This window comes from Diuraphis noxia, unplaced genomic scaffold (genome assembly GCF_037042655.1).
Source record: "Diuraphis noxia isolate RWA-SAM2 unplaced genomic scaffold, SU_Dnox_SAM2 contig0001, whole genome shotgun sequence".
NCBI lineage: Eukaryota > Metazoa > Arthropoda > Insecta > Hemiptera > Aphididae > Diuraphis > Diuraphis noxia.
The window spans coordinates 108,628,657-109,782,089 of record NW_028301711.1 but is presented as its reverse complement, the minus strand read 5'-3'; positions in this window follow the sequence as shown (position 1 = coordinate 109,782,089).

Genomic DNA, 1,153,433 nt, shown 5'->3' with positions numbered 1-1,153,433 from the left:
GTTAAAATATGTGAACTTAACGATAAAAATATAAAAAGTATGATTAGTTCAATACAAATGACTTTAAACGATATTTAGAGGAATTATCACCATTTTTTACCAAATTTTTTTTCTATTTTTTGTATTCACCCAAATGTATTGTAAACACGTGTTTTAGATGTAAAATAATGTGAACTTAACGTTAAAAATATAAAAAGTATGATTAGTTTAATAGAAATGACTTAAGACGATATTTAGCGGATTCATCACCCGTATTTCAAAATTTTTTTACGACCTTTTATATTCACCCAAATGTATTGTAAAGACGTGATTTAGATGTAAAATTATGTGAACTTAACGATAAAAATATAAAAAGTATGATTAGTTCAATACAAATGTCTTTAAACGATATTTAGTGGTATTATCACCATTTTTTACCCAATTTTTTCCCAAATTTTTTTTCTATTTTTTGTATTCAGCCAAATGTATTGTAAATATGTGTTTTAGATGTAAAATAATTTGAACTTAACGATAAAAATATAAAAAGTATGATTAGTTCAATACAAATGACTTTAAACGATATTTAGAGGAATTATCACCATTTTTTACCAAATTTTTTTTCTATTTTTTGTATTCACCCAAATGTATTGTAAACACGTGTTTTAGATGTAAAATAATGTGAACTTAACGTTAAAAATATAAAAAGTATGATTAGTTTAATAGAAATGACTTAAGACGATATTTAGCGGATTCATCACCCGTATTTCAAAATTTTTTTACGACCTTTTATATTCACCCAAATGTATTGTAAAGACGTGATTTAGATGTAAAATTATGTGAACTTAACGATAAAAATATAAAAAGTATGATTAGTTCAATACAAATGTCTTTAAACGATATTTAGTGGTATTATCACCATTTTTTACCCAATTTTTTCCCAAATTTTTTTTCTATTTTTTGTATTCAGCCAAATGTATTGTAAATATGTGTTTTAGATGTAAAATAATTTGAACTTAACGATAAAAATATAAAAAGTATGATTAGTTCAATACAAATGACTTTAAACGATATTTAGAGGAATTATCACCATTTTTTACCAAATTTTTTTTCTATTTTTTGTATTCACCCAAATGTATTGTAAACACGTGTTTTAGATGTAAAATAATGTGAACTTAACGTTAAAAATATAAAAAGTATGATTAGTTTAATAGAAATGACTTAAGACGATATTTAGCGGATTCATCACCCGTATTTCAAAATTTTTTTACGACCTTTTATATTCACCCAAATGTATTGTAAAGTCGTGTTTTAGATGTAAAATTATGTGAACTTAACGATAAAAATATAAAAAGTATGATTAGTTCAATACAAATGTCTTTAAACGATATTTAGCGGTATTATCACCATTTTTTACCCAATTTTTTCCCAAATTTTTTTTCTATTTTTTGTATTCTGCCAAATGTATTGTAAATACGTGTTTTAGATGTAAAATAATGTGAACTTAACGATAAAAATATAAAAAGTATGATTAGTTCAATACAAATGACTTTAAACGATATTTAGAGGAATTATCACCATTTTTTACCAAATTTTTTTTCTATTTTTTGTATTCACCCAAATGTATTGTAAACACGTGTTTTAGTTGTAAAATAATGTGAACTTAACGTTAAAAATATAAAAAGTATGATTAGTTTAATAGAAATGACTTAAGACGATATTTAGCGGATTCATCACCCGTATTTCAAAATTTTTTTACGACCTTTTATATTCACCCAAATGTATTGTAAAGACGTGTTTTAGATGTAAAATTATGTGATCTTAACGATAAAAATATAAAAAGTATGATTAGTTCAATACTAATGTCTTTAAACGATATTTAGCGGTATTATCACCATTTATTACCCAATTTTTTTTCTATTTTTTGTATTCACCCAAATGTATTGTATATACGTGTTTTAGATGTAAAATAATGTGAACTTAACGATAAAAATATAAAAAGTATGATTAGTTCAATACAAATGACTTTAAACGATATTTAGCGGAATTATCACCATTTTTTACCAAATTTTTTTTCTATTTTTTGTATTCACCCAAATGTATTGTAAAGACGTGTTTTAGATGTTAAAATATGTGAACTTAACGATAAAAATATAAAAAGTATGATTAGTTCAATACAAATGACTTTAAACGATATTTAGAGGAATTATCACCATTTTTTACCAAATTTTTTTTCTATTTTTTGTATTCACCCAAATGTATTGTAAACACGTGTTTTAGACGTAAAATAATGTGAACTTAACGTTAAAAATATAAAAAGTATGATTAGTTTAATAGAAATGACTTAAGACGATATTTAGAGGAATTATCACCATTTTTTACCAAATTTTTTTTCTATTTTTTGTATTCACCCAAATGTATTGTAAACACGTGTTTTAGATGTAAAATAATGTGAACTTAACGTTAAAAATATAAAAAGTATGATTAGTTTAATAGAAATGACTTAAGACGATATTTAGCGGATTCATCACCCGTATTTCAAAATTTTTTTACGACCTTTTATATTCACCCAAATGTATTGTAAAGACGTGATTTAGATGTAAAATTATGTGAACTTAACGATAAAAATATAAAAAGTATGATTAGTTCAATACAAATGTCTTTAAACGATATTTAGTGGTATTATCACCATTTTTTACCCAATTTTTTCCCAAATTTTTTTTCTATTTTTTGTATTCAGCCAAATGTATTGTAAATACGTGTTTTAGATGTAAAATAATTTGAACTTAACGATAAAAATATAAAAAGTATGATTAGTTCAATACAAATGACTTTAAACGATATTTAGAGGAATTATCACCATTTTTTACCAAATTTTTTTTCTATTTTTTGTATTCACCCAAATGTATTGTAAACACGTGTTTTAGATGTAAAATAATGTGAACTTAACGTTAAAAATATAAAAAGTATGATTATTTAATAGAAATGACTTAAGACGATATTTAGCGGATTCATCACCCGTATTTCAAAATTTTTTTACGACCTTTTATATTCACCCAAATGTATTGTAAAGTCGTGTTTTAGATGTAAAATTATGTGAACTTAACGATAAAAATATAAAAAGTATGATTAGTTCAATACAAATGACTTTAAACGATATTTAGCGGAATTATCACCATTTTTTACCAAATTTTTTTTCTATTTTTTGTATTCACCAAATGTATTGTAAACACGTGTTTTAGATGGAAAATAATGTGCACTTAACGTTAAAAATATAAAAAGTATGATTAGTTTAATAGAAATGACTTAAGACGATATTTAGCAGATTCATCACCTGTATTTCAAAATTTTTTTACGACCTTTTATATTCACCCAAATGTATTGTAAAGACGTGTATTAGATGTAAAATAATGTTAACTTAACGTTAAAAATATAAAAAGTATGATTAGTTTAATTGAAAAGACTTAAGACGATATTTAGCGGATTTATCAACTGTATATCAAAATTTTTTTACGACCTTTTATATTCACCCAAATGTATTGTAAAGACGTGTTTTAGATGTTAAAATATGTGAACTTAACGATAAAAATATAAAAAGTATGATTAGTTCAATACAAATGACTTTAAACGATATTTAGAGGAATTATCACCATTTTTTACCAAATTTTTTTTCTATTTTTTGTATTCACCCAAATGTATTGTAAACACGTGTTTTAGATGTAAAATAATGTGAACTTAACGTTAAAAATATAAAAAGTATGATTAGTTTAATAGAAATGACTTAAGACGATATTTAGAGGAATTATCACCATTTTTTACCAAATTTTTTTTCTATTTTTTGTATTCACCCAAATGTATTGTAAACACGTGTTTTAGATGGAAAATAATGTGAACTTAACGTTAAAAATATAAAAAGTATGATTAGTTTAATAGAAATGACTTAAGACGATATTTAGCGGATTCATCACCCGTATTTCAAAATTTTTTTACGACCTTTTATATTCACCCAAATGTATTGTAAAGTCGTGTTTTAGATGTAAAATTATGTGAACTTAACGATAAAAATATAAAAAGTATGATTAGTTCAATACAAATGACTTTAAACGATATTTAGCGGAATTATCACCATTTTTTACCAAATTTTTTTTCTATTTTTTGTATTCACCAAATGTATTGTAAACACGTGTTTTAGATGTAAAATAATGTGAACTTAACGTTAAAAATATAAAAAGTATGATTATTTAATAGAAATGACTTAAGACGATATTTAGCGGATTCATCACCCGTATTTCAAAATTTTTTTACGACCTTTTATATTCACCCAAATGTATTGTAAAGTCGTGTTTTAGATGTAAAATTATGTGAACTTAACGATAAAAATATAAAAAGTATGATTAGTTCAATACAAATGACTTTAAACGATATTTAGCGGAATTATCACCATTTTTTACCAAATTTTTTTTCTATTTTTTGTATTCACCAAATGTATTGTAAACATGTGTTTTAGATGTAAAATAATGTGCACTTAACGTTAAAAATATAAAAAGTATGATTAGTTTAATAGAAATGACTTAAGACGATATTTAGCAGATTCATCACCTGTATTTCAAAATTTTTTTACGACCTTTTATATTCACCCAAATGTATTGTAAAGACGTGTATTAGATGTAAAATAATGTTAACTTAACGTTAAAAATATAAAAAGTATGATTAGTTTAATTGAAAAGACTTAAGACGATATTTAGCGGATTTATCAACTGTATATCAAAATTTTTTTACGACCTTTTATATTCACCCAAATGTATTGTAAAGACGTGTTTTAGATGTTAAAATATGTGAACTTAACGATAAAAATATAAAAAGTATGATTAGTTCAATACAAATGACTTTAAACGATATTTAGAGGAATTATCACCATTTTTTACCAAATTTTTTTTCTATTTTTTGTATTCACCCAAATGTATTGTAAACACGTGTTTTAGATGTAAAATAATGTGAACTTAACGTTAAAAATATAAAAAGTATGATTAGTTTAATAGAAATGACTTAAGACGATATTTAGAGGAATTATCACCATTTTTTACCAAATTTTTTTTCTATTTTTTGTATTCACCCAAATGTATTGTAAACACGTGTTTTAGATGGAAAATAATGTGAACTTAACGTTAAAAATATAAAAAGTATGATTAGTTTAATAGAAATGACTTAAGACGATATTTAGCGGATTCATCACCCGTATTTCAAAATTTTTTTACGACCTTTTATATTCACCCAAATGTATTGTAAAGACGTGTATTAGATGTAAAATAATGTTAACTTAACGTTAAAAATATAAAAAGTATGATTAGTTTAATAGAAAAGACTTAAGACGATATTTAGCGGATTTATCAACTGTATATCAAAATTTTTTTACGACCTTTTATATTCACCCAAATGTATTGTAAAGACGTGTTTTAGATGTTAAAATATGTGAACTTAACGATAAAAATATAAAAAGTATGATTAGTTCAATACAAATGACTTTAAACGATATTTAGAGGAATTATCACCATTTTTTACCAAATTTTTTTTCTATTTTTTGTATTCACCCAAATGTATTGTAAACACGTGTTTTAGATGTAAAATAATGTGAACTTAACGTTAAAAATATAAAAAGTATGATTAGTTTAATAGAAATGACTTAAGACGATATTTAGCGGATTCATCACCCGTATTTCAAAATTTTTTTACGACCTTTTATATTCACCCAAATGTATTGTAAAGACGTGATTTAGATGTAAAATTATGTGAACTTAACGATAAAAATATAAAAAGTATGATTAGTTCAATACAAATGTCTTTAAACGATATTTAGTGGTATTATCACCATTTTTTACCCAATTTTTTCCCAAATTTTTTTTCTATTTTTTGTATTCAGCCAAATGTATTGTAAATATGTGTTTTAGATGTAAAATAATTTGAACTTAACGATAAAAATATAAAAAGTATGATTAGTTCAATACAAATGACTTTAAACGATATTTAGAGGAATTATCACCATTTTTTACCAAATTTTTTTTCTATTTTTTGTATTCACCCAAATGTATTGTAAACACGTGTTTTAGATGTAAAATAATGTGAACTTAACGTTAAAAATATAAAAAGTATGATTAGTTTAATAGAAATGACTTAAGACGATATTTAGCGGATTCATCACCCGTATTTCAAAATTTTTTTACGACCTTTTATATTCACCCAAATGTATTGTAAAGACGTGATTTAGATGTAAAATTATGTGAACTTAACGATAAAAATATAAAAAGTATGATTAGTTCAATACAAATGTCTTTAAACGATATTTAGTGGTATTATCACCATTTTTTACCCAATTTTTTCCCAAATTTTTTTTCTATTTTTTGTATTCAGCCAAATGTATTGTAAATATGTGTTTTAGATGTAAAATAATTTGAACTTAACGATAAAAATATAAAAAGTATGATTAGTTCAATACAAATGACTTTAAACGATATTTAGAGGAATTATCACCATTTTTTACCAAATTTTTTTTCTATTTTTTGTATTCACCCAAATGTATTGTAAACACGTGTTTTAGATGTAAAATAATGTGAACTTAACGTTAAAAATATAAAAAGTATGATTAGTTTAATAGAAATGACTTAAGACGATATTTAGCGGATTCATCACCCGTATTTCAAAATTTTTTTACGACCTTTTATATTCACCCAAATGTATTGTAAAGTCGTGTTTTAGATGTAAAATTATGTGAACTTAACGATAAAAATATAAAAAGTATGATTAGTTCAATACAAATGTCTTTAAACGATATTTAGCGGTATTATCACCATTTTTTACCCAATTTTTTCCCAAATTTTTTTTCTATTTTTTGTATTCTGCCAAATGTATTGTAAATACGTGTTTTAGATGTAAAATAATGTGAACTTAACGATAAAAATATAAAAAGTATGATTAGTTCAATACAAATGACTTTAAACGATATTTAGAGGAATTATCACCATTTTTTACCAAATTTTTTTTCTATTTTTTGTATTCACCCAAATGTATTGTAAACACGTGTTTTAGTTGTAAAATAATGTGAACTTAACGTTAAAAATATAAAAAGTATGATTAGTTTAATAGAAATGACTTAAGACGATATTTAGCGGATTCATCACCCGTATTTCAAAATTTTTTTACGACCTTTTATATTCACCCAAATGTATTGTAAAGACGTGTTTTAGATGTAAAATTATGTGATCTTAACGATAAAAATATAAAAAGTATGATTAGTTCAATACTAATGTCTTTAAACGATATTTAGCGGTATTATCACCATTTATTACCCAATTTTTTTTCTATTTTTTGTATTCACCCAAATGTATTGTATATACGTGTTTTAGATGTAAAATAATGTGAACTTAACGATAAAAATATAAAAAGTATGATTAGTTCAATACAAATGACTTTAAACGATATTTAGCGGAATTATCACCATTTTTTACCAAATTTTTTTTCTATTTTTTGTATTCACCCAAATGTATTGTAAAGACGTGTTTTAGATGTTAAAATATGTGAACTTAACGATAAAAATATAAAAAGTATGATTAGTTCAATACAAATGACTTTAAACGATATTTAGAGGAATTATCACCATTTTTTACCAAATTTTTTTTCTATTTTTTGTATTCACCCAAATGTATTGTAAACACGTGTTTTAGACGTAAAATAATGTGAACTTAACGTTAAAAATATAAAAAGTATGATTAGTTTAATAGAAATGACTTAAGACGATATTTAGAGGAATTATCACCATTTTTTACCCAATTTTTTCCCAAATTTTTTTTCTATTTTTTGTATTCAGCCAAATGTATTGTAAATACGTGTTTTAGATGTAAAATAATTTGAACTTAACGATAAAAATATAAAAAGTATGATTAGTTCAATACAAATGACTTTAAACGATATTTAGAGGAATTATCACCATTTTTTACCAAATTTTTTTTCTATTTTTTGTATTCACCAAATGTATTGTAAACACGTGTTTTAGATGTAAAATAATGTGCACTTAACGTTAAAAATATAAAAAGTATGATTAGTTTAATAGAAATGACTTAAGACGATATTTAGCGGATTCATCACCTGTATTTCAAAATTTTTTTACGACCTTTTATATTCACCCAAATGTATTGTAAAGACGTGTATTAGATGTAAAATAATGTTAACTTAACGTTAAAAATATAAAAAGTATGATTAGTTTAATAGAAAAGACTTAAGACGATATTTAGCGGATTTATCAACTGTATATCAAAATTTTTTTACGACCTTTTATATTCACCCAAATGTATTGTAAAGACGTGTTTTAGATGTTAAAATATGTGAACTTAACGATAAAAATATAAAAAGTATGATTAGTTCAATACAAATGACTTTAAACGATATTTAGAGGAATTATCACCATTTTTTACCAAATTTTTTTTCTATTTTTTGTATTCACCCAAATGTATTGTAAACACGTGTTTTAGATGTAAAATAATGTGAACTTAACGTTAAAAATATAAAAAGTATGATTAGTTTAATAGAAATGACTTAAGACGATATTTAGCGGATTCATCACCCGTATTTCAAAATTTTTTTACGACCTTTTATATTCACCCAAATGTATTGTAAAGACGTGATTTAGATGTAAAATTATGTGAACTTAACGATAAAAATATAAAAAGTATGATTAGTTCAATACAAATGTCTTTAAACGATATTTAGTGGTATTATCACCATTTTTTACCCAATTTTTTCCCAAATTTTTTTTCTATTTTTTGTATTCAGCCAAATGTATTGTAAATATGTGTTTTAGATGTAAAATAATTTGAACTTAACGATAAAAATATAAAAAGTATGATTAGTTCAATACAAATGACTTTAAACGATATTTAGAGGAATTATCACCATTTTTTACCAAATTTTTTTTCTATTTTTTGTATTCACCCAAATGTATTGTAAACACGTGTTTTAGATGTAAAATAATGTGAACTTAACGTTAAAAATATAAAAAGTATGATTAGTTTAATAGAAATGACTTAAGACGATATTTAGCGGATTCATCACCCGTATTTCAAAATTTTTTTACGACCTTTTATATTCACCCAAATGTATTGTAAAGACGTGATTTAGATGTAAAATTATGTGAACTTAACGATAAAAATATAAAAAGTATGATTAGTTCAATACAAATGTCTTTAAACGATATTTAGTGGTATTATCACCATTTTTTACCCAATTTTTTCCCAAATTTTTTTTCTATTTTTTGTATTCAGCCAAATGTATTGTAAATATGTGTTTTAGATGTAAAATAATTTGAACTTAACGATAAAAATATAAAAAGTATGATTAGTTCAATACAAATGACTTTAAACGATATTTAGAGGAATTATCACCATTTTTTACCAAATTTTTTTTCTATTTTTTGTATTCACCCAAATGTATTGTAAACACGTGTTTTAGATGTAAAATAATGTGAACTTAACGTTAAAAATATAAAAAGTATGATTAGTTTAATAGAAATGACTTAAGACGATATTTAGCGGATTCATCACCCGTATTTCAAAATTTTTTTACGACCTTTTATATTCACCCAAATGTATTGTAAAGTCGTGTTTTAGATGTAAAATTATGTGAACTTAACGATAAAAATATAAAAAGTATGATTAGTTCAATACAAATGTCTTTAAACGATATTTAGCGGTATTATCACCATTTTTTACCCAATTTTTTCCCAAATTTTTTTTCTATTTTTTGTATTCTGCCAAATGTATTGTAAATACGTGTTTTAGATGTAAAATAATGTGAACTTAACGATAAAAATATAAAAAGTATGATTAGTTCAATACAAATGACTTTAAACGATATTTAGAGGAATTATCACCATTTTTTACCAAATTTTTTTTCTATTTTTTGTATTCACCCAAATGTATTGTAAACACGTGTTTTAGTTGTAAAATAATGTGAACTTAACGTTAAAAATATAAAAAGTATGATTAGTTTAATAGAAATGACTTAAGACGATATTTAGCGGATTCATCACCCGTATTTCAAAATTTTTTTACGACCTTTTATATTCACCCAAATGTATTGTAAAGACGTGTTTTAGATGTAAAATTATGTGATCTTAACGATAAAAATATAAAAAGTATGATTAGTTCAATACTAATGTCTTTAAACGATATTTAGCGGTATTATCACCATTTATTACCCAATTTTTTTTCTATTTTTTGTATTCACCCAAATGTATTGTATATACGTGTTTTAGATGTAAAATAATGTGAACTTAACGATAAAAATATAAAAAGTATGATTAGTTCAATACAAATGACTTTAAACGATATTTAGCGGAATTATCACCATTTTTTACCAAATTTTTTTTCTATTTTTTGTATTCACCCAAATGTATTGTAAAGACGTGTTTTAGATGTTAAAATATGTGAACTTAACGATAAAAATATAAAAAGTATGATTAGTTCAATACAAATGACTTTAAACGATATTTAGAGGAATTATCACCATTTTTTACCAAATTTTTTTTCTATTTTTTGTATTCACCCAAATGTATTGTAAACACGTGTTTTAGACGTAAAATAATGTGAACTTAACGTTAAAAATATAAAAAGTATGATTAGTTTAATAGAAATGACTTAAGACGATATTTAGAGGAATTATCACCATTTTTTACCAAATTTTTTTTCTATTTTTTGTATTCACCCAAATGTATTGTAAACACGTGTTTTAGATGTAAAATAATGTGAACTTAACGTTAAAAATATAAAAAGTATGATTAGTTTAATAGAAATGACTTAAGACGATATTTAGCGGATTCATCACCCGTATTTCAAAATTTTTTTACGACCTTTTATATTCACCCAAATGTATTGTAAAGACGTGATTTAGATGTAAAATTATGTGAACTTAACGATAAAAATATAAAAAGTATGATTAGTTCAATACAAATGTCTTTAAACGATATTTAGTGGTATTATCACCATTTTTTACCCAATTTTTTCCCAAATTTTTTTTCTATTTTTTGTATTCAGCCAAATGTATTGTAAATACGTGTTTTAGATGTAAAATAATTTGAACTTAACGATAAAAATATAAAAAGTATGATTAGTTCAATACAAATGACTTTAAACGATATTTAGAGGAATTATCACCATTTTTTACCAAATTTTTTTTCTATTTTTTGTATTCACCCAAATGTATTGTAAAGACGTGTTTTAGATGTTAAAATATGTGAACTTAACGATAAAAATATAAAAAGTATGATTAGTTCAATACAAATGACTTTAAACGATATTTAGAGGAATTATCACCATTTTTTACCAAATTTTTTTTCTATTTTTTGTATTCACCCAAATGTATTGTAAACACGTATTTTAGATGTAAAATAATGTGAACTTAAAGTTAAAAATATAAAAAGTATGATTAGTTTAATAGAAAAGACTTAAGACGATATTTAGCGGATTCATTAACTGTATATCAAAATTTTTTTACGACCTTTTATATTCACCCAAATGTATTGTAAAGACGTGTTTTAGATGTTAAAATTTGTGAACTTAACGATAAAAATATAAAAAGTATGATTAGTTCAATACAAATGACTTTAAAGGATATTTAGAGGAATTATCACCATTTTTTACCAAATTTTTTTTCTATTTTTTGTATTCACCCAAATGTATTGTAAACACGTGTTTTAGATGTAAAATAATGTGAACTTAACGTTAAAAATATAAAAAGTATGATTAGTTTAATAGAAATGACTTAAGACGATATTTAGCGGATTCATCACCCGTATTTCAAAATTTTTTTACGACCTTTTATATTCACCCAAATGTATTGTAAAGACGTGTTTTAGATGTAAAATTATGTGAACTTAACGATAAAAATATAAAAAGTATGATTAGTTCAATACAAATGTCTTTAAACGATATTTAGCGGTATTATCACCATTTTTTACCCAATTTTTTCCCAAATTTTTTTTCTATTTTTTGTATTCACCCAAATGTATTGTAAATACGTGTTTTAGATGTAAAATAATGTGAACATAACGATAAAAATATAAAAAGTATGATTAGTTCAATACAAATGACTTTAAACGATATTTAGAGGAATTATCACCATTTTTTACCAAATTTTTTTTCTATTTTTTGTATTCACCCAAATGTATTGTAAACACGTGTTTTAGATGTAAAATAATGTGAACTTAACGTTAAAAATATAAAAAGTATGATTACTTTAATAGAAATGACTTAAGACGATATTTAGCGGATTCATCACCCGTATTTCAAAATTTTTTTACGACCTTTTATATTCACCCAAATGTATTGTAAAGACGTGTTTTAGATGTAAAGTTATGTGAACTTAACGATAAAAATATAAAAAGTATGATTAGTTCAATACAAATGTCTTTAAACGATATTTAGCGGTATTATCACCATTTTTTACCCAATTTTTTCCCAAATTTTTTTTCTATTTTTTGTATTCTGCCAAATGTATTGTAAATACGTGTTTTAGATGTAAAATAATGTGAACTTAACGATAAAAATATAAAAAGTATGATTAGTTCAATACAAATGACTTTAAACGATATTTAGAGGAATTATCACCATTTTTTACCAAATTTTTTTTCTATTTTTTGTATTCACCCAAATGTATTGTAAACACGTGTTTTAGTTGTAAAATAATGTGAACTTAACGTTAAAAATATAAAAAGTATGATTAGTTTAATAGAAATGACTTAAGACGATATTTAGCGGATTCATCACCCGTATTTCAAAATTTTTTTACGACCTTTTATATTCACCCAAATGTATTGTAAAGACGTGTTTTAGATGTAAAATTATGTGATCTTAACGATAAAAATATAAAAAGTATGATTAGTTCAATACTAATGTCTTTAAACGATATTTAGCGGTATTATCACCATTTATTACCCAATTTTTTTTCTATTTTTTGTATTCACCCAAATGTATTGTATATACGTGTTTTAGATGTAAAATAATGTGAACTTAACGATAAAAATATAAAAAGTATGATTAGTTCAATACAAATGACTTTAAACGATATTTAGCGGAATTATCACCATTTTTTACCAAATTTTTTTTCTATTTTTTGTATTCACCCAAATGTATTGTAAAGACGTGTTTTAGATGTTAAAATATGTGAACTTAACGATAAAAATATAAAAAGTATGATTAGTTCAATACAAATGACTTTAAACGATATTTAGAGGAATTATCACCATTTTTTACCAAATTTTTTTTCTACTTTTTGTATTCACCCAAATGTATTGTAAACACGTGTTTTAGATGTAAAATAATGTGAACTTAACGTTAAAAATATAAAAAGTATGATTAGTTTAATAGAAATGACTTAAGACGATATTTAGAGGAATTATCACCATTTTTTACCAAATTTTTTTTCTATTTTTTGTATTCACCCAAATGTATTGTAAACACGTGTTTTAGATGTAAAATAATGTGAACTTAACGTTAAAAATATAAAAAGTATGATTAGTTTAATAGAAATGACTTAAGACGATATTTAGCGGATTCATCACCCGTATTTCAAAATTTTTTTACGACCTTTTATATTCACCCAAATGTATTGTAAAGACGTGATTTAGATGTAAAATTATGTGAACTTAACGATAAAAATATAAAAAGTATGATTAGTTCAATACAAATGTCATTAAACGATATTTAGTGGTATTATCACCATTTTTTACCCAATTTTTTCCCAAATTTTTTTTCTATTTTTTGTATTCAGCCAAATGTATTGTAAATACGTGTTTTAGATGTAAAATAATTTGAACTTAACGATAAAAATATAAAAAGTATGATTAGTTCAATACAAATGACTTTAAACGATATTTAGAGGAATTATCACCATTTTTTACCAAATTTTTTTTCTATTTTTTGTATTCACCCAAATGTATTGTAAACACGTGTTTTAGATGTAAAATAATGTGAACTTAACGTTAAAAATATAAAAAGTATGATTATTTAATAGAAATGACTTAAGACGATATTTAGCGGATTCATCACCCGTATTTCAAAATTTTTTTACGACCTTTTATATTCACCCAAATGTATTGTAAAGTCGTGTTTTAGATGTAAAATTATGTGAACTTAACGATAAAAATATAAAAAGTATGATTAGTTCAATACAAATGTCTTTAAACGATATTTAGCGGTATTATCACCATTTTTTACCCAATTTTTTCCCAAATTTTTTTTCTATATTTTGTATTCTGCCAAATGTATTGTAAATACGTGTTTTAGATGTAAAATAATGTGAACTTAACGATAAAAATATAAAAAGTATGATTAGTTCAATACAAATGACTTTAAACGATATTTAGCGGAATTATCACCATTTTTTACCAAATTTTTTTTCTATTTTTTGTATTCACCCAAATGTATTGTAAAGACGTGTTTTAGATGTTAAAATATGTGAACTTAACGATAAAAATATAAAAAGTATGATTAGTTCAATACAAATGACTTTAAAGGATATTTAGAGGAATTATCACCATTTTTTACCAAATTTTTTTTCTATTTTTTGTATTCACCCAAATGTATTGTAAACACGTGTTTTAGATGTAAAATAATGTGAACTTAACGTTAAAAATATAAAAAGTATGATTAGTTTAATAGAAATGACTTAAGACGATATTTAGCGGATTCATCACCCGTATTTCAAAATTTTTTTACGACCTTTTATATTCACCCAAATGTATTGTAAAGACGTGTTTTAGATGTAAAATTATGTGAACTTAACGATAAAAATATAAAAAGTATGATTAGTTCAATACAAATGTCTTTAAACGATATTTAGCGGTATTATCACCATTTTTTACCCAATTTTTTCCCAAATTTTTTTTCTATTTTTTGTATTCACCCAAATGTATTGTAAATACGTGTTTTAGATGTAAAATAATGTGAACATAACGATAAAAATATAAAAAGTATGATTAGTTCAATACAAATGACTTTAAACGATATTTAGAGGAATTATCACCATTTTTTACCAAATTTTTTTTCTATTTTTTGTATTCACCCAAATGTATTGTAAACACGTGTTTTAGATGTAAAATAATGTGAACTTAACGTTAAAAATATAAAAAGTATGATTAGTTTAATAGAAATGGCTTAAGACGATATTTAGCGGATTCATCACCCGTATTTCAAAATTTTTTTACGACCTTTTATATTCACCCAAATGTATTGTAAAGACGTGTTTTAGATGTAAAGTTATGTGAACTTAACGATAAAAATATAAAAAGTATGATTAGTTCAATACAAATGTCTTTAAACGATATTTAGCGGTATTATCACCATTTTTTACCCAATTTTTTCCCAAATTTTTTTTCTATTTTTTGTATTCAGCCAAATGTATTGTAAATACGTGTTTTAGATGTAAAATAATGTGAACTTAACGATAAAAATATAAAAAGTATGATTAGTTCAATACAAATGACTTTAAACGATATTTAGAGGAATTATCACCATTTTTTACCAAATTTTTTTTCTATTTTTTGTATTCACCCAAATGTATTGTAAACACGTGTTTTAGTTGTAAAATAATGTGAACTTAACGTTAAAAATATAAAAAGTATGATTAGTTTAATAGAAATAACTTAAGACGATATTTAGCGGATTCATCACCTGTATTTCAAAATTTTTTTACGACCTTTTATATTCACCCTAATGTATTGTAAAGACGTGTTTTAGATGTAAAATAATGTTAACTTAACGTTAAAAATATAAAAAGTATGATTAGTTTAATAGAAAAGACTTAAGACGATATTTAGCGGATTCATCACCCGTATTTCAAAATTTTTTTACGACCTTTTATATTCACCCAAATGTTTTGTAAAGACGTGTTTTAGATGTAAAATTATGTGAACTTAACGATAAAAATATAAAAAGTATGATTAGTTCAATACAAATGTCTTTAAACGATATTTAGCGGAATTATCACCATTTTTTACCCAATTTTTTCCCAAATTTTTTTTCTATTTTTTGTATTCACCAGAATGTATTTTAAATACGTGTTTTAGATGTAAAATAATGTGAACTTAACGATAAAAATATAAAAAGTATGAATAGTTCAATACAAATGACTTTAAACGATATTTAGCGGAATTATCACCATTTTTTACCAAATTTTTTTTCTATTTTTTGTATTCACCAAATGTATTGTAAACACGTGTTTTAGATGTAAAATAATGTGCACTTAACGTTAAAAATATAAAAAGTATGATTAGTTTAATAGAAATGACTTAAGACGATATTTAGCGGATTCATCACCTGTATTTCAAAATTTTTTTACGACCTTTTATATTCACCCTAATGTATTGTAAAGACGTGTTTTAGATGTAAAATAATGTTAACTTAACGTTAAAAATATAAAAAGTATGATTAGTTTAATAGAAAAGACTTAAGACGATATTTTGCGGATTTATCAACTGTATATCAAAATTTTTTTACGACCTTTTATATTCACCCAAATGTATTGTAAAGACGTGTTTTAGATGGTAAAATATGTGAACTTAACGATAAAAATATAAAAAGTATGATTAGTTCAATACAAATGACTTTAAACGATATTTAGAGGAATTATCACCATTTTTTACCAAATTTTTTTTCTATTTTTTGTATTCACCCAAATGTATTGTAAACACGTGTTTTAGATGTAAAATAATGTGAACTTAACGTTAAAAATATAAAAAGTATGATTAGTTTAATAGAAATGACTTAAGACGATATTTAGCGGATTCATCACCCGTATTTCAAAATTTTTTTACGACCTTTTATATTCACCCAAATGTATTGTAAAGACGTGTTTTAGATGTAAAGTTATGTGAACTTAACGATAAAAATATAAAAAGTATGATTAGTTTAATAGAAATGACTTAAGACGATATTTAGCGGATTCATCACCCGTATTTCAAAATTTTTTTACGACCTTTTATATTCACCCAAATGTATTGTAAAGACGTGTTTTAGATGTAAAATTATGTGAACTTAACGATAAAAATATAAAAAGTATGATTAGTTCAATAAAAATGTCATTAAACGATATTTAGTGGTATTATCACCATTTTTTACCCAATTTTTTCCCAAATTTTTTTTCTATATTTTGTATTCTGCCAAATGTATTGTAAATACGTGTTTTAGATGTAAAATAATGTGAACTTAACGATAAAAATATAAAAAGTATGATTAGTTCAATACAAATGACTTTAAACGATATTTAGAGGAATTATCACCATTTTTTACCAAATTTTTTTTCTATTTTTTGTATTCACCCAAATGTATTGTAAACACGTGTTTTAGATGTAAAATAATGTGAACTTAACGTTAAAAATATAAAAAGTATGATTAGTTTAATAGAAATGGCTTAAGACGATATTTAGCGGATTCATCACCCGTATTTCAAAATTTTTTTACGACCTTTTATATTCACCCAAATGTATTGTAAAGACGTGTTTTAGATGTAAAGTTATGTGAACTTAACGATAAAAATATAAAAAGTATGATTAGTTCAATACAAATGTCTTTAAACGATATTTAGCGGTATTATCACCATTTTTTACCCAATTTTTTCCCAAATTTTTTTTCTATTTTTTGTATTCAGCCAAATGTATTGTAAATACGTGTTTTAGTTGTAAAATAATGTGAACTTAACGATAAAAATATAAAAAGTATGATTAGTTCAATACAAATGACTTTAAACGATATTTAGAGGAATTATCACCATTTTTTACCAAATTTTTTTTCTATTTTTTGTATTCACCCAAATGTATTGTAAACACGTGTTTTAGATGTAAAATAATGTGAACTTAACGTTAAAAATATAAAAAGTATGATTAGTTTAATAGAAATGACTTAAGACGATATTTAGCGGATTCATCACCCGTATTTCAAAATTTTTTTACGACCTTTTATATTCACCCAAATGTATTGTAAAGACGTGTTTTAGATGTTAAAATATGTGAACTTAACGATAAAAATATAAAAAGTATGATTAGTTCAATACAAATGACTTTAAACGATATTTAGAGTAATTATCACCATTTTTTACCCAATTTTTTCCCAAATTTTTTTTCTATTTTTTGTATTCAGCCAAATGTATTGTAAATACGTGTTTTAGATGTAAAATAATGTGAACTTAACGATAAAAATATAAAAAGTATGATTAGTTCAATACAAATGACTTTAAACGATATTTAGAGGAATTATCACCATTTTTTACCAAATTTTTTTTCTATTTTTTGTATTCACCCAAATGTATTGTAAACACGTGTTTTAGTTGTAAAATAATGTGAACTTAACGTTAAAAATATAAAAAGTATGATTAGTTTAATAGAAATGACTTAAGACGATATTTAGCGGATTCATCACCTGTATTTCAAAATTTTTTTACGACCTTTTATATTCACCCTAATGTATTGTAAAGACGTGTTTTAGATGTAAAATAATGTTAACTTAACGTTAAAAATATAAAAAGTATGATTAGTTTAATAGAAAAGACTTAAGACGATATTTTGCGGATTTATCAACTGTATATCAAAATTTTTTTACGACCTTTTATATTCACCCAAATGTATTGTAAAGACGTGTTTTAGATGTAAAATTATGTGAACTTAACGATAAAAATATAAAAAGTATGATTAGTTCAATACAAATGTCTTTAAACGATATTTAGCGGAATTATCACCATTTTTTACCCAATTTTTTCCCAAATTTTTTTTCTATTTTTTGTATTCACCCAAATGTATTTTAAATACGTGTTTTAGATGTAAAATAATGTGAACTTAACGATAAAAATATAAAAAGTATGATTAGTTCAATACAAATGACTTTAAACGATATTTAGCGGAATTATCACCATTTTTTACCAAATTTTTTTTCTATTTTTTGTATTCACCAAATGTATTGTAAACACGTGTTTTAGATGTAAAATAATGTGCACTTAACGTTAAAAATATAAAAAGTATGATTAGTTTAATAGAAATGACTTAAGACGATATTTAGCGGATTCATCACCCGTATTTCAAAATTTTTTTACGACCTTTTATATTCACCCAAATGTATTGTAAAGTCGTGTTTTAGATGTAAAATTATGTGAACTTAACGATAAAAATATAAAAAGTATGATTAGTTCAATACAAATGTCTTTAAACGATATTTAGCGGTATTATCACCATTTTTTACCCAATTTTTTCCCAAATTTTTTTTCTATTTTTTGTATTCACCCAAATGTATTGTAAATACGTGTTTTAGATGTAAAATAATGTGAACATAACGATAAAAATATAAAAAGTATGATTAGTTCAATACAAATGACTTTAAACGATATTTAGAGGAATTATCACCATTTTTTACCAAATTTTTTTTCTATTTTTTGTATTCACCCAAATGTATTGTAAACACGTGTTTTAGATGTAAAATAATGTGAACTTAACGTTAAAAATATAAAAAGTATGATTAGTTTAATAGAAATGGCTTAAGACGATATTTAGCGGATTCATCACCCGTATTTCAAAATTTTTTTACGACCTTTTATATTCACCCAAATGTATTGTAATGACGTGTTTTAGATGTAAAGTTATGTGAACTTAACGATAAAAATATAAAAAGTATGATTAGTTCAATACAAATGTCTTTAAACGATATTTAGCGGTATTATCACCATTTTTTACCCAATTTTTTCCCAAATTTTTTTTCTATTTTTTGTATTCAGCCAAATGTATTGTAAATACGTGTTTTAGATGTAAAATAATGTGAACTTAACGATAAAAATATAAAAAGTATGATTAGTTCAATACAAATGACTTTAAACGATATTTAGAGGAATTATCACCATTTTTTACCAAATTTTTTTTCTATTTTTTGTATTCACCCAAATGTATTGTAAACACGTGTTTTAGTTGTAAAATAATGTGAACTTAACGTTAAAAATATAAAAAGTATGATTAGTTTAATAGAAATGACTTAAGACGATATTTAGCGGATTCATCACCTGTATTTCAAAATTTTTTTACGACCTTTTATATTCACCCTAATGTATTGTAAAGACGTGTTTTAGATGTAAAATAATGTTAACTTAACGTTAAAAATATAAAAAGTATGATTAGTTTAATAGAAAAGACTTAAGACGATATTTAGCGGATTCATCACCCGTATTTCAAAATTTTTTTACGACCTTTTATATTCACCCAAATGTTTTGTAAAGACGTGTTTTAGATGTAAAATTATGTGAACTTAACGATAAAAATATAAAAAGTATGATTAGTTCAATACAAATGTCTTTAAACGATATTTAGCGGAATTATCACCATTTTTTACCCAATTTTTTCCCAAATTTTTTTTCTATTTTTTGTATTCACCCAAATGTATTTTAAATACGTGTTTTAGATGTAAAATAATGTGAACTTAACGATAAAAATATAAAAAGTATGAATAGTTCAATACAAATGACTTTAAACGATATTTAGCGGAATTATCACCATTTTTTACCAAATTTTTTTTCTATTTTTTGTATTCACCAAATGTATTGTAAACACGTGTTTTAGATGTAAAATAATGTGCACTTAACGTTAAAAATATAAAAAGTATGATTAGTTTAATAGAAATGACTTAAGACGATATTTAGCGGATTCATCACCTGTATTTCAAAATTTTTTTACGACCTTTTATATTCACCCTAATGTATTGTAAAGACGTGTTTTAGATGTAAAATAATGTTAACTTAACGTTAAAAATATAAAAAGTATGATTAGTTTAATAGAAAAGACTTAAGACGATATTTTGCGGATTTATCAACTGTATATCAAAATTTTTTTACGACCTTTTATATTCACCCAAATGTATTGTAAAGACGTGTTTTAGATGGTAAAATATGTGAACTTAACGATAAAAATATAAAAAGTATGATTAGTTCAATACAAATGACTTTAAACGATATTTAGAGGAATTATCACCATTTTTTACCAAATTTTTTTTCTATTTTTTGTATTCACCCAAATGTATTGTAAACACGTGTTTTAGATGTAAAATAATGTGAACTTAACGTTAAAAATATAAAAAGTATGATTAGTTTAATAGAAATGACTTAAGACGATATTTAGCGGATTCATCACCCGTATTTCAAAATTTTTTTACGACCTTTTATATTCACCCAAATGTATTGTAAAGACGTGTTTTAGATGTAAAGTTATGTGAACTTAACGATAAAAATATAAAAAGTATGATTAGTTTAATAGAAATGACTTAAGACGATATTTAGCGGATTCATCACCCGTATTTCAAAATTTTTTTACGACCTTTTATATTCACCCAAATGTATTGTAAAGACGTGTTTTAGATGTAAAATTATGTGAACTTAACGATAAAAATATAAAAAGTATGATTAGTTCAATAAAAATGTCATTAAACGATATTTAGTGGTATTATCACCATTTTTTACCCAATTTTTTCCCAAATTTTTTTTCTATATTTTGTATTCTGCCAAATGTATTGTAAATACGTGTTTTAGATGTAAAATAATGTGAACTTAACGATAAAAATATAAAAAGTATGATTAGTTCAATACAAATGACTTTAAACGATATTTAGAGGAATTATCACCATTTTTTACCAAATTTTTTTTCTATTTTTTGTATTCACCCAAATGTATTGTAAACACGTGTTTTAGATGTAAAATAATGTGAACTTAACGTTAAAAATATAAAAAGTATGATTAGTTTAATAGAAATGGCTTAAGACGATATTTAGCGGATTCATCACCCGTATTTCAAAATTTTTTTACGACCTTTTATATTCACCCAAATGTATTGTAAAGACGTGTTTTAGATGTAAAGTTATGTGAACTTAACGATAAAAATATAAAAAGTATGATTAGTTCAATACAAATGTCTTTAAACGATATTTAGCGGTATTATCACCATTTTTTACCCAATTTTTTACCAAATTTTTTTTCTATTTTTTGTATTCAGCCAAATGTATTGTAAATACGTGTTTTAGTTGTAAAATAATGTGAACTTAACGATAAAAATATAAAAAGTATGATTAGTTCAATACAAATGACTTTAAACGATATTTAGAGGAATTATCACCATTTTTTACCAAATTTTTTTTCTATTTTTTGTATTCACCCAAATGTATTGTAAACACGTGTTTTAGATGTAAAATAATGTGAACTTAACGTTAAAAATATAAAAAGTATGATTAGTTTAATAGAAATGACTTAAGACGATATTTAGCGGATTCATCACCCGTATTTCAAAATTTTTTTACGACCTTTTATATTCACCCAAATGTATTGTAAAGACGTGTTTTAGATGTTAAAATATGTGAACTTAACGATAAAAATATAAAAAGTATGATTAGTTCAATACAAATGACTTTAAACGATATTTAGAGGAATTATCACCATTTTTTACCCAATTTTTTCCCAAATTTTTTTCTATTTTTTGTATTCAGCCAAATGTATTGTAAATACGTGTTTTAGATGTAAAATAATGTGAACTTAACGATAAAAATATAAAAAGTATGATTAGTTCAATACAAATGACTTTAAACGATATTTAGAGGAATTATCACCATTTTTTACCAAATTTTTTTTCTATTTTTTGTATTCACCCAAATGTATTGTAAACACGTGTTTTAGTTGTAAAATAATGTGAACTTAACGTTAAAAATATAAAAAGTATGATTAGTTTAATAGAAATGACTTAAGACGATATTTAGCGGATTCATCACCTGTATTTCAAAATTTTTTTACGACCTTTTATATTCACCCTAATGTATTGTAAAGACGTGTTTTAGATGTAAAATAATGTTAACTTAACGTTAAAAATATAAAAAGTATGATTAGTTTAATAGAAAAGACTTAAGACGATATTTTGCGGATTTATCAACTGTATATCAAAATTTTTTTACGACCTTTTATATTCACCCAAATGTATTGTAAAGACGTGTTTTAGATGGTAAAATATGTGAACTTAACGATAAAAATATAAAAAGTATGATTAGTTCAATACAAATGACTTTAAACGATATTTAGAGGAATTATCACCATTTTTTACCAAATTTTTTTTCTATTTTTTGTATTCACCCAAATGTATTGTAAACACGTGTTTTAGATGTAAAATAATGTGAACATAAAGTTAAAAATATAAAAAGTATGATTAGTTTAATAGAAATGACTTAAGACGATATTTAGCGGATTCATCACCCGTATTTCAAAATTTTTTTACGACCTTTTATATTCACCCAAATGTATTGTAAAGACGTGTTTTAGATGTAAAATTATGTGAACTTAACGATAAAAATATAAAAAGTATGATTAGTTCAATACAAATGTCTTTAAACGATATTTAGCGGAATTATCACCATTTTTTACCCAATTTTTTCCCAAATTTTTTTTCTATTTTTTGTATTCACCCAAATGTATTTTAAATACGTGTTTTAGATGTAAAATAATGTGAACTTAACGATAAAAATATAAAAAGTATGATTAGTTCAATACAAATGACTTTAAACGATATTTAGCGGAATTATCACCATTTTTTACCAAATTTTTTTTCTATTTTTTGTATTCACCAAATGTATTGTAAACACGTGTTTTAGATGTAAAATAATGTGCACTTAACGTTAAAAATATAAAAAGTATGATTAGTTTAATAGAAATGACTTAAGACGATATTTAGCGGATTCATCACCCGTATTTCAAAATTTTTTTACGACCTTTTATATTCACCCAAATGTATTGTAAAGTCGTGTTTTAGATGTAAAATTATGTGAACTTAACGATAAAAATATAAAAAGTATGATTAGTTCAATACAAATGTCTTTAAACGATATTTAGCGGTATTATCACCATTTTTTACCCAATTTTTTCCCAAATTTTTTTTCTATTTTTTGTATTCAGCCAAATGTATTGTAAATACGTGTTTTAGATGTAAAATAATGTGAACTTAACGATAAAAATATAAAAAGTATGATTAGTTCAATACAAATGACTTTAAACGATATTTAGAGGAATTATCACCATTTTTTACCAAATTTTTTTTCTATTTTTTGTATTCACCCAAATGTATTGTAAACACGTGTTTTAGTTGTAAAATAATGTGAACTTAACGTTAAAAATATAAAAAGTATGATTAGTTTAATAGAAATGACTTAAGACGATATTTAGCGGATTCATCACCTGTATTTCAAAATTTTTTTACGACCTTTTATATTCACCCTAATGTATTGTAAAGACGTGTTTTAGATGTAAAATAATGTTAACTTAACGTTAAAAATATAAAAAGTATGATTAGTTTAATAGAAAAGACTTAAGACGATATTTTGCGGATTTATCAACTGTATATCAAAATTTTTTTACGACCTTTTATATTCACCCAAATGTATTGTAAAGACGTGTTTTAGATGGTAAAATATGTGAACTTAACGATAAAAATATAAAAAGTATGATTAGTTCAATACAAATGACTTTAAACGATATTTAGAGGAATTATCACCATTTTTTACCAAATTTTTTTTCTATTTTTTGTATTCACCCAAATGTATTGTAAACACGTGTTTTAGATGTAAAATAATGTGAACATAAAGTTAAAAATATAAAAAGTATGATTAGTTTAATAGAAATGACTTAAGACGATATTTAGCGGATTCATCACCCGTATTTCAAAATTTTTTTACGACCTTTTATATTCACCCAAATGTATTGTAAAGACGTGTTTTAGATGTAAAATTATGTGAACTTAACGATAAAAATATAAAAAGTATGATTAGTTCAATACAAATGTCTTTAAACGATATTTAGCGGAATTATCACCATTTTTTACCCAATTTTTTCCCAAATTTTTTTTCTATTTTTTGTATTCACCCAAATGTATTTTAAATACGTGTTTTAGATGTAAAATAATGTGAACTTAACGATAAAAATATAAAAAGTATGATTAGTTCAATACAAATGACTTTAAACGATATTTAGCGGAATTATCACCATTTTTTACCAAATTTTTTTTCTATTTTTTGTATTCACCAAATGTATTGTAAACACGTGTTTTAGATGTAAAATAATGTGCACTTAACGTTAAAAATATAAAAAGTATGATTAGTTTAATAGAAATGACTTAAGACGATATTTAGCGGATTCATCACCTGTATTTCAAAATTTTTTTACGACCTTTTATATTCACCCTAATGTATTGTAAAGACGTGTTTTAGATGTAAAATAATGTTAACTTAACGTTAAAAATATAAAAAGTATGATTAGTTTAATAGAAAAGACTTAAGACGATATTTTGCGGATTTATCAACTGTATATCAAAATTTTTTTACGACCTTTTATATTCACCCAAATGTATTGTAAAGACGTGTTTTAGATGGTAAAATATGTGAACTTAACGATAAAAATATAAAAAGTATGATTAGTTCAATACAAATGACTTTAAACGATATTTAGAGGAATTATCACCATTTTTTACCAAATTTTTTTTCTATTTTTTGTATTCACCCAAATGTATTGTAAACACGTGTTTTAGATGTAAAATAATGTGAACTTAACGTTAAAAATATAAAAAGTATGATTAGTTTAATAGAAATGACTTAAGACGATATTTAGCGGATTCATCACCCGTATTTCAAAATTTTTTTACGACCTTTTATATTCACCCAAATGTATTGTAAAGACGTGTTTTAGATGTAAAGTTATGTGAACTTAACGATAAAAATATAAAAAGTATGATTAGTTTAATAGAAATGACTTAAGACGATATTTAGCGGATTCATCACCCGTATTTCAAAATTTTTTTACGACCTTTTATATTCACCCAAATGTATTCTAAAGACGTGTTTTAGATGTAAAATTATGTGAACTTAACGATAAAAATATAAAAAGTATGATTAGTTCAATACAAATGTCTTTAAACGATATTTAGCGGAATTATCACCATTTTTTACCCAATTTTTTCCCAAATTTTTTTTCTATTTTTTGTATTCACCCAAATGTATTGTAAATACGTGTTTTAGATGTAAAATAATGTGAACTTAACGATAAAAATATAAAAAGTATGATTAGTTCAATACAAATGACTTTAAACGATATTTAGAGGAATTATCACCATTTTTTACCAAATTTTTTTTCTATTTTTTGTATTCACCCAAATGTATTGTAAAGACGTGTTTTAGATGTTAAAATATGTGAACTTAACGATAAAAATATAAAAAGTATGATTAGTTCAATACAAATGACTTTAAACGATATTTAGAGGAATTATCACCATTTTTTACCAAATTTTTTTTCTATTTTTTGTATTCACCCAAATGTATTGTAAACACGTGTTTTAGATGTAAAATAATGTGAACTTAACGTTAAAAATATAAAAAGTATGATTAGTTTAATAGAAATGACTTAAGACGATATTTAGAGGAATTATCACCATTTTTTACCAAATTTTTTTTCTATTTTTTGTATTCACCCAAATGTATTGTAAACACGTGTTTTAGATGTAAAATAATGTGAACTTAACGTTAAAAATATAAAAAGTATGATTAGTTTAATAGAAATGACTTAAGACGATATTTAGCGGATTCATCTACCGTATTTCAAAATTTTTTTACGACCTTTTATATTCACCCAAATGTATTGTAAAGACGTGATTTAGATGTAAAATTATGTGAACTTAACGATAAAAATATAAAAAGTATGATTAGTTCAATACAAATGTCTTTAAACGATATTTAGTGGTATTATCACCATTTTTTACCCAATTTTTTCCCAAATTTTTTTTCTATTTTTTGTATTCAGCCAAATGTATTGTAAATACGTGTTTTAGATGTAAAATAATTTGAACTTAACGATAAAAATATAAAAAGTATGATTAGTTCAATACAAATGACTTTAAACGATATTTAGAGGAATTATCACCATTTTTTACCAAATTTTTTTTCTATTTTTTGTATTCACCCAAATGTATTGTAAACACGTGTTTTAGATGTAAAATAATGTGAACTTAACGTTAAAAATATAAAAAGTATGATTATTTAATAGAAATGACTTAAGACGATATTTAGCGGATTCATCACCCGTATTTCAAAATTTTTTTACGACCTTTTATATTCACCCAAATGTATTGTAAAGTCGTGTTTTAGATGTAAAATTATGTGAACTTAACGATAAAAATATAAAAAGTATGATTAGTTCAATACAAATGTCTTTAAACGATATTTAGCGGTATTATCACCATTTTTTACCCAATTTTTTCCCAAATTTTTTTTCTATTTTTTGTATTCTGCCAAATGTATTGTAAATACGTGTTTTAGATGTAAAATAATGTGAACTTAACGATAAAAATATAAAAAGTATGATTAGTTCAATACAAATGACTTTAAACGAGATTTAGCGGAATTATCACCATTTTTTACCAAATTTTTTTTCTATTTTTTGTATTCACCCAAATGTATTGTAAAGACGTGTTTTAGATGTTAAAATATGTGAACTTAACGATAAAAATATAAAAAGTATGATTAGTTCAATACAAATGACTTTAAACGATATTTAGAGGAATTATCACCATTTTTTACCAAATTTTTTTTCTATTTTTTGTATTCACCCAAATGTATTGTAAACACGTATTTTAGATGTAAAATAATGTGAACTTAACGTTAAAAATATAAAAAGTATGATTATTTAATAGAAATGACTTAAGACGATATTTAGCGGATTCATCACCCGTATTTCAAAATTTTTTTACGACCTTTTATATTCACCCAAATGTATTGTAATGTCGTGTTTTAGATGTAAAATTATGTGAACTTAACGATAAAAATATAAAAAGTATGATTAGTTCAATACAAATGTCTTTAAACGATATTTAGCGGAATTATCACCATTTTTTACCCAATTTTTTCCCAAATTTTTTTTCTATTTTTTGTATTCACCCAAATGTATTGTAAATACGTGTTTTAGATGTAAAATAATGTGAACTTAACGATAAAAATATAAAAAGTATGATTAGTTCAATACAAATGACTTTAAACGATATTTAGCGGAATTATCACCATTTTTTACCAAATTTTATTTCTATTTTTTGTATTCACCCAAATGTATTGTAAAGACGTGTTTTAGATGTTAAAATATGTGAACTTAACGATAAAAATATAAAAAGTATGATTAGTTCAATACAAATGACTTTAAACGATATTTAGAGGAATTATCACCATTTTTTACCAAATTTTTTTTCTATTTTTTGTATTCACCCAAATGTATTGTAAACACGTGTTTTAGATGTAAAATAATGTGAACTTAACGTTAAAAATATAAAAAGTATGATTAGTTTAATAGAAATGACTTAAGACGATATTTAGAGGAATTATCACCATTTTTTACCAAATTTTTTTTCTATTTTTTGTATTCACCCAAATGTATTGTAAACACGTGTTTTAGATGTAAAATAATGTGAACTTAACGTTAAAAATATAAAAAGTATGATTAGTTTAATAGAAATGACTTAAGACGATATTTAGCGGATTCATCTACCGTATTTCAAAATTTTTTTACGACCTTTTATATTCACCCAAATGTATTGTAAAGACGTGATTTAGATGTAAAATTATGTGAACTTAACGATAAAAATATAAAAAGTATGATTAGTTCAATACAAATGTCTTTAAACGATATTTAGTGGTATTATCACCATTTTTTACCCAATTTTTTCCCAAATTTTTTTTCTATTTTTTGTATTCAGCCAAATGTATTGTAAATACGTGTTTTAGATGTAAAATAATTTGAACTTAACGATAAAAATATAAAAAGTATGATTAGTTCAATACAAATGACTTTAAACGATATTTAGAGGAATTATCACCATTTTTTACCAAATTTTTTTTCTATTTTTTGTATTCACCCAAATGTATTGTAAACACGTGTTTTAGATGTAAAATAATGTGAACTTAACGTTAAAAATATAAAAAGTATGATTATTTAATAGAAATGACTTAAGACGATATTTAGCGGATTCATCACCCGTATTTCAAAATTTTTTTACGACCTTTTATATTCACCCAAATGTATTGTAAAGTCGTGTTTTAGATGTAAAATTATGTGAACTTAACGATAAAAATATAAAAAGTATGATTAGTTCAATACAAATGTCTTTAAACGATATTTAGCGGTATTATCACCATTTTTTACCCAATTTTTTCCCAAATTTTTTTTCTATTTTTTGTATTCTGCCAAATGTATTGTAAATACGTGTTTTAGATGTAAAATAATGTGAACTTAAAGTTAAAAATATAAAAAGTATGATTAGTTTAATAGAAAAGACTTAAGACGATATTTAGCGGATTCATTAACTGTATATCAAAATTTTTTTACGACCTTTTATATTCACCCAAATGTATTGTAAAGACGTGTTTTAGATGTTAAAATATGTGAACTTAACGATAAAAATATAAAAAGTATGATTAGTTCAATACAAATGACTTTAAAGGATATTTAGAGGAATTATCACCATTTTTTACCAAATTTTTTTTCTATTTTTTGTATTCACCCAAATGTATTGTAAACACGTGTTTTAGATGTAAAATAATGTGAACTTAACGTTAAAAATATAAAAAGTATGATTAGTTTAATAGAAATGACTTAAGACGATATTTAGCGGATTCATCACCCGTATTTCAAAATTTTTTTACGACCTTTTATATTCACCCAAATGTATTGTAAAGACGTGTTTTAGATGTAAAATTATGTGAACTTAACGATAAAAATATAAAAAGTATGATTAGTTCAATACAAATGTCTTTAAACGATATTTAGCGGTATTATCACCATTTTTTACCCAATTTTTTCCCAAATTTTTTTTCTATTTTTTGTATTCACCCAAATGTATTGTAAATACGTGTTTTAGATGTAAAATAATGTGAACATAACGATAAAAATATAAAAAGTATGATTAGTTCAATACAAATGACTTTAAACGATATTTAGAGGAATTATCACCATTTTTTACCAAATTTTTTTTCTATTTTTTGTATTCACCCAAATGTATTGTAAACACGTGTTTTAGATGTAAAATAATGTGAACTTAACGTTAAAAATATAAAAAGTATGATTATTTAATAGAAATGACTTAAGACGATATTTAGCGGATTCATCACCCGTATTTCAAAATTTTTTTACGACCTTTTATATTCACCCAAATGTATTGTAAAGTCGTGTTTTAGATGTAAAATTATGTGAACTTAACGATAAAAATATAAAAAGTATGATTAGTTCAATACAAATGTCTTTAAACGATATTTAGCGGTATTATCACCATTTTTTACCCAATTTTTTCCCAAATTTTTTTTCTATTTTTTGTATTCTGCCAAATGTATTGTAAATACGTGTTTTAGATGTAAAATAATGTGAACTTAACGATAAAAATATAAAAAGTATGATTAGTTCAATACAAATGACTTTAAACGATATTTAGCGGAATTATCACCATTTTTTACCAAATTTTTTTTCTATTTTTTGTATTCACCCAAATGTATTGTAAAGACGTGTTTTAGATGTTAAAATATGTGAACTTAACGATAAAAATATAAAAAGTATGATTAGTTCAATACAAATGACTTTAAACGATATTTAGAGGAATTATCACCATTTTTTACCAAATTTTTTTTCTATTTTTTGTATTCACCCAAATGTATTGTAAACACGTATTTTAGATGTAAAATAATGTGAACTTAAAGTTAAAAATATAAAAAGTATGATTAGTTTAATAGAAAAGACTTAAGACGATATTTAGCGGATTCATTAACTGTATATCAAAATTTTTTTACGACCTTTTATATTCACCCAAATGTATTGTAAAGACGTGTTTTAGATGTTAAAATATGTGAACTTAACGATAAAAATATAAAAAGTATGATTAGTTCAATACAAATGACTTTAAAGGATATTTAGAGGAATTATCACCATTTTTTACCAAATTTTTTTTCTATTTTTTGTATTCACCCAAATGTATTGTAAACACGTGTTTTAGATGTAAAATAATGTGAACTTAACGTTAAAAATATAAAAAGTATGATTAGTTTAATAGAAATGACTTAAGACGATATTTAGCGGATTCATCACCCGTATTTCAAAATTTTTTTACGACCTTTTATATTCACCCAAATGTATTGTAAAGACGTGTTTTAGATGTAAAATTATGTGAACTTAACGATAAAAATATAAAAAGTATGATTAGTTCAATACAAATGTCTTTAAACGATATTTAGCGGTATTATCACCATTTTTTACCCAATTTTTTCCCAAATTTTTTTTCTATTTTTTGTATTCACCCAAATGTATTGTAAATACGTGTTTTAGATGTAAAATAATGTGAACATAACGATAAAAATATAAAAAGTATGATTAGTTCAATACAAATGACTTTAAACGATATTTAGAGGAATTATCACCATTTTTTACCAAATTTTTTTTCTATTTTTTGTATTCACCCAAATTTATTGTAAACACGTGTTTTAGATGTAAAATAATGTGAACTTAACGTTAAAAATATAAAAAGTATGATTAGTTCAATAGAAATGACTTAAGACGATATTTAGCGGATTCATCACCCGTATTTCAAAATTTTTTTACGACCTTTTATATTCACCCAAATGTATTGTAAAGACGTGTTTTAGATGTAAAGTTATGTGAACTTAACGATAAAAATATAAAAAGTATAATTAGTTCAATACAAATGTCTTTAAACGATATTTAGCGGTATTATCACCATTTTTTACCCAATTTTTTTTCTATTTTTTGTATTCAGCCAAATGTATTGTAAATACGTGTTTTAGATGTAAAATAATGTGAACTTAACGATAAAAATATAAAAAGTATGATTAGTTCAATACAAATGACTTTAAACGATATTTAGAGGAATTATCACCATTTTTTACCAAATTTTTTTTCTATTTTTTGTATTCACCCAAATGTATTGTAAACACGTGTTTTAGATGTAAAATAATGTGAACTTAACGTTAAAAATATAAAAAGTATGATTAGTTTAATAGAAATGACTTAAGACGATATTTAGCGGATTCATCACCCGTATTTCAAAATTTTTTTACGACCTTTTATATTCACCCAAATGTATTGTAAAGACGTGTTTTAGATGTTAAAATATGTGAACTTAACGATAAAAATATAAAAAGTATGATTAGTTCAATACAAATGACTTTAAACGATATTTAGAGGAATTATCACCATTTTTTACCAAATTTTTTTTCTATTTTTTGTATTCACCCAAATGTATTGTAAACACGTGTTTTAGATGTAAAATAATGTGAACTTAACGTTAAAAATATAAAAAGTATGATTAGTTTAATAGAAATGACTTAAGACGATATTTAGCGGATTCATCACCCGTATTTCAAAATTTTATTACGACCTTTTATATTCACCCAAATGTATTGTAAAGTCGTGTTTTAGATGTAAAATTATGTGAACTTAACGATAAAAATATAAAAAGTATGATTAGTTCAATACAAATGTCTTTAAACGATATTTAGCGGTATTATCACCATTTTTTACCCAATTTTTTCCCAAATTTTTTTTCTATTTTTTGTATTCAGCCAAATGTATTGTAAATACGTGTTTTAGATGTAAAATAATGTGAACTTAACGATAAAAATATAAAAAATATGATTAGTTCAATACAAATGACTTTAAACGATATTTAGAGGAATTATCACCATTTTTTACCAAATTTTTTTTCAATTTTTTGTATTCACCCAAATGTATTGTAAACACGTGTTTTAGTTGTAAAATAATGTGAACTTAACGTTAAAAATATAAAAAGTATGATTAGTTCAATACAAATGACTTAAGACGATATTTAGCGGATTCATCACCTGTATTTCAAAATTTTTTTACGACCTTTTATATTCACCCTAATGTATTGTAAAGACGTGTTTTAGATGTAAAATAATGTTAACTTAACGTTAAAAATATAAAAAGTATGATTAGTTTAATAGAAAAGACTTAAGACGATATTTTGCGGATTTATCAACTGTATATCAAAATTTTTTTACGACCTTTTATATTCACCCAAATGTATTGTAAAGACGTGTTTTAGATGGTAAAATATGTGAACTTAACGATAAAAATATAAAAAGTATGATTAGTTCAATACAAATGACTTTAAACGATATTTAGAGGAATTATCACCATTTTTTACCAAATTTTTTTTCTATTTTTTGTATTCACCCAAATGTATTGTAAACACGTGTTTTAGATGTAAAATAATGTGAACTTAACGTTAAAAATATAAAAAGTATGATTAGTTTAATAGAAATGACTTAAGACGATATTTAGCGGATTCATCACCCGTATTTCAAAATTTTTTTACGACCTTTTATATTCACCCAAATGTATTGTAAAGACGTGTTTTAGATGTAAAATTATGTGAACTTAACGATAAAAATATAAAAAGTATGATTAGTTCAATACAAATGTCTTTAAACGATATTTAGCGGAATTATCACCATTTTTTACCCAATTTTTTCCCAAATTTTTTTTCTATTTTTTTTGTATTCACCCAAATGTATTGTAAATACGTGTTTTAGATGTAAAATAATGTGAACTTAACGATAAAAATATAAAAAGTATGATTAGTTCAATACAAATGACTTTAAACGATATTTAGCGGAATTATCACCATTTTTTACCAAATTTTTTTTCTATTTTTTGTATTCACCAAATGTATTGTAAACACGTGTTTTAGATGTAAAATAATGTGCACTTAACGTTAAAAATATAAAAATTATGATTAGTTTAATAGAAATGACTTAAGACGATATTTAGCGGATTCATCACCTGTATTTCAAAATTTTTTTACGACCTTTTATATTCACCCTAATGTATTGTAAAGACGTGTTTTAGATGTAAAATAATGTTAACTTAACGTTAAAAATATAAAAAGTATGATTAGTTTAATAGAAAAGACTTAAGACGATATTTTGCGGATTTATCAACTGTATATCAAAATTTTTTTACGACCTTTTATATTCACCCAAATGTATTGTAAAGACGTGTTTTAGATGGTAAAATATGTAAACTTAACGATAAAAATATAAAAAGTATGATTAGTTCAATACAAATGACTTTAAACGATATTTAGAGGAATTATCACCATTTTTTACCAAATTTTTTTTCTATTTTTTGTATTCACCCAAATGTATTGTAAACACGTGTTTTAGATGTAAAATAATGTGAACTTAACGTTAAAAATATAAAAAGTATGATTAGTTTAATAGAAATGACTTAAGACGATATTTAGCGGATTCATCACCCGTATTTCAAAATTTTTTTACGACCTTTTATATTCACCCAAATGTATTGTAAAGACGTGTTTTAGATGTAAAATTATGTGAACTTAACGATAAAAATATAAAAAGTATGATTAGTTCAATACAAATGTCTTTAAACGATATTTAGCGGAATTATCACCATTTTTTACCCAATTTTTTCCCAAATTTTTTTTCTATTTTTTTTGTATTCACCCAAATGTATTGTAAATACGTGTTTTAGATGTAAAATAATGTGAACTTAACGATAAAAATATAAAAAGTATGATTAGTTCAATACAAATGACTTTAAACGATATTTAGCGGAATTATCACCATTTTTTACCAAATTTTTTTTCTATTTTTTGTATTCACCAAATGTATTGTAAACACGTGTTTTAGATGTAAAATAATGTGCACTTAACGTTAAAAATATAAAAATTATGATTAGTTTAATAGAAATGACTTAAGACGATATTTAGCGGATTCATCACCTGTATTTCAAAATTTTTTTACGACCTTTTATATTCACCCTAATGTATTGTAAAGACGTGTTTTAGATGTAAAATAATGTTAACTTAACGTTAAAAATATAAAAAGTATGATTAGTTTAATAGAAAAGACTTAAGACGATATTTTGCGGATTTATCAACTGTATATCAAAATTTTTTTACGACCTTTTATATTCACCCAAATGTATTGTAAAGACGTGTTTTAGATGGTAAAATATGTAAACTTAACGATAAAAATATAAAAAGTATGATTAGTTCAATACAAATGACTTTAAACGATATTTAGAGGAATTATCACCATTTTTTACCAAATTTTTTTTCTATTTTTTGTATTCACCCAAATGTATTGTAAACACGTGTTTTAGATGTAAAATAATGTGAACTTAACGTTAAAAATATAAAAAGTATGATTAGTTTAATAGAAATGACTTAAGACGATATTTAGCGGATTCATCACCCGTATTTCAAAATTTTTTTACGACCTTTTATATTCACCCAAATGTATTGTAAAGACGTGTTTTAGATGTAAAGTTATGTGAACTTAACGATAAAAATATAAAAAGTATGATTAGTTCAATACAAATGTCTTTAAACGATATTTAGCGGAATTATCACCATTTTTTACCCAATTTTTTCCCAAATTTTTTTTCTATTTTTTGTATTCACCCAAATGTATTGTAAATACGTGTTTTAGATGTAAAATAATGTGAACTTAACGATAAAAATATAAAAAGTATGATTAGTTCAATACAAATGACTTTAAACGATATTTAGCGGAATTATCACCATTTTTTACCAAATTTTTTTTCTATTTTTTGTATTCACCAAATGTATTGTAAACACGTGTTTTAGATGTAAAATAATGTGCACTTAACGTTAAAAATATAAAAAGTATGATTAGTTTAATAGAAATGACTTAAGACGATATTTAGCGGATTCATCACCTGTATTTCAAAATTTTTTTACGACCTTTTATATTCACCCTAATGTATTGTAAAGACGTGTTTTAGATGTAAAATAATGTTAACTTAACGTTAAAAATATAAAAAGTATGATTAGTTTAATAGAAAAGACTTAAGACGATATTTTGCGGATTTATCAACTGTATATCAAAATTTTTTTACGACCTTTTATATTCACCCAAATGTATTGTAAAGACGTGTTTTAGATGGTAAAATATGTGAACTTAACGATAAAAATATAAAAAGTATGATTAGTTCAATACAAATGACTTTAAACGATATTTAGAGGAATTATCACCATTTTTTACCAAATTTTTTTTCTATTTTTTGTATTCACCCAAATGTATTGTAAACACGTGTTTTAGATTTAAAATAATGTGAACTTAACGTTAAAAATATAAAAAGTATGATTAGTTTAATAGAAATGACTTAAGACGATATTTAGCGGATTCATCACCCGTATTTCAAAATTTTTTTACGACCTTTTATATTCACCCAAATGTATTGTAAAGACGTGTTTTAGATGTAAAGTTATGTGAACTTAACGATAAAAATATAAAAAGTATGATTAGTTTAATAGAAATGACTTAAGACGATATTTAGCGGATTCATCACCCGTATTTCAAAATTTTTTTACGACCTTTTATATTCACCCAAATGTATTGTAAAGACGTGTTTTAGATGTAAAATTATGTGAACTTAACGATAAAAATATAAAAAGTATGATTAGTTCAATACAAATGTCTTTAAACGATATTTAGCGGTATTATCACCATTTTTTACCCAATTTTTTCCCAAATTTTTTTTCTATTTTTTGTATTCAGCCAAATGTATTGTAAATACGTGTTTTAGATGTAAAATAATGTGAACTTAACGATAAAAATATAAAAAGTATGATTAGTTCAATACAAATGACTTTAAACGATATTTAGAGGAATTATCACCATTTTTTACCAAATTTTTTTTCTATTTTTTGTATTCACCCAAATGTATTGTAAACACGTGTTTTAGATGTAAAATAATGTGAACTTAACGTTAAAAATATAAAAAGTATGATTAGTTTAATAGAAATGACTTAAGACGATATTTAGCGGATTCATCACCCGTATTTCAAAATTTTTTTACGACCTTTTATATTCTCCCAAATGTATTGTAAAGACGTGTTTTAGATGTTAAAATATGTGAACTTAACGATAAAAATATAAAAAGTATGATTAGTTCAATACAAATGACTTTAAACGATATTTAGAGGAATTATCACCATTTTTTACCAAATTTTTTTTCTATTTTTTGTATTCACCCAAATGTATTGTAAACACGTGTTTTAGATGTAAAATAATGTGAACTTAACGTTAAAAATATAAAAAGTATGATTAGTTTAATAGAAATGACTTAAGACGATATTTAGAGGAATTATCACCATTTTTTACCAAATTTTTTTTCTATTTTTTGTATTCACCCAAATGTATTGTAAACACGTGTTTTAGATGTAAAATAATGTGAACTTAACGTTAAAAATATAAAAAGTATGATTAGTTTAATAGAAATGACTTAAGACGATATTTAGCGGATTCATCACCCGTATTTCATAATTTTTTTACGACCTTTTATATTCACCCAAATGTATTGTAAAGACGTGATTTAGATGTAAAATTATGTGAACTTAACGATAAAAATATAAAAAGTATGATTAGTTCAATACAAATGTCTTTAAACGATATTTAGTGGTATTATCACCATTTTTTACCAAATTTTTGTTCTATTTTTTGTATTCACCCAAATGTATTGTAAACACGTGTTTTAGATGTAAAATAATGTGAACTTAACGTTAAAAATATAAAAAGTATGATTAGTTTAATAGAAATGACTTAAGACGATATTTAGCGGATTCATCACCCGTATTTCAAAATTTTTTTACGACCTTTTATATTCACCCAAATGTATTGTAAAGTCGTGTTTTAGATGTAAAATTATGTGAACTTAACGATAAAAATATAAAAAGTATGATTAGTTCAATACAAATGTCTTTAAACGATATTTAGCGGTATTATCACCATTTTTTACCCAATTTTTTCCCAAATTTTTTTTCTATTTTTTGTATTTAGCCAAATGTATTGTAAATACGTGTTTTAGATGTAAAATAATGTGAACTTAACGATAAAAATATAAAAAGTATGATTAGTTCAATACAAATGACTTTAAACGATATTTAGAGGAATTATCACCATTTTTTACCAAATTTTTTTTCTATTTTTTGTATTCACCCAAATGTATTGTAAACACGTGTTTTAGTTGTAAAATAATGTGAACTTAACGTTAAAAATATAAAAAGTATGATTAGTTTAATAGAAATGACTTAAGACGATATTTAGCGGATTCATCACCCGTATTTCAAAATTTTTTTACGACCTTTTATATTCACCCAAATGTATTGTAAAGACGTGTTTTAGATGTAAAATTATGTGATCTTAACGATAAAAATATAAAAAGTATGATAAGTTCAATACTAATGTCTTTAAACGATATTTAGCGGTATTATCACCATTTATTACCCAATTTTTTTTCTATTTTTTGTATTCACCCAAATGTATTGTATATACGTGTTTTAGATGTAAAATAATGTGAACTTAACGATAAAAATATAAAAAGTATGATTAGTTTAATAGAAATGACTTAAGACGATATTTAGAGGAATTATCACCATTTTTTACCAAATTTTTTTTCTATTTTTTGTATTCACCCAAATGTATTGTAAACACGTGTTTTAGATGTAAAATAATGTGAACTTAACGTTAAAAATATAAAAAGTATGATTAGTTTAATAGAAATGACTTAAGACGATATTTAGCGGATTCATCACCCGTATTTCAAAATTTTTTTACGACCTTTTATATTCACCCAAATGTATTGTAAAGACGTGTTTTAGATGTAAAGTTATGTGAACTTAACGATAAAAATATAAAAAGTATGATTAGTTCAATACAAATGTCTTTAAACGATATTTAGCGGTATTATCACCATTTTTTACCCAATTTTTTCCCAAATTTTTTTTCTATTTTTTGTATTCTGCCAAATGTATTGTAAATACGTGTTTTAGATGTAAAATAATGTGAACTTAACGATAAAAATATAAAAAGTATGATTAGTTCAATACAAATGACTTTAAACGATATTTAGAGGAATTATCACCATTTTTTACCAAATTTTTTTTCTATTTTTTGTATTCACCCAAATGTATTGTAAACACGTGTTTTAGTTGTAAAATAATGTGAACTTAACTTTAAAAATATAAAAAGTATGATTAGTTTAATAGAAATGACTTAAGACGATATTTAGCGGATTCATCACCCGTATTTCAAAATTTTTTTACGACCTTTTATATTCACCCAAATGTATTGTAAAGTCGTGTTTTAGATGTAAAATTATGTGAACTTAACGATAAAAATATAAAAAGTATGATTAGTTCAATACAAATGACTTTAAACGATATTTAGCGGAATTATCACCATTTTTTACCAAATTTTTTTTCTATTTTTTGTATTCACCAAATGTATTGTAAACACGTGTTTTAGATGTAAAATAATGTGCACTTAACGTTAAAAATATAAAAAGTATGATTAGTTTAATAGAAATGACTTAAGACGATATTTAGCGGATTCATCACCTGTATTTCAAAATTTTTTTACGACCTTTTATATTCACCCAAATGTATTGTAAAGACGTGTATTAGATGTAATATAATGTTAACTTAACGTTAAAAATATAAAAAGTATGATTAGTTTAATAGAAAAGACTTAAGACGATATTTAGCGGATTTATCAACTGTATATCAAAATTTTTTTACGACCTTTTATATTCACCCAAATGTATTGTAAAGACGTGTTTTAGATGTTAAAATATGTGAACTTAACGATAAAAATATAAAAAGTATGATTAGTTCAATACAAATGACTTTAAACGATATTTAGAGGAATTATCAACATTTTTTACCAAATTTTTTTTCTATTTTTTGTATTCACCCAAATGTATTGTAAACACGTGTTTTAGATGTAAAATAATGTGAACTTAACGTTAAAAATATAAAAAGTATGATTAGTTTAATAGAAATGACTTAAGACGATATTTAGAGGAATTATCACCATTTTTTACCAAATTTTTTTTCTATTTTTTGTATTCACCCAAATGTATTGTAAACACGTGTTTTAGATGTAAAATAATGTGAACTTAACGTTAAAAATATAAAAAGTATGATTAGTTTAATAGAAATGACTTAAGACGATATTTAGCGGATTCATTACCCGTATTTCAAAATTTTTTTACGTCCTTTTATATTCACCCAAATGTATTGTAAAGTCGTGTTTTAGATGTAAAATTATGTGAACTTAACGATAAAAATATAAAAAGTATGATTAGTTCAATACAAATGTCTTTAAACGATATTTAGCGGTATTATCACCATTTTTTACCCAATTTTTTCCCAAATTTTTTTTCTATTTTTTGTATTCTGCCAAATGTATTGTAAATACGTGTTTTAGATGTAAAATAATGTGAACTTAACGATAAAAATATAAAAAGTATGATTAGTTCAATACAAATGACTTTAAACGATATTTAGAGGAATTATCACCATTTTTTACCAAATTTTTTTTCTATTTTTTGTATTCACCAAATGTATTGTAAACACGTGTTTTAGATGTAAAATAATGTGCACTTAACGTTAAAAATATAAAAAGTATGATTAGTTTAATAGAAATGACTTAAGACGATATTTAGCGGATTCATCACCTGTATTTCAAAATTTTTTTACGACCTTTTATATTCACCCAAATGTATTGTAAAGACGTGTATTAGATGTAAAATAATGTTAACTTAACGTTAAAAATATAAAAAGTATGATTAGTTTAATAGAAAAGACTTAAGACGATATTTAGCGGATTTATCAACTGTATATCAAAATTTTTTTACGACCTTTTATATTCACCCAAATGTATTGTAAAGACGTGTTTTAGATGTTAAAATATGTGAACTTAACGATAAAAATATAAAAAGTATGATTAGTTCAATACAAATGACTTTAAACGATATTTAGAGGAATTATCAACATTTTTTACCAAATTTTTTTTCTATTTTTTGTATTCACCCAAATGTATTGTAAACACGTGTTTTAGATGTAAAATAATGTGAACTTAACGTTAAAAATATAAAAAGTATGATTAGTTTAATAGAAATGACTTAAGACGATATTTAGAGGAATTATCACCATTTTTTACCAAATTTTTTTTCTATTTTTTGTATTCACCCAAATGTATTGTAAACACGTGTTTTAGATGTAAAATAATGTGAACTTAACGTTAAAAATATAAAAAGTATGATTAGTTTAATAGAAATGACTTAAGACGATATTTAGCGGATTCATCACCCGTATTTCAAAATTTTTTTACGTCCTTTTATATTCACCCAAATGTATTGTAAAGTCGTGTTTTAGATGTAAAATTATGTGAACTTAACGATAAAAATATAAAAAGTATGATTAGTTCAATACAAATGTCTTTAAACGATATTTAGCGGTATTATCACCATTTTTTACCCAATTTTTTCCCAAATTTTTTTTCTATTTTTTGTATTCTGCCAAATGTATTGTAAATACGTGTTTTAGATGTAAAATAATGTGAACTTAACGATAAAAATATAAAAAGTATGATTAGTTCAATACAAATGACTTTAAACGATATTTAGAGGAATTATCACCATTTTTTACCAAATTTTTTTTCTATTTTTTGTATTCACCCAAATGTATTGTAAACACGTGTTTTAGTTGTAAAATAATGTGAACTTAACGTTAAAAATATAAAAAGTATGATTAGTTTAATAGAAATGACTTAAGACGATATTTAGCGGATTCATCACCCGTATTTCAAAATTTTTTTACGACCTTTTATATTCACCCAAATGTATTGTAAAGACGTGTTTTAGATGTAAAGTTATGTGAACTTAACGATAAAAATATAAAAAGTATGATTAGTTCAATACAAATGTCTTTAAACGATATTTAGCGGTATTATCACCATTTTTTACCCAATTTTTTCCCAAATTTTTTTTCTATTTTTTGTATTCTGCCAAATGTATTGTAAATACGTGTTTTAGATGTAAAATAATGTGAACTTAACGATAAAAATATAAAAAGTATGATTAGTTCAATACAAATGACTTTAAACGATATTTAGAGGAATTATCACCATTTTTTACCAAATTTTTTTTCTATTTTTTGTATTCACCCAAATGTATTGTAAACACGTGTTTTAGATGTTAAAATATGTGAACTTAACGATAAAAATATAAAAAGTATGATTAGTTCAATACAAATGACTTTAAACGATATTTAGAGGAATTATCACCATTTTTTACCAAATTTTTTTTTATTTTTTGTATTCACCCAAATGTATTGTAAACACGTGTTTTAGATGTAAAATAATGTGAACTTAACGTTAAAAATATAAAAAGTATGATTAGTTTAATAGAAATGACTTAAGACGATATTTAGCGGATTCATCACCCGTATTTCAAAATTTTTTTAAGACCTTTTATATTCACCCAAATGTATTGTAAAGACGTGTTTTAGATGTAAAGTTATGTGAACTTAACGATAAAAATATAAAAAGTATGATTAGTTCAATACAAATGTCTTTAAACGATATTTAGCGGTATTATCACCATTTTTTACCCAATTTTTTCCCAAATTTTTTTTCTATTTTTTGTATTCTGCCAAATGTATTGTAAATACGTGTTTTAGATGTAAAATAATGTGAACTTAACGATAAAAATATAAAAAGTATGATTAGTTCAATACAAATGACTTTAAACGATATTTAGAGGAATTATCACCATTTTTTACCAAATTTTTTTTCTATTTTTTGTATTCACCCAAATGTATTGTAAACACGTGTTTTAGTTGTAAAATAATGTGAACTTAACGTTAAAAATATAAAAAGTATGATTAGTTTAATAGAAATGACTTAAGACGATATTTAGCGGATTCATCACCCGTATTTCAAAATTTTTTTACGACCTTTTATATTCACCCAAATGTATTGTAAAGTCGTGTTTTAGATGTAAAATTATGTGAACTTAACGATAAAAATATAAAAAGTATGATTAGTTCAATACAAATGACTTTAAACGATATTTAGCGGAATTATCACCATTTTTTACCAAATTTTTTTTCTATTTTTTGTATTCACCAAATGTATTGTAAACACGTGTTTTAGATGTAAAATAATGTGCACTTAACGTTAAAAATATAAAAAGTATGATTAGTTTAATAGAAATGACTTAAGACGATATTTAGCGGATTCATCACCTGTATTTCAAAATTTTTTTACGACCTTTTATATTCACCCAAATGTATTGTAAAGACGTGTATTAGATGTAATATAATGTTAACTTAACGTTAAAAATATAAAAAGTATGATTAGTTTAATAGAAAAGACTTAAGACGATATTTAGCGGATTTATCAACTGTATATCAAAATTTTTTTACGACCTTTTATATTCACCCAAATGTATTGTAAAGACGTGTTTTAGATGTTAAAATATGTGAACTTAACGATAAAAATATAAAAAGTATGATTAGTTCAATACAAATGACTTTAAACGATATTTAGAGGAATTATCAACATTTTTTACCAAATTTTTTTTCTATTTTTTGTATTCACCCAAATGTATTGTAAACACGTGTTTTAGATGTTAAAATATGTGAACTTAACGATAAAAATATAAAAAGTATGATTAGTTCAATACAAATGACTTTAAACGATATTTAGAGGAATTATCACCATTTTTTACCAAATTTTTTTTCTATTTTTTGTATTCACCCAAATGTATTGTAAACACGTGTTTTAGATGTAAAATAATGTGAACTTAACGTTAAAAATATAAAAAGTATGATTAGTTTAATAGAAATGACTTAAGACGATATTTAGCGGATTCATCACCCGTATTTCAAAATTTTTTTACGACCTTTTATATTCACCCAAATGTATTGTAAAGACGTGATTTAGATGTAAAATTATGTGAACTTAACGATAAAAATATAAAAAGTATGATTAGTTCAATACAAATGTCTTTAAACGATATTTAGTGGTATTATCACCATTTTTTACCCAATTTTTTCCCAAATTTTTTTTCTATTTTTTGTATTCAGCCAAATGTATTGTAAATACGTGTTTTAGATGTAAAATAATTTGAACTTAACGATAAAAATATAAAAAGTATGATTAGTTCAATACAAATGACTTTAAACGATATTTAGAGGAATTATCACCATTTTTTACCAAATTTTTTTTCTATTTTTTGTATTCACCCAAATGTATTGTAAACACGTGTTTTAGATGTAAAATAATGTGAACTTAACGTTAAAAATATAAAAAGTATGATTAGTTTAATAGAAATGACTTAAGACGATATTTAGCGGATTCATCACCCGTATTTCAAAATTTTTTTACGACCTTTTATATTCACCCAAATGTATTGTAAAGTCGTGTTTTAGATGTAAAATAATGTGAACTTAACGATAAAAATATAAAAAGTATGATTAGTTCAATACAAATGACTTTAAACGATATTTAGAGGAATTATCACCATTTTTTACCAAATTTTTTTTCTATTTTTTGTATTCACCCAAATGTATTGTAAACACGTGTTTTAGATGTAAAATAATGTCAACTTAACGTTAAAAATATAAAAAGTATGATTAGTTTAATAGAAAAGACTTAAGACGATATTTAGAGGAATTATCACCATTTTATACCAAATTTTTTTTCTATTTTTTGTATTCACCCAAATGTATTGTAAACACGTGTTTTAGATGTAAAATAATGTGAACTTAACGTTAAAAATATAAAAAGTATGATTAGTTTAATAGAAATGACTTAAGACGATATTTAGCGGATTCATCACCCGTATTTCAAAATTTTTTTACGACCTTTTATATTCACCCAAATGTATTGTAAAGACGTGATTTAGATGTAAAATTATGTGAACTTAACGATAAAAATATAAAAAGTATGATTAGTTCAATACAAATGTCTTTAAACGATATTTAGTTGTATTATCACCATTTTTTACCCAATTTTTTCCCAAATTTTTTTTCTATTTTTTGTATTCAGCCAAATGTATTGTAAATACGTGTTTTAGATGTAAAATAATTTGAACTTAACGATAAAAATATAAAAAGTATGATTAGTTCAATACAAATGACTTTAAACGATATTTAGAGGAATTATCACCATTTTTTACCAAATTTTTTTTCTATTTTTTGTATTCACCCAAATGTATTGTATATACGTGTTTTAGATGTAAAATAATGTGAACTTAACGATAAAAATATAAAAAGTATGATTAGTTCAATACAAATGACTTTAAACGATATTTAGCGGAATTATCACCATTTTTTACCAAATTTTTTTTCTATTTTTTGTATTCACCCAAATGTATTGTAAAGACGTGTTTTAGATGTTAAAATATGTGAACTTAACGATAAAAATATAAAAAGTATGATTAGTTCAATACAAATGACTTTAAACGATATTTAGAGGAATTATCACCATTTTTTACCAAATTTTTTTTCTATTTTTTGTATTCACCCAAATGTATTGTAAATACGTGTTTTAGATGTAAAATAATGTGAACTTAACGATAAAAATATAAAAAGTATGATTAGTTCAATACAAATGACTTTAAACGATATTTAGCGGAATTATCACCATTTTTTACCAAATTTTTTTTCTATTTTTTGTATTCACCAAATGTATTGTAAACACGTGTTTTAGATGTAATATAATGTGCACTTAACGTTAAAAATATAAAAAGTATGATTAGTTTAATAGAAATAACTTAAGACGATATTTAGCGGATTCATCACCTGTATTTCAAAATTTTTTTACGACCTTTTATATTCACCCAAATGTATTGTAAAGACGTGTATTAGATGTAAAATAATGTTAACTTAACGTTAAAAATATAAAAAGTATGATTAGTTTAATAGAAAAGACTTAAGACGATATTTAGCGGATTTATCAACTGTATATCAAAATTTTTTTACGACCTTTTATATTCACCCAAATGTATTGTAAAGACGTGTTTTAGATGTTAAAATATGTGAACTTAACGATAAAAATATAAAAAGTATGATTAGTTCAATACAAATGAGTTTAAACGATATTTAGAAGAATTATCACCATTTTTTACCAAATTTTTTTTCTATTTTTTGTATTCACCCAAATGTATTGTAAACACGTGTTTTAGATGTAAAATAATGTGAACTTAACGTTAAAAATATAAAAAGTATGATTAGATTAATAGAAATGACTTAAGACGATATTTAGAGGAATTATCACCATTTTTTACCAAATTTTTTTTCTATTTTTTGTATTCACCCAAATGTATTGTAAACACGTGTTTTAGATGTAAAATAATGTGAACTTAACGTTAAAAATATAAAAAGTATGATTAGTTTAATAGAAATGACTTAAGACGATATTTAGCGGATTCATCACCCGTATTTCAAAATTTTTTTACGACCTTTTATATTCACCCAAATGTATTGTAAAGACGTGATTTAGATGTAAAATTATGTGAACTTAACGATAAAAATATAAAAAGTATGATTAGTTCAATACAAATGTCTTTAAACGATATTTAGTGGTATTATCACCATTTTTTACCCAATTTTTTCCCAAATTTTTTTTCTATTTTTTGTATTCAGCCAAATGTATTGTAAATACGTGTTTTAGATGTAAAATAATTTGAACTTAACGATAAAAATATAAAAAGTATGATTAGTTCAATACAAATGACTTTAAACGATATTTAGAGGAATTATCACCATTTTTTACCAAATTTTTTTTCTATTTTTTGTATTCACCCAAATGTATTGTAAACACGTGTTTTAGATGTAAAATAATGTGAACTTAACGTTAAAAATATAAAAAGTATGATTAGTTTAATAGAAATAACTTAAGACGATATTTAGCGGATTCATCACCCGTATTTCAAAATTTTTTTACGACCTTTTATATTCACCCAAATGTATTGTAAAGACGTGTTTTAGATGTTAAAATATGTGAACTTAACGATAAAAATACAAAAAGTATGATTAGTTCAATACAAATGACTTTAAACGATATTTAGAGGAATTATCACCATTTTTTACCAAATTTTTTTTCTATTTTTTGTATTCACCCAAATGTATTGTAAAGACGTGTTTTAGATGTAAAATAATGTAAACTTAACGTTAAAAATATAAAAAGTATGATTAGTTTAATAGAAATGACTTAAGACGATATTTAGCGGATTCATCACCCGTATTTCAAAATTTTTTTACGACCTTTTATATTCACCCAAATGTATTGTAAACACGTGTTTTAGATGTAAAATAATGTGAACTTAACGTTAAAAATATAAAAAGTATGATTAGTTTAATAGAAATGACTTAAGACGATATTTAGAGGAATTATCACCATTTTTTACCAAATTTTTTTTCTATTTTTTGTATTCACCCAAATGTATTGTAAACACGTGTTTTAGATGTAAAATAATGTGAACTTAACGTTAAAAATATAAAAAGTATGATTAGTTTAATAGAAATGACTTAAGACGATATTTAGCGGATTCATCACCCGTATTTCAAAATTTTTTTACGACCTTTTATATTCACCCAAATGTATTGTAAAGACGTGATTTAGATGTAAAATTATGTGAACTTAACGATAAAAATATAAAAAGTATGATTAGTTCAATACAAATGTCTTTAAACGATATTTAGTGGTATTATCACCATTTTTTACCCAATTTTTTCCCAAATTTTTTTTCTATTTTTTGTATTCAGCCAAATGTATTGTAAATACGTGTTTTAGATGTAAAATAATTTGAACTTAACGATAAAAATATAAAAAGTATGATTAGTTCAATACAAATGACTTTAAACGATATTTAGAGGAATTATCACCATTTTTTACCAAATTTTTTTTCTATTTTTTGTATTCACCCAAATGTATTGTAAACACGTGTTTTAGATGTAAAATAATGTGAACTTAACGTTAAAAATATAAAAAGTATGATTAGTTTAATAGAAATGACTTAAGACGATATTTAGCGGATTCATCACCCGTATTTCAAAATTTTTTTACGACCTTTTATATTCACCCAAATGTATTGTAAAGTCGTGTTTTAGATGTAAAATTATGTGAACTTAACGATAAAAATATAAAAAGTATGATTAGTTCAATACAAATGTCTTTAAACGATATTTAGCGGTATTATCACCATTTTTTACCCAATTTTTTCCCAAATTTTTTTTCTATTTTTTGTATTCTGCCAAATGTATTGTAAATACGTGTTTTAGATGTAAAATAATGTGAACTTAACGATAAAAATATAAAAAGTACGATTAGTTCAATACAAATGACTTTAAACGATATTTAGAGGAATTATCACCATTTTTTACCAAATTTTTTTTCTATTTTTTGTATTCACCCAAATGTATTGTAAACACGTGTTTTAGTTGTAAAATAATGTGAACTTAACGTTAAAAATATAAAAAGTATGATTAGTTTAATAGAAATGACTTAAGACGATATTTAGCGGATTCATCACCCGTATTTCAAAATTTTTTTACGACCTTTTATATTCACCCAAATGTATTGTATATACGTGTTTTAGATGTAAAATAATGTGAACTTAACGATAAAAATATAAAAAGTATGATTAGTTCAATACAAATGACTTTAAACGATATTTAGAGGAATTATCACCATTTTTTACCAAATTTTTTTTCTATTTTTTGTATTCACCCAAATGTATTGTAAACACGTGTTTTAGATGTAAAATAATGTCAACTTAACGTTAAAAATATAAAAAGTATGATTAGTTTAATAGAAATGACTTAAGACGATATTTAGAGGAATTATCACCATTTTTTACCAAATTTTTTTTCTATTTTTTGTATTCACCCAAATGTATTGTAAACACGTGTTTTAGATGTAAAATAATGTGAACTTAACGTTAAAAATATAAAAAGTATGATTAGTTTAATAGAAATGACTTAAGACGATATTTAGCGGATTCATCACCCGTATTTCAAAATTTTTTTACGACCTTTTATATTCACCCAAATGTATTGTAAAGACGTGATTTAGATGTAAAATTATGTGAACTTAACGATAAAAATATAAAAAGTATGATTAGTTCAATACAAATGTCTTTAAACGATATTTAGTGGTATTATCACCATTTTTTACCCAATTTTTTCCCAAATTTTTTTTCTATTTTTTGTATTCAGCCAAATGTATTGTAAATACGTGTTTTAGATGTAAAATAATTTGAACTTAACGATAAAAATATAAAAAGTATGATTAGTTCAATACAAATGACTTTAAACGATATTTAGAGGAATTATCACCATTTTTTACCAAATTTTTTTTCTATTTTTTGTATTCACCCAAATGTATTGTATATACGTGTTTTAGATGTAAAATAATGTGAACTTAACGATAAAAATATAAAAAGTATGATTAGTTCAATACAAATGACTTTAAACGATATTTAGCGGAATTATCACCATTTTTTACCAAATTTTTTTTCTATTTTTTGTATTCACCCAAATGTATTGTAAAGACGTGTTTTAGATGTTAAAATATGTGAACTTAACGATAAAAATATAAAAAGTATGATTAGTTCAATACAAATGACTTTAAACGATATTTAGAGGAATTATCACCATTTTTTACCAAATTTTTTTTCTATTTTTTGTATTCACCCAAATGTATTGTAAACACGTGTTTTAGATGTAAAATAATGTGAACTTAAAGTTAAAAATATAAAAAGTATGATTAGTTTAATAGAAATGACTTAAGACGATATTTACGGATTCATCGCCCGTATTTCAAAATTTTTTTACGACCTTTTATATTCACCCAAATGTATTGTAAAGACGTGTTTTAGATGTAAAATTATGTGAACTTAACGATAAAAATATAAAAAGTATGATTAGTTCAATACAAATGTCTTTAAACGATATTTAGCGGAATTATCACCATTTTTTACCCAATTTTTTCCCAAATTTTTTTTCTATTTTTTGTATTCACCCAAATGTATTGTAAATACGTGTTTTAGATGTAAAATAATGTGAACTTAACGATAAAAATATAAAAAGTATGATTAGTTCAATACAAATGACTTTAAACGATATTTAGCGGAATTATCACCATTTTTTACCAAATTTTTTTTCTATTTTTTGTATTCACCAAATGTATTGTAAACACGTGTTTTAGATGTAATATAATGTGCACTTAACGTTAAAAATATAAAAAGTATGATTAGTTTAATAGAAATAACTTAAGACGATATTTAGCGGATTCATCACCTGTATTTCAAAATTTTTTTACGACCTTTTATATTCACCCAAATGTATTGTAAAGACGTGTATTAGATGTAAAATAATGTTAACTTAACGTTAAAAATATAAAAAGTATGATTAGTTTAATAGAAAAGACTTAAGACGATATTTAGCGGATTTATCAACTGTATATCAAAATTTTTTTACGACCTTTTATATTCACCCAAATGTATTGTAAAGACGTGTTTTAGATGTTAAAATATGTGAACTTAACGATAAAAATATAAAAAGTATGATTAGTTCAATACAAATGAGTTTAAACGATATTTAGAAGAATTATCACCATTTTTTACCAAATTTTTTTTCTATTTTTTGTATTCACCCAAATGTATTGTAAACACGTGTTTTAGATGTAAAATAATGTGAACTTAACGTTAAAAATATAAAAAGTATGATTAGATTAATAGAAATGACTTAAGACGATATTTAGAGGAATTATCACCATTTTTTACCAAATTTTTTTTCTATTTTTTGTATTCACCCAAATGTATTGTAAACACGTGTTTTAGATGTAAAATAATGTGAACTTAACGTTAAAAATATAAAAAGTATGATTAGTTTAATAGAAATGACTTAAGACGATATTTAGCGGATTCATCACCCGTATTTCAAAATTTTTTTACGACCTTTTATATTCACCCAAATGTATTGTAAAGACGTGATTTAGATGTAAAATTATGTGAACTTAACGATAGAAATATAAAAAGTATGATTAGTTCAATACAAATGTCTTTAAACGATATTTAGTGGTATTATCACCATTTTTTACCCAATTTTTTCCCAAATTTTTTTTCTATTTTTTGTATTCAGCCAAATGTATTGTAAATACGTGTTTTAGATGTAAAATAATTTGAACTTAACGATAAAAATATAAAAAGTATGATTAGTTCAATACAAATGACTTTAAACGATATTTAGAGGAATTATCACCATTTTTTACCAAATTTTTTTTCTATTTTTTGTATTCACCCAAATGTATTGTAAACACGTGTTTTAGATGTAAAATAATGTGAACTTAACGTTAAAAATATAAAAAGTATGATTAGTTTAATAGAAATAACTTAAGACGATATTTAGCGGATTCATCACCCGTATTTCAAAATTTTTTTACGACCTTTTATATTCACCCAAATGTATTGTAAAGACGTGTTTTAGATGTTAAAATATGTGAACTTAACGATAAAAATACAAAAAGTATGATTAGTTCAATACAAATGACTTTAAACGATATTTAGAGGAATTATCACCATTTTTTACCAAATTTTTTTTCTATTTTTTGTATTCACCCAAATGTATTGTAAAGACGTGTTTTAGATGTAAAATAATGTGAACTTAACGTTAAAAATATAAAATGTATGATTAGTTTAATAGAAATGACTTAAGACGATATTTAGCGGATTCATCACCCGTATTTCAAAATTTTTTTACGACCTTTTATATTCACCCAAATGTATTGTAAAGTCGTGTTTTAGATGTAAAATTATGTGAACTTAACGATAAAAATATAAAAAGTATGATTAGTTCAATACAAATGTCTTTAAACGATATTTAGCGGAATTATCACCATTTTTTACCAAATTTTTTTTCTATTTTTTGTATTCACCAAATGTATTGTAAACACGTGTTTTAGATGTAAAATAATGTGCACTTAACGTTAAAAATATAAAAAGTATGATTAGTTTAATAGAAATGACTTAAGACGATATTTAGCGGATTCATCACCTGTATTTCAAAATTTTTTTACGACATTTTATATTCACCCAAATGTATTGTAAAGACGTGTATTAGATGTAAAATAATGTTAACTTAACGTTAAAAATATAAAAAGTATGATTAGTTTAATAGAAAAGACTTAAGACGATATTTAGCGGATTTATCAACTGTATATCAAAATTTTTTTACGACCTTTTATATTCACCCAAATGTATTGTAAAGACGTGTTTTAGATGTTAAAATATGTGAACTTAACGATAAAAATATAAAAAGTATGATTAGTTCAATACAAATGACTTTAAACGATATTTAGAGGAATTATCACCATTTTTTACCAAATTTTTTTTCTATTTTTTGTATTCAGCCAAATGTATTGTAAATACGTGTTTTAGATGTAAAATAATTTGAACTTAACGATAAAAATATAAAAAGTATGATTAGTTCAATACAAATGACTTTAAACGATATTTAGAGGAATTATCACCATTTTTTACCAAATTTTTTTTCTATTTTTTGTATTCACCCAAATGTATTGTAAACACGTGTTTTAGATGTAAAATAATGTGAACTTAACGTTAAAAATATAAAAAGTATGATTAGTTTAATAGAAATGACTTAAGACGATATTTAGCGGATTCATCACCCGTATTTCAAAATTTTTTTACGACCTTTTATATTCACCCAAATGTATTGTAAAGACGTGTTTTAGATGTTAAAATATGTGAACTTAACGATAAAAATACAAAAAGTATGATTAGTTCAATACAAATGACTTTAAACGATATTTAGAGGAATTATCACCATTTTTTACCAAATTTTTTTTCTATTTTTTGTATTCACCCAAATGTATTGTAAAGACGTGTTTTAGATGTAAAATAATGTGAACTTAACGTTAAAAATATAAAAAGTATGATTAGTTTAATAGAAATGACTTAAGACGATATTTAGCGGATTCATCACCCGTATTTCAAAATTTTTTTACGACCTTTTATATTCACCCAAATGTATTGTAAAGACGTGATTTAGATGTAAAATTATGTGAACTTAACGATAAAAATATAAAAAGTATGATTAGTTCAATACAAATGTCTTTAAACGATATTTAGTGGTATTATCACCATTTTTTACCCAATTTTTTCCCAAATTTTTTTTCTATTTTTTGTATTCACCCAAATGTATTGTATATACGTGTTTTAGATGTAAAATAATGTGAACTTAACGATAAAAATATAAAAAGTATGATTAGTTCAATACAAATGACTTTAAACGATATTTAGCGGAATTATCACCATTTTTTACCAAATTTTTTTTCTATTTTTTGTATTCACCCAAATGTATTGTAAATACGTGTTTTAGATGTAAAATAATGTGAACTTAACGATAAAAATATAAAAAGTATGATTAGTTCAATACAAATGACTTTAAACGATATTTAGCGGAATTATCACCATTTTTTACCAAATTTTTTTTCTATTTTTTGTATTCACCAAATGTATTGTAAACACGTGTTTTAGATGTAATATAATGTGCACTTAACGTTAAAAATATAAAAAGTATGATTAGTTTAATAGAAATAACTTAAGACGATATTTAGCGGATTCATCACCTGTATTTCAAAATTTTTTTACGACCTTTTATATTCACCCAAATGTATTGTAAAGACGTGTATTAGATGTAAAATAATGTTAACTTAACGTTAAAAATATAAAAAGTATGATTAGTTTAATAGAAAAGACTTAAGACGATATTTAGCGGATTTATCAACTGTATATCAAAATTTTTTTACGACCTTTTATATTCACCCAAATGTATTGTAAAGACGTGTTTTAGATGTTAAAATATGTGAACTTAACGATAAAAATATAAAAAGTATGATTAGTTCAATACAAATGAGTTTAAACGATATTTAGAAGAATTATCACCATTTTTTACCAAATTTTTTTTCTATTTTTTGTATTCACCCAAATGTATTGTAAACACGTGTTTTAGATGTAAAATAATGTGAACTTAACGTTAAAAATATAAAAAGTATGATTAGATTAATAGAAATGACTTAAGACGATATTTAGAGGAATTATCACCATTTTTTACCAAATTTTTTTTCTATTTTTTGTATTCACCCAAATGTATTGTAAACACGTGTTTTAGATGTAAAATAATGTGAACTTAACGTTAAAAATATAAAAAGTATGATTAGTTTAATAGAAATGACTTTAAACGATATTTAGAGGAATTATCACCATTTTTTACCAAATTTTTTTTCTATTTTTTGTATTCACCCAAATGTATTGTAAACACGTGTTTTAGATGTAAAATAATGTGAACTTAACGTTAAAAATATAAAAAGTATGATTAGTTTAATAGAAATGACTTAAGACGATATTTAGCGGATTCATCACCCGTATTTCAAAATTTTTTTACGACCTTTTATATTCACCCAAATGTATTGTAAAGACGTGTTTTAGATGTTAAAATATGTGAACTTAACGATAAAAATACAAAAAGTATGATTAGTTCAATACAAATGACTTTAAACGATATTTAGAGGAATTATCACCATTTTTTACCAAATTTTTTTTCTATTTTTTGTATTCACCCAAATGTATTGTAAAGACGTGTTTTAGATGTAAAATAATGTGAACTTAACGTTAAAAATATAAAAAGTATGATTAGTTTAATAGAAATGACTTAAGACGATATTTAGCGGATTCATCACCCGTATTTCAAAATTTTTTTACGACCTTTTATATTCACCCAAATGTATTGTAAAGACGTGATTTAGATGTAAAATTATGTGAACTTAACGATAAAAATATAAAAAGTATGATTAGTTCAATACAAATGTCTTTAAACGATATTTAGTGGTATTATCACCATTTTTTACCCAATTTTTTCCCAAATTTTTTTTCTATTTTTTGTATTCAGCCAAATGTATTGTAAATACGTGTTTTAGATGTAAAATAATTTGAACTTAACGATAAAAATATAAAAAGTATGATTAGTTCAATACAAATGACTTTAAACGATATTTAGAGGAATTATCACCATTTTTTACCAAATTTTTTTTCTATTTTTTGTATTCACCCAAATGTATTGTATATACGTGTTTTAGATGTAAAATAATGTGAACTTAACGATAAAAATATAAAAAGTATGATTAGTTCAATACAAATGACTTTAAACGATATTTAGCGGAATTATCACCATTTTTTACCAAATTTTTTTTCTATTTTTTGTATTCACCCAAATGTATTGTAAAGACGTGTTTTAGATGTTAAAATATGTGAACTTAACGATAAAAATATAAAAAGTATGATTAGTTCAATACAAATGACTTTAAACGATATTTAGAGGAATTATCACCATTTTTTACCAAATTTTTTTTCTATTTTTTGTATTCACCCAAATGTATTGTAAACACGTGTTTTAGATGTAAAATAATGTGAACTTAAAGTTAAAAATATAAAAAGTATGATTAGTTTAATAGAAATGACTTAAGACGATATTTACGGATTCATCACCCGTATTTCAAAATTTTTTTACGACCTTTTATATTCACCCAAATGTATTGTAAAGACGTGTTTTAGATGTAAAATTATGTGAACTTAACGATAAAAATATAAAAAGTATGATTAGTTCAATACAAATGTCTTTAAACGATATTTAGCGGAATTATCACCATTTTTTACCCAATTTTTTCCCAAATTTTTTTTCTATTTTTTGTATTCACCCAAATGTATTGTAAATACGTGTTTTAGATGTAAAATAATGTGAACTTAACGATAAAAATATAAAAAGTATGATTAGTTCAATACAAATGACTTTAAACGATATTTAGCGGAATTATCACCATTTTTTACCAAATTTTTTTTCTATTTTTTGTATTCACCAAATGTATTGTAAACACGTGTTTTAGATGTAATATAATGTGCACTTAACGTTAAAAATATAAAAAGTATGATTAGTTTAATAGAAATAACTTAAGACGATATTTAGCGGATTCATCACCTGTATTTCAAAATTTTTTTACGACCTTTTATATTCACCCAAATGTATTGTAAAGACGTGTATTAGATGTAAAATAATGTTAACTTAACGTTAAAAATATAAAAAGTATGATTAGTTTAATAGAAAAGACTTAAGACGATATTTAGCGGATTTATCAACTGTATATCAAAATTTTTTTACGACCTTTTATATTCACCCAAATGTATTGTAAAGACGTGTTTTAGATGTTAAAATATGTGAACTTAACGATAAAAATATAAAAAGTATGATTAGTTCAATACAAATGAGTTTAAACGATATTTAGAAGAATTATCACCATTTTTTACCAAATTTTTTTTCTATTTTTTGTATTCACCCAAATGTATTGTAAACACGTGTTTTAGATGTAAAATAATGTGAACTTAACGTTAAAAATATAAAAAGTATGATTAGATTAATAGAAATGACTTAAGACGATATTTAGAGGAATTATCACCATTTTTTACCAAATTTTTTTTCTATTTTTTGTATTCACCCAAATGTATTGTAAACACGTGTTTTAGATGTAAAATAATGTGAACTTAACGTTAAAAATATAAAAAGTATGATTAGTTTAATAGAAATGACTTAAGACGATATTTAGCGGATTCATCACCCGTATTTCAAAATTTTTTTACGACCTTTTATATTCACCCAAATGTATTGTAAAGACGTGATTTAGATGTAAAATTATGTGAACTTAACGATAAAAATATAAAAAGTATGATTAGTTCAATACAAATGTCTTTAAACGATATTTAGTGGTATTATCACCATTTTTTACCCAATTTTTTCCCAAATTTTTTTTCTATTTTTTGTATTCAGCCAAATGTATTGTAAATACGTGTTTTAGATGTAAAATAATTTGAACTTAACGATAAAAATATAAAAAGTATGATTAGTTCAATACAAATGACTTTAAACGATATTTAGAGGAATTATCACCATTTTTTACCAAATTTTTTTTCTATTTTTTGTATTCACCCAAATGTATTGTAAACACGTGTTTTAGATGTAAAATAATGTGAACTTAACGTTAAAAATATAAAAAGTATGATTAGTTTAATAGAAATAACTTAAGACGATATTTAGCGGATTCATCACCCGTATTTCAAAATTTTTTTACGACCTTTTATATTCACCCAAATGTATTGTAAAGACGTGTTTTAGATGTTAAAATATGTGAACTTAACGATAAAAATACAAAAAGTATGATTAGTTCAATACAAATGACTTTAAACGATATTTAGAGGAATTATCACCATTTTTTACCAAATTTTTTTTCTATTTTTTGTATTCACCCAAATGTATTGTAAAGACGTGTTTTAGATGTAAAATAATGTGAACTTAACGTTAAAAATATAAAAAGTATGATTAGTTTAATAGAAATGACTTAAGACGATATTTAGCGGATTCATCACCCGTATTTCAAAATTTTTTTACGACCTTTTATATTCACCCAAATGTATTGTAAAGTCGTGTTTTAGATGTAAAATTATGTGAACTTAACGATAAAAATATAAAAAGTATGATTAGTTCAATACAAATGTCTTTAAACGATATTTAGCGGAATTATCACCATTTTTTACCAAATTTTTTTTCTATTTTTTGTATTCACCAAATGTATTGTAAACACGTGTTTTAGATGTAAAATAATGTGCACTTAACGTTAAAAATATAAAAAGTATGATTAGTTTAATAGAAATGACTTAAGACGATATTTAGCGGATTCATCACCTGTATTTCAAAATTTTTTTACGACATTTTATATTCACCCAAATGTATTGTAAAGACGTGTATTAGATGTAAAATAATGTTAACTTAACATTAAAAATATAAAAAGTATGATTAGTTTAATTGAAAAGACTTAAGACGATATTTAGCGGATTTATCAACTGTATATCAAAATTTTTTTACGACCTTTTATATTCACCCAAATGTATTGTAAAGACGTGTTTTAGATGTTAAAATATGTGAACTTAACGATAAAAATATAAAAAGTATGATTAGTTCAATACAAATGACTTTAAACGATATTTAGAGGAATTATCACCATTTTTTACCAAATTTTTTTTCTATTTTTTGTATTCACCCAAATGTATTGTAAATACGTGTTTTAGATGTAAAATAATGTGAACTTAACGATAAAAATATAAAAAGTATGATTAGTTCAATACAAATGACTTTAAACGATATTTAGCGGAATTATCACCATTTTTTACGAAATTTTTTTTCTATTTTTTGTATTCACCCAAATGTATTGTAAAGACGTGTTTTAGATGTTAAAATATGTGAACTTAACGATAAAAATATAAAAAGAATGATTAGTTCAATACAAATGACTTTAAACGATATTTAGAGGAATTATCACCATTTTTTACCAAATTTATTTTCTATTTTTTGTATTCACCCAAATGTATTGTAAAAACGTGTTTTAGATGTAAAATAATGTGAACTTAAAGTTAAAAATATAAAAAGTATGATTAGTTTAATAGAAATGACTTAAGACGATATTTAGCGGATTCATCACCCGTATTTCAAAATTTTTTTACGACCTTTTATATTCACCCAAATGTATTGTAAAGACGTGTTTTAGATGTAAAATTATGTGAACTTAACGATAAAAATATAAAAAGTATGATTAGTTCAATACAAATGTCTTTAAACGATATTTAGCGGAATTATCACCATTTTTTACCCAATTTTTTCCCAAATTTTTTTTCTATTTTTTGTATTCACCCAAATGTATTGTAAATACGTGTTTTAGATGTAAAATAATGTGAACTTAACGATAAAAATATAAAAAGTATGATTAGTTCAATACAAATGTCTTTAAACGATATTTAGCGGTATTATCACCATTTTTTACCCAATTTTTTCCCAAATTTTTTTTCTAATTTTTGTATTCAGCCAAATGTATTGTAAATACGTGTTTTAGATGTAAAATAATGTGAACTTAACGATAAAAATATAAAAAGTATGATTAGTTCAATACAAATGACTTTAAACGATATTTAGAGGAATTATCACCATTTTTTACCAAATTTTTTTTCTATTTTTTGTATTCACCCAAATGTATTGTAAACACGTGTTTTAGATGTAAAATAATGTGAACTTAACGTTAAAAATATAAAAAGTATGATTAGTTTAATAGAAATGACTTAATACGATATTTAGCGGATTCATCAACTGTATTTCAAAATTTTTTACGACCTTTTATATTTACCCAAATGTATTGTAAAGACGTGTTTTAGATGTTAAAATATGTGAACTTAACGATAAAAATATAAAAAGTATGATTAGTTCAATACAAATGACTTTAAACGATATTTAGAGGAATTATCACCATTTTTTACCCAATTTTTTCCCAAATTTTTTTTCTATTTTTTGTATTCAGCCAAATGTATTGTAAATACGTGTTTTAGATGTAAAATAATGTGAACTTAACGTTAAAAATATAAAAAGTATGATTAGTTTAATAGAAATGACTTAAGACGATATTTAGAGGAATTATCACCATTTTTTACCAAATTTTTTTTCTATTTTTTGTATTCACCCAAATGTATTGTAAACACGTGTTTTAGATGTAAAATAATGTGAACTTAACGTTAAAAATATAAAAAGTATGATTAGTTTAATAGAAATAACTTAAGACGATATTTAGCGGATTCATCACCCGTATTTCAAAATTTTTTTACGACCTTTTATATTCACCCAAATGTATTGTAAAGTCGTGTTTTAGATGTAAAATTATGTGAACTTAACGATAAAAATATAAAAAGTATGATTAGTTCAATACAAATGTCTTTAAACGATATTTAGCGGTATTATCACCATTTTTTACCCAATTTTTTCCCAAATTTTTTTTCTATTTTTTGTATTCAGCCAAATGTATTGTAAATACGTGTTTTAGATGTAAAATAATGTGAACTTAACGATAAAAATATAAAAAGTATGATTAGTTCAATACAAATGACTTTAAACGATATTTAGAGGAATTATCACCATTTTTTAACAAATTTTTTTTCTATTTTTTGTATTCACCCAAATGTATTGTAAACACGTGTTTTAGATGTAAAATAATGTGAACTTAACGTTAAAAATATAAAAAGTATGATTAGTTTAATAGAAATGACTTAAGACGATATTTAGCGGATTCATCACCCGTATTTCAAAATTTTTTTACGACCTTTTATATTCACCCAAATGTATTGTAAAGTCGTGTTTTAGATGTAAAATTATGTGAACTTAACGATAAAAATATAAAAAGTATGATTAGTTCAATACAAATGACTTTAAACGATATTTAGAGGAATTATCACCATTTTTTACCAAATTTTTTTTCTATTTTTTGTATTCACCCAAATGTATTGTAAAGACGTGTTTTAGATGTAAAATTATGTGAACTTAACGATAAAAATATAAAAAGTATGATTAGTTCAATACAAATGTCTTTAAACGATATTTAGCGGTATTATCACCATTTTTTACCCAATTTTTTCCCAAATTTTTTTTCTATTTTTTGTATTCAGCCAAATGTATTGTAAAGACGTGTTTTAGATGTAAAATAATGTGCACTTAACGATAAAAATATAAAAAGTATGATTAGTTTAATAGAAATGACTTAAGACGATATTTAGCGGATTCATCACCTGTATTTCAAAATTTTTTTACGACCTTTTATATTCACCCAAATGTATTGTAAAGACGTGTTTTAGATGTTAAAATATGTGAACTTAACGATAAAAATATAAAAAGTATGATTAGTTCAATACAAATGACTTTAAACGATATTTAGAGGAATTATCACCATTTTTTACCAAATTTTTTTTCTATTTTTTGTATTCACCCAAATGTATTGTAAACACGTGTTTTAGATGTAAAATAATGTGAACTTAACGATAAAAATATAAAAAGTATGATTAGTTCAATACAAATGACTTTAAACGATATTTAGAGGAATTATCACCATTTTTTACCAAATTTTTTTTCTATTTTTTGTATTCACCCAAATGTATTGTAAACACGTGTTTTAGATGTAAAATAATGTGAACTTAACGTTAAAAATATAAAAAGTATGATTAGTTTAATAGAAATGACTTAAGACGATATTTAGCGGATTCATCACCCGTATTTCAAAATTTTTTTACGACCTTTTATATTCACCCAAATGTATTGTAAAGACGTGTTTTAGATGTAAAATTATGTGAACTTAACGATAAAAATATAAAAAGTATGATTAGTTCAATACAAATGTCTTTAAACGATATTTAGCGGTATTATCACCATTTTTTACCCAATTTTTTCCCAAATTTTTTTTCTATTTTTTGTATTCACCCAAATGTATTGTAAACACGTGTTTTAGATGTAAAATAATGTGAACTTAACGTTAAAAATATAAAAAGTATGATTAGTTTAATAGAAATGACTTAAGACGATATTTAGCGGATTCATCACCCGTATTTCAAAATTTTTTTACGACCTTTTATATTCACCCAAATGTATTGTAAAGACGTGTTTTAGATGTAAAATAATGTGAACTTAACGTTAAAAATATAAAAAGTATGATTAGTTTAATAGAAATGACTTAAGACGATATTTAGCGGATTCATCACCCGTATTTCAAAATTTTTTTACGACCTTTTATATTCACCCAAATGTATTGTAAAGACGTGTTTTAGATGTAAAATTATGTGAACTTAACGATAAAAATATAAAAAGTATGATTAGTTCAATACAAATGTCTTTAAACGATATTTAGCGGTATTATCACCATTTTTTACCCAATTTTTTCCCAAATTTTTTTTCTATTTTTTGTATTCAGCCAAATGTATTGTAAACACGTGTTTTAGATGTAAAATAATGTGAACTTAACGTTAAAAATATAAAAAGTATGATTAGTTTAATAGAAATGACTTAAGACGATATTTAGCGGATTCATCACCCGTATTTCAAAATTTTTTTACGACCTTTTATATTCACCCAAATGTATTGTAAAGTCGTGTTTTAGATGTAAAATTATGTGAACTTAACGATAAAAATATAAAAAGTATGATTAGTTCAATACAAATGTCTTTAAACGATATTTAGCGGTATTATCACCATTTTTTACCCAATTTTATCCCAAATTTTTTTTCTATTTTTTGTATTCAGCCAAATGTATTGTAAATACGTGTTTTAGATGTAAAATAATGTGAACTTAACGATAAAAATATAAAAAGTATGATTAGTTCAATACAAATGACTTTAAACGATATTTAGAGGAATTATCACCATTTTTTACCAAATTTTTTTTCTATTTTTTGTATTCACCCAAATGTATTGTAAACACGTGTTATAGATGTAAAATAATGTGAACTTAACGTTAAAGATATAAAAAGTATGATTAGTTTAATAGAAATGACTTAAGACGATATTTAGCGGATTCATCAACTGTATTTCAAAATTTTTTACGACCTTTTATATTCACCCAAATGTATTGTAAAGACGTGTTTTAGATGTTAAAATATGTGAACTTAACGATAAAAATATAAAAAGTATGATTAGTTCAATACAAATGACTTTAAACGATATTTAGAGGAATTATCACCATTTTTTACCAAATTTTTTTTCTATTTTTTGTATTCACCCAAATGTATTGTAAACACGTGTTTTAGATGTAAAATAATGTGAACTTAACGTTAAAAATATAAAAAGTATGATTAGTTTAATAGAAATGACTTAAGACGATATTTAGCGGATTCATCACCCGTATTTCAAAATTTTTTTACGACCTTTTATATTCACCCAAATGTATTGTAAAGTCGTGTTTTAGATGTAAAATTATGTGAACTTAACGATAAAAATATAAAAAGTATGATTAGTTCAATACAAATGACTTTAAACGATATTTAGAGGAATTATCACCATTTTTTACCAAATTTTTTTTCTATTTTTTGTATTCACCCAAATGTATTGTAAAGACGTGTTTTAGATGTAAAATTATGTGAACTTAACGATAAAAATATAAAAAGTATGATTAGTTCAATACAAATGTCTTTAAACGATATTTAGCGGTATTATCACCATTTTTTACCCAATTTTTTCCCAAATTTTTTTTCTATTTTTTGTATTCAGCCAAATGTATTGTAAAGACGTGTTTTAGATGTAAAATAATGTGCACTTAACGTTAAAAATATAAAAAGTATGATTAGTTTAATAGAAATGACTTAAGACGATATTTAGCGGATTCATCACCTGTATTTCAAAATTTTTTTACGACCTTTTATATTCACCCAAATGTATTGTAAAGACGTGTTTTAGATGTTAAAATATGTGAACTTAACGATAAAAATATAAAAAGTATAATTAGTTCAATACTAATGTCTTTAAACGATATTTAGAGGAATTATCACCATTTTTTACCAAATTTTTTTTCTATTTTTTGTATTCACCCAAATGTATTGTAAACACGTGTTTTAGATGTAAAATAATGTGAACTTAACGATAAAAATATAAAAAGTATGATTAGTTCAATACAAATGACTTTAAACGATATTTAGAGGAATTATCACCATTTTTTACCAAATTTTTTTTCTATTTTTTGTATTCACCCAAATGTATTGTAAACACGTGTTTTAGATGTAAAATAATGTGAACTTAACGTTAAAAATATAAAAAGTATGATTAGTTTAATAGAAATGACTTAAGACGATATTTAGCGGATTCATCACCCGTATTTCAAAATTTTTTTACGACCTTTTATATTCACCCAAATGTATTGTAAAGACGTGTTTTAGATGTAAAATTATGTGAACTTAACGATAAAAATATAAAAAGTATGATTAGTTCAATACAAATGTCTTTAAACGATATTTAGCGGTATTATCACCATTTTTTACCCAATTTTTTCCCAAATTTTTTTTCTATTTTTTGTATTCACCCAAATGTATTGTAAACACGTGTTTTAGATGTAAAATAATGTGAACTTAACGCTAAAAATATAAAAAGTATGATTAGTTTAATAGAAATGACTTAAGACGATATTTAGCGGATTCATCACCCGTATTTCAAAATTTTTTTACGACCTTTTATATTCACCCAAATGTATTGTAAAGACGTGTTTTAGATGTAAAATAATGTGAACTTAACGTTAAAAATATAAAAAGTATGATTAGTTTAATAGAAATGACTTAAGACGATATTTAGCGGATTCATCACCCGTATTTCAAAATTTTTTTACGACCTTTTATATTCACCCAAATGTATTGTAAAGACGTGTTTTAGATGTAAAATTATGTGAACTTAACGATAAAAATATAAAAAGTATGATTAGTTCAATACAAATGTCTTTAAACGATATTTAGCGGTATTATCACCATTTTTTACCCAATTTTTTCCCAAATTTTTTTTCTATTTTTTGTATTCAGCCAAATGTATTGTAAACACGTGTTTTAGATGTAAAATAATGTGAACTTAACGTTAAAAATATAAAAAGTATGATTAGTTTAATAGAAATGACTTAAGACGATATTTAGCGGATTCATCACCCGTATTTCAAAATTTTTTTACGACCTTTTATATTCACCCAAATGTATTGTAAAGTCGTGTTTTAGATGTAAAATTATGTGAACTTAACGATAAAAATATAAAAAGTATGATTAGTTCAATACAAATGTCTTTAAACGATATTTAGCGGTATTATCACCATTTTTTACCCAATTTTTTCCCAAATTTTTTTTCTATTTTTTGTATTCAGCCAAATGTATTGTAAATACGTGTTTTAGATGTAAAATAATGTGAACTTAACGATAAAAATATAAAAAGTATGATTAGTTCAATACAAATGACTTTAAACGATATTTAGAGGAATTATCACCATTTTTTACCAAATTTTTTTTCTATTTTTTGTATTCACCCAAATGTATTGTAAACACGTGTTTTAGATGTAAAATAATGTGAACTTAACGTTAAAAATATAAAAAGTATGATTAGTTTAATAGAAATGACTTAAGACGATATTTAGCGGATTCATCAACTGTATTTCAAAATTTTTTACGACCTTTTATATTCACCCAAATGTATTGTAAAGACGTGTTTTAGATGTTAAAATATGTGAACTTAACGATAAAAATATAAAAAGTATGATTAGTTCAATACAAATGACTTTAAACGATATTTAGAGGAATTATCACCATATTTTACCAAATTTTTTTTCTATTTTTTGTATTCACCCAAATGTATTGTAAACACGTGTTTTAGATGTAAAATAATGTGAACTTAACGTTAAAAATATAAAAAGTATGATTAGTTTAATAGAAATGACTTAAGACGATATTTAGCGGATTCATCACCCGTATTTCAAAATTTTTTTACGACCTTTTATATTCACCCAAATGTATTGTAAAGTCGTGTTTTAGATGTAAAATTATGTGAACTTAACGATAAAAATATAAAAAGTATGATTAGTTCAATACAAATGTCTTTAAACGATATTTAGCGGTATTATCACCATTTTTTACCCAATTTTTTCCCAAATTTTTTTTCTATTTTTTGTATTCAGCCAAATGTATTGTAAATACGTGTTTTAGATGTAAAATAATGTGAACTTAACGATAAAAATATAAAAAGTATGATTAGTTCAATACAAATGACTTTAAACGATATTTAGAGGAATTATCACCATTTTTTACCAAATTTTTTTTCTATTTTTTGTATTCACCCAAATGTATTGTAAACACGTGTTTTAGATGTAAAATAATGTGAACTTAACGTTAAAAATATAAAAAGTATGATTAGTTTAATAGAAATGACTTAAGACGATATTTAGCGGATTCATCAACTGTATTTCAAAATTTTTTACGACCTTTTATATTCACCCAAATGTATTGTAAAGACGTGTTTTAGATGTTAAAATATGTGAACTTAACGATAAAAATATAAAAAGTATGATTAGTTCAATACAAATGACTTTAAACGATATTTAGAGGAATTATCACCATTTTTTACCAAATTTTTTTTCTATTTTTTGTATTCACCCAAATGTATTGTAAACACGTGTTTTAGATGTAAAATAATGTGAACTTAACGTTAAAAATATAAAAAGTATGATTAGTTTAATAGAAATGACTTAAGACGATATTTAGCGGATTCATCACCCGTATTTCAAAATTTTTTTACGACCTTTTATATTCACCCAAATGTATTGTAAAGTCGTGTTTTAGATGTAAAATTATGTGAACTTAACGATAAAAATATAAAAAGTATGATTAGTTCAATACAAATGACTTTAAACGATATTTAGAGGAATTATCACCATTTTTTACCAAATTTTTTTTCTATTTTTTGTATTCACCCAAATGTATTGTAAAGACGTGTTTTAGATGTAAAATTATGTGAACTTAACGATAAAAATATAAAAAGTATGATTAGTTCAATACAAATGTCTTTAAACGATATTTAGCGGTATTATCACCATTTTTTACCCAATTTTTTCCCAAATTTTTTTTCTATTTTTTGTATTCAGCCAAATGTATTGTAAAGACGTGTTTTAGATGTAAAATAATGTGCACTTAACGTTAAAAATATAAAAAGTATGATTAGTTTAATAGAAATGACTTAAGACGATATTTAGCGGATTCATCACCTGTATTTCAAAATTTTTTTACGACCTTTTATATTCACCCAAATGTATTGTAAAGACGTGTTTTAGATGTTAAAATATGTGAACTTAACGATAAAAATATAAAAAGTATAATTAGTTCAATACTAATGTCTTTAAACGATATTTAGAGGAATTATCACCATTTTTTACCAAATTTTTTTTCTATTTTTTGTATTCACCCAAATGTATTGTAAACACGTGTTTTAGATGTAAAATAATGTGAACTTAACGATAAAAATATAAAAAGTATGATTAGTTCAATACAAATGACTTTAAACGATATTTAGAGGAATTATCACCATTTTTTACCAAATTTTTTTTCTATTTTTTGTATTCACCCAAATGTATTGTAAACACGTGTTTTAGATGTAAAATAATGTGAACTTAACGTTAAAAATATAAAAAGTATGATTAGTTTAATAGAAATGACTTAAGACGATATTTAGCGGATTCATCACCCGTATTTCAAAATTTTTTTACGACCTTTTATATTCACCCAAATGTATTGTAAAGACGTGTTTTAGATGTAAAATTATGTGAACTTAACGATAAAAATATAAAAAGTATGATTAGTTCAATACAAATGTCTTTAAACGATATTTAGCGGTATTATCACCATTTTTTACCCAATTTTTTCCCAAATTTTTTTTCTATTTTTTGTATTCACCCAAATGTATTGTAAACACGTGTTTTAGATGTAAAATAATGTGAACTTAACGTTAAAAATATAAAAAGTATGATTAGTTTAATAGAAATGACTTAAGACGATATTTAGCGGATTCATCACCCGTATTTCAAAATTTTTTTACGACCTTTTATATTCACCCAAATGTATTGTAAAGACGTGTTTTAGATGTAAAATTATGTGAACTTAACGTTAAAAATATAAAAAGTATGATTAGTTTAATAGAAATGACTTAAGACGATATTTAGCGGATTCATCACCCGTATTTCAAAATTTTTTTACGACCTTTTATATTCACCCAAATGTATTGTAAAGTCGTGTTTTAGATGTAAAATTATGTGAACTTAACGATAAAAATATAAAAAGTATGATTAGTTCAATACAAATGTCTTTAAACGATATTTAGCGGTATTATCACCATTTTTTACCCAATTTTTTCCCAAATTTTTTTTCTATTTTTTGTATTCAGCCAAATGTATTGTAAATACGTGTTTTAGATGTAAAATAATGTGAACTTAACGATAAAAATATAAAAAGTATGATTAGTTCAATACAAATGACTTTAAACGATATTTAGAGGAATTATCACCATTTTTTACCAAATTTTTTTTCTATTTTTTGTATTCACCCAAATGTATTGTAAACACGTGTTTTAGATGTAAAATAATGTGAACTTAACGTTAAAAATATAAAAAGTATGATTAGTTCAATACAAATGACTTTAAACGATATTTAGCGGAATTATCACCATTTTTTACCAAATTTTTTTTCTATTTTTTGTATTCACCCAAATGTATTGTAAAGACGTGTTTTAGATGTTAAAATATGTGAACTTAACGATAAAAATATAAAAAGTATGATTAGTTCAATACAAATGACTTTAAACGATATTTAGAGGAATTATCACCATTTTTTACCCAATTTTTTCCCTAATTTTTTTTCTATTTTTTGTATTCAGCCAAATGTATTGTAAATACGTGTTTTAGATGTAAAATAATGTGAACTTAACGTTAAAAATATAAAAAGTATGATTAGTTTAATAGAAATGACTTAAGACGATATTTAGAGGAATTATCACCATTTTTTACCAAATTTTTTTTCTATTTTTTGTATTCACCCAAATGTATTGTAAACACGTGTTTTAGATGTAAAATAATGTGAACTTAACGTTAAAAATATAAAAAGTATGATTAGTTTAATAGAAATGACTTAAGACGATATTTAGCGGATTCATCACCCGTATTTCAAAATTTTTTTACGACCTTTTATATTCACCCAAATGTATTGTAAAGACGTGTTTTAGATGTAAAATTATGTGAACTTAACGTTAAAAATATAAAAAGTATGATTAGTTTAATAGAAATGACTTAAGACGATATTTAGCGGATTCATCACCCGTATTTCAAAATTTTTTTACGACCTTTTATATTCACCCAAATGTATTGTAAAGACGTGTTTTAGATGTAAAATTATGTGAACTTAACGATAAAAATATAAAAAGTATGATTAGTTCAATACAAATGTCTTTAAACGATATTTAGCGGTATTATCACCATTTTTACCCAATTTTTTCCCAAATTTTTTTTCTATTTTTTGTATTCAGCCAAATGTATTGTAAAGACGTGTTTTAGATGTAAAATAATGTGCACTTAACGTTAAAAATATAAAAAGTATGATTAGTTTAATAGAAATGACTTAAGACGATATTTAGCGGATTCATCACCCGTATTTCAAAATTTTTTTACGACCTTTTATATTCACCCAAATGTATTGTAAAGTCGTGTTTTAGATGTAAAATTATGTGAACTTAACGATAGAAATATAAAAAGTATGATTAGTTCAATACAAATGTCTTTAAACGATATTTAGCGGTATTATCACCATTTTTTACCCAATTTTTTCCCAAATTTTTTTTCTATTTTTTGTATTCAGCCAAATGTATTGTAAATACGTGTTTTAGATGTAAAATAATGTGAACTTAACGATAAAAATATAAAAAGTATGATTAGTTCAATACAAATGACTTTAAACGATATTTAGAGGAATTATCACCATTTTTTACCAAATTTTTTTTCTATTTTTTGTATTCACCCAAATGTATTGTAAACACGTGTTTTAGATGTAAAATAATGTGAACTTAACGTTAAAAATATAAAAAGTATGATTAGTTTAATAGAAATGACTTAAGACGATATTTAGCGGATTCATCACCCGTATTTCAAAATTTTTTTACGACCTTTTATATTCACCCAAATGTATTGTAAAGACGTGTTTTAGATGTAAAATTATGTGAACTTAACGATAAAAATATAAAAAGTATGATTAGTTCAATACAAATGTCTTTAAACGATATTTAGCGGTATTATCACCATTTTTTACCCAATTTTTTCCCAAATTTTTTTTCTATTTTTTGTATTCAGCCAAATGTATTGTAAATACGTGTTTTAGATGTAAAATAATGTGAACTTAACGATAAAAATATAAAAAGTATGATTAGTTCAATACAAATGACTTTAAACGATATTTAGAGGAATTATCACCATTTTTTACCAAATTTTTTTTCTATTTTTTGTATTCACCCAAATGTATTGTAAACACGTGTTTTAGATGTAAAATAATGTGAACTTAACGTTAAAAATATAAAAAGTATGATTAGTTTAATAGAAATGACTTAAGACGATATTTAGCGGATTCATCAACTGTATTTCAAAATTTTTTTACGACCTTTTATATTCACCCAAATGTATTGTAAAGACGTGTTTTAGATGTTAAAATATGTGAACTTAACGATAAAAATATAAAAAGTATGATTAGTTCAATACAAATGACTTTAAACGATATTTAGAGGAATTATCACCATTTTTTACCAAATTTTTTTTCTATTTTTTGTATTCACCCAAATGTATTGTAAACACGTGTTTTAGATGTAAAATAATGTGCACTTAACGTTAAAAATATAAAAAGTATGATTAGTTTAATAGAAATGACTTAAGACGATATTTAGCGGATTCATCACCCGTATTTAAAAATTTTTTTACGACCTTTTATATTCACCCAAATGTATTGTAAAGACGTGTTTTAGATGTAAAATTATGTGAACTTAACGATAAAAATATAAAAAGTATGATTAGTTCAATACAAATGTCTTTAAACGATATTTAGCGGTATTATCACCATTTTTTACCCAATTTTTTCCCAAATTTTTTTTCTATTTTTTGTATTCAGCCAAATGTATTGTAAAGACGTGTTTTAGATGTAAAATAATGTGCACTTAACGTTAAAAATATAAAAAGTATGATTAGTTTAATAGAAATGACTTAAGACGATATTTAGCGGATTCATCACCTGTATTTCAAAATTTTTTTACGACCTTTTATATTCACCCAAATGTATTGTAAAGACGTGTTTTAGATGTTAAAATATGTGAACTTAACGATAAAAATATAAAAAGTATGATTAGTTTAATACAAATGACTTTAAACGATATTTAGAGGAATTATCACCATTTTTTACCAAATTTTTTTTCTATTTTTTGTATTCACCCAAATGTATTGTAAACACGTGTTTTAGATGTAAAATAATGTGAACTTAACGATAAAAATATAAAAAGTATGATTAGTTCAATACAAATGACTTTAAACGATATTTAGAGGAATTATCACCATTTTTTACCAAATTTTTTTTCTATTTTTTGTATTCAGCCAAATGTATTGTAAATACGTGTTTTAGATGTAAAATAATGTGAACTTAACGATAAAAATATAAAAAGTATGATTAGTTCAATACAAATGACTTTAAACGATATTTAGAGGAATTATCACCATTTTTTACCAAATTTTTTTTCTATTTTTTGTATTCACCCAAATGTATTGTAAACACGTGTTTTAGATGTAAAATAATGTGAACTTAACGTTAAAAATATAAAAAGTATGATTAGTTCAATACAAATGACTTTAAACGATATTTAGCGGAATTATCACCATTTTTTACCAAATTTTTTTTCTATTTTTTGTATTCACCCAAATGTATTGTAAAGACGTGTTTTAGATGTTAAAATATGTGAACTTAACGATAAAAATATAAAAAGTATGATTAGTTCAATACAAATGACTTTAAACGATATTTAGAGGAATTATCACCATTTTTTACCCAATTTTTTCCCTAATTTTTTTTCTATTTTTTGTATTCAGCCAAATGTATTGTAAATACGTGTTTTAGATGTAAAATAATGTGAGCTTAACGTTAAAAATATAAAAAGTATGATTAGTTTAATAGAAATGACTTAAGACGATATTTAGAGGAATTATCACCATTTTTTACCAAATTTTTTTTCTATTTTTTGTATTCACCCAAATGTATTGTAAACACGTGTTTTAGATGTAAAATAATGTGAACTTAACGTTAAAAATATAAAAAGTATGATTAGTTTAATAGAAATGACTTAAGACGATATTTAGCGGATTCATCACCCGTATTTCAAAATTTTTTTACGACCTTTTATATTCACCCAAATGTATTGTAAAGACGTGTTTTAGATGTAAAATTATGTGAACTTAACGTTAAAAATATAAAAAGTATGATTAGTTTAATAGAAATGACTTAAGACGATATTTAGCGGATTCATCACCCGTATTTCAAAATTTTTTTACGACCTTTTATATTCACCCAAATGTATTGTAAAGACGTGTTTTAGATGTAAAATTATGTGAACTTAACGATAAAAATATAAAAAGTATGATTAGTTCAATACAAATGTCTTTAAACGATATTTAGCGGTATTATCACCATTTTTTACCCAATTTTTTCCCAAATTTTTTTTCTATTTTTTGTATTCAGCCAAATGTATTGTAAAGACGTGTTTTAGATGTAAAATAATGTGCACTTAACGTTAAAAATATAAAAAGTATGATTAGTTTAATAGAAATGACTTAAGACGATATTTAGCGGATTCATCACCCGTATTTCAAAATTTTTTTACGACCTTTTATATTCACCCAAATGTATTGTAAAGTCGTGTTTTAGATGTAAAATTATGTGAACTTAACGATAGAAATATAAAAAGTATGATTAGTTCAATACAAATGTCTTTAAACGATATTTAGCGGTATTATCACCATTTTTTACCCAATTTTTTCCCAAATTTTTTTTCTATTTTTTGTATTCAGCCAAATGTATTGTAAATACGTGTTTTAGATGTAAAATAATGTGAACTTAACGATAAAAATATAAAAAGTATGATTAGTTCAATACAAATGACTTTAAACGATATTTAGAGGAATTATCACCATTTTTTACCAAATTTTTTTTCTATTTTTTGTATTCACCCAAATGTATTGTAAACACGTGTTTTAGATGTAAAATAATGTGCACTTAACGTTAAAAATATAAAAAGTATGATTAGTTTAATAGAAATGACTTAAGACGATATTTAGCGGATTCATCACCTGTATTTCAAAATTTTTTTACGACCTTTTATATTCACCCAAATGTATTGTAAAGACGTGTTTTAGATGTTAAAATATGTGAACTTAACGATAAAAATATAAAAAGTATGATTAGTTCAATACAAATGACTTTAAACGATATTTAGAGGAATTATCACCATTTTTTACCAAATTTTTTTTCTATTTTTTGTATTCACCCAAATGTATTGTAAACACGTGTTTTAGATGTAAAATAATGTGAACTTAACGATAAAAATATAAAAAGTATGATTAGTTCAATACAAATGACTTTAAACGATATTTAGAGGAATTATCACCATTTTTTACCAAATTTTTTTTCTATTTTTTGTATTCACCCAAATGTATTGTAAACACGTGTTTTAGATGTAAAATAATGTGAACTTAACGTTAAAAATATAAAAAGTATGATTAGTTTAATAGAAATGACTTAAGACGATATTTAGCGGATTCATCACCCGTATTTCAAAATTTTTTTACGACCTTTTATATTCACCCAAATGTATTGTAAAGACGTGTTTTAGATGTAAAATTATGTGAACTTAACGATAAAAATATAAAAAGTATGATTAGTTCAATACAAATGTCTTTAAACGATATTTAGCGGTATTATCACCATTTTTTACCCAATTTTTTCCCAAATTTTTTTTCTATTTTTTGTATTCACCCAAATGTATTGTAAACACGTGTTTTAGATGTAAAATAATGTGAACTTAACGTTAAAAATATAAAAAGTATGATTAGTTTAATAGAAATGACTTAAGACGATATTTAGCGGATTCATCACCCGTATTTCAAAATTTTTTTACGACCTTTTATATTCACCCAAATGTATTGTAAAGACGTGTTTTAGATGTAAAATTATGTGAACTTAACGTTAAAAATATAAAAAGTATGATTAGTTTAATAGAAATGACTTAAGACGATATTTAGCGGATTCATCACCCGTATTTCAAAATTTTTTTACGACCTTTTATATTCACCCAAATGTATTGTAAAGTCGTGTTTTAGATGTAAAATTATGTGAACTTAACGATAAAAATATAAAAAGTATGATTAGTTCAATACAAATGTCTTTAAACGATATTTAGCGGTATTATCACCATTTTTTACCCAATTTTTTCCCAAATTTTTTTTCTATTTTTTGTATTCAGCCAAATGTATTGTAAATACGTGTTTTAGATGTAAAATAATGTGAACTTAACGATAAAAATATAAAAAGTATGATTAGTTCAATACAAATGACTTTAAACGATATTTAGAGGAATTATCACCATTTTTTACCAAATTTTTTTTCTATTTTTTGTATTCACCCAAATGTATTGTAAACACGTGTTTTAGATGTAAAATAATGTGAACTTAACGTTAAAAATATAAAAAGTATGATTAGTTCAATACAAATGACTTTAAACGATATTTAGCGGAATTATCACCATTTTTTACCAAATTTTTTTTCTATTTTTTGTATTCACCCAAATGTATTGTAAAGACGTGTTTTAGATGTTAAAATATGTGAACTTAACGATAAAAATATAAAAAGTATGATTAGTTCAATACAAATGACTTTAAACGATATTTAGAGGAATTATCACCATTTTTTACCCAATTTTTTCCCTAATTTTTTTTCTATTTTTTGTATTCAGCCAAATGTATTGTAAATACGTGTTTTAGATGTAAAATAATGTGAACTTAACGTTAAAAATATAAAAAGTATGATTAGTTTAATAGAAATGACTTAAGACGATATTTAGAGGAATTATCACCATTTTTTACCAAATTTTTTTTCTATTTTTTGTATTCACCCAAATGTATTGTAAACACGTGTTTTAGATGTAAAATAATGTGAACTTAACGTTAAAAATATAAAAAGTATGATTAGTTTAATAGAAATGACTTAAGACGATATTTAGCGGATTCATCACCCGTATTTCAAAATTTTTTTACGACCTTTTATATTCACCCAAATGTATTGTAAAGACGTGTTTTAGATGTAAAATTATGTGAACTTAACGTTAAAAATATAAAAAGTATGATTAGTTTAATAGAAATGACTTAAGACGATATTTAGCGGATTCATCACCCGTATTTCAAAATTTTTTTACGACCTTTTATATTCACCCAAATGTATTGTAAAGACGTGTTTTAGATGTAAAATTATGTGAACTTAACGATAAAAATATAAAAAGTATGATTAGTTCAATACAAATGTCTTTAAACGATATTTAGCGGTATTATCACCATTTTTTACCCAATTTTTTCCCAAATTTTTTTTCTATTTTTTGTATTCAGCCAAATGTATTGTAAATACGTGTTTTAGATGTAAAATAATGTGAACTTAACGATAAAAATATAAAAAGTATGATTAGTTCAATACAAATGACTTTAAACGATATTTAGAGGAATTATCACCATTTTTTACCAAATTTTTTTTCTATTTTTTGTATTCACCCAAATGTATTGTAAACACGTGTTTTAGATGTAAAATAATGTGAACTTAACGTTAAAAATATAAAAAGTATGATTAGTTTAATAGAAATGACTTAAGACGATATTTAGCGGATTCATCAACTGTATTTCAAAATTTTTTTACGACCTTTTATATTCACCCAAATGTATTGTAAAGACGTGTTTTAGATGTTAAAATATGTGAACTTAACGATAAAAATATAAAAAGTATGATTAGTTCAATACAAATGACTTTAAACGATATTTAGAGGAATTATCACCATTTTTTACCAAATTTTTTTTCTATTTTTTGTATTCACCCAAATGTATTGTAAACACGTGTTTTAGATGTAAAATAATGTGCACTTAACGTTAAAAATATAAAAAGTATGATTAGTTTAATAGAAATGACTTAAGACGATATTTAGCGGATTCATCACCCGTATTTAAAAATTTTTTTACGACCTTTTATATTCACCCAAATGTATTGTAAAGACGTGTTTTAGATGTAAAATTATGTGAACTTAACGATAAAAATATAAAAAGTATGATTAGTTCAATACAAATGTCTTTAAACGATATTTAGCGGTATTATCACCATTTTTTACCCAATTTTTTCCCAAATTTTTTTTCTATTTTTTGTATTCAGCCAAATGTATTGTAAAGACGTGTTTTAGATGTAAAATAATGTGCACTTAACGTTAAAAATATAAAAAGTATGATTAGTTTAATAGAAATGACTTAAGACGATATTTAGCGGATTCATCACCTGTATTTCAAAATTTTTTTACGACCTTTTATATTCACCCAAATGTATTGTAAAGACGTGTTTTAGATGTTAAAATATGTGAACTTAACGATAAAAATATAAAAAGTATGATTAGTTTAATACAAATGACTTTAAACGATATTTAGAGGAATTATCACCATTTTTTACCAAATTTTTTTTCTATTTTTTGTATTCACCCAAATGTATTGTAAACACGTGTTTTAGATGTAAAATAATGTGAACTTAACGATAAAAATATAAAAAGTATGATTAGTTCAATACAAATGACTTTAAACGATATTTAGAGGAATTATCACCATTTTTTACCAAATTTTTTTTCTATTTTTTGTATTCAGCCAAATGTATTGTAAATACGTGTTTTAGATGTAAAATAATGTGAACTTAACGATAAAAATATAAAAAGTATGATTAGTTCAATACAAATGACTTTAAACGATATTTAGAGGAATTATCACCATTTTTTACCAAATTTTTTTTCTATTTTTTGTATTCACCCAAATGTATTGTAAACACGTGTTTTAGATGTAAAATAATGTGAACTTAACGTTAAAAATATAAAAAGTATGATTAGTTCAATACAAATGACTTTAAACGATATTTAGCGGAATTATCACCATTTTTTACCAAATTTTTTTTCTATTTTTTGTATTCACCCAAATGTATTGTAAAGACGTGTTTTAGATGTTAAAATATGTGAACTTAACGATAAAAATATAAAAAGTATGATTAGTTCAATACAAATGACTTTAAACGATATTTAGAGGAATTATCACCATTTTTTACCCAATTTTTTCCCTAATTTTTTTTCTATTTTTTGTATTCAGCCAAATGTATTGTAAATACGTGTTTTAGATGTAAAATAATGTGAACTTAACGTTAAAAATATAAAAAGTATGATTAGTTTAATAGAAATGACTTAAGACGATATTTAGAGGAATTATCACCATTTTTTACCAAATTTTTTTTCTATTTTTTGTATTCACCCAAATGTATTGTAAACACGTGTTTTAGATGTAAAATAATGTGAACTTAACGTTAAAAATATAAAAAGTATGATTAGTTTAATATAAATGACTTAAGACGATATTTAGCGGATTCATCACCCGTATTTCAAAATTTTTTTACGACCTTTTATATTCACCCAAATGTATTGTAAAGACGTGTTTTAGATGTAAAATTATGTGAACTTAACGTTAAAAATATAAAAAGTATGATTAGTTTAATAGAAATGACTTAAGACGATATTTAGCGGATTCATCACCCGTATTTCAAAATTTTTTTACGACCTTTTATATTCACCCAAATGTATTGTAAAGACGTGTTTTAGATGTAAAATTATGTGAACTTAACGATAAAAATATAAAAAGTATGATTAGTTCAATACAAATGTCTTTAAACGATATTTAGCGGTATTATCACCATTTTTTACCCAATTTTTTCCCAAATTTTTTTTCTATTTTTTGTATTCAGCCAAATGTATTGTAAAGACGTGTTTTAGATGTAAAATAATGTGCACTTAACGTTAAAAATATAAAAAGTATGATTAGTTTAATAGAAATGACTTAAGACGATATTTAGCGGATTCATCACCCGTATTTCAAAATTTTTTTACGACCTTTTATATTCACCCAAATGTATTGTAAAGTCGTGTTTTAGATGTAAAATTATGTGAACTTAACGATAGAAATATAAAAAGTATGATTAGTTCAATACAAATGTCTTTAAACGATATTTAGCGGTATTATCACCATTTTTTACCCAATTTTTTCCCAAATTTTTTTTCTATTTTTTGTATTCAGCCAAATGTATTGTAAATACGTGTTTTAGATGTAAAATAATGTGAACTTAACGATAAAAATATAAAAAGTATGATTAGTTCAATACAAATGACTTTAAACGATATTTAGAGGAATTATCACCATTTTTTACCAAATTTTTTTTCTATTTTTTGTATTCACCCAAATGTATTGTAAACACGTGTTTTAGATGTAAAATAATGTGAACTTAACGTTAAAAATATAAAAAGTATGATTAGTTTAATAGAAATGACTTAAGACGATATTTAGCGGATTCATCACCCGTATTTCAAAATTTTTTTACGACCTTTTATATTCACCCAAATGTATTGTAAAGACGTGTTTTAGATGTAAAATTATGTGAACTTAACGATAAAAATATAAAAAGTATGATTAGTTCAATACAAATGTCTTTAAACGATATTTAGCGGTATTATCACCATTTTTTACCCAATTTTTTCCCAAATTTTTTTTCTATTTTTTGTATTCAGCCAAATGTATTGTAAATACGTGTTTTAGATGTAAAATAATGTGAACTTAACGATAAAAATATAAAAAGTATGATTAGTTCAATACAAATGACTTTAAACGATATTTAGAGGAATTATCACCATTTTTTACCAAATTTTTTTTCTATTTTTTGTATTCACCCAAATGTATTGTAAACACGTGTTTTAGATGTAAAATAATGTGAACTTAACGTTAAAAATATAAAAAGTATGATTAGTTTAATAGAAATGACTTAAGACGATATTTAGCGGATTCATCAACTGTATTTCAAAATTTTTTTACGACCTTTTATATTCACCCAAATGTATTGTAAAGACGTGTTTTAGATGTTAAAATATGTGAACTTAACGATAAAAATATAAAAAGTATGATTAGTTCAATACAAATGACTTTAAACGATATTTAGAGGAATTATCACCATTTTTTACCAAATTTTTTTTCTATTTTTTGTATTCACCCAAATGTATTGTAAACACGTGTTTTAGATGTAAAATAATGTGCACTTAACGTTAAAAATATAAAAAGTATGATTAGTTTAATAGAAATGACTTAAGACGATATTTAGCGGATTCATCACCCGTATTTAAAAATTTTTTTACGACCTTTTATATTCACCCAAATGTATTGTAAAGACGTGTTTTAGATGTAAAATTATGTGAACTTAACGATAAAAATATAAAAAGTATGATTAGTTCAATACAAATGTCTTTAAACGATATTTAGCGGTATTATCACCATTTTTTACCCAATTTTTTCCCAAATTTTTTTTCTATTTTTTGTATTCAGCCAAATGTATTGTAAAGACGTGTTTTAGATGTAAAATAATGTGCACTTAACGTTAAAAATATAAAAAGTATGATTAGTTTAATAGAAATGACTTAAGACGATATTTAGCGGATTCATCACCTGTATTTCAAAATTTTTTTACGACCTTTTATATTCACCCAAATGTATTGTAAAGACGTGTTTTAGATGTTAAAATATGTGAACTTAACGATAAAAATATAAAAAGTATGATTAGTTTAATACAAATGACTTTAAACGATATTTAGAGGAATTATCACCATTTTTTACCAAATTTTTTTTCTATTTTTTGTATTCACCCAAATGTATTGTAAACACGTGTTTTAGATGTAAAATAATGTGAACTTAACGATAAAAATATAAAAAGTATGATTAGTTCAATACAAATGACTTTAAACGATATTTAGAGGAATTATCACCATTTTTTACCAAATTTTTTTTCTATTTTTTGTATTCACCCAAATGTATTGTAAACACGTGTTTTAGATGTAAAATAATGTGAACTTAACGATAAAAATATAAAAAGTATGATTAGTTCAATACAAATGACTTTAAACGATATTTAGAGGAATTATCACCATTTTTTACCAAATTTTTTTTCTATTTTTTGTATTCACCCAAATGTATTGTAAAGACGTGTTTTAGATGTTAAAATATGTGAACTTAACGATAAAAATATAAAAAGTATGATTAGTTTAATAGAAATGACTTAAGACGATATTTAGCGGATTCATCACCCGTATTTAAAAATTTTTTTACGACCTTTTATATTCACCCAAATGTATTGTAAAGACGTGTTTTAGATGTAAAATTATGTGAACTTAACGTTAAAAATATAAAAAGTATGATTAGTTTAATAGAAATGACTTAAGACGATATTTAGCGGATTCATCACCCGTATTTCAAAATTTTTTTACGACCTTTTATATTCACCCAAATGTATTGTAAAGACGTGTTTTAGATGTAAAATTATGTGAACTTAACGATAAAAATATAAAAAGTATGATTAGTTCAATACAAATGTCTTTAAACGATATTTAGCGGTATTATCACCATTTTTTACCCAATTTTTTCCCAAATTTTTTTTCTATTTTTTGTATTCAGCCAAATGTATTGTAAAGACGTGTTTTAGATGTAAAATAATGTGCACTTAACGTTAAAAATATAAAAAGTATGATTAGTTTAATAGAAATGACTTAAGACGATATTTAGCGGATTCATCACCCGTATTTCAAAATTTTTTTACGACCTTTTATATTCACCCAAATGTATTGTAAAGTCGTGTTTTAGATGTAAAATTATGTGAACTTAACGATAGAAATATAAAAAGTATGATTAGTTCAATACAAATGTCTTTAAACGATATTTAGCGGTATTATCACCATTTTTTACCCAATTTTTTCCCAAATTTTTTTTCTATTTTTTGTATTCAGCCAAATGTATTGTAAATACGTGTTTTAGATGTAAAATAATGTGAACTTAACGATAAAAATATAAAAAGTATGATTAGTTCAATACAAATGACTTTAAACGATATTTAGAGGAATTATCACCATTTTTTACCAAATTTTTTTTCTATTTTTTGTATTCACCCAAATGTATTGTAAACACGTGTTTTAGATGTAAAATAATGTGAACTTAACGTTAAAAATATAAAAAGTATGATTAGTTTAATAGAAATGACTTAAGACGATATTTAGCGGATTCATCACCCGTATTTCAAAATTTTTTTACGACCTTTTATATTCACCCAAATGTATTGTAAAGACGTGTTTTAGATGTAAAATTATGTGAACTTAACGATAAAAATATAAAAAGTATGATTAGTTCAATACAAATGTCTTTAAACGATATTTAGCGGTATTATCACCATTTTTTACCCAATTTTTTCCCAAATTTTTTTTCTATTTTTTGTATTCAGCCAAATGTATTGTAAATACGTGTTTTAGATGTAAAATAATGTGAACTTAACGATAAAAATATAAAAAGTATGATTAGTTCAATACAAATGACTTTAAACGATATTTAGAGGAATTATCACCATTTTTTACCAAATTTTTTTTCTATTTTTTGTATTCACCCAAATGTATTGTAAACACGTGTTTTAGATGTAAAATAATGTGAACTTAACGTTAAAAATATAAAAAGTATGATTAGTTTAATAGAAATGACTTAAGACGATATTTAGCGGATTCATCAACTGTATTTCAAAATTTTTTTACGACCTTTTATATTCACCCAAATGTATTGTAAAGACGTGTTTTAGATGTTAAAATATGTGAACTTAACGATAAAAATATAAAAAGTATGATTAGTTCAATACAAATGACTTTAAACGATATTTAGAGGAATTATCACCATTTTTTACCAAATTTTTTTTCTATTTTTTGTATTCACCCAAATGTATTGTAAACACGTGTTTTAGATGTAAAATAATGTGCACTTAACGTTAAAAATATAAAAAGTATGATTAGTTTAATAGAAATGACTTAAGACGATATTTAGCGGATTCATCACCCGTATTTAAAAATTTTTTTACGACCTTTTATATTCACCCAAATGTATTGTAAAGACGTGTTTTAGATGTAAAATTATGTGAACTTAACGATAAAAATATAAAAAGTATGATTAGTTCAATACAAATGTCTTTAAACGATATTTAGCGGTATTATCACCATTTTTTACCCAATTTTTTCCCAAATTTTTTTTCTATTTTTTGTATTCAGCCAAATGTATTGTAAAGACGTGTTTTAGATGTAAAATAATGTGCACTTAACGTTAAAAATATAAAAAGTATGATTAGTTTAATAGAAATGACTTAAGACGATATTTAGCGGATTCATCACCTGTATTTCAAAATTTTTTTACGACCTTTTATATTCACCCAAATGTATTGTAAAGACGTGTTTTAGATGTTAAAATATGTGAACTTAACGATAAAAATATAAAAAGTATGATTAGTTTAATACAAATGACTTTAAACGATATTTAGAGGAATTATCACCATTTTTTACCAAATTTTTTTTCTATTTTTTGTATTCACCCAAATGTATTGTAAACACGTGTTTTAGATGTAAAATAATGTGAACTTAACGATAAAAATATAAAAAGTATGATTAGTTCAATACAAATGACTTTAAACGATATTTAGAGGAATTATCACCATTTTTTACCAAATTTTTTTTCTATTTTTTGTATTCACCCAAATGTATTGTAAAGACGTGTTTTAGATGTTAAAATATGTGAACTTAACGATAAAAATATAAAAAGTATGATTAGTTCAATACAAATGACTTTAAACGATATTTAGAGGAATTATCACCATTTTTTACCCAATTTTTTCCCTAATTTTTTTTCTATTTTTTGTATTCAGCCAAATGTATTGTAAATACGTGTTTTAGATGTAAAATAATGTGAACTTAACGTTTAAAATATAAAAAGTATGATTAGTTTAATAGAAATGACTTAAGACGATATTTAGCGGATTCATCACCTGTATTTCAAAATTTTTTTACGACCTTTTATATTCACCCAAATGTATTGTAAAGACGTGTTTTAGATGTTAAAATATGTGAACTTAACGATAAAAATATAAAAAGTATGATTAGTTCAATACAAATGACTTTAAACGATATTTAGAGGAATTATCACCATTTTTTACCAAATTTTTTTTCTATTTTTTGTATTCACCCAAATGTATTGTAAACACGTGTTTTAGATGTAAAATAATGTGAACTTAACGATAAAAAGTATGATTAGTTCAATACAAATGACTTTAAACGATATTTAGAGGAATTATCACCATTTTTTACCAAATTTTTTTTCTATTTTTTGTATTCACCCAAATGTATTGTAAACACGTGTTTTAGATGTAAAATAATGTGCACTTAACGTTAAAAATATAAAAAGTATGATTAGTTTAATAGAAATGACTTAAGACGATATTTAGCGGATTCATCACCCGTATTTAAAAATTTTTTTACGACCTTTTATATTCACCCAAATGTATTGTAAAGACGTGTTTTAGATGTAAAATTATGTGAACTTAACGATAAAAATATAAAAAGTATGATTAGTTCAATACAAATGTCTTTAAACGATATTTAGCGGTATTATCACCATTTTTTACCCAATTTTTTCCCAAATTTTTTTTCTATTTTTTGTATTCAGCCAAATGTATTGTAAAGACGTGTTTTAGATGTAAAATAATGTGCACTTAACGTTAAAAATATAAAAAGTATGATTAGTTTAATAGAAATGACTTAAGACGATATTTAGCGGATTCATCACCTGTATTTCAAAATTTTTTTACGACCTTTTATATTCACCCAAATGTATTGTAAAGACGTGTTTTAGATGTTAAAATATGTGAACTTAACGATAAAAATATAAAAAGTATGATTAGTTTAATACAAATGACTTTAAACGATATTTAGAGGAATTATCACCATTTTTTACCAAATTTTTTTTCTATTTTTTGTATTCACCCAAATGTATTGTAAACACGTGTTTTAGATGTAAAATAATGTGAACTTAACGATAAAAATATAAAAAGTATGATTAGTTCAATACAAATGACTTTAAACGATATTTAGAGGAATTATCACCATTTTTTACCAAATTTTTTTTCTATTTTTTGTATTCAGCCAAATGTATTGTAAATACGTGTTTTAGATGTAAAATAATGTGAACTTAACGATAAAAATATAAAAAGTATGATTAGTTCAATACAAATGACTTTAAACGATATTTAGAGGAATTATCACCATTTTTTACCAAATTTTTTTTCTATTTTTTGTATTCAGCCAAATGTATTGTAAATACGTGTTTTAGATGTAAAATAATGTGAACTTAACGTTTAAAATATAAAAAGTATGATTAGTTTAATAGAAATGACTTAAGACGATATTTAGCGGATTCATCACCTGTATTTCAAAATTTTTTTACGACCTTTTATATTCACCCAAATGTATTGTAAAGACGTGTTTTAGATGTTAAAATATGTGAACTTAACGATAAAAATATAAAAAGTATGATTAGTTCAATACAAATGACTTTAAACGATATTTAGAGGAATTATCACCATTTTTTACCAAATTTTTTTTCTATTTTTTGTATTCACCCAAATGTATTGTAAACACGTGTTTTAGATGTAAAATAATGTGAACTTAACGATAAAAAGTATGATTAGTTCAATACAAATGACTTTAAACGATATTTAGAGGAATTATCACCATTTTTTACCAAATTTTTTTTCTATTTTTTGTATTCAGCCAAATGTATTGTAAATACGTGTTTTAGATGTAAAATAATGTGAACTTAACGATAAAAATATAAAAAGTATGATTAGTTCAATACAAATGACTTTAAACGATATTTAGAGGAATTATCACCATTTTTTACCAAATTTTTTTTCTATTTTTTGTATTCACCCAAATGTATTGTAAACACGTGTTTTAGATGTAAAATAATGTGAACTTAACGATAAAAATATAAAAAGTATGATTAGTTCAATACAAATGACTTTAAACGATATTTAGAGGAATTATCACCATTTTTTACCAAATTTTTTTTCTATTTTTTGTATTCACCCAAATGTATTGTAAAGACGTGTTTTAGATGTTAAAATATGTGAACTTAACGATAAAAATATAAAAAGTATGATTAGTTTAATAGAAATGACTTAAGACGATATTTAGCGGATTCATCACCCGTATTTAAAAATTTTTTTACGACCTTTTATATTCACCCAAATGTATTGTAAAGACGTGTTTTAGATGTAAAATTATGTGAACTTAACGTTAAAAATATAAAAAGTATGATTAGTTTAATAGAAATGACTTAAGACGATATTTAGCGGATTCATCACCCGTATTTCAAAATTTTTTTACGACCTTTTATATTCACCCAAATGTATTGTAAAGACGTGTTTTAGATGTAAAATTATGTGAACTTAACGATAAAAATATAAAAAGTATGATTAGTTCAATACAAATGTCTTTAAACGATATTTAGCGGTATTATCACCATTTTTTACCCAATTTTTTCCCAAATTTTTTTTCTATTTTTTGTATTCAGCCAAATGTATTGTAAAGACGTGTTTTAGATGTAAAATAATGTGCACTTAACGTTAAAAATATAAAAAGTATGATTAGTTTAATAGAAATGACTTAAGACGATATTTAGCGGATTCATCACCCGTATTTCAAAATTTTTTTACGACCTTTTATATTCACCCAAATGTATTGTAAAGTCGTGTTTTAGATGTAAAATTATGTGAACTTAACGATAGAAATATAAAAAGTATGATTAGTTCAATACAAATGTCTTTAAACGATATTTAGCGGTATTATCACCATTTTTTACCCAATTTTTTCCCAAATTTTTTTTCTATTTTTTGTATTCAGCCAAATGTATTGTAAATACGTGTTTTAGATGTAAAATAATGTGAACTTAACGATAAAAATATAAAAAGTATGATTAGTTCAATACAAATGACTTTAAACGATATTTAGAGGAATTATCACCATTTTTTACCAAATTTTTTTTCTATTTTTTGTATTCACCCAAATGTATTGTAAACACGTGTTTTAGATGTAAAATAATGTGAACTTAACGTTAAAAATATAAAAAGTATGATTAGTTTAATAGAAATGACTTAAGACGATATTTAGCGGATTCATCACCCGTATTTCAAAATTTTTTTACGACCTTTTATATTCACCCAAATGTATTGTAAAGACGTGTTTTAGATGTAAAATTATGTGAACTTAACGATAAAAATATAAAAAGTATGATTAGTTCAATACAAATGTCTTTAAACGATATTTAGCGGTATTATCACCATTTTTTACCCAATTTTTTCCCAAATTTTTTTTCTATTTTTTGTATTCAGCCAAATGTATTGTAAATACGTGTTTTAGATGTAAAATAATGTGAACTTAACGATAAAAATATAAAAAGTATGATTAGTTCAATACAAATGACTTTAAACGATATTTAGAGGAATTATCACCATTTTTTACCAAATTTTTTTTCTATTTTTTGTATTCACCCAAATGTATTGTAAACACGTGTTTTAGATGTAAAATAATGTGAACTTAACGTTAAAAATATAAAAAGTATGATTAGTTTAATAGAAATGACTTAAGACGATATTTAGCGGATTCATCAACTGTATTTCAAAATTTTTTTACGACCTTTTATATTCACCCAAATGTATTGTAAAGACGTGTTTTAGATGTTAAAATATGTGAACTTAACGATAAAAATATAAAAAGTATGATTAGTTCAATACAAATGACTTTAAACGATATTTAGAGGAATTATCACCATTTTTTACCAAATTTTTTTTCTATTTTTTGTATTCACCCAAATGTATTGTAAACACGTGTTTTAGATGTAAAATAATGTGCACTTAACGTTAAAAATATAAAAAGTATGATTAGTTTAATAGAAATGACTTAAGACGATATTTAGCGGATTCATCACCCGTATTTAAAAATTTTTTTACGACCTTTTATATTCACCCAAATGTATTGTAAAGACGTGTTTTAGATGTAAAATTATGTGAACTTAACGATAAAAATATAAAAAGTATGATTAGTTCAATACAAATGTCTTTAAACGATATTTAGCGGTATTATCACCATTTTTTACCCAATTTTTTCCCAAATTTTTTTTCTATTTTTTGTATTCAGCCAAATGTATTGTAAAGACGTGTTTTAGATGTAAAATAATGTGCACTTAACGTTAAAAATATAAAAAGTATGATTAGTTTAATAGAAATGACTTAAGACGATATTTAGCGGATTCATCACCTGTATTTCAAAATTTTTTTACGACCTTTTATATTCACCCAAATGTATTGTAAAGACGTGTTTTAGATGTTAAAATATGTGAACTTAACGATAAAAATATAAAAAGTATGATTAGTTTAATACAAATGACTTTAAACGATATTTAGAGGAATTATCACCATTTTTTACCAAATTTTTTTTCTATTTTTTGTATTCACCCAAATGTATTGTAAACACGTGTTTTAGATGTAAAATAATGTGAACTTAACGATAAAAATATAAAAAGTATGATTAGTTCAATACAAATGACTTTAAACGATATTTAGAGGAATTATCACCATTTTTTACCAAATTTTTTTTCTATTTTTTGTATTCACCCAAATGTATTGTAAAGACGTGTTTTAGATGTTAAAATATGTGAACTTAACGATAAAAATATAAAAAGTATGATTAGTTCAATACAAATGACTTTAAACGATATTTAGAGGAATTATCACCATTTTTTACCCAATTTTTTCCCTAATTTTTTTTCTATTTTTTGTATTCAGCCAAATGTATTGTAAATACGTGTTTTAGATGTAAAATAATGTGAACTTAACGTTTAAAATATAAAAAGTATGATTAGTTTAATAGAAATGACTTAAGACGATATTTAGCGGATTCATCACCTGTATTTCAAAATTTTTTTACGACCTTTTATATTCACCCAAATGTATTGTAAAGACGTGTTTTAGATGTTAAAATATGTGAACTTAACGATAAAAATATAAAAAGTATGATTAGTTCAATACAAATGACTTTAAACGATATTTAGAGGAATTATCACCATTTTTTACCAAATTTTTTTTCTATTTTTTGTATTCACCCAAATGTATTGTAAACACGTGTTTTAGATGTAAAATAATGTGAACTTAACGATAAAAAGTATGATTAGTTCAATACAAATGACTTTAAACGATATTTAGAGGAATTATCACCATTTTTTACCAAATTTTTTTTCTATTTTTTGTATTCACCCAAATGTATTGTAAACACGTGTTTTAGATGTAAAATAATGTGCACTTAACGTTAAAAATATAAAAAGTATGATTAGTTTAATAGAAATGACTTAAGACGATATTTAGCGGATTCATCACCCGTATTTAAAAATTTTTTTACGACCTTTTATATTCACCCAAATGTATTGTAAAGACGTGTTTTAGATGTAAAATTATGTGAACTTAACGATAAAAATATAAAAAGTATGATTAGTTCAATACAAATGTCTTTAAACGATATTTAGCGGTATTATCACCATTTTTTACCCAATTTTTTCCCAAATTTTTTTTCTATTTTTTGTATTCAGCCAAATGTATTGTAAAGACGTGTTTTAGATGTAAAATAATGTGCACTTAACGTTAAAAATATAAAAAGTATGATTAGTTTAATAGAAATGACTTAAGACGATATTTAGCGGATTCATCACCTGTATTTCAAAATTTTTTTACGACCTTTTATATTCACCCAAATGTATTGTAAAGACGTGTTTTAGATGTTAAAATATGTGAACTTAACGATAAAAATATAAAAAGTATGATTAGTTTAATACAAATGACTTTAAACGATATTTAGAGGAATTATCACCATTTTTTACCAAATTTTTTTTCTATTTTTTGTATTCACCCAAATGTATTGTAAACACGTGTTTTAGATGTAAAATAATGTGAACTTAACGATAAAAATATAAAAAGTATGATTAGTTCAATACAAATGACTTTAAACGATATTTAGAGGAATTATCACCATTTTTTACCAAATTTTTTTTCTATTTTTTGTATTCACCCAAATGTATTGTAAAGACGTGTTTTAGATGTTAAAATATGTGAACTTAACGATAAAAATATAAAAAGTATGATTAGTTCAATACAAATGACTTTAAACGATATTTAGAGGAATTATCACCATTTTTTACCAAATTTTTTTTCTATTTTTTGTATTCACCCAAATGTATTGTAAACACGTGTTTTAGATGTAAAATAATGTGAACTTAACGATAAAAAGTATGATTAGTTCAATACAAATGACTTTAAACGATATTTAGAGGAATTATCACCATTTTTTACCAAATTTTTTTTCTATTTTTTGTATTCACCCAAATGTATTGTAAACACGTGTTTTAGATGTAAAATAATGTGCACTTAACGTTAAAAATATAAAAAGTATGATTAGTTTAATAGAAATGACTTAAGACGATATTTAGCGGATTCATCACCCGTATTTAAAAATTTTTTTACGACCTTTTATATTCACCCAAATGTATTGTAAAGACGTGTTTTAGATGTAAAATTATGTGAACTTAACGATAAAAATATAAAAAGTATGATTAGTTCAATACAAATGTCTTTAAACGATATTTAGCGGTATTATCACCATTTTTTACCCAATTTTTTCCCAAATTTTTTTTCTATTTTTTGTATTCAGCCAAATGTATTGTAAAGACGTGTTTTAGATGTAAAATAATGTGCACTTAACGTTAAAAATATAAAAAGTATGATTAGTTTAATAGAAATGACTTAAGACGATATTTAGCGGATTCATCACCTGTATTTCAAAATTTTTTTACGACCTTTTATATTCACCCAAATGTATTGTAAAGACGTGTTTTAGATGTTAAAATATGTGAACTTAACGATAAAAATATAAAAAGTATGATTAGTTTAATACAAATGACTTTAAACGATATTTAGAGGAATTATCACCATTTTTTACCAAATTTTTTTTCTATTTTTTGTATTCACCCAAATGTATTGTAAACACGTGTTTTAGATGTAAAATAATGTGAACTTAACGATAAAAATATAAAAAGTATGATTAGTTCAATACAAATGACTTTAAACGATATTTAGAGGAATTATCACCATTTTTTACCAAATTTTTTTTCTATTTTTTGTATTCACCCAAATGTATTGTAAAGACGTGTTTTAGATGTTAAAATATGTGAACTTAACGATAAAAATATAAAAAGTATGATTAGTTCAATACAAATGACTTTAAACGATATTTAGAGGAATTATCACCATTTTTTACCCAATTTTTTCCCTAATTTTTTTTCTATTTTTTGTATTCAGCCAAATGTATTGTAAATACGTGTTTTAGATGTAAAATAATGTGAACTTAACGTTTAAAATATAAAAAGTATGATTAGTTTAATAGAAATGACTTAAGACGATATTTAGAGGAATTATCACCATTTTTTACCAAATTTTTTTACGACCTTTTATATTCACCCAAATGTATTGTAAAGACGTGTTTTAGATGTAAAATTATGTGAACTTAACGTTAAAAATATAAAAAGTATGATTAGTTTAATACAAATGACTTTAAACGATATTTAGAGGAATTATCACCATTTTTTACCAAATTTTTTTTCTATTTTTTGTATTCACCCAAATGTATTGTAAACACGTGTTTTAGATGTAAAATAATGTGAACTTAACGATAAAAATATAAAAAGTATGATTAGTTCAATACAAATGACTTTAAACGATATTTAGAGGAATTATCACCATTTTTTACCAAATTTTTTTTCTATTTTTTGTATTCACCCAAATGTATTGTAAAGACGTGTTTTAGATGTTAAAATATGTGAACTTAACGATAAAAATATAAAAAGTATGATTAGTTCAATACAAATGACTTTAAACGATATTTAGAGGAATTATCACCATTTTTTACCCAATTTTTTCCCTAATTTTTTTTCTATTTTTTGTATTCAGCCAAATGTATTGTAAATACGTGTTTTAGATGTAAAATAATGTGAACTTAACGTTTAAAATATAAAAAGTATGATTAGTTTAATAGAAATGACTTAAGACGATATTTAGAGGAATTATCACCATTTTTTACCAAATTTTTTTACGACCTTTTATATTCACCCAAATGTATTGTAAAGACGTGTTTTAGATGTAAAATTATGTGAACTTAACGTTAAAAATATAAAAAGTATGATTAGTTTAATAGAAATGACTTAAGACGATATTTAGCGGATTCATCACCCGTATTTCAAAATTTTTTTACGACCTTTTATATCCACCCAAATGTATTGTAAAGACGTGTTTTAGATGTAAAATTATGTGAACTTAACGATAAAAATATAAAAAGTATGATTAGTTCAATACAAATGACTTTAAACGATATTTAGCGGAATTATCACTATTTTTTACCAAATTTTTTCCCAAATTTTTTTTCTATTTTTTTTATTCACCCAAATGTATTGTAAATACGTTTTTTAGATGTAAAATAATGTGAACTTAACGTTAAAAATATAAAAAGTATGATTAGTTTAATAGAAATGACTGAAAACGATATTTAGCGGATTCATCACCTGTTTTTCAAAATTTTTTTACGACCTTTTATATTCACCCAAATGTATTGTAAATACGTTTTTTAGATGTAAAATAATGTGAACTTAACGTTAAAAATATAAAAAGTATGATTAGTTTAATACAAATGACTTTAATCGATATTTAGCGGAATTATCACCATTTTTTCCCAAATTTTTTTTCTATTTTTTGTATTCACCCAAATGTATTGTAAATACGTTTTTTAGATGTAAAATAATGTGAACTTAACGTTAAAAATATAAAAAGTATGATTAGTTTAATACAAATGACATTAAACGATATTTAGCGGAATTATCACTATTTTTTACCAAATTTTTTCCCAAATTTTTTTTCTATTTTTTTTATTCACCCAAATGTATTGTAAATACGTGTTTTAGATGTAAAATAATATGAACTTAACGTTAAAAATATAAAAAGTATGATTAGTTTAATAGAAATGACTTAAGACGATATTTAGCGAATTCATCACCTGTTTTTCAAAATTTTTTTACGACCTTTTATATCCACCCAAATGTATTGTAAAGACGTGTTTTAGATGTAAAATTATGTGAACTTAACGATAAAACTATAAAAAGTATGATTAGTTCAATACAAATGACTTTAAACGATATTTAGCGGAATTATCACTATTTTTTACCAAATTTTTTCCCAAATTTTTTTTCTATTTTTTTTATTCACCCAAATGTATTGTAAATACGTGTTTTAGATGTAAAATAATATGAACTTAACGTTAAAAATATAAAAAGTATGATTAGTTTAATAGAAATGACTTAAGACGATATTTAGCGGATTCATCACCTGTTTTTCAAAATTTTTTTACGACCTTTTATATCCACCCAAATGTATTGTAAAGACGTGTTTTAGATGTAAAATTATGTGAACTTAACGATAAAAATATAAAAAGTATGATTAGTTCAATACAAATGACTTTAAACGATATTTAGCGGAATTATCACTATTTTTTACCAAATTTTTTCCCAAATTTTTTTTCTATTTTTTTTATTCACCCAAATGTATTGTAAATACGTGTTTTAGATGTAAAATTATGTGAACTTAACGATAAAAATATAAAAAGTATGATTAGTTTAATACAAATGACATTAAACGATATTTAGCGGAATTATCACTATTTTTTACCAAATTTTTTCCCAAATTTTTTTTCTATTTTTTTTATTCACCCAAATGTATTGTAAATACGTGTTTTAGATGTAAAATAATATGAACTTAACGTTAAAAATATAAAAAGTATGATTAGTTTAATAGAAATGACTTAAGACGATATTTAGCGAATTCATCACCTGTTTTTCAAAATTTTTTTACGACCTTTTATATCCACCCAAATGTATTGTAAAGACGTGTTTTAGATGTAAAATTATGTGAACTTAACGATAAAACTATAAAAAGTATGATTAGTTCAATACAAATGACTTTAAACGATATTTAGCGGAATTATCACTATTTTTTACCAAATTTTTTCCCAAATTTTTTTTCTATTTTTTTTATTCACCCAAATGTATTGTAAATACGTGTTTTAGATGTAAAATAATATGAACTTAACGTTAAAAATATAAAAAGTATGATTAGTTTAATAGAAATGACTTAAGACGATATTTAGCGGATTCATCACCTGTTTTTCAAAATTTTTTTACGACCTTTTATATCCACCCAAATGTATTGTAAAGACGTGTTTTAGATGTAAAATTATGTGAACTTAACGATAAAAATATAAAAAGTATGATTAGTTCAATACAAATGACTTTAAACGATATTTAGCGGAATTATCACTATTTTTTACCAAATTTTTTCCCAAATTTTTTTTCTATTTTTTGTATTCATCCAAATGTATTGTAAATACGTGTTTTAGATTTAAAATAATGTTAAGTTAACGATAAAAATATAAAAAGTATGATTAGTTCAATACAAATGACTTTAAACGATATTTAGCGGAATTATCACTATTTTTTACCAAATTTTTTCCCAAATTTTTTTTCTATTTTTTTTATTCACCCAAATGTATTGTAAATACGTGTTTTAGATGTAAAATAATATGAACTTAACGTTAAAAATATAAAAAGTATGATTAGTTTAATAGAAATGACTTAAGACGATATTTAGCGGATTCATCACCTGTTTTTCAAAATTTTTTTACGACCTTTTATATCCACCCAAATGTATTGTAAAGACGGGTTTTAGATGTAAAATTATGTGAACTTAACGATAAAAATATAAAAAGTATGATTAGTTCAATACAAATGACTTTAAACGATATTTAGCGGAATTATCACTATTTTTTACCAAATTTTTTCCCAAATTTTTTTTCTATTTTTTTTATTCACCCAAATGTATTGTAAATACGTGTTTTAGATGTAAAATTATGTGAACTTAACGATAAAAATATAAAAAGTATAATTAGTTCAATACAAATGACTTTAAACGATATTTAGCGGAATTATCACCATTTTTTACCAAATTTTTTCTCAAATTTTTTTTCTATTTTTTGTATTCACCCAAATGTATTGTAAAGACGTGTTTTAGATGTAAAATTATGTGAACTTAACGATGAATCTATAAAAAGTATGATTAGTTCAATACAAATGACTTTAAACGATATTTAGCGGAATTATCACTATTTTTTACCAAATTTTTTCCCAAATTTTTTTTCTATTTTTTTTATTCACCCAAATGTATTGTAAATACGTGTTTTAGATGTAAAATAATATGAACTTAACGTTAAAAATATAAAAAGTATGATTAGTTTAATAGAAATGACTTAAGACGATATTTAGCGGATTCATCACCTGTTTTTCAAAATTTTTTTACGACCTTTTATATCCACCCAAATGTATTGTAAAGACGTGTTTTAGATGTAAAATTATGTGAACTTAACGATAAAAATATAAAAACTATGATTAGTTCAATACAAATGACTTTAAACGATATTTAGCGGAATTATCACTATTTTTTACCAAATTTTTTCCCAAATTTTTTTTCTATTTTTTGTATTCATCCAAATGTATTGTAAATACGTGTTTTAGATTTAAAATAATGTTAAGTTAACGATAAAAATATAAAAAGTATGATTAGTTCAATACAAATGACTTTAATCGATATTTAGCGGAATTATCACCATTTTTTACCAAATTTTTTCTCAAATTTTTTTTCTATTTTTTGTATTCACCCAAATGTATTGTAAAGACGTGTTTTAGATGTAAAATAATATGAACTTAACGTTAAAAATATAAAAAGTATGATTAGTTTAATAGAAATGACTTAAGACGATATTTAGCGGATTCATCACCTGTTTTTCAAAATTTTTTTACGACCTTTTATATCCACCCAAATGTATTGTAAAGACGGGTTTTAGATGTAAAATTATGTGAACTTAACGATGAATCTATAAAAAGTATGATTAGTTCAATACAAATGACTTTAAACGATATTTAGCGGAATTATCACTATTTTTTACCAAATTTTTTCCCAAATTTTTTTTCTATTTTTTTTATTCACCCAAATGTATTGTAAATACGTGTTTTAGATGTAAAATAATATGAACTTAACGTTAAAAATATAAAAAGTATGATTAGTTTAATAGAAATGACTTAAGACGATATTTAGCGGATTCATCACCTGTATTTCAAAATTTTTTTACGACCTTTTATATTCACCCAAATGTATTGTAAAGACGTGTTTTAGATGTTAAAATATGTGAACTTAACGATAAAAATATAAAAAGTATGATTAGTTCAATACAAATGACTTTAAACGATATTTAGAGGAATTATCACCATTTTTTACCAAATTTTTTTTCTATTTTTTGTATTCACCCAAATGTATTGTAAACACGTGTTTTAGATGTAAAATAATGTGAACTTAACGATAAAAAGTATGATTAGTTCAATACAAATGACTTTAAACGATATTTAGAGGAATTATCACCATTTTTTACCAAATTTTTTTTCTATTTTTTGTATTCACCCAAATGTATTGTAAACACGTGTTTTAGATGTAAAATAATGTGCACTTAACGTTAAAAATATAAAAAGTATGATTAGTTTAATAGAAATGACTTAAGACGATATTTAGCGGATTCATCACCCGTATTTAAAAATTTTTTTACGACCTTTTATATTCACCCAAATGTATTGTAAAGACGTGTTTTAGATGTAAAATTATGTGAACTTAACGATAAAAATATAAAAAGTATGATTAGTTCAATACAAATGTCTTTAAACGATATTTAGCGGTATTATCACCATTTTTTACCCAATTTTTTCCCAAATTTTTTTTCTATTTTTTGTATTCAGCCAAATGTATTGTAAAGACGTGTTTTAGATGTAAAATAATGTGCACTTAACGTTAAAAATATAAAAAGTATGATTAGTTTAATAGAAATGACTTAAGACGATATTTAGCGGATTCATCACCTGTATTTCAAAATTTTTTTACGACCTTTTATATTCACCCAAATGTATTGTAAAGACGTGTTTTAGATGTTAAAATATGTGAACTTAACGATAAAAATATAAAAAGTATGATTAGTTTAATACAAATGACTTTAAACGATATTTAGAGGAATTATCACCATTTTTTACCAAATTTTTTTTCTATTTTTTATATTCACCCAAATGTATTGTAAACACGTGTTTTAGATGTAAAATAATGTGAACTTAACGATAAAAATATAAAAAGTATGATTAGTTCAATACAAATGACTTTAAACGATATTTAGAGGAATTATCACCATTTTTTACCAAATTTTTTTTCTATTTTTTGTATTCACCCAAATGTATTGTAAAGACGTGTTTTAGATGTTAAAATATGTGAACTTAACGATAAAAATATAAAAAGTATGATTAGTTCAATACAAATGACTTTAAACGATATTTAGAGGAATTATCACCATTTTTTACCCAATTTTTTCCCTAATTTTTTTTCTATTTTTTGTATTCAGCCAAATGTATTGTAAATACGTGTTTTAGATGTAAAATAATGTGAACTTAACGTTTAAAATATAAAAAGTATGATTAGTTTAATAGAAATGACTTAAGACGATATTTAGAGGAATTATCACCATTTTTTACCAAATTTTTTTACGACCTTTTATATTCACCCAAATGTATTGTAAAGACGTGTTTTAGATGTAAAATTATGTGAACTTAACGTTAAAAATATAAAAAGTATGATTAGTTTAATAGAAATGACTTAAGACGATATTTAGCGGATTCATCACCCGTATTTCAAAATTTTTTTACGACCTTTTATATTCACCCAAATGTATTGTAAAGTCGTGTTTTAGATGTAAAATTATGTGAACTTAACGATAAAAATATAAAAAGTATGATTAGTTCAATACAAATGTCTTTAAACGATATTTAGCGGTATTATCACCATTTTTTACCCAATTTTTTCCCAAATTTTTTTTCTATTTTTTGTATTCAGCCAAATGTATTGTAAATACGTGTTTTAGATGTAAAATAATGTGAACTTAACGATAAAAATATAAAAAGTATGATTAGTTCAATACAAATGACTTTAAACGATATTTAGAGGAATTATCACCATTTTTTACCAAATTTTTTTTCTATTTTTTGTATTCACCCAAATGTATTGTAAACACGTGTTTTAGATGTAAAATAATGTGAACTTAACGTTAAAAATATAAAAAGTATGATTAGTTTAATAGAAATGACTTAAGACGATATTTAGCGGATTCATCAACTGTATTTCAAAATTTTTTTACGACCTTTTATATTCACCCAAATGTATTGTAAAGACGTGTTTTAGATGTTAAAATATGTGAACTTAACGATAAAAATATAAAAAGTATGATTAGTTCAATACAAATGACTTTAAACGATATTTAGAGGAATTATCACCATTTTTTACCAAATTTTTTTTCTATTTTTTGTATTCACCCAAATGTATTGTAAACACGTGTTTTAGATGTAAAATAATGTGCACTTAACGTTAAAAATATAAAAAGTATGATTAGTTTAATAGAAATGACTTAAGACGATATTTAGCGGATTCATCACCCGTATTTAAAAATTTTTTTACGACCTTTTATATTCACCCAAATGTATTGTAAAGACGTGTTTTAGATGTAAAATTATGTGAACTTAACGATAAAAATATAAAAAGTATGATTAGTTCAATACAAATGTCTTTAAACGATATTTAGCGGTATTATCACCATTTTTTACCCAATTTTTTCCCAAATTTTTTTTCTATTTTTTGTATTCAGCCAAATGTATTGTAAAGACGTGTTTTAGATGTAAAATAATGTGCACTTAACGTTAAAAATATAAAAAGTATGATTAGTTTAATAGAAATGACTTTAAACGATATTTAGAGGAATTATCACCATTTTTTACCAAATTTTTTTACTATTTTTTGTATTCACCCAAATGTATTGTAAACACGTGTTTTAGATGTAAAATAATGTAAACTTAACGTTAAAAATATAAAAAGTATGATTAGTTTAATAGAAATGACTTAAGACGATATTTAGCGGATTCATCACCCGTATTTCAAAATTTTTTTACGACCTTTTATATTCACCCAAATGTATTGTAAAGACGTGTTTTAGATGTTAAAATATGTGAACTTAACGATAAAAATATAAAAAGTATGATTAGTTCAATACAAATGTCTTTAAACGATATTTAGCGGTATTATCACCATTTTTTACCCAATTTTTTCCCAAATTTTTTTTCTATTTTTTGTATTCACCCAAATGTATTGTAAATACGTGTTTTAGATGTAAAATAATGTGAACTTAACGATAAAAATATAAAAAGTATGATTAGTTCAATACAAATGACTTTAAACGATATTTAGCGGAATTATCACCATTTTTTACCAAATTTTTTTTCTATTTTTTGTATTCACCCAAATGTATTGTAAAGACGTGTTTTAGATGTTAAAATATGTGAACTTAACGATAAAAATATAAAAAGTATGATTAGTTCAATACAAATGACTTTAAACGATATTTAGAGGAATTATCACCATTTTTTACCAAATTTTTTTTCTATTTTTTGTATTCACCCAAATGTATTGTAAACACGTGTTTTAGATGTAAAATAATGTGAACTTAAAGTTAAAAATATAAAAAGTATGATTAGTTTAATAGAAATGACTTAAGACGATATTTAGCGGATTCATCACCCGTATTTCAAAATTTTTTTACGACCTTTTATATTCACCCAAATGTATTGTAAAGTCGTGTTTTAGATGTAAAATTATGTGAACTTAACGATAAAAATATAAAAAGTATGATTAGTTCAATACAAATGTCTTTAAACGATATTTAGCGGTATTATCACCATTTTTTACCCAATTTTTTCCCAAATTTTTTTTCTATTTTTTGTATTCAGCCAAATGTATTGTAAATACGTGTTTTAGATGTAAAATAATGTGAACTTAACGATAAAAATATAAAAATTATGATTAGTTCAATACAAATGACTTTAAACGATATTTAGAGGAATTATCACCATTTTTTACCAAATTTTTTTACTATTTTTTGTATTCACCCAAATGTATTGTAAACACGTGTTTTAGATGTAAAATAATGTAAACTTAACGTTAAAAATATAAAAAGTATGATTAGTTTAATAGAAATGACTTAAGACGATATTTAGCGGATTCATCACCCGTATTTCAAAATTTTTTTACGACCTTTTATATTCACCCAAATGTATTGTAAAGACGTGTTTTAGATGTTAAAATATGTGAACTTAACGATAAAAATATAAAAAGTATGATTAGTTCAATACAAATGACTTTAAACGATATTTAGAGGAATTATCACCATTTTTTACCAAATTTTTTTTCTATTTTTTGTATTCACCCAAATGTATTGTAAACACGTGTTTTAGATGTAAAATAATGTGAACTTAACGTTAAAAATATAAAAAGTATGATTAGTTTAATAGAAATGACTTAAGACGATATTTAGCGGATTCATCACCCGTATTTCAAAATTTTTTTACGACCTTTTATATTCACCCAAATGTATTGTAAAGTCGTGTTTTAGATGAAAAATTATGTGAACTTAACGATAAAAATATAAAAAGTATGATTAGTTCAATACAAATGTCTTTAAACGATATTTAGCGGTATTATCACCAATTTTTACCCAATTTTTTCCCAAATTTTTTTTCTATTTTTTGTATTCAGCCAAATGTATTGTAAATACGTGTTTTAGATGTAAAATAATGTGAACTTAACGATAAAAATATAAAAAGTATGATTAGTTCAATACAAATGACTTTAAACGATATTTAGAGGAATTATCACCATTTTTTACCAAATTTTTTTTCTATTTTTTGTATTCACCCAAATATATTGTAAACACGTGTTTTAGATGTAAAATAATGTGAACTTAACGTTAAAAATATAAAAAGTATGATTAGTTTAATAGAAATGACTTAAGACGATATTTAGCGGATTCATCACCCGTATTTCAAAATTTTTTTACGACCTTTTATATTCACCCAAATGTATTGTAAAGACGTGTTTTAGATGTAAAATTATGTGAACTTAACGATAAAAATATAAAAAGTATGATTAGTTCAATACAAATGTCTTTAAACGATATTTAGCGGTATTATCACCATTTTTTACCCAATTTTTTCCCAAATTTTTTTTCTATTTTTTGTTTTCAGCCAAATGTATTGTAAATACGTGTTTTAGATGTAAAATAATGTGAACTTAACGATAAAAATATAAAAAGTATGATTAGTTCAATACAAATGACTTTAAACGATATTTAGAGGAATTATCACCATTTTTTACCAAATTTTTTTTCTATTTTTTGTATTCACCCAAATGTATTGTAAACACGTGTTTTAGATGTAAAATAATGTGCACTTAACGTTAAAAATATAAAAAGTATGATTAGTTTAATAGAAATGACTTAAGACGATATTTAGCGGATTCATCACCTGTATTTCAAAATTTTTTTACGACCTTTTATATTCACCCAAATGTATTGTAAAGACGTGTTTTAGATGTTAAAATATGTGAACTTAACGATAAAAATATAAAAAGTATGATTAGTTCAATACAAATGACTTTAAACGATATTTAGAGGAATTATCACCATTTTTTACCAAATTTTTTTTCTATTTTTTGTATTCACCCAAATGTATTGTAAACACGTGTTTTAGATGTAAAATAATGTGAACTTAACGATAAAAAGTATGATTAGTTCAATACAAATGTCTTTAAACGATATTTAGCGGAATTATCACCATTTTTTACCCAATTTTTTCCCAAATTTTTTTTCTATTTTTTGTATTCATCCAAATGTATTGTAAATACGTGTTTTAGATGTAAAATTATGTGAACTTAACGATAAAAATATAAAAAGTATGATTAGTTCAATACAAATGTCTTTAAACGATATTTAGCGGTATTATCACCATTTTTTACTCAATTTTTTCCCAAATTTTTTTTCTATTTTTTGTATTCACCCAAATGTATTGTAAATACGTGTTTTAGATGTAAAATAATGTGAACTTAACGATAAAAATATAAAAAGTATGATTAGTTCAATACAAATGACTTTAAACGATATTTAGAGGAATTATCACCATTTTTTACCAAATTTTTTTTCTATTTTTTGTATTCACCCAAATGTATTGTAAACACGTGTTTTAGATGTAAAATTATGTGAACTTAACGTTAAAAATATAAAAAGTATGATTAGTTTAATAGAAATGACTTAAGACGATATTTAGCGGATTCATCACCCGTATTTCAAAATTTTTTTACGACCTTTTATATTCACCCAAATGTATTGTAAAGACGTGTTTTAGATGTAAAATTATGTGAACTTAACGATAAAAATATAAAAAGTATGATTAGTTCAATACAAATGTCTTTAAACGATATTTAGCGGTATTATCACCATTTTTTACCCAATTTTTTCCCAAATTTTTTTTCTATTTTTTGTATTCACCCAAATGTATTGTAAATACGTGTTTTAGATGTAAAATAATGTGAACTTAACGATAAAAATATAAAAAGTATGATTAGTTCAATACAAATGACTTTAAACGATATTTAGAGGAATTATCACCATTTTTTACCAAATTTTTTTTCTATTTTTTGTATTCACCCAAATGTATTGTAAACACGTGTTTTAGATGTAAAATAATGTGAACTTAAAGTTAAAAATATAAAAAGTATGATTAGTTTAATAGAAATGACTTAAGACGATATTTAGCGGATTCATCACCCGTATTTCAAAATTTTTTTACGACCTTTTATATTCACCCAAATGTATTGTAAAGTCGTGTTTTAGATGTAAAATTATGTGAACTTAACGATAAAAATATAAAAAGTATGATTAGTTCAATACAAATGTCTTTAAACGATATTTAGCGGTATTATCACCATTTTTTACCCAATTTTTTCCCAAATTTTTTTTCTATTTTTTGTATTCAGCCAAATGTATTGTAAATACGTGTTTTAGATGTAAAATAATGTGAACTTAACGATAAAAATATAAAAATTATGATTAGTTCAATACAAATGACTTTAAACGATATTTAGAGGAATTATCACCATTTTTTACCAAATTTTTTTACTATTTTTTGTATTCACCCAAATGTATTGTAAACACGTGTTTTAGATGTAAAATAATGTAAACTTAACGTTAAAAATATAAAAAGTATGATTAGTTTAATAGAAATGACTTAAGACGATATTTAGCGGATTCATCACCCGTATTTCAAAATTTTTTTACGACCTTTTATATTCACCCAAATGTATTGTAAAGACGTGTTTTAGATGTTAAAATATGTGAACTTAACGATAAAAATATAAAAAGTATGATTAGTTCAATACAAATGACTTTAAACGATATTTAGAGGAATTATCACCATTTTTTACCAAATTTTTTTTCTATTTTTTGTATTCACCCAAATGTATTGTAAACACGTGTTTTAGATGTAAAATAATGTGAACTTAACGTTAAAAATATAAAAAGTATGATTAGTTTAATAGAAATGACTTAAGACGATATTTAGCGGATTCATCACCCGTATTTCAAAATTTTTTTACGACCTTTTATATTCACCCAAATGTATTGTAAAGTCGTGTTTTAGATGAAAAATTATGTGAACTTAACGATAAAAATATAAAAAGTATGATTAGTTCAATACAAATGTCTTTAAACGATATTTAGCGGTATTATCACCAATTTTTACCCAATTTTTTCCCAAATTTTTTTTCTATTTTTTGTATTCAGCCAAATGTATTGTAAATACGTGTTTTAGATGTAAAATAATGTGAACTTAACGATAAAAATATAAAAAGTATGATTAGTTCAATACAAATGACTTTAAACGATATTTAGAGGAATTATCACCATTTTTTACCAAATTTTTTTTCTATTTTTTGTATTCACCCAAATATATTGTAAACACGTGTTTTAGATGTAAAATAATGTGAACTTAACGTTAAAAATATAAAAAGTATGATTAGTTTAATAGAAATGACTTAAGACGATATTTAGCGGATTCATCACCCGTATTTCAAAATTTTTTTACGACCTTTTATATTCACCCAAATGTATTGTAAAGACGTGTTTTAGATGTAAAATTATGTGAACTTAACGATAAAAATATAAAAAGTATGATTAGTTCAATACAAATGTCTTTAAACGATATTTAGCGGTATTATCACCATTTTTTACCCAATTTTTTCCCAAATTTTTTTTCTATTTTTTGTTTTCAGCCAAATGTATTGTAAATACGTGTTTTAGATGTAAAATAATGTGAACTTAACGATAAAAATATAAAAAGTATGATTAGTTCAATACAAATGACTTTAAACGATATTTAGAGGAATTATCACCATTTTTTACCAAATTTTTTTTCTATTTTTTGTATTCACCCAAATGTATTGTAAACACGTGTTTTAGATGTAAAATAATGTGCACTTAACGTTAAAAATATAAAAAGTATGATTAGTTTAATAGAAATGACTTAAGACGATATTTAGCGGATTCATCACCTGTATTTCAAAATTTTTTTACGACCTTTTATATTCACCCAAATGTATTGTAAAGACGTGTTTTAGATGTTAAAATATGTGAACTTAACGATAAAAATATAAAAAGTATGATTAGTTCAATACAAATGACTTTAAACGATATTTAGAGGAATTATCACCATTTTTTACCAAATTTTTTTTCTATTTTTTGTATTCACCCAAATGTATTGTAAACACGTGTTTTAGATGTAAAATAATGTGAACTTAACGATAAAAAGTATGATTAGTTCAATACAAATGACTTTAAACGATATTTAGAGGAATTATCACCATTTTTTACCAAATTTTTTTTCTATTTTTTGTATTCACCCAAATGTATTGTAAACACGTGTTTTAGATGTAAAATAATGTGAACTTAACGTTAAAAATATAAAAAGTATGATTAGTTTAATAGAAATGACTTAAGACGATATTTAGCGGATTCATCACCCGTATTTCAAAATTTTTTTACGACCTTTTATATTCACCTAAATGTATTGTAAAGACGTGTTTTAGATGTTAAAATATGTGAACTTAACGATAAAAATATAAAAAGTATGATTAGTTCAATACAAATGACTTTAAACGATATTTAGAGGAATTATCACCATTTTTTACCAAATTTTTTTTCTATTTTTTGTATTCACCCAAATGTATTGTAAACACGTGTTTTAGATGTAAAATAATGTGAACTTAACGTTAAAAATATAAAAAGTATGATTAGTTTAATAGAAATGACTTAAGACGATATTTAGCGGATTCATCACCCGTATTTCAAAATTTTTTTACGACCTTTTATATTCACCCAAATGTATTGTAAAGTCGTGTTTTAGATGAAAAATTATGTGAACTTAACGATAAAAATATAAAAAGTATGATTAGTTCAATACAAATGTCTTTAAACGATATTTAGCGGTATTATCACCAATTTTTACCCAATTTTTTCCCAAATTTTTTTTCTATTTTTTGTATTCAGCCAAATGTATTGTAAATACGTGTTTTAGATGTAAAATAATGTGAACTTAACGATAAAAATATAAAAAGTATGATTAGTTCAATACAAATGACTTTAAACGATATTTAGAGGAATTATCACCATTTTTTACCAAATTTTTTTTCTATTTTTTGTATTCACCCAAATATATTGTAAACACGTGTTTTAGATGTAAAATAATGTGAACTTAACGTTAAAAATATAAAAAGTATGATTAGTTTAATAGAAATGACTTAAGACGATATTTAGCGGATTCATCACCCGTATTTCAAAATTTTTTTACGACCTTTTATATTCACCCAAATGTATTGTAAAGACGTGTTTTAGATGTAAAATTATGTGAACTTAACGATAAAAATATAAAAAGTATGATTAGTTCAATACAAATGTCTTTAAACGATATTTAGCGGTATTATCACCATTTTTTACCCAATTTTTTCCCAAATTTTTTTTCTATTTTTTGTTTTCAGCCAAATGTATTGTAAATACGTGTTTTAGATGTAAAATAATGTGAACTTAACGATAAAAATATAAAAAGTATGATTAGTTCAATACAAATGACTTTAAACGATATTTAGAGGAATTATCACCATTTTTTACCAAATTTTTTTTCTATTTTTTGTATTCACCCAAATGTATTGTAAAGACGTGTTTTAGATGTTAAAATATGTGAACTTAACGATAAAAATATAAAAAGTATGATTAGTTCAATACAAATGACTTTAAACGATATTTAGAGGAATTATCACCATTTTTTACCAAATTTTTTTTCTATTTTTTGTATTCACCCAAATGTATTGTAAACACGTGTTTTAGATGTAAAATAATGTGAACTTAAAGTTAAAAATATAAAAAGTATGATTAGTTTAATAGAAATGACTTAAGACGATATTTAGCGGATTCATCACCCGTATTTCAAAATTTTTTTACGACCTTTTATATTCACCCAAATGTATTGTAAAGTCGTGTTTTAGATGTAAAATTATGTGAACTTAACGATAAAAATATAAAAAGTATGATTAGTTCAATACAAATGTCTTTAAACGATATTTAGCGGTATTATCACCATTTTTTACCCAATTTTTTCCCAAATTTTTTTTCTATTTTTTGTATTCAGCCAAATGTATTGTAAATACGTGTTTTAGATGTAAAATAATGTGAACTTAACGATAAAAATATAAAAAGTATGATTAGTTCAATACAAATGACTTTAAACGATATTTAGAGGAATTATCACCATTTTTTACCAAATTTTTTTTCTATTTTTTGTATTCACCCAAATGTATTGTAAACACGTGTTTTAGATGTAAAATAATGTGAACTTAACGTTAAAAATATAAAAAGTATGATTAGTTTAATAGAAATGACTTAAGACGATATTTAGCGGATTCATCACCCGTATTTCAAAATTTTTTTACGACCTTTTATATTCACCCAAATGTATTGTAAAGTCGTGTTTTAGATGAAAAATTATGTGAACTTAACGATAAAAATATAAAAAGTATGATTAGTTCAATACAAATGTCTTTAAACGATATTTAGCGGTATTATCACCAATTTTTACCCAATTTTTTCCCAAATTTTTTTTCTATTTTTTGTATTCAGCCAAATGTATTGTAAATACGTGTTTTAGATGTAAAATAATGTGAACTTAACGATAAAAATATAAAAAGTATGATTAGTTCAATACAAATGACTTTAAACGATATTTAGAGGAATTATCACCATTTTTTACCAAATTTTTTTTCTATTTTTTGTATTCACCCAAATATATTGTAAACACGTGTTTTAGATGTAAAATAATGTGAACTTAACGTTAAAAATATAAAAAGTATGATTAGTTTAATAGAAATGACTTAAGACGATATTTAGCGGATTCATCACCCGTATTTCAAAATTTTTTTACGACCTTTTATATTCACCCAAATGTATTGTAAAGACGTGTTTTAGATGTAAAATTATGTGAACTTAACGATAAAAATATAAAAAGTATGATTAGTTCAATACAAATGTCTTTAAACGATATTTAGCGGTATTATCACCATTTTTTACCCAATTTTTTCCCAAATTTTTTTTCTATTTTTTGTTTTCAGCCAAATGTATTGTAAATACGTGTTTTAGATGTAAAATAATGTGAACTTAACGATAAAAATATAAAAAGTATGATTAGTTCAATACAAATGACTTTAAACGATATTTAGAGGAATTATCACCATTTTTTACCAAATTTTTTTTCTATTTTTTGTATTCACCCAAATGTATTGTAAACACGTGTTTTAGATGTAAAATAATGTGCACTTAACGTTAAAAATATAAAAAGTATGATTAGTTTAATAGAAATGACTTAAGACGATATTTAGCGGATTCATCACCTGTATTTCAAAATTTTTTTACGACCTTTTATATTCACCCAAATGTATTGTAAAGACGTGTTTTAGATGTTAAAATATGTGAACTTAACGATAAAAATATAAAAAGTATGATTAGTTCAATACAAATGACTTTAAACGATATTTAGAGGAATTATCACCATTTTTTACCAAATTTTTTTTCTATTTTTTGTATTCACCCAAATGTATTGTAAACACGTGTTTTAGATGTAAAATAATGTGAACTTAACGATAAAAAGTATGATTAGTTCAATACAAATGTCTTTAAACGATATTTAGCGGAATTATCACCATTTTTTACCCAATTTTTTCCCAAATTTTTTTTCTATTTTTTGTATTCATCCAAATGTATTGTAAATACGTGTTTTAGATGTAAAATTATGTGAACTTAACGATAAAAATATAAAAAGTATGATTAGTTCAATACAAATGTCTTTAAACGATATTTAGCGGTATTATCACCATTTTTTACTCAATTTTTTCCCAAATTTTTTTTCTATTTTTTGTATTCACCCAAATGTATTGTAAATACGTGTTTTAGATGTAAAATAATGTGAACTTAACGATAAAAATATAAAAAGTATGATTAGTTCAATACAAATGACTTTAAACGATATTTAGAGGAATTATCACCATTTTTTACCAAATTTTTTTTCTATTTTTTGTATTCACCCAAATGTATTGTAAACACGTGTTTTAGATGTAAAATTATGTGAACTTAACGTTAAAAATATAAAAAGTATGATTAGTTTAATAGAAATGACTTAAGACGATATTTAGCGGATTCATCACCCGTATTTCAAAATTTTTTTACGACCTTTTATATTCACCCAAATGTATTGTAAAGACGTGTTTTAGATGTAAAATTATGTGAACTTAACGATAAAAATATAAAAAGTATGATTAGTTCAATACAAATGTCTTTAAACGATATTTAGCGGTATTATCACCATTTTTTACCCAATTTTTTCCCAAATTTTTTTTCTATTTTTTGTATTCACCCAAATGTATTGTAAATACGTGTTTTAGATGTAAAATAATGTGAACTTAACGATAAAAATATAAAAAGTATGATTAGTTCAATACAAATGACTTTAAACGATATTTAGCGGAATTATCACCATTTTTTACCAAATTTTTTTTCTATTTTTTGTATTCACCCAAATGTATTGTAAAGACGTGTTTTAGATGTTAAAATATGTGAACTTAACGATAAAAATATAAAAAGTATGATTAGTTCAATACAAATGACTTTAAACGATATTTAGAGGAATTATCACCATTTTTTACCAAATTTTTTTTCTATTTTTTGTATTCACCCAAATGTATTGTAAACACGTGTTTTAGATGTAAAATAATGTGAACTTAAAGTTAAAAATATAAAAAGTATGATTAGTTTAATAGAAATGACTTAAGACGATATTTAGCGGATTCATCACCCGTATTTCAAAATTTTTTTACGACCTTTTATATTCACCCAAATGTATTGTAAAGTCGTGTTTTAGATGTAAAATTATGTGAACTTAACGATAAAAATATAAAAAGTATGATTAGTTCAATACAAATGTCTTTAAACGATATTTAGCGGTATTATCACCATTTTTTACCCAATTTTTTCCCAAATTTTTTTTCTATTTTTTGTATTCAGCCAAATGTATTGTAAATACGTGTTTTAGATGTAAAATAATGTGAACTTAACGATAAAAATATAAAAATTATGATTAGTTCAATACAAATGACTTTAAACGATATTTAGAGGAATTATCACCATTTTTTACCAAATTTTTTTACTATTTTTTGTATTCACCCAAATGTATTGTAAACACGTGTTTTAGATGTAAAATAATGTAAACTTAACGTTAAAAATATAAAAAGTATGATTAGTTTAATAGAAATGACTTAAGACGATATTTAGCGGATTCATCACCCGTATTTCAAAATTTTTTTACGACCTTTTATATTCACCCAAATGTATTGTAAAGACGTGTTTTAGATGTTAAAATATGTGAACTTAACGATAAAAATATAAAAAGTATGATTAGTTCAATACAAATGACTTTAAACGATATTTAGAGGAATTATCACCATTTTTTACCAAATTTTTTTTCTATTTTTTGTATTCACCCAAATGTATTGTAAACACGTGTTTTAGATGTAAAATAATGTGAACTTAACGTTAAAAATATAAAAAGTATGATTAGTTTAATAGAAATGACTTAAGACGATATTTAGCGGATTCATCACCCGTATTTCAAAATTTTTTTACGACCTTTTATATTCACCCAAATGTATTGTAAAGTCGTGTTTTAGATGAAAAATTATGTGAACTTAACGATAAAAATATAAAAAGTATGATTAGTTCAATACAAATGTCTTTAAACGATATTTAGCGGTATTATCACCAATTTTTACCCAATTTTTTCCCAAATTTTTTTTCTATTTTTTGTATTCAGCCAAATGTATTGTAAATACGTGTTTTAGATGTAAAATAATGTGAACTTAACGATAAAAATATAAAAAGTATGATTAGTTCAATACAAATGACTTTAAACGATATTTAGAGGAATTATCACCATTTTTTACCAAATTTTTTTTCTATTTTTTGTATTCACCCAAATATATTGTAAACACGTGTTTTAGATGTAAAATAATGTGAACTTAACGTTAAAAATATAAAAAGTATGATTAGTTTAATAGAAATGACTTAAGACGATATTTAGCGGAATTATCACCATTTTTTACCAAATTTTTTTTCTATTTTTTGTATTCACCCAAATGTATTGTAAACACGTGTTTTAGATGTAAAATAATGTGAACTTAAAGTTAAAAATATAAAAAGTATGATTAGTTTAATAGAAATGACTTAAGACGATATTTAGCGGATTCATCACCCGTATTTCAAAATTTTTTTACGACCTTTTATATTCACCTAAATGTATTGTAAAGACGTGTTTTAGATGTTAAAATATGTGAACTTAACGATAAAAATATAAAAAGTATGATTAGTTCAATACAAATGACTTTAAACGATATTTAGAGGAATTATCACCATTTTTTACCAAATTTTTTTTCTATTTTTTGTATTCACCCAAATGTATTGTAAACACGTGTTTTAGATGTAAAATAATGTGAACTTAACGATAAAAATATAAAAAGTATGATTAGTTCAATACAAATGACTTTAAACGATATTTAGAGGAATTATCACCATTTTTTACCAAATTTTTTTTCTATTTTTTTTTATTCACCCAAATGTATTGTAAACACGTGTTTTAGATGTAAAATAATGTGAACTTAAAGTTAAAAATATAAAAAGTATGATTAGTTTAATAGAAATGACTTAAGACGATATTTAGCGGATTCATCACCCGTATTTCAAAATTTTTTTACGACCTTTTATATTCACCCAAATGTATTGTAAAGACGTGTTTTAGATGTAAAATTATGTGAACTTAACGATAAAAATATAAAAAGTATGATTAGTTCAATACAAATGTCTTTAAACGATATTTAGCGGAATTATCACCATTTTTTACCCAATTTTTTCCCAAATTTTTTTTCTATTTTTTGTATTCACCCAAATGTATTGTAAATACGTGTTTTAGATGTAAAATAATGTGAACTTAACGATAAAAATATAAAAAGTATGATTAGTTCAATACAAATGTCTTTAAACGATATTTAGCGGAATTATCACCATTTTTTACCCAATTTTTTCCCAAATTTTTTTTCTATTTTTTGTATTCACCCAAATGTATTGTAAATACGTGTTTTAGATGTAAAATTATGTGAACTTAACGATAAAAATATAAAAAGTATGATTAGTTCAATACAAATGACTTTAAACGATATTTAGAGGATTTATCACCATTTTTTACCAAATTTTTTTTCTATTTTTTGTATTCACCCAAATGTATTGTAAACACGTGTTTTAGATGTAAAATAATGTGAACTTAACGATAAAAATATAAAAAGTATGATTAGTTCAATACAAATGACTTAAGACGAAATTTAGCGGATTCATCACCTGTATTTCAAAATTTTTTTACGACCTTTTATATTCACCCAAATGTATTGTAAAGACGTGTTTTAGATGTAAAATAATGTGAACTTAACGTTAAAAATATAAAAAGTATGATTAGTTTAATAGAAATGACTTAAGACGATATTTAGCGGATTCATCACCTGTATTTCAAAATTTTTTTACGACCTTTTATATTCACCCAAATGTATTGTAAAGACGTGTTTTAGATGTTAAAATATGTGAACTTAACGATAAAAATATAAAAAGTATGATTAGTTCAATACAAATGACTTTAAACGATATTTAGAGGAATTATCACCATTTTTTACCAAATTTTTTTTCTATTTTTTGTATTCACCCAAATGTATTGTAAACACGTGTTTTAGATGTAAAATAATGTGAACTTAACGATAAAAATATAAAAAGTATGATTAGTTCAATACAAATGACTTTAAACGATATTTAGAGGAATTATCACCATTTTTTACCAAATTTTTTTTCTATTTTTTTTTATTCACCCAAATGTATTGTAAACACGTGTTTTAGATGTAAAATAATGTGAACTTAAAGTTAAAAATATAAAAAGTATGATTAGTTTAATAGAAATGACTTAAGACGATATTTAGCGGATTCATCACCCGTATTTCAAAATTTTTTTACGACCTTTTATATTCACCCAAATGTATTGTAAAGACGTGTTTTAGATGTAAAATTATGTGAACTTAACGATAAAAATATAAAAAGTATGATTAGTTCAATACAAATGTCTTTAAACGATATTTAGCGGAATTATCACCATTTTTTACCCAATTTTTTCCCAAATTTTTTTTCTATTTTTTGTATTCACCCAAATGTATTGTAAATACGTGTTTTAGATGTAAAATAATGTGAACTTAACGATAAAAATATAAAAAGTATGATTAGTTCAATACAAATGACATTAAACGATATTTAGCGGAATTATCACCATTTTTTACCAAATTTTTTTTCTATTTTTTGTATTCACCCAAATGTATTGTAAACACGTGTTTTAGATGTAAAATAATGTGCACTTAACGTTAAAAATATAAAAAGTATGATTAGTTTAATAGAAATGACTTAAGACAATATTTAGCGGATTCATCACCTGTATTTCAAAATTTTTTTACGACCTTTTATATTCACCCAAATGTATTGTAAAGACGTGTTTTAGATGTAAAATAATGTGAACTTAACGATAAAAATATAAAAAGTATGATTAGTTCAATACAAATGACTTTAAACGATATTTAGAGGAATTATCACCATTTTTTACCAAATTTTTTTTCTATTTTTTGTATTCACCCAAATGTATTGTAAACACGTGTTTTAGATGTAAAATAATGTGAACTTAACGTTAAAAATATAAAAAGTATGATTAGTTTAATAGAAATGACTTAAGACGATATTTAGCGGATTCATCACCCGTATTTCAAAATTTTTTTACGACCTTTTATATTCACCCAAATGTATTGTAAAGACGTGTTTTAGATGTAAAATTATGTGAACTTAACGATAAAAATATAAAAAGTATGATTAGTTCAATACAAATGTCTTTAAACGATATTTAGCGGAATTATCACCATTTTTTACCCAATTTTTTCCCAAATTTTTTTTCTATTTTTTGTATTCACCCAAATGTATTGTAAATACGTGTTTTAGATGTAAAATAATGTGAACTTAACGATAAAAATATAAAAAGTATGATTAGTTCAATACAAATGTCTTTAAACGATATTTAGCGGAATTATCACCATTTTTTACCCAATTTTTTCCCAAATTTTTTTTCTATTTTTTGTATTCACCCAAATGTATTGTAAATACGTGTTTTAGATGTAAAATTATGTGAACTTAACGATAAAAATATAAAAAGTATGATTAGTTCAATACAAATGACTTTAAACGATATTTAGAGGATTTATCACCATTTTTTACCAAATTTTTTTTCTATTTTTTGTATTCACCCAAATGTATTGTAAACACGTGTTTTAGATGTAAAATAATGTGAACTTAACGATAAAAATATAAAAAGTATGATTAGTTCAATACAAATGACTTAAGACGAAATTTAGCGGATTCATCACCTGTATTTCAAAATTTTTTTACGACCTTTTATATTCACCCAAATGTATTGTAAAGACGTGTTTTAGATGTAAAATAATGTGAACTTAACGTTAAAAATATAAAAAGTATGATTAGTTTAATAGAAATGACTTAAGACGATATTTAGCGGATTCATCACCTGTATTTCAAAATTTTTTTACGACCTTTTATATTCACCCAAATGTATTGTAAAGACGTGTTTTAGATGTTAAAATATGTGAACTTAACGATAAAAATATAAAAAGTATGATTAGTTCAATACAAATGACTTTAAACGATATTTAGAGGAATTATCACCATTTTTTACCAAATTTTTTTTCTATTTTTTGTATTCACCCAAATGTATTGTAAACACGTGTTTTAGATGTAAAATAATGTGAACTTAACGATAAAAATATAAAAAGTATGATTAGTTCAATACAAATGACTTTAAACGATATTTAGAGGAATTATCACCATTTTTTACCAAATTTTTTTTCTATTTTTTTTTATTCACCCAAATGTATTGTAAACACGTGTTTTAGATGTAAAATAATGTGAACTTAAAGTTAAAAATATAAAAAGTATGATTAGTTTAATAGAAATGACTTAAGACGATATTTAGCGGATTCATCACCCGTATTTCAAAATTTTTTTACGACCTTTTATATTCACCCAAATGTATTGTAAAGACGTGTTTTAGATGTAAAATTATGTGAACTTAACGATAAAAATATAAAAAGTATGATTAGTTCAATACAAATGTCTTTAAACGATATTTAGCGGAATTATCACCATTTTTTACCCAATTTTTTCCCAAATTTTTTTTCTATTTTTTGTATTCACCCAAATGTATTGTAAATACGTGTTTTAGATGTAAAATAATGTGAACTTAACGATAAAAATATAAAAAGTATGATTAGTTCAATACAAATGACTTTAAACGATATTTAGCGGAATTATCACCATTTTTTACCAAATTTTTTTTCTATTTTTTGTATTCACCCAAATGTATTGTAAACACGTGTTTTAGATGTAAAATAATGTGCACTTAACGTTAAAAATATAAAAAGTATGATTAGTTTAATAGAAATGACTTAAGACAATATTTAGCGGATTCATCACCTGTATTTCAAAATTTTTTTACGACCTTTTATATTCACCCAAATGTATTGTAAAGACGTGTTTTAGATGTAAAATAATGTGAACTTAACGATAAAAATATAAAAAGTATGATTAGTTCAATACAAATGACTTTAAACGATATTTAGAGGAATTATCACCATTTTTTACCAAATTTTTTTTCTATTTTTTGTATTCACCCAAATGTATTGTAAACACGTGTTTTAGATGTAAAATAATGTGAACTTAACGTTAAAAATATAAAAAGTATGATTAGTTTAATAGAAATGACTTAAGACGATATTTAGCGGATTCATCACCCGTATTTCAAAATTTTTTTACGACCTTTTATATTCACCCAAATGTATTGTAAAGACGTGTTTTAGATGTAAAATAATGTGCACTTAACGTTAAAAATATAAAAAGTATGATTAGTTTAATAGAAATGACTTAAGACGATATTTAGCGGATTCATCACCTGTATTTTAAAATTTTTTTACGACCTTTTATATTCACCCAAATGTATTGTAAAGACGTGTTTTAGAAGTAAAATAATGTGAACTTAACGTTAAAAATATAAAAAGTATGATTAGTTCAATACAAATGTCTTTAAACGATATTTAGCGGTATTATCACCATTTTTTACCCAATTTTTTCCCAAATTTTTTTTCTATTTTTGGTATTCAGCCAAATGTATTGTAAATACGTGTTTTAGATGTAAAATAATGTGAACTTAACGATAAAAATATAAAAAGTATGATTAGTTCAATACAAATGACTTTAAACGATATTTAGAGGAATTATCACCATTTTTTACCAAATTTTTTTTCTATTTTTTGTATTCACCCAAATGTATTGTAAATACGTGTTTTAGATGTAAAATAATGTGAACTTAACGTTAAAAATATAAAAAGTATGATTAGTTTAATAGAAATGACTTAAGACGATATTTAGCGGATTCATCACCCGTATTTCAAAATTTTTTTACGACCTTTAATATTCACCCAAATGTATTGTAAAGACGTGTTTTAGATGTAAATTAATGTGCACTTAACGTTAAAAATATAAAAAGTATGATTAGTTTAATAGAAATGACTTAAGACGATATTTAGCGGATTCATCACCTGTATTTCAAAATTTTTTTACGACCTTTTATATTCACCCAAATGTATTGTAAAGACGTATTTTAGATGTAAAATAATGTGAACTTAACGTTAAAAATATAAAAAGTATGATTAGTTTAATAGAAAAGACTTAAGACGATATTTAGCGGATTCATCAACTGTATTTCAAAATTTTTTTACGACCTTTTATATTCACCCAAATGTATTGTAAAGACGTGTTTTAGATGTTAAAATATGTGAACTTAAAGATAAAAATATAAAAAGTATGATTAGTTCAATACAAATGACTTTAAACGATATTTAGAGGAATTATCACCATTTTTTACCAAATTTTTTTTCTATTTTTTGTATTCACCCAAATGTATTGTAAACACGTGTTTTAGATGTAAAATAATGTGAACTTAACGATAAAAATATAAAAAGTATGATTAGTTCAATACAAATGACTTTAAACGATATTTAGAGGAATTATCACCATTTTTTACCAAATTTTTTTTCTATTTTTTGTATTCACCCAAATGTATTGTAAACACGTGTTTTAGATGTAAAATAATGTGAACTTAACGTTAAAAATATAAAAAGTATGATTAGTTTAATAGAAATGACTTAAGACGATATTTAGCGGATTCATCACCCGTATTTCAAAATTTTTTTACGACCTTTTATATTCACCCAAATGTATTGTAAAGACGTGTTTTAGATGTAAAATTATGTGAACTTAACGATAAAAATATAAAAAGTATGATTAGTTCAATACAAATGTCTTTAAACGATATTTAGCGGTATTATCACCATTTATTACCCAATTTTTTCCCAAATTTTTTTTCTATTTTTTGTATTCACCCAAATGTATTGTAAATACGTGTTTTAGATGTAAAATAATGTGAACTTAACGATAAAAATATAAAAAGTATGATTAGTTCAATACAAATGACTTTAAACGATATTTAGCGGAATTATCACCATTTTTTACCAAATTTTTTTTCTATTTTTTGTATTCACCCAAATGTATTGTAAAGACGTGTTTTAGATGTTAAAATATGTGAACTTAACGATAAAAATATAAAAAGTATGATTAGTTCAATACAAATGACTTTAAACGATATTTAGAGGAATTATCACCATTTTTTACCAAATTTTTTTTCTATTTTTTTTTATTCACCCAAATGTATTGTAAACACGTGTTTTAGATGTAAAATAATGTGAACTTAAAGTTAAAAATATAAAAAGTATGATTAGTTTAATAGAAATGACTTAAGACGATATTTAGCGGATTCATCACCCGTATTTTAAAATTTTTTTACGACCTTTTATATTCACCCAAATGTATTGTAAAGACGTGTTTTAGATGTAAAATTATGTGAACTTAACGATAAAAATATAAAAAGTATGATTAGTTCAATACAAATGTCTTTAAACGATATTTAGCGGAATTATCACCATTTTTTACCCAATTTTTTCCCAAATTTTTTTTCTATTTTTTGTATTCACCCAAATGTATTGTAAATACGTGTTTTAGATGTAAAATAATGTGAACTTAACGATAAAAATATAAAAAGTATGATTAGTTCAATACAAATGACTTTAAACGATATTTAGCGGAATTATCACCATTTTTTACCAAATTTTTTTTCTATTTTTTGTATTCACCCAAATGTATTGTAAACACGTGTTTTAGATGTAAAATAATGTGCACTTAACGTTAAAAATATAAAAAGTATGATTTGTTTAATAGAAATGACTTAAGACAATATTTAGCGGATTCATCACCTGTATTTCAAAATTTTTTTACGACCTTTTATATTCACCCAAATGTATTGTAAAGACGTGTTTTAGATGTAAAATAATGTGAACTTAACGATAAAAATATAAAAAGTATGATTAGTTCAATACAAATGACTTTAAACGATATTTAGAGGAATTATCACCATTTTTTACCAAATTTTTTTTCTATTTTTTGTATTCACCCAAATGTATTGTAAACACGTGTTTTAGATGTAAAATAATGTGAACTTAACGTTAAAAATATAAAAAGTATGATTAGTTTAATAGAAATGACTTAAGACGATATTTAGCGGATTCATCACCCGTATTTCAAAATTTTTTTACGACCTTTTATATTCACCCAAATGTATTGTAAAGACGTGTTTTAGATGTAAAATAATGTGCACTTAACGTTAAAAATATAAAAAGTATGATTAGTTTAATAGAAATGACTTAAGACGATATTTAGCGGATTCATCACCTGTATTTTAAAATTTTTTTACGACCTTTTATATTCACCCAAATGTATTGTAAAGACGTGTTTTAGATGTAAAATAATGTGAACTTAACGTTAAAAATATAAAAAGTATGATTAGTTCAATACAAATGTCTTTAAACGATATTTAGCGGTATTATCACCATTTTTTACCCAATTTTTTCCCAAATTTTTTTTCTATTTTTGGTATTCAGCCAAATGTATTGTAAATACGTGTTTTAGATGTAAAATAATGTGAACTTAACGATAAAAATATAAAAAGTATGATTAGTTCAATACAAATGACTTTAAACGATATTTAGAGGAATTATCACCATTTTTTACCAAATTTTTTTTCTATTTTTTGTATTCACCCAAATGTATTGTAAACACGTGTTTTAGATGTAAAATAATGTGAACTTAACGTTAAAAATATAAAAAGTATGATTAGTTTAATAGAAATGACTTAAGACGATATTTAGCGGATTCATCACCCGTATTTCAAAATTTTTTTACGACCTTTTATATTCACCCAAATGTATTGTAAAGACGTGTTTTAGATGTAAATTAATGTGCACTTAACGTTAAAAATATAAAAAGTATGATTAGTTTAATAGAAATGACTTAAGACGATATTTAGCGGATTCATCACCTGTATTTCAAAATTTTTTTACGACCTTTTATATTCACCCAAATGTATTGTAAAGACGTATTTTAGATGTAAAATAATGTGAACTTAACGTTAAAAATATAAAAAGTATGATTAGTTTAATAGAAAAGACTTAAGACGATATTTAGCGGATTCATCAACTGTATTTCAAAATTTTTTTACGACCTTTTATATTCACCCAAATGTATTGTAAAGACGTGTTTTAGATGTTAAAATATGTGAACTTAAAGATAAAAATATAAAAAGTATGATTAGTTCAATACAAATGACTTTAAACGATATTTAGAGGAATTATCACCATTTTTTACCAAATTTTTTTTCTATTTTTTGTATTCACCCAAATGTATTGTAAACACGTGTTTTAGATGTAAAATAATGTGAACTTAACGTTAAAAATATAAAAAGTATGATTAGTTTAATAGAAATGACTTAAGACGATATTTAGCGGATTCATCACCCGTATTTCAAAATTTTTTTACGACCTTTTATATTCACCCAAATGTATTGTAAAGACGTGTTTTAGATGTAAATTAATGTGCACTTAACGTTAAAAATATAAAAAGTATGATTAGTTTAATAGAAATGACTTAAGACGATATTTAGCGGATTCATCACCTGTATTTCAAAATTTTTTTACGACCTTTTATATTCACCCAAATGTATTGTAAAGACGTATTTTAGATGTAAAATAATGTGAACTTAACGTTAAAAATATAAAAAGTATGATTAGTTTAATAGAAAAGACTTAAGACGATATTTAGCGGATTCATCAACTGTATTTCAAAATTTTTTTACGACCTTTTATATTCACCCAAATGTATTGTAAAGACGTGTTTTAGATGTTAAAATATGTGAACTTAAAGATAAAAATATAAAAAGTATGATTAGTTCAATACAAATGACTTTAAACGATATTTAGAGGAATTATCACCATTTTTTACCAAATTTTTTTTCTATTTTTTGTATTCACCCAAATGTATTGTAAACACGTGTTTTAGATGTAAAATAATGTGAACTTAACGTTAAAAATATAAAAAGTATGATTAGTTTAATAGAAATGACTTAAGACGATATTTAGCGGATTCATCACCCGTATTTCAAAATTTTTTTACGACCTTTTATATTCACCCAAATGTATTGTAAAGACGTGTTTTAGATGTTAAAATATGTGAACTTAACGATAAAAATATAAAAAGTATGATTAGTTCAATACAAATGACTTTAAACGATATTTAGAGGAATTATCACCATTTTTTACCAAATTTTTTTTCTATTTTTTGTATTCACCCAAATGTATTGTAAACACGTGTTTTAGATGTAAAATAATGTGCACTTAACGTTAAAAATATAAAAAGTATGATTAGTTTAATAGAAATGACTTAAGACGATATTTAGCGGATTCATCACCCGTATTTCAAAATTTTTTTACGACCTTTTATATTCACCCAAATGTATTGTAAAGACGTGTTTTAGATGTAAAATTATGTGAACTTAACGATAATAATATAAAAAGTATGATTAGTTCAATACAAATGTCTTTAAACGATATTTAGCGGTATTATCACCATTTTTTACCCAATTTTTTCCCAAATTTTTTTTCTATTTTTTGTATTCAGCCAAATGTATTGTAAAGACGTGTTTTAGATGTAAAATAATGTGCACTTAACGTTAAAAATATAAAAAGTATGATTAGTTTGATAGAAATGACTTAAGACGATATTTAGCGGATTCATCACCTGTATTTCAAAATTTTTTTACGACCTTTTATATTCACCCAAATGTATTGTAAAGACGTGTTTTAGATGTAAAATAATGTGAACTTAACGTTAAAAATATAAAAAGTATGATTAGTTCAATACAAATGACTTTAAACGATATTTAGAGGAATTATCACCATTTTTTACCAAATTTTTTTTCTATTTTTTGTATTCACCCAAATGTATTGTAAACACGTGTTTTAGATGTAAAATAATGTGAACTTAACGATAAAAATATAAAAAGTATGATTAGTTCAATACAAATGACTTTAAACGATATTTAGAGGAATTATCACCATTTTTTACCAAATTTTTTTTCTATTTTTTGTATTCACCCAAATGTATTGTAATTACGTGTTTTAGATGTAAAATAATGTGAACTTAACGTTAAAAATATAAAAAGTATGTTTAGTTTAATAGAAATGACTTAAGACGATATTTAGCGGATTCATCACCCGTATTTCAAAATTTTTTTACGACCTTTTATATTCACCCAAATGTATTGTAAAGACGTGTTTTAGATGTAAAATTATGTGAACTTAACGATAAAAATATAAAAAGTATGATTAGTTTAATAGAAATGACTTAAGACGATATTTAGCGGATTCATCACCTGTATTTCAAAATTTTTTTACGACCTTTTATATTCACCCAAATGTATTGTAAATACGTGTTTTAGATGTAAAATAATGTGAACTTAACGATAAAAATATAAAAAGTATGATTAGTTCAATACAAATGACTTTAAACGATATTTAGAGGAATTATCACCATTTTTTACCAAATTTTTTTTCTATTTTTTGTATTCACCCAAATGTATTGTAAACACGTGTTTTAGATGTAAAATAATGTGAGCTTAACGTTAAAAATATAAAAAGTATGATTAGTTTAATAGAAATGACTTAAGACGATATTTAGCGGATTCATCACCCGTATTTCAAAATTTTTTTACGACCTTTTATATTCACCCAAATGTATTGTAAAGACGTGTTTTAGATGTAAAATTATGTGAACTTAACGATAAAAATATAAAAAGTATGATTAGTTCAATACAAATGTCTTTAAACGATATTTAGCGGTATTATCACCATTTATTACCCAAATTTTTCCCAAATTTTTTTTCTATTTTTTGTATTCACCCAAATGTATTGTAAATACGTGTTTTAGATGTAAAATAATGTGAACTTAACGATAAAAATATAAAAAGTATGATTAGTTCAATACAAATGACTTTAAACGATATTTAGCGGAATTATCACCATTTTTTACCAAATTTTTTTTCTATTTTTTGTATTCACCCAAATGTATTGTAAACACGTGTTTTAGATGTAAAATAATGTGAACTTAACGTTAAAAATATAAAAAGTATGATTAGTTTAATAGAAATGACTTAAGACGATATTTAGCGGATTCATCACCCGTATTTCAAAATTTTTTTACAACCTTTTATATTCACCCAAATGTATTGTAAAGACGTGTTTTAGATGTAAAATAATGTGCACTTAACGTTAAAAATATAAAAAGTATGATTAGTTTAATAGAAATGACTTAAGACGATATTTAGCGGATTCATCACCTGTATTTCAAAATTTTTTTACGACCTTTTATATTCACCCAAATGTATTGTAAAGACGTGTTTTAGATGTAAAATAATGTGAACTTAACGTTAAAAATATAAAAAGTATGATTAGTTTAATAGAAAAGACTTAAGACGATATTTAGCGGATTCATCAACTGTATTTCAAAATTTTTTTACGACCTTTTATATTCACCCAAATGTATTGTAAAGACGTGTTTTAGATGTTAAAATATGTGAACTTAAAGATAAAAATTTAAAAAGTATGATTAGTTCAATACAAATGACTTTAAACGATATTTAGAGGAATTATCACCATTTTTTACCAAATTTTTTTTCTATTTTTTGTATTCACCCAAATGTATTGTAAACACGTGTTTTAGATGTAAAATAATGTGAACTTAACGTTAAAAATATAAAAAGTATGATTAGTTTAATAGAAATGACTTAAGACGATATTTAGCGGATTCATCACCCGTATTTCAAAATTTTTTTACGACCTTTTATATTCACCCAAATGTATTGTAAAGACGTGTTTTAGATGTTAAAATATGTGAACTTAACGATAAAAATATAAAAAGTATGATTAGTTCAATACAAATGACTTTAAACGATATTTAGAGGAATTATCACCATTTTTTACCAAATTTTTTTTCTATTTTTTGTATTCACCCAAATGTATTGTAAACACGTGTTTTAGATGTAAAATAATGTGCACTTAACGTTAAAAATATAAAAAGTATGATTAGTTTAATAGAAATGACTTAAGACGATATTTAGCGGATTCATCACCCGTATTTCAAAATTTTTTTACGACCTTTTATATTCACCCAAATGTATTGTAAAGACGTGTTTTAGATGTAAAATTATGTGAACTTAACGATAAAAATATAAAAAGTATGATTAGTTCAATACAAATGTCTTTAAACGATAGTTAGCGGTATTATCACCATTTTTTACCCAATTTTTTCCCAAATTTTTTTTCTATTTTTTGTATTCAGCCAAATGTATTGTAAAGACGTGTTTTAGATGTAAAATAATGTGCACTTAACGTTAAAAATATAAAAAGTATGATTAGTTTAATAGAAATGACTTAAGACGATATTTAGCGGATTCATCACCTGTATTTCAAAATTTTTTTACGACCTTTTATATTCACCCAAATGTATTGTAAAGACGTGTTTTAGATGTAAAATAATGTGAACTTAACGATAAAAATATAAAAAGTATGATTAGTTCAATACAAATGACTTTAAACGATATTTAGAGGAATTATCACCATTTTTTACCAAATTTTTTTTCTATTTTTTGTATTCACCCAAATGTATTGTAATTACGTGTTTTAGATGTAAAATAATGTGAACTTAACGATAAAAATATAAAAAGTATGATTAGTTCAATACAAATGACTTTAAACGATATTTAGCGGAATTATCACCATTTTTTACCAAATTTTTTTTCTATTTTTTGTATTCACCCAAATGTATTGTAAACACGTGTTTTAGATGTAAAATAATGTGAACTTAACGTTAAAAATATAAAAAGTATGATTAGTTTAATAGAAATGACTTAAGACGATATTTAGCGGATTCATCACCCGTATTTCAAAATTTTTTTACGACCTTTTATATTCACCCAAATGTATTGTAAAGACGTGTTTTAGATGTAAAATAATGTGCACTTAACGTTAAAAATATAAAAAGTATGATTAGTTTAATAGAAATGACTTAAGACGATATTTAGCGGATTCATCACCTGTATTTCAAAATTTTTTTACGACCTTTTATATTCACCCAAATGTATTGTAAAGACGTGTTTTAGATGTAAAATAATGTGAACTTAACGTTAAAAATATAAAAAGTATGATTAGTTTAATAGAAAAGACTTAAGACGATATTTAGCGGATTCATCAACTGTATTTCAAAATTTTTTTACGACCTTTTATATTCACCCAAATGTATTGTAAAGACGTGTTTTAGATGTTAAAATATGTGAACTTAAAGATAAAAATTTAAAAAGTATGATTAGTTCAATACAAATGACTTTAAACGATATTTAGAGGAATTATCACCATTTTTTACCAAATTTTTTTTCTATTTTTTGTATTCACCCAAATGTATTGTAAACACGTGTTTTAGATGTAAAATAATGTGAACTTAACGTTAAAAATATAAAAAGTATGATTAGTTTAATAGAAATGACTTAAGACGATATTTAGCGGATTCATCACCCGTATTTCAAAATTTTTTTACGACCTTTTATATTCACCCAAATGTATTGTAAAGACGTGTTTTAGATGTTAAAATATGTGAACTTAACGATAAAAATATAAAAAGTATGATTAGTTCAATACAAATGACTTTAAACGATATTTAGAGGAATTATCACCATTTTTTACCAAATTTTTTTTCTATTTTTTGTATTCACCCAAATGTATTGTAAACACGTGTTTTAGATGTAAAATAATGTGCACTTAACGTTAAAAATATAAAAAGTATGATTAGTTTAATAGAAATGACTTAAGACGATATTTAGCGGATTCATCACCCGTATTTCAAAATTTTTTTACGACCTTTTATATTCACCCAAATGTATTGTAAAGACGTGTTTTAGATGTAAAATTATGTGAACTTAACGATAAAAATATAAAAAGTATGATTAGTTCAATACAAATGTCTTTAAACGATAGTTAGCGGTATTATCACCATTTTTTACCCAATTTTTTCCCAAATTTTTTTTCTATTTTTTGTATTCAGCCAAATGTATTGTAAAGACGTGTTTTAGATGTAAAATAATGTGCACTTAACGTTAAAAATATAAAAAGTATGATTAGTTTAATAGAAATGACTTAAGACGATATTTAGCGGATTCATCACCTGTATTTCAAAATTTTTTTACGACCTTTTATATTCACCCAAATGTATTGTAAAGACGTGTTTTTGATGTAAAATAATGTGAACTTAACGTTAAAAATATAAAAAGTATGATTAGTTCAATACAAATGACTTTAAACGATATTTAGAGGAATTATCACCATTTTTTACCAAATTTTTTTTCTATTTTTTGTATTCACCCAAATGTATTGTAAACACGTGTTTTAGATGTAAAATAATGTGAACTTAACGATAAAAATATAAAAAGTATGATTAGTTCAATACAAATGACTTTAAACGATATTTAGAGGAATTATCACCATTTTTTACCAAATTTTTTTTCTATTTTTTGTATTCACCCAAATGTATTGTAATTACGTGTTTTAGATGTAAAATAATGTGAACTTAACGTTAAAAATATAAAAAGTATGTTTAGTTTAATAGAAATGACTTAAGACGATATTTAGCGGATTCATCACCCGTATTTCAAAATTTTTTTACGACCTTTTATATTCACCCAAATGTATTGTAAAGACGTGTTTTAGATGTAAAATTATGTGAACTTAACGATAAAAATATAAAAAGTATGATTAGTTTAATAGAAATGACTTAAGACGATATTTAGCGGATTCATCACCTGTATTTCAAAATTTTTTTACGACCTTTTATATTCACCCAAATGTATTGTAAATACGTGTTTTAGATGTAAAATAATGTGAACTTAACGATAAAAATATAAAAAGTATGATTAGTTCAATACAAATGACTTTAAACGATATTTAGAGGAATTATCACCATTTTTTACCAAATTTTTTTTCTATTTTTTGTATTCACCCAAATGTATTGTAAACACGTGTTTTAGATGTAAAATAATGTGAGCTTAACGTTAAAAATATAAAAAGTATGATTAGTTTAATAGAAATGACTTAAGACGATATTTAGCGGATTCATCACCCGTATTTCAAAATTTTTTTACGACCTTTTATATTCACCCAAATGTATTGTAAAGACGTGTTTTAGATGTAAAATTATGTGAACTTAACGATAAAAATATAAAAAGTATGATTAGTTCAATACAAATGTCTTTAAACGATATTTAGCGGTATTATCACCATTTTTTACCCAATTTTTTCCCAAATTTTTTTTCTATTTTTTGTATTCAGCCAAATGTATTGTAAAGACGTGTTTTAGATGTAAAATAATGTGCACTTAACGTTAAAAATATAAAAAGTATGATTAGTTTGATAGAAATGACTTAAGACGATATTTAGCGGATTCATCACCTGTATTTCAAAATTTTTTTACGACCTTTTATATTCACCCAAATGTATTGTAAAGACGTGTTTTAGATGTAAAATAATGTGAACTTAACGATAAAAATATAAAAAGTATGATTAGTTCAATACAAATGACTTTAAACGATATTTAGAGGAATTATCACCATTTTTTACCAAATTTTTTTTCTATTTTTTGTATTCACCCAAATGTATTGTAATTACGTGTTTTAGATGTAAAATAATGTGAACTTAACGATAAAAATATAAAAAGTATGATTAGTTCAATACAAATGACTTTAAACGATATTTAGCGGAATTATCACCATTTTTTACCAAATTTTTTTTCTATTTTTTGTATTCACCCAAATGTATTGTAAACACGTGTTTTAGATGTAAAATAATGTGAACTTAACGTTAAAAATATAAAAAGTATGATTAGTTTAATAGAAATGACTTAAGACGATATTTAGCGGATTCATCACCCGTATTTCAAAATTTTTTTACGACCTTTTATATTCACCCAAATGTATTGTAAAGACGTGTTTTAGATGTAAAATAATGTGCACTTAACGTTAAAAATATAAAAAGTATGATTAGTTTAATAGAAATGACTTAAGACGATATTTAGCGGATTCATCACCTGTATTTCAAAATTTTTTTACGACCTTTTATATTCACCCAAATGTATTGTAAAGACGTGTTTTAGATGTAAAATAATGTGAACTTAACGTTAAAAATATAAAAAGTATGATTAGTTTAATAGAAAAGACTTAAGACGATATTTAGCGGATTCATCAACTGTATTTCAAAATTTTTTTACGACCTTTTATATTCACCCAAATGTATTGTAAAGACGTGTTTTAGATGTTAAAATATGTGAACTTAAAGATAAAAATTTAAAAAGTATGATTAGTTCAATACAAATGACTTTAAACGATATTTAGAGGAATTATCACCATTTTTTACCAAATTTTTTTTCTATTTTTTGTATTCACCCAAATGTATTGTAAACACGTGTTTTAGATGTAAAATAATGTGAACTTAACGTTAAAAATATAAAAAGTATGATTAGTTTAATAGAAATGACTTAAGACGATATTTAGCGGATTCATCACCCGTATTTCAAAATTTTTTTACGACCTTTTATATTCACCCAAATGTATTGTAAAGACGTGTTTTAGATGTTAAAATATGTGAACTTAACGATAAAAATATAAAAAGTATGATTAGTTCAATACAAATGACTTTAAACGATATTTAGAGGAATTATCACCATTTTTTACCAAATTTTTTTTCTATTTTTTGTATTCACCCAAATGTATTGTAAACACGTGTTTTAGATGTAAAATAATGTGCACTTAACGTTAAAAATATAAAAAGTATGATTAGTTTAATAGAAATGACTTAAGACGATATTTAGCGGATTCATCACCCGTATTTCAAAATTTTTTTACGACCTTTTATATTCACCCAAATGTATTGTAAAGACGTGTTTTAGATGTAAAATTATGTGAACTTAACGATAAAAATATAAAAAGTATGATTAGTTCAATACAAATGTCTTTAAACGATAGTTAGCGGTATTATCACCATTTTTTACCCAATTTTTTCCCAAATTTTTTTTCTATTTTTTGTATTCAGCCAAATGTATTGTAAAGACGTGTTTTAGATGTAAAATAATGTGCACTTAACGTTAAAAATATAAAAAGTATGATTAGTTTAATAGAAATGACTTAAGACGATATTTAGCGGATTCATCACCTGTATTTCAAAATTTTTTTACGACCTTTTATATTCACCCAAATGTATTGTAAAGACGTGTTTTTGATGTAAAATAATGTGAACTTAACGTTAAAAATATAAAAAGTATGATTAGTTCAATACAAATGACTTTAAACGATATTTAGAGGAATTATCACCATTTTTTACCAAATTTTTTTTCTATTTTTTGTATTCACCCAAATGTATTGTAAACACGTGTTTTAGATGTAAAATAATGTGAACTTAACGATAAAAATATAAAAAGTATGATTAGTTCAATACAAATGACTTTAAACGATATTTAGAGGAATTATCACCATTTTTTACCAAATTTTTTTTCTATTTTTTGTATTCACCCAAATGTATTGTAATTACGTGTTTTAGATGTAAAATAATGTGAACTTAACGTTAAAAATATAAAAAGTATGTTTAGTTTAATAGAAATGACTTAAGACGATATTTAGCGGATTCATCACCCGTATTTCAAAATTTTTTTACGACCTTTTATATTCACCCAAATGTATTGTAAAGACGTGTTTTAGATGTAAAATTATGTGAACTTAACGATAAAAATATAAAAAGTATGATTAGTTTAATAGAAATGACTTAAGACGATATTTAGCGGATTCATCACCTGTATTTCAAAATTTTTTTACGACCTTTTATATTCACCCAAATGTATTGTAAATACGTGTTTTAGATGTAAAATAATGTGAACTTAACGATAAAAATATAAAAAGTATGATTAGTTCAATACAAATGACTTTAAACGATATTTAGAGGAATTATCACCATTTTTTACCAAATTTTTTTTCTATTTTTTGTATTCACCCAAATGTATTGTAAACACGTGTTTTAGATGTAAAATAATGTGAGCTTAACGTTAAAAATATAAAAAGTATGATTAGTTTAATAGAAATGACTTAAGACGATATTTAGCGGATTCATCACCCGTATTTCAAAATTTTTTTACGACCTTTTATATTCACCCAAATGTATTGTAAAGACGTGTTTTAGATGTAAAATTATGTGAACTTAACGATAAAAATATAAAAAGTATGATTAGTTCAATACAAATATCTTTAAACGATATTTAGCGGTATTATCACCATTTATTACCCAATTTTTTCCCAAATTTTTTTTCTATTTTTTGTATTCACCCAAATGTATTGTAAATACGTGTTTTAGATGTAAAATAATGTGAACTTAACGATAAAAATATAAAAAGTATGATTAGTTCAATACAAATGACTTTAAACGATATTTAGCGGAATTATCACCATTTTTTACCAAATTTTTTTTCTATTTTTTGTATTCACCCAAATGTATTGTAAACACGTGTTTTAGATGTAAAATAATGTGAACTTAACGTTAAAAATATAAAAAGTATGATTAGTTTAATAGAAATGACTTAAGACGATATTTAGCGGATTCATCACCCGTATTTCAAAATTTTTTTACGACCTTTTATATTCACCCAAATGTATTGTAAAGACGTGTTTTAGATGTAAAATAATGTGCACTTAACGTTAAAAATATAAAAAGTATGATTAGTTTAATAGAAATGACTTAAGACGATATTTAGCGGATTCATCACCTGTATTTCAAAATTTTTTTACGACCTTTTATATTCACCCAAATGTATTGAAAAGACGTGTTTTAGATGTAAAATAATGTGAACTTAACGTTAAAAATATAAAAAGTATGATTAGTTTAATAGAAAAGACTTAAGACGATATTTAGCGGATTCATCAACTGTATTTCAAAATTTTTTTACGACCTTTTATATTCACCCAAATGTATTGTAAAGACGTGTTTTAGATGTTAAAATATGTGAACTTAACGATAAAAATATAAAAAGTATGATTAGTTTAATAGAAATGACTTAAGACGATATTTAGCGGATTCATCACCTGTATTTCAAAATTTTTTTACGACCTTTTATATTCACCCAAATGTATTGTAAAGACGTGTTTTAGATGTAAAATAATGTGAACTTAACGTTAAAAATATAAAAAGTATGATTAGTTTAATAGAAAAGACTTAAGACGATATTTAGCGGATTCATCAACTGTATTTCAAAATTTTTTTACGACCTTTTATATTCACCCAAATGTATTGTAAAGACGTGTTTTAGATGTTAAAATATGTGAACTTAAAGATAAAATTTTAAAAAGTATGATTAGTTCAATACAAATGACTTTAAACGATATTTAGAGGAATTATCACCATTTTTTACCAAATTTTTTTTCTATTTTTTGTATTCACCCAAATGTATTGTAAACACGTGTTTTAGATGTAAAATAATGTGAACTTAACGTTAAAAATATAAAAAGTATGATTAGTTTAATAGAAATGACTTAAGACGATATTTAGCGGATTCATCACCCGTATTTCAAAATTTTTTTACGACCTTTTATATTCACCCAAATGTATTGTAAAGACGTGTTTTAGATGTTAAAATATGTGAACTTAACGATAAAAATATAAAAAGTATGATTAGTTCAATACAAATGACTTTAAACGATATTTAGAGGAATTATCACCATTTTTTACCAAATTTTTTTTCTATTTTTTGTATTCACCCAAATGTATTGTAAACACGTGTTTTAGATGTAAAATAATGTGCACTTAACGTTAAAAATATAAAAAGTATGATTAGTTTAATAGAAATGACTTAAGACGATATTTAGCGGATTCATCACCCGTATTTCAAAATTTTTTTACGACCTTTTATATTCACCCAAATGTATTGTAAAGACGTGTTTTAGATGTAAAATTATGTGAACTTAACGATAAAAATATAAAAAGTATGATTAGTTCAATACAAATGTCTTTAAACGATATTTAGCGGTATTATCACCATTTTTTACCCAATTTTTTCCCAAATTTTTTTTCTATTTTTTGTATTCAGCCAAATGTATTGTAAAGACGTGTTTTAGATGTAAAATAATGTGCACTTAACGTTAAAAATATAAAAAGTATGATTAGTTTAATAGAAATGACTTAAGACGATATTTAGCGGATTCATCACCTGTATTTCAAAATTTTTTTACGACCTTTTATATTCACCCAAATGTATTGTAAAGACGTGTTTTAGATGTAAAATAATGTGAACTTAACGTTAAAAATATAAAAAGTATGATTAGTTCAATACAAATGACTTTAAACGATATTTAGAGGAATTATCACCATTTTTTACCAAATTTTTTTTCTATTTTTTGTATTCACCCAAATGTATTGTAATTACGTGTTTTAGATGTAAAATAATGTGAACTTAACGTTAAAAATATAAAAAGTATGTTTAGTTTAATAGAAATGACTTAAGACGATATTTAGCGGATTCATCACCCGTATTTCAAAATTTTTTTACGACCTTTTATATTCACCCAAATGTATTGTAAAGACGTGTTTTAGATGTAAAATTATGTGAACTTAACGATAAAAATATAAAAAGTATGATTAGTTTAATAGAAATGACTTAAGACGATATTTAGCGGATTCATCACCTGTATTTCAAAATTTTTTTACGACCTTTTATATTCACCCAAATGTATTGTAAATACGTGTTTTAGATGTAAAATAATGTGAACTTAACGATAAAAATATAAAAAGTATGATTAGTTCAATACAAATGACTTTAAACGATATTTAGAGGAATTATCACCATTTTTTACCAAATTTTTTTTCTATTTTTTGTATTCACCCAAATGTATTGTAATTACGTGTTTTAGATGTAAAATAATGTGAACTTAACGTTAAAAATATAAAAAGTATGTTTAGTTTAATAGAAATGACTTAAGACGATATTTAGCGGATTCATCACCCGTATTTCAAAATTTTTTTACGACCTTTTATATTCACCCAAATGTATTGTAAAGACGTGTTTTAGATGTAAAATTATGTGAACTTAACGATAAAAATATAAAAAGTATGATTAGTTTAATAGAAATGACTTAAGACGATATTTAGCGGATTCATCACCTGTATTTCAAAATTTTTTTACGACCTTTTATATTCACCCAAATGTATTGTAAATACGTGTTTTAGATGTAAAATAATGTGAACTTAACGATAAAAATATAAAAAGTATGATTAGTTCAATACAAATGACTTTAAACGATATTTAGAGGAATTATCACCATTTTTTACCAAATTTTTTTTCTATTTTTTGTATTCACCCAAATGTATTGTAAACACGTGTTTTAGATGTAAAATAATGTGAGCTTAACGTTAAAAATATAAAAAGTATGATTAGTTTAATAGAAATGACTTAAGACGATATTTAGCGGATTCATCACCCGTATTTCAAAATTTTTTTACGACCTTTTATATTCACCCAAATGTATTGTAAAGACGTGTTTTAGATGTAAAATTATGTGAACTTAACGATAAAAATATAAAAAGTATGATTAGTTCAATACAAATATCTTTAAACGATATTTAGCGGTATTATCACCATTTATTACCCAATTTTTTCCCAAATTTTTTTTCTATTTTTTGTATTCACCCAAATGTATTGTAAATACGTGTTTTAGATGTAAAATAATGTGAACTTAACGATAAAAATATAAAAAGTATGATTAGTTCAATACAAATGACTTTAAACGATATTTAGCGGAATTATCACCATTTTTTACCAAATTTTTTTTCTATTTTTTGTATTCACCCAAATGTATTGTAAACACGTGTTTTAGATGTAAAATAATGTGAACTTAACGTTAAAAATATAAAAAGTATGATTAGTTTAATAGAAATGACTTAAGACGATATTTAGCGGATTCATCACCCGTATTTCAAAATTTTTTTACGACCTTTTATATTCACCCAAATGTATTGTAAAGACGTGTTTTAGATGTAAAATAATGTGCACTTAACGTTAAAAATATAAAAAGTATGATTAGTTTAATAGAAATGACTTAAGACGATATTTAGCGGATTCATCACCTGTATTTCAAAATTTTTTTACGACCTTTTATATTCACCCAAATGTATTGAAAAGACGTGTTTTAGATGTAAAATAATGTGAACTTAACGTTAAAAATATAAAAAGTATGATTAGTTTAATAGAAAAGACTTAAGACGATATTTAGCGGATTCATCAACTGTATTTCAAAATTTTTTTACGACCTTTTATATTCACCCAAATGTATTGTAAAGACGTGTTTTAGATGTTAAAATATGTGAACTTAACGATAAAAATATAAAAAGTATGATTAGTTTAATAGAAATGACTTAAGACGATATTTAGCGGATTCATCACCTGTATTTCAAAATTTTTTTACGACCTTTTATATTCACCCAAATGTATTGTAAAGACGTGTTTTAGATGTAAAATAATGTGAACTTAACGTTAAAAATATAAAAAGTATGATTAGTTTAATAGAAAAGACTTAAGACGATATTTAGCGGATTCATCAACTGTATTTCAAAATTTTTTTACGACCTTTTATATTCACCCAAATGTATTGTAAAGACGTGTTTTAGATGTTAAAATATGTGAACTTAAAGATAAAATTTTAAAAAGTATGATTAGTTCAATACAAATGACTTTAAACGATATTTAGAGGAATTATCACCATTTTTTACCAAATTTTTTTTCTATTTTTTGTATTCACCCAAATGTATTGTAAACACGTGTTTTAGATGTAAAATAATGTGAACTTAACGTTAAAAATATAAAAAGTATGATTAGTTTAATAGAAATGACTTAAGACGATATTTAGCGGATTCATCACCCGTATTTCAAAATTTTTTTACGACCTTTTATATTCACCCAAATGTATTGTAAAGACGTGTTTTAGATGTTAAAATATGTGAACTTAACGATAAAAATATAAAAAGTATGATTAGTTCAATACAAATGACTTTAAACGATATTTAGAGGAATTATCACCATTTTTTACCAAATTTTTTTTCTATTTTTTGTATTCACCCAAATGTATTGTAAACACGTGTTTTAGATGTAAAATAATGTGCACTTAACGTTAAAAATATAAAAAGTATGATTAGTTTAATAGAAATGACTTAAGACGATATTTAGCGGATTCATCACCCGTATTTCAAAATTTTTTTACGACCTTTTATATTCACCCAAATGTATTGTAAAGACGTGTTTTAGATGTAAAATTATGTGAACTTAACGATAAAAATATAAAAAGTATGATTAGTTCAATACAAATGTCTTTAAACGATATTTAGCGGTATTATCACCATTTTTTACCCAATTTTTTCCCAAATTTTTTTTCTATTTTTTGTATTCAGCCAAATGTATTGTAAAGACGTGTTTTAGATGTAAAATAATGTGCACTTAACGTTAAAAATATAAAAAGTATGATTAGTTTAATAGAAATGACTTAAGACGATATTTAGCGGATTCATCACCTGTATTTCAAAATTTTTTTACGACCTTTTATATTCACCCAAATGTATTGTAAAGACGTGTTTTAGATGTAAAATAATGTGAACTTAACGTTAAAAATATAAAAAGTATGATTAGTTCAATACAAATGACTTTAAACGATATTTAGAGGAATTATCACCATTTTTTACCAAATTTTTTTTCTATTTTTTGTATTCACCCAAATGTATTGTAAACACGTGTTTTAGATGTAAAATAATGTGAACTTAACGATAAAAATATAAAAAGTATGATTAGTTCAATACAAATGACTTTAAACGATATTTAGAGGAATTATCACCATTTTTTACCAAATTTTTTTTCTATTTTTTGTATTCACCCAAATGTATTGTAATTACGTGTTTTAGATGTAAAATAATGTGAACTTAACGTTAAAAATATAAAAAGTATGTTTAGTTTAATAGAAATGACTTAAGACGATATTTAGCGGATTCATCACCCGTATTTCAAAATTTTTTTACGACCTTTTATATTCACCCAAATGTATTGTAAAGACGTGTTTTAGATGTAAAATTATGTGAACTTAACGATAAAAATATAAAAAGTATGATTAGTTTAATAGAAATGACTTAAGACGATATTTAGCGGATTCATCACCTGTATTTCAAAATTTTTTTACGACCTTTTATATTCACCCAAATGTATTGTAAATACGTGTTTTAGATGTAAAATAATGTGAACTTAACGATAAAAATATAAAAAGTATGATTAGTTCAATACAAATGACTTTAAACGATATTTAGAGGAATTATCACCATTTTTTACCAAATTTTTTTTCTATTTTTTGTATTCACCCAAATGTATTGTAAACACGTGTTTTAGATGTAAAATAAAGTGAACTTAACGTTAAAAATATAAAAAGTATGATTAGTTTAATACAAATGTCTTTAAACGATATTTAGCGGTATTATCACCATTTATTACCCAATTTTTTCCCAAATTTTTTTTCTATTTTTTGTATTCACCCAAATGTATTGTAAATACGTGTTTTAGATGTAAAATAATGTGAACTTAACGATAAAAATATAAAAAGTATGATTAGTTCAATACAAATGACTTTAAACGATATTTAGAGGAATTATCACCATTTTTTACCAAATTTTTTTTCTATTTTTTGTATTCACCCAAATGTATTGTAAACACGTGTTTTAGATGTAAAATAAAGTGAACTTAACGTTAAAAATATAAAAAGTATGATTAGTTTAATAGAAATGACTTAAGACGATATTTAGCGGATTCATCACCCGTATTTCAAAATTTTTTTACGACCTTTTATATTCACCCAAATGTATTGTAAAGACGTGTTTTAGATGTAAAATAATGTGCACTTAACGTTAAAAATATAAAAAGTATGATTAGTTTAATAGAAATGACTTAAGACGATATTTAGCGGATTCATCACCTGTATTTCAAAATTTTTTTACGACCTTTTATATTCACCCAAATGTATTGTAAAGACGTGTTTTAGATGTAAAATAATGTGAACTTAACGTTAAAAATATAAAAAGTATGATTAGTTTAATAGAAAAGACTTAAGACGATATTTAGCGGATTCATCAACTGTATTTCAAAATTTTTTTACGACCTTTTATATTCACCCAAATGTATTGTAAAGACGTGTTTTAGATGTTAAAATATGTGAACTTAACGATAAAAATATAAAAAGTATGATTAGTTCAATACAAATGACTTTAAACGATATTTAGAGGAATTATCACCATTTTTTACCAAATTTTTTTTCTATTTTTTGTATTCACCCAAATGTATTGTAAACACGTGTTTTAGATGTAAAATAATGTGAACTTAACGTTAAAAATATAAAAAGTATGATTAGTTTAATAGAAATGACTTAAGACGATATTTAGCGGATTCATCACCCGTATTTCAAAATTTTTTTACGACCTTTTATATTCACCCAAATGTATTGTAAAGACGTGTTTTAGATGTAAAATTATGTGAACTCAACGATAAAAATATAAAAAGTATGATTAGTTCAATACAAATGTCTTTAAACGATATTTAGCGGTATTATCACCATTTTTTACCCAATTTTTTCCCAAATTTTTTTTCTATTTTTGGTATTCAGCCAAATGTATTGTAAATACGTGTTTTAGATGTAAAATAATGTGAACTTAACGATAAAAATATAAAAAGTATGATTAGTTCAATACAAATGACTTTAAACGATATTTAGAGGAATTATCACCATTTTTTACCAAATTTTTTTTCTATTTTTTGTATTCACCCAAATGTATTGTAAACACGTGTTTTAGATGTAAAATAATGTGAACTTAACGTTAAAAATATAAAAAGTATGATTAGTTTAATAGAAATGACTTAAGACGATATTTAGCGGATTCATCACCCGTATTTCAAAATTTTTTTACGACCTTTTATATTCACCCAAATGTATTGTAAAGACGTGTTTTAGATGTTAAAATATGTGAACTTAACGATAAAAATATAAAAAGTATGATTAGTTCAATACAAATGACTTTAAACGATATTTAGAGGAATTATCACCATTTTTTACCAAATTTTTTTTCTATTTTTTGTATTCACCCAAATGTATTGTAAACACGTGTTTTAGATGTAAAATAATGTGCACTTTACGTTAAAAATATAAAAAGTATGATTAGTTTAATAGAAATGACTTAAGACGATATTTAGCGGATTCATCACCCGTATTTCAAAATTTTTTTACGACCTTTTATATTCACCCAAATGTATTGTAAAGACGTGTTTTAGATGTAAAATTATGTGAACTTAACGATAAAAATATAAAAAGTATGATTAGTTCAATACAAATGTCTTTAAACGATATTTAGCGGTATTATCACCATTTTTTACCCAATTTTTTCCCAAATTTTTTTTCTATTTTTTGTATTCAGCCAAATGTATTGTAAAGACGTGTTTTAGATGTAAAATAATGTGCACTTAACGTTAAAAATATAAAAAGTATGATTAGTTTGATAGAAATGACTTAAGACGATATTTAGCGGATTCATCACCTGTATTTCAAAATTTTTTTACGACCTTTTATATTCACCCAAATGTATTGTAAAGACGTGTTTTAGATGTAAAATAATGTGAACTTAACGTTAAAAATATAAAAAGTATGATTAGTTCAATACAAATGACTTTAAACGATATTTAGAGGAATTATCACCATTTTTTACCAAATTTTTTTTCTATTTTTTGTATTCACCCAAATGTATTGTAAACACGTGTTTTAGATGTAAAATAATGTGAACTTAACGATAAAAATATAAAAAGTATGATTAGTTCAATACAAATGACTTTAAACGATATTTAGCGGAATTATCACCATTTTTTACCAAATTTTTTTTCTATTTTTTGTATTCACCCAAATGTATTGTAAACACGTGTTTTAGATGTAAAATAATGTGAACTTAACGTTAAAAATATAAAAAGTATGATTAGTTTAATAGAAATGACTTAAGACGATATTTAGCGGATTCATCACCCGTATTTCAAAATTTTTTTACGACCTTTTATATTCACCCAAATGTATTGTAAAGACGTGTTTTAGATGTAAAATAATGTGCACTTAACGTTAAAAATATAAAAAGTATGATTAGTTTAATAGAAATGACTTAAGACGATATTTAGCGGATTCATCACCTGTATTTCAAAATTTTTTTACGACCTTTTATATTCACCCAAATGTATTGTAAAGACGTGTTTTAGATGTAAAATAATGTGAACTTAACGTTAAAAATATAAAAAGTATGATTAGTTTAATAGAAAAGACTTAAGACGATATTTAGCGGATTCATCAACTGTATTTCAAAATTTTTTTACGACCTTTTATATTCACCCAAATGTATTGTAAAGACGTGTTTTAGATGTTAAAATATGTGAACTTAAAGATAAAAATTTAAAAAGTATGATTAGTTCAATACAAATGACTTTAAACGATATTTAGAGGAATTATCACCATTTTTTACCAAATTTTTTTTCTATTTTTTGTATTCACCCAAATGTATTGTAAACACGTGTTTTAGATGTAAAATAATGTGAACTTAACGTTAAAAATATAAAAAGTATGATTAGTTTAATAGAAATGACTTAAGACGATATTTAGCGGATTCATCACCCGTATTTCAAAATTTTTTTACGACCTTTTATATTCACCCAAATGTATTGTAAAGACGTGTTTTAGATGTTAAAATATGTGAACTTAACGATAAAAATATAAAAAGTATGATTAGTTCAATACAAATGACTTTAAACGATATTTAGAGGAATTATCACCATTTTTACCAAATTTTTTTTCTATTTTTTGTATTCACCCAAATGTATTGTAAACACGTGTTTTAGATGTAAAATAATGTGCACTTAACGTTAAAAATATAAAAAGTATGATTAGTTTAATAGAAATGACTTAAGACGATATTTAGCGGATTCATCACCCGTATTTCAAAATTTTTTTACGACCTTTTATATTCACCCAAATGTATTGTAAAGACGTGTTTTAGATGTAAAATTATGTGAACTTAACTATAAAAATATAAAAAGTATGATTAGTTCAATACAAATGTCTTTAAACGATAGTTAGCGGTATTATCACCATTTTTTACCCAATTTTTTCCCAAATTTTTTTTCTATTTTTTGTATTCAGCCAAATGTATTGTAAAGACGTGTTTTAGATGTAAAATAATGTGCACTTAACGTTAAAAATATAAAAAGTATGATTAGTTTAATAGAAATGACTTAAGACGATATTTAGCGGATTCATCACCTGTATTTCAAAATTTTTTTACGACCTTTTATATTCACCCAAATGTATTGTAAAGACGTGTTTTTGATGTAAAATAATGTGAACTTAACGTTAAAAATATAAAAAGTATGATTAGTTCAATACAAATGACTTTAAACGATATTTAGAGGAATTATCACCATTTTTTACCAAATTTTTTTTCTATTTTTTGTATTCACCCAAATGTATTGTAAACACGTGTTTTAGATGTAAAATAATGTGAACTTAACGATAAAAATATAAAAAGTATGATTAGTTCAATACAAATGACTTTAAACGATATTTAGAGGAATTATCACCATTTTTTACCAAATTTTTTTTCTATTTTTTGTATTCACCCAAATGTATTGTAATTACGTGTTTTAGATGTAAAATAATGTGAACTTAACGTTAAATATATAAAAAGTATGTTTAGTTTAATAGAAATGACTTAAGACGATATTTAGCGGATTCATCACCCGTATTTCAAAATTTTTTTACGACCTTTTATATTCACCCAAATGTATTGTAAAGACGTGTTTTAGATGTAAAATTATGTGAACTTAACGATAAAAATATAAAAAGTATGATTAGTTTAATAGAAATGACTTAAGACGATATTTAGCGGATTCATCACCTGTATTTCAAAATTTTTTTACGACCTTTTATATTCACCCAAATGTATTGTAAATACGTGTTTTAGATGTAAAATAATGTGAACTTAACGATAAAAATATAAAAAGTATGATTAGTTCAATACAAATGACTTTAAACGATATTTAGAGGAATTATCACCATTTTTTACCAAATTTTTTTTCTATTTTTTGTATTCACCCAAATGTATTGTAAACACGTGTTTTAGATGTAAAATAATGTGAACTTAACGATAAAAATATAAAAAGTATGATTAGTTCAATACAAATGACTTTAAACGATATTTAGAGGAATTATCACCATTTTTTACCAAATTTTTTTTCTATTTTTTGTATTCACCCAAATGTATTGTAATTACGTGTTTTAGATGTAAAATAATGTGAACTTAACGTTAAATATATAAAAAGTATGTTTAGTTTAATAGAAATGACTTAAGACGATATTTAGCGGATTCATCACCCGTATTTCAAAATTTTTTTACGACCTTTTATATTCACCCAAATGTATTGTAAAGACGTGTTTTAGATGTAAAATTATGTGAACTTAACGATAAAAATATAAAAAGTATGATTAGTTTAATAGAAATGACTTAAGACGATATTTAGCGGATTCATCACCTGTATTTCAAAATTTTTTTACGACCTTTTATATTCACCCAAATGTATTGTAAATACGTGTTTTAGATGTAAAATAATGTGAACTTAACGATAAAAATATAAAAAGTATGATTAGTTCAATACAAATGACTTTAAACGATATTTAGAGGAATTATCACCATTTTTTACCAAATTTTTTTTCTATTTTTTGTATTCACCCAAATGTATTGTAAACACGTGTTTTAGATGTAAAATAATGTGAGCTTAACGTTAAAAATATAAAAAGTATGATTAGTTTAATAGAAATGACTTAAGACGATATTTAGCGGATTCATCACCCGTATTTCAAAATTTTTTTACGACCTTTTATATTCACCCAAATGTATTGTAAAGACGTGTTTTAGATGTAAAATTATGTGAACTTAACGATAAAAATATAAAAAGTATGATTAGTTCAATACAAATATCTTTAAACGATATTTAGCGGTATTATCACCATTTATTACCCAATTTTTTCCCAAATTTTTTTTCTATTTTTTGTATTCACCCAAATGTATTGTAAATACGTGTTTTAGATGTAAAATAATGTGAACTTAACGATAAAAATATAAAAAGTATGATTAGTTCAATACAAATGACTTTAAACGATATTTAGCGGAATTATCACCATTTTTTACCAAATTTTTTTTCTATTTTTTGTATTCACCCAAATGTATTGTAAACACGTGTTTTAGATGTAAAATAATGTGAACTTAACGTTAAAAATATAAAAAGTATGATTAGTTTAATAGAAATGACTTAAGACGATATTTAGCGGATTCATCACCCGTATTTCAAAATTTTTTTACGACCTTTTATATTCACCCAAATGTATTGTAAAGACGTGTTTTAGATGTAAAATAATGTGCACTTAACGTTAAAAATATAAAAAGTATGATTAGTTTAATAGAAATGACTTAAGACGATATTTAGCGGATTCATCACCTGTATTTCAAAATTTTTTTACGACCTTTTATATTCACCCAAATGTATTGTAAAGACGTGTTTTAGATGTAAAATAATGTGAACTTAACGTTAAAAATATAAAAAGTATGATTAGTTTAATAGAAAAGACTTAAGACGATATTTAGCGGATTCATCAACTGTATTTCAAAATTTTTTTACGACCTTTTATATTCACCCAAATGTATTGTAAAGACGTGTTTTAGATGTTAAAATATGTGAACTTAACGATAAAAATATAAAAAGTATGATTAGTTTAATAGAAATGACTTAAGACGATATTTAGCGGATTCATCACCTGTATTTCAAAATTTTTTTACGACCTTTTATATTCACCCAAATGTATTGTAAAGACGTGTTTTAGATGTAAAATAATGTGAACTTAACGTTAAAAATATAAAAAGTATGATTAGTTTAATAGAAAAGACTTAAGACGATATTTAGCGGATTCATCAACTGTATTTCAAAATTTTTTTACGACCTTTTATATTCACCCAAATGTATTGTAAAGACGTGTTTTAGATGTTAAAATATGTGAACTTAAAGATAAAAATTTAAAAAGTATGATTAGTTCAATACAAATGACTTTAAACGATATTTAGAGGAATTATCACCATTTTTTACCAAATTTTTTTTCTATTTTTTGTATTCACCCAAATGTATTGTAAACACGTGTTTTAGATGTAAAATAATGTGAACTTAACGTTAAAAATATAAAAAGTATGATTAGTTTAATAGAAATGACTTAAGACGATATTTAGCGGATTCATCACCCGTATTTCAAAATTTTTTTACGACCTTTTATATTCACCCAAATGTATTGTAAAGACGTGTTTTAGATGTTAAAATATGTGAACTTAACGATAAAAATATAAAAAGTATGATTAGTTCAATACAAATGACTTTAAACGATATTTAGAGGAATTATCACCATTTTTTACCAAATTTTTTTTCTATTTTTTGTATTCACCCAAATGTATTGTAAACACGTGTTTTAGATGTAAAATAATGTGCACTTAACGTTAAAAATATAAAAAGTATGATTAGTTTAATAGAAATGACTTAAGACGATATTTAGCGGATTCATCACCCGTATTTCAAAATTTTTTTACGACCTTTTATATTCACCCAAATGTATTGTAAAGACGTGTTTTAGATGTAAAATTATGTGAACTTAACGATAAAAATATAAAAAGTATGATTAGTTCAATACAAATGTCTTTAAACGATATTTAGCGGTATTATCACCATTTTTTACCCAATTTTTTCCCAAATTTTTTTTCTATTTTTTGTATTCAGCCAAATGTATTGTAAAGACGTGTTTTAGATGTAAAATAATGTGCACTTAACGTTAAAAATATAAAAAGTATGATTAGTTTAATAGAAATGACTTAAGACGATATTTAGCGGATTCATCACCTGTATTTCAAAATTTTTTTACGACCTTTTATATTCACCCAAATGTATTGTAAAGACGTGTTTTAGATGTAAAATAATGTGAACTTAACGTTAAAAATATAAAAAGTATGATTAGTTCAATACAAATGACTTTAAACGATATTTAGAGGAATTATCACCATTTTTTACCAAATTTTTTTTCTATTTTTTGTATTCACCCAAATGTATTGTAAACACGTGTTTTAGATGTAAAATAATGTGAACTTAACGATAAAAATATAAAAAGTATGATTAGTTCAATACAAATGACTTTAAACGATATTTAGAGGAATTATCACCATTTTTTACCAAATTTTTTTTCTATTTTTTGTATTCACCCAAATGTATTGTAATTACGTGTTTTAGATGTAAAATAATGTGAACTTAACGTTAAAAATATAAAAAGTATGTTTAGTTTAATAGAAATGACTTAAGACGATATTTAGCGGATTCATCACCCGTATTTCAAAATTTTTTTACGACCTTTTATATTCACCCAAATGTATTGTAAAGACGTGTTTTAGATGTAAAATTATGTGAACTTAACGATAAAAATATAAAAAGTATGATTAGTTTAATAGAAATGACTTAAGACGATATTTAGCGGATTCATCACCTGTATTTCAAAATTTTTTTACGACCTTTTATATTCACCCAAATGTATTGTAAATACGTGTTTTAGATGTAAAATAATGTGAACTTAACGATAAAAATATAAAAAGTATGATTAGTTCAATACAAATGACTTTAAACGATATTTAGAGGAATTATCACCATTTTTTACCAAATTTTTTTTCTATTTTTTGTATTCACCCAAATGTATTGTAAACACGTGTTTTAGATGTAAAATAATGTGAGCTTAACGTTAAAAATATAAAAAGTATGATTAGTTTAATAGAAATGACTTAAGACGATATTTAGCGGATTCATCACCCGTATTTCAAAATTTTTTTACGACCTTTTATATTCACCCAAATGTATTGTAAAGACGTGTTTTAGATGTAAAATTATGTGAACTTAACGATAAAAATATAAAAAGTATGATTAGTTCAATACAAATGTCTTTAAACGATATTTAGCGGTATTATCACCATTTATTACCCAATTTTTTCCCAAATTTTTTTTCTATTTTTTGTATTCACCCAAATGTATTGTAAATACGTGTTTTAGATGTAAAATAATGTGAACTTAACGATAAAAATATAAAAAGTATGATTAGTTCAATACAAATGACTTTAAACGATATTTAGAGGAATTATCACCATTTTTTACCAAATTTTTTTTCTATTTTTTGTATTCACCCAAATGTATTGTAAACACGTGTTTTAGATGTAAAATAAAGTGAACTTAACGTTAAAAATATAAAAAGTATGATTAGTTTAATAGAAATGACTTAAGACGATATTTAGCGGATTCATCACCCGTATTTCAAAATTTTTTTACGACCTTTTATATTCACCCAAATGTATTGTAAAGACGTGTTTTAGATGTAAAATAATGTGCACTTAACGTTAAAAATATAAAAAGTATGATTAGTTTAATAGAAATGACTTAAGACGATATTTAGCGGATTCATCACCTGTATTTCAAAATTTTTTTACGACCTTTTATATTCACCCAAATGTATTGTAAAGACGTGTTTTAGATGTAAAATAATGTGAACTTAACGTTAAAAATATAAAAAGTATGATTAGTTTAATAGAAAAGACTTAAGACGATATTTAGCGGATTCATCAACTGTATTTCAAAATTTTTTTACGACCTTTTATATTCACCCAAATGTATTGTAAAGACGTGTTTTAGATGTTAAAATATGTGAACTTAACGATAAAAATATAAAAAGTATGATTAGTTCAATACAAATGACTTTAAACGATATTTAGAGGAATTATCACCATTTTTTACCAAATTTTTTTTCTATTTTTTGTATTCACCCAAATGTATTGTAAACACGTGTTTTAGATGTAAAATAATGTGAACTTAACGTTAAAAATATAAAAAGTATGATTAGTTTAATAGAAATGACTTAAGACGATATTTAGCGGATTCATCACCCGTATTTCAAAATTTTTTTACGACCTTTTATATTCACCCAAATGTATTGTAAAGACGTGTTTTAGATGTAAAATTATGTGAACTCAACGATAAAAATATAAAAAGTATGATTAGTTCAATACAAATGTCTTTAAACGATATTTAGCGGTATTATCACCATTTTTTACCCAATTTTTTCCCAAATTTTTTTTCTATTTTTGGTATTCAGCCAAATGTATTGTAAATACGTGTTTTAGATGTAAAATAATGTGAACTTAACGATAAAAATATAAAAAGTATGATTAGTTCAATACAAATGACTTTAAACGATATTTAGAGGAATTATCACCATTTTTTACCAAATTTTTTTTCTATTTTTTGTATTCACCCAAATGTATTGTAAACACGTGTTTTAGATGTAAAATAATGTGAGCTTAACGTTAAAAATATAAAAAGTATGATTAGTTTAATAGAAATGACTTAAGACGATATTTAGCGGATTCATCACCCGTATTTCAAAATTTTTTTACGACCTTTTATATTCACCCAAATGTATTGTAAAGACGTGTTTTAGATGTAAAATAATGTGAACTTAACGTTAAAAATATAAAAAGTATGATTAGTTTAATAGAAAAGACTTAAGACGATATTTAGCGGATTCATCAACTGTATTTCAAAATTTTTTTACGACCTTTTATATTCACCCAAATGTATTGTAAAGACGTGTTTTAGATGTTAAAATATGTGAACTTAACGATAAAAATATAAAAAGTATGATTAGTTCAATACAAATGACTTTAAACGATATTTAGAGGAATTATCACCATTTTTTACCAAATTTTTTTTCTATTTTTTGTATTCACCCAAATGTATTGTAAACACGTGTTTTAGATGTAAAATAATGTGAACTTAACGTTAAAAATATAAAAAGTATGATTAGTTTAATAGAAATGACTTAAGACGATATTTAGCGGATTCATCACCCGTATTTCAAAATTTTTTTACGACCTTTTATATTCACCCAAATGTATTGTAAAGACGTGTTTTAGATGTAAAATTATGTGAACTCAACGATAAAAATATAAAAAGTATGATTAGTTCAATACAAATGTCTTTAAACGATATTTAGCGGTATTATCACCATTTTTTACCCAATTTTTTCCCAAATTTTTTTTCTATTTTTGGTATTCAGCCAAATGTATTGTAAATACGTGTTTTAGATGTAAAATAATGTGAACTTAACGATAAAAATATAAAAAGTATGATTAGTTCAATACAAATGACTTTAAACGATATTTAGAGGAATTATCACCATTTTTTACCAAATTTTTTTTCTATTTTTTGTATTCACCCAAATGTATTGTAAACACGTGTTTTAGATGTAAAATAATGTGAGCTTAACGTTAAAAATATAAAAAGTATGATTAGTTTAATAGAAATGACTTAAGACGATATTTAGCGGATTCATCACCCGTATTTCAAAATTTTTTTACGACCTTTTATATTCACCCAAATGTATTGTAAAGACGTGTTTTAGATGTAAAATTATGTGAACTTAACGATAAAAATATAAAAAGTATGATTAGTTCAATACAAATGTCTTTAAACGATATTTAGCGGTATTATCACCATTTATTACCCAATTTTTTCCCAAATTTTTTTTCTATTTTTTGTATTCACCCAAATGTATTGTAAATACGTGTTTTAGATGTAAAATAATGTGAACTTAACGATAAAAATATAAAAAGTATGATTAGTTCAATACAAATGACTTTAAACGATATTTAGAGGAATTATCACCATTTTTTACCAAATTTTTTTTCTATTTTTTGTATTCACCCAAATGTATTGTAAACACGTGTTTTAGATGTAAAATAAAGTGAACTTAACGTTAAAAATATAAAAAGTATGATTAGTTTAATAGAAATGACTTAAGACGATATTTAGCGGATTCATCACCCGTATTTCAAAATTTTTTTACGACCTTTTATATTCACCCAAATGTATTGTAAAGACGTGTTTTAGATGTAAAATAATGTGCACTTAACGTTAAAAATATAAAAAGTATGATTAGTTTAATAGAAATGACTTAAGACGATATTTAGCGGATTCATCACCTGTATTTCAAAATTTTTTTACGACCTTTTATATTCACCCAAATGTATTGTAAAGACGTGTTTTAGATGTAAAATAATGTGAACTTAACGTTAAAAATATAAAAAGTATGATTAGTTTAATAGAAAAGACTTAAGACGATATTTAGCGGATTCATCAACTGTATTTCAAAATTTTTTTACGACCTTTTATATTCACCCAAATGTATTGTAAAGACGTGTTTTAGATGTTAAAATATGTGAACTTAACGATAAAAATATAAAAAGTATGATTAGTTCAATACAAATGACTTTAAACGATATTTAGAGGAATTATCACCATTTTTTACCAAATTTTTTTTCTATTTTTTGTATTCACCCAAATGTATTGTAAACACGTGTTTTAGATGTAAAATAATGTGAACTTAACGTTAAAAATATAAAAAGTATGATTAGTTTAATAGAAATGACTTAAGACGATATTTAGCGGATTCATCACCCGTATTTCAAAATTTTTTTACGACCTTTTATATTCACCCAAATGTATTGTAAAGACGTGTTTTAGATGTAAAATTATGTGAACTCAACGATAAAAATATAAAAAGTATGATTAGTTCAATACAAATGTCTTTAAACGATATTTAGCGGTATTATCACCATTTTTTACCCAATTTTTTCCCAAATTTTTTTTCTATTTTTGGTATTCAGCCAAATGTATTGTAAATACGTGTTTTAGATGTAAAATAATGTGAACTTAACGATAAAAATATAAAAAGTATGATTAGTTCAATACAAATGACTTTAAACGATATTTAGAGGAATTATCACCATTTTTTACCAAATTTTTTTTCTATTTTTTGTATTCACCCAAATGTATTGTAAACACGTGTTTTAGATGTAAAATAATGTGAACTTTACGTTAAAAATATAAAAAGTATGATTAGTTTAATAGAAATGACTTAAGACGATATTTAGCGGATTCATCACCCGTATTTCAAAAATTTTTTACGACCTTTTATATTCACCCAAATGTATTGTAAAGACGTGTTTTAGATGTAAAATAATGTGCACTTAACGTTAAAAATATAAAAAGTATGATTAGTTTAATAGAAATGACTTAAGACGATATTTAGCGGATTCATCACCTGTATTTCAAAATTTTTTTACGACCTTTTATATTCACCCAAATGTATTGTAAAGACGTGTTTTAGATGTAAAATAATGTGAACTTAACATTAAAAATATAAAAAGTATGATTAGTTTAATAGAAAAGACTTAAGACGATATTTAGCGGATTCATCAACTGTATTTCAAAATTTTTTTACGACCTTTTATATTCACCCAAATGTATTGTAAAGACGTGTTTTAGATGTTAAAATATGTGAACTTAACGATAAAATTATAAAAAGTATGATTAGTTCAATACAAATGTCTTTAAACGATATTTAGCGGAATTATCACCATTTTTTACCAAATTTTTTTTCTATTTTTTGTATTCACCCAAATGTATTGTAAACACGTGTTTTAGATGTAAAATAATGTGAACTTAACGTTAAAAATATAAAAAGTATGATCAGTTTAATAGAAATGACTTAAGACGATATTTAGCGGATTCATCACCCGTATTTCAAAATTTTTTTACGACCTTTTATATTCACCCAAATGTATTGTAAAGACGTGTTTTAGATGTAAAATAATGTGCACTTAACGTTAAAAATATAAAAAGTATGATTAGTTTAATAGAAATGACTTAAGACGATAATTAGCGGATTCATCACCTGTATTTCAAAATTTTTTTACGACCTTTTATATTCACCCAAATGTATTGTAAAGACGTGTTTTAGATGTAAAATAATGTGAACTTAACATTAAAAATATAAAAAGTATGATTAGTTTAATAGAAAAGACTTAAGACGATATTTAGCGGATTCATCAACTGTATTTCAAAATTTTTTTACGACCTTTTATATTCACCCAAATGTATTGTAAAGACGTGTTTTAGATGTTAAAATATGTGAACTTAACGATAAAAATATAAAAAGTATGATTAGTTTAATAGAAAAGACTTAAGACGATATTTAGCGGATTCATCAACTGTATTTCAAAATTTTTTTACGACCTTTTATATTCACCCAAATGTATTGTAAAGACGTGTTTTAGATGTTAAAATATGTGAACTTAACGATAAAATTATAAAAAGTATGATTAGTTCAATACAAATGTCTTTAAACGATATTTAGCGGAATTATCACCATTTTTTACCAAATTTTTTTTCTATTTTTTGTATTCACCCAAATGTATTGTAAACACGTGTTTTAGATGTAAAATAATGTGCACTTAACGTTAAATATATAAAAAGTATGATTAGTTTAATAGAAATGACTTAAGACAATATTTAGCGGATTCATCACCTGTATTTCAAAATTTTTTTACGACCTTTTATATTCACCCAAATGTATTGTAAAGACGTGTTTTAGATGTAAAATAATGTGAACTTAACGTTAAAAATATAAAAAGTATGATCAGTTTAATAGAAATGACTTAAGACGATATTTAGCGGATTCATCACCCGTATTTCAAAATTTTTTTACGACCTTTTATATTCACCCAAATGTATTGTAAAGACGTGTTTTAGATGTAAAATAATGTGCACTTAACGTTAAAAATATAAAAAGTATGATTAGTTTAATAGAAATGACTTAAGACGATAATTAGCGGATTCATCACCTGTATTTCAAAATTTTTTTACGACCTTTTATATTCACCCAAATGTATTGTAAAGACGTGTTTTAGATGTAAAATAATGTGAACTTAACATTAAAAATATAAAAAGTATGATTAGTTTAATAGAAAAGACTTAAGACGATATTTAGCGGATTCATCAACTGTATTTCAAAATTTTTTTACGACCTTTTATATTCACCCAAATGTATTGTAAAGACGTGTTTTAGATGTTAAAATATGTGAACTTAACGATAAAAATATAAAAAGTATGATTAGTTCAATACAAATGTCTTTAAACGATATTTAGCGGTATTATCACCATTTATTACCCAATTTTTTCCCAAATTTTTTTTCTATTTTTTGTATTCACCCAAATGTATTGTAAATACGTGTTTTAGATGTAAAATAATGTGAACTTAACGATAAAAATATAAAAAGTATGATTAGTTCAATACAAATGACTTTAAACGATATTTAGCGGAATTATCACCATTTTTTACCAAATTTTTTTTCTATTTTTTGTATTCACCCAAATGTATTGTAAACACGTGTTTTAGATGTAAAATAATGTGAACTTAACGTTAAAAATATAAAAAGTATGATTAGTTTAATAGAAATGACTTAAGACGATATTTAGCGGATTCATCACCCGTATTTCAAAATTTTTTTACGACCTTTTATATTCACCCAAATGTATTGTAAAGACGTGTTTTAGATGTAAAATAATGTGCAATTAACGTTAAAAATATAAAAAGTATGATTAGTTTAATAGAAATGACTTAAGACGATATTTAGCGGATTCATCACCTGTATTTTAAAATTTTTTTACGACCTTTTATATTCACCCAAATGTATTGTAAAGACGTGTTTTAGATGTAAAATAATGTGAACTTAACGTTAAAAATATAAAAAGTATGTTTAGTTTAATAGAAATGACTTAAGACGATATTTAGCGGATTCATCACCCGTATTTCAAAATTTTTTTACGACCTTTTATATTCACCCAAATGTATTGTAAAGACGTGTTTTAGATGTAAAATTATGTGAACTTAACGATAAAAATATAAAAAGTATGATTAGTTTAATAGAAATGACTTAAGACGATATTTAGCGGATTCATCACCTGTATTTCAAAATTTTTTTACGACCTTTTATATTCACCCAAATGTATTGTAAATACGTGTTTTAGATGTAAAATAATGTGAACTTAACGATAAAAATATAAAAAGTATGATTAGTTCAATACAAATGACTTTAAACGATATTTAGAGGAATTATCACCATTTTTTACCAAATTTTTTTTCTATTTTTTGTATTCACCCAAATGTATTGTAAACACGTGTTTTAGATGTAAAATAATGTGAGCTTAACGTTAAAAATATAAAAAGTATGATTAGTTTAATAGAAATGACTTAAGACGATATTTAGCGGATTCATCACCCGTATTTCAAAATTTTTTTACGACCTTTTATATTCACCCAAATGTATTTTAAAGACGTGTTTTAGATGTAAAATTATGTGAACTTAACGATAAAAATATAAAAAGTATGATTAGTTCAATACAAATGTCTTTAAACGATATTTAGCGGTATTATCACCATTTTTTACCCAATTTTTTTTCTATTTTTTGTATTCAGCCAAATGTATTGTAAATACGTGTTTTAGATGTAAAATAATGTGAACTTAACGATAAAAATATAAAAAGTATGATTAGTTCAATACAAATGACATTAAACGATATTTAGAGGAATTATCACCATTTTTTACCAAATTTTTTTTCTATTTTTTGTATTCACCCAAATGTATTGTAATTACGTGTTTTAGATGTAAAATAATGTGAACTTAACGTTAAAAATATAAAAAGTATGTTTAGTTTAATAGAAATGACTTAAGACGATATTTAGCGGATTCATCACCCGTATTTCAAAATTTTTTTACGACCTTTTATATTCACCCAAATGTATTGTAAAGACGTGTTTTAGATGTAAAATTATGTGAACTTAACGATAAAAATATAAAAAGTATGATTAGTTTAATAGAAATGACTTAAGACGATATTTAGAGGAATTATCACCATTTTTTACCAAATTTTTTTTCTATTTTTTGTATTCACCCAAATGTATTGTAAACACGTGTTTTAGATGTAAAATAATGTGAGCTTAACGTTAAAAATATAAAAAGTATGATTAGTTTAATAGAAATGACTTAAGACGATATTTAGCGGATTCATCACCCGTATTTCAAAATTTTTTTACGACCTTTTATATTCACCCAAATGTATTGTAAAGACGTGTTTTAGATGTAAAATTATGTGAACTTAACGATAAAAATATAAAAAGTATGATTAGTTCAATACAAATGTCTTTAAACGATATTTAGCGGTATTATCACCATTTATTACCCAATTTTTTCCCAAATTTTTTTTCTATTTTTTGTATTCACCCAAATGTATTGTAAATACGTGTTTTAGATGTAAAATAATGTGAACTTAACGATAAAAATATAAAAAGTATGATTAGTTCAATACAAATGACTTTAAACGATATTTAGCGGAATTATCACCATTTTTTACCAAATTTTTTTTCTATTTTTTGTATTCACCCAAATGTATTGTAAAGACGTGTTTTAGATGTAAAATAATGTGAACTTAACGATAAAAATATAAAAAGTATGATTAGTTCAATACAAATGACTTTAAACGATATTTAGAGGAATTATCACCATTTTTTACCAAATTTTTTTTCTATTTTTTGTATTCACCCAAATGTATTGTAATTACGTGTTTTAGATGTAAAATAATGTGAACTTAACGTTAAAAATATAAAAAGTATGTTTAGTTTAATAGAAATGACTTAAGACGATATTTAGCGGATTCATCACCCGTATTTCAAAATTTTTTTACGACCTTTTATATTCACCCAAATGTATTGTAAAGACGTGTTTTAGATGTTAAAATATGTGAACTTAACGATAAAAATATAAAAAGTATGATTAGTTCAATACAAATGTCTTTAAACGATATTTAGAGGAATTATCACCATTTTTTACCAAATTTTTTTTCTATTTTTTGTATTCACCCAAATGTATTGTAAACACGTGTTTTAGATGTAAAATAATGTGAACTTAACGTTAAAAATATAAAAAGTATGATTAGTTTAATAGAAATGACTTAAGACGATATTTAGCGGATTCATCACCCGTATTTCAAAATTTTTTTACGACCTTTTATATTCACCCAAATGTATTGTAAAGACGTGTTTTAGATGTAAAATTATGTGAACTTAACGATAAAAATATAAAAAGTATGATTAGTTCAATACAAATGTCTTTAAACGATATTTAGCGGTATTATCACCATTTTTTACCCAATTTTTTCCCAAATTTTTTTTCTATTTTTGGTATTCAGCCAAATGTATTGTAAATACGTGTTTTAGATGTAAAATAATGTGAACTTAACGATAAAAATATAAAAAGTATGATTAGTTCAATACAAATGACTTTAAACGATATTTAGAGGAATTATCACCATTTTTTACCAAATTTTTTTTCTATTTTTTGTATTCACCCAAATGTATTGTAAACACGTGTTTTAGATGTAAAATAATGTGAACTTAACGTTAAAAATATAAAAAGTATGATTAGTTTAATAGAAATGACTTAAGACGATATTTAGCGGATTCATCACCCGTATTTCAAAATTTTTTTACGACCTTTTATATTCACCCAAATGTATTGTAAAGACGTGTTTTAGATGTAAAATAATGTGCACTTAACGTTAAAAATATAAAAAGTATGATTAGTTTAATAGAAATGACTTAAGACGATATTTAGCGGATTCATCACCTGTATTTCAAAATTTTTTTACGACCTTTTATATTCACCCAAATGTATTGTAAAGACGTGTTTTAGATGTAAAATAATGTGAACTTAACGTTAAAAATATAAAAAGTATGATTAGTTTAATAGAAAAGACTTAAGACGATATTTAGCGGATTCATCAACTGTATTTCAAAATTTTTTTACGACCTTTTATATTCACCCAAATGTATTGTAAAGACGTGTTTTAGATGTTAAAATATGTGAACTTAACGATAAAAATATAAAAAGTATGATTAGTTCAATACAAATGACTTTAAACGATATTTAGAGGAATTATCACTATTTTTTACCAAATTTTTTTTCTATCTTTTGTATTCACCCAAATGTATTGTAAACACGTGTTTTAGATGTAAAATAATGTGCACTTAACGTTAAAAATATAAAAAGTATGATTAGTTTAATAGAAATGACTTAAGACGATATTTAGCGGATTCATCACCCGTATTTAAAAATTTTTTTACGACCTTTTATATTCACCCAAATGTATTGTAAAGACGTGTTTTAGATGTTAAAATATGTGAACTTAACGATAAAAATATAAAAAGTATGATTAGTTCAATACAAATGACTTTAAACGATATTTAGAGGAATTATCACCATTTTTTACCAAATTTTTTTTCTATTTTTTGTATTCACCCAAATGTATTGTAAACACGTGTTTTAGATGTAAAATAATGTGAACTTAACGTTAAAAATATAAAAAGTATGATTAGTTTAATAGAAATGACTTAAGACGATATTTAGCGGATTCATCACCCGTATTTCAAAATTTTTTTACGACCTTTTATATTCACCCAAATGTATTGTAAAGACGTGTTTTAGATGTAAAATTATGTGAACTTAACGATAAAAATATAAAAAGTATGATTAGTTCAATACAAATGTCTTTAAACGATATTTAGCGGTATTATCACCATTTTTTACCCAATTTTTTCCCAAATTTTTTTTCTATTTTTGGTATTCAGCCAAATGTATTGTAAATACGTGTTTTAGATGTAAAATAATGTGAACTTAACGATAAAAATATAAAAAGTATGATTAGTTCAATACAAATGACTTTAAACGATATTTAGAGGAATTATCACCATTTTTTACCAAATTTTTTTTCTATTTTTTGTATTCACCCAAATGTATTGTAAACACGTGTTTTAGATGTAAAATAATGTGAACTTAACGTTAAAAATATAAAAAGTATGATTAGTTTAATAGAAATGACTTAAGACGATATTTAGCGGATTCATCACCCGTATTTCAAAAATTTTTTACGACCTTTTATATTCACCCAAATGTATTGTAAAGACGTGTTTTAGATGTTAAAATATGTGAACTTAACGATAAAAATATAAAAAGTATGATTAGTTCAATACAAATGACTTTAAACGATATTTAGAGGAATTATCACCATTTTTTACCAAATTTTTTTTCTATTTTTTGTATTCACCCAAATGTATTGTAAACACGTGTTTTAGATGTAAAATAATGTGAACTTAACGTTAAAAATATAAAAAGTATGATTAGTTTAATAGAAATGACTTAAGACGATATTTAGCGGATTCATCACCCGTATTTCAAAATTTTTTTACGACCTTTTATATTCACCCAAATGTATTGTAAAGACGTGTTTTAGATGTTAAAATATGTGAACTTAACGATAAAAATATAAAAAGTATGATTAGTTCAATACAAATGACTTTAAACGATATTTAGAGGAATTATCACCATTTTTTACCAAATTTTTTTTCTATTTTTTGTATTCACCCAAATGTATTGTAAACACGTGTTTTAGATGTAAAATAATGTGAACTTAACGTTAAAAATATAAAAAGTATGATTAGTTTAATAGAAATGACTTAAGACGATATTTAGCGGATTCATCACCCGTATTTCAAAATTTTTTTACGACCTTTTATATTCACCCAAATGTATTGTAAAGACGTGTTTTAGATGTAAAATTATGTGAACTTAACGATAAAAATATAAAAAGTATGATTAGTTCAATACAAATGTCTTTAAACGATATTTAGCGGTATTATCACCATTTTTTACCCAATTTTTTCCCAAATTTTTTTTCTATTTTTGGTATTCAGCCAAATGTATTGTAAATACGTGTTTTAGATGTAAAATAATGTGAACTTAACGATAAAAATATAAAAAGTATGATTAGTTCAATACAAATGACTTTAAACGATATTTAGAGGAATTATCACCATTTTTTACCAAATTTTTTTTCTATTTTTTGTATTCACCCAAATGTATTGTAAACACGTGTTTTAGATGTAAAATAATGTGAACTTAACGTTAAAAATATAAAAAGTATGATTAGTTTAATAGAAATGACTTAAGACGATATTTAGCGGATTCATCACCCGTATTTCAAAATTTTTTTACGACCTTTTATATTCACCCAAATGTATTGTAAAGACGTGTTTTAGATGTAAAATAATGTGCACTTAACGTTAAAAATATAAAAAGTATGATTAGTTTAATAGAAATGACTTAAGACGATATTTAGCGGATTCATCACCTGTATTTCAAAATTTTTTTACGACCTTTTATATTCACCCAAATGTATTGTAAAGACGTGTTTTAGATGTAAAATAATGTGAACTTAACGTTAAAAATATAAAAAGTATGATTAGTTTAATAGAAAAGACTTAAGACGATATTTAGCGGATTCATCAACTGTATTTCAAAATTTTTTTACGACCTTTTATATTCACCCAAATGTATTGTAAAGACGTGTTTTAGATGTTAAAATATGTGAACTTAACGATAAAAATATAAAAAGTATGATTAGTTCAATACAAATGACTTTAAACGATATTTAGAGGAATTATCACCATTTTTTACCAAATTTTTTTTCTATCTTTTGTATTCACCCAAATGTATTGTAAACACGTGTTTTAGATGTAAAATAATGTGCACTTAACGTTAAAAATATAAAAAGTATGATTAGTTTAATAGAAATGACTTAAGACGATATTTAGCGGATTCATCACCCGTATTTAAAAATTTTTTTACGACCTTTTATATTCACCCAAATGTATTGTAAAGACGTGTTTTAGATGTTAAAATATGTGAACTTAACGATAAAAATATAAAAAGTATGATTAGTTCAATACAAATGACTTTAAACGATATTTAGAGGAATTATCACCATTTTTTACCAAATTTTTTTTCTATTTTTTGTATTCACCCAAATGTATTGTAAACACGTGTTTTAGATGTAAAATAATGTGAACTTAACGTTAAAAATATAAAAAGTATGATTAGTTTAATAGAAATGACTTAAGACGATATTTAGCGGATTCATCACCCGTATTTCAAAATTTTTTTACGACCTTTTATATTCACCCAAATGTATTGTAAAGACGTGTTTTAGATGTAAAATTATGTGAACTTAACGATAAAAATATAAAAAGTATGATTAGTTCAATACAAATGTCTTTAAACGATATTTAGCGGTATTATCACCATTTTTTACCCAATTTTTTCCCAAATTTTTTTTCTATTTTTGGTATTCAGCCAAATGTATTGTAAATACGTGTTTTAGATGTAAAATAATGTGAACTTAACGATAAAAATATAAAAAGTATGATTAGTTCAATACAAATGACTTTAAACGATATTTAGAGGAATTATCACCATTTTTTACCAAATTTTTTTTCTATTTTTTGTATTCACCCAAATGTATTGTAAACACGTGTTTTAGATGTAAAATAATGTGAACTTAACGTTAAAAATATAAAAAGTATGATTAGTTTAATAGAAATGACTTAAGACGATATTTAGCGGATTCATCACCCGTATTTCAAAAATTTTTTACGACCTTTTATATTCACCCAAATGTATTGTAAAGACGTGTTTTAGATGTTAAAATATGTGAACTTAACGATAAAAATATAAAAAGTATGATTAGTTCAATACAAATGACTTTAAACGATATTTAGAGGAATTATCACCATTTTTTACCAAATTTTTTTTCTATTTTTTGTATTCACCCAAATGTATTGTAAACACGTGTTTTAGATGTAAAATAATGTGAACTTAACGTTAAAAATATAAAAAGTATGATTAGTTTAATAGAAATGACTTAAGACGATATTTAGCGGATTCATCACCCGTATTTCAAAATTTTTTTACGACCTTTTATATTCACCCAAATGTATTGTAAAGACGTGTTTTAGATGTAAAATTATGTGAACTTAACGATAAAAATATAAAAAGTATGATTAGTTCAATACAAATGTCTTTAAACGATATTTAGCGGTATTATCACCATTTTTTACCCAATTTTTTCCCAAATTTTTTTTCTATTTTTGGTATTCAGCCAAATGTATTGTAAATACGTGTTTTAGATGTAAAATAATGTGAACTTAACGATAAAAATATAAAAAGTATGATTAGTTCAATACAAATGACTTTAAACGATATTTAGAGGAATTATCACCATTTTTTACCAAATTTTTTTTCTATTTTTTGTATTCACCCAAATGTATTGTAAACACGTGTTTTAGATGTAAAATAATGTGCACTTAACGTTAAATATATAAAAAGTATGATTAGTTTAATAGAAATGACTTAAGACAATATTTAGCGGATTCATCACCTGTATTTCAAAATTTTTTTACGACCTTTTATATTCACCCAAATGTATTGTAAAGACGTGTTTTAGATGTAAAATAATGTGAACTTAACGTTAAAAATATAAAAAGTATGATTAGTTTAATAGAAAAGACTTAAGACGATATTTAGCGGATTCATCAACTGTATTTCAAAATTTTTTTACGACCTTTTATATTCACCCAAATGTATTGTAAAGACGTGTTTTAGATGTTAAAATATGTGAACTTAACGATAAAAATATAAAAAGTATGATTAGTTCAATACAAATGACTTTAAACGATATTTAGAGGAATTATCACCATTTTTTACCAAATTTTTTTTCTATTTTTTGTATTCACCCAAATGTATTGTAAACACGTGTTTTAGATGTAAAATAATGTGAACTTAACGTTAAAAATATAAAAAGTATGATTAGTTTAATAGAAATGACTTAAGACGATATTTAGCGGATTCATCACCCGTATTTCAAAATTTTTTTACGACCTTTTATATTCACCCAAATGTATTGTAAAGACGTGTTTTAGGTGTAAAATTATGTGAACTTAACGATAAAAATATAAAAAGTATGATTAGTTCAATACAAATGACTTTAAACGATATTTAGAGGATTTATCACCATTTTTTACCAAATTTTTTTTCTATTTTTTGTATTCACCCAAATGTATTGTAAACACGTGTTTTAGATGTAAAATAATGTGAACTTAACGTTAAAAATATAAAAAGTATGATTAGTTTAATAGAAATGACTTAAGACGATATTTAGCGGATTCATCACCCGTATTTCAAAATTTTTTTACGACCTTTTATATTCACCCAAATGTATTGTAAAGACGTGTTTTAGATGTAAAATAATGTGCACTTAACGTTAAAAATATAAAAAGTATGATTAGTTTAATAGAAATGACTTAAGACGATATTTAGCGGATTCATCACCTGTATTTCAAAATTTTTTTACGACCTTTTATATTCACCCAAATGTATTGTAAAGACGTGTTTTAGATGTAAAATAATGTGAACTTAACATTAAAAATATAAAAAGTATGATTAGTTTAATAGAAAAGACTTAAGACGATATTTAGCGGATTCATCAACTGTATTTCAAAATTTTTTTACGACCTTTTATATTCACCCAAATTTATTGTAAAGACGTGTTTTAGATGTTAAAATATGTGAACTTAACGATAAAAATATAAAAAGTATGATTAGTTCAATACAAATGTCTTTAAACGATATTTAGCGGTATTATCACCATTTATTACCCAATTTTTTCCCAAATTTTTTTTCTATTTTTTGTATTCACCCAAATGTATTGTAAATACGTGTTTTAGATGTAAAATAATGTGAACTTAACGATAAAAATATAAAAAGTATGATTAGTTCAATACAAATGACTTTAAACGATATTTAGCGGAATTATCACCATTTTTTACCAAATTTTTTTTCTATTTTTTGTATTCACCCAAATGTATTGTAAACTCGTGTTTTAGATGTAAAATAATGTGAACTTAACGTTAAAAATATAAAAAGTATGATTAGTTTAATAGAAATGACTTAAGACGATATTTAGCGGATTCATCACCCGTATTTCAAAATTTTTTTACGACCTTTTATATTCACCCAAATGTATTGTAAAGACGTGTTTTAGATGTAAAATTATGTGAACTTAACGATAAAAATATAAAAAGTTTGATTAGTTCAATACAAATGTCTTTAAACGATATTTAGCGGTATTATCACCATTTATTACCCAATTTTTTCCCAAATTTTTTTTCTATTTTTTGTATTCACCCAAATGTATTGTAAATACGTGTTTTAGATGTAAAATAATGTGAACTTAACGATAAAAATATAAAGAGTATGATTAGTTCAATACAAATGACTTTAAACGATATTTAGCGGAATTATCACCATTTTTTACCAAATTTTTTTTCTATTTTTTGTATTCACCCAAATGTATTGTAAACTCGTGTTTTAGATGTAAAATAATGTGAACTTAACGTTAAAAATATAAAAAGTATGATTAGTTTAATAGAAATGACTTAAGACGATATTTAGCGGATTCATCACCCGTATTTCAAAATTTTTTTACGACCTTTTATATTCACCCAAATGTATTGTAAAGACGTGTTTTAGATGTAAAATAATGTGCACTTAACGTTAAAAATATAAAAAGTATGATTAGTTTAATAGAAATGACTTAAGACGATATTTAGCGGATTCATCACCTGTATTTCAAAATTTTTTTACGACCTTTTATATTCACCCAAATGTATTGTAAAGACGTGTTTTAGATGTAAAATAATGTGAACTTAACATTAAAAATATAAAAAGTATGATTAGTTTAATAGAAAAGACTTAAGACGATATTTAGCGGATTCATCAACTGTATTTCAAAATTTTTTTACGACCTTTTATATTCACCCAAATTTATTGTAAAGACGTGTTTTAGATGTTAAAATATGTGAACTTAACGATAAAAATATAAAAAGTATGATTAGTTCAATACAAATGTCTTTAAACGATATTTAGCGGTATTATCACCATTTATTACCCAATTTTTTCCCAAATTTTTTTTCTATTTTTTGTATTCACCCAAATGTATTGTAAATACGTGTTTTAGATGTAAAATAATGTGAACTTAACGATAAAAATATAAAAAGTATGATTAGTTCAATACAAATGACTTTAAACGATATTTAGCGGAATTATCACCATTTTTTACCAAATTTTTTTTCTATTTTTTGTATTCACCCAAATGTATTGTAAACTCGTGTTTTAGATGTAAAATAATGTGAACTTAACGTTAAAAATATAGATAGTATGATTAGTTTAATAGAAATGACTTAAGACGATATTTAGCGGATTCATCACCCGTATTTCAAAATTTTTTTACGACCTTTTATATTCACCCAAATGTATTGTAAAGACGTGTTTTAGATGTAAAATAATGTGAACTTAACGATAAAAATATAAAAAGTTTGATTAGTTCAATACAAATGTCTTTAAACGATATTTAGCGGTATTATCACCATTTATTACCCAATTTTTTCCCAAATTTTTTTTCTATTTTTTGTATTCACCCAAATGTATTGTAAATACGTGTTTTAGATGTAAAATAATGTGAACTTAACGATAAAAATATAAAGAGTATGATTAGTTCAATACAAATGACTTTAAACGATATTTAGCGGAATTATCACCATTTTTTACCAAATTTTTTTTCTATTTTTTGTATTCACCCAAATGTATTGTAAACTCGTGTTTTAGATGTAAAATAATGTGAACTTAACGTTAAAAATATAAAAAGTATGATTAGTTTAATAGAAATGACTTAAGACGATATTTAGCGGATTCATCACCCGTATTTCAAAATTTTTTTACGACCTTTTATATTCACCCAAATGTATTGTAAAGACGTGTTTTAGATGTAAAATAATGTGCACTTAACGTTAAAAATATAAAAAGTATGATTAGTTTAATAGAAATGACTTAAGACGATATTTAGCGGATTCATCACCTGTATTTCAAAATTTTTTTACGACCTTTTATATTCACCCAAATGTATTGTAAAGACGTGTTTTAGATGTTAAAATATGTGAACTAACCGATAAAAATATAAAAAGTATGATTAGTTCAATACAAATGACTTTAAACGATATTTAGAGGAATTATCACCATTTTTTACCAAATTTTTTTTCTATTTTTTGTATTCACCCAAATGTATTGTAAACACGTGTTTTAGATGTAAAATAATGTGAAATTAACGTTAAAAATATAAAAAGTATGATTAGTTTAATAGAAATGACTTAAGACGATATTTAGCGGATTCATCACCCGTATTTCAAAATTTTTTTACGACCTTTTATATTCACCCAAATGTATTGTAAAGACGTGTTTTAGATGTAAAATTATGTGAACTTAACGATAAAAATATAAAAAGTATGATTAGTTCAATACAAATGTCTTTAAACGATATTTAGCGGTATTATCACCATTTATTACCCAATTTTTTCCCAAATTTTTTTTCTATTTTTTGTATTCTCCCAAATGTATTGTAAACTCGTGTTTTAGATGTAAAATAATGTGAACTTAACGTTAAAAATATAAAAAGTATGATTAGTTTAATAGAAATGACTTAAGACGATATTTAGCGGATTCATCACCCGTATTTCAAAATTTTTTTACGACCTTTTATATTCACCCAAATGTATTGTAAAGACGTGTTTTAGATGTAAAATAATGTGCACTTAACGTTAAAAATATAAAAAGTATGATTAGTTTAATAGAAATGACTTAAGACGATATTTAGCGGATTCATCACCTGTATTTCAAAATTTTTTTACGACCTTTTATATTCACCCAAATGTATTGTAAAGACGTGTTTTAGATGTAAAATAATGTGAACTTAACGTTAAAAATATAAAAAGTATGATTAGTTTAATAGAAAAGACTTAAGACGATATTTAGCGGATTCATCAACTGTATTTCAAAATTTTTTTACGACCTTTTATATTCACCCAAATGTATTGTAAAGACGTGTTTTAGATGTTAAAATATGTGAACTTAACGATAAAAATATAAAAAGTATGATTAGTTCAATACAAATGTCTTTAAACGATATTTAGCGGAATTATCACCATTTTTTACCAAATTTTTTTTCTATTTTTTGTATTCACCCAAATGTATTGTAAACACGTGTTTTAGATGTAAAATAATGTGCACTTAACGTTAAATATATAAAAAGTATGATTAGTTTAATAGAAATGACTTAAGACAATATTTAGCGGATTCATCACCTGTATTTCAAAATTTTTTTACGACCTTTTATATTCACCCAAATGTATTGTAAAGACGTGTTTTAGATGTAAAATAATGTGAACTTAACGTTAAAAATATAAAAAGTATGATTAGTTTAATAGAAAAGACTTAAGACGATATTTAGCGGATTCATCAACTGTATTTCAAAATTTTTTTACGACCTTTTATATTCACCCAAATGTATTGTAAAGACGTGTTTTAGATGTTAAAATATGTGAACTTAACGATAAAAATATAAAAAGTATGATTAGTTCAATACAAATGACTTTAAACGATATTTAGAGGAATTATCACCATTTTTTACCAAATTTTTTTTCTATTTTTTGTATTCACCCAAATGTATTGTAAACACGTGTTTTAGATGTAAAATAATGTGAACTTAACGTTAAAAATATAAAAAGTATGATTAGTTTAATAGAAATGACTTAAGACGATATTTAGCGGATTCATCACCCGTATTTCAAAATTTTTTTACGACCTTTTATATTCACCCAAATGTATTGTAAAGACGTGTTTTAGGTGTAAAATTATGTGAACTTAACGATAAAAATATAAAAAGTATGATTAGTTCAATACAAATGACTTTAAACGATATTTAGAGGATTTATCACCATTTTTTACCAAATTTTTTTTCTATTTTTTGTATTCACCCAAATGTATTGTAAACACGTGTTTTAGATGTAAAATAATGTGAACTTAACGTTAAAAATATAAAAAGTATGATTAGTTTAATAGAAATGACTTAAGACGATATTTAGCGGATTCATCACCCGTATTTCAAAATTTTTTTACGACCTTTTATATTCACCCAAATGTATTGTAAAGACGTGTTTTAGATGTAAAATAATGTGCACTTAACGTTAAAAATATAAAAAGTATGATTAGTTTAATAGAAATGACTTAAGACGATATTTAGCGGATTCATCACCTGTATTTCAAAATTTTTTTACGACCTTTTATATTCACCCAAATGTATTGTAAAGACGTGTTTTAGATGTAAAATAATGTGAACTTAACATTAAAAATATAAAAAGTATGATTAGTTTAATAGAAAAGACTTAAGACGATATTTAGCGGATTCATCAACTGTATTTCAAAATTTTTTTACGACCTTTTATATTCACCCAAATTTATTGTAAAGACGTGTTTTAGATGTTAAAATATGTGAACTTAACGATAAAAATATAAAAAGTATGATTAGTTCAATACAAATGTCTTTAAACGATATTTAGCGGTATTATCACCATTTATTACCCAATTTTTTCCCAAATTTTTTTTCTATTTTTTGTATTCACCCAAATGTATTGTAAATACGTGTTTTAGATGTAAAATAATGTGAACTTAACGATAAAAATATAAAAAGTATGATTAGTTCAATACAAATGACTTTAAACGATATTTAGCGGAATTATCACCATTTTTTACCAAATTTTTTTTCTATTTTTTGTATTCACCCAAATGTATTGTAAACTCGTGTTTTAGATGTAAAATAATGTGAACTTAACGTTAAAAATATAAATAGTATGATTAGTTTAATAGAAATGACTTAAGACGATATTTAGCGGATTCATCACCCGTATTTCAAAATTTTTTTACGACCTTTTATATTCACCCAAATGTATTGTAAAGACGTGTTTTAGATGTAAAATAATGTGAACTTAACGATAAAAATATAAAAAGTTTGATTAGTTCAATACAAATGTCTTTAAACGATATTTAGCGGTATTATCACCATTTATTACCCAATTTTTTCCCAAATTTTTTTTCTATTTTTTGTATTCACCCAAATGTATTGTAAATACGTGTTTTAGATGTAAAATAATGTGAACTTAACGATAAAAATATAAAGAGTATGATTAGTTCAATACAAATGACTTTAAACGATATTTAGCGGAATTATCACCATTTTTTACCAAATTTTTTTTCTATTTTTTGTATTCACCCAAATGTATTGTAAACTCGTGTTTTAGATGTAAAATAATGTGAACTTAACGTTAAAAATATAAAAAGTATGATTAGTTTAATAGAAATGACTTAAGACGATATTTAGCGGATTCATCACCCGTATTTCAAAATTTTTTTACGACCTTTTATATTCACCCAAATGTATTGTAAAGACGTGTTTTAGATGTAAAATAATGTGCACTTAACGTTAAAAATATAAAAAGTATGATTAGTTTAATAGAAATGACTTAAGACGATATTTAGCGGATTCATCACCTGTATTTCAAAATTTTTTTACGACCTTTTATATTCACCCAAATGTATTGTAAAGACGTGTTTTAGATGTTAAAATATGTGAACTAACCGATAAAAATATAAAAAGTATGATTAGTTCAATACAAATGACTTTAAACGATATTTAGAGGAATTATCACCATTTTTTACCAAATTTTTTTTCTATTTTTTGTATTCACCCAAATGTATTGTAAACACGTGTTTTAGATGTAAAATAATGTGAAATTAACGTTAAAAATATAAAAAGTATGATTAGTTTAATAGAAATGACTTAAGACGATATTTAGCGGATTCATCACCCGTATTTCAAAATTTTTTTACGACCTTTTATATTCACCCAAATGTATTGTAAAGACGTGTTTTAGATGTAAAATTATGTGAACTTAACGATAAAAATATAAAAAGTATGATTAGTTCAATACAAATGTCTTTAAACGATATTTAGCGGTATTATCACCATTTATTACCCAATTTTTTCCCAAATTTTTTTTCTATTTTTTGTATTCTCCCAAATGTATTGTAAACTCGTGTTTTAGATGTAAAATAATGTGAACTTAACGTTAAAAATATAAAAAGTATGATTAGTTTAATAGAAATGACTTAAGACGATATTTAGCGGATTCATCACCCGTATTTCAAAATTTTTTTACGACCTTTTATATTCACCCAAATGTATTGTAAAGACGTGTTTTAGATGTAAAATAATGTGCACTTAACGTTAAAAATATAAAAAGTATGATTAGTTTAATAGAAATGACTTAAGACGATATTTAGCGGATTCATCACCTGTATTTCAAAATTTTTTTACGACCTTTTATATTCACCCAAATGTATTGTAAAGACGTGTTTTAGATGTAAAATAATGTGAACTTAACGTTAAAAATATAAAAAGTATGATTAGTTTAATAGAAAAGACTTAAGACGATATTTAGCGGATTCATCAACTGTATTTCAAAATTTTTTTACGACCTTTTATATTCACCCAAATGTATTGTAAAGACGTGTTTTAGATGTTAAAATATGTGAACTTAACGATAAAAATATAAAAAGTATGATTAGTTCAATACAAATGTCTTTAAACGATATTTAGCGGAATTATCACCATTTTTTACCAAATTTTTTTTCTATTTTTTGTATTCACCCAAATGTATTGTAAACACGTGTTTTAGATGTAAAATAATGTGCACTTAACGTTAAATATATAAAAAGTATGATTAGTTTAATAGAAATGACTTAAGACAATATTTAGCGGATTCATCACCTGTATTTCAAAATTTTTTTACGACCTTTTATATTCACCCAAATGTATTGTAAAGACGTGTTTTAGATGTAAAATAATGTGAACTTAACGTTAAAAATATAAAAAGTATGATTAGTTTAATAGAAAAGACTTAAGACGATATTTAGCGGATTCATCAACTGTATTTCAAAATTTTTTTACGACCTTTTATATTCACCCAAATGTATTGTAAAGACGTGTTTTAGATGTTAAAATATGTGAACTTAACGATAAAAATATAAAAAGTATGATTAGTTCAATACAAATGACTTTAAACGATATTTAGAGGAATTATCACCATTTTTTACCAAATTTTTTTTCTATTTTTTGTATTCACCCAAATGTATTGTAAACACGTGTTTTAGATGTAAAATAATGTGAACTTAACGTTAAAAATATAAAAAGTATGATTAGTTTAATAGAAATGACTTAAGACGATATTTAGCGGATTCATCACCCGTATTTCAAAATTTTTTTACGACCTTTTATATTCACCCAAATGTATTGTAAAGACGTGTTTTAGGTGTAAAATTATGTGAACTTAACGATAAAAATATAAAAAGTATGATTAGTTCAATACAAATGACTTTAAACGATATTTAGAGGATTTATCACCATTTTTTACCAAATTTTTTTTCTATTTTTTGTATTCACCCAAATGTATTGTAAACACGTGTTTTAGATGTAAAATAATGTGAACTTAACGTTAAAAATATAAAAAGTATGATTAGTTTAATAGAAATGACTTAAGACGATATTTAGCGGATTCATCACCCGTATTTCAAAATTTTTTTACGACCTTTTATATTCACCCAAATGTATTGTAAAGACGTGTTTTAGATGTAAAATAATGTGCACTTAACGTTAAAAATATAAAAAGTATGATTAGTTTAATAGAAATGACTTAAGACGATATTTAGCGGATTCATCACCTGTATTTCAAAATTTTTTTACGACCTTTTATATTCACCCAAATGTATTGTAAAGACGTGTTTTAGATGTAAAATAATGTGAACTTAACATTAAAAATATAAAAAGTATGATTAGTTTAATAGAAAAGACTTAAGACGATATTTAGCGGATTCATCAACTGTATTTCAAAATTTTTTTACGACCTTTTATATTCACCCAAATTTATTGTAAAGACGTGTTTTAGATGTTAAAATATGTGAACTTAACGATAAAAATATAAAAAGTATGATTAGTTCAATACAAATGTCTTTAAACGATATTTAGCGGTATTATCACCATTTATTACCCAATTTTTTCCCAAATTTTTTTTCTATTTTTTGTATTCACCCAAATGTATTGTAAATACGTGTTTTAGATGTAAAATAATGTGAACTTAACGATAAAAATATAAAAAGTATGATTAGTTCAATACAAATGACTTTAAACGATATTTAGCGGAATTATCACCATTTTTTACCAAATTTTTTTTCTATTTTTTGTATTCACCCAAATGTATTGTAAACTCGTGTTTTAGATGTAAAATAATGTGAACTTAACGTTAAAAATATAAAAAGTATGATTAGTTTAATAGAAATGACTTAAGACGATATTTAGCGGATTCATCACCCGTATTTCAAAATTTTTTTACGACCTTTTATATTCACCCAAATGTATTGTAAAGACGTGTTTTAGATGTAAAATTATGTGAACTTAACGATAAAAATATAAAAAGTTTGATTAGTTCAATACAAATGTCTTTAAACGATATTTAGCGGTATTATCACCATTTATTACCCAATTTTTTCCCAAATTTTTTTTCTATTTTTTGTATTCACCCAAATGTATTGTAAATACGTGTTTTAGATGTAAAATAATGTGAACTTAACGATAAAAATATAAAGAGTATGATTAGTTCAATACAAATGACTTTAAACGATATTTAGCGGAATTATCACCATTTTTTACCAAATTTTTTTTCTATTTTTTGTATTCACCCAAATGTATTGTAAACTCGTGTTTTAGATGTAAAATAATGTGAACTTAACGTTAAAAATATAAAAAGTATGATTAGTTTAATAGAAATGACTTAAGACGATATTTAGCGGATTCATCACCCGTATTTCAAAATTTTTTTACGACCTTTTATATTCACCCAAATGTATTGTAAAGACGTGTTTTAGATGTAAAATAATGTGCACTTAACGTTAAAAATATAAAAAGTATGATTAGTTTAATAGAAATGACTTAAGACGATATTTAGCGGATTCATCACCTGTATTTCAAAATTTTTTTACGACCTTTTATATTCACCCAAATGTATTGTAAAGACGTGTTTTAGATGTAAAATAATGTGAACTTAACGTTAAAAATATAAAAAGTATGATTAGTTTAATAGAAAAGACTTAAGACGATATTTAGCGGATTCATCAACTGTATTTCAAAATTTTTTTACGACCTTTTATATTCACCCAAATGTATTGTAAAGACGTGTTTTAGATGTTAAAATATGTGAACTTAACGATAAAAATATAAAAAGTATGATTAGTTCAATACAAATGACTTTAAACGATATTTAGAGGAATTATCACCATTTTTTACCAAATTTTTTTTCTATTTTTTGTATTCACCCAAATGTATTGTAAACACGTGTTTTAGATGTAAAATAATGTGAACTTAACGTTAAAAATATAAAAAGTATGATTAGTTTAATAGAAATGACTTAAGACGATATTTAGCGGATTCATCACCCGTATTTCAAAATTTTTTTACGACCTTTTATATTCACCCAAATGTATTGTAAAGACGTGTTTTAGATGTAAAATTATGTGAACTTAACGATAAAAATATAAAAAGTATGATTAGTTCAATAGAAATGTCTTTAAACGATATTTAGCGGTATTATCACCATTTATTACCCAATTTTTTCCCAAATTTTTTTTCTATTTTTTGTATTCTCCCAAATGTATTGTAAACTCGTGTTTTAGATGTAAAATAATGTGAACTTAACGTTAAAAATATAAAAAGTATGATTAGTTTAATAGAAATGACTTAAGACGATATTTAGCGGATTCATCACCCGTATTTCAAAATTTTTTTACGACCTTTTATATTCACCCAAATGTATTGTAAAGACGTGTTTTAGATGTAAAATAATGTGCACTTAACGTTAAAAATATAAAAAGTATGATTAGTTTAATAGAAATGACTTAAGACGATATTTAGCGGATTCATCACCTGTATTTCAAAATTTTTTTACGACCTTTTATATTCACCCAAATGTATTGTAAAGACGTGTTTTAGATGTAAAATAATGTGAACTTAACGTTAAAAATATAAAAAGTATGATTAGTTTAATAGAAAAGACTTAAGACGATATTTAGCGGATTCATCAACTGTATTTCAAAATTTTTTTACGACCTTTTATATTCACCCAAATGTATTGTAAAGACGTGTTTTAGATGTTAAAATATGTGAACTTAACGATAAAAATATAAAAAGTATGATTAGTTCAATACAAATGACTTTAAACGATATTTAGAGGAATTATCACCATTTTTTACTAAATTTTTTTTCTATTTTTTGTATTCACCCAAATGTATTGTAAAGACGTGTTTTAGATGTAAAATAATGTGAACTTAACGTTAAAAATATAAAAAGTATGATTAGTTTAATAGAAAAGACTTAAGACGATATTTAGCGGATTCATCACCCGTATTTCAAAATTTTTTTACGACCTTTTATATTCACCCAAATGTATTGTAAAGACGTGTTTTAGATGTAAAATTATGTGAACTTAACGATAAAAATATAAAAAGTATGATTAGTTCAATACAAATGTCTTTAAACGATATTTAGCGGTATTATCACCATTTATTACCCAATTTTTTCCCAAATTTTTTTTCTATTTTTTGTATTCACCCAAATGTATTGTAAATACGTGTTTTAGATGTAAAATAATGTGAACTTAACGATAAAAATATAAAAAGTATGATTAGTTCAATACAAATGACTTTAAACGATATTTAGCGGAATTATCACCATTTTTTACCAAATTTTTTTTCTATTTTTTGTATTCACCCAAATGTATTGTAAACTCGTGTTTTAGATGTAAAATAATGTGAACTTAACGTTAAAAATATAAAAAGTATGATTAGTTTAATAGAAATGACTTAAGACGATATTTAGCGGATTCATCACCCGTATTTCAAAATTTTTTTACGACCTTTTATATTCACCCAAATGTATTGTAAAGACGTGTTTTAGATGTAAAATAATGTGCACTTAACTTTAAAAATATAAAAAGTATGATTAGTTTAATAGAAATGACTTAAGACGATATTTAGCGGATTCATCACCTGTATTTCAAAATTTTTTTACGACCTTTTATATTCACCCAAATGTATTGTAAAGACGTGTTTTAGATGTAAAATAATGTGAAATTAACGTTAAAAATATAAAAAGTATGATTAGTTTAATAGAAAAGACTTAAGACGATATTTAGCGGATTCATCAACTGTATTTCAAAATTTTTTTTCGACCTTTTATATTCACCCAAATGTATTGTAAAGACGTGTTTTAGATGTTAAAATATGTGAACTTAACGATAAAAATATAAAAAGTATGATTAGTTCAATACAAATGACTTTAAACGATATTTAGAGGAATTATCACCATTTTTTACCAAATTTTTTTTCTATTTTTTGTATTCACCCAAATGTATTGTAAACACGTGTTTTAGATGTAAAATAATGTGCACTTAACGTTAAAAATATAAAAAGTATGATTAGTTTAATAGAAATGACTTAAGACGATATTTAGCGGATTCATCACCCGTATTTCAAAATTTTTTTACGACCTTTTATATTCACCCAAATGTATTGTAAAGACGTGTTTTAGATGTCAAATTATGTGAACTTAACGATAAAAATATAAAAAGTATGATTAGTTCAATACAAATGTCTTTAAACGATATTTAGCGGTGTTATCACCATTTTTTACCCAATTTTTTCCCAAATTTTTTTTCTATTTTTTGTATTCAGCCAAATGTATTGTAAATACGTGTTTTAGATGTAAAATAATGTGAACTTAACGATAAAAATATAAAAAGTATGATTAGTTCAATACAAATGACTTTAAACGATATTTAGAGGAATTATCACCATTTTTTACCAAATTTTTTTTCTATTTTTTGTATTCACCCAATTGTATTGTAAACACGTGTTTTAGATGTAAAATAATGTGAACTTAACGTTAAAAATATAAAAAGTATGATTAGTTTAATAGAAATGACTTAAGACGATATTTAGCGGATTCATCACCCGTATTTCAAAATTTTTTTACGACCTTTTATATTCACCCAAATGTATTGTAAAGACGTGTTTTAGATGTAAAATTATGTGAACTTAACGATAAAAATATAAAAAGTATGATTAGTTCAATACAAATGTCTTAAGACGATATTTAGCGGATTCATCACCTGTATTTCAAAATTTTTTTACCACCTTTTATATTCACCCAAATGTATTGTAAAGACGTGTTTTAGATGTAAAATAATGTGAACTTAACGTTAAAAATATAAAAAGTATGATTAGTTTAATAGAAAAGACTTAAGACGATATTTAGCGGATTCATCAACTGTATTTCAAAATTTTTTTACGACCTTTTATATTCACCCAAATGTATTGTAAAGACGTGTTTTAGATGTTAAAATATGTGAACTTAACGATAAAAATATAAAAAGTATGATTAGTTCAATACAAATGACTTTAAACGATATTTAGAGGAATTATCACCATTTTTTACCAAATTTTTTTTCTATTTTTTGTATTCACCCAAATGTATTGTAAACACGTGTTTTAGATGTAAAATAATGTGAACTTAACGTTAAAAATATAAAAAGTATGATTAGTTTAATAGAAATGACTTAAGACGATATTTAGCGGATTCATCACCCGTATTTCAAAATTTTTTTACGACCTTTTATATTCACCCAAATGTATTGTAAAGACGTGTTTTAGATGTAAAATTATGTGAACTTAACGATAAAAATATAAAAAGTATGATTAGTTCAATACAAATGTCTTTAAACGATATTTAGCGGTATTATCACCATTTATTACCCAATTTTTTCCCAAATTTTTTTTCTATTTTTTGTATTCACCCAAATGTATTGTAAATACGTGTTTTAGATGTAAAATAATGTGAACTTAACGATAAAAATATAAAAAGTATGATTAGTTCAATAAAAATGACTTTAAACGATATTTAGCGGAATTATCACCATTTTTTACCAAATTTTTTTTCTTTTTTTTTTTTTCACCCAAATATATTGTGAAGACGTGTTTTAGATGTTAAAATATGTGAACTTAACGATAAAAATATAAAAAGTATGATTAGTTCAATACAAATGACTTTAAACGATATTTAGAGGAATTATCACCATTTTTTACCAAATTTTTTTTCTATTTTTTGTATTCACCCAAATGTATTGTAAACACGTGTTTTAGATGTAAAATAATGTGAACTTAACGTTAAAAATATAAAAAGTATGATTAGTTTAATAGAAATGACTTAAGACGATATTTAGCGGATTCATCACCCGTATTTCAAAATTTTTTTACGACCTTTTATATTCACCCAAATGTATTGTAAAGACGTGTTTTAGATTTAAAATTATGTGAACTTAACGATAAAAATATAAAAAGTATGATTAGTTCAATACAAATGTTTTTAAACGATATTTAGCTGTATTATCACCAATTTTTACCCAATTTTTTCCCAAATTTTTTTTCTATTTTTTGTATTCACCCAAATGTATTGTAAATACGTGTTTTAGATGTAAAATAATGTGAACTTAACGATAAAAATATAAAAAGTATGATTAGTTCAATACAAATGACTTTAAACGATATATAGCGGAATTATCACCATTATTTACCAAATTTTTTTTCTATTTTTTGTATTCACCCAAATGTATTGTAAAGACGTGTTTTAGATGTTAAAATATGTGAACTTAACGATAAAAATATAAAAAGTATGATTAGTTCAATACAAATGACTTTAAACGATATTTAGAGGAATTATCACCATTTTTTACCAAATTTTTTTTCTATTTTTTGTATTCACCCAAATGTATTGTAAACACGTGTTTTAGATGTAAAATAATGTGAACTTAACGTTAAAAATATCAAAAGTATGATTAGTTCAATACAAATGTCTTTAAACGATATTTAGCGGTATTATCACCATTTTTTACCCAATTTTTTCCCAAATTTTTTTTCTATTTTTTGTATTCACCCAAATGTATTGTAAATACGTGTTTTAGATGTAAAATAATGTGAACTTAACGATAAAAATATAAAAAGTATGATTAGTTCAATAAAAATGACTTTAAACGATATTTAGCGGAATTATCACCATTTTTTACCAAATTTTTTTTCTTTTTTTTTTTTCACCCAAATATATTGTGAAGACGTGTTTTAGATGTTAAAATATGTGAACTTAACGATAAAAATATAAAAAGTATGATTAGTTCAATACAAATGACTTTAAACGATATTTAGAGGAATTATCACCATTTTTTACCAAATTTTTTTTCTATTTTTTGTATTCACCCAAATGTATTGTAAACACGTGTTTTAGATGTAAAATAATGTGAACTTAACGTTAAAAATATAAAAAGTATGATTAGTTTAATAGAAATGACTTAAGACGATATTTAGCGGATTCATCACCCGTATTTCAAAATTTTTTTACGACCTTTTATATTCACCCAAATGTATTGTAAAGACGTGTTTTAGATTTAAAATTATGTGAACTTAACGATAAAAATATAAAAAGTATGATTAGTTCAATACAAATGTTTTTAAACGATATTTAGCTGTATTATCACCAATTTTTACCCAATTTTTTCCCAAATTTTTTTTCTATTTTTTGTATTCACCCAAATGTATTGTAAATACGTGTTTTAGATGTAAAATAATGTGAACTTAACGATAAAAATATAAAAAGTATGATTAGTTCAATACAAATGACTTTAAACGATATATAGCGGAATTATCACCATTATTTACCAAATTTTTTTTCTATTTTTTGTATTCACCCAAATGTATTGTAAACACGTGTTTTAGATGTAAAATTATGTGAACTTAACGTTAAAAATATCAAAAGTATGATTAGTTCAATACAAATGTCTTTAAACGATATTTAGCGGTATTATCACCATTTTTTACCCAATTTTTTCCCAAATTTTTTTTCTATTTTTTGTATTCACCCAAATGTATTGTAAATACGTGTTTTAGATGTAAAATAATGTGAACTTAACGATAAAAATATAAAAAGTATGATTAGTTCAATAAAAATGACTTTAAACGATATTTAGCGGAATTATCACCATTTTTTACCAAATTTTTTTTCTTTTTTTTTTTTCACCCAAATATATTGTGAAGACGTGTTTTAGATGTTAAAATATGTGAACTTAACGATAAAAATATAAAAAGTATGATTAGTTCAATACAAATGACTTTAAACGATATTTAGAGGAATTATCACCATTTTTTACCAAATTTTTTTTCTATTTTTTGTATTCACCCAAATGTATTGTAAACACGTGTTTTAGATGTAAAATAATGTGAACTTAACGTTAAAAATATAAAAAGTATGATTAGTTTAATAGAAATGACTTAAGACGATATTTAGCGGATTCATCACCCGTATTTCAAAATTTTTTTACGACCTTTTATATTCACCCAAATGTATTGTAAAGACGTGTTTTAGATTTAAAATTATGTGAACTTAACGATAAAAATATAAAAAGTATGATTAGTTCAATACAAATGTTTTTAAACGATATTTAGCTGTATTATCACCAATTTTTACCCAATTTTTTCCCAAATTTTTTTTCTATTTTTTGTATTCACCCAAATGTATTGTAAATACGTGTTTTAGATGTAAAATAATGTGAACTTAACGATAAAAATATAAAAAGTATGATTAGTTCAATACAAATGACTTTAAACGATATATAGCGGAATTATCACCATTATTTACCAAATTTTTTTTCTATTTTTTGTATTCACCCAAATGTATTGTAAACACGTGTTTTAGATGTAAAATAATGTGAACTTAACGTTAAAAATATCAAAAGTATGATTAGTTCAATACAAATGTCTTTAAACGATATTTAGCGGTATTATCACCATTTTTTACCCAATTTTTTCCCAAATTTTTTTTCTATTTTTTGTATTCACCCAAATGTATTGTAAATACGTGTTTTAGATGTTAAAATATGTGAACTTAACGATAAAAATATAAAAAGTATGATTAGTTCAATACAAATGACTTTAAACGATATATAGCGGAATTATCACCATTATTTACCAAATTTTTTTTCTATTTTTTGTATTCACCCAAATGTATTGTAAAGACGTGTTTTAGATGTTAAAATATGTGAACTTAACGATAAAAATATAAAAAGTATGATTAGTTCAATACAAATGACTTTAAACGATATTTAGAGGAATTATCACCATTTTTTACCAAATTTTTTTTCTATTTTTTGTATTCACCCAAATGTATTGTAAACACGTGTTTTAGATGTAAAATAATGTGAACTTAACGTTAAAAATATAAAAAGTATGATTAGTTTAATAGAAATGACTTAAGACGATATTTAGCGGATTCATCACCCGTATTTCAAAATTTTTTTACGACCTTTTATATTCACCCAAATGTATTGTAAAGACGTGTTTTAGATGTAAAATTATGTGAACTTAACGTTAAAAATATAAAAAGTATGATTAGTTCAACACTTATGACTTTAAACGATATTTAGCGGAATTATCACCATTTTTTACCCAATTTTTTCCCAAATTTTTTTTCTTTTTTTTGTATTCACCCAAATATATTGTAAAGACGTGTTTTAGATGTTAAAATATGTGAACTTAACGATAAAAATATAAAAAGTATGATTAGTTCAATACAAATGACTTTAAACGATATTTAGCGGAATTATCACCATTTTTTCCCAAATTTTTTTTCTATTTTTTGTTTTCACCCAAATGTATTGTAAACACGTGTTTTAGATGTAAAATTATGTGAACTTAACGATAAAAATATAAAAAGTATGATTAGTTCAATACAAATGTCTTTAAACGATATTTAGCGGAATTATCACCATTTTTTACCCAATTTTTTCCCAAATTTTTTTTCTATTCTTTGTATTCACCCAAATGTATTGTAAATACGTGTTTTAGATGTAAAATAATGTGAACTTAACGATAAAAATATAAATAGTATGATTAGTTCAATACAAATGACTTTAAACGATATTTAGCGGAATTATCACCATTTTTTACCAAATTTTTTTTCTTTTTTTTGTATTCACCCAAATATATTGTAACGACGTGTTTTAGATGTTAAAATATGTGAACTTAACGATAAAAATATAAAAAGTATGATTAGTTCAATACAAATGACTTTAAACGATATTTAGAGGAATTATCACCATTTTTTACCAAATTTTTTTTCTATTTTTTGTATTCACCCAAATCTATTGTAAACACGTGTTTTAGATGTAAAATAATGTGAACTTAACGTTAAAAATATAAAAAGTATGATTAGTTTAATAGAAATGACTTAAGACGATATTTAGCGGATTCATCTCCCGTATTTCAAAATTTTTTTACGACCTTTTATATTCACCCAAATGTATTGTAAAGACGTGTTTTAGATGTAAAATTATGTGAACTTAACGATAAAAATATAAAAAGTATGATTAGTTCAATACAAATGTCTTTAAACGATATTTAGCGGAATTATCACCATTTTTTACCCAATTTTTTCCCAAATTTTTTTTCTATTTTTTGTATTCACCCAAATGTATTGTAAATACGTGTTTTAGATGTAAAATAATGTGAACTTAACGATAAAAATATAAAAAGTATGATTAGTTCAATACAAATGACTTTAAACGATATTTAGCGGAATTATCACCATTTTTTACCAAATTTTTTTTCTATTTTTTGTATTCACCCAAATGTATTGTAAACACGTGTTTTAGATGTAAAATAATGTGAACTTAACGTTAAAAATATAAAAAGTATGATTAGTTTAATAGAAATGACTTAAGACGATATTTAGCGGATTCATCACCTGTATTTCAAAATTTTTTTACGACCTTTTATATTCACCCAAATGTATTGTAAAGACGTGTTTTAGATGTAAAATTATGTGAACTTAACGATAAAAATATAAAAAGTATGATTAGTTTAATAGAAATGACTTAGGACGATATTTAGCGGATTCATCACCTGTATTTCAAAATTTTTTTACGACCTTTTATATTCACCCAAATGTATTGTAAAGACGTGTTTTAGATGTTAAAATATGTGAACTTAACGATAAAAATATAAAAAGTATGATTAGTTTAATAGAAATGTCTTTAAACGATATTTAGCGGTATTATCACCATTTTTTACCCAATTTTTTCCCAAATTTTTTTTCTATTTTTTGTATTCACCCAAATGTATTGTAAATACGTGTTTTAGATGTAAAATAATGTGAACTTAACGATAAAAATATAAAAAGTATGATTAGTTCAATACAAATTACTTTAAACGATATTTAGCGGAATTATCACCATTTTTTACCAAATTTTTTTTCTTTTTTTTGTATTCACCCAAATATATTGTAACGACGTGTTTTAGATGTTAAAATATGTGAACTTAACGATAAAAATATAAAAAGTATGATTAGTTCAATACAAATGACTTTAAACGATATTTAGAGGAATTATCACCATTTTTTACCAAATTTTTTTTCTATTTTTTGTATTCACCCAAATGTATTGTAAACACGTGTTTTAGATGTAAAATAATGTGAACTTAACGTTAAAAATATAAAAAGTATGATTAGTTCAATACTTATGACTTTAAACGATATTTAGCGGAATTATCACCATTTTTTCCCAAATTTTTTTTCTATTTTTTGTATTCACCCAAATGTATTGTAAACACGTGTTTTAGATGTAAAATTATGTGAACTTAACGATAAAAATATAAAAAGTATGATTAGTTCAATACAAATGTCTTTAAACGATATTTAGCGGAATTATCACCATTTTTTACCCAAATTTTTCCCAAATTTTTTTTCTATTCTTTGTATTCACCCAAATGTATTGTAAATACGTGTTTTAGATGTAAAATAATGTGAACTTAACGATAAAAATATAAATAGTATGATTAGTTCAATACAAATGACTTTAAACGATATTTAGCGGAATTATCACCATTTTTTACCAAATTTTTTTTCTTTTTTTTGTATTCACCCAAATATATTGTAACGACGTGTTTTAGATGTTAAAATATGTGAACTTAACGATAAAAATATAAAAAGTATGATTAGTTCAATACAAATGACTTTAAACGATATTTAGAGGAATTATCACCATTTTTTACCAAATTTTTTTTCTATTTTTTGTATTCACCCAAATGTATTGTAAACACGTGTTTTAGATGTAAAATAATGTGAACTTAACGTTAAAAATATAAAAAGTATGATTAGTTTAATAGAAATGACTTAAGACGATATTTAGCGGATTCATCACCCGTATTTCAAAATTTTTTTACGACCTTTTATATTCACCCAAATGTATTGTAAAGACGTGTTTTAGATGTAAAATTATGTGAACTTAACGATAAAAATATAAAAAGTATGATTAGTTCAATACAAATGTCTTTAAACGATATTTAGCGGAATTATCACCATTTTTTACCCAATTTTTTCCCAAATTTTTTTTCTATTTTTTGTATTCACCCAAATGTATTGTAAATACGTGTTTTAGATGTAAAATAATGTGAACTTAACGATAAAAATATAAAAAGTATGATTAGTTCAATACAAATGACTTTAAACGATATTTAGCGGAATTATCACCATTTTTTACCAAATTTTTTTTCTATTTTTTTTCTATTTTTTGTATTCACCCAAATGTATTGTAAACACGTGTTTTAGATGTAAAATAATGTGAACTTAACGTTAAAAATATAAAAAGTATGATTAGTTTAATAGAAATGACTTAAGACGATATTAAGCGGATTCATCACCTGTATTTCAAATTTTTTTTACGACCTTTTATATTCACCCAAATGTATTGTAAAGACGTGTTTTAGATGTAAAATTATGTGAACTTAACGATAAAAATATAAAAAGTATGATTAGTTCAATACAAATGTCTTTAAACGATATTTAGCGGAATTATCACCATTTTTTACCCAATTTTTTCCCAAATTTTTTTTCTATTTTTTGTATTCACCCAAATGTATTGTAAATACGTGTTTTAGATGTAAAATAATGTGAACTTAACGATAAAAATATAAAAAGTATGATTAGTTCAATACAAATGACTTTAAACGATATTTAGCGGAATTATCACCATTTGTTACCAAATTTTTTTTCTATTTTTTGTATTCACCCAAATGTATTGTAAACTCGTGTTTTAGATGTTAAAATATGTGAACTTAACGATAAAAATATAAAAAGTATGATTAGTTCAATACAAAATATGACTTTAAACGATATTTAGAGGAATTATCACCATTTTTACCAAATTTTTTTTCTATTTTTTGTATTCACCCAAATGTATTGTAAACACGTGTTTTAGATGTAAAATAATGTGAACTTAACGTTAAAAATATAAAAAGTATGATTAGTTTAATAGAAATGACTTAAGACGATATTAAGCGGATTCATCACCTGTATTTCAAATTTTTTTTACGACCTTTTATATTCACCCAAATGTATTGTAAAGACGTGTTTTAGATGTAAAATTATGTGAACTTAACGATAAAAATATAAAAAGTATGATTAGTTCAATACAAATGTCTTTAAACGATATTTAGCGGAATTATCACCATTTTTTACCCAATTTTTTCCCAAATTTTTTTTCTATTTTTTGTATTCATCCAAATGTATTGTAAATACGTGTTTTAGATGTAAAATAATGTGAACTTAACGATAAAAATATAAAAAGTATGATTAGTTCAATACAAATGACTTTAAACGATATTTAGCGGAATTATCACCATTTTTTACCAAATTTTTTTTCTATTTTTTGTATTCACCCAAATGTATTGTAATCTCGTGTTTTAGATGTTAAAATATGTGAACTTAACGATAAAAATATAAAAAGTATGATTAGTTCAATACAATATATGACTTTAAACGATATTTAGAGGAATTATCACCATTTTTTACCAAATTTTTTTTCTATTTTTTGTATTCACCCAAATGTATTGTAAACACGTGTTTTAGATGTAAAATAATGTGAACTTAACGTTAAAAATATAAAAAGTATGATTAGTTTAATAGAAATGACTTAAGACGATATTTAGCGGATTCATCACCTGTATTTCAAAATTTTTTTACGACCTTTTATATTCACCCAAATGTATTGTAAACACGTGTTTTAGATGTAAAATAATGTGAACTTAACGTTAAAAATATAAAAAGTATGATTAGTTTAATAGAAATGACTTAAGACGATATTTAGCGGATTCATCACCCGTATTTCAAAATTTTTTTACGACCTTTTATATTCACCCAAATGTATTGTAAAGACGTGTTTTAGATGTAAAATTATGTGAACTTAACGATAAAAATATAAAAAGTATGATTAGTTCAATACAAATGTCTTTAAACGATATTTAGCGGAATTATCACCATTTTTTACCCAATTTTTTCCCAAATTTTTTTTCTATTTTTTGTATTCACCCAAATGTATTGTAAATACGTGTTTTAGATGTAAAATAATGTGAACTTAACGATAAAAATATAAAAAGTATGATTAGTTCAATACAAATGACTTTAAACGATATTTAGCGGAATTATCACCATTTTTTACCAAATTTTTTTTCTATTTTTTGTATTCACCCAAATGTATTGTAAACTCGTGTTTTAGATGTTAAAATATGTGAACTTAACGATAAAAATATAAAAAGTATGATTAGTTCAATACAAAATATGACTTTAAACGATATTTAGAGGAATTATCACCATTTTTACCAAATTTTTTTTCTATTTTTTGTATTCACCCAAATGTATTGTAAACACGTGTTTTAGATGTAAAATAATGTGAACTTAACGTTAAAAATATAAAAAGTATGATTAGTTTAATAGAAATGACTTAAGACGATATTAAGCGGATTCATCACCTGTATTTCAAATTTTTTTTACGACCTTTTATATTCACCCAAATGTATTGTAAAGACGTGTTTTAGATGTAAAATTATGTGAACTTAACGATAAAAATATAAAAAGTATGATTAGTTCAATACAAATGTCTTTAAACGATATTTAGCGGAATTATCACCATTTTTTACCCAATTTTTTCCCAAATTTTTTTTCTATTTTTTGTATTCATCCAAATGTATTGTAAATACGTGTTTTAGATGTAAAATAATGTGAACTTAACGATAAAAATATAAAAAGTATGATTAGTTCAATACAAATGACTTTAAACGATATTTAGCGGAATTATCACCATTTTTTACCAAATTTTTTTTCTATTTTTTGTATTCACCCAAATGTATTGTAATCTCGTGTTTTAGATGTTAAAATATGTGAACTTAACGATAAAAATATAAAAAGTATGATTAGTTCAATACAAAATATGACTTTAAACGATATTTAGAGGAATTATCACCATTTTTTACCAAATTTTTTTTCTATTTTTTGTATTCACCCAAATGTATTGTAAACACGTGTTTTAGATGTAAAATAATGTGAACTTAACGTTAAAAATATAAAAAGTATGATTAGTTTAATAGAAATGACATAAGACGATATTTAGCGGATTCATCACCTGTATTTCAAAATTTTTTTACGACCTTTTATATTCACCCAAATGTATTGTAAACAAGTGTTTTAGATGTAAAATAATGTGAACTTAACGTTAAAAATATAAAAAGTATGATTAGTTTAATAGAAATGACTTAAGACGATATTTAGCGGATTCATCACCCGTATTTCAAAATTTTTTTACGACCTTTTATATTCACCCAAATGTATTGTAAAGTCGTGTTTTAGATGTAAAATTATGTGAACTTAACGATAAAAATATAAAAAGTATGATTAGTTCAATACAAATGTGTTTAAACGATATTTAGCGGAATTATCACCATTTTTTACCCAATTTTTTCCCAAATTCTTTTTCTATTTTTTGTATTCACCCAAATGTATTGTAAATACGTGTTTTAGATGTAAAATAATGTGAACTTAACGATAAAAATATAAAAAGTATGATTAGTTCAATACAAATGACTTTAAACGATATTTAGCGGAATTATCACCATTTTTTACCAAATTTTTTTTCTATTTTTTGTATTCACCCAAATGTATTGTAAACTCATGTTTTAGATGTTAAAATATGTGAACTTAACGATAAAAATATAAAAAGTATGATTAGTTCAATACAAAATATGACTTTAAACGATATTTAGAGGAATTATCACCATTTTTACCAAATTTTTTTTCTATTTTTTGTATTCACCCAAATGTATTGTAAACACGTGTTTTAGATGTAAAATAATGTGAACTTAACGTTAAAAATATAAAAAGTATGATTAGTTTAATAGAAATGACTTAAGATGATATTTAGCGGATTCATCACCTGTATTTCAAAATTTTTTTACGACCTTTTATATTCACCCAAATGTATTGTAAAGACGTGTTTTAGATGTAAAATAATGTGAACTTAACGTTAAAAATATAAAAAGTATGATTAGTTTAATAGAAATGACTTAAGACGATATTTAGCGGATTCATCACCTGTATTTCAAAATTTTTTTACGACCTTTTATATTCACCCAAATGTATTGTAAAGACGTGTTTTAGATGTAAAATAATGTGAACTTAACGTTAAAAATATAAAAAGTATGATTAGTTTAATAGAAATGACTTAAGACGATATTTAGCGGATTCATCACCCGTAATTCAAAATTTTTTTACGACCTTTTATATTCACCCAAATGTATTGTAAAGACGTGTTTTAGATGTAAAATTATGTGAACTTAACGATAAAAATATAAAAAGTATGATTAGTTCAATACAAATGTCTTTAAACGATATTTAGCGGAATTATCACCATTTTTTACCCAATTTTTTCCCAAATTTTTTTTCTATTTTTTGTATTCACCCAAATGTATTGTAAATACGTGTTTTAGATGTAAAATAATGTGAACTTAACGATAAAAATATAAAAAGTATGATTAGTTCAATACAAATGACTTTAAACGATATTTAGCGGAATTATCACCATTTTTTACCAAATTTTTTTTCTATTTTTTGTATTCACCCAAATGTATTGTAAACTCGTGTTTTAGATGTTAAAATATGTGAACTTAACGATAAAAATATAAAAAGTATGATTAGTTCAACACAAAATATGACTTTAAACGATATTTAGAGAAATTATCACCATTTTTACCAAATTTTTTTTCTATTTTTTGTATTCACCCAAATGTATTGTAAACACGTGTTTTAGATGTAAAATAATGTGAACTTAACGTTAAAAATATAAAAAGTATGATTAGTTTAATAGAAATGACTTAAGACGATATTTAGCGGATTCATCACCTGTATTTCAAAATTTTTTTACGAACTTTTATATTCACCCAAATGTATTGTAAACACGTGTTTTAGATGTAAAATAATGCGAACTTTACGTTAAAAATATAAAAAGTATGATTAGTTTAATAGAAATGACTTAAGACGATATTTAGCGGATTCATCACCCGTATTTCAAAATTTTTTTACGACCTTTTATATTCACCCAAATGTATTGTAAAGACGTGTTTTAGATGTAAAATTATGTGAACTTAACGATAAAAATATAAAAAGTATGATTAGTTCAATACAAATGTCTTTAAACGATATTTAGCGGAATTATCACCATTTTTTACCCAATTTTTTCCCAAATTTTTTTTCTATTTTTTGTATTCACCCAAATGTATTGTAAATACGTGTTTTAGATGTAAAATAATGTGAACTTAACGATAAAAATATAAAAAGTATGATTAGTTCAATACAAATGACTTTAAACGATATTTAGCGGAATTATCACAATTTTTACCAAATTTTTTTTCTATTTTTTTTCTATTTTTTGTATTCACCCAAATGTATTGTAAACACGTGTTTTAGATGTAAAATAATGTGAACTTAACGTTAAAAATATAAAAAGTATGATTAGTTTAATAGAAATGACTTAAGACGATATTTAGCGGATTCATCACCTGTATTTCAAAATTTTTTTACGACCTTTTATATTCACCCAAATGTATTGTAAAGACGTGTTTTAGATGTAAAATTATGTGAACTTAAAGATAAAAATATAAAAAGTATGATTAGTTTAATAGAAATGACTAAGGACGATATTTAGCGGATTCATCACCTGTATTTCAAAATTTTTTTACGACCTTTTATATTCACCCAAATGTATTGTAAAGACGTGTTTTAGATGTTAAAATATGTGAACTTAACGATAAAAATATAAAAAGTATGATTAGTTTAATAGAAATGTCTTTAAATGATATTTAGCGGTATTATCACCATTTTTTACCCAATTATTTCCCAAATTTTTTTTCTATTTTTTATATTCACCCAAATGTATTGTAAAGACGTGTTTTAGATTTAAAATTATGTGAACTTAACGATAAAAATATAAAAAGTATGATTAGTTCAATACAAATGTTTTTAAACGATATTTAGCTGTATTATCACCATTTTTTACCCAATTTTTTCCCAAATTTTTTTTCTATTTTTTGTATTCACCCAAATGTATTGTAAATACGTGTTTTAGATGTAAAATTATGTGAACTTAACGATAAAAATATAAAAAGTATGATTAGTTCAATACAAATGACTTTAAACGATATTTAGCGGAATTATCACCATTTTTTACCAATTTTTTTTTCTTTTTTTTGTATTCACCCAAATATATTGTAACGACGTGTTTTAGATGTTAAAATATGTGAACTTAACGATAAAAATATAAAAAGTATGATTAGTTCAATACAAATGACTTTAAACGATATTTAGAGGAATTATCACCATTTTTTACCAAATTTTTTTTCTATTTTTTGTATTCACCCAAATGTATTGTAAACACGTGTTTTAGATGTAAAATAATGTGAACTTAACGTTAAAAATATAAAAAGTATGATTAGTTCAATACTTATGACTTTAAACGATATTTAGCGGATTCATCACCCGTATTTCAAAATTTTTTTACGACCTTTTATATTCACCCAAATGTATTGTAAAGACGTGTTTTAGATGTAAAATTATGTGAACTTAACGATAAAAATATAAAAAGTATGATTAGTTCAATACAAATGTCTTTAAACGATATTTAGCGGAATTATCACCATTTTTTACCCAATTTTTTCCCAAATTTTTTTTCTATTTTTTGTATTCACCCAAATGTATTGTAAATACGTGTTTTAGATGTAAAATAATGTGAACTTAACGATAAAAATATAAAAAGTATGATTAGTTCAATACAAATGACTTTAAACGATATTTAGCGGAATTATCACCATTTTTTACCAAATTTTTTTTCTTTTTTTTGTATTCACCCAAATATATTGTAACGACGTGTTTTAGATGTTAAAATATGTGAACTTAACGATAAAAATATAAAAAGTATGATTAGTTCAATACAAATGACTTTAAACGATATTTAGAGGAATTATCACCATTTTTTACCAAATTTTTTTTCTATTTTTTGTATTCACCCAAATTTATTGTAAACACGTGTTTTAGATGTAAAATTATGTGAACTTAACGTTAAAAATATAAAAAGTATGATTAGTTTAATAGAAATGACTTAAGACGATATTTAGCGGATTCATCACCCGTATTTCAAAATTTTTTTACGACCTTTTATATTCACCCAAATGTATTGTAAAGACGTGTTTTAGATGTAAAATTATGTGAACTTAACGATAAAAATATAAAAAGTATGATTAGTTCAATACAAATGTCTTTAAACGATATTTAGCGGTATTATCACCATTTTTTACCCAATTTTTTTTCTATTTTTTGTATTCAGCCAAATGTATTGTAAATACGTGTTTTAGATGTAAAATAATGTGAACTTAACGTTAAAAATATAAAAAGTATGATTAGTTTAATAGAAATGACTTAAGACGATATTTAGCGGATTCATCACCTGTATTTCAAAATTTTTTTACGACCTTTTATATTCACCCAAATGTATTGTAAACACGTGTTTTAGATGTAAAATAATGTGTATTAGTTCAATACAAATGTCTTTAAACGATATTTAGCGGAATTATCACCATTTTTTACCCAATTTTTTCCCAAATTTTTTTTCTATTTTTTGTATTCACCCAAATGTATTGTAAATACGTGTTTTAGATGTAAAATAATGTGAACTTAACGATAAAAATATAAAAAGTATGATTAGTTCAATACAAATGACTTTAAACGATATTTAGCGGAATTATCACCATTTTTTACCAAATTTTTTTTCCATTTTTTGTATTCACCCAAATGTATTGTAAACTCGTGTTTTAGATGTTAAAATATGTGAACTTAACGATAAAAATATAAAAAGTATGATTAGTTCAATACAAAATATGACTTTAAACGATATTTAGAGGAATTATCACCATTTTTACCAAATTTTTTTTCTATTTTTTGTATTCACCCAAATGTATTGTAAACACGTGTTTTAGATGTAAAATAATGTGAACTTAACGTTAAAAATATAAAAAGTATGATTAGTTTAATAGAAATGACTTAAGACGATATTTAGCGGATTAATCACCTGTATTTCAAAAATTTTTTACGACCTTTTATATTCACCCAAATGTATTGTAAAGACGTGTTTTAGATGTAAAATAATGTGAACTTAACGTTAAAAATATAAAAAGTATGATTAGTTTAATAGAAATGACTTTAGACGATATTTAGCGGATTCATCACCCGTATTTCAAAATTTTTTTTACGACCTTTTATATTCACCCAAATGTATTGTAAAGACGTGTTTTAGATGTAAAATAATGTGAACTTAACGTTAAAAATATAAAAAGTATGATTAGTTTAATAGAAATGACTTAAGACGATATTAAGCGGATTCATCACCTGTATTTCAAATTTTTTTTACGACCTTTTATATTCACCCAAATGTATTGTAAAGACGTGTTTTAGATGTAAAATTATGTGAACTTAACGATAAAAATATAAAAAGTATGATTAGTTCAATACAAATGTCTTTAAACGATATTTAGCGGAATTATCACCATTTTTTACCCAATTTTTTCCCAAATTTTTTTTCTATTTTTTGTATTCATCCAAATGTATTGTAAATACGTGTTTTAGATGTAAAATAATGTGAACTTAACGATAAAAATATAAAAAGTATGATTAGTTCAATACAAATGACTTTAAACGATATTTAGCGGAATTATCACCATTTTTTACCAAATTTTTTTTCTATTTTTTGTATTCACCCAAATGTATTGTAATCTCGTGTTTTAGATGTTAAAATATGTGAACTTAACGATAAAAATATAAAAAGTATGATTAGTTCAATACAATATATGACTTTAAACGATATTTAGAGGAATTATCACCATTTTTTACCAAATTTTTTTTCTATTTTTTGTATTCACCCAAATGTATTGTAAACACGTGTTTTAGATGTAAAATAATGTGAACTTAACGTTAAAAATATAAAAAGTATGATTAGTTTAATAGAAATGACTTAAGACGATATTTAGCGGATTCATCACCTGTATTTCAAAATTTTTTTACGACCTTTTATATTCACCCAAATGTATTGTAAACACGTGTTTTAGATGTAAAATAATGTGAACTTAACGTTAAAAATATAAAAAGTATGATTAGTTTAATAGAAATGACTTAAGACGATATTTAGCGGATTCATCACCCGTATTTCAAAATTTTTTTACGACCTTTTATATTCACCCAAATGTATTGTAAAGACGTGTTTTAGATGTAAAATTATGTGAACTTAACGATAAAAATATAAAAAGTATGATTAGTTCAATACAAATGTCTTTAAACGATATTTAGCGGAATTATCACCATTTTTTACCCAATTTTTTCCCAAATTTTTTTTCTATTTTTTGTATTCACCCAAATGTATTGTAAATACGTGTTTTAGATGTAAAATAATGTGAACTTAACGATAAAAATATAAAAAGTATGATTAGTTCAATACAAATGACTTTAAACGATATTTAGCGGAATTATCACCATTTTTTACCAAATTTTTTTTCTATTTTTTGTATTCACCCAAATGTATTGTAAACTCGTGTTTTAGATGTTAAAATATGTGAACTTAACGATAAAAATATAAAAAGTATGATTAGTTCAATACAAAATATGACTTTAAACGATATTTAGAGGAATTATCACCATTTTTACCAAATTTTTTTTCTATTTTTTGTATTCACCCAAATGTATTGTAAACACGTGTTTTAGATGTAAAATAATGTGAACTTAACGTTAAAAATATAAAAAGTATGATTAGTTTAATAGAAATGACTTAAGACGATATTAAGCGGATTCATCACCTGTATTTCAAATTTTTTTTACGACCTTTTATATTCACCCAAATGTATTGTAAAGACGTGTTTTAGATGTAAAATTATGTGAACTTAACGATAAAAATATAAAAAGTATGATTAGTTCAATACAAATGTCTTTAAACGATATTTAGCGGAATTATCACCATTTTTTACCCAATTTTTTCCCAAATTTTTTTTCTATTTTTTGTATTCATCCAAATGTATTGTAAATACGTGTTTTAGATGTAAAATAATGTGAACTTAACGATAAAAATATAAAAAGTATGATTAGTTCAATACAAATGACTTTAAACGATATTTAGCGGAATTATCACCATTTTTTACCAAATTTTTTTTCTATTTTTTGTATTCACCCAAATGTATTGTAATCTCGTGTTTTAGATGTTAAAATATGTGAACTTAACGATAAAAATATAAAAAGTATGATTAGTTCAATACAAAATATGACTTTAAACGATATTTAGAGGAATTATCACCATTTTTTACCAAATTTTTTTTCTATTTTTTGTATTCACCCAAATGTATTGTAAACATGTGTTTTAGATGTAAAATAATGTGAACTTAACGTTAAAAATATAAAAAGTATGATTAGTTCAATACAAAATATGACTTTAAACGATATTTAGAGGAATTATCACCATTTTTTACCAAATTTTTTTTCTATTTTTTGTATTCACCCAAATGTATTGTAAACACGTGTTTTAGATGTAAAATAATGTGAACTTAACGTTAAAAATATAAAAAGTATGATTAGTTTAATAGAAATGACTTAAGACGATATTTAGCGGATTCATCACCTGTATTTCAAAATTTTTTTACGACCTTTTATATTCACCCAAATGTATTGTAAACAAGTGTTTTAGATGTAAAATAATGTGAACTTAACGATAAAAATATAAAAAGTATGATTAGTTCAATACAAATGTGTTTAAACGATATTTAGCGGAATTATCACCATTTTTTACCCAATTTTTTCCCAAATTCTTTTTCTATTTTTTGTATTCACCCAAATGTATTGTAAATACGTGTTTTAGATGTAAAATAATGTGAACTTAACGATAAAAATATAAAAAGTATGATTAGTTCAATACAAATGACTTTAAACGATATTTAGCGGAATTATCACCATTTTTTACCAAATTTTTTTTCTATTTTTTGTATTCACCCAAATGTATTGTAAACTCGTGTTTTAGATGTTAAAATATGTGAACTTAACGATAAAAATATAAAAAGTATGATTAGTTCAATACAAAATATGACTTTAAACGATATTTAGAGGAATTATCACCATTTTTACCAAATTTTTTTTCTATTTTTTGTATTCACCCAAATGTATTGTAAACACGTGTTTTAGATGTAAAATAATGTGAACTTAACGTTAAAAATATAAAAAGTATGATTAGTTTAATAGAAATGACTTAAGATGATATTTAGCGGATTCATCACCTGTATTTCAAAATTTTTTTACGACCTTTTATATTCACCCAAATGTATTGTAAAGACGTGTTTTAGATGTAAAATAATGTGAACTTAACGTTAAAAATATAAAAAGTATGATTAGTTTAATAGAAATGACTTAAGACGATATTTAGCGGATTCATCACCTGTATTTCAAAATTTTTTTACGACCTTTTATATTCACCCAAATGTATTGTAAAGACGTGTTTTAGATGTAAAATAATGTGAACTTAACGTTAAAAATATAAAAAGTATGATTAGTTTAATAGAAATGACTTAAGACGATATTTAGCGGATTCATCACCCGTAATTCAAAATTTTTTTACGACCTTTTATATTCACCCAAATGTATTGTAAAGACGTGTTTTAGATGTAAAATTATGTGAACTTAACGATAAAAATATAAAAAGTATGATTAGTTCAATACAAATGTCTTTAAACGATATTTAGCGGAATTATCACCATTTTTTACCCAATTTTTTCCCAAATTTTTTTTCTATTTTTTGTATTCACCCAAATGTATTGTAAATACGTGTTTTAGATGTTAAAATATGTGAACTTAACGATAAAAATATAAAAAGTATGATTAGTTCAATACAAAATATGACTTTAAACGATATTTAGAGGAATTATCACCATTTTTACCAAATTTTTTTTCTATTTTTTGTATTCACCCAAATGTATTGTAAACACGTGTTTTAGATGTAAAATAATGTGAACTTAACGTTAAAAATATAAAAAGTATGATTAGTTTAATAGAAATGACTTAAGACGATATTTAGCGGATTAATCACCTGTATTTCAAAAATTTTTTACGACCTTTTATATTCACCCAAATGTATTGTAAAGACGTGTTTTAGATGTAAAATAATGTGAACTTAACGTTAAAAATATAAAAAGTATGATTAGTTTAATAGAAATGACTTTAGACGATATTTAGCGGATTCATCACCCGTATTTCAAAATTTTTTTTACGACCTTTTATATTCACCCAAATGTATTGTAAAGACGTGTTTTAGATGTAAAATAATGTGAACTTAACGTTAAAAATATAAAAAGTATGATTAGTTTAATAGAAATGACTTAAGACGATATTAAGCGGATTCATCACCTGTATTTCAAATTTTTTTTACGACCTTTTATATTCACCCAAATGTATTGTAAAGACGTGTTTTAGATGTAAAATTATGTGAACTTAACGATAAAAATATAAAAAGTATGATTAGTTCAATACAAATGTCTTTAAACGATATTTAGCGGAATTATCACCATTTTTTACCCAATTTTTTCCCAAATTTTTTTTCTATTTTTTGTATTCATCCAAATGTATTGTAAATACGTGTTTTAGATGTAAAATAATGTGAACTTAACGATAAAAATATAAAAAGTATGATTAGTTCAATACAAATGACTTTAAACGATATTTAGCGGAATTATCACCATTTTTTACCAAATTTTTTTTCTATTTTTTGTATTCACCCAAATGTATTGTAATCTCGTGTTTTAGATGTTAAAATATGTGAACTTAACGATAAAAATATAAAAAGTATGATTAGTTCAATACAATATATGACTTTAAACGATATTTAGAGGAATTATCACCATTTTTTACCAAATTTTTTTTCTATTTTTTGTATTCACCCAAATGTATTGTAAACACGTGTTTTAGATGTAAAATAATGTGAACTTAACGTTAAAAATATAAAAAGTATGATTAGTTTAATAGAAATGACTTAAGACGATATTTAGCGGATTCATCACCTGTATTTCAAAATTTTTTTACGACCTTTTATATTCACCCAAATGTATTGTAAACACGTGTTTTAGATGTAAAATAATGTGAACTTAACGTTAAAAATATAAAAAGTATGATTAGTTTAATAGAAATGACTTAAGACGATATTTAGCGGATTCATCACCCGTATTTCAAAATTTTTTTACGACCTTTTATATTCACCCAAATGTATTGTAAAGACGTGTTTTAGATGTAAAATTATGTGAACTTAACGATAAAAATATAAAAAGTATGATTAGTTCAATACAAATGTCTTTAAACGATATTTAGCGGAATTATCACCATTTTTTACCCAATTTTTTCCCAAATTTTTTTTCTATTTTTTGTATTCACCCAAATGTATTGTAAATACGTGTTTTAGATGTAAAATAATGTGAACTTAACGATAAAAATATAAAAAGTATGATTAGTTCAATACAAATGACTTTAAACGATATTTAGCGGAATTATCACCATTTTTTACCAAATTTTTTTTCTATTTTTTGTATTCACCCAAATGTATTGTAAACTCGTGTTTTAGATGTTAAAATATGTGAACTTAACGATAAAAATATAAAAAGTATGATTAGTTCAATACAAAATATGACTTTAAACGATATTTAGAGGAATTATCACCATTTTTACCAAATTTTTTTTCTATTTTTTGTATTCACCCAAATGTATTGTAAACACGTGTTTTAGATGTAAAATAATGTGAACTTAACGTTAAAAATATAAAAAGTATGATTAGTTTAATAGAAATGACTTAAGACGATATTAAGCGGATTCATCACCTGTATTTCAAATTTTTTTTACGACCTTTTATATTCACCCAAATGTATTGTAAAGACGTGTTTTAGATGTAAAATTATGTGAACTTAACGATAAAAATATAAAAAGTATGATTAGTTCAATACAAATGTCTTTAAACGATATTTAGCGGAATTATCACCATTTTTTACCCAATTTTTTCCCAAATTTTTTTTCTATTTTTTGTATTCATCCAAATGTATTGTAAATACGTGTTTTAGATGTAAAATAATGTGAACTTAACGATAAAAATATAAAAAGTATGATTAGTTCAATACAAATGACTTTAAACGATATTTAGCGGAATTATCACCATTTTTTACCAAATTTTTTTTCTATTTTTTGTATTCACCCAAATGTATTGTAATCTCGTGTTTTAGATGTTAAAATATGTGAACTTAACGATAAAAATATAAAAAGTATGATTAGTTCAATACAAAATATGACTTTAAACGATATTTAGAGGAATTATCACCATTTTTTACCAAATTTTTTTTCTATTTTTTGTATTCACCCAAATGTATTGTAAACATGTGTTTTAGATGTAAAATAATGTGAACTTAACGTTAAAAATATAAAAAGTATGATTAGTTCAATACAAAATATGACTTTAAACGATATTTAGAGGAATTATCACCATTTTTTACCAAATTTTTTTTCTATTTTTTGTATTCACCCAAATGTATTGTAAACACGTGTTTTAGATGTAAAATAATGTGAACTTAACGTTAAAAATATAAAAAGTATGATTAGTTTAATAGAAATGACTTAAGACGATATTTAGCGGATTCATCACCTGTATTTCAAAATTTTTTTACGACCTTTTATATTCACCCAAATGTATTGTAAACAAGTGTTTTAGATGTAAAATAATGTGAACTTAACGATAAAAATATAAAAAGTATGATTAGTTCAATACAAATGTGTTTAAACGATATTTAGCGGAATTATCACCATTTTTTACCCAATTTTTTCCCAAATTCTTTTTCTATTTTTTGTATTCACCCAAATGTATTGTAAATACGTGTTTTAGATGTAAAATAATGTGAACTTAACGATAAAAATATAAAAAGTATGATTAGTTCAATACAAATGACTTTAAACGATATTTAGCGGAATTATCACCATTTTTTACCAAATTTTTTTTCTATTTTTTGTATTCACCCAAATGTATTGTAAACTCGTGTTTTAGATGTTAAAATATGTGAACTTAACGATAAAAATATAAAAAGTATGATTAGTTCAATACAAAATATGACTTTAAACGATATTTAGAGGAATTATCACCATTTTTACCAAATTTTTTTTCTATTTTTTGTATTCACCCAAATGTATTGTAAACACGTGTTTTAGATGTAAAATAATGTGAACTTAACGTTAAAAATATAAAAAGTATGATTAGTTTAATAGAAATGACTTAAGATGATATTTAGCGGATTCATCACCTGTATTTCAAAATTTTTTTACGACCTTTTATATTCACCCAAATGTATTGTAAAGACGTGTTTTAGATGTAAAATAATGTGAACTTAACGTTAAAAATATAAAAAGTATGATTAGTTTAATAGAAATGACTTAAGACGATATTTAGCGGATTCATCACCTGTATTTCAAAATTTTTTTACGACCTTTTATATTCACCCAAATGTATTGTAAAGACGTGTTTTAGATGTAAAATAATGTGAACTTAACGTTAAAAATATAAAAAGTATGATTAGTTTAATAGAAATGACTTAAGACGATATTTAGCGGATTCATCACCCGTAATTCAAAATTTTTTTACGACCTTTTATATTCACCCAAATGTATTGTAAAGACGTGTTTTAGATGTAAAATTATGTGAACTTAACGATAAAAATATAAAAAGTATGATTAGTTCAATACAAATGTCTTTAAACGATATTTAGCGGAATTATCACCATTTTTTACCCAATTTTTTCCCAAATTTTTTTTCTATTTTTTGTATTCACCCAAATGTATTGTAAATACGTGTTTTAGATGTAAAATAATGTGAACTTAACGATAAAAATATAAAAAGTATGATTAGTTCAATACAAATGACTTTAAACGATATTTAGCGGAATTATCACCATTTTTTACCAAATTTTTTTTCTATTTTTTGTATTCACCCAAATGTATTGTAAACTCGTGTTTTAGATGTTAAAATATGTGAACTTAACGATAAAAATATAAAAAGTATGATTAGTTCAACACAAAATATGACTTTAAACGATATTTAGAGAAATTATCACCATTTTTACCAAATTTTTTTTCTATTTTTTGTATTCACCCAAATGTATTGTAAACACGTGTTTTAGATGTAAAATAATGTGAACTTAACGTTAAAAATATAAAAAGTATGATTAGTTTAATAGAAATGACTTAAGACGATATTTAGCGGATTCATCACCTGTATTTCAAAATTTTTTTACGACCTTTTATATTCACCCAAATGTATTGTAAACACGTGTTTTAGATGTAAAATAATGCGAACTTTACGTTAAAAATATAAAAAGTATGATTAGTTTAATAGAAATGACTTAAGACGATATTTAGCGGATTCATCACCCGTATTTCAAAATTTTTTTACGACCTTTTATATTCACCCAAATGTATTGTAAAGACGTGTTTTAGATGTAAAATTATGTGAACTTAACGATAAAAATATAAAAAGTATGATTAGTTCAATACAAATGTCTTTAAACGATATTTAGCGGAATTATCACCATTTTTTACCCAATTTTTTCCCAAATTTTTTTTCTATTTTTTGTATTCACCCAAATGTATTGTAAATACGTGTTTTAGATGTAAAATAATGTGAACTTAACGATAAAAATATAAAAAGTATGATTAGTTCAATACAAATGACTTTAAACGATATTTAGCGGAATTATCACAATTTTTACCAAATTTTTTTTCTATTTTTTTTCTATTTTTTGTATTCACCCAAATGTATTGTAAACACGTGTTTTAGATGTAAAATAATGTGAACTTAACGTTAAAAATATAAAAAGTATGATTAGTTTAATAGAAATGACTTAAGACGATATTTAGCGGATTCATCACCTGTATTTCAAAATTTTTTTACGACCTTTTATATTCACCCAAATGTATTGTAAAGACGTGTTTTAGATGTAAAATTATGTGAACTTAAAGATAAAAATATAAAAAGTATGATTAGTTTAATAGAAATGACTAAGGACGATATTTAGCGGATTCATCACCTGTATTTCAAAATTTTTTTACGACCTTTTATATTCACCCAAATGTATTGTAAAGACGTGTTTTAGATGTTAAAATATGTGAACTTAACGATAAAAATATAAAAAGTATGATTAGTTTAATAGAAATGTCTTTAAACGATATTTAGCGGTATTATCACCATTTTTTACCCAATTATTTCCCAAATTTTTTTTCTATTTTTTATATTCACCCAAATGTATTGTAAAGACGTGTTTTAGATTTAAAATTATGTGAACTTAACGATAAAAATATAAAAAGTATGATTAGTTCAATACAAATGTTTTTAAACGATATTTAGCTGTATTATCACCATTTTTTACCCAATTTTTTCCCAAATTTTTTTTCTATTTTTTGTATTCACCCAAATGTATTGTAAATACGTGTTTTAGATGTAAAATTATGTGAACTTAACGATAAAAATATAAAAAGTATGATTAGTTCAATACAAATGACTTTAAACGATATTTAGCGGAATTATCACCATTTTTTACCAAATTTTTTTTCTTTTTTTTGTATTCACCCAAATATATTGTAACGACGTGTTTTAGATGTTAAAATATGTGAACTTAACGATAAAAATATAAAAAGTATGATTAGTTCAATACAAATGACTTTAAACGATATTTAGAGGAATTATCACCATTTTTTACCAAATTTTTTTTCTATTTTTTGTATTCACCCAAATGTATTGTAAACACGTGTTTTAGATGTAAAATAATGTGAACTTAACGTTAAAAATATAAAAAGTATGATTAGTTCAATACTTATGACTTTAAACGATATTTAGCGGATTCATCACCCGTATTTCAAAATTTTTTTACGACCTTTTATATTCACCCAAATGTATTGTAAAGACGTGTTTTAGATGTAAAATTATGTGAACTTAACGATAAAAATATAAAAAGTATGATTAGTTCAATACAAATGTCTTTAAACGATATTTAGCGGAATTATCACCATTTTTTACCCAATTTTTTCCCAAATTTTTTTTCTATTTTTTGTATTCACCCAAATGTATTGTAAATACGTGTTTTAGATGTAAAATAATGTGAACTTAACGATAAAAATATAAAAAGTATGATTAGTTCAATACAAATGACTTTAAACGATATTTAGCGGAATTATCACCATTTTTTACCAAATTTTTTTTCTTTTTTTTGTATTCACCCAAATATATTGTAACGACGTGTTTTAGATGTTAAAATATGTGAACTTAACGATAAAAATATAAAAAGTATGATTAGTTCAATACAAATGACTTTAAACGATATTTAGAGGAATTATCACCATTTTTTACCAAATTTTTTTTCTATTTTTTGTATTCACCCAAATTTATTGTAAACACGTGTTTTAGATGTAAAATTATGTGAACTTAACGTTAAAAATATAAAAAGTATGATTAGTTTAATAGAAATGACTTAAGACGATATTTAGCGGATTCATCACCCGTATTTCAAAATTTTTTTACGACCTTTTATATTCACCCAAATGTATTGTAAAGACGTGTTTTAGATGTAAAATTATGTGAACTTAACGATAAAAATATAAAAAGTATGATTAGTTCAATACAAATGTCTTTAAACGATATTTAGCGGTATTATCACCATTTTTTACCCAATTTTTTTTCTATTTTTTGTATTCAGCCAAATGTATTGTAAATACGTGTTTTAGATGTAAAATAATGTGAACTTAACGTTAAAAATATAAAAAGTATGATTAGTTTAATAGAAATGACTTAAGACGATATTTAGCGGATTCATCACCTGTATTTCAAAATTTTTTTACGACCTTTTATATTCACCCAAATGTATTGTAAACACGTGTTTTAGATGTAAAATAATGTGAACTTAACGTTAAAAATATAAAAAGTATGATTAGTTTAATAGAAATGACTTAAGACGATATTTAGCGGATTCATCACCCGTATTTCAAAATTTTTTTACGACCTTTTATATTCACCCAAATGTATTGTAAAGACGTGTTTTAGATGTAAAATTATGTGAACTTAACGATAAAAATATAAAAAGTATGATTAGTTCAATACAAATGTCTTTAAACGATATTTAGCGGAATTATCACCATTTTTTACCCAATTTTTTCCCAAATTTTTTTTCTATTTTTTGTATTCATCCAAATGTATTGTAAATACGTGTTTTAGATGTAAAATAATGTGAACTTAACGATAAAAATATAAAAAGTATGATTAGTTCAATACAAATGACTTTAAACGATATTTAGCGGAATTATCACCATTTTTTACCAAATTTTTTTTCTATTTTTTGTATTCACCCAAATGTATTGTAAACTCGTGTTTTAGATGTTAAAATATGTGAACTTAACGATAAAAATATAAAAAGTATGATTAGTTCAATACAAAATATGACTTTAAACGATATTTAGAGGAATTATCACCATTTTTTACCAAATTTTTTTTCTATTTTTTGTATTCACCCAAATGTATTGTAAACACGTGTTTTAGATGTAAAATAATGTGAACTTAACGTTAAAAATATAAAAAGTATGATTAGTTTAATAGAAATGACTTAAGACGATATTTAGCGGATTCATCACCTGTATTTCAAAATTTTTTTACGACCTTTTATATTCACCCAAATGTATTGTAAAGACGTGTTTTAGATGTAAAATTATGTGAACTTAACGATAAAAATATAAAAAGTATGATTAGTTTAATAGAAATGTCTTTAAACGATATTTAGCGGTATTATCACCAGTTTTTACCAAATTTTTTTTCTATTTTTTGTATTCACCCAAATGTATTGTAAACACGTGTTTTAGATGTAAAATAATGTGAACTTAACGTTAAAAATATCAAAAGTATGATTAGTTCAATAGAAATGACTTAAGACGATATTTAGCGGATTCATCACCCGTATTTCAAAATTTTTTTACGACCTTTTATATTCACCCAAATGTATTGTAAAGACGTGTTTTAGATGTAAAATTATGTGAACTTAACGATAAAAATATAAAAAGTATGATTAGTTCAATACAAATGTCTTTAAACGATATTTAGCGGAATTATCACCATTTTTTACCCAATTTTTTCCCAAATTTTTTTTCTATTTTTTTTATTCACCCAAATGTATTGTAAATACGTGTTTTAGATGTAAAATAATGTGAACTTAACGATAAAAATATAAAAAGTATGATTAGTTCAATACAAATGACTTTAAACGATATTTAGCGGAATTATCACAATTTTTACCAAATTTTTTTTCTATTTTTTTTTCTATTTTTTGTATTCACCCAAATGTATTGTAAACACGTGTTTTAGATGTAAAATAATGTGAACTTAACGTTAAAAATATAAAAAGTATGATTAGTTTAATAGAAATGACTTAAGACGATATTTAGCGGATTCATCACCTGTATTTCAAAATTTTTTTACGACCTTTTATATTCACCCAAATGTATTGTAAAGACGTGTTTTAGATGTAAAATTATGTGAACTTAACGATAAAAATATAAAAAGTATGATTAGTTTAATAGAAATGACTAAGGACGATATTTAGCGGATTCATCACCTGTATTTCAAAATTTTTTTACGACCTTTTATATTCACCCAAATGTATTGTAAAGACGTGTTTTAGATGTTAAAATATGTGAACTTAACGATAAAAATATAAAAAGTATGATTAGTTTAATAGAAATGTCTTTAAACGATATTTAGCCGTATTATCACCATTTTTTACCCAATTTTTTCCCAAATTTTTTTTCTATTTTTTGTATTCACCCAAATGTATTGTAAATACGTGTTTTAGATGTAAAATAATGTGAACTTAACGATAAAAATATAAAAAGTATGATTAGTTCAATACAAATGACTTTAAACGATATTTAGCGGAATTATCACAATTTTTTACCAAATTTTTTTTCTTTTTTTTGTATTCACCCAAATATATTGTAACGACGTGTTTTAGATGTTAAAATATGTGAACTTAACGATAAAAATATAAAAAGTATGATTAGTTTAATAGAAATGACTTAAGACGATATTTAGCGGATTCATCACCCGTATTTCAAAATTTTTTTACGACCTTTTATATTCACCCAAATGTATTGTAAAGACGTGTTTTAGATGTAAAATTATGTGAACTTAACGATAAAAATATAAAAAGTATGATTAGTTCAATACAAATGTCTTTAAACGATATTTAGCGGAATTATCACCATTTTTTACCCAATTTTTTCCCAAATTTTTTTTCTATTTTTTGTATTCACCCAAATGTATTGTAAATACGTGTTTTAGATGTAAAATAATGTGAACTTAACGATAAAAATATAAAAAGTATGATTAGTTCAATACAAATGACTTTAAACGATATTTAGCGGAATTATCACCATTTTTTACCAAATTTTTTTTCTATTTATTTTCTATTTTTTGTATTCACCCAAATGTATTGTAAACACGTGTTTTAGATGTAAAATAATGTGAACTTAACGTTAAAAATATAAAAAGTATGATTAGTTTAATAGAAATGACTTAAGACGATATTTAGCGGATTCATCACCTGTATTTCAAAATTTTTTTACGACCTTTTATATTCACCCAAATGTATTGTAAAGACGTGTATTAGATGTAAAATTATGTGAACTTAACGATAAAAATATAAAAAGTATGATTAGTTTAATAGAAATGTCTTTAAACGATATTTAGCGGTATTATCACCATTTTTTACCCAATTTTTTTTCTATTTTTTGTATTCACCCAAATGTATTGTAAACACGTGTTTTAGATGTAAAATAATGTGAACTTAACGTTAAAAATATCAAAAGTATGATTAGTTCAATACAAATGTCTTTAAACGATATTTAGCGGTATTATCACCATTTTTTACCCAATTTTTTCCCAAATTTTTTTTCTATTTTTTGTATTCACCCAAATGTATTGTAAATACGTGTTTTAGATGTAAAATAATGTGAACTTAACGATAAAAATATAAAAAGTATGATTAGTTCAATACAAATGACTTTAAACGATATTTAGCGGAATTATCACAATTTTTACCAAATTTTTTTTCTATTTTTTTTCTATTTTTTGTATTCACCCAAATGTATTGTAAACATGTGTTTTAGATGTAAAATAATGTGAACTTAACGTTAAAAATATAAAAAGTATGATTAGTTTAATAGAAATGACTTAAGACGATATTTAGCGGATTCATCACCTGTATTTCAAAATTTTTTTACGACCTTTTATATTCACCCAAATGTATTGTAAAGACGTGTTTTAGATGTAAAATTATGTGAACTTAACGATAAAAATATAAAAAGTATGATTAGTTCAATACAAATGTCTTTAAACGATATTTAGCGGAATTATCAGCATTTTTTACCCAATTTTTTCCCAAATTTTTTTTCTATTTTTTGTATTCACCCAAATGTATTGTAAATACGTGTTTTAGATGTAAAATAATGTGAACTTAACGATAAAAATATAAAAAGTATGATTAGTTCAATACAAATGACTTTAAACGATATTTAGCGGAATTATCACAATTTTTTACCAAATTTTTTTTCTTTTTTTTGTATTCACCCAAATATATTGTAACGACGTGTTTTAGATGTTAAAATATGTGAACTTAACAATAAAAATATAAAAAGTATGATTAGTTTAATAGAAATGACTTAAGACGATATTTAGCGGATTCATCACCCGTATTTCAAAATTTTTTTACGACCTTTTATATTCACCCAAATGTATTGTAAAGACGTGTTTTAGATGTAAAATTATGTGAACTTAACGATAAAAATATAAAAAGTATGATTAGTTCAATACAAATGTCTTTAAACGATATTTAGCGGAATTATCACCATTTTTTACCCAATTTTTTCCCAAATTTTTTTTCTATTTTTTGTATTCACCCAAATGTATTGTAAATACGTGTTTTAGATGTAAAATAATGTGAACTTAACGATAAAAATATAAAAAGTATGATTAGTTCAATACAAATGACTTTAAACGATATTTAGCGGAATTATCACCATTTTTTACCAAATTTTTTTTCTATTTATTTTCTATTTTTTGTATTCACCCAAATGTATTGTAAACACGTGTTTTAGATGTAAAATAATGTGAACTTAACGTTAAAAATATAAAAAGTATGATTAGTTTAATAGAAATGACTTAAGACGATATTTAGCGGATTCATCACCTGTATTTCAAAATTTTTTTACGACCTTTTATATTCACCCAAATGTATTGTAAAGACGTGTTTTAGATGTAAAATTATGTGAACTTAACGATAAAAATATAAAAAGTATGATTAGTTTAATAGAAATGTCTTTAAACGATATTTAGCGGTATTATCACCATTTTTTACCCAATTTTTTTTCTATTTTTTGTATTCACCCAAATGTATTGTAAACACGTGTTTTAGATGTAAAATAATGTGAACTTAACGTTAAAAATATCAAAAGTATGATTAGTTCAATACAAATGTCTTTAAACGATATTTAGCGGTATTATCACCATTTTTTACCCAATTTTTTCCCAAATTTTTTTTCTATTTTTTGTATTCACCCAAATGTATTGTAAATACGTGTTTTAGATGTAAAATAATGTGAACTTAACGATAAAAATATAAAAAGTATGATTAGTTCAATACAAATGACTTTAAACGATATTTAGCGGAATTATCACAATTTTTACCAAATTTTTTTTCTATTTTATTTCTATTTTTTGTATTCACCCAAATGTATTGTAAACATGTGTTTTAGATGTAAAATAATGTGAACTTAACGTTAAAAATATAAAAAGTATGATTAGTTTAATAGAAATGACTTAAGACGATATTTAGCGGATTCATCACCTGTATTTCAAAATTTTTTTACGACCTTTTATATTCACCCAAATGTATTGTAAAGACGTGTTTTAGATGTAAAATTATGTGAACTTAACGATAAAAATATAAAAAGTATGATTAGTTCAATACAAATGTCTTTAAACGATATTTAGCGGAATTATCAGCATTTTTTACCCAATTTTTTCCCAAATTTTTTTTCTATTTTTTGTATTCACCCAAATGTATGGTAAATACGTGTTTTAGATGTAAAATAATGTGAACTTAACGATAAAAATATAAAAAGTATGATTAGTTCAATACAAATGACTTTAAACGATATTTAGCGGAATTATCACCATTTTTTACCAAATTTTTTTTCTATTTTTTTTCTATTTTTTGTATTCACCCAAATGTATTGTAAACACGTGTTTTAGATGTAAAATAATGTGAACTTAACGTTAAAAATATAAAAAGTATGATTAGTTTAATAGAAATGACTTAAGACAATATTTAGCGGATTCATCACCTGTATTTCAAAATTTTTTTACGACCTTTTATATTCACCCAAATGTATTGTAAAGACGTGTTTTAGATGTAAAATTATGTGAACTTAACGATAAAAATATAAAAAGTATGATTAGTTTAATAGAAATGTCTTTAAACGATATTTAGCGGTATTATCACCATTTTTTACCCAATTTTTTCCCAAATTTTTTTTCTATTTTTTGTATTCACCCAAATGTATTGTAAATACGTGTTTTAGATGTAAAATAATGTGAACTTAACGATAAAAATATAAAAAGTATGATTAGTTCAATACAAATGACTTTAAACGATATTTAGCGGAATTATCACAATTTTTACCAAATTTTTTTTCTATTTTATTTCTATTTTTTGTATTCACCCAAATGTATTGTAAACATGTGTTTTAGATGTAAAATAATGTGAACTTAACGTTAAAAATATAAAAAGTATGATTAGTTTAATAGAAATGACTTAAGACGATATTTAGCGGATTCATCACCTGTATTTCAAAATTTTTTTACGACCTTTTATATTCACCCAAATGTATTGTAAAGACGTGTTTTAGATGTAAAATTATGTGAACTTAACGATAAAAATATAAAAAGTATGATTAGTTCAATACAAATGTCTTTAAACGATATTTAGCGGAATTATCAGCATTTTTTACCCAATTTTTTCCCAAATTTTTTTTCTATTTTTTGTATTCACCCAAATGTATGGTAAATACGTGTTTTAGATGTAAAATAATGTGAACTTAACGATAAAAATATAAAAAGTATGATTAGTTCAATACAAATGACTTTAAACGATATTTAGCGGAATTATCACCATTTTTTACCAAATTTTTTTTCTATTTTTTTTCTATTTTTTGTATTCACCCAAATGTATTGTAAACACGTGTTTTAGATGTAAAATAATGTGAACTTAACGTTAAAAATATAAAAAGTATGATTAGTTTAATAGAAATGACTTAAGACAATATTTAGCGGATTCATCACCTGTATTTCAAAATTTTTTTACGACCTTTTATATTCACCCAAATGTATTGTAAAGACGTGTTTTAGATGTAAAATTATGTGAACTTAACGATAAAAATATAAAAAGTATGATTAGTTTAATAGAAATGTCTTTAAACGATATTTAGCGGTATTATCACCATTTTTTACCCAATTTTTTCCCAAATTTTTTTTCTATTTTTTGTATTCACCCAAATGTATTGTAAATACGTGTTTTAGATGTAAAATAATGTGAACTTAACGATAAAAATATAAAAAGTATGATTAGTTCAATACAAATGACTTTAAACGATATTTAGCGGAATTATCACAATTTTTACCAAATTTTTTTTCTATTTTATTTCTATTTTTTGTATTCACCCAAATGTATTGTAAACATGTGTTTTAGATGTAAAATAATGTGAACTTAACGTTAAAAATATAAAAAGTATGATTAGTTTAATAGAAATGACTTAAGACGATATTTAGCGGATTCATCACCTGTATTTCAAAATTTTTTTACGACCTTTTATATTCACCCAAATGTATTGTAAAGACGTGTTTTAGATGTAAAATTATGTGAACTTAACGATAAAAATATAAAAAGTATGATTAGTTCAATACAAATGTCTTTAAACGATATTTAGCGGAATTATCAGCATTTTTTACCCAATTTTTTCCCAAATTTTTTTTCTATTTTTTGTATTCACCCAAATGTATGGTAAATACGTGTTTTAGATGTAAAATAATGTGAACTTAACGATAAAAATATAAAAAGTATGATTAGTTCAATACAAATGACTTTAAACGATATTTAGCGGAATTATCACCATTTTTTACCAAATTTTTTTTCTATTTTTTTTCTATTTTTTGTATTCACCCAAATGTATTGTAAACACGTGTTTTAGATGTAAAATAATGTGAACTTAACGTTAAAAATATAAAAAGTATGATTAGTTTAATAGAAATGACTTAAGACAATATTTAGCGGATTCATCACCTGTATTTCAAAATTTTTTTACGACCTTTTATATTCACCCAAATGTATTGTAAAGACGTGTTTTAGATGTAAAATTATGTGAACTTAACGATAAAAATATAAAAAGTATGATTAGTTTAATAGAAATGTCTTTAAACGATATTTAGCGGTATTATCACCATTTTTTACCCAATTTTTTCCCAAATTTTTTTTCTATTTTTTGTATTCACCCAAATGTATTGTAAATACGTGTTTTAGATGTAAAATAATGTGAACTTAACGATAAAAATATAAAAAGTATGATTAGTTCAATACAAATGACTTTAAACGATATTTAGCGGAATTATCACAATTTTTACCAAATTTTTTTTCTATTTTATTTCTATTTTTTGTATTCACCCAAATGTATTGTAAACATGTGTTTTAGATGTAAAATAATGTGAACTTAACGTTAAAAATATAAAAAGTATGATTAGTTTAATAGAAATGACTTAAGACGATATTTAGCGGATTCATCACCTGTATTTCAAAATTTTTTTACGACCTTTTATATTCACCCAAATGTATTGTAAAGACGTGTTTTAGATGTAAAATTATGTGAACTTAACGATAAAAATATAAAAAGTATGATTAGTTCAATACAAATGTCTTTAAACGATATTTAGCGGAATTATCACCATTTTTTACCCAATTTTTTCCCAAATTTTTTTTCTATTTTTTGTATTCACCCAAATGTATTGTAAATACGTGTTTTAGATGTAAAATAATGTGAAATTAACGATAAAAATATAAAAAGTATGATTAGATCAATACAAATGACTTTAAACGATATTTAGCGGAATTATCACCATTTTTTACCAAATTTTTTTTCTATTTATTTTCTATTTTTTGTATTCACCCAAATGTATTGTAAACACGTGTTTTAGATGTAAAATAATGTGAACTTAACGTTAAAAATATAAAAAGTATGATTAGTTTAATAGAAATGACTTAAGACGATATTTAGCGGATTCATCACCTGTATTTCAAAATTTTTTTACGACCTTTTATATTCACCCAAATGTATTGTAAAGACGTGTTTTAGATGTAAAATTATGTGAACTTAACGATAAAAATATAAAAAGTATGATTAGTTTAATAGAAATGTCTTTAAACGATATTTAGCGGTATTATCACCATTTTTTACCCAATTTTTTTTCTATTTTTTGTATTCACCCAAATGTATTGTAAACACGTGTTTTAGATGTAAAATAATGTGAACTTAACGTTAAAAATATCAAAAGTATGATTAGTTCAATACAAATGTCTTTAAACGATATTTAGCGGTATTATCACCATTTTTTACCCAATTTTTTCCCAAATTTTTTTTCTATTTTTTGTATTCACCCAAATGTATTGTAAATACGTGTTTTAGATGTAAAATAATGTGAACTTAACGATAAAAATATAAAAAGTATGATTAGTTCAATACAAATGACTTTAAACGATATTTAGCGGAATTATCACAATTTTTACCAAATTTTTTTTCTATTTTATTTCTATTTTTTGTATTCACCCAAATGTATTGTAAACATGTGTTTTAGATGTAAAATAATGTGAACTTAACGTTAAAAATATAAAAAGTATGATTAGTTTAATAGAAATGACTTAAGACGATATTTAGCGGATTCATCACCTGTATTTCAAAATTTTTTTACGACCTTTTATATTCACCCAAATGTATTGTAAAGACGTGTTTTAGATGTAAAATTATGTGAACTTAACGATAAAAATATAAAAAGTATGATTAGTTCAATACAAATGTCTTTAAACGATATTTAGCGGAATTATCAGCATTTTTTACCCAATTTTTTCCCAAATTTTTTTTCTATTTTTTTATTCACCCAAATGTATGGTAAATACGTGTTTTAGATGTAAAATAATGTGAACTTAACGATAAAAATATAAAAAGTATGATTAGTTCAATACAAATGACTTTAAACGATATTTAGCGGAATTATCACCATTTTTTACCAAATTTTTTTTCTATTTTTTTTCTATTTTTTGTATTCACCCAAATGTATTGTAAACACGTGTTTTAGATGTAAAATAATGTGAACTTAACGTTAAAAATATAAAAAGTATGATTAGTTTAATAGAAATGACTTAAGACAATATTTAGCGGATTCATCACCTGTATTTCAAAATTTTTTTACGACCTTTTATATTCACCCAAATGTATTGTAAAGACGTGTTTTAGATGTAAAATTATGTGAACTTAACGATAAAAATATAAAAAGTATGATTAGTTTAATAGAAATGTCTTTAAACGATATTTAGCGGTATTATCACCATTTTTTACCCAATTTTTTCCCAAATTTTTTTTCTATTTTTTGTATTCACCCAAATGTATTGTAAATACGTGTTTTAGATGTAAAATAATGTGAACTTAACGATAAAAATATAAAAAGTATGATTAGTTCAATACAAATGACTTTAAACGATATTTAGCGGAATTATCACAATTTTTACCAAATTTTTTTTCTATTTTATTTCTATTTTTTGTATTCACCCAAATGTATTGTAAACATGTGTTTTAGATGTAAAATAATGTGAACTTAACGTTAAAAATATAAAAAGTATGATTAGTTTAATAGAAATGACTTAAGACGATATTTAGCGGATTCATCACCTGTATTTCAAAATTTTTTTACGACCTTTTATATTCACCCAAATGTATTGTAAAGACGTGTTTTAGATGTAAAATTATGTGAACTTAACGATAAAAATATAAAAAGTATGATTAGTTCAATACAAATGTCTTTAAACGATATTTAGCGGAATTATCAGCATTTTTTACCCAATTTTTTCCCAAATTTTTTTTCTATTTTTTGTATTCACCCAAATGTATGGTAAATACGTGTTTTAGATGTAAAATAATGTGAACTTAACGATAAAAATATAAAAAGTATGATTAGTTCAATACAAATGACTTTAAACGATATTTAGCGGAATTATCACCATTTTTTACCAAATTTTTTTTCTATTTTTTTTCTATTTTTTGTATTCACCCAAATGTATTGTAAACACGTGTTTTAGATGTAAAATAATGTGAACTTAACGTTAAAAATATAAAAAGTATGATTAGTTTAATAGAAATGACTTAAGACAATATTTAGCGGATTCATCACCTGTATTTCAAAATTTTTTTACGACCTTTTATATTCACCCAAATGTATTGTAAAGACGTGTTTTAGATGTAAAATTATGTGAACTTAACGATAAAAATATAAAAAGTATGATTAGTTTAATAGAAATGTCTTTAAACGATATTTAGCGGTATTATCACCATTTTTTACCCAATTTTTTCCCAAATTTTTTTTCTATTTTTTGTATTCACCCAAATGTATTGTAAATACGTGTTTTAGAAGTAAAATAATGTGAACTTAACGATAAAAATATAAAAAGTATGATTAGTTCAATACAAATGACTTTAAACGATATTTAGCGGAATTATCACAATTTTTACCAAATTTTTTTTCTATTTTATTTCTATTTTTTGTATTCACCCAAATGTATTGTAAACATGTGTTTTAGATGTAAAATAATGTGAACTTAACGTTAAAAATATAAAAAGTATGATTAGTTTAATAGAAATGACTTAAGACGATATTTAGCGGATTCATCACCTGTATTTCAAAATTTTTTTACGACCTTTTATATTCACCCAAATGTATTGTAAAGACGTGTTTTAGATGTAAAATTATGTGAACTTAACGATAAAAATATAAAAAGTATGATTAGTTCAATACAAATGTCTTTAAACGATATTTAGCGGAATTATCAGCATTTTTTACCCAATTTTTTCCCAAATTTTTTTTCTATTTTTTGTATTCACCCAAATGTATGGTAAATACGTGTTTTAGATGTAAAATAATGTGAACTTAACGATAAAAATATAAAAAGTATGATTAGTTCAATACAAATGACTTTAAACGATATTTAGCGGAATTATCACCATTTTTTACCAAATTTTTTTTCTATTTTTTTTCTATTTTTTGTATTCACCCAAATGTATTGTAAACACGTGTTTTAGATGTAAAATAATGTGAACTTAACGTTAAAAATATAAAAAGTATGATTAGTTTAATAGAAATGACTTAAGACAATATTTAGCGGATTCATCACCTGTATTTCAAAATTTTTTTACGACCTTTTATATTCACCCAAATGTATTGTAAAGACGTGTTTTAGATGTAAAATTATGTGAACTTAACGATAAAAATAAAAAAAGTATGATTAGTTCAATACAAATGACTTTAAACGATATTTAGCCGAATTATCACCATTTTTTACCAAATTTTTTTTCTATTTTTTGTATTCACCCAAATGTAATGTAAAGACGTGTTTTAGATGTTAAAATATGTGAACTTAATGATAAAAATATAAAAAGTATGATTAGTTCAATACAAAGACTTTAAACGATATTTAGAGGAATTATCACCATTTTTTACCAAATTTTTTTTCTATTTTTTTTCTATTTTTTGTATTCACCCAAATGTATTGTAAACACGTGTTTTAGATGTAAAATAATGTGAACTTAACGTTAAAAATATAAAAAGTATGATTAGTTTAATAGAAATGACTTAAGACGATATTTAGCGGATTCATCACCTGTATTTCAAAATTTTTTTACGACCTTTTACATTCACCCAAATGTATTGTAAAGACGTGTTTTAGATGTAAAATTATGTGAACTTAACGATAAAAATATAAAAAGTATGATTAGTTTAATAGAAATGACTAAGGACGATATTTAGCGGATTCATCACCTGTATTTCAAAATTTTTTTACGACCTTTTATATTCACCCAAATGTATTGTAAAGACGTGTTTTAGATGTTAAAATATGTGAACTTAACGATAAAAATATAAAAAGTATGATTAGATTAATAGAAATGTCTTTAAACGATATTTAGCCGTATTATCACCATTTTTTACCCAATTTTTTCCCAAATTTTTTTTCTATTTTTTGTATTCACCCAAATGTATTGTAAATACGTGTTTTAGATGTAAAATAATGTGAACTTAACGATAAAAATATAAAAAGTATGATTAGTTCAATACAAATGACTTTAAACGATATTTAGCGGAATTATCACAATTTTTTACCAAATTTTTTTCTTTTTTTTGTATTCACCCAAATATATTGTAACGACGTGTTTTAGATGTTAAAATATGTGAACTTAACGATAAAAATATAAAAAGTATGATTAGTTTAATAGAAATGACTTAAGACGATATTTAGCGGATTCATCACCCGTATTTCAAAATTTTTTTACGACCTTTTATATTCACCCAAATGTATTGTAAAGACGTGTTTTAGATGTAAAATTATGTGAACTTAACGATAAAAATATAAAAAGTATGATTAGTTCAATACAAATGTCTTTAAACGATATTTAGCGGAATTATCACCATTTTTTACCCAATTTTTTCCCAAATTTTTTTTCTATTTTTCGTATTCACCCAAATGTATTGTAAATACGTGTTTTAGATGTAAAATAATGTGAACTTAACGATAAAAATATAAAAAGTATGATTAGTTCAATACAAATGACTTTAAACGATATTTAGCGGAATTATCACCATTTTTTACCAAATTTTTTTCTTTTTTTTGTATTCACCCAAATATATTGTAACGACGTGTTTTAGATGTTAAAATATGTGAACTTAACGATAAAAATATAAAAAGTATGATTAGTTTAATAGAAATGACTTAAGACGATATTTAGCGGATTCATCACCCGTATTTCAAAATTTTTTTACGACCTTTTATATTCACCCAAATGTATTGTAAAGACGTGTTTTAGATGTAAAATTATGTGAACTTAACGATAAAAATATAAAAAGTATGATTAGTTCAATACAAATGTCTTTAAACGATATTTAGCGGAATTATCACCATTTTTTACCCAATTTTTTCCCAAATTTTTTTTCTATTTTTCGTATTCACCCAAATGTATTGTAAATACGTGTTTTAGATGTAAAATAATGTGAACTTAACGATAAAAATATAAAAAGTATGATTAGTTCAATACAAATGACTTTAAACGATATTTAGCGGAATTATCACCATTTTTTACCAAATTTTTTTTCTATTTTTTTTCTATTTTTTGTATTCACCCAAATGTATTGTAAACACGTGTTTTAGATGTAAAATAATGTGAACTTAACGTTAAAAATATAAAAAGTATGATTAGTTTAATAGAAATGACTTAAGACGATATTTAGCGGATTCATCACCTGTATTTCAAAATTTTTTTACGACCTTTTATATTCACCCAAATGTATTGTAAAGACGTGTTTTAGATGTAAAATTATGTGAACTTAACGATAAAAATATAAAAAGTATGATTAGTTTAATAAAAATGTCTTTAAACGATATTTAGCGGTATTATCACCATTTTTTACCAAATTTTTTTTCTATTTTTTGTATTCACCCAAATGTATTGTAAACACGTGTTTTAGATGTAAAATAATGTGAACTTAACGTTAAAAATATCAAAAGTATGATTAGTTCAATACAAATGTCTTTAAACGATATTTAGCGGTATTATCACCATTTTTTACCCAATTTTTTCCCAAATTTTTTTTCTATTTTTTGTATTCACCCAAATGTATTGTAAATACGTGTTTTAGATGTAAAATAATGTGAACTTAACGATAAAAATATAAAAAGTATGATTAGTTCAATACAAATGACTTTAAACGATATTTAGCGGAATTATCACAATTTTTACCAAATTTTTTTTCTATTTTTTTTCTATTTTTTGTATTCACCCAAATGTATTGTAAACACGTGTTTTAGATGTAAAATAATGTGAACTTAACGTTAAAAATATAAAAAGTATGATTAGTTTAATAGAAATGACTTAAGACGATATTTAGCGGATTCATCACCTGTATTTCAAAATTTTTTTACGACCTTTTATATTCACCCAAATGTATTGTAAAGACGTGTTTTAGATGTAAAATTATGTGAACTTAACGATAAAAATATAAAAAGTATGATTAGTTCAATACAAATGTCTTTAAACGATATTTAGCGGAATTATCAGCATTTTTTACCCAATTATTTCCCAAATTTTTTTTCTATTTTTTGTATTCACCCAAATGTATTGTAAATACGTGTTTTAGATGTAAAATAATGTGAACTTAACGATAAAAATATAAAAAGTATGATTACTTCAATACAAATGACTTTAAACGATATTTAGCGGAATTATCACCATTTTTTACCAAATTTTTTTTCTATTTTTTTTCTATTTTTTGTATTCACCCAAATGTATTGTAAACACGTGTTTTAGATGTAAAATAATGTGAACTTAACGTTAAAAATATAAAAAGTATGATTAGTTTAATAGAAATGACTTAAGACGATATTTAGCGGATTCATCACCTGTATTTCAAAATTTTTTTACGACCTTTTATATTCACCCAAATGTATTGTAAAGACGTGTTTTAGATGTAAAATTATGTGAACTTAACGATAAAAATATAAAAAGTATGATTAGTTTAATAGAAATGTCTTTAAACGATATTTAGCGGTATTATCACCATTTTTTACCCAATTTTTTCCCAAATTTTTTTTCTATTTTTTGTATTCACCCAAATGTATTGTAAATACGTGTTTTAGATGTAAAATAATGTGAACTTAACGATAAAAATAAAAAAAGTATGATTAGTTCAATACAAATGACTTTAAACGATATTTAGCCGAATTATCACCATTTTCTACCAAATTTTTTTTCTATTTTTTGTATTCACCCAAATGTAATGTAAAGACGTGTTTTAGATGTTAAAATATGTGAACTTAACGATAAAAATATAAAAAGTATGATTAGTTCAATACAAAGACTTTAAACGATATTTAGAGGAATTATCACCATTTTTTACCAAATTTTTTTTCTATTTTTTTTCTATTTTTTGTATTCACCCAAATGTATTGTAAACACGTGTTTTAGATGTAAAATAATGTGAACTTAACGTTAAAAATATAAAAAGTATGATTAGTTTAATAGAAATGACTTAAGACGATATTTAGCGGATTCATCACCTGTATTTCAAAATTTTTTTACGACCTTTTATATTCACCCAAATGTATTGTAAAGACGTGTTTTAGATGTAAAATTATGTGAACTTAACGATAAAAATATAAAAAGTATGATTAGTTTAATAGAAATGACTAAGGACGATATATAGCGGATTCATCACCTGTATTTCAAAATTTTTTTACGACCTTTTATATTCACCCAAATGTATTGTAAAGACGTGTTTTAGATGTTAAAATATGTGAACTTAACGATAAAAATATAAAAAGTATGATTAGTTTAATAGAAATGTCTTTAAACGATATTTAGCCGTATTATCACCATTTTTTACCCAATTTTTTCCCAAATTTTTTTTCTATTTTTTGTATTCACCCAAATGTATTGTAAATACGTGTTTTAGATGTAAAATAATGTGAACTTAACGATAAAAATATAAAAAGTATGATTAGTTCAATACAAATGACTTTAAACGATATTTAGCGGAATTATCACAATTTTTTACCAAATTTTTTTCTTTTTTTTGTATTCACCCAAATATATTGTAACGACGTGTTTTAGATGTTAAAATATGTGAACTTAACGATAAAAATATAAAAAGTATGATTAGTTTAATAGAAATGACTTAAGACGATATTTAGCGGATTCATCACCCGTATTTCAAAATTTTTTTACGACCTTTTATATTCACCCAAATGTATTGTAAAGACGTGTTTTAGATGTAAAATTATGTGAACTTAACGATAAAAATATAAAAAGTATGATTAGTTCAATACAAATGTCTTTAAACGATATTTAGCGGAATTATCACCATTTTTTACCCAATTTTTTCCCAAATTTTTTTTCTATTTTTTGTATTCACCCAAATGTATTGTAAATACGTGTTTTAGATGTAAAATAATGTGAACTTAACGATAAAAATATAAAAAGTATGATTAGATCAATACAAATGACTTTAAACGATATTTAGCGGAATTATCACCATTTTTTACCAAATTTTTTTTCTATTTTTTTTCTATTTTTTGTATTCACCCAAATGTATTGTAAACACGTGTTTTAGATGTAAAATAATGTGAACTTAACGTTAAAAATATAAAAAGTATGATTAGTTTAATAGAAATGACTTAAGACGATATTTAGCGGATTCATCACCTGTATTTCAAAATTTTTTTACGACCTTTTATATTCACCCAAATGTATTGTAAAGACGTGTTTTAGATGTAAAATTATGTGAACTTAACGATAAAAATATAAAAAGTATGATTAGTTTAATAAAAATGTCTTTAAACGATATTTAGCGGTATTATCACCATTTTTTACCAAATTTTTTTTCTATTTTTTGTATTCACCCAAATGTATTGTAAACACGTGTTTTAGATGTAAAATAATGTGAACTTAACGTTAAAAATATCAAAAGTATGATTAGTTCAATACAAATGTCTTTAAACGATATTTAGCGGTATTATCACCATTTTTTACCCAATTTTTTCCCAAATTTTTTTTCTATTTTTTGTATTCACCCAAATGTATTGTAAATACGTGTTTTAGATGTAAAATAATGTGAACTTAACGATAAAAATATAAAAAGTATGATTAGTTCAATACAAATGACTTTAAACGATATTTAGCGGAATTATCACAATTTTTACCAAATTTTTTTTCTATTTTTTTTCTATTTTTTGTATTCACCCAAATGTATTGTAAACACGTGTTTTAGATGTAAAATAATGTGAACTTAACGTTAAAAATATAAAAAGTATGATTAGTTTAATAGAAATGACTTAAGACGATATTTAGCGGATTCATCACCTGTATTTCAAAATTTTTTTACGACCTTTTATATTCACCCAAATGTATTGTAAAGACGTGTTTTAGATGTAAAATTATGTGAACTTAACGATAAAAATATAAAAAGTATGATTAGTTCAATACAAATGTCTTTAAACGATATTTAGCGGAATTATCAGCATTTTTTACCCAATTATTTCCCAAATTTTTTTTCTATTTTTTGTATTCACCCAAATGTATTGTAAATACGTGTTTTAGATGTAAAATAATGTGAACTTAACGATAAAAATATAAAAAGTATGATTAGTTCAATACAAATGACTTTAAACGATATTTAGCGGAATTATCACCATTTTTTACCAAATTTTTTTTCTATTTTTTTTCTATTTTTTGTATTCACCCAAATGTATTGTAAACACGTGTTTTAGATGTAAAATAATGTGAACTTAACGTTAAAAATATAAAAAGTATGATTAGTTTAATAGAAATGACTTAAGACGATATTTAGCGGATTCATCACCTGTATTTCAAAATTTTTTTACGACCTTTTATATTCACCCAAATGTATTGTAAAGACGTGTTTTAGATGTAAAATTATGTGAACTTAACGATAAAAATATAAAAAGTATGATTAGTTTAATAGAAATGTCTTTAAACGATATTTAGCGGTATTATCACCATTTTTTACCCAATTTTTTCCCAAATTTTTTTTCTATTTTTTGTATTCACCCAAATGTATTGTGAATACGTGTTTTAGATGTAAAATAATGTGAACTTAACGATAAAAATAAAAAAAGTATGATTAGTTCAATACAAATGACTTTAAACGATATTTAGCCGAATTATCACCATTTTTTACCAAATTTTTTTTCTATTTTTTGTATTCACCCAAATGTAATGTAAAGACGTGTTTTAGATGTTAAAATATGTGAACTTAACGATAAAAATATAAAAAGTATGATTAGTTCAATACAAAGACTTTAAACGATATTTAGAGGAATTATCACCATTTTTTACCAAATTTTTTTTCTATTTTTTGTATTCACCCAAATGTATTGTAAACACGTGTTTTAGATGTAAAATAATGTGAACTTAACGTTAAAAGTATAAAAAGTATGATTAGTTTAATAGAAATGACTTAAGACGATATTTAGCGGATTCATCACCTGTATTTCAAAATTTTTTTACGACCTTTTATATTCACCCAAATGTATTGTAAAGACGTGTTTTAGATGTAAAATTATGTGAACTTAACGATAAAAATATAAAAAGTATGATTAGTTCAATACAAATGTCTTTAAACGATATTTAGCGGAATTATCACCATTTTTTACCCAATTTTTTCCCAAATTTTTTTTCTATTTTTTGTATTCATCCAAATGTATTGTAAATACGTGTTTTAGATGTAAAATAATGTGAACTTAACGATAAAAATATAAAAAGTATGATTAGTTCAATACAAATGACTTTAAACGATATTTAGCGGAATTATCACCATTTTTTACCAAATTTTTTTTCTATTTTTTGTATTCACCCAAAAGTATTGTAAACTCGTGTTTTAGATGTTAAAATATGTGAACTTAACGATAAAAATATAAAAAGTATGATTAGTTCAATACAAATGACTTTAAACGATATTTAGAGGAATTATCACCATTTTTTACCAAATTTTTTTTCTATTTTTTGTATTCACCCAAATGTATTGTAAACACGTGTTTTAGATGTAAAATAATGTGAACTTAACGTTAAAAATATAAAAAGTATGATTAGTTTAATAGAAATGACTTAAGACGATATTTAGCGGATTCATCACCTGTATTTCAAAATTTTTTTACGACCTTTTATATTCACCCAAATGTATTGTAAAGACGTGTTTTAGATGTAAAATAATGTGAACTTAACGTTAAAAATATAAAAAGTATGATTAGTTTAATAGAAATGACTTAAGACGATATTTAGCGGATTCATCACCCGTATTTCAAAATTTTTTTACGACCTTTTATATTCACCCAAATGTATTGTAAACACGTGTTTTAGATGTAAAATAATGTGAACTTAACGTTAAAAATATAAAAAGTATGATTAGTTTAATAGAAATGACTTAAGACGATATTTAGCGGATTCATCACCTGTATTTCAAAATTTTTTTACGACCTTTTATATTCACCCAAATGTATTGTAAAGACGTGTTTTAGATGTAAAATTATGTGAACTTAACGATAAAAATATAAAAAGTATGATTAGTTCAATACAAATGTCTTTAAACGATATTTAGCGGAATTATCACCATTTTTTACCCAATTTTTTCCCAAATTTTTTTTCTATTTTTTGTATTCATCCAAATGTATTGTAAATACGTGTTTTAGATGTAAAATAATGTGAACTTAACGATAAAAATATAAAAAGTATGATTAGTTCAATACAAATGACTTTAAACGATATTTAGCGGAATTATCACCATTTTTTACCAAATTTTTTTTCTATTTTTTGTATTCACCCAAAAGTATTGTAAACTCGTGTTTTAGATGTTAAAATATGTGAACTTAACGATAAAAATATAAAAAGTATGATTAGTTCAATACAAATGACTTTAAACGATATTTAGAGGAATTATCACCATTTTTTACCAAATTTTTTTTCTATTTTTTGTATTCACCCAAATGTATTGTAAACACGTGTTTTAGATGTAAAATAATGTGAACTTAACGTTAAAAATATAAAAAGTATGATTAGTTTAATAGAAATGACTTAAGACGATATTTAGCGGATTCATCACCTGTATTTCAAAATTTTTTTACGACCTATTATATTCACCCAAATGTATTGTAAAGACGTGTTTTAGATGTAAAATAATGTGAACTTAACGTTAAAAATATAAAAAGTATGATTAGTTTAATAGAAATGACTTAAGACGATATTTAGCGGATTCATCACCCGTATTTCAAAATTTTTTTACGACCTTTTATATTCACCCAAATGTATTGTAAACACGTGTTTTAGATGTAAAATAATGTGAACTTAACGTTAAAAATATAAAAAGTATGATTAGTTTAATAGAAATGACTTAAGACGATATTTAGCGGATTCATCACCTGTATTTCAAAATTTTTTTACGACCTTTTATATTCACCCAAATGTATTGTAAAGACGTGTTTTAGATGTAAAATTATGTGAACTTAACGATAAAAATATAAAAAGTATGATTAGTTCAATACAAATGTCTTTAAACGATATTTAGCGGAATTATCAGCATTTTTTACCCAATTTTTTCCCAAATTTTTTTTCTATTTTTTGTATTCACCCAAATGTATTGTAAATACGTGTTTTAGATGTAAAATAATGTGAACTTAACGATAAAAATATAAAAAGTATGATTAGTTCAATACAAATGACTTTAAACGATATTTAGCGGAATTATCACCATTTTTTACCAAATTTTTTTTCTATTTTTTTTCTATTTTTTGTATTCACCCAAATGTATTGTAAACACGTGTTTTAGATGTAAAATAATGTGAACTTAACGTTAAAAATATAAAAAGTATGATTAGTTTAATAGAAATGACTTAAGACGATATTTAGCGGATTCATCACCTGTATTTCAAAATTTTTTTACGACCTTTTATATTCACCCAAATGTATTGTAAAGACGTGTTTTAGATGTAAAATTATGTGAACTTAACGATAAAAATATAAAAAGTATGATTAGTTTAATAGAAATGTCTTTAAACGATATTTAGCGGTATTATCACCATTTTTTACCCAATTTTTTCCCAAATTTTTTTTCTATTTTTTGTATTCACCCAAATGTATTGTAAATACGTGTTTTAGATGTAAAATAATGTGAACTTAACGATAAAAATAAAAAAAGTATGATTAGTTCAATACAAATGACTTTAAACGATATTTAGCCGAATTATCACCATTTTTTACCAAATTTTTTTTCTATTTTTTGTATTCACCCAAATGTAATGTAAAGACGTGTTTTAGATGTTAAAATATGTGAACTTAACGATAAAAATATAAAAAGTATGATTAGTTCAATACAAAGACTTTAAACGATATTTAGAGGAATTATCACCATTTTTTACCAAATTTTTTTTCTATTTTTTGTATTCACCCAAATGTATTGTAAACACGTGTTTTAGATGTAAAATAATGTGAACTTAACGTTAAAAGTATAAAAAGTATGATTAGTTTAATAGAAATGACTTAAGACGATATTTAGCGGATTCATCACCTGTATTTCAAAATTTTTTTACGACCTTTTATATTCACCCAAATGTATTGTAAAGACGTGTTTTAGATGTAAAATTATGTGAACTTAACGATAAAAATATAAAAAGTATGATTAGTTCAATACAAATGTCTTTAAACGATATTTAGCGGAATTATCACCATTTTTTACCCAATTTTTTCCCAAATTTTTTTTCTATTTTTTGTATTCATCCAAATGTATTGTAAATACGTGTTTTAGATGTAAAATAATGTGAACTTAACGATAAAAATATAAAAAGTATGATTAGTTCAATACAAATGACTTTAAACGATATTTAGCGGAATTATCACCATTTTTTACCAAATTTTTTTTCTATTTTTTGTATTCACCCAAATGTATTGTAAACTCGTGTTTTAGATGTTAAAATATGTGAACTTAACGATAAAAATATAAAAAGTATGATTAGTTCAATACAAATGACTTTAAACGATATTTAGAGGAATTATCACCATTTTTTACCAAATTTTTTTTCTATTTTTTGTATTCACCCAAATGTATTGTAAACACGTGTTTTAGATGTAAAATAATGTGAACTTAACGTTAAAAATATAAAAAGTATGATTAGTTTAATAGAAATGACTTAAGACGATATTTAGCGGATTCATCACCTGTATTTCAAAATTTTTTTACGACCTTTTATATTCACCCAAATGTATTGTAAAGACGTGTTTTAGATGTAAAATAATGTGAACTTAACGTTAAAAATATAAAAAGTATGATTAGTTTAATAGAAATGACTTAAGACGATATTTAGCGGATTCATCACCCGTATTTCAAAATTTTTTTACGACCTTTTATATTCACCCAAATGTATTGTAAACACGTGTTTTAGATGTAAAATAATGTGAACTTAACGTTAAAAATATAAAAAGTATGATTAGTTTAATAGAAATGACTTAAGACGATATTTAGCGGATTCATCACCTGTATTTCAAAATTTTTTTACGACCTTTTATATTCACCCAAATGTATTGTAAAGACGTGTTTTAGATGTAAAATTATGTGAACTTAACGATAAAAATATAAAAAGTATGATTAGTTTAATAGAAATGTCTTTAAACGATATTTAGCGGTATTATCACCATTTTTTACCCAATTTTTTCCCAAATTTTTTTTCTATTTTTTGTATTCACCCAAATGTATTTTTAATACGTGTTTTAGATGTAAAATAATGTGAACTTAACGATAAAAATATAAAAAGTATGATTAGTTCAATACAAATGACTTTAAACGATATTTAGCCGAATTATCACCATTTTTTACCAAATTTTTTTTCTATTTTTTGTATTCACCCAAATGTAATGTAAAGACGTGTTTTAGATGTTAAAATATGTGAACTTAACGATAAAAATATAAAAAGTATGATTAGTTCAATACAAAGACTTTAAACGATATTTAGAGGAATTATCACCATTTTTTACCAAATTTTTTTTCTATTTTTTGTATTCACCCAAATGTATTGTAAACACGTGTTTTAGATGTAAAATAATGTGAACTTAACGTTAAAAGTATAAAAAGTATGATTAGTTCAATACAAATGTCTTTAAACGATATTTAGCGGAATTATCACCATTTTTTACCCAATTTTTTCCCAAATTTTTTTTCTATTTTTTGTATTCATCCAAATGTATTGTAAATACGTGTTTTAGATGTAAAATAATGTGAACTTAACGATAAAAATATAAAAAGTATGATTAGTTCAATACAAATTACTTTAAACGATATTTAGCGGAATTATCACCTTTTTTTACCAAATTTTTTTTCTATTTTTTGTATTCACCCAAATGTATTGTAAACTCGTGTTTTAGATGTTAAAATATGTGAACTTAACGATAAAAATATAAAAAGTATGATTAGTTCAATACAAATGACTTTAAACGATATTTAGAGGAATTATCACCATTTTTTACCAAATTTTTTTTCTATTTTTTGTATTCACCCAAATGTATTGTAAACACGTGTTTTAGATGTAAAATAATGTGAACTTAACGTTAAAAGTATAAAAAGTATGATTAGTTTAATAGAAATGACTAAGGACGATATTTAGCGGATTCATCACCTGTATTTCAAAATTTTTTTACGACCTTTTATATTCACCCAAATGTATTGTAAAGACGTGTTTTAGATGTTAAAATATGTGAACTTAACGATAAAAATATAAAAAGTATGATTAGTTTAATAGAAATGACTTTAAACGATATTTAGCGGTATTATCACCATTTTTTACCCAATTTTTTCCCAAATTTTTTTTCTATTTTTTGTATTCACCCAAATGTATTGTAAATACGTGTTTTAGATGTAAAATAATGTGAACTTAACGATAAAAATATAAAAAGTATGATTAGTTCAATACAAATGACTTTAAACGATATTTAGCGGAATTATCACAATTTTTTACCAAATTTTTTTTCTTTTTTTTGTATTCACCCAAATATATTGTAACGACGTGTTTTAGATGTTAAAATATGTGAACTTAACGATAAAAATATAAAAAGTATGATTAGTTTAATAGAAATGACTTAAGACGATATTTAGCGGATTCATCACCCGTATTTCAAAATTTTTTTACGACCTTTTATATTCACCCAAATGTATTGTAAAGACGTGTTTTAGATGTAAAATTATGTGAACTTAACGATAAAAATATAAAAAGTATGATTAGTTCAATACAAATGTCTTTAAACGATATTTAGCGGAATTATCACCATTTTTTACCCAATTTTTTCCCAAATTTTTTTTCTATTTTTTGTATTCACCCAAATGTATTGTAAATACGTGTTTTAGATGTAAAATAATGTGAACTTAACGATAAAAATATAAAAAGTATGATTAGTTCAATACAAATGACTTTAAACGATATTTAGCGGAATTATCACCATTTTTTACCAAATTTTTTTTCTATTTTTTTTCTATTTTTTGTATTCACCCAAATGTATTGTAAACACGTGTTTTAGATGTAAAATAATGTGAACTTAACGTTAAAAATATAAAAAGTATGATTAGTTTAATAGAAATGACTTAAGACGATATTTAGCGGATTCATCACCCGTATTTCAAAATTTTTTTACGACCTTTTATATTCACCCAAATGTATTGTAAAGACGTGTTTTAGATGTAAAATTATGTGAACTTAACGATAAAAATATAAAAAGTATGATTAGTTCAATACAAATGTCTTTAAACGATATTTAGCGGAATTATCACCATTTTTTACCCAATTTTTTCCCAAATTTTTTTACGACCTTTTATATTCACCCAAATGTATTGTAAAGACGTGTTTTAGGTGTAAAATAATGTGAACTTAACGATAAAAATATAAAAAGTATGATTAGTTCAATACAAATTACTTTAAACGATATTTAGCGGAATTATCACCTTTTTTTACCAAATTTTTTTTCTATTTTTTGTATTCACCCAAATGTAATGTAAAGACGTGTTTTAGATGTTAAAATATGTGAACTTAACGATAAAAATATAAAAAGTATGATTAGTTCAATACAAAGACTTTAAACGATATTTAGAGGAATTATCACCATTTTTTACCAAATTTTTTTTCTATTTTTTGTATTCACCCAAATGTATTGTAAACACGTGTTTTAGATGTAAAATAATGTGAACTTAACGTTAAAAGTATAAAAAGTATGATTAGTTCAATACAAATGTCTTTAAACGATATTTAGCGGAATTATCACCATTTTTTACCCAATTTTTTCCCAAATTTTTTTTCTATTTTTTGTATTCATCCAAATGTATTGTAAATACGTGTTTTAGATGTAAAATAATGTGAACTTAACGATAAAAATATAAAAAGTATGATTAGTTCAATACAAATTACTTTAAACGATATTTAGCGGAATTATCACCTTTTTTTACCAAATTTTTTTTCTATTTTTTGTATTCACCCAAATGTATTGTAAACTCGTGTTTTAGATGTTAAAATATGTGAACTTAACGATAAAAATATAAAAAGTATGATTAGTTCAATACAAATGACTTTAAACGATATTTAGAGGAATTATCACCATTTTTTACCAAATTTTTTTTCTATTTTTTGTATTCACCCAAATGTATTGTAAACACGTGTTTTAGATGTAAAATAATGTGAACTTAACGTTAAAAGTATAAAAAGTATGATTAGTTTAATAGAAATGACTAAGGACGATATTTAGCGGATTCATCACCTGTATTTCAAAATTTTTTTACGACCTTTTATATTCACCCAAATGTATTGTAAAGACGTGTTTTAGATGTTAAAATATGTGAACTTAACGATAAAAATATAAAAAGTATGATTAGTTTAATAGAAATGACTTTAAACGATATTTAGCGGTATTATCACCATTTTTTACCCAATTTTTTCCCAAATTTTTTTTCTATTTTTTGTATTCACCCAAATGTATTGTAAATACGTGTTTTAGATGTAAAATAATGTGAACTTAACGATAAAAATATAAAAAGTATGATTAGTTCAATACAAATGACTTTAAACGATATTTAGCGGAATTATCACAATTTTTTACCAAATTTTTTTTCTTTTTTTTGTATTCATCCAAATATATTGTAACGACGTGTTTTAGATGTTAAAATATGTGAACTTAACGATAAAAATATAAAAAGTATGATTAGTTTAATAGAAATGACTTAAGACGATATTTAGCGGATTCATCACCCGTATTTCAAAATTTTTTTACGACCTTTTATATTCACCCAAATGTATTGTAAAGACGTGTTTTAGATGTAAAATTATGTGAACTTAACGATAAAAATATAAAAAGTATGATTAGTTCAATACAAATGTCTTTAAACGATATTTAGCGGAATTATCACCATTTTTTACCCAATTTTTTCCCAAATTTTTTTTCTATTTTTTGTATTCACCCAAATGTATTGTAAATACGTGTTTTAGATGTAAAATAATGTGAACTTAACGATAAAAATATAAAAAGTATGATTAGTTCAATACAAATGACTTTAAACGATATTTAGCGGAATTATCACCATTTTTTACCAAATTTTTTTTCTATTTTTTTTCTATTTTTTGTATTCACCCAAATGTATTGTAAACACGTGTTTTAGATGTAAAATAATGTGAACTTAACGTTAAAAATATAAAAAGTATGATTAGTTTAATAGAAATGACTTAAGACGATATTTAGCGGATTCATCACCCGTATTTCAAAATTTTTTTACGACCTTTTATATTCACCCAAATGTATTGTAAAGACGTGTTTTAGATGTAAAATTATGTGAACTTAACGATAAAAATATAAAAAGTATGATTAGTTCAATACAAATGTCTTTAAACGATATTTAGCGGAATTATCACCATTTTTTACCCAATTTTTTCCCAAATTTTTTTACGACCTTTTATATTCACCCAAATGTATTGTAAAGACGTGTTTTAGGTGTAAAATAATGTGAACTTAACGATAAAAATATAAAAAGTATGATTAGTTCAATACAAATTACTTTAAACGATATTTAGCGGAATTATCACCTTTTTTTACCAAATTTTTTTTCTATTTTTTGTATTCACCCAAATGTATTGTAAACTCGTGTTTTAGATGTTAAAATATGTGAACTTAACGATAAAAATATAAAAAGTATGATTAGTTCAATACAAATGACTTTAAACGATATTTAGAGGAATTATCACCATTTTTTACCAAATTTTTTTTCTATTTTTTGTATTCACCCAAATGTATTGTAAACACGTGTTTTAGATGTAAAATAATGTGAACTTAACGTTAAAAGTATAAAAAGTATGATTAGTTTAATAGAAATGACTAAGGACGATATTTAGCGGATTCATCACCTGTATTTCAAAATTTTTTTACGACCTTTTATATTCACCCAAATGTATTGTAAAGACGTGTTTTAGATGTTAAAATATGTGAACTTAACGATAAAAATATAAAAAGTATGATTAGTTTAATAGAAATGACTTTAAACGATATTTAGCGGTATTATCACCATTTTTTACCCAATTTTTTCCCAAATTTTTTTTCTATTTTTTGTATTCACCCAAATGTATTGTAAATACGTGTTTTAGATGTAAAATAATGTGAACTTAACGATAAAAATATAAAAAGTATGATTAGTTCAATACAAATGACTTTAAACGATATTTAGCGGAATTATCACAATTTTTTACCAAATTTTTTTTCTTTTTTTTGTATTCACCCAAATATATTGTAACGACGTGTTTTAGATGTTAAAATATGTGAACTTAACGATAAAAATATAAAAAGTATGATTAGTTTAATAGAAATGACTTAAGACGATATTTAGCGGATTCATCACCCGTATTTCAAAATTTTTTTACGACCTTTTGTATTCACCCAAATGTATTGTAAACACGTGTTTTAGATGTAAAATAATGTGAACTTAACGTTAAAAGTATAAAAAGTATGATTAGTTCAATACAAATGACTTTAAACGATATTTAGCGGAATTATCACCATTTTTTACCAAATTTTTTTTCTATTTTTTTTCTATTTTTTGTATTCACCCAAATGTATTGTAAACACGTGTTTTAGATGTAAAATAATGTGAACTTAACGTTAAAAATATAAAAAGTATGATTAGTTTAATAGAAATGACTTAAGACGATATTTAGCGGATTCATCACCTGTATTTCAAAATTTTTTTACGACCTTTTATATTCACCCAAATGTATTGTAAAGACGTGTTTTAGATGTAAAATAATGTGAACTTAACGTTAAGAATATAAAAAGTATGATTAGTTTAATAGAAATGACTTAAGACGATATTTAGCGGATTCATCACCTGTATTTCAAAATTTTTTTACGACCTTTTATATTCACCCAAATGTATTGTAAAGACGTGTTTTAGATGTAAAATTATGTGAACTTAACGATAAAAATATAAAAAGTATGATTAGTTCAATACAAATGTCTTTAAACGATATTTAGCGGAATTATCACCATTTTTTACCCAATTTTTTCCCAAATTTTTTTTCTATTTTTTGTATTCATCCAAATGTATTGTAAATACGTGTTTTAGATGTAAAATTATGTGAACTTAACGATAAAAATATAAAAAGTATGATAAGTTCAATACAAATGTCTTTAAACGATATTTAGCGGAATTATCACCATTTTTTACCCAATTTTTTCCCAAATTTTTTTTCTATTTTTTGTATTCACCCAAATGTATTGTAAATACGTGTTTTAGATGTAAAATAATGTGAACTTAACGATAAAAATATAAAAAGTATGATTAGTTCAATACAAATGACTTTAAACGATATTTAGCGGAATTATCACCATTTTTTACCAAATTTTTTTTCTTTTTTTTGTATTCACCCAAATATATTGTAACGACGTGTTTTAGATGTTAAAATATGTGAACTTAACGATAAAAATATAAAAAGTATGATTAGTTCAATACAAATGACTTTAAACGATATTTAGAGGAATTATCACCATTTTTTACCAAATTTTTTTTCTATTTTTTGTATTCACCCAAATGTATTGTAAACACATGTTTTAGATGTAAAATAATGTGAACTTAACGTTAAAAATATAAAAAGTATGATTAGTTTAATAGAAATGACTTAAGACGATATTTAGCGGATTCATCACCTGTATTTCAAAATTTTTTTACGACCTTTTATATTCACCCAAATGTATTGTAAAGACGTGTTTTAGATGTAAAATTATGTGAACTTAACGATAAAAATATAAAAAGTATGATTAGTTCAATACAAATGTCTTTAAACGATATTTAGCGGAATTATCAGCATTTTTTACCCAATTTTTTCCCAAATTTTTTTTCTATTTTTTGTATTCACCCAAATGTATTGTAAATACGTGTTTTAGATGTAAAATAATGTGAACTTAACGATAAAAATATAAAAAGTATGATTAGTTCAATACAAATGACTTTAAACGATATTTAGCGGAATTATCACCATTTTTTACCAAATTTTTTTTCTATTTTTTTTCTATTTTTTGTATTCACCCAAATGTATTGTAAACACGTGTTTTAGATGTAAAATAATGTGAACTTAACGTTAAAAATATAAAAAGTATGATTAGTTTAATAGAAATGACTTAAGACGATATTTAGCGGATTCATCACCTGTATTTCAAAATTTTTTTACGACCTTTTATATTCACCCAAATGTATTGTAAAGACGTGTTTTAGATGTAAAATTATGTGAACTTAACGATAAAAATATAAAAAGTATGATTAGTTTAATAGAAATGTCTTTAAACGATATTTAGCGGTATTATCACCATTTTTTACCCAATTTTTTCCCAAATTTTTTTTCTATTTTTTGTATTCACCCAAATGTATTGTAAATACGTGTTTTAGATGTAAAATAATGTGAACTTAACGATAAAAATAAAAAAAGTATGATTAGTTCAATACAAATGACTTTAAACGATATTTAGCCGAATTATCACCATTTTTTACCAAATTTTTTTTCTATTTTTTGTATTCACCCAAATGTAATGTAAAGACGTGTTTTAGATGTTAAAATATGTGAACTTAACGATAAAAATATAAAAAGTATGATTAGTTCAATACAAAGACTTTAAACGATATTTAGAGGAATTATCACCATTTTTTACCAAATTTTTTTTCTATTTTTTGTATTCACCCAAATGTATTGTAAACACGTGTTTTAGATGTAAAATAATGTGAACTTAACGTTAAAAGTATAAAAAGTATGATTAGTTTAATAGAAATGACTTAAGACGATATTTAGCGGATTCATCACCTGTATTTCAAAATTTTTTTACGACCTTTTATATTCACCCAAATGTATTGTAAAGACGTGTTTTAGATGTAAAATTATGTGAACTTAACGATAAAAATATAAAAAGTATGATTAGTTCAATACAAATGTCTTTAAACGATATTTAGCGGAATTATCACCATTTTTTACCCAATTTTTTCCCAAATTTTTTTTCTATTTTTTGTATTCATCCAAATGTATTGTAAATACGTGTTTTAGATGTAAAATAATGTGAACTTAACGATAAAAATATAAAAAGTATGATTAGTTCAATACAAATGACTTTAAACGATATTTAGCGGAATTATCACCATTTTTTACCAAATTTTTTTTCTATTTTTTGTATTCACCCAAATGTATTGTAAACTCGTGTTTTAGATGTTAAAATATGTGAACTTAACGATAAAAATATAAAAAGTATGATTAGTTCAATACAAATGACTTTAAACGATATTTAGAGGAATTATCACCATTTTTTACCAAATTTTTTTTCTATTTTTTGTATTCACCCAAATGTATTGTAAACACGTGTTTTAGATGTAAAATAATGTGAACTTAACGTTAAAAATATAAAAAGTATGATTAGTTTAATAGAAATGACTTAAGACGATATTTAGCGGATTCATCACCTGTATTTCAAAATTTTTTTACGACCTTTTAAATTCACCCAAATGTATTGTAAAGACGTGTTTTAGATGTAAAATAATGTGAACTTAACGTTAAAAATATAAAAAGTATGATTAGTTTAATAGAAATGACTTAAGACGATATTTAGCGGATTCATCACCCGTATTTCAAAATTTTTTTACGACCTTTTATATTCACCCAAATGTATTGTAAACACGTGTTTTAGATGTAAAATAATGTGAACTTAACGTTAAAAATATAAAAAGTATGATTAGTTTAATAGAAATGACTTAAGACGATATTTAGCGGATTCATCACCTGTATTTCAAAATTTTTTTACGACCTTTTAAATTCACCCAAATGTATTGTAAAGACGTGTTTTAGATGTAAAATTATGTGAACTTAACGATAAAAATATAAAAAGTATGATTAGTTTAATAGAAATGTCTTTAAACGATATTTAGCGGTATTATCACCATTTTTTACCAAATTTTTTTTCTATTTTTTGTATTCACCCAAATGTATTGTAAACACGTGTTTTAGATGTAAAATAATGTGAACTTAACGTTAAAAATATCAAAAGTATGATTAGTTCAATACAAATGTCTTTAAACGATATTTAGCGGTATTATCACCATTTTTTACCCAATTTTTTCCCAAATTTTTATTCTATTTTTTGTATTCACCCAAATGTATTGTAAATACGTGTTTTAGATGTAAAATAATGTGAACTTAACGATAAAAATATAAAAAGTATGATTAGTTCAATACAAATGACTTTAAACGATATTTAGCGGAATTATCACAATTTTTACCAAATTTTTTTTCTATTTTTTTTCTAATTTTTGTATTCACCCAAATGTATTGTAAATACGTGTTTTAGATGTAAAATAATGTGAACTTAACGATAAAAATATAAAGTATGATTAGTTCAATACAAATGACTTTAAACGATATTTAGCGGAATTATCACCATTTTTTACCAAATTTTTTTTCTATTTTTTTTCTATTTTTTGTATTCACCCAAATGTATTGTAAACACGTGTTTTAGATGTAAAATAATGTGAACTTAACGTTAAAAATATAAAAAGTATGATTAGTTTAATAGAAATGACTTAAGACGATATTTAGCGGATTCATCACCTGTATTTCAAAATTTTTTTACGACCTTTTATATTCACCCAAATGTATTGTAAAGACGTGTTTTAGATGTAAAATTATGTGAACTTAACGATAAAAATATAAAAAGTATGATTAGTTTAATAGAAATGTCTTTAAACGATATTTAGCGGTATTATCACCATTTTTTACCCAATTTTTTCCCAAATTTTTTTTCTATTTTTTGTATTCACCCAAATGTATTTTTAATACGTGTTTTAGATGTAAAATAATGTGAACTTAACGATAAAAATATAAAAAGTATGATTAGTTCAATACAAATGACTTTAAACGATATTTAGCCGAATTATCACCATTTTTTACCAAATTTTTTTTCTATTTTTTGTATTCACCCAAATGTAATGTAAAGACGTGTTTTAGATGTTAAAATATGTGAACTTAACGATAAAAATATAAAAAGTATGATTAGTTCAATACAAAGACTTTAAACGATATTTAGAGGAATTATCACCATTTTTTACCAAATTTTTTTTCTATTTTTTGTATTCACCCAAATGTATTGTAAACACGTGTTTTAGATGTAAAATAATGTGAACTTAACGTTAAAAGTATAAAAAGTATGATTAGTTCAATACAAATGTCTTTAAACGATATTTAGCGGAATTATCACCATTTTTTACCCAATTTTTTCCCAAATTTTTTTTCTATTTTTTGTATTCATCCAAATGTATTGTAAATACGTGTTTTAGATGTAAAATTATGTGAACTTAACGATAAAAATATAAAAAGTATGATTAGTTCAATACAAATTACTTTAAACGATATTTAGCGGAATTATCACCTTTTTTTACCAAATTTTTTTTCTATTTTTTGTATTCACCCAAATGTATTGTAAACTCGTGTTTTAGATGTTAAAATATGTGAACTTAACGATAAAAATATAAAAAGTATGATTAGTTCAATACAAATGACTTTAAACGATATTTAGAGGAATTATCACCATTTTTTACCAAATTTTTTTTCTATTTTTTGTATTCACCCAAATGTATTGTAAACACGTGTTTTAGATGTAAAATAATGTGAACTTAACGTTAAAAGTATAAAAAGTATGATTAGTTTAATAGAAATGACTAAGGACGATATTTAGCGGATTCATCACCTGTATTTCAAAATTTTTTTACGACCTTTTATATTCACCCAAATGTATTGTAAAGACGTGTTTTAGATGTTAAAATATGTGAACTTAACGATAAAAATATAAAAAGTATGATTAGTTTAATAGAAATGACTTTAAACGATATTTAGCGGTATTATCACCATTTTTTACCCAATTTTTTCCCAAATTTTTTTTCTATTTTTTGTATTCACCCAAATGTATTGTAAATACGTGTTTTAGATGTAAAATAATGTGAACTTAACGATAAAAATATAAAAAGTATGATTAGTTCAATACAAATGACTTTAAACGATATTTAGCGGAATTATCACAATTTTTTACCAAATTTTTTTTCTTTTTTTTGTATTCACCCAAATATATTGTAACGACGTGTTTTAGATGTTAAAATATGTGAACTTAACGATAAAAATATAAAAAGTATGATTAGTTTAATAGAAATGACTTAAGACGATATTTAGCGGATTCATCACCCGTATTTCAAAATTTTTTTACGACCTTTTATATTCACCCAAATGTATTGTAAAGACGTGTTTTAGATGTAAAATTATGTGAACTTAACGATAAAAATATAAAAAGTATGATTAGTTCAATACAAATGACTTTAAACGATATTTAGCGGAATTATCACCATTTTTTACCAAATTTTTTTTCTATTTTTTTTCTATTTTTTGTATTCACCCAAATGTATTGTAAACACGTGTTTTAGATGTAAAATAATGTGAACTTAACGTTAAAAATATAAAAAGTATGATTAGTTTAATAGAAATGACTTAAGACGATATTTAGCGGATTCATCACCCGTATTTCAAAATTTTTTTACGACCTTTTATATTCACCCAAATGTATTGTAAAGACGTGTTTTAGATGTAAAATTATGTGAACTTAACGATAAAAATATAAAAAGTATGATTAGTTCAATACAAATGTCTTTAAACGATATTTAGCGGAATTATCACAATTTTTTACCCAATTTTTTCCCAAATTTTTTTACGACCTTTTATATTCACCCAAATGTATTGTAAAGACGTGTTTTAGGTGTAAAATAATGTGAACTTAACGATAAAAATATAAAAAGTATGATTAGTTCAATACAAATTACTTTAAACGATATTTAGCGGAATTATCACCTTTTTTTACCAAATTTTTTTTCTATTTTTTGTATTCACCCAAATGTATTGTAAACTCGTGTTTTAGATGTTAAAATATGTGAACTTAACGATAAAAATATAAAAAGTATGATTAGTTTAATAGAAATGACTAAGGACGATATTTAGCGGATTCATCACCTGTATTTCAAAATTTTTTTACGACCTTTTATATTCACCCAAATGTATTGTAAAGACGTGTTTTAGATGTTAAAATATGTGAACTTAACGATAAAAATATAAAAAGTATGATTAGTTTAATAGAAATGACTTTAAACGATATTTAGCGGTATTATCACCATTTTTTACCCAATTTTTTCCCAAATTTTTTTTCTATTTTTTGTATTCACCCAAATGTATTGTAAATACGTGTTTTAGATGTAAAATAATGTGAACTTAACGATAAAAATATAAAAAGTATGATTAGTTCAATACAAATGACTTTAAACGATATTTAGCGGAATTATCACAATTTTTTACCAAATTTTTTTTCTTTTTTTTGTATTCACCCAAATATATTGTAACGACGTGTTTTAGATGTTAAAATATGTGAACTTAACGATAAAAATATAAAAAGTATGATTAGTTTAATAGAAATGACTTAAGACGATATTTAGCGGATTCATCACCCGTATTTCAAAATTTTTTTACGACCTTTTATATTCACCCAAATGTATTGTAAAGACGTGTTTTAGATGTAAAATTATGTGAACTTAACGATAAAAATATAAAAAGTATGATTAGTTCAATACAAATGTCTTTAAACGATATTTAGCGGAATTATCACCATTTTTTACCCAATTTTTTCCCAAATTTTTTTTCTATTTTTTGTATTCACCCAAATGTATTGTAAATACGTGTTTTAGATGTAAAATAATGTGAACTTAACGATAAAAATATAAAAAGTATGATTAGTTCAATACAAATGACTTTAAACGATATTTAGCGGAATTATCACCATTTTTTACCAAATTTTTTTTCTATTTTTTTTCTATTTTTTGTATTCACCCAAATGTATTGTAAACACGTGTTTTAGATGTAAAATAATGTGAACTTAACGTTAAAAATATAAAAAGTATGATTAGTTTAATAGAAATGACTTAAGACGATATTTAGCGGATTCATCACCCGTATTTCAAAATTTTTTTACGACCTTTTATATTCACCCAAATCTATTGTAAAGACGTGTTTTAGATGTAAAATTATGTGAACTTAACGATAAAAATATAAAAAGTATGATTAGTTCAATACAAATGTCTTTAAACGATATTTAGCGGAATTATCACCATTTTTTACCCAATTTTTTCCCAAATTTTTTTTCTATTTTTTGTATTCACCCAAATGTATTGTAAATACGTGTTTTAGATGTAAAATAATGTGAACTTAACGATAAAAATATAAAAAGTATGATTAGTTCAATACAAATGACTTTAAACGATATTTAGCGGAATTATCACCATTTTTTACCAAATTTTTTTTCTTTTTTTTTTATTCACCCAAATATATTGTAACGACGTGTTTTAGATGTTAAAATATGTGAACTTAACGATAAAAATATAAAAAGTATGATTAGTTCAATACAAATGACTTTAAACGATATTTAGAGGAATTATCACCATTTTTTACCAAATTTTTTTTCTATTTTTTGTATTCACCCAAATGTATTGTAAACACGTGTTTTAGATGTAAAATAATGTGAACTTAACGTTAAAAATATAAAAAGTATGATTAGTTTAATAGAAATGACTTAAGACGATATTTAGCGGATTCATCACCCGTATTTCAAAATTTTTTTACGACCTTTTGTATTCACCCAAATGTATTGTAAACACGTGTTTTAGATGTAAAATAATGTGAACTTAACGTTAAAAGTATAAAAAGTATGATTAGTTCAATACAAATGACTTTAAACGATATTTAGCGGAATTATCACCATTTTTTACCAAATTTTTTTTCTATTTTTTTTCTATTTTTTGTATTCACCCAAATGTAATGTAAAGATGTGTTTTAGATGTAAAATTATGTGAACTTAACGATAAAAATATAAAAAGTATGATTAGTTCAATACAAATGTCTTTAAACGATATTTAGCGGAATTATCACCATTTTTTACCCAATTTTTTCCCAAATTTTTTTTCTATTTTTTGTATTCACCCAAATGTATTGTAAATACGTGTTTTAGATGTAAAATAATGTGAACTTAACGATAAAAATATAAAAAGTATGATTAGTTCAATACAAATGACTTTAAACGATATTTAGCGGAATTATCACCATTTTTTACCAAATTTTTTTTCTTTTTTTTGTATTCACCCAAATATATTGTAACGACGTGTTTTAGATGTTAAAATATGTGAACTTAACGATAAAAATATAAAAAGTATGATTAGTTCAATACAAATGACTTTAAACGATATTTAGAGGAATTATCACCATTTTTTACCAAATTTTTTTTCTATTTTTTGTATTCACCCAAATGTATTGTAAACACGTGTTTTAGATGTAAAATAATGTGAACTTAACGTTAAAAATATAAAAAGTATGATTAGTTTAATAGAAATGACTTAAGACGATATTTAGCGGATTCATCACCCGTATTTCAAAATTTTTTTAAGACCTTTTGTATTCACCCAAATGTATTGTAAACACGTGTTTTAGATGTAAAATAATGTGAACTTAACGTTAAAAGTATAAAAAGTATGATTAGTTCAATACAAATGACTTTAAACGATATTTAGCGGAATTATCACCATTTTTTACCAAATTTTTTTTCTATTTTTTTTCTATTTTTTGTATTCACCCAAATGTATTGTAAACACGTGTTTTAGATGTAAAATAATGTGAACTTAACGTTAAAAATATAAAAAGTATGATTAGTTTAATAGAAATGACTTAAGACGATATTTAGCGGATTCATCACCTGTATTTCAAAAGTTTTTTACGACCTTTTATATTCACCCAAATGTATTGTAAAGACGTGTTTTAGATGTAAAATAATGTGAACTTAACGTTAAGAATATAAAAAGTATGATTAGTTTAATAGAAATGACTTAAGACGATATTTAGCGGATTCATCACCCGTATTTCAAAATTTTTTTACGACCTTTTATATTCACCCAAATGTATTGTAAAGACGTGTTTTAGATGTAAAATTATGTGAACTTAACGATAAAAATATAAAAAGTATGATTAGTTTAATAGAAATGTCTTTAAACGATATTTAGCGGAATTATCACCATTTTTTACCAAATTTTTTTTCTATTTTTTTTCTATTTTTTGTATTCACCCAAATGTATTGTAAACACGTGTTTTAGATGTAAAATAATGTGAACTTAACGTTAAAAATATAAAAAGTATGATTAGTTTAATAGAAATGACTTAAGACGATATTTAGCGGATTCATCACCTGTATTTCAAAATTTTTTTACGACCTTTTATATTCAACCAAATGTATTGTAAAGACGTGTTTTAGATGTAAAATAATGTGAACTTAACGTTAAGAATATAAAAAGTATGATTAGTTTAATAGAAATGACTTAAGACGATATTTAGCGGATTCATCACCTGTATTTCAAAATTTTTTTACGACCTTTTATATTCACCCAAATGTATTGTAAAGACGTGTTTTAGATGTAAAATTATGTGAACTTAACGATAAAAATATAAAAATTATGATTAGTTCAATACAAATGTCTTTAAACGATATTTAGCGGAATTATCACCATTTTTTACCCAATTTTTTCCCAAATTTTTTTTCTATTTTTTGTATTCACCCAAATGTATTGTAAATACGTGTTTTAGATGTAAAATAATGTGAACTTAACGATAAAAATATAAAAAGTATGATTAGTTCAATACAAATGACTTTAAACGATATTTAGCGGAATTATCACCATTTTTTACCAAATTTTTTTTCTTTTTTTTGTATTCACCCAAATATATTGTAACGACGTGTTTTAGATGTTAAAATATGTGAACTTAACGATAAAAATATAAAAAGTATGATTAGTTCAATACAAATGACTTTAAACGATATTTAGAGGAATTATCACCATTTTTTACCAAATTTTTTTTCTATTTTTTGTATTCACCCAAATGTATTGTAAACACGTGTTTTAGATGTAAAATAATGTGAACTTAACGTTAAAAATATAAAAAGTATGATTAGTTTAATAGAAATGACTTAAGACGATATTTAGCGGATTCATCACCCGTATTTCAAAATTTTTTTAAGACCTTTTGTATTCACCCAAATGTATTGTAAACACGTGTTTTAGATGTAAAATAATGTGAACTTAACGTTAAAAGTATAAAAAGTATGATTAGTTCAATACAAATGACTTTAAACGATATTTAGCGGAATTATCACCATTTTTTACCAAATTTTTTTTCTATTTTTTTTCTATTTTTTGTATTCACCCAAATGTATTGTAAACACGTGTTTTAGATGTAAAATAATGTGAACTTAACGTTAAAAATATAAAAAGTATGATTAGTTTAATAGAAATGACTTAAGACGATATTTAGCGGATTCATCACCTGTATTTCAAAATTTTTTTACGACCTTTTATATTCACCCAAATGTATTGTAAAGACGTGTTTTAGATGTAAAATAATGTGAACTTAACGTTAAGAATATAAAAAGTATGATTAGTTTAATAGAAATGACTTAAGACGATATTTAGCGGATTCATCACCTGTATTTCAAAATTTTTTTACGACCTTTTATATTCACCCAAATGTATTGTAAAGACGTGTTTTAGATGTAAAATTATGTGAACTTAACGATAAAAATATAAAAAGTATGATTAGTTTAATAGAAATGTCTTTAAACGATATTTAGCGGAATTATCACCATTTTTTACCAAATTTTTTTTCTATTTTTTTTCTATTTTTTGTATTCACCCAAATGTATTGTAAACACGTGTTTTAGATGTAAAATAATGTGAACTTAACGTTAAAAATATAAAAAGTATGATTAGTTTAATAGAAATGACTTAAGACGATATTTAGCGGATTCATCACCCGTATTTCAAAATTTTTTTACGACCTTTTATATTCACCCAAATCTATTGTAAAGACGTGTTTTAGATGTAAAATTATGTGAACTTAACGATAAAAATATAAAAAGTATGATTAGTTCAATACAAATGTCTTTAAACGATATTTAGCGGAATTATCACCATTTTTTACCCAATTTTTTCCCAAATTTTTTTTCTATTTTTTGTATTCACCCAAATGTATTGTAAATACGTGTTTTAGATGTAAAATAATGTGAACTTAACGATAAAAATATAAAAAGTATGATTAGTTCAATACAAATGACTTTAAACGATATTTAGCGGAATTATCACCATTTTTTACCAAATTTTTTTTCTATTTTTTTTCTATTTTTTGTATTCACCCAAATGTATTGTAAACACGTGTTTTAGATGTAAAATAATGTGAACTTAACGTTAAAAATATAAAAAGTATGATTAGTTTAATAGAAATGACTTAAGACGATATTTAGCGGATTCATCACCCGTATTTCAAAATTTTTTTACGACCTTTTATATTCACCCAAATCTATTGTAAAGACGTGTTTTAGATGTAAAATTATGTGAACTTAACGATAAAAATATAAAAAGTATGATTAGTTCAATACAAATGTCTTTAAACGATATTTAGCGGAATTATCACCATTTTTTACCCAATTTTTTCCCAAATTTTTTTTCTATTTTTTGTATTCACCCAAATGTATTGTAAATACGTGTTTTAGATGTAAAATAATGTGAACTTAACGATAAAAATATAAAAAGTATGATTAGTTCAATACAAATGACTTTAAACGATATTTAGCGGAATTATCACCATTTTTTACCAAATTTTTTTTCTTTTTTTTTTATTCACCCAAATATATTGTAACGACGTGTTTTAGATGTTAAAATATGTGAACTTAACGATAAAAATATAAAAAGTATGATTAGTTCAATACAAATGACTTTAAACGATATTTAGAGGAATTATCACCATTTTTTACCAAATTTTTTTTCTATTTTTTGTATTCACCCAAATGTATTGTAAACACGTGTTTTAGATGTAAAATAATGTGAACTTAACGTTAAAAATATAAAAAGTATGATTAGTTTAATAGAAATGACTTAAGACGATATTTAGCGGATTCATCACCCGTATTTCAAAATTTTTTTACGACCTTTTGTATTCACCCAAATGTATTGTAAACACGTGTTTTAGATGTAAAATAATGTGAACTTAACGTTAAAAGTATAAAAAGTATGATTAGTTCAATACAAATGACTTTAAACGATATTTAGCGGAATTATCACCATTTTTTACCAAATTTTTTTTCTATTTTTTTTCTATTTTTTGTATTCACCCAAATGTATTGTAAACACGTGTTTTAGATGTAAAATAATGTGAACTTAACGTTAAAAATATAAAAAGTATGATTAGTTTAATAGAAATGACTTAAGACGATATTTAGCGGATTCATCACCTGTATTTCAAAATTTTTTTACGACCTTTTATATTCACCCAAATGTATTGTAAAGACGTGTTTTAGATGTAAAATAATGTGAACTTAACGTTAAGAATATAAAAAGTATGATTAGTTTAATAGAAATGACTTAAGACGATATTTAGCGGATTCATCACCTGTATTTCAAAATTTTTTTACGACCTTTTATATTCACCCAAATGTATTGTAAAGACGTGTTTTAGATGTAAAATTATGTGAACTTAACGATAAAAATATAAAAATTATGATTAGTTCAATACAAATGTCTTTAAACGATATTTAGCGGAATTATCACCATTTTTTACCCAATTTTTTCCCAAATTTTTTTTCTATTTTTTGTATTCATCCAAATGTATTGTAAATACGTGTTTTAGATGTAAAATTATGTGAACTTAACGATAAAAATATAAAAAGTATGATTAGTTCAATACAAATGTCTTTAAACGATATTTAGCGGAATTATCACCATTTTTTACCCAATTTTTTCCCAAATTTTTTTTCTATTTTTTGTATTCACCCAAATGTATTGTAAATACGTGTTTTAGATGTAAAATAATGTGAACTTAACGATAAAAATATAAAAAGTATGATTAGTTCAATACAAATGACTTTAAACGATATTTAGCGGAATTATCACCATTTTTTACCAAATTTTTTTTCTTTTTTTTGTATTCACCCAAATATATTGTAACGACGTGTTTTAGATGTTAAAATATGTGAACTTAACGATAAAAATATAAAAAGTATGATTAGTTCAATACAAATGACTTTAAACGATATTTAGAGGAATTATCACCATTTTTTACCAAATTTTTTTTCTATTTTTTGTATTCACCCAAATGTATTGTAAACACGTGTTTTAGATGTAAAATAATGTGAACTTAACGTTAAAAATATAAAAAGTATGATTAGTTTAATAGAAATGACTTAAGACGATATTTAGCGGATTCATCACCCGTATTTCAAAATTTTTTTAAGACCTTTTGTATTCACCCAAATGTATTGTAAACACGTGTTTTAGATGTAAAATAATGTGAACTTAACGTTAAAAGTATAAAAAGTATGATTAGTTCAATACAAATGACTTTAAACGATATTTAGCGGAATTATCACCATTTTTTACCAAATTTTTTTTCTATTTTTTTTCTATTTTTTGTATTCACCCAAATGTATTGTAAACACGTGTTTTAGATGTAAAATAATGTGAACTTAACGATAAAAATATAAAAAGTATGATTAGTTCAATACAAATGACTTTAAACGATATTTAGCGGAATTATCACCATTTTTTACCAAATTTTTTTTCTATTTTTTGTATTCACCCAAATGTAATGTAAAGACGTGTTTTAGATGTTAAAATATGTGAACTTAACGATAAAAATATAAAAAGTATGATTAGTTCAATACAAAGACTTTAAACGATATTTAGAGGAATTATCACCATTTTTTACCAAATTTTTTTTCTATTTTTTGTATTCACCCAAATGTATTGTAAACACGTGTTTTAGATGTAAAATAATGTGAACTTAACGTTAAAAGTATAAAAAGTATGATTAGTTTAATAGAAATGACTTAAGACGATATTTAGCGGATTCATCACCTGTATTTCAAAATTTTTTTACGACCTTTTATATTCACCCAAATGTATTGTAAAGACGTGTTTTAGATGTAAAATAATGTGAACTTAACGTTAAGAATATAAAAAGTATGATTAGTTTAATAGAAATGACTTAAGACGATATTTAGCGGATTCATCACCTGTATTTCAAAATTTTTTTACGACATTTATATTCACCCAAATGTATTGTAAAGACGTGTTTTAGATGTAAAATAATGTGAACTTAACGTTAAAAATATAAAAAGTATGATTAGTTTAATAGAAATGACTTAAGACGATATTTAGCGGATTCATCACCCGTATTTCAAAATTTTTTTACGACCTTTTGTATTCACCCAAATGTATTGTAAAGACGTGTTTTAGATGTAAAATAATGTGAACTTAACGTTAAGAATATAAAAAGTATGATTAGTTTAATAGAAGTGACTTAAGACGATATTTAGCGGATTCATCACCTGTATTTCAAAATTTTTTTACGACCTTTTATATTCACCCAAATGTATTGTAAAGACGTGTTTTAGATGTAAAATTATGTGAACTTAACGATAAAAATATAAAAAGTATGATTAGTTCAATACAAATGTCTTTAAACGATATTTAGCGGAATTATCACCATTTTTTACCCAATTTTTTCCCAAATTTTTTTTCTATTTTTTGTATTCATCCAAATGTATTGTAAATACGTGTTTTAGATGTAAAATTATGTGAACTTAACGATAAAAATATAAAAAGTATGATTAGTTCAATACAAATGACTTTAAACGATATTTAGAGGAATTATCACCATTTTTTACCAAATTTTTTTTCTATTTTTTTTCTATTTTTTGTATTCACCCAAATGTATTGTAAACACGTGTTTTAGATGTAAAATAATGTGAACTTAACGTTAAAAATATAAAAAGTATGATTAGTTTAATAGAAATGACTTAAGACGATATTTAGCGGATTCATCACCTGTATTTCAAAATTTTTTTACGACCTTTTATATTCACCCAAATGTATTGTAAAGACGTGTTTTAGATGTAAAATAATGTGAACTTAACGTTAAGAATATAAAAAGTATGATTAGTTTAATAGAAATGACTTAAGACGATATTTAGCGGATTCATCACCTGTATTTCAAAATTTTTTTACGACCTTTTATATTCACCCAAATGTATTGTAAAGACGTGTTTTAGATGTAAAATTATGTGAACTTAACGATAAAAATATAAAAAGTATGATTAGTTCAATACAAATGTCTTTAAACGATATTTAGCGGAATTATCACCATTTTTTACCCAATTTTTTCCCAAATTTTTTTTCTATTTTTTGTATTCATCCAAATGTATTGTAAATACGTGTTTTAGATGTAAAATAATGTGAACTTAACGATAAAAATATAAAAAGTATGATTAGTTCAATACAAATGACTTTAAACGATATTTAGCGGAATTATCACCATTTTTTACCAAATTTTTTTTCTATTTTTTGTATTCACCCAAATGTATTGTAAACTCGTGTTTTAGATGTTAAAATATGTGAACTTAACGATAAAAATATAAAAAGTATGATTAATTCAATACAAATGACTTTAAACGATATTTAGAGGAATTATCACCATTTTTTACCAAATTTTTTTTCTATTTTTTGTATTCACCCAAATGTATTGTAAACACGTGTTTTAGATGTAAAATTATGTGAACTTAACGATAAAAATATAAAAAGTATGATTAGTTTAATAGAAATGTCTTTAAACGATATTTAGCGGTATTATCACCATTTTTTACCCAATTTTTTCCCAAATTTTTTTTCTATTTTTTGTATTCACCCAAATGTATTGTAAATACGTGTTTTAGATGTAAAATAATGTGAACTTAACGATAAAAATATAAAAAGGTATGATTAGTTCAATACAAATGACTTTAAACGATATTTAGCGGAATTATCACCTGTATTTCAAAATTTTTTTACGACCTTTTATATTCACCCAAATGTATTGTAAAGACGTGTTTTAGATGTAAAATAATGTGAACTTAACGATAAAAATATAAAAAGTATGATTAGTTCAATACAAATGACTTTAAACGATATTTAGCCGAATTATCACCATTTTTTACCAAATTTTTTTTCTATTTTTTGTATTCACCCAAATGTAATGTAAAGACGTGTTTTAGATGTTAAAATATGTGAACTTAACGATAAAAATATAAAAAGTATGATTAGTTCAATACAAAGACTTTAAACGATATTTAGAGGAATTATCACCATTTTTTACCAAATTTTTTTTCTATTTTTTGTATTCACCCAAATGTATTGTAAACACGTGTTTTAGATGTAAAATAATGTGAACTTAACGTTAAAAGTATAAAAAGTATGATTAGTTTAATAGAAATGACTTAAGACGATATTTAGCGGATTCATCACCTGTATTTCAAAATTTTTTTATGACCTTTTATATTCACCCAAATGTATTGTAAAGACGTGTTTTAGATGTAAAATATTGTGAACTTAACGTTAAGAATATAAAAAGTATGATTAGTTTAATAGAAATGACTTAAGACGATATTTAGCGGATTCATCACCTGTATTTCAAAATTTTTTTACGACATTTATATTCACCCAAATGTATTGTAAAGACGTGTTTTAGATGTAAAATTATGTGAACTTAACGATAAAAATATAAAAAGTATGATTAGTTCAATACAAATGTCTTTAAACGATATTTAGCGGAATTATCACCATTTTTTACCCAATTTTTTCCCAAATTTTTTTTCTATTTTTTGTATTCATCCAAATGTATTGTAAATACGTGTTTTAGATGTAAAATAATGTGAACTTAACGATAAAAATATAAAAAGTATGATTAGTTCAATACAAATGACTTTAAACGATATTTAGCGGAATTATCACCATTTTTTACCAAATTTTTTTTCTATTTTTTGTATTCACCCAAATGTATTGTAAACACGTGTTTTAGATGTAAAATAATGTGAACTTAACGTTAAAAATATAAAAAGTATGATTAGTTTAATAGAAATGACTTAAGACGATATTTAGCGGATTCATCACCTGTATTTCAAAATTTTTTTACGACCTTTTATATTCACCCAAATGTATTGTAAAGACGTGTTTTAGATGTAAAATTATGTGAACTTAACGATAAAAATATAAAAAGTATGATTAGTTTAATAGAAATGTCTTTAAACGATATTTAGCGGTATTATCACCATTTTTTACCCAATTTTTTCCCAAATTTTTTTTCTATTTTTTGTATTCACCCAAATGTATTGTAAATACGTGTTTTAGATGTAAAATAATGTGAACTTAACGATAAAAATATAAAAAGTATGATTAGTTCAATACAAATGACTTTAAACGATATTTAGCCGAATTATCACCATTTTTTACCAAATTTTTTTTCTATTTTTTGTATTCACCCAAATGTAATGTAAAGACGTGTTTTAGATGTTAAAATATGTGAACTTAACGATAAAAATATAAAAAGTATGATTAGTTCAATACAAAGACTTTAAACGATATTTAGAGGAATTATCACCATTTTTTACCAAATTTTTTTTCTATTTTTTGTATTCACCCAAATGTATTGTAAACACGTGTTTTAGATGTAAAATAATGTGAACTTAACGTTAAAAGTATAAAAAGTATGATTAGTTTAATAGAAATGACTTAAGACGATATTTAGCGGATTCATCACCTGTATTTCAAAATTTTTTTACGACCTTTTATATTCACCCAAATGTATTGTAAAGACGTGTTTTAGATGTAAAATAATGTGAACTTAACGTTAAGAATATAAAAAGTATGATTAGTTTAATAGAAATGACTTAAGACGATATTTAGCGGATTCATCACCTGTATTTCAAAATTTTTTTACGACATTTATATTCACCCAAATGTATTGTAAAGACGTGTTTTAGATGTAAAATAATGTGAACTTAACGTTAAAAATATAAAAAGTATGATTAGTTTAATAGAAATGACTTAAGACGATATTTAGCGGATTCATCACCCGTATTTCAAAATTTTTTTACGACCTTTTGTATTCACCCAAATGTATTGTAAAGACGTGTTTTAGATGTAAAATAATGTGAACTTAACGTTAAGAATATAAAAAGTATGATTAGTTTAATAGAAATGACTTAAGACGATATTTAGCGGATTCATCACCTGTATTTCAAAATTTTTTTACGACCTTTTATATTCACCCAAATGTATTGTAAAGACGTGTTTTAGATGTAAAATTATGTGAACTTAACGATAAAAATATAAAAAGTATGATTAGTTCAATACAAATGTCTTTAAACGATATTTAGCGGAATTATCACCATTTTTTACCCAATTTTTTCCCAAATTTTTTTTCTATTTTTTGTATTCATCCAAATGTATTGTAAATACGTGTTTTAGATGTAAAATAATGTGAACTTAACGATAAAAATATAAAAAGTATGATTAGTTCAATACAAATGACTTTAAACGATATTTAGCGGAATTATCACCATTTTTTACCAAATTTTTTTTCTATTTTTTGTATTCACCCAAATGTATTGTAAACTCGTGTTTTAGATGTTAAAATATGTGAACTTAACGATAAAAATATAAAAAGTATGATTAATTCAATACAAATGACTTTAAACGATATTTAGAGGAATTATCACCATTTTTTACCAAATTTTTTTTCTATTTTTTGTATTCACCCAAATGTATTGTAAACACGTGTTTTAGATGTAAAATTATGTGAACTTAACGATAAAAATATAAAAAGTATGATTAGTTTAATAGAAATGTCTTTAAACGATATTTAGCGGTATTATCACCATTTTTTACCCAATTTTTTCCCAAATTTTTTTTCTATTTTTTGTATTCACCCAAATGTATTGTAAATACGTGTTTTAGATGTAAAATAATGTGAACTTAACGATAAAAATATAAAAAGGTATGATTAGTTCAATACAAATGACTTTAAACGATATTTAGCGGAATTATCACCTGTATTTCAAAATTTTTTTACGACCTTTTATATTCACCCAAATGTATTGTAAAGACGTGTTTTAGATGTAAAATAATGTGAACTTAACGATAAAAATATAAAAAGTATGATTAGTTCAATACAAATGACTTTAAACGATATTTAGCCGAATTATCACCATTTTTTACCAAATTTTTTTTCTATTTTTTGTATTCACCCAAATGTAATGTAAAGACGTGTTTTAGATGTTAAAATATGTGAACTTAACGATAAAAATATAAAAAGTATGATTAGTTCAATACAAAGACTTTAAACGATATTTAGAGGAATTATCACCATTTTTTACCAAATTTTTTTTCTATTTTTTGTATTCACCCAAATGTATTGTAAACACGTGTTTTAGATGTAAAATAATGTGAACTTAACGTTAAAAGTATAAAAAGTATGATTAGTTTAATAGAAATGACTTAAGACGATATTTAGCGGATTCATCACCTGTATTTCAAAATTTTTTTATGACCTTTTATATTCACCCAAATGTATTGTAAAGACGTGTTTTAGATGTAAAATATTGTGAACTTAACGTTAAGAATATAAAAAGTATGATTAGTTTAATAGAAATGACTTAAGACGATATTTAGCGGATTCATCACCTGTATTTCAAAATTTTTTTACGACATTTATATTCACCCAAATGTATTGTAAAGACGTGTTTTAGATGTAAAATTATGTGAACTTAACGATAAAAATATAAAAAGTATGATTAGTTCAATACAAATGTCTTTAAACGATATTTAGCGGAATTATCACCATTTTTTACCCAATTTTTTCCCAAATTTTTTTTCTATTTTTTGTATTCATCCAAATGTATTGTAAATACGTGTTTTAGATGTAAAATAATGTGAACTTAACGATAAAAATATAAAAAGTATGATTAGTTCAATACAAATGACTTTAAACGATATTTAGCGGAATTATCACCTTTTTTTACCAAATTTTTTTTCTATTTTTTGTATTCACCCAAATGTATTGTAAACTCGTGTTTTAGATGTTAAAATATGTGAACTTAACGATAAAAATATAAAAAGTATGATTAGTTCAATACAAATGACTTTAAACGATATTTAGAGGAATTATCACCATTTTTTACCAAATTTTTTTTCTATTTTTTGTATTCACCCAAATGTATTGTAAACACGTGTTTTAGATGTAAAATAATGTGAACTTAACGTTAAAAATATAAAAAGTATGATTAGTTTAATAGAAATGACTTAAGACGATATTTAGCGGATTCATCACCTGTATTTCAAAATTTTTTTACGACCTTTTATATTCACCCAAATGTATTGTAAAGACGTGTTTTAGATGTTAAAATATGTGAACTTAACGATAAAAATATAAAAAGTATGATTAGTTTAATAGAAATGACTTTAAACGATATTTAGCGGTATTATCACCATTTTTTACCCAATTTTTTCCCAAATTTTTTTTCTATTTTTTGTATTCACCCAAATGTATTGTAAATACGTGTTTTAGATGTAAAATAATGTGAACTTAACGATAAAAATATAAAAAGTATGATTAGTTCAATACAAATGTCTTTAAACGATATTTAGCGGAATTATCACCATTTTTTACCCAATTTTTTCCCAAATTTTTTTTCTATTTTTTGTATTCACCCAAATGTATTTTAAATACGTGTTTTAGATGTAAAATAATGTGAACTTAACGATAAAAATATAAAAAGTATGATTAGTTCAATACAAATGACTTTAAACGATATTTAGCGGAATTATCACCATTTTTTACCAAATTTTTTTTCTATTTTTTTTCTATTTTTTGTATTCACCCAAATGTATTGTAAACACGTGTTTTAGATGTAAAATAATGTGAACTTAACGTTAAAAATATAAAAAGTATGATTAGTTTAATAGAAATGACTTAAGACGATATTTAGCGGATTCATCACCCGTATTTCAAAATTTTTTTACGACCTTTTATATTCACCCAAATGTATTGTAAAGACGTGTTTTAGATGTAAAATTATGTGAACTTAACGATAAAAATATAAAAAGTATGATTAGTTCAATACAAATGTCTTTAAACGATATTTAGCGGAATTATCACCATTTTTTACCCAATTTTTTCCCAAATTTTTTTTCTATTTTTTGTATTCACCCAAATGTATTGTAAATACGTGTTTTAGATGTAAAATAATGTGAACTTAACGATAAAAATATAAAAAGTATGATTAGTTCAATACAAATGACTTTAAACGATATTTAGCGGAATTATCACCATTTTTTACCAAATTTTTTTTCTTTTTTTTGTATTCACCCAAATATATTGTAACGACGTGTTTTAGATGTTAAAATATGTGAACTTAACGATAAAAATATAAAAAGTATGATTAGTTCAATACAAATGACTTTAAACGATATTTAGAGGAATTATCACCATTTTTTACCAAATTTTTTTTCTATTTTTTGTATTCACCCAAATGTAATGTAAACACGTGTTTTAGATGTAAAATAATGTGAACTTAACGTTAAAAATATAAAAAGTATGATTAGTTTAATAGAAATGACTTAAGACGATATTTAGCGGATTCATCACCCGTATTTCAAAATTTTTTTACGACCTTTTGTATTCACCCAAATGTATTGTAAACACGTGTTTTAGATGTAAAATAATTTGAACTTAACGTTAAAAGTATAAAAAGTATGATTAGTTCAATACAAATGACTTTAAACGATATTTAGCGGAATTATCACCATTTTTTACCAAATTTTTTTTCTATTTTTTTTCTATTTTTTGTATTCACCCAAATGTATTGTAAACACGTGTTTTAGATGTAAAATAATGTGAACTTAACGTTAAAAATATAAAAAGTATGATTAGTTTAATAGAAATGACTTAAGACGATATTTAGCGGATTCATCACCTGTATTTCAAAATTTTTTTACGACCTTTTATATTCACCCAAATGTATTGTAAAGACGTGTTTTAGATGTAAAATAATGTGAACTTAACGTTAAGAATATAAAAAGTATGATTAGTTTAATAGAAATGACTTAAGACGATATTTAGCGGATTCATCACCTGTATTTCAAAATTTTTTTACGACCTTTTATATTCACCCAAATGTATTGTAAAGACGTGTTTTAGATGTAAAATTATGTGAACTTAACGATAAAAATATAAAAAGTATGATTAGTTCAATACAAATGTCTTTAAACGATATTTAGCGGAATTATCACCATTTTTTACCCAATTTTTTCCCAAATTTTTTTTCTATTTTTTGTATTCATCCAAATGTATTGTAAATACGTGTTTTAGATGTAAAATAATGTGAACTTAACGATAAAAATATAAAAAGTATGATTAGTTCAATACAAATGACTTTAAACGATATTTAGCGGAATTATCACCATTTTTTACCAAATTTTTTTTCTATTTTTTGTATTCACCCAAATGTATTGTAAACTCGTGTTTTAGATGTTAAAATATGTGAACTTAACGATAAAAATATAAAAAGTATGATTAATTCAATACAAATGACTTTAAACGATATTTAGAGGAATTATCACCATTTTTTACCAAATTTTTTTTCTATTTTTTGTATTCACCCAAATGTATTGTAAACACGTGTTTTAGATGTAAAATAATGTGAACTTAACGTTAAAAATATAAAAAGTATGATTAGTTTAATAGAAATGACTTAAGACGATATTTAGCGGATTCATCACCTGTATTTCAAAATTTTTTTACGACCTTTTATATTCACCCAAATGTATTGTAAAGACGTGTTTTAGATGTAAAATAATGTGAACTTAACGTTAAAAGTATAAAAAGTATGATTAGTTTAATAGAAATGACGAAGGACGATATTTAGCGGATTCATCACCTGTATTTCAAAATTTTTTTACGACCTTTTATATTCACCCAAATGTATTGTAAAGACGTGTTTTAGATGTTAAAATATGTGAACTTAACGATAAAAATATAAAAAGTATGATTAGTTTAATAGAAATGACTTTAAACGATATTTAGCGGTATTATCACCATTTTTTACCCAATTTTTTCCCAAATTTTTTTTCTATTTTTTGTATTCACCCAAATGTATTGTAAATACGTGTTTTAGATGTAAAATAATGTGAACTTAACGATAAAAATATAAAAAGTATGATTAGTTCAATACAAATGTCTTTAAACGATATTTAGCGGAATTATCACCATTTTTTACCCAATTTTTTCCCAAATTTTTTTTCTATTTTTTGTATTCACCCAAATGTATTTTAAATACGTGTTTTAGATGTAAAATAATGTGAACTTAACGATAAAAATATAAAAAGTATGATTAGTTCAATACAAATGACTTTAAACGATATTTAGCGGAATTATCACCATTTTTTACCAAATTTTTTTTCTATTTTTTTTCTATTTTTTGTATTCACCCAAATGTATTGTAAACACGTGTTTTAGATGTAAAATAATGTGAACTTAACGTTAAAAATATAAAAAGTATGATTAGTTTAATAGAAATGACTTAAGACGATATTTAGCGGATTCATCACCCGTATTTCAAAATTTTTTTACGACCTTTTATATTCACCCAAATGTATTGTAAAGACGTGTTTTAGATGTAAAATTATGTGAACTTAACGATAAAAATATAAAAAGTATGATTAGTTCAATACAAATGTCTTTAAACGATATTTAGCGGAATTATCACCATTTTTTACCCAATTTTTTCCCAAATTTTTTTTCTATTTTTTGTATTCACCCAAATGTATTGTAAATACGTGTTTTAGATGTAAAATAATGTGAACTTAACGATAAAAATATAAAAAGTATGATTAGTTCAATACAAATGACTTTAAACGATATTTAGCGGAATTATCACCATTTTTTACCAAATTTTTTTTCTTTTTTTTGTATTCACCCAAATATATTGTAACGACGTGTTTTAGATGTTAAAATATGTGAACTTAACGATAAAAATATAAAAAGTATGATTAGTTCAATACAAATGACTTTAAACGATATTTAGAGGAATTATCACCATTTTTTACCAAATTTTTTTTCTATTTTTTGTATTCACCCAAATGTAATGTAAACACGTGTTTTAGATGTAAAATAATGTGAACTTAACGTTAAAAATATAAAAAGTATGATTAGTTTAATAGAAATGACTTAAGACGATATTTAGCGGATTCATCACCCGTATTTCAAAATTTTTTTACGACCTTTTGTATTCACCCAAATGTATTGTAAACACGTGTTTTAGATGTAAAATAATTTGAACTTAACGTTAAAAGTATAAAAAGTATGATTAGTTCAATACAAATGACTTTAAACGATATTTAGCGGAATTATCACCATTTTTTACCAAATTTTTTTTCTATTTTTTTTCTATTTTTTGTATTCACCCAAATGTATTGTAAACACGTGTTTTAGATGTAAAATAATGTGAACTTAACGTTAAAAATATAAAAAGTATGATTAGTTTAATAGAAATGACTTAAGACGATATTTAGCGGATTCATCACCTGTATTTCAAAATTTTTTTACGACCTTTTATATTCACCCAAATGTATTGTAAAGACGTGTTTTAGATGTAAAATAATGTGAACTTAACGTTAAGAATATAAAAAGTATGATTAGTTTAATAGAAATGACTTAAGACGATATTTAGCGGATTCATCACCTGTATTTCAAAATTTTTTTACGACCTTTTATATTCACCCAAATGTATTGTAAAGACGTGTTTTAGATGTAAAATTATGTGAACTTAACGATAAAAATATAAAAAGTATGATTAGTTCAATACAAATGTCTTTAAACGATATTTAGCGGAATTATCACCATTTTTTACCCAATTTTTTCCCAAATTTTTTTTCTATTTTTTGTATTCATCCAAATGTATTGTAAATACGTGTTTTAGATGTAAAATAATGTGAACTTAACGATAAAAATATAAAAAGTATGATTAGTTCAATACAAATGACTTTAAACGATATTTAGCGGAATTATCACCATTTTTTACCAAATTTTTTTTCTATTTTTTGTATTCACCCAAATGTATTGTAAACTCGTGTTTTAGATGTTAAAATATGTGAACTTAACGATAAAAATATAAAAAGTATGATTAATTCAATACAAATGACTTTAAACGATATTTAGAGGAATTATCACCATTTTTTACCAAATTTTTTTTCTATTTTTTGTATTCACCCAAATGTATTGTAAACACGTGTTTTAGATGTAAAATAATGTGAACTTAACGTTAAAAATATAAAAAGTATGATTAGTTTAATAGAAATGACTTAAGACGATATTTAGCGGATTCATCACCTGTATTTCAAAATTTTTTTACGACCTTTTATATTCACCCAAATGTATTGTAAAGACGTGTTTTAGATGTAAAATAATGTGAACTTAACGTTAAGAATATAAAAAGTATGATTAGTTTAATAGAAATGACTTAAGACGATATTTAGCGGATTCATCACCTGTATTTCAAAATTTTTTTACGACATTTATATTCACCCAAATGTATTGTAAAGACGTGTTTTAGATGTAAAATTATGTGAACTTAACGATAAAAATATAAAAAGTATGATTAGTTTAATAGAAATGACTTTAAACGATATTTAGCGGTATTATCACCATTTTTTACCCAATTTTTTCCCAAATTTTTTTTCTATTTTTTGTATTCACCCAAATGTATTGTAAATACGTGTTTTAGATGTAAAATAATGTGAACTTAACGATAAAAATATAAAAAGTATGATTAGTTCAATACAAATGTCTTTAAACGATATTTAGCGGAATTATCACCATTTTTTACCCAATTTTTTCCCAAATTTTTTTTCTATTTTTTGTATTCACCCAAATGTATTGTAAATACGTGTTTTAGATGTAAAATAATGTGAACTTAACGATAAAAATATAAAAAGTATGATTAGTTCAATACAAATGACTTTAAACGATATTTAGCGGAATTATCACCATTTTTTACCAAATTTTTTTTCTATTTTTTTTCTATTTTTTGTATTCACCCAAATGTATTGTAAACACGTGTTTTAGATGTAAAATAATGTGAACTTAACGTTAAAAATATAAAAAGTATGATTAGTTTAATAGAAATGACTTAAGACGATATTTAGCGGATTCATCACCCGTATTTCAAAATTTTTTTACGACCTTTTATATTCACCCAAATGTATTGTAAAGACGTGTTTTAGATGTAAAATTATGTGAACTTAACGATAAAAATATAAAAAGTATGATTAGTTCAATACAAATGTCTTTAAACGATATTTAGCGGAATTATCACCATTTTTTACCCAATTTTTTCCCAAATTTTTTTTCTATTTTTTGTATTCACCCAAATGTATTGTAAATACGTGTTTTAGATGTAAAATAATGTGGACTTAACGATAAAAATATAAAAAGTATGATTAGTTCAATACAAATGACTTTAAACGATATTTAGCGGAATTATCACCATTTTTTACCAAATTTTTTTTCTTTTTTTTGTATTCACCCAAATATATTGTAACGACGTGTTTTAGATGTTAAAATATGTGAACTTAACGATAAAAATATAAAAAGTATGATTAGTTCAATACAAATGACTTTAAACGATATTTAGAGGAATTATCACCATTTTTTACCAAATTTTTTTTCTATTTTTTGTATTCACCCAAATGTATTGTAAACACGTGTTTTAGATGTAAAATAATGTGAACTTAACGTTAAAAATATAAAAAGTATGATTAGTTAAATAGAAATGACTTAAGACGATATTTAGCGGATTCATCACCCGTATTTCAAAATTTTTTTACGACCTTTTGTATTCACCCAAATGTATTGTAAACACGTGTTTTAGATGTAAAATAATGTGAACTTAACGTTAAAAGTATAAAAAGTATGATTAGTTCAATATAAATGACTTTAAACGATATTTAGCGGAATTATCACCATTTTTTACCAAATTTTTTTTCTATTTTTTTTCTATTTTTTGTATTCACCCAAATGTATTGTAAACTCGTGTTTTAGATGTAAAATAATGTGAACTTAACGTTAAAAATATAAAAAGTATGATTAGTTTAATAGAAATGACTTAAGACGATATTTAGCGGATTCATCACCTGTATTTCAACATTTTTTTACGACCTTTTATATTCACCCAAATGTATTGTAAAGACGTGTTTTAGATGTAAAATTATGTGAACTTAACGATAAAAATATAAAAAGTATGATTAGTTCAATACAAATGTCTTTAAACGATATTTAGCGGAATTATCACCATTTTTTACCCAATTTTTTCCCAAATTTTTTTTCTATTTTTTGTATTCATCCAAATGTATTGTAAATACGTGTTTTAGATGTAAAATAATGTGAACTTAACGATAAAAATATAAAAAGTATGATTAGTTCAATACAAATGACTTTAAACGATATTTAGCGGAATTATCACCATTTTTTACCAAATTTTTTTTCTATTTTTTGTATTCACCCAAATGTATTGTAAACTCGTGTTTTAGATGTTAAAATATGTGAACTTAACGATAAAAATATAAAAAGTATGATTAATTCAATACAAATGACTTTAAACGATATTTAGCGGAATTATCACCATTTTTTACCCAATTTTTTCCCAAATTTTTTTTCTATTTTTCGTATTCACCCAAATGTATTGTAAATACGTGTTTTAGATGTAAAATAATGTGAACTTAACGATAAAAATATAAAAAGTATTATTAGTTCAATACAAATGACTTTAAACGATATTTAGCGGAATTATCACCATTTTTTACCAAATTTTTTTTCTATTTTTTGTATTCACCCAAATGTAATGTAAAGACGTGTTTTAGATGTTAAAATATGTGAACTTAACGATAAAAATATAAAAAGTATGATTAGTTCAATACAAAGACTTTAAACGATATTTAGAGGAATTATCACCATTTTTTACCAAATTTTTTTTCTATTTTTTGTATTCACCCAAATGTATTGTAAACACGTGTTTTAGATGTAAAATAATGTGAACTTAACGTTAAAAGTATAAAAAGTATGATTAGTTTAATAGAAATGACTTAAGACGATATTTAGCGGATTCATCACCTGTATTTCAAAATTTTTTTACGACATTTATATTCACCCAAATGTATTGTAAAGACGTGTTTTAGATGTAAAATTATGTGAACTTAACGATAAAAATATATAAAGTATGATTAGTTCAATACAAATGTCTTTAAACGATATTTAGCGGAATTATCACCATTTTTTACCCAATTTTTTCCCAAATTTTTTTTCTATTTTTTGTATTCACCCAAATGTATTGTAAATACGTGTTTTAGATGTAAAATAATGTGAACTTAACGATAAAAATATAAAAAGTATGATTAGTTCAATACAAATGACTTTAAACGATATTTAGCGGAATTATCACCATTTTTTACCAAATTTTTTTTCTTTTTTTTGTATTCACCCAAATATATTGTAACGACGTGTTTTAGATGTTAAAATATGTGAACTTAACGATAAAAATATAAAAAGTATGATTAGTTCAATACAAATGACTTTAAACGATATTTAGAGGAATTATCACCATTTTTTACCAAATTTTTTTTCTATTTTTTGTATTCACCCAAATGTATTGTAAACACGTGTTTTAGATGTAAAATAATGTGAACTTAACGTTAAAAATATAAAAAGTATGATTAGTTTAATAGAAATGACTTAAGACGATATTTAGCGGATTCATCACCCGTATTTCAAAATTTTTTTACGACCTTTTGTATTCACCCAAATGTATTGTAAACACGTGTTTTAGATGTAAAATAATGTGAACTTAACGTTAAAAGTATAAAAAGTATGATTAGTTCAATACAAATGACTTTAAACGATATTTAGCGGAATTATCACCATTTTTTACCAAATTTTTTTTCTATTTTTTTTCTATTTTTTGTATTCACCCAAATGTATTGTAAACACGTGTTTTAGATGTAAAATAATGTGAACTTAACGTTAAAAATATAAAAAGTATGATTAGTTTAATAGAAATGACTTAAGACGATATTTAGCGGATTCATCACCTGTATTTCAACATTTTTTTACGACCTTTTATATTCACCCAAATGTATTGTAAAGACGTGTTTTAGATGTAAAATTATGTGAACTTAACGATAAAAATATAAAAAGTATGATTAGTTCAATACAAATGTCTTTAAACGATATTTAGCGGAATTATCACCATTTTTTACCCAATTTTTTCCCAAATTTTTTTTCTATTTTTTGTATTCATCCAAATGTATTGTAAATACGTGTTTTAGATGTAAAATAATGTGAACTTAACGATAAAAATATAAAAAGTATGATTAGTTCAATACAAATGACTTTAAACGATATTTAGCGGAATTATCACCATTTTTTACCAAATTTTTTTTCTATTTTTTGTATTCACCCAAATGTATTGTAAACTCGTGTTTTAGATGTTAAAATATGTGAACTTAACGATAAAAATATAAAAAGTATGATTAATTCAATACAAATGACTTTAAACGATATTTAGCGGAATTATCACCATTTTTTACCCAATTTTTTCCCAAATTTTTTTTCTATTTTTCGTATTCACCCAAATGTATTGTAAATACGTGTTTTAGATGTAAAATAATGTGAACTTAACGATAAAAATATAAAAAGTATTATTAGTTCAATACAAATGACTTTAAACGATATTTAGCGGAATTATCACCATTTTTTACCAAATTTTTTTTCTATTTTTTGTATTCACCCAAATGTAATGTAAAGACGTGTTTTAGATGTTAAAATATGTGAACTTAACGATAAAAATATAAAAAGTATGATTAGTTCAATACAAAGACTTTAAACGATATTTAGAGGAATTATCACCATTTTTTACCAAATTTTTTTTCTATTTTTTGTATTCACCCAAATGTATTGTAAACACGTGTTTTAGATGTAAAATAATGTGAACTTAACGTTAAAAGTATAAAAAGTATGATTAGTTTAATAGAAATGACTTAAGACGATATTTAGCGGATTCATCACCTGTATTTCAAAATTTTTTTACGACATTTATATTCACCCAAATGTATTGTAAAGACGTGTTTTAGATGTAAAATTATGTGAACTTAACGATAAAAATATATAAAGTATGATTAGTTCAATACAAATGTCTTTAAACGATATTTAGCGGAATTATCACCATTTTTTACCCAATTTTTTCCCAAATTTTTTTTCTATTTTTTGTATTCACCCAAATGTATTGTAAATACGTGTTTTAGATGTAAAATAATGTGAACTTAACGATAAAAATATAAAAAGTATGATTAGTTCAATACAAATGACTTTAAACGATATTTAGCGGAATTATCACCATTTTTTACCAAATTTTTTTTCTTTTTTTTGTATTCACCCAAATATATTGTAACGACGTGTTTTAGATGTTAAAATATGTGAACTTAACGATAAAAATATAAAAAGTATGATTAGTTCAATACAAATGACTTTAAACGATATTTAGAGGAATTATCACCATTTTTTACCAAATTTTTTTTCTATTTTTTGTATTCACCCAAATGTATTGTAAACACGTGTTTTAGATGTAAAATAATGTGAACTTAACGTTAAAAATATAAAAAGTATGATTAGTTTAATAGAAATGACTTAAGACGATATTTAGCGGATTCATCACCCGTATTTCAAAATTTTTTTACGACCTTTTGTATTCACCCAAATGTATTGTAAACACGTGTTTTAGATGTAAAATAATGTGAACTTAACGTTAAAAGTATAAAAAGTATGATTAGTTCAATACAAATGACTTTAAACGATATTTAGCGGAATTATCACCATTTTTTACCAAATTTTTTTTCTATTTTTTTTCTATTTTTTGTATTCACCCAAATGTATTGTAAACACGTGTTTTAGATGTAAAATAATGTGAACTTAACGTTAAAAATATAAAAAGTATGATTAGTTTAATAGAAATGACTTAAGACGATATTTAGCGGATTCATCACCTGTATTTCAAAATTTTTTTACGACCTTTTATATTCACCCAAATGTATTGTAAAGACGTGTTTTAGATGTAAAATAATGTGAACTTAACGTTAAGAATATAAAAAGTATGATTAGTTTAATAGAAATGACTTAAGACGATATTTAGCGGATTCATCACCTGTATTTCAAAATTTTTTTACGACCTTTTATATTCACCCAAATGTATTGTAAAGACGTGTTTTAGATGTAAAATTATGTGAACTTAACGATAAAAATATAAAAAGTATGATTAGTTCAATACAAATGTCTTTAAACGATATTTAGCGGAATTATCACCATTTTTTACCCAATTTTTTCCCAAATTTTTTTTCTATTTTTTGTATTCATCCAAATGTATTGTAAATACGTGTTTTAGATGTAAAATAATGTGAACTTAACGATAAAAATATAAAAAGTATGATTAGTTCAATACAAATGACTTTAAACGATATTTAGCGGAATTATCACCATTTTTTACCAAATTTTTTTTCTATTTTTTGTATTCACCCAAATGTATTGTAAACTCGTGTTTTAGATGTTAAAATATGTGAACTTAACGATAAAAATATAAAAAGTATGATTAATTCAATACAAATGACTTTAAACGATATTTAGAGGAATTATCACCATTTTTTACCAAATTTTTTTTCTATTTTTTGTATTCACCCAAATGTATTGTAAACACGTGTTTTAGATGTAAAATAATGTGAATTAACGTTAAAAATATAAAAAGTATGATTAGTTTAATAGAAATGACTTAAGACGATATTTAGCGGATTCATCACCTGTATTTCAAAATTTTTTTACGACCTTTTATATTCACCCAAATGTATTGTAAAGACGTGTTTTAGATGTAAAATTATGTGAACTTAACGATAAAAATATAAAAAGTATGATTAGTTTAATAGAAATGTCTTTAAACGATATTTAGCGGTATTATCACCATTTTTTACCCAATTTTTTCCCAAATTTTTTTTCTATTTTTTGTATTCACCCAAATGTATTGTAAATACGTGTTTTAGATGTAAAATAATGTGAACTTAACGATAAAAATATAAAAAGTATGATTAGTTCAATACAAATGACTTTAAACGATATTTAGCGGAATTATCACCTTTTTTTACCAAATTTTTTTTCTATTTTTTGTATTCACCCAAATGTATTGTAAACTCGTGTTTTAGATGTTAAAATATGTGAACTTAACGATAAAAATATAAAAAGTATGATTAGTTCAATACAAATGACTTTAAACGATATTTAGAGGAATTATCACCATTTTTTACCAAATTTTTTTTCTATTTTTTGTATTCACCCAAATGTATTGTAAACACGTGTTTTAGATGTAAAATAATGTGAACTTAACGTTAAAAATATAAAAAGTATGATTAGTTTAATAGAAATGACTTAAGACGATATTTAGCGGATTCATCACCTGTATTTCAAAATTTTTTTACGACCTTTTATATTCACCCAAATGTATTGTAAAGACGTGTTTTAGATGTAAAATAATGTGAACTTAACGTTAAAAGTATAAAAAGTATGATTAGTTTAATAGAAATGACTAAGGACGATATTTAGCGGATTCATCACCTGTATTTCAAAATTTTTTTACGACCTTTTATATTCACCCAAATGTATTGTAAAGACGTGTTTTAGATGTTAAAATATGTGAACTTAACGATAAAAATATAAAAAGTATGATTAGTTTAATAGAAATGACTTTAAACGATATTTAGCGGTATTATCACCATTTTTTACCCAATTTTTTCCCAAATTTTTTTTCTATTTTTTGTATTCACCCAAATGTATTGTAAATACGTGTTTTAGATGTAAAATAATGTGAACTTAACGATAAAAATATAAAAAGTATGATTAGTTCAATACAAAAGACTTTAAACGATATTTAGCGGAATTATCACAATTTTTTACCAAATTTTTTTTCTTTTTTTTGTATTCACCCAAATATATTGTAACGACGTGTTTTAGATGTTAAAATATGTGAACTTAACGATAAAAATATAAAAAGTATGATTAGTTTAATAGAAATGACTTAAGACGATATTTAGCGGATTCATCACCCGTATTTCAAAATTTTTTTACGACCTTTTATATTCACCCAAATGTATTGTAAATACGTGTTTTAGATGTAAAATAATGTGAACTTAACGATAAAAATATAAAAAGTATGATTAGTTCAATACAAATGACTTTAAACGATATTTAGCGGAATTATCACCATTTTTTACCAAATTTTTTTTTTTTTTTTTTTCTATTTTTTGTATTCACCCAAATGTATTGTAAACACGTGTTTTAGATGTAAAATAATGTGAACTTAACGTTAAAAATATAAAAAGTATGATTAGTTTAATAGAAATGACTTAAGACGATATTTAGCGGATTCATCACCCGTATTTCAAAATTTTTTTACGACCTTTTATATTCACCCAAATGTATTGTAAATACGTGTTTTAGATGTAAAATAATGTGAACTTAACGATAAAAATATAAAAAGTATGATTAGTTCAATACAAATGACTTTAAACGATATTTAGCGGAATTATCACCATTTTTTACCAAATTTTTTTTCTTTTTTTTGTATTCACCCAAATATATTGTAACGACGTGTTTTAGATGTTAAAATATGTGAACTTAACGATAAAAATATAAAAAGTATGATTAGTTCAATACAAATGACTTTAAACGATATTTAGAGGAATTATCACCATTTTTTACCAAATTTTTTTTCTATTTTTTGTATTCACCCAAATGTATTGTAAACACGTGTTTTAGATGTAAAATAATGTGAACTTAACGTTAAAAATATAAAAAGTATGATTAGTTTAATAGAAATGACTGAAGACGATATTTGCGGATTCATCACCCGTATTTCAAAATTTTTTTACGACCTTTTGTATTCACCCAAATGTATTGTAAACACGTGTTTTAGATGTAAAATAATGTGAACTTAACGTTAAAAGTATAAAAAGTATGATTAGTTCAATACAAATGACTTTAAACGATATTTAGCGGAATTATCACCATTTTTTACCAAATTTTTTTTCTATTTTTTTTCTATTTTTTGTATTCACCCAAATGTATTGTAAACACGTGTTTTAGATGTAAAATAATGTGAACTTAACGTTAAAAATATAAAAAGTATGATTAGTTTAATAGAAATGACTTAAGACGATATTTAGCGGATTCATCACCTGTATTTCAAAATTTTTTTACGACCTTTTATATTCACCCAAATGTATTGTAAAGACGTGTTTTAGATGTAAAATAATGTGAACTTAACGTTAAGAATATAAAAAGTATGATTAGTTTAATAGAAATGACTTAAGACGATATTTAGCGGATTCATCACCTGTATTTCAAAATTTTTTTACGACCTTTTATATTCACCCAAATGTATTGTAAAGACGTGTTTTAGATGTAAAATTATGTGAACATAACGATAAAAATATAAAAAGTATGATTAGTTCAATACAAATGTCTTTAAACGATATTTAGCGGAATTATCACCATTTTTTACCCAATTTTTTCCCAAATTTTTTTTCTATTTTTTGTATTCATCCAAATGTATTGTAAATACGTGTTTTAGATGTAAAATAATGTGAACTTAACGATAAAAATATAAAAAGTATGATTAGTTCAATACAAATGACTTTAAACGATATTTAGCGGAATTATCACCATTTTTTACCAAATTTTTTTTCTATTTTTTGTATTCACCCAAATGTATTGTAAACTCGTGTTTTAGATGTTAAAATATGTGAACTTAACGATAAAAATATAAAAAGTATGATTAGTTCAATACAAATGACTTTAAACGATATTTAGCGGAATTATCACCATTTTTTACCAAATTTTTTTTCTATTTTTTTTCTATTTTTTGTATTCACCCAAATGTATTGTAAACACGTGTTTTAGATGTATAATAATGTGAACTTAACGTTAAAAATATAAAAAGTATGATTAGTTTAATAGAAATGACTTAAGACGATATTTAGCGGATTCATCACCCGTATTTCAAAATTTTTTTACGACCTTTTATATTCACCCAAATGTATTGTAAAGACGTGTTTTAGATGTAAAATTATGTGAACTTAACGATAAAAATATAAAAAGTATGATTAGTTCAATACAAATGTCTTTAAACGATATTTAGCGGTATTATCACCATTTTTTACCCAATTTTTTCCCAAATTTTTTTTCTATTTTTTGTATTCACCCAAATGTATTGTAAATACGTGTTTTAGATGTAAAATAATGTGAACTTAACGATAAAAATATAAAAAGTATGATTAGTTCAATATAAATGACTTTAAACGATATTTAGCGGAATTATCACCATTTTTTACCAAATTTTTTTTCTATTTTTTGTATTCACCCAAATGTATTGTAAAGACGTGTTTTAGATGTTAAAATATGTGAACTTAACGATAAAAATATAAAAAGTATGATTAGTTCAATACAAAGACTTTAAACGATATTTAGAGGAATTATCACCATTTTTTACCAAATTTTTTTTCTATTTTTTTTCTATTTTTTGTATTCACCCAAATGTATTGTAAACACGTGTTTTAGATGTAAAATAATGTGAACTTAACGTTAAAAATATAAAAAGTATGATTAGTTTAATAGAAATGACTTAAGACGATATTTAGCGGATTCATCACCCGTATTTCAAAATTTTTTTACGACCTTTTATATTCACCCAAATGTATTGTAAAGACGTGTTTTAGATGTAAAATTATGTGAACTTAACGATAAAAATATAAAAAGTATGATTAGTTCAATACAAATGTCTTTAAACGATATTTAGCGGTATTATCACCATTTTTTACCCAATTTTTTCCCAAATTTTTTTTCTATTTTTTGTATTCACCCAAATGTATTGTAAATACGTGTTTTAGATGTAAAATAATGTGAACTTAACGATAAAAATATAAAAAATATGATTAGTTCAATACAAATGACTTTAAACGATATTTAGCGAAATTATCACCATTTTTTACCAAATTTTTTTTCTATTTTTTGTATTCACCCAAATGTATTGTAAACTCGTGTTTTAGATGTTAAAATATGTGAACTTAACGATAAAAATATAAAAAGTATGATTAGTTCAATACAAATGACTTTAAACGATATTTAGAGGAATTATCACCATTTTTTACCAAATTTTTTTTCTATTTTTTGTATTCACCCAAATGTATTGTAAACACGTGTTTTAGATGTAAAATAATGTGAACTTAACGTTAAAAATGTAAAAAGTATGATTAGTTTAATAGAAATGACTTAAGACGATATTTAGCGGATTCATCACCTGTATTTCAAAATTTTTTTACGACCTTTTATATTCACCCAAATGTATTGTAAAGACGTGTTTTAGATGTAAAATAATGTGAACTTAACGTTAAGAATATAAAAAGTATGATTAGTTTAATAGAAATGACTTAAGACGATATTTAGCGGATTCATCACCTGTATTTCAAAATTTTTTTACGACCTTTTATATTCACCCAAATGTATTGTAAAGACGTGTTTTAGATGTTAAAATATGTGAACTTAACGATAAAAATATAAAAAGTATGATTAGTTCAATACAAATGACTTTAAACGATATTTAGAGGAATTATCACCATTTTTTACCAAATTTTTTTTCTATTTTTTGTATTCACCCAAATGTATTGTAAACACGTGTTTTAGATGTAAAATAATGTGAACTTAACGTTAAAAATATAAAAAGTATGATTAGTTTAATAGAAATGACTTAAGACGATATTTAGCGGATTCATTACCCGTATTTCAAAATTTTTTTACGACCTTTTATATTCACCCAAATGTATTGTAAAGACGTGTTTTAGATGTAAAATAATGTGAACTTAACGTTAAGAATATAAAAAGTATGATTAGTTTAATAGAAATGACTTAAGACGATATTTAGCGGATTCATCACCTGTATTTCAAAATTTTTTTACGACCTTTTATATTCACCCAAATGTATTGTAAAGACGTGTTTTAGATGTTAAAATATGTGAACTTAACGATAAAAATAAAAAAAGTATGATTAGTTCAATACAAATGACTTTAAACGATATTTAGCGGAATTATCACCATTTTTTACCAAATTTTTTTTCTATTTTTTTTCTATTTTTTGTATTCACCCAAATGTATTGTAAACACGTGTTTTAGATGTATAATAATGTGAACTTAACGTTAAAAATATAAAAAGTATGATTAGTTTAATAGAAATGACTTAAGACGATATTTAGCGGATTCATCACCCGTATTTCAAAATTTTTTTACGACCTTTTATATTCACCCAAATGTATTGTAAAGACGTGTTTTAGATGTAAAATTATGTGAACTTAACGATAAAAATATAAAAAGTATGATTAGTTCAATACAAATGTCTTTAAACGATATTTAGCGGTATTATCACCATTTTTTACCCAATTTTTTCCCAAATTTTTTTTCTATTTTTTGTATTCACCCAAATGTATTGTAAATACGTGTTTTAGATGTAAAATAATGTGAACTTAACGATAAAAATATAAAAAGTATGATTAGTTCAATATAAATGACTTTAAACGATATTTAGCGGAATTATCACCATTTTTTACCAAATTTTTTTTCTATTTTTTGTATTCACCCAAATGTATTGTAAAGACGTGTTTTAGATGTTAAAATATGTGAACTTAACGATAAAAATATAAAAAGTATGATTAGTTCAATACAAAGACTTTAAACGATATTTAGAGGAATTATCACCATTTTTTACCAAATTTTTTTTCTATTTTTTTTCTATTTTTTGTATTCACCCAAATGTATTGTAAACACGTGTTTTAGATGTAAAATAATGTGAACTTAACGTTAAAAATATAAAAAGTATGATTAGTTTAATAGAAATGACTTAAGACGATATTTAGCGGATTCATCACCCGTATTTCAAAATTTTTTTACGACCTTTTATATTCACCCAAATGTATTGTAAAGACGTGTTTTAGATGTAAAATTATGTGAACTTAACGATAAAAATATAAAAAGTATGATTAGTTCAATACAAATGTCTTTAAACGATATTTAGCGGTATTATCACCATTTTTTACCCAATTTTTTCCCAAATTTTTTTTCTATTTTTTGTATTCACCCAAATGTATTGTAAATACGTGTTTTAGATGTAAAATAATGTGAACTTAACGATAAAAATATAAAAAGTATGATTAGTTCAATATAAATGACTTTAAACGATATTTAGCGGAATTATCACCATTTTTTACCAAATTTTTTTTCTATTTTTTGTATTCACCCAAATGTATTGTAAAGACGTGTTTTAGATGTTAAAATATGTGAACTTAACGATAAAAATATAAAAAGTATGATTAGTTCAATACAAAGACTTTAAACGATATTTAGAGGAATTATCACCATTTTTTACCAAATTTTTTTTCTATTTTTTTTCTATTTTTTGTATTCACCCAAATGTATTGTAAACACGTGTTTTAGATGTAAAATAATGTGAACTTAACGTTAAAAATATAAAAAGTATGATTAGTTTAATAGAAATGACTTAAGACGATATTTAGCGGATTCATCACCCGTATTTCAAAATTTTTTTACGACCTTTTATATTCACCCAAATGTATTGTAAAGACGTGTTTTAGATGTAAAATTATGTGAACTTAACGATAAAAATATAAAAAGTATGATTAGTTCAATACAAATGTCTTTAAACGATATTTAGCGGTATTATCACCATTTTTTACCCAATTTTTTCCCAAATTTTTTTTCTATTTTTTGTATTCACCCAAATGTATTGTAAATACGTGTTTTAGATGTAAAATAATGTGAACTTAACGATAAAAATATAAAAAATATGATTAGTTCAATACAAATGACTTTAAACGATATTTAGCGAAATTATCACCATTTTTTACCAAATTTTTTTCCTATTTTTTGTATTCACCCAAATGTATTGTATACTCGTGTTTTAGATGTTAAAATATGTGAACTTAACGATAAAAATATAAAAAGTATGATTAGTTCAATACAAATGACTTTAAACGATATTTAGAGGAATTATCACCATTTTTTACCAAATTTTTTTTCTATTTTTTGTATTCACCCAAATGTATTGTAAACACGTGTTTTAGATGTAAAATAATGTGAACTTAACGTTAAAAATGTAAAAAGTATGATTAGTTTAATAGAAATGACTTAAGACGATATTTAGCGGATTCATCACCTGTATTTCAAAATTTTTTTACGACCTTTTATATTCACCCAAATGTATTGTAAAGACGTGTTTTAGATGTAAAATAATGTGAACTTAACGTTAAGAATATAAAAAGTATGATTAGTTTAATAGAAATGACTTAAGACGATATTTAGCGGATTCATCACCTGTATTTCAAAATTTTTTTACGACCTTTTATATTCACCCAAATGTATTGTAAAGACGTGTTTTAGATGTTAAAATATGTGAACTTAACGATAAAAATATAAAAAGTATGATTAGTTCAATACAAATGACTTTAAACGATATTTAGAGGAATTATCACCATTTTTTACCAAATTTTTTTTCTATTTTTTGTATTCACCCAAATGTATTGTAAACACGTGTTTTAGATGTAAAATAATGTGAACTTAACGTTAAAAATATAAAAAGTATGATTAGTTTAATAGAAATGACTTAAGACGATATTTAGCGGATTCATCACCCGTATTTCAAAATTTTTTTACGACCTTTTATATTCACCCAAATGTATTGTAAAGACGTGTTTTAGATGTAAAATAATGTGAACTTAACGTTAAGAATATAAAAAGTATGATTAGTTTAATAGAAATGACTTAAGACGATATTTAGCGGATTCATCACCTGTATTTCAAAATTTTTTTACGACCTTTTATATTCACCCAAATGTATTGTAAAGACGTGTTTTAGATGTTAAAATATGTGAACTTAACGATAAAAATAAAAAAAGTATGATTAGTTCAATACAAATGACTTTAAACGATATTTAGCGGAATTATCACCATTTTTTACCAAATTTTTTTTCTATTTTTTTTCTATTTTTTGTATTCACCCAAATGTATTGTAAACACGTGTTTTAGATGTATAATAATGTGAACTTAACGTTAAAAATATAAAAAGTATGATTAGTTTAATAGAAATGACTTAAGACGATATTTAGCGGATTCATCACCCGTATTTCAAAATTTTTTTACGACCTTTTATATTCACCCAAATGTATTGTAAAGACGTGTTTTAGATGTAAAATTATGTGAACTTAACGATAAAAATATAAAAAGTATGATTAGTTCAATACAAATGTCTTTAAACGATATTTAGCGGTATTATCACCATTTTTTACCCAATTTTTTCCCAAATTTTTTTTCTATTTTTTGTATTCACCCAAATGTATTGTAAATACGTGTTTTAGATGTAAAATAATGTGAACTTAACGATAAAAATATAAAAAGTATGATTAGTTCAATATAAATGACTTTAAACGATATTTAGCGGAATTATCACCATTTTTTACCAAATTTTTTTTCTATTTTTTTTCTATTTTTTGTATTCACCCAAATGTATTGTAAACACGTGTTTTAGATGTAAAATAATGTGAACTTAACGTTAAAAATGTAAAAAGTATGATTAGTTTAATAGAAATGACTTAAGACGATATTTAGCGGATTCATCACCTGTATTTCAAAATTTTTTTACGACCTTTTATATTCACCCAAATGTATTGTAAAGACGTGTTTTAGATGTAAAATAATGTGAACTTAACGTTAAGAATATAAAAAGTATGATTAGTTTAATAGAAATGACTTAAGACGATATTTAGCGGATTCATCACCTGTATTTCAAAATTTTTTTACGACCTTTTATATTCACCCAAATGTATTGTAAAGACGTGTTTTAGATGTTAAAATATGTGAACTTAACGATAAAAATATAAAAAGTATGATTAGTTCAATACAAATGACTTTAAACGATATTTAGAGGAATTATCACCATTTTTTACCAAATTTTTTTTCTATTTTTTGTATTCACCCAAATGTATTGTAAACACGTGTTTTAGATGTAAAATAATGTGAACTTAACGTTAAAAATATAAAAAGTATGATTAGTTTAATAGAAATGACTTAAGACGATATTTAGCGGATTCATCACCCGTATTTCAAAATTTTTTTACGACCTTTTATATTCACCCAAATGTATTGTAAAGACGTGTTTTAGATGTAAAATAATGTGAACTTAACGTTAAGAATATAAAAAGTATGATTAGTTTAATAGAAATGACTTAAGACGATATTTAGCGGATTCATCACCTGTATTTCAAAATTTTTTTACGACCTTTTATATTCACCCAAATGTATTGTAAAGACGTGTTTTAGATGTTAAAATATGTGAACTTAACGATAAAAATAAAAAAAGTATGATTAGTTCAATACAAATGACTTTAAACGATATTTAGCGGAATTATCACCATTTTTTACCAAATTTTTTTTCTATTTTTTTTCTATTTTTTGTATTCACCCAAATGTATTGTAAACACGTGTTTTAGATGTATAATAATGTGAACTTAACGTTAAAAATATAAAAAGTATGATTAGTTTAATAGAAATGACTTAAGACGATATTTAGCGGATTCATCACCCGTATTTCAAAATTTTTTTACGACCTTTTATATTCACCCAAATGTATTGTAAAGACGTGTTTTAGATGTAAAATTATGTGAACTTAACGATAAAAATATAAAAAGTATGATTAGTTCAATACAAATGTCTTTAAACGATATTTAGCGGTATTATCACCATTTTTTACCCAATTTTTTCCCAAATTTTTTTTCTATTTTTTGTATTCACCCAAATGTATTGTAAATACGTGTTTTAGATGTAAAATAATGTGAACTTAACGATAAAAATATAAAAAGTATGATTAGTTCAATATAAATGACTTTAAACGATATTTTGCGGAATTATCACCATTTTTTACCAAATTTTTTTTCTATTTTTTGTATTCACCCAAATGTATTGTAAAGACGTGTTTTAGATGTTAAAATATGTGAACTTAACGATAAAAATATAAAAAGTATGATTAGTTCAATACAAAGACTTTAAACGATATTTAGAGGAATTATCACCATTTTTTACCAAATTTTTTTTCTATTTTTTTTCTATTTTTTGTATTCACCCAAATGTATTGTAAACACGTGTTTTAGATGTAAAATAATGTGAACTTAACGTTAAAAATATAAAAAGTATGATTAGTTTAATAGAAATGACTTAAGACGATATTTAGCGGATTCATCACCCGTATTTCAAAATTTTTTTACGACCTTTTATATTCACCCAAATGTATTGTAAAGACGTGTTTTAGATGTAAAATTATGTGAACTTAACGATAAAAATATAAAAAGTATGATTAGTTCAATACAAATGTCTTTAAACGATATTTAGCGGTATTATCACCATTTTTTACCCAATTTTTTCCCAAATTTTTTTTCTATTTTTTGTATTCACCCAAATGTATTGTAAATACGTGTTTTAGATGTAAAATAATGTGAACTTAACGATAAAAATATAAAAAATATGATTAGTTCAATACAAATGACTTTAAACGATATTTAGCGAAATTATCACCATTTTTTACCAAATCTTTTTTCTATTTTTTGTATTCACCCAAATGTATTGTAAACTCGTGTTTTAGATGTTAAAATATGTGAACTTAACGATAAAAATATAAAAAGTATGATTAGTTCAATACAAATGACTTTAAACGATATTTAGAGGAATTATCACCATTTTTTACCAAATTTTTTTTCTATTTTTTGTATTCACCCAAATGTATTGTAAACACGTGTTTTAGATGTAAAATAATGTGAACTTAACGTTAAAAATGTAAAAAGTATGATTAGTTTAATAGAAATGACTTAAGACGATATTTAGCGGATTCATCACCTGTATTTCAAAATTTTTTTACGACCTTTTATATTCACCCAAATGTATTGTAAAGACGTGTTTTAGATGTTAAAATATGTGAACTTAACGATAAAAATATAAAAAGTATGATTAGTTCAATACAAATGACTTTAAACGATATTTAGAGGAATTATCACCATTTTTTACCAAATTTTTTTTCTATTTTTTGTATTCACCCAAATGTATTGTAAACACGTGTTTTAGATGTAAAATAATGTGAACTTAACGTTAAAAATATAAAAAGTATGATTAGTTTAATAGAAATGACTTAAGACGATATTTAGCGGATTCATCACCCGTATTTCAAAATTTTTATACGACCTTTTATATTCACCCAAATGTATTGTAAAGACGTGTTTTAGATGTAAAATAATGTGAACTTAACGTTAAGAATATAAAAAGTATGATTAGTTCAATACAAATGTCTTTAAACGATATTTAGCGGTTTTATCACCATTTTTTACCCAATTTTTTCCCAAATTTTTTTTCTATTTTTTGTATTCACCCAAATGTATTGTAAATACGTGTTTTAGATGTAAAATAATGTGAACTTAACGATAAAAATATAAAAAGTATGATTAGTTCAATATAAATGACTTTAAACGATATTTAGCGGAATTATCACCATTTTTTACCAAATTTTTTTTCTATTTTTTGTATTCACCCAAATGTATTGTAAAGACGTGTTTTAGATGTTAAAATATGTGAACTTAACGATAAAAATATAAAAAGTATGATTAGTTCAATACAAAGACTTTAAACGATATTTAGAGGAATTATCACCATTTTTTACCAAATTTTTTTTCTATTTTTTTTCTATTTTTTGTATTCACCCAAATGTATTGTAAACACGTGTTTTAGATGTAAAATAATGTGAACTTAACGTTAAAAATATAAAAAGTATGATTAGTTTAATAGAAATGACTTAAGACGATATTTAGCGGATTCATCACCCGTATTTCAAAATTTTTTTACGACCTTTTATATTCACCCAAATGTATTGTAAAGACGTGTTTTAGATGTAAAATTATGTGAACTTAACGATAAAAATATAAAAAGTATGATTAGTTCAATACAAATGTCTTTAAACGATATTTAGCGGTATTATCACCATTTTTTACCCAATTTTTTCCCAAATTTTTTTTCTATTTTTTGTATTCACCCAAATGTATTGTAAATACGTGTTTTAGATGTAAAATAATGTGAACTTAACGATAAAAATATAAAAAATATGATTAGTTCAATACAAATGACTTTAAACGATATTTAGCGAAATTATCACCATTTTTTACCAAATTTTTTTTCTATTTTTTGTATTCACCCAAATGTATTGTAAACTCGTGTTTTAGATGTTAAAATATGTGAACTTAACGATAAAAATATAAAAAGTATGATTAGTTCAATACAAATGACTTTAAACGATATTTAGAGGAATTATCACCATTTTTTACCAAATTTTTTTTCTATTTTTTGTATTCACCCAAATGTATTGTAAACACGTGTTTTAGATGTAAAATAATGTGAACTTAACGTTAAAAATGTAAAAAGTATGATTAGTTTAATAGAAATGACTTAAGACGATATTTAGCGGATTCATCACCTGTATTTCAAAATTTTTTTACGACCTTTTATATTCACCCAAATGTATTGTAAAGACGTGTTTTAGATGTAAAATAATGTGAACTTAACGTTAAGAATATAAAAAGTATGATTAGTTTAATAGAAATGACTTAAGACGATATTTAGCGGATTCATCACCTGTATTTCAAAATTTTTTTACGACCTTTTATATTCACCCAAATGTATTGTAAAGACGTGTTTTAGATGTTAAAATATGTGAACTTAACGATAAAAATATTAAAAGTATGATTAGTTCAATACAAATGACTTTAAACGATATTTAGAGGAATTATCACCATTTTTTACCAAATTTTTTTTCTATTTTTTGTATTCACCCAAATGTATTGTAAACACGTGTTTTAGATGTAAAATAATGTGAACTTAACGTTAAAAATATAAAAAGTATGATTAGTTTAATAGAAATGACTTAAGACGATATTTAGCGGATTCATCACCCGTATTTCAAAATTTTTTTACGACCTTTTATATTCACCCAAATGTATTGTAAAGACGTGTTTTAGATGTAAAATAATGTGAACTTAACGTTAAGAATATAAAAAGTATGATTAGTTCAATACAAATGTCTTTAAACGATATTTAGCTGTATTATCACCATTTTTTACCCAATTTTTTCCCAAATTTTTTTTCTATTTTTTGTATTCACCCAAATGTATTGTAAATACGTGTTTTAGATGTAAAATAATGTGAACTTAACGATAAAAATATAAAAAGTATGATTAGTTCAATATAAATGACTTTAAACGATATTTAGCGGAATTATCACCATTTTTTACCAAATTTTTTTTCTATTTTTTGTATTCACCCAAATGTATTGTAAAGACGTGTTTTAGATGTTAAAATATGTGAACTTAACGATAAAAATATAAAAAGTATGATTAGTTCAATACAAAGACTTTAAACGATATTTAGAGGAATTATCACCATTTTTTACCAAATTTTTTTTCTATTTTTTTTCTATTTTTTGTATTCACCCAAATGTATTGTAAACACGTGTTTTAGATGTAAAATAATGTGAACTTAACGTTAAAAATATAAAAAGTATGATTAGTTTAATAGAAATGACTTAAGACGATATTTAGCGGATTCATCACCCGTATTTCAAAATTTTTTTTCTATTTTTTGTATTCACCCAAATGTATTGTAAACTCGTGTTTTAGATGTTAAAATATGTGAACTTAACGATAAAAATATAAAAAGTATGATTAGTTCAATACAAATGACTTTAAACGATATTTAGAGGAATTATCACCATTTTTTACCAAATTTTTTTTCTATTTTTTGTATTCACCCAAATGTATTGTAAACACGTGTTTTAGATGTAAAATAATGTGAACTTAACGTTAAAAATGTAAAAAGTATGATTAGTTTAATAGAAATGACTTAAGACGATATTTAGCGGATTCATCACCTGTATTTCAAAATTTTTTTACGACCTTTTATATTCACCCAAATGTATTGTAAAGACGTGTTTTAGATGTAAAATAATGTGAACTTAACGATAAAAATATAAAAAGTATGATTAGTTCAATACAAATGTCTTTAAACGATATTTAGCGGTATTATCACCATTTTTTACCCAATTTTTTCCCAAATTTTTTTTCTATTTTTTGTATTCACCCAAATGTATTGTAAATACGTGTTTTAGATGTAAAATAATGTGAACTTAACGATAAAAATATAAAAAATATGATTAGTTCAATACAAATGACTTTAAACGATATTTAGCGAAATTATCACCATTTTTTACCAAATTTTTTTTCTATTTTTTGTATTCACCCAAATGTATTGTAAACTCGTGTTTTAGATGTTAAAATATGTGAACTTAACGATAAAAATATAAAAAGTATGATTAGTTCAATACAAATGACTTTAAACGATATTTAGAGGAATTATCACCATTTTTTACCAAATTTTTTTTCTATTTTTTGTATTCACCCAAATGTATTGTAAACACGTGTTTTAGATGTAAAATAATGTGAACTTAACGTTAAAAATGTAAAAAGTATGATTAGTTTAATAGAAATGACTTAAGACGATATTTAGCGGATTCATCACCTGTATTTCAAAATTTTTTTACGACCTTTTATATTCACCCAAATGTATTGTAAAGACGTGTTTTAGATGTAAAATAATGTGAACTTAACGTTAAGAATATAAAAAGTATGATTAGTTTAATAGAAATGACTTAAGACGATATTTAGCGGATTCATCACCTGTATTTCAAAATTTTTTTACGACCTTTTATATTCACCCAAATGTATTGTAAAGACGTGTTTTAGATGTTAAAATATGTGAACTTAACGATAAAAATATAAAAAGTATGATTAGTTCAATACAAATGACTTTAAACGATATTTAGAGGAATTATCACCATTTTTTACCAAATTTTTTTTCTATTTTTTGTATTCACCCAAATGTATTGTAAACACGTGTTTTAGATGTAAAATAATGTGAACTTAACGTTAAAAATATAAAAAGTATGATTAGTTTAATAGAAATGACTTAAGACGATATTTAGCGGATTCATCACCCGTATTTCAAAATTTTTTTACGACCTTTTATATTCACCCAAATGTATTGTAAAGACGTGTTTTAGATGTAAAATAATGTGAACTTAACGTTAAGAATATAAAAAGTATGATTAGTTTAATAGAAATGACTTAAGACGATATTTAGCGGATTCATCACCCGTATTTCAAAATTTTTTTACGACCTTTTATATTCACCCAAATGTATTGTAAAGGCGTGTTTTAGATGTAAAATAATGTGAACTTAACGTTAAAAATGTAAAAAGTATGATTAGTTTAATAGAAATGACTTAAGACGATATTTAGCGGATTCATCACCTGTATTTCAAAATTTTTTTACGACCTTTTATATTCACCCAAATGTATTGTAAAGACGTGTTTTAGATGTAAAATAATGTGAACTTAACGTTAAGAATATAAAAAGTATGATTAGTTTAATAGAAATGACTTAAGACGATATTTAGCGGATTCATCACCTGTATTTCAAAATTTTTTTACGACCTTTTATATTCACCCGAATGTATTGTAAAGACGTGTTTTAGATGTTTAAATATGTGAACTTAACGATAAAAATAAAAAAAGTATGATTAGTTCAATACAAATGACTTTAAACGATATTTAGCGGAATTATCACCATTTTTTACCAAATTTTTTCCCAAATTTTTTTTCTATTTTTTGTATTCACTCAAATGTATTGTAAACACGTGTTTTAGATGTAAAATAATCTGAACTGAACGTTAAAAATATAAAAAGTATGATTAGTTTAATAGAAATGACTTAAGACGATATTTAGCGGATTCATCACCCGTATTTCAAAATTTTTTTACGACCTTTTATATTCACCCAAATGTATTGTAAAGGCGTGTTTTAGATGTAAAATAATGTGAACTTAACGTTAAAAATATAAAAAGTATGATTAGTTTAATAGAAATGACTTAAGACGATATTTAGCGGATTCATCACCTGTATTTCAAAATTTTTTTACGACCTCTTATATTCACCCAAATGTATTGTAAAGACGTGTTTTAGATGTAAAATAATGTGAACTTAACGTTAAAAATATAAAAAGTATGATTAGTTTAATAGAAAAGACTTAAGACGATATTTAGCGGATTCATCAACTGTATTTCAAAATTTTTTTACGACCTTTTATATTCACCCAAATGTATTGTAAAGACGTGTTTTAGATGTTAAAATATGTGAACTTAACGATAAAAATATAAAAAGTATGATAAGTTCAATACAAATGACTTTAAACGATATTTAGAGGAATTATCACCATTTTTTACCCAATTTTTTCCCAAATTTTTTTTCTATTTTTTGTATTCACCCAAATGTATTGTGAACACGTGTTTTAGATGTAAAATAATGTGAACTTAACGTTAAAAATATAAAAAGTATGATTAGTTTAATAGAAATGACTTAAGACGATATTTAGCGGATTCATCACCCGTATTTCAAAATTTTTTTACGACCTTTTATATTCACCCAAATGTATTGTAAAGTCGTGTTTTAGATGTAAAATTATGTGAACTTAACGATAAAAATATAAAAAGTATGATTAGTTCAATACAAATGTCTTTAAACGATATTTAGCGGTATTATCACCATTTTTTACCCAATTTTTTCCCAAATTTTTTTTCTATTTTTTGTATTCACCCAAATGTATTGTAAATACGTGTTTTAGATGTAAAATAATGTGAACTTAACGATAAAAATATAAAAAGTATGATTAGTTCAATACAAATGACTTTAAACGATATTTAGCGGAATTATCACCATTTTTTACCAAATTTTTTTTCTATTTTTTGTATTCACCCAAATGTATTGTAAAGACTTGTTTTAGATGTTAAAATATGTGAACTTAACGATAAAAATATAAAAAGTATGATTAGTTCAATACAAAGACATTAAACGATATTTAGAGAAATTATCACCATTTTTTACCAAATTTTTTTTCTATTTTTTGTATTCACCCAAATGTATTGTAAACACGTGTTTTAGATGTAAAATAATGTGAACTTAACGTTAAAAGTATAAAAAGTATGATTAGTTCAATACAAATGACTTTAATCGATATTTAGCGAAATTATCACCATTTTTTACCAAATTTTTCTCCCAAATTTTTTTTCTATTTTTTGTATTCACCCAAATGTATTGTAAACACGTGTTTTAGATGTAAAATAATGTGAACTTAACGTTAAAAATATAAAAAGTATGATTAGTTTAATAGAAATGACTTAAGACGATATTTAGCGGATTCATCACCCGTATTTCAAAATTTTTTTATGACCTTTTATATTCACCCAAATGTATTGTAAAGGCGTGTTTTAGATGTAAAATAATGTGAACTTAACGTTAAAAATATAAAAAGTATGATTAGTTTAATAGAAATGACTTAAGACGATATTTAGCGGATTCATCACCTGTATTTCAAAATTTTTTTACGACCTCTTATATTCACCCAAATGTATTGTAAAGACGTGTTTTAGATGTAAAATAATGTGAACTTAACGTTAAAAATATAAAAAGTATGATTAGTTCAATACAAATGACTTTAAACGATATTTAGAGGAATTATCACCATTTTTTACCCAATTTTTTCCCAAATTTTTTTTCTATTTTTTGTATTCACCCAAATGTATTGTAAATACGTGTTTTAGATGTAAAATAATGTGAACTTAACGATAAAAATATAAAAAGTATGATTAGTTCAATACAAATGACTTTAAACGATATTTAGCGGAATTATCACCATTTTTTACCAAATTTTTTTTCTATTTTTTGTATTCACCCAAATGTATTGTAAACTCGTGTTTTAGATGTTAAAATATGTGAACTTAACGATAAAAATATAAAAAGTATGATTAGTTCAATACAAATGACTTTAAACGATATTTAGAGGAATTATCACCATTTTTTACCAAATTTTTTTTCTATTTTTTGTATTCACCCAAATGTATTGTAAACACGTGTTTTAGATGTAAAATAATGTGAACTTAACGTTAAAAATGTAAAAAGTATGATTAGTTTAATAGAAATGACTTAAGACGATATTTAGCGGATTCATCACCTGTATTTCAAAATTTTTTTACGACCTTTTATATTCACCCAAATGTATTGTAAAGACGTGTTTTAGATGTAAAATAATGTGAACTTAACGTTAAGAATATAAAAAGTATGATTAGTTTAATAGAAATGACTTAAGACGATATTTAGCGGATTCATCACCTGTATTTCAAAATTTTTTTACGACCTTTTATATTCACCCAAATGTATTGTAAAGACGTGTTTTAGATGTTAAAATATGTGAACTTAACGATAAAAATAAAAAAAGTATGATTAGTTCAATACAAATGACTTTAAACGATATTTAGCGGAATTATCACCATTTTTTACCAAATTTTTTTTCTATTTTTTTTCTATTTTTTGTATTCACCCAAATGTATTGTAAACACGTGTTTTAGATGTAAAATAATGTGAACTTAACGTTAAAAATATAAAAAGTATGATTAGTTTAATAGAAATGACTTAAGACGATATTTAGCGGATTCGTCACCTGTATTTCAAAATTTTTTTACGACCTATTATATTCACCCAAATGTATTGTAAAGACGTGTTTTAGATGTTAAAATATGTGAACTTAACGATAAAAATATAAAAAGTATGATTAGTTCAATACAAATGACTTTAAACGATATTTAGAGGAATTATCACCATTTTTTACCAAATTTTTTTTCTATTTTTTGTATTCACCCAAATGTATTGTAAACACGTGTTTTAGATAAAATAATGTGAACTTAACTTAAAAATATAAAAAGTATGATTAGTTTAATAGAAATGACTTAAGACGATATTTAGCGGATTCATCACCCGTATTTCAAAATTTTTTTACGACCTTTTATATTCACCCAAATGTATTGTAAAGACGTGTTTTAGATGTAAAATTATGTGAACTTAACGTTAAAAATATAAAAAGTATGATTAGTTTAATAGAAATGACTTAAGACGATATTTAGCGGATTCATCACCCGTATTTCAAAATTTTTTTTCTATTTTTTGTATTCACCCAAATGTATTGTAAACTCGTGTTTTAGATGTTAAAATATGTGAACTTAACGATAAAAATATAAAAAGTATGATTAGTTCAATACAAATGACTTTAAACGATATTTAGAGGAATTATCACCATTTTTTACCAAATTTTTTTTCTATTTTTTGTATTCACCCAAATGTATTGTAAACACGTGTTTTAGATGTAAAATAATGTGAACTTAACGTTAAAAATGTAAAAAGTATGATTAGTTTAATAGAAATGACTTAAGACGATATTTAGCGGATTCATCACCTGTATTTCAAAATTTTTTTACGACCTTTTATATTCACCCAAATGTATTGTAAAGACGTGTTTTAGATGTAAAATAATGTGAACTTAACGATAAAAATATAAAAAGTATGATTAGTTCAATACAAATGTCTTTAAACGATATTTAGCGGTATTATCACCATTTTTTACCCAATTTTTTCCCAAATTTTTTTTCTATTTTTTGTATTCACCCAAATGTATTGTAAATACGTGTTTTAGATGTAAAATAATGTGAACTTAACGATAAAAATATAAAAAATATGATTAGTTCAATACAAATGACTTTAAACGATATTTAGCGAAATTATCACCATTTTTTACCAAATTTTTTTTCTATTTTTTGTATTCACCCAAATGTATTGTAAACTCGTGTTTTAGATGTTAAAATATGTGAACTTAACGATAAAAATATAAAAAGTATGATTAGTTCAATACAAATGACTTTAAACGATATTTAGAGGAATTATCACCATTTTTTACCAAATTTTTTTTCTATTTTTTGTATTCACCCAAATGTATTGTAAACACGTGTTTTAGATGTAAAATAATGTGAACTTAACGTTAAAAATGTAAAAAGTATGATTAGTTTAATAGAAATGACTTAAGACGATATTTAGCGGATTCATCACCTGTATTTCAAAATTTTTTTACGACCTTTTATATTCACCCAAATGTATTGTAAAGACGTGTTTTAGATGTAAAATAATGTGAACTTAACGTTAAGAATATAAAAAGTATGATTAGTTTAATAGAAATGACTTAAGACGATATTTAGCGGATTCATCACCTGTATTTCAAAATTTTTTTACGACCTTTTATATTCACCCAAATGTATTGTAAAGACGTGTTTTAGATGTTAAAATATGTGAACTTAACGATAAAAATATAAAAAGTATGATTAGTTCAATACAAATGACTTTAAACGATATTTAGAGGAATTATCACCATTTTTTACCAAATTTTTTTTCTATTTTTTGTATTCACCCAAATGTATTGTAAACACGTGTTTTAGATGTAAAATAATGTGAACTTAACGTTAAAAATATAAAAAGTATGATTAGTTTAATAGAAATGACTTAAGACGATATTTAGCGGATTCATCACCCGTATTTCAAAATTTTTTTACGACCTTTTATATTCACCCAAATGTATTGTAAAGACGTGTTTTAGATGTAAAATAATGTGAACTTAACGTTAAGAATATAAAAAGTATGATTAGTTTAATAGAAATGACTTAAGACGATATTTAGCGGATTCATCACCCGTATTTCAAAATTTTTTTACGACCTTTTATATTCACCCAAATGTATTGTAAAGGCGTGTTTTAGATGTAAAATAATGTGAACTTAACGTTAAAAATGTAAAAAGTATGATTAGTTTAATAGAAATGACTTAAGACGATATTTAGCGGATTCATCACCTGTATTTCAAAATTTTTTTACGACCTTTTATATTCACCCAAATGTATTGTAAAGACGTGTTTTAGATGTAAAATAATGTGAACTTAACGTTAAGAATATAAAAAGTATGATTAGTTTAATAGAAATGACTTAAGACGATATTTAGCGGATTCATCACCTGTATTTCAAAATTTTTTTACGACCTTTTATATTCACCCGAATGTATTGTAAAGACGTGTTTTAGATGTTTAAATATGTGAACTTAACGATAAAAATAAAAAAAGTATGATTAGTTCAATACAAATGACTTTAAACGATATTTAGCGGAATTATCACCATTTTTTACCAAATTTTTTCCCAAATTTTTTTTCTATTTTTTGTATTCACTCAAATGTATTGTAAACACGTGTTTTAGATGTAAAATAATCTGAACTGAACGTTAAAAATATAAAAAGTATGATTAGTTTAATAGAAATGACTTAAGACGATATTTAGCGGATTCATCACCCGTATTTCAAAATTTTTTTACGACCTTTTATATTCACCCAAATGTATTGTAAAGGCGTGTTTTAGATGTAAAATAATGTGAACTTAACGTTAAAAATATAAAAAGTATGATTAGTTTAATAGAAATGACTTAAGACGATATTTAGCGGATTCATCACCTGTATTTCAAAATTTTTTTACGACCTCTTATATTCACCCAAATGTATTGTAAAGACGTGTTTTAGATGTAAAATAATGTGAACTTAACGTTAAAAATATAAAAAGTATGATTAGTTTAATAGAAAAGACTTAAGACGATATTTAGCGGATTCATCAACTGTATTTCAAAATTTTTTTACGACCTTTTATATTCACCCAAATGTATTGTAAAGACGTGTTTTAGATGTTAAAATATGTGAACTTAACGATAAAAATATAAAAAGTATGATAAGTTCAATACAAATGACTTTAAACGATATTTAGAGGAATTATCACCATTTTTTACCCAATTTTTTCCCAAATTTTTTTTCTATTTTTTGTATTCACCCAAATGTATTGTGAACACGTGTTTTAGATGTAAAATAATGTGAACTTAACGTTAAAAATATAAAAAGTATGATTAGTTTAATAGAAATGACTTAAGACGATATTTAGCGGATTCATCACCCGTATTTCAAAATTTTTTTACGACCTTTTATATTCACCCAAATGTATTGTAAAGTCGTGTTTTAGATGTAAAATTATGTGAACTTAACGATAAAAATATAAAAAGTATGATTAGTTCAATACAAATGTCTTTAAACGATATTTAGCGGTATTATCACCATTTTTTACCCAATTTTTTCCCAAATTTTTTTTCTATTTTTTGTATTCACCCAAATGTATTGTAAATACGTGTTTTAGATGTAAAATAATGTGAACTTAACGATAAAAATATAAAAAGTATGATTAGTTCAATACAAATGACTTTAAACGATATTTAGCGGAATTATCACCATTTTTTACCAAATTTTTTTTCTATTTTTTGTATTCACCCAAATGTATTGTAAAGACTTGTTTTAGATGTTAAAATATGTGAACTTAACGATAAAAATATAAAAAGTATGATTAGTTCAATACAAAGACATTAAACGATATTTAGAGAAATTATCACCATTTTTTACCAAATTTTTTTTCTATTTTTTGTATTCACCCAAATGTATTGTAAACACGTGTTTTAGATGTAAAATAATGTGAACTTAACGTTAAAAGTATAAAAAGTATGATTAGTTCAATACAAATGACTTTAATCGATATTTAGCGAAATTATCACCATTTTTTACCAAATTTTTCTCCCAAATTTTTTTTCTATTTTTTGTATTCACCCAAATGTATTGTAAACACGTGTTTTAGATGTAAAATAATGTGAACTTAACGTTAAAAATATAAAAAGTATGATTAGTTTAATAGAAATGACTTAAGACGATATTTAGCGGATTCATCACCCGTATTTCAAAATTTTTTTATGACCTTTTATATTCACCCAAATGTATTGTAAAGGCGTGTTTTAGATGTAAAATAATGTGAACTTAACGTTAAAAATATAAAAAGTATGATTAGTTTAATAGAAATGACTTAAGACGATATTTAGCGGATTCATCACCTGTATTTCAAAATTTTTTTACGACCTCTTATATTCACCCAAATGTATTGTAAAGACGTGTTTTAGATGTAAAATAATGTGAACTTAACGTTAAAAATATAAAAAGTATGATTAGTTCAATACAAATGACTTTAAACGATATTTAGAGGAATTATCACCATTTTTTACCCAATTTTTTCCCAAATTTTTTTTCTATTTTTTGTATTCACCCAAATGTATTGTAAATACGTGTTTTAGATGTAAAATAATGTGAACTTAACGATAAAAATATAAAAAGTATGATTAGTTCAATACAAATGACTTTAAACGATATTTAGCGGAATTATCACCATTTTTTACCAAATTTTTTTTCTATTTTTTGTATTCACCCAAATGTATTGTAAACTCGTGTTTTAGATGTTAAAATATGTGAACTTAACGATAAAAATATAAAAAGTATGATTAGTTCAATACAAATGACTTTAAACGATATTTAGAGGAATTATCACCATTTTTTACCAAATTTTTTTTCTATTTTTTGTATTCACCCAAATGTATTGTAAACACGTGTTTTAGATGTAAAATAATGTGAACTTAACGTTAAAAATGTAAAAAGTATGATTAGTTTAATAGAAATGACTTAAGACGATATTTAGCGGATTCATCACCTGTATTTCAAAATTTTTTTACGACCTTTTATATTCACCCAAATGTATTGTAAAGACGTGTTTTAGATGTAAAATAATGTGAACTTAACGTTAAGAATATAAAAAGTATGATTAGTTTAATAGAAATGACTTAAGACGATATTTAGCGGATTCATCACCTGTATTTCAAAATTTTTTTACGACCTTTTATATTCACCCAAATGTATTGTAAAGACGTGTTTTAGATGTTAAAATATGTGAACTTAACGATAAAAATAAAAAAAGTATGATTAGTTCAATACAAATGACTTTAAACGATATTTAGCGGAATTATCACCATTTTTTACCAAATTTTTTTTCTATTTTTTTTCTATTTTTTGTATTCACCCAAATGTATTGTAAACACGTGTTTTAGATGTAAAATAATGTGAACTTAACGTTAAAAATATAAAAAGTATGATTAGTTTAATAGAAATGACTTAAGACGATATTTAGCGGATTCGTCACCTGTATTTCAAAATTTTTTTACGACCTATTATATTCACCCAAATGTATTGTAAAGACGTGTTTTAGATGTTAAAATATGTGAACTTAACGATAAAAATATAAAAAGTATGATTAGTTCAATACAAATGACTTTAAACGATATTTAGAGGAATTATCACCATTTTTTACCAAATTTTTTTTCTATTTTTTGTATTCACCCAAATGTATTGTAAACACGTGTTTTAGATAAAATAATGTGAACTTAACTTAAAAATATAAAAAGTATGATTAGTTTAATAGAAATGACTTAAGACGATATTTAGCGGATTCATCACCCGTATTTCAAAATTTTTTTACGACCTTTTATATTCACCCAAATGTATTGTAAAGACGTGTTTTAGATGTAAAATTATGTGAACTTAACGATAAAAATATAAAAAGTATGATTAGTTCAATACAAAGACTTTAAACGATATTTAGAGGAATTATCACCATTTTTTACCAAATTTTTTTTCTATTTTTTGTATTCACCCAAATGTATTGTAAAGACGTGTTTTAGATGTTAAAATATGTGAACTTAACGATAAAAATATAAAAAGTATGATTAGTTCAATACAAAGACTTTAAACGATATTTAGAGGAATTATCACCATTTTTTACCAAATTTTTTTTCTATTTTTTGTATTCACCCAAATGTATTGTAAACACGTGTTTTAGATGTAAAATAATGTGAACTTAACGTTAAAAATGTAAAAAGTATGATTAGTTTAATAGAAATGACTTAAGACGATATTTAGCGGATTCATCACCTGTATTTCAAAATTTTTTTACGACCTTTTATATTCACCCAAATGTATTGTAAAGACGTGTTTTAGATGTAAAATAATGTGAACTTAACGTTAAGAATATAAAAAGTATGATTAGTTTAATAGAAATGACTTAAGACGATATTTAGCGGATTCATCACCTGTATTTCAAAATTTTTTTACGACCTTTTATATTCACCCAAATGTATTGTAAAGACGTGTTTTAGATGTTAAAATATGTGAACTTAACGATAAAAATATAAAAAGTATGATTAGTTCAATACAAATGACTTTAAACGATATTTAGCGGAATTATCACCATTTTTTACCAAATTTTTTTTCTATTTTTTTTCTATTTTTTGTATTCACCCAAATGTATTGTAAAGACGTGTTTTAGATGTAAAATAATGTGAACTTAACGTTAAGAATATAAAAAGTATGATTAGTTTAATAGAAATGACTTAAGACGATATTTAGCGGATTCATCACCTGTATTTCAAAATTTTTTTACGACCTTTTATATTCACCCAAATGTATTGTAAAGACGTGTTTTAGATGTTAAAATATGTGAACTTAACGATAAAAATAAAAAAAGTATGATTAGTTCAATACAAATGACTTTAAACGATATTTAGCGGAATTATCACCATTTTTTACCAAATTTTTTTTCTATTTTTTTTCTATTTTTTGTATTCACCCAAATGTATTGTAAACACGTGTTTTAGATGTTAAATAATGTGAACTTAACGTTAAAAATATAAAAAGTATGATTAGTTTAATAGAAATGACTTAAGACGATATTTAGCGGATTCATCACCCGTATTTCAAAATTTTTTTACGACCTTTTATATTCACCCAAATGTATTGTAAAGACGTGTTTTAGATGTAAAATTATGTGAACTTAACGATAAAAATATAAAAAGTATGATTAGTTCAATACAAATGTCTTTAAACGATATTTAGCGGTATTATCACCATTTTTTACCCAATTTTTTCCCAAATTTTTTTTCTATTTTTTGTATTCACCCAAATGTATTGTAAATACGTGTTTTAGATGTAAAATAATGTGAACTTAACGATAAAAATATAAAAAGTATGATTAGTTCAATACAAATGACTTTAAACGATATTTAGCGGAATTATCACCATTTTTTACCAAATTTTTTTTCTATTTTTTGTATTCACCCAAATGTATTGTAAAGACGTGTTTTAGATGTTAAAATATGTGAACTTAACGATAAAAATATAAAAAGTATGATTAGTTCAATACAAAGACTTTAAACGATATTTAGAGGAATTATCACCATTTTTTACCAAATTTTTTTTCTATTTTTTGTATTCACCCAAATGTATTGTAAACACGTGTTTTAGATGTAAAATAATGTGAACTTAACGTTAAAAATGTAAAAAGTATGATTAGTTTAATAGAAATGACTTAAGACGATATTTAGCGGATTCATCACCTGTATTTCAAAATTTTTTTACGACCTTTTATATTCACCCAAATGTATTGTAAAGACGTGTTTTAGATGTAAAATAATGTGAACTTAACTTAAAAATATAAAAAGTATGATTAGTTTAATAGAAATGACTTAAGACGATATTTAGCGGATTCATCACCCGTATTTCAAAATTTTTTTACGACCTTTTATATTCACCCAAATGTATTGTAAAGACGTGTTTTAGATGTAAAATTATGTGAACTTAACGATAAAAATATAAAAAGTATGATTAGTTCAATACAAAGACTTTAAACGATATTTAGAGGAATTATCACCATTTTTTACCAAATTTTTTTTCTATTTTTTGTATTCACCCAAATGTATTGTAAAGACGTGTTTTAGATGTTAAAATATGTGAACTTAACGATAAAAATATAAAAAGTATGATTAGTTCAATACAAAGACTTTAAACGATATTTAGAGGAATTATCACCATTTTTTACCAAATTTTTTTTCTATTTTTTGTATTCACCCAAATGTATTGTAAACACGTGTTTTAGATGTAAAATAATGTGAACTTAACGTTAAAAATGTAAAAAGTATGATTAGTTTAATAGAAATGACTTAAGACGATATTTAGCGGATTCATCACCTGTATTTCAAAATTTTTTTACGACCTTTTATATTCACCCAAATGTATTGTAAAGACGTGTTTTAGATGTAAAATAATGTGAACTTAACGTTAAGAATATAAAAAGTATGATTAGTTTAATAGAAATGACTTAAGACGATATTTAGCGGATTCATCACCTGTATTTCAAAATTTTTTTACGACCTTTTATATTCACCCAAATGTATTGTAAAGACGTGTTTTAGATGTTAAAATATGTGAACTTAACGATAAAAATATAAAAAGTATGATTAGTTCAATACAAATGACTTTAAACGATATTTAGCGGAATTATCACCATTTTTTACCAAATTTTTTTTCTATTTTTTTTCTATTTTTTGTATTCACCCAAATGTATTGTAAAGACGTGTTTTAGATGTAAAATAATGTGAACTTAACGTTAAGAATATAAAAAGTATGATTAGTTTAATAGAAATGACTTAAGACGATATTTAGCGGATTCATCACCTGTATTTCAAAATTTTTTTACGACCTTTTATATTCACCCAAATGTATTGTAAAGACGTGTTTTAGATGTTAAAATATGTGAACTTAACGATAAAAATAAAAAAAGTATGATTAGTTCAATACAAATGACTTTAAACGATATTTAGCGGAATTATCACCATTTTTTACCAAATTTTTTTTCTATTTTTTTTCTATTTTTTGTATTCACCCAAATGTATTGTAAACACGTGTTTTAGATGTTAAATAATGTGAACTTAACGTTAAAAATATAAAAAGTATGATTAGTTTAATAGAAATGACTTAAGACGATATTTAGCGGATTCATCACCCGTATTTCAAAATTTTTTTACGACCTTTTATATTCACCCAAATGTATTGTAAAGACGTGTTTTAGATGTAAAATTATGTGAACTTAACGATAAAAATATAAAAAGTATGATTAGTTCAATACAAATGTCTTTAAACGATATTTAGCGGTATTATCACCATTTTTTACCCAATTTTTTCCCAAATTTTTTTTCTATTTTTTGTATTCACCCAAATGTATTGTAAATACGTGTTTTAGATGTAAAATAATGTGAACTTAACGATAAAAATATAAAAAGTATGATTAGTTCAATACAAATGACTTTAAACGATATTTAGCGGAATTATCACCATTTTTTACCAAATTTTTTTTCTATTTTTTGTATTCACCCAAATGTATTGTAAAGACGTGTTTTAGATGTTAAAATATGTGAACTTAACGATAAAAATATAAAAAGTATGATTAGTTCAATACAAAGACTTTAAACGATATTTAGAGGAATTATCACCATTTTTTACCAAATTTTTTTTCTATTTTTTGTATTCACCCAAATGTATTGTAAACACGTGTTTTAGATGTAAAATAATGTGAACTTAACGTTAAAAATGTAAAAAGTATGATTAGTTTAATAGAAATGACTTAAGACGATATTTAGCGGATTCATCACCTGTATTTCAAAATTTTTTTACGACCTTTTATATTCACCCAAATGTATTGTAAAGACGTGTTTTAGATGTAAAATAATGTGAACTTAACGTTAAGAATATAAAAAGTATGATTAGTTTAATAGAAATGACTTAAGACGATATTTAGCGGATTCATCACCTGTATTTCAAAATTTTTTTACGACCTTTTATATTCACCCAAATGTATTGTAAAGACGTGTTTTAGATGTTAAAATATGTGAACTTAACGATAAAAATATAAAAAGTATGATTAGTTCAATACAAATGACTTTAAACGATATTTAGCGGAATTATCACCATTTTTTACCAAATTTTTTTTCTATTTTTTTTCTATTTTTTGTATTCACCCAAATGTATTGTAAAGACGTGTTTTAGATGTAAAATAATGTGAACTTAACGTTAAGAATATAAAAAGTATGATTAGTTTAATAGAAATGACTTAAGACGATATTTAGCGGATTCATCACCTGTATTTCAAAATTTTTTTACGACCTTTTATATTCACCCAAATGTATTGTAAAGACGTGTTTTAGATGTTAAAATATGTGAACTTAACGATAAAAATAAAAAAAGTATGATTAGTTCAATACAAATGACTTTAAACGATATTTAGCGGAATTATCACCATTTTTTACCAAATTTTTTTTCTATTTTTTTTCTATTTTTTGTATTCACCCAAATGTATTGTAAACACGTGTTTTAGATGTTAAATAATGTGAACTTAACGTTAAAAATATAAAAAGTATGATTAGTTTAATAGAAATGACTTAAGACGATATTTAGCGGATTCATCACCCGTATTTCAAAATTTTTTTACGACCTTTTATATTCACCCAAATGTATTGTAAAGACGTGTTTTAGATGTAAAATTATGTGAACTTAACGATAAAAATATAAAAAGTATGATTAGTTCAATACAAATGTCTTTAAACGATATTTAGCGGTATTATCACCATTTTTTACCCAATTTTTTCCCAAATTTTTTTTCTATTTTTTGTATTCACCCAAATGTATTGTAAATACGTGTTTTAGATGTAAAATAATGTGAACTTAACGATAAAAATATAAAAAGTATGATTAGTTCAATACAAATGACTTTAAACGATATTTAGCGGAATTATCACCATTTTTTACCAAATTTTTTTTCTATTTTTTGTATTCACCCAAATGTATTGTAAAGACGTGTTTTAGATGTTAAAATATGTGAACTTAACGATAAAAATATAAAAAGTATGATTAGTTCAATACAAAGACTTTAAACGATATTTAGAGGAATTATCACCATTTTTTACCAAATTTTTTTTCTATTTTTTGTATTCACCCAAATGTATTGTAAACACGTGTTTTAGATGTAAAATAATGTGAACTTAACGTTAAAAATGTAAAAAGTATGATTAGTTTAATAGAAATGACTTAAGACGATATTTAGCGGATTCATCACCTGTATTTCAAAATTTTTTTACGACCTTTTATATTCACCCAAATGTATTGTAAAGACGTGTTTTAGATGTAAAATAATGTGAACTTAACGTTAAGAATATAAAAAGTATGATTAGTTTAATAGAAATGACTTAAGACGATATTTAGCGGATTCATCACCTGTATTTCAAAATTTTTTTACGACCTTTTATATTCACCCAAATGTATTGTAAAGACGTGTTTTAGATGTAAAATAATGTGAACTTAACGATAAAAATATAAAAAGTATGATTAGTTCAATACAAATGACTTTAAACGATATTTAGCGGAATTATCACCATTTTTTACCAAATTTTTTTTCTATTTTTTTTCTATTTTTTGTATTCACCCAAATGTATTGTAAACACGTGTTTTAGATGTTAAATAATGTGAACTTAACGTTAAAAATATAAAAAGTATGATTAGTTTAATAGAAATGACTTAAGACGATATTTAGCGGATTCATCACCCGTATTTCAAAATTTTTTTACGACCTTTTATATTCACCCAAATGTATTGTAAAGACGTGTTTTAGATGTAAAATTATGTGAACTTAACGATAAAAATATAAAAAGTATGATTAGTTCAATACAAATGTCTTTAAACGATATTTAGCGGTATTATCACCATTTTTTTACTCAATTTTTTCCCAAATTTTTTTTCTATTTTTTGTATTCACCCAAATGTATTGTAAATACGTGTATTAGATGTAAAATAATGTGAACTTAACGATAAAAATATAAAAAGTATGATTAGTTCAATACAAATGACTTTAAACGATATTTAGCGGAATTATCACCATTTTTTACCAAATTTTTTTTCTATTTTTTGTATTCACCCAAATGTATTGTAAAGACGTGTTTTAGATGTTAAAATATGTGAACTTAACGATAAAAATATAAAAAGTATGATTAGTTCAATACAAAGACTTTAAACGATATTTAGAGGAATTATCACCATTTTTTACCAAATTTTTTTTCTATTTTTTGTATTCACCCAAATGTATTGTAAACACGTGTTTTAGATGTAAAATAATGTGAACTTAACGTTAAAAATGTAAAAAGTATGATTAGTTTAATAGAAATGACTTAAGACGATATTTAGCGGATTCATCACCTGTATTTCAAAATTTTTTTACGACCTTTTATATTCACCCAAATGTATTGTAAAGACGTGTTTTAGATGTAAAATAATGTGAACTTAACGTTAAGAATATAAAAAGTATGATTAGTTTAATAGAAATGACTTAAGACGATATTTAGCGGATTCATCACCTGTATTTCAAAATTTTTTTACGACCTTTTATATTCACCCAAATGTATTGTAAAGACGTGTTTTAGATGTTAAAATATGTGAACTTAACGATAAAAATATAAAAAGTATGATTAGTTCAATACAAATGACTTTAAACGATATTTAGAGGAATTATCACCATTTTTTACCAAATGTTTTTTCTATTTTTTGTATTCACCCAAATGTATTGTAAACACGTGTTTTAGATGTAAAATAATGTGAACTTAACGTTAAAAATATAAAAAGTATGATTAGTTTAATAGAAATGACTTAAGACGATATTTAGCGGATTCATCACCCGTATTTCAAAATTTTTTTACGACCTTTTATATTCACCCAAATGTATTGTAAAGACGTGTTTTAGATGTAAAATTATGTGAACTTAACGATAAAAATATAAAAAGTATGATTAGTTCAATACAAATGTCTTTAAACGATATTTAGCGGTATTATCACCATTTTTTACCCAATTTTTTCCCAAATTTTTTTTCTATTTTTTGTATTCACCCAAATGTATTGTAAATACGTGTTTTAGATGTAAAATAATGTGAACTTAACGATAAAAATATAAAAAGTATGATTAGTTCAATACAAATGACTTTAAACGATATTTAGCGGAATTATCACCATTTTTTACCAAATTTTTTTTCTATTTTTTGTATTCACCCAAATGTATTGTAAAGACGTGTTTTAGATGTTAAAATATGTGAACTTAACGATAAAAATATAAAATGTATGATTAGTTCAATACAAAGACTTTAAACGATATTTAGAGGAATTATCACCATTTTTTACCAAATTTTTTTTCTATTTTTTGTATTCACCCAAATGTATTGTAAACACGTGTTTTAGATGTAAAATAATGTGAACTTAACGTTAAGAATATAAAATGTATGATTAGTTTAATAGAAATGACTTAAGACGATATTTAGCGGATTCATCACCTGTATTTCAAAATTTTTTTACGACCTTTTATATTCACCCAAATGTATTGTAAAGACGTGTTTTAGATGTTAAAATATGTGAACTTAACGATAAAAATAAAAAAAGTATGATTAGTTCAATACAAATGACTTTAAACGATATTTAGCGGAATTATCACCATTTTTTACCAAATTTTTTCCCAAATTTTTTTTCTATTTTTTGTATTCACTCAAATGTATTGTAAACACGTGTTTTAGATGTAAAATTATCTGAACTGAACGATAAAAATATAAAAAGTATGATTAGTTTAATAGAAATGACTTAAGACGATATTTAGCGGATTCATCACCCGTATTTCAAAATTTTTTTACGACCTTTTATAGTCACCCAAATGTATTGTAAATACGTGTTTTAGATGTAAAATAATGTGAAATTAACGATAAAAATATAAAAAGTATGATTAGTTCAATACAAATGACTTTAATCGATATTTAGCGAAATTATCACCATTTTTTACCAAATTTTTCTCCCAAAATTTTTTTCTATTTTTTGTATTCACCCAAATGTATTGTAAACACGTGTTTTAGATGTAAAATAATGTGAACTTAACGTTAAAAATATAAAAAGTATGATTAGTTTAATAGAAATGACTTAAGACGATATTTAGCGGATTCATCACCTGTATTTCAAAATTTTTTTACGACCTTTTATATTCACCCAAATGTATTGTAAAGACGTGTTTTAGATGTAAAATTATGTGAACTTAACGATAAAAATATAAAAAGTATGATTAGTTTAATAGAAATGACTTAGGACGATATTTAGCGGATTCATCTCCTGTATTTCAAAATATTTTTACGACCTTTTATATTCACCCAAATGTATTGTGAAGACGTGTTTTAGATGTTAAAATATGTGAACTTAACGATAAAAATATAAAAAGTATGATTAGTTCAATACAAATGACTTTAAACGGTATTTAGAGGAATTATCACCATTTTTTACCAAATTTTTTTTCTATTTTTTGTGTTCACCCAAATGTATTGTAAACACGTGTTTTAGATGTAAAATAATGTGAACTTAACGTTAAGAATATAAAATGTATGATTAGTTTAATAGAAATGACTTAAGACGATATTTAGCGGATTCATCACCTGTATTTCAAAATTTTTTTACGACCTTTTATATTCACCCAAATGTATTGTAAAGACGTGTTTTAGATGTTAAAATATGTGAACTTAACGATAAAAATAAAAAAAGTATGATTAGTTCAATACAAATGACTTTAAACGATATTTAGCGGAATTATCACCATTTTTTACCAAATTTTTTCCCAAATTTTTTTTCTATTTTTTGTATTCACTCAAATGTATTGTAAACACGTGTTTTAGATGTAAAATTATCTGAACTGAACGATAAAAATATAAAAAGTATGATTAGTTTAATAGAAAAGACTTAAGACGATATTTAGCGGATTCATCACCCGTATTTCAAAATTTTTTTACGACCTTTTATAGTCACCCAAATGTATTGTAAATACGTGTTTTAGATGTAAAATAATGTGAAATTAACGATAAAAATATAAAAAGTATGATTAGTTCAATACAAATGACTTTAATCGATATTTAGCGAAATTATCACCATTTTTTACCAAATTTTTCTCCCAAAATTTTTTTCTATTTTTTGTATTCACCCAAATGTATTGTAAACACGTGTTTTAGATGTAAAATAATGTGAACTTAACGTTAAAAATATAAAAAGTATGATTAGTTTAATAGAAATGACTTAAGACGATATTTAGCGGATTCATCACCTGTATTTCAAAATTTTTTTACGACCTTTTATATTCACCCAAATGTATTGTAAAGACGTGTTTTAGATGTAAAATTATGTGAACTTAACGATAAAAATATAAAAAGTATGATTAGTTTAATAGAAATGACTTAGGACGATATTTAGCGGATTCATCTCCTGTATTTCAAAATATTTTTACGACCTTTTATATTCACCCAAATGTATTGTGAAGACGTGTTTTAGATGTTAAAATATGTGAACTTAACGATAAAAATATAAAAAGTATGATTAGTTCAATACAAATGACTTTAAACGGTATTTAGAGGAATTATCACCATTTTTTACCAAATTTTTTTTCTATTTTTTGTGTTCACCCAAATGTATTGTAAACACGTGGTTTAGATGTAAAATAATGTGAACTTAACGTTAAAAATATAAAAAGTATGATTAGTTTAATAGAAATGACTTAAGACGATATTTAGCGGATTCATCACCCGTATTTCAAAATTTTTTTACGACCTTTTATATTCACCCAAATGTATTGTAAAGACGTGTTTTAGATGTAAAATTATGTGAACTTAACGTTAAAAATATAAAAAGTATGATTAGTTTAATAGAAATGACTTAAGACGATATTTAGCGGATTCATCACCTGTATTTCAAAATTTTTTTACGACCTCTTATATTAACCCAAATGTATTGTAAAGACGTGTTTTAGATGTAAAATAATGTGAACTTAACGTTAAAAATATAAAAAGTATGATTAGTTTAATAGAAAAGACTTAAGACGATATTTAGCGGATTCATCAACTGTATTTCAAAATTTTTTTACGACCTTTTATATTCACCCAAATGTATTGTAAAGACGTGTTTTAGATGTTAAAATATGTGAACTTAACGATAAAAATATAAAAAGTATGATTAGTTCAATACAAATGACTTTAAACGGTATTTAGAGGAATTATCACCATTTTTTACCAAATTTTTTTTCTATTTTTTGTGTTCACCCAAATGTATTGTAAACACGTGTTTTAGATGTAAAATAATGTGAACTTAACGTTAAGAATATAAAATGTATGATTAGTTTAATAGAAATGACTTAAGACGATATTTAGCGGATTCATCACCTGTATTTCAAAATTTTTTTACGACCTTTTATATTCACCCAAATGTATTGTAAAGACGTGTTTTAGATGTTAAAATATGTGAACTTAACGATAAAAATAAAAAAAGTATGATTAGTTCAATACAAATGACTTTAAACGATATTTAGCGGAATTATCACCATTTTTTACCAAATTTTTTCCCAAATTTTTTTTCTATTTTTTGTATTCACTCAAATGTATTGTAAACACGTGTTTTAGATGTAAAATTATCTGAACTGAACGATAAAAATATAAAAAGTATGATTAGTTTAATAGAAAAGACTTAAGACGATATTTAGCGGATTCATCACCCGTATTTCAAAATTTTTTTACGACCTTTTATAGTCACCCAAATGTATTGTAAATACGTGTTTTAGATGTAAAATAATGTGAAATTAACGATAAAAATATAAAAAGTATGATTAGTTCAATACAAATGACTTTAATCGATATTTAGCGAAATTATCACCATTTTTTACCAAATTTTTCTCCCAAAATTTTTTTCTATTTTTTGTATTCACCCAAATGTATTGTAAACACGTGTTTTAGATGTAAAATAATGTGAACTTAACGTTAAAAATATAAAAAGTATGATTAGTTTAATAGAAATGACTTAAGACGATATTTAGCGGATTCATCACCTGTATTTCAAAATTTTTTTACGACCTTTTATATTCACCCAAATGTATTGTAAAGACGTGTTTTAGATGTAAAATTATGTGAACTTAACGATAAAAATATAAAAAGTATGATTAGTTTAATAGAAATGACTTAGGACGATATTTAGCGGATTCATCTCCTGTATTTCAAAATATTTTTACGACCTTTTATATTCACCCAAATGTATTGTGAAGACGTGTTTTAGATGTTAAAATATGTGAACTTAACGATAAAAATATAAAAAGTATGATTAGTTCAATACAAATGACTTTAAACGGTATTTAGAGGAATTATCACCATTTTTTACCAAATTTTTTTTCTATTTTTTGTGTTCACCCAAATGTATTGTAAACACGTGGTTTAGATGTAAAATAATGTGAACTTAACGTTAAAAATATAAAAAGTATGATTAGTTTAATAGAAATGACTTAAGACGATATTTAGCGGATTCATCACCCGTATTTCAAAATTTTTTTACGACCTTTTATATTCACCCAAATGTATTGTAAAGACGTGTTTTAGATGTAAAATTATGTGAACTTAACGTTAAAAATATAAAAAGTATGATTAGTTTAATAGAAATGACTTAAGACGATATTTAGCGGATTCATCACCTGTATTTCAAAATTTTTTTACGACCTCTTATATTAACCCAAATGTATTGTAAAGACGTGTTTTAGATGTAAAATAATGTGAACTTAACGTTAAAAATATAAAAAGTATGATTAGTTTAATAGAAAAGACTTAAGACGATATTTAGCGGATTCATCAACTGTATTTCAAAATTTTTTTACGACCTTTTATATTCACCCAAATGTATTGTAAAGACGTGTTTTAGATGTTAAAATATGTGAACTTAACGATAAAAATATAAAAAGTATGATTAGTTCAATACAAATGACTTTAAACGATATTTAGAGGAATTATCACCATTTTTTACCAAATTTTTTTTCTATTTTTTGTATTCACCCAAATGTATTGTAAACACGTGTTTTAGATGTAAAATAATGTGAACTTAACGTTAAAAATATAAAAAGTATGATTAGTTTAATAGAAATGACTTAAGACGATATTTAGCGGATTCATCACCTGTATTTCAAAATTTTTTTACGACCTCTTATATTCACCCAAATGTATTGTAAAGACGTGTTTTAGATGTTAAAATATGTGAACTTAACGATAAAAATAAAAAAAGTATGATTAGTTCAATACAAATGACTTTAAACGATATTTAGCGGAATTATCACCATTTTTTACCAAATTTTTTTTCTATTTTTTTTCTATTTTTTGTATTCACCCAAATGTATTGTAAACACGTGTTTTAGATGTAAAATAATGTGAACTTAACGTTAAAAATATAAAAAGTATGATTAGTTTAATAGAAATGACTTAAGACGATATTTAGCGGATTCATCACCCGTATTTCAAAATTTTTTTACGACCTTTTATATTCACCCAAATGTATTGTAAAGACGTGTTTTAGATGTAAAATTATGTGAACTTAACGATAAAAATATAAAAAGTATGATTAGTTCAATACAAATGACTTTAAACGATATTTAGCGGAATTATCACCATTTTTTACCAAATTTTTTTTCTATTTTTTGTATTCACCCAAATGTATTGTAAAGACGTGTTTTAGATGTTAAAATATGTGAACTTAACGATAAAAATATAAAAATTATGATTAGTTCAATACAAATGACTTTAAACGATATTTAGAGGAATTATCACCATTTTTTCCCAAATTTTTTTTCTATTTTTTGTATTCACTCAAATGTATTGTAAACATGTGTTTTAGATGTAAAATAAACTGAACTGAACGTTAAAAATATAAAAAGTATGATTAGTTTAATAGAAATGACTTAAGACGATATTTAGCGGATTCATCACCCGTATTTCAAAATTTTTTTACGACCTTTTATATTCACCCAAATGTATTGTAAATACGTGTTTTAGATGTAAAATAATGTGAAATTAACGATAAAAATATAAAAAGTATGATTAGTTCAATACAAATGACTTTAAACGATATTTAGAGGAATTATCACCATTTTTTACCAAATTTTTTTTCTATTTTTTGTATTCACCCAAATGTATTGTAAACACGTGTTTTAGATGTAAAATAATGTGAACTTAACGTTAAAAATATAAAAAGTATGATTAGTTTAATAGAAATGACTTAAGACGATATTTAGCGGATTCATCACCTGTATTTCAAAATTTTTTTACGACCTTTTATATTCACCCAAATGTATTGTAAAGACGTGTTTTAGATGTAAAATAATGTGAACTTAACGTTAAAAATATAAAAAGTATGATTAGTTTAATAGAAAAGACTTAAGACGATATTTAGCGGATTCATCAACTGTATTTCAAAATTTTTTTTCTATTTTTTGTATTCACCCAAATGTATTGTAAACTCGTGTTTTAGATGTTAAAATATGTGAACTTAACAATAAAAATATAAAAAGTATGATTAGTTCAATAGAAATGACTTAAGACGATATTTAGCGGTTTCATCAACTGTATTTCAAAATTTTTTTACGACCTTTTATATTCACCCAAATGTATTGTAAAGACGTGTTTTAGATGTTAAAATATGTGAACTTAACGATAAAAATAGAAAAAGTATGATTAGTTCAATACAAATGACTTTAAACGATATTTAGAGGAATTATCACCATTTTTTACCAAATTTTTTTTCTATTTTTTGTATTCACCCAAATATATTGTAAACACGTGTTTTAGATGTAAAATAATGTGAACTTAACGTTAAAAATATAAAAAGTATGATTAGTTTAATAGAAATGACTTAAGACGATATTTAGCGGATTCATCACCCGTATTTCAAAATTTTTTTACGACCTTTTATATTCACCCAAATGTATTGTAAAGGCGTGTTTTAGATGTAAAATTATGTGAACTTAACGATAAAAATATAAAAAGTATGATTAGTTCAATACAAATGTCTTTAAACGATATTTAGCGGAATTATCACCATTTTTTACCCAATTTTTTCCCAAATTTTTTTTCTATTTTTTGTATTCACCCAAATGTATTGTAAATACGTGTTTTAGATGTAAAATAATGTGAACTTAACGATAAAAATATAAAAAGTATGATTAGTTCAATACAAATGACTTTAAACGATATTTAGCGGAATTATCACCATTTTTTACCAAATTTTTTTTCTATTTTTTGTATTCACCCAAATGTATTGTAAACACGTGTTTTAGATGTAAAATAATGTGAACTTAACGTTAAAAATATAAAAAGTATGATTAGTTTAATAGAAATGACTTAAGACGATATTTAGCGGATTCATCACCCGTATTTCAAAATTTTTTTACGACCTTTTATATTCACCCAAATGTATTGTAAAGGCGTGTTTTAGATGTAAAATTATGTGAACTTAACGATAAAAATATAAAAAGTATGATTAGTTCAATACAAATGTCTTTAAACGATATTTAGCGGAATTATCACCATTTTTTACCAAATTTTTCTCCCAAATTTTTTTTCAATTTTTTGTATTCACCCAAATGTATTGTAAACACGTGTTTTAGATGTAAAATAATGTTAACTTAACGTTAAAAATATAAAAAGTATGATTAGTTCAATACAAATGACTTTAAACGATATTTAGCGGAATTATCACCATTTTTTACCAAATTTTTTTTCTATTTTATGTATTCACCCAAATGTATTGTAAACACGTGTTTTAGATGTAAAATAATGTGAACTTAACGTTAAAAATATAAAAAGTATGATTAGTTTAATAGAAATGACTTAAGACGATATTTAGCGGATTCATCACCTGTATTTCAAAATTTTTTTACGACCTTTTATATTCACCCAAATGTATTGTAAAGACGTGTTTTAGATGTAAAATAATGTGAACTTAACGTTAAAAATATAAAAAGTATGATTAGTTTAATAGAAAAGACTTAAGACGATATTTAGCGGATTCATCAACTGTATTTCAAAATTTTTTTACGACCTTTTATATTCACCCAAATGTATTGTAAATACGTGTTTTAGATGTAAAATAATGTGAAATTAACGATAAAAATATAAAAAGTATGATTAGTTCAATACAAATGACTTTAAACGATATTTAGAGGAATTATCACCATTTTTTACCAAATTTTTTTTCTATTTTTTGTATTCACCAAAATGTATTGTAAACACGTGTTTTAGATGTAAAATAATGTGAACTTAACGTTAAAAATATAAAAAGTATGATTAGTTTAATAGAAATGACTTAAGACGATATTTAGCGGATTCATCACCTGTATTTCAAAATTTTTTTACGACCTTTTATATTCACCCAAATGTATTGTAAAGACGTGTTTTAGATGTAAAATAATGTGAACTTAACGTTAAAAATATAAAAAGTATGATTAGTTTAATAGAAAAGACTTAAGACGATATTTAGCGGATTCATCAACTGTATTTCAAAATTTTTTTTCTATTTTTTGTATTCACCCAAATGTATTGTAAACTCGTGTTTTAGATGTTAAAATATGTGAACTTAACGATAAAAATATAAAAAGTATGATTAGTTCAATAGAAATGACTTAAGACGATATTTAGCGGTTTCATCAACTGTATTTCAAAATTTTTTTACGACCTTTTATATTCACCCAAATGTATTGTAAAGACGTGTTTTAGATGTTAAAATATGTGAACTTAACGATAAAAATAGAAAAAGTATGATTAGTTCAATACAAATGACTTTAAACGATATTTAGAGGAATTATCACCATTTTTTACCAAATTTTTTTTCTATTTTTTGTATTCACCCAAATATATTGTAAACACGTGTTTTAGATGTAAAATAATGTGAACTTAACGTTAAAAATATAAAAAGTATGATTAGTTTAATAGAAATGACTTAAGACGATATTTAGCGGATTCATCACCCGTATTTCAAAATTTTTTTACGACCTTTTATATTCACCCAAATGTATTGTAAAGGCGTGTTTTAGATGTAAAATTATGTGAACTTAACGATAAAAATATAAAAAGTATGATTAGTTCAATACAAATGTCTTTAAACGATATTTAGCGGAATTATCACCATTTTTTACCCAATTTTTTCCCAAATTTTTTTTCTATTTTTTGTATTCACCCAAATGTATTGTAAATACGTGTTTTAGATGTAAAATAATGTGAACTTAACGATAAAAATATAAAAAGTATGATTAGTTCAATACAAATGACTTTAAACGATATTTAGCGGAATTATCACCATTTTTTACCAAATTTTTTTTCTATTTTTTGTATTCACCCAAATGTATTGTAAACACGTGTTTTAGATGTAAAATAATGTGAACTTAACGTTAAAAATATAAAAAGTATGATTAGTTTAATAGAAATGACTTAAGACGATATTTAGCGGATTCATCACCCGTATTTCAAAATTTTTTTACGACCTTTTATATTCACCCAAATGTATTGTAAAGGCGTGTTTTAGATGTAAAATTATGTGAACTTAACGATAAAAATATAAAAAGTATGATTAGTTCAATACAAATGTCTTTAAACGATATTTAGCGGAATTATCACCATTTTTTACCAAATTTTTCTCCCAAATTTTTTTTCAATTTTTTGTATTCACCCAAATGTATTGTAAACACGTGTTTTAGATGTAAAATAATGTTAACTTAACGTTAAAAATATAAAAAGTATGATTAGTTCAATACAAATGACTTTAAACGATATTTAGCGGAATTATCACCATTTTTTACCAAATTTTTTTTCTATTTTATGTATTCACCCAAATGTATTGTAAACACGTGTTTTAGATGTAAAATAATGTGAACTTAACGTTAAAAATATAAAAAGTATGATTAGTTTAATAGAAATGACTTAAGACGATATTTAGCGGATTCATCACCTGTATTTCAAAATTTTTTTACGACCTTTTATATTCACCCAAATGTATTGTAAAGACGTGTTTTAGATGTAAAATAATGTGAACTTAACGTTAAAAATATAAAAAGTATGATTAGTTTAATAGAAAAGACTTAAGACGATATTTAGCGGATTCATCAACTGTATTTCAAAATTTTTTTACGACCTTTTATATTCACCCAAATGTATTGTAAATACGTGTTTTAGATGTAAAATAATGTGAAATTAACGATAAAAATATAAAAAGTATGATTAGTTCAATACAAATGACTTTAAACGATATTTAGAGGAATTATCACCATTTTTTACCAAATTTTTTTTCTATTTTTTGTATTCACCAAAATGTATTGTAAACACGTGTTTTAGATGTAAAATAATGTGAACTTAACGTTAAAAATATAAAAAGTATGATTAGTTTAATAGAAATGACTTAAGACGATATTTAGCGGATTCATCACCTGTATTTCAAAATTTTTTTACGACCTTTTATATTCACCCAAATGTATTGTAAAGACGTGTTTTAGATGTAAAATAATGTGAACTTAACGTTAAAAATATAAAAAGTATGATTAGTTTAATAGAAAAGACTTAAGACGATATTTAGCGGATTCATCAACTGTATTTCAAAATTTTTTTTCTATTTTTTGTATTCACCCAAATGTATTGTAAACTCGTGTTTTAGATGTTAAAATATGTGAACTTAACGATAAAAATATAAAAAGTATGATTAGTTCAATAGAAATGACTTAAGACGATATTTAGCGGTTTCATCAACTGTATTTCAAAATTTTTTTACGACCTTTTATATTCACCCAAATGTATTGTAAAGACGTGTTTTAGATGTTAAAATATGTGAACTTAACGATAAAAATAGAAAAAGTATGATTAGTTCAATACAAATGACTTTAAACGATATTTAGAGGAATTATCACCATTTTTTACCAAATTTTTTTTCTATTTTTTGTATTCACCCAAATATATTGTAAACACGTGTTTTAGATGTAAAATAATGTGAACTTAACGTTAAAAATATAAAAAGTATGATTAGTTTAATAGAAATGACTTAAGACGATATTTAGCGGATTCATCACCCGTATTTCAAAATTTTTTTACGACCTTTTATATTCACCCAAATGTATTGTAAAGGCGTGTTTTAGATGTAAAATTATGTGAACTTAACGATAAAAATATAAAAAGTATGATTAGTTCAATACAAATGTCTTTAAACGATATTTAGCGGAATTATCACCATTTTTTACCCAATTTTTTCCCAAATTTTTTTTCTATTTTTTGTATTCACCCAAATGTATTGTAAATACGTGTTTTAGATGTAAAATAATGTGAACTTAACGATAAAAATATAAAAAGTATGATTAGTTCAATACAAATGACTTTAAACGATATTTAGCGGAATTATCACCATTTTTTACCAAATTTTTTTTCTATTTTTTGTATTCACCCAAATGTATTGTAAACACGTGTTTTAGATGTAAAATAATGTGAACTTAACGTTAAAAATATAAAAAGTATGATTAGTTTAATAGAAATGACTTAAGACGATATTTAGCGGATTCATCACCCGTATTTCAAAATTTTTTTACGACCTTTTATATTCACCCAAATGTATTGTAAAGGCGTGTTTTAGATGTAAAATTATGTGAACTGAACGATAAAAATATAAAAAGTATGATTAGTTTAATAGAAATGACTTAAGACGATATTTAGCGGATTCATCACCCGTATTTCAAAATTTTTTTACGACCTTTTATAGTCACCCAAATGTATTGTAAATACGTGTTTTAGATGTAAAATAATGTGAAATTAACGATAAAAATATAAAAAGTATGATTAGTTCAATACAAATGACTTTAATCGATATTTAGCGAAATTATCACCATTTTTTACCAAATTTTTCTCCCAAAATTTTTTTCTATTTTTTGTATTCACCCAAATGTATTGTAAACACGTGTTTTAGATGTAAAATAATGTGAACTTAACGTTAAAAATATAAAAAGTATGATTAGTTTAATAGAAATGACTTAAGACGATATTTAGCGGATTCATCAACTGTATTTCAAAATTTTTTTACGACCTTTTATATTCACCCAAATGTATTGTAAAGACGTGTTTTAGATGTAAAATTATGTGAACTTAACGATAAAAATATAAAAAGTATGATTAGTTTAATAGAAATGACTTAGGACGATATTTAGCGGATTCATCTCCTGTATTTCAAAATATTTTTACGACCTTTTATATTCACCCAAATGTATTGTGAAGACGTGTTTTAGATGTTAAAATATGTGAACTTAACGATAAAAATATAAAAAGTATGATTAGTTCAATACAAATGACTTTAAACGGTATTAAGAGGAATTATCACCATTTTTTACCAAATTTTTTTTCTATTTTTTGTGTTCACCCAAATGTATTGTAAACACGTGGTTTAGATGTAAAATAATGTGAACTTAACGTTAAAAATATAAAAAGTATGATTAGTTTAATAGAAATGACTTAAGACGATATTTAGCGGATTCATCACCCGTATTTCAAAATTTTTTTACGACCTTTTATATTCACCCAAATGTATTGTAAAGACGTGTTTTAGATGTAAAATTATGTGAACTTAACGATAAAAATATAAAAAGTATGATTAGTTCAATACAAATGTCTTTAAACGATATTTAGCGGAATTATCACCATTTTTTACCAAATTTTTTTTCTATTTTATGTATTAACCCAAATGTATTGTAAACACGTGTTTTAGATGTAAAATAATGTGAACTTAACGTTAAAAATATAAAAAGTATGATTAGTTTAATAGAAATGACTTAAGACGATATTTAGCGGATTCATCACCCGTATTTCAAAATTTTTTTACGACCTTTTATATTCACCCAAATGTATTGTAAAGGCGTGTTTTAGATGTAAAATAATGTGAACTTAACGTTAAAAATATAAAAAGTATGATTAGTTTAATAGAAATGACTTAAGACGATATTTAGCGGATTCATCACCTGTATTTCAAAATTTTTTTACGACCTCTTATATTAACCCAAATGTATTGTAAAGACGTGTTTTAGATGTAAAATAATGTGAACTTAACGTTAAAAATATAAAAAGTATGATTAGTTTAATAGAAAAGACTTAAGACGATATTTAGCGGATTCATCAACTGTATTTCAAAATTTTTTTACGACCTTTTATATTCACCCAAATGTATTGTAAAGACGTGTTTTAGATGTTAAAATATGTGAACTTAACGATAAAAATATAAAAAGTATGATTAGTTCAATACAAATGACTTTAAACGATATTTAGAGGAATTATCACCATTTTTTACCAAATTTTTTTTCTATTTTTTGTATTCACCCAAATGTATTGTAAACACGTGTTTTAGATGTAAAATAATGTGAACTTAACGTTAAAAATATAAAAAGTATGATTAGTTTAATAGAAATGACTTAAGACGATATTTAGCGGATTCATCACCTGTATTTCAAAATTTTTTTACGACCTCTTATATTCACCCAAATGTATTGTAAAGACGTGTTTTAGATGTTAAAATATGTGAACTTAACGATAAAAATAAAAAAAGTATGATTAGTTCAATACAAATGACTTTAAACGATATTTAGCGGAATTATCACCATTTTTTACCAAATTTTTTTTCTATTTTTTTTCTATTTTTTGTATTCACCCAAATGTATTGTAAACACGTGTTTTAGATGTAAAATAATGTGAACTTAACGTTAAAAATATAAAAAGTATGATTAGTTTAATAGAAATGACTTAAGACGATATTTAGCGGATTCATCACCCGTATTTCAAAATTTTTTTACGACCTTTTATATTCACCCAAATGTATTGTAAAGACGTGTTTTAGATGTAAAATTATGTGAACTTAACGATAAAAATATAAAAAGTATGATTAGTTCAATACAAATGACTTTAAACGATATTTAGCGGAATTATCACCATTTTTTACCAAATTTTTTTTCTATTTTTTGTATTCACCCAAATGTATTGTAAAGACGTGTTTTAGATGTTAAAATATGTGAACTTAACGATAAAAATATAAAAATTATGATTAGTTCAATACAAATGACTTTAAACGATATTTAGAGGAATTATCACCATTTTTTCCCAAATTTTTTTTCTATTTTTTGTATTCACTCAAATGTATTGTAAACATGTGTTTTAGATGTAAAATAAACTGAACTGAACGTTAAAAATATAAAAAGTATGATTAGTTTAATAGAAATGACTTAAGACGATATTTAGCGGATTCATCACCCGTATTTCAACATTTTTTTACGACCTTTTATATTCACCCAAATGTATTGTAAATACGTGTTTTAGATGTAAAATAATGTGAAATTAACGATAAAAATATAAAAAGTATGATTAGTTCAATACAAATGACTTTAAACGATATTTAGAGGAATTATCACCATTTTTTACCAAATTTTTTTTCTATTTTTTGTATTCACCCAAATGTATTGTAAACACGTGTTTTAGATGTAAAATAATGTGAACTTAACGTTAAAAATATAAAAAGTATGATTAGTTTAATAGAAATGACTTAAGACGATATTTAGCGGATTCATCACCTGTATTTCAAAATTTTTTTACGACCTCTTATATTCACCCAAATGTATTGTAAAGACGTGTTTTAGATGTTAAAATATGTGAACTTAACGATAAAAATAAAAAAAGTATGATTAGTTCAATACAAATGACTTTAAACGATATTTAGCGGAATTATCACCATTTTTTACCAAATTTTTTTTCTATTTTTTTTCTATTTTTTGTATTCACCCAAATGTATTGTAAACACGTGTTTTAGATGTAAAATAATGTGAACTTAACGTTAAAAATATAAAAAGTATGATTAGTTTAATAGAAATGACTTAAGACGATATTTAGCGGATTCATCACCCGTATTTCAAAATTTTTTTACGACCTTTTATATTCACCCAAATGTATTGTAAAGACGTGTTTTAGATGTAAAATTATGTGAACTTAACGATAAAAATATAAAAAGTATGATTAGTTCAATACAAATGACTTTAAACGATATTTAGCGGAATTATCACCATTTTTTACCAAATTTTTTTTCTATTTTTTGTATTCACCCAAATGTATTGTAAAGACGTGTTTTAGATGTTAAAATATGTGAACTTAACGATAAAAATATAAAAATTATGATTAGTTCAATACAAATGACTTTAAACGATATTTAGAGGAATTATCACCATTTTTTCCCAAATTTTTTTTCTATTTTTTGTATTCACTCAAATGTATTGTAAACATGTGTTTTAGATGTAAAATAAACTGAACTGAACGTTAAAAATATAAAAAGTATGATTAGTTTAATAGAAATGACTTAAGACGATATTTAGCGGATTCATCACCCGTATTTCAACATTTTTTTACGACCTTTTATATTCACCCAAATGTATTGTAAATACGTGTTTTAGATGTAAAATAATGTGAAATTAACGATAAAAATATAAAAAGTATGATTAGTTCAATACAAATGACTTTAAACGATATTTAGAGGAATTATCACCATTTTTTACCAAATTTTTTTTCTATTTTTTGTATTCACCCAAATGTATTGTAAACACGTGTTTTAGATGTAAAATAATGTGAACTTAACGTTAAAAATATAAAAAGTATGATTAGTTTAATAGAAATGACTTAAGACGATATTTAGCGGATTCATCACCTGTATTTCAAAATTTTTTTACGACCTTTTATATTCACCCAAATGTATTGTAAAGACGTGTTTTAGATGTAAAATAATGTGAACTTAACGTTAAAAATATAAAAAGTATGATTAGTTTAATAGAAAAGACTTAAGACGATATTTAGCGGATTCATCAACTGTATTTCAAAATTTTTTTTCTATTTTTTGTATTCACCCAAATGTATTGTAAACTCGTGTTTTAGATGTTAAAATATGTGAACTTAACAATAAAAATATAAAAAGTATGATTAGTTCAATAGAAATGACTTAAGACGATATTTAGCGGTTTCATCAACTGTATTTCAAAATTTTTTTACGACCTTTTATATTCACCCAAATGTATTGTAAAGACGTGTTTTAGATGTTAAAATATGTGAACTTAACGATAAAAATAGAAAAAGTATGATTAGTTCAATACAAATGACTTTAAACGATATTTAGAGGAATTATCACCATTTTTTACCAAATTTTTTTTCTATTTTTTGTATTCACCCAAATATATTGTAAACACGTGTTTTAGATGTAAAATAATGTGAACTTAACGTTAAAAATATAAAAAGTATGATTAGTTTAATAGAAATGACTTAAGACGATATTTAGCGGATTCATCACCCGTATTTCAAAATTTTTTTACGACCTTTTATATTCACCCAAATGTATTGTAAAGGCGTGTTTTAGATGTAAAATTATGTGAACTTAACGATAAAAATATAAAAAGTATGATTAGTTCAATACAAATGTCTTTAAACGATATTTAGCGGAATTATCACCATTTTTTACCCAATTTTTTCCCAAATTTTTTTTCTATTTTTTGTATTCACCCAAATGTATTGTAAATACGTGTTTTAGATGTAAAATAATGTGAACTTAACGATAAAAATATAAAAAGTATGATTAGTTCAATACAAATGACTTTAAACGATATTTAGCGGAATTATCACCATTTTTTACCAAATTTTTTTTCTATTTTTTGTATTCACCCAAATGTATTGTAAACACGTGTTTTAGATGTAAAATAATGTGAACTTAACGTTAAAAATATAAAAAGTATGATTAGTTTAATAGAAATGACTTAAGACGATATTTAGCGGATTCATCACCCGTATTTCAAAATTTTTTTACGACCTTTTATATTCACCCAAATGTATTGTAAAGGCGTGTTTTAGATGTAAAATTATGTGAACTTAACGATAAAAATATAAAAAGTATGATTAGTTCAATACAAATGTCTTTAAACGATATTTAGCGGAATTATCACCATTTTTTACCAAATTTTTCTCCCAAATTTTTTTTCAATTTTTTGTATTCACCCAAATGTATTGTAAACACGTGTTTTAGATGTAAAATAATGTTAACTTAACGTTAAAAATATAAAAAGTATGATTAGTTCAATACAAATGACTTTAAACGATATTTAGCGGAATTATCACCATTTTTTACCAAATTTTTTTTCTATTTTATGTATTCACCCAAATGTATTGTAAACACGTGTTTTAGATGTAAAATAATGTGAACTTAACGTTAAAAATATAAAAAGTATGATTAGTTTAATAGAAATGACTTAAGACGATATTTAGCGGATTCATCACCTGTATTTCAAAATTTTTTTACGACCTTTTATATTCACCCAAATGTATTGTAAAGACGTGTTTTAGATGTAAAATAATGTGAACTTAACGTTAAAAATATAAAAAGTATGATTAGTTTAATAGAAAAGACTTAAGACGATATTTAGCGGATTCATCAACTGTATTTCAAAATTTTTTTACGACCTTTTATATTCACCCAAATGTATTGTAAATACGTGTTTTAGATGTAAAATAATGTGAAATTAACGATAAAAATATAAAAAGTATGATTAGTTCAATACAAATGACTTTAAACGGTATTTAGAGGAATTATCACCATTTTTTACCAAATTTTTTTTCTATTTTTTGTATTCACCCAAATGTATTGTAAACACGTGTTTTAGATGTAAAATAATGTGAACTTAACGTTAAAAATATAAAAAGTATGATTAGTTTAATAGAAATGACTTAAGACGATATTTAGCGGATTCATCACCTGTATTTCAAAATTTTTTTACGACCTTTTATATTCACCCAAATGTATTGTAAAGACGTGTTTTAGATGTAAAATAATGTGAACTTAACGTTAAAAATATAAAAAGTATGATTAGTTTAATAGAAAAGACTTAAGACGATATTTAGCGGAATTATCACCATTTTTTACCCAATTTTTTCCCAAATTTTTTTTCTATTTTTTGTATTCACCCAAATGTATTGTAAATACGTGTTTTAGATGTAAAATAATGTGAACTTAACGATAAAAATATAAAAAGTATGATTAGTTCAATACAAATGACTTTAAACGATATTTAGCGGAATTATCACCATTTTTTACCAAATTTTTTTTCTATTTTTTGTATTCACCCAAATGTATTGTAAACACGTGTTTTAGATGTAAAATAATGTGAACTTAACGTTAAAAATATAAAAAGTATGATTAGTTTAATAGAAATGACTTAAGACGATATTTAGCGGATTCATCACCCGTATTTCAAAATTTTTTTACGACCTTTTATATTCACCCAAATGTATTGTAAAGGCGTGTTTTAGATGTAAAATTATGTGAACTTAACGATAAAAATATAAAAAGTATGATTAGTTCAATACAAATGTCTTTAAACGATATTTAGCGGAATTATCACCATTTTTTACCAAATTTTTCTCCCAAATTTTTTTTCAATTTTTTGTATTCACCCAAATGTATTGTAAACACGTGTTTTAGATGTAAAATAATGTTAACTTAACGTTAAAAATATAAAAAGTATGATTAGTTCAATACAAATGACTTTAAACGATATTTAGCGGAATTATCACCATTTTTTACCAAATTTTTTTTCTATTTTATGTATTCACCCAAATGTATTGTAAACACGTGTTTTAGATGTAAAATAATGTGAACTTAACGTTAAAAATATAAAAAGTATGATTAGTTTAATAGAAATGACTTAAGACGATATTTAGCGGATTCATCACCTGTATTTCAAAATTTTTTTACGACCTTTTATATTCACCCAAATGTATTGTAAAGACGTGTTTTAGATGTAAAATAATGTGAACTTAACGTTAAAAATATAAAAAGTATGATTAGTTTAATAGAAAAGACTTAAGACGATATTTAGCGGATTCATCAACTGTATTTCATAATTTTTTTACGACCTTTTATATTCACCCAAATGTATTGTAAAGACGTGTTTTAGATGTTAAAATATGTGAACTTAACGATAAAAATATAAAAAGTATGATTAGTTCAATACAAATGACTTTAAACGATATTTAGAGGAATTATCACCATTTTTTACCAAATTTTTTTTCTATTTTTTGTATTCACCCAAATGTATTGTAAACACGTGTTTTAGATGTAAAATAATGTGAACTTAACGTTAAAAATATAAAAAGTATGATTAGTTTAATAGAAATGACTTAAGACGATATTTAGCGGATTCATCACCCGTATTTCAAAATTTTTTTACGACCTTTTATATTCACCCAAATGTATTGTAAAGACGTGTTTTAGATGTAAAATTATGTGAACTTAACGATAAAAATATAAAAAGTATGATTAGTTCAATACAAATGTCTTTAAACGATATTTAGCGGAATTATCACCATTTTTTACCCAATTTTTTCCCAAATTTTTTTTCTATTTTTTGTATTCACCCAAATGTATTGTAAATACGTGTTTTAGATGTAAAATAATGTGAACTTAACGATAAAAATATAAAAAGTATGATTAGTTCAATACAAATGACTTTAAACGATATTTAGCGGAATTATCACCATTTTTTACCAAATTTTTTTTCTATTTTTTTTCTATTTTTTGTATTCACCCAAATGTATTGTAAACACGTGTTTTAGATGTAAAATAATGTGAACTTAACGATAAAAATATAAAAAGTATGATTAGTTCAATACAAATGTCTTTAAACGATATTTAGCGGTATTATCACCATTTTTTACCCAATTTTTTCCCAAATTTTTTTTCTATTTTTTGTATTCACCCAAATGTATTGTAAATACGTGTATTAGATGTAAAATAATGTGAACTTAACGATAAAAATATAAAAAGTATGATTAGTTCAATACAAATGACTTTAAACGATATTTAGCGGAATTATCACCATTTTTTACCAAATTTTTTTTCTATTTTTTGTATTCACCCAAATGTATTGTAAAGACGTGTTTTAGATGTTAAAATATGTGAACTTAACGATAAAAATATAAAAAGTATGATTAGTTCAATACAAAGACTTTAAACGATATTTAGAGGAATTATCACCATTTTTTACCAAATTTTTTTTCTATTTTTTGTATTCACCCAAATGTATTGTAAACACGTGTTCTAGATGTAAAATAATGTGAACTTAACGTTAAAAATGTAAAAAGTATGATTAGTTTAATAGAAATGACTTAAGACGATATTTAGCGGATTCATCACCTGTATTTCAAAATTTTTTTACGACCTTTTATATTCACCCAAATGTATTGTAAAGACGTGTTTTAGATGTAAAATAATGTGAACTTAACGTTAAGAATATAAAAAGTATGATTAGTTTAATAGAAATGACTTAAGACGATATTTAGCGGATTCATCACCTGTATTTCAAAATTTTTTTACGACCTTTTATATTCACCCAAATGTATTGTAAAGACGTGTTTTAGATGTTAAAATATGTGAACTTAACGATAAAAATATAAAAAGTATGATTAGTTCAATACAAATGACTTTAAACGATATTTAGAGGAATTATCACCATTTTTTACCAAATGTTTTTTCTATTTTTTGTATTCACCCAAATGTATTGTAAACACGTGTTTTAGATGTAAAATAATGTGAACTTAACGTTCAAAATATAAAAAGTATGATTAGTTTAATAGAAATGACTTAAGACGATATTTAGCGGATTCATCACCCGTATTTCAAAATTTTTTTACGACCTTTTATATTCACCCAAATGTATTGTAAAGACGTGTTTTAGATGTAAAATTATGTGAACTTAACGATAAAAATATAAAAAGTATGATTAGTTCAATACAAATGTCTTTAAACGATATTTAGCGGTATTATCACCATTTTTTACCCAATTTTTTCCCAAATTTTTTTTCTATTTTTTGTATTCACCCAAATGTATTGTAAATACGTGTTTTAGATGTAAAATAATGTGAACTTAACGATAAAAATATAAAAAGTATGATTAGTTCAATACAAATGACTTTAAACGATATTTAGCGGAATTATCACCATTTTTTACCAAATTTTTTTTCTATTTTTTGTATTCACCCAAATGTATTGTAAAGACGTGTTTTAGATGTTAAAATATGTGAACTTAACGATAAAAATATAAAATGTATGATTAGTTCAATACAAAGACTTTAAACGATATTTAGAGGAATTATCACCATTTTTTACCAAATTTTTTTTCTATTTTTTGTATTCACCCAAATGTATTGTAAACACGTGTTTTAGATGTAAAATAATGTGAACTTAACGTTAAGAATATAAAATGTATGATTAGTTTAATAGAAATGACTTAAGACGATATTTAGCGGATTCATCACCTGTATTTCAAAATTTTTTTACGACCTTTTATATTCACCCAAATGTATTGTAAAGACGTGTTTTAGATGTTAAAATATGTGAACTTAACGATAAAAATAAAAAAAGTATGATTAGTTCAATACAAATGACTTTAAACGATATTTAGCGGAATTATCACCATTTTTTACCAAATTTTTTCCCAAATTTTTTTTCTATTTTTTGTATTCACTCAAATGTATTGTAAACACGTGTTTTAGATGTAAAATTATCTGAACTGAACGATAAAAATATAAAAAGTATGATTAGTTTAATAGAAATGACTTAAGACGATATTTAGCGGATTCATCACCCGTATTTCAAAATTTTTTTACGACCTTTTATAGTCACCCAAATGTATTGTAAATACGTGTTTTAGATGTAAAATAATGTGAAATTAACGATAAAAATATAAAAAGTATGATTAGTTCAATACAAATGACTTTAATCGATATTTAGCGAAATTATCACCATTTTTTACCAAATTTTTCTCCCAAAATTTTTTTCTATTTTTTGTATTCACCCAAATGTATTGTAAACACGTGTTTTAGATGTAAAATAATGTGAACTTAACGTTAAAAATATAAAAAGTATGATTAGTTTAATAGAAATGACTTAAGACGATATTTAGCGGATTCATCACCTGTATTTCAAAATTTTTTTACGACCTTTTATATTCACCCAAATGTATTGTAAAGACGTGTTTTAGATGTAAAATTATGTGAACTTAACGATAAAAATATAAAAAGTATGATTAGTTTAATAGAAATGACTTAGGACGATATTTAGCGGATTCATCTCCTGTATTTCAAAATATTTTTACGACCTTTTATATTCACCCAAATGTATTGTGAAGACGTGTTTTAGATGTTAAAATATGTGAACTTAACGATAAAAATATAAAAAGTATGATTAGTTCAATACAAATGACTTTAAACGGTATTTAGAGGAATTATCACCATTTTTTACCAAATTTTTTTTCTATTTTTTGTGTTCACCCAAATGTATTGTAAACACGTGTTTTAGATGTAAAATAATGTGAACTTAACGTTAAAAATATAAAAAGTATGATTAGTTTAATAGAAATGACTTAAGACGATATTTAGCGGATTCATCACCCGTATTTCAAAATTTTTTTACGACCTTTTATATTCACCCAAATGTATTGTAAAGACGTGTTTTAGATGTAAAATTATGTGAACTTAACGATAAAAATATAAAAAGTATGATTAGTTCAATACAAATGTCTTTAAACGATATTTAGCGGAATTATCACCATTTTTTACCAAATTTTTTTTCTATTTTATGTATTAACCCAAATGTATTGTAAACACGTGTTTTAGATGTAAAATAATGTGAACTTAACGTTAAAAATATAAAAAGTATGATTAGTTTAATAGAAATGACTTAAGACGATATTTAGCGGATTCATCACCCGTATTTCAAAATTTTTTTACGACCTTTTATATTCACCCAAATGTATTGTAAAGGCGTGTTTTAGATGTAAAATAATGTGAACTTAACGTTAAAAATATAAAAAGTTTGATTAGTTTAATAGAAATGACTTAAGACGATATTTAGCGGATTCATCACCTGTATTTCAAAATTTTTTTACGACCTCTTATATTAACCCAAATGTATTGTAAAGACGTGTTTTAGATGTAAAATAATGTGAACTTAACGTTAAAAATATAAAAAGTATGATTAGTTTAATAGAAAAGACTTAAGACGATATTTAGCGGATTCATCAACTGTATTTCAAAATTTTTTTACGACCTTTTATATTCACCCAAATGTATTGTAAAGACGTGTTTTAGATGTTAAAATATGTGAACTTAACGATAAAAATATAAAAAGTATGATTAGTTCAATACAAATGACTTTAAACGATATTTAGAGGAATTATCACCATTTTTTACCAAATTTTTTTTCTATTTTTTGTATTCACCCAAATGTATTGTAAACACGTGTTTTAGATGTAAAATAATGTGAACTTAACGTTAAAAATATAAAAAGTATGATTAGTTTAATAGAAATGACTTAAGACGATATTTAGCGGATTCATCACCTGTATTTCAAAATTTTTTTACGACCTCTTATATTCACCCAAATGTATTGTAAAGACGTGTTTTAGATGTTAAAATATGTGAACTTAACGATAAAAATAAAAAAAGTATGATTAGTTCAATACAAATGAATTTAAACGATATTTAGCGGAATTATCACCATTTTTTACCAAATTTTTTTTCTATTTTTTTTCTATTTTTTGTATTCACCCAAATGTATTGTAAACACGTGTTTTAGATGTAAAATAATGTGAACTTAACGTTAAAAATATAAAAAGTATGATTAGTTTAATAGAAATGACTTAAGACGATATTTAGCGGATTCATCACCCGTATTTCAAAATTTTTTTACGACCTTTTATATTCACCCAAATGTATTGTAAAGACGTGTTTTAGATGTAAAATTATGTGAACTTAACGATAAAAATATAAAAAGTATGATTAGTTCAATACAAATGACTTTAAACGATATTTAGCGGAATTATCACCATTTTTTACCAAATTTTTTTTCTATTTTTTGTATTCACCCAAATGTATTGTAAAGACGTGTTTTAGATGTTAAAATATGTGAACTTAACGATAAAAATATAAAAATTATGATTAGTTCAATACAAATGACTTTAAACGATATTTAGAGGAATTATCACCATTTTTTCCCAAATTTTTTTTCTATTTTTTGTATTCACTCAAATGTATTGTAAACATGTGTTTTAGATGTAAAATAAACTGAACTGAACGTTAAAAATATAAAAAGTATGATTAGTTTAATAGAAATGACTTAAGACGATATTTAGCGGATTCATCACCCGTATTTCAAAATTTTTTTACGACCTTTTATATTCACCCAAATGTATTGTAAATACGTGTTTTAGATGTAAAATAATGTGAAATTAACGATAAAAATATAAAAAGTATGATTAGTTCAATACAAATGACTTTAATCGATATTTAGCGAAATTATCACCATTTTTTACCAAATTTTTCTCCCAAATTTTTTTTCAATTTTTTGTATTCACCCAAATGTATTGTAAACACGTGTTTTAGATGTAAAATAATGTGAACTTAACGTTAAAAATATAAAAAGTATGATTAGTTTAATAGAAATGACTTAAGACGATATTTAGCGGATTCATCACCTGTATTTCAAAATTTTTTTACGACCTTTTATATTCACCCAAATGTATTGTAAAGACGTGTTTTAGATGTAAAATAATGTGAACTTAACGTTAAAAATATAAAAAGTATGATTAGTTTAATAGAAAAGACTTAAGACGATATTTAGCGGATTCATCAACTGTATTTCAAAATTTTTTTACGACCTTTTATTTTCACCCAAATGTATTGTAAAGACGTGTTTTAGATGTTAAAATATGTGAACTTAACGATAAAAATATAAAAAGTATGATTAGTTCAATACAAATGACTTTAAACGATATTTAGAGGAATTATCACCATTTTTTACCAAATTTTTTTTCTATTTTTTGTATTCACCCAAATGTATTGTAAACACGTGTTTTAGATGTAAAATAATGTGAACTTAACGTTAAAAATATAAAAAGTATGATTAGTTTAATAGAAATGACTTAAGACGATATTTAGCGGATTCATCACCTGTATTTCAAAATTTTTTTACGACCTTTTATATTCACCCAAATGTATTGTAAAGACGTGTTTTAGATGTAAAATTATGTGAACTTAACGATAAAAATATAAAAAGTATGATTAGTTTAATAGAAATGACTTAGGACGATATTTAGCGGATTCATCACCTGTATTTCAAAATTTTTTTACGACCTTTTATATTCACCCAAATGTATTGTAAAGACGTGTTTTAGATGTTAAAATATGTGAACTTAACGATAAAAATATAAAAAGTATGATTAGTTTAATAGAAATGTCTTTAAACGATATTTAGCGGTATTATCACCATTTTTTACCCAATTTTTTCCCAAATTTTTTTTCTATTTTTTGTATTCACCCAAATGTATTGTAAATACGTGTTTTAGATGTAAAATAATGTGAACTTAACGATAAAAATATAAAAAGTATGATTAGTTCAATACAAATGACTTTAAACGATATTTAGCGGAATTATCACCATTTTTTACCAAATTTTTTTTCTATTTTTTGTATTCACCCAAATGTATTGTAAAGACGTGTTTTAGATGTTAAAATATGTGAACTTAACGATAAAAATATAAAAAGTATGATTAGTTCAATACAAATGACTTTAAACGATATTTAGAGGAATTATCACCATTTTTTCCCAAATTTTTTTTCTATTTTTTGTATTCACTCAAATGTATTGTAAACATGTGTTTTAGATGTAAAATAAACTGAACTGAACGTTAAAAATATAAAAAGTATGATTAGTTTAATAGAAATGACTTAAGACGATATTTAGCGGATTCATCACCCGTATTTCAAAATTTTTTTACGACCTTTTATATTCACCCAAATGTATTGTAAATACGTGTTTTAGATGTAAAATAATGTGAAATTAACGATAAAAATATAAAAAGTATGATTAGTTCAATACAAATGACTTTAATCGATATTTAGCGAAATAATCACCATTTTTTACCAAATTTTTCTCCCAAATTTTTTTTCTATTTATTGTATTCACCCAAATGTATTGTAAACACGTGTTTTAGATGTAAAATAATGTGAACTTAACGTTAAAAATATAAAAAGTATGATTAGTTCAATACAAATGACTTTAAACGATATTTAGCGGAATTATCACCATTTTTTACCAAATTTTTTTTCTATTTTATGTATTCACCCAAATGTATTGTAAACACGTGTTTTAGATGTAAAATAATGTGAACTTAACGTTAAAAATATAAAAAGTATGATTAGTTTAATAGAAATGACTTAAGACGATATTTAGCGGATTTATCACCTGTATTTCAAAATTTTTTTACGACCTTTTATATTCACCCAAATGTATTGTAAAGACGTGTTTTAGATGTAAAATAATGTGAACTTAACGTTAAAAATATAAAAAGTATGATTAGTTTAATAGAAAAGACTTAAGACGATATTTAGCGGATTCATCAACTGTATTTCAAAATTTTTTTACGACCTTTTATATTCACCCAAATGTATTGTAAAGACGTGTTTTAGATGTTAAAATATGTGAACTTAACGATAAAAATATAAAAAGTATGATTAGTTCAATACAAATGACTTTAAACGATATTTAGAGGAATTATCACCATTTTTTCCCAAATTTTTTTTCTATTTTTTGTATTCACTCAAATGTATTGTAAACATGTGTTTTAGATGTAAAATAAACTGAACTGAACGTTAAAAATATAAAAAGTATGATTAGTTTAATAGAAATGACTTAAGACGATATTTAGCGGATTCATCACCCGTATTTCAAAATTTTTTTACGACCTTTTATATTCACCCAAATGTATTGTAAATACGTGTTTTAGATGTAAAATAATGTGAAATTAACGATAAAAATATAAAAAGTATGATTAGTTCAATACAAATGACTTTAATCGATATTTAGCGAAATTATCACCATTTTTTACCAAATTTTTCTCCCAAATTTTTTTTCTATTTTTTGTATTCACCCAAATGTATTGTAAACACGTGTTTTAGATGTAAAATAATGTGAACTTAACGTTAAAAATATAAAAAGTATGATTAGTTTAATAGAAATGACTTAAGACGATATTTAGCGGAATTATCACCATTATTTACCAAATTTTTTTTCTATTTTTTTTCTATTTTTTGTATTCACCCAAATGTATTGTAAACACGTGTTTTAGATGTAAAATAATGTGAACTTAACGTTAAAAATATAAAAAGTATGATTAGTTTAATAGAAATGACTTAAGACGATATTTAGCGGATTCATCACCTGTATTTCAAAATTTTTTTACGACCTTTTATATTCACCCAAATGTATTGTAAAGACGTGTTTTAGATGTAAAATTATGTGAACTTAACGATAAAAATATAAAAAGTATGATTAGTTTAATAGAAATGACTTAGGACGATATTTAGCGGATTCATCACCTGTATTTCAAAATTTTTTTACGACCTTTTATATTCACCCAAATGTATTGTAAAGACGTGTTTTAGATGTTAAAATATGTGAACTTAACGATAAAAATATAAAAAGTATGATTAGTTTAATAGAAATGACTTAGGACGATATTTAGCGGATTCATCACCTGTATTTCAAAATTTTTTTACGACCTTTTATATTCACCCAAATGTATTGTAAAGACGTGTTTTAGATGTTAAAATATGTGAACTTAACGATAAAAATATAAAAAGTATGATTAGTTTAATAGAAATGTCTTTAAACGATATTTAGCGGTATTATCACCATTTTTTACCCAATTTTTTCCCAAATTTTTTTTCTATTTTTTGTATTCACCCAAATGTATTGTAAATACGTGTTTTAGATGTAAAATAATTTGAACTTAACGATAAAAATATAAAAAGTATGATTAGTTCAATACAAATGACTTTAAACGATATTTAGCGGAATTATCACCATTTTTTACCAAATTTTTTTTCTATTTTTTGTATTCACCCAAATGTATTGTAAAGACGTGTTTTAGATGTTAAAATATGTGAAATTAACGATAAAAATATAAAAAGTATGATTAGTTCAATACAAATGACTTTAATCGATATTTAGCGAAATTATCACCATTTTTTACCAAATTTTTCTCCCAAATTTTTTTTCTATTTTTTGTATTCACCCAAATGTATTGTAAACACGTGTTTTAGATGTAAAATAATGTGAACTTAACGTTAAAAATATAAAAAGTATGATTAGTTCAATACAAATGACTTTAAACGATATTTAGCGGAATTATCACCATTTTTTACCAAATTTTTTTTCTATTTTATGTATTCACCCAAATGTATTGTAAACACGTGTTTTAGATGTAAAATAATGTGAACTTAACGTTAAAAATATAAAAAGTATGATTAGTTTAATAGAAATGACTTAAGACGATATTTAGCGGATTTATCACCTGTATTTCAAAATTTTTTTACGACCTTTTATATTCACCCAAATGTATTGTAAAGACGTGTTTTAGATGTAAAATAATGTGAACTTAACGTTAAAAATATAAAAAGTATGATTAGTTTAATAGAAAAGACTTAAGACGATATTTAGCGGATTCATCAACTGTATTTCAAAATTTTTTTACGACCTTTTATATTCACCCAAATGTATTGTAAAGACGTGTTTTAGATGTTAAAATATGTGAACTTAACGATAAAAATATAAAAAGTATGATTAGTTCAACACAAATGACTTTAAACGATATTTAGAGGAATTATCACCATTTTTTCCCAAATTTTTTTTCTATTTTTTGTATTCACTCAAATGTATTGTAAACATGTGTTTTAGATGTAAAATAAACTGAACTGAACGTTAAAAATATAAAAAGTATGATTAGTTTAATAGAAATGACTTAAGACGATATTTAGCGGATTCATCACCCGTATTTCAAAATTTTTTTACGACCTTTTATATTCACCCAAATGTATTGTAAATACGTGTTTTAGATGTAAAATAATGTGAAATTAACGATAAAAATATAAAAAGTATGATTAGTTCAATACAAATGACTTTAATCGATATTTAGCGAAATTATCACCATTTTTTACCAAATTTTTCTCCCAAATTTTTTTTCTATTTTTTTTATTCACCCAAATGTATTGTAAACACGTGTTTTAGATGTAAAATAATGTGAACTTAACGTTAAAAATATAAAAAGTATGATTAGTTCAATACAAATGACTTTAAACGATATTTAGCGGAATTATCACCATTTTTTACCAAATTTTTTTTCTATTTTATGTATTCACCCAAATGTATTGTAAACACGTGTTTTAGATGTAAAATAATGTGAACTTAACGTTAAAAATATAAAAAGTATGATTAGTTTAATAGAAATGACTTAAGACGATATTTAGCGGATTTATCACCTGTATTTCAAAATTTTTTTACGACCTTTTATATTCACCCAAATGTATTGTAAAGACGTATTTTAGATGTAAAATAATGTGAACTTAACGTTAAAAATATAAAAAGTATGATTAGTTTAATAGAAAAGACTTAAGACGATATTTAGCGGATTCATCAACTGTATTTCAAAATTTTTTTACGACCTTTTATATTCACCCAAATGTATTGTAAAGACGTGTTTTAGATGTTAAAATATGTGAACTTAACGATAAAAATATAAAAAGTATGATTAGTTCAATACAAATGACTTTAAACGATATTTATAGGAATTATCACCATTTTTTACCAAATTTTTTTTCTATTTTTTGTATTCACCCAAATGTATTGTAAACATGTGTTTTAGATGTAAAATAAACTGAACTGAACGTTAAAAATATAAAAAGTATGATTAGTTTAATAGAAATGACTTAAGACGATATTTAGCGGATTCATCACCCGTATTTCAAAATTTTTTTACGACCTTTTATATTCACCCAAATGTATTGTAAATACGTGTTTTAGATGTAAAATAATGTGAAATTAACGATAAAAATATAAAAAGTATGATTAGTTCAATACAAATGACTTTAATCGATATTTAGCGAAATTATCACCATTTTTTACCAAATTTTTCTCCCAAATTTTTTTTCTATTTTTTGTATTCACCCAAATGTATTGTAAACACGTGTTTTAGATGTAAAATAATGTGAACTTAACGTTAAAAATATAAAAAGTATGATTAGTTCAATACAAATGACTTTAAACGATATTTAGCGGAATTATCACCATTTTTTACCAAATTTTTTTTCTATTTTATGTATTCACCCAAATGTATTGTAAACACGTGTTTTAGATGTAAAATAATGTGAACTTAACGTTAAAAATATAAAAAGTATGATAAGTTTAATAGAAATGACTTAAGACGATATTTAGCGGATTTATCACCTGTATTTCAAAATTTTTTTACGACCTTTTATATTCACCCAAATGTATTGTAAAGACGTGTTTTAGATGTAAAATAATGTGAACTTAACGTTAAAAATATAAAAAGTATGATTAGTTCAATACAAATGACTTTAAACGATATTTAGCGGAATTATCACCATTTTTTACCAAATTTTTTTTCTATTTTTTGTATTCACCCAAATGTATTGTAAACTCGTGTTTTAGATGTAAAATAATGTGAACTGAACGTTAAAAATATAAAAAGTATGATTAGTTCAATACAAATGACTTTAAACGATATTTAGCGGAATTATCACCATTTTTTACCAAATTTTTTTTCTATTTTTTGTATTCACCCAAATGTATTGTAAACTCGTGTTTTAGATGTTAAAATATGTGAACTTAACGATAAAAATATAAAAAGTATGATTAGTTCAATAGAAATGACTTAAGACGATATTTAGCGGTTTCATCAACTGTATTTCAAAAATTTTTTACGACCTTTTATATTCACCCAAATGTATTGTAAAGACGTGTTTTAGATGTAAAATAATGTGAACTTAACGTTAAGAATATAAAAAGTATGATTAGTTTAATAGAAATGACTTAAGACGATATTTAGCGGATTCATCACCTGTATTTCAAAATTTTTTTACGACCTTTTATATTCACCCAAATGTATTGTAAAGACGTGTTTTAGATGTAAAATAATGTGAACTTAACGTTAAGAATATAAAAAGTATGATTAGTTTAATAGAAATGACTTAAGACGATATTTAGCGGATTCATCACCTGTATTTCAAAATTTTTTTACGACCTTTTATATTCACCCAAATGTATTGTAAAGACGTGTTTTAGATGTTAAAATATGTGAACTTAACAATAAAAATAAAAAAAGTATGATTAGTTCAATACAAATGACTTTAAACGATATTTAGCGAAATTATCACCATTTTTTACCAAATTTTTCTCCCAAATTTTTTTTCTATTTTTTGTATTCATTCAAATGTATTGTAAACATGTGTTTTAGATGTAAAATAAACTGAACTGAACGTTAAAAATATAAAAAGTATGATTAGTTTAATAGAAATGTCTTTAAACGATATTTAGCGGTATTATCACCATTTTTTACCCAATTTTTTCCCAAATTTTTTTTCTATTTTTTGTATTCACCCAAATGTATTGTAAATACGTGTTTTAGATGTAAAATAATGTGAACTTAACGATAAAAATATAAAAAGTATGATTAGTTCAATACAAATGACTTTAAACGATATTTAGCGGAATTATCACCATTTTTTACCAAATTTTTTTTCTATTTTTTGTATTCACCCAAATGTATTGTAAAGACGTGTTTTAGATGTTAAAATATGTGAACTTAACGATAAAAATATAAAAAGTATGATTAGTTCAATACAAATGACTTTAAACGATATTTAGAGGAATTATCACCATTTTTTCCCAAATTTTTTTTCTATTTTTTGTATTCACTCAAATGTATTGTAAACATGTGTTTTAGATGTAAAATAAACTGAACTGAACGTTAAAAATATAAAAAGTATGATTAGTTTAATAGAAATGACTTAAGACGATATTTAGCGGATTCATCACCCGTATTTCAAAATTTTTTTACGACCTTTTATATTCACCCAAATGTATTGTAAATACGTGTTTTAGATGTAAAATAATGTGGAATTAACGATAAAAATATAAAAAGTATGATTAGTTCAATACAAATGACTTTAATCGATATTTAGCGAAATAATCACCATTTTTTACCAAATTTTTCTCCCAAATTTTTTTTCTATTTATTGTATTCACCCAAATGTATTGTAAACACGTGTTTTAGATGTAAAATAATGTGAACTTAACGTTAAAAATATAAAAAGTATGATTAGTTCAATACAAATGACTTTAAACGATATTTAGCGGAATTATCACCATTTTTTACCAAATTTTTTTTCTATTTTATGTATTCACCCAAATGTATTGTAAACACGTGTTTTAGATGTAAAATAATGTGAACTTAACGTTAAAAATATAAAAAGTATGATTAGTTTAATAGAAATGACTTAAGACGATATTTAGCGGATTTATCACCTGTATTTCAAAATTTTTTTACGACCTTTTATATTCACCCAAATGTATTGTAAAGACGTGTTTTAGATGTAAAATAATGTGAACTTAACGTTAAAAATATAAAAAGTATGATTAGTTTAATAGAAAAGACTTAAGACGATATTTAGCGGATTCATCAACTGTATTTCAAAATTTTTTTACGACCTTTTATATTCACCCAAATGTATTGTAAAGACGTGTTTTAGATGTTAAAATATGTGAACTTAACGATAAAAATATAAAAAGTATGATTAGTTCAATACAAATGACTTTAAACGATATTTAGAGGAATTATCACCATTTTTTCCCAAATTTTTTTTCTATTTTTTGTATTCACTCAAATGTATTGTAAACATGTGTTTTAGATGTAAAATAAACTGAACTGAACGTTAAAAATATAAAAAGTATGATTAGTTTAATAGAAATGACTTAAGACGATATTTAGCGGATTCATCACCCGTATTTCAAAATTTTTTTACGACCTTTTATATTCACCCAAATGTATTGTAAATACGTGTTTTAGATGTAAAATAATGTGAAATTAACGATAAAAATATAAAAAGTATGATTAGTTCAATACAAATGACTTTAATCGATATTTAGCGAAATTATCACCATTTTTTACCAAATTTTTCTCCCAAATTTTTTTTCTATTTTTTGTATTCACCCAAATGTATTGTAAACACGTGTTTTAGATGTAAAATAATGTGAACTTAACGTTAAAAATATAAAAAGTATGATTAGTTTAATAGAAATGACTTAAGACGATATTTAGCGGAATTATCACCATTATTTACCAAATTTTTTTTCTATTTTTTTTCTATTTTTTGTATTCACCCAAATGTATTGTAAACACGTGTTTTAGATGTAAAATAATGTGAACTTAACGTTAAAAATATAAAAAGTATGATTAGTTTAATAGAAATGACTTAAGACGATATTTAGCGGATTCATCACCTGTATTTCAAAATTTTTTTACGACCTTTTATATTCACCCAAATGTATTGTAAAGACGTGTTTTAGATGTAAAATTATGTGAACTTAACGATAAAAATATAAAAAGTATGATTAGTTTAATAGAAATGACTTAGGACGATATTTAGCGGATTCATCACCTGTATTTCAAAATTTTTTTACGACCTTTTATATTCACCCAAATGTATTGTAAAGACGTGTTTTAGATGTTAAAATATGTGAACTTAACGATAAAAATATAAAAAGTATGATTAGTTTAATAGAAATGTCTTTAAACGATATTTAGCGGTATTATCACCATTTTTTACCCAATTTTTTCCCAAATTTTTTTTCTATTTTTTGTATTCACCCAAATGTATTGTAAATACGTGTTTTAGATGTAAAATAATTTGAACTTAACGATAAAAATATAAAAAGTATGATTAGTTCAATACAAATGACTTTAAACGATATTTAGCGGAATTATCACCATTTTTTACCAAATTTTTTTTCTATTTTTTGTATTCACCCAAATGTATTGTAAAGACGTGTTTTAGATGTTAAAATATGTGAACTTAACGATAAAAATATAAAAAGTATGATTAGTTCAATACAAATGACTTTAAACGATATTTAGAGGAATTATCACCATTTTTTCCCAAATTTTTTTTCTATTTTTTGTATTCACTCAAATGTATTGTAAACATGTGTTTTAGATGTAAAATAAACTGAACTGAACGTTAAAAATATAAAAAGTATGATTAGTTTAATAGAAATGACTTAAGACGATATTTAGCGGATTCATCACCCGTATTTCAAAATTTTTTTACGACCTTTTATATTCACCCAAATGTATTGTAAATACGTGTTTTAGATGTAAAATAATGTGAAATTAACGATAAAAATATAAAAAGTATGATTAGTTCAATACAAATGACTTTAATCGATATTTAGCGAAATTATCACCATTTTTTACCAAATTTTTCTCCCAAATTTTTTTTCTATTTTTTGTATTCACCCAAATGTATTGTAAACACGTGTTTTAGATGTAAAATAATGTGAACTTAACGTTAAAAATATAAAAAGTATGATTAGTTCAATACAAATGACTTTAAACGATATTTAGCGGAATTATCACCATTTTTTACCAAATTTTTTTTCTATTTTATGTATTCACCCAAATGTATTGTAAACACGTGTTTTAGATGTAAAATAATGTGAACTTAACGTTAAAAATATAAAAAGTATGATTAGTTTAATAGAAATGACTTAAGACGATATTTAGCGGATTTATCACCTGTATTTCAAAATTTTTTTACGACCTTTTATATTCACCCAAATGTATTGTAAAGACGTGTTTTAGATGTAAAATAATGTGAACTTAACGTTAAAAATATAAAAAGTATGATTAGTTTAATAGAAAAGACTTAAGACGATATTTAGCGGATTCATCAACTGTATTTCAAAATTTTTTTACGACCTTTTATATTCACCCAAATGTATTGTAAAGACGTGTTTTAGATGTTAAAATATGTGAACTTAACGATAAAAATATAAAAAGTATGATTAGTTCAATACAAATGACTTTAATCGATATTTAGCGAAATAATCACCATTTTTTACCAAATTTTTCTCCCAAATTTTTTTTCTATTTATTGTATTCACCCAAATGTATTGTAAACACGTGTTTTAGATGTAAAATAATGTGAACTTAACGTTAAAAATATAAAAAGTATGATTAGTTCAATACAAATGACTTTAAACGATATTTAGCGGAATTATCACCATTTTTTACCAAATTTTTTTTCTATTTTATGTATTCACCCAAATGTATTGTAAACACGTTGTGAGATTCTGGTAGTTTTCGAGGCTACCAAAAACCACCCACGACCGAAGGGGAACACTTCGGGCGTGACCTATGAGCCGCACCGCGTGATGACCCCAGGGGCCAAGTCGGTGGAACTCATAGGCTTTGAACACGCATTGGCGAATGAACGCCAAAGATTTATTAAAAGGGGAAATAAACAAAAAAAAAATAGAACATTAATAAATAATAAGACTACAGAATATTAGGGTAATAATAATAGAGATTTTTTAATAAACATGATGGTAATACTATGGGAATACAGAATTATAATAATATGTGGCTCCCGCACACAATAACACAGTAGTTGATCGTTAATATTTTAAATAACAATTTTGTTGACACATGGCAATTACGGGAATATTTCTAATAGGGAAAAGAATAATTTGGCGCACACGACAAGTGCGTATAAAGGATTAATAAGTGCAAATGTAGGTCGGCCCACGAGGTCCGCCGACACCTAGGGTGCTTTTAATATATATATAATGTTCGTAATAAAAATAATCTGACGACCGTAGGGTTACCGCCTACATTGCGGAAGGTTGGAATAATAGGAAGGACATGGCGCCATGCGCGGTATTATAAAACAATATAATAATAATATAAATAAAAAGGGTATGGGGGAATATGGTGGTATATTACTGATGCTGAATAATGATGACTTGAGCCGTGGAAGGTGTGGTTGTGGCATTGCTCCGCCCGGCATCGGGCCCATGGTGGTCGCCTAGCCCATCATGTTGGTCGATGCAAACGGTGTGGATGAAAAAACACGCAGACAATATTATGTCGATTCGGCCGGGTAGACGGGTATATCACGTGGTGACGTAGACAACAAAAAAAAAAAAAAACTGTAGTGCAACTTGAGTTGGACGTCTAGTCATAAAGACGTTGGACATAAAAGAAAAAAAATGACCAGTATAGTGAGCCGCCGATGTCCAGTCGCTGGTCGGTGTTGTCTCATTGATATCGTAGCGGGGAAGATCAGGGTAGGTATATTGCGGGACTTTTACAATAGTAATATGGATAAGTTATATAATTGCACTGCGGCGAGTGCCCCGACGGACGCGACAGAGGCACCGACACCGGTGCGCTGTGGTGACGACGGTGAACACTGCTGCAGGTGGGGAGGTCGGGGATCATTTATTACATAACATAGTTCATAATAATAGTTGCATGCGATAGGTATAATAATAATAATGGCTCTAGTACCCAACAGGTACGCTCAATGTTAATATAATTGATAATATGAGGAAAGGTATGTTTAGGGGACTATGATAATGATATTAAGTAGTAACAAAATTCTGTGACGTTACATAACCCCCCCAACAAGTTGTTAAGGTTGTTACATAAGTCAGAACCGAAAACCACTTGTTGTAAGAGAAAGGGCAGGGAATTTTGTAGGGGGTTAGAGATGGATAATTTTAAAGGGATGTGATAATTTTAAATAGGGGTAATGTTTTGTATTAATGAGTATTATTTCAGATAATCATATAGTTTGGTCTGTTACCATACATGAAATAATAACAAAATTTTCAATTGATTAGGAGGTGGCTATCTGGGGGACCATAGACATAAAATACCCGAAGAGGGGATTTACTAATTTAAATAGGGATATAATATTATAGAGACAAACATCTCATTACAGTATACATATTAATAATATAAGTGAAAGAATGATAATAATAGGTCGCAACCATCAATGAATAATAATAATTTAGATCATGGTAAGCATTACTATGACAATAATAATAAAACTTGCACCTGAGTGTGCAGGGCACATTTTGTAATATAGAAGACCAGCACAATATAGTAAAAATGCAAGGGAGAATATGATTAGTGTAATAATAATAATAATAAAAATATAATACAATAACAATCCTACACATTAGTATACAGAACACTTTATAATAATGAAAAACCTACAACTTTTAATAATGGGAAACCTACAACTTTTACTATCCTGACTAGTCCGGGGAGTGATGATGATACCACAGAACCAAAATAAATATCCTAACGGGGAAACCTAACAGGGAAATAGGGACTCTAGATCTGTCTATGCCTTTACTGGGGTCACGACAGATATAGGTACGACTACACTATGGGAGCTTAGTGTAGAAGGGACAAGACAAAAAAAATAAAAATAAATACTATTGTGTACAGGCAAGGTGGGAAATGACCTTACACTGCATAAGTTACTCTGGACATTATTTTTACACACATGACAAGTCATGGTGGGACCTACCGGGGGATTAGGGGGGCTAACAAGAAAGTTCCTGCATGTTGTAGTGAAAGGGCGGTCAAGAGCGGAGTCTGGTGGCCCCTTTACTCCCAGAGGGAGTCGTCCCTCCAGATCATAGATATACACGACACAGTGAACCGCAGAGTGATCGACCCGGTCGCGCCTACACAAACACCTCCAGGGAAGCCAGCTTTTACACCAACCGCCCCGGACATGGGTAGACGCGAACCGCTGAGACCAGAAGGCTGCCGCACCTGATCGGTCCAAGGTCGTGTCCTCCCTGGTTCAGGATGTCACTACAACACCGGTTTTTTTACGAGAAGAGTGTCGCAGACTCTTTGCCGTGCAGAGAGTCCCTCTCTGCCAGACGGGGGCCCTACCGAGCTGGGGTGAAGGGGGGCCAACGAATTTAAAGAAAGTACTAGAGACAGAAAATAGGCGGAGTAAAAGGGGACGAGGGGGGGACAACGCGGAAAGTTACGAATTAAATGACCCGGGATGATTGTTGTACGCAATTGCGTGGAGCGAGGCTCGTACACGGTAGTGGTTCCGTGTCAGGCAGGACACACCGTGTATTGACCCCCCAATTAGGGTTTAGTCCCAGGGTACACTAATGCACTTGCATCTGTTTCGACAGACATGGTTATCTTAATTTAGGGATTATGACGTTTGGCGTTGAAAACAGAATTATACTATTGTAATAAAAAGATATATGGGTATGTATTTATTTATTGTTATTTGATGGGAGGTATATACGGTCTCAAGTGTATGATATTATGGGTACCTTGAGGAGTATCATCATCCGGATGGACTAGCTCATAGGCATTTATAGTTTTGATGCTTTTAACCTTATAGGGTCCCTCGTATAATAAAAAGAATTTTGATATTTTTTTATCGATTTTATTACTGAGTTTGTGGGTTTTGACAAGGACGAGATCATTAATCTTGAAGAAGGTGGGGATGAGATGAGATGTTTGAGATTTTTTGCGGGCTTCAGCTTTTGTTAGTTGTACTTCTTGGGCTAGGGTAAGTTGTTTATGGAAGTCGACAGGGGGGTCTTGATGTGGAAATTGTATAAATTGAGCTAAGGGATTGTATTTTGAATTTTGTAGAAATAGAGAAGAGGGAGTTTGGTGGGTAGACTCGTGTCGTACATTATTGAGGGTCCATTCAATGTATGGGACATATTGGGGCCATGTGGAATGTTTGTGATGGCAATATGTACGAAACATCCTACCTAGCTCTCTCATGACTCTTTCAGCGGGGTTTGATTGTGGATGGTAAATACTAGTGTGGGAAACCTGAATATTAAATTTTTTGAGGGAGGTCTGCCAGTACTTGCTGATAAATTGTCGACCGTGGTCGGAGACAATATTTTGCGGAACTCCAAATTTTGGGAAATAGTCGGTGGTTAACCTTTTGATACAGATCTTGGCATTGGCTCGCCGGAGAGGGTATAGTTTAACAAAGCGGGAAAAATTATCAACAATAACAAAAATATAAGAGAATTGGAATATTCCCGTAGGGAGGGGACCGTAGAAGTCAACTAACAGCTTGTCGAGGGGTTTGTTGGAGAGAATGGGTTGAGTGGGACCAGCAATGCGAGTGGTCTTGGGTTTACACTTCTGACACAACTCACATGCTTGCACCACACAACGGACGGTTTTGAAGAAGGAAGGGAAGTAACAGATATTTTTTAACGAATGGGCCGTTTTAAGGGGGCCTGAGTGGGCATAATAATTGTGAAATACTATAATAATTTGTTTTACCATGTGTCTTGGTATGCATAGGGACCAGTGATCGTCATACTTGAACTTTCGGGTAAATAGTACATTGTCTTTCAACATATAATATTTGTGCCATATTGGTAAAGAATCTGATTTCAATAAAGAAATGATTTTATATAATTTTGGGTCTTGTTGTTGTTCAACAGAAATATTTTGAAATAATGAAATAATGTCGGGGGGAATTGGTGGGGGGAGAGTATAGTGGAGGATTACAGGGGAGTCTTTGGGAGGCTGGTCATCACGACCGAGGGGGTGGCGAGAAAGAGCATCTATAGGATTTTCTTTCCCGGGGCAATGATATATTCTTAAATCGAACTCCTGGAGAGTGAGAGTCCAGCGGGTAAGACGGGTATTTTTTAATTTACAGGAGAAAAGGAAGGTAAGAGCTTTATGATCGGTGTATACATTGACGGGATGTCCTAAAATATAAATTTTAAATTTTTGGCAGGCGAACAGGATTCCTAACAGTTCCAATTCAGTCACCGTGTAGTTCCTTTCGGCACTACAAAGTGACCTACTTGCAAAAGAAAGGGTGTTGCGGTGGCCTTCACCATCAATTTGAAAAAGTTCAGCACCGAGCCCTATGTAGGATGCATCAGTCTGAATACAAAACGGGATATTGAAGTTCGGGTGGGTGAGAGAGATTTGGAGAGAGAATGCATTTTTTATCTTTTGAAAATCGAGTTTATTTTGTTCTGTGAATGTCCAGGGAGTGTCTTTACATATGAGATGAGAGAGGGGGTGTAGGAGGGAAGAGTGATTTTGTGAAAATTTACGATAGAAGTTACAGAAGCCGAAAAATGATTGGAGGTCTTTTTTATTACGGGGTTCGGGAAAATTTTGAAGGGCGTTAATTTTATCTGGATCCATTACCATACCTTTAGGGGATATGAAGTGGCCTAGAAATTTAATTTGTTGTTTCATAAAATGGCATTTTTTTAATTTTAACGTTAGACCTGCTTGAGAGATTTTGTGAAAAATCCACTCAAGAGTGTCTAAGTGACTCTCGAAAGAAGGGGAAGAAACTAGAATATCGTCAACATACGTGTGAATGTCGTTCGGAGACATACAGGGTATAGAATAATTATTCAATGCGGCCTCAAGGCCTTTGCCAAAGGCGGCATTGGATATGTTCAAACCGAACGGGACAACACAGAACTGGTAGGAACGACCATCGTATAAAAAACTTGTGTACTGTCGTACGGACTGCTCAAGGGGAATTTGCCAGTAACCTGAAGTGAAATCTAATGAAGAAAAAACTGATTTGTTATTAAATTTTGCTAGAATGTCATCAATAGGGGGAGACGCGTCTCGCGTGGGGAGTATAATTGTGTTTAACTTCCGGGCATCTAGACATAAGCGTATAGAGCCATCAGTTTTTACCACGGTAACGAGTGGGTTGTTATATGGAGCGTCAGATCGTTCGATCACCCCCCATTGAATCATTTTGTCGATTTCCTTTTGAACAGCGGGACGACGAGAAAAGGGTACAAGATAAGGCTTTATTTTATATGGGTCGTGGGGTTTGACGTTAAATTTATAAGAGAAGAATTTATGGAGTCCGGGTCTGTCTTGAAAGATGTGTTGATGTTTTTGAATAAGGGAGGTCATTAAATTTTGCTGAGAATTATTGAGGGGAATGTCATTGAGAGCGATATTTTTTTCTGTTTCAAACGGGATAGGTTGGTATATTGAGTTGGAAGGGGCTTCGTGTAATGAGGGAAACTCGTCAGAGATCTTGATATTTTTTAAAGAGTTAACCAGACTGTCTGGGTTGTGGTCAGCGATTAATTTAAAAGGTATATTATTTGTCACAGAGGGGAGGGAGATTTCTTTAGCATTGTAGTCTATGGTCACCCCGTTTTCAAGCAACCAATCAGTTCCTAAAATGATAGGTGTAGAAAGTTGGGGTACAACAAGAAAAATACCAAAGGTGTCATAATTGTTGATAGAGAAATTTAAATAGATTTGAGATTTAATTTTGACTGACTTGTTACTGAGAGCTGTTGTTAAGAGTATACCAGTGAGAGGGAAGAGGGGAATTTTATGTTTAGAGGGGTCTAATGTTAAATTTTGAAAAAGTTCTTCCGAGATGGCGGATACCGAAGCACCGGAATCCAGGAGAGCGTTATATGATTTATTAAAAAACTGTAGAGAAATTTCAGGGCGATACTTTGGGGAAGGTGTGACTTCATGGTTAAGATCAAGTGGGTGAGTGAGTATGCAGAGTTGAGGACTTGGTGGAAGTGACTCAGTACCCGTCCTCGCGGGCCTGGTCGAAGCTAGTTTCCCAGAGGGGGCACGGCATGGTCTGGGGGGGAGGATGGTTGAGCGTTACTATTGTTTTGATATTGTGGTCTATTGTAGTTGTTATTACGGGGGGGGTATCGATTTTGATTTTGAGGGCCGGAATGGGAGTAAGATTGTTGTTGTTGAGAATTGGGACGAGAACTATTGTTAGAATTACTATTGTTACTATGATTGTTTTGAGGGACATTGGAACGTTGAAGGTATGTGAGCTGTTTGATTAATTCGTTAGTGGTGAGAATTCGGAGTCCCCTGAGGGCTAAGGATACGTTATATGAAAAATGTGAGGTAATTTGGTCCACCATTTCCATCTGGTCGATAGGGGGTTGAAGATGACGTGCTCGACTTATCCAGTCCATGGCATGCTCAGACATAGTGGCCTCATCGCGGTGATAGTGGGGACGATATAACTCGTTACGTATTGAACGCTGTAAACTTTGAGACCAGAAATAGTCTCTGAACAGTTCTACAAAATCATTGTAATTGGTGGGGGGAGGAAGGAGGGTGTTATACCAAAGCAAAGCTTTGCCAGTAAAGTTATCACTGATAAAATTAATTTTCACTTGGTCGGAAGCATTGTGCATCAAGAAATATTGATCGACCTTATCGAGGAAATCAGCGGGGTGAGTGGGGGAAAGCTGACCGTTATACTTAGGGATGCGGTGGGGGTCTAGAGAGATAGCAGAAGTATGAGATAGATTATTGGAAAAGTTACTATTGTTTGAGAGGTTTGGCTCAGTTTGACAATTTTGAATGGCTGAGATTGAATTATTTGGAAGACTATTGTTTTTGGAAATATCAGGCAAGATTGTTGAAGAGAGAACGTTAGGAGGGGCGAGTGATTGAGTTAATCTCGGGGGTAATGAAGACTTTAGTTGAGGGGGGCATTGATATGTTGAGGATTTGGTTGAAGGAGGGGGGTTGATGGAAGTATTTTGAAGTCTATTCTCTAGGGCCGCCAGTCTTGAAGCTTGACCTTCGGTGATACAGACCCGGTCTGAAAGGGATTGGATTTGTGTGTTGATGCTACGCTGTACACTGTTTGTGTGGTTCATACTTTGAGTTAAGGTGGTGGAATGGGAATTATCGTTACTGGCTATACACTCGGCAATGTTGCCTTGTATTGCAACGAATTCAGTATGTAAATTAGTTTGCACTTGTGTCAACTTGGACGTTATATCAGCATCAACCTCATCTATGCGGGTACACAGGTCGTGAAATTTTTGATCATATTCGACAAACCGATCTGCGAAAGAGTCGAGTTGCCTATGGAACACTTGATTCATGTCATCAATCTGTCGTTGTAGGGAGGCTAAGGATGGGGGAGTCGTTTCAGATAGGGAGAGGTCGTCCTCATTGGGGTTCTCCATAGTGAGATCGAAATCAGTAGCAGGGAGTATGGGAGAGTGATAATAGCTTGACGGATTGTACCTATCAGGTGGTTTAGTCTTGCGCTGACCAGCACTATACATGTAGTGGTTAGGTTAAGAAAGAACGCAAAACGAATAAACACAGGGGTTTTTCAGCTACGGGGTGTTCACTGTAACCGAGGTAGCACAGTAGGCAGAGAAGTTACAACATGTATATAATAGTAATAAAATAGAATAGTTATAAAATAATTATAAGGGTTAAGGGGATAAGGCCTTTAATACAATACTGATAATAAAATATTCACTTCTGAGAAAAGAAAATAACAAACCAAAATATTTATAATGTTTATGAGTCACAATTCAAATAAAATAGTGAACTAAATAATAACAGGTATGGATTGCTTGAACGACATAGCAACAAAACAAGAAGAATTCTTAAATAATATACTAAGGGGACGTACACCTGTACTAATGATACTTTAATTATAGAAAATTTATTAATGACAGAATAACAAACTGGTCCAAGTACTAAGGTAGTACCATACAGTGAGCAACTCCGGCACCAATAAGAGAAGAAACACAAAATAAATTAATAATAATAATAATAGGTTCAACTGTACCGTTGGATGTGTATGGCACCACGTGCGAGTGGGATAACTTAAGTTAAGGATATTACAAGAAGCGTAGTAACACCGTATTGAATATTAATGAAATTTAACCTAATAAATAATAATAGTATATAATACTATATCAGATAATATTGTAAGTGTGAACCAAAGTCACAAGAATATTTTAATTTGCTTTGGGATATAATAATAGTGGGACCCTAGTCGGGGCGAAGCTACCGGGCTAACCAACTTCTTATACAGCATCTCAGTTATCAGTGAGGATATAATAATTTTAAAATAATAAGGGGAATTATTTAGATAATGGTTGGGAGAACCTACTTATGTTATCTAAAGGGGAATATATTGTTTATTAACCTTGTATAAAGACTAATCATAGTAATATTTTAATTGAATTTAGGGAGAGCATTATAATAATATAAACCTGGGCGTTAAGGGGACATTGTATTAAATATTTACTAATGGTAAGGTATATGGAAAAACAAAATTTTAATTATTGTTGTAGTGAACATTGTTCTGATACTTTTGTGGATAAATAAAATAGTAATTTCATTTTTTTTTTTTTTTTTTTAAATAATTTTATTATATGATAATAATTTGTTTTAACCACCAAGGCATACATGTGTTCTAAAGGAACATAATATAATAATAAAATTAACTTTTGCCATGAGACAGAAAGAATATAGTAATCCGCAGATTTACAATATAGTATAATAATAAAATTAATCTTTGTCATGAGACATAAGAAATGTAATAATCCGTAGACTTAAAACATAATAGAATAATAATATAATTGACCATGTGGTCTTGGGGAAAGTGTGTAAATTATCGCAGCCTTATCATGTATAAAAAGTTCCCAACTATGTTATGTGGGGGAGGAATACGGGTCTAGGGAAACTATCAAGGGGGGTCATACAAGGGGAAAAATATTATAACTATACCAAAAGGGAAAGAGACGGGTCACCAGCAGTGTTCGGTCGTCCAGTCGCCGCAGCTGTCAGCATATACCGCCACTGTCAAAGCGCCGCTGCCGCTTCCAATCCGGCACACACACCAGCAGGAACAATTTCTGAAATGATTAATTGGATAATAAACATTGTCATGGGGGGGGAACTTAAGAATAATAATAAGTTAATATTTACCTTGGTAGTATAACATTTTTTTTTTTTTTTTTTTTTTTACAAAATATATCAATATAACAGTATTTTTTTTTTTTTTTTTTTTTTTTACCAAAAGTAAATAATTAATAACATGACTATCATTAAGTTAACAACATAATAAAATATCTCTCTAGGAGACTAATATAGTCACGTTTTGAATAAAATATAAAAAAAAAACTTTGAGAGGTTTGGGGAGTAATAATAATAAGGATTTTAGGAGATTTAATTAAAATGTGTTTGTGTCACAGAAGAATAATAGTATTTTAAGATGAAAGTGGATAAGAAATGTTGCCATGCCATGTGCTTGTCATAAGGGAATTTTTTTTTTTTTTTTTTTTTTTTTTTTTTTTTATACATGTTTTATATACTGATATTGCCATTTTTATTATAGAAATTTATATTTTAATAATTTTAAGTGATAATTTTATTAAGGGACAGAGAGAGAAAGAAAAAAAAAAAATATTTATTAGTTATATAGGGAGTTGTCCTGTCACGGTCGCCATATGTGAGATTCTGGTAGTTTTCGAGGCTACCAAAAACCACCCACGACCGAAGGGGAACACTTCGGGCGTGACCTATGAGCCGCACCGCGTGATGACCCCAGGGGCCAAGTCGGTGGAACTCATAGGCTTTGAACACGCATTGGCGAATGAACGCCAAAGATTTATTAAAAGGGGAAATAAACAAAAAAAAAATAGAACATTAATAAATAATAAGACTACAGAATATTAGGGTAATAATAATAGAGATTTTTTAATAAACATGATGGTAATACTATGGGAATACAGAATTATAATAATATGTGGCTCCCGCACACAATAACACAGTAGTTGATCGTTAATATTTTAAATAACAATTTTGTTGACACATGGCAATTACGGGAATATTTCTAATAGGGAAAAGAATAATTTGGCGCACACGACAAGTGCGTATAAAGGATTAATAAGTGCAAATGTAGGTCGGCCCACGAGGTCCGCCGACACCTAGGGTGCTTTTAATATATATATAATGTTCGTAATAAAAATAATCTGACGACCGTAGGGTTACCGCCTACATTGCGGAAGGTTGGAATAATAGGAAGGACATGGCGCCATGCGCGGTATTATAAAACAATATAATAATAATATAAATAAAAAGGGTATGGGGGAATATGGTGGTATATTACTGATGCTGAATAATGATGACTTGAGCCGTGGAAGGTGTGGTTGTGGCATTGCTCCGCCCGGCATCGGGCCCATGGTGGTCGCCTAGCCCATCATGTTGGTCGATGCAAACGGTGTGGATGAAAAAACACGCAGACAATATTATGTCGATTCGGCCGGGTAGACGGGTATATCACGTGGTGACGTAGACAACAAAAAAAAAAAAAAACTGTAGTGCAACTTGAGTTGGACGTCTAGTCATAAAGACGTTGGACATAAAAGAAAAAAAATGACCAGTATAGTGAGCCGCCGATGTCCAGTCGCTGGTCGGTGTTGTCTCATTGATATCGTAGCGGGGAAGATCAGGGTAGGTATATTGCGGGACTTTTACAATAGTAATATGGATAAGTTATATAATTGCACTGCGGCGAGTGCCCCGACGGACGCGACAGAGGCACCGACACCGGTGCGCTGTGGTGACGACGGTGAACACTGCTGCAGGTGGGGAGGTCGGGGATCATTTATTACATAACATAGTTCATAATAATAGTTGCATGCGATAGGTATAATAATAATAATGGCTCTAGTACCCAACAGGTACGCTCAATGTTAATATAATTGATAATATGAGGAAAGGTATGTTTAGGGGACTATGATAATGATATTAAGTAGTAACAAAATTCTGTGACGTTACAACGTGTTTTAGATGTAAAATAATGTGAACTTAACGTTAAAAATATAAAAAGTATGATTAGTTTAATAGAAATGACTTAAGACGATATTTAGCGGATTTATCACCTGTATTTCAAAATTTTTTTACGACCTTTTATATTCACCCAAATGTATTGTAAAGACGTGTTTTAGATGTAAAATAATGTGAACTTAACGTTAAAAATATAAAAAGTATGATTAGTTTAATAGAAAAGACTTAAGACGATATTTAGCGGATTCATCAACTGTATTTCAAAATTTTTTTACGACCTTTTATATTCACCCAAATGTATTGTAAAGACGTGTTTTAGATGTTAAAATATGTGAACTTAACGATAAAAATATAAAAAGTATGATTAGTTCAATACAAATGACTTTAAACGATATTTAGAGGAATTATCACCATTTTTTCCCAAATTTTTTTTCTATTTTTTGTATTCACTCAAATGTATTGTAAACATGTGTTTTAGATGTAAAATAAACTGAACTGAACGTTAAAAATATAAAAAGTATGATTAGTTTAATAGAAATGACTTAAGACGATATTTAGCGGATTCATCACCCGTATTTCAAAATTTTTTTACGACCTTTTATATTCACCCAAATGTATTGTAAATACGTGTTTTAGATGTAAAATAATGTGAAATTAACGATAAAAATATAAAAAGTATGATTAGTTCAATACAAATGACTTTAATCGATATTTAGCGAAATTATCACCATTTTTTACCAAATTTTTCTCCCAAATTTTTTTTCTATTTTTTGTATTCACCCAAATGTATTGTAAACACGTGTTTTAGATGTAAAATAATGTGAACTTAACGTTAAAAATATAAAAAGTATGATTAGTTTAATAGAAATGACTTAAGACGATATTTAGCGGAATTATCACCATTATTTACCAAATTTTTTTTCTATTTTTTTTCTATTTTTTGTATTCACCCAAATGTATTGTAAACACGTGTTTTAGATGTAAAATAATGTGAACTTAACGTTAAAAATATAAAAAGTATGATTAGTTTAATAGAAATGACTTAAGACGATATTTAGCGGATTCATCACCTGTATTTCAAAATTTTTTTACGACCTTTTATATTCACCCAAATGTATTGTAAAGACGTGTTTTAGATGTAAAATTATGTGAACTTAACGATAAAAATATAAAAAGTATGATTAGTTTAATAGAAATGACTTAGGACGATATTTAGCGGATTCATCACCTGTATTTCAAAATTTTTTTACGACCTTTTATATTCACCCAAATGTATTGTAAAGACGTGTTTTAGATGTTAAAATATGTGAACTTAACGATAAAAATATAAAAAGTATGATTAGTTTAATAGAAATGTCTTTAAACGATATTTAGCGGTATTATCACCATTTTTTACCCAATTTTTTCCCAAATTTTTTTTCTATTTTTTGTATTCACCCAAATGTATTGTAAATACGTGTTTTAGATGTAAAATAATTTGAACTTAACGATAAAAATATAAAAAGTATGATTAGTTCAATACAAATGACTTTAAACGATATTTAGCGGAATTATCACCATTTTTTACCAAATTTTTTTTCTATTTTTTGTATTCACCCAAATGTATTGTAAAGACGTGTTTTAGATGTTAAAATATGTGAACTTAACGATAAAAATATAAAAAGTATGATTAGTTCAATACAAATGACTTTAAACGATATTTAGAGGAATTATCACCATTTTTTCCCAAATTTTTTTTCTATTTTTTGTATTCACTCAAATGTATTGTAAACATGTGTTTTAGATGTAAAATAAACTGAACTGAACGTTAAAAATATAAAAAGTATGATTAGTTTAATAGAAATGACTTAAGACGATATTTAGCGGATTCATCACCCGTATTTCAAAATTTTTTTACGACCTTTTATATTCACCCAAATGTATTGTAAATACGTGTTTTAGATGTAAAATAATGTGAAATTAACGATAAAAATATAAAAAGTATGATTAGTTCAATACAAATGACTTTAATCGATATTTAGCGAAATTATCACCATTTTTTACCAAATTTTTCTCCCAAATTTTTTTTCTATTTTTTGTATTCACCCAAATGTATTGTAAACACGTGTTTTAGATGTAAAATAATGTGAACTTAACGTTAAAAATATAAAAAGTATGATTAGTTCAATACAAATGACTTTAAACGATATTTAGCGGAATTATCACCATTTTTTACCAAATTTTTTTTCTATTTTATGTATTCACCCAAATGTATTGTAAACACGTGTTTTAGATGTAAAATAATGTGAACTTAACGTTAAAAATATAAAAAGTATGATTAGTTTAATAGAAATGACTTAAGACGATATTTAGCGGATTTATCACCTGTATTTCAAAATTTTTTTACGACCTTTTATATTCACCCAAATGTATTGTAAAGACGTGTTTTAGATGTAAAATAATGTGAACTTAACGTTAAAAATATAAAAAGTATGATTAGTTTAATAGAAAAGACTTAAGACGATATTTAGCGGATTCATCAACTGTATTTCAAAATTTTTTTACGACCTTTTATATTCACCCAAATGTATTGTAAAGACGTGTTTTAGATGTTAAAATATGTGAACTTAACGATAAAAATATAAAAAGTATGATTAGTTCAACACAAATGACTTTAAACGATATTTAGAGGAATTATCACCATTTTTTCCCAAATTTTTTTTCTATTTTTTGTATTCACTCAAATGTATTGTAAACATGTGTTTTAGATGTAAAATAAACTGAACTGAACGTTAAAAATATAAAAAGTATGATTAGTTTAATAGAAATGACTTAAGACGATATTTAGCGGATTCATCACCCGTATTTCAAAATTTTTTTACGACCTTTTATATTCACCCAAATGTATTGTAAATACGTGTTTTAGATGTAAAATAATGTGAAATTAACGATAAAAATATAAAAAGTATGATTAGTTCAATACAAATGACTTTAATCGATATTTAGCGAAATTATCACCATTTTTTACCAAATTTTTCTCCCAAATTTTTTTTCTATTTTTTGTATTCACCCAAATGTATTGTAAACACGTGTTTTAGATGTAAAATAATGTGAACTTAACGTTAAAAATATAAAAAGTATGATTAGTTCAATACAAATGACTTTAAACGATATTTAGCGGAATTATCACCATTTTTTACCAAATTTTTTTTCTATTTTATGTATTCACCCAAATGTATTGTAAACACGTGTTTTAGATGTAAAATAATGTGAACTTAACGTTAAAAATATAAAAAGTATGATAAGTTTAATAGAAATGACTTAAGACGATATTTAGCGGATTTATCACCTGTATTTCAAAATTTTTTTACGACCTTTTATATTCACCCAAATGTATTGTAAAGACGTGTTTTAGATGTAAAATAATGTGAACTTAACGTTAAAAATATAAAAAGTATGATTAGTTCAATACAAATGACTTTAAACGATATTTAGCGGAATTATCACCATTTTTTACCAAATTTTTTTTCTATTTTTTGTATTCACCCAAATGTATTGTAAACTCGTGTTTTAGATGTAAAATAATGTGAACTGAACGTTAAAAATATAAAAAGTATGATTAGTTCAATACAAATGACTTTAAACGATATTTAGCGGAATTATCACCATTTTTTACCAAATTTTTTTTCTATTTTTTGTATTCACCCAAATGTATTGTAAACTCGTGTTTTAGATGTTAAAATATGTGAACTTAACGATAAAAATATAAAAAGTATGATTAGTTCAATAGAAATGACTTAAGACGATATTTAGCGGTTTCATCAACTGTATTTCAAAATTTTTTTACGACCTTTTATATTCACCCAAATGTATTGTAAAGACGTGTTTTAGATGTAAAATAATGTGAACTTAACGTTAAGAATATAAAAAGTATGATTAGTTTAATAGAAATGACTTAAGACGATATTTAGCGGATTCATCACCTGTATTTCAAAATTTTTTTACGACCTTTTATATTCACCCAAATGTATTGTAAAGACGTGTTTTAGATGTAAAATAATGTGAACTTAACGTTAAGAATATAAAAAGTATGATTAGTTTAATAGAAATGACTTAAGACGATATTTAGCGGATTCATCACCTGTATTTCAAAATTTTTTTACGACCTTTTATATTCACCCAAATGTATTGTAAAGACGTGTTTTAGATGTTAAAATATGTGAACTTAACAATAAAAATAAAAAAAGTATGATTAGTTCAATACAAATGACTTTAAACGATATTTAGCGAAATTATCACCATTTTTTACCAAATTTTTCTCCCAAATTTTTTTTCTATTTTTTGTATTCATTCAAATGTATTGTAAACATGTGTTTTAGATGTAAAATAAACTGAACTGAACGTTAAAAATATAAAAAGTATGATTAGTTTAATAGAAATGACTTAAGACGATATTTAGCGGATTCATCACCCGTATTTCAAAATTTTTTTACGACCTTTTATATTCACCCAAATGTATTGTAAATACGTGTTTTAGATGTAAAATAATGTGAAATTAACGATAAAAATATAAAAAGTATGATTAGTTCAATACAAATGACTTTAATCGATATTTAGCGAAATTATCACCATTTTTTACCAAATTTTTCTCCCAAATTTTTTTTCTATTTTTTGTATTCACCCAAATGTATTGTAAACACGTGTTTTAGATGTAAAATAATGTGAACTTAACGTTAAAAATATAAAAAGTATGATTAGTTTAATAGAAATGACTTAAGACGATATTTAGCGGATTCATCAACCGTATTTCAAAATTTTTTTACGACCTTTTATATTCACCCAAATGTATTGTAAAGGCGTGTTTTAGATGTAAAATTATGTGAACTTAACGATAAAAATATAAAAAGTATGATTAGTTCAATACAAATGTCTTTAAACGATATTTAGCGGAATTATCACCATTTTTTACCCAATTTTTTCCCAAATTTTTTTTCTATTTTTTGTATTCACTCAAATGTATTGTAAACACGTGTTTTAGATGTAAAATAATGTGAACTGAACGTTAAAAATATAAAAAGTATGATTAGTTCAATACAAATGACTTTAAACGATATTTAGCGGAATTATCACCATTTTTTACCAAATTTTTTTTCTATTTTTTGTATTCACCCAAATGTATTGTAAACTCGTGTTTTAGATGTAAAATAATGTGAACTGAACGTTAAAAATATAAAAAGTATGATTAGTTCAATACAAATGACTTTAAACGATATTTAGCGGAATTATCACCATTTTTTACCAAATTTTTTTTCTATTTTTTGTATTCACCCAAATGTATTGTAAACACGTGTTTTAGATGTAAAATAATGTGAACTTAACGTTAAAAATATAAAAAGTATGATTAGTTTAATAGAAATGACTTAAGACGATATTTAGCGGATTCATCACCTGTATTTCAAAATTTTTTTACGACCTTTTATATTCACCCAAATGTATTGTAAAGACGTGTTTTAGATGTAAAATAATGTGAACTTAACGTTAAGAATATAAAAAGTATGATTAGTTTAATAGAAATGACTTAAGACGATATTTAGCGGATTCATCACCTGTATTTCAAAATTTTTTTACGACCTTTTATATTCACCCAAATGTATTGTAAAGACGTGTTTTAGATGTTAAAATATGTGAACTTAACAATAAAAATAAAAAAAGTATGATTAGTTCAATACAAATGACTTTAAACGATATTTAGCGAAATTATCACCATTTTTTACCAAATTTTTCTCCCAAATTTTTTTTCTATTTTTTGTATTCATTCAAATGTATTGTAAACATGTGTTTTAGATGTAAAATAAACTGAACTGAACGTTAAAAATATAAAAAGTATGATTAGTTTAATAGAAATGACTTAAGACGATATTTAGCGGATTCATCACCCGTATTTCAAAATTTTTTTACGACCTTTTATATTCACCCAAATGTATTGTAAATACGTGTTTTAGATGTAAAATAATGTGAAATTAACGATAAAAATATAAAAAGTATGATTAGTTCAATACAAATGACTTTAATCGATATTTAGCGAAATTATCACCATTTTTTACCAAATTTTTCTCCCAAATTTTTTTTCTATTTTTTGTATTCACCCAAATGTATTGTAAACACGTGTTTTAGATGTAAAATAATGTGAACTTAACGTTAAAAATATAAAAAGTATGATTAGTTCAATACAAATGACTTTAAACGATATTTAGCGGAATTATCACCATTTTTTACCAAATTTTTTTTCTATTTTATGTATTCACCCAAATGTATTGTAAACACGTGTTTTAGATGTAAAATAATGTGAACTTAACGTTAAAAATATAAAAAGTATGATTAGTTTAATAGAAATGACTTAAGACGATATTTAGCGGATTTATCACCTGTATTTCAAAATTTTTTTACGACCTTTTATATTCACCCAAATGTATTGTAAAGACGTATTTTAGATGTAAAATAATGTGAACTTAACGTTAAAAATATAAAAAGTATGATTAGTTTAATAGAAAAGACTTAAGACGATATTTAGCGGATTCATCAACTGTATTTCAAAATTTTTTTACGACCTTTTATATTCACCCAAATGTATTGTAAAGACGTGTTTTAGATGTTAAAATATGTGAACTTAACGATAAAAATATAAAAAGTATGATTAGTTCAATACAAATGACTTTAAACGATATTTATAGGAATTATCACCATTTTTTACCAAATTTTTTTTCTATTTTTTGTATTCACCCAAATGTATTGTAAACATGTGTTTTAGATGTAAAATAATGTGAACTTAACGTTAAAAATATAAAAAGTATGATAAGTTTAATAGAAATGACTTAAGACGATATTTAGCGGATTTATCACCTGTATTTCAAAATTTTTTTACGACCTTTTATATTCACCCAAATGTATTGTAAATACGTGTTTTAGATGTAAAATAATGTGAAATTAACGATAAAAATATAAAAAGTATGATTAGTTCAATACAAATGACTTTAAACGATATTTAGCGGAATTATCACCATTTTTTACCAAATTTTTTTTCTATTTTATGTATTCACCCAAATGTATTGTAAACACGTGTTTTAGATGTAAAATAATGTGAACTTAACGTTAAAAATATAAAAAGTATGATAAGTTTAATAGAAATGACTTAAGACGATATTTAGCGGATTTATCACCTGTATTTCAAAATTTTTTTACGACCTTTTATATTCACCCAAATGTATTGTAAATACGTGTTTTAGATGTAAAATAATGTGAAATTAACGATAAAAATATAAAAAGTATGATTAGTTCAATACAAATGACTTTAATCGATATTTAGCGAAATTATCACCATTTTTTACCAAATTTTTCTCCCAAATTTTTTTTCTATTTTTTGTATTCACCCAAATGTATTGTAAACACGTGTTTTAGATGTAAAATAATGTGAACTTAACGTTAAAAATATAAAAAGTATGATTAGTTCAATACAAATGACTTTAAACGATATTTAGCGGAATTATCACCATTTTTTACCAAATTTTTTTTCTATTTTATGTATTCACCCAAATGTATTGTAAACACGTGTTTTAGATGTAAAATAATGTGAACTTAACGTTAAAAATATAAAAAGTATGATAAGTTTAATAGAAATGACTTAAGACGATATTTAGCGGATTTATCACCTGTATTTCAAAATTTTTTTACGACCTTTTATATTCACCCAAATGTATTGTAAAGACGTGTTTTAGATGTAAAATAATGTGAACTTAACGTTAAAAATATAAAAAGTATGATTAGTTTAATAGAAAAGACTTAAGACGATATTTAGCGGATTCATCAACTGTATTTCAAAATTTTTTTACGACCTTTTATATTCACCCAAATGTATTGTAAAGACGTGTTTTAGATGTTAAAATATGTGAACTTAACGATAAAAATATAAAAAGTATGATTAGTTCAATACAAATGACTTTAAACGATATTTATAGGAATTATCACCATTTTTTACCAAATTTTTTTTCTATTTTTTGTATTCACCCAAATGTATTGTAAACACGTGTTTTAGATGTAAAATAATGTGAACTTAACGTTAAAAATATAAAAAGTATGATTAGTTTAATAGAAATGACTTAAGACGATATTTAGCGGATTCATCAACCGTATTTCAAAATTTTTTTACGACCTTTTATATTCACCCAAATGTATTGTAAAGGCGTGTTTTAGATGTAAAATTATGTGAACTTAACGATAAAAATATAAAAAGTATGATTAGTTCAATACAAATGTCTTTAAACGATATTTAGCGGAATTATCACCATTTTTTACCCAATTTTTTCCCAAATTTTTTTTCTATTTTTTGTATTCACTCAAATGTATTGTAAACACGTGTTTTAGATGTAAAATAATGTGAACTGAACGTTAAAAATATAAAAAGTATGATTAGTTCAATACAAATGACTTTAAACGATATTTAGCGGAATTATCACCATTTTTTACCAAATTTTTTTTCTATTTTTTGTATTCACCCAAATGTATTGTAAACTCGTGTTTTAGATGTAAAATAATGTGAACTTAACGTTAAAAATATAAAAAGTATGATTAGTTTAATAGAAATGACTTAAAACGATATTTAGCGGATTCATCACCTGTATTTCAAAATTTTTTTACGACCTTTTATATTCACCCAAATGTATTGTAAAGACGTGTTTTAGATGTAAAATAATGTGAACTTAACGTTAAGAATATAAAAAGTATGATTAGTTTAATAGAAATGACTTAAGACGATATTTAGCGGTTTCATCACCTGTATTTCAAAATTTTTTTACGACCTTTTATATTCACCCAAATGTATTGTAAAGACGTGTTTTAGATGTTAAAATATGTGAACTTAACAATAAAAATAAAAAAAGTATGATTAGTTCAATACAAATGACTTTAAACGATATTTAGCGAAATTATCACCATTTTTTACCAAATTTTTCTCCCAAATTTTTTTTCTATTTTTTGTATTCATTCAAATGTATTGTAAACATGTGTTTTAGATGTAAAATAAACTGAACTGAACGTTAAAAATATAAAAAGTATGATTAGTTTAATAGAAATGACTTAAGACGATATTTAGCGGATTCATCACCCGTATTTCAAAATTTTTTTACGACCTTTTATATTCACCCAAATGTATTGTAAATACGTGTTTTAGATGTAAAATAATGTGAAATTAACGATAAAAATATAAAAAGTATGATTAGTTCAATACAAATGACTTTAATCGATATTTAGCGAAATTATCACCATTTTTTACCAAATTTTTCTCCCAAATTTTTTTTCTATTTTTTGTATTCACCCAAATGTATTGTAAACACGTGTTTTAGATGTAAAATAATGTGAACTTAACGTTAAAAATATAAAAAGTATGATTAGTTTAATAGAAATGACTTAAGACGATATTTAGCGGATTCATCACCTGTATTTCAAAATTTTTTTACGACCTTTTATATTCACCCAAATGTATTGTAAAGACGTGTTTTAGATGTAAAATAATGTGAACTTAACGTTAAAAATATAAAAAGTATGATTAGTTTAATAGAAAAGACTTAAGACGATATTTAGCGGATTCATCAACTGTATTTCAAAATTTTTTTACGACCTTTTATATTCACCCAAATGTATTGTAAAGACGTGTTTTAGATGTTAAAATATGTGAACTTAACGATAAAAATATAAAAAGTATGATTAGTTCAATACAAATGACTTTAAACGATATTTAGAGGAATTATCACCATTTTTTACCAAATTTTTTTTCTATTTTTTGTATTCACCCAAATGTATTGTAAACACGTGTTTTAGATGTAAAATAATGTGAACTTAACGTTAAAAATATAAAAAGTATGATTAGTTTAATAGAAATGACTTAAGACGATATTTAGCGGATTCATCACCCGTTTTTCAAAATTTTTTTACGACCTTTTATATTCACCCAAATGTATTGTAAAGGCGTGTTTTAGATGTAAAATTATGTGAACTTAACGATAAAAATATAAAAAGTATGATTAGTTCAATACAAATGTCTTTAAACGATATTTAGCGGAATTATCACCATTTTTTACCCAATTTTTTCCCAAATTTTTTTTCTATTTTTTGTATTCACTCAAATGTATAGTAAACACGTGTTTTAGATGTAAAATAATGTGAACTGAACGTTAAAAATATAAAAAGTATGATTAGTTCAATACAAATGACTTTAAACGATATTTAGCGGAATTATCACCATTTTTTACCAAATTTTTTTTCTATTTTTTGTATTCACCCAAATGTATTGTAAACTCGTGTTTTAGATGTTAAAATATGTGAACTTAACGATAAAAATATAAAAAATATGATTAGTTCAATACAAATGACTTTAAACGATATTTAGAGGAATTATCACCATTTTTTACCAAATTTTTTTTCTATTTTTTGTATTCACCCAAATGTATTGTAAACACGTGTTTTAGATGTAAAATAATGTGAACTTAACGTTAAAAATATAAAAAGTATGATTAGTTTAATAGAAATGACTTAAGACGATATTTAGCGGATTCATCACCTGTATTTCAAAATTTTTTTACGACCTTTTATATTCACCCAAATGTATTGTAAAGACGTGTTTTAGATGTAAAATAATGTGAACTTAACGTTAAGAATATAAAAAGTATGATTAGTTTAATAGAAATGACTTAAGACGATATTTAGCGGATTCATCACCTGTATTTCAAAATTTTTTTACGACCTTTTATATTCACCCAAATGTATTGTAAAGACGTGTTTTAGATGTTAAAATATGTGAACTTAACAATAAAAATAAAAAAAGTATGATTAGTTCAATACAAATGACTTTAAACGATATTTAGCGGAATTATCACCATTTTTTACCAAATTTTTTCCCAAATTTTTTTTCTATTTTTTGTATTCACTCAAATGTATTGTAAACACGTGTTTTAGATGTAAAATAATCTGAACTGAACGTTAAAAATATAAAAAGTATGATTAGTTTAATAGAAATGACTTAAGACGATATTTAGCGGATTCATCACCCGTATTTCAAAATTTTTTTACGACCTTTTATATTCACCCAAATGTATTGTAAATACGTGTTTTAGATGTAAAATAATGTGAAATTAACGATAAAAATATAAAAAGTATGATTAGTTCAATACAAATGACTTTAATCGATATTTAGCGAATTATCACCATTTTTTACCAAATTTTTCTCCCAAATTTTTTTTCTATTTTTTGTATTCACCCAAATGTATTGTAAACACGTGTTTTAGATGTAAAATAATGTGAACTAAACGTTAAAAATATAAAAAGTATGATTAGTTTAATAGAAATGACTTAAGACGATATTTAGCGGATTCATCACCCGTATTTCAAAATTTTTTTACGACCTTTTATATTCACCCAAATGTATTGTAAAGGCGTGTTTTAGATGTAAAATTATGTGAACTTAACGATAAAAATATAAAAAGTATGATTAGTTCAATACAAATGTCTTTAAACGATATTTAGCGGAATTATCACCATTTTTTACCCAATTTTTTCCCAAATTTTTTTTCTATTTTTTGTATTCACTCAAATGTATTGTAAACACGTGTTTTAGATGTAAAATAATGTGAACTGAACGTTAAAAATATAAAAAGTATGATTAGTTCAATACAAATGACTTTAAACGATATTTAGAGGAATTATCACCATTTTTTACCAAATTTTTTTTCTATTTTTTGTATTCACCCAAATGTATTGTAAACACGTGTTTTAGATGTAAAATAATGTGAACTTAACGTTAAAAATATAAAAAGTATGATTAGTTTAATAGAAATGACTTAAGACGATATTTAGCGGATTCATCACCTGTATTTCAAAATTTTTTTACGACCTTTTATATTCACCCAAATGTATTGTAAAGACGTGTTTTAGATGTAAAATAATGTGAACTTAACGTTAAGAATATAAAAAGTATGATTAGTTTAATAGAAATGACTTAAGACGATATTTAGCGGATTCATCACCTGTATTTCAAAATTTTTTTACGACCTTTTATATTCACCCAAATGTATTGTAAAGACGTGTTTTAGATGTTAAAATATGTGAACTTAACAATAAAAATAAAAAAAGTATGATTAGTTCAATACAAATGACTTTAAACGATATTTAGCGGAATTATCACCATTTTTTACCAAATTTTTTCCCAAATTTTTTTTCTATTTTTTGTATTCACCCAAATGTATAGTAAACACGTGTTTTAGATGTAAAATAATGTGAACTTAACGTTAAAAATATAAAAAGTATGATTAGTTTAATAGAAATGACTTAAGACGATATTTAGCGGATTCATCACCTGTATTTCAAAATTTTTTTACGACCTTTTATATTCACCCAAATGTATTGTAAAGACGTGTTTTAGATGTAAAATAATGTGAACTAAACGTTAAAAATATAAAAAGTATGATTAGTTTAATAGAAATGACTTAAGACGATATTTAGCGGATTCATCACCTGTATTTCAAAATTTTTTTACGACCTTTTATATTCACCCAAATGTATTGTAAAGACGTGTTTTAGATGTTAAAATATGTGAACTTAACAATAAAAATAAAAAAAGTATGATTAGTTCAATACAAATGACTTTAAACGATATTTAGCGGAATTATCACCATTTTTTACCAAATTTTTTCCCAAATTTTTTTTCTATTTTTTGTATTCACCCAAATGTATTGTTAATACGTGTTTTAGATGTAAAATAATGTGAACTTAACGATAAAAATATAAAAAGTATGATTAGTTCAATAGAAATGACTTAAGACGATATTTAGCGGTTTCATCAACTGTATTTCAAAATTTTTTTTCTATTTTTTGTATTCACCCAAATGTATTGTAAACTCGTGTTTTAGATGTTAAAATATGTGAACTTAACGATAAAAATATAAAAAGTATGATTAGTTCAATAGAAATGACTTAAGACGATATTTAGCGGTTTCATCAACTGTATTTCAAAATTTTTTTACGACCTTTTATATTCACCCAAATGTATTGTAAAGGCGTGTTTTAGATGTAAAATTATGTGAACTTAACGATAAAAATATAAAAAGTATGATTAGTTCAATACAAATGTCTTTAAACGATATTTAGCGGAATTATCACCATTTTTTACCAAATTTTTTTTCTATTTTTTGTATTCACCCAAATGTATTGTAAACTCGTGTTTTAGATGTTAAAATATGTGAACTTAACGATAAAAATATAAAAAGTATGATTAGTTTAATAGAAATGACTTAAGACGATATTTAGCGGATTCATCACCTGTATTTCAAAATTTTTTTACGACCTTTTATATTCACCCAAATGTATTGTAAAGACGTGTTTTAGATGTAAAATAATGTGAACTTAACGTTAAGAATATAAAAAGTATGATTAGTTTAATAGAAATGACTTAAGACGATATTTAGCGGATTCATCACCTGTATTTCAAAATTTTTTTACGACCTTTTATATTCACCCAAATGTATTGTAAAGACGTGTTTTAGATGTTAAAATATGTGAACTTAACAATAAAAATAAAAAAAGTATGATTAGTTCAATACAAATGACTTTAAACGATATTTAGCGGAATTATCACCATTTTTTACCAAATTTTTTCCCAAATTTTTTTTCTATTTTTTGTATTCACCCAAATGTATTGTTAATACGTGTTTTAGATGTAAAATAATGTGAACTTAACGATAAAAATATAAAAAGTATGATTAGTTCAATAGAAATGACTTAAGACGATATTTAGCGGTTTCATCAACTGTATTTCAAAATTTTTTTTCTATTTTTTGTATTCACCCAAATGTATTGTAAACTCGTGTTTTAGATGTTAAAATATGTGAACTTAACGATAAAAATATAAAAAGTATGATTAGTTCAATAGAAATGACTTAAGACGATATTTAGCGGTTTCATCAACTGTATTTCAAAATTTTTTTACGACCTTTTATATTCACCCAAATGTATTGTAAAGGCGTGTTTTAGATGTAAAATTATGTGAACTTAACGATAAAAATATAAAAAGTATGATTAGTTCAATACAAATGTCTTTAAACGATATTTAGCGGAATTATCACCATTTTTTACCAAATTTTTTTTCTATTTTTTGTATTCACCCAAATGTATTGTAAAGACGTGTTTTAGATGTAAAATTATGTGAACTTAACGATAAAAATAAAAAAAGTATGATTAGTTTAATAGAAATGACTTAAGACGATATTTAGCGGATTCATCACCTGTATTTCAAAATTTTTTTACGACCTTTTTTTATTCACCCAAATGTATTGTAAAGACGTGTTTTAGATGTAAAATTATGTGAACTTAACGATAAAAATATAAAAAGTATGATTAGTTTAATAGAAATGACTTAGGACGATATTTAGCGGATCCATCACCTGTATTTCAAAATTTTTTTACGACCTTTTATATTCACCCAAATGTATTGTAAAGACGTGTTTAGATGTAAAATAATGTGAACTTAACGTTAAAAATATAAAAAGTATGATTAGTTCAATAGAAATGACTTAAGACGATATTTAGCGGATTCATCACCCGTATTTCAAAATTTTTTTACGACCTTTTATATTCACCCAAATGTATTGTAAAGACGTGTTTTAGATGTAAAATTATGTGAACTTAACGATAAAAATATAAAAAGTATGATTAGTTCAATACAAATGTCTTTAAACGATATTTAGCGGTATTATCACCATTTTTTACCCAATTTTTTCCCAAATTTTTTTTCTATTTTTTGTATTCACCCAAATGTATTGTAAATACGTGTTTTAGATGTAAAATATTGTGAACTTAACGATAAAAATATAAAAAGTATGATTAGTTCAATACATATGACTTTCAACGATATTTAGCGGAATTATCACCATTTTTTACCAAATTTTTTTTCTATTTTTTGTATTCACCCAAATGTATTGTAAACATGTGTTTTAGATGTAAAATAATGTGAACTTAACGTTAAAAATATAAAAAGTATGATTAGTTTAATAGAAATGACTTAAGACGATATTTAGCGGATTCATCACCCGTATTTCAAAATTTTTTTACGACCTTTTATATTCACCCAAATGTATTGTAAAGGCGTGTTTTAGATGTAAAATTATGTGAACTTAACGATAAAAATATAAAAAGTATGATTAGTTCAATACAAATGTCTTTAAACGATATTTAGCGGAATTATCACCATTTTTTACCCAATTTTTTCCCAAATTTTTTTTCTATTTTTTGTATTCACTCAAATGTATAGTAAACACGTGTTTTAGATGTAAAATAATGTGAACTGAACGTTAAAAATATAAAAAGTATGATTAGTTCAATACAAATGACTTTAAACGATATTTAGCGGAATTATCACCATTTTTTACCAAATTTTTTTTCTATTTTTTGTATTCACCCAAATGTATTGTAAACTCGTGTTTTAGATGTTAAAATATGTGAACTTAACGATGAAAATATAAAAAATATGATTAGTTCAATACAAATGACTTTAAACGATATTTAGAGGAATTATCACCATTTTTTACCAAATTTTTTTTCTATTTTTTGTATTCACCCAAATGTATTGTAAACACGTGTTTTAGATGTAAAATAATGTGAACTTAACGTTAAAAATATAAAAAGTATGATTAGTTTAATAGAAATGACTTAAGACGATATTTAGCGGATTCATCACCTGTATTTCAAAATTTTTTTACGACCTTTTATATTCACCCAAATGTATTGTAAAGACGTGTTTTAGATGTAAAATAATGTGAACTTAACGTTAAGAATATAAAAAGTATGATTAGTTTAATAGAAATGACTTAAGACGATATTTAGCGGATTCATCACCTGTATTTCAAAATTTTTTTACGACCTTTTATATTCACCCAAATGTATTGTAAAGACGTGTTTTAGATGTTAAAATATGTGAACTTAACAATAAAAATAAAAAAAGTATGATTAGTTCAATACAAATGACTTTAAACGATATTTAGCGGAATTATCACCATTTTTTACCAAATTTTTTCCCAAATTTTTTTTCTATTTTTTGTATTCACTCAAATGTATAGTAAACACGTGTTTTAGATGTAAAATAATGTGAACTGAACGTTAAAAATATAAAAAGTATGATTAGTTCAATACAAATGACTTTAAACGATATTTAGCGGAATTATCACCATTTTTTACCAAATTTTTTTTCTATTTTTTGTATTCACCCAAATGTATTGTAAACTCGTGTTTTAGATGTTAAAATATGTGAACTTAACGATAAAAATATAAAAAATATGATTAGTTCAATACAAATGACTTTAAACGATATTTAGAGGAATTATCACCATTTTTTACCAAATTTTTTTTCTATTTTTTGTATTCACCCAAATGTATTGTAAACACGTGTTTTAGATGTAAAATAATGTGAACTTAACGTTAAAAATATAAAAAGTATGATTAGTTTAATAGAAATGACTTAAGACGATATTTAGCGGATTCATCACCTGTATTTCAAAATTTTTTTACGACCTTTTATATTCACCCAAATGTATTGTAAAGACGTGTTTTAGATGTAAAATAATGTGAACTTAACGTTAAGAATATAAAAAGTATGATTAGTTTAATAGAAATGACTTAAGACGATATTTAGCGGATTCATCACCTGTATTTCAAAATTTTTTTACGACCTTTTATATTCACCCAAATGTATTGTAAAGACGTGTTTTAGATGTTAAAATATGTGAACTTAACAATAAAAATAAAAAAAGTATGATTAGTTCAATACAAATGACTTTAAACGATATTTAGCGGAATTATCACCATTTTTTACCAAATTTTTTCCCAAATTTTTTTTCTATTTTTTGTATTCACTCAAATGTATTGTAAACACGTGTTTTAGATGTAAAATAATCTGAACTGAACGTTAAAAATATAAAAAGTATGATTAGTTTAATAGAAATGACTTAAGACGATTATTAGCGGATTCATCACCCGTATTTCAAAATTTTTTTACGACCTTTTATATTCACCCAAATGTATTGTAAATACGTGTTTTAGATGTAAAATAATGTGAAATTAACGATAAAAATATAAAAAGTATGATTAGTTCAATACAAATGACTTTAATCGATATTTAGCGAATTATCACCATTTTTTACCAAATTTTTCTCCCAAATTTTTTTTCTATTTTTTGTATTCACCCAAATGTATTGTAAACACGTGTTTTAGATGTAAAATAATGTGAACTTAACGTTAAAAATATAAAAAGTATGATTAGTTTAATAGAAATGACTTAAGACGATATTTAGCGGATTCATCACCTGTATTTCAAAATTTTTTTACGACCTTTTATATTCACCCAAATGTATTGTAAAGACGTGTTTTAGATGTAAAATTATGTGAACTTAACGATAAAAATATAAAAAGTATGATTAGTTCAATACAAATGTCTTTAAACGATATTTAGCGGAATTATCACCATTTTTTACCAAATTTTTTTTCTATTTTTTGTATTCACCCAAATGTATTGTAAAGACGTGTTTTAGATGTAAAATTATGTGAACTTAACGATAAAAATAAAAAAAGTATGATTAGTTTAATAGAAATGACTTAAGACGATATTTAGCGGATTCATCACCTGTATTTCAAAATTTTTTTACGACCTTTTTTTATTCACCCAAATGTATTGTAAAGACGTGTTTTAGATGTAAAATTATGTGAACTTAACGATAAAAATATAAAAAGTATGATTAGTTTAATAGAAATGACTTAGGACGATATTTAGCGGATCCATCACCTGTATTTCAAAATTTTTTTACGACCTTTTATATTCACCCAAATGTATTGTAAAGACGTGTTTAGATGTAAAATAATGTGAACTTAACGTTAAAAATATAAAAAGTATGATTAGTTCAATAGAAATGACTTAAGACGATATTTAGCGGATTCATCACCCGTATTTCAAAATTTTTTTACGACCTTTTATATTCACCCAAATGTATTGTAAAGACGTGTTTTAGATGTAAAATTATGTGAACTTAACGATAAAAATATAAAAAGTATGATTAGTTCAATACAAATGTCTTTAAACGATATTTAGCGGTATTATCACCATTTTTTACCCAATTTTTTCCCAAATTTTTTTTCTATTTTTTGTATTCACCCAAATGTATTGTAAATACGTGTTTTAGATGTAAAATATTGTGAACTTAACGATAAAAATATAAAAAGTATGATTAGTTCAATACATATGACTTTCAACGATATTTAGCGGAATTATCACCATTTTTTACCAAATTTTTTTTCTATTTTTTGTATTCACCCAAATGTATTGTAAACTCTTGTTTTAGATGTTAAAATATGTGAACTTAACGATAAAAATATAAAAAGTATGATTAGTTCAATACAAATGACTTTAAACGATATTTAGAGGAATTATCACCATTTTTTACCAAATTTTTTTTCTATTTTTTGTATTCACCCAAATGTATTGTAAACACGTGTTTTAGATGTAAAATAATGTGAACTTAACGTTAAAAATATAAAAAGTATGATTAGTTTAATAGAAATGACTTAAGACGATATTTAGCGGATTCATCACCCGTATTTCAAAATTTTTTTACGACCTTTTATATTCACCCAAATGTATTGTAAAGGCGTGTTTTAGATGTAAAATTATGTGAACTTAACGATAAAAATATAAAAAGTATGATTAGTTCAATACAAATGTCTTTAAACGATATTTAGCGGAATTATCACCATTTTTTACCCAATTTTTTCCCAAATTTTTTTTCTATTTTTTGTATTCACTCAAATGTATAGTAAACACGTGTTTTAGATGTAAAATAATGTGAACTGAACGTTAAAAATATAAAAAGTATGATTAGTTCAATACAAATGACTTTAAACGATATTTAGCGGAATTATCACCATTTTTTACCAAATTTTTTTTCTATTTTTTGTATTCACCCAAATGTATTGTAAACTCGTGTTTTAGATGTTAAAATATGTGAACTTAACGATAAAAATATAAAAAATATGATTAGTTCAATACAAATGACTTTAAACGATATTTAGAGGAATTATCACCATTTTTTACCAAATTTTTTTTCTATTTTTTGTATTCACCCAAATGTATTGTAAACACGTGTTTTAGATGTAAAATAATGTGAACTTAACGTTAAAAATATAAAAAGTATGATTAGTTTAATAGAAATGACTTAAGACGATATTTAGCGGATTCATCACCTGTATTTCAAAATTTTTTTACGACCTTTTATATTCACCCAAATGTATTGTAAAGACGTGTTTTAGATGTAAAATAATGTGAACTTAACGTTAAGAATATAAAAAGTATGATTAGTTTAATAGAAATGACTTAAGACGATATTTAGCGGATTCATCACCTGTATTTCAAAATTTTTTTACGACCTTTTATATTCACCCAAATGTATTGTAAAGACGTGTTTTAGATGTTAAAATATGTGAACTTAACAATAAAAATAAAAAAAGTATGATTAGTTCAATACAAATGACTTTAAACGATATTTAGCGGAATTATCACCATTTTTTACCAAATTTTTTCCCAAATTTTTTTTCTATTTTTTGTATTCACTCAAATGTATTGTAAACACGTGTTTTAGATGTAAAATAATCTGAACTGAACGTTAAAAATATAAAAAGTATGATTAGTTTAATAGAAATGACTTAAGACGATATTTAGCGGATTCATCACCCGTATTTCAAAATTTTTTTACGACCTTTTATATTCACCCAAATGTATTGTAAATACGTGTTTTAGATGTAAAATAATGTGAAATTAACGATAAAAATATAAAAAGTATGATTAGTTCAATACAAATGACTTTAATCGATATTTAGCGAATTATCACCATTTTTTACCAAATTTTTCTCCCAAATTTTTTTTCTATTTTTTGTATTCACCCAAATGTATTGTAAACACGTGTTTTAGATGTAAAATAATGTGAACTTAACGTTAAAAATATAAAAAGTATGATTAGTTTAATAGAAATGACTTAAGACGATATTTAGCGGATTCATCACCCGTATTTCAAAATTTTTTTACGACCTTTTATATTCACCCAAATGTATTGTAAAGGCGTGTTTTAGATGTAAAATTATGTGAACTTAACGATAAAAATATAAAAAGTATGATTAGTTCAATACAAATGTCTTTAAACGATATTTAGCGGAATTATCACCATTTTTTACCCAATTTTTTCCCAAATTTTTTTTCTATTTTTTGTATTCACTCAAATGTATAGTAAACACGTGTTTTAGATGTAAAATAATGTGAACTGAACGTTAAAAATATAAAAAGTATGATTAGTTCAATACAAATGACTTTAAACGATATTTAGAGGAATTATCACCATTTTTTACCAAATTTTTTTTCTATTTTTTGTATTCACCCAAATGTATTGTAAACACGTGTTTTAGATGTAAAATAATGTGAACTTAACGTTAAAAATATAAAAAGTATGATTAGTTTAATAGAAATGACTTAAGACGATATTTAGCGGATTCATCACCTGTATTTCAAAATTTTTTTACGACCTTTTATATTCACCCAAATGTATTGTAAAGACGTGTTTTAGATGTAAAATAATGTGAACTTAACGTTAAGAATATAAAAAGTATGATTAGTTTAATAGAAATGACTTAAGACGATATTTAGCGGATTCATCACCTGTATTTCAAAATTTTTTTACGACCTTTTATATTCACCCAAATGTATTGTAAAGACGTGTTTTAGATGTTAAAATATGTGAACTTAACAATAAAAATAAAAAAAGTATGATTAGTTCAATACAAATGACTTTAAACGATATTTAGCGGAATTATCACCATTTTTTACCAAATTTTTTCCCAAATTTTTTTTCTATTTTTTGTATTCACCCAAATGTATAGTAAACACGTGTTTTAGATGTAAAATAATGTGAACTTAACGTTAAAAATATAAAAAGTATGATTAGTTTAATAGAAATGACTTAAGACGATATTTAGCGGATTCATCACCTGTATTTCAAAATTTTTTTACGACCTTTTATATTCACCCAAATGTATTGTAAAGACGTGTTTTAGATGTAAAATAATGTGAACTAAACGTTAAAAATATAAAAAGTATGATTAGTTTAATAGAAATGACTTAAGACGATATTTAGCGGATTCATCACCCGTATTTCAAAATTTTTTTACGACCTTTTATATTCATCCAAATGTATTGTAAAGGCGTGTTTTAGATGTAAAATTATGTGAACTTAACGATAAAAATATAAAAAGTATGATTAGTTCAATACAAATGTCTTTAAACGATATTTAGCGGAATTATCACCATTTTTTACCCAATTTTTTCCCAAATTTTTTTTCTATTTTTTGTATTCACTCAAATGTATTGTAAACACGTGTTTTAGATGTAAAATAATGTGAACTGAACGGTAAAAATATAAAAAGTATGATTAGTTCAATACAAATGACTTTAAACGATATTTAGAGGAATTATCACCATTTTTTACCAAATTTTTTTTCTATTTTTTGTATTCACCCAAATGTATTGTAAACACGTGTTTTAGATGTAAAATAATGTGAACTTAACGTTAAAAATATTAAAAGTATGATTAGTTTAATAGAAATGACTTAAGACGATATTTAGCGGATTCATCACCTGTATTTCAAAATTTTTTTACGACCTTTTATATTCACCCAAATGTATTGTAAAGACGTGTTTTAGATGTAAAATAATGTGAACTTAACGTTAAGAATATAAAAAGTATGATTAGTTTAATAGAAATGACTTAAGACGATATTTAGCGGATTCATCACCTGTATTTCAAAATTTTTTTACGACCTTTTATATTCACCCAAATGTATTGTAAAGACGTGTTTTAGATGTTAAAATATGTGAACTTAACAATAAAAATAAAAAAAGTATGATTAGTTCAATACAAATGACTTTAAACGATATTTAGCGGAATTATCACCATTTTTTACCAAATTTTTTCCCAAATTTTTTTTCTATTTTTTGTATTCACTCAAATGTATTGTAAACACGTGTTTTAGATGTAAAATAATCTGAACTGAACGTTAAAAATATAAAAAGTATGATTAGTTTAATAGAAATGACTTAAGACGATATTTAGCGGATTCATCACCCGTATTTCAAAATTTTTTTACGACCTTTTATATTCACCCAAATGTATTGTAAATACGTGTTTTAGATGTAAAATAATGTGAAATTAACGATAAAAATATAAAAAGTATGATTAGTTCAATACAAATGACTTTAATCGATATTTAGCGAATTATCACCATTTTTTACCAAATTTTTCTCCCAAATTTTTTTTCTATTTTTTGTATTCACCCAAATGTATTGTAAACACGTGTTTTAGATGTAAAATAATGTGAACTTAACGTTAAAAATATAAAAAGTATGATTAGTTTAATAGAAATGACTTAAGACGATATTTAGCGGATTCATCACCTGTATTTCAAAATTTTTTTACGACCTTTTATATTCACCCAAATGTATTGTAAAGACGTGTTTTAGATGTAAAATAATGTGAACTTAACGTTAAAAATATAAAAAGTATGATTAGTTTAATAGAAAAGACTTAAGACGATATTTAGCGGATTCATCAACTGTATTTCAAAATTTTTTTACGACCTTTTATATTCACCCAAATGTATTGTAAAGACGTGTTTTAGATGTTAAAATATGTGAACTTAACGATAAAAATATAAAAAGTATGATTAGTTCAATACAAATGACTTTAAACGATATTTAGAGGAATTATCACCATTTTTTACCAAATTTTTTTTCTATTTTTTGTATTCACCCAAATGTATTGTAAACACGTGTTTTAGATGTAAAATAATGTGAACTTAACGTTAAAAATATAAAAAGTATGATTAGTTTAATAGAAATGACTTAAGACGATATTTAGCGGATTCATCACCCGTATTTCAAAATTTTTTTACGACCTTTTATATTCACCCAAATGTATTGTAAAGGCGTGTTTTAGATGTAAAATTATGTGAACTTAACGATAAAAATATAAAAAGTATGATTAGTTCAATACAAATGTCTTTAAACGATATTTAGCGGAATTATCACCATTTTTTACCCAATTTTTTCCCAAATTTTTTTTCTATTTTTTGTATTCACTCAAATGTATAGTAAACACGTGTTTTAGATGTAAAATAATGTGAACTTAACGTTAAAAATATAAAAAGTATGATTAGTTTAATAGAAATGACTTAAGACGATATTTAGCGGATTCATCACCTGTATTTCAAAATTTTTTTACGACCTTTTATATTCACCCAAATGTATTGTAAAGACGTGTTTTAGATGTAAAATAATGTGACCTAAACGTTAAAAATATAAAAAGTATGATTAGTTTAATAGAAATGACTTAAGACGATATTTAGCGGATTCATCACCCGTATTTCAAAATTTTTTTACGACCTTTTATATTCATCCAAATGTATTGTAAAGGCGTGTTTTAGATGTAAAATTATGTGAACTTAACGATAAAAATATAAAAAGTATGATTAGTTCAATACAAATGTCTTTAAACGATATTTAGCGGAATTATCACCATTTTTTACCCAATTTTTTCCCAAATTTTTTTTCTATTTTTTGTATTCACTCAAATGTATTGTAAACACGTGTTTTAGATGTAAAATAATGTGAACTGAACGGTAAAAATATAAAAAGTATGATTAGTTCAATACAAATGACTTTAAACGATATTTAGAGGAATTATCACCATTTTTTACCAAATTTTTTTTCTATTTTTTGTATTCACCCAAATGTATTGTAAACACGTGTTTTAGATGTAAAATAATGTGAACTTAACGTTAAAAATATTAAAAGTATGATTAGTTTAATAGAAATGACTTAAGACGATATTTAGCGGATTCATCACCTGTATTTCAAAATTTTTTTACGACCTTTTATATTCACCCAAATGTATTGTAAAGACGTGTTTTAGATGTAAAATAATGTGAACTTAACGTTAAGAATATAAAAAGTATGATTAGTTTAATAGAAATGACTTAAGACGATATTTAGCGGATTCATCACCTGTATTTCAAAATTTTTTTACGACCTTTTATATTCACCCAAATGTATTGTAAAGACGTGTTTTAGATGTTAAAATATGTGAACTTAACAATAAAAATAAAAAAAGTATGATTAGTTCAATACAAATGACTTTAAACGATATTTAGCGGAATTATCACCATTTTTTACCAAATTTTTTCCCAAATTTTTTTTCTATTTTTTGTATTCACCCAAATGTATTGTTAATACGTGTTTTAGATGTAAAATAATGTGAACTTAACGATAAAAATATAAAAAGTATGATTAGTTCAATAGAAATGACTTAAGACGATATTTAGCGGTTTCATCAACTGTATTTCAAAATTTTTTTTCTATTTTTTGTATTCACCCAAATGTATTGTAAACTCTTGTTTTAGATGTTAAAATATGTGAACTTAACGATAAAAATATAAAAAGTATGATTAGTTCAATAGAAATGACTTATGACGATATTTAGCGGTTTCATCAACTGTATTTCAAAATTTTTTTACGACCTTTTATATTCACCCAAATGTATTGTAAAGACGTGTTTTAGATGTTAAAATATGTGAACTTAACGATAAAAATATAAAAAGTATGATTAGTTCAATACAAATGACTTTAAACGATATTTAGAGGAATTATCACCATTTTTTACCAAATTTTTTTTCTATTTTTTGTATTCACCCAAATATATTGTAAACACGTGTTTTAGATGTAAAATAATGTGAACTTAACGTTAAAAATATAAAAAGTATGATTAGTTTAATAGAAATGACTTAAGACGATATTTAGCGGATTCATCACCCGTATTTCAAAATTTTTTTACGACCTTTTATATTCACCCAAATGTATTGTAAAGGCGTGTTTTAGATGTAAAATTATGTGAACTTAACGATAAAAATATAAAAAGTATGATTAGTTCAATACAAATGTCTTTAAACGATATTTAGCGGAATTATCACCATTTTTTACCCAATTTTTTCCCAAATTTTTTTTCTATTTTTTGTATTCACCCAAATGTATTGTAAATACGTGTTTTAGATGTAAAATAATGTGAACTTAACGATAAAAATATAAAAAGTATGATTAGTTCAATACAAATGACTTTAAACGATATTTAGCGGAATTATCACCATTTTTTACCAAATTTTTTTTCTATTTTTTGTATTCACCCGAATGTATTGTAAACTCGTGTTTTAGATGTAAAATAATGTGAACTTAACGTTAAAAATATTAAAAGTATGATTAGTTTAATAGAAATGACTTAAGACGATATTTAGCGGATTCATCACCTGTATTTCAAAATTTTTTTACGACCTTTTATATTCACCCAAATGTATTGTAAAGACGTGTTTTAGATGTAAAATAATGTGAACTTAACGTTAAGAATATAAAAAGTATGATTAGTTTAATAGAAATGACTTAAGACGATATTTAGCGGATTCATCACCTGTATTTCAAAATTTTTTTACGACCTTTTATATTCACCCAAATGTATTGTAAAGACGTGTTTTAGATGTTAAAATATGTGAACTTAACAATAAAAATAAAAAAAGTATGATTAGTTCAATACAAATGACTTTAAACGATATTTAGCGGAATTATCACCATTTTTTACCAAATTTTTTCCCAAATTTTTTTTCTATTTTTTGTATTCACCCAAATGTATTGTTAATACGTGTTTTAGATGTAAAATAATGTGAACTTAACGATAAAAATATAAAAAGTATGATTAGTTCAATAGAAATGACTTAAGACGATATTTAGCGGTTTCATCAACTGTATTTCAAAATTTTTTTTCTATTTTTTGTATTCACCCAAATGTATTGTAAACTCTTGTTTTAGATGTTAAAATATGTGAACTTAACGATAAAAATATAAAAAGTATGATTAGTTCAATAGAAATGACTTATGACGATATTTAGCGGTTTCATCAACTGTATTTCAAAATTTTTTTACGACCTTTTATATTCACCCAAATGTATTGTAAAGACGTGTTTTAGATGTTAAAATATGTGAACTTAACGATAAAAATATAAAAAGTATGATTAGTTCAATACAAATGACTTTAAGCGATATTTAGAGGAATTATCACCATTTTTTACCAAATTTTTTTTCTATTTTTTGTATTCACCCAAATATATTGTAAACACGTGTTTTAGATGTAAAATAATGTGAACTTAACGTTAAAAATATAAAAAGTATGATTAGTTTAATAGAAATGACTTAAGACGATATTTAGCGGATTCATCACCCGTATTTCAAAATTTTTTTACGACCTTTTATATTCACCCAAATGTATTGTAAAGGCGTGTTTTAGATGTAAAATTATGTGAACTTAACGATAAAAATATAAAAAGTATGATTAGTTCAATACAAATGTCTTTAAACGATATTTTGCGGTATTATCACCATTTTTTACACAATTTTTTCCCAAATTTTTTTTCTATTTTTTGTATTCACCCAAATGTATTGTAAACACGTGTTTTAGATGTAAAATAATGTGAACTTAACGTTAAAAATATAAAAAGTATGATTAGTTTAATAGAAATGACTTAAGACGATATTTAGCGGATTCATCACCTGTATTTCAAAATTTTTTTACGACCTTTTATATTCACCCAAATGTATTGTAAAGACGTGTTTTAGATGTAAAATAATGTGAACTTAACGTTAAAAATATAAAAAGTATGATTAGTTTAATAGAAAAGACTTAAGACGATATTTAGCGGATTCATCAACTGTATTTCAAAATTTTTTTACGACCTTTTATATTCACCCAAATGTATTGTAAAGACGTGTTTTAGATGTTAAAATATGTGAACTTAACGATAAAAATATAAAAAGTATGATTAGTTCAATACAAATGACTTTAAACGATATTTAGAGGAATTATCACCATTTTTTACCAAATTTTTTTTCTATTTTTTGTATTCACCCAAATGTATTGTAAACACGTGTTTTAGATGTAAAATAATGTGAACTTAACGTTAAAAATATAAAAAGTATGATTAGTTCAATACAAATGACTTTAAACGATATTTAGCGGAATTATCACCATTTTTTACCAAATTTTTTTTCTATTTTTTGTATTCACCCAAATGTATTGTAAACTCGTGTTTTAGATGTTAAAATATGTGAACATAACGATAAAAATATAAAAAGTATGATTAGTTCAATAGAAATGACTTAAGACGATATTTAGCGGTTTCATCAACTGTATTTCAAAATTTTTTTACGACCTTTTATATTCACCCAAATGTATTGTAAAGACGTGTTTTAGATGTTAAAATATGTGAACTTAACGATAAAAATATAAAAAGTATGATTAGTTCAATACAAATGACTTTAAACGATATTTAGAGGAATTATCACCATTTTTTACCAAATTTTTTTTCTATTTTTTGTATTTACCCAAATATATTGTAAACACGTGTTTTAGATGTAAAATAATGTGAACTTAACGTTAAAAATATAAAAAGTATGATTAGTTTAATAGAAATGACTTAAGACGATATTTAGCGGATTCATCACCCGTATTTCAAAATTTTTTTACGACCTTTTATATTCACCAAAATGTATTGTAAAGGCGTGTTTTAGATGTAAAATTATGTGAACTTAACGATAAAAATATAAAAAGTATGATTAGTTCAATACAAATGACTTTAAACAATATTTAGCGGAATTATCACCATTTTTTACCAAATTTTTTTTCTATTTTTTGTATTCACCCAAATGTATTGTAAACTCGTGTTTTAGATGTAAAATAATGTGAACTTAACGTTAAAAATATAAAAAGTATGATTAGTTTAATAGAAATGACTTAAGACGATATTTAGCGGATTCATCACCCGTATTTCAAAATTTTTTTACGACCTTTTATATTCACCCAAATGTATTGTAAAGGCGTGTTTTAGATGTAAAATTATGTGAACTTAACGTTAAAAATATAAAAAGTATGATTAGTTCAATACAAATTTTAAACGATATTTAGCGGAATTATCACCATTTTTTACCAAATTTTTTTTCTATTTTTTGTATTCACCCAAATGTATTGTAAACTCGTGTTTTAGATGTTAAAATATGTGAACTTAACGATAAAAATATAAAAAGTATGATTAGTTCAATAGAAATGACTTAAGACGATATTTAGCGGTTTCATCAACTGTATTTCAAAATTTTTTTACGACCTTTTATATTCACCCAAATGTATTGTAAAGACGTGTTTTAGATGTTAAAATATGTGAACTTAACGATAAAAATATAAAAAGTATGATTAGTTCAATACAAATGACTTTAAACGATATTTAGAGGAATTATCACCATTTTTTACCAAATTTTTTTTCTATTTTTTGTATTCACCCAAATATATTGTAAACACGTGTTTTAGATGTAAAATAATGTGAACTTAACGTTAAAAATATAAAAAGTATGATTAGTTTAATAGAAATGACTTAAGACGATATTTAGCGGATTCATCACCCGTATTTCAAAATTTTTTTACGACCTTTTATATTCTCCCAAATGTATTGTAAAGGCGTGTTTTAGATGTAAAATTATGTGAACTTAACGATAAAAATATAAAAAGTATGATTAGTTCAATACAAATGTCTTTAAACGATATTTAGAGGAATTATCACCATTTTTTACCAAATTTTTTTTCTATTTTTTGTATTCACCCAAATGTATTGTAAACACGTGTTTTAGATGTAAAATAATGTGAACTTAACGTTAAAAATATAAAAAGTATGATTAGTTTAATAGAAATGACTTAAGACGATATTTAGCGGATTCATCACCCGTATTTCAAAATTTTTTTACGACCTTTTATATTCACCCAAATGTATTGTAAAGGCGTGTTTTAGATGTAAAATTATGTGAACTTAACGATAAAAATATAAAAAGTATGATTAGTTTAATACAAATGTCTTTAAACGATATTTAGCGGAATTATCACCATTTTTTACCCAATTTTTTCCCAAATTTTTTTTCTATTTTTTGTATTCACTCAAATGTATAGTAAACACGTGTTTTAGATGTAAAATAATGTGAACTGAACGTTAAAAATATAAAAAGTATGATTAGTTTAATAGAAATGACTTAAGACGATATTTAGCGGATTCATCACCCGTATTTCAAAATTTTTTTACGACCTTTTATATTCACCCAAATGTATTGTAAAGACGTGTTTTAGAAGTAAAATAATGTGAACTTAACGTTAAAAATATAAAAAGTATGATTAGTTTAATAGAAATGACTTAAGACGATATTTAGCGGATTCATCACCTGTATTTCAAATTTTTTTTACGACCTTTTATATTCACCCAAATGTATTGTAAAGACGTGTTTTAGATGTAAAATAATGTGAACTTAACGTTAAAAATATAAAAAGTATGATTAGTTTAATAGAAAAGACTTAAGACGATATTTAGCGGATTCATCAACTGTATTTCAAAATTTTTTTACGACCTTTTATATTCACCCAAATGTATTGTAAAGACGTGTTTTAGATGTTAAAATATGTGAACTTAACGATAAAAATATAAAAAGTATGATTAGTTCAATACAAATGACTTTAAACGATATTTAGAGGAATTATCACCATTTTTTACCAAATTTTTTTTCTATTTTTTGTATTCACCCAAATGTATTGTAAACACGTGTTTTAGATGTAAAATAATGTGAACTTAACGTTAAAAATATAAAAAGTATGATTAGTTTAATAGAAATGACTTAAGACGATATTTAGCGGATTCATCACCCGTATTTCAAAATTTTTTTACGACCTTTTATATTCACCCAAATGTATTGTAAAGGCGTGTTTTAGATGTAAAATTATGTGAACTTAACGATAAAAATATAAAAAGTATGATTAGTTCAATACAAATGTCTTTAAACGATATTTAGCGGAATTATCACCATTTTTTACCCAATTTTTTCCCAAATTTTTTTTCTATTTTTTGTATTCACTCAAATGTATTGTAAACACGTGTTTTAGATGTAAAATAATGTGAACTGAACGTTAAAAATATAAAAAGTATGATTAGTTCAATACAAATGACTTTAAACGATATTTAGCGGAATTATCACCATTTTTTACCAAATTTTTTTTCTATTTTTTGTATTCACCCAAATGTATTGTAAACTCGTGTTTTAGATGTTAAAATATGTGAACTTAACGATAAAAATATAAAAAGTATGATTAGTTCAATAGAAATGACTTAAGACGATATTTAGCGGTTTCATCAACTGTATTTCAAAATTTTTTTACGACCTTTTATATTCACCAAAATGTATTGTAAAGACGTGTTTTAGATGTTAAAATATGTGAACTTAACGATAAAAATATAAAAAGTATGATTAGTTCAATACAAATGACTTTAAACGATATTTAGAGGAATTATCACCATTTTTTACCAAATTTTTTTTCTATTTTTTGTATTCACCCAAATATATTGTAAACACGTGTTTTAGATGTAAAATAATGTGAACTTAACGTTAAAAATATAAAAAGTATGATTAGTTTAATAGAAATGACTTAAGACGATATTTAGCGGATTCATCACCCGTATTTCAAAATTTTTTTACGACCTTTTATATTCACCAAATGTATTGTATAGGCGTGTTTTAGATGTAAAATTATGTGAACTTAACGATAAAAATATAAAAAGTATGATTAGTTCAATATAAATGTCTTTAAACGATATTTAGCGGAATTATCACCATTTTTTACCCAATTTTTTCCCAAATTTTTTTTCTATTTTTTGTATTCACCCAAATGTATTGTAAATACGTGTTTTAGATGTAAAATAATGTGAACTTAACGATAAAAATATAAAAAGTATGTTTAGTTCAATACAAATGACTTTAAACGATATTTAGCGGAATTATCACCATTTTTTACCAAATTTTTTTTCTATTTTTTGTATTCACCCAAATGTATTGTAAACTCGTGTTTTAGATGTAAAATAATGTGAACTTAACGTTAAAAATATAAAAAGTATGATTAGTTTAATAGAAATGACTTAAGACGATATTTAGCGGATTCATCACCTGTATTTCAAAATTTTTTTACGACCTTTTATATTCACCCAAATGTATTGTATAGACGTGTTTTAGATGTAAAATAATGTGAACTTAACGATAAAAATATAAAAAGTATGATTAGTTCAATACAAATGACTTTAAACGATATTTAGCGGAATTCTCACCATTTTTTACCAAATTTTTTTTCTATTTTTTGTATTCACCCAAATATATTGTAAACACGTGTTTTAGATGTAAAATAATGTGAACTTAACGTTAAAAATATAAAAAGTATGATTAGTTTAATAGAAATGACTTAAGACGATATTTAGCGGATTCATCACCCGTATTTCAAAATTTTTTTACGACCTTTTATATTCACCCAAATGTATTGTAAAGGCGTGTTTTAGATGTAAAATTATGTGAACTTAACGATAAAAATATAAAAAGTATGATTAGTTCAATACAAATGTCTTTAAACGATATTTAGAGGAATTATCACCATCTTTTACCAAATTTTTTTTCTATTTTTTGTATTCACCCAAATGTATTGTAAACACGTGTTTTAGATGTAAAATAATGTGATCTTAACGTTAAAAATATAAAAAGTATGATTAGTTTAATAGAAATGACTTAAGACGATATTTAGCGGATTCATCACCCGTATTTCAAAATTTTTTTACGACCTTTTATATTCACCCAAATGTATTGTAAAGGCGTGTTTTAGATGTAAAATTATGTGAACTTAACGATAAAAATATAAAAAGTATGATTAGTTCAATACAAATGACTTTAAACGATATTTAGCGGAATTATCACCATTTTTTTACCAAATTTTTTTTCTATTTTTTGTATTCACCCAAATGTATTGTAAACTCGTGTTTTAGATGTTAAAATATGTGAACTTAACGATAAAAATATAAAAAGTATGATTAGTTCAATAGAAATGACTTAAGACGATATTTAGCGGTTTCATCAACTGTATTTCAAAATTTTTTTACGACCTTTTATATTCACCCAAATGTATTGTAAAGACGTGTTTTAGATGTTAAAATATGTGAACTTAACGATAAAAATATTAAAAGTATGATTAGTTCAATACATATGACTTTCAACGATATTTAGCGGAATTATCACCATTTTTTACCAAATTTTTTTTCTATTTTTTGTATTCACCAAAATGTATTGTAAAGACGTGTTTTAGATGTAAAATAATGTGAACTTAACGATAAAAATATAAAAAGTATGATTAGTTCAATACAAATGACTTTCATCGATATTTAGCGAAATTATCACCATTTATTACCAAATTTTTTCCCAATTTTTTTTTCTATTTTTTGTATTCACCCAAATGTATTGTAAACACGTGTTTTAGATGTAAAATAATGTGAACTTAACGTTAAAAATATAAAAAGTATGATTAGTTTAATAGAAATGACTTAAGACGATATTTAGCGGATTCATCACCTGTATTTCAAAATTTTTTTACGACCTTCTATATTCACCCAAATGTATTGTAAACACGTGTTTTAGATGTAAAATAATGTGAACTTAACGTTAAAAATATAAAAAGTATGATTAGTTTAATAGAAAAGACTTAAGACGATATTTAGCGGATTCATCAACTGTATTTCAAAATTTTTTTTCTATTTTTTGTATTCACCCAAATGTATTGTAAACTCATGTTTTAGATGTTAAAATATGTGAACTTAACGATAAAAATATAAAAAGTATGATTAGTTCAATAGAAATGACTTAAGACGATATTTAGCGGTTTCATCAACTGTATTTCAAAATTTTTTTACGACCTTTTATATTCACTCAAATGTATTGTAAAGACGTGTTTTAGATGTTAAAATATGTGAACTTAACGATAAAAATATAAAAAGTATGATTAGTTCAATACAAATGACTTTAAACGATATTTAGAGGAATTATCACCATTTTTTACCAAATTTTTTTTCTATTTTTTGTATTCACCCAAATATATTGTAAACACGTGTTTTAGATGTAAAATAATGTGAACTTAACGTTAAAAATATAAAAAGTATGATTAGTTTAATAGAAATGACTTAAGACGATATTTAGCGGATTCATCACCCGTATTTCAAAATTTTTTTACGACCTTTTATATTCACCCAAAATGTATTGTAAAGGCGTGTTTTAGATGTAAAATTATGTGAACTTAACGATAAAAATATAAAAAGTATGATTAGTTCAATACAAATGTCTTTAAACGATATTTAGAGGAATTATCACCATTTTTTACCAAATTTTTTTTCTATTTTTTGTATTCACCCAAATGTATTGTAAACACGTGTTTTAGATGTAAAATAATGTGAACTTAACGTTAAAAATATAAAAAGTATGATTAGTTTAATAGAAATGACTTAAGACGATATTTAGCGGATTCATCACCCGTATTTCAAAATTTTTTTACGACCTTTTATATTCACCCAAATGTATTGTAAAGGCGTGTTTTAGATGTAAAATTATGTGAACTTAACGATAAAAATATAAAAAGTATGATTAAGTCAATACAAATGTCGTTAAACGATATTTAGCGGAATTATCACCATTTTTTACCCAATTTTTTCCCAAATTTTTTTTCTATTTTTTGTATTCACTCAAATGTATTGTAAACACGTGTTTTAGATGTAAAATAATGTGAACTGAACGTTAAAAATATAAAAAGTATGATTAGTTCAATACAAATGACTTTAAACGATATTTAGCGGAATTATCACCATTTTTTACCAAATTTTTTTTCTATTTTTTGTATTCACCCAAATGTATTGTAAACTCGTGTTTTATATGTTAAAATATGTGAACTTAACGATAAAAATATAAAAAGTATGATTAGTTCAATAGAAATGACTTAAGACGATATTTAGCGGTTTCATCAACTGTATTTCAAAATTTTTTTACGACCTTTTATATTCACCCAAATGTATTGTAAAGACGTGTTTTAGATGTTAAAATATGTGAACTTAACGATAAAAATATAAAAAGTATGATTAGTTCAATACATATGACTTTCAACGATATTTAGCGGAATTATCACCATTTTTTACCAAATTTTTTTTCTATTTTTTGTATTCACCAAAATGTATTGTAAAGACGTGTTTTAGATGTAAAATAATGTGAACTTAACGATAAAAATATAAAAAGTATGATTAGTTCAATACAAATGACTTTCATCGATATTTAGCGAAATTATCACCATTTATTACCAAATTTTTTCCCAATTTTTTTTTCTATTTTTTGTATTCACCCAAATGTATTGTAAACACGTGTTTTAGATGTAAAATAATGTGAACTTAACGTTAAAAATATAAAAAGTATGATTAGTTTAATAGAAATGACTTAAGACGATATTTAGCGGATTCATCACCTGTATTTCAAAATTTTTTTACGACCTTCTATATTCACCCAAATGTATTGTAAACACGTGTTTTAGATGTAAAATAATGTGAACTTAACGTTAAAAATATAAAAAGTATGATTAGTTTAATAGAAATGACTTTAGACGATATTTAGCGGATTCATCACCCGTATTTCAAAATTTTTTTACGACCTTTTATTTTCACCCAAATGTATTGTAAAGACGTGTTTTAGATGTAAAATTATGTGAACTTAACGATAAAAATATAAAAAGTATGATTAGTTCAATACAAATGTCATTAAACGATATTTTGCGGTATTATCACCATTTTTTACACAATTTTTTCCCAAATTTTTTTTCTATTTTTTGTATTCACCCAAATGTATTGTAAACACGTGTTTTAGATGTAAAATAATGTGAACTTAACGTTAAAAATATAAAAAGTATGATTAGTTTAATAGAAATGACTTAAGACGATATTTAGCGGATTCATCACCTGTATTTCAAATTTTTTTTACGACCTTTTATATTCACCCAAATGTATTGTAAAGGCGTGTTTTAGATGTAAAATTATGTGAACTTAACGATAAAAATATAAAAAGTATGATTAGTTCAATACAAATGTCTTTAAACGATATTTAGCGGAATTATCACCATTTTTTACCCAATTTTTTCCCAAATTTTTTTTCTATTTTTTGTATTCACTCAAATGTATTGTAAACACGTGTTTTAGATGTAAAATAATGTGAACTGAACGTTAAAAATATAAAAAGTATGATTAGTTCAATACAAATGACTTTAAACGATATTTAGCGGAATTATCACCATTTTTTACCAAATTTTTTTTCTATTTTTTGTATTCACCCAAATGTATTGTAAACTCGTGTTTTAGATGTTAAAATATGTGAACTTAACGATAAAAATATAAAAAGTATGATTAGTTCAATAGAAATGACTTAAGACGATATTTAGCGGTTTCATCAACTGTATTTCAAAATTTTTTTACGACCTTTTATATTCACCCAAATGTATTGTAAAGACGTGTTTTAGATGTTAAAATATGTGAACTTAACGATAAAAATATAAAAAGTATGATTAGTTCAATACATATGACTTTCAACGATATTTAGCGGAATTATCACCATTTTTTACCAAATTTTTTTTCTATTTTTTGTATTCACCAAAATGTATTGTAAAGACGTGTTTTAGATGTAAAATAATGTGAACTTAACGATAAAAATATAAAAAGTATGATTAGTTCAATACAAATGACTTTCATCGATATTTAGCGAAATTATCACCATTTATTACCAAATTTTTTCCCAATTTTTTTTTCTATTTTTTGTATTCACCCAAATGTATTGTAAACACGTGTTTTAGATGTAAAATAATGTGAACTTAACGTTAAAAATATAAAAAGTATGATTAGTTTAATAGAAATGACTTAAGACGATATTTAGCGGATTCATCACCTGTATTTCAAAATTTTTTTACGACCTTCTATATTCACCCAAATGTATTGTAAACACGTGTTTTAGATGTAAAATAATGTGAACTTAACGTTAAAAATATAAAAAGTATGATTAGTTTAATAGAAAAGACTTAAGACGATATTTAGCGGATTCATCAACTGTATTTCAAAATTTTTTTTCTATTTTTTGTATTCACCCAAATGTATTGTAAACTCATGTTTTAGATGTTAAAATATGTGAACTTAACGATAAAAATATAAAAAGTATGATTAGTTCAATAGAAATGACTTAAGACGATATTTAGCGGTTTGATCAACTGTATTTCAAAATTTTTTTACGACCTTTTATATTCACTCAAATGTATTGTAAAGACGTGTTTTAGATGTTAAAATATGTGAACTTAACGATAAAAATATAAAAAGTATGATTAGTTCAATACAAATGACTTTAAACGATATTTAGAGGAATTATCACCATTTTTTACCAAATTTTTTTTCTATTTTTTGTATTCACCCAAATATATTGTAAACACGTGTTTTAGATGTAAAATAATGTGAACTTAACGACAAAAATATAAAAAGTATGATTAGTTCAATACAAAAGACTTTCATCGATATTTAGCGAAATTATCACCATTTATTACCAAATTTTTTCCCAATTTTTTTTTCTATTTTTTGTATTCACCCAAATGTATTGTAAACACGTGTTTTAGATGTAAAATAATGTGAACTTAACGTTAAAAATATAAAAAGTATGATTAGTTTAATAGAAATGACTTAAGACGATATTTAGCGGATTCATCACCCGTATTTCAAAATTTTTTTACGACCTTTTATATTCACCCAAAATGTATTGTAAAGGCGTGTTTTAGATGTAAAATTATGTGAACTTAACGATAAAAATATAAAAAGTATGATTAGTTCAATACAAATGTCTTTAAACGATATTTAGAGGAATTATCACCATTTTTTACCAAATTTTTTTTCTATTTTTTGTATTCACCCAAATGTATTGTAAACACGTGTTTTAGATGTAAAATAATGTGAACTTAACGTTAAAAATATAAAAAGTATGATTAGTTTAATAGAAATGACTTAAGACGATATTTAGCGGATTCATCACCCGTATTTCAAAATTTTTTTACGACCTTTTATATTCACCCAAATGTATTGTAAAGGCGTGTTTTAGATTTAAAATTATGTGAACTTAACGATAAAAATATAAAAAGTATGATTAAGTCAATACAAATGTCGTTAAACGATATTTAGCGGAATTATCACCATTTTTTACCCAATTTTTTCCCAAATTTTTTTTCTATTTTTTGTATTCACTCAAATGTATTGTAAACACGTGTTTTAGATGTAAAATAATGTGAACTGAACGTTAAAAATATAAAAAGTATGATTAGTTCAATACAAATGACTTTAAACGATATTTAGCGGAATTATCACCATTTTTTACCAAATTTTTTTTCTATTTTTTGTATTCACCCAAATGTATTGTAAACTCGTGTTTTATATGTTAAAATATGTGAACTTAACGATAAAAATATAAAAAGTATGATTAGTTCAATAGAAATGACTTAAGACGATATTTAGCGGTTTCATCAACTGTATTTCAAAATTTTTTTACGACCTTTTATATTCACCCAAATGTATTGTAAAGACGTGTTTTAGATGTTAAAATATGTGAACTTAACGATAAAAATATAAAAAGTATGATTAGTTCAATACATATGACTTTCAACGATATTTAGCGGAATTATCACCATTTTTTACCAAATTTTTTTTCTATTTTTTGTATTCACCAAAATGTATTGTAAAGACGTGTTTTAGATGTAAAATAATGTGAACTTAACGATAAAAATATAAAAAGTATGATTAGTTCAATACAAATGACTTTCATCGATATTTAGCGAAATTATCACCATTTATTACCAAATTTTTTCCCAATTTTTTTTTCTATTTTTTGTATTCACCCAAATGTATTGTAAACACGTGTTTTAGATGTAAAATAATGTGAACTTAACGTTAAAAATATAAAAAGTATGATTAGTTTAATAGAAATGACTTAAGACGATATTTAGCGGATTCATCACCTGTATTTCAAAATTTTTTTACGACCTTCTATATTCACCCAAATGTATTGTAAACACGTGTTTTAGATGTAAAATAATGTGAACTTAACGTTAAAAATATAAAAAGTATGATTAGTTTAATAGAAATGACTTTAGACGATATTTAGCGGATTCATCACCCGTATTTCAAAATTTTTTTACGACCTTTTATTTTCACCCAAATGTATTGTAAAGACATGTTTTAGATGTAAAATAATGTGAACTTAACGTTAAAAATATAAAAAGTATGATTAGTTCAATACAAATGTCTTTAAACGATATTTAGCGGAATTATCACCATTTTTTACCCAATTTTTTCCCAAATTTTTTTTCTATTTTTTGTATTCACTCAAATGTATTGTAAACACGTGTTTTAGATGTAAAATAATGTGAACTGAACGTTAAAAATATAAAAAGTATGATTAGTTCAATACAAATGACTTTAAACGATATTTAGCGGAATTATCACCATTTTTTACCAAATTTTTTTTCTATTTTTTGTTTTCACCCAAATGTATTGTAAACTCGTGTTTTAGATGTTAAAATATGTGAACTTAACGATAAAAATATAAAAAGTATGATTAGTTCAATAGAAATGACTTAAGACGATATTTAGCGGTTTCATCAACTGTATTTCAAAATTTTTTTACGACCTTTTATATTCACCCAAATGTATTGTAAAGACGTGTTTTAGATGTTAAAATATGTGAACTTAACGATAAAAATATAAAAAGTATGATTAGTTCAATACATATGACTTTCAACGATATTTAGCGGAATTATCACCATTTTTTACCAAATTTTTTTTCTATTTTTTGTATTCACCAAAATGTATTGTAAAGACGTGTTTTAGATGTAAAATAAAGTGAACTTAACGATAAAAATATAAAAAGTATGATTAGTTCAATACAAATGACTTTCATCGATATTTAGCGAAATTATCACCATTTATTACCAAATTTTTTCCCAATTTTTTTTTCTATTTTTTGTATTCACCCAAATGTATTGTAAACACGTGTTTTAGATGTAAAATAATGTGAACTGAACGTTAAAAATATAAAAAGTATGATTAGTTCAATACAAATGACTTTAAACGATATTTAGCGGAATTATCACCATTTTTTACCAAATTTTTTTTCTATTTTTTGTATTCACCCAAATGTATTGTAAACTCGTGTTTTATATGTTAAAATATGTGAACTTAACGATAAAAATATAAAAAGTATGATTAGTTCAATAGAAATGACTTAAGACGATATTTAGCGGTTTCATCAACTGTATTTCAAAATTTTTTTACGACCTTTTATATTCACCCAAATGTATTGTAAAGACGTGTTTTAGATGTTAAAATATGTGAACTTAACGATAAAAATATAAAAAGTATGATTAGTTCAATACATATGACTTTCAACGATATTTAGCGGAATTATCACCATTTTTTACCAAATTTTTTTTCTATTTTTTGTATTCACCAAAATGTATTGTAAAGACGTGTTTTAGATGTAAAATAATGTGAACTTAACGATAAAAATATAAAAAGTATGATTAGTTCAATACAAATGACTTTCATCGATATTTAGCGAAATTATCACCATTTATTACCAAATTTTTTCCCAATTTTTTTTTCTATTTTTTGTATTCACCCAAATGTATTGTAAACACGTGTTTTAGATGTAAAATAATGTGAACTTAACGTTAAAAATATAAAAAGTATGATTAGTTTAATAGAAATGACTTAAGACGATATTTAGCGGATTCATCACCTGTATTTCAAAATTTTTTTACGACCTTCTATATTCACCCAAATGTATTGTAAACACGTGTTTTAGATGTAAAATAATGTGAACTTAACGTTAAAAATATAAAAAGTATGATTAGTTTAATAGAAAAGACTTAAGACGATATTTAGCGGATTCATCAACTGTATTTCAAAATTTTTTTTCTATTTTTTGTATTCACCCAAATGTATTGTAAACTCATGTTTTAGATGTTAAAATATGTGAACTTAACGATAAAAATATAAAAAGTATGATTAGTTCAATAGAAATGACTTAAGACGATATTTAGCGGTTTGATCAACTGTATTTCAAAATTTTTTTACGACCTTTTATATTCACTCAAATGTATTGTAAAGACGTGTTTTAGATGTTAAAATATGTGAACTTAACGATAAAAATATAAAAAGTATGATTAGTTCAATACAAATGACTTTAAACGATATTTAGAGGAATTATCACCATTTTTTACCAAATTTTTTTTCTATTTTTTGTATTCACCCAAATATATTGTAAACACGTGTTTTAGATGTAAAATAATGTGAACTTAACGACAAAAATATAAAAAGTATGATTAGTTCAATACAAAAGACTTTCATCGATATTTAGCGAAATTATCACCATTTATTACCAAATTTTTTCCCAATTTTTTTTTCTATTTTTTGTATTCACCCAAATGTATTGTAAACACGTGTTTTAGATGTAAAATAATGTGAACTTAACGTTAAAAATATAAAAAGTATGATTAGTTTAATAGAAATGACTTAAGACGATATTTAGCGGATTCATCACCCGTATTTCAAAATTTTTTTACGACCTTTTATATTCACCCAAAATGTATTGTAAAGGCGTGTTTTAGATGTAAAATTATGTGAACTTAACGATAAAAATATAAAAAGTATGATTAGTTCAATACAAATGTCTTTAAACGATATTTAGAGGAATTATCACCATTTTTTACCAAATTTTTTTTCTATTTTTTGTATTCACCCAAATGTATTGTAAACACGTGTTTTAGATGTAAAATAATGTGAACTTAACGTTAAAAATATAAAAAGTATGATTAGTTTAATAGAAATGACTTAAGACGATATTTAGCGGATTCATCACCCGTATTTCAAAATTTTTTTACGACCTTTTATATTCACCCAAATGTATTGTAAAGGCGTGTTTTAGATGTAAAATTATGTGAACTTAACGATAAAAATATAAAAAGTATGATTAAGTCAATACAAATGTCGTTAAACGATATTTAGCGGAATTATCACCATTTTTTACCCAATTTTTTCCCAAATTTTTTTTCTATTTTTTGTATTCACTCAAATGTATTGTAAACACGTGTTTTAGATGTAAAATAATGTGAACTGAACGTTAAAAATATAAAAAGTATGATTAGTTCAATACAAATGACTTTAAACGATATTTAGCGGAATTATCACCATTTTTTACCAAATTTTTTTTCTATTTTTTGTATTCACCCAAATGTATTGTAAACTCGTGTTTTATATGTTAAAATATGTGAACTTAACGATAAAAATATAAAAAGTATGATTAGTTCAATAGAAATGACTTAAGACGATATTTAGCGGTTTCATCAACTGTATTTCAAAATTTTTTTACGACCTTTTATATTCACCCAAATGTATTGTAAAGACGTGTTTTAGATGTTAAAATATGTGAACTTAACGATAAAAATATAAAAAGTATGATTAGTTCAATACATATGACTTTCAACGATATTTAGCGGAATTATCACCATTTTTTACCAAATTTTTTTTCTATTTTTTGTATTCACCAAAATGTATTGTAAAGACGTGTTTTAGATGTAAAATAATGTGAACTTAACGATAAAAATATAAAAAGTATGATTAGTTCAATACAAATGACTTTCATCGATATTTAGCGAAATTATCACCATTTATTACCAAATTTTTTCCCAATTTTTTTTTCTATTTTTTGTATTCACCCAAATGTATTGTAAACACGTGTTTTAGATGTAAAATAATGTGAACTTAACGTTAAAAATATAAAAAGTATGATTAGTTTAATAGAAATGACTTAAGACGATATTTAGCGGATTCATCACCTGTATTTCAAAATTTTTTTACGACCTTCTATATTCACCCAAATGTATTGTAAACACGTGTTTTAGATGTAAAATAATGTGAACTTAACGTTAAAAATATAAAAAGTATGATTAGTTTAATAGAAATGACTTTAGACGATATTTAGCGGATTCATCACCCGTATTTCAAAATTTTTTTACGACCTTTTATTTTCACCCAAATGTATTGTAAAGACATGTTTTAGATGTAAAATAATGTGAACTTAACGTTAAAAATATAAAAAGTATGATTAGTTCAATACAAATGTCTTTAAACGATATTTAGCGGAATTATCACCATTTTTTACCCAATTTTTTCCCAAATTTTTTTTCTATTTTTTGTATTCACTCAAATGTATTGTAAACACGTGTTTTAGATGTAAAATAATGTGAACTGAACGTTAAAAATATAAAAAGTATGATTAGTTCAATACAAATGACTTTAAACGATATTTAGCGGAATTATCACCATTTTTTACCAAATTTTTTTTCTATTTTTTGTATTCACCCAAATGTATTGTAAACTCGTGTTTTAGATGTTAAAATATGTGAACTTAACGATAAAAATATAAAAAGTATGATTAGTTCAATAGAAATGACTTAAGACGATATTTAGCGGTTTCATCAACTGTATTTCAAAATTTTTTTACGACCTTTTATATTCACCCAAATGTATTGTAAAGACGTGTTTTAGATGTTAAAATATGTGAACTTAACGATAAAAATATAAAAAGTATGATTAGTTCAATACATATGACTTTCAACGATATTTAGCGGAATTATCACCATTTTTTACCAAATTTTTTTTCTATTTTTTGTATTCATCAAAATGTATTGTAAAGACGTGTTTTAGATGTAAAATAAAGTGAACTTAACGATAAAAATATAAAAAGTATGATTAGTTCAATACAAATGACTTTCATCGATATTTAGCGAAATTATCACCATTTATTACCAAATTTTTTCCCAATTTTTTTTTCTATTTTTTGTATTCACCCAAATGTATTGTAAACACGTGTTTTAGATGTAAAATAATGTGAACTGAACGTTAAAAATATAAAAAGTATGATTAGTTCAATACAAATGACTTTAAACGATATTTAGCGGAATTATCACCATTTTTTACCAAATTTTTTTTCTATTTTTTGTATTCACCCAAATGTATTGTAAACTCGTGTTTTATATGTTAAAATATGTGAACTTAACGATAAAAATATAAAAAGTATGATTAGTTCAATAGAAATGACTTAAGACGATATTTAGCGGTTTCATCAACTGTATTTCAAAATTTTTTTACGACCTTTTATATTCACCCAAATGTATTGTAAAGACGTGTTTTAGATGTTAAAATATGTGAACTTAACGATAAAAATATAAAAAGTATGATTAGTTCAATACATATGACTTTCAACGATATTTAGCGGAATTATCACCATTTTTTACCAAATTTTTTTTCTATTTTTTGTATTCACCAAAATGTATTGTAAAGACGTGTTTTAGATGTAAAATAATGTGAACTTAACGATAAAAATATAAAAAGTATGATTAGTTCAATACAAATGACTTTCATCGATATTTAGCGAAATTATCACCATTTATTACCAAATTTTTTCCCAATTTTTTTTTCTATTTTTTGTATTCACCCAAATGTATTGTAAACACGTGTTTTAGATGTAAAATAATGTGAACTTAACGTTAAAAATATAAAAAGTATGATTAGTTTAATAGAAATGACTTAAGACGATATTTAGCGGATTCATCACCTGTATTTCAAAATTTTTTTACGACCTTCTATATTCACCCAAATGTATTGTAAACACGTGTTTTAGATGTAAAATAATGTGAACTTAACGTTAAAAATATAAAAAGTATGATTAGTTTAATAGAAATGACTTTAGACGATATTTAGCGGATTCATCACCCGTATTTCAAAATTTTTTTACGACCTTTTATTTTCACCCAAATGTATTGTAAAGACATGTTTTAGATGTAAAATAATGTGAACTTAACGTTAAAAATATAAAAAGTATGATTAGTTCAATACAAATGTCTTTAAACGATATTTAGCGGAATTATCACCATTTTTTACCCAATTTTTTCCCAAATTTTTTTTCTATTTTTTGTATTCACTCAAATGTATTGTAAACACGTGTTTTAGATGTAAAATAATGTGAACTGAACGTTAAAAATATAAAAAGTATGATTAGTTCAATACAAATGACTTTAAACGATATTTAGCGGAATTATCACCATTTTTTACCAAATTTTTTTTCTATTTTTTGTATTCACCCAAATGTATTGTAAACTCGTGTTTTAGATGTTAAAATATGTGAACTTAACGATAAAAATATAAAAAGTATGATTAGTTCAATAGAAATGACTTAAGACGATATTTAGCGGTTTCATCAACTGTATTTCAAAATTTTTTTACGACCTTTTATATTCACCCAAATGTATTGTAAAGACGTGTTTTAGATGTTAAAATATGTGAACTTAACGATAAAAATATAAAAAGTATGATTAGTTCAATACATATGACTTTCAACGATATTTAGCGGAATTATCACCATTTTTTACCAAATTTTTTTTCTATTTTTTGTATTCACCAAAATGTATTGTAAAGACGTGTTTTAGATGTAAAATAATGTGAACTTAACGATAAAAATATAAAAAGTATGATTAGTTCAATACAAATGACTTTCATCGATATTTAGCGAAATTATCACCATTTATTACCAAATTTTTTCCCAATTTTTTTTTCTATTTTTTGTATTCACCCAAATGTATTGTAAACACGTGTTTTAGATGTAAAATAATGTGAACTTAACGTTAAAAATATAAAAAGTATGATTAGTTTAATAGAAATGACTTAAGACGATATTTAGCGGATTCATCACCTGTATTTCAAAATTTTTTTACGACCTTCTATATTCACCCAAATGTATTGTAAACACGTGTTTTAGATGTAAAATAATGTGAACTTAACGTTAAAAATATAAAAAGTATGATTAGTTTAATAGAAAAGACTTAAGACGATATTTAGCGGATTCATCAACTGTATTTCAAAATTTTTTTTCTATTTTTTGTATTCACCCAAATGTATTGTAAACTCATGTTTTAGATGTTAAAATATGTGAACTTAACGATAAAAATATAAAAAGTATGATTAGTTCAATAGAAATGACTTAAGACGATATTTAGCGGTTTGATCAACTGTATTTCAAAATTTTTTTACGACCTTTTATATTCACTCAAATGTATTGTAAAGACGTGTTTTAGATGTTAAAATATGTGAACTTAACGATAAAAATATAAAAAGTATGATTAGTTCAATACAAATGACTTTAAACGATATTTAGAGGAATTATCACCATTTTTTACCAAATTTTTTTTCTATTTTTTGTATTCACCCAAATATATTGTAAACACGTGTTTTAGATGTAAAATAATGTGAACTTAACGACAAAAATATAAAAAGTATGATTAGTTCAATACAAAAGACTTTCATCGATATTTAGCGAAATTATCACCATTTATTACCAAATTTTTTCCCAATTTTTTTTTCTATTTTTTGTATTCACCCAAATGTATTGTAAACACGTGTTTTAGATGTAAAATAATGTGAACTTAACGTTAAAAATATAAAAAGTATGATTAGTTTAATAGAAATGACTTAAGACGATATTTAGCGGATTCATCACCCGTATTTCAAAATTTTTTTACGACCTTTTATATTCACCCAAAATGTATTGTAAAGGCGTGTTTTAGATGTAAAATTATGTGAACTTAACGATAAAAATATAAAAAGTATGATTAGTTCAATACAAATGTCTTTAAACGATATTTAGAGGAATTATCACCATTTTTTACCAAATTTTTTTTCTATTTTTTGTATTCACCCAAATGTATTGTAAACACGTGTTTTAGATGTAAAATAATGTGAACTTAACGTTAAAAATATAAAAAGTATGATTAGTTTAATAGAAATGACTTAAGACGATATTTAGCGGATTCATCACCCGTATTTCAAAATTTTTTTACGACCTTTTATATTCACCCAAATGTATTGTAAAGGCGTGTTTTAGATGTAAAATTATGTGAACTTAACGATAAAAATATAAAAAGTATGATTAAGTCAATACAAATGTCGTTAAACGATATTTAGCGGAATTATCACCATTTTTTACCCAATTTTTTCCCAAATTTTTTTTCTATTTTTTGTATTCACTCAAATGTATTGTAAACACGTGTTTTAGATGTAAAATAATGTGAACTGAACGTTAAAAATATAAAAAGTATGATTAGTTCAATACAAATGACTTTAAACGATATTTAGCGGAATTATCACCATTTTTTACCAAATTTTTTTTCTATTTTTTGTATTCACCCAAATGTATTGTAAACTCGTGTTTTATATGTTAAAATATGTGAACTTAACGATAAAAATATAAAAAGTATGATTAGTTCAATAGAAATGACTTAAGACGATATTTAGCGGTTTCATCAACTGTATTTCAAAATTTTTTTACGACCTTTTATATTCACCCAAATGTATTGTAAAGACGTGTTTTAGATGTTAAAATATGTGAACTTAACGATAAAAATATAAAAAGTATGATTAGTTCAATACATATGACTTTCAACGATATTTAGCGGAATTATCACCATTTTTTACCAAATTTTTTTTCTATTTTTTGTATTCACCAAAATGTATTGTAAAGACGTGTTTTAGATGTAAAATAATGTGAACTTAACGATAAAAATATAAAAAGTATGATTAGTTCAATACAAATGACTTTCATCGATATTTAGCGAAATTATCACCATTTATTACCAAATTTTTTCCCAATTTTTTTTTCTATTTTTTGTATTCACCCAAATGTATTGTAAACACGTGTTTTAGATGTAAAATAATGTGAACTTAACGTTAAAAATATAAAAAGTATGATTAGTTTAATAGAAATGACTTAAGACGATATTTAGCGGATTCATCACCTGTATTTCAAAATTTTTTTACGACCTTCTATATTCACCCAAATGTATTGTAAACACGTGTTTTAGATGTAAAATAATGTGAACTTAACGTTAAAAATATAAAAAGTATGATTAGTTTAATAGAAATGACTTTAGACGATATTTAGCGGATTCATCACCCGTATTTCAAAATTTTTTTACGACCTTTTATTTTCACCCAAATGTATTGTAAAGACGTGTTTTAGATGTAAAATTATGTGAACTTAACGATAAAAATATAAAAAGTATGATTAGTTCAATACAAATGTCATTAAACGATATTTTGCTGTATTATCACCATTTTTTACACAATTTTTTCCCAAATTTTTTTTCTATTTTTTGTATTCACCCAAATGTATTGTAAACACGTGTTTTAGATGTAAAATAATGTGAACTTAACGTTAAAAATATAAAAAGTATGATTAGTTTAATAGAAATGACTTAAGACGATATTTAGCGGATTCATCACCTGTATTTCAAAATTTTTTTACGACCTTTTATATTCACCCAAATGTATTGTAAAGACGTGTTTTAGATGTAAAATAATGTTACTTTACGTTAAAAATATAAAAAGTATGATTAGTTTAATAGAAAAGACTTAAGACGATATTTAGCGGATTCATCAACTGTATTTCAAAATTTTTTTACGACCTTTTATATTCACCCAAATGTATTGTAAAGACGTGTTTTAGATGTTAAAATATGTGAACTTAACGATAAAAATAGAAAAAGTATGATTAGTTCAATACAAATGACTTTAAACGATATTTAGAGGAATTATCACCATTTTTTACCAAATTTTTTTTCTATTTTTTGTATTCACCCAAATATATTGTAAACACGTGTTTTAGATGTAAAATAATGTGAACTTAACGTTAAAAATATAAAAAGTATGATTAGTTTAATAGAAATGACTTAAGACGATATTTAGCGGATTCATCACCCGTATTTCAAAATTTTTTTACGACCTTTTATATTCACCCAAATGTATTGTAAAGGCGTGTTTTAGATGTAAAATTATGTGAACTTAACGATAAAAATATAAAAAGTATGATTAGTTCAATACAAATGTCTTTAAACGATATTTAGCGGAATTATCACCATTTTTTACCCAATTTTTTCCCAAATTTTTTTTCTATTTTTTGTATTCACTCAAATGTATTGTAAACACGTGTTTTAGATGTAAAATAATGTGAACTGAACGTTAAAAATATAAAAAGTATGATTAGTTCAATACAAATGACTTTAAACGATATTTAGCGGAATTATCACCATTTTTTACCAAATTTTTTTTCTATTTTTTGTATTCACCCAAATGTATTGTAAACTCGTGTTTTAGATGTTAAAATATGTGAACTTAACGATAAAAATATAAAAAGTATGATTAGTTCAATAGAAATGACTTAAGACGATATTTAGCGGTTTCATCAACTGTATTTCAAAATTTTTTTACGACCTTTTATATTCACCCAAATGTATTGTAAAGACGTGTTTTAGATGTTAAAATATGTGAACTTAACGATAAAAATATAAAAAGTATGATTAGTTCAATACATATGACTTTCAACGATATTTAGCGGAATTATCACCATTTTTTACCAAATTTTTTTTCTATTTTTTGTATTCACCAAAATGTATTGTAAAGACGTGTTTTAGATGTAAAATAATGTGAACTTAACGATAAAAATATAAAAAGTATGATTAGTTTAATAGAAATGACTTTAGACGATATTTAGCGGATTCATCACCCGTATTTCAAAATTTTTTTACGACCTTTTATTTTCACCCAAATGTATTGTAAAGACGTGTTTTAGATGTAAAATTATGTGAACTTAACGATAAAAATATAAAAAGTATGATTAGTTCAATACAAATGTCATTAAACGATATTTTGCTGTATTATCACCATTTTTTACACAATTTTTTCCCAAATTTTTTTTCTATTTTTTGTATTCACCCAAATGTATTGTAAACACGTGTTTTAGATGTAAAATAATGTGAACTTAACGTTAAAAATATAAAAAGTATGATTAGTTTAATAGAAATGACTTAAGACGATATTTAGCGGATTCATCACCTGTATTTCAAAATTTTTTTACGACCTTTTATATTCACCCAAATGTATTGTAAAGACGTGTTTTAGATGTAAAATAATGTTACTTTACGTTAAAAATATAAAAAGTATGATTAGTTTAATAGAAAAGACTTAAGACGATATTTAGCGGATTCATCAACTGTATTTCAAAATTTTTTTACGACCTTTTATATTCACCCAAATGTATTGTAAAGACGTGTTTTAGATGTTAAAATATGTGAACTTAACGATAAAAATAGAAAAAGTATGATTAGTTCAATACAAATGACTTTAAACGATATTTAGAGGAATTATCACCATTTTTTACCAAATTTTTTTTCTATTTTTTGTATTCACCCAAATATATTGTAAACACGTGTTTTAGATGTAAAATAATGTGAACTTAACGTTAAAAATATAAAAAGTATGATTAGTTTAATAGAAATGACTTAAGACGATATTTAGCGGATTCATCACCCGTATTTCAAAATTTTTTTACGACCTTTTATATTCACCCAAATGTATTGTAAAGGCGTGTTTTAGATGTAAAATTATGTGAACTTAACGATAAAAATATAAAAAGTATGATTAGTTCAATACAAATGTCTTTAAACGATATTTAGCGGAATTATCACCATTTTTTACCCAATTTTTTCCCAAATTTTTTTTCTATTTTTTGTATTCACTCAAATGTATTGTAAACACGTGTTTTAGATGTAAAATAATGTGAACTGAACGTTAAAAATATAAAAAGTATGATTAGTTCAATACAAATGACTTTAAACGATATTTAGCGGAATTATCACCATTTTTTACCAAATTTTTTTTCTATTTTTTGTATTCACCCAAATGTATTGTAAACTCGTGTTTTAGATGTTAAAATATGTGAACTTAACGATAAAAATATAAAAAGTATGATTAGTTCAATAGAAATGACTTAAGACGATATTTAGCGGTTTCATCAACTGTATTTCAAAATTTTTTTACGACCTTTTATATTCACCCAAATGTATTGTAAAGACGTGTTTTAGATGTTAAAATATGTGAACTTAACGATAAAAATATAAAAAGTATGATTAGTTCAATACATATGACTTTCAACGATATTTAGCGGAATTATCACCATTTTTTACCAAATTTTTTTTCTATTTTTTGTATTCACCAAAATGTATTGTAAAGACGTGTTTTAGATGTAAAATAATGTGAACTTAACGATAAAAATATAAAAAGTATGATTAGTTCAATACAAATGACTTTCATCGATATTTAGCGAAATTATCACCATTTATTACCAAATTTTTTCCCAATTTTTTTTTCTATTTTTTGTATTCACCCAAATGTATTGTAAACACGTGTTTTAGATGTAAAATAATGTGAACTTAACGTTAAAAATATAAAAAGTATGATTAGTTTAATAGAAATGACTTAAGACGATATTTAGCGGATTCATCACCTGTATTTCAAAATTTTTTTACGACCTTCTATATTCACCCAAATGTATTGTAAACACGTGTTTTAGATGTAAAATAATGTGAACTTAACGTTAAAAATATAAAAAGTATGATTAGTTTAATAGAAATGACTTAAGACGATATTTAGCGGATTCATCACCTGTATTTCAAAATTTTTTTACGACCTTTTATATTCACCCAAATGTATTGTAAAGACGTGTTTTAGATGTAAAATAATGTGAACTTAACGTTAAAAATATAAAAAGTATGATTAGTTTAATAGAAAAGACTTAAGACGATATTTAGCGGATTCATCAACTGTATTTCAAAATTTTTTTTCTATTTTTTGTATTCACCCAAATGTATTGTAAACTCGTGTTTTAGATGTTAAAATATGTGAACTTAACGATAAAAATATAAAAAGTATGATTAGTTCAATAGAAATGACTTAAGACGATATTTAGCGGTTTCATCAACTGTATTTCAAAATTTTTTTACGACCTTTTATATTCACCCAAATGTATTGTAAAGACGTGTTTTAGATGTTAAAATATGTGAACTTAACGATAAAAATATAAAAAGTATGATTAGTTCAATACAAATGACTTTAAACGATATTTAGAGGAATTATCACCATTTTTTACCAAATTTTTTTTCTATTTTTTGTATTCACCCAAATATATTGTAAACACGTGTTTTAGATGTAAAATAATGTGAACTTAACGTTAAAAATATAAAAAGTATGATTAGTTTAATAGAAATGACTTAAGACGATATTTAGCGGATTCATCACCCGTATTTCAAAATTTTTTTACGACCTTTTATATTCACCCAAAATGTATTGTAAAGGCGTGTTTTAGATGTAAAATTATGTGAACTTAACGATAAAAATATAAAAAGTATGATTAGTTCAATACAAATGTCTTTAAACGATATTTAGAGGAATTATCACCATTTTTTACCAAATTTTTTTTCTATTTTTTGTATTCACCCAAATGTAATGTAAACACGTGTTTTAGATGTAAAATAATGTGAACTTAACGTTAAAAATATAAAAAGTATGATTAGTTTAATAGAAATGACTTAAGACGATATTTAGCGGATTCATCACCCGTATTTCAAAATTTTTTTACGACCTTTTATATTCACCCAAATGTATTGTAAAGGCGTGTTTTAGATGTAAAATTATGTGAACTTAACGATAAAAATATAAAAAGTATGATTAAGTCAATACAAATGTCGTTAAACGATATTTAGCGGAATTATCACCATTTTTTACCCAATTTTTTCCCAAATTTTTTTTCTATTTTTTGTATTCACTCAAATGTATTGTAAACACGTGTTTTAGATGTAAAATAATGTGAACTGAACGTTAAAAATATAAAAAGTATGATTAGTTCAATACAAATGACTTTAAACGATATTTAGCGGAATTATCACCATTTTTTACCAAATTTTTTTTCTATTTTTTGTATTCACCCAAATGTATTGTAAACTCGTGTTTTATATGTTAAAATATGTGAACTTAACGATAAAAATATAAAAAGTATGATTAGTTCAATAGAAATGACTTAAGACGATATTTAGCGGTTTCATCAACTGTATTTCAAAATTTTTTTACGACCTTTTATATTCACCCAAATGTATTGTAAAGACGTGTTTTAGATGTTAAAATATGTGAACTTAACGATAAAAATATAAAAAGTATGATTAGTTCAATACATATGACTTTCAACGATATTTAGCGGAATTATCACCATTTTTTACCAAATTTTTTTTCTATTTTTTGTATTCACCAAAATGTATTGTAAAGACGTGTTTTAGATGTAAAATAATGTGAACTTAACGATAAAAATATAAAAAGTATGATTAGTTCAATACTAATGACTTTCATCGATATTTAGCGAAATTATCACCATTTATTACCAAATTTTTTCCCAATTTTTTTTTCTATTTTTTGTATTCACCCAAATGTATTGTAAACACGTGTTTTAGATGTAAAATAATGTGAACTTAACGTTAAAAATATAAAAAGTATGATTAGTTTAATAGAAATGACTTAAGACGATATTTAGCGGATTCATCACCTGTATTTCAAAATTTTTTTACGACCTTCTATATTCACCCAAATGTATTGTAAACACGTGTTTTAGATGTAAAATAATGTGAACTTAACGATAAAAATATAAAAAGTATGATTAGTTCAATACAAATGTCTTTAAACGATATTTAGCGGAATTATCACCATTTTTTACCCAATTTTTTCCCAAATTTTTTTTCTATTTTTTGTATTCACCCAAATGTATTGTAAATACGTGTTTTAGATGTAAAATAATGTGAACTTAACGATAAAAATATAAAAAGTATGATTAGTTCTATACAAATGACTTTAAACGATATTTAGCGGAATTATCACCATTTTTTACCAAATTTTTTTTCTATTTTTTGTATTCACCCAAATGTATTGTAAACTCGTGTTTTAGATGTAAAATAATGTGAACTTAACGTTAAAAATATAAAAAGTATGATTAGTTTAATAGAAATGACTTAAGACGATATTTAGCGGATTCATCACCTGTATTTCAAAATTTTTTTACGACCTTTTATATTCACCCAAATGTATTGTAAAGACGTGTTTTAGATGTAAAATAATGTGAACTTAACGATAAAAATATAAAAAGTATGATTAGTTCAATACAAATGACTTTAAACGATATTTAGCGGAATTATCACCATTTTTTACCAAATTTTTTTTCTATTTTTTGTATTCACCCAAATGTATTGTAAACACGTGTTTTAGATGTAAAATAATGTGAACTTAACGTTAAAAATATAAAAAGTATGATTAGTTTAATAGAAATGACTTAAGACGATATTTAGCGGATTCATCACCTGTATTTCAAAATTTTTTTACGACCTTTTATATTCACCCAAATGTATTGTAAAGACGTGTTTTAGATGTAAAATTATGTGAACTTAACGATAAAAATATAAAAAGTATGATTAGTTCAATACAAATGTCTTTAAACGATATTTAGCGGAATTATCCCCATTTTTTACCCAATTTTTTCCCAAATTTTTTTTCTATTTTTTGTATTCACCCAAATGTATTGTAAATACGTGTTTTAGATGTATAATAATGTGAACTTAACGATAAAAATATAAAAAGTATGATTAGTTCAATACAAATGACTTTAAACGATATTTAGCGGAATTATCACCATTTTTTACCAAATTTTTTTTCTATTTTTTGTATTCACCCAAATGTATTGTAAACTCGTGTTTTAGATGTAAAATAATGTGAACTTAACGTTAAAAATATAAAAAGTATGATTAGTTTAATAGAAATGACTTAAGACGATATTTAGCGGATTCATCACCTGTATTTCAAAATTTTTTTACGACCTTTTATATTCACCCAAATGTATTGTAAAGACGTGTTTTAGATGTAAAATAATGTGAACTTAACGATAAAAATATAAAAAGTATGATTAGTTCAATACAAATGTCTTTAAACGATATTTTGCGGTATTATCACCATTTTTTACACAATTTTTTCCCAAATTTTTTTTCTATTTTTTGTATTCACCCAAATGTATTGTAAACACGTGTTTTAGATGTAAAATAATGTGAAATTAACGTTAAAAATATAAAAAGTATGATTAGTTTAATAGAAATGACTTAAGACGATATTTAGCGGATTCATCACCTGTATTTCAAAATTTTTTTACGACCTTTTATATTCACCCAAATGTATTGTAAAGACGTGTTTTAGATGTTAAAATATGTGAACTTAACGTTAAAAATATAAAAAGTATGATTAGTTTAATAGAAATGACTTAAGACGATATTTAGCGGATTCATCACCCGTATTTCAAAATTTTTTTACGACCTTTTATATTCACCCAAATGTATTGTAAAGGCGTGTTTTAGATGTAAAATTATGTGAACTTAACGATAAAAATATAAAAAGTATGATTAGTTCAATACAAATGTCTTTAAACGATATTTAGCGGAATTATCACCATTTTTTACCCAATTTTTTCCCAAATTTTTTTTCTATTTTTTGTATTCACCCAAATGTATTGTAAACACGTGTTTTAGATGTAAAATAATGTGAACTTAACGTTAAAAATATAAAAAGTATGATTAGTTTAATAGAAATGACTTAAGACGATATTTAGCGGATTCATCACCTGTATTTCAAAATTTTTTTACGACCTTTTATATTCACCCAAATGTATTGTAAAGACGTGTTTTAGATGTTAAAATATGTGAACTTAACGATAAAAATATAAAAAGTATGATTAGTTCAATACAAATGACTTTAAACGATATTTAGAGGAATTATCACCATTTTTTACCAAATTTTTTTTCTATTTTTTGTATTCACCCAAATGTATTGTAAACACGTGTTTTAGATGTAAAATAATGTGAACTTAACGTTAAAAATATAAAAAGTATGATTAGTTTAATAGAAATGACTTAAGACGATATTTAGCCGATTCATCACCCGTATTTCAAAATTTTTTTACGACCTTTTATATTCACCCAAATGTATTGTAAAGGCGTGTTTTAGATGTAAAATTATGTGAACTTAACGATAAAAATATAAAAAAGTATGATTAGTTCAATACAAATGTCTTTAAACGATATTTAGTGGAATTATCACCATTTTTTACCCAATTTTTTCCCAAACTTTTTTTCTATTTTTTGTATTCACTCAAATGTATTGTAAACACGTGTTTTAGATGTAAAATAATGTGAACTGAACGTTAAAAATATAAAAAGTATGATTAGTTCAATACAAATGACTTTAAACGATATTTAGCGGAATTATCACCATTTTTTACCAAATTTTTTTTCTATTTTTTGTATTCACCCAAATGTATTGTAAACTCGTGTTTTAGATGTTAAAATATGTGAACTTAACGATAAAAATATAAAAAGTATGATTAGTTCAATAGAAATGACTTAAGACGATATTTAGCGGTTTCATCAACTGTATTTCAAAATTTTTTTACGACCTTTTATATTCACCCAAATGTAATGTAAAGACGTGTTTTAGATGTTAAAATATGTGAACTTAACGATAAAAATATAAAAAGTATGATTAGTTCAATACAAATGACTTTAAACGATATTTAGAGGAATTATCACCATTTTTTACCAAATTTTTTTTCTATTTTTTGTATTCACCCAAATATATTGTAAACACGTGTTTTATATGTAAAATAATGTGAACTTAACGTTAAAAATATAAAAAGTATGATTAGTTTAATAGAAATGACTTAAGACGATATTTAGCGGATTCATCACCCGTATTTCAAAATTTTTTTACGACCTTTTATATTCACCCAAATGTATTGTAAAGGCGTGTTTTAGATGTAAAATTATGTGAACTTAACGATAAAAATATAAAAAGTATGATTAGTTCAATACAAATGTCTTTAAACGATATTTAGCGGAATTATCACCATTTTTTACCCAATTTTTTCCCAAATTTTTTTTCTATTTTTTGTATTCACCCAAATGTATTGTAAACACGTGTTTTAGATGTAAAATAATGTGAACTTAACGTTAAAAATATAAAAAGTATGATTAGTTTAATAGAAATGACTTAAGACGATATTTAGCGGATTCATCACCTGTATTTCAAAATTTTTTTACGACCTTTTATATTCACCCAAATGTATTGTAAAGACGTGTTTTAGATGTAAAATAATGTGAACTGAACGTTAAAAATATAAAAAGTATGATTAGTTCAATACAAATGACTTTAAACGATATTTAGCGGAATTATCACCATTTTTTACCAAATTTTTTTTCTATTTTTTGTATTCACCCAAATGTATTGTAAACTCGTGTTTTAGATGTTAAAATATGTGAACTTAACGATAAAAATATAAAAAGTATGATTAGTTCAATAGAAATGACTTAAGACGATATTTAGCGGTTTCATCAACTGTATTTCAAAATTTTTTTACGACCTTTTATATTCACCCAAATGTATTGTAAAGACGTGTTTTAGATGTTAAAATATGTGAACTTAACGATAAAAATATAAAAAGTATGATTAGTTCAATACAAATGACTTTAAACGATATTTAGAGGAATTATCACCATTTTTTACCAAATTTTTTTTCTATTTTTTGTATTCACCCAAATATATTGTAAACACGTGTTTTATATGTAAAATAATGTGAACTTAACGTTAAAAATATAAAAAGTATGATTAGTTTAATAGAAATGACTTAAGACGATATTTAGCGGATTCATCACCCGTATTTCAAAATTTTTTTACGACCTTTTATATTCACCCAAATGTATTGTAAAGGCGTGTTTTAGATGTAAAATTATGTGAACTTAACGATAAAAATATAAAAAGTATGATTAGTTCAATACAAATGTCTTTAAACGATATTTAGCGGAATTATCACCATTTTTTACCCAATTTTTTCCCAAATTTTTTTTCTATTTTTTGTATTCACCCAAATGTATTGTAAACACGTGTTTTAGATGTAAAATAATGTGAACTTAACGTTAAAAATATAAAAAGTATGATTAGTTTAATAGAAATGACTTAAGACGATATTTAGCGGATTCATCACCTGTATTTCAAAATTTTTTTACGACCTTTTATATTCACCCAAATGTATTGTAAAGACGTGTTTTAGATGTAAAATAATGTGAACTTAACGATAAAAATATAAAAAGTATGATTAGTTCAATACAAATGACTTTAAACGATATTTAGCGGAATTATCACCATTTTTTACCAAATTTTTTTTCTATTTTTTGTATTCACCCAAATGTATTGTAAACACGTGTTTTAGATGTAAAATAATGTGAACTTAACGTTAAAAATATAAAAAGTATGATTAGTTTAATAGAAATGACTTAAGACGATATTTAGCGGATTCATCACCTGTATTTCAAAATTTTTTTACGACCTTTTATATTCACCCAAATGTATTGTAAAGACGTGTTTTAGATGTAAAATAATGTGAACTTAACGTTAAAAATATAAAAAGTATGATTAGTTTAATAGAAAAGACTTAAGACGATATTTAGCGGATTCATCAACTGTATTTCAAAATTTTTTTACGACCTTTTATATTCACCCAAATGTATTGTAAAGACGTGTTTTAGATGTTAAAATATGTGAACTTAACGATAAAAATATAAAAAGTATGATTAGTTCAATACAAATGACTTTAAACGATATTTAGAGGAATTATCACCATTTTTTACCAAATTTTTTTTCTATTTTTTGTATTCACCCAAATGTATTGTAAACACGTGTTTTAGATGTAAAATAATGTGAACTTAACGTTAAAAATATAAAAAGTATGATTAGTTTAATAGAAATGACTTAAGACGATATTTAGCGGATTCATCACCCGTATTTCAAAATTTTTTTACGACCTTTTATATTCACCCAAATGTATTGTAAAGGCGTGTTTTAGATGTAAAATTATGTGAACTTAACGATAAAAATATAAAAAAGTATGATTAGTTCAATACAAATGTCTTTAAACGATATTTAGTGGAATTATCACCATTTTTTACCCAATTTTTTCCCAAACTTTTTTTCTATTTTTTGTATTCACTCAAATGTATTGTAAACACGTGTTTTAGATGTAAAATAATGTGAACTGAACGTTAAAAATATAAAAAGTATGATTAGTTCAATACAAATGACTTTAAACGATATTTAGCGGAATTATCACCATTTTTTACCAAATTTTTTTTCTATTTTTTGTATTCACCCAAATGTATTGTAAACACGTGTTTTAGATGTAAAATAATGTGAACTTAACGTTAAAAATATAAAAAGTATGATTAGTTTAATAGAAATGACTTAAGACGATATTTAGCGGATTCATCACCTGTATTTCAAAATTTTTTTACGACCTTTTATATTCACCCAAATGTATTGTAAAGACGTGTTTTAGATGTAAAATTATGTGAACTTAACGATAAAAATATAAAAAGTATGATTAGTTCAATACAAATGTCTTTAAACGATATTTAGCGGAATTATCACCATTTTTTACCCAATTTTTTCCCAAATTTTTTTTCTATTTTTTGTATTCACCCAAATGTATTGTAAATACGTGTTTTAGATGTAAAATAATGTGAACTTAACGATAAAAATATAAAAAGTATGATTAGTTCAATACAAATGACTTTAAACGATATTTAGCGGAATTATCACCATTTTTTACCAAATTTTTTTTCTATTTTTTGTATTCACCCAAATGTATTGTAAACACGTGTTTTAGATGTAAAATAATGTGAACTTAACGTTAATAATATAAAAAGTATGATTAGTTTAATAGAAATGACTTAAGACGATATTTAGCGGATTCATCACCTGTGTTTCAAAATTTTTTTACGACCTTTTATATTCACCCAAATGTATTGTAAAGACGTGTTTTAGATGTAAAATAATGTGAACATAACGTTAAAAATATAAAAAGTATGATTAGTTTAATAGAAAAGACTTAAGACGATATTTAGCGGATTCATCAACTGTATTTCAAAATTTTTTTACGACCTTTTATATTCACCCAAATGTATTGTAAAGACGTGTTTTAGATGTTAAAATATGTGAACTTAACGATAAAAATATAAAAAGTATGATTAGTTCAATACAAATGACTTTAAACGATATTTAGAGGAATTATCACCATTTTTTACCAAATTTTTTTTCTATTTTTTGTATTCACCCAAATGTATTGTAAACACGTGTTTTAGATGTAAAATAATGTGAACTTAACGTTAAAAATATAAAAAGTATGATTAGTTTAATAGAAATGACTTAAGACGATATTTAGCGGATTCATCACCCGTATTTCAAAATTTTTTTACGACCTTTTATATTCACCCAAATGTATTGTAAAGGCGTGTTTTAGATGTAAAATTATGTGAACTTAACGATAAAAATATAAAAAAGTATGATTAGTTCAATACAAATGTCTTTAAACGATATTTAGTGGAATTATCACCATTTTTTACCCAATTTTTTCCCAAACTTTTTTTCTATTTTTTGTATTCACTCAAATGTATTGTAAACACGTGTTTTAGATGTAAAATAATGTGAACTGAACGTTAAAAATATAAAAAGTATGATTAGTTCAATACAAATGACTTTAAACGATATTTAGCGGAATTATCACCATTTTTTACCAAATTTTTTTTCTATTTTTTGTATTCACCCAAATGTATTGTAAACACGTGTTTTAGATGTAAAATAATGTGAACTTAACGTTAAAAATATAAAAAGTATGATTAGTTTAATAGAAATGACTTAAGACGATATTTAGCGGATTCATCACCTGTATTTCAAAATTTTTTTACGACCTTTTATATTCACCCAAATGTATTGTAAAGACGTGTTTTAGATGTAAAATTATGTGAACTTAACGATAAAAATATAAAAAGTATGATTAGTTCAATACAAATGTCTTTAAACGATATTTAGCGGAATTATCACCATTTTTTACCCAATTTTTTCCCAAATTTTTTTTCTATTTTTTGTATTCACCCAAATGTATTGTAAATACGTGTTTTAGATGTAAAATAATGTGAACTTAACGATAAAAATATAAAAAGTATGATTAGTTCAATACAAATGACTTTAAACGATATTTAGCGGAATTATCACCATTTTTTACCAAATTTTTTTTCTATTTTTTGTATTCACCCAAATGTATTGTAAACACGTGTTTTAGATGTAAAATAATGTGAACTTAACGTTAAAAATATAAAAAGTATGATTAGTTTAATAGAAATGACTTAAGACGATATTTAGCGGATTCATCACCTGTATTTCAAAATTTTTTTACGACCTTTTATATTCACCCAAATGTATTGTAAAGACGTGTTTTAGATGTAAAATAATGTGAACATAACGTTAAAAATATAAAAAGTATGATTAGTTTAATAGAAAAGACTTAAGACGATATTTAGCGGATTCATCAACTGTATTTCAAAATTTTTTTACGACCTTTTATATTCACCCAAATGTATTGTAAAGACGTGTTTTAGATGTTAAAATATGTGAACTTAACGATAAAAATATAAAAAGTATGATTAGTTCAATACAAATGACTTTAAACGATATTTAGAGGAATTATCACCATTTTTTACCAAATTTTTTTTCTATTTTTTGTATTCACCCAAATGTATTGTAAACACGTGTTTTAGATGTAAAATAATGTGAACTTAACGTTAAAAATATAAAAAGTATGATTAGTTTAATAGAAATGACTTAAGACGATATTTAGCGGATTCATCACCCGTATTTCAAAATTTTTTTACGACCTTTTATATTCACCCAAATGTATTGTAAAGGCGTGTTTTAGATGTAAAATTATGTGAACTTAACGATAAAAATATAAAAAAGTATGATTAGTTCAATACAAATGTCTTTAAACGATATTTAGTGGAATTATCACCATTTTTTACCCAATTTTTTCCCAAACTTTTTTTCTATTTTTTGTATTCACTCAAATGTATTGTAAACACGTGTTTTAGATGTAAAATAATGTGAACTGAACGTTAAAAATATAAAAAGTATGATTAGTTCAATACAAATGACTTTAAACGATATTTAGCGGAATTATCACCATTTTTTACCAAATTTTTTTTCTATTTTTTGTATTCACCCAAATGTATTGTAAACTCGTGTTTTAGATGTTAAAATATGTGAACTTAACGATAAAAATATAAAAAGTATGATTAGTTCAATAGAAATGACTTAAGACGATATTTAGCGGTTTCATCAACTGTATTTCAAAATTTTTTTACGACCTTTTATATTCACCCAAATGTATTGTAAAGACGTGTTTTAGATGTTAAAATATGTGAACTTAACGATAAAAATATAAAAAGTATGATTAGTTCAATACAAATGACTTTAAACGATATTTAGAGGAATTATCACCATTTTTTACCAAATTTTTTTTCTATTTTTTGTATTCACCCAAATATATTGTAAACACGTGTTTTATATGTAAAATAATGTGAACTTAACGTTAAAAATATAAAAAGTATGATTAGTTTAATAGAAATGACTTAAGACGATATTTAGCGGATTCATCACCCGTATTTCAAAATTTTTTTACGACCTTTTATATTCACCCAAATGTATTGTAAAGGCGTGTTTTAGATGTAAAATTATGTGAACTTAACGATAAAAATATAAAAAGTATGATTAGTTCAATACAAATGTCTTTAAACGATATTTAGCGGAATTATCACCATTTTTTACCCAATTTTTTCCCAAATTTTTTTTCTATTTTTTGTATTCACCCAAATGTATTGTAAACACGTGTTTTAGATGTAAAATAATGTGAACTTAACGTTAAAAATATAAAAAGTATGATTAGTTTAATAGAAATGACTTAAGACGATATTTAGCGGATTCATCACCTGTATTTCAAAATTTTTTTACGACCTTTTATATTCACCCAAATGTATTGTAAAGACGTGTTTTAGATGTAAAATAATGTGAACTTAACGATAAAAATATAAAAAGTATGATTAGTTCAATACAAATGACTTTAAACGATATTTAGCGGAATTATCACCATTTTTTACCAAATTTTTTTTCTATTTTTTGTATTCACCCAAATGTATTGTAAACACGTGTTTTAGATGTAAAATAATGTGAACTTAACGTTAAAATTATAAAAAGTATGATTAGTTTAATAGAAATGACTTAAGACGATATTTAGCGGATTCATCACCTGTATTTCAAAATTTTTTTACGACCTTTTATATTCACCCAAATGTATTGTAAAGACGTGTTTTAGATGTAAAATTATGTGAACTTAACGATAAAAATATAAAAAGTATGATTAGTTCAATACAAATGTCTTTAAACGATATTTAGCGGAATTATCACCATTTTTTACCCAATTTTTTCCCAAACTTTTTTTCTATTTTTTGTATTCACTCAAATGTATTGTAAACACGTGTTTTAGATGTAAAATAATGTGAACTGAACGTTAAAAATATAAAAAGTATGATTAGTTCAATACAAATGACTTTAAACGATATTTAGCGGAATTATCACCATTTTTTACCAAATTTTTTTTCTATTTTTTGTATTCACCCAAATGTATTGTAAACTCGTGTTTTAGATGTTAAAATATGTGAACTTAACGATAAAAATATAAAAAGTATGATTAGTTCAATAGAAATGACTTAAGACGATATTTAGCGGTTTCATCAACTGTATTTCAAAATTTTTTTACGACCTTTTATATTCACCCAAATGTATTGTAAAGACGTGTTTTAGATGTTAAAATATGTGAACTTAACGATAAAAATATAAAAAGTATGATTAGTTCAATACAAATGACTTTAAACGATATTTAGAGGAATTATCACCATTTTTTACCAAATTTTTTTTCTATTTTTTGTATTCACCCAAATATATTGTAAACACGTGTTTTATATGTAAAATAATGTGAACTTAACGTTAAAAATATAAAAAGTATGATTAGTTTAATAGAAATGACTTAAGACGATATTTAGCGGATTCATCACCCGTATTTCAAAATTTTTTTACGACCTTTTATATTCACCCAAATGTATTGTAAAGGCGTGTTTTAGATGTAAAATTATGTGAACTTAACGATAAAAATATAAAAAGTATGATTAGTTCAATACAAATGTCTTTAAACGATATTTAGCGGAATTATCACCATTTTTTACCCAATTTTTTCCCAAATTTTTTTTCTATTTTTTGTATTCACCCAAATGTATTGTAAACACGTGTTTTAGATGTAAAATAATGTGAACTTAACGTTAAAAATATAAAAAGTATGATTAGTTTAATAGAAATGACTTAAGACGATATTTAGCGGATTCATCACCTGTATTTCAAAATTTTTTTACGACCTTTTATATTCACCCAAATGTATTGTAAAGACGTGTTTTAGATGTAAAATAATGTGAACTTAACGATAAAAATATAAAAAGTATGATTAGTTCAATACAAATGACTTTAAACGATATTTAGCGGAATTATCACCATTTTTTACCAAATTTTTTTTCTATTTTTTGTATTCACCCAAATGTATTGTAAACACGTGTTTTAGATGTAAAATAATGTGAACTTAACGTTAAAATTATAAAAAGTATGATTAGTTTAATAGAAATGACTTAAGACGATATTTAGCGGATTCATCACCTGTATTTCAAAATTTTTTTACGACCTTTTATATTCACCCAAATGTATTGTAAAGACGTGTTTTAGATGTAAAATTATGTGAACTTAACGATAAAAATATAAAAAGTATGATTAGTTCAATACAAATGTCTTTAAACGATATTTAGCGGAATTATCACCATTTTTTACCCAATTTTTTCCCAAATTTTTTTTCTATTTTTTGTATTCACCCAAATGTATTGTAAATACGTGTTTTAGATGTAAAATAATGTGAACTTAACGATAAAAATATAAAAAGTATGATTAGTTCAATACAAATGACTTTAAACGATATTTAGCGGAATTATCACTATTTTTTACCAAATTTTTTTTCTATTTTTTGTATTCACCCAAATGTATTGTAAACTCGTGTTTTAGATGTAAAATAATGTGAACTTAACGTTAAAAATATAAAAAGTATGATTAGTTTAATAGAAATGACTTAAGACGATATTTAGCGGATTCATCACCCGTATTTCAAAATTTTTTTACGACCTTTTATATTCACCCAAATGTATTGTAAAGGCGTGTTTTAGATGTAAAATTATGTGAACATAACGATAAAAATATAAAAAGTATGATTAGTTTAATAGAAAAGACTTAAGACGATATTTAGCGGATTCATCAACTGTATTTCAAAATTTTTTTTCTATTTTTTGTATTCACCCAAATGTATTGTAAACTCGTGTTTTAGATGTTAAAATATGTGAACTTAACGATAAAAATATAAAAAGTATGATTAGTTCAATAGAAATGACTTAAGACGATATTAAGCGGATTCATCAACTGTATTTCAAAATTTTTTTACGACCTTTTATATTCACCCAAATGTATTGCAAAGACGTGTTTTAGATGTTAAAATATGTGAACTTAACGATAAAAATATAAAAAGTATGATTAGTTCAATACAAATGACTTTAAACGATATTTAGAGGAATTATCACCATTTTTTACCAAATTTTTTTTCTATTTTTTGTATTCACCCAAATGTATTGTAAACACGTGTTTTAGATGTAAAATAATGTGAACTTAACGTTAAAAATATAAAAAGTATGATTAGTTTAATAGAAATGACTTAAGACGATATTTAGCGGATTCATCACCTGTATTTCAAAATTTTTTTACGACCTTTTATATTCACCCAAATGTATTGTAAAGACGTGTTTTAGATGTAAAATAATGTGAACTTAACGTTAAAAATATAAAAAGTATGATTAGTTTAATAGAAAAGACTTAAGACGATATTTAGCGGATTCATCAACTGTATTTCAAAATTTTTTTACGACCTTTTATATTCACCCAAATGTATTGTAAAGACGTGTTTTAGATGTTAAAATATGTGAACTTAACGATAAAAATATAAAAAGTATGATTAGTTCAATACAAATGTCTTTAAACGATATTTAGCGGAATTATCACCATTTTTTACCCAATTTTTTCCCAAATTTTTTTTCTATTTTTTGTATTCACCCAAATGTATTGTAAACACGTGTTTTAGATGTAAAATAATGTGAACTTAACGTTAAAAATATAAAAAGTATGATTAGTTTAATAGAAATGACTTAAGACGATATTTAGCGGATTCATCACCTGTATTTCAAAATTTTTTTACGACCTTTTATATTCACCCAAATGTATTGTAAAGACGTGTTTTAGATGTAAAATAATGTGAACTTAACGATAAAAATATAAAAAGTATGATTAGTTCAATACAAATGACTTTAAACGATATTTAGCGGAATTATCACCATTTTTTACCAAATTTTTTTTCTATTTTTTGTATTCACCCAAATGTATTGTAAACACGTGTTTTAGATGTAAAATAATGTGAACTTAACGTTAAAAATATAAAAAGTATGATTAGTTTAATAGAAATGACTTAAGACGATATTTAGCGGATTCATCACCTGTATTTCAAAATTTTTTTACGACCTTTTATATTCACCCAAATGTATTGTAAAGACGTGTTTTAGATGTAAAATTATGTGAACTTAACGATAAAAATATAAAAAGTATGATTAGTTCAATACAAATGTCTTTAAACGATATTTAGCGGAATTATCACCATTTTTTACCCAATTTTTTCCCAAATTTTTTTTCTATTTTTTGTATTCACCCAAATGTATTGTAAATACGTGTTTTAGATGTAAAATAATGTGAACTTAACGATAAAAATATAAAAAGTATGATTAGTTCAATACAAATGACTTTAAACGATATTTAGCGGAATTATCACCATTTTTTACCAAATTTTTTTTCTATTTTTTGTATTCACCCAAATGTATTGTAAACTCGTGTTTTAGATGTAAAATAATGTGAACTTAACGTTAAAAATATAAAAAGTATGATTAGTTTAATAGAAATGACTTAAGACGATATTTAGCGGATTCATCACCCGTATTTCAAAATTTTTTTACGACCTTTTATATTCACCCAAATGTATTGTAAAGGCGTGTTTTAGATGTAAAATTATGTGAACATAACGATAAAAATATAAAAAGTATGATTAGTTTAATAGAAAAGACTTAAGACGATATTTAGCGGATTCATCAACTGTATTTCAAAATTTTTTTTCTATTTTTTGTATTCACCCAAATGTATTGTAAACTCGTGTTTTAGATGTTAAAATATGTGAACTTAACGATAAAAATATAAAAAGTATGATTAGTTCAATAGAAATGACTTAAGACGATATTTAGCGGATTCATCAACTGTATTTCAAAATTTTTTTACGACCTTTTATATTCACCCAAATGTATTGTAAAGACGTGTTTTAGATGTTAAAATATGTGAACTTAACGATAAAAATATAAAAAGTATGATTAGTTCAATACAAATGACTTTAAACGATATTTAGAGGAATTATCACCATTTTTTACCAAATTTTTTTTCTATTTTTTGTATTCACCCAAATGTATTGTAAACACGTGTTTTAGATGTAAAATAATGTGAACTTAACGTTAAAAATATAAAAAGTATGATTAGTTTAATAGAAATGACTTAAGACGATATTTAGCGGATTCATCACCCGTATTTCAAAATTTTTGTACGACCTTTTATATTCACCCAAATGTATTGTAAAGGCGTGTTTTAGATGTAAAATTATGTGAACTTAACGATAAAAATATAAAAAAGTATGATTAGTTCAATACAAATGTCTTTAAACGATATTTAGTGGAATTATCACCATTTTTTACCCAATTTTTTCCCAAACTTTTTTTCTATTTTTTGTATTCACTCAAATGTATTGTAAACACGTGTTTTAGATGTAAAATAATGTGAACTGAACGTTAAAAATATAAAAAGTATGATTAGTTCAATACAAATGACTTTAAACGATATTTAGCGGAATTATCACCATTTTTTACCAAATTTTTTTTCTATTTTTTGTATTCACCCAAATGTATTGTAAACTCGTGTTTTAGATGTTAAAATATGTGAACTTAACGATAAAAATATAAAAAGTATGATTAGTTCAATAGAAATGACTTAAGACGATATTTAGCGGTTTCATCAACTGTATTTCAAAATTTTTTTACGACCTTTTATATTCACCCAAATGTATTGTAAAGACGTGTTTTAGATGTTAAAATATGTGAACTTAACGATAAAAATATAAAAAGTATGATTAGTTCAATACAAATGACTTTAAACGATATTTAGAGGAATTATCACCATTTTTTACCAAATTTTTTTTCTATTTTTTGTATTCACCCAAATATATTGTAAACACGTGTTTTATATGTAAAATAATGTGAACTTAACGTTAAAAATATAAAAAGTATGATTAGTTTAATAGAAATGACTTAAGACGATATTTAGCGGATTCATCACCCGTATTTCAAAATTTTTTTACGACCTTTTATATTCACCCAAATGTATTGTAAAGGCGTGTTTTAGATGTAAAATTATGTGAACTTAACGATAAAAATATAAAAAGTATGATTAGTTCAATACAAATGTCTTTAAACGATATTTAGCGGAATTATCACCATTTTTTACCCAATTTTTTCCCAAATTTTTTTTCTATTTTTTGTATTCACCCAAATGTATTGTAAACACGTGTTTTAGATGTAAAATAATGTGAACTTAACGTTAAAAATATAAAAAGTATGATTAGTTTAATAGAAATGACTTAAGACGATATTTAGCGGATTCATCACCTGTATTTCAAAATTTTTTTACGACCTTTTATATTCACCCAAATGTATTGTAAAGACGTGTTTTAGATGTAAAATAATGTGAACTTAACGATAAAAATATAAAAAGTATGATTAGTTTAATAGAAAAGACTTAAGACGATATTTAGCGGATTCATCAACTGTATTTCAAAATTTTTTTTCTATTTTTTGTATTCACCCAAATGTATTGTAAACTCGTGTTTTAGATGTTAAAATATGTGAACTTAACGATAAAAATATAAAAAGTATGATTAGTTCAATAGAAATGACTTAAGACGATATTTAGCGGATTCATCAACTGTATTTCAAAATTTTTTTACGACCTTTTATATTCACCCAAATGTATTGTAAAGACGTGTTTTAGATGTTAAAATATGTGAACTTAACGATAAAAATATAAAAAGTATGATTAGTTCAATACAAATGACTTTAAACGATATTTAGAGGAATTATCACCATTTTTTACCAAATTTTTTTTCTATTTTTTGTATTCACCCAAATGTATTGTAAACACGTGTTTTAGATGTAAAATAATGTGAACTTAACGTTAAAAATATAAAAAGTATGATTAGTTTAATAGAAATGACTTAAGACGATATTTAGCGGATTCATCACCCGTATTTCAAAATTTTTGTACGACCTTTTATATTCACCCAAATGTATTGTAAAGGCGTGTTTTAGATGTAAAATTATGTGAACTTAACGATAAAAATATAAAAAAGTATGATTAGTTCAATACAAATGTCTTTAAACGATATTTAGTGGAATTATCACCATTTTTTACCCAATTTTTTCCCAAACTTTTTTTCTATTTTTTGTATTCACTCAAATGTATTGTAAACACGTGTTTTAGATGTAAAATAATGTGAACTGAACGTTAAAAATATAAAAAGTATGATTAGTTCAATACAAATGACTTTAAACGATATTTAGCGGAATTATCACCATTTTTTACCAAATTTTTTTTCTATTTTTTGTATTCACCCAAATGTATTGTAAACTCGTGTTTTAGATGTTAAAATATGTGAACTTAACGATAAAAATATAAAAAGTATGATTAGTTCAATAGAAATGACTTAAGACGATATTTAGCGGTTTCATCAACTGTATTTCAAAATTTTTTTACGACCTTTTATATTCACCCAAATGTATTGTAAAGACGTGTTTTAGATGTTAAAATATGTGAACTTAACGATAAAAATATAAAAAGTATGATTAGTTCAATACAAATGACTTTAAACGATATTTAGAGGAATTATCACCATTTTTTACCAAATTTTTTTTCTATTTTTTGTATTCACCCAAATATATTGTAAACACGTGTTTTATATGTAAAATAATGTGAACTTAACGTTAAAAATATAAAAAGTATGATTAGTTTAATAGAAATGACTTAAGACGATATTTAGCGGATTCATCACCCGTATTTCAAAATTTTTTTACGACCTTTTATATTCACCCAAATGTATTGTAAAGGCGTGTTTTAGATGTAAAATTATGTGAACTTAACGATAAAAATATAAAAAGTATGATTAGTTCAATACAAATGTCTTTAAACGATATTTAGCGGAATTATCACCATTTTTTACCCAATTTTTTCCCAAATTTTTTTTCTATTTTTTGTATTCACCCAAATGTATTGTAAACACGTGTTTTAGATGTAAAATAATGTGAACTTAACGTTAAAAATATAAAAAGTATGATTAGTTTAATAGAAATGACTTAAGACGATATTTAGCGGATTCATCACCTGTATTTCAAAATTTTTTTACGACCTTTTATATTCACCCAAATGTATTGTAAAGACGTGTTTTAGATGTAAAATAATGTGAACTTAACGATAAAAATATAAAAAGTATGATTAGTTCAATACAAATGACTTTAAACGATATTTAGCGGAATTATCACCATTTTTTACCAAATTTTTTTTCTATTTTTTGTATTCACCCAAATGTATTGTAAACACGTGTTTTAGATGTAAAATAATGTGAACTTAACGTTAAAAATATAAAAAGTATGATTAGTTTAATAGAAATGACTTAAGACGATATTTAGCGGATTCATCACCTGTATTTCAAAATTTTTTTACGACCTTTTATATTCACCCAAATGTATTGTAAAGACGTGTTTTAGATGTAAAATTATGTGAACTTAACGATAAAAATATAAAAAGTATGATTAGTTCAATACAAATGTCTTTAAACGATATTTAGCGGAATTATCACCATTTTTTACCCAATTTTTTCCCAAATTTTTTTTCTATTTTTTGTATTCACCCAAATGTATTGTAAATACGTGTTTTAGATGTAAAATAATGTGAACTTAACGATAAAAATATAAAAAGTATGATTAGTTCAATACAAATGACTTTAAACGATATTTAGCGGAATTATCACCATTTTTTACCAAATTTTTTTTCTATTTTTTGTATTCACCCAAATGTATTGTAAACTCGTGTTTTAGATGTAAAATAATGTGAACTTAACGTTAAAAATATAAAAAGTATGATTAGTTTAATAGAAATGACTTAAGACGATATTTAGCGGATTCATCACCCGTATTTCAAAATTTTTTTACGACCTTTTATATTCACCCAAATGTATTGTAAAGGCGTGTTTTAGATGTAAAATTATGTGAACATAACGATAAAAATATAAAAAGTATGATTAGTTTAATAGAAAAGACTTAAGACGATATTTAGCGGATTCATCACCCGTATTTCAAAATTTTTTTACGACCTTTTATATTCACCCAAATGTATTGTAAAGGCGTGTTTTAGATGTAAAATTATGTGAACATAACGATAAAAATATAAAAAGTATGATTAGTTCAATAGAAATGACTTAAGACGATATTTAGCGGTTTCATCAACTGTATTTCAAAATTTTTTTACGACCTTTTATATTCACCCAAATGTATTGTAAAGACGTGTTTTAGATGTTAAAATATGTGAACTTAACGATAAAAATATAAAAAGTATGATTAGTTCAATACAAATGACTTTAAACGATATTTAGAGGAATTATCACCATTTTTTACCAAATTTTTTTTCTATTTTTTGTATTCACCCAAATGTATTGTAAACACGTGTTTTAGATGTAAAATAATGTGAACTTAACGTTAAAAATATAAAAAGTATGATTAGTTTAATAGAAATGACTTAAGACGATATTTAGCGGATTCATCACCCGTATTTCAAAATTTTTTTACGACCTTTTATATTCACCCAAATGTATTGTAAAGGCGTGTTTTAGATGTAAAATTATGTGAACTTAACGATAAAAATATAAAAAAGTATGATTAGTTCAATACAAATGTCTTTAAACGATATTTAGTGGAATTATCACCATTTTTTACCCAATTTTTTCCCAAACTTTTTTTCTATTTTTTGTATTCACTCAAATGTATTGTAAACACGTGTTTTAGATGTAAAATAATGTGAACTGAACGTTAAAAATATAAAAAGTATGATTAGTTCAATACAAATGACTTTAAACGATATTTAGCGGAATTATCACCATTTTTTACCAAATTTTTTTTCTATTTTTTGTATTCACCCAAATGTATTGTAAACTCGTGTTTTAGATGTTAAAATATGTGAACTTAACGATAAAAATATAAAAAGTATGATTAGTTCAATAGAAATGACTTTAGACGATATTTAGCGGTTTCATCAACTGTATTTCAAAATTTTTTTACGACCTTTTATATTCACCCAAATGTATTGTAAAGACGTGTTTTAGATGTTAAAATATGTGAACTTAACGATAAAAATATAAAAAGTATGATTAGTTCAATACAAATGACTTTAAACGATATTTAGAGGAATTATCACCATTTTTTACCAAATTTTTTTTCTATTTTTTGTATTCACCCAAATATATTGTAAACACGTGTTTTATATGTAAAATAATGTGAACTTAACGTTAAAAATATAAAAAGTATGATTAGTTTAATAGAAATGACTTAAGACGATATTTAGCGGATTCATCACCCGTATTTCAAAATTTTTTTACGACCTTTTATATTCACCCAAATGTATTGTGAAGGCGTGTTTTAGATGTAAAATTATGTGAACTTAACGATAAAAATATAAAAAGTATGATTAGTTCAATACAAATGTCTTTAAACGATATTTAGCGGAATTATCACCATTTTTTACCCAATTTTTTCCCAAATTTTTTTTCTATTTTTTGTATTCACCCAAATGTATTGTAAACACGTGTTTTAGATGTAAAATAATGTGAACTTAACGTTAAAAATATAAAAAGTATGATTAGTTTAATAGAAATGACTTAAGACGATATTTAGCGGATTCATCACCTGTATTTCAAAATTTTTTTACGACCTTTTATATTCACCCAAATGTATTGTAAAGACGTGTTTTAGATGTAAAATAATGTGAACTTAACGATAAAAATATAAAAAGTATGATTAGTTCAATACAAATGACTTTAAACGATATTTAGCGGAATTATCACCATTTTTTACCAAATTTTTTTTCTATTTTTTGTATTCACCCAAATGTATTGTAAACACGTGTTTTAGATGTAAAATAATGTGAACTTAACGTTAAAAATATAAAAAGTATGATTAGTTTAATAGAAATGACTTAAGACGATATTTAGCGGATTCATCACCTGTATTTCAAAATTTTTTTACGACCTTTTATATTCACCCAAATGTATTGTAAAGACGTGTTTTAGATGTAAAATTATGTGAACTTAACGATAAAAATATAAAAAGTATGATTAGTTCAATACAAATGTCTTTAAACGATATTTAGCGGAATTATCACCATTTTTTACCCAATTTTTTCCCAAATTTTTTTTCTATTTTTTGTATTCACCCAAATGTATTGTAAATACGTGTTTTAGATGTAAAATAATGTGAACTTAACGATAAAAATATAAAAAGTATGATTAGTTCAATACAAATGACTTTAAACGATATTTAGCGGAATTATCACCATTTTTTACCAAATTTTTTTTCTATTTTTTGTATTCACCCAAATGTATTGTAAACTCGTGTTTTAGATGTAAAATAATGTGAACTTAACGTTAAAAATATAAAAAGTATGATTAGTTTAATAGAAATGACTTAAGACGATATTTAGCGGATTCATCACCCGTATTTCAAAATTTTTTTACGACCTTTTATATTCACCCAAATGTATTGTAAAGGCGTGTTTTAGATGTAAAATTATGTGAACATAACGATAAAAATATAAAAAGTATGATTAGTTTAATAGAAAAGACTTAAGACGATATTTAGCGGATTCATCACCCGTATTTCAAAATTTTTTTACGACCTTTTATATTCACCCAAATGTATTGTAAAGGCGTGTTTTAGATGTAAAATTATGTGAACATAACGATAAAAATATAAAAAGTATGATTAGTTCAATAGAAATGACTTAAGACGATATTTAGCGGTTTCATCAACTGTATTTCAAAATTTTTTTACGACCTTTTATATTCACCCAAATGTATTGTAAAGACGTGTTTTAGATGTTAAAATATGTGAACTTAACGATAAAAATATAAAAAGTATGATTAGTTCAATACAAATGACTTTAAACGATATTTAGAGGAATTATCACCATTTTTTACCAAATTTTTTTTCTATTTTTTGTATTCACCCAAATGTATTGTAAACACGTGTTTTAGATGTAAAATAATGTGAACTTAACGTTAAAAATATAAAAAGTATGATTAGTTTAATAGAAATGACTTAAGACGATTTTAGCGGATTCATCACCCGTATTTCAAAATTTTTTTACGACCTTTTATATTCACCCAAATGTATTGTAAAGGCGTGTTTTAGATGTAAAATTATGTGAACTTAACGATAAAAATATAAAAAAGTATGATTAGTTCAATACAAATGTCTTTAAACGATATTTAGTGGAATTATCACCATTTTTTACCCAATTTTTTCCCAAACTTTTTTTCTATTTTTTGTATTCACTCAAATGTATTGTAAACACGTGTTTTAGATGTAAAATAATGTGAACTGAACGTTAAAAATATAAAAAGTATGATTAGTTCAATACAAATGACTTTAAACGATATTTAGCGGAATTATCACCATTTTTTACCAAATTTTTTTTCTATTTTTTGTATTCACCCAAATGTATTGTAAACTCGTGTTTTAGATGTTAAAATATGTGAACTTAACGATAAAAATATAAAAAGTATGATTAGTTCAATAGAAATGACTTAAGACGATATTTAGCGGTTTCATCAACTGTATTTCAAAATTTTTTTACGACCTTTTATATTCACCCAAATGTATTGTAAAGACGTGTTTTAGATGTTAAAATATGTGAACTTAACGATAAAAATATAAAAAGTATGATTAGTTCAATACAAATGACTTTAAACGATATTTAGAGGAATTATCACCATTTTTTACCAAATTTTTTTTCTATTTTTTGTATTCACCCAAATATATTGTAAACACGTGTTTTATATGTAAAATAATGTGAACTTAACGTTAAAAATATAAAAAGTATGATTAGTTTAATAGAAATGACTTAAGACGATATTTAGCGGATTCATCACCCGTATTTCAAAATTTTTTTACGACCTTTTATATTCACCCAAATGTATTGTAAAGGCGTGTTTTAGATGTAAAATTATGTGAACTTAACGATAAAAATATAAAAAGTATGATTAGTTCAATACAAATGTCTTTAAACGATATTTAGCGGAATTATCACCATTTTTTACCCAATTTTTTCCCAAATTTTTTTTCTATTTTTTGTATTCACCCAAATGTATTGTAAACACGTGTTTTAGATGTAAAATAATGTGAACTTAACGTTAAAAATATAAAAAGTATGATTAGTTTAATAGAAATGACTTAAGACGATATTTAGCGGATTCATCACCTGTATTTCAAAATTTTTTTACGACCTTTTATATTCACCCAAATGTATTGTAAAGACGTGTTTTAGATGTAAAATTATGTGAACTTAACGATAAAAATATAAAAAGTATGATTAGTTCAATACAAATGTCTTTAAACGATATTTAGCGGAATTATCACCATTTTTTACCCAATTTTTTCCCAAATTTTTTTTCTATTTTTTGTATTCACCCAAATGTATTGTAAATACGTGTTTTAGATGTAAAATAATGTGAACTTAACGATAAAAATATAAAAAGTATGATTAGTTCAATAGAAATGACTTAAGACGATATTTAGCGGTTTCATCAACTGTATTTCAAAATTTTTTTACGACCTTTTATATTCACCCAAATGTATTGTAAAGACGTGTTTTAGATGTTAAAATATGTGAACTTAACGATAAAAATAAAAAAAGATTGATTAGTTCAATACAAATGACTTTAAACGATATTTAGAGGAATTATCACCATTTTTTACCAAATTTTTATTCTATTTTTTGTATTCACCCAAATATATTGTAAACACGTGTTTTAGATGTAAAATAATGTGAACTTAACGTTAAAAATATAAAAAGTATGATTAGTTTAATAGAAATGACTTAAGACGATATTTAGCGGATTCATCACCCGTATTTCAAAATTTTTTTACGACCTTTTATATTCACCCAAAATGTATTGTAAAGGCGTGTTTTAGATGTAAAATTATGTGAACTTAACGATAAAAATATAAAAAGTATGATTAGTTCAATACAAATGTCTTTAAACGATATTTAGAGGAATTATCACCATTTTTTACCAAATTTTTTTTCTATTTTTTGTATTCACCCAAATGTATTGTAAACACGTGTTTTAGATGTAAAATAATGTGAACTTAACGTTAAAAATATAAAAAGTATGATTAGTTCAATACAAATGACTTTAAACGATATTTAGCGGAATTATCACCATTTTTTACCAAATTTTTTTTCTATTTTTTGTATTCACCCAAATGTATTGTAAACTCGTGTTTTATATGTTAAAATATGTGAACTTAACGATAAAAATATAAAAAGTATGATTAGTTCAATAGAAATGACTTAAGACGATATTTAGCGGTTTCATCAACTGTATTTCAAAATTTTTTTACGACCTTTTATATTCACCCAAATGTATTGTAAAGACGTGTTTTAGATGTTAAAATATGTGAACTTAACGATAAAAATATAAAAAGTATGATTAGTTCAATACAAATGTCATTAAACGATATTTTGCGGTATTATCACCATTTTTTACACAATTTTTTCCCAAATTTTTTTTCTATTTTTTGTATTCACCCAAATGTATTGTAAACACGTGTTTTAGATGTAAAATAATGTGAACTTAACGTTAAAAATATAAAAAGTATGATTAGTTTAATAGAAATGACTTAAGACGATATTTAGCGGATTCATCACCTGTATTTCAAAATTTTTTTACGACCTTTTATATTCACCCAAATGTATTGTAAAGACGTGTTTTAGATGTAAAATAATGTGAACTTAACGTTAAAAATATAAAAAGTATGATTAGTTTAATAGAAAAGACTTAAGACGATATTTAGCGGATTCATCAACTGTATTTCAAAATTTTTTTTCTATTTTTTGTATTCACCCAAATGTATTGTAAACTCGTGTTTTAGATGTTAAAATATGTGAACTTAACGATAAAAATATAAAAAGTATGATTAGTTCAATAGAAATGACTTAAGACGATATTTAGCGGTTTCATCAACTGTATTTCAAAATTTTTTTACGACCTTTTATATTCACCCAAATGTATTGTAAAGACGTGTTTTAGATGTTAAAATATGTGAACTTAACGATAAAAATATAAAAAGTATGATTAGTTCAATACAAATGACTTTAAACGATATTTAGAGGAATTATCACCATTTTTTACCAAATTTTTTTTCTATTTTTTGTATTCACCCAAATATATTGTAAACACGTGTTTTAGATGTAAAATAATGTGAACTTAACGTTAAAAATATAAAAAGTATGATTAGTTTAATAGAAATGACTTAAGACGATATTTAGCGGATTCATCACCCGTATTTCAAAAATTTTTACGACCTTTTATATTCACCCAAATGTATTGTAAAGGCGTGTTTTAGATGTAAAATTATGTGAACTTAACGATAAAAATATAAAAAGTATGATTAGTTCAATACAAATGTCTTTAAACGATATTTAGCGGAATTATCACCATTTTTTACCCAATTTTTTCCCAAATTTTTTTTCTATTTTTTGTATTCACCCAAATGTATTGTAAATACGTGTTTTAGATGTAAAATAATGTGAACTTAACGATAAAAATATAAAAAGTATGATTAGTTCTATACAAATGACTTTAAACGATATTTAGCGGAATTATCACCATTTTTTACCAAATTTTTTTTCTATTTTTTGTATTCACCCAAATGTATTGTAAACTCGTGTTTTAGATGTAAAATAATGTGAACTTAACGTTAAAAATATAAAAAGTATGATTAGTTTAATAGAAATGACTTAAGACGATATTTAGCGGATTCATCACCTGTATTTCAAAATTTTTTTACGACCTTTTATATTCACCCAAATGTATTGTAAAGACGTGTTTTAGATGTAAAATAATGTGAACTTAACGATAAAAATATAAAAAGTATGATTAGTTCAATACAAATGACTTTAAACGATATTTAGCGGAATTATCACCATTTTTTACCAAATTTTTTTTCTATTTTTTGTATTCACCCAAATGTATTGTAAATACGTGTTTTAGATGTAAAATAATGTGAACTTAACGATAAAAATATAAAAAGTATGATTAGTTCAATACAAATGACTTTAAACGATATTTAGCGGAATTATCACCATTTTTTACCTAATTTTTTTTCTATTTTTTGTATTCACCCAAATGTATTGTAAACTCGTGTTTTAGATGTAGAATAATGTGAACTTAACGTTAAAAATATAAAAAGTATGATTAGTTTAATAGAAATGACTTAAGACGATATTTAGCGGATTCATCACCTGTATTTCAAAATTTTTTTACGACCTTTTATATTCACCCAAATGTATTGTAAAGACGTGTTTTAGATGTAAAATAATGTGATCTTAACGATAAAAATATAAAAAGTATGATTAGTTTAATAGAAATGACTTAAGACGATATTTAGCGGATTCATCACCCGTATTTCAAAATTTTTTTACGACCTTTTATTTTCACCCAAATGTATTGTAAAGACGTGTTTTAGATGTAAAATTATGTGAACTTAACGATAAAAATATAAAAAGTATGATTAGTTCAATACAAATGTCATTAAACGATATTTTGCGGTATTATCACCATTTTTTACACAATTTTTTCCCAAATTTTTTTTCTATTTTTTGTATTCACCCAAATGTATTGTAAACACGTGTTTTAGATGTAAAATAATGTGAACTTAACGTTAAAAATATAAAAAGTATGATTAGTTTAATAGAAATGACTTAAGACGATATTTAGCGGATTCATCACCTGTATTTCAAAATTTTTTTACGACCTTTTATATTCACCCAAATGTATTGTAAAGACGTGTTTTAGATGTAAAATAATGTGAACTTAACGTTAAAAATATAAAAAGTATGATTAGTTTAATAGAAAAGACTTAAGACGATATTTAGCGGATTCATCAACTGTATTTCAAAATTTTTTTTCTATTTTTTGTATTCACCCAAATGTATTGTAAACTCGTGTTTTAGATGTTAAAATATGTGAACTTAACGATAAAAATATAAAAAGTATGATTAGTTCAATAGAAATGACTTAAGACGATATTTAGCGGTTTCATCAACTGTATTTCAAAATTTTTTTACGACCTTTTATATTCACCCAAATGTATTGTAAAGACGTGTTTTAGATGTTAAAATATGTGAACTTAACGATAAAAATATAAAAAGTATGATTAGTTCAATACAAATGACTTTAAACGATATTTAGAGGAATTATCACCATTTTTTACCAAATTTTTTTTCTATTTTTTGTATTCACCCAAATATATTGTAAACACGTGTTTTAGATGTAAAATAATGTGAACTTAACGTTAAAAATATAAAAAGTATGATTAGTTTAATAGAAATGACTTAAGACGATATTTAGCGGATTCATCACCCGTATTTCAAAAATTTTTACGACCTTTTATATTCACCCAAATGTATTGTAAAGGCGTGTTTTAGATGTAAAATTATGTGAACTTAACGATAAAAATATAAAAAGTATGATTAGTTCAATACAAATGTCTTTAAACGATATTTAGCGGAATTATCACCATTTTTTACCCAATTTTTTCCCAAATTTTTTTTCTATTTTTTGTATTCACCCAAATGTATTGTAAATACGTGTTTTAGATGTAAAATAATGTGAACTTAACGATAAAAATATAAAAAGTATGATTAGTTCTATACAAATGACTTTAAACGATATTTAGCGGAATTATCACCATTTTTTACCAAATTTTTTTTCTATTTTTTGTATTCACCCAAATGTATTGTAAACTCGTGTTTTAGATGTAAAATAATGTGAACTTAACGTTAAAAATATAAAAAGTATGATTAGTTTAATAGAAATGACTTAAGACGATATTTAGCGGATTCATCACCTGTATTTCAAAATTTTTTTACGACCTTTTATATTCACCCAAATGTATTGTAAAGACGTGTTTTAGATGTAAAATAATGTGAACTTAACGATAAAAATATAAAAAGTATGATTAGTTCAATACAAATGACTTTAAACGATATTTAGCGGAATTATCACCATTTTTTACCAAATTTTTTTTCTATTTTTTGTATTCACCCAAATGTATTGTAAATACGTGTTTTAGATGTAAAATAATGTGAACTTAACGATAAAAATATAAAAAGTATGATTAGTTCAATACAAATGACTTTAAACGATATTTAGCGGAATTATCACCATTTTTTACCTAATTTTTTTTCTATTTTTTGTATTCACCCAAATGTATTGTAAACTCGTGTTTTAGATGTAGAATAATGTGAACTTAACGTTAAAAATATAAAAAGTATGATTAGTTTAATAGAAATGACTTAAGACGATATTTAGCGGATTCATCACCTGTATTTCAAAATTTTTTTACGACCTTTTATATTCACCCAAATGTATTGTAAAGACGTGTTTTAGATGTAAAATAATGTGATCTTAACGATAAAAATATAAAAAGTATGATTAGTTCAATACAAATGTCTTTAAACGATATTTTGCGGTATTATCACCATTTTTTACACAATTTTTTCCCAAATTTTTTTTCTATTTTTTGTATTCACCCAAATGTATTGTAAACACGTGTTTTAGATGTAAAATAATGTGAACTTAACGTTAAAAATATAAAAAGTATGATTAGTTTAATAGAAATGACTTAAGACGATATTTAGCGGATTCATCACCTGTATTTCAAAATTTTTTTACGACCTTTTATATTCACCCAAATGTATTGTAAAGACGTGTTTTAGATGTAAAATAATGTGAACTTAACGTTAAAAATATAAAAAGTATGATTAGTTTAATAGAAAAGACTTAAGACGATATTTAGCGGATTCATCAACTGTATTTCAAAATTTTTTTACGACCTTTTATATTCACCCAAATGTATTGTAAAGACGTGTTTTAGATGTTAAAATATGTGAACTTAACGATAAAAATATAAAAAGTATGATTAGTTCAATACAAATGACTTTAAACGATATTTAGAGGAATTATCACCATTTTTTACCAAATTTTTTTTCTATTTTTTGTATTCACCCAAATGTATTGTAAACACGTGTTTTAGATGTAAAATAATGTGAACTTAACGTTAAAAATATAAAAAGTATGATTAGTTTAATAGAAATGACTTAAGACGATATTTAGCGGATTCATCACCCGTATTTCAAAATTTTTTTACGACCTTTTATATTCACCCAAATGTATTGTAAAGGCGTGTTTTAGATGTAAAATTATGTGAACTTAACGATAAAAATATAAAAAAGTATGATTAGTTCAATACAAATGTCTTTAAACGATATTTAGTGGAATTATCACCATTTTTTACCCAATTTTTTCCCAAACTTTTTTTCTATTTTTTGTATTCACTCAAATGTATTGTAAACACGTGTTTTAGATGTAAAATAATGTGAACTGAACGTTAAAAATATAAAAAGTATGATTAGTTCAATACAAATGACTTTAAACGATATTTAGCGGAATTATCACCATTTTTTACCAAATTTTTTTTCTATTTTTTGTATTCACCCAAATGTATTGTAAACTCGTGTTTTAGATGTTAAAATATGTGAACTTAACGATAAAAATATAAAAAGTATGATTAGTTCAATAGAAATGACTTAAGACGATATTTAGCGGTTTCATCAACTGTATTTCAAAATTTTTTTACGACCTTTTATATTCACCCAAATGTATTGTAAAGACGTGTTTTAGATGTTAAAATATGTGAACTTAACGATAAAAATATAAAAAGTATGATTAGTTCAATACAAATGACTTTAAACGATATTTAGAGGAATTATCACCATTTTTTACCAAATTTTTTTTCTATTTTTTGTATTCACCCAAATATATTGTAAACACGTGTTTTATATGTAAAATAATGTGAACTTAACGTTAAAAATATAAAAAGTATGATTAGTTTAATAGAAATGACTTAAGACGATATTTAGCGGATTCATCACCCGTATTTCAAAATTTTTTTACGACCTTTTATATTCACCCAAATGTATTGTAAAGGCGTGTTTTAGATGTAAAATTATGTGAACTTAACGATAAAAATATAAAAAGTATGATTAGTTCAATACAAATGTCTTTAAACGATATTTAGCGGAATTATCACCATTTTTTACCCAATTTTTTCCCAAATTTTTTTTCTATTTTTTGTATTCACCCAAATGTATTGTAAATACGTGTTTTAGATGTAAAATAATGTGAACTTAACGATAAAAATATAAAAAGTATGATTAGTTCAATACAAATGACTTTAAACGATATTTAGCGGAATTATCACCATTTTTTACCAAATTTTTTTTCTATTTTTTGTATTCACCCAAATGTATTGTAAACTCGTGTTTTAGATGTAAAATAATGTGAACTTAACGTTAAAAATATAAAAAGTATGATTAGTTTAATAGAAATGACTTAAGACGATATTTAGCGGATTCATCACCCGTATTTCAAAATTTTTTTACGACCTTTTATATTCACCCAAATGTATTGTAAAGGCGTGTTTTAGATGTAAAATTATGTGAACTTAACGATAAAAATATAAAAAGTCTGATTAGTTCAATACAAATGTCTTTAAACGATATTTAGCGGAATTATCACCATTTTTTACCCAATTTTTTCCCAAATTTTTTTTCTATTTTTTGTATTCACCCAAATGTATTGTAAATACGTGTTTTAGATGTAAAATAATGTGAACTTAACGATAAAAATATAAAAAGTATGATTAGTTCAATACAAATGACTTTAAACGATATTTAGCGGAATTATCACCATTTTTTACCAAATTTTTTTTCTATTTTTTGTATTCACCCAAATGTATTGTAAACACGTGTTTTAGATGTAAAATAATGTGAACTTAACGTTAAAAATATAAAAAGTATGATTAGTTTAATAGAAATGATATAAGACGATATTTAGCGGATTCATCACCTGTATTTAAAAATTTTTTTACGACCTTTTATATTCACCCAAATGTATTGTAAAGACGTGTTTTAGATGTAAAATAATGTGAACTTAACGATAAAAATATAAAAAGTATGATTAGTTCAATACAAATGTCTTTAAACGATATTTAGCGGAATTATCACCATTTTTTACCAAATTTTTTTTCTATTTTTTGTATTCACCCAAATGTATTGTAAACACGTGTTTTAGATGTAAAATAATGTGAACTTAACGTTAAAAATATAAAAAGTATGATTAGTTTAATAGAAATGACTTAAGACGATATTTAGCGGATTCATCACCTGTATTTCAAAATTTTTTTACGACCTTTTATATTCACCCAAATGTATTGTAAAGACGTGTTTTAGATGTAAAATTATGTGAACTTAACGATAAAAATATAAAAAGTATGATTAGTTCAATACAAATGTCTTTAAACGATATTTAGCGGAATTATCACCATTTTTTACCCAATTTTTTCCCAAATTTTTTTTCTATTTTTTGTATTCACCCAAATGTATTGTAAATACGTGTTTTAGATGTAAAATAATGTGAACTTAACGATAAAAATATAAAAAGTATGATTAGTTCAATACAAATGACTTTAAACGATATTTAGCGGAATTATCACCATTTTTTACCAAATTTTTTTTCTATTTTTTGTATTCACCCAAATGTATTGTAAACTCGTGTTTTAGATGTAAAATAATGTGAACTTAACGTTAAAAATATAAAAAGTATGATTAGTTTAATAGAAATGACTTAAGACGATATTTAGCGGATTCATCACCCGTATATCAAAATTTTTTTACGACCTTTTATATTCACCCAAATGTATTGTAAAGGCGTGTTTTAGATGTAAAATTATGTGAACTTAACGATAAAAATATAAAAAGTATGATTAGTTCAATACAAATGTCTTTAAACGATATTTAGCGGAATTATCACCATTTTTTACCCAATTTTTTCCCAAATTTTTTTTCTATTTTTTGTATTCACCCAAATGTATTGTAAATACGTGTTTTAGATGTAAAATAATGTGAACTTAACGATAAAAATATAAAAAGTATGATTAGTTCAATACAAATGACTTTAAACGATATTTAGCGGAATTATCACCATTTTTTACCAAATTTTTTTTCTATTTTTTGTATTCACCCAAATGTATTGTAAACACGTGTTTTAGATGTAAAATAATGTGAACTTAACGTTAAAAATATAAAAAGTATGATTAGTTTAATAGAAATGACTTAAGACGATATTTAGCGGATTCATCACCTGTATTTCAAAATTTTTTTACGACCTTTTATATTCACCCAAATGTATTGTAAAGACGTGTTTTAGATGTAAAATAATGTGAACTTAACGATAAAAATATAAAAAGTATGATTAGTTCAATACAAATGACTTTAAACGATATTTAGCGGAATTATCACCATTTTTTACCAAATTTTTTTTCTATTTTTTGTATTCACCCAAATGTATTGTAAACACGTGTTTTAGATGTAAAATAATGTGAACTTAACGTTAAAAATATAAAAAGTATGATTAGTTTAATAGAAATGACTTAAGACGATATTTAGCGGATTCATCACCCGTATTTCAAAATTTTTTTACGACCTTTTATATTCACCCAAATGTATTGTAAAGACGTGTTTTAGATGTAAAATTATGTGAACTTAACGATAAAAATATAAAAAGTATGATTAGTTCAATACAAATGTCTTTAAACGATATTTAGCGGAATTATCACCATTTTTTACCCAATTTTTTCCCAAATTTTTTTTCTATTTTTTGTATTCACCCAAATGTATTGTAAATACGTGTTTTAGATGTAAAATAATGTGAACTTAACGATAAAAATATAAAAAGTATGATTAGTTCAATACAAATGACTTTAAACGATATTTAGCGGAATTATCACCATTTTTTACCAAATTTTTTTTCTATTTTTTGTATTCACCCAAATGTATTGTAAACACGTGTTTTAGATGTAAAATAATGTGAACTTAACGTTAAAAATATAAAAAGTATGATTAGTTTAATAGAAATGACATAAGACGATATTTAGCGGATTCATCACCTGTATTTAAAAATTTTTTTACGACCTTTTATATTCACCCAAATGTATTGTAAAGACGTGTTTTAGATGTAAAATAATGTGAACTTAACGATAAAAATATAAAAAGTATGATTAGTTCAATACAAATGACTTTAAACGATATTTAGTGGAATTATCACCATTTTTTACCAAATTTTTTTTCTATTTTTTGTATTCACCCAAATGTATTGTAAACTCGTGTTTTAGATGTAAAATAATGTGAACTTAACGTTAAAAATATAAAAAGTATGATTAGTTTAATAGAAATGACTTAAGACGATATTTAGCGGATTCATCACCTGTATTTCAAAATTTTTTTACGACCTTTTATATTCACCCAAATGTATTGTAAAGGCGTGTTTTAGATGTTAAAATATGTGAACTTAACGATAAAAATATAAAAAGTATGATTAGTTCAATACAAATGACTTTAAACGATATTTAGAGGAATTATCACCATTTTTTACCAAATTTTTTTTCTATTTTTTGTATTCACCCAAATGTATTGTAAACACGTGTTTTAGATGTAAAATAATGTGAACTTAACGTTAAAAATATAAAAAGTATGATTAGTTTAATAGAAATGACTTAAGACGATATTTAGCGGATTCATCACCCGTATTTCAAAATTTTTTTACGACCTTTTATATTCACCCAAATGTATTGTAAAGGCGTGTTTTAGATGTAAAATTATGTGAACTTAACGATAAAAATATAAAAAGTATGATTAGTTCAATACAAATGTCTTTAAACGATATTTAGCGGAATTATCACCATTTTTTACCCAATTTTTTCCCAAATTTTTTTTCTATTTTTTGTATTCACCCAAATGTATTGTAAATACGTGTTTTAGATGTAAAATAATGTGAACTTAACGATAAAAATATAAAAAGTATGATTAGTTCAATACAAATGACTTTAAACGATATTTAGCGGAATTATCACCATTTTTTACCAAATTTTTTTTCTATTTTTTGTATTCACCCAAATGTATTGTAAACTCGTGTTTTAGATGTAAAATAATGTGAACTTAACGTTAAAAATATAAAAAGTATGATTAGTTTAATAGAAATGACTTAAGACGATATTTAGCGGATTCATCACCCGTATTTCAAAATTTTTTTACGACCTTTTATATTCACCCAAATGTATTGTAAAGACGTGTTTTAGATGTAAAATTATGTGTACTTAACGATAAAAATATAAAAAGTATGATTAGTTCAATACAAATGTCTTTAAACGATATTTAGCGGAATTATCACCATTTTTTACCCAATTTTTTCCCAAATTTTTTTTCTATTTTTTGTATTCACCCAAATGTATTGTAAATACGTGTTTTAGATGTAAAATAATGTGAACTTAACGATAAAAATATAAAAAGTATGATTAGTTCAATACAAATGACTTTAAACGATATTTAGCGGAATTATCACCATTTTTTACCAAATTTTTTTTCTATTTTTTGTATTCACCCAAATGTATTGTAAACACGTGTTTTAGATGTAAAATAATGTGAACTTAACGTTAAAAATATAAAAAGTATGATTAGTTTAATAGAAATGACTTAAGACGATATTTAGCGGATTCATCACCTGTATTTCAAAATTTTTTTACGACCTTTTATATTCACCCAAATGTATTGTAAAGACGTGTTTTAGATGTAAAATTATGTGAACTTAACGATAAAAATATAAAAAGTATGATTAGTTCAATACAAATGTCTTTAAACGATATTTAGCGGAATTATCACCATTTTTTACCCAATTTTTTCCCAAATTTTTTTTCTATTTTTTGTATTCACCCAAATGTATTGTAAATACGTGTTTTAGATGTAAAATAATGTGAACTTAACGATAAAAATATAAAAAGTATGATTAGTTCAATACAAATGACTTTAAACGATATTTAGTGGAATTATCACCATTTTTTACCAAATTTTTTTTCTATTTTTTGTATTCACCCAAATGTATTGTAAACTCGTGTTTTAGATGTAAAATAATGTGAACTTAACGTTAAAAATATAAAAAGTATGATTAGTTTAATAGAAATGACTTAAGACGATATTTAGCGGATTCATCACCTGTATTTCAAAATTTTTTTACGACCTTTTATATTCACCCAAATGTATTGTAAAGGCGTGTTTTAGATGTTAAAATATGTGAACTTAACGATAAAAATATAAAAAGTATGATTAGTTCAATACAAATGACTTTAAACGATATTTAGAGGAATTATCACCATTTTTTACCAAATTTTTTTTCTATTTTTTGTATTCACCCAAATGTATTGTAAACACGTGTTTTAGATGTAAAATAATGTGAACTTAACGATAAAAATATAAAAAGTATGATTAGTTCAATACAAATGACTTTAAACGATATTTAGCGGAATTATCACCATTTTTTACCAAATTTTTTTTCTATTTTTTGTATTCACCCAAATGTATTGTAAACACGTGTTTTAGATGTAAAATAATGTGAACTTAACGTTAAAAATATAAAAAGTATGATTAGTTTAATAGAAATGACTTAAGACGATATTTAGCGGATTCATCACCTGTATTTCAAAATTTTTTTACGACCTTTTATATTCACCCAAATGTATTGTAAAGACGTGTTTTAGATGTAAAATAATGTGAACTTAACGATAAAAATATAAAAAGTATGATTAGTTCAATACAAATGACTTTAAACGATATTTAGCGGAATTATCACCATTTTTTACCAAATTTTTTTTCTATTTTTTGTATTCACCCAAATGTATTGTAAACACGTGTTTTAGATGTAAAATAATGTGAACTTAACGTTAAAAATATAAAAAGTATGATTAGTTTAATAGAAATGACTTAAGACGATATTTAGCGGATTCATCACCTGTATTTCAAAATTTTTTTACGACCTTTTATATTCACCCAAATGTATTGTAAAGACGTGTTTTAGATGTAAAATTATGTGAACTTAACGATAAAAATATAAAAAGTATGATTAGTTCAATACAAATGTCTTTAAACGATATTTAGCGGAATTATCACCATTTTTTACCCAATTTTTTCCCAAATTTTTTTTCTATTTTTTGTATTCACCCAAATGTATTGTAAATACGTGTTTTAGATGTAAAATAATGTGAACTTAACGATAAAAATATAAAAAGTATGATTAGTTCAATACAAATGACTTTAAACGATATTTAGCGGAATTATCACCATTTTTTACCAAATTTTTTTTCTATTTTTTGTATTCACCCAAATGTATTGTAAACTCGTGTTTTAGATGTAAAATAATGTGAACTTAACGTTAAAAATATAAAAAGTATGATTAGTTTAATAGAAATGACTTAAGACGATATTTAGCGGATTCATCACCTGTATTTCAAAATTTTTTTACGACCTTTTATATTCACCCAAATGTATTGTAAAGGCGTGTTTTAGATGTTAAAATATGTGAACTTAACGATAAAAATATAAAAAGTATGATTAGTTCAATACAAATGACTTTAAACGATATTTAGAGGAATTATCACCATTTTTTACCAAATTTTTTTTTTATTTTTTGTATTCACCCAAATGTATTGTAAACACGTGTTTTAGATGTAAAATAATGTGAACTTAACGTTAAAAATATAAAAAGTATGATTAGTTTAATAGAAATGACTTAAGACGATATTTAGCGGATTCATCACCCGTATTTCAAAATTTTTTTACGACCTTTTATATTCACCCAAATGTATTGTAAAGGCGTGTTTTAGATGTAAAATTATGTGAACTTAACGATAAAAATATAAAAAGTATGATTAGTTCAATACAAATGTCTTTAAACGATATTTAGCGGAATTATCACCATTTTTTACCCAATTTTTTCCCAAATTTTTTTTCTATTTTTTGTATTCACCCAAATGTATTGTAAATACGTGTTTTAGATGTAAAATAATGTGAACTTAACGATAAAAATATAAAAAGTATGATTAGTTCAATACAAATGACTTTAAACGATATTTAGCGGAATTATCACCATTTTTTACCAAATTTTTTTTCTATTTTTTGTATTCACCCAAATGTATTGTAAACTCGTGTTTTAGATGTAAAATAATGTGAACTTAACGATAAAAATATAAAAAGTATGATTAGTTCAATACAAATGACTTTAAACGATATTTAGCGGAAATATCACCATTTTTTACCAAATTTTTTTTCTATTTTTTGTATTCACCCAAATGTATTGTAAATACGTGTTTTAGATGTAAAATAATGTGAACTTAACGATAAAAATATAAAAAGTATGATTAGTTCAATACAAATGACTTTAAACGATATTTAGCGGAATTATCACCATTTTTTACCAAATTTTTTTTCTATTTTTTGTATTCACCCAAATGTATTGTAAACTCGTGTTTTAGATGTAAAATAATGTGAACTTAACGTTAAAAATATAAAAAGTATGATTAGTTTAATAGAAATGACTTAAGACGATATTTAGCGGATTCATCACCTGTATTTCAAAATTTTTTTACGACCTTTTATATTCACCCAAATGTATTGTAAAGGCGTGTTTTAGATGTTAAAATATGTGAACTTAACGATAAAAATATAAAAAGTATGATTAGTTCAATACAAATGACTTTAAACGATATTTAGCGGAATTATCACCATTTTTTACCCAATTTTTTCCCAAATTTTTTTTCTATTTTTTGTATTCACCCAAATGTATTGTAAATACGTGTTTTAGATGTAAAATAATGTGAACTTAACGATAAAAATATAAAAAGTATGATTAGTTCAATACAAATGACTTTAAACGATATTTAGCGGAATTATCACCATTTTTTACCAAATTTTTTTTCTATTTTTTGTATTCACCCAAATGTATTGTAAACTCGTGTTTTAGATGTAAAATAATGTGAACTTAACGATAAAAATATAAAAAGTATGATTAGTTCAATACAAATGACTTTAAACGATATTTAGCGGAATTATCACCATTTTTTACCAAATTTTTTTTCTATTTTTTGTATTCACCCAAATGTATTGTAAACTCGTGTTTTAGATGTAAAATAATGTGAACTTAACGTTAAAAATATAAAAAGTATGATTAGTTTAATAGAAATGACTTAAGACGATATTTAGCGGATTCATCACCTGTATTTCAAAATTTTTTTACGACCTTTTATATTCACCCAAATGTATTGTAAAGGCGTCTTTTAGATGTTAAAATATGTGAACTTAACGATAAAAATATAAAAAGTATGATTAGTTCAATACAAATGACTTTAAACGATATTTAGAGGAATTATCACCATTTTTTACCAAATTTTTTTTCTATTTTTTGTATTCACCCAAATGTATTGTAAACACGTGTTTTAGATGTAAAATAATGTGAACTTAACGATAAAAATATAAAAAGTATGATTAGTTCAATACAAATGACTTTAAACGATATTTAGCGGAATTATCACCATTTTTTACCAAATTTTTTTTCTATTTTTTGTATTCACCCAAATGTATTGTAAACTCGTGTTTTAGATGTAAAATAATGTGAACTTAACGTTAAAAATATAAAAAGTATGATTAGTTTAATAGAAATGACTTAAGACGATATTTAGCGGATTCATCACCTGTATTTCAAAATTTTTTTACGACCTTTTATATTCACCCAAATGTATTGTAAAGGCGTGTTTTAGATGTTAAAATATGTGAACTTAACGATAAAAATATAAAAAGTATGATTAGTTCAATACAAATGACTTTAAACGATATTTAGCGGAATTATCACCATTTTTTACCAAATTTTTTTTCTATTTTTTGTATTCACCCAAATGTATTGTAAACTCGTGTTTTAGATGTAAAATAATGTGAACTTAACGTTAAAAATATAATAAGTATGATTAGTTTAATAGAAATGACTTAAGACGATATTTAGCGGATTCATCACCTGTATTTCAAAATTTTTTTACGACCTTTTATATTCACCCAAATGTATTGTAAAGGCGTGTTTTAGATGTTAAAATATGTGAACTTAACGATAAAAATATAAAAAGTATGATTAGTTCAATACAAATGACTTTAAACGATATTTAGAGGAATTATCACCATTTTTTACCAAATTTTTTTTCTATTTTTTGTATTCACCCAAATGTATTGTAAACACGTGTTTTAGATGTAAAATAATGTGAACTTAACGTTAAAAATATAAAAAGTATGATTAGTTTAATAGAAATGACTTAAGACGATATTTAGCGGATTCATCACCCGTATTTCAAAATTTTTTTACGACCTTTTATATTCTCCCAAATGTATTGTAAAGGCGTGTTTTAGATGTAAAATTATGTGAACTTAACGATAAAAATATAAAAAGTATGATTAGTTCAATACAAATGTCTTTAAACGATATTTAGCGGAATTATCACCATTTTTTACCCAATTTTTTCCCAAATTTTTTTTCTATTTTTTGTATTCACCCAAATGTATTGTAAATACGTGTTTTAGATGTAAAATAATGTGAACTTAACGATAAAAATATAAAAAGTATGATTAGTTCAATACAAATGACTTTAAACGATATTTAGCGGAATTATCACCATTTTTTACCAAATTTTTTTTCTATTTTTTGTATTCACCCAAATGTATTGTAAACTCGTGTTTTAGATGTAAAATAATGTGAACTTAACGTTAAAAATATAAAAAGTATGATTAGTTTAATAGAAATGACTTAAGACGATATTTAGCGGATTCATCACCCGTATTTCAAAATTTTTTTACGACCTTTTATATTCACCCAAATGTATTGTAAAGGCGTGTTTTAGATGTAAAATTATGTGAACTTAACGATAAAAATATAAAAAGTATGATTAGTTCAATACAAATGTCTTTAAACGATATTTAGCGGAATTATCACCATTTTTTACCCAATTTTTTCCCAAATTTTTTTTCTATTTTTTGTATTCACCCAAATGTATTGTAAATACGTGTTTTAGATGTAAAATAATGTGAACTTAACGATAAAAATATAAAAAGTATGATTAGTTCAATACAAATGACTTTAAACGATATTTAGCGGAATTATCACCATTTTTTACCAAATTTTTTTTCTATTTTTTGTATTCACCCAAATGTATTGTAAACTCGTGTTTTAGATGTAAAATAATGTGAACTTAACGTTAAAAATATAAAAAGTATGATTAGTTTAATAGAAATGACTTAAGACGATATTTAGCGGATTCATCACCTGTATTTCAAAATTTTTTTACGACCTTTTATATTCACCCAAATGTATTGTAAAGGCGTGTTTTAGATGTTAAAATATGTGAACTTAACGATAAAAATATAAAAAGTATGATTAGTTCAATACAAATGACTTTAAACGATATTTAGAGGAATTATCACCATTTTTTACCAAATTTTTTTTCTATTTTTTGTATTCACCCAAATGTATTGTAAACACGTGTTTTAGATGTAAAATAATGTGAACTTAACGTTAAAAATATAAAAAGTATGATTAGTTTAATAGAAATGACTTAAGACGATATTTAGCGGATTCATCACCCGTATTTCAAAATTTTTTTACGACCTTTTATATTCTCCCAAATGTATTGTAAAGGCGTGTTTTAGATGTAAAATTATGTGAACTTAACGATAAAAATATAAAAAGTATGATTAGTTCAATACAAATGTCTTTAAACGATATTTAGCGGAATTATCACCATTTTTTACCCAATTTTTTCCCAAATTTTTTTTCTATTTTTTGTATTCACCCAAATGTATTGTAAATACGTGTTTTAGATGTAAAATAATGTGAACTTAACGATAAAAATATAAAAAGTATGATTAGTTCAATACAAATGACTTTAAACGATATTTAGCGGAATTATCACCATTTTTTACCAAATTTTTTTTCTATTTTTTGTATTCACCCAAATGTATTGTAAACTCGTGTTTTAGATGTAAAATAATGTGAACTTAACGTTAAAAATATAAAAAGTATGATTAGTTTAATAGAAATGACTTAAGACGATATTTAGCGGATTCATCACCCGTATTTCAAAATTTTTTTACGACCTTTTATATTCACCCAAATGTATTGTAAAGGCGTGTTTTAGATGTAAAATTATGTGAACTTAACGATAAAAATATAAAAAGTATGATTAGTTCAATACAAATGTCTTTAAACGATATTTAGCGGAATTATCACCATTTTTTACCCAATTTTTTCCCAAATTTTTTTTCTATTTTTTGTATTCACCCAAATGTATTGTAAATACGTGTTTTAGATGTAAAATAATGTGAACTTAACGATAAAAATATAAAAAGTATGATTAGTTCAATACAAATGACTTTAAACGATATTTAGCGGAATTATCACCATTTTTTACCAAATTTTTTTTCTATTTTTTGTATTCACCCAAATGTATTGTAAACTCGTGTTTTAGATGTAAAATAATGTGAACTTAACGTTAAAAATATAAAAAGTATGATTAGTTTAATAGAAATGACTTAAGACGATATTTAGCGGATTCATCACCTGTATTTCAAAATTTTTTTACGACCTTTTATATTCACCCAAATGTATTGTAAAGGCGTGTTTTAGATGTTAAAATATGTGAACTTAACGATAAAAATATAAAAAGTATGATTAGTTCAATACAAATGACTTTAAACGATATTTAGAGGAATTATCACCATTTTTTACCAAATTTTTTTTCTATTTTTTGTATTCACCCAAATGTATTGTAAACACGTGTTTTAGATGTAAAATAATGTGAACTTAACGTTAAAAATATAAAAAGTATGATTAGTTTAATAGAAATGACTTAAGACGATATTTAGCGGATTCATCACCCGTATTTCAAAATTTTTTTACGACCTTTTATATTCTCCCAAATGTATTGTAAAGGCGTGTTTTAGATGTAAAATTATGTGAACTTAACGATAAAAATATAAAAAGTATGATTAGTTCAATACAAATGTCTTTAAACGATATTTAGCGGAATTATCACCATTTTTTACCCAATTTTTTCCCAAATTTTTTTTCTATTTTTTGTATTCACCCAAATGTATTGTAAATACGTGTTTTAGATGTAAAATAATGTGAACTTAACGATAAAAATATAAAAAGTATGATTAGTTCAATACAAATGACTTTAAACGATATTTAGCGGAATTATCACCATTTTTTACCAAATTTTTTTTCTATTTTTTGTATTCACCCAAATGTATTGTAAACTCGTGTTTTAGATGTAAAATAATGTGAACTTAACGATAAAAATATAAAAAGTATGATTAGTTTAATAGAAATGACTTAAGACGATATTTAGCGGATTCATCACCCGTATTTCAAAATTTTTTTACGACCTTTTATATTCACCCAAATGTATTGTAAAGGCGTGTTTTAGATGTAAAATTATGTGAACTTAACGATAAAAATATAAAAAGTATGATTAGTTCAATACAAATGTCTTTAAACGATATTTAGCGGAATTATCACCATTTTTTACCCAATTTTTTCCCAAATTTTTTTTCTATTTTTTGTATTCACCCAAATGTATTGTAAATACGTGTTTTAGATGTAAAATAATGTGAACTTAACGATAAAAATATAAAAAGTATGATTAGTTCAATACAAATGACTTTAAACGATATTTAGCGGAATTATCACCATTTTTTACCAAATTTTTTTTCTATTTTTTGTATTCACCCAAATGTATTGTAAACACGTGTTTTAGATGTAAAATAATGTGAACTTAACGTTAAAAATATAAAAAGTATGATTAGTTTAATAGAAATGACTTAAGACGATATTTAGCGGATTCATCACCTGTATTTCAAAATTTTTTTACGACCTTTTATATTCACCCAAATGTATTGTAAAGACGTGTTTTAGATGTAAAATAATGTGAACTTAACGATAAAAATATAAAAAGTATGATTAGTTCAATACAAATGACTTTAAACGATATTTAGCGGAATTATCACCATTTTTTACCAAATTTTTTTTCTATTTTTTGTATTCACCCAAATGTATTGTAAACACGTGTTTTAGATGTAAAATAATGTGAACTTAACGTTAAAAATATAAAAAGTATGATTAGTTTAATAGAAATGACTTAAGACGATATTTAGCGGATTCATCACCTGTATTTCAAAATTTTTTTACGACCTTTTATATTCACCCAAATGTATTGTAAAGACGTGTTTTAGATGTAAAATTATGTGAACTTAACGATAAAAATATAAAAAGTATGATTAGTTCAATACAAATGTCTTTAAACGATATTTAGCGGAATTATCACCATTTTTTACCCAATTTTTTCCCAAATTTTTTTTCTATTTTTTGTATTCACCCAAATGTATTGTAAATACGTGTTTTAGATGTAAAATAATGTGAACTTAACGATAAAAATATAAAAAGTATGATTAGTTCAATACAAATGACTTTAAACGATATTTAGCGGAATTATCACCATTTTTTACCAAATTTTTTTTCTATTTTTTGTATTCACCCAAATGTATTGTAAACTCGTGTTTTAGATGTAAAATAATGTGAACTTAACGTTAAAAATATAAAAAGTATGATTAGTTTAATAGAAATGACTTAAGACGATATTTAGCGGATTCATCACCTGTATTTCAAAATTTTTTTACGACCTTTTATATTCACCCAAATGTATTGTAAAGGCGTGTTTTAGATTTTAAAATATGTGAACTTAACGATAAAAATATAAAAAGTATGATTAGTTCAATACAAATGACTTTAAACGATATTTAGAGGAATTATCACCATTTTTTACCAAATTTTTTTTTTATTTTTTGTATTCACCCAAATGTATTGTAAACACGTGTTTTAGATGTAAAATAATGTGAACTTAACGTTAAAAATATAAAAAGTATGATTAGTTTAATAGAAATGACTTAAGACGATATTTAGCGGATTCATCACCCGTATTTCAAAATTTTTTTACGACCTTTTATATTCTCCCAAATGTATTGTAAAGGCGTGTTTTAGATGTAAAATTATGTGAACTTAACGATAAAAATATAAAAAGTATGATTAGTTCAATACAAATGTCTTTAAACGATATTTAGCGGAATTATCACCATTTTTTACCCAATTTTTTCCCAAATTTTTTTTCTATTTTTTGTATTCACCCAAATGTATTGTAAATACGTGTTTTAGATGTAAAATAATGTGAACTTAACGATAAAAATATAAAAAGTATGATTAGTTCAATACAAATGACTTTAAACGATATTTAGCGGAATTATCACCATTTTTTACCAAATTTTTTTTCTATTTTTTGTATTCACCCAAATGTATTGTAAACTCGTGTTTTAGATGTAAAATAATGTGAACTTAACGTTAAAAATATAAAAAGTATGATTAGTTTAATAGAAATGACTTAAGACGATATTTAGCGGATTCATCACCCGTATTTCAAAATTTTTTTACGACCTTTTATATTCACCCAAATGTATTGTAAAGGCGTGTTTTAGATGTAAAATTATGTGAACTTAACGATAAAAATATAAAAAGTATGATTAGTTCAATACAAATGTCTTTAAACGATATTTAGCGGAATTATCACCATTTTTTACCCAATTTTTTCCCAAATTTTTTTTCTATTTTTTGTATTCACCCAAATGTATTGTAAATACGTGTTTTAGATGTAAAATAATGTGAACTTAACGATAAAAATATAAAAAGTATGATTAGTTCAATACAAATGACTTTAAACGATATTTAGCGGAATTATCACCATTTTTTACCAAATTTTTTTTCTATTTTTTGTATTCACCCAAATGTATTGTAAACTCGTGTTTTAGATGTAAAATAATGTGAACTTAACGTTAAAAATATAAAATGTATGATTAGTTTAATAGAAATGACTTAAGACGATATTTAGCGGATTCATCACCTGTATTTCAAAATTTTTTTACGACCTTTTATATTCACCCAAATGTATTGTAAAGGCGTGTTTTAGATGTTAAAATATGTGAACTTAACGATAAAAATATAAAAAGTATGATTAGTTCAATACAAATGACTTTAAACGATATTTAGAGGAATTATCACCATTTTTTACCAAATTTTTTTTCTATTTTTTGTATTCACCCAAATGTATTGTAAACACGTGTTTTAGATGTAAAATAATGTGAACTTAACGTTAAAAATATAAAAAGTATGATTAGTTTAATAGAAATGACTTAAGACGATATTTAGCGGATTCATCACCCGTATTTCAAAATTTTTTTACGACCTTTTATATTCTCCCAAATGTATTGTAAAGGCGTGTTTTAGATGTAAAATTATGTGAACTTAACGATAAAAATATAAAAAGTATGATTAGTTCAATACAAATGTCTTTAAACGATATTTAGCGGAATTATCACCATTTTTTACCCAATTTTTTCCCAAATTTTTTTTCTATTTTTTGTATTCACCCAAATGTATTGTAAATACGTGTTTTAGATGTAAAATAATGTGAACTTAACGATAAAAATATAAAAAGTATGATTAGTTCAATACAAATGACTTTAAACGATATTTAGCGGAATTATCACCATTTTTTACCAAATTTTTTTTCTATTTTTTGTATTCACCCAAATGTATTGTAAACTCGTGTTTTAGATGTAAAATAATGTGAACTTAACGTTAAAAATATAAAAAGTATGATTAGTTTAATAGAAATGACTTAAGACGATATTTAGCGGATTCATCACCCGTATTTCAAAATTTTTTTACGACCTTTTATATTCACCCAAATGTATTGTAAAGGCGTGTTTTAGATGTAAAATTATGTGAACTTAACGATAAAAATATAAAAAGTATGATTAGTTCAATACAAATGTCTTTAAACGATATTTAGCGGAATTATCACCATTTTTTACCCAATTTTTTCCCAAATTTTTTTTCTATTTTTTGTATTCACCCAAATGTATTGTAAATACGTGTTTTAGATGTAAAATAATGTGAACTTAACGATAAAAATATAAAAAGTATGATTAGTTCAATACAAATGACTTTAAACGATATTTAGCGGAATTATCACCATTTTTTACCAAATTTTTTTTCTATTTTTTGTATTCACCCAAATGTATTGTAAACACGTGTTTTAGATGTAAAATAATGTGAACTTAACGTTAAAAATATAAAAAGTATGATTAGTTTAATAGAAATGACTTAAGACGATATTTAGCGGATTCATCACCTGTATTTCAAAATTTTTTTACGACCTTTTATATTCACCCAAATGTATTGTAAAGACGTGTTTTAGATGTAAAATAATGTGAACTTAACGATAAAAATATAAAAAGTATGATTAGTTCAATACAAATGACTTTAAACGATATTTAGCGGAATTATCACCATTTTTTACCAAATTTTTTTTCTATTTTTTGTATTCACCCAAATGTATTGTAAACACGTGTTTTAGATGTAAAATAATGTGAACTTAACGTTAAAAATATAAAAAGTATGATTAGTTTAATAGAAATGACTTAAGACGATATTTAGCGGATTCATCACCTGTATTTCAAAATTTTTTTACGACCTTTTATATTCACCCAAATGTATTGTAAAGACGTGTTTTAGATGTAAAATTATGTGAACTTAACGATAAAAATATAAAAAGTATGATTAGTTCAATACAAATGTCTTTAAACGATATTTAGCGGAATTATCACCATTTTTTACCCAATTTTTTCCCAAATTTTTTTTCTATTTTTTGTATTCACCCAAATGTATTGTAAATACGTGTTTTAGATGTAAAATAATGTGAACTTAACGATAAAAATATAAAAAGTATGATTAGTTCAATACAAATGACTTTAAACGATATTTAGCGGAATTATCACCATTTTTTACCAAATTTTTTTTCTATTTTTTGTATTCACCCAAATGTATTGTAAACTCGTGTTTTAGATGTAAAATAATGTGAACTTAACGTTAAAAATATAAAAAGTATGATTAGTTTAATAGAAATGACTTAAGACGATATTTAGCGGATTCATCACCCGTATTTCAAAATTTTTTTACGACCTTTTATATTCACCCAAATGTATTGTAAAGGCGTGTTTTAGATGTAAAATTATGTGAACTTAACGATAAAAATATAAAAAGTATGATTAGTTCAATACAAATGTCTTTAAACGATATTTAGCGGAATTATCACCATTTTTTACCCAATTTTTTCCCAAATTTTTTTTCTATTTTTTGTATTCACCCAAATGTATTGTAAATACGTGTTTTAGATGTAAAATAATGTGAACTTAACGATAAAAATATAAAAAGTATGATTAGTTCAATACAAATGACTTTAAACGATATTTAGCGGAATTATCACCATTTTTTACCAAATTTTTTTTCTATTTTTTGTATTCACCCAAATGTATTGTAAACACGTGTTTTAGATGCAAAATAATGTGAACTTAACGTTAAAAATATAAAAAGTATGATTAGTTTAATAGAAATGACTTAAGACGATATTTAGCGGATTCATCACCTGTATTTCAAAATTTTTTTACGACCTTTTATATTCACCCAAATGTATTGTAAAGACGTGTTTTAGATGTAAAATAATGTGAACTTAACGATAAAAATATAAAAAGTATGATTAGTTCAATACAAATGACTTTAAACGATATTTAGCGGAATTATCACCATTTTTTACCAAATTTTTTTTCTATTTTTTGTATTCACCCAAATGTATTGTAAACACGTGTTTTAGATGTAAAATAATGTGAACTTACCGTTAAAAATATAAAAAGTATGATTAGTTTAATAGAAATGACTTAAGACGATATTTAGCGGATTCATCACCTGTATTTCAAAATTTTTTTACGACCTTTTATATTCACCCAAATGTATTGTAAAGACGTGTTTTAGATGTAAAATTATGTGAACTTAACGATAAAAATATAAAAAGTATGATTAGTTCAATACAAATGTCTTTAAACGATATTTAGCGGAATTATCACCATTTTTTACCCAATTTTTTCCCAAATTTTTTTTCTATTTTTTGTATTCACCCAAATGTATTGTAAATACGTGTTTTAGATGTAAAATAATGTGAACTTAACGATAAAAATATAAAAAGTATGATTAGTTCAATACAAATGACTTTAAACGATATTTAGTGGAATTATCACCATTTTTTACCAAATTTTTTTTCTATTTTTTGTATTCACCCAAATGTATTGTAAACTCGTGTTTTAGATGTAAAATAATGTGAACTTAACGTTAAAAATATAAAAAGTATGATTAGTTTAATAGAAATGACTTAAGACGATATTTAGCGGATTCATCACCTGTATTTCAAAATTTTTTTACGACCTTTTATATTCACCCAAATGTATTGTAAAGGCGTGTTTTAGATGTTAAAATATGTGAACTTAACGATAAAAATATAAAAAGTATGATTAGTTCAATACAAATGACTTTAAACGATATTTAGAGGAATTATCACCATTTTTTACCAAATTTTTTTTCTATTTTTTGTATTCACCCAAATGTATTGTAAACTCATGTTTTAGATGTTAAAATATGTGAACTTAACGATAAAAATATAAAAAGTATGATTAGTTCAATAGAAATGACTTAAGACGATATTTAGCGGTTTGATCAACTGTATTTCAAAATTTTTTTACGACCTTTTATATTCACTCAAATGTATTGTAAAGACGTGTTTTAGATGTTAAAATATGTGAACTTAACGATAAAAATATAAAAAGTATGATTAGTTCAATACAAATGACTTTAAACGATATTTAGAGGAATTATCACCATTTTTTACCAAATTTTTTTTCTATTTTTTGTATTCACCCAAATATATTGTAAACACGTGTTTTAGATGTAAAATAATGTGAACTTAACGACAAAAATATAAAAAGTATGATTAGTTCAATACAAAAGACTTTCATCGATATTTAGCGAAATTATCACCATTTATTACCAAATTTTTTCCCAATTTTTTTTTCTATTTTTTGTATTCACCCAAATGTATTGTAAACACGTGTTTTAGATGTAAAATAATGTGAACTTAACGTTAAAAATATAAAAAGTATGATTAGTTTAATAGAAATGACTTAAGACGATATTTAGCGGATTCATCACCCGTATTTCAAAATTTTTTTACGACCTTTTATATTCACCCAAAATGTATTGTAAAGGCGTGTTTTAGATGTAAAATTATGTGAACTTAACGATAAAAATATAAAAAGTATGATTAGTTCAATACAAATGTCTTTAAACGATATTTAGAGGAATTATCACCATTTTTTACCAAATTTTTTTTCTATTTTTTGTATTCACCCAAATGTATTGTAAACACGTGTTTTAGATGTAAAATAATGTGAACTTAACGTTAAAAATATAAAAAGTATGATTAGTTTAATAGAAATGACTTAAGACGATATTTAGCGGATTCATCACCCGTATTTCAAAATTTTTTTACGACCTTTTATATTCACCCAAATGTATTGTAAAGGCGTGTTTTAGATGTAAAATTATGTGAACTTAACGATAAAAATATAAAAAGTATGATTAGTTCAATACAAATGTCTTTAAACGATATTTAGCGGAATTATCACCATTTTTTACCCAATTTTTTCCCAAATTTTTTTTCTATTTTTTGTATTCACCCAAATGTATTGTAAATACGTGTTTTAGATGTAAAATAATGTGAACTTAACGATAAAAATATAAAAAGTATGATTAGTTCAATACAAATGACTTTAAACGATATTTAGAGGAATTATCACCATTTTTTACCAAATTTTTTTTTTATTTTTTGTATTCACCCAAATGTATTGTAAACACGTGTTTTAGATGTAAAATAATGTGAACTTAACGTTAAAAATATAAAAAGTATGATTAGTTTAATAGAAATGACTTAAGACGATATTTAGCGGATTCATCACCCGTATTTCAAAATTTTTTTACGACCTTTTATATTCACCCAAATGTATTGTAAAGGCGTGTTTTAGATGTAAAATTATGTGAACTTAACGATAAAAATATAAAAAGTATGATTAGTTCAATACAAATGTCTTTAAACGATATTTAGCGGAATTATCACCATTTTTTACCCAATTTTTTCCCAAATTTTTTTTCTATTTTTTGTATTCACCCAAATGTATTGTAAATACGTGTTTTAGATGTAAAATAATGTGAACTTAACGATAAAAATATAAAAAGTATGATTAGTTCAATACAAATGACTTTAAACGATATTTAGCGGAATTATCACCATTTTTTACCAAATTTTTTTTCTATTTTTTGTATTCACCCAAATGTATTGTAAACTCGTGTTTTAGATGTAAAATAATGTGAACTTAACGTTAAAAATATAAAAAGTATGATTAGTTTAATAGAAATGACTTAAGACGATATTTAGCGGATTCATCACCCGTATTTCAAAATTTTTTTACGACCTTTTATATTCACCCAAATGTATTGTAAAGGCGTGTTTTAGATGTAAAATTATGTGAACTTAACGATAAAAATATAAAAAGTATGATTAGTTCAATACAAATGTCTTTAAACGATATTTAGCGGAATTATCACCATTTTTTACCCAATTTTTTCCCAAATTTTTTTTCTATTTTTTGTATTCACCCAAATGTATTGTAAATACGTGTTTTAGATGTAAAATAATGTGAACTTAACGATAAAAATATAAAAAGTATGATTAGTTCAATACAAATGACTTTAAACGATATTTAGCGGAATTATCACCATTTTTTACCAAATTTTTTTTCTATTTTTTGTATTCACCCAAATGTATTGTAAACACGTGTTTTAGATGCAAAATAATGTGAACTTAACGTTAAAAATATAAAAAGTATGATTAGTTTAATAGAAATGACCTAAGACGATATTTAGCGGATTCATCACCTGTATTTCAAAATTTTTTTACGACCTTTTATATTCACCCAAATGTATTGTAAAGACGTGTTTTAGATGTAAAATAATGTGAACATAACGATAAAAATATAAAAAGTATGATTAGTTCAATACAAATGACTTTAAACGATATTTAGCGGAATTATCACCATTTTTTACCAAATTTTTTTTCTATTTTTTGTATTCACCCAAATGTATTGTAAACACGTGTTTTAGATGTAAAATAATGTGAACTTAACGTTAAAAATATAAAAAGTATGATTAGTTTAATAGAAATGACTTAAGACGATATTTAGCGGATTCATCACCTGTATTTCAAAATTTTTTTACGACCTTTTATATTCACCCAAATGTATTGTAAAGACGTGTTTTAGATGTAAAATTATGTGAACTTAACGATAAAAATATAAAAAGTATGATTAGTTCAATACAAATGTCTTTAAACGATATTTAGCGGAATTATCACCATTTTTTACCCAATTTTTTCCCAAATTTTTTTTCTATTTTTTGTATTCACCCAAATGTATTGTAAATACGTGTTTTAGATGTAAAATAATGTGAACTTAACGATAAAAATATAAAAAGTATGGTTAGTTCAATACAAATGACTTTAAACGATATTTAGCGGAATTATCACCATTTTTTACCAAATTTTTTTTCTATTTTTTGTATTCACCCAAATGTATTGTAAACTCGTGTTTTAGATGTAAAATAATGTGAACTTAACGTTAAAAATATAAAAAGTATGATTAGTTTAATAGAAATGACTTAAGACGATATTTAGCGGATTCATCACCTGTATTTCAAAATTTTTTTACGACCTTTTATATTCACCCAAATGTATTGTAAAGGCGTGTTTTAGATGTTAAAATATGTGAACTTAACGATAAAAATATAAAAAGTATGATTAGTTCAATACAAATGACTTTAAACGATATTTAGAGGAATTATCACCATTTTTTACCAAATTTTTTTTCTATTTTTTGTATTCACCCAAATGTATTGTAAACACGTGTTTTAGATGTAAAATAATGTGAACTTAACGTTAAAAATATAAAAAGTATGATTAGTTTAATAGAAATGACTTAAGACGATATTTAGCGGATTCATCACCCGTATTTCAAAATTTTTTTACGACCTTTTATATTCACCCAAATGTATTGTAAAGGCGTGTGTTAGATGTAAAATTATGTGAACATAACGATAAAAATATAAAAAGTATGATTAGTTCAATACAAATGTCTTTAAACGATATTTAGCGGAATTATCACCATTTTTTACCCAATTTTTTCCCAAATTTTTTTTCTATTTTTTGTATTCACCCAAATGTATTGTAAAGACGTGTTTTAGATGTAAAATAATGTGAACTTAACGTTAAAAATATAAAAAGTATGATTAGTTTAATAGAAAAGACTTAAGACGATATTTAGCGGATTCATCAACTGTATTTCAAAATTTTTTTACGACCTTTTATATTCACCCAAATGTATTGTAAAGACGTGTTTTAGATGTTAAAATATGTGAACTTAACGATAAAAATATAAAAAGTATGATTAGTTCAATACAAATGTCTTTAAACGATATTTAGCGGAATTATCACCATTTTTTACCCAATTTTTTCCCAAATTTTTTTTCTATTTTTTGTATTCACTCAAATGTATTGTAAACACGTGTTTTAGATGTAAAATAATGTGAACTGAACGTTAAAAATATAAAAAGTATGATTAGTTCAATACAAATGACTTTAAACGATATTTAGCGGAATTATCACCATTTTTTACCAAATTTTTTTTCTATTTTTTGTATTCACCCAAATGTATTGTAAACTCGTGTTTTAGATGTTAAAATATGTGAACTTAACGATAAAAATATAAAAAGTATGATTAGTTCAATAGAAATGACTTAAGACGATATTTAGCGGTTTCATCAACTGTATTTCAAAATTTTTTTACGACCTTTTATATTTACCCAAATGTATTGTAAAGACGTGTTTTAGATGTTAAAATATGTGAACTTAACGATAAAAATATAAAAAGTATGATTAGTTCTATACAAATGACTTTAAACGATATTTAGAGGAATTATCACCATTTTTTACCAAATTTTTTTTCTATTTTTTGTATTCACCCAAATATATTGTAAACACGTGTTTTAGATGTAAAATAATGTGAACTTAACGTTAAAAATATAAAAAGTATGATTAGTTTAATAGAAATGACTTAAGACGATATTTAGCGGATTCATCACCCGTATTTCAAAATTTTTTTACGACCTTTTATATTCACCCAAATGTATTGTAAAGGCGTGTTTTAGATGTAAAATTATGTGAACTTAACGATAAAAATATAAAAAGTATGATTAGTTCAATACAAATGTCTTTAAACGATATTTAGCGGAATTATCACCATTTTTTACCCAATTTTTTCCCAAATTTTTTTTCTATTTTTTGTATTCACCCAAATGTATTGTAAATACGTGTTTTAGATGTAAAATAATGTGAACTTAACGATAAAAATATAAAAAGTATGTTTAGTTCAATACAAATGACTTTAAACGATATTTAGCGGAATTATCACCATTTTTTACTAAATTTTTTTTCTATTTTTTGTATTCACCCAAATGTATTGTAAACTCGTGTTTTAGATGTAAAATAATTTGAACTTAACGTTAAAAATATAAAAAGTATGATTAGTTTAATAGAAATGACTTAAGACGATATTTAGCGGATTCATCACCTGTATTTCAAAATTTTTTTACGACCTTTTATATTCACCCAAATGTATTTTATAGACGTGTTTTAGATGTAAAATAATGTGAACTTAACGATAAAAATATAAAAAGTATGATTAGTTCAATACAAATGACTTTAAACGATATTTAGCGGAATTATCACCATTTTTTACCAAATTTTTTTTCTATTTTTTGTATTCACCCAAATGTATTGTAAACACGTGTTTTAGATGTAAAATAATGTGAACTTAACGTTAAAAATATAAAAAGTATGATTAGTTTAATAGAAATGACTTAAAACGATATTTAGCGGATTCATCACCTGTATTTCAAAATTTTTTTACGACCTTTTATATTCACCCAAATGTATTGTAAAGACGTGTTTTAGATGTAAAATTATGTGAACTTAACGATAAAAATATAAAAAGTATGATTAGTTTAATAGAAATGACTTAGGACGATATTTAGCGGATTCATCACCTGTATTTCAAAATCTTTTTACGACCTTTTATATTCACCCAAATGTATTGTAAAGACGTGTTTTAGATGTAAAATAATGTGAACTTAACGTTAAAAATATAAAAAGTATGATTAGTTTAATAGAAATGACTTAAGACGATATTTAGCGGATTCATCACCTGTATTTCAAAATTTTTTTAAGACCTTTTATATTCACCCAAATGTATTGTAAAGACGTGTTTTAGATGTTAAAATATGTGAACTTAACGATAAAAATAAAAAAAGTATGATTAGTTCAATACAAATGACTTTAAACGATATTTAGCGGAATTATCACCATTTTTTACCAAATTTTTTCCCAAATTTTTTTTTCTATTTTTTGTATTCATCCAAATGTATTGTAAACACGTGTTTTAGATGTAAAATAATGTGAACTGAACATTAAAAATATAAAAAGTATGATTAGTTTAATAGAAATGACTTAAGACGATATTTAGCGGATTCATCACCCGTATTTCAAAATTTTTTTACGACCTTTTATATTCACCCAAATGTATTGTAAATACGTGTTTTAGATGTAAAATAATGTGAAATTAACGATAAAAATATAAAAAGTATGATTAGTTCAATACAAATGACTTTAATCGATATTTAGCGAAATTATCACCATTTTTTACCAAATTTTTCTCCCAAATTTTTTTTCTATTTTTTGTATTCACCCAAATGTATTGTAAACACGTGTTTTAGATGTAAAATAATGTGAACTTAACGTTAAATATATAAAAAGTATGATTAGTTTAATAGAAATGACTTAAGACGATATTTAGCGGATTCATCACCTGTATTTCAAAATTTTTTTACGACCTTTTTTTATTCACCCAAATGTATTGTAAAGACGTGTTTTAGATGTAAAATTATGTGAACTTAACGATAAAAATATAAAAAGTATGATTAGTTTAATAGAAATGACTTAGGACGATATTTAGCGGATCCATCACCTGTATTTCAAAATTTTTTTACGACCTTTTATATTCACCCAAATGTATTGTAAAGACGTGTTTTAGATGTAAAATTATGTGAACTTAACGATAAAAATATAAAAAGTATGATTAGTTTAATAGAAATGACTTAGGACGATATTTAGCGGATCCATCACCTGTATTTCAAAATTTTTTTACGACCTTTTATATTCACCCAAATGTATTGTAAATACGTGTTTTAGATGTAAAATAATGTGAAATTAACGATAAAAATATAAAAATTATGATTAGTTCAATACAAATGACTTTAATCGATATTTAGCGAAATTATCACCATTTTTTACCAAATTTTTCTCCCAAATTTTTTTTCTATTTTTTGTATTCACCCAAATGTATTGTAAACACGTGTTTTAGATGTAAAATAATGTGAACTTAACGTTAAAAATATAAAAAGTATGATTAGTTTAATAGAAATGACTTAAGACGATATTTAGCGGATTCATCACCTGTATTTCAAAATTTTTTTACGACCTTTTTTTATTCACCCAAATGTATTGTAAAGACGTGTTTTAGATGTAAAATTATGTGAACTTAACGATAAAAATATAAAAAGTATGATTAGTTTAATAGAAATGACTTAGGACGATATTTAGCGGATCCATCACCTGTATTTCAAAATTTTTTTACGACCTTTTATATTCACCCAAATGTATTGTAAAGACGTGTTTAGATGTAAAATAATGTGAACTTAACGTTAAAAATATAAAAAGTATGATTAGTTCAATAGAAATGACTTAAGACGATATTTAGCGGATTCATCACCCGTATTTCAAAATTTATTTACGACCTTTTATATTCACCCAAATGTATTGTAAAGACGTGTTTTAGATGTAAAATTATGTGAACTTAACGATAAAAATATAAAAAGTATGATTAGTTCAATACAAATGTCTTTAAACGATATTTAGCGGTATTATCACCATTTTTTACCCAATTTTTTCCCAAATTTTTTTTCTATTTTTTGTATTCACCCAAATGTATTGTAAATACGTGTTTTAGATGTAAAATATTGTGAACTTAACGATAAAAATATAAAAAGTATGATTAGTTCAATACATATGACTTTCAACGATATTTAGCGGAATTATCACCATTTTTTACCAAATTTTTTTTCTATTTTTTGTATTCACCAAAATGTATTGTAAAGACGTGTTTTAGATGTAAAATAATGTGAACTTAACGATAAAAATATAAAAAGTATGATTAGTTCAATACAAATGACTTTCATCGATATTTAGCGAAATTATCACCATTTATTACCAAATTTTTTCCCAATTTTTTTTTCTATTTTTTGTATTCACCCAAATGTATTGTAAACACGTGTTTTAGATGTAAAATAATGTGAACTTAACGTTAAAAATATAAAAAGTATGATTAGTTTAATAGAAATGACTTAAGACGATATTTAGCGGATTCATCACCTGTATTTCAAAATTTTTTTACGACCTTCTATATTCACCCAAATGTATTGTAAACACGTGTTTTAGATGTAAAATAATGTGAACTTAACGTTAAAAATATAAAAAGTATGATTAGTTTAATAGAAATGACTTAAGACGATATTTAGCGGATTCATCACCCGTATTTCAAAATTTTTTTACGACCTTTTATATTCACCCAAATGTATTGTAAAGACGTGTTTTAGATGTAAAATAATGTGAACTGAACGTTAAAAATATAAAAAGTATGATTAGTTTAATAGAAATGACTTAAGACGATATTTAGCGGATTCATCACCCGTATTTCAAAATTTTTTTACGACCTTTTATATTCACCCAAATGTATTGTAAATACGTGTTTTAGATGTAAAATAATGTGAAATTAACGATAAAAATATAAAAAGTATGATTAGTTCAATACAAATGACTTTAATCGATATTTAGCGAAATTATCACCATTTTTTACCAAATTTTTCTCTCAAATTTTTTTACGACCTTTTATATTCACCCAAATGTATTGTAAAGACGTGTTTTAGATGTTAAAATATGTGAACTTAACGATAAAAATATAAAAAGTATGATTAGTTCAATACAAATGACTTTAAACGATATTTAGAGGAATTATCACCATTTTTTACCAAATTTTTTTACGACCTTTTATTTTCACCCAAATGTATTGTAAACTCGTGTTTTAGATGTAAAATAATGTGAACTTAACGTTAAAAATATAAAAAGTATGATTAGTTTAATAGAAATGACTTAAGACGATATTTAGCGGATTCATCACCTGTATTTCAAAATTTTTTTACGACCTTTTATATTCACCCAAATGTATTGTAAAGACGTGTTTTAGATGTAAAATAATGTGAACTTAATGATAAAAATATAAAAAGTATGATTAGTTCAATACAAATGACTTTAAACGATATTTAGCGGAATTATCACCATTTTTTACCAAATTTTTTTTCTATTTTTTGTATTCACCCAAATGTATTGTAAACACGTGTTTTAGATGTAAAATAATGTGAACTTAACGTTAAAAATATAAAAAGTATGATTAGTTTAATAGAAATGACTTAAGACGATATTTAGCGGATTCATCACCTGTATTTCAAAATTTTTTTACGACCTTTTATATTCACCCAAATGTATTGTAAATACGTGTTTTAGATGTAAAATAATGTGAAATTAACGATAAAAATATAAAAAGTATGATTAGTTCAATACAAATGACTTTAATCGATATTTAGCGAAATTATCACCATTTTTTACCAAATTTTTCTCTCAAATTTTTTTACGACCTTTTATATTCACCCAAATGTATTGTAAAGACGTGTTTTAGATGTAAAATAATGTGAACTTAACGTTAAAAATATAAAAAGTATGATTAGTTTAATAGAAATGACTTAAGACGATATTTAGCGGATTCATCACCTGTATTTCAAAATTTTTTTACGACCTTTTATATTCACCCAAATGTATTGTAAAGACGTGTTTTAGATGTAAAATAATGTGAACTTAACGATAAAAATATAAAAAGTATGATTAGTTCAATACAAATGACTTTAAACGATATTTAGCGGAATTATCACCATTTTTTACCAAATTTTTTTTCTATTTTTTGTATTCACCCAAATGTATTGTAAACACGTGTTTTAGATGTAAAATAATGTGAACTTAACGTTAAAAATATAAAAAGTATGATTAGTTTAATAGAAATGACTTAAGACGATATTTAGCGGATTCATCACCTGTATTTCAAAATTTTTTTACGACCTTTTATATTCACCCAAATGTATTGTAAAGACGTGTTTTAGATGTAAAATTATGTGAACTTAACGATAAAAATATAAAAAGTATGATTAGTTTAATAGAAATGACTTAGGACGATATTTAGCGGATTCATCACCTGTATTTCAAAATCTTTTTACGACCTTTTATATTCACCCAAATGTATTGTAAAGACGTGTTTAGATGTAAAATAATGTGAACTTAACGTTAAAAATATAAAAAGTATGATTAGTTCAATAGAAATGACTTAAGACGATATTTAGCGGATTCATCACCCGTATTTCAAAATTTTTTTACGACCTTTTATATTCACCCAAATGTATTGTAAAGACGTGTTTTAGATGTAAAATTATGTGAACTTAACGATAAAAATATAAAAAGTATGATTAGTTCAATACAAATGTCTTTAAACGATATTTAGCGGTATTATCACCATTTTTTACCCAATTTTTTCCCAAATTTTTTTTCTATTTTTTGTATTCTCCCAAATGTATTGTAAATACGTGTTTTAGATGTAAAATATTGTGAACTTAACGATAAAAATATAAAAAGTATGATTAGTTCAATACATATGACTTTCAACGATATTTAGCGGAATTATCACCATTTTTTACCAAATTTTTTTTCTATTTTTTGTATTCACCAAAATGTATTGTAAAGACGTGTTTTAGATGTAAAATAATGTGAACTTAACGATAAAAATATAAAAAGTATGATTAGTTCAATACAAATGACTTTCATCGATATTTAGCGAAATTATCACCATTTATTACCAAATTTTTTCCCAATTTTTTTTTCTATTTTTTGTATTCACCCAAATGTATTGTAAACACGTGTTTTAGATGTAAAATAATGTGAACTTAACGTTAAAAATATAAAAAGTATGATTAGTTTAATAGAAATGACTTAAGACGATATTTAGCGGATTCATCACCTGTATTTCAAAATTTTTTTACGACCTTCTATATTCACCCAAATGTATTGTAAACACGTGTTTTAGATGTAAAATAATGTGAACTTAACGTTAAAAATATAAAAAGTATGATTAGTTTAATAGAAATGACTTAAGACGATATTTAGCGGATTCATCACCCGTATTTCAAAATTTTTTTACGACCTTTTATATTCACCCAAATGTATTGTAAAGACGTGTTTTAGATGGAAAATAATGTGAACTGAACGTTAAAAATATAAAAAGTATGATTAGTTTAATAGAAATGACTTAAGACGATATTTAGCGGATTCATCACCCGTATTTCAAAATTTTTTTACGACCTTTTATATTCACCCAAATGTATTGTAAATACGTGTTTTAGATGTAAAATAATGTGAAATTAACGATAAAAATATAAAAAGTATGATTAGTTCAATACAAATGACTTTAATCGATATTTAGCGAAATTATCACCATTTTTTACCAAATTTTTCTCTCAAATTTTTTTACGACCTTTTATATTCACCCAAATGTATTGTAAAGACGTGTTTTAGATGTTAAAATATGTGAACTTAACGATAAAAATATAAAAAGTATGATTAGTTCAATACAAATGACATTAAACGATATTTAGAGGAATTATCACCATTTTTTACCAAATTTTTTTACGACCTTTTATTTTCACCCAAATGTATTGTAAACTCGTGTTTTAGATGTAAAATAATGTGAACTTAACGTTAAAAATATAAAAAGTATGATTAGTTTAATAGAAATGACTTAAGACGATATTTAGCGGATTCATCACCTGTATTTCAAAATTTTTTTACGACCTTTTATATTCACCCAAATGTATTGTAAAGACGTGTTTTAGATGTAAAATAATGTGAACTTAACGATAAAAATATAAAAAGTATGATTAGTTCAATACAAATGACTTTAAACGATATTTAGCGGAATTATCACCATTTTTTACCAAATTTTTTTTCTATTTTTTGTATTCACCCAAATGTATTGTAAACACGTGTTTTAGATGTAAAATAATGTGAACTTAACGTTAAAAATATAAAAAGTATGATTAGTTTAATAGAAATGACTTAAGACGATATTTAGCGGATTCATCACCTGTATTTCAAAATGTTTTTACGACCTTTTATATTCACCCAAATGTATTGTAAAGACGTGTTTTAGATGTAAAATTATGTGAACTTAACGATAAAAATATAAAAAGTATGATTAGTTTAATAGAAATGACTTAGGACGATATTTAGCGGATTCATCACCTGTATTTCAAAATCTTTTTACGACCTTTTATATTCACCCAAATGTATTGTAAAGACGTATTTTAGATGTAAAATAATGTGAACTTAACGTTAAAAATATAAAAAGTATGATTAGTTTAATAGAAATGACTTAAGACGATATTTAGCGGATTCATCACCTGTATTTCAAAATTTTTTTAAGACCTTTTATATTCACCCAAATGTATTGTAAAGACGTGTTTAGATGTAAAATAATGTGAACTTAACGTTAAAAATATAAAAAGTATGATTAGTTCAATAGAAATGACTTAAGACGATATTTAGCGGATTCATCACCCGTATTTCAAAATTTTTTTACGACCTTTTATATTCACCCAAATGTATTGTAAAGACGTGTTTTAGATGTAAAATTATGTGAACTTAACGATAAAAATATAAAAAGTATGATTAGTTCAATACAAATGTCTTTAAACGATATTTAGCGGTATTATCACCATTTTTTACCCAATTTTTTCCCAAATTTTTTTTCTATTTTTTGTATTCACCCAAATGTATTGTAAATACGTGTTTTAGATGTAAAATATTGTGAACTTAACGATAAAAATATAAAAAGTATGATTAGTTCAATACATATGACTTTCAACGATATTTAGCGGAATTATCACCATTTTTTACCAAATTTTTTTTCTATTTTTTGTATTCACCAAAATGTATTGTAAAGACGTGTTTTAGATGTAAAATAATGTGAACTTAACGATAAAAATATAAAAAGTATGATTAGTTCAATACAAATGACTTTCATCGATATTTAGCGAAATTATCACCATTTATTACCAAATTTTTTCCCAATTTTTTTTTCTATTTTTTGTATTCACCCAAATGTATTGTAAACACGTGTTTTAGATGTAAAATAATGTGAACTTAACGTTAAAAATATAAAAAGTATGATTAGTTTAATAGAAATGACTTAAGACGATATTTAGCGGATTCATCACCTGTATTTCAAAATTTTTTTACGACCTTCTATATTCACCCAAATGTATTGTAAACACGTGTTTTAGATGTAAAATAATGTGAACTTAACGTTAAAAATATAAAAAGTATGATTAGTTTAATAGAAATGACTTAAGACGATATTTAGCGGATTCATCACCCATATTTCAAAATTTTTTTACGACCTTTTATATTCACCCAAATGTATTGTAAAGACGTGTTTTAGATGTAAAATAATGTGAACTGAACGTTAAAAATATAAAAAGTATGATTAGTTTAATAGAAATGACTTAAGACGATATTTAGCGGATTCATCACCCGTATTTCAAAATTTTTTTACGACCTTTTATATTCACCCAAATGTATTGTAAATACGTGTTTTAGATGTAAAATAATGTGAAATTAACGATAAAAATATAAAAAGTATGATTAGTTCAATACAAATGACTTTAATCGATATTTAGCGAAATTATCACCATTTTTTACCAAATTTTTCTCTCAAATTTTTTTACGACCTTTTATATTCACCCAAATGTATTGTAAAGACGTGTTTTAGATGTTAAAATATGTGAACTTAACGATAAAAATATAAAAAGTATGATTAGTTCAATACAAATGACATTAAACGATATTTAGAGGAATTATCACCATTTTTTACCAAATTTTTTTACGACCTTTTATTTTCACCCAAATGTATTGTAAACTCGTGTTTTAGATGTAAAATAATGTGAACTTAACGTTAAAAATATAAAAAGTATGATTAGTTTAATAGAAATGACTTAAGACGATATTTAGCGGATTCATCACCTGTATTTCAAAATTTTTTTACGACCTTTTATATTCACCCAAATGTATTGTAAAGACGTGTTTTAGATGTAAAATAATGTGAACTTAACGATAAAAATATAAAAAGTATGATTAGTTCAATACAAATGACTTTAAACGATATTTAGCGGAATTATCACCATTTTTTACCAAATTTTTTTTCTATTTTTTGTATTCACCCAAATGTATTGTAAACACGTGTTTTAGATGTAAAATAATGTGAACTTAACGTTAAAAATATAAAAAGTATGATTAGTTTAATAGAAATGACTTAAGACGATATTTAGCGGATTCATCACCTGTATTTCAAAATGTTTTTACGACCTTTTATATTCACCCAAATGTATTGTAAAGACGTGTTTTAGATGTAAAATTATGTGAACTTAACGATAAAAATATAAAAAGTATGATTAGTTTAATAGAAATGACTTAGGACGATATTTAGCGGATTCATCACCTGTATTTCAAAATCTTTTTACGACCTTTTATATTCATCCAAATGTATTGTAAAGACGTGTTTTAGATGTAAAATAATGTGAACTTAACGTTAAAAATATAAAAAGTATGATTAGTTTAATAGAAATGACTTAAGACGATATTTAGCGGAATTATCACCATTTTTTACCAAATTTTTTTTCTATTTTTTGTATTCACCAAAATGTATTGTAAAGACGTGTTTTAGATGTAAAATAATGTGAACTTAACGATAAAAATATAAAAAGTATGATTAGTTCAATACAAATGACTTTCATCGATATTTAGTGAAATTATCACCATTTATTACCAAATTTTTTCCCAATTTTTTTTTCTATTTTTTGTATTCACCCAAATGTATTGTAAACACGTGTTTTAGATGTAAAATAATGTGAACTTAACGTTAAAAATATAAAAAGTATGATTAGTTTAATAGAAATGACTTAAGACGATATTTAGCGGATTCATCACCTGTATTTCAAAATTTTTTTACGACCTTCTATATTCACCCAAATGTATTGTAAACACGTGTTTTAGATGTAAAATAATGTGAACTTAACGTTAAAAATATAAAAAGTATGATTAGTTTAATAGAAATGACTTAAGACGATATTTAGCGGATTCATCACCCGTATTTCAAAATTTTTTTACGACCTTTTATATTCACCCAAATGTATTGTAAAGACGTGTTTTAGATGTAAAATAATGTGAACTGAACGTTAAAAATATAAAAAGTATGATTAGTTTAATAGAAATGACTTAAGACGATATTTAGCGGATTCATCACCCGTATTTCAAAATTTTTTTACGACCTTTTATATTCACCCAAATGTATTGTAAATACGTGTTTTAGATGTAAAATAATGTGAAATTAACGATAAAAATATAAAAAGTATGATTAGTTCAATACAAATGACTTTAATCGATATTTAGCGAAATTATCACCATTTTTTACCAAATTTTTCTCTCAAATTTTTTTACGACCTTTTATATTCACCCAAATGTATTGTAAAGACGTGTTTTAGATGTTAAAATATGTGAACTTAACGATAAAAATATAAAAAGTATGATTAGTTCAATACAAATGACTTTAAACGATATTTAGAGGAATTATCACCATTTTTTACCAAATTTTTTTACGACCTTTTATTTTCACCCAAATGTATTGTAAACTCGTGTTTTAGATGTAAAATAATGTGAACTTAACGTTAAAAATATAAAAAGTATGATTAGTTTAATAGAAATGACTTAAGACGATATTTAGCGGATTCATCACCTGTATTTCAAAATTTTTTTACGACCTTTTATATTCACCCAAATGTATTGTAAAGACGTGTTTTAGATGTAAAATAATGTGAACTTAACGATAAAAATATAAAAAGTATGATTAGTTTAATAGAAATGACTTAGGACGATATTTAGCGGATTCATCACCTGTATTTCAAAATCTTTTTACGACCTTTTATATTCACCCAAATGTATTGTAAAGACGTGTTTTAGATGTAAAATAATGTGAACTGAACATTAAAAATATATAAAGTATGATTAGTTTAATAGAAATGACTTAAGACGATATTTAGCGGATTCATCACCCGTATTTCAAAATTTTTTTACGACCTTTTATATTCACCCAAATGTATTGTAAATACGTGTTTTAGATGTAAAATAATGTGAAATTAACGATAAAAATATAAAAAGTATGATTAGTTCAATACAAATGACTTTAATCGATATTTAGCGAAATTATCACCATTTTTTACCAAATTTTTCTCCCAAATTTTTTTTCTATTTTTTGTATTCACCCAAATGTATTGTAAACACGTGTTTTAGATGTAAAATAATGGGAACTTAACGTTAAAAATATAAAAAGTATGATTAGTTTAATAGAAATGACTTAAGACGATATTTAGCGGATTCATCACCTGTATTTCAAAATTTTTTTACGACCTTTTTTTATTCACCCAAATGTATTGTAAAGACGTGTTTTAGATGTAAAATTATGTGAACTTAACGATAAAAATATAAAAAGTATGATTAGTTTAATAGAAATGACTTAGGACGATATTTAGCGGATCCATCACCTGTATTTCAAAATTTTTTTACGACCTTTTATATTCACCCAAATGTATTGTAAAGACGTGTTTTAGATGTAAAATAATGTGAACTTAACGTTAAAAATATAAAAAGTATGATTAGTTCAATACATATGACTTTCAACGATATTTAGCGGAATTATCACCATTTTTTACCAAATTTTTTTTCTATTTTTTGTATTCACCAAAATGTATTGTAAAGACGTGTTTTAGATGTAAAATAATGTGAACTTAACGATAAAAATATAAAAAGTATGATTAGTTCAATACAAATGACTTTCATCGATATTTAGTGAAATTATCACCATTTATTACCAAATTTTTTCCCAATTTTTTTTTCTATTTTTTGTATTCACCCAAATGTATTGTAAACACGTGTTTTAGATGTAAAATAATGTGAACTTAACGTTAAAAATATAAAAAGTATGATTAGTTTAATAGAAATGACTTAAGACGATATTTAGCGGATTCATCACCTGTATTTCAAAATTTTTTTACGACCTTCTATATTCACCCAAATGTATTGTAAACACGTGTTTTAGATGTAAAATAATGTGAACTTAACGTTAAAAATATAAAAAGTATGATTAGTTTAATAGAAATGACTTAAGACGATATTTAGCGGATTCATCACCCGTATTTCAAAATTTTTTTACGACCTTTTATATTCACCCAAATGTATTGTAAAGACGTGTTTTAGATGTAAAATAATGTGAACTGAACGTTAAAAATATAAAAAGTATGATTAGTTTAATAGAAATGACTTAAGACGATATTTAGCGGATTCATCACCCGTATTTCAAAATTTTTTTACGACCTTTTATATTCACCCAAATGTATTGTAAATACGTGTTTTAGATGTAAAATAATGTGAAATTAACGATAAAAATATAAAAAGTATGATTAGTTCAATACAAATGACTTTAATCGATATTTAGCGAAATTATCACCATTTTTTACCAAATTTTTCTCTCAAATTTTTTTACGACCTTTTATATTCACCCAAATGTATTGTAAAGACGTGTTTTAGATGTTAAAATATGTGAACTTAACGATAAAAATATAAAAAGTATGATTAGTTCAATACAAATGACTTTAAACGATATTTAGAGGAATTATCACCATTTTTTACCAAATTTTTTTACGACCTTTTATTTTCACCCAAATGTATTGTAAACTCGTGTTTTAGATGTAAAATAATGTGAACTTAACGTTAAAAATATAAAAAGTATGATTAGTTTAATAGAAATGACTTAAGACGATATTTAGCGGATTCATCACCTGTATTTCAAAATTTTTTTACGACCTTTTATATTCACCCAAATGTATTGTAAAGACGTGTTTTAGATGTAAAATTATGTGAACTTAACGATAAAAATATAAAAAGTATGATTAGTTTAATAGAAATGACTTAGGACGATATTTAGCGGATTCATCACCTGTATTTCAAAATCTTTTTACGACCTTTTATATTCACCCAAATGTATTGTAAAGACGTGTTTTAGATGTAAAATAATGTGAACTGAACATTAAAAATATAAAAAGTATGATTAGTTTAATAGAAATGACTTAAGACGATATTTAGCGGATTCATCACCCGTATTTCAAAATTTTTTTACGACCTTTTATATTCACCCAAATGTATTGTAAATACGTGTTTTAGATGTAAAATAATGTGAAATTAACGATAAAAATATAAAAAGTATGATTAGTTCAATACAAATGACTTTAATCGATATTTAGCGAAATTATCACCATTTTTTACCAAATTTTTCTCCCAAATTTTTTTTCTATTTTTTGTATTCACCCAAATGTATTGTAAACACGTGTTTTAGATGTAAAATAATGGGAACTTAACGTTAAAAATATAAAAAGTATGATTAGTTTAATAGAAATGACTTAAGACGATATTTAGCGGATTCATCACCTGTATTTCAAAATTTTTTTACGACCTTTTTTTATTCACCCAAATGTATTGTAAAGACGTGTTTTAGATGTAAAATTATGTGAACTTAACGATAAAAATATAAAAAGTATGATTAGTTTAATAGAAATGACTTAGGACGATATTTAGCGGATCCATCACCTGTATTTCAAAATTTTTTTACGACCTTTTATATTCACCCAAATGTATTGTAAAGACGTGTTTTAGATGTAAAATAATGTGAACTTAACGTTAAAAATATAAAAAGTATGATTAGTTCAATACAAATGTCTTTAATCGATATTTAGCGGAATTATCACCATTTTTTACCAAATTTTTTTTCTATTTTTTGTATTCACCCAAATGTATTGTAAACACGTGTTTTAGATGTAAAATAATGTGAACTTAACGTTAAAAATATAAAAAGTATGATTAGTTTAATAGAAATGACTTAAGACGATATTTAGCGGATTCATCACCCGTATTTCAAAATTTTTTACGACCTTTTATATTCACCCAAATGTATTGTAAAGACGTGTTTTAGATGTAAAATTATGTGAACTTAACGATAAAAATATAAAAAGTATGATTAGTTCAATACAAATGTCTTTAAACGATATTTAGCGGTATTATCACCATTTTTTACCCAATTTTTTCCCAAATTTTTTTTCTATTTTTTGTATTCACCCAAATGTATTGTAAATACGTGTTTTAGATGTAAAATATTGTGAACTTAACGATAAAAATATAAAAAGTATGATTAGTTCAATACATATGACTTTCAACGATATTTAGCGGAATTATCACCATTTTTTACCAAATTTTTTTTCTATTTTTTGTATTCACCAAAATGTATTGTAAAGACGTGTTTTAGATGTAAAATAATGTGAACTTAACGATAAAAATATAAAAAGTATGATTAGTTCAATACAAATGACTTTCATCGATATTTAGCGAAATTATCACCATTTATTACCAAATTTTTTCCCAATTTTTTTTTCTATTTTTTGTATTCACCCAAATGTATTGTAAACACGTGTTTTAGATGTAAAATAATATGAACTTAACGTTAAAAATATAAAAAGTATGATTAGTTTAATAGAAATGACTTAAGACGATATTTAGCGGATTCATCACCTGTATTTCAAAATTTTTTTACGACCTTCTATATTCACCCAAATGTATTGTAAACACGTGTTTTAGATGTAAAATAATGTGAACTTAACGTTAAAAATATAAAAAGTATGATTAGTTTAATAGAAATGACTTAAGACGATATTTAGCGGATTCATCACCCGTATTTCAAAATTTTTTTACGACCTTTTATATTCACCCAAATGTATTGTAAAGACGTGTTTTAGAAGTAAAATAATGTGAACTTAACGTTAAAAATATAAAAAGTATGATTAGTTTAATAGAAATGACTTAAGACGATATTTAGCGGATTCATCACCTGTATTTCAAAATTTTTTTACGACCTTTTATATTCACCCAAATGTATTGTAAAGACGTGTTTTAGATGTAAAATAATGTGAACTTAACGTTAAAAATATAAAAAGTATGATTAGTTTAATAGAAAAGACTTAAGACGATATTTAGCGGATTCATCAACTGTATTTCAAAATTTTTTTACGACCTTTTATATTCACCCAAATGTATTGTTAAGACGTGTTTTAGATGTTAAAATATGTGAACTTAACGATAAAAATATAAAAAGTATGATTAGTTCAATACAAATGACTTTAAACGATATTTAGAGGAATTATCACCATTTTTTACCAAATTTTTTTTCTATTTTTTGTATTCACCCAAATGTATTGTAAACACGTGTTTTAGATGTAAAATAATGTGAACTTAACGTTAAAAATATAAAAAGTATGATTAGTTTAATAGAAATGACTTAAGACGATATTTAGCGGATTCATCGCCCGTATTTCAAAATTTTTTTACGACCTTTTATATTCACCCAAATGTATTGTAAAGACGTGTTTTAGATGTAAAATTATGTGAACTTAACGATAAAAATATAAAAAGTATGATTAGTTCAATTCAAATGTCTTTAATCGATATTTAGCGGAATTATCACCATTTTTTACCCAATTTTTTCCCAAATTTATTTTCTATTTTTTGTATTCTCCCAAATGTATTGTAAATACGTGTTTTAGATGTAAAATAATGTGAACTTAATGATAAAAATATAAAAAGTATGATTAGTTCAATACAAATGACTTTAAACGATATTTAGCGGAATTATCACCATTTTTTACCAAATTTTTTTTCTATTTTTTGTATTCACCCAAATGTATTGTAAATACGTGTTTTAGATGTAAAATATTGTGAACTTAACGATAAAAATATAAAAAGTATGATTAGTTCAATACATATGACTTTCAACGATATTTAGCGGAATTATCACCATTTTTTACCAAATTTTTTTTCTATTTTTTGTATTCACCAAAATGTATTGTAAAGACGTGTTTTAGATGTAAAATAATGTGAACTTAACGATAAAAATATAAAAAGTATGATTAGTTCAATACAAATGACTTTCATCGATATTTAGCGAAATTATCACCATTTATTACCAAATTTTTTCCCAATTTTTTTTTCTATTTTTTGTATTCACCCAAATGTATTGTAAACACGTGTTTTAGATGTAAAATAATGTGAACTTAACGTTAAAAATATAAAAAGTATGATTAGTTTAATAGAAATGACTTAAGACGATATTTAGCGGATTCATCACCTGTATTTCAAAATTTTTTTACGACCTTCTATATTCACCCAAATATATTGTAAACACGTGTTTTAGATGTAAAATAATGTGAACTTAACGTTAAAAATATAAAAAGTATGATTAGTTTAATAGAAATGACTTAAGACGATATTTAGCGGATTCATCACCCGTATTTCAAAATTTTTTTACGACCTTTTATATTCACCCAAATGTATTGTAAAGACGTGTTTTAGAAGTAAAATAATGTGAACTTAACGTTAAAAATATAAAAAGTATGATTAGTTCAATACAAATGACTTTAAACGATATTTAGAGGAATTATCACCATTTTTTACCAAATTTATTTTCTATTTTTTGTATTCACCCAAATGTATTGTAAACACGTGTTTTAGATGTAAAATAATGTGAACTTAACGTTAAAAATATAAAAAGTATGATTAGTTTAATAGAAATGACTTAAGACGATATTTAGCGGATTCATCGCCCGTATTTCAAAATTTTTTTACGACCTTTTATATTCACCCAAATGTATTGTAAAGACGTGTTTTAGATGTAAAATTATGTGAACTTAACGATAAAAATATAAAAAGTATGATTAGTTCAATACAAATGTCTTTAATCGATATTTAGCGGAATTATCACCATTTTTTACCAAATTTTTTTTCTATTTTTTGTATTCACCAAAATGTATTGTAAAGACGTGTTTTAGATGTAAAATAATGTGAACTTAACGATAAAAATATAAAAAGTATGATTAGTTCAATACAAATGACTTTCATCGATATTTAGCGAAATTATCACCATTTATTACCAAATTTTTTCCCAATTTTTTTTTCTATTTTTTGTATTCACCCAAATGTATTGTAAACACGTGTTTTAGATGTAAAATAATGTGAACTTAACGTTAAAAATATAAAAAGTATGATTAGTTTAATAGAAATGACTTAAGACGATATTTAGCGGATTCATCACCTGTATTTCAAAATTTTTTTACGACCTTCTATATTCACCCAAATGTATTGTAAACACGTGTTTTAGATGTAAAATAATGTGAACTTAACGTTAAAAATATAAAAAGTATGATTAGTTTAATAGAAATGACTTAAGACGATATTTAGCGGATTCATCACCCGTATTTCAAAATTTTTTTACGACCTTTTATATTCACCCAAATGTATTGTAAAGACGTGTTTTAGATGTAAAATAATGTGAACTGAACGTTAAAAATATAAAAAGTATGATTAGTTTAATAGAAATGACTTAAGACGATATTTAGCGGATTCATCACCCGTATTTCAAAATTTTTTTACGACCTTTTATATTCACCCAAATGTATTGTAAATACGTGTTTTAGATGTAAAATAATGTGAAATTAACGATAAAAATATAAAAAGTATGATTAGTTCAATACAAATGACTTTAATCGATATTTAGCGAAATTATCACCATTTTTTACCAAATTTTTCTCTCAAATTTTTTTACGACCTTTTATATTCACCCAAATGTATTGTAAAGACGTGTTTTAGATGTTAAAATATGTGAACTTAACGATAAAAATATAAAAAGTATGATTAGTTCAATACAAATGACTTTAAACGATATTTAGAGGAATTATCACCATTTTTTACCAAATTTTTTTACGACCTTTTATTTTCACCCAAATGTATTGTAAACTCGTGTTTTAGATGTAAAATAATGTGAACTTAACGTTAAAAATATAAAAAGTATGATTAGTTTAATAGAAAAGACTTAAGACGATATTTAGCGGATTCATCAACTGTATTTCAAAATTTTTTTACGACCTTTTATATTCACCCAAATGTATTGTTAAGACGTGTTTTAGATGTTAAAATATGTGAACTTAACGATAAAAATATAAAAAGTATGATTAGTTCAATACAAATGACTTTAAACGATATTTAGAGGAATTATCACCATTTTTTACCAAATTTTTTTTCTATTTTTTGTATTCACCCAAATGTATTGTAAACACGTGTTTTAGATGTAAAATAATGTGAACTTAACGTTAAAAATATAAAAAGTATGATTAGTTTAATAGAAATGACTTAAGACGATATTTAGCGGATTCATCGCCCGTATTTCAAAATTTTTTTACGACCTTTTATATTCACCCAAATGTATTGTAAAGACGTGTTTTAGATGTAAAATTATGTGAACTTAACGATAAAAATATAAAAAGTATGATTAGTTCAATTCAAATGTCTTTAATCGATATTTAGCGGAATTATCACCATTTTTTACCCAATTTTTTCCCAAATTTATTTTCTATTTTTTGTATTCTCCCAAATGTATTGTAAATACGTGTTTTAGATGTAAAATAATGTGAACTTAATGATAAAAATATAAAAAGTATGATTAGTTCAATACAAATGACTTTAAACGATATTTAGCGGAATTATCACCATTTTTTACCAAATTTTTTTTCTATTTTTTGTATTCACCCAAATGTATTGTAAATACGTGTTTTAGATGTAAAATATTGTGAACTTAACGATAAAAATATAAAAAGTATGATTAGTTCAATACATATGACTTTCAACGATATTTAGCGGAATTATCACCATTTTTTACCAAATTTTTTTTCTATTTTTTGTATTCACCAAAATGTATTGTAAAGACGTGTTTTAGATGTAAAATAATGTGAACTTAACGATAAAAATATAAAAAGTATGATTAGTTCAATACAAATGACTTTCATCGATATTTAGCGAAATTATCACCATTTATTACCAAATTTTTTCCCAATTTTTTTTTCTATTTTTTGTATTCACCCAAATGTATTGTAAACACGTGTTTTAGATGTAAAATAATGTGAACTTAACGTTAAAAATATAAAAAGTATGATTAGTTTAATAGAAATGACTTAAGACGATATTTAGCGGATTCATCACCTGTATTTCAAAATTTTTTTACGACCTTCTATATTCACCCAAATATATTGTAAACACGTGTTTTAGATGTAAAATAATGTGAACTTAACGTTAAAAATATAAAAAGTATGATTAGTTTAATAGAAATGACTTAAGACGATATTTAGCGGATTCATCACCCGTATTTCAAAATTTTTTTACGACCTTTTATATTCACCCAAATGTATTGTAAAGACGTGTTTTAGAAGTAAAATAATGTGAACTTAACGTTAAAAATATAAAAAGTATGATTAGTTCAATACAAATGACTTTAAACGATATTTAGAGGAATTATCACCATTTTTTACCAAATTTATTTTCTATTTTTTGTATTCACCCAAATGTATTGTAAACACGTGTTTTAGATGTAAAATAATGTGAACTTAACGTTAAAAATATAAAAAGTATGATTAGTTTAATAGAAATGACTTAAGACGATATTTAGCGGATTCATCGCCCGTATTTCAAAATTTTTTTACGACCTTTTATATTCACCCAAATGTATTGTAAAGACGTGTTTTAGATGTAAAATTATGTGAACTTAACGATAAAAATATAAAAAGTATGATTAGTTCAATACAAATGTCTTTAATCGATATTTAGCGGAATTATCACCATTTTTTACCAAATTTTTTTTCTATTTTTTGTATTCACCAAAATGTATTGTAAAGACGTGTTTTAGATGTAAAATAATGTGAACTTAACGATAAAAATATAAAAAGTATGATTAGTTCAATACAAATGACTTTCATCGATATTTAGCGAAATTATCACCATTTATTACCAAATTTTTTCCCAATTTTTTTTTCTATTTTTTGTATTCACCCAAATGTATTGTAAACACGTGTTTTAGATGTAAAATAATGTGAACTTAACGTTAAAAATATAAAAAGTATGATTAGTTTAATAGAAATGACTTAAGACGATATTTAGCGGATTCATCACCTGTATTTCAAAATTTTTTTACGACCTTCTATATTCACCCAAATGTATTGTAAACACGTGTTTTAGATGTAAAATAATGTGAACTTAACGTTAAAAATATAAAAAGTATGATTAGTTTAATAGAAATGACTTAAGACGATATTTAGCGGATTCATCACCCGTATTTCAAAATTTTTTTACGACCTTTTATATTCACCCAAATGTATTGTAAAGACGTGTTTTAGATGTAAAATAATGTGAACTGAACGTTAAAAATATAAAAAGTATGATTAGTTTAATAGAAATGACTTAAGACGATATTTAGCGGATTCATCACCCGTATTTCAAAATTTTTTTACGACCTTTTATATTCACCCAAATGTATTGTAAATACGTGTTTTAGATGTAAAATAATGTGAAATTAACGATAAAAATATAAAAAGTATGATTAGTTCAATACAAATGACTTTAATCGATATTTAGCGAAATTATCACCATTTTTTACCAAATTTTTCTCTCAAATTTTTTTACGACCTTTTATATTCACCCAAATGTATTGTAAAGACGTGTTTTAGATGTTAAAATATGTGAACTTAACGATAAAAATATAAAAAGTATGATTAGTTCAATACAAATGACTTTAAACGATATTTAGAGGAATTATCACCATTTTTTACCAAATTTTTTTACGACCTTTTATTTTCACCCAAATGTATTGTAAACTCGTGTTTTAGATGTAAAATAATGTGAACTTAACGTTAAAAATATAAAAAGTATGATTAGTTTAATAGAAAAGACTTAAGACGATATTTAGCGGATTCATCAACTGTATTTCAAAATTTTTTTACGACCTTTTATATTCACCCAAATGTATTGTTAAGACGTGTTTTAGATGTTAAAATATGTGAACTTAACGATAAAAATATAAAAAGTATGATTAGTTCAATACAAATGACTTTAAACGATATTTAGAGGAATTATCACCATTTTTTACCAAATTTTTTTTCTATTTTTTGTATTCACCCAAATGTATTGTAAACACGTGTTTTAGATGTAAAATAATGTGAACTTAACGTTAAAAATATAAAAAGTATGATTAGTTTAATAGAAATGACTTAAGACGATATTTAGCGGATTCATCGCCCGTATTTCAAAATTTTTTTACGACCTTTTATATTCACCCAAATGTATTGTAAAGACGTGTTTTAGATGTAAAATTATGTGAACTTAACGATAAAAATATAAAAAGTATGATTAGTTCAATTCAAATGTCTTTAATCGATATTTAGCGGAATTATCACCATTTTTTACCCAATTTTTTCCCAAATTTATTTTCTATTTTTTGTATTCTCCCAAATGTATTGTAAATACGTGTTTTAGATGTAAAATAATGTGAACTTAATGATAAAAATATAAAAAGTATGATTAGTTCAATACAAATGACTTTAAACGATATTTAGCGGAATTATCACCATTTTTTACCAAATTTTTTTTCTATTTTTTGTATTCACCCAAATGTATTGTAAATACGTGTTTTAGATGTAAAATATTGTGAACTTAACGATAAAAATATAAAAAGTATGATTAGTTCAATACATATGACTTTCAACGATATTTAGCGGAATTATCACCATTTTTTACCAAATTTTTTTTCTATTTTTTGTATTCACCAAAATGTATTGTAAAGACGTGTTTTAGATGTAAAATAATGTGAACTTAACGATAAAAATATAAAAAGTATGATTAGTTCAATACAAATGACTTTCATCGATATTTAGCGAAATTATCACCATTTATTACCAAATTTTTTCCCAATTTTTTTTTCTATTTTTTGTATTCACCCAAATGTATTGTAAACACGTGTTTTAGATGTAAAATAATGTGAACTTAACGTTAAAAATATAAAAAGTATGATTAGTTTAATAGAAATGACTTAAGACGATATTTAGCGGATTCATCACCTGTATTTCAAAATTTTTTTACGACCTTCTATATTCACCCAAATATATTGTAAACACGTGTTTTAGATGTAAAATAATGTGAACTTAACGTTAAAAATATAAAAAGTATGATTAGTTTAATAGAAATGACTTAAGACGATATTTAGCGGATTCATCACCCGTATTTCAAAATTTTTTTACGACCTTTTATATTCACCCAAATGTATTGTAAAGACGTGTTTTAGAAGTAAAATAATGTGAACTTAACGTTAAAAATATAAAAAGTATGATTAGTTCAATACAAATGACTTTAAACGATATTTAGAGGAATTATCACCATTTTTTACCAAATTTATTTTCTATTTTTTGTATTCACCCAAATGTATTGTAAACACGTGTTTTAGATGTAAAATAATGTGAACTTAACGTTAAAAATATAAAAAGTATGATTAGTTTAATAGAAATGACTTAAGACGATATTTAGCGGATTCATCGCCCGTATTTCAAAATTTTTTTACGACCTTTTATATTCACCCAAATGTATTGTAAAGACGTGTTTTAGATGTAAAATTATGTGAACTTAACGATAAAAATATAAAAAGTATGATTAGTTCAATACAAATGTCTTTAATCGATATTTAGCGGAATTATCACCATTTTTTACCCAATTTTTTCCCAAATTTATTTTCTATTTTTTGTATTCTCCCAAATGTATTGTAATACGTGTTTTAGATGTAAAATAATGTGAACTTAACGATAAAAATATAAAAAATATGATTAGTTCAATACAAATGACTTTAAACGATATTTAGCGGAATTATCACCATTTTTTACCAAATTTTTTTTAAATTTTTTGTATTCACCCAAATGTATTGTAAACACGTGATTTAGATGTAAAATAATGTGAACTTAACGTTAAAAATATAAAAAGTATGATTAGTTTAATAGAAATGACTTAAGACGATATTTAGCGGATTCATCACCTGTATTTCAAAATTTTTTTACGACCTTTTATATTCACCCAAATGTATTGTAAAGACGTGTTTTAGATGTAGAATAATGTGAACTTAACGATATAAATATAAAAAGTATGATTAGTTCAATACAAATGACTTTAAACGATATTTAGCGAAATTATCACCATTTTTTACCAAATTTTTCTCCCAAATTTTTTTTCTATTTTTTGTATTCACCCAAATGTATTGTAAATACGAGTTTTAGATGTAAAATAATGTGAACTTAACGATAAAAATATAAAAAGTATGATTAGTTCAATACAAATGACTTTCATCGATATTTAGCGAAATTATCACCATTTATTACCAAATTTTTTCCCAATTTTTTTTTCTATTTTTTGTATTCACCCAAATGTATTGTAAACACGTGTTTTAGATGTAAAATAATGAGAACTTAACGTTAAAAATATAAAAAGTATGATTAGTTTAATAGAAAAGACTTAAGACGATATTTAGCGGATTCATCAACTGTATTTCAAAATTTTTTTACGACCTTTTATATTCACCCAAATGTATTGTTAAGACGTGTTTTAGATGTTAAAATATGTGAACTTAACGATAAAAATATAAAAAGTATGATTAGTTCAATACAAATGACTTTAAACGATATTTAGAGGAATTATCACCATTTTTTACCAAATTTTTTTTCTATTTTTTGTATTCACCCAAATGTATTGTAAACACGTGTTTTAGATGTAAAATAATGTGAACTTAACGTTAAAAATATAAAAAGTATGATTAGTTTAATAGAAATGACTTAAGACGATATTTAGCGGATTCATCGCCCGTATTTCAAAATTTTTTTACGTCCTTTTATATTCACCCAAATGTATTGTAAAGACGTGTTTTAGATGTAAAATTATGTGAACTTAACGATAAAAATATAAAAAGTATGATTAGTTCAATACAAATGTCTTTGATCGATATTTAGCGGAATTATCACCATTTTTTACCCAATTTTTTCCCAAATTTATTTTCTATTTTTTGTATTCTCCCAAATGTATTGTAAATACGTGTTTTAGATGTAAAATAATGTGAACTTAATGATAAAAATATAAAAAGTATGATTAGTTCAATACAAATGACTTTAAACGATATTTAGCGGAATTATCACCATTTTTTACCAAATTTTTTTTCTATTTTTTGTATTCACCCAAATGTATTGTAAATACGTGTTTTAGATGTAAAATATTGTGAAATTAACGATAAAAATATAAAAAGTATGATTAGTTCAATACATATGACTTTCAACGATATTTAGCGGAATTATCACCATTTTTTACCAAATTTTTTTTCTATTTTTTGTATTCACCAAAATGTATTGTAAAGACGTGTTTTAGATGTAAAATAATGTGAACTTAACGATAAAAATATAAAAAGTATGATTAGTTCAATACAAATGACTTTCATCGATATTTAGCGAAATTATCACCATTTATTACCAAATTTTTTCCCAATTTTTTTTTCTATTTTTTGTATTCACCCAAATGTATTGTAAACACGTGTTTTAGATGTAAAATAATGTGAACTTAACGTTAAAAATATAAAAAGTATGATTAGTTTAATAGAAATGACTTAAGACGATATTTAGCGGATTCATCACCTGTATTTCAAAATTTTTTTACGACCTTCTATATTCACCCAAATATATTGTAAACACGTGTTTTAGATGTAAAATAATGTGAACTTAACGTTAAAAATATAAAAAGTATGATTAGTTTAATAGAAATGACTTAAGACGATATTTAGCGGATTCATCACCCGTATTTCAAAATTTTTTTACGACCTTTTATATTCACCCAAATGTATTGTAAAGACGTGTTTTAGAAGTAAAATAATGTGAACTTAACGTTAAAAATATAAAAAGTATGATTAGTTTAATAGAAATGTCTTAAGACGATATTTAGCGGATTCATCACCTGTATTTCAAAATTTTTTTACGACCTTTTATATTCACCCAAATGTATTGTAAAGACGTGTTTTAGATGTAAAATAATGTGAACTTAACGTTAAAAATATAAAAAGTATGATTAGTTTAATAGAAAAGACTTAAGACGATATTTAGCGGATTCATCAACTGTATTTCAAAATTTTTTTACGACCTTTTATATTCACCCAAATGTATTGTTAAGACGTGTTTTAGATGTTAAAATATGTGAACTTAACGATAAAAATATAAAAAGTATGATTAGTTCAATACAAATGACTTTAAACGATATTTAGAGGAATTATCACCATTTTTTACCAAATTTTTTTTCTATTTTTTGTATTCACCCAAATGTATTGTAAACACGTGTTTTAGATGTAAAATAATGTGAACTTAACGTTAAAAATATAAACAGTATGATTAGTTTAATAGAAATGACTTAAGACGATATTTAGCGGATTCATCGCCCGTATTTCAAAATTTTTTTACGACCTTTTATATTCACCCAAATGTATTGTAAAGACGTGTTTTAGATGTAAAATTATGTGAACTTAACGATAAAAATATAAAAAGTATGATTAGTTCAATACAAATGTCTTTAATCGATATTTAGCGGAATTATCACCATTTTTTACCCAATTTTCTCCCAAATTTATTTTCTATTTTTTGTATTCTCCCAAATGTATTGTAAATACGTGTTTTAGATGTAAAATAATGTGAACTTAACGATAAAAATATAAAAAGTATGATTAGTTCAATACAAATGACTTTAAACGATATTTAGCGGAATTATCACCATTTTTTACCAAATTTTTTTTCAATTTTTTGTATTCACCCAAATGTATTGTAAACACGTGTTTTAGATGTAGAATAATGTGAACTTAACGATAAAAATATAAAAAGTATGATTAGTTCAATACAAATGACTTTAAACGATATTTAGCGAAATTATCACCATTTTTTACCAAATTTTTCTCCCAATTTTTTTTTCTATTTTTTGTATTCACCCAAATGTATTGTAAACACGTGTTTTAGATGTAAAATAATGTGAACTTAACGTTAAAAATATAAAAAGTATGATTAGTTTAATAGAAATGACTTAAGACGATATTTAGCGGATTCATCACCTGTATTTCAAAATTTTTTTACGACCTTTTATATTCACCCAAATGTATTGTAAAGACGTGTTTTAGATGTAAAATAATGTGAACTTAACGTTAAAAATATAAAAAGTATGATTAGTTTAATAGAAAAGACTTAAGACGATATTTAGCGGATTCATCAACTGTATTTCAAAATTTTTTTACGACCTTTTATATTCACCCAAATGTATTGTTAAGACGTGTTTTAGATGTTAAAATATGTGAACTTATCGATAAAAATATAAAAAGTATGATTAGTTCAATACAAATGACTTTAAACGATATTTAGAGGAATTATTACCATTTTTTACCAAATTTTTTTTCTATTTTTTGTATTCACCCAAATGTATTGTAAACACGTGTTTTAGATGTAAAATAATGTGAACTTAACGTTAAAAATATAAAAAGTATGATTAGTTTAATAGAAATGACTTAAGACGATATTTAGCGGATTCATCACCTGTATTTCAAAATTTTTTTACGACCTTTTGTATTCACCCAAATGTATTGTAAAGACGTGTTTTAGATGTAAAATAATGTGAACTTAACGTTAAAAATATAAAAAGTATGATTAGTTTAATAGAAAAGACTTAAGACGATATTTAGCGGATTCATCAACTGTATTTCAAAATTTTTTTACGACCTTTTATATTCACCCAAATGTATTGTTAAGACGTGTTTTAGATGTTAAAATATGTGAACTTAACGATAAAAATATAAAAAGTATGATTAGTTCAATACAAATGACTTTAAACGATATTTAGAGGAATTATCACCATTTTTTACCAAATTTTTTTTCTATTTTTTGTATTCACCCAAATGTATTGTAAACACGTGTTTTAGATGTAAAATAATGTGAACTTAACGTTAAAAATATAAAAAGTATGATTAGTTTAATAGAAATGACTTAAGACGATATTTAGCGGATTCATCGCCCGTATTTCAAAATTTTTTTACGACCTTTTATATTCACCCAAATGTATTGTAAAGACGTGTTTTAGATGTAAAATTATGTGAACTTAACGATAAAAATATAAAAAGTATGATTAGTTTAATAGAAATGACTTAGGACGATATTTAGCGGATTCATCACCCGTATTTCAAAATTTTTTTACGACCTTTTATATTCACCCAAATGTATTGTAAAGACGTGTTTTAGATGTAAAATTATGTGAACTTAACGATAAAAATATAAAAAGTATGATTAGTTCAATACAAATGTCTTTAATCGATATTTAGCGGAATTATCACCATTTTTTACCCAATTTTTTCCCAAATTTATTTTCTATTTTTTGTATTCTCCCAAATGTATTGTAAATACGTGTTTTAGATGTAAAATATGTGAACTTAACGATAAAAATATAAAAAGTATGATTAGTTCAATACAAATGACTTTAAACGATATTTAGAGGAATTATCACCATTTTTTACCAAATTTTTTTTCTATTTTTTGTATTCACCCAAATGTATTGTAAACACGTGTTTTAGATGTAAAATAATGTGAACTTAACGTTAAAAATATAAAAAGTATGATTAGTTTAATAGAAATGACTTAAGACGATATTTAGCGGATTCATCGCCCGTATTTCAAAATTTTTTTACGACCTTTTATATTCACCCAAATGTATTGTAAAGACGTGTTTTAGATGTAAAATTATGTGAACTTAACGATAAAAATATAAAAAGTATGATTAGTTTAATAGAAATGACTTAGGACGATATTTAGCGGATTCATCACCCGTATTTCAAAATTTTTTTACGACCTTTTATATTCACCCAAATGTATTGTAAAGACGTGTTTTAGATGTAAAATTATGTGAACTTAACGATAAAAATATAAAAAGTATGATTAGTTCAATACAAATGTCTTTAATCGATATTTAGCGGAATTATCACCATTTTTTACCCAATTTTTTCCCAAATTTATTTTCTATTTTTTGTATTCTCCCAAATGTATTGTAAATACGTGTTTTAGATGTAAAATAATGTGAACTTAACGATAAAAATATAAAAAGTATGATTAGTTCAATACAAATGACTTTAAACGATATTTAGCGGAATTATCACCATTTTTTACCAAATTTTTTTTCAATTTTTTGTATTCACCCAAATGTATTGTAAACACGTGATTTAGATGTAAAATAATGTGAACTTAACGTTAAAAATATAAAAAGTATGATTAGTTTAATAGAAATGACTTAAGACGATATTTAGCGGATTCATCACCTGTATTTCAAAATTTTTTTACGACCTTTTATATTCACCCAAATGTATTGTAAAGACGTGTTTTAGATGTAGAATAATGTGAACTTAACGATAAAAATATAAAAAGTATGATTAGTTCAATACAAATGACTTTAAACGATATTTAGCGAAATTATCACCATTTTTTACCAAATTTTTCTCCCAAATTTTTTTTCTATTTTTTGTATTCACCCAAATGTATTGTAAATACGAGTTTTAGATGTAAAATAATGTGAACTTAACGATAAAAATATAAAAAGTATGATTAGTTCAATACAAATGACTTTCATCGATATTTAGCGAAATTATCACCATTTATTACCAAATTTTTTCCCAATTTTTTTTTCTATTTTTTGTATTCACCCAAATGTATTGTAAACACGTGTTTTAGATGTAAAATAATGTGAACTTAACGTTAAAAATATAAAAAGTATGATTAGTTTAATAGAAATGACTTAAGACGATATTTAGCGGATTCATCACCTGTATTTCAAAATTTTTTTACGACCTTTTATATTCACCCAAATGTATTGTAAAGACGTGTTTTAGATGTAAAATAATGTGAACTTAACGTTAAAAATATAAAAAGTATGATTAGTTTAATAGAAAAGACTTAAGACGATATTTAGCGGATTCATCAACTGTATTTCAAAATTTTTTTACGACCTTTTATATTCACCCAAATGTATTGTTAAGACGTGTTTTAGATGTTAAAATATGTGAACTTAACGATAAAAATATAAAAAGTATGATTAGTTCAATACAAATGACTTTAAACGATATTTAGAGGAATTATCACCATTTTTTACCAAATTTTTTTTCTATTTTTTGTATTCACCCAAATGTATTGTAAACACGTGTTTTAGATGTAAAATAATGTGAACTTAACGTTAAAAATATAAAAAGTATGATTAGTTTAATAGAAATGACTTAAGACGATATTTAGCGGATTCATCACCTGTATTTCAAAATTTTTTTACGACCTTTTGTATTCACCCAAATGTATTGTAAAGACGTGTTTTAGATGTAAAATAATGTGAACTTAACGTTAAAAATATAAAAAGTATGATTAGTTTAATAGAAATGACTTAAGACGATATTTAGCGGAATCATCACCTGTATTTCAAAATTTTTTTACGACCTTTTATATTCACCCAAATGTATTGTAAAGACGTGTTTTAGATGTAAAATTATGTGAACTTAACGATAAAAATATAAAAAGTATGATTAGTTTAATAGAAATGACTTAGGACGATATTTAGCGGATTCATCACCTGTATTTCAAAATCTTTTTACGACCTTTTATATTCACCCAAATGTATTGTAAAGACGTGTTTTAGATGTAAAATAATGTGAACTTAACGTTAAAAATATAAAAAGTATGATTAGTTTAATAGAAATGACTTAAGACGATATTTAGCGGATTCATCACCTGTATTTCAAAATTTTTTTAAGACCTTTTATATTCACCCAAATGTATTGTAAAGACGTGTTTTAGATGTTAAAATATGTGAACTTAACGATAAAAATAAAAAAAGTATGATTAGTTCAATACAAATGACTTTAAACGATATTTAGCGGAATTATCACCATTTTTTACCAAATTTTTTCCCAAATTTTTTTTCTATTTTTTGTATTCACCCAAATGTATTGTAAACACGTGTTTTAGATGTAAAATAATGTGAACTGAACATTAAAAATATAAAAAGTATGATTAGTTTAATAGAAAAGACTTAAGACGTTATTTAGCGGATTCATCACCTGTATTTCAAAATTTTTTTACGACCTTTTGTATTCACCCAAATGTATTGTAAAGACGTGTTTTAGATGTAAAATAATGTGAACTTAACGTTAAAAATATAAAAAGTATGATTAGTTTAATAGAAAAGACTTAAGACGATATTTAGCGGATTCATCAACTGTATTTCAAAATTTTTTTACGACCTTTTATATTCACCCAAATGTATTGTAAAGACGTGTTTTAGATGTTAAAATATGTGAACTTAACGATAAAAATAAAAAAAGTATGATTAGTTCAATACAAATGACTTTAAACGATATTTAGCGGAATTATCACCATTTTTTACCAAATTTTTTCCCAAATTTTTTTTCTATTTTTTGTATTCACCCAAATGTATTGTAAACACGTGTTTTAGATGTAAAATAATGTGAACTGAACATTAAAAATATAAAAAGTATGATTAGTTTAATAGAAAAGACTTAAGACGATATTTAGCGGATTCATCACCTGTATTTCAAAATTTTTTTACGACCTTTTGTATTCACCCAAATGTATTGTAAAGACGTGTTTTAGATGTAAAATAATGTGAACTTAACGTTAAAAATATAAAAAGTATGATTAGTTTAATAGAAATGACTTAAGACGATATTTAGCGGATTCATCACCTGTATTTCAAAATTTTTTTAAGACCTTTTATATTCACCCAAATGTATTGTAAAGACGTGTTTTAGATGTAAAATAATGTGAACTTAACGATAAAAATATAAAAAGTATGATTAGTTTAATAGAAAAGACTTAAGACGATATTTAGCGGATTCATCAACTGTATTTAAAAATTTTTTTACGACCTTTTATATTCACCCAAATGTATTGTTAAGACGTGTTTTAGATGTTAAAATATGTGAACTTAACGATAAAAATATAAAAAGTATGATTAGTTCAATACAAATGACTTTAAACGATATTTAGAGGAATTATCACCATTTTTTACCAAATTTTTTTTCTATTTTTTGTATTCACCCAAATGTATTGTAAATACGTGTTTTAGATGTAAAATAATGTGAACTTAACGTTAAAAATATAAAAAGTATGATTAGTTTAATAGAAATGACTTAAGACGATATTTAGCGGATTCATCACCTGTATTTCAAAATTTTTTTACGACCTTTTATATTCACCCAAATGTATTGTAAAGACGTGTTTTAGATGTAAAATTATGTGAACTTAACGATAAAAATATAAAAAGTATGATTAGTTTAATAGAAATGACTTAGGACGATATTTAGCGGATTCATCACCTGTATTTCAAAATCTTTTTACGACCTTTTATATTCACCCAAATGTATTGTAAAGACGTGTTTTAGATGTAAAATAATGTGAACTTAACGTTAAAAATATAAAAAGTATGATTAGTTTAATAGAAATGACTTAAGACGATATTTAGCGGATTCATCACCTGTATTTCAAAATTTTTTTAAGACCTTTTATATTCACCCAAATGTATTGTAAAGACGTGTTTTAGATGTTAAAATATGTGAACTTAACGATAAAAATAAAAAAAGTATGATTAGTTCAATACAAATGACTTTAAACGATATTTAGCGGAATTATCACCATTTTTTACCAAATTTTTTCCCAAATTTTTTTTCTATTTTTTGTATTCACCCAAATGTATTGTAAACACGTGTTTTAGATGTAAAATAATGTGAACTGAACATTAAAAATATAAAAAGTATGATTAGTTTAATAGAAATGACTTAAGACGATATTTAGCGGATTCATCACCCGTATTTCAAATTTTTTTTACGACCTTTTATATTCACCCAAATGTATTGTAAATACGTGTTTTAGATGTAAAATAATGTGAAATTAACGATAAAAATATAAAAAGTATGATTAGTTCAATACAAATGACTTTAATCGATATTTAGCGAAATTATCACCATTTTTTACCAAATTTTTCTCCCAAATTTTTTTACGACCTTTTATATTCACCCAAATGTATTGTAAAGACGTGTTTTAGATGTAAAATTATGTGAACTTAACGATAAAAATATAAAAAGTATGATTAGTTTAATAGAAATGACTTAGGACGATATTTAGCGGATTCATCACCCGTATTTCAAAATTTTTTTACGACCTTTTATATTCACCCAAATGTATTGTAAAGACGTGTTTTAGAAGTAAAATAATGTGAACTTAACGTTAAAAATATAAAAAGTATGATTAGTTTAATAGAAAAGACTTAAGACGATATTTAGCGGATTCATCAACTGTATTTCAAAATTTTTTTACGACCTTTTATATTCACCCAAATGTATTGTAAAGACGTGTTTTAGATGTTAAAATATGTGAACTTAACGATAAAAATAAAAAAAGTATGATTAGTTCAATACAAATGACTTTAAACGATATTTAGCGGAATTATCACCATTTTTTACCAAATTTTTTCCCAAATTTTTTTTCTATTTTTTGTATTCACCCAAATGTATTGTAAACACGTGTTTTAGATGTAAAATAATGTGAACTGAACATTAAAAATATAAAAAGTATGATTAGTTTAATAGAAAAGACTTAAGACGATATTTAGCGGATTCATCACCTGTATTTCAAAATTTTTTTACGACCTTTTGTATTCACCCAAATGTATTGTAAAGACGTGTTTTAGATGTAAAATAATGTGAACTTAACGTTAAAAATATAAAAAGTATGATTAGTTTAATAGAAATGACTTAAGACGATATTTAGCGGATTCATCACCTGTATTTCAAAATTTTTTTAAGACCTTTGATATTCACCCAAATGTATTGTAAAGACGTGTTTTAGATGTAAAATAATGTGAACTTAACGATAAAAATATAAAAAGTATGATTAGTTTAATAGAAAAGACTTAAGACGATATTTAGCGGATTCATCAACTGTATTTCAAAATTTTTTTACGACCTTTTATATTCACCCAAATGTATTGTTAAGACGTGTTTTAGATGTTAAAATATGTGAACTTAACGATAAAAATATAAAAAGTATGATTAGTTCAATACAAATGACTTTAAACGATATTTAGAGGAATTATCACCATTTTTTACCAAATTTTTTTTCTATTTTTTGTATTCACCCAAATGTATTGTAAATACGTGTTTTAGATGTAAAATAATGTGAACTTAACGTTAAAAATATAAAAAGTATGATTAGTTTAATAGAAATGACTTAAGACGATATTTAGCGGATTCATCACCTGTATTTCAAAATTTTTTTACGACCTTTTATATTCACCCAAATGTATTGTAAAGACGTGTTTTAGATGTAAAATTATGTGAACTTAACGATAAAAATATAAAAAGTATGATTAGTTTAATAGAAATGACTTAGGACGATATTTAGCGGATTCATCACCTGTATTTCAAAATCTTTTTACGACCTTTTATATTCACCCAAATGTATTGTAAAGACGTGTTTTAGATGTAAAATAATGTGAACTTAACGTTAAAAATATAAAAAGTATGATTAGTTTAATAGAAATGACTTAAGACGATATTTAGCGGATTCATCACCTGTATTTCAAAATTTTTTTAAGACCTTTTATATTCACCCAAATGTATTGTAAAGACGTGTTTTAGATGTTAAAATATGTGAACTTAACGATAAAAATAAAAAAAGTATGATTAGTTCAATACAAATGACTTTAAACGATATTTAGCGGAATTATCACCATTTTTTACCAAATTTTTTCCCAAATTTTTTTTCTATTTTTTGTATTCACCCAAATGTATTGTAAACACGTGTTTTAGATGTAAAATAATGTGAACTGAACATTAAAAATATAAAAAGTATGATTAGTTTAATAGAAATGACTTAAGACGATATTTAGCGGATTCATCACCCGTATTTCAAATTTTTTTTACGACCTTTTATATTCACCCAAATGTATTGTAAATACGTGTTTTAGATGTAAAATAATGTGAAATTAACGATAAAAATATAAAAAGTATGATTAGTTCAATACAAATGACTTTAATCGATATTTAGCGAAATTATCACCATTTTTTACCAAATTTTTCTCCCAAATTTTTTTACGACCTTTTATATTCACCCAAATGTATTGTAAAGACGTGTTTTAGATGTAAAATTATGTGAACTTAACGATAAAAATATAAAAAGTATGATTAGTTTAATAGAAATGACTTAGGACGATATTTAGCGGATTCATCACCCGTATTTCAAAATTTTTTTACGACCTTTTATATTCACCCAAATGTATTGTAAAGACGTGTTTTAGAAGTAAAATAATGTGAACTTAACGTTAAAAATATAAAAAGTATGATTAGTTTAATAGAAATGACTTAAGACGATATTTAGCGGATTCATCACCTGTATTTCAAAATTTTTTTACGACCTTTTATAATCACCCAAATGTATTGTAAAGACGTGTTTTAGATGTAAAATAATGTGAACTTAACGATAAAAATATAAAAAGTATGATTAGTTTAATAGAAAAGACTTAAGACGATATTTAGCGGATTCATCAACTGTATTTCAAAATTTTTTTACGACCTTTTATATTCACCCAAATGTATTGTTAAGACGTGTTTTAGATGTTAAAATATGTGAACTTAACGATAAAAATATAAAAAGTATGATTAGTTCAATACAAATGACTTTAAACGATATTTAGAGGAATTATCACCATTTTTTACCAAATTTTTTTTCTATTTTTTGTATTCACCCAAATGTATTGTAAATACGTGTTTTAGATGTAAAATAATGTGAACTTAACGTTAAAAATATAAAAAGTATGATTAGTTTAATAGAAATGACTTAAGACGATATTTAGCGGATTCATCACCTGTATTTCAAAATTTTTTTACGACCTTTTATATTCACCCAAATGTATTGTAAAGACGTGTTTTAGATGTAAAATTATGTGAACTTAACGATAAAAATATAAAAAGTATGATTAGTTTAATAGAAATGACTTAGGACGATATTTAGCGGATTCATCACCTGTATTTCAAAATCTTTTTACGACCTTTTATATTCACCCAAATGTATTGTAAAGACGTGTTTTAGATGTAAAATAATGTGAACTTAACGTTAAAAATATAAAAAGTATGATTAGTTTAATAGAAATGACTTAAGACGATATTTAGCGGATTCATCACCTGTATTTCAAAATTTTTTTAAGACCTTTTATATTCACCCAAATGTATTGTAAAGACGTGTTTTAGATGTTAAAATATGTGAACTTAACGATAAAAATAAAAAAAGTATGATTAGTTCAATACAAATGACTTTAAACGATATTTAGCGGAATTATCACCATTTTTTACCAAATTTTTTCCCAAATTTTTTTTCTATTTTTTGTATTCACCCAAATGTATTGTAAACACGTGTTTTAGATGTAAAATAATGTGAACTGAACATTAAAAATATAAAAAGTATGATTAGTTTAATAGAAATGACTTAAGACGATATTTAGCGGATTCATCACCCGTATTTCAAAATTTTTTTACGACCTTTTATATTCACCCAAATGTATTGTAAATACGTGTTTTAGATGTAAAATAATGTGAAATTAACGATAAAAATATAAAAAGTATGATTAGTTCAATACAAATGACTTTAATCGATATTTAGCGAAATTATCACCATTTTTTACCAAATTTTTCTCCCAAATTTTTTTACGACCTTTTATATTCACCCAAATGTATTGTAAAGACGTGTTTTAGATGTAAAATTATGTGAACTTAACGATAAAAATATAAAAAGTATGATTAGTTTAATAGAAATGACTTAGGACGATATTTAGCGGATTCATCACCCGTATTTCAAAATTTTTTTACGACCTTTTATATTCACCCAAATGTATTGTAAAGACGTGTTTTAGAAGTAAAATAATGTGAACTTAACGTTAAAAATATAAAAAGTATGATTAGTTTAATAGAAATGACTTAAGACGATATTTAGCGGATTCATCACCTGTATTTCAAAATTTTTTTACGACCTTTTATAATCACCCAAATGTATTGTAAAGACGTGTTTTAGATGTAAAATAATGTGAACTTAACGTTAAAAATATAAAAAGTATGATTAGTTTAATAGAAAAGACTTAAGACGATATTTAGCGGATTCATCAACTGTATTTCAAAATTTTTTTACGACCTTTTATATTCACCCAAATGTATTGTTAAGACGTGTTTTAGATGTTAAAATATGTGAACTTAACGATAAAAATATAAAAAGTATGATTAGTTCAATACAAATGACTTTAAACGATATTTAGAGGAATTATCACCATTTTTTACCAAATTTTTTTTCTATTTTTTGTATTCACCCAAATGTATTGTAAATACGTGTTTTAGATGTAAAATAATGTGAACTTAACGATAAAAATATAAAAAGTATGATTAGTTCAATACAAATGACTTTAAACGATATTTAGCGGAATTATCACCATTTTTTACCAAATTTTTTTTCTATTTTTTGTATTCACCCAAATGTATTGTAAAGACGTGTTTTAGATGTAAAATAATGTGAACTTAACGTTAAAAATATAAAAAGTATGATTAGTTTAATAGAAAAGACTTAAGACGATATTTAGCGGATTCATCAACTGTATTTCAAAATTTTTTTACGACCTTTTATATTCACCCAAATGTATTGTTAAGACGTGTTTTAGATGTTAAAATATGTGAACTTAACGATAAAAATATAAAAAGTATGATTAGTTCAATACAAATGACTTTAAACGATATTTAGCGAAATTATCACCATTTTTTACCAAATTTTTCTCCCAAATTTTTTTTCTATTTTTTGTATTCACCCAAATGTATTGTAAATACGAGTTTTAGATGTAAAATAATGTGAACTTAACGTTAAAAATATAAAAAGTATGATTAGTTTAATAGAAATGACTTAAGACGATATTTAGCGGATTCATCACCTGTATTTCAAAATTTTTTTACGACCTTTTGTATTCACCCAAATGTATTGTAAAGACGTGTTTTAGATGTAAAATAATGTGAACTTAACGTTAAAAATATAAAAAGTATGATTAGTTTAATAGAAAAGACTTAAGACGATATTTAGCGGATTCATCAACTGTATTTCAAAATTTTTTTACGACCTTTTATATTCACCCAAATGTATTGTTAAGACGTGTTTTAGATGTTAAAATATGTGAACTTAACGATAAAAATATAAAAAGTATGATTAGTTCAATACAAATGACTTTAAACGATATTTAGAGGAATTATCACCATTTTTTACCAAATTTTTTTTCTATTTATTGTATTCACCCAAATGTATTGTAAATACATGTTTTAGATGTAAAATAATGTGAACTTAACGATAAAAATATAAAAAGTATGATTAGTTCAATACAAATGACTTTAAACGATATTTAGCGGAATTATCACCATTTTTTACCAAATTTTTTTTCTATTTTTTGTATTCACCCAAATGTATTGTAAAGACGTGTTTTAGATGTAAAATAATGTGAACTTAACGTTAAAAATATAAAAAGTATGATTAGTTTAATAGAAAAGACTTAAGACGATATTTAGCGGATTCATCAACTGTATTTCAAAATTTTTTTACGACCTTTTATATTCACCCAAATGTATTGTTAAGACGTGTTTTAGATGTTAAAATATGTGAACTTAACGATAAAAATATAAAAAGTATGATTAGTTCAATACAAATGACTTTAATCGATATTTAGCGAAATTATCACCATTTTTTACCAAATTTTTCTCCCAAATTTTTTTACGACCTTTTATATTCACCCAAATGTATTGTAAAGACGTGTTTTAGATGTAAAATTATGTGAACTTAACGATAAAAATATAAAAAGTATGATTAGTTTAATAGAAATGACTTAGGACGATATTTAGCGGATTCATCACCTGTATTTCAAAATTTTTTTACGACCTTTTGTATTCACCCAAATGTATTGTAAAGACGTGTTTTAGATGTAAAATAATGTGAACTTAACGTTAAAAATATAAAAAGTATGATTAGTTTAATAGAAAAGACTTAAGACGATATTTAGCGGATTCATCAACTGTATTTCAAAATTTTTTTACGACCTTTTATATTCACCCAAATGTATTGTTAAGACGTGTTTTAGATGTTAAAATATGTGAACTTAACGATAAAAATATAAAAAGTATGATTAGTTCAATACAAATGACTTTAAACGATATTTAGAGGAATTATCACCATTTTTTACCAAATTTTTTTTCTATTTATTGTATTCACCCAAATGTATTGTAAATACATGTTTTAGATGTAAAATAATGTGAACTTAACGATAAAAATATAAAAAGTATGATTAGTTCAATACAAATGACTTTAAACGATATTTAGCGGAATTATCACCATTTTTTACCAAATTTTTTTTCTATTTTTTGTATTCACCCAAATGTATTGTAAAGACGTGTTTTAGATGTAAAATAATGTGAACTTAACGTTAAAAATATAAAAAGTATGATTAGTTTAATAGAAAAGACTTAAGACGATATTTAGCGGATTCATCAACTGTATTTCAAAATTTTTTTACGACCTTTTATATTCACCCAAATGTATTGTTAAGACGTGTTTTAGATGTTAAAATATGTGAACTTAACGATAAAAATATAAAAAGTATGATTAGTTCAATACAAATGACTTTAAACGATATTTAGCGAAATTATCACCATTTTTTACCAAATTTTTCTCCCAAATTTTTTTTCTATTTTTTGTATTCACCCAAATGTATTGTAAATACGAGTTTTAGATGTAAAATAATGTGAACTTAACGATAAAAATATAAAAAGTATGATTAGTTCAATACAAATGACTTTCATCGATATTTAGCGAAATTATCACCATTTATTACCAAATTTTTTCCCAATTTTTTTTTCTATTTTTTGTATTCACCCAAATGTATTGTAAACACGTGTTTTAGATGTAAAATAATGTGAACTTAACGTTAAAAATATAAAAAGTATGATTAGTTTAATAGAAATGACTTAAGACGATATTTAGCGGATTCATCACCTGTATTTCAAAATTTTTTTACGACCTTTTGTATTCACCCAAATGTATTGTAAAGACGTGTTTTAGATGTAAAATAATGTGAACTTAACGTTAAAAATATAAAAAGTATGATTAGTTTAATAGAAAAGACTTAAGACGATATTTAGCGGATTCATCAACTGTATTTCAAAATTTTTTTACGACCTTTTATATTCACCCAAATGTATTGTTAAGACGTGTTTTAGATGTTAAAATATGTGAACTTAACGATAAAATTATAAAAAGTATGATTAGTTCAATACAAATGACTTTAAACGATATTTAGAGGAATTATCACCATTTTTTACCAAATTTTTTTTCTATTTTTTGTATTCACCCAAATGTATTGTAAACACGTGTTTTAGATGTAAAATAATGTGAACTTAACGTTAAAAATATAAAAAGTATGATTAGTTTAATAGAAATGACTTAAGACGATATTTAGCGGATTCATCGCCCGTATTTCAAAATTTTTTTACGACCTTTTATATTCACCCAAATGTATTGTAAAGACGTGTTTTAGATGTAAAATTATGTGAACTTAACGATAAAAATATAAAAAGTATGATTAGTTTAATAGAAATGACTTAGGACGATATTTAGCGGATTCATCACCTGTATTTCAAAATTTTTTTACGACCTTTTATATTCACCCAAATGTATTGTTAAGACGTGTTTTAGATGTTAAAATATGTGAACTTAACGATAAAAATATAAAAAGTATGATTAGTTCAATACAAATGACTTTAAACGATATTTAGAGGAATTATCACCATTTTTTACCAAATTTTTTTTCTATTTTTTGTATTCACCCAAATGTATTGTAAAGACGTGTTTTAGATGTAAAATAATGTGAACTTAACGATAAAAATATAAAAAGTATGATTAGTTCAATACAAATGACTTTAAACGATATTTAGCGGAATTATCACCATTTTTTACCAAATTTTATTCTATTTTTTGTATTCACCCAAATGTATTGTAAAGACGTGTTTTAGATGTAAAATAATGTGAACTTAACGTTAAAAATATAAAAAGTATGATTAGTTTAATAGAAAAGACTTAAGACGATATTTAGCGGATTCATCAACTGTATTTCAAAATTTTTTTACGACCTTTTATATTCACCCAAATGTATTGTTAAGACGTGTTTTAGATGTTAAAATATGTGAACTTAACGATAAAAATATAAAAAGTATGATTAGTTCAATACAAATGACTTTAAACGATATTTAGCGAAATTATCACCATTTTTTACCAAATTTTTCTCCCAAATTTTTTTTCTATTTTTTGTATTCACCCAAATGTATTGTAAATACGAGTTTTAGATGTAAAATAATGTGAACTTAACGATAAAAATATAAAAAGTATGATTAGTTCAATACAAATGACTTTCATCGATATTTAGCGAAATTATCACCATTTATTACCAAATTTTTTCCCAATTTTTTTTTCTATTTTTTGTATTCACCCAAATGTATTGTAAACACGTGTTTTAGATGTAAAATAATGTGAACTTAACGTTAAAAATATAAAAAGTATGATTAGTTTAATAGAAATGACTTAAGACGATATTTAGCGGATTCATCACCTGTATTTCAAAATTTTTTTACGACCTTTTGTATTCACCCAAATGTATTGTAAAGACGTGTTTTAGATGTAAAATAATGTGAACTTAACGTTAAAAATATAAAAAGTATGATTAGTTTAATAGAAAAGACTTAAGACGATATTTAGTGGATTCATCAACTGTATTTCAAAATTTTTTTACGACCTTTTATATTCACCCAAATGTATTGTTAAGACGTGTTTTAGATGTTAAAATATGTGAACTTAACGATAAAAATATAAAAAGTATGATTAGTTCAATACAAATGACTTTAAACGATATTTAGAGGAATTATCACCATTTTTTACCAAATTTTTTTTCTATTTTTTGTATTCACCCAAATGTATTGTAAACACGTGTTTTAGATGTAAAATAATGTGAACTTAACGTTAAAAATATAAAAAGTATGATTAGTTTAATAGAAATGACTTAAGACGATATTTAGCGGATTCATCGCCCGTATTTCAAAATTTTTTTACGACCTTTTATATTCACCCAAATGTATTGTAAAGACGTGTTTTAGATGTAAAATTATGTGAACTTAACGATAAAAATATAAAAAGTATGATTAGTTTAATAGAAATGACATAGGACGATATTTAGCGGATTCATCACCTGTATTTCAAAATTTTTTTACGACCTTTTATATTCACCCAAATGTATTGTAAAGACGTGTTTTAGAAGTAAAATAATGTGAACTTAACGTTAAAAATATAAAAAGTATGATTAGTTTAATAGAAAAGACTTAAGACGATATTTAGCGGATTCATCAACTGTATTTCAAAATTTTTTTACGACCTTTTATATTCACCCAAATGTATTGTTAAGACGTGTTTTAGATGTTAAAATATGTGAACTTAACGATAAAAATATAAAAAGTATGATTAGTTCAATACAAATGACTTTAAACGATATTTAGCGAAATTATCACCATTTTTTACCAAATTTTTCTCCCAAATTTTTTTTCTATTTTTTGTATTCACCCAAATGTATTGTAAATACGAGTTTTAGATGTAAAATAATGTGAACTTAACGATAAAAATATAAAAAGTATGATTAGTTCAATACAAATGACTTTCATCGATATTTAGCGAAATTATCACCATTTATTACCAAATTTTTTCCCAATTTTTTTTTCTATTTTTTGTATTCACCCAAATGTATTGTAAACACGTGTTTTAGATGTAAAATAATGTGAACTTAACGTTAAAAATATAAAAAGTATGATTAGTTTAATAGAAATGACTTAAGACGATATTTAGCGGATTCATCACCTGTATTTCAAAATTTTTTTACGACCTTTTGTATTCACCCAAATGTATTGTAAAGACGTGTTTTAGATGTAAAATAATGTGAACTTAACGTTAAAAATATAAAAAGTATGATTAGTTTAATAGAAAAGACTTAAGACGATATTTAGCGGATTCATCAACTGTATTTCAAAATTTTTTTACGACCTTTTATATTCACCCAAATGTATTGTTAAGACGTGTTTTAGATGTTAAAATATGTGAACTTAACGATAAAAATATAAAAAGTATGATTAGCTCAATACAAATGACTTTAAACGATATTTAGAGGAATTATCACCATTTTTTACCAAATTTTTTTTCTATTTTTTGTATTCACCCAAATGTATTGTAAACACGTGTTTTAGATGTAAAATAATGTGAACTTAACGTTAAAAATATAAAAAGTATGATTAGTTTAATAGAAATGACTTAAGACGATATTTAGCGGATTCATCGCCCGTATTTCAAAATTTTTTTACGACCTTTTATATTCACCCAAATGTATTGTAAAGACGTGTTTTAGATGTAAAATTATGTGAACTTAACGATAAAAATATAAAAAGTATGATTAGTTTAATAGAAATGACTTAGGACGATATTTAGCGGATTCATCACCTGTATTTCAAAATTTTTTTACGACCTTTTATATTCACCCAAATGTATTGTAAAGACGTGTTTTAGAAGTAAAATAATGTGAACTTAACGTTAAAAATATAAAAAGTATGATTAGTTTAATAGAAATGACTTAAGACGATATTTAGCGGATTCATCACCTGTATTTCAAAATTTTTTTACGACCTTTTATAATCACCCAAATGTATTGTAAAGACGTGTTTTAGATGTAAAATAATGTGAACTTAACGTTAAAAATATAAAAAGTATGATTAGTTTAATAGAAAAGACTTAAGACGATATTTAGCGGATTCATCAACTGTATTTCAAAATTTTTTTACGACCTTTTATATTCACCCAAATGTATTGTTAAGACGTGTTTTAGATGTTAAAATATGTGAACTTAACGATAAAAATATAAAAAGTATGATTAGTTCAATACAAATGACTTTAAACGATATTTAGAGGAATTATCACCATTTTTTACCAAATTTTTTTTCTATTTTTTGTATTCACCCAAATGTATTGTAAATACGTGTTTTAGATGTAAAATAATGTGAACTTAACGATAAAAATATAAAAAGTATGATTAGTTCAATACAAATGACTTTAAACGATATTTAGCGGAATTATCACCATTTTTTACCAAATTTTTTTTCTATTTTTTGTATTCACCCAAATGTATTGTAAAGACGTGTTTTAGATGTAAAATAATGTGAACTTAACGTTAAAAATATAAAAAGTATGATTAGTTTAATAGAAAAGACTTAAGACGATATTTAGCGGATTCATCAACTGTATTTCAAAATTTTTTTACGACCTTTTATATTCACCCAAATGTATTGTTAAGACGTGTTTTAGATGTTAAAATATGTGAACTTAACGATAAAAATATAAAAAGTATGATTAGTTCAATACAAATGACTTTAAACGATATTTAGCGAAATTATCACCATTTTTTACCAAATTTTTCTCCCAAATTTTTTTTCTATTTTTTGTATTCACCCAAATGTATTGTAAATACGAGTTTTAGATGTAAAATAATGTGAACTTAACGATAAAAATATAAAAAGTATGATTAGTTCAATACAAATGACTTTCATCGATATTTAGCGAAATTATCACCATTTATTACCAAATTTTTTCCCAATTTTTTTTTCTATTTTTTGTATTCACCCAAATGTATTGTAAACACGTGTTTTAGATGTAAAATAATGTGAACTTAACGTTAAAAATATAAAAAGTATGATTAGTTTAATAGAAATGACTTAAGACGATATTTAGCGGATTCATCACCTGTATTTCAAAATTTTTTTACGACCTTTTGTATTCACCCAAATGTATTGTAAAGACGTGTTTTAGATGTAAAATAATGTGAACTTAACGTTAAAAATATAAAAAGTATGATTAGTTTAATAGAAAAGACTTAAGTCGATATTTAGCGGATTCATCAACTGTATTTCAAAATTTTTTTACGACCTTTTATATTCACCCAAATGTATTGTTAAGACGTGTTTTAGATGTTAAAATATGTGAACTTAACGATAAAAATATAAAAAGTATGATTAGTTCGATACAAATGACTTTAAACGATATTTAGAGGAATTATCACCATTTTTTACCAAATTTTTTTTCTATTTTTTGTATTCACCCAAATGTATTGTAAACACGTGTTTTAGATGTAAAATAATGTGAACTTAACGTTAAAAATATAAAAAGTATGATTAGTTTAATAGAAATGACTTAAGACGATATTTAGCGGATTCATCGCCCGTATTTCAAAATTTTTTTACGACCTTTTATATTCACCCAAATGTATTGTAAAGACGTGTTTTAGATGTAAAATTATGTGAACTTAACGATAAAAATATAAAAAGTATGATTAGTTTAATAGAAATGACTTAGGACGATATTTAGCGGATCCATCACCTGTATTTCAAAATTTTTTTACGACCTTTTATATTCACCCAAATGTATTGTAAAGACGTGTTTTAGAAGTAAAATAATGTGAACTTAACGTTAAAAATATAAAAAGTATGATTAGTTTAATAGAAATGACTTAAGACGATATTTAGCGGATTCATCACCTGTATTTCAAAATTTTTTTACGACCTTTTATAATCACCCAAATGTATTGTAAAGACGTGTTTTAGATGTAAAATAATGTGAACTTAACGTTACAAATATAAAAAGTATGATTAGTTTAATAGAAAAGACTTAAGACGATATTTAGCGGATTCATCAACTGTATTTCAAAATTTTTTTACGACCTTTTATATTCACCCAAATGTATTGTTAAGACGTGTTTTAGATGTTAAAATATGTGAACTTAACGATAAAAATATAAAAAGTATGATTAGTTCAATACAAATGACTTTAAACGATATTTAGAGGAATTATCACCATTTTTTACCAAATTTTTTTTTCTATTTTTTGTATTCACCCAAATGTATTGTAAATACGTGTTTTAGATGTAAAATAATGTGAACTTAACGATAAAAATATAAAAAGTATGATTAGTTCAATACAAATGACTTTAAACGATATTTAGCGGAATTATCACCATTTTTTACCAAATTTTTTTTCTATTTTTTGTATTCACCCAAATGTATTGTAAAGACGTGTTTTAGATGTAAAATAATGTGAACTTAACGTTAAAAATATAAAAAGTATGATTAGTTTAATAGAAATGACTTAAGACGATATTTAGCGGATTCATCGCCCGTATTTCAAAATTTTTTTACGACCTTTTATATTCACCCAAATGTATTGTAAAGACGTGTTTTAGAAGTAAAATAATGTGAACTTAACGTTAAAAATATAAAAAGTATGATTAGTTTAATAGAAATGACTTAAGACGATATTTAGCGGATTCATCACCTGTATTTCAAAATTTTTTTACGACCTTTTATATTCACCCAAATGTATTGTTAAGACGTGTTTTATATGTTAAAATATGTGAACTTAACGATAAAAATATAAAAAGTATGATTAGTTCAATACAAATGACTTTAAACGATATTTAGAGGAATTATCACCATTTTTTACCAAATTTTTTTTCTATTTTTTGTATTCACCCAAATGTATTGTAAATACGTGTTTTAGATGTAAAATAATGTGAACTTAACGATAAAAATATAAAAAGTATGATTAGTTTAATAGAAAAGACTTAAGACCATATTTAGCGGATTCATCAACTGTATTTCAAAATTTTTTTACGACCTTTTATATTCACCCAAATGTATTGTTAAGACGTGTTTTAGATGTTAAAATATGTGAACTTAACGATAAAAATATAAAAAGTATGATTAGTTCAATACAAATGACTTTAAACGATATTTAGCGAAATTATCACCATTTTTTACCAAATTTTTCTCCCAAATTTTTTTTCTATTTTTTGTATTCACCCAAATGTATTGTAAATACGAGTTTTAGATGTAAAATAATGTGAACTTAACGATAAAAATATAAAAAGTATGATTAGTTCAATACAAATGACTTTCATCGATATTTAGCGAAATTATCACCATTTATTACCAAATTTTTTCCCAATTTTTTTTTCTATTTTTTGTTATCACCCAAATGTATTGTAAACACGTGTTTTAGATGTAAAATAATGTGAACTTAACGTTAAAAATATAAAAAGTATGATTAGTTTAATAGAAATGACTTAAGACGATATTTAGCGGATTCATCACCTGTATTTCAAAATTTTTTTACGACCTTTTGTATTCACCCAAATGTATTGTAAAGACGTGTTTTAGATGTAAAATAATGTGAACTTAACGTTAAAAATATAAAAAGTATGATTAGTTTAATAGAAAAGACTTAAGACGATATTTAGCGGATTCATCAACTGTATTTCAAAATTTTTTTACGACCTTTTATATTCACCCAAATGTATTGTTAAGACGTGTTTTAGATGTTAAAATATGTGAACTTAACGATAAAAATATAAAAAGTATGATTAGTTCAATACAAATGACTTTAAACGATATTTAGAGGAATTATCTCCATTTTTTACCAAATTTTTTTTCTATTTTTTGTATTCACCCAAATGTATTGTAAACACGTGTTTTAGATGTAAAATAATGTGAACTTAACGTTAAAAATATAAAAAGTATGATTAGTTTAATAGAAATGACTTAAGACGATATTTAGCGGATTCATCGCCCGTATTTCAAAATTTTTTTACGACCTTTTATATTCACCCAAATGTATTGTAAAGACGTGTTTTAGATGTAAAATTATGTGAACTTAACGATAAAAATATAAAAAGTATGATTAGTTTAATAGAAATGACTTAGGACGATATTTAGCGGATTCATCACCTGTATTTCAAAATTTTTTTACGACCTTTTATATTCACCCAAATGTATTGTAAAGACGTGTTTTAGAAGTAAAATAATGTGAACTTAACGTTAAAAATATAAAAAGTATGATTAGTTTAATAGAAATGACTTAAGACGATATTTAGCGGATTCATCACCTGTATTTCAAAATTTTTTTACGACCTTTTATAATCACCCAAATGTATTGTAAAGACGTGTTTTAGATGTAAAATAATGTGAACTTAACGTTAAAAATATAAAAAGTATGATTAGTTTAATAGAAAAGACTTAAGACGATATTTAGCGGATTCATCAACTGTATTTCAAAATTTTTTTACGACCTTTTATATTCACCCAAATGTATTGTTAAGACGTGTTTTAGATGTTAAAATATGTGAACTTAACGATAAAAATATAAAAAGTATGATTAGTTCAATACAAATGACTTTAAACGATATTTAGAGGAATTATCACCATTTTTTACCAAATTTTTTTTCTATTTTTTGTATTCACCCAAATGTATTGTAAATACGTGTTTTAGATGTAAAATAATGTGAACTTAACGATAAAAATATAAAAAGTATGATTAGTTCAATACAAATGACTTTAAACGATATTTAGCGGAATTATCACCATTTTTTACCAAATTTTTTTTCTATTTTTTGTATTCACCCAAATGTATTGTAAAGACGTGTTTTAGATGTAAAATAATGTGAACTTAACGTTAAAAATATAAAAAGTATGATTAGTTTAATAGAAAAGACTTAAGACGATATTTAGCGGATTCATCAACTGTATTTCAAAATTTTTTTACGACCTTTTATATTCACCCAAATGTATTGTTAAGACGTGTTTTAGATGTTAAAATATGTGAACTTAACGATAAAAATATAAAATGTATGATTAGTTCAATACAAATGACTTTAAACGAGATTTAGAGGAATTATCACCATTTTTTACCAAATTTTTTTTCTATTTTTTGTATTCACCCAAATGTATTGTAAATACGAGTTTTAGATGTAAAATAATGTGAACTTAACGATAAAAATATAAAAAGTATGATTAGTTCAATACAAATGACTTTCATCGATATTTAGCGAAATTATCACCATTTATTACCAAATTTTTTCCCAATTTTTTTTTCTATTTTTTGTATTCACCCAAATGTATTGTAAACACGTGTTTTAGATGTAAAATAATGTGAACTTAACGTTAAAAATATAAAAAGTATGATTAGTTTAATAGAAATGACTTAAGACGATATTTAGCGGATTCATCACCTGTATTTCAAAATTTTTTTACGACCTTTTGTATTCACCCAAATGTATTGTAAAGACGTGTTTTAGATGTAAAATAATGTGAACTTAACGTTAAAAATATAAAAAGTATGATTAGTTTAATAGAAAAGACTTAAGACGATATTTAGCGGATTCATCAACTGTATTTCAAAATTTTTTTACGACCTTTTATATTCACCCAAATGTATTGTTAAGACGTGTTTTAGATGTTAAAATATGTGAACTTAACGATAAAAATATAAAAAGTATGATTAGTTCAATACAAATGACTTTAAACGATATTTAGAGGAATTATCACCATTTTTTACCAAATTTTTTTTCTATTTTTTGTATTCACCCAAATGTATTGTAAACACGTGTTTTAGATGTAAAATAATGTGAACTTAACGTTAAAAATATAAAAAGTATGATTAGTTTAATAGAAATGACTTAAGACGATATTTAGCGGATTCATCGCCCGTATTTCAAAATTTTTTTACGACCTTTTATATTCACCCAAATGTATTGTAAAGACGTGTTTTAGATGTAAAATTATGTGAACTTAACGATAAAAATATAAAAAGTATGATTAGTTTAATAGAAATGACTTAGGACGATATTTAGCGGATTCATCACCTGTAATTCAAAATTTTTTTACGACCTTTTATATTCACCCAAATGTATTGTTAAGACGTGTTTTAGATGTTAAAATATGTGAACTTAACGATAAAAATATAAAAAGTATGATTAGTTCAATACAAATGACTTTAAACGATATTTAGAGGAATTATCACCATTTTTTACCAAATTTTTTTTCTATTTTTTGTATTCACCCAAATGTATTGTAAATACGTGTTTTAGATGTAAAATAATGTGAACTTAACGATAAAAATATAAAAAGTATGATTAGTTCAATACAAATGACTTTAAACGATATTTAGCGGAATTATCACCATTTTTTACCAAATTTTTTTTCTATTTTTTGTATTCACCCAAATGTATTGTAAAGACGTGTTTTAGATGTAAAATAATGTGAACTTAACGTTAAAAATATAAAAAGTATGATTAGTTTAATAGAAAAGACTTAAGACGATATTTAGCGGATTCATCAACTGTATTTCAAAATTTTTTTACGACCTTTTATATTCACCCAAATGTATTGTTAAGACGTGTTTTAGATGTTAAAATATGTGAACTTAACGATAAAAATATAAAAAGTATGATTAGTTCAATACAAATGACTTTAAACGAGATTTAGAGGAATTATCACCATTTTTTACCAAATTTTTTTTCTATTTTTTGTATTCACCCAAATGTATTGTAAATACGAGTTTTAGATGTAAAATAATGTGAACTTAACGATAAAAATATAAAAAGTATGATTAGTTCAATACAAATGACTTTCATCGATATTTAGCGAAATTATCACCATTTATTACCAAATTTTTTCCCAATTTTTTTTTCTATTTTTTGTATTCACCCAAATGTATTGTAAACACGTGTTTTAGATGTAAAATAATGTGAACTTAACGTTAAAAATATAAAAAGTATGATTAGTTTAATAGAAAAGACTTAAGACGATATTTAGCGGATTCATCAACTGTATTTCAAAATTTTTTTACGACCTTTTATATTCACCCAAATGTATTGTTAAGACGTGTTTTAGATGTTAAAATATGTGAACTTAACGATAAAAATATAAAAAGTATGATTAGTTCAATACAAATGACTTTAAACGATATTTAGAGGAATTATCACCATTTTTTACCAAATTTTTTTTCTATTTTTTGTATTCACCCAAATGTATTGTAAACACGTGTTTTAGATGTAAAATAATGTGAACTTAACGTTAAAAATATAAAAAGTATGATTAGTTTAATAGAAATGACTTAAGACGATATTTAGCGGATTCATCGCCCGTATTTCAAAATTTTTTTACGACCTTTTATATTCACCCAAATGTATTGTAAAGACGTGTTTTAGATGTAAAATTATGTGAACTTAACGATAAAAATATAAAAAGTATGATTAGTTTAATAGAAATGACTTAGGACGATATTTAGCGGATTCATCACCTGTAATTCAAAATTTTTTTACGACCTTTTATATTCACCCAAATGTATTGTAAAGACGTGTTTTAGAAGTAAAATAATGTGAACTTAACGTTAAAAATATAAAAAGTATGATTAGTTTAATAGAAATGACTTAAGACGATATTTAGCGGATTCATCACCTGTATTTCAAAATTTTTTTACGACCTTTTATAATCACCCAAATGTATTGTAAAGACGTGTTTTAGATGTAAAATAATGTGAACTTAACGTTAAAAATATAAAAAGTATGATTAGTTTAATAGAAAAGACTTAAGACGATATTTAGCGGATTCATCAACTGTATTTCAAAATTTTTTTACGACCTTTTATATTCACCCAAATGTATTGTTAAGACGTGTTTTAGATGTTAAAATATGTGAACTTAACGATAAAAATATAAAAAGTATGATTAGTTCAATACAAATGACTTTAAACGATATTTAGAGGAATTATCACCATTTTTTACCAAATTTTTTTTTCTATTTTTTGTATTCACCCAAATGTATTGTAAATACGTGTTTTAGATGTAAAATAATGTGAACTTAACGATAAAAATATAAAAAGTATGATTAGTTCAATACAAATGACTTTAAACGATATTTAGCGGAATTATCACCATTTTTTACCAAATTTTTTTTCTATTTTTTGTATTCACCCAAATGTATTGTAAATACGAGTTTTAGATGTAAAATAATGTGAACTTAACGATAAAAATATAAAAAGTATGATTAGTTCAATACAAATGACTTTCATCGATATTTAGCGAAATTATCACCATTTATTACCAAATTTTTTCCCAATTTTTTTTTCTATTTTTTGTATTCACCCAAATGTATTGTAAACACGTGTTTTAGATGTAAAATAATGTGAACTTAACGTTAAAAATATAAAAAGTATGATTAGTTTAATAGAAATGACTTAAGACGATATTTAGCGGATTCATCACCTGTATTTCAAAATTTTTTTACGACCTTTTGTATTCACCCAAATGTATTGTAAAGACGTGTTTTAGATGTAAAATAATGTGAACTTAACGTTAAAAATATAAAAAGTATGATTAGTTTAATAGAAAAGACTTAAGACGATATTTAGCGGATTCATCAACTGTATTTCAAAATTTTTTTACGACCTTTTATATTCACCCAAATGTATTGTTAAGACGTGTTTTAGATGTTAAAATATGTGAACTTAACGATAAAAATATAAAAAGTATGATTAGTTCAATACAAATGACTTTAAACGATATTTAGAGGAATTATCACCATTTTTTACCAAATTTTTTTTCTATTTTTTGTATTCACCCAAATGTATTGTAAACACGTGTTTTAGATGTAAAATAATGTGAACTTAACGTTAAAAATATAAAAAGTATGATTAGTTTAATAGAAATGACTTAAGACGATATTTAGCGGATTCATCGCCCGTATTTCAAAATTTTTTTACGACCTTTTATATTCACCCAAATGTATTGTAAAGACGTGTTTTAGATGTAAAATTATGTGAACTTAACGATAAAAATATAAAAAGTATGATTAGTTTAATAGAAATGACTTAGGACGATATTTAGCGGATTCATCACCTGTATTTCAAAATTTTTTTACGACCTTTTATATTCACCCAAATGTATTGTAAAGACGTGTTTTAGAAGTAAAATAATGTGAACTTAACGTTAAAAATATAAAAAGTATGATTAGTTTAATAGAAATGACTTAAGACGATATTTAGCGGATTCATCACCTGTAATTTCAAAATTTTTTTACGACCTTTTATATTCACCCAAATGTATTGTTAAGACGTGTTTTAGATGTTAAAATATGTGAACTTAACGATAAAAATATAAAAAGTATGATTAGTTCAATACAAATGACTTTAAACGATATTTAGAGGAATTATCACCATTTTTTACCAAATTTTTTTTTCTATTTTTTGTATTCACCCAAATGTATTGTAAATACGTGTTTTAGATGTAAAATAATGTGAACTTAACGATAAAAATATAAAAAGTATGATTAGTTCAATACAAATGACTTTAAACGATATTTAGCGGAATTATCACCATTTTTTACCAAATTTTTTTTCTATTTTTTGTATTCACCCAAATGTATTGTAAAGACGTGTTTTAGATGTAAAATAATGTGAACTTAACGTTAAAAATATAAAAAGTATGATTAGTTTAATAGAAAAGACTTAAGACGATATTTAGCGGATTCATCAACTGTATTTCAAAATTTTTTTACGACCTTTTATATTCACCCAAATGTATTGTTAAGACGTGTTTTAGATGTTAAAATATGTGAACTTAACGATAAAAATATAAAATGTATGATTAGTTCAATACAAATGACTTTAAACGATATTTAGCGAAATTATCACAATTTTTTACCAAATTTTTCTCCCAAATTTTTTTTCTATTTTTTGTATTCACCCAAATGTATTGTAAATACGAGTTTTAGATGTAAAATAATGTGAACTTAACGTTAAAAATATAAAAAGTATGATTAGTTTAATAGAAATGACTTAAGACGATATTTAGCGGATTCATCACCTGTATTTCAAAATTATTTTACGACCTTTTGTATTCACCCAAATGTATTGTAAAGACGTGTTTTAGATGTAAAATAATGTGAACTTAACGTTAAAAATATAAAAAGTATGATTAGTTTAATAGAAAAGACTTAAGACGATATTTAGCGGATTCATAAACTGTATTTCAAAATTTTTTTACGACCTTTTATATTCACCCAAATGTATTGTTAAGACGTGTTTTAGATGTTAAAATATGTGAACTTAACGATAAAAATATAAAAAGTATGATTAGTTCAATACAAATGACTTTAAACGATATTTAGAGGAATTATCACCATTTTTTACCAAATTTTTTTTCTATTTTTTGTATTCACCCAAATGTATTGTAAACACGTGTTTTAGATGTAAAATAATGTGAACTTAACGTTAAAAATATAAAAAGTATGATTAGTTCAATACAAATGTCTTTAATCGATATTTAGCGGAATTATCACCATTTTTTACCCAATTTTTTCCCAAATTTATTTTCTATTTTTTGTATTCTCCCAAATGTATTGTAAATACGTGTTTTAGATGTAAAATAATGTGAACTTAACGATAAAAATATAAAAAGTATGATTAGTTCAATACAAATGACTTTAAACGATATTTAGCGGAATTATCACCATTTTTTACCAAATTTTTCTCCCAAATTTTTTTTCTATTTTTTGTATTCACCCAAATGTATTGTAAATACGAGTTTTAGATGTAAAATAATGTGAACTTAACGATAAAAATATAAAAAGTATGATTAGTTCAATACAAATGACTTTCATCGATATTTAGCGAAATTATCACCATTTATTACCAAATTTTTTCCCAATTTTTTTTTCTATTTTTTGTATTCACCCAAATGTATTGTAAACACGTGTTTTAGATGTAAAATAATGTGAACTTAACGTTAAAAATATAAAAAGTATGATTAGTTTAATAGAAATGACTTAAGACGATATTTAGCGGATTCATCACCTGTATTTCAAAATTTTTTTACGACCTTTTATAATCACCCAAATGTATTGTAAAGACGTGTTTTAGATGTAAAATAATGTGAACTTAACGTTAAAAATATAAAAAGTATGATTAGTTTAATAGAAAAGACTTAAGACGATATTTAGCGGATTCATCAACTGTATTTCAAAATTTTTTTACGACCTTTTATATTCACCCAAATGTATTGTTAAGACGTGTTTTAGATGTTAAAATATGTGAACTTAACGATAAAAATATAAAAAGTATGATTAGTTCAATACAAATGACTTTAAACGATATTTAGCGAAATTATCACCATTCTTTACCAAATTTTTCTCCCAAATTTTTTTTCTATTTTTTGTATTCACCCAAATGTATTGTAAATACGAGTTTTAGATGTAAAATAATGTGAACTTAACGATAAAAATATAAAAAGTATGATTAGTTCAATACAAATGACTTTAAACGATATTTAGAGGAATTATCACCATTTTTTACCAAATTTTTTTTCTATTTTTTGTATTCACCCAAATGTATTGTAAACACGTGTTTTAGATGTAAAATAATGTGAACTTAACGTTAAAAATATAAAAAGTATGATTAGTTTAATAGAAATGACTTAAGACGATATTTAGCGGATTCATCACCTGTATTTCAAAATTTTTTTACGACCTTTTGTATTCACCCAAATGTATTGTAAAGACGTGTTTTAGATGTAAAATAATGTGAACTTAACGTTAAAAATATAAAAAGTATGATTAGTTTAATAGAAAAGACTTAAGACGATATTTAGCGGATTCATCAACTGTATTTCAAAATTTTTTTACGACCTTTTATATTCACCCAAATGTATTGTTAAGACGTGTTTTAGATGTTAAAATATGTGAAGTTAACGATAAAAATATAAAAAGTATGATTAGTTCAATACAAATGACTTTAAACGATATTTAGAGGAATTATCACCATTTTTTACCAAATTTTTTTTCTATTTTTTGTATTCACCCAAATGTATTGTAAACACGTGTTTTAGATGTAAAATAATGTGAACTTAACGTTAAAAATATAAAAAGTATGATTAGTTTAATAGAAATGACTTAAGACGATATTTAGCGGATTCATCGCCCGTATTTCAAAATTTTTTTACGACCTTTTATATTCACCCAAATGTATTGTAAAGACGTGTTTTAGATGTAAAATAATGTGAACTTAACGTTAAAAATATAAAAAGTATGATTAGTTTAATAGAAAAGACTTAAGACGATATTTAGCGGATTCATCAACTGTATTTCAAAATTTTTTTACGACCTTTTATATTCACCCAAATGTATTGTTAAGACGTGTTTTAGATGTTAAAATATGTGAACTTAACGATAAAAATATAAAAAGTATGATTAGTTCAATACAAATGACTTTAAACGATATTTAGCGAAATTATCACCATTTTTTACCAAATTTTTTTTTCTATTTTTTGTATTCACCCAAATGTATTGTAAATACGTGTTTTAGATGTAAAATAATGTGAACTTAACGATAAAAATATAAAAAGTATGATTAGTTCAATACAAATGACTTTAAACGATATTTAGCGGAATTATCACCATTTTTTACCAAATTTTTTTTCTATTTTTTGTATTCACCCAAATGTATTGTAAAGACGTGTTTTAGATGTAAAATAATGTGAACTTAACGTTAAAAATATAAAAAGTATGATTAGTTTAATAGAAAAGACTTAAGACGATATTTAGCGGATTCATCAACTGTATTTCAAAATTTTTTTACGACCTTTTATATTCACCCAAATGTATTGTTAAGACGTGTTTTAGATGTTAAAATATGTGAACTTAACGATAAAAATATAAAAAGTATGATTAGTTCAATACAAATGACTTTAAACGATATTTAGCGAAATTATCACAATTTTTTACCAAATTTTTCTCCCAAATTTTTTTTCTATTTTTTGTATTCACCCAAATGTATTGTAAATACGAGTTTTAGATGTAAAATAATGTGAACTTAACGTTAAAAATATAAAAAGTATGATTAGTTTAATAGAAATGACTTAAGACGATATTTAGCGGATTCATCACCTGTATTTCAAAATTATTTTACGACCTTTTGTATTCACCCAAATGTATTGTAAAGACGTGTTTTAGATGTAAAATAATGTGAACTTAACGTTAAAAATATAAAAAGTATGATTAGTTTAATAGAAAAGACTTAAGACGATATTTAGCGGATTCATAAACTGTATTTCAAAATTTTTTTACGACCTTTTATATTCACCCAAATGTATTGTTAAGACGTGTTTTAGATGTTAAAATATGTGAACTTAACGATAAAAATATAAAAAGTATGATTAGTTCAATACAAATGACTTTAAACGATATTTAGAGGAATTATCACCATTTTTTACCAAATTTTTTTTCTATTTTTTGTATTCACCCAAATGTATTGTAAACACGTGTTTTAGATGTAAAATAATGTGAACTTAACGTTAAAAATATAAAAAGTATGATTAGTTCAATACAAATGTCTTTAATCGATATTTAGCGGAATTATCACCATTTTTTACCCAATTTTTTCCCAAATTTATTTTCTATTTTTTGTATTCTCCCAAATGTATTGTAAATACGTGTTTTAGATGTAAAATAATGTGAACTTAACGTTAAAAATATAAAAAGTATGATTAGTTTAATAGAAAAGACTTAAGACGATATTTAGCGGATTCATCAACTGTATTTCAAAATTTTTTTACGACCTTTTATATTCACCCAAATGTATTGTTAAGACGTGTTTTAGATGTTAAAATATGTGAACTTAACGATAAAAATATAAAAAGTATGATTAGTTCAATACAAATGACTTTAAACGATATTTAGAGGAATTATCACCATTTTTTACCAAATTTTTTTTCTATTTTTTGTATTCACCCAAATGTATTGTAAACACGTGTTTTAGATGTAAAATAATGTGAACTTAACGTTAAAAATATAAAAAGTATGATTAGTTTAATAGAAATGACTTAAGACGATATTTAGCGGATTCATCGCCCGTATTTCAAAATTTTTTTACGACCTTTTATATTCACCCAAATGTATTGTAAAGACGTGTTTTAGATGTAAAATTATGTGAACTTAACGATAAAAATATAAAAAGTATGATTAGTTTAATAGAAATGACTTAGGACGATATTTAGCGGATTCATCACCTGTATTTCAAAATTTTTTTACGACCTTTTATATTCACCCAAATGTATTGTTAAGACGTGTTTTAGATGTTAAAATATGTGAACTTAACGATAAAAATATAAAAAGTATGATTAGTTCAATACAAATGACTTTAAACGATATTTAGCGAAATTATCACCATTTTTTACCAAATTTTTCTCCCAAATTTTTTTTCTATTTTTTGTATTCACCCAAATGTATTGTAAATACGAGTTTTAGATGTAAAATAATGTGAACTTAACGATAAAAATATAAAAAGTATGATTAGTTCAATACAAATGACTTTCATCGATATTTAGCGAAATTATCACCATTTATTACCAAATTTTTTCCCAATTTTTTTTTCTATTTTTTGTATTCACCCAAATGTATTGTAAACACGTGTTTTAGATGTAAAATAATGTGAACTTAACGTTAAAAATATAAAAAGTATGATTAGTTTAATAGAAATGACTTAAGACGATATTTAGCGGATTCATCACCTGTATTTCAAAATTTTTTTACGACCTTTTATAATCACCCAAATGTATTGTAAAGACGTGTTTTAGATGTAAAATAATGTGAACTTAACGTTAAAAATATAAAAAGTATGATTAGTTTAATAGAAAAGACTTAAGACGATATTTAGCGGATTCATCAACTGTATTTCAAAATTTTTTTACGACCTTTTATATTCACCCAAATGTATTGTTAAGACGTGTTTTAGATGTTAAAATATGTGAACTTAACGATAAAAATATAAAAAGTATGATTAGTTCAATACAAATGACTTTAAACGATATTTAGCGGAATTATCACCATTTTTTACCAAATTTTTTTTCTATTTTTGGTATTCACCCAAATGTATTGTAAATACGTGTTTTAGATGTAAAATAATGTGAACTTAACGTTAAAAATATAAAAAGTATGATTAGTTTAATAGAAAAGACTTAAGACGATATTTAGCGGATTCATCAACTGTATTTCAAAATTTTTTTACGACCTTTTATATTCACCCAAATGTATTGTTAAGACGTGTTTTAGATGTTAAAATATGTGAACTTAACGATAAAAATATAAAAAGTATGATTAGTTCAATACAAATGACTTTAAACGATATTTAGCGAAATTATCACCATTTTTTACCAAATTTTTCTCCCAAATTTTTTTTCTATTTTTTGTATTCACCCAAATGTATTGTAAATACGAGTTTTAGATGTAAAATAATGTGAACTTAACGATAAAAATATAAAAAGTATGATTAGTTCAATACAAATGACTTTCATCGATATTTAGCGAAATTATCACCATTTATTACCAAATTTTTTCCCAATTTTTTTTTCTATTTTTTGTATTCACCCAAATGTATTGTAAACACGTGTTTTAAATGTAAAATAATGTGAACTTAACGTTAAAAATATAAAAAGTATGATTAGTTTAATAGAAATGACTTAAGACGATATTTAGCGGATTCATCACCTGTATTTCAAAATTTTTTTACGACCTTTTGTATTCACCCAAATGTATTGTAAAGACGTGTTTTAGATGTAAAATAATGTGAACTTAACGTTAAAAATATAAAAAGTATGATTAGTTTAATAGAAAAGACTTAAGACGATATTTAGCGGATTCATCAACTGTATTTCAAAATTTTTTTACGACCTTTTATATTCACCCAAATGTATTGTTAAGACGTGTTTTAGATGTTAAAATATGTGAACTTAACGATAAAAATATAAAAAGTATGATTAGTTCAATACAAATGACTTTAAACGATATTTAGAGGAATTATCACCATTTTTTACCAAATTTTTTTTCTATTTTTTGTATTCACCCAAATGTATTGTAAACACGTGTTTTAGATGTAAAATAATGTGAACTTAACGTTAAAAATATAAAAAGTATGATTAGTTTAATAGAAATGACTTAAGACGATATTTAGCGGATTCATCACCTGTATTTCAAAATTTTTTTACGACCTTTTGTATTCACCCAAATGTATTGTAAAGACGTGTTTTAGATGTAAAATAATGTGAACTTAACGTTAAAAATATAAAAAGTATGATTAGTTTAATAGAAAAGACTTAAGACGATATTTAGCGGATTCATCAACTGTATTTCAAAATTTTTTTACGACCTTTTATATTCACCCAAATGTATTGTTAAGACGTGTTTTAGATGTTAAAATATGTGAACTTAACGATAAAAATATAAAAAGTATGATTAGTTCAATACAAATGACTTTAAACGATATTTAGAGGAATTATCACCATTTTTTACCAAATTTTTTTTCTATTTTTTGTATTCACCCAAATGTATTGTAAACACGTGTTTTAGATGTAAAATAATGTGAACTTAACGTTAAAAATATAAAAAGTATGATTAGTTTAATAGAAATGACTTAAGACGATATTTAGCGGATTCATCGCCCGTATTTCAAAATTTTTTTACGACCTTTTATATTCACCCAAATGTATTGTAAAGACGTGTTTTAGATGTAAAATTATGTGAACATAACGATAAAAATATAAAAAGTATGATTAGTTTAATAGAAATGACTTAGGACGATATTTAGCGGATTCATCACCTGTATTTCAAAATTTTTTTACGACCTTTTATATTCACCCAAATGTATTGTAAAGACGTGTTTTAGAAGTAAAATAATGTGAACTTAACGTTAAAAATATAAAAAGTATGATTAGTTTAATAGAAATGACTTAAGACGATATTTAGCGGATTCATCACCTGTATTTCAAAATTTTTTTACGACCTTTTATAATCACCCAAATGTATTGTAAAGACGTGTTTTAGATGTAAAATAATGTGAACTTAACGTTAAAAATATAAAAAGTATGATTAGTTTAATAGAAAAGACTTAAGACGATATTTAGCGGATTCATCAACTGTATTTCAAAATTTTTTTACGACCTTTTATATTCACCCAAATGTATTGTTAAGACGTGTTTTAGATGTTAAAATATGTGAACTTAACGATAAAAATATAAAAAGTATGATTAGTTCAATACAAATGACTTTAAACGATATTTAGCGAAATTATCACCATTTTTTACCAAATTTTTCTCCCAAATTTTTTTTCTATTTTTTGTATTCACCCAAATGTATTGTAAATACGAGTTTTAGATGTAAAATAATGTGAACTTAACGATAAAAATATAAAAAGTATGATTAGTTCAATACAAATGACTTTCATCGATATTTAGCGAAATTATCACCATTTATTACCAAATTTTTTCCCAATTTTTTTTTCTATTTTTTGTATTCACCCAAATGTATTGTAAACACGTGTTTAAATGTAAAATAATGTGAACTTAACGTTAAAAATATAAAAAGTATGATTAGTTTAATAGAAATGACTTAAGACGATATTTAGCGGATTCATCACCTGTATTTCAAAATTTTTTTACGACCTTTTGTATTCACCCAAATGTATTGTAAAGACGTGTTTTAGATGTAAAATAATGTGAACTTAACGTTAAAAATATAAAAAGTATGATTAGTTTAATAGAAAAGACTTAAGACGATATTTAGCGGATTCATCAACTGTATTTCAAAATTTTTTTACGACCTTTTATATTCACCCAAATGTATTGTTAAGACGTGTTTTAGATGTTAAAATATGTGAACTTAACGATAAAAATATAAAAAGTATGATTAGTTCAATACAAATGAATTTAAACGATATTTAGAGGAATTATCACCATTTTTTACCAAATTTTTTTTCTATTTTTTGTATTCACCCAAATGTATTGTAAACACGTGTTTTAGATGTAAAATAATGTGAACTTAACGTTAAAAATATAAAAAGTATGATTAGTTTAATAGAAATGACTTAAGACGATATTTAGCGGATTCATCGCCCGTATTTCAAAATTTTTTTACGACCTTTTATATTCACCCAAATGTATTGTAAAGACGTGTTTTAGATGTAAAATTATGTGAACTTAACGATAAAAATATAAAAAGTATGATTAGTTTAATAGAAATGACTTAGGACGATATTTAGCGGATTCATCACCTGTATTTCAAAATTTTTTTACGACCTTTTATATTCACCCAAATGTATTGTAAAGACGTGTTTTAGAAGTAAAATAATGTGAACTTAACGTTAAAAATATAAAAAGTATGATTAGTTTAATAGAAATGACTTAAGACGATATTTAGCGGATTCATCACCTGTATTTCAAAATTTTTTTACGACCTTTTATAATCACCCAAATGTATTGTAAAGACGTGTTTTAGATGTAAAATAATGTGAACTTAACGTTAAAAATATAAAAAGTATGATTAGTTTAATAGAAAAGACTTAAGACCATATTTAGCGGATTCATCAACTGTATTTCAAAATTTTTTTACGACCTTTTATATTCACCCAAATGTATTGTTAAGACGTGTTTTAGATGTTAAAATATGTGAACTTAACGATAAAAATATAAAAAGTATGATTAGTTCAATACAAATGACTTTAAACGATATTTAGAGGAATTATCACCATTTTTTACCAAATTTTTTTTCTATTTTTTGTATTCAACCAAATGTATTGTAAATACGTGTTTTAGATGTAAAATAATGTGAACTTAACGATAAAAATATAAAAAGTATGATTAGTTCAATACAAATGACTTTAAACGATATTTAGCGGAATTATCACCATTTTTTACCAAATTTTTTTTCTATTTTTGGTATTCACCCAAATGTATTGTAAATACGTGTTTTAGATGTAAAATAATGTGAACTTAACGTTAAAAATATAAAAAGTATGATTAGTTTAATAGAAAAGACTTAAGACGATATTTAGCGGATTCATCAACTGTATTTCAAAATTTTTTTACGACCTTTTATATTCACCCAAATGTATTGTTAAGACGTGTTTTAGATGTTAAAATATGTGAACTTAACGATAAAAATATAAAAAGTATGATTAGTTCAATACAAATGACTTTAAACGATATTTAGCGAAATTATCACCATTTTTTACCAAATTTTTCTCCCAAATTTTTTTTCTATTTTTTGTATTCACCCAAATGTATTGTAAATACGAGTTTTAGATGTAAAATAATGTGAACTTAACGATAAAAATATAAAAAGTATGATTAGTTCAATACAAATGACTTTCATCGATATTTAGCGAAATTATCACCATTTATTACCAAATTTTTTCCCAATTTTTTTTTCTATTTTTTGTATTCACCCAAATGTATTGTAAACACGTGTTTTAAATGTAAAATAATGTGAACTTAACGTTAAAAATATAAAAAGTATGATTAGTTTAATAGAAATGACTTAAGACGATATTTAGCGGATTCATCACCTGTATTTCAAAATTTTTTTACGACCTTTTGTATTCACCCAAATGTATTGTAAAGACGTGTTTTAGATGTAAAATAATGTGAACTTAACGTTAAAAATATAAAAAGTATGATTAGTTTAATAGAAAAGACTTAAGACGATATTTAGCGGATTCATCAACTGTATTTCAAAATTTTTTTACGACCTTTTATATTCACCCAAATGTATTGTTAAGACGTGTTTTAGATGTTAAAATATGTGAACTTAACGATAAAAATATAAAAAGTATGATTAGTTCAATACAAATGACTTTAAACGATATTTAGAGGAATTATCACCATTTTTTACCAAATTTTTTTTTCTATTTTTTGTATTCACCCAAATGTATTGTAAATACGTGTTTTAGATGTAAAATAATGTGAACTTAACGATAAAAATATAAAAAGTATGATTAGTTCAATACAAATGACTTTAAACGATATTTAGCGGAATTATCACCATTTTTTACCAAATTTTTTTTCTATTTTTTGTATTCACCCAAATGTATTGTAAAGACGTGTTTTAGATGTAAAATAATGTGAACTTAACGTTAAAAATATAAAAAGTATGATTAGTTTAATAGAAAAGACTTAAGACGATATTTAGCGGATTCATCAACTGTATTTCAAAATTTTTTTACGACCTTTTATATTCACCCAAATGTATTGTTAAGACGTGTTTTAGATGTTAAAATATGTGAACTTAACGATAAAAATATAAAAAGTATGATTAGTTCAATACAAATGAATTTAAACGATATTTAGCGAAATTATCACCATTTTTTACCAAATTTTTCTCCCAAATTTTTTTTCTATTTTTTGTATTCACCCAAATGTATTGTAAATACGAGTTTTAGATGTAAAATAATGTGAACTTAACGATAAAAATATAAAAAGTATGATTAGTTCAATACAAATGACTTTCATCGATATTTAGCGAAATTATCACCATTTATTACCAAATTTTTTCCCAATTTTTTTTTCTATTTTTTGTATTCACCCAAATGTATTGTAAACACGTGTTTTAGATGTAAAATAATGTGAACTTAACGTTAAAAATATAAAAAGTATGATTAGTTTAATAGAAATGACTTAAGACGATATTTAGCGGATTCATCACCTGTATTTCAAAATTTTTTTACGACCTTTTGTATTCACCCAAATGTATTGTAAAGACGTGTTTTAGATGTAAAATAATGTGAACTTAACGTTAAAAATATAAAAAGTATGATTAGTTTAATAGAAAAGACTTAAGACGATATTTAGCGGATTCATCAACTGTATTTCAAAATTTTTTTACGACCTTTTATATTCACCCAAATGTATTGTTAAGACGTGTTTTAGATGTTAAAATATGTGAACTTAACGATAAAAATATAAAAAGTATGATTAGTTCAATACAAATGACTTTAAACGATATTTAGAGGAATTATCACCATTTTATACCAAATTTTTTTTCTATTTTTTGTATTCACCCAAATGTATTGTAAACACGTGTTTTTGATGTAAAATAATGTGAACTTAACGTTAAAAATATAAAAAGTATGATTAGTTTAATAGAAATGACTTAAGACGATATTTAGCGGATTCATCGCCCGTATTTCAAAATTTTTTTACGACCTTTTATATTCACCCAAATGTATTGTAAAGACGTGTTTTAGATGTAAAATAATGTGAACTTAACGATACAAATATAAAAAGTATGATTAGTTCAATACAAATGACTTTAAACGATATTTAGCGAAATTATCACCATTTTTTACCAAATTTTTCTCCCAAATTTTTTTTCTATTTTTTGTATTCACCCAAATGTATTGTAAATACGAGTTTTAGATGTAAAATAATGTGAACTTAACGATAAAAATATAAAAAGTATGATTAGTTCAATACAAATGACTTTCATCGATATTTAGCGAAATTATCACCATTTATTACCAAATTTTTTCCCAATTTTTTTTTCTATTTTTTGTATTCACCCAAATGTATTGTAAACACGTGTTTTAAATGTAAAATAATGTGAACTTAACGTTAAAAATATAAAAAGTATGATTAGTTTAATAGAAATGACTTAAGACGATATTTAGCGGATTCATCACCTGTATTTCAAAATTTTTTTACGACCTTTTGTATTCACCCAAATGTATTGTAAAGACGTGTTTTAGATGTAAAATAATGTGAACTTAACGTTAAAAATATAAAAAGTATGATTAGTTTAATAGAAAAGACTTAAGACGATATTTAGCGGATTCATCAACTGTATTTCAAAATTTTTTTACGACCTTTTATATTCACCCAAATGTATTGTTAAGACGTGTTTTAGATGTTAAAATATGTGAACTTAACGATAAAAATATAAAAAGTATGATTAGTTCAATACAAATGACTTTAAACGATATTTAGAGGAATTATCACCATTTTTTACCAAATTTTTTTTTCTATTTTTTGTATTCACCCAAATGTATTGTAAATACGTGTTTTAGATGTAAAATAATGTGAACTTAACGATAAAAATATAAAAAGTATGATTAGTTCAATACAAATGACTTTAAACGATATTTAGCGGAATTATCACCATTTTTTACCAAATTTTTTTTCTATTTTTTGTATTCACCCAAATGTATTGTAAAGACGTGTTTTAGATGTAAAATAATGTGAACTTAACGTTAAAAATATAAAAAGTATGATTAGTTTAATAGAAAAGACTTAAGACGATATTTAGCGGATTCATCAACTGTATTTCAAAATTTTTTTACGACCTTTTATATTCACCCAAATGTATTGTTAAGACGTGTTTTAGATGTTAAAATATGTGAACTTAACGATAAAAATATAAAAAGTATGATTAGTTCAATACAAATGAATTTAAACGATATTTAGCGAAATTATCACCATTTTTTACCAAATTTTTCTCCCAAATTTTTTTTCTATTTTTTGTATTCACCCAAATGTATTGTAAATACGAGTTTTAGATGTAAAATAATGTGAACTTAACGATAAAAATATAAAAAGTATGATTAGTTCAATACAAATGAATTTAAACGATATTTAGCGAAATTATCACCATTTTTTACCAAATTTTTCTCCCAAATTTTTTTTCTATTTTTTGTATTCACCCAAATGTATTGTAAATACGAGTTTTAGATGTAAAATAATGTGAACTTAACGATAAAAATATAAAAAGTATGATTAGTTCAATACAAATGACTTTCATCGATATTTAGCGAAATTATCACCATTTATTACCAAATTTTTTCCCAATTTTTTTTTCTATTTTTTGTATTCACCCAAATGTATTGTAAACACGTGTTTTAGATGTAAAATAATGTGAACTTAACGTTAAAAATATAAAAAGTATGATTAGTTTAATAGAAATGACTTAAGACGATATTTAGCGGATTCATCACCTGTATTTCAAAATTTTTTTACGACCTTTTGTATTCACCCAAATGTATTGTAAAGACGTGTTTTAGATGTAAAATAATGTGAACTTAACGTTAAAAATATAAAAAGTATGATTAGTTTAATAGAAAAGACTTAAGACGATATTTAGCGGATTCATCAACTGTATTTCAAAATTTTTTTACGACCTTTTATATTCACCCAAATGTATTGTTAAGACGTGTTTTAGATGTTAAAATATGTGAACTTAACGATAAAAATATAAAAAGTATGATTAGTTCAATACAAATGACTTTAAACGATATTTAGAGGAATTATCACCATTTTATACCAAATTTTTTTTCTATTTTTTGTATTCACCCAAATGTATTGTAAACACGTGTTTTTGATGTAAAATAATGTGAACTTAACGTTAAAAATATAAAAAGTATGATTAGTTTAATAGAAATGACTTAAGACGATATTTAGCGGATTCATCGCCCGTATTTCAAAATTTTTTTACGACCTTTTATATTCACCCAAATGTATTGTAAAGACGTGTTTTAGATGTAAAATAATGTGAACTTAACGATACAAATATAAAAAGTATGATTAGTTCAATACAAATGACTTTAAACGATATTTAGCGAAATTATCACCATTTTTTACCAAATTTTTCTCCCAAATTTTTTTTCTATTTTTTGTATTCACCCAAATGTATTGTAAATACGAGTTTTAGATGTAAAATAATGTGAACTTAACGATAAAAATATAAAAAGTATGATTAGTTCAATACAAATGACTTTCATCGATATTTAGCGAAATTATCACCATTTATTACCAAATTTTTTCCCAATTTTTTTTTCTATTTTTTGTATTCACCCAAATGTATTGTAAACACGTGTTTTAAATGTAAAATAATGTGAACTTAACGTTAAAAATATAAAAAGTATGATTAGTTTAATAGAAATGACTTAAGACGATATTTAGCGGATTCATCACCTGTATTTCAAAATTTTTTTACGACCTTTTGTATTCACCCAAATGTATTGTAAAGACGTGTTTTAGATGTAAAATAATGTGAACTTAACGTTAAAAATATAAAAAGTATGATTAGTTTAATAGAAAAGACTTAAGACGATATTTAGCGGATTCATCAACTGTATTTCAAAATTTTTTTACGACCTTTTATATTCACCCAAATGTATTGTTAAGACGTGTTTTAGATGTTAAAATATGTGAACTTAACGATAAAAATATAAAAAGTATGATTAGTTCAATACAAATGACTTTAAACGATATTTAGAGGAATTATCACCATTTTTTACCAAATTTTTTTTTCTATTTTTTGTATTCACCCAAATGTATTGTAAATACGTGTTTTAGATGTAAAATAATGTGAACTTAACGATAAAAATATAAAAAGTATGATTAGTTCAATACAAATGACTTTAAACGATATTTAGCGGAATTATCACCATTTTTTACCAAATTTTTTTTCTATTTTTTGTATTCACCCAAATGTATTGTAAAGACGTGTTTTAGATGTAAAATAATGTGAACTTAACGTTAAAAATATAAAAAGTATGATTAGTTTAATAGAAAAGACTTAAGACGATATTTAGCGGATTCATCAACTGTATTTCAAAATTTTTTTACGACCTTTTATATTCACCCAAATGTATTGTTAAGACGTGTTTTAGATGTTAAAATATGTGAACTTAACGATAAAAATATAAAAAGTATGATTAGTTCAATACAAATGAATTTAAACGATATTTAGCGAAATTATCACCATTTTTTACCAAATTTTTCTCCCAAATTTTTTTTCTATTTTTTGTATTCACCCAAATGTATTGTAAATACGAGTTTTAGATGTAAAATAATGTGAACTTAACGATAAAAATATAAAAAGTATGATTAGTTCAATACAAATGACTTTCATCGATATTTAGCGAAATTATCACCATTTATTACCAAATTTTTTCCCAATTTTTTTTTCTATTTTTTGTATTCACCCAAATGTATTGTAAACACGTGTTTTAGATGTAAAATAATGTGAACTTAACGTTAAAAATATAAAAAGTATGATTAGTTTAATAGAAATGACTTAAGACGATATTTAGCGGATTCATCACCTGTATTTCAAAATTTTTTTACGACCTTTTGTATTCACCCAAATGTATTGTAAAGACGTGTTTTAGATGTAAAATAATGTGAACTTAACGTTAAAAATATAAAAAGTATGATTAGTTTAATAGAAAAGACTTAAGACGATATTTAGCGGATTCATCAACTGTATTTCAAAATTTTTTTACGACCTTTTATATTCACCCAAATGTATTGTTAAGACGTGTTTTAGATGTTAAAATATGTGAACTTAACGATAAAAATATAAAAAGTATGATTAGTTCAATACAAATGACTTTAAACGATATTTAGAGGAATTATCACCATTTTTTACCAAATTTTTTTTCTATTTTTTGTATTCACCCAAATGTATTGTAAACACGTGTTTTTGATGTAAAATAATGTGAACTTAACGTTAAAAATATAAAAAGTATGATTAGTTTAATAGAAATGACTTAAGACGATATTTAGCGGATTCATCGCCCGTATTTCAAAATTTTTTTACGACCTTTTATATTCACCCAAATGTATTGTAAAGACGTGTTTTAGATGTAAAATAATGTGAACTTAACGATACAAATATAAAAAGTATGATTAGTTCAATACAAATGACTTTAAACGATATTTAGCGAAATTATCACCATTTTTTACCAAATTTTTCTCCCAAATTTTTTTTCTATTTTTTGTATTCACCCAAATGTATTGTAAATACGAGTTTTAGATGTAAAATAATGTGAACTTAACGATAAAAATATAAAAAGTATGATTAGTTCAATACAAATGACTTTCATTGATATTTAGCGAAATTATCACCATTTATTACCAAATTTTTTCCCAATTTTTTTTTCTATTTTTTGTATTCACCCAAATGTATTGTAAACACGTGTTTTAGATGTAAAATAATGTGAACTTAACGTTAAAAATATAAAAAGTATGATTAGTTTAATAGAAATGACTTAAGACGATATTTAGCGGATTCATCACCTGTATTTCAAAATTTTTTTACGACCTTTTGTATTCACCCAAATGTACTGTAAAGACGTGTTTTAGATGTAAAATAATGTGAACTTAACGTTAAAAATATAAAAAGTATGATTAGTTTAATAGAAAAGACTTAAGACGATATTTAGCGGATTCATCAACTGTATTTCAAAATTTTTTTACGACCTTTTATATTCACCCAAATGTATTGTTAAGACGTGTTTTAGATGTTAAAATATGTGAACTTAACGATAAAAATATAAAAAGTATGATTAGTTCAATACAAATGACTTTAAACGATATTTAGAGGAATTATCACCATTTTTTACCAAATTTTTTTTCTATTTCTTGTATTCACCCAAATGTATTGTAAACACGTGTTTTAGATGTAAAATAATGTGAACTTAACGTTAAAAATATAAAAAGTATGATTAGTTTAATAGAAATGACTTAAGACGATATTTAGCGGATTCATCGCCCGTATTTCAAAATTTTTTTACGACCTTTTATATTCACCCAAATGTATTGTAAAGACGTGTTTTAGATGTAAAATTATGTGAACTTAACGATAAAAATATAAAAAGTATGATTAGTTTAATAGAAATGACTTAGGACGATATTTAGCGGATTCATCACCTGTATTTCAAAATTTTTTTACGACCTTTTATATTCACCCAAATGTATTGTTAAGACGTGTTTTAGATGTTAAAATATGTGAACTTAACGATAAAAATATAAAAAGTATGATTAGTTCAATACAAATGACTTTAAACGATATTTAGCGAAATTATCACCATTTTTTACCAAATTTTTCTCCCAAATTTTTTTTCTATTTTTTGTATTCACCCAAATGTATTGTAAATACGAGTTTTAGATGTAAAATAATGTGAACTTAACGATAAAAATATAAAAAGTATGATTAGTTCAATACAATGACTTTCATCGATATTTAGCGAAATTATCACCATTTATTACCAAATTTTTTCCCAATTTTTTTTTCTATTTTTTGTATTCACCCAAATGTATTGTAAACACGTGTTTTAAATGTAAAATAATGTGAACTTAACGTTAAAAATATAAAAAGTATGATTAGTTTAATAGAAATGACTTAAGACGATATTTAGCGGATTCATCACCTGTATTTCAAAATTTTTTTACGACCTTTTGTATTCACCCAAATGTATTGTAAAGACGTGTTTTAGATGTAAAATAATGTGAACTTAACGTTAAAAATATAAAAAGTATGATTAGTTTAATAGAAAAGACTTAAGACGATATTTAGCGGATTCATCAACTGTATTTCAAAATTTTTTTACGACCTTTTATATTCACCCAAATGTATTGTTAAGACGTGTTTTAGATGTTACAATATGTGAACTTAACGATAAAAATATAAAAAGTATGATTAGTTCAATACAAATGACTTTAAACGATATTTAGAGGAATTATCACCATTTTTTACCAAATTTTTTTTCTATTTTTTGTATTCACCCAAATGTATTGTAAACACGTGTTTTAGATGTAAAATAATGTGAACTTAACGTTAAAAATATAAAAAGTATGATTAGTTTAATAGAAATGACTTAAGACGATATTTAGCGGATTCATCGCCCGTATTTCAAAATTTTTTTACGACCTTTTATATTCACCCAAATGTATTGTAAAGACGTGTTTTAGATGTAAAATAATGTGAACTTAACGATACAAATATAAAAAGTATGATTAGTTCAATACAAATGACTTTAAACGATATTTAGCGAAATTATCACCATTTTTTACCAAATTTTTCTCCCAAATTTTTTTTCTATTTTTTGTATTCACCCAAATGTATTGTAAATACGAGTTTTAGATGTAAAATAATGTGAACTTAACGATAAAAATATAAAAAGTATGATTAGTTCAATACAAATGACTTTCATTGATATTTAGCGAAATTATCACCATTTATTACCAAATTTTTTCCCAATTTTTTTTTCTATTTTTTGTATTCACCCAAATGTATTGTAAACACGTGTTTTAGATGTAAAATAATGTGAACTTAACGTTAAAAATATAAAAAGTATGATTAGTTTAATAGAAATGACTTAAGACGATATTTAGCGGATTCATCACCTGTATTTCAAAATTTTTTTACGACCTTTTGTATTCACCCAAATGTATTGTAAAGACGTGTTTTAGATGTAAAATAATGTGAACTTAACGTTAAAAATATAAAAAGTATGATTAGTTTAATAGAAAAGACTTAAGACGATATTTAGCGGATTCATCAACTGTATTTCAAAATTTTTTTACGACCTTTTATATTCACCCAAATGTATTGTTAAGACGTGTTTTAGATGTTAAAATATGTGAACTTAACGATAAAAATATAAAAAGTATGATTAGTTCAATACAAATGACTTTAAACGATATTTAGAGGAATTATCACCATTTTTTACCAAATTTTTTTTCTATTTTTTGTATTCACCCAAATGTATTGTAAACACGTGTTTTTGATGTAAAATAATGTGAACTTAACGTTAAAAATATAAAAAGTATGATTAGTTTAATAGAAATGACTTAAGACGATATTTAGCGGATTCATCGCCCGTATTTCAAAATTTTTTTACGACCTTTTATATTCACCCAAATGTATTGTAAAGACGTGTTTTAGATGTAAAATAATGTGAACTTAACGATACAAATATAAAAAGTATGATTAGTTCAATACAAATGACTTTAAACGATATTTAGCGAAATTATCACCATTTTTTACCAAATTTTTCTCCCAAATTTTTTTTCTATTTTTTGTATTCACCCAAATGTATTGTAAATACGAGTTTTAGATGTAAAATAATGTGAACTTAACGATAAAAATATAAAAAGTATGATTAGTTCAATACAAATGACTTTCATTGATATTTAGCGAAATTATCACCATTTATTACCAAATTTTTTCCCAATTTTTTTTTCTATTTTTTGTATTCACCCAAATGTATTGTAAACACGTGTTTTAGATGTAAAATAATGTGAACTTAACGTTAAAAATATAAAAAGTATGATTAGTTTAATAGAAATGACTTAAGACGATATTTAGCGGATTCATCACCTGTATTTCAAAATTTTTTTACGACCTTTTGTATTCACCCAAATGTACTGTAAAGACGTGTTTTAGATGTAAAATAATGTGAACTTAACGTTAAAAATATAAAAAGTATGATTAGTTTAATAGAAAAGACTTAAGACGATATTTAGCGGATTCATCAACTGTATTTCAAAATTTTTTTACGACCTTTTATATTCACCCAAATGTATTGTTAAGACGTGTTTTAGATGTTAAAATATGTGAACTTAACGATAAAAATATAAAAAGTATGATTAGTTCAATACAAATGACTTTAAACGATATTTAGAGGAATTATCACCATTTTTTACCAAATTTTTTTTCTATTTTTTGTATTCACCCAAATGTATTGTAAACACGTGTTTTAGATGTAAAATAATGTGAACTTAACGTTAAAAATATAAAAAGTATGATTAGTTTAATAGAAATGACTTAAGACGATATTTAGCGGATTCATCGCCCGTATTTCAAAATTTTTTTACGACCTTTTATATTCACCCAAATGTATTGTAAAGACGTGTTTTAGATGTAAAATTATGTGAACTTAACGATAAAAATATAAAAAGTATGATTAGTTTAATAGAAATGACTTAGGACGATATTTAGCGGATTCATCACCTGTATTTCAAAATTTTTTTACGACCTTTTATATTCACCCAAATGTATTGTTAAGACGTGTTTTAGATGTTAAAATATGTGAACTTAACGATAAAAATATAAAAAGTATGATTAGTTCAATACAAATGACTTTAAACGATATTTAGCGAAATTATCACCATTTTTTACCAAATTTTTCTCCCAAATTTTTTTTCTATTTTTTGTATTCACCCAAATGTATTGTAAATACGAGTTTTAGATGTAAAATAATGTGAACTTAACGATAAAAATATAAAAAGTATGATTAGTTCAATACAATGACTTTCATCGATATTTAGCGAAATTATCACCATTTATTACCAAATTTTTTCCCAATTTTTTTTTCTATTTTTTGTATTCACCCAAATGTATTGTAAACACGTGTTTTAAATGTAAAATAATGTGAACTTAACGTTAAAAATATAAAAAGTATGATTAGTTTAATAGAAATGACTTAAGACGATATTTAGCGGATTCATCACCTGTATTTCAAAATTTTTTTACGACCTTTTGTATTCACCCAAATGTATTGTAAAGACGTGTTTTAGATGTAAAATAATGTGAACTTAACGTTAAAAATATAAAAAGTATGATTAGTTTAATAGAAAAGACTTAAGACGATATTTAGCGGATTCATCAACTGTATTTCAAAATTTTTTTACGACCTTTTATATTCACCCAAATGTATTGTTAAGACGTGTTTTAGATGTTACAATATGTGAACTTAACGATAAAAATATAAAAAGTATGATTAGTTCAATACAAATGACTTTAAACGATATTTAGAGGAATTATCACCATTTTTTACCAAATTTTTTTTCTATTTTTTGTATTCACCCAAATGTATTGTAAACACGTGTTTTAGATGTAAAATAATGTGAACTTAACGTTAAAAATATAAAAAGTATGATTAGTTTAATAGAAATGACTTAAGACGATATTTAGCGGATTCATCGCCCGTATTTCAAAATTTTTTTACGACCTTTTATATTCACCCAAATGTATTGTAAAGACGTGTTTTAGATGTAAAATAATGTGAACTTAACGATACAAATATAAAAAGTATGATTAGTTCAATACAAATGACTTTAAACGATATTTAGCGAAATTATCACCATTTTTTACCAAATTTTTCTCCCAAATTTTTTTTCTATTTTTTGTATTCACCCAAATGTATTGTAAATACGAGTTTTAGATGTAAAATAATGTGAACTTAACGATAAAAATATAAAAAGTATGATTAGTTCAATACAAATGACTTTCATTGATATTTAGCGAAATTATCACCATTTATTACCAAATTTTTTCCCAATTTTTTTTTCTATTTTTTGTATTCACCCAAATGTATTGTAAACACGTGTTTTAGATGTAAAATAATGTGAACTTAACGTTAAAAATATAAAAAGTATGATTAGTTTAATAGAAATGACTTAAGACGATATTTAGCGGATTCATCACCTGTATTTCAAAATTTTTTTACGACCTTTTGTATTCACCCAAATGTACTGTAAAGACGTGTTTTAGATGTAAAATAATGTGAACTTAACGTTAAAAATATAAAAAGTATGATTAGTTTAATAGAAAAGACTTAAGACGATATTTAGCGGATTCATCAACTGTATTTCAAAATTTTTTTACGACCTTTTATATTCACCCAAATGTATTGTTAAGACGTGTTTTAGATGTTAAAATATGTGAACTTAACGATAAAAATATAAAAAGTATGATTAGTTCAATACAAATGACTTTAAACGATATTTAGAGGAATTATCACCATTTTTTACCAAATTTTTTTTCTATTTTTTGTATTCACCCAAATGTATTGTAAACACGTGTTTTAGATGTAAAATAATGTGAACTTAACGTTAAAAATATAAAAAGTATGATTAGTTTAATAGAAATGACTTAAGACGATATTTAGCGGATTCATCGCCCGTATTTCAAAATTTTTTTACGACCTTTTATATTCACCCAAATGTATTGTAAAGACGTGTTTTAGATGTAAAATTATGTGAACTTAACGATAAAAATATAAAAAGTATGATTAGTTTAATAGAAATGACTTAGGACGATATTTAGCGGATTCATCACCTGTATTTCAAAATTTTTTTACGACCTTTTATATTCACCCAAATGTATTGTTAAGACGTGTTTTAGATGTTAAAATATGTGAACTTAACGATAAAAATATAAAAAGTATGATTAGTTCAATACAAATGACTTTAAACGATATTTAGCGAAATTATCACCATTTTTTACCAAATTTTTCTCCCAAATTTTTTTTCTATTTTTTGTATTCACCCAAATGTATTGTAAATACGAGTTTTAGATGTAAAATAATGTGAACTTAACGATAAAAATATAAAAAGTATGATTAGTTCAATACAATGACTTTCATCGATATTTAGCGAAATTATCACCATTTATTACCAAATTTTTTCCCAATTTTTTTTTCTATTTTTTGTATTCACCCAAATGTATTGTAAACACGTGTTTTAAATGTAAAATAATGTGAACTTAACGTTAAAAATATAAAAAGTATGATTAGTTTAATAGAAATGACTTAAGACGATATTTAGCGGATTCATCACCTGTATTTCAAAATTTTTTTACGACCTTTTGTATTCACCCAAATGTATTGTAAAGACGTGTTTTAGATGTAAAATAATGTGAACTTAACGTTAAAAATATAAAAAGTATGATTAGTTTAATAGAAAAGACTTAAGACGATATTTAGCGGATTCATCAACTGTATTTCAAAATTTTTTTACGACCTTTTATATTCACCCAAATGTATTGTTAAGACGTGTTTTAGATGTTACAATATGTGAACTTAACGATAAAAATATAAAAAGTATGATTAGTTCAATACAAATGACTTTAAACGATATTTAGAGGAATTATCACCATTTTTTACCAAATTTTTTTTCTATTTTTTGTATTCACCCAAATGTATTGTAAACACGTGTTTTAGATGTAAAATAATGTGAACTTAACGTTAAAAATATAAAAAGTATGATTAGTTTAATAGAAATGACTTAAGACGATATTTAGCGGATTCATCGCCCGTATTTCAAAATTTTTTTACGACCTTTTATATTCACCCAAATGTATTGTAAAGACGTGTTTTAGATGTAAAATAATGTGAACTTAACGATACAAATATAAAAAGTATGATTAGTTCAATACAAATGACTTTAAACGATATTTAGCGAAATTATCACCATTTTTTACCAAATTTTTCTCCCAAATTTTTTTTCTATTTTTTGTATTCACCCAAATGTATTGTAAATACGAGTTTTAGATGTAAAATAATGTGAACTTAACGATAAAAATATAAAAAGTATGATTAGTTCAATACAAATGACTTTCATTGATATTTAGCGAAATTATCACCATTTATTACCAAATTTTTTCCCAATTTTTTTTTCTATTTTTTGTATTCACCCAAATGTATTGTAAACACGTGTTTAGATGTAAAATAATGTGAACTTAACGTTAAAAATATAAAAAGTATGATTAGTTTAATAGAAATGACTTAAGACGATATTTAGCGGATTCATCACCTGTATTTCAAAATTTTTTTACGACCTTTTGTATTCACCCAAATGTATTGTAAAGACGTGTTTTAGATGTAAAATAATGTGAACTTAACGTTAAAAATATAAAAAGTATGATTAGTTTAATAGAAAAGACTTAAGACGATATTTAGCGGATTCATCAACTGTATTTCAAAATTTTTTTACGACCTTTTATATTCACCCAAATGTATTGTTAAGACGTGTTTTAGATGTTAAAATATGTGAACTTAACGATAAAAATATAAAAAGTATGATTAGTTCAATACAAATGACTTTAAACGATATTTAGAGGAATTATCACCATTTTTTACCAAATTTTTTTTCTATTTTTTGTATTCACCCAAATGTATTGTAAACACGTGTTTTTGATGTAAAATAATGTGAACTTAACGTTAAAAATATAAAAAGTATGATTAGTTTAATAGAAATGACTTAAGACGATATTTAGCGGATTCATCGCCCGTATTTCAAAATTTTTTTACGACCTTTTATATTCACCCAAATGTATTGTAAAGACGTGTTTTAGATGTAAAATAATGTGAACTTAACGATACAAATATAAAAAGTATGATTAGTTCAATACAAATGACTTTAAACGATATTTAGCGAAATTATCACCATTTTTTACCAAATTTTTCTCCCAAATTTTTTTTCTATTTTTTGTATTCACCCAAATGTATTGTAAATACGAGTTTTAGATGTAAAATAATGTGAACTTAACGATAAAAATATAAAAAGTATGATTAGTTCAATACAAATGACTTTCATTGATATTTAGCGAAATTATCACCATTTATTACCAAATTTTTTCCCAATTTTTTTTTCTATTTTTTGTATTCACCCAAATGTATTGTAAACACGTGTTTTAGATGTAAAATAATGTGAACTTAACGTTAAAAATATAAAAAGTATGATTAGTTTAATAGAAATGACTTAAGACGATATTTAGCGGATTCATCACCTGTATTTCAAAATTTTTTTACGACCTTTTGTATTCACCCAAATGTACTGTAAAGACGTGTTTTAGATGTAAAATAATGTGAACTTAACGTTAAAAATATAAAAAGTATGATTAGTTTAATAGAAAAGACTTAAGACGATATTTAGCGGATTCATCAACTGTATTTCAAAATTTTTTTACGACCTTTTATATTCACCCAAATGTATTGTTAAGACGTGTTTTAGATGTTAAAATATGTGAACTTAACGATAAAAATATAAAAAGTATGATTAGTTCAATACAAATGACTTTAAACGATATTTAGAGGAATTATCACCATTTTTTACCAAATTTTTTTTCTATTTTTTGTATTCACCCAAATGTATTGTAAACACGTGTTTTAGATGTAAAATAATGTGAACTTAACGTTAAAAATATAAAAAGTATGATTAGTTTAATAGAAATGACTTAAGACGATATTTAGCGGATTCATCGCCCGTATTTCAAAATTTTTTTACGACCTTTTATATTCACCCAAATGTATTGTAAAGACGTGTTTTAGATATAAAATTATGTGAACTTAACGATAAAAATATAAAAAGTATGATTAGTTTAATAGAAATGACTTAGGACGATATTTAGCGGATTCATCACCTGTATTTCAAAATTTTTTTACGACCTTTTATATTCACCCAAATGTATTGTTAAGACGTGTTTTAGATGTTAAAATATGTGAACTTAACGATAAAAATATAAAAAGTATGATTAGTTCAATACAAATGACTTTAAACGATATTTAGCGAAATTATCACCATTTTTTACCAAATTTTTCTCCCAAATTTTTTTTCTATTTTTTGTATTCACCCAAATGTATTGTAAATACGAGTTTTAGATGTAAAATAATGTGAACTTAACGATAAAAATATAAAAAGTATGATTAGTTCAATACAATGACTTTCATCGATATTTAGCGAAATTATCACCATTTATTACCAAATTTTTTCCCAATTTTTTTTTCTATTTTTTGTATTCACCCAAATGTATTGTAAACACGTGTTTTAAATGTAAAATAATGTGAACTTAACGTTAAAAATATAAAAAGTATGATTAGTTTAATAGAAATGACTTAAGACGATATTTAGCGGATTCATCACCTGTATTTCAAAATTTTTTTACGACCTTTTGTATTCACCCAAATGTATTGTAAAGACGTGTTTTAGATGTAAAATAATGTGAACTTAACGTTAAAAATATAAAAAGTATGATTAGTTTAATAGAAAAGACTTAAGACGATATTTAGCGGATTCATCAACTGTATTTCAAAATTTTTTTACGACCTTTTATATTCACCCAAATGTATTGTTAAGACGTGTTTTAGATGTTACAATATGTGAACTTAACGATAAAAATATAAAAAGTATGATTAGTTCAATACAAATGACTTTAAACGATATTTAGAGGAATTATCACCATTTTTTACCAAATTTTTTTTCTATTTTTTGTATTCACCCAAATGTATTGTAAACACGTGTTTTAGATGTAAAATAATGTGAACTTAACGTTAAAAATATAAAAAGTATGATTAGTTTAATAGAAATGACTTAAGACGATATTTAGCGGATTCATCGCCCGTATTTCAAAATTTTTTTACGACCTTTTATATTCACCCAAATGTATTGTAAAGACGTGTTTTAGATGTAAAATAATGTGAACTTAACGATACAAATATAAAAAGTATGATTAGTTCAATACAAATGACTTTAAACGATATTTAGCGAAATTATCACCATTTTTTACCAAATTTTTCTCCCAAATTTTTTTTCTATTTTTTGTATTCACCCAAATGTATTGTAAATACGAGTTTTAGATGTAAAATAATGTGAACTTAACGATAAAAATATAAAAAGTATGATTAGTTCAATACAAATGACTTTCATTGATATTTAGCGAAATTATCACCATTTATTACCAAATTTTTTCCCAATTTTTTTTTCTATTTTTTGTATTCACCCAAATGTATTGTAAACACGTGTTTTAGATGTAAAATAATGTGAACTTAACGTTAAAAATATAAAAAGTATGATTAGTTTAATAGAAATGACTTAAGACGATATTTAGCGGATTCATCACCTGTATTTCAAAATTTTTTTACGACCTTTTGTATTCACCCAAATGTACTGTAAAGACGTGTTTTAGATGTAAAATAATGTGAACTTAACGTTAAAAATATAAAAAGTATGATTAGTTTAATAGAAAAGACTTAAGACGATATTTAGCGGATTCATCAACTGTATTTCAAAATTTTTTTACGACCTTTTATATTCACCCAAATGTATTGTTAAGACGTGTTTTAGATGTTAAAATATGTGAACTTAACGATAAAAATATAAAAAGTATGATTAGTTCAATACAAATGACTTTAAACGATATTTAGAGGAATTATCACCATTTTTTACCAAATTTTTTTTCTATTTTTTGTATTCACCCAAATGTATTGTAAACACGTGTTTTAGATGTAAAATAATGTGAACTTAACGTTAAAAATATAAAAAGTATGATTAGTTTAATAGAAATGACTTAAGACGATATTTAGCGGATTCATCGCCCGTATTTCAAAATTTTTTTACGACCTTTTATATTCACCCAAATGTATTGTAAAGACGTGTTTTAGATGTAAAATTATGTGAACTTAACGATAAAAATATAAAAAGTATGATTAGTTTAATAGAAATGACTTAGGACGATATTTAGCGGATTCATCACCTGTATTTCAAAATTTTTTTACGACCTTTTATATTCACCCAAATGTATTGTTAAGACGTGTTTTAGATGTTAAAATATGTGAACTTAACGATAAAAATATAAAAAGTATGATTAGTTCAATACAAATGACTTTAAACGATATTTAGCGAAATTATCACCATTTTTTACCAAATTTTTCTCCCAAATTTTTTTTCTATTTTTTGTATTCACCCAAATGTATTGTAAATACGAGTTTTAGATGTAAAATAATGTGAACTTAACGATAAAAATATAAAAAGTATGATTAGTTCAATACAATGACTTTCATCGATATTTAGCGAAATTATCACCATTTATTACCAAATTTTTTCCCAATTTTTTTTTCTATTTTTTGTATTCACCCAAATGTATTGTAAACACGTGTTTTAAATGTAAAATAATGTGAACTTAACGTTAAAAATATAAAAAGTATGATTAGTTTAATAGAAATGACTTAAGACGATATTTAGCGGATTCATCACCTGTATTTCAAAATTTTTTTACGACCTTTTGTATTCACCCAAATGTATTGTAAAGACGTGTTTTAGATGTAAAATAATGTGAACTTAACGTTAAAAATATAAAAAGTATGATTAGTTTAATAGAAAAGACTTAAGACGATATTTAGCGGATTCATCAACTGTATTTCAAAATTTTTTTACGACCTTTTATATTCACCCAAATGTATTGTTAAGACGTGTTTTAGATGTTAAAATATGTGAACTTAACGATAAAAATATAAAAAGTATGATTAGTTCAATACAAATGACTTTAAACGATATTTAGAGGAATTATCACCATTTTTTACCAAATTTTTTTTCTATTTTTTGTATTCACCCAAATGTATTGTAAACACGTGTTTTAGATGTAAAATAATGTGAACTTAACGTTAAAAATATAAAAAGTATGATTAGTTTAATAGAAATGACTTAAGACGATATTTAGCGGATTCATCGCCCGTATTTCAAAATTTTTTTACGACCTTTTATATTCACCCAAATGTATTGTAAAGACGTGTTTTAGATATAAAATTATGTGAACTTAACGATAAAAATATAAAAAGTATGATTAGTTTAATAGAAATGACTTAGGACGATATTTAGCGGATTCATCACCTGTATTTCAAAATTTTTTTACGACCTTTTATATTCACCCAAATGTATTGTTAAGACGTGTTTTAGATGTTAAAATATGTGAACTTAACGATAAAAATATAAAAAGTATGATTAGTTCAATACAAATGACTTTAAACGATATTTAGCGAAATTATCACCATTTTTTACCAAATTTTTCTCCCAAATTTTTTTTCTATTTTTTGTATTCACCCAAATGTATTGTAAATACGAGTTTTAGATGTAAAATAATGTGAACTTAACGATAAAAATATAAAAAGTATGATTAGTTCAATACAAATGACTTTCATCGATATTTAGCGAAATTATCACCATTTATTACCAAATTTTTTCCCAATTTTTTTTTCTATTTTTTGTATTCACCCAAATGTATTGTAAACACGTGTTTTAAATGTAAAATAATGTGAACTTAACGTTAAAAATATAAAAAGTATGATTATTTTAATAGAAATGACTTAAGACGATATTTAGCGGATTCATCACCTGTATTTCAAAATTTTTTTACGACCTTTTGTATTCACCCAAATGTATTGTAAAGACGTGTTTTAGATGTAAAATAATGTGAACTTAACGTTAAAAATATAAAAAGTATGATTAGTTTAATAGAAAAGACTTAAGACGATATTTAGCGGATTCATCAACTGTATTTCAAAATTTTTTTACGACCTTTTATATTCACCCAAATGTATTGTTAAGACGTGTTTTAGATGTTAAAATATGTGAACTTAACGATAAAAATATAAAAAGTATGATTAGTTCAATACAAATGACTTTAAACGATATTTAGAGGAATTATCACCATTTTTTACCAAATTTTTTTTCTATTTTTTGTATTCACCCAAATGTATTGTAAACACGTGTTTTAGATGTAAAATAATGTGAACTTAACGTTAAAAATATAAAAAGTATGATTAGTTTAATAGAAATGACTTAAGACGATATTTAGCGGATTCATCGCCCGTATTTCAAAATTTTTTTACGACCTTTTATATTCACCCAAATGTATTGTAAAGACGTGTTTTAGATATAAAATTATGTGAACTTAACGATAAAAATATAAAAAGTATGATTAGTTTAATAGAAATGACTTAGGACGATATTTAGCGGATTCATCACCTGTATTTCAAAATTTTTTTACGACCTTTTATATTCACCCAAATGTATTGTTAAGACGTGTTTTAGATGTTAAAATATGTGAACTTAACGATAAAAATATAAAAAGTATGATTAGTTCAATACAAATGACTTTAAACGATATTTAGCGAAATTATCACCATTTTTTACCAAATTTTTCTCCCAAATTTTTTTTCTATTTTTTGTATTCACCCAAATGTATTGTAAATACGAGTTTTAGATGTAAAATAATGTGAACTTAACGATAAAAATATAAAAAGTATGATTAGTTCAATACAAATGACTTTCATCGATATTTAGCGAAATTATCACCATTTATTACCAAATTTTTTCCCAATTTTTTTTTCTATTTTTTGTATTCACCCAAATGTATTGTAAACACGTGTTTTAAATGTAAAATAATGTGAACTTAACGTTAAAAATATAAAAAGTATGATTAGTTTAATAGAAATGACTTAAGACGATATTTAGCGGATTCATCACCTGTATTTCAAAATTTTTTTTCTATTTTTTGTATTCACCCAAATGTATTGTAAACACGTGTTTTAGATGTAAAATAATGTGAACTTAACGTTAAAAATATAAAAAGTATGATTAGTTTAATAGAAATGACTTAAGACGATATTTAGCGGATTCATCGCCCGTATTTCAAAATTTTTTTACGACCTTTTATATTCACCCAAATGTATTGTAAAGACGTGTTTTAGATGTAAAATAATGTGAACTTAACGATACAAATATAAAAAGTATGATTAGTTCAATACAAATGACTTTAAACGATATTTAGCGAAATTATCACCATTTTTTACCAAATTTTTCTCCCAAATTTTTTTTCTATTTTTTGTATTCACCCAAATGTATTGTAAATACGAGTTTTAGATGTAAAATAATGTGAACTTAACGATAAAAATATAAAAAGTATGATTAGTTCAATACAAATGACTTTCATTGATATTTAGCGAAATTATCACCATTTATTACCAAATTTTTTCCCAATTTTTTTTTCTATTTTTTGTATTCACCCAAATGTATTGTAAACACGTGTTTTAGATGTAAAATAATGTGAACTTAACGTTAAAAATATAAAAAGTATGATTAGTTTAATAGAAATGACTTAAGACGATATTTAGCGGATTCATCACCTGTATTTCAAAATTTTTTTACGACCTTTTGTATTCACCCAAATGTACTGTAAAGACGTGTTTTAGATGTAAAATAATGTGAACTTAACGTTAAAAATATAAAAAGTATGATTAGTTTAATAGAAAAGACTTAAGACGATATTTAGCGGATTCATCAACTGTATTTCAAAATTTTTTTACGACCTTTTATATTCACCCAAATGTATTGTTAAGACGTGTTTTAGATGTTAAAATATGTGAACTTAACGATAAAAATATAAAAAGTATGATTAGTTCAATACAAATGACTTTAAACGATATTTAGAGGAATTATCACCATTTTTTACCAAATTTTTTTTCTATTTTTTGTATTCACCCAAATGTATTGTAAACACGTGTTTTAGATGTAAAATAATGTGAACTTAACGTTAAAAATATAAAAAGTATGATTAGTTTAATAGAAATGACTTAAGACGATATTTAGCGGATTCATCGCCCGTATTTCAAAATTTTTTTACGACCTTTTATATTCACCCAAATGTATTGTAAAGACGTGTTTTAGATGTAAAATTATGTGAACTTAACGATAAAAATATAAAAAGTATGATTAGTTTAATAGAAATGACTTAGGACGATATTTAGCGGATTCATCACCTGCATTTCAAAATTTTTTTACGACCTTTTATATTCACCCAAATGTATTGTTAAGACGTGTTTTAGATGTTAAAATATGTGAACTTAACGATAAAAATATAAAAAGTATGATTAGTTCAATACAAATGACTTTAAACGATATTTAGCGAAATTATCACCATTTTTTACCAAATTTTTCTCCCAAATTTTTTTTCTATTTTTTGTATTCACCCAAATGTATTGTAAATACGAGTTTTAGATGTAAAATAATGTGAACTTAACGATAAAAATATAAAAAGTATGATTAGTTCAATACAATGACTTTCATCGATATTTAGCGAAATTATCACCATTTATTACCAAATTTTTTCCCAATTTTTTTTTCTATTTTTTGTATTCACCCAAATGTATTGTAAACACGTGTTTTAAATGTAAAATAATGTGAACTTAACGTTAAAAATATAAAAAGTATGATTAGTTTAATAGAAATGACTTAAGACGATATTTAGCGGATTCATCACCTGTATTTCAAAATTTTTTTACGACCTTTTGTATTCACCCAAATGTATTGTAAAGACGTGTTTTAGATGTAAAATAATGTGAACTTAACGTTAAAAATATAAAAAGTATGATTAGTTTAATAGAAAAGACTTAAGACGATATTTAGCGGATTCATCAACTGTATTTCAAAATTTTTTTACGACCTTTTATATTCACCCAAATGTATTGTTAAGACGTGTTTTAGATGTTAAAATATGTGAACTTAACGATAAAAATATAAAAAGTATGATTAGTTCAATACAAATGACTTTAAACGATATTTAGAGGAATTATCACCATTTTTTACCAAATTTTTTTTCTATTTTTTGTATTCACCCAAATGTATTGTAAACACGTGTTTTAGATGTAAAATAATGTGAACTTAACGTTAAAAATATAAAAAGTATGATTAGTTTAATAGAAATGACTTAAGACGATATTTAGCGGATTCATCGCCCGTATTTCAAAATTTTTTTACGACCTTTTATATTCACCCAAATGTATTGTAAAGACGTGTTTTAGATATAAAATTATGTGAACTTAACGATAAAAATATAAAAAGTATGATTAGTTTAATAGAAATGACTTAGGACGATATTTAGCGGATTCATCACCTGTATTTCAAAATTTTTTTACGACCTTTTATATTCACCCAAATGTATTGTTAAGACGTGTTTTAGATGTTAAAATATGTGAACTTAACGATAAAAATATAAAAAGTATGATTAGTTCAATACAAATGACTTTAAACGATATTTAGCGAAATTATCACCATTTTTTACCAAATTTTTCTCCCAAATTTTTTTTCTATTTTTTGTATTCACCCAAATGTATTGTAAATACGAGTTTTAGATGTAAAATAATGTGAACTTAACGATAAAAATATAAAAAGTATGATTAGTTCAATACAAATGACTTTCATCGATATTTAGCGAAATTATCACCATTTATTACCAAATTTTTTCCCAATTTTTTTTTCTATTTTTTGTATTCACCCAAATGTATTGTAAACACGTGTTTTAAATGTAAAATAATGTGAACTTAACGTTAAAAATATAAAAAGTATGATTATTTTAATAGAAATGACTTAAGACGATATTTAGCGGATTCATCACCTGTATTTCAAAATTTTTTTACGACCTTTTGTATTCACCCAAATGTATTGTAAAGACGTGTTTTAGATGTAAAATAATGTGAACTTAACGTTAAAAATATAAAAAGTATGATTAGTTTAATAGAAAAGACTTAAGACGATATTTAGCGGATTCATCAACTGTATTTCAAAATTTTTTTACGACCTTTTATATTCACCCAAATGTATTGTTAAGACGTGTTTTAGATGTTAAAATATGTGAACTTAACGATAAAAATATAAAAAGTATGATTAGTTCAATACAAATGACTTTAAACGATATTTAGAGGAATTATCACCATTTTTTACCAAATTTTTTTTCTATTTTTTGTATTCACCCAAATGTATTGTAAACACGTGTTTTAGATGTAAAATAATGTGAACTTAACGTTAAAAATATAAAAAGTATGATTAGTTTAATAGAAATGACTTAAGACGATATTTAGCGGATTCATCGCCCGTATTTCAAAATTTTTTTACGACCTTTTATATTCACCCAAATGTATTGTAAAGACGTGTTTTAGATATAAAATTATGTGAACTTAACGATAAAAATATAAAAAGTATGATTAGTTTAATAGAAATGACTTAGGACGATATTTAGCGGATTCATCACCTGTATTTCAAAATTTTTTTACGACCTTTTATATTCACCCAAATGTATTGTTAAGACGTGTTTTAGATGTTAAAATATGTGAACTTAACGATAAAAATATAAAAAGTATGATTAGTTCAATACAAATGACTTTAAACGATATTTAGCGAAATTATCACCATTTTTTACCAAATTTTTCTCCCAAATTTTTTTTCTATTTTTTGTATTCACCCAAATGTATTGTAAATACGAGTTTTAGATGTAAAATAATGTGAACTTAACGATAAAAATATAAAAAGTATGATTAGTTCAATACAAATGACTTTCATCGATATTTAGCGAAATTATCACCATTTATTACCAAATTTTTTCCCAATTTTTTTTTCTATTTTTTGTATTCACCCAAATGTATTGTAAACACGTGTTTTAAATGTAAAATAATGTGAACTTAACGTTAAAAATATAAAAAGTATGATTAGTTTAATAGAAATGACTTAAGACGATATTTAGCGGATTCATCACCTGTATTTCAAAATTTTTTTTCTATTTTTTGTATTCACCCAAATGTATTGTAAACACGTGTTTTAGATGTAAAATAATGTGAACTTAACGTTAAAAATATAAAAAGTATGATTAGTTTAATAGAAATGACTTAAGACGATATTTAGCGGATTCATCGCCCGTATTTCAAAATTTTTTTACGACCTTTTATATTCACCCAAATGTATTGTAAAGACGTGTTTTAGATGTAAAATAATGTGAACTTAACGATACAAATATAAAAAGTATGATTAGTTCAATACAAATGACTTTAAACGATATTTAGCGAAATTATCACCATTTTTTACCAAATTTTTCTCCCAAATTTTTTTTCTATTTTTTGTATTCACCCAAATGTATTGTAAATACGAGTTTTAGATGTAAAATAATGTGAACTTAACGATAAAAATATAAAAAGTATGATTAGTTCAATACAAATGACTTTCATTGATATTTAGCGAAATTATCACCATTTATTACCAAATTTTTTCCCAATTTTTTTTTCTATTTTTTGTATTCACCCAAATGTATTGTAAACACGTGTTTTAGATGTAAAATAATGTGAACTTAACGTTAAAAATATAAAAAGTATGATTAGTTTAATAGAAATGACTTAAGACGATATTTAGCGGATTCATCACCTGTATTTCAAAATTTTTTTACGACCTTTTGTATTCACCCAAATGTACTGTAAAGACGTGTTTTAGATGTAAAATAATGTGAACTTAACGTTAAAAATATAAAAAGTATGATTAGTTTAATAGAAAAGACTTAAGACGATATTTAGCGGATTCATCAACTGTATTTCAAAATTTTTTTACGACCTTTTATATTCACCCAAATGTATTGTTAAGACGTGTTTTAGATGTTAAAATATGTGAACTTAACGATAAAAATATAAAAAGTATGATTAGTTCAATACAAATGACTTTAAACGATATTTAGAGGAATTATCACCATTTTTTACCAAATTTTTTTTCTATTTTTTGTATTCACCCAAATGTATTGTAAACACGTGTTTTAGATGTAAAATAATGTGAACTTAACGTTAAAAATATAAAAAGTATGATTAGTTTAATAGAAATGACTTAAGACGATATTTAGCGGATTCATCGCCCGTATTTCAAAATTTTTTTACGACCTTTTATATTCACCCAAATGTATTGTAAAGACGTGTTTTAGATGTAAAATTATGTGAACTTAACGATAAAAATATAAAAAGTATGATTAGTTTAATAGAAATGACTTAGGACGATATTTAGCGGATTCATCACCTGCATTTCAAAATTTTTTTACGACCTTTTATATTCACCCAAATGTATTGTTAAGACGTGTTTTAGATGTTAAAATATGTGAACTTAACGATAAAAATATAAAAAGTATGATTAGTTCAATACAAATGACTTTAAACGATATTTAGCGAAATTATCACCATTTTTTACCAAATTTTTCTCCCAAATTTTTTTTCTATTTTTTGTATTCACCCAAATGTATTGTAAATACGAGTTTTAGATGTAAAATAATGTGAACTTAACGATAAAAATATAAAAAGTATGATTAGTTCAATACAAATGACTTTCATCGATATTTAGCGAAATTATCACCATTTATTACCAAATTTTTTCCCAATTTTTTTTTCTATTTTTTGTATTCACCCAAATGTATTGTAAACACGTGTTTTAAATGTAAAATAATGTGAACTTAACGTTAAAAATATAAAAAGTATGATTAGTTTAATAGAAATGACTTAAGACGATATTTAGCGGATTCATCACCTGTATTTCAAAATTTTTTTACGACCTTTTGTATTCACCCAAATGTATTGTAAAGACGTGTTTTAGATGTAAAATAATGTGAACTTAACGTTAAAAATATAAAAAGTATGATTAGTTTAATAGAAAAGACTTAAGACGATATTTAGCGGATTCATCAACTGTATTTCAAAATTTTTTTACGACCTTTTATATTCACCCAAATGTATTGTTAAGACGTGTTTTAGATGTTAAAATATGTGAACTTAACGATAAAAATATAAAAAGTATGATTAGTTCAATACAAATGACTTTAAACGATATTTAGAGGAATTATCACCATTTTTTACCAAATTTTTTTTCTATTTTTTGTATTCACCCAAATGTATTGTAAACACGTGTTTTAGATGTAAAATAATGTGAACTTAACGTTAAAAATATAAAAAGTATGATTAGTTTAATAGAAATGACTTAAGACGATATTTAGCGGATTCATCGCCCGTATTTCAAAATTTTTTTACGACCTTTTATATTCACCCAAATGTATTGTAAAGACGTGTTTTAGATGTAAAATTATGTGAACTTAACGATAAAAATATAAAAAGTATGATTAGTTTAATAGAAATGACTTAGGACGATATTTAGCGGATTCATCACCTGTATTTCAAAATTTTTTTACGACCTTTTATATTCACCCAAATGTATTGTAAAGACGTGTTTTAGAAGTAAAATAATGTGAACTTAACGTTAAAAATATAAAAAGTATGATTAGTTTAATAGAAATGACTTAAGACGATATTTAGCGGATTCATCACCTGTATTTCAAAATTTTTTTACGACCTTTTGTATTCACCCAAATGTATTGTAAAGACGTGTTTTAGATGTAAAATAATGTGAACTTAACGTTAAAAATATAAAAAGTATGATTAGTTTAATAGAAAAGACTTAAGACGATATTTAGCGGATTCATCACCTGTATTTCAAAATTTTTTTACGACCTTTTATAATCACCCAAATGTATTGTAAAGACGTGTTTTAGATGTAAAATAATGTGAACTTAACGTTAAAAATATAAAAAGTATGATTAGTTTAATAGAAAAGACTTAAGACGATATTTAGCGGATTCATCAACTGTATTTCAAAATTTTTTTACGACCTTTTATATTCACCCAAATGTATTGTTAAGACGTGTTTTAGATGTTAAAATATGTGAACTTAACGATGAAAATATAAAAAGTATGATTAGTTCAATACAAATGACTTTAAACGATATTTAGAGGAATTATCACCATTTTTTACCAAATTTTTTTTTCTATTTTTTGTATTCACCCAAATGTATTGTAAATACGTGTTTTAGATGTAAAATAATGTGAACTTAACGATAAAAATATAAAAAGTATGATTAGTTCAATACAAATGACTTTAAACGATATTTAGCGGAATTATCACCATTTTTTACCAAATTTTTTTTCTATTTTTTGTATTCACCCAAATGTATTGTAAAGACGTGTTTTAGATGTAAAATAATGTGAACTTAACGTTAAAAATATAAAAAGTATGATTAGTTTAATAGAAATGACTTAAGACGATATTTAGCGGATTCATCACCTGTATTTCAAAATTTTTTTACGACCTTTTGTATTCACCCAAATGTACTGTAAAGACGTGTTTTAGATGTAAAATAATGTGAACTTAACGTTAAAAATATAAAAAGTATGATTAGTTTAATAGAAAAGACTTAAGACGATATTTAGCGGATTCATCAACTGTATTTCAAAATTTTTTTACGACCTTTTATATTCACCCAAATGTATTGTTAAGACGTGTTTTAGATGTTAAAATATGTGAACTTAACGATAAAAATATAAAAAGTATGATTAGTTCAATACAAATGACTTTAAACGATATTTAGAGGAATTATCACCATTTTTTACCAAATTTTTTTTCTATTTTTTGTATTCACCCAAATGTATTGTAAACACGTGTTTTAGATGTAAAATAATGTGAACTTAACGTTAAAAATATAAAAAGTATGATTAGTTTAATAGAAATGACTTAAGACGATATTTAGCGGATTCATCGCCCGTATTTCAAAATTTTTTTACGACCTTTTATATTCACCCAAATGTATTGTAAAGACGTGTTTTAGATGTAAAATTATGTGAACTTAACGATAAAAATATAAAAAGTATGATTAGTTTAATAGAAATGACTTAGGACGATATTTAGCGGATTCATCACCTGCATTTCAAAATTTTTTTACGACCTTTTATATTCACCCAAATGTATTGTTAAGACGTGTTTTAGATGTTAAAATATGTGAACTTAACGATAAAAATATAAAAAGTATGATTAGTTCAATACAAATGACTTTAAACGATATTTAGCGAAATTATCACCATTTTTTACCAAATTTTTCTCCCAAATTTTTTTTCTATTTTTTGTATTCACCCAAATGTATTGTAAATACGAGTTTTAGATGTAAAATAATGTGAACTTAACGATAAAAATATAAAAAGTATGATTAGTTCAATACAAATGACTTTCATCGATATTTAGCGAAATTATCACCATTTATTACCAAATTTTTTCCCAATTTTTTTTTCTATTTTTTGTATTCACCCAAATGTATTGTAAACACGTGTTTTAAATGTAAAATAATGTGAACTTAACGTTAAAAATATAAAAAGTATGATTAGTTTAATAGAAATGACTTAAGACGATATTTAGCGGATTCATCGCCCGTATTTCAAAATTTTTTTACGACCTTTTATATTCACCCAAATGTATTGTAAAGACGTGTTTTAGATGTAAAATTATGTGAACTTAACGATAAAAATATAAAAAGTATGATTAGTTTAATAGAAATGACTTAGGACGATATTTAGCGGATTCATCACCTGTATTTCAAAATTTTTTTACGACCTTTTATATTCACCCAAATGTATTGTAAAGACGTGTTTTAGAAGTAAAATAATGTGAACTTAACGTTAAAAATATAAAAAGTATGATTAGTTTAATAGAAATGACTTAAGACGATATTTAGCGGATTCATCACCTGTATTTCAAAATTTTTTTACGACCTTTTATAATCACCCAAATGTATTGTAAAGACGTGTTTTAGATGTAAAATAATGTGAACTTAACGTTAAAAATATAAAAAGTATGATTAGTTTAATAGAAAAGACTTAAGACGATATTTAGCGGATTCATCAACTGTATTTCAAAATTTTTTTACGACCTTTTATATTCACCCAAATGTATTGTTAAGACGTGTTTTAGATGTTAAAATATGTGAACTTAACGATGAAAATATAAAAAGTATGATTAGTTCAATACAAATGACTTTAAACGATATTTAGAGGAATTATCACCATTTTTTACCAAATTTTTTTTTCTATTTTTTGTATTCACCCAAATGTATTGTAAATACGTGTTTTAGATGTAAAATAATGTGAACTTAACGATAAAAATATAAAAAGTATGATTAGTTCAATACAAATGACTTTAAACGATATTTAGCGGAATTATCACCATTTTTTACCAAATTTTTTTTCTATTTTTTGTATTCACCCAAATGTATTGTAAAGACGTGTTTTAGATGTAAAATAATGTGAACTTAACGTTAAAAATATAAAAAGTATGATTAGTTTAATAGAAAAGACTTAAGACGATATTTAGCGGATTCATCAACTGTATTTCAAAATTTTTTTACGACCTTTTATATTCACCCAAATGTATTGTTAAGACGTGTTTTAGATGTTAAAATATGTGAACTTAACGATAAAAATATAAAAAGTATGATTAGTTCAATACAAATGACTTTAAACGATATTTAGCGAAATTATCACCATTTTTTACCAAATTTTTCTCCCAAATTTTTTTTCTATTTTTTGTATTCACCCAAATGTATTGTAAATACGAGTTTTAGATGTAAAATAATGTGAACTTAACGATAAAAATATAAAAAGTATGATTAGTTCAATACAAATGACTTTCATCGATATTTAGCGAAATTATCACCATTTATTACCAAATTTTTTCCCAATTTTTTTTTCTATTTTTTGTATTCACCCAAATGTATTGTAAACACGTGTTTTAGATGTAAAATAATGTGAACTTAACGTTAAAAATATAAAAAGTATGATTAGTTTAATAGAAATGACTTAAGACGATATTTAGCGGATTCATCACCTGTATTTCAAAATTTTTTTACGACCTTTTGTATTCACCCAAATGTATTGTAAAGACGTGTTTTAGATGTAAAATAATGTGAACTTAACGTTTAAAATATAAAAAGTATGATTAGTTTAATAGAAAAGACTTAAGACGATATTTAGCGGATTCATCAACTGTATTTCAAAATTTTTTTACGACCTTTTATATTCACCCAAATGTATTGTTAAGACGTGTTTTAGATGTTAAAATATGTGAACTTAACGATAAAAATATAAAAAGTATGATTAGTTCAATACAAATGACTTTAAACGATATTTAGAGGAATTATCACCATTTTTTACCAAATTTTTTTTCTATTTTTTGTATTCACCCAAATGTATTGTAAACACGTGTTTTAGATGTAAAATAATGTGAACTTAACGTTAAAAATATAAAAAGTATGATTAGTTTAATAGAAATGACTTAAGACGATATTTAGCGGATTCATCGCCCGTATTTCAAAATTTTTTTACGACCTTTTATATTCACCCAAATGTATTGTAAAGACGTGTTTTAGATGTAAATTATGTGAACTTAACGATAAAAATATAAAAAGTATGATTAGTTTAATAGAAATGACTTAGGACGATATTTAGCGGATTCATCACCTGTATTTCAAAATTTTTTTACGACCTTTTATATTCACCCAAATGTATTGTTAAGACGTGTTTTAGATGTTAAAATATGTGAACTTAACGATAAAAATATAAAAAGTATGATTAGTTCAATACAAATGACTTTAAACGATATTTAGCGAAATTATCACCATTTTTTACCAAATTTTTCTCCCAAATTTTTTTTCTATTTTTTGTATTCACCCAAATGTATTGTAAATACGAGTTTTAGATGTAAAATAATGTGAACTTAACGATAAAAATATAAAAAGTATGATTAGTTCAATACAAATGACTTTCATCGATATTTAGCGAAATTATCACCATTTATTACCAAATTTTTTCCCAATTTTTTTTTCTATTTTTTGTATTCACCCAAATGTATTGTAAACACGTGTTTTAAATGTAAAATAATGTGAACTTAACGTTAAAAATATAAAAAGTATGATTAGTTTAATAGAAATGACTTAAGACGATATTTAGCGGATTCATCACCTGTATTTCAAAATTTTTTTACGACCTTTTGTATTCACCCAAATGTATTGTAAAGACGTGTTTTAGATGTAAAATAATGTGAACTTAACGTTAAAAATATAAAAAGTATGATTAGTTTAATAGAAAAGACTTAAGACGATATTTAGCGGATTCATCAACTGTATTTCAAAATTTTTTTACGACCTTTTATATTCACCCAAATGTATTGCTAAGACGTGTTTTAGATGTTAAAATATGTGAACTTAACGATAAAAATATAAAAAGTATGATTAGTTCAATACAAATGACTTTAAACGATATTTAGAGGAATTATCACCATTTTTTACCAAATTTTTTTTCTATTTTTTGTATTCACCCAAATGTATTGTAAACACGTGTTTTAGATGTAAAATAATGTGAACTTAACGTTAAAAATATAAAAAGTATGATTAGTTTAATAGAAATGACTTAAGACGATATTTAGCGGATTCATCGCCCGTATTTCAAAATTTTTTTACGACCTTTTTTATTCACCCAAATGTATTGTAAAGACGTGTTTTAGATGTAAAATTATGTGAACTTAACGATAAAAATATAAAAAGTATGATTAGTTTAATAGAAATGACTTAGGACGATATTTAGCGGATTCATCACCTGTATTTCAAAATTTTTTTACGACCTTTTATATTCACCCAAATGTATTGTAAAGACGTGTTTTAGAAGTAAAATAATGTGAACTTAACGTTAAAAATATAAAAAGTATGATTAGTTTAATAGAAATGACTTAAGACGATATTTAGCGGATTCATCACCTGTATTTCAAAATTTTTTTACGACCTTTTATAATCACCCAAATGTATTGTAAAGACGTGTTTTAGATGTAAAATAATGTGAACTTAACGTTAAAAATATAAAAAGTATGATTAGTTTAATAGAAAAGACTTAAGACGATATTTAGCGGATTCATCAACTGTATTTCAAAATTTTTTTACGACCTTTTATATTCACCCAAATGTATTGTTAAGACGTGTTTTAGATGTTAAAATATGTGAACTTAACGATGAAAATATAAAAAGTATGATTAGTTCAATACAAATGACTTTAAACGATATTTAGAGGAATTATCACCATTTTTTACCAAATTTTTTTTTCTATTTTTTGTATTCACCCAAATGTATTGTAAATACGTGTTTTAGATGTAAAATAATGTGAACTTAACGATAAAAATATAAAAAGTATGATTAGTTCAATACAAATGACTTTAAACGATATTTAGCGGAATTATCACCATTTTTTACCAAATTTTTTTTCTATTTTTTGTATTCACCCAAATGTATTGTAAAGACGTGTTTTAGATGTAAAATAATGTGAACTTAACGTTAAAAATATAAAAAGTATGATTAGTTTAATAGAAAAGACTTAAGACGATATTTAGCGGATTCATCAACTGTATTTCAAAATTTTTTTACGACCTTTTATATTCACCCAAATGTATTGTTAAGACGTGTTTTAGATGTTAAAATATGTGAACTTAACGATAAAAATATAAAAAGTATGATTAGTTCAATACAAATGACTTTAAACGATATTTAGCGAAATTATCACCATTTTTTACCAAATTTTTCTCCCAAATTTTTTTTCTATTTTTTGTATTCACCCAAATGTATTGTAAATACGAGTTTTAGATGTAAAATAATGTGAACTTAACGATAAAAATATAAAAAGTATGATTAGTTCAATACAAATGACTTTCATCGATATTTAGCGAAATTATCACCATTTATTACCAAATTTTTTCCCAATTTTTTTTTCTATTTTTTGTATTCACCCAAATGTATTGTAAACACGTGTTTTAGATGTAAAATAATGTGAACTTAACGTTAAAAATATAAAAAGTATGATTAGTTTAATAGAAATGACTTAAGACGATATTTAGCGGATTCATCACCTGTATTTCAAAATTTTTTTACGACCTTTTGTATTCACCCAAATGTATTGTAAAGACGTGTTTTAGATGTAAAATAATGTGAACTTAACGTTTAAAATATAAAAAGTATGATTAGTTTAATAGAAAAGACTTAAGACGATATTTAGCGGATTCATCAACTGTATTTCAAAATTTTTTTACGACCTTTTATATTCACCCAAATGTATTGTTAAGACGTGTTTTAGATGTTAAAATATGTGAACTTAACGATAAAAATATAAAAAGTATGATTAGTTCAATACAAATGACTTTAAACGATATTTAGAGGAATTATCACCATTTTTTACCAAATTTTTTTTCTATTTTTTGTATTCACCCAAATGTATTGTAAACACGTGTTTTAGATGTAAAATAATGTGAACTTAACGTTAAAAATATAAAAAGTATGATTAGTTTAATAGAAATGACTTAAGACGATATTTAGCGGATTCATCGCCCGTATTTCAAAATTTTTTTACGACCTTTTATATTCACCCAAATGTATTGTAAAGACGTGTTTTAGATGTAAATTATGTGAACTTAACGATAAAAATATAAAAAGTATGATTAGTTTAATAGAAATGACTTAGGACGATATTTAGCGGATTCATCACCTGTATTTCAAAATTTTTTTACGACCTTTTATATTCACCCAAATGTATTGTTAAGACGTGTTTTAGATGTTAAAATATGTGAACTTAACGATAAAAATATAAAAAGTATGATTAGTTCAATACAAATGACTTTAAACGATATTTAGCGAAATTATCACCATTTTTTACCAAATTTTTCTCCCAAATTTTTTTTCTATTTTTTGTATTCACCCAAATGTATTGTAAATACGAGTTTTAGATGTAAAATAATGTGAACTTAACGATAAAAATATAAAAAGTATGATTAGTTCAATACAAATGACTTTCATCGATATTTAGCGAAATTATCACCATTTATTACCAAATTTTTTCCCAATTTTTTTTTCTATTTTTTGTATTCACCCAAATGTATTGTAAACACGTGTTTTAAATGTAAAATAATGTGAACTTAACGTTAAAAATATAAAAAGTATGATTAGTTTAATAGAAATGACTTAAGACGATATTTAGCGGATTCATCACCTGTATTTCAAAATTTTTTTACGACCTTTTGTATTCACCCAAATGTATTGTAAAGACGTGTTTTAGATGTAAAATAATGTGAACTTAACGTTAAAAATATAAAAAGTATGATTAGTTTAATAGAAAAGACTTAAGACGATATTTAGCGGATTCATCAACTGTATTTCAAAATTTTTTTACGACCTTTTATATTCACCCAAATGTATTGCTAAGACGTGTTTTAGATGTTAAAATATGTGAACTTAACGATAAAAATATAAAAAGTATGATTAGTTCAATACAAATGACTTTAAACGATATTTAGAGGAATTATCACCATTTTTTACCAAATTTTTTTTCTATTTTTTGTATTCACCCAAATGTATTGTAAACACGTGTTTTAGATGTAAAATAATGTGAACTTAACGTTAAAAATATAAAAAGTATGATTAGTTTAATAGAAATGACTTAAGACGATATTTAGCGGATTCATCGCCCGTATTTCAAAATTTTTTTACGACCTTTTTTATTCACCCAAATGTATTGTAAAGACGTGTTTTAGATGTAAAATTATGTGAACTTAACGATAAAAATATAAAAAGTATGATTAGTTTAATAGAAATGACTTAGGACGATATTTAGCGGATTCATCACCTGTATTTCAAAATTTTTTTACGACCTTTTATATTCACCCAAATGTATTGTAAAGACGTGTTTTAGAAGTAAAATAATGTGAACTTAACGTTAAAAATATAAAAAGTATGATTAGTTTAATAGAAATGACTTAAGACGATATTTAGCGGATTCATCACCTGTATTTCAAAATTTTTTTACGACCTTTTATAATCACCCAAATGTATTGTAAAGACGTGTTTTAGATGTAAAATAATGTGAACTTAACGTTAAAAATATAAAAAGTATGATTAGTTTAATAGAAAAGACTTAAGACGATATTTAGCGGATTCATCAACTGTATTTCAAAATTTTTTTACGACCTTTTATATTCACCCAAATGTATTGTTAAGACGTGTTTTAGATGTTAAAATATGTGAACTTAACGATGAAAATATAAAAAGTATGATTAGTTCAATACAAATGACTTTAAACGATATTTAGAGGAATTATCACCATTTTTTACCAAATTTTTTTTTCTATTTTTTGTATTCACCCAAATGTATTGTAAATACGTGTTTTAGATGTAAAATAATGTGAACTTAACGATAAAAATATAAAAAGTATGATTAGTTCAATACAAATGACTTTAAACGATATTTAGCGGAATTATCACCATTTTTTACCAAATTTTTTTTCTATTTTTTGTATTCACCCAAATGTATTGTAAAGACGTGTTTTAGATGTAAAATAATGTGAACTTAACGTTAAAAATATAAAAAGTATGATTAGTTTAATAGAAAAGACTTAAGACGATATTTAGCGGATTCATCAACTGTATTTCAAAATTTTTTTACGACCTTTTATATTCACCCAAATGTATTGTTAAGACGTGTTTTAGATGTTAAAATATGTGAACTTAACGATAAAAATATAAAAAGTATGATTAGTTCAATACAAATGACTTTAAACGATATTTAGCGAAATTATCACCATTTTTTACCAAATTTTTCTCCCAAATTTTTTTTCTATTTTTTGTATTCACCCAAATGTATTGTAAATACGAGTTTTAGATGTAAAATAATGTGAACTTAACGATAAAAATATAAAAAGTATGATTAGTTCAATACAAATGACTTTCATCGATATTTAGCGAAATTATCACCATTTATTACCAAATTTTTTCCCAATTTTTTTTTCTATTTTTTGTATTCACCCAAATGTATTGTAAACACGTGTTTTAGATGTAAAATAATGTGAACTTAACGTTAAAAATATAAAAAGTATGATTAGTTTAATAGAAATGACTTAAGACGATATTTAGCGGATTCATCACCTGTATTTCAAAATTTTTTTACGACCTTTTGTATTCACCCAAATGTATTGTAAAGACGTGTTTTAGATGTAAAATAATGTGAACTTAACGTTAAAAATATAAAAAGTATGATTAGTTTAATAGAAATGACTTAAGACGATATTTAGCGGATTCATCGCCCGTATTTCAAAATTTTTTTACGACCTTTTATATTCACCCAAATGTATTGTAAAGACGTGTTTTAGATGTAAAATTATGTGAACTTAACGATAAAAATATAAAAAGTATGATTAGTTTAATAGAAATGACTTAAGACGATATTTAGCGGATTCATCACCTGTATTTCAAAATTTTTTTACGACCTTTTATAATCACCCAAATGTATTGTAAAGACGTGTTTTAGAAGTAAAATAATGTGAACTTAACGTTAAAAATATAAAAAGTATGATTAGTTTAATAGAAATGACTTAAGACGATATTTAGCGGATTCATCAACTGTATTTCAAAATTTTTTTACGACCTTTTATATTCACCCAAATGTATTGTTAAGACGTGTTTTAGATGTTAAAATATGTGAACTTAACGATAAAAATATAAAAAGTATGATTAGTTCAATACAAATGACTTTAAACGATATTTAGAGGAATTATCACCATTTTTTACCAAATTTTTTTTCTATTTTTTGTATTCACCCAAATGTATTGTAAACACGTGTTTTTGATGTAAAATAATGTGAACTTAACGTTAAAAATATAAAAAGTATGATTAGTTTAATAGAAATGACTTAAGACGATATTTAGCGGATTCATCACCTGTATTTCAAAATTTTTTTACGACCTTTTATATTCACCCAAATGTATTGTAAAGACGTGTTTTAGAAGTAAAATAATGTGAACTTAACGTTAAAAATATAAAAAGTATGATTAGTTTAATAGAAATGACTTAAGACGATATTTAGCGGATTCATCGCCCGTATTTCAAAATTTTTTTACGACCTTTTATATTCACCCAAATGTATTGTAAAGACGTGTTTTAGATGTAAAATTATGTGAACTTAACGATAAAAATATAAAAAGTATGATTAGTTCAATACAAATGTCTTTAATCGATATTTAGCGGAATTATCACCATTTTTTACCCAATTTTTTCCCAAATTTATTTTCTATTTTTTGTATTCTCCCAAATGTATTGTAAATACGTGTTTTAGATGTAAAATAATGTGAACTTAACGATAAAAATATAAAAAGTATGATTAGTTCAATACAAATGACTTTAAACGATATTTAGCGGAATTATCACCATTTTTTACCAAATTTTTCTCCCAAATTTTTTTTCTATTTTTTGTATTCACCCAAATGTATTGTAAATACGAGTTTTAGATGTAAAATAATGTGAACTTAACGATAAAAATATAAAAAGTATGATTAGTTCAATACAAATGACTTTCATCGATATTTAGCGAAATTATCACCATTTATTACCAAATTTTTTCCCAATTTTTTTTTCTATTTTTTGTATTCACCCAAATGTATTGTAAACACGTGTTTTAGATGTAAAATAATGTGAACTTAACGTTAAAAATATAAAAAGTATGATTAGTTTAATAGAAATGACTTAAGACGATATTTAGCGGATTCATCACCTGTATTTCAAAATTTTTTTACGACCTTTTGTATTCACCCAAATGTATTGTAAAGACGTGTTTTAGATGTAAAATAATGTGAACTTAACGTTAAAAATATAAAAAGTATGATTAGTTTAATAGAAAAGACTTATGACGATATTTAGCGGATTCATCAACTGTATTTCAAAATTTTTTTACGACCTTTTATATTCACCCAAATGTATTGTTAAGACGTGTTTTAGATGTTAAAATATGTGAACTTAACGATAAAAATATAAAAAGTATGATTAGTTCAATACAAATGACTTTAAACGATATTTAGAGGAATTATCACCATTTTTTACCAAATTTTTTTTCTATTTTTTGTATTCACCCAAATGTATTGTAAACACGTGTTTTTGATGTAAAATAATGTGAACTTAACGTTAAAAATATAAAAAGTATGATTAGTTTAATAGAAATGACTTAAGACGATATTTAGCGGATTCATCGCCCGTATTTCAAAATTTTTTTACGACCTTTTATATTCACCCAAATGTATTGTAAAGACGTGTTTTAGATGTAAAATAATGTGAACTTAACGATAAAAATATAAAAAGTATGATTAGTTCAATACAAATGACTTTAAACGATATTTAGCGAAATTATCACCATTTTTTACCAAATTTTTCTCCCAAATTTTTTTTCTATTTTTTGTATTCACCCAAATGTATTGTAAATACGAGTTTTAGATGTAAAATAATGTGAACTTAACGATAAAAATATAAAAAGTATGATTAGTTCAATACAAATGACTTTCATCGATATTTAGCGAAATTATCACCATTTATTACCAAATTTTTTCCCAATTTTTTTTTCTATTTTTTGTATTCACCCAAATGTATTGTAAACACGTGTTTTAGATGTAAAATAATGTGAACTTAACGTTAAAAATATAAAAAGTATGATTAGTTTAATAGAAATGACTTAAGACGATATTTAGCGGATTCATCACCTGTATTTCAAAATTTTTTTACGACCTTTTGTATTCACCCAAATGTACTGTAAAGACGTGTTTTAGATGTAAAATAATGTGAACTTAACGTTAAAAATATAAAAAGTATGATTAGTTTAATAGAAAAGACTTAAGACGATATTTAGCGGATTCATCAACTGTATTTCAAAATTTTTTTACGACCTTTTATATTCACCCAAATGTATTGTTAAGACGTGTTTTAGATGTTAAAATATGAGAACTTAACGATAAAAATATAAAAAGTATGATTAGTTCAATACAAATGACTTTAAACGATATTTAGAGGAATTATCACCATTTTTTACCAAATTTTTTTTCTATTTTTTGTATTCACCCAAATGTATTGTAAACACGTGTTTTAGATGTAAAATAATGTGAACTTAACGTTAAAAATATAAAAAGTATGATTAGTTTAATAGAAATGACTTAAGACGATATTTAGCGGATTCATCGCCCGTATTTCAAAATTTTTTTACGACCTTTTATATTCACCCAAATGTATTGTAAAGACGTGTTTTAGATGTAAAATTATGTGAACTTAACGATAAAAATATAAAAAGTATGATTAGTTTAATAGAAATGACTTAGGACGATATTTAGCGGATTCATCACCTGTATTTCAAAATTTTTTTACGACCTTTTATATTCACCCAAATGTATTGTAAAGACGTGTTTTAGAAGTAAAATAATGTGAACTTAACGTTAAAAATATAAAAAGTATGATTAGTTTAATAGAAATGACTTAAGACGATATTTAGCGGATTCATCACCTGTATTTCAAAATTTTTTTACGACCTTTTATAATCACCCAAATGTATTGTAAAGACGTGTTTTAGATGTAAAATAATGTGAACTTAACGTTAAAAATATAAAAAGTATGATTAGTTTAATAGAAAAGACTTAAGACGATATTTAGCGGATTCATCAACTGTATTTCAAAATTTTTTTACGACCTTTTATATTCACCCAAATGTATTGTTAAGACGTGTTTTAGATGTTAAAATATGTGAACTTAACGATAAAAATATAAAAAGTATGATTAGTTCAATACAAATGACTTTAAACGATATTTAGAGGAATTATCACCATTTTTTACCAAATTTTTTTTCTATTTTTTGTATTCACCCAAATGTATTGTAAATACGTGTTTTAGATGTAAAATAATGTGAACTTAACGATAAAAATATAAAAAGTATGATTAGTTCAATACAAATGACTTTAAACGATATTTAGCGGAATTATCACCATTTTTTACCAAATTTTTTTTCTATTTTTTGTATTCACCCAAATGTATTGTAAATACGTGTTTTAGATGTAAAATAATGTGAACTTAACGTTAAAAATATAAAAAGTATGATTAGTTTAATAGAAAAGACTTAAGACGATATTTAGCGGATTCATCAACTGTATTTCAAAATTTTTTTACGACCTTTTATATTCACCCAAATGTATTGTTAAGACGTGTTTTAGATGTTAAAATATGTGAACTTAACGATAAAAATATAAAAAGTATGATTAGTTCAATACAAATGACTTTAAACGATATTTAGCGAAATTATCACCATTTTTTACCAAATTTTTCTCCCAAATTTTTTTTCTATTTTTTGTATTCACCCAAATGTATTGTAAATACGAGTTTTAAATGTAAAATAATGTGAACTTAACGATAAAAATATAAAAAGTATGATTAGTTCAATACAAATGACTTTCATCGATATTTAGCGAAATTATCACCATTTATTACCAAATTTTTTCCCAATTTTTTTTTCTATTTTTTGTATTCACCCAAATGTATTGTAAACACGTGTTTTAAATGTAAAATAATGTGAACTTAACGTTAAAAATATAAAAAGTATGATTAGTTTAATAGAAATGACTTAAGACGATATTTAGCGGATTCATCACCTGTATTTCAAAATTTTTTTACGACCTTTTGTATTCACCCAAATGTATTGTAAAGACGTGTTTTAGATGTAAAATAATGTGAACTTAACGTTAAAAATATAAAAAGTATGATTAGTTTAATAGAAAAGACTTAAGACGATATTTAGCGGATTCATCAACTGTAATTCAAAATTTTTTTACGACCTTTTATATTCACCCAAATGTATTGTTAAGACGTGTTTTAGATGTTAAAATATGTGAACATAACGATAAAAATATAAAAAGTATGATTAGTTCAATACAAATGACTTTAAACGATATTTAGAGGAATTATCACCATTTTTTACCAAATTTTTTTTCTATTTTTTGTATTCACCCAAATGTATTGTAAACACGTGTTTTAGATGTAAAATAATGTGAACTTAACGTTAAAAATATAAAAAGTATGATTAGTTTAATAGAAATGACTTAAGACGATATTTAGCGGATTCATCGCCCGTATTTCAAAATTTTTTTACGACCTTTTATATTCACCCAAATGTATTGTAAAGACGTGTTTTAGATGTAAAATTATGTGAAATTAACGATAAAAATATAAAAAGTATGATTAGTTCAATACAAATGACTTTAAACGATATTTAGCGAAATTATCACCATTTTTTACCAAATTTTTTTTCTATTTTTTGTATTCACCCAAATGTATTGTAAAGACGTGTTTTAGATGTAAAATAATGTGAACTTAACGTTAAAAATATAAAAAGTATGATTAGTTTAATAGAAATGACTTAAGACGATATTTAGCGGATTCATCACCTGTATTTCAAAATTTTTTTACGACCTTTTATATTCACCCAAATGTATTGTAAACACGTGTTTTAGGTGTAAAATAATGTGAACTTAACGTTAAAAATATAAAAAGTATGATTAGTTTAATAGAAATGACTTAAGACGATATTTAGCGGATTCATCACCCGTATTTCAAAATTTTTTTACGACCTTTTATATTCACCCAAATGTATTGTAAAGACGTGTTTTAGATGTAAAATTATGTGAACTTAACGATAAAAATATAAAAAGTATGATTAGTTCAATACAAATGTCTTTAATCGATATTTAGCGGAATTATCACCATTTTTTACCCAATTTTTTCCCAAATTTATTTTCTATTTTTTGTATTCACCCAAATGTATTGTAAATACGTGTTTTAGATGTAAAATAATGTGAACTTAACGATAAAAATTTAAAAAGTATGATTAGTTCAATACAAATGACTTTCATCGATATTTAGCGAAATTATCACCATTTTTTCCCAAATTTATTTTCTATTTTTTGTATTCACCCAAATGTATTGTAAACACGTGTTTTAGATGTAAAATAATGTGAACTTAACGTTAAAAATATAAAAAGTATGATTAGTTTAATAGAAATGACTTAAGACGATATTTAGCGGATTCATCACCTGTATTTCAAAATTTTTTTACGACCTTTTGTATTCACCCAAATGTATTGTAAAGACGTGTTTTAGATGTAAAATAATGTGAACTTAACGTTAAAAATATAAAAAGTATGATTAGTTTAATAGAAAAGACTTAAGACGATATTTAGCGGATTCATCAACTGTATTTCAAAATTTTTTTACGACCTTTTATATTCACCCAAATGTATTGTTAAGACGTGTTTTAGATGTTAAAATATGTGAACTTAACGATAAAAATATAAAAAGTATGATTAGTTCAATACAAATGACTTTAAACGATATTTAGAGGAATTATCACCATTTTTTACCAAATTTTTTTTCTATTTTTTGTATTCACCCAAATGTATTGTAAACACGTGTTTTTGATGTAAAATAATGTGAACTTAACGTTAAAAATATAAAAAGTATGATTAGTTTAATAGAAATGACTTAAGACGATATTTAGCGGATTCATCGCCCGTATTTCAAAATTTTTTTACGACCTTTTATATTCACCCAAATGTATTGTAAAGACGTGTTTTAGATGTAAAATAATGTGAAATTAACGATAAAAATATAAAAAGTATGATTAGTTCAATACAAATGACTTTAAACGATATTTAGCGAAATTATCACCATTTTTTACCAAATTTTTCTCCCAAATTTTTTTTCTATTTTTTGTATTCACCCAAATGTATTGTAAATACGAGTTTTAGATGTAAAATAATGTGAACTTAACGTTAAAAATATAAAAAGTATGATTAGTTTAATAGAAATGACTTAAGACGATATTTAGCGGATTCATCACCTGTATTTCAAAATTTTTTTACGACCTTTTATATTCACCCAAATGTATTGTAAAGACGTGTTTTAGATGTAAAATAATGTGAACTTAACGTTAAAAATATAAAAAGTATGATTAGTTTAATTGAAAAGACTTAAGACGATATTTAGCGGATTCATCAACTGTATTTCAAAATTTTTTTACGACCTTTTATATTCACCCAAATGTATTGTTAAGACGTGTTTTAGATGTTAAAATATGTGAACTTAACGATAAAAATATAAAAAGTATGATTAGTTCAATACAAATGACTTTAAACGATATTTAGAGGAATTATCACCATTTTTTACCAAATTTTTTTTCTATTTTTTGTATTCACCCAAATGTATTGTAAAGACGTGTTTTAGATGTAAAATAATGTGAACTTAACGTTAAAAATATAAAAAGTATGATTAGTTTAATAGAAATGACTTAAGACGATATTTAGCGGATTCATCACCTGTATTTCAAAATTTTTTTACGACCTTTTATATTCACCCAAATGTATTGTAAAGACGTGTTTTAGATGTAAAATAATGTGAACTTAACGATAAAAATATAAAAAGTATGATTAGTTCAATACAAATGACTTTAAACGATATTTAGCGGAATTATCACCATTTTTTACCAAATTTTTTTTCTATTTTTTGTATTCACCCAAATGTATTGTAAACATGTGATTTAGATGTAAAATAATGTGAACTTAACGTTAAAAATATAAAAAGTATGATTAGTTTAATAGAAATGACTTAAGACGATATTTAGCGGATTCATCACCTGTATTTCAAAATTTTTTTACGACCTTTTATATTCACCCAAATGTATTGTAAAGACGTGTTTTAGATGTAAAATAATGTGAACTTAACGATAAAAATATAAAAAGTATGATTAGTTCAATACAAATGACTTTAAACGATATTTAGCGGAATTATCACCATTTTTTACCAAATTTTTTTTCTATTTTTTGTATTCACCCAAATGTATTGTAAAGACGTGTTTTAGATGTAAAATAATGTGAACTTAACGTTAAAAATATAAAAAGTATGATTAGTTTAATAGAAATGACTTAAGACGATATTTAGCGGATTCATCACCTGTATTTCAAAATTTTTTTACGACCTTTTATATTCACCCAAATGTATTGTAAAGACGTGTTTTAGATGTAAAATAATGTGAACTTAACGTTAAAAATATAAAAAGTATGATTAGTTTAATAGAAAAGACTTAAGACGATATTTAGCGGATTCATCAACTGTATTTCAAAATTTTTTTACGACCTTTTATATTCACCCAAATGTATTATTAAGACGTGTTTTAGATGTTAAAATATGTGAACTTAACGATAAAAATATAAAAAGTATGATTAGTTCAATACAAATGACTTTAAACGATATTTAGAGGAATTATCACCATTTTTTACCAAATTTTTTTTCTATTTTTTGTATTCACCCAAATGTATTGTAAACACGTGTTTTAGATGTAAAATAATGTGAACTTAACGTTAAAAATATAAAAAGTATGATTAGTTTAATAGAAATGACTTAAGACGATATTTAGCGGATTCATCGCCCGTATTTCAAAATTTTTTTACGACCTTTTATATTCACCCATATGTATTGTAAAGACGTGTTTTAGATGTAAAATTATGTGAACTTAACGATAAAAATATAAAAAGTATGATTAGTTCAATACAAATGTCTTTAATCGATATTTAGCGGAATTATCACCATTTTTTACCCAATTTTTTCCCAAATTTATTTTCTATTTTTTGTATTCACCCAAATGTATTGTAAATACGTGTTTTAGATGTAAAATAATGTGAACTTAACGATAAAAATATAAAAAGTATGATTAGTTCAATACAAATGACTTTAAACGATATTTAGCGGAATTATCACCATTTTTTACCAAATTTTTTTTCTATTTTTTGTATTCACCCAAATGTATTGTAAACTCGTGATTTAGATGTAAAATAATGTGAACTTAACGTTAAAAATATAAAAAGTATGATTAGTTTAATAGAAATGACTTAGGACGATATTTAGCGGATTCATCACCTGTATTTCAAAATTTTTTTACGACCTTTTATATTCACCCATATGTATTGTAAAGACGTGTTTTAGATGTAAAATTATGTGAACTTAACGATAAAAATATAAAAAGTATGATTAGTTCAATACAAATGTCTTTAATCGATATTTAGCGGAATTATCACCATTTTTTACCCAATTTTTTCCCAAATTTATTTTCTATTTTTTGTATTCACCCAAATGTATTGTAAAGACGTGTTTTAGATGTTAAAATATGTGAACTTAACGATAAAAATATAAAAAGTATGATTAGTTTAATAGAAATGTCTTTAAACGATATTTAGCGGTATTATCACCATTTTTTACCCAATTTTTTCCCAAATTTTTTTTCTATTTTTTGTATTCACCCAAATGTATTGTAAATACGAGTTTTAGATGTAAAATAATGTGAACTTAACGTTAAAAATATAAAAAGTATGATTAGTTTAATAGAAATGACTTAAGACGATATTTAGCGGATTCATCACCTGTATTTCAAAATTTTTTTACGACCTTTTATATTCACCCAAATGTATTGTAAAGACGTGTTTTAGATGTAAAATAATGTGAACTTAACGTTAAAAATATAAAAAGTATGATTAGTTTAATTGAAAAGACTTAAGACGATATTTAGCGGATTCATCAACTGTATTTCAAAATTTTTTTACGACCTTTTATATTCACCCAAATGTATTGTTAAGACGTGTTTTAGATGTTAAAATATGTGAACTTAACGATAAAAATATAAAAAGTATGATTAGTTCAATACAAATGACTTTAAACGATATTTAGAGGAATTATCACCATTTTTTACCAAATTTTTTTTCTATTTTTTGTATTCACCCAAATGTATTGTAAAGACGTGTTTTAGATGTAAAATAATGTGAACTTAACGTTAAAAATATAAAAAGTATGATTAGTTTAATAGAAATGACTTAAGACGATATTTAGCGGATTCATCACCTGTATTTCAAAATTTTTTTACGACCTTTTATATTCACCCAAATGTATTGTAAAGACGTGTTTTAGATGTAAAATAATGTGAACTTAACGATAAAAATATAAAAAGTATGATTAGTTCAATACAAATGACTTTAAACGATATTTAGCGGAATTATCACCATTTTTTACCAAATTTTTTTTCTATTTTTTGTATTCACCCAAATGTATTGTAAACATGTGATTTAGATGTAAAATAATGTGAACTTAACGTTAAAAATATAAAAAGTATGATTAGTTTAATAGAAATGACTTAAGACGATATTTAGCGGATTCATCACCTGTATTTCAAAATTTTTTTACGACCTTTTATATTCACCCAAATGTATTGTAAAGACGTGTTTTAGATGTAAAATAATGTGAACTTAACGATAAAAATATAAAAAGTATGATTAGTTCAATACAAATGACTTTAAACGATATTTAGCGGAATTATCACCATTTTTTACCAAATTTTTTTTCTATTTTTTGTATTCACCCAAATGTATTGTAAAGACGTGTTTTAGATGTAAAATAATGTGAACTTAACGTTAAAAATATAAAAAGTATGATTAGTTTAATAGAAATGACTTAAGACGATATTTAGCGGATTCATCACCTGTATTTCAAAATTTTTTTACGACCTTTTATATTCACCCAAATGTATTGTAAAGACGTGTTTTAGATGTAAAATAATGTGAACTTAACGTTAAAAATATAAAAAGTATGATTAGTTTAATAGAAAAGACTTAAGACGATATTTAGCGGATTCATCAACTGTATTTCAAAATTTTTTTACGACCTTTTATATTCACCCAAATGTATTATTAAGACGTGTTTTAGATGTTAAAATATGTGAACTTAACGATAAAAATATAAAAAGTATGATTAGTTCAATACAAATGACTTTAAACGATATTTAGAGGAATTATCACCATTTTTTACCAAATTTTTTTTCTATTTTTTGTATTCACCCAAATGTATTGTAAACACGTGTTTTAGATGTAAAATAATGTGAACTTAACGTTAAAAATATAAAAAGTATGATTAGTTTAATAGAAATGACTTAAGACGATATTTAGCGGATTCATCGCCCGTATTTCAAAATTTTTTTACGACCTTTTATATTCACCCATATGTATTGTAAAGACGTGTTTTAGATGTAAAATTATGTGAACTTAACGATAAAAATATAAAAAGTATGATTAGTTCAATACAAATGTCTTTAATCGATATTTAGCGGAATTATCACCATTTTTTACCCAATTTTTTCCCAAATTTATTTTCTATTTTTTGTATTCACCCAAATGTATTGTAAATACGTGTTTTAGATGTAAAATAATGTGAACTTAACGATAAAAATATAAAAAGTATGATTAGTTCAATACAAATGACTTTAAACGATATTTAGCGGAATTATCACCATTTTTTACCAAATTTTTTTTCTATTTTTTGTATTCACCCAAATGTATTGTAAACTCGTGATTTAGATGTAAAATAATGTGAACTTAACGTTAAAAATATAAAAAGTATGATTAGTTTAATAGAAATGACTTAGGACGATATTTAGCGGATTCATCACCTGTATTTCAAAATTTTTTTACGACCTTTTATATTCACCCATATGTATTGTAAAGACGTGTTTTAGATGTAAAATTATGTGAACTTAACGATAAAAATATAAAAAGTATGATTAGTTCAATACAAATGTCTTTAATCGATATTTAGCGGAATTATCACCATTTTTTACCCAATTTTTTCCCAAATTTATTTTCTATTTTTTGTATTCACCCAAATGTATTGTAAAGACGTGTTTTAGATGTTAAAATATGTGAACTTAACGATAAAAATATAAAAAGTATGATTAGTTTAATAGAAATGTCTTTAAACGATATTTAGCGGTATTATCACCATTTTTTACCCAATTTTTTCCCAAATTTTTTTTCTATTTTTTGTATTCACCCAAATGTATTGTAAATACGTGTTTTAGATGTTAAAATATGTGAACTTAACGATAAAAATATAAAAAGTATGATTAGTTTAATAGAAATGTCTTTAAACGATATTTAGCGGAATTATCTCCATTTTTTACCAAATTTTTTTTCTATTTTTTGTATTCACCCAAATGTATTGTAAACACGTGATTTAGATGTAAAATTATGTGAACTTAACGATAAAAATATAAAAAGTATGATTAGTTTAATAGAAATGACTTAGGACGATATTTATCGGATTCATCACCCGTATTTCAAAATTTTTTTACGACCTTTTATATTCACCCAAATGTATTGTATAGACGTGTTTTAGATGTAAAATTATGTGAACTTAACGATAAAAATATAAAAAGTATGATTAGTTCAATACAAATGTCTTTAATCGATATTTAGCGGAATTATCACCATTTTTTACCCAATTTTTTCCCAAATTTATTTTCTATTTTTTGTATTCACCCAAATGTATTGTAAATACGTGTTTTAGATGTAAAATAATGTGAACTTAACGTTAAAAATATAAAAAGTATGATTAGTTTAATAGAAAAGACTTAAAACGATATTTAGCGGATTCATCAACTGTAATTCAAAATTTTTTTACGACCTTTTATATTCACCCAAATGTATTGTTAAGACGTGTTTTAGATGTTAAAATATGTGAACTTAACGATAAAAATATAAAAAGTATGATTAGTTTAATAGAAAAGACTTAAGACGATATTTAGCGGATTCATCAACTGTATTTCAAAATTTTTTTACGACCTTTTATATTCACCCAAATGTATTGTTAAGACGTGTTTTAGATGTTAAAATATGTGAACTTAACGATAAAAATATAAAAAGTATGATTAGTTCAATACAAATGACTTTAAACGATATTTAGAGGAATTATCACCATTTTTTACCAAATTTTTTTTCTATTTTTTGTATTCACCCAAATGTATTGTAAATACGTGTTTTAGATGTAAAATAATGTGAACTTAACGATAAAAATATAAAAAGTATGATTAGTTCAATACAAATGACTTTAAACGATATTTAGCGGAATTATCACCATTTTTTACCAAATTTTTTTTCTATTTTTTGTATTCACCCAAATGTATTGTAAACACGTGATTTAGATGTAAAATAATGTGAACTTAACGTTAAAAATATAAAAAGGAATGATTAGTTTAATAGAAATGACTTAAGACGATATTTAGCAGATTCATCACCTGTATTTCAAAATTTTTTTACGACCTTTTATATTCACCCAAATGTATTGTAAAGACGTGTTTTAGATGTAAAATAATGTGAACTTAACGATAAAAATATAAAAAGTATGATTAGTTCAATACAAATGACTTTAAACGATATTTAGCGGAATTATCACCATTTTTTACCAAATTTTTTTTCTATTTTTTGTATTCACCCAAATGTATTGTAAAGACGTGTATTAGATGTAAAATAATGTGAACTTAACGTTAAAAATATAAAAAGTATGATTAGTTTAATAGAAATGACTTAAGACGATATTTAGCGGATTCATCACCTGTATTTCAAAATTTTTTTACGACCTTTTATATTCACCCAAATGTATTGTAAAGACGTGTTTTAGATGTAAAATAATGTGAACTTAACGATAAAAATATAAAAAGTATGATTAGTTCAATACAAATGACTTTAAACGATATTTAGCGAAATTATCACCATTTTTTACCAAATTTTTCTCCCAAATTTTTTTTCTATTTTTTGTATTCACCCAAATGTATTGTAAATACGAGTTTTAGATGTAAAATAATGTGAACTTAACGTTAAAAATATAAAAAGTATGATTAGTTTAATAGAAATGACTTAAGACGATATTTAGCGGATTCATCACCTGTATTTCAAAATTTTTTTACGACCTTTTATATTCACCCAAATGTATTGTAAAGACGTGTTTTAGATTTAAAATAATGTGAACTTAACGTTAAAAATATAAAAAGTATGATTAGTTTAATAGAAAAGACTTAAGACGATATTTAGCGGATTCATCAACTGTATTTCAAAATTTTTTTACGACCTTTTATATTCACCCAAATGTATTATTAAGACGTGTTTTAGATGTTAAAATATGTGAACTTAACGATAAAAATATAAAAAGTATGATTAGTTCAATACAAATGACTTTAAACGATATTTAGAGGAATTATCACCATTTTTTACCAAATTTTTTTTCTATTTTTTGTATTCACCCAAATGTATTGTAAACACGTGTTTTAGATGTAAAATAATGTGAACTTAACGTTAAAAATATAAAAAGTATGATTAGTTTAATAGAAATGACTTAAGACGATATTTAGCGGATTCATCGCCCGTATTTCAAAATTTTTTTACGACCTTTTATATTCACCCAAATGTATTGTAAAGACGTGTTTTAGATGTAAAATTATGTGAACTTAACGATAAAAATATAAAAAGTATGATTAGTTCAATACAAATGTCTTTAATCGATATTTAGCGGAATTATCACCATTTTTTACCCAATTTTTTCCCCAATTTATTTTCTATTTTTTGTATTCAACCAAATGTATTGTAAATACGTGTTTTAGATGTAAAATAATGTGAACTTAACGATAAAAATATAAAAAGTATGATTAGTTCAATACAAATGACTTTAAACGATATTTAGCGGAATTATCACCATTTTTTACCAAATTTTTTTTCTATTTTTTGTATTCACCCAAATGTATTGTAAACACGTGATTTAGATGTAAAATAATGTGAACTTAACGTTAAAAATATAAAAAGTATGATTAGTTTAATAGAAATGACTTAAGACGATATTTAGCGGATTCATCACCTGTATTTCAAAATTTTTTTACGACCTTTTATATTCACCCAAATGTATTGTAAAGAGGTGTTTTAGATGTAAAATTATGTGAACATAACGATAAAAATATAAAAAGTATGATTAGTTTAATAGAAATGACTTAGGACGATATTTAGCGGATTCATCACCTGTATTTCAAAATTTTTTTACGACCTTTTATATTCACCCAAATGTATTGTAAAGACGTGTTTTAGATGTTAAAATATGTGAACTTAACGATAAAAATATAAAAAGTATGATTAGTTTAATAGAAATGTCTTTAAACGATATTTAGCGGTATTATCACCATTTTTTACCCAATTTTTTCCCAAATTTTTTTTCTATTTTTTGTATTCACCCAAATGTATTGTAAATACGTGTTTTAGATGTTAAAATATGTGAACTTAACGATAAAAATATAAAAAGTATGATTAGTTTAATAGAAATGTCTTTAAACGATATTTAGCGGAATTATCACCATTTTTTACCAAATTTTTTTTCTATTTTTTGTATTCACCCAAATGTATTGTAAACACGTGATTTAGATGTAAAATTATGTGAACTTAACGATAAAAATATAAAAAGTATGATTAGTTTAATAGAAATGACTTAGGACGATATTTATCGGATTCATCACCCGTAATTCAAAATTTTTTTACGACCTTTTATATTCACCCAAATGTATTGTAAAGACGTGTTTTAGATGTAAAATTATGTGAACTTAACGATAAAAATATAAAAAGTATGATTAGTTCAATACAAATGTCTTTAATCGATATTTAGCGGAATTATCACCATTTTTTACCCAATGTTTTCCCAAATTTATTTTCTATTTTTTGTATTCACCCAAATGTATTGTAAATACGTGTTTTAGATGTAAAATAATGTGAACTTAACGATAAAAATATAAAAAGTATGATTAGTTCAATACAAATGACTTTAAACGATATTTAGCGGAATTATCACCATTTTTTACCCAATTTTTTCCCAAATTTTTTTTCTATTTTTTGTATTCACCCAAATGTTTTGTAAATACGTGTTTTAGATGTAAAATATTGTGAACTTAACGATAAAAATATAAAAAGTATGATTAGTTCAATACATATGACTTTAAACGATATTTAGTGGATTCATCACCTGTATTTCAAAATTTTTTTACGACCTTTTATATTCACCCAAATGTATTGTAAAGAGGTGTTTTAGATGTAAAATTATGTGAACTTAACGATAAAAATATAAAAAGTATGATTAGTTTAATAGAAATGACTTAGGACGATATTTAGCGGATTCATCACCTGTATTTCAAAATTTTTTTACGACCTTTTATATTCACCCAAATGTATTGTAAAGACGTGTTTTAGATGTTAAAATATGTGAACTTAACGATAAAAATATAAAAAGTATGATTAGTTTAATAGAAATGTCTTTAAACGATATTTAGCGGTATTATCACCATTTTTTACCCAATTTTTTCCCAAATTTTTTTTCTATTTTTTGTATTCACCCAAATGTATTGTAAATACGTGTTTTAGATGTTAAAATATGTGAACTTAACGATAAAAATATAAAAAGTATGATTAGTTTAATAGAAATGTCTTTAAACGATATTTAGCGGAATTATCACCATTTTTTACCAAATTTTTTTTCTATTTTTTGTATTCACCCAAATGTATTGTAAACACGTGATTTAGATGTAAAATTATGTGAACTTAACGATAAAAATATAAAAAGTATGATTAGTTTAATAGAAATGACTTAGGACGATATTTATCGGATTCATCAACTGTATTTCAAAATTTTTTTACGACCTTTTATATTCACCCAAATGTATTGTTAAGACGTGTTTTAGATGTTAAAATATGTGAACTTAACGATAAAAATATAAAAAGTATGATTAGTTCAATACAAATGACTTTAAACGATATTTAGCGAAATTATCACCATTTTTTACCAAATTTTTCTCCCAAATTTTTTTTCTATTTTTTGTATTCACCCAAATGTATTGTAAATACGAGTTTTAGGTGTAAAATAATGTGAACTTAACGATAAAAATATAAAAAGTATGATTAGTTCAATACAAATGACTTTCATCGATATTTAGCGAAATTATCACCATTTATTACCAAATTTTTTCCCAATTTTTTTTTCTATTTTTTGTATTCACCCAAATGTATTGTAAACACGTGTTTTAGATGTAAAATAATGTGAACTTAACGTTAAAAATATAAAAAGTATGATTAGTTTAATAGAAATGACTTAAGACGATATTTAGCGGATTCATCACCTGTATTTCAAAATTTTTTTACGACCTTTTGTATTCACCCAAATGTATTGTAAAGACGTGTTTTAGATGTAAAATAATGTGAACTTAACGTTTAAAATATAAAAAGTATGATTAGTTTAATAGAAAAGACTTAAGACGATATTTAGCGGATTCATCAACTGTATTTCAAAATTTTTTTACGACCTTTTATATTCACCCAAATGTATTGTTAAGACGTGTTTTAGATGTTAAAATATGTGAACTTAACGATAAAAATATAAAAAGTATGATTAGTTCAATACAAATGACTTTAAACGATATTTAGAGGAATTATCACCATTTTTTACCAAATTTTTTTTCTATTTTTTGTATTCACCCAAATGTATTGTAAACACGTGTTTTAGATGTAAAATAATGTGAACTTAACGTTAAAAATATAAAAAGTATGATTAGTTTAATAGAAATGACTTAAGACGATATTTAGCGGATTCATCGCCCGTATTTCAAAATTTTTTTACGACCTTTTATATTCACCCAAATGTATTGTAAAGACGTGTTTTAGATGTAAAATTATGTGAACTTAACGATAAAAATATAAAAAGTATGATTAGTTTAATAGAAATGACTTAGGACGATATTTAGCGGATTCATCACCTGTATTTCAAAATTTTTTTACGACCTTTTATATTCACCCAAATGTATTGTTAAGACGTGTTTTAGATGTTAAAATATGTGAACTTAACGATAAAAATATAAAAAGTATGATTAGTTCAATACAAATGACTTTAAACGATATTTAGCGAAATTATCACCATTTTTTACCAAATTTTTCTCCCAAATTTTTTTTCTATTTTTTGTATTCACCCAAATGTATTGTAAATACGAGATTTAGATGTAAAATAATGTGAACTTAACGATAAAAATATAAAAAGTATGATTAGTTCAATACAAATGACTTTCATCGATATTTAGCGAAATTATCACCATTTATTACAAAATTTTTTCCCAATTTTTTTTTCTATTTTTTGTATTCACCCAAATGTATTGTAAACACGTGTTTTAAATGTAAAATAATGTGAACTTAACGTTAAAAATATAAAAAGTATGATTAGTTTAATAGAAATGACTTAAGACGATATTTAGCGGATTCATCACCTGTATTTCAAAATTTTTTTACGACCTTTTGTATTCACCCAAATGTATTGTAAAGACGTGTTTTAGATGTAAAATAATGTGAACTTAACGTTAAAAATATAAAAAGTATGATTAGTTTAATAGAAAAGACTTAAGACGATATTTAGCGGATTCATCAACTGTATTTCAAAATTTTTTTACGACCTTTTATATTCACCCAAATGTATTGTTAAGACGTGTTTTAGATGTTAAAATATGTGAACTTAACGATAAAAATATAAAAAGTATGATTAGTTCAATACAAATGACTTTAAACGATATTTAGAGGAATTATCACCATTTTTTACCAAATTTTTTTTCTATTTTTTGTATTCACCCAAATGTATTGTAAACACGTGTTTTAGATGTAAAATAATGTGAACTTAACGTTAAAAATATAAAAAGTATGATTAGTTTAATAGAAATGACTTAAGACGATATTTAGCGGATTCATCGCCCGTATTTCAAAATTTTTTTACGACCTTTTATATTCACCCAAATGTATTGTAAAGACGTGTTTTAGATGTAAAATTATGTGAACTTAACGATAAAAATATAAAAAGTATGATTAGTTTAATAGAAATGACTTAGGACGATATTTAGCGGATTCATCACCTGTATTTCAAAATTTTTTTACGACCTTTTATATTCACCCAAATGTATTGTAAAGACGTGTTTTAGAAGTAAAATAATGTGAACTTAACGTTAAAAATATAAAAAGTATGATTAGTTTAATAGAAATGACTTAAGACGATATTTAGCGGATTCATCACCTGTATTTCAAAATTTTTTTACGACCTTTTATAATCACCCAAATGTATTGTAAAGACGTGTTTTAGATGTAAAATAATGTGAACTTAACGTTAAAAATATAAAAAGTATGATTAGTTTAATAGAAAAGACTTAAGACGATATTTAGCGGATTCATCAACTGTATTTCAAAATTTTTTTACGACCTTTTATATTCACCCAAATGTATTGTTAAGACGTGTTTTAGATGTTAAAATATGTGAACTTAACTATGAAAATATAAAAAGTATGATTAGTTCAATACAAATGACTTTAAACGATATTTAGAGGAATTATCACCATTTTTTACCAAATTTTTTTTTCTATTTTTTGTATTCACCCAAATGTATTGTAAATACGTGTTTTAGATGTAAAATAATGTGAACTTAACGATAAAAATATAAAAAGTATGATTAGTTCAATACAAATGACTTTAAACGATATTTAGCGGAATTATCACCATTTTTTACCAAATTTTTTTTCTATTTTTTGTATTCACCCAAATGTATTGTAAAGACGTGTTTTAGATGTAAAATAATGTGAACTTAACGTTAAAAATATAAAAAGTATGATTAGTTTAATAGAAAAGACTTAAGACGATATTTAGCGGATTCATCAACTGTATTTCAAAATTTTTTTACGACCTTTTATATTCACCCAAATGTATTGTTAAGACGTGTTTTAGATGTTAAAATATGTGAACTTAACGATAAAAATATAAAAAGTATGATTAGTTCAATACAAATGACTTTAAACGATATTTAGCGAAATTATCACCATTTTTTACCAAATTTTTCTCCCAAATTTTTTTTCTATTTTTTGTATTCACCCAAATGTATTGTAAATACGAGTTTTAGATGTAAAATAATGTGAACTTAACGATAAAAATATAAAAAGTATGATTAGTTCAATACAAATGACTTTCATCGATATTTAGCGAAATTATCACCATTTATTACCAAATTTTTTCCCAATTTTTTTTTCTATTTTTTGTATTCACCCAAATGTATTGTAAACACGTGTTTTAGATGTAAAATAATGTGAACTTAACGTTAAAAATATAAAAAGTATGATTAGTTTAATAGAAATGACTTAAGACGATATTTAGCGGATTCATCACCTGTATTTCAAAATTTTTTTACGACCTTTTGTATTCACCCAAATGTATTGTAAAGACGTGTTTTAGATGTAAAATAATGTGAACTTAACGTTAAAAATATAAAAAGTATGATTAGTTTAATAGAAAAGACTTAAGACGATATTTAGCGGATTCATCAACTGTATTTCAAAATTTTTTTACGACCTTTTATATTCACCCAAATGTATTGTTAAGACGTGTTTTAGATGTTAAAATATGTGAACTTAACGATAAAAATATAAAAAGTATGATTAGTTCAATACAAATGACTTTAAACGATATTTAGAGGAATTATCACCATTTTTTACCAAATTTTTTTTTCTATTTTTTGTATTCACCCAAATGTATTGTAAAGACGTGTTTTAGATGTAAAATAATGTGAACTTAACGTTAAAAATATAAAAAGTATGATTAGTTTAATAGAAAAGACTTAAGACGATATTTAGCGGATTCATCAACTGTATTTCAAAATTTTTTTACGACCTTTTATATTCACCCAAATGTATTGTTAAGACGTGTTTTAGATGTTAAAATATGTGAACTTAACGATAAAAATATAAAAAGTATGATTAGTTCAATACAAATGACTTTAAACGATATTTAGCGAAATTATCACCATTTTTTACCAAATTTTTCTCCCAAATTTTTTTTCTATTTTTTGTATTCACCCAAATGTATTGTAAATACGAGTTTTAGATGTAAAATAATGTGAACTTAACGATAAAAATATAAAAAGTATGATTAGTTCAATACAAATGACTTTCATCGATATTTAGCGAAATTATCACCATTTATTACCAAATTTTTTCCCAATTTTTTTTTCTATTTTTTGTATTCACCCAAATGTATTGTAAACACGTGTTTTAGATGTAAAATAATGTGAACTTAACGTTAAAAATATAAAAAGTATGATTAGTTTAATAGAAATGACTTAAGACGATATTTAGCGGATTCATCACCTGTATTTCAAAATTTTTTTACGACCTTTTGTATTCACCCAAATGTATTGTAAAGACGTGTTTTAGATGTAAAATAATGTGAACTTAACGTTAAAAATATAAAAAGTATGATTAGTTTAATAGAAAAGACTTAAGACGATATTTAGCGGATTCATCAACTGTATTTCAAAATTTTTTTACGACCTTTTATATTCACCCAAATGTATTGTTAAGACGTGTTTTAGATGTTAAAATATGTGAACTTAACGATAAAAATATAAAAAGTATGATTAGTTCAATACAAATGACTTTAAACGATATTTAGAGGAATTATCACCATTTTTTACCAAATTTTTTTTCTATTTTTTGTATTCACCCAAATGTATTGTAAACACGTGTTTTTGATGTAAAATAATGTGAACTTAACGTTAAAAATATAAAAAGTATGATTAGTTTAATAGAAATGACTTAAGACGATATTTAGCGGATTCATCACCTGTATTTCAAAATTTTTTTACGACCTTTTATATTCACCCAAATGTATTGTAAAGACGTGTTTTAGAAGTAAAAAAATGTGAACTTAACGTTAAAAATATAAAAAGTATGATTAGTTTAATAGAAATGACTTAAGACGATATTTAGCGGATTCATCGCCCGTATTTCAAAATTTTTTTACGACCTTTTATATTCACCCAAATGTATTGTAAAGACGTGTTTTAGATGTAAAATTATGTGAACTTAACGATAAAAATATAAAAAGTATGATTAGTTCAATACAAATGTCTTTAATCGATATTTAGCGGAATTATCACCATTTTTTACCCAATTTTTTCCCAAATTTATTTTCTATTTTTTGTATTCTCCCAAATGTATTGTAAATACGTGTTTTAGATGTAAAATAATGTGAACTTAACGATAAAAATATAAAAAGTATGATTAGTTCAATACAAATGACTTTAAACGATATTTAGCGGAATTATCACCATTTTTTACCAAATTTTTCTCCCAAATTTTTTTTCTATTTTTTGTATTCACCCAAATGTATTGTAAATACGAGTTTTAGATGTAAAATAATGTGAACTTAACGATAAAAATATAAAAAGTATGATTAGTTCAATACAAATGACTTTCATCGATATTTAGCGAAATTATCACCATTTATTACCAAATTTTTTCCCAATTTTTTTTTCTATTTTTTGTATTCACCCAAATGTATTGTAAACACGTGTTTTAGATGTAAAATAATGTGAACTTAACGTTAAAAATATAAAAAGTATGATTAGTTTAATAGAAATGACTTAAGACGATATTTAGCGGATTCATCACCTGTATTTCAAAATTTTTTTACGACCTTTTGTATTCACCCAAATGTATTGTAAAGACGTGTTTTAGATGTAAAATAATGTGAACTTAACGTTAAAAATATAAAAAGTATGATTAGTTTAATAGAAAAGACTTATGACGATATTTAGCGGATTCATCAACTGTATTTCAAAATTTTTTTACGACCTTTTATATTCACCCAAATGTATTGTTAAGACGTGTTTTAGATGTTAAAATATGTGAACTTAACGATAAAAATATAAAAAGTATGATTAGTTCAATACAAATGACTTTAAACGATATTTAGAGGAATTATCACCATTTTTTACCAAATTTTTTTTCTATTTTTTGTATTCACCCAAATGTATTGTAAACACGTGTTTTTGATGTAAAATAATGTGAACTAACGTTAAAAATATAAAAAGTATGATTAGTTTAATAGAAATGACTTAAGACGATATTTAGCGGATTCATCACCTGTATTTCAAAATTTTTTTACGACCTTTTATATTCACCCAAATGTATTGTAAAGACGTGTTTTAGAAGTAAAATAATGTGAACTTAACGTTAAAAATATAAAAAGTATGATTAGTTTAATAGAAATGACTTAAGACGATATTTAGCGGATTCATCGCCCGTATTTCAAAATTTTTTTACGACCTTTTATATTCACCCAAATGTATTGTAAAGACGTGTTTTAGATGTAAAATTATGTGAACTTAACGATAAAAATATAAAAAGTATGATTAGTTCAATACAAATGTCTTTAATCGATATTTAGCGGAATTATCACCATTTTTTACCCAATTTTTTCCCAAATTTATTTTCTATTTTTTGTATTCTCCCAAATGTATTGTAAATACGTGTTTTAGATGTAAAATAATGTGAACTTAACGATAAAAATATAAAAAGTATGATTAGTTCAATACAAATGACTTTAAACGATATTTAGCGGAATTATCACCATTTTTTACCAAATTTTTCTCCCAAATTTTTTTTCTATTTTTTGTATTCACCCAAATGTATTGTAAATACGAGTTTTAGATGTAAAATAATGTGAACTTAACGATAAAAATATAAAAAGTATGATTAGTTCAATACAAATGACTTTCATCGATATTTAGCGAAATTATCACCATTTATTACCAAATTTTTTCCCAATTTTTTTTTCTATTTTTTGTATTCACCCAAATGTATTGTAAACACGTGTTTTAGATGTAAAATAATGTGAACTTAACGTTAAAAATATAAAAAGTATGATTAGTTTAATAGAAATGACTTAAGACGATATTTAGCGGATTCATCACCTGTATTTCAAAATTTTTTTACGACCTTTTGTATTCACCCAAATGTATTGTAAAGACGTGTTTTAGATGTAAAATAATGTGAACTTAACGTTAAAAATATAAAAAGTATGATTAGTTTAATAGAAAAGACTTATGACGATATTTAGCGGATTCATCAACTGTATTTCAAAATTTTTTTACGACCTTTTATATTCACCCAAATGTATTGTTAAGACGTGTTTTAGATGTTAAAATATGTGAACTTAACGATAAAAATATAAAAAGTATGATTAGTTCAATACAAATGACTTTAAACGATATTTAGAGGAATTATCACCATTTTTTACCAAATTTTTTTTCTATTTTTTGTATTCACCCAAATGTATTGTAAACACGTGTTTTTGATGTAAAATAATGTGAACTTAACGTTAAAAATATAAAAAGTATGATTAGTTTAATAGAAATGACTTAAGACGATATTTAGCGGATTCATCGCCCGTATTTCAAAATTTTTTTACGACCTTTTATATTCACCCAAATGTATTGTAAAGACGTGTTTTAGATGTAAAATAATGTGAACTTAACGATAAAAATATAAAAAGTATGATTAGTTCAATACAAATGACTTTAAACGATATTTAGCGAAATTATCACCATTTTTTACCAAATTTTTCTCCCAAATTTTTTTTCTATTTTTTGTATTCACCCAAATGTATTGTAAATACGAGTTTTAGATGTAAAATAATGTGAACTTAACGATAAAAATATAAAAAGTATGATTAGTTCAATACAAATGACTTTCATCGATATTTAGCGAAATTATCACCATTTATTACCAAATTTTTTCCCAATTTTTTTTTCTATTTTTTGTATTCACCCAAATGTATTGTAAACACGTGTTTTAGATGTAAAATAATGTGAACTTAACGTTAAAAATATAAAAAGTATGATTAGTTTAATAGAAATGACTTAAGACGATATTTAGCGGATTCATCACCTGTATTTCAAAATTTTTTTACGACCTTTTGTATTCACCCAAATGTACTGTAAAGACGTGTTTTAGATGTAAAATAATGTGAACTTAACGTTAAAAATATAAAAAGTATGATTAGTTTAATAGAAAAGACTTAAGACGATATTTAGCGGATTCATCAACTGTATTTCAAAATTTTTTTACGACCTTTTATATTCACCCAAATGTATTGTTAAGACGTGTTTTAGATGTTAAAATATGAGAACTTAACGATAAAAATATAAAAAGTATGATTAGTTCAATACAAATGACTTTAAACGATATTTAGAGGAATTATCACCATTTTTTACCAAATTTTTTTTCTATTTTTTGTATTCACCCAAATGTATTGTAAACACGTGTTTTAGATGTAAAATAATGTGAACTTAACGTTAAAAATATAAAAAGTATGATTAGTTTAATAGAAATGACTTAAGACGATATTTAGCGGATTCATCGCCCGTATTTCAAAATTTTTTTACGACCTTTTATATTCACCCAAATGTATTGTAAAGACGTGTTTTAGATGTAAAATTATGTGAACTTAACGATAAAAATATAAAAAGTATGATTAGTTTAATAGAAATGACTTAGGACGATATTTAGCGGATTCATCACCTGTATTTCAAAATTTTTTTACGACCTTTTATATTCACCCAAATGTATTGTAAAGACGTGTTTTAGAAGTAAAATAATGTGAACTTAACGTTAAAAATATAAAAAGTATGATTAGTTTAATAGAAATGACTTAAGACGATATTTAGCGGATTCATCACCTGTATTTCAAAATTTTTTTACGACCTTTTATAATCACCCAAATGTATTGTAAAGACGTGTTTTAGATGTAAAATAATGTGAACTTAACGTTAAAAATATAAAAAGTATGATTAGTTTAATAGAAAAGACTTAAGACGATATTTAGCGGATTCATCAACTGTATTTCAAAATTTTTTTACGACCTTTTATATTCACCCAAATGTATTGTTAAGACGTGTTTTAGATGTTAAAATATGTGAACTTAACGATAAAAATATAAAAAGTATGATTAGTTCAATACAAATGACTTTAAACGATATTTAGAGGAATTATCACCATTTTTTACCAAATTTTTTTTCTATTTTTTGTATTCACCCAAATGTATTGTAAATACGTGTTTTAGATGTAAAATAATGTGAACTTAACGATAAAAATATAAAAAGTATGATTAGTTCAATACAAATGACTTTAAACGATATTTAGCGGAATTATCACCATTTTTTACCAAATTTTTTTTCTATTTTTTGTATTCACCCAAATGTATTGTAAATACGTGTTTTAGATGTAAAATAATGTGAACTTAACGTTAAAAATATAAAAAGTATGATTAGTTTAATAGAAAAGACTTAAGACGATATTTAGCGGATTCATCAACTGTATTTCAAAATTTTTTTACGACCTTTTATATTCACCCAAATGTATTGTTAAGACGTGTTTTAGATGTTAAAATATGTGAACTTAACGATAAAAATATAAAAAGTATGATTAGTTCAATACAAATGACTTTAAACGATATTTAGCGAAATTATCACCATTTTTTACCAAATTTTTCTCCCAAATTTTTTTTCTATTTTTTGTATTCACCCAAATGTATTGTAAATACGAGTTTTAAATGTAAAATAATGTGAACTTAACGATAAAAATATAAAAAGTATGATTAGTTCAATACAAATGACTTTCATCGATATTTAGCGAAATTATCACCATTTATTACCAAATTTTTTCCCAATTTTTTTTTCTATTTTTTGTATTCACCCAAATGTATTGTAAACACGTGTTTTAAATGTAAAATAATGTGAACTTAACGTTAAAAATATAAAAAGTATGATTAGTTTAATAGAAATGACTTAAGACGATATTTAGCGGATTCATCACCTGTATTTCAAAATTTTTTTACGACCTTTTGTATTCACCCAAATGTATTGTAAAGACGTGTTTTAGATGTAAAATAATGTGAACTTAACGTTAAAAATATAAAAAGTATGATTAGTTTAATAGAAAAGACTTAAGACGATATTTAGCGGATTCATCAACTGTAATTCAAAATTTTTTTACGACCTTTTATATTCACCCAAATGTATTGTTAAGACGTGTTTTAGATGTTAAAATATGTGAACATAACGATAAAAATATAAAAAGTATGATTAGTTCAATACAAATGACTTTAAACGATATTTAGAGGAATTATCACCATTTTTTACCAAATTTTTTTTCTATTTTTTGTATTCACCCAAATGTATTGTAAACACGTGTTTTAGATGTAAAATAATGTGAACTTAACGTTAAAAATATAAAAAGTATGATTAGTTTAATAGAAATGACTTAAGACGATATTTAGCGGATTCATCGCCCGTATTTCAAAATTTTTTTACGACCTTTTATATTCACCCAAATGTATTGTAAAGACGTGTTTTAGATGTAAAATTATGTGAACTTAACGATAAAAATATAAAAAGTATGATTAGTTTAATAGAAATGACTTAGGACGATATTTAGCGGATTCATCACCTGTATTTCAAAATTTTTTTACGACCTTTTATATTCACCCAAATGTATTGTAAAGACGTGTTTTAGAAGTAAAATAATGTGAACTTAACGTTAAAAATATAAAAAGTATGATTAGTTTAATAGAAATGACTTAAGACGATATTTAGCGGATTCATCACCTGTATTTCAAAATTTTTTTACGACCTTTTATAATCACCCAAATGTATTGTAAAGACGTGTTTTAGATGTAAAATAATGTGAACTTAACGTTAAAAATATAAAAAGTATGATTAGTTTAATAGAAAAGACTTAAGACGATATTTAGCGGATTCATCAACTGTATTTCAAAATTTTTTTACGACCTTTTATATTCACCCAAATGTATTGTTAAGACGTGTTTTAGATGTTAAAATATGTGAACTTAACTATGAAAATATAAAAAGTATGATTAGTTCAATACAAATGACTTTAAACGATATTTAGAGGAATTATCACCATTTTTTACCAAATTTTTTTTTCTATTTTTTGTATTCACCCAAATGTATTGTAAATACGTGTTTTAGATGTAAAATAATGTGAACTTAACGATAAAAATATAAAAAGTATGATTAGTTCAATACAAATGACTTTAAACGATATTTAGCGGAATTATCACCATTTTTTACCAAATTTTTTTTCTATTTTTTGTATTCACCCAAATGTATTGTAAAGACGTGTTTTAGATGTAAAATAATGTGAACTTAACGTTAAAAATATAAAAAGTATGATTAGTTTAATAGAAAAGACTTAAGACGATATTTAGCGGATTCATCAACTGTATTTCAAAATTTTTTTACGACCTTTTATATTCACCCAAATGTATTGTTAAGACGTGTTTTAGATGTTAAAATATGTGAACTTAACGATAAAAATATAAAAAGTATGATTAGTTCAATACAAATGACTTTAAACGATATTTAGCGAAATTATCACCATTTTTTACCAAATTTTTCTCCCAAATTTTTTTTCTATTTTTTGTATTCACCCAAATGTATTGTAAATACGAGTTTTAGATGTAAAATAATGTGAACTTAACGATAAAAATATAAAAAGTATGATTAGTTCAATACAAATGACTTTCATCGATATTTAGCGAAATTATCACCATTTATTACCAAATTTTTTCCCAATTTTTTTTTCTATTTTTTGTATTCACCCAAATGTATTGTAAACACGTGTTTTAGATGTAAAATAATGTGAACTTAACGTTAAAAATATAAAAAGTATGATTAGTTTAATAGAAATGACTTAAGACGATATTTAGCGGATTCATCACCTGTATTTCAAAATTTTTTTACGACCTTTTGTATTCACCCAAATGTATTGTAAAGACGTGTTTTAGATGTAAAATAATGTGAACTTAACGTTAAAAATATAAAAAGTATGATTAGTTTAATAGAAAAGACTTAAGACGATATTTAGCGGATTCATCAACTGTATTTCAAAATTTTTTTACGACCTTTTATATTCACCCAAATGTATTGTTAAGACGTGTTTTAGATGTTAAAATATGTGAACTTAACGATAAAAATATAAAAAGTATGATTAGTTCAATACAAATGACTTTAAACGATATTTAGAGGAATTATCACCATTTTTTACCAAATTTTTTTTTCTATTTTTTGTATTCACCCAAATGTATTGTAAAGACGTGTTTTAGATGTAAAATAATGTGAACTTAACGTTAAAAATATAAAAAGTATGATTAGTTTAATAGAAAAGACTTAAGACGATATTTAGCGGATTCATCAACTGTATTTCAAAATTTTTTTACGACCTTTTATATTCACCCAAATGTATTGTTAAGACGTGTTTTAGATGTTAAAATATGTGAACTTAACGATAAAAATATAAAAAGTATGATTAGTTCAATACAAATGACTTTAAACGATATTTAGCGAAATTATCACCATTTTTTACCAAATTTTTCTCCCAAATTTTTTTTCTATTTTTTGTATTCACCCAAATGTATTGTAAATACGAGTTTTAGATGTAAAATAATGTGAACTTAACGATAAAAATATAAAAAGTATGATTAGTTCAATACAAATGACTTTCATCGATATTTAGCGAAATTATCACCATTTATTACCAAATTTTTTCCCAATTTTTTTTTCTATTTTTTGTATTCACCCAAATGTATTGTAAACACGTGTTTTAGATGTAAAATAATGTGAACTTAACGTTAAAAATATAAAAAGTATGATTAGTTTAATAGAAATGACTTAAGACGATATTTAGCGGATTCATCACCTGTATTTCAAAATTTTTTTACGACCTTTTGTATTCACCCAAATGTATTGTAAAGACGTGTTTTAGATGTAAAATAATGTGAACTTAACGTTAAAAATATAAAAAGTATGATTAGTTTAATAGAAAAGACTTAAGACGATATTTAGCGGATTCATCAACTGTATTTCAAAATTTTTTTACGACCTTTTATATTCACCCAAATGTATTGTTAAGACGTGTTTTAGATGTTAAAATATGTGAACTTAACGATAAAAATATAAAAAGTATGATTAGTTCAATACAAATGACTTTAAACGATATTTAGAGGAATTATCACCATTTTTTACCAAATTTTTTTTCTATTTTTTGTATTCACCCAAATGTATTGTAAACACGTGTTTTTGATGTAAAATAATGTGAACTTAACGTTAAAAATATAAAAAGTATGATTAGTTTAATAGAAATGACTTAAGACGATATTTAGCGGATTCATCACCTGTATTTCAAAATTTTTTTACGACCTTTTATATTCACCCAAATGTATTGTAAAGACGTGTTTTAGAAGTAAAAAAATGTGAACTTAACGTTAAAAATATAAAAAGTATGATTAGTTTAATAGAAATGACTTAAGACGATATTTAGCGGATTCATCGCCCGTATTTCAAAATTTTTTTACGACCTTTTATATTCACCCAAATGTATTGTAAAGACGTGTTTTAGATGTAAAATTATGTGAACTTAACGATAAAAATATAAAAAGTATGATTAGTTCAATACAAATGTCTTTAATCGATATTTAGCGGAATTATCACCATTTTTTACCCAATTTTTTCCCAAATTTATTTTCTATTTTTTGTATTCTCCCAAATGTATTGTAAATACGTGTTTTAGATGTAAAATAATGTGAACTTAACGATAAAAATATAAAAAGTATGATTAGTTCAATACAAATGACTTTAAACGATATTTAGCGGAATTATCACCATTTTTTACCAAATTTTTCTCCCAAATTTTTTTTCTATTTTTTGTATTCACCCAAATGTATTGTAAATACGAGTTTTAGATGTAAAATAATGTGAACTTAACGATAAAAATATAAAAAGTATGATTAGTTCAATACAAATGACTTTCATCGATATTTAGCGAAATTATCACCATTTATTACCAAATTTTTTCCCAATTTTTTTTTCTATTTTTTGTATTCACCCAAATGTATTGTAAACACGTGTTTTAGATGTAAAATAATGTGAACTTAACGTTAAAAATATAAAAAGTATGATTAGTTTAATAGAAATGACTTAAGACGATATTTAGCGGATTCATCACCTGTATTTCAAAATTTTTTTACGACCTTTTGTATTCACCCAAATGTATTGTAAAGACGTGTTTTAGATGTAAAATAATGTGAACTTAACGTTAAAAATATAAAAAGTATGATTAGTTTAATAGAAAAGACTTATGACGATATTTAGCGGATTCATCAACTGTATTTCAAAATTTTTTTACGACCTTTTATATTCACCCAAATGTATTGTTAAGACGTGTTTTAGATGTTAAAATATGTGAACTTAACGATAAAAATATAAAAAGTATGATTAGTTCAATACAAATGACTTTAAACGATATTTAGAGGAATTATCACCATTTTTTACCAAATTTTTTTTCTATTTTTTGTATTCACCCAAATGTATTGTAAACACGTGTTTTTGATGTAAAATAATGTGAACTAACGTTAAAAATATAAAAAGTATGATTAGTTTAATAGAAATGACTTAAGACGATATTTAGCGGATTCATCACCTGTATTTCAAAATTTTTTTACGACCTTTTATATTCACCCAAATGTATTGTAAAGACGTGTTTTAGAAGTAAAATAATGTGAACTTAACGTTAAAAATATAAAAAGTATGATTAGTTTAATAGAAATGACTTAAGACGATATTTAGCGGATTCATCGCCCGTATTTCAAAATTTTTTTACGACCTTTTATATTCACCCAAATGTATTGTAAAGACGTGTTTTAGATGTAAAATTATGTGAACTTAACGATAAAAATATAAAAAGTATGATTAGTTCAATACAAATGTCTTTAATCGATATTTAGCGGAATTATCACCATTTTTTACCCAATTTTTTCCCAAATTTATTTTCTATTTTTTGTATTCTCCCAAATGTATTGTAAATACGTGTTTTAGATGTAAAATAATGTGAACTTAACGATAAAAATATAAAAAGTATGATTAGTTCAATACAAATGACTTTAAACGATATTTAGCGGAATTATCACCATTTTTTACCAAATTTTTCTCCCAAATTTTTTTTCTATTTTTTGTATTCACCCAAATGTATTGTAAATACGAGTTTTAGATGTAAAATAATGTGAACTTAACGATAAAAATATAAAAAGTATGATTAGTTCAATACAAATGACTTTCATCGATATTTAGCGAAATTATCACCATTTATTACCAAATTTTTTCCCAATTTTTTTTTCTATTTTTTGTATTCACCCAAATGTATTGTAAACACGTGTTTTAGATGTAAAATAATGTGAACTTAACGTTAAAAATATAAAAAGTATGATTAGTTTAATAGAAATGACTTAAGACGATATTTAGCGGATTCATCACCTGTATTTCAAAATTTTTTTACGACCTTTTGTATTCACCCAAATGTATTGTAAAGACGTGTTTTAGATGTAAAATAATGTGAACTTAACGTTAAAAATATAAAAAGTATGATTAGTTTAATAGAAAAGACTTATGACGATATTTAGCGGATTCATCAACTGTATTTCAAAATTTTTTTACGACCTTTTATATTCACCCAAATGTATTGTTAAGACGTGTTTTAGATGTTAAAATATGTGAACTTAACGATAAAAATATAAAAAGTATGATTAGTTCAATACAAATGACTTTAAACGATATTTAGAGGAATTATCACCATTTTTTACCAAATTTTTTTTCTATTTTTTGTATTCACCCAAATGTATTGTAAACACGTGTTTTTGATGTAAAATAATGTGAACTTAACGTTAAAAATATAAAAAGTATGATTAGTTTAATAGAAATGACTTAAGACGATATTTAGCGGATTCATCGCCCGTATTTCAAAATTTTTTTACGACCTTTTATATTCACCCAAATGTATTGTAAAGACGTGTTTTAGATGTAAAATAATGTGAACTTAACGATAAAAATATAAAAAGTATGATTAGTTCAATACAAATGACTTTAAACGATATTTAGCGAAATTATCACCATTTTTTACCAAATTTTTCTCCCAAATTTTTTTTCTATTTTTTGTATTCACCCAAATGTATTGTAAATACGAGTTTTAGATGTAAAATAATGTGAACTTAACGATAAAAATATAAAAAGTATGATTAGTTCAATACAAATGACTTTCATCGATATTTAGCGAAATTATCACCATTTATTACCAAATTTTTTCCCAATTTTTTTTTCTATTTTTTGTATTCACCCAAATGTATTGTAAACACGTGTTTTAGATGTAAAATAATGTGAACTTAACGTTAAAAATATAAAAAGTATGATTAGTTTAATAGAAATGACTTAAGACGATATTTAGCGGATTCATCACCTGTATTTCAAAATTTTTTTACGACCTTTTGTATTCACCCAAATGTACTGTAAAGACGTGTTTTAGATGTAAAATAATGTGAACTTAACGTTAAAAATATAAAAAGTATGATTAGTTTAATAGAAAAGACTTAAGACGATATTTAGCGGATTCATCAACTGTATTTCAAAATTTTTTTACGACCTTTTATATTCACCCAAATGTATTGTTAAGACGTGTTTTAGATGTTAAAATATGAGAACTTAACGATAAAAATATAAAAAGTATGATTAGTTCAATACAAATGACTTTAAACGATATTTAGAGGAATTATCACCATTTTTTACCAAATTTTTTTTCTATTTTTTGTATTCACCCAAATGTATTGTAAACACGTGTTTTAGATGTAAAATAATGTGAACTTAACGTTAAAAATATAAAAAGTATGATTAGTTTAATAGAAATGACTTAAGACGATATTTAGCGGATTCATCGCCCGTATTTCAAAATTTTTTTACGACCTTTTATATTCACCCAAATGTATTGTAAAGACGTGTTTTAGATGTAAAATTATGTGAACTTAACGATAAAAATATAAAAAGTATGATTAGTTTAATAGAAATGACTTAGGACGATATTTAGCGGATTCATCACCTGTATTTCAAAATTTTTTTACGACCTTTTATATTCACCCAAATGTATTGTAAAGACGTGTTTTAGAAGTAAAATAATGTGAACTTAACGTTAAAAATATAAAAAGTATGATTAGTTTAATAGAAATGACTTAAGACGATATTTAGCGGATTCATCACCTGTATTTCAAAATTTTTTTACGACCTTTTATAATCACCCAAATGTATTGTAAAGACGTGTTTTAGATGTAAAATAATGTGAACTTAACGTTAAAAATATAAAAAGTATGATTAGTTTAATAGAAAAGACTTAAGACGATATTTAGCGGATTCATCAACTGTATTTCAAAATTTTTTTACGACCTTTTATATTCACCCAAATGTATTGTTAAGACGTGTTTTAGATGTTAAAATATGTGAACTTAACGATAAAAATATAAAAAGTATGATTAGTTCAATACAAATGACTTTAAACGATATTTAGAGGAATTATCACCATTTTTTACCAAATTTTTTTTCTATTTTTTGTATTCACCCAAATGTATTGTAAATACGTGTTTTAGATGTAAAATAATGTGAACTTAACGATAAAAATATAAAAAGTATGATTAGTTCAATACAAATGACTTTAAACGATATTTAGCGGAATTATCACCATTTTTTACCAAATTTTTTTTCTATTTTTTGTATTCACCCAAATGTATTGTAAATACGTGTTTTAGATGTAAAATAATGTGAACTTAACGTTAAAAATATAAAAAGTATGATTAGTTTAATAGAAAAGACTTAAGACGATATTTAGCGGATTCATCAACTGTATTTCAAAATTTTTTTACGACCTTTTATATTCACCCAAATGTATTGTTAAGACGTGTTTTAGATGTTAAAATATGTGAACTTAACGATAAAAATATAAAAAGTATGATTAGTTCAATACAAATGACTTTAAACGATATTTAGCGAAATTATCACCATTTTTTACCAAATTTTTCTCCCAAATTTTTTTTCTATTTTTTGTATTCACCCAAATGTATTGTAAATACGAGTTTTAAATGTAAAATAATGTGAACTTAACGATAAAAATATAAAAAGTATGATTAGTTCAATACAAATGACTTTCATCGATATTTAGCGAAATTATCACCATTTATTACCAAATTTTTTCCCAATTTTTTTTTCTATTTTTTGTATTCACCCAAATGTATTGTAAACACGTGTTTTAAATGTAAAATAATGTGAACTTAACGTTAAAAATATAAAAAGTATGATTAGTTTAATAGAAATGACTTAAGACGATATTTAGCGGATTCATCACCTGTATTTCAAAATTTTTTTACGACCTTTTGTATTCACCCAAATGTATTGTAAAGACGTGTTTTAGATGTAAAATAATGTGAACTTAACGTTAAAAATATAAAAAGTATGATTAGTTTAATAGAAAAGACTTAAGACGATATTTAGCGGATTCATCAACTGTAATTCAAAATTTTTTTACGACCTTTTATATTCACCCAAATGTATTGTTAAGACGTGTTTTAGATGTTAAAATATGTGAACATAACGATAAAAATATAAAAAGTATGATTAGTTCAATACAAATGACTTTAAACGATATTTAGAGGAATTATCACCATTTTTTACCAAATTTTTTTTCTATTTTTTGTATTCACCCAAATGTATTGTAAACACGTGTTTTAGATGTAAAATAATGTGAACTTAACGTTAAAAATATAAAAAGTATGATTAGTTTAATAGAAATGACTTAAGACGATATTTAGCGGATTCATCGCCCGTATTTCAAAATTTTTTTACGACCTTTTATATTCACCCAAATGTATTGTAAAGACGTGTTTTAGATGTAAAATTATGTGAACTTAACGATAAAAATATAAAAAGTATGATTAGTTCAATACAAATGACTTTAAACGATATTTAGCGAAATTATCACCATTTTTTACCAAATTTTTTTTCTATTTTTTGTATTCACCCAAATGTATTGTAAAGACGTGTTTTAGATGTAAAATAATGTGAACTTAACGTTAAAAATATAAAAAGTATGATTAGTTTAATAGAAATGACTTAAGACGATATTTAGCGGATTCATCACCTGTATTTCAAAATTTTTTTACGACCTTTTATATTCACCCAAATGTATTGTAAACACGTGTTTTAGGTGTAAAATAATGTGAACTTAACGTTAAAAATATAAAAAGTATGATTAGTTTAATAGAAATGACTTAAGACGATATTTAGCGGATTCATCACCCGTATTTCAAAATTTTTTTACGACCTTTTATATTCACCCAAATGTATTGTAAAGACTTGTTTTAGATGTAAAATTATGTGAACTTAACGATAAAAATATAAAAAGTATGATTAGTTCAATACAAATGTCTTTAATCGATATTTAGCGGAATTATCACCATTTTTTACCCAATTTTTTCCCAAATTTATTTTCTATTTTTTGTATTCACCCAAATGTATTGTAAATACGTGTTTTAGATGTAAAATAATGTGAACTTAACGATAAAAATATAAAAAGTATGATTAGTTCAATACAAATGACTTTCATCGATATTTAGCGAAATTATCACCATTTTTTCCCAAATTTATTTTCTATTTTTTGTATTCACCCAAATGTATTGTAAACACGTGTTTTAGATGTAAAATAATGTGAACTTAACGTTAAAAATATAAAAAGTATGATTAGTTTAATAGAAATGACTTAAGACGATATTTAGCGGATTCATCACCTGTATTTCAAAATTTTTTTACGACCTTTTGTATTCACCCAAATGTATTGTAAAGACGTGTTTTAGATGTAAAATAATGTGAACTTAACGTTAAAAATATAAAAAGTATGATTAGTTTAATAGAAAAGACTTAAGACGATATTTAGCGGATTCATCAACTGTATTTCAAAATTTTTTTACGACCTTTTATATTCACCCAAATGTATTGTTAAGACGTGTTTTAGATGTTAAAATATGTGAACTTAACGATAAAAATATAAAAAGTATGATTAGTTCAATACAAATGACTTTAAACGATATTTAGAGGAATTATCACCATTTTTTACCAAATTTTTTTTCTATTTTTTGTATTCACCCAAATGTATTGTAAACACGTGTTTTTGATGTAAAATAATGTGAACTTAACGTTAAAAATATAAAAAGTATGATTAGTTTAATAGAAATGACTTAAGACGATATTTAGCGGATTCATCGCCCGTATTTCAAAATTTTTTTACGACCTTTTATATTCACCCAAATGTATTGTAAAGACGTGTTTTAGATGTAAAATAATGTGAAATTAACGATAAAAATATAAAAAGTATGATTAGTTCAATACAAATGACTTTAAACGATATTTAGCGAAATTATCACCATTTTTTACCAAATTTTTCTCCCAAATTTTTTTTCTATTTTTTGTATTCACCCAAATGTATTGTAAATACGAGTTTTAGATGTAAAATAATGTGAACTTAACGTTAAAAATATAAAAAGTATGATTAGTTTAATAGAAATGACTTAAGACGATATTTAGCGGATTCATCACCTGTATTTCAAAATTTTTTTACGACCTTTTATATTCACCCAAATGTATTGTAAAGACGTGTTTTAGATGTAAAATAATGTGAACTTAACGTTAAAAATATAAAAAGTATGATTAGTTTAATTGAAAAGACTTAAGACGATATTTAGCGGATTCATCAACTGTATTTCAAAATTTTTTTACGACCTTTTATATTCACCCAAATGTATTGTTAAGACGTGTTTTAGATGTTAAAATATGTGAACTTAACGATAAAAATATAAAAAGTATGATTAGTTCAATACAAATGACTTTAAACGATATTTAGAGGAATTATCACCATTTTTTACCAAATTTTTTTTCTATTTTTTGTATTCACCCAAATGTATTGTAAAGACGTGTTTTAGATGTAAAATAATGTGAACTTAACGTTAAAAATATAAAAAGTATGATTAGTTTAATAGAAATGACTTAAGACGATATTTAGCGGATTCATCACCTGTATTTCAAAATTTTTTTACGACCTTTTATATTCACCCAAATGTATTGTAAAGACGTGTTTTAGATGTAAAATAATGTGAACTTAACGATAAAAATATAAAAAGTATGATTAGTTCAATACAAATGACTTTAAACGATATTTAGCGGAATTATCACCATTTTTTACCAAATTTTTTTTCTATTTTTTGTATTCACCCAAATGTATTGTAAAGACGTGTTTTAGATGTAAAATAATGTGAACTTAACGATAAAAATATAAAAAGTATGATTAGTTCAATACAAATGACTTTAAACGATATTTAGCGAAATTATCACCATTTTATACCAAATTTTTCTCCCAAATTTTTTTTCTATTTTTTGTATTCACCCAAATGTATTGTAAATACGAGTTTTAGATGTAAAATAATGTGAACTTAACGATAAAAATATAAAAAGTATGATTAGTTCAATACAAATGACTTTCATCGATATTTAGCGAAATTATCACCATTTATTACCAAATTTTTTCCCAATTTTTTTTTCTATTTTTTGTATTCACCCAAATGTATTGTAAACACGTGTTTTAGATGTAAAATAATGTGAACTTAACGATAAAAATATAAAAAGTATGATTAGTTTAATAGAAATGACTTAAGACGATATTTAGCGGATTCATCGCCCTTATTTCAAAATTTTTTTACGACCTTTTATATTCACCCAAATGTATTGTAAAGACGTGTTTTAGATGTAAAATTTTGTGAACTTAACGATAAAAATATAAAAAGTATGATTAGTTCAATACAAATGTCTTTAATCGATATTTAGCGGAATTATCACCATTTTTTACCCAATTTTTTCCCAAATTTATTTTCTATTTTTTGTATTCACCCAAATGTATTGTAAATAAGTGTTTTAGATGTAAAATAATGTGAACTTAACGATAAAAATATAAAAAGTATGATTAGTTCAATACAAATGACTTTAAACGATATTTAGCGGAATTATCATCATTTTTTACCAAATTTTTTTTCTATTTTTTGTATTCACCCAAATGTATTGTAAAGACGTGTTTTAGATGTAAAATAATGTGAACTTAACGTTAAAAATATAAAAAGTATGATTAGTTTAATAGAAATGACTTAAGACGATATTTAGCGGATTCATCACCTGTATTTCAAAATTTTTTTACGACCTTTTATATTCACCCAAATGTATTGTAAACACGTGTTTTAGATGTAAAATAATGTGAACTTAACGTTAAAAATATAAAAAGTATGATTAGTTTAATAGAAATGACTTAAGACGATATTTAGCGGATTCATCACCCGTATTTCAAAATTTTTTTACGACCTTTTATATTCACCCAAATGTATTGTAAAGACGTGTTTTAGATGTAAAATTATGTGAACTTAACGATAAAAATATAAAAAGTATGATTAGTTCAATACAAATGTCTTTAATCGATATTTAGCGGAATTATCACCATTTTTTACCCAATTTTTTCCCAAATTTATTTTCTATTTTTTGTATTCACCCAAATGTATTGTAAATACGTGTTTTAGATGTAAAATAATGTGAACTTAACGATAAAAATATAAAAAGTATGATTAGTTCAATACAAATGACTTTAAACGATATTTAGCGGAATTATCACCATTTTTTACCCAATTTTTTCCCAAATTTTTTTTCTATTTTTTGTATTCACCCAAATGTATTGTAAATACGTGTTTTAGATGTAAAATATTGTGAACTTAACGATAAAAATATAAAAAGTATGATTAGTTCAATACATATGACTTTAAACGATATTTAGCGGAATTATCACCATTTTTTACCAAATTTTTTTTCTATTTTTTGTATTCACCCAAATGTATTGTAAAGACTCGTTTTAGATGTAAAATAATGTGAACTTAACGTTAAAAATATAAAAAGTATGATTAGTTTAATAGAAATGACTTAAGACGATATTTAGCGGATTCATCACCTGTATTTCAAAATTTTTTTACGACCTTTTATATTCACCCAAATGTATTGTAAAGACGTGTTTTAGATGTAAAATAATGTGAACTTAACGATAAAAATATAAAAAGTATGATTAGTTCAATACAAATGACTTTAAACGATATTTAGCGAAATTATCACCATTTTTTACCAAATTTTTCTCCCAAATTTTTTTTCTATTTTTTGTATTCACCCAAATGTATTGTAAATACGAGTTTTAGATGTAAAATAATGTGAACTTAACGATAAAAATATAAAAAGTATGATTAGTTCAATACAAATGACTTTCATCGATATTTAGCGAAATTATCACCATTTATCACCATTTTTTACCAAATTTTTTTTTCTATTTTTTGTATTCACCCAAATGTATTGTAAACACGTGTTTTAGATGTAAAATAATGTGAACTTAACGTTAAAAATATAAAAAGTATGATTAGTTTAATAGAAATGACTTAAGACGATATTTAGCGGATTCATCACCTGTATTTCAAAATTTTTTTACGACCTTTTATATTCACCCAAATGTATTGTAAAGACGTGTTTTAGATGTAAAATAATGTGAACTTAACGTTAAAAATATAAAAAGTATGATTAGTTTAATAGAAATGACTTAAGACGATATTTAGCGGATTCATCACCCGTATTTCAAAATTTTTTTACGACCTTTTATATTCACCCAAATGTATTGTAAAGACGTGTTATAGATGTAAAATAATGTGAACTTAACGATAAAAATATAAAAAGTATGATTAGTTCAATACAAATGACTTTAAACGATATTTAGCGAAATTATCACCATTTTTTACCAAATTTTTCTCCCAAATTTTTTTTCTATTTTTTGTATTCACCCAAATGTATTGTAAATACGAGTTTTAGATGTAAAATAATGTGAACTTAACGATAAAAATATAAAAAGTATGATTAGTTCAATACAAATGACTTTCATCGATATTTAGCGAAATTATCACCATTTATTACCAAATTTTTTCCCAATTTTTTTTTCTATTTTTTGTATTCACCCAAATGTATTGTAAACACGTGTTTTAGATGTAAAATAATGTGAACTTAACGATAAAAATATAAAAAGTATGATTAGTTTAATAGAAATGACTTAAGACGATATTTAGCGGATTCATCGCCCTTATTTCAAAATTTTTTTACGACCTTTTATATTCACCCAAATGTATTGTAAAGACGTGTTTTAGATGTAAAATTTTGTGAACTTAACGATAAAAATATAAAAAGTATGATTAGTTCAATACAAATGTCTTTAATCGATATTTAGCGGAATTATCACCATTTTTTACCCAATTTTTCCCAAATTTATTTTCTATTTTTTGTATTCACCCAAATGTATTGTAAATACGTGTTTTAGATGTAAAATAATGTGAACTTAACGATAAAAATATAAAAAGTATGATTAGTTCAATACAAATGACTTTAAACGATATTTAGCGGAATTATCATCATTTTTTACCAAATTTTTTTTCTATTTTTTGTATTCACCCAAATGTATTGTAAAGACGTGTTTTAGATGTAAAATAATGTGAACTTAACGTTAAAAATATAAAAAGTATGATTAGTTTAATAGAAATGACTTAAGACGATATTTAGCGGATTCATCACCTGTATTTCAAAATTTTTTTACGACCTTTTATATTCACCCAAATGTATTGTAAACACGTGTTTTAGATGTAAAATAATGTGAACTTAACGTTAAAAATATAAAAAGTATGATTAGTTTAATAGAAATGACTTAAGACGATATTTAGCGGATTCATCACCCGTATTTCAAAATTTTTTTACGACCTTTTATATTCACCCAAATGTATTGTAAAGACGTGTTTTAGATGTAAAATTATGTGAACTTAACGATAAAAATATAAAAAGTATGATTAGTTCAATACAAATGTCTTTAATCGATATTTAGCGGAATTATCACCATTTTTTACCAAATTTTTTCCCAAATTTATTTTCTATTTTTTGTATTCACCCAAATGTATTGTAAATACGTGTTTTAGATGTAAAATAATGTGAACTTAACGATAAAAATATAAAAAGTATGATTAGTTCAATACAAATGACTTTAAACGATATTTAGCGGAATTATCACCATTTTTTACCCAATTTTTTCCCAAATTTTTTTTCTATTTTTTGTATTCACCCAAATGTATTGTAAATACGTGTTTTAGATGTAAAATATTGTGAACTTAACGATAAAAATATAAAAAGTATGATTAGTTCAATACATATGACTTTAAACGATATTTAGCGGAATTATCACCATTTTTTACCAAATTTTTTTTCTATTTTTTGTATTCACCCAAATGTATTGTAAAGACTTTTTTTAGATGTAAAATAATGTGAACTTAACGTTAAAAATATAAAAAGTATGATTAGTTTAATAGAAATGACTTAAGACGATATTTAGCGGATTCATCACCTGTATTTCAAAATTTTTTTACGACCTTTTATATTCACCCAAATGTATTGTAAAGACGTGTTATAGATGTAAAATAATGTGAACTTAACGATAAAAATATAAAAAGTATGATTAGTTCAATACAAATGACTTTAAACGATATTTAGCGAAATTATCACCATTTTTTACCAAATTTTTCTCCCAAATTTTTTTTCTATTTTTTGTATTCACCCAAATGTATTGTAAATACGAGTTTTAGATGTAAAATAATGTGAACTTAACGATAAAAATATAAAAAGTATGATTAGTTCAATACAAATGACTTTCATCGATATTTAGCGAAATTATCACCATTTATTACCAAATTTTTTCCCAATTTTTTTTTCTATTTTTTGTATTCACCCAAATGTATTGTAAACACGTGTTTTAGATGTAAAATAATGTGAACTTAACGATAAAAATATAAAAAGTATGATTAGTTTAATAGAAATGACTTAAGACGATATTTAGCGGATTCATCGCCCTTATTTCAAAATTTTTTTACGACCTTTTATATTCACCCAAATGTATTGTAAAGACGTGTTTTAGATGTAAAATTTTGTGAACTTAACGATAAAAATATAAAAAGTATGATTAGTTCAATACAAATGTCTTTAATCGATATTTAGCGGAATTATCACCATTTTTTACCCAATTTTTTCCCAAATTTATTTTCTATTTTTTGTATTCACCCAAATGTATTGTAAATACGTGTTTTAGATGTAAAATAATGTGAACTTAACGATAAAAATATAAAAAGTATGATTAGTTCAATACAAATGACTTTAAACGATATTTAGCGGAATTATCATCATTTTTTACCAAATTTTTTTTCTATTTTTTGTATTCACCCAAATGTATTGTAAAGACGTGTTTTAGATGTAAAATAATGTGAACTTAACGTTAAAAATATAAAAAGTATGATTAGTTTAATAGAAATGACTTAAGACGATATTTAGCGGATTCATCACCTGTATTTCAAAATTTTTTTACGACCTTTTATATTCACCCAAATGTATTGTAAACACGTGTTTTAGATGTAAAATAATGTGAACTTAACGTTAAAAATATAAAAAGTATGATTAGTTTAATAGAAATGACTTAAGACGATATTTAGCGGATTCATCACCTGTATTTCAAAATTTTTTTACGACCTTTTATATTCACCCAAATGTATTGTAAACACGTGTTTTAGATGTAAAATAATGTGAACTTAACGTTAAAAATATAAAAAGTATGATTAGTTTAATAGAAATGACTTAAGACGATATTTAGCGGATTCATCACCCGTATTTCAAAATTTTTTTACGACCCTTTATATTCACCCAAATGTATTGTAAAGACGTGTTTTAGATGTAAAATTATGTGAACTTAACGATAAAAATATAAAAAGTATGATTAGTTCAATACAAATGTCTTTAATCGATATTTAGCGGAATTATCACCATTTTTTACCCAATTTTTTCCCAAATTTATTTTCTATTTTTTGTATTCACCCAAATGTATTGTAAATACGTGTTTTAGATGTAAAATAATGTGAACTTAACGATAAAAATATAAAAAGTATGATTAGTTCAATACAAATGACTTTAAACGATATTTAGCGGAATTATCACCATTTTTTACCCAATTTTTTCCCAAATTTTTTTTCTATTTTTTGTATTCACCCAAATGTATTGTAAATACGTGTTTTAGATGTAAAATATTGTGAACTTAACGATAAAAATATAAAAAGTATGATTAGTTCAATACATATGACTTTAAACGATATTTAGCGGAATTATCACCATTTTTTACCAAATTTTTTTTCTATTTTTTGTATTCACCCAAATGTATTGTAAAGACTCGTTTTAGATGTAAAATAATGTGAACTTAACGTTAAAAATATAAAAAGTATGATTAGTTTAATAGAAATGACTTAAGACGATATTTAGCGGATTCATCACCTGTATTTCAAAATTTTTTTACGACCTTTTATATTCACCCAAATGTATTGTAAAGACGTGTTTTAGATGTAAAATAATGTGAACTTAACGATAAAAATATAAAAAGTATGATTAGTTCAATACAAATGACTTTAAACGATATTTAGCGAAATTATCACCATTTTTTACCAAATTTTTCTCCCAAATTTTTTTTCTATTTTTTGTATTCACCCAAATGTATTGTAAATACGAGTTTTAGATGTAAAATAATGTGAACTTAACGATAAAAATATAAAAAGTATGATTAGTTCAATACAAATGACTTTCATCGATATTTAGCGAAATTATCACCATTTATTACCAAATTTGTTCCCAATTTTTTTTTCTATTTTTTGTATTCACCCAAATGTATTGTAAACACGTGTTTTAGATGTAAAATAATGTGAACTTAACGATAAAAATATAAAAAGTATGATTAGTTCAATACAAATGACTTTAAACGATATTTAGCGGAATTATCACCATTTTTTACCCAATTTTTTCCCAAATTTTTTTTCTATTTTTTGTATTCACCCAAACGTATTGTAAATACGTGTTTTAGATGTAAAATAATGTGAACTTAACGTTAAAATTATAAAAAGTATGATTAGTTAAATAGAAATGACTTAAGACGATATTTAGCGGATTCATCACCTGTATTTCAAAATTTTTTTACGACCTTTTATATTCACCCAAATGTATTGTAAAGACGTGTTTTAGATGTAAAATAATGTGAACTTAACGATAAAAATATAAAAAGTATGATTAGTTCAATACAAATGACTTTCATCGATATTTAGCGAAATTATCACCATTTATTACCAAATTTTTTCCCAATTTTTTTTTCTATTTTTTGTATTCACCCAAATGTATTGTAAACACGTGTTTTAGATGTAAAATAATGTGAACTTAACGTTAAAAATATAAAAAGTATGATTAGTTTAATAGAAATGACTTAAGACGATATTTAGCGGATTCATCACCTGTATTTCAAAATTTTTTTACGACCTTTTATATTCACCCAAATGTATTGTAAAGACATGTTTTAGATGTAAAATTATGTGAACTTAACGATAAAAATATAAAAAGTATGATTAGTTCAATACAAATGTCTTTAATCGATATTTAGCGGAATTATCACCATTTTTTACCCAATTTTTTCCCAAATTTATTTTCTATTTTTTGTATTCACCCAAATGTATTGTAAATACGTGTTTTAGATGTAAAATAATGTGAACTTAACGATAAAAATATAAAAAGTATGATTAGTTCAATACAAATGACTTTAAACGATATTTAGCGGAATTATCACCATTTTTTACCCAATTTTTTCCCAAATTTTTTTTCTATTTTTTGTATTCACCCAAATGTATTGTAAATACGTGTTTTAGATGTAAAATATTGTGAACTTAACGATAAAAATATAAAAAGTATGATTAGTTCAATACATATGACTTTAAACGATATTTAGCGGAATTATCACCATTTTTTACCAAATTTTTTTTCTATTTTTTGTATTCACCCAAATGTATTGTAAAGACTCGTTTTAGATGTAAAATAATGTGAACTTAACGCTAAAAATATAAAAAGTATGATTAGTTTAATAGAAATGACTTAAGACGATATTTAGCGGATTCATCACCTGTATTTCAAAATTTTTTTACGACCTTTTATATTCACCCAAATGTATTGTAAAGACGTGTTTTAGATGTAAAATAATGTGAACTTAACGATAAAAATATAAAAAGTATGATTAGTTCAATACAAATGACTTTAAACGATATTTAGCGAAATTATCACCATTTTTTACCAAATTTTTCTCCCAAATTTTTTTTCTATTTTTTGTATTCACCCAAATGTATTGTAAATACGAGTTTTAGATGTAAAATAATGTGAACTTAACGATAAAAATATAAAAAGTATGATTAGTTCAATACAAATGACTTTCATCGATATTTAGCGAAATTATCACCATTTATTACCAAATTTGTTCCCAATTTTTTTTTCTATTTTTTGTATTCACCCAAATGTATTGTAAACACGTGTTTTAGATGTAAAATAATGTGAACTTAACGATAAAAATATAAAAAGTATGATTAGTTCAATACAAATGACTTTAAACGATATTTAGCGAAATTATCACCATTTTTTACCAAATTTTTCTCCCAAATTTTTTTTCTATTTTTTGTTTTCACCCAAATGTATTGTAAATACGAGTTTTAGATGTAAAATAATGTGAACTTAACGATAAAAATATAAAAAGTATGATTAGTTCAATACAAATGACTTTCATCGATATTTAGCGAAATTATCACCATTTATTACCAAATTTTTTCCCAATTTTTTTTTCTATTTTTTGTATTCACCCAAATGTATTGTAAACACGTGTTTTAGATGTAAAATAATGTGAACTTAACGTTAAAAATATAAAAAGTATGATTAGTTTAATAGAAATGACTTAAGACGATATTTAGCGGATTCATCACCTGTATTTCAAAATTTTTTTACGACCTTTTATATTCACCCAAATGTATTGTAAACACGTGTTTTAGATGTAAAATAATGTGAACTTAACGTTAAAAATATAAAAAGTATGATTAGTTTAATAGAAATGACTTAAGACGATATTTAGCGGATTCATCACCCGTATTTCAAAATTTTTTTACGACCCTTTATATTCACCCAAATGTATTGTAAACACGTGTTTTAGATGTAAAATAATGTGAACTTAACGATAAAAATATAAAAAGTATGATTAGTTCAATACAAATGACTTTAAACGATATTTAGCGGAATTATCACCATTTTTTACCCAATTTTTTCCCAAATTTTTTTTCTATTTTTTGTATTCACCCAAACGTATTGTAAATACGTGTTTTAGATGTAAAATATTGTGAACTTAACGATAAAAATATAAAAAGTATGATTAGTTCAATACATATGACTTTAAACGATATTTAGCGGAATTATCACCATTTTTTACCAAATTTTTTTTCTATTTTTTGTATTCACCCAAATGTTTTGTAAAGACTCGTTTTAGATGTAAAATAATGTGAACTTAACGTTAAAATTATAAAAAGTATGATTAGTTTAATAGAAATGACTTAAGACGATATTTAGCGGATTCATCACCTGTATTTCAAAATTTTTTTACGACCTTTTATATTCACCCAAATGTATTGTAAAGACGTGTTTTAGATGTAAAATAATGTGAACTTAACGATAAAAATATAAAAAGTATGATTAGTTCAATACAAATGACTTTAAACGATATTTAGCGAAATTATCACCATTTTTTACCAAATTTTTCTCCCAAATTTTTTTTCTATTTTTTGTATTCACCCAAATGTATTGTAAATACGAGTTTTAGATGTAAAATAATGTGAACTTAACGATAAAAATATAAAAAGTATGATTAGTTCAATACAAATTACTTTCATCGATATTTAGCGAAATTATCACCATTTATTACCAAATTTTTTCCCAATTTTTTTTTCTATTTTTTGTATTCACCCAAATGTATTGTAAACACGTGTTTTAGATGTAAAATAATGTGAACTTAACGTTAAAAATATAAAAAGTATGATTAGTTTAATAGAAATGACTTAAGACGATATTTAGCGGATTCATCAACTGTATTTCAAAATTTTTTTACGACCTTTTATATTCACCCAAATGTATTGTAAACACGTGATTTAGATGTAAAATAATGTGAACTTAACGTTAAAAATATAAAAAGTATGATAAGTTTAATAGAAATGACTTAAGACGATATTTAGCGGATTCATCACCTGTATTTCAAAATTTTTTTACGACATTTTATATTCACCCAAATGTATTGTAAGGACGTGTTTTAGATGTAAAATAATGTGAACTTAACGATAAAAATATAAAAAGTATGATTAGTTCAATACAAATGACTTTAAACGATATTTAGCGGAATTATCACCATTTTTTACCAAATTTTTTTTCTATTTTTTGTATTCACCCAAATGTATTGTAAACACGTGATTTAGATGTAAAATAATGTGAACTTAACGTTAAAAATATAATAAGTATGATTAGTTTAATAGAAATGACTTAAGACGATATTTAGCGGATTCATCACCTGTATTTCAAAATTTTTTTACGACCTTTTATATTCACCCAAATGTATTGTAAACACGTGTTTTAGATGTAAAATAATGTGAACTTAACGTTAAAAATATAAAAAGTATGATTAGTTTAATAGAAATGACTTAAGACGATATTTAGCGGATTCATCGCCCGTAATTCAAAATTTTTTTACGACCTTTTATATTCACCCAAATGTATTGTAAAGACGTGTTTTAGATGTAAAATTTTGTGAACTTAACGATAAAAATATAAAAAGTATGATTAGTTCAATACAAATGTCTTTAATCGATATTTAGCGGAATTATCACCATTTTTTACCCAATTTTTTCCCAATTTTTTTTTCTATTTTTTGTATTCACCCAAATGTATTGTAAATACGTGTTTTAGATGTAAAATAATGTGAACTTAACGATAAAAATATAAAAAGTATGATTAGTTCAATACAAATGACTTTAAACGATATTTAGCGGAATTATCACCATTTTTTACCAAATTTTTTTTCTATTTTTTGTATTCACCCAAATGTATTGTAAACACGTGATTTAGATGTAAAATAATGTGAACTTAACGTTAAAAATATAAAAAGTATGATTAGTTCAATACAAATGACTTTAAACGATATTTAGCGGAATTATCACCATTTTTTACCAAATTTTTTTTTTATTTTTTGTATTCACCCAAATGTATTGTAAAGACGTGTTTTAGATGTAAAATAATGTGAACATAACGTTAAAAATATAAAAAGTATGATTAGTTTAATAGAAATGACTTAAGACGATATTTAGCGGATCCATCACCTGTATTTCAAAATTTTTTTACGACCTTTTATATTCACCCAAATGTATTGTAAACACGTGTTTTAGATGTAAAATAATGTGAACTTAACGTTAAAAATATAAAAAGTATGATTAGTTTAATAGAAATGACTTAAGACGATATTTAGCGGATTCATCACCCGTATTTCAAAATTTTTTTACGACCTTTTATATTCACCCAAATGTATTGTAAAGACGTGTTTTAGATGTAAAATTATGTGAACTTAACGATAAAAATATAAAAAGTATGATTAGTTCAATACAAATGTCTTTAATCGATATTTAGCGGAATTATCACCATTTTTTACCCAATTTTTTCCCAAATTTATTTTCTATTTTTTGTATTCACCCAAATGTATTGTAAATACGTGTTTTAGATGTAAAATAATGTGAACTTAACGATAAAAATATAAAAAGTATGATTAGTTTAATACAAATGACTTTAAACGATATTTAGCGGAATTATCACCATTTTTTACCCAATTTTTTCCCAAATTTTTTTTCTATTTTTTGTATTCACCCAAATGTATTGTAAATACGTGTTTTAGATGTAAAATATTGTGAACTTAACGATAAAAATATAAAAAGTATGATTAGTTCAATACATATGACTTTAAACGATATTTAGCGGAATTATCACCATTTTTTACCAAATTTTTTTTCTATTTTTTGTATTCACCCAAATGTATTGTAAAGACTCGTTTTAGATGTAAAATAATGTGAACTTAACGTTAAAAATATAAAAAGTATGATTAGTTTAATAGAAATGACTTAAGACGATATTTAGCGGATTCATCACCTGTATTTCAAAATTTTTTTACGACCTTTTATATTCACCCAAATGTATTGTAAAGACGTGTTTTAGATGTAAAATAATGTGAACTTAACGATAAAAATATAAAAAGTATGATTAGTTCAATACAAATGACTTTAAACGATATTTAGCGAAATTATCACCATTTTTTACCAAATTTTTCTCCCAAATTTTTTTTCTATTTTTTGTATTCACCCAAATGTATTGTAAATACGAATTTTAGATGTAAAATAATGTGAACTTAACGATAAAAATATAAAAAGTATGATTAGTTCAATACAAATGACTTTCATCGATATTTAGCGAAATTATCACCATTTATTACCAAATTTTTTCCCAATTTTTTTTTCTATTTTTTGTATTCACCCAAATGTATTGTAAACACGTGTTTTAGATGTAAAATAATGTGAACTTAACGTTAAAAATATAAAAAGTATGATTAGTTTAATAGAAATGACTTAAGACGATATTTAGCGGATTCATCACCCGTATTTCAAAATTTTTTTACGACCTTTTATATTCACCCAAATGTATTGTAAAGACGTGTTTTAGATGTAAAATTATGTGAACTTAACGATAAAAATATAAAAAGTATGATTAGTTCAATACAAATGTCTTTAATCGATATTTAGCGGAATTATCACCAGTTTTTACCCAATTTTTTCCCAAATTTATTTTCTATTTTTTGTATTCACCCAAATGTATTGTAAATACGTGTTTTAGATGTAAAATAATGTGAACTTAACGATAAAAATATAAAAAGTATGATTAGTTCAATACAAATGACTTTAAACGATATTTAGCGGAATTATCACCATTTTTTACCCAATTTTTTCCCAAATTTTTTTTCTATTTTTTGTATTCACCCAAATGTATTGTAAATACGTGTTTTAGATGTAAAATATTGTGAACTTAATGATAAAAATATAAAAAGTATGATTAGTTCAATACATATGACTTTAAACGATATTTAGCGGAATTATCACCATTTTTTACCAAATTTTTTTTCTATTTTTTGTATTCACCCAAATGTATTGTAAAGACTCGTTTTAGATGTAAAATGATGTGAACTTAACGTTAAAAATATAAAAAGTATGATTAGTTTAATAGAAATGACTTAAGACGATATTTAGCGGATTCATCACCTGTATTTCAAAATTTTTTTACGACCTTTTATATTCACCCAAATGTATTGTAAAGACGTGTTTTAGATGTAAAATAATGTGAACTTAACGATAAAAATATAAAAAGTATGATTAGTTTAATAGAAATGACTTAAGACGATATTTAGCGGATTCATCACCTGTATTTTAAAATTTTTTTACGACCTTTTATATTCACCCAAATGTATTGTAAATACGAGTTTTAGATGTAAAATAATGTGAACTTAACGATAAAAATATAAAAAGTATGATTAGTTCAATACAAATGACTTTCATCGATATTTAGCGAAATTATCACCATTTATTACCAAATTTTTTCCCAATTTTTTTTTCTATTTTTTGTATTCACCCAAATGTATTGTAAACACGTGTTTTAGATGTAAAATAATGTGAACTTAACGTTAAAAATATAAAAAGTATGATTAGTTTAATAGAAATGACTTAGGACGATATTTAGCGGATTCATCACCTGTATTTCAAAATTTTTTTACGACCTTTTATATTCACCCAAATGTATTGTAAAGACGTGTTTTAGATGTAAAATTATGTGAACTTAACGATAAAAATATAAAAAGTATGATTAGTTTAATACAAATGACTTTAAACGATATTTAGAGGAATTATCACCATTTTTTACCAAATTTTTTTTCTATTTTTTGTATTCACCCAAATGTATTGTAAACACGTGTTTTAGATGTAAAATAATGTGAACTTAACGTTTAAAATATAAAAAGTATGATTAGTTTAATAGAAATGACTTAAGACGATATTTAGCGGATTCATCACCTGTATTTCAAAATTTTTTTACGACCTTTTATATTCACCCAAATGTATTGTAAACACGTGTTTTAGATGTAAAATAATGTGAACTTAACGTTAAAAATATAAAAAGTATGATTAGTTTAATAGAAATGACTTAAGACGATATTTAGCGGATTCATCACCCGTATTTCAAAATTTTTTTACGACCTTTTATATTCACCCAAATGTATTGTAAAGACGTGTTTTAGATGTAAAATTATGTGAACTTAACGATAAAAATATAAAAAGTATGATTAGTTCAATACAAATGTCTTTAATCGATATTTAGCGGAATTATCACCATTTTTTACCCAATTTTTTCCCAAATTTATTTTCTATTTTTTGTATTCACCCAAATGTATTGTAAATACGTGTTTTAGATGTAAAATAATGTGAACTTAACGATAAAAATATAAAAAGTATGATTAGTTCAATACAAATGACTTTAAACGATATTTAGCGGAATTATCACCATTTTTTACCCAATTTTTTCCCAAATTTTTTTTCTATTTTTTGTATTCACCCAAATGTATTGTAAATACGTGTTTTAGATGTAAAATATTGTGAACTTAACGATAAAAATATAAAAAGTATGATTAGTTCAATACATATGACTTTAAACGATATTTAGCGGAATTATCACCATTTTTTACTAAATTTTTTTTCTATTTTTTGTATTCACCCAAATGTATTGTAAAGACTCGTTTTAGATGTAAAATAATGTGAACTTAACGTTAAAAATATAAAAAGTATGATTAGTTTAATAGAAATGACTTAAGACGATATTTAGCGGATTCATCACCTGTATTTCAAAATTTTTTTACGACCTTTTATATTCACCCAAATGTATTGTAAAGACGTGTTTTAGATGTAAAATAATGTGAACTTAACGATAAAAATATAAAAAGTATGATTAGTTTAATAGAAATGACTTAAGACGATATTTAGCGGATTCATCACCTGTATTTCAAAATTTTTTTACGACCTTTTATATTCACCCAAATGTATTGTAAACTCGTGTATTAGATGTAAAATAATGTGAACTTAACGTTAAAAATATAAAAAGTATGATTAGTTTAATAGAAATGACTTAAGACGATATTTAGCGGATTCATCACCATTTATTACCAAATTTTTTCCCAATTTTTTTTTCTATTTTTTGTATTCACCCAAATGTATTGTAAACACGTGTTTTAGATGTAAAATAATGTGAACTTAACGTTAAAAATATAAAAAGTATGATTAGTTTAATAGAAATGACTTAGGACGATATTTAGCGGATTCATCACCTGTATTTCAAAATTTTTTTACGACCTTTTATATTCACCCAAATGTATAGTAAAGACGTGTTTTAGATGTAAAATTATGTGAACTTAACGATAAAAATATAAAAAGTATGATTAGTTTAATACAAATGACTTTAAACGATATTTAGAGGAATTATCACCATTTTTTACCAAATTTTTTTTCTATTTTTTGTATTCACCCAAATGTATTGTAAACACGTGTTTTAGATGTAAAATAATGTGAACTTAACGTTTAAAATATAAAAAGTATGATTAGTTTAATAGAAATGACTTAAGACGATATTTAGCGGATTCATCACCTGTATTTCAAAATTTTTTTACGACCTTTTATATTCACCCAAATGTATTGTAAAGACGTGTTTTAGAAGTAAAATAATGTGAACTTAACGTTAAAAATATAAAAAGTATGATTAGTTTAATAGAAATGACTTAAGACGATATTTAGCGGATTCATCACCCGTATTTCAAAATTTTTTTACGACCTTTTATATTCACCCAAATGTATTGTAAAGACGTGTTTTAGATGTAAAATTATGTGAACTTAACGATAAAAATATAAAAAGTATGATTAGTTCAATACAAATGTCTTTAATCGATATTTAGCGGAATTATCACCATTTTTTACCCAATTTTTTCCCAAATTTATTTTCTATTTTTTGTATTCACCCAAATGTATTGTAAATACGTGTTTTAGATGTAAAATAATGTGAACTTAACGATAAAAATATAAAAAGTATGATTAGTTCAATACAAATGACTTTAAACGATATTTAGCGGAATTATCACCATTTTTTACCCAATTTTTTCCCAAATTTTTTTTCTATTTTTTGTATTCACCCAAATGTATTGTAAATACGTGTTTTAGATGTAAAATATTGTGAACTTAACGATAAAAATATAAAAAGTATGATTAGTTCAATACATATGACTTTAAACGATATTTAGCGGAATTATCACCATTTTTTACTAAATTTTTTTTCTATTTTTTGTATTCACCCAAATGTATTGTAAAGACTCGTTTTAGATGTAAAATAATGTGAACTTAACGTTAAAAATATAAAAAGTATGATTAGTTTAATAGAAATGACTTAAAACGATATTTAGCGGATTCATCACCTGTATTTCAAAATTTTTTTACGACCTTTTATATTCACCCAAATGTATTGTAAAGACGTGTTTTAGATGTAAAATAATGTGAACTTAACGATAAAAATATAAAAAGTATGATTAGTTTAATAGAAATGACTTAAGACGATATTTAGCGGATTCATCACCTGTATTTCAAAATTTTTTTACGACCTTTTATATTCACCCAAATGTATTGTAAACACGTGTATTAGATGTAAAATAATGTGAACTTAACGTTAAAAATATAAAAAGTATGATTAGTTTAATAGAAATGACTTAAGACGATATTTAGCGGATTCATCACCATTTATTACCAAATTTTTTCCCAATTTTTTTTTCTATTTTTTGTATTCACCCAAATGTATTGTAAACACGTGTTTTAGATGTAAAATAATGTGAACTTAACGTTAAAAATATAAAAAGTATGATTAGTTTAATAGAAATGACTTAGGACGATATTTAGCGGATTCATCACCTGTATTTCAAAATTTTTTTACGACCTTTTATATTCACCCAAATGTATAGTAAAGACGTGTTTTAGATGTAAAATTATGTGAACTTAACGATAAAAATATAAAAAGTATGATTAGTTTAATACAAATGACTTTAAACGATATTTAGAGGAATTATCACCATTTTTTACCAAATTTTTTTTCTATTTTTTGTATTCACCCAAATGTATTGTAAACACGTGTTTTAGATGTAAAATAATGTGAACTTAACGTTTAAAATATAAAAAGTATGATTAGTTTAATAGAAATGACTTAAGACGATATTTAGCGGATTCATCACCTGTATTTCAAAATTTTTTTACGACCTTTTATATTCACCCAAATGTATTGTAAAGACGTGTTTTAGAAGTAAAATAATGTGAACTTAACGTTAAAAATATAAAAAGTATGATTAGTTTAATAGAAATGACTTAAGACGATATTTAGCGGATTCATCACCTGTATTTCAAAATTTTTTTACGACCTTTTATATTCACCCAAATGTATTGTAAATACGTGTTTTAGATGTAAAATAATGTGAACTTAACGTTAAAAATATAAAAAGTATGATTAGTTTAATAGAAAAGACTTAAGACGATATTTAGCGGATTCATCAACTGTATTTCAAAATTTTTTTACGACCTTTTATATTCACCCAAATGTATTGTAAAGACGTGTTTTTGATGTAAAATTATGTGAACTTAACGATAAAAATATAAAAAGTATGATTAGTTTAATAGAAATGACTTAGGACGATATTTAGCGGATTCATCACCTGTATTTCAAAATTTTTTTACGACCTTTTATATTCACCCAAATGTATTGTAGAGACGTGTTTTAGATGTTAAAATATGTGAACTTAACGATAAAAATATAAAAAGTATGATTAGTTCAATACAAATGTCTTTAAACGATATTTAGAGGAATTATCACCATTTTTTACCAAATTTTTTTTCTATTTTTTGTATTCACCCAAATTTATTGTAAACACGTGTTTTAGATGTAAAATAATGTGAACTTAACGTTAAAAATATAAAAAGTATGATTAGTTTAATAGAAATGACTTAAGACGATATTTAGCGGATTCATCGCCCGTATTTCAAAATTTTTTTACGACCTTTTATATTCACCCAAATGTATTGTAAAGACGTGTTTTAGATGTATAATTATGTGAACTTAACGATAAAAATATAAAAAGTATGATTAGTTCAATACAAATGTCTTTAATCGATATTTAGCGGAATTATCACCATTTTTTACCCAATTTTTTCCCAAATTTATTTTCTATTTTTTGTATTCACCCAAATGTATTGTAAATACGTGTTTTAGATGTAAAATAATGTGAACTTAACGATAAAAATATAAAAAGTATGATTAGTTCAATACAAATGACTTTCATCGATATTTAGCGAAATTATCACCATTTATTACCAAATTTTTTCCCAATTTTTTTTTCTATTTTTTGTATTCACCCAAATGTATTGTAAACACGTGTTTTAGATGTAAAATAATGTGAACTTAACGTTAAAAATATAAAAAATATGATTGGTTTAATAGAAATGACTTAAGACGATATTTAGCGGATTCATCACCTGTATTTCAAAATTTTTTTACGACCTTTTATATTCACCCAAATGTATTGTAAAGACGTGTTTTAGATGTAAAATAATGTGAACTTAACGATAAAAATATAAAAAGTATGATTAGTTCAATACAAATGACTTTAAACGATATTTAGCGAAATTATCACCATTTTTTACCAAATTTTTCTCCCAAATTTTTTTTCTATTTTTTGTATTCACCCAAATGTATTGTAAATACGAGTTTTAGATGTAAAATAATGTGAACTTAACGATAAAAATATAAAAAGTATGATTAGTTCAATACAAATGACTTTCATCGATATTTAGCGAAATTATCACCATTTATTACCAAATTTTTTCCCAATTTTTTTTTCTATTTTTTGTATTCACCCAAATGTATTGTAAACACGTGTTTTAGATGTAAAATAATGTGAACTTAACGATAAAAATATAAAAAGTATGATTAGTTCAATACAAATGACTTTAAACGATATTTAGCGGAATTATCACCATTTTTTACCCAATTTTTTCCCAAATTTTTTTTCTATTTTTTGTATTCACCCAAATGTATTGTAAATACGTGTTTTAGATGTAAAATATTGTGAACTTAACGATAAAAATATAAAAAGTATGATTAGTTCAATACATATGACTTTAAACGATATTTAGCGGAATTATCACCATTTTTTACCAAATTTTTTTTCTATTTTTTGTATTCACCCAAATGTTTTGTAAAGACTCGTTTTAGATGTAAAATAATGTGAACTTAACGTTAAAATTATAAAAAGTATGATTAGTTTAATAGAAATGACTTAAGACGATATTTAGCGGATTCATCACCTGTATTTCAAAATTTTTTTACGACCTTTTATATTCACCCAAATGTATTGTAAAGACGTGTTTTAGATGTAAAATAATGTGAACTTAACGATAAAAATATAAAAAGTATGATTAGTTCAATACAAATGACTTTAAACGATATTTAGCGAAATTATCACCATTTTTTACCAAATTTTTCTCCCAAATTTTTTTTCTATTTTTTGTATTCACCCAAATGTATTGTAAACACGTGTTTTAGATGTAAAATAATGTGAACTTAACGTTTAAAATATAAAAAGTATGATTAGTTTAATAGAAATGACTTAAGACGATATTTAGCGGATTCATCACCTGTATTTCAAAATTTTTTTACGACCTTTTATATTCACCCAAATGTATTGTAAAGACGTGTTTTAGAAGTAAAATAATGTGAACTTAACGTTAAAAATATAAAAAGTATGATTAGTTTAATAGAAATGACTTAAGACGATATTTAGCGGATTCATCACCTGTATTTCAAAATTTTTTTACGACCTTTTATATTCACCCAAATGTATTGTAAATACGTGTTTTAGATGTAAAATAATGTGAACTTAACGTTAAAAATATAAAAAGTATGATTAGTTTAATAGAAATGACTTAGGACGATATTTAGCGGATTCATCACCTGTATTTCAAAATTTTTTTACGACCTTTTATATTCACCCAAATGTATTGTAGAGACGTGTTTTAGATGTTAAAATATGTGAACTTAACGATAAAAATATAAAAAGTATGATTAGTTCAATACAAATGTCTTTAAACGATATTTAGAGGAATTATCACCATTTTTTACCAAATTTTTTTTCTATTTTTTGTATTCACCCAAATTTATTGTAAACACGTGTTTTAGATGTAAAATAATGTGAACTTAACGTTAAAAATATAAAAAGTATGATTAGTTTAATAGAAATGACTTAAGACGATATTTAGCGGATTCATCGCCCGTATTTCAAAATTTTTTTACGACCTTTTATATTCACCCAAATGTATTGTAAAGACGTGTTTTAGATGTATAATTATGTGAACTTAACGATAAAAATATAAAAAGTATGATTAGTTCAATACAAATGTCTTTAATCGATATTTAGCGGAATTATCACCATTTTTTACCCAATTTTTTCCCAAATTTATTTTCTATTTTTTGTATTCACCCAAATGTATTGTAAATACGTGTTTTAGATGTAAAATAATGTGAACTTAACGATAAAAATATAAAAAGTATGATTAGTTCAATACAAATGACTTTCATCGATATTTAGCGAAATTATCACCATTTATTACCAAATTTTTTCCCAATTTTTTTTTCTATTTTTTGTATTCACCCAAATGTATTGTAAACACGTGTTTTAGATGTAAAATAATGTGAACTTAACGTTAAAAATATAAAAAATATGATTGGTTTAATAGAAATGACTTAAGACGATATTTAGCGGATTCATCACCTGTATTTCAAAATTTTTTTACGACCTTTTATATTCACCCAAATGTATTGTAAAGACGTGTTTTAGATGTAAAATAATGTGAACTTAACGATAAAAATATAAAAAGTATGATTAGTTCAATACAAATGACTTTAAACGATATTTAGCGAAATTATCACCATTTTTTACCAAATTTTTCTCCCAAATTTTTTTTCTATTTTTTGTATTCACCCAAATGTATTGTAAACACGTGTTTTAGATGTAAAATAATGTGAACTTAACGATAAAAATATAAAAAGTATGATTAGTTCAATACAAATGACTTTAAACGATATTTAGCGGAATTATCACCATTTTTTACCCAATTTTTTCCCAAATTTTTTTTCTATTTTTTGTATTCACCCAAATGTATTGTAAATACGTGTTTTAGATGTAAAATATTGTGAACTTAACGATAAAAATATAAAAAGTATGATTAGTTCAATACATATGACTTTAAACGATATTTAGCGGAATTATCACCATTTTTTACCAAATTTTTTTTCTATTTTTTGTATTCACCCAAATGTTTTGTAAAGACTCGTTTTAGATGTAAAATAATGTGAACTTAACGTTAAAATTATAAAAAGTATGATTAGTTTAATAGAAATGACTTAAGACGATATTTAGCGGATTCATCACCTGTATTTCAAAATTTTTTTACGACCTTTTATATTCACCCAAATGTATTGTAAAGACGTGTTTTAGATGTAAAATAATGTGAACTTAACGATAAAAATATAAAAAGTATGATTAGTTCAATACAAATGACTTTAAACGATATTTAGCGAAATTATCACCATTTTTTACCAAATTTTTCTCCCAAATTTTTTTTCTATTTTTTGTATTCACCCAAATGTATTGTAAACACGTGTTTTAGATGTAAAATAATGTGAACTTAACGTTTAAAATATAAAAAGTATGATTAGTTTAATAGAAATGACTTAAGACGATATTTAGCGGATTCATCACCTGTATTTCAAAATTTTTTTACGACCTTTTATATTCACCCAAATGTATTGTAAAGACGTGTTTTAGAAGTAAAATAATGTGAACTTAACGTTAAAAATATAAAAAGTATGATTAGTTTAATAGAAATGACTTAAGACGATATTTAGCGGATTCATCACCTGTATTTCAAAATTTTTTTACGACCTTTTATATTCACCCAAATGTATTGTAAATACGTGTTTTAGATGTAAAATAATGTGAACTTAACGTTAAAAATATAAAAAGTATGATTAGTTTAATAGAAATGACTTAGGACGATATTTAGCGGATTCATCACCTGTATTTCAAAATTTTTTTACGACCTTTTATATTCACCCAAATGTATTGTAGAGACGTGTTTTAGATGTTAAAATATGTGAACTTAACGATAAAAATATAAAAAGTATGATTAGTTCAATACAAATGTCTTTAAACGATATTTAGAGGAATTATCACCATTTTTTACCAAATTTTTTTTCTATTTTTTGTATTCACCCAAATTTATTGTAAACACGTGTTTTAGATGTAAAATAATGTGAACTTAACGTTAAAAATATAAAAAGTATGATTAGTTTAATAGAAATGACTTAAGACGATATTTAGCGGATTCATCGCCCGTATTTCAAAATTTTTTTACGACCTTTTATATTCACCCAAATGTATTGTAAAGACGTGTTTTAGATGTATAATTATGTGAACTTAACGATAAAAATATAAAAAGTATGATTAGTTCAATACAAATGTCTTTAATCGATATTTAGCGGAATTATCACCATTTTTTACCCAATTTTTTCCCAAATTTATTTTCTATTTTTTGTATTCACCCAAATGTATTGTAAATACGTGTTTTAGATGTAAAATAATGTGAACTTAACGATAAAAATATAAAAAGTATGATTAGTTCAATACAAATGACTTTCATCGATATTTAGCGAAATTATCACCATTTATTACCAAATTTTTTCCCAATTTTTTTTTCTATTTTTTGTATTCACCCAAATGTATTGTAAACACGTGTTTTAGATGTAAAATAATGTGAACTTAACGTTAAAAATATAAAAAATATGATTGGTTTAATAGAAATGACTTAAGACGATATTTAGCGGATTCATCACCTGTATTTCAAAATTTTTTTACGACCTTTTATATTCACCCAAATGTATTGTAAAGACGTGTTTTAGATGTAAAATAATGTGAACTTAACGATAAAAATATAAAAAGTATGATTAGTTCAATACAAATGACTTTAAACGATATTTAGCGAAATTATCACCATTTTTTACCAAATTTTTCTCCCAAATTTTTTTTCTATTTTTTGTATTCACCCAAATGTATTGTAAATACGAGTTTTAGATGTAAAATAATGTGAACTTAACGATAAAAATATAAAAAGTATGATTAGTTCAATACATATGACTTTAAACGATATTTAGCGGAATTATCACCATTTTTTACCAAATTTTTTTTCTATTTTTTGTATTCACCCAAATGTTTTGTAAAGACTCGTTTTAGATGTAAAATAATGTGAACTTAACGTTAAAATTATAAAAAGTATGATTAGTTTAATAGAAATGACTTAAGACGATATTTAGCGGATTCATCACCTGTATTTCAAAATTTTTTTACGACCTTTTATATTCACCCAAATGTATTGTAAAGACGTGTTTTAGATGTAAAATAATGTGAACTTAACGATAAAAATATAAAAAGTATGATTAGTTCAATACAAATGACTTTAAACGATATTTAGCGAAATTATCACCATTTTTTACCAAATTTTTCTCCCAAATTTTTTTTCTATTTTTTGTATTCACCCAAATGTATTGTAAATACGAGTTTTAGATGTAAAATAATGTGAACTTAACGATAAAAATATAAAAAGTATGATTAGTTCAATACAAATGACTTTCATCGATATTTAGCGAAATTATCACCATTTATTACCAAATTTTTTCCCAATTTTTTTTTCTATTTTTTGTATTCACCCAAATGTATTGTAAACACGTGTTTTAGATGTAAAATAATGTGAACTTAACGTTAAGAATATAAAAAGTATGATTAGTTTAATAGAAATGACTTAAGACGATATTTAGCGGATTCATCACCTGTATTTCAAAATTTTTTTACGACCTTTTATATTCACCCAAATGTATTGTAAACACGTGATTTAGATGTAAAATAATTTGAACTTAACGTTAAAAATATAAAAAGTATGATAAGTTTAATAGAAATGACTTAAGACGATATTTAGCGGATTCATCACCTGTATTTCAAAATTTTTTTACGACCTTTTATATTCACCCAAATGTATTGTAAGGACGTGTTTTAGATGTAAAATAATGTGAACTTAACGATAAAAATATAAAAAGTATGATTAGTTCAATACAAATGACTTTAAACGATATTTAGCGGAATTATCACCATTTTTTACCAAATTTTTTTTCTATTTTTTGTATTCACCCAAATGTATTGTAAACACGTGATTTAGATGTAAAATAATGTGAACTTAACGTTAAAAATATAAAAAGTATGATTAGTTTAATAGAAATGACTTAAGACGATATTTAGCGGATTCATCACCTGTATTTCAAAATTTTTTTACGACCTTTTATATTCACCCAAATGTATTGTAAATACGTGTTTTAGATGTAAAATAATGTGAACTTAACGTTAAAAATATAAAAAGTATGATTAGTTTAATAGAAAAGACTTAAGACGATATTTAGCGGATTCATCAACTGTATTTCAAAATTTTTTTACGACCTTTTATATTCACCCAAATGTATTGTAAAGACGTGTTTTAGATGTAAAATTATGTGAACTTAACGATAAAAATATAAAAAGTATGATTACTTTAATAGAAATGACTTAGGACGATATTTAGCGGATTCATCACCTGTATTTCAAAATTTTTTTACGACCTTTTATATTCACCCAAATGTATTGTAGAGACGTGTTTTAGATGTTAAAATATGTGAACTTAACGATAAAAATATAAAAAGTATGATTAGTTCAATACAAATGTCTTTAAACGATATTTAGAGGAATTATCACCATTTTTTACCAAATTTTTTTTCTATTTTTTGTATTCACCCAAATTTATTGTAAACACGTGTTTTAGATGTAAAATAATGTGAACTTAACGTTAAAAATATAAAAAGTATGATTAGTTTAATAGAAATGACTTAAGACGATATTTAGCGGATTCATCGCCCGTATTTCAAAATTTTTTTACGACCTTTTATATTCACCCAAATGTATTGTAAAGACGTGTTTTAGATGTATAATTATGTGAACTTAACGATAAAAATATAAAAAGTATGATTAGTTCAATACAAATGTCTTTAATCGATATTTAGCGGAATTATCACCATTTTTTACCCAATTTTTTCCCAAATTTATTTTCTATTTTTTGTATTCACCCAAATGTATTGTAAATACGTGTTTTAGATGTAAAATAATGTGAACTTAACGATAAAAATATAAAAAGTATGATTAGTTCAATACAAATGACTTTCATCGATATTTAGCGAAATTATCACCATTTATTACCAAATTTTTTCCCAATTTTTTTTTCTATTTTTTGTATTCACCCAAATGTATTGTAAACACGTGTTTTAGATGTAAAATAATGTGAACTTAACGTTAAAAATATAAAAAATATGATTGGTTTAATAGAAATGACTTAAGACGATATTTAGCGGATTCATCACCTGTATTTCAAAATTTTTTTACGACCTTTTATATTCACCCAAATGTATTGTAAAGACGTGTTTTAGATGTAAAATAATGTGAACTTAACGATAAAAATATAAAAAGTATGATTAGTTCAATACAAATGACTTTAAACGATATTTAGCGAAATTATCACCATTTTTTACCAAATTTTTCTCCCAAATTTTTTTTCTATTTTTTGTATTCACCCAAATGTATTGTAAATACGAGTTTTAGATGTAAAATAATGTGAACTTAACGATAAAAATATAAAAAGTATGATTAGTTCAATACAAATGACTTTCATCGATATTTAGCGAAATTATCACCATTTATTACCAAATTTTTTCCCAATTTTTTTTTCTATTTTTTGTATTCACCCAAATGTATTGTAAACACGTGTTTTAGATGTAAAATAATGTGAACTTAACGATAAAAATATAAAAAGTATGATTAGTTCAATACAAATGACTTTAAACGATATTTAGCGGAATTATCACCATTTTTTACCCAATTTTTTCCTAAATTTTTTTTCTATTTTTTGTATTCACCCAAATGTATTGTAAATACGTGTTTTAGATGTAAAATATTGTGAACTTAACGATAAAAATATAAAAAGTATGATTAGTTCAATACATATGACTTTAAACGATATTTAGCGGAATTATCACCATTTTTTACCAAATTTTTTTTCTATTTTTTGTATTCACCCAAATGTTTTGTAAAGACTCGTTTTAGATGTAAAATAATGTGAACTTAACGTTAAAATTATAAAAAGTATGATTAGTTTAATAGAAATGACTTAAGACGATATTTAGCGGATTCATCACCTGTATTTCAAAATTTTTTTACGACCTTTTATATTCACCCAAATGTATTGTAAAGACGTGTTTTAGATGTAAAATAATGTGAACTTAACGATAAAAATATAAAAAGTATGATTAGTTCAATACAAATGACTTTAAACGATATTTAGCGAAATTATCACCATTTTTTACCAAATTTTTCTCCCAAATTTTTTTTCTATTTTTTGTATTCACCCAAATGTATTGTAAATACGAGTTTTAGATGTAAAATAATGTGAACTTAACGATAAAAATATAAAAAGTATGATTAGTTCAATACAAATGACTTTCATCGATATTTAGCGAAATTATCACCATTTATTACCAAATTTTTTCCCAATTTTTTTTTCTATTTTTTGTATTCACCCAAATGTATTGTAAACACGTGTTTTAGATGTAAAATAATGTGAACTTAACGTTAAGAATATAAAAAGTATGATTAGTTTAATAGAAATGACTTAAGACGATATTTAGCGGATTCATCACCTGTATTTCAAAATTTTTTTACGACCTTTTATATTCACCCAAATGTATTGTAAACACGTGATTTAGATGTAAAATAATTTGAACTTAACGTTAAAAATATAAAAAGTATGATAAGTTTAATAGAAATGACTTAAGACGATATTTAGCGGATTCATCACCTGTATTTCAAAATTTTTTTACGACCTTTTATATTCACCCAAATGTATTGTAAGGACGTGTTTTAGATGTAAAATAATTTGAACTTAACGATAAAAATATAAAAAGTATGATTAGTTCAATACAAATGACTTTAAACGATATTTAGCGGAATTATCACCATTTTTTACCAAATTTTTTTTCTATTTTTTGTATTCACCCAAATGTATTGTATACACGTGATTTAGATGTAAAATAATGTGAACTTAACGTTAAAAATATAAAAAGTATGATTAGTTTAATAGAAATGACTTAAGACGATATTTAGCGGATTCATCACCTGTATTTCAAAATTTTTTTACGACCTTTTATATTCACCCAAATGTATTGTAAACACGTGTTTTAGATGTAAAATAATGTGAACTTAACGTTAAAAATATAAAAAGTATGATTAGTTTAATAGAAATGACTTAAGACGATATTTAGCGGATTCATCGCCCGTATTTCAAAATTTTTTTACGACCTTTTATATTCACCCAAATGTATTGTAAAGACGTGTTTTAGATGTAAAATTTTGTGAACATAACGATAAAAATATAAAAAGTATGATTAGTTCAATACAAATGTCTTTAATCGATATTTAGCGGAATTATCACCATTTTTTACCCAATTTTTTCCCAAATTTATTTTCTATTTTTTGTATTCACCCAAATGTATTGTAAATACGTGTTTTAGATGTAAAATAATGTGAACTTAACGATAAAAATATAAAAAGTATGATTAGTTCAATACAAATGACTTTAAACGATATTTAGCGGAATTATCACCATTTTTTACCCAATTTTTTCCCAAATTTTTTTTCTATTTTTTGTATTCACCCAAATGTATTGTAAATACGTGTTTTAGATGTAAAATATTGTGAACTTAACGATAAAAATATAAAAAGTATGATTAGTTCAATACATATGACTTTAAACGATATTTAGCGGAATTATCACCATTTTTTACCAAATTTTTTTTCTATTTTTTGTATTCACCCAAATGTATTGTAAAGACTCGTTTTAGATGTAAAATAATGTGAACTTAACGTTAAAAATATAAAAAGTATGATTAGTTTAATATAAATGACTTAAGACGATATTTAGCGGATTCATCACCTGTATTTCAAAATTTTTTTACGACCTTTTATATTCACCCAAATGTATTGTAAAGACGTGTTTTAGATGTAAAATAATGTGAACTTAACGATAAAAATATAAAAAGTATGATTAGTTCAATACAAATGACTTTAAACGATATTTAGCGAAATTATCACCATTTTTTACCAAATTTTTCTCCCAAATTTTTTTTCTATTTTTTGTATTCACCCAAATGTATTGTAAATACGAGTTTTAGATGTAAAATAATGTGAACTTAACGATAAAAATATAAAAAGTATGATTAGTTCAATACAAATGACTTTCATCGATATTTAGCGAAATTATCACCATTTATTACCTAATTTTTTCCCAATTTTTTTTTCTATTTTTTGTATTCACCCAAATGTATTGTAAACACGTGATTTAGATGTAAAATAATGTGAACTTAACGTTAAAAATATAAAAAGTATGATTAGTTTAATAGAAATGACTTAAGACGATATTTAGCGGATTCATCACCTGTATTTCAAAATTTTTTTACGACCTTTTATATTCACCCAAATGTATTGTAAACACGTGTTTTAGATGTAAAATAATGTGAACTTAACGTTAAAAATATAAAAAGTATGATTAGTTTAATAGAAATGACTTAAGACGATATTTAGCGGATTCATCGCCCGTATTTCAAAATTTTTTTACGACCTTTTATATTCACCCAAATGTATTGTAAAGACGTGTTTTAGATGTAAAATAATGTGAACTTAACGATAAAAATATAAAAAGTATGATTAGTTTAATAGAAATGACTTAAGACGATATTTAGAGGATTCATCACCTGTATTTCAAAATTTTTTTACGACCTTTTATATTCACCCAAATGTATTGTAAACACGTGTATTAGATGTAAAATAATGTGAACTTAACGTTAAAAATATAAAAAGTATGATTAGTTTAATAGAAATGACTTAAGACGATATTTAGCGGATTCATCACCCGTATTTCAAAATTTTTTTACGACCTTTTATATTCACCCAAATGTATTGTAAAGACGTGTTTTAGATGTAAAATAATGTGAACTTAACGATAAAAATATAAAAAGTATGATTAGTTCAATACAAATGACTTTAAACGATATTTAGCGAAATTATCACCATTTTTTACCAAATTTTTTTTCTATTTTTTGTATTCACCCAAATGTATTGTAAACACATGATTTAGATGTAAAATAATGTGAACTTAACGTTAAAAATATAAAAAGTATGATAAGTTTAATAGAAATGACTTAAGACGATATTTAGCGGATTCATCACCTGTATTTCAAAATTTTTTTACGACCTTTTATATTCACCCAAATGTATTGTTAGGACGTGTTTTAGATGTAAAATAATGTGAACTTAACGATAAAAATATAAAAAGTATGATTAGTTCAATACAAATGACTTAAGACGATATTTAGCGGATTCATCACCTGTATTTCAAAATTTTTTTACGACCTTTTATATTCACCCAAATGTATTGTAAAGACGTGTTTTAGATGTAAAATAATGTGAACTTAACGATAAAAATATAAAAAGTATGATTAGTTCAATATAAATGACTTTAAACGATATTTAGCGAAATTATCACCATTTTTTACCAAATTTTTCTCCCAAATTTTTTTTCTATTTTTTGTATTCACCCAAATGTATTGTAAATACGAGTTTTAGATGTAAAATAATGTGAACTTAACGATAAAAATATAAAAAGTATGATTAGTTCAATACAAATGACTTTCATCGATATTTAGCGAAATTATCACCATTTATTACCAAATTTTTTCCCAATTTTTTTTTCTATTTTTGTATTCACCCAAATGTATTGTAAACACGTGTTTTAGATGTAAAATAATGTGAACTTAACGTTAAAAATATAAAAAGTATGATTAGTTTAATAGAAATGACTTAAGACGATATTTAGCGGATTCATCACCTGTATTTCAAAATTTTTTTACGACCTTTTATATTCACCCAAATGTGTTGTAAAGACGTGTTTTAGATGTAAAATAATGTGAACTTAACGATAAAAATATAAAAAGTATGATTAGTTTAATAGAAATGACTTAAGACGATATTTAGCGGATTCATCACCTGTATTTCAAAATTTTTTTACGACCTTTTATATTCACCCAAATGTATTGTAAAGACGTGTTTTAGATGTAAAATAATGTGAACTTAACGATAAAAATATAAAAAGTATGATTAGTTTAATAGAAATGACTTAAGACGATATTTAGCGGATTCATCACCTGTATTTCAAAATTTTTTTACGACCTTTTATATTCACCCAAATGTATTGTAAACACGTGTATTAGATGTAAAATAATGTGAACTTAACGTTAAAAATATAAAAAGTATGATTAAATTAATAGAAATGACTTAAGACGATATTTAGCGGATTCATCACCCGTATTTCAAAATTTTGTTTACGACCTTTTATATTCACCCAAATGTATTGTAAAGACGTGTTTTAGATGTAAAATAATGTGAACTTAACGATAAAAATATAAAAAGTATGATTAGTTGAATACAAATGACTTTAAACGATATTTAGCGAAATTATCACCATTTTTTACCAAATTTTTCTCCCAATTTTTTTTTCTATTTTTTGTATTCACCCAAATGTATTGTAAATACGAGTTTTAGATGTAAAATAATGTGAACTTAACGATAAAAATATAAAAAGTATGATTAGTTCAATACAAATGACTTTCATCGATATTTAGCGAAATTATCACCATTTATTACCAAATTTTTTCCCAATTTTTTTTTCTATTTTTTGTATTCACCCAAATGTATTGTAAACACGTGTTTTAGATGTAAAATAATGTGAACTTAACGTTAAAAATATAAAAAATTTGATTAGTTTAATAGAAATGACTTAGGACGATATTTAGCGGATTCATCACCTGTATTTCAAAATTTTTTTACGACCTTTTATATTCACCCAAATGTATTGTAAAGACGTGTTTTAGATGTAAAATTATGTGAACTTAACGATAAAAATATAAAAAGTATGATTAGTTTAATACAAATGACTTTAAACGATATTTAGAGGAATTATCACCATTTTTTACCAAATTTTTTTTCTATTTTTTGTATTCACCCAAATGTATTGTAAACACGTGTTTTAGATGTAAAATAATGTGAACTTAACGTTTAAAATATAAAAAGTATGATTAGTTTAATAGAAATGACTTAAGACGATATTTAGCGGATTCATCACCTGTATTTCAAAATTTTTTTACGACCTTTTATATTCACCCAAATGTATTGTAAAGACGTGTTTTAGAAGTAAAATAATGTGAACTTAACGTTAAAAATATAAAAAGTATGATTAGTTTAATAGAAATGACATAAGACGATATTTAGCGGATTCATCACCTGTATTTCAAAATTTTTTTACGACCTTTTATATTCACCCAAATGTATTGTAAATACATGTTTTAGATGTAAAATAATGTGAACTTAACGTTAAAAATATAAAAAGTATGATTAGTTCAATACAAATGACTTTAAACGATATTTAGCGGAATTATCACCATTTTTTACCCAATTTTTTCCCAAATTTTTTTTCTATTTTTTGTATTCACCCAAATGTATTGTAAATACGTGTTTTAGATGTAAAATATTGTGAACTTAACGATAAAAATATAAAAAGTATGATTAGTTCAATACATATGACTTTAAACGATATTTAGCGGAATTATCACCATTTTTTACCAAATTTTTTTTCTATTTTTTGTATTCACCCAAATGTATTGTAAAGACTCGTTTTAGATGTAAAATAATGTGAACTTAACGTTAAAAATATAAAAAGTATGATTAGTTTAATATAAATGACTTAAGACGATATTTAGCGGATTCATCACCTGTATTTCAAAATTTTTTTACGACCTTTTATATTCACCCAAATGTATTGTAAAGACGTGTTTTAGATGTAAAATAATGTGAACTTAACGATAAAAATATAAAAAGTATGATTAGTTCAATACAAATGACTTTAAACGATATTTAGCGAAATTATCACCATTTTTTACCAAATTTTTCTCCCAAATTTTTTTTCTATTTTTTGTATTCACCCAAATGTATTGTAAATACGAGTTTTAGATGTAAAATAATGTGAACTTAACGATAAAAATATAAAAAGTATGATTAGTTCAATACAAATGACTTTCATCGATATTTAGCGAAATTATCACCATTTATTACCTAATTTTTTCCCAATTTTTTTTTCTATTTTTTGTATTCACCCAAATGTATTGTAAACACGTGATTTAGATGTAAAATAATGTGAACTTAACGTTAAAAATATAAAAAGTATGATTAGTTTAATAGAAATGACTTAAGACGATATTTAGCGGATTCATCACCTGTATTTCAAAATTTTTTTACGACCTTTTATATTCACCCAAATGTATTGTAAACACGTGTTTTAGATGTAAAATAATGTGAACTTAACGTTAAAAATATAAAAAGTATGATTAGTTTAATAGAAATGACTTAAGACGATATTTAGCGGATTCATCGCCCGTATTTCAAAATTTTTTTACGACCTTTTATATTCACCCAAATGTATTGTAAAGACGTGTTTTAGATGTAAAATAATGTGAACTTAACGATAAAAATATAAAAAGTATGATTAGTTTAATAGAAATGACTTAAGACGATATTTAGAGGATTCATCACCTGTATTTCAAAATTTTTTTACGACCTTTTATATTCACCCAAATGTATTGTAAACACGTGTATTAGATGTAAAATAATGTGAACTTAACGTTAAAAATATAAAAAGTATGATTAGTTTAATAGAAATGACTTAAGACGATATTTAGCGGATTCATCACCCGTATTTCAAAATTTTTTTACGACCTTTTATATTCACCCAAATGTATTGTAAAGACGTGTTTTAGATGTAAAATAATGTGAACTTAACGATAAAAATATAAAAAGTATGATTAGTTCAATACAAATGACTTTAAACGATATTTAGCGAAATTATCACCATTTTTTACCAAATTTTTTTTCTATTTTTTGTATTCACCCAAATGTATTGTAAACACATGATTTAGATGTAAAATAATGTGAACTTAACGTTAAAAATATAAAAAGTATGATAAGTTTAATAGAAATGACTTAAGACGATATTTAGCGGATTCATCACCTGTATTTCAAAATTTTTTTACGACCTTTTATATTCACCCAAATGTATTGTTAGGACGTGTTTTAGATGTAAAATAATGTGAACTTAACGATAAAAATATAAAAAGTATGATTAGTTCAATACAAATGACTTAAGACGATATTTAGCGGATTCATCACCTGTATTTCAAAATTTTTTTACGACCTTTTATATTCACCCAAATGTATTGTAAAGACGTGTTTTAGATGTAAAATAATGTGAACTTAACGATAAAAATATAAAAAGTATGATTAGTTCAATATAAATGACTTTAAACGATATTTAGCGAAATTATCACCATTTTTTACCAAATTTTTCTCCCAAATTTTTTTTCTATTTTTTGTATTCACCCAAATGTATTGTAAATACGAGTTTTAGATGTAAAATAATGTGAACTTAACGATAAAAATATAAAAAGTATGATTAGTTCAATACAAATGACTTTCATCGATATTTAGCGAAATTATCACCATTTATTACCAAATTTTTTCCCAATTTTTTTTTCTATTTTTGTATTCACCCAAATGTATTGTAAACACGTGTTTTAGATGTAAAATAATGTGAACTTAACGTTAAAAATATAAAAAGTATGATTAGTTTAATAGAAATGACTTACGACGATATTTAGCGGATTCATCACCTGTATTTCAAAATTTTTTTACGACCTTTTATATTCACCCAAATGTGTTGTAAAGACGTGTTTTAGATGTAAAATAATGTGAACTTAACGATAAAAATATAAAAAGTATGATTAGTTTAATAGAAATGACTTAAGACGATATTTAGCGGATTCATCACCTGTATTTCAAAATTTTTTTACGACCTTTTATATTCACCCAAATGTATTGTAAAGACGTGTTTTAGATGTAAAATAATGTGAACTTAACGATAAAAATATAAAAAGTATGATTAGTTTAATAGAAATGACTTAAGACGATATTTAGCGGATTCATCACCTGTATTTCAAAATTTTTTTACGACCTTTTATATTCACCCAAATGTATTGTAAACACGTGTATTAGATGTAAAATAATGTGAACTTAACGTTAAAAATATAAAAAGTATGATTAAATTAATAGAAATGACTTAAGACGATATTTAGCGGATTCATCACCCGTATTTCAAAATTTTGTTTACGACCTTTTATATTCACCCAAATGTATTGTAAAGACGTGTTTTAGATGTAAAATAATGTGAACTTAACGATAAAAATATAAAAAGTATGATTAGTTGAATACAAATGACTTTAAACGATATTTAGCGAAATTATCACCATTTTTTACCAAATTTTTCTCCCAATTTTTTTTTCTATTTTTTGTATTCACCCAAATGTATTGTAAATACGAGTTTTAGATGTAAAATAATGTGAACTTAACGATAAAAATATAAAAAGTATGATTAGTTCAATACAAATGACTTTCATCGATATTTAGCGAAATTATCACCATTTATTACCAAATTTTTTCCCAATTTTTTTTTCTATTTTTTGTATTCACCCAAATGTATTGTAAACACGTGTTTTAGATGTAAAATAATGTGAACTTAACGTTAAAAATATAAAAAATTTGATTAGTTTAATAGAAATGACTTAGGACGATATTTAGCGGATTCATCACCTGTATTTCAAAATTTTTTTACGACCTTTTATATTCACCCAAATGTATTGTAAAGACGTGTTTTAGATGTAAAATTATGTGAACTTAACGATAAAAATATAAAAAGTATGATTAGTTTAATACAAATGACGTTAAACGATATTTAGAGGAATTATCACCATTTTTTACCAAATTTTTTTTCTATTTTTTGTATTCACCCAAATGTATTGTAAACACGTGTTTTAGATGTAAAATAATGTGAACTTAACGTTTAAAATATAAAAAGTATGATTAGTTTAATAGAAATGACTTAAGACGATATTTAGCGGATTCATCACCTGTATTTCAAAATTTTTTTACGACCTTTTATATTCACCCAAATGTATTGTAAAGACGTGTTTTAGAAGTAAAATAATGTGAACTTAACGTTAAAAATATAAAAAGTATGATTAGTTTAATAGAAATGACATAAGACGATATTTAGCGGATTCATCACCTGTATTTCAAAATTTTTTTACGACCTTTTATATTCACCCAAATGTATTGTAAATACATGTTTTAGATGTAAAATAATGTGAACTTAACGTTAAAAATATAAAAAGTATGATTAGTTTAATAGAAAAGACTTAAGACGATATTTAGCGGATTCATCAACTGTATTTCAAAATTTTTTTACGACCTTTTATATTCACCCAAATGTATTGTAAAGACGTGTTTTAGATGTTAAAATATGTGAACTTAACGATAAAAATATAAAAAGTATGATTAGTTCAATACAAATGTCTTTAAACGATATTTAGAGGAATTATCACCATTTTTTACCAAATTTTTTTTCTATTTTTTGTATTCACCCAAATGTATTGTAAACACGTGTTTTAGATGTAAAATAATGTGAACTTAACGTTAAAAATATAAAAAGTATGATTAGTTTAATAGAAATGACTTAAGACGATATTTAGCGGATTCATCGCCCGTATTTCAAAATTTTTTTACGACCTTTTATATTCACCCAAATGTATTGTAAAGACGTGTTTTAGATGTAAAATTATGTGAACTTAACAATAAAAATATAAAAAGTATGATTAGTTCAATACAAATGTCTTTAATCGATATTTAGCGGAATTATCACCATTTTTTACCCAATTTTTTCCCAAATTTATTTTCTATTTTTTGTATTCACCCAAATGTATTGTAAATACGTGTTTTAGATGTAAAATAATGTGAACTTAACGATAAAAATATAAAAAGTATGATTAGTTCAATACAAATGACTTTAAACGATATTTAGCGGAATTATCACCATTTTTTACCAAATTTTTTTTCTATTTTTTGTATTCACCCAAATGTATTGTAAATACGTGTTTTAGATGTAAAATAATGTGAACTTAACGATAAAAATATAAAAAGTATGATTAGTTCAATACAAATGACTTTAAACGATATTTAGCGGAATTATCACCATTTTTTACCAAATTTTTTTTCTATTTTTTGTATTCACCCAAATGTATTGTAAACACGTGATTTAGATGTAAAATTATGTGAACTTAACGATAAAAATATAAAAAGTATGATTAGTTTAATAGAAAAGACTTAAGACGATATTTAGCGGATTCATCAACTGTATTTCAAAATTTTTTTACGACCTTTTATATTCACCCAAATGTATTGTAAAGACGTGTTTTAGATGTAAAATTATGTGAACTTAACGATAAAAATATAAAAAGTATGATTAGTTTAATAGAAATGACTTAGGAAGATATTTAGCGGATTCATCACCTGTATTTCAAAATTTTTTTACGACCATTTATATTCACCCAAATGTATTGTAAAGACGTGTTTTAGAAGTAAAATAATGTGAACTTAACGTTAAAAATATAAAAAGTATGATTAGTTTAATAGAAATGACTTAAGACGATATTTAGCGGATTCATCACCTGTATTTCAAAATTTTTTTACGACCTTTTATATTCACCCAAATGTATTGTAAACACGTGTTTTAGATGTAAAATAATGTGAACTTAACGTTAAAAATATAAAAAGTATGATTAGTTTAATAGAAATGACTTAAGACGATATTTAGCGGATTCATCGCCCGTATTTCAAAATTTTTTTACGACCTTTTATATTCACCCAAATGTATTGTAAAGACGTGTTTTAGATGTATAATTATGTGAACTTAACGATAAAAATATAAAAAGTATGATTAGTTCAATACAAATGTCTTTAATCGATATTTAGCGGAATTATCACCATTTTTTACCCAATTTTTTCCCAAATTTATTTTCTATTTTTTGTATTCACCCAAATGTATTGTAAATACGTGTTTTAGATGTAAAATAATGTGAACTTAACGATAAAAATATAAAAAGTATGATTAGTTCAATACAAATGACTTTAAACGATATTTAGCGGAATTATCACCATTTTTTACCAAATTTTTTTTCTATTTTTTGTATTCACCCAAATGTATTGTAAAGACTTGTTTTAGATGTAAAATAATGTGAACTTAACGTTAAAAATATAAAAAGTATGATTAGTTTAATAGAAATGACTTAAGACGATATTTAGCGGATTCATCACCCGTATTTCAAAATTTTTTTACGACCTTTTATATTCACCCAAATGTATTGTAAAGACGTGTTTTAGATGTAAAATTATGTGAACTTAACGATAAAAATATAAAAAGTATGATTAGTTCAATACAAATGTCTTTAATCGATATTTAGCGGAATTATCACCATTTTTTACCCAATTTTTTCCCAAATTTATTTTCTATTATTTGTATTCACCCAAATGTATTGTAAATACGTGTTTTAGATGTAAAATAATGTGAACTTAACGATAAAAATATAAAAAGTATGATTAGTTCAATACAAATGACTTTAAACAATATTTAGCGGAATTATCACCATTTTTTACCAAATTTTTTTTCTATTTTTTGTATTCACCCAAATGTATTGTAAACACGTGATTTAGATGTAAAATTATGTGAACTTAACGATAAAAATATAAAAAGTATGATTAGTTTAATAGAAAAGACTTAAGACGATATTTAGCGGATTCATCAACTGTATTTCAAAATTTTTTTACGACCATTTATATTCACCCAAATGTATTGTAAAGACGTGTTTTAGATGTTAAAATATGTGAACTTAACGATAAAAATATAAAAAGTATGATTAGTTCAATACAAATGACTTTAAACGATATTTAGAGGAATTATCACCATTTTTTACCAAATTTTTTTTCTATTTTTTGTATTCACCCAAATGTATTGTAAACACGTGTTTTAGATGTAAAATAATGTGAACTTAACGTTTAAAATATAAAAAGTATGATTAGTTTAATAGAAATGACTTAAGACGATATTTAGCGGATTCATCACCTGTATTTCAAAATTTTTTTACGACCTTTTATATTCACCCAAATGTATTGTAAAGACGTGTTTTAGAAGTAAAATAATGTGAACTTAACGTTAAAAATATAAAAAGTATGATTAGTTTAATAGAAATGACTTAAGACGATATTTAGCGGATTCATCACCTGTATTTCAAAATTTTTTTACGACCTTTTATATTCACCCAAATGTATTGTAAATACGTGTTTTAGATGTAAAATAATGTGAACTTAACGTTAAAAATATAAAAAGTATGATTAGTTTAATAGAAAAGACTTAAGACGATATTTAGCGGATTCATCAACTGTATTTCAAAATTTTTTTACGACCTTTTATATTCAACCAAATGTATTGTAAATACGTGTTTTAGATGTAAAATAATGTGAACTTAACGTTAAAAATATAAAAAGTATGATTAGTTTAATAGAAATGACTTAAGACGATATTTAGCGGATTCATCACCTGTATTTCAAAATTTTTTTACGACCTTTTATATTCACCCAAATGTATTGTAAATACGTGTTTTAGATGTAAAATAATGTGAACTTAACGTTAAAAATATAAAAAGTATGATTAGTTTAATAGAAAAGACTTAAGACGATATTTAGCGGATTCATCAACTGTATTTCAAAATTTTTTTACGACCTTTTATATTCACCCAAATGTATTGTAAAGACGTGTTTTAGATGTTAAAATATGTGAACTTAACGATAAAAATATAAAAAGTATGATTAGTTCAATACAAATGACTTTAAACGATATTTAGAGGAATTATCACCATTTTTTACCAAATTTTTTTTCTATTTTTTGTATTCACCCAAATGTATTGTAAACACGTGTTTTAGATGTAAAATAATGTGAACTTAACGTTAAAAATATAAAAAGTATGATTAGTTTAATAGAAATGACTTAAGACGATATTTAGCGGATTCATCGCCCGTATTTCAAAATTTTTTTACGACCTTTTATATTCACCCAAATGTATTGTAAACACGTGTTTTAGATGTAAAATAATGTGAACTTAACGTTAAAAATATAAAAAGTATGATTAGTTTAATAGAAATGACTTAAGACGATATTTAGCGGATTCATCACCTGTATTTCAAAATTTTTTTACGACCTTTTATATTCACCCAAATGTATTGTAAAGACGTGTTTTAGATGTAAAATTATGTGAACTTAACGATAAAAATATAAAAAGTATGATTAGTTCAATACAAATGTCTTTAATCGATATTTAGCGGAATTATCACCATTTTTTACCCAATTTTTTCCCAAATTTATTTTCTATTATTTGTATTCACCCAAATGTATTGTAAATACGTGTTTTAGATGTAAAATAATGTGAACTTAACGATAAAAATATAAAAAGTATGATTAGTTCAATACAAATGACTTTAAACAATATTTAGCGGAATTATCACCATTTTTTACCAAATTTTTTTTCTATTTTTTGTATTCACCCAAATGTATTGTAAACACGTGATTTAGATGTTAAATTATGTGAACTTAACGATAAAAATATAAAAAGTATGATTAGATTAATAGAAAAGACTTAAGACGATATTTAGCGGATTCATCAACTGTATTTCAAAATTTTTTTACGACCTTTTATATTCACCCAAATGTATTGTAAAGACGTGTTTTAGATGTTAAAATATGTGAACTTAACGATAAAAATATAAAAAGTATGATTAGTTCAATACAAATGACTTTAAACGATATTTAGAGGAATTATCACCATTTTTTACCAAATTTTTTTTCTATTTTTTGTATTCACCCAAATGTATTGTAAACACGTGTTTTAGATGTAAAATAATGTGAACTTAACGTTTAAAATATAAAAAGTATGATTAGTTTAATAGAAATGACTTAAGACGATATTTAGCGGATTCATCACCTGTATTTCAAAATTTTTTTACGACCTTTTATATTCACCCAAATGTATTGTAAAGACGTGTTTTAGAAGTAAAATAATGTGAACTTAACGTTAAAAATATAAAAAGTATGATTAGTTTAATAGAAATGACTTAAGACGATATTTAGCGGATTCATCACCTGTATTTCAAAATTTTTTTACGACCTTTTATATTCACCCAAATGTATTGTAAATACGTGTTTTAGATGTAAAATAATGTGAACTTAACGTTAAAAATATAAAAAGTATGATTAGTTTAATAGAAAAGACTTAAGACGATATTTAGCGGATTCATCAACTGTATTTCAAAATTTTTTTACGACCTTTTATATTCACCCAAATGTATTGTAAATACGTGTTTTAGATGTAAAATAATGTGAACTTAACGTTAAAAATATAAAAAGTATGATTAGTTTAATAGAAATGACTTAAGACGATATTTAGCGGATTCATCACCTGTATTTCAAAATTTTTTTACGACCTTTTATATTCACCCAAATGTATTGTAAATACGTGTTTTAGATGTAAAATAATGTGAACTTAACGTTAAAAATATAAAAAGTATGATTAGTTTAATAGAAAAGACTTAAGACGATATTTAGCGGATTCATCAACTGTATTTCAAAATTTTTTTACGACCTTTTATATTCACCCAAATGTATTGTAAAGACGTGTTTTAGATGTTAAAATATGTGAACTTAACGATAAAAATATAAAAAGTATGATTAGTTCAATACAAATGACTTTAAACGATATTTAGAGGAATTATCACCATTTTTTACCAAATTTTTTTTCTATTTTTTGTATTCACCCAAATGTATTGTAAACACGTGTTTTAGATGTAAAATAATGTGAACTTAACGTTAAAAATATAAAAAGTATGATTAGTTTAATAGAAATGACTTAAGACGATATTTAGCGGATTCATCGCCCGTATTTCAAAATTTTTTTACGACCTTTTATATTCACCCAAATGTATTGTAAACACGTGTTTTAGATGTAAAATAATGTGAACTTAACGTTAAAAATATAAAAAGTATGATTAGTTTAATAGAAATGACTTAAGACGATATTTAGCGGATTCATCACCTGTATTTCAAAATTTTTTTACGACCTTTTATATTCACCCAAATGAATTGTAAACACGTGTATTAGATGTAAAATAATGTGAACTTAACGTTAAAAATATAAAAAGTATGATTAGTTTAATAGAAATGACTTAAGACGATATTTAGCGGATTCATCACCCGTATTTCAAAATTTTTTTACGACCTTTTATATTCACCCAAATGTATTGTAAAGACGTGTTTTAGATGTAAAATTATGTGAACTTAACGATAAAAATATAAAAAGTATGATTAGTTCAATACAAATGTCTTTAATCGATATTTAGCGGAATTATCACCATTTTTTACCCAATTTTTTCCCAAATTTATTTTCTATTTTTTGTATTCACCCAAATGTATTGTAAATACGTGTTTTAGATGTAAAATAATGTGAACTTAACGATAAAAATATAAAAAGTATGATTAGTTCAATACAAATGACTTTAAACGATATTTAGCGGAATTATCACCATTTTTTACCAAATTTTTTTTCTATTTTTTGTATTCACCCAAATGTATTGTAAACACGTGATTTAGATGTAAAATAATGTGAACTTAACGTTAAAAATATAAAAAGTATGATTAGTTTAATAGAAATGACTTAAGACGATATTTAGCGGATTCATCACCTGTATTTCAAAATTTTTTTACGACCTTTTATATTCACCCAAATGTATTGTAAAGACGTGTTTTAGAAGTAAAATAATGTGAACTTAACGTTAAAAATATAAAAAGTATGATTAGTTTAATAGAAATGACTTAAGACGATATTTAGCGGATTCATCACCTGTATTTCAAAATTTTTTTACGACCTTTTATATTCACCCAAATGTATTGTAAATACGTGTTTTAGATGTAAAATAATGTGAACTTAACGTTAAAAATATAAAAAGTATGATTAGTTTAATAGAAAAGACTTAAGACGATATTTAGCGGATTCATCAACTGTATTTCAAAATTTTTTTACGACCTTTTATATTCACCCAAATGTATTGTAAAGACGTGTTTTAGATGTTAAAATATGTGAACTTAACGATAAAAATATAAAAAGTATGATTAGTTCAATACAAATGACTTTAAACGATATTTAGAGGAATTATCACCATTTTTTACCAAATTTTTTTTCTATTTTTTGTATTCACCCAAATGTATTGTAAACACGTGTTTTAGATGTAAAATAATGTGAACTTAACGTTTAAAATATAAAAAGTATGATTAGTTTAATAGAAATGACTTAAGACGATATTTAGCGGATTCATCACCTGTATTTCAAAATTTTTTTACGACCTTTTATATTCACCCAAATGTATTGTAAATACGTGTTTTAGATGTAAAATAATGTGAACTTAACGTTAAAAATATAAAAAGTATGATTAGTTTAATAGAAAAGACTTAAGACGATATTTAGCGGATTCATCAACTGTATTTCAAAATTTTTTTACGACCTTTTATATTCACCCAAATGTATTGTAAATACGTGTTTTAGATGTAAAATAATGTGAACTTAACGTTTAAAATATAAAAAGTATGATTAGTTTAATAGAAATGACTTAAGACGATATTTAGCGGATTCATCACCTGTATTTCAAAATTTTTTTACGACCTTTTATATTCACCCAAATGTATTGTAAAGACGTGTTTTAGATGTTAAAATATGTGAACTTAACGATAAAAATATAAAAAGTATGATTAGTTCAATACAAATGACTTTAAACGATATTTAGAGGAATTATCACCATTTTTTACCAAATTTTTTTTCTATTTTTTGTATTCACCCAAATGTATTGTAAACACGTGTTTTAGATGTAAAATAATGTGAACTTAACGTTAAAAATATAAAAAGTATGATTAGTTTAATAGAAATGACTTAAGACGATATTTAGCGGATTCATCACCTGTATTTCAAAATTTTTTTACGACCTTTTATATTCACCCAAATGTATTGTAAAGACGTGTTTTAGTAGTAAAATAATGTGAACTTAACGTTAAAAATATAAAAAGTATGATTAGTTTAATAGAAATGACTTAAGACGATATTTAGCGGATTCATCACCTGTATTTCAAAATTTTTTTACGACCTTTTATATTCACCCAAATGTATTGTAAATACGTGTTTTAGATGTAAAATAATGTGAACTTAACGTTAAAAATATAAAAAGTATGATTAGTTTAATAGAAAAGACTTAAGACGATATTTAGCGGATTCATCAACTGTATTTCAAAATTTTTTTACGACCTTTTATATTCACCCAAATGTATTGTAAACACGTGTTTTAGATGTAAAATAATGTGAACTTAACGTTAAAAATATAAAAAGTATGATTAGTTTAATAGAAATGACTTAGGACGATATTTAGCGGATTCATCACCTGTATTTCAAAATTTTTTTACGACCTTTTATATTCACCCAAATGTATTGTAAAGACGTGTTTTAGATGTAAAATTATGTGAACTTAACGATAAAAATATAAAAAGTATGATTAGTTTAATACAAATGACTTTAAACGATATTTAGAGGAATTATCACCATTTTTTACCAAATTTTTTTTCTATTTTTTGTATTCACCCAAATGTATTGTAAACACGTGTTTTAGATGTAAAATAATGTGAACTTAACGTTTAAAATATAAAAAGTATGATTAGTTTAATAGAAATGACTTAAGACGATATTTAGCGGATTCATCACCTATATTTCAAAATTTTTTTACGACCTTTTATATTCACCCAAATGTATTGTAAAGACGTGTTTTAGAAGTAAAATAATGTGAACTTAACGTTAAAAATATAAAAAGTATGATTAGTTTAATAGAAATGACTTAAGACGATATTTAGCGGATTCATCACCTGTATTTCAAAATTTTTTTACGACCTTTTATATTCACCCAAATGTATTGTAAATACGTGTTTTAGATGTAAAATAATGTGAACTTAACGTTAAAAATATAAAAAGTATGATTAGTTTAATAGAAAAGACTTAAGACGATATTTAGCGGATTCATCAACTGTATTTCAAAATTTTTTTACGACCTTTTATATTCACCCAAATGTATTGTAAAGACGTGTTTTAGATGTTAAAATATGTGAACTTAACGATAAAAATATAAAAAGTATGATTAGTTCAATACAAATGTCTTTAAACGATATTTAGAGGAATTATCACCATTTTTTACCAAATTTTTTTTCTATTTTTTGTATTCACCCAAATGTATTGTAAACACGTGTTTTAGATGTAAAATAATGTGAACTTAACGTTAAAAATATAAAAAGTATGATTAGTTTAATAGAAATGACTTAAGACGATATTTAGCGGATTCATCGCCCGTATTTCAAAATTTTTTTACGACCTTTTATATTCACCCAAATGTATTGTAAAGACGTGTTTTAGATGTATAATTATGTGAACTTAACGATAAAAATATAAAAAGTATGATTAGTTCAATACAAATGTCTTTAATCGATATTTAGCGGAATTATCACCATTTTTTACCCAATTTTTTCCCAAATTTATTTTCTATTTTTTGTATTCACCCAAATGTATTGTAAATACGTGTTTTAGATGTAAAATAATGTGAACTTAACGATAAAAATATAAAAAGTATGATTAGTTCAATACAAATGACTTTAAACGATATTTAGCGGAATTATCACCATTTTTTACCAAATTTTTTTTCTATTTTTTGTATTCACCCAAATGTATTGTAAAGACGTGTTTTAGATGTAAAATAATGTGAACTTAACGTTAAAAATATAAAAAGTATGATTAGTTTAATAGAAATGACTTAAGACGATATTTAGCGGATTCATCACCCGTATTTCAAAATTTTTTTACGACCTTTTATATTCACCCAAATGTATTGTAAAGACGTGTTTTAGATGTAAAATTATGTGAACTTAACGATAAAAATATAAAAAGTATGATTAGTTTAATAGAAATGACTTAGGAAGATATTTAGCGGATTCATCACCTGTATTTCAAAATTTTTTTACGACCATTTATATTCACCCAAATGTATTGTAAAGACGTGTTTTAGAAGTAAAATAATGTGAACTTAACGTTAAAAATATAAAAAGTATGATTAGTTTAATAGAAATGACTTAAGACGATATTTAGCGGATTCATCACCTGTATTTCAAAATTTTTTTACGACCTTTTATATTCACCCTAATGTATTGTAAAGACGTGTTTTAGAAGTAAAATAATGTGAACTTAACGTTAAAAATATAAAAAGTATGATTAGTTTAATAGAAATGACTTAAGACGATATTTAGCGGATTCATCACCTGTATTTCAAAATTTTTTTACGACCTTTTATATTCACCCAAATGTATTGTAAACACGTGTTTTAGATGTAAAATAATGTGAACTTAACGTTAAAAATATAAAAAGTATGATTAGTTTAATAGAAATGACTTAAGACGATATTTAGCGGATTCATCGCCCGTATTTCAAAATTTTTTTACGACCTTTTATATTCCCCAAATGTATTGTAAAGACGTGTTTTAGATGTATAATTATGTGAACTTAACGATAAAAATATAAAAAGTATGATTAGTTCAATACAAATGTCTTTAATCGATATTTAGCGGAATTATCACCATTTTTTACCCAATTTTTTCCCAAATTTATTTTCTATTTTTTGTATTCACCCAAATGTATTGTAAATACGTGTTTTAGATGTAAAATAATGTGAACTTAACGATAAAAATATAAAAAGTATGATTAGTTCAATACAAATGACTTTAAACGATATTTAGCGGAATTATCACCATTTTTTACCAAATTTTTTTTCTATTTTTTGTATTCACCCAAATGTATTGTAAAGACTTGTTTTAGATGTAAAATAATGTGAACTTAACGTTAAAAATATAAAAAGTATGATTAGTTTAATAGAAATGACTTAAGACGATATTTAGCGGATTCATCACCCGTATTTCAAAATTTTTTTACGACCTTTTATATTCACCCAAATGTATTGTAAAGCCGTGTTTTAGATGTAAAATTATGTGAACTTAACGATAAAAATATAAAAAGTATGATTAGTTCAATACAAATGTCTTTAATCGATATTTAGCGGAATTATCACCATTTTTTACCCAATTTTTTCCCAAATTTATTTTCTATTATTTGTATTCACCCAAATGTATTGTAAATACGTGTTTTAGATGTAAAATAATGTGAACTTAACGATAAAAATATAAAAAGTATGATTAGTTCAATACAAATGACTTTAAACGATATTTAGCGGAATTATCACCATTTTTTACCAAATTTTTTTTCTATTTTTTGTATTCACCCAAATGTATTGTAAACACGTGATTTAGATGTAAAATTATGTGAACTTAACGATAAAAATATAAAAAGTATGATTAGTTTAATAGAAAAGACTTAAGACGATATTTAGCGGATTCATCAACTGTATTTCAAAATTTTTTTACGACCTTTTATATTCACCCAAATGTATTGTAAAGACGTGTTTTAGATGTTAAAATATGTGAACTTAACGATAAAAATATAAAAAGTATGATTAGTTCAATACAAATGACTTTAAACGATATTTAGAGGAATTATCACCATTTTTTACCAAATTTTTTTTCTATTTTTTGTATTCACCCAAATGTATTGTAAACACGTGTTTTAGATGTAAAATAATGTGAACTTAACGTTTAAAATATAAAAAGTATGATTAGTTTAATAGAAATGACTTAAGACGATATTTAGCGGATTCATCACCTGTATTTCAAAATTTTTTTACGACCTTTTATATTCACCCAAATGTATTGTAAAGACGTGTTTTAGAAGTAAAATAATGTGAACTTAACGTTAAAAATATAAAAAGTATGATTAGTTTAATAGAAATGACTTAAGACGATATTTAGCGGATTCATCACCTGTATTTCAAAATTTTTTTACGACCTTTTATATTCACCCAAATGTATTGTAAATACGTGTTTTAGATGTAAAATAATGTGAACTTAACGTTAAAAATATAAAAAGTATGATTAGTTTAATAGAAAAGACTTAAGACGATATTTAGCGGATTCATCAACTGTATTTCAAAATTTTTTTACGACCTTTTATATTCACCCAAATGTATTGTAAATACGTGTTTTAGATGTAAAATAATGTGAACATAACGTTAAAAATATAAAAAGTATGATTAGTTTAATAGAAATGACTTAAGACGATATTTAGCGGATTCATCACCTGTATTTCAAAATTTTTTTACGACCTTTTATATTCACCCAAATGTATTGTAAATTCGTGTTTTAGATGTAAAATAATGTGAACTTAACGTTAAAAATATAAAAAGTATGATTAGTTTAATAGAAAAGACTTAAGACGATATTTAGCGGATTCATCAACTGTATTTCAAAATTTTTTTACGACCTTTTATATTCACCCAAATGTATTGTAAAGACGTGTTTTAGATGTTAAAATATGTGAACTTAACGATAAAAATATAAAAAGTATGATTAGTTCAATACAAATGACTTTAAACGATATTTAGAGGAATTATCACCATTTTTTACCAAATTTTTTTTCTATTTTTTGTATTCACCCAAATGTATTGTAAACACGTGTTTTAGATGTAAAATAATGTGAACTTAACGTTTAAAATATAAAAAGTATGATTAGTTTAATAGAAATGACTTAAGACGATATTTAGCGGATTCATCACCTGTATTTCAAAATTTTTTTACGACCTTTTATATTCACCCAAATGTATTGTAAATACGTGTTTTAGATGTAAAATAATGTGAACTTAACGTTAAAAATATAAAAAGTATGATTAGTTTAATAGAAAAGACTTAAGACGATATTTAGCGGATTCATCAACTGTATTTCAAAATTTTTTTACGACCTTTTATATTCACCCAAATGTATTGTAAATACGTGTTTTAGATGTAAAATAATGTGAACTTAACGTTAAAAATATAAAAAGTATGATTAGTTTAATAGAAATGACTTAAGACGATATTTAGCGGATTCATCACCTGTATTTCAAAATTTTTTTACGACCTTTTATATTCACCCAAATGTATTGTAAAGACGTGTTTTAGATGTTAAAATATGTGAACTTAACGATAAAAATATAAAAAGTATGATTAGTTCAATACAAATGACTTTAAACGATATTTAGAGGAATTATCACCATTTTTTACCAAATTTTTTTTCTATTTTTTGTATTCACCCAAATGTATTGTAAACACGTGTTTTAGATGTAAAATAATGTGAACTTAACGTTAAAAATATAAAAAGTATGATTAGTTTAATAGAAATGACTTAAGACGATATTTAGCGGATTCATCACCTGTATTTCAAAATTTTTTTACGACCTTTTATATTCACCCAAATGTATTGTAAAGACGTGTTTTAGAAGTAAAATAATGTGAACTTAACGTTAAAAATATAAAAAGTATGATTAGTTTAATAGAAATGACTTAAGACGATATTTAGCGGATTCATCACCTGTATTTCAAAATTTTTTTACGACCTTTTATATTCACCCAAATGTATTGTAAATACGTGTTTTAGATGTAAAATAATGTGAACTTAACGTTAAAAATATAAAAAGTATGATTAGTTTAATAGAAAAGACTTAAGACGATATTTAGCGGATTCATCAACTGTATTTCAAAATTTTTTTACGACCTTTTATATTCACCCAAATGTATTGTAAACACGTGTTTTAGATGTAAAATAATGTGAACTTAACGTTAAAAATATAAAAAGTATGATTAGTTTAATAGAAATGACTTTGGACGATATTTAGCGGATTCATCACCTGTATTTCAAAATTTTTTTACGACCTTTTATATTCACCCAAATGTATTGTAAAGACGTGTTTTAGATGTAAAATTATGTGAACTTAACGATAAAAATATAAAAAGTATGATTAGTTTAATACAAATGACTTTAAACGATATTTAGAGGAATTATCACCATTTTTTACCAAATTTTTTTTCTATTTTTTGTATTCACCCAAATGTATTGTAAACACGTGTTTTAGATGTAAAATAATGTGAACTTAACGTTTAAAATATAAAAAGTATGATTAGTTTAATAGAAATGACTTAAGACGATATTTAGCGGATTCATCACCTGTATTTCAAAATTTTTTTACGACCTTTTATATTCACCCAAATGTATTGTAAAGACGTGTTTTAGAAGTAAAATAATGTGAACTTAACGTTAAAAATATAAAAAGTATGATTAGTTTAATAGAAATGACTTAAGACGATATTTAGCGGATTCATCACCTGTATTTCAAAATTTTTTTACGACCTTTTATATTCACCCAAATGTATTGTAAATACGTGTTTTAGATGTAAAATAATGTGAACTTAACGTTAAAAATATAAAAAGTATGATTAGTTTAATAGAAAAGACTTAAGACGATATTTAGCGGATTCATCAACTGTATTTCAAAATTTTTTTACGACCTTTTATATTCACCCAAATGTATTGTAAAGACGTGTTTTAGATGTTAAAATATGTGAACTTAACGATAAAAATATAAAAAGTATGATTAGTTCAATACAAATGTCTTTAAACGATATTTAGAGGAATTATCACCATTTTTTACCAAATTTTTTTTCTATTTTTTGTATTCACCCAAATGTATTGTAAACACGTGTTTTAGATGTAAAATAATGTGAACTTAACGTTAAAAATATAAAAAGTATGATTAGTTTAATAGAAATGACTTAAGACGATATTTAGCGGATTCATCGCCCGTATTTCAAAATTTTTTTACGACCTTTTATATTCACCCAAATGTATTGTAAAGACGTGTTTTAGATGTATAATTATGTGAACTTAACGATAAAAATATAAAAAGTATGATTAGTTCAATACAAATGTCTTTAATCGATATTTAGCGGAAATATCACCATTTTTTACCCAATTTTTTCCCAAATTTATTTTCTATTTTTTGTATTCACCCAAATGTATTGTAAATACGTGTTTTAGATGTAAAATAATGTGAACTTAACGATAAAAATATAAAAAGTATGATTAGTTCAATACAAATGACTTTAAACGATATTTAGCGGAATTATCACCATTTTTTACCAAATTTTTTTTCTATTTTTTGTATTCACCCAAATGTATTGTAAAGACGTGTTTTAGATGTAAAATAATGTGAACTTAACGTTAAAAATATAAAAAGTATGATTAGTTTAATAGAAATGACTTAAGACGATATTTAGCGGATTCATCACCCGTATTTCAAAATTTTTTTACGACCTTTTATATTCACCCAAATGTATTGTAAAGACGTGTTTTAGATGTAAAATTATGTGAACTTAACGATAAAAATATAAAAAGTATGATTAGTTCAATACAAATGTCTTTAATCGATATTTAGCGGAATTATCACCATTTTTTACTCAATTTATTCCCAAATTTATTTTCTATTATTTGTATTCACCCAAATGTATTGTAAATACGTGTTTTAGATGTAAAATAATGTGAACTTAACGATAAAAATATAAAAAGTATGATTAGTTCAATACAAATGACTTTAAACGATATTTAGCGGAATTATCACCATTTTTTACCAAATTTTTTTTCTATTTTTTGTATTCACCCAAATGTATTGTAAACACGTGATTTAGATGTAAAATTATGTGAACTTAACGATAAAAATATAAAAAGTATGATTAGTTTAATAGAAATGACTTAGGAAGATATTTAGCGGATTCATCACCTGTATTTCAAAATTTTTATACGACCTTTTATATTCACCCAAATGTATTGTAAAGACGTGTTTTAGATGTAAAATTATGTGAACTTAACGATAAAAATATAAAAAGTATGATTAGTTTAATAGAAATGACTTAGGAAGATATTTAGCGGATTCATCACCTGTATTTCAAAATTTTTTTACGACCATTTATATTCACCCAAATGTATTGTAAAGACGTGTTTTAGAAGTAAAATAATGTGAACTTAACGTTAAAAATATAAAAAGTATGATTAGTTTAATAGAAATGACTTAAGACGATATTTAGCGGATTCATCACCTGTATTTCAAAATTTTTTTACGACCTTTTATATTCACCCTAATGTATTGTAAAGACGTGTTTCAGAAGTAAAATAATGTGAACTTAACGTTAAAAATATAAAAAGTATGATTAGTTTAATAAAAATGACTTAAGACGATATTTAGCGGATTCATCACCTGTATTTCAAAATTTTTTTACGACCTTTTATATTCACCCAAATGTATTGTAAACACGTGTTTTAGATGTAAAATAATGTGAACTTAACGTTAAAAATATAAAAAGTATGATTAGTTTAATAGAAATGACTTAAGACGATATTTAGCGGATTCATCGCCCGTATTTCAAAATTTTTTTACGACCTTTTATATTCACCCAAATGTATTGTAAAGACGTGTTTTAGATGTATAATTATGTGAACTTAACGATAAAAATATAAAAAGTATGATTAGTTCAATACAAATGTCTTTAATCGATATTTAGCGGAATTATCACCATTTTTTACCCAATTTTTTCCCAAATTTATTTTCTATTTTTTGTATTCACCCAAATGTATTGTAAATACGTGTTTTAGATGTAAAATAATGTGAACTTAACGATAAAAATATAAAAAGTATGATTAGTTCAATACAAATGACTTTAAACGATATTTAGCGGAATTATCACCATTTTTTACCAAATTTTTTTTCTATTTTTTGTATTCACCCAAATGTATTGTAAAGACTTGTTTTAGATGTAAAATAATGTGAACTTAACGTTAAAAATATAAAAAGTATGATTAGTTTAATAGAAATGACTTAAGACGATATTTAGCGGATTCATCACCCGTATTTCAAAATTTTTTTACGACCTTTTATATTCACCCAAATGTATTGTAAAGACGTGTTTTAGATGTAAAATTATGTGAACTTAACGATAAAAATATAAAAAGTATGATTAGTTCAATACAAATGTCTTTAATCGATATTTAGCGGAATTATCACCATTTTTTACCCAATTTTTTCCCAAATTTATTTTCTATTATTTGTATTCACCCAAATGTATTGTAAATACGTGTTTTAGATGTAAAATAATGTGAACTTAACGATAAAAATATAAAAAGTATGATTAGTTCAATACAAATGACTTTAAACGATATTTAGCGGAATTATCACCATTTTTTACCAAATTTTTTTTCTATTTTTTGTATTCACCCAAATGTATTGTAAACACGTGATTTAGATGTAAAATTATGTGAACTTAACGATAAAAATATAAAAAGTATGATTAGTTTAATAGAAATGACTTAGGAAGATATTTAGCGGATTCATCACCTGTATTTCAAAATTTTTTTACGACCATTTATATTCACCCAAATGTATTGTAAAGACGTGTTTTAGAAGTAAAATAATGTGAACTTAACGTTAAAAATATAAAAAGTATGATTAGTTTAATAGAAATGACTTAAGACGATATTTAGCGGATTCATCACCTGTATTTCAAAATTTTTTTACGACCTTTTATATTCACCCTAATGTATTGTAAAGACGTGTTTTAGAAGTAAAATAATGTGAACTTAACGTTAAAAATATAAAAAGTATGATTAGTTTAATAAAAATGACTTAAGACGATATTTAGCGGATTCATCACCTGTATTTCAAAATTTTTTTACGACCTTTTATATTCACCCAAATGTATTGTAAACACGTGTTTTAGATGTAAAATAATGTGAACTTAACGTTAAAAATATAAAAAGTATGATTAGTTTAATAGAAATGACTTAAGACGATATTTAGCGGATTCATCGCCCGTATTTCAAAATTTTTTTACGACCTTTTATATTCACCCAAATGTATTGTAAAGACGTGTTTTAGATGTATAATTATGTGAACTTAACGATAAAAATATAAAAAGTATGATTAGTTCAATACAAATGTCTTTAATCGATATTTAGCGGAATTATCACCATTTTTTACCCAATTTTTTCCCAAATTTATTTTCTATTTTTTGTATTCACCCAAATGTATTGTAAATACGTGTTTTAGATGTAAAATAATGTGAACTTAACGATAAAAATATAAAAAGTATGATTAGTTCAATACAAATGACTTTAAACGATATTTAGCGGAATTATCACCATTTTTTACCAAATTTTTTTTCTATTTTTTGTATTCACCCAAATGTATTGTAAAGACTTGTTTTAGATGTAAAATAATGTGAACTTAACGTTAAAAATATAAAAAGTATGATTAGTTTAATAGAAATGACTTAAGACGATATTTAGCGGATTCATCACCCGTATTTCAAAATTTTTTTACGACCTTTTATATTCACCCAAATGTATTGTAAAGACGTGTTTTAGATGTAAAATTATGTGAACTTAACGATAAAAATATAAAAAGTATGATTAGTTCAATACAAATGTCTTTAATCGATATTTAGCGGAATTATCACCATTTTTTACCCAATTTTTTCCCAAATTTATTTTCTATTATTTGTATTCACCCAAATGTATTGTAAATACGTGTTTTAGATGTAAAATAATGTGAACTTAACGATAAAAATATAAAAAGTATGATTAGTTCAATACAAATGACTTTAAACGATATTTAGCGGAATTATCACCATTTTTTACCAAATTTTTTTTCTATTTTTTGTATTCACCCAAATGTATTGTAAACACGTGATTTAGATGTAAAATTATGTGAACTTAACGATAAAAATATAAAAAGTATGATTAGTTTAATAGAAAAGACTTAAGACGATATTTAGCGGATTCATCAACTGTATTTCAAAATTTTTTTACGACCTTTTATATTCACCCAAATGTATTGTAAAGACGTGTTTTAGATGTTAAAATATGTGAACTTAACGATAAAAATATAAAAAGTATGATTAGTTCAATACAAATGACTTTAAACGATATTTAGAGGAATTATCACCATTTTTTACCAAATTTTTTTTCTATTTTTTGTATTCACCCAAATGTATTGTAAACACGTGTTTTAGATGTAAAATAATGTGAACTTAACGTTTAAAATATAAAAAGTATGATTAGTTTAATAGAAATGACTTAAGACGATATTTAGCGGATTCATCACCTGTATTTCAAAATTTTTTTACGACCTTTTATATTCACCCAAATGTATTGTAAAGACGTGTTTTAGAAGTAAAATAATGTGAACTTAACGTTAAAAATATAAAAAGTATGATTAGTTTAATAGAAATGACTTAAGACGATATTTAGCGGATTCATCACCTGTATTTCAAAATTTTTTTACGACCTTTTATATTCACCCAAATGTATTGTAAATACGTGTTTTAGATGTAAAATAATGTGAACTTAACGTTAAAAATATAAAAAGTATGATTAGTTTAATAGAAAAGACTTAAGACGATATTTAGCGGATTCATCAACTGTATTTCAAAATTTTTTTACGACCTTTTATATTCACCCAAATGTATTGTAAATACGTGTTTTAGATGTAAAATAATGTGAACATAACGTTAAAAATATAAAAAGTATGATTAGTTTAATAGAAATGACTTAAGACGATATTTAGCGGATTCATCACCTGTATTTCAAAATTTTTTTACGACCTTTTATATTCACCCAAATGTATTGTAAATACGTGTTTTAGATGTAAAATAATGTGAACTTAACGTTAAAAATATAAAAAGTATGATTAGTTTAATAGAAAAGACTTAAGACGATATTTAGCGGATTCATCAACTGTATTTCAAAATTTTTTTACGACCTTTTATATTCACCCAAATGTATTGTAAAGACGTGTTTTAGATGTTAAAATATGTGAACTTAACGATAAAAATATAAAAAGTATGATTAGTTCAATACAAATGACTTTAAACGATATTTAGAGGAATTATCACCATTTTTTACCAAATTTTTTTTCTATTTTTTGTATTCACCCAAATGTATTGTAAACACGTGTTTTAGATGTAAAATAATGTGAACTTAACGTTAAAAATATAAAAAGTATGATTAGTTTAATAGAAATGACTTATGCCGATATTTAGCGGATTCATCGCCCGTATTTCAAAATTTTTTTACGACCTTTTATATTCACCCAAATGTATTGTAAACACGTGTTTTAGATGTAAAATAATGTGAACTTAACGTTAAAAATATAAAAAGTATGATTAGTTCAATACAAATGACTTTAAACGATATTTAGCGGAATTATCACCATTTTTTACCAAATTTTTTTTCTATTTTTTGTATTCACCCAAATGTATTGTAAACACGTGATTTAGATGTAAAATTATGTGAACTTAACGATAAAAATATAAAAAGTATGATTAGTTTAATAGAAAAGACTTAAGACGATATTTAGCGGATTCATCAACTGTATTTCAAAATTTTTTTACGACCTTTTATATTCACCCAAATGTATTGTAAAGACGTGTTTTAGATGTTAAAATATGTGAACTTAACGATAAAAATATAAAAAGTATGATTAGTTCAATACAAATGACTTTAAACGATATTTAGAGGAATTATCACCATTTTTTACCAAATTTTTTTTCTATTTTTTGTATTCACCCAAATGTATTGTAAACACGTGTTTAGATGTAAAATAATGTGAACTTAACGTTAAAAATATAAAAAGTATGATTAGTTTAATAGAAATGACTTAAGACGATATTTAGCGGATTCATCACCTGTATTTCAAAATTTTTTTACGACCTTTTATATTCACCCAAATGTATTGTAAAGACGTGTTTTAGAAGTAAAATAATGTGAACTTAACGTTAAAAATATAAAAAGTATGATTAGTTTAATAGAAATGACTTAAGACGATATTTAGCGGATTCATCACCTGTATTTCAAAATTTTTTTACGACCTTTTATATTCACCCAAATGTATTGTAAATACGTGTTTTAGATGTAAAATAATGTGAACTTAACGTTAAAAATATAAAAAGTATGATTAGTTTAATAGAAAAGACTTAAGACGATATTTAGCGGATTCATCAACTGTATTTCAAAATTTTTTTACGACCTTTTATATTCACCCAAATGTATTGTAAATACGTGTTTTAGATGTAAAATAATGTGAACATAACGTTAAAAATATAAAAAGTATGATTAGTTTAATAGAAATGACTTAAGACGATATTTAGCGGATTCATCACCTGTATTTCAAAATTTTTTTACGACCTTTTATATTCACCCAAATGTATTGTAAATACGTGTTTTAGATGTAAAATAATGTGAACTTAACGTTAAAAATATAAAAAGTATGATTAGTTTAATAGAAAAGACTTAAGACGATATTTAGCGGATTCATCAACTGTATTTCAAAATTTTTTTACGACCTTTTATATTCACCCAAATGTATTGTAAAGACGTGTTTTAGATGTTAAAATATGTGAACTTAACGATAAAAATATAAAAAGTATGATTAGTTCAATACAAATGACTTTAAACGATATTTAGAGGAATTATCACCATTTTTTACCAAATTTTTTTTCTATTTTTTGTATTCACCCAAATGTATTGTAAACACGTGTTTTAGATGTAAAATAATGTGAACTTAACGTTAAAAATATAAAAAGTATGATTAGTTTAATAGAAATGACTTATGCCGATATTTAGCGGATTCATCGCCCGTATTTCAAAATTTTTTTACGACCTTTTATATTCACCCAAATGTATTGTAAACACGTGTTTTAGATGTAAAATAATGTGAACTTAACGTTAAAAATATAAAAAGTATGATTAGTTTAATAGAAATGACTTAAGACGATATTTAGCGGATTCATCACCTGTATTTCAAAATTTTTTTACGACCTTTTATATTCACCCAAATGAATTGTAAACACGTGTATTAGATGTAAAATAATGTGAACTTAACGTTAAAAATATAAAAAGTATGATTAGTTTAATAGAAATGACTTAAGACGATATTTAGCGGATTCATCACCCGTATTTCAAAATTTTTTTACGACCTTTTATATTCACCCAAATGTATTGTAAAGACGTGTTTTAGATGTAAAATTATGTGAACTTAACGATAATAATATAAAAAGTATGATTAGTTCAATACAAATGTCTTTAATCGATAATTAGCGGAATTATCACCATTTTTTACCCAATTTTTTCCCAAATTTATTTTCTATTTTTTGTATTCACCCAAATGTATTGTAAATACGTGTTTTAGATGTAAAATAATGTGAACTTAACGATAAAAATATAAAAAGTATGATTAGTTCAATACAAATGACTTTAAACGATATTTAGCGGAATTATCACCATTTTTTACCAAATTTTTTTTCTATTTTTTGTATTCACCCAAATGTATTGTAAACACGTGATTTAGATGTAAAATAATGTGAACTTAACGTTAAAAATATAAAAAGTATGATTAGTTTAATAGAAATGACTTAAGACGATATTTAGCGGATTCATCACCTGTATTTCAAAATTTTTTTACGACCTTTTATATTCACCCAAATGTATTGTAAAGACGTGTTTTAGAAGTAAAATAATGTGAACTTAACGTTAAAAATATAAAAAGTATGATTAGTTTAATAGAAATGACTTAAGACGATATTTAGCGGATTCATCACCTGTATTTCAAAATTTTTTTACGACCTTTTATATTCACCCAAATGTATTGTAAATACGTGTTTTAGATGTAAAATAATGTGAACTTAACGTTAAAAATATAAAAAGTATGATTAGTTTAATAGAAAAGACTTAAGACGATATTTAGCGGATTCATCAACTGTATTTCAAAATTTTTTTACGACCTTTTATATTCACCCAAATGTATTGTAAAGACGTGTTTTAGATGTTAAAATATGTGAACTTAACGATAAAAATATAAAAAGTATGATTAGTTCAATACAAATGACTTTAAACGATATTTAGAGGAATTATCACCATTTTTTACCAAATTTTTTTTCTATTTTTTGTATTCACCCAAATGTATTGTAAACACGTGTTTTAGATGTAAAATAATGTGAACTTAACGTTTAAAATATAAAAAGTATGATTAGTTTAATAGAAATGACTTAAGACGATATTTAGCGGATTCATCACCTGTATTTCAAAATTTTTTTACGACCTTTTATATTCACCCAAATGTATTGTAAATACGTGTTTTAGATGTAAAATAATGTGAACTTAACGTTAAAAATATAAAAAGTATGATTAGTTTAATAGAAAAGACTTAAGACGATATTTAGCGGATTCATCAACTGTATTTCAAAATTTTTTTACGACCTTTTATATTCACCCAAATGTATTGTAAATACGTGTTTTAGATGTAAAATAATGTGAACTTAACGTTAAAAATATAAAAAGTATGATTAGTTTAATAGAAATGACTTAAGACGATATTTAGCGGATTCATCACCTGTATTTCAAAATTTTTTTACGACCTTTTATATTCACCCAAATGTATTGTAAAGACGTGTTTTAGATGTTAAAATATGTGAACTTAACGATAAAAATATAAAAAGTATGATTAGTTCAATACAAATGACTTTAAACGATATTTAGAGGAATTATCACCATTTTTTACCAAATTTTTTTTCTATTTTTTGTATTCACCCAAATGTATTGTAAACACGTGTTTTAGATGTAAAATAATGTGAACTTAACGTTAAAAATATAAAAAGTATGATTAGTTTAATAGAAATGACTTAAGACGATATTTAGCGGATTCATCGCCCGTATTTCAAAATTTTTTTACGACCTTTTATATTCACCCAAATGTATTGTAAAGACGTGTTTTAGATGTAAAATTATGTGAAATTAACGATAAAAATATAAAAAGTATGATTAGTTCAATACAAATGTCTTTAATCGATATTTAGCGGAATTATCACCATTTTTTCCCCAATTTTTTCCCAAATTTATTTTCTATTTTTTGTATTCACCCAAATGTATTGTAAATACGTGTTTTAGATGTAAAATAATGTGAACTTAACGTTAAAAATATAAAAAGTATGATTAGTTCAATACAAATGACTTTAAACGATATTTAGCGGAATTATCACCATTTTTTACCAAATTTTTTTTCTATTTTTTGTATTCACCCAAATGTATTGTAAACACGTGATTTAGATGTAAAATAATGTGAACTTAACGTTAAAAATATAAAAAGTATGATTAGTTTAATAGAAATGACTTAAGACGATATTTAGCGGATTCATCACCTGTATTTCAAAATTTTTTTACGACCTTTTATATTCACCCAAATGTATTGTAAAGACGTGTTTTAGAAGTAAAATAATGTGAACTTAACGTTAAAAATATAAAAAGTATGATTAGTTTAATAGAAATGACTTAAGACGATATTTAGCGGATTCATCACCTGTATTTCAAAATTTTTTTACGACCTTTTATATTCACCCAAATGTATTGTAAATACGTGTTTTAGATGTAAAATAATGTGAACTTAACGTTAAAAATATAAAAAGTATGATTAGTTTAATAGAAAAGACTTAAGACGATATTTAGCGGATTCATCAACTGTATTTCAAAATTTTTTTACGACCTTTTATATTCACCCAAATGTATTGTAAAGACGTGTTTTAGATGTAAAATTATGTGAACTTAACTATAAAAATATAAAAAGTATGATTAGTTCAATACAAATGTCTTTAATCGATATTTAGCGGAATATCACAATTTTTTACCCAATTTTTTCCCAAATTTATTTTCTATTTTTTGTATTCACCCAAATGTATTGTAAATACGTGTTTTAGATGTAAAATAATGTGAACTTAACGATAAAAATATAAAAAGTATGATTAGTTCAATACAAATGACTTTAAACGATATTTAGCGGAATTATCACCATTTTTTACCAAATTTTTTTTCTATTTTTTGTATTCACCCAAATGTATTGTAAAGACGTGTTTTAGATGTAAAATAATGTGAACTTAACGTTAAAAATATAAAAAGTATGATTAGTTTAATAGAAATGACTAAAGACGATATTTAGCGGATTCATCACCTGTATTTCAAAATTTTTTTACGACCTTTTATATTCACCCAAATGTATTGTAAACACGTGTTTGAGATGTAAAATATTGTGAACTTAACGTTAAAAATATAAAAAGTATGATTAGTTTAATAGAAATGACTTAAGACGATATTTAGCGGATTCATCACCCGTATTTCAAAATTTTTTTACGACCTTTTATATTCACCCAAATGTATTGTAAAGACGTGTTTTAGATGTTAAAATATGTGAACTTAACGATAAAAATATAAAAAGTATGATTAGTTCAATACAAATGACTTTAATCGATATTTAGCGAAATTATCACCATTTTTTACCAAATTTTTCTCCCAAATTTTTTTTCTATTTTTTGTATTCACCCAAATGTATTGTAAATACGAGTTTTAGATGTAAAATAATGTGAACTTAACGATAAAAATATAAAAAGTATGATTAGTTCAATACAAATGACTTTAATCGATATTTAGCGAAATTATCACCATTTATTACCAAATTTTTTCCCAATTTTTTTTTCTATTTTTTGTATTCACCCAAATGTATTGTAAACACGTGTTTTAGATGTAAAATAATGTGAACTTAACGTTAAAAATATAAAAAGTATGATTAGTTTAATAGAAATGACTTAAGACGATATTTAGCGGATTCATCACCTGTATTTCAAAATTTTTTTACGACCTTTTATATTCACCCAAATGTATTGTAAAGACGTGTTTTAGATGTAAAATTATGTGAACTTAACGATAAAAATATAAAAAGTATGATTAGTTTAATAGAAATGACTTAGGACGATATTTAGCGGATTCATCACCTGTATTTCAAAATTTTTTTACGACCTTTTATATTCACCCAAATGTATTGTAAAGACGTGTTTTAGAAGTAAAATAATGTGAACTTAACGTTAAAAATATAAAAAGTATGATTAGTTTAATAGAAATGACTTAAGACGATATTTAGCGGATTCATCACCTGTATTTCAAAATTTTTTTACGACCTTTTATATTCACCCAAATGTATTGTAAAGACGTGTTTTAGATGTAAAATAATGTGAACTTAACGTTAAAAATATAAAAAGTATGATTAGTTTAATAGAAAAGACTTAAGACGATATTTAGCGGATTCATCAACTGTATTTCAAAATTTTTTTACGACCTTTTATATTCACCCAAATGTATTGTAAAGACGTGTTTTGGATGTAAAATAATGTGAACTTAACGTTAAAAATATAAAAAGTATGATTAGTTTAATAGAAATGACTTAAGACGATATTTAGCGGATTCATCACCTGTATTTCAAAATTTTTTTACGACCTTTTATATTCACCCAAATGTATTGTAAACACGTGTATTAGATGTAAAATAATGTGAACTTAACGTTAAAAATATAAAAAGTATGATTAGTTTAATAGAAATGACTTAAGACGATATTTAGCGGATTCATCACCCGTATTTCAAAATTTTTTTACGACCTTTTATATTCACCCAAATGTATTGTAAAGACGTGTTTTAGATGTAAAATTATGTGAACTTAACGATAAAAATATAAAAAGTATGATTAGTTCAATACAAATGTCTTTAATCGATATTTAGCGGAATTATCACCATTTTTTACCCAATTTTTTCCCAAATTTATTTTCTATTTTTTGTATTCACCCAAATGTATTGTAAATACGTGTTTTAGATGTAAAATAATGTGAACTTAACGATAAAAATATAAAAAGTATGATTAGTTCAATACAAATGACTTTAAACGATATTTAGCGGAATTATCACCATTTTTTACCAAATTTTTTTTCTATTTTTTGTATTCACCCAAATGTATTGTAAACACGTGATTTAGATGTAAAATAATGTGAACTTAACGTTAAAAATATAAAAAGTATGATTAGTTTAATAGAAATGACTTAAGACGATATTTAGCAGATTCATCACCTGTATTTCAAAATTTTTTTACGACCTTTTATATTCACCCAAATGTATTGTAAAGACGTGTTTTAGATGTAAAATTATGTGAACTTAACGATAAAAATATAAAAAGTATGATTAGTTTAATAGAAATGACTTAGGACGATATTTAGCGGATTCATCACCTGTATTTCAAAATTTTTTTACGACCTTTTATATTCACCCAAATGTATTGTAAAGACGTGTTTTAGAAGTAAAATAATGTGAACTTAACGTTAAAAATATAAAAAGTATGATTAGTTTAATAGAAATGACTTAAGACGATATTTAGCGGATTCATCACCTGTATTTCAAAATTTTTTTACGACCTTTTATATTCACCCAAATGTATTGTAAAGACGTGTTTTAGATGTAAAATAATGTGAACTTAACGTTAAAAATATAAAAAGTATGATTAGTTTAATAGAAAAGACTTAAGACGATATTTAGCGGATTCATCAACTGTATTTCAAAATTTTTTTACGACCTTTTATATTCAACCAAATGTATTTTAAAGACGTGTTTTAGATGTAAAATAATGTGAACTTAACGTTAAAAATATAAAAAGTATGATTAGTTTAATAGAAATGACTTAAGACGATATTTAGCGGATTCATCACCTGTATTTCAAAATTTTTTTACGACCTTTTATATTCACCCAAATGTATTGTAAACACGTGTTTTAGATGTAAAATAATGTGAACTTAACGATAAAAATATAAAAAGTATGATTAGTTTAATAGAAATGACTTAAGACGATATTTAGCGGATTCATCACCCGTATTTCAAAATTTTTTTACGACCTTTTATATTCACCCAAATGTATTGTAAAGACGTGTTTTAGATGTTAAAATATGTGAACTTAACGATAAAAATATAAAAAGTATGATTAGTTCAATACAAATGACTTTAATCGATATTTAGCGAAATTATCACCATTTTTTACCAAATTTTTCTCCCAAATTTTTTTTATATTTTTTGTATTCACCCAAATGTATTGTAAATACGAGTTTTAGATGTAAAATAATGTGAACTTAACGGTAAAAATATAAAAAGTATGATTAGTTCAATACAAATGACTTTAATCGATATTTAGCGAAATTATCACCATTTATTACCAAATTTTTTCCCAATTTTTTTTTCTATTTTTTGTATTCACCCAAATGTATTGTAAACACGTGTTTTAGATGTAAAATAATGTGAACTTAACGTTAAAAATATAAAAAGTATGATTAGTTTAATAGAAATGACTTAAGACGATATTTAGCGGATTCATCACCTGTATTTCAAAATTTTTTTACGACCTTTTATATTCACCCAAATGTATTGTAAACACGTGTTTTAGATGTAAAATAATGTGAACTTAACGTTAAAAATATAAAAAGTATGATTAGTTTAATAGAAATGACTTAAGACGATATTTAGCGGATTCATCACCCGTATTTCAAAATTTTTTTACGACCTTTTATATTCACCCAAATGTATTGTAAAGACGTGTTTTAGATGTTAAAATATGTGAACTTAACGATAAAAATATAAAAAGTATGATTAGTTCAATACAAATGACTTTAATCGATATTTAGCGAAATTATCACCATTTTTTACCAAATTTTTCTCCCAAATTTTTTTTCTATTTTTTGTATTCACCCAAATGTATTGTAAATACGAGTTTTAGATGTAAAATAATGTGAACTTAACGATAAAAATATAAAAAGTATGATTAGTTCAATACAAATGACTTTAAACGATATTTAGCGGAATTATCACCATTTTTTACCAAATTTTTTTTCTATTTTTTGTATTCACCCAAATGTATTGTAAAGACGTGTTTTAGATGTAAAATAATGTGAACTTAACGTTAAAAATATAAAAAGTATGATTAGTTTAATAGAAATGACTTAAGACGATATTTAGCGGATTCATCACCTGTATTTCAAAATTTTTTTACGACCTTTTATATTCACCCAAATGTATTGTAAACACGTGTTTTAGATGTAAAATAATGTGAACTTAACGTTAAAAATATAAAAAGTATGATTAGTTTAATAGAAATGACTTAAGACGATATTTAGCGGATTCATCACCCGTATTTCAAAATTTTTTTACGACCTTTTATATTCACCCAAATGTATTGTAAAGACGTGTTTTAGATGTTAAAATATGTGAACTTAACGATAAAAATATAAAAAGTATGATTAGTTCAATACAAATGACTTTAATCGATATTTAACGAAATTATCACCATTTTTTACCAAATTTTTCTCCCAAATTTTTTTTATATTTTTTGTATTCACCCAAATGTATTGTAAATACGAGTTTTAGATGTAAAATAATGTGAACTTAACGATAAAAATATAAAAAGTATGATTAGTTCAATACAAATGACTTTAATCGAAATTTAGCGAAATTATCACCATTTATTACCAAATTTTTTCCCAATTTTTATTTCTATTTTTTGTATTCACCCAAATGTATTGTAAAGACGTGTTTTAGATGTAAAATTATGTGAACTTAACGATAAAAATATAAAAAGTATGATTAGTTTAATAGAAATGACTTAGGACGATATTTAGCGGATTCATCACCTGTATTTCAAAATTTTTTTACGACCTTTTATATTCACCCAAATGTATTGTAAAGACGTGTTTTAGAAGTAAAATAATGTGAACTTAACGTTAAAAATATAAAAAGTATGATTAGTTTAATAGAAATGACTTAAGACGATATTTAGCGGATTCATCACCTGTATTTCAAAATTTTTTTACGACCTTTTATATTCACCCAAATGTATTGTAAAGCCGTGTTTTAGATGTAAAATAATGTGAACTTAACGATAAAAATATAAAAAGTATGATTAGTTCAATACAAATGACTTTAATCGATATTTAGCGAAATTATCACCATTTATTACCAAATTTTTTCCCAATTTTTTTTTCTATTTTTTGTATTCACCCAAATGTATTGTAAACACGTGTTTTAGATGTAAAATAATGTGAACTTAACGTTAAAAATATAAAAAGTATGATTAGTTTAATAGAAATGACTTAAGACGATATTTAGCGGATTCATCACCTGTATTTCAAAATTTTTTTACGACCTTTTATATTCACCCAAATGTATTGTAAAGACGTGTTTTAGATGTAAAATTATGTGAACTTAACGATAAAAATATAAAAAGTATGATTAGTTTAATAGAAATGACTTAGGACGATATTTAGCGGATTCATCACCTGTATTTCAAAATTTTTTTACTACCTTTTATATTCACCCAAATGTATTGTAAAGACGTGTTTTAGAAGTAAAATAATGTGAACTTAACGTTAAAAATATAAAAAGTATGATTAGTTTAATAGAAATGACTTAAGACGATATTTAGCGGATTCATCACCTGTATTTCAAAATTTTTTTACGACCTTTTATATTCACCCAAATGTATTGTAAAGACGTGTTTTAGATGTAAAATAATGTGAACTTAACGTTAAAAATATAAAAAGTATGATTAGTTTAATAGAAAAGACTTAAGACGATATTTAGCGGATTCATCAACTGTATTTCAAAATTTTTTTACGACCTTTTATATTCACCCAAATGTATTGTAAAGACGTGTTTTAGATGTAAAATAATGTGAACTTAACGATAAAAATATAAAAAGTATGATTAGTTCAATACAAATGACTTTAAACGATATTTAGCGGAATTATCACCATTTTTTACCAAATTTTTTTTCTATTTTTTGTATTCACCCAAATGTATTGTAAAGACGTGTTTTAGATGTAAAATAATGTGAACTTAACGTTAAAAATATAAAAAGTATGATTAATTTAATAGAAATGACTTAAGACGATATTTAGCGGATTCATCACCTGTATTTCAAAATTTTTTTACGACCTTTTATATTCACCCAAATGTATTGTAAACACGTGTTTTAGATGTAAAATAATGTGAACTTAACGTTAAAAATATAAAAAGTATGATTAGTTTAATAGAAATGACTTAAGACGATATTTAGCGGATTCATCACCCGTATTTCAAAATTTTTTTACGACCTTTTATATTCACCCAAATGTATTGTAAAGACGTGTTTTAGATGTTAAAATATGTGAACTTAACGATAAAAATATAAAAAGTATGATTAGTTCAATACAAATGATTGTAATCGATATTTAGCGAAATTATCACCATTTTTTACCAAATTTTTCTCCCAAATTTTTTTTATATTTTTTGTATTCACCCAAATGTATTGTAAATACGAGTTTTAGATGTAAAATAATGTGAACTTAACGATAAAAATATAAAAAGTATGATTAGTTCAATACAAATGACTTTAAACGATATTTAGAGGAATTATCACCATTTTTTACCAAATTTTTTTTCTATTTTTTGTATTCACCCAAATGTATTGTAAACACGTGTTTTAGATGTAAAATAATGTGAACTTAACGTTAAAAATATAAAAAGTATGATTAGTTTAATAGAAATGACTTAAGACGATATTTAGCGGATTCATCACCCGTATTTCAAAATTTTTTTACGACCTTTTATATTCACCCAAATGTATTGTAAAGACGTGTTTTAGATGTTAAAATATGTGAACTTAACGATAAAAATATAAAAAGTATGATTAGTTCAATACAAATGACTTTAATCGATATTTAACGAAATTATCACCATTTTTTACCAAATTTTTCTCCCAAATTTTTTTTATATTTTTTGTATTCACCCAAATGTATTGTAAATACGAGTTTTAGATGTAAAATAATGTGAACTTAACGATAAAAATATAAAAAGTATGATTAGTTCAATACAAATGACTTTAATCGATATTTAGCGAAATTATCACCATTTATTACCAAATTTTTTCCCAATTTTTTTTTCTATTTTTTGTATTCACCCAAATGTATTGTAAACACGTGTTTTAGATGTAAAATAATGTGAACTTAACGTTAAAAATATAAAAAGTATGATTAGTTTAATAGAAATGACTTAAGACGATATTTAGCGGATTCATCACCTGTATTTCAAAATTTTTTTACGACCTTTTATATTCACCCAAATGTATTGTAAAGACGTGTTTTAGATGTAAAATTATGTGAACTTAACGATAAAAATATAAAAAGTATGATTAGTTTAATAGAAATGACTTAGGACGATATTTAGCGGATTCATCACCTGTATTTCAAAATTTTTTTACGACCTTTTATATTCACCCAAATGTATTGTAAAGACGTGTTTTAGAAGTAAAATAATGTGAACTTAACGTTAAAAATATAAAAAGTATGATTAGTTTAATAGAAATGACTTAAGACGATATTTAGCGGATTCATCACCTGTATTTCAAAATTTTTTTACGACCTTTTATATTCACCCAAATGTATTGTAAAGACGTGTTTTAGATGTAAAATAATGTGAACTTAACGTTAAAAATATAAAAAGTATGATTAGTTTAATAGAAAAGACTTAAGACGATATTTAGCGGATTCATCAACTGTATTTCAAAATTTTTTTACGACCTTTTATATTCACCCAAATGTATTGTAAAGACGTGTTTTGGATGTAAAATAATGTGAACTTAACGTTAAAAATATAAAAAGTATGATTAGTTTAATAGAAATGACTTAAGACGATATTTAGCGGATTCATCACCTGTATTTCAAAATTTTTTTACGACCTTTTATATTCACCCAAATGTATTGTAAACACGTGTATTAGATGTAAAATAATGTGAACTTAACGTTAAAAATATAAAAAGTATGATTAGTTTAATAGAAATGACTTAAGACGATATTTAGCGGATTCATCACCCGTATTTCAAAATTTTTTTACGACCTTTTATATTCACCCAAATGTATTGTAAAGACGTGTTTTAGATGTAAAATTATGTGAACTTAACGATAAAAATATAAAAAGTATGATTAGTTCAATACAAATGTCTTTAATCGATATTTAGCGGAATTATCACCATTTTTTACCCAATTTTTTCCCAAATTTATTTTCTATTTTTTGTATTCACCCAAATGTATTGTAAATACGTGTTTTAGATGTAAAATAATGTGAACTTAACGATAAAAATATAAAAAGTATGATTAGTTCAATACAAATGACTTTAAACGATATTTAGCGGAATTATCACCATTTTTTACCAAATTTTTTTTCTATTTTTTGTATTCACCCAAATGTATTGTAAACACGTGATTTAGATGTAAAATAATGTGAACTTAACGTTAAAAATATAAAAAGTATGATTAGTTTAATAGAAATGACTTAAGACGATATTTAGCAGATTCATCACCTGTATTTCAAAATTTTTTTACGACCTTTTATATTCACCCAAATGTATTGTAAAGACGTGTTTTAGATGTAAAATTATGTGAACTTAACGATAAAAATATAAAAAGTATGATTAGTTTAATAGAAATGACTTAGGACGATATTTAGCGGATTCATCACCTGTATTTCAAAATTTTTTTACGACCTTTTATATTCACCCAAATGTATTGTAAAGACGTGTTTTAGAAGTAAAATAATGTGAACTTAACGTTAAAAATATAAAAAGTATGATTAGTTTAATAGAAATGACTTAAGACGATATTTAGCGGATTCATCACCTGTATTTCAAAATTTTTTTACGACCTTTTATATTCACCCAAATGTATTGTAAAGACGTGTTTTAGATGTAAAATAATGTGAACTTAACGTTAAAAATATAAAAAGTATGATTAGTTTAATAGAAAAGACTTAAGACGATATTTAGCGGATTCATCAACTGTATTTCAAAATTTTTTTACGACCTTTTATATTCAACCAAATGTATTTTAAAGACGTGTTTTAGATGTAAAATAATGTGAACTTAACGTTAAAAATATAAAAAGTATGATTAGTTTAATAGAAATGACTTAAGACGATATTTAGCGGATTCATCACCTGTATTTCAAAATTTTTTTACGACCTTTTATATTCACCCAAATGTATTGTAAACACGTGTTTTAGATGTAAAATAATGTGAACTTAACGATAAAAATATAAAAAGTATGATTAGTTTAATAGAAATGACTTAAGACGATATTTAGCGGATTCATCACCCGTATTTCAAAATTTTTTTACGACCTTTTATATTCACCCAAATGTATTGTAAAGACGTGTTTTAGATGTTAAAATATGTGAACTTAACGATAAAAATATAAAAAGTATGATTAGTTCAATACAAATGACTTTAATCGATATTTAGCGAAATTATCACCATTTTTTACCAAATTTTTCTCCCAAATTTTTTTTATATTTTTTGTATTCACCCAAATGTATTGTAAATACGAGTTTTAGATGTAAAATAATGTGAACTTAACGGTAAAAATATAAAAAGTATGATTAGTTCAATACAAATGACTTTAATCGATATTTAGCGAAATTATCACCATTTATTACCAAATTTTTTCCCAATTTTTTTTTCTATTTTTTGTATTCACCCAAATGTATTGTAAACACGTGTTTTAGATGTAAAATAATGTGAACTTAACGTTAAAAATATAAAAAGTATGATTAGTTTAATAGAAATGACTTAAGACGATATTTAGCGGATTCATCACCTGTATTTCAAAATTTTTTTACGACCTTTTATATTCACCCAAATGTATTGTAAACACGTGTTTTAGATGTAAAATAATGTGAACTTAACGTTAAAAATATAAAAAGTATGATTAGTTTAATAGAAATGACTTAAGACGATATTTAGCGGATTCATCACCCGTATTTCAAAATTTTTTTACGACCTTTTATATTCACCCAAATGTATTGTAAAGACGTGTTTTAGATGTTAAAATATGTGAACTTAACGATAAAAATATAAAAAGTATGATTAGTTCAATACAAATGACTTTAATCGATATTTAGCGAAATTATCACCATTTTTTACCAAATTTTTCTCCCAAATTTTTTTTCTATTTTTTGTATTCACCCAAATGTATTGTAAATACGAGTTTTAGATGTAAAATAATGTGAACTTAACGATAAAAATATAAAAAGTATGATTAGTTCAATACAAATGACTTTAAACGATATTTAGCGGAATTATCACCATTTTTTACCAAATTTTTTTTCTATTTTTTGTATTCACCCAAATGTATTGTAAAGACGTGTTTTAGATGTAAAATAATGTGAACTTAACGTTAAAAATATAAAAAGTATGATTAGTTTAATAGAAATGACTTAAGACGATATTTAGCGGATTCATCACCTGTATTTCAAAATTTTTTTACGACCTTTTATATTCACCCAAATGTATTGTAAACACGTGTTTTAGATGTAAAATAATGTGAACTTAACGTTAAAAATATAAAAAGTATGATTAGTTTAATAGAAATGACTTAAGACGATATTTAGCGGATTCATCACCCGTATTTCAAAATTTTTTTACGACCTTTTATATTCACCCAAATGTATTGTAAAGACGTGTTTTAGATGTTAAAATATGTGAACTTAACGATAAAAATATAAAAAGTATGATTAGTTCAATACAAATGACTTTAATCGATATTTAACGAAATTATCACCATTTTTTACCAAATTTTTCTCCCAAATTTTTTTTATATTTTTTGTATTCACCCAAATGTATTGTAAATACGAGTTTTAGATGTAAAATAATGTGAACTTAACGATAAAAATATAAAAAGTATGATTAGTTCAATACAAATGACTTTAATCGAAATTTAGCGAAATTATCACCATTTATTACCAAATTTTTTCCCAATTTTTATTTCTATTTTTTGTATTCACCCAAATGTATTGTAAAGACGTGTTTTAGATGTAAAATTATGTGAACTTAACGATAAAAATATAAAAAGTATGATTAGTTTAATAGAAATGACTTAGGACGATATTTAGCGGATTCATCACCTGTATTTCAAAATTTTTTTACGACCTTTTATATTCACCCAAATGTATTGTAAAGACGTGTTTTAGAAGTAAAATAATGTGAACTTAACGTTAAAAATATAAAAAGTATGATTAGTTTAATAGAAATGACTTAAGACGATATTTAGCGGATTCATCACCTGTATTTCAAAATTTTTTTACGACCTTTTATATTCACCCAAATGTATTGTAAAGCCGTGTTTTAGATGTAAAATAATGTGAACTTAACGATAAAAATATAAAAAGTATGATTAGTTCAATACAAATGACTTTAATCGATATTTAGCGAAATTATCACCATTTATTACCAAATTTTTTCCCAATTTTTTTTTCTATTTTTTGTATTCACCCAAATGTATTGTAAACACGTGTTTTAGATGTAAAATAATGTGAACTTAACGTTAAAAATATAAAAAGTATGATTAGTTTAATAGAAATGACTTAAGACGATATTTAGCGGATTCATCACCTGTATTTCAAAATTTTTTTACGACCTTTTATATTCACCCAAATGTATTGTAAAGACGTGTTTTAGATGTAAAATTATGTGAACTTAACGATAAAAATATAAAAAGTATGATTAGTTTAATAGAAATGACTTAGGACGATATTTAGCGGATTCATCACCTGTATTTCAAAATTTTTTTACTACCTTTTATATTCACCCAAATGTATTGTAAAGACGTGTTTTAGAAGTAAAATAATGTGAACTTAACGTTAAAAATATAAAAAGTATGATTAGTTTAATAGAAATGACTTAAGACGATATTTAGCGGATTCATCACCTGTATTTCAAAATTTTTTTACGACCTTTTATATTCACCCAAATGTATTGTAAAGACGTGTTTTAGATGTAAAATAATGTGAACTTAACGTTAAAAATATAAAAAGTATGATTAGTTTAATAGAAAAGACTTAAGACGATATTTAGCGGATTCATCAACTGTATTTCAAAATTTTTTTACGACCTTTTATATTCACCCAAATGTATTGTAAAGACGTGTTTTAGATGTAAAATAATGTGAACTTAACGATAAAAATATAAAAAGTATGATTAGTTCAATACAAATGACTTTAAACGATATTTAGCGGAATTATCACCATTTTTTACCAAATTTTTTTTCTATTTTTTGTATTCACCCAAATGTATTGTAAAGACGTGTTTTAGATGTAAAATAATGTGAACTTAACGTTAAAAATATAAAAAGTATGATTAATTTAATAGAAATGACTTAAGACGATATTTAGCGGATTCATCACCTGTATTTCAAAATTTTTTTACGACCTTTTATATTCACCCAAATGTATTGTAAACACGTGTTTTAGATGTAAAATAATGTGAACTTAACGTTAAAAATATAAAAAGTATGATTAGTTTAATAGAAATGACTTAAGACGATATTTAGCGGATTCATCACCCGTATTTCAAAATTTTTTTACGACCTTTTATATTCACCCAAATGTATTGTAAAGACGTGTTTTAGATGTTAAAATATGTGAACTTAACGATAAAAATATAAAAAGTATGATTAGTTCAATACAAATGATTGTAATCGATATTTAGCGAAATTATCACCATTTTTTACCAAATTTTTCTCCCAAATTTTTTTTATATTTTTTGTATTCACCCAAATGTATTGTAAATACGAGTTTTAGATGTAAAATAATGTGAACTTAACGATAAAAATATAAAAAGTATGATTAGTTCAATACAAATGACTTTAAACGATATTTAGAGGAATTATCACCATTTTTTACCAAATTTTTTTTCTATTTTTTGTATTCACCCAAATGTATTGTAAACACGTGTTTTAGATGTAAAATAATGTGAACTTAACGTTAAAAATATAAAAAGTATGATTAGTTTAATAGAAATGACTTAAGACGATATTTAGCGGATTCATCACCCGTATTTCAAAATTTTTTTACGACCTTTTATATTCACCCAAATGTATTGTAAAGACGTGTTTTAGATGTTAAAATATGTGAACTTAACGATAAAAATATAAAAAGTATGATTAGTTCAATACAAATGACTTTAATCGATATTTAACGAAATTATCACCATTTTTTACCAAATTTTTCTCCCAAATTTTTTTTATATTTTTTGTATTCACCCAAATGTATTGTAAATACGAGTTTTAGATGTAAAATAATGTGAACTTAACGATAAAAATATAAAAAGTATGATTAGTTCAATACAAATGACTTTAATCGATATTTAGCGAAATTATCACCATTTATTACCAAATTTTTTCCCAATTTTTTTTTCTATTTTTTGTATTCACCCAAATGTATTGTAAACACGTGTTTTAGATGTAAAATAATGTGAACTTAACGTTAAAAATATAAAAAGTATGATTAGTTTAATAGAAATGACTTAAGACGATATTTAGCGGATTCATCACCTGTATTTCAAAATTTTTTTACGACCTTTTATATTCACCCAAATGTATTGTAAAGACGTGTTTTAGATGTAAAATTATGTGAACTTAACGATAAAAATATAAAAAGTATGATTAGTTTAATAGAAATGACTTAGGACGATATTTAGCGGATTCATCACCTGTATTTCAAAATTTTTTTACTACCTTTTATATTCACCCAAATGTATTGTAAAGACGTGTTTTAGAAGTAAAATAATGTGAACTTAACGTTAAAAATATAAAAAGTATGATTAGTTTAATAGAAATGACTTAAGACGATATTTAGCGGATTCATCACCTGTATTTCAAAATTTTTTTACGACCTTTTATATTCACCCAAATGTATTGTAAAGACGTGTTTTAGATGTAAAATAATGTGAACTTAACGTTAAAAATATAAAAAGTATGATTAGTTTAATAGAAAAGACTTAAGACGATATTTAGCGGATTCATCAACTGTATTTCAAAATTTTTTTACGACCTTTTATATTCACCCAAATGTATTGTAAAGACGTGTTTTAGATGTAAAATAATGTGAACTTAACGATAAAAATATAAAAAGTATGATTAGTTCAATACAAATGACTTTAAACGATATTTAGCGGAATTATCACCATTTTTTACCAAATTTTTTTTCTATTTTTTGTATTCACCCAAATGTATTGTAAAGACGTGTTTTAGATGTAAAATAATGTGAACTTAACGTTAAAAATATAAAAAGTATGATTAATTTAATAGAAATGACTTAAGACGATATTTAGCGGATTCATCACCTGTATTTCAAAATTTTTTTACGACCTTTTATATTATACCAAATGTATTGTAAACACGTGTTTTAGATGTAAAATAATGTGAACTTAACGTTAAAAATATAAAAAGTATGATTAGTTTAATAGAAATGACTTAAGACGATATTTAGCGGATTCATCACCCGTATTTCAAAATTTTTTTACGACCTTTTATATTCACCCAAATGTATTGTAAAGACGTGTTTTAGATGTTAAAATATGTGAACTTAACGACAAAAATATAAAAAGTATGATTAGTTCAATACAAATGATTGTAATCGATATTTAGCGAAATTATCACCATTTTTTACCAAATTTTTCTCCCAAATTTTTTTTATATTTTTTGTATTCACCCAAATGTATTGTAAATACGAGTTTTAGATGTAAAATAATGTGAACTTAACGATAAAAATATAAAAAGTATGATTAGTTCAATACAAATGACTTTAAACGATATTTAGAGGAATTATCACCATTTTTTACCAAATTTTTTTTCTATTTTTTGTATTCACCCAAATGTATTGTAAACACGTGTTTTAGATGTAAAATAATGTGAACTTAACGTTAAAAATATAAAAAGTATGATTAGTTTAATAGAAATGACTTAAGACGATATTTAGCGGATTCATCACCCGTATTTCAAAATTTTTTTACGACCTTTTATATTCACCCAAATGTATTGTAAAGACGTGTTTTAGATGTTAAAATATGTGAACTTAACGATAAAAATATAAAAAGTATGATTAGTTCAATACAAATGACTTTAATCGATATTTAACGAAATTATCACCATTTTTTACCAAATTTTTCTCCCAAATTTTTTTTATATTTTTTGTATTCACCCAAATGTATTGTAAATACGAGTTTTAGATGTAAAATAATGTGAACTTAACGATAAAAATATAAAAAGTATGATTAGTTCAATACAAATGACTTTAATCGATATTTAGCGAAATTATCACCATTTATTACCAAATTTTTTCCCAATTTTTTTTTCTATTTTTTGTATTCACCCAAATGTATTGTAAACACGTGTTTTAGATGTAAAATAATGTGAACTTAACGTTAAAAATATAAAAAGTATGATTAGTTTAATAGAAATGACTTAAGACGATATTTAGCGGATTCATCACCCGTATTTCAAAATTTTTTTACGACCTTTTATATTCACCCAAATGTATTGTAAAGAAGTGTTTTAGATGTAAAATAATGTGAACTTAACGATAAAAATATAAAAAGTATGATTAGTTCAATAAAAATGACTTTAAACGATATTTAGCGGAATTATCACCATTTTTTACCAAATTTTTTTTCTATTTTTTGTATTCACCCAAATGTATTGTAAAGACGTGTTTTAGATGTAAAATAATGTGAACTTAACGTTAAAAATATAAAAAGTATGATTAGTTTAATAGAAATGACTTAAGACGATATTTAGCGGATTCATCACCTGTATTTCAAAATTTTTTTACGACCTTTTATATTCACCCAAATGTATTGTAAACACGTGTTTTAGATGTAAAATAATGTGAACTTAACGTTAAAAATATAAAAAGTATGATTAGTTTAATAGAAATGACTTAAGACGATATTTAGCGGATTCATCACCCGTATTTCAAAATTTTTTTACGACCTTTTATATTCACCCAAATGTATTGTAAAGACGTGTTTTAGATGTTAAAATATGTGAACTTAACGATAAAAATATAAAAAGTATGATTAGTTCAATACAAATGACTTTAATCGATATTTAACGAAATTATCACCATTTTTTACCAAATTTTTCTCCCAAATTTTTTTTATATTTTTTGTATTCACCCAAATGTATTGTAAATACGAGTTTTAGATGTAAAATAATGTGAACTGAACGATAAAAATATAAAAAGTATGATTAGTTCAATACAAATGACTTTAATCGATATTTAGCGAAATTATCACCATTTATTACCAAATTTTTTCCCAATTTTTTTTTCTATTTTTTGTATTCACCCAAATGTATTGTAAACACGTGTTTTAGATGTAAAATAATGTGAACTTAACGTTAAAAATATAAAAAGTATGATTAGTTTAATAGAAATGACTTAAGACGATATTTAGCGGATTCATCACCTGTATTTCAAAATTTTTTTACGACCTTTTATATTCACCAAAATGTATTGTAAAGACGTGTTTTAGATGTAAAATTATGTGAACTTAACGATAAAAATATAAAAAGTATGATTAGTTTAATAGAAATGACTTAGGACGATATTTAGCGGATTCATCACCTGTATTTCAAAATTTTTTTACGACCTTTTATATTCACCCAAATGTATTGTAAAGACGTGTTTTAGAAGTAAAATAATGTGAACTTAACGTTAAAAATATAAAAAGTATGATTAGTTTAATAGAAATGACTTAAGACGATATTTAGTGGATTCATCACCTGTATTTCAAAATTTTTTTACGACCTTTTATATTCACCCAAATGTATTGTAAAGACGTGTTTTAGATGTAAAATAATGTGAACTTAACGATAAAAATATAAAAAGTATGATTAGTTCAATACAAATGACTTTAAACGATATTTAGCGGAATTATCACCATTTTTTACCAAATTTTTTTTCTATTTTTTGTATTCACCCAAATGTATTGTAAAGACGTGTTTTAGAAGTAAAATAATGTGAACTTAACGTTAAAAATATAAAAAGTATGATTAGTTTAATAGAAATGACTTAAGACGATATTTAGCGGATTCATCACCTGTATTTCAAAATTTTTTTACGACCTTTTATATTCACCCAAATGTATTGTAAAGACGTGTTTTAGATGTAAAATAATGTGAACTTAACGTTAAAAATATAAAAAGTATGATTAGTTTAATAGAAAAGACTTAAGACGATATTTAGCGGATTCATCAACTGTATTTCAAAATTTTTTTACGACCTTTTATATTCACCCAAATGTATTGTAAAGACGTGTTTTAGATGTAAAATAATGTGAACTTAACGATAAAAATATAAAAAGTATGATTAGTTCAATACAAATGACTTTAAACGATATTTAGCGGAATTATCACCATTTTTTACCAAATTTTTTTTCTATTTTTTGTATTCACCCAAATGTATTGTAAAGACGTGTTTTAGATGTAAAATAATGTGAACTTAACGTTAAAAATATAAAAAGTATGATTAATTTAATAGAAATGACTTAAGACGATATTTAGCGGATTCATCACCTGTATTTCAAAATTTTTTTACGACCTTTTATATTCACCCAAATGTATTGTAAACACGTGTTTTAGATGTAAAATAATGTGAACTTAACGTTAAAAATATAAAAAGTATGATTAGTTTAATAGAAATGACTTAAGACGATATTTAGCGGATTCATCACCCGTATTTCAAAATTTTTTTACGACCTTTTATATTCACCCAAATGTATTGTAAAGACGTGTTTTAGATGTTAAAATATGTGAACTTAACGATAAAAATATAAAAAGTATGATTAGTTCAATACAAATGACTTTAATCGATATTTAACGAAATTATCACCATTTTTTACCAAATTTTTCTCCCAAATTTTTTTTATATTTTTTGTATTCACCCAAATGTATTGTAAATACGAGTTTTAGATGTAAAATAATGTGAACTGAACGATAAAAATATAAAAAGTATGATTAGTTCAATACAAATGACTTTAATCGATATTTAGCGAAATTATCACCATTTATTACCAAATTTTTTCCCAATTTTTTTTTCTATTTTTTGTATTCACCCAAATGTATTGTAAACACGTGTTTTAGATGTAAAATAATGTGAACTTAACGTTAAAAATATAAAAAGTATGATTAGTTTAATAGAAATGACTTAAGACGATATTTAGCGGATTCATCACCTGTATTTCAAAATTTTTTTACGACCTTTTATATTCACCAAAATGTATTGTAAAGACGTGTTTTAGATGTAAAATTATGTGAACTTAACGATAAAAATATAAAAAGTATGATTAGTTTAATAGAAATGACTTAGGACGATATTTAGCGGATTCATCACCTGTATTTCAAAATTTTTTTACGACCTTTTATATTCACCCAAATGTATTGTAAAGACGTGTTTTAGAAGTAAAATAATGTGAACTTAACGTTAAAAATATAAAAAGTATGATTAGTTTAATAGAAATGACTTAAGACGATATTTAGTGGATTCATCACCTGTATTTCAAAATTTTTTTACGACCTTTTATATTCACCCAAATGTATTGTAAAGACGTGTTTTAGATGTAAAATAATGTGAACTTAACGATAAAAATATAAAAAGTATGATTAGTTCAATACAAATGACTTTAAACGATATTTAGCGGAATTATCACCATTTTTTACCAAATTTTTTTTCTATTTTTTGTATTCACCCAAATGTATTGTAAAGACGTGTTTTAGATGTAAAATAATGTGAACTTAACGTTAAAAATATAAAAAGTATGATTAGTTTAATAGAAATGACTTAAGACGATATTTAGCGGATTCATCACCTGTATTTCAAAATTTTTTTACGACCTTTTATATTCACCCAAATGTATTGTAAACACGTGTTTTAGATGTAAAATAATGTGAACTTAACGTTAAAAATATAAAAAGTATGATTAGTTTAATAGAAATGACTTAAGACGATATTTAGCGGATTCATCACCCGTATTTCAAAATTTTTTTACGACCTTTTATATTCACCCAAATGTATTGTAAAGACGTGTTTTAGATGTTAAAATATGTGAACTTAACGATAAAAATATAAAAAGTATGATTAGTTCAATACAAATGACTTTAATCGATATTTAGCGAAATTATCACCATTTTTTACCAAATTTTTCTCCCAATTTTTTTTTCTATTTTTTGTATTCACCCAAATGTATTGTAAACACGTGTTTTAGATGTAAAATAATGTGAACTTAACGTTAAAAATATAAAAAGTATGATTAGTTTAATAGAAATGACTTAAGACGATATTTAGCGGATTCATCACCTGTATTTCAAAATTTTTTTACGACCTTTTATATTCACCCAAATGTATTGTAAAGACGTGTTTTAGATGTAAAATTATGTGAACTTAACGATAAAAATATAAAAAGTATGATTAGTTTAATAGAAATGACTTAGGACGATATTTAGCGGATTCATCACCTGTATTTCAAAATTTTTTTACTACCTTTTATATTCACCCAAATGTATTGTAAAGACGTGTTTTAGAAGTAAAATAATGTGAACTTAACGTTAAAAATATAAAAAGTATGATTAGTTTAATAGAAATGACTTAAGACGATATTTAGCGGATTCATCACCTGTATTTCAAAATTTTTTTACGACCTTTTATATTCACCCAAATGTATTGTAAAGACGTGTTTTAGATGTAAAATAATGTGAACTTAACGTTAAAAATATAAAAAGTATGATTAGTTTAATAGAAAAGACTTAAGACGATATTTAGCGGATTCATCAACTGTATTTCAAAATTTTTTTACGACCTTTTATATTCACCCAAATGTATTGTAAAGACGTGTTTTAGATGTAAAATAATGTGAACTTAACGATAAAAATATAAAAAGTATGATTAGTTCAATACAAATGACTTTAAACGATATTTAGCGGAATTATCACCATTTTTTACCAAATTTTTTTTCTATTTTTTGTATTCACCCAAATGTATTGTAAAGACGTGTTTTAGATGTAAAATAATGTGAACTTAACGTTAAAAATATAAAAAGTATGATTAATTTAATAGAAATGACTTAAGACGATATTTAGCGGATTCATCACCTGTATTTCAAAATTTTTTTACGACCTTTTATATTCACCCAAATGTATTGTAAACACGTGTTTTAGATGTAAAATAATGTGAACTTAACGTTAAAAATATAAAAAGTATGATTAGTTTAATAGAAATGACTTAAGACGATATTTAGCGGATTCATCACCCGTATTTCAAAATTTTTTTACGACCTTTTATATTCACCCAAATGTATTGTAAAGACGTGTTTTAGATGTTAAAATATGTGAACTTAACGATAAAAATATAAAAAGTATGATTAGTTCAATACAAATGATTGTAATCGATATTTAGCGAAATTATCACCATTTTTTACCAAATTTTTCTCCCAAATTTTTTTTATATTTTTTGTATTCACCCAAATGTATTGTAAATACGAGTTTTAGATGTAAAATAATGTGAACTTAACGATAAAAATATAAAAAGTATGATTAGTTCAATACAAATGACTTTAAACGATATTTAGAGGAATTATCACCATTTTTTACCAAATTTTTTTTCTATTTTTTGTATTCACCCAAATGTATTGTAAACACGTGTTTTAGATGTAAAATAATGTGAACTTAACGTTAAAAATATAAAAAGTATGATTAGTTTAATAGAAATGACTTAAGACGATATTTAGCGGATTCATCACCCGTATTTCAAAATTTTTTTACGACCTTTTATATTCACCCAAATGTATTGTAAAGACGTGTTTTAGATGTTAAAATATGTGAACTTAACGATAAAAATATAAAAAGTATGATTAGTTCAATACAAATGACTTTAATCGATATTTAGCGAAATTATCACCATTTATTACCAAATTTTTTCCCAATTTTTTTTTCTATTTTTTGTATTCACCCAAATGTATTGTAAATACGAGTTTTAGATGTAAAATAATGTGAACTGAACGATAAAAATATAAAAAGTATGATTAGTTCAATACAAATGACTTTAATCGATATTTAGCGAAATTATCACCATTTATTACCAAATTTTTTCCCAATTTTTTTTTCTATTTTTTGTATTCACCCAAATGTATTGTAAACACGTGTTTTAGATGTAAAATAATGTGAACTTAACGTTAAAAATATAAAAAGTATGATTAGTTTAATAGAAATGACTTAAGACGATATTTAGCGGATTCATCACCTGTATTTCAAAATTTTTTTACGACCTTTTATATTCACCAAAATGTATTGTAAAGACGTGTTTTAGATGTAAAATTATGTGAACTTAACGATAAAAATATAAAAAGTATGATTAGTTTAATAGAAATGACTTAGGACGATATTTAGCGGATTCATCACCTGTATTTCAAAATTTTTTTACGACCTTTTATATTCACCCAAATGTATTGTAAAGACGTGTTTTAGAAGTAAAATAATGTGAACTTAACGTTAAAAATATAAAAAGTATGATTAGTTTAATAGAAATGACTTAAGACGATATTTAGCGGATTCATCACCTGTATTTCAAAATTTTTTTACGACCTTTTATATTCACCCAAATGTATTGTAAAGACGTGTTTTAGATGTAAAATAATGTGAACTTAACGATAAAAATATAAAAAGTATGATTAGTTCAATACAAATGACTTTAAACGATATTTAGCGGAATTATAACCATTTTTTACCAAATTTTTTTTCTATTTTTTGTATTCACCCAAATGTATTGTAAAGACGTGTTTTAGATGTAAAATAATGTGAACTTAACGTTAAAAATATAAAAAGTATGATTAGTTTAATAGAAATGACTTAAGACGATATTTAGCGGATTCATCACCTGTATTTCAAAATTTTTTTACGACCTTTTATATTCACCCAAATGTATTGTAAACACGTGTTTTAGATGTAAAATAATGTGAACTTAACGTTAAAAATATAAAAAGTATGATTAGTTTAATAGAAATGACTTAAGACGATATTTAGCGGATTCATCACCCGTATTTCAAAATTTTTTTACGACCTTTTATATTCACCCAAATGTATTGTAAAGACGTGTTTTAGATGTTAAAATATGTGAACTTAACGATAAAAATATAAAAAGTATGATTAGTTCAATACAAATGACTTTAATCGATATTTAGCGAAATTATCACCATTTTTTACCAAATTTTTCTCCCAATTTTTTTTTCTATTTTTTGTATTCACCCAAATGTATTGTAAACACGTGTTTTAGATGTAAAATAATGTGAACTTAACGTTAAAAATATAAAAAGTATGATTAGTTTAATAGAAATGACTTAAGACGATATTTAGCGGATTCATCACCTGTATTTCAAAATTTTTTTACGACCTTTTATATTCACCCAAATGTATTGTAAAGACGTGTTTTAGATGTAAAATTATGTGAACTTAACGATAAAAATATAAAAAGTATGATTAGTTTAATAGAAATGACTTAGGACGATATTTAGCGGATTCACCACCTGTATTTCAAAATTTTTTTACTACCTTTTATATTCACCCAAATGTATTGTAAAGACGTGTTTTAGAAGTAAAATAATGTGAACTTAACGATAAAAATATAAAAAGTATGATTAGTTTAATAGAAATGACTTAAGACGATATTTAGCGGATTCATCACCTGTATTTCAAAATTTTTTTACGACCTTTTATATTCACCCAAATGTATTGTAAAGACGTGTTTTAGATGTAAAATAATGTGAACTTAACGTTAAAAATATAAAAAGTATGATTAGTTTAATAGAAAAGACTTAAGACGATATTTAGCGGATTCATCAACTGTATTTCAAAATTTTTTTACGACCTTTTATATTCACCCAAATGTATTGTAAAGACGTGTTTTAGATGTAAAATAATGTGAACTTAACGATAAAAATATAAAAAGTATGATTAGTTCAATACAAATGACTTTAAACGATATTTAGCGGAATTATCACCATTTTTTACCAAATTTTTTTTCTATTTTTTGTATTCACCCAAATGTATTGTAAAGACGTGTTTTAGATGTAAAATAATGTGAACTTAACGTTAAAAATATAAAAAGTATGATTAATTTAATAGAAATGACTTAAGACGATATTTAGCGGATTCATCACCTGTATTTCAAAATTTTTTTACGACCTTTTATATTCACCCAAATGTATTGTAAACACGTGTTTTAGATGTAAAATAATGTGAACTTAACGTTAAAAATATAAAAAGTATGATTAGTTTAATAGAAATGACTTAAGACGATATTTAGCGGATTCATCACCCGTATTTCAAAATTTTTTTACGACCTTTTATATTCACCCAAATGTATTGTAAAGACGTGTTTTAGATGTTAAAATATGTGAACTTAACGATAAAAATATAAAAAGTATGATTAGTTCAATACAAATGATTGTAATCGATATTTAGCGAAATTATCACCATTTTTTACCAAATTTTTCTCCCAAATTTTTTTTATATTTTTTGTATTCACCCAAATGTATTGTAAATACGAGTTTTAGATGTAAAATAATGTGAACTTAACGATAAAAATATAAAAAGTATGATTAGTTCAATACAAATGACTTTAAACGATATTTAGAGGAATTATCACCATTTTTTACCAAATTTTTTTTCTATTTTTTGTATTCACCCAAATGTATTGTAAACACGTGTTTTAGATGTAAAATAATGTGAACTTAACGTTAAAAATATAAAAAGTATGATTAGTTTAATAGAAATGACTTAAGACGATATTTAGCGGATTCATCACCCGTAGTTCAAAATTTTTTTACGACCTTTTATATTCACCCAAATGTATTGTAAAGACGTGTTTTAGATGTTAAAATATGTGAACTTAACGATAAAAATATAAAAAGTATGATTAGTTCAATACAAATGACTTTAATCGATATTTAACGAAATTATCACCATTTTTTACCAAATTTTTCTCCCAAATTTTTTTTATATTTTTTGTATTCACCCAAATGTATTGTAAATACGAGTTTTAGATGTAAAATAATGTGAACTTAACGATAAAAATATAAAAAGTATGATTAGTTCAATACAAATGACTTTAATCGATATTTAGCGAAATTATCACCATTTATTACCAAATTTTTTCCCAATTTTTTTTTCTATTTTTTGTATTCACCCAAATGTATTGTAAACACGTGTTTTAGATGTAAAATAATGTGAACTTAACGTTAAAAATATAAAAAGTATGATTAGTTTAATAGAAATGACTTAAGACGATATTTAGCGGATTCATCACCCGTATTTCAAAATTTTTTTACGACATTTTATATTCACCCAAATGTATTGTAAAGACGTGTTTTAGATGTTAAAATATGTGAACTTAACGATAAAAATATAAAAAGTATGATTAGTTCAATACAAATGACTTTAATCGATATTTAGCGAAATTATCACCATTTATTACCAAATTTTTTCCCAATTTTTTTTTCTATTTTTTGTATTCACCCAAATGTATTGTAAACACGTGTTTTAGATGTAAAATAATGTGAACTTAACGTTAAAAATATAAAAAGTATGATTAGTTTAATAGAAATGACTTAAGACGATATTTAGCGGATTCATCACCTGTATTTCAAAATTTTTTTTCGACCTTTTATATTCACCCAAATGTATTGTAAAGACGTGTTTTAGATGTAAAATAATGTGAACTTAACGATAAAAATATAAAAAGTATGATTAGTTCAATACAAATGACTTTAAACGATATTTAGCGGAATTATCACCATTTTTTACCAAATTTTTTTTCTATTTTTTGTATTCACCCAAATGTATTGTAAAGACGTGTTTTAGATGTAAAATAATGTGAACTTAACGTTAAAAATATAAAAAGTATGATTAGTTTAATAGAAATGACTTAAGACGATATTTAGCGGATTCATCACCTGTATTTCAAAATTTTTTTACGACCTTTTATATTCACCCAAATGTATTGTAAACACGTGTTTTAGATGTAAAATAATGTGAACTTAACGTTAAAAATATAAAAAGTATGATTAGTTTAATAGAAATGACTTAAGACGATATTTAGCGGATTCATCACCCGTATTTCAAAATTTTTTTACGACCTTTTATATTCACCCAAATGTATTGTAAAGACGTGTTTTAGATGTTAAAATATGTGAACTTAACGATAAAAATATAAAAAGTATGATTAGTTCAATACAAATGACTTTAATCGATATTTAACGAAATTATCACCATTTTTTACCAAATTTTTCTCCCAAATTTTTTTTATATTTTTTGTATTCACCCAAATGTATTGTAAATACGAGTTTTAGATGTAAAATAATGTGAACTGAACGATAAAAATATAAAAAGTATGATTAGTTCAATACAAATGACTTTAATCGATATTTAGCGAAATTATCACCATTTATTACCAAATTTTTTCCCAATTTTTTTTTCTATTTTTTGTATTCACCCAAATGTATTGTAAACACGTGTTTTAGATGTAAAATAATGTGAACTTAACGTTAAAAATATAAAAAGTATGATTAGTTTAATAGAAATGACTTAAGACGATATTTAGCGGATTCATCACCTGTATTTCAAAATTTTTTTACGACCTTTTATATTCACCAAAATGTATTGTAAAGACGTGTTTTAGATGTAAAATTATGTGAACTTAACGATAAAAATATAAAAAGTATGATTAGTTTAATAGAAATGACTTAGGACGATATTTAGCGGATTCATCACCTGTATTTCAAAATTTTTTTACGACCTTTTATATTCACCCAAATGTATTGTAAAGACGTGTTTTAGAAGTAAAATAATGTGAACTTAACGTTAAAAATATAAAAAGTATGATTAGTTTAATAGAAATGACTTAAGACGATATTTAGCGGATTCATCACCTGTATTTCAAAATTTTTTTACGACCTTTTATATTCACCCAAATGTATTGTAAAGACGTGTTTTAGATGTAAAATAATGTGAACTTAACGATAAAAATATAAAAAGTATGATTAGTTCAATACAAATGACTTTAAACGATATTTAGCGGAATTATCACCATTTTTTACCAAATTTTTTTTCTATTTTTTGTATTCACCCAAATGTATTGTAAATACGAGTTTTAGATGTAAAATAATGTGAACTTAACGATAAAAATATAAAAAGTATGATTAGTTCAATACAAATGACTTTAAACGATATTTAGAGGAATTATCACCATTTTTTACCAAATTTTTTTTCTATTTTTTGTATTCACCCAAATGTATTGTAAACACGTGTTTTAGATGTAAAATAATGTGAACTTAACGTTAAAAATATAAAAAGTATGATTAGTTTAATAGAAATGACTTAAGACGATATTTAGCGGATTCATCACCCGTAGTTCAAAATTTTTTTACGACCTTTTATATTCACCCAAATGTATTGTAAAGACGTGTTTTAGATGTTAAAATATGTGAAATTAACGATAAAAATATAAAAAGTATGATTAGTTCAATACAAATGACTTTAATCGATATTTAACGAAATTATCACCATTTTTTACCAAATTTTTCTCCCAAATTTTTTTTATATTTTTTGTATTCACCCAAATGTATTGTAAATACGAGTTTTAGATGTAAAATAATGTGAACTTAACGATAAAAATATAAAAAGTATGATTAGTTCAATACAAATGACTTTAATCGATATTTAGCGAAATTATCACCATTTATTACCAAATTTTTTCCCAATTTTTTTTTCTATTTTTTGTATTCACCCAAATGTATTGTAAACACGTGTTTTAGATGTAAAATAATGTGAACTTAACGTTAAAAATATAAAAAGTATGATTAGTTTAATAGAAATGACTTAAGACGATATTTAGCGGATTCATCACCCGTATTTCAAAATTTTTTTACGACCTTTTATATTCACCCAAATGTATTGTAAAGACGTGTTTTAGATGTTAAAATATGTGAACTTAACGATAAAAATATAAAAAGTATGATTAGTTCAATACAAATGACTTTAATCGATATTTAGCGAAATTATCACCATTTATTACCAAATTTTTTCCCAATTTTTTTTTCTATTTTTTGTATTCACCCAAATGTATTGTAAACACGTGTTTTAGATGTAAAATAATGTGAACTTAACGTTAAAAATATAAAAAGTATGATTAGTTTAATAGAAATGACTTAAGACGATATTTAGCGGATTCATCACCTGTATTTCAAAATTTTTTTTCGACCTTTTATATTCACCCAAATGTATTGTAAAGACGTGTTTTAGATGTAAAATAATGTGAACTTAACGATAAAAATATAAAAAGTATGATTAGTTCAATACAAATGACTTTAAACGATATTTAGCGGAATTATCACCATTTTTTACCAAATTTTTTTTCTATTTTTTGTATTCACCCAAATGTATTGTAAAGACGTGTTTTAGATGTAAAATAATGTGAACTTAACGTTAAAAATATAAAAAGTATGATTAGTTTAATAGAAATGACTTAAGACGATATTTAGCGGATTCATCACCTGTATTTCAAAATTTTTTTACGACCTTTTATATTCACCCAAATGTATTGTAAACACGTGTTTTAGATGTAAAATAATGTGAACTTAACGTTAAAAATATAAAAAGTATGATTAGTTTAATAGAAATGACTTAAGACGATATTTAGCGGATTCATCACCCGTATTTCAAAATTTTTTTACGACCTTTTATATTCACCCAAATGTATTGTAAAGACGTGTTTTAGATGTTAAAATATGTGAACTTAACGATAAAAATATAAAAAGTATGATTAGTTCAATACAAATGACTTTAATCGATATTTAACGAAATTATCACCATTTTTTACCAAATTTTTCTCCCAAATTTTTTTTATATTTTTTGTATTCACCCAAATGTATTGTAAATACGAGTTTTAGATGTAAAATAATGTGAACTGAACGATAAAAATATAAAAAGTATGATTAGTTCAATACAAATGACTTTAATCGATATTTAGCGAAATTATCACCATTTATTACCAAATTTTTTCCCAATTTTTTTTTCTATTTTTTGTATTCACCCAAATGTATTGTAAACACGTGTTTTAGATGTAAAATAATGTGAACTTAACGTTAAAAATATAAAAAGTATGATTAGTTTAATAGAAATGACTTAAGACGATATTTAGCGGATTCATCACCTGTATTTCAAAATTTTTTTACGACCTTTTATATTCACCAAAATGTATTGTAAAGACGTGTTTTAGATGTAAAATTATGTGAACTTAACGATAAAAATATAAAAAGTATGATTAGTTTAATAGAAATGACTTAGGACGATATTTAGCGGATTCATCACCTGTATTTCAAAATTTTTTTACGACCTTTTATATTCACCCAAATGTATTGTAAAGACGTGTTTTAGAAGTAAAATAATGTGAACTTAACGTTAAAAATATAAAAAGTATGATTAGTTTAATAGAAATGACTTAAGACGATATTTAGCGGATTCATCACCTGTATTTCAAAATTTTTTTACGACCTTTTATATTCACCCAAATGTATTGTAAAGACGTGTTTTAGATGTAAAATAATGTGAACTTAACGATAAAAATATAAAAAGTATGATTAGTTCAATACAAATGACTTTAAACGATATTTAGCGGAATTATCACCATTTTTTACCAAATTTTTTTTCTATTTTTTGTATTCACCCAAATGTATTGTAAAGACGTGTTTTAGATGTAAAATAATGTGAACTTAACGTTAAAAATATAAAAAGTATGATTAGTTCAATACAAATGACTTTAATCGATATTTAGCGAAATTATCACCATTTTTTACCAAATTTTTCTCCCAAATTTTTTTTCTATTTTTTGTATTCACCCAAATGTATTGTAAATACGAGTTTTAGATGTAAAATAATGTGAACTTAACGATAAAAATATAAAAAGTATGATTAGTTCAATACAAATGACTTTAATCGATATTTAGCGAAATTATCACCATTTATTACCAAATTTTTTCCCAATTTTTTTTTCTATTTTTTGTATTCACCCAAATGTATTGTAAACACGTGTTTTAGATGTAAAATAATGTGAACTTAACGTTAAAAATATAAAAAGTATGATTAGTTTAATAGAAATGACTTAAGACGATATTTAGCGGATTCATCACCTGTATTTCAAAATTTTTTTACGACCTTTTATATTCACCCAAATGTATTGTAAAGACGTGTTTTAGATGTAAAATTATGTGAACTTAACGATAAAAATATAAAAAGTATGATTAGTTTAATAGAAATGACTTAGGACGATATTTAGCGGATTCATCACCTGTATTTCAAAATTTTTTTACTACCTTTTATATTCACCCAAATGTATTGTAAAGACGTGTTTTAGAAGTAAAATAATGTGAACTTAACGTTAAAAATATAAAAAGTATGATTAGTTTAATAGAAATGACTTAAGACGATATTTAGCGGATTCATCACCTGTATTTCAAAATTTTTTTACGACCTTTTATATTCACCCAAATGTATTGTAAAGACGTGTTTTAGATGTAAAATAATGTGAACTTAACGTTAAAAATATAAAAAGTATGATTAGTTTAATAGAAAAGACTTAAGACGATATTTAGCGGATTCATCAACTGTATTTCAAAATTTTTTTACGACCTTTTATATTCACCCAAATGTATTGTAAAGACGTGTTTTAGATGTAAAATAATGTGAACTTAACGATAAAAATATAAAAAGTATGATTAGTTCAATACAAATGACTTTAAACGATATTTAGCGGAATTATCACCATTTTTTACCAAATTTTTTTTCTATTTTTTGTATTCACCCAAATGTATTGTAAAGACGTGTTTTAGATGTAAAATAATGTGAACTTAACGTTAAAAATATAAAAAGTATGATTAATTTAATAGAAATGACTTAAGACGATATTTAGCGGATTCATCACCTGTATTTCAAAATTTTTTTACGACCTTTTATATTCACCCAAATGTATTGTAAACACGTGTTTTAGATGTAAAATAATGTGAACTTAACGTTAAAAATATAAAAAGTATGATTAGTTTAATAGAAATGACTTAAGACGATATTTAGCGGATTCATCACCCGTATTTCAAAATTTTTTTACGACCTTTTATATTCACCCAAATGTATTGTAAAGACGTGTTTTAGATGTTAAAATATGTGAACTTAACGATAAAAATATAAAAAGTATGATTAGTTCAATACAAATGATTGTAATCGATATTTAGCGAAATTATCACCATTTTTTACCAAATTTTTCTCCCAAATTTTTTTTATATTTTTTGTATTCACCCAAATGTATTGTAAATACGAGTTTTAGATGTAAAATAATGTGAACTTAACGATAAAAATATAAAAAGTATGATTAGTTCAATACAAATGACTTTAAACGATATTTAGAGGAATTATCACCATTTTTTACCAAATTTTTTTTCTATTTTTTGTATTCACCCAAATGTATTGTAAACACGTGTTTTAGATGTAAAATAATGTGAACTTAACGTTAAAAATATAAAAAGTATGATTAGTTTAATAGAAATGACTTAAGACGATATTTAGCGGATTCATCACCCGTATTTCAAAATTTTTTTACGACCTTTTATATTCACCCAAATGTATTGTAAAGACGTGTTTTAGATGTTAAAATATGTGAACTTAACGATAAAAATATAAAAAGTATGATTAGTTCAATACAAATGACTTTAATCGATATTTAACGAAATTATCACCATTTTTTACCAAATTTTTCTCCCAAATTTTTTTTATATTTTTTGTATTCACCCAAATGTATTGTAAATACGAGTTTTAGATGTAAAATAATGTGAACTTAACGATAAAAATATAAAAAGTATGATTAGTTCAATACAAATGACTTTAATCGATATTTAGCGAAATTATCACCATTTATTACCAAATTTTTTCCCAATTTTTTTTTCTATTTTTTGTATTCACCCAAATGTATTGTAAACACGTGTTTTAGATGTAAAATAATGTGAACTTAACGTTAAAAATATAAAAAGTATGATTAGTTTAATAGAAATGACTTAAGACGATATTTAGCGGATTCATCACCCGTATTTCAAAATTTTTTTACGACCTTTTATATTCACCCAAATGTATTGTAAAGACGTGTTTTAGATGTTAAAATATGTGAACTTAACGATAAAAATATAAAAAGTATGATTAGTTCAATACAAATGACTTTAATCGATATTTAGCGAAATTATCACCATTTATTACCAAATTTTTTCCCAATTTTTTTTTCTATTTTTTGTATTCACCCAAATGTATTGTAAACACGTGTTTTAGATGTAAAATAATGTGAACTTAACGTTAAAAATATAAAAAGTATGATTAGTTTAATAGAAATGACTTAAGACGATATTTAGCGGATTCATCACCTGTATTTCAAAATTTTTTTACGACCTTTTATATTCACCCAAATGTATTGTAAAGACGTGTTTTAGATGTAAAATAATGTGAACTTAACGATAAAAATATAAAAAGTATGATTAGTTCAATACAGATGACTTTAAACGATATTTAGCGGAATTATCACCATTTTTTACCAAATTTTTTTTCTATTTTTTGTATTCACCCAAATGTATTGTAAAGACGTGTTTTAGATGTAAAATAATGTGAACTTAACGTTAAAAATATAAAAAGTATGATTAGTTTAATAGAAATGACTTAAGACGATATTTAGCGGATTCATCACCTGTATTTCAAAATTTTTTTACGACCTTTTATATTCACCCAAATGTATTGTAAACACGTGTTTTAGATGTAAAATAATGTGAACTTAACGTTAAAAATATAAAAAGTATGATTAGTTTAATAGAAATGACTTAAGACGATATTTAGCGGATTCATCACCCGTATTTCAAAATTTTTTTACGACCTTTTATATTCACCCAAATGTATTGTAAAGACGTGTTTTAGATGTTAAAATATGTGAACTTAACGATAAAAATATAAAAAGTATGATTAGTTCAATACAAATGATTGTAATCGATATTTAGCGAAATTATCACCATTTTTTACCAAATTTTTCTCCCAAATTTTTTTTATATTTTTTGTATTCACCCAAATGTATTGTAAATACGAGTTTTAGATGTAAAATAATGTGAACTTAACGATAAAAATATAAAAAGTATGATTAGTTCAATACAAATGACTTTAATCGATATTTAGCGAAATTATCACCATTTATTACCAAATTTTTTCCCAATTTTTTTTTCTATTTTTTGTATTCACCCAAATGTATTGTAAACACGTGTTTTAGATGTAAAATAATGTGAACTTAACGTTAAAAATATAAAAAGTATGATTAGTTTAACAGAAATGACTTAAGACGATATTTAGCGGATTCATCACCCGTATTTCAAAATTTTTTTACGACCTTTTATATTCACCCAAATGTATTGTAAAGACGTGTTTTAGATGTTAAAATATGTGAACTTAACGATAAAAATATAAAAAGTATGATTAGTTCAATACAAATGACTTTAATCGATATTTAACGAAATTATCACCATTTTTTACCAAATTTTTCTCCCAAATTTTTTTTATATTTTTTGTATTCACCCAAATGTATTGTAAATACGAGTTTTAGATGTAAAATAATGTGAACTGAACGATAAAAATATAAAAAGTATGATTAGTTCAATACAAATGACTTTAATCGATATTTAGCGAAATTATCACCATTTATTACCAAATTTTTTCCCAATTTTTTTTTCTATTTTTTGTATTCACCCAAATGTATTGTAAACACGTGTTTTAGATGTAAAATAATGTGAACTTAACGTTAAAAATATAAAAAGTATGATTAGTTTAATAGAAATGACTTAAGACGATATTTAGCGGATTCATCACCTGTATTTCAAAATTTTTTTACGACCTTTTATATTCACCAAAATGTATTGTAAAGACGTGTTTTAGATGTAAAATTATGTGAACTTAACGATAAAAATATAAAAAGTATGATTAGTTTAATAGAAATGACTTAGGACGATATTTAGCGGATTCATCACCTGTATTTCAAAATTTTTTTACGACCTTTTATATTCACCCAAATGTATTGTAAAGACGTGTTTTAGAAGTAAAATAATGTGAACTTAACGTTAAAAATATAAAAAGTATGATTAGTTTAATAGAAATGACTTAAGACGATATTTAGCGGATTCATCACCTGTATTTCAAAATTTTTTTACGACCTTTTATATTCACCCAAATGTATTGTAAAGACGTGTTTTAGATGTAAAATAATGTGAACTTAACGATAAAAATATAAAAAGTATGATTAGTTCAATACAAATGACTTTAAACGATATTTAGCGGAATTATCACCATTTTTTACCAAATTTTTTTTCTATTTTTTGTATTCACCCAAATGTATTGTAAAGACGTGTTTTAGATGTAAAATAATGTGAACTTAACGTTAAAAATATAAAAAGTATGATTAGTTTAATAGAAATGACTTAAGACGATATTTAGCGGATTCATCACCTGTATTTCAAAATTTTTTTACGACCTTTTATATTCACCCAAATGTATTGTAAACACGTGTTTTAGATGTAAAATAATGTGAACTTAACGTTAAAAATATAAAAAGTATGATTAGTTTAATAGAAATGACTTAAGACGATATTTAGCGGATTCATCACCCGTATTTCAAAATTTTTTTACGACCTTTTATATTCACCCAAATGTATTGTAAAGACGTGTTTTAGATGTTAAAATATGTGAACTTAACGATAAAAATATAAAAAGTATGATTAGTTCAATACAAATGACTTTAATCGATATTTAGCGAAATTATCACCATTTTTTACCAAATTTTTCTCCCAAATTTTTTTTCTATTTTTTGTATTCACCCAAATGTATTGTAAATACGAGTTTTAGATGTAAAATAATGTGAACTTAACGATAAAAATATAAAAAGTATGATTAGTTCAATACAAATGACTTTAATCGATATTTAGCGAAATTATCACCATTTATTACCAAATTTTTTCCCAATTTTTTTTTCTATTTTTTGTATTCACCCAAATGTATTGTAAACACGTGTTTTAGATGTAAAATAATGTGAACTTAACGTTAAAAATATAAAAAGTATGATTAGTTTAATAGAAATGACTTAAGACGATATTTAGCGGATTCATCACCTGTATTTCAAAATTTTTTTACGACCTTTTATATTCACCCAAATGTATTGTAAAGACGTGTTTTAGATGTAAAATTATGTGAACTTAACGATAAAAATATAAAAAGTATGATTAGTTTAATAGAAATGACTTAGGACGATATTTAGCGGATTCATCACCTGTATTTCAAAATTTTTTTACGACCTTTTATATTCACCCAAATGTATTGTAAAGACGTGTTTTAGAAGTAAAATAATGTGAACTTAACGTTAAAAATATAAAAAGTATGATTAGTTTAATAGAAATGACTTAAGACGATATTTAGCGGATTCATCACCTGTATTTCAAAATTTTTTTACGACCTTTTATATTCACCCAAATGTATTGTAAAGACGTGTTTTAGATGTAAAATAATGTGAACTTAACGTTAAAAATATAAAAAGTATGATTAGTTTAATAGAAAAGACTTAAGACGATATTTAGCGGATTCATCAACTGTATTTCAAAATTTTTTTACGACCTTTTATATTCACCCAAATGTATTGTAAAGACGTGTTTTAGATGTAAAATAATGTGAACTTAACGATAAAAATATAAAAAGTATGATTAGTTCAATACAAATGACTTTAAACGATATTTAGCGGAATTATCACCATTTTTTACCAAATTTTTTTTCTAATTTTTGTATTCACCCAAATGTATTGTAAAGACGTGTTTTAGATGTAAAATAATGTGAACTTAACGTTAAAAATATAAAAAGTATGATTAATTTAATAGAAATGACTTAAGACGATATTTAGCGGATTCATCACCTGTATTTCAAAATTTTTTTACGACCTTTTATATTCACCCAAATGTATTGTAAACACGTGTTTTAGATGTAAAATAATGTGAACTTAACGTTAAAAATATAAAAAGTATGATTAGTTTAATAGAAATGACTTAAGACGATATTTAGCGGATTCATCACCCGTATTTCAAAATTTTTTTACGACCTTTTATATTCACCCAAATGTATTGTAAAGACGTGTTTTAGATGTTAAAATATGTGAACTTAACGATAAAAATATAAAAAGTATGATTAGTTCAATACAAATGATTGTAATCGATATTTAGCGAAATTATCACCATTTTTTACCAAATTTTTCTCCCAAATTTTTTTTATATTTTTTGTATTCACCCAAATGTATTGTAAATACGAGTTTTAGATGTAAAATAATGTGAACTTAACGATAAAAATATAAAAAGTATGATTAGTTCAATACAAATGACTTTAATCGATATTTAGCGAAATTATCACCATTTATTACCAAATTTTTTCCCAATTTTTTTTTCTATTTTTTGTATTCACCCAAATGTATTGTAAACACGTGTTTTAGATGTAAAATAATGTGAACTTAACGTTAAAAATATAAAAAGTATGATTAGTTTAATAGAAATGACTTAAGACGATATTTAGCGGATTCATCACCTGTATTTCAAAATTTTTTTACGACCTTTTATATTCACCCAAATGTATTGTAAAGACGTGTTTTAGATGTAAAATTATGTGAACTTAACGATAAAAATATAAAAAGTATGATTAGTTTAATAGAAATGACTTAGGACGATATTTAGCGGATTCATCACCTGTATTTCAAAATTTTTTTACGACCTTTTATATTCACCCAAATGTATTGTAAAGACGTGTTTTAGATGTAAAATAATGTGAACTTAACGTTAAAAATATAAAAAGTATGATTAGTTTAATAGAAAAGACTTAAGACGATATTTAGCGGATTCATCAACTGTATTTCAAAATTTTTTTACGACCTTTTATATTCACCCAAATGTATTGTAAAGACGTGTTTTAGATGTAAAATAATGTGAACTTAACGATAAAAATATAAAAAGTATGATTAGTTCAATACAAATGACTTTAAACGATATTTAGCGGAATTATCACCATTTTTTACCAAATTTTTTTTCTAATTTTTGTATTCACCCAAATGTATTGTAAAGACGTGTTTTAGATGTAAAATAATGTGAACTTAACGTTAAAAATATAAAAAGTATGATTAATTTAATAGAAATGACTTAAGACGATATTTAGCGGATTCATCACCTGTATTTCAAAATTTTTTTACGACCTTTTATATTCACCCAAATGTATTGTAAACACGTGTTTTAGATGTAAAATAATGTGAACTTAACGATAAAAATATAAAAAGTATGATTAGTTTAATAGAAATGACTTAAGACGATATTTAGCGGATTCATCACCCGTATTTCAAAATTTTTTTACGACCTTTTATATTCACCCAAATGTATTGTAAAGACGTGTTTTAGATGTTAAAATATGTGAACTTAACTATAAAAATATAAAAAGTATGATTAGTTCAATACAAATGATTGTAATCGATATTTAGCGAAATTATCACCATTTTTTACCAAATTTTTCTCCCAAATTTTTTTTATATTTTTTGTATTCACCCAAATGTATTGTAAATACGAGTTTTAGATGTAAAATAATGTGAACTTAACGATAAAAATATAAAAAGTATGATTAGTTCAATACAAATGACTTTAATCGATATTTAGCGAAATTATCACCATTTATTACCAAATTTTTTCCCAATTTTTTTTTCTATTTTTTGTATTCACCCAAATGTATTGTAAACACGTGTTTTAGATGTAAAATAATGTGAACTTAACGTTAAAAATATAAAAAGTATGATTAGTTTAATAGAAATGACTTAAGACGATATTTAGCGGATTCATCACCTGTATTTCAAAATTTTTTTACGACCTTTTATATTCACCCAAATGTATTGTAAAGACGTGTTTTAGATGTAAAATTATGTGAACTTAACGATAAAAATATAAAAAGTATGATTAGTTTAATAGAAATGACTTAGGACGATATTTAGCGGATTCATCACCTGTATTTCAAAATTTTTTTACGACCTTTTATATTCACCCAAATGTATTGTAAAGACGTGTTTTAGAAGTAAAATAATGTGAACTTAACGTTAAAAATATAAAAAGTATGATTAGTTTAATAGAAATGACTTAAGACGATATTTAGCGGATTCATCACCTGTATTTCAAAATTTTTTTACGACCTTTTATATTCACCCAAATGTATTGTAAAGACGTGTTTTAGATGTAAAATAATGTGAACTTAACGCTAAAAATATAAAAAGTATGATTAGTTTAATAGAAAAGACTTAAGACGATATTTAGCGGATTCATCAACTGTATTTCAAAATTTTTTTACGACATTTTATATTCACCCAAATGTATTGTAAAGACGTGTTTTAGATGTTAAAATATGTGAACTTAACGATAAAAATATAAAAAGTATGATTAGTTCAATACAAATGACTTTAATCGATATTTAGAGGAATTATCACCATTTTTTACCAAATTTTTTTTCTATTTTTTGTATTCACCCAAATGTATTGTAAACACGTGTTTTAGATGTAAAATAATGTGAACTTAACGTTAAAAATATAAAAAGTATGATTAGTTTAATAGAAAAGACTTAAGACGATATTTAGCGGATTCATCAACTGTATTTCAAAATTTTTTTACGACCTTTTATATTCACCCAAATGTATTGTAAAGACGTGTTTTAGATGTAAAATTATGTGAACTTAACGATAAAAATATAAAAAGTATGATTAGTTCAATACAAATGTCTTTAATCGATATTTAGCGGAATTATCACCATTTTTTACCTAATTTTTTCCCTAATTTATTTTCCATCTTTTGTATTCACCCAAATGTATTGTAAATACGTGTTTTAGATGTAAAATAATGTGAACTTAACGATAAAAATATAAAAAGTATGATTAGTTCAATACAAATAACTTTAAACGATATTTAGCGGAATTATCACCATTTTTTACCAAATTTTTTTTCTATTTTTTGTATTCACCCAAATGTATTGTAAACACGTGATTTAGATGTAAAATAATGTGAACTTAACGTTAAAAATATAAAAAGTATGATTAGTTTAATAGAAATGACTTAAGACGATATTTAGCGGATTCATCACCCGTATTTCAAAATTTTTTTACGACCTTTTATATTCACCCAAATGTATTGTAAATACGTGTTTTAGATGTAAAATAATGTGAAATTAACGATAAAAATATAAAAAGTATGATTAGTTCAATACAAATGACTTTAATCGATATTTAGCGAAATTATCACCATTTTTTACCAAATTTTTCTCCCAAATTTTTTTACGACCTTTTATATTCACCCAAATGTATTGTAAAGACGTGTTTTAGATGTTAAAATATGTGAACTTAACAATAAAAATATAAAAAGTATGATTAGTTCAATACAAATGACTTTAAACGATATTTAGAGGAATTATCACCATTTTTTACCAAATTTTTTTTCTATTTTTTGTATTCACCCAAATGTATTGTAAACACGTGTTTTAGATGTAAAATAATGTGAACTTAACGTTAAAAATATAAAAAGTATGATTAGTTTAATAGAAATGACTTAAGACGATATTTAGCGGATTCATCACCTGTATTTCAAAATTTTTTTACGACCTTTTATATTCACCCAAATGTATTGTAAAGACGTGTTTTAGATGTAAAATAATGTGAACTTAACGTTAAAAATATAAAAAGTATGATTAGTTTAATAGAAATGACTTAAGACGATATTTAGTGGATTCATCACCTGTATTTCAAAATTTTTTTACGACCTTTTATATTCACCCAAATGTATTGTAAAGACGTGTTTTAGATGTTAAAATATGTGAACTTAACGATAAAAATATAAAAAGTATGATTAGTTCAATACAAATGACTTTAATCGATATTTAGCGAAATTATCACCATTTTTTACCAAATTTTTCTCCCAAATTTTTTTTCTATTTTTTGTATTCACCCAAATGTATTGTAAATACGAGTTTAGATGTAAAATAATGTGAACTTAACGACAAAAATATAAAAAGTATGATTAGTTCAATACAAAAGACTTTCATCGATATTTAGCGAAATTATCACCATTTATTACCAAATTTTTTCCCAATTTTTTTTTCTATTTTTTGTATTCACCCAAATGTATTGTAAACACGTGTTTTAGATGTAAAATAATGTGAACTTAACGTTAAAAATATAAAAAGTATGATTAGTTTAATAGAAATGACTTAAGACGATATTTAGCGGATTCATCACCTGTATTTCAAAATTTTTTTACGACCTTTTATATTCACCCAAATGTATTGTAAAGACGTGTTTTAGATGTAAAATAATGTGAACTTAACGATAAAAATATAAAAAGTATGATTAGTTCAATACAAATGACTTTAAACGATATTTAGCGGAATTATCACCATTTTTTACCAAATTTTTTTTCTATTTTTTGTATTCACCCAAATGTATTGTAAAGACGTGTTTTAGATGTAAAATAATGTGAACTTAACGTTAAAAATATAAAAAGTATGATTAGTTTAATAGAAATGACTTAAGACGATATTTAGCGGATTCATCACCTGTATTTCAAAATTTTTTTACGACCTTTTATATTCACCCAAATGTATTGTAAACACGTGTTTTAGATGTAAAATAATGTGAACTTAACGTTAAAAATATAAAAAGTATGATTAGTTTAATAGAAATGACTTAAGACGATATTTAGCGGATTCATCACCTGTATTTCAAAATTTTTTTACGACCTTTTATATTCACCCAAATGTATTGTAAAGACGTGTTTTAGATGTAAAATTTTGTGAACTTAACGATAAAAATATAAAAAGTATGATTAGTTCAATACAAATGACTTTAATCGATATTTAGCGAAATTATCACCATTTTTTACCAAATTTTTCTCCCAAATTTTTTTTCTATTTTTTGTATTCACCCAAATGTATTGTAAATACGAGTTTTAGATGTAAAATAATGTGAACTTAACGATAAAAATATAAAAAGTATGATTAGTTCAATACAAATGACTTTAATCGATATTTAGCGAAATTATCACCATTTATTACCAAATTTTTTCCCAATTTTTTTTTCTATTTTTTGTATTCACCCAAATGTATTGTAAACACGTGTTTTAGATGTAAAATAATTTGAACTTAACGTTAAAAATATAAAAAGTATGATTAGTTTAATAGAAATGACTTAAGACGATATTTAGCGGATTCATCACCTGTATTTCAAAATTTTTTTACGACCTTTTATATTCACCCAAATGTATTGTAAAGACGTGTTTTAGATGTAAAATTTTGTGAACTTAACGATAAAAATATAAAAAGTATGATTAGTTTAATAGAAATGACTTAGGAAGATATTTAGCGGATTCATCACCTGTATTTCAAAATTTTTTTACGACCTTTTATATTCACCCAAATGTATTGTAAAGACGTGTTTTAGAAGTAAAATAATGTGAACTTAACGTTAAAAATATAAAAAGTATGATTAGTTTAATAGAAATGACTTAAGACGATATTTAGCGGATTCATCACCTGTATTTCAAAATTTTTTTACGACCTTTTATATTCACCCAAATGTATTGTAAAGACGTGTTTTAGATGTAAAATAATGTGAACTTAACGTTAAAAATATAAAAAGTATGATTAGTTTAATAGAAAAGACTTAAGACGATATTTAGCGGATTCATCAACTGTATTTCAAAATTTTTTTACGACCTTTTATATTCACCCAAATGTATTGTAAAGACGTGTTTTAGATGTAAAATAATGTGAACTTAACGATAAAAATATAAAAAGTATGATTAGTTCAATACAAATGACTTTAAACGATATTTAGCGGAATTATCACCATTTTTTACCAAATTTTTTTTCTAATTTTTGTATTCACCCAAATGTATTGTAAAGACGTGTTTTAGAAGTAAAATAATGTGAACTTAACGTTAAAAATATAAAAAGTATGATTAGTTTAATAGAAATGACTTAAGACGATATTTAGCGGATTCATCACCTGTATTTCAAAATTTTTTTACGACCTTTTATATTCACCCAAATGTATTGTAAACACGTGTTTTAGATGTAAAATAATGTGAACTTAACGTTAAAAATATAAAAAGTATGATTAGTTTAATAGAAATGACTTAAGACGATATTTAGCGGATTCATCACCCGTATTTCAAAATTTTTTTACGACCTTTTATATTCACCCAAATGTATTGTAAAGACGTGTTTTAGATGTTAAAATATGTGAACTTAACGATAAAAATATAAAAAGTATGATTAGTTCAATACAAATGATTGTAATCGATATTTAGCGAAATTATCACCATTTTTTACCAAATTTTTCTCCCAAATTTTTTTTATATTTTTTGTATTCACCCAAATGTATTGTAAATACGAGTTTTAGATGTAAAATAATGTGAACTTAACGATAAAAATATAAAAAGTATGATTAGTTCAATACAAATGACTTTAATCGATATTTAGCGAAATTATCACCATTTATTACCAAATTTTTTCCCAATTTTTTTTTCTATTTTTTGTATTCACCCAAATGTATTGTAAACACGTGTTTTAGATGTAAAATAATGTGAACTTAACGTTAAAAATATAAAAAGTATGATTAGTTTAATAGAAATGACTTAAGACGATATTTAGCGGATTCATCACCTGTATTTCAAAATTTTTTTACGACCTTTTATATTCACCCAAATGTATTGTAAAGACGTGTTTTAGATGTAAAATTATGTGAACTTAACGATAAAAATATAAAAAGTATGATTAGTTTAATAGAAATGACTTAGGACGATATTTAGCGGATTCATCACCTGTATTTCAAAATTTTTTTACGACCTTTTATATTCACCCAAATGTATTGTAAAGACGTGTTTTAGAAGTAAAATAATGTGAACTTAACGTTAAAAATATAAAAAGTATGATTAGTTTAATAGAAATGACTTAAGACGATATTTAGCGGATTCATCACCTGTATTTCAAAATTTTTTTACGACCTTTTATATTCACCCAAATGTATTGTAAAGACGTGTTTTAGATGTAAAATAATGTGAACTTAACGCTAAAAATATAAAAAGTATGATTAGTTTAATACAAATGACTTTAAACGATATTTAGCGGAATTATCACCATTTTTTACCAAATTTTTTTTCTATTTTTTGTATTCACCCAAATGTATTGTAAAGACGTGTTTTAGATGTAAAATAATGTGAACTTAACGTTAAAAATATAAAAAGTATGATTAGTTTAATAGAAATGACTTAAGACGATATTTAGCGGATTCATCACCTGTATTTCAAAATTTTTTTACGACCTTTTATATTCACCCAAATGTATTGTAAACACGTGTTTTAGATGTAAAATAATGTGAACTTAACGTTAAAAATATAAAAAGTATGATTAGTTTAATAGAAATGACTTAAGACGATATTTAGCGGATTCATCACCTGTATTTCAAAATTTTTTTACGACCTTTTATATTCACCCAAATGTATTGTAAAGACGTGTTTTAGATGTAAAATTTTGTGAACTTAACGATAAAAATATAAAAAGTATGATTAGTTCAATACAAATGACTTTAATCGATATTTAGCGAAATTATCACCATTTTTTACCAAATTTTTCTCCCAAATTTTTTTTCTATTTTTTGTATTCACCCAAATGTATTGTAAATACGAGTTTTAGATGTAAAATAATGTGAACTTAACGATAAAAATATAAAAAGTATGATTAGTTCAATACAAATGACTTTAATCGATATTTAGCGAAATTATCACCATTTATTACCAAATTTTTTCCCAATTTTTTTTTCTATTTTTTGTATTCACCCAAATGTATTGTAAACACGTGTTTTAGATGTAAAATAATGTGAACTTAACGTTAAAAATATAAAAAGTATGATTAGTTTAATAGAAATGACTTAAGACGATATTTAGCGGATTCATCACCTGTATTTCAAAATTTTTTTACGACCTTTTATATTCACCCAAATGTATTGTAAAGACGTGTTTTAGATGTAAAATTTTGTGAACTTAACGATAAAAATATAAAAAGTATGATTAGTTTAATAGAAATGACTTAGGAAGATATTTAGCGGATTCATCACCTGTATTTCAAAATTTTTTTACGACCTTTTATATTCACCCAAATGTATTGTAAAGACGTGTTTTAGAAGTAAAATAATGTGAACTTAACGTTAAAAATATAAAAAGTATGATTAGTTTAATAGAAATGACTTAAGACGATATTTAGCGGATTCATCACCTGTATTTCAAAATTTTTTTACGACCTTTTATATTCACCCAAATGTATTGTAAAGACGTGTTTTAGATGTAAAATAATGTGAACTTAACGTTAAAAATATAAAAAGTATGATTAGTTTAATAGAAAAGACTTAAGACGATATTTAGCGGATTCATCAACTGTATTTCAAAATTTTTTTACGACCTTTTATATTCACCCAAATGTATTGTAAAGACGTGTTTTAGATGTAAAATAATGTGAACTTAACGATAAAAATATAAAAAGTATGATTAGTTCAATACAAATGACTTTAAACGATATTTAGCGGAATTATCACCATTTTTTACCAAATTTTTTTTCTAATTTTTGTATTCACCCAAATGTATTGTAAAGACGTGTTTTAGATGTAAAATAATGTGAACTTAACGTTAAAAATATAAAAAGTATGATTAATTTAATAGAAATGACTTAAGACGATATTTAGCGGATTCATCACCTGTATTTCAAAATTTTTTTACGACCTTTTATATTCACCCAAATGTATTGTAAACACGTGTTTTAGATGTAAAATAATGTGAACTTAACGTTAAAAATATAAAAAGTATGATTAGTTTAATAGAAATGACTTAAGACGATATTTAGCGGATTCATCACCCGTATTTCAAAATTTTTTTACGACCTTTTATATTCACCCAAATGTATTGTAAAGACGTGTTTTAGATGTTAAAATATGTGAACTTAACGATAAAAATATAAAAAGTATGATTAGTTCAATACAAATGATTGTAATCGATATTTAGCGAAATTATCACCATTTTTTACCAAATTTTTCTCCCAAATTTTTTTTATATTTTTTGTATTCACCCAAATGTATTGTAAATACGAGTTTTAGATGTAAAATAATGTGAACTTAACGATAAAAATATAAAAAGTATGATTAGTTCAATACAAATGACTTTAATCGATATTTAGCGAAATTATCACCATTTATTACCAAATTTTTTCCCAATTTTTTTTTCTATTTTTTGTATTCACCCAAATGTATTGTAAAGACGTGTTTTAGAAGTAAAATAATGTGAACTTAACGTTAAAAATATAAAAAGTATGATTAGTTTAATAGAAATGACTTAAGACGATATTTAGCGGATTCATCACCTGTATTTCAAAATTTTTTTACGACCTTTTATATTCACCCAAATGTATTGTAAAGACGTGTTTTAGATGTAAAATAATGTGAACTTAACGTTAAAAATATAAAAAGTATGATTAGTTTAATAGAAAAGACTTAAGACGATATTTAGCGGATTCATCAACTGTATTTCAAAATTTTTTTACGACCTTTTATATTCACCCAAATGTATTGTAAAGACGTGTTTTAGATGTAAAATAATGTGAACTTAACGATAAAAATATAAAAAGTATGATTAGTTCAATACAAATGACTTTAAACGATATTTAGCGGAATTATCACCATTTTTTACCAAATTTTTTTTCTAATTTTTGTATTCACCCAAATGTATTGTAAAGACGTGTTTTAGATGTAAAATAATGTGAACTTAACGTTAAAAATATAAAAAGTATGATTAATTTAATAGAAATGACTTAAGACGATATTTAGCGGATTCATCACCTGTATTTCAAAATTTTTTTACGACCTTTTATATTCACCCAAATGTATTGTAAACACGTGTTTTAGATGTAAAATAATGTGAACTTAACGTTAAAAATATAAAAAGTATGATTAGTTTAATAGAAATGACTTAAGACGATATTTAGCGGATTCATCACCCGTATTTCAAAATTTTTTTACGACCTTTTATATTCACCCAAATGTATTGTAAAGACGTGTTTTAGATGTTAAAATATGTGAACTTAACGATAAAAATATAAAAAGTATGATTAGTTCAATACAAATGATTGTAATCGATATTTAGCGAAATTATCACCATTTTTTACCAAATTTTTCTCCCAAATTTTTTTTATATTTTTTGTATTCACCCAAATGTATTGTAAATACGAGTTTTAGATGTAAAATAATGTGAACTTAACGATAAAAATATAAAAAGTATGATTAGTTCAATACAAATGACTTTAATCGATATTTAGCGAAATTATCACCATTTATTACCAAATTTTTTCCCAATTTTTTTTTCTATTTTTTGTATTCACCCAAATGTATTGTAAACACGTGTTTTAGATGTAAAATAATGTGAACTTAACGTTAAAAATATAAAAAGTATGATTAGTTTAATAGAAATGACTTAAGACGATATTTAGCGGATTCATCACCTGTATTTCAAAATTTTTTTACGACCTTTTATATTCACCCAAATGTATTGTAAAGACGTGTTTTAGATGTAAAATTATGTGAACTTAACGATAAAAATATAAAAAGTATGATTAGTTTAATAGAAATGACTTAGGACGATATTTAGCGGATTCATCACCTGTATTTCAAAATTTTTTTACGACCTTTTATATTCACCCAAATGTATTGTAAAGACGTGTTTTAGAAGTAAAATAATGTGAACTTAACGTTAAAAATATAAAAAGTATGATTAGTTTAATAGAAATGACTTAAGACGATATTTAGCGGATTCATCACCTGTATTTCAAAATTTTTTTACGACCTTTTATATTCACCCAAATGTATTGTAAAGACGTGTTTTAGATGTAAAATAATGTGAACTTAACGCTAAAAATATAAAAAGTATGATTAGTTTAATACAAATGACTTTAAACGATATTTAGCGGAATTATCACCATTTTTTACCAAATTTTTTTTCTATTTTTTGTATTCACCCAAATGTATTGTAAAGACGTGTTTTAGATGTAAAATAATGTGAACTTAACGTTAAAAATATAAAAAGTATGATTAGTTTAATAGAAATGACTTAAGACGATATTTAGCGGATTCATCACCTGTATTTCAAAATTTTTTTACGACCTTTTATATTCACCCAAATGTATTGTAAACACGTGTTTTAGATGTAAAATAATGTGAACTTAACGTTAAAAATATAAAAAGTATGATTAGTTTAATAGAAATGACTTAAGACGATATTTAGCGGATTCATCACCTGTATTTCAAAATTTTTTTACGACCTTTTATATTCACCCAAATGTATTGTAAAGACGTGTTTTAGATGTAAAATTTTGTGAACTTAACGATAAAAATATAAAAAGTATGATTAGTTCAATACAAATGACTTTAATCGATATTTAGCGAAATTATCACCATTTTTTACCAAATTTTTCTCCCAAATTTTTTTTCTATTTTTTGTATTCACCCAAATGTATTGTAAATACGAGTTTTAGATGTAAAATAATGTGAACTTAACGATAAAAATATAAAAAGTATGATTAGTTCAATACAAATGACTTTAATCGATATTTAGCGAAATTATCACCATTTATTACCAAATTTTTTCCCAATTTTTTTTTCTATTTTTTGTATTCACCCAAATGTATTGTAAACACGTGTTTTAGATGTAAAATAATGTGAACTTAACGTTAAAAATATAAAAAGTATGATTAGTTTAATAGAAATGACTTAAGACGATATTTAGCGGATTCATCACCTGTATTTCAAAATTTTTTTACGACCTTTTATATTCACCCAAATGTATTGTAAAGACGTGTTTTAGATGTAAAATTTTGTGAACTTAACGATAAAAATATAAAAAGTATGATTAGTTTAATAGAAATGACTTAGGAAGATATTTAGCGGATTCATCACCTGTATTTCAAAATTTTTTTACGACCTTTTATATTCACCCAAATGTATTGTAAAGACGTGTTTTAGAAGTAAAATAATGTGAACTTAACGTTAAAAATATAAAAAGTATGATTAGTTTAATAGAAATGACTTAAGACGATATTTAGCGGATTCATCACCTGTATTTCAAAATTTTTTTACGACCTTTTATATTCACCCAAATGTATTGTAAAGACGTGTTTTAGATGTAAAATAATGTGAACTTAACGTTAAAAATATAAAAAGTATGATTAGTTTAATAGAAAAGACTTAAGACGATATTTAGCGGATTCATCAACTGTATTTCAAAATTTTTTTACGACCTTTTATATTCACCCAAATGTATTGTAAAGACGTGTTTTAGATGTAAAATAATGTGAACTTAACGATAAAAATATAAAAAGTATGATTAGTTCAATACAAATGACTTTAAACGATATTTAGCGGAATTATCACCATTTTTTACCAAATTTTTTTTCTAATTTTTGTATTCACCCAAATGTATTGTAAAGACGTGTTTTAGATGTAAAATAATGTGAACTTAACGTTAAAAATATAAAAAGTATGATTAATTTAATAGAAATGACTTAAGACGATATTTAGCGGATTCATCACCTGTATTTCAAAATTTTTTTACGACCTTTTATATTCACCCAAATGTATTGTAAACACGTGTTTTAGATGTAAAATAATGTGAACTTAACGTTAAAAATATAAAAAGTATGATTAGTTTAATAGAAATGACTTAAGACGATATTTAGCGGATTCATCACCCGTATTTCAAAATTTTTTTACGACCTTTTATATTCACCCAAATGTATTGTAAAGACGTGTTTTAGATGTTAAAATATGTGAACTTAACGATAAAAATATAAAAAGTATGATTAGTTCAATACAAATGATTGTAATCGATATTTAGCGAAATTATCACCATTTTTTACCAAATTTTTCTCCCAAATTTTTTTTATATTTTTTGTATTCACCCAAATGTATTGTAAATACGAGTTTTAGATGTAAAATAATGTGAACTTAACGATAAAAATATAAAAAGTATGATTAGTTCAATACAAATGACTTTAATCGATATTTAGCGAAATTATCACCATTTATTACCAAATTTTTTCCCAATTTTTTTTTCTATTTTTTGTATTCACCCAAATGTATTGTAAACACGTGTTTTAGATGTAAAATAATGTGAACTTAACGTTAAAAATATAAAAAGTATGATTAGTTTAATAGAAAAGACTTAAGACGATATTTAGCGGATTCATCACCTGTATTTCAAAATTTTTTTACGACCTTTTATATTCACCCAAATGTATTGTAAAGACGTGTTTTAGATGTAAAATAATGTGAACTTAACGCTAAAAATATAAAAAGTATGATTAGTTTAATAGAAAAGACTTAAGACGATATTTAGCGGATTCATCAACTGTATTTCAAAATTTTTTTACGACCTTTTATATTCACCCAAATGTATTGTAAAGACGTGTTTTAGATGTTAAAATATGTGAACTTAACGATAAAAATATAAAAAGTATGATTAGTTCAATACAAATGACTTTAAACGATATTTAGAGGAATTATCACCATTTTTTACCAAATTTTTTTTCTATTTTTTGTATTCACCCAAATGTATTGTAAACACGTGTTTTAGATGTAAAATAATGTGAACTTAACGTTAAAAATATAAAAAGTATGATTAGTTTAATAGAAAAGACTTAAGACGATATTTAGCGGATTCATCAACTGTATTTCAAAATTTTTTTACGACCTTTTATATTCACCCAAATGTATTGTAAAGACGTGTTTTAGATGTAAAATTATGTGAACTTAACGTTAAAAATATAAAAAGTATGATTAGTTTAATAGAAAAGACTGAAGACGATATTTAGCGGATTCATCAACTGTATTTCAAAATTTTTTTATGACCTTTTTTATTCATCCAAATGTATTGTAAAGAAGTGTTTTAAATGTTAAAATATGTGAACTTAACGATAAAAATATAAAAAGTATGATTAGTTCAATACAAATGACTTTAATCGATATTTAGCGAAATTATCACCATTTTTTACCAAATTTTTCTCCCAAATTTTTTTTCTATTTTTTGTATTCACCCAAATGTATTGTAAATACGAGTTTTAGATGTAAAATAATGTGAACTTAACGATAAAAATATAAAAAGTATGATTAGTTCAATACAAATGACTTTAATCGATATTTAGCGAAATTATCACCATTTATTACCAAATTTTTTCCCAATTTTTTTTTCTATTTTTTGTATTCACCCAAATGTATTGTAAACACGTGTTTTAGATGTAAAATAATGTGAACTTAACGTTAAAAATATAAAAAGTATGATTAGTTTAATAGAAATGACTTAAGACGATATTTAGCGGATTCATCACCTGTATTTCAAAATTTTTTTACGACCTTTTATATTCACCCAAATGTATTGTAAAGACGTGTTTTAGATGTAAAATTTTGTGAACTTAACGATAAAAATATAAAAAGTATGATTAGTTTAATAGAAATGACTTAGGAAGATATTTAGCGGATTCATCACCTGTATTTCAAAATTTTTTTACGACCTTTTATATTCACCCAAATGTATTGTAAAGACGTGTTTTAGAAGTAAAATAATGTGAACTTAACGTTAAAAATATAAAAAGTATGATTAGTTTAATAGAAATGACTTAAGACGATATTTAGCGGATTCATCACCTGTATTTCAAAATTTTTTTACGACCTTTTATATTCACCCAAATGTATTGTAAAGACGTGTTTTAGATGTAAAATAATGTGAACTTAACGTTAAAAATATAAAAAGTATGATTAGTTTAATAGAAAAGACTTAAGACGATATTTAGCGGATTCATCAACTGTATTTCAAAATTTTTTTACGACCTTTTATATTCACCCAAATGTATTGTAAAGACGTGTTTTAGATGTAAAATAATGTGAACTTAACGATAAAAATATAAAAAGTATGATTAGTTCAATACAAATGACTTTAAACGATATTTAGCGGAATTATCACCATTTTTTACCAAATTTTTTTTCTAATTTTTGTATTCACCCAAATGTATTGTAAAGACGTGTTTTAGATGTAAAATAATGTGAACTTAACGTTAAAAATATAAAAAGTATGATTAATTTAATAGAAATGACTTAAGACGATATTTAGCGGATTCATCACCTGTATTTCAAAATTTTTTTACGACCTTTTATATTCACCCAAATGTATTGTAAACACGTGTTTTAGATGTAAAATAATGTGAACTTAACGTTAAAAATATAAAAAGTATGATTAGTTTAATAGAAATGACTTAAGACGATATTTAGCGGATTCATCACCCGTATTTCAAAATTTTTTTACGACCTTTTATATTCACCCAAATGTATTGTAAAGACGTGTTTTAGATGTTAAAATATGTGAACTTAACGATAAAAATATAAAAAGTATGATTAGTTCAATACAAATGATTGTAATCGATATTTAGCGAAATTATCACCATTTTTTACCAAATTTTTCTCCCAAATTTTTTTTATATTTTTTGTATTCACCCAAATGTATTGTAAATACGAGTTTTAGATGTAAAATAATGTGAACTTAACGATAAAAATATAAAAAGTATGATTAGTTCAATACAAATGACTTTAATCGATATTTAGCGAAATTATCACCATTTATTACCAAATTTTTTCCCAATTTTTTTTTCTATTTTTTGTATTCACCCAAATGTATTGTAAACACGTGTTTTAGATGTAAAATAATGTGAACTTAACGTTAAAAATATAAAAAGTATGATTAGTTTAATAGAAATGACTTAAGACGATATTTAGCGGATTCATCACCTGTATTTCAAAATTTTTTTACGACCTTTTATATTCACCCAAATGTATTGTAAAGACGTGTTTTAGATGTAAAATAATGTGAACTTAACGTTAAAAATATAAAAAGTATGATTAGTTTAATAGAAATGACTTAAGACGATATTTAGTGGATTCATCACCTGTATTTCAAAATTTTTTTACGACCTTTTATATTCACCCAAATGTATTGTAAAGACGTGTTTTAGATGTTAAAATATGTGAACTTAACGATAAAAATATAAAAAGTATGATTAGTTCAATACAAATGACTTTAATCGATATTTAGCGAAATTATCACCATTTTTTACCAAATTTTTCTCCCAAATTTTTTTTCTATTTTTTGTATTCACCCAAATGTATTGTAAATACGAGTTTAGATGTAAAATAATGTGAACTTAACGACAAAAATATAAAAAGTATGATTAGTTCAATACAAAAGACTTTCATCGATATTTAGCGAAATTATCACCATTTATTACCAAATTTTTTCCCAATTTTTTTTTCTATTTTTTGTATTCACCCAAATGTATTGTAAACACGTGTTTTAGATGTAAAATAATGTGAACTTAACGTTAAAAATATAAAAAGTATGATTAGTTTAATAGAAATGACTTAAGACGATATTTAGCGGATTCATCACCTGTATTTCAAAATTTTTTTACGACCTTTTATATTCACCCAAATGTATTGTAAAGACGTGTTTTAGATGTAAAATAATGTGAACTTAACGATAAAAATATAAAAAGTATGATTAGTTCAATACAAATGACTTTAAACGATATTTAGCGGAATTATCACCATTTTTTACCAAATTTTTTTTCTATTTTTTGTATTCACCCAAATGTATTGTAAAGACGTGTTTTAGATGTAAAATAATGTGAACTTAACGTTAAAAATATAAAAAGTATGATTAGTTTAATAGAAATGACTTAAGACGATATTTAGCGGATTCATCACCTGTATTTCAAAATTTTTTTACGACCTTTTATATTCACCCAAATGTATTGTAAACACGTGTTTTAGATGTAAAATAATGTGAACTTAACGTTAAAAATATAAAAAGTATGATTAGTTTAATAGAAATGACTTAAGACGATATTTAGCGGATTCATCACCTGTATTTCAAAATTTTTTTACGACCTTTTATATTCACCCAAATGTATTGTAAAGACGTGTTTTAGATGTAAAATTTTGTGAACTTAACGATAAAAATATAAAAAGTATGATTAGTTCAATACAAATGACTTTAATCGATATTTAGCGAAATTATCACCATTTTTTACCAAATTTTTCTCCCAAATTTTTTTTCTATTTTTTGTATTCACCCAAATGTATTGTAAATACGAGTTTTAGATGTAAAATAATGTGAACTTAACGATAAAAATATAAAAAGTATGATTAGTTCAATACAAATGACTTTAATCGATATTTAGCGAAATTATCACCATTTATTACCAAATTTTTTCCCAATTTTTTTTTCTATTTTTTGTATTCACCCAAATGTATTGTAAACACGTGTTTTAGATGTAAAATAATGTGAACTTAACGTTAAAAATATAAAAAGTATGATTAGTTTAATAGAAATGACTTAAGACGATATTTAGCGGATTCATCACCTGTATTTCAAAATTTTTTTACGACCTTTTATATTCACCCAAATGTATTGTAAAGACGTGTTTTAGATGTAAAATTTTGTGAACTTAACGATAAAAATATAAAAAGTATGATTAGTTTAATAGAAATGACTTAGGAAGATATTTAGCGGATTCATCACCTGTATTTCAAAATTTTTTTACGACCTTTTATATTCACCCAAATGTATTGTAAAGACGTGTTTTAGAAGTAAAATAATGTGAACTTAACGTTAAAAATATAAAAAGTATGATTAGTTTAATAGAAATGACTTAAGACGATATTTAGCGGATTCATCACCTGTATTTCAAAATTTTTTTACGACCTTTTATATTCACCCAAATGTATTGTAAAGACGTGTTTTAGATGTAAAATAATGTGAACTTAACGTTAAAAATATAAAAAGTATGATTAGTTTAATAGAAAAGACTTAAGACGATATTTAGCGGATTCATCAACTGTATTTCAAAATTTTTTTACGACCTTTTATATTCACCCAAATGTATTGTAAAGACGTGTTTTAGATGTAAAATAATGTGAACTTAACGATAAAAATATAAAAAGTATGATTAGTTCAATACAAATGACTTTAAACGATATTTAGCGGAATTATCACCATTTTTTACCAAATTTTTTTTCTAATTTTTGTATTCACCCAAATGTATTGTAAAGACGTGTTTTAGATGTAAAATAATGTGAACTTAACGTTAAAAATATAAAAAGTATGATTAATTTAATAGAAATGACTTAAGACGATATTTAGCGGATTCATCACCTGTATTTCAAAATTTTTTTACGACCTTTTATATTCACCCAAATGTATTGTAAACACGTGTTTTAGATGTAAAATAATGTGAACTTAACGTTAAAAATATAAAAAGTATGATTAGTTTAATAGAAATGACTTAAGACGATATTTAGCGGATTCATCACCCGTATTTCAAAATTTTTTTACGACCTTTTATATTCACCCAAATGTATTGTAAAGACGTGTTTTAGATGTTAAAATATGTGAACTTAACGATAAAAATATAAAAAGTATGATTAGTTCAATACAAATGATTGTAATCGATATTTAGCGAAATTATCACCATTTTTTACCAAATTTTTCTCCCAAATTTTTTTTATATTTTTTGTATTCACCCAAATGTATTGTAAATACGAGTTTTAGATGTAAAATAATGTGAACTTAACGATAAAAATATAAAAAGTATGATTAGTTCAATACAAATGACTTTAATCGATATTTAGCGAAATTATCACCATTTATTACCAAATTTTTTCCCAATTTTTTTTTCTATTTTTTGTATTCACCCAAATGTATTGTAAACACGTGTTTTAGATGTAAAATAATGTGAACTTAACGTTAAAAATATAAAAAGTATGATTAGTTTAATAGAAATGACTTAAGACGATATTTAGCGGATTCATCACCTGTATTTCAAAATTTTTTTACGACCTTTTATATTCACCCAAATGTATTGTAAAGACGTGTTTTAGATGTAAAATTATGTGAACTTAACGATAAAAATATAAAAAGTATGATTAGTTTAATAGAAATGACTTAGGACGATATTTAGCGGATTCATCACCTGTATTTCAAAATTTTTTTACGACCTTTTATATTCACCCAAATGTATTGTAAAGACGTGTTTTAGAAGTAAAATAATGTGAACTTAACGTTAAAAATATAAAAAGTATGATTAGTTTAATAGAAATGACTTAAGACGATATTTAGCGGATTCATCACCTGTATTTCAAAATTTTTTTACGACCTTTTATATTCACCCAAATGTATTGTAAAGACGTGTTTTAGATGTAAAATAATGTGAACTTAACGCTAAAAATATAAAAAGTATGATTAGTTTAATAGAAAAGACTTAAGACGATATTTAGCGGATTCATCAACTGTATTTCAAAATTTTTTTACGACCTTTTATATTCACCCAAATGTATTGTAAAGACGTGTTTTAGATGTTAAAATATGTGAACTTAACGATAAAAATATAAAAAGTATGATTAGTTCAATACAAATGACTTTAAACGATATTTAGAGGAATTATCACCATTTTTTACCAAATTTTTTTTCTATTTTTTGTATTCACCCAAATGTATTGTAAACACGTGTTTTAGATGTAAATAATGTGAACTTAACGTTAAAAATATAAAAAGTATGATTAGTTTAATAGAAAAGACTTAAGACGATATTTAGCGGATTCATCAACTGTATTTCAAAATTTTTTTACGACCTTTTATATTCACCCAAATGTATTGTAAAGACGTGTTTTAGATGTAAAATTATGTGAACTTAACGTTAAAAATATAAAAAGTATGATTAGTTTAATAGAAAAGACTGAAGACGATATTTAGCGGATTCATCAACTGTATTTCAAAATTTTTTTATGACCTTTTTTATTCATCCAAATGTATTGTAAAGAAGTGTTTTAGATGTTAAAATATGTGAACTTAACGATAAAAATATAAAAAGTATGATTAGTTCAATACAAATGACTTTAAACGATATTTAGAGGAATTATCACCATTTTTTACCAAATTTTTTTTCTATTTTTTGTATTCACCCAAATTTATTGTAAACACGTGTTTTAGATTTAAAATAATGTGAACTTAACATTAAAAATATAAAAAGTATGATTAGTTTAATAGAAATGACTTAAGACGATATTTAGCGGATTCATCACCCGTATTTCAAAATTTTTTTACGACCTTTTATATTCACCCAAATGTATTGTAAAGACGTGTTTTAGATGTAAAATTATGTGAACTTAACGATAAAAATATAAAAAGTATGATTAGTTCAATACAAATGTCTTTAATCGATATTTAGCGGAATTATCACCATTTTTTACCTAATTTTTTCCCTAATTTATTTTCCATCTTTTGTATTCACCCAAATGTATTGTAAATACGTGTTTTAGATGTAAAATAATGTGAACTTAACGATAAAAATATAAAAAGTATGATTAGTTCAATACAAATAACTTTAAACGATATTTAGCGGAATTATCACCATTTTTTACCAAATTTTTTTTCTATTTTTTGTATTCACCCAAATGTATTGTAAACACGTGATTTAGATGTAAAATAATGTGAACTTAACGTTAAAAATATAAAAAGTATGATTAGTTTAATAGAAATGACTTAAGACGTTATTTAGCGGATTCATCACCTGTATTTCAAAATTTTTTTACGACCTTTTATATTCACCCAAATGTATTGTAAAGACGTGTTTTAGATGTAAAATAATGTGAACTTAACGATAAAAATATAAAAAGTATGATTAGTTCAATACAAATGACTTTAAACGATATTTAGCGGAATTATCACCATTTTTTACCAAATTTTTTTTCTATTTTTTATATTCACCCAAATGTATTGTAAAGACGTGTTTTAGATGTAAAATAATGTGAACTGAACGTTAAAAATATAAAAAGTATGATTAGTTTAATAGAAATGACTTAAGACGATATTTAGCGGATTCATCACCCGTATTTCAAAATTTTTTTACGACCTTTTATATTCACCCAAATGTATTGTAAAGACGTGTTTTAGAAGTAAAATAATGTGAACTTAACGTTAAAAATATAAAAAGTATGATTAGTTTAATAGAAATGACTTAAGACGATATTTAGCGGATTCATCACCTGTATTTCAAAATTTTTTTACGACCTTTTATATTCACCCAAATGTATTGTAAAGACGTGTTTTAGATGTAAAATAATGTGAACTTAACGCTAAAAATATAAAAAGTATGATTAGTTTAATACAAATGACTTTAAACGATATTTAGCGGAATTATCACCATTTTTTACCAAATTTTTTTTCTATTTTTTGTATTCACCCAAATGTATTGTAAAGACGTGTTTTAGATGTAAAATAATGTGAACTTAACGTTAAAAATATAAAAAGTATGATTAGTTTAATAGAAATGACTTAAGACGATATTTAGCGGATTCATCACCTGTATTTCAAAATTTTTTTACGACCTTTTATATTCACCCAAATGTATTGTAAACACGTGTTTTAGATGTAAAATAATGTGAACTTAACGTTAAAAATATAAAAAGTATGATTAGTTTAATAGAAATGACTTAAGACGATATTTAGCGGATTCATCACCTGTATTTCAAAATTTTTTTACGACCTTTTATATTCACCCAAATGTATTGTAAAGACGTGTTTTAGATGTAAAATTTTGTGAACTTAACGATAAAAATATAAAAAGTATGATTAGTTCAATACAAATGACTTTAATCGATATTTAGCGAAATTATCACCATTTTTTACCAAATTTTTCTCCCAAATTTTTTTTCTATTTTTTGTATTCACCCAAATGTATTGTAAATACGAGTTTTAGATGTAAAATAATGTGAACTTAACGATAAAAATATAAAAAGTATGATTAGTTCAATACAAATGACTTTAATCGATATTTAGCGAAATTATCACCATTTATTACCAAATTTTTTCCCAATTTTTTTTTCTATTTTTTGTATTCACCCAAATGTATTGTAAACACGTGTTTTAGATGTAAAATAATGTGAACTTAACGTTAAAAATATAAAAAGTATGATTAGTTTAATAGAAATGACTTAAGACGATATTTAGCGGATTCATCACCCGTATTTCAAAATTTTTTTACGACACGACCTTTTATATTCACCCAAATGTATTGTAAAGACGTGTTTTAGATGTAAAATTATGTGAACTTAACGATAAAAATATAAAAAGTATGATTAGTTCAATACAAATGTCTTTAAACGATATTTAGCGGTATTATCACCATTTTTTACCCAATTTTTTCCCAAATTTTTTTTCTATTTTTTGTATTCACCCAAATGTATTGTAAACACGTGTTTTAGATGTAAAATAATGTGAACTTAACGTTAAAAATATAAAAAGTATGATTAGTTTAATAGAAATGACTTAAGACGATATTTAGCGGATTCATCACCTGTATTTCAAAATTTTTTTACGACCTTTTATATTCACCCAAATGTATTGTAAAGACGTGTTTTAGATGTAAAATAATGTGAACTTAACGTTAAAAATATAAAAAGTATGATTAGTTTAATAGAAATGACTTAAGACGATATTTAGTGGATTCATCACCTGTATTTCAAAATTTTTTTACGACCTTTTATATTCACCCAAATGTATTGTAAAGACGTGTTTTAGATGTTAAAATATGTGAACTTAACGATAAAAATATAAAAAGTATGATTAGTTCAATACAAATGACTTTAATCGATATTTAGCGAAATTATCACCATTTTTTACCAAATTTTTCTCCCAAATTTTTTTTCTATTTTTTGTATTCACCCAAATGTATTGTAAATACGAGTTTAGATGTAAAATAATGTGAACTTAACGACAAAAATATAAAAAGTATGATTAGTTCAATACAAAAGACTTTCATCGATATTTAGCGAAATTATCACCATTTATTACCAAATTTTTTCCCAATTTTTTTTTCTATTTTTTGTATTCACCCAAATGTATTGTAAACACGTGTTTTAGATGTAAAATAATGTGAACTTAACGTTAAAAATATAAAAAGTATGATTAGTTTAATAAAAATGACTTAAGACGATATTTAGCGGATTCATCACCTGTATTTCAAAATTTTTTTACGACCTTTTATATTCACCCAAATGTATTGTAAAGACGTGTTTTAGATGTAAAATTATGTGAACTTAACGATAAAAATATAAAAAGTATGATTAGTTTAATAGAAAAGACTTAAGACGATATTTAGCGGATTCATCAACTGTATTTCAAAATTTTTTTACGACCTTTTATATTCACCCAAATGTATTGTAAAGACGTGTTTTAGATGTTAAAATATGTGAACTTAACGATAAAAATATAAAAAGTATGATTAGTTCAATACAAATGTCTTTAATCGATATTTAGCGGAATTATCACCATTTTTTACCCAATTTTTTCCCAAATTTATTTTCTATTTTTTGTATTCACCCAAATGTATTGTAAATACGTGTTTTAGATGTAAAATAATGTGAACTTAACGATAAAAATATAAAAAGTATGATTAGTTCAATACAAATGACTTTAAACGATATTTAGCGGAATTATCACCATTTTTTACCAAATTTTTGTTCTATTTTTTGTATTCACCCAAATGTATTGTAAACACGTGATTTAGATGTAAAATAATGTGAACTTAACGTTAAAAATATAAAAAGTATGATTAGTTTAATAGAAATGACTTAAGACGATATTTAGCGGATTCATCACCCGTATTTCAAAATTTTTTTACGACCTTTTATATTCACCCAAATGTATTGTAAAGACGTGTTTTAGATGTAAAATTATGTGAACTTAACGATAAAAATATAAAAAGTATGATTAGTTCAATACAAATGACTTTAAACGATATTTAGCGGAATTATCACCATTTTTTACCAAATTTTTTTTCTATTTTTTGTATTCACCCAAATGTATTGTAAAGACGTGTTTTAGATGTTAAAATATGTGAACTTAACGTTAAAAATATAAAAAGTATGATTAGTTTAATAGAAATGACTTAAGACGATATTTAGCGGATTCATCACCTGTATTTCAAAATTTTTTTACGACCTTTTATATTCACCCAAATGTATTGTAAAGACGTGTTTTAGATGTAAAATTATGTGAACTTAACGATAAAAATATAAAAAGTATGATTAGTTCAATACAAATGTCTTTAATCGATATTTAGCGGAATTATCACCATTTTTTACCTAATTTTTTCCCTAATTTATTTTCCATCTTTTGTATTCACCCAAATGTTTTGTAAATACGTGTTTTAGATGTAAAATAATGTGAACTTAACGAAAAAAATATAAAAAGTATGATTAGTTCAATACAAATAACTTTAAACGATATTTAGCGGAATTATCACCATTTTTTACCAAATTTTTTTTCTATTTTGTGTATTCACCCAAATGTATTGTAAACACGTGATTTAGATGTAAAATAATGTGAACTTAACGTTAAAAATATAAAAAGTATGATTAGTTTAATAGAAATGACTTAAGACGATATTTAGCGGATTCATCACCTGTATTTCAAAATTTTTTTACGAACTTTTATATTCACCCAAATGTATTGTAAAGACGTGTTTTAGATGTAAAATAATGTGAACTTAACGATAAAAATATAAAAAGTATGATTAGTTCAATACAAATGACTTTAAACGATATTTAGCGGAATTATCACCATTTTTTACCAAATTTTTTTTCTATTTTTTATATTCACCCAAATGTATTGTAAAGACGTGTTTTAGATGTAAAATAATGTGAACTGAACGTTAAAAATATAAAAAGTATGATTAGTTTAATAGAAATGACTTAAGACGATATTTAGCGGATTCATCACCCGTATTTCAAAATTTTTTTACGACCTTTTATATTCACCCAAATGTATTGTAAATACGTGTTTTAGATGTAAAATAATGTGAAATTAACGATAAAAATATAAAAAGTATGATTAGTTTAATACAAATGACTTTAATCGATATTTAGCGAAATTATCACCATTTTTTACCAAATTTTTCTCCCAAATTTTATTACGACCTTTTATATTCACCCAAATGTATTGTAAAGACGTGTTTTAGATGTTAAAATATGTGAACTTAACGATAAAAATATAAAAAGTATGATTAGTTCAATACAAATGACTTTAAACGATATTTAGAGGAATTATCACCATTTTTTACCAAATTTTTTTTCTATTTTTTGTATTCACCCAAATGTATTGTAAACACGTGTTTTAGATGTAAAATAATGTGAACTTAACGTTAAAAATATAAAAAGTATGATTAGTTTAATAGAAATGACTTAAGACGATATTTAGCGGATTCATCACCCGTATTTCAAAATTTTTTTACGACACGACCTTTTATATTCACCCAAATGTATTGTAAAGACGTGTTTTAGATGTAAAATTATGTGAACTTAACGATAAAAATATAAAAAGTATGATTAGTTCAATACAAATGACTTTAAACGATATTTAGCGGAATTATCACCATTTTTTACCAAATTTTTTTTCTATTTTTTATATTCACCCAAATGTATTGTAAAGACGTGTTTTAGATGTAAAATAATGTGAACTGAACGTTAAAAATATAAAAAGTATGATTAGTTTAATAGAAATGACTTAAGACGATATTTAGCGGATTCATCACCCGTATTTCAAAATTTTTTTACGACCTTTTATATTCACCCAAATGTATTGTAAATACGTGTTTTAGATGTAAAATAATGTGAAATTAACGATAAAAATATAAAAAGTATGATTAGTTTAATACAAATGACTTTAATCGATATTTAGCGAAATTATCACCATTTTTTACCAAATTTTTCTCCCAAATTTTTTTACGACCTTTTATATTCACCCAAATGTATTGTAAAGACGTGTTTTAGATGTTAAAATATGTGAACTTAACGATAAAAATATAAAAAGTATGATTAGTTCAATACAAATGACTTTAAACGATATTTAGAGGAATTATCACCATTTTTTACCAAATTTTTTTTCTATTTTTTGTATTCACCCAAATGTATTGTAAACACGTGTTTTAGATGTAAAATAATGTGAACTTAACGTTAAAAATATAAAAAGTATGATTAGTTTAATAGAAATGACTTAAGACGATATTTAGCGGATTCATCACCCGTATTTCAAAATTTTTTTACGACACGACCTTTTATATTCACCCAAATGTATTGTAAAGACGTGTTTTAGATGTAAAATTATGTGAACTTAACGTTAAAAATATAAAAAGTATGATTAGTTTAATAGAAAAGACTTAAGACGATATTTAGCGGATTCATCAACTGTATTTCAAAATTTTTTTACGACCTTTTATATTCATCCAAATGTATTGTAAAGAAGTGTTTTAGATGTTAAAATATGTGAACTTAACGATAAAAATATAAAAAGTATGATTAGTTCAATACAAATGACTTTAAACGATATTTAGAGGAATTATCACCATTTTTTACCAAATTTTTTTTCTATTTTTTGTATTCACCCAAATGTATTGTAAACACGTGTTTTAGATGTAAAATAATGTGAACTTAACGTTAAAAATATAAAAAGTATGATTAGTTTAATAGAAATGACTTAAGACGATATTTAGCGGATTCATCACCATTTTTTACCAAATTTTTTTTCTATTTTTTGTATTCACCCAAATGTATTGTAAACACGTGATTTAGATGTAAAATATTGTGAACTTAACGTTAAAAATATAAAAAGTATGATTAGTTTAATAGAAATGACTTAAGACGATATTTAGCGGATTCATCACCTGTATTTCAAAATTTTTTTACGACCTTTTATATTCACCCAAATGTATTGTAAATACGTGTTTTAGATGTAAAATAATGTGAAATTAACGATAAAAATATAAAAAGTATGATTAGTTCAATACAAATGACTTTAATCGATATTTAGCGAAATTATCACCATTTTTTACCAAATTTTTCTCCCAAATTTTTTTACGACCTTTTATATTCACCCAAATGTATTGTAAAGACGTGTTTTAGATGTTAAAATATGTGAACTTAACGATAAAAATATAAAAAGTATGATTAGTTCAATACAAATGACTTTAAACGATATTTAGAGGAATTATCACCATTTTTTACCAAATTTTTTTTCTATTTTTTGTATTCACCCAAATGTATTGTAAACACGTGTTTTAGATGTAAAATAATGTGAACTTAACGTTAAAAATATAAAAAGTATGATTAGTTTAATAGAAATGACTTAAGACGATATTTAGCGGATTCATCACCCGTATTTCAAAATTTTTTTACGACACGACCTTTTATATTCACCCAAATGTATTGTAAAGACGTGTTTTAGATGTAAAATTATGTGAACTTAACGATAAAAATATAAAAAGTATGATTAGTTCAATACAAATGTCTTTAAACGATATTTAGCGGTATTATCACCATTTTTTACCCAATTTTTTCCCAAATTTTTTTTCTATTTTTTGTATTCACCCAAATGTATTGTAAACACGTGTTTTAGATGTAAAATAATGTGAACTTAACGTTAAAAATATAAAAAGTATGATTAGTTTAATAGAAATGACTTAAGACGATATTTAGCGGATTCATCACCTGTATTTCAAAATTTTTTTACGACCTTTTATATTCACCCAAATGTATTGTAAAGACGTGTTTTAGATGTAAAATAATGTGAACTTAACGTTAAAAATATAAAAAGTATGATTAGTTTAATAGAAATGACTTAAGACGATATTTAGCGGATTCATCACCTGTATTTCAAAATTTTTTTACGACCTTTTATATTCACCCAAATGTATTGTAAAGACGTGCTTTAGATGTTAAAATATGTGAACTTAACGATAAAAATATAAAAAGTATGATTAGTTCAATACAAATGACTTTAATCGATATTTAGCGAAATTATCACCATTTTTTACCAAATTTTTCTCCCAAATTTTTTTACGACCTTTTATATTCACCCAAATGTATTGTAAAGACGTGTTTTAGATGTTAAAATATGTGAACTTAACGATAAAAATATAAAAAGTATGATTAGTTCAATAAAAATGTCTTTAATCGATATTTAGCGGAATTATCACCATTTTTTACCCAATTTTTTCCCAAATTTATTTTCTATTTTTTGTATTCACCCAAATGTATTGTAAATACGTGTTTTAGATGTAAAATAATGTGAACTTAACGATAAAAATATAAAAAGTATGATTAGTTCAATACAAATGACTTTAAACGATATTTAGCGGAATTATCACCATTTTTTACCAAATTTTTTTTCTATTTTTTGTATTCACCCAAATGTATTGTAAACACGTGATTTAGATGTAAAATAATGTGAACTTAACGTTAAAAATATAAAAAGTATGATTAGTTTAATAGAAATGACTTAAGACGATATTTAGCGGATTCATCACCCGTATTTCAAAATTTTTTTACGACCTTTTATATTCACCCAAATGTATTGTAAAGACGTGTTTTAGATGTAAAATTATGTGAACTTATCGATAAAAATATAAAAAGTATGATTAGTTCAATACAAATGACTTTAAACGATATTTAGCGGAATTATCACCATTTTTTACCAAATTTTTTTTCTATTTTTTGTATTCACCCAAATGTATTGTAAAGACGTGTTTTAGATGTTAAAATATGTGAACTTAACGATAAAAATATAAAAAGTATGATTAGTTCAATACAAATGACTTTAAACGATATTTAGAGGAATTATCACCATTTTTTACCAAATTTTTCTCCCAAATTTTTTTACGACCTTTTATATTCACCCAAATGTATTGTAAAGACGTGTTTTAGATGTAAAATAATGTGAACTTAACTATAAAAATATAAAAAGTATGATTAGTTTAATAGAAAAGACTTAAGACGATATTTAGCGGATTCATCAACTGTATTTCAAAATTTTTTTACGACCTTTTATATTCACCCAAATGTATTGTAAAGACGTGTTTTAGATGTAAAATAATGTGAACTTAACGTTAAAAATATAAAAAGTATGATTAGTTTAATAGAAATGACTTAAGACGATATTTAGCGGATTCATCACCTGTATTTCAAAATTTTTTTACGACCTTTTATATTCACCCAAATGTATTGTAAAGACGTGTTTTAGATGTAAAATTATGTGAACTTAACGATAAAAATATAAAAAGTATGATTAGTTCAATACAAATAACTTTAAACGATTTTTAGCGGAATTATCACCATTTTTTACCAAATTTTTTTTCTATTTTTTGTATTCACCCAAATGTATTGTAAACACGTGATTTAGATGTAAAATAATGTGAACTTAACGTTAAAAATATAAAAAGTATGATTAGTTTAATAGAAATGACTTAAGACGATATTTAGCGGATTCATCACCTGTATTTCAAAATTTTTTTACGACCTTTTATATTCACCCAAATGTATTGTAAAGACGTGTTTTAGATGTAAAATAATGTGAACTTAACGATAAAAATATAAAAAGTATGATTAGTTCAATACAAATGACTTTAAACGATATTTAGCGGAATTATCACCATTTTTTACCAAATTTTTTTTCTATTTTTTATATTCACCCAAATGTATTGTAAAGACGTGTTTTAGATGTAAAATAATGTGAACTGAACGTTAAAAATATAAAAAGTATGATTAGTTTAATAGAAATGACTTAAGACGATATTTAGCGGATTCATCACCCGTATTTCAAAATTTTTTTACGACCTTTTATATTCACCCAAATGTATTGTAAATACGTGTTTTAGATGTAAAATAATGTGAAATTAACGATAAAAATATAAAAAGTATGATTAGTTCAATACAAATGACTTTAATCGATATTTAGCGAAATTATCACCATTTTTTACCAAATTTTTCTCCCAAATTTTTTTACGACCTTTTATATTCACCCAAATGTATTGTAAAGACGTGTTTTAGATGTTAAAATATGTGAACTTAACGATAAAAATATAAAAAGTATGATTAGTTCAATACAAATGACTTTAAACGATATTTAGAGGAATTATCACCATTTTTTACCAAATTTTTTTTCTATTTTTTGTATTCACCCAAATGTATTGTAAACACGTGTTTTAGATGTAAAATAATGTGAACTTAACGTTAAAAATATAAAAAGTATGATTAGTTTAATAGAAATGACTTAAGACGATATTTAGCGGATTCATCACCCGTATTTCAAAATTTTTTTACGACACGACCTTTTATATTCACCCAAATGTATTGTAAAGACGTGTTTTAGATGTAAAATTATGTGAACTTAACGATAAAAATATAAAAAGTATGATTAGTTCAATACAAATGTCTTTAAACGATATTTAGCGGTATTATCACCATTTTTTACCCAATTTTTTCCCAAATTTTTTTTCTATTTTTTGTATTCACCCAAATGTATTGTAAACACGTGTTTTAGATGTAAAATAATGTGAACTTAACGTTAAAAATATAAAAAGTATGATTAGTTTAATAGAAATGACTTAAGACGATATTTAGCGGATTCATCACCTGTATTTCAAAATTTTTTTACGACCTTTTATATTCACCCAAATGTATTGTAAAGACGTGTTTTAGATGTAAAATAATGTGAACTTAACGTTAAAAATATAAAAAGTATGATTAGTTTAATAGAAATGACTTAAGACGATATTTAGTGGATTCATCACCTGTATTTCAAAATTTTTTTACGACCTTTTATATTCACCCAAATGTATTGTAAAGACGTGTTTTAGATGTTAAAATATGTGAACTTAACGATAAAAATATAAAAAGTATGATTAGTTCAATACAAATGACTTTAATCGATATTTAGCGAAATTATCACCATTTTTTACCAAATTTTTCTCCCAAATTTTTTTTCTATTTTTTGTATTCACCCAAATGTATTGTAAATACGAGTTTAGATGTAAAATAATGTGAACTTAACGACAAAAATATAAAAAGTATGATTAGTTCAATACAAAAGACTTTCATCGATATTTAGCGAAATTATCACCATTTATTACCAAATTTTTTCCCAATTTTTTTTTCTATTTTTTGTATTCACCCAAATGTATTGTAAACACGTGTTTTAGATGTAAAATAATGTGAACTTAACGATAAAAATATAAAAAGTATGATTAGTTCAATACAAATGACTTTAAACGATATTTAGCGGAATTATCACCATTTTTTACCAAATTTTTTTTCTATTTTTTATATTCACCCAAATGTATTGTAAAGACGTGTTTTAGATGTAAAATAATGTGAACTGAACGTTAAAAATATAAAAAGTATGATTAGTTTAATAGAAATGACTTAAGACGATATTTAGCGGATTCATCACCCGTATTTCAAAATTTTTTTACGACCTTTTATATTCACCCAAATGTATTGTAAATACGTGTTTTAGATGTAAAATAATGTGAAATTAACGATAAAAATATAAAAAGTATGATTAGTTCAATACAAATGACTTTAATCGATATTTAGCGAAATTATCACCATTTTTTACCAAATTTTTCTCCCAAATTTTTTTACGACCTTTTATATTCACCCAAATGTATTGTAAAGACGTGTTTTAGATGTTAAAATATGTGAACTTAACGATAAAAATATAAAAAGTATGATTAGTTCAATACAAATGACTTTAAACGATATTTAGAGGAATTATCACCATTTTTTACCAAATTTTTTTTCTATTTTTTGTATTCACCCAAATGTATTGTAAACACGTGTTTTAGATGTAAAATAATGTGAACTTAACGTTAAAAATATAAAAAGTATGATTAGTTTAATAGAAATGACTTAAGACGATATTTAGCGGATTCATCACCCGTATTTCAAAATTTTTTTACGACACGACCTTTTATATTCACCCAAATGTATTGTAAAGACGTGTTTTAGATGTAAAATTATGTGAACTTAACGATAAAAATATAAAAAGTATGATTAGTTCAATACAAATGTCTTTAAACGATATTTAGCGGTATTATCACCATTTTTTACCCAATTTTTTCCCAAATTTTTTTTCTATTTTTTGTATTCACCCAAATGTATTGTAAACACGTGTTTTAGATGTAAAATAATGTGAACTTAACGTTAAAAATATAAAAAGTATGATTAGTTTAATAGAAATGACTTAAGACGATATTTAGCGGATTCATCACCTGTATTTCAAAATTTTTTTACGACCTTTTATATTCACCCAAATGTATTGTAAAGACGTGTTTTAGATGTAAAATAATGTGAACTTAACGTTAAAAATATAAAAAGTATGATTAGTTTAATAGAAATGACTTAAGACGATATTTAGTGGATTCATCACCTGTATTTCAAAATTTTTTTACGACCTTTTATATTCACCCAAATGTATTGTAAAGACGTGTTTTAGATGTTAAAATATGTGAACTTAACGATAAAAATATAAAAAGTATGATTAGTTCAATACAAATGACTTTAATCGATATTTAGCGAAATTATCACCATTTTTTACCAAATTTTTCTCCCAAATTTTTTTTCTATTTTTTGTATTCACCCAAATGTATTGTAAATACGAGTTTAGATGTAAAATAATGTGAACTTAACGACAAAAATATAAAAAGTATGATTAGTTCAATACAAAAGACTTTCATCGATATTTAGCGAAATTATCACCATTTATTACCAAATTTTTTCCCAATTTTTTTTTCTATTTTTTGTATTCACCCAAATGTATTGTAAACACGTGTTTTAGATGTAAAATAATGTGAACTTAACGATAAAAATATAAAAAGTATGATTAGTTCAATACAAATGACTTTAAACGATATTTAGCGGAATTATCACCATTTTTTACCAAATTTTTTTTCTATTTTTTATATTCACCCAAATGTATTGTAAAGACGTGTTTTAGATGTAAAATAATGTGAACTGAACGTTAAAAATATAAAAAGTATGATTAGTTTAATAGAAATGACTTAAGACGATATTTAGCGGATTCATCACCCGTATTTCAAAATTTTTTTACGACCTTTTATATTCACCCAAATGTATTGTAAATACGTGTTTTAGATGTAAAATAATGTGAAATTAACGATAAAAATATAAAAAGTATGATTAGTTTAATACAAATGACTTTAATCGATATTTAGCGAAATTATCAACATTTTTTACCAAATTTTTCTCCCAAATTTTTTTACGACCTTTTATATTCACCCAAATGTATTGTAAAGACGTGTTTTAGATGTTAAAATATGTGAACTTAACGATAAAAATATAAAAAGTATGATTAGTTCAATACAAATGACTTTAAACGATATTTAGAGGAATTATCACCATTTTTTACCAAATTTTTTTTCTATTTTTTGTATTCACCCAAATGTATTGTAAACACGTGTTTTAGATGTAAAATAATGTGAACTTAACGTTAAAAATATAAAAAGTATGATTAGTTTAATAGAAATGACTTAAGACGATATTTAGCGGATTCATCACCCGTATTTCAAAATTTTTTTACGACACGACCTTTTATATTCACCCAAATGTATTGTAAAGACGTGTTTTAGATGTAAAATTATGTGAACTTAACGTTAAAAATATAAAAAGTATGATTAGTTTAATAGAAAAGACTTAAGACGATATTTAGCGGATTCATCAACTGTATTTCAAAATTTTTTTACGACCTTTTATATTCATCCAAATGTATTGTAAAGAAGTGTTTTAGATGTTAAAATATGTGAACTTAACGATAAAAATATAAAAAGTATGATTAGTTCAATACAAATGACTTTAAACGATATTTAGAGGAATTATCACCATTTTTTACCAAATTTTTTTTCTATTTTTTGTATTCACCCAAATGTATTGTAAACACGTGTTTTAGATGTAAAATAATGTGAACTTAACGTTAAAAATATAAAAAGTATGATTAGTTTAATAGAAATGACTTAAGACGATATTTAGCGGATTCATCACCATTTTTTACCAAATTTTTTTTCTATTTTTTGTATTCACCCAAATGTATTGTAAACACGTGATTTAGATGTAAAATAATGTGAACTTAACGTTAAAAATATAAAAAGTATGATTAGTTTAATAGAAATGACTTAAGACGATATTTAGCGGATTCATCACCTGTATTTCAAAATTTTTTTACGACCTTTTATATTCACCCAAATGTATTGTAAATACGTGTTTTAGATGTAAAATAATGTGAAATTAACGATAAAAATATAAAAAGTATGATTAGTTCAATACAAATGACTTTAATCGATATTTAGAGGAATTATCACCATTTTTTACCAAATTTTTCTCCCAAATTTTTTTACGACCTTTTATATTCACCCAAATGTATTGTAAAGACGTGTTTTAGATGTTAAAATATGTGAACTTAACGATAAAAATATAAAAAGTATGATTAGTTCAATACAAATGACTTTAAACGATATTTAGAGGAATTATCACCATTTTTTACCAAATTTTTTTTCTATTTTTTGTATTCACCCAAATGTATTGTAAACACGTGATTTAGATGTAAAATAATGTGAACTTAACGTTAAAAATATAAAAAGTATGATTTGTTTAATAGAAATGACTTAAGACGATATTTAGCGGATTCATCACCCGTATTTCAAAATTTTTTTACGACCTTTTATATTCACCCAAATGTATTGTAAAGACGTGTTTTAGATGTAAAATTATGTGAACTTAACGATAAAAATATAAAAAGTATGATTAGTTCAATACAAATGTCTTTAAACGATATTTAGCGGTATTATCACCATTTTTTACCCAATTTTTTCCAAAATTTTTTTTCTATTTTTTGTATTCACCCAAATGTATTGTAAAGACGTGTTTTAGATGTAGAATAATGTGAACTTAACGTTAAAAATATAAAAAGTATGATTAGTTTAATAGAAATGACTTAAGACGATATTTAGCGGATTCATCACCTGTATTTCAAAATTTTTTTACGACCTTTTATATTCACCCAAATGTATTGTAAAGACGTGTTTTAGATGTAAAATAATGTGAACTTAACTATAAAAATATAAAAAGTATGATTAGTTTAATAGAAAAGACTTAAGACGATATTTAGCGGATTCATCAACTGTATTTCAAAATTTTTTTACGACCTTTTATATTCACCCAAATGTATTGTAAAGACGTGTTTTAGATGTTAAAATATGTGAACTTAACGATAAAAATATAAAAAGTATGATTAGTTCAATACAAATGTCTTTAATCGATATTTAGCGGAATTATCACCATTTTTTACCCAATTTTTTCCCAAATTTATTTTCTATTTTTTGTATTCACCCAAATGTATTGTAAATACGTGTTTTAGATGTAAAATAATGTGAACTTAACGATAAAAATATAAAAAGTATGATTAGTTCAATACAAATGACTTTAAACGATATTTAGCGGAATTATCAACATTTTTTACCAAATTTTTTTTCTATTTTTTGTATTCACCCAAATGTATTGTAAACACGTGATTTAGATGTAAAATAATGTGAACTTAACGTTAAAAATATAAAAAGTATGATTAGTTTAATAGAAATGACTTAAGACGATATTTAGCGGATTCATCACCCGTATTTCAAAATTTTTTTACGACCTTTTATATTCACCCAAATGTATTGTAAAGACGTGTTTTAGATGTAAAATTATGTGAACTTAACGATAAAAATATAAAAAGTATGATTAGTTCAATACAAATGACTTTAAACGATATTTAGCGGAATTATCACCATTTTTTACCAAATTTTTTTTCTATTTTTTGTATTCACCCAAATGTATTGTAAAGACGTGTTTTAGATGTTAAAATATGTGAACTTAACGATAAAAATATAAAAAGTATGATTAGTTCAATACAAATGACTTTAAACGATATTTAGAGGAATTATCACCATTTTTTACCAAATTTTTCTCCCAAATTTTTTTACGACCTTTTATATTCACCCAAATGTATTGTAAAGACATGTTTTAGATGTAAAATAATGTGAACTTAACTATAAAAATATAAAAAGTATGATTAGTTTAATAGAAAAGACTTAAGACGATATTTAGCGGATTCATCACCTGTATTTCAAAATTTTTTTACGACCTTTTATATTCACCCAAATGTATTGTAAAGACGTGTTTTAGATGTAAAATTATGTGAACTTAACGATAAAAATATAAAAAGTATGATTAGTTTAATAGAAAAGACTTAAGACGATATTTAGCGGATTCATCAACTGTATTTCAAAATTTTTTTACGACCTTTTATATTCACCCAAATGTATTGTAAAGACGTGTTTTAGATGTTAAAATATGTGAACTTAACGATAAAAATATAAAAAGTATGATTAGTTCAATACAAATGTCTTTAAACGATATTTAGCGGTATTATCACCATTTTTTACCCAATTTTTTCCCAAATTTTTTTTCTATTTTTTGTATTCACCCAAATGTATTGTAAACACGTGTTTTAGATGTAAAATAATGTGAAATTAACGTTAAAAATATAAAAAGTATGATTAGTTTAATAGAAATGACTTAAGACGATATTTAGCGGATTCATCACCCGTATTTCAAAATTTTTTTTTGACCTTTTATATTCACCCAAATGTATTGTAAAGACGTGTTTTAGATGTAAAATTATGTGAACTTAACGATAAAAATATAAAAAGTATGATTAGTTCAATACAAATGTCTTTAAACGATATTTATCGGTATTATCACCATTTTTTACCCAATTTTTTCCAAAATTTTTTTTCTATTTTTTGTATTCACCCAAATGTATTGTAAAGACGTGTTTTAGATGTAGAATAATGTGAACTTAACGTTAAAAATATAAAAAGTATGATTAGTTCAATACAAATGACTTTAAACGATATTTAGCGGAATTATCACCATTTTTTACCAAATTTTTTTTCTATTTTTTGTATTCACCCAAATGTATTGTAAACACGTGATTTAGATGTAAAATAATGTGAACTTAACGTTAAAAATATAAAAAGTATGATTAGTTTAATAGAAATGACTTAAGACGATATTTAGCGGATTCATCACCCGTATTTCAAAATTTTTTTACGACCTTTTATATTCACCCAAATGTATTGTAAAGACGTGTTTTAGATGTAAAATTATGTGAACTTAACGATAAAAATATAAAAAGTATGATTAGTTCAATACAAATGACTTTAAACGATATTTAGAGGAATTATCACCATTTTTTACCAAATTTTTCTCCCAAATTTTTTTACGACCTTTTATATTCACCCAAATGTATTGTAAATACGTGTTTTAGATGTAAAATAATGTGAAATTAACCATAAAAATATAAAAAGTATGATTAGTTCAATACAAATGACTTTAACCGATATTTAGCGAAATTATCACCATTTTTTACCAAATTTTTCTCCCAAATTTTTTTACGAGTTTTTATATTCACCCAAATGTATTGTAAAGACGTGTTTTAGATGTTAAAATATGTGAACTTAACGATAAAAATATAAAAAGTATGATTAGTTCAATACAAATGACTTTAAACGATATTTAGAGGAATTATCACCATTTTTTACCAAATTTTTTTTCTATTTTTTGTATTCACCCAAATGTATTGTAAACACGTGTTTTAGATGTAAAATAATGTGAACTTAACGTTAAAAATGTAAAAAGTATGATTAGTTTAATAGAAATGACTTAAGACGATATTTAGCGGATTCATCACCCGTATTTCAAAGTTTTTTTACGACCTTTTATATTCACCCAAATGTATTGTAAAGACGTGTTTTAGATGTAAAATTATGTGAACTTAACGATAAAAATATAAAAAGTATGATTAGTTCAATACAAATGTCTTTAAACGATATTTAGCGGTATTATCACCATTTTTTATCCAATTTTTTCCAAAATTTTTTTTCTATTTTTTGTATTCACCCAAATGTATTGTAAAGACGTGTTTTAGATGTAGAATAATGTGAACTTAACGTTAAAAATATAAAAAGTATGATTAGTTCAATACAAATGACTTTAATCGATATTTAGCGAAATTATCACCATTTTTTACCAAATTTTTCTCCCAAATTTTTTTACGAGTTTTTATATTCACCCAAATGTATTGTAAAGACGTGTTTTAGATGTTAAAATATGTGAACTTAACGATAAAAATATAAAAAGTATGATTAGTTCAATACAAAAGACTTTCATCGATATTTAGCGAAATTATCACCATTTATTACCAAATTTTTTCCCAATTTTTTTTTCTATTTTTTGTATTCACCCAAATGTATTGTAAACACGTGTTTTAGATGTAAAATAATGTGAACTTAACGTTAAAAATATAAAAAGTATGATTAGTTTAATAGAAATGACTTAAGACGATATTTAGCGGATTCATCACCTGTATTTCAAAATTTTTTTACGACCTTTTATATTCACCCAAATGTATTGTAAAGACGTGTTTTAGATGTAAAATTATGTGAACTTAACGATAAAAATATAAAAAGTATGATTAGTTTAATAGAAAAGACTTAAGACGATATTTAGCGGATTCATCAACTGTATTTCAAAATTTTTTTACGACCTTTTATATTCACCCAAATTTATTGTAAAGACGTGTTTTAGATGTTAAAATATGTGAACTTAACGATAAAAATATAAAAAGTATGATTAGTTCAATACAAATGTCTTTAAACGATATTTAGCGGTATTATCACCATTTTTTACCCAATTTTTTCCCAAATTTTTTTTCTATTTTTTGTATTCACCCAAATGTATTGTAAACACGTGTTTTAGATGTAAAATAATGTGAAATTAACGTTAAAAATATAAAAAGTATGATTAGTTTAATAGAAATGACTTAAGACGATATTTAGCGGATTCATCACCCGTATTTCAAAATTTTTTTTTGACCTTTTATATTCACCCAAATGTATTGTAAAGACGTGTTTTAGATGTAAAATTATGTGAACTTAACGATAAAAATATAAAAAGTATGATTAGTTCAATACAAATGTCTTTAAACGATATTTATCGGTATTATCACCATTTTTTACCCAATTTTTTCCAAAATTTTTTTTCTATTTTTTGTATTCACCCAAATGTATTGTAAAGACGTGTTTTAGATGTAGAATAATGTGAACTTAACGTTAAAAATATAAAAAGTATGATTAGTTCAATACAAATGACTTTAAACGATATTTAGCGGAATTATCACCATTTTTTACCAAATTTTTTTTCTATTTTTTGTATTCACCCAAATGTATTGTAAACACGTGATTTAGATGTAAAATAATGTGAACTTAACGTTAAAAATATAAAAAGTATGATTAGTTTAATAGAAATGACTTAAGACGATATTTAGCGGATTCATCACCCGTATTTCAAAATTTTTTTACGACCTTTTATATTCACCCAAATGTATTGTAAAGACGTGTTTTAGATGTAAAATTATGTGAACTTAACGATAAAAATATAAAAAGTATGATTAGTTCAATACAAATGACTTTAAACGATATTTAGAGGAATTATCACCATTTTTTACCAAATTTTTCTCCCAAATTTTTTTACGACCTTTTATATTCACCCAAATGTATTGTAAATACGTGTTTTAGATGTAAAATAATGTGAAATTAACCATAAAAATATAAAAAGTATGATTAGTTCAATACAAATGACTTTAACCGATATTTAGCGAAATTATCACCATTTTTTACCAAATTTTTCTCCCAAATTTTTTTACGAGTTTTTATATTCACCCAAATGTATTGTAAAGACGTGTTTTAGATGTTAAAATATGTGAACTTAACGATAAAAATATAAAAAGTATGATTAGTTCAATACAAATGACTTTAAACGATATTTAGAGGAATTATCACCATTTTTTACCAAATTTTTTTTCTATTTTTTGTATTCACCCAAATGTATTGTAAACACGTGTTTTAGATGTAAAATAATGTGAACTTAACGTTAAAAATGTAAAAAGTATGATTAGTTTAATAGAAATGACTTAAGACGATATTTAGCGGATTCATCACCCGTATTTCAAAGTTTTTTTACGACCTTTTATATTCACCCAAATGTATTGTAAAGACGTGTTTTAGATGTAAAATTATGTGAACTTAACGATAAAAATATAAAAAGTATGATTAGTTCAATACAAATGTCTTTAAACGATATTTAGCGGTATTATCACCATTTTTTATCCAATTTTTTCCAAAATTTTTTTTCTATTTTTTGTATTCACCCAAATGTATTGTAAAGACGTGTTTTAGATGTAGAATAATGTGAACTTAACGTTAAAAATATAAAAAGTATGATTAGTTCAATACAAATGACTTTAATCGATATTTAGCGAAATTATCACCATTTTTTACCAAATTTTTCTCCCAAATTTTTTTACGAGTTTTTATATTCACCCAAATGTATTGTAAAGACGTGTTTTAGATGTTAAAATATGTGAACTTAACGATAAAAATATAAAAAGTATGATTAGTTCAATACAAAAGACTTTCATCGATATTTAGCGAAATTATCACCATTTATTACCAAATTTTTTCCCAATTTTTTTTTCTATTTTTTGTATTCACCCAAATGTATTGTAAACACGTGTTTTAGATGTAAAATAATGTGAACTTAACGTTAAAAATATAAAAAGTATGATTAGTTTAATAGAAATGACTTAAGACGATATTTAGCGGATTCATCACCTGTATTTCAAAATATTTTTACGACCTTTTATATTCACCCAAATGTATTGTAAAGACGTGTTTTAGATGTACAATTATGTGAACTTAACGATAAAAATATAAAAAGTATGATTAGTTTAATAGAAAAGACTTAAGACGATATTTAGCGGATTCATCAACTGTATTTCAAAATTTTTTTACGACCTTTTATATTCACCCAAATGTATTGTAAAGACGTGTTTTAGATGTTAAAATATGTGAACTTAACGATAAAAATATAAAAAGTATGATTAGTTCAATACAAATGTCTTTAATCGATATTTAGCGGAATTATCACCATTTTTTACCCAATTTTTTCCCAAATTTATTTTCTATTTTTTGTATTCACCCAAATGTATTGTAAATACGTGTTTTAGATGTAAAATAATGTGAACTTAACGATAAAAATATAAAAAGTATGATTAGTTCAATACAAATGACTTTAAACGATATTTAGCGGAATTATCACCATTTTTTACCAAATTTTTGTTCTATTTTTTGTATTCACCCAAATGTATTGTAAACACGTGATTTAGATGTAAAATAATGTGAACTTAACGTTAAAAATATAAAAAGTATGATTAGTTTAATAGAAATGACTTAAGACGATATTTAGCGGATTCATCACCCGTATTTCAAAATTTTTTTACGACCTTTGATATTCACCCAAATGTATTGTAAAGACGTGTTTTAGATGTAAAATTATGTGAACTTAACGATAAAAATATAAAAAGTATGATTAGTTCAATACAAATGTCTTTAAACGATATTTAGCGGTATTATCACCATTTTTTACCCAATTTTTTCCAAAATTTTTTTTCTATTTTTTGTATTCACCCAAATGTATTGTAAAGACGTGTTTTAGATGTAGAATAATGTGAACTTAACGTTAAAAATATAAAAAGTATGATTAGTTCAATACAAATGACTTTAAACGATATTTAGCGGAATTATCACCATTTTTTACCAAATTTTTTTTCTATTTTTTGTATTCACCCAAATGTATTGTAAACACGTGATTTAGATGTAAAATAATGTGAACTTAACGTTAAAAATATAAAAAGTATGATTAGTTTAATAGAAATGACTTAAGACGATATTTAGCGGATTCATCACCCGTATTTCAAAATTTTTTTACGACCTTTTATATTCACCCAAATGTATTGTAAAGAAGGTGTTTTAGATGTAAAATTATGTGAACTTAACGATAAAAATATAAAAAGTATGATTAGTTCAATACAAATGACTTTAAACGATATTTAGCGGAATTATCACCATTTTTTACCAAATTTTTTTTCTATTTTTTGTATTCACCCAAATGTATTGTAAGGACGTGTTTTAGATGTTAAAATATGTGAACTTAACGATAAAAATATAAAAAGTATGATTAGTTCAATACAAATGACTTTAAACGATATTTAGCGGAATTATCACCATTTTTTACCAAATTTTTGTTCTATTTTTTGTATTCACCCAAATGTATTGTAAACACGTGATTTAGATGTAAAATAATGTGAACTTAACGTTAAAAATATAAAAAGTATGATTAGTTTAATAGAAATGACTTAAGACGATATTTAGCGGATTCATCACCCGTATTTCAAAATTTTTTTACGACCTTTGATATTCACCCAAATGTATTGTAAAGACGTGTTTTAGATGTAAAATTATGTGAACTTAACGATAAAAATATAAAAAGTATGATTAGTTCAATACAAATGTCTTTAAACGATATTTAGCGGTATTATCACCATTTTTTACCCAATTTTTTCCAAAATTTTTTTTCTATTTTTTGTATTCACCCAAATGTATTGTAAAGACGTGTTTTAGATGTAGAATAATGTGAACTTAACGTTAAAAATATAAAAAGTATGATTAGTTCAATACAAATGACTTTAAACGATATTTAGCGGAATTATCACCATTTTTTACCAAATTTTTTTTCTATTTTTTGTATTCACCCAAATGTATTGTAAACACGTGATTTAGATGTAAAATAATGTGAACTTAACGTTAAAAATATAAAAAGTATGATTAGTTTAATAGAAATGACTTAAGACGATATTTAGCGGATTCATCACCCGTATTTCAAAATTTTTTTACGACCTTTTATATTCACCCAAATGTATTGTAAAGAAGGTGTTTTAGATGTAAAATTATGTGAACTTAACGATAAAAATATAAAAAGTATGATTAGTTCAATACAAATGACTTTAAACGATATTTAGCGGAATTATCACCATTTTTTACCAAATTTTTTTTCTATTTTTTGTATTCACCCAAATGTATTGTAAGGACGTGTTTTAGATGTTAAAATATGTGAACTTAACGATAAAAATATAAAAAGTATGATTAGTTCAATACAAATGACATTAAACGATATTTAGAGGAATTATCACCATTTTTTACCAAATTTTTCTCCCAAATTTTTTTACGACCTTTTATATTCACCCAAATGTATTGTAAATACGTGTTTTAGATGTAAAATAATGTGAAATTAACGATAAAAATATAAAAAGTATGATTAGTTCAATACAAATGACTTTAATCGATATTTAGCGAAATTATCACCATTTTTTACCAAATTTTTCTCCCAAATTTTTTTACGAGTTTTTATATTCACCCAAATGTATTGTAAAGACGTGTTTTAGATGTTAAAATATGTGAACTTAACGATAAAAATATAAAAAGTATGATTAGTTCAATACAAATGACTTTAAACGATATTTAGAGGAATTATCACCATTTTCTACCAAATTTTTTTTCTATTTTTTGTATTCACCCAAATGTATTGTAAACACGTGTTTTAGATGTAAAATAATGTGAACTTAACGTTAAAAATATAAAAAGTATAATTAGTTTAATAGAAATGACTTAAGACGATATTTAGCGGATTCATCACCCGTATTTCAAAATTTTTTTACGACCTTTTATATTCACCCAAATGTATTGTAAAGACGTGTTTTAGATGTAAAATTATGTGAACTTAACGATAAAAATATAAAAAGTATGATTAGTTCAATACAAATGTCTTTAAACGATATTTAGCGGTATTATCACCATTTTTTACCCAATTTTTTCCAAAATTTTTTTTCTATTTTTTGTATTCACCCAAATGTATTGTAAAGACGTGTTTTAGATGTAGAATAATGTGAACTTAACGTTAAAAATATAAAAAGTATGATTAGTTCAATACAAATGACTTTAAACGATATTTAGCGGAATTATCACCATTTTTTTTACCAAATTTTTTTTCTATTTTTTGTATTCACCCAAATGTATTGTAAACACGTGATTTAGATGTAAAATAATGTGACCTTAACGTTAAAAATATAAAAAGTATGATTAGTTTAATAGAAATGACTTAAGACGATATTTAGCGGATTCATCACCTGTATTTCAAAATTTTTTTACGACCTTTTGTATTCACCCAAATGTACTGTAAAGACGTGTTTTAGATGTAAAATAATGTGAACTTAACGTTAAAAATATAAAAAGTATGATTAGTTTAATAGAAAAGACTTAAGACGATATTTAGCGGATTCATCAACTGTATTTCAAAATTTTTTTACGACCTTTTATATTCACCCAAATGTATTGTTAAGACGTGTTTTAGATGTTAAAATATGTGAACTTAACGATAAAAATATAAAAAGTATGATTAGTTCAATACAAATGACTTTAAACGATATTTAGAGGAATTATCACCATTTTTTACCAAATTTTTTTTCTATTTTTTGTATTCACCCAAATGTATTGTAAATACGAGTTTTAGATGTAAAATAATGTGAACTTAACGATAAAAATATAAAAAGTATGATTAGTTCAATACAAATGACTTTCATCGATATTTAGCGAAATTATCACCATTTATTACCAAATTTTTTCCCAATTTTTTTTTCTATTTTTTGTATTCACCCAAATGTATTGTAAACACGTGTTTTAAATGTAAAATAATGTGAACTTAACGTTAAAAATATAAAAAGTATGATTAGTTTAATAGAAATGACTTAAGACGATATTTAGCGGATTCATCACCTGTATTTCAAAATTTTTTTACGACCTTTTGTATTCACCCAAATGTATTGTAAAGACGTGTTTTAGATGTAAAATAATGTGAACTTAACGTTAAAAATATAAAAAGTATGATTAGTTTAATAGAAAAGACTTAAGACGATATTTAGCGGATTCATCAACTGTATTTCAAAATTTTTTTACGACCTTTTATATTCACCCAAATGTATTGTAAAGACGTGTTTTAGATGTTAAAATATGTGAACTTAACGATAAAAATATAAAAAGTATGATTAGTTCAATACAAATGTCTTTAATCGATATTTAGCGGAATTATCACCATTTTTTACCCAATTTTTTCCCAAATTTATTTTCTATTTTTTGTATTCACCCAAATGTAATGTAAATACGTGTTTTAGATGTAAAATAATGTGAACTTAACGATAAAAATATAAAAAGTATGATTAGTTCAATACAAATGACTTTAAACGATATTTAGCGGAATTATCACCATTTTTTACCAAATTTTTGTTCTATTTTTTGTATTCACCCAAATGTATTGTAAACACGTGATTTAGATGTAAAATAATGTGAACTTAACGTTAAAAATATAAAAAGTATGATTAGTTTAATAGAAATGACTTAAGACGATATTTAGCGGATTCATCACCCGTATTTCAAAATTTTTTTACGACCTTTGATATTCACCCAAATGTATTGTAAAGACGTGTATTAGATGTAAAATTATGTGAACTTAACGATAAAAATATAAAAAGTATGATTAGTTCAATACAAATGTCTTTAAACGATATTTAGCGGTATTATCACCATTTTTTACCCAATTTTTTCCAAAATTTTTTTTCTATTTTTTGTATTCACCCAAATGTATTGTAAAGACGTGTTTTAGATGTAGAATAATGTGAACTTAACGTTAAAAATATAAAAAGTATGATTAGTTCAATACAAATGACTTTAAACGATATTTAGCGGAATTATCACCATTTTTTACCAAATTTTTTTTCTATTTTTTGTATTCACCCAAATGTATTGTAAACACGTGATTTAGATGTAAAATAATGTGAACTTAACGTTAAAAATATAAAAAGTATGATTAGTTTAATAGAAATGACTTAAGACGATATTTAGCGGATTCATCACCCGTATTTCAAAATTTTTTTACGACCTTTTATATTCACCCAAATGTATTGTAAAGACGTGTTTTAGATGTAAAATTATGTGAACTTAACGATAAAAATATAAAAAGTATGATTAGTTCAATACAAATGACTTTAAACGATATTTAGCGGAATTATCACCATTTTTTACCAAATTTTTTTTCTATTTTTTGTATTCACCCAAATGTATTGTAAAGACGTGTTTTAGATGTTAAAATATGTGAACTTAACGATAAAAATATAAAAAGTATGATTAGTTCAATACAAATGACATTAAACGATATTTAGAGGAATTATCACCATTTTTTACCAAATTTTTCTCCCAAATTTTTTTACGACCTTTTATATTCACCCAAATGTATTGTAAATACGTGTTTTAGATGTAAAATAATGTGAAATTAACGATAAAAATATAAAAAGTATGATTAGTTCAATACAAATGACTTTAATCGATATTTAGCGAAATTATCACCATTTTTTACCAAATTTTTCTCCCAAATTTTTTTACGAGTTTTTATATTCACCCAAATGTATTGTAAAGACGTGTTTTAGATGTTAAAATATGTGAACTTAACGATAAAAATATAAAAAGTATGATTAGTTCAATACAAATGACTTTAAACGATATTTAGAGGAATTATCACCATTTTTTACCAAATTTTTTTTCTATTTTTTGTATTCACCCAAATGTATTGTAAACACGTGTTTTAGATGTAAAATAATGTGAACTTAACGTTAAAAATATAAAAAGTATGATTAGTTTAATAGAAATGACTTAAGACGATATTTAGCGGATTCATCACCCGTATTTCAAAATTTTTTTACGACCTTTTATATTCACCCAAATGTATTGTAAAGACGTGTTTTAGATGTAAAATTATGTGAACTTAACGATAAAAATATAAAAAGTATTTTTAGTTCAATACAAATGTCTTTAAACGATATTTAGCGGTATTATCACCATTTTTTACCCAATTTTTTCCAAAATTTTTTTTCTATTTTTTGTATTCACCCAAATGTATTGTAAATACGAGTTTTAGATGTAAAATAATGTGAACTTAACGATAAAAATATAAAAAGTATGATTAGTTCAATACAAATGACTTTCATTGATATTTAGCGAAATTATCACCATTTATTACCAAATTTTTTCCCAATTTTTTTTTCTATTTTTTGTATTCACCCAAATGTATTGTAAACACGTGTTTTAGATGTAAAATAATGTGAACTTAACGTTAAAAATATAAAAAGTATGATTAGTTTAATAGAAATGACTTAAGACGATATTTAGCGGATTCATCACCTGTATTTCAAAATTTTTTTACGACCTTTTATATTCACCCAAATGTATTGTAAAGACGTGTTTTAGATGTACAATTATGTGAACTTAACGATAAAAATATAAAAAGTATGATTAGTTTAATAGAAAAGACTTAAGACGATATTTAGCGGATTCATCAACTGTATTTCAAAATTTTTTTACGACCTTTTATATTCACCCAAATGTATTGTAAAGACGTGTTTTAGATGTTAAAATATGTGAACTTAACGATAAAAATATAAAAAGTATGATTAGTTCAATACAAATGTCTTTAATCGATATTTAGCGGAATTATCACCATTTTTTACCCAATTTTTTCCCAAATTTATTTTCTATTTTTTGTATTCACCCAAATGTATTGTAAATACGTGTTTTAGATGTAAAATAATGTGAACTTAACGATAAAAATATAAAAAGTATGATTAGTTCAATACAAATGACTTTAAACGATATTTAGCGGAATTATCACCATTTTTTACCAAATTTTTGTTCTATTTTTTGTATTCACCCAAATGTATTGTAAACACGTGATTTAGATGTAAAATAATGTGAACTTAACGTTAAAAATATAAAAAGTATGATTAGTTTAATAGAAATGACTTAAGACGATATTTAGCGGATTCATCACCCGTATTTCAAAATTTTTTTACGACCTTTGATATTCACCCAAATGTATTGTAAAGACGTGTTTTAGATGTAAAATTATGTGAACTTAACGATAAAAATATAAAAAGTATGATTAGTTCAATACAAATGTCTTTAAACGATATTTAGCGGTATTATCACCATTTTTTACCCAATTTTTTCCAAAATTTTTTTTCTATTTTTTGTATTCACCCAAATGTATTGTAAAGACGTGTTTTAGATGTAGAATAATGTGAACTTAACGTTAAAAATATAAAAAGTATGATTAGTTCAATACAAATGACTTTAAACGATATTTAGCGGAATTATCACCATTTTTTACCAAATTTTTTTTCTATTTTTTGTATTCACCCAAATGTATTGTAAACACGTGATTTAGATGTAAAATAATGTGAACTTAACGTTAAAAATATAAAAAGTATGATTAGTTTAATAGAAATGACTTAAGACGATATTTAGCGGATTCATCACCCGTATTTCAAAATTTTTTTACGACCTTTTATATTCACCCAAATGTATTGTAAAGAAGGTGTTTTAGATGTAAAATTATGTGAACTTAACGATAAAAATATAAAAAGTATGATTAGTTCAATACAAATGACTTTAAACGATATTTAGCGGAATTATCACCATTTTTTACCAAATTTTTTTTCTATTTTTTGTATTCACCCAAATGTATTGTAAAGACGTGTTTTAGATGTTAAAATATGTGAACTTAACGATAAAAATATAAAAAGTATGATTAGTTCAATACAAATGACATTAAACGATATTTAGAGGAATTATCACCATTTTTTACCAAATTTTTCTCCCAAATTTTTTTACGACCTTTTATATTCACCCAAATGTATTGTAAATACGTGTTTTAGATGTAAAATAATGTGAAATTAACGATAAAAATATAAAAAGTATGATTAGTTCAATACAAATGACTTTAATCGATATTTAGCGAAATTATCACCATTTTTTACCAAATTTTTCTCCCAAATTTTTTTACGAGTTTTTATATTCACCCAAATGTATTGTAAAGACGTGTTTTAGATGTTAAAATATGTGAACTTAACGATAAAAATATAAAAAGTATGATTAGTTCAATACAAATGACTTTAAACGATATTTAGAGGAATTATCACCATTTTTTACCAAATTTTTTTTCTATTTTTTGTATTCACCCAAATGTATTGTAAACACGTGTTTTAGATGTAAAATAATGTGAACTTAACGTTAAAAATATAAAAAGTATAATTAGTTTAATAGAAATGACTTAAGACGATATTTAGCGGATTCATCACCCGTATTTCAAAATTTTTTTACGACCTTTTATATTCACCCAAATGTATTGTAAAGACGTGTTTTAGATGTAAAATTATGTGAACTTAACGATAAAAATATAAAAAGTATGATTAGTTCAATACAAATCTCTTTAAACGATATTTAGCGGTATTATCACCATTTTTTACCCAATTTTTTCCAAAATTTTTTTTCTATTTTTTGTATTCACCCAAATGTATTGTAAAGACGTGTTTTAGATGTAGAATAATGTGAACTTAACGTTAAAAATATAAAAAGTATGATTAGTTCAATACAAATGACTTTAAACGATATTTAGCGGAATTATCACCATTTTTTTTACCAAATTTTTTTTCTATTTTTTGTATTCACCCAAATGTATTGTAAACACGTGATTTAGATGTAAAATAATGTGACCTTAACGTTAAAAATATAAAAAGTATGATTAGTTTAATAGAAATGACTTAAGACGATATTTAGCGGATTCATCACCCGTATTTCAAAATTTTTTTACGACCTTTTATATTCACCCAAATGTATTGTAAAGACGTGTTTTAGATGTTAAAATATGTGAACTTAACGATAAAAATATAAAAAGTATGATTAGTTCAATACAAATGACTTTAAACGATATTTAGAGGAATTATCACCATTTTTTACCAAATTTTTCTCCCAAATTTTTTTACGACCTTTTATATTCACCCAAATGTATTGTAAATACGTGTTTTAGATGTAAAATAATGTGAAATTAACGATAAAAATATAAAAAGTATGATTAGTTCAATACAAATGACTTTAATCGATATTTAGCGAAATTATCACCATTTTTTACCAAATTTTTCTCCCAAATTTTTTTACGAGTTTTTATATTCACCCAAATGTATTGTAAAGACGTGTTTTAGATGTTAAAATATGTGAACTTAACGATAAAAATATAAAAAGTATGATTAGTTCAATACAAATGACTTTAAACGATATTTAGAGGAATTATCACCATTTTTTACCAAATTTTTTTTCTATTTTTTGTATTCACCCAAATGTATTGTAAACACGTGTTTTAGATGTAAAATAATGTGAACTTAACGTTAAAAATATAAAAAGTATGATTAGTTTAATAGAAATGACTTAAGACGATATTTAGCGGATTCATCACCCGTATTTCAAAATTTTTTTACGACCTTTTATATTCACCCAAATGTATTGTAAAGACGTGTTTTAGATGTAAAATTATGTGAACTTAACGATAAAAATATAAAAAGTATTTTTAGTTCAATACAAATGTCTTTAAACGATATTTAGCGGTATTATCACCATTTTTTACCCAATTTTTTCCAAAATTTTTTTTCTATTTTTTGTATTCACCCAAATGTATTGTAAATACGAGTTTTAGATGTAAAATAATGTGAACTTAACGATAAAAATATAAAAAGTATGATTAGTTCAATACAAATGACTTTCATTGATATTTAGCGAAATTATCACCATTTATTACCAAATTTTTTCCCAATTTTTTTTTCTATTTTTTGTATTCACCCAAATGTATTGTAAACACGTGTTTTAGATGTAAAATAATGTGAACTTAACGTTAAAAATATAAAAAGTATGATTAGTTTAATAGAAATGACTTAAGACGATATTTAGCGGATTCATCACCTGTATTTCAAAATTTTTTTACGACCTTTTGTATTCACCCAAATGTACTGTAAAGACGTGTTTTAGATGTAAAATAATGTGAACTTAACGTTAAAAATATAAAAAGTATGATTAGTTTAATAGAAAAGACTTAAGACGATATTTAGCGGATTCATCAACTGTATTTCAAAATTTTTTTACGACCTTTTATATTCACCCAAATGTATTGTTAAGACGTGTTTTAGATGTTAAAATATGTGAACTTAACGATAAAAATATAAAAAGTATGATTAGTTCAATACAAATGACTTTAAACGATATTTAGAGGAATTATCACCATTTTTTACCAAATTTTTTTTCTATTTTTTGTATTCACCCAAATGTATTGTAAATACGAGTTTTAGATGTAAAATAATGTGAACTTAACGATAAAAATATAAAAAGTATGATTAGTTCAATACAAATGACTTTCATCGATATTTAGCGAAATTATCACCATTTATTACCAAATTTTTTCCCAATTTTTTTTTCTATTTTTTGTATTCACCCAAATGTATTGTAAACACGTGTTTTAAATGTAAAATAATGTGAACTTAACGTTAAAAATATAAAAAGTATGATTAGTTTAATAGAAATGACTTAAGACGATATTTAGCGGATTCATCACCTGTATTTCAAAATTTTTTTACGACCTTTTGTATTCACCCAAATGTATTGTAAAGACGTGTTTTAGATGTAAAATAATGTGAACTTAACGTTAAAAATATAAAAAGTATGATTAGTTTAATAGAAAAGACTTAAGACGATATTTAGCGGATTCATCAACTGTATTTCAAAATTTTTTTACGACCTTTTATATTCACCCAAATGTATTGTAAAGACGTGTTTTAGATGTTAAAATATGTGAACTTAACGATAAAAATATAAAAAGTATGATTAGTTCAATACAAATGTCTTTAATCGATATTTAGCGGAATTATCACCATTTTTTACCCAATTTTTTCCCAAATTTATTTTCTATTTTTTGTATTCACCCAAATGTAATGTAAATACGTGTTTTAGATGTAAAATAATGTGAACTTAACGATAAAAATATAAAAAGTATGATTAGTTCAATACAAATGACTTTAAACGATATTTAGCGGAATTATCACCATTTTTTACCAAATTTTTGTTCTATTTTTTGTATTCACCCAAATGTATTGTAAACACGTGATTTAGATGTAAAATAATGTGAACTTAACGTTAAAAATATAAAAAGTATGATTAGTTTAATAGAAATGACTTAAGACGATATTTAGCGGATTCATCACCCGTATTTCAAAATTTTTTTACGACCTTTGATATTCACCCAAATGTATTGTAAAGACGTGTATTAGATGTAAAATTATGTGAACTTAACGATAAAAATATAAAAAGTATGATTAGTTCAATACAAATGTCTTTAAACGATATTTAGCGGTATTATCACCATTTTTTACCCAATTTTTTCCAAAATTTTTTTTCTATTTTTTGTATTCACCCAAATGTATTGTAAAGACGTGTTTTAGATGTAGAATAATGTGAACTTAACGTTAAAAATATAAAAAGTATGATTAGTTCAATACAAATGACTTTCATTGATATTTAGCGAAATTATCACCATTTATTACCAAATTTTTTCCCAATTTTTTTTTCTATTTTTTGTATTCACCCAAATGTATTGTAAACACGTGTTTTAGATGTAAAATAATGTGAACTTAACGTTAAAAATATAAAAAGTATGATTAGTTTAATAGAAATGACTTAAGACGATATTTAGCGGATTCATCACCTGTATTTCAAAATTTTTTTACGACCTTTTGTATTCACCCAAATGTACTGTAAAGACGTGTTTTAGATGTAAAATAATGTGAACTTAACGTTAAAAATATAAAAAGTATGATTAGTTTAATAGAAAAGACTTAAGACGATATTTAGCGGATTCATCAACTGTATTTCAAAATTTTTTTACGACCTTTTATATTCACCCAAATGTATTGTTAAGACGTGTTTTAGATGTTAAAATATGTGAACTTAACGATAAAAATATAAAAAGTATGATTAGTTCAATACAAATGACTTTAAACGATATTTAGAGGAATTATCACCATTTTTTACCAAATTTTTTTTCTATTTTTTGTATTCACCCAAATGTATTGTAAATACGAGTTTTAGATGTAAAATAATGTGAACTTAACGATAAAAATATAAAAAGTATGATTAGTTCAATACAAATGACTTTCATCGATATTTAGCGAAATTATCACCATTTATTACCAAATTTTTTCCCAATTTTTTTTTCTATTTTTTGTATTCACCCAAATGTATTGTAAACACGTGTTTTAAATGTAAAATAATGTGAACTTAACGTTAAAAATATAAAAAGTATGATTAGTTTAATAGAAATGACTTAAGACGATATTTAGCGGATTCATCACCTGTATTTCAAAATTTTTTTACGACCTTTTGTATTCACCCAAATGTATTGTAAAGACGTGTTTTAGATGTAAAATAATGTGAACTTAACGTTAAAAATATAAAAAGTATGATTCATTTAATAGAAAAGACTTAAGACGATATTTAGCGGATTCATCAACTGTATTTCAAAATTTTTTTACGACCTTTTATATTCACCCAAATGTATTGTAAAGACGTGTTTTAGATGTTAAAATATGTGAACTTAACGATAAAAATATAAAAAGTATGATTAGTTCAATACAAATGTCTTTAATCGATATTTAGCGGAATTATCACCATTTTTTACCCAATTTTTTCCCAAATTTATTTTCTATTTTTTGTATTCACCCAAATGTAATGTAAATACGTGTTTTAGATGTAAAATAATGTGAACTTAACGATAAAAATATAAAAAGTATGATTAGTTCAATACAAATGACTTTAAACGATATTTAGCGGAATTATCACCATTTTTTACCAAATTTTTGTTCTATTTTTTGTATTCACCCAAATGTATTGTAAACACGTGATTTAGATGTAAAATAATGTGAACTTAACGTTAAAAATATAAAAAGTATGATTAGTTTAATAGAAATGACTTAAGACGATATTTAGCGGATTCATCACCCGTATTTCAAAATTTTTTTACGACCTTTGATATTCACCCAAATGTATTGTAAAGACGTGTATTAGATGTAAAATTATGTGAACTTAACGATAAAAATATAAAAAGTATGATTAGTTCAATACAAATGTCTTTAAACGATATTTAGCGGTATTATCACCATTTTTTACCCAATTTTTTCCAAAATTTTTTTTCTATTTTTTGTATTCACCCAAATGTATTGTAAAGACGTGTTTTAGATGTAGAATAATGTGAACTTAACGTTAAAAATATAAAAAGTATGATTAGTTCAATACAAATGACTTTAAACGATATTTAGCGGAATTATCACCATTTTTTACCAAATTTTTTTTCTATTTTTTGTATTCACCCAAATGTATTGTAAACACGTGATTTAGATGTAAAATAATGTGAACTTAACGTTAAAAATATAAAAAGTATGATTAGTTTAATAGAAATGACTTAAGACGATATTTAGCGGATTCATCACCCGTATTTCAAAATTTTTTTACGACCTTTTATATTCACCCAAATGTATTGTAAAGACGTGTTTTAGATGTAAAATTATGTGAACTTAACGATAAAAATATAAAAAGTATGATTAGTTCAATACAAATGACTTTAAACGATATTTAGCGGAATTATCACCATTTTTTACCAAATTTTTTTTCTATTTTTTGTATTCACCCAAATGTATTGTAAAGACGTGTTTTAGATGTTAAAATATGTGAACTTAACGATAAAAATATAAAAAGTATGATTAGTTCAATACAAATGACATTAAACGATATTTAGAGGAATTATCACCATTTTTTACCAAATTTTTCTCCCAAATTTTTTTACGACCTTTTATATTCACCCAAATGTATTGTAAATACGTGTTTTAGATGTAAAATAATGTGAAATTAACGATAAAAATATAAAAAGTATGATTAGTTCAATACAAATGACTTTAATCGATATTTAGCGAAATTATCACCATTTTTTACCAAATTTTTCTCCCAAATTTTTTTACGAGTTTTTATATTCACCCAAATGTATTGTAAAGACGTGTTTTAGATGTTAAAATATGTGAACTTAACGATAAAAATATAAAAAGTATGATTAGTTCAATACAAATGACTTTAAACGATATTTAGAGGAATTATCACCATTTTTTACCAAATTTTTTTTCTATTTTTTGTATTCACCCAAATGTATTGTAAACACGTGTTTTAGATGTAAAATAATGTGAACTTAACGTTAAAAATATAAAAAGTATGATTAGTTTAATAGAAATGACTTAAGACGATATTTAGCGGATTCATCACCCGTATTTCAAAATTTTTTTACGACCTTTTATATTCACCCAAATGTATTGTAAAGACGTGTTTTAGATGTAAAATTATGTGAACTTAACGATAAAAATATAAAAAGTATGATTAGTTCAATACAAATGTCTTTAAACGATATTTAGCGGTATTATCACCATTTTTTACCCAATTTTTTCCAAAATTTTTTTTCTATTTTTTGTATTCACCCAAATGTATTGTAAAGACGTGTTTTAGATGTAAAATAATGTGAACTTAACGATAAAAATATAAAAAGTATGATTAGTTCAATACAAATGACTTTCATCGATATTTAGAGGAATTATCACCATTTTTTACCAAATTTTTTTTCTATTTTTTGTATTCACCCAAATGTATTGTAAACACGTGTTTTAGATGTACAATAATGTGAACTTAACGTTAAAAATATAAAAAGTATGATTAGTTTAATAGAAATGACTTAAGACGATATTTAGCGGATTCATCGCCCGTATTTCAAAATTTTTTTACGACCTTTTATATTCACCCAAATGTATTGTAAAGACGTGTTTTAGATGTAAAATTATGTGAACTTAACGATAAAAATATAAAAAGTATGATTAGTTTAATAGAAATGACTTAAGACGATATTTAGCGGATTCATCACCCGTATTTCAAAATTTTTTTACGAGTTTTTATATTCACCCAAATGTATTGTAAAGACGTGTTTTAGATGTTAAAATATGTGAACTTAACGATAAAAATATAAAAAGTATGATTAGTTCAATACAAATGACTTTAAACGATATTTAGAGGAATTATCACCATTTTTTACCAAATTTTTTTTCTATTTTTTGTATTCACCCAAATGTATTGTAAACACGTGTTTTAGATGTAAAATAATGTGAACTTAACGTTAAAAATATAAAAAGTATGATTAGTTTAATAGAAATGACTTAAGACGATATTTAGCGGATTCATCGCCCGTATTTCAAAATTTTTTTACGACCTTTTATATTCACCCAAATGTATTGTAAACACGTGTTTTAGATGTAAAATTATGTGAACTTAACGATAAAAATATAAAAAGTATGATTAGTTTAATAGAAATGACTTAGGACGATATTTAGCGGATTCATCACCTGTATTTCAAAATTTTTTTACGACCTTTTATATTCACCCAAATGTATTGTTAAGACGTGTTTTAGATGTTAAAATATGTGAACTTAACGATAAAAATATAAAAAGTATGATTAGTTCAATACAAATGACTTTAAACGATATTTAGCGAAATTATCACCATTTTTTACCAAATTTTTCTCCCAAATTTTTTTTCTATTTTTTGTATTCACCCAAATGTATTGTAAATACGAGTTTTAGATGTAAAATAATGTGAACTTAACGATAAAAATATAAAAAGTATGATTAGTTCAATACAAATGACTTTCATCGATATTTAGCGAAATTATCACCATTTATTACCAAATTTTTTCCCAATTTTTTTTTCTATTTTTTGTATTCACCCAAATGTATTGTAAACACGTGTTTTAAATGTAAAATAATGTGAACTTAACGTTAAAAATATAAAAAGTATGATTAGTTTAATAGAAATGACTTAAGACGATATTTAGCGGATTCATCACCTGTATTTCAAAATTTTTTTACGACCTTTTGTATTCACCCAAATGTATTGTAAAGACGTGTTTTAGATGTAAAATAATGTGAACTTAACGTTAAAAATATAAAAAGTATGATTAGTTTAATAGAAAAGACTTAAGACGATATTTAGCGGATTCATCAACTGTATTTCAAAATTTTTTTACGACCTTTTATATTCACCCAAATGTATTGTAAAGACGTGTTTTAGATGTTAAAATATGTGAACTTAACGATAAAAATATAAAAAGTATGATTAGTTCAATACAAATGTCTTTAATCGATATTTAGCGGAATTATCACCATTTTTTACCCAATTTTTTCCCAAATTTATTTTCTATTTTTTGTATTCACCCAAATGTAATGTAAATACGTGTTTTAGATGTAAAATAATGTGAACTTAACGATAAAAATATAAAAAGTATGATTAGTTCAATACAAATGACTTTAAACGATATTTAGCGGAATTATCACCATTTTTTACCAAATTTTTGTTCTATTTTTTGTATTCACCCAAATGTATTGTAAACACGTGATTTAGATGTAAAATAATGTGAACTTAACGTTAAAAATATAAAAAGTATGATTAGTTTAATAGAAATGACTTAAGACGATATTTAGCGGATTCATCACCCGTATTTCAAAATTTTTTTACGACCTTTGATATTCACCCAAATGTATTGTAAAGACGTGTATTAGATGTAAAATTATGTGAACTTAACGATAAAAATATAAAAAGTATGATTAGTTCAATACAAATGTCTTTAAACGATATTTAGCGGTATTATCACCATTTTTTACCCAATTTTTTCCAAAATGTTTTTTCTATTTTTTGTATTCACCCAAATGTATTGTAAAGACGTGTTTTAGATGTAGAATAATGTGAACTTAACGTTAAAAATATAAAAAGTATGATTAGTTCAATACAAATGACTTTAAACGATATTTAGCGGAATTATCACCATTTTTTACCAAATTTTTTTTCTATTTTTTGTATTCACCCAAATGTATTGTAAACACGTGATTTAGATGTAAAATAATGTGAACTTAACGTTAAAAATATAAAAAGTATGATTAGTTTAATAGAAATGACTTAAGACGATATTTAGCGGATTCATCACCCGTATTTCAAAATTTTTTTACGACCTTTTATATTCACCCAAATGTATTGCAAAGACGTGTTTTAGATGTAAAATTATGTGAACTTAACGATAAAAATATAAAAAGTATGATTAGTTCAATATAAATGACTTTAAACGATATTTAGCGGAATTATCACCATTTTTTACCAAATTTTTTTTCTATTTTTTGTATTCACCCAAATGTATTGTAAAGACGTGTTTTAGATGTTAAAATATGTGAACTTAACGATAAAAATATAAAAAGTATGATTAGTTCAATACAAATGACATTAAACGATATTTAGAGGAATTATCACCATTTTTTACCAAATTTTTCTCCCAAATTTTTTTACGACCTTTTATATTCACCCAAATGTATTGTAAATACGTGTTTTAGATGTAAAATAATGTGAAATTAACGATAAAAATATAAAAAGTATGATTAGTTCAATACAAATGACTTTAATCGATATTTAGCGAAATTATCACCATTTTTTACCAAATTTTTCTCCCAAATTTTTTTACGAGTTTTTATATTCACCCAAATGTATTGTAAAGACGTGTTTTAGATGTTAAAATATGTGAACTTAACGATAAAAATATAAAAAGTATGATTAGTTCAATACAAATGACTTTAAACGATATTTAGAGGAATTATCACCATTTTTTACCAAATTTTTTTTCTATTTTTTGTATTCACCCAAATGTATTGTAAACACGTGTTTTAGATGTAAAATAATGTGAACTTAACGTTAAAAATATAAAAAGTATGATTAGTTTAATAGAAATGACTTAAGACGATATTTAGCGGATTCATCACCCGTATTTCAAAATTTTTTTACGACCTTTTATATTCACCCAAATGTATTGTAAAGACGTGTTTTAGATGTAAAATTATGTGAACTTAACGATAAAAATATAAAAAGTATGATTAGTTCAATACAAATGTCTTTAAACGATATTTAGCGGTATTATCACCATTTTTTACCCAATTTTTTCCAAAATTTTTTTTCTATTTTTTGTATTCACCCAAATGTATTGTAAAGACGTGTTTTAGATGTAGAATAATGTGAACTTAACGTTAAAAATATAAAAAGTATGATTAGTTCAATACAAATGACTTTAAACGATATTTAGCGGAATTATCACCATTTTTTTTACCAAATTTTTTTTCTATTTTTTGTATTCACCCAAATGTATTGTAAACACGTGATTTAGATGTAAAATAATGTGACCTTAACGTTAAAAATATAAAAAGTATGATTAGTTTAATAGAAATGACTTAAGACGATATTTAGCGGATTCATCACCCGTATTTCAAAATTTTTTTACGACCTTTTATATTCACCCAAATGTATTGTAAAGACGTGTTTTAGATGTAAAATTATGTGAACTTAACGATAAAAATATAAAAAGTATGATTAGTTCAATACAAATGACTTTAAACGATATTTAGCGGAATTATCACCATTTTTTACCTAATTTTTTTTCTATTTTTTGTATTCACCCAAATGTATTGTAAAGACGTGTTTTAGATGTTAAAATATGTGAACTTAACGATAAAAATATAAAAAGTATGATTAGTTCAATACAAATGACTTTAAACGATATTTAGAGGAATTATCACCATTTTTTACCAAATTTTTCTCCCAAATTTTTTTACGACCTTTTATATTCACCCAAATGTATTGTAAATACGTGTTTTAGATGTAAAATAATGTGAAATTAACGATAAAAATATAAAAAGTATGATTAGTTCAATACAAATGACTTTAATCGATATTTAGCGAAATTATCACCATTTTTTACCAAATTTTTCTCCCAAATTTTTTTACGAGTTTTTATATTCACCCAAATGTATTGTAAAGACGTGTTTTAGATGTTAAAATATGTGAACTTAACGATAAAAATATAAAAAGTATGATTAGTTCAATACAAATGACTTTAAACGATATTTAGAGGAATTATCACCATTTTTTACCAAATTTTTTTTCTATTTTTTGTATTCACCCAAATGTATTGTAAACACGTGTTTTAGATGTAAAATAATGTGAACTTAACGTTAAAAATATAAAAAGTATGATTAGTTTAATAGAAATGACTTAAGACGATATTTAGCGGATTCATCACCCGTATTTCAAAATTTTTTTACGACCTTTTATATTCACCCAAATGTATTGTAAAGACGTGTTTTAGATGTAAAATTATGTGAACTAAACGATAAAAATATAAAAAGTATTTTTAGTTCAATACAAATGTCTTTAAACGATATTTAGCGGTATTATCACCATTTTTTACCCAATTTTTTCCAAAATTTTTTTTCTATTTTTTGTATTCACCCAAATGTATTGTAAAGACGTGTTTTAGATGTAGAATAATGTGAACTTAACGTTAAAAATATAAAAAGTATGATTAGTTTAATAGAAATGACTTAAGACGATATTTAGCGGATTCATCACCTGTATTTCAAAATTTTTTTACGACCTTTTATATTCACCCAAATGTATTGTAAAGACGTGTTTTAGATGTAAAATAATGTGAACTTAACTATAAAAATATAAAAAGTATGATTAGTTCAATACAAATGACTTTAAACGATATTTAGCGGAATTATCACCATTTTTTCCCAATTTTTTTTTCTATTTTTTGTATTCACCCAAATGTATTGTAAACACGTGTTTTAAATGTAAAATAATGTGAACTTAACGTTAAAAATATAAAAAGTATGATTAGTTTAATAGAAATGACTTAAGACGATATTTAGCGGATTCATCACCTGTATTTCAAAATTTTTTTTCGACCTTTTGTATTCACCCAAATGTATTGTAAAGACGTGTTTTAGATGTAAAATAATGTGAACTTAACGTTAAAAATATAAAAAGTATGATTAGTTTAATAGAAAAGACTTAAGACGATATTTAGCGGATTCATCAACTGTATTTCAAAATTTTTTTACGACCTTTTATATTCACCCAAATGTATTGTAAAGACGTGTTTTAGATGTTAAAATATGTGAACTTAACGATAAAAATATAAAAAGTATGATTAGTTCAATACAAATGTCTTTAATCGATATTTAGCGGAATTATCACCATTTTTTACCTAATTTTTTCCCAAATTTATTTTCTATTTTTTGTATTCACCCAAATGTAATGTAAATACGTGTTTTAGATGTAAAATAATGTGAACTTAACGATAAAAATATAAAAAGTATGATTAGTTCAATACAAATGACTTTAAACGATATTTAGCGGAATTATCACCATTTTTTACCAAATTTTTGTTCTATTTTTTGTATTCACCCAAATGTATTGTAAACACGTGATTTAGATGTAAAATAATGTGAACTTAACGTTAAAAATATAAAAAGTATGATTAGTTTAATAGAAATGACTTAAGACGATATTTAGCGGATTCATCACCCGTATTTCAAAATTTTTTTACGACCTTTGATATTCACCCAAATGTATTGTAAAGACGTGTATTAGATGTAAAATTATGTGAACTTAACGATAAAAATATAAAAAGTATGATTAGTTCAATACAAATGTCTTTAAACGATATTTAGCGGTATTATCACCATTTTTTACCCAATTTTTTCCAAAATTTTTTTTCTATTTTTTGTATTCACCCAAATGTATTGTAAAGACGTGTTTTAGATGTAGAATAATGTGAACTTAACGTTAAAAATATAAAAAGTATGATTAGTTCAATACAAATGACTTTAAACGATATTTAGCGGAATTATCACCATTTTTTACCAAATTTTTTTTCTATTTTTTGTATTCACCCAAATGTATTGTAAACACGTGATTTAGATGTAAAATAATGTGAACTTAACGTTAAAAATATAAAAAGTATGATTAGTTTAATAGAAATGACTTAAGACGATATTTAGCGGATTCATCACCCGTATTTCAAAATTTTTTTACGACCTTTTATATTCACCCAAATGTATTGTAAAGACGTGTTTTAGATGTAAAATTATGTGAACTTAACGATAAAAATATAAAAAGTATGATTAGTTCAATATAAATGACTTTAAACGATATTTAGCGGAATTATCACCATTTTTTACCAAATTTTTTTTCTATTTTTTGTATTCACCCAAATGTATTGTAAAGACGTGTTTTAGATGTTAAAATATGTGAACTTAACGATAAAAATATAAAAAGTATGATTAGTTCAATACAAATGACATTAAACGATATTTAGAGGAATTATCACCATTTTTTACCAAATTTTTCTCCCAAATTTTTTTACGACCTTTTATATTCACCCAAATGTATTGTAAATACGTGTTTTAGATGTAAAATAATGTGAAATTAACGATAAAAATATAAAAAGTATGATTAGTTCAATACAAATGACTTTAATCGATATTTAGCGAAATTATCACCATTTTTTACCAAATTTTTCTCCCAAATTTTTTTACGAGTTTTTATATTCACCCAAATGTATTGTAAAGACGTGTTTTAGATGTTAAAATATGTGAACTTAACGATAAAAATATAAAAAGTATGATTAGTTCAATACAAATGACTTTAAACGATATTTAGAGGAATTATCACCATTTTTTACCAAATTTTTTTTCTATTTTTTGTATTCACCCAAATGTATTGTAAACACGTGTTTTAGATGTAAAATAATGTGAACTTAACGTTAAAAATATAAAAAGTATGATTAGTTTAATAGAAATGACTTAAGACGATATTTAGCGGATTCATCACCCGTATTTCAAAATTTTTTTACGACCTTTTATATTCACCCAAATGTATTGTAAAGACGTGTTTTAGATGTAAAATTATGTGAACTTAACGATAAAAATATAAAAAGTATGATTAGTTCAATACAAATGTCTTTAAACGATATTTAGCGGTATTATCACCATTTTTTACCCAATTTTTTCCAAAATTTTTTTTCTATTTTTTGTATTCACCCAAATGTATTGTAAAGACGTGTTTTAGATGTAGAATAATGTGAACTTAACGTTAAAAATATAAAAAGTATGATTAGTTCAATACAAATGACTTTAAACGATATTTAGCGGAATTATCACCATTTTTTTTACCAAATTTTTTTTCTATTTTTTGTATTCACCCAAATGTATTGTAAACACGTGATTTAGATGTAAAATAATGTGACCTTAACGTTAAAAATATAAAAAGTATGATTAGTTTAATAGAAATGACTTAAGACGATATTTAGCGGATTCATCACCCGTATTTCAAAATTTTTTTACGACCTTTTATATTCACCCAAATGTATTGTAAAGACGTGTTTTAGATGTAAAATTATGTGAACTTAACGATAAAAATATAAAAAGTATGATTAGTTCAATACAAATGACTTTAAACGATATTTAGCGGAATTATCACCATTTTTTACCTAATTTTTTTTCTATTTTTTGTATTCACCCAAATGTATTGTAAAGACGTGTTTTAGATGTTAAAATATGTGAACTTAACGATAAAAATATAAAAAGTATGATTAGTTCAATACAAATGACTTTAAACGATATTTAGAGGAATTATCACCATTTTTTACCAAATTTTTCTCCCAAATTTTTTTACGACCTTTTATATTCACCCAAATGTATTGTAAATACGTGTTTTAGATGTAAAATAATGTGAAATTAACGATAAAAATATAAAAAGTATGATTAGTTCAATACAAATGACTTTAATCGATATTTAGCGAAATTATCACCATTTTTTACCAAATTTTTCTCCCAAATTTTTTTACGAGTTTTTATATTCACCCAAATGTATTGTAAAGACGTGTTTTAGATGTTAAAATATGTGAACTTAACGATAAAAATATAAAAAGTATGATTAGTTCAATACAAATGACTTTAAACGATATTTAGAGGAATTATCACCATTTTTTACCAAATTTTTTTTCTATTTTTTGTATTCACCCAAATGTATTGTAAACACGTGTTTTAGATGTAAAATAATGTGAACTTAACGTTAAAAATATAAAAAGTATGATTAGTTTAATAGAAATGACTTAAGACGATATTTAGCGGATTCATCACCCGTATTTCAAAATTTTTTTACGACCTTTTATATTCACCCAAATGTATTGTAAAGACGTGTTTTAGATGTAAAATTATGTGAACTTAACGATAAAAATATAAAAAGTATTTTTAGTTCAATACAAATGTCTTTAAACGATATTTAGCGGTATTATCACCATTTTTTACCCAATTTTTTCCAAAATTTTTTTTCTATTTTTTGTATTCACCCAAATGTATTGTAAAGACGTGTTTTAGATGTAGAATAATGTGAACTTAACGTTAAAAATATAAAAAGTATGATTAGTTTAATAGAAATGACTTAAGACGATATTTAGCGGATTCATCACCTGTATTTCAAAATTTTTTTACGACCTTTTATATTCACCCAAATGTATTGTAAAGACGTGTTTTAGATGTAAAATAATGTGAACTTAACTATAAAAATATAAAAAGTATGATTAGTTCAATACAAATGACTTTAAACGATATTTAGCGGAATTATCACCATTTTTTCCCAAATTTTTTTTCTATTTTTTGTATTCACCCAAATGTATTGTAAATACGTGTTTTAGATGTAAAATAATGTGAACTTAACGATAAAAATATAAAAAGTATGATTAGTTCAATACAAATGACTTTAAACGATATTTAGCGGAATTATCACCATTTTTTACCAAATTTTTTTTCTATTTTTTGTATTCACCCAAATGTATTGTAAAGACGTGTTTTAGATGTTAAAATATGTGAACTTAACGATAAAAATATAAAAAGTATGATTAGTTCAATACAAATGACTTTAAACGATATTTAGAGGAATTATCACCATTTTTTACCAAATTTTTTTTCTATTTTTTGTATTCACCCAAATGTATTGTAAACACGTGTTTTAGATGTAAAATGATGTGAACTTAACGTTAAAAATATAAAAAGTATGATTAGTTTAATAGAAATGACTTAAGACGATATTTAGCGGATTCATCACCTGTATTTCAAAATTTTTTTACGACCTTTTATATTCACCCAAATGTATTGTAAAGACGTGTTTTAGATGTAAAATAATGTGAACTTAACGTTAAGAATATAAAAAGTATGATTAGTTTAATAGAAATGACTTAAGACGATATTTAGCGGATTCATCACCCGTATTTCAAAATTTTTTTACGACCTTTTATTTTCACCCAAATGTATTGTAAAGACGTGTTTTAGATGTAAAATTATGTGAACTTAACGATAAAAATATAAAAAGTATGATTAGTTTAATAGAAATGACTTAAGACGATATTTAGCGGATTCATCACCTGTATTTCAAAATTTTTTTACGACCTTTTATATTCACCCAAATGTATTGTAAAGACGTGTTTTAGATGTAAAATTATGTGAACTTAACGATAAAAATATAAAAAGTATGATTAGTTTAATAGAAAAGACTTAAGACGATATTTAGCGGATTCATCAACTGTATTTCAAAATTTTTTTACGACCTTTTATATTCACCCAAATGTATTGTAAAGACGTGTTTTAGATGTTAAAATATGTGAACTTAACGATAAAAATATAAAAAGTATGATTAGTTCAATACAAATGTCTTTAATCGATATTTAGCGGAATTATCACCATTTTTTACCCAATTTTTTCCCAAATTTTTTTTCTATTTTTTGTATTCACCCAAATGTATTGTAAACACGTGATTTAGATGTAAAATAATGTGAACTTAACGTTAAAAATATAAAAAGTATGATTAGTTTAATAGAAATGACTTAAGACGATATTTAGCGGATTCATCACCCGTATTTCAAAATTTTTTTACGACCTTTTATATTCACCCAAATGTATTGTAAAGACGTGTTTTAGATGTAAAATTATGTGAACTTAACGATAAAAATATAAAAAGTATGATTAGTTCAATACAAATGTCTTTAAACGATATTTAGCGGTATTACCACCATTTTTTACCCAATTTTTTCCCAAATTTTTTTTCTATTTTTTTTATTCACCCAAATGTATTGTAAAGACGTGTTTTAGATGTAGAATAATGTGAACTTAACGTTAAAAATATAAAAAGTATGATTAGTTTAATAGAAATGACTTAAGACGATATTTAGCGGATTCATCACCTGTATTTCAAAATTTTTTTACGACCTTTTATATTCACCCAAATGTATTGTAAAGACGTGTTTTAGACGTAAAATAATGTGAACTTAACTATAAAAATATAAAAAGTATGATTAGTTCAATACAAATGACTTTAAACGATATTTAGCGGAATTATCACCATTTTTTCCCAAATTTTTTTTCTATTTTTTGTATTCACCCAAATGTATTGTAAATACGTGTTTTAGATGTAAAATAATGTGAACTTAACGATAAAAATATAAAAAGTATGATTAGTTCAATACAAATGACTTTAATCGATATTTAGCGAAATTATCACCATTTTTTACCAAATTTTTCTCCCAAATTTTTTTACGACCTTTTATATTCACCCAAATGTATTGTAATGACGTGTTTTAGATGTTAAAATATGTGAACTTAACGATAAAAATATAAAAAGTATGATTAGTTCAATACAAATGACTTTAAACGATATTTAGCGGAATTATCACCATTTTTTACCAAATTTTTGTTCTATTTTTTGTATTCACCCAAATGTATTGTAAACACGTGATTTAGATGTAAAATAATGTGAACTTAACGTTAAAAATATAAAAAGTATGATTAGTTTAATAGAAATGACTTAAGACGATATTTAGCGGATTCATCACCCGTATTTCAAAATTTTTTTACGACCTTTGATATTCACCCAAATGTATTGTAAAGACGTGTATTAGATGTAAAATTATGTGAACTTAACGATAAAAATATAAAAAGTATGATTAGTTCAATACAAATGTCTTTAAACGATATTTAGCGGTATTATCACCATTTTTTACCCAATTTTTTCCAAAATTTTTTTTCTATTTTTTGTATTCACCCAAATGTATTGTAAAGACGTGTTTTAGATGTAGAATAATGTGAACTTAACGTTAAAAATATAAAAAGTATGATTAGTTCAATACAAATGACTTTAAACGATATTTAGCGGAATTATCACCATTTTTTACCAAATTTTTTTTCTATTTTTTGTATTCACCCAAATGTATTGTAAACACGTGATTTAGATGTAAAATAATGTGAACTTAACGTTAAAAATATAAAAAGTATGATTAGTTTAATAGAAATGACTTAAGACGATATTTAGCGGATTCATCACCCGTATTTCAAAATTTTTTTACGACCTTTTATATTCACCCAAATGTATTGTAAAGACGTGTTTTAGATGTAAAATTATGTGAACTTAACGATAAAAATATAAAAAGTATGATTAGTTCAATATAAATGACTTTAAACGATATTTAGCGGAATTATCACCATTTTTTACCAAATTTTTTTTCTATTTTTTGTATTCACCCAAATGTATTGTAAAGACGTGTTTTAGATGTTAAAATATGTGAACTTAACGATAAAAATATAAAAAGTATGATTAGTTCAATACAAATGACATTAAACGATATTTAGAGGAATTATCACCATTTTTTACCAAATTTTTCTCCCAAATTTTTTTACGACCTTTTATATTCACCCAAATGTATTGTAAATACGTGTTTTAGATGTAAAATAATGTGAAATTAACGATAAAAATATAAAAAGTATGATTAGTTCAATACAAATGACTTTAATCGATATTTAGCGAAATTATCACCATTTTTTACCAAATTTTTCTCCCAAATTTTTTTACGAGTTTTTATATTCACCCAAATGTATTGTAAAGACGTGTTTTAGATGTTAAAATATGTGAACTTAACGATAAAAATATAAAAAGTATGATTAGTTCAATACAAATGACTTTAAACGATATTTAGAGGAATTATCACCATTTTTTACCAAATTTTTTTTCTATTTTTTGTATTCACCCAAATGTATTGTAAACACGTGTTTTAGATGTAAAATAATGTGAACTTAACGTTAAAAATATAAAAAGTATGATTAGTTTAATAGAAATGACTTAAGACGATATTTAGCGGATTCATCACCCGTATTTCAAAATTTTTTTACGACCTTTTATATTCACCCAAATGTATTGTAAAGACGTGTTTTAGATGTAAAATTATGTGAACTTAACGATAAAAATATAAAAAGTATGATTAGTTCAATACAAATGTCTTTAAACGATATTTAGCGGTATTATCACCATTTTTTACCCAATTTTTTCCAAAATTTTTTTTCTATTTTTTGTATTCACCCAAATGTATTGTAAAGACGTGTTTTAGATGTAGAATAATGTGAACTTAACGTTAAAAATATAAAAAGTATGATTAGTTCAATACAAATGACTTTAAACGATATTTAGCGGAATTATCACCATTTTTTTTACCAAATTTTTTTTCTATTTTTTGTATTCACCCAAATGTATTGTAAACACGTGATTTAGATGTAAAATAATGTGACCTTAACGTTAAAAATATAAAAAGTATGATTAGTTTAATAGAAATGACTTAAGACGATATTTAGCGGATTCATCACCCGTATTTCAAAATTTTTTTACGACCTTTTATATTCACCCAAATGTATTGTAAAGACGTGTTTTAGATGTAAAATTATGTGAACTTAACGATAAAAATATAAAAAGTATGATTAGTTCAATACAAATGACTTTAAACGATATTTAGCGGAATTATCACCATTTTTTACCTAATTTTTTTTCTATTTTTTGTATTCACCCAAATGTATTGTAAAGACGTGTTTTAGATGTTAAAATATGTGAACTTAACGATAAAAATATAAAAAGTATGATTAGTTCAATACAAATGACTTTAAACGATATTTAGAGGAATTATCACCATTTTTTACCAAATTTTTCTCCCAAATTTTTTTACGACCTTTTATATTCACCCAAATGTATTGTAAATACGTGTTTTAGATGTAAAATAATGTGAAATTAACGATAAAAATATAAAAAGTATGATTAGTTCAATACAAATGACTTTAATCGATATTTAGCGAAATTATCACCATTTTTTACCAAATTTTTCTCCCAAATTTTTTTACGAGTTTTTATATTCACCCAAATGTATTGTAAAGACGTGTTTTAGATGTTAAAATATGTGAACTTAACGATAAAAATATAAAAAGTATGATTAGTTCAATACAAATGACTTTAAACGATATTTAGAGGAATTATCACCATTTTTTACCAAATTTTTTTTCTATTTTTTGTATTCACCCAAATGTATTGTAAACACGTGTTTTAGATGTAAAATAATGTGAACTTAACGTTAAAAATATAAAAAGTATGATTAGTTTAATAGAAATGACTTAAGACGATATTTAGCGGATTCATCACCCGTATTTCAAAATTTTTTTACGACCTTTTATATTCACCCAAATGTATTGTAAAGACGTGTTTTAGATGTAAAATTATGTGAACTTAACGATAAAAATATAAAAAGTATTTTTAGTTCAATACAAATGTCTTTAAACGATATTTAGCGGTATTATCACCATTTTTTACCCAATTTTTTCCAAAATTTTTTTTCTATTTTTTGTATTCACCCAAATGTATTGTAAAGACGTGTTTTAGATGTAGAATAATGTGAACTTAACGTTAAAAATATAAAAAGTATGATTAGTTTAATAGAAATGACTTAAGACGATATTTAGCGGATTCATCACCTGTATTTCAAAATTTTTTTACGACCTTTTATATTCACCCAAATGTATTGTAAAGACGTGTTTTAGATGTAAAATAATGTGAACTTAACTATAAAAATATAAAAAGTATGATTAGTTCAATACAAATGACTTTAAACGATATTTAGCGGAATTATCACCATTTTTTCCCAAATTTTTTTTCTATTTTTTGTATTCACCCAAATGTATTGTAAATACGTGTTTTAGATGTAAAATAATGTGAACTTAACGATAAAAATATAAAAAGTATGATTAGTTCAATACAAATGACTTTAAACGATATTTAGCGGAATTATCACCATTTTTTACCAAATTTTTTTTCTATTTTTTGTATTCACCCAAATGTATTGTAAAGACGTGTTTTAGATGTTAAAATATGTGAACTTAACGATAAAAATATAAAAAGTATGATTAGTTCAATACAAATGACTTTAAACGATATTTAGAGGAATTATCACCATTTTTTACCAAATTTTTTTTCTATTTTTTGTATTCACCCAAATGTATTGTAAACACGTGTTTTAGATGTAAAATGATGTGAACTTAACGTTAAAAATATAAAAAGTATGATTAGTTTAATAGAAATGACTTAAGACGATATTTAGCGGATTCATCACCTGTATTTCAAAATTTTTTTACGACCTTTTATATTCACCCAAATGTATTGTAAAGACGTGTTTTAGATGTAAAATAATGTGAACTTAACGTTAAGAATATAAAAAGTATGATTAGTTTAATAGAAATGACTTAAGACGATATTTAGCGGATTCATCACCCGTATTTCAAAATTTTTTTACGACCTTTTATTTTCACCCAAATGTATTGTAAAGACGTGTTTTAGATGTAAAATTATGTGAACTTAACGATAAAAATATAAAAAGTATGATTAGTTTAATAGAAATGACTTAAGACGATATTTAGCGGATTCATCACCTGTATTTCAAAATTTTTTTACGACCTTTTATATTCACCCAAATGTATTGTAAAGACGTGTTTTAGATGTAAAATTATGTGAACTTAACGATAAAAATATAAAAAGTATGATTAGTTTAATAGAAAAGACTTAAGACGATATTTAGCGGATTCATCAACTGTATTTCAAAATTTTTTTACGACCTTTTATATTCACCCAAATGTATTGTAAAGACGTGTTTTAGATGTTAAAATATGTGAACTTAACGATAAAAATATAAAAAGTATGATTAGTTCAATACAAATGTCTTTAATCGATATTTAGCGGAATTATCACCATTTTTTACCCAATTTTTTCCCAAATTTTTTTTCTATTTTTTGTATTCACCCAAATGTATTGTAAACACGTGATTTAGATGTAAAATAATGTGAACTTAACGTTAAAAATATAAAAAGTATGATTAGTTTAATAGAAATGACTTAAGACGATATTTAGCGGATTCATCACCCGTATTTCAAAATTTTTTTACGACCTTTTATATTCACCCAAATGTATTGTAAAGACGTGTTTTAGATGTAAAATTATGTGAACTTAACGATAAAAATATAAAAAGTATGATTAGTTCAATACAAATGTCTTTAAACGATATTTAGCGGTATTACCACCATTTTTTACCCAATTTTTTCCCAAATTTTTTTTCTATTTTTTTTATTCACCCAAATGTATTGTAAAGACGTGTTTTAGATGTAGAATAATGTGAACTTAACGTTAAAAATATAAAAAGTATGATTAGTTTAATAGAAATGACTTAAGACGATATTTAGCGGATTCATCACCTGTATTTCAAAATTTTTTTACGACCTTTTATATTCACCCAAATGTATTGTAAAGACGTGTTTTAGACGTAAAATAATGTGAACTTAACTATAAAAATATAAAAAGTATGATTAGTTCAATACAAATGACTTTAAACGATATTTAGCGGAATTATCACCATTTTTTCCCAAATTTTTTTTCTATTTTTTGTATTCACCCAAATGTATTGTAAATACGTGTTTTAGATGTAAAATAATGTGAACTTAACGATAAAAATATAAAAAGTATGATTAGTTCAATACAAATGACTTTAATCGATATTTAGCGAAATTATCACCATTTTTTACCAAATTTTTCTCCCAAATTTTTTTACGACCTTTTATATTCACCCAAATGTATTGTAATGACGTGTTTTAGATGTTAAAATATGTGAACTTAACGATAAAAATATAAAAAGTATGATTAGTTCAATACAAATGACTTTAATCGATATTTAGCGAAATTATCACCATTTTTTACCAAATTTTTCTCCCAAATTTTTTTTCTATTTTTTGTATTCACCCAAATGTATTGTAAATACGAGTTTTAGATGTAAAATAATGTGAACTTAACGACAAAAATATAAAAAGTATGATTAGTTCAATACAAATGACTTTCATCGATATTTAGCGAAATTATCACCATTTATTACCAAATTTTTTCCCAATTTTTTTTTCTATTTTTTGTATTCACCCAAATGTATTGTAAACACGTGTTTTAGATGTAAAATAATGTGAACTTAACGTTAAAAATATAAAAAGTATGATTAGTTTAATAGAAATGACTTAAGACGATATTTAGCGGATTCATCACCTGTATTTCAAAATTTTTTTACGACCTTTTATATTCACCCAAATGTATTGTAAAGACGTGTTTTAGATGTAAAATAATGTGAACTTAACGTTAAAAATATAAAAAGTATGATTAGTTTAATAGAAAAGACTTAAGACGATATTTAGCGGATTCATCAACTGTATTTCAAAATTTTTTTACGACCTTTTACATTCACCCAAATGTATTGTAAAGACGTGTTTTAGATGTTAAAATATGTGAACTTAACGATAAAAATATAAAAAGTATGATTAGTTCAATACAAATGACTTTAAACGATATTTAGAGGAATTATCACCATTTTTTACCCAATTTTTTCCCAAATTTTTTTTCTATTTTTTGTATTCACCCAAATGTATTGTAAAGACGTGTTTTAGATGTAGAATAATGTGAACTTAACGTTAAAAATATAAAAAGTATGATTAGTTTAATAGAAATGACTTAAGACGATATTTAGCGGATTCATCACCTGTATTTCAAAATTTTTTTACGACCTTTTATATTCACCCAAATGTATTGTAAAGACGTGTTTTAGATGTTAAAATATGTGAACTTAACGATAAAAATATAAAAAGTATGATTAGTTCAATACAAATGACTTTAATCGATATTTAGCGAAATTATCACCATTTTTTACCAAATTTTTCTCCCAAATTTTTTTTCTATTTTTTGTATTCACCCAAATGTATTGTAAATACGAGTTTTAGATGTAAAATAATGTGAACTTAACGATAAAAATATAAAAAGTATGATTAGTTCAATACAAATGACTTTCATCGATATTTAGCGAAATTATCACCATTTATTACCAAATTTTTTCCCAATTTTTTTTTCTATTTTTTGTATTCACCCACATGTATTGTAAACACGTGTTTTAGATGTAAAATAATGTGAACTTAACGATAAAAATATAAAAAGTATGATTAGTTCAATACAAATGACTTTCATCGATATTTAGCGAAATTATCACCATTTTTTACCAAATTTTTCTCCCAAATTTTTTTACGACCTTTTATATTCACCCAAATGTATTGTAAAGATGTGTTTTAGATGTTAAAATATGTGAACTTAACGATAAAAATATAAAAAGTATGATTAGTTCAATACAAATGACTTTAAACGATATTTAGAGGAATTATCACCATTTTTTACCAAATTTTTTTTCTATTTTTTGTATTCACCCAAATGTATTGTAAACACGTGTTTTAGATGTAAAATAATGTGAACTTAACGTTAAAAATATAAAAAGTATGATTAGTTGAATAGAAATGACTTAAGACGATATTTAGCGGATTCATCACCCGTATTTCAAAATTTTTTTACGACCTTTTATTTTCACCCAAATGTATTGTAAAGACGTGTTTTAGATGTAAAATTATGTGAACTTAACGATAAAAATATAAAAAGTATGATTAGTTTAATAGAAATGACTTAAGACGATATTTAGCGGATTCATCACCTGTATTTCAAAATTTTTTTACGACCTTTTATATTCACCCAAATGTATTGTAAAGACGTGTTTTAGATGTAAAATAATGTGAACTTAACGTTAAAAATATAAAAAGTATGAGTAGTTTAATAGAAATGACTTAAGACGATATTTAGCGGATTCATCACCTGTATTTCAAAATTTTTTTACGACCTTTTATATTCACCCAAATGTATTGTAAAGACGTGTTTTAGATGTTAAAATATGTGAACTTAACGATAAAAATATAAAAAGTATGATTAGTTCAATACAAATGACTTTCATCGATATTTAGCGAAATTATCACCATTTATTACCAAATTTTTTCCCAATTTTTTTTTCTATTTTTTGTATTCACCCACATGTATTGTAAACACGTGTTTTAGATGTAAAATAATGTGAACTTAACGATAAAAATATAAAAAGTATGATCAGTTCAATACAAATGACTTTCATCGATATTTAGCGAAATTATCACCATTTTTTACCAAATTTTTCTCCCAAATTTTTTTACGACCTTTTATATTCACCCAAATGTATTGTAAAGACGTGTTTTAGATGTTAAAATATGTGAACTTAACGATAAAAATATAAAAAGTATGATTAGTTCAATACAAATGACTTTAAACGATATTTAGAGGAATTATCACCATTTTTTACCAAATTTTTTTTCTATTTTTTGTATTCACCCAAATGTATTGTAAACACGTGTTTTAGATGTAAAATAATGTGAACTTAACGTTAAAAATATAAAAAGTATGATTAGTTTAATAGAAATGACTTAAGACGATATTTAGCGGATTCATCACCCGTATTTCAAAATTTTTTTACGACCTTTTATTTTCACCCAAATGTATTGTAAAGACGTGTTTTAGATGTAAAATTATGTGAACTTAACGATAAAAATATAAAAAGTATGATTAGTTCAATACAAATGACTTTCATCGATATTTAGCGAAATTATCACCATTTATTACCAAATTTTTTCCCAAATTTTTTTTCTATTTTTTGTATTCACCCAAATGTATTGTAAAGACGTGTTTTAGATGTAAAATAATGTGAACTTAACGATAAAAATATAAAAAGTATGATTAGTTTAACAGAAATGACTTAAGACGATATTTAGCGGATTCATCACCCGTATTTCAAAATTTTTTTACGACCTTTTATTTTCACCCAAATGTATTGTAAAGACGTGTTTTAGATGTAAAATTATGTGAACTTAACGATAAAAATATAAAAAGTATGATTAGTTCAATACAAATGACTTTAAACGATATTTAGAGGAATTATCACCATTTTTTACCTAATTTTTTTTCTATTTTTTGTATTCACCCAAATGTATTGTTAACACGTGTTTTAGATGTAAAATAATGTGAACTTAACGTTAAAAATATAAAAAGTATGATTAGTTTAATAGAAATGACTTAAGACGATATTTAGCGGATTCATCACCTGTATTTCAAAATTTTTTTACGACCTTTTATATTCACCCAAATGTATTGTAAAGACGTGTTTTAGATGTAAAATAATGTGAACTTAACGTTAAAAATATAAAAAGTATGATTAGTTTAATAGAAATGACTTAAGACGATATTTAGCGGATTCATCACCTGTATTTCAAAATTTTTTTACGACCTTTTATATTCACCCAAATGTATTGTAAAGACGTGTTTTAGATGTTAAAATATGTGAACTTAACGATAAAAATATAAAAAGTATGATTAGTTCAATACAAATGACTTTAATCGATATTTAGCGAAATTATCACAATTTTTTACCAAATTTTTCTCCCAAATTTTTTTTCTATTTTTTGTATTCACCCAAATGTATTGTAAATACGAGTTTTAGATGTAAAATAATTTGAACTTAACGATAAAAATATAAAAAGTATGATTAGTTCAATACAAATGACTTTCATCGATATTTAGCGAAATTATCACCATTTATTACCAAATTTTTTCCCAATTTTTTTTTCTATTTTTTGTATTCACCCACATGTATTGTAAACACGTGTTTTAGATGTAAAATAATGTGAACTTAACGATAAAAATATAAAAAGTATGATTAGTTCAATACAAATGACTTTCATCGATATTTAGCGAAATTATCACCATTTTTTACCAAATTTTTCTCCCAAATTTTTTTACGACCTTTTATATTCACCCAAATGTATTGTAAAGATGTGTTTTAGATGTTAAAATATGTGAACTTAACGATAAAAATATAAAAAGTATGATTAGTTCAATACAAATGACTTTAAACGATATTTAGAGGAATTATCACCATTTTTTACCAAATTTTTTTTCTATTTTTTGTATTCACCCAAATGTATTGTAAACACGTGTTTTAGATGTAAAATAATGTGAACTTAACGTTAAAAATATAAAAAGTATGATTAGTTGAATAGAAATGACTTAAGACGATATTTAGCGGATTCATCACCCGTATTTCAAAATTTTTTTACGACCTTTTATTTTCACCCAAATGTATTGTAAAGACGTGTTTTAGATGTAAAATTATGTGAACTTAACGATAAAAATATAAAAAGTATGATTAGTTTAATAGAAATGACTTAAGACGATATTTAGCGGATTCATCACCTGTATTTCAAAATTTTTTTACGACCTTTTATATTCACCCAAATGTATTGTAAAGACGTGTTTTAGATGTAAAATAATGTGAACTTAACGTTAAAAATATAAAAAGTATGATTAGTTTAATAGAAATGACTTAAGACGATATTTAGCGGATTCATCACCTGTATTTCAAAATTTTTTTACGACCTTTTATATTCACCCAAATGTATTGTAAAGACGTGTTTTAGATGTTAAAATATGTGAACTTAACGATAAAAATATAAAAAGTATGATTAGTTCAATACAAATGACTTTAATCGATATTTAGCGAAATTATCACCATTTTTTACCAAATTTTTCTCCCAAATTTTTTTTCTATTTTTTGTATTCACCCAAATGTATTGTAAATACGAGTTTTAGATGTAAAATAATGTGAACTTAACGATAAAAATATAAAAAGTATGATTAGTTCAATACAAATGACTTTCATCGATATTTAGCGAAATTATCACCATTTATTACCAAATTTTTTCCCAATTTTTTTTTCTATTTTTTGTATTCACCCACATGTATTGTAAACACGTGTTTTAGATGTAAAATAATGTGAACTTAACGATAAAAATATAAAAAGTATGATTAGTTCAATACAAATGACTTTCATCGATATTTAGCGAAATTATCACCATTTTTTACCAAATTTTTCTCCCAAATTTTTTTACGACCTTTTATATTCACCCAAATGTATTGTAAAGACGTGTTTTAGATGTTAAAATATGTGAACTTAACGATAAAAATATAAAAAGTATGATTAGTTCAATACAAATGACTTTAAACGATATTTAGAGGAATTATCACCATTTTTTACCAAATTTTTTTTCTATTTTTTGTATTCACCCAAATGTATTGTAAACACGTGTTTTAGATGTAAAATAATGTGAACTTAACGTTAAAAATATAAAAAGTATGATTAGTTTAATAGAAATGACTTAAGACGATATTTAGCGGATTCATCACCCGTATTTCAAAATTTTTTTACGACCTTTTATTTTCACCCAAATGTATTGTAAAGACGTGTTTTAGATGTAAAATTATGTGAACTTAACGATAAAAATATAAAAAGTATGATTAGTTCAATACAAATGTCTTTAAACGATATTTAGCGGTATTATCACCATTTTTTACCCAATTTTTTCCCAAATTTTTTTTCTATTTTTTGTATTCACCCAAATGTATTGTAAACACGTGTTTTAGATGTAAAATAATGTGAACTTAACGTTAAAAATATAAAAAGTATGATTATTTTAATAGAAATGACTTAAGACGATATTTAGCGGATTCATCACCTGTATTTCAAAATTTTTTTACGACCTTTTATATTCACCCAAATGTATTGTAAAGACGTGTTTTAGATGTTAAAATATGTGAACTTAACGATAAAAATATAAAAAGTATGATTAGTTCAATACAAATGACTTTAATCGATATTTAGCGAAATTATCACCATTTTTTACCAAATTTTTCTCCCAAATTTTTTTTCTATTTTTTGTATTCACCCAAATGTATTGTAAATACGAGTTTTAGATGTAAAATAATGTGAACTTAACGATAAAAATATAAAAAGTATGATTAGTTCAATACAAATGACTTTCATCGATATTTAGCGAAATTATCACCATTTATTACCAAATTTTTTCCCAATTTTTTTTTCTATTTTTTGTATTCACCCACATGTATTGTAAACACGTGTTTTAGATGTAAAATAATGTGAACTTAACGATAAAAATATAAAAAGTATGATTAGTTCAATACAAATGACTTTCATCGATATTTATTGAAATTATCACCATTTTTTACCAAATTTTTCTCCCAAATTTTTTTACGACCTTTTATATTCACCCAAATGTATTGTAAAGACGTGTTTTAGATGTTAAAATATGTGAACTTAACGATAAAAATATAAAAAGTATGATTAGTTCAATACAAATGACTTTAAACGATATTTAGAGGAATTATCACCATTTTTTACCAAATTTTTTTTCTATTTTTTGTATTCACCCAAATGTATTGTAAACACGTGTTTTAGATGTAAAATAATGTGAACTTAACGTTAAAAATATAAAAAGTATGATTAGTTTAATAGAAATGACTTAAGACGATATTTAGCGGATTCATCACCCGTATTTCAAAATTTTTTTACGACCTTTTATTTTCACCCAAATGTATTGTAAAGACGTGTTTTAGATGTAAAATTATGTGAACTTAACGATAAAAATATAAAAAGTATGATTAGTTCAATACAAATGTCTTTAAACGATATTTAGCGGTATTATCACCATTTTTTACCCAATTTTTTCCCAAATTTTTTTTCTATTTTTTGTATTCACCCAAATGTATTGTAAACACGTGTTTTAGATGTAAAATAATGTGAACTTAACGATAAAAATATAAAAAGTATGATTAGTTCAATACAAATGACTTTCATCGATATTTAGCGAAATTATCACCATTTTTTACCAAATTTTTCTCCCAAATTTTTTTACGACCTTTTATATTCACCCAAATGTATTGTAAAGACGTGTTTTAGATGTTAAAATATGTGAACTTAACGATAAAAATATAAAAAGTATGATTAGTTCAATACAAATGACTCTAAACGATATTTAGAGGAATTATCACCATTTTTTACCAAATTTTTTTTCTATTTTTTGTATTCACCCAAATGTATTGTAAACACGTGTTTTAGATGTAAAATAATGTGAACTTAACGTTAAAAATATAAAAAGTATGATTAGTTTAATAGAAATGACTTAAGACGATATTTAGCGGATTCATCACCCGTATTTCAAAATTTTTTTACGACCTTTTATTTTCACCCAAATGTATTGTAAAGACGTGTTTTAGATGTAAAATTATGTGAACTTAACGATAAAAATATAAAAAGTATGATTAGTTCAATACAAATGTCTTTAAACGATATTTAGCGTAATTATCACCATTTTTTACCCAATTTTTTCCCAAATTTTTTTTCTATTTTTTGTATTCACCCAAATGTATTGTAAACACGTGTTTTAGATGTAAAATAATGTGAACTTAACGTTAAAAATATAAAAAGTATGATTAGTTTAATAGAAATGACTTAAGACGATATTTAGCGGATTCATCACCTGTATTTCAAAATTTTTTTACGACCTTTTATATTCACCCAAATGTATTGTAAAGACGTGTTTTAGATGTTAATATATGTGAACTTAACGATAAAAATATAAAAAGTATGATTAGTTCAATACAAATGACTTTCATCGATATTTAGCGAAATTATCACCATTTATTACCAAATTTTTTCCCAAATTTTTTTTCTATTTTTTGTATTCACCCAAATGTATTGTAAAGACGTGTTTTAGATGTAAAATAATGTGAACTTAACGATAAAAATATAAAAAGTATGATTAGTTTAACAGAAATGACTTAAGACGATATTTAGCGGATTCATCACCCGTATTTCAAAATTTTTTTACGACCTTTTATTTTCACCCAAATGTATTGTAAAGACGTGTTTTAGATGTAAAATTATGTGAACTTAACGATAAAAATATAAAAAGTATGATTAGTTCAATACAAATGTCTTTAAACGATATTTAGCGGTATTATCACAATTTTTTACCCAATTTTTTCCCAAATTTTTTTTCTATTTTTTGTATTCACCCAAATGTATTGTAAACACGTGTTTTAGATGTAAAATAATGTGAACTTAACGTTAAAAATATAAAAAGTATGATTAGTTTAATAGAAATGACTTAAGACGATATTTAGCGGATTCATCACCTGTATTTCAAAATTTTTTTACGACCTTTTATATTCACCCAAATGTATTGTAAAGACGTGTTTTAGATGTAAAATAATGTGAACTTAACGTTAAAAATATAAAAAGTATGATTAGTTTAATAGAAATGACTTAAGACGATATTTAGCGGATTCATCACCTGTATTTCAAAATTTTTTTACGACCTTTTATATTCACCCAAATGTATTGTAAAGACGTGTTTTAGATGTTAAAATATGTGAACTTAACGATAAAAATATAAAAAGTATGATTAGTTCAATACAAATGACTTTAAACGATATTTAGAGGAATTATCACCATTTTTTACCAAATTTTTTTTCTATTTTTTGTATTCACCCAAATGTATTGTAAACACGTGTTTTAGATGTAAAATAATGTGAACTTAACGATAAAAATATAAAAAGTATGATTAGTTCAATACAAATGTCTTTAAACGATATTTAGCGGTATTATCACCATTTTTTACCCAATTTTTTCCCAAATTTTTTTTCTATTTTTTGTATTCACCCAAATGTATTGTAAACACGTGTTTTAGATGTAAAATAATGTGAACTTAACGATAAAAATATAAAAAGTATGATTAGTTCAATACAAATGACTTTCATCGATATTTAGCGAAATTATCACCATTTTTTACCAAATTTTTCTCCCAAATTTTTTTACGACCTTTTATATTCACCCAAATGTATTGTAAAGACGTGTTTTAGATGTTAAAATATGTGAACTTAACGATAAAAATATAAAAAGTATGATTAGTTCAATACAAATGACTCTAAACGATATTTAGAGGAATTATCACCATTTTTTACCAAATTTTTTTTCTATTTTTTGTATTCACCCAAATGTATTGTAAACACGTGTTTTAGATGTAAAATAATGTGAACTTAACGTTAAAAATATAAAAAGTATGATTAGTTTAATAGAAATGACTTAAGACGATATTTAGCGGATTCATCACCCGTATTTCAAAATTTTTTTACGACCTTTTATTTTCACCCAAATGTATTGTAAAGACGTGTTTTAGATGTAAAATTATGTGAACTTAACGATAAAAATATAAAAAGTATGATTAGTTCAATACAAATGTCTTTAAACGATATTTAGCGTAATTATCACCATTTTTTACCCAATTTTTTCCCAAATTTTTTTTCTATTTTTTGTATTCACCCAAATGTATTGTAAACACGTGTTTTAGATGTAAAATAATGTGAACTTAACGTTAAAAATATAAAAAGTATGATTAGTTTAATAGAAATGACTTAAGACGATATTTAGCGGATTCATCACCTGTATTTCAAAATTTTTTTACGACCTTTTATATTCACCCAAATGTATTGTAAAGACGTGTTTTAGATGTTAAAATATGTGAACTTAACGATAAAAATATAAAAAGTATGATTAGTTCAATACAAATGACTTTAATCGATATTTAGCGAAATTATCACCATTTTTTACCAAATTTTTCTCCCAAATTTTTTTTCTATTTTTTGTATTCACCCAAATTTATTGTAAATACTAGTTTTAGATATAAAATAATGTGAACTTAACGATAAAAATATAAAAAGTATGATTAGTTCAATACAAATGACTTTCATCGATATTTAGCGAAATTATCACCATTTATTACCAAATTTTTTCCCAAATTTTTTTTCTATTTTTTGTATTCACCCAAATGTATTGTAAAGACGTGTTTTAGATGTAAAATAATGTGAACTTAACGATAAAAATATAAAAAGTATGATTAGTTTAACAGAAATGACTTAAGACGATATTTAGCGGATTCATCACCCGTATTTCAAAATTTTTTTACGACCTTTTATTTTCACCCAAATGTATTGTAAAGACGTGTTTTAGATGTAAAATTATGTGAACTTAACGATAAAAATATAAAAAGTATGATTAGTTCAATACAAATGTCTTTAAACGATATTTAGCGGTATTATCACAATTTTTTACCCAATTTTTTCCCAAATTTTTTTTCTATTTTTTGTATTCACCCAAATGTATTGTAAACACGTGTTTTAGATGTAAAATAATGTGAACTTAACGTTAAAAATATAAAAAGTATGATTAGTTTAATATAAATGACTTAAGACGATATTTAGCGGATTCATCACCTGTATTTCAAAATTTTTTTACGACCTTTTATATTCACCCAAATGTATTGTAAAGACGTGTTTTAGATGTAAAATAATGTGAACTTAACGTTAAAAATATAAAAAGTATGATTAGTTTAATAGAAATGACTTAAGACGATATTTAGCGGATTCATCACCTGTATTTCAAAATTTTTTTACGACCTTTTATATTCACCCAAATGTATTGTAAAGACGTGTTTTAGATGTTAAAATATGTGAACTTAACGATAAAAATATAAAAAGTATGATTAGTTCAATACAAATGACTTTAAACGATATTTAGAGGAATTATCACCATTTTTTACCTAATTTTTTTTCTATTTTTTGTATTCACCCAAATGTATTGTTAACACGTGTTTTAGATGTAAAATAATGTGAACTTAACGTTAAAAATATAAAAAGTATGATTAGTTTAATAGAAATGACTTAAGACGATATTTAGCGGATTCATCACCCGTATTTCAAAATTTTTTTACGACCTTTTATTTTCACCCAAATGTATTGTAAAGACGTGTTTTTGATGTAAAATTATGTGAACTTAACGATAAAAATATAAAAAGTATGATTAGTTCAATACAAATGTCTTTAAACGATATTTAGCGGTATTATCACCATTTTTTACCCAATTTTTTCCCAAATTTTTTTTCTATTTTTTGTATTCACCCAAATGTATTGTAAACACGTGTTTTAGATGTAAAATAATGTGAACTTAACGTTAAAAATATAAAAAGTATGATTAGTTTAATAGAAATGACTTAAGACGATATTTAGCGGATTCATCACCTGTATTTCAAAATTTTTTTACGACCTTTTATATTCACCCAAATGTATTGTAAAGACGTGTTTTAGATGTAAAATAATGTGAACTTAACGTTAAAAATATAAAAAGTATGATTAGTTTAATAGAAATGACTTAAGACGATATTTAGCGGATTCATCACCTGTATTTCAAAATTTTTTTACGACCTTTTATATTTACCCAAATGTATTGTAAAGACGTGTTTTAGATGTTAAAATATGTGAACTTAACGATAAAAATATAAAAAGTATGATTAGTTCAATACAAATGACTTTAATCGATATTTAGCGAAATTATCACCATTTTTTACCAAATTTTTCTCCCAAATTTTTTTTCTATTTTTTGTATTCACCCAAATGTATTGTAAATACGAGTTTTAGATGTAAAATAATGTGAACTTAACGATAAAAATATAAAAAGTATGATTAGTTCAATACAAATGACTTTCATCGATATTTAGCGAAATTATCACCATTTATTACCAAATTTTTTCCCAAATTTTTTTTCTATTTTTTGTATTCACCCAAATGTATTGTAAAGACGTGTTTTAGATGTAAAATAATGTGAACTTAACGATAAAAATATAAAAAGTATGATTAGTTTAACAGAAATGACTTAAGACGATATTTAGCGGATTCATCACCCGTATTTCAAAATTTTTTTACGACCTTTTATTTTCACCCAAATGTATTGTAAAGACGTGTTTTAGATGTAAAATTATGTGAACTTAACGATAAAAATATAAAAAGTATGATTAGTTCAATACAAATGTCTTTAAACGATATTTAGCGGTATTATCACAATTTTTTACCCAATTTTTTCCCAAATTTTTTTTCTATTTTTTGTATTCACCCAAATGTATTGTAAACACGTGTTTTAGATGTAAAATAATGTGAACTTAACGTTAAAAATATAAAAAGTATGATTAGTTTAATAGAAATGACTTAAGACGATATTTAGCGGATTCATCACCTGTATTTCAAAATTTTTTTACGACCTTTTATATTCACCCAAATGTATTGTAAAGACGTGTTTTAGATGTAAAATAATGTGAACTTAACGTTAAAAATATAAAAAGTATGATTAGTTTAATAGAAATGACTTAAGACGATATTTAGCGGATTCATCACCTGTATTTCAAAATTTTTTTACGACCTTTTATATTCACCCAAATGTATTGTAAAGACGTGTTTTAGATGTTAAAATATGTGAACTTAACGATAAAAATATAAAAAGTATGATTAGTTCAATACAAATGACTTTAAACGATATTTAGAGGAATTATCACCATTTTTTACCTAATTTTTTTTCTATTTTTTGTATTCACCCAAATGTATTGTTAACACGTGTTTTAGATGTAAAATAATGTGAACTTAACGTTAAAAATATAAAAAGTATGATTAGTTTAATAGAAATGACTTAAGACGATATTTAGCGGATTCATCACCCGTATTTCAAAATTTTTTTACGACCTTTTATTTTCACCCAAATGTATTGTAAAGACGTGTTTTAGATGTAAAATTATGTGAACTTAACGATAAAAATATAAAAAGTATGATTAGTTCAATACAAATGTCTTTAAACGATATTTAGCGGTATTATCACCATTTTTTACCCAATTTTTTCCCAAATTTTTTTTCTATTTTTTGTATTCACCCAAATGTATTGTAAACACGTGTTTTAGATGTAAAATAATGTGAACTTAACGTTAAAAATATAAAAAGTATGATTAGTTTAATAGAAATGACTTAAGACGATATTTAGCGGATTCATCACCTGTATTTCAAAATTTTTTTACGACCTTTTATATTCACCCAAATGTATTGTAAAGACGTGTTTTAGATGTAAAATAATGTGAACTTAACGTTAAAAATATAAAAAGTATGATTAGTTTAATAGAAATGACTTAAAACGATATTTAGCGGATTCATCACCTGTATTTCAAAATTTTTTTACGACCTTTTATATTTACCCAAATGTATTGTAAAGACGTGTTTTAGATGTTAAAATATGTGAACTTAACGATAAAAATATAAAAAGTATGATTAGTTCAATACAAATGACTTTAATCGATATTTATCGAAATTATCACCATTTTTTACCAAATTTTTCTCCCAAATTTTTTTTCTATTTTTTGTATTCACCCAAATGTATTGTAAATACGAGTTTTAGATGTAAAATAATGTGAACTTAACGATAAAAATATAAAAAGTATGATTAGTTCAATACAAATGACTTTCATCGATATTTAGCGAAATTATCACCATTTATTACCAAATTTTTTCCCAAATTTTTTTTCTATTTTTTGTATTCACCCAAATGTATTGTAAAGACGTGTTTTAGATGTAAAATAATGTGAACTTAACGATAAAAATATAAAAAGTATGATTAGTTTAACAGAAATGACTTAAGACGATATTTAGCGGATTCATCACCCGTATTTCAAAATTTTTTTACGACCTTTTATTTTCACCCAAATGTATTGTAAAGACGTGTTTTAGATGTAAAATTATGTGAACTTAACGATAAAAATATAAAAAGTATGATTAGTTCAATACAAATGACTTTCATCGATATTTAGCGGTATTATCACCATTTTTTACCCAATTTTTTCCCAAATTTTTTTTCTATTTTTTGTATTCACCCAAATGTATTGTAAATACGTGTTTTAGATGTAAAATAATGTGAACTTAACGTTAAAAATATAAAAAGTATGATTAGTTCAATAAAAATGACTTTAAACGATATTTAGTGGAATTATCACCATTTTTTACCAAATTTTTTTTCTATTTTTTTTATTCACCCAAATGTATTGTAAACACGTGTTTTAGATGTAAAATAATGTGAACTTAACGTTAAAAATATAAAAAGTATGATTAGTTTAATAGAAATGACTTAAGACGATATTTAGCGGATTCATCACCCGTATTTCAAAATTTTTTTACGACCTTTTATATTCACCCAAATGTATTGTAAAGACGTGTTTTAGATGTAAAATTATGTGAACTTAACGATAAAAATATAAAAAGTATGATTAGTTCAATACAAATGTCTTTAAACGATATTTAGCGGTTTTATCACCATTTTTTACCCAAATTTTTCCCCAATTTTTTTTCTATTTTTTGTATTCACCCAAATGTATTGTAAATACGTGTTTTAGATATAAAATATTGTGAACTTAACGATAAAAATATAAAAAGTATGATTAGTTTAATAGAAATGACTTAAGACGATATTTAGCGGATTCATCACCTGTATTTCAAAATTTTTTTACGACCTTTTATATTCACCCAAATGTATTGTAAAGACGTGTTTTAGATGTAAAATAATGTGAACTTAACGTTAAAAATATAAAAAGTATGATTAGTTTAATAGAAATGACTTAAGACGATATTTAGCGGATTCATCACCTGTATTTCAAAATTTTTTTACGACCTTTTATATTCACCCAAATGTATTGTAAAGACGTGTTTTAGATGTTAAAATATGTGAACTTAACGATAAAAATATAAAAAGTATGATTAGTTCAATACAAATGACTTTAAACGATATTTAGAGGAATTATCACCATTTTTTACCTAATTTTTTTTCTATTTTTTGTATTCACCCAAATGTATTGTTAACACGTGTTTTAGATGTAAAATAATGTGAAATTAACGTTAAAAATATAAAAAGTATGATTAGTTTAATAGAAATGACTTAAGACGATATTTAGCGGATTCATCACCCGTATTTCAAAATTTTTTTACGACCTTTTATTTTCACCCAAATGTATTGTAAAGACGTGTTTTTGATGTAAAATTATGTGAACTTAACGATAAAAATATAAAAAGTATGATTAGTTCAATACAAATGTCTTTAAACGATATTTAGCGGTATTATCACCATTTTTTACCCAATTTTTTCCCAAATTTTTTTTCTATTTTTTGTATTCACCCAAATGTATTGTAAACACGTGTTTTAGATGTAAAATAATGTGAACTTAACGTTAAAAATATAAAAAGTATGATTAGTTTAATAGAAATGACTTAAGACGATATTTAGCGGATTCATCACCTGTATTTCAAAATTTTTTTACGACCTTTTATATTCACCCAAATGTATTGTAAAGACGTGTTTTAGATGTAAAATAATGTGAACTTAACGTTAAAAATATAAAAAGTATGATTAGTTTAATAGAAATGACTTAAGACGATATTTAGCGGATTCATCACCTGTATTTCAAAATTTTTTTACGACCTTTTATATTTACCCAAATGTATTGTAAAGACGTGTTTTAGATGTTAAAATATGTGAACTTAACGATAAAAATATAAAAAGTATGATTAGTTCAATACAAATGACTTTAATCGATATTTAGCGAAATTATCACCATTTTTTACCAAATTTTTCTCCCAAATTTTTTTTCTATTTTTTGTATTCACCCAAATGTATTGTAAATACGAGTTTTAGATGTAAAATAATGTGAACTTAACGATAAAAATATAAAAAGTATGATTAGTTCAATACAAATGACTTTCATCGATATTTAGCGAAATTATCACCATTTATTACCAAATTTTTTCCCAAATTTTTTTTCTATTTTTTGTATTCACCCAAATGTATTGTAAACACGTGTTTTAGATGTAAAATAATGTGAACTTAACGTTAAAAATATAAAAAGTATGATTAGTTCAATAAAAATGACTTTAAACGATATTTAGTGGAATTATCACCATTTTTTACCAAATTTTTTTTCTATTTTTTTTATTCACCCAAATGTATTGTAAACACGTGTTTTAGATGTAAAATAATGTGAACTTAACGTTAAAAATATAAAAAGTATGATTAGTTTAATAGAAATGACTTAAGACGATATTTAGCGGATTCATCACCCGTATTTCAAAATTTTTTTACGACCTTTTATATTCACCCAAATGTATTGTAAAGACGTGTTTTAGATGTAAAATTATGTGAACTTAACGATAAAAATATAAAAAGTATGATTAGTTCAATACAAATGTCTTTAAACGATATTTAGCGGTTTTATCACCATTTTTTACCCAAATTTTTCCCAAATTTTTTTTCTATTTTTTGTATTCACCCAAATGTATTGTAAATACGTGTTTTAGATATAAAATATTGTGAACTTAACGATAAAAATATAAAAAGTATGATTAGTTCAATACAAATGACTTTAAACGATATTTAGCGGAATTATCACCATTTTTTACCAAATTTTTTTTCTATTTTTTGTATTCACCCAAATGTATTGTAAAGACGTGTTTTAGATGTAAAATAATGTGTAATTAACGTTAAAAATATAAAAAGTATGATTAGTTTAATAGAAATGACTTAAGACGATATTTAGCGGATTCACCACCTGTATTTCAAAATTTTTTTACGACCTTTTATATTCACCCAAATGTATTGTAAAGACGTGTTTTAGATGTAAAATAATGTGAACTTAACGTTAAAAATATAAAAAGTATGATTAGTTTAATAGAAATGACTTAAGACTATATTTAGCGGATTCATCACCTGTATTTCAAAATTTTTTTACGACCTTTTATATTCACCCAAATGTATTGTAAAGACGTGTTTTAGATGTTAAAATATGTGAACTTAACGATAAAAATATAAAAAGTATGATTAGTTCAATACAAATGACTTTAATCGATATTTAGCGAAATTATCACCATTTTTTACCAAATTTTTCTCCCAAATTTTTTTTCTATTTTTTGTATTCACCCAAATGTATTGTAAATACGAGTTTTAGATGTAAAATAATGTGAACTTAACGATAAAAATATAAAAAGTATGATTAGTTCAATACAAATGACTTTCATCGATATTTAGCGAAATTATCACCATTTATTACCAAATTTTTTCCCAATTTTTTTTTCTATTTTTTGTATTCACCCAAATGTATTGTAAACACGTGTTTTAGATGTAAAATAATGTGAACTTAACGTTAAAAATATAAAAAGTATGATTAGTTTAATAGAAATGACTTAAGACGATATTTAGCGGATGCATCACCTGTATTTCAAAATTTTTTTACGACCTTTTATATTCACCCAAATGTATTGTAAAGACGTGTTTTAGATGTAAAATAATGTGAACTTAACGATAAAAATATAAAAAGTATGATTAGTTCAATACAAATGACTTTAAACGATATTTAGCGGAATTATCACCATTTATTACCAAATTTTTTTTCTATTTTTTGTATTCACCCAAATGTATTGTAAAGACGTGTTTTAGATGTAAAATAATGTGAACTTAACGTTAAAAATATAAAAAGTATGATTAGTTTAATAGAAATGACTTAAGACGATATTTAGCGGATTCATCACCTGTATTTCAAAATTTTTTTACGACCTTTTATATTCACCCAAATGTATGGTAAAGACGTGTTTTAGATGTAAAATAATGTGAACTTAACGTTAAAAATATAAAAAGTATGATTAGTTTAATAGAAATGACTTAAGACGATATTTAGCGGATTCATCACCTGTATTTCAAAATTTTTTTACGACCTTTTATATTCACCCAAATGTATTGTAAAGACGTGTTTTAGATGTTAAAATATGTGAACTTAACGATAAAAATATAAAAAGTATGATTAGTTCAATACAAATGACTTTAAACGATATTTAGCGGAATTATCACCATTTTTTACCAAATTTTTTTTCTATTTTTTGTATTCATCCAAATGTATTGTAAACACGTGTTTTAGATGTAAAATAATGTGAACTTAACGTTAAAAATATAAAAAGTATGATTAGTTTAATAGAAATTACTTAAGACGATATTTAACGGATTCATCACCTGTATTTCAAAATTTTTTTACGACCTTTTATATTCACCCAAATGTATTGTAAAGACGTGTTTTAGATGTAAAATTATGTGAACTTAACGATAAAAATATAAAAAGTATGATTAGTTTAATAGAAATGACTTAGGACGATATTTAGCGGATTCATCACCTGTATTTCAAAATTTTTTTACGACCTTTTATATTCACCCAAATGTATTGTAAAGACGTGTTTTAGATGTAAAATAATGTGAACTGAACGTTAAAAATATAAAAAGTATGATTAGTTTAACAGAAATGACTTAAGACGATATTTAGCGGATTCATCACCCGTATTTCAAAATTTTTTTACGACCTTTTATATTCACCCAAATGTATTGTAAATACGTGTTTTAGATGTAAAATAATGTGAACTTAACGATAAAAATATAAAAAGTATGATTAGTTTAATAGAAAAGACTTAAGACGATATTTAGCGGATTAATCAACTGTATTTCAAAATTTTTTTACAACCTTTTATATTCACCCAAATGTATTGTAAAGACGTGTTTTAGATGTAAAATAATGTGAACTTAACGTTAAAAATATAAAAAGTATGATTAGTTTAATAGAAATGACTTAAGACGATATTTAGCGGATTCATCACCTGTATTTCAAAATTTTTTTACGACCTTTTATATTCACCCAAATGTATGGTAAAGACGTGTTTTAGATGTAAAATAATGTGAACTTAACGTTAAAAATATAAAAAGTATGATTAGTTTAATGGAAATGACTTAAGACGATATTTAGCGGATTCATCACCTGTATTTCAAAATTTTTTTACGACCTTTTATATTCACCCAAATGTATTGTAAAGACGTGTTTTAGATGTTAAAATATGTGAACTTAACGATAAAAATATAAAAAGTATGATTAGTTCAATACAAATGACTTTAAACGATATTTAGCGGAATTATCACCATTTTTTACCAAATTTTTTCCCAAATTTTTTTTCTATTTTTTGTATTCATCCAAATGTATTGTAAACACGTGTTTTAGATGTAAAATAATATGAACTTAACGTTAAAAATATAAAAAGTATGATTAGTTTAATAGAAATTACTTAAGACGATATTTAACGGATTCATCACCTGTATTTCAAAATTTTTTTACGACCTTTTATATTCACCCAAATGTATTGTAAAGACGTGTTTTAGATGTAAAATTATATGAACTTAACGATAAAAATATAAAAAGTATGATTAGTTTAATAGAAATGACTTAGGACGATATTTAGCGGATTCATCACCTGTATTTCAAAATTTTTTTACGACCTTTTATATTCACCCAAATGTATTGTAAAGACGTGTTTTAGATGTAAAATAATGTGAACTGAACGTTAAAAATATAAAAAGTATGATTAGTTTAACAGAAATGACTTAAGACGATATTTAGCGGATTCATCACCCGTATTTCAAAATTTTTTTACGACCTTTTATATTCACCCAAATATATTGTAAATACGTGTTTTAGATGTAAAATAATGTGAACTTAACGATAAAAATATAAAAAGTATCATTAGTTTAATAGAAAAGACTTAAGACGATATTTAGCGGATTAATCAACTGTATTTCAAAATTTTTTTACAACCTTTTATATTCACCCAAATGTATTGTAAAGACGTGTTTTAGATGTAAAATAATGTGAACTTAACGTTAAAAATATAAAAAGTATGATGAGTTTAATAGAAATGACTTAAGACGATATTTAGCGGATTCATCACCTGTATTTCAAAATTTTTTTACGACCTTTTATATTCACCCAAATGTATGGTAAAGACGTGTTTTAGATGTAAAATAATTTGAACTTAACGTTAAAAATATAAAAAGTATGATTAGTTTAATAGAAATTACTTAAGACGATATTTAGTGGATTCATCACCTGTATTTCAAAATTTTTTTACGACCTTTTATATTCACCCAAATGTATTGTAAAGACGTGTTTTAGATGTTAAAATATGTGAACTTAACGATAAAAATATAAAAAGTATGATTAGTTCAATACAAATGACTTCCATCGATATTTAGCGAAATTATCACCATTTATTACCAAATTTTTTCCCAATTTTTTTTTCTATTTTTTGTATTCACCCAAATGTATTGTAAACACGTGTTTTGGATGTAAAATAATGTGAACTTAACGTTAAAAATATAAAAAGTATGATTAGTTTAATAGAAATGACTTAAGACGATATTTAGCGGATTCATCACCCGTATTTCAAAATTTTTTTACGACCTTTTATATTCACCCAAATGTATTGTAAAGACGTGTTTTAGATGTAAAATAATGTGAACTTAACGATAAAAATATAAAAAGTATGATTAGTTCAATACAAATGACTTTAAACGATATTTAGCGGAATTATCACCATTTATTACCAAATTTTTTTTCTATTTTTTGTATTCACCCAAATGTATTGTAAAGACGTGTTTTAGATGTAAAATATTGTGAACTTAACGTTAAAAATATAAAAAGTATGATTAGTTTAATAGAAATGACTTAAGACGATATTTAGCGGATTCATCACCTGTATTTCAAAATTTTTTTACGACCTTTTATATTCACCCAAATGTATTGTAAAGACGTGTTTTAGATGTAAAATAATGTGAACTGAACGTTAAAAATATAAAAAGTATGATTAGTTTAACAGAAATGACTTAAGACGATATTTAGCGGATTCATCACCCGTATTTCAAAATTTTTTTACGACCTTTTATATTCACCCAAATGTATTGTAAATACGTGTTTTAGATGTAAAATAATGTGAAATTAACGATAAAAATATAAAAAGTATGATTAGTTTAATAGAAAAGACTTAAGACCAAAATTAGCGGATTAATCAACTGTATTTCAAAATTTTTTTACAACCTTTTATATTCACCCAAATGTATTGTAAAGACGTGTTTTAGATGTAAAATAATGTGAACTTAACGTTAAAAATATAAAAAGTATGATTAGTTTAATAGAAATGACTTAAGACGATATTTAGCGGATTCATCACCTGTATTTCAAAATTTTTTTACGACCTTTTATATTCACCCAAATGTATGGTAAAGACGTGTTTTAGATGTAAAATAATGTGAACTTAACGTTAAAAATATAAAAAGTATGATTAGTTTAATAGAAATGACTTAAGACGATATTTAGCGGATTCATCACCTGTATTTCAAAATTTTTTTACGACCTTTTATATTCACCCAAATGTATTGTAAAGACGTGTTTTAGATGTTAAAATATGTGAACTTAACGATAAAAATATAAAAAGTATGATTAGTTCAATACAAATGACTTTAAACGATATTTAGCGGAATTATCACCATTTTTTACCAAATTTTTTCCCAAATTTTTTTTCTATTTTTTGTATTCATCCAAATGTATTGTAAACACGTGTTTTAGATGTAAAATAATGTGAACTTAACGTTAAAAATATAAAAAGTATGATTAGTTTAATAGAAATTACTTAAGACGATATTTAGCGGATTCATCACCTGTATTTCAAAATTTTTTTACGACCTTTTATATTCACCCAAATGTATTGTAAAGACGTGTTTTAGATGTAAAATTATGTGAACTTAACGATAAAAATATAAAAAGTATGATTAGTTTAATAGAAATGACTTAGGACGATATTTAGCGGATTCATCACCTGTATTTCAAAATTTTTTTACGACCTTTTATATTCACCCAAATGTATTGTAAAGACGTGTTTTAGATGTAAAATAATGTGAACTGAACGTTAAAAATATAATAAGTATGATTAGTTTAACAGAAATGACTTAAGACGATATTTAGCGGATTCATCACCCGTATTTCAAAATTTTTTTACGAACTTTTATATTCACCCAAATGTATTGTAAATACGTGTTTTAGATGTAAAATAATGTGAACTTAACGATAAAAATATAAAAAGTATGATTAGTTTAATAGAAAAGACTTAAGACGATATTTAGCGGATTAATCAACTGTATTTCAAAATTTTTTTACAACCTTTTATATTCACCCAAATGTATTGTAAAGACGTGTTTTAGATGTTAAAATATGTGAACTTAACGATAAAAATATAAAAAGTATGATTAGTTCAATACAAATGACTTTAAACGATATTTAGAGGAATTATCACCATTTTTTACCAAATTTTTTTTCTATTTTTTGTATTCACCCAAATGTATTGTAAACACGTGTTTTAGATGTAAAATAATGTGAACTTAACGTTAAAAATATAAAAAGTATGATTAGTTTAATAGAAATGACTTAAGACGATATTTAGCGGATTCATCACCTGTATTTCAAAATTTTTTTACGACCTTTTATATTCACCCAAATGTATGGTAAAGACGTGTTTTAGATGTAAAATAATGTGAACTTAACGTTAAAAATATAAAAAGTATGATTAGTTTAATAGAAATGACTTAAGACGATATTTAGCGGATTCATCACCTGTATTTCAAAATTTTTTTACGACCTTTTATATTCACCCAAATGTATTGTAAAGACGTGTTTTAGATGTTAAAATATGTGAACTTAACGATAAAAATATAAAAAGTATGATTAGTTCAATACAAATGACTTTAAACGATATTTAGCGGAATTATCACCATTTTTTACCAAATTTTTTCCCAAATTTTTTTTCTATTTTTTGTATTCATCCAAATTTATTGTAAACACGTGTTTTAGATGTAAAATAATGTGAACTTAACGTTAAAAATATAAAAAGTATGATTAGTTAAATAGAAATTACTTAAGACGATATTTAGCGGATTCATCACCTGTATTTCAAAATTTTTTTACGACCTTTTATATTCACCCAAATGTATTGTAAAGACGTGTTTTAGATGTAAAATTGTGTGAACTTAACGATAAAAATATAAAAAGTATGATTAGTTTAATAGAAATGACTTAGGACGATATTTAGCGGATTCATCACCTGTATTTCAAAATTTTTTTACGACCTTTTATATTCACCCAAATGTATTGTAAAGACGTGTTTTAGATGTAAAATAATGTGAACTGAACGTTAAAAATATAATAAGTATGATTAGTTTAACAGAAATGACTTAAGACGATATTTAGCGGATTCATCACCCGTATTTCAAAATTTTTTTACGAACTTTTATATTCACCCAAATGTATTGTAAATACGTGTTTTAGATGTAAAATAATGTGAACTTAACGATAAAAATATAAAAAGTATGATTAGTTTAATAGAAAAGACTTAAGACGATATTTAGCGGATTAATCAACTGTATTTCAAAATTTTTTTACAACCTTTTATATTCACCCAAATGTATTGTAAAGACGTGTTTTAGATGTTAAAATATGTGAACTTAACGATAAAAATATAAAAAGTATGATTAGTTCAATACAAATGACTTTAAACGATATTTAGAGGAATTATCACCATTTTTTACCAAATTTTTTTTCTATTTTTTGTATTCACCCAAATGTATTGTAAACACGTGTTTTAGATGTAAAATAATGTGAACTTAACGTTAAAAATATAAAAAGTATGATGAGTTTAATAGAAATGACTTAAGACGATATTTAGCGGATTCATCACCTGTATTTCAAAATTTTTTTACGACCTTTTATATTCACCCAAATGTATGGTAAAGACGTGTTTTAGATGTAAAATAATTTGAACTTAACGTTAAAAATATAAAAAGTATGATTAGTTTAATAGAAATTACTTAAGATGATATTTAGTGGATTCATCACCTGTATTTCAAAATTTTTTTACGACCTTTTATATTCACCCAAATGTATTGTAAAGACGTGTTTTAGATGTTAAAATATGTGAACTTAACGATAAAAATATAAAAAGTATGATTAGTTCAATACAAATGACTTCCATCGATATTTAGCGAAATTATCACCATTTATTACCAAATTTTTTCCCAATTTTTTTTTCTATTTTTTGTATTCACCCAAATGTATTGTAAACACGTGTTTTGGATGTAAAATAATGTGAACTTAACGTTAAAAATATAAAAAGTATGATTAGTTTAATAGAAATGACTTAAGACGATATTTAGCGGATTCATCACCCGTATTTCAAAATTTTTTTACGACCTTTTATATTCACCCAAATGTATTGTAAAGACGTGTTTTAGATGTAAAATAATGTGAACTTAACGATAAAAATATAAAAAGTATGATTAGTTCAATACAAATGACTTTAAACGATATTTAGCGGAATTATCACCATTTATTACCAAATTTTTTTTCTATTTTTTGTATTCACCCAAATGTATTGTAAAGACGTGTTTTAGATGTAAAATATTGTGAACTTAACGTTAAAAATATAAAAAGTATGATTAGTTTAATAGAAATGACTTAAGACGATATTTAGCGGATTCATCACCTGTATTTCAAAATTTTTTTACGACCTTTTATATTCACCCAAATGTATTGTAAAGACGTGTTTTAGATGTAAAATAATGTGAACTGAACGTTAAAAATATAAAAAGTATGATTAGTTTAACAGAAATGACTTAAGACGATATTTAGCGGATTCATCACCCGTATTTCAAAATTTTTTTACGACCTTTTATATTCACCCAAATGTATTGTAAATACGTGTTTTAGATGTAAAATAATGTGAAATTAACGATAAAAATATAAAAAGTATGATTAGTTTAATAGAAAAGACTTAAGACCAAAATTAGCGGATTAATCAACTGTATTTCAAAATTTTTTTACAACCTTTTATATTCACCCAAATGTATTGTAAAGACGTGTTTTAGATGTAAAATAATGTGAACTTAACGTTAAAAATATAAAAAGTATGATTAGTTTAATAGAAATGACTTAAGACGATATTTAGCGGATTCATCACCTGTATTTCAAAATTTTTTTACGACCTTTTATATTCACCCAAATGTATGGTAAAGACGTGTTTTAGATGTAAAATAATGTGAACTTAACGTTAAAAATATAAAAAGTATGATTAGTTTAATAGAAATGACTTAAGACGATATTTAGCGGATTCATCACCTGTATTTCAAAATTTTTTTACGACCTTTTATATTCACCCAAATGTATTGTAAAGACGTGTTTTAGATGTTAAAATATGTGAACTTAACGATAAAAATATAAAAAGTATGATTAGTTCAATACAAATGACTTTAAACGATATTTAGCGGAATTATCACCATTTTTTACCAAATTTTTTCCCAAATTTTTTCCCAAATTTTTTTTCTATTTTTTGTATTCATCCAAATGTATTGTAAACACGTGTTTTAGATGTAAAATAATGTGAACTTAACGTTAAAAATATAAAAAGTATGATTAGTTTAATAGAAATTACTTAAGACGATATTTAGCGGATTCATCACCTGTATTTCAAAATTTTTTTACGACCTTTTATATTCACCCAAATGTATTGTAAAGACGTGTTTTAGATGTAAAATTATGTGAACTTAACGATAAAAATATAAAAAGTATGATTAGTTTAATAGAAATGACTTAGGACGATATTTAGCGGATTCATCACCTGTATTTCAAAATTTTTTTACGACCTTTTATATTCACCCAAATGTATTGTAAAGACGTGTTTTAGATGTAAAATAATGTGAACTGAACGTTAAAAATATAATAAGTATGATTAGTTTAACAGAAATGACTTAAGACGATATTTAGCGGATTCATCACCCGTATTTCAAAATTTTTTTACGAACTTTTATATTCACCCAAATGTATTGTAAATACGTGTTTTAGATGTAAAATAATGTGAACTTAACGATAAAAATATAAAAAGTATGATTAGTTTAATAGAAAAGACTTAAGACGATATTTAGCGGATTAATCAACTGTATTTCAAAATTTTTTTACAACCTTTTATATTCACCCAAATGTATTGTAAAGACGTGTTTTAGATGTTAAAATATGTGAACTTAACGATAAAAATATAAAAAGTATGATTAGTTCAATACAAATGACTTTAAACGATATTTAGAGGAATTATCACCATTTTTTACCAAATTTTTTTTCTATTTTTTGTATTCACCCAAATGTATTGTAAACACGTGTTTTAGATGTAAAATAATGTGAACTTAACGTTAAAAATATAAAAAGTATGATTAGTTTAATAGAAATGACTTAAGACGATATTTAGCGGATTCATCACCTGTATTTCAAAATTTTTTTACGACCTTTTATATTCACCCAAATGTATGGTAAAGACGTGTTTTAGATGTAAAATAATGTGAACTTAACGTTAAAAATATAAAAAGTATGATTAGTTTAATAGAAATGACTTAAGACGATATTTAGCGGATTCATCACCTGTATTTCAAAATTTTTTTACGACCTTTTATATTCACCCAAATGTATTGTAAAGACGTGTTTTAGATGTTAAAATATGTGAACTTAACGATAAAAATATAAAAAGTATGATTAGTTCAATACAAATGACTTTAAACGATATTTAGCGGAATTATCACCATTTTTTACCAAATTTTTTCCCAAATTTTTTTTCTATTTTTTGTATTCATCCAAATTTATTGTAAACACGTGTTTTAGATGTAAAATAATGTGAACTTAACGTTAAAAATATAAAAAGTATGATTAGTTAAATAGAAATTACTTAAGACGATATTTAGCGGATTCATCACCTGTATTTCAAAATTTTTTTACGACCTTTTATATTCACCCAAATGTATTGTAAAGACGTGTTTTAGATGTAAAATTGTGTGAACTTAACGATAAAAATATAAAAAGTATGATTAGTTTAATAGAAATGACTTAGGACGATATTTAGCGGATTCATCACCTGTATTTCAAAATTTTTTTACGACCTTTTATATTCACCCAAATGTATTGTAAAGACGTGTTTTAGATGTAAAATAATGTGAACTGAACGTTAAAAATATAATAAGTATGATTAGTTTAACAGAAATGACTTAAGACGATATTTAGCGGATTCATCACCCGTATTTCAAAATTTTTTTACGAACTTTTATATTCACCCAAATGTATTGTAAATACGTGTTTTAGATGTAAAATAATGTGAACTTAACGATAAAAATATAAAAAGTATGATTAGTTTAATAGAAAAGACTTAAGACGATATTTAGCGGATTAATCAACTGTATTTCAAAATTTTTTTACAACCTTTTATATTCACCCAAATGTATTGTAAAGACGTGTTTTAGATGTTAAAATATGTGAACTTAACGATAAAAATATAAAAAGTATGATTAGTTCAATACAAATGACTTTAAACGATATTTAGAGGAATTATCACCATTTTTTACCAAATTTTTTTTCTATTTTTTGTATTCACCCAAATGTATTGTAAACACGTGTTTTAGATGTAAAATAATGTGAACTTAACGTTAAAAATATAAAAAGTATGATTAGTTTAATAGAAATGACTTAAGACGATATTTAGCGGATTCATCACCTGTATTTCAAAATTTTTTTACGACCTTTTATATTCACCCAAATGTATGGTAAAGACGTGTTTTAGATGTAAAATAATGTGAACTTAACGTTAAAAATATAAAAAGTATGATTAGTTTAATAGAAATGACTTAAGACGATATTTAGCGGATTCATCACCTGTATTTCAAAATTTTTTTACGACCTTTTATATTCACCCAAATGTATTGTAAAGACGTGTTTTAGATGTTAAAATATGTGAACTTAACGATAAAAATATAAAAAGTATGATTAGTTCAATACAAATGACTTTAAACGATATTTAGCGGAATTATCACCATTTTTTACCAAATTTTTTCCCAAATTTTTTTTCTATTTTTTGTATTCATCCAAATTTATTGTAAACACGTGTTTTAGATGTAAAATAATGTGAACTTAACGTTAAAAATATAAAAAGTATGATTAGTTAAATAGAAATTACTTAAGACGATATTTAGCGGATTCATCACCTGTATTTCAAAATTTTTTTACGACCTTTTATATTCACCCAAATGTATTGTAAAGACGTGTTTTAGATGTAAAATTGTGTGAACTTAACGATAAAAATATAAAAAGTATGATTAGTTTAATAGAAATGACTTAGGACGATATTTAGCGGATTCATCACCTGTATTTCAAAATTTTTTTACGACCTTTTATATTCACCCAAATGTATTGTAAAGACGTGTTTTAGATGTAAAATAATGTGAACTGAACGTTAAAAATATAAAAAGTATGATTAGTTTAACAGAAATGACTTAAGACGATATTTAGCGGATTCATCACCCGTATTTCAAAATTTTTTTACGACCTTTTATATTCACCCAAATGTATTGTAAATACGTGTTTTAGATGTAAAATAATGTGAACTTAACGATAAAAATATAAAAAGTATGATTAGTTTAATAGAAAAGGCTTAAGACGATATTTAGCGGATTAATCAACTGTATTTCAAAATTTTTTTACAACCTTTTATATTCACCCAAATGTATTGTAAAGACGTGTTTTAGATGTTAAAATATGTGAACTTAACGATAAAAATATAAAAAGTATGATTAGTTCAATAAAAATGACTTTAAACGATATTTAGTGGAATTATCACCATTTTTTACCAAATTTTTTTTCTATTTTTTTTATTCACCCAAATGTATTGTAAACACGTGTTTTAGATGTAAAATAATGTGAACTTAACGTCAAAAATATAAAAAGTATGATTAGTTTAATAGAAATGACTTAAGACGATATTTAGCGGATTCATCATCCGTATTTCAAAATTTTTTTACGACCTTTTATATTCACCCAAATGTATTGTAAAGACGTGTTTTAGATGTAAAATTATGCAAACTTAACGATAAAAATATAAAAAGTATGATTAGTTCAATACAAATGTCTTTAAACGATATTTAGCGGTATTATCACCATTTTTTACCCAAATTTTTCCCAAATTTTTTTTCTATTTTTTGTATTCACCCAAATGTATTGTAAATACGTGTTTTAGATGTAAAATATTGTGAACTTAACGATAAAAATATAAAAAGTATGATTAGTTCAATACAAATGACTTTAAACGATATTTAGCGGAATTATCACCATTTTTTACCAAATTTTTTTTCTATTTTTTGTATTCACCCAAATGTATTGTAAAGACGTGTTTTAGATGTAAAATAATGTGAAATTAACGTTAAAAATATAAAAAGTATGATTAGTTTAATAGAAATGACTTAAGACGATATTTAGCGGATTCATCACCTGTATTTCAAAATTTTTTTACGACCTTTTATATTCACCCAAATGTATTGTAAAGACGTGTTTTAGATGTAAAATAATGTGAACTTAACGTTAAAAATATAAAAAGTATGATTAGTTTAATAGAAATGACTTAAGACTATATTTAGCGGATTCATCACCTGTATTTCAAAATATTTTTACGACCTTTTATATTCACCCAAATGTATTTTAAAGACGTGTTTTAGATGTTAAAATATGTGAACTTAACGATAAAAATATAAAAAGTATGATTAGTTCAATACAAATGACTTTAATCGATATTTAGCGAAATTATCACCATTTTTTACCAAATTTTTCTCCCAAATTTTTTTTCTATTTTTTGTATTCACCCAAATGTATTGTAAATACGAGTTTTAGATGTAAAATAATGTGAACTTAACGATAAAAATATAAAAAGTATGATTAGTTCAATACAAATGACTTTCATCGATATTTAGCGAAATTATCACCATTTATTACCAAATTTTTTCCCAATTTTTTTTTCTATTTTTTGTATTCACCCAAATGTATTGTAAACACGTGTTTTAGATGTAAAATAATGTGAACTTAACGTTTAATGTATAAAAATTATGATTAGTTTAATAGAAATGACTTAAGACGATATTTAGCGGATTCATCACCTGTATTTCAAAATTTTTTTACGACCTTTTATATTCACCCAAATGTATTGTAAAGACGTGTTTTAGATGTAAAATTATGTGAACTTAACGTTAAAAATATAAAAAGTATGATTAGTTTAATAGAAATGACTTAAGACGATATTTAGCGGATTCATCATCCGTATTTCAAAATTTTTTTACGACCTTTTATATTCACCCAAATGTATTGTAAAGACGTGTTTTAGATGTAAAATTATGCGAACTTAACGATAAAAATATAAAAAGTATGATTAGTTCAATACAAATGTCTATTAAACGATATTTAGCGGTATTATCACAATTTTTTACCCAAATTTTTCCCAAATTTTTTTTCTATTTTTTGTATTCACCCAAATGTATTGTAAATACGTGTTTTAGATGTAAAATATTGTGATCTTAACGATAAAAATATAAAAAGTATGATTAGTTCAATACAAATGACTTTAAACGATATTTAGCGGAATTATCACCATTTTTTACCAAATTTTTTTTCTATTTTTTGTATTCACCCAAATGTATTGTAAATACGTGTTTTAGATGTAAAATAATGTGAAATTAACGTTAAAAATATAAAAAGTATGATTAGTTTAATAGAAATGACTTAAGACGATATTTAGCGGATTCATCACCTGTATTTCAAAATTTTTTTACGACCTTTTATATTCACCCAAATGTATTGTAAAGACGTGTTTTAGATGTAAAATAATGTGAACTTAACGTTAAAAATATAAAAAGTATGATTAGTTTAATAGAAATGACTTAAGACTATATTTAGCGGATTCATCACCTGTATTTCAAAATTTTTTTACGACCTTTTATATTCTCCCAAATGTATTGTAAAGACGTGTTTTAGATGTAAAAATATGTGAACTTAACGATAAAAATATAAAAAGTATGATTAGTTCAATACAAATGACTTTAATCGATATTTAGCGAAATTATCACCATTTTTTACCAAATTTTTCTCCCAAATTTTTTTTCTATTTTTTGTATTCACCCAAATGTATTGTAAATACGAGTTTTAGATGTAAAATAATGTGAACTTAACGATAAAAATATAAAAAGTATGATTAGTTCAATACAAATGACTTTCATCGATATTTAGCGAAATTATCACCATTTATTACCAAATTTTTTCCCAATTTTTTTTTCTATTTTTTGTATTCACCCAAATGTATTGTAAACACGTGTTTTAGATGTAAAATAATGTGAACTTAACGTTAAAAATATAAAAAGTATGATTAGTTTAATAGAAATGACTTAAGACGATATTTAGCGGATTCATCACCTTTATTTCAAAATTTTTTTACGACCTTTTATATTCACCCAAATGTATTGTAAAGACGTGTTTTAGATGTAAAATAATGTGAACTTAACGATAAAAATATAAAAAGTATGATTAGTTCAATAAAAATGACTTTAAACGATATTTAGCGGAATTATCACCATTTTTTACCAAATTTTTTTTTTATTTTTTCTATGCACCCAAATGTATGGTAAAGACGTGTTTTAGATGTAAAATAATGTGAACTTAACGTTAAAAATATAAAAAGTATGATTAGTTTAATAGAAATTACTTAAAACGATATTTAGCGGATTCATCACCTGTATTTCAAAATTTTTTTACGACCTTTTATATTCACCCAAATGTATTGTAAAGACGTGTTTTAGATGTAAAAATATGTGAACTTAACGATAAAAATATAAAAAGTATGATTAGTTCAATACAAATGACTTTAAACGATATTTAGCGGAATTATCACCATTTTTTACCAAATTTTTTCCCAAATTTTTTTTCTATTTTTTGTATTCATCCAAATGTATTGTAAACACGTGTTTTAGATGTAAAATAATGTGAACTTAACGTTAAAAATATAAAAAGTATGATTAGTTTAATAGAAATTACTTAAGACGATATTTAGCGGATTCATCACCTGTATTTCAAAATTTTTTTACGACCTTTTATATTCACCCAAATGTATTGTAAAGACGTGTTTTAGATGTAAAATTGTGTGAACTTAACGATAAAAATATAAAAAGTATGATTAGTTTAATAGAAATGACTTAGGACGATATTTAGCGGATTCATCACCTGTATTTCAAAATTTTTTTACGACCTTTTATATTCACCCAAATGTATTGTAAAGACGTGTTTTAGATGTAAAATAATGTGAACTGAACGTTAAAAATATAAAAAGTATGATTAGTTTAACAGAAATGACTTAAGACGATATTTAGCGGATTCATCACCCGTATTTCAAAATTTTTTTACGACCTTTTATATTCACCCAAATGTATTGTAAATACGTGTTTTAGATGTAAAATAATGTGAACTTAACGATAAAAATATAAAAAGTATGATTAGTTTAATAGAAAAGACTTAAGACGATATTTAGCGGATTAATCAACTGTATTTCAAAATTTTTTTACAACCTTTTATATTCACCCAAATGTATTGTAAAGACGTGTTTTAGATGTTAAAATATGTGAACTTAACGATAAAAATATAAAAAGTATGATTAGTTCAATAAAAATGACTTTAAACGATATTTAGTGGAATTATCACCATTTTTTACCGAATTTTTTTTCTATTTTTTTTATTCACCCAAATGTATTGTAAACACGTGTTTTAGATGTAAAATAATGTGAACTTAACGTCAAAAATATAAAAAGTATGATTAGTTCAATACAAATGACTTTCATCGATATTTAGCGAAATTATCACCATTTATTACCAAATTTTTTCCCAATTTTTTTTTCTATTTTTTGTATTCACCCAAATGTATTGTAAACACGTGTTTTAGATGTAAAATAATGTGAACTTAACGTTTAAAATATAAAAATTATGATTAGTTTAATAGAAATGACTTAAGACGATATTTAGCGGATTCATCACCTGTATTTCAAAATTTTTTTACGACCTTTTATATTCACCCAAATGTATTGTAAAGACGTGTTTTAGATGTAAAATTATGCAAACTTAACGATAAAAATATAAAAAGTATGATTAGTTCAATACAAATGTCTTTAAACGATATTTAGCGGTATTATCACCATTTTTTACCCAAATTTTTCCCAAATTTTTTTTCTATTTTTTGTATTCACCCAAATGTATTGTAAATACGTGTTTTAGATGTAAAATATTGTGAACTTAACGATAAAAATATAAAAAGTATGATTAGTTCAATACAAATGACTTTAAACGATATTTAGCGGAATTATCACCATTTTTTACCAAATTTTTTTTATATTTTTTGTATTCACCCAAATGTATTGTAAAGACGTGTTTTAGATGTAAAATAATGTGAAATTAACGTTAAAAATATAAAAAGTATGATTAGTTTAATAGAAATGACTTAAGACGATATTTAGCGGATTCATCACCTGTATTTCAAAATTTTTTTACGACCTTTTATATTCACCCAAATGTATTGTAAAGACGTGTTTTAGATGTAAAATAATGTGAACTTAACGTTAAAAATATAAAAAGTATGATTAGTTCAATACAAATGACTTTCATCGATATTTAGCGAAATTATCACCATTTATTACCAAATTTTTTCCCAATTTTTTTTTCTATTTTTTGTATTCACCCAAATGTATTGTAAACACGTGTTTTAGATGTAAAATAATGTGAACTTAACGTTTAAAATATAAAAATTATGATTAGTTTAATAGAAATGACTTAAGACGATATTTAGCGGATTCATCACCTGTATTTCAAAATTTTTTTACGACCTTTTATATTCACCCAAATGTATTGTAAAGACGTGTTTTAGATGTAAAATTATGCAAACTTAACGATAAAAATATAAAAAGTATGATTAGTTCAATACAAATGTCTTTAAACGATATTTAGCGGTATTATCACCATTTTTTACCCAAATTTTTCCCAAATTTTTTTTCTATTTTTTGTATTCACCCAAATGTATTGTAAATACGTGTTTTAGATGTAAAATATTGTGAACTTAACGATAAAAATATAAAAAGTATGATTAGTTCAATACAAATGACTTTAAACGATATTTAGCGGAATTATCACCATTTTTTACCAAATTTTTTTTCTATTTTTTGTATTCACCCAAATGTATTGTAAAGACGTGTTTTAGATGTAAAATAATGTGAAATTAACGTTAAAAATATAAAAAGTATGATTAGTTTAATAGAAATGACTTAAGACGATATTTAGCGGATTCATCACCTGTATTTCAAAATTTTTTTACGACCTTTTATATTCACCCAAATGTATTGTAAAGACGTGTTTTAGATGTAAAATAATGTGAAATTAACGTTAAAAATATAAAAAGTATGATTAGTTTAATAGAAATGACTTAAGACTATATTTAGCGGATTCATCACCTGTATTTCAAAATATTTTTAAGACCTTTTATATTCACCCAAATGTATTTTAAAGACGTTTTTTAGATGTTAAAATATGTGAACTTAACGATAAAAATATAAAAAGTATGATTAGTTCAATACAAATGACTTTAATCGATATTTAGCGAAATTATCACCATTTTTTACCAAATTTTTCTCCCAAATTTTTTTTCTATTTTTTGTATTCACCCAAATGTATTGTAAATACGAGTGTTAGATGTAAAATAATGTGAACTTAACGATAAAAATATAAAAAGTATGATTAGTTCAATACAAATGACTTTCATCGATATTTAGCGAAATTATCACCATTTATTACCAAATTTTTTCCCAATTTTTTTTTCTATTTTTTGTATTCACCCAAATGTATTGTAAACACGTGTTTTAGATGTAAAATAATGTGAACTTAACGTTTAAAATATAAAAAGTATGATTAGTTTAATAGAAATGACTTAAGACGATATTTAGCGGATTCATCACCTGTATTTCAAAATTTTTTTACGACCTTTTATATTCACCCAAATGTATTGTAAAGACGTGTTTTAGATGTAAAATAATGTGAACTTAATGATAAAAATATAAAAAGTATGATTAGTTCAATAAAAATGACTTTAAACGATATTTAGCGGAATTATCACCATTTTTTACCAAATTTTTTTTCTATTTTTTCTATTCACCCAAATGTATGGTAAAGACGTGTTTTAGATGTAAAATAATGTGAACTTAACGTTAAAAATATAAAAAGTATGAATAGTTTAATAGAAATTACTTAAAACGATATTTAGCGGATTCATCACCTGTATTTCAAAATTTTTTTACGACCTTTTATATTCACCCAAATGTATTGTAAAGACGTGTTTTAGATGTAAAATTATGTGATTTTAACGTTAAAAATATAAAAAGTATGATTAGTTTAATAGAAATGACTTAAGTCGATATTTAGCGGATTCATCATCCGTATTTCAAAATTTTTTTACGACCTTTTATATTCACCCAAATGTATTGTAAAGACGTGTTTTAGATGTAAAATTATGCGAACTTAACGATAAAAATATAAAAAGTATGATTAGTTCAATACAAATGTCTTTAAACGATATTTAGCGGTATTATCACAATTTTTTACCCAAATTTTTCCCAAATTTTTTTTCTATTTTTTGTATTCACCCAAATGTATTGTAAATACGTGTTTTAGATGTAAAATATTGTGAACTTAACGATAAAAATATAAAAAGTATGATTAGTTCAATACAAATGACATTAAACGATATTTAGCGGAATTATCACCATTTTTTACCAAATTTTTTTTCTATTTTTTGTATTCACCCAAATGTATTGTAAATACGTGTTTTAGATGTAAAATAATGTGAAATTAACGTTAAAAATATAAAAAGTATGATTAGTTTAATAGAAATGACTTAAGACGATATTTAGCGGATTCATCACCTGTATTTCAAAATTTTTTTACGACCTTTTATATTCACCCAAATGTATTGTAAAGACGTGTTTTAGATGTAAAATAATGTGAACTTAACGTTAAAAATATAAAAAGTATGATTAGTTTAATAGAAATGACTTAAGACTATATTTAGCGGATTCATCACCTGTATTTCAAAATTTTTTTACGACCTTTTATATTCTCCCAAATGTATTGTAAAGACGTGTTTTAGATGTAAAAATATGTGAACTTAACGTTAAAAATATAAAAAGTATGATTAGTTCAATACAAATGACTTTCATCGATATTTAGCGAAATTATCACCATTTATTACCAAATTTTTTCCCAATTTTTTTTTCTATTTTTTGTATTCACCCAAATGTATTGTAAACACGTGTTTTAGATGTAAAATAATGTGAACTTAACGTTTAAAATATAAAAATTATGATTAGTTTAATAGAAATGACTTAAGACGATATTTAGCGGATTCATCACCTGTATTTCAAAATTTTTTTACGACCTTTTATATTCACCCAAATGTATTGTAAAGACGTGTTTTAGATGTAAAATTATGCAAACTTAACGATAAAAATATAAAAAGTATGATTAGTTCAATACAAATGTCTTTAAACGATATTTAGCGGAATTATCACCATTTTTTACCAAATTTTTTTTCTATTTTTTGTATTCACCCAAATGTATTGTAAAGACGTGTTTTAGATGTAAAATAATGTGAAATTAACGTTAAAAATATAAAAAGTATGATTAGTTTAATAGAAATGACTTAAGACGATATTTAGCGGATTCATCACCTGTATTTCAAAATTTTTTTACGACCTTTTATATTCACCCAAATGTATTGTAAAGACGTGTTTTAGATGTAAAATAATGTGAAATTAACGTTAAAAATATAAAAAGTATGATTAGTTTAATAGAAATGACTTAAGACTATATTTAGCGGATTCATCACCTGTATTTCAAAATATTTTTACGACCTTTTATATTCACCCAAATGTATTTTAAAGACGTGTTTTAGATGTTAAAATATGTGAACTTAACGATAAAAATATAAAAAGTATGATTAGTTCAATACAAATGACTTTAATCGATATTTAGCGAAATTATCACCATTTTTTACCAAATTTTTCTCCCAAATTTTTTTTCTATTTTTTGTATTCACCCAAATGTATTGTAAATACGAGTTTTAGATGTAAAATAATGTGAACTTAACGATAAAAATATAAAAAGTATGATTAGTTCAATACAAATGACTTTCATCGATATTTAGCGAAATTATCACCATTTATTACCAAATTTTTTCCCAATTTTTTTTTCTATTTTTTGTATTCACCCAAATGTATTGTAAACACGTGTTTTAGATGTAAAATAATGTGAACTTAACGTTTAAAATATAAAAAGTATGATTAGTTTAATAGAAATGACTTAAGACGATATTTAGCGGATTCATCACCTGTATTTCAAAATTTTTTTACGACCTTTTATATTCACCCAAATGTATTGTAAAGACGTGTTTTAGATGTAAAATAATGTGAACTTAACGATAAAAATATAAAAAGTATGATTAGTTCAATAAAAATGACTTTAAACGATATTTAGCGGAATTATCACCATTTTTTACCAAATTTTTTTTCTATTTTTTCTATTCACCCAAATGTATGGTAAAGACGTGTTTTAGATGTAAAATAATGTGAACTTAACGTTAAAAATATAAAAAGTATGATTAGTTTAATAGAAATTACTTAAAACGATATTTAGCGGATTCATCACCTGTATTTCAAAATTTTTTTACGACCTTTTATATTCACCCAAATGTATTGTAAAGACGTGTTTTAGATGTAAAATTATGTGATTTTAACGTTAAAAATATAAAAAGTATGATTAGTTTAATAGAAATGACTTAAGTCGATATTTAGCGGATTCATCATCCGTATTTCAAAATTTTTTTACGACCTTTTATATTCACCCAAATGTATTGTAAAGACGTGTTTTAGATGTAAAATTATGCGAACTTAAAGATAAAAATATAAAAAGTATGATTAGTTCAATACAAATGTCTTTAAACGATATTTAGCGGTATTATCACAATTTTTTACCCAAATTTTTCCCAAATTTTTTTTCTATTTTTTGTATTCACCCAAATGTATTGTAAATACGTGTTTTAGATGTAAAATATTGTGAACTTAACGATAAAAATATAAAAAGTATGATTAGTTCAATACAAATGACATTAAACGATATTTAGCGGAATTATCACCATTTTTTACCAAATTTTTTTTCTATTTTTTGTATTCACCCAAATGTATTGTAAATACGTGTTTTAGATGTAAAATAATGTGAAATTAACGTTAAAAATATAAAAAGTATGATTAGTTTAATAGAAATGACTTAAGACGATATTTAGCGGATTCATCACCTGTATTTCAAAATTTTTTTACGACCTTTTATATTCACCCAAATGTATTGTAAAGACGTGTTTTAGATGTAAAATAATGTGAACTTAACGTTAAAAATATAAAAAGTATGATTAGTTTAATAGAAATGACTTAAGACTATATTTAGCGGATTCATCACCTGTATTTCAAAATTTTTTTACGACCTTTTATATTCTCCCAAATGTATTGTAAAGACGTGTTTTAGATGTAAAAATATGTGAACTTAACGATAAAAATATAAAAAGTATGATTAGTTCAATACAAATGACTTTAATCGATATTTAGCGAAATTATCACCATTTTTTACCAAATTTTTCTCCCAAATTTTTTTTCTATTTTTTGTATTCACCCAAATGTATTGTAAATACGAGTTTTAGATGTAAAACAATGTGAACTTAACGATAAAAATATAAAAAGTATGATTAGTTCAATACAAATGACTTTTATCGATATTTAGCGGAATTATCACCATTTATTACCAAATTTTTTCCCAATTTTTTTTTCTATTTTTTGTATTCACCCAAATGTATTGTAAACACGTGTTTTAGATGTAAAATAATGTGAACTTAACGTTAAAAATATAAAAAGTATGATTAGTTTAATAGAAATGACTTAAGACGATATTTAGCGGATTCATCACCTGTATTTCAAAATTTTTTTACGAACTTTTATATTCACCCAAATGTATTGTAAAGACGTGTTTTAGATGTAAAATAATGTGAACTTAACGATAAAAATATAAAAAGTATGATTAGTTCAATACAAATGACTTTAAACGATATTTAGCGGAATTATCACCATTTTTTACCAAATTTTTTTTCTATTTTTTGTATTCACCCAAATGTATTGTAAAGACGTGTTTTAGATGTAAAATAATGTGAACTTAACGTTAAAAATATAAAAAGTATGATTAGTTTAATAGAAATGACTTAAGACGATATTTAGCGGATTCATCACCTGTATTTCAAAATTTTTTTACGACCTTTTATATTCACCCAAATGTATTGTAAAGACGTGTTTTAGATGTAAAATAATGTGAACTTAACGTTAAAAATATAAAAAGTATGATTAGTTTAATAGAAATGACTTAAGACGATATTTAGCGGATTCATCACCTGTATTTCAAAATTTTTTTACGACCTTTTATATTCACCCAAATGTATTGTAAAGACGTGTTTTAGATGTTAAAATATGTGAACTTAACGATAAAAATATAAAAAGTATGATTAGTTCAATACAAATGACTTTAAACGATATTTAGAGGAATTATCACAATTTTTTACCTAATTTTTTTTCTATTTTTTGTATTCACCCAAATGTATTGTTAACACGTGTTTTAGATGTAAAATAATGTGAACTTAACGTTAAAAATATAAAAAGTATGATTAGTTTAATAGAAATGACTTAAGACGATATTTAGCGGATTCATCACCCGTATTTCAAAATTTTTTTACGACCTTTTATATTCACCCAAATGTATTGTAAAGACGTGTTTTAGATGTAAAATAATGTGAACTGAACGTTAAAAATATAAAAAGTATGATTAGTTTAATAGAAATGACTTAAGACGATATTTAGCGGATTCATCACCCGTATTTCAAAATTTTTTTACGACCTTTTATTTTCACCCAAATGTATTGTAAAGACGTGTTTTAGATGTAAAATTATGTGAACTTAACGATAAAAATATAAAAAGTATGATTAGTTCAATACAAATGTCTTTAAACGATATTTAGTGGTATTATCACCATTTTTTACCCAATTTTTTCCCAAATTTTTTTTCTATTTTTTGTATTCACCCAAATGTATTGTAAACACGTGTTTTAGATGTAAAATAATGTGAACTTAACGTTAAAAATATAAAAAGTATGATTAGTTTAATAGAAATGACTTAAGACGATATTTAGCGGATTCATCACCTGTATTTCAAAATTTTTTTACGACCTTTTATATTCACCCAAATGTATTGTAAAGACGTGTTTTAGATGTAAAATAATGTGAACTTAACGATAAAAATATAAAAAGTATGATTAGTTCAATACAAATGACTTTCATCGATATTTAGCGAAATTATCACCATTTTTTACCAAATTTTTCTCCCAAATTTTTTTTCTATTTTTTGTATTCACCCAAATGTATTGTAAATACGAGTTTTAGATGTAAAATAATGTGAACTTAACGATAAAAATATAAAAAGTATGATTAGTTCAATACAAATGACTTTCATCGATATTTAGCGAAATTATCACCATTTATTACCAAATTTTTTCCCAAATTTTTTTTCTATTTTTTGTATTCACCCAAATGTATTGTAAACACGTGTTTTAGATGTAAAATAATGTGAACTTAACGTTAAAAATATAAAAAGTATGATTAGTTCAATAAAAATGACTTTAAACTATATTTAGTGGAATTATCACCATTTTTTACCAAATTTTTTTTCTATTTTTTTTATTCACCCAAATGTATTGTAAACACGTGTTTTAGATGTAAAATAATGTGAACTTAACGTTAAAAATATAAAAAGTATGATTAGTTTAATAGAAATGACTTAAGACGATATTTAGCGGATTCATCACCCGTATTTCAAAATTTTTTTACGACCTTTTATATTCACCCAAATGTATTGTAAAGACGTGTTTTAGATGTAAAATTATGTGAACTTAACGATAAAAATATAAAAAGTATGATTAGTTCAATACAAATGACTTTAATCGATATTTAGCGAAATTATCACCATTTTTTACCAAATTTTTCTCCCAAATTTTTTTTCTATTTTTTGTATTCACCCAAATGTATTGTAAATACGAGTTTTAGATGTAAAACAATGTGAACTTAACGATAAAAATATAAAAAGTATGATTAGTTCAATACAAATGACTTTTATCGATATTTAGCGGAATTATCACCATTTATTACCAAATTTTTTCCCAATTTTTTGTATTCACCCAAATGTATTGTAAAGACGTGTTTTAGATGTAAAATAATGTGAAATTAACGTTAAAAATATAAAAAGTATGATTAGTTTAATAGAAATGACTTAAGACGATATTTAGCGGATTCATCACCTGTATTTCAAAATTTTTTTACGACCTTTTATATTCACCCAAATGTATTGTAAAGACGTGTTTTAGATGTAAAATAATGTGAACTTAACGATAAAAATATAAAAAGTATGATTAGTTCAATACAAATGACTTTAAACGATATTTAGCGGAATTATCACCATTTTTTACCAAATTTTTTTTCTATTTTTTGTATTCACCCAAATGTATTGTAAAGACGTGTTTTAGAAGTAAAATAATGTGAACTTAACGTTAAAAATATAAAAAGTATGATTAGTTTAATAGAAATGACTTAAGACGATATTTAGCGGATTCATCACCTGTATTTCAAAATTTTTTTACGACCTTTTATATTCACCCAAATGTATTGTAAAGACGTGTTTTAGATGTAAAATAATGTGAACTTAACGATAAAAATATAAAAAGTATGATTAGTTCAATAAAAATGACTTTAAACGATATTTAGCGGAATTATCACCATTTTTTACCAAATTTTTTTTCTATTTTTTCTATTCACCCAAATGTATGGTAAAGACGTGTTTTAGATGTAAAATAATGTGAACTTAACGTTAAAAATATAAAAAGTATGATTAGTTTAATAGAAATTACTTAAAACGATATTTAGCGGATTCATCACCTGTATTTCAAAATTTTTTTACGACCTTTTATATTCACCCAAATGTATTGTAAAGACGTGTTTTAGATGTAAAATAATGTGAACTTAACGTTAAAAATATAAAAAGTATGATTAGTTTAATAGAAATGACTTAAGACTATATTTAGCGGATTCATCACCTGTATTTCAAAATTTTTTTACGACCTTTTATATTCACCCAAATGTATTGTAAAGACGTGTTTTAGATGTAAAAATATGTGAACTTAACGATAAAAATATAAAAAGTATGATTAGTTCAATACAAATGACTTTAATCGATATTTAGCGAAATTATCACCATTTTTTACCAAATTTTTCTCCCAAATTTTTTTTCTATTTTTTGTATTCACCCAAATGTATTGTAAATACGAGTTTTAGATGTAAAACAATGTGAACTTAACGATAAAAATATAAAAAGTATGATTAGTTCAATACAAATGACTTTTATCGATATTTAGCGGAATTATCACCATTTATTACCAAATTTTTTCCCAATTTTTTTTTCTATTTTTTGTATTCACCCAAATGTATTGTAAACACGTGTTTTAGATGTAAAATAATGTGAACTTAACGTTAAAAATATAAAAAGTATGATTAGTTTAATAGAAATGACTTAAGACGATATTTAGCGGATTCATCACCTGTATTTCAAAATTTTTTTACGACCTTTTATATTCACCCAAATGTATTGTAAAGACGTGTTTTAGATGTAAAATAATGTGAACTTAACGATAAAAATATAAAAAGTATGATTAGTTCAATACAAATGACTTTAAACGATATTTAGCAGAATTATCACCATTTTTTACCAAATTTTTTTTCTATTTTTTGTATTCACCCAAATGTATTGTAAAGACGTGTTTTAGATGTAAAATAATGTGAACTTAACGTTAAAAATATAAAAAGTATGATTAGTTTAATAGAAATGACTTAAGACGATATTTAGCGGATTCATCACCTGTATTTCAAAATTTTTTTACGACCTTTTATATTCACCCAAATGTATTGTAAAGACGTGTTTTAGATGTAAAATAATGTGAACTTAACGTTAAAAATATAAAAAGTATGATTAGTTTAATAGAAATGACTTAAGACGATATTTAGCGGATTCATCACCTGTATTTCAAAATTTTTTTACGACCTTTTATATTCACCCAAATGTATTGTAAAGACGTGTTTTAGATGTTAAAATATGTGAACTTAACGATAAAAATATAAAAAGTATGATTAGTTCAATACAAATGACTTTAAACGATATTTAGAGGAATTATCACCATTTTTTACCTAATTTTTTTTCTATTTTTTGTATTCACCCAAATGTATTGTTAACACGTGTTTTAGATGTAAAATAATGTGAACTTAACGTTAAAAATATAAAAAGTATGATTAGTTTAATAGAAATGACTTAAGACGATATTTAGCGGATTCATCACCCGTATTTCAAAATTTTTTTACGACCTTTTATATTCACCCAAATGTATTGTAAAGACGTGTTTTAGATGTAAAATAATGTGAACTGAACGTTAAAAATATAAAAAGTATGATTAGTTTAATAGAAATGACTTAAGACGATATTTAGCGGATTCATCACCCGTATTTCAAAATTTTTTTACGACCTTTTATTTTCACCCAAATGTATTGTAAAGACGTGTTTTAGATGTAAAATTATGTGAACTTAACGATAAAAATATAAAAAGTATGATTAGTTCAATACAAATGTCTTTAAACGATATTTAGTGGTATTATCACCATTTTTTACCCAATTTTTTCCCAAATTTTTTTTCTATTTTTTGTATTCACCCAAATGTATTGTAAACACGTGTTTTAGATGTAAAATAATGTGAACTTAACGTTAAAAATATAAAAAGTATGATTAGTTTAATAGAAATGACTTAAGACGATATTTAGCGGATTCATCACCTGTATTTCAAAATTTTTTTACGACCTTTTATATTCACCCAAATGTATTGTAAAGACGTGTTTTAGATGTAAAATAATGTGAACTTAACGATAAAAATATAAAAAGTATGATTAGTTCAATACAAATGACTTTCATCGATATTTAGCGAACTTATCACCATTTTTTACCAAATTTTTCTCCCAAATTTTTTTTCTATTTTTTGTATTCACCCAAATGTATTGTAAATACGAGTTTTAGATGTAAAATAATGTGAACTTAACGTTAAAAATATAAAAAGTATGATTAGTTTAATAGAAATGACTTAAGACGATATTTAGCGGATTCATCACCTGTATTTCAAAATTTTTTTACGACCTTTTATATTCACCCAAATGTATTGTAAAGACGTGTTTTAGATGTAAAATAATGTGAACTTAACGATAAAAATATAAAAAGTATGATTAGTTCAATACAAATGACTTTAAACGATATTTAGCGGAATTATCACCATTTTTTACCAAATTTTTTTTCTATTTTTTGTATTCACCCAAATGTATTGTAAAGACGTGTTTTAGATGTAAAATAATGTGAACTTAACGTTAAAAATATAAAAAGTATGATTAGTTTAATAGAAATGACTTAAGACGATATTTAGCGGATTCATCACCTGTATTTCAAAATTTTTTTACGACCTTTTATATTCACCCAAATGTATTGTAAAGACGTGTTTTAGATGTAAAATAATGTGAACTTAACGTTAAAAATATAAAAAGTATGATTAGTTTAATAGAAATGACTTAAGACGATATTTAGCGGATTCATCACCTGTATTTCAAAATTTTTTTACGACCTTTTATATTCACCCAAATGTATTGTAAAGACGTGTTTTAGATGTTAAAATATGTGAACTTAACGATAAAAATATAAAAAGTATGATTAGTTCAATACAAATGACTTTAAACGATATTTAGAGGAATTATCACCATTTTTTACCTAATTTTTTTTCTATTTTTTGTATTCACCCAAATGTATTGTTAACACGTGTTTTAGATGTAAAATAATGTGAACTTAACGTTAAAAATATAAAAAGTATGATTAGTTTAATAGAAATGACTTAAGACGATATTTAGCGGATTCATCACCCGTATTTCAAAATTTTTTTACGACCTTTTATATTCACCCAAATGTATTGTAAAGACGTGTTTTAGATGTAAAATAATGTGAACTGAACGTTAAAAATATAAAAAGTATGATTAGTTTAATAGAAATGACTTAAGACGATATTTAGCGGATTCATCACCCGTATTTCAAAATTTTTTTACGACCTTTTATTTTCACCCAAATGTATTGTAAAGACGTGTTTTAGATGTAAAATTATGTGAACTTAACGATAAAAATATAAAAAGTATGATTAGTTCAATACAAATGTCTTTAAACGATATTTAGTGGTATTATCACCATTTTTTACCCAATTTTTTCCCAAATTTTTTTTCTATTTTTTGTATTCACCCAAATGTATTGTAAACACGTGTTTTAGATGTAAAATAATGTGAACTTAACGTTAAAAATATAAAAAGTATGATTAGTTTAATAGAAATGACTTAAGACGATATTTAGCGGATTCATCACCTGTATTTCAAAATTTTTTTACGACCTTTTATATTCACCCAAATGTATTGTAAAGACGTGTTTTAGATGTAAAATAATGTGAACTTAACGATAAAAATATAAAAAGTATGATTAGTTCAATACAAATGACTTTCATCGATATTTAGCGAACTTATCACCATTTTTTACCAAATTTTTCTCCCAAATTTTTTTTCTATTTTTTGTATTCACCCAAATGTATTGTAAATACGAGTTTTAGATGTAAAATAATGTGAACTTAACGATAAAAATATAAACAGTATGATTAGTTCAATACAAATGACTTTCATCGATATTTAGCGAAATTATCACCATTTATTACCAAATTTTTTCCCAAATTTTTTTTCTATTTTTTGTATTCACCCAAATGTATTGTAAACACGTGTTTTAGATGTAAAATAATGTGAACTTAACGTTAAAAATATAAAAAGTATGATTAGTTCAATAAAAATGACTTTAAACTATATTTAGTGGAATTATCACCATTTTTTACCAAATTTTTTTTCTATTTTTTTTATTCACCCAAATGTATTGTAAACACGTGTTTTAGATGTAAAATAATGTGAACTTAACGTTAAAAATATAAAAAGTATGATTAGTTTAATAGAAATGACTTAAGACGATATTTAGCGGATTCATCACCCGTATTTCAAAATTTTTTTACGACCTTTTATATTCACCCAAATGTATTGTAAAGACGTGTTTTAGATGTAAAATTATGTGAACTTAACGATAAAAATATAAAAAGTATGATTAGTTCAATACAAATGTCTTTAAACGATATTTAGCGGTTTTATCACCATTTTTTACCCAAATTTTTCCCAAATTTTTTTTCTATTTTTTGTATTCACCCAAATGTATTGTAAATACGTGTTTTAGATATAAAATATTGTGAACTTAACGATAAAAATATAAAAAGTATGATTAGTTCAATACAAATGACTTTAAACGATATTTAGCGGAATTATCACCATTTTTTACCAAATTTTTTTTCTATTTTTTGTATTCACCCAAATGTATTGTAAAGACGTGTTTTAGATGTAAAATAATGTGAAATTAACGTTAAAAATATAAAAAGTATGATTAGTTTAATAGAAATGACTTAAGACGATATTTAGCGGATTCATCACCTGTATTTCAAAATTTTTTTACGACCTTTTATATTCACCCAAATGTATTGTAAAGACGTGTTTTAGATGTAAAATAATGTGAACTTAACGTTAAAAATATAAAAGGTATGATTAGTTTAATAGAAATGACTTAAGACGATATTTAGCGGATTCATCACCTGTATTTCAAAATTTTTTTACGACCTTTTATATTCACCCAAATGTATTGTAAAGACGTGTTTTAGAAGTAAAATAATGTGAACTTAACGTTAAAAATATAAAAAGTATGATTAGTTTAATAGAAATGACTTAAGACGATATTTAGCGGATTCATCACCTGTATTTCAAAATTTTTTTACGACCTTTTATATTCACCCAAATGTATTGTAAAGACGTGTTTTAGATGTAAAATAATGTGAACTTAACGATAAAAATATAAAAAGTATGATTAGTTCAATAAAAATGACTTTAAACGATATTTAGCGGAATTATCACCATTTTTTACCAAATTTTTTTTCTATTTTTTCTATTCACCCAAATGTATGGTAAAGACGTGTTTTAGATGTAAAATAATGTGAACTTAACGTTAAAAATATAAAAAGTATGATTAGTTTAATAGAAATTACTTAAAACGATATTTAGCGGATTCATCACCTGTATTTCAAAATTTTTTTACGACCTTTTATATTCACCCAAATGTATTGTAAAGACGTGTTTTAGATGTAAAATTATGTGAACTTAACGTTAAAAATATAAAAAGTATGATTAGTTTAATAGAAATGACTTAAGACGATATTTAGCGGATTCATCATCCGTATTTCAAAATTTTTTTACGACCTTTTATATTCACCCAAATGTATTGTAAATACGTGTTTTAGATGTAAAATTATGCGAACTTAACGATAAAAATATAAAAAGTATGATTAGTTCAATACAAATGTCTTTAAACGATATTTAGCGGTATTATCACAATTTTTTACCCAAATTTTTCCCAAATTTTTTTTCTATTTTTTGTATTCACCCAAATGTATTGTAAATACGTGTTTTAGATGTAAAATATTGTGAACTTAACGATAAAAATATAAAAAGTATGATTAGTTCAATACAAATGACTTTAAACGATATTTAGCGGAATTATCACCATTTTTTACCAAATTTTTTTTCTATTTTTTGTATTCACCCAAATGTATTGTAAATACGTGTTTTAGATGTAAAATAATGTGAAATTAACGTTAAAAATATAAAAAGTATGATTAGTTTAATAGAAATGACTTAAGACGATATTTAGCGGATTCATCACCTGTATTTCAAAATTTTTTTACGACCTTTTATATTCACCCAAATGTATTGTAAAGACGTGTTTTAGATGTAAAATAATGTGAACTTAACGTTAAAAATATAAAAAGTATGATTAGTTTAATAGAAATGACTTAAGACTATATTTAGCGGATTCATCACCTGTATTTCAAAATTTTTTTACGACCTTTTATATTCACCCAAATGTATTGTAAAGACGTGTTTTAGATGTAAAAATATGTGAACTTAACGATAAAAATATAAAAAGTATGATTAGTTCAATACAAATGACTTTAATCGATATTTAGCGAAATTATCACCATTTTTTACCAAATTTTTCTCCCAAATTTTTTTTCTATTTTTTGTATTCACCCAAATGTATTGTAAATACGAGTTTTAGATGTAAAACAATGTGAACTTAACGATAAAAATATAAAAAGTATGATTAGTTCAATACAAATGACTTTTATCGATATTTAGCGAAATTATCACCATTTATTACCAAATTTTTTCCCAATTTTTTTTTCTATTTTTTGTATTCACCCAAATGTATTGTAAACACGTGTTTTAGATGTAAAATAATGTGAACTTAACGTTAAAAATATAAAAAGTATGATTAGTTTAATAGAAATGACTTAAGACGATATTTAGCGGATTCATCACCTGTATTTCAAAATTTTTTTACGACCTTTTATATTCACCCAAATGTATTGTAAAGACGTGTTTTAGATGTTAAAATATGTGAACTTAACGATAAAAATATAAAAAGTATGATTAGTTCAATACAAATGACTTTAAACGATATTTAGAGGAATTATCACCATTTTTTACCTAATTTTTTTTCTATTTTTTGTATTCACCCAAATGTATTGTTAACACGTGTTTTAGATGTAAAATAATGTGAACTTAACGTTAAAAATATAAAAAGTATGATTAGTTTAATAGAAATGACTTAAGACGATATTTAGCGGATTCATCACCCGTATTTCAAAATTTTTTTACGACCTTTTATATTCACCCAAATGTATTGTAAAGACGTGTTTTAGATGTAAAATAATGTGAACTGAACGTTAAAAATATAAAAAGTATGATTAGTTTAATAGAAATGACTTAAGACGATATTTAGCGGATTCATCACCCGTATTTCAAAATTTTTTTACGACCTTTTATTTTCACCCAAATGTATTGTAAAGACGTGTTTTAGATGTAAAATTATGTGAACTTAACGATAAAAATATAAAAAGTATGATTAGTTCAATACAAATGTCTTTAAACGATATTTAGTGGTATTATCACCATTTTTTACCCAATTTTTTCCCAAATTTTTTTTCTATTTTTTGTATTCACCCAAATGTATTGTAAACACGTGTTTTAGATGTAAAATAATGTGAACTTAACGTTAAAAATATAAAAAGTATGATTAGTTTAATAGAAATGACTTAAGACGATATTTAGCGGATTCATCACCTGTATTTCAGAATTTTTTTACGACCTTTTATATTCACCCAAATGTATTGTAAAGACGTGTTTTAGATGTTAAAATATGTGAACTTAACGATAAAAATATAAAAAGTATGATTAGTTCAATACAAATGACTTTAATCGATATATAGCGAAATTATCACCATTTTTTACCAAATTTTTCTCCCAAATTTTTTTTCTATTTTTTGTATTCACCCAAATGTATTGTAAATACGAGTTTTAGATGTAAAATAATGTGAACTTAACGATAAAAATATAAAAAGTATGATTAGTTCAATACAAATGACTTTCATCGATATTTAGCGAAATTATCACCATTTATTACCAAATTTTTTCCCAAATTTTTTTTCTATTTTTTGTATTCACCCAAATGTATTGTAAAGACGTGTTTTAGATGTAAAATAATGTGAACTTAACGATAAAAATATAAAAAGTATGATTAGTTTAAAAGAAATGACTTAAGACGATATTTAGCGGATTCATCACCCGTATTTCAAAATTTTTTTACGACCTTTTATTTTCACCCAAATGTATTGTAAAGACGTGTTTTAGATGTAAAATTATGTGAACTTAACGATAAAAATATAAAAAGTATGATTAGTTCAATACAAATGTCTTTAAACGATATTTAGCGGTATTATCACCATTTTTTACCCAATTTTTTCCCAAATTTTTTTTCTATTTTTTGTATTCACCCAAATGTATTGTAAACACGTGTTTTAGATGTAAAATAATGTGAACTTAACGTTAAAAATATAAAAAGTATGATTAGTTCAATAAAAATGACTTTAAACTATATTTAGTGGAATTATCACCATTTTTTACCAAATTTTTTTTCTATTTTTTTTATTCACCCAAATGTATTGTAAACACGTGTTTTAGATGTAAAATAATGTGAACTTAACGTTAAAAATATAAAAAGTATGATTAGTTTAATAGAAATGACTTAAGACGATATTTAGCGGATTCATCACCCGTATTTCAAAATTTTTTTACGACCTTTTATATTCACCCAAATGTATTGTAAAGACGTGTTTTAGATGTAAAATTATGTGAACTTAACGATAAAAATATAAAAAGTATGATTAGTTCAATACAAATGTCTTTAAACGATATTTAGCGGTTTTATCACCATTTTTTACCCAAATTTTTCCCAAATTTTTTTTCTATTTTTTGTATTCACCCAAATGTATTGTAAACACGTGTTTTAGATGTAAAATAATGTGAACTTAACGATAAAAATATAAAAAGTATGATTAGTTCAATACAAATGACTTTAATCGATATTTAGCGAAATTATCACCATTTTTTACCAAATTTTTCTCCCAAATTTTTTTTCTATTTTTTGTATTCACCCAAATGTATTGTAAATACGAGTTTTAGATGTAAAATAATGTGAACTTAACGATAAAAATATAAAAAGTATGATTAGTTCAATACAAATGACTTTCATCGATATTTAGCGAAATTATCACCATTTATTACCAAATTTTTTCCCAAATTTTTTTTCTATTTTTTGTATTCACCCAAATGTATTGTAAAGACGTGTTTTAGATGTAAAATAATGTGAACTTAACGATAAAAATATAAAAAGTATGATTAGTTTAACAGAAATGACTTAAGACGATATTTAGCGGATTCATCACCCGTATTTCAAAATTTTTTTACGACCTTTTATTTTCACCCAAATGTATTGTAAAGACGTGTTTTAGATGTAAAATTATGTGAACTTAACGATAAAAATATAAAAAGTATGATTAGTTCAATACAAATGTCTTTAAACGATATTTAGCGGTATTATCACCATTTTTTACCCAATTTTTTCCCAAATTTTTTTTCTATTTTTTGTATTCACCCAAATGTATTGTAAACACGTGTTTTAGATGTAAAATAATGTGAACTTAACGTTAAAAATATAAAAAGTATGATTAGTTCAATAAAAATGACTTTAAACTATATTTAGTGGAATTATCACCATTTTTTACCAAATTTTTTTTCTATTTTTTGTATTCACCCAAATGTATTGTAAAGACGTGTTTTAGATGTAAAATAATGTGAACTTAACGTTAAAAATATAAAAAGTATGATTAGTTTAATAGAAATGACTTAAGACGATATTTAGCGGATTCATCACCTGTATTTAAAAATTTTTTTACGACCTTTTATATTCACCCAAATGTATTGTAAAGACGTGTTTTAGATGTTAAAATATGTGAACTTAACGATAAAAATATAAAAAGTATGATTAGTTCAATACAAATGACTTTAAACGATATTTAGAGGAATTATCACCATTTTTTACCTAATTTTTTTTCTATTTTTTGTATTCACCCAAATGTATTGTTAACACGTGTTTTAGATGTAAAATAATGTGAACTTAACGTTAAAAATATAAAAAGTATGATTAGTTCAATACAAATGACTTTCATCGATATTTAGTGGTATTATCACCATTTTTTACCCAATTTTTTCCCAAATTTTTTTTCTATTTTTTGTATTCACCCAAATGTATTGTAAACACGTGTTTTAGATGTAAAATAATGTGAACTTAACGTTAAAAATATAAAAAGTATGATTAGTTTAATAGAAATGACTTAAGACGATATTTAGCGGATTCATCACCTGTATTTCAGAATTTTTTTACGACCTTTTATATTCACCCAAATGTATTGTAAAGACGTGTTTTAGATGTTAAAATATGTGAACTTAACGATAAAAATATAAAAAGTATGATTAGTTCAATACAAATGACTTTAATCGATATATAGCGAAATTATCACCATTTTTTACCAAATTTTTCTCCCAAATTTTTTTTCTATTTTTTGTATTCACCCAAATGTATTGTAAATACGAGTTTTAGATGTAAAATAATGTGAACTTAACGATAAAAATATAAAAAGTATGATTAGTTCAATACAAATGACTTTCATCGATATTTAGCGAAATTATCACCATTTATTACCAAATTTTTTCCCAAATTTTTTTTCTATTTTTTGTATTCACCCAAATGTATTGTAAAGACGTGTTTTAGATGTAAAATAATGTGAACTTAACGATAAAAATATAAAAAGTATGATTAGTTTAAAAGAAATGACTTAAGACGATATTTAGCGGATTCATCACCCGTATTTCAAAATTTTTTTACGACCTTTTATTTTCACCCAAATGTATTGTAAAGACGTGTTTTAGATGTAAAATTATGTGAACTTAACGATAAAAATATAAAAAGTATGATTAGTTCAATACAAATGTCTTTAAACGATATTTAGCGGTATTATCACCATTTTTTACCCAATTTTTTCCCAAATTTTTTTTCTATTTTTTGTATTCACCCAAATGTATTGTAAACACGTGTTTTAGATGTAAAATAATGTGAACTTAACGTTAAAAATATAAAAAGTATGATTAGTTCAATAAAAATGACTTTAAACTATATTTAGTGGAATTATCACCATTTTTTACCAAATTTTTTTTCTATTTTTTTTATTCACCCAAATGTATTGTAAACACGTGTTTTAGATGTAAAATAATGTGAACTTAACGTTAAAAATATAAAAAGTATGATTAGTTTAATAGAAATGACTTAAGACGATATTTAGCGGATTCATCACCCGTATTTCAAAATTTTTTTACGACCTTTTATATTCACCCAAATGTATTGTAAAGACGTGTTTTAGATGTAAAATTATGTGAACTTAACGATAAAAATATAAAAAGTATGATTAGTTCAATACAAATGTCTTTAAACGATATTTAGCGGTTTTATCACCATTTTTTACCCAAATTTTTCCCAAATTTTTTTTCTATTTTTTGTATTCACCCAAATGTATTGTAAATACGTGTTTTAGATATAAAATATTGTGAACTTAACGATAAAAATATAAAAAGTATGATTAGTTCAATACAAATGACTTTAAACGATATTTAGCGGAATTATCACCATTTTTTACCAAATTTTTTTTCTATTTTTTGTATTCACCCAAATGTATTGTAAAGACGTGTTTTAGATGTAAAATAATGTGAAATTAACGTTAAAAATATAAAAAGTATGATTAGTTTAATAGAAATGACTTAAGACGATATTTAGCGGTATTATCACCATTTTTTACCCAATTTTTTCCCAAATTTTTTTTCTATTTTTTGTATTCACCCAAATGTATTGTAAACACGTGTTTTAGATGTAAAATAATGTGAACTTAACGTTAAAAATATAAAAAGTATGATTAGTTTAATAGAAATGACTTAAGACGATATTTAGCGGATTCATCACCTGTATTTCAAAATTTTTTTACGACCTTTTATATTCACCCAAATGTATTGTAAAGACGTGTTTTAGATGTTAAAATATGTGAACTTAACGATAAAAATATAAAAAGTATGATTAGTTCAATACAAATGACTTTAATCGATATTTAGCGAAATTATCACCATTTTTTACCAAATTTTTCTCCCAAATTTTTTTTCTATTTTTTGTATTCACCCAAATGTATTGTAAATACGAGTTTTAGATGTAAAATAATGTGAACTTAACGATAAAAATATAAAAAGTATGATTAGTTCAATACAAATGACTTTCATCGATATTTAGCGAAATTATCACCATTTATTACCAAATTTTTTCCCAAATTTTTTTTCTATTTTTTGTATTCACCCAAATGTATTGTAAAGACGTGTTTTAGATGTAAAATAATGTGAACTTAACGATAAAAATATAAAAAGTATGATTAGTTTAACAGAAATGACTTAAGACGATATTTAGCGGATTCATCACCCGTATTTCAAAATTTTTTTACGACCTTTTATTTTCACCCAAATGTATTGTAAAGACGTGTTTTAGATGTAAAATTATGTGAACTTAACGATAAAAATATAAAAAGTATGATTAGTTCAATACAAATGTCTTTAAACGATATTTAGCGGTATTATCACCATTTTTTACCCAATTTTTTCCCAAATTTTTTTTCTATTTTTTGTATTCACCCAAATGTATTGTAAACACGTGTTTTAGATGTAAAATAATGTGAACTTAACGTTAAAAATATAAAAAGTATGATTAGTTCAATAAAAATGACTTTAAACTATATTTAGTGGAATTATCACCATTTTTTACCAAATTTTTTTTCTATTTTTTTTATTCACCCAAATGTATTGTAAACACGTGTTTTAGATGTAAAATAATGTGAACTTAACGTTAAAAATATAAAAAGTATGATTAGTTTAATAGTAATGACTTAAGACGATATTTAGCGGATTCATCACCCGTATTTCAAAATTTTTTTACGACCTTTTATATTCACCCAAATGTATTGTAAAGACGTGTTTTAGATGTAAAATTATGTGAACTTAACGATAAAAATATAAAAAGTATGATTAGTTCAATACAAATGTCTTTAAACGATATTTAGCGGTTTTATCACCATTTTTTACCCAAATTTTTCCCAAATTTTTTTTCTATTTTTTGTATTCACCCAAATGTATTGTAAATACGTGTTTTAGATATAAAATATTGTGAACTTAACGATAAAAATATAAAAAGTATGATTAGTTCAATACAAATGACTTTAAACGATATTTAGCGGAAATATCACCATTTTTTACCAAATTTTTTTTCTATTTTTTGTATTCACCCAAATGTATTGTAAAGACGTGTTTTAGATGTAAAATAATGTGAAATTAACGTTAAAAATATAAAAAGTATGATTAGTTTAATAGAAATGACTTAAGACGATATTTAGCGGATTCATCACCTGTATTTCAAAATTTTTTTACGACCTTTTATATCCACCCAAATGTATTGTAAAGACGTGTTTTAGATGTAAAATAATGTGAACTTAACGTTAAAAATATAAAAGGTATGATTAGTTTAATAGAAATGACTTAAGACTATATTTAGCGGATTCATCACCTGTATTTCAAAATTTTTTTACGACCTTTTATATTCACCCAAATGTATTGTAAAGACGTGTTTTAGATGTTAAAATATGTGAACTTAACGATAAAAATATAAAAAGTATGATTAGTTCAATACAAATGACTTTAATCGATATTTAGCGAAATTATAACCATTTTTTACCAAATTTTTCTCCCAAATTTTTTTTCTATTTTTTGTATTCACCCAAATGTATTGTAAATACGAGTTTTAGATGTAAAATAATGTGAACTTAACGATAAAAATATAAAAAGTATGATTAGTTCAATACAAATGACTTTCATCGATATTTAGCGAAATTATCACCATTTATTACCAAATTTTTTCCCAATTTTTTTTTCTATTTTTTGTATTCACCCAAATGTATTGTAAACACGTGTTTTAGATGTAAAATAATGTGAACTTAACGTTAAAAATATAAAAAGTATGATTAGTTTAATAGAAATGACTTAAGACGATATTTAGCGGATTCATCACCTGTATTTCAAAATTTTTTTACGACCTTTTATATTCACCCAAATGTATTGTAAAGACGTGTTTTAGATGTAAAATAATGTGAACATAACGATAAAAATATAAAAAGTATGATTAGTTCAATACAAATGACTTTAAACGATATTTAGCGGAATTATCACCATTTATTACCAAATTTTTTTTCTATTTTTTGTATTCACCCAAATGTATTGTAAAGACGTGTTTTAGATGTAAAATAATGTGAACTTAACGTTAAAAATATAAAAAGTATGATTAGTTTAACAGAAATGACTTAAGACGATATTTAGCGAAATTATCACCATTTATTACCAAATTTTTTCCCAATTTTTTTTTCTATTTTTTGTATTCACCCAAATGTATTGTAAACACGTGTTTTAGATGTAAAATAATGTGAACTTAACGTTAAAAATATAAAAAGTATGATTAGTTTAATAGAAATGACTTAAGACGATATTTAGCGGATTCATCACCTGTATTTCAAAATTTTTTTACGACCTTTTATATTCACCCAAATGTATTGTAAAGACGTGTTTTAGATGTAAAATAATGTGAACTTAACGATAAAAATATAAAAAGTATGATTAGGTCAATACAAATGACTTTAAACGATATTTAGCGGAATTATCACCAGTTTTTACCAAATTTTTTGCCAAATTTTTTTTCTATTTTTTGTATTCACCCAAATGTATTGTAAATACGTTTTTTAGATGTAAAATAATGTGAACTTAACGTTAAAAATATAAAAAGCATGATTAGTTTAATAGAAATGACTTAAGACGATATTTAGCGGATTCATCACCTGTTTTTCAAAATTTTTTTACGACCTTTTATATACACCCAAATGTATTGTAAAGACGTGTTTTAGATGTAAAATTATGTGAACTTAACGATAAAAATATAAAAAGTATGATTAGTTTAATAGAAATGACTTAAGACGATATTTAGCGGATTCATCACCTGTTTTTCAAAATTTTTTTACGACCTTTAATATACACCCAAATGTATTGTAAAGACGTGTTTTAGATGTAACATTATGTGAACTTAACGATAAAAATATAAAAAGTATGATTAGTTTAATAGAAATGACTTAAGACGATATTTAGTGGATTCATCACCTGTTTTTCAAAATTTTTTTACGACCTTTTATATACACCCAAATGTATTGTAAAGACGTGTTTTAGATGTAAAATTATGTGAACTTAACGATAAAAATATAAAAAGTATGATTAGTTTAATAGAAATGACTTAAGACGATATTTAGCGGATTCATCACCTGTTTTTCAAAATTTTTTTACGACCTTTTATATACACCCAAATGTATTGTAAAGACGTGTTTTAGATGTTAAAATATGTGAACTTAACGATAAAAATATAAAAAGTATGATTAGTTCAATACAAATGACTTTAATCGATATTTAGCGAAATTATAACCATTTTTTACCAAATTTTTCTCCCAAATTTTTTTTCTATTTTTTGTATTCACCCAAATGTATTGTAAATACGAGTTTTAGATGTAAAATAATGTGAACTTAACGATAAAAATATAAAAAGTATGATTAGTTCAATACAAATGACTTTCATCGATATTTAGCGAAATTATCACCATTTATTACCAAATTTTTTCCCAATTTTTTTTTCTATTTTTTGTATTCACCCAAATGTATTGTAAACACGTGTTTTAGATGTAAAATAATGTGAACTTAACGTTAAAAATATAAAAAGTATGATTAGTTTAATAGAAATGACTTAAGACGATATTTAGCGGATTCATCACCTGTATTTCAAAATTTTTTTACGACCTTTTATATTCACCCAAATGTATTGTAAAGACGTGTTTTAGATGTAAAATAATGTGAACATAACGATAAAAATATAAAAAGTATGATTAGTTCAATACAAATGACTTTAAACGATATTTAGCGGAATTATCACCATTTATTACCAAATTTTTTTTCTATTTTTTGTATTCACCCAAATGTATTGTAAAGACGTGTTTTAGATGTAAAATAATGTGAACTTAACGTTAAAAATATAAAAAGTATGATTAGTTTAACAGAAATGACTTAAGACGATATTTAGCGAAATTATCACCATTTATTACCAAATTTTTTCCCAATTTTTTTTTCTATTTTTTGTATTCACCCAAATGTATTGTAAACACGTGTTTTAGATGTAAAATAATGTGAACTTAACGTTAAAAATATAAAAAGTATGATTAGTTTAATAGAAATGACTTAAGACGATATTTAGCGGATTCATCACCTGTATTTCAAAATTTTTTTACGACCTTTTATATTCACCCAAATGTATTGTAAAGACGTGTTTTAGATGTAAAATAATGTGAACTTAACGATAAAAATATAAAAAGTATGATTAGGTCAATACAAATGACTTTAAACGATATTTAGCGGAATTTTCACCAGTTTTTACCAAATTTTTTGCCAAATTTTTTTTCTATTTTTTGTATTCACCCAAATGTATTGTAAATACGTTTTTTAGATGTAAAATAATGTGAACTTAACGTTAAAAATATAAAAAGCATGATTAGTTTAATAGAAATGACTTAAGACGATATTTAGCGGATTCATCACCTGTTTTTCAAAATTTTTTTACGACCTTTTATATACACCCAAATGTATTGTAAAGACGTGTTTTAGATGTAAAATTATGTGAACTTAACGATAAAAATATAAAAAGTATGATTAGTTTAATAGAAATGACTTAAGACGATATTTAGCGGATTCATCACCTGTTTTTCAAAATTTTTTTACGACCTTTAATATACACCCAAATGTATTGTAAAGACGTGTTTTAGATGTAACATTATGTGAACTTAACGATAAAAATATAAAAAGTATGATTAGTTTAATAGAAATGACTTAAGACGATATTTAGTGGATTCATCACCTGTTTTTCAAAATTTTTTTACGACCTTTTATATACACCCAAATGTATTGTAAAGACGTGTTTTAGATGTAAAATTATGTGAACTTAACGATAAAAATATAAAAAGTATGATTAGTTTAATAGAAATGACTTAAGACGATATTTAGCGGATTCATCACCTGTTTTTCAAAATTTTTTTACGACCTTTTATATACACCCAAATGTATTGTAAAGACGTGTTTTAGATGTAAAATTATGTGAACTTAACGATAAAAATATAAAAAGTATGATTAGTTTAATAGAAATGACTTTAATCGATATTTAGCGAAATTATCACCATTTTTTACCAAATTTTTCTCCCAAATTTTTTTTCTATTTTTTGTATTCACCCAAATGTATTGTAAATACGAGTTTTAGATGTAAAATAATGTGAACTTAACGATAAAAATATAAAAAGTATGATTAGTTCAATACAAATGACTTTCATCGATATTTTGCGAAATTATCACCATTTATTACCAAATTTTTTCCCAAATTTTTTTTCTATTTTTTGTATTCACCCAAATGTATTGTAAACACGTGTTTTAGATGTAAAATAATGTGAACTTAACGTTAAAAATATAAAAAGTATGATTAGTTTAATAGAAATGACTTAAGACGATATTTAGCGGATTCATCACCCGTATTTCAAAATTTTTTTACGACCTTTTATATTCACCCAAATGTATTGTAAAGACGTGTTTTAGATGTAAAATTATGTGAACTTAACGATAAAAATATAAAAAGTATGATTAGTTCAATACAAATGTCTTTAAACGATATTTAGCGGTTTTATCACCATTTTTTACCCAAATTTTTCCCAAATTTTTTTTCTATTTTTTGTATTCACCCAAATGTATTGTAAATACGTGTTTTAGATATAAAATATTGTGAACTTAACGATAAAAATATAAAAAGTATGATTAGTTCAATACAAATGACTTTAAACGATATTTAGCGGAATTATCACCATTTTTTACCAAATTTTTTTTCTATTTTTTGTATTCACCCAAATGTATTGTAAAGACGTGTTTTAGATGTAAAATAATGTGAAATTAACGTTAAAAATATAAAAAGTATGATTAGTTTAATAGAAATGACTTAAGACGATATTTAGCGGATTCATCACCTGTATTTCAAAATTTTTTTACGACCTTTTATATCCACCCAAATGTATTGTAAAGACGTGTTTTAGATGTAAAATAATGTGAACTTAACGTTAAAAATATAAAAGGTATGATTAGTTTAATAGAAATGACTTAAGACTATATTTAGCGGATTCATCACCTGTATTTCAAAATTTTTTTACGACCTTTTATATTCACCCAAATGTATTGTAAAGACGTGTTTTAGATGTTAAAATATGTGAACTTAACGATAAAAATATAAAAAGTATGATTAGTTCAATACAAATGACTTTAATCGATATTTAGCGAAATTATAACCATTTTTTACCAAATTTTTCTCCCAAATTTTTTTTCTATTTTTTGTATTCACCCAAATGTATTGTAAATACGAGTTTTAGATGTAAAATAATGTGAACTTAACGATAAAAATATAAAAAGTATGATTAGTTCAATACAAATGACTTTCATCGATATTTAGCGAAATTATCACCATTTATTACCAAATTTTTTCCCAATTTTTTTTTCTATTTTTTGTATTCACCCAAATGTATTGTAAACACGTGTTTTAGATGTAAAATAATGTGAACTTAACGTTAAAAATATAAAATGTATGATTAGTTTAATAGAAATGACTTAAGACGATATTTAGCGGATTCATCACCTGTATTTCAAAATTTTTTTACGACCTTTTATATTCACCCAAATGTATTGTAAAGACGTGTTTTAGATGTAAAATAATGTGAACTTAACGATAAAAATATAAAAAGTATGATTAGTTCAATACAAATGACTTTAAACGATATTTAGCGGAATTCTCACCATTTATTACCAAATTTTTTTTCTATTTTTTGTATTCACCCAAATGTATTGTAAAGACGTGTTTTAGATGTAAAATAATGTGAACTTAACGTTAAAAATATAAAAAGTATGATTAGTTTAACAGAAATGACTTAAGACGATATTTAGCGAAATTATCACCATTTATTACCAAATTTTTTCCCAATTTTTTTTTCTATTTTTTGTATTCACCCAAATGTATTGTAAACACGTGTTTTAGATGTAAAATAATGTGAACTTAACGTTAAAAATATAAAAAGTATGATTAGTTTAATAGAAATGACTTAAGACGATATTTAGCGGATTCATCACCTGTATTTCAAAATTTTTTTACGACCTTTTATATTCACCCAAATGTATTGTAAAGACGTGTTTTAGATGTAAAATAATGTGAACTTAACGATAAAAATATAAAAAGTATGATTAGGTCAATACAAATGACTTTAAACGATATTTAGCGGAATTATCACCAGTTTTTACCAAATTTTTTGCAAAATTTTTTTTCTATTTTTTGTATTCACCCAAATGTATTGTAAATACGTTTTTTAGATGTAAAATAATGTGAACTTAACGTTAAAAATATAAAAAGCATGATTAGTTTAATAGAAATGACTTAAGACGATATTTAGCGGATTCATCACCTGTTTTTCAAAATTTTTTTACGACCTTTTATATACACCCAAATGTATTGTAAAGACGTGTTTTAGATGTAAAATTATGTGAACTTAACGATAAAAATATAAAAAGTATGATTAGTTTAATAGAAATGACTTAAGACGATATTTAGCGGATTCATCACCTGTTTTTCAAAATTTTTTTACGACCTTTAATATACACCCAAATGTATTGTAAAGACGTGTTTTAGATGTAACATTATGTGAACTTAACGATAAAAATATAAAAAGTATGATTAGTTTAATAGAAATGACTTAAGACGATATTTAGTGGATTCATCACCTGTTTTTCAAAATTTTTTTACGACCTTTTATATACACCCAAATGTATTGTAAAGACGTGTTTTAGATGTAAAATTATGTGAACTTAACGATAAAAATATAAAAAGTATGATTAGTTTAATAGAAATGACTTAAGACGATATTTAGCGGATTCATCACCTGTTTTTCAAAATTTTTTTACGACCTTTTATATACACCCAAATGTATTGTAAAGACGTGTTTTAGATGTAAAATTATGTGAACTTAACGATAAAAATATAAAAAGTATGATTAGTTTAATAGAAATGACTTAAGACGATATTTAGCGGATTCATCACCTGTTTTTCAAAATTTTTTTACGACCTTTTATATACACCCAAATGTATTGTAAATACGTTTTTTAGATGTAAAATAATGTGAACTTAACGTTAAAAATATAAAAAGTATGATTAGTTTAATAGAAATGACTTAAGACGATATTTAGCGGATTCATCACCTGTTTTTCAAAATTTTTTTACGACCTTTTATATACACCCAAATGTATTGTAAAGACGTGTTTTAGATGTAAAATTATGTTAACTTAACGTTAATAATATAAAAAGTATGATTAGTTCAATACAAATGACTTTAATCGATATTTAGCGAAATTATCACCATTTTTTACCAAATTTTTCTCCCAAATTTTTTTTCTATTTTTTGTATTCACCCAAATGTATTGTAAATACGAGTTTTAGATGTAAAATAATGTGAACTTAACGATAAAAATATAAAAAGTATGATTAGTTCAATACAAATGACTTTCATCGATATTTAGCGAAATTATCACCATTTATTACCAAATTTTTTCCCAAATTTTTTTTCTATTTTTTGTATTCACCCAAATGTATTGTAAAGACGTGTTTTAGATGTAAAATAATGTGAACTTAACGATAAAAATATAAAAAGTATGATTAGTTTAACAGAAATGACTTAAGACGATATTTAGCGGATTCATCACCCGTATTTCAAAATTTTTTTACGACCTTTTATTTTCACCCAAATGTATTGTAAAGACGTGTTTTAGATGTAAAATTATGTGAACTTAACGATAAAAATATAAAAAGTATGATTAGTTCAATACAAATGTCTTTAAACGATATTTAGCGGTATTATCACCATTTTTTACCCAATTTTTTCCCAAATTTTTTTTCTATTTTTTGTATTCACCCAAATGTATTGTAAAGACGTGTTTTAGATGTAAAATAATGTGAACTTAACGTTAAAAATATAAAAAGTATGATTAGTTTAACAGAAATGACTTAAGACGATATTTAGCGAAATTATCACCTGTATTTCAAAATTTTTTTACGACCTTTTATATTCACCCAAATGTATTGTAAAGACGTGTTTTAGATGTAAAATAATGTGAACTTAACGATAAAAATATAAAAAGTATGATTAGGTCAATACAAATGACTTTAAACGATATTTAGCGGAATTATCACCAGTTTTTACCAAATTTTTTGCCAAATTTTTTTTCTATTTTTTGTATTCACCCAAATGTATTGTAAATACGTTTTTTAGATGTAAAATAATGTGAACTTAACGTTAAAAATATAAAAAGCATGATTAGTTTAATAGAAATGACTTAAGACGATATTTAGCGGATTCATCACCTGTTTTTCAAAATTTTTTTACGACCTTTTATATACACCCAAATGTATTGTAAAGACGTGTTTTAGATGTAAAATTATGTGAACTTAACGATAAAAATATAAAAAGTATGATTAGTTCAATACAAATGTCTTTAAACGATATTTAGCGGTATTATCACCATTTTTTACCCAATTTTTTCCCAAATTTTTTTTCTATTTTTTGTATTCACCCAAATGTATTGTAAAGACGTGTTTTAGATGTAAAATAATGTGAACTTAACGTTAAAAATATAAAAAGTATGATTAGTTTAACAGAAATGACTTAAGACGATATTTAGCGAAATTATCACCATTTATTACCAAATTTTTTCCCAATTTTTTTTTCTATTTTTTGTATTCACCCAAATGTATTGTAAACACGTGTTTTAGATGTAAAATAATGTGAACTTAACGTTAAAAATATAAAAAGTATGATTAGTTTAATAGAAATGACTTAAGACGATATTTAGCGGATTCATCACCTGTATTTCAAAATTTTTTTACGACCTTTTATATTCACCCAAATGTATTGTAAAGACGTGTTTTAGATGTAAAATAATGTGAACTTAACGATAAAAATATAAAAAGTATGATTAGGTCAATACAAATGACTTTAAACGATATTTAGCGGAATTATCACCAGTTTTTACCAAATTTTTTGCCAAATTTTTTTTCTATTTTTTGTATTCACCCAAATGTATTGTAAATACGTTTTTTAGATGTAAAATAATGTGAACTTAACGTTAAAAATATAAAAAGCATGATTAGTTTAATAGAAATGACTTAAGACGATATTTAGCGGATTCATCACCTGTTTTTCAAAATTTTTTTACGACCTTTTATATACACCCAAATGTATTGTAAAGACGTGTTTTAGATGTAAAATTATGTGAACTTAACGATAAAAATATAAAAAGTATGATTAGTTTAATAGAAATGACTTAAGACGATATTTAGCGGATTCATCACCTGTTTTTCAAAATTTTTTTACGACCTTTAATATACACCCAAATGTATTGTAAAGACGTGTTTTAGATGTAACATTATGTGAACTTAACGATAAAAATATAAAAAGTATGATTAGTTTAATAGAAATGACTTAAGACGATATTTAGTGGATTCATCACCTGTTTTTCAAAATTTTTTTACGACCTTTTATATACACCCAAATGTATTGTAAAGACGTGTTTTAGATGTAAAATTATGTGAACTTAACGATAAAAATATAAAAAGTATGATTAGTTTAATAGAAATGACTTAAGACGATATTTAGCGGATTCATCACCTGTTTTTCAAAATTTTTTTACGACCTTTTATATACACCCAAATGTATTGTAAAGACGTGTTTTAGATGTAAAATTATGTGAACTTAACGATAAAAATATAAAAAGTATGATTAGTTTAATAGAAATGACTTAAGACGATATTTAGCGGATTCATCACCTGTTTTTCAAAATTTTTTTACGACCTTTTATATACACCCAAATGTATTGTAAATACGTTTTTTAGATGTAAAATAATGTGAACTTAACGTTAAAAATATAAAAAGTATGATTAGTTTAATAGAAATGACTTAAGACGATATTTAGCGGATTCATCACCTGTTTTTCAAAATTTTTTTACGACCTTTTATATACACCCAAATGTATTGTAAAGACGTGTTTTAGATGTAAAATTATGTTAACTTAACGTTAATAATATAAAAAGTATGATTAGTTCAATACAAATGACTTTAATCGATATTTAGCGAAATTATCACCATTTTTTACCAAATTTTTCTCCCAAATTTTTTTTCTATTTTTTGTATTCACCCAAATGTATTGTAAATACGAGTTTTAGATGTAAAATAATGTGAACTTAACGATAAAAATATAAAAAGTATGATTAGTTCAATACAAATGACTTTCATCGATATTTAGCGAAATTATCACCATTTATTACCAAATTTTTTCCAAAATTTTTTTTCTATTTTTTGTATTCACCCAAATGTATTGTAAAGACGTGTTTTAGATGTAAAATAATGTGAACTTAACGATAAAAATATAAAAAGTATGATTAGTTTAACAGAAATGACTTAAGACGATATTTAGCGGATTCATCACCCGTATTTCAAAATTTTTTTACGACCTTTTATTTTCACCCAAATGTATTGTAAAGACGTGTTTTAGATGTAAAATTATGTGAACTTAACGATAAAAATATAAAAAGTATGATTAGTTCAATACAAATGTCTTTAAACGATATTTAGCGGTATTATCACCATTTTTTACCCAATTTTTTCCCAAATTTTTTTTCTATTTTTTGTTTTCACCCAAATGTATTGTAAACACGTGTTTTAGATGTAAAATAATGTGAACTTAACGTTAAAAATATAAAAAGTATGATTAGTTCAATAAAAATGACTTTAAACTATATTTAGTGGAATTATCACCATTTTTTACCAAATTTTTTTTCTATTTTTTTTATTCACCCAAATGTATTGTAAACACGTGTTTTAGATGTAAAATAATGTGAACTTAACGTTAAAAATATAAAAAGTATGATTAGTTTAATAGAAATGACTTAAGACGATATTTAGCGGATTCATCACCCGTATTTCAAAATTTTTTTACGACCTTTTATATTCACCCAAATGTATTGTAAAGACGTGTTTTAGATGTAAAATTATGTGAACTTAACGATAAAAATATAAAAAGTATGATTAGTTCAATACAAATGTCTTTAAACGATATTTAGCGGTTTTATCACCATTTTTTACCCAAATTTTTCCCAAATTTTTTTTCTATTTTTTGTATTCACCCAAATGTATTGTAAATACGTGTTTTAGATATAAAATATTGTGAACTTAACGATAAAAATATAAAAAGTATGATTAGTTCAATACAAATGACTTTAAACGATATTTAGCGGAATTATCACCATTTTTTACCAAATTTTTTTTCTATTTTTTGTATTCACCCAAATGTATTGTAAAGACGTGTTTTAGATGTAAAATAATGTGAAATTAACGTTAAAAATATAAAAAGTATGATTAGTTTAATAGAAATGACTTAAGACGATATTTAGCGGATTCATCACCTGTATTTCAAAATTTTTTTACGACCTTTTATATCCACCCAAATGTATTGTAAAGACGTGTTTTAGATGTAAAATAATGTGAACTTAACGTTAAAAATATAAAAGGTATGATTAGTTTAATAGAAATGACTTAAGACTATATTTAGCGGATTCATCACCTGTATTTCAAAATTTTTTTACGACCTTTTATATTCACCCAAATGTATTGTAAAGACGTGTTTTAGATGTTAAAATATGTGAACTTAACGATAAAAATATAAAAAGTATGATTAGTTCAATACAAATGACGTTAATCGATATTTAGCGAAATTATAACCATTTTTTACCAAATTTTTCTCCCAAATTTTTTTTCTATTTTTTGTATTCACCCAAATGTATTGTAAATACGAGTTTTAGATGTAAAATAATGTGAACTTAACGATAAAAATATAAAAAGTATGATTAGTTCAATACAAATGACTTTCATCGATATTTAGCGAAATTATCACCATTTATTACCAAATTTTTTCCCAATTTTTTTTTCTATTTTTTGTATTCACCCAAATGTATTGTAAACACGTGTTTTAGATGTAAAATAATGTGAACTTAACGTTAAAAATATAAAAAGTATGATTAGTTTAATAGAAATGACTTAAGACGATATTTAGCGGATTCATCACCTGTATTTCAAAATTTTTTTACGACCTTTTATATTCACCCAAATGTATTGTAAAGACGTGTTTTAGATGTAAAATAATGTGAACTTAACGATAAAAATATAAAAAGTATGATTAGTTCAATACAAATGACTTTAAACGATATTTAGCGGAATTATCACCATTTATTACCAAATTTTTTTTCTATTTTTTGTATTCACCCAAATGTATTGTAAAGACGTGTTTTAGATGTAAAATAATGTGAACTTAACGTTAAAAATATAAAAAGTATGATTAGTTTAACAGAAATGACTTAAGACGATATTTAGCGGATTCATCACCCGTATTTCAAAATTTTTTTACGACCTTTTATATTCACCCAAATGTATTGTAAATACGTGTTTTAGATGTAAAATAATGTGAACTTAACGATAAAAATATAAAAAGTATGATTAGTTTAATAGAAAAGACTTAAGACGATATTTAGCGGATTAATCAACTGTATTTCAAAATTTTTTTACAACCTTTTATATTCACCCAAATGTATTGTAAAGACGTGTTTTAGATGTAAAATAATGTGAACTTAACGTTAAAAATATAAAAAGTATGATTAGTTTAATAGAAATGACTTAAGACGATATTTAGCGGATTCATCAGCTGTATTTCAAAATTTTTTTACGACCTTTTATATTCACCCAAATGTATGGTAAAGACGTGTTTTAGATGTAAAATAATGTGAACTTAACGTTAAAAATATAAAAAGTATGATTAGTTTAATAGAAATGACTTAAGACGATATTTAGCGGATTCATCACCTGTATTTCAAAATTTTTTTACGACCTTTTATATTCACCCAAATGTATTGTAAAGACGTGTTTTAGATGTTAAAATATGTGAACTTAACGATAAAAATATAAAAAGTATGATTAGTTCAATACAAATGACTTTAAACGATATTTAGCGGAATTATCACCATTTTTTACCAAATTTTTTCCCAAATTTTTTTTCTATTTTTTGTATTCATCCAAATGTATTGTAAACACGTGTTTTAGATGTAAAATAATGTGAACTTAACGTTAAAAATATAAAAAGTATGATTAGTTTAATAGAAATTACTTAAGACGATATTTAGCGGATTCATCACCTGTATTTCAAAATTTTTTTACGACCTTTTATATTCACCCAAATGTATTGTAAAGACGTGTTTTAGATGTAAAATTATGTGAACTTAACGATAAAAATATAAAAAGTATGATTAGTTCAATACAAATGACTTTAATCGATATTTAGCGAAATTATAACCATTTTTTACCAAATTTTTCTCCCAAATTTTTTTTCTATTTTTTGTATTCACCCAAATGTATTGTAAATACGAGTTTTAGATGTAAAATAATGTGAACTTAACGATAAAAATATAAAAAGTATGATTAGTTCAATACAAATGACTTTCATCGATATTTAGCGAAATTATCACCATTTATTACCAAATTTTTTCCCAATTTTTTTTTCTATTTTTTGTATTCACCCAAATGTATTGTAAACACGTGTTTTAGATGTAAAATAATGTGAACTTAACGTTAAAAATATAAAAAGTATGATTAGTTTAATAGAAATGACTTAAGACGATATTTAGCGGATTCATCACCTGTATTTCAAAATTTTTTTACGACCTTTTATATTCACCCAAATGTATTGTAAAGACGTGTTTTAGATGTAAAATAATGTGAACTTAACGATAAAAATATAAAAAGTATGATTAGTTCAATACAAATGACTTTAAACGATATTTAGCGGAATTATCACCATTTATTACCAAATTTTTTTTCTATTTTTTGTATTCACCCAAATGTATTGTAAAGACGTGTTTTAGATGTAAAATAATGTGAACTTAACGTTAAAAATATAAAAAGTATGATTAGTTTAACAGAAATGACTTAAGACGATATTTAGCGGATTCATCACCCGTATTTCAAAATTTTTTTACGACCTTTTATATTCACCCAAATGTATTGTAAATACGTGTTTTAGATGTAAAATAATGTGAACTTAACGATAAAAATATAAAAAGTATGATTAGTTTAATAGAAAAGACTTAAGACGATATTTAGCGGATTAATCAACTGTATTTCAAAATTTTTTTACAACCTTTTATATTCACCCAAATGTATTGTAAAGACGTGTTTTAGATGTAAAATAATGTGAACTTAACGTTAAAAATATAAAAAGTATGATTAGTTTAATAGAAATGACTTAAGACGATATTTAGCGGATTCATCAGCTGTATTTCAAAATTTTTTTACGACCTTTTATATTCACCCAAATGTATGGTAAAGACGTGTTTTAGATGTAAAATAATGTGAACTTAACGTTAAAAATATAAAAAGTATGATTAGTTTAATAGAAATGACTTAAGACGATATTTAGCGGATTCATCACCTGTATTTCAAAATTTTTTTACGACCTTTTATATTCACCCAAATGTATTGTAAAGACGTGTTTTAGATGTTAAAATATGTGAACTTAACGATAAAAATATAAAAAGTATGATTAGTTCAATACAAATGACTTTAAACGATATTTAGCGGAATTATCACCATTTTTTACCAAATTTTTTCCCAAATTTTTTTTCTATTTTTTGTATTCATCCAAATGTATTGTAAACACGTGTTTTAGATGTAAAATAATGTGAACTTAACGTTAAAAATATAAAAAGTATGATTAGTTTAATAGAAATTACTTAAGACGATATTTAGCGGATTCATCACCTGTATTTCAAAATTTTTTTACGACCTTTTATATTCACCCAAATGTATTGTAAAGACGTGTTTTAGATGTAAAATTATGTGAACTTAACGATAAAAATATAAAAAGTATGATTAGTTTAATAGAAATGACTTAGGACGATATTTAGCGGATTCATCACCTGTATTTCAAAATTTTTTGACGACCTTTTATATTCACCCAAATGTATTGTAAAGACGTGTTTTAGATGTAAAATAATGTGAACTGAACGTTAAAAAAATAAAAAGTATGATTAGTTTAACAGAAATGACTTATGACGATATTTAGCGGATTCATCACCCGTATTTCAAAATTTTTTTACGACCTTTTATATTCACCCAAATGTATTGTAAATACGTGTTTTAGATGTAAAATAATGTGAACTTAACGATAAAAATATAAAAAGTATGATTAGTTTAATAGAAAAGACTTAAGACGATATTTAGCGGATTAATCAACTGTATTTCAAAATTTTTTTACAACCTTTTATATTCACCCAAATGTATTGTAAAGACGTGTTTTAGATGTTAAAATATGTGAACTTAACGATAAAAATATAAAAAGTATGATTAGTTCAATACAAATGACTTTAAACGATATTTAGCGGAATTATCACCATTTTTTACCAAATTTTTTTTCTATTTTTTGTATTCACCCAAATGTATTGTAAAGACGTGTATTAGATGTAAAATAATGTGAACTTAACGATAAAAATATAAAAAGTATGATTAGTTCAATACAAATGACTTTAAACGATATTTAGCGGAATTATCACCATTTTTTACCAAATTTTTTTTCTATTTTTTGTATTCACCCAAATGTATTGTAAACACGTGTTTTAGATGTAAAATAATGTGAACTTAACGTTAAAAATATAAAAAGTATGATTAGTTTAATAGAAATGACTTAAGACGATATTTAGCGGATTCATCACCTGTATTTCAAAATTTTTTTACGACCTTTTATATTCACCCAAATGTATTGTAAAGACGTGTTTTAGATGTTAAAATATGTGAACTTAACGATAAAAATATAAAAAGTATGATTAGTTCAATACAAATGACTTTAAACGATATTTAGCGGAATTATCACCATTTTTTACCAAATTTTTTCCCAAATTTTTTTTCTATTTTTTGTATTCATCCAAATGTATGGTAAACACGTGTTTTAGATGTAAAATAATGTGAACTTAACGTTAAAAATATAAAAAGTATGATTAGTTCAATACAAATGACTTTAAACGATATTTAGCGGAATTATCACCATTTTTTACCAAATTTTTTTTCTATTTTTTGTATTCACCCAAATGTATTGTAAAGACGTGTTTTAGATGTAAAATAATGTGAAATTAACGTTAAAAATATAAAAAGTATGATTAGTTTAATAGAAATGACTTAAGACGATATTTAGCGGATTCATCACCTGTATTTCAAAATTTTTTTACGACCTTTTATATTCACCCAAATGTATTGTAAAGACGTGTTTTAGATGTAAAATAATTTGAACTTAACGTTAAAAATATAAAAAGTATGATTAGTTTAATAGAAATGACTTAAGACTATATTTAGCGGATTCATCACCTGTATTTCAAAATATTTTTACGACCTTTTATATTCACCCAAATGTATTGTAAAGACGTGTTTTAGATGTAAAATAATGTGAACTGAACGTTAAAAATATAAAAAGTATGATTAGTTTAACAGAAATGACTTAAGACGATATTTAGCGGATTCATCACCCGTATTTCAAAATTTTTTTACGACCTTTTATATTCACCCAAATGTATTGTAAATACGTGTTTTAGATGTAAAATAATGTGAACTTAACGATAAAAATATAAAAAGTATGATTAGTTTAATAGAAAAGACTTAAGACGATATTTAGCGGATTAATCAACTGTATTTCAAAATTTTTTTACAACCTTTTATATTCACCCAAATGTATTGTAAAGACGTGTTTTAGATGTTAAAATATGTGAACTTAACGATAAAAATATAAAAAGTATGATTAGTTCAATAAAAATGACTTTAAACGATATTTAGTGGAATTATCACCATTTTTTACCAAATTTTTTTTCTATTTTTTTTATTCACCCAAATGTATTGTAAACACGTGTTTTAGATGTAAAATAATGTGAACTTAACGTTAAAAATATAAAAAGTATGATTAGTTTAATAGAAATGACTTAAGACGATATTTAGCGGATTCATCATCCGTATTTCAAAATTTTTTTACGACCTTTTATATTCACCAAAGGTATTGTAAAGACGTGTTTTAGATGTAAAATTATGCGAACTTAACGATAAAAATATAAAAAGTATGATTAGTTCAATACAAATGTCTTTAAACGATATTTAGCGGTATTATCACCATTTTTTACCCAAATTTTTCCCAAATTTTTTTTCTATTTTTTGTATTCACCCAAATGTATTGTAAATACGTGTTTTAGATGTAAAATATTGTGAACTTAACGATAAAAATATAAAAAGTATGATTAGTTCAATACAAATGACTTTAAACGATATTTAGCGGAATTATCACCATTTTTTACCAAATTTTTTTTCTATTTTTTGTATTCACCCAAATGTATTGTAAAGACGTGTATTAGATGTAAAATAATGTGAACTAAACGATAATAATATAAAAAGTATGATTAGTTCAATACAAATGACTTTAAACGATATTTAGCGGAATTATCACCATTTTTTACCAAATTTTTTTTCTATTTTTTGTATTCACCCAAATGTATTGTAAACACGTGTTTTAGATGTAAAATAATGTGAACTTAACGTTAAAAATATAAAAAGTATGATTAGTTTAATAGAAATGACTTAAGACGATATTTAGCGGATTCATCACCTGTATTTCAAAATTTTTTTACGACCTTTTATATTCACCCAAATGTATTGTAAAGACGTGTTTTAGATGTTAAAATATGTGAACTTAACGATAAAAATATAAAAAGTATGATTAGTTCAATACAAATGACTTTAAACGATATTTAGCGGAATTATCACCATTTTTTACCAAATTTTTTCCCAAATTTTTTTTCTATTTTTTGTATTCATCCAAATGTATTGTAAACACGTGTTTTAGTTGTAAAATAATGTGAACTTAACGTTAAAAATATAAAAAGTATGATTAGTTTAACAGAAATGACTTAAGACGATATTTAGCGGATTCATCACCCGTATTTCAAAATTTTTTTACGACCTTTTATATTCACCCAAATGTATTGTAAATACGTGTTTAAGATGTAAAATAATGTGAACTTAACGATAAAAATATAAAAAGTATGATTAGTTTAATAGAAAAGACTTAAGACGATATTTAGCGGATTAATCAACTGTATTTCAAAATTTTTTTACAACCTTTTATATTCACCCAAATGTATTGTAAAGACGTGTTTTAGATGTTAAAATATGTGAACTTAACGATAAAAATATAAAAAGTATGATTAGTTCAATAAAAATGACTTTAAACGATATTTAGTGGAATTATCACCATTTTTTACCAAATTTTTTTTCTATTTTTTTTATTCACCCAAATGTATTGTAAACACGTGTTTTAGATGTAAAATAATGTGAACTTAACGTTAAAAATATAAAAAGTATGATTAGTTTAATAGAAATGACTTAAGACGATATTTAGCGGATTCATCATCCGTATTTCAAAATTTTTTTACGACCTTTTATATTCACCCAAATGTATTGTAAAGACGTGTTTTAGATGTAAAATTATGCGAACTTAACGATAAAAATATAAAAAGTATGATTAGTTCAATACAAATGTCTTTAAACGATATTTAGCGGTATTATCACCATTTTTTACCCAAATTTTTCCCAAATTTTTTTTCTATTTTTTGTATTCACCCAAATGTATTGTAAATACGTGTTTTAGATGTAAAATATTGTGAACTTAACGATAAAAATATAAAAAGTATGATTAGTTCAATACAAATGACTTTAAACGATATTTAGCGGAATTATCACCATTTTTTACCAAATTTTTTTTCTATTTTTTGTATTCACCCAAATGTATTGTAAAGACGTGTTTTAGATGTAAAATAATGTGAAATTAACGTTAAAAATATAAAAAGTATGATTAGTTTAATAGAAATGACTTAAGACGATATTTAGCGGATTCATCACCTGTATTTCAAAATGTTTTTACGACCTTTTATATTCACCCAAATGTATTGTAAAGACGTGTTTTAGATGTAAAATAATTTGAACTTAACGTTAAAAATATAAAAAGTATGATTAGTTTAATAGAAATGACTTAAGACTATATTTAGCGGATTCATCACCTGTATTTCAAAATATTTTTACGACCTTTTATATTCACCCAAATGTATTTTAAAGACGTGTTTTAGATGTTAAAATATGTGAACTTAACGATAAAAATATAAAAAGTATGATTAGTTCAATACAAATGACTTTAATCGATATTTAGCGAAATTATCACCATTTTTTACCAAATTTTTCTCCCAAATTTTTTTTCTATTTTTTGTATTCACCCAAATGTATTGTAAATACGAGTTTTAGATGTAAAATAATGTGAACTTAACGATAAAAATATAAAAAGTATGATTAGTTCAATACAAATGACTTTCATCTATATTTAGCGAAATTATCACCATTTATTACCAAATTTTTTCCCAATTTTTTTTTCTATTTTTTGTATTCACCCAAATGTATTGTAAACACGTGTTTTAGATGTAAAATAATGTGAACTTAACGATAAAAATATAAAAAGTATGATTAGTTCAATAAAAATGACTTTAAACGATATTTAGCGGAATTATCACCATTTTTTACCAAATTTTTTTTCTATTTTTTCTATTCACCCAAATGTATGGTAAAGACGTGTATTAGATGTAAAATAATGTGAACTTAACGTTAAAAATATAAAAAGTATGATTAGTTTAATAGAAATTACTTAAAACGATATTTAGCGGATTCATCACCTGTATTTCAAAATTTTTTTACGACCTTTTATATTCACCCAAATGTATTGTAAAGACGTGTTTTAGATGTAAAATTATGTGAACTTAACGTTAAAAATATAAAAAGTATGATTAGTTTAATAGAAATGACTTAAGACGATATTTAGCGGATTCATCATCCGTATTTCAAAATTTTTTTACGACCTTTTATATTCACCCAAATGTATTGTAAAGACGTGTTTTAGATGTAAAATTATGCGAACTTAACGATAAAAATATAAAAAGTATGATTAGTTCAATACAAATGACTTTAAACGATATTTAGCGGTATTATCACAATTTTTTACCCAAATTTTTCCCAAATTTTTTTTCTATTTTTTGTATTCACCCAAATGTATTGTAAATACGTGTTTTAGATGTAAAATATTGTGAACTTAACGATAAAAATATAAAAAGTATGATTAGTTCAATACAAATGACTTTAAACGATATTTAGCGGAATTATCACCATTTTTTACCAAATTTTTTTTCTATTTTTTGTATTCACCCAAATGTATTGTAAATACGTGTTTTAGATGTAAAATAATGTGAAATTAACGTTAAAAATATAAAAAGTATGATTAGTTTAATAGAAATGACTTAAGACGATATTTAGCGGATTCATCACCTGTATTTCAAAATTTTTTTACGACCTTTTATATTCACCCAAATGTATTGTAAAGACGTGTTTTAGATGTAAAATAATGTGAACTTAACGTTAAAAATATAAAAAGTATGATTAGTTTAATAGAAATGACTTAAGACTATATTTAGCGGATTCATCACCTGTATTTCAAAATTTTTTTACGACCTTTTATATTCACCCAAATGTATTGTAAAGACGTGTTTTAGATGTAAAAATATGTGAACTTAACGATAAAAATATAAAAAGTATGATTAGTTCAATACAAATGACTTTAATCGATATTTAGCGAAATTATCACCATTTTTTACCAAATTTTTCTCCCAAATTTTTTTTCTATTTTTTGTATTCACCCAAATGTATTGTAAATACGAGTTTTAGATGTAAAATAATGTGAACTTAACGATAAAAATATAAAAAGTATGATTAGTTCAATACAAATGACTTTCATCGATATTTAGCGAAATTATCACCATTTATTACCAAATTTTTTCCCAATTTTTTTTTCTATTTTTTGTATTCACCCAAATGTATTGTAAACACGTGTTTTAGATGTAAAATAATGTGAACTTAACGTTAAAAATATAAAAAGTATGATTAGTTTAATAGAAATGACTTAAGACGATATTTAGCGGATTCATCACCTGTATTTCAAAATTTTTTTACGACCTTTTATATTCACCCAAATGTATTGTAAAGACGTGTTTTAGATGTAAAATAATGTGAACTTAACGATAAAAATATAAAAAGTATGATTAGTTCAATACAAATGACTTTAAACGATATTTAGCGGAATTATCACCATTTTTTACCAAATTTTTTTTCTATTTTTTGTATTCACCCAAATGTATTGTAAAGACGTGTTTTAGATGTAAAATAATGTGAACTTAACGTTAAAAATATAAAAAGTATGATTAGTTTAATAGAAATGACTTAAGACGATATTTAGCGGATTCATCACATGTATTTCAAAATTTTTTTACGACCTTTTATATTCACCCAAATGTATGGTAAAGACGTGTTTTAGATGTAAAATAATGTGAACTTAACGTTAAAAATATAAAAAGTATGATTAGTTTAATAGAAATGACTTAAGACGATATTTAGCGGATTCATCACCCGTATTTCAAAATTTTTTTACGACCTTTTATATTCACCCAAATGTATTGTAAAGACGTGTTTTAGATGTAAAATAATGTGAACTTAACGTTAAAAATATAAAAAGTATGATTAGTTTAATAGAAATGACTTAAGACGATATTTAGCGGATTCATCACCTGTATTTCAAAATTTTTTTACGACCTTTTATATTCACCCAAATGTATTGTAAAGACGTGTTTTAGATGTAAAATAATGTGAACTTAACGTTAAAAATATAAAAAGTATGATTAGTTTAATAGAAATGACTTAAGACTATATTTAGCGGATTCATCACCTGTATTTCAAAATTTTTTTACGACCTTTTATATTCACCCAAATGTATTGTAAAGACGTGTTTTAGATGTAAAAATATGTGAACTTAACGATAAAAATATAAAAAGTATGATTAGTTCAATACAAATGACTTTAATCGATATTTAGCGAAATTATCACCATTTTTTACCAAATTTTTCTCCCAAATTTTTTTTCTATTTTTTGTATTCACCCAAATGTATTGTAAATACGAGTTTTAGATGTAAAATAATGTGAACTTAACGATAAAAATATAAAAAGTATGATTAGTTCAATACAAATGACTTTCATCGATATTTAGCGAAATTATCACCATTTATTACCAAATTTTTTCCCAATTTTTTTTTCTATTTTTTGTATTCACCCAAATGTATTGTAAACACGTGTTTTAGATGTAAAATAATGTGAACTTAACGTTAAAAATATAAAAAGTATGATTAGTTTAATAGAAATGACTTAAGACGATATTTAGCGGATTCATCACCTGTATTTCAAAATTTTTTTACGACCTTTTATATTCACCCAAATGTATTGTAAAGACGTGTTTTAGATGTAAAATAATGTGAACTTAACGATAAAAATATAAAAAGTATGATTAGTTCAATACAAATGACTTTAAACGATATTTAGCGGAATTATCACCATTTTTTACCAAATTTTTTTTCTATTTTTTGTATTCACCCAAATGTATTGTAAAGACGTGTTTTAGATGTAAAATAATGTGAACTTAACGTTAAAAATATAAAAAGTATGATTAGTTTAATAGAAATGACTTAAGACGATATTTAGCGGATTCATCACATGTATTTCAAAATTTTTTTACGACCTTTTATATTCACCCAAATGTATGGTAAAGACGTGTTTTAGATGTAAAATAATGTGAACTTAACGTTAAAAATATAAAAAGTATGATTAGTTTAATAGAAATGACTTAAGACGATATTTAGCGGATTCATCACCCGTATTTCAAAATTTTTTTACGACCTTTTATATTCACCCAAATGTATTGTAAAGACGTGTTTTAGATGTAAAATAATGTGAACTTAACGTTAAAAATATAAAAAGTATGATTAGTTTAATAGAAATGACTTAAGACGATATTTAGCGGATTCATCACCTGTATTTCAAAATTTTTTTACGACCTTTTATATTCACCCAAATGTATTGTAAAGACGTGTTTTAGATGTAAAATAATGCGAACTTAACGATAAAAATATAAAAAGTATGATTAGTTCAATACAAATGACTTTAAACGATATTTAACGGAATTATCACCATTTATTACCAAATTTTTTCCCAATTTTTTTTTCTATTTTTTGTATTCACCCAAATGTATTGTAAACACGTGTTTTAGATGTAAAATAATGTGAACTTAACGTTAAAAATATAAAAAGTATGATTAGTTTAATAGAAATGACTTAAGACGATATTTAGCGGATTCATCACCTGTATTTCAAAATTTTTTTACGACCTTTTATATTCACACAAATGTATTGTAAAGACGTGTTTTAGATGTAAAATAATTTGAACTTAACGTTAAAAATATAAAAAGTATGATTAGTTTAATAGAAATGACTTAAGACTATATTTAGCGGATTCATCACCTGTATTTCAAAATATTTTTACGACCTTTTATATTCACCCAAATGTATTTTAAAGACGTGTTTTAGATGTTAAAATATGTGAACTTAACGATAAAAATATAAAAAGTATGATTAGTTCAATACAAATGACTTTAATCGATATTTAGCGAAATTATCACCATTTTTTACCAAATTTTTCTCCCAAATTTTTTTTCTATTTTTTGTATTCACCCAAATGTATTGTAAATACGAGTTTTAGATGTAAAATAATGTGAACTTAACGATAAAAATATAAAAAGTATGATTAGTTCAATACAAATGACTTTAAACGATATTTAGCGGAATTATCACCATTTTTTACCAAATTTTTTTTCTATTTTTTGTATTCACCCAAATGTATTGTAAAGACGTGTTTTAGATGTAAAATAATGTGAACTTAACGTTAAAAATATAAAAAGTATGATTAGTTTAATAGAAATGACTTAAGACGATATTTAGCGGATTCATCACATGTATTTCAAAATTTTTTTACGACCTTTTATATTCACCCAAATGTATGGTAAAGACGTGTTTTAGATGTAAAATAATGTGAACTTAACGTTAAAAATATAAAAAGTATGATTAGTTTAATAGAAATGACTTAAGACGATATTTAGCGGATTCATCACCCGTATTTCAAAATTTTTTTACGACCTTTTATATTCACCCAAATGTATTGTAAAGACGTGTTTTAGATGTAAAATAATGTGAACTTAACGTTAAAAATATAAAAAGTATGATTAGTTTAATAGAAATGACTTAAGACGATATTTAGCGGATTCATCACCTGTATTTCCAAATTTTTTTACGACCTTTTATATTCACCCAAATGTATTGTAAAGACGTGTTTTAGATGTAAAATAATGCGAACTTAACGATAAAAATATAAAAAGTATGATTAGTTCAATACAAATGACTTTAAACGATATTTAGCGGAATTATCACCATTTTTTACCAAATTTTTTCCCAAATTTTTATTCTATTTTTTGTATTCACCCAAATGTAATGTAAATACGTGTTTTAGATGTAGAATAATGTGAACTTAACGATAAAAATATAAAAAGTATGATTAGTTTAATAGAAATGACTTAAGACGATATTTAGCGGATTCATCACCCGTATTTCAAAATTTTTTTACGACCTTTTATATTCACCCAAATGTATTGTAAAGACGTGTTTTAGATGTAAAATAATGTGAACTTAACGTTAAAAATATAAAAAGTATGATTAGTTTAATAGAAATGACTTAAGACGATATTTAGCGGATTCATCACCCGTATTTCAAAATTTTTTTACGACCTTTTATATTCACCCAAATGTATTGTAAAGACGTGTTTTAGATGTAAAATTATGTGAACTTAACGATAAAAATATAAAAAGTATGATTAGTTCAATACAAATGTCTTTAAACGATATTTAGCGGTTTTATCACCATTTTTTACCCAAATTTTTCCCAAATTTTTTTTCTATTTTTTGTATTCACCCAAATGTATTGTAAATACGTGTTTTAGATGTAAAATATTGTGAACTTAACGATAAAAATATAAAAAGTATGATTAGTTCAATACAAATGACTTTAAACGATATTTAGCGGAATTATCACCATTTTTTACCAAATTTTTTTTCTATTTTTTGTATTCACCCAAATGTATTGTAAAGACGTGTTTTAGATGTAAAATAATGTGAAATTAACGTTAAAAATATAAAAAGTATGATTAGTTTAATAGAAATGACTTAAGACGATATTTAGCGGATTCATCACCTGTATTTCAAAATTTTTTTACGACCTTTTATATTCACCCAAATGTATTGTAAAGACGTGTTTTAGATGTAAAATAATGTGAACTTAACGTTAAAAATATAAAAAGTATGATTAGTTTAATAGAAATGACTTAAGACTATATTTAGCGGATTCATCACCTGTATTTCAAAATATTTTTACGACCTTTTATATTCACCCAAATGTATTTTAAAGACGTGTTTTAGATGTTAAAATATGTGAACTTAACGATAAAAATATAAAAAGTATGATTAGTTCAATACAAATGACTTTAATCGATATTTAGCGAAATTATCACCATTTTTTACCAAATTTTTCTCCCAAATTTTTTTTCTATTTTTTGTATTCACCCAAATTTATTGTAAATACGAGTTTTAGATGTAAAATAATGTGAAATTAACGTTAAAAATATAAAAAGTATGATTAGTTTAATAGAAATGACTTAAGACGATATTTAGCGGATTCATCACCTGTATTTCAAAATTTTTTTACGACCTTTTATATTCACCCAAATGTATTGTAAAGACGTGTTTTAGATGTAAAATAATGTGAACTTAACGTTAAAAATATAAAAAGTATGATTAGTTTAATAGAAATGACTTAAGACTATATTTAGCGGATTCATCACCTGTATTTCAAAATATTTTTACGACCTTTTATATTCACCCAAATGTATTTTAAAGACGTGTTTTAGATGTTAAAATATGTGAACTTAACGATAAAAATATAAAAAGTATGATTAGTTCAATACAAATGACTTTAATCGATATTTAGCGAAATTATTACCATTTATTACCAAATTTTTTCCCAATTTTTTTTTCTATTTTTTGTATTCACCCAAATGTATTGTAAACACGTGTTTTAGATGTAAAATAATGTGAACTTAACGTTAAAAATATAAAAAGTATGATTAGTTTAATAGAAATGACTTAAGACGATATTTAGCGGATTCATCACCTGTATTTCAAAATTTTTTTACGACCTTTTATATTCACCCAAATGTATTGTAAAGACGTGTTTTAGATGTAAAATAATGTGAACTTAACGATAAAAATATAAAAAGTATGATTAGTTCAATACAAATGACTTTAAACGATATTTAGCGGAATTATCACCATTTTTTACCAAATTTTTTCCCAAATTTTTTTTCTATTTTTTGTATTCACCCAAATGTAATGTAAATACGTGTTTTAGATGTAGAATAATGTGAACTTAACGATAAAAATATAAAAAGTATGATTAGTTTAATAGAAATGACTTAAGACGATATTTAGCGGATTCATCACCCGTATTTCAAAATTTTTTTACGACCTTTTATATTCACCCAAATGTATTGTAAAGACGTGTTTTAGATGTAAAATAATGTGAACTTAACGTTAAAAATATAAAAAGTATGATTAGTTTAATAGAAATGACTTAAGACGATATTTAGCGGATTCATCACCCGTATTTCAAAATTTTTTTACGACCTTTTATATTCACCCAAATGTATTGTAAAGACGTGTTTTAGATGTAAAATTATGTGAACTTAACGATAAAAATATAAAAAGTATGATTAGTTCAATACAAATGTCTTTAAACGATATTTAGCGGTTTTATCACCATTTTTTACCCAAATTTTTCCCAAATTTTTTTTCTATTTTTTGTATTCACCCAAATGTATTGTAAATACGTGTTTTAGATGTAAAATATTGTGAACTTAACGATAAAAATATAAAAAGTATGATTAGTTCAATACAAATGACTTTAAACGATATTTAGCGGAATTATCACCATTTTTTACCAAATTTTTTTTCTATTTTTTGTATTCACCCAAATGTATTGTAAAGACGTGTTTTAGATGTAAAATAATGTGAAATTAACGTTAAAAATATAAAAAGTATGATTAGTTTAATAGAAATGACTTAAGACGATATTTAGCGGATTCATCACCTGTATTTCAAAATTTTTTTACGACCTTTTATATTCACCCAAATGTATTGTAAAGACGTGTTTTAGATGTAAAATAATGTGAACTTAACGTTAAAAATATAAAAAGTATGATTAGTTTAATAGAAATGACTTAAGACTATATTTAGCGGATTCATCACCTGTATTTCAAAATATTTTTACGACCTTTTATATTCACCCAAATGTATTTTAAAGACGTGTTTTAGATGTTAAAATATGTGAACTTAACGATAAAAATATAAAAAGTATGATTAGTTCAATACAAATGACTTTAATCGATATTTAGCGAAATTATCACCATTTTTTACCAAATTTTTCTCCCAAATTTTTTTTCTATTTTGTGTATTCACCCAAATTTATTGTAAATACGAGTTTTAGATGTAAAATAATGTGAAATTAACGTTAAAAATATAAAAAGTATGATTAGTTTAATAGAAATGACTTAAGACGATATTTAGCGGATTCATCACCTGTATTTCAAAATTTTTTTACGACCTTTTATATTCACCCAAATGTATTGTAAAGACGTGTTTTAGATGTAAAATAATGTGAACTTAACGTTAAAAATATAAAAAGTATGATTAGTTTAATAGAAATGACTTAAGACTATATTTAGCGGATTCATCACCTGTATTTCAAAATATTTTTACGACCTTTTATATTCACCCAAATGTATTTTAAAGACGTGTTTTAGATGTTAAAATATGTGAACTTAACGATAAAAATATAAAAAGTATGATTAGTTCAATACAAATGACTTTAATCGATATTTAGCGAAATTATCACCATTTTTTACCAAATTTTTCTCCCAAATTTTTTTTCTATTTTTTGTATTCACCCAAATTTATTGTAAATACGAGTTTTAGATGTAAAATAATGTGAACTTAACGATAAAAATATAAAAAGTATGATTAGTTCAATACAAATGACTTTCATCGATATTTAGCGGAATTATCACCATTTTTTACCAAATTTTTTTTCTATTTTTTGTATTCACCCAAATGTATTGTAAATACGTGTTTTAGATGTAAAATAACGTGAAATTAACGTTAAAAATATAAAAAGTATGATTAGTTTAATAGAAATGACTTAAGACGATATTTAGCGGATTCATCACCTGTATTTCAAAATTCTTTTACGACCTTTTATATTCACCCAAATGTATTGTAAAGACGTGTTTTAGATGTAAAATAATGTGAACTTAACGTTAAAAATATAAAAAGTATGATTAGTTTAATAGAAATGACTTAAGACTATATTTAGCGGATTCATCACCTGTATTTCAAAATATTTTTACGACCTTTTATATTCACCCAAATGTATTTTAAAGACGTGTTTTAGATGTTAAAATATGTGAACTTAACGATAAAAATATAAAAAGTATGATTAGTTCAATACAAATGACTTTAATCGATATTTAGCGAAATTATCACCATTTTTTACCAAATTTTTCTCCCAAATTTTTTTTCTATTTTTTGTATTCACCCAAATTTATTGTAAATACGAGTTTTAGATGTAAAATAATGTGAACTTAACGATAAAAATATAAAAAGTATGATTAGTTCAATACAAATGACTTTCATCGATATTTAGCGGAATTATCACCATTTTTTACCAAATTTTTTTTCTATTTTTTGTATTCACCCAAATGTATTGTAAATACGTGTTTTAGATGTAAAATAATGTGAAATTAACGTTAAAAATATAAAAAGTATGATTAGTTTAATAGAAATGACTTAAGACGATATTTAGCGGATTCATCACCTGTATTTCAAAATTTTTTTACGACCTTTTATATTCACCCAAATGTATTGTAAAGACGTGTTTTAGATGTAAAATAATGTGAACTTAACGTTAAAAATATAAAAAGTATGATTAGTTTAATAGAAATGACTTAAGACTATATTTAGCGGATTCATCACCTGTATTTCAAAATTTTTTTACGACCTTTTATATTCACCCAAATGTATTGTAAAGACGTGTTTTAGATGTAAAAATATGTGAACTTAACGATAAAAATATAAAAAGTATGATTAGTTCAATACAAATGACTTTAATCGATATTTAGCGAAATTATCACCATTTTTTACCAAATTTTTCTCCCAAATTTTTTTTCTATTTTTTGTATTCACCCAAATGTATTGTAAATACGAGTTTTAGATGTAAAATAATGTGAACTTAACGATAAAAATATAAAAAGTATGATTAGTTCAATACAAATGACTTTCATCGATATTTAGCGAAATTATCACCATTTATTACCAAATTTTTTCCCAATTTTTTTTTCTATTTTTTGTATTCACCCAAATGTATTGTAAACACGTGTTTTAGATGTAAAATAATGTGAACTTAACGTTAAAAATATAAAAAGTATGATTAGTTTAATAGAAATGACTTAAGACGATATTTAGCGGATTCATCACCTGTATTTCAAAATTTTTTTACGACCTTTTATATTCACCCAAATGTATTGTAAAGACGTGTTTTAGATGTAAAATAATGTGAACTTAACGATAAAAATATAAAAAGTATGATTAGTTCAATACAAATGACTTTAAACGATATTTAGCGGAATTATCACCATTTTTTACCAAATTTTTTCCCAAATTTTTTTTCTATTTTTTGTATTCACCCAAATGTAATGTAAATACGTGTTTTAGATCTAGAATAATGTGAACTTAACGATAAAAATATAAAAAGTATGATTAGTTTAATAGAAATGACTTAAGACGATATTTAGCGGATTCATCACCCGTATTTCAAAATTTTTTTACGACCTTTTATATTCACCCAAATGTATTGTAAAGACGTGTTTTAGATGTAAAATAATGTGAACTTAACGTTAAAAATATAAAAAGTATGATTAGTTTAATAGAAATGACTTAAGACGATATTTAGCGGATTCATCACCCGTATTTCAATATTTTTTTACGACCTTTTATATTCACCCAAATGTATTGTAAAGACGTGTTTTAGATGTAAAATTATGTGAACTTAACGATAAAAATATAAAAAGTATGATTAGTTCAATACAAATGTCTTTAAACGATATTTAGCGGTTTTATCACCATTTTTTACCCAAATTTTTCCCAAATTTTTTTTCTATTTTTTGTATTCACCCAAATGTATTGTAAATACGTGTTTTAGATGTAAAATATTGTGAACTTAACGATAAAAATATAAAAAGTATGATTAGTTCAATACAAATGACTTTAAACGATATTTAGCGGAATTATCACCATTTTTTACCAAATTTTTTTTCTATTTTTTGTATTCACCCAAATGTATTGTAAAGACGTGTTTTAGATGTAAAATAATGTGAACTTAACGTTAAAAATATAAAAAGTATGATTAGTTTAATAAAAATGACTTAAGACGATATTTAGCGGATTCATCACCTGTATTTCAAAATTTTTTTACGACCTTTTATATTCACCCAAATGTATGGTAAAGACGTGTTTTAGATGTAAAATAATGTGAACTTAACGTTAAAAATATAAAAAGTATGATTAGTTTAATAGAAATGACTTAAGACGATATTTAGCGGATTCATCACCTGTATTTCAAAATTTTTTTACGACCTTTTATATTCACCCAAATGTATTGTAAAGACGTGTTTTAGATGTAAAATAATGTGAACTGAACGTTAAAAATATAAAAAGTATGATTAGTTTAACAGAAATGACTTAAGACGATATTTAGCGGATTCATCACCCATATTTCAAAATTTTTTAACGACCTTTTATATTCACCCAAATGTATTGTAAATACGTGTTTTAGATGTAAAATAATGTGAACTTAACGATAAAAATATAAAAAGTATGATTAGTTTAATAGAAAAGACTTAAGACGATATTTAGCGGATTAATCAACTGTATTTCAAAATTTTTTTACAACCTTTTATATTCACCCAAATGTATTGTAAAGACGTGTTTTAGATGTTAAAATATGTGAACTTAACGATAAAAATATAAAAAGTATGATTAGTTCAATAAAAATGACTTTAAACGATATTTAGTGGAATTATCACCATTTTTTACCAAATTTTTTTTCTATTTTTTTTATTCACCCAAATGTATTGTAAACACGTGTTTTAGATGTAAAATAATGTGAACTTAACGATAAAAATATAAAAAGTATGATTAGTTCAATACAAATGTCTTTAAACGATATTTAGCGGAATTATCACCATTTTTTACCAAATTTTTTCCCAAATTTTTTTTCTATTTTTTGTATTCACCCAAATGTAATGTAAATACGTGTTTTAGATGTAGAATAATGTGAACTTAACGATAAAAATATAAAAAGTATGATTAGTTTAATAGAAATGACTTAAGACGATATTTAGCGGATTCATCACCCGTATTTCAAAATTTTTTTACGACCTTTTATATTCACCCAAATGTATTGTAAAGACGTGTTTTAGATGTAAAATAATGTGAACTTAACGTTAAAAATATAAAAAGTATGATTAGTTTAATAGAAATGACTTAAGACGATATTTAGCGGATTCATCACCCGTATTTCAAAATTTTTTTACGACCTTTTATATTCACCCAAATGTATTGTAAAGACGTGTTTTAGATGTAAAATTATGTGAACTTAACGATAAAAATATAAAAAGTATGATTAGTTCAATACAAATGTCTTTAAACGATATTTAGCGGTTTTATCACCATTTTTTACCCAAATTTTTCCCAAATTTTTTTTCTATTTTTTGTATTCACCCAAATGTATTGTAAATACGTGTTTTAGATGTAAAATATTGTGAACTTAACGATAAAAATATAAAAAGTATGATTAGTTCAATACAAATGACTTTAAACGATATTTAGCGGAATTATCACCATTTTTTACCAAATTTTTTTTCTATTTTTTGTATTCACCCAAATGTATTGTAAAGACGTGTTTTAGATGTAAAATAATGTGAACTTAACGTTAAAAATATAAAAAGTACGATTAGTTTAATAAAAATGACTTAAGACGATATTTAGCGGATTCATCACCTGTATTTCAAAATTTTTTTACGACCTTTTATATTCACCCAAATGTATGGTAAAGACGTGTTTTAGATGTAAAATAATGTGAACTTAACGTTAAAAATATAAAAAGTATGATTAGTTTAATAGAAATGACTTAAGACGATATTTAGCGGATTCATCACCTGTATTTCAAAATTTTTTTACGACCTTTTATATTCACCCAAATGTATGGTAAAGACGTGTTTTAGATGTAAAATAATGTGAACTTAACGTTAAAAATATAAAAAGTATGATTAGTTTAATAGAAATGACTTAAGACGATATTTAGCGGATTCATCACCCGTATTTCAAAATTTTTTTACGACCTTTTATATTCACCCAAATGTATTGTAAATACGTGTTTTAGATGTAAAATAATGTGAACTTAACGTTAAAAATATAAAAAGTATGATTAGTTTAATAGAAATGACTTAAGACGATATTTAGCGGATTCATCACCTGTATTTCAAAATTTTTTTACGACCTTTTATATTCACCCAAATGTATTGTAAAGACGTGTTTTAGATGTAAAATAATGCGAACTTAACGATAAAAATATAAAAAGTATGATTAGTTCAATACAAATGACTTTAAACGATATTTAGCGGAATTATCACCATTTTTTACCAAATTTTTTCCCAAATTTTTTTTCTATTTTTTGTATTCACCCAAATGTAATGTAAATACGTGTTTTAGATGTAGAATAATGTGAACTTAACGATAAAAATATAAAAAGTATGATTAGTTTAATAGAAATGACTTAAGACGATATTTAGCGGATTCATCACCCGTATTTCAAAATTTTTTTACGACCTTTTATATTCACCCAAATGTATTGTAAAGACGTGTTTTAGATGTAAAATAATGTGAACTTAACGTTAAAAATATAAAAAGTATGATTAGTTTAATAGAAATGACTTAAGACGATATTTAGCGGATTCATCACCCGTATTTCAAAATTTTTTTACGACCTTTTATATTAACCCAAATGTATTGTAAAGACGTGTTTTAGTTGTAAAATTATGTGAACTTAACGATAAAAATATAAAAAGTATGATTAGTTCAATACAAATGTCTTTAAACGATATTTAGCGGTTTTATCACCATTTTTTACCCAAATTTTTCCCAAATTTTTTTTCTATTTTTTGTATTCACCCAAATGTATTGTAAATACGTGTTTTAGATGTAAAATATTGTGAACTTAACGATAAAAATATAAAAAGTATGATTAGTTCAATACAAATGACTTTAAACGATATTTAGCGGAATTATCACCATTTTTTACCAAATTTTTTTTCTATTTTTTGTATTCACCCAAATGTATTTTAAATACGAGTTTTAGATGTAAAATAATGTGAACTTAACGATAAAAATATAAAAAGTATGATTAGTTCAATACAAATGACTTTCATCGATATTTAGCGAAATTATCACCATTTATTACCAAATTTTTTCCCAATTTTTTTTTCTATTTTTTGAATTCACCCAAATGTATTGTAAACACGTGTTTTAGATGTAAAATAATGTGAACTTAACGTTTAAAATATAAAAAGTATGATTAGTTTAATAGAAATGACTTAAGACGATATTTAGCGGATTCATCACCTGTATTTCAAAATTTTTTTACGACCTTTTATATTCACCCAAATGTATTGTAAAGACGTGTTTTAGATGTAAAATAATGTGAACTTAACGATAAAAATATAAAAAGTATGATTAGTTCAATACAAATGACTTTAAACGATATTTAGCGGAATTATCACCATTTTTTACCAAATTTTTTTTCTATTTTTTGTATTCACCCAAATGTATTGTAAAGACGTGTTTTAGATGTAAAATAATGTGAACTTAACGTTAAAAATATAAAAAGTATGATTAGTTTAATAGAAATGACTTAATACGATATTTAGCGGATTCATCACCCGTATTTCAAAATTTTTTTACGACCTTTTATATTCACCCAAATGTATTGTAAAGACGTGTTTTAGATGTAAAATAATGTGAACTTAACGTTAAAAATATAAAAAGTATGATTAGTTTAATAGAAATGGCTTAAGACTATATTTAGCGGATTCATCACCTGTATTTCAAAATTTTTTTACGACCTTTTATATTCACCCAAATGTATTGTAAAGACGTGTTTTAGATGTAAAAATATGTGAACTTAACGATAAAAATATATAAAGTATGATTAGTTCAATACAAATGACTTTAATCGATATTTAGCGAAATTATCACCATTTTTTACCAAATTTTTCTCCCAAATTTTTTTTCTATTTTTTGTATTCACCCAAATGTATTGTAAATACGAGTTTTAGATGTAAAATAATGTGAACTTAACGATAAAAATATAAAAAGTATGATTAGTTCAATACAAATGACTTTCATCGATATTTAGCGAAATTATCACCATTTATTACCAAATTTTTTCCCAATTTTTTTTTCTATTTTTTGTATTCACCCAAATGTATTGTAAACACGTGTTTTAGATGTAAAATAATGTGAACTTAACGTTAAAAATATAAAAAGTATGATTAGTTTAATAGAAATGACTTAAGACGATATTTAGCGGATTCATCACCTGTATTTCAAAATTTTTTTACGACCTTTTATATTCACCCAAATGTATTGTAAAGACGTGTTCTAGATGTAAAATAATGTGAACTTAACGATAAAAATATAAAAAGTATGATTAGTTCAATACAAATGACTTTAAACGATATTTAGCGGAATTATCACCATTTTTTACCAAATTTTTTTTCTATTTTTTGTATTCACCCAAATGTATTGTAAATACGTGTTTTAGATGTAAAATAATGTGAAATTAACGTTAAAAATATAAAAAGTATGATTAGTTTAATAGAAATGACTTAAGACGATATTTAGCGGATTCATCACCTGTATTTCAAAATTTTTTTACGACCTTTTATATTCACCCAAATGTATTGTAAAGACGTGTTTTAGATGTAAAATAATGTGAACTTAACGTTAAAAATATAAAAAGTATGATTAGTTTAATAGAAATGACTTAAGACTATATTTAGCGGATTCATCACCTGTATTTCAAAATTTTTTTACGACCTTTTATACTCACCCAAATGTATTGTAAAGACGTGTTTTAGATGTAAAAATATGTGAACTTAACGATAAAAATATAAAAAGTATGATTAGTTCAATACAAATGACTTTAATCGATATTTAGCGAAATTATTACCATTTATTACCAAATTTTTTCCCAATTTTTTTTTCTATTTTTTGTATTCACCCAAATGTATTGTAAACACGTGTTTTAGATGTAAAATAATGTGAACTTAACGTTAAAAATATAAAAAGTATGATTAGTTTAATAGAAATGACTTAAGACGATATTTAGCGGATTCATCACCTGTATTTCAAAATTTTTTTACGACCTTTTATATTCACCCAAATGTATTGTAAAGACGTGTTTTAGATGTAAAATAATGTGAACTTAACGATAAAAATATAAAAAGTATGATTAGTTCAATACAAATGACTTTAAACGATATTTAGCGGAATTATCACCATTTTTTACCAAATTTTTTCCCAAATTTTTTTTCTATTTTTTGTATTCACCCAAATGTAATGTAAATACGTGTTTTAGATGTAGAATAATGTGAACTTAACGATAAAAATATAAAAAGTATGATTAGTTTAATAGAAATGACTTAAGACGATATTTAGCGGATTCATCACCCGTATTTCAAAATTTTTTTACGACCTTTTATATTCACCCAAATGTATTGTAAAGACGTGTTTTAGATGTAAAATAATGTGAACTTAACGTTAAAAATATAAAAAGTATGATTAGTTTAATAGAAATGACTTAAGACGATATTTAGCGGATTCATCACCCGTATTTCAAAATTTTTTTACGACCTTTTATATTCACCCAAATGTATTGTAAAGACGTGTTTTAGATGTAAAATTATGTGAACTTAACGATAAAAATATAAAAAGTATGATTAGTTCAATACAAATGTCTTTAAACGATATTTAGCGGTTTTATCACCATTTTTTACCCAAATTTTTCCCAAATTTTTTTTCTATTTTTTGTATTCACCCAAATGTATTGTAAATACATGTTTTAGATGTAAAATATTGTGAACTTAACGATAAAAATATAAAAAGTATGATTAGTTCAATACAAATGACTTTAAACGATATTTAGCGGAATTATCACCATTTTTTACCAAATTTTTTTTCTATTTTTTGTATTCACCCAAATGTATTGTAAAGACGTGTTTTAGATGTAAAATAATGTGAAATTAACGTTAAAAATATAAAAAGTATGATTAGTTTAATAGAAATGACTTAAGACGATATTTAGCGGATTCATCACCTGTATTTCAAAATTTTTTTACGACCTTTTATATTCACCCAAATGTATTGTAAAGACGTGTTTTAGATGTAAAATAATGTGAACTTAACGTTAAAAATATAAAAAGTATGATTAGTTTAATAGAAATGACTTAAGACTATATTTAGCGGATTCATCACCTGTATTTCAAAATTTTTTTACGACCTTTTATATTCACCCAAATGTATTGTAAAGACGTGTTTTAGATGTTAAAATATGTGAACTTAACGATAAAAATATGAAAAGTATGATTAGTTCAATACAAATGACTTTAATCGATATTTAGCGAAATTATCACCATTTTTTACCAAATTTTTCTCCCAAATTTTTTTTCTATTTTTTGTATTCACCCAAATGTATTGTAAATACGAGTTTTAGATGTAAAATAATGTGAACTTAACGATAAAAATATAAAAAGTATGATTAGTTCAATACAAATGACTTTCATCGATATTTAGCGAAATTATCACCATTTATTACCAAATTTTTTCCCAAATTTTTTTTCTATTTTTTGTATTCACCCAAATGTATTGTAAATACGTGTTTTAGATGTAAAATATTGTGAACTTAACGATAAAAATATAAAAAGTATGATTAGTTCAATACAAATGACTTTAAACGATATTTAGCGGAATTATCACCATTTTTTACCAAATTTTTTTTCTATTTTTTGTATTCACCCAAATGTATTGTAAATACGTGTTTTAGATGTAAAATATTGTGAACTTAACGATAAAAATATAAAAAGTATGATTAGTTCAATAAAAATGACTTTAAACGATATTTAATGGAATTATCACCATTTTTTACCAAATTTTTTTTCTATTTTTTTTATTCACCCAAATGTATTGTAAACACGTGTTTTAGATGTAAAATAATGTGAACTTAACGATAAAAATATAAAAAGTATGATTAGTTCAATACAAATGTCTTTAAACGATATTTAGCGGTATTATCACCATTTTTTACCCAAATTTTTTCCCAATTTTTTTTTCTATTTTTTGTATTCACCCAAATGTATTGTAAACACGTGTTTTAGATGTAAAATAATGTGAACTTAACGTTAAAAATATAAAAAGTATGATTAGTTTAATAGAAATGACTTAAGACGATATTTAGCGGATTCATCACCTGTATTTCAAAATTTTTTTACGACCTTTTATATTCACCCAAATGTATTGTAAAGACGTGTTTTAGATGTAAAATAATGTGAACTTAACGATAAAAATATAAAAAGTATGATTAGTTCAATACAAATGACTTTAATCGATATTTAGCGAAATTATCACCATTTTTTACCAAATTTTTCTCCCAAATTTTTTTTCTATTTTTTGTATTCACCCAAATGTATTGTAAATACGAGTTTTAGATGTAAAATAATGTGAACTTAACGATAAAAATATAAAAAGTATGATTAGTTCAATACAAATGACTTTCATCGATATTTAGCGAAATTATCACCATTTATTACCAAATTTTTTCCCAATTTTTTTTTCTATTTTTTGTATTCACCCAAATGTATTGTAAACACGTGTTTTAGATGTAAAATAATGTGAACTTAACGTTAAAAATATAAAAAGTATGATTAGTTTAATAGAAATGACTTAAGACGATATTTAGCGGATTCATCACCTGTATTTCAAAATTTTTTTACGACCTTTTATATTCACCCAAATGTATTGTAAAGACGTGTTTTAGATGTAAAATAATGTGAACTTAACGATAAAAATATAAAAAGTATGATTAGTTCAATACAAATGACTTTAATCGATATTTAGCGAAATTATCACCATTTTTTACCAAATTTTTCTCCCAAATTTTTTTTCTATTTTTTGTATTCACCCAAATGTATTGTAAATACGAGTTTTAGATGTAAAATAATGTGAACTTAACGATAAAAATATAAAAAGTATGATTAGTTTAATAGAAATGACTTAAGACGATATTTAGCGGATTCATCACCCGTATTTCAAAATTTTTTTACGACCTTTTATATTCACCCAAATGTATTGTAAAGACGTGTTTTAGATGTAAAATAATGTGAACTTAACGTTAAAAATATAAAAAGTATGATTAGTTTAATAGAAATGACTTAAGACGATATTTAGCGGATTCATCACCTGTATTTCAAAATTTTTTTACGACCTTTTATATTCACCCAAATGTATTGTAAAGACGTGTTTTAGATGTAAAATAATGTGAACTTAACGTTAAAAATATAAAAAGTATGATTAGTTTAATAGAAATGACTTAAGACGATATTTAGCGGATTCATCACCCGTATTTCAAAATTTTTTTACGACCTTTTATATTCACCCAAATGTATTGTAAAGACGTGTTTTAGATGTAAAATTATGTGAACTTAACGATAAAAATATAAAAAGTATGATTAGTTCAATACAAATGTCTTTAAACGATATTTAGCGGTTTTATCACCATTTTTTACCCAAATTTTTCCCAAATTTTTTTTCTATTTTTTGTATTCACCCAAATGTATTGTAAATACATGTTTTAGATGTAAAATATTGTGAACTTAACGATAAAAATATAAAAAGTATGATTAGTTCAATACAAATGACTTTAAACGATATTTAGCGGAATTATCACCATTTTTTACCAAATTTTTTTTCTATTTTTTGTATTCACCCAAATGTATTGTAAAGACGTGTTTTAGATGTAAAATAATGTGAAATTAACGTTAAAAATATAAAAAGTATGATTAGTTTAATAGAAATGACTTAAGACGATATTTAGCGGATTCATCACCTGTATTTCAAAATTTTTTTACGACCTTTTATATTCACCCAAATGTATTGTAAAGACGTGTTTTAGATGTAAAATAATGTGAACTTAACGTTAAAAATATAAAAAGTATGATTAGTTTAATAGAAATGACTTAAGACTATATTTAGCGGATTCATCACCTGTATTTCAAAATTTTTTTACGACCTTTTATATTCACCCAAATGTATTGTAAAGACGTGTTTTAGATGTTAAAATATGTGAACTTAACGATAAAAATATGAAAAGTATGATTAGTTCAATACAAATGACTTTAATCGATATTTAGCGAAATTATCACCATTTTTTACCAAATTTTTCTCCCAAATTTTTTTTCTATTTTTTGTATTCACCCAAATGTATTGTAAATACGAGTTTTAGATGTAAAATAATGTGAACTTAACGATAAAAATATAAAAAGTATGATTAGTTCAATACAAATGACTTTCATCGATATTTAGCGAAATTATCACCATTTATTACCAAATTTTTTCCCAAATTTTTTTTCTATTTTTTGTATTCACCCAAATGTATTGTAAATACGTGTTTTAGATGTAAAATATTGTGAACTTAACGATAAAAATATAAAAAGTATGATTAGTTCAATACAAATGACTTTAAACGATATTTAGCGGAATTATCACCATTTTTTACCAAATTTTTTTTCTATTTTTTGTATTCACCCAAATGTATTGTAAATACGTGTTTTAGATGTAAAATATTGTGAACTTAACGATAAAAATATAAAAAGTATGATTAGTTCAATAAAAATGACTTTAAACGATATTTAATGGAATTATCACCATTTTTTACCAAATTTTTTTTCTATTTTTTTTATTCACCCAAATGTATTGTAAACACGTGTTTTAGATGTAAAATAATGTGAACTTAACGATAAAAATATAAAAAGTATGATTAGTTCAATACAAATGTCTTTAAACGATATTTAGCGGTATTATCACCATTTTTTACCCAAATTTTTTCCCAATTTTTTTTTCTATTTTTTGTATTCACCCAAATGTATTGTAAACACGTGTTTTAGATGTAAAATAATGTGAACTTAACGTTAAAAATATAAAAAGTATGATTAGTTTAATAGAAATGACTTAAGACGATATTTAGCGGATTCATCACCTGTATTTCAAAATTTTTTTACGACCTTTTATATTCACCCAAATGTATTGTAAAGACGTGTTTTAGATGTAAAATAATGTGAACTTAACGATAAAAATATAAAAAGTATGATTAGTTCAATACAAATGACTTTAATCGATATTTAGCGAAATTATCACCATTTTTTACCAAATTTTTCTCCCAAATTTTTTTTCTATTTTTTGTATTCACCCAAATGTATTGTAAATACGAGTTTTAGATGTAAAATAATGTGAACTTAACGATAAAAATATAAAAAGTATGATTAGTTCAATACAAATGACTTTCATCGATATTTAGCGAAATTATCACCATTTATTACCAAATTTTTTCCCAATTTTTTTTTCTATTTTTTGTATTCACCCAAATGTATTGTAAACACGTGTTTTAGATGTAAAATAATGTGAACTTAACGTTAAAAATATAAAAAGTATGATTAGTTTAATAGAAATGACTTAAGACGATATTTAGCGGATTCATCACCTGTATTTCAAAATTTTTTTACGACCTTTTATATTCACCCAAATGTATTGTAAAGACGTGTTTTAGATGTAAAATAATGTGAACTTAACGATAAAAATATAAAAAGTATGATTAGTTCAATACAAATGACTTTAATCGATATTTAGCGAAATTATCACCATTTTTTACCAAATTTTTCTCCCAAATTTTTTTTCTATTTTTTGTATTCACCCAAATGTATTGTAAATACGAGTTTTAGATGTAAAATAATGTGAACTTAACGATAAAAATATAAAAAGTATGATTAGTTTAATAGAAATGACTTAAGACGATATTTAGCGGATTCATCACCCGTATTTCAAAATTTTTTTACGACCTTTTATATTCACCCAAATGTATTGTAAAGACGTGTTTTAGATGTAAAATAATGTGAACTTAACGTTAAAAATATAAAAAGTATGATTAGTTTAATAGAAATGACTTAAGACGATATTTAGCGGATTCATCACCTGTATTTCAAAATTTTTTTACGACCTTTTATATTCACCCAAATGTATTGTAAAGACGTGTTTTAGATGTAAAATAATGTGAACTTAACGTTAAAAATATAAAAAGTATGATTAGTTTAATAGAAATGACTTAAGACGATATTTAGCGGATTCATCACCCGTATTTCAAAATTTTTTTACGACCTTTTATATTCACCCAAATGTATTGTAAAGACGTGTTTTAGATGTAAAATTATGTGAACTTAACGATAAAAATATAAAAAGTATGATTAGTTCAATACAAATGTCTTTAAACGATATTTAGCGGTTTTATCACCATTTTTTACCCAAATTTTTCCCAAATTTTTTTTCTATTTTTTGTATTCACCCAAATGTATTGTAAATACATGTTTTAGATGTAAAATATTGTGAACTTAACGATAAAAATATAAAAAGTATGATTAGTTCAATACAAATGACTTTAAACGATATTTAGCGGAATTATCACCATTTTTTACCAAATTTTTTTTCTATTTTTTGTATTCACCCAAATGTATTGTAAAGACGTGTTTTAGATGTAAAATAATGTGAAATTAACGTTAAAAATATAAAAAGTATGATTAGTTTAATAGAAATGACTTAAGACGATATTTAGCGGATTCATCACCTGTATTTCAAAATTTTTTTACGACCTTTTATATTCACCCAAATGTATTGTAAAGACGTGTTTTAGATGTAAAATAATGTGAACTTAACGTTAAAAATATAAAAAGTATGATTAGTTTAATAGAAATGACTTAAGACTATATTTAGCGGATTCATCACCTGTATTTCAAAATTTTTTTACGACCTTTTATATTCACCCAAATGTATTGTAAAGACGTGTTTTAGATGTTAAAATATGTGAACTTAACGATAAAAATATGAAAAGTATGATTAGTTCAATACAAATGACTTTAATCGATATTTAGCGAAATTATCACCATTTTTTACCAAATTTTTCTCCCAAATTTTTTTTCTATTTTTTGTATTCACCCAAATGTATTGTAAATACGAGTTTTAGATGTAAAATAATGTGAACTTAACGATAAAAATATAAAAAGTATGATTAGTTCAATACAAATGACTTTCATCGATATTTAGCGAAATTATCACCATTTATTACCAAATTTTTTCCCAAATTTTTTTTCTATTTTTTGTATTCACCCAAATGTATTGTAAATACGTGTTTTAGATGTAAAATATTGTGAACTTAACGATAAAAATATAAAAAGTATGATTAGTTCAATACAAATGACTTTAAACGATATTTAGCGGAATTATCACCATTTTTTACCAAATTTTTTTTCTATTTTTTGTATTCACCCAAATGTATTGTAAATACGTGTTTTAGATGTAAAATATTGTGAACTTAACGATAAAAATATAAAAAGTATGATTAGTTCAATAAAAATGACTTTAAACGATATTTAGTGAAATTATCACCATTTGTTACCAAATTTTTTTTCTATTTTTTTTATTCACCCAAATGTATTGTAAACACGTGTTTTAGATGTAAAATAATGTGAACTTAACGATAAAAATATAAAAAGTATGATTAGTTCAATACAAATGTCTTTAAACGATATTTAGCGGTATTTTCACCATTTTTTACCCAAATTTTTTCCCAATTTTTTTTTCTATTTTTTGTATTCACCCAAATGTATTGTAAACACGTGTTTTAGATGTAAAATAATGTGAACTTAACGTTAAAAATATAAAAAGTATGATTAGTTTAATAGAAATGACTTAAGACGATATTTAGCGGATTCATCACCTGTATTTCAAAATTTTTTTACGACCTTTTATATTCACCCAAATGTATTGTAAAGACGTGTTTTAGATGTAAAATAATGTGAACTTAACGATAAAAATATAAAAAGTATGATTAGTTCAATACAAATGACTTTAATCGATATTTAGCGAAATTATCACCATTTTTTACCAAATTTTTCTCCCAAATTTTTTTTCTATTTTTTGTATTCACCCAAATGTATTGTAAATACGAGTTTTAGATGTAAAATAATGTGAACTTAACGATAAAAATATAAAAAGTATGATTAGTTCAATACAAATGACTTTCATCGATATTTAGCGAAATTATCACCATTTATTACCAAATTTTTTCCCAATTTTTTTTTCTATTTTTTGTATTCACCCAAATGTATTGTAAACACGTGTTTTAGATGTAAAATAATGTGAACTTAACGTTAAAAATATAAAAAGTATGATTAGTTTAATAGAAATGACTTAAGACGATATTTAGCGGATTCATCACCTGTATTTCAAAATTTTTTTACGACCTTTTATATTCACCCAAATGTATTGTAAAGACGTGTTTTAGATGTAAAATAATGTGAACTTAACGATAAAAATATAAAAAGTATGATTAGTTCAATACAAATGACTTTAATCGATATTTAGCGAAATTATCACCATTTTTTACCAAATTTTTCTCCCAAATTTTTTTTCTATTTTTTGTATTCACCCAAATGTATTGTAAATACGAGTTTTAGATGTAAAATAATGTGAACTTAACGATAAAAATATAAAAAGTATGATTAGTTCAATACAAATGACTTTCATCGATATTTAGCGAAATTATCACCATTTATTACCAAATTTTTTCCCAATTTTTTTTTCTATTTTTTGTATTCACCCAAATGTATTGTAAACACGTGTTTTAGATGTAAAATAATGTGAACTTAACGTTAAAAATATAAAAAGTATGATTAGTTTAATAGAAATGACTTAAGACGATATTTAGCGGATTCATCACCTGTATTTCAAAATTTTTTTACGACCTTTTATATTCACCCAAATGTATTGTAAAGACGTGTTTTAGATGTAAAATAATGTGAACTTAACGATAAAAATATAAAAAGTATGATTAGTTCAATACAAATGACTTTAAACGATATTTAGCGGAATTATCACCATTTTTTACCAAATTTTTTTTCTATTTTTTGTATTCACCCAAATGTATTGTAAAGACGTGTTTTAGATGTAAAATAATGTGAACTTAACGTTAAAAATATAAAAAGTATGATTAGTTTAATAAAAATGACTTAAGACGATATTTAGCGGATTCATCACCTGTATTTCAAAATTTTTTTACGACCTTTTATATTCACCCAAATGTATGGTAAAGACGTGTTTTAGATGTAAAATAATGTGAACTTAACGTTAAAAATATAAAAAGTATGATTAGTTTAATAGAAATGACTTAAGACGATATTTAGCGGATTCATCACCTGTATTTCAAAATTTTTTTACGACCTTTTATATTCACCCAAATGTATTGTAAAGACGTGTTTTAGATGTAAAATAATGTGAACTGAACGTTAAAAATATAAAAAGTATGATTAGTTTAACAGAAATGACTTAAGACGATATTTAGCGGATTCATCACCCATATTTCAAAATTTTTTAACGACCTTTTATATTCACCCAAATGTATTGTAAATACGTGTTTTAGATGTAAAATAATGTGAACTTAACGATAAAAATATAAAAAGTATGATTAGTTTAATAGAAAAGACTTAAGACGATATTTAGCGGATTAATCAACTGTATTTGAAAATTTTTTTACAACCTTTTATATTCACCCAAATGTATTGTAAAGACGTGTTTTAGATGTTAAAATATGTGAACTTAACGATAAAAATATAAAAAGTATGATTAGTTCAATAAAAATGACTTTAAACGATATTTAGTGGAATTATCACCATTTTTTACCAAATTTTTTTTCTATTTTTTTTATTCACCCAAATGTATTGTAAACATTTGTTTTAGATGTAAAATAATGTGAACTTAACGATAAAAATATAAAAAGTATGATTAGTTCAATACAAATGTCTTTAAACGATATTTAGCGGTATTATCACCATTTTTTACCCAAATTTTTTCCCAATTTTTTTTTCTATTTTTTGTATTCACCCAAATGTATTGTAAACACGTGTTTTAGATGTAAAATAATGTGAACTTAACGTTAAAAATATAAAAAGTATGATTAGTTTAATAGAAATGACTTAAGACGATATTTAGCGGATTCATCACCTGTATTTCAAAATTTTTTTACGACCTTTTATATTCACCCAAATGTATTGTAAAGACGTGTTTTAGATGTAAAATAATGTGAACTTAACGATAAAAATATAAAAAGTATGATTAGTTCAATACAAATGACTTTAAACGATATTTAGCGGAATTATCACCATTTTTTACCAAATTTTTTTTCTATTTTTTGTATTCACCCAAATGTATTGTAAAGACGTGTTTTAGATGTAATATAATGTGAACTTAACGTTAAAAATATAAAAAGTATGATTAGTTTAATAGAAATGACTTAAGACGATATTTAGCGGATTCATCACCTGTATTTCAAAATTTTTTTACGACCTTTTATATTCACCCAAATGTATGGTAAAGACGTGTTTTAGATGTAAAATAATGTGAACTTAATGTTAAAAATATAAAAAGTATGATTAGTTTAATAGAAATGACTTAGGACGATATTTAGCGGATTCATCACCTGTATTTCAAAATTTTTTTACGACCTTTTATATTCACCCAAATGTATTGTAAAGACGTGTTTTAGATGTTAAAATATGTGAACTTAACGATAAAAATATAAAAAGTATGATTAGTTCAATAAAAATGACTTTAAACGATATTTAGTGGAATTATCACCATTTTTTACCAAATTTTTTTTCTATTTTTTTTATTCACCCAAATGTATTGTAAACATTTGTTTTAGATGTAAAATAATGTGAACTTAACGATAAAAATATAAAAAGTATGATTAGTTCAATACAAATGTCTTTAAACGATATTTAGCGGTATTATCACCATTTTTTACCCAAATTTTTTCCCAATTTTTTTTTCTATTTTTTGTATTCACCCAAATGTATTGTAAACACGTGTTTTAGATGTAAAATAATGTGAACTTAACGTTAAAAATATAAAAAGTATGATTAGTTTAATAGAAATGACTTAAGACGATATTTAGCGGATTCATCACCTGTATTTCAAAATTTTTTTACGACCTTTTATATTCACCCAAATGTATTGTAAAGACGTGTTTTAGATGTAAAATAATGTGAACTTAACGATAAAAATATAAAAAGTATGATTAGTTCAATACAAATGACTTTAAACGATATTTAGCGGAATTATCACCATTTTTTACCAAATTTTTTTTCTATTTTTTGTATTCACCCAAATGTATTGTAAAGACGTGTTTTAGATGTAAAATAATGTGAACTTAACGTTAAAAATATAAAAAGTATGATTAGTTTAATAGAAATGACTTAAGACGATATTTAGCGGATTCATCACCTGTATTTCAAAATTTTTTTACGACCTTTTATATTCACCCAAATGTATGGTAAAGACGTGTTTTAGATGTAAAATAATGTGAACTTAATGTTAAAAATATAAAAAGTATGATTAGTTTAATAGAAATGACTTAGGACGATATTTAGCGGATTCATCACCTGTATTTCAAAATTTTTTTACGACCTTTTATATTCACCCAAATGTATTGTAAAGACGTGTTTTAGATGTAAAATAATGTGAACTTAACGATAAAAATATAAAAAGTATGATTAGTTCAATACAAATGACTTTAAACGATATTTAGCGGAATTATCACCATTTTTTACCCAATTTTTTCCCAAATTTTTTTTCTATTTTTTGTATTCACCCAAATGTAATGTAAATACGTGTTTTAGATGTAGAATAATGTGAACTTAACGATAAAAATATAAAAAGTATGATTAGTTCAATACAAACGACTTTAATCGATATTAAGCGAAATTATCACCATTTTTTCCCAAATTTTTTTTCTATTTTTTGTATTCACCCAAATGTATTGTAAATACGTGATTTAGATATAAAATAATGTGAACTTAACGTTCAAAATATAAAAAGTATGATTAGTTTAATAGAAATGACTTAGGACGATATTTAGCGGATTCATCACCTGTATTTCAAAATTTTTTTACGACCTTTTATATTCACCCAAATGTATTGTAAAGACGTGTTTTAGATGTAAAATTATGTGAACTTAACGATAAAAATATAAAAAGTATGATTAGTTTAATAGAAATTACTTAGGACGATATTTAGCGGATTCATCACCTGTATTTCAAAAATTTTTTACGACCTTTTATATTCACCCAAATGTATTGTAAAGACGTGTTTTAGATGTAAAATAATGTGAACTTAATGTTAAAAATATAAAAAGTATGATTAGTTTAATACAAATGACTTTAAACGATATTTAGCGGAATTATCACCATTTTTTACCAAATTTTTTTTCTATTTTTTGTATTCAACCAAATGTATTGTAAAGACGTGTTTTAGATGTAAAATAATGTGAACTTAATGTTAAAAATATAAAAAGTATGATTAGTTTAATAGAAATGACTTAGGACGATATTTAGCGGATTCATCACCTGTATTTCAAAATTTTTTTACGACCTTTTATATTCACCCAAATGTATTGTAAAGACGTGTCTTAGATGTAAAATAATGTGAACTTAACGATAAAAATATAAAAAGTATGATTAGTTCAATACAAATGACTTTAAACGATATTTAGCGGATTCAACACCTGTATTTCAAAATTTTTTTACGACCTTTTATATTCACCCAAATGTATTGTAAAGACGTGTTTTAGATGTAAAATAATGTGAAATTAATGTTAAAAATATAAAAAGTATGATTAGTTTAATAGAAATGACTTAGGACGATATTTAGCGGATTCATCACCTGTATTTCAAAATTTTTTTACGACCTTTTATATTCACCCAAATGTATTGTAAAGACGTGTTTTAGATGTAAAATAATGTGAACTTAACGATAAAAATATAAAAAGTATGATTAGTTCAATACAAATGACTTTAAACGATATTTAGCGGAATTATCACCATTTTTTACCCAATTTTTTCCCAAATTTTTTTTCTATTTTTTGTATTCACCCAAATGTAATGTAAATACGTGTTTTAGATGTAGAATAATGTGAACTTAACGATAAAAATATAAAAAGTATGATTAGTTCAATACAAACGACTTTAATCGATATTAAGCGAAATTATCACCATTTTTTCCCAAATTTTTTTTCTATTTTTTGTATTCACCCAAATGTATTGTAAATACGTGATTTAGATATAAAATAATGTGAACTTAACGTTAAAAATATAAAAAGTATGATTAGTTTAATAGAAATGACTTAGGACGATATTTAGCGGATTCATCACCTGTATTTCAAAATTTTTTTACGACCTTTTATATTCACCCAAATGTATTGTAAAGACGTGTTTTAGATGTAAAATAATGTGAACTTAATGTTAAAAATATAAAAAGTATGATTAGTTTAATAGAAATGACTTAGGACGATATTTAGCGGATTCATCACCTGTATTTCAAAATTTTTTTACGACCTTTTATATTCACCCAAATGTATTGTAAAGACGTGTCTTAGATGTAAAATAATGTGAACTTAACGATAAAAATATAAAAAGTATGATTAGTTCAATACAAATGACTTTAAACGATATTTAGCGGAATTATCACCATTTTTTACCAAATTTTTTGTCTATTTTTTGTATTCACCCAAATGTATTGTAAAGACGTGTTTTAGATGTAAAATAATGTGAACTTAACGTTAAAAATATAAAAAGTATGATTAGTTCAATACAAATGACTTTCATCGATATTTAGCGAAATTATCACCATTTATTACCAAATTTTTTCCCAATTTTTTTTTCTATTTTTTGTATTCACCCAAATGTATTGTAAACACGTGTTTTAGATGTAAAATAATGTGAACTTAACGTTAAAAATATAAAAAGTATGATTAGTTTAATAGAAATGACTTAAGACGATATTTAGCGGATTCATCACCTGTATTTCAAAATTTTTTTACGACCTTTTATATTCACCCAAATGTATTGTAAAGACGTGTTTTAGATGTAAAATAATGTGAACTTAACGATAAAAATATAAAAAGTATGATTAGTTCAATACAAATGACTTTAAACGATATTTAGCGGAATTATCACCATTTTTTACCAAATTTTTTTTCTATTTTTTGTATTCACCCAAATGTATTGTAAAGACGTGTTTTAGATGTAATATAATGTGAACTTAACGTTAAAAATATAAAAAGTATGATTAGTTTAATAGAAATGACTTAAGACGATATTTAGCGGATTCATCACCTGTATTTCAAAATTTTTTTACGACCTTTTATATTCACCCAAATGTATGGTAAAGACGTGTTTTAGATGTAAAATAATGTGAACTTAATGTTAAAAATATAAAAAGTATGATTAGTTTAATAGAAATGACTTAGGACGATATTTAGCGGATTCATCACCTGTATTTCAAAATTTTTTTACGACCTTTTATATTCACCCAAATGTATTGTAAAGACGTGTTTTAGATGTTAAAATATGTGAACTTAACGATAAAAATATAAAAAGTATGATTAGTTCAATAAAAATGACTTTAAACGATATTTAGTGGAATTATCACCATTTTTTACCAAATTTTTTTTCTATTTTTTTTATTCACCCAAATGTATTGTAAACATTTGTTTTAGATGTAAAATAATGTGAACTTAACGATAAAAATATAAAAAGTATGATTAGTTCAATACAAATGTCTTTAAACGATATTTAGCGGTATTATCACCATTTTTTACCCAAATTTTTTCCCAATTTTTTTTTCTATTTTTTGTATTCACCCAAATGTATTGTAAACACGTGTTTTAGATGTAAAATAATGTGAACTTAACGTTAAAAATATAAAAAGTATGATTAGTTTAATAGAAATGACTTAAGACGATATTTAGCGGATTCATCACCTGTATTTCAAAATTTTTTTACGACCTTTTATATTCACCCAAATGTATTGTAAAGACGTGTTTTAGATGTAAAATAATGTGAACTTAACGATAAAAATATAAAAAGTATGATTAGTTCAATACAAATGACTTTAAACGATATTTAGCGGAATTATCACCATTTTTTACCAAATTTTTTTTCTATTTTTTGTATTCACCCAAATGTATTGTAAAGACGTGTTTTAGATGTAAAATAATGTGAACTTAACGTTAAAAATATAAAAAGTATGATTAGTTTAATAGAAATGACTTAAGACGATATTTAGCGGATTCATCACCTGTATTTCAAAATTTTTTTACGACCTTTTATATTCACCCAAATGTATGGTAAAGACGTGTTTTAGATGTAAAATAATGTGAACTTAATGTTAAAAATATAAAAAGTATGATTAGTTTAATAGAAATGACTTAGGACGATATTTAGCGGATTCATCACCTGTATTTCAAAATTTTTTTACGACCTTTTATATTCACCCAAATGTATTGTAAAGACGTGTTTTAGATGTAAAATAATGTGAACTTAACGATAAAAATATAAAAAGTATGATTAGTTCAATACAAATGACTTTAAACGATATTTAGCGGAATTATCACCATTTTTTACCCAATTTTTTCCCAAATTTTTTTTCTATTTTTTGTATTCACCCAAATGTAATGTAAATACGTGTTTTAGATGTAGAATAATGTGAACTTAACGATAAAAATATAAAAAGTATGATTAGTTCAATACAAACGACTTTAATCGATATTAAGCGAAATTATCACCATTTTTTCCCAAATTTTTTTTCTATTTTTTGTATTCACCCAAATGTATTGTAAATACGTGATTTAGATATAAAATAATGTGAACTTAACGTTAAAAATATAAAAAGTATGATTAGTTTAATAGAAATGACTTAGGACGATATTTAGCGGATTCATCACCTGTATTTCAAAATTTTTTTACGACCTTTTATATTCACCCAAATGTATTGTAAAGACGTGTTTTAGATGTAAAATTATGTGAACTTAACGATAAAAATATAAAAAGTATGATTAGTTTAATAGAAATGACTTAGGACGATATTTAGCGGATTCATCACCTGTATTTCAAAAATTTTTTACGACCTTTTATATTCACCCAAATGTAATGTAAAGACGTGTTTTAGATGTAAAATAATGTGAACTTAATGTTAAAAATATAAAAAGTATGATTAGTTTAATACAAATGACTTTAAACGATATTTAGCGGAATTATCACCATTTTTTACCAAATTTTTTTTCTATTTTTTGTATTCAACCAAATGTATTGTAAAGACGTGTTTTAGATGTAAAATAATGTGAACTTAATGTTAAAAATATAAAAAGTATGATTAGTTTAATAGAAATGACTTAGGACGATATTTAGCGGATTCATCACCTGTATTTCAAAATTTTTTTACGACCTTTTATATTCACCCAAATGTATTGTAAAGACGTGTTTTAGATGTAAAATTATGTGAACTTAACGATAAAAATATAAAAAGTATGATTAGTTCAATACAAATGACTTTAAACGATATTTAGCGGAATTATCACCATTTTTTACCCAATTTTTTCCCAAATTTTTTTTCTATTTTTTGTATTCACCCAAATGTAATGTAAATACGTGTTTTAGATGTAGAATAATGTGAACTTAACGATAAAAATATAAAAAGTATGATTAGTTCAATACAAACGACTTTAATCGATATTAAGCGAAATTATCACCATTTTTTCCCAAATTTTTTTTCTATTTTTTGTATTCACCCAAATGTATTGTAAATACGTGATTTAGATATAAAATAATGTGAACTTAACGTTAAAAATATAAAAAGTATGATTAGTTTAATAGAAATGACTTAGGACGATATTTAGCGGATTCATCACCTGTATTTCAAAATTTTTTTACGACCTTTTATATTCACCCAAATGTATTGTAAAGACGTGTTTTAGATGTAAAATAATGTGAACTTAATGTTAAAAATATAAAAAGTATGATTAGTTTAATAGAAATGACTTAGGACGATATTTAGCGGATTCATCACCTGTATTTCAAAATTTTTTTACGACCTTTTATATTCACCCAAATGTATTGTAAAGACGTGTCTTAGATGTAAAATAATGTGAACTTAACGATAAAAATATAAAAAGTATGATTAGTTCAATACAAATGACTTTAAACGATATTTAGCGGAATTATCACCATTTTTTACCAAATTTTTTGTCTATTTTTTGTATTCACCCAAATGTATTGTAAAGACGTGTTTTAGATGTAAAATAATGTGAACTTAACGTTAAAAATATAAAAAGTATGATTAGTTCAATACAAATGACTTTCATCGATATTTAGCGAAATTATCACCATTTATTACCAAATTTTTTCCCAATTTTTTTTTCTATTTTTTGTATTCACCCAAATGTATTGTAAACACGTGTTTTAGATGTAAAATAATGTGAACTTAACGTTAAAAATATAAAAAGTATGATTAGTTTAATAGAAATGACTTAAGACGATATTTAGCGGATTCATCACCTGTATTTCAAAATTTTTTTACGACCTTTTATATTCACCCAAATGTATTGTAAAGACGTGTTTTAGATGTAAAATAATGTGAACTTAACGATAAAAATATAAAAAGTATGATTAGTTCAATACAAATGACTTTAAACGATATTTAGCGGAATTATCACCATTTTTTACCAAATTTTTTTTCTATTTTTTGTATTCACCCAAATGTATTGTAAAGACGTGTTTTAGATGTAATATAATGTGAACTTAACGTTAAAAATATAAAAAGTATGATTAGTTTAATAGAAATGACTTAAGACGATATTTAGCGGATTCATCACCTGTATTTCAAAATTTTTTTACGACCTTTTATATTCACCCAAATGTATGGTAAAGACGTGTTTTAGATGTAAAATAATGTGAACTTAATGTTAAAAATATAAAAAGTATGATTAGTTTAATAGAAATGACTTAGGACGATATTTAGCGGATTCATCACCTGTATTTCAAAATTTTTTTACGACCTTTTATATTCACCCAAATGTATTGTAAAGACGTGTTTTAGATGTTAAAATATGTGAACTTAACGATAAAAATATAAAAAGTATGATTAGTTCAATAAAAATGACTTTAAACGATATTTAGTGGAATTATCACCATTTTTTACCAAATTTTTTTTCTATTTTTTTTATTCACCCAAATGTATTGTAAACATTTGTTTTAGATGTAAAATAATGTGAACTTAACGATAAAAATATAAAAAGTATGATTAGTTCAATACAAATGTCTTTAAACGATATTTAGCGGTATTATCACCATTTTTTACCCAAATTTTTTCCCAATTTTTTTTTCTATTTTTTGTATTCACCCAAATGTATTGTAAACACGTGTTTTAGATGTAAAATAATGTGAACTTAACGTTAAAAATATAAAAAGTATGATTAGTTTAATAGAAATGACTTAAGACGATATTTAGCGGATTCATCACCTGTATTTCAAAATTTTTTTACGACCTTTTATATTCACCCAAATGTATTGTAAAGACGTGTTTTAGATGTAAAATAATGTGAACTTAACGATAAAAATATAAAAAGTATGATTAGTTCAATACAAATGACTTTAAACGATATTTAGCGGAATTATCACCATTTTTTACCAAATTTTTTTTCTATTTTTTGTATTCACCCAAATGTATTGTAAAGACGTGTTTTAGATGTAAAATAATGTGAACTTAACGTTAAAAATATAAAAAGTATGATTAGTTTAATAGAAATGACTTAAGACGATATTTAGCGGATTCATCACCTGTATTTCAAAATTTTTTTACGACCTTTTATATTCACCCAAATGTATGGTAAAGACGTGTTTTAGATGTAAAATAATGTGAACTTAATGTTAAAAATATAAAAAGTATGATTAGTTTAATAGAAATGACTTAGGACGATATTTAGCGGATTCATCACCTGTATTTCAAAATTTTTTTACGACCTTTTATATTCACCCAAATGTATTGTAAAGACGTGTTTTAGATGTAAAATAATGTGAACTTAACGATAAAAATATAAAAAGTATGATTAGTTCAATACAAATGACTTTAAACGATATTTAGCGGAATTATCACCATTTTTTACCCAATTTTTTCCCAAATTTTTTTTCTATTTTTTGTATTCACCCAAATGTAATGTAAATACGTGTTTTAGATGTAGAATAATGTGAACTTAACGATAAAAATATAAAAAGTATGATTAGTTCAATACAAACGACTTTAATCGATATTAAGCGAAATTATCACCATTTTTTCCCAAATTTTTTTTCTATTTTTTGTATTCACCCAAATGTATTGTAAATACGTGATTTAGATATAAAATAATGTGAACTTAACGTTAAAAATATAAAAAGTATGATTAGTTTAATAGAAATGACTTAGGACGATATTTAGCGGATTCATCACCTGTATTTCAAAATTTTTTTACGACCTTTTATATTCACCCAAATGTATTGTAAAGACGTGTTTTAGATGTAAAATTATGTGAACTTAACGATAAAAATATAAAAAGTATGATTAGTTTAATAGAAATGACTTAGGACGATATTTAGCGGATTCATCACCTGTATTTCAAAAATTTTTTACGACCTTTTATATTCACCCAAATGTATTGTAAAGACGTGTTTTAGATGTAAAATAATGTGAACTTAATGTTAAAAATATAAAAAGTATAGTTAGTTTAATACAAATGACTTTAAACGATATTTAGCGGAATTATCACCATTTTTTACCAAATTTTTTTTCTATTTTTTGTATTCAACCAAATGTATTGTAAAGACGTGTTTTAGATGTAAAATAATGTGAACTTAATGTTAAAAATATAAAAAGTATGATTAGTTTAATAGAAATGACTTAGGACGATATTTAGCGGATTCATCACCTGTATTTCAAAATTTTTTTACGACCTTTTATATTCACCCAAATGTATTGTAAAGACGTGTCTTAGATGTAAAATAATGTGAACTTAACGATAAAAATATAAAAAGTATGATTAGTTCAATACAAATGACTTTAAACGATATTTAGCGGATTCAACACCTGTATTTCAAAATTTTTTTACGACCTTTTATATTCACCCAAATGTATTGTAAAGACGTGTTTTAGATGTAAAATTATGTGAACTTAACGATAAAAATATAAAAAGTATGATTAGTTCAATACAAATGACTTTAAACGATATTTAGCGGAATTATCACCATTTTTTACCCAATTTTTTCCCAAATTTTTTTTCTATTTTTTGTATTCACCCAAATGTAATGTAAATACGTGTTTTAGATGTAGAATAATGTGAACTTAACGATAAAAATATAAAAAGTATGATTAGTTCAATACAAACGACTTTAATCGATATTAAGCGAAATTATCACCATTTTTTCCCAAATTTTTTTTCTATTTTTTGTATTCACCCAAATGTATTGTAAATACGTGATTTAGATATAAAATAATGTGAACTTAACGTTAAAAATATAAAAAGTATGATTAGTTTAATAGAAATGACTTAGGACGATATTTAGCGGATTCATCACCTGTATTTCAAAATTTTTTTACGACCTTTTATATTCACCCAAATGTATTGTAAAGACGTGTTTTAGATGTAAAATAATGTGAACTTAATGTTAAAAATATAAAAAGTATGATTAGTTTAATAGAAATGACTTAGGACGATATTTAGCGGATTCATCACCTGTATTTCAAAATTTTTTTACGACCTTTTATATTCACCCAAATGTATTGTAAAGACGTGTCTTAGATGTAAAATAATGTGAACTTAACGATAAAAATATAAAAAGTATGATTAGTTCAATACAAATGACTTTAAACGATATTCAGCGGAATTATCACCATTTTTTACCAAATTTTTTTTCTATTTTTTGTATTCAACCAAATGTATTGTAAAGACGTGTTTTAGATGTAAAATAATGTGAACTTAATGTTAAAAATATAAAAAGTATGATTAGTTTAATAGAAATGACTTAGGACGATATTTAGCGGATTCATCACCTGTATTTCAAAATTTTTTTACGACCTTTTATATTCACCCAAATGTATTGTAAAGACGTGTCTTAGATGTAAAATAATGTGAACTTAACGATAAAAATATAAAAAGTATGATTAGTTCAATACAAATGACATTAAACGATATTTAGCGGAATTATCACCATTTTTTACCAAATTTTTTGTCTATTTTTTGTATTCACCCAAATGTATTGTAAAGACGTGTTTTAGATGTAAAATAATGTGAACTTAACGTTAAAAATATAAAAAGTATGATTAGTTCAATACAAATGACTTTCATCGATATTTAGCGAAATTATCACCATTTATTACCAAATTTTTTCCCAATTTTTTTTTCTATTTTTTGTATTCACCCAAATGTATTGTAAACACGTGTTTTAGATGTAAAATAATGTGAACTTAACGTTAAAAATATAAAAAGTATGATTAGTTTAATAGAAATGACTTAAGACGATATTTAGCGGATTCATCACCTGTATTTCAAAATTTTTTTACGACCTTTTATATTCACCCAAATGTATTGTAAAGACGTGTTTTAGATGTAAAATAATGTGAACTTAACGATAAAAATATAAAAAGTATGATTAGTTCAATACAAATGACTTTAAACGATATTTAGCGGAATTATCACCATTTTTTACCAAATTTTTTTTCTATTTTTTGTATTCACCCAAATGTATTGTAAAGACGTGTTTTAGATGTAAAATAATGTGAACTTAACGTTAAAAATATAAAAAGTATGATTAGTTTAATAGAAATGACTTAAGACGATATTTAGCGGATTCATCACCTGTATTTCAAAATTTTTTTACGACCTTTTATATTCACCCAAATGTATGGTAAAGACGTGTTTTAGATGTAAAATAATGTGAACTTAATGTTAAAAATATAAAAAGTATGATTAGTTTAATAGAAATGACTTAGGACGATATTTAGCGGATTCATCACCTGTATTTCAAAATTTTTTTACGACCTTTTATATTCACCCAAATGTATTGTAAAGACGTGTTTTAGATGTAAAATAATGTGAACTTAACGATAAAAATATAAAAAGTATGATTAGTTCAATACAAATGACTTTAAACGATATTTAGCGGAATTATCACCATTTTTTACCCAATTTTTTCCCAAATTTTTTTTCTATTTTTTGTATTCACCCAAATGTAATGTAAATACGTGTTTTAGATGTAGAATAATGTGAACTTAACGATAAAAATATAAAAAGTATGATTAGTTCAATACAAACGACTTTAATCGATATTAAGCGAAATTATCACCATTTTTTCCCAAATTTTTTTTCTATTTTTTGTATTCACCCAAATGTATTGTAAATACGTGATTTAGATATAAAATAATGTGAACTTAACGTTAAAAATATAAAAAGTATGATTAGTTTAATAGAAATGACTTAGGACGATATTTAGCGGATTCATCACCTGTATTTCAAAATTTTTTTACGACCTTTTATATTCACCCAAATGTATTGTAAAGACGTGTTTTAGATGTAAAATTATGTGAACTTAACGATAAAAATATAAAAAGTATGATTAGTTTAATAGAAATGACTTAGGACGATATTTAGCGGATTCATCACCTGTATTTCAAAAATTTTTTACGACCTTTTATATTCACCCAAATGTATTGTAAAGACGTGTTTTAGATGTAAAATAATGTGAACTTAATGTTAAAAATATAAAAAGTATGATTAGTTTAATACAAATGACTTTAAACGATATTTAGCGGAATTATCACCATTTTTTACCAAATTTTTTTTCTATTTTTTGTATTCAACCAAATGTATTGTAAAGACGTGTTTTAGATGTAAAATAATGTGAACTTAATGTTAAAAATATAAAAAGTATGATTAGTTTAATAGAAATGACTTAGGACGATATTTAGCGGATTCATCACCTGTATTTCAAAATTTTTTTACGACCTTTTATATTCACCCAAATGTATTGTAAAGACGTGTCTTAGATGTAAAATAATGTGAACTTAACGATAAAAATATAAAAAGTATGATTAGTTCAATACAAATGACTTTAAACGATATTTAGCGGATTCAACACCTGTATTTCAAAATTTTTTTACGACCTTTTATATTCACCCAAATGTATTGTAAAGACGTGTTTTAGATGTAAAATAATGTGAAATTAATGTTAAAAATATAAAAAGTATGATTAGTTTAATAGAAATGACTTAGGACGATATTTAGCGGATTCATCACCTGTATTTCAAAATTTTTTTACGACCTTTTATATTCACCCAAATGTATTGTAAAGACGTGTTTTAGATGTAAAATAATGTGAACTTAACGATAAAAATATAAAAAGTATGATTAGTTCAATACAAATGACTTTAAACGATATTTAGCGGAATTATCACCATTTTTTACCCAATTTTTTCCCAAATTTTTTTTCTATTTTTTGTATTCACCCAAATGTAATGTAAATACGTGTTTTAGATGTAGAATAATGTGAACTTAACGATAAAAATATAAAAAGTATGATTAGTTCAATACAAACGACTTTAATCGATATTAAGCGAAATTATCACCATTTTTTCCCAAATTTTTTTTCTATTTTTTGTATTCACCCAAATGTATTGTAAATACGTGATTTAGATATAAAATAATGTGAACTTAACGTTAAAAATATAAAAAGTATGATTAGTTTAATAGAAATGACTTAGGACGATATTTAGCGGATTCATCACCTGTATTTCAAAATTTTTTTACGACCTTTTATATTCACCCAAATGTATTGTAAAGACGTGTTTTAGATGTAAAATAATGTGAACTTAATGTTAAAAATATAAAAAGTATGATTAGTTTAATAGAAATGACTTAGGACGATATTTAGCGGATTCATCACCTGTATTTCAAAATTTTTTTACGACCTTTTATATTCACCCAAATGTATTGTAAAGACGTGTCTTAGATGTAAAATAATGTGAACTTAACGATAAAAATATAAAAAGTATGATTAGTTCAATACAAATGACTTTAAACGATATTCAGCGGAATTATCACCATTTTTTACCAAATTTTTTTTCTATTTTTTGTATTCAACCAAATGTATTGTAAAGACGTGTTTTAGATGTAAAATAATGTGAACTTAATGTTAAAAATATAAAAAGTATGATTAGTTTAATAGAAATGACTTAGGACGATATTTAGCGGAATTATCACCATTTTTTACCAAATTTTTTGTCTATTTTTTGTATTCACCCAAATGTATTGTAAAGACGTGTTTTAGATGTAAAATAATGTGAACTTAACGTTAAAAATATAAAAAGTATGATTAGTTCAATACAAATGACTTTCATCGATATTTAGCGAAATTATCACCATTTATTACCAAATTTTTTCCCAATTTTTTTTTCTATTTTTTGTATTCACCCAAATGTATTGTAAACACGTGTTTTAGATGTAAAATAATGTGAACTTAACGTTAAAAATATAAAAAGTATGATTAGTTTAATAGAAATGACTTAAGACGATATTTAGCGGATTCATCACCTGTATTTCAAAATTTTTTTACGACCTTTTATATTCACCCAAATGTATTGTAAAGACGTGTTTTAGATGTAAAATAATGTGAACTTAACGATAAAAATATAAAAAGTATGATTAGTTCAATACAAATGACTTTAAACGATATTCAGCGGAATTATCACCATTTTTTACCAAATTTTTTTTCTATTTTTTGTATTCAACCAAATGTATTGTAAAGACGTGTTTTAGATGTAAAATAATGTGAACTTAATGTTAAAAATATAAAAAGTATGATTAGTTTAATAGAAATGACTTAGGACGATATTTAGCGGATTCATCACCTGTATTTCAAAATTTTTTTACGACCTTTTATATTCACCCAAATGTATTGTAAAGACGTGTCTTAGATGTAAAATAATGTGAACTTAACGATAAAAATATAAAAAGTATGATTAGTTCAATACAAATGACTTTAAACGATATTTAGCGGAATTATCTCCATTTTTTACCAAATTTTTTTTCTATTTTTTTGTATTCAACCGAATGTATTGTAAACACGTGTTTTAGATGTAAAATAATGTGAACTTAACGTTAAAAATATAAAAAGTATGATTAGTTTAATAGAAATGACTTAGGACGATATTTAGCGGATTCATCAACTGTATTTCAAAATTTTTTTACGACCTTTTATATTCACCCAAATGTATTGTAAAGACGTGTTTTAGATGTAAAATTATGTGAACCTAACGATAAAAATATAAAAAGTATGATTAGTTTAATAGAAATGACTTAGGACGATATTTAGCGGATTCATCACCTGTATTTCAAAATTTTTTTACGACCTTTTATATTCACCCAAATGTATTGTAAAGACGTGTTTTAGATGTAAAATAATGCGAACTTAACGATAAAAATATAAAAAGTATGATTAGTTCAATACAAATGACTTTAATCGATATTTAGCGAAATTATCACCATTTTTTACCAAATTTTTTCCCAAATTTTTTTTCTATTTTTTGTATTCACCCAAATGTATTGTAAACACGTGTTTTAGATGTAAAATAATGTGAACTTAACGTTAAAAATATAAAAAGTATGATTAGTTTAATAGAAATGACTTAAGACGATATTTAGCGGATTCATCACCCGTATTTCAAAATTTTTTTACGACCTTTTATATTCACCCAAATGTATTGTAAAGACGTGTTTTAGATGTAAAATAATGTGAACTTAACGTTAAAAATATAAAAAGTATGATTAGTTTAATAGAAATGACTTTAAACGATATTTAGCGGAATTATCACCATTTTTTACCAAATTTTTTTTCTATTTTTTTGTATTCAACCAAATGTATTGTAAACACGTGTTTTAGATGTAAAATAATGTGAACTTAACGTTAAAAATATAAAAAGTATGATTAGTTTAATAGAAATGACTTAAGACGATATTTAGCGGATTCATCACCTGTATTTCAAAATTTTTTTACGACCTTTTATATTCACCCAAATGTATTGTAAAGACGTGTTTTAGATGTAAAATAATGCGAACTTAACGATAAAAATATAAAAAGTATGATTAATTCAATACAAATGACTTTAAACGATATGTAGCGGAATTATCACCATTTTTTACCAAATTTTTTCCCAAATTTTTTTTCTATTTTTTGTATTCACCCAAATGTAATGTAAATACGTGTTTTAGATGTAGAATAATGTGAACTTAACGATAAAAATATAAAAAGTATGATTAGTTCAATACAAACGACTTTAATCGATATTAAGCGAAATTATCACCATTTTTTACCAAATTTTTTCCCAAATTTTTTTTCTATTTTTTGTATTCACCCAAGTGTATTGTAAACACGTGTTTTAGATGTAAAATAATGTGAACTTAACGTTAAAAATATAAAAAGTATGATTAGTTTAATAGAAATGACTTAAGACGATATTTAGCGGATTCATCACCTGTATTTCAAAATTTTTTTACGACCTTTTATATTCACCCAAATGTATTGTAAAGACGTGTTTTAGATGTAAAATAATGTGAACTTAACGTTAAAAATATAAAAAGTATGATTAGTTTAATAGAAATGACTTTAAACGATATTTAGCGGAATTATCACCATTTTTTTCCAAATTTTTTTTCTATTTTTTTGTATTCAACCGAATGTATTGTAAACACGTGTTTTAGATGTAAAATAATGTGAACTTAACGTTAAAAATATAAAAAGTATGATTAGTTTAATAGAAATGACTTAGGACGATATTTAGCGGATTCATCACCTGTATTTCAAAATTTTTTTACGACCTTTTATATTCACCCAAATGTATTGTAAAGACGTGTTTTAGATGTAAAATTATGTGAACCTAACGATAAAAATATAAAAAGTATGATTAGTTTAATAGAAATGACTTAGGACGATATTTAGCGGATTCATCACCTGTATTTCAAAATTTTTTTACGACCTTTTATATTCACCCAAATGTATTGTAAAGACGTGTTTTAGATGTAAAATAATGCGAACTTAACGATAAAAATATAAAAAGTATGATTAGTTCAATACAAATGACTTTAATCGATATTTAGCGAAATTATCACCATTTTTTACCAAATTTTTTCCCAAATTTTTTTTCTATTTTTTGTATTCACCCAAATGTATTGTAAACACGTGTTTTAGATGTAAAATAATGTGAACTTAACGTTAAAAATATAAAAAGTATGATTAGTTTAATAGAAATGACTTAAGACGATATTTAGCGGATTCATCACCCGTATTTCAAAATTTTTTTACGACCTTTTATATTCACCCAAATGTATTGTAAAGACGTGTTTTAGATGTAAAATAATGTGAACTTAACGTTAAAAATATAAAAAGTATGATTAGTTTAATAGAAATGACTTTTAACGATAATTAGCGGAATTATCACCATTTTTTACCAAATTTTTTTTCTATTTTTTTGTATTCAACCAAATGTATTGTAAACACGTGTTTTAGATGTAAAATAATGTGAACTTAACGTTAAAAATATAAAAAGTATGATTAGTTTAATAGAAATGACTTAAGACGATATTTAGCGGATTCATCACCTGTATTTCAAAATTTTTTTACGACCTATTATATTCACCCAAATGTATTGTAAAGACGTGTTTTAGATGTAAAATAATGCGAACTTAACGATAAAAATATAAAAAGTATGATTAGTTCAATACAAATGACTTTAAACGATATTTAGCGGAATTATCACCATTTTTTACCAAATTTTTTCCCAAATTTTTTTTCTATTTTTTGTATTCACCCAAATGTAATGTAAATACGTGTTTTAGATGTAGAATAATGTGAACTTAACGATAAAAATATAAAAAGTATGATTAGTTCAATACAAACGACTTTAATCGATATTAAGCGAAATTATCACCATTTTTTACCAAATTTTTTCCCAAATTTTTTTTCTATTTTTTGTATTCACCCAAATGTATTGTAAACACGTGTTTTAGATGTAAAATAATGTGAACTTAACGTTAAAAATATAAAAAGTATGATTAGTTTAATAGAAATGACTTAAGACGATATTTAGCGGATTCATCACCTGTATTTCAAAATTTTTTTACGACCTTTTATATTCACCCAAATGTATTGTAAAGACGTGTTTTAGATGTAAAATAATGTGAACTTAACGATAAAAATATAAAAAGTATGATTAGTTCAATACAAATGACTTTAAACGATATTTAGCGGAATTATCACCATTTTTTACCAAATTTTTTTTCTATTTTTTGTATTCACCCAAATGTATTGTAAAGACGTGTTTTAGATGTAAAATAATGTGAACTTAACGTTAAAAATATAAAAAGTATGATTAGTTTAATAGAAATGACTTTAAACGATATTTAGCGGAATTATCACCATTTTTTTCCAAATTTTTTTTCTATTTTTTTGTATTCAACCGAAGTTATTGTAAACACGTGTTTTAGATGTAAAATAATGTGAACTTAACGTTAAAAATATAAAAAGTATGATTAGTTTAATAGAAATGACTTAGGACGATATTTAGCGGATTCATCACCTGTATTTCAAAATTTTTTTACGACCTTTTATATTCACCCAAATGTATTGTAAAGACGTGTCTTAGATGTAAAATAATGTGAACTTAACGATAAAAATATAAAAAGTATGATTAGTTCAATACAAATGACTTTAAACGATATTTAGCGGAATTATCACCATTTTTTACCAAATTTTTTTTCTATTTTTTTGTATTCAACCGAATGTATTGTAAACACGTGTTTTAGATGTAAAATAATGTGAACTTAACGTTAAAAATATAAAAAGTATGATTAGTTTAATAGAAATGACTTAGGACAATATTTAGCGGATTCATCACCTGTATTTCAAAATTTTTTTACGACCTTTTATATTCACCCAAATGTATTGTAAAGACGTGTTTTAGATGTAAAATTATGTGAACCTAACGATAAAAATATAAAAAGTATGATTAGTTTAATAGAAATGACTTAGGACGATATTTAGCGGATTCATCACCTGTATTTCAAAATTTTTTTACGACCTTTTATATTCACCCAAATGTATTGTAAAGACGTGTTTTAGATGTAAAATAATGCGAACTTAACGATAAAAATATAAAAAGTATGATTAGTTCAATACAAATGACTTTAATCGATATTTAGCGAAATTATCACCATTTTTTACCAAATTTTTTCCCAAATTTTTTTTCTATTTTTTGTATTCACCCAAATGTATTGTAAACACGTGTTTTAGATGTAAAATAATGTGAACTTAACGTTAAAAATATAAAAAGTATGATTAGTTTAATAGAAATGACTTAAGACGATATTTAGAGGATTCATCACCCGTATTTCAAAATTTTTTTACGACCTTTTATATTCACCCAAATGTATTGTAAAGACGTGTTTTAGATGTAAAATAATGTGAACTTAACGTTAAAAATATAAAAAGTATGATTAGTTTAATAGAAATGACTTTAAACGATATTTAGCGGAATTATCACCATTTTTTACCAAATTTTTTTTCTATTTTTTTGTATTCAACCAAATGTATTGTAAACACGTGTTTTAGATGTAAAATAATGTGAACTTAACGTTAAAAATATAAAAAGTATGATTAGTTTAATAGAAATGACTTAAGACGATATTTAGCGGATTCATCACCTGTATTTCAAAATTTTTTTACGACCTTTTATATTCACCCAAATGTATTGTAAAGACGTGTTTTAGATGTAAAATAATGCGAACTTAACGATAAAAATATAAAAAGTATGATTAATTCAATACAAATGACTTTAAACGATATGTAGCGGAATTATCACCATTTTTTACCAAATTTTTTCCCAAATTTTTTTTCTATTTTTTGTATTCACCCAAATGTAATGTAAATACGTGTTTTAGATGTAGAATAATGTGAACTTAACGATAAAAATATAAAAAGTATGATTAGTTCAATACAAACGACTTTAATCGATATTAAGCGAAATTATCACCATTTTTTACCAAATTTTTTCCCAAATTTTTTTTCTATTTTTTGTATTCACCCAAATGTATTGTAAACACGTGTTTTAGATGTAAAATAATGTGAACTTAACGTTAAAAATATAAAAAGTATGATTAGTTTAATAGAAATGACTTAGGACGATATTTAGCGGATTCATCACCTGTATTTCAAAATTTTTTTACGACCTTTTATATTCACCCAAATGTATTGTAAAGACGTGTTTTAGATGTAAAATAATGTGAACTTAACGTTAAAAATATAAAAAGTATGATTAGTTCAATACAAATGACTTTAAACGATATTTAGCGGAATTATCACCATTTTTTACCAAATTTTTTTTCTATTTTTTTGTATTCAACCGAATGTATTGTGAACACGTGTTTTAGATGTAAAATAATGTGAACTTAACGTTAAAAATATAAAAAGTATGATTAGTTTAATAGAAATGACTTAGGACAATATTTAGCGGATTCATCACCTGTATTTCAAAATTTTTTTACGACCTTTTATATTCACCCAAATGTATTGTAAAGACGTGTTTTAGATGTAAAATTATGTGAACCTAACGATAAAAATATAAAAAGTATGATTAGTTTAATAGAAATGACTTAGGACGATATTTAGCGGATTCATCACCTGTATTTCAAAATTTTTTTACGACCTTTTATATTCACCCAAATGTATTGTAAAGACGTGTTTTAGATGTAAAATAATGCGAACTTAACGATAAAAATATAAAAAGTATGATTAATTCAATACAAATGACTTTAAACGATATGTAGCGGAATTATCACCATTTTTTACCAAATTTTTTCCCAAATTTTTTTTCTATTTTTTGTATTCACCCAAATGTAATGTAAATACGTGTTTTAGATGTAGAATAATGTGAACTTAACGATAAAAATATAAAAAGTATGATTAGTTCAATACAAACGACTTTAATCGATATTAAGCGAAATTATCACCATTTTTTACCAAATTTTTTCCCAAATTTTTTTTCTATTTTTTGTATTCACCCAAGTGTATTGTAAACACGTGTTTTAGATGTAAAATAATGTGAACTTAACGTTAAAAATATAAAAAGTATGATTAGTTTAATAGAAATGACTTAAGACGATATTTAGCGGATTCATCACCTGTATTTCAAAATTTTTTTACGACCTTTTATATTCACCCAAATGTATTGTAAAGACGTGTTTTAGATGTAAAATTATGTGAACCTAACGATAAAAATATAAAAAGTATGATTAGTTTAATAGAAATGACTTAGGACGATATTTAGCGGATTCATCACCTGTATTTCAAAATTTTTTTACGACCTTTTATATTCACCCAAATGTATTGTAAAGACGTGTTTTAGATGTAAAATAATGCGAACTTAACGATAAAAATATAAAAAGTATGATTAGTTCAATACAAATGACTTTAATCGATATTTAGCGAAATTATCACCATTTTTTACCAAATTTTTTCCCAAATTTTTTTTCTATTTTTTGTATTCACCCAAATGTATTGTAAACACGTGTTTTAGATGTAAAATAATGTGAACTTAACGTTAAAAATATAAAAAGTATGATTAGTTTAATAGAAATGACTTAAGACGATATTTAGCGGATTCATCACCCGTATTTCAAAATTTTTTTACGACCTTTTATATTCACCCAAATGTATTGTAAAGACGTGTTTTAGATGTAAAATAATGTGAACTTAACGTTAAAAATATAAAAAGTATGATTAGTTTAATAGAAATGACTTAGGACGATATTTAGCGGATTCATCACCTGTATTTCAAAATTTTTTTACGACCTTTTATATTCACCCAAATGTATTGTAAAGACGTGTTTTAGATGTAAAATAATGTGAACTTAACGTTAAAAATATAAAAAGTATGATTAGTTCAATACAAATGACTTTAAACGATATTTAGCGGAATTATCACCATTTTTTACCAAATTTTTTTTCTATTTTTTTGTATTCAACCGAATGTATTGTGAACACGTGTTTTAGATGTAAAATAATGTGAACTTAACGTTAAAAATATAAAAAGTATGATTAGTTTAATAGAAATGACTTAGGACAATATTTAGCGGATTCATCACCTGTATTTCAAAATTTTTTTACGACCTTTTATATTCACCCAAATGTATTGTAAAGACGTGTTTTAGATGTAAAATTATGTGAACCTAACGATAAAAATATAAAAAGTATGATTAGTTTAATAGAAATGACTTAGGACGATATTTAGCGGATTCATCACCTGTATTTCAAAATTTTTTTACGACCTTTTATATTCACCCAAATGTATTGTAAAGACGTGTTTTAGATGTAAAATAATGCGAACTTAACGATAAAAATATAAAAAGTATGATTAATTCAATACAAATGACTTTAAACGATATGTAGCGGAATTATCACCATTTTTTACCAAATTTTTTCCCAAATTTTTTTTCTATTTTTTGTATTCACCCAAATGTAATGTAAATACGTGTTTTAGATGTAGAATAATGTGAACTTAACGATAAAAATATAAAAAGTATGATTAGTTCAATACAAACGACTTTAATCGATATTAAGCGAAATTATCACCATTTTTTACCAAATTTTTTCCCAAATTTTTTTTCTATTTTTTGTATTCACCCAAGTGTATTGTAAACACGTGTTTTAGATGTAAAATAATGTGAACTTAACGTTAAAAATATAAAAAGTATGATTAGTTTAATAGAAATGACTTAAGACGATATTTAGCGGATTCATCACCTGTATTTCAAAATTTTTTTACGACCTTTTATATTCACCCAAATGTATTGTAAAGACGTGTTTTAGATGTAAAATTATGTGAACCTAACGATAAAAATATAAAAAGTATGATTAGTTTAATAGAAATGACTTAGGACGATATTTAGCGGATTCATCACCTGTATTTCAAAATTTTTTTACGACCTTTTATATTCACCCAAATGTATTGTAAAGACGTGTTTTAGATGTAAAATAATGCGAACTTAACGATAAAAATATAAAAAGTATGATTAGTTCAATACAAATGACTTTAATCGATATTTAGCGAAATTATCACCATTTTTTACCAAATTTTTTCCCAAATTTTTTTTCTATTTTTTGTATTCACCCAAATGTATTGTAAACACGTGTTTTAGATGTAAAATAATGTGAACTTAACGTTAAAAATATAAAAAGTATGATTAGTTTAATAGAAATGACTTAAGACGATATTTAGCGGATTCATCACCCGTATTTCAAAATTTTTTTACGACCTTTTATATTCACCCAAATGTATTGTAAAGACGTGTTTTAGATGTAAAATAATGTGAACTTAACGTTAAAAATATAAAAAGTATGATTAGTTTAATAGAAATGACTTTAAACGATATTTAGCGGAATTATCACCATTTTTTACCAAATTTTTTTTCTATTTTTTTGTATTCAACCAAATGTATTGTAAACACGTGTTTTAGATGTAAAATAATGTGAACTTAACGTTAAAAATATAAAAAGTATGATTAGTTTAATAGAAATGACTTAAGACGATATTTAGCGGATTCATCACCTGTATTTCAAAATTTTTTTACGACCTTTTATATTCACCCAAATGTATTGTAAAGACGTGTTTTAGATGTAAAATAATGCGAACTTAACGATAAAAATATAAAAAGTATGATTAATTCAATACAAATGACTTTAAACGATATGTAGCGGAATTATCACCATTTTTTACCAAATTTTTTCCCAAATTTTTTTTCTATTTTTTGTATTCACCCAAATGTAATGTAAATACGTGTTTTAGATGTAGAATAATGTGAACTTAACGATAAAAATATAAAAAGTATGATTAGTTCAATACAAACGACTTTAATCGATATTAAGCGAAATTATCACCATTTTTTACCAAATTTTTTCCCAAATTTTTTTTCTATTTTTTGTATTCACCCAAATGTATTGTAAACACGTGTTTTAGATGTAAAATAATGTGAACTTAACGTTAAAAATATAAAAAGTATGATTAGTTTAATAGAAATGACTTAAGACGATATTTAGCGGATTCATCACCTGTATTTCAAAATTTTTTTACGACCTTTTATATTCACCCAAATGTATTGTAAAGACGTGTTTTAGATGTAAAATAATGTGAACTTAACGATAAAAATATAAAAAGTATGATTAGTTCAATACAAATGACTTTAAACGATATTTAGCGGAATTATCACCATTTTTTACCAAATTTTTTTTCTATTTTTTGTATTCACCCAAATGTATTGTAAAGACGTGTTTTAGATGTAAAATAATGTGAACTTAACGTTAAAAATATAAAAAGTATGATTAGTTTAATAGAAATGACTTTAAACGATATTTAGCGGAATTATCACCATTTTTTTCCAAATTTTTTTTCTATTTTTTTGTATTCAACCGAATGTATTGTAAACACGTGTTTTAGATGTAAAATAATGTGAACTTAACGTTAAAAATATAAAAAGTATGATTAGTTTAATAGAAATGACTTAGGACGATATTTAGCGGATTCATCACCTGTATTTCAAAACTTTTTTACGACCTTTTATATTCACCCAAATGTATTGTAAAGACGTGTCTTAGATGTAAAATAATGTGAACTTAACGATAAAAATATAAAAAGTATGATTAGTTCAATACAAATGACTTTAAACGATATTTAGCGGAATTATCACCATTTTTTACCAAATTTTTTTTCTATTTTTTTGTATTCAACCGAATGTATTGTGAACACGTGTTTTAGATGTAAAATAATGTGAACTTAACGTTAAAAATATAAAAAGTATGATTAGTTTAATAGAAATGACTTAGGACAATATTTAGCGGATTCATCACCTGTATTTCAAAATTTTTTTACGACCTTTTATATTCACCCAAATGTATTGTAAAGACGTGTTTTAGATGTAAAATTATGTGAACCTAACGATAAAAATATAAAAAGTATGATTAGTTTAATAGAAATGACTTAGGACGATATTTAGCGGATTCATCACCTGTATTTCAAAATTTTTTTACGACCTTTTATATTCACCCAAATGTATTGTAAAGACGTGTTTTAGATGTAAAATAATGCGAACTTAACGATAAAAATATAAAAAGTATGATTAATTCAATACAAATGACTTTAAACGATATGTAGCGGAATTATCACCATTTTTTACCAAATTTTTTCCCAAATTTTTTTTCTATTTTTTGTATTCACCCAAATGTAATGTAAATACGTGTTTTAGATGTAGAATAATGTGAACTTAACGATAAAAATATAAAAAGTATGATTAGTTCAATACAAACGACTTTAATCGATATTAAGCGAAATTATCACCATTTTTTACCAAATTTTTTCCCAAATTTTTTTTCTATTTTTTGTATTCACCCAAGTGTATTGTAAACACGTGTTTTAGATGTAAAATAATGTGAACTTAACGTTAAAAATATAAAAAGTATGATTAGTTTAATAGAAATGACTTAAGACGATATTTAGCGGATTCATCACCTGTATTTCAAAATTTTTTTACGACCTTTTATATTCACCCAAATGTATTGTAAAGACGTGTTTTAGATGTAAAATAATGTGAACTTAACGTTAAAAATATAAAAAGTATGATTAGTTTAATAGAAATGACTTTAAACGATATTTAGCGGAATTATCACCATTTTTTTCCAAATTTTTTTTCTATTTTTTTGTATTCAACCGAATGTATTGTAAACACGTGTTTTAGATGTAAAATAATGTGAACTTAACGTTAAAAATATAAAAAGTATGATTAGTTTAATAGAAATGACTTAGGACGATATTTAGCGGATTCATCACCTGTATTTCAAAATTTTTTTACGACCTTTTATATTCACCCAAATGTATTGTAAAGACGTGTTTTAGATGTAAAATTATGTGAACCTAACGATAAAAATATAAAAAGTATGATTAGTTTAATAGAAATGACTTAGGACGATATTTAGCGGATTCATCACCTGTATTTCAAAATTTTTTTACGACCTTTTATATTCACCCAAATGTATTGTAAAGACGTGTTTTAGATGTAAAATAATGCGAACTTAACGATAAAAATATAAAAAGTATGATTAGTTCAATACAAATGACTTTAATCGATATTTAGCGAAATTATCACCATTTTTTACCAAATTTTTTCCCAAATTTTTTTTCTATTTTTTGTATTCACCCAAATGTATTGTAAACACGTGTTTTAGATGTAAAATAATGTGAACTTAACGTTAAAAATATAAAAAGTATGATTAGTTTAATAGAAATGACTTAAGACGATATTTAGCGGATTCATCACCCGTATTTCAAAATTTTTTTACGACCTTTTATATTCACCCAAATGTATTGTAAAGACGTGTTTTAGATGTAAAATAATGTGAACTTAACGTTAAAAATATAAAAAGTATGATTAGTTTAATAGAAATGACTTTTAACGATAATTAGCGGAATTATCACCATTTTTTACCAAATTTTTTTTCTATTTTTTTGTATTCAACCAAATGTATTGTAAACACGTGTTTTAGATGTAAAATAATGTGAACTTAACGTTAAAAATATAAAAAGTATGATTAGTTTAATAGAAATGACTTAAGACGATATTTAGCGGATTCATCACCTGTATTTCAAAATTTTTTTACGACCTATTATATTCACCCAAATGTATTGTAAAGACGTGTTTTAGATGTAAAATTATGTGAACCTAACGATAAAAATATAAAAAGTATGATTAGTTTAATAGAAATGACTTAGGACGATATTTAGCGGATTCATCACCTGTATTTCAAAATTTTTTTACGACCTTTTATATTCACCCAAATGTATTGTAAAGACGTGTTTTAGATGTAAAATAATGCGAACTTAACGATAAAAATATAAAAAGTATGATTAGTTCAATACAAATGACTTTAATCGATATTTAGCGAAATTATCACCATTTTTTACCAAATTTTTTCCCAAATTTTTTTTCTATTTTTTGTATTCACCCAAATGTATTGTATACACGTGTTTTAGATGTAAAATAATGTGAACTTAACGTTAAAAATATAAAAAGTATGATTAGTTTAATAGAAATGACTTAAGACGATATTTAGCGGATTCATCACCCGTATTTCAAAATTTTTTTACTACCTTTTATATTCACCCAAATGTATTGTAAAGACGTGTTTTAGATGTAAAATAATGTGAACTTAACGTTAAAAATATAAAAAGTATGATTAGTTTAATAGAAATGACTTTAAACGATATTTAGCGGAATTATCACCATTTTTTACCAAATTTTTTTTCTATTTTTTTGTATTCAACCAAATGTATTGTAAACACGTGTTTTAGATGTAAAATAATGTGAACTTAACGTTAAAAATATAAAAAGTATGATTAGTTTAATAGAAATGACTTTAAACGATATTTAGCGGAATTATCACCATTTTTTTCCAAATTTTTTTTCTATTTTTTTGTATTCAACCGAATGTATTGTAAACTCGTGTTTTAGATGTAAAATAATGTGAACTTAACGTTAAAAATATAAAAAGTATGATTAGTTAAATAGAAATGACTTAGGACGATATTTAGCGGATTCATCACCTGTATTTCAAAATTTTTTTACGACCTTTTATATTCACCCAAATGTATTGTAAAGACGTGTTTTAGATGTAAAATTATGTGAACCTAACGATAAAAATATAAAAAGTATGATTAGTTTAATAGAAATGACTTAGGACGATATTTAGCGGATTCATCACCTGTATTTCAAAATTTTTTTACGACCTTTTATATTCACCCAAATGTATTGTAAAGACGTGTTTTAGATGTAAAATAATGCGAACTTAACGATAAAAATATAAAAAGTATGATTAGTTCAATACAAATGACTTTAATCGATATTTAGCGAAATTATCACCATTTTTTACCAAATTTTTTCCCAAATTTTTTTTCTATTTTTTGTATTCACCCAAATGTATTGTATACACGTGTTTTAGATGTAAAATAATGTGAACTTAACGTTAAAAATATAAAAAGTATGATTAGTTTAATAGAAATGACTTAAGACGATATTTAGCGGATTCATCACCCGTATTTCAAAATTTTTTTACTACCTTTTATATTCACCCAAATGTATTGTAAAGACGTGTTTTAGATGTAAAATAATGTGAACTTAACGTTAAAAATATAAAAAGTATGATTAGTTTAATAGAAATGACTTTAAACGATATTTAGCGGAATTATCACCATTTTTTACCAAATTTTTTTTCTATTTTTTTGTATTCAACCAAATGTATTGTAAACACGTGTTTTAGATGTAAAATAATGTGAACTTAACGTTAAAAATATAAAAAGTATGATTAGTTTAATAGAAATGACTTAAGACGATATTTAGCGGATTCATCACCTGTATTTCAAAATTTTTTTACGACCTTTTATATTCACCCAAATGTATTGTAAAGACGTGTTTTAGATGTAAAATAATGCGAACTTAACGATAAAAATATAAAAAGTATGATTAATTCAATACAAATGACTTTAAACGATATTTAGCGGAATTATCACCATTTTTTACCAAATTTTTTCCCAAATTTTTTTTCTATTTTTTGTATTCACCCAAATGTAATGTAAATACGTGTTTTAGATGTAGAATAATGTGAACTTAACGATAAAAATATAAAAAGTATGATTAGTTCAATACAAACGACTTTAATCGATATTAAGCGAAATTATCACCATTTTTTACCAAATTTTTTCCCAAATTTTTTTTCTATTTTTTGTATTCAGCCAAATGTATTGTAAACACGTGTTTTAGATGTAAAATAATGTGAACTTAACGTTAAAAATATAAAAAGTATGATTAGTTTAATAGAAATGACTTAAGACGATATTTAGCGGATTCATCACCTGTATTTCAAAATTTTTTTACGACCTTTTATATTCACCCAAATGTATTGTAAAGACGTGTTTTAGATGTAAAATAATGTGAACTTAACGTTAAAAATATAAAAAGTATGATTAGTTTAATAGAAATGACTTTAAACGATATTTAGCGGAATTATCACCATTTTTTTCCAAATTTTTTTTCTATTTTTTTGTATTCAACCGAATGTATTGTAAACACGTGTTTTAGATGTAAAATAATGTGAACTTAACGTTAAAAATATAAAAAGTATGATTAGTTTAATAGAAATGACTTAGGACGATATTTAGCGGATTCATCACCTGTATTTCAAAATTTTTTTACGACCTTTTATATTCACCCAAATGTATTGTAAAGACGTGTTTTAGATGTAAAATTATGTGAACCTAACGATAAAAATATAAAAAGTATGATTAGTTTAATAGAAATGACTTCGGACGATATTTAGCGGATTCATCACCTGTATTTCAAAATTTTTTTACGACCTTTTATATTCACCCAAATGTATTGTAAAGACGTGTTTTAGATGTAAAATAATGCGAACTTAACGATAAAAATATAAAAAGTATGATTAGTTCAATACAAATGACTTTAATCGATATTTAGCGAAATTATCACCATTTTTTACCAAATTTTTTCCCAAATTTTTTTTCTATTTTTTGTATTCACCCAAATGTATTGTAAACACGTGTTTTAGATGTAAAATAATGTGAACTTAACGTTAAAAATATAAAAAGTATGATTAGTTTAATAGAAATGACTTAAGACGATATTTAGCGGATTCATCACCCGTATTTCAAAATTTTTTTACGACCTTTTATATTCACCCAAATGTATTGTAAAGACGTGTTTTAGATGTAAAATAATGTGAACTTAACGTTAAAAATATAAAAAGTATGATTAGTTTAATAGAAATGACTTTAAACGATATTTAGCGGAATTATCACCATTTTTTACCAAATTTTTTTTCTATTTTTTTGTATTCAACCAAATGTATTGTAAACACGTGTTTTAGATGTAAAATAATGTGAACTTAACGTTAAAAATATAAAAAGTATGATTAGTTTAATAGAAATGACTTAAGACGATATTTAGCGGATTCATCACCTGTATTTCAAAATTTTTTTACGACCTTTTATATTCACCCAAATGTATTGTAAAGACGTGTTTTAGATGTAAAATAATGCGAACTTAACGATAAAAATATAAAAAGTATGATTAGTTCAATACAAATGACTTTAAACGATATTTAGCGGAATTATCACCATTTTTTACCAAATTTTTTCCCAAATTTTTTTTCTATTTTTTGTATTCACCCAAATGTAATGTAAATACGTGTTTTAGATGTAAAATAATGTGAACTTAACGTTAAAAATATAAAAAGTATGATTAGTTTAATAGAAATGACTTAGGACGATATTTAGCGGATTCATCACCTGTATTTCAAAATTTTTTTACGACCTTTTATATTCACCCAAATGTATTGTAAAGACGTGTTTTAGATGTAAAATTATGTGAACCTAACGATAAAAATATAAAAAGTATGATTAGTTTAATAGAAATGACTTAGGACGATATTTAGCGGATTCATCACCTGTATTTCAAAATTTTTTTACGACCTTTTATATTCACCCAAATGTATTGTAAAGACGTGTTTTAGATGTAAAATAATGCGAACTTAACGATAAAAATATAAAAAGTATGATTAGTTCAATACAAATGACTTTAATCGATATTTAGCGAAATTATCACCATTTTTTACCAAATTTTTTCCCAAATTTTTTTTCTATTTTTTGTATTCACCCAAATGTATTGTAAACACGTGTTTTAGATGTAAAATAATGTGAACTTAACGTTAAAAATATAAAAAGTATGATTAGTTTAATAGAAATGACTTAAGACGATATTTAGCGGATTCATCACCCGTATTTCAAAATTTTTTTACGACCTTTTATATTCACCCAAATGTATTGTAAAGACGTGTTTTAGATGTAAAATAATGTGAACTTAACGATAAAAATATAAAAAGTATGATTAGTTTAATAGAAATGACTTTAAACGATATTTAGCGGAATTATCACCATTTTTTACCAAATTTTTTTTCTATTTTTTTGTATTCAACCAAATGTATTGTAAACACGTGTTTTAGATGTAAAATAATGTGAACTTAACGTTAAAAATATAAAAAGTATGATTAGTTTAATAGAAATGACTTAAGACGATATTTAGCGGATTCATCACCTGTATTTCAAAATTTTTTTACGACCTTTTATATTCACCCAAATGTATTGTAAAGACGTGTTTTAGATGTAAAATAATGCGAACTTAACGATAAAAATATAAAAAGTATGATTAGTTCAATACAAATGACTTTAAACGATATTTAGCGGAATTATCACCATTTTTTACCAAATTTTTTCCCAAATTTTTTTTCTATTTTTTGTATTCACCCAAATGTAATGTAAATACGTGTTTTAGATGTAGAATAATGTGAACTTAACGATAAAAATATAAAAAGTATGATTAGTTCAATACAAACGACTTTAATCGATATTAAGCGAAATTATCACCATTTTTTACCAAATTTTTTCCCAAATTTTTTTTCTATTTTTTGTATTCACCCAAATGTATTGTAAACACGTGTTTTAGATGTAAAATAATGTGAACTTAACGTTAAAAATATAAAAAGTATGATTAGTTTAATAGAAATGACTTAAGACGATATTTAGCGGATTCATCACCTGTATTTCAAAATTTTTTTACGACCTTTTATATTCACCCAAATGTATTGTAAAGACGTGTTTTAGATGTAAAATAATGTGAACTTAACGATAAAAATATAAAAAGTATGATTAGTTCAATACAAATGACTTTAAACGATATTTATCGGAATTATCACCATTTTTTACCAAATTTTTTTTCTATTTTTTGTATTCACCCAAATGTATTGTATAGACGTGTTTTAGATGTAAAATAATGTGAACTTAACGTTAAAAATATAAAAAGTATGATTAGTTTAATAGAAATGACTTAAGACGATATTTAGCGGATTCATCACCTGTATTTCAAAATTTTTTTACGACCTTTTATATTCACCCAAATGTATGGTAAAGACGTGTTTTAGATGTAAAATAATGTGAACTTAACGTTAAAAATATAAAAAGTATGATTAGTTCAATACAAATGACTTTAAACGATATTTAGCGGAATTATCACCATTTTTTACCAAATTTTTTCCCAAATTTTTTTTCTATTTTTTGTATTCACCCAAATGTAATGTAAATACGTGTTTTAGATGTAGAATAATGTGAACTTAACGATAAAAATATAAAAAGTATGATTAGTTCAATACAAACGACTTTAATCGATATTAAGCGAAATTATCACCATTTTTTACCAAATTTTTTCCCAAATTTTTTTTCTATTTTTTGTATTCACCCAAATGTATTGTAAACACGTGTTTTAGATGTAAAATAATGTGAACTTAACGTTAAAAATATAAAAAGTATGATTAGTTTAATAGAAATGACTTAAGACGATATTTAGCGGATTCATCACCTGTATTTCAAAATTTTTTTACGACCTTTTATATTCACCCAAATGTATTGTAAAGACGTGTTTTAGATGTAAAATAATGTGAACTTAACGATAAAAATATAAAAAGTATGATTAGTTCAATACAAATGACTTTAAACGATATTTATCGGAATTATCACCATTTTTTACCAAATTTTTTTTCTATTTTTTGTATTCACCCAAATGTATTGTATAGACGTGTTTTAGATGTAAAATAATGTGAACTTAACGTTAAAAATATAAAAAGTATGATTAGTTTAATAGAAATGACTTAAGACGATATTTAGCGGATTCATCACCTGTATTTCAAAATTTTTTTACGACCTTTTATATTCACCCAAATGTATTGTAAAGACGTGTTTTAGATGTAAAATAATGCGAACTTAACGATAAAAATATAAAAAGTATGATTAGTTCAATACAAATGACTTTAAACGATATTTAGCGGAATTATCACCATTTTTTACCAAATTTTTTCCCAAATTTTTTTTCTATTTTTTGTATTCACCCAAATGTAATGTAAATACGTGTTTTAGATGTAAAATAATGTGAACTTAACGTTAAAAATATAAAAAGTATGATTAGTTTAATAGAAATGACTTAGGACGATATTTAGCGGATTCATCACCTGTATTTCAAAATTTTTTTACGACCTTTTATATTCACCCAAATGTATTGTAAAGACGTGTTTTAGATGTAAAATTATGTGAACCTAACGATAAAAATATAAAAAGTATGATTAGTTTAATAGAAATGACTTAGGACGATATTTAGCGGATTCATCACCTGTATTTCAAAATTTTTTTACGACCTTTTATATTCACCCAAATGTATTGTAAAGACGTGTTTTAGATGTAAAATAATGCGAACTTAACGATAAAAATATAAAAAGTATGATTAGTTCAATACAAATGACTTTAATCGATATTTAGCGAAATTATCACCATTTTTTACCAAATTTTTTCCCAAATTTTTTTTCTATTTTTTGTATTCACCCAAATGTATTGTAAACACGTGTTTTAGATGTAAAATAATGTGAACTTAACGTTAAAAATATAAAAAGTATGATTAGTTTAATAGAAATGACTTAAGACGATATTTAGCGGATTCATCACCCGTATTTCAAAATTTTTTTACGACCTTTTATATTCACCCAAATGTATTGTAAAGACGTGTTTTAGATGTAAAATAATGTGAACTTAACGATAAAAATATAAAAAGTATGATTAGTTTAATAGAAATGACTTTAAACGATATTTAGCGGAATTATCACCATTTTTTACCAAATTTTTTTTCTATTTTTTTGTATTCAACCAAATGTATTGTAAACACGTGTTTTAGATGTAAAATAATGTGAACTTAACGTTAAAAATATAAAAAGTATGATTAGTTTAATAGAAATGACTTAAGACGATATTTAGCGGATTCATCACCTGTATTTCAAAATTTTTTTACGACCTTTTATATTCACCCAAATGTATTGTAAAGACGTGTTTTAGATGTAAAATAATGCGAACTTAACGATAAAAATATAAAAAGTATGATTAGTTCAATACAAATGACTTTAAACGATATTTAGCGGAATTATCACCATTTTTTACCAAATTTTTTCCCAAATTTTTTTTCTATTTTTTGTATTCACCCAAATGTAATGTAAATACGTGTTTTAGATGTAGAATAATGTGAACTTAACGATAAAAATATAAAAAGTATGATTAGTTCAATACAAACGACTTTAATCGATATTAAGCGAAATTATCACCATTTTTTACCAAATTTTTTCCCAAATTTTTTTTCTATTTTTTGTATTCACCCAAATGTATTGTAAACACGTGTTTTAGATGTAAAATAATGTGAACTTAACGTTAAAAATATAAAAAGTATGATTAGTTTAATAGAAATGACTTAAGACGATATTTAGCGGATTCATCACCTGTATTTCAAAATTTTTTTACGACCTTTTATATTCACCCAAATGTATTGTAAAGACGTGTTTTAGATGTAAAATAATGTGAACTTAACGATAAAAATATAAAAAGTATGATTAGTTCAATACAAATGACTTTAAACGATATTTATCGGAATTATCACCATTTTTTACCAAATTTTTTTTCTATTTTTTGTATTCACCCAAATGTATTGTATAGACGTGTTTTAGATGTAAAATAATGTGAACTTAACGTTAAAAATATAAAAAGTATGATTAGTTTAATAGAAATGACTTAAGACGATATTTAGCGGATTCATCACCTGTATTTCAAAATTTTTTTACGACCTTTTATATTCACCCAAATGTATGGTAAAGACGTGTTTTAGATGTAAAATAATGTGAACTTAACGTTAAAAATATAAAAAGTATGATTAGTTCAATACAAATGACTTTAAACGATATTTAGCGGAATTATCACCATTTTTTACCAAATTTTTTCCCAAATTTTTTTTCTATTTTTTGTATTCACCCAAATGTAATGTAAATACGTGTTTTAGATGTAGAATAATGTGAACTTAACGATAAAAATATAAAAAGTATGATTAGTTCAATACAAACGACTTTAATCGATATTAAGCGAAATTATCACCATTTTTTACCAAATTTTTTCCCAAATTTTTTTTCTATTTTTTGTATTCACCCAAATGTATTGTAAACACGTGTTTTAGATGTAAAATAATGTGAACTTAACGTTAAAAATATAAAAAGTATGATTAGTTTAATAGAAATGACTTAAGACGATATTTAGCGGATTCATCACCTGTATTTCAAAATTTTTTTACGACCTTTTATATTCACCCAAATGTATTGTAAAGACGTGTTTTAGATGTAAAATAATGTGAACTTAACGATAAAAATATAAAAAGTATGATTAGTTCAATACAAATGACTTTAAACGATATTTATCGGAATTATCACCATTTTTTACCAAATTTTTTTTCTATTTTTTGTATTCACCCAAATGTATTGTATAGACGTGTTTTAGATGTAAAATAATGTGAACTTAACGTTAAAAATATAAAAAGTATGATTAGTTTAATAGAAATGACTTAAGACGATATTTAGCGGATTCATCACCTGTATTTCAAAATTTTTTTACGACCTTTTATATTCACCCAAATGTATGGTAAAGACGTGTTTTAGATGTAAAATAATGTGAACTTAACGTTAAAAATATAAAAAGTATGATTAGTTCAATACAAACGACTTTAATCGATATTAAGCGAAATTATCACCATTTTTTACCAAATTTTTTCCCAAATTTTTTTTCTATTTTTTGTATTCACCCAAATGTATTGTAAACACGTGTTTTAGATGTAAAATAATGTGAACTTAACGTTAAAAATATAAAATGTATGATTAGTTTAATAGAAATGACTTAAGACGATATTTAGCGGATTCATCACCTGTATTTCAAAATTTTTTTACGACCTTTTATATTCACCCAAATGTATTGTAAAGACGTGTTTTAGATGTAAAATAATGTGAACTTAACGTTAAAAATATAAAAAGTATGATTAGTTTAATAGAAATGACTTAAGACGATATTTAGCGGATTCATCACCTGTATTTCAAAATTTTTTTACGACCTTTTATATTCACCCAAATGTATGGTAAAGACGTGTTTTAGATGTAAAATAATGTGAACTTAACGTTAAAAATATAAAAAGTATGATTAGTTCAATACAAACGACTTTAATCGATATTAAGCGAAATTATCACCATTTTTTACCAAATTTTTTCCCAAATTTTTTTTCTATTTTTTGTATTCACCCAAATGTAATGTAAATACGTGTTTTAGATGTAGAATAATGTGAACTTAACGATAAAAATATAAAAAGTATGATTAGTTCAATACAAACGACTTTAATCGATATTAAGCGAAATTATCACCATTTTTTACCAAATTTTTTCCCAAATTTTTTTTCTATTTTTTGTATTCACCCAAATGTATTGTAAACACGTGTTTTAGATGTAAAATAATGTGAACTTAACGTTAAAAATATAAAAAGTATGATTAGTTTAATAGAAATGACTTAAGACGATATTTAGCGGATTCATCACCTGTATTTCAAAATTTTTTTACGACCTTTTATATTCACCCAAATGTATTGTAAAGACGTGTTTTAGATGTAAAATAATGTGAACTTAACGTTAAAAATATAAAAAGTATGATTAGTTTAATAGAAATGACTTTAAACGATATTTAGCGGAATTATCACCATTTTTTTCCAAATTTTTTTTCTATTTTTTTGTATTCAACCGAATGTATTGTAAACACGTGTTTTAGATGTAAAATAATGTGAACTTAACGTTAAAAATATAAAAAGTATGATTAGTTTAATAGAAATGACTTAAGACGATATTTAGCGGATTCATCACCTGTATTTCAAAATTTTTTTACGACCTTTTATATTCACCCAAATGTATGGTAAAGACGTGTTTTAGATGTAAAATAATGTGAACTTAACGTTAAAAATATAAAAAGTATGATTAGTTCAATACAAACGACTTTAATCGATATTAAGCGAAATTATCACCATTTTTTACCAAATTTTTTCCCAAATTTTTTTTCTATTTTTTGTATTCACCCAAATGTAATGTAAATACGTGTTTTAGATGTAGAATAATGTGAACTTAACGATAAAAATATAAAAAGTATGATTAGTTCAATACAAACGACTTTAATCGATATTAAGCGAAATTATCACCATTTTTTACCAAATTTTTTCCCAAATTTTTTTTCTATTTTTTGTATTCACCCAAATGTATTGTAAACACGTGTTTTAGATGTAAAATAATGTGAACTTAACGTTAAAAATATAAAAAGTATGATTAGTTTAATAGAAATGACTTAAGACGATATTTAGCGGATTCATCACCTGTATTTCAAAATTTTTTTACGACCTTTTATATTCACCCAAATGTATGGTAAAGACGTGTTTTAGATGTAAAATAATGTGAACTTAACGTTAAAAATATAAAAAGTATGATTAGTTCAATACAAACGACTTTAATCGATATTAAGCGAAATTATCACCATTTTTTACCAAATTTTTTCCCAAATTTTTTTTCTATTTTTTGTATTCACCCAAATGTATTGTAAACACGTGTTTTAGATGTAAAATAATGTGAACTTAACGTTAAAAATATAAAATGTATGATTAGTTTAATAGAAATGACTTAAGACGATATTTAGCGGATTCATCACCTGTATTTCAAAATTTTTTTACGACCTTTTATATTCACCCAAATGTATTGTAAAGACGTGTTTTAGATGTAAAATAATGTGAACTTAACGTTAAAAATATAAAAAGTATGATTAGTTTAATAGAAATGACTTAAGACGATATTTAGCGGATTCATCACCTGTATTTCAAAATTTTTTTACGACCTTTTATATTCACCCAAATGTATGGTAAAGACGTGTTTTAGATGTAAAATAATGTGAACTTAACGTTAAAAATATAAAAAGTATGATTAGTTCAATACAAACGACTTTAATCGATATTAAGCGAAATTATCACCATTTTTTACCAAATTTTTTCCCAAATTTTTTTTCTATTTTTTGTATTCACCCAAATGTAATGTAAATACGTGTTTTAGATGTAGAATAATGTGAACTTAACGATAAAAATATAAAAAGTATGATTAGTTCAATACAAACGACTTTAATCGATATTAAGCGAAATTATCACCATTTTTTACCAAATTTTTTCCCAAATTTTTTTTCTATTTTTTGTATTCACCCAAATGTATTGTAAACACGTGTTTTAGATGTAAAATAATGTGAACTTAACGTTAAAAATATAAAAAGTATGATTAGTTTAATAGAAATGACTTAAGACGATATTTAGCGGATTCATCACCTGTATTTCAAAATTTTTTTACGACCTTTTATATTCACCCAAATGTATTGTAAAGACGTGTTTTAGATGTAAAATAATGTGAACTTAACGTTAAAAATATAAAAAGTATGATTAGTTTAATAGAAATGACTTTAAACGATATTTAGCGGAATTATCACCATTTTTTTCCAAATTTTTTTTCTATTTTTTTGTATTCAACCGAATGTATTGTAAACACGTGTTTTAGATGTAAAATAATGTGAACTTAACGTTAAAAATATAAAAAGTATGATTAGTTTAATAGAAATGACTTAGGACGATATTTAGCGGATTCATCACCTGTATTTCAAAATTTTTTTACGACCTTTTATATTCACCCAAATGTATTGTAAAGACGTGTTTTAGATGTAAAATTATGTGAACCTAACGATAAAAATATAAAAAGTATGATTAGTTTAATAGAAATGACTTAGGACGATATTTAGCGGATTCATCACCTGTATTTCAAAATTTTTTTACGACCTTTTATATTCACCCAAATGTATTGTAAAGACGTGTTTTAGATGTAAAATAATGCGAACTTAACGATAAAAATATAAAAAGTATGATTAGTTCAATACAAATGACTTTAATCGATATTTAGCGAAATTATCACCATTTTTTACCAAATTTTTTCCCAAATTTTTTTTCTATTTTTTGTATTCACCCAAATGTATTGTAAACACGTGTTTTAGATGTAAAATAATGTGAACTTAACGTTAAAAATATAAAAAGTATGATTAGTTTAATAGAAATGACTTAAGACGATATTTAGCGGATTCATCACCCGTATTTCAAAATTTTTTTACGACCTTTTATATTCACCCAAATGTATTGTAAAGACGTGTTTTAGATGTAAAATAATGTGAACTTAACGTTAAAAATATAAAAAGTATGATTAGTTTAATAGAAATGACTTTAAACGATATTTAGCGGAATTATCACCATTTTTTACCAAATTTTTTTTCTATTTTTTTGTATTCAACCAAATGTATTGTAAACACGTGTTTTAGATGTAAAATAATGTGAACTTAACGTTAAAAATATAAAAAGTATGATTAGTTTAATAGAAATGACTTAAGACGATATTTAGCGGATTCATCACCTGTATTTCAAAATTTTTTTACGACCTTTTATATTCACCCAAATGTATTGTAAAGACGTGTTTTAGATGTAAAATAATGCGAACTTAACGATAAAAATATAAAAAGTATGATTAGTTCAATACAAATGACTTTAAACGATATTTAGCGGAATTATCACCATTTTTTACCAAATTTTTTCCCAAATTTTTTTTCTATTTTTTGTATTCACCCAAATGTAATGTAAATACGTGTTTTAGATGTAGAATAATGTGAACTTAACGATAAAAATATAAAAAGTATGATTAGTTCAATACAAATGACTTTAATCGATATTTAGCGAAATTATCACCATTTTTTACCAAATTTTTTCCCAAATTTTTTTTCTATTTTTTGTATTCACCCAAATGTATTGTAAACACGTGTTTTAGATGTAAAATAATGTGAACTTAACGTTAAAAATATAAAAAGTATGATTAGTTTAATAGAAATGACTTAGGACGATATTTAGCGGATTCATCACCTGTATTTCAAAATTTTTTTACGACCTTTTATATTCACCCAAATGTATTGTAAAGACGTGTTTTAGATGTAAAATTATGTGAACCTAACGATAAAAATATAAAAAGTATGATTAGTTTAATAGAAATGACTTAGGACGATATTTAGCGGATTCATCACCTGTATTTCAAAATTTTTTTACGACCTTTTATATTCACCCAAATGTATTGTAAAGACGTGTTTTAGATGTAAAATTATGTGAACCTAACGATAAAAATATAAAAAGTATGATTAGTTTAATAGAAATGACTTAGGACGATATTTAGCGGATTCATCACCTGTATTTCAAAATTTTTTTACGACCTTTTATATTCACCCAAATGTATTGTAAAGACGTGTTTTAGATGTAAAATAATGCGAACTTAACGATAAAAATATAAAAAGTATGATTAGTTCAATACAAATGACTTTAATCGATATTTAGCGAAATTATCACCATTTTTTACCAAATTTTTTCCCAAATTTTTTTTCTATTTTTTGTATTCACCCAAATGTATTGTAAACACGTGTTTTAGATGTAAAATAATGTGAACTTAACGTTAAAAATATAAAAAGTATGATTAGTTTAATAGAAATGACTTAAGACGATATTTAGCGGATTCATCACCTGTATTTCAAAATTTTTTTACGACCTTTTATATTCACCCAAATGTATTGTAAAGACGTGTTTTAGATGTAAAATAATGTGAACTTAACGATAAAAATATAAAAAGTATGATTAGTTCAATACAAATGACTTTAAACGATATTTAGCGGAATTATCACCATTTTTTACCAAATTTTTTTTCTATTTTTTGTATTCACCCAAATGTATTGTAAAGACGTGTTTTAGATGTAAAATAATGTGAACTTAACGTTAAAAATATAAAAAGTATGATTAGTTTAATAGAAATGACTTAAGACGATATTTAGCGGATTCATCACCCGTATTTCAAAATTTTTTTACGACCTTTTATATTCACCCAAATGTATTGTAAAGACGTGTTTTAGATGTAAAATAATGTGAACTTAACGTTAAAAATATAAAAAGTATGATTAGTTTAATAGAAATGACTTTAAACGATATTTAGCGGAATTATCACCATTTTTTACCAAATTTTTTTTCTATTTTTTTGTATTCAACCAAATGTATTGTAAACACGTGTTTTAGATGTAAAATAATGTGAACTTAACGTTAAAAATATAAAAAGTATGATTAGTTTAATAGAAATGACTTAAGACGATATTTAGCGGATTCATCACCTGTATTTCAAAATTTTTTTACGACCTTTTATATTCACCCAAATGTATTGTAAAGACGTGTTTTAGATGTAAAATAATGCGAACTTAACGATAAAAATATAAAAAGTATGATTAGTTCAATACAAATGACTTTAAACGATATTTAGCGGAATTATCACCATTTTTTACCAAATTTTTTCCCAAATTTTTTTTCTATTTTTTGTATTCACCCAAATGTAATGTAAATACGTGTTTTAGATGTAGAATAATGTGAACTTAACGATAAAAATATAAAAAGTATGATTAGTTCAATACAAACGACTTTAATCGATATTAAGCGAAATTATCACCATTTTTTACCAAATTTTTTCCCAAATTTTTTTTCTATTTTTTGTATTCACCCAAATGTATTGTAAACACGTGTTTTAGATGTAAAATAATGTGAACTTAACGTTAAAAATATAAAAAGTATGATTAGTTTAATAGAAATGACTTAAGACGATATTTAGCGGATTCATCACCTGTATTTCAAAATTTTTTTACGACCTTTTATATTCACCCAAATGTATTGTAAAGACGTGTTTTAGATGTAAAATAATGTGAACTTAACGATAAAAATATAAAAAGTATGATTAGTTCAATACAAATGACTTTAAACGATATTTAGCGGAATTATCACCATTTTTTACCAAATTTTTTTTCTATTTTTTGTATTCACCCAAATGTATTGTAAAGACGTGTTTTAGATGTAAAATAATGTGAACTTAACGTTAAAAATATAAAAAGTATGATTAGTTTAATAGAAATGACTTAAGACGATATTTAGCGGATTCATCACCTGTATTTCAAAATTTTTTTACGACCTTTTATATTCACCCAAATGTATGGTAAAGACGTGTTTTAGATGTAAAATAATGTGAACTTAACGTTAAAAATATAAAAAGTATGATTAGTTTAATAGAAATGACTTAAGACGATATTTAGCGGATTCATCACCCGTATTTCAAAATTTTTTTACGACCTTTTATATTCACCCAAATGTATTGTAAAGACGTGTTTTAGATGTAAAATAATGTGAACTTAACGTTAAAAATATAAAAAGTATGATTAGTTTAATAGAAATGACTTAGGACGATATTTAGCGGATTCATCACCTGTATTTCAAAATTTTTTTACGACCTTTTATATTCACCCAAATGTATTGTAAAGACGTGTTTTAGATGTAAAATTATGTGAACCTAACGATAAAAATATAAAAAGTATGATTAGTTTAATAGAAATGACTTAGGACGATATTTAGCGGATTCATCACCTGTATTTCAAAATTTTTTTACGACCTTTTATATTCACCAAATGTATTGTAAAGACGTGTTTTAGATGTAAAATAATGCGAACTTAACGATAAAAATATAAAAAGTATGATTAGTTCAATACAAATGACTTTAAACGATATTTAGCGGAATTATCACCATTTTTTACCAAATTTTTTCCCAAATTTTTTTTCTATTTTTTGTATTCACCCAAATGTAATGTAAATACGTGTTTTAGATGTAGAATAATGTGAACTTAACGATAAAAATATAAAAAGTATGATTAGTTCAATACAAACGACTTTAATCGATATTAAGCGAAATTATCACCATTTTTTACCAAATTTTTTCCCAAATTTTTTTTCTATTTTTTGTATTCACCCAAATGTATTGTAAACACGTGTTTTAGATGTAAAATAATGTGAACTTAACGTTAAAAATATAAAAAGTATGATTAGTTTAATAGAAATGACTTAAGACGATATTTAGCGGATTCATCACCTGTATTTCAAAATTTTTTTACGACCTTTTATATTCACCCAAATGTATTGTAAAGACGTGTTTTAGATGTAAAATAATGTGAACTTAACGTTAAAAATATAAAAAGTATGATTAGTTTAATAGAAATGACTTAAGACGATATTTAGCGGATTCATCACCTGTATTTCAAAATTTTTTTACGACCTTTTATATTCACCCAAATGTATGGTAAAGACGTGTTTTAGATGTAAAATAATGTGAACTTAACGTTAAAAATATAAAAAGTATGATTAGTTTAATAGAAATGACTTAAGACGATATTTAGCGGATTCATCACCCGTATTTCAAAATTTTTTTACGACCTTTTATATTCACCCAAATGTATTGTAAAGACGTGTTTTAGATGTAAAATAATGTGAACTTAACGTTAAAAATATAAAAAGTATGATTAGTTTAATAGAAATGACTTAGGACGATATTTAGCGGATTCATCACCTGTATTTCAAAATTTTTTTACGACCTTTTATATTCACCCAAATGTATTGTAAAGACGTGTTTTAGATGTAAAATTATGTGAACCTAACGATAAAAATATAAAAAGTATGATTAGTTTAATAGAAATGACTTAGGACGATATTTAGCGGATTCATCACCTGTATTTCAAAATTTTTTTACGACCTTTTATATTCACCCAAATGTATTGTAAAGACGTGTTTTAGATGTAAAATAATGCGAACTTAACGATAAAAATATAAAAAGTATGATTAGTTCAATACAAATGACTTTAAACGATATTTAGCGGAATTATCACCATTTTTTACCAAATTTTTTCCCAAATTTTTTTTCTATTTTTTGTATTCACCCAAATGTAATGTAAATACGTGTTTTAGATGTAGAATAATGTGAACTTAACGATAAAAATATAAAAAGTATGATTAGTTCAATACAAACGACTTTAATCGATATTAAGCGAAATTATCACCATTTTTTACCAAATTTTTTCCCATATTTTTTTTCTATTTTTTGTATTCACCCAAATGTATTGTAAACACGTGTTTTAGATGTAAAATAATGTGAACTTAACGTTAAAAATATAAAAAGTATGATTAGTTTAATAGAAATGACTTAAGACGATATTTAGCGGATTCATCACCTGTATTTCAAAATTTTTTTACGACCTTTTATATTCACCCAAATGTATTGTAAAGACGTGTTTTAGATGTAAAATAATGTGAACTTAACGTTAAAAATATAAAAAGTATGATTAGTTTAATAGAAATGACTTAGGACGATATTTAGCGGATTCATCACCTGTATTTCAAAATTTTTTTACGAACTTTTATATTCACCCAAATGTATTGTAAAGACGTGTTTTAGATGTAAAATTATGTGAACCTAACGATAAAAATATAAAAAGTATGATTAGTTTAATAGAAATGACTTAGGACGATATTTAGCGGATTCATCACCTGTATTTCAAAATTTTTTTACGACCTTTTATATTCACCCAAATGTATTGTAAAGACGTGTTTTAGATGTAAAATAATGCGAACTTAACGATAAAAATATAAAAAGTATGATTAGTTCAATACAAATGACTTTAATCGATATTTAGCGAAATTATCACCATTTTTTACCAAATTTTTTCCCAAATTTTTTTTCTATTTTTTGTATTCACCCAAATGTATTGTAAACACGTGTTTTAGATGTAAAATACTGTGAACTTAACGTTAAAAATATAAAAAGTATGATTAGTTTAATAGAAATGACTTAAGACGATATTTAGCGGATTCATCACCCGTATTTCAAAATTTTTTTACGACCTTTTATATTCACCCAAAAGTATTGTAAAGACGTGTTTTAGATGTAAAATAATGTGAACTTAACGTTAAAAATATAAAAAGTATGATTAGTTTAATAGAAATGACTTAAGACGATATTTAGCGGATTCATCACCTGTATTTCAAAATTTTTTTACGACCTTTTATATTCACCCAAATGTATTGTAAAGACGTGTTTTAGATGTAAAATAATGCGAACTTAACGATAAAAATATAAAAAGTATGATTAGTTCAATACAAATGACTTTAATCGATATTTAGCGAAATTATCACCATTTTTTACCAAATTTTTTCCCAAATTTTTTTTCTATTTTTTGTATTCACCCAAATGTATTGTAAACACGTGTTTTAGATGTAAAATAATGTGAACTTAACGTTAAAAATATAAAAAGTATGATTAGTTTAATAGAAATGACTTAAGACGATATTTAGCGGATTCATCACCCGTATTTCAAAATTTTTTTACGACCTTTTATATTCACCCAAAAGTATTGTAAAGACGTGTTTTAGATGTAAAATAATGCGAACTTAACGATAAAAATATAAAAAGTATGATTAGTTCAATACAAATGACTTTAAACGATATTTAGCGGAATTATCACCATTTTTTACCAAATTTTTTCCCAAATTTTTTTTCTATTTTTTGTATTCACCCAAATGTAATGTAAATACGTGTTTTAGATGTAGAATAATGTGAACTTAACGATAAAAATATAAAAAGTATGATTAGTTCAATACAAACGACTTTAATCGATATTAAGCGAAATTATCACCATTTTTTACCAAATTTTTTCCCATATTTTTTTTCTATTTTTTGTATTCACCCAAATGTATTGTAAACACGTGTTTTAGATGTAAAATAATGTGAACTTAACGTTAAAAATATAAAAAGTATGATTAGTTTAATAGAAATGACTTAAGACGATATTTAGCGGATTCATCACCTGTATTTCAAAATTTTTTTACGACCTTTTATATTCACCCAAATGTATTGTAAAGACGTGTTTTAGATGTAAAATAATGTGAACTTAACGTTAAAAATATAAAAAGTATGATTAGTTTAATAGAAATGACTTAGGACGATATTTAGCGGATTCATCACCTGTATTTCAAAATTTTTTTACGAACTTTTATATTCACCCAAATGTATTGTAAAGACGTGTTTTAGATGTAAAATTATGTGAACCTAACGATAAAAATATAAAAAGTATGATTAGTTTAATAGAAATGACTTAGGACGATATTTAGCGGATTCATCACCTGTATTTCAAAATTTTTTTACGACCTTTTATATTCACCCAAATGTATTGTAAAGACGTGTTTTAGATGTAAAATAATGCGAACTTAACGATAAAAATATAAAAAGTATGATTAGTTCAATACAAATGACTTTAATCGATATTTAGCGAAATTATCACCATTTTTTACCAAATTTTTTCCCAAATTTTTTTTCTATTTTTTGTATTCACCCAAATGTATTGTAAACACGTGTTTTAGATGTAAAATAATGTGAACTTAACGTTAAAAATATAAAAAGTATGATTAGTTTAATAGAAATGACTTAAGACGATATTTAGCGGATTCATCACCCGTATTTCAAAATTTTTTTACGACCTTTTATATTCACCCAAAAGTATTGTAAAGACGTGTTTTAGATGTAAAATAATGTGAACTTAACGTTAAAAATATAAAAAGTATGATTAGTTTAATAGAAATGACTTAAGACGATATTTAGCGGATTCATCACCTGTATTTCAAAATTTTTTTACGACCTTTTATATTCACCCAAATGTATTGTAAAGACGTGTTTTAGATGTAAAATAATGCGAACTTAACGATAAAAATATAAAAAGTATGATTAGTTCAATACAAATGACTTTAATCGATATTTAGCGAAATTATCACCATTTTTTACCAAATTTTTTCCCAAATTTTTTTTCTATTTTTTGTATTCACCCAAATGTATTGTAAACACGTGTTTTAGATGTAAAATAATGTGAACTTAACGTTAAAAATATAAAAAGTATGATTAGTTTAATAGAAATGACTTAAGACGATATTTAGCGGATTCATCACCCGTATTTCAAAATTTTTTTACGACCTTTTATATTCACCCAAAAGTATTGTAAAGACGTGTTTTAGATGTAAAATAATGTGAACTTAACGTTAAAAATATAAAAAGTATGATTAGTTTAATAGAAATGACTTAAGACGATATTTAGCGGATTCATCACCTGTATTTCAAAATTTTTTTACGACCTTTTATATTCACCCAAATGTATTGTAAAGACGTGTTTTAGATGTAAAATAATGCGAACTTAACGATAAAAATATAAAAAGTATGATTAGTTCAATACAAATGACTTTAAACGATATTTAGCGGAATTATCACCATTTTTTACCAAATTTTTTCCCAAATTTTTTTTCTATTTTTTGTATTCACCCAAATGTAATGTAAATACGTGTTTTAGATGTAGAATAATGTGAACTTAACGATAAAAATATAAAAAGTATGATTAGTTCAATACAAACGACTTTAATCGATATTAAGCGAAATTATCACCATTTTTTACCAAATTTTTTCCCAAATTTTTTTTCTATTTTTTGTATTCACCCAAATGTATTGTAAACACGTGTTTTAGATGTAAAATAATGTGAACTTAACGTTAAAAATATAAAAAGTATGATTAGTTTAATAGAAATGACTTAAGACTATATTTAGCGGATTCATCACCTGTATTTCAAAATTTTTTACGACCTTTTATATTCACCCAAATGTATTGTAAAGACGTGTTTTAGATGTAAAATAATGTGAACTTAACGATAAAAATATAAAAAGTATGATTAGTTCAATACAAATGACTTTAAACGATATTTAGCGGAATTATCACCATTTTTTACCAAATTTTTTTTCTATTTTTTGTATTCACCCAAATGTATTGTAAAGACGTGTTTTAGATGTAAAATAATGTGAACTTAACGTTAAAAATATAAAAAGTATGATTAGTTTAATAGAAATGACTTAAGACGATATTTAGCGGATTCATCACCTGTATTTCAAAATTTTTTTACGACCTTTTATATTCACCCAAATGTATGGTAAAGACGTGTTTTAGATGTAAAATAATGTGAACTTAACGTTAAAAATATAAAAAGTATGATTAGTTTAATAGAAATGACTTAAGACGATATTTAGCGGATTCATCACCCGTATTTCAAAATTTTTTTACGACCTTTTATATTCACCCAAATGTATTGTAAAGACGTGTTTTAGATGTAAAATAATGTGAACTTAACGTTAAAAATATAAAAAGTATGATTAGTTTAATAGAAATGACTTTAAACGATATTTAGCGGAATTATCACCATTTTTTACCAAATTTTTTTTCTATTTTTTTGTATTCAACCAAATGTATTGTAAACACGTGTTTTAGATGTAAAATAATGCGAACTTAACGATAAAAATATAAAAAGTATGATTAGTTCAATACAAATGACTTTAAACGATATTTAGCGGAATTATCACCATTTTTTACCAAATTTTTTCCCAAATTTTTTTTCTATTTTTTGTATTCACCCAAATGTAATGTAAATACGTGTTTTAGATGTAGAATAATGTGAACTTAACGATAAAAATATAAAAAGTATGATTAGTTCAATACAAACGACTTTAATCGATATTAAGCGAAATTATCACCATTTTTTACCAAATTTTTTCCCAAATTTTTTTTCTATTTTTTGTATTCACCCAAATGTATTGTAAAGACGTGTTTTAGATGTAAAATAATGTGAACTTAACGTTAAAAATATAAAAAGTATGATTAGTTTAATAGAAATGACTTAAGACGATATTTAGCGGATTCATCACCTGTATTTCAAAATTTTTTTACGACCTTTTATATTCACCCAAATGTATGGTAAAGACGTGTTTTAGATGTAAAATAATGTGAACTTAACGTTAAAAATATAAAAAGTATGATTAGTTTAATAGAAATGACTTAAGACGATATTTAGCGGATTCATCACCCGTATTTCAAAATTTTTTTACGACCTTTTATATTCACCCAAATGTATTGTAAAGACGTGTTTTAGATGTAAAATAATGTGAACTTAACGTTAAAAATATAAAAAGTATGATTAGTTTAATAGAAATGACTTAAGACGATATTTAGCGGATTCATCACCCGTATTTCAAAGTTTTTTTACGACCTTTTATATTCACCCAAATGTATTGTAAAGACGTGTTTTAGATGTAAAATAATGTGAACTTAACGTTAAAAATATAAAAAGTATGATTAGTTTAATAGAAATGACTTTAAACGATATTTAGCGGAATTATCACCATTTTTTACCAAATTTTTTTTCTATTTTTTTGTATTCAACCAAATGTATTGTAAACACGTGTTTTAGATGTAAAATAATGTGAACTTAACGTTAAAAAAAAAGTATGATTAGTTTAATAGAAATGACTTAAGACGATATTTAGCGGATTCATCACCTGTATTTCAAAATTTTTTTACGAACTTTTATATTCACCCAAATGTATTGTAAAGACGTGTTTTAGATGTAAAATAATGTGAACTTAACGATAAAAATATAAAAAGTATGATTAGTTCAATACAAACGACTTTAATCGATATTAAGCGAAATTATCACCATTTTTTACCAAATTTTTTCCCAAATTTTTTTTCTATTTTTTGTATTCACCCAAATGTATTGTAAAGACGTGTTTTAGATGTAAAATAATGTGAACTTAACGTTAAAAATATAAAAAGTATGATTAGTTTAATAGAAATGACTTAAGACGATATTTAGCGGATTCATCACCTGTATTTCAAAATTTTTTTACGACCTTTTGTATTTACCCAAATGTATTGTAAAGACGTGTTTTAGATGTAAAATTATGTGAACTTAACGATAAAAATATAAAAAGTATGATTTGTTCAATACAAATGACTTTAAACGATATTTAGCGGAATTATCACCTGTATTTCAAAATTTTTTTACGACCTTTTATATTCACCCAAATGTATTGTAAAGACGTGTTTTAAATGTAAAATAATGTGAACTTAACGTTAAATATATAAAAAGTATGATTAGTTTAATAGAAATGACTTAGGACGATATTTAGCGGATTCATCACCTGTATTTCAAAATTTTTTTACGACCTTTTATATTCACCCAAATGTATTGTAAAGACGTGTTTTAGATGTAAAATTATGTGAACTTAACGATAAAAATATAAAAAGGTATGATTTGTTCAATACAAATGACTTTAAACGATATTTAGCGGAATTATCACCTGTATTTCAAAATTTTTACGACCTTTTATATTTACCCAAATGTATTGTAAAGACGTGTTTTAGATGTAAAATAATGTGAACTTAACGATAAAAATATAAAAAGTATGATTAGTTCAATACAAATGACTTTAAACGATATTTAGCGGAATTATCACCATTTTTTACCAAATTTTTTTTCTATTTTTTTGTATTCAACCAAATGTATTGTAAACACGTGTTTTAGATGTAAAATAATGTGAACTTAACGTTAAAAATATAAAAAGTATGATTAGTTTAATAGAAATGACTTAAGACGATATTTAGCGGATTCATCACCTGTATTTCAAAATTTTTTTACGACCTTTTATATTCACCCAAATGTATTGTAAAGACGTGTTTTAGATGTAAAATAATGCGAACTTAACGATAAAAATATAAAAAGTATGATTAGTTTAATAGAAATGACTTAAGACGATATTTAGCGGATTCATCACCTGTATTTCAAAATTTTTTTACGACCTTTTATATTCACCCAAATGTATTGTAAAGACGTGTTTTAGATGTAGAATAATGTGAACTTAACGATAAAAATATAAAAAGTATGATTAGTTCAATACAAATGACTTTAAACGATATTTAGCGGAATTATCACCATTTTTTACCAAATTTTTTTTCTATTTTTTTGTATTCAACCAAATGTATTGTAAACACGTGTTTTAGATGTAAAATAATGTGAACTTAACGTTAAAAAAAAAGTATGATTAGTTTAATAGAAATGACTTAAGACGATATTTAGCGGATTCATCACCTGTATTTCAAAATTTTTTTACGAACTTTTATATTCACCCAAATGTATTGTAAAGACGTGTTTTAGATGTAAAATAATGTGAACTTAACGATAAAAATATAAAAAGTATGATTAGTTCAATACAAACGACTTTAATCGATATTAAGCGAAATTATCACCATTTTTTACCAAATTTTTTCCCAAATTTTTTTTCTATTTTTTGTATTCACCCAAATGTATTGTAAAGACGTGTTTTAGATGTAAAATAATGTGAACTTAACGTTAAAAATATAAAAAGTATGATTAGTTTAATAGAAATGACTTAAGACGATATTTAGCGGATTCATCACCTGTATTTCAAAATTTTTTTACGACCTTTTGTATTTACCCAAATGTATTGTAAAGACGTGTTTTAGATGTAAAATTATGTGAACTTAACGATAAAAATATAAAAAGTATGATTTGTTCAATACAAATGACTTTAAACGATATTTAGCGGAATTATCACCTGTATTTCAAAATTTTTTTACGACCTTTTATATTCACCCAAATGTATTGTAAAGACGTGTTTTAAATGTAAAATAATGTGAACTTAACGTTAAATATATAAAAAGTATGATTAGTTTAATAGAAATGACTTAGGACGATATTTAGCGGATTCATCACCTGTATTTCAAAATTTTTTTACGACCTTTTATATTCACCCAAATGTATTGTAAAGACGTGTTTTAGATGTAAAATTATGTGAACTTAACGATAAAAATATAAAAAGGTATGATTTGTTCAATACAAATGACTTTAAACGATATTTAGCGGAATTATCACCTGTATTTCAAAATTTTTACGACCTTTTATATTTACCCAAATGTATTGTAAAGACGTGTTTTAGATGTAAAATAATGTGAACTTAACGATAAAAATATAAAAAGTATGATTAGTTCAATACAAATGACTTTAAACGATATTTAGCGGAATTATCACCATTTTTTACCAAATTTTTTTTCTATTTTTTTGTATTCAACCAAATGTATTGTAAACACGTGTTTTAGATGTAAAATAATGTGAACTTAACGTTAAAAATATAAAAAGTATGATTAGTTTAATAGAAATGACTTAAGACGATATTTAGCGGATTCATCACCTGTATTTCAAAATTTTTTTACGACCTTTTATATTCACCCAAATGTATTGTAAAGACGTGTTTTAGATGTAAAATAATGCGAACTTAACGATAAAAATATAAAAAGTATGATTAGTTTAATAGAAATGACTTAAGACGATATTTAGCGGATTCATCACCTGTATTTCAAAATTTTTTTACGACCTTTTATATTCACCCAAATGTATTGTAAAGACGTGTTTTAGATGTAGAATAATGTGAACTTAACGATAAAAATATAAAAAGTATGATTAGTTCAATACAAATGACTTTAAACGATATTTAGCGGAATTATCACCATTTTTTACCCAATTTTTTCCCAAATTTTTTTTCTATTTTTTGTATTCACCCAAATGTATTGTAAAGACGTGTTTTAGATGTAAAATAATGTGAACTTAACGATAAAAATATAAAAAGTATGATTAGTTCAATACAAATGACTTTAATCGATATTTAGCGAAATTATCACCATTTTTTACCAAATTTTTTCCCAAATTTTTTTTCTATTTTTTGTATTCACCCAAATGTATTGTAAACACGTGTTTTAGATGTAAAATAATGGGAACTTAACGTTAAAAATATAAAAAGTATGATTAGTTTAATAGAAATGACTTATGACGATATTTAGCGGATTCATCACCCGTATTTCAAAATTTTTTTACGACCTTTTATATTCACCCAAATGTATTGTAAAGACGTGTTTTAGATGTAAAATAATGTGAACTTAACGTTAAAAATATAAAAAGTATGATTAGTTTAAAAGAAATGACTTTAAACGATATTTAGCGGAATTATCACCATTTTTTACCAAATTTTTTTTCTATTTTTTTGTATTCAACCAAATGTATTGTAAACACGTGTTTTAGATGTAAAATAATGTGAACTTAACGTTAAAAATATAAAAAGTATGATTAGTTTAAAAGAAATGACTTAGGACGATATTTAGCGGATTCATCACCTGTATTTCAAAATTTTTTTACGACCTTTTATATTCACCCAAATGTATTGTAAAGACGTGTTTTAGATGTAAAATAATGTGGACTTAACGATAAAAATATAAAAAGTATGATTAGTTCAATACAAATGACTTTAAACGATATTTAGCGGAATTATCACCATTTTTTACCCAATTTTTTCCCAAATTTTTTTTCTATTTTTTGTATTCACCCAAATGTATTGTAAAGACGTGTTTTAGATGTAAAATAATGTGAACTTAACGTTAAAAATATAAAAAGTATGATTAGTTTAAAAGAAATGACTTTAAACGATATTTAGCGGAATTATCACCATTTTTTACCAAATTTTTTTTCTATTTTTTTGTATTCAACCAAATGTATTGTAAACACGTGTTTTAGATGTAAAATAATGTGAACTTAACGTTAAAAATATAAAAAGTATGATTAGTTTAATAGAAATGACTTTAAACGATATTTAGCGGAATTATCACCATTTTTTACCAAATTTTTTTTCTATTTTTTTGTATTGAACCAAATGTATTGTAAACACGTGTTTTAGATGTAAAATAATGTGAACTTAACGTTAAAAATATAAAAAGTATGATTAATTTAATTGAAATGACTTAGGACGATATTTAGCGGATTCATCACCTGTATTTCAAAATTTTTTTACGACCTTTTATATTCACCCAAATGTATTGTAAAGACGTGTTTTAGATGTAAAATAATGTGAACTTAATGTTAAAAATATAAAAAGTATGATTAGTTTAATAGAAATGACTTAGGACGATATTTAGCGGATTCATCACCTGTATTTCAAAATTTTTTTACGAACTTTTATATTCACCCAAATGTATTGTAAAGACGTGTTTTAGATGTAAAATAATGTGAACTTAACGTTAAAAATATAAAAAGTATGATTAGTTTAATATAAATGACTTAGGACGATATTTAGCGGAATTATCACCATTTTTTACCCAATTTTTTCCCAAATTTTTTTTCTATTTTTTGTATTCACCCAAATGTATTGTAAAGACGTGTTTTAGATGTAAAATAATGTGAACTTAACGATAAAAATATAAAAAGTATGATTAGTTCAATACAAATGACTTTAATCGATATTTAGCGAAATTATCACCATTTTTTACCAAATTTTTTCCCAAATTTTTTTTCTATTTTTTGTATTCACCCAAATGTATTGTAAACACGTGTTTTAGATGTAAAATAATGTGAACTTAACGTTAAAAATATAAAAAGTATGATTAGTTTAATAGAAATGACTTAAGACGATATTTAGCGGATTCATCACCTGTATTTCAAAATTTTTTTACGACCTTTTATATTCACCCAAATGTATTGTAAAGACGTGTTTTAGATGTAAAATAATGTGAACTTAACGATAAAAATATAAAAAGTATGATTAGTTCAATACAAATGACTTTAAACGATATTTAGCGGAATTATCACCTGTATTTCAAAATTTTTTTACGACCTTTTATATTCACCCAAATGTATTGTAAAGACGTGTTTTAAATGTAAAATAATGTGAACTTAACGTTAAATATATAAAAAGTATGATTAGTTTAATAGAAATGACTTAGGACGATATTTAGCGGATTCATCACCTGTATTTCAAAATTTTTTTACGACCTTTTATATTCACCCAAATGTATTGTAAAGACGTGTTTTAGATGTAAAATTATGTGAACTTAACGATAAAAATATAAAAAGGTATGATTTGTTCAATACAAATGACTTTAAACGATATTTAGCGGAATTATCACCTGTATTTCAAAATTTTTACGACCTTTTATATTTACCCAAATGTATTGTAAAGACGTGTTTTAGATGTAAAATAATGTGAACTTAACGATAAAAATATAAAAAGTATGATTAGTTCAATACAAATGACTTTAAACGATATTTAGCGGAATTATCACCATTTTTTACCAAATTTTTTTTCTATTTTTTTGTATTCAACCAAATGTATTGTAAACACGTGTTTTAGATGTAAAATAATGTGAACTTAACGTTAAAAATATAAAAAGTATGATTAGTTTAATAGAAATGACTTAAGACGATATTTAGCGGATTCATCACCTGTATTTCAAAATTTTTTTACGACCTTTTATATTCACCCAAATGTATTGTAAAGACGTGTTTTAGATGTAAAATAATGCGAACTTAACGATAAAAATATAAAAAGTATGATTAGTTTAATAGAAATGACTTAAGACGATATTTAGCGGATTCATCACCTGTATTTCAAAATTTTTTTACGACCTTTTATATTCACCCAAATGTATTGTAAAGACGTGTTTTAGATGTAGAATAATGTGAACTTAACGATAAAAATATAAAAAGTATGATTAGTTCAATACAAATGACTTTAAACGATATTTAGCGGAATTATCACCATTTTTTACCCAATTTTTTCCCAAATTTTTTTTCTATTTTTTGTATTCACCCAAATGTATTGTAAAGACGTGTTTTAGATGTAAAATAATGTGAACTTAACGATAAAAATATAAAAAGTATGATTAGTTCAATACAAATGACTTTAATCGATATTTAGCGAAATTATCACCATTTTTTACCAAATTTTTTCCCAAATTTTTTTTCTATTTTTTGTATTCACCCAAATGTATTGTAAACACGTGTTTTAGATGTAAAATAATGGGAACTTAACGTTAAAAATATAAAAAGTATGATTAGTTTAATAGAAATGACTTATGACGATATTTAGCGGATTCATCACCCGTATTTCAAAATTTTTTTACGACCTTTTATATTCACCCAAATGTATTGTAAAGACGTGTTTTAGATGTAAAATAATGTGAACTTAACGTTAAAAATATAAAAAGTATGATTAGTTTAAAAGAAATGACTTTAAACGATATTTAGCGGAATTATCACCATTTTTTACCAAATTTTTTTTCTATTTTTTTGTATTCAACCAAATGTATTGTAAACACGTGTTTTAGATGTAAAATAATGTGAACTTAACGTTAAAAATATAAAAAGTATGATTAGTTTAAAAGAAATGACTTAGGACGATATTTAGCGGATTCATCACCTGTATTTCAAAATTTTTTTACGACCTTTTATATTCACCCAAATGTATTGTAAAGACGTGTTTTAGATGTAAAATAATGTGGACTTAACGATAAAAATATAAAAAGTATGATTAGTTCAATACAAATGACTTTAAACGATATTTAGCGGAATTATCACCATTTTTTACCCAATTTTTTCCCAAATTTTTTTTCTATTTTTTGTATTCACCCAAATGTATTGTAAAGACGTGTTTTAGATGTAAAATAATGTGAACTTAACGTTAAAAATATAAAAAGTATGATTAGTTTAAAAGAAATGACTTTAAACGATATTTAGCGGAATTATCACCATTTTTTACCAAATTTTTTTTCTATTTTTTTGTATTCAACCAAATGTATTGTAAACACGTGTTTTAGATGTAAAATAATGTGAACTTAACGTTAAAAATATAAAAAGTATGATTAGTTTAATAGAAATGACTTTAAACGATATTTAGCGGAATTATCACCATTTTTTACCAAATTTTTTTTCTATTTTTTTGTATTGAACCAAATGTATTGTAAACACGTGTTTTAGATGTAAAATAATGTGAACTTAACGTTAAAAATATAAAAAGTATGATTAATTTAATTGAAATGACTTAGGACGATATTTAGCGGATTCATCACCTGTATTTCAAAATTTTTTTACGACCTTTTATATTCACCCAAATGTATTGTAAAGACGTGTTTTAGATGTAAAATAATGTGAACTTAATGTTAAAAATATAAAAAGTATGATTAGTTTAATAGAAATGACTTAGGACGATATTTAGCGGATTCATCACCTGTATTTCAAAATTTTTTTACGAACTTTTATATTCACCCAAATGTATTGTAAAGACGTGTTTTAGATGTAAAATAATGTGAACTTAACGTTAAAAATATAAAAAGTATGATTAGTTTAATATAAATGACTTAGGACGATATTTAGCGGAATTATCACCATTTTTTACCCAATTTTTTCCCAAATTTTTTTTCTATTTTTTGTATTCACCCAAATGTATTGTAAAGACGTGTTTTAGATGTAAAATAATGTGAACTTAACGATAAAAATATAAAAAGTATGATTAGTTCAATACAAATGACTTTAATCGATATTTAGCGAAATTATCACCATTTTTTACCAAATTTTTTCCCAAATTTTTTTTCTATTTTTTGTATTCACCCAAATGTATTGTAAACACGTGTTTTAGATGTAAAATAATGTGAACTTAACGTTAAAAATATAAAAAGTATGATTAGTTTAATAGAAATGACTTAAGACGATATTTAGCGGATTCATCACCTGTATTTCAAAATTTTTTTACGACCTTTTATATTCACCCAAATGTATTGTAAAGACGTGTTTTAGATGTAAAATAATGTGAACTTAACGATAAAAATATAAAAAGTATGATTAGTTCAATACAAATGACTTTAAACGATATTTAGCGGAATTATCACCATTTTTTACCCAATTTTTTCCCAAATTTTTTTTCTATTTTTTGTATTCACCCAAATGTAATGTAAATACGTGTTTTAGATGTAGAATAATGTGAACTTAACGATAAAAATATAAAAAGTATGATTAGTTCAATACAAACGACTTTAATCGATATTAAGCGAAATTATCACCATTTTTTACCAAATTTTTTCCCAAATTTTTTTTCTATTTTTTGTATTCACCCAAATGTATTGTAAAGACGTGTTTTAGATGTAAAATAATGTGAACTTAACGTTAAAAATATAAAAAGTATGATTAGTTTAATAGAAATGACTTAAGACGATATTTAGCGGATTCATCACCTGTATTTCAAAATTTTTTTACGACCTTTTGTATTTACCCAAATGTATTGTAAAGACGTGTTTTAGATGTAAAATTATGTGAACTTAACGATAAAAATATAAAAAGTATGATTAGTTCAATACAAATGACTTTAAACGATATTTAGCGGAATTATCACCTGTATTTCAAAATTTTTTTACGACCTTTTATATTCACCCAAATGTATTGTAAAGACGTGTTTTAAATGTAAAATAATGTGAACTTAACGTTAAATATATAAAAAGTATGATTAGTTTAATAGAAATGACTTAGGACGATATTTAGCGGATTCATCACCTGTATTTCAAAATTTTTTTACGACCTTTTATATTCACCCAAATGTATTGTAAAGACGTGTTTTAGATGTAAAATTATGTGAACTTAACGATAAAAATATAAAAAGGTATGATTTGTTCAATACAAATGACTTTAAACGATATTTAGCGGAATTATCACCTGTATTTCAAAATTTTTACGACCTTTTATATTTACCCAAATGTATTGTAAAGACGTGTTTTAGATGTAAAATAATGTGAACTTAACGATAAAAATATAAAAAGTATGATTAGTTCAATACAAATGACTTTAAACGATATTTAGCGGAATTATCACCATTTTTTACCCAATTTTTTCCCAAATTTTTTTTCTATTTTTTGTATTCACCCAAATGTATTGTAAATACGTGTTTTAGATGTAGAATAATGTGAACTTAACGATAAAAATATAAAAAGGTATGATTAGTTCAATACAAATGACTTTAAACGATATTTATTGGAATTATCACCATTTTTTACCCAATTTTTTCCCAAATTTTTTTTCTATTTTTTGTATTCACCCAATTGTATTGTAAATACGTGTTTTAGATGTAAAATAATGTGAATTTAACGTTAAAAATATAAAAAGTATGATTAGTTTAATAGAAATGACTTAAGACGATATTTAGCGGTTTCATCACCTGTATTTCAAAATTTTTTTACGACCTTTTATATTCACCCAAATGTATTGTAAAGACGTGTTTTAGATGTAAAATAATGTGAACTTAACGATAAAAATATAAAAAGTATGATTAGTTCAATACAAATGACTTTAAACGATATTTAGCGGAATTATCACCTTTTTTTACCAAATTTTTTCCCAAATTTTTTTTCTATTTTTTGTATTCACCCAAATGTATTGTAAATACGTGTTTTAGATGTAAAATAATGTGAACTTAACGATAAAAAATATAAAAAGTATGATTAGTTCAATACAAATGACTTTAAATGATATTTAGCGGAATTATCACCATTTTTTACCAAATTTTTTTTCTATTTATTGTATTCACCCAAATGTATTGTAAACACGTGTTTTAGATGTAAAATAATGTGAGCTTAACGTTAAAAATATAAATAGTATGATTAGTTTAATAGAAATGACTTAAGACGATATTTAGCGGATTCATCACCTGTATTTCAAAATTTTTTTACGACCTTTTATATTTACCCAAATGTATTGTAAAGACGTGTTTTAGATGTAAAATTATGTGAACTTAACGATAAAAATATAAAAAGTATGATTAGTTCAATACAAATGACTTTAAACGATATTTAGCGGAATTATCACCTGTATTTCAAAATTTTTTTACGACCTTTTATATTCACCCAAATGTATTGTAAAGACGTGTTTTAAATGTAAAATAATGTGAACTTAACGTTAAAAATATAAAAAGTATGATTAGTTTAATAGAAATGACTTAGGACGATATTTAGCGGATTCATCACCTGTATTTCAAAATTTTTTTACGACCTTTTATATTCACCCAAATGTATTGTAAAGACGTGTTTTAGATGTAAAATTATGTGAACTTAACGATAAAAATATAAAAAGGTATGATTGGTTCAATACAAATGACTTTAAACGATATTTAGCGGAATTATCACCTGTATTTCAAAATTTTTACGACCTTTTATATTCACCCAAATGTATTGTAAAGACGTGTTTTAGATGTAAAATAATGTGAACTTAACGATAAAAATATAAAAAGTATGATTAGTTCAATACAAATGACTTTAAACGATATTTAGCGGAATTATCACCATTTTTTACCCAATTTTTTCCCAAATTTTTTTTCTATTTTTTGTATTCACCCAAATGTATTGTAAATACGTGTTTTAGATGTAAAATAATGTGAACTTAACGATAAAAATATAAAAAGGTATGATTAGTTCAATACAAATGACTTTAAACGATATTTAGCGGAATTATCACCTGTATTTCAAAATTTTTTTACGACCTTTTATATTCACCCAAATGTATTGTAAATGCGTGTTTTAGATGTAAAATAATGTGAACTTAACGTTAAAAATATAAAAAGTATGATTAGTTCAATACAAATGACTTTAAACGATATTTAGCGGAATTATCACCATTTTTTACCAAATTTTTTCCCAAATTTTTTTTCTATTTTTTGTATTCACCCAAATGTATTGTAAATACGTGTTTTAGATGTAAAATAATGTGAACTTAACGATAAAAAATATAAAAAGTATGATTAGTTCAATACAAATGACTTTAAACGATATTTAGCGGAATTATCACCATTTTTTACCAAATTTTTTTTCTATTTATTGTATTCACCCAAATGTATTGTAAACACGTGTTTTAGATGTAAAATAATGTGAACTTAACGTTAAAAATATAAATAGTATGATTAGTTTAATAGAAATGACTTAAGACGATATTTAGCGGATTCATCACCTGTATTTCAAAATTTTTTTACGACCTTTTATATTCAGCCAAATGTATTATAAAGACGTGTTTTAGATGTAAAATTATGTGAACGTAACGATAAAAATATAAAAAGTATGATTAGTTCAATACAAATGACTTTAAACGATATTTAGCGGAATTATCAGCATTTTTTACCCAATTTTTTCCCAAATTTTTTTTCTATTTTTTTATTCACCCAAATGTATTGTAAATACGTGTTTTAGATGTAAAATAATGTGAACTTAACGTTAAAAATATAAAAAGTATGATTAGTTTAATAGAAATGACTTAAGACGATATTTAGCGGATTCATCACCTGTATTTCAAAATTTATTTACGACCTTTTATATTCACCCAAATGTATTGTAAAGACGTGTTTTAGATGTAAAATAATGTGAACTTAACGTTAAAAATATAAAAAGTATGATTAGTTTAATAGAAATGACTTAGGACGATATTTAGCGGATTCATCACCTGTATTTCAAAATTTTTTTACGACCTTTTATATTCACCCAAATGTATTGTAAAGACGTGTTTTAGATGTAAAATTATGTGAACTTAACGATAAAAATATAAAAAGGTATGATTAGTTCAATACAAATGACTTTAAACGATATTTAGCGGAATTATCACCATTTTTTACCAAATTTTTTCCCAAATTTTTTTTCTATTTTTTGTATTCACCCAAATGTATTGTAAATACGTGTTTTAGATGTAAAATAATGTGAACTTAACGATAAAAAATATAAAAAGTATGATTAGTTCAATACAAATGACTTTAAACGATATTTAGCGGAATTATCACCATTTTTTACCAAATTTTTTTTCTATTTATTGTATTCACCCAAATGTATTGTAAACACGTGTTTTAGATGTAAAATAATGTGAACTTAACGTTAAAAATATAAATAGTATGATTAGTTTAATAGAAATGACATAAGACGATATTTAGCGGATTCATCACCTGTATTTCAAAATTTTTTTACGACCTTTTATATTCACCCAAATGTATTGTAAAGACATGTTTTAGATGTAAAATTATGTGAACTTAACGATAAAAATATAAAAAGTATGATTAGTTCAATACAAATGACTTTAAACGATATTTAGCGGAATTATCACCATTTTTTACCCAATTTTTTCCCAAATTTTTTTTCTATTTTTTGTATTCACCCAAATGTATTGTAAATACGTGTTTTAGATGTAAAATAATGTGAACTTAACGTTAAAAATATAAAAAGTATGATTAGTTTAATAGAAATGACTTAGGATGATATTTAGCGGATTCATCACCTGTATTTCAAAATTTTTTTACGACCTTTTATATTCACCCAAATGTATTATAAAGACGTGTTTTAGATGTAAAATTATGTGAACGTAACGATAAAAATATAAAAAGTATGATTAGTTCAATACAAATGACTTTAAACGATATTTAGCGGAATTATCACCATTTTTTACCAATTTTTTTTTCTATTTATTGTATTCACCCAAATGTATTGTAAACACGTGTTTTAGATGTAAAATAATATGAACTTAACGTTAAAAATATAAAAAGTATGATTAGTTTAATAGAAATGACTTAGGACGATATTTAGCGGATTCATCACCTGTATTTCAAAATTTTTTTACGACCTTTTATATTCACCCAAATGTATTGTAAATACGTGTTTTAGATGTAAAATAATGTGAACTTAACGTTAAAAATATAAAAAGTATGATTAGTTCAATACAAATGACTTTAATCGATATTTAGCGAAATTATCACCATTTTTTACCAAATTTTTTCCCAAATTTTTTTTCTATTTTTTTATTCACCCAAATGTATTGTAAAGACGTGTTTTAGATGTAAAATAATGTGAACTTAACGTTAAAAATATAAAAAGTATGATTAGTTTAATAGAAATGACTTAGGACGATATTTAGCGGATTCATCACCTGTATTTCAAAATTTTTTTACGACCTTTTATATTCACCCAAATGTATTGTAAAGACGTGTTTTAGATGTAAAATAATGTGAACTTAACGATAAAAATATAAAAAGGTATGATTAGTTCAATACAAATGACTTTAAACGATATTTAGCGGAATTATCACCTGTATTTCAAAATTTTTTTACGACCTTTTATATTCACCCAAATGTATTGTAAAGACGTGTTTTAGATGTAAAATAATGTGAACTTAACGTTAAAAATATAAAAAGTATGATTAGTTTAATAGAAATGACTTAGGACGATATTTAGCGGATTCATCACCTGTATTTCAAAATTTTTTTACGACCTTTTATATTCACCCAAATGTATTGTAAAGACGTGTTTTAGATGTAAAATAATGTGAACTTAACGATAAAAATATAAAAAGGTATGATTAGTTCAATACAAATGACTTTAAACGATATTTAGCGGAATTATCACCTGTATTTCAAAATTTTTTTACGACCTTTTATATTCACCCAAATGTATTGTAAAGACGTGTTTTAAATGTAAAATAATGTGAACTTAACGTTAAAAATATAAAAAGTATGATTAGTTTAATAGAAATGACTTAGGACGATATTTAGCGGATTCATCACCTGTATTTCAAAATTTTTTTACGACCTTTTATATTCACCCAAATGTATTGTAAAGACGTGTTTTAGATGTAAAATTATGTGAACTTAACGATAAAAATATAAAAAGGTATGATTAGTTCAATACAAATGACTTTAAACGATATTTAGCGGAATTATCACCTGTATTTAAAAATTTTTACGACCTTTTATATTCACCCAAATGTATTGTAAAGACGTGTTTTAGATGTAAAATAATGTGAACTTAACGATAAAAATATAAAAAGTATGATTAGTTCAATACAAATGACTTTAAACGATATTTAGCGGAATTATCACCATTTTTTACCCAATTTTTTCCCAAATTTTTTTTCTATTTTTTGTATTCAACCAAATGTATTGTAAATACGTGTTTTAGATGTAAAATAATGTGAATTTAACGTTAAAAATATAAAAAGTATGATTAGTTTAATAGAAATGACTTAAGACGATATTTAGCGGTTTCATCACCTGTATTTCAAAATTTTTTTACGACCTTTTATATTCACCCAAATGTATTGTAAAGACGTGTTTTAGATGTAAAATAATGTGAACTTAACGATAAAAATATAAAAAGTATGATTAGTTCAATACAAATGACTTTAAACGATATTTAGCGGAATTATCACCATTTTTTACCAAATTTTTTCCCAAATTTTTTTTCTATTTTTTGTATTCACCCAAATGTATTGTAAATACGTGTTTTAGATGTAAAATAATGTGAACTTAACGATAAAAAATATAAAAAGTATGATTAGTTCAATACAAATGACTTTAAACGATATTTAGCGGAATTATCACCATTTTTTACCAAATTTTTTTTCTATTTATTGTATTCACCCAAATGTATTGTAAACACGTGTTTTAGATGTAAAATAATGTGAACTTAACGTTAAAAATATAAATAGTATGATTAGTTTAATAGAAATGACTTAAGACGATATTTAGCGGATTCATCACCTGTATTTCAAAATTTTTTTACGACCTTTTATATTCAGCCAAATGTATTATAAAGACGTGTTTTAGATGTAAAATTATGTGAACGTAACGATAAAAATATAAAAAGTATGATTAGTTCAATACAAATGACTTTAAACGATATTTAGCGGAATTATCACCATTTTTTACCCAATTTTTTCCCAAATTTTTTTTCTATTTTTTTATTCACCCAAATGTATTGTAAATACGTGTTTTAGATGTAAAATAATGTGAACTTAACGTTAAAAATATAAAAAGTATGATTAGTTTAATAGAAATGACTTAAGACGATATTTAGCGGATTCATCACCTGTATTTCAAAATTTATTTACGACCTTTTATATTCACCCAAATGTATTGTAAAGACGTGTTTTAGATGTAAAATAATGTGAACTTAACGTTAAAAATATAAAAAGTATGATTAGTTTAATAGAAATGACTTAGGACGATATTTAGCGGATTCATCACCTGTATTTCAAAATTTTTTTACGACCTTTTATATTCACCCAAATGTATTGTAAAGACGTGTTTTAGATGTAAAATTATGTGAACTTAACGATAAAAATATAAAAAGGTATGATTAGTTCAATACAAATGACTTTAAACGATATTTAGCGGAATTATCACCATTTTTTACCAAATTTTTTCCCAAATTTTTTTTCTATTTTTTGTATTCACCCAAATGTATTGTAAATACGTGTTTTAGATGTAAAATAATGTGAACTTAACGATAAAAAATATAAAAAGTATGATTAGTTCAATACAAATGACTTTAAACGATATTTAGCGGAATTATCACCATTTTTTACCAAATTTTTTTTCTATTTATTGTATTCACCCAAATGTATTGTAAACACGTGTTTTAGATGTAAAATAATGTGAACTTAACGTTAAAAATATAAATAGTATGATTAGTTTAATAGAAATGACATAAGACGATATTTAGCGGATTCATCACCTGTATTTCAAAATTTTTTTACGACCTTTTATATTCACCCAAATGTATTGTAAAGACATGTTTTAGATGTAAAATTATATGAACTTAACGATAAAAATATAAAAAGTATGATTAGTTCAATACAAATGACTTTAAACGATATTTAGCGGAATTATCACCATTTTTTACCCAATTTTTTCCCAAATTTTTTTTCTATTTTTTGTATTCACCCAAATGTATTGTAAATACGTGTTTTAGATGTAAAATAATGTGAACTTAACGTTAAAAATATAAAAAGTATGATTAGTTTAATAGAAATGACTTAGGATGATATTTAGCGGATTCATCACCTGTATTTCAAAATTTTTTTACGACCTTTTATATTCACCCAAATGTATTATAAAGACGTGTTTTAGATGTAAAATTATGTGAACGTAACGATAAAAATATAAAAAGTATGATTAGTTCAATACAAATGACTTTAAACGATATTTAGCGGAATTATCACCATTTTTTACCAATTTTTTTTTCTATTTATTGTATTCACCCAAATGTATTGTAAACACGTGTTTTAGATGTAAAATAATATGAACTTAACGTTAAAAATATAAAAAGTATGATTAGTTTAATAGAAATGACTTAGGACGATATTTAGCGGATTCATCACCTGTATTTCAAAATTTTTTTACGACCTTTTATATTCACCCAAATGTATTGTAAATACGTGTTTTAGATGTAAAATAATGTGAACTTAACGTTAAAAATATAAAAAGTATGATTAGTTCAATACAAATGACTTTAATCGATATTTAGCGAAATTATCACCATTTTTTACCAAATTTTTTCCCAAATTTTTTTTCTATTTTTTTATTCACCCAAATGTATTGTAAAGACGTGTTTTAGATGTAAAATAATGTGAACTTAACGTTAAAAATATAAAAAGTATGATTAGTTTAATAGAAATGACTTAGGACGATATTTAGCGGATTCATCACCTGTATTTCAAAATTTTTTTACGACCTTTTATATTCACCCAAATGTATTGTAAAGACGTGTTTTAGATGTAAAATAATGTGAACTTAACGATAAAAATATAAAAAGGTATGATTAGTTCAATACAAATGACTTTAAACGATATTTAGCGGAATTATCACCTGTATTTCAAAATTTTTTTACGACCTTTTATATTCACCCAAATGTATTGTAAAGACGTGTTTTAGATGTAAAATAATGTGAACTTAACGTTAAAAATATAAAAAGTATGATTAGTTTAATAGAAATGACTTAGGACGATATTTAGCGGATTCATCACCTGTATTTCAAAATTTTTTTACGACCTTTTATATTCACCCAAATGTATTGTAAAGACGTGTTTTAGATGTAAAATAATGTGAACTTAACGATAAAAATATAAAAAGGTATGATTAGTTCAATACAAATGACTTTAAACGATATTTAGCGGAATTATCACCTGTATTTCAAAATTTTTTTACGACCTTTTATATTCACCCAAATGTATTGTAAAGACGTGTTTTAAATGTAAAATAATGTGAACTTAACGTTAAAAATATAAAAAGTATGATTAGTTTAATAGAAATGACTTAGGACGATATTTAGCGGATTCATCACCTGTATTTCAAAATTTTTTTACGACCTTTTATATTCTCCCAAATGTATTGTAAAGACGTGTTTTAGATGTAAAATTATGTGAACTTAACGATAAAAATATAAAAAGGTATGATTAGTTCAATACAAATGACTTTAAACGATATTTAGCGGAATTATCACCTGTATTTAAAAATTTTTACGACCTTTTATATTCACCCAAATGTATTGTAAAGACGTGTTTTAGATGTAAAATAATGTGAACTTAACGATAAAAATATAAAAAGTATGATTAGTTCAATACAAATGACTTTAAACGATATTTAGCGGAATTATCACCATTTTTTACCCAATTTTTTCCCAAATTTTTTTTCTATTTTTTGTATTCACCCAAATGTATTGTAAATACGTGTTTTAGATGTAAAATAATGTGAATTTAACGTTAAAAATATAAAAAGTATGATTAGTTTAATAGAAATGACTTAAGACGATATTTAGCGGTTTCATCACCTGTATTTCAAAATTTTTTTACGACCTTTTATATTCACCCAAATGTATTGTAAAGACGTGTTTTAGATGTAAAATAATGTGAACTTAACGATAAAAATATAAAAAGTATGATTAGTTCAATACAAATGACTTTAAACGATATTTAGCGGAATTATCACCATTTTTTACCAAATTTTTTCCCAAATTTTTTTTCTATTTTTTGTATTCACCCAAATGTATTGTAAATACGTGTTTTAGATGTAAAATAATGTGAACTTAACGATAAAAAATATAAAAAGTATGATTAGTTCAATACAAATGACTTTAAACGATATTTAGCGGAATTATCACCATTTTTTACCAAATTTTTTTTCTATTTATTGTATTCACCCAAATGTATTGTAAACACGTGTTTTAGATGTAAAATAATGTGAACTTAACGTTAAAAATATAAATAGTATGATTAGTTTAATAGAAATGACTTAAGACGATATTTAGCGGATTCATCACCTGTATTTCAAAATTTTTTTACGACCTTTTATATTCACCCAAATGTATTTTAAAGACGTGTTTTAGATGTAAAATTATGTGAACTTAACGATAAAAATATAAAAAGTATGATTAGTTCAATACAAATGACTTTAAACGATATTTAGCGGAATTATCACCATTTTTTACCCAATTTTTTCCCAAATTTTTTTTCTATTTTTTTATTCACCCAAATGTATTGTAAACACGTGTTTTAGATGTAAAATAATTTGAACTTAACGTTAAAAATATAAAAAGTATGATTAGTTTAATAGAAATGACTTAGGACGATATTTAGCGGATTCATCACCTGTATTTCAAAATTTTTTTACGACCTTTTATATTCACCCAAATGTATTGTAAAGACGTGTTTTAGATGTAAAATTATGTGAACTTAACGATAAAAATATAAAAAGTATGATTAGTTCAATACAAATGACTTTAAACGATATTTAGCGGAATTATCACCATTTTTTACCCAATTTTTTCCCAAATTTTTTTTCTATTTTTTTATTCACCCAAATGTATTGTAAATACGTGTTTTAGATGTAAAATAATGTGAACTTAACGTTAAAAATATAAAAAGTATGATTAGTTCAATACAAATGACTTTAATCGATATTTAGCGAAATTATCACCATTTTTTACCAAATTTTTTCCCAAATTTTTTTTCTATTTTTTTATTCACCCAAATGTATTGTAAAGACGTGTTTTAGATGTAAAATAATGTGAACTTAACGTTAAAAATATAAAAAGTATGATTAGTTTAATAGAAATGACTTAGGACGATATTTAGCGGATTCATCACCTGTATTTCAAAATTTTTTTACGACCTTTTATATTCACCCAAATGTATTGTAAAGACGTGTTTTAGATGTAAAATAATGTGAACTTAACGATAAAAATATAAAAAGGTATGATTAGTTCAATACAAATGACTTTAAACGATATTTAGCGGAATTATCACCTGTATTTCAAAATTTTTTTACGACCTTTTATATTCACCCAAATGTATTGTAAAGACGTGTTTTAAATGTAAAATAATGTGAACTTAACGTTAAAAATATAAAAAGTATGATTAGTTTAATAGAAATGACTTAGGACGATATTTAGCGGATTCATCACCTGTATTTCAAAATTTTTTTACGACCTTTTATATTCTCCCAAATGTATTGTAAAGACGTGTTTTAGATGTAAAATTATGTGAACTTAACGATAAAAATATAAAAAGGTATGATTAGTTCAATACAAATGACTTTAAACGATATTTAGCGGAATTATCACCTGTATTTCAAAATTTTTACGACCTTTTATATTCACCCAAATGTATTGTAAAGACGTGTTTTAGATGTAAAATAATGTGAACTTAACGATAAAAATATAAAAAGTATGATTAGTTCAATACAAATGACTTTAAACGATATTTAGCGGAATTATCACCATTTTTTACCCAATTTTTTCCCAAATTTTTTTTCTATTTTTTGTATTCACCCAAATGTATTGTAAATACGTGTTTTAGATGTAAAATAATGTGAACTTAACGATAAAAAATATAAAAAGTATGATTAGTTCAATACAAATGACTTTAAACGATATTTAGCGGAATTATCACCATTTTTTACCAAATTTTTTTTCTATTTATTGTATTCACCCAAATGTATTGTAAACACGTGTTTTAGATGTAAAATAATGTGAACTTAACGTTAAAAATATAAATAGTATGATTAAATTAATAGAAATGACTTAAGACGATATTTAGCGGATTCATCACCTGTATTTCAAAATTTTTTTACGACCTTTTATATTCACCCAAATGTATTTTAAAGACGTGTTTTAGATGTAAAATTATGTGAACTTAACGATAAAAATATAAAAATTATGATTAGTTCAATACAAATGACTTTAAACGATATTTAGCGGAATTATCACCATTTTTTACCCAATTTTTTCCCAAATTTTTTTTCTATTTTTTTATTCACCCAAATGTATTGTAAACACGTGTTTTAGATGTAAAATAATGTGAACTTAACGTTAAAAATATAAATAGTATGATTAGTTTAATAGAAATGACTTAAGACGATATTTAGCGGATTCATCACCTGTATTTCAAAATTTTTTTACGACCTTTTATATTCACCCAAATGTATTTTAAAGACGTGTTTTAGATGTAAAATTATGTGAACTTAACGATAAAAATATAAAAAGTATGATTAGTTCAATACAAATGACTTTAAACGATATTTAGCGGAATTATCACCATTTTTTACCCAATTTTTTCCCAAATTTTTTTTCTATTTTTTTATTCACCCAAATGTATTGTAAACACGTGTTTTAGATGTAAAATAATTTGAACTTAACGTTAAAAATATAAAAAGTATGATTAGTTTAATAGAAATGACTTAGGACGATATTTAGCGGATTCATCACCTGTATTTCAAAATTTTTTTACGACCTTTTATATTCACCCAAATGTATTGTAAAGACGTGTTTTAGATGTAAAATTATGTGAACTTAACGATAAAAATATAAAAAGTATGATTAGTTCAATACAAATGACTTTAAACGATATTTAGCGGAATTATCACCATTTTTTACCAAATTTTTTCCCAAATTTTTTTTCTATTTTTTGTATTCACCCAAATGTATTGTAAATACGTGTTTTAGATAAAAAATAATGTGAACTTAACGATAAAAAATATAAAAAGTATGATTAGTTCAATACAAATGACTTTAAACGATATTTAGCGGAATTATCACCATTTTTTACCAAATTTTTTTTCTATTTATTGTATTCACCCAAATGTATTGTAAACACGTGTTTTAGATGTAAAATAATGTGAATTTAACGTTAAAAATATAAAAAGTATGATTAGTTTAATAGAAATGACTTAAGACGATATTTAGCGGTTTCATCACCTGTATTTCAAAATTTTTTTACGACCTTTTATATTCACCCAAATGTATTGTAAAGACGTGTTTTAGATGTAAAATAATGTGAACTTAACGATAAAAATATAAAAAGTATGATTAGTTCAATACAAATGACTTTAAACGATATTTAGCGGAATTATCACCATTTTTTACCAAATTTTTTCCCAAATTTTTTTTCTATTTTTTGTATTCACCCAAATGTATTGTAAATACGTGTTTTAGATAAAAAATAATGTGAACTTAACGATAAAAAATATAAAAAGTATGATTAGTTCAATACAAATGACTTTAAACGATATTTAGCGGAATTATCACCATTTTTTACCAAATTTTTTTTCTATTTATTGTATTCACCCAAATGTATTGTAAACACGTGTTTTAGATGTAAAATAATGTGAACTTAACGTTAAAAATATAAATAGTATGATTAGTTTAATAGAAATGACTTAAGACGATATTTAGCGGATTCATCACCTGTATTTCAAAATTTTTTTACGACCTTTTATATTCACCCAAATGTATTGTAAAGACGTGTTTTAGATGTAAAATTATGTGAACTTAACGATAAAAATATAAAAAGTATGATTAGTTCAATACAAATGACTTTAAACGATATTTAGCGGAATTATCACCATTTTTTACCCAATTTTTTCCCAAATTTTTTTTCTATTTTTTTATTCACCCAAATGTATTGTAAACACGTGTTTTAGATGTAAAATAATTTGAACTTAACGTTAAAAATATAAAAAGTATGATTAGTTTAATAGAAATGACTTAGGACGATATTTAGCGGATTCATCACCTGTATTTCAAAATTTTTTTACGACCTTTTATATTCACCCAAATGTATTGTAAAGACGTGTTTTAGATGTAAAATTATGTGAACTTAACGATAAAAATATAAAAAGTATGATTAGTTCAATACAAATGACTTTAAACGATATTTAGCGGAATTATCACCATTTTTTACCCAATTTTTTCCAAAATTTTTTTTCTATTTTTTTATTCACCCAAATGTATTGTAAATACGTGTTTTAGATGTAAAATAATGTGAACTTAACGTTAAAAATATAAAAAGTATGATTAGTTCAATACAAATGACTTTAATCGATATTTAGCGAAATTATCACCATTTTTTACCAAATTTTTTCCCAAATTTTTTTTCTATTTTTTTATTCACCCAAATGTATTGTAAAGACGTGTTTTAGATGTAAAATAATGTGAACTTAACGTTAAAAATATAAAAAGTATGATTAGTTTAATAGAAATGACTTAGGACGATATTTAGCGGATTCATCACCTGTATTTCAAAATTTTTTTACGACCTTTTATATTCACCCAAATGTATTGTAAAGACGTGTTTTAGATGTAAAATAATGTGAACTTAACGATAAAAATATAAAAAGGTATGATTAGTTCAATACAAATGACTTTAAACGATATTTAGCGGAATTATCACCTGTATTTCAAAATTTTTTTACGACCTTTTATATTCACCCAAATGTATTGTAAAGACGAGTTTTAAATGTAAAATAATGTGAACTTAACGTTAAAAATATAAAAAGTATGATTAGTTTAATAGAAATGACTTAGGACGATATTTAGCGGATTCATCACCTGTATTTCAAAATTTTTTTACGACCTTTTATATTCACCCAAATGTATTGTAAAGACGTGTTTTAGATGTAAAATAATGTGAACTTAACGATAAAAATATAAAAAGGTATGATTAGTTCAATACAAATGACTTTAAACGATATTTAGCGGAATTATCACCTGTATTTCAAAATTTTTTTACGACCTTTTATATTCACCCAAATGTATTGTAAAGACGTGTTTTAGATGTAAAATTATGTGAACTTAACGATAAAAATATAAAAAGGTATGATTAGTTCAATACAAATGACTTTAAACGATATTTAGCGGAATTATCACCATTTTTTACCCAATTTTTTCCCAAATTTTTTTTCTATTTTTTTATTCACCCAAATGTATTGTAAACGAGTGTTTTAGATGTAAAATAATTTGAACTTAACGTTAAAAATATAAAAAGTATGATTAGTTTAATAGAAATGACTTAGGACGATATTTAACGGATTCATCACCTGTATTTCAAAATTTTTTTACGACCTTTTATATTCACCCAAATGTATTGTAAAGACGTGTTTTAGATGTGAAATTATGTGAACTTAACGATAAAAATATAAAAAGTATGATTAGTTCAATACAAATGACTTTAAACGATATTTAGCGGAATTATCACCATTTTTTACCCAATTTTTTCCCAAATTTTTTTTCTATTTTTTTATTCACCCAAATGTATTGTAAATACGTGTTTTAGATGTAAAATAATGTGAACTTAACGTTAAAAATATAAAAAGTATGATTAGTTCAATACAAATGACTTTAATCGATATTTAGCGAAATTATCACCATTTTTTACCAAATTTTTTCCCAAATTTTTTTTCTATTTTTTTATTCACCCAAATGTATTGTAAAGACGTGTTTTAGATGTAAAATAATGTGAACTTAACGTTAAAAATATAAAAAGTATGATTAGTTTAATAGAAATGACTTAGGACGATATTTAGCGGATTCATCACCTGTATTTCAAAATTTTTTTACGACCTTTTATATTCACCCAAATGTATTGTAAAGACGTGTTTTAGATGTAAAATAATGTGAACTTAACGATAAAAATATAAAAAGGTATGATTAGTTCAATACAAATGACTTTAAACGATATTTAGCGGATTCATCACCTGTATTTCAAAATTTTTTTACGACCTTTTATATTCACCCAAATGTATTATAAAGACGTGTTTTAGATGTAAAATTATGTGAACGTAACGATAAAAATATAAAAAGTATGATTAAATCAATACAAATGACTTTAAACGATATTTAGCGGAATTATCACCATTTTTTACCCAATTTTTTCCCAAATTTTTTTTCTATTTTTTTATTCACCCAAATGTATTGTAAATACGTGTTTTAGATGTAAAATAATGTGAACTTAACGTTAAAAATATAAAAATATGATTAGTTTAATAGAAATGACTTAAGACGATATTTAGCGGATTCATCACCTGTATTTCAAAATTTATTTACGACCTTTTATATTCACCCAAATGTATTGTAAAGACGTGTTTTAGATGTAAAATAATGTGAACTTAACGTTAAAAATATAAAAAGTATGATTAATTTAATAGAAATGACTTAGGACGATATTTAGCGGATTCATCACCTGTATTTCAAAATTTTTTTACGACCTTTTATATTCACCCAAATGTATTGTAAAGACGTGTTTTAGATGTAAAATTATGTGAACTTAACGATAAAAATATAAAAAGGTATGATTAGTTCAATACAAATGACTTTAAACGATATTTAGCGGAATTATCACCATTTTTTACCCAATTTTTTCCCAAATTTTTTTTCTATTTTTTTATTCACCCAAATGTATTGTAAATACGTGTTTTAGATGTAAAATAATGTGAACTTAACGTTAAAAATATAAAAATATGATTAGTTTAATAGAAATGACTTAAGACGATATTTAGCGGATTCATCACCTGTATTTCAAAATTTATTTACGACCTTTTATATTCACCCAAATGTATTGTAAAGACGTGTTTTAGATGTAAAATAATGTGAACTTAACGTTAAAAATATAAAAAGTATGATTAATTTAATAGAAATGACTTAGGACGATATTTAGCGGATTCATCACCTGTATTTCAAAATTTTTTTACGACCTTTTATATTCACCCAAATGTATTGTAAAGACGTGTTTTAGATGTGAAATTATGTGAACTTAACGATAAAAATATAAAAAGTATGATTAGTTCAATACAAATGACTTTAAACGATATTTAGCGGAATTATCACCATTTTTTACCCAATTTTTTCCCAAATTTTTTTTCTATTTTTTTATTCACCCAAATGTATTGTAAATACGTGTTTTAGATGTAAAATAATGTGAACTTAACGTTAAAAATATAAAAAGTATGATTAGTTCAATACAAATGACTTTAATCGATATTTAGCGAAATTATCACCATTTTTTACCAAATTTTTTCCCAAATTTTTTTTCTATTTTTTTATTCACCCAAATGTATTGTAAAGACGTGTTTTAGATGTAAAATAATGTGAACTTAACGTTAAAAATATAAAAAGTATGATTAGTTTAATAGAAATGACTTAGGACGATATTTAGCGGATTCATCACCTGTATTTCAAAATTTTTTTACGACCTTTTATATTCACCCAAATGTATTGTAAAGACGTGTTTTAGATGTAAAATAATGTGAACTTAACGATAAAAATATAAAAAGGTATGATTAGTTCAATACAAATGACTTTAAACGATATTTAGCGGATTCATCACCTGTATTTCAAAATTTTTTTACGACCTTTTATATTCACCCAAATGTATTATAAAGACGTGTTTTAGATGTAAAATTATGTGAACGTAACGATAAAAATATAAAAAGTATGATTAAATCAATACAAATGACTTTAAACGATATTTAGCGGAATTATCACCATTTTTTACCCAATTTTTTCCCAAATTTTTTTTCTATTTTTTTATTCACCCAAATGTATTGTAAATACGTGTTTTAGATGTAAAATAATGTGAACTTAACGTTAAAAATATAAAAATATGATTAGTTTAATAGAAATGACTTAAGACGATATTTAGCGGATTCATCACCTGTATTTCAAAATTTATTTACGACCTTTTATATTCACCCAAATGTATTGTAAAGACGTGTTTTAGATGTAAAATAATGTGAACTTAACGTTAAAAATATAAAAAGTATGATTAATTTAATAGAAATGACTTAGGACGATATTTAGCGGATTCATCACCTGTATTTCAAAATTTTTTTACGACCTTTTATATTCACCCAAATGTATTGTAAAGACGTGTTTTAGATGTAAAATTATGTGAACTTAACGATAAAAATATAAAAAGGTATGATTAGTTCAATACAAATGACTTTAAACGATATTTAGCGGAATTATCACCATTTTTTACCCAATTTTTTCCCAAATTTTTTTTCTATTTTTTTATTCACCCAAATGTATTGTAAATACGTGTTTTAGATGTAAAATAATGTGAACTTAACGTTAAAAATATAAAAATATGATTAGTTTAATAGAAATGACTTAAGACGATATTTAGCGGATTCATCACCTGTATTTCAAAATTTATTTACGACCTTTTATATTCACCCAAATGTATTGTAAAGACGTGTTTTAGATGTAAAATAATGTGAACTTAACGTTAAAAATATAAAAAGTATGATTAATTTAATAGAAATGACTTAGGACGATATTTAGCGGATTCATCACCTGTATTTCAAAATTTTTTTACGACCTTTTATATTCACCCAAATGTATTGTAAAGACGTGTTTTAGATGTAAAATTATGTGAACTTAACGATAAAAATATAAAAAGGTATGATTAGTTCAATACAAATGACTTTAAACGATATTTAGCGGAATTATCACCATTTTTTACCAAATTTTTTCCCAAATTTTTTTTCTATTTTTTGTATTCACCCAAATGTATTGTAAATACGTGTTTTAGATGTAAAATAATGTGAACTTAACGATAAAAAATATAAAAAGTATGATTAGTTCAATACAAATGACTTTAAACGATATTTAGCGGAATTATCACCATTTTTTACCAATTTTTTTTTCTATTTATTGTATTCACCCAAATGTATTGTAAACACGTGTTTTAGATGTAAAATAATATGAACTTAACGTTAAAAATATAAAAAGTATGATTAGTTTAATAGAAATGACTTAGGACGATATTTAGCGGATTCATCACCTGTATTTCAAAATTTTTTTACGACCTTTTATATTCACCCAAATGTATTGTAAAGACGTGTTTTAGATGTAAAATTATGTGAACTTAACGATAAAAATATAAAAAGTATGATTAGTTCAATACAAATGACTTTAAACGATATTTAGCGGAATTATCACCATTTTTTACCCAATTTTTTCCCAAATTTTTTTTCTATTTTTTGATTCACCCAAATGTATTGTAAATACGTGTTTTAGATGTAAAATAATGTGAACTTAACGTTAAAAATATAAAAAGTATGATTAGTTCAATACAAATGACTTTAATCGATATTTAGCGAAATTATCACCATTTTTTACCAAATTTTTTCCCAAATTTTTTTTCTATTTTTTTATTCACCCAAATGTATTGTAAAGACGTGTTTTAGATGTAAAATAATGTGAACTTAACGATAAAAATATAAAAAGGTATGATTAGTTCAATACAAATGACTTTAAACGATATTTAGCGGAATAATCACCTGTATTTCAAAATTTTTTTACGACCTTTTATATTCACCCAAATGTATTGTAAAGACGTGTTTTAAATGTAAAATAATGTGAACTTAACGTTAAAAATATAAAAAGTATGATTAGTTTAATAGAAATGACTTAGGACGATATTTAGCGGATTCATCACCTGTATTTCAAAATTTTTTTACGACCTTTTATATTCACCCAAATGTATTGTAAAGACGTGTTTTAGATGTAAAATTATGTGAACTTAACGATAAAAATATAAAAAGGTATGATTAGTTCAATACAAATGACTTTAAACGATATTTAGCGGAATTATCACCTGTATTTCAAAATTTTTACGACCTTTTATATTCACCCAAATGTATTGTAAAGACGTGTTTTAGATGTAAAATAATGTGAACTTAACGATAAAAATATAAAAAGTATGATTAGTTCAATACAAATGACTTTAAACGATATTTAGCGGAATTATCACCATTTTTTACCCAATTTTTTCCCAAATTTTTTTTCTATTTTTTGTATTCACCCAAATGTATTGTAAATACGTGTTTTAGATGTAAAATAATGTGAATTTAACGTTAAAAATATAAAAAGTATGATTAATTTAATAGAAATGACTTAGGACGATATTTAGCGGATTCATCACCTGTATTTCAAAATTTATTTACGACCTTTTATATTCACCCAAATGTATTGTAAAGACGTGTTTTAGATGTAAAATAATGTGAACTTAACGTTAAAAATATAAAAAGTATGATTAATTTAATAGAAATGACTTAGGACGATATTTAGCGGATTCATCACCTGTATTTCAAAATTTTTTTACGACCTTTTATATTCACCCAAATGTATTGTAAAGACGTGTTTTAGATGTAAAATTATGTGAACTTAACGATAAAAATATAAAAAGGTATGATTAGTTCAATACAAATGACTTTAAACGATATTTAGCGGAATTATCACCATTTTTTACCAAATTTTTTCCCAAATTTTTTTTCTATTTTTTGTATTCACCCAAATGTATTGTAAATACGTGTTTTAGATGTAAAATAATGTGAACTTAACGATAAAAAATATAAAAAGTATGATTAGTTCAATACAAATGACTTTAAACGATATTTAGCGGAATTATCACCATTTTTTACCAAATTTTTTCCCAAATTTTTTTTCTATTTATTGTATTCACCCAAATGTATTGTAAACACGTGTTTTAGATGTAAAATAATGTGAACTTAACGTTAAAAATATAAATAGTATGATTAGTTTAATAGAAATGACTTAAGACGATATTTAGCGGATTCATCACCTGTATTTCAAAATTTTTTTACGACCTTTTATATTCACCCAAATGTATTGTAAAGACATGTTTTAGATGTAAAATTATGTGAACTTAACGATAAAAATATAAAAAGTATGATTAGTTCAATACAAATGACTTTAAACGATATTTAGCGGAATTATCACCATTTTTTACCCAATTTTTTCCCAAATTTTTTTTCTATTTTTTGTATTCACCCAAATGTATTGTAAATACGTGTTTTAGATGTAAAATAATGTGAATTTAACGTTAAAAATATAAAAAGTATGATTAGTTTAATAGAAATGACTTAAGACGATATTTAGCGGTTTCATCACCTGTATTTCAAAATTTTTTTACGACCTTTTATATTCACCTAAATGTATTGTAAAGACGTGTTTTAGATGTAAAATAATGTGAACTTAACGATAAAAATATAAAAAGTATGATTAGTTCAATACAAATGACTTTAAACGATATTTAGCGGAATTATCACCATTTTTTACCAAATTTTTTCCCAAATTTTTTTTCTATTTTTTGTATTCACCCAAATGTATTGTAAATACGTGTTTTAGATGTAAAATAATGTGAATTTAACGTTAAAAATATAAAAAGTATGATTAGTTTAATAGAAATGACTTAAGACGATATTTAGCGGTTCATCACCTGTATTTCAAAATTTTTTTACGACCTTTTATATTCACCTAAATGTATTGTAAAGACGTGTTTTAGATGTAAAATAATGTGAACTTAACGATAAAAATATAAAAAGTATGATTAGTTCAATACAAATGACTTTAAACGATATTTAGCGGAATTATCACCATTTTTTACCAAATTTTTTCCCAAATTTTTTTTCTATTTTTTGTATTCACCCAAATGTATTGTAAACACGTGTTTTAGATGTAAAATAATGTGAACTTAACGTTAAAAATATAAATAGTATGATTAGTTTAATAGAAATGACTTAAGACGATATTTAGCGGATTCATCACCTGTATTTCAAAATTTTTTTACGACCTTTTATATTCACCCAAATGTATTTTAAAGACGTGTTTTAGATGTAAAATTATGTGAACTTAACGATAAAAATATAAAAAGTATGATTAGTTCAATACAAATGACTTTAAACGATATTTAGCGGAATTATCACCATTTTTTACCCAATTTTTTCCCAAATTTTTTTTCTATTTTTTTATTCACCCAAATGTATTGTAAACACGTGTTTTAGATGTAAAATAATTTGAACTTAACGTTAAAAATATAAAAAGTATGATTAGTTTAATAGAAATGACTTAGGACGATATTTAGCGGATTCATCACCTGTATTTCAAAATTTTTTTACGACCTTTTATATTCACCCAAATGTATTGTAAAGACGTGTTTTAGATGTAAAATTATGTGAACTTAACGATAAAAATATAAAAAGTATGATTAGTTCAATACAAATGACTTTAAACGATATTTAGCGGAATTATCACCATTTTTTACCCAATTTTTTCCCAAATTTTTTTTCTATTTTTTTATTCACCCAAATGTATTGTAAATACGTGTTTTAGATGTAAAATAATGTGAACGTAACGTTAAAAATATAAAAAGTATGATTAGTTCAATACAAATGACTTTAATCGATATTTAGCGAAATTATCACCATTTTTTACCAAATTTTTTCCCAAATTTTTTTTCTATTTTTTTATTCACCCAAATGTATTGTAAAGACGTGTTTTAGATGTAAAATAATGTGAACTTAACGTTAAAAATATAAAAAGTATGATTAGTTTAATAGAAATGACTTAGGACGATATTTAGCGGATTCATCACCTGTATTTCAAAATTTTTTTACGACCTTTTATATTCACCCAAATGTATTGTAAAGACGTGTTTTAGATGTAAAATAATGTGAACTTAACGATAAAAATATAAAAAGGTATGATTAGTTCAATACAAATGACTTTAAACGATATTTAGCGGAATTATCACCTGTATTTCAAAATTTTTTTACGACCTTTTATATTCACCCAAATGTATTGTAAAGACGTGTTTTAAATGTAAAATAATGTGAACTTAACGTTAAAAATATAAAAAGTATGATTAGTTTAATAGAAATGACTTAGGACGATATTTAGCGGATTCATCACCTGTATTTCAAAATTTTTTTACGACCTTTTATATTCACCCAAATGTATTGTAAAGACGTGTTTTAGATGTAAAATTATGTGAACTTAACGATAAAAATATAAAAAGGTATGATTAGTTCAATACAAATGACTTTAAACGATATTTAGCGGAATTATCACCTGTATTTCAAAATTTTTACGACCTTTTATATTCACCCAAATGTATTGTAAAGACGTGTTTTAGATGTAAAATAATGTGAACTTAACGATAAAAATATAAAAAGTATGATTAGTTCAATACAAATGACTTTAAACGATATTTAGCGGAATTATCACCATTTTTTACCCAATTTTTTCCCAAATTTTTTTTCTATTTTTTGTATTCACCCAAATGTATTGTAAATACGTGTTTTAGATGTAAAATAATGTGAATTTAACGTTAAAAATATAAAAAGTATGATTAGTTTAATAGAAATGACTTAAGACGATATTTAGCGGTTTCATCACCTGTATTTCAAAATTTTTTTACGACCTTTTATATTCACCCAAATGTATTGTAAAGACGTGTTTTAGATGTAAAATAATGTGAACTTAACGATAAAAATATAAAAAGTATGATTAGTTCAATACAAATGACTTTAAACGATATTTAGCGGAATTATCACCATTTTTTACCAAATTTTTTCCCAAATTTTTTTTCTATTTTTTGTATTCACCCAAATGTATTGTAAATACGTGTTTTAGATGTAAAATAATGTGAACTTAACGATAAAAAATATAAAAAGTATGATTAGTTCAATACAAATGACTTTAAACGATATTTAGCGGAATTATCACCATTTTTTACCAAATTTTTTTTCTATTTATTGTATTCACCCAAATGTATTGTAAACACGTGTTTTAGATGTAAAATAATGTGAACTTAACGTTAAAAATATAAATAGTATGATTAGTTTAATAGAAATGACTTAAGACGATATTTAGCGGATTCATCACCTGTATTTCAAAATTTTTTTACGACCTTTTATATTCACCCAAATGTATTTTAAAGACGTGTTTTAGATGTAAAATTATGTGAACTTAACGATAAAAATATAAAAAGTATGATTAGTTCAATACAAATGACTTTAAACGATATTTAGCGGAATTATCACCATTTTTTACCCAATTTTTTCCCAAATTTTTTTTCTATTTTTTTATTCACCCAAATGTATTGTAAACACGTGTTTTAGATGTAAAATAATTTGAACTTAACGTTAAAAATATAAAAAGTATGATTAGTTTAATAGAAATGACTTAGGACGATATTTAGCGGATTCATCACCTGTATTTCAAAATTTTTTTACGACCTTTTATATTCACCCAAATGTATTGTAAAGACGTGTTTTAGATGTAAAATTATGTGAACTTAACGATAAAAATATAAAAAGTATGATTAGTTCAATACAAATGACTTTAAACGATATTTAGCGGAATTATCACCATTTTTTACCCAATTTTTTCCCAAATTTTTTTTCTATTTTTTTATTCACCCAAATGTATTGTAAATACGTGTTTTAGATGTAAAATAATGTGAACTTAACGTTAAAAATATAAAAAGTATGATTAGTTCAATACAAATGACTTTAATCGATATTTAGCGGAATTATCACCATTTTTTACCAATTTTTTTTTCTATTTATTGTATTCACCCAAATGTATTGTAAACACGTGTTTTAGATGTAAAATAATGTGAACTTAACGTTAAAAATATAAAAAGTATGATTAGTTTAATAGAAATGACTTAGGACGATATTTAGCGGATTCATCACCTGTATTTCAAAATTTTTTTACGACCTTTTATATTCACCCAAATGTATTGTAAAGACGTGTTTTAGATGTAAAATAATGTGAACTTAACGATAAAAATATAAAAAGGTATGATTAGTTCAATACAAATGACTTTAAACGATATTTAGCGGAATTATCACCTGTATTTCAAAATTTTTTTACGACCTTTTATATTCACCCAAATGTATTGTAAAGACGTGTTTTAAATGTAAAATAATGTGAACTTAACGTTAAAAATATAAAAAGTATGATTAGTTTAATAGAAATGACTTAGGACGATATTTAGCGGATTCATCACCTGTATTTCAAAATTTTTTTACGACCTTTTATATTCACCCAAATGTATTGTAAAGACGTGTTTTAGATGTAAAATAATGTGAACTTAACGATAAAAATATAAAAAGGTATGATTAGTTCAATACAAATGACTTTAAACGATATTTAGCGGAATTATCACCTGTATTTCAAAATTTTTTTACGACCTTTTATATTCACCCAAATGTATTGTAAAGACGTGTTTTAAATGTAAAATAATGTGAACTTAACGTTAAAAATATAAAAAGTATGATTAGTTTAATAGAAATGACTTAGGACGATATTTAGCGGATTCATCACCTGTATTTCAAAATTTTTTTACGACCTTTTATATTCACCCAAATGTATTGTAAAGACGTGTTTTAGATGTAAAATTATGTGAACTTAACGATAAAAATATAAAAAGGTATGATTAGTTCAATACAAATGACTTTAAACGATATTTAGCGGAATTATCACCTGTATTTCAAAATTTTTACGACCTTTTATATTCACCCAAATGTATTGTAAAGACGTGTTTTAGATGTAAAATAATGTGAACTTAACGATAAAAATATAAAAAGTATGATTAGTTCAATACAAATGACTTTAAACGATATTTAGCGGAATTATCACCATTTTTTACCCAATTTTTTCCCAAATTTTTTTTCTATTTTTTGTATTCACCCAAATGTATTGTAAATACGTGTTTTAGATGTAAAATAATGTGAATTTAACGTTAAAAATATAAAAAGTATGATTAGTTTAATAGAAATGACTTAAGACGATATTTAGCGGTTTCATCACCTGTATTTCAAAATTTTTTTACGACCTTTTATATTCACCCAAATGTATTGTAAAGACGTGTTTTAGATGTAAAATAATGTGAACTTAACGATAAAAATATAAAAAGTATGATTAGTTCAATACAAATGACTTTAAACGATATTTAGCGGAATTATCACCATTTTTTACCCAATTTTTTCCCAAATTTTTTTTCTATTTTTTTATTCACCCAAATGTATTGTAAAGACGTGTTTTAGATGTAAAATAATGTGAACTTAACGTTAAAAATATAAAAAGTATGATTAGTTCAATACAAATGACTTTAAACGATATTTAGCGGAATTATCACCTGTATTTCAAAATTTTTTTACGACCTTTTATATTCACCCAAATGTATTGTAAAGACGTGTTTTAAATGTAAAATAATGTGAACTTAACGTTAAAAATATAAAAAGTATGATTAGTTTAATAGAAATGACTTAGGACGATATTTAGCGGATTCATCACCTGTATTTCAAAATTTTTTTACGACCTTTTATATTCACCCAAATGTATTGTAAAGACGTGTTTTAGATGTAAAATTATGTGAACTTAACGATAAAAATATAAAAAGGTATGATTAGTTCAATACAAATGACTTTAAACGATATTTAGCGGAATTATCACCTGTATTTCAAAATTTTTACGACCTTTTATATTCACCCAAATGTATTGTAAAGACGTGTTTTAGATGTAAAATAATGTGAACTTAACGATAAAAATATAAAAAGTATGATTAGTTCAATACAAATGACTTTAAACGATATTTAGCGGAATTATCACCATTTTTTACCCAATTTTTTCCCAAATTTTTTTTCTATTTTTTGTATTCACCCAAATGTATTGTAAATACGTGTTTTAGATGTAAAATAATGTGAATTTAACGTTAAAAATATAAAAAGTATGATTAGTTTAATAGAAATGACTTAAGACGATATTTAGCGGTTTCATCACCTGTATTTCAAAATTTTTTTACGACCTTTTATATTCACCCAAATGTATTGTAAAGACGTGTTTTAGATGTAAAATAATGTGAACTTAACGATAAAAATATAAAAAGTATGATTAGTTCAATACAAATGACTTTAAACGATATTTAGCGGAATTATCACCATTTTTTACCAAATTTTTTCCCAAATTTTTTTTCTATTTTTTGTATTCACCCAAATGTATTGTAAATACGTGTTTTAGATGTAAAATAATGTGAACTTAACGATAAAAAATATAAAAAGTATGATTAGTTCAATACAAATGACTTTAAACGATATTTAGCGGAATTATCACCATTTTTTACCCAATTTTTTCCCAAATTTTTTTTCTATTTTTTGTATTCACCCAAATGTATTGTAAATACGTGTTTTAGATGTAAAATAATGTGAACTTAACGTTAAAAATATAAAAAGTATGATTAGTTTAATAGAAATGACTTAGGATGATATTTAGCGGATTCATCACCTGTATTTCAAAATTTTTTTACGACCTTTTATATTCACCCAAATGTATTATAAAGACGTGTTTTAGATGTAAAATTATGTGAACGTAACGATAAAAATATAAAAAGTATGATTAGTTCAATACAAATGACTTTAAACGATATTTAGCGGAATTATCACCATTTTTTACCAAATTTTTTTTCTATTTATTGTATTCACCCAAATGTATTGTAAACACGTGTTTTAGATGTAAAATAATGTGAACTTAACGATAAAAATATAAAAAGTATGATTAGTTCAATACAAATGACTTTAAACGATATTTAGCGGAATTATCACCATTTTTTACCAAATTTTTTTTCTATTTATTGTATTCACCCAAATGTATTGTAAACACGTGTTTTAGATGTAAAATAATGTGAACTTAACGTTAAAAATATAAATAGTATGATTAGTTTAATAGAAATGACTTAAGACGATATTTAGCGGATTCATCACCTGTATTTCAAAATTTTTTTACGACCTTTTATATTCACCCAAATGTATTGTAAAGACATGTTTTAGATGTAAAATTATGTGAACTTAACGATAAAAATATAAAAAGTATGATTAGTTCAATACAAATGACTTTAAACGATATTTAGCGGAATTATCACCATTTTTTACCCAATTTTTTCCCAAATTTTTTTTCTATTTTTTGTATTCACCCAAATGTATTGTAAATACGTGTTTTAGATGTAAAATAATGTGAACTTAACGTTAAAAATATAAAAAGTATGATTAGTTTAATAGAAATGACTTAGGATGATATTTAGCGGATTCATCACCTGTATTTCAAAATTTTTTTACGACCTTTTATATTCACCCAAATGTATTATAAAGACGTGTTTTAGATGTAAAATTATGTGAACGTAACGATAAAAATATAAAAAGTATGATTAGTTCAATACAAATGACTTTAAACGATATTTAGCGGAATTATCACCATTTTTTACCCAATTTTTTCCCAAATTTTTTTTCTATTTTTTTATTCACCCAAATGTATTGTAAATACGTGTTTTTGATGTAAAATAATGTGAACTTAACGTTAAAAATATAAAAAGTATGATTAGTTTAATAGAAATGACTTAAGACGATATTTAGCGGATTCATCACCTGTATTTCAAAATTTTTTTACGACCTTTTATATTCACCCAAATGTATTGTAAAGACGTGTTTTAGATGTAAAATAATGTGAACTTAACGTTAAAAATATAAAAAGGTATGATTAGTTCAATACAAATGACTTTAAACGATATTTAGCGGAATTATCACCTGTATTTCAAAATTTTTTTACGACCTTTTATATTCACCCAAATGTATTGTAAATGCGTGTTTTAGATGTAAAATAATGTGAACTTAACGTTAAAAATATAAAAAGTATGATTAGTTCAATACAAATGACTTTAATCGATATTTAGCGAAATTATCACCATTTTTTACCAAATTTTTTCCCAAATTTTTTTTCTATTTATTGTATTCACCCAAATGTATTGTAAACACGTGTTTTAGATGTAAAATAATGTGAACTTAACGTTAAAAATATAAAAAGTATGATTAGTTTAATAGAAATGACTTAGGACGATATTTAGCGGATTCATCACCTGTATTTCAAAATTTTTTTACGACCTTTTATATTCACCCAAATGTATTATAAAGACATGTTTTAGATGTAAAATTATGTGAACGTAACGATAAAAATATAAAAAGTATGATTAGTTCAATACAAATGACTTTAAACGATATTTAGCGGAATTATCTCCATTTTTTACCCAATTTTTTCCCAAATTTTTTTTCTATTTTTTGTATTCACCCAAATGTATTGTAAATGCGTGTTTTAGATGTAAAATAATGTGAACTTAACGTTAAAACTATAAAAAGTATGATTAGTTCAATACAAATGACTTAAATCGATATTTAGCGAAATTATCACCATTTTTTACCAAATTTTTTCCCAAATTTTTTTTCTATTTATTGTATTCACCCAAATGTATTGTAAACACGTGTTTTAGATGTAAAATAATGTGAACTTAACGTTAAAAATATAAATAGTATGATTAGTTTAATAGAAATGACTTAAGACGATATTTAGCGGATTCATCACCTGTATTTCAAAATTTTTTTACGACCTTTTATATTCACCCTAATGTATTGTAAAGACGTGTTTTAGATGTAAAATTATGTGAACTTAACGATAAAAATATAAAAAGTATGATTAGTTCAATACAAATGACTTTAAATGATATTTAGCGAAATTATCACCATTTTTTACCAAATTTTTTCCCAAATTTTTTTTCTATTTTTTGTATTCACCCAAATGTATTGTAAATACGTGTTTTAGATGTAAAATAATGTGAACTTAACGATAAAAAATATAAAAAGTATGATTAGTTCAATACAAATGACTTTAAACGATATTTAGCGGAATTATCACCATTTTTTACCAAATTTTTTTTCTATTTATTGTATTCACCCAAATGTATTGTAAACACGTGTTTTAGATGTAAAATAATGTGAACTTAACGTTAAAAATATAAATAGTATGATTAGTTTAATAGAAATGACTTAAGACGATATTTAGCGGATTCATCACCTGTATTTCAAAATTTTTTTACGACCTTTTATATTCACCCAAATGTATTATAAAGACGTGTTTTAGATGTAAAATTATGTGAACGTAACGATAAAAATATAAAAAGTATGATTAGTTCAATACAAATGACATTAAACGATATTTAGCGGAATTATCACCATTTTTTACCCAATTTTTTCCCAAATTTTTTTTCTATTTTTTTATTCACCCAAATGTATTGTAAATACGTGTTTTAGATGTAAAATAATGTGAACTTAACGTTAAAAATATAAAAAGTATGATTAGTTCAATACAAATGACTTTAAACGATATTTAGAGGAATTATCACCATTTTTTACCCAATTTTTTCCCAAATTTTTTTTCTATTTTTTGTATTCACCCAATTGTATTGTAAATACGTGTTTTAGATGTAAAATAATGTGAATTTAACGTTAAAAATATAAAAAGTATGATTAGTTTAATAGAAATGACTTAAGACGATATTTAGCGGTTTCATCACCTGTATTTCAAAATTTTTTTACGACCTTTTATATTCAACCAAATGTATTGTAAAGACGTGTTTTAGATGTAAAATAATGTGAACTTAACGATAAAAATATAAAAAGTATGATTAGTTCAATACAAATGACTTTAAACGATATTTAGCGGAATTATCACCATTTTTTACCAAATTTTTTCCCAAATTTTTTTTCTATTTTTTGTATTCACCCAAATGTATTGTAAATACGTGTTTTAGATGTAAAATAATGTGAACTTAACGATAAAAAATATAAAAAGTATGATTAGTTCAATACAAATGACTTTAAACGATATTTAGCGGAATTATCACCATTTTTTACCAAATTTTTTTTCTATTTATTGTATTCACCCAAATGTATTGTAAACACGTGTTTTAGATGTAAAATAATGTGAACTTAACGTTAAAAATATAAATAGTATGATTAGTTTAATAGAAATGACTTAAGACGATATTTAGCGGATTCATCACCTGTATTTCAAAATTTTTTTACGACCTTTTATATTCACCCAAATGTATTGTAAAGACATGTTTTAGATGTAAAATTATGTGAACTTAACGATAAAAATATAAAAAGTATGATTAGTTCAATACAAATGACTTTAAACGATATTTAGCGGAATTATCACCATTTTTTACCCAATTTTTTCCCAAATTTTTTTTCTATTTTTTGTATTCACCCAAATGTATTGTAAATACGTGTTTTAGATGTAAAATAATGTGAACTTAACGTTAAAAATATAAAAAGTATGATTAGTTTAATAGAAATGACTTAGGACGATATTTAGCGGATTCATCACCTGTATTTCAAAATTTTTTTACGACCTTTTATATTCACCCAAATGTATTGTAAAGACGTGTTTTAGATGTAAAATTATGTGAACTTAACGATAAAAATATAAAAAGGTATGATTAGTTCAATACAAATGACTTTAAACGATATTTAGCGGAATTATCACCTGTATTTCAAAATTTTTTTACGACCTTTTATATTCACCCAAATGTATTGTAAATGCGTGTTTTAGATGTAAAATAATGTGAACTTAACGTTAAAAATATAAAAAGTATGATTAGTTCAATACAAATGACTTTAATCGATATTTAGCGAAATTATCACCATTTTTTACCAAATTTTTTCCCAAATTTTTTTTCTATTTATTGTATTCACCCAAATGTATTGTAAACACGTGTTTTAGATGTAAAATAATGTGAACTTAACGTTAAAAATATAAAAAGTATGATTAGTTTAATAGAAATGACTTAGGACGATATTTAGCGGATTCATCACCTGTATTTCAAAATTTTTTTACGACCTTTTATATTCACCCAAATGTATTATAAAGACATGTTTTAGATGTAAAATTATGTGAACGTAACGATAAAAATATAAAAAGTATGATTAGTTCAATACAAATGACTTTAAACGATATTTAGCGGAATTATCTCCATTTTTTACCCAATTTTTTCCCAAATTTTTTTTCTATTTTTTGTATTCACCCAAATGTATTGTAAATGCGTGTTTTAGATGTAAAATAATGTGAACTTAACGTTAAAACTATAAAAAGTATGATTAGTTCAATACAAATGACTTTAATCGATATTTAGCGAAATTATCACCATTTTTTACCAAATTTTTTCCCAAATTTTTTTTCTATTTATTGTATTCACCCAAATGTATTGTAAACACGTGTTTTAGATGTAAAATAATGTGAACTTAACGTTAAAAATATAAATAGTATGATTAGTTTAATAGAAATGACTTAAGACGATATTTAGCGGATTCATCACCTGTATTTCAAAATTTTTTTACGACCTTTTATATTCACCCTAATGTATTGTAAAGACGTGTTTTAGATGTAAAATTATGTGAACTTAACGATAAAAATATAAAAAGTATGATTAGTTCAATACAAATGACTTTAAACGATATTTAGCGAAATTATCACCATTTTTTACCAAATTTTTTCCCAAATTTTTTTTCTATTTTTTGTATTCACCCAAATGTATTGTAAATACGTGTTTTAGATGTAAAATAATGTGAAATTAACGATAAAAAATATAAAAAGTATGATTAGTTCAATACAAATGACTTTAAACGATATTTAGCGGAATTATCACCATTTTTTACCAAATTTTTTTTCTATTTATTGTATTCACCCAAATGTATTGTAAACACGTGTTTTAGATGTAAAATAATGTGAACTTAACGTTAAAAATATAAATAGTATGATTAGTTTAATAGAAATGACTTAAGACGATATTTAGCGGATTCATCACCTGTATTTCAAAATTTTTTTACGACCTTTTATATTCACCCAAATGTATTGTAAAGACATGTTTTAGATGTAAAATTATGTGAACTTAACGATAAAAATATAAAAAGTATGATTAGTTCAATACAAATGACTTTAAACGATATTTAGCGGAATTATCACCATTTTTTACCCAATTTTTTCCCAAATTTTTTTTCTATTTTTTGTATTCACCCAAATGTATTGTAAATACGTGTTTTAGATGTAAAATAATGTGAACTTAACGTTAAAAATATAAAAAGTATGATTAGTTTAATAGAAATGACTTAGGATGATATTTAGCGGATTCATCACCTGTATTTCAAAATTTTTTTACGACCTTTTATATTCACACAAATGTATTATAAAGACGTGTTTTAGATGTAAAATTATGTGAACGTAACGATAAAAATATAAAAAGTATGATTAGTTCAATACAAATGACTTTAAACGATATTTAGCGGAATTATCACCATTTTTTACCCAATTTTTTCCCAAATTTTTTTTCTATTTTTTTATTCACCCAAATGTATTGTAAATACGTGTTTTAGATGTAAAATAATGTGAACTTAACGTTAAAAATATAAAAAGTATGATTAGTTTAATAGAAATGACTTAAGACGATATTTAGCGGATTCATCACCTGTATTTCAAAATTTTTTTACGACCTTTTATATTCACCCAAATGTATTGTAAAGACGTGTTTTAGATGTAAAATAATGTGAACTTAACGTTAAAAATATAAAAAGTATGATTAGTTTAATAGAAATGACTTAGGACGATATTTAGCGGATTCATCACCTGTATTTCAAAATTTTTTTACGACCTTTTATATTCACCCAAATGTATTGTAAAGACGTGTTTTAGATGTAAAATTATGTGAACTTAACGATAAAAATATAAAAAGGTATGATTAGTTCAATACAAATGACTTTAAACGATATTTAGCGGAATTATCACCTGTATTTCAAAATTTTTTTACGACCTTTTATATTCACCCAAATGTATTGTAAATGCGTGTTTTAGATGTAAAATAATGTGAACTTAACGTTAAAAATATAAAAAGTATGATTAGTTCAATACAAATGACTTTAATCGATATTTAGCGAAATTATCACCATTTTTTACCAAATTTTTTCCCAAATTTTTTTTCTATTTATTGTATTCACCCAAATGTATTGTAAACACGTGTTTTAGATGTAAAATAATGTGAACTTAACGTTAAAAATATAAAAAGTATGATTAGTTTAATAGAAATGACTTAGGACGATATTTAGCGGATTCATCACCTGTATTTCAAAATTTTTTTACGACCTTTTATATTCACCCAAATGTATTATAAAGACATGTTTTAGATGTAAAATTATGTGAACGTAACGATAAAAATATAAAAAGTATGATTAGTTCAATACAAATGACTTTAAACGATATTTAGCGGAATTATCTCCATTTTTTACCCAATTTTTTCCCAAATTTTTTTTCTATTTTTTGTATTCACCCAAATGTATTGTAAATGCGTGTTTTAGATGTAAAATAATGTGAACTTAACGTTAAAACTATAAAAAGTATGATTAGTTCAATACAAATGACTTTAATCGATATTTAGCGAAATTATCACCATTTTTTACCAAATTTTTTCCCAAATTTTTTTTCTATTTATTGTATTCACCCAAATGTATTGTAAACACGTGTTTTAGATGTAAAATAATGTGAACTTAACGTTAAAAATATAAATAGTATGATTAGTTTAATAGAAATGACTTAAGACGATATTTAGCGGATTCATCACCTGTATTTCAAAATTTTTTTACGACCTTTTATATTCACCCTAATGTATTGTAAAGACGTGTTTTAGATGTAAAATTATGTGAACTTAACGATAAAAATATAAAAAGTATGATTAGTTCAATACAAATGACTTTAAACGATATTTAGCGAAATTATCACCATTTTTTACCAAATTTTTTCCCAAATTTTTTTTCTATTTTTTGTATTCACCCAAATGTATTGTAAATACGTGTTTTAGATGTAAAATAATGTGAACTTAACGATAAAAAATATAAAAAGTATGATTAGTTCAATACAAATGACTTTAAACGATATTTAGCGGAATTATCACCATTTTTTACCAAATTTTTTTTCTATTTATTGTATTCACCCAAATGTATTGTAAACACGTGTTTTAGATGTAAAATAATGTGAACTTAACGTTAAAAATATAAATAGTATGATTAGTTTAATAGAAATGACTTAAGACGATATTTAGCGGATTCATCACCTGTATTTCAAAATTTTTTTACGACCTTTTATATTCACCCAAATGTATTGTAAAGACGTGTTTTAGATGTTAAAATATGTGAACTTAACGATAAAAATATAAAAAGTATAATTAGTTCAATACAAATGACTTTAAACGATATTTAGAGGAATTATCACCATTATTTACCAAATTTTTTTTCTATTTTTTGTATTCACCCAAATGTATTGTAAACACGTGTTTTAGATGTAAAATAATGTGAACTTAACGTTAAAAATATAAAAAGTATGATTAGTTCAATACAAATGACTTTAATCGATATTTAGCGAAATTATCACCATTTTTTACCAAATTTTTTCCCAAATTTTTTTTCTATTTATTGTATTCACCCAAATGTATTGTAAACACGTGTTTTAGATGTAAAATAATGTGAACTTAACGATAAAAATATAAAAAGTATGATTAGTTTAATAGAAATGACTTAGGACGATATTTAGCGGATTCATCACCTGTATTTCAAAATTTTTTTACGACCTTTTATATTCACCCAAATGTATTATAAAGACATGTTTTAGATGTAAAATTATGTGAACGTAACGATAAAAATATAAAAAGTATGATTAGTTCAATACAAATGACTTTAAACGATATTTAGCGGAATTATCTCCATTTTTTACCCAATTTTTTCCCAAATTTTTTTTCTATTTTTTGTATTCACCCAAATGTATTGTAAATGCGTGTTTTAGATGTAAAATAATGTGAACTTAACGTTAAAACTATAAAAAGTATGATTAGTTCAATACAAATGACTTTAATCGATATTTAGCGAAATTATCACCATTTTTTACCAAATTTTTTCCCAAATTTTTTTTCTATTTATTGTATTCACCCAAATGTATTGTAAACACGTGTTTTAGATGTAAAATAATGTGAACTTAACGTTAAAAATATAAATAGTATGATTAGTTTAATAGAAATGACTTAAGACGATATTTAGCGGATTCATCACCTGTATTTCAAAATTTTTTTACGACCTTTTATATTCACCCTAATGTATTGTAAAGACGTGTTTTAGATGTAAAATTATGTGAACTTAACGATAAAAATATAAAAAGTATGATTAGTTCAATACAAATGACTTTAAACGATATTTAGCGGAATTATCACCTGTATTTCAAAATTTTTTTACGACCTTTTATATTCACCCAAATGTATTGTAAAGACGTGTTTTAAATGTAAAATAATGTGAACTTAACGTTAAAAATATAAAAAGTATGATTAGTTTAATAGAAATGACTTAGGACGATATTTAGCGGATTCATCACCTGTATTTCAAAATTTTTTTACGACCTTTTATATTCACCCAAATGTATTGTAAAGACGTGTTTTAGATGTAAAATTATGTGAACTTAACGATAAAAATATAAAAAGGTATGATTAGTTCAATACAAATGACTTTAAACGATATTTAGCGGAATTATCACCTGTATTTCAAAATTTTTTTACGACCTTTTATATTCACCCAAATGTATTGTAAAGACGTGTTTTAGATGTAAAATAATGTGAACTTAACGATAAAAAATATAAAAAGTATGATTAGTTCAATACAAATGACTTTAAACGATATTTAGCGGAATTATCACCATTTTTTACCAAATTTTTTTTCTATTTATTGTATTCACCCAAATGTATTGTAAACACGTGTTTTAGATGTAAAATAATGTGAACTTAACGTTAAAAATATAAATAGTATGATTAGTTTAATAGAAATGACTTAAGACGATATTTAGCGGATTCATCACCTGTATTTCAAAATTTTTTTACGACCTTTTATATTCACCCAAATGTATTGTAAAGACGTGTTTTAGATGTTAAAATATGTGAACTTAACGATAAAAATATAAAAAGTATGATTAGTTTAATAGAAATGACTTAAGACGATATTTAGCGGATTCATCACCTGTATTTCAAAATTTTTTTACGACCTTTTATATTCACCCAAATGTATTGTAAAGACGTGTTTTAGATGTAAAATAATGTGAACTTAACGTTAAAAATATAAAAAGTATGATTAGTTTAATAGAAATGACTTAGGACGATATTTAGCGGATTCATCACCTGTATTTCAAAATTTTTTTACGACCTTTTATATTCACCCAAATGTATTGTAAAGACGTGTTTTAGATGTAAAATTATGTGAACTTAACGATAAAAATATAAAAAGGTATGATTAGTTCAATACAAATGACTTTAAACGATATTTAGCGGAATTATCACCTGTATTTCAAAATTTTTTTACGACCTTTTATATTCACCCAAATGTATTGTAAATGCGTGTTTTAGATGTAAAATAATGTGAACTTAACGTTAAAAATATAAAAAGTATGATTAGTTCAATACAAATGACTTTAATCGATATTTAGCGAAATTATCACCATTTTTTACCAAATTTTTTCCCAAATTTTTTTTCTATTTATTGTATTCACCCAAATGTATTGTAAACACGTGTTTTAGATGTAAAATAATGTGAACTTAACGTTAAAAATATAAAAAGTATGATTAGTTTAATAGAAATGACTTAGGACGATATTTAGCGGATTCATCACCTGTATTTCAAAATTTTTTTACGACCTTTTATATTCACCCAAATGTATTATAAAGACATGTTTTAGATGTAAAATTATGTGAACGTAACGATAAAAATATAAAAAGTATGATTAGTTCAATACAAATGACTTTAAACGATATTTAGCGGAATTATCTCCATTTTTTACCCAATTTTTTCCCAAATTTTTTTTCTATTTTTTGTATTTACCCAAATGTATTGTAAATGCGTGTTTTAGATGTAAAATAATGTGAACTTAACGTTAAAACTATAAAAAGTATGATTAGTTCAATACAAATGACTTTAATCGATATTTAGCGAAATTATCACCATTTTTTACCAAATTTTTTCCCAAATTTTTTTTCTATTTATTGTATTCACCCAAATGTATTGTAAACACGTGTTTTAGATGTAAAATAATGTGAACTTAACGTTAAAAATATAAATAGTATGATTAGTTTAATAGAAATGACTTAAGACGATATTTAGCGGATTCATCACCTGTATTTCAAAATTTTTTTACGACCTTTTATATTCACCCTAATGTATTGTAAAGACGTGTTTTAGATGTAAAATTATGTGAACTTAACGATAAAAATATAAAAAGTATGATTAGTTCAATACAAATGACTTTAAACGATATTTAGCGAAATTATCACCATTTTTTACCAAATTTTTTCCCAAATTTTTTTTCTATTTTTTGTATTCACCCAAATGTATTGTAAATACGTGTTTTAGATGTAAAATAATGTGAACTTAACGATAAAAAATATAAAAAGTATGATTAGTTCAATACAAATGACTTTAAACGATATTTAGCGGAATTATCACCATTTTTTACCAAATTTTTTTTCTATTTATTGTATTCACCCAAATGTATTGTAAACACGTGTTTTAGATGTAAAATAATGTGAACTTAACGTTAAAAATATAAATAGTATGATTAGTTTAATAGAAATGACTTAAGACGATATTTAGCGGATTCATCACCTGTATTTCAAAATTTTTTTACGACCTTTTATATTCACCCAAATGTATTATAAAGACGTGTTTTAGATGTAAAATTATGTGAACGTAACGATAAAAATATAAAAAGTATGATTAGTTCAATACAAATGACTTTAAACGATATTTAGCGGAATTATCACCATTTTTTACCCAATTTTTTCCCAAATTTTTTTTCTATTTTTTTATTCACCCAAATGTATTGTAAATACGTGTTTTAGATGTAAAATAATGTGAACTTAACGTTAAAAATATAAAAAGTATGATTAGTTCAATACAAATGACTTTAAACGATATTTAGAGGAATTATCACCATTTTTTACCCAATTTTTTCCCAAATTTTTTTTCTATTTTTTGTATTCACCCAATTGTATTGTAAATACGTGTTTTAGATGTAAAATAATGTGAATTTAACGTTAAAAATATAAAAAGTATGATTAGTTTAATAGAAATGACTTAAGACGATATTTAGCGGTTTCATCACCTGTATTTCAAAACTTTTTTACGACCTTTTATATTCAACCAAATGTATTGTAAAGACGTGTTTTAGATGTAAAATAATGTGAACTTAACGATAAAAATATAAAAAGTATGATTAGTTCAATACAAATGACTTTAAACGATATTTAGCGGAATTATCACCATTTTTTACCAAATTTTTTCCCAAATTTTTTTTCTATTTTTTGTATTCACCCAAATGTATTGTAAATACGTGTTTTAGATGTAAAATAATGTGAACTTAACGATAAAAAATATAAAAAGTATGATTAGTTCAATACAAATGACTTTAAACGATATTTAGCGGAATTATCACCATTTTTTACCAAATTTTTTTTCTATTTATTGTATTCACCCAAATGTATTGTAAACACGTGTTTTAGATGTAAAATAATGTGAACTTAACGTTAAAAATATAAATAGTATGATTAGTTTAATAGAAATGACTTAAGACGATATTTAGCGGATTCATCACCTGTATTTCAAAATTTTTTTACGACCTTTTATATTCACCCAAATGTATTGTAAAGACGTGTTTTAGATGTTAAAATATGTGAACTTAACGATAAAAATATAAAAAGTATAATTAGTTCAATACAAATGACTTTAAACGATATTTAGAGGAATTATCACCATTATTTACCAAATTTTTTTTCTATTTTTTGTATTCACCCAAATGTATTGTAAACACGTGTTTTAGATGTAAAATAATGTGAACTTAACGTTAAAAATATAAAAAGTATGATTAGTTCAATACAAATGACTTTAATCGATATTTAGCGAAATTATCACCATTTTTTACCAAATTTTTTCCCAAATTTTTTTTCTATTTATTGTATTCACCCAAATGTATTGTAAACACGTGTTTTAGATGTAAAATAATGTGAACTTAACGATAAAAATATAAAAAGTATGATTAGTTTAATAGAAATGACTTAGGACGATATTTAGCGGATTCATCACCTGTATTTCAAAATTTTTTTACGACCTTTTATATTCACCCAAATGTATTATAAAGACATGTTTTAGATGTAAAATTATGTGAACGTAACGATAAAAATATAAAAAGTATGATTAGTTCAATACAAATGACTTTAAACGATATTTAGCGGAATTATCTCCATTTTTTACCCAATTTTTTCCCAAATTTTTTTTCTATTTTTTGTATTCACCCAAATGTATTGTAAATGCGTGTTTTAGATGTAAAATAATGTGAACTTAACGTTAAAACTATAAAAAGTATGATTAGTTCAATACAAATGACTTTAATCGATATTTAGCGAAATTATCACCATTTTTTACCAAATTTTTTCCCAAATTTTTTTTCTATTTATTGTATTCACCCAAATGTATTGTAAACACGTGTTTTAGATGTAAAATAATGTGAACTTAACGTTAAAAATATAAATAGTATGATTAGTTTAATAGAAATGACTTAAGACGATATTTAGCGGATTCATCACCTGTATTTCAAAATTTTTTTACGACCTTTTATATTCACCCTAATGTATTGTAAAGACGTGTTTTAGATGTAAAATTATGTGAACTTAACGATAAAAATATAAAAAGTATGATTAGTTCAATACAAATGACTTTAAACGATATTTAGCGGAATTATCACCTGTATTTCAAAATTTTTTTACGACCTTTTATATTCACCCAAATGTATTGTAAAGACGTGTTTTAAATGTAAAATAATGTGAACTTAACGTTAAAAATATAAAAAGTATGATTAGTTTAATAGAAATGACTTAGGACGATATTTAGCGGATTCATCACCTGTATTTCAAAATTTTTTTACGACCTTTTATATTCACCCAAATGTATTGTAAAGACGTGTTTTAGATGTAAAATTATGTGAACTTAACGATAAAAATATAAAAAGGTATGATTAGTTCAATACAAATGACTTTAAACGATATTTAGCGGAATTATCACCTGTATTTCAAAATTTTTTTACGACCTTTTATATTCACCCAAATGTATTGTAAAGACGTGTTTTAGATGTAAAATAATGTGAACTTAACGATAAAAAATATAAAAAGTATGATTAGTTCAATACAAATGACTTTAAACGATATTTAGCGGAATTATCACCATTTTTTACCAAATTTTTTTTCTATTTATTGTATTCACCCAAATGTATTGTAAACACGTGTTTTAGATGTAAAATAATGTGAACTTAACGTTAAAAATATAAATAGTATGATTAGTTTAATAGAAATGACTTAAGACGATATTTAGCGGATTCATCACCTGTATTTCAAAATTTTTTTACGACCTTTTATATTCACCCAAATGTATTGTAAAGACGTGTTTTAGATGTTAAAATATGTGAACTTAACGATAAAAATATAAAAAGTATAATTAGTTCAATACAAATGACTTTAAACGATATTTAGAGGAATTATCACCATTATTTACCAAATTTTTTTTCTATTTTTTGTATTCACCCAAATGTATTGTAAACACGTGTTTTAGATGTAAAATAATGTGAACTTAACGTTAAAAATATAAAAAGTATGATTAGTTCAATACAAATGACTTTAATCGATATTTAGCGAAATTATCACCATTTTTTACCAAATTTTTTCCCAAATTTTTTTTCTATTTATTGTATTCACCCAAATGTATTGTAAACACGTGTTTTAGATGTAAAATAATGTGAACTTAACGATAAAAATATAAAAAGTATGATTAGTTTAATAGAAATGACTTAGGACGATATTTAGCGGATTCATCACCTGTATTTCAAAATTTTTTTACGACCTTTTATATTCACCCAAATGTATTATAAAGACATGTTTTAGATGTAAAATTATGTGAACGTAACGATAAAAATATAAAAAGTATGATTAGTTCAATACAAATGACTTTAAACGATATTTAGCGGAATTATCTCCATTTTTTACCCAATTTTTTCCCAAATTTTTTTTCTATTTTTTGTATTCACCCAAATGTATTGTAAATGCATGTTTTAGATGTAAAATAATGTGAACTTAACGTTAAAACTATAAAAAGTATGATTAGTTCAATACAAATGACTTTAATCGATATTTAGCGAAATTATCACCATTTTTTACCAAATTTTTTCCCAAATTTTTTTTCTATTTATTGTATTCACCCAAATGTATTGTAAACACGTGTTTTAGATGTAAAATTATGTGAACTTAACGATAAAAATATAAAAAGTATGATTAGTTCAATACAAATGACTTTAAACGATATTTAGCGGAATTATCACCTGTATTTCAAAATTTTTTTACGACCTTTTATATTCACCCAAATGTATTGTAAAGACGTGTTTTAAATGTAAAATAATGTGAACTTAACGTTAAAAATATAAAAAGTATGATTAGTTTAATAGAAATGACTTAGGACGATATTTAGCGGATTCATCACCTGTATTTCAAAATTTTTTTACGACCTTTTATATTCACCCAAATGTATTGTAAAGACGTGTTTTAGATGTAAAATTATGTGAACTTAACGATAAAAATATAAAAAGGTATGATTAGTTCAATACAAATGACTTTAAACGATATTTAGCGGAATTATCACCTGTATTTCAAAATTTTTTTACGACCTTTTATATTCACCCAAATGTATTGTAAAGACGTGTTTTAGATGTAAAATAATGTGAACTTAACGATAAAAAATATAAAAAGTATGATTAGTTCAATACAAATGACTTTAAACGATATTTAGCGGAATTATCACCATTTTTTACCAAATTTTTTTTCTATTTATTGTATTCACCCAAATGTATTGTAAACACGTGTTTTAGATGTAAAATAATGTGAACTTAACGTTAAAAATATAAATAGTATGATTAGTTTAATAGAAATGACTTAAGACGATATTTAGCGGATTCATCACCTGTATTTCAAAATTTTTTTACGACCTTTTATATTCACCCAAATGTATTGTAAAGACGTGTTTTAGATGTTAAAATATGTGAACTTAACGATAAAAATATAAAAAGTATAATTAGTTCAATACAAATGACTTTAAACGATATTTAGAGGAATTATCACCATTATTTACCAAATTTTTTTTCTATTTTTTGTATTCACCCAAATGTATTGTAAACACGTGTTTTAGATGTAAAATAATGTGAACTTAACGTTAAAAATATAAAAAGTATGATTAGTTCAATACAAATGACTTTAATCGATATTTAGCGAAATTATCACCATTTTTTACCAAATTTTTTCCCAAATTTTTTTTCTATTTATTGTATTCACCCAAATGTATTGTAAACACGTGTTTTAGATGTAAAATAATGTGAACTTAACGATAAAAATATAAAAAGTATGATTAGTTTAATAGAAATGACTTAGGACGATATTTAGCGGATTCATCACCTGTATTTCAAAATTTTTTTACGACCTTTTATATTCACCCAAATGTATTATAAAGACATGTTTTAGATGTAAAATTATGTGAACGTAACGATAAAAATATAAAAAGTATGATTAGTTCAATACAAATGACTTTAAACGATATTTAGCGGAATTATCTCCATTTTTTACCCAATTTTTTCCCAAATTTTTTTTCTATTTTTTGTATTCACCCAAATGTATTGTAAATGCGTGTTTTAGATGTAAAATAATGTGAACTTAACGTTAAAACTATAAAAAGTATGATTAGTTCAATACAAATGACTTTAATCGATATTTAGCGAAATTATCACCATTTTTTACCAAATTTTTTCCCAAATTTTTTTTCTATTTATTGTATTCACCCAAATGTATTGTAAACACGTGTTTTAGATGTAAAATAATGTGAACTTAACGTTAAAAATATAAATAGTATGATTAGTTTAATAGAAATGACTTAAGACGATATTTAGCGGATTCATCACCTGTATTTCAAAATTTTTTTACGACCTTTTATATTCACCCTAATGTATTGTAAAGACGTGTTTTAGATGTAAAATTATGTGAACTTAACGATAAAAATATAAAAAGTATGATTAGTTCAATACAAATGACTTTAAACGATATTTAGCGGAATTATCACCTGTATTTCAAAATTTTTTTACGACCTTTTATATTCACCCAAATGTATTGTAAAGACGTGTTTTAAATGTAAAATAATGTGAACTTAACGTTAAAAATATAAAAAGTATGATTAGTTTAATAGAAATGACTTAGGACGATATTTAGCGGATTCATCACCTGTATTTCAAAATTTTTTTACGACCTTTTATATTCACCCAAATGTATTGTAAAGACGTGTTTTAGATGTAAAATTATGTGAACTTAACGATAAAAATATAAAAAGGTATGATTAGTTCAATACAAATGACTTTAAACGATATTTAGCGAAATTATCACCATTTTTTACCAAATTTTTTCCCAAATTTTTTTTCTATTTTTTGTATTCACCCAAATGTATTGTAAATACGTGTTTTAGATGTAAAATAATGTGAACTTAACGATAAAAAATATAAAAAGTATGATTAGTTCAATACAAATGACTTTAAACGATATTTAGCGGAATTATCACCATTTTTTACCAAATTTTTTTTCTATTTATTGTATTCACCCAAATGTATTGTAAACACGTGTTTTAGATGTAAAATAATGTGAACTTAACGTTAAAAATATAAATAGTATGATTAGTTTAATAGAAATGACTTAAGACGATATTTAGCGGATTCATCACCTGTATTTCAAAATTTTTTTACGACCTTTTATATTCACCCAAATGTATTATAAAGACGTGTTTTAGATGTAAAATTATGTGAACGTAACGATAAAAATATAAAAAGTATGATTAGTTCAATACAAATGACTTTAAACGATATTTAGCGGAATTATCACCATTTTTTACCCAATTTTTTCCCAAATTTTTTTTCTATTTTTTTATTCACCCAAATGTATTGTAAATACGTGTTTTAGATGTAAAATAATGTGAACTTAACGTTAAAAATATAAAAAGTATGATTAGTTCAATACAAATGACTTTAAACGATATTTAGAGGAATTATCACCATTTTTTACCCAATTTTTTCCCAAATTTTTTTTCTATTTTTTGTATTCACCCAATTGTATTGTAAATACGTGTTTTAGATGTAAAATAATGTGAATTTAACGTTAAAAATATAAAAAGTATGATTAGTTTAATAGAAATGACTTAAGACGATATTTAGCGGTTTCATCACCTGTATTTCAAAATTTTTTTACGACCTTTTATATTCAACCAAATGTATTGTAAAGACGTGTTTTAGATGTAAAATAATGTGAACTTAACGATAAAAATATAAAAAGTATGATTAGTTCAATACAAATGACTTTAAACGATATTTAGCGGAATTATCACCATTTTTTACCAAATTTTTTCCCAAATTTTTTTTCTATTTTTTGTATTCACCCAAATGTATTGTAAATACGTGTTTTAGATGTAAAATAATGTGAACTTAACGATAAAAAATATAAAAAGTATGATTAGTTCAATACAAATGACTTTAAACGATATTTAGCGGAATTATCACCATTTTTTACCAAATTTTTTTTCTATTTATTGTATTCACCCAAATGTATTGTAAACACGTGTTTTAGATGTAAAATAATGTGAACTTAACGTTAAAAATATAAATAGTATGATTAGTTTAATAGAAATGACTTAAGACGATATTTAGCGGATTCATCACCTGTATTTCAAAATTTTTTTACGACCTTTTATATTCACCCAAATGTATTGTAAAGACGTGTTTTAGATGTTAAAATATGTGAACTTAACGATAAAAATATAAAAAGTATAATTAGTTCAATACAAATGACTTTAAACGATATTTAGAGGAATTATCACCATTATTTACCAAATTTTTTTTCTATTTTTTGTATTCACCCAAATGTATTGTAAACACGTGTTTTAGATGTAAAATAATGTGAACTTAACGTTAAAAATATAAAAAGTATGATTAGTTCAATACAAATGACTTTAATCGATATTTAGCGAAATTATCACCATTTTTTACCAAATTTTTTCCCAAATTTTTTTTCTATTTATTGTATTCACCCAAATGTATTGTAAACACGTGTTTTAGATGTAAAATAATGTGAACTTAACGATAAAAATATAAAAAGTATGATTAGTTTAATAGAAATGACTTAGGACGATATTTAGCGGATTCATCACCTGTATTTCAAAATTTTTTTACGACCTTTTATATTCACCCAAATGTATTATAAAGACATGTTTTAGATGTAAAATTATGTGAACGTAACGATAAAAATATAAAAAGTATGATTAGTTCAATACAAATGACTTTAAACGATATTTAGCGGAATTATCTCCATTTTTTACCCAATTTTTTCCCAAATTTTTTTTCTATTTTTTGTATTCACCCAAATGTATTGTAAATGCGTGTTTTAGATGTAAAATAATGTGAACTTAACGTTAAAACTATAAAAAGTATGATTAGTTCAATACAAATGACTTTAATCGATATTTAGCGAAATTATCACCATTTTTTACCAAATTTTTTCCCAAATTTTTTTTCTATTTATTGTATTCACCCAAATGTATTGTAAACACGTGTTTTAGATGTAAAATAATGTGAACTTAACGTTAAAAATATAAATAGTATGATTAGTTTAATAGAAATGACTTAAGACGATATTTAGCGGATTCATCACCTGTATTTCAAAATTTTTTTACGACCTTTTATATTCACCCTAATGTATTGTAAAGACGTGTTTTAGATGTAAAATTATGTGAACTTAACGATAAAAATATAAAAAGTATGATTAGTTCAATACAAATGACTTTAAACGATATTTAGCGGAATTATCACCTGTATTTCAAAATTTTTTTACGACCTTTTATATTCACCCAAATGTATTGTAAAGACGTGTTTTAAATGTAAAATAATGTGAACTTAACGTTAAAAATATAAAAAGTATGATTAGTTTAATAGAAATGACTTAGGACGATATTTAGCGGATTCATCACCTGTATTTCAAAATTTTTTTACGACCTTTTATATTCACCCAAATGTATTGTAAAGACGTGTTTTAGATGTAAAATTATGTGAACTTAACGATAAAAATATAAAAAGGTATGATTAGTTCAATACAAATGACTTTAAACGATATTTAGCGGAATTATCACCTGTATTTCAAAATTTTTTTACGACCTTTTATATTCACCCAAATGTATTGTAAAGACGTGTTTTAGATGTAAAATAATGTGAACTTAACGATAAAAATATAAAAAGTATGATTAGTTCAATACAAATGACTTTAAACGATATTTAGCGGATTTATCACCATTTTTTACCCAATTTTTTCCCAAATTTTTTTTCTATTTTTTGTATTCACCCAAATGTATTGTAAATACGTGTTTTAGATGTAAAATTATGTGAACTTAACGATAAAAATATAAAAAGGTATGATTAGTTTAATAGAAATGACTTAGGACGATATTTAGCGGATTCATCACCTGTATTTCAAAATTTTTTTACGACCTTTTATATTCACCCAAATGTAATGTAAAGACGTGTTTTAGATGTAAAATTATGTGAACTTAACGATAAAAATATAAAAAGGTATGATTAGTTCAATACAAATGACTTTAAACGATATTTAGCGGAATTATCACCATTTTTTACCAAATTTTTTCCCAAATTTTTTTTCTATTTTTTGTATTCACCCAAATGTATTGTAAATACGTGTTTTAGATGTAAAATAATGTGAACTTAACGATAAAAAATATAAAAAGTATGATTAGTTCAATACAAATGACTTTAAACGATATTTAGCGGAATTATCACCATTTTTTACCAAATTTTTTTTCTATTTATTGTATTCACCCAAATGTATTGTAAACACGTGTTTTAGATGTAAAATAATATGAACTTAACGTTAAAAATATAAAAAGTATGATTAGTTTAATAGAAATGACTTAGGACGATATTTAGCGGATTCATCACCTGTATTTCAAAATTTTTTTACGACCTTTTATATTCACCCAAATGTATTATAAAGACATGTTTTAGATGTAAAATTATGTGAACGTAACGATAAAAATATAAAAAGTATGATTAGTTCAATACAAATGACTTTAAACGATATTTAGCGGAATTATCTCCATGTTTTACCCAATTTTTTCCCAAATTTTTTTTCTATTTTTTGTATTCACCCAAATGTATTGTAAATGCGTGTTTTAGATGTAAAATAATGTGAACTTAACGTTAAAAATATAAATAGTATGATTAGTTTAATAGAAATGACTTAAGACGATATTTAGCGGATTCATCACCTGTATTTCAAAATTTTTTTACGACCTTTTATATTCACCCTAATGTATTGTAAAGACGTGTTTTAGATGTAAAATTATGTGAACTTAACGATAAAAATATAAAAAGTATGATTAGTTCAATACAAATGACTTTAAACGATATTTAGCGAAATTATCACCATTTTTTACCAAATTTTTTCCCAAATTTTTTTTCTATTTTTTGTATTCACCCAAATGTATTGTAAATACGTGTTTTAGATGTAAAATAATGTGAACTTAACGATAAAAAATATAAAAAGTATGATTAGTTCAATACAAATGACTTTAAACGATATTTAGCGGAATTATCACCATTTTTTACCAAATTTTTTTTCTATTTATTGTATTCACCCAAATGTATTGTAAACACGTGTTTTAGATGTAAAATAATGTGAACTTAACGTTAAAAATATAAATAGTATGATTAGTTTAATAGAAATGACTTAAGACGATATTTAGCGGATTCATCACCTGTATTTCAAAATTTTTTTACGACCTTTTATATTTACCCAAATGTATTGTAAAGACGTGTTTTAGATGTAAAATTATGTGAACTTAACGATAAAAATATAAAAAGTATGATTAGTTCAATACAAATGACTTTAAACGATATTTAGCGGAATTATCACCTGTATTTCAAAATTTTTTTACGACCTTTTATATTCACCCAAATGTATTGTAAAGACGTGTTTTAAATGTAAAATAATGTGAACTTAACGTTAAAAATATAAAAAGTATGATTAGTTTAATAGAAATGACTTAGGACGATATTTAGCGGATTCATCACCTGTATTTCAAAATTTTTTTACGACCTTTTATATTCACTCAAATGTATTGTAAAGACGTGTTTTAGATGTAAAATTATGTGAACTTAACGATAAAAATATAAAAAGGTATGATTAGTTCAATACAAATGACTTTAAACGATATTTAGCGGAATTATCACCTGTATTTCAAAATTTTTACGACCTTTTATATTCACCCAAATGTATTGTAAAGACGTGTTTTAGATGTAAAATAATGTGAACTTAACGATAAAAATATAAAAAGTATGATTAGTTCAATACAAATGACTTTAAACGATATTTAGCGAAATTATCACCATTTTTTACCAAATTTTTTCCCAAATTTTTTTTCTATTTTTTGTATTCACCCAAATGTATTGTAAATACGTGTTTTAGATGTAAAATAATGTGAACTTAACGATAAAAAATATAAAAAGTATGATTAGTTCAATACAAATGACTTTAAACGATATTTAGCGGAATTATCACCATTTTTTACCAAATTTTTTTTCTATTTATTGTATTCACCCAAATGTATTGTAAACACGTGTTTTAGATGTAAAATAATGTGAACTTAACGTTAAAAATATAAATAGTATGATTAGTTTAATAGAAATGACTTAAGACGATATTTAGCGGATTCATCACCTGTATTTCAAAATTTTTTTACGACCTTTTATATTTACCCAAATGTATTGTAAAGACGTGTTTTAGATGTAAAATTATGTGAACTTAACGATAAAAATATAAAAAGTATGATTAGTTCAATACAAATGACTTTAAACGATATTTAGCGGAATTATCACCTGTATTTCAAAATTTTTTTACGACCTTTTATATTCACCCAAATGTATTGTAAAGACGTGTTTTAAATGTAAAATAATGTGAACTTAACGTTAAAAATATAAAAAGTATGATTAGTTTAATAGAAATGACTTAGGACGATATTTAGCGGATTCATCACCTGTATTTCAAAATTTTTTTACGACCTTTTATATTCACTCAAATGTATTGTAAAGACGTGTTTTAGATGTAAAATTATGTGAACTTAACGATAAAAATATAAAAAGGTATGATTAGTTCAATACAAATGACTTTAAACGATATTTAGCGGAATTATCACCTGTATTTCAAAATTTTTACGACCTTTTATATTCACCCAAATGTATTGTAAAGACGTGTTTTAGATGTAAAATAATGTGAACTTAACGATAAAAATATAAAAAGTATGATTAGTTCAATACAAATGACTTTAAACGATATTTAGCGGAATTATCACCATTTTTTACCCAATTTTTTCCCAAATTTTTTTTCTATTTTTTGTATTCACCCAAATGTATTGTAAATACGTGTTTTAGATGTAAAATTATGTGAACTTAACGATAAAAATATAAAAAGGTATGATTAGTTTAATAGAAATGACTTAGGACGATATTTAGCGAAATTATCACCATTTTTTACCAAATTTTTTCCCAAATTTTTTTTCTATTTATTGTATTCACCCAAATGTATTGTAAACACGTGTTTTAGATGTAAAATAATGTGAACTTAACGTTAAAAATATAAATAGTATGATTAGTTTAATAGAAATGACTTAAGACGATATTTAGCGGATTCATCACCTGTATTTCAAAATTTTTTTACGACCTTTTATATTCACCCTAATGTATTGTAAAGACGTGTTTTAGATGTAAAATTATGTGAACTTAACGATAAAAATATAAAAAGTATGATTAGTTCAATACAAATGACTTTAAACGATATTTAGCGAAATTATCACCATTTTTTACCAAATTTTTTCCCAAATTTTTTTTCTATTTTTTGTATTCACCCAAATGTATTGTAAATACGTGTTTTAGATGTAAAATAATGTGAACTTAACGATAAAAAATATAAAAAGTATGATTAGTTCAATACAAATGACTTTAAACGATATTTAGCGGAATTATCACCATTTTTTACCAAATTTTTTTTCTATTTATTGTATTCACCCAAATGTATTGTAAACACGTGTTTTAGATGTAAAATAATGTGAACTTAACGTTAAAAATATAAATAGTATGATTAGTTTAATAGAAATGACTTAAGACGATATTTAGCGGATTCATCACCTGTATTTCAAAAATTTTTTACGACCTTTTATATTTACCCAAATGTATTGTAAAGACGTGTTTTAGATGTAAAATTATGTGAACTTAACGATAAAAATATAAAAAGTATGATTAGTTCAATACAAATGACTTTAAACGATATTTAGCGGAATTATCACCTGTATTTCAAAATTTTTTTACGACCTTTTATATTCACCCAAATGTATTGTAAAGACGTGTTTTAAATGTAAAATAATGTGAACTTAACGTTAAAAATATAAAAAGTATGATTAGTTTAATAGAAATGACTTAGGACGATATTTAGCGGATTCATCACCTGTATTTCAAAATTTTTTTACGACCTTTTATATTCACCCAAATGTATTGTAAAGACGTGTTTTAGATGTAAAATTATGTGAACTTAACGATAAAAATATAAAAAGGTATGATTAGTTCAATACAAATGACTTTAAACGATATTTAGCGGAATTATCACCTGTATTTCAAAATTTTTTTACGACCTTTTATATTCACCCAAATGTATTGTAAAGACGTGTTTTAGATGTAAAATAATGTGAACTTAACGATAAAAATATAAAAAGTATGATTAGTTCAATACAAATGACTTTAAACGATATTTAGCGGATTTATCACCATTTTTTACCCAATTTTTTCCCAAATTTTTTTTCTATTTTTTGTATTCACCCAAATGTATTGTAAATACGTGTTTTAGATGTAAAATTATGTGAACTTAACGATAAAAATATAAAAAGGTATGATTAGTTTAATAGAAATGACTTAGGACGATATTTAGCGGATTCATCACCTGTATTTCAAAATTTTTTTACGACCTTTTATATTCACCCAAATGTATTGTAAAGACGTGTTTTAGATGTAAAATTATGTGAACTTAACGATAAAAATATAAAAAGGTATGATTAGTTCAATACAAATGACTTTAAACGATATTTAGCGGAATTATCACCATTTTTTACCAAATTTTTTCCCAAATTTTTTTTCTATTTTTTGTATTCACCCAAATGTATTGTAAATACGTGTTTTAGATGTAAAATAATGTGAACTTAACGATAAAAAATATAAAAAGTATGATTAGTTCAATACAAATGACTTTAAACGATATTTAGCGGAATTATCACCATTTTTTACCAAATTTTTTTTCTATTTATTGTATTCACCCAAATGTATTGTAAACACGTGTTTTAGATGTAAAATAATATGAACTTAACGTTAAAAATATAAAAAGTATGATTAGTTTAATAGAAATGACTTAGGACGATATTTAGCGGATTCATCACCTGTATTTCAAAATTTTTTTACGACCTTTTATATTCACCCAAATGTATTATAAAGACATGTTTTAGATGTAAAATTATGTGAACGTAACGATAAAAATATAAAAAGTATGATTAGTTCAATACAAATGACTTTAAACGATATTTAGCGGAATTATCTCCATTTTTTACCCAATTTTTTCCCAAATTTTTTTTCTATTTTTTGTATTCACCCAAATGTATTGTAAATGCGTGTTTTAGATGTAAAATAATGTGAACTTAACGTTAAAACTATAAAAAGTATGATTAGTTCAATACAAATGACTTTAATCGATATTTAGCGAAATTATCACCATTTTTTACCAAATTTTTTCCCAAATTTTTTTTCTATTTATTGTATTCACCCAAATGTATTGTAAACACGTGTTTTAGATGTAAAATAATGTGAACTTAACGTTAAAAATATAAATAGTATGATTAGTTTAATAGAAATGACTTAAGACGATATTTAGCGGATTCATCACCTGTATTTCAAAATTTTTTTACGACCTTTTATATTTACCCTTATGTATTGTAAAGACGTGTTTTAGATGTAAAATTATGTGAACTTAACGATAAAAATATAAAAAGTATGATTAGTTCAATACAAATGACTTTAAACGATATTTAGCGAAATTATCACCATTTTTTACCAAATTTTTTCCCAAATTTTTTTTCTATTTTTTGTATTCACCCAAATGTATTGTAAATACGTGTTTTAGATGTAAAATAATGTGAACTTAACGATAAAAAATATAAAAAGTATGATTAGTTCAATACAAATGACTTTAAACGATATTTAGCGGAATTATCACCATTTTTTACCAAATTTTTTTTCTATTTATTGTATTCACCCAAATGTATTGTAAACACGTGTTTTAGATGTAAAATAATGTGAACTTAACGTTAAAAATATAAATAGTATGATTAGTTTAATAGAAATGACTTAAGACGATATTTAGCGGATTCATCACCTGTATTTCAAAATTTTTTTACGACCTTTTATATTTACCCAAATGTATTGTAAAGACGTGTTTTAGATGTAAAATTATGTGAACTTAACGATAAAAATATAAAAAGTATGATTAGTTCAATACAAATGACTTTAAACGATATTTAGCGGAATTATCACCTGTATTTCAAAATTTTTTTACGACCTTTTATATTCACCCAAATGTATTGTAAAGACGTGTTTTAAATGTAAAATAATGTGAACTTAACGTTAAAAATATAAAAAGTATGATTAGTTTAATAGAAATGACTTAGGACGATATTTAGCGGATTCATCACCTGTATTTCAAAATTTTTTTACGACCTTTTATATTCACTCAAATGTATTGTAAAGACGTGTTTTAGATGTAAAATTATGTGAACTTAACGATAAAAATATAAAAAGGTATGATTAGTTCAATACAAATGACTTTAAACGATATTTAGCGGAATTATCACCTGTATTTCAAAATTTTTACGACCTTTTATATTCACCCAAATGTATTGTAAAGACGTGTTTTAGATGTAAAATAATGTGAACTTAACGATAAAAATATAAAAAGTATGATTAGTTCAATACAAATGACTTTAAACGATATTTAGCGGAATTATCACCATTTTTTACCCAATTTTTTCCCAAATTTTTTTTCTATTTTTTGTATTCACCCAAATGTATTGTAAATACGTGTTTTAGATGTAAAATTATGTGAACTTAACGATAAAAATATAAAAAGGTATGATTAGTTTAATAGAAATGACTTAGGACGATATTTAGCGGATTCGTCACCTGTATTTCAAAATTTTTTTACGACCTTTTATATTCACCCAAATGTATTGTAAAGACGTGTTTTAGATGTAAAATTATGTGAACTTAACGATAAAAATATAAAAAGGTATGATTAGTTCAATACAAATGACTTTAAACGATATTTAGCGGAATTATCACCATTTTTTACCAAATTTTTTCCCAAATTTTTTTTCTATTTTTTGTATTCACCCAAATGTATTGTAAATACGTGTTTTAGATGTAAAATAATGTGAACTTAACGATAAAAAATATAAAAAGTATGATTAGTTCAATACAAATGACTTTAAACGATATTTAGCGGAATTATCACCATTTTTTACCAAATTTTTTTTCTATTTATTGTATTCACCCAAATGTATTGTAAAGACGTGTTTTAGATGTAAAATTATGTGAACTTAACGATAAAAATATAAAAAGTATGATTAGTTCAATACAAATGACTTTAAACGATATTTAGCGAAATTATCACCATTTTTTACCAAATTTTTTCCCAAATTTTTTTTCTATTTTTTGTATTCACCCAAATGTATTGTAAATACGTGTTTTAGATGTAAAATAATGTGAACTTAACGATAAAAAATATAAAAAGTATGATTAGTTCAATACAAATGACTTTAAACGATATTTAGCGGAATTATCACCATTTTTTACCAAATTTTTTTTCTATTTATTGTATTCACCCAAATGTATTGTAAACACGTGTTTTAGATGTAAAATAATGTGAACTTAACGTTAAAAATATAAATAGTATGATTAGTTTAATAGAAATGACTTAAGACGATATTTAGCGGATTCATCACCTGTATTTCAAAATTTTTTTACGACCTTTTATATTTACCCAAATGTATTGTAAAGACGTGTTTTAGATGTAAAATTATGTGAACTTAACGATAAAAATATAAAAAGTATGATTAGTTCAATACAAATGACTTTAAACGATATTTAGCGGAATTATCACCAGTATTTCAAAATTTTTTTACGACCTTTTATATTCACCCAAATGTATTGTAAAGACGTGTTTTAAATGTAAAATAATGTGAACTTAACGTTAAAAATATAAAAAGTATGATTAGTTTAATAGAAATGACTTAGGACGATATTTAGCGGATTCATCACCTGTATTTCAAAATTTTTTTACGACCTTTTATATTCACTCAAATGTATTGTAAAGACGTGTTTTAGATGTAAAATTATGTGAACTTAACGATAAAAATATAAAAAGGTATGATTAGTTCAATACAAATGACTTTAAACGATATTTAGCGGAATTATCACCTGTATTTCAAAATTTTTACGACCTTTTATATTCACCCAAATGTATTGTAAAGACGTGTTTTAGATGTAAAATAATGTGAACTTAACGATAAAAATATAAAAAGTATGATTAGTTCAATACAAATGACTTTAAACGATATTTAGCGGAATTATCACCATTTTTTACCCAATTTTTTCCCAAATTTTTTTTCTATTTTTTGTATTCACCCAAATGTATTGTAAATACGTGTTTTAGATGTAAAATTATGTGAACTTAACGATAAAAATATAAAAAGGTATGATTAGTTTAATAGAAATGACTTAGGACGATATTTAGCGGATTCATCACCTGTATTTCAAAATTTTTTTACGACCTTTTATATTCACCCAAATGTATTGTAAAGACGTGTTTTAGATGTAAAATTATGTGAACTTAACGATAAAAATATAAAAAGGTATGATTAGTTCAATACAAATGACTTTAAACGATATTTAGCGGAATTATCACCATTTTTTACCAAATTTTTTCCCAAATTTTTTTTCTATTTTTTGTATTCACCCAAATGTATTGTAAATACGTGTTTTAGATGTAAAATAATGTGAACTTAACGATAAAAAATATAAAAAGTATGATTAGTTCAATACAAATGACTTTAAACGATATTTAGCGGAATTATCACCATTTTTTACCAAATTTTTTTTCTATTTATTGTATTCACCCAAATGTATTGTAAACACGTGTTTTAGATGTAAAATAATATGAACTTAACGTTAAAAATATAAAAAGTATGATTAGTTTAATAGAAATGACTTAGGACGATATTTAGCGGATTCATCACCTGTATTTCAAAATTTTTTTACGACCTTTTATATTCACCCAAATGTATTGTAAAGACGTGTTTTAGATGTAAAATTATGTGAACTTAACGATAAAAATATAAAAAGTATGATTAGTTCAATACAAATGACTTTAAACGATATTTAGCGGAATTATCACCATTTTTTACCCAATTTTTTCCCAAATTTTTTTTCTATTTTTTGTATTCACCCAAATGTATTGTAAATACGTGTTTTAGATGTAAAATAATGTGAACTTAACGTTAAAAATATAAAAAGTATGATTAGTTTAATAGAAATGACTTAGGACGATATTTAGCGGATTCATCACCTGTATTTCAAAATTTTTTTACGACCTTTTATATTCACCCAAATGTATTATAAAGACGTGTTTTAGATGTAAAATTATGTGAACGTAACGATAAAAATATAAAAAGTATGATTAGTTCAATACAAATGACTTTAAACGATATTTAGCGGAATTATCACCATTTTTTACCCAATTTTTTCCCAAATTTTTTTTCTATTTTTTTATTCACCCAAATGTATTGTAAATACGTGTTTTAGATGTAAAATAATGTGAACTTAACGTTAAAAATATAAAAAGTATGATTAGTTCAATACAAATGACTTTAATCGATATTTAGCGAAATTATCACCATTTTTTACCAAATTTTTTCCCAAATTTTTTTTCTATTTTTTTATTCACCCAAATGTATTGTAAAGACGTGTTTTAGATGTAAAATAATGTGAACTTAACGTTAAAAATATAAAAAGTATGATTAGTTTAATAGAAATGACTTAGGACGATATTTAGCGGATTCATCACCTGTATTTCAAAATTTTTTTACGACCTTTTATATTCACCCAAATGTATTGTAAAGACGTGTTTTAGATGTAAAATAATGTGAACTTAACGATAAAAATATAAAAAGGTATGATTAGTTCAATACAAATGACTTTAAACGATATTTAGCGGAATTATCACCTGTATTTCAAAATTTTTTTACGACCTTTTATATTCACCCAAATGTATTGTAAAGACGTGTTTTAGATGTAAAATAATGTGAACTTAACGATAAAAATATAAAAAGTATGATTAGTTCAATACAAATGACTTTAAACGATATTTAGCGGAATTATCACCATTTTTTACCAATTTTTTTTTCTATTTATTGTATTCACCCAAATGTATTGTAAACACGTGTTTTAGATGTAAAATAATATGAACTTAACGTTAAAAATATAAAAAGTATGATTAGTTTAATAGAAATGACTTAGGACGATATTTAGCGGATTCATCACCTGTATTTCAAAATTTTTTTACGACCTTTTATATTCACCCAAATGTATTGTAAAGACGTGTTTTAGATGTAAAATTATGTGAACTTAACGATAAAAATATAAAAAGTATGATTAGTTCAAAACAAATGACTTTAAACGATATTTAGCGGAATTATCACCATTTTTTACCCAATTTTTTCCCAAATTTTTTTTCTATTTTTTTATTCACCCAAATGTATTGTAAATACGTGTTTTAGATGTAAAATAATGTGAACTTAACGTTAAAAATATAAAAAGTATGATTAGTTCAATACAAATGACTTTAATCGATATTTAGCGAAATTATCACCATTTTTTACCAAATTTTTTCCCAAATTTTTTTTCTATTTTTTTATTCACCCAAATGTATTGTAAAGACGTGTTTTAGATGTAAAATAATGTGAACTTAACGATAAAAATATAAAAAGGTATGATTAGTTCAATACAAATGACTTTAAACGATATTTAGCGGAATTATCACCTGTATTTCAAAATTTTTTTACGACCTTTTATATTCACCCAAATGTATTGTAAAGACGTGTTTTAAATGTAAAATAATGTGAACTTAACGTTAAAAATATAAAAAGTATGATTAGTTTAATAGAAATGACTTAGGACGATATTTAGCGGATTCATCACCTGTATTTCAAAATTTTTTTACGACCTTTTATATTCACCCAAATGTATTGTAAAGACGTGTTTTAGATGTAAAATTATGTGAACTTAACGATAAAAATATAAAAAGGTATGATTAGTTCAATACAAATGACTTTAAACGATATTTAGCGGAATTATCTCCATTTTTTACCCAATTTTTTCCCAAATTTTTTTTCTATTTTTTGTATTCACCCAAATGTATTGTAAATGCGTGTTTTAGATGTAAAATAATGTGAACTTAACGTTAAAACTATAAAAAGTATGATTAGTTCAATACAAATGACTTTAATCGATATTTAGCGAAATTATCACCATTTTTTACCAAATTTTTTCCCAAATTTTTTTTCTATTTATTGTATTCACCCAAATGTATTGTAAACACGTGTTTTAGATGTAAAATAATGTGAACTTAACGTTAAAAATATAAATAGTATGATTAGTTTAATAGAAATGACTTAAGACGATATTTAGCGGATTCATCACCTGTATTTCAAAATTTTTTTACGACCTTTTATATTCACCCTAATGTATTGTAAAGACGTGTTTTAGATGTAAAATTATGTGAACTTAACGATAAAAATATAAAAAGTATGATTAGTTCAATACAAATGACTTTAAACGATATTTAGCGAAATTATCACCATTTTTTACCAAATTTTTTCCCAAATTTTTTTTCTATTTTTTGTATTCACCCAAATGTATTGTAAATACGTGTTTTAGATGTAAAATAATGTGAACTTAACGATAAAAAATATAAAAAGTATGATTAGTTCAATACAAATGACTTTAAACGATATTTAGCGGAATTATCACCATTTTTTACCAAATTTTTTTTCTATTTATTGTATTCACCCAAATGTATTGTAAACACGTGTTTTAGATGTAAAATAATGTGAACTTAACGTTAAAAATATAAATAGTATGATTAGTTTAATAGAAATGACTTAAGACGATATTTAGCGGATTCATCACCTGTATTTCAAAATTTTTTTACGACCTTTTATATTTACCCAAATGTATTGTAAAGACGTGTTTTAGATGTAAAATTATGTGAACTTAACGATAAAAATATAAAAAGTATGATTAGTTCAATACAAATGACTTTAAACGATATTTAGCGGAATTATCACCTGTATTTCAAAATTTTTTTACGACCTTTTATATTCACCCAAATGTATTGTAAAGACGTGTTTTAAATGTAAAATAATGTGAACTTAACGTTAAAAATATAAAAAGTATGATTAGTTTAATAGAAATGACTTAGGACGATATTTAGCGGATTCATCACCTGTATTTCAAAATTTTTTTACGACCTTTTATATTCACCCAAATGTATTGTAAAGACGTGTTTTAGATGTAAAATTATGTGAACTTAACGATAAAAATATAAAAAGGTATGATTAGTTCAATACAAATGACTTTAAACGATATTTAGCGGAATTATCACCTGTATTTCAAAATTTTTACGACCTTTTATATTCACCCAAATGTATTGTAAAGACGTGTTTTAGATGTAAAATAATGTGAACTTAACGATAAAAATATAAAAAGTATGATTAGTTCAATACAAATGACTTTAAACGATATTTAGCGGAATTATCACCATTTTTTACCCAATTTTTTCCCAAATTTTTTTTCTATTTTTTGTATTCACCCAAATGTATTGTAAATACGTGTTTTAGATGTAAAATTATGTGAACTTAACGATAAAAATATAAAAAGGTATGATTAGTTTAATAGAAATGACTTAGGACGATATTTAGCGGATTCGTCACCTGTATTTCAAAATTTTTTTACGACCTTTTATATTCACCCAAATGTATTGTAAAGACGTGTTTTAGATGTAAAATTATGTGAACTTAACGATAAAAATATAAAAAGGTATGATTAGTTCAATACAAATGACTTTAAACGATATTTAGCGGAATTATCACCATTTTTTACCAAATTTTTTCCCAAATTTTTTTTCTATTTTTTGTATTCACCCAAATGTATTGTAAATACGTGTTTTAGATGTAAAATAATGTGAACTTAACGATAAAAAATATAAAAAGTATGATTAGTTCAATACAAATGACTTTAAACGATATTTAGCGGAATTATCACCATTTTTTACCAAATTTTTTTTCTATTTATTGTATTCACCCAAATGTATTGTAAACACGTGTTTTAGATGTAAAATAATATGAACTTAACGTTAAAAATATAAAAAGTATGATTAGTTTAATAGAAATGACTTAGGACGATATTTAGCGGATTCATCACCTGTATTTCAAAATTTTTTTACGACCTTTTATATTCACCCAAATGTATTGTAAAGACGTGTTTTAGATGTAAAATTATGTGAACTTAACGATAAAAAGTATGATTAGTTCAATACAAATGACTTTAAACGATATTTAGCGGAATTATCACCATTTTTTACCCAATTTTTTCCCAAATTTTTTTTCTATTTTTTGTATTCACCCAAATGTATTGTAAATACGTGTTTTAGATGTAAAATAATGTGAACTTAACGTTAAAAATATAAAAAGTATGATTAGTTTAATAGAAATGACTTAGGACGATATTTAGCGGATTCATCACCTGTATTTCAAAATTTTTTTACGACCTTTTATATTCACCCAAATGTATTAAAAAGACGTGTTTTAGATGTAAAATTATGTGAACGTAACGATAAAAATATAAAAAGTATGATTAGTTCAATACAAATGACTTTAAACGATATTTAGCGGAATTATCACCATTTTTTACCCAATTTTTTCCCAAATTTTTTTTCTATTTTTTTATTCACCCAAATGTATTGTAAATACGTGTTTTAGATGTAAAATAATGTGAACTTAACGTTAAAAATATAAAAAGTATGATTAGTTCAATACAAATGACTTTAATCGATATTTAGCGAAATTATCACCATTTTTTACCAAATTTTTTCCCAAATTTTTTTTCTATTTTTTTATTCACCCAAATGTATTGTAAAGACGTGTTTTAGATGTAAAATAATGTGAACTTAACGTTAAAAATATAAAAAGTATGATTAGTTTAATAGAAATGACTTAGGACGATATTTAGCGGATTCATCACCTGTATTTCAAAATTTTTTTACGACCTTTTATATTCACCCAAATGTATTGTAAAGACGTGTTTTAGATGTAAAATAATGTGAACTTAACGATAAAAATATAAAAAGGTATGATTAGTTCAATACAAATGACTTTAAACGATATTTAGCGGAATTATCACCTGTATTTCAAAATTTTTTTACGACCTTTTATATTCACCCAAATGTATTGTAAAGACGTGTTTTAGATGTAAAATAATGTGAACTTAACGATAAAAATATAAAAAGTATGATTAGTTCAATACAAATGACTTTAAACGATATTTAGCGGAATTATCACCATTTTTTACCAATTTTTTTTTCTATTTATTGTATTCACCCAAATGTATTGTAAACACGTGTTTTAGATGTAAAATAATATGAACTTAACGTTAAAAATATAAAAAGTATGATTAGTTTAATAGAAATGACTTAGGACGATATTTAGCGGATTCATCACCTGTATTTCAAAATTTTTTTACGACCTTTTATATTCACCCAAATGTATTGTAAAGACGTGTTTTAGATGTAAAATTATGTGAACTTAACGATAAAAATATAAAAAGTATGATTAGTTCAAAACAAATGACTTTAAACGATATTTAGCGGAATTATCACCATTTTTTACCCAATTTTTTCCCAAATTTTTTTTCTATTTTTTTATTCACCCAAATGTATTGTAAATACGTGTTTTAGATGTAAAATAATGTGAACTTAACGTTAAAAATATAAAAAGTATGATTAGTTCAATACAAATGACTTTAATCGATATTTAGCGAAATTATCACCATTTTTTACCAAATTTTTTCCCAAATTTTTTTTCTATTTTTTTATTCACCCAAATGTATTGTAAAGACGTGTTTTAGATGTAAAATAATGTGAACTTAACGTTAAAAATATAAAAAGTATGATTAGTTTAATAGAAATGACTTAGGACGATATTTAGCGGATTCATCACCTGTATTTCAAAATTTTTTTACGACCTTTTATATTCACCCAAATGTATTGTAAAGACGTGTTTTAGATGTAAAATAATGTGAACTTAACGATAAAAATATAAAAAGGTATGATTAGTTCAATACAAATGACTTTAAACGATATTTAGCGGAATTATCACCTGTATTTCAAAATTTTTTTACGACCTTTTATATTCACCCAAATGTATTGTAAAGACGTGTTTTAAATGTAAAATAATGTGAACTTAACGTTAAAAATATAAAAAGTATGATTAGTTTAATAGAAATGACTTAGGACGATATTTAGCGGATTCATCACCTGTATTTCAAAATTTTTTTACGACCTTTTATATTCACCCAAATGTATTGTAAAGACGTGTTTTAGATGTAAAATTATGTGAACTTAACGATAAAAATATAAAAAGGTATGATTAGTTCAATACAAATGACTTTAAACGATATTTAGCGGAATTATCACCTGTATTTCAAAATTTTTACGACCTTTTATATTCACCCAAATGTATTGTAAAGACGTGTTTTAGATGTAAAATAATGTGAACTTAACGATAAAAATATAAAAAGTATGATTAGTTCAATACAAATGACTTTAAACGATATTTAGCGGAATTATCACCATTTTTTACCCAATTTTTTCCCAAATTTTTTTTCTATTTTTTGTATTCACCCAAATGTATTGTAAATACGTGTTTTAGATGTAAAATAATGTGAATTTAACGTTAAAAATATAAAAAGTATGATTAGTTTAATAGAAATGACTTAAGACGATATTTAGCGGTTTCATCACCTGTATTTCAAAATTTTTTTACGACCTTTTATATTCACCCAAATGTATTGTAAAGACGTGTTTTAGATGTAAAATAATGTGAACTTAACGTTAAAAATATAAAAAGTATGATTAGTTTAATAGAAATGACTTAGGACGATATTTAGCGGATTCATCACCTGTATTTCAAAATTTTTTTACGACCTTTTATATTCACCCAAATGTATTATAAAGACAAGTTTTAGATGTAAAATTATGTGAACGTAACGATAAAAATATAAAAAGTATGATTAGTTCAATACAAATGACTTTAAACGATATTTAGCGGAATTATCACCATTTTTTACCCAATTTTTTCCCAAATTTTTTTTCTATTTTTTTATTCACCCAAATGTATTGTAAATACGTGTTTTAGATGTAAAATAATGTGAACTTAACGTTAAAAATATAAAAAGTATGATTAGTTTAATAGAAATGACTTAGGACGATATTTAGCGGATTCATCACCTGTATTTCAAAATTTTTTTACGACCTTTTATATTCACCAAATGTATTGTAAAGACGTGTTTTAGATGTAAAATTATGTGAACTTAACGATAAAAATATAAAAAGGTATGATTAGTTCAATACAAATGACTTTAAACGATATTTAGCGGAATTATCACCTGTATTTCAAAATTTTTTTACGACCTTTTATATTCACCCAAATGTATTGTAAATGCGTGTTTTAGATGTAAAATAATGTGAACTTAACGTTAAAAATATAAAAAGTATGATTAGTTCAATACAAATGACTTTAATCGATATTTAGCGAAATTATCACCATTTTTTACCAAATTTTTTCCCAAATTTTTTTTCTATTTATTGTATTCACCCAAATGTATTGTAAACACGTGTTTTAGATGTAAAATAATGTGAACTTAACGATAAAAATATAAAAAGTATGATTAGTTTAATAGAAATGACTTAGGACGATATTTAGCGGATTCATCACCTGTATTTCAAAATTTTTTTACGACCTTTTATATTCACCCAAATGTATTATAAAGACATGTTTTAGATGTAAAATTATGTGAACGTAACGATAAAAATATAAAAAGTATGATTAGTTCAATACAAATGACTTTAAACGATATTTAGCGGAATTATCTCCATTTTTTACCCAATTTTTTCCCAAATTTTTTTTCTATTTTTTGTATTCACCCAAATGTATTGTAAATGCGTGTTTTAGATGTAAAATAATGTGAACTTAACGTTAAAACTATAAAAAGTATGATTAGTTCAATACAAATGACTTTAATCGATATTTAGCGAAATTATCACCATTTTTTACCAAATTTTTTCCCAAATTTTTTTTCTATTTATTGTATTCACCCAAATGTATTGTAAACACGTGTTTTAGATGTAAAATAATGTGAACTTAACGTTAAAAATATAAATAGTATGATTAGTTTAATAGAAATGACTTAAGACGATATTTAGCGGATTCATCACCTGTATTTCAAAATTTTTTTACGACCTTTTATATTCACCCTAATATATTGTAAAGACGTGTTTTAGATGTAAAATTATGTGAACTTAACGATAAAAATATAAAAAGTATGATTAGTTCAATACAAATGACTTTAAACGATATTTAGCGAAATTATCACCATTTTTTACCAAATTTTTTCCCAAATTTTTTTTCTATTTTTTGTATTCACCCAAATGTATTGTAAATACGTGTTTTAGATGTAAAATAATGTGAACTTAACGATAAAAAATATAAAAAGTATGATTAGTTCAATACAAATGACTTTAAACGATATTTAGCGGAATTATCACCATTTTTTACCAAATTTTTTTTCTATTTATTGTATTCACCCAAATGTATTGTAAACACGTGTTTTAGATGTAAAATAATGTGAACTTAACGTTAAAAATATAAATAGTATGATAAGTTTAATAGAAATGACTTAAGACGATATTTAGCGGATTCATCACCTGTATTTCAAAATTTTTTTATGACCTTTTATATTTACCCAAATGTATTGTAAAGACGTGTTTTAGATGTAAAATTATGTGAACTTAACGATAAAAATATAAAAAGTATGATTAGTTCAATACAAATGACTTTAAACGATATTTAGCGGAATTATCACCTGTATTTCAAAATTTTTTTACGACCTTTTATATTCACCCAAATGTATTGTAAAGACGTGTTTTAAATGTAAAATAATGTGAACTTAACGTTAAAAATATAAAAAGTATGATTAGTTTAATAGAAATGACTTAGGACGATATTTAGCGGATTCATCACCTGTATTTCAAAATTTTTTTACGACCTTTTATATTCACCCAAATGTATTGTAAAGACGTGTTTTAGATGTAAAATTATGTGAACTTAACGATAAAAATATAAAAAGGTATGATTAGTTCAATACAAATGACTTTAAACGATATTTAGCGGAATTATCACCTGTATTTCAAAATTTTTACGACCTTTTATATTCACCCAAATGTATTGTAAAGACGTGTTTTAGATGTAAAATAATGTGAACTTAACGATAAAAATATAAAAAGTATGATTAGTTCAATACAAATGACTTTAAACGATATTTAGCGGAATTATCACCATTTTTTACCCAATTTTTTCCCAAATTTTTTTTCTATTTTTTGTATTCACCCAAATGTATTGTAAATACGTGTTTTAGATGTAAAATTATGTGAACTTAACGATAAAAATATAAAAAGGTATGATTAGTTCAATACAAATGACTTTAAACGATATTTAGCGGAATTATCACCTGTATTTCAAAATTTTTTTACGACCTTTTATATTCACCCAAATGTATTGTAAAGACGTGTTTTAAATGTAAAATAATGTGAACTTAACGTTAAAAATATAAAAAGTATGATTAGTTTAATAGAAATGACTTAGGACGATATTTAGCGGATTCATCACCTGTATTTCAAAATTTTTTTACGACCTTTTATATTCACCCAAATGTATTGTAAAGACGTGTTTTAGATGTAAAATTATGTGAACTTAACGATAAAAATATAAAAAGGTATGATTAGTTCAATACAAATGACTTTAAACGATATTTAGCGGAATTATCACCTGTATTTCAAAATTTTTACGACCTTTTATATTCACCCAAATGTATTGTAAAGACGTGTTTTAGATGTAAAATAATGTGAACTTAACGATAAAAATATAAAAAGTATGATTAGTTCAATACAAATGACTTTAAACGATATTTAGCGGAATTATCACCATTTTTTACCCAATTTTTTCCCAAATTTTTTTTCTATTTTTTGTATTCACCCAAATGTATTGTAAATACGTGTTTTAGATGTAAAATAATGTGAATTTAACGTTAAAAATATAAAAAGTATGATTAGTTTAATAGAAATGACTTAAGACGATATTTAGCGGTTTCATCACCTGTATTTCAAAATTTTTTTACGACCTTTTATATTCACCCAAATGTATTGTAAAGACGTGTTTTAGATGTAAAATAATGTGAACTTAACGTTAAAAATATAAAAAGTATGATTAGTTTAATAGAAATGACTTAGGACGATATTTAGCGGATTCATCACCTGTATTTCAAAATTTTTTTACGACCTTTTATATTCACCCAAATGTATTATAAAGACAAGTTTTAGATGTAAAATTATGTGAACGTAACGATAAAAATATAAAAAGTATGATTAGTTCAATACAAATGACTTTAAACGATATTTAGCGGAATTATCACCATTTTTTACCCAATTTTTTCCCAAATTTTTTTTCTATTTTTTTATTCACCCAAATGTATTGTAAATACGTGTTTTAGATGTAAAATAATGTGAACTTAACGTTAAAAATATAAAAAGTATGATTAGTTTAATAGAAATGACTTAGGACGATATTTAGCGGATTCATCACCTGTATTTCAAAATTTTTTTACGACCTTTTATATTCACCAAATGTATTGTAAAGACGTGTTTTAGATGTAAAATTATGTGAACTTAACGATAAAAATATAAAAAGGTATGATTAGTTCAATACAAATGACTTTAAACGATATTTAGCGGAATTATCACCTGTATTTCAAAATTTTTTTACGACCTTTTATATTCACCCAAATGTATTGTAAATGCGTGTTTTAGATGTAAAATAATGTGAACTTAACGTTAAAAATATAAAAAGTATGATTAGTTCAATACAAATGACTTTAATCGATATTTAGCGAAATTATCACCATTTTTTACCAAATTTTTTCCCAAATTTTTTTTCTATTTATTGTATTCACCCAAATGTATTGTAAACACGTGTTTTAGATGTAAAATAATGTGAACTTAACGATAAAAATATAAAAAGTATGATTAGTTTAATAGAAATGACTTAGGACGATATTTAGCGGATTCATCACCTGTATTTCAAAATTTTTTTACGACCTTTTATATTCACCCAAATGTATTATAAAGACATGTTTTAGATGTAAAATTATGTGAACGTAACGATAAAAATATAAAAAGTATGATTAGTTCAATACAAATGACTTTAAACGATATTTAGCGGAATTATCTCCATTTTTTACCCAATTTTTTCCCAAATTTTTTTTCTATTTTTTGTATTCACCCAAATGTATTGTAAATGCGTGTTTTAGATGTAAAATAATGTGAACTTAACGTTAAAACTATAAAAAGTATGATTAGTTCAATACAAATGACTTTAATCGATATTTAGCGAAATTATCACCATTTTTTACCAAATTTTTTCCCAAATTTTTTTTCTATTTATTGTATTCACCCAAATGTATTGTAAACACGTGTTTTAGATGTAAAATAATGTGAACTTAACGTTAAAAATATAAATAGTATGATTAGTTTAATAGAAATGACTTAAGACGATATTTAGCGGATTCATCACCTGTATTTCAAAATTTTTTTACGACCTTTTATATTCACCCTAATATATTGTAAAGACGTGTTTTAGATGTAAAATTATGTGAACTTAACGATAAAAATATAAAAAGTATGATTAGTTCAATACAAATGACTTTAAACGATATTTAGCGAAATTATCACCATTTTTTACCAAATTTTTTCCCAAATTTTTTTTCTATTTTTTGTATTCACCCAAATGTATTGTAAATACGTGTTTTAGATGTAAAATAATGTGAACTTAACGATAAAAAATATAAAAAGTATGATTAGTTCAATACAAATGACTTTAAACGATATTTAGCGGAATTATCACCATTTTTTACCAAATTTTTTTTCTATTTATTGTATTCACCCAAATGTATTGTAAACACGTGTTTTAGATGTAAAATAATGTGAACTTAACGTTAAAAATATAAATAGTATGATAAGTTTAATAGAAATGACTTAAGACGATATTTAGCGGATTCATCACCTGTATTTCAAAATTTTTTTATGACCTTTTATATTTACCCAAATGTATTGTAAAGACGTGTTTTAGATGTAAAATTATGTGAACTTAACGATAAAAATATAAAAAGTATGATTAGTTCAATACAAATGACTTTAAACGATATTTAGCGGAATTATCACCTGTATTTCAAAATTTTTTTACGACCTTTTATATTCACCCAAATGTATTGTAAAGACGTGTTTTAAATGTAAAATAATGTGAACTTAACGTTAAAAATATAAAAAGTATGATTAGTTTAATAGAAATGACTTAGGACGATATTTAGCGGATTCATCACCTGTATTTCAAAATTTTTTTACGACCTTTTATATTCACCCAAATGTATTGTAAAGACGTGTTTTAGATGTAAAATTATGTGAACTTAACGATAAAAATATAAAAAGGTATGATTAGTTCAATACAAATGACTTTAAACGATATTTAGCGGAATTATCACCTGTATTTCAAAATTTTTACGACCTTTTATATTCACCCAAATGTATTGTAAAGACGTGTTTTAGATGTAAAATAATGTGAACTTAACGATAAAAATATAAAAAGTATGATTAGTTCAATACAAATGACTTTAAACGATATTTAGCGGAATTATCACCATTTTTTACCCAATTTTTTCCCAAATTTTTTTTCTATTTTTTGTATTCACCCAAATGTATTGTAAATACGTGTTTTAGATGTAAAATTATGTGAACTTAACGATAAAAATATAAAAAGGTATGATTAGTTTAATAGAAATGACTTAGGACGATATTTAGCGGATTCGTCACCTGTATTTCAAAATTTTTTTACGACCTTTTATATTCACCCAAATGTATTGTAAAGACGTGTTTTAGATGTAAAATTATGTGAACTTAACGATAAAAATATAAAAAGGTATGATTAGTTCAATACAAATGACTTTAAACGATATTTAGCGGAATTATCACCATTTTTTACCAAATTTTTTCCCAAATTTTTTTTCTATTTTTTGTATTCACCCAAATGTATTGTAAATACGTGTTTTAGATGTAAAATAATGTGAACTTAACGATAAAAAATATAAAAAGTATGATTAGTTCAATACAAATGACTTTAAACGATATTTAGCGGAATTATCACCATTTTTTACCAAATTTTTTTTCTATTTATTGTATTCACCCAAATGTATTGTAAACACGTGTTTTAGATGTAAAATAATATGAACTTAACGTTAAAAATATAAAAAGTATGATTAGTTTAATAGAAATGACTTAGGACGATATTTAGCGGATTCATCACCTGTATTTCAAAATTTTTTTACGACCTTTTATATTCACCCAAATGTATTATAAAGACGTGTTTTAGATGTAAAATTATGTGAACGTAACGATAAAAATATAAAAAGTATGATTAGTTCAATACAAATGACTTTAAACGATATTTAGCGGAATTATCACCATTTTTTACCCAATTTTTTCCCAAATTTTTTTTCTATTTTTTTATTCACCCAAATGTATTGTAAATACGTGTTTTAGATGTAAAATAATGTGAACTTAACGTTAAAAATATAAAAAGTATGATTAGTTTAATAGAAATGACTTAGGACGATATTTAGCGGATTCATCACCTGTATTTCAAAATTTTTTTACGACCTTTTATATTCACCCAAATGTATTATAAAGACGTGTTTTAGATGTAAAATTATGTGAACGTAACGATAAAAATATAAAAAGTATGATTAGTTCAATACAAATGACTTTAAACGATATTTAGCGGAATTATCACCATTTTTTACCCAATTTTTTCCCAAATTTTTTTTCTATTTTTTTATTCACCCAAATGTATTGTAAATACGTGTTTTAGATGTAAAATAATGTGAACTTAACGTTAAAAATATAAAAAGTATGATTAGTTCAATACAAATGACTTTAATCGATATTTAGCGAAATTATCACCATTTTTTACCAAATTTTTTCCCAAATTTTTTTTCTATTTTTTTATTCACCCAAATGTATTGTAAAGACGTGTTTTAGATGTAAAATAATGTGAACTTAACGTTAAAAATATAAAAAGTATGATTAGTTTAATAGAAATGACTTAGGACGATATTTAGCGGATTCATCACCTGTATTTCAAAATTTTTTTACGACCTTTTATATTCACCCAAATGTATTGTAAAGACGTGTTTTAGATGTAAAATAATGTGAACTTAACGATAAAAATATAAAAAGGTATGATTAGTTCAATACAAATGACTTTAAACGATATTTAGCGGAATTATCACCTGTATTTCAAAATTTTTTTACGACCTTTTATATTCACCCAAATGTATTGTAAAGACGTGTTTTAGATGTAAAATAATGTGAACTTAACGATAAAAATATAAAAAGTATGATTAGTTCAATTCAAATGACTTTAAACGATATTTAGCGGAATTATCACCATTTTTTACCAATTTTTTTTTCTATTTATTGTATTCACCCAAATGTATTGTAAACACGTGTTTTAGATGTAAAATAATATGAACTTAACGTTAAAAATATAAAAAGTATGATTAGTTTAATAGAAATGACTTAGGACGATATTTAGCGGATTCATCACCTGTATTTCAAAATTTTTTTACGACCTTTTATATTCACCCAAATGTATTGTAAAGACGTGTTTTAGATGTAAAATTATGTGAACTTAACGATAAAAATATAAAAAGTATGATTAGTTCAAAACAAATGACTTTAAACGATATTTAGCGGAATTATCACCATTTTTTACCCAATTTTTTCCCAAATTTTTTTTCTATTTTTTTATTCACCCAAATGTATTGTAAATACGTGTTTTAGATGTAAAATAATGTGAACTTAACGTTAAAAATATAAAAAGTATGATTAGTTCAATACAAATGACTTTAATCGATATTTAGCGAAATTATCACCATTTTTTACCAAATTTTTTCCCAAATTTTTTTTCTATTTTTTTATTCACCCAAATGTATTGTAAAGACGTGTTTTAGATGTAAAATAATGTGAACTTAACGTTAAAAATATAAAAAGTATGATTAGTTTAATAGAAATGACTTAGGACGATATTTAGCGGATTCATCACCTGTATTTCAAAATTTTTTTACGACCTTTTATATTCACCCAAATGTATTGTAAAGACGTGTTTAAGATGTAAAATAATGTGAACTTAACGATAAAAATATAAAAAGGTATGATTAGTTCAATACAAATGACTTTAAACGATATTTAGCGGAATTATCACCTGTATTTCAAAATTTTTTTACGACCTTTTATATTCACCCAAATGTATTGTAAAGACGTGTTTTAAATGTAAAATAATGTGAACTTAACGTTAAAAATATAAAAAGTATGATTAGTTTAATAGAAATGACTTAGGACGATATTTAGCGGATTCATCACCTGTATTTCAAAATTTTTTTACGACCTTTTATATTCACCCAAATGTATTGTAAAGACGTGTTTTAGATGTAAAATTATGTGAACTTAACGATAAAAATATAAAAAGGTATGATTAGTTCAATACAAATGACTTTAAACGATATTTAGCGGAATTATCACCTGTATTTCAAAATTTTTACGACCTTTTATATTCACCCAAATGTATTGTAAAGACGTGTTTTAGATGTAAAATAATGTGAACTTAACGATAAAAATATAAAAAGTATGATTAGTTCAATACAAATGACTTTAAACGATATTTAGCGGAATTATCACCATTTTTTACCCAATTTTTTCCCAAATTTTTTTTCTATTTTTTGTATTCACCCAAATGTATTGTAAATACGTGTTTTAGATGTAAAATAATGTGAATTTAACATTAAAAATATAAAAAGTATGATTAGTTTAATAGAAATGACTTAAGACGATATTTAGCGGTTTCATCACCTGTATTTCAAAATTTTTTTACGACCTTTTATATTCACCCAAATGTATTGTAAAGACGTGTTTTAGATGTAAAATAATGTGAACTTAACGATAAAAATATAAAAAGTATGATTAGTTCAATACAAATGACTTTAAACGATATTTAGCGGAATTATCACCATTTTTTACCAAATTTTTTCCCAAATTTTTTTTCTATTTTTTGTATTCACCCAAATGTATTGTAAATACGTGTTTTAGATGTAAAATAATGTGAACTTAACGATAAAAAATATAAAAAGTATGATTAGTTCAATACAAATGACTTTAAACGATATTTAGCGGAATTATCACCATTTTTTACCAAATTTTTTTTCTATTTATTGTATTCACCCAAATGTATTGTAAACACGAGTTTTAGATGTAAAATAATGTGAACTTAACGTTAAAAATATAAATAGTATGATTAGTTTAATAGAAATGACTTAAGACGATATTTAGCGGATTCATCACCTGTATTTCAAAATTTTTTTACGACCTTTTATATTCAGCCAAATGTATTATAAAGACGTGTTTTAGATGTAAAATTATGTGAACGTAACGATAAAAATATAAAAAGTATGATTAGTTCAATACAAATGACTTTAAACGATATTTAGCGGAATTATCACCATTTTTTACCCAATTTTTTCCCAAATTTTTTTTCTATTTTTTTATTCACCCAAATGTATTGTAAATACGTGTTTTAGATGTAAAATAATGTGAACTTAACGTTAAAAATATAAAAAGTATGATTAGTTTAATAGAAATGACTTAAGACGATATTTAGCGGATTCATCACCTGTATTTCAAAATTTATTTACGACCTTTTATATTCACCCAAATGTATTGTAAAGACGTGTTTTAGATGTAAAATAATGTGAACTTAACGTTAAAAATATAAAAAGTATGATTAGTTTAATAGAAATGACTTAGGACGATATTTAGCGGATTCATCACCTGTATTTCAAAATTTTTTTACGACCTTTTATATTCACCCAAATGTATTGTAAAGACGTGTTTTAGATGTAAAATTATGTGAACTTAACGATAAAAATATAAAAAGGTATGATTAGTTCAATACAAATGACTTTAAACGATATTTAGCGGAATTATCACCATTTTTTACCAAATTTTTTCCCAAATTTTTTTTCTATTTTTTGTATTCACCCAAATGTATTGTAAATACGTGTTTTAGATGTAAAATAATGTGAATTTAACGTTAAAAATATAAAAAGTATGATTAGTTCAATACAAATGACTTTAAACGATATTTAGCGGAATTATCACCTGTATTTCAAAATTTTTTTACGACCTTTTATATTCACCCAAATGTATTGTAAATGCGTGTTTTAGATGTAAAATAATGTGAACTTAACGTTAAAAATATAAAAAGTATGATTAGTTCAATACAAATGACTTTAATCGATATTTAGCGAAATTATCACCATTTTTTACCAAATTTTTTCCCAAATTTTTTTTCTATTTATTGTATTCACCCAAATGTATTTTAAACACGTGTTTTAGATGTAAAATAATGTGAACTTAACGTTAAAAATATAAAAAGTATGATTAGTTTAATAGAAATGACTTAGGACGATATTTAGCGGATTCATCACCTGTATTTCAAAATTTTTTTACGACCTTTTATATTCACCCAAATGTATTATAAAGACATGTTTTAGATGTAAAATTATGTGAACGTAACGATAAAAATATAAAAAGTATGATTAGTTCAATACAAATGACTTTAAACGATATTTAGCGGAATTATCTCCATTTTTTACCCAATTTTTTCCCAAATTTTTTTTCTATTTTTTGTATTCACCCAAATGTATTGTAAATGCGTGTTTTAGATGTAAAATAATGTGAACTTAACGTTAAAACTATAAAAAGTATGATTAGTTCAATACAAATGACTTTAATCGATATTTAGCGAAATTATCACCATTTTTTACCAAATTTTTTCCCAAATTTTTTTTCTATTTATTGTATTCACCCAAATGTATTGTAAACACGTGTTTTAGATGTAAAATAATGTGAACTTAACGTTAAAAATATAAATAGTATGATTAGTTTAATAGAAATGACTTAAGACGATATTTAGCGGATTCATCACCTGTATTTCAAAATTTTTTTACGACCTTTTATATTCACCCTAATGTATTGTAAAGACGTGTTTTAGATGTAAAATAATGTGAACTTAACGATAAAAATATAAAAAGTATGATTAGTTCAATACAAATGACTTTAAACGATATTTAGCGGAATTATCACCATTTTTTACCAAATTTTTTCCCAAATTTTTTTTCTATTTTTTGTATTCACCCAAATGTATTGTAAATACGTGTTTTAGATGTAAAATAATGTGAACTTAACGATAAAAAATATAAAAAGTATGATTAGTTCAATACAAATGACTTTAAACGATATTTAGCGGAATTATCACCATTTTTTACCAAATTTTTTTTCTATTTATTGTATTCACCCAAATGTATTGTAAACACGTGTTTTAGATGTAAAATAATGTGAACTTAACGTTAAAAATATAAATAGTATGATTAGTTTAATAGAAATGACTTAAGACGATATTTAGCGGATTCATCACCTGTATTTCAAAATTCTTTTACGACCTTTTATATTTACCCAAATGTATTGTAAAGACGTGTTTTAGATGTAAAATTATGTGAACTTAACGATAAAAATATAAAAAGTATGATTAGTTCAATACAAATGACTTTAAACGATATTTAGCGAAATTATCACCATTTTTTACCAAATTTTTTCCCAAATTTTTTTTCTATTTTTTTATTCACCCAAATGTATTGTAAAGACGTGTTTTAGATGTAAAATAATGTGAACTTAACGTTAAAAATATAAAAAGTATGATTAGTTTAATAGAAATGACTTAGGACGATATTTAGCGGATTCATCACCTGTATTTCAAAATTTTTTTACGACCTTTTATATTCACCCAAATGTATTGTAAAGACGTGTTTAAGATGTAAAATAATGTGAACTTAACGATAAAAATATAAAAAGGTATGATTAGTTCAATACAAATGACTTTAAACGATATTTAGCGGAATTATCACCTGTATTTCAAAATTTTTTTACGACCTTTTATATTCACCCAAATGTATTGTAAAGACGTGTTTTAAATGTAAAATAATGTGAACTTAACGTTAAAAATATAAAAAGTATGATTAGTTTAATAGAAATGACTTAGGACGATATTTAGCGGATTCATCACCTGTATTTCAAAATTTTTTTACGACCTTTTATATTCACCCAAATGTATTGTAAAGACGTGTTTTAGATGTAAAATTATGTGAACTTAACGATAAAAATATAAAAAGGTATGATTAGTTCAATACAAATGACTTTAAACGATATTTAGCGGAATTATCACCTGTATTTCAAAATTTTTACGACCTTTTATATTCACCCAAATGTATTGTAAAGACGTGTTTTAGATGTAAAATAATGTGAACTTAACGATAAAAATATAAAAAGTATGATTAGTTCAATACAAATGACTTTAAACGATATTTAGCGGAATTATCACCATTTTTTACCCAATTTTTTCCCAAATTTTTTTTCTATTTTTTGTATTCACCCAAATGTATTGTAAATACGTGTTTTAGATGTAAAATAATGTGAATTTAACGTTAAAAATATAAAAAGTATGATTAGTTTAATAGAAATGACTTAAGACGATATTTAGCGGTTTCATCACCTGTATTTCAAAATTTTTTTACGACCTTTTATATTCACCCAAATGTATTGTAAAGACGTGTTTTAGATGTAAAATAATGTGAACTTAACGATAAAAATATAAAAAGTATGATTAGTTCAATACAAATGACTTTAAACGATATTTAGCGGAATTATCACCATTTTTTACCAAATTTTTTCCCAAATTTTTTTTCTATTTTTTGTATTCACCCAAATGTATTGTAAATACGTGTTTTAGATGTAAAATAATGTGAACTTAACGATAAAAAATATAAAAAGTATGATTAGTTCAATACAAATGACTTTAAACGATATTTAGCGGAATTATCACCATTTTTTACCAAATTTTTTTTCTATTTATTGTATTCACCCAAATGTATTGTAAACACGTGTTTTAGATGTAAAATAATGTGAACTTAACGTTAAAAATATAAATAGTATGATTAGTTTAATAGAAATGACTTAAGACGATATTTAGCGGATTCATCACCTGTATTTCAAAATTTTTTTACGACCTTTTATATTCAGCCAAATGTATTATAAAGACGTGTTTTAGATGTAAAATTATGTGAATGTAACGATAAAAATATAAAAAGTATGATTAGTTCAATACAAATGACTTTAAACGATATTTAGCGGAATTATCACCATTTTTTACCCAATTTTTTCCCAAATTTTTTTTCTATTTTTTTATTCACCCAAATGTATTGTAAATACGTGTTTTAGATGTAAAATAATGTGAACTTAACGTTAAAAATATAAAAAGTATGATTAGTTTAATAGAAATGACTTAAGACGATATTTAGCGGATTCATCACCTGTATTTCAAAATTTATTTACGACCTTTTATATTCACCCAAATGTATTATAAAGACATGTTTTAGATGTAAAATTATGTGAACGTAACGATAAAAATATAAAAAGTATGATTAGTTCAATACAAATGACTTTAAACGATATTTAGCGGAATTATCTCCATTTTTTACCCAATTTTTTCCCAAATTTTTTTTCTATTTTTTGTATTCACCCAAATGTATTGTAAATGCGTGTTTTAGATGTAAAATAATGTGAACTTAACGTTAAAACTATAAAAAGTATGATTAGTTCAATACAAATGACTTTAATCGATATTTAGCGAAATTATCACCATTTTTTACCAAATTTTTTCCCAAATTTTTTTTCTATTTATTGTATTCACCCAAATGTATTGTAAACACGTGTTTTAGATGTAAAATAATGTGAACTTAACGTTAAAAATATAAATAGTATGATTAGTTTAATAGAAATGACTTAAGACGATATTTAGCGGATTCATCACCTGTATTTCAAAATTTTTTTACGACCTTTTATATTCACCCTAATGTATTGTAAAGACGTGTTTTAGATGTAAAATAATGTGAACTTAACGATAAAAATATAAAAAGTATGATTAGTTCAATACAAATGACTTTAAACGATATTTAGCGGAATTATCACCATTTTTTACCAAATTTTTTCCCAAATTTTTTTTCTATTTTTTGTATTCACCCAAATGTATTGTAAATACGTGTTTTAGATGTAAAATAATGTGAACTTAACGATAAAAAATATAAAAAGTATGATTAGTTCAATACAAATGACTTTAAACGATATTTAGCGGAATTATCACCATTTTTTACCAAATTTTTTTTCTATTTATTGTATTCACCCAAATGTATTGTAAACACGTGTTTTAGATGTAAAATAATGTGAACTTAACGTTAAAAATATAAATAGTATGATTAGTTTAATAGAAATGACTTAAGACGATATTTAGCGGATTCATCACCTGTATTTCAAAATTCTTTTACGACCTTTTATATTTACCCAAATGTATTGTAAAGACGTGTTTTAGATGTAAAATTATGTGAACTTAACGATAAAAATATAAAAAGTATGATTAGTTCAATACAAATGACTTTAAACGATATTTAGCGAAATTATCACCATTTTTTACCAAATTTTTTCCCAAATTTTTTTTCTATTTTTTTATTCACCCAAATGTATTGTAAAGACGTGTTTTAGATGTAAAATAATGTGAACTTAACGTTAAAAATATAAAAAGTATGATTAGTTTAATAGAAATGACTTAGGACGATATTTAGCGGATTCATCACCTGTATTTCAAAATTTTTTTACGACCTTTTATATTCACCCAAATGTATTGTAAAGACGTGTTTAAGATGTAAAATAATGTGAACTTAACGATAAAAATATAAAAAGGTATGATTAGTTCAATACAAATGACTTTAAACGATATTTAGCGGAATTATCACCTGTATTTCAAAATTTTTTTACGACCTTTTATATTCACCCAAATGTATTGTAAAGACGTGTTTTAAATGTAAAATAATGTGAACTTAACGTTAAAAATATAAAAAGTATGATTAGTTTAATAGAAATGACTTAGGACGATATTTAGCGGATTCATCACCTGTATTTCAAAATTTTTTTACGACCTTTTATATTCACCCAAATGTATTGTAAAGACGTGTTTTAGATGTAAAATTATGTGAACTTAACGATAAAAATATAAAAAGGTATGATTAGTTCAATACAAATGACTTTAAACGATATTTAGCGGAATTATCACCTGTATTTCAAAATTTTTACGACCTTTTATATTCACCCAAATGTATTGTAAAGACGTGTTTTAGATGTAAAATAATGTGAACTTAACGATAAAAATATAAAAAGTATGATTAGTTCAATACAAATGACTTTAAACGATATTTAGCGGAATTATCACCATTTTTTACCCAATTTTTTCCCAAATTTTTTTTCTATTTTTTGTATTCACCCAAATGTATTGTAAATACGTGTTTTAGATGTAAAATAATGTGAATTTAACGTTAAAAATATAAAAAGTATGATTAGTTTAATAGAAATGACTTAAGACGATATTTAGCGGTTTCATCACCTGTATTTCAAAATTTTTTTACGACCTTTTATATTCACCCAAATGTATTGTAAAGACGTGTTTTAGATGTAAAATAATGTGAACTTAACGATAAAAATATAAAAAGTATGATTAGTTCAATACAAATGACTTTAAACGATATTTAGCGGAATTATCACCATTTTTTACCAAATTTTTTCCCAAATTTTTTTTCTATTTTTTGTATTCACCCAAATGTATTGTAAATACGTGTTTTAGATGTAAAATAATGTGAACTTAACGTTAAAAATATAAAAAGTATGATTAGTTTAATAGAAATGACTTAAGACGATATTTAGCGGATTCATCACCTGTATTTCAAAATTTATTTACGACCTTTTATATTCACCCAAATGTATTATAAAGACATGTTTTAGATGTAAAATTATGTGAACGTAACGATAAAAATATAAAAAGTATGATTAGTTCAATACAAATGACTTTAAACGATATTTAGCGGAATTATCTCCATTTTTTACCCAATTTTTTCCCAAATTTTTTTTCTATTTTTTGTATTCACCCAAATGTATTGTAAATGCGTGTTTTAGATGTAAAATAATGTGAACTTAACGTTAAAACTATAAAAAGTATGATTAGTTCAATACAAATGACTTTAATCGATATTTAGCGAAATTATCACCATTTTTTACCAAATTTTTTCCCAAATTTTTTTTCTATTTATTGTATTCACCCAAATGTATTGTAAACACGTGTTTTAGATGTAAAATAATGTGAACTTAACGTTAAAAATATAAATAGTATGATTAGTTTAATAGAAATGACTTAAGACGATATTTAGCGGATTCATCACCTGTATTTCAAAATTTTTTTACGACCTTTTATATTCACCCTAATGTATTGTAAAGACGTGTTTTAGATGTAAAATAATGTGAACTTAACGATAAAAATATAAAAAGTATGATTAGTTCAATACAAATGACTTTAAACGATATTTAGCGGAATTATCACCATTTTTTACCAAATTTTTTCCCAAATTTTTTTTCTATTTTTTGTATTCACCCAAATGTATTGTAAATACGTGTTTTAGATGTAAAATAATGTGAACTTAACGATAAAAAATATAAAAAGTATGATTAGTTCAATACAAATGACTTTAAACGATATTTAGCGGAATTATCACCATTTTTTACCAAATTTTTTTTCTATTTATTGTATTCACCCAAATGTATTGTAAACACGTGTTTTAGATGTAAAATAATGTGAACTTAACGTTAAAAATATAAATAGTATGATTAGTTTAATAGAAATGACTTAAGACGATATTTAGCGGATTCATCACCTGTATTTCAAAATTCTTTTACGACCTTTTATATTTACCCAAATGTATTGTAAAGACGTGTTTTAGATGTAAAATTATGTGAACTTAACGATAAAAATATAAAAAGTATGATTAGTTCAATACAAATGACTTTAAACGATATTTAGCGAAATTATCACCATTTTTTACCAAATTTTTTCCCAAATTTTTTTTCTATTTTTTTATTCACCCAAATGTATTGTAAAGACGTGTTTTAGATGTAAAATAATGTGAACTTAACGTTAAAAATATAAAAAGTATGATTAGTTTAATAGAAATGACTTAGGACGATATTTAGCGGATTCATCACCTGTATTTCAAAATTTTTTTACGACCTTTTATATTCACCCAAATGTATTGTAAAGACGTGTTTAAGATGTAAAATAATGTGAACTTAACGATAAAAATATAAAAAGGTATGATTAGTTCAATACAAATGACTTTAAACGATATTTAGCGGAATTATCACCTGTATTTCAAAATTTTTTTACGACCTTTTATATTCACCCAAATGTATTGTAAAGACGTGTTTTAAATGTAAAATAATGTGAACTTAACGTTAAAAATATAAAAAGTATGATTAGTTTAATAGAAATGACTTAGGACGATATTTAGCGGATTCATCACCTGTATTTCAAAATTTTTTTACGACCTTTTATATTCACCCAAATGTATTGTAAAGACGTGTTTTAGATGTAAAATTATGTGAACTTAACGATAAAAATATAAAAAGGTATGATTAGTTCAATACAAATGACTTTAAACGATATTTAGCGGAATTATCACCTGTATTTCAAAATTTTTACGACCTTTTATATTCACCCAAATGTATTGTAAAGACGTGTTTTAGATGTAAAATAATGTGAACTTAACGATAAAAATATAAAAAGTATGATTAGTTCAATACAAATGACTTTAAACGATATTTAGCGGAATTATCACCATTTTTTACCCAATTTTTTCCCAAATTTTTTTTCTATTTTTTGTATTCACCCAAATGTATTGTAAATACGTGTTTTAGATGTAAAATAATGTGAATTTAACGTTAAAAATATAAAAAGTATGATTAGTTTAATAGAAATGACTTAAGACGATATTTAGCGGTTTCATCACCTGTATTTCAAAATTTTTTTACGACCTTTTATATTCACCCAAATGTATTGTAAAGACGTGTTTTAGATGTAAAATAATGTGAACTTAACGATAAAAATATAAAAAGTATGATTAGTTCAATACAAATGACTTTAAACGATATTTAGCGGAATTATCACCATTTTTTACCAAATTTTTTCCCAAATTTTTTTTCTATTTTTTGTATTCACCCAAATGTATTGTAAATACGTGTTTTAGATGTAAAATAATGTGAACTTAACGATAAAAAATATAAAAAGTATGATTAGTTCAATACAAATGACTTTAAACGATATTTAGCGGAATTATCACCATTTTTTACCAAATTTTTTTTCTATTTATTGTATTCACCCAAATGTATTGTAAACACGTGTTTTAGATGTAAAATAATGTGAACTTAACGTTAAAAATATAAATAGTATGATTAGTTTAATAGAAATGACTTAAGACGATATTTAGCGGATTCATCACCTGTATTTCAAAATTTTTTTACGACCTTTTATATTCAGCCAAATGTATTATAAAGACGTGTTTTAGATGTAAAATTATGTGAATGTAACGATAAAAATATAAAAAGTATGATTAGTTCAATACAAATGACTTTAAACGATATTTAGCGGAATTATCACCATTTTTTACCCAATTTTTTCCCAAATTTTTTTTCTATTTTTTTATTCACCCAAATGTATTGTAAATACGTGTTTTAGATGTAAAATAATGTGAACTTAACGTTAAAAATATAAAAAGTATGATTAGTTTAATAGAAATGACTTAAGACGATATTTAGCGGATTCATCACCTGTATTTCAAAATTTATTTACGACCTTTTATATTCACCCAAATGTATTGTAAAGACGTGTTTTAGATGTAAAATAATGTGAACTTAACGTTAAAAATATAAAAAGTATGATTAGTTTAATAGAAATGACTTAGGACGATATTTAGCGGATTCATCACCTGTATTTCAAAATTTTTTTACGACCTTTTATATTCACCCAAATGTATTGTAAAGACGTGTTTTAGATGTAAAATTATGTGAACTTAACGATAAAAATATAAAAAGGTATGATTAGTTCAATACAAATGACTTTAAACGATATTTAGCGGAATTATCACCATTTTTTACCAAATTTTTTCCCAAATTTTTTTTCTATTTTTTGTATTCACCCAAATGTATTGTAAATACGTGTTTTAGATGTAAAATAATGTGAACTTAACGATAAAAAATATAAAAAGTATGATTAGTTCAATACAAATGACTTTAAACGATATTTAGCGGAATTATCACCATTTTTTACCAAATTTTTTTTCTATTTATTGTATTCACCCAAATGTATTGTAAACACGTGTTTTAGATGTAAAATAATGTGAACTTAACGTTAAAAATATAAATAGTATGATTAGTTTAATAGAAATGACATAAGACGATATTTAGCGGATTCATCACCTGTATTTCAAAATTTTTTTACGACCTTTTATATTCACCCAAATGTATTGTAAAGACATGTTTTAGATGTAAAATTATGTGAACTTAACGATAAAAATATAAAAAGTATGATTAGTTCAATACAAATGACTTTAAACGATATTTAGCGGAATTATCACCATTTTTTACCCAATTTTTTCCCAAATTTTTTTTCTATTTTTTGTATTCACCCAAATGTATTGTAAATACGTGTTTTAGATGTAAAATAATGTGAACTTAACGTTAAAAATATAAAAAGTATGATTAGTTTAATAGAAATGACTTAGGATGATATTTAGCGGATTCATCACCTGTATTTCAAAATTTTTTTACGACCTTTTATATTCACCCAAATGTATTATAAAGACGTGTTTTAGATGTAAAATTATGTGAACGTAACGATAAAAATATAAAAAGTATGATTAGTTCAATACAAATGACTTTAAACGATATTTAGCGGAATTATCACCATTTTTTACCAATTTTTTTTTCTATTTATTGTATTCACCCAAATGTATTGTAAACACGTGTTTTAGATGTAAAATAATATGAACTTAACGTTAAAAATATAAAAAGTATGATTAGTTTAATAGAAATGACTTAGGACGATATTTAGCGGATTCATCACCTGTATTTCAAAATTTTTTTACGACCTTTTATATTCACCCAAATGTATTGTAAATACGTGTTTTAGATGTAAAATAATGTGAACTTAACGTTAAAAATATAAAAAGTATGATTAGTTCAATACAAATGACTTTAATCGATATTTAGCGAAATTATCACCATTTTTTACCAAATTTTTTCCCAAATTTTTTTTCTATTTTTTTATTCACCCAAATGTATTGTAAAGACGTGTTTTAGATGTAAAATAATGTGAACTTAACGTTAAAAATATAAAAAGTATGATTAGTTTAATAGAAATGACTTAGGACGATATTTAGCGGATTCATCACCTGTATTTCAAAATTTTTTTACGACCTTTTATATTCACCCAAATGTATTGTAAAGACGTGTTTTAGATGTAAAATAATGTGAACTTAACGATAAAAATATAAAAAGGTATGATTAGTTCAATACAAATGACTTTAAACGATATTTAGCGGAATTATCACCTGTATTTCAAAATTTTTTTACGACCTTTTATATTCACCCAAATGTATTGTAAAGACGTGTTTTAGATGTAAAATAATGTGAACTTAACGTTAAAAATATAAAAAGTATGATTAGTTTAATAGAAATGACTTAGGACGATATTTAGCGGATTCATCACCTGTATTTCAAAATTTTTTTACGACCTTTTATATTCACCCAAATGTATTGTAAAGACGTGTTTTAGATGTAAAATTATGTGAACTTAACGATAAAAATATAAAAAGGTATGATTAGTTGAATACAAATGACTTTAAACGATATTTAGCGGAATTATCACCTGTATTTCAAAATTTTTACGACCTTTTATATTCACCCAAATGTATTGTAAAGACGTGTTTTAGATGTAAAATAATGTGAACTTAACGATAAAAATATAAAAAGTATGATTAGTTCAATACAAATGACTTTAAACGATATTTAGCGGAATTATCACCATTTTTTACCAAATTTTTTCCCAAATTTTTTTTCTATTTTTTGTATTCACCCAAATGTATTGTAAATACGTGTTTTAGATGTAAAATAATGTGAACTTAACGATAAAAAATATAAAAAGTATGATTAGTTCAATACAAATGACTTTAAACGATATTTAGCGGAATTATCACCATTTTTTACCAAATTTTTTTTCTATTTATTGTATTCACCCAAATGTATTGTAAACACGTGTTTTAGATGTAAAATAATGTGAACTTAACGTTAAAAATATAAATAGTATGATTAGTTTAATAGAAATGACTTAAGACGATATTTAGCGGATTCATCACCTGTATTTCAAAATTTTTTTACGACCTTTTATATTCAGCCAAATGTATTATAAAGACGTGTTTTAGATGTAAAATTATGTGAACGTAACGATAAAAATATAAAAAGTATGATTAGTTCAATACAAATGACTTTAAACGATATTTAGCGGAATTATCACCATTTTTTACCCAATTTTTTCCCAAATTTTTTTTCTATTTTTTTATTCACCCAAATGTATTGTAAATACGTGTTTTAGATGTAAAATAATGTGAACTTAACGTTAAAAATATAAAAAGTATGATTAGTTTAATAGAAATGACTTAAGACGATATTTAGCGGATTCATCACCTGTATTTCAAAATTTATTTACGACCTTTTATATTCACCCAAATGTATTGTAAAGACGTGTTTTAGATGTAAAATAATGTGAACTTAACGTTAAAAATATAAAAAGTATGATTAGTTTAATAGAAATGACTTAGGACGATATTTAGCGGATTCATCACCTGTATTTCAAAATTTTTTTACGACCTTTTATATTCACCCAAATGTATTGTAAAGACGTGTTTTAGATGTAAAATTATGTGAACTTAACGATAAAAATATAAAAAGGTATGATTAGTTCAATACAAATGACTTTAAACGATATTTAGCGGAATTATCACCATTTTTTACCAAATTTTTTCCCAAATTTTTTTTCTATTTTTTGTATTCACCCAAATGTATTGTAAATACGTGTTTTAGATGTAAAATAATGTGAATTTAACGTTAAAAATATAAAAAGTATGATTAGTTCAATACAAATGACTTTAAACGATATTTAGCGGAATTATCACCTGTATTTCAAAATTTTTTTACGACCTTTTATATTCACCCAAATGTATTGTAAATGCGTGTTTTAGATGTAAAATAATGTGAACTTAACGTTAAAAATATAAAAAGTATGATTAGTTCAATACAAATGACTTTAATCGATATTTAGCGAAATTATCACCATTTTTTACCAAATTTTTTCCCAAATTTTTTTTCTATTTATTGTATTCACCCAAATGTATTTTAAACACGTGTTTTAGATGTAAAATAATGTGAACTTAACGTTAAAAATATAAAAAGTATGATTAGTTTAATAGAAATGACTTAGGACGATATTTAGCGGATTCATCACCTGTATTTCAAAATTTTTTTACGACCTTTTATATTCACCCAAATGTATTATAAAGACATGTTTTAGATGTAAAATTATGTGAACGTAACGATAAAAATATAAAAAGTATGATTAGTTCAATACAAATGACTTTAAACGATATTTAGCGGAATTATCTCCATTTTTTACCCAATTTTTTCCCAAATTTTTTTTCTATTTTTTGTATTCACCCAAATGTATTGTAAATGCGTGTTTTAGATGTAAAATAATGTGAACTTAACGTTAAAACTATAAAAAGTATGATTAGTTCAATACAAATGACTTTAATCGATATTTAGCGAAATTATCACCATTTTTTACCAAATTTTTTCCCAAATTTTTTTTCTATTTATTGTATTCACCCAAATGTATTGTAAACACGTGTTTTAGATGTAAAATAATGTGAACTTAACGTTAAAAATATAAATAGTATGATTAGTTTAATAGAAATGACTTAAGACGATATTTAGCGGATTCATCACCTGTATTTCAAAATTTTTTTACGACCTTTTATATTCACCCTAATGTATTGTAAAGACGTGTTTTAGATGTAAAATAATGTGAACTTAACGATAAAAATATAAAAAGTATGATTAGTTCAATACAAATGACTTTAAACGATATTTAGCGGAATTATCACCATTTTTTACCAAATTTTTTCCCAAATTTTTTTTCTATTTTTTGTATTCACCCAAATGTATTGTAAATACGTGTTTTAGATGTAAAATAATGTGAACTTAACGATAAAAAATATAAAAAGTATGATTAGTTCAATACAAATGACTTTAAACGATATTTAGCGGAATTATCACCATTTTTTACCAAATTTTTTTTCTATTTATTGTATTCACCCAAATGTATTGTAAACACGTGTTTTAGATGTAAAATAATGTGAACTTAACGTTAAAAATATAAAAAGTATGATTAGTTTAATAGAAATGACTTAGGACGATATTTAGCGGATTCATCACCTGTATTTCAAAATTTTTTTACGACCTTTTATATTCACCCAAATGTATTGTAAAGACGTGTTTAAGATGTAAAATAATGTGAACTTAACGATAAAAATATAAAAAGGTATGATTAGTTCAATACAAATGACTTTAAACGATATTTAGCGGAATTATCACCTGTATTTCAAAATTTTTTTACGACCTTTTATATTCACCCAAATGTATTGTAAAGACGTGTTTTAAATGTAAAATAATGTGAACTTAACGTTAAAAATATAAAAAGTATGATTAGTTTAATAGAAATGACTTAGGACGATATTTAGCGGATTCATCACCTGTATTTCAAAATTTTTTTACGACCTTTTATATTCACCCAAATGTATTGTAAAGACGTGTTTTAGATGTAAAATAATGTGAACTTAACGATAAAAATATAAAAAGTATGATTAGTTCAATACAAATGACTTTAAACGATATTTAGCGGAATTATCACCATTTTTTACCCAATTTTTTCCCAAATTTTTTTTCTATTTTTTGTATTCACCCAAATGTATTGTAAATACGTGTTTTAGATGTAAAATAATGTGAATTTAACGATAAAAAATATAAAAAGTATGATTAGTTCAATACAAATGACTTTAAACGATATTTAGCGGAATTATCACCATTTTTTACCAAATTTTTTTTCTATTTATTGTATTCACCCAAATGTATTGTAAACACGTGTTTTAGATGTAAAATAATGTGAACTTAACGTTAAAAATATAAATAGTATGATTAGTTTAATAGAAATGACTTAAGACGATATTTAGCGGATTCATCACCTGTATTTCAAAATTTTTTTACGACCTTTTATATTCAGCCAAATGTATTATAAAGACGTGTTTTAGATGTAAAATTATGTGAACGTAACGATAAAAATATAAAAAGTATGATTAGTTCAATACAAATGACTTTAAACGATATTTAGCGGAATTATCACCATTTTTTACCCAATTTTTTCCCAAATTTTTTTTCTATTTTTTTATTCACCCAAATGTATTGTAAATACGTGTTTTAGATGTAAAATAATGTGAACTTAACGTTAAAAATATAAAAAGTATGATTAGTTTAATAGAAATGACTTAAGACGATATTTAGCGGATTCATCACCTGTATTTCAAAAATTATTTACGACCTTTTATATTCACCCAAATGTATTGTAAAGACGTGTTTTAGATGTAAAATAATGTGAACTTAACGTTAAAAATATAAAAAGTATGATTAGTTTAATAGAAATGACTTAGGACGATATTTAGCGGATTCATCACCTGTATTTCAAAATTTTTTTACGACCTTTTATATTCACCCAAATGTATTGTAAAGACGTGTTTTAGATGTAAAATTATGTGAACTTAACGATAAAAATATAAAAAGGTATGATTAGTTCAATACAAATGACTTTAAACGATATTTAGCGGAATTATCACCATTTTTTACCAAATTTTTTCCCAAATTTTTTTTCTATTTTTTGTATTCACCCAAATGTATTGTAAATACGTGTTTTAGATGTAAAATAATGTGAATTTAACGTTAAAAATATAAAAAGTATGATTAGTTCAATACAAATGACTTTAAACGATATTTAGCGGAATTATCACCTGTATTTCAAAATTTTTTTACGACCTTTTATATTCACCCAAATGTATTGTAAATGCGTGTTTTAGATGTAAAATAATGTGAACTTAACGTTAAAAATATAAAAAGTATGATTAGTTCAATACAAATGACTTTAATCGATATTTAGCGAAATTATCACCATTTTTTACCAAATTTTTTCCCAAATTTTTTTTCTATTTATTGTATTCACCCAAATGTATTTTAAACACGTGTTTTAGATGTAAAATAATGTGAACTTAACGTTAAAAATATAAAAAGTATGATTAGTTTAATAGAAATGACTTAGGACGATATTTAGCGGATTCATCACCTGTATTTCAAAATTTTTTTACGACCTTTTATATTCACCCAAATGTATTATAAAGACATGTTTTAGATGTAAAATTATGTGAACGTAACGATAAAAATATAAAAAGTATGATTAGTTCAATACAAATGACTTTAAACGATATTTAGCGGAATTATCTCCATTTTTTACCCAATTTTTTCCCAAATTTTTTTTCTATTTTTTGTATTCACCCAAATGTATTGTAAATGCGTGTTTTAGATGTAAAATAATGTGAACTTAACGTTAAAACTATAAAAAGTATGATTAGTTCAATACAAATGACTTTAATCGATATTTAGCGAAATTATCACCATTTTTTACCAAATTTTTTCCCAAATTTTTTTTCTATTTATTGTATTCACCCAAATGTATTGTAAACACGTGTTTTAGATGTAAAATAATGTGAACTTAACGTTAAAAATATAAATAGTATGATTAGTTTAATAGAAATGACTTAAGACGATATTTAGCGGATTCATCACCTGTATTTCAAAATTTTTTTACGACCTTTTATATTCACCCTAATGTATTGTAAAGACGTGTTTTAGATGTAAAATTATGTGAACTTAACGATAAAAATATAAAAAGTATGATTAGTTCAATACAAATGACTTTAAACGATATTTAGCGAAATTATCACCATTTTTTACCAAATTTTTTCCCAAATTTTTTTTCTATTTTTTGTATTCACCCAAATGTATTGTAAATACGTGTTTTAGATGTAAAATAATGTGAACTTAACGATAAAAAATATAAAAAGTATGATTAGTTCAATACAAATGACTTTAAACGATATTTAGCGGAATTATCACCATTTTTTACCAAATTTTTTTTCTATTTATTGTATTCACCCAAATGTATTGTAAACACGTGTTTTAGATGTAAAATAATGTGAACTTAACGTTAAAAATATAAATAGTATGATTAGTTTAATAGAAATGACTTAAGACGATATTTAGCGGATTCATCACCTGTATTTCAAAATTTTTTTACGACCTTTTATATTCACTCAAATGTATTATAAAGACGTGTTTTAGATGTAAAATTATGTGAACGTAACGATAAAAATATAAAAAGTATGATTAGTTCAATACAAATGACTTTAAACGATATTTAGCGGAATTATCACCATTTTTTACCCAATTTTTTCCCAAATTTTTTTTCTATTTTTTTATTCACCCAAATGTATTGTAAATACGTGTTTTAGATGTAAAATAATGTGAACTTAACGTTAAAAATATAAAAAGTATGATTAGTTCAATACAAATGACTTTAAACGATATTTAGAGGAATTATCACCATTTTTTACCCAATTTTTTCCCAAATTTTTTTTCTATTTTTTGTATTCACCCAATTGTATTGTAAATACGTGTTTTAGATGTAAAATAATGTGAATTTAACGTTAAAAATATAAAAAGTATGATTAGTTTAATAGAAATGACTTAAGACGATATTTAGCGGTTTCATCACCTGTATTTCAAAATTTTTTTACGACCTTTTATATTCACCCAAATGTATTGTAAAGACGTGTTTTAGATGTAAAATAATGTGAACTTAACGATAAAAATATAAAAAGTATGATTAGTTCAATACAAATGACTTTAAACGATATTTAGCGGAATTATCACCATTTTTTACCAAATTTTTTCCCAAATTTTTTTTCTATTTTTTGTATTCACCCAAATGTATTGTAAATACGTGTTTTAGATGTAAAATAATGTGAACTTAACGATAAAAAATATAAAAAGTATGATTAGTTCAATACAAATGACTTTAAACGATATTTAGCGGAATTATCACCATTTTTTACCAAATTTTTTTTCTATTTATTGTATTCACCCAAATGTATTGTAAACACGTGTTTTAGATGTAAAATAATGTGAACTTAACGTTAAAAATATAAATAGTATGATTAGTTTAATAGAAATGACTTAAGACGATATTTAGCGGATTCATCACCTGTATTTCAAAATTCTTTTACGACCTTTTATATTTACCCAAATGTATTGTAAAGACGTGTTTTAGATGTAAAATTATGTGAACTTAACGATAAAAATATAAAAAGTATGATTAGTTCAATACAAATGACTTTAAACGATATTTAGCGGAATTATCACCTGTATTTCAAAATTTTTTTACGACCTTTTATATTCACCCAAATGTATTGTAAAGACGTGTTTTAAATGTAAAATAATGTGAACTTAACGTTAAAAATATAAAAAGTATGATTAGTTTAATAGAAATGACTTAGGACGATATTTAGCGGATTCATCACCTGTATTTCAAAATTTTTTTACGACCTTTTATATTCACCCAAATGTATTGTAAAGACGTGTTTTAGATGTAAAATTATGTGAACTTAACGATAAAAATATAAAAAGGTATGATTAGTTCAATACAAATGACTTTAAACGATATTTAGCGGAATTATCACCTGTATTTCAAAATTTTTACGACCTTTTATATTCACCCAAATGTATTGTAAAGACGTGTTTTAGATGTAAAATAATGTGAACTTAACGATAAAAATATAAAAAGTATGATTAGTTCAATACAAATGACTTTAAACGATATTTAGCGGAATTATCACCATTTTTTACCCAATTTTTTCCCAAATTTTTTTTCTATTTTTTGTATTCACCCAAATGTATTGTAAATACGTGTTTTAGATGTAAAATTATGTGAACTTAACGATAAAAATATAAAAAGGTATGATTAGTTTAATAGAAATGACTTAGGACGATATTTAGCGGATTCATCACCTGTATTTCAAAATTTTTTTACGACCTTTTATATTCACCCAAATGTATTGTAAAGACGTGTTTTAGATGTAAAATTATGTGAACTTAACGATAAAAATATAAAAAGGTATGATTAGTTCAATACAAATGACTTTAAACGATATTTAGCGGAATTATCACCATTTTTTACCAAATTTTTTCCCAAATTTTTTTTCTATTTTTTGTATTCACCCAAATGTATTGTAAATACGTGTTTTAGATGTAAAATAATGTGAACTTAACGATAAAAAATATAAAAAGTATGATTAGTTCAATACAAATGACTTTAAACGATATTTAGCGGAATTATCACCATTTTTTACCAAATTTTTTTTCTATTTATTGTATTCACCCAAATGTATTGTAAACACGTGTTTTAGATGTAAAATAATGTGAACTTAACGTTAAAAATATAAAAAGTATGATTAGTTTAATAGAAATGACTTAAGACGATATTTAGCGGATTCATCACCTGTATTTCAAAATTTATTTACGACCTTTTATATTCACCCAAATGTATTGTAAAGACGTGTTTTAGATGTAAAATAATGTGAACTTAACGTTAAAAATATAAAAAGTATGATTAGTTTAATAGAAATGACTTAGGACGATATTTAGCGGATTCATCACCTGTATTTCAAAATTTTTTTACGACCTTTTATATTCACCCAAATGTATTGTAAAGACGTGTTTTAGATGTAAAATTATGTGAACTTAACGATAAAAATATAAAAAGGTATGATTAGTTCAATACAAATGACTTTAAACGATATTTAGCGGAATTATCACCATTTTTTACCAAATTTTTTCCCAAATTTTTTTTCTATTTTTTGTATTCACCCAAATGTATTGTAAATACGTGTTTTAGATGTAAAATAATGTGAATTTAACGTTAAAAATATAAAAAGTATGATTAGTTCAATACAAATGACTTTAAACGATATTTAGCGGAATTATCACCTGTATTTCAAAATTTTTTTACGACCTTTTATATTCACCCAAATGTATTGTAAATGCGTGTTTTAGATGTAAAATAATGTGAACTTAACGTTAAAAATATAAAAAGTATGATTAGTTCAATACAAATGACTTTAATCGATATTTAGCGAAATTATCACCATTTTTTACCAAATTTTTTCCCAAATTTTTTTTCTATTTATTGTATTCACCCAAATGTATTTTAAACACGTGTTTTAGATGTAAAATAATGTGAACTTAACGTTAAAAATATAAAAAGTATGATTAGTTTAATAGAAATGACTTAGGACGATATTTAGCGGATTCATCACCTGTATTTCAAAATTTTTTTACGACCTTTTATATTCACCCAAATGTATTATAAAGACATGTTTTAGATGTAAAATTATGTGAACGTAACGATAAAAATATAAAAAGTATGATTAGTTCAATACAAATGACTTTAAACGATATTTAGCGGAATTATCTCCATTTTTTACCCAATTTTTTCCCAAATTTTTTTTCTATTTTTTGTATTCACCCAAATGTATTGTAAATGCGTGTTTTAGATGTAAAATAATGTGAACTTAACGTTAAAACTATAAAAAGTATGATTAGTTCAATACAAATGACTTTAATCGATATTTAGCGAAATTATCACCATTTTTTACCAAATTTTTTCCCAAATTTTTTTTCTATTTATTGTATTCACCCAAATGTATTGTAAACACGTGTTTTAGATGTAAAATAATGTGAACTTAACGTTAAAAATATAAATAGTATGATTAGTTTAATAGAAATGACTTAAGACGATATTTAGCAGATTCATCACCTGTATTTCAAAATTTTTTTACGACCTTTTATATTCACCCTAATGTATTGTAAAGACGTGTTTTAGATGTAAAATAATGTGAACTTAACGATAAAAATATAAAAAGTATGATTAGTTCAATACAAATGACTTTAAACGATATTTAGCGGAATTATCACCATTTTTTACCAAATTTTTTCCCAAATTTTTTTTCTATTTTTTGTATTCACCCAAATGTATTGTAAATACGTGTTTTAGATGTAAAATAATGTGAACTTAACGATAAAAAATATAAAAAGTATGATTAGTTCAATACAAATGACTTTAAACGATATTTAGCGGAATTATCACCATTTTTTACCAAATTTTTTTTCTATTTATTGTATTCACCCAAATGTATTGTAAACACGTGTTTTAGATGTAAAATAATGTGAACTTAACGTTAAAAATATAAATAGTATGATTAGTTTAATAGAAATGACTTAAGACGATATTTAGCGGATTCATCACCTGTATTTCAAAATTCTTTTACGACCTTTTATATTTACCCAAATGTATTGTAAAGACGTGTTTTAGATGTAAAATTATGTGAACTTAACGATAAAAATATAAAAAGTATGATTAGTTCAATACAAATGACTTTAAACGATATTTAGCGAAATTATCACCATTTTTTACCAAATTTTTTCCCAAATTTTTTTTCTATTTTTTTATTCACCCAAATGTATTGTAAAGACGTGTTTTAGATGTAAAATAATGTGAACTTAACGTTAAAAATATAAAAAGTATGATTAGTTTAATAGAAATGACTTAGGACGATATTTAGCGGATTCATCACCTGTATTTCAAAATTTTTTTACGACCTTTTATATTCACCCAAATGTATTGTAAAGACGTGTTTAAGATGTAAAATAATGTGAACTTAACGATAAAAATATAAAAAGGTATGATTAGTTCAATACAAATGACTTTAAACGATATTTAGCGGAATTATCACCTGTATTTCAAAATTTTTTTACGACCTTTTATATTCACCCAAATGTATTGTAAAGACGTGTTTTAAATGTAAAATAATGTGAACTTAACGTTAAAAATATAAAAAGTATGATTAGTTTAATAGAAATGACTTAGGACGATATTTAGCGGATTCATCACCTGTATTTCAAAATTTTTTTACGACCTTTTATATTCACCCAAATGTATTGTAAAGACGTGTTTTAGATGTAAAATTATGTGAACTTAACGATAAAAATATAAAAAGGTATGATTAGTTCAATACAAATGACTTTAAACGATATTTAGCGGAATTATCACCTGTATTTCAAAATTTTTACGACCTTTTATATTCACCCAAATGTATTGTAAAGACGTGTTTTAGATGTAAAATAATGTGAACTTAACGATAAAAATATAAAAAGTATGATTAGTTCAATACAAATGACTTTAAACGATATTTAGCGGAATTATCACCAGTTTTTACCCAATTTTTTCCCAAATTTTTTTTCTATTTTTTGTATTCACCCAAATGTATTGTAAATACGTGTTTTAGATGTAAAATAATGTGAATTTAACGTTAAAAATATAAAAAGTATGATTAGTTTAATAGAAATGACTTAAGACGATATTTAGCGGTTTCATCACCTGTATTTCAAAATTTTTTTACGACCTTTTATATTCACCCAAATGTATTGTAAAGACGTGTTTTAGATGTAAAATAATGTGAACTTAACGATAAAAATATAAAAAGTATGATTAGTTCAATACAAATGACTTTAAACGATATTTAGCGGAATTATCACCATTTTTTACCAAATTTTTTCCCAAATTTTTTTTCTATTTTTTGTATTCACCCAAATGTATTGTAAATACGTGTTTTAGATGTAAAATAATGTGAACTTAACGATAAAAAATATAAAAAGTATGATTAGTTCAATACAAATGACTTTAAACGATATTTAGCGGAATTATCACCATTTTTTACCAAATTTTTTTTCTATTTATTGTATTCACCCAAATGTATTGTAAACACGTGTTTTAGATGTAAAATAATGTGAACTTAACGTTAAAAATATAAATAGTATGATTAGTTTAATAGAAATGACTTAAGACGATATTTAGCGGATTCATCACCTGTATTTCAAAATTTTTTTACGACCTTTTATATTCAGCCAAATGTATTATAAAGACGTGTTTTAGATGTAAAATTATGTGAACGTAACGATAAAAATATAAAAAGTATGATTAGTTCAATACAAATGACTTTAAACGATATTTAGCGGAATTATCACCATTTTTTACCCAATTTTTTCCCAAATTTTTTTTCTATTTTTTTATTCACCCAAATGTATTGTAAATACGTGTTTTAGATGTAAAATAATGTGAACTTAACGTTAAAAATATAAAAAGTATGATTAGTTTAATAGAAATGACTTAAGACGATATTTAGCGGATTCATCACCTGTATTTCAAAAATTATTTACGACCTTTTATATTCACCCAAATGTATTGTAAAGACGTGTTTTAGATGTAAAATAATGTGAACTTAACGTTAAAAATATAAAAAGTATGATTAGTTTAATAGAAATGACTTAGGACGATATTTAGCGGATTCATCACCTGTATTTCAAAATTTTTTTACGACCTTTTATATTCACCCAAATGTATTGTAAAGACGTGTTTTAGATGTAAAATTATGTGAACTTAACGATAAAAATATAAAAAGGTATGATTAGTTCAATACAAATGACTTTAAACGATATTTAGCGGAATTATCACCATTTTTTACCAAATTTTTTCCCAAATTTTTTTTCTATTTTTTGTATTCACCCAAATGTATTGTAAATACGTGTTTTAGATGTAAAATAATGTGAATTTAACGTTAAAAATATAAAAAGTATGATTAGTTCAATACAAATGACTTTAAACGATATTTAGCGGAATTATCACCTGTATTTCAAAATTTTTTTACGACCTTTTATATTCACCCAAATGTATTGTAAATGCGTGTTTTAGATGTAAAATAATGTGAACTTAACGTTAAAAATATAAAAAGTATGATTAGTTCAATACAAATGACTTTAATCGATATTTAGCGAAATTATCACCATTTTTTACCAAATTTTTTCCCAAATTTTTTTTCTATTTATTGTATTCACCCAAATGTATTTTAAACACGTGTTTTAGATGTAAAATAATGTGAACTTAACGTTAAAAATATAAAAAGTATGATTAGTTTAATAGAAATGACTTAGGACGATATTTAGCGGATTCATCACCTGTATTTCAAAATTTTTTTACGACCTTTTATATTCACCCAAATGTATTATAAAGACATGTTTTAGATGTAAAATTATGTGAACGTAACGATAAAAATATAAAAAGTATGATTAGTTCAATACAAATGACTTTAAACGATATTTAGCGGAATTATCTCCATTTTTTACCCAATTTTTTCCCAAATTTTTTTTCTATTTTTTGTATTCACCCAAATGTATTGTAAATGCGTGTTTTAGATGTAAAATAATGTGAACTTAACGTTAAAACTATAAAAAGTATGATTAGTTCAATACAAATGACTTTAATCGATATTTAGCGAAATTATCACCATTTTTTACCAAATTTTTTCCCAAATTTTTTTTCTATTTATTGTATTCACCCAAATGTATTGTAAACACGTGTTTTAGATGTAAAATAATGTGAACTTAACGTTAAAAATATAAATAGTATGATTAGTTTAATAGAAATGACTTAAGACGATATTTAGCGGATTCATCACCTGTATTTCAAAATTTTTTTACGACCTTTTATATTCACCCTAATGTATTGTAAAGACGTGTTTTAGATGTAAAATTATGTGAACTTAACGATAAAAATATAAAAAGTATGATTAGTTCAATACAAATGACTTTAAACGATATTTAGCGAAATTATCACCATTTTTTACCAAATTTTTTCCCAAATTTTTTTTCTATTTTTTGTATTCACCCAAATGTATTGTAAATACGTGTTTTAGATGTAAAATAATGTGAACTTAACGATAAAAAATATAAAAAGTATGATTAGTTCAATACAAATGACTTTAAACGATATTTAGCGGAATTATCACCATTTTTTACCAAATTTTTTTTCTATTTATTGTATTCACCCAAATGTATTGTAAACACGTGTTTTAGATGTAAAATAATGTGAACTTAACGTTAAAAATATAAATAGTATGATTAGTTTAATAGAAATGACTTAAGACGATATTTAGCGGATTCATCACCTGTATTTCAAAATTTTTTTACGACCTTTTATATTCACCCAAATGTATTATAAAGACGTGTTTTAGATGTAAAATTATGTGAACGTAACGATAAAAATATAAAAAGTATGATTAGTTCAATACAAATGACTTTAAACGATATTTAGCGGAATTATCACCATTTTTTACCCAATTTTTTCCCAAATTTTTTTTCTATTTTTTTATTCACCCAAATGTATTGTAAATACGTGTTTTAGATGTAAAATAATGTGAACTTAACGTTAAAAATATAAAAAGTATGATTAGTTCAATACAAATGACTTTAAACGATATTTAGAGGAATTATCACCATTTTTTACCCAATTTTTTCCCAAATTTTTTTTCTATTTTTTGTATTCACCCAATTGTATTGTAAATACGTGTTTTAGATGTAAAATAATGTGAATTTAACGTTAAAAATATAAAAAGTATGATTAGTTTAATAGAAATGACTTAAGACGATATTTAGCGGTTTCATCACCTGTATTTCAAAATTTTTTTACGACCTTTTATATTCACCCAAATGTATTGTAAAGACGTGTTTTAGATGTAAAATAATGTGAACTTAACGATAAAAATATAAAAAGTATGATTAGTTCAATACAAATGACATTAAACGATATTTAGCGGAATTATCACCATTTTTTACCAAATTTTTTCCCAAATTTTTTTTCTATTTTTTGTATTCACCCAAATGTATTGTAAATACGTGTTTTAGATGTAAAATAATGTGAACTTAACGATAAAAAATATAAAAAGTATGATTAGTTCAATACAAATGACTTTAAACGATATTTAGCGGAATTATCACCATTTTTTACCAAATTTTTTTTCTATTTATTGTATTCACCCAAATGTATTGTAAACACGTGTTTTAGATGTAAAATAATGTGAACTTAACGTTAAAAATATAAATAGTATGATTAGTTTAATAGAAATGACTTAAGACGATATTTAGCGGATTCATCACCTGTATTTCAAAATTCTTTTACGACCTTTTATATTTACCCAAATGTATTGTAAAGACGTGTTTTAGATGTAAAATTATGTGAACTTAACGATAAAAATATAAAAAGTATGATTAGTTCAATACAAATGACTTTAAACGATATTTAGCGGAATTATCACCTGTATTTCAAAATTTTTTTACGACCTTTTATATTCACCCAAATGTATTGTAAAGACGTGTTTTAAATGTAAAATAATGTGAACTTAACGTTAAAAATATAAAAAGTATGATTAGTTTAATAGAAATGACTTAGGACGATATTTAGCGGATTCATCACCTGTATTTCAAAATTTTTTTACGACCTTTTATATTCACCCAAATGTATTGTAAAGACGTGTTTTAGATGTAAAATTATGTGAACTTAACGATAAAAATATAAAAAGGTATGATTAGTTCAATACAAATGACTTTAAACGATATTTAGCGGAATTATCACCTGTATTTCAAAATTTTTACGACCTTTTATATTCACCCAAATGTATTGTAAAGACGTGTTTTAGATGTAAAATAATGTGAACTTAACGATAAAAATATAAAAAGTATGATTAGTTCAATACAAATGACTTTAAACGATATTTAGCGGAATTATCACCATTTTTTACCCAATTTTTTCCCAAATTTTTTTTCTATTTTTTGTATTCACCCAAATGTATTGTAAATACGTGTTTTAGATGTAAAATAATGTGAACTTAACGATAAAAAATATAAAAAGTATGATTAGTTCAATACAAATGACTTTAAACGATATTTAGCGGAATTATCACCATTTTTTACCAAATTTTTTTTCTATTTATTGTATTCACCCAAATGTATTGTAAACACGTGTTTTAGATGTAAAACAATATGAACTTAACGTTAAAAATATAAAAAGTATGATTAGTTTAATAGAAATGACTTAGGACGATATTTAGCGGATTCATCACCTGTATTTCAAAATTTTTTTACGACCTTTTATTTTCACCCAAATGTATTGTAAAGACGTGTTTTAGATGTAAAATTATGTGAACATAACGATAAAAATATAAAAAGTATGATTAGTTCAATACAAATGACTTTAAACGATATTTAGCGGAATTATCACCATTTTTTACCCAATTTTTTCCCAAATTTTTTTTCTATTTTTTGTATTCACCCAAATGTATTGTAAATACGTGTTTTAGATGTAAAATAATGTGAACTTAACGTTAAAAATATAAAAAGTATGATTAGTTTAATAGAAATGACTTAGGACGATATTTAGCGGATTCATCACCTGTATTTCAAAATTTTTTTACGACCTTTTATATTCACCCAAATGTATTATAAAGACGTGTTTTAGATGTAAAATTATGTGAACGTAACGATAAAAATATAAAAAGTATGATTAGTTCAATACAAATGACTTTAAACGATATTTAGAGGAATTATCACCATTTTTTACCCAATTTTTTCCCAAATTTTTTTTCTATTTTTTGTATTCACCCAATTGTATTGTAAATACGTGTTTTAGATGTAAAATAATGTGAATTTAACGTTAAAAATATAAAAAGTATGATTAGTTTAATAGAAATGACTTAAGACGATATTTAGCGGTTTCATCACCTGTATTTCAAAATTTTTTTACGACCTTTTATATTCACCCAAATGTATTGTAAAGACGTGTTTTAGATGTAAAATAATGTGAACTTAACGATAAAAATATAAAAAGTATGATTAGTTCAATACAAATGACATTAAACGATATTTAGCGGAATTATCACCATTTTTTACCAAATTTTTTCCCAAATTTTTTTTCTATTTTTTGTATTCACCCAAATGTATTGTAAATACGTGTTTTAGATGTAAAATAATGTGAACTTAACGATAAAAAATATAAAAAGTATGATTAGTTCAATACAAATGACTTTAAACGATATTTAGCGGAATTATCACCATTTTTTACCAAATTTTTTTTCTATTTATTGTATTCACCCAAATGTATTGTAAACACGTGTTTTAGATGTAAAATAATGTGAACTTAACGTTAAAAATATAAATAATATGATTAGTTTAATAGAAATGACTTAAGACGATATTTAGCGGATTCATCACCTGTATTTCAAAATTTTTTTACGACCTTTTATATTTACCCAAATGTATTGTAAAGACGTGTTTTAGATGTAAAATTATGTGAACTTAACGATAAAAATATAAAAAGTATGATTAGTTCAATACAAATGACTTTAAACGATATTTAGCGGAATTATCACCTGTATTTCAAAATTTTTTTACGACCTTTTATATTCACCCAAATGTATTGTAAAGACGTGTTTTAAATGTAAAATAATGTGAACTTAACGTTAAAAATATAAAAAGTATGATTAGTTTAATAGAAATGACTTAGGACGATATTTAGCGGATTCATCACCTGTATTTCAAAATTTTTTTACGACCTTTTATATTCACCCAAATGTATTGTAAAGACGTGTTTTAGATGTAAAATTATGTGAACTTAACGATAAAAATATAAAAAGGTATGATTAGTTCAATACAAATGACTTTAAACGATATTTAGCGGAATTATCACCTGTATTTCAAAATTTTTACGACCTTTTATATTCACCCAAATGTATTGTAAAGACGTGTTTTAGATGTAAAATAATGTGAACTTAACGTTAAAAATATAAAAAGTATGATTAGTTCAATACAAATGACTTTAAACGATATTTAGAGGAATTATCACCATTTTTTACCCAATTTTTTCCCAAATTTTTTTTCTATTTTTTGTATTCACCCAATTGTATTGTAAATACGTGTTTTAGATGTAAAATAATGTGAATTTAACGTTAAAAATATAAAAAGTATGATTAGTTTAATAGAAATGACTTAAGACGATATTTAGCGGTTTCATCACCTGTATTTCAAAATTTTTTTACGACCTTTTATATTCACCCAAATGTATTGTAAAGACGTGTTTTAGATGTAAAATAATGTGAACTTAACGATAAAAATATAAAAAGTATGATTAGTTCAATACAAATGACTTTAAACGATATTTAGCGGAATTATCACCATTTTTTACCAAATTTTTTCCCAAATTTTTTTTCTATTTTTTGTATTCACCCAAATGTATTGTAAATACGTGTTTTAGATGTAAAATAATGTGAACTTAACGATAAAAAATATAAAAAGTATGATTAGTTCAATACAAATGACTTTAAACGATATTTAGCGGAATTATCACCATTTTTTACCAAATTTTTTTTCTATTTATTGTATTCACCCAAATGTATTGTAAACACGTGTTTTAGATGTAAAATAATGTGAACTTAACGTTAAAAATATAAATAGTATGATTAGTTTAATAGAAATGACTTAAGACGATATTTAGCGGATTCATCACCTGTATTTCAAAATTCTTTTACGACCTTTTATATTTACCCAAATGTATTGTAAAGACGTGTTTTAGATGTAAAATTATGTGAACTTAACGATAAAAATATAAAAAGTATGATTAGTTCAATACAAATGACTTTAAACGATATTTAGCGGAATTATCACCTGTATTTCAAAATTTTTTTACGACCTTTTATATTCACCCAAATGTATTGTAAAGACGTGTTTTAAATGTAAAATAATGTGAACTTAACGTTAAAAATATAAAAAGTATGATTAGTTTAATAGAAATGACTTAGGACGATATTTAGCGGATTCATCACCTGTATTTCAAAATTTTTTTACGACCTTTTATATTCACCCAAATGTATTGTAAAGACGTGTTTTAGATGTAAAATTATGTGAACTTAACGATAAAAATATAAAAAGTATGATTAGTTCAATACAAATGACTTTAAACGATATTTAGCGGAATTATCACCTGTATTTCAAAATTTTTACGACCTTTTATATTCACCCAAATGTATTGTAAAGACGTGTTTTAGATGTAAAATAATGTGAACTTAACGATAAAAATATAAAAAGTATGATTAGTTCAATACAAATGACTTTAAACGATATTTAGCGGAATTATCACCATTTTTTACCAAATTTTTTTTCTATTTATTGTATTCACCCAAATGTATTGTAAACACGTGTTTTAGATGTAAAACAATATGAACTTAACGTTAAAAATATAAAAAGTATGATTAGTTTAATAGAAATGACTTAGGACGATATTTAGCGGATTCATCACCTGTATTTCAAAATTTTTTTACGACCTTTTATATTCACCCAAATGTATTGTAAAGACGTGTTTTAGATGTAAAATTATGTGAACTTAACGATAAAAATATAAAAAGTATGATTAGTTCAATACAAATGACTTTAAACGATATTTAGCGGAATTATCACCATTTTTTACCCAATTTTTTCCCAAATTTTTTTTCTATTTTTTGTATTCACCCAAATGTATTGTAAATACGTGTTTTAGATGTAAAATAATGTGAACTTAACGTTAAAAATATAAAAAGTATGATTAGTTTAATAGAAATGACTTAGGACGATATTTAGCGGATTCATCACCTGTATTTCAAAATTTTTTTACGACCTTTTATATTCACCCAAATGTATTATAAAGACGTGTTTTAGATGTAAAATTATGTGAACGTAACGATAAAAATATAAAAAGTATGATTAGTTCAATACAAATGACTTTAAACGATATTTAGAGGAATTATCACCATTTTTTACCCAATTTTTTCCCAAATTTTTTTTCTATTTTTTGTATTCACCCAATTGTATTGTAAATACGTGTTTTAGATGTAAAATAATGTGAATTTAACGTTAAAAATATAAAAAGTATGATTAGTTTAATAGAAATGACTTAAGACGATATTTAGCGGTTTCATCACCTGTATTTCAAAATTTTTTTACGACCTTTTATATTCACCCAAATGTATTGTAAAGACGTGTTTTAGATGTAAAATAATGTGAACTTAACGATAAAAATATAAAAAGTATGATTAGTTCAATACAAATGACTTTAAACGAAATTTAGCGGAATTATCACCATTTTTTACCAAATTTGTTCCCAAATTTTTTTTCTATTTTTTGTATTCACCCAAATGTATTGTAAATACGTGTTTTAGATGTAAAATAATGTGAACATAACGATAAAAAATATAAAAAGTATGATTAGTTCAATACAAATGACTTTAAACGATATTTAGCGGAATTATCACCTGTATTTCAAAATTTTTTTACGACCTTTTATATTCACCCAAATGTATTGTAAAGACGTGTTTTAAATGTAAAATAATGTGAACTTAACGTTAAAAATATAAAAAGTATGATTAGTTTAATAGAAATGACTTAGGACGATATTTAGCGGATTCATCACCTGTATTTCAAAATTTTTTTACGACCTTTTATATTCACCCAAATGTATTGTAAAGACGTGTTTTAGATGTAAAATTATGTGAACTTAACGATAAAAATATAAAAAGGTATGATTAGTTCAATACAAATGACTTTAAACGATATTTAGCGGAATTATCACCTGTATTTCAAAATTTTTACGACCTTTTATATTCACCCAAATGTATTGTAAAGACGTGTTTTAGATGTAAAATAATGTGAACTTAACGATAAAAATATAAAAAGTATGATTAGTTCAATACAAATGACTTTAAACGATATTTAGCGGAATTATCACCATTTTTTACCCAATTTTTTCCCAAATTTTTTTTCTATTTTTTGTATTCACCCAAATGTATTGTAAATACGTGTTTTAGATGTAAAATTATGTGAACTTAACGATAAAAATATAAAAAGGTATGATTAGTTTAATAGAAATGACTTAGGACGATATTTAGCGGATTCATCACCTGTATTTCAAAATTTTTTTACGACCTTTTATATTCACCCAAATGTATTGTAAAGACGTGTTTTAGATGTAAAATAATGTGAACTTAACGATAAAAATATAAAAAGTATGATTAGTTCAATACAAATGACTTTAAACGATATTTAGCGGAATTATCACCATTTTTTACCAAATTTTTTCCCAAATTTTTTTTCTATTTTTTGTATTCAACCAAATGTATTGTAAATACGTGTTTTAGATGTAAAATAATGTGAACTTAACGATAAAAAATATAAAAAGTATGATTAGTTCAATACAAATGACTTTAAACGATATTTAGCGGAATTATCACCATTTTTTACCAAATTTTTTTTCTATTTATTGTATTCACCCAAATGTATTGTAAACACGTGTTTTAGATGTAAAATAATGTGAACTTAACGTTAAAAATATAAATAGTATGATTAGTTTAATAGAAATGACTTAAGACGATATTTAGCGGATTCATCACCTGTATTTCAAAATTTTTTTACGACCTTTTATATTTACCCAAATGTATTGTAAAGACGTGTTTTAGATGTAAAATTATCTGAACTTAACGATAAAAATATAAAAAGTATGATTAGTTCAATACAAATGACTTTAAACGATATTTAGCGGAATTATCACCTGTATTTCAAAATTTTTATACGACCTTTTATATTCACCCAAATGTATTGTAAAGACGTGTTTTAAATGTAAAATAATGTGAACTTAACGTTAAAAATATAAAAAGTATGATTAGTTTAATAGAAATGACTTAGGACGATATTTAGCGGATTCATCACCTGTATTTCAAAATTTTTTTACGACCTTTTATATTCACCCAAATGTATTGTAAAGACGTGTTTTAGATGTAAAATTATGTGAACTTAACGATAAAAATATAAAAAGGTATGATTAGTTCAATACAAATGACTTTAAACGATATTTAGCGGAATTATCACCTGTATTTCAAAATTTTTACGACCTTTTATATTCACCCAAATGTATTGTAAAGACGTGTTTTAGATGTAAAATAATGTGAACTTAACGATAAAAATATAAAAAGTATGATTAGTTCAATACAAATGACTTTAAACGATATTTAGCGGAATTATCACCATTTTTTACCCAATTTTTTCCCAAATTTTTTTTCTATTTTTTGTATTCACCCAAATGTATTGTAAATACGTGTTTTAGATGTAAAATTATGTGAACTTAACGATAAAAATATAAAAAGGTATGATTAGTTTAATAGAAATGACTTAGGACGATATTTAGCGGATTCATCACCTGTATTTCAAAATTTTTTTACGACCTTTTATATTCACCCAAATGTATTGTAAAGACGTGTTTTAGATGTAAAATAATGTGAACTTAACGATAAAAAATATAAAAAGTATGATTAGTTCAATACAAATGACTTTAAACGATATTTAGCGGAATTATCACCATTTTTTACCAAATTTTTTTTCTATTTATTGTATTCACCCAAATGTATTGTAAACACGTGTTTTAGATGTAAAATAATGTGAACTTAACGTTAAAAATATAAATAGTATGATTAGTTTAATAGAAATGACTTAAGACGATATTTAGCGGATTCATCACCTGTATTTCAAAATTTTTTTACGACCTTTTATATTTACCCAAATGTATTGTAAAGACGTGTTTTAGATGTAAAATTATCTGAACTTAACGATAAAAATATAAAAAGTATGATTAGTTCAATACAAATGACTTTAAACGATATTTAGCGGAATTATCACCTGTATTTCAAAATTTTTATACGACCTTTTATATTCACCCAAATGTATTGTAAAGACGTGTTTTAAATGTAAAATAATGTGAACTTAACGTTAAAAATATAAAAAGTATGATTAGTTTAATAGAAATGACTTAGGACGATATTTAGCGGATTCATCACCTGTATTTCAAAATTTTTTTACGACCTTTTATATTCACCCAAATGTATTGTAAAGACGTGTTTTAGATGTAAAATTATGTGAACTTAACGATAAAAATATAAAAAGGTATGATTAGTTCAATACAAATGACTTTAAACGATATTTAGCGGAATTATCACCTGTATTTCAAAATTTTTACGACCTTTTATATTCACCCAAATGTATTGTAAAGACGTGTTTTAGATGTAAAATAATGTGAACTTAACGATAAAAATATAAAAAGTATGATTAGTTCAATACAAATGACTTTAAACGATATTTAGCGGAATTATCACCATTTTTTACCCAATTTTTTCCCAAATTTTTTTTCTATTTTTTGTATTCACCCAAATGTATTGTAAATACGTGTTTTAGATGTAAAATTATGTGAACTTAACGATAAAAATATAAAAAGGTATGATTAGTTTAATAGAAATGACTTAGGACGATATTTAGCGGATTCATCACCTGTATTTCAAAATTTTTTTACGATATTTTATATTCACCCAAATGTATTGTAAAGACGTGTTTTAGATGTAAAATTATGTGAACTTAACGATAAAAATATAAAAAGGTATGATTAGTTCAATACAAATGACTTTAAACGATATTTAGCGGAATTATCACCATTTTTTACCAAATTTTTTCCCAAATTTTTTTTCTATTTTTTGTATTCACCCAAATGTATTGTAAATACGTGTTTTAGATGTAAAATAATGTGAACTTAACGATAAAAAATATAAAAAGTATGATTAGTTCAATACAAATGACTTTAAACGATATTTAGCGGAATTATCACCATTTTTTACCAAATTTTTTTTCTATTTATTGTATTCACCCAAATGTATTGTAAATACGTGTTTTAGATGTAAAATAATGTGAATTTAACGTTAAAAATATAAAAAGTATGATTAGTTTAATAGAAATGACTTAAGACGATATTTAGCGGTTTCATCACCTGTATTTCAAAATTTTTTTACGACCTTTTATATTCACCCAAATGTATTGTAAAGACGTGTTTTAGATGTAAAATAATGTGAACTTAACGATAAAAATATAAAAAGTATGATTAGTTCAATACAAATGACTTTAAACGATATTTAGCGGAATTATCACCATTTTTTACCAAATTTTTTCCCAAATTTTTTTTCTATTTTTTGTATTCACCCAAATGTATTGTAAATACGTGTTTTAGATGTAAAATAATGTGAACTTAACGATAAAAAATATAAAAAGTATGATTAGTTCAATACAAATGACTTTAAACGATATTTAGCGGAATTATCACCATTTTTTACCAAATTTTTTTTCTATTTATTGTATTCACCCAAATGTATTGTAAACACGTGTTTTAGATGTAAAATAATGTGAACTTAACGTTAAAAATATAAATAGTATGATTAGTTTAATAGAAATGACTTAAGACGATATTTAGCGGATTCATCACCTGTATTTCAAAATTTTTTTACGACCTTTTATATTTACCCAAATGTATTGTAAAGACGTGTTTTAGATGTAAAATTATGTGAACTTAACGATAAAAATATAAAAAGTATGATTAGTTCAATACAAATGACTTTAAACGATATTTAGCGGAATTATCACCTGTATTTCAAAATTTTTTTACGACCTTTTATATTCACCCAAATGTATTGTAAAGACGTGTTTTAAATGTAAAATAATGTGAACTTAACGTTAAAAATATAAAAAGTATGATTAGTTTAATAGAAATGACTTAGGACGATATTTAGCGGATTCATCACCTGTATTTCAAAATTTTTTTACGACCTTTTATATTCACCCAAATGTATTGTAAAGACGTGTTTTAGATGTAAAATTATGTGAACTTAACGATAAAAATATAAAAAGGTATGATTAGTTCAATACAAATGACTTTAAACGATATTTAGCGGAATTATCACCTGTATTTCAAAATTTTTACGACCTTTTATATTCACCCAAATGTATTGTAAAGACGTGTTTTAGATGTAAAATAATGTGAACTTAACGATAAAAATATAAAAAGTATGATTAGTTCAATACAAATGACTTTAAACGATATTTAGCGGAATTATCACCATTTTTTACCCAATTTTTTCCCAAATTTTTTTTCTATTTTTTGTATTCACCCAAATGTATTGTAAATACTTTTTTTTAGATGTAAAATTATGTGAACTTAACGATAAAAATATAAAAAGGTATGATTAGTTTAATAGAAATGACTTAGGACGATATTTAGCGGATTCATCACCTGTATTTCAAAATTTTTTTACGACCTTTTATATTCACCCAAATGTATTGTAAAGACGTGTTTTAGATGTAAAATAATGTGAACTTAACGATAAAAATATAAAAAGTATGATTAGTTCAATACAAATGACTTTAAACGAAATTTAGCGGAATTATCACCATTTTTTACCAAATTTGTTCCCAAATTTTTTTTCTATTTTTTGTATTCACCCAAATGTATTGTAAATACGTGTTTTAGATGTAAAATAATGTGAACATAACGATAAAAAATATAAAAAGTATGATTAGTTCAATACAAATGACTTTAAACGATATTTAGCGGAATTATCACCTGTATTTCAAAATTTTTTTACGACCTTTTATATTCACCCAAATGTATTGTAAAGACGTGTTTTAAATGTAAAATAATGTGAACTTAACGTTAAAAATATAAAAAGTATGATTAGTTTAATAGAAATGACTTAGGACGATATTTAGCGGATTCATCACCTGTATTTCAAAATTTTTTTACGACCTTTTATATTCACCCAAATGTATTGTAAAGACGTGTTTTAGATGTAAAATTATGTGAACTTAACGATAAAAATATAAAAAGGTATGATTAGTTCAATACAAATGACTTTAAACGATATTTAGCGGAATTATCACCTGTATTTCAAAATTTTTACGACCTTTTATATTCACCCAAATGTATTGTAAAGACGTGTTTTAGATGTAAAATAATGTGAACTTAACAATAAAAATATAAAAAGTATGATTAGTTCAATACAAATGACTTTAAACGATATTTAGCGGAATTATCACCATTTTTTACCCAATTTTTTCCCAAATTTTTTTTCTATTTTTTGTATTCACCCAAATGTATTGTAAATACTTTTTTTTAGATGTAAAATTATGTGAACTTAACGATAAAAATATAAAAAGGTATGATTAGTTTAATAGAAATGACTTAGGACGATATTTAGCGGATTCATCACCTGTATTTCAAAATTTTTTTACGACCTTTTATATTCACCCAAATGTATTGTAAAGACGTGTTTTAGATGTAAAATAATGTGAACTTAACGATAAAAATATAAAAAGTATGATTAGTTCAATACAAATGACTTTAAACGAAATTTAGCGGAATTATCACCATTTTTTACCAAATTTGTTCCCAAATTTTTTTTCTATTTTTTGTATTCACCCAAATGTATTGTAAATACGTGTTTTAGATGTAAAATAATGTGAACATAACGATAAAAAATATAAAAAGTATGATTAGTTCAATACAAATGACTTTAAACGATATTTAGCGGAATTATCACCTGTATTTCAAAATTTTTTTACGACCTTTTATATTCACCCAAATGTATTGTAAAGACGTGTTTTAAATGTAAAATAATGTGAACTTAACGTTAAAAATATAAAAAGTATGATTAGTTTAATAGAAATGACTTAGGACGATATTTAGCGGATTCATCACCTGTATTTCAAAATTTTTTTACGACCTTTTATATTCACCCAAATGTATTGTAAAGACGTGTTTTAGATGTAAAATTATGTGAACTTAACGATAAAAATATAAAAAGGTATGATTAGTTCAATACAAATGACTTTAAACGATATTTAGCGGAATTATCACCTGTATTTCAAAATTTTTACGACCTTTTATATTCACCCAAATGTATTGTAAAGACGTGTTTTAGATGTAAAATAATGTGAACTTAACGATAAAAATATAAAAAGTATGATTAGTTCAATACAAATGACTTTAAACGATATTTAGCGGAATTATCACCATTTTTTACCCAATTTTTTCCCAAATTTTTTTTCTATTTTTTGTATTCACCCAAATGTATTGTAAATACGTGTTTTAGATGTAAAATTATGTGAACTTAACGATAAAAATATAAAAAGGTATGATTAGTTTAATAGAAATGACTTAGGACGATATTTAGCGGATTCATCACCTGTATTTCAAAATTTTTTTACGACCTTTTATATTCACCCAAATGTATTGTAAAGACGTGTTTTAGATGTAAAATTATGTGAACTTAACGATAAAAATATAAAAAGGTATGATTAGTTCAATACAAATGACTTTAAACGATATTTAGCGGAATTATCACCATTTTTTACCAAATTTTTTCCCAAATTTTTTTTCTATTTTTTGTATTCACCCAAATGTATTGTAAATACGTGTTTTAGATGTAAAATAATGTGAACTTAACGATAAAAAATATAAAAAGTATGATTAGTTCAATACAAATGACTTTAAACGATATTTAGCGGAATTATCACCATTTTTTACCAAATTTTTTTTCTATTTATTGTATTCACCCAAATGTATTGTAAACACGTGTTTTAGATGTAAAATAATATGAACTTAACGTTAAAAATATAAAAAGTATGATTAGTTTAATAGAAATGACTTAGGACGATATTTAGCGGATTCATCACCTGTATTTCAAAATTTTTTTACGACCTTTTATATTCACCCAAATGTATTGTAAAGACGTGTTTTAGATGTAAAATTATGTGAACTTAACGATAAAAATATAAAAAGTATGATTAGTTCAATACAAATGACTTTAAACGATATTTAGCGGAATTATCACCATTTTTTACCCAATTTTTTCCCAAATTTTTTTTCTATTTTTTGTATTCACCCAAATGTATTGTAAATACGTGTTTTAGATGTAAAATAATGTGAACTTAACGTTAAAAATATAAAAAGTATGATTAGTTTAATAGAAATGACTTAGGACGATATTTAGCGGATTCATCACCTGTATTTCAAAATTTTTTTACGACCTTTTATATTCACCCAAATGTATTATAAAGACGTGTTTTAGATGTAAAATTATGTGAACGTAACGATAAAAATATAAAAAGTATGATTAGTTCAATACAAATGACTTTAAACGATATTTAGCGGAATTATCACCATTTTTTACCCAATTTTTTCCCAAATTTTTTTTCTATTTTTTTATTCACCCAAATGTATTGTAAATACGTGTTTTAGATGTAAAATAATGTGAACTTAACGTTAAAAATATAAAAAGTATGATTAGTTCAATACAAATGACTTTAATCGATATTTAGCGAAATTATCACCATTTTTTACCAAATTTTTTCCCAAATTTTTTTTCTATTTTTTTATTCACCCAAATGTATTGTAAAGACGTGTTTTAGATGTAAAATAATGTGAACTTAACGTTAAAAATATAAAAAGTATGATTAGTTTTATAGAAATGACTTAGGACGATATTTAGCGGATTCATCACCTGTATTTCAAAATTTTTTTACGACCTTTTATATTCACCCAAATGTATTGTAAAGACGTGTTTTAGATGTAAAATAATGTGAACTTAACGATAAAAATATAAAAAGGTATGATTAGTTCAATACAAATGACTTTAAACGATATTTAGCGGAATTATCACCTGTATTTCAAAATTTTTTTACGACCTTTTATATTCACCCAAATGTATTGTAAAGACGTGTTTTCGATGTAAAATAATGTGAACTTAACGATAAAAATATAAAAAGTATGATTAGTTCAATACAAATGACTTTAAACGATATTTAGCGGAATTATCAACATTTTTTACCCAATTTTTTCCCAAATTTTTTTTCTATTTTTTGTATTCACCCAAATGTATTGTAAATACGTGTTTTAGATGTAAAATAATGTGAATTTAACGTTAAAAATATAAAAAGTATGATTAGTTCAATACAAATGACTTTAAACGATATTTAGCGGAATTATCACCATTTTTTACCAAATTTTTTCCCAAATTTTTTTTCTATTTTTTGTATTCACCCAAATGTATTGTAAATACGTGTTTTAGATGTAAAATAATGTGAACTTAACGATAAAAAATATAAAAAGTATGATTAGTTCAATACAAATGACTTTAAACGATATTTAGCGGAATTATCACCATTTTTTACCAAATTTTTTTTCTATTTATTGTATTCACCCAAATGTATTGTAAACACGTGTTTTAGATGTAAAATAATGTGAACTTAACGTTAAAAATATAAAAAGTATGATTAGTTCAATACAAATGACTTTAAACGATATTTAGCGGAATTATCACCTGTATTTCAAAATTTTTTTACGACCTTTTATATTCACCCAAATGTATTGTAAAGACGTGTTTTAAATGTAAAATAATGTGAACTTAACGTTAAAAATATAAAAAGTATGATTAGTTTAATAGAAATGACTTAGGACGATATTTAGCGGATTCATCACCTGTATTTCAAAATTTTTTTACGACCTTTTATATTCACCCAAATGTATTGTAAAGACGTGTTTTAGATGTAAAATTATGTGAACTTAACGATAAAAATATAAAAAGGTATGATTAGTTCAATACAAATGACTTTAAACGATATTTAGCGGAATTATCACCTGTATTTCAAAATTTTTACGACCTTTTATATTCACCCAAATGTATTGTAAAGACGTGTTTTAGATGTAAAATAATGTGAACTTAACGATAAAAATATAAAAAGTATGATTAGTTCAATACAAATGACTTTAAACGATATTTAGCGGAATTATCACCATTTTTTACCCAATTTTTTCCCAAATTTTTTTTCTATTTTTTGTATTCACCCAAATGTATTGTAAATACGTGTTTTAGATGTAAAATTATGTGAACTTAACGATAAAAATATAAAAAGGTATGATTAGTTTAATAGAAATGACTTAGGACGATATTTAGCGGATTCATCACCTGTATTTCAAAATTTTTTTACGACCTTTTATATTCACCCAAATGTATTGTAAAGACGTGTTTTAGATGTAAAATAATGTGAACTTAACGATAAAAATATAAAAAGTATGATTAGTTCAATACAAATGACTTTAAACGATATTTAGCGGAATTATCACCATTTTTTACCAAATTTTTTCCCAAATTTTTTTTCTATTTTTTGTATTCACCCAAATGTATTGTAAATACGTGTTTTAGATGTAAAATAATGTGAACATAACGATAAAAAATATAAAAAGTATGATTAGTTCAATACAAATGACTTTAAACGATATTTAGCGGAATTATCACCTGTATTTCAAAATTTTTTTACGACCTTTTATATTCACCCAAATGTATTGTAAAGACGTGTTTTAAATGTAAAATAATGTGAACTTAACGTTAAAAATATAAAAAGTATGATTAGTTTAATAGAAATGACTTAGGACGATATTTAGCGGATTCATCACCTGTATTTCAAAATTTTTTTACGACCTTTTATATTCACCCAAATGTATTGTAAAGACGTGTTTTAGATGTAAAATTATGTGAACTTAACGATAAAAATATAAAAAGGTATGATTAGTTCAATACAAATGACTTTAAACGATATTTAGCGGAATTATCACCTGTATTTCAAAATTTTTACGACCTTTTATATTCACCCAAATGTATTGTAAAGACGTGTTTTAGATGTAAAATAATGTGAACTTAACGATAAAAATATAAAAAGTATGATTAGTTCAATACAAATGACTTTAAACGATATTTAGCGGAATTATCACCATTTTTTACCCAAATTTTTCCCAAATTTTTTTTCTATTTTTTGTATTCACCCAAATGTATTGTAAATACGTGTTTTAGATGTAAAATTATGTGAACTTAACGATAAAAATATAAAAAGGTATGATTAGTTTAATAGAAATGACTTAGGACGATATTTAGCGGATTCATCACCTGTATTTCAAAATTTTTTTACGACCTTTTATATTCACCCAAATGTATTGTAAAGACGTGTTTTAGATGTAAAATTATGTGAACTTAACGATAAAAATATAAAAAGGTATGATTAGTTCAATACAAATGACTTTAAACGATATTTAGCGGAATTATCACCATTTTTTACCAAATTTTTTCCCAAATTTTTTTTCTATTTTTTGTATTCACCCAAATGTATTGTAAATACGTGTTTTAGATGTAAAATAATGTGAACTTAACGATAAAAAATATAAAAAGTATGATTAGTTCAATACAAATGACTTTAAACGATATTTAGCGGAATTATCACCATTTTTTACCAAATTTTTTTTCTATTTATTGTATTCACCCAAATGTATTGTAAACACGTGTTTTAGATGTAAAATAATATGAACTTAACGTTAAAAATATAAAAAGTATGATTAGTTTAATAGAAATGACTTAGGACGATATTTAGCGGATTCATCACCTGTATTTCAAAATTTTTTTACGACCTTTTATATTCACCCAAATGTATTGTAAAGACGTGTTTTAGATGTAAAATTATGTGAACTTAACGATAAAAATATAAAAAGTATGATTAGTTCAATACAAATGACTTTAAACGATATTTAGCGGAATTATCACCATTTTTTACCCAATTTTTTCCCAAATTTTTTTTCTATTTTTTGTATTCACCCAAATGTATTGTAAATACGTGTTTTAGATGTAAAATAATGTGAACTTAACGTTAAAAATATAAAAAGTATGATTAGTTTAATAGAAATGACTTAGGACGATATTTAGCGGATTCATCACCTGTATTTCAAAATTTTTTTACGACCTTTTATATTCACCCAAATGTATTATAAAGACGTGTTTTAGATGTAAAATTATGTGAACGTAACGATAAAAATATAAAAAGTATGATTAGTTCAATACAAATGACTTTAAACGATATTTAGCGGAATTATCACCATTTTTTACCCAATTTTTTCCCAAATTTTTTTTCTATTTTTTTATTCACCCAAATGTATTGTAAATACGTGTTTTAGATGTAAAATAATGTGAACTTAACGTTAAAAATTTAAAAAGTATGATTAGTTCAATACAAATGACTTTAATCGATATTTAGCGAAATTATCACCATTTTTTACCAAATTTTTTCCCAAATTTTTTTTCTATTTTTTTATTCACCCAAATGTATTGTAAAGACGTGTTTTAGATGTAAAATAATGTGAACTTAACGTTAAAAATATAAAAAGTATGATTAGTTTAATAGAAATGACTTAGGACGATATTTAGCGGATTCATCACCTGTATTTCAAAATTTTTTTACGACCTTTTATATTCACCCAAATGTATTGTAAAGACGTGTTTTAGATGTAAAATAATGTGAACTTAACGATAAAAATATAAAAAGGTATGATTAGTTCAATACAAATGACTTTAAACGATATTTAGCGGAATTATCACCTGTATTTCAAAATTTTTTTACGACCTTTTATATTCACCCAAATGTATTGTAAAGACGTGTTTTAAATGTAAAATAATGTGAACTTAACGTTAAAAATATAAAAAGTATGATTAGTTTAATAGAAATGACTTAGGACGATATTTAGCGGATTCATCACCTGTATTTCAAAATTTTTTTACGACCTTTTATATTCACCCAAATGTATTGTAAATACGTGTTTTAGATGTAAAATAATGTGAATTTAACGTTAAAAATATAAAAAGTATGATTAGTTCAATACAAATGACTTTAAACGATATTTAGCGGAATTATCACCATTTTTTACCAAATTTTTTCCCAAATTTTTTTTCTATTTTTTGTATTCACCCAAATGTATTGTAAATACGTGTTTTAGATGTAAAATAATGTGAACTTAACGATAAAAAATATAAAAAGTATGATTAGTTCAATACAAATGACTTTAAACGATATTTAGCGGAATTATCACCATTTTTTACCAAATTTTTTTTCTATTTATTGTATTCACCCAAATGTATTGTAAACACGTGTTTTAGATGTAAAATAATGTGAACTTAACGTTAAAAATATAAATAGTATGATTAGTTTAATAGAAATGACTTAAGACGATATTTAGCGGATTCATCACCTGTATTTCAAAATTTTTTTACGACCTTTTATATTCACCCAAATGTATTATAAAGACGTGTTTTAGATGTAAAATTATGTGAACGTAACGATAAAAATATAAAAAGTATGATTAGTTCAATACAAATGACTTTAAACGATATTTAGCGGAATTATCACCATTTTTTACCCAATTTTTTCCCAAATTTTTTTTCTATTTTTTTATTCACCCAAATGTATTGTAAATACGTGTTTTAGATGTAAAATAATGTGAACTTAACGTTAAAAATATAAAAAGTATGATTAGTTCAATACAAATGACTTTAAACGATATTTAGCGGAATTATCACCTGTATTTCAAAATTTTTACGACCTTTTATATTCACCCAAATGTATTGTAAAGACGTGTTTTAGATGTAAAATTATGTGAACGTAACGATAAAAATATAAAAAGTATGATTAGTTCAATACAAATGACTTTAAACGATATTTAGCGGAATTATCACCATTTTTTACCCAATTTTTTCCCAAATTTTTTTTCTATTTTTTTATTCACCCAAATGTATTGTAAATACGTGTTTTAGATGTAAAATAATGTGAACTTAACGTTAAAAATTTAAAAAGTATGATTAGTTCAATACAAATGACTTTAATCGATATTTAGCGAAATTATCACCATTTTTTACCAAATTTTTTCCCAAATTTTTTTTCTATTTTTTTATTCACCCAAATGTATTGTAAAGACGTGTTTTAGATGTAAAATAATGTGAACTTAACGTTAAAAATATAAAAAGTATGATTAGTTTAATAGAAATGACTTAGGACGATATTTAGCGGATTCATCACCTGTATTTCAAAATTTTTTTACGACCTTTTATATTCACCCAAATGTATTGTAAAGACGTGTTTTAGATGTAAAATAATGTGAACTTAACGATAAAAATATAAAAAGGTATGATTAGTTCAATACAAATGACTTTAAACGATATTTAGCGGAATTATCACCTGTATTTCAAAATTTTTTTACGACCTTTTATATTCACCCAAATGTATTGTAAAGACGTGTTTTAGATGTAAAATAATGTGAACTTAACGATAAAAATATAAAAAGTATGATTAGTTCAATACAAATGACTTTAAACGATATTTAGCGGAATTATCAACATTTTTTACCCAATTTTTTCCCAAATTTTTTTTCTATTTTTTGTATTCACCCAAATGTATTGTAAATACGTGTTTTAGATGTAAAATAATGTGAACTTAACGATAAAAATATAAAAAGTATGATTAGTTCAATACAAATGACTTTAAACGATATTTAGCGGAATTATCACCATTTTTTACCCAATTTTTTCCCAAATTTTTTTTCTATTTTTTGTATTCAGCCAAATGTATTTTAAATACGTGTTTTAGATGTAAAATAATGTGAATTTAACGTTAAAAATATAAAAAGTATGATTAGTTTAATAGAAATGACTTAAGACGATATTTAGCGGTTTCATCACCTGTATTTCAAAATTTTTTTACGACCTTTTATATTCACCCAAATGTATTGTAAAGACGTGTTTTAGATGTAAAATAATGTGAACTTAACGATAAAAATATAAAAAGTATGATTAGTTCAATACAAATGACTTTAAACGATATTTAGCGGAATTATCACCATTTTTTACCAAATTTTTTCGCAAATTTTTTTTCTATTTTTTGTATTCACCCAAATGTATTGTAAATACGTGTTTTAGATGTAAAATAATGTGAACTTAACGATAAAAAATATAAAATGTATGATTAGTTCAATACAAATGACTTTAAACGATATTTAGCGGAATTATCACCATTTTTTACCAAATTTTTTTTCTATTTATTGTATTCACCCAAATGTATTGTAAACACGTGTTTTAGATGTAAAATAATGTGAACTTAACGTTAAAAATATAAATAGTATGATTAGTTTAATAGAAATGACTTAAGACGATATTTAGCGGATTCATCACCTGTATTTCAAAATTTTTTTACGACCTTTTATATTCACCCAAATGTATTATAAAGACGTGTTTTAGATGTAAAATTATGTGAACGTAACGATAAAAATATAAAAAGTATGATTAGTTCAATACAAATGACTTTAAACGATATTTAGCGGAATTATCACCATTTTTTACCCAATTTTTTCCCAAATTTTTTTTCTATTTTTTTATTCACCCAAATGTATTGTAAATACGTGTTTTAGATGTAAAATAATGTGAACTTAACGTTAAAAATATAAAAAGTATGATTAGTTTAATAGAAATGACTTAAGACGATATTTAGCGGATTCATCACCTGTATTTCAAAATTTATTTACGACCTTTTATATTCACCCAAATGTATTGTAAAGACGTGTTTTAGATGTAAAATAATGTGAACTTAACGTTAAAAATATAAAAAGTATGATTAGTTTAATAGAAATGACTTAGGACGATATTTAGCGGATTCATCACCTGTATTTCAAAATTTTTTTACGACCTTTTATATTCACCCAAATGTATTGTAAAGACGTGTTTTAGATGTAAAATTATGTGAACTTAACGATAAAAATATAAAAAGGTATGATTAGTTCAATACAAATGACTTTAAACGATATTTAGCGGAATTATCACCATTTTTTACCAAATTTTTTCCCAAATTTTTTTTCTATTTTTTGTATTCACCCAAATGTATTGTAAATACGTGTTTTAGATGTAAAATAATGTGAACTTAACGATAAAAAATATAAAAAGTATGATTAGTTCAATACAAATGACTTTAAACGATATTTAGCGGAATTATCACCATTTTTTACCAAATTTTTTTTCTATTTATTGTATTCACCCAAATGTATTGTAAACACGTGTTTTAGATGTAAAATAATGTGAACTTAACGTTAAAAATATAAATAGTATGATTAGTTTAATAGAAATGACTTAGGACGATATTTAGCGGATTCATCACCTGTATTTCAAAATTTTTTTACGACCTTTTATATTCACCCAAATGTATTGTAAAGACGTGTTTTAGATGTAAAATTATGTGAACTTAACGATAAAAATATAAAAAGTATGATTAGTTCAATACAAATGACTTTAAACGATATTTAGCGGAATTATCACCATTTTTTACCCAATTTTTTCCCAAATTTTTTTTCTATTTTTTGTATTCACGCAAATGTATTGTAAATACGTGTTTTAGATGTAAAATAATGTGAACTTAACGTTAAAAATATAAAAAGTATGATTAGTTTAATAGAAATGACTTAGGACGATATTTAGCGGATTCATCACCTGTATTTCAAAATTTTTTTACGACCTTTTATATTCACCCAAATGTATTATAAAGACGTGTTTTAGATGTAAAATTATGTGAACGTAACGATAAAAATATAAAAAGTATGATTAGTTCAATACAAATGACTTTAAACGATATTTAGCGGAATTATCACCATTTTTTACCCAATTTTTTCCCAAATTTTTTTTCTATTTTTTTATTCACCCAAATGTATTGTAAATACGTGTTTTAGATGTAAAATAATGTGAACTTAACGTTAAAAATATAAAAAGTATGATTAGTTCAATACAAATGACTTTAATCGATATTTAGCGAAATTATCACCATTTTTTACCAAATTTTTTCCCAAATTTTTTTTCTATTTTTTTATTCACCCAAATGTATTGTAAAGACGTGTTTTAGATGTAAAATAATGTGAACTTAACGTTAAAAATATAAAAAGTATGATTAGTTTAATAGAAATGACTTAGGACGATATTTAGCGGATTCATCACCTGTATTTCAAAATTTTTTTACGACCTTTTATATTCACCCAAATGTATTGTAAAGACGTGTTTTAGATGTAAAATAATGTGAACTTAACGATAAAAATATAAAAAGGTATGATTAGTTCAATACAAATGACTTTAAACGATATTTAGCGGAATTATCACCTGTATTTCAAAATTTTTTTACGACCTTTTATATTCACCCAAATGTATTGTAAAGACGTGTTTTAGATGTAAAATAATGTGAACTTAACGATAAAAATATAAAAAGTATGATTAGTTCAATACAAATGACTTTAAACGATATTTAGCGGAATTATCAACATTTTTTACCCAATTTTTTCCCAAATTTTTTTTCTATTTTTTGTATTCACCCAAATGTATTGTAAATACGTGTTTTAGATGTAAAATAATGTGAATTTAACGTTAAAAATATAAAAAGTATGATTAGTTCAATACAAATGACTTTAAACGATATTTAGCGGAATTATCACCATTTTTTACCAAATTTTTTCCCAAATTTTTTTTCTATTTTTTGTATTCACCCAAATGTATTGTAAATACGTGTTTTAGATGTAAAATAATGTGAACTTAACGATAAAAAATATAAAAAGTATGATTAGTTCAATACAAATGACTTTAAACGATATTTAGCGGAATTATCACCATTTTTTACCAAATTTTTTTTCTATTTATTGTATTCACCCAAATGTATTGTAAACACGTGTTTTAGATGTAAAATAATGTGAACTTAACGTTAAAAATATAAATAGTATGATTAGTTTAATAGAAATGACTTAAGACGATATTTAGCGGATTCATCACCTGTATTTCAAAATTTTTTTACGACCTTTTATATTCACCCAAATGTATTATAAAGACGTGTTTTAGATGTAAAATTATGTGAACGTAACGATAAAAATATAAAAAGTATGATTAGTTCAATACAAATGACTTTAAACGATATTTAGCGGAATTATCACCATTTTTTACCCAATTTTTTCCCAAATTTTTTTTCTATTTTTTTATTCACCCAAATGTATTGTAAATACGTGTTTTAGATGTAAAATAATGTGAACTTAACGTTAAAAATATAAAAAGTATGATTAGTTCAATACAAATGACTTTAAACGATATTTAGCGGAATTATCACCATTTTTTACCAAATTTTTTCCCAAATTTTTTTTCTATTTTTTGTATTCACCCAAATGTATTGTAAATACGTGTTTTAGATGTAAAATAATGTGAACTTAACGATAAAAAATATAAAAAGTATGATTAGTTCAATACAAATGACTTTAAACGATATTTAGCGGAATTATCACCATTTTTTACCAAATTTTTTTTCTATTTATTGTATTCACCCAAATGTATTGTAAACACGTGTTTTAGATGTAAAATAATGTGAACTTAACGTTAAAAATATAAATAGTATGATTAGTTTAATAGAAATGACTTAAGACGATATTTAGCGGATTCATCACCTGTATTTCAAAATTTTTTTACGACCTTTTATATTCACCCAAATGTATTATAAAGACGTGTTTTAGATGTAAAATTATGTGAACGTAACGATAAAAATATAAAAAGTATGATTAGTTCAATACAAATGACTTTAAACGATATTTAGCGGAATTATCACCATTTTTTACCCAATTTTTTCCCAAATTTTTTTTCTATTTTTTTATTCACCCAAATGTATTGTAAATACGTGTTTTAGATGTAAAATAATGTGAACTTAACGTTAAAAATATAAAAAGTATGATTAGTTCAATACAAATGACTTTAAACGATATTTAGCGGAATTATCACCTGTATTTCAAAATTTTTACGACCTTTTATATTCACCCAAATGTATTGTAAAGACGTGTTTTAGATGTAAAATAATGTGAAGTTAACGATAAAAATATAAAAAGTATGATTAGTTCAATACAAATGACTTTAAACGATATTTAGCGGAATTATCACCATTTTTTACCCAATTTTTTCCCAAATTTTTTTTCTATTTTTTGTATTCACCCAAATGTATTGTAAATACGTGTTTTAGATGTAAAATAATGTGAATTTAACGTTAAAAATATAAAAAGTATGATTAGTTTAATAGAAATGACTTAAGACGATATTTAGCGGTTTCATCACCTGTATTTCAAAATTTTTTTACGACCTTTTATATTCACCCAAATGTATTGTAAAGACGTGTTTTAGATGTAAAATAATGTGAACTTAACGATAAAAATATAAAAAGTATGATTAGTTCAATACAAATGACTTTAAACGATATTTAGCGGAATTATCACCATTTTTTACCAAATTTTTTCGCAAATTTTTTTTCTATTTTTTGTATTCACCCAAATGTATTGTAAATACGTGTTTTAGATGTAAAATAATGTGAACTTAACGATAAAAAATATAAAAAGTATGATTAGTTCAATACAAATGACTTTAAACGATATTTAGCGGAATTATCACCATTTTTTACCAAATTTTTTTTCTATTTATTGTATTCACCCAAATGTATTGTAAACACGTGTTTTAGATGTAAAATAATGTGAACTTAACGTTAAAAATATAAATAGTATGATTAGTTTAATAGAAATGACTTAAGACGATATTTAGCGGATTCATCACCTGTATTTCAAAATTTTTTTACGACCTTTTATATTCACCCAAATGTATTATAAAGACGTGTTTTAGATGTAAAATTATGTGAACGTAACGATAAAAATATAAAAAGTATGATTAGTTCAATACAAATGACTTTAAACGATATTTAGCGGAATTATCACCATTTTTTACCCAATTTTTTCCCAAATTTTTTTTCTATTTTTTTATTCACCCAAATGTATTGTAAATACGTGTTTTAGATGTAAAATAATGTGAACTTAACGTTAAAAATATAAAAAGTATGATTAGTTTAATAGAAATGACTTAAGACGATATTTAGCGGATTCATCACCTGTATTTCAAAATTTATTTACGACCTTTTATATTCACCCAAATGTATTGTAAAGACGTGTTTTAGATGTAAAATAATGTGAACTTAACGTTAAAAATATAAAAAGTATGATTAGTTTAATAGAAATGACTTAGGACGATATTTAGCGGATTCATCACCTGTATTTCAAAATTTTTTTACGACCTTTTATATTCACCCAAATGTATTGTAAAGACGTGTTTTAGATGTAAAATTATGTGAACTTAACGATAAAAATATAAAAAGGTATGATTAGTTCAATACAAATGACTTTAAACGATATTTAGCGGAATTATCACCATTTTTTACCAAATTTTTTCCCAAATTTTTTTTCTATTTTTTGTATTCACCCAAATGTATTGTAAATACGTGTTTTAGATGTAAAATAATGTGAACTTAACGATAAAAAATATAAAAAGTATGATTAGTTCAATACAAATGACTTTAAACGATATTTAGCGGAATTATCACCATTTTTTACCAAATTTTTTTTCTATTTATTGTATTCACCCAAATGTATTGTAAACACGTGTTTTAGATGTAAAATAATGTGAACTTAACGTTAAAAATATAAATAGTATGATTAGTTTAATAGAAATGACTTAAGACGATATTTAGCGGATTCATCACCTGTATTTCAAAATTTTTTTACGACCTTTTATATTCACCCAAATGTATTGTAAAGACATGTTTTAGATGTAAAATTATGTGAACTTAACGATAAAAATATAAAAAGTATGATTAGTTCAATACAAATGACTTTAAACGATATTTAGCGGAATTATCACCATTTTTTACCCAATTTTTTCCCAAATTTTTTTTCTATTTTTTGTATTCACCCAAATGTATTGTAAATACGTGTTTTAGATGTAAAATAATGTGAACTTAACGTTAAAAATATAAAAAGTATGATTAGTTTAATAGAAATGACTTAGGATGGTATTTAGCGGATTCATCACCTGTATTTCAAAATTTTTTTACGACCTTTTATATTCACCCAAATGTATTATAAAGACGTGTTTTAGATGTAAAATTATGTGAACGTAACGATAAAAATATAAAAAGTATGATTAATTCAATACAAATGACTTTAAACGATATTTAGCGGAATTATCACCATTTTTTACCCAATTTTTTCCCAAATTTTTTTTCTATTTTTTTATTCACCCAAATGTATTGTAAATACGTGTTTTAGATGTAAAATAATGTGAACTTAACGTTAAAAATATAAAAAGTATGATTAGTTTAATAGAAATGACTTAAGACGATATTTAGCGGATTCATCACCTGTATTTCAAAATTTTTTTACGACCTTTTATATTCACCCAAATGTATTGTAAAGACGTGTTTTAGATGTAAAATAATGTGAACTTAACGTTAAAAATATAAAAAGTATGATTAGTTTAATAGAAATGACTTAGGACGATATTTAGCGGATTCATCACCTGTATTTCAAAATTTTTTTACGACCTTTTATATTCACCCAAATGTATTGTAAAGACGTGTTTTAGATGTAAAATTATGTGAACTTAACGATAAAAATATAAAAAGGTATGATTAGTTCAATACAAATGACTTTAAACGATATTTAGCGGAATTATCACCTGTATTTCAAAATTTTTTTACGACCTTTTATATTCACCCAAATGTATTGTAAATGCGTGTTTTAGATGTAAAATAATGTGAACTTAACGTTAAAAATATAAAAAGTATGATTAGTTCAATACAAATGACTTTAATCGATATTTAGCGAAATTATCACCATTTTTTACCAAATTTTTTCCCAAATTTTTTTTCTATTTATTGTATTCACCCAAATGTATTGTAAACACGTGTTTTAGATGTAAAATAATGTGAACTTAACGTTAAAAATATAAATAGTATGATTAGTTTAATAGAAATGACTTAAGACGATATTTAGCGGATTCATCACCTGTATTTCAAAATTTTTTTACGACCTTTTATATTCACCCAAATGTATTATAAAGACATGTTTTAGATGTAAAATTATGTGAACGTAACGATAAAAATATAAAAAGTATGATTAGTTCAATACAAATGACTTTAAACGATATTTAGCGGAATTATCTCCATTTTTTACCCAATTTTTTCCCAAATTTTTTTTCTATTTTTTGTATTCACCCAAATGTATTGTAAATGCGTGTTTTAGATGTAAAATAATGTGAACTTAACGTTAAAACTATAAAAAGTATGATTAGTTCAATACAAATGACTTTAATCGATATTTAGCGAAATTATCACCATTTTTTACCAAATTTTTTCCCAAATTTTTTTTCTATTTATTGTATTCACCCAAATGTATTGTAAACACGTGTTTTAGATGTAAAATAATGTGAACTTAACGTTAAAAATATAAATAGTATGATTAGTTTAATAGAAATGACTTAAGACGATATTTAGCGGATTCATCACCTGTATTTCAAAATTTTTTTACGACCTTTTATATTCACCCTAATGTATTGTAAAGACGTGTTTTAGATGTAAAATTATGTGAACTTAACGATAAAAATATAAAAAGTATGATTAGTTCAATACAAATGACTTTAAACGATATTTAGCGAAATTATCACCATTTTTTACCAAATTTTTTCCCAAATTTTTTTTCTATTTTTTGTATTCACCCAAATGTATTGTAAATACGTGTTTTAGATGTAAAATAATGTGAACTTAACGATAAAAAATATAAAAAGTATGATTAGTTCAATACAAATGACTTTAAACGATATTTAGCGGAATTATCACCATTTTTTACCAAATTTTTTTTCTATTTATTGTATTCACCCAAATGTATTGTAAACACGTGTTTTAGATGTAAAATAATGTGAACTTAACGTTAAAAATATAAATAGTATGATTAGTTTAATAGAAATGACTTAAGACGATATTTAGCGGATTCATCACCTGTATTTCAAAATTTTTTTACGACCTTTTATATTCACCCAAATGTATTATAAAGACGTGTTTTAGATGTAAAATTATGTGAACGTAACGATAAAAATATAAAAAGTATGATTAGTTCAATACAAATGACTTTAAACGATATTTAGCGGAATTATCACCATTTTTTACCCAATTTTTTCCCAAATTTTTTTTCTATTTTTTTATTCACCCAAATGTATTGTAAATACGTGTTTTAGATGTAAAATAATGTGAACTTAACGTTAAAAATATAAAAAGTATGATTAGTTCAATACAAATGACTTTAAACGATATTTAGAGGAATTATCACCATTTTTTACCCAATTTTTTCCCAAATTTTTTTTCTATTTTTTGTATTTACCCAATTGTATTGTAAATACGTGTTTTAGATGTAAAATAATGTGAATTTAACGTTAAAAATATAAAAAGTATGATTAGTTTAATAGAAATGACTTAAGACGATATTTAGCGGTTTCATCACCTGTATTTCAAAATTTTTTTACGACCTTTTATATTCACCCAAATGTATTGTAAAGACGTGTTTTAGATGTAAAATCATGTGAACTTAACGATAAAAATATAAAAAGTATGATTAGTTCAATACAAATGACTTTAAACGATATTTAGCGGAATTATCACCATTTTTTACCAAATTTTTTCCCAAATTTTTTTTCTATTTTTTGTATTCACCCAAATGTATTGTAAATACGTGTTTTAGATGTAAAATAATGTGAACTTAACGATAAAAAATATAAAAAGTATGATTAGTTCAATACAAATGACTTTAAACGATATTTAGCGGAATTATAACCATTTTTTACCAAATTTTTTTTCTATTTATTGTATTCACCCAAATGTATTGTAAACACGTGTTTTAGATGTAAAATAATGTGAACTTAACGTTAAAAATATAAATAGTATGATTAGTTTAATAGAAATGACTTAGGACGATATTTAGCGGATTCATCACCTGTATTTCAAAATTTTTTTACGACCTTTTATATTTACCCAAATGTATTGTAAAGACGTGTTTTAGATGTAAAATTATGTGAACTTAACGATAAAAATATAAAAAGGTATGATTAGTTCAATACAAATGACTTTAAACGATATTTAGCGGAATTATCACCTGTATTTCAAAATTTTTACGACCTTTTATATTCACCCAAATGTATTGTAAAGACGTGTTTTAGATGTAAAATAATGTGAACTTAACGATAAAAATATAAAAAGTATGATTAGTTCAATACAAATGACTTTAAACGATATTTAGCGGAATTATCACCATTTTTTACCCAATTTTTTCCCAAATTTTTTTTCTATTTTTTGTATTCACCCAAATGTATTGTAAATACGTGTTTTAGATGTAAAATTATGTGAACTTAACGATAAAAATATAAAAAGGTATGATTAGTTTAATAGAAATGACTTAGGACGATATTTAGCGGATTCATCACCTGTATTTCAAAATTTTTTTACGACCTTTTATATTCACCCAAATGTATTGTAAAGACGTGTTTTAGATGTAAAATAATGTGAACTTAACGATAAAAATATAAAAAGTATGATTAGTTCAATACAAATGACTTTAAACGATATTTAGCGGAATTATCACCATTTTTTACCAAATTTTTTCCCAAATTTTTTTTCTATTTTTTGTATTCACCCAAATGTATTGTAAATGCGTGTTTTAGATGTAAAATAATGTGAACTTAACGTTAAAACTATAAAAAGTATGATTAGTTCAATACAAATGACTTTAATCGATATTTAGCGAAATTATCACCATTTTTTACCAAATTTTTTCCCAAATTTTTTTTCTATTTATTGTATTCACCCAAATGTATTGTAAACACGTGTTTTAGATGTAAAATAATGTGAACTTAACGTTAAAAATATAAATAGTATGATTAGTTTAATAGAAATGACTTAAGACGATATTTAGCGGATTCATCACCTGTATTTCAAAATTTTTTTACGACCTTTTATATTCACCCTAATGTATTGTAAAGACGTGTTTTAGATGTAAAATTATGTGAACTTAACGATAAAAATATAAAAAGTATGATTAGTTCAATACAAATGACTTTAAACGATATTTAGCGAAATTATCACCATTTTTTACCAAATTTTTTCCCAAATTTTTTTTCTATTTTTTGTATTCACCCAAATGTATTGTAAATACGTGTTTTAGATGTAAAATAATGTGAACTTAACGATAAAAAATATAAAAAGTATGATTAGTTCAATACAAATGACTTTAAACGATATTTAGCGGAATTATCACCATTTTTTACCAAATTTTTTTTCTATTTATTGTATTCACCCAAATGTATTGTAAACACGTGTTTTAGATGTAAAATAATGTGAACTTAACGTTAAAAATATAAATAGTATGATTAGTTTAATAGAAATGACTTAAGACGATATTTAGCGGATTCATCACCTGTATTTCAAAATTTTTTTACGACCTTTTATATTCACCCTAATGTATTGTAAAGACGTGTTTTAGATGTAAAATTATGTGAACTTAACGATAAAAATATAAAAAGTATGATTAGTTCAATACAAATGACTTTAAACGATATTTAGCGAAATTATCACCATTTTTTACCAAATTTTTTCCCAAATTTTTTTTCTATTTTTTGTATTCACCCAAATGTATTGTAAATACGTGTTTTAGATGTAAAATAATGTGAACTTAACGATAAAAAATATAAAAAGTATGATTAGTTCAATACAAATGACTTTAAACGATATTTAGCGGAATTATCACCATTTTTTACCAAATTTTTTTTCTATTTATTGTATTCACCCAAATGTATTGTAAACACGTGTTTTAGATGTAAAATAATGTGAACTTAACGTTAAAAATATAAATAGTATGATTAGTTTAATAGAAATGACTTAAGACGATATTTAGCGGATTCATCACCTGTATTTCAAAATTTTTTTACGACCTTTTATATTCACCCAAATGTATTATAAAGACGTGTTTTAGATGTAAAATTATGTGAACGTAACGATAAAAATATAAAAAGTATGATTAGTTCAATACAAATGACTTTAAACGATATTTAGCGGAATTATCACCATTTTTTACCCAATTTTTTCCCAAATTTTTTTTCTATTTTTTTATTCACCCAAATGTATTGTAAATACGTGTTTTAGATGTAAAATAATGTGAACTTAACGTTAAAAATATAAAAAGTATGATTAGTTCAATACAAATGACTTTAAACGATATTTAGAGGAATTATCACCATTTTTTACCCAATTTTTTCCCAAATTTTTTTTCTATTTTTTGTATTTACCCAATTGTATTGTAAATACGTGTTTTAGATGTAAAATAATGTGAATTTAACGTTAAAAATATAAAAAGTATGATTAGTTTAATAGAAATGACTTAAGACGATATTTAGCGGTTTCATCACCTGTATTTCAAAATTTTTTTACGACCTTTTATATTCACCCAAATGTATTGTAAAGACGTGTTTTAGATGTAAAATCATGTGAACTTAACGATAAAAATATAAAAAGTATGATTAGTTCAATACAAATGACTTTAAACGATATTTAGCGGAATTATCACCATTTTTTACCAAATTTTTTCCCAAATTTTTTTTCTATTTTTTGTATTCACCCAAATGTATTGTAAATACGTGTTTTAGATGTAAAATAATGTGAACTTAACGATAAAAAATATAAAAAGTATGATTAGTTCAATACAAATGACTTTAAACGATATTTAGCGGAATTATAACCATTTTTTACCAAATTTTTTTTCTATTTATTGTATTCACCCAAATGTATTGTAAACACGTGTTTTAGATGTAAAATAATGTGAACTTAACGTTAAAAATATAAATAGTATGATTAGTTTAATAGAAATGACTTAAGACGATATTTAGCGGATTCATCACCTGTATTTCAAAATTTTTTTACGACCTTTTATATTTACCCAAATGTATTGTAAAGACGTGTTTTAGATGTAAAATTATGTGAACTTAACGATAAAAATATAAAAAGTATGATTAGTTCAATACAAATGACTTTAAACGATATTTAGCGGAATTATCACCTGTATTTCAAAATTTTTTTACGACCTTTTATATTCACCTAAATGTATTGTAAAGACGTGTTTTAAATGTAAAATAATGTGAACTTAACGTTAAAAATATAAAAAGTATGATTAGTTTAATAGAAATGACTTAGGACGATATTTAGCGGATTCATCACCTGTATTTCAAAATTTTTTTACGACCTTTTATATTCACCCAAATGTATTGTAAAGACGTGTTTTAGATGTAAAATTATGTGAACTTAACGATAAAAATATAAAAAGGTATGATTAGTTCAATACAAATGACTTTAAACGATATTTAGCGGAATTATCACCTGTATTTCAAAATTTTTACGACCTTTTATATTCACCCAAATGTATTGTAAAGACGTGTTTTAGATGTAAAATAATGTGAACTTAACGATAAAAATATAAAAAGTATGATTAGTTCAATACAAATGACTTTAAACGATATTTAGCGGAATTATCACCATTTTTTACCCAATTTTTTCCCAAATTTTTTTTCTATTTTTTGTATTCACCCAAATGTATTGTAAATACGTGTTTTAGATGTAAAATTATGTGAACTTAACGATAAAAATATAAAAAGGTATGATTAGTTTAATAGAAATGACTTAGGACGATATTTAGCGGATTCATCACCTGTATTTCAAAATTTTTTTACGACCTTTTATATTCACCCAAATGTATTGTAAAGACGTGTTTTAGATGTAAAATAATGTGAACTTAACGATAAAAATATAAAAAGTATGATTAGTTCAATACAAATGACTTTAAACGATATTTAGCGGAATTATCACCATTTTTTACCAAATTTTTTCCCAAATTTTTTTTCTATTTTTTGTATTCACCCAAATGTATTGTAAATGCGTGTTTTAGATGTAAAATAATGTGAACTTAACGTTAAAACTATAAAAAGTATGATTAGTTCAATACAAATGACTTTAATCGATATTTAGCGAAATTATCACCATTTTTTACCAAATTTTTTCCCAAATTTTTTTTCTATTTATTGTATTCACCCAAATGTATTGTAAACACGTGTTTTAGATGTAAAATAATGTGAACTTAACGTTAAAAATATAAATAGTATGATTAGTTTAATAGAAATGACTTAAGACGATATTTAGCGGATTCATCACCTGTATTTCAAAATTTTTTTACGACCTTTTATATTCACCCTAATGTATTGTAAAGACGTGTTTTAGATGTAAAATTATGTGAACTTAACGATAAAAATATAAAAAGTATGATTAGTTCAATACAAATGACTTTAAACGATATTTAGCGAAATTATCACCATTTTTTACCAAATTTTTTCCCAAATTTTTTTTCTATTTTTTGTATTCACCCAAATGTATTGTAAATACGTGTTTTAGATGTAAAATAATGTGAACTTAACGATAAAAAATATAAAAAGTATGATTAGTTCAATACAAATGACTTTAAACGATATTTAGCGGAATTATCACCATTTTTTACCAAATTTTTTTTCTATTTATTGTATTCACCCAAATGTATTGTAAACACGTGTTTTAGATGTAAAATAATGTGAACTTAACGTTAAAAATATAAATAGTATGATTAGTTTAATAGAAATGACTTAAGACGATATTTAGCGGATTCATCACCTGTATTTCAAAATTTTTTTACGACCTTTTATATTCACCCAAATGTATTATAAAGACGTGTTTTAGATGTAAAATTATGTGAACGTAACGATAAAAATATAAAAAGTATGATTAGTTCAATACAAATGACTTTAAACGATATTTAGCGGAATTATCACCATTTTTTACCCAATTTTTTCCCAAATTTTTTTTCTATTTTTTTATTCACCCAAATGTATTGTAAATACGTGTTTTAGATGTAAAATAATGTGAACTTAACGTTAAAAATATAAAAAGTATGATTAGTTCAATACAAATGACTTTAAACGATATTTAGAGGAATTATCACCATTTTTTACCCAATTTTTTCCCAAATTTTTTTTCTATTTTTTGTATTTACCCAATTGTATTGTAAATACGTGTTTTAGATGTAAAATAATGTGAATTTAACGTTAAAAATATAAAAAGTATGATTAGTTTAATAGAAATGACTTAAGACGATATTTAGCGGTTTCATCACCTGTATTTCAAAATTTTTTTACGACCTTTTATATTCACCCAAATGTATTGTAAAGACGTGTTTTAGATGTAAAATCATGTGAACTTAACGATAAAAATATAAAAAGTATGATTAGTTCAATACAAATGACTTTAAACGATATTTAGCGGAATTATCACCATTTTTTACCAAATTTTTTCCCAAATTTTTTTTCTATTTTTTGTATTCACCCAAATGTATTGTAAATACGTGTTTTAGATGTAAAATAATGTGAACTTAACGATAAAAAATATAAAAAGTATGATTAGTTCAATACAAATGACTTTAAACGATATTTAGCGGAATTATAACCATTTTTTACCAAATTTTTTTTCTATTTATTGTATTCACCCAAATGTATTGTAAACACGTGTTTTAGATGTAAAATAATGTGAACTTAACGTTAAAAATATAAATAGTATGATTAGTTTAATAGAAATGACTTAAGACGATATTTAGCGGATTCATCACCTGTATTTCAAAATTTTTTTACGACCTTTTATATTTACCCAAATGTATTGTAAAGACGTGTTTTAGATGTAAAATTATGTGAACTTAACGATAAAAATATAAAAAGTATGATTAGTTCAATACAAATGACTTTAAACGATATTTAGCGGAATTATCACCTGTATTTCAAAATTTTTTTACGACCTTTTATATTCACCTAAATGTATTGTAAAGACGTGTTTTAAATGTAAAATAATGTGAACTTAACGTTAAAAATATAAAAAGTATGATTAGTTTAATAGAAATGACTTAGGACGATATTTAGCGGATTCATCACCTGTATTTCAAAATTTTTTTACGACCTTTTATATTCACCCAAATGTATTGTAAAGACGTGTTTTAGATGTAAAATTATGTGAACTTAACGATAAAAATATAAAAAGGTATGATTAGTTCAATACAAATGACTTTAAACGATATTTAGCGGAATTATCACCTGTATTTCAAAATTTTTACGACCTTTTATATTCACCCAAATGTATTGTAAAGACGTGTTTTAGATGTAAAATAATGTGAACTTAACGATAAAAATATAAAAAGTATGATTAGTTCAATACAAATGACTTTAAACGATATTTAGCGGAATTATCACCATTTTTTACCCAATTTTTTCCCAAATTTTTTTTCTATTTTTTGTATTCACCCAAATGTATTGTAAATACGTGTTTTAGATGTAAAATTATGTGAACTTAACGATAAAAATATAAAAAGGTATGATTAGTTTAATAGAAATGACTTAGGACGATATTTAGCGGATTCATCACCTGTATTTCAAAATTTTTTTACGACCTTTTATATTCACCCAAATGTATTGTAAAGACGTGTTTTAGATGTAAAATAATGTGAACTTAACGATAAAAATATAAAAAGTATGATTAGTTCAATACAAATGACTTTAAACGATATTTAGCGGAATTATCACCATTTTTTACCAAATTTTTTTTCTATTTATTGTATTCACCCAAATGTATTGTAAACACGTGTTTTAGATGTAAAATAATGTGAACTTAACGTTAAAAATATAAATAGTATGATTAGTTTAATAGAAATGACTTAGGACGATATTTAGCAGATTCATCACCTGTATTTCAAAATTTTTTTACGACCTTTTATATTCACCCAAATGTATTGTAAAGACGTGTTTTAGATGTAAAATTATGTGAACTTAACGATAAAAATATAAAAAGTATGATTAGTTCAATACAAATGACTTTAAACGATATTTAGCGGAATTATCACCATTTTTTACCCAATTTTTTCCCAAATTTTTTTTCTATTTTTTGTATTCACCCAAATGTATTGTAAATACGTGTTTTAGATGTAAAATAATGTGAAATTAACGTTAAAAATATAAAAAGTATGATTAGTTTAATAGAAATGACTTAGGACGATATTTAGCGGATTCATCACCTGTATTTCAAAATTTTTTTACGACCTTTTATATTCACCCAAATGTATTATAAAGACGTGTTTTAGATGTAAAATTATGTGAACGTAACGATAAAAATATAAAAAGTATGATTAGTTCAATACAAATGACTTTAAACGATATTTAGCGGAATTATCACCATTTTTTACCCAATTTTTTCCCAAATTTTTTTTCTATTTTTTTATTCACCCAAATGTATTGTAAATACGTGTTTTAGATGTAAAATAATGTGAACTTAACGTTAAAAATATAAAAAGTATGATTAGTTCAATACAAATGACTTTAATCGATATTTAGCGAAATTATCACCATTTTTTACCAAATTTTTTCCCAAATTTTTTTTCTATTTTTTTATTCACCCAAATGTATTGTAAAGACGTGTTTTAGATGTAAAATAATGTGAACTTAACGTTAAAAATATAAAAAGTATGATTAGTTTAATAGAAATGACTTAGGACGATATTTAGCGGATTCATCACCTGTATTTCAAAATTTTTTTACGACCTTTTATATTCACCCAAATGTATTGTAAAGACGTGTTTTAGATGTAAAATAATGTGAACTTAACGATAAAAATATAAAAAGGTATGATTAGTTCAATACAAATGACTTTAAACGATATTTAGCGGAATTATCACCTGTATTTCAAAATTTTTTTACGACCTTTTATATTCACCCAAATGTATTGTAAAGACGTGTTTTAGATGTAAAATAATGTGAACTTAACGATAAAAATATAAATAGTATGATTAGTTCAATACAAATGACTTTAAATGATATTTAGCGGAATTATCAACATTTTTTACCCAATTTTTTCCCAAATTTTTTTTCTATTTTTTGTATTCACCCAAATGTATTGTAAATACGTGTTTTAGATGTAAAATAATGTGAATTTAACGTTAAAAATATAAAAAGTATGATTAGTTTAATAGAAATGACTTAAGACGATATTTAGCGGTTTCATCACCTGTATTTCAAAATTTTTTTACGACCTTTTATATTCACCCAAATGTATTGTAAAGACGTGTTTTAGATGTAAAATAATGTGAACTTAACGATAAAAATATAAAAAGTATGATTAGTTCAATACAAATGACTTTAAACGATATTTAGCGGAATTATCACCATTTTTACCAAATTTTTTCCCAAATTTTTTTTCTATTTTTTGTATTCACCCAAATGTATTGTAAATAAGTGTTTTAGATGTAAAATAATGTGAACTTAACGATAAAAAATATAAAAAGTATGATTAGTTCAATACAAATGACTTTAAACGATATTTAGCGGATTCATCACCTGTATTTCAAAATTTTTTTACGACCTTTTATATTCACCCAAATGTATTATAAAGACGTGTTTTAGATGTAAAATTATGTGAACGTAACGATAAAAATATAAAAAGTATGATTAGTTCAATACAAATGACTTTAAACGATATTTAGCGGAATTATCACCATTTTTTACCCAATTTTTTCCCAAATTTTTTTTCTATTTTTTTATTCACCCAAATGTATTGTAAATACGTGTTTTAGATGTAAAATAATGTGAACTTAACGTTAAAAATATAAATAGTATGATTAGTTTAATAGAAATGACTTAAGACGATATTTAGCGGATTCATCACCTGTATTTCAAAATTTTTTTACGACCTTTTATATTCACCCAAATGTATTATAAAGACGTGTTTTAGATGTAAAATTATGTGAACGTAACGATAAAAATATAAAAAGTATGATTAGTTCAATACAAATGACTTTAAACGATATTTAGCGGAATTATCACCATTTTTTACCCAATTTTTTCCCAAATTTTTTTTCTATTTTTTTATTCACCCAAATGTATTGTAAATACGTGTTTTAGATGTAAAATAATGTGAACTTAACGTTAAAAATATAAAAAGTATGATTAGTTCAATACAAATGACTTTAATCGATATTTAGCGAAATTATCACCATTTTTTACCAAATTTTTTCCCAAATTTTTTTTCTATTTTTTTATTCACCCAAATGTATTGTAAAGACGTGTTTTAGATGTAAAATAATGTGAACTTAACGTTAAAAATATAAAAAGTATGATTAGTTTAATAGAAATGACTTAGGACGATATTTAGCGGATTCATCACCTGTATTTCAAAATTTTTTTACGACCTTTTATATTCACCCAAATGTATTGTAAAGACGTGTTTTAGATGTAAAATAATGTGAACTTAACGATAAAAATATAAAAAGGTATGATTAGTTCAATACAAATGACTTTAAACGATATTTAGCGGAATTATCACCTGTATTTCAAAATTTTTTTACGACCTTTTATATTCACCCAAATGTATTGTAAAGACGTGTTTTAGATGTAAAATAATGTGAACTTAACGATAAAAATATAAAAAGTATGATTAGTTCAATACAAATGACTTTAAACGATATTTAGCGGAATTATCACCTGTATTTCAAAATTTTTACGACCTTTTATATTCACCCAAATGTATTGTAAAGACGTGTTTTAGATGTAAAATAATGTGAACTTAACGATAAAAATATAAAAAGTATGATTAGTTCAATACAAATGACTTTAAACGATATTTAGCGGAATTATCACCATTTTTTACCCAATTTTTTCCCAAATTTTTTTTCTATTTTTTGTATTCACCCAAATGTATTGTAAATACGTGTTTTAGATGTAAAATTATGTGAACTTAACGATAAAAATATAAAAAGGTATGATTAGTTTAATAGAAATGACTTAGGACGATATTTAGCGGATTCATCACCTGTATTTCAAAATTTTTTTACGACCTTTTATATTCACCCAAATGTATTGTAAAGACGTGTTTTAGATGTAAAATTATGTGAACTTAACGATAAAAATATAAAAAGGTATGATTAGTTCAATACAAATGACTTTAAACGATATTTAGCGGAATTATCACCATTTTTTACCAAATTTTTTCCCAAATTTTTTTTCTATTTTTTGTATTCACCCAAATGTATTGTAAATACGTGTTTTAGATGTAAAATAATGTGAACTTAACGATAAAAAATATAAAAAGTATGATTAGTTCAATACAAATGACTTTAAACGATATTTAGCGGAATTATCACCATTTTTTACCAAATTTTTTTTCTATTTATTGTATTCACCCAAATGTATTGTAAACACGTGTTTTAGATGTAAAATAATATGAACTTAACGTTAAAAATATAAAAAGTATGATTAGTTTAATAGAAATGACTTAGGACGATGTTTAGCGGATTCATCACCTGTATTTCAAAATTTTTTTACGACCTTTTATATTCACCCAAATGTATTGTAAAGACGTGTTTTAGATGTAAAATTATGTGAACTTAACGATAAAAATATAAAAAGTATGATTAGTTCAATACAAATTACTTTAAACGATATTTAGCGGAATTATCACCATTTTTTACCCAATTTTTTCCCAAATTTTTTTTCTATTTTTTGTATTCACCCAAATGTATTGTAAATACGTGTTTTAGATGTAAAATAATGTGAACTTAACGTTAAAAATATAAAAAGTATGATTAGTTTAATAGAAATGACTTAGGACGATATTTAGCGGATTCATCACCTGTATTTCAAAATTTTTTTACGACCTTTTATATTCACCCAAATGTATTATAAAGACGTGTTTTAGATGTAAAATTATGTGAACGTAACGATAAAAATATAAAAAGTATGATTAGTTCAATACAAATGACTTTAAACGATATTTAGCGGAATTATCACCATTTTTTACCCAATTTTTTCCCAAATTTTTTTTCTATTTTTTTATTCACCCAAATGTATTGTAAATACGTGTTTTAGATGTAAAATAATGTGAACTTAACGTTAAAAATATAAAAAGTATGATTAGTTCAATACAAATGACTTTAATCGATATTTAGCGAAATTATCACCATTTTTTACCAAATTTTTTCCCAAATTTTTTTTCTATTTTTTTATTCACCCAAATGTATTGTAAAGACGTGTTTTAGATGTAAAATAATGTGAACTTAACGTTAAAAATATAAAAAGTATGATTAGTTTAATAGAAATGACTTAGGACGATATTTAGCGGATTCATCACCTGTATTTCAAAATTTTTTTACGACCTTTTATATTCACCCAAATGTATTGTAAAGACGTGTTTTAGATGTAAAATAATGTGAACTTAACGATAAAAATATAAAAAGGTATGATTAGTTCAATACAAATGACTTTAAACGATATTTAGCGGAATTATCACCTGTATTTCAAAATTTTTTTACGACCTTTTATATTCACCCAAATGTATTGTAAAGACGTGTTTTAGATGTAAAATAATGTGAACTTAACGATAAAAATATAAAAAGTATGATTAGTTCAATACAAATGACTTTAAACGATATTTAGCGGAATTATCAACATTTTTTACCCAATTTTTTCCCAAATTTTTTTTCTATTTTTTGTATTCACCCAAATGTATTGTAAATACGTGTTTTAGATGTAAAATAATGTGAATTTAACGTTAAAAATATAAAAAGTATGATTAGTTTAATAGAAATGACTTAAGACGATATTTAGCGGTTTCATCACCTGTATTTCAAAATTTTTTTACGACCTTTTATATTCACCCAAATGTATTGTAAAGACGTGTTTTAGATGTAAAATAATGTGAACTTAACGATAAAAATATAAAAAGTATGATTAGTTCAATACAAATGACTTTAAACGATATTTAGCGGAATTATCACCATTTTTACCAAATTTTTTCCCAAATTTTTTTTCTATTTTTTGTATTCACCCAAATGTATTGTAAATAAGTGTTTTAGATGTAAAATAATGTGAACTTAACGATAAAAAATATAAAAAGTATGATTAGTTCAATACAAATGACTTTAAACGATATTTAGCGGAATTATCACCATTTTTTACCAAATTTTTTTTCTATTTATTGTATTCACCCAAATGTATTGTAAACACGTGTTTTAGATGTAAAATAATGTGAACTTAACGTTAAAAATATAAATAGTATGATTAGTTTAATAGAAATGACTTAAGACGATATTTAGCGGATTCATCACCTGTATTTCAAAATTTTTTTACGACCTTTTATATTCACCCAAATGTATTATAAAGACGTGTTTTAGATGTAAAATTATGTGAACGTAACGATAAAAATATAAAAAGTATGATTAGTTCAATACAAATGACTTTAAACGATATTTAGCGGAATTATCACCATTTTTTACCCAATTTTTTCCCAAATTTTTTTTCTATTTTTTTATTCACCCAAATGTATTGTAAATACGTGTTTTAGATGTAAAATAATGTGAACTTAACGTTAAAAATATAAAAAGTATGATTAGTTCAATACAAATGACTTTAATCGATATTTAGCGAAATTATCACCATTTTTTACCAAATTTTTTCCCAAATTTTTTTTCTATTTTTTTATTCACCCAAATGTATTGTAAAGACGTGTTTTAGATGTAAAATAATGTGAACTTAACGTTAAAAATATAAAAAGTATGATTAGTTTAATAGAAATGACTTAGGACGATATTTAGCGGATTCATCACCTGTATTTCAAAATTTTTTTACGACCTTTTATATTCACCCAAATGTATTGTAAAGACGTGTTTTAGATGTAAAATAATGTGAACTTAACGATAAAAATATAAAAAGGTATGATTAGTTCAATACAAATGACTTTAAACGATATTTAGCGGAATTATCACCTGTATTTCAAAATTTTTTTACGACCTTTTATATTCACCCAAATGTATTGTAAAGACGTGTTTTAGATGTAAAATAATGTGAACTTAACGATAAAAATATAAAAAGTATGATTAGTTCAATACAAATGACTTTAAACGATATTTAGCGGAATTATCACCTGTATTTCAAAATTTTTACGACCTTTTATATTCACCCAAATGTATTGTAAAGACGTGTTTTAGATGTAAAATAATGTGAACTTAACGATAAAAATATAAAAAGTATGATTAGTTCAATACAAATGACTTTAAACGATATTTAGCGGAATTATCACCATTTTTTACCCAATTTTTTCCCAAATTTTTTTTCTATTTTTTGTATTCACCCAAATGTATTGTAAATACGTGTTTTAGATGTAAAATTATGTGAACTTAACGATAAAAATATAAAAAGGTATGATTAGTTTAATAGAAATGACTTAGGACGATATTTAGCGGATTCATCACCTGTATTTCAAAATTTTTTTACGACCTTTTATATTCACCCAAATGTATTGTAAAGACGTGTTTTAGATGTAAAATTATGTGAACTTAACGATAAAAATATAAAAAGGTATGATTAGTTCAATACAAATGACTTTAAACGATATTTAGCGGAATTATCACCATTTTTTACCAAATTTTTTCCCAAATTTTTTTTCTATTTTTTGTATTCACCCAAATGTATTGTAAATACGTGTTTTAGATGTAAAATAATGTGAACTTAACGATAAAAAATATAAAAAGTATGATTAGTTCAATACAAATGACTTTAAACGATATTTAGCGGAATTATCACCATTTTTTACCAAATTTTTTTTCTATTTATTGTATTCACCCAAATGTATTGTAAACACGTGTTTTAGATGTAAAATAATATGAACTTAACGTTAAAAATATAAAAAGTATGATTAGTTTAATAGAAATGACTTAGGACGATGTTTAGCGGATTCATCACCTGTATTTCAAAATTTTTTTACGACCTTTTATATTCACCCAAATGTATTGTAAAGACGTGTTTTAGATGTAAAATTATGTGAACTTAACGATAAAAATATAAAAAGTATGATTAGTTCAATACAAATTACTTTAAACGATATTTAGCGGAATTATCACCATTTTTTACCCAATTTTTTCCCAAATTTTTTTTCTATTTTTTGTATTCACCCAAATGTATTGTAAATACGTGTTTTAGATGTAAAATAATGTGAAATTAACGTTAAAAATATAAAAAGTATGATTAGTTTAATAGAAATGACTTAGGACGATATTTAGCGGATTCATCACCTGTATTTCAAAATTTTTTTACGACCTTTTATATTCACCCAAATGTATTATAAAGACGTGTTTTAGATGTAAAATTATGTGAACGTAACGATAAAAATATAAAAAGTATGATTAGTTCAATACAAATGACTTTAAACGATATTTAGCGGAATTATCACCATTTTTTACCCAATTTTTTCCCAAATTTTTTTTCTATTTTTTTATTCACCCAAATGTATTGTAAATACGTGTTTTAGATGTAAAATAATGTGAACTTAACGTTAAAAATATAAAAAGTATGATTAGTTCAATACAAATGACTTTAATCGATATTTAGCGAAATTATCACCATTTTTTACCAAATTTTTTCCCAAATTTTTTTTCTATTTTTTTATTCACCCAAATGTATTGTAAAGACGTGTTTTAGATGTAAAATAATGTGAACTTAACGTTAAAAATATAAAAAGTATGATTAGTTTAATAGAAATGACTTAGGACGATATTTAGCGGATTCATCACCTGTATTTCAAAATTTTTTTACGACCTTTTATATTCACCCAAATGTATTGTAAAGACGTGTTTTAGATGTAAAATAATGTGAACTTAACGATAAAAATATAAAAAGGTATGATTAGTTCAATACAAATGACTTTAAACGATATTTAGCGGAATTATCACCTGTATTTCAAAATTTTTTTACGACCTTTTATATTCACCCAAATGTATTGTAAAGACGTGTTTTAGATGTAAAATAATGTGAACTTAACGATAAAAATATAAATAGTATGATTAGTTCAATACAAATGACTTTAAATGATATTTAGCGGAATTATCAACATTTTTTACCCAATTTTTTCCCAAATTTTTTTTCTATTTTTTGTATTCACCCAAATGTATTGTAAATACGTGTTTTAGATGTAAAATAATGTGAATTTAACGTTAAAAATATAAAAAGTATGATTAGTTTAATAGAAATGACTTAAGACGATATTTAGCGGTTTCATCACCTGTATTTCAAAATTTTTTTACGACCTTTTATATTCACCCAAATGTATTGTAAAGACGTGTTTTAGATGTAAAATAATGTGAACTTAACGATAAAAATATAAAAAGTATGATTAGTTCAATACAAATGACTTTAAACGATATTTAGCGGAATTATCACCATTTTTACCAAATTTTTTCCCAAATTTTTTTTCTATTTTTTGTATTCACCCAAATGTATTGTAAATAAGTGTTTTAGATGTAAAATAATGTGAACTTAACGATAAAAAATATAAAAAGTATGATTAGTTCAATACAAATGACTTTAAACGATATTTAGCGGAATTATCACCATTTTTTACCAAATTTTTTTTCTATTTATTGTATTCACCCAAATGTATTGTAAACACGTGTTTTAGATGTAAAATAATGTGAACTTAACGTTAAAAATATAAATAGTATGATTAGTTTAATAGAAATGACTTAGGACGATATTTAGCAGATTCATCACCTGTATTTCAAAATTTTTTTACGACCTTTTATATTCACCCAAATGTATTGTAAAGACGTGTTTTAGATGTAAAATTATGTGAACTTAACGATAAAAATATAAAAAGTATGATTAGTTCAATACAAATGACTTTAAACGATATTTAGCGGAATTATCACCATTTTTTACCCAATTTTTTCCCAAATTTTTTTTCTATTTTTTGTATTCACCCAAATGTATTGTAAATACGTGTTTTAGATGTAAAATAATGTGAAATTAACGTTAAAAATATAAAAAGTATGATTAGTTTAATAGAAATGACTTAGGACGATATTTAGCGGATTCATCACCTGTATTTCAAAATTTTTTTACGACCTTTTATATTCACCCAAATGTATTATAAAGACGTGTTTTAGATGTAAAATTATGTGAACGTAACGATAAAAATATAAAAAGTATGATTAGTTCAATACAAATGACTTTAAACGATATTTAGCGGAATTATCACCATTTTTTACCCAATTTTTTCCCAAATTTTTTTTCTATTTTTTTATTCACCCAAATGTATTGTAAATACGTGTTTTAGATGTAAAATAATGTGAACTTAACGTTAAAAATATAAAAAGTATGATTAGTTCAATACAAATGACTTTAATCGATATTTAGCGAAATTATCACCATTTTTTACCAAATTTTTTCCCAAATTTTTTTTCTATTTTTTTATTCACCCAAATGTATTGTAAAGACGTGTTTTAGATGTAAAATAATGTGAACTTAACGTTAAAAATATAAAAAGTATGATTAGTTTAATAGAAATGACTTAGGACGATATTTAGCGGATTCATCACCTGTATTTCAAAATTTTTTTACGACCTTTTATATTCACCCAAATGTATTGTAAAGACGTGTTTTAGATGTAAAATAATGTGAACTTAACGATAAAAATATAAAAAGGTATGATTAGTTCAATACAAATGACTTTAAACGATATTTAGCGGAATTATCACCTGTATTTCAAAATTTTTTTACGACCTTTTATATTCACCCAAATGTATTGTAAAGACGTGTTTTAGATGTAAAATAATGTGAACTTAACGATAAAAATATAAATAGTATGATTAGTTCAATACAAATGACTTTAAATGATATTTAGCGGAATTATCACCATTTTTTACCAAATTTTTTTTCTATTTATTGTATTCACCCAAATGTATTGTAAACACGTGTTTTAGATGTAAAATAATATGAACTTAACGTTAAAAATATAAAAAGTATGATTAGTTTAATAGAAATGACTTAGGACGATATTTAGCGGATTCATCACCTGTATTTCAAAATTTTTTTACGACCTTTTATATTCACCCAAATGTATTGTAAAGACGTGTTTTAGATGTAAAATTATGTGAACTTAACGATAAAAATATAAAAAGTATGATTAGTTCAATACAAATGACTTTAAACGATATTTAGCGGAATTATCACCATTTTTTACCCAATTTTTTCCCAAATTTTTTTTCTATTTTTTGTATTCACCCAAATGTATTGTAAATACGTGTTTTAGATGTAAAATAATGTGAAATTAACGTTAAAAATATAAAAAGTATGATTAGTTTAATAGAAATGACTTAGGACGATATTTAGCGGATTCATCACCTGTATTTCAAAATTTTTTTACGACCTTTTATATTCACCCAAATGTATTATAAAGACGTGTTTTAGATGTAAAATTATGTGAACGTAACGATAAAAATATAAAAAGTATGATTAGTTCAATACAAATGACTTTAAACGATATTTAGCGGAATTATCACCATTTTTTACCCAATTTTTTCCCAAATTTTTTTTCTATTTTTTTATTCACCCAAATGTATTGTAAATACGTGTTTTAGATGTAAAATAATGTGAACTTAACGTTAAAAATATAAAAAGTATGATTAGTTCAATACAAATGACTTTAATCGATATTTAGCGAAATTATCACCATTTTTTACCAAATTTTTTCCCAAATTTTTTTTCTATTTTTTTATTCACCCAAATGTATTGTAAAGACGTGTTTTAGATGTAAAATAATGTGAACTTAACGTTAAAAATATAAAAAGTATGATTAGTTTAATAGAAATGACTTAGGACGATATTTAGCGGATTCATCACCTGTATTTCAAAATTTTTTTACGACCTTTTATATTCACCCAAATGTATTGTAAAGACGTGTTTTAGATGTAAAATAATGTGAACTTAACGATAAAAATATAAAAAGGTATGATTAGTTCAATACAAATGACTTTAAACGATATTTAGCGGAATTATCACCTGTATTTCAAAATTTTTTTACGACCTTTTATATTCACCCAAATGTATTGTAAAGACGTGTTTTAGATGTAAAATAATGTGAACTTAACGATAAAAATATAAAAAGTATGATTAGTTCAATACAAATGACTTTAAACGATATTTAGCGGAATTATCACCTGTATTTCAAAATTTTTTTACGACCTTTTATATTCACCCAAATGTATTGTAAAGACGTGTTTTAGATGTAAAATAATGTGAACTTAACGATAAAAATATAAAAAGTATGATTAGTTCAATACAAATGACTTTAAACGATATTTAGCGGAATTATCACCTGTATTTCAAAATTTTTACGACCTTTTATATTCACCCAAATGTATTGTAAAGACGTGTTTTAGATGTAAAATAATGTGAACTTAACGATAAAAATATAAAAAGTATGATTAGTTCAATACAAATGACTTTAAACGATATTTAGCGGAATTATCACCATTTTTTACCCAATTTTTTCCCAAATTTTTTTTCTATTTTTTGTATTCACCCAAATGTATTGTAAATACGTGTTTTAGATGTAAAATTATGTGAACTTAACGATAAAAATATAAAAAGGTATGATTAGTTTAATAGAAATGACTTAGGACGATATTTAGCGGATTCATCACCTGTATTTCAAAATTTTTTTACGACCTTTTATATTCACCCAAATGTATTGTAAAGACGTGTTTTAGATGTAAAATTATGTGAACTTAACGATAAAAATATAAAAAGGTATGATTAGTTCAATACAAATGACTTTAAACGATATTTAGCGGAATTATCACCATTTTTTACCAAATTTTTTCCCAAATTTTTTTTCTATTTTTTGTATTCACCCAAATGTATTGTAAATACGTGTTTTAGATGTAAAATAATGTGAACTTAACGATAAAAAATATAAAAAGTATGATTAGTTCAATACAAATGACTTTAAACGATATTTAGCGGAATTATCACCATTTTTTACCAAATTTTTTTTCTATTTATTGTATTCACCCAAATGTATTGTAAACACGTGTTTTAGATGTAAAATAATATGAACTTAACGTTAAAAATATAAAAAGTATGATTAGTTTAATAGAAATGACTTAGGACGATGTTTAGCGGATTCATCACCTGTATTTCAAAATTTTTTTACGACCTTTTATATTCACCCAAATGTATTGTAAAGACGTGTTTTAGATGTAAAATTATGTGAACTTAACGATAAAAATATAAAAAGTATGATTAGTTCAATACAAATTACTTTAAACGATATTTAGCGGAATTATCACCATTTTTTACCCAATTTTTTCCCAAATTTTTTTTCTATTTTTTGTATTCACCCAAATGTATTGTAAATACGTGTTTTAGATGTAAAATAATGTGAACTTAACGTTAAAAATATAAAAAGTATGATTAGTTTAATAGAAATGACTTAGGACGATATTTAGCGGATTCATCACCTGTATTTCAAAATTTTTTTACGACCTTTTATATTCACCCAAATGTATTATAAAGACGTGTTTTAGATGTAAAATTATGTGAACGTAACGATAAAAATATAAAAAGTATGATTAGTTCAATACAAATGACTTTAAACGATATTTAGCGGAATTATCACCATTTTTTACCCAATTTTTTCCCAAATTTTTTTTCTATTTTTTTATTCACCCAAATGTATTGTAAATACGTGTTTTAGATGTAAAATAATGTGAACTTAACGTTAAAAATATAAAAAGTATGATTAGTTCAATACAAATGACTTTAATCGATATTTAGCGAAATTATCACCATTTTTTACCAAATTTTTTCCCAAATTTTTTTTCTATTTTTTTATTCACCCAAATGTATTGTAAAGACGTGTTTTAGATGTAAAATAATGTGAACTTAACGTTAAAAATATAAAAAGTATGATTAGTTTAATAGAAATGACTTAGGACGATATTTAGCGGATTCATCACCTGTATTTCAAAATTTTTTTACGACCTTTTATATTCACCCAAATGTATTGTAAAGACGTGTTTTAGATGTAAAATAATGTGAACTTAACGATAAAAATATAAAAAGGTATGATTAGTTCAATACAAATGACTTTAAACGATATTTAGCGGAATTATCACCTGTATTTCAAAATTTTTTTACGACCTTTTATATTCACCCAAATGTATTGTAAAGACGTGTTTTAGATGTAAAATAATGTGAACTTAACGATAAAAATATAAAAAGTATGATTAGTTCAATACAAATGACTTTAAACGATATTTAGCGGAATTATCAACATTTTTTACCCAATTTTTTCCCAAATTTTTTTTCTATTTTTTGTATTCACCCAAATGTATTGTAAATACGTGTTTTAGATGTAAAATAATGTGAATTTAACGTTAAAAATATAAAAAGTATGATTAGTTTAATAGAAATGACTTAAGACGATATTTAGCGGTTTCATCACCTGTATTTCAAAATTTTTTTACGACCTTTTATATTCACCCAAATGTATTGTAAAGACGTGTTTTAGATGTAAAATAATGTGAACTTAACGATAAAAATATAAAAAGTATGATTAGTTCAATACAAATGACTTTAAACGATATTTAGCGGAATTATCACCATTTTTACCAAATTTTTTCCCAAATTTTTTTTCTATTTTTTGTATTCACCCAAATGTATTGTAAATAAGTGTTTTAGATGTAAAATAATGTGAACTTAACGATAAAAAATATAAAAAGTATGATTAGTTCAATACAAATGACTTTAAACGATATTTAGCGGAATTATCACCATTTTTTACCAAATTTTTTTTCTATTTATTGTATTCACCCAAATGTATTGTAAACACGTGTTTTAGATGTAAAATAATGTGAACTTAACGTTAAAAATATAAATAGTATGATTAGTTTAATAGAAATGACTTAAGACGATATTTAGCGGATTCATCACCTGTATTTCAAAATTTTTTTACGACCTTTTATATTCACCCAAATGTATTATAAAGACGTGTTTTAGATGTAAAATTATGTGAACGTAACGATAAAAATATAAAAAGTATGATTAGTTCAATACAAATGACTTTAAACGATATTTAGCGGAATTATCACCATTTTTTACCCAATTTTTTCCCAAATTTTTTTTCTATTTTTTTATTCACCCAAATGTATTGTAAATACGTGTTTTAGATGTAAAATAATGTGAACTTAACGTTAAAAATATAAAAAGTATGATTAGTTTAATAGAAATGACTTAAGACGATATTTAGCGGATTCATCACCTGTATTTCAAAATATATTTACGACCTTTTATATTCACCCAAATGTATTGTAAAGACGTGTTTTAGATGTAAAATAATGTGAACTTAACGTTAAAAATATAAAAAGTATGATTAGTTCAATACAAATGACTTTAAACGATATTTAGCGGAATTATCACCTGTATTTCAAAATTTTTTTACGACCTTTTATATTCACCCAAATGTATTGTAAAGACGTGTTTTAGATGTAAAATAATGTGAACTTAACGATAAAAATATAAAAAGTATGATTAGTTCAATACAAATGACTTTAAACGATATTTAGCGGAATTATCAACATTTTTTACCCAATTTTTTCCCAAATTTTTTTTCTATTTTTTTATTCACCCAAATGTATTGTAAAGACGTGTTTTAGATGTAAAATAATGTGAACTTAACGTTAAAAATATAAAAAGTATGATTAGTTTAATAGAAATGACTTAGGACGATGTTTAGCGGATTCATCACCTGTATTTCAAAATTTTTTTACGACCTTTTATATTCACCCAAATGTATTGTAAAGACGTGTTTTAGATGTAAAATTATGTGAACTTAACGATAAAAATATAAAAAGTATGATTAGTTCAATACAAATTACTTTAAACGATATTTAGCGGAATTATCACCATTTTTTACCCAATTTTTTCCCAAATTTTTTTTCTATTTTTTGTATTCACCCAAATGTATTGTAAATACGTGTTTTAGATGTAAAATAATGTGAACTTAACGTTAAAAATATAAAAAGTATGATTAGTTTAATAGAAATGACTTAGGACGATATTTAGCGGATTCATCACCTGTATTTCAAAATTTTTTTACGACCTTTTATATTCACCCAAATGTATTATAAAGACGTGTTTTAGATGTAAAATTATGTGAACGTAACGATAAAAATATAAAAAGTATGATTAGTTCAATACAAATGACTTTAAACGATATTTAGCGGAATTATCACCATTTTTTACCCAATTTTTTCCCAAATTTTTTTTCTATTTTTTTATTCACCCAAATGTATTGTAAATACGTGTTTTAGATGTAAAATAATGTGAACTTAACGTTAAAAATATAAAAAGTATGATTAGTTCAATACAAATGACTTTAATCGATATTTAGCGAAATTATCACCATTTTTTACCAAATTTTTTCCCAAATTTTTTTTCTATTTTTTTATTCACCCAAATGTATTGTAAAGACGTGTTTTAGATGTAAAATAATGTGAACTTAACGTTAAAAATATAAAAAGTATGATTAGTTTAATAGAAATGACTTAGGACGATATTTAGCGGATTCATCACCTGTATTTCAAAATTTTTTTACGACCTTTTATATTCACCCAAATGTATTGTAAAGACGTGTTTTAGATGTAAAATAATGTGAACTTAACGATAAAAATATAAAAAGGTATGATTAGTTCAATACAAATGACTTTAAACGATATTTAGCGGAATTATCACCTGTATTTCAAAATTTTTTTACGACCTTTTATATTCACCCAAATGTATTGTAAAGACGTGTTTTAGATGTAAAATAATGTGAACTTAACGATAAAAATATAAAAAGTATGATTAGTTCAATACAAATGACTTTAAACGATATTTAGCGGAATTATCAACATTTTTTACCCAATTTTTTCCCAAATTTTTTTTCTATTTTTTGTATTCACCCAAATGTATTGTAAATACGTGTTTTAGATGTAAAATAATGTGAATTTAACGTTAAAAATATAAAAAGTATGATTAGTTTAATAGAAATGACTTAAGACGATATTTAGCGGTTTCATCACCTGTATTTCAAAATTTTTTTACGACCTTTTATATTCACCCAAATGTATTGTAAAGACGTGTTTTAGATGTAAAATAATGTGAACTTAACGATAAAAATATAAAAAGTATGATTAGTTCAATACAAATGACTTTAAACGATATTTAGCGGAATTATCACCATTTTTACCAAATTTTTTCCCAAATTTTTTTTCTATTTTTTGTATTCACCCAAATGTATTGTAAATAAGTGTTTTAGATGTAAAATAATGTGAACTTAACGATAAAAAATATAAAAAGTATGATTAGTTCAATACAAATGACTTTAAACGATATTTAGCGGAATTATCACCATTTTTTACCAAATTTTTTTTCTATTTATTGTATTCACCCAAATGTATTGTAAACACGTGTTTTAGATGTAAAATAATGTGAACTTAACGTTAAAAATATAAATAGTATGATTAGTTTAATAGAAATGACTTAAGACGATATTTAGCGGATTCATCACCTGTATTTCAAAATTTTTTTACGACCTTTTATATTCACCCAAATGTATTATAAAGACGTGTTTTAGATGTAAAATTATGTGAACGTAACGATAAAAATATAAAAAGTATGATTAGTTCAATACAAATGACTTTAAACGATATTTAGCGGAATTATCACCATTTTTTACCCAATTTTTTCCCAAATTTTTTTTCTATTTTTTTATTCACCCAAATGTATTGTAAATACGTGTTTTAGATGTAAAATAATGTGAACTTAACGTTAAAAATATAAAAAGTATGATTAGTTTAATAGAAATGACTTAAGACGATATTTAGCGGATTCATCACCTGTATTTCAAAATATATTTACGACCTTTTATATTCACCCAAATGTATTGTAAAGACGTGTTTTAGATGTAAAATAATGTGAACTTAACGTTAAAAATATAAAAAGTATGATTAGTTCAATACAAATGACTTTAAACGATATTTAGCGGAATTATCACCTGTATTTCAAAATTTTTTTACGACCTTTTATATTCACCCAAATGTATTGTAAAGACGTGTTTTAGATGTAAAATAATGTGAACTTAACGATAAAAATATAAAAAGTATGATTAGTTCAATACAAATGACTTTAAACGATATTTAGCGGAATTATCAACATTTTTTACCCAATTTTTTCCCAAATTTTTTTTCTATTTTTTGTATTCACCCAAATGTATTGTAATTACGTGTTTTAGATGTAAAATAATGTGAATTTAACGTTAAAAATATAAAAAGTATGATTAGTTTAATAGAAATGACTTAAGACGATATTTAGCGGTTTCATCACCTGTATTTCAAAATTTTTTTACGACCTTTTATATTCACCCAAATGTATTGTAAAGACGTGTTTTAGATGTAAAATAATGTGAACTTAACGATAAAAATATAAAAAGTATGATTAGTTCAATACAAATGACTTTAAACGATATTTAGCGGAATTATCACCATTTTTTACCAAATTTTTTCCCAAATTTTTTTTCTATTTTTTGTATTCACCCAAATGTATTGTAAATAAGTGTTTTAGATGTAAAATAATGTGAACTTAACGATAAAAAATATAAAAAGTATGATTAGTTCAATACAAATGACTTTAAACGATATTTAGCGGAATTATCACCATTTTTTACCAAATTTTTTTTCTATTTATTGTATTCACCCAAATGTATTGTAAACACGTGTTTTAGATGTAAAATAATGTGAACTTAACGTTAAAAATATAAATAGTATGATTAGTTTAATAGAAATGACTTAAGACGATATTTAGCGGATTCATCACCTGTATTTCAAAATTTTTTTACGACCTTTTATATTCACCCAAATGTATTATAAAGACGTGTTTTAGATGTAAAATTATGTGAACGTAACGATAAAAATATAAAAAGGTATGATTAGTTCAATACAAATGACTTTAAACGATATTTAGCGGAATTATCACCATTTTTTACCAAATTTTTTCCCAAATTTTTTTTCTATTTTTTGTATTCACCCAAATGTATTGTAAATACGTGTTTTAGATGTAAAATAATGTGAACTTAACGATAAAAAATATAAAAAGTATGATTAGTTCAATACAAATGACTTTAAACGATATTTAGCGGAATTATCACCATTTTTTACCAAATTTTTTTTCTATTTATTGTATTCACCCAAATGTATTGTAAACACGTGTTTTAGATGTAAAATAATATGAACTTAACGTTAAAAATATAAAAAGTATGATTAGTTTAATAGAAATGACTTAGGACGATGTTTAGCGGATTCATCACCTGTATTTCAAAATTTTTTTACGACCTTTTATATTCACCCAAATGTATTGTAAAGACGTGTTTTAGATGTAAAATTATGTGAACTTAACGATAAAAATATAAAAAGTATGATTAGTTCAATACAAATTACTTTAAACGATATTTAGCGGAATTATCACCATTTTTTACCCAATTTTTTCCCAAATTTTTTTTCTATTTTTTGTATTCACCCAAATGTATTGTAAATACGTGTTTTAGATGTAAAATAATGTGAACTTAACGTTAAAAATATAAAAAGTATGATTAGTTTAATAGAAATGACTTAGGACGATATTTAGCGGATTCATCACCTGTATTTCAAAATTTTTTTACGACCTTTTATATTCACCCAAATGTATTATAAAGACGTGTTTTAGATGTAAAATTATGTGAACGTAACGATAAAAATATAAAAAGTATGATTAGTTCAATACAAATGACTTTAAACGATATTTAGCGGAATTATCACCATTTTTTACCCAATTTTTTCCCAAATTTTTTTTCTATTTTTTTATTCACCCAAATGTATTGTAAATACGTGTTTTAGATGTAAAATAATGTGAACTTAACGTTAAAAATATAAAAAGTATGATTAGTTCAATACAAATGACTTTAATCGATATTTAGCGAAATTATCACCATTTTTTACCAAATTTTTTCCCAAATTTTTTTTCTATTTTTTTATTCACCCAAATGTATTGTAAAGACGTGTTTTAGATGTAAAATAATGTGAACTTAACGTTAAAAATATAAAAAGTATGATTAGTTTAATAGAAATGACTTAGGACGATATTTAGCGGATTCATCACCTGTATTTCAAAATTTTTTTACGACCTTTTATATTCACCCAAATGTATTGTAAAGACGTGTTTTAGATGTAAAATAATGTGAACTTAACGATAAAAATATAAAAAGGTATGATTAGTTCAATACAAATGACTTTAAACGATATTTAGCGGAATTATCACCTGTATTTCAAAATTTTTTTACGACCTTTTATATTCACCCAAATGTATTGTAAAGACGTGTTTTAGATGTAAAATAATGTGAACTTAACGATAAAAATATAAAAAGTATGATTAGTTCAATACAAATGACTTTAAACGATATTTAGCGGAATTATCAACATTTTTTACCCAATTTTTTCCCAAATTTTTTTTCTATTTTTTGTATTCACCCAAATGTATTGTAAATACGTGTTTTAGATGTAAAATAATGTGAATTTAACGTTAAAAATATAAAAAGTATGATTAGTTTAATAGAAATGACTTAAGACGATATTTAGCGGTTTCATCACCTGTATTTCAAAATTTTTTTACGACCTTTTATATTCACCCAAATGTATTGTAAAGACGTGTTTTAGATGTAAAATAATGTGAACTTAACGATAAAAATATAAAAAGTATGATTAGTTCAATACAAATGACTTTAAACGATATTTAGCGGAATTATCACCATTTTTACCAAATTTTTTCCCAAATTTTTTTTCTATTTTTTGTATTCACCCAAATGTATTGTAAATAAGTGTTTTAGATGTAAAATAATGTGAACTTAACGATAAAAAATATAAAAAGTATGATTAGTTCAATACAAATGACTTTAAACGATATTTAGCGGAATTATCACCATTTTTTACCAAATTTTTTTTCTATTTATTGTATTCACCCAAATGTATTGTAAACACGTGTTTTAGATGTAAAATAATGTGAACTTAACGTTAAAAATATAAATAGTATGATTAGTTTAATAGAAATGACTTAAGACGATATTTAGCGGATTCATCACCTGTATTTCAAAATTTTTTTACGACCTTTTATATTCACCCAAATGTATTATAAAGACGTGTTTTAGATGTAAAATTATGTGAACGTAACGATAAAAATATAAAAAGTATGATTAGTTCAATACAAATGACTTTAAACGATATTTAGCGGAATTATCACCATTTTTTACCCAATTTTTTCCCAAATTTTTTTTCTATTTTTTTATTCACCCAAATGTATTGTAAATACGTGTTTTAGATGTAAAATAATGTGAACTTAACGTTAAAAATATAAAAAGTATGATTAGTTTAATAGAAATGACTTAAGACGATATTTAGCGGATTCATCACCTGTATTTCAAAATATATTTACGACCTTTTATATTCACCCAAATGTATTGTAAAGACGTGTTTTAGATGTAAAATAATGTGAACTTAACGTTAAAAATATAAAAAGTATGATTAGTTCAATACAAATGACTTTAAACGATATTTAGCGGAATTATCACCTGTATTTCAAAATTTTTTTACGACCTTTTATATTCACCCAAATGTATTGTAAAGACGTGTTTTAGATGTAAAATAATGTGAACTTAACGATAAAAATATAAAAAGTATGATTAGTTCAATACAAATGACTTTAAACGATATTTAGCGGAATTATCAACATTTTTTACCCAATTTTTTCCCAAATTTTTTTTCTATTTTTTGTATTCACCCAAATGTATTGTAATTACGTGTTTTAGATGTAAAATAATGTGAATTTAACGTTAAAAATATAAAAAGTATGATTAGTTTAATAGAAATGACTTAAGACGATATTTAGCGGTTTCATCACCTGTATTTCAAAATTTTTTTACGACCTTTTATATTCACCCAAATGTATTGTAAAGACGTGTTTTAGATGTAAAATAATGTGAACTTAACGATAAAAATATAAAAAGTATGATTAGTTCAATACAAATGACTTTAAACGATATTTAGCGGAATTATCACCATTTTTTACCAAATTTTTTCCCAAATTTTTTTTCTATTTTTTGTATTCACCCAAATGTATTGTAAATAAGTGTTTTAGATGTAAAATAATGTGAACTTAACGATAAAAAATATAAAAAGTATGATTAGTTCAATACAAATGACTTTAAACGATATTTAGCGGAATTATCACCATTTTTTACCAAATTTTTTTTCTATTTATTGTATTCACCCAAATGTATTGTAAACACGTGTTTTAGATGTAAAATAATGTGAACTTAACGTTAAAAATATAAATAGTATGATTAGTTTAATAGAAATGACTTAAGACGATATTTAGCGGATTCATCACCTGTATTTCAAAATTTTTTTACGACCTTTTATATTCACCCAAATGTATTATAAAGACGTGTTTTAGATGTAAAATTATGTGAACGTAACGATAAAAATATAAAAAGTATGATTAGTTCAATACAAATGACTTTAAACGATATTTAGCGGAATTATCACCATTTTTTACCCAATTTTTTCCCAAATTTTTTTTCTATTTTTTTATTCACCCAAATGTATTGTAAATACGTGTTTTAGATGTAAAATAATGTGAACTTAACGTTAAAAATATAAAAAGTATGATTAGTTTAATAGAAATGACTTAAGACGATATTTAGCGGATTCATCACCTGTATTTCAAAATTTATTTACGACCTTTTATATTCACCCAAATGTATTGTAAAGACGTGTTTTAGATGTAAAATAATGTGAACTTAACGTTAAAAATATAAAAAGTATGATTAGTTTAATAGAAATGACTTAGGACGATATTTAGCGGATTCATCACCTGTATTTCAAAATTTTTTTACGACCTTTTATATTCACCCAAATGTATTGTAAAGACGTGTTTTAGATGTAAAATTATGTGAACTTAACGATAAAAATATAAAAAGGTATGATTAGTTCAATACAAATGACTTTAAACGATATTTAGCGGAATTATCACCATTTTTTACCAAATTTTTTCCCAAATTTTTTTTCTATTTTTTGTATTCACCCAAATGTATTGTAAATACGTGTTTTAGATGTAAAATAATGTGAACTTAACGATAAAAAATATAAAAAGTATGATTAGTTCAATACAAATGACTTTAAACGATATTTAGCGGAATTATCACCATTTTTTACCAAATTTTTTTTCTATTTATTGTATTCACCCAAATGTATTGTAAATACGTGTTTTAGATGTAAAATAATGTGAACTTAACGTTAAAAATATAAAAAGTATGATTAGTTTAATAGAAAAGACTTAGGACGATATTTAGCGGATTCATCACCTGTATTTCAAAATTTTTTTACGACCTTTTATATTCACCCAAATGTATTGTAAAGACGTGTTTTAGATGTAAAATAATGTGAACTTAACGATAAAAATATAAAAAGTATGATTAGTTCAATACAAATGACTTTAAACGATATTTAGCGGAATTATCACCATTTTTTACCAAATTTTTTCCCAAATTTTTTTTCTATTTTTTGTATTCACCCAAATGTATTGTAAATACGTGTTTTAGATGTAAAATAATGTGAACTTAACGATAAAAAATATAAAAAGTATGATTAGTTCAATACAAATGACTTTAAACGATATTTAGCGGAATTATCACCATTTTTTACCAAATTTTTTTTCTATTTATTGTATTCACCCAAATGTATTGTAAACACGTGTTTTAGATGTAAGATAATGTGAACTTAACGTTAAAAATATAAATAGTATGATTAGTTTAATAGAAATGACTTAAGACGATATTTAGCGGATTCATCACCTGTATTTCAAAATTTTTTTACGACCTTTTATATTCACCCAAATGTATTATAAAGACGTGTTTTAGATGTAAAATTATGTGAACGTAACGATAAAAATATAAAAAGTATGATTAGTTCAATACAAATGACTTTAAACGATATTTAGCGGAATTATCACCATTTTTTACCCAATTTTTTCCCAAATTTTTTTTCTATTTTTTTATTCACCCAAATGTATTGTAAATACGTGTTTTAGATGTAAAATAATGTGAACTTAACGTTAAAAATATAAAAAGTATGATTAGTTTAATAGAAATGACTTAAGACGATATTTAGCGGATTCATCACCTGTATTTCAAAATTTATTTACGACCTTTTATATTCACCCAAATGTATTGTAAAGACGTGTTTTAGATGTAAAATAATGTGAACTTAACGTTAAAAATATAAAAAGTATGATTAGTTTAATAGAAATGACTTAGGACGATATTTAGCGGATTCATCACCTGTATTTCAAAATTTTTTTACGACCTTTTATATTCACCCAAATGTATTGTAAAGACGTGTTTTAGATGTAAAATTATGTGAACTTAACGATAAAAATATAAAAAGGTATGATTAGTTCAATACAAATGACTTTAAACGATATTTAGCGGAATTATCACCATTTTTTACCCAATTTTTTCCCAAATTTTTTTTCTATTTTTTTATTCACCCAAATGTATTGTAAATACGTGTTTTAGATGTAAAATAATGTGAACTTAACGTTAAAAATATAAAAAGTATGATTAGTTCAATACAAATGACTTTAAACGATATTTAGCGGAATTATCACCATTTTTTACCAAATTTTTTCCCAAATTTTTTTTCTATTTTTTGTATTCACCCAAATGTATTGTAAATACGTGTTTTAGATGTAAAATAATGTGAACTTAACGATAAAAAATATAAAAAGTATGATTAGTTCAATACAAATGACTTTAAACGATATTTAGCGGAATTATCTCCATTTTTTACCCAATTTTTTCCCAAATATTTTTTCTATTTTTTGTATTCACCCAAATGTATTGTAAATGCGTGTTTTAGATGTAAAATAATGTGAACTTAACGTTAAAACTATAAAAAGTATGATTAGTTCAATACAAATGACTTTAATCGATATTTAGCGAAATTATCACCATTTTTTACCAAATTTTTTTTCTATTTATTGTATTCACCCAAATGTATTGTAAACACGTGTTTTAGATGTAAAATAATGTGAACTTAACGTTAAAAATATAAATAGTATGATTAGTTTAATAGAAATGACTTAAGACGATATTTAGCGGATTCATCACCTGTATTTCAAAATTTTTTACGACCTTTTATATTCACCCAAATGTATTGTAAAGACATGTTTTAGATGTAAAATTATGTGAACTTAACGATAAAAATATAAAAAGTATGATTAGTTCAATACAAATGACTTTAAACGATATTTAGCGGAATTATCACCATTTTTTACCCAATTTTTTCCCAAATTTTTTTTCTATTTTTTGTATTCACCCAAATGTATTGTAAATACGTGTTTTAGATGTAAAATAATGTGAACTTAACGTTAAAAATATAAAAAGTATGATTAGTTTAATAGAAATGACTTAGGATGATATTTAGCGGATTCATCACCTGTATTTCAAAATTTTTTTACGACCTTTTATATTCACCCAAATGTATTATAAAGACGTGTTTTAGATGTAAAATTATGTGAACGTAACGATAAAAATATAAAAAGTATGATTAGTTCAATACAAATGACTTTAAACGATATTTAGCGGAATTATCACCATTTTTTACCCAATTTTTTCCCAAATTTTTTTTCTATTTTTTTATTCACCCAAATGTATTGTAAATACGTGTTTTAGATGTAAAATAATGTGAACTTAACGTTAAAAATATAAAAAGTATGATTAGTTTAATAGAAATGACTTAAGACGATATTTAGCGGATTCATCACCTGTATTTCAAAATTTTTTTACGACCTTTTATATTCACCCAAATGTATTGTAAAGACGTGTTTTAGATGTAAAATAATGTGAACTTAACGTTAAAAATATAAAAAGTATGATTAGTTTAATAGAAATGACTTAGGACGATATTTAGCGGATTCATCACCTGTATTTCAAAATTTTTTTACGACCTTTTATATTCACCCAAATGTATTGTAAAGACGTGTTTTAGATGTAAAATTATGTGAACTTAACGATAAAAATATAAAAAGGTATGATTAGTTCAATACAAATGACTTTAAACGATATTTAGCGGAATTATCACCTGTATTTCAAAATTTTTTTACGACCTTTTATATTCACCCAAATGTATTGTAAAGACGTGTTTTAAATGTAAAATAATGTGAACTTAACGTTAAAAATATAAAAAGTATGATTAGTTTAATAGAAATGACTTAGGACGATATTTAGCGGATTCATCACCTGTATTTCAAAATTTTTTTACGACCTTTTATATTCACCCAAATGTATTGTAAAGACGTGTTTTAGATGTAAAATTATGTGAACTTAACGATAAAAATATAAAAAGGTATGAATAGTTCAATACAAATGACTTTAAACGATATTTAGCGGAATTATAACCTGTATTTCAAAATTTTTACGACCTTTTATATTCACCCAAATGTATTGTAAAGACGTGTTTTAGATGTAAAATAATGTGAACTTAACGATAAAAATATAAAAAGTATGATTAGTTCAATACAAATGACTTTAAACGATATTTAGCGGAATTATCACCATTTTTTACCCAATTTTTTCCCAAATTTTTTTTCTATTTTTTGTATTCACCCAAATGTATTGTAAATACGTGTTTTAGATGTAAAATAATGTGAATTTAACGTTAAAAATATAAAAAGTATGATTAGTTTAATAGAAATGACTTAAGACGATATTTAGCGGTTTCATCACCTGTATTTCAAAATTTTTTTACGACCTTTTATATTCACCCAAATGTATTGTAAAGACGTGTTTTAGATGTAAAATAATGTGAACTTAACGATAAAAATATAAAAAGTATGATTAGTTCAATACAAATGACTTTAAACGATATTTAGCGGAATTATCACCATTTTTTACCAAATTTTTTCCCAAATTTTTTTTCTATTTTTTGTATTCACCCAAATGTATTGTAAATACGTGTTTTAGATGTAAAATAATGTGAACTTAACGATAAAAAATATAAAAAGTATGATTAGTTCAATACAAATGACTTTAAACGATATTTAGCGGAATTATCACCATTTTTTACCAAATTTTTTTTCTATTTATTGTATTCACCCAAATGTATTGTAAACACGTGTTTTAGATGTAAAATAATGTGAACTTAACGTTAAAAATATAAATAGTATGATTAGTTTAATAGAAATGACTTAAGACGATATTTAGCGGATTCATCACCTGTATTTCAAAATTTTTTTACGACCTTTTATATTCACCCAAATGTATTATAAAGACGTGTTTTAGATGTAAAATTATGTGAACGTAACGATAAAAATATAAAAAGTATGATTAGTTCAATACAAATGACTTTAAACGATATTTAGCGGAATTATCACCATTTTTTACCCAATTTTTTCCCAAATTTTTTTTCTATTTTTTTATTCACCCAAATGTATTGTAAATACGTGTTTTAGACGTAAAATAATGTGAACTTAACGTTAAAAATATAAAAAGTATGATTAGTTCAATACAAATGACTTTAATCGATATTTAGCGAAATTATCACCATTTTTTACCAAATTTTTTCCCAAATTTTTTTTCTATTTTTTTATTCACCCAAATGTATTGTAAAGACGTGTTTTAGATGTAAAATAATGTGAACTTAACGTTAATAATATAAAAAGTATGATTAGTTTAATAGAAATGACTTAGGACGATATTTAGCGGATTCATCACCTGTATTTCAAAATTTTTTTACGACCTTTTATATTCACCCAAATGTATTGTAAAGACGTGTTTTAGATGTAAAATAATGTGAACTTAACGTTAAAAAAATAAAAAGTATGATTAGTTTAATAGAAATGACTTAGGACGATATTTAGCGGATTCATCACCTGTATTTCAAAATTTTTTTACGACCTTTTATATTCACCCAAATGTATTGTAAAGACGTGTTTTAGATGTAAAATTATGTGAACTTAACGATAAAAATATAAAAAGGTATGATTAGTTCAATACAAATGACTTTAAACGATATTTAGCGGAATTATCACCATTTTTTACCAAATTTTTTCCCAAATTTTTTTTCTATTTTTTGTATTCACCCAAATGTATTGTAAATACGTGTTTTAGATGTAAAATAATGTGAACTTAACGATAAAAAATATAAAAAGTATGATTAGTTCAATACAAATGACTTTAAACGATATTTAGCGGAATTATCACCATTTTTTACCAAATTTTTTTTCTATTTATTGTATTCACCCAAATGTATTGTAAACACGTGTTTTAGATGTAAAATAATGTGAACTTAACGTTAAAAATATAAATAGTATGATTAGTTTAATAGAAATGACTTAAGACGATATTTAGCGGATTCATCACCTGTATTTCAAAATTTTTTACGACCTTTTATATTCACCCAAATGTATTGTAAAGACATGTTTTAGATGTAAAATTATGTGAACTTAACGATAAAAATATAAAAAGTATGATTAGTTCAATACAAATGACTTTAAACGATATTTAGCGGAATTATCACCATTTTTTACCCAATTTTTTCCCAAATTTTTTTTCTATTTTTTATATTCACCCAAATGTATTGTAAATACGTGTTTTAGATGTAAAATAATGTGAACTTAACGTTAAAAATATAAAAAGTATGATTAGTTTAATAGAAATGACTTAGGATGATATTTAGCGGATTCATCACCTGTATTTCAAAATTTTTTTACGACCTTTTATATTCACCCAAATGTATTATAAAGACGTGTTTTAGATGTAAAATTATGTGAACGTAACGATAAAAATATAAAAAGTATGATTAGTTCAATACAAATGACTTTAAACGATATTTAGCGGAATTATCACCATTTTTTACCCAATTTTTTCCCAAATTTTTTTTCTATTTTTTTATTCACCCAAATGTATTGTAAATACGTGTTTTAGATGTAAAATAATGTGAACTTAACGTTAAAAATATAAAAAGTATGATTAGTTTAATAGAAATGACTTAAGACGATATTTAGCGGATTCATCACCTGTATTTCAAAATTTTTTTACGACCTTTTATATTCACCCAAATGTATTGTAAAGACGTGTTTTAGATGTAAAATAATGTGAACTTAACGTTAAAAATATAAAAAGTATGATTAGTTTAATAGAAATGACTTAGGACGATATTTAGCGGATTCATCACCTGTATTTCAAAATTTTTTTACGACCTTTTATATTCACCCAAATGTATTGTAAAGACGTGTTTTAGATGTAAAATTATGTGAACTTAACGATAAAAATATAAAAAGGTATGATTAGTTCAATACAAATGACTTTAAACGATATTTAGCGGAATTATCACCATTTTTTACCAAATTTTTTCCCAAATTTTTTTTCTATTTTTTGTATTCACCCAAATGTATTGTAAATACGTGTTTTAGATGTAAAATAATGTGAACATAACGATAAAAAATATAAAAAGTATGATTAGTTCAATACAAATGACTTTAAACGATATTTAGCGGAATTATCACCATTTTTTACCAAATTTTTTTTCTATTTATTGTATTCACCCAAATGTATTGTAAACACGTGTTTTAGATGTAAAATAATGTGAACTTAACGTTAAAAATATAAATAGTATGATTAGTTTAATAGAAATGACTTAAGACGATATTTAGCGGATTCATCACCTGTATTTCAAAATTTTTTACGACCTTTTATATTCACCCAAATGTATTGTAAAGACATGTTTTAGATGTAAAATTATGTGAACTTAACGATAAAAATATAAAAAGTATGATTAGTTCAATACAAATGACTTTAAACGATATTTAGCGGAATTATCACCATTTTTTACCCAATTTTTTCCCAAATTTTTTTTCTATTTTTTTATTCACCCAAATGTATTGTAAATACGTGTTTTAGATGTAAAATAATGTGAACTTAACGTTAAAAATATAAAAAGTATGATTAGTTTAATAGAAATGACTTAAGACGATATTTAGCGGATTCATCACCTGTATTTCAAAATTTTTTTACGACCTTTTATATTCACCCAAATGTATTGTAAAGACGTGTTTTAGATGTAAAATAATGTGAACTTAACGTTAAAAATATAAAAAGTATGATTAGTTTAATAGAAATGACTTAGGACGATATTTAGCGGATTCATCACCTGTATTTCAAAATTTTTTTACGACCTTTTATATTCACCCAAATGTATTGTAAAGACGTGTTTTAGATGTAAAATTATGTGAACTTAACGATAAAAATATAAAAAGGTATGATTAGTTCAATACAAATGACTTTAAACGATATTTAGCGGAATTATCACCATTTTTTACCAAATTTTTTCCCAAATTTTTTTTCTATTTTTTGTATTCACCCAAATGTATTGTAAATACGTGTTTTAGATGTAAAATAATGTGAACATAACGATAAAAAATATAAAAAGTATGATTAGTTCAATACAAATGACTTTAAACGATATTTAGCGGAATTATCACCATTTTTTACCAAATTTTTTTTCTATTTATTGTATTCACCCAAATGTATTGTAAACACGTGTTTTAGATGTAAAATAATGTGAACTTAACGTTAAAAATATAAAAAGTATGATTAGTTTAATAGAAATGACTTAGGATGATATTTAGCGGATTCATCACCTGTATTTCAAAATTTTTTTACGACCTTTTATATTCACCCAAATGTATTATAAAGACGTGTTTTAGATGTAAAATTATGTGAACGTAACGATAAAAATATAAAAAGTATGATTAGTTCAATACAAATGACTTTAAACGATATTTAGCGGAATTATCACCATTTTTTACCCAATTTTTTCCCAAATTTTTTTTCTATTTTTTTATTCACCCAAATGTATTGTAAATACGTGTTTTAGATGTAAAATAATGTGAACTTAACGTTAAAAATATAAAAAGTATGATTAGTTCAATACAAATGACTTTAAACGATATTTAGCGGAATTATCACCATTTTTTACCAAATTTTTTTTCTATTTATTGTATTCACCCAAATGTATTGTAAACACGTGTTTTTGATGTAAAATAATGTGAACTTAACGTTAAAAATATAAATAGTATGATTAGTTTAATAGAAATGACTTTAAACGATATTTAGCGGAATTATCACCATTTTTTACCAAATTTTTTCCCAAATTTTTTTTCTATTTTTTGTATTCACCCAAATGTATTGTAAATACGTGTTTTAGATGTAAAATAATGTGAACATAACGATAAAAAATATAAAAAGTATGATTAGTTCAATACAAATGACTTTAAACGATATTTAGCGGAATTATCACCATTTTTTACCAAATTTTTTTTCTATTTATTGTATTCACCCAAATGTATTGTAAACACGTGTTTTAGATGTAAAATAATGTGAACTTAACGTTAAAAATATAAAAAGTATGATTAGTTTAATAGAAATGACTTAGGATGATATTTAGCGGATTCATCACCTGTATTTCAAAATTTTTTTACGACCTTTTATATTCACCCAAATGTATTATAAAGACGTGTTTTAGATGTAAAATTATGTGAACGTAACGATAAAAATATAAAAAGTATGATTAGTTCAATACAAATGACTTTAAACGATATTTAGCGGAATTATCACCATTTTTTACCCAATTTTTTCCCAAATTTTTTTTCTATTTTTTTATTCACCCAAATGTATTGTAAATACGTGTTTTAGATGTAAAATAATGTGAACTTAACGTTAAAAATATAAAAAGTATGATTAGTTTAATAGAAATGACTTAAGACGATATTTAGCGGATTCATCACCTGTATTTCAAAATTTTTTTACGACCTTTTATATTCACCCAAATGTATTGTAAAGACGTGTTTTAGATGTAAAATAATGTGAACTTAACGTTAAAAATATAAAAAGTATGATTAGTTTAATAGAAATGACTTAGGACGATATTTAGCGGATTCATCACCTGTATTTCAAAATTTTTTTACGACCTTTTATATTCACCCAAATGTATTGTAAAGACGTGTTTTAGATGTAAAATTATGTGAACTTAACGTTAAAAATATAAAAAGTATGATTAGTTTAATAGAAATGACTTAGGACGATATTTAGCGGATTCATCACCTGTATTTCAAAATTTTTTTACGACCTTTTATATTCACCCAAATGTATTGTAAAGACGTGTTTTAGATGTAAAATTATGTGAACTTAACGATAAAAATATAAAAAGGTATGATTAGTTCAATACAAATGACTTTAAACGATATTTAGCGAAATTATCACCATTTTTTACCAAATTTTTTCCCAAATATTTTTTTCTATTTTTTGTATTCACCCAAATGTATTGTAAATACGTGTTTTAGATGTAAAATAATGTGAACTTAACGTTAAAAATATAAAAAGTATGATTAGTTTAATAGAAATGACTTAGGACGATATTTAGCGGATTCATCACCTGTATTTCAAAATTTTTTTACGACCTTTTATATTCACCCAAATGTATTATAAAGACGTGTTTTAGATGTAAAATTATGTGAACGTAACGATAAAAATATAAAAAGTATGATTAGTTCAATACAAATGACTTTAAACGATATTAAGCGGAATTATCACCATTTTTTACCCAATTTTTTCCCAAATTTTTTTTCTATTTTTTTATTCACCCAAATGTATTGTAAATACGTGTTTTAGATGTAAAATAATGTGAACTTAACGTTAAAAATATAAAAAGTATGATTAGTTCAATACAAATGACTTTAATCGATATTTAGCGAAATTATCACCATTTTTTACCAAATTTTTTCCCAAATTTTTTTTCTATTTTTTTATTCACCCAAATGTATTGTAAAGACGTGTTTTAGATGTAAAATAATGTGAACTTAACGTTAATAATATAAAAAGTATGATTAGTTTAATAGAAATGACTTAGGACGATATTTAGCGGATTCATCACCTGTATTTCAAAATTTTTTTACGACCTTTTATATTCACCCAAATGTATTGTAAAGACGTGTTTTAGATGTAAAATAATGTGAACTTAACGTTAAAAATATAAAAAGTATGATTAGTTTAATAGAAATGACTTAGGACGATATTTAGCGGATTCATCACCTGTATTTCAAAATTTTTTTACGACCTTTTATATTCACCCAAATGTATTGTAAAGACGTGTTTTAGATGTAAAATAATGTGAACTTAACGTTAAAAATATAAAAAGTATGATTAGTTTAATAGAAATGACTTAGGACGATATTTAGCGGATTCATCACCTGTATTTCAAAATTTTTTTACGACCTTTTATATTCACCCAAATGTATTGTAAAGACGTGTTTTAGATGTAAAATTATGTGAACTTAACGATTAAAATATAAAAAGGTATGATTAGTTCAATACAAATGACTTTAAACGATATTTAGCGGAATTATCACCATTTTTTACCAAATTTTTTCCCAAATTTTTTTTCTATTTTTTGTATTCACCCAAATGTATTGTAAATACGTGTTTTAGATGTAAAATAATGTGAACATAACGATAAAAAATATAAAAAGTATGATTAGTTCAATACAAATGACTTTAAACGATATTAAGCGGAATTATCACCATTTTTTACCAAATTTTTTTTCTATTTATTGTATTCACCCAAATGTATTGTAAACACGTGTTTTAGATGTAAAATAATGTGAACTTAACGTTAAAAATATAAATAGTATGATTAGTTTAATAGAAATGACTTAAGACGATATTTAGCGGATTCATCACCTGTATTTCAAAATTTTTTACGACCTTTTATATTCACCCAAATGTATTGTAAAGACATGTTTTAGATGTAAAATTATGTGAACTTAACGATAAAAATATAAAAAGTATGATTAGTTCAATACAAATGACTTTAAACGATATTTAGCGGAATTATCACCATTTTTTACCCAATTTTTTCCCAAATTTTTTTTCTATTTTTTTATTCACCCAAATGTATTGTAAATACGTGTTTTAGATGTAAAATAATGTGAACTTAACGTTAAAAATATAAAAAGTATGATTAGTTTAATAGAAATGACTTAAGACGATATTTAGCGGATTCATCACCTGTATTTCAAAATTTTTTTACGACCTTTTATATTCACCCAAATGTATTGTAAAGACGTGTTTTAGATGTAAAATAATGTGAACTTAACGTTAAAAATATAAAAAGTATGATTAGTTTAATAGAAATGACTTAGGACGATATTTAGCGGATTCATCACCTGTATTTCAAAATTTTTTTACGACCTTTTATATTCACCCAAATGTATTGTAAAGACGTGTTTTAGATGTAAAATTATGTGAACTTAACGATAAAAATATAAAAAGGTATGATTAGTTCAATACAAATGACTTTAAACGATATTTAGCGGAATTATCACCATTTTTTACCAAATTTTTTCCCAAATTTTTTTTCTATTTTTTGTATTTACCCAAATGTATTGTAAATACGTGTTTTAGATGTAAAATAATGTGAACATAACGATAAAAAATATAAAAAGTATGATTAGTTCAATACAAATGACTTTAAACGATATTTAGCGGAATTATCACCATTTTTTACCAAATTTTTTTTCTATTTATTGTATTCACCCAAATGTATTGTAAACACGTGTTTTAGATGTAAAATAATGTGAACTTAACGTTAAAAATATAAATAGTATGATTAGTTTAATAGAAATGACTTTAAACGATATTTAGCGGAATTATCACCATTTTTTACCAAATTTTTTCCCAAATTTTTTTTCTATTTTTTGTATTCACCCAAATGTATTGTAAATACGTGTTTTAGATGTAAAATAATGTGAACATAACGATAAAAAATATAAAAAGTATGATTAGTTCAATACAAATGACTTTAAACGATATTTAGCGGAATTATCACCATTTTTTACCAAATTTTTTTTCTATTTATTGTATTCACCCAAATGTATTGTAAACACGTGTTTTAGATGTAAAATAATGTGAACTTAACGTTAAAAATATAAAAAGTATGATTAGTTTAATAGAAATGACTTAGGACGATATTTAGCGGATTCATCACCTGTATTTCAAAATTTTTTTACGACCTTTTATATTCACCCAAATGTATTATAAAGACTTGTTTTAGATGTAAAATTATGTGAACGTAACGATAAAAATATAAAAAGTATGATTAGTTCAATACAAATGACTTTAAACGATATTTAGCGGAATTATCACCATTTTTTACCCAATTTTTTCCCAAATTTTTTTTCTATTTTTTTATTCACCCAAATGTATTGTAAATACGTGTTTTAGATGTAAAATAATGTGAACTTAACGTTAAAAATATAAAAAGTATGATTAGTTTAATAGAAATGACTTAAGACGATATTTAGCGGATTCATCACCTGTATTTCAAAATTTTTTTACGACCTTTTATATTCACCCAAATGTATTGTAAAGACGTGTTTTAGATGTAAAATAATGTGAACTTAACGTTAAAAATATAAAAAGTATGATTAGTTTAATAGAAATGACTTAGGACGATATTTAGCGGATTCATCACCTGTATTTCAAAATTTTTTTACGACCTTTTATATTCACCCAAATGTATTGTAAAGACGTGTTTTAGATGTAAAATTATGTGAACTTAACGATAAAAATATAAAAAGGTATGATTAGTTCAATACAAATGACTTTAAACGATATTTAGCGAAATTATCACCATTTTTTACCAAATTTTTTCCCAAATATTTTTTTCTATTTTTTGTATTCACCCAAATGTATTGTAAATACGTGTTTTAGATGTAAAATAATGTGAACTTAACGTTAAAAATATAAAAAGTATGATTAGTTTAATAGAAATGACTTAGGACGATATTTAGCGGATTCATCACCTGTATTTCAAAATTTTTTTACGACCTTTTATATTCACCCAAATGTATTATAAAGACGTGTTTTAGATGTAAAATTATGTGAACGTAACGATAAAAATATAAAAAGTATGATTAGTTCAATACAAATGACTTTAAACGATATTTAGCGGAATTATCACCATTTTTTACCAAATTTTTTCCCAAATTTTTTTTCTATTTTTTGTATTCACCCAAATGTATTGTAAATACGTGTTTTAGATGTAAAATAATGTGAACTTAACGATAAAAATATAAAAAGTATGATTAGTTCAATACAAATGACTTTAAAAGATATTTAGCGGAATTATCACCATTTTTTAACCAATTTTTTCCCAAATTTTTTTTCTATTTTTTGTATTCACCCAAATGTATTGTAAACAAGTGTTTTAGATGTAAAATAATGTGAACTTAACGTTAAAAATATAAAAAGTATGATTAGTTTAATAGAAATGACTTAAGACGATATTTAGCGGTTTCATCAACTGTATTTCAAAATTTTTTTACGACCTTTTATATTCACCCAAATGTATTGTAAAGACGTGTTTTAGATGTAAAATAATGTGAACTTAACGATAAAAATTTAAAAAGTATGATTAGTTCAATACAAATGACTTTAAACGATATTTAGCGGAATTATCACCATTTTTTACCAAATTTTTTCCCAAATTTTTTTTCTATTTTTTGTATTCACCCAAATGTATTGTAAATACGTGTTTTAGATGTAAAATAATGTGAACTTAACGTTAAAAATATAAAAAGTATGATTAGTTTAATAGAAATGACTTAAGACGATATTTAGCGGATTCATCACCCGTATTTCAAAATTTTTTTACGACCTTTTATGTTCACCCAAATGTATTGTAAAGACGTGTTTTAGATGTAAAATTATGTGAACTTAACGATAAAAATATAAAAAGTATGATTAGTTCAATACAAATGTCTTTAAACGATATTTAGCGGAATTATCACCATTTTTTACCCAATTTTTTCCCTAATTTTTTTTCTATTTTTTGTATTCACCCAAATGTATTGTAAATACGTGTTTTAGATGTAAAATAATGTGAACATAACGATAAAAAATATAAAAAGTATGATTAGTTCAATACAAATGACTTTAAACGATATTAAGCGGAATTATCACCATTTTTTACCAAATTTTTTTTCTATTTATTGTATTCACCCAAATGTATTGTAAACACGTGTTTTAGATGTAAAATAATGTGAACTTAACGTTAAAAATATAAATAGTATGATTAGTTTAATAGAAATGACTTAAGACGATATTTAGCGGATTCATCACCTGTATTTCAAAATTTTTTACGACCTTTTATATTCACCCAAATGTATTGTAAAGACATGTTTTAGATGTAAAATTATGTGAACTTAACGATAAAAATATAAAAAGTATGATTAGTTCAATACAAATGACTTTAAACGATATTTAGCGGAATTATCACCATTTTTTACCCAATTTTTTCCCAAATTTTTTTTCTATTTTTTTATTCACCCAAATGTATTGTAAATACGTGTTTTAGATGTAAAATAATGTGAACTTAACGTTAAAAATATAAAAAGTATGATTAGTTTAATAGAAATGACTTAAGACGATATTTAGCGGATTCATCACCTGTATTTCAAAATTTTTTTACGACCTTTTATATTCACCCAAATGTATTGTAAAGACGTGTTTTAGATGTAAAATAATGTGAACTTAACGTTAAAAATATAAAAAGTATGATTAGTTTAATAGAAATGACTTAGGACGATATTTAGCGGATTCATCACCTGTATTTCAAAATTTTTTTACGACCTTTTATATTCACCCAAATGTATTGTAAAGACGTGTTTTAGATGTAAAATTATGTGAACTTAACGATAAAAATATAAAAAGGTATGATTAGTTCAATACAAATGACTTTAAACGATATTTAGCGGAATTATCACCATTTTTTACCAAATTTTTTCCCAAATTTTTTTTCTATTTTTTGTATTTACCCAAATGTATTGTAAATACGTGTTTTAGATGTAAAATAATGTGAACATAACGATAAAAAATATAAAAAGTATGATTAGTTCAATACAAATGACTTTAAACGATATTTAGCGGAATTATCACCATTTTTTACCAAATTTTTTTTCTATTTATTGTATTCACCCAAATGTATTGTAAACACGTGTTTTAGATGTAAAATAATGTGAACTTAACGTTAAAAATATAAATAGTATGATTAGTTTAATAGAAATGACTTTAAACGATATTTAGCGGAATTATCACCATTTTTTACCAAATTTTTTCCCAAATTTTTTTTCTATTTTTTGTATTCACCCAAATGTATTGTAAATACGTGTTTTAGATGTAAAATAATGTGAACATAACGATAAAAAATATAAAAAGTATGATTAGTTCAATACAAATGACTTTAAACGATATTTAGCGGAATTATCACCATTTTTTACCAAATTTTTTTTCTATTTATTGTATTCACCCAAATGTATTGTAAACACGTGTTTTAGATGTAAAATAATGTGAACTTAACGTTAAAAATATAAAAAGTATGATTAGTTTAATAGAAATGACTTAGGACGATATTTAGCGGATTCATCACCTGTATTTCAAAATTTTTTTACGACCTTTTATATTCACCCAAATGTATTATAAAGACTTGTTTTAGATGTAAAATTATGTGAACGTAACGATAAAAATATAAAAAGTATGATTAGTTCAATACAAATGACTTTAAACGATATTTAGCGGAATTATCACCATTTTTTACCCAATTTTTTCCCAAATTTTTTTTCTATTTTTTTATTCACCCAAATGTATTGTAAATACGTGTTTTAGATGTAAAATAATGTGAACTTAACGTTAAAAATATAAAAAGTATGATTAGTTTAATAGAAATGACTTAAGACGATATTTAGCGGATTCATCACCTGTATTTCAAAATTTTTTTACGACCTTTTATATTCACCCAAATGTATTGTAAAGACGTGTTTTAGATGTAAAATAATGTGAACTTAACGTTAAAAATATAAAAAGTATGATTAGTTTAATAGAAATGACTTAGGACGATATTTAGCGGATTCATCACCTGTATTTCAAAATTTTTTTACGACCTTTTATATTCACCCAAATGTATTGTAAAGACGTGTTTTAGATGTAAAATTATGTGAACTTAACGATAAAAATATAAAAAGGTATGATTAGTTCAATACAAATGACTTTAAACGATATTTAGCGAAATTATCACCATTTTTTACCAAATTTTTTCCCAAATATTTTTTTCTATTTTTTGTATTCACCCAAATGTATTGTAAATACGTGTTTTAGATGTAAAATAATGTGAACTTAACGTTAAAAATATAAAAAGTATGATTAGTTTAATAGAAATGACTTAGGACGATATTTAGCGGATTCATCACCTGTATTTCAAAATTTTTTTACGACCTTTTATATTCACCCAAATGTATTATAAAGACGTGTTTTAGATGTAAAATTATGTGAACGTAACGATAAAAATATAAAAAGTATGATTAGTTCAATACAAATGACTTTAAACGATATTAAGCGGAATTATCACCATTTTTTACCCAATTTTTTCCCAAATTTTTTTTCTATTTTTTTATTCACCCAAATATATTGTAAATACGTGTTTTAGATGTAAAATAATGTGAACTTAACGTCAAAAATATAAAAAGTATGATTAGTTCAATACAAATGACTTTAATCGATATTTAGCGAAATTATCACCATTTTTTACCAAATTTTTTCCCAAATTTTTTCCCAAATTTTTTTTCTATTTTTTTATTCACCCAAATGTATTGTAAAGACGTGTTTTAGATGTAAAATAATGTGAACTTAACGTTAATAATATAAAAAGTATGATTAGTTTAATAGAAATGACTTAGGACGATATTTAGCGGATTCATCACCTGTATTTCAAAATTTTTTTACGACCTTTTATATTCACCCAAATGTATTGTAAAGACGTGTTTTAGATGTAAAATAATGTGAACTTAACGTTAAAAATATAAAAAGTATGATTAGTTTAATAGAAATGACTTAGGACGATATTTAGCGGATTCATCACCTGTATTTCAAAATTTTTTTACGACCTTTTATATTCACCCAAATGTATTGTAAAGACGTGTTTTAGATGTAAAATTATGTGAACTTAACGATAAAAATATAAAAAGGTATGATTAGTTCAATACAAATGACTTTAAACGATATTTAGCGGAATTATCACAATTTTTTACCAAATTTTTTCCCAAATTTTTTTTCTATTTTTTGTATTCACCCAAATGTATTGTAAATACGTGTTTTAGATGTAAAATAATGTGAACTTAACGATAAAAAATATAAAAAGTATGATTAGTTCAATACAAATGACTTTAAACGATATTTAGCGGAATTATCACCATTTTTTACCAAATTTTTTTTCTATTTATTGTATTCACCCAAATGTATTGTAAACACGTGTTTTAGATGTAAAATAATGTGAACTTAACGTTAAAAATATAAAAAGTATGATTAGTTTAATAGAAATGACTTAAGACGATATTTAGCGGATTCATCACCTGTATTTCAAAATTTTTTTACGACCTTTTATATTCACCCAAATGTATTGTAAAGACGTGTTTTAGATGTAAAATAATGTGAACTTAACGTTAAAAATATAAAAAGTATGATTAGTTTAATAGAAATGACTTAGGACGATATTTAGCGGATTCATCACCTGTATTTCAAAATTTTTTTACGACCTTTTATATTCACCCAAATGTATTGTAAAGACGTGTTTTAGATGTAAAATTATGTGAACTTAACGATAAAAATATAAAAAGGTATGATTAGTTCAATACAAATGACTTTAAACGATATTTAGCGGAATTATCACCATTTTTTACCAAATTTTTTCCCAAATTTTTTTTCTATTTTTTGTATTCACCCAAATGTATTGTAAATACGTGTTTTAGATGTAAAATAATGTGAACATAACGATAAAAAATATAAAAAGTATGATTAGTTTAATAGAAATGACTTTAAACGATATTTAGCGGAATTATCACCTGTATTTCAAAATTTTTTTACGACCTTTTATATTCACCCAAATGTATTGTAAATGCGTGTTTTAGATGTAAAATAATGTGAACTTAACGTTAAAAATATAAAAAGTATGATTAGTTCAATACAAATGACTTTAATCGATATTTAGCGAAATTATCACCATTTTTTACCAAATTTTTTCCCAAATTTTTTTTCTATTTATTGTATTCACCCAAATGTATTGTAAACACGTGTTTTAGATGTAAAATAGTGTGAACTTAACGTTAAAAATATAAAAAGTATGATTAGTTTAATAGAAATGACTTAGGACGATATTTAGCGGATTCATCACCTGTATTTCAAAATTTTTTTACGACCTTTTATATTCACCCAAATGTATTATAAAGACATGTTTTAGATGTAAAATTATGTGAACGTAACGATAAAAATATAAAAAGTATGATTAGTTCAATACAAATGACTTTAAACGATATTTAGCGGAATTATCTCCATTTTTTACCCAATTTTTTCCCAAATTTTTTTTCTATTTTTTGTATTCACCCAAATGTATTGTAAATGCGTGTTTTAGATGTAAAATAATGTGAACTTAACGTTAAAACTATAAAAAGTATGATTAGTTCAATACAAATGACTTTAATCGATATTTAGCGAAATTATCACCATTTTTTACCAAATTTTTTCCCAAATTTTTTTTCTATTTATTGTATTCACCCAAATGTATTGTAAACACGTGTTTTAGATGTAAAATAATGTGAACTTAACGTTAAAAATATAAATAGTATGATTAGTTTAATAGAAATGACTTAAGACGATATTTAGCGGATTCATCACCTGTATTTCAAAATTTTTTTACGACCTTTTATATTCACCCAAATGTATTGTAAAGACGTGTTTTAGATGTAAAATTATGTGAACTTAACGATAAAAAATATAAAAAGTATGATTAGTTCAATACAAATGACTTTAAACGATATTTAGCGGAATTATCACCATTTTTTACCAAATTTTTTTTCTATTTATTGTATTCACCCAAATGTATTGTAAACACGTGTTTTAGATGTAAAATAATGTGAACTTAACGTTAAAAATATAAAAAGTATGATTAGTTTAATAGAAATGACTTAAGACGATATTTAGCGGATTCATCACCTGTATTTCAAAATTTTTTTACGACCTTTTATATTCACCCAAATGTATTGTAAAGACGTGTTTTAGATGTAAAATAATGTGAACTTAACGTTAAAAATATAAAAAGTATGATTAGTTTAATAGAAATGACTTAGGACGATATTTAGCGGATTCATCACCTGTATTTCAAAATTTTTTTACGACCTTTTATATTCACCCAAATGTATTGTAAAGACGTGTTTTAGATGTAAAATTATGTGAACTTAACGATAAAAATATAAAAAGGTATGATTAGTTCAATACAAATGACTTTAAACGATATTTAGCGGAATTATCACCATTTTTTACCAAATTTTTTCCCAAATTTTTTTTCTATTTTTTGTATTCACCCAAATGTATTGTAAATACGTGTTTTAGATGTAAAATAATGTGAACATAACGATAAAAAATATAAAAAGTATGATTAGTTTAATAGAAATGACTTTAAACGATATTTAGCGGAATTATCACCTGTATTTCAAAATTTTTTTACGACCTTTTATATTCACCCAAATGTATTGTAAATGCGTGTTTTAGATGTAAAATAATGTGAACTTAACGTTAAAAATATAAAAAGTATGATTAGTTCAATACAAATGACTTTAATCGATATTTAGCGAAATTATCACCATTTTTTACCAAATTTTTTCCCAAATTTTTTTTCTATTTATTGTATTCACCCAAATGTATTGTAAACACGTGTTTTAGATGTAAAATAGTGTGAACTTAACGTTAAAAATATAAAAAGTATGATTAGTTTAATAGAAATGACTTAGGACGATATTTAGCGGATTCATCACCTGTATTTCAAAATTTTTTTACGACCTTTTATATTCACCCAAATGTATTATAAAGACATGTTTTAGATGTAAAATTATGTGAACGTAACGATAAAAATATAAAAAGTATGATTAGTTCAATACAAATGACTTTAAACGATATTTAGCGGAATTATCTCCATTTTTTACCCAATTTTTTCCCAAATTTTTTTTCTATTTTTTGTATTCACCCAAATGTATTGTAAATGCGTGTTTTAGATGTAAAATAATGTGAACTTAACGTTAAAACTATAAAAAGTATGATTAGTTCAATACAAATGACTTTAATCGATATTTAGCGAAATTATCACCATTTTTTACCAAATTTTTTCCCAAATTTTTTTTCTATTTATTGTATTCACCCAAATGTATTGTAAACACGTGTTTTAGATGTAAAATAATGTGAACTTAACGTTAAAAATATAAATAGTATGATTAGTTTAATAGAAATGACTTAAGACGATATTTAGCGGATTCATCACCTGTATTTCAAAATTTTTTTACGACCTTTTATATTCACCCAAATGTATTGTAAAGACGTGTTTTAGATGTAAAATTATGTGAACTTAACGATAAAAATATAAAAAGTATGATTAGTTCAATACAAATGACTTTAAACGATATTTAGCGAAATTATCACCATTTTTTACCAAATTTTTTCCCAAATATTTTTTTCTATTTTTTGTATTCACCCAAATGTATTGTAAATACGTGTTTTAGATGTAAAATAATGTGAACTTAACGTTAAAACTATAAAAAGTATGATTAGTTCAATACAAATGACTTTAATCGATATTTAGCGAAATTATCACCATTTTTTACCAAATTTTTTTTCTATTTATTGTATTCACCCAAATGTATTGTAAACACGTGTTTTAGATGTAAAATAATGTGAACTTAACGTTAATAATATAAAAAGTATGATTAGTTTAATAGAAATGACTTAGGACGATATTTAGCGGATTCATCACCTGTATTTCAAAATTTTTTTACGACCTTTTATATTCACCCAAATGTATTGTAAAGACGTGTTTTAGATGTAAAATTATGTGAACTTAACGATAAAAATATAAAAAGGTATGATTAGTTCAATACAAATGACTTTAAACGATATTTAGCGGAATTATCACCTGTATTTCAAAATTTTTTTACGACCTTTTATATTCACCCAAATGTATTGTAAAGACGTGTTTTAAATGTAAAATAATGTGAACTTAACGTTAAAAATATAAAAAGTATGATTAGTTTAATAGAAATGACTTAGGACGATATTTAGCGGATTCATCACCTGTATTTCAAAATTTTTTTACGACCTTTTATATTCACCCAAATGTATTGTAAAGACGTGTTTTAGATGTAAAATAATGTGAACTTAACGATAAAAATATAAAAAGTATGATTAGTTCAATACAAATGACTTTAAACGATATTTAGCGGAATTATCACCATTTTTTACCCAATTTTTTCCCAAATTTTTTTTCTATTTTTTGTATTCACCCAAATGTATTGTAAATACGTGTTTTAGATGTAAAATAATGTGAATTTAACGTTAAAAATATAAAAAGTATGATTAGTTTAATAGAAATGACTTAAGACGATATTTAGCGGTTTCATCACCTGTATTTCAAAATTTTTTTACGACCTTTTATATTCACCCAAATGTATTGTAAAGACGTGTTTTAGATGTAAAATAATGTGAACTTAACGTTAAAAATATAAAAAGGTATGAATAGTTTAATAGAAATGACTTAGGACGATATTTAGCGGATTCATCACCTGTATTTCAAAATTTTTTTACGACCTTTTATATTCACCCAAATGTATTGTAAAGACGTGTTTTAGATGTAAAATTATGTGAACTTAACGATAAAAATATAAAAAGGTATGATTAGTTCAATACAAATGACTTTAAACGATATTTAGCGAAATTATCACCATTTTTTACCAAATTTTTTCCCAAATATTTTTTTCTATTTTTTGTATTCACCCAAATGTATTGTAAATACGTGTTTTAGATGTAAAATAATGTGAACTTAACGTTAAAAATATAAAAAGTATGATTAGTTTAATAGAAATGACTTAGGACGATATTTAGCGGATTCATCACCTGTATTTCAAAATTTTTTTACGACCTTTTATATTCACCCAAATGTATTATAAAGACGTGTTTTAGATGTAAAATTATGTGAACGTAACGATAAAAATATAAAAAGTATGATTAGTTCAATACAAATGACTTTAAACGATATTAAGCGGAATTATCACCATTTTTTACCCAATTTTTTCCCAAATTTTTTTTCTATTTTTTTATTCACCCAAATGTATTGTAAATACGTGTTTTAGATGTAAAATAATGTGAACTTAACGTTAAAAATATAAAAAGTATGATTAGTTCAATACAAATGACTTTAATCGATATTTAGCGAAATTATCACCATTTTTTACCAAATTTTTTCCCAAATTTTTTTTCTATTTTTTTATTCACCCAAATGTATTGTAAAGACGTGTTTTAGATGTAAAATAATGTGAACTTAACGTTAATAATATAAAAAGTATGATTAGTTTAATAGAAATGACTTAGGACGATATTTAGCGGATTCATCACCTGTATTTCAAAATTTTTTTACGACCTTTTATATTCACCCAAATGTATTGTAAAGACGTGTTTTAGATGTAAAATAATGTGAACTTAACGTTAAAAATATAAAAAGTATGATTAGTTTAATAGAAATGACTTAGGACGATATTTAGCGGATTCATCACCTGTATTTCAAAATTTTTTTACGACCTTTTATATTCACCCAAATGTATTGTAAAGACGTGTTTTAGATGTAAAATTATGTGAACTTAACGATAAAAATATAAAAAGGTATGATTAGTTCAATACAAATGACTTTAAACGATATTTAGCGGAATTATCACAATTTTTTACCAAATTTTTTCCCAAATTTTTTTTCTATTTTTTGTATTCACCCAAATGTATTGTAAATACGTGTTTTAGATGTAAAATAATGTGAACTTAACGATAAAAAATATAAAAAGTATGATTAGTTCAATACAAATGACTTTAAACGATATTTAGCGGAATTATCACCATTTTTTACCAAATTTTTTTTCTATTTATTGTATTCACCCAAATGTATTGTAAACACGTGTTTTAGATGTAAAATAATGTGAACTTAACGTTAAAAATATAAAAAGTATGACTAGTTTAATAGAAATGACTTAAGACGATATTTAGCGGATTCATCACCTGTATTTCAAAATTTTTTTACGACCTTTTATATTCACCCAAATGTATTGTAAAGACGTGTTTTAGATGTAAAATAATGTGAACTTAACGTTAAAAATATAAAAAGTATGATTAGTTTAATAGAAATGACTTAGGACGATATTTAGCGGATTCATCACCTGTATTTCAAAATTTTTTTACGACCTTTTATATTCACCCAAATGTATTGTAAAGACGTGTTTTAGATGTAAAATTATGTGAACTTAACGATAAAAATATAAAAAGGTATGATTAGTTCAATACAAATGACTTTAAACGATATTTAGCGGAATTATCACCATTTTTTACCAAATTTTTTCCCAAATTTTTTTTCTATTTTTTGTATTCACCCAAATGTATTGTAAATACGTGTTTTAGATGTAAAATAATGTGAACATAACGATAAAAAATATAAAAAGTATGATTAGTTTAATAGAAATGACTTTAAACGATATTTAGCGGAATTATCACCTGTATTTCAAAATTTTTTTACGACCTTTTATATTCACCCAAATGTATTGTAAATGCGTGTTTTAGATGTAAAATAATGTGAACTTAACGTTAAAAATATAAAAAGTATGATTAGTTCAATACAAATGACTTTAATCGATATTTAGCGAAATTATCACCATTTTTTACCAAATTTTTTCCCAAATTTTTTTTCTATTTATTGTATTCACCCAAATGTATTGTAAACACGTGTTTTAGATGTAAAATAGTGTGAACTTAACGTTAAAAATATAAAAAGTATGATTAGTTTAATAGAAATGACTTAGGACGATATTTAGCGGATTCATCACCTGTATTTCAAAATTTTTTTACGACCTTTTATATTCACCCAAATGTATTGTAAAGACGTGTTTTAGAAGTAAAATAATGTGAACTTAACGTTAAAAATATAAAAAGTATGATTAGTTTAATAGAAATGACTTAGGACGATATTTAGCGGATTCATCATCTGTATTTCAAAATTTTTTTACGACCTTTTATATTCACCCAAATGTATTGTAAAGACGTGTTTTAGATGTAAAATTATGTGAACTTAACGATAAAAATATAAAAAGGTATGATTAGTTCAATACAAATGACTTTAAACGATATTTAGCGGAATTATCACCATTTTTTACCAAATTTTTTCCCAAATTTTTTTTCTATTTTTTTATTCACCCAAATGTATTGTAAATACGTGTTTTAGATGTAAAATAATGTGAACTTAACGTTAAAAATATAAAAAGTATGATTAGTTCAATACAAATGACTTTAATCGATATTTAGCGAAATTATCACCATTTTTTACCAAATTTTTTCCCAAATTTTTTTTCTATTTTTTTATTCACCCAAATGTATTGTAAAGACGTGTTTTAGATGTAAAATAATGTGAACTTAACGTTAATAATATAAAAAGTATGATTAGTTTAATAGAAATGACTTAAGACGATATTTAGCGGATTCATCACCTGTATTTCAAAATTTTTTTACGACCTTTTATATTCACCCAAATGTATTGTAAAGACGTGTTTTAGATGTAAAATAATGTGAACTTAACGTTAAAAATATAAAAAGTATGATTAGTTTAATAGAAATGACTTAGGACGATATTTAGCGGATTCATCACCTGTATTTCAAAATTTTTTTACGACCTTTTATATTCACCCAAATGTATTGTAAAGACGTGTTTTAGATGTAAAATTATGTGAACTTAACGATAAAAAATATAAAAAGTATGATTAGTTCAATACAAATGACTTTAAACGATATTTAGCGGAATTATCACCATTTTTTACCAAATTTTTTTTCTATTTATTGTATTCACCCAAATGTATTGTAAACACGTGTTTTAGATGTAAAATAATGTGAACTTAACGTTAAAAATATAAATAGTATGATTAGTTTAATAGAAATGACTTAAGACGATATTTAGCGGATTCATCACCTGTATTTCAAAATTTTTTACGACCTTTTATATTCACCCAAATGTATTGTAAAGACATGTTTTAGATGTAAAATTATGTGAACTTAACGATAAAAATATAAAAAGTATGATTATTTCAATACAAATGACTTTAAACGATATTTAGCGGAATTATCACCATTTTTTACCCAATTTTTTCCCAAATTTTTTTTCTATTTTTTGTATTCACCCAAATGTATTGTAAATACGTGTTTTAGATGTAAAATAATGTGAACTTAACGTTAAAAATATAAAAAGTATGATTAGTTCAATACAAATGACTTTAATCGATATTTAGCGAAATTATCACCATTTTTTACCAAATTTTTTCCAAAATTTTTTTTCTATTTATTGTATTCACCCAAATGTATTGTAAACACGTGTTTTAGATGTAAAATAGTGTGAACTTAACGTTAAAAATATAAAAAGTATGATTAGTTTAATAGAAATGACTTAGGACGATATTTAGCGGATTCATCACCTGTATTTCAAAATTTTTTTACGACCTTTTATATTCACCCAAATGTATTATAAAGACATGTTTTAGATGTAAAATTATGTGAACGTAACGATAAAAATATAAAAAGTATGATTAGTTCAATACAAATGACTTTAAACGATATTTAGCGGAATTATCTCCATTTTTTACCCAATTTTTTCCCAAATTTTTTTTCTATTTTTTGTATTCACCCAAATGTATTGTAAATGCGTGTTTTAGATGTAAAACAATGTGAACTTAACGTTAAAACTATAAAAAGTATGATTAGTTCAATACAAATGACTTTAATCGATATTTAGCGAAATTATCACCATTATTTACCAAATTTTTTCCCAAATTTTTTTTATATTTATTGTATTCACCCAAATGTATTGTAAACACGTGTTTTAGATGTAAAATAATGTGAACTTAACGATAAAAATATAAAAAGTATGATTAGTTCAATACAAATGACTTTAAACGATATTTAGCGGAATTATCACCATTTTTTACCCAATTTTTTCCCAAATTTTTTTTCTATTTTTTGTATTCACCCAAATGTATTGTAAATACGTGTTTTAGATGTAAAATAATGTGAACTTAACGTTAAAAATATAAAAAGTATGATTAGTTCAATACAAATGACTTTAAACGATATTTAGCGGAATTATCACCATTTTTTACCCAATTTTTTCCCAAATTTTTTTTCTATTTTTTTATTCACCCAAATGTATTGTAAATACGTGTTTTAGATGTAAAATAATGTGAACTTAACGTTAAAAATATAAAAAGTATGATTAGTTTAATAGAAATGACTTAAGACGATATTTAGCGGATTCATCACCTGTATTTCAAAATTTTTTTACGACCTTTTATATTCACCCAAATGTATTGTAAAGACGTGTTTTAGATGTAAAATAATGTGAACTTAACGTTAAAAATATAAAAAGTATGATTAGTTTAATAGAAATGACTTAGGACGATATTTAGCGGATTCATCACCTGTATTTCAAAATTTTTTTACGACCTTTTATATTCACCCAAATGTATTGTAAATGCGTGTTTTAGATGTAAAATAATGTGAACTTAACGTTAAAAATATAAAAAGTATGATTAGTTCAATACAAATGACTTTAATCGATATTTAGCGAAATTATCACCATTTTTTACCAAATTTTTTCCCAAATTTTTTTTCTATTTATTGTATTCACCCAAATGTATTGTAAACACGTGTTTTAGATGTAAAATAGTGTGAACTTAACGTTAAAAATATAAAAAGTATGATTAGTTTAATAGAAATGACTTAGGACGATATTTAGCGGATTCATCACCTGTATTTCAAAATTTTTTTACGACCTTTTATATTCACCCAAATGTATTATAAAGACATGTTTTAGATGTAAAATTATGTGAACGTAACGATAAAAATATAAAAAGTATGATTAGTTCAATACAAATGACTTTAAACGATATTTAGCGGAATTATCTCCATTTTTTACCCAATTTTTTCCCAAATTTTTTTTCTATTTTTTGTATTCACCCAAATGTATTGTAAATGCGTGTTTTAGATGTAAAACAATGTGAACTTAACGTTAAAACTATAAAAAGTATGATTAGTTCAATACAAATGACTTTAATCGATATTTAGCGAAATTATCACCATTATTTACCAAATTTTTTCCCAAATTTTTTTTCTATTTATTGTATTCACCCAAATGTATTGTAAACACGTGTTTTAGATGTAAAATAATGTGAACTTAACGATAAAAATATAAAAAGTATGATTAGTTCAATACAAATGACTTTAAACGATATTTAGCGGAATTATCACCATTTTTTACCCAATTTTTTCCCAAATTTTTTTTCTATTTTTTGTATTCACCCAAATGTATTGTAAATACGTGTTTTAGATGTAAAATAATGTGAACTTAACGTTAAAAATATAAAAAGTATGATTAGTTCAATACAAATGACTTTAAACGATATTTAGCGGAATTATCACCATTTTTTACCCAATTTTTTCCCAAATTTTTTTTCTATTTTTTTATTCACCCAAATGTATTGTAAATACGTGTTTTAGATGTAAAATAATGTGAACTTAACGTTAAAAATATAAAAAGTATGATTAGTTTAATAGAAATGACTTAAGACGATATTTAGCGGATTCATCACCTGTATTTCAAAATTTTTTTACGACCTTTTATATTCACCCAAATGTATTGTAAAGACGTGTTTTAGATGTAAAATAATGTGAACTTAACGTTAAAAATATAAAAAGTATGATTAGTTTAATAGAAATGACTTAGGACGATATTTAGCGGATTCATCACCTGTATTTCAAAATTTTTTTACGACCTTTTATATTCACCCAAATGTATTGTAAATGCGTGTTTTAGATGTAAAATAATGTGAACTTAACGTTAAAAATATAAAAAGTATGATTAGTTCAATACAAATGACTTTAATCGATATTTAGCGAAATTATCACCATTTTTTACCAAATTTTTTCCCAAATTTTTTTTCTATTTATTGTATTCACCCAAATGTATTGTAAACACGTGTTTTAGATGTAAAATAGTGTGAACTTAACGTTAAAAATATAAAAAGTATGATTAGTTTAATAGAAATGACTTAGGACGATATTTAGCGGATTCATCACCTGTATTTCAAAATTTTTTTACGACCTTTTATATTCACCCAAATGTATTATAAAGACATGTTTTAGATGTAAAATTATGTGAACGTAACGATAAAAATATAAAAAGTATGATTAGTTCAATACAAATGACTTTAAACGATATTTAGCGGAATTATCTCCATTTTTTACCCAATTTTTTCCCAAATTTTTTTTCTATTTTTTGTATTCACCCAAATGTATTGTAAATGCGTGTTTTAGATGTAAAACAATGTGAACTTAACGTTAAAACTATAAAAAGTATGATTAGTTCAATACAAATGACTTTAATCGATATTTAGCGAAATTATCACCATTATTTACCAAATTTTTTCCCAAATTTTTTTTCTATTTATTGTATTCACCCAAATGTATTGTAAACACGTGTTTTAGATGTAAAATAATGTGAACTTAACGATAAAAATATAAAAAGTATGATTAGTTCAATACAAATGACTTTAAACGATATTTAGCGGAATTATCACCATTTTTTACCCAATTTTTTCCCAAATTTTTTTTCTATTTTTTGTATTCACCCAAATGTATTGTAAATACGTGTTTTAGATGTAAAATAATGTGAACTTAACGTTAAAAATATAAAAAGTATGATTAGTTCAATACAAATGACTTTAAACGATATTTAGCGGAATTATCACCATTTTTTACCCAATTTTTTCCCAAATTTTTTTTCTATTTTTTTATTCACCCAAATGTATTGTAAATACGTGTTTTAGATGTAAAATAATGTGAACTTAACGTTAAAAATATAAAAAGTATGATTAGTTTAATAGAAATGACTTAAGACGATATTTAGCGGATTCATCACCTGTATTTCAAAATTTTTTTACGACCTTTTATATTCACCCAAATGTATTGTAAAGACGTGTTTTAGATGTAAAATAATGTGAACTTAACGTTAAAAATATAAAAAGTATGATTAGTTTAATAGAAATGACTTAGGACGATATTTAGCGGATTCATCACCTGTATTTCAAAATTTTTTTACGACCTTTTATATTCACCCAAATGTATTGTAAATGCGTGTTTTAGATGTAAAATAATGTGAACTTAACGTTAAAAATATAAAAAGTATGATTAGTTCAATACAAATGACTTTAATCGATATTTAGCGAAATTATCACCATTTTTTACCAATTTTTTTCCCAAATTTTTTTTCTATTTATTGTATTCACCCAAATGTATTGTAAACACGTGTTTTAGATGTAAAATAATGTGAACTTAACGTTAAAAATATAAATAGTATGATTAGTTTAATAGAAATGACTTAGGACGATATTTAGCGGATTCATCACCTGTATTTCAAAATTTTTTTACGACCTTTTATATTCACCCAAATGTATTATAAAGACATGTTTTAGATGTAAAATTATGTGAACGTAACGATAAAAATATAAAAAGTATGATTAGTTCAATACAAATGACTTTAAACGATATTTAGCGGAATTATCTCCATTTTTTACCCAATTTTTTCCCAAATTTTTTTTCTATTTTTTGTATTCACCCAAATGTATTGTAAATGCGTGTTTTAGATGTAAAACAATGTGAACTTAACGTTAAAACTATAAAAAGTATGATTAGTTCAATACAAATGACTTTAATCGATATTTAGCGAAATTATCACCATTATTTACCAAATTTTTTCCCAAATTTTTTTTCTATTTATTGTATTCACCCAAATGTATTGTAAACACGTGTTTTAGATGTAAAATAATGTGAACTTAACGATAAAAATATAAAAAGTATGATTAGTTCAATACAAATGACTTTAAACGATATTTAGCGGAATTATCACCATTTTTTACCCAATTTTTTCCCAAATTTTTTTTCTATTTTTTGTATTCACCCAAATGTATTGTAAATACGTGTTTTAGATGTAAAATAATGTGAACTTAACGTTAAAAATATAAAAAGTATGATTAGTTCAATACAAATGACTTTAAACGATATTTAGCGGAATTATCACCATTTTTTACCCAATTTTTTCCCAAATTTTTTTTCTATTTTTTTATTCACCCAAATGTATTGTAAATACGTGTTTTAGATGTAAAATAATGTGAACTTAACGTTAAAAATATAAAAAGTATGATTAGTTTAATAGAAATGACTTAAGACGATATTTAGCGGATTCATCACCTGTATTTCAAAATTTTTTTACGACCTTTTATATTCACCCAAATGTATTGTAAAGACGTGTTTTAGATGTAAAATAATGTGAACTTAACGTTAAAAATATAAAAAGTATGATTAGTTTAATAGAAATGACTTAGGACGATATTTAGCGGATTCATCACCTGTATTTCAAAATTTTTTTACGACCTTTTATATTCACCCAAATGTATTGTAAATGCGTGTTTTAGATGTAAAATAATGTGAACTTAACGTTAAAAATATAAAAAGTATGATTAGTTCAATACAAATGACTTTAATCGATATTTAGCGAAATTATCACCATTTTTTACCAAATTTTTTCCCAAATTTTTTTTCTATTTATTGTATTCACCCAAATGTATTGTAAACACTTGTTTTAGATGTAAAATAGTGTGAACTTAACGTTAAAAATATAAAAAGTATGATTAGTTTAATAGAAATGACTTAGGACGATATTTAGCGGATTCATCACCTGTATTTCAAAATTTTTTTACGACCTTTTATATTCACCCAAATGTATTATAAAGACATGTTTTAGATGTAAAATTATGTGAACGTAACGATAAAAATATAAAAAGTATGATTAGTTCAATACAAATGACTTTAAACGATATTTAGCGGAATTATCTCCATTTTTTACCCAATTTTTTCCCAAATTTTTTTTCTATTTTTTGTATTCACCCAAATGTATTGTAAATGCGTGTTTTAGATGTAAAACAATGTGAACTTAACGTTAAAACTATAAAAAGTATGATTAGTTCAATACAAATGACTTTAATCGATATTTAGCGAAATTATCACCATTTTTTACCAAATTTTTTCCCAAATTTTTTTTCTATTTATTGTATTCACCCAAATGTATTGTAAACACGTGTTTTAGATGTAAAATAATGTGAACTTAACGTTAAAAATATAAATAGTATGATTAGTTTAATAGAAATGACTTAGGACGATATTTAGCGGATTCATCACCTGTATTTCAAAATTTTTTTACGACCTTTTATATTCACCCAAATGTATTATAAAGACATGTTTTAGATGTAAAATTATGTGAACGTAACGATAAAAATATAAAAAGTATGATTAGTTCAATACAAATGACTTTAAACGATATTTAGCGGAATTATCTCCATTTTTTACCCAATTTTTTCCCAAATTTTTTTTCTATTTTTTGTATTCACCCAAATGTATTGTAAATGCGTGTTTTAGATGTAAAACAATGTGAACTTAACGTTAAAACTATAAAAAGTATGATTAGTTCAATACAAATGACTTTAATCGATATTTAGCGAAATTATCACCATTATTTACCAAATTTTTTCCCAAATTTTTTTTCTATTTATTGTATTCACCCAAATGTATTGTAAACACGTGTTTTAGATGTAAAATAATGTGAACTTAACGATAAAAATATAAAAAGTATGATTAGTTCAATACAAATGACTTTAAACGATATTTAGCGGAATTATCACCTGTATTTCAAAATTTTTTTACGACCTTTTATATTCACCCAAATGTATTGTAAAGACGTGTTTTAGATGTAAAATTATGTGAACTTAACGATAAAAAGGTATGATTAGTTCAATACAAATGACTTTAAACGATATTTAGCGGAATTATCACCATTTTTTACCAAATTTTTTCCCAAATTTTTTTTCTATTTTTTGTATTCACCCAAATGTATTGTAAATACGTGTTTTAGATGTAAAATAATGTGAACATAACGATAAAAAATATAAAAAGTATGATTAGTTCAATACAAATGACTTTAAACGATATTTAGCGGAATTATCACCATTTTTTACCAAATTTTTTTTCTATTTATTGTATTCACCCAAATGTATTGTAAACACGTGTTTTAGATGTAAAATAATGTGAACTTAACGATAAAAATATAAAAAGTATGATTAGTTCAATACAAATGACTTTAAACGATATTTAGCGGAATTATCACCATTTTTTACCCAATTTTTTCCCAAATTTTTTTTCTATTTTTTGTATTCACCCAAATGTATTGTAAATACGTGTTTTAGATGTAAAATAATGTGAACTTAACGTTAAAAATATAAAAAGTATGATTAGTTTAATAGAAATGACTTAGGATGATATTTAGCGGATTCATCACCTGTATTTCAAAATTTTTTTACGACCTTTTATATTCACCCAAATGTATTATAAAGACGTGTTTTAGATGTAAAATTATGTGAACGTAACGATAAAAATATAAAAAGTATGATTAGTTCAATACAAATGACTTTAAACGATATTTAGCGGAATTATCACCATTTTTTACCCAATTTTTTCCCAAATTTTTTTTCTATTTTTTTATTCACCCAAATGTATTGTAAATACGTGTTTTAGATGTAAAATAATGTGAACTTAACGTTAAAAATATAAAAAGTATGATTAGTTTAATAGAAATGACTTAAGACGATATTTAGCGGATTCATCACCTGTATTTCAAAATTTTTTTACGACCTTTTATATTCACCCAAATGTATTGTAAAGACGTGTTTTAGATGTAAAATAATGTGAACTTAACGTTAAAAATATAAAAAGTATGATTAGTTTAATAGAAATGACTTAGGACGATATTTAGCGGATTCATCACCTGTATTTCAAAATTTTTTTACGACCTTTTATATTCACCCAAATGTATTGTAAATGCGTGTTTTAGATGTAAAATAATGTGAACTTAACGTTAAAACTATAAAAAGTATGATTAGTTCAATACAAATGACTTTAATCGATATTTAGCGAAATTATCACCATTTTTTACCAAATTTTTTTTCTATTTATTGTATTCACCCAAATGTATTGTAAACACGTGTTTTAGATGTAAAATAATGTGAACTTAACGTTAAAAATATAAATAGTATGATTAGTTTAATAGAAATGACTTAAGACGATATTTAGCGGATTCATCACCTGTATTTCAAAATTTTTTTACGACCTTTTATATTCACCCAAATGTATAGTAAAGACGTGTTTTAGATGTAAAATTATGTGAACTTAACGATAAAAATACAAAAAGTATGATTAGTTCAATACAAATGACTTTAAACGATATTTAGCGAAATTATCACCATTTTTTACCAAATTTTTTCCCAAATATTTTTTTCTATTTTTTGTATTCACCCAAATGTATTGTAAATACGTGTTTTAGATGTAAAATAATGTGAACTTAACGTTAAAAATATAAAAAGTATGATTAGTTTAATAGAAATGACTTAGGACGATATTTAGCGGATTCATCACCTGTATTTCAAAATTTTTTTACGACATTTTATATTCACCCAAATGTATTGTAAAGACGTGTTTTAGATGTAAAATTATGTGAACTTAACGATAAAAATATAAAAAGGTATGATTAGTTCAATACAAATGACTTTAAACGATATTTAGCGGAATTATCACCTGTATTTCAAAATTTTTTTACGACCTTTTATATTCACCCAAATGTATTGTAAAGACGTGTTTTAGATGTAAAATTATGTGAACTTAACGATAAAAAGGTATGATTAGTTCAATACAAATGACTTTAAACGATATTTAGCGGAATTATCACCATTTTTTACCAAATTTTTTCCCAAATTTTTTTTCTATTTTTTGTATTCACCCAAATGTATTGTAAATACGTGTTTTAGATGTAAAATAATGTGAACATAACGATAAAAAATATAAAAAGTATGATTAGTTCAATACAAATGACTTTAAACGATATTTAGCGGAATTATCACCATTTTTTACCAAATTTTTTTTCTATTTATTGTATTCACCCAAATGTATTGTAAACACGTGTTTTAGATGTAAAATAATGTGAACTTAACGATAAAAATATAAAAAGTATGATTAGTTCAATACAAATGACTTTAAACGATATTTAGCGGAATTATCACCATTTTTTACCCAATTTTTTCCCAAATTTTTTTTCTATTTTTTGTATTCACCCAAATGTATTGTAAATACGTGTTTTAGATGTAAAATAATGTGAACTTAACGTTAAAAATATAAAAAGTATGATTAGTTTAATAGAAATGACTTAGGATGATATTTAGCGGATTCATCACCTGTATTTCAAAATTTTTTTACGACCTTTTATATTCACCCAAATGTATTATAAAGACGTGTTTTAGATGTAAAATTATGTGAACGTAACGATAAAAATATAAAAAGTATGATTAGTTCAATACAAATGACTTTAAACGATATTTAGCGGAATTATCACCATTTTTTACCCAATTTTTTCCCAAATTTTTTTTCTATTTTTTTATTCACCCAAATGTATTGTAAATACGTGTTTTAGATGTAAAATAATGTGAACTTAACGTTAAAAATATAAAAAGTATGATTAGTTTAATAGAAATGACTTAAGACGATATTTAGCGGATTCATCACCTGTATTTCAAAATTTTTTTACGACCTTTTATATTCACCCAAATGTATTGTAAAGACGTGTTTTAGATGTAAAATAATGTGAACTTAACGTTAAAAATATAAAAAGTATGATTAGTTTAATAGAAATGACTTAGGACGATATTTAGCGGATTCATCACCTGTATTTCAAAATTTTTTTACGACCTTTTATATTCACCCAAATGTATTGTAAATGCGTGTTTTAGATGTAAAATAATGTGAACTTAACGTTAAAACTATAAAAAGTATGATTAGTTCAATACAAATGACTTTAATCGATATTTAGCGAAATTATCACCATTTTTTACCAAATTTTTTTTCTATTTATTGTATTCACCCAAATGTATTGTAAACACGTGTTTTAGATGTAAAATAATGTGAACTTAACGTTAAAAATATAAATAGTATGATTAGTTTAATAGAAATGACTTAAGACGATATTTAGCGGATTCATCACCTGTATTTCAAAATTTTTTTACGACCTTTTATATTCACCCAAATGTATAGTAAAGACGTGTTTTAGATGTAAAATTATGTGAACTTAACGATAAAAATACAAAAAGTATGATTAGTTCAATACAAATGACTTTAAACGATATTTAGCGAAATTATCACCATTTTTTACCAAATTTTTTCCCAAATATTTTTTTCTATTTTTTGTATTCACCCAAATGTATTGTAAATACGTGTTTTAGATGTAAAATAATGTGAACTTAACGTTAAAAATATAAAAAGTATGATTAGTTTAATAGAAATGACTTAGGACGATATTTAGCGGATTCATCACCTGTATTTCAAAATTTTTTTACGACCTTTTATATTCACCCAAATGTATTGTAAAGACGTGTTTTAGATGTAAAATTATGTGAACTTAACGATAAAAATATAAAAAGGTATGATTAGTTCAATACAAATGACTTTAAACGATATTTAGCGGAATTATCACCTGTATTTCAAAATTTTTTTACGACCTTTTATATTCACCCAAATGTATTGTAAAGACGTGTTTTAGATGTAAAATTATGTGAACTTAACGATAAAAAGGTATGATTAGTTCAATACAAATGACTTTAAACGATATTTAGCGGAATTATCACCATTTTTTACCAAATTTTTTCCCAAATTTTTTTTCTATTTTTTGTATTCACCCAAATGTATTGTAAATACGTGTTTTAGATGTAAAATAATGTGAACATAACGATAAAAAATATAAAAAGTATGATTAGTTCAATACAAATGACTTTAAACGATATTTAGCGGAATTATCACCATTTTTTACCAAATTTTTTTTCTATTTATTGTATTCACCCAAATGTATTGTAAACACGTGTTTTAGATGTAAAATAATGTGAACTTAACGATAAAAATATAAAAAGTATGATTAGTTCAATACAAATGACTTTAAACGATATTTAGCGGAATTATCACCATTTTTTACCCAATTTTTTCCCAAATTTTTTTTCTATTTTTTGTATTCACCCAAATGTATTGTAAATACGTGTTTTAGATGTAAAATAATGTGAACTTAACGTTAAAAATATAAAAAGTATGATTAGTTTAATAGAAATGACTTAGGATGATATTTAGCGGATTCATCACCTGTATTTCAAAATTTTTTTACGACCTTTTATATTCACCCAAATGTATTATAAAGACGTGTTTTAGATGTAAAATTATGTGAACGTAACGATAAAAATATAAAAAGTATGATTAGTTCAATACAAATGACTTTAAACGATATTTAGCGGAATTATCACCATTTTTTACCCAATTTTTTCCCAAATTTTTTTTCTATTTTTTTATTCACCCAAATGTATTGTAAATACGTGTTTTAGATGTAAAATAATGTGAACTTAACGTTAAAAATATAAAAAGTATGATTAGTTTAATAGAAATGACTTAAGACGATATTTAGCGGATTCATCACCTGTATTTCAAAATTTTTTTACGACCTTTTATATTCACCCAAATGTATTGTAAAGACGTGTTTTAGATGTAAAATAATGTGAACATAACGTTAAAAATATAAAAAGTATGATTAGTTTAATAGAAATGACTTAGGACGATATTTAGCGGATTCATCACCTGTATTTCAAAATTTTTTTACGACCTTTTATATTCACCCAAATGTATTGTAAAGACGTGTTTTAGATGTAAAATTATGTGAACTTAACGATAAAAATATAAAAAGGTATGATTAGTTCAATACAAATGACTTTAAACGATATTTAGCGGAATTATCACCTGTATTTCAAAATTTTTTTACGACCTTTTATATTCACCCAAATGTATTGTAAATGCGTGTTTTAGATGTAAAATAATGTGAACTTAACGTTAAAACTATAAAAAGTATGATTAGTTCAATACAAATGACTTTAATCGATATTTAGCGAAATTATCACCATTTTTTACCAAATTTTTTTTCTATTTATTGTATTCACCCAAATGTATTGTTAACACGTGTTTTAGATGTAAAATAATGTGAACTTAACGTTAAAAATATAAATAGTATGATTAGTTTAATAGAAATGACTTAAGACGATATTTAGCGGATTCATCACCTGTATTTCAAAATTTTTTTACGACCTTTTATATTCACCCAAATGTATAGTAAAGACGTGTTTTAGATGTAAAATTATGTGAACTTAACGATAAAAATATAAAAAGTATGATTAGTTCAATACAAATGACTTTAAACGATATTTAGCGAAATTATCACCATTTTTTACCAAATTTTTTCCCAAATATTTTTTTCTATTTTTTGTATTCACCCAAATGTATTGTAAATACGTGTTTTAGATGTAAAATAATGTGAACTTAACGTTAAAAATATAAAAAGTATGATTAGTTTAATAGAAATGACTTAGGACGATATTTAGCGGATTCATCACCTGTATTTCAAAATTTTTTTACGACCTTTTATATTCACCCAAATGTATTGTAAAGACGTGTTTTAGATGTAAAATTATGTGAACTTAACGATAAAAATATAAAAAGGTATGATTAGTTCAATACAAATGACTTTAAACGATATTTAGCGAAATTATCACCATTTTTTACCAAATTTTTTCCCAAATATTTTTTTCTATTTTTTGTATTCACCCAAATGTATTGTAAATACGTGTTTTAGATGTAAAATAATGTGAACTTAACGTTAAAAATATAAAAAGTATGATTAGTTTAATAGAAATGACTTAAGACGATATTTAGCGGATTCATCACCTGTATTTCAAAATTTTTTTACGACCTTTTATATTCACCCAAATGTATTGTAAAGACGTGTTTTAGATGTAAAATAATGTGAACTTAACGTTAAAAATATAAAAAGTATGATTAGTTTAATAGAAATGACTTAGGACGATATTTAGCGGATTCATCACCTGTATTTCAAAATTTTTTTACGACCTTTTATATTCACCCAAATGTATTGTAAAGACGTGTTTTAGATGTAAAATTATGTGAACTTAACGATAAAAATATAAAAAGGTATGATTAGTTCAATACAAATGACTTTAAACGATATTTAGCGGAATTATCACCTGTATTTCAAAATTTTTTTACGACCTTTTATATTCACCCAAATGTATTGTAAATGCGTGTTTTAGATGTAAAATAATGTGAACTTAACGTTAAAACTATAAAAAGTATGATTAGTTCAATACAAATGACTTTAATCGATATTTAGCGAAATTATCACCATTTTTTACCAAATTTTTTTTCTATTTATTGTATTCACCCAAATGTATTGTAAACACGTGTTTTAGATGTAAAATAATGTGAACTTAACGTTAAAAATATAAATAGTATGATTAGTTTAATAGAAATGACTTAAGACGATATTTAGCGGATTCATCACCTGTATTTCAAAATTTTTTTACGACCTTTTATATTCACCCAAATGTATAGTAAAGACGTGTTTTAGATGTAAAATTATGTGAACTTAACGATAAAAATAAAAAAAGTATGATTAGTTCAATACAAATGACTTTAAACGATATTTAGCGAAATTATCACCATTTTTTACCAAATTTTTTCCCAAATATTTTTTTCTATTTTTTGTATTCACCCAAATGTATTGTAAATACGTGTTTTAGATGTAAAATAATGTGAACTTAACGTTAAAAATATAAAAAGTATGATTAGTTTAATAGAAATGACTTAGGACGATATTTAGCGGATTCATCACCTGTATTTCAAAATTTTTTTACGACCTTTTATATTCACCCAAATGTATTGTAAAGACGTGTTTTAGATGTAAAATTATGTGAACTTAACGATAAAAATATAAAAAGGTATGATTAGTTCAATACAAATGACTTTAAACGATATTTAGCGGAATTATCACCTGTATTTCAAAATTTTTTTACGACCTTTTATATTCACCCAAATGTATTGTAAAGACGTGTTTTAGATGTAAAATTATGTGAACTTAACGATAAAAAGGTATGATTAGTTCAATACAAATGACTTTAAACGATATTTAGCGGAATTATCACCATTTTTTACCAAATTTTTTCCCAAATTTTTTTTCTATTTTTTGTATTCACCCAAATGTATTGTAAATACGTGTTTTAGATGTAAAATAATGTGAACATAACGATAAAAAATATAAAAAGTATGATTAGTTCAATACAAATGACTTTAAACGATATTTAGCGGAATTATCACCATTTTTTACCAAATTTTTTTTCTATTTATTGTATTCACCCAAATGTATTGTAAACACGTGTTTTAGATGTAAAATAATGTGAACTTAACGATAAAAATATAAAAAGTATGATTAGTTCAATACAAATGACTTTAAACGATATTTAGCGGAATTATCACCATTTTTTACCCAATTTTTTCCCAAATTTTTTTTCTATTTTTTGTATTCACCCAAATGTATTGTAAATACCTGTTTTAGATGTAAAATAATGTGAACTTAACGTTAAAAATATAAAAAGTATGATTAGTTTAATAGAAATGACTTAGGATGATATTTAGCGGATTCATCACCTGTATTTCAAAATTTTTTTACGACCTTTTATATTCACCCAAATGTATTATAAAGACGTGTTTTAGATGTAAAATTATGTGAACGTAACGATAAAAATATAAAAAGTATGATTAGTTCAATACAAATGACTTTAAACGATATTTAGCGGAATTATCACCATTTTTTACCCAATTTTTTCCCAAATTTTTTTTCTATTTTTTTATTCACCCAAATGTATTGTAAATACGTGTTTTAGATGTAAAATAATGTGAACTTAACGTTAAAAATATAAAAAGTATGATTAGTTTAATAGAAATGACTTAAGACGATATTTAGCGGATTCATCACCTGTATTTCAAAATTTTTTTACGACCTTTTATATTCACCCAAATGTATTGTAAAGACGTGTTTTAGATGTAAAATAATGTGAACATAACGTTAAAAATATAAAAAGTATGATTAGTTTAATAGAAATGACTTAGGACGATATTTAGCGGATTCATCACCTGTATTTCAAAATTTTTTTACGACCTTTTATATTCACCCAAATGTATTGTAAAGACGTGTTTTAGATGTAAAATTATGTGAACTTAACGATAAAAATATAAAAAGGTATGATTAGTTCAATACAAATGACTTTAAACGATATTTAGCGGAATTATCACCTGTATTTCAAAATTTTTTTACGACCTTTTATATTCACCCAAATGTATTGTAAATGCGTGTTTTAGATGTAAAATAATGTGAACTTAACGTTAAAACTATAAAAAGTATGATTAGTTCAATACAAATGACTTTAATCGATATTTAGCGAAATTATCACCATTTTTTACCAAATTTTTTTTCTATTTATTGTATTCACCCAAATGTATTGTAAACACGTGTTTTAGATGTAAAATAATGTGAACTTAACGTTAAAAATATAAATAGTATGATTAGTTTAATAGAAATGACTTAAGACGATATTTAGCGGATTCATCACCTGTATTTCAAAATTTTTTTACGACCTTTTATATTCACCCAAATGTATAGTAAAGACGTGTTTTAGATGTAAAATTATGTGAACTTAACGATAAAAATATAAAAAGTATGATTAGTTCAATACAAATGACTTTAAACGATATTTAGCGAAATTATCACCATTTTTTACCAAATTTTTTCCCAAATATTTTTTTCTATTTTTTGTATTCACCCAAATGTATTGTAAATACGTGTTTTAGATGTAAAATAATGTGAACTTAACGTTAAAAATATAAAAAGTATGATTAGTTTAATAGAAATGACTTAGGACGATATTTAGCGGATTCATCACCTGTATTTCAAAATTTTTTTACGACCTTTTATATTCACCCAAATGTATTGTAAAGACGTGTTTTAGATGTAAAATTATGTGAACTTAACGATAAAAATATAAAAAGGTATGATTAGTTCAATACAAATGACTTTAAACGATATTTAGCGAAATTATCACCATTTTTTACCAAATTTTTTCCCAAATATTTTTTTCTATTTTTTGTATTCACCCAAATGTATTGTAAATACGTGTTTTAGATGTAAAATAATGTGAACTTAACGTTAAAAATATAAAAAGTATGATTAGTTTAATAGAAATGACTTAGGATGATATTTAGCGGATTCATCACCTGTATTTCAAAATTTTTTTACGACCTTTTATATTCACCCAAATGTATTATAAAGACGTGTTTTAGATGTAAAATTATGTGAACGTAACGATAAAAATATAAAAAGTATGATTAGTTCAATACAAATGACTTTAAACGATATTTAGCGGAATTATCACCATTTTTTACCCAATTTTTTCCCAAATTTTTTTTCTATTTTTTTATTCACCCAAATGTATTGTAAATACGTGTTTTAGATGTAAAATAATGTGAACTTAACGTTAAAAATATAAAAAGTATGATTAGTTTAATAGAAATGACTTAAGACGATATTTAGCGGATTCATCACCTGTATTTCAAAATTTTTTTACGACCTTTTATATTCACCCAAATGTATTGTAAAGACGTGTTTTAGATGTAAAATAATGTGAACATAACGTTAAAAATATAAAAAGTATGATTAGTTTAATAGAAATGACTTAGGACGATATTTAGCGGATTCATCACCTGTATTTCAAAATTTTTTTACGACCTTTTATATTCACCCAAATGTATTGTAAAGACGTGTTTTAGATGTAAAATTATGTGAACTTAACGATAAAAATATAAAAAGGTATGATTAGTTCAATACAAATGACTTTAAACGATATTTAGCGGAATTATCACCTGTATTTCAAAATTTTTTTACGACCTTTTATATTCACCCAAATGTATTGTAAATGCGTGTTTTAGATGTAAAATAATGTGAACTTAACGTTAAAACTATAAAAAGTATGATTAGTTCAATACAAATGACTTTAATCGATATTTAGCGAAATTATCACCATTTTTTACCAAATTTTTTTTCTATTTATTGTATTCACCCAAATGTATTGTAAACACGTGTTTTAGATGTAAAATAATGTGAACTTAACGTTAAAAATATAAATAGTATGATTAGTTTAATAGAAATGACTTAAGACGATATTTAGCGGATTCATCACCTGTATTTCAAAATTTTTTTACGACCTTTTATATTCACCCAAATGTATAGTAAAGACGTGTTTTAGATGTAAAATTATGTGAACTTAACGATAAAAATATAAAAAGTATGATTAGTTCAATACAAATGACTTTAAACGATATTTAGCGAAATTATCACCATTTTTTACCAAATTTTTTCCCAAATATTTTTTTCTATTTTTTGTATTCACCCAAATGTATTGTAAATACGTGTTTTAGATGTAAAATAATGTGAACTTAACGTTAAAAATATAAAAAGTATGATTAGTTTAATAGAAATGACTTAGGACGATATTTAGCGGATTCATCACCTGTATTTCAAAATTTTTTTACGACCTTTTATATTCACCCAAATGTATTGTAAAGACGTGTTTTAGATGTAAAATTATGTGAACTTAACGATAAAAATATAAAAAGGTATGATTAGTTCAATACAAATGACTTTAAACGATATTTAGCGAAATTATCACCATTTTTTACCAAATTTTTTCCCAAATATTTTTTTCTATTTTTTGTATTCACCCAAATGTATTGTAAATACGTGTTTTAGATGTAAAATAATGTGAACTTAACGTTAAAAATATAAAAAGTATGATTAGTTTAATAGAAATGACTTAGGACGATATTTAGCGGATTCATCACCTGTATTTCAAAATTTTTTTACGACCTTTTATATTCACCCAAGTGTATTATAAAGACGTGTTTTAGATGTAAAATTATGTGAACGTAACGATAAAAATATAAAAAGTATGATTAGTTCAATACAAATGACTTTAAACGATATTAAGCGGAATTATCACCATTTTTTACCCAATTTTTTCCCAAATTTTTTTTCTATTTTTTTATTCACCCAAATGTATTGTAAATACGTGTTTTAGATGTAAAATAATGTGAACTTAACGTTAAAAATATAAAAAGTATGATTAGTTCAATACAAATGACTTTAATCGATATTTAGCGAAATTATCACCATTTTTTACCAAATTTTTTCCCAAATTTTTTTTCTATTTTTTTATTCACCCAAATGTATTGTAAAGACGTGTTTTAGATGTAAAATAATGTGAACTTAACGTTAATAATATAAAAAGTATGATTAGTTTAATAGATATGACTTAGGACGATATTTAGCGGATTCATCACCTGTATTTCAAAATTTTTTTACGACCTTTTATATTCACCCAAATGTATTGTAAAGACGTGTTTTAGATGTAAAATAATGTGAACTTAACGTTAAAAATATAAAAAGTATGATTAGTTTAATAGAAATGACTTAGGACGATATTTAGCGGATTCATCACCTGTATTTCAAAATTTTTTTACGACCTTTTATATTCACACAAATGTATTGTAAAGACGTGTTTTAGATGTAAAATTATGTGAACTTAACGATAAAAATATAAAAAGGTATGACTAGTTCAATACAAATGACTTTAAACGATATTTAGCGGAATTATCACCTGTATTTCAAAATTTTTTTACGACCTTTTATATTCACCCAAATGTATTGTAAAGACGTGTTTTAGATGTAAAATAATGTGAACTTAACGTTAAAAATATAAAAAGTATGATTAGTTTAATAGAAATGACTTAGGATGATATTTAGCGGATTCAACACCTGTATTTAAAAATTTTTTTACGACCTTTTATATTCACCCAAATGTATTGTAAAGACGTGTTTTAAATGTAAAATAATGTGAACTTAACGTTAAAAATATAAAAAGTATGATTAGTTTAATAGAAATGACTTAGGACGATATTTAGCGGATTCATCACCTGTATTTCAAAATTTTTTTACGACCTTTTATATTCACCCAAATGTATTGTAAAGACGTGTTTTAGATGTAAAATAATGTGAACTTAACGTTAAAAATATAAAAAGTATGATTAGTTTAATAGAAATGACTTAGGACGATATTTAGCGGATTCATCACCTGTATTTCAAAATTTTTTTACGACCTTTTATATTCACCCAAATGTATTGTAAATGCGTGTTTTAGATGTAAAATAATGTGAACTTAACGTTAAAACTATAAAAAGTATGATTAGTTCAATACAAATGACTTTAATCGATATTTAGCGAAATTATCACCATTTTTTACCAAATTTTTTCCCAAATTTTTTTTCTATTTATTGTATTCACCCAAATGTATTGTAAACACGTGTTTTAGATGTAAAATAATGTGAACTTAACGTTAAAAATATAAATAGTATGATTAGTTTAATAGAAATGACTTAAGACGATATTTAGCGGATTCATCACCTGTATTTCAAAATTTTTTTACGACCTTTTATATTCACCCAAATGTATAGTAAAGACGTGTTTTAGATGTAAAATTATGTGAACTTAACGATAAAAATATAAAAAGTATGATTAGTTCAATACAAATGACTTTAAACGATATTTAGCGAAATTATCACCATTTTTTACCAAATTTTTTCCTAAATATTTTTTTCTATTTTTTGTATTCACCCAAATGTATTGTAAATACGTGTTTTAGATGTAAAATAATGTGAACTTAACGTTAAAAATATAAAAAGTATGATTAGTTTAATAGAAATGACTTAGGACGATATTTAGCGGATTCATCACCTGTATTTCAAAATTTTTTTACGACCTTTTATATTCACCCAAGTGTATTATAAAGACGTGTTTTAGATGTAAAATTATGTGAACGTAACGATAAAAATATAAAAAGTATGATTAGTTCAATACAAATGACTTTAAACGATATTAAGCGGAATTATCACCATTTTTTACCCAATTTTTTCCCAAATTTTTTTTCTATTTTTTTATTCACCCAAATGTATTGTAAATACGTGTTTTAGATGTAAAATAATGTGAACTTAACGTTAAAAATATAAAAAGTATGATTAGTTCAATACAAATGACTTTAATCGATATTTAGCGAAATTATCACCATTTTTTACCAAATTTTTTCCCAAATTTTTTTTCTATTTTTTTATTCACCCAAATGTATTGTAAAGACGTGTTTTAGATGTAAAATAATGTGAACTTAACGTTAATAATATAAAAAGTATGATTAGTTTAATAGAAATGACTTAGGACGATATTTAGCGGATTCATCACCTGTATTTCAAAATTTTTTTACGACCTTTTATATTCACCCAAATGTATTGTAAAGACGTGTTTTAGATGTAAAATAATGTGAACTTAACGTTAAAAATATAAAAAGTATGATTAGTTTAATAGAAATGACTTAGGACGATATTTAGCGGATTCATCACCTGTATTTCAAAATTTTTTTACGACCTTTTATATTCACACAAATGTATTGTAAAGACGTGTTTTAGATGTAAAATTATGTGAACTTAACGATAAAAATATAAAAAGGTATGACTAGTTCAATACAAATGACTTTAAACGATATTTAGCGGAATTATCACCTGTATTTCAAAATTTTTTTACGACCTTTTATATTCACCCAAATGTATTGTAAAGACGTGTTTTAGATGTAAAATAATGTGAACTTAACGTTAAAAATATAAAAAGTATGATTAGTTTAATAGAAATGACTTAGGATGATATTTAGCGGATTCAACACCTGTATTTCAAAATTTTTTTACGACCTTTTATATTCACCCAAATGTATTGTAAAGACGTGTTTTAAATGTAAAATAATGTGAACTTAACGTTAAAAATATAAAAAGTATGATTAGTTTAATAGAAATGACTTAGGACGATATTTAGCGGATTCATCACCTGTATTTCAAAATTTTTTTACGACCTTTTATATTCACCCAAATGTATTGTAAAGACGTGTTTTAGATGTAAAATAATGTGAACTTAACGATAAAAATATAAAAAGTATGATTAGTTCAATACAAATGACTTTAATCGATATTTAGCGAAATTATCACCATTTTTTACCAAATTTTTTCCCAAATTTTTTTTCTATTTATTGTATTCACCCAAATGTATTGTAAACACGTGTTTTAGATGTAAAATAATGTGAACTTAACGTTAAAAATATAAAAAGTATGATTAGTTTAATAGAAATGACTTAGGACGATATTTAGCGGATTCATCACCTGTATTTCAAAATTTTTTTACGACCTTTTATATTCACCCAAATGTATTATAAAGACATGTTTTAGATGTAAAATTATGTGAACGTAACGATAAAAATATAAAAAGTATGATTAGTTCAATACAAATGACTTTAAACGATATTTAGCGGAATTATCTCCATTTTTTACCCAATTTTTTCCCAAATTTTTTTTCTATTTTTTGTATTCACCCAAATGTATTGTAAATGCGTGTTTTAGATGTAAAATAATGTGAACATAACGTTAAAAATATAAATAGTATGATTAGTTTAATAGAAATGACTTAAGACGATATTTAGCGGATTCATCACCTGTATTTCAAAATTTTTTTACGACCTTTTATATTCACCCAAATGTATAGTAAAGACGTGTTTTAGATGTAAAATTATGTGAACTTAACGATAAAAATATAAAAAGGTATGACTAGTTCAATACAAATGACTTTAAACGATATTTAGCGGAATTATCACCTGTATTTCAAAATTTTTTTACGACCTTTTATATTCACCCAAATGTATTGTAAAGACGTGTTTTAGATGTAAAATAATGTGAACTTAACGTTAAAAATATAAAAAGTATGATTAGTTTAATAGAAATGACTTAGGATGATATTTAGCGGATTCAACACCTGTATTTCAAAATTTTTTTACGACCTTTTATATTCACCCAAATGTATTGTAAAGACGTGTTTTAAATGTAAAATAATGTGAACTTAACGTTAAAAATATAAAAAGTATGATTAGTTTAATAGAAATGACTTAGGACGATATTTAGCGGATTCATCACCTGTATTTCAAAATTTTTTTACGACCTTTTATATTCACCCAAATGTATTGTAAAGACGTGTTTTAGATGTAAAATAATGTGAACTTAACGATAAAAATATAAAAAGTATGATTAGTTCAATACAAATGACTTTAATCGATATTTAGCGAAATTATCACCATTTTTTACCAAATTTTTTCCCAAATTTTTTTTCTATTTATTGTATTCACCCAAATGTATTGTAAACACGTGTTTTAGATGTAAAATAATGTGAACTTAACGTTAAAAATATAAAAAGTATGATTAGTTTAATAGAAATGACTTAGGACGATATTTAGCGGATTCATCACCTGTATTTCAAAATTTTTTTACGACCTTTTATATTCACCCAAATGTATTATAAAGACATGTTTTAGATGTAAAATTATGTGAACGTAACGATAAAAATATAAAAAATATGATTAGTTCAATACAAATGACTTTAAACGATATTTAGCGAAATTATCACCATTTTTTACCAAATTTTTTCCCAAATTTTTTTTCTATTTATTGTATTCACCCAAATGTATTGTAAACACGTGTTTTAGATGTAAAATAATGTGAACTTAACGTTAAAAATATAAATAGTATGATTAGTTTAATAGAAATGACTTAAGACGATATTTAGCGGATTCATCACCTGTATTTCAAAATTTTTTTAATGCCTTTTATATTCACCCAAATGTATAGTAAAGACGTGTTTTAGATGTAAAATTATGTGAACTTAACGATAAAAATATAAAAAGTATGATTAGTTCAATACAAATGACTTTAAACGATATTTAGCGAAATTATCACCATTTTTTACCAAATTTTTTCCCAAATATTTTTTTCTATTTTTTGTATTCACCCAAATGTATTGTAAATACGTGTTTTAGATGTAAAATAATGTGAACTTAACGTTAAAAATATAAAAAGTATGATTAGTTTAATAGAAATGACTTAGGACGATATTTAGCGGATTCATCACCTGTATTTCAAAATTTTTTTACGACCTTTTATATTCACCCAAGTGTATTATAAAGACGTGTTTTAGAAGTAAAATTATGTGAACGTAACGATAAAAATATAAAAAGTATGATTAGTTCAATACAAATGACTTTAAACGATATTAAGCGGAATTATCACCATTTTTTACCCAATTTTTTCCCAAACTTTTTTTTTTTTTTTTTTTTCACCCAAATGTATTGTAAATACGTGTTTTAGATGTAAAATAATGTGAACTTAACGTTAAAAATATAAAAAGTATGATTAGTTCAATACAAATGACTTTAATCGATATTTAGCGAAATTATCACCATTTTTTACCAAATTTTTTCCCAAATTTTTTTTCTATTTTTTTATTCACCCAAATGTATTGTAAAGACGTGTTTTAGATGTAAAATAATGTGAACTTAACGTTAATAATATAAAAAGTATGATTAGTTTAATAGAAATGACTTAGGACGATATTTAGCGGATTCATCACCTGTATTTCAAAATTTTTTTACGACCTTTTATATTCACCCAAATGTATTGTAAAGACGTGTTTTAGATGTAAAATAATGTGAACTTAACGTTAAAAATATAAAAAGTATGATTAGTTTAATAGAAATGACTTAGGACGATATTTAGCGGATTCATCACCTGTATTTCAAAATTTTTTTACGACCTTTTATATTCACCCAAATGTATTGTAAAGACGTGTTTTAAATGTAAAATAATGTGAACTTAACGTTAAAAATATAAAAAGTATGATTAGTTTAATAGAAATGACTTAGGACGATATTTAGCGGATTCATCACCTGTATTTCAAAATTTTTTTTCGACCTTTTATATTCACCCAAATGTATTGTAAAGACGTGTTTTAGATGTAAAATTATGTGAACTTAACGATAAAAATATAAAAAGGTATGATTAGTTCAATACAAATGACTTTAAACGATATTTAGCGGAATTATCACCTGTATTTCAAAATTTTTTTACGACCTTTTATATTCACCCAAATGTATTGTAAAGACGTGTTTTAGATGTAAAATAATGTGAACTTAACGATAAAAATATAAAAAGTATGATTAGTTCAATACAAATGACTTTAAACGATATTTAGCGGAATTATCACCATTTTTTACCAAATTTTTTTTCTATTTATTGTATTCACCCAAATGTATTGTAAACACGTGTTTTAGATGTAAAATAATGTGAACTTAACGTTAAAAATATAAAAAGTATGATTAGTTCAATACAAATGACTTTAAACGATATTTAGCGGAATTATCACCATTTTTTACCCAATTTTTTCCCAAATTTTTTTTCTATTTTTTGTATTCACCCAAATGTATTGTAAATACGTGTTTTAGATGTAAAATAATGTGAATTTAACGTTAAAAATATAAAAAATATGATTAGTTTAATAGAAATGACTTAAGACGATATTTAGCGGTTTCATCACCTGTATTTCAAAATTTTTTTACGACCTTTTATATTCACCTAAATGTATTGTAAAGACGTGTTTTAGATGTAAAATAATGTGAACTTAACGATAAAAATATAAAAAGTATGATTAGTTCAATACAAATGACTTTAAACGATATTTAGCGGAATTATCACCATTTTTTACCAAATTTTTTCCCAAATTTTTGTTCTATTTTTTGTATTCACCCAAATGTATTGTAAATACGTGTTTTAGATGTAAAATAATGTGAACTTAACGATAAAAAATATAAAAAGTATGATTAGTTCAATACAAATGACTTTAAACGATATTTAGCGGAATTATCACCATTTTTTACCAAATTTTTTTTCTATTTATTGTATTCACCCAAATGTATTGTAAACACGTATTTTTTGATGTAAAATAATGTGAACTTAACGTTAAAAATATAAAAAGTATGATTAGTTCAATACAAATGACTTTAAACGATATTTAGCGGAATTATCACCATTTTTTACCCAATTTTTTTTCTATTTATTGTATTCACCCAAATGTATTGTAAACACGTGTTTTAGATGTAAAATAATGTGAACTTAACGTTAAAAATATAAATAGTATGATTAGTTTAATAGAAATGACTTAAGACGATATTTAGCGGATTCATCACCTGTATTTCAAAATTTTTTTACGACCTTTTATATTCACCCAAATGTATTGTAAAGACGTGTTTTATATGTAAAATTATGTGAACTTAACGATAAAAATATAAAAAGTATGATTAGTTCAATACAAATGACTTTAAACGATATTTAGCGAAATTATCACCATTTTTTACCAAATTTTTTCCCAAATATTTTTTTCTATTTTTTGTATTCACCCAAATGTATTGTAAATACGTGTTTTAGATGTAAAATAATGTGAACTTAACGTTAAAAATATAAAAAGTATGATTAGTTTAATAGAAATGACTTAGGATGATATTTAGCGGATTCATCACCTGTATTTCAAAATTTTTTTACGACCTTTTATATTCACCCAAATGTATTGTAAAGACGTGTTTTAGATGTAAAATTATGTGAACTTAACGATAAAAATATAAAAAGTATGATTAGTTCAATACAAATGACTTTAAACGATATTATGCGGAATTATCACCATTTTTTACCAAATTTTTTTTCTATTTATTGTATTCACCCAAATGTATTGTAAACACGTGTTTTAGATGTAAAATAATGTGAACTTAACATTAAAAATATAAATAGTATGATTAGTTTAATAGAAATGACTTAAGACGATATTTAGCGGATTCATCACCATTTTTTACCCAATTTTTTCCCAAATTTTTTTTCTATTTTTTGTATTCACCCAAATGTATTGTAAAGACGTGTTTTAGATGTAAAATAATGTGAACTTAACGATAAAAATATAAAAAGTATGATTAGTTCAATACAAATGACTTAAATCGATATTTAGCGAAATTATCACCATTTTTTACCAAATTTTTTCCCAAATTTTTTTTCTATTTTTTGTATTCACCCAAATGTATTGTAAACACGTGTTTTAGATGTAAAATAATGTGAACTTAACGTTAAAAATATAAAAAGTATGATTAGTTTAATAGAAATGACTTAGGATGATATTTAGCGGATTCATCACCTGTATTTCAAAATTTTTTTACGACCTTTTATATTCACCCAAATGTATTGTAAAGACGTGTTTTAGATGTAAAATAATGTGAACTTAACGTTAAAAATATAAAAAGAATGATTAGTTTAATAGAAATGACTTAGGACGATATTTAGCGGATTCATCACCTGTATTTCAAAATTTTTTTACGACCTTTTATATTCACCCAAATGTATTGTAAAGACGTGTTTTAGATGTAAAATTATGTGAACTTAACGATAAAAATATAAAAAGGTATGATTAGTTCAATACAAATGACTTTAAACGATATTTAGCGGAATTATCACCTGTATTTCAAAATTTTTTTACGACCTTTTATATTCACCCAAATGTATTGTAAAGACGTGTTTTAGATGTAAAATAATGTGAACTTAACGATAAAAATATAAAAAGTATGATTAGTTCAATACAAATGACTTTAAACGATATTTAGCGGAATTATCACCATTTTTTACCAAATTTTTTCCCAAATTTTTTTTCTATTTTTTGTATTCACCCAAATGTATTGTAAATACGTGTTTTAGATGTAAAATAATGTGAACTTAACGATAAAAAATATAAAAAGTATGATTAGTTCAATACAAATGACTTTAAACGATATTTAGCGGAATTATCACCATTTTTTACCAAATTTTTTTTCTATTTATTGTATTCACCCAAATGTATTGTAAACACGTGTTTTAGATGTAAAATAATGTGAACTTAACGTTAAAAATATAAATAGTATGATTAGTTTAATAGAAATGACTTAAGACGATATTTAGCGGATTCATCACCTGTATTTCAAAATTTTTTTACGACCTTTTATATTCACCCAAATGTATTGTAAAGACGTGTTTTATATGTAAAATTATGTGAACTTAACGATAAAAATATAAAAAGTATGATTAGTTCAATACAAATGACTTTAAACGATATTTAGCGGAATTATCACCTGTATTTCAAAATTTTTTTACGACCTTTTATATTCACCCAAATGTATTGTAAAGACGTGTTTTAGATGTAAAATAATGTGAACTTAACGATAAAAATATAAAAAGTATGATTAGTTCAATACAAATGACTTTAAACGATATTTAGCGGAATTATCACCATTTTTTACCAAATTTTTTTTCTATTTATTGTATTCACCCAAATGTATTGTAAACACGTGTTTTAGATGTAAAATAATGTGAACTTAACGTTAAAAATATAAATAGTATGATTAGTTTAATAGAAATGACTTAAATCGATATTTAGCGAAATTATCACCATTTTTTACCAAATTTTTTCCCAAATTTTTTTTCTATTTTTTGTATTCACCCAAATGTATTGTAAACACGTGTTTTAGATGTAAAATAATGTGAACTTAACGTTAAAAATATAAAAAGTATGATTAGTTTAATAGAAATGACTTAGGATGATATTCAGCGGATTCATCACCTGTATTTCAAAATTTTTTTACGACCTTTTATATTCACCCAAATGTATTGTAAAGACGTGTTTTAGATGTAAAATAATGTGATCTTAACGTTAAAAATATAAAAAGTATGATTAGTTTATTAGAAATGACTTTAAACGATATTTAGCGGAATTATCACCTGTATTTCAAAATTTTTTTACGACCTTTTATATTCACCCAAATGTATTGTAAAGACGTGTTTTAGATGTAAAATAATGTGAACTTAACGATAAAAATATAAAAAGTATGATTAGTTCAATACAAATGACTTTAAACGATATTTAGCGGAATTATCACCATTTTTTACCCAATTTTTTCCCAAATTTTTTTTCTATTTTTTGTATTCACCCAAATGTATTGTAAATACGTGTTTTAGATGTAAAATAATGTGAATTTAACGTTAAAAATATAAAAAATATGATTAGTTTAATAGAAATGACTTAAGACGATATTTAGCGGTTTCATCACCTGTATTTCAAAATTTTTTTACGACCTTTTATATTCACCTAAATGTATTGTAAAGACGTGTTTTAGATGTAAAATAATGTGAACTTAACGATAAAAATATAAAAAGTATGATTAGTTCAATACAAATGACTTTAAACGATATTTAGCGGAATTATCACCATTTTTTACCAAATTTTTTCCCAAATTTTTGTTCTATTTTTTGTATTCACCCAAATGTATTGTAAATACGTGTTTTAGATGTAAAATAATGTGAACTTAACGATAAAAAATATAAAAAGTATGATTAGTTCAATACAAATGACTTTAAACGATATTTAGCGGAATTATCACCATTTTTTACCAAATTTTTTTTCTATTTATTGTATTCACCCAAATGTATTGTAAACACGTGTTTTTTGATGTAAAATAATGTGAACTTAACGTTAAAAATATAAAAAGTATGATTAGTTCAATACAAATGACTTTAAACGATATTTAGCGGAATTATCACCATTTTTTACCCAATTTTTTTTCTATTTATTGTATTCACCCAAATGTATTGTAAACACGTGTTTTAGATGTAAAATAATGTGAACTTAACGTTAAAAATATAAATAGTATGATTAGTTTAATAGAAATGACTTAAGACGATATTTAGCGGATTCATCACCTGTATTTCAAAATTTTTTTACGACCTTTTATATTCACCCAAATGTATTGTAAAGACGTGTTTTATATGTAAAATTATGTGAACTTAACGATAAAAATATAAAAAGTATGATTAGTTCAATACAAATGACTTTAAACGATATTTAGCGAAATTATCACCATTTTTTACCAAATTTTTTCCCAAATATTTTTTTCTATTTTTTGTATTCACCCAAATGTATTGTAAATACGTGTTTTAGATGTAAAATAATGTGAACTTAACGTTAAAAATATAAAAAGTATGATTAGTTTAATAGAAATGACTTAGGATGATATTTAGCGGATTCATCACCTGTATTTCAAAATTTTTTTACGACCTTTTATATTCACCCAAATGTATTGTAAAGACGTGTTTTAGATGTAAAATTATGTGAACTTAACGATAAAAATATAAAAAGTATGATTAGTTCAATACAAATGACTTTAAACGATATTATGCGGAATTATCACCATTTTTTACCAAATTTTTTTTCTATTTATTGTATTCACCCAAATGTATTGTAAACACGTGTTTTAGATGTAAAATAATGTGAACTTAACATTAAAAATATAAATAGTATGATTAGTTTAATAGAAATGACTTAAGACGATATTTAGCGGATTCATCACCATTTTTTACCCAATTTTTTCCCAAATTTTTTTTCTATTTTTTGTATTCACCCAAATGTATTGTAAACACGTGTTTTAGATGTAAAATAATGTGAACTTAACGTTAAAAATATAAAAAGTATGATTAGTTTAATAGAAATGACTTAGGATGATATTTAGCGGATTCATCACCTGTATTTCAAAATTTTTTTACGACCTTTTATATTCACCCAAATGTATTGTAAAGACGTGTTTTAGATGTAAAATTATGTGAACTTAACGATAAAAATATAAAAAGGTATGATTAGTTCAATACAAATGACTTTAAACGATATTTAGCGGAATTATCACCTGTATTTCAAAATTTTTTTACGACCTTTTATATTCACCCAAATGTATTGTAAAGACGTGTTTTAGATGTAAAATAATGTGAACTTAACGATAAAAATATAAAAAGTATGATTAGTTCAATACAAATGACTTTAAACGATATTTAGCGGAATTATCACCATTTTTTACCAAATTTTTTCCCAAATTTTTTTTCTATTTTTTGTATTCACCCAAATGTATTGTAAATACGTGTTTTAGATGTAAAATAATGTGAACTTAACGATAAAAAATATAAAAAGTATGATTAGTTCAATACAAATGACTTTAAACGATATTTAGCGGAATTATCACCATTTTTTACCAAATTTTTTTTCTATTTATTGTATTCACCCAAATGTATTGTAAACACGTGTTTTAGATGTAAAATAATGTGAACTTAACGTTAAAAATATAAATAGTATGATTAGTTTAATAGAAATGACTTAAGACGATATTTAGCGGATTCATCACCTGTATTTCAAAATTTTTTTACGACCTTTTATATTCACCCAAATGTATTGTAAAGACGTGTTTTATATGTAAAATTATGTGAACTTAACGATAAAAATATAAAAAGTATGATTAGTTCAATACAAATGACTTTAAACGATATTTAGCGAAATTATCACCATTTTTTACCAAATTTTTTCCCAAATATTTTTTTCTATTTTTTGTATTCACCCAAATGTATTGTAAATACGTGTTTTAGATGTAAAATAATGTGAACTTAACGTTAAAAATATAAAAAGTATGATTAGTTTAATAGAAATGACTTAGGACGATATTTAGCGGATTCATCACCTGTATTTCAAAATTTTTTTACGACCTTTTATATTCACCCAAATGTATTATAAAGACGTGTTTTAGATGTAAAATTATGTGAACGTAACGATAAAAATATAAAAAGTATGATTAGTTCAATACAAATGACTTTAAACGATATTAAGCGGAATTATCACCATTTTTTACCAAATTTTTTTTCTATTTATTGTATTCACCCAAATGTATTGTAAACACGTGTTTTAGATGTAAAATAATGTGAACTTAACGTTAAAAATATAAATAGTATGATTAGTTTAATAGAAATGACTTAAGACGATATTTAGCGGATTCATCACCATTTTTTACCCAATTTTTTCCCAAATTTTTTTTCTATTTTTTGTATTCACCCAAATGTATTGTAAAGACGTGTTTTAGATGTAAAATAATGTGAACTTAACGATAAAAATATAAAAAGTATGATTAGTTCAATACAAATGACTTAAATCGATATTTAGCGAAATTATCACCATTTTTTACCAAATTTTTTCCCAAATTTTTTTTCTATTTTTTGTATTCACCCAAATGTATTGTAAACACGTGTTTTAGATGTAAAATAATGTGAACTTAACGTTAAAAATATAAAAAGTATGATTAGTTTAATAGAAATGACTTAGGATGATATTTAGCGGATTCATCACCTGTATTTCAAAATTTTTTTACGACCTTTTATATTCACCCAAATGTATTGTAAAGACGTGTTTTAGATGTAAAATAATGTGAACTTAACGTTAAAAATATAAAAAGTATGATTAGTTTAATAGAAATGACTTAGGACGATATTTAGCGGATTCATCACCTGTATTTCAAAATTTTTTTACGACCTTTTATATTCACCCAAATGTATTGTAAAGACGTGTTTTAGATGTAAAATTATGTGAACTTAACGATAAAAATATAAAAAGGTATGATTAGTTCAATACAAATGACTTTAAACGATATTTAGCGGAATTATCACCTGTATTTCAAAATTTTTTTACGACCTTTTATATTCACCCAAATGTATTGTAAAGACGTGTTTTAGATGTAAAATAATGTGAACTTAACGATAAAAATATAAAAAGTATGATTAGTTCAATACAAATGACTTTAAACGATATTTAGCGGAATTATCACCATTTTTTACCAAATTTTTTCCCAAATTTTTTTTCTATTTTTTGTATTCACCCAAATGTATTGTAAATACGTGTTTTAGATGTAAAATAATGTGAACTTAACGATAAAAAATATAAAAAGTATGATTAGTTCAATACAAATGACTTTAAACGATATTTAGCGGAATTATCACCATTTTTTACCAAATTTTTTTTCTATTTATTGTATTCACCCAAATGTATTGTAAACACGTGTTTTAGATGTAAAATAATGTGAACTTAACGTTAAAAATATAAATAGTATGATTAGTTTAATAGAAATGACTTAAGACGATATTTAGCGGATTCATCACCTGTATTTCAAAATTTTTTTACGACCTTTTATATTCACCCAAATGTATTGTAAAGACGTGTTTTATATGTAAAATTATGTGAACTTAACGATAAAAATATAAAAAGTATGATTAGTTCAATACAAATGACTTTAAACGATATTTAGCGAAATTATCACCATTTTTTACCAAATTTTTTCCCAAATATTTTTTTCTATTTTTTGTATTCACCCAAATGTATTGTAAATACGTGTTTTAGATGTAAAATAATGTGAACTTAACGTTAAAAATATAAAAAGTATGATTAGTTTAATAGAAATGACTTAGGACGATATTTAGCGGATTCATCACCTGTATTTCAAAATTTTTTTACGACCTTTTATATTCACCCAAATGTATTATAAAGACGTGTTTTAGATGTAAAATTATGTGAACGTAACGATAAAAATATAAAAAGTATGATTAGTTCAATACAAATGACTTTAAACGATATTAAGCGGAATTATCACCATTTTTTACCAAATTTTTTTTCTATTTATTGTATTCACCCAAATGTATTGTAAACACGTGTTTTAGATGTAAAATAATGTGAACTTAACGTTAAAAATATAAATAGTATGATTAGTTTAATAGAAATGACTTAAGACGATATTTAGCGGATTCATCACCATTTTTTACCCAATTTTTTCCCAAATTTTTTTTCTATTTTTTGTATTCACCCAAATGTATTGTAAAGACGTGTTTTAGATGTTAAATAATGTGAACTTAACGATAAAAATATAAAAAGTATGATTAGTTCAATACAAATGACTTAAATCGATATTTAGCGAAATTATCACCATTTTTTACCAAATTTTTTCCCAAATTTTTTTTCTATTTTTTGTATTCACCCAAATGTATTGTAAACACGTGTTTTAGATGTAAAATAATGTGAACTTAACGTTAAAAATATAAAAAGTATGATTAGTTTAATAGAAATGACTTAGGATGATATTTATCGGATTCATCACCTGTATTTCAAAATTTTTTTACGACCTTTTATATTCACCCAAATGTATTGTAAAGACGTGTTTTAGATGTAAAATAATGTGAACTTAACGTTAAAAATATAAAAAGTATGATTAGTTTAATAGAAATGACTTAGGACGATATTTAGCGGATTCATCACCTGTATTTCAAAATTTTTTTACGACCTTTTATATTCACCCAAATGTATTGTAAAGACGTGTTTTAGATGTAAAATTATGTGAACATAACGATAAAAATATAAAAAGGTATGATTAGTTCAATACAAATGAATTTAAACGATATTTAGCGGAATTATCACCTGTATTTCAAAATTTTTTTACGACCTTTTATATTCACCCAAATGTATTGTAAAGACGTGTTTTAGATGTAAAATAATGTGAACTTAACGTTAAAAATATAAATAGTATGATTAGTTTAATAGAAATGACTTAAGACGATATTTAGCGGATTCATCACCATTTTTTACCCAATTTTTTCCCAAATTTTTTTTCTATTTTTTGTATTCACCCAAATGTATTGTAAAGACGTGTTTTAGATGTAAAATAATGTGAACTTAACGATAAAAATATAAAAAGTATGATTAGTTCAATACAAATGACTTAAATCGATATTTAGCGAAATTATCACCATTTTTTACCAAATTTTTTCCCAAATTTTTTTTCTATTTTTTGTATTCACCCAAATGTATTGTAAACACGTGTTTTAGATGTAAAATAATGTGAACTTAACGTTAAAAATATAAAAAGTATGATTAGTTTTATAGAAATGACTTAGGATGATATTTAGCGGATTCATCACCTGTATTTCAAAATTTTTTTACGACCTTTTATATTCACCCAAATGTATTGTAAAGACGTGTTTTAGATGTAAAATAATGTGAACTTAACGTTAAAAATATAAAAAGTATGATTAGTTTAATAGAAATGACTTAGGACGATATTTAGCGGATTCATCACCTGTATTTCAAAATTTTTTTACGACCTTTTATATTCACCCAAATGTATTGTAAAGACGTGTTTTAGATGTAAAATTATGTGAACTTAACGATAAAAATATAAAAAGGTATGATTAGTTCAATACAAATGACTTTAAACGATATTTAGCGGAATTATCACCTGTATTTCAAAATTTTTTTACGACCTTTTATATTCACCCAAATGTATTGTAAAGACGTGTTTTAGATGTAAAATAATGTAAACTTAACGATAAAAATATAAAAAGTATGATTAGTTCAATACAAATGACTTTAAACGATATTTAGCGGAATTATCACCATTTTTTACACAATTTTTTCCCAAATTTTTTTTCTATTTTTTTATTCACCCAAATGTATTGTAAATACGTGTTTTAGATGTAAAATAATGTGAACTTAACGTTAAAAATATAAAAAGTATGATTAGTTTAATAGAAATGACTTAGGACGATATTTAGCGGATTCATCACCTGTATTTCAAAATTTTTTTACGACCTTTTATATTCACCCAAATGTATTGTAAAGACGTGTTTTAGATGTAAAATTACGTGAACTTAACGATAAAAATATAAAAAGGTATGATTAGTTCAATACAAATGACTTTAAACGATATTTAGCGGAATTATCACCATTTTTTACCAAATTTTTTCCCAAATTTTTTTTCTATTTTTTGTATTCACCCAAATGTATTGTAAACACGTGTTTTAGATGTAAAATAATGTGAACTTAACGTTAAAAATATAAATAGTATGATTAGTTTAATAGAAATGACTTAAGACGATATTTAGCGGATTCATCACCTGTATTTCAAAATTTTTTTACGACCTTTTATATTCACCCAAATGTATTGTAAAGACGTGTTTTAGATGTAAAATTATGTGAACTTAACGATAAAAATATAAAAAGTATGATTAGTTCAATACAAATGACTTTAAACGATATTTAGCGGAATTATCACCATTTTTTACCCAATTTTTTCCCAAATTTTTTTTCTATTTTTTGTATTCACCCAAATGTATTGTAAATACGTGTTTTAGATGTAAAATAATGTGAACTTAACGTTAAAAATATAAAAAGTATGATTAGTTTAATAGAAATGACTTAGGATGATATTTAGCGGATTCATCACCTGTATTTCAAAATTTTTTTACGACCTTTTATATTCACCCAAATGTATTGTAAAGACGTGTTTTAGATGTAAAATAATGTGAACTTAACGTTAAAAATATAAAAAGTATGATTAGTTCAATACAAATGACTTTAAACGATATTTAGCGGAATTATCACCATTTTTTACCAAATTTTTTTTCTATTTATTGTATTCACCCAAATGTAATGTAAACACGTGTTTTAGATGTAAAATAATGTGAACTTAACGTTAAAAATATAAATAGTATGATTAGTTTAATAGAAATGACTTAAGACGATATTTAGCGGATTCATCACCTGAATTTCAAAATTTTTTTACGACCTTTTATATTCACCCAAATGTATTTTAAAGACGTGTTTTAGATGTAAAATTATGTGAACTTAACGATAAAAATATAAAAAGTATGATTAGTTCAATACAAATGACTTTAAACGATATTCAGCGAAATTATCACCATTTTTTACCAAATTTTTTCCCAAATATTTTTTTCTATTTTTTGTATTCACCCAAATGTATTGTAAATACGTGTTTTAGATGTAAAATAATGTGAACTTAACGTTAAAAATATAAAAAGTATGATTAGTTTAATAGAAATGACTTAGGACGATATTTAGCGGATTCATCACCTGTATTTCAAAATTTTTTTACGACCTTTTATATTCACCCAAATGTATTATAAAGACGTGTTTTAGATGTAAAATTATGTGAACGTAACGATAAAAATATAAAAAGTATGATTAGTTCAATACAAATGACTTTAAACGATATTAAGCGGAATTATCACCATTTTTTACCAAATTTTTTTTCTATTTATTGTATTCACCCAAATGTATTGTAAACAAGTGTTTTAGATGTAAAATAATGTGAACTTAACGTTAAAAATATAAATAGTATGATTAGTTTAATAGAAATGACTTAAGACGATATTTAGCGGATTCATCACCATTTTTTACCCAATTTTTTCCCAAATTTTTTTTCTATTTTTTGTATTCACCCAAATGTATTGTAAAGACGTGTTTTAGATGTAAAATAATGTGAACTTAACGATAAAAATATAAAAAGTATGATTAGTTCAATACAAATGACTTAAATCGATATTTAGCGAAATTATCACCATTTTTTACCAAATTTTTTCCCAAATTTTTTTTCTATTTTTTGTATTCACCCAAATGTATTGTAAACACGTGTTTTAGATGTAAAATAATGTGAACTTAACGTTAAAAATATAAAAAGTATGATTAGTTTAATAGAAATGACTTAGGATGATATTTAGCGGATTCATCACCTGTATTTCAAAATTTTTTTACGACCTTTTATATTCACCCAAATGTATTGTAAAGACGTGTTTTAGATGTAAAATAATGTGAACTTAACGTTAAAAATATAAAAAGTATGATTAGTTTAATAGAAATGACTTAGGACGATATTTAGCGGATTCATCACCTGTATTTCAAAATTTTTTTACGACCTTTTATATTCACCCAAATGTATTGTAAAGACGTGTTTTAGATGTAAAATTATGTGAACTTAACGATAAAAATATAAAAAGGTATGATTAGTTCAATACAAATGACTTTAAACGATATTTAGCGGAATTATCACCTGTATTTCAAAATTTTTTTACGACCTTTTATATTCACCCAAATGTATTGTAAAGACGTGTTTTAGATGTAAAATAATGTAAACTTAACGATAAAAATATAAAAAGTATGATTAGTTCAATACAAATGACTTTAAACGATATTTAGCGGAATTATCACCATTTTTTACACAATTTTTTCCCAAATTTTTTTTCTATTTTTTTATTCACCCAAATGTATTGTAAATATGTGTTTTAGATGTAAAATAATGTGAACTTAACGTTAAAAATATAAAAAGTATGATTAGTTTAATAGAAATGACTTAGGACGATATTTAGCGGATTCATCACCTGTATTTCAAAATTTTTTTACGACCTTTTATATTCACCCAAATATATTGTAAAGACGTGTTTTAGATGTAAAATTATGTGAACTTAACGATAAAAATATAAAAAGGTATGATTAGTTCAATACAAATGACTTTAAACGATATTTAGCGGAATTATCACCATTTTTTACCAAATTTTTTTTCTATTTATTGTATTCACCCAAATGTATTGTAAACACGTGTTTTAGATGTAAAATAATGTGAACTTAACGTTAAAAATATAAATAGTATGATTAGTTTAATAGAAATGACTTAAGACGATATTTAGCGGATTCATCACCATTTTTTACCCAATTTTTTCCCAAATTTTTTTTCTATTTTTTTTATTCACCCAAATGTATTGTAAAGACGTGTTTTAGATGTAAAATAATGTGAACTTAACGATAAAAATATAAAAAGTATGATTAGTTCAATACAAATGACTTAAATCGATATTTAGCGAAATTATCACCATTTTTTACCAAATTTTTTCCCAAATTTTTTTTCTATTTTTTGTATTCACCCAAATGTATTGTAAACACGTGTTTTAGATGTAAAATAATGTGAACTTAACGTTAAAAATATAAAAAGTATGATTAGTTTAATAGAAATGACTTAGGATGATATTTAGCGGATTCATCACCTGTATTTCAAAATTTTTTTACGACCTTTTATATTCACCCAAATGTATTGTAAAGACGTGTTTTAGATGTAAAATTATGTGAACTTAACGATAAAAATATAAAAAGGTATGATTAGTTCAATACAAATGACTTTAAACGATATTTAGCGGAATTATCACCTGTATTTCAAAATTTTTTTACGACCTTTTATATTCACCCAAATGTATTGTAAAGACGTGTTTTAGATGTAAAATAATGTAAACTTAACGATAAAAATATAAAAAGTATGATTAGTTCAATACAAATGACTTTAAACGATATTTAGCGGAATTATCACCATTTTTTACACAATTTTTTCCCAAATTTTTTTTCTATTTTTTTATTCACCCAAATGTATTGTAAATACGTGTTTTAGATGTAAAATAATGTGAACTTAACGTTAAAAATATAAAAAGTATGATTAGTTTAATAGAAATGACTTAGGACGATATTTAGCGGATTCATCACCTGTATTTCAAAATTTTTTTACGACCTTTTATATTCACCCAAATATATTGTAAAGACGTGTTTTAGATGTAAAATTATGTGAACTTAACGATAAAAATATAAAAAGGTATGATTAGTTCAATACAAATGACTTTAAACGATATTTAGCGGAATTATCACCATTTTTTACCAAATTTTTTCCCAAATTTTTTTTCTATTTTTTGTATTCACCCAAATGTATTGTAAATACGTGTTTTAGATGTAAAATAATGTGAACTTAACGATAAAAAATATAAAAAGTATGATTAGTTTAATAGAAATGACTTAGGACGATATTTAGCGGATTCATCACCTGTATTTCAAAATTTTTTTACGACCTTTTATATTCACCCAAATGTATTATAAAGACGTGTTTTAGATGTAAAATTATGTGAACGTAACGATAAAAATATAAAAAGTATGATTAGTTCAATACAAATGACTTTAAACGATATTAAGCGGAATTATCACCATTTTTTACCAAATTTTTTTTCTATTTATTGTATTCACCCAAATGTATTGTAAACACGTGTTTTAGATGTAAAATAATGTGAACTTAACGTTAAAAATATAAATAGTATGATTAGTTTAATAGAAATGACTTAAGACGATATTTAGCGGATTCATCACCATTTTTTACCCAATTTTTTCCCAAATTTTTTTTCTATTTTTTGTATTCACCCAAATGTATTGTAAAGACGTGTTTTAGATGTAAAATAATGTGAACTTAACGATAAAAATATAAAAAGTATGATTAGTTCAATACAAATGACTTAAATCGATATTTAGCGAAATTATCACCATTTTTTACCAAATTTTTTCCCAAATTTTTTTTCTATTTTTTGTATTCACCCAAATGTATTGTAAACACGTGTTTTAGATGTAAAATAATGTGAACTTAACGTTAAAAATATAAAAAGTATGATTAGTTTAATAGAAATGACTTAGGATGATATTTAGCGGATTCATCACCTGTATTTCAAAATTTTTTTACGACCTTTTATATTCACCCAAATGTATTGTAAAGACGTGTTTTAGATGTAAAATTATGTGAACTTAACGATAAAAATATAAAAAGGTATGATTAGTTCAATACAAATGACTTTAAACGATATTTAGCGGAATTATCACCTGTATTTCAAAATTTTTTTACGACCTTTTATATTCACCCAAATGTATTGTAAAGACGTGTTTTAGATGTAAAATAATGTAAACTTAACGATAAAAATATAAAAAGTATGATTAGTTCAATACAAATGACTTTAAACGATATTTAGCGGAATTATCACCATTTTTTACACAATTTTTTCCCAAATTTTTTTTCTATTTTTTTATTCACCCAAATGTATTGTAAATACGTGTTTTAGATGTAAAATAATGTGAACTTAACGTTAAAAATATAAAAAGTATGATTAGTTTAATAGAAATGACTTAGGACGATATTTAGCGGATTCATCACCTGTATTTCAAAATTTTTTTACGACCTTTTATATTCACCCAAATATATTGTAAAGACGTGTTTTAGATGTAAAATTATGTGAACTTAACGATAAAAATATAAAAAGGTATGATTAGTTCAATACAAATGACTTTAAACGATATTTAGCGGAATTATCACCATTTTTTACCAAATTTTTTCCCAAATTTTTTTTCTATTTTTTGTATTCACCCAAATGTATTGTAAATACGTGTTTTAGATGTAAAATAATGTGAACTTAACGATAAAAAATATAAAAAGTATGATTAGTTTAATAGAAATGACTTAGGACGATATTTAGCGGATTCATCACCTGTATTTCAAAATTTTTTTACGACCTTTTATATTCACCCAAATGTATTATAAAGACGTGTTTTAGATGTAAAATTATGTGAACGTAACGATAAAAATATAAAAAGTATGATTAGTTCAATACAAATGACTTTAAACGATATTAAGCGGAATTATCACCATTTTTTACCAAATTTTTTTTCTATTTATTGTATTCACCCAAATGTATTGTAAACACGTGTTTTAGATGTAAAATAATGTGAACTTAACGTTAAAAATATAAATAGTATGATTAGTTTAATAGAAATGACTTAAGACGATATTTAGCGGATTCATCACCATTTTTTACCCAATTTTTTCCCAAATTTTTTTTCTATTTTTTGTATTCACCCAAATGTATTGTAAAGACGTGTTTTAGATGTAAAATAATGTGAACTTAACGATAAAAATATAAAAAGTATGATTAGTTCAATACAAATGACTTAAATCGATATTTAGCGAAATTATCACCATTTTTTACCAAATTTTTTCCCAAATTTTTTTTCTATTTTTTGTATTCACCCAAATGTATTGTAAACACGTGTTTTAGATGTAAAATAATGTGAACTTAACGTTAAAAATATAAAAAGTATGATTAGTTTAATAGAAATGACTTAGGATGATATTTAGCGGATTCATCACCTGTATTTCAAAATTTTTTTACGACCTTTTATATTCACCCAAATGTATTGTAAAGACGTGTTTTAGATGTAAAATAATGTGAACTTAACGTTAAAAATATAAAAAGTATGATTAGTTTAATAGAAATGACTTAGGACGATATTTAGCGGATTCATCACCTGTATTTCAAAATTTTTTTACGACCTTTTATATTCACCCAAATGTATTGTAAAGACGTGTTTTAGATGTAAAATTATGTGAACTTAACGATAAAAAATATAAAAAGTATGATTAGTTCAATACAAATGACTTTAAACGATATTTAGCGGAATTATCACCATTTTTTACCAAATTTTTTTTCTATTTATTGTATTCACCCAAATGTATTGTAAACACGTGTTTTAGATGTAAAATAATGTGAACTTAACGTTAAAAATATAAATAGTATGATTAGTTTAATAGAAATGACTTAAGACGATATTTAGCGGATTCATCACCATTTTTTACCCAATTTTTTCCCAAATTTTTTTTCTATTTTTTGTATTCACCCAAATGTATTGTAAAGACGTGTTTTAGATGTAAAATAATGTGAACTTAACGATAAAAATATAAAAAGTATGATTAGTTCAATACAAATGACTTAAATCGATATTTAGCGAAATTATCACCATTTTTTACCAAATTTTTTCCCAAATTTTTTTTCTATTTTTTGTATTCACCCAAATGTATTGTAAACACGTGTTTTAGATGTAAAATAATGTGAACTTAACGTTAAAAATATAAAAAGTATGATTAGTTTAATAGAAATGACTTAGGATGATATTTAGCGGATTCATCACCTGTATTTCAAAATTTTTTTACGACCTTTTATATTCACCCAAATGTATTGTAAAGACGTGTTTTAGATGTAAAATAATGTGAACTTAACGTTAAAAATATAAAAAGTATGATTAGTTTAATAGAAATGACTTAGGACGATATTTAGCGGATTCATCACCTGTATTTCAAAATTTTTTTACGACCTTTTATATTCACCCAAATGTATTGTAAAGACGTGTTTTAGATGTAAAATTATGTGAACTTAACGATAAAAATATAAAAAGGTATGATTAGTTCAATACAAATGACTTTAAACGATATTTAGCGGAATTATCACCTGTATTTCAAAATTTTTTTACGACCTTTTATATTCACCCAAATGTATTGTAAAGACGTGTTTTAGATGTAAAATAATGTAAACTTAACGATAAAAATATAAAAAGTATGATTAGTTCAATACAAATGACTTTAAACGATATTTAGCGGAATTATCACCATTTTTTACACAATTTTTTCCCAAATTTTTTTTCTATTTTTTTATTCACCCAAATGTATTGTAAATACGTGTTTTAGATGTAAAATAATGTGAACTTAACGTTAAAAATATAAAAAGTATGATTAGTTTAATAGAAATGACTTAGGACGATATTTAGCGGATTCATCACCTGTATTTCAAAATTTTTTTACGACCTTTTATATTCACCCAAATATATTGTAAAGACGTGTTTTAGATGTAAAATTTTGTGAACTTAACGATAAAAATATAAAAAGGTATGATTAGTTCAATACAAATGACTTTAAACGATATTTAGCGGAATTATCACCTGTATTTCAAAATTTTTTTACGACCTTTTATATTCACCCAAATGTATTGTAAAGACGTGTTTTAGATGTAAAATAATGTAAACTTAACGATAAAAATATAAAAAGTATGATTAGTTCAATACAAATGACTTTAAACGATATTTAGCGGAATTATCACCATTTTTTACACAATTTTTTCCCAAATTTTTTTTCTATTTTTTTATTCACCCAAATGTATTGTAAATACGTGTTTTAGATGTAAAATAATGTGAACTTAACGTTAAAAATATAAAAAGTATGATTAGTTTAATAGAAATGACTTAGGACGATATTTAGCGGATTCATCACCTGTATTTCAAAATTTTTTTACGACCTTTTATATTCACCCAAATATATTGTAAAGACGTGTTTTAGATGTAAAATTATGTGAACTTAACGATAAAAATATAAAAAGGTATGATTAGTTCAATACAAATGACTTTAAACGATATTTAGCGGAATTATCACCATTTTTTACCAAATTTTTTCCCAAATTTTTTTTCTATTTTTTGTATTCACCCAAATGTATTGTAAATACGTGTTTTAGATGTAAAATAATGTGAACTTAACGATAAAAAATATAAAAAGTATGATTAGTTTAATAGAAATGACTTAGGACGATATTTAGCGGATTCATCACCTGTATTTCAAAATTTTTTTACGACCTTTTATATTCACCCAAATGTATTATAAAGACGTGTTTTAGATGTAAAATTATGTGAACGTAACGATAAAAATATAAAAAGTATGATTAGTTCAATACAAATGACTTTAAACGATATTAAGCGGAATTATCACCATTTTTTACCAAATTTTTTTTCTATTTATTGTATTCACCCAAATGTATTGTAAACACGTGTTTTAGATGTAAAATAATGTGAACTTAACGTTAAAAATATAAATAGTATGATTAGTTTAATAGAAATGACTTAAGACGATATTTAGCGGATTCATCACCATTTTTTACCCAATTTTTTCCCAAATTTTTTTTCTATTTTTTGTATTCACCCAAATGTATTGTAAAGACGTGTTTTAGATGTAAAATAATGTGAACTTAACGATAAAAATATAAAAAGTATGATTAGTTCAATACAAATGACTTAAATCGATATTTAGCGAAATTATCACCATTTTTTACCAAATTTTTTCCCAAATTTTTTTTCTATTTTTTGTATTCACCCAAATGTATTGTAAACACGTGTTTTAGATGTAAAATAATGTGAACTTAACGTTAAAAATATAAAAAGTATGATTAGTTTAATAGAAATGACTTAGGATGATATTTAGCGGATTCATCACCTGTATTTCAAAATTTTATTACGACCTTTTATATTCACCCAAATGTATTGTAAAGACGTGTTTTAGATGTAAAATAATGTGAACTTAACGTTAAAAATATAAAAAGTATGATTAGTTTAATAGAAATGACTTAGGACGATATTTAGCGGATTCATCACCTGTATTTCAAAATTTTTTTACGACCTTTTATATTCACCCAAATGTATTGTAAAGACGTGTTTTAGATATAAAATTATGTGAACTTAACGATAAAAAATATAAAAAGTATGATTAGTTCAATACAAATGACTTTAAACGATATTTAGCGGAATTATCACCATTTTTTACCAAATTTTTTTTCTATTTATTGTATTCACCCAAATGTATTGTAAACACGTGTTTTAGATGTAAAATAATGTGAACTTAACGTTAAAAATATAAATAGTATGATTAGTTTAATAGAAATGACTTAAGACGATATTTAGCGGATTCATCACCATTTTTTACCCAATTTTTTCCCAAATTTTTTTTCTATTTTTTGTATTCACCCAAATGTATTGTAAAGACGTGTTTTAGATGTAAAATAATGTGAACTTAACGATAAAAATATAAAAAGGTATGATTAGTTCAATACAAATGACTTTAAACGATATTTAGCGGAATTATCACCTGTATTTCAAAATTTTTTTACGACCTTTTATATTCACCCAAATGTATTGTAAAGACGTGTTTTAGATGTAAAATAATGTAAACTTAACGATAAAAATATAAAAAGGATGATTAGTTCAATACAAATGACTTTAAACGATATTTAGCGGAATTATCACCATTTTTTACACAATTTTTTCCCAAATTTTTTTTCTATTTTTTTATTCACCCAAATGTATTGTAAATACGTGTTTTAGATGTAAAATAATGTGAACTTAACGTTAAAAATATAAAAAGTATGATTAGTTTAATAGAAATGACTTAGGACGATATTTAGCGGATTCATCACCTGTATTTCAAAATTTTTTTACGACCTTTTATATTCACCCAAATATATTGTAAAGACGTGTTTTAGATGTAAAATTTTGTGAACTTAACGATAAAAATATAAAAAGGTATGATTAGTTCAATACAAATGACTTTAAACGATATTTAGCGGAATTATCACCATTTTTTACACAATTTTTTCCCAAATTTTTTTTCTATTTTTTTATTCACCCAAATGTATTGTAAATATGTGTTTTAGATGTAAAATAATGTGAACTTAACGTTAAAAATATAAAAAGTATGATTAGTTTAATAGAAATGACTTAGGACGATATTTAGCGGAAACATCACCTGTATTTCAAAATTTTTTTACGACCTTTTATATTCACCCAAATATATTGTAAAGACGTGTTTTAGATGTAAAATTATGTGAACTTAACGATAAAAATATAAAAAGGTATGATTAGTTCAATACAAATGACTTTAAACGATATTTAGCGGAATTATCACCATTTTTTACCAAATTTTTTTTCTATTTATTGTATTCACCCAAATGTATTGTAAACACGTGTTTTAGATGTAAAATAATGTGAACTTAACGTTAAAAATATAAATAGTATGATTAGTTTAATAGAAATGACTTAAGACGATATTTAGCGGATTCATCACCATTTTTTACCCAATTTTTTCCCAAATTTTTTTTCTATTTTTTTTATTCACCCAAATGTATTGTAAAGACGTGTTTTAGATGTAAAATAATGTGAACTTAACGTTAAAAATATAAAAAGTATGATTAGTTTAATAGAAATGACTTAGGACGATATTTAGCGGATTCATCACCTGTATTTCAAAATTTTTTTACGACCTTTTATATTCACCCAAATATATTGTAAAGACGTGTTTTAGATGTAAAATTATGTGAACTTAACGATAAAAATATAAAAAGGTATGATTAGTTCAATACAAATGACTTTAAACGATATTTAGCGGAATTATCACCATTTTTTACCAAATTTTTTTTCTATTTATTGTATTCACCCAAATGTATTGTAAACACGTGTTTTAGATGTAAAATAATGTGAACTTAACGTTAAAAATATAAATAGTATGATTAGTTTAATAGAAATGACTTAAGACGATATTTAGCGGATTCATCACCATTTTTTACCCAATTTTTTCCCAAATTTTTTTTCTATTTTTTTTATTCACCCAAATGTATTGTAAAGACGTGTTTTAGATGTAAAATAATGTGAACTTAACGATAAAAATATAAAAAGTATGATTAGTTCAATACAAATGACTTAAATCGATATTTAGCGAAATTATCACCATTTTTTACCAAATTTTTTCCCAAATTTTTTTTCTATTTTTTGTATTCACCCAAATGTATTGTAAACACGTGTTTTAGATGTAAAATAATGTGAACTTAACGTTAAAAATATAAAAAGTATGATTAGTTTAATAGAAATGACTTAGGATGATATTTAGCGGATTCATCACCTGTATTTCAAAATTTTTTTACGACCTTTTATATTCACCCAAATGTATTGTAAAGACGTGTTTTAGATGTAAAATAATGTGAACTTAACGTTAAAAATATAAAAAGTATGATTAGTTTAATAGAAATGACTTAGGACGATATTTAGCGGATTCATCACCTGTATTTCAAAATTTTTTTACGACCTTTTATATTCACCCAAATGTATTGTAAAGACGTGTTTTAGATGTAAAATTATGTGAACTTAACGATAAAAATATAAAAAGGTATGATTAGTTCAATACAAATGACTTTAAACGATATTTAGCGGAATTATCACCTGTATTTCAAAATTTTTTTACGACCTTTTATATTCACCCAAATGTATTGTAAAGACGTGTTTTAGATGTAAAATAATGTAAACTTAACGATAAAAATATAAAAAGTATGATTAGTTCAATACAAATGACTTTAAACGATATTTAGCGGAATTATCACCATTTTTTACACAATTTTTTCCCAAATTTTTTTTCTATTTTTTTATTCACCCAAATGTATTGTAAATACGTGTTTTAGATGTAAAATAATGTGAACTTAACGTTAAAAATATAAAAAGTATGATTAGTTTAATAGAAATGACTTAGGACGATATTTAGCGGATTCATCACCTGTATTTCAAAATTTTTTTACGACCTTTTATATTCACCCAAATATATTGTAAAGACGTGTTTTAGATGTAAAATTTTGTGAACTTAACGATAAAAATATAAAAAGGTATGATTAGTTCAATACAAATGACTTTAAACGATATTTAGCGGAATTATCACCTGTATTTCAAAATTTTTTTACGACCTTTTATATTCACCCAAATGTATTGTAAAGACGTGTTTTAGATGTAAAATAATGTAAACTTAACGATAAAAATATAAAAAGTATGATTAGTTCAATACAAATGACTTTAAACGATATTTAGCGGAATTATCACCATTTTTTACACAATTTTTTCCCAAATTTTTTTTCTATTTTTTTATTCACCCAAATGTATTGTAAATACGTGTTTTAGATGTAAAATAATGTGAACTTAACGTTAAAAATATAAAAAGTATGATTAGTTTAATAGAAATGACTTAGGACGATATTTAGCGGATTCATCACCTGTATTTCAAAATTTTTTTACGACCTTTTATATTCACCCAAATATATTGTAAAGACGTGTTTTAGATGTAAAATTATGTGAACTTAACGATAAAAATATAAAAAGGTATGATTAGTTCAATACAAATGACTTTAAACGATATTTAGCGGAATTATCACCATTTTTTACCAAATTTTTTCCCAAATTTTTTTTCTATTTTTTGTATTCACCCAAATGTATTGTAAATACGTGTTTTAGATGTAAAATAATGTGAACTTAACGATAAAAAATATAAAAAGTATGATTAGTTTAATAGAAATGACTTAGGACGATATTTAGCGGATTCATCACCTGTATTTCAAAATTTTTTTACGACCTTTTATATTCACCCAAATGTATTATAAAGACGTGTTTTAGATGTAAAATTATGTGAACGTAACGATAAAAATATAAAAAGTATGATTAGTTCAATACAAATGACTTTAAACGATATTAAGCGGAATTATCACCATTTTTTACCAAATTTTTTTTCTATTTATTGTATTCACCCAAATGTATTGTAAACACGTGTTTTAGATGTAAAATAATGTGAACTTAACGTTAAAAATATAAATAGTATGATTAGTTTAATAGAAATGACTTAAGACGATATTTAGCGGATTCATCACCATTTTTTACCCAATTTTTTCCCAAATTTTTTTTCTATTTTTTGTATTCACCCAAATGTATTGTAAAGACGTGTTTTAGATGTAAAATAATGTGAACTTAACGATAAAAATATAAAAAGTATGATTAGTTCAATACAAATGACTTAAATCGATATTTAGCGAAATTATCACCATTTTTTACCAAATTTTTTCCCAAATTTTTTTTCTATTTTTTGTATTCACCCAAATGTATTGTAAACACGTGTTTTAGATGTAAAATAATGTGAACTTAACGTTAAAAATATAAAAAGTATGATTAGTTTAATAGAAATGACTTAGGATGATATTTAGCGGATTCATCACCTGTATTTCAAAATTTTATTACGACCTTTTATATTCACCCAAATGTATTGTAAAGACGTGTTTTAGATGTAAAATAATGTGAACTTAACGTTAAAAATATAAAAAGTATGATTAGTTTAATAGAAATGACTTAGGACGATATTTAGCGGATTCATCACCTGTATTTCAAAATTTTTTTACGACCTTTTATATTCACCCAAATGTATTGTAAAGACGTGTTTTAGATATAAAATTATGTGAACTTAACGATAAAAAATATAAAAAGTATGATTAGTTCAATACAAATGACTTTAAACGATATTTAGCGGAATTATCACCATTTTTTACCAAATTTTTTTTCTATTTATTGTATTCACCCAAATGTATTGTAAACACGTGTTTTAGATGTAAAATAATGTGAACTTAACGTTAAAAATATAAATAGTATGATTAGTTTAATAGAAATGACTTAAGACGATATTTAGCGGATTCATCACCATTTTTTACCCAATTTTTTCCCAAATTTTTTTTCTATTTTTTGTATTCACCCAAATGTATTGTAAAGACGTGTTTTAGATGTAAAATAATGTGAACTTAACGATAAAAATATAAAAAGGTATGATTAGTTCAATACAAATGACTTTAAACGATATTTAGCGGAATTATCACCTGTATTTCAAAATTTTTTTACGACCTTTTATATTCACCCAAATGTATTGTAAAGACGTGTTTTAGATGTAAAATAATGTAAACTTAACGATAAAAATATAAAAAGGATGATTAGTTCAATACAAATGACTTTAAACGATATTTAGCGGAATTATCACCATTTTTTACACAATTTTTTCCCAAATTTTTTTTCTATTTTTTTATTCACCCAAATGTATTGTAAATACGTGTTTTAGATGTAAAATAATGTGAACTTAACGTTAAAAATATAAAAAGTATGATTAGTTTAATAGAAATGACTTAGGACGATATTTAGCGGATTCATCACCTGTATTTCAAAATTTTTTTACGACCTTTTATATTCACCCAAATATATTGTAAAGACGTGTTTTAGATGTAAAATTTTGTGAACTTAACGATAAAAATATAAAAAGGTATGATTAGTTCAATACAAATGACTTTAAACGATATTTAGCGGAATTATCACCATTTTTTACACAATTTTTTCCCAAATTTTTTTTCTATTTTTTTATTCACCCAAATGTATTGTAAATATGTGTTTTAGATGTAAAATAATGTGAACTTAACGTTAAAAATATAAAAAGTATGATTAGTTTAATAGAAATGACTTAGGACGATATTTAGCGGATTCATCACCTGTATTTCAAAATTTTTTTACGACCTTTTATATTCACCCAAATATATTGTAAAGACGTGTTTTAGATGTAAAATTATGTGAACTTAACGATAAAAATATAAAAAGGTATGATTAGTTCAATACAAATGACTTTAAACGATATTTAGCGGAATTATCACCATTTTTTACCAAATTTTTTTTCTATTTATTGTATTCACCCAAATGTATTGTAAACACGTGTTTTAGATGTAAAATAATGTGAACTTAACGTTAAAAATATAAATAGTATGATTAGTTTAATAGAAATGACTTAAGACGATATTTAGCGGATTCATCACCATTTTTTACCCAATTTTTTCCCAAATTTTTTTTCTATTTTTTTTATTCACCCAAATGTATTGTAAAGACGTGTTTTAGATGTAAAATAATGTGAACTTAACGTTAAAAATATAAAAAGTATGATTAGTTTAATAGAAATGACTTAGGACGATATTTAGCGGATTCATCACCTGTATTTCAAAATTTTTTTACGACCTTTTATATTCACCCAAATATATTGTAAAGACGTGTTTTAGATGTAAAATTATGTGAACTTAACGATAAAAATATAAAAAGGTATGATTAGTTCAATACAAATGACTTTAAACGATATTTAGCGGAATTATCACCATTTTTTACCAAATTTTTTTTCTATTTATTGTATTCACCCAAATGTATTGTAAACACGTGTTTTAGATGTAAAATAATGTGAACTTAACGTTAAAAATATAAATAGTATGATTAGTTTAATAGAAATGACTTAAGACGATATTTAGCGGATTCATCACCATTTTTTACCCAATTTTTTCCCAAATTTTTTTTCTATTTTTTTTATTCACCCAAATGTATTGTAAAGACGTGTTTTAGATGTAAAATAATGTGAACTTAACGATAAAAATATAAAAAGTATGATTAGTTCAATACAAATGACTTAAATCGATATTTAGCGAAATTATCACCATTTTTTACCAAATTTTTTCCCAAATTTTTTTTCTATTTTTTGTATTCACCCAAATGTATTGTAAACACGTGTTTTAGATGTAAAATAATGTGAACTTAACGTTAAAAATATAAAAAGTATGATTAGTTTAATAGAAATGACTTAGGATGATATTTAGCGGATTCATCACCTGTATTTCAAAATTTTTTTACGACCTTTTATATTCACCCAAATGTATTGTAAAGACGTGTTTTAGATGTAAAATAATGTGAACTTAACGTTAAAAATATAAAAAGTATGATTAGTTTAATAGAAATGACTTAGGACGATATTTAGCGGATTCATCACCTGTATTTCAAAATTTTTTTACGACCTTTTATATTCACCCAAATGTATTGTAAAGACGTGTTTTAGATGTAAAATTATGTGAACTTAACGATAAAAATATAAAAAGGTATGATTAGTTCAATACAAATGACTTTAAACGATATTTAGCGGAATTATCACCTGTATTTCAAAATTTTTTTACGACCTTTTATATTCACCCAAATGTATTGTAAAGACGTGTTTTAGATGTAAAATAATGTAAACTTAACGATAAAAATATAAAAAGTATGATTAGTTCAATACAAATGACTTTAAACGATATTTAGCGGAATTATCACCATTTTTTACACAATTTTTTCCCAAATTTTTTTTCTATTTTTTTATTCACCCAAATGTATTGTAAATACGTGTTTTAGATGTAAAATAATGTGAACTTAACGATAAAAATATAAAAAGTATGATTAGTTCAATACAAATGACTTAAATCGATATTTAGCGAAATTATCACCATTTTTTACCAAATTTTTTCCCAAATTTTTTTTCTATTTTTTGTATTCACCCAAATGTATTGTAAACACGTGTTTTAGATGTAAAATAATGTGAACTTAACGTTAAAAATATAAAAAGTATGATTAGTTTAATAGAAATGACTTAGGATGATATTTAGCGGATTCATCACCTGTATTTCAAAATTTTTTTACGACCTTTTATATTCACCCAAATGTATTGTAAAGACGTGTTTTAGATGTAAAATAATGTGAACTTAACGTTAAAAATATAAAAAGTATGATTAGTTTAATAGAAATGACTTAGGACGATATTTAGCGGATTCATCACCTGTATTTCAAAATTTTTTTACGACCTTTTATATTCACCCAAATGTATTGTAAAGACGTGTTTTAGATGTAAAATTATGTGAACTTAACGATAAAAATATAAAAAGGTATGATTAGTTCAATACAAATGACTTTAAACGATATTTAGCGGAATTATCACCTGTATTTCAAAATTTTTTTACGACCTTTTATATTCACCCAAATGTATTGTAAAGACGTGTTTTAGATGTAAAATAATGTAAACTTAACGATAAAAATATAAAAAGTATGATTAGTTCAATACAAATGACTTTAAACGATATTTAGCGGAATTATCACCATTTTTTACACAATTTTTTCCCAAATTTTTTTTCTATTTTTTTATTCACCCAAATGTATTGTAAATACGTGTTTTAGATGTAAAATAATGTGAACTTAACGTTAAAAATATAAAAAGTATGATTAGTTTAATAGAAATGACTTAGGACGATATTTAGCGGATTCATCACCTGTATTTCAAAATTTTTTTACGACCTTTTATATTCACCCAAATATATTGTAAAGACGTGTTTTAGATGTAAAATTATGTGAACTTAACGATGAAAATATAAAAAGGTATGATTAGTTCAATACAAATGACTTTAAACGATATTTAGCGGAATTATCACCATTTTTTACCAAATTTTTTCCCAAATTTTTTTTCTATTTTTTGTATTCACCCAAATGTATTGTAAATACGTGTTTTAGATGTAAAATAATGTGAACTTAACGATAAAAAATATAAAAAGTATGATTAGTTTAATAGAAATGACTTAGGACGATATTTAGCGGATTCATCACCTGTATTTCAAAATTTTTTTACGACCTTTTATATTCACCCAAATGTATTATAAAGACGTGTTTTAGATGTAAAATTATGTGAACGTAACGATAAAAATATAAAAAGTATGATTAGTTCAATACAAATGACTTTAAACGATATTAAGCGGAATTATCACCATTTTTTACCAAATTTTTTTTCTATTTATTGTATTCACCCAAATGTATTGTAAACACGTGTTTTAGATGTAAAATAATGTGAACTTAACGTTAAAAATATAAATAGTATGATTAGTTTAATAGAAATGACTTAAGACGATATTTAGCGGATTCATCACCATTTTTTACCCAATTTTTTCCCAAATTTTTTTTCTATTTTTTGTATTCACCCAAATGTATTGTAAAGACGTGTTTTAGATGTAAAATAATGTGAACTTAACGATAAAAATATAAAAAGTATGATTAGTTCAATACAAATGACTTAAATCGATATTTAGCGAAATTATCACCATTTTTTACCAAATTTTTTCCCAAATTTTTTTTCTATTTTTTGTATTCACCCAAATGTATTGTAAACACGTGTTTTAGATGTAAAATAATGTGAACTTAACGTTAAAAATATAAAAAGTATGATTAGTTTAATAGAAATGACTTAGGATGATATTTAGCGGATTCATCACCTGTATTTCAAAATTTTTTTACGACCTTTTATATTCACCCAAATGTATTGTAAAGACGTGTTTTAGATGTAAAATAATGTGAACTTAACGTTAAAAATATAAAAAGTATGATTAGTTTAATAGAAATGACTTAGGACGATATTTAGCGGATTCATCACCTGTATTTCAAAATTTTTTTACGACCTTTTATATTCACCCAAATGTATTGTAAAGACGTGTTTTAGATATAAAATTATGTGAACTTAACGATAAAAAATATAAAAAGTATGATTAGTTCAATACAAATGACTTTAAACGATATTTAGCGGAATTATCACCATTTTTTACCAAATTTTTTTTCTATTTATTGTATTCACCCAAATGTATTGTAAACACGTGTTTTAGATGTAAAATAATGTGAACTTAACGTTAAAAATATAAATAGTATGATTAGTTTAATAGAAATGACTTAAGACGATATTTAGCGGATTCATCACCATTTTTTACCCAATTTTTTCCCAAATTTTTTTTCTATTTTTTGTATTCACCCAAATGTATTGTAAAGACGTGTTTTAGATGTAAAATAATGTGAACTTAACGATAAAAATATAAAAAGTATGATTAGTTCAATACAAATGACTTAAATCGATATTTAGCGAAATTATCACCATTTTTTACCAAATTTTTTCCCAAATTTTTTTTCTATTTTTTGTATTCACCCAAATGTATTGTAAACACGTGTTTTAGATGTAAAATAATGTGAACTTAACGTTAAAAATATAAAAAGTATGATTAGTTTAATAGAAATGACTTAGGATGATATTTAGCGGATTCATCACCTGTATTTCAAAATTTTTTTACGACCTTTTATATTCACCCAAATGTATTGTAAAGACGTGTTTTAGATGTAAAATAATGTGACCTTAACGTTAAAAATATAAAAAGTATGATTAGTTTAATAGAAATGACTTAGGACGATATTTAGCGGATTCATCACCTGTATTTCAAAATTTTTTTACGACCTTTTATATTCACCCAAATGTATTGTAAAGACGTGTTTTAGATGTAAAATTATGTGAACTTAACGATAAAAATATAAAAAGGTATGATTAGTTCAATACAAATGACTTTAAACGATATTTAGCGGAATTATCACCTGTATTTCAAAATTTTTTTACGACCTTTTATATTCACCCAAATGTATTGTAAAGACGTGTTTTAGATGTAAAATAATGTAAACTTAACGATAAAAATATAAAAAGTATGATTAGTTCAATACAAATGACTTTAAACGATATTTAGCGGAATTATCACCATTTTTTACACAATTTTTTCCCAAATTTTTTTTCTATTTTTTTATTCACCCAAATGTATTGTAAATACGTGTTTTAGATGTAAAATAATGTGAACTTAACGTTAAAAATATAAAAAGTATGATTAGTTTAATAGAAATGACTTAGGACGATATTTAGCGGATTCATCACCTGTATTTCAAAATTTTTTTACGACCTTTTATATTCACCCAAATATATTGTAAAGACGTGTTTTAGATGTAAAATTTTGTGAACTTAACGATAAAAATATAAAAAGGTATGATTAGTTCAATACAAATGACTTTAAACGATATTTAGCGGAATTATCACCATTTTTTACCAAATTTTTTCCCAAATTTTTTTTCTATTTTTTGTATTCACCCAAATGTATTGTAAATACGTGTTTTAGATGTAAAATAATGTGAACTTAACGATAAAAAATATAAAAAGTATGATTAGTTCAATACAAATGACTTTAAACGATATTTAGCGGAATTATCACCATTTTTTACCAAATTTTTTTTCTATTTATTGTATTCACCCAAATGTATTGTAAACACGTGTTTTAGATGTAAAATAATGTGAACTTAACGTTAAAAATATAAATAGTATGATTAGTTTAATAGAAATGACTTAAGACGATATTTAGCGGATTCATCACCTGTATTTCAAAATTTTTTTACGACCTTTTATATTCACCCAAATGTATTGTAAAGACGTGTTTTAGATGTAAAATTATGTGAACTTAACGATAAAAATATAAAAAGTATGATTAGTTCAATACAAATGACTTTAAACGATATTTAGCGGAATTATCACCATTTTTTACCCAATTTTTTCCCAAATTTTTTTTCTATTTTTTGTATTCACCCAAATGTATAGTAAACACGTGTTTTAGATGTAAAATAATGTGAACTTAACGTTAAAAATATAAAAAGTATGATTAGTTTAATAGAAATGACTTAGGATGATATTTAGCGGATTCATCACCTGTATTTCAAAATTTTTTTACGACCTTTTATATTCACCCAAATGTATTGTAAAGACGTGTTTTAGATGTAAAATAATGTGAACTTAACGTTAAAAATATAAAAAGTATGATTAGTTTAATAGAAATCACTTAGGACGATATTTAGCGGATTCATCACCTGTATTTCAAAATTTTTTTACGACCTTTTATATTCACCCAAATGTATTGTAAAGACGTGTTTTAGATGTAAAATTATGTGAACTTAACGATAAAAAATATAAAAAGTATGATTAGTTCAATACAAATGACTTTAAACGATATTTAGCGGAATTATCACCATTTTTTACCAAATTTTTTTTCTATTTATTGTATTCACCCAAATGTATTGTAAACACGTGTTTTAGATGTAAAATAATGTGAACTTAACGTTAAAAATATAAATAGTATGATTAGTTTAATAGAAATGACTTAAGACGATATTTAGCGGATTCATCACCATTTTTTACCCAATTTTTTCCCAAATTTTTTTTCTATTTTTTGTATTCACCCAAATGTATTGTAAAGACGTGTTTTAGATGTAAAATAATGTGAACTTAACGATAAAAATATAAAAAGTATGATTAGTTCAATACAAATGACTTAAATCGATATTTAGCGAAATTATCACCATTTTTTACCAAATTTTTTCCCAAATTTTTTTTCTATTTTTTGTATTCACCCAAATGTATTGTAAACACGTGTTTTAGATGTAAAATAATGTGAACTTAACGTTAAAAATATAAAAAGTATGATTAGTTTAATAGAAATGACTTAGGATGATATTTAGCGGATTCATCACCTGTATTTCAAAATTTTTTTACGACCTTTTATATTCACCCAAATGTATTGTAAAGACGTGTTTTAGATGTAAAATAATGTGAACTTAACGTTAAAAATATAAAAAGTATGATTAGTTTAATAGAAATGACTTAGGACGATATTTAGCGGATTCATCACCTGTATTTCAAAATTTTTTTACGACCTTTTATATTCACCCAAATGTATTGTAAAGACGTGTTTTAGATGTAAAATTATGTGAACTTAACGATAAAAATATAAAAAGGTATGATTAGTTCAATACAAATGACTTTAAACGATATTTAGCGGAATTATCACCTGTATTTCAAAATTTTTTTACGACCTTTTATATTCACCCAAATGTATTGTAAAGACGTGTTTTAGATGTAAAATAATGTAAACTTAACGATAAAAATATAAAAAGTATGATTAGTTCAATACAAATGACTTTAAACGATATTTAGCGGAATTATCACCATTTTTTACACAATTTTTTCCCAAATTTTTTTTCTATTTTTTTATTCACCCAAATGTATTGTAAATACGTGTTTTAGATGTAAAATAATGTGAACTTAACGTTAAAAATATAAAAAGTATGATTAGTTTAATAGAAATGACTTAAGACGATATTTAGCGGATTCATCACCTGTATTTCAAAATTTTTTTACGACCTTTTATATTCACCCAAATATATTGTAAAGACGTGTTTTAGATGTAAAATTATGTGAACTTAACGATAAAAATATAAAAAGGTATGATTAGTTCAATACAAATGACTTTAAACGATATTTAGCGGAATTATCACCATTTTTTACCAAATTTTTTCCCAAATTTTTTTTCTATTTTTTGTATTCACCCAAATGTATTGTAAATACGTGTTTTAGATGTAAAATAATGTGAACTTAACGATAAAAAATATAAAAAGTATGATTAGTTCAATACAAATGACTTTAAACGATATTTAGCGGAATTATCACCATTTTTTACCAAATTTTTTTTCTATTTATTGTATTCACCCAAATGTATTGTAAACACGTGTTTTAGATGTAAAATAATGTGAACTTAACGTTAAAAATATAAATAGTATGATTAGTTTAATAGAAATGACTTAAGACGATATTTAGCGGATTCATCACCTGTATTTCAAAATTTTTTTACGACCTTTTATATTCACCCAAATGTATTGTAAAGACGTGTTTTAGATGTAAAATTATGTGTACTTAACGATAAAAATATAAAAAGTATGATTAGTTCAATACAAATGACTTTAAACGATATTTAGCGGAATTATCACCATTTTTTACCCAATTTTTTCCCAAATTTTTTTTCTATTTTTTGTATTCACCCAAATGTATTGTAAATACGTGTTTTAGATGTAAAATAATGTGAACTTAACGTTAAAAATATAAAAAGTATGATTAGTTTAATAGAAATGACTTAGGATGATATTTAGCGGATTCATCACCTGTATTTCAAAATTTTTTTACGACCTTTTATATTCACCCAAATGTATTATAAAGACGTGTTTTAGATGTAAAATTATGTGAACGTAACGATAAAAATATAAAAAGTATGATTAGTTCAATACAAATGACTTTAAACGATATTTAGCGGAATTATCATCATTTTTTACCCAATTTTTTCCCAAATTTTTTTTCTATTTTTTTATTCACCCAAATGTATTGTAAATACGTGTTTTAGATGTAAAATAATGTTAACTTAACGTTAAAAATATAAAAAGTATGATTAGTTTAATAGAAATGACTTAAGACGATATTTAGCGGATTCATCACCTGTATTTCAAAATTTTTTTACGACCTTTTATATTCACCCAAATGTATTGTAAAGACGTGTTTTAGATGTAAAATAATGTGAACTTAACGTTAAAAATATAAAAAGTATGATTAGTTCAATACAAATGACTTTAAACGATATTTAGCGGAATTATCACCATTTTTTACCAAATTTTTTCCCAAATTTTTTTTCTATTTTTTGTATTCACCCAAATGTATTGTAAATACGTGTTTTAGATGTAAAATAATGTGAACTTAACGATAAAAAATATAAAAAGTATGATTAGTTCAATACAAATGACTTTAAACGATATTTAGCGGAATTATCACCATTTTTTACCAAATTTTTTTTCTATTTATTGTATTCACCCAAATGTATTGTAAACACGTGTTTTAGATGTAAAATAATGTGAACTTAACGTTAAAAATATAAATAGTATGATTAGTTTAATAGAAATGACTTAAGACGATATTTAGCGGATTCATCACCTGTATTTCAAAATTTTTTTACGACCTTTTATATTCACCCAAATGTATTGTAAAGACGTGTTTTAGATGTAAAATTATGTGAACTTAACGATAAAAATATAAAAAGTATGATTAGTTCAATACAAATGACTTTAAACGATATTTAGCGGAATTATCACCATTTTTTACCCAATTTTTTCCCAAATTTTTTTTCTATTTTTTGTATTCACCCAAATGTATTGTAAATACGTGTTTTAGATGTAAAATAATGTGAACTTAACGTTAAAAATATAAAAAGTATGATTAGTTTAATAGAAATGACTTAGGATGATATTTAGCGGATTCATCACCTGTATTTCAAAATTTTTTTACGACCTTTTATATTCACCCAAATGTATTATAAAGACGTGTTTTAGATGTAAAATTATGTGAACGTAACGATAAAAATATAAAAAGTATGATTAGTTCAATACAAATGACTTTAAACGATATTTAGCGGAATTATCACCATTTTTTACCCAATTTTTTCCCAAATTTTTTTTCTATTTTTTTATTCACCCAAATGTATTGTAAATACGTGTTTTAGATGTAAAATAATGTGAACTTAACGTTAAAAATATAAAAAGTATGATTAGTTTAATAGAAATGACTTAAGACGATATTTAGCGGATTCATCACCTGTATTTCAAAATTTTTTTACGACCTTTTATATTCACCCAAATGTATTGTAAAGACGTGTTTTAGATGTAAAATAATGTGAACTTAACGTTAAAAATATAAAAAGTATGATTAGTTTAATAGAAATGACTTAGGACGATATTTAGCGGATTCATCACCTGTATTTCAAAATTTTTTTACGACCTTTTATATTCACCCAAATGTATTGTAAAGACGTGTTTTAGATGTAAAATTATGTGAACTTAACGATAAAAATATAAAAAGGCATGATTAGTTCAATACAAATGACTTTAAACGATATTTAGCGGAATTATCACCTGTATTTCAAAATTTTTTTACGACCTTTTATATTCACCCAAATGTATTGTAAAGACGTGTTTTAGATGTAAAATAATGTGAACTTAACGATAAAAATATAAAAAGTATGATTAGTTCAATACAAATGACATTAAACGATATTTAGCGGAATTATCACCATTTTTTACCAAATTTTTTTTCTATTTATTGTATTCACCCAAATGTATTGTAAACACGTGTTTTAGATGTAAAATAATGTGAACTTAACGTTAAAAATATAAAAAGTATGATTAGTTTAATAGAAATGACTTAGGACGATATTTAGCGGATTGATCACCTGTATTTCAAAATTTTTTTACGACCTTTTATATTCACCCAAATGTATTATAAAGACGTGTTTTAGATGTAAAATTATGTGAACGTAACGATAAAAATATAAAAAGTATGATTAGTTCAATACAAATGACTTTAAACGATATTAAGCGGAATTATCACCATTTTTTACCAAATTTTTTTTCTATTTATAGTATTCACCCAAATGTATTGTAAACACGTGTTTTAGATGTAAAATAATGTGAACTTAACGTTAAAAATATAAATAGTATGATTAGTTTAATAGAAATGACTTAAGACGATATTTAGCGGATTCATCACCATTTTTTACCCAATTTTTTCCCAAATTTTTTTTCTATTTTTTGTATTCACCCAAATGTATTGTAAAGACGTGTTTTAGATGTAAAATAATGTGAACTTAACGATAAAAATATAAAAAGTATGATTAGTTCAATACAAATGACTTAAATCGATATTTAGCGAAATTATCACCATTTTTTACCAAATTTTTTCCCAAATTTTTTTTCTATTTTTTGTATTCACCCAAATGTATTGTAAACACGTGTTTTAGATGTAAAATAATGTGAACTTAACGTTAAAAATATAAAAAGTATGATTAGTTTAATAGAAATGACTTAGGACGATATTTAGCGGATTCATCACCTGTATTTCAAAATTTTTTTACGACCTTTTATATTCACCCAAATGTATTGTAAAGACGTGTTTTAGATGTAAAATAATGTGAACTTAACGTTAAAAATATAAAAAGTATGATTAGTTTAATAGAAATGACTTAGGACGATATTTAGCGGATTCATCACCTGTATTTCAAAATTTTTTTACGACCTTTTATATTCACCCAAATGTATTGTAAAGACGTGTTTTAGATGTAAAATTATGTGAACTTAACGATAAAAAATATAAAAAGTATGATTAGTTCAATACAAATGACTTTAAACGATATTTAGCGGAATTATCACCATTTTTTACCAAATTTTTTCCCAAATTTTTTTTCTATTTTTTGTATTCACCCAAATGTATTGTAAATACGTGTTTTAGATGTAAAATAATGTGAACTTAACGATAAAAAATATAAAAAGTATGATTAGTTCAATACAAATGACTTTAAACGATATTTAGCGGAATTATCACCATTTTTTACCAAATTTTTTTTCTATTTATTGTATTCACCCAAATGTATTGTAAACACGTGTTTTAGATGTAAAATAATGTGAACTTAACGTTAAAAATATAAATAGTATGATTAGTTTAATAGAAATGACTTAAGACGATATTTAGCGGATTCATCACCTGTATTTCAAAATTTTTTTACGACCTTTTATATTCACCCAAATGTATTGTAAAGACGTGTTTTAGATGTAAAATTATGTGAACTTAACGATAAAAATATAAAAAGTATGATTAGTTCAATACAAATGACTTTAAACGATATTTAGCGAAATTATCACCATTTTTTACCAAATTTTTTCCCAAATATTTTTTTCTATTTTTTGTATTCGCCCAAATGTATTGTAAATACGTGTTTTAGATGTAAAATAATGTGAACTTAACGTTAAAAATATAAAAAGTATGATTAGTTTAATAGAAATGACTTAGGACGATATTTAGCGGATTCATCACCTGTATTTCAAAATTTTTTTACGACCTTTTATATTCACCCAAATGTACTGTAAAGACGTGTTTTAGATGTAAAATTATGTGAACTTAACGATAAAAATATAAAAAGGTATGATTAGTTAAATACAAATGACTTTAAACGATATTTAGCGGAATTATCACCATTTTTTACCAAATTTTTTCCCAAATTTTTTTTCTATTTTTTGTATTCCCCCAAATGTATTGTAAATACGTGTTTTAGATGTAAAATAATGTGAACTTAACGTTAAAAATATAAAAAGTATGATTAGTTTAATAGAAATGACTTAGGATGATATTTAGCGGATTCATCACCTGTATTTCAAAATTTTTTTACGACCTTTTATATTCACCCAAATGTATTATAAAGACGTGTTTTAGATGTAAAATTATGTGAACGTAACGATAAAAATATAAAAAGGTATGATTAGTTAAATACAAATGACTTTAAACGATATTTAGCGGAATTATCACCATTTTTTACCAAATTTTTTCCCAAATTTTTTTTCTATTTTTTGTATTCACCCAAATGTATTGTAAATACGGTTTTTAGATGTAAAATAATGTGAACTTAACGATAAAAAATATAAAAAGTATGATTAGTTCAATACAAATGACTTTAAACGATATTTAGCGGAATTATCACCATTTTTTACCAAATTTTTTTTCTATTTATTGTATTCACCCAAATGTATTGTAAACACGTGTTTTAGATGTAAAATAATGTGAACTTAACGTTAAAAATATAAATAGTATGATTAGTTTAATAGAAATGACTTAAGACGATATTTAGCGGATTCATCACCTGTATTTCAAAATTTTTTTACGACCTTTTATATTCACCCAAATGTATTGTAAAGACGTGTTTTAGATGTAAAATTATGTGAACTTAACGATAAAAATATAAAAAGTATGATTAGTTCAATACAAATGACTTTAAACGATATTTAGCGGAATTATCACCATTTTTTACCCAATTTTTTCCCAAATTTTTTTTCTATTTTTTGTATTCACCCAAATGTATTGTAAATACGTGTTTTAGATGTAAAATAATGTGATCTTAACGTTAAAAATATAAAAAGTATGATTAGTTTAATAGAAATGACTTAGGATGATATTTAGCGGATTCATCACCTGTATTTCAAAATTTTTTTACGACCTATTATATTCACCCAAATGTATTATAAAGACGTGTTTTAGATGTAAAATTATGTGAACGTAACGATAAAAATATAAAAAGTATGATTAGTTCAATACAAATGACTTTAAACGATATTTAGCGGAATTATCACCATTTTTTACCCAATTTTTTCCCAAATTTTTTTTCTATTTTTTTATTCACCCAAATGTATTGTAAATACGTGTTTTAGATGTAAAATAATGTGAACTTAACGTTAAAAATATAAAAAGTATGATTAGTTTAATAGAAATAACTTAAGACGATATTTAGCGGATTCATCACCTGTATTTCAAAATTTTTTTACGACCTTTTATATTCACCCAAATGTATTGTAAAGACGTGTTTTAGATGTAAAATAATGTGAACTTAACGTTAAAAATATAAAAAGTATGATTAGTTTAATAGAAATGACTTAGGACGATATTTAGCGGATTCATCACCTGTATTTCAAAATTTTTTTACGACCTTTTATATTCACCCAAATGTATTGTAAAGACGTGTTTTAGATGTAAAATTATGTGAACTTAACGATAAAAATATAAAAAGGTATGATTAGTTCAATACAAATGACTTTAAACGATATTTAGCGGAATTATCACCTGTATTTCAAAATTTTTTTACGACCTTTTATATTCACCCAAATGTATTGTAAAGACGTGTTTTAGATGTAAAATAATGTGAACTTAACGATAAAAATATAAAAAGTATGATTAGTTCAATACAAATGACTTTAAACGATATTTAGCGGAATTATCACCATTTTTTACCAAATTTTTTCCCAAATTTTTTTTCTATTTTTTGTATTCACCCAAATGTATTGTAAATACGTGTTTTAGATGTAAAATAATGTGAATTTAACGTTAAAAATATAAAAAGTATGATTAGTTTAATAGAAATGACTTAAGACGATATTTAGCGGTTTCATCACCTGTATTTCAAAATTTTTTTACGACCTTTTATATTCACCCAAATGTATTGTAAAGACGTGTTTTAGATGTAAAATAATGTGAACTTAACGATAAAAATATAAAAAGTATGATTAGTTTAATAGAAATGACTTAGGACGATATTTAGCGGATTCATCACCTGTATTTCAAAATTTTTTTACGACCTTTTATATTCACCCAAATGTATTGTAAAGACGTGTTTTAGATGTAAAATAATGTGAACTTAACGTTAAAAATATAAAAAGTATGATTAGTTTAATAGTAATGACTTAGGATGATATTTAGCGGATTCATCACCTGTATTTCAAAATTTTTTTACGACCTTTAATATTCACCCAAATGTATTATAAAGACGTGTTTTCGATGTAAAATTATGTGAACGTAACGATAAAAATATAAAAAGTATGATTAGTTCAATACAAATGACTTTAAACGATATTTAGCGGAATTATCACCATTTTTTACACAATTTTTTCCCAAATTTTTTTTCTATTTTTTTATTCACCCAAATGTATTGTAAATACGTGTTTTAGATGTAAAATAATGTGAACTTAACGTTAAAAATATAAAAAGTATGATTAGTTTAATAGAAATGACTTAGGACGATATTTAGCGGATTCATCACCTGTATTTCAAAATTTTTTTACGACCTTTTATATTCACCCAAATGTACTGTAAAGACGTGTTTTAGATGTAAAATTATGTGAACTTAACGATAAAAATATAAAAAGGTATGATTAGTTAAATACAAATGACTTTAAACGATATTTAGCGGAATTATCACCATTTTTTACCAAATTTTTTCCCAAATTTTTTTTCTATTTTTTGTATTCCCCCAAATGTATTGTAAATACGTGTTTTAGATGTAAAATAATGTGAACTTAACGTTAAAAATATAAAAAGTATGATTAGTTTAATAGAAATGACTTAGGATGATATTTAGCGGATTCATCACCTGTATTTCAAAATTTTTTTACGACCTTTTATATTCACCCAAATGTATTATAAAGACGTGTTTTAGATGTAAAATTATGTGAACGTAACGATAAAAATATAAAAAGGTATGATTAGTTAAATACAAATGACTTTAAACGATATTTAGCGGAATTATCACCATTTTTTACCAAATTTTTTCCCAAATTTTTTTTCTATTTTTTGTATTCACCCAAATGTATTGTAAATACGGTTTTTAGATGTAAAATAATGTGAACTTAACGATAAAAAATATAAAAAGTATGATTAGTTCAATACAAATGACTTTAAACGATATTTAGCGGAATTATCACCATTTTTTACCAAATTTTTTTTCTATTTATTGTATTCACCCAAATGTATTGTAAACACGTGTTTTAGATGTAAAATAATGTGAACTTAACGTTAAAAATATAAATAGTATGATTAGTTTAATAGAAATGACTTAAGACGATATTTAGCGGATTCATCACCTGTATTTCAAAATTTTTTTACGACCTTTTATATTCACCCAAATGTATTGTAAAGACGTGTTTTAGATGTAAAATTATGTGAACTTAACGATAAAAATATAAAAAGTATGATTAGTTCAATACAAATGACTTTAAACGATATTTAGCGGAATTATCACCATTTTTTACCCAATTTTTTCCCAAATTTTTTTTCTATTTTTTGTATTCACCCAAATGTATTGTAAATACGTGTTTTAGATGTAAAATAATGTGATCTTAACGTTAAAAATATAAAAAGTATGATTAGTTTAATAGAAATGACTTAGGATGATATTTAGCGGATTCATCACCTGTATTTCAAAATTTTTTTACGACCTTTTATATTCACCCAAATGTATTATAAAGACGTGTTTTAGATGTAAAATTATGTGAACGTAACGATAAAAATATAAAAAGTATGATTAGTTCAATACAAATGACTTTAAACGATATTTAGCGGAATTATCACCATTTTTTACCCAATTTTTTCCCAAATTTTTTTTCTATTTTTTTATTCACCCAAATGTATTGTAAATACGTGTTTTAGATGTAAAATAATGTGAACTTAACGTTAAAAATATAAAAAGTATGATTAGTTTAATAGAAATAACTTAAGACGATATTTAGCGGATTCATCACCTGTATTTCAAAATTTTTTTACGACCTTTTATATTCACCCAAATGTATTGTAAAGACGTGTTTTAGATGTAAAATAATGTGAACTTAACGTTAAAAATATAAAAAGTATGATTAGTTTAATAGAAATGACTTAGGACGATATTTAGCGGATTCATCACCTGTATTTCAAAATTTTTTTACGACCTTTTATATTCACCCAAATGTATTGTAAAGACGTGTTTTAGATGTAAAATTATGTGAACTTAACGATAAAAATATAAAAAGGTATGATTAGTTCAATACAAATGACTTTAAACGATATTTAGCGGAATTATCACCTGTATTTCAAAATTTTTTTACGACCTTTTATATTCACCCAAATGTATTGTAAAGACGTGTTTTAGATGTAAAATAATGTGAACTTAACGATAAAAATATAAAAAGTATGATTAGTTCAATACAAATGACTTTAAACGATATTTAGCGGAATTATCACCATTTTTTACCAAATTTTTTCCCAAATTTTTTTTCTATTTTTTGTATTCACCCAAATGTATTGTAAATACGTGTTTTAGATGTAAAATAATGTGAATTTAACGTTAAAAATATAAAAAGTATGATTAGTTTAATAGAAATGACTTAAGACGATATTTAGCGGTTTCATCACCTGTATTTCAAAATTTTTTTACGACCTTTTATATTCACCCAAATGTATTGTAAAGACGTGTTTTAGATGTAAAATAATGTGAACTTAACGATAAAAATATAAAAAGTATGATTAGTTTAATAGAAATGACTTAGGACGATATTTAGCGGATTCATCACCTGTATTTCAAAATTTTTTTACGACCTTTTATATTCACCCAAATGTATTGTAAAGACGTGTTTTAGATGTAAAATAATGTGAACTTAACGTTAAAAATATAAAAAGTATGATTAGTTCAATACAAATGACTTTAAACGATATTTAGCGGAATTATCACCATTTTTTACCAAATTTTTTTTCTATTTATTGTATTCACCCAAATGTATTGTAAACACGTGTTTTAGATGTAAAATAATGTGAAATTAACGTTAAAAATATAAAAAGTATGATTAGTTTAATAGAAATGACTTAGGACGATATTTAGCGGATTCATCACCTGTATTTCAAAATTTTTTTACGACCTTTTATATTCACCCAAATGTATTGTAAAGACGTGTTTTAGATGTAAAATTATGTGAACTTAAAGATAAAAAATATAAAAAGTATGATTAGTTCAATACAAATGACTTTAAACGATATTTAGCGGAATTATCACCATTTTTTACCAAATTTTTTTTCTATTTATTGTATTCACCCAAATGTATTGTAAACACGTGTTTTAGATGTAAAATAATGTGAACTTAACGTTAAAAATATAAATAGTATGATTAGTTTAATAGAAATGACTTAAGACGATATTTAGCGGATTCATCACCTGTATTTCAAAATTTTTTTACGACCTTTTATATTCACCCAAATGTATTGTAAAGACGTGTTTTAGATGTAAAATTATGTGAACTTAACGATAAAAATATAAAAAGTATGATTAGTTCAATACAAATGACTTTAAACGATATTTAGCGGAATTATCACCATTTTTTACCCAATTTTTTCCCAAATTTTTTTTCTATTTTTTGTATTCACCCAAATGTATTGTAAATACGTGTTTTAGATGTAAAATAATGTGAACTTAACGTTAAAAATATAAAAAGTATGATTAGTTTAATAGAAATGACTTAGGATGATATTTAGCGGATTCATCACCTGTATTTCAAAATTTTTTTACGACCTTTTATATTCACCCAAATGTATTATAAAGACGTGTTTTAGATGTAAAATTATGTGAACGTAACGATAAAAATATAAAAAGTATGATTAGTTCAATACAAATGACTTTAAACGATATTTAGCGGAATTATCACCATTTTTTACACAATTTTTTCCCAAATTTTTTTTCTATTTTTTTATTCACCCAAATGTATTGTAAATACGTGTTTTAGATGTAAAATAATGTGAACTTAACGTTAAAAATATAAAAAGTATGATTAGTTTAATAGAAATGACTTAGGACGATATTTAGCGGATTCATCACCTGTATTTCAAAATTTTTTTACGACCTTTTATATTCACCCAAATGTACTGTAAAGACGTGTTTTAGATGTAAAATTATGT